At 43.3% G+C, this 1153433-nt stretch overlaps 8 protein-coding genes across 51 annotated transcripts in view; 4 read left to right on the forward strand and 4 right to left on the reverse strand.

Moving 5' to 3' along the window:
* Window positions 1-28753: 28753 nt before the first annotated feature.
* DCC (DCC netrin 1 receptor) lies at window positions 28754-601787 on the forward strand. Of its 4 annotated transcripts, none has more exons than XM_030005494.1 (29): window positions 28754-29238; window positions 243421-243741; window positions 297544-297828; window positions 312425-312575; window positions 312934-313070; window positions 377700-377854; window positions 379354-379474; window positions 424726-424966; window positions 433634-433788; window positions 449728-449876; window positions 451088-451226; window positions 460711-460760; window positions 507238-507379; window positions 509993-510103; window positions 515137-515331; window positions 531020-531115; window positions 535040-535278; window positions 539490-539628; window positions 543579-543686; window positions 546480-546674; window positions 551799-551831; window positions 561197-561262; window positions 563605-563767; window positions 570299-570525; window positions 573011-573127; window positions 577099-577254; window positions 585530-585742; window positions 599017-599159; window positions 601082-601787. In XM_030005494.1, the coding sequence occupies exons 1-29, from the start codon at window positions 29148-29150 to the stop codon at window positions 601169-601171; spliced, it is 4428 nt and encodes a 1475-aa protein (XP_029861354.1). In that variant the 5' UTR covers window positions 28754-29147; the 3' UTR covers window positions 601172-601787. The 4 variants fall into 4 exon arrangements, with proteins under 4 accessions (XP_029861354.1, XP_040976966.1, XP_029861355.1 ...); XM_041121032.1 differs by having other exon boundaries at window positions 535100-535278; XM_030005495.1 differs by having other exon boundaries at window positions 424810-424966.
* A 172313-nt stretch (window positions 601788-774100) lies between these two features.
* Window positions 774101-816257, reverse strand: MBD2 (methyl-CpG binding domain protein 2). Of its 4 annotated transcripts, XR_005931525.1 has the most exons (8): window positions 816099-816257; window positions 803221-803380; window positions 796382-796519; window positions 785991-786081; window positions 785069-785246; window positions 783290-783345; window positions 776747-776887; window positions 774101-774574 (listed from the first exon to the last, which is right to left on the reverse strand). XR_005931525.1 is itself a non-coding variant. In XM_030003709.1 (7 exons), the coding sequence occupies exons 1-6, from the start codon at window positions 816209-816211 to the stop codon at window positions 776758-776760; spliced, it is 810 nt and encodes a 269-aa protein (XP_029859569.1). In that variant the 5' UTR covers window positions 816212-816257; the 3' UTR covers window positions 774101-774574; window positions 776747-776757. The 4 variants fall into 4 exon arrangements, 3 of the variants coding, with proteins under 3 accessions (XP_029859569.1, XP_040976588.1, XP_040976589.1); XM_030003709.1 differs by lacking the exon at window positions 783290-783345; XM_041120654.1 differs by lacking the exons at window positions 774101-774574; window positions 776747-776887 and adding an exon at window positions 776896-778504.
* Window positions 816258-816814: 557 nt separating this feature from the next.
* On the forward strand, window positions 816815-828047 carry POLI (DNA polymerase iota). 3 transcript variants are annotated; one of them, XM_030003706.2, is made up of 10 exons: window positions 816815-817401; window positions 818344-818469; window positions 819194-819358; window positions 820173-820325; window positions 821910-822146; window positions 822861-823039; window positions 823308-823399; window positions 824448-824581; window positions 825804-826006; window positions 827112-828047. In XM_030003706.2, exons 1-10 carry the CDS (start codon window positions 817314-817316, stop codon window positions 827934-827936), a joined length of 2202 nt encoding a protein of 733 aa, XP_029859566.1. In that variant the 5' UTR covers window positions 816815-817313; the 3' UTR covers window positions 827937-828047. The 3 variants fall into 3 exon arrangements, with proteins under 3 accessions (XP_029859566.1, XP_029859568.1, XP_029859567.1); XM_030003708.2 differs by having other exon boundaries at window positions 825804-825970; XM_030003707.2 differs by having other exon boundaries at window positions 818347-818469.
* STARD6 (StAR related lipid transfer domain containing 6) lies at window positions 818468-836852 on the reverse strand. 6 transcript variants are annotated; one of them, XM_041120656.1, is made up of 8 exons: window positions 836320-836724; window positions 835444-835537; window positions 835256-835305; window positions 832038-832164; window positions 830767-830884; window positions 829584-829677; window positions 818992-819159; window positions 818468-818849 (listed from the first exon to the last, which is right to left on the reverse strand). In XM_041120656.1, coding segments are annotated over exons 2-8 (648 nt in total). In that variant the 5' UTR covers window positions 835534-835537; window positions 836320-836724; the 3' UTR covers window positions 818468-818848. The 6 variants fall into 6 exon arrangements, with proteins under 6 accessions (XP_040976590.1, XP_040976593.1, XP_029859571.1 ...); XM_041120659.1 differs by adding an exon at window positions 829106-829261 and having other exon boundaries at window positions 818468-819164; window positions 836320-836716; XM_041120658.1 differs by lacking the exons at window positions 818468-818849; window positions 818992-819159 and adding exons at window positions 822955-823061; window positions 829106-829261 and having other exon boundaries at window positions 836320-836717.
* An 83-nt stretch (window positions 836853-836935) lies between these two features.
* On the forward strand, window positions 836936-865946 carry CZH18orf54 (chromosome Z C18orf54 homolog). 5 transcript variants are annotated; one of them, XM_041121036.1, is made up of 14 exons: window positions 836936-837011; window positions 837544-837730; window positions 838265-838594; window positions 840255-841025; window positions 843138-843288; window positions 844484-844592; window positions 845995-846126; window positions 859935-860141; window positions 861484-861717; window positions 862496-862649; window positions 863829-863938; window positions 864083-864196; window positions 864845-864991; window positions 865629-865940. In XM_041121036.1, the coding sequence occupies exons 3-14, from the start codon at window positions 838315-838317 to the stop codon at window positions 865752-865754; spliced, it is 2535 nt and encodes an 844-aa protein (XP_040976970.1). In that variant the 5' UTR covers window positions 836936-837011; window positions 837544-837730; window positions 838265-838314; the 3' UTR covers window positions 865755-865940. The 5 variants fall into 5 exon arrangements, with proteins under 5 accessions (XP_040976970.1, XP_029861435.2, XP_040976971.1 ...); XM_030005575.2 differs by lacking the exon at window positions 837544-837730 and having other exon boundaries at window positions 836943-837011; XM_041121037.1 differs by lacking the exons at window positions 836936-837011; window positions 837544-837730 and adding an exon at window positions 837020-837386.
* Window positions 865947-899743: 33797 nt separating this feature from the next.
* On the forward strand, window positions 899744-955071 carry RAB27B (RAB27B, member RAS oncogene family). Of its 4 annotated transcripts, none has more exons than XM_030005175.2 (6): window positions 899744-899973; window positions 937972-938143; window positions 941121-941206; window positions 943976-944079; window positions 945458-945581; window positions 947032-955071. In XM_030005175.2, the coding sequence occupies exons 2-6, from the start codon at window positions 937991-937993 to the stop codon at window positions 947219-947221; spliced, it is 657 nt and encodes a 218-aa protein (XP_029861035.1). In that variant the 5' UTR covers window positions 899744-899973; window positions 937972-937990; the 3' UTR covers window positions 947222-955071. The 4 variants fall into 4 exon arrangements, with proteins under 4 accessions (XP_029861035.1, XP_029861038.1, XP_040976810.1 ...); XM_030005178.2 differs by lacking the exon at window positions 899744-899973 and adding an exon at window positions 924142-924313; XM_041120876.1 differs by lacking the exon at window positions 899744-899973 and adding an exon at window positions 926013-927125.
* Window positions 955072-955183: 112 nt separating this feature from the next.
* On the reverse strand, window positions 955184-968111 carry CCDC68 (coiled-coil domain containing 68). Its single transcript, XM_030004677.2, has 10 exons — window positions 967958-968111; window positions 963705-963847; window positions 961281-961418; window positions 960611-960736; window positions 960202-960330; window positions 959033-959115; window positions 958347-958452; window positions 957405-957488; window positions 957067-957143; window positions 955184-956545 (listed from the first exon to the last, which is right to left on the reverse strand). The coding sequence occupies exons 1-9, from the start codon at window positions 967974-967976 to the stop codon at window positions 957072-957074; spliced, it is 900 nt and encodes a 299-aa protein (XP_029860537.1). The 5' UTR covers window positions 967977-968111; the 3' UTR covers window positions 955184-956545; window positions 957067-957071.
* A 55974-nt stretch (window positions 968112-1024085) lies between these two features.
* TCF4 (transcription factor 4) overlaps window positions 1024086-1153433 on the reverse strand; it is a 247603-nt gene continuing 118255 nt past the window's right edge. For 9 of the 24 annotated variants that reach the window (XM_030003630.2, XM_030003629.2, XM_030003628.2 and 6 more), the window contains 15 exons: window positions 1149755-1149819; window positions 1121980-1122109; window positions 1121462-1121511; window positions 1069247-1069352; window positions 1066716-1066849; window positions 1063121-1063253; window positions 1053426-1053493; window positions 1052064-1052142; window positions 1049328-1049404; window positions 1046860-1047063; window positions 1033439-1033574; window positions 1032049-1032211; window positions 1029566-1029795; window positions 1028908-1029050; window positions 1024086-1028632 (listed from right to left, as the gene is read on the reverse strand). In XM_030003630.2, the coding sequence (XP_029859490.1) occupies window positions 1028914-1029050; window positions 1029566-1029795; window positions 1032049-1032211; window positions 1033439-1033574; window positions 1046860-1047063; window positions 1049328-1049404; window positions 1052064-1052142; window positions 1053426-1053493; window positions 1063121-1063253; window positions 1066716-1066849; window positions 1069247-1069352; window positions 1121462-1121511; window positions 1121980-1122109; window positions 1149755-1149819 (1712 nt within the window). In that variant the 3' untranslated portion in view covers window positions 1024086-1028632; window positions 1028908-1028913. Of the gene's footprint in view, window positions 1028635-1028903; window positions 1029051-1029565; window positions 1029796-1032048; window positions 1032212-1033438; window positions 1033575-1046859; window positions 1047064-1049327; window positions 1049405-1052063; window positions 1052143-1053425; window positions 1053494-1063120; window positions 1063254-1066715; window positions 1066850-1069246; window positions 1069353-1096719; window positions 1096944-1121461; window positions 1121512-1121979; window positions 1122110-1122999; window positions 1123154-1149754; window positions 1149820-1153433 lie in introns of those variants that run through there. The other 15 variants (XM_030003619.2, XM_030003640.2, XM_030003626.2 and 12 more) reach the window with 13 other exon arrangements.

Raw genomic sequence — 1153433 nt, forward strand, 5'->3', positions numbered from 1 at the left:
TCCTTTCAAACATAAAATAACTATACTGACAAGGCAGCTTGTGTAGCGGTGTACGGTGCCAGAGATCCCTCTCCAGAGCCTGTGCAGGGGCTTGAGTAAAGCTGCAGTGTGTGCATATTGATAGCAAGCAGATGAAGATTATTAACTGTTACCATTAATTTTTCTTCCTTTGTTGACTGAGGAAATAAACTTGCTCCAATGCTTGCCTGAGCAGAGCGAAAAACTGCAGTGTGATTAATGGAGGCTCATGATTATGCCTCATCTTTGCAATACTGGATCCCAAACTATGTTCCATGGTGTATTTAGAGTAATGGAAATCCCACCTTGCTTTGAGCAGGGGAGAGCAGAGCTGGATGTGTACTCCTGGTAGTTTCCAGCAGTGTTTAATCCCTGCTGTACGCTAATGGTGCTGTGCTCCCCACGCAGCTTTGGAGAGGGAGGCAGAATATGCAGTTGTCTGGGGGCCTGATCCAGACTCATGTTCCTCCTGGATCCTCTTTAACTACCCATGACTTGCTGTTAAAATTGTCTCATATGCTGAAGTGATCTCACTGAAAACCTTTTTTTAAGTGGGGCTGCTTTTTCTGGAAAATATTTGCTATTGGCCTAATTCTCATGTTTGTGGGTGTATTGTGAGCAGGGGTGAGCCTCCTCTGCCGGGAGTCCATGTGAGCCGGGCACACACCAGCTCGGCACCAGGGGCCGGGCAGCTGCGTGGCTGCAGGTGATTGCTTGGCTGGTGGTACCTTCTTTGTGCTTCTTCTAGTGCCTTGCATTTGAATGTCACAAAGATTATCTTGTGAAATGAACTATTGAAGTTTTAGAAGTAGTCTAGTGAGGTAGCCGCTCTGGTCAAATGTTTTGCTGGTGGGTGAACTGCCAAAGTGCTGCTCCAGCCAGAGCTTGAGAAGTTAAAGTGCGACGTGTTGCTGAGCCCTCTGAAACCTGGAGGAAAATAAACTATCTCTTCATCTCTTGGGAAGACAAGGTGAAGAGGCCAGCGGCTTAGAGCATGACTAATCTTAAGGGCAGCAGAAATTAGATTATTAAAGTAATATTCAAATGAATCTGAAATAGTTTCACTTTCGGGGCTGTGACCTGAAGTCACAGAAGTTTTAACTTGGTTATTATATCGAGGTCTATTAGCAGTGTGAGAGGAAGACAGAGCACAGTCATCACATGGAAGTGCAGGGGTGAGAATTAATAGATTAAAAGGAGGGTAAAAGCACAGGGTGCAGGGGGAAGCCTGAAGTAATGCACATCAATGGGAGTCTTCGCTACCCCTTGTGTCCTGGCCACACATCTTGTCTTTATCCTCTTTGAGCTGGGGGCTGTGTCTCTGCAAGGTCTTCCCCTGCAAGCAGGTCTCCTGTGACAGATTCGGAACTGTGCTGCTCCTTCCTCATTAGTAATTTTAAAAGTTGTACCTTCCAAAGCAGCTTTTCTTCTCCTTTCCTATCTCCTCCTGCTCTGTACTGCTCATTATGGAGGTGACAAATGAACTAGAGGTGACTGAGTCATGGACCTTCAATTGTTCATTGACCTATGCTGTCTTTCCTCTGAACAGATCCTAAAATTACAAATTACAGTTCTGCTATGATGCTATTTAGTTTAATTGGTATGTTCATTTTATGGAAAGAAGGTTACTGAACTCTCGACACTCTGGTGTCAAAAATCTACCAGCTCCTGACACCCAAATGACTTTGCATGGTGAAAAGAATAATCCACCATTACTATGCCGCTAACATTTATTGTTGCTGCGACTTGCACAGCTCCTGAAACTCCGGAGTTAAAAATGATGGAGTGGTGATGGTTATGGTTTTAATGCTTGCTTCTTTGTAAATTGCTATCTGAAGTGTCACTGAAACAAATGATTTGTAAGCATGATGGTGCACTTTGCCAGCTGAGCATCTCATTAGCATAGTGGACTGTAAACTGCTTTATCACTTGCTATGGTTTATAAGTGCATTCTAATAGCTTCCTCCTCTCAGGGAGGTAATGTTTTGCTTTGTAAATGTGAGCCTATTATATATTCATGTTAATCAGCAAAATCAGTATTCCCTCTTGAGAAATATGAAGATACCTGATTGAGAAAATACCTGCAGGTTCCCTCATATTATGACCCTTTTCTCATTGCCACAGGAGAGCAGAGTCAGATGTGCTTTGCATGCACCGCTTTCCTGTAACTCAGCAGCTTGGTGGGGGAAGAACTTCCTAAAGTCCAGCTCTCTGTTACTGCAAGTAATCATGTCGTATAATCCCTTGCCTTCCCCTTGACTGGCTCACCCTCCTCTCTGTAACGTTTGGCTGTTCCAAGAAGCTCACGTGCTTGGCTGGGCCATAGTTGTTCTTGTGCCAGCCTTGCTCTCTAGCTCCAAAGGTTATCTTCTGCTCAATGCTACCCCTGGGGGCCAAAAATAGACACAGATTTGGGGGTTTGGTGTGTGCCTTGATTCTTGGTTGTCTTATTTTAGGGGTGAAATTTTTGGCTTTGTACTAAGGGTTTCACTCTGCTCGTTTTTCTGCAAGCAGCATCATCTCTCAAGGCGGTTTGTCTGTAACGCCCTGGGAACACCAGGACTCTGCGGCTGCTGTGGCTCATGTACTGAGAATAACATGAGGCGGCAGTCCCTTTAATGTAACTTGGTGACCAAATTTCATTGACAATTTTTACATGCATTATTTTAGCTGCTGTAAGTTCTGTAATGAGCTTTCCATAAAAAAGATCTATTTATGTGTGAATATACACTTCCCCTTTGTGCTTTTCTTCTTCGGACAGAAAATTACAGTTACATTGCATGCGCTGACATTTTTCTCCTATTCTGCTTTCTTTTGCCTAATTATAGAACAAAGGGGTGAAATACAGTGACTAAGAATCCTATGTGTGCTTTAAAAGTGGCATGAATTAGAATGAAGAAAAGTATGACCATACAGCTTACCTTTAAATTGGGTTTACCTTGGCTAAATTCCAGGCTGTAAAGGAATAATCAGTGTTTGTGAGTTACCATCACCACAGCCTTAATAGTTAATTCCATCACTCTGCTGGCACACAGAAGGCTTCTGCTAACGGCTCCATAAATTCTTTTCATTTTTATATTTGTGATAATTAGTGTCATGTCATAAAGGACTACAGACAACATTTCTAAAATCAGAAGCTTACCTTCAGGCCTCTCAATCTATATTTCAATGGACTGTTTAAGTTAATAGATAGAGTAAAATCTTAACTTTATCCTAAAAGTTAAGAAGTGAGACAGGTAGCTGAGATATAATAGTCACATTCAGTAAAGCGTAAAACTCTCAGGGGCCCTGTATAAATGACATTTTTTCAGGCTTTTATATCAGTGCGCTTTGGAAAAGAGCAGACTGAAGCACAATGCCACACAATGCACAAAGCAGTGAAGCACAATATGAACATTTGGATGAGCCAAATGGTTGTCCTGTCATAGAATGCAGTGAAGTTTGGGTACTCTAAGCCTCTAAATATTAGTCTGCTCTACAGAGTACCTATCCACAGGCTTGGAAATACAGGTTGAAGCATCCATCCTTCAAGGCTTGGATCCAGAAGCCCCATGTTTCTACTGCTGATTAACAGTCGATGTACGTAGGTAGGGAATGTTTGTATGTATGTCCTTTCCTTCTAAGTTAAATGCAATAGACAATAAAATGATGACGAAAAATATAATGACCAAAACACTACATTTTTTACCATCTATCATCCGTCAGCATCCCCAAGTGCCTCTGTTTGATGGGCAAAATTTGGTCTTGGATTAAAGCATAAAACAAAGTCAATGGGAGCTGGACACACACATCTGAGGACAGAAGTTGGCCCTACAAGCTCTACATATGGTACCACTGAAAAGCTGCCAGGCACCTTTGGGATGCAGGACAGAAGGCAGATGGGTTAATAGTGCACAGCAGGCTGCCTTGCAGCACGAGGAAAGAAAATGTTGGCTGAAGACCTTGGGGCAAAACCAATGTCACTATTGCCAGAAAGAGCAGGAATCCGGATTCACAAATGGCAGGGGACAGGGTCTCTCAGAGAGATGTCCTCAGCGTGCTGAGTAATCCCCAAATCTGTCGTAAGCATAAAAAGGGTTAACCCTTCACAGTGTGTTTCCCAGCTATTTCAACAAGCTTCACCTGGAGTCTGAGCACGCCCAGGCTGTGCCAGTGCACCAGCCAGCATCGGGAACTCCGGTGTCGAGGCTGGTTGGCAAAGCTGGTCTCAGCTTGAAGGTGCTGTGTGTTCAGGGACCCAAGCGCTGTACAGCCACCCGTGGGACCCTGGGGAGAGCTTCCCCTTATTTTCAAAGATAGCAAAACTTCTCCACCAAATGACTGAATTTATGGCTTTCAAGCAATAATCAAGCTAGTGTGAATGAAACCAAGAGCTGAAGCCGGAGTAGCTGTTGTGTTTGGCACACCTTTGGTGCTCTTAGTGGGAAACACGAGAGCACAAGGGCTTTGCAAATAAAACTCTGCTAGTGGTGGGATTTTGGGAAACTGGGCTCTTTTGGAAACTGTAGCAGCAAGCTGGAAGTGGTATCCTACACAAGGGATTGGGAAAGTGCTTTAGACATTGATTTTTGGATGTTTCCTGTGTCATAGCCTCATCTGTTAAGTCACCAACTTTGGTGTCAGGAAATTGAGAGAGGCAGAAGTGGATGCACATTTCTCTCTTCTGCTGTTCTGAAAATGTGACTGCAAGTGCCAAACATGGCAGTTATATACTTTACTATAAATTACTGAGCAACTGCTTGTTTCTCCCCGATCGTACTATTTTGAATGGACTCCCAAGAAAAGCCTGAGCTTTTTTGAAAGGTAGAAGAGGATCTCCCACCAACACAGATTAAAGTAGCTGTGAAGTGCTTAGGCCAAGGAAAAGGATTTGGATTTTCCTGGATTTGGTTTTTTTCAGCTGTGGAAGAAGGGAAATGTTTCAGGTCAAAGCATAAGCTTACATTTTTCTATTTTAAAACCACTATATTGCAACGAGTATCCTGCCAGATTTGACATATGCATTCAAGGTTTTAGATAAGGAGGACATGATAGTTTTGTACGTGAACTTTTTGGGCAGATCTTCTACTTCAGCAGAGCAGTGGTTGGTGGAAGTTATAGTGGGTTTGGAAGAAAAGAATGGAGACAAATGTGGCTGTAGGAAAGGGCTGATTTAGAACAATCTGGACCCAGCCTGAACTAAATCCAAGTTGTCAGGTAGCAGCTGGTAGGAATTAAAGTTGAACCACATATAAGCACAATTTCTTCTGCTTTCTGAAAGGGCCAGAAAAGAGAAAGCAGGTGACAGGGGCTCTATGCTCCCCAGCAGAAATTCTGGATTTAAGGAAGGCTTATAGTTGGTATTATGTGACCTGACTGTTCCTGCTGTTTTTTTTTTCTTACCCTTGGTCATGTCTATTTAGCTTTTGATCATTATGTGTCAGGGATTGTCTGTGCAGTAGGGGCTTGCTTTTCTGCTGAGTAGATCAGTAATATAATAACGTATTTTCTGAGCAGATGTGTGCATAGGAGAGGTTTCTGTATTTTCAATAGGTCTGTGTCTCCTGGATAGGATTCTCTGCTGACTATTAACCTCTGACTGAGGCTTTTCTTGCTTTAATGTGGGCTATTTGTAATATTTTTCTATTCTGTCAAAGTCAGTTCCAGGGAACCAACATCTTAAAAAAAAAAAAAAAAAAAAAAAAGAGAGAAAGGGCAGAAAGACCAACAGATGGATCATGTTCCAATAGTCCTTGCTTCCTTAAGAAACCACATTAAAAACATACAAAAGGATGAAATAATCTTCAGTTGAACCTTTTCTATCAATTTACTATTATACTGACAACACTTGAAAGTGAAGACCATTGCCAGCTGTCCAGGTTTTTGCACAGCACTTTGGTATGTGATTGCTGCACCTTCCTGAGGTTTCCCACAGCTTCATCTGAGTATGTGCAAATTGATTAACTAAGCGTTAATACTAAATACCTCACATGAATTTGTGGAAATCTTGAAAGTTCTTCAGTTCTCTGTAGAATGAGTTAAGTCTTGGAGAAAATTTGTTAGGACAGCACAAGGTCTTATCTTTTCCTCGGTATGCACAGGTACCCCACGACAGGCGTGACATCTGTTGTGGATCTATCACTTGGGAAACTTCTTCACTGCTGCAGCTCCTAACTCCCACCACCTCACACATTGCTTCTCCAGCAGTTCCAGGTCAGCTGCTGATTCTGCCCATGTGTCCCAGGAAGTCCTTCAAAACTGGTAAAAATGGCAGCAAAATCACACATGTATTCCTTGCATTGCCCTTTTCTGCCCAGTTGTCCCACAGCTGACTCATCCCCCCTTGGCTTTTTTTAGTAGGTTTCCCAACCAGTACTGCAAATGTGCCAGTCATTGTGGTGCCGATCCTGGTTTGCCAGGGGCTGGACTGGATGCACCAAGCATTTTTAAAAAGCTTTACATCTACTTACCTTTGGGGTAGTAAAGAATTTAAATTACCACTGGCTGTGCTTTTGGGAATGTGTTGTTAACTAACCTTTTGCTCTGCTGGCCTTTGGACAGCTCTGATTTTAATTTATTCTGAAACTTCCCATGCCATTGTGAGGTTCAGCTGGGACATCTGTAATGTGTCTGGAGTAATCACACCAGCGTTTTATCCAGGGCTGTTGGTAGGAATGGTTGTCTCATTGGGAGTAATTATGGGAGTCATGATACCTCCCTGCTGAAAGACATCCCTTCCTGCATGGCACAGGCCGGGTTTCTCTGTGTACTTTGAAGCAGAAGGTCAGCTCAAAGGGCATGGATATTTATTTCCTCCTGATTTCCATAGTCCCAGATGGAGAGGGTGGTTGCTCTTTCAATAACTAGGAAATTGCATTTTCCAGGTTTTTTGTAACCAGCTATTTCACCAGTTCCAGACCACCAGAATTGCAGGTGGGAGCAGAGTTTAGATAATTCACAAGCAATCACGTAGCAAGAGTTGCTCAAAGATTGTATGAAATGTAGAATGCACCCCAAAACCACAGGCGAAATCAAAACAGAAGGTAACTGGGTATATTTGAGCAGACGCTGTTCCATAACCTAGTGATCTGATTCTCGGGTGGACAAGATGTCTGTATCCATGCAGGTGATGCCCAGAAACATGATCTCCCCCATCTGTTTGGGGTATCTTGGTGGTGTTACTCTGCTCCATGCCCCTGGGCTTGCAAGGGTTCACCACTGGATACTAAACATACGAAGCCCACTGTGAATCCACTGAGCACCTTCAGATGCACATGGTGCCTGGCCCAACTCGCAGCTCTGCTGTGTGATAAATGTGCCTTGAGAACAGTCTGGCTGCTTGCATATTCTAAGTTTTCTTTGCACTTGCTCAAGACATGCATGTAGATTGTGCCCCATGGCTCCACAAAACTCAAGAAAATCCTGACCCTGAAAGCCACATTTTTTCTTTCAAATGGGTTTATAAATGTTGTTGGATTTGACACCGAGCTTGAAGTAGGTCAGAAGTAGCTGTGACTGTGTCACCTACCAGGAGAGACAGAGAGGCTGGTTGGTAGGAGAATGAGTAAAGTTGTTACAGGCAAATTTGTCAGACATGGTGAAGGATTCCCACAGGAAAAACACCAGTTCCAACTTCAGTAAACAGACTGGTTAAGCAGTTACTTCCTATACATGGGAGTAAATGGTCCCTCTTGAGACAGAGTCATGGGACCTGGCAGACCCTGTGAATGAAATTTTGGAGGCTGTGAGCTGAGCAGCTTCCTTGGCAATAGATACAGAGGGATGGGAGAGGGTCTTTACTACCAACCTTTAGCTGTTTGGTATGACAAAACCAACGCCAGTGACTTGTTTGTCTGACAAAAACAAATGTCTGAAGGTTGCTGTTTAAAGTTTCTGCTCAGATTTACTTGGACTGGCCACGGTGTCTTTTGTGGTACATCATCTGATGCGCATCCTTTAAAATCTTCGTTGCTAATAAGTTTTTCTAAAAAAAAAGACTGTAATTGCATTTCTTCAGGTGTTAATTGGAATATTGTACATAAAGGTGAAGTGATGCCTGAGGGCTAATGGGTTGCTACCACCATATTCCCAAGGAATAGCGAGAGATGTGTGAGCCTGTAACAAGAAACTAGTTAGGTTTTAATTAAGGGTTTCAAATACCACCGGTGCCCATGCAGATTTCATCCACTTCTTTACCAGGCGTGCAGGGGGGTGATTACCTGGGAGGAGTCTTTAGTGAATCAGTTGTGAAAATGTTGCATTTTTGCAAAGATCTGTAAGTGAAAGCAATACTGTTGAAACTTTCTTGGATTTGTCTTCAGTCCTTCTGGGGAGGTGACATAACCTGGAAGTTCTTCTAAATAGTGTTCAAATGGCTGCCTTGAAATGTGGCTTATGGAGGTGATCAAGATCCTTGAGGGTTACAGTACATTATGGGGAAAGAACCAAACAGATTCCTGAATTCTTCATTAAAACATCAAAAAGCAATCAGTGTGTTGGATAAAGTTCAGTAGGGCACAATCTTACATTTAAAATGGCCATGACTAGCCTGGGAGCCCATCTGTCCTCTTAGCTCTTCTGGCTGAATGATGCTGCTCTGAAGTGCGATCTCATAGAGGATTTGGATCTCTCTAGCAGTCTGGAGGGCAAGAGCAGGGCTGCTTGCCTCCCCGTGCGCACCAGCCACTGCTGCCGGCGAGGCCAGGCAGCAGCTGAAATATTCAGCTGTGTTATTGGAGAAATGCTCCGTCGGTATGCCTTTTTGGGTTCCAGCTGGGAGTAAACACATTCAGATAGAAACACAGAGCCAGGATGGGGGTCCCTGAAGCAGAGGGAATGTGTTCCCACTGCTTTTTAGCAAATGCATCCTCACGTGGACCACAGCACCACTGTTTTAAACATTAACCTGTTGTGTCCGGGGGATTTCTTTTTTCCTGCCTTCTCCAGATGGTACTTTCTCCTGTTTTTCCAGATTTAGTTACGTGTTTTGAGCGTCTCTGATTCCTGCTCTCCAACACATCCCGCATGTCTGGGTGCTGCTGTAGCTCCAGAAAAAGCCATTGTGGTCGCGGGATATAAGTGCGTGCCGGAGGTGGTAGGTTTTCTCCTGAACTGGGAAGCTTTCTGAACGTGTCGCTGGTGAGCGATTAAATTATCCATTAAACACAGAACCGCTTGTCAGGCAGGATTACTAGCTGAGGTTTGGATTAGCCCAGCTTTATTTTTTAATGTACCATGGTGTGTAGTCACTTGCAGTCCCGCTGCATTCTGGCAGGATTTAGACCCTCGGACAGAATATAATTAGCATTTGAAAGCCTATAGGTCTCTTGCTAGTTTTACTGGTGAAAGTGGAATCTGTTCTTATGTATAAATAAAGAGCAATTCGTTATCTCAAGACATTTTAGACCTCAAGGAAAATCTTTGACTGTATCATTCTGCTCATTACAACAGGTATTATAATAGATTCCCACGGAGAAAAAGGCTTGGGTGATAACATTCAAAGGAAACTGATTGGAAAATCTACATGGTTTATAAAATACCTCTTGCTAAAGCACATGAGAAGTGTAATGAAAGCATAATAGTAATTATATGAAATCCATACAAGGGATTCATGCTGATACGGCATTTTGCAACAAAAATGAATTCATGTGATGAAAGGAGAAAGGAGACAAAGGAATATGGTTTTAAAAGACAGCACTGGGGGAACCTAGATGTTCTGGAGAGGCTGGTGTTGACTGAAATAAAAGGTCAATTCTTGGTTTTGTCTGGAGCTGGCAAACTGCTGAGCCAAGCTGTCAGAATTGCTCTGGCTTCCCTTGGTGAGTCTGCTGTGGGCAAGTAAAATCAAGCAAACTTTGCTAGGAACAGAACTGCTGCTCAACAGGAGAGAAGCAAAGCCATGTTTGGGTAGATGGATGGGTTTCAGACGCTCCTTTCTGTCGATAGTATCATTCAATTTTTACCACTTGCAGTTTTGTAGTGACCTCAGTAGTTGGGTTTTTTTTCTTTTCTTAATCTTTAGGTGTAGCTGGGTAATTAGAGAACGTGCCAGAGAGCCCACAGCATTCAAACCATGGCTGAGGCAAATTTAAGTCCATCAGTACTTCAAAAAACTCTCATGTCAATTTTTTAATGAAATTTTATTTGAAAAGGTACTATATGGCTTATGCTCATATCTGTCTCATTTTGCAATGTGCACTGAGTGACAAACTAATAGACTAGTATTTCTGCCTTGGTATTGCTTCACATGTATCTCTACTACCTCTACTTTATTTTTCCTCTAATGACAACAGCTTAAAGTGTTATTTCATTTTATCAGAGCTGTTTTAATCCAGAAAATAAAGCAGCACACTTCAGTGAGCACTAAATTGCAGCTGCCCTTAATTATTCAGAATACAGTATTTTAACTATTTAATTTTAATGCTATACCGTGACATCAAAAGATGTAAAGTAATTTTAAAACACATTATTTACACTTGTATAACTTCAGGAAATAGGTGGATATTTTTTCCAATACAAAATTTTCTGTTTTGTCTTATGAGATTTTTTTTTCTGTGTTGAAAATGTTCCTTTTTTTTCAAAATCATTGCACTGCAAGGAGAAGAAAAGAATGAGTTTCAGTAAGGAATTCTGTCTAGAACAATACCTTAGACCTAGCTGTTTTGTAGGAATGCTGTGAAAGTCCAAATGAGACTTTGTATAGTCCTGTGAAGGGCAATTCATCTCGCCCTTAGACAAGTTTTATGCTAGGTCAGGTGAATTGCCTTCAGAAGAACCTGTATCTGTGCATTACCATTACAGAGAGCTATGGTGCTGTGCTTGGGCTAAGATAACTAATTTTCATATGCCAGATTTAAGACAGATAAACCCCTTCTTTAAATTTCTGTAGCATGCCTTGCTCTACCGTGCCACTTCAACACGCAGCACAGGAACAGGGAGGAAATCAGTCTGGACCTGGTTACGGGCTCAAAACTTCTTGTAGCCCTGAGACTATTTGCATCAAAGGCTGGGGTTTGAGCCACGTCCTGTAAAACCTTCCTTTCGGCAGTTTCACTGTGCTGTCTTTGTGAGATCTCTGCAGAAAATGTATCTTCATCTCATTCAAGAGTGTGGGAAATCCAGCCTTCCTTTTCAGGCATTTAGAGAGAGGGCTGGACATGAAATGAGGGAGTTTTATCTTTTGTGTATTAGATGTGGTGCTGTGATCAGTAGGTGTGTGGGGTTTGTCTCTTCGTTTCTGAAGCACAGCAAGTGTACGTTATTGCCACGTTGCTGTTTCATACATTGGGAACTGGCGAATAAATAACTGCCGGCCGGCGAACGCTGCTCCCTGGCAGATACAGATTCCTGGCACTAAAGGATTAATGGCTTGAATAACTTTTTCAAATACCATTCTGCTGAGGCAGCATGAACGGGGCTCATGGTCACTTTTTGTCACCTAATATGAGCCCTAAAAGGTTCAGTAAACGACACTGCCGAAATGGAAAACCAGATTAGCTGTCCTATCTTGCCACCGAGCCTGCCGTGGGCTGTGGGGGAATGGGTCTGGGCTCACTTATCTTCCCTAAGCCACAACCAGCGCAGACCTTGTGGTCAAAATACAGCCTCTAATTTCTTTTTCTATCTTTAGTACATACTTATTTGTGTGTAGTTGAACATTTTCATTCGTTCTGATTTCATTATGGTGAAGTAATTGACACCGAGTGGAGTACATTGGGCATGACATGATTGCTGGTGCAGCGTGTGATAACATGCATCTGGGAGGGATGGTTCGTATGGCTGTAATAGCAGGCAGAGCTTTTCATCTCCGTGTCGGATTCAAATCCCTGACATGAAATGAATTAGGAGGATCAGTCTAGCTTGTATCCTACTGGACTGATGCCCTTCACAAAGCACATTATTACTCTTGGTCCCAATTTTCACCTTTGTTGCAAACTCAGCCCGCAGTCCAAGAGCCTGAACAGACATGAAAACAGAAAATGAGCTTCCAGCTTTATCCCACAAGCTCTGGCCCAGGCCACTCAGGATCAGACAACATCAGGGAGAGAGTAAAGGAAAGGTTCAAATGCTGCTGTCCTGGGTGGAAACATGAAGAAGCTCAAGTCAAGGTTTAATTTTCCAGGAACTACCGATTCAAAAATTACAACCGTTGACATTAATAATAAATTGCACTCCTACGTAGTTCTTTTGGTTTAACATTTCCCAGGGCCTCACCTGGGAAGCCAGCATCATGACCTCATTTTACAATTTGCAATTGTAATTGCAAGTTGACAATTTACAGTTCCCACGGGGAAAAGCAAGGCAGAGATGAAATGAGATATTGCTGCAAGGACACAGTGCAGAGGTGATTATATGCCCCCGTTGCTGAGCCCTGGCCCAGCGCTCTGTGCCCTGGCTGTAGTGCAAAATGACCAGTAGTTTGGCTTTACAGGTTGCCCAAAATAACGAGCGTTCAATTCTCAAGAGATGTATTGCAAGATGCTAGGAAACTCTCACCTCCCAGATCTTTTGTACTATGCCAGAGTCTTTTATTTCAGTTTTTTTGGAAGCAGACCTGTTGCTTGACATGTATTTATATATGCCTGTTATAATCGCATCTGTCAGTTACAGCTTTTACGCAAGTGCATTCAGATACAACTAATTGAAGAGCTGAGGGTTAAATTTCTCCTGCTTAAACTGAAGGTCGAACTTCTCAGTACATCAGTGAAGCTGGCCCTTAATTGCTAGTGCTCATTTCAGATAACGAAAGCCTGCTGTTTCTTCAGAGCTCTCTGCAGATTCGTAATTTCCAAGCTATGAGTTTGCACTCCTCCATTTTCATAATTCAGTAATCTGTTACAGTCCAAAAGACTTTGATTTCTGACTGTCAGCACTATGTAAATCTACAAGTTCCTGTGTAGATCTCTGAACGGACATGGTTTCATTTGGAGGGTTTACTCTAGCCCTCGCCGGAGCCCTGGGCTGCAGCGCAGTCATGGAGAAGTGGGATTTGCATGCCTGCAGTGGGAAGACGCAGAGATATTTGTGCTGCTCTGGTTATATAGGCTCCTAGAAACTAACTTATCTGCTTCTGAAAACAAAAACTAACCATAACTGAGGTTCAAATCATTATAAAGGATCCAGGTCCCAGGGGCCTGAACATGGAAGTGGGTTTCAGGCCACTTATCTTCTGTGTGAGTTGGGCAGGTCACTTAATCTCCCTGTCCCTTACCTTCCCCTTTCATAAACCTCAGAAAATTTGAGAGGTGTTATTTGGGAAGTGCTGTGAGATTTAGAGATGCAAAGTAGTAACATCTGATGTGTCTACAACTACACATTATAATTGCAACATTACTGTATAAAATGAATATTTAAACAAAATATCTATATACAGATATCAAACTTTTAAATATCTCTTCTAAGTAAATTTATTTTGAGCTTATATGTAAACAAAAATGGGCAAAATGTGCTCTTTTGCCTTCATCCCTAGAAAGGCCATTTTATTGAGAACATGCTATATAGGGGCAGGGTATCTCTCAATTTGGAGACAGCAGGTTTCCCTCAGTGGTAAGCAAGTAACCAAAAGTGAGAGTTAATTGCATGATGGAACGAAGGTACCAAAATAACTTATTTTATGTGCCAAAAAGAAGGGAAGGGAAGCAGAAAATAGGAGAAAATGTACAATAAAATAGGTGTAGACAAAAGAATCGTAATTAAACAAATTACTACAATAGAAAAACATCTACAAAGAAGCAACAACATAGGTAACATGCTAATTTCCAAAAGTGCTAGAAGACACAAATAATACTGTATTTTTCCCAAGCAGTTGGTGCAATGAAAAATGTGTACTATTACATGTGTCTGGCAAAGGGAGACCTTGTGGGAAAAGAAGTCATCGAAGAATTATAATATGCCATTATTATGCCCTTGGAAGCATAATGGGGAGCGTGCTCCGAGGAGCAGTTTGGGAAGCAGGGAGGAGGGTGTGAGTTATTTGCAGACGTGAGTCCAGGCCCATGGACAGTGGACAGTGTGATGCAGGGACATCAGTGCCCTGTACATTAGGGAATATATAGTGACCTCCTGTAAAGGGGCAGGTGCCTGGCTGATCCTCTGCCCGCAGTGTCTCCGTAAACCCCCGAGCCAGGCACATACCACTCCGCACACTGCGATTACTAGTGCAGTAGGTACAGTTAGAGATAAATAACAAGCAGCATAGTAATAACAGTCCTGACAAATAAATAAAATAAAACAAAACCTACTTGTTGTCATAAGAATTGTAGGCTCCTGGAAATTAAAATCTGTAGCTTGTGCTGTACAGAACCTATGCCTTTTTATCACTGTGCCCTAAGATGAAATGTCTCCTTCCTGCTTTTATTTTTTTCCAACGTTGCTCTTGGATGGCACATAATTATTGCAATTTGCATGTTGCATGATGTGGGACTGTACCTTTCAAATGCCAGCATGTAGCTGTGAAGCCTAAAGGAAGCCCGGAGGAATCCTAGGAAGCACGTGCTGACCCCGAGACCCGCAATTGCTGTAGTGTCAAATGAGTCAGACAGACTCATTTTTGGTCTAACTTTCCTCCAGCTGGCAAGGATTCCAGTAGAGGCCAATACAGAAAGCTTCTGAAAAAGCCGTTTCTAATTCCCCCATCACCCATCTAATTCCTCTGTGCTCCTCCAGTTTCTGAGAGGGTCAGTCGTGCTGTGCCCTGACTCTTCACTGAATGCCAAGGCAAACAGAGTTATCCCCGGAGATGTAGGTGGCAAAGGTTAAGAGCTGGAAAGGGGTGGATGGCTTTTTGCTCTACCTGTTTCTGCATTTCTGAACACTGTACATTCCTGTACAGGAGCATCGTGGAAGCTCCATAACCCTGAACAAGTCCCGGTAGTGTTAACAGGAGCTACGTTGCACGAATTGTGTATTGTCCAGCCTGAGTTCCAGCTGAACCCCGAGAGCTTTTACTGTTACGTGCACACTAGCAATATTTTATTGATCTACCAGCCGTGGTTTCTAGGTTATCATTGACAAACTTCACTTCAAAAGCCCAATGATTTGGTTGTCGGAGAAGGTTGGAGTCGGAGGGTCCCTGGGTGCAGCTCCAGGCGCTTCCTACCCAGGGAAAGGACTTGCCCGCAGAAATAGAAGCCCTGTACCACGCGTCAGGTTCGCCCCAGGAGACAGCGCTGCTATGATCATAACTTGCCATCTCGCAGTGATAAGTAAATGATTTCTTGGGGTTAAACATTTAATGAGACTTTAAGTTTATTATTGTAACAACTTTTACTGGCATCTGGCACGTAACACAGATGCATGAAATTTTGTTTAAGCGTGAGAAACATTAACAAAGCAAATTGCCTTTGCTTGTGTGTGTTTCAGAAGCCCTTATTCCACAGCTGTCTTACATCTTACACTATGTGTATATATACACATACACACACACACATACTATTGCTGTGGTTTGTAAACTCTCTTCATGTCTGCATTCAAATAACAACCTCTGGCCTAACTAGGGGGGAACATTGCCAATGCTTGGAACATCATGAAATGACATGAAATGATCTTCTACAGCAGGAGAGAGGGAAATAAAAAAACAGCCTTGATAACACACTCCCTTAAAAAGCTGCACAATGAATGCAGACCACAAGGACTGCTCTGTTATGAAAAGTATTGTGCACCGTTGTGTACAGGTACAAACCCTTTCAGAGAAGGAAGAGTGCCTTGTGAGCTCTAAGCTTGACATTTTAATAAGGGAAATATCTCATTTTAACTGTGTATAGATTATTTTCCCCTGAGGCCGATACTTATTTTTGGGTTTGTTTTTTTTTTTTTTCATATAAAGGAAACAGGAGAGCTATCAGCAGCTGCAACCAGTGTATATGACATTTTAAGGCAAACTCCTATAGCAGATAGCAGAAATACAGTATTTGCTTAACACTGTATTAATAAACATGTCCTTACTCATATATTCTCTGATAAGGTCTTCAAAGGCATAATGAAATGTGGTGATAGAGTTCATATGGGTAGGAGGTTGGTATAAACTCATGCATATAACTGAAGAAAGATGTACCTTTATAAGAAATGGCCAAACTGCACTGCTCTTGTTCCTGGTGGGAGCAGTGACCTATTTTTACCTGTACTGGCCAGATGGGCTTTACTTCTCCTGTGTAAGCAGGCAGTGTCTCCCCATAGATGTTCTGCCAGTAGGGAAGAGGCAAACCTGCGATGTACCTCTGGTCCCCACCATCAGCCTTCTCTGCCAGGTTTCAGCCTTCATCTCGACCTATGCTGTCCACCCGGCTGTTAACTCTCCTTCTCTTCTCACACTTGCTTCTTCCCATTTCTCTGATTTTCCCTTGCGTATCAAGACTGCAACTCTGCCAAGTCTTTCTGATAGCATCTCCTTGCTGCTGCGTACCGTCACTCTAAGGACTGGTGTTTTCAGGGCCAGTGCAGTCGTTTGTCTGCCCAGTCTCCAGTAAAATCGGTTGCGTTTCCAAAGCTGTGAGGAGACTTTGAAAGTCGTACCTGAGTCTTCAGAGCTAGCTGGGTCACAAGTTGTGCCTGCTGTCAACAGGACAGGATCACAGTGGTTTGTGGTCCTCCTGCTCCTTTCCACCTCATCGCTCAGGCAGGATTTGGATTACCTCTTCATTCACTGCTGAGGAGCAGGAGACCCTTGGAGATAGGACCTAAAGTCCACCTCTAGCAGCGGCCAGTGCCAGTTGCTTCAAAGAACTGACTATTTAGCACAACTGCTACAAGTGCTATGTGGTAATTTGGTCTTCCCAGAGCCCTTCTTCAAGCCTACATCCTGGTTTAAGACTTAAAGCAAAAAGTTCGAGGTATGCCTGTAGGCGTTCTTTTTTTTTTATTAAGTCACTCTGTATCTAGTCATGGTCTCAGACTGAAAAGGGCTTTTGTGTGCATTATCCTGAATACTTCTGCTGTACTTCTGCACCATTTAGGCATCTTACCCAAAAGCTGAGTCTTTCTTCCTGCCTACTCTTCAAATTTTCCTGTTACTTATTTTTTTGTCTGAACTCTGTAACTAGGTATGGTCAAAAAGTAGTGTTGGCAAAAACCTAACCAACCAACCAACACATAGAAGGCTGTCTGTTGAATTCATTTTCAGTGCACACTCTGTCAAAATATCATGCATTGGGTGTTTTGATACAGAGCATGCCTGAAGGAGGCAACGTACGTTATGCTATATTCTATATTTCCGCTTCTGCAGGTTGCATGTTCTGTTTCAGTACAAAGGTGTAGCACAAATGGAAATTCTGTACACACAGAGCTACTGATATTTATCCAGATTTCTGGAAGCTCAAATCTCTCTTAATCCACTGTTTCACTCTGCTCCTGAATGTCAGCTTTTGTTGCATACATCTTTTTTGAGATACATAAAAAACCAAAGCTCATCTTTAATATCAGTATAAGAGACGGATTTTATGTTCTGTAGGTTTCAGTTGCTTACTCAGTTGTTACGCTCAGATATTCAGTGGTAAGCTTTTTATTGTATACTACAAATTCCTTGAAAGTGTTACTGTTTTGTGACCTGGAAGATTTACAAAATACTTTCATGTGACATACATCACACTGGGACATTTCTTGTTGCCCCTGGCATGCAGGATGGGTTATTGTATTGACTTGATTATTGGGCATTTGATAAACCTAATAAAGCACTTCCCAAGATCTGTGGAGCATTAGAAGTAAGTTAATCCTGACATCATGAGATGATAAGACTTTTTTTGAAGAGTGATTCCCTGAAATCAGCCTTCATGCTGGAAATAAGTGAAAGCTAATTAAAAACTACAGTTCTCAAGCAGGGATTACAGAAACCTTGGCCATTTAGCATGAATGACAGTACAGTGAGACATTTCCCCAGCCAGTTTTCACAGCCAGAGCTCTAACTATGAGGCAGGGAGGATGATTTTCTCTTCTAAAGCAGAACATTCCCCTGTGCTGTACTCCTCTTGTCCTCTTGCTGGTTACATTTCTCAAACTATTATGGTACTTCTATTATATTTGTATATTTTGAATTAACATTGAAAGAAGTGGAGAGGGGTGAGAAAACCTGGAATAGAACTTGATATGAATTGACATCTGGAAACTATATTGATTTATATTCATGGAGAAATATAATCTAAATATGAAGAGAAAGGAACTAACAACATGTATAACTGCAAATAGGTTATCATATTATCTTTGCCTTTTACTTCCCGTATTGCTCCTGAAATATGAAGGGCTCTTTTGCATTCCTGGTCTTCTCTTGCTACTTGTTGCTTCTGGTTTTGGATGAAATGATACTGATTTATAGAAATAAATAGAATAAATTAACAAATTAGAAAATAGTGGGTTTTGACTGAAGATGTGTAAGTGCTTGGATATTAGTTAATGAGTTTCATGTGCATATCTAATTGGAGTATTTGGGCATCCATTTTGTAGCACTGAGACTGCAAGCTGTGCTCCAATGGTAAAACAGTGGTAGCACTGGGAACCCCCTTTGGTCTGCTTTGGTTCAAAAGCTCTGGACTTACCGAGCATGAGAGTGTCCATCCTAGTGAAGGACATATCACATACTTCATTCAGCAGCAATGTAATGTCTGGAATGATGATTTTGAGAGATGTTGAGCAACTCCTGTCATTACATTATGGTTAGAGCACTCAGTATTTCCCAGGAATGGCCTCTGGGGACGGAGAGTGAGAGTGAAGATTCCCACCTCTATTTTAGGCAGCATTAGGCAACTAATTGAGTTGTGTTTGAATGAAGTCAGAAGCCTGATTTCCTTACGGAGTGAGTGGAGAAAAATTAGGTGCCTTTGGGGATGTGTCTGAATCAGAATGTCAAAATGCTCCTAGAAGAAACCTATCCTATAGAAAAGGGTCATTATCTGTAAAAGTCAGGCCTCCATTAGGGTTTTTTTGGGTTCCAAGATCTGTTTCAAGTCTCAAAAAACTTCTTCTAGGTAACTTTCCAAAAGTCAAAGAAAAGAAGTTCTAGAAGCAGTATTCAACCTCCATGTTCTAACTCCCAGTGCAAGTGTAAGACACAGAAATGTCTTAATAATAAAAGATTGATCTAAAATACAGAAAAAAAAGATCAGTTTTAGGAAGAGAAATGTTATTTAGCATGCTCTCAGGAGCATGTAGCAGATTTCAGTTGCCACGGCTGTCTTGTGGACGGTCAGCTGTTGTATCTGGGGAAAAAGTGTGGATGTCTCCTGCCAGCACGGAGTGACCGACGCTGCAGAGTTACATGGAGAAACATTAAACCCATGGCAGCCTCTGCTAACTGAGATAGCTGCAGGTGCTGAATTTATTCCAGCAATGGGAAAGTGTAACTTTGAGTAAGTGGATTGTTAATGGCCAGTTCTTTGGCAGCCCAACAATAGCACAATGAGATTAAACAGCTGTAATGATCATTTGTCTGCAAGTATCAGTTTACTTTCCATTAAAAAATATGGTAGCTTTTCAAGCTGAAACATGGATTTTAAACCAACAAGGGGTCTATAGGAAAAAGAGGTTTTGAAGTGGCAAATAACTACTGGCTAACATTTGGACTAGCATTAGGCAGCATATTCTGTTTCTCATTGGGAGACATGGCTCGGCTGGCGAGCTGAGACGCTGTGGGCTATTTTTCCTTTCATTGTAATTTTGTCTCATCTTGGACACAGTCCTCCTAGTAAAGGACTTCATATTTGAACAAATTGCTTCTCAGTCTGAACAGTCCAACACAAAAAAGAAAAAATGACCAGATGCTTGTCTCTTTCCCAGAGGGAAAAGCACAGCGGTCTAACCGTCAAGTTTGACATACCTAATCAGTAGTTCAAGCCCTGGCAGTCATTCAGAGGTAGATAATGCAGACTTGATATTTTGGCTGGGGACTGGATGGTGTAAAGAATTAGGCCCGAGCAAAACAGTTTCCAAAGGGAGCTGACAGAAGATGAAAACAAAATTTGTTCAGTAGCGTAATTTGTTGTCAACATGACTGCTCTGGGTTCACTGGGTGTTGGGACAGGTGTCTTCTGAACCATGACATGAGAAAATCCAGAGGAAGGCAGAAAAGAGGCTTAGCTCGTGAAGCTGGCAGAGGGCAATCTGCTCTGCGGTCACACAGCCCTGCTTTAACCCATACTGAACATTGCGCCTGCCCCAGCCTGGTCAGGCAACGTTTGTGTGAGAGGTGTGAGAGGATCTCAGTAGCTTTGACAGTCTGTAGTCAGTAGCAAGGAGTTTTCCCAAAGTGAGCCATAAGTGACCCTGTGGTCCCCTGCCCAAGGCAGAGGTATGGCTGTAGGTACTCATCACAGGGGCCACCTCTGCCTGTGGGTAGCTAATATCCCTTTGATCCCATAATTACATATTATGAGTGCTGTCACTTTTCCTGCTGATTTCTGCAGGGATGGGTTCAAGGCCAAAGATACGCAGCAAAGAGAAAAACTGGGCATGTGGCTTTACTTCCATTACTGGCAACATCTTGGGATCATTGATAACGCTAACACAGGATTCAAATTCATAGCTACGGTAAAGATTTAGGCTCTTCTACAGGTCGGGTGCAAGAGGAGAGCATGATTGTGCAGCCTTGCTCACAGATTAGATGCTGTCTGATGGACAGGTGTGCCCTGAGGTGTCAAAATCAGTCGCTGCCCCAAGCAAAGGGACTAGAGGGACACATATACAAGAGTATTGGGTCTGTCACAATTTAGCAGTAAGGTGTTGCCAATTATGAATTCAGCTGGATCTTATGGAAATCTCTCCCATATCTGATTTATAAGAGTTGCAGGCACTTCCTTACAAAATTCCTGGCATTTAAATTTAGAGGTCATAAATTATTTTCTTATCATTTAATATTAGCTATAAAATATCCATATTTTAATATATTAGTGTAATCTAAGTGTTATTAGCTGTAATCTTCCGAGACCTGCTATCGACTGAGAGTCTGATTTAGCAAAGCTTTTCTTTCAGCTCTTGCTTCCTTTTGCTCTTGCGACTAATCTGTTGACATCAGTGGGGCTTGTCTGATTGTTCATGCACTTAAAATCAGACACGTCCCTGAGAGTCTTTTGGCAATCTGTCTACGAATAACTTCTGTGCCCTGCTAGTTGTATAAAAATGGGTTTGTTTGCAAACAGAGGGGTCATCTGGCTGAGGATGAGGGTCAACAGAAAGGAAGGATGAGGCTCTTCCAGAGTTTGGATCACCTGATTTTAAAGGAGATGTCTAAGTGATGCATTGAAAATGTGTTTTTTCACCCTATGGACTGTAATGAAGAACCTCAGATGATTAGGTCAGGTGGAGACATCTTCATTTTACATGCCAAAAATTTAAGGCAAAAGAACACGCCAGGATTGTGCCAGTACGTGGGGAATCTAGCTTTTGCTGTCAGCACTGTCACTTATTTCCCAGGGCAGTTTAGGACAATGGATTCGTGATGCTAGGGTTCCTCCAGCACCTTCTCTGGGGAGCAGCAGCATTTGCTGAGGATGAGGATACAGTGATCAGGATTTGCTCTGAACTCTAAAAAACTCAGAACTTGAAATCCATGGAGGGGATGCACAGGTTCCTGAAGGGAAATCAGTGCTTGCAGGGAGAGGTGCCGGTGGTGGGTAGGACTCGCTAGGGCTATAGGAGTCTGTCTGGAGGACAGAGTTGGTAAGAGGAGACACTGTGGCTCAGAGAGCTTTGCTCTCGGGAGGGCAGAGTACAGAAAGGGCACCTGGAACCCAGAAAATACACTGAATTGGTTCTTGAGCGCTGTCATAAAATGAGTGTAGTTTCCAAAATCATTAAAAATGAAGCAAATTCACTCTTCAACCTAACTCTGACAGGCAGCTTCCCCACGTAAGCATGAGGATTTCTGAAAGGGCATGCTCTAATTTCAGTAAACTATGGGGGCATGAGGCAGTGTGTTGGGCACAGGTAGACTTCAAGATAACCTTCAGGAAAATGCAGAGAAAGAAGCTGTGCCTTTTGCAGAGGGAGGCATGAATTGCTGAATTTTTGTAGCATGTGCTGGCACAAGGTACTCTGGACTTTGCCCTCACTCTCTTTAGGGAAAACAAATCTTTCCAGGAGACTTCAAAACTGCTTTAGGAGAAGAAACATCTTGGCAATCCATCAGAGAACATAATGCACCGGAGGCACCTGAACATCTGATGGTAAGTCACTGAGAATTTCACAGCTACATTTTACTCTGAAAGAAGGTCACTTTCATAAATTTATAAGGCTGAGCTGACTCCCATATGGCTTGATGTCCAGAAAAGTTCACAGTTCATCCAGCTGGGACAGGACCAGTACCCACTTGCCTAAGAACAGAAAAGTTGGCAGTTTTTGTTTGTGATCCTTTAGAGAAATGCCACTTGTACCTTCATGTAATTTCCGGGAAGGAAACTTTTCCTAAGAAAATGCCCATCTGGAATTACATCAGTGAAAATGGAGGATTGCTGACCTTGAGAAGAGCAGCATGTGAGCGAATGTTGCTGAGACATCTCTCACTGCTTGTGCTTGATAACTTTGAGAGGATCTCAGCTGCTGAAGTCCAGGATCATCAAAGGAGGAATGACTGGCATCTTTAAAAGTTTGGATATTGCAGCAGACAAACCATTTAATCCTATTTATTACAGCAGATTTACTGTCCTTTGTTCAAGTGACAAAGTTGTTGTGGGAGGAGAGGGGGAGAACTAATTTATTTTGATGAAATAAGGGAGATAACAGGAAGGTCCAAAATACAGCTGCATCCCTATAACCTGAAAAGTGAACTCCAGGAGAAGTGTGGCTGGTATTCACATATTATGGTATCCTCTCTGCCGTTCCTGGCAGCGCAGCAGTTGCCAAGCCTGTGGGATAGATCTGCAACTACCCCTTGCTAGGTGAGGTTCCCTGTAAAGTCGGAGCTTGGGCTGAGGGTGCACGTGATCTGCGAAGGGCTGTCTGGACCAGCGTGGATGTACGATACATGCAAGTGGTCACCTTGTCCCAGAGGTGAGAACCAGGGATGGTGCCTGACTGACCGTGCTCAGCCGCAGGGAATTTAAAAGCACAGAGGATGTGTGCTTGTGGGAGGGCCCGGCGACTGGCAGCAGCCTGGTGGATGGCCACCTTTACCTGTGATGATGTGACAGTTTTATTGCTCAGGATGGAATTCAGCTTAAGTGCTGCACGGACACATATTTAGAAGATGCTTGGTGGACAGAAGAATGCGAACCAATACAAGGACTCTGCAGAAGAGAAACAACATTTAGATATACCAGCTTGACTTACAAGTGGCAAAACAGGAACAGCGATTAAACTCTAATCACAGGAAAACTAGAACTTATCATACAGCGTTAGAGCTAGATTTCTCGAGGCGGCAAATCCAATACTCTGCTTTAGAGGAGGGTGAAGCCACAGATGCACTGCTTCCTTCAAAAAAAGTGCTGAGGCAATTGAAGTAGTTGCTTGTCTTGCCAAAGCAAAAAGCATTCTCTCTTTTGCACGAAAACTAAAGACTCTTACTTTATCTCATCTGTCTAATAAGCTCATTAATTGTAAGCCATTTAGTTAATTTAAGGTTCTTTGTAAGAGGGACTAAATTCTGCTCTGATGTATGTTGCTGTACTTCTGGAGTAACATCAATGTGGCTGTTATTGTGGCTACTTAATGATTATGTTAAGAAAACTGCAAGCTAAACAAAAAGAACAAAGAAATTAAGTTAATTATAACAAAAAATTATAAACTCTACAAAATGCATTAGGGGGCACTTCATAATGGAAAGATGCCACAGACATGGAAGAACGTACACAGGACGTTTTGATCTTTAAATGCATTCCTACAGCACCCGGTAGGAGAAGGTATGCTTGGCAGCAGGTGGAGATGGCAGCTTGCACGTGCAGTGGCTGGGGCACGGGTAGGAGGAGGGTCACCGTGCGAAGACTGGAGAGCCAGGTAGGAATGAAGTCCTGGGATGGGTGGGAGCCCACATCAGGGAGAGCAGCACGTTGAGGGTTGGTGGGAAGAAGAACAGGTAGGAAAGGAGAAAACTTCCCTGCAGCTTCGTTTGACTTGCACCAATTTTCTAATTATGTTTAAAAGGCACTTAAGTAAGTGTGATGAAATTATGTGTTCTGATCTACTGCATAGTTGGATGAATTCATAAAGGTGTATAAAATATTCCTTGTAACAAATGAAAGGGGAGTGGTAATTCTGGAGAACAAAATTACATGAGAAGGAGGTAATTGCACATAATCTTACAGTGGATAATAGTACCTTAAACATTACATATTGGGATGTAAAAGTCGGTAAAAGAAATGTTCAAGTTTTTGAACAGGTCTCTTGAGGTGGAAGGAACCAGATCCTAGAAAAAGTGGTAATGTGTTGCAGAGTGAACTCTGCAGTCTTCTGCCTTGAATAGTCCATTGAGCACTGCACATCGTGGTGGTTAGAGAAGGAAAAGCCTACTTGTTCATTCCGGGTGAGATGTACAAAGGAAATCATACGTGATGGAAAGCATCACTGTGGAGCTGAACTCCTATGGCCCTGGGGCAGACTCCATGGTGCGATCAGAGTATCAGCTGTTGCCAGTGACTAGCGGATATGAGATTTTAATTTCGTGGACAGGAATGGAAATCTCCTCCAGCCTCGTGAGTGCTTTTAACCCCTCACCTTCAAGGTCACACTCGCTCTTATAAGTTCTCAGCCCGTGAATCTCCAGGTTTTTTCTGGCATAGTAGAAGGGATGGGTTTTGGCTGAGGAAGGCAGCAGGTTTTACTGGAGACTATGTATGTGCAAAAAAGCCTGTTGGCAATAAGCCTAAAAGTAAACCCAGGGCTGATTTTTAATCTCCATTGCAGGATCTACTGCAGTTTTTAGGATCTGGATCTGACTTGAAGACCCTTCCCAGGTCTTGGCTCTGGGACTTTTCCATAGCCTAAGGGAAGAGGGCAGCTGAGCAACACAGGCAGTTGTCGCCCGTCTTGCCGCAGCAGGATGCAGTGACTGACGGGGCAGTTGTTTCTCCTAAGACCCAGATTTGGCTTTATGGGTCTCTGTACCCCTTTACTTCCAAAAAGACCAGCGATGCTTGCTTCCACTGATGTGGAGCCCATTTGTTTTAAGGCACACACAGCAGCCTTTTATCCCTCAGGATCTGCATTCAGATTGAAAGCAAAAGATGAGTTTAGTGGTGAAAACCTGCTCACCCATTTCTGAAGCTCATAAACCTCCAGTGCACAGCCCAGCACAGTTGGCAGTCTGTTCCTGAAGAAGCTCAAGGCAAAAAAAAGAGAGATCACATGTCAGCAAGCACAGCGCTTGCCTATTTTCTGCTTGGTTCACATCAGCTCTGTTTGTCCTCCACTAACATTCGCTCAGAAGTTGGAAAAAGTACATAATTGCCATATAACTCTGCTGGACAACTTGGGAGAGTACAGCTGCTTCTAATATTCTGTCTTTGCTCATTGTTTACTTTCACATGCAATTCAGCAAGACTGACTATGTTTTCACTACTAGAAGACAAGCAAAAGTTAAATAGAAAACCAAGATACGGAACCTGCAAACTGCAATGCAAAAACTCCCAGTGACATCTTGAACCAGCTGGGCTGCGATGGCATGGTTGTACCAACAGTCCTGTTTTCTCTGTAGCCTTAGGCTGACCAATCCAAATTTTACATGTCTTTTTTATAAATTAGAACATTTGCTTGCTTCATCCTTCATCCACATTTTGCTCTTCAGGTTTCACATAGCACAAAGAGTCATGTGCTGGGTGATAGATTCCGGTCCTGCTTGTGGTATTCTTGGTCACATAGCCTTGCACCTGCAGATGTTATCGTGCTGTTTCTTAGGGAGAGGTCTGCTCCCCAAAGGACTGGTAGAATCTCAGAGAGAAACTCCCATCTCAATGTAGTTACAAGTTGTAAATAAGATTATCACCATATGTTGCTCTGTGTGTTCAAATAGAAAGGGTCTTGGCCACATACTGGCAGAAGTCTTGGTTGTATTTAAAACAGAAACCTGCATTTGCTCAGCTTGCTATTTCCTTGGAGCCAAATCCATATTTAGAGTTAAGGCTTTTTTGTATTTGTAAAAATAGGCTTTGCAGGATGAAAAGTGTTTCTGCTACATGAGCAGACACTCAAGGAAAGGCTGACTTTGGAAGGGCAGTTTTTAGAAACAGGTTGTGAAGAGCCACTTGGAGCTCACGCTGAGAACAATGGTGGTGTGTAGCACCACAGAACTACGGACTTGCGTGTTGGAACATGCCAGGAAAGCAGAAGGGAGAAAACCCATCCCCAACTACAAATGCCTGCTACACATAGTCCTTTCCCTTTCAATAAGGGCTGCTCTCTTATAGCCGTCATGATAATGGACCAGGTGCAACTTCTCGTGCGGTTATCTCACATTGCAGAATACTTATTGAGAATAGAAGATGGAGCAAGACTGTTCAGAGAGAATCCCTTTGTGCATCTGTGGAAGTCCAGAGCTCGGAGGTGTCCGACCACCAGTAAGAAAGTCAGCATTGCGAGAGCTGTGTTGAACACTCGGGCTATAATTTCGGTGCACATGCAGAAGGAGTGATGGTGCTACTGAAAACAGAGATAAGGCAGGTCACAGATGAATTGAGGAAAAAGAGAAGACCAAAATATGAGGAAAACCAGAGAAGAGCAGAAGCAAGTTGCAGACAAACAGCAACAAGCGCCGGAAATAGTCTTTGCAGAAAGGGATGTCTCGCAAAGCCAGAGCAGAGGATTTGGTGTGTGAAAGCTCCTGGGGACGGCAACGGGAGTGCCCTTGAGAGCAGGGGATGGTGAAGGTGGTGGAGCAAGGTCAGTCCGTTGTGAGGAGTAGGGTGGCAGGGTGCCTTCCCCAGGGCCCTTGCCTTGAAGTCTGGGTAATTTCTAGAGAGAAATGCCCCACGTGCAGCAGTCTACAGGCAGGTAATGAAGGCATTTCTAGAAGACTTGTGCCTGACCGGTGGAAATTACCTCAGTCAATTAGTTGTCTGAGCTCCTCAGCTTTCATTTCCTACCCAACATGTGCTTTTTCCAGCAGCCAAAAAGTTATTGAACTGCGTGTGGCAGCTTGGTATGTTCGGCTTCCAGGAAGAGCGGGTGGAGAGCGGCCAAGTAAGCTGTACAAGGTTGGGGTTCCTCGGCTGCTGGCAATGCTTTTGCTGCTGTGGAGACCACAGTTTGACCTAAGGCATGACACGCTCTAATTAAGCCAAAGCAACGATTGCAGGCAGAGCATATTGGTTTGCTGATTATTTTAAGTTATTCTTGCATAAAGTCATGCTGAAAGTCAGAATCCCAGAAGAAAAACATCCGAGCTGCAGACTTCTTCTTGGGATTTGAATCCCGTTTCCCCTGAGGTGCGCTTTATGTAAATGTTGGAGCTGTTGATTCTCACTCATCCACAATTCACGCTCAAGAGAAGACACAGCCAGTGCCACCACCATGGCTACGCGCTCTTTCTCTGGCAGGAGAAGGGAGCCTGGCCGCGGCCCGGGATGATGAAATGCCCTCCATCCCGCCTTCACGCACAAGCACGTCCAGCGATGCCGCAGCACGCTCTCAACCCTGACAGCCGGCGACTGGGGCTGCTGCGGGGCTGCACGGGGTCTCAGCACCCGACTCCCGAGCGTTCAGCACTTGTGAACTGCGACAGGTTATCCTGAAACAGCCCGAGAGCTCCTAAACGGCAATTTACCCTCTTAGATCCGGCTCACTCGCTGCCGGCTTGTAATTGGAAGTGCTCAATCCTTTTTTCTTAGCGTTTCACCCCAAATTATGGATTTTCTGGGTTACATCATGTGTATCCAGCGCTGTGTTTTGGCTGCCATTCAGCCACCCCCTAAGGTTAAATACAGGTGCTCCGGACCCCACGTCCTGAGCCCTGGTATTTGTTGCTTTGGAAGCGTTGGTGCCGATGCTGAGCCGCGGGATCTTCTCAGGGCTGACTTGTGTGGTCCGAGCCTACGGTCTCTTGGTTTTTGCTTTCTGACTCTCTCCTCTTTAGATAAGTTGTTTTTCTCTCAAGTCCAAAATGAGATGTCTGGGGGAGTCCCGTCTTCCTCGCTCAGAACAGTTCTCTGTGCTGGGAGAACCGTGCGGGTTTCTTTCCCCCGAGCGTTCGCGCTCTCCTGCGGAAGAGCTGTGAGAACCCAGCTGCCGTGGCTGGAGCTGTTCGGAGGAAGCCGAGGACATCCCACGGGAGAGAAGCAGAAAAGGCTGGGGAGAAAAAAAAAAAAAAAAAAAAAAGCAAGGCGAGAATCAGAATTCCCAGCTTCTCGGTACGGGCGTAACCGAGGCAGACGCGGGACCGGGGGGCAGAGGCCGCCGGCCGTTCCCCGAGCGGCCCCCAGAGGGCGCCGCCGCTCCCCGGCGGGGGCGCTGCCGCCGCCGCGGCCGCCGGTGCTGCCTCAGCGCGGCCCGGCCCGTCCTCCCGCCGCCGCCGCCGCCGCCGCTCCCGCCCGCCGCCGCCTCCCGCCGCCCCCCCGCCCCTATGGCCGCCGCGGCTGCACGTCCGGGCTCGCAAGGCTGCGGGCGGCAGCGGCCGTAACAAGTGAGACGACGCCGCCGCAGCCCCTTTTCCGCCGGCGGCTGCTTGCGGCGTTGCCCCGCGCCTGCCGGCAAAGGAGGCAGAGCCGCACGCTCCCCGCGTTGCACCGCTCCCGGTTTTTTTTTTGGTTTTGGGTTTTTTTTTGGTTTTTTTTTTTTTTTTCCTACGCGTGCACCGGGGCTTCCCCCCCTCACCCCCCTAATTTTTATTGTTTGTTTATTTATTTATTTCTTTTTTTTTTTTTTTACTTTGCACCGCGTTGGACATGGAGCCGCCGCGACTCTTTTGATGCACGCCGGACGGCTTTTTTTTTTTTTTTTTTTTTTTTTTTTTTTTTTTTTTTTTTTTTTTGGGGCAGGATTTTCCTCTGTATGGTTTTCCAGCGGTGGGAGGACCCTTCCCCATCCTTCCCCGTCTCCTTGAGTTAGTTCCCTGCACGCTCGGGAGCCTCGGAGCCTCCTGGACTGAATGCAACTTTTTTTCCTCCCTCCGCACCCCTTCCCCCTTGGCTGATCCCTGTCAGCAGGGACCGAAAAAAAAGCCCCGGCGAGGAGGAGGCAGAAGGGGCTGTGCGTGCATGTGTGGTTGCTGCTGGTGCCCGGCACCCGAATCCGTAGGTGTGTGTTGAAATATGGAGAATAGTCTTGGATGTGTTTGGGTACCAAAGCTGGCTTTTCTCCTCTTCGGGTTTACGCTGGCGAGTCTGCATCCTCGAGTCTCCGGTAAGTCAGCTCTGCCTTATTTCCCTTTGCGCTCCGGGGCGAGGGTGATTTTTCTCCGCATCCCAAAGCAATGTGCCCCTTTCTCTTGTGCTAATGGACTTTTCTCACCCTCTGAAAGCACGATTTGGTTTTTCGGGGGGTTTTGTTGTCGGTGGTGCTCGCCAGCGTGAGCTTTTGCATCACTTCCCACAGATGGGAAGGGGGAAGCGGGGTTAGAAGCGCCTTGCGCAGCCTTGGAGAGAAAGGGCAGCAGTGGAAAGGAGGAAATCCGTGGAAAATAAAGGAGAAATGTGGCAGGAGGTGGCATAATAGGTGTGTAAGCGTGTGTGCCGTGGCAGCGGTAGGGTTAGTTCCCCTTCTCTTTTGCACCTGATCCCGCTTGCGATTGGATATATTCGCCTATAGCTTTTGGGGTCTGTGTGCTGAAGCCGAGGGAAGGGGTTGCCTTCACTGGGTAAAGGAATAAAAGCAGCAGATGAGTTAGCAAGGCAGAAAACGCGGTTATCTGCAAAGCCTCTTCCAACTCTATTAGGCTGCGATTCTTTGGGGCTGCACCTCTCTCACCGCACTTGGCAGGCACGTTTTCTAATTAAAAATGGCAAAGCCAGTTGTGTGTGGAACCGGGGTAGGGGAGGAACGGAGGGGACTGACACAGCGATGCTCCGGGGCTACTTGTGCGGGAGGTAGAGAAGGGCTCGGCGGTACACAGATCTCTTATTCAAAAAGAAAGAAAAGAGAAATGGGAGCGTGAGCCAAGAAGTGTTAGGAACTAAGAAAGTGCAGCTTTGATTTGCAGCAGGCTCGGGGTGTGAGTGCATGGTGGAGGGAGATGCGTGCAAGGAAATAGTATTCTCTAGTGCTCATTTAATTTTCTCCAAAAGGAAAGGAGGAACACTTCAGTAGCAGAAACCTTGGGAAGGGGGAGTCTGGAAAATACAAAAAGGGATCTGAGCACACGTCTGTGCACACTGCTTTCGCAGCACCAACGGAGGAACAATGGGAACCAACTCCCCACACCACGCACACCAGCACTAAAGCAGGTTTTTGTGATGGGGAAAGTGCTGCATATGAAGCATTTTGCGAAAAGATCCTCAGTGTCTTCTGGCAAAGCTCAGGTTATATCAGCTGTATGCAAATGGCAATCGCCCACGGAGGTGGTGCTTCCTTTAGACAAACGGGGGTATCTTTTGATTGTCCTGATTTTGGGGAGTTAGCAAGTAAACTGGAAGATGCTTCTCTGCCAAACCAGGAGGTTTATTTTGCATGCGTGTGTATGCGCGTTTGTGCATGTGTGTCCCCAGCATTGTCCTCTGCAATTACTTGCGTGGAAGGTGGGACCCGGGCAGTGGGAGCAGGATAATGAATAGGTGTCTCTCTTGCCTTTCCATCTTAAAGGCTGGGAGACATGGCAGTGATCCTCCTTCATGAAAGATGATTGACTCGCAGGCTGCTTTGCTGCCAAAGGAGGGGATGGAGCGAGAGCCTCTGTGCGTGAGCGCCTGAGGAGCAAAGGAAACTGTGTGCTGTGTCAGGGGCCAAACGTGCTGCAAACCCACTGCTCCCACAGCATCGGTATTGTTTTGTGGTACACGGAAGAAACAGGCTGTTTTCCAGCAGCCCGTGTTGGCTGTGTGTTTCACGCCCCGTCTACGATACACAGGTGTTTAGCGCACTGATTTTGAAGGTGGCATCTTTGCGTTGCCCCCAATTCCTTCCGCTGCGCTTCACAAGCTGCAAATGGGCAAAGTTTTCCCAGCGTCGCAGCCCCGGGGGCAGTCGTGAGTTTGTGCTTTCCTGAGCACCCCTGTCGCCATCCCAAGTCAGCCGACAAAACCGAATAAAGCGGGTCTTGCCCCTTTCGGGTAAGGCTGCAGCCTCTGCTCGCTCACCGTGGCTTTTCCACTCCACCCGCGAGCTGGCGCGCTGTGGGCAGGAGGTGCAGGCAGGAGGTACGGGCAGCACGCTGTGCCTGGCACGGTCCCCGCGCAGCAGGGCACGGGCGGGCGGCGAGCACTGCTAACAAAGGGCTCCTGGAGATGCTGCACAATGGGGCCGGCTCCTCTCTTGCTCCCTGCCCAAAGCCCAGAGCTGCCGTGGGCGTGCAGGGGTGCGTTCAAAACTTTGGTACCAAAGGGCAGCGGCGCATCCATGTGTGGGCAGGGACACGCTGCTTCTGCGCAGGAGTCAAGTCCCGCGCCTGTCGTTTGCCATTGTGTGTGAGGGGCAAAATGTTTTGGGGGATGAGATGAAAAGTAAAGCGCAGCATCAGACTCTTCCTGGTTAAAAATGTGCAAAAGTGGACGGAAGAACAGATGATGGGCAGCGTTTGCCATTTTGGAAAGAGACCGTGGAAAACGTGTTCCTGATAAAGGCAGATGTAAATTACGTAGCGTTTGGTCGTTATGGTGCTGTATGGCTTGTTCTTTGCATGTATTAAAGTAATCACAAAATACCTTCCCTTTTTTTTTAATCTGTAGGTGGGAATTTAACTCAATCTCAAAGGTTTTTTGTGAATGGCTTCTGTGTTTGGTGTCTTTGACTCCCACTAGATCTTGGTGAGAAATTTAGTGTTAGTGCAGCATGTCAGAGCCCAGCGATGTCTGGGTACTATGGCAATCACTTCTGTGAGTGGTGCAGTATAAATCACCAGTGACCTGTCACAGCATCCATTTCACATGCGCTGCAGTTGCCCTCTGTGTTATGAGCCTTGTGAGCCACCACATGTATTATAGGAGTGGGGTAACCTCCGTGCATTCGCAAGAGTATTTTTAAAAATGGAAATGAGCTTGGTTGAGGATGAGCAATTTACATTTGAGTAGTTTTCTTCTTCCTATAGTTTGTTGAATATTTTTGTATTCAGGTCTTCCTGTTTTAGGTCTTTTTGTCCTCACTTCCCCCTTCTCCACGTCCATATGGATACAGGACCAGTGCTGGCTTCGGATATACAGTCTGGAATGTTTGTTTTCAATGAAATTATGCCAAGTGTAATGATGACCAGATTTCACACTCGGTTCATTTATTCTTGACTGCTACTCCCTTGTCCTTCCTAACACAAAACTTAGTGTGAAAGATCTATTCCAGGGCCCAAGACATGAGAGTGCCGTCACGATATTCTCCTTGTGTTTCTCTTGTTTGTCTGAACCCATCTTTGCCTGTTTTACGCTGGGGGACAGTAAGGTCTTTGGGGCAGGACTGTAAGGGCTTTGCTGTGCAGTTTCACAGCAGGATCGTGGTCCGCAGGGAGGGCTTCCAGGATCAAAATGATTAATAAAAACATCTACGCTTGTCAAACTTAGAGAAGAAAATCTGTAGGACTGCTTGTTCCAGATGCAACTTGCAATCCAGGTGAGTTTGTCATGTCATCCGACCGAGCTTAATTTCAGAGCTAGTGCACTGACCTGGCTGTTTGCATTTTCCTGGAGCAGCCTGGATGGAGATGGAGGAGCAAGTGCTGCCTTCTCTCAGCCCAGCCAGGTTTTCACACTGCTGCCAGGGAAGCAGAGCGCCTTGTTTTGCATCCCCGTCCTGTCTCACGTTTTGACTGGCAAAAGACTGGTGCTGTATGTGGGCTGGTATTTCCCAGTAGGCTGTTGTTTAACACCATCCTGCAATAATCTGGGTTCTGCCTGAGCTTGGTCCCTGAAGCGTGTGTTGCATGTGACGCCTGGGTTGGCCTCTTCTAATGGGAGACTGCTGTCAATCCGGTTACATGACAGCTAAAATAACTCTTTCAGAGTCATTCATCAGATGCTCAGCGCACGGATTTTCCACCAGATGTCCTTTAGAGGGCCAGTACTGATTTTTTAAGTGTTATTTTTATGAGATAAAATAATGCTACAGAGTTGAGTGTTTCCAATGCGCCTGCTTGCATGGCATGTCCAGCTGCAAGGACAAAACTCTGCAATGGGTTTGCATCTCCATTTTTCGTCGAAAAGGTTGTTGCAGAGACTTCAGCAAATGTGCTAATGTGAGTAAGCTGTGAAAGAAGTTTGCCCTTTCCTGGTATTTTAACATCTTGCCAGACTAAAGCTCGCCTCTCTGGTTCCCTTCTATGCTAGCCTAAGAGAAGGCTTAGCTGTGCCACTATGCAGGTGTAGGGACACTCAGACCCGAAGGCTACACACGAGCCAACAGGTAGGTTCTCACCTCAGGTTTGCTGTTGCACATCCCTTGATTGATGCAATTCACAGAAGTTAGTCACTCTGTGCATTGAACAAAGCGGTTGTGAAAGAAGCTGACGCTCAAAGAAGGGACCACGTTTTTACATGCTTAATTTTCCTTTCTGCTGAGATGCAGATCTGTAACAGCGTGAGTCAGTGCAGCCAGTCTCTTTATTGTAATACAAATAGATGGAAATTTCTTAAAATGTTGGCCTTGCCTGAATAAAAAGTATACTGATAAATTCCACTGAGGCTTTCATGATTAATTAACTGAAGGCAAAAAAAATCACTTGCTCTGTTAAAATTATCCCTTGGGTGAAACATTGACCTAAATTTTTGTATTTCCATTGGAATCCAAAGTAAACACGCTGGCCCTGTCCTCGTTTTCATTAGATCCCTCTTACCGCAGCCACGGTGCCCTGGGCTGGACGGAGGTGCTCCTGCCCGGGAGCGAGGGCATCGGCTCGGGAGGCAGCACCCGGGTCTGCAGGGTGCAGAGCAATCCCCGCTGCTCTGGAAGGCATCCGCCACCAGGTGCTGCTTGCTATTCCCCAAGTCTCTGAACACCCTTACTTTTAATTTGCCCAAGTGAATTCCTTTCTCCATGCCGGCCTTAAAATTCATCTGCCAAAAAATAGGTACCACGGCGTTCCTGGTCAGAACTGTGAGGTTGTGCCCCAGGCAGAGCTGGCCTCAGGTGGTTTGCAGGGAACTGCCTTCAGTACCCGTGTTTATGCCATTTTCTGTCTGGCTCCCTGGTGAATGTTTCTGATGCTCGCTTTCAGGAATTTCTTCTCAAATGTTTGTTGTGGGGATGGCTTAAATTGTTACTGGTTCTGGTCCTTGGGAAATAAATCTACTTCACGTGTCCATTACTTATCTCCTCCTCCCCATCCCCTTCTATAAACTTCACAGTCTCTTTGACCACTTCTGCTGTTGAAAAGCAACAGTGGTCTCCTCTGCAAGATAAAGGATGCTCGATGCTGGGGAATCTTTTTTTTAATACTGGTGGAGAGCCTCGGGCGTTTGAGATCTGCTCCTTTGGGTCTTCTGCACAGCCTCCTGTGAGGAAAACTTATCAAACTATGGAAAGCGGTGACTGAAAGTGAAGTGTATCTCCTGATTTCTGACAGTAAATTCACTGGCAAAATAGAGTATATTATTCCTGAAAGATAACACATCAGATAATTGTAAACCTAGCAGAATTGTTTCTTTCTGACAACGTTTCTCAATTTCAGCTTTGATGTGAAAGGCTACAGCTAAATTGGGCTAATGACAGAACATCTTGCTCGAGAGTTTGGAGATGTCTGCACTATAAAGGAAACTGAATTCTCAGAGAGGCACGATAAATGCACAGTTAAATGTCTCAATTTCTGTCTCAGTTGATGGCAGTCATTTGTCGATGGTAATGCCAATATGTGCTGTAATTTTATAAATGCTCCAAAGTATTCAAAATACATTGAAAACTACTCTAAATTGCTGCCTGAAGTTTCAGCAAAATACTGGTTGTCAAACAGGGAAGCTGAAGGAATAGTATCTCCTTGGAAATCACGTTACTGGCCTGAAAACTGGGTATCTCTTGCCCTGCGAAGTAGAGTTTAAAGTAGGGAGGCTACTGATGTTTTGGTGATTTCGTTTACTTTTATGGTGCTTTATGAACAATCGGATTCACTGAATTGAAAATGTGCACCCAGCCCATGGTCACACTTTCCTGGGCCGGAGGGCTCACAAGGTGCCTCCCCTCCCAGCTTGGAAGCAGAACGTGAACAACCACCAGCTTTGTCATTTCCAAAGCTTTGATACCAATTTCCACCTGTTTTGGGAAACAGGTCTGGACCAGCTGAGAAGTTTGACTCATTGAAACAAATACTGTTGTTCTCCTCTGGGGTCTTACAGCAAGAACAAAGGGTGACAAAAATAGATAAAGTGTAAAGATACTGGAAATTATACAGAAAAGCTCCTATTCTGTGCACATAGCTTCCTGGACAATGAAACACCCCCAACTACCAGTGCAGGTGTTTATGACAACGTTTTAGTTGGAGAGGGTAGGGTAGTTGGGCGCTTACTGTGACACTGTGTTACGAAATGCAGAATTTATCCAAATCACGGAGGTGGTGCTTGCACGATATGGACATACCGTGGGATGAGGATGTACCGTGGGAGTTGAGGCTGCTTGTTGGGGAGTGGATGGAGAGCTTTATAAATTGCAGGGTTATGACTCTTTTGAGAGGCTCTGTAGATTAGCTGAGCTAAGGTCAGCTCTTCAATCACCAGAAGAGCTCCACAATGAATGACAGTCTCCTAGTTCATATTTTTATCATTTATATATAATAATAGTTTCACAACCTGGTGTCTACGTTCTGTATACCCTGTCAGTCAATGGGGGATTCAGGTGTGCTGACAGGGACTGTGTCTTGCACAGGTGAGGAGCTGCATTTCTCTATTTCCACATTGCCTTTGCTTATTACTTTCCCTTTTTTCTCTTCAGTATCATAGCTCCGTTCTTGTCTCCTATTTCTCAAGTTTTTGTTTACTCCCACCGCATACCTTCCGCCGTCTCCACAGTTGCCTGATGCTCTATCAAATCTCGGTGCAGCACTGCAAGTACAGGCTGGTTTAGTAGAAGTAGCAGCAAGGTTACTCTTGGATATGGGTAGCTTCTACAACGAAAGATTAAGAAAATAGAGAGATAATTGGTCTAAAGCTAACTATTATTTTAGTTCCCTGCTTGCTCTGGGGTACACTCAGTAGAGAGAGATTGTCATAAAAAATAGCGGCACAATGTTTGTATTCTCTGCCTGGCTGGTCACAGATGTGAGTCTCAAGGCAAAGCAGCTAAGGAGAAGTCCTCACTTGAGCCCTGTATATGATACACTTGTGCATGTACTTGAGATCTTGTGGCCAGGATGGGAACAGATAATGTCACTACAAGAGGAATCATTTGCTCATTTAGTCTGTTCTGCGTATGGACAATCCATGTAACTTCACCTATTTACCTTGCAGCGCTGTGATGGGCTGGAGAATGTTCTCTCTTGGCATAGCTAATTGCGTGCACTGGGTTGCTGTTGGCTTGCTTGTTTTTCCTTTGTTTCTCATTTGAATTTGCTTGGCTCCAGTTTCTTGCCACTGGTTCTTGCTGTGCCTTTCCTTCCCCACTAAATTAACAGTGAATTCTCCCTGAGAAGGTATGAAGTACAGTGAAGGCACATCTTCATATCCTTTCTGACAAGCTAAACAGATTGGTGCTGGATGGATGCTCCGGTGCTGCCCTGAAGGGCCAGGCAGCCTGATCTGCCTGTGCTGCTGCCCGTGCAGCCGAAGCCTGCGCCCGTCCCTGGCCCATCCCACGCCGATAGCTGTGCTGCTGGCAGGAGCAATCCCGGTGAGCCAGAGGCGGTTGCTGTTGGCATAGCTGAACACTGACCTCATAAATATTTTTTTTAGAAGCTTAGTCCAGGTTCCTCGTCCCTTTTTCTTGGAGTGTATTTTGAGGAGGAACATAGAAGTGCCCAGCAGCCAAATCTGGTTCAGCGAATTTGAGAAATCTTGGTTCAAAAAGTGTCCAGAGGCTCATGCCTATGTTAGCGGTGTGACCTACAGCTAAACTGGTGGGCATTTCTGTCTGGCTGTCAAGCTCTGAGAGCAGTAATTAGACAAAACATGACAGCTCTGGACAAGGTCAATTGATATAATTGCATAAAGTGTTTCTTTCTAAAGGCAGGACTCTCCAAAGTGTTGCAATTAAAAGCTAAAGGTTGCTTCCCTAGGAGTGCTGTTGACTTATGAGCCACGAGTGGGGTATCTTGGGGCTGACAGCAGGTACCGAGCAGAGTTGGGTGCTTCATCCTTAGCCCACAGCTACCCAAAAGGGCTCGTTCGGTGCAGAGTTCATGCATGAACCCCCTTTCCCCCGAGTCTCTCTCTGACGCTCTTCCTCTCACTAGCCGAAGACTAAAAAGCGTTTTAAAAGCATTCTTTGGAGTTTCTATCCACAATATTCATTCTTTGTTTCTTCTTAGAAGCATCAGGGGAAGAAGACAGATATTTCAAAAGGCTCTGAGGGGTCTTTGTCCGTATTCCCTTCCTTTTTTTTTTCCCTTCTCTGCCTTCTGATGATCAGAAGAAGAGGAAAAAACCCCTTGAAACTTTCCCTCTCCTTTTCCCTGGTGCTGAAGACACTCAACAGACTGCGGTCATGGTGAGACCCAAATGCACCAAACTGTTGACTGCTGAAGCAGCAGTGCGTTTTCTTGCTTAGGTTGAGGTTTTGATTGTTGTTGTCTTGGTGGCAGGCGCTTGTGTCAGATGCCAGGGAAGGACCGATGCAACTTTTCTGTAGGACTGTAATTAGTAATCATGGTTTTGTCTGGAGTTTGTGCTGAACCACCCGCAGAACGGCCTGAGCGAGTGCCATGGATGAGGGTGGTCCAGCAGAGGGGGGTGTGTATTTTAGGAGGTGGGTGTAGATGGCATTTCATGTGTGTGTGTGTATATTTATTTATTTATTTATTTATTTATTTATTTATTTTATGTGGTTGCAGTGATGTGGGGTTTTCCCCGTATTCATCAAATTCTGTAAATTTCATACTCATTTTCCAAATGTCATAGTGCTTGTGTTTCTCTTATCCAAAGTGAAAATCCTTTTTCCTAGTTCGTCCCTCCTTTGTTGTATTATAGATGCTGCTGAACATGCTGTTGGCGTGATTGGTTATCCTTATTTCCTAAATGTTATTTATAAACTTGGCAAAAAGGCTCACAAATCCCCCATTCTGCTTTGGAAGGAAGCTTCCTACATGGTTTTCTGCTCAGAAGATTGAAAAGGTTTAGATGAATTATTGAGGAGTCTGTCATACATATGAAAGTAGTTAATGGTCTTAGATTTAGACTTTGCTGTTAAAAAGGACACTGGGATTTTTATGTATTTATTTAGGGGGGCTCTGGACATTTTTATTTTCCCTGGACACAATGAAAACCGTGTCCTCCTGTGTGAAGAACAGTGTGAGGCGAGTTAAAAAATTAAATTAACCTGACAGCTCTTGTTTTACCGTTCATGATTAGGAGGATGTAAAACAGACAGTTTCATACCGCTGGATAGTGTCAGAATGGCTTTTTTCAGTGTCCACAGAGATTTATAAACGTAGAAATTTTCTGTGCCTGTGACAGAGACACCAAAAGGGGCTGATAGCTCCCACGGTCCAAGTGTTGATAGGACATTTAGCAAACCAGCCGTATAAGGACACTTAGAAAAAGGTATTAATGCACAAGGTTTTAAAGTGCTGTAGGACTGAGGGTGTTGCACGTGCAGTGCTTTCTGCAAAAATCATATGGTTTTATGTTTTTAGATTTCTGATGCTAATTGTTTTTGACATTAAAAGTAAGGAGATAGTTTGTGGAAATTAAAACAACTGTGCTTTGCAATAGTAGGTGTGTGTTACAAGAAATATATTCAGTTCTGATGGAGGCTGTTACACGTGGCAGTTTGCTATGATCTCCCTCTCACGCAAACGTTATTCATTCGTTGTTTTCATTAATCTGCAATAAAGGTCATCTGGATGAAAGATTCAGGAGAAAACTGGGTAAACAGCTGTATTTCCATACTGCCCACACAATTCTCTAAGCCCGCAGTAATGGAGAATAAATCAGATTTTTTTAATCCATCAAATTTTAATGATTTGAACAATTATAAAAAGAGAGGGAAAGGTCGTTTCAATACATTAGGCCAGATTCTTAACCTGAATAAATCTTCACTGACTTCCGCGGAGATACCTTCACATCAACAAAGTCCTCCTAACACAATTTGTTGTTGATCATTTGCATTCCTTATATGCTCACATAGACGCTGATTCTCTGCAACCAAATAGCTTTGCTATAGCAGGTGTATTGATATTAAAAGGGTTGTTAACATCTCTCCAGAGGGGGATATTCTGTTACCAGTAACTCTATCAAGCTTTTCCATCTGCGTAGGGAATTTGTCAGAAGCTGGTGTTATGTTATTAAAAGTATTAGTTATCTCTTGATTTGTGTCTAATTGAATTACATCATTAATAGAACTCAATTACAATCAATGGAAAATGATATCATCACAAGGACAGTGGCCACTCAAGGTTGTGAGTAATGCTTTGTGCTCAACCAACCACTCACAAATGGGGCAGCGCCATGACTCTCTTAATGAGCAAATTTTCCGATCCTGACTGAGGGGAGGTTTCCTACTTAAATGGGCACGCTGGCTTGGAGCCACCCAAATCCCTTGGCACCGTTGCTTCATTGCAAATTGTTTTTTGTGAATCAAGTATGAAATGGTTTTCATCTCAAACGTGCAATAAAATAATACTCTGGTTTCCCCCCCCGCACCCTCCCGATGCTCCTTACATAAACTTAATCTGTCTTTATCACAAATTCTTGAAGTACTGTGGAGTGAGGCCGTCGACAAAGAAATCACAGGGGGCATCCCTGTGTGTGCCAAGTCTGGGCTGTTGGTGTCATATTGTTACTTACATTACTCCTTTTCACATCAGAGCTCGCAGAACATCCCAGGAATGACAAGTGCATCTGTCGATAACTACAAAACTAGCTAGCTTTCCAAAAGGCACCAAACCCATGAGACTTGGGAGAACGAGCTCAAATCCAAACAGAGAGAAACGGGAGCAGAGTTCAAAGTGGCAGTATCAGAGTGGTGGATTTCCATTTTTTTGCTGAGTTGGAGATACTGGCCATCCGAATGAAACATTGCTCCTCAGGGAGGTGGAAAGAAAGGTGTAGACTCTTGCTTGGTTGTTTAATTTGCTGCCCACCAGAGAGGGACACCAGCTACTACTGGTGACAGCGAGACCTCTGGCTGCAGCAGAAGTGCAAAAGAAAGATACTACAATGACAATACAGAACAAACAAGATTATCCATCACCCATGAGACTCAGAGAGCTATACCGTCAGGAGTATGTTGTAGCGGAACCCTGGGCTATATTATACCATTAATTTTTTTTTAAGTAATACTCTTGACAGGTTTTAATGGGAAATTCCACTTACAAATCAATGGTATGATTCAGTCCTGTATTTATTAACACATTCCTCAGATTGCAGATGAGTGAAACTACCTGAGTACAATTCAAATGGCCCTTAAATGTGGAGTGTGATAGTATTTTGAGTGTCCGATAATTTACATTGCCAGACTGTCTCAGTAAATGAGATCTGTCTCTGTGCATTAATATGCCAAATACCTGATAGCAATAACTATTTCATTAGTTCTGATTGTTCCTGACATCTCCTACATCGTCAGGAGTTTCCCTGCATCACCCTGTGCTGGGCTCCAGGCTTTGCCACTAAATGTTCTGTTCCCATATGGTAGGTAAATGGGTTGTGTCAGAAGTGAGTAAACCTTTATACAAGGTCAATCTGGGTCATTGCATGACTAAAAAAACATCAAAAAATGCAGCCAGCCACTCCTGGAGCTGGGGTTAACTTTCCCTGTTTTCTCAGTCAGCTAAATGAATGCTGATGCAGAGGTTTCCATCCCAACTGCATCTCCTTGGCTGAGCTCTAGACCTAAAGGTCCCGTGGTCCTTCCCATAAGGAAACCTGATGCTGAGGCCAGTCCCCTTTGAGGTATAGTTTTTTCTCTAATTTTCTATTGGGTTTTCAATCATACCAGCTCTAAAATCACATTTTCCCAAACTGCTCTGTGATGCTGCCACAGCCTTGTAAGCGTCCCGTTGTCGCTTCTCCACGAAGTTAAATGAGGATGGGGAGGTGCTTATCACAATTAAGGCCAAACAACTGCAAACACCTATGAAGGATGGTAAAATGCTTTGAGATTCCTGTAGTAAAAGGGTACGACACAACTGTAATGTATGGCTGTCATAAAATGCGGATCATCCTAATGCTAGTAAGCTCTAAATGAGACTAGAGTTAGCCTGACAATAAATTAGATTTTAAAAGGTAATTCAGTGAATGTATGATGAAAATTTGGCCTCTTAGTATACGATCTGTCAGCAACTTATCTGAATTTGTTTCTCATTTTTTGTAGAACATTTCTTGATGGCATATACATTACTCTGTAATATAAAAAAGTGAGCAGCTAATGGTTTCCAAAATCCATCCCTAGGAATAGCCTGTTTGGCTCCTGGGAAGAAATCGGTCGTTTGAAATTATAATCGGTAAACATTTTCCCCAAAATGTTTGGCAGATCCCTCCCAAAACTATGACTGAAAAAAACGTATTCCTTCTTTGTGGTTATTAGTCTTAAAATGGTAAGTGCTGGTAAGTGCTGAAGGCCTTCCCTCACCCCTCTGTTACTACATGAATTACATTCTTGGCATTCACAGCCCTAATAAGCTGAGGAGGGGATGAAAAATACCCCTCTGCGTTCCTTTGAGCGCCAACAGGTGACTTCTCGGCATTGCTTGTAGGGTCGTTTTTCTGCTCATTAATGGCCTCCCTGAGCAGATGCACAGTAACCTCGCACGAAATAAAAGTGGCAAGTCAACAGGCAAATAACAAGTCTGGGGGCAAATATCAACTATTGCTTCACGGTTTGTACTCCAGGAGTAACCATAATGTTTCCAGCCCAGGACTTAATTGTCAACTCTCAGGACTAGAAGGGCTACAGCTAATGAACACATCCCATCCTCTGCTTCTACCTTCTTGTAAATCCTGCTTTTTACTTTTTTTTTTTGTCCTGCAGTAGTTTTGTTCATCATGACAGAAAGTCGATTTAAGCGGAGGAGAAAGGAGTAGGACAATACAGCACACGACAGCACTGCACTCGTGTGCTGCAAAACCTGGTGAAGGCTGGACTCTGCATCCAGCCCAGCAGCTCTAAATGCTAGAATGGCTTTTTTGTGCCCTGTAGCTTTGGGCTTTAGTTTTTTGGTGCATTTCCTTAAATACATAACAGATAGGCATCTGATGTCTAGGGGAGAAAACTCCTTAAATGATTACAAAAGAGGCAGGTTGGAGGAAGAGTGGAGGAAGGGGCCGTTGCAGTCCTGTTAGCATCAGCCTTTGCAGGTGCCTAGCTGCCATCTTCTGCTTGTACACCCACAGTTAAAACAGCTGCCAGATTTGGGATCAGAAGGGAATTTTCGCCTACTGGTCTGATTGCCAGGGACTGTTTTTCCCCCCTTTCCTGTAAAGTGGGGTCTGCTGGGCTTCCTAGCATCTTGTGCAACATTCAGGGACATCAGTATCCTCACGTCTCTTCTGGTAGTTGCAGTTTCTGGTCTTTATGAGGTCTTTTAAAAGGGTGCCTGCAAGTATTTTGGGGGTTCGTGGCATGTGGTGAAGCTCTGTGGACCTTTCTGCAGTAGGTGTCTGTTGTGTAGCTCTTCTGTGGAGTGGGCTTGATGACCCATGCGGGAGGGATCATTGCTTTGACGTGTTTGGTCAAATTGGAGCCCTGCCTGCTGGGACCTCCCTGCCGTGAGTGACATCCAGTGGGAAATAATCTCTTTTAACTTCACGTTCCTGGAAGGCTGTCGTCTAAGGCGTAGTAACGTATGTTAATCTCAGGAGAAAAATAGTCACCTCCAGGTGGTGAATTGTCTGACCTGCCTTGATGTCTAACTCAGGATAATGCTAACCTTCACAAGGTACCTACTTTATTCCTCCGTAATTGAAATTCATTTCTATGACTGTATAGTATTAAGAAAACCTTAACATCAGGATTAAATAAGACACTGACTTTTTCCGCCTTGTGCAAATGATTTGTAATGTGGGCTTGGTATTGAATTAACAAAGTGACCTTTGTGGCATTTACCTAGAGCACAGAGCATGGGCAAACGAGAAAACGGAGCTGCTGTAATTAGGGGCACTGCAGACAGCAAGGCTCTTTTATCAAAGCTTGCCTTGGAGCATTGGATGCCTCAAGCAAGAATCTGTAAGTGGAAGCAGAGGCAAGGAAATGCTTATTATCAGAGGGTGAGGGCACATCCTCTTGAAACTTTGTTGTCTACTAGATCACGCAAAAGAAAAGGAGCTGCAAGTCGACAAACTCTCCTGTATGTTAGAAAAGAGCAAAAGGCAATTTCCTCTGCCAGTGTTTTCAAGCCATTCCTGTGACACTGCTGAGAGTGACCTGTTTGCTTCAAGAAGGACACCCTCCTCATTTTAGGTAGCAAATCAGTCAGGGAATTTTCTTTTATTTTTAATGAAAGACTTTGTAAGTGTCCCATAATAAGAGACGATTTATTTATTTTATTCTTTTTGTAACAAATTAAACATAAAATAAACAGAAATGTACGTTCTGCCAAGCTGAACCAGGAAATATCCCTCCTGCCCACGTCTAAAGTGAGACGACTTACTGCCAATCTTACCGCGGTAAGCAGTGAGTGTGGATCGTAATGAAGACAGTGTATAATGATTAAAACATAAACACGCAGATTTCCTCTCTTCCCTTCATCACTGAAAGGAAAAGTAATATTGAGCAAGTCGTAGCTGTCGGTGCCCGTATCCTCGTGGGGCGTGCAGCCCTGGCTCCCACCCTGCCTTTCTCCAGCTGTTAGCAGCTGTCCCAGGCTGATGTGGATGGTCAGCGGTGGACAGCCAGGGGGTAGAGCAAAGGCAGCGGAGGCACTCGGGGTCTTTGGCTGCTCCCAACCCTGGAAGGTGGCCTCATCCTGCAAGGAATACGTTGCCGGCCATTTCTCATACTCCTAGCGTGCAGCACTCTGCTATTTAGTGTGTCAGGGAACCAGTTGTCTTCATGACCTAATGGAATAAATGGACATTTGGATGACTCTGCACTTAAGGAGATTTTAAAAAAATGAAAAATACTCCTTAGCCTACTGTATAAATAGGTGCATTATTGTTGGCCATACGCTGAAGCTCCATGTTGCTCTTAAAGCAGCTTGTAATGATTCAGAAAATGCTTGTTTGCTGGTAAGACCAAATGATGTACAAAAGTCCCCAATTCCTCTTCTGAGAATGAATCTGGTAGGGCGACGCAGCTCCACCGGCATTATCCAGGAACGACCACTGAGATTCATGGAGCGACACCCCAGGCACCTGATTAGACAAAATCCTGCTTTAATTCCTGCCATTCGTTAGGGGCCCGACAGTCACTTCTGAGTGTGTGGGCAGCATTTTGCTGTCTGATGACTTCTGTGGGTGCTGTGCACCTGTGGACGGCGGATGAAATGCAGTCCTATGAATATGAATAGAGGTGGTTTAAATTCTGTATGTGGTGAGTTTGTACGTATGTAAGTAGGTATGTTTGGGTGTGCATTGCTGTACTTGTGTGTGTTTTTGTATCTCAGGTATACCTGGGTGTGTACCTATGTGCATGTACATGTACGTAATGTATGTGCACACACATAATAGCTACAGTAAGAGAGAAGGTGCAAGTTCTTAGTAAACTATAGTTAGAAAAGCAAACGAGCTTGCTGGAAGAGCAGAAAGAAGAATTGCAAGTGCACAGTGCTGTAGTAATTACTTTTCTCCTTTAGATTGTTTGAACAAACAAGCTAGAAAGATTTGACTTGAACTGAAGGTTTCAGTTATTACTGGGAGGGGTAAAATAGTCATTATTTGGACTTCTGAGAATCAGAAGTTCAATGCCACATTAAACACATCCTAGCACTCTTTTGCCACGGTACACAGATGCTGATTTTGTAAACTGAAGTAATAGCGTGCGTTGAAAGCCGGAGAGGAGGCAATGTCCCTCTCCCCTTAGAGAATTAGAAAATTTCACATAGTTTTGATCTATAGTGTAAATCAAGCCTATAAAGTGGTGTGCTATGTCTTCATTAGGAGACAGTAATCATGAGACCATGTAGCGTGATGGTGCAGGATTTTCTGTTCTTTTGTTGCTGGGTGGGGTTTTTTTGAATTACGACTACTGAATATTGGTTTTGCACTCATGCAAAAATATGACTTTGTGAGCTAAGTATAATCAACAGAAGCATACACACATTTTCACTGAAAGATGTGGTGCTTTATTAAAATATTGTATATTCATGATCAATGCATGGATTCCTGAGAAATAATTTTTGAAGTAGAAATTTAATGTCTTCTCCTGTAAGTTATAATAATTAACAGTACCCAGGGACAGATTTTGTAGGGATAAATCAGAAGTATGACTTCATGCCAACTTTTGGCCCCCTGGGGTTTTCTATTTTCACTTCCAAACAGCGATAAATTATGCATGTTACATACAATTAATGTGTTTTTAATGAACAATTAGAAAATTGCTGTGGGATGAAATTACTGTGAGGTAAACTTTGACTTTTAAAGGAAAAACTGCCCTCTGCTTTTATACATGTGCCAAACTTTTTCTCTACAAGTTTTATTGTCTTTGCAATCTCTTTCAATGTTTTTCCTGACACCTCTAAGTCTGGACCTCTGTAAAAGCTGCTGCTTGCATGATAGGAAAAAAGCTGTTGGTGTTTTGAGGTTTCCCGTGTTGGAGCGGGATTTAGGCACAGGCTGGAAAAAGTACCTTGGAAAAGCAAATCTGTTGTTCCTTCCCATTCCTGCACATCAGTAGTCACCTTAACCCAAAGCGGTCACACACGTAGAAATGCTGGGACAGGAATCAGGTGCACGAGGCATAAATTCTGCACTGTGATAAATCCCTGTCATGCCAATGATCTCAGCCAAGGTTGAATTTGGGATTAGGATCAGGGCTTTTGGCTTGATAGACACTTGCGGAGATTTCAGCTGCTGTCTAACTGGATTTATTCTATTTGATAGCATTTGGTTCCAACTGACTTTTTGTAGAAATCAGAATAATTTTCTCACACCTATGCTTCATGAGATGATTGGCTTTATATGAGCAAAGAAGGTAAATGTGGAGAAGGGCAGGAGAAATATTGATTTGTAATGCATTAAGCCTGAGCTTTACATACATAATTTGGCTCCTGTATTTTGTGATGGAAATGCCTGTCTCTCAAGAACGTTTGGTTGTAGACATTCAGTATTTTCCAGATTTAAATTGGTGATGGGTGGGTTTAGTGTGTTATATCGACATGCTGGTTAATGTTCATCCTGGCATTGGAATCGCTCTAAGATGAAAATCTTTTCCCATCTTACTGTCCTGTAACTGTGAGGGTGACAACACGGTTGCAGCTGAGCGGCACTCTCATTGCTTTTGGTTTGCACAGCAGCGGGGCTAGGTTTTCAAGCACTTAACATTCAGTTTGTGCTTAAATTTCTTAAGTAGTTCAACAACCTGAAGTTCTGACACTTGCGAGGTGAAACAAAGTCACAAAGTCTCTCTTGTTCGTGAACAAATTAAGCACTTACTTAAATCCCATTCTGCACAACCCAAATCCTGCACAAGTATAAAAGCTTAAGTAAATGTCCCTTTAGAGCGCGGGAGCTGCAGGAGCGCCTGTGTGTGGTTAGCAGACCCGTGCCACGCTCAGGGATGGCGGCTGCGATTCAGGCTTACTTTGCAGTAAAGTTTGCAATGCTGTGTCTTCCCACTTCCTCATAAGGATCTAAAGGGGCTTTCTTATGCTGTAGAAGCTGGTGTGCAAGCCTGCGTTTCCACCAGATTTGGCTTTGAGTAATTAGAAGGACAGAATAATTGATTGGTTATGTTTCTATTTCTGGGTTGCTCATTATTTTAAAGTGAAGTACTGTAGATGGGCAATCAATATCAGAGTAAAGGTACATGACATCACCTTCTGTAACTGCAGATTTCTCTTCCTTTATTTTGTCATTTTATGAAGTCAAAAGACAGGAAAACTACAGTTGAATGTCTGCTGTGACCAAACCTCTAGAAAATATCCTTTCTTGGCGTGAAGCCCCCGCGGTGTCCTGGGATCTTTCCAAGAATGGTGAAAAGTCCTTTGGCAAACTTTCTTGAAAGGACTCAAGTTAAGTGGAGACCACATTGTCCAGATTGTTTTCATCTGAAGTTTTGAGCTCAGAGGCTCTTTTTTGATCAGATGTGACCGAGGCGTTAAACCGCCAGGGAAATGGGGTGTTTCAGACCCATAGGTGGTTATGAAGAGCCGCTCAAGGAGAGGCAGCAATGTCTGTATGCTTCCTGGGCAACAGAAGGAGACCCGAAATCGAGACACCAAGCCGGGCTCCGAAACTTTGGCTGCTGCCAGACGTGTCTGTATTGGAGAAGAGTGGGAACAGCAACGTTCGGTGCAGTGCTCCTCTGTGCCAGTGAAGGGGCTGTTTTAACGTAGTATCAGCCTCAGAACAAAACCGGGCTTCCAGCTCTTGCTTTGCAGAAGACCTGGATTTAGTTCCTGCTGTTGCTGGCCCACCACCACCAGTGGTTTATTTAGTAACGAGATGAGTCAGACATTTGTTGTGCAACGTTAGAAAGTTAATCGTGGTAACAGCAATATCCACAATCCTTAAAACAAGCCGTTTTTCACTCTTAAAAAACAGGACAACATGATCCTGTCCAGGGCCAGCCAGAGCAAACTAAAAAAATTCTGCCAGCTCTTGCCTCTAATCAAGAGCAATGATGTCTTCCTTCCCCCTCACATGGAAGATTTGCTGCGGCTCCCACTGGGCTGTTTGTATTAGAAATTAAATGCAGTCAGACCTGGTTAATCCCCGTCTTGCTCAGCCGTATGCCTGGGTGACCAGAAGCCCCATGCAGCAGACACGGTGAGGATGCGCCCTGTGCAGGGCTGGACTCACGGGGCCAAAGAAGCGCGACGTTTACACCGGTTTAGATTAACTGGGCTGGATGGAAAAGGAACAGAGCCTTCCCTGCTCTGTTACTGACTAAAGCAGGAAGGCTATGGGTGTTTTGGTGCCAAGCCCGCTTCTCCATTTGGTGACTTGGGTGCTTTGATGGCTTTTGTGTTGTGTGAAAGACAGGAGCGCGTCGGGGCTCTGAAGGATGGAGCATGGTTGCTTACGCTGGTTCTGCTCCGGGATGACTTTTCATGGTATTTATGTTCCTTTTCTCCAGGGGAAAAAATAACAGTAAGAACAGCAAAGACTGAATAATAAACATGATCTCCATTTATTGTAAAACACCTCTTCTTGCATATACCCTTAATTTCTTTTAAGGCCAAAAGCACTTGGACAGAAAAGTCCACAGAAGAAGGAAGGGGGGATTTAGCTGGCCTTTATATGCCCTGGTGGGATAGATTTGCCAGCAGGAGTATCTTCCACCCTGTGGTGGTGGGCAGGAGGTTCAGTAAGTGTTTCGCTTTTCCTTGATTCATCTTTCTTCAGCTCTGAAATTGGGTCGATCCTGCAGCATTTATCTGAGATGGCGTTAATTGGGCGGATCCTGTATAATCTGATTGTGGCAGTAGGTGACGGTGAAACCTCTTCCAGAAAAACTTATTGGGGCAGTTATTTCTGAGTGAGTTGTTGCACGAGATGCTCAGAAGAAAGGGAAAGAACTGCATAAAGAAGAAAACCAGAGAGAAACTGGAGAAGTGAGTTGTACGTCCGAATTAAATGCAACGGCAGTAATTTTTAACATGAAAGAACCAATTTATAGGAAGCTGGTGAAGTGAGAAGTGAGGTGAAATAGTGAGAAACAAGGCAAATTGCAAAGCATGAAGACACTGCCTATGGAATGGAAAAACGTGGAGCAGCCAGGCAGGTTAGAAGAGCACTGCCTAAATGAGGAGGGATACCCTCGTGTCCATACGGTAGAAATGGGTGTGACTATGCATATGTACATCACACAGTGTGGGCATTGTACAGAACAGAATAACCAGGGGACAGCTACACTGAAACTGTAACTCCCCCGTTCTTAAATACAGTCCCTTGGACCCTTCTGTTTTCACTCATTAAAGCACATATGCATACACTTTCAGGTCAAATTCAAGGAAAACTTGTAAATAGTTTCAACTGGAAAAAATACATCGTCTGCATATTTCACTGTTGATTTTTTTTTCCTTTCTGTGCAAAACCATCTTTGCCAACCTAACGTTTGTGTTTGCATGCACTGACCCAAAAAGCAATTATTTGCACATCTCTACTAAGAGATCTCAATGATAGAGCCTTTCGCTCCACCGCCCCACACATACGTATGCACGTATGGGTATGTGCACTCCATATAGCATGGGATTTCCAAATATGCATAACCTCTGTGTATTTCTTTTCTGTTGAGTAAGTTGGATTCTTAAAATACGTGAGCTTTCAAGTACTTTAAAGTCATATTTCAAATTTCTTACTTGAAACTTTGGGTTTCGGTTAGTTGGAGGTTTTCCTGGTTAACACCCAGCTGAAAACAAGAGCTCAAAGCTGTTTGTCACTTGTTTCAATTTCTGGTAATTGCAAATAGATTGAAAACATTTTATGCAAATTTTGTTCTAAAAATTAATCACCCTCTGCAAGAAGCCAAAACATGATGTTTTTTAAGAGACCTGTTTTGAATCTTCAACCGTATGCATGCTGGACTGGCGTGATAGATGAGCTCAGGGCTGTGCTGTGACTCCAAGCTCAGAGATCAAATGTTTGATGGATGCTCATACAAATGTCTGATGCTTAAATAACAAACTAAATAGCAAAAGGTTTGGAGTATGACTTCCAGGAATGACCAGTCCTGCGGGAGAGTGGGTATGGTGGGATGTGAATTAATGATCAGTCCCTTGTGCTGTTTAAGTCAATGAAAAGTCAGGACTGACTGACATTTATGTCCTGTTTGTCCATACAGGGAAAAGATTTCTAGAGGAGCAGTAGATTTTGCAAATGAAAATCAGGATGCCTTTTCTAGCGGTGCTGTCACTGGTGATTAGAGGTAGGGAAGGATGTGCAGTAGGGATGCGTGCAAGGATGCGCCTTTGGAGCAGAGGTAAGACGGTGGATGTTGTGTGCGGTACTGGACACAATACCAGAAGCAGAAAATGCTTCTTGGGTTGGTGTCGCTGAAGGGCATTTATCTCACCAGAGAGCTGGCTGCGCATCCTCCTGTCCTCTCCCAGTCGTGGGAGGGAGGACACTGTTGGTTAGCATGGTTTATCCAAGAGCTGAATCCAGCCCAAAATCTTGAAAATAAGTACAGTGTCGAGTGTATAGGCATTTATCAAGCATGGGCAGATGTGCCTTTTGTTGAGGACCATGAGCATCATATTCCTAACGTCAGTGCCGGGCCAGCCCAGGGGCTGAATTATTTGTGCTCTTGCAGGGAGCTGCGAAGCTTTTCAGTGCTTTACTGCAGCATAAATCCTGTTATTACCCTGATCTACCTGCGCTCTTTTGGAACGTGAAAAACATTTTCCCACCGACAGGAATATTTTCCCCAAAGTTCCCTGTTTATTGACGGTCAGAAGCAAAAAGTCCTTAGTGTGTGATAGAGAGGTCTGGGGAAAGCAACGGTGTGCCTCTGAGGGGCTTGGGTGGTAAAACAGAACTAATAACTTTTCAAGGAGAAATTGCTTTGGGTTTGCTTCCAAGGATGGGAAAGGATCAGGTTTTGGACGGAGACTCAGTGTTTGGCTTCTCATATCTGAGCTGGACAGATACCAGTCGCTCGTTTGTTTGTGTGGATTTCTTGATCCAGCTCTTCATTTTCTGTCGGTCTGAGGGTTGTTTTGGGAAGGGAAGGTTGCATCTGTGGGTCTTGTCTATGGGAGATTTTGATGTTCATGGAAAGATTAAGGAGGCTTTTGAACATTGTCCCTCAGTTTACCGGAACACTTTGGCTTTTTTTCATTTTTGTTATTGTTTTATAAAAGGATTGTCCTTGAAGCCGGAACACAGAAGTAATTTATTTCAGTAAATCAAGTGCATAATAAATAAGTGCATGTAATTATTCCCACTTTACTTTTCTCACGAGTATTTGCTGCTGTATCTTGCAAAGTTATGCCTTAGCTAAATGGCATGGATGAGACACTCCACTATTTAAGGACACGGGTACTGGGTGTTCCCCCACCCCAGTACTCGGCTCCAGTTCAGAAGTAGTGCTGCCTTCTGCGTTCACCTATGGGGATGTGGAGGGATGAGGACAGCTCTGTGCGCTTCTGGGAATGGCCTCAGTTTTCTTGTGAGCATCATTTCTTTCCACATACGCTCTCCTTATACACAGGTTATGATGGCCCAGAGTCATCCAGCCTAGCTTGCAGTGTCTACCTGCGGTGGGAACGCAGAGCCGGAGCCCGTCTGCCTCGCTCGGGTATTTGATCTACCCCTAAATACTGGGTGCCCAAAGAAACAGTCCTTCTAAAGCAAATGCCTAAGCTCCCTTTTTAGTCACTGGAGGAAATGAGGTTACTTTAAGGACCTCCAGAGGAAAATCCTGTCTGTCAAGTTAGTGCCAGGAGCTAGGCAGGCAGGCTGGCCCCAGGGAGTCTTGAAAGGCTTCAGGCTGCTGACTGCTTCAGTAGGCACCAACATTCGCATGCCTGCTAGAGACCAAATTAGAGGGACCGGATTTCCCTGGCAAGAAATTTCCCTCTTCTGCCTCCTAAGTGGTCGTGGAAGGAAGACGGACCCTACCAGGACTCGCTAACGATCTGAAGGGGCCCTTTGCTCTCCGTTAGCAGCAGAGGAGCAGGGCTGGTGAGCAGGGACCTCCGCTGGTGCCCAGTGCTAGGTGAACCATAAGGTCATGGTGAAACGTCTCACACGCTGTTTAACGGAACCTGACAGAGAATAATTGCCAGGGCAGAGGATATGCAGCTCTCTGTATGAATTACTGACGTACACACGGATAAGGATTAGGCAACGTCTATACCCTGCTAGACCCTGTGAATGTCATGCATGCCTGTGGCTCTTTATAGGTGATTGAATCTCACTGCTGGATGTCTGGATTTATAAACCAACCTTCCCTAGGAGTGAAAAATCAGAGGCACAAGCAACTTGTATAACGCAGGTGACAGCGTTAGCTTTAGCAACAAGCACTGCGTATCTTTTGACTTTGAGCTTTATGTCATGGGGCAGTGTGGAAATCACGGAGGACAAAAATGACAATAAGCTAAGAATGATAAAAGAAAACCTATCCGAATCAATTCAGTATTATTCAGTGAGTGATGGAGAAAGTATATGAGGATCCTAAATTTGTGTCACTTGTCTTATGAGAGTTTAGCGATAAATTGCTCTCCCCTAAGCAGGACCTTGATTGCAGTGATGGACAGGCGGGTGTGGAGACTGGAAATCAATAGCTGGGATAGATTCAGACAGGAATCATTAGTTTGCAGGCAATGGAGACCAAGATCTGTGCGGCTCAGTCACTCAGAGCTCACGTGGCTTCAAGGGGACATATTTTCTGGCAAAACCAGCAGGATTTGGCCCTTACAATTTTCTTAAGTACTTTCCAGAGGATTTATGAATAAGCTTTGGGTCCAGTTTTATTAGTAGTAATTGTATAATACATCAACTTATTCTGGCTGAACATTTTTCGTTCTAATGTGTGGTCTCGGGGCAGGAAAGCCTATTTACTGCACAGCCAAGATGCGCTAATTTCGTTCATTAACCAAAGCTTTTGGTTCTCTTGGGTACCTCTGTCCTTCTTTGTATATCCAGGCCCTTTTGCTTTGTCTTAGATAAAAAGATGCATGTGAGGACAGGACAGAAGGAGATTTGAATTTTGGTCTGGAAAAATCACACAACTTCATTCCCCACGGTAAAGCCAGCAGCGGAGAAATTGTTGGCAAGTCCCAGCTGGGACCTGTCTGTGCCAGGCATTTGTTTGGTGAAGTGACCTCAGGAACTATTTCTGTGGTAGAAAAACAGTAAATGACTTTGCTGAGAGCCAGAGGTAAACCATCAGGTCCATAACGGGGAGCACAGACAGCCTGTTTGGGGGAGCCCCTTCCCCCCGGGTCCATGGCCATTGGAGCATCTTCCACCTTAACAAACCGCTCCTGTCGACAGCGGGGGCTTCTCTGTACCCTGGAGGATTTCTGAAGTCACATCCGATTTGAGTTGGAAGGATTAGACCACAAAATGTCCCCTTACTTAAAAAAGCTAATTTCACCAAGGGACTGGAAGGCAGAAAGGACTGTTTTTCTCCTTGTATTTTGATTTTCTCCTGAGCTAAGGTCACCAGCCTTTGCAGATGGAGATGCTCAGAATTAGCACTCTGCTATTTGTCAGCACCTGGCAGATCCTGTGGGGCACTTAGATGATTGCATTTATCAGCAGCTTTGTTAAAAGTATCTTTTTGGAACTTTATATTTCATTCAGACATATTTTGGTACAGATAAATAGGTGTAGATAAAACCACATATACATACACACACACAGTTACATGCTTATAGTTATCTGTAGAAAGATAAGGGGCCCTGGGGAGATTTTTAGATACTGGGTTACTATCAGAGGGACATAGGTACCAAAGTCTTATTTGTGCGAATAAATGTATAACCCAGTCAGTTACTGCAGAAAGGTCAGAATAAAACCTGAGGCTATAAGAACATTAAAAGTATTTTCAGAAACCTAAAGTTTTTTTTTTTGTCTGAGATGTGGTAATGAATAAGGCAAATGATGGAGGACTTGAATTTGGCTCATATTACAAAATTTTAGAGTTTAATTAGTTATAACACTTCTGTCATTTCATCTTCAAGCATTGTATTAACTGAACAAGTGTTCACTGATGATCTCCATATCTTGGGCTTAAAAAAATTAAATAAAGTTTTAATGCAATTTTTTCTGAGTAGAATTAACTGTAGAAGGATTTTGCTGCCAGAGCTCTAACATTATATCCAATCCTATAATAAAGATTTTTTTATTACTAACAAAATAATTTCACATATTCAGTATTACTCATTCCGGATAGAAGGCTCTTGCATCCTACACAGTGTTATTCTCTCACAGGAATTCATTTCCTGACCTGCATTTTTGGGACAATACGGCTTTAAATTCAGCAGAAAACCCCATAACCTCTAACAGCCTAGCTTTCAAGTTTATGAATTTTAAGTTACTGTTGTAATTTCAGCAGGTCTGGCTCCCACTGAAGAACAGAAAGGGGAAGGGTTGCGCTGGTATGTACAGAGATACAAATTCCATCGCAGATATTAGTATTAGGTAAAAGCTATTGTGTACACCTCAGTTTAGTTATGTCTATATTAAATCCTGTAGGTGTAACTGACATTGATAAATGAAGTGGATGAGCATCCTCACTCCGCCGTTCGGGAGAGACTAACACAAGTGCAGCAGAGCACGGTCTCCGCTCCCCTTCCCCTGCTCCGAAGAGCTGCCCGCTGCTCCCTGCGTGACCAGGGGGTTTTAGTGGGTGTCCGCTGTCCCCACGGCAGCAGTCTCTGCAGCGCCGGGAACCCAGCACCCCTGTGCCGGCGGCTCTGCCCACACCCGCGGAGATGCTGCCCGCGTCCATCGAGAGCCCCCCGTGGGTGCTCGGACTGTGGCGAGGGGCTGCACCCCAGTTCTGGTCCCTGACGGTGCCCGGGCCGTGCAGGAACATGTCTGCAAACGTGTACTGGATAGCGGGATTTTTGATTGATCTAAAAGCAGAATTTAATTGGCTGTTGAGCATCTTCTGTGCTGTTTGAGATCATTACAGGGTCCCATACCAAATGTCTTCTACAAAGTACCAGGCAGTGAAGTAAAAAAAATCCCAAACCCAAACCTTAGTGAGTGACACTGAAATCAAGTCTCTTTGGTTAATAACTGCGGGTGAAATCCTGGCAATCATCAAGAAATCATTTTTATTTGCCCAGCACTTCTGTGTTGTCTTGAGTGTAGGGATAACAAAGCACTTCATAATTAAATTAATTTCACAGCATCACTGTAAATGAAAAAGCACAATCACTCTTGCTATTTTCAAGACTGTAGCTTAGGGCTACACGGGCAAGATTTTGAGATGAGGCTGGAGAGTTTTAGCTGAGAGCTTGACAAGTGAATGAAGCCCTCGGAGACAAGCTTGGCCAGCGCTCTGATTTACCAGCCACTCTTGCAAGTCTGGGGGAAAAGGGGACTTTTCCAGGATCCCCCAGGGCAGAAGCTCCCCTTCCCTGTCTCTTCCCTTGTGCCCGGTAGTGAGCATCTAGGGAGCTGAGTGCCAGTGGCTCCCCAGCATCCATCTCCTATGTACAACTCGAGTCGAGTGGAAAAGTGCATAGAAAGTGGATTTTTGGTAGTAAATGAGGCCATAAAATAAAATGGATGGTAACTGATATAGGGAGATTTCTTGTGTCCCCATTCCCAACCCATGGGCAAAGTCCCACACCCCATGAGTTGTGGCAGCTGAAACATCAAGTCTTTTTACCAGAAGGGTGAGATTTCTGGAAGGGAAGGGGAGTATCTGCCCGATGGTAATGTAGTCCTTGAATTCTCCAGGACGGTTCAGGAGACCCGGGGACCCTTCTCTCCCTCTTCCACTTCTGCAGACACCAGGTCCCCGTGCTACCTCCTCATTAGAGCCCGTTGTTTCTTCCTAGAGAAGCTGGGACTTATTTTGGGGGCTCTGGACTGATACAGGCTGTCACTGAGAGTTCATATGACTTTTAATCAACTGGTACTGGAGCAGGGGCAATGTGAGTCTGGGTTGGATTTTCTGTTGGTATTTTGGATTTCTTCATTTGACACTAAGGGAAATAACTCATATTATCTTATATCTGTGTTCCCACAAGCCACCTGCCTACTGAACATGCAGTTTAATCAAAGTGACAAATCTGGAGCTAGTGAAAATGAACCAATTAACTGAACTCAGTGCATTTTCTCCCAATTTCGCTTAGGTGAATTTAGACTGTTCGGTTATTTTCCATTCTAAATCTCCGGCAAAATATCACACTAAGCTAGACAGCAGTGCTGTTCCCTGTAAGGAGAAGAATGAAACACAGTAAAAGCCTCAGGGAAGAAGGTACCAGTGTTTTCACAGCTAGAGTGGGCTTTTTGGTATAACAGGTAGTCACGTGTTTCAAATTCTCATATTTCTATTCTAAGCCGCAGAATATTCACTTGGACCTTCACCTTTCCTTAAGTTGTATTAAATAGAGTGTATATCTGATATAATATTTATGCCTTTCACTTCACAGCTGAGATTTAAATACTGAAGTTTTTATATCCATAAAAAGTGCAAATGAAAACAGAATATTCACAGATCATTGCAAACCACAGTGCATTTCCTTCTGGATTACTTTGGGGTAATCACCGAAGGGATATTTTATACCTTCTAAAATAGTTCCTTCCCCTTACTTGGTATTCAATGTGATCTCCTTGTCAGCTTGTTACTCAATGATTTTACAGCTGAATTTTTGTGTTTGCAGACCGTTTATTTTTTTAGTTAGGTTTCACTGAATATAAGGCTAGAAAAAGCTGGTGTGGTTGTTCAGTCCAGTCTCCCATCGTGCATCGGCCACTGCATTTTCCCCATGGTTCCTGATCAGAAACTTGGTGGTGGTGCCTGGAGCCGCAGAGGTTTTGCAGGGTGCTGGTGACCGCTGGATTGTGCGGCTTGGTGTGTTGCTGCAGGGTGGTTCGTGATGGTGCTTTGGTTTTATGGTGTGACTGAGAAGGAATTTGAGACAGAAATGTTGTAATATTGAAGGCACAACTGTATGGGCCTTGCAGCCGGTGGAGAGAAGGTGAGATAGAGGAGAGCGGTGACGGTGTCTACTGTACCAAGTTGGTAGATGATCTTTCAAAGATGAACTGAAGGTGATTCTAGACATTTCACAGGGGTTTCCCTGGATTCAAGTTGTGTCATTAAGTACTTACGTGGAAAGAAAGGGTAAATCCTTTATTTCCTGCGGTTTAGAAATAAGAGACATTCAGACTTAGTGGAAGACTGAGCTCTTGTATAAGCTGGGATTGGAGGAAGAGACCAAGAAAGCAGTGCCGTCCCTTGGGGAGCAAACCCGCCTGCACCTGGGAGAGGGGCTGCCTGCCTGGGCAAGGGGTTTCTGTTGAACATCTCTGACTCTGACACTTTACCAGGTGCTTGAAAGGGACTGTCTGTGCCAGGACTCTCAGGTTGTGCCCAGCCTGCTGGCTTGCGACTGTTGGAGAACAGCATAGGGTTCAGGTACCATGGGTGAACGGCAGAAGAAGGGTCCCATTGGTGTCCCAGCCCAGCGTGGCTTTGCTCAGCGCAGTTAGAGGCAATGGCAGCTTGCTAGTGGGGAAGTTTGCAGGCTGGGCTGGCTGTTGGGGAATGGAGAAGAAATAAATTGAACTCGAATTGAGTAGCAAATACCTTGGTAGTGCCTTTCCTGCTTATACTGAGATGGCTTTTCAAAGGCGATGTCATCTTCTGATGCCTGCTGGCAGGAGGTAAAGTTTCTAGAGAGTTAAATGCAAATCGCTCCCTTCAATATATGCAGTTCACTGGCACTGGGGGAGTTACACAGATTTGACTGGAGACAGAATTTAGCCAGCAATATGCATATTCAAGGCATTTTCAAAAATCGGAGTCCATTCAAGGGGCTGCTTTAAGGCTTTGCTAGAGCCAAGGCCGAATCCAGCGCGGCTGCTGCCCTCCCCGCCCCCATCGCAGCCGATCGGTAATTGTCGGAAACCCAGGAGCGAACAGGTAGGCACGAATGTCTGGCAGCCCAGGATGCACCTTGATTGACAGCGGGCTACTGATGTCTGTGAGATTACAGGCGCTGACTTCTAAAGAAGAGCTTAATTAGCTCCGCTCCAAGAGGTCCATTCTCCCCTTCGTACGCGTGCATAACTCCAGTTGACATTAATGTGAGTTACATACTGGGAGGAGAATAGACCCAGAAGAACGTGGGGGAGGTGTGGGACAGAGAGAGACAGAAAACGAGATGGTGGGGGAGGAGGAGTGAGAGAGGGAGCACAATGGAAAGAAAATGTTGGGGGAGTAGGTGCATGCCCGGGGAGGAGAGGCGACCTGCCTCGCTGGCCGTAAGGATGCTGGGAGCACGGGGACGTGTTCTTGGCTTCCCCCTTTTCTTGCCCGGGGAAGTAAGACTGTGGCAGATGACTGAGGACTCTTCCCCAAGGGTAAAATCCTTGGGAAATCTACCTCCCTCACCTCTTTTCTGTCAGAGACTCCAATTCCCATCCTGTTGCTCCGTGAAGCACATGCCAAAATTCCGCCCTGGTTTCAGCAGCAGCCAGATGTGCGACAGCCAGATGCGGGACGGACATGTAGGGATTAGGGGAGGGAGGAGAGGATACGCAGGTGCTGCGGCTGGGGGGGCAGATGGCTCCTTTTTGTAAGGAAAAAAAGAGGGAGAGGGTTGGATGCGTGAACAAAAGCTCCTATTTAAACTCTAGTAAAGACAAGAGAGAACTGAAATGGAATAAGACATAAACTATAGAAATGATGAATGGCTGCATTTGGTATGTCTATATATGGGAAAGGAGCTGCTGTGCATAATTAAACAGTGGATAAATGGAAATGTACATGGTCGCTACTAACTAAAGAGCATGATAAATGAGTTATACTCCGTCATGTTCATATATCGCCTGCTGCAGGTTACTAGTGATGCATTTGTGCTATTTATTCTACTTCCATTGCTTCAGCCAACTTACTCTACTTCCATTGCTTCAGCCAACTTATTTGTGGAACTAAACGAGACACGGTTTGATTCCTCTGCCCAACAGGTCTGCGAGTCAGTGTTCCTACAAAGTCTCTCTCTCTCTCCTGCTCAAACTCTCTCCAGGACACAGGAGAACTTAAAAGCTTTTCTCGAACCCCTTTTTTTCCCCCTGAATAGGCTTTGTGTGCTCAGACTTAAATGAAGAGAATTGATGGTAAACCTCCCATTAAGGGGACATATGGAGATCAATAAAAAAATCACAAAGTGCGGCCTGCCATTGTAACCTTTGCTAGGTGCCTGGAACCAAGGTACTAGTTTGAAAAGCAAGAAAGGGTCCGTAATTATTTTTAAATAGTATTTTAGTATGTGGAGTCCGTAGCTGGACTTTCTTTTTAACACTGTTTCTGCAAACCTCAGACAGTGCTGAAGCAGCTGAGATGTGGGATGGGGAAGCTGCTGCGGAGAGCTGTGGCCGTCACAAAGCTGCATCTCTTATGCACTGGAGTAGCTCGGTGATTAGCGAGGCTCACGGCTCTCGCGAGGGATGAACGTCCGTGTTTGATACGTGTCATCTTATCCCTTGCTGAAGAGCTCGCAGGGCAGCCAAAGCCAATGTCAAAGGTGTCGGGTCCCAGCGGTGATGGGACACAGAGCTATAGCTGGCCACGGACCCGCACGCTTCCCTCGTGCCGTGCCACCGACCTGCTCACCGGGCTGCTGATGGGCACGCGACTCCCTCTGATCCAGAGAGGAATGTGGGAATTTGAGTAGTGTATGGAGAGAACGGCTGAAAACTTGAGAAGAGAGTGAGTACTTGTGGCTGAATATCAGAGGAGACCACTTGGTTCCCTGCTAAATTTGCTGGATCGATCCCTCAAAGCCCGTGTAGAAGACCCACGCAGAGGTTGCATGCAACGGGGTGGGCCCCCCTTCTGTCTGGGGACCTGCATGGGCCAGGGTCGCTTGCTGGTAACACAATGCAAGTAATAAATCCATATGACGCAGAGGAGCAACCTTGTGCTGCAAACGAACCGGCTCACTGGCTCCGTTACTCCGTTCTCTCTTTGTGGTCTGCGAGCACGTGCTCGGAGAAGAAACAAAACAAGCTGAGAGCTGTAGAGAGGGCTGTTAAATGTGTTGCCAGTTTTGAGAGCAGCGTCATTGGATTCTCATTCTTTTTTTCCTGCTAGTGAAAATAATGTCATGCATCAGGGCAGCTTATATTATCGGTGTGTGTCCTGATGTATTTCAAATACCTCGAGAGATGCCTGAGATAGTAGCACATTTCGGTGGAGGTGGCTGCCTCCCACAGCCTCCATTCATTAGCGATTCTGCAGAGTACCAAGAGATTAAATCACTGCAGTAAAAAAAAATATTTATGAGCATTAATGAAGGTCAGAAAGATATTTGCCAACTAAGAGAGGTATGTCTGTATTATATTAAGGCCCCAAATCTAAATTTTTCAGGTATTTTGATTTAGCTGCTTTGTGGCATCAACACAAAGTGCCTTAAGACCCAGAGGAAAATAAATTTAAATTCACAATAAAAATACATACAAATGCAGATTATATTGAGCTTTTCCATCTTCTGTTCTTCTATTTTTTATTGGAATTTGATTGGAAAACACAGTGAGTATGTAAAATATCTGCTCAGAACATAATAAAAGGTAGGATTAATTTGCACAGACAGCATTAATGGATATATTTAAATAACAGATGTTTAAGTAATCATAATGTACAGCCCTGCTACAAACTCAAGTTGAACTTGAAATATCTTTGCCTGTGGAAAAAAAAAAAAACAGATAACATTGACTCCAAAAGCCAAGTTTGCCCATTATAGCTCGAGAAACATCCCTGTTAGGCTTTTTCACGTAGAGAAGTTGGCTTTGCAACTGAGGATCTGTGTACATTAAAAAAAGCATCAGAGGGATTCGGGAGGCTTACATGTGACAACACGAGCGTGACAATGTGGACATGACGGCATGGGCACTTTTGGAAGGGCACACACTGTTGCTGAGGTGGTTTTTTTAAGGCTTTGGACCTTCCTGCTCCATCCAGCCTCTTCACGCTGTTTTCATTTTCACCATTGTCCTTCCAACCAGAAGATGAAGAAGACTCCTTGGACTACACTTGCCTGGGTAACGTTGTGGTGCTTGGCAAGCTGACCATTTCGCTTTGCCTGGCTTCACCACCCATGCCCTGAGCAGGGGTTGGACCAAAGGACCTCCGCAGGCCCTTCCCAGTCTAAGTCTTTCCGTATGTTCACCTTGCATTAAAAGGATATGGAGCGATTGCTTCCAAGCCCAAACCTCGGAGGTTGAGGTAGGAGCAATGCAGTAAGGCTGGGCTGTCTAGAGGGAAGTTAAGAGCCTCAAATTCCCCACGTAGCTTCTCAAAGCACCTTGAAAGATTGTGGCTGAAAGCCACCCTTCTTCAGCTGGGACGGGAAGCTCCAGAAGAAACCCTAAGCAATGGCAGGATTAGGTGTGGGGCAAGTTTTGATGTTTCATTGGCTGGGCTTATGTTATGTTCAGATTCTGTAAACTGAATCTGAATGTTACTTTCTTCTAAAAATCAAATTCCCTCTGACAGGCTGATGCTGCTGATAACTGCAAAGCTGCCTCCTTTTTGGTGAAGTCTGTGTCTTAGTTTCTGAGCTTCACTGCTACCTGACAAGCAAGATATAGTTCATTTTCTTCTGAGAACAAAATGTTATGAGGAGAGTATGTTTCTCTTTTCTGGCTAAGATGAATGCACTTTTTTTTTTTGGTAGCTGAATTCTGAAGACAATAAACACTAAACAAGGGAAAGAAGGGAAAAAGACACATTCAAAACCTGCTCACATACTCTGTGCTCTCTGCTGTTATTACTTTGGATCAGGTTATAAAGAGTGCCCTGGATGGGGACAGATTTTGAAGGGTGATTGACATCCACCAGCTCCTTTTCTTCTCCAGATTTTCCCCAAAGAGCAGGACAGGACACAGTGGGCTCTTTGCAAATCTATCTGCTTGCGTGATCGTGCGGTGGAGCCCGTGGGAAATTGGCACATTCCCTCTGTGGCACATCTGTGCTTGCCAAATGCATAACGGGAGCGGAGGAACCTCTCCATTTTGATCACGACCGTGATGCTGATGGTGTCCCACACCACAAGCAGGTCACTTAGCTTTACTGCCTTCATTTATCCTGGTAATAATTCTCCCCTCTCTCTCCACTGCACCTTGCTGTGCAGAGGCAGTGCTGAGTCCTGTTAGCAGAGCACACCTTTCCAAAGACGTTTGCTGAGACATGAGGGGAATAGCAAGCAGCTGCCACACTCCTGCTCCCTACCCTCTAAGCACCGTGATAAAGATTCTTTACTAAAACTGTGAAGGCTAAATAAATAAATTAAAAATTAAGGAAGTTATTCCCCCAGCGGAAGAATCAATCTTGAGCAAATGCACTGGTAAGCTGTGTTAGTGCGGCAGATAGATATCTGCCCTTTAGCCATAATTGAATGAGGTTACCACTGGGCTTGTGCAAAGGAAGGATTGTATTAGGGAGAAAGCATGGCATTTGTGGTTTGCGGAGCTTATCACGACAATTCATTGCAATGGCATCGTCCAGGAAAGCTGTGTCTTCTTTGGGTGCTTTAGGTGTCCTGTAGAAATGTGCAGGCTTTGAGAGCACTGTCTGGCTGTGATGAGGGTCTTCTGAAGCCAGTACAGCTTTCCTGTGTGTTGCTTCCCAACTTACAAAGGAGCTGACGTATCTAGAAGAGTTTCAAAATCAATGAGGAGAGAAAAGAAATGCTGGGAATGTTACAAGTAAGATCTAGGATGTGAGTGATTTGAAGCTGATGCCCAGAGAGTTTCCCATGTGAAGAGATAAGTGGGATTGTAGAATCATTTCCTGATGTAAAAGTGTTGAAGATCTCACTACAAGAGAATCTGTTGAAGATTCTCACTACAAGAAAGACATTGAGGTGCTGGAGTGTGTCCGAAGAAGAGCAATGAAGCTGGTGAAGGGTGTGGAGAACAAGTCTCCAGACTGGAGCGGCTGAGGGAACTGGGGTTGTTTAGCCTGGAGGAAAGGAGGCTCAGGGGAGATCTTATCGCTCTCTACAACTACCTGAAAGGAGGTTGTAGCGAGGTGGTTGTCAGTCTCTTTTCCCAGGTAACAAGGCATAGGACAAGAGGAAACGGCCTCAAGTTGCGCCAGGGGAGGTTTAGGTTGGGTATTGGGAAAAATTTCTTCACTGAAAGGGTTGTCAAGCATTGGACCAGGCTGCCCAGGGAAGTGGTGGAGTCACCATCCCTGGCGGTATTTAAAAGACGTGTAGACGTGGTGCTCAGGGACATGGTTTAGTGGTGGACTTGGCAGTGTTAGGTTAATGGTTGGACTTGATTTTAAAGGTCTTTTCCAGCCTAAATGATTCTGTGATTCTATGATTTATTGTCTTGATCATTTAAAACTGAACTGGATAATGGCAGTCTTTAAAGTAATGTTCAGGGTTGTCTCAGATGACTAGGTAAGGTAGACAGCTGCTATAGCTGTCTTTGCACGGACGGGGGGACCTCATGTGTGAAAGTCTGGGACCTGGTGCCACACATCCAACCTGGTGCCTGCCGTTGGAAATTAGTGGGATTGCTGGAAGATAAAAATAACATTACAGAATTGCTGAGATTTTAAGAAGGAGCTTTTTCCCTTCCATGTCGGTCCCATACCACTACTAAAAAAAGGAAGCCCCATCCTGGAGCAGTTATTCAGCCAGGGGCTGTGCTGCCTGAACAAGGCTCGAGCAAGGTCCTGTGTGCACAGAGGAATGGCCGAATCCGGGTGTTTCTTCTTTATTTTGCTCACCCAAAGCAGGGCCAGGCTTGTACTGATTTGGGCTGACACACGATTGCTGGCTGTTGTTTGCTTCTGTTGTTGGGATGCATAGAGGCAAGCATGGCACTGGTTTGTAGGCTAATGAACACATATATTTGACGTAGCCATCCTCCATGTAAAAATGTTGTGCGCTAAATGAGGACGAAACATAGGCTGTGTCACAAGTGGCTGGAGGAAAGCAGGGGAGAAGAAAATGATCCATTAGACAGGCAGTAGCTGCACAGCAAGCAATATCCAATAATCCCACCGGTGTGAAGCATTTTATTGTCACCATGACAAAAATAACTTTTTAGGAAGGATTCAGTAAAGTAGCAGAAGCAGAGGTCCCAGGTAACCATGTGTGTGTCGTGACCGGTGGCAGAGTTTGGGTAGATATTAGCTAATTTCACTGAAATTTGGGCATGTAATTCACTGCACTGAAATATTGATATTGCTCCACCTAATGACAGGAGCTCCACACTGGCAAATGTCTTCAGGTTTGTAGTTAAATGAGGAGCAATCATGTTAACAAAGGTAACACAAACCATTAGGAAATCTCTGTGCTGCATCTCTGCATGTGGATGCTATTAAAGTGTCAACTCTACATGAATACCAATATTAACAGTGTAGTCAAACTTTAATGATTTATAACAATAGGTGCTGTATCAGCACAGAGAGCAACCAGCAAAAGGAAAGGCAAACCTGGAGGGAAACAAATGACAAGAGGAGAAGATAATACAAGTGATGGAACTTGAAATGAAAGAAAAGCAAAATACGGGCTACTGCAGTAGGGAAGACATGCTTTTGTGTGATGTGGTGGAGGATTTTTGAGGTGAAAACTTTTCAGTGGTACCCAAATGGTGGAAATTTTCTGTTCGTTTCCCACTTTGATGTCATAGCGCTGCTAAAATAGCATGTCACATAGCCAAGCACATCAAAATAGCAAATTTAAACATGGCCTAATTATTATTCAGCTGCTGGGGTGGTCTGTCTGTATGGGAAAGTTGTCCCTAAGACCTTGCAGGTTCAAGCCTGGCCCTGCAGTGATGTCTGTGGCCATGCTTCTGCTTTGTCTGGTTTGTTCTGTATTGTGTCGGAGTTTATTTCTGATGTGACTCCAGCCTACTTGGCAAGGTGCAAGTTAGAGAAATGGGAGGTATCGGAGAGCAGCGTGAGGAACACATTGTTTGGTCTCTTTAGTTCCATCACTCATTTTAAATATTAATTCACCAGCTCATATTTAAGAGACAGTTCTCTCTCCCAGTATCCAAACTACACTATCCCTTCACTGGTCCTCAAGATCAAAAACAAAAGAAAAATTGTATCTGGTATGTGCGTTTTTAGGAGGGGAGTTGATGAACACTGATAGCAGCTAAGAACTTCCACACCACAGTTCCGTTCCAAGCAGGCCATAGTTGTGCCCGGTGTGTCACACACTGCTCAGATGACAGAGGGGGAATAAACATCCTTAATTCTGCCAGAACAACATTCTTCATTGCCATGTCCTTCCCTTTTCAGATATTTGATCTCCCTGTCCTCGCAGTACCAGGTTAATAAAGGGCTGGAAGATGTCATGCAGTTCCTCACCTGCAGAGGCGATCAACGATGCCTTTGGTGGTTCCTTTGGTGGAGAAGGCATCAAAGCCACAGCAGCACTTCAGCTTCTCACCTCAACATTTACCATAGGCCTGCCTGCTGCACTGGTTAAAGTTTTGTGCTGCTTTCTTAGTTGGCCTTTTTTGCCTGTAGAGGAGGTAAACTCCTCTGCAGTTTGCAGTAAAATCAATTTAGAAAAATAGCAAGGGATGGGGAGCCATGAAACATGTGGGCAATAAGCACTGACAGTCAGCGTGCGTCTCACTATCATACTGTGGCATAAGTGTTATGCCATCGTAGTCTGCCGTGGATGTTCCTGAGCAGTTTGTTACTTTGCTGTGTAAAGTATCTTAATAAACACAGCAGTTTCTTCCTTCAGATGCACCCATTCTTTTACAGTGATTAGGACGGTGTTGAGAGCGCTGTTTTGCAAAGGCAGGCGTGACATGAGGAAGTAGAGATACGAAGAAGGAAAGGATCTGCAGCTTTATGGATCCCTAGCTGGTATTGTTGTCAGGGTCAAGTGTGCTACCAGAGGATATATAGCTGATCCGGGGAACTCTGGGACACGCGATGAAGATGCAGAAATTGGGGGTATGCAGGCTCCGCCGTAGCCCAGGGCAGTGGTGGTGGGCAGTGCTGGCTCCCCCTCGGCGATGGTGGGGAGCGGAGGGTGACTCAGCTCCTCATCGAAGCGGCACCATGAAGTGAAGTGAATTACCATGTCTCATATGAGTGACCTTTTCCACTTCTGATACCTTCCTGCCTTTCCCTCCACATATGTTAGCACTGCCTTCTTTTAGCAGCTCTCCACTCTCTGCCTTTGCAAACAGCCCCAGTGCCACAGCCATCCCGTTCCACCCCGTCCCTGCACCCAGGCTCACCCATGCAGTCCCATAACAGCTGGTGAACACCTTCCCCTGACTTTCTGCTGGCGAGAACGGCTGCCTTGCTTCTTCCATCCCTGCCGCGGTCACAACATCACCGAAACTCCAGTGTTTCTCTTGCTTTTCGCTCTCCCTCTCTAGTTACTTGACTCGGTAATTGCATTATTCAGCAGCAACCCTGCAAAGCGTTTTGCGGTGGCAGTGAGGGCACAGCAGCGTAAAGGAGCAAAACCGCACCGCCTTGCAACATCTGCAGTTGTTTTTCCATGTTGCAGCTGTTATAAGGGCTGTTGCTGCGGTCGGAGTTGCAGAGTGTCAGGAATCGTGCGCAGGTCAGAGGTGAAGAGAGCACATTTTCTTCTGACTAAATAACTTTCTGTAGTTTCCGATCAGGAGATTTATAACATCTGATTATAGTAACACCATTACCCATGCAGCTGCTGTCTGCACAGAGTAGCAGAGCCGGCCAATTAGTTCCGATGTGCTCTGTGTGTGTGTGTGCGTGCACGTGTGTGTATGTGTGTGTGTGCTGGCATCAATAGGAGCCGCTTGTCGGCTCGGTTGCTGGACACGAGCCCTGAAGCTACAGCTCGCCCCGGGTGGGAATGCAGCTAGATTTTTTTGTTTGGGGTTTTATGCTATTTATTTGAACAACGGTGAAGGGAGCTTTGCTCTCTCATTGCTTTTCACGGTCATGGACTGATCCTGCTGCCCACGGCTTGGCCCCGCATGCCTCTTTTCCTTCTTCCTCTGCTCACAAAGAAGCCCCAATTTAGCTCCTTTCATAGAAAATTCCCAGTTTTCCAAAAATACCCCTAGAAGGCACATATACATGAAGTTATGGGTATTTTGCTTACCTGGACTGCTATCTTCCCAGCATACATTGGCTTGTATGTATAATTAAGTTCAGGTCCCCCCCAAACTTTGATTTAACTTGCATAGCACTGGTGGAAAACATATATTAAATAAAGCAACCTTTCCCTGAGTGTCACCCACAGTGACGGCTTCACATTCGGGATGAAAAGGGGCTGAAGGGAAAAACAGGGCCAGTAAAACCCGATGCGGAGCTGAAAGATACCGGGAGGATCCCAGGGAGAGGGAGATGGCTGGAGCCCTCGATCCCAGTGGGAAGGGAACCTGGATTTTGGCATTGCCCAATGGCAAAGCTGCGGCACTTAATGAATTGCGAGAAGTGAACTGGGATGAGAATTTGAGACATGGTAGTGATTGCATTTGGCGCTCAGAAGAGACTTTTCTAGAGTTCTTGGCTGGTGGTTAAAGAGCCTTCTGACTCAGCATAGGTAACTGTGATTAGCCTTTTTTATAACGAGAGGTTAATTAAAAAATGGCTGAGTAAGGGAGAGGGGGATTTGCACATCTCTTCCCCTCCGGTGCTCGCACCAGCAGGCGGGAGGTAACAGGTCTACACCGGAGTGCTTCGCTTGGGGCTGTATCCCTGAACGCGGGATGAAAGCTGGGAAGGGACGGACAGCTGCTAAGATGTCACTGGTGTTTGGTGAGAAAGCAGGGAAGCAACATCCCAGCTCGAGATGTGCGTGGCAGTCTGGTTGAAAAACAAGTCCCTTCTGACTGTGGAGCAAATGCTGCGTTATCTAGTGTGTAATGTAGCGGTGGGGTAAAAAAAGTGCTTAAATACCACTTAGGGACTAAAGAACAACCCAGAGAGGTTTTTTACTGGCTTCAAAATGACAATGACATTGAAGATAGTGTATCAAAATAGACTGTCATCCAAGCAAACGGCACAGACCAGCGATGCAGATAATCCCTCTTCTTCCTCCTCACCTGCAAGAGCCAAGGGCAGCTCGTATATCCTAAACCTGCTTTTGTTGCTGAGAGCCAAACATAGGGTTGGGTTTAAATATGAAAAAGGTAGAGATGGAAGGTAATTGCGCCAGAAAGTTTGAAAATTTACTTCCAGTATGTTGCTTTGGAATTGTGACCCATTTTCAAACTTCTAATTTTGCTCAAACTGGGAATTGTGTCTTCTGTGAGCAGAGAGTATTTACCAATGTGGTTATTTAATGTTTTGCAAAAATGGATCCTGGCAGTGTCCATTTTGGGATGGGGAAGGGTTTGGTTTTGTTACTTTTTAAGGCTTTTGGAAAAAAAAACCTATGACACCTTTCTAGCACAAATATTTTAGTCTGTTCTGAGGATCAAACCACTAACAAATGTGTTTGAATATTGCATTCATTATCGAGCTGCCTGTGTTTGCATGAGCAAATGGGAGGTGGCGTCTCTGCTGTAGCAGCGAGCGGAGGAGCAGCCTTTCCCCGCAACAGCGTCTGAGCAATGTTTCACACACTGAAGGCAGAACAAGCACCATCGATCCTAGCTATGCTCCAGAGGCTCAGAAGGGAAAAGTAAAGCAGCATTGATTTGGAAATAGTAGTAATGGAATTGGGGGTGTTGTTTGCTAGGAATGGATAAAAATGAGTGACCTTTCCAGTGCGCTCTATCTGCTTAAATCAAACCGTAATAAATGAGGCAGCATTTTCGGACAAACTAATCAATAGGCCGGCGTAGTCGAGGAACCTCATATCACATAAGCTAACTGGGTTGGACTTCATCATGTGAGTTATAGCCTTGTGTGGCTCCACATAGTCCTTGGAAGCCTCAGGAAAGCACACAGCGTCCAGAAAAGGGAGGAAGGCTTTCATTGGAAAAGCAGCTTGTGCCGTGAGACGCCCTGGGGAGTGTTGGCTACATCCCCCCTGCCCTGCATCGCCTCTCAAATGACCAGGTGGATGAGGTGCTGCTAAGAGAGTCTGGACTGAAGTCTCTTTGAGGGGCTACTAGAAACGCAGCTTTCCTGGGAAGCGTTACTGGGGAGGAAAACATGCTGGATGGCTGCATTTTCCTGATGTCCTGAGCACACATACCCTGGATGCACGCATGCTTGTGATCTGCACAGCCTACAAGATATTCCAGGGGTTGGAGGGAGTCTGCTTGTTCAAAACCTGTAGGGAGCCGTGGAGAAAAAGCCCTTAAATAGTAATTATCTGTCTCAATGTAGGTGGAATTGACCTGATTATAGGCAGGGAAAGGCTTGGAGTGGATTAATTGTGGCAATGCAGTAGGGACTGTTCGCAACGTGATGATGATCGTGCAAACCTTCCAGACGCTGGGAAAAATTAGCCTGCAGGACTTCACAATCTGGACCTACAAGCTCAGGCTGTTACCCTTAATCCTACAAGTGCCTGCCCTCATCCTCTGGTTCCTATGTGGCACCCAATACATGGAAAGAATCATGATGGTACCTAAGTGATACCTGACAGTGCTTCAAAAGGAGCTTGGAGGGGCTTGCCTTGTATAATTTTAGCTATCTAGCTTGGTTACCTTATAAAAAGGTTTTGCAGAGCCTCTTTGTAATGAAAAGTTCTCAATATAGTTAATATTAATAGTTAATAGTTAACTGTTTTTACGTACTATGTAGAGATCAGTGGCATCTATATTGTATGCTTGGGAGAGTATGGACTTCATCTGAGTGACTCTGGTGGTCCACCCCTTCGTGCGAAGTTGTCTCTCAATCCAGTTATTTCTTTTTTGTAGGGAGTTCATTAGTTGATGCAATTTTGCTGTAAAGGCTTGCTTTTCTGGGAACTGGTTTGCTGGCCACAAGTTTTATTGTACAGTGTTTGAAATGTTCTGCACAATAATAATAATACTACTACTTTGCACCTCTGCAGCAGTTCTTTCACACAAAGAACTGAGAGTACTTTAGGGAAATGCTCAAAGTATACGTGACAGTAAATCAAAGCTAGCTGTCATATTGCTACTTGTGCCTATCAAAAATTCATAACAATTATTAGCCTGTATGTTGCAGATAAAGACATTGAGAAAAGGGTCCAGATGATGCACACTGGATTAGTGGCTTAGATCAACTCTACTTTGCTGGTTTAGACACAATACCAACTGGTCTCTGAAAGGGTTTTTCTGCTAGTTAAGCTTAATTTATCCTTTTATTTCTTTCTTTCTTTCTTTCCTTTTTTATTTACAATCCATTTCCTCTGTGTTTTTCTGCCTAATTATTAAGAGTAATGTCACACCCCTTTTCCCAGCAGCATTCTACATGCTGATCTTCACTGTAATTATATTTTGCACTTAAATAATAGTTTTCACTCAGATTTCAAAGTGTTTTACAAAGGTGGTAAAATTTTCTCTGTGCAGCCTCAGAAAGTTACATGTGATGTGCCCTGAACGCAGAGGTGAGTTAGGAACTCGGTGCTCCCCCAAGATGGGAGTGTGCCCTTTCCAGGCAGAAACGGAGCTGCCATTTCACAGCTATTATTTCCCCTGCTTCCCTGAACAGGCTCTTTCTTTTACACCATCACGGAAATGGGATCCTACAGTCTTCATTCGGGCTGCCCGTGGTTTATACACAACCTTTCTCTGTGTGCAGTCCTTTGGGTACCGCTCAGCACCCAAGACACATGCAGCAGCTGTAGCCAAGAGGTGCACCTACTCACAAGGGCTCCAAAAACCTGGTCACTTCTTTTGAGTTTATCCTAAGAAATACGCAGATTCTTTTTTCTCCAATTTCACAGGCAAAACACCTGTCTGTAGGTATTTGTTGCTGCTGAGCACTGTGGGGTATTACAAGAGAGAAGCCCCAGAGCTCTTTTCTTGCACACAAGTTGTCATGTCGTCTTCTCCTCCAGCACACGCAAGAAGTGCCAATCCATGGACCTGTGTTACTCTCTCATGTCTCGCCTCCTGAATGGCCAGGGAGTCTCTCTTACAACTTCCAGTCAGTGTTGTCAGACAAATGTCTGTTTAGTCTTATTTTGGACATGCCTAAATCTCCACAGAAGGAGTTCACCGAAGATGCACTGTCTATTCACAAGTAAATAACTGTGTAACTCGTTCCTAACAGAGCCTCTTTGGGAGGAAATACATACTTGCCTTAAAATAGTAATAATAATGGGGAAATAATTCAATGTAGCAGAGTTAAGGTGTGATAAAACATTTATTCCTTCACACATGACAAGAAAAAATGTGTTTATGTTTACCTGGCAGCATAAGATTTATGGTATCATTAACTATTCATTTCCCTGGCTTTAACTGCTTGGGGTTTCTAGATGATGTGATAGACAATTGCATTGCTTTCATTTAGCAGCCCTAAAAGTTGGGTTTTCTTTTTTAAATGGTGTTTTGGGGGCATGGGATTTTATGAAAGGATAATTTGCTACATTGAGGAGAGAATAAACTTGCCTGAGGTCGCCCACTGAGTTGGGAACAGGTCCTGTCTCTCCGACTTGCTGCAACAAGGGCGTTGGGGACCAGTCTCCCCTTGCACGCTAACAGCAGCCTGATAGTTTCACCTTCTCCGTACATGCAACATAACCTTCATTTTTCGTCACAGTCCATTTCCTTCAAACCTCACAACATCCCATGACTCTAATCCTTCTTCACACCGCTTTCTCCATGCCCCTTTCTATCCCCATATTCTATTCAGCAGGTGACAAGTGAAATTTTCACCCTGAAGATGGACTGAAAGGGTGAGGAGGGAGTTGGCATGGCTGCATGCGTCTTGGACGTTCAAAGCATAACTCAGACCTAACTAATGCATTCGCTGCTAATTCAATAACGTATTTCACACCCCAGAAGTGCCTTTTTGTCAGTGCTTAGTCTCAGCACCTGCTCTCCTAAAAGAAGGCCTCTTTAATGTGTATTTTATGACTGTCATGCAGCAAGGGAGAAGGCATTATTATTTGGAAATCTCTCTGTCAGTACACATTAAATTGGGACTTAGTCATGGGTAATTAGCAAGCATTGACCCACACGGTGATTTATACCATATTTTGTGAGCTAAAAATAGGCATTTTCCTGAAGAACAGAAGTCCTGTATATCTGAGGAAGGACAAGGTTGGTGGGATGGATGCTCAAGCTGAGCGAGAACGGCTGAAGAGGGGTGGAAACACGGTTGTTCCCCGAGCCCTTCAGGAGCGGAGACACAGACCTGAGCTGCAGCCCCAGATAGCAAAACTCAGCGTTGTTCACTTAAATGCAAAGGATTACTAAAACCTTTTATTCTATTTAAAGCAAGAGAGGAATAATTTACATAGCGCTGAGATGTAATGAATTGCAATTAAGAATGCATCATTAAGCAACTGACCTTCCAGACGTAGACCAAGCTGGTTGGTTGTTTCAGAAGACTTCTAGGGGGGAAAAAGGAAGTGTGCAAGTGTGTGTCTATGTGTGCATGTGTGTAAACAAGCCGAAATGGTAATTATTGCACCATTGTGCACTGTTTTTTCCGTCTGTCCCACTGAAATCATTGGAAAGGTGGATTTATTCTTATTCTGATACTTCAGAAGAAACAGGAGGGGAGAAAATCAAGGTGTGATGTCATTTCTATTAGTAAGATTGTTTCTCTTGCCATCACTCAATCCGACAGTCAATAGGCAAAAACACTTTGAGTGGCAATATACCCTAGCAAAATGTTGTGGTTATATTATCCTAACTGTGAAAATAGATGTAGGGACAGTATTTACACTCGATGCCTTGTGCTGTCTATCAATGTACACACAGAAAATCAATTGGAAAAAAAAAATAGACATGAAATTTTGGTTCTTTTTTGTATTTGGCACAAGAATAGACACAAAGTCAGTCTGGAAATGCTGCATTATTTGTGCCCGTGGCCACCAGCGAGAAGGAGCATAGACAAGGTTTGCATGCCGGGGAAGTCGGTGAAGGTACCTGCTACAGCTTGGTAGCAGTTTCTGCCCTTATACCTTCGGATATAAACATATTCCTTTGAACTAGAGCTGGAGTAAATCTTGGTCTCGGTTTACATGCCAGTGATAAGTTTCCCCATCTAGGTTGAATGTGATCTTTCAAAATGAAGAAAAACTATCGAGGTGTCTTTTTGTATTCTTGCTTCACCCAAGTCCAGAGCGCATTGGGTTCCTTCAACATCACATTGTGGGCAAGTTTTCTTCCTGCCAGTTCCTTTGCTGGATTATGCATTTTAAGCACAAATTGATTCCTCTGATTTTCCAGAGTATTTTCTTTCTATCAGTGCGTCTCCTTTGACATTGCATCGTGCTCCTCAAAGGCAGCAGTATACAGTGCTGCAGCTGGGGGGTGATTACTAACAAGCAATTACTTTTGCAACATTGTTTCTTTCAGTGGGATTAGGTTGGTATTTGATCTAACCAGCCCTAACTCTTTCCAGCTATAAATGACGCTTTATTGCCAGGTTTGAAAAGAAGCTCTATGTCCTGAGTTATGGATGCAAAGAGCTTTCATTAATGAATTTTTCAACTTTAGTAACCCAGGAAATTGAAAATGGGGGAAAGAGAGGAGCAGAGAATATATTCTTGTTATGAAGCAAATGCATCTAAGATCCAGAAATAAAAGATTGTAAATTAGCTACTGGGTATTTTATGTGCTCTATTTTGACTTGTCTCTTTTCCAGCTTTTCATAAATGAGACTGTCTTAAAAATTATAGCCCCATTCTTACAGTAACTGCTATGGATACCCGAACGATATGCCAAATATATCTGAAGGCTGAAAAAAAAACGGAGGCACATGGGTAGCAGATGCATGTAGCACTGCTCCGTGCCTGGACAGATAGGAACGGCTGCAGCCCAAAAATGGGCGACGTCCCATAATTTTACTGGGAGCCTGTGACACCATTTGGATTCATTCTGCTCTGGGCATTTAAGAATTGTTCCAGGCTGTTTTTCAGTGCAACCCAGATGATCAAGGCTCCAACCGTGGTTTTGCCCAAATCGGACAGTCTAGAAATCCCAGGCTGCGAAGGGCAGCGTGGTTCCCATTTCAGCTGCGATAAAAAGCTCCTCTAAAGAGGAGCTGCCAGCCCTCAGCAATCCTGAGTTTATCCAACTTTTTGACACTAGAGATTGAAGAGTTTAGCCTTGACGACTTCCCTCACCGTACTGTGTGAATAATAATCATTCACTCAACAGGGAGGACTTGCTGGAATCCATCAGCAGTCAGTGCTTGGAAAGCCTGCAGAGCTGGAAAACAGCTGAAGAATACCGGCTCTGTTTTTTATAACAAAATGAACCAACTTATGCTTTTCTCTATTTTAAATCTTATTTGGAGAGGCAACAAAGGTACTACTGCTTTTCAGTGATTTCCCTGTAAATGGCAAATCTGTGGGTTTTTTGGGTTATGTCTAAGGCGTGGGATTAAATATTGCACGCAGGGCACGTTTCCCCATTCCTCGCCTTTTGACTGTTCCCACTGCAGGCAGTGGTGAGTTTTGAGTGGGTAAAGAGTGGGAGGTGAAGTCCCCTAATACAGGAGGAGAGTCCAACGTGGCTGATGTGAGCCCCAGGGAAATGCCATGGGGTCAGATCACCCAGGCGGGCTTGGTAAATTGTGACTTATTTAGTTTTGGGTTTGGTGTTACCTGTTGTTCTTCATCTTTGGGCCAGTATTTGGGCCCTCGCTGGTTTGTATGACTGGGAGAAGAAATTAAAGGTATATTAATCAAAAATAGAGATAAAGAAGTGCTTCTTTGCGCAGCAGGGAAGGAACTTTTGGTCATAGCTGCCGGGGTTGTTGCGGAGGCAGATGGTGTCGGTGAGAAAAAAGGGTTGAGACCGATTCATGGCTGGTGGCCAGGCCATAAGCGAGTGGTAGGGGACTGGGGGGGTTGTAACCTCCGCCGTCATCCGTATAACAGTTGTGGGTGCTGGGGTGTACAAGGGCTGTCTTGGCTTGATCAGCCTCATTGAGATCTCAGGTCATTCGGTCAGAGGGGGCCTGCCGTTAGCGGAGGTCCCCGCAGGGGATGGAGCCTTCGCCCTGCCCTGCCCCAGCCCGTGCAAAGGCTGGTGACTGCTGGGGTGGGCAGATGTCCTGGCTTTGGGAGAGCTTGTCTGCTCCGGGGGGAGAGGAAAGCTTTGCTACGGCAAAACCAGAATTATAATGAACAAAAATACTGAAGCGTGAATGATGTTTCTTTGCAGTTGAAGATCAATGTAGAAGAGTATATCTTATGTTTACACCAGTGAGGGATTAAGATGTTTACCTGAGAAGAAAGGAAAATAGATCAAAACTCTTAAGTAGCTTTTGCCAAAACCACAAGGAACTGATTTTTTATTGTTTTAATTTAGCTATAATTAAATTGTTTAATTAAAATGCTCTGCTGAAGTATTTCACAGACAGTGGCAATTTGGCTCCCATGTGTTGCCTTTTCCCTTCTTTATTATGCCTTCTTTCTACCAGAACTCATCACTGCACGGACATGTGCATGCCCAGACATCAGCAGGTAGTTTGGGTCGCAGCAGGTAGTAATGCCTAACCTGGTAGGCGTTACTGTCCGCCGGCAATGCGAAACCCCTTTGGCTGTCTCTCAGCCAGCAAAAGACTCTAGTGAATGCACTGTTAAAATACTCATGCGATTTCTTTACAGGAGGATCTTCCTGTAATTAAAACTCTGTAGACTGATATTATTAACACTGAAATGCAAGCTGGTGTAAACCACGGTTGATCACTTCTAAAAGAAACGGCTGAAAAAGGGGTTTAAAAGTACCGTTTGGGTAGAGACGCGAGTTTGCATCCCTAATGCCAAGTCCATTAAACCATTTATAACAGCTTTTTTTTTTTTTTTTTCAGCATGGTGGTTCTTTATTTCAGTCTGCAGCTTGAACTTTGGAAAGGTTGCCTAATCCATTCCTGATTAAATATGTGATTGCAGGCCCTGATTATGTGTGTGCGCGCATGCTTGTTTGTGTGTAATCTAGCTCCGGTGGCAAGGTGCCCAGAAATCGGTACAAACTAGGTTTTACATAGAAAACCTGCCTGACAGAAGAGGATTTCAACTGTAGCTGAAGAGTAAATTAAGAAGTGCCGGTACATCCTCAAATGTACAAGCACTTGCACATAACAAGCGCTCTTGTAAGTGGCCCATTTATACTGTCTTTCCGAACAAAGCATGAGAAACGGCCGTGCTCTGTCCTTGCAAGTAGCAGCTAAATTTAAGCCCTAAATCTGAATGCGATCGGTGGTTACAGAGCCCCTGATGCTGTCCGGACCCCCGGAGAGCAGGAGCTGCTCCCAGCAAGCAGCCCCATGGCCGAGCGGCCGCGCAGGTCCTCTCGCTTCCTTCTGCTTTGCCACTTCACAAGCCAGGTTAAGCCGTTGCAGGATTTTTTTCCCCTGGGGACAAGCCAGGCTCTGCGAGGCGCATGGCAGTGGGATTCACGATGGGTCATTCCACCGCTGCTATCCAGTGAACGTGTCGTATCAACGAGTTTATTCAAAACAGGAGTAATTCAGGGGCCTGTTTTGCAAGGAATGGATTTAAGCTCTATTGACAGAGCTGACTTTTATCTCTGAATTAGTCCCACATAAAATAATTGCATTTAAAAAGGACTCAGCAGGCTGCTGTTATCAAAACCTTTTGAAAGGTCTGTTCTGTTTGATATTGCCGTTTGGCTTTTTTTAGACAACATCAAAGAAAAAAAGAAAAAGACAAAAAAAAAAAAGAAAAAGAAAAAAGGAATTGATAAGGGACATTGCAGTGCACACTAGCTTACCCATGTCTCCTGCTGTTAATACATGTCCGAGCAGGCTCAGGACACCATGTGGCACTCTGTACTCCGCTTCAGAGCGGTTCTGGGACAGATGCCGTTTGATGGCATGCTGCATATGGAGCCGCTTGTGTCGACTGCATCGTAAGAAGGAATAATCAAGGTTCACCAAGAAAGAGATTTGTTTGTGTCTCTCTCCATCTTTTTTAATGATGTTCTTAGCCAGAGGATTGCCTGCTGAGAAGCGTTTCTCCACCCGCTGACCCAAGGAGATTGTGGGTGAAGGCTCATCTGTAGGTAGCCAGCATGGCTTTGGTTTTCAGGTTGGGCAGCTCTTGGCTGCCCGAGCTGACGGGGAGGTTGTGGGAGCTCTGTACTGGCGTGGCGGTGGGTTTGAGTCGCGAAGAACAACGAGGAAAGGGGAATTGTATCAGGAATGAACTCCCACAGCCCTCCCGGGAGTGAAGCTGCTTCAAGCAAAGCCGGGAGCAACCCTGCGAGGTTATTCTGGAGGTGGAAGCGTACCAAAATTTGGGTATTTCTCTGCTCTGTCCATGTAAAGGTAAAACTGCGGCTTTGCACGCAAAACAACGGCGTACGTGGTACTGAGTGCCCACGCCTCCCGTCGCACAGCCCGCTCTTCTGCGGGATGCACAGTGGACAAGCCCACGGGGAGATTGCGTCTCTGCCTGGCTTTGTCACTGTTCTGGCTCTGGCTTCCCTCTTGCAGGTGTTCCCAAGGAGCCGGCACAGCTGGAGGAGGTATTTCCTCACAGCCCAGATCAAAAATTCACACAGATTTAAGTGCTTTCTAAAAATACTAGCAGAATAAGAGATGGAAATTGGAAAGGTATCCTGGGTTAATAGACACTGTCCTCTGTTCTGCCGTACGGGGATCTCACTCGCAGCAGAATCCACAGGGCCTTCTCCAGTGGGGAAGCGTTTGCATCACAACTGTCCTGGTTCAGCAGCTGAAAAGGAAAGAAAAGGGGGTTGGATCAAACCAGATTTAAATTTATCTTTTTTTCTTTCCCGATAAAAATTAACACCTGAAAAATTCAATTAACGTCAAAAGAAATTTTCTGCTCAGTTCACAGCAGCGTATTACACTCTCAGCCTTTCTGAGAAATGAAGGACTGCAGAAATGCCTCACTGAAGAGATGGGGAGAGAGGCAGTGCTTTTCCTCTGACAGCCCGCGCTGGGGGCTGCGTGGTGGTGGGACACACCGAGGGGATGGGGCCGGTCCCCCACCCCATCTGGAAGCGCCCCAAATCCTCTGGGAGCGGAGGGGCCTTCATGGCTCTTCCCACAGAGCTTTTCCACTTCCAGTTGTTTGAGTACTGAGAAGAGGGGGTAACTCCCTGTCCCTCTACTCTCCTGTGTCATGGGAAATTAAAGTCCTGGACTTGGGATCAATGAGTTTTGCAGGGTATCTGGCATTGCCAGCAGCACCCAAAATATCTCAGAGCCTAAAAATGGTGACATTTCCCTGAGCAGGAGAGAGGAGGGCTTGTGCTCCTGTAGGCAGAGGAAGGAAGCCAGCACCATAATGGGACCAAGAAGCCTTGACATCACCTTCTTTCTGTTCACCTCCTTTCTTTCTTTGCATTCTCTCCTTCAAATGTAGTAAGAAACACAAGTTGTTTCCCGACTGCCCACACTGGCTTCTTTTTGGTAAATTCACTACTTGCCGATGGTTCCTCTTCTTTAGCTTTCTATGGACGTTTTAAAGTCATTAAATTGAAGCATGCAGTAATACATGAGCTGTCCAGGGTCAGGCGGGAGCGGAGGGCTCGTGTCAGACCTCAGTGACAAACAAAGCATCATTTGCCTTCAAACAGCCCATCCCCAGGAGCCCGGTCCGAAACCTCGTCTTGCACCTTATCACACCGCTCAGCGTTTCACCTGTCCCCGCTCTGTGTCACTCCTCTGCCTGCTCAGCTTGCTGCCACCATTGCCGAGTTAATAAAGGGTCACTCAGTGGTGAGGAGCAAGCTGCTTTAAAGTAGATTTCACAAAGAGAAATCTGCTGAGAGTTTCCTGGGTGGCTCAAAAACTCAGCTCCAGAGCTGTCGGAAATGTGGCAAAAGAACATTTTCCAGTGTTTTAATGGAGCACCAGGTAACTGGGGAGGGCATGGCTACGTTGAGGCTAGAGAAACTTGTATCACCTACAGTCCTTCCGGGAATTGTATATTCATTTTTATTAACTTTAATTATAGGAGCCCTATAAAATTTTCCCATTTTGTGTTGCATGAAAAATGCAGCAGTTAATTGCTCTTGACATTTCACTGGTTTGTGTTTCCCTCTAACGCAATCTTGTACTCACAATAGAGACGAGGATACCAGTTGGCTTGTTTTAGAGATCAGAGGCTATGATCACACCATGAAATTAGTATTTTTGCTACTTCTCTCATCAGCTTACAAGTACGGGTGCAAATGTGTGTGTTTTAAGAGGGTGTTCTTGGATTTATGGTGCTTGGCTTGCTAAATACGACAGGTTTCTTTCGCTCCGTGCTCTACCTACCCAGCCAGGTCTGCATTGTTTGTTTTTTTTTTCCCCTTTCATCCTTTCCTTCCTTTCTTTCCCCACAGATCTGTCATTTTTTTCATCATTATTGTAGGTTTCAAGCCATCTGGACTCATAGCTGTCTTTATTTTTTAATTTTTTTTCCAAATGTCATCTCATCTGTGGTAAAAAAAAAAAAAGGCATACAGCATCTGAATATTACCAATTATAATGTCTGAGGGCTGGATAATCTCTGAGCTCAACGCGGCAGCCGTTCCCCGATCCCGGTGGCAACCAGGCATTTTGGACTGCATCCATTACCTGTGATGATGTCTCGGGATCTCCAAGAGGGGAAATGATATGCAAAGCAAACTAACCTGATGGTGATTTGGAAAGACAGAACAATGCAGAGAGCAGGAGACCAACAGCGCGCCCGCCGCTCTTTGAAATGGAAAGTCGATCTGGAAGGAAAGAAAAATGTCAAACATCACTGCCGCTGCCTCCTGATCGTGGCAGGGCAGCACTGGCGGGGCAGGGGTGCTGGATGGGAGCGGGGACCGGGGGGTCTGGCGGAGCACCCCTGCAGCAGGGTGGCCCGTCACCTCTTGACGTGTAGACATGGTGCTTAGGGACATGGTCTAGTGGTGGACTTGGCAGTGTGAGGTTAACGGTTGGACTCGATGGTCTTAAGGGTCTTTTCCAACCTAAATGACTCTGTGATTCTAAAAGAATAGAGGTACATGCCTAGTAGGCTGGTTTCTTCTAAGAGTTGCCCAATTCAACCTATTGGGTTAAAAAATGTGTAAAAAGTGTAGAATAGATTTGAGTGGTATCCGAAAAAGCTAATCACTTAGGTCTTTGTCTGTAACACAAAAATATTTTTCAACATTGTTATGTTAATGACACGTTCAACCTCCCATCTCAGTAAGTAGAGAGGACAAAATACGAGGCGTATATTGAAGGTCGTGAAGATGCGGAGAGAGATATCCAGAAATATTAATATTCTTTTATTTGTTTTTAAGGTGTGGAGATTAAGACTGGAGAGACAGGTAAAACAAAATAAAAGAGACAACAAAGCCGCTAGTAAATCCGTCTCTTACGCACAAATCAAAATCATTGTGAAAACATGGATGTGAAGCTGTGGAGGTTTTTTTTGAGTAGAAGACTATACCCAGATAAACACCAAAATCTGGAATTAATCGAGTGAATTAGCTGTTAATCCTACCATAATGTAAATTTATTCTCTTTGCATTTTCTGAATCTTTGCAGCTGAAGTGTACTAAATGCGACATTTTTAGTCAGGTCATATTTTCATCTTAGACTTCAGAGGAGAAAAAAATTGTTGCTCTACAGTACTGTTGAGACTAGGAGAATATATATACAGAGTAGGTCCGTGTAAATAAATAAGTAAGTAATATTAGCACTGTGATGTGAAATGAGGGAAAAAAATGGAATGGTTATTGAAACAGCACTGTTTTCTGTGTCATAAATTTCCTGCTCCCATGGGTTACCGTAGCATTTCAATCTGAGCTGCGTGCTGGCACAGATAGCCAGGGAAGAAAGAAAAAAAAGGGGGAAAAGAAAAAAAAAAAAGGCTGACAGTCGTCTTATGAACGACATTGTAGAGAATACCAAATGCACAGCACAGCACACCTAGTCGGGATGAAGAACATGTCCAGCTGTGGCTCATCCGCGCAAGTGAGCTGCCAAATCACAGTGGGTGCGGGCTTGGGTTACGTGGGGCGGCTGCTGGAGCCGGAGTGGAGACTGCCACTGAGTTACACCGCCCCGAGAAACTGCTTCATAGGGTCTTTGCAGCTCTAATCCAGATAAATCACTCTTTTCCCCTAGGTGTTGTATTTATTGTAACACACAGTAAGTTTGCAACGTGCCTGATATGGCCTTGGATGGAGCTGCCCAGAGGGGAGAGGCTGTGGCCATCCTCCACTCGCAGCATCCTGCTTGGCCACGGGATCCCCGCATGCATCTTCTTTACATTGCTGCTCTTCTGTCCACCTGTATACCTTTCTCTTTAAATGATTACAGTTGAGGTTGCAAGTGAATTTTCTATCCTTAGTTCAGGATCAAATACTGAAACTTCTCAGGAGTCGAACAAAAATCCTCAGGACTCGAGGCTTTGATATATAAATACATACTACTGGTAGTGTGCAAACTTAGGGCTATTAAAAGAAGGGATTTAGATAAGAACATCTATCATTTTTCTGAACTCTCTCTGAAGAACAGCAGTCAATTAAACCTGTCTGAATGAAGGGATTTGGGTGGGTTTTTTTTAAGAAGCCATGATTGACTGTTTATGCAATAAAATTTAAGTAGCTGGCAGCGTTGCAGACTGCGGTGTTTTTATCTGTAGACCCGTCGTATTGCAGGGAGCTACGCCGCGAGCTTCGCCTCATTGCCCTGCCAATGAACTTAGCCATGTATCTATTAAGAGAGTTGATTCACTCACCGCATCAACCTAGTTTTGGCCCTTGGCGGTGCCGATGCCAGTGCCGCCAGCTGCCGAGGGCTCTGCGCTGCACCGGCTGCCTGGCTCTGCGGCCAGGGGAGTGCCTGCAGACCTTCAGATACGTTTTGGGATCCATTTTCGTGCATTTTGGTTTAAGTTTGTACTGTCATTCCCTTAAGAAACGTCATTGTATTATATTTGTATACATATGTAGTTTATGGATTGATTTTTTTTTTATGATCAATAAAACAGAAAGAGTACATGAAGGACCCTGAGTATTATAAATATCCTCCAAGCAGTTTATGGAGTGTCAGTTTTCTCCGTTCCCCAACCACTTCCCTGAATGATTTTATAAGGGCTCCAATCTCAGGCATTAAGGGTCTGCTCCCTGGGAGGTACAAGAGCGTTTTTAAGAAGTCAGTTGCTTCAGAGCAGAAGAGCAAAATGTGGTATTTGCCCACTGGCTTGGGTGGGCTCCCTTGTGCTCCTTCCCCTCTAGGCTCCACCAAAACCTTGAATGTGTTTTGGGTTTATGTCAACTGCTGGAACCTTCGGCATTGTCACAGCAATTCTTCAGTAAGAAGGAAACCAAACGGTGGTGTAAAGATCCGTTTTATTTTTTAATCATTTTTATGGTAATTTCTGTATGGAAAGCTCACAACTTTTTAGTTTTATAACTGCCACACACCCCGAAATTGTACAATTTCCTCTCATTCCGGTTCACTTCAGTCTGCACTTTCTGATATTGTTTATTGGTGCCTTCATCAAAGCGAGTGCTGCTTATTGAACTCTTTTCAAGGCTTTTATTTTCTTTGGTTAAAGCACATTGATTTTCTTACATTAAAAATTAAGGAATGAATCTCATTTTGATCTCAGTTCTGTCTGGTTTCAGCTCTGAAATTGCCAGTGGAGTATGACAGCACGCTTGAAGTGTGCTTTGGACATTTCCTTCAGGTTAAATCTGTAACATGAGTAAAAGAACTTGGTGGCTAACCCATGTCACCTGCAAAATTTGGTCTCGGTTTAATCAGAACAGTCTTCGCTGTTGGGAAAAAACATGGCTAAGCTACGTGCAGCCTGCCTTGCTTATGGGGGTGTTGTGGCACAGCAGCCAGGAGGAGAGTTTGCTCTTCTGGTAGGAACACGGGAATTTATTTTGAACATATGCCTCGGTCCTCACTTGCTTTGCCTGATGCAGACAGGATTCATTGCACTCGGCGTCAGAGATGTCTGAGGCAGGTATCGCTGCTGGAGATGCCCTCCTCAGCTCCTCTGCAGGCAGAGAGAGCCAGAGCACCTCTGTGTCTGCACCGGCAAATTAACCGCATGTCCACTTGGCCTTTACTTTCGTACGGGCCTCTTTTGCTGCTGTTTGCAGTTCCAGGAATTATTGTAGTTATAATAGTGTCACGTTTAAAAACCCAGTGCTGTTTAAGGCACAGCATAACGCTCGCAGTTTGGAGCACTGGGCTGCACGTGCATTGCCTGAGTGTCCCGAGCTGCTAGAGGTAAGGCTAACAAAAATGTCAGACGGGCTATGAAGTCTCCTACTTCGGTTTCTAATGATTGCACCTGGGGATGAAGCAGGGACAGAGCGAGGCGTCTTTGATCTTCTTCAAATGCATCTGCTCCTGTTGTCTGCTTCAGACGAGACCCTGGGCTACGTCTGATCTGGCGGTGTAATTCCTCTGGGACTCTTCCTTTTCCCGTGACAGGGACAGTTACAGGAGACTGGAAATACTGTGTTAGCATAACAGGCCTGGATCACATTGACAGCATTTCTAAGGGAGTCATTGGAGGAGCCACGTCAGTAACTGTTGCTAACGCCTACAGCCCTGCTGCAAGTACACAGGGACTCGGATGAGAGTAAAAGGGGTAAAACTTGCGCCATGTGTCAACTCCTACAATGGATTTACTGTAAAAATTAGAAGCTGGTGGCTGTGCGTAGTTAATATGAACATTCTATTATTCATTTCTATTACTCACGTCTTCTGGTTGATCACTGGTTTTGTTTGACTGGCTTATATGGCTTAGACAGAGGAAAATCTGTGACAAGCCCAACTGAGCAAGGAGAGAGCTGAGCGCTCTCATTTCTCTCCGGGCTCTTTCACCCCTTTCTTCTGTTTTTCACAGCAGGAAGGAATTCGACCTCAAGGTTTTTATTTCATATGCATCATCAGTGCCAAAGTGCACAAGCTGATCTAGACCTGAATTTATAATTTATCTTTTTTTATGACTTTTCCCTAAAAACCTGATTGTCTCAGCAAGGGATAGACCTGCAGCCTCAGATGCTGTGAGCTGGTGTGAGCTCTCACTCCCCAAGTATTTTGTTTCAGATGTCAGCTGGCACTCAAAGAGAGGTGTCAGCACCATCGCTGTGGTGGTTGGAAACAGGCTCTGTGTGTGTGTGTGTGTGTGTGTGTTGCCCTCTTTCTTTACCCTACAGCTGTATGTGGCGTAATATATTTCTTTTCTTGCATCTGGACATCGCTGGGGCAGGGACTGATGCCGCTGGGCTGGGCTGGGCTGGGCTGAAATGGGGTCCCCCCATGGGCAGGCTCAGGGGAGGCCAGCCAGGGACATTAGGGCCAGCGAGTGTCCTCGGGGCCAGGACATCTTGCTTGCTTGCTTTTCCTTTGATCGCTTGCTTTCTTTGGAGGAAGGTTCAAGAGTTATATTCACCTAAGGAGCAGATGAGAATCTGTATGGGTATCACTGTACCAGTGAAGCTACAGATACATAGGCTGATGCATAGAGAAAAGACGTGGATCATATTCTAGATAAATACCTGCTGTGAGTTGATAATTTTCCTTGAAAATGAAAAAGAATTCCTCCTATTTGCAGAGAAATGAGCAAGTCCCCGGCTGGTGGATCCCCTCTCCCCGCTTCTCCCATCCCCCGGGCTGGCAGATCCTTACTCTGGTTTAATCCCTGACCTACATCCAGCATCCAGGCTCCCACTTCTCGTTTCTCTGGCTGTGAATATTCTTTTCAAGAGAAGTTGGCTGAAGGATTTCCTTAACATGTTAGGAGACAAACAGACTAATCTTTCACACTGCTGATCTGGAACCAGGAGAAAAACCCTCTACAAATCTCCCCGCTGCTCATTCCTGTCACGTCCCTGCAGCTCAATTGTCTCTCCTCGTGTCTTGGCACATATCTTCACTTCTTCCTTGGCCTTGCATTTTGAATGCTACCTTCCTTATCTCCTTTTTTTATCCACATTCACTTATCTTTTGTCCTCTAGCCACAAACCATCATCCTTCCACGAGCCTTACTACAACTGAGTGTGCCTCCCTGCATAGTTATTAGCCATCTAATTTTTCTGCTTGGTAACACCCAGAACCTTATTTAGTGGAGACATTGTGTGAGCCTCATCTAGGCAGGAATTACTTTAATTAAATAGCTGTCTGCTGTTTGTTGTTTTGGCTTCAGGTTCCTTTTGTATTTAGTAAAATTGGTGAGGAAAATAACTAGTCTTTAGACTCAACTAGTCTAAAGATAAGCTCTGCTTCCTTACTTTCATTTATTTGACTATTTTTTAAGAGCAAAAGAGCTTTAAAAATGCCCTAGATAATAAAGCAAATAGAAGTGCCAATTGAAATCATATTTGACTGAACTAGTCTTTGGAAAGTCTGTTTTAGACTGGGATTCTCTACTCACTGATAAGGAGATGGAGAAGCAAACCGTCTTCACACAGGTATTAGTAAGTTCACCTTTTTTCTTTTAATCAGCACACCGACTATATGACAGCAGGTGGTACTGTAGTCAAGTAGATTTCCCAGATTGCTGGAGTGTGCAGAATCTTATCCCTGGTGTTGTACGTGAAGAGGTCTTGATGGCTGCGTCTTGCTCCCTTGAGCGCAACGGTTACAGGACGTAGCGAGCACCACCCTCACTCCTTCTCCCCTCTTACCTTCCACATACGTGGGTGAAGAGCTCAAGGGGTAGAGTGGGTGGCTGAAGGAGGTTGAGTAGATGTGGAAAATATATTCCCGTTTTGTTAACGTAAACGGTTCTGTAAATAACCGTTTTTTCAGCCCACTTGCTGATGCAGAAGGAGGAAGGACTGAACAGTTGTTGGAACAGGAAACATTCAGCGTTTTGGTTCACTCCGTCTGCAAAGTTCCATTGGGCTCCAAATCAAATATTCAATGAAAAAAACCCAACAAAGCAATTAAAAGGCGGCAAAACTGCTGGAGGAATATCATTGTGTCTTTACCCAATCTCTCAGTTGACTTCTCAGTTTGGATGCTTCAAACCAAGGTTCAAATTCCTTCTCCTACTGGAGAGGATGTGAAGACACATCTCTCTCCTGCTGCGAGAATCGCCTAATTGCTGACCTGAGGAGTAGGCTGTGGCTGAGATCTCACCATCTCCTCTGATGATGTTCCAGCTGTATAAACTGTTAAATAGCAGTAAAAAGAAGTGTCTAACCTGGCAGGTTATCTATATGTCTAAAAATACTTCTGGTTTCCTCTTAGACATCTCTCTCGCTCAGTTTTTAGCTGTTCCAGTATTAGCTCTCCACTTTTTGACCTCTGAAAGGGTACTTTCTTTGCCGGTCCATCTCAAAATTATTCCACCTTATTAATTCTTTTCCTGAGGTGCTTATTTAACTAGACAGCTCTGGACACCCTTGCCAAAAGTATTTTCTCCTTTGTTTTCTGGGGATGTACATTCCAGACAGCATTTGCACTTGGCATTTAAATTCAAGCCCTGCCTACATTGAAGTTCACAAGATCTTTAAGGGCATTTAGAATTGACAGACAGAAGAAAGTCTGTCTTTATCATGTTTTCTGTAGTGTTCTCTCTGAAGGAAAGATCTTTCTTCTGAAGATATTTCCAGTACAGCTGCAACCAGAGGAGATAGTTATCAAGGTGTTGTTGGAGGCTACTAAAGAAGACGGATTTGGCAGGGTCCTGGGAGTCTGTGTTGTCTAAGATGCTGAAAATGTTCTTTTTTTTTTATTCCTCTGCTTTTCCTGATCAGACTTGTGCATTTGTGTCAGAAAAAATGCTCTTATTGGGTCATCAGAGGCTTTGACTTTGTTTGTTTGGCTTTTTATTTCTTTTTTTTTTCTTTTTCTTTGCTGAGGCATCTTTATACCCTATTAGGGTCATCAGAAAGAGCTGTAATTGTCAAGAATATTTTGATTTTTTTCGTCTCCCGTCCTCTTGAATGGTCCCCTCCTCTTCTGAGAGCTTTGTGGGACCTCCAGTCACCGCAGAGTAATGGAGACGCTCCCAAGCTGGTTTCTGCCCGATGAGCAAAGACACCCACAGCCGCAGGGACCCAGAGCTTGGCCCAGGCTGTCCAGAAAGCAGGATTAGCCTTCCTTGGGCACAGTGCTGGCCGGGTTGGATGACTAGCCAGGCCTGAGCTGCTGGGTTGGTGTCAGTAACGAGGGGAAGGTTCCATTTCTGTAGCAAAGAGGTGATACCACTGACTGAAGTTGTCATGGCCAAATGAGGGTCTTGCACAGAGTCTGACAGCGGGTGGAAGGAGACCCTTCAAAATCATTTTTGTGCAAGCTGTGTTGCTGGGCTTTTACGCGGCTCCAGTTATGATGCATCACTCATCCCAGGAATAACTGCACTGCAGTCCTTTGCCATATTATTTCTTAATTTATCTATTTTCTTTTTTTCCTAGCAAGTTGTCTGAACTCCTCAAGCTGGCTCACGTTCTCCTGTCCCTCGGGTAGGAATGGGACATGGGTTCTATGTGCCTTTTCTCCTTCTCTGTGCCTGGGGAAGGACTGGGCTGGACTGGCTGAGGTCGAGACCTTCAGCAAGATCTTCAAGTTCTGCTTGTGGGCTTTTCCTCTTGGTTTAGGAGAAGCTGTTTGTTTTTCTCTACCTGTTCCCTCTCACTCAGAATTAGGGAGGACAAGAGAATCTCTGTGTACGTTACCTTCCATTTTTTGACTTGCATACAAATTAATCCAGGATTCTGCTGCCAACGTATCTAAGTATCAAGTTTCCCTGCTAGAAGAGACTGTATTCTCTGGGAGGAAAGGGAAGCTTTTTATCTGAATCCTGTGTTATAGGAAGCACAAAAATAATGTAGATACATGGGAAAGCTTTTGCTGTTAATGCCTCTGGTTGCTGTTAAAAGCTGATGCCTTAGCACCTGATTAGTGCCATAAATAGGGGGTGAAAACCCTGAAGGCTGAAACTGTCCTTACAGAATGATAAACTATCTCAGTGTCATCCTATCTGCATTTTGTAGCAGTGATGTTTCTTGTCTCTCAGATCACAACTTGTTTATCTTTCCAGCCAAAGCAGCACTACTAGGGGTGTTGCACTGACTCCGGTGGGGAGTTTCTTCCCCATGGCAGTATTTGTCCTTTCAGTCTGTGCTTGCCTGGCTCACCATGAGCCCTTTTGCTATATCTAAAGCAGGTATAGAGGTGTACTGCCAGCTGGGTAAGTACTGCTTTCTCTTCTGAAAGTTATTTATTTTCCTTGCCTCATCTCCAGTGCCACTTTAAATCAGAGGAGTAACCTAGTCTCCCAGTATTGTACAAGGGAGCTCTCCCAGGCAGAGTAGTCAGATTTAGTCTGATGTGATGAAAGCACTGAAACAGATCCAGTTTAAAAAACACAGGAAAAGTAAAATAGGCTGGATGAAACCTTTGTGCATCATAAAAGGGTCAGTGGATTAGTTCCTCCTCAGGGTCTTTGAGTGTATCGAGGAGAGCAAAGGATTGGTACATGGGGATTTTCTTCTTTCTTTAAATAATCAGTCTGATCTCATCTGCTGTAGGCAAAGAAAAGTCATTTAAATCCCAATTCTACATAAGGGTGATATGCATAATACCATCTCAAGCATCCTTTCACGCAATATTTCAAGGTCTGGGGTGCAGAACTCCCCAGTAGGACCCCTGGGAAGTTTTTGTAACTTCTTGAAAAACTGGAAAAAAAGAAATGTGGAGGTAATGACTCCCTCCTAACCCCTTTGCTCCTCTATCCCCTGTCCCACTTGAGGGAAAGTTTTCTGCTTCTTTTGTTCCCCTGCTCCTCAGCAAGGCAACGTCTGTGCTCAGACCTCAGCAGAGCATGGCTGCAAAATCAGGAGACAGAGTTTCAAAAGCTGCTGAGTAAATCTTATACTTTATATTAAAAAATCTTCATTTTTTAATTGCATGTTTCTCTATGAGAGAAATCACATCTCTAGATAATCCACTTTCTCTATAATGTATTTTACTTCCTGATAAATATATGACCAAGGAGCTGCTGCCTCTTTTCTGCCCTCAGTGGTTCTTGAATTGCTACATGAAACTGCTGGCACTAATTTATCCTGTGAGTGCCACTTTGCCGATTTGAGGAAAATTGCTAATTGTTATCCTTCTATGCACATTCTTTCTAGGACATGTCTCCACTTTAATCAGTTCCATTGCATCTTTGATGATGATAGCAATCACTGCAAGATTCATCTACAAAGTGCTGTGAGTGCCCTTCTTTGCAGTAAACTGGTCCTGACTCACTTGGCTGCACAGCGGACCATAAAGATGCTTTTCAGCTGCAGCCTCATTGCACCTTATAGCTCCAAGTCCACAAGAGCAGCGCACAACTCTGTGGTTGTCTCTGATTTTTTTTTTTTTTTTTTTTGCAAGAACATCATCTAATTAGAATGGGGATAGTGCACAGACAGTGATTCCTTCTAAATTTGGATTACCAATCTCAATTCACTCCTGATGCCAAAGCTGCTTCTCCCCCAACATTTATCATCGGTGAGTCTCAGACCCTCATCTGCTCCACAGCCTTTCTGATCTTTCCCAAGACTATTCAGTTTCTTGAATGATTTTTTTTGTCTCTCTTTTTCTCAGCCTTTCAGGTCTGAATCAGTGGTCTCCAAACATAACCTGCTGTGCCAGCTAGCTGCAGTCATTATAGTCTCGATTGGTTACTGCAGCGAAAGTGGTTAGATTGTTGCAGAATGGATTTTTCGGCTCAGAAAGGCTCAAATACGTTCCAGGCATAGCAAGTAATACCTTGGGCTGGTCGGGATGGCCAAAAATACTGTATTCACAGCTAGTCTTGCTTGAGGGGAATTGCTGGGTGTGTGCATTTGCTTCCTTTACATTCCTGTTTGCCAGATCCTGTCATTCACAGTTACTCGCTTACGGCGAGGGCAATAACAGTATGACAGTGACAGCTCCTGTCCAAACCAGAACTGGCACATGAGAGAGAAAGGAGAGAGCATTACACCAGGAGGGTCATACCCTGCTGGGGTGGTTTATGTTGATGCAGAGATCGGCGCGTGAGGCCAGCTCGTGGTGCCAGAGCCGGGGTAGCTTTGAACCAGCTAGTCCCGGTATTGCTAAATCCCAGGAAGGAGCCTGCTGAGCTTGTCCCGGTGCTGCGTCGCCGCTGCTGGGGCTGCCGGGACCTCTCCGCCGGCCAAATTGGGCAAATCTACTCCTGTAGCTGCTGCACGGCCAGCACCCTGCGTCGTCTTCGAGAGGTCTCGTTTAGAAACAGCAGCAATCCGAAAGCTGTGGCTGCTCCTGCCTTTCCTGCCCAGCTGGAGCAGTGTGATTAAAGCTGGTGGGAATCCACTTGTCTGAGGGATATGAGCCAGGTTTAAGTCCTGCCTTGATGTCACCTCGTGTAAATAGCGCAGCCGGGGAGGGGTTGGGTGCCGCAGGAGAGCTCCGGAACAAAGGGGGTCCTCCTGGCGCGCCGCATCTGATTTGATCGTTGTGGCATTTAGCAGTCGTTGTAGCACTTTGTGTTATCCTTGTCTAGCATTTTTGGGGGTAATATTTATGATCCTTTTACTGCCAGACACTGAGAGGATTTTCTGGAGTGCCTATGACATCAGTACCCTATTTAAATGCATGGAAAGCATTTTCATATGAAATGTGAGCATACAAAGCAGAAAGAAAAGCCTCTCCTAACCAGGCAGATTTGCTCTCCATCTGATGCGTTTTGCCAGAGAGAAGCATATATCTGAATATCTCAGATCGCTTGATGAATCTTTTACTTGGCAGAACGTGAAGGTGACAGAGACTTTGGTTTCCAAACTCTTGTGGCGTGGTCCTTTTAAGCTTCACAGCAGAAAATACACTCTCAGCCCTTGACATCCCCCAAACCTAAGTGCATTTCAGCAGAGCATTGGAAATGTCAGATCTGCCTTTGTTGATTTCCCCTCTTCCCTATTTTATCTGTGGTTCACTTTTGCTGCCCTGTTTACCACTTTTATCTTTCTCTCCCTGACAGGATGCTTTTTTTCCACTGCTGTCCAGGCTTTGAAAACATCGCATCTCCCGTTAGCTGATCCTTGTACGTCTCTTGAAATTTCCATTGACCACTGCTTATCTTCGATGTCTTGCATGTTTGCTTTTAATGTTTCTTTAGTAATGCATTGGCTTCCCTGATCCAGCCTGGAGATGCCCATGGGGTGCTAAAGTAAGATGGCACTGTAACTGATAGACTCTGATTCCTGTATGTACGAGCACATTTGCTGTTCAGCCACAGACTCCAGGTGCTTGGTGTACCTTATTAGTCTAAACCACATGTTTTCCTTTGAAGTTGAAATCCTAACAAAATAAAACCAAAAAGGGGTTTTTTTTTAACTTTCATCTATTTTCTGTTATCTAAGTGCCCTACAGTGGCATTGATAAAAGTGGTCTTTTTTATTCTTGGCTAGATGGCAGGATTCGGCCAAGGCGAAAGCACCGGGCTGCAGAGGCGGTGGTGTTGCTTCTCATCTGTTGTGACACCAGAATAAATCGTGCCTTTCATGAAGTACATACAGAGCAATAGAAATAGGATCTTGAGGGTTTGCTCAATCCTCCATAAAGTCTTCTCATGTCCTTTTTGTTCTAATCTGGTTTTATTCTCCACTTATTAAGGAAAAAAAAAAGTAAAATGCCTCATTTCTTTGAGACCCAGACAGCAGCACATCCAGAACAGGCTTATTTGAAAAGCCTGTGAGGCTTCAAATCCTTCAATTCTTCGTGGCTCTTAGCTCATCGAATGTCTTACCATTTGATAGGAGGTCATTAATATAAGTACTCTGAGAGGTGGTGCAAGCAGATCCACGGATCGTACATATCTGTATAGGCGCAAATCTACAACCACCACTATTTATTATTAGTCGTGAGTGGCCAGCATTGAACTTTTTCCTCCAAACTTTTCCAGGCTTTGCAAAGATGCCGTGTTTCCCGTTCTCTCCCGCCGTCGGTCAGCTTTGCCTCTGCAACTGTTAGTAGTTTTCCTGGTGTTTGGTAGACAGATCAGCTCATCCCACCCACTCCTCTCCTAGCTGAGCTCAGAAGAAGGGCTCTCTGACTTTTTCCACCCCTTGCTGTTGTCATCTTAGTGTCAAGTAGCAGTGTTGATGCTTTTTAAGTCTTTTCTGTAATCTGCTAACCTGCTTAGCCTTCCCACTTAGAAAATTGCTGCTCCAAAAATTGTCTCTGCCAACTGACCGATTGCTTTTCTGTACTGGAGCCGTCAGAAACTCCCTCTCCAAAGTGCCTTAATCCATGCCCACCTGTGTGTAAGTAGGAAAAAACATCTCTGCTTCATGAGGCTGTACTCTGTGAAGAGCATCCGTTGCACTCCCAGTGGTGGAGAGATCTGTGGTGTTTCTCTGCTGTTCTTTAACGGATGGCAAAGAAGATAAAAGCACTAAAATAGGGAATCTCTGTTCTCTCCCTTTCCCTTGCTCCTGCAGCCCTGTTGGGTAGGGTCACGGAAGAGGCTGGGACAGCTTTATGGCATGGCAGCACTGAGATGCCTGCAAAGCTCTTACTTGTGATTCTGCAGACGAGTGAGTTGTTCCCCGTCCTACACCTGTAGCGTTGTGGAGAATTTCCCATTCATCACCGTAATGATAGCAATCCGCTTTGCTGGCTGCCTCCTCTTGGGCGATGCTTCCTTTCTAGCTGTTGCTGAGATTGATACTTGCCATTCCCTATGATCCAGATTATTTGGGTTACTGTAGACACATTATCTAAAATGAGTGTTACTGTCTCTGTGCAAGATAGAAGAGCTACTCCATTTCCCCACCTCTGATTACCGTCCTGGCCCCAGCCCACCCTTTCTCTTGCTGCTTTCAATACGCTATTCGCATCACCACCTGAGGAGCTCTGTCAAAAGGAGATACAGGGATAATAAAAATCAGAGGCTTGCCTTTTTCTTTGTCAAGCTAAACCCATCCTTTGTTGGCATAGGAATTTGAACTGTTCCTGAATACAGGTTCATAGAATAATAAAGAGTCGAGATAGAGAGGGTATTCTGGTCATCTAATCTATTCCTCCCTACCTGTCAGTGCATATTTTTTTCCCCATTGTGTGTTTTCAGGTGCCTTTGTGGTGTGCTATCCAATTCGGCTTCAGCTGTCCCAGGCAATAATGTTCTTCCTTCTTGCCTCGTTACGTACCCCAGTGAGACTCAACTTCCTTCAGTGAAACATGACCATTTATGTCTGACAAGAAATCATTTCTTTTTGGTAGAAGAGGTAGCGCACGGCATAGATGATTAAAGTGCGTTGCTTTTTCCATCAGGATTACCTTGTTAAAGGAAAGTAACCCAAGGCTTTTCTGTTCGTTACACTTGCTGCTTTTTTTCTTTGCCTCCTGTTCCATTGTGCTGGCGGTGCAGTCAAATGAGATGCAATCACACCTTTGCTTCATGCAAAATGAATGCAAGCCATCCTGAAACGCCCATCCTCCATTTCAGCGCCTGGCTTTAATCAGCAGAATCCTAGAGAATTCCTCTTGTGGATGGAGCTGAAGCAGATGTTGGTTTGGGTTGCACAGAGGGCTGTAAAGAGAGCCTTCTGCACCTCTGAGGCACAACTTTATTAATTTTGTGCATTATTGCACCCCTGTTTTGCTCACCGGATCTCTTTGCATGGGACCAGTCTGCAATATTCAGTAATCCAGTGCAACCAAGTGCAGACTACAGTACATAAAACCCTTGAAACAAATGTTTTTAATATAAAACACAGAAATGAGATAATTTCAGAAATCATAACCCTTGCTCAAACAGGTTTGCATGAAGTGAAGGCTAAGAGGTCATTTCGTGTCAATAATTAATATGATGTGTGGCCTTGGGTGGAATATCTGAAACCAAAGGTTATTCTTCCTGACAGTGCTCAGGAGATGTAGGAGCTGGTCGCTAACAGGGCTTGTGCTCCTAACTGATTTAGGGATAGAGCTTTTGGCATCCCACTCTCAGTCTATATTTTTCTGCTTTCCTGCCTCATGTCCTTAAATCCTGAAGAAGTAGAAGCCTAAAATACCAGACGTGATGAATTAGTGATGAATTAGTCACTATAGTTAGATATTGTGAACCCACGGGATGCGCGGAGAAGCTCTTTGAGGTGGGTGAGGCCGAAGCAGTGGTGAGATTCATGGGCAGTTAATGGGCTGCGGTAAGCAGACCCATGAGTGGGGCTGTTTGCTTGCGCTTGGGGTTTGAGTTATAGTGCTGACATTTAACGGCACAGTCCATCTGTCAGCTGCCTCTCTCTGCTGTGAAGGGGAATTGTTACTTTGGTTTTGGTTTGTTGTTTTTTTTTTTTTTCTCCGTAAAAAATTGGGCCATTTCTGACCTGCAACATTTAGCAGTGTGCCTTTGATTTTGTTTTTATGTTACTGAGATTTCTGAGCTTTAAGCACTGTTGCTTTATGGACAATTCAGGCCCTTCTGCAGCTGACAAGTCCTGATAGATTTATGGCAGTCATAATACAGAATGAATTTGCTGATACCTGTGTTTATAGTAGCACTGCTGCTCTAAGAGTATATTTGGGTTCCACGAAACAGTGGTAATACATGAAGCAGATCTGTGTGTGATACTGTCATAAGGAGACCGCGGAAGCGTGGCAAGATTTATTACGGGACTTGCATTGAAAATCCCAAAGCTGAACCTGCCAAGAATATTACAGGGCATATGACATTTGCGTAGGACATTTTTGTGCGTCTGGATGAGTGCTGCAGTGATCTGTGCGCGCTGTGACCACTCGGGGGGACACGCGGATGCCGTCAGTGCTTCGGCATTCTGGGGCTCCCGGAGGATGCTCTGGGTGCGGTTAACTTTGGTTTACGAATTCAGTTTTTCTCACAGCTCCAAAAAGAGTTCATATGAATTATTCTGAAAGAAGTGGGCTCTTCATTCAGTTTACGTGTGAAGCCCAGAGAGCATCTTCAAAGTGTTTTAAAATAGATGTTTGCTGATAGAAACCACCAAGAGGTACTTCTGTGAAGAAATTACTGCCTAATCTGCTGTTCTTTTATAAATGACAGTTCAGGAGCCCATTAGCCATGTTTAGCTTTGCTTTGATTGTTGGCTTAGGAAACAGCCTGACTCTGCTGATTTATTTCTTGGGGATTTCCCAGCAAATCATGGGGTGGCAGTGCCTTGTCCCCGGCGTTTTGAAGCAAGGGCTGTGACCACAGGCGCATGATTTGTCCAAAGACATTTCTTTGAAAGATCAGAGGTTCTTACCAAAATGCTGCAGCGTCAGAAAGGTGGGTGTGGGAGCCCTGTGGAATTGCCACGGACCTGTCCGGGGCGAGGAGTGCGGCTGTCGATCCACCTGTATGGAGACCGTTGCTGCACGGGCTTTTACCAAGTTGCATCCTTCATTCTTGGCTGAATGAACTGCTGTTCCTTACTCCTTTTTTTCTTTTTTTTTTTTGTTGAAAACAGTTAAATCTTCACTGTTTTAAAACTGCTTGTGCCTCACTAATAGTTGGAGACCTCCTAAACGAGTTATCCCTGCTTCCATCTTATTTTTCCTCAACAGTCACACCTGATGTCTTCTGTTAGCAGCGTCTTTTTGCATCTGCTCTTCACTGACATAATCAATGAAGTTAAGTTTCTTTCTAAGAGGGTATTTTTGTCTTGGTTTTGTTCTCCTTCTCCTTCCTTGACCTTAAAAACATAAAAAGAAGCCTGCCTGAGTTTCCAACCTTTGAGGCGAGTTCATGTTTAATAAGGAACAAAAGTTCAGGATGTGTCAGGCCCGCAAAGAAAAACTGAATTTATTTTTCGACACAACAAGATTAGGAGGTGGTTCATAAATCCCAGCTCACCCTCTCTTTCCTCTCCCTCTAATGAGTTCAGCATACGGTAATGATACGATCATCAGGATGCTGCCGGTGAAGGGGGGGCTTCCAAATTCTGCCTGCAGATGAGATGGGCACCGTAAGCTGTAGCCATCCATCACGACAAAGTCGTTTGTGCCGGATAAAAGCCTGGTTGGGCAGAGTCAACGAAAGGCGCGTTATTAGAGCTCAGCACTCCTGCGTCCTTTGCTTGGGGTGAGGGGAGGAGGGAACCCGGCCACGGCACGAGACGTTTATTCATGCCATTGCCCTTTCCGAAAGCTAAGCCATAATGCAGAGATGGACCCATTGGATGCAGCGGTAATAGCTTTGCTATAAAAAAGCCCTTATCCAGATTTTAGCCTATTATTGCTTTTGGCATTCATTAAATGGCAAATGCTACAACTAAGTAGTGTTATATTAAAATCAAAGTTCATGGTCTGTTTGCTATTAATGATACATAAGCCGGCGTTTAGAAAAACCCTCTAGGCACAGCACATGCTTCCCCATATCCCTCCAATGTGGCACGACATGAGCCACCTTGGTGAGATGTTCCTTTTACACCTGAGGGTCTCTGTGCGTAAGAATTAAACGGCCTCAGTCCCCCATTCGCCAGGTTAAACTCTGATCTGTTAAAACAGAAAATCCCAAGTTTCCGTAATGCAATTTAGTGGCATTATTCCAGATTTCCGTTGCCATCTGAACCTGCTCTATTCACTTAGGTAAATGTTTTGCCTGCGTTAAGGGGCTGTGGGATTACTGTTGGTTTCCACTGTAAAATGGTTCTTTCTGAAATATATGAAACATTATCCAGCTCCTAAAGTTGCTTTAATGAGGGCATTTATTAATTCTCTCGCTGAGGATTGGCAACAGCAGTTTCCTTGCTCAGCGGGACTGGCTAATCTGCCGCTTCTGCTGCTACCCCAACCTGCCACGCTGCTCTGCAAAGAAAAAATGCTGCGAGGAGCCGAAGTTAAAAGTCAAAGCAAGAAAGGAGGCTCTCGAAAATCTGGGATTGGTGTAAGGAGCACTTGACTTTCATTGAGAAAAGATTGATGAATTGTTGCTAAACAGTGCCAACAGCGTTTCTTCACTTCAAATTACTGAGTGATGAGATAAAAGAACTAAATGAAAGATCCAGCTTTTCTCAAAGCCTTCTAATCTTATGTTTTATGCATCTTTCTTTATGTTTGATATTAAGTTAAATTATGTTTGTTAACCCCCTAAGAGAAAGGTTAAAAAAATTGTTTTTTCCTCTAAAGTAAGAGGTAACATTAAATTATTTTTTCCTGTGATTTATTTGTTTCTGAACCTGGGATCATATATTTATGTGGCATCTTGTACATCTATCAAAGAATTCTTCATGCTCTTGAATTTGAACTCCTGACCAGTCTTTATGATGGTACTAAAAATATTTGATGGCTACCTTTGAGCTGTGGGCCAAACTGAAAGACAAATTATAATCAGCTAAAAGCAATACGCATTTTATCCTAACATCTCACACATAAACACCCCCTAAACTGCTCAGGACCGTGAGCTTCTAGGCAAAGTCCCTTGGATGTTGGGAAACAAAATTAAAACAGGCTGTGCCTTCAGGAGCCCAGCAAACCCCCATGTTACCGCCCATCGAAGTCAGCACATTGCAAGAGTGCAAGTCCTTACTTTGTACTAACACAGGCAATTATTTACATTAACTTCCGCTGAGTCTGGCAGAAAAATCAGGTTTTAGCATTGGAGATGTGTGTTTCTAGCACTGTGCCTATTTTGTCTAACAAGCCTGTACCCAGAACTGTCTTCCACCCGAGGAGGCACCCGTGGATCTTGCCTGTGCTCCACAAAGCACCAAAACCTGCCGAAACAGGGCAAGAGCATCCCATCACGGAGTAAAAGTGAAATGCTAAACTCAGAAATTTCTGTCAAGCCATCAAGGATCGAGTGAGGTAGCTGGGACTGCCAAGCTCCAGGGCCACTGTGGGAATTAAAACTCTCGGGCCGTGGGGCTGGGGTCCGGCAGGACCACGGGGGTTCAGCTGTCCCAAAGCGCGGTGGCGTCAGCGGCGGGGAAGGGGATGGTGTGGGTAGGCAGGGATGGTAGAGCAATGCCCTACTATTTGCAAGGTAGGGCAAAGGGAAGGGTCGGAGGAAGGTATGTGAATATCAGAGCCCCTAATACGAGTAATTTGGTCAAATCAGGCCAGAAAAATCAGCCTGAGAGAAGGAGGGGGCTGGCAGCGTGCCGCCCTGATTTCCTTTGCCACCCTTGAAAGGGCTGACTCATAAACAAGCACGTTGGACCTGGCCGGTACTGATGGTGCTGCCACAGGCACAAATCCGAGGTCGTTTGTCTCCCTCGTAGTTCAATCAGGAACGAGCCCAGCACGATCGCGTCTCCCGAGGGAGCGGAGGGTTATATTGCACACAAGGCCCGAAGAGGCATTCGAATTCAGCTGATTGATTTTTGGTTTCATGCCCTGGGAAATCCTTCCTCGCGCTGCCGTCCCCTGCCTGGCACGAGCGGGGCTTCGCGACTCCCCACCGCCTCCGGGCTTGGCCAGCGTCCGCAACGGGTGACGAGGACCTTTACAGACTATTTAGCATCGCTCCAAGGGCTGCTTCCTAAGACAAAATTAGGGTAACACTTTTTGACTTCAGAAAGTATTTTTCCCCTTGGCAGTTCTGCAAGCGAACAGTCAAACTGCCACCGCTGCAGCTAACGCACTCTGGCAAGGTGAAATAATTGGTTAGAATATGTGCAGACAGTGCCCAAGATTGGGCTGAAGACCATTAATGGAGTGAAAGCTGAGTAACTTTTTCAGAAGCACCTGGATGACAATAAAATTCAGAATTGCAGATTCCTTCTTTCCCACATGAAGTAATGCCTGAACTTTTAAATGCAGTAATTTAGCCCAAGCTAAGTAATATAGTCTGGTCAGTAGTAAAATAATGATTTAGTTCAAGCTTTGGTAGAACTGGATGCAAACATTTTGGCACAACCATTATCATTTTCTGAATGAATCCTGGGATGTTGAACAAATGTGCAGTCTGCTAGATTGTGGCTCATTAGGTGGAGCTGAATGCAGTCAAGTAACGTAAGGAGAACATATGCCGATACATGGAAACAAATGACCTAAATTAACATTATCACAGAAAGCACAGAGGAACTCTTTTAAACAACCTTCAAGAGAACCACCAGCTCCAGCAACTGAGATATTTGTTGCTCAGATCAATGTAATATTTGAACAATTTTCCATGCTCAGCATTTAAAAACGTACATAGCAGATACAGAAAAGCATCCTGGAGGCCTCCCTGACTCCTGATTTGTCGGCGTTAACAAACTTCAGTTAAAGTCAACAAGAATTTTGAAGGAGTAAGTGTTCAGCAGTGGCTGTGGATGCTCCTACCAAGGAAAAACTCATGAAAGCTTGGGATTATTTTAACTTTTCTTCTCCCTGTTGTCTAAATTTTGTTTAGAAATTTGGTAGAAAATGATAAAATGCGCTCATGCTTTGAGGCATGATGATGAGATTTGTAAACAAATTTCTTTTTTGATTTTATGGGGACATAAGACTCTCTCCATTGGTTTGACAAACTGTATTTCAGATCAGGTGGAGTCCCTATTATTGCCCATTTAAAGAACAACAACAAAAAAAGAAGTATTGACAAGGATACAAGGCAAGAAAAGTATAGCCTGCCTTGATCATTACAATATCCTTTATAGCCTTCTCTTCCTATTATGGCATGGTTTAAACATATGGCTTTTGCAGGCCAACCATAAATATCTTTCTTGTGCTTCTGGTTGCATTTTTGATGGAATAACACACATACCACATGTCTGCTCTTGAGATGAAGCTGTTTGTGATGTATCTACTCGCTTTCTCTGCTGCAATCAGTTTTTTCTTTTCATATGTTTATAATTCATCTTAGTTAAAAAGACACCATTGTGGCTGACAGAAATAAAACCTAACAGGCCTTAAAACCCACAATAAATATGAATTCATTCTTTCAATTGTTCCCCTGAGGCCTGACACTGCAAAGTGGTGAGAAGCTTGTATTCATACTGAACTCAATGAGACTCCACTAGTCACCCCTGCGACATGTTCTATCTATGAATATACTCCCCTTTTTTCAGTTAAATAAAAAAAAAAAAAAAAATGCTGATAGAGACCCAAGAGGGAAAAGGTGGAGGGAGGAAGGTAGTTACAAATACATTTCAAATGTTCTTTCTATGAAGATACCCTCAGGCTGAGGACCTTAACAAATTGCGGTTTGATGAGAGCGGCGACAATATTCAGGGCAGGTATTTCTATAGGATTACCCTGTATTTCCCAGTGTTGTTGATGATCAGAGACTGGGTAGGGGCTGGATGGTGATCTGCACTGGTGCTGCCGTCCTTCGAGAGCTTGCTTGCTGTGGGTTTATCGGAGATGTTAAAGAGAGGTGATGACTCAAAAGGACAAGACAAGTGAATAGACTTAGGGGAAAAAAAAAAGTAAATAAAACACTAATGAGTGTTTTAACTTTGGGATAAGATCTTATCTCTCCTCAATGCTTTTTCTTTAAAGATATATGGATGGCTATCGTCAGGTAGTTACCGGCCTTTGCCATTATCTGCCACCTTGTTTCACGCAGTCCCTGCCGGGAAAGTGAATCGGGATGAATTAGAGCTGAGGAAAAAGGGGTCTTCTCCCAACAAGTCCAGAAAAGTGATCCAGGCTCTGGAGTGCAGGGAAACGCCGGAGCGGTTTCCCACAAAACTGCGGTGGGTCATAAGCGGCTCAGGGACCTTGTTGTCCTCTCTGTGGTGGGGCAACCTGGCCCCGCTGCAGGCTGCAGTCCCAGAGACAGGGATGCTCCCGCTAACCTGCCGTCCGGATGGAAAATGTGAAGCAAGATCGCGGCACCGAAGCTTTCAGGTCAGTGGTATTTGGTAAGGATAGTGGTGGAACGAATGATCATCGCTCATTAATCATCCTGCTGGAATTAACAAATAGAGGTTAGGAGCTGCGTTCTCAAAACATCCATATGCGGCTTTTAGTTATGTTAAAGTTGTGTTTAAGGTATGGACAATCGTTATGGTATTAAGAGCAATTAAGTGACATAAAAGGTAGAGTAATACATACATGATAAGCATGTATCCTTTTCCTTCAGTAATGCAGGACATAAATTACTCCCAACTCAGCTAACTGCTATGGAATATTAAGACAAAATGAAATACAACACTTCTTTTTTTCTGAATTTGTTGTTATTTTTTCAATTATGTAAAACATGATCCCTCTTAAACTTCTCACGCAGATTAAAGATAGACCTGTAACATATGGCGTAAGTGTAGTGATGAACCAAAGAAATGGAGTTCCCGTTTAAGTCCTTCTGGTCAGAGGAAGTTTAGAGTCAGGATTTTAACCCAAGGATGGAAAGGGGCCTCTGAGCGCTCGATCTGCACAGAAAGTGTTGGGAATAACAGAACTGCAGGAGTCTTAGTGGGGAGAATAATAACAGGGGGATACTTGGCAATATTTCTTTCATTTCTGCTCATACCTGAAACAACGTGAAGCAGATAGGAAACTCAATTGGAGCCGGGATTCTGACCATTTTGTCCTTCCCTGCGGTCTCCTTCCCCCTAAAAAAACCTTCTAGAAGTATGTAGGTAAAAAACTTGTGTCATTTTCATATATCATTGTTCCAGCTTTTTTGCCACTGATAAGATACTTTATGATGGATTGGTGGATTATTATGCATTTGTGCCCAGATACCAAGGTTTTGTATATCTCGTAGCATATCATATCTCAGACAAAGAAAGAAGAAAAGAGTGTTTTTAAAGTTTGAAAAGAAATCAAAGTAAAAATTTAGATGAGGTAAATGTGTAATAAAAATGCACAGAGAAGCGCTAGAAAGGTAAAAGTAAGTTGAAATCATGATAAGTCATTAATGTTTTAGTAAGCAGATATTGATAATTAATCTATGCTGTGTTGGGTGAAGGAAGGGATGGATTGAAGGTTCCTCTGTCTTCACCTAGGGGAGGCCTCCATCACTCTCCGAGTTTGTGAAATTAAACTCTTAATCCCATAGAAGAAGCAGAAAGACCTTTGCAGAGACATGCCCCACTTTGGAGCAAGTGGGAGCCAGGTTTCAGAACATCAAATCTATTTTGACACAGGTTTGTCTTTGCAGTGCCAAGGGACTAAAGAATTTTGTTTGTTTGCTTGACCAAGAAGAGATAACACTATAGTAGAACTGAAATGAAATTTAGGAAACACAGGGTTGGTATAGTGAAATATGTAAAATAGTTTGATTTGACTTGCAATCCTTTACTGGCCCTAACAGTGTTTATTTCATTTCGTTAACACGTTGACATAAACCCGAACATTTTTGTTTTCCACTGTGCCATAGGAGTGTGTGACATTTTGTGAATACCTGATGATAATCGCTGTGTGTGTTAACTATATTGCTTTCTAGCCAAGAATAACAATGCAGGATTGGAAGGACCGATGTGTCGGGGAGGCCAGGTCCCTGAAAATGCAAGCTTTTTGGTGCAGATGAGCCCACAGAGCTCCTCTCCATATCCCTCAGACACCTCAGGGCACAGGACAGTCCATGAAATGTCTAATAAACTTTGCATCTATTGTAAAAGACCAAAAGCCCCAACTATCTTTTGCTGCAGGAGAAGAGTAGGAGAGATTAAGAGAATCAAAGCACTTTGCTAACATTAGTTGTTTAGGTTCATGATGTCTGCTTCAGAGCAGGTCTATCTAGCTGTTTTGTGGTTAAGCAAGCAATAGGGGAACTTGGACACTCGACTGCTCAGCTTTTCGGTGAGCCCATGTCACAGGGATGCCTTTTAATCAACGAGTTGCAGTGAGATCCTTTCAAAATATTGTGGGGATAAAAAAGCTGAGCTCTGATGGCTGCAGCATGCCCAAGGGCCTTTGTAGCATGGGTGCTCGTGCTGTCCCCGTCCCAGAGAGCCGCAGAAGGTGTCTTGTTGAGACTAAGGAACCCAAGCCATAGCGCATCCAACTTTCCCCTGTTACGTGGTGTAATCCTGAGGGAACAGGAAGCATAGCACTGTTCCTCTGACGTTTACTGCTGTGTTTTCAGTGAAAAAAGCCATCCCTCCTCCCCTGCAAGAAGCATCAGCCCTGGAAAGCTTACCCATTATTATCGAATAAATACGATGCTGACAGCCTCATCATTGCCAGCCGTAAGATGAGCTGCGCTCTGTAATGAAGTCTAATGATACCTGCTCCGTTTTCCACCGACACTGCTCCTAATCAGTGGAAAGGGACCCGTTAAGCAGACATCTCCGTGCAACCCCTCTCTGGCTGACCAAGGCGAGAGAGGCTGGAGAAGGAGCTGGCATCTACGAGATCATTTAGAGCACTGCTAAATTAGAAGGCAGTGGATGATACAATGTGGCCTCGCTTTTAGCCAAAGCTTTCTCCTAAGGTGCAGCACTTCATCTCATTTCCATAGCTATTGCTGCTCACCGCCACCTGCCCCGTTAGCATGCAGATTAAGATTCGTTGTTGATCTGGGGAGTAAGAATTCAACAGCCTTCTCTGCAAGATGCCACTGATGGGAGCAAAAGAGCTGTTGTTCTTTTTTTTTTCCAGGGGAGCTGCAGACTTCTTTAGGTGAAATGTTATCTTTTGGCATAATTAGCACTTGATTTTTGATGTAATTAGTTGCTATTTCAGTCTAATGGCTGGAGCATGCATATGGGATAGGGACAGGTGGGACGATTTTTCTGCAGGATTAACAGAATGGCATAAAAAGCTTCTTTGCTTTCTGTGAAATTTATTCACGGCTGCAAAGATGCCTGCCTAATTAATAAGCAAGTCCATAATAATCTTATCTTGCAACGGAAGGGTTTTACATGAAACCATTACTGAAGTTAAGACTTTGCCTTTTCAATTGAACCCATCATCCCTGCTGGTGAAAACCTGCATAGTGATGGAGTGACAAAGAGTTGTTTTGTATTTTATCATTTGGAGTTGTCATTACAATTTCCACAGATCAGTAACGCTTCTCCAAGGTTTATTAATGATCTCTTTATCTAACCTTAATTCTATGGTGCTGACATATACGTAGTACATTCTGGTGTATGGGAGGGAGTTTGAATTTTCTGAGCAGAGCTCGTGAATGGCTTCCAAGGAGCCATCTGAAATTCTGCAGTTGTCATTGATACATAAAACAAGTGTTCCATGAGACCAGATGCTCTTTGCAAGCCAGATTTATATTTGAATGTATGCAGAAACCTTAACCTCTACAAACAGCTGAGTATGCATTTTACAGCTCACGTCCACAACATGTACAGTTGATGGAGTCTCAGATACGTCTGGGCTGGTCTTGTACATGTACTTTTCATAAATTGTACTTCTTTAGTCCACTGTGAGCTGAAGTTAGTGCTAGTATTTAGGTACATGACTAAAACTGCAGTAGAGCCCAGAGACCTAACTAAGGCTCTTAATACACTGTCACCAATGTACGTTACACATTGGTCCTCACATCAGAGGATCTCCTCTCCTTCTCCTCTCCTCTCCCTCTCCCTCTCCTTCTCCCTCTCCTTCTCCTCTCTCCTCTCTCTTCTCCCCACTGTCTCTTTGGGATGGGGTAGCTTGAACATGTCCAACTGGTCTCAGTGGGGACATCTACTGTAATGACACCAAGAAATTCCCACTCGCGTTTTGCAGGGCCATGAATTGGCATATTTAAATACATGTATATTCTCCTTTGCCTGTTGAGGTAGAGTTCTTGCCAGCCTCTGCTAACCTGGGGTGGGCAAGAGGATCGTACTTGCAGTTGGGCTGGGTGTGGAGGCTCAGTGGTGTGATAGAGAGACTATGGGATAAAAATACTGACAGAAAGACAAGGCTCGAAAGGGTAAATATGCTGCAAGGAAAGTTAAAAGAAGGGAGATTTAAAAAATGACAGACTGAGAGCAGTTAAATCTGCATGAGAGTATGGGAACCAAATCCATGAAAAATGAATGAACAGTAAGTGCATCAAGATACGAGTTGAATAAAAAGAAATGTGAGAGGAGGAGGAAGGTTAAATAAGAGACACAACATGTTTCCTGATTTTTATGCAATGTGAATGGTAATTTTGCTTGTCTTACCCATGTCAAATTCCAGAAATACTGTCAGCTACGGGAGAGCTTATAGCATAGCACCATTTCCTTGCTCTCTTTGGATGTGATGGAGTGTTGCATGAGCACTTACAGCTCCCAACAACCCTTTCCACATGCTAACAGAAGGATTTTGGTTTCTGTGATGTGGAGGCATGAAGGGCTCAGCAAGTCTATGTCCCAGCCTGCAAGATGATCCATTCCTGACTTCAGATCTACTGCAAAACAGTAGATTTCTACCCCAGAACAGGAGATTCCTACCCTATTTTTCATCTGAAAAGCTTTAAAGGTCTGCAGATGTGTTATTTGAAAATAAATCTTTGGGAGCTGCATACAAGTGTACCTTTAGCACTTGATTTTCATAATGGGTAGAAATCAAAAGTGACTGTTCGCATTAAATGAACAGACAAAGGGATGGAAGCAGCTTCTCCCCATTGCATTGTCTTTATAAGTTAATTCAATTAGATTTGTTTTAAATTCTCCTTGTTCAGTAGCTAGCACAGCATCACATTACACCAGCATGTTTAAAAGTGAAATGAGTCGAATAATGTAATTTATTACCAGCAAAACTAACTGGCAGCACTAAAAAGTGGCAGAAGCATTTTTGGCTTGTGTTTACATGGGAAGTGTGAGCCAAACTGTCCAAAACAGGAGAGAAACCTGCAAATCAGATCCTGGTTGTCCTAGTACCTCTTGGAGCTTTGTGTTTTATGCATGCGTTCATCCTGCCTCAGTGGCCTTGGGGTGGAGAAAATGTGGCTGTTTGGCTTTTTTGAAATTAATCTGATGAAGACAGTTTTCCTTTTGGTATGTAGAATGACGATGGCAAGTGATTCTATAAAAAACCCTGCGAAAAGTGACGGGAGACCAGGTCCTCGTGAGGGCTCTGTGGATTAGTGGTTGCTGTGGAAATGGTTGTGGGGCCTCAAACAACGGTGGGTTTTCCAGTTCTTCGCTTCTAGCACCGAGTTCAGTCATGTGTGGTTTGCGATGCTTGAATGTAGCTAAAATCTTTGGGCTTAATGTAGATGTAAGTCAGTGAAACTTAATGGCGTGTGACTACACACCAGACAGTGTAACGCTCCCTTGTCGTCTTGAGCTGAAACTATGGAGAACTTCACTAGTTCAGTCCATATAATTTAATCTGCTTCTGTAAGATTTCTTCATACAAGTAATATTCACTCCTTATTTAATATTTTGTGCCTGTATTACGGCATCAGCACATGAAGGCTGGCCACCCTGCTCCGTGGAAAAGGAGTCGTGCGTGATGGAGACCCACTGCTGGAGGCTAAGCAAGAGACGGTGGGTATCCCAAACAAATTTTCACTTGGATATTTCTGCATTTGCCAGATTTTCTCCCCCTCTTTTAATGCTTGAGGTGTGTGGAAGTGAACACAGTTCATTTTTTTCCACCATAGTTAGGCAATCAGATATATTATAGGGCAGGATAAGAAATTTCTGGTCTACAGGCTGAATAAAACCTGCAAATTAATTTTGCATGGCTCATGGCTGCATGACTTTCTCGATGTTTCTTAACAGTATTTTGGATAGCAGTTAAGGTGTGTGTTAACCTGTGCTGTGTCCCAGTCCTTTGAAATGCCTCTTCGCTGCCAGCAAGGGAAAAGCTTCCCACCTGTGCAGCCGTAGGAAGGAAAGCTCGCTCTTTGCCATCGATTCCGTTTCCACAGAGCTACAGCCCAGAGGAGTCTTTTGGAGTCATGAATGCCTATTCATAATAAACGTCAGTGAAATCTTTAATTAAAAAAAAAAAAAAAAGACACAATCAGAGCAGAGAGAGTGGAAGAATTGGACTCCTGTGGTGCGGTGCGTGGAGCAGACATTAAGGGGATAAGCTGCGTTGCCTGCTTTGTCTGGCAGCTGATAAATCACCGCCGTAATCCCCGCGCCAGCAAGCAGGGCGAATGGTTTTACCATTTACCAGGATGCTGCGTTCGTGGAAAGTGCGGTGGGTGCGTCTGAGCGTTGAAGCACTGTACGTGGGCCACCACATGGGAGCTGAGCTCCTGGAGAGCAGTATGTGAACCTTCTGGGAAAGCTACGAAATGCAGAAAGTGCTACAAGATAGGGGAGGAATCAGCCTGTTGAAATTCGGGCCTCTTTCATGTTCTTAAGTTGAATTCTGGTCCATTAGGCAGGGAGTTTTAATTGAGTAGTGCTGCTTTGCAAATACTTATAAATAATGTCTATTTTTAGTCATTTGGTTGGCAGAGTGGCTGAAGAACAAAGTGAAAACAGAAAGGCTCTAATCTTTTGTTTGGTTCATTTGTTTTTTGAATGCACTGTCTTGTTTCAATCTGTATGCACAATATTTTGTCTTGAATCTTTATCTTTTTAAATTAGAAACATATAAATACAGGCTATACCAGCATTATTTTTAGAGGGAAAAAAAAAGTATTGTACAAAACCAATTCAGAAAAGGGGATACCATTTCCCTAAAAAGTTAGTTCCCAACTTCTGAGCATAACAGAATAGGAGGGGGTAGGAGAAATAGGTTAGAAGGATGCAGCCTCTTCCTTACCGTGGAAGAAGAGCTTGTATTCGAGTGAATAATACTAGCAATGTATCCTAGATAATGCAGACTGTTTTTGTAAAGCACTACTACTTAGATACGATTACAAACAGTTTATCTTTTGGCAGAATTGTATAGTTGTCAGGATCCCTGTTTGTGTAACTCCTAACATTTAAGACAATTGAATGGATACGCCATGTGTAAAATCTTTGATTCAGCAGAGCTTCTGGACCTTCAGAAAGCTACAGAAATTTTCTATTAAGGATACAGATGAGGAATCCTGAAGGTAAGAATTGACTGTGTGGACTATTGGCTATTAAAAATAATAATAGGTTTTCTATAAGGATTTATGTCGCAGTGGTGGGGGATAAGTGAGATGTATCTCACCTTTGTGCTCTATGAGAGTGTGAGGTGTCTTGGAAATGTTTAGTTTGCAGCTAGGTTCTGAGTTTGGCTCTGCTGTCGTGCAAGTATAAAGAGCCAGCTGATTGCAGTTGTCCATATACATATTTAATTTAGCAGTGTATAGCAAGGTAGGGGATCTGATAATTTTTTTATTAAATTATTGAGCGAAAAATTTTGCGTGCATGGAGCCAACCCAAGGATTAGTTTTTGCTGGGATGATTGTGCCTTGCTCAGCATATACTGTCTGACCTTAGCACTGTCTGGAGACTGAAGTATGGGATTTGATTTGTAAAGGTCTGAGATCTTGGGAAAACTCCAGCAGAGCATTTAAACACATACATAGTCTCATTAAAACAATCTGTTCAGATGTGGAAATGAATTTGTGGTGTTACGCTTGTCCCTGGGCTAAATACTCCTTTCCTACATAATAGTAAGAACGTAGACTCAGGAGCAGAGTCAATTATAGACGGACACGCTGTCCCCGGGGGAGCGAGGGGCTGTGAAGCTACCGAGAAAGCAGGAGGGCAGATGTCCTTTGATTAATGGGACACCCCATGTATTTTGGGCATCTGGCAAGCAGGCAAATCGTCACTGCTGCTACTTAGGGACCGCGGCCCCGGTCGATGCCGTAATTGCTCGGCCGCTGGGTTACTACCCAGCCGCTTGCCTCTGCTGCAGGGAGGGCACGGCCGGCCCCGGTGCCGCGGGAGGCAGCTCTCGGTCCCGCGGCTCCCCGGGGCGCAGCGGGCACCTCTTCTTCGTGCCGGGCAATGCCCTCCGCTCGTGAGTCCCTCGCTCTCGCCGTCAGTCAAAAGGATGGTTAAAAATAGGAGTTCTCTGGACCTGCCCGTTGTGCAGCTCATAGGATACCGAGTCGCGTGTCGGCATTTATTTGCCCGAGAGCAAAGGTGATCCAGATGTGGTCCTCCAAGGACGCCGTTCCTCGAGGCACCACTGGCAGCCAGCACAGGTCCAGGAGGAGTCCACAAGCCCACCTGGGCACACACGGGGGACATTGACTGCAGAAGGACGGGCGCTGCACAATGCTTCCCCTTTTTTTTCCCATTGCTTTCCTAACGCAGGTGTGTTTTGGTCACCACAAAGAAAATTACTGCCTTGTAGTTAACTAAAATGCTACTTCAAACAGCAGAAGGAAACCACACAGTTTTCTCTGGCTCCTTTGTTGCCCGAGTGAAAAGCTGGGGAAGATAGATGGGTCACTCTGCATACAAAAGGCCCACAATTACCCTATTTCCAATTTCTCTCTTGAAACAACACAGAAAGGGAAAAAATGCAGATGCAGCTCGCTAGCACATATGTCAGTATTTAATTTAAAACTCTAAACATTAGAGGGTATTTTTAAATGTGAGCAGTGGGATATTAGCTTCCCAGTATTATGTATATGGAATTACTTATGCTGTTGTCTTTTGTTCGCTGACTCATAACTACTGACATTTTAGTGTTCACGTAATTAAATTTTATAAGTAAAAAGTAGAGTGATGTTTAACTTCTTGTGGTGTAAAAGGAATGGATTTAGGTCTTTGCTCATTCAAGTGATGTATGTATAGTTATATATATATATATGTGACTTGGGGCACATTGCGTTACATAATGAAATACATTTTTATATTCTAGGAAATAGTCCTATTTTCCTTAAATTCAGAAACAGCAGGATGTAAATCCCAGCTGCTCTTCTGTAGTGCATGCCCCGCGGGCAGGAGAGCCCCGGAGCTATGGCCGAGGGTGAAATAAATGGGGAGGACATCGGTGGTCTGGGCCCGGACGACCGCACCGCCACCGCGGGGGCTCTCGGGGGTCTCCCGGCGTGGGTCCCCACATCTGCCAGCGCCGGGCCGGGTCACCGGCCCCCGGGGCTGCCGGCAGCTGCCCGCAGGTGCGGGGCCAGTGCGGGTCCACGCTGCGTGGTCGGACACACACAATAGATGCATCTTGTCGATGGGAGGAGGTAGTTTTTTTAAGCGGTCCCCGGGGGGAGCCGGGCAGACAATGGCTACCTAAAGAAGCCATAGGGGCTTTAATATGACAAAAAGAAGCATCTGTTTACGGTCTAGTCCTTGGAGTGGCTCTATTCAACCCGCTGGAGTTGGGCTCATCCTTTTTAATTGCCCCTCACGTTGTTTAGTGGGAATGTAACACTTTCTGAAAGGGAATAGCAAGGAAAGTTGATTTTTCTTTTTTTTTTTTTCTGCGTATGTGGCTTTTGCTGAGCTTGTTTCCAAGAGTTTTCTGCTCCTTAACTGCCCGCTGCTGTGTCCGACGGCGGTCTAATGCCGAGCTAACAGGAGGAACGCTGCGGGAATGTCCGGAGCAATTGCATTTCTTTCTTGGCTGTCTCTGAACTGTGTAGCTGGCTTTGTCCTTGACTGCACCAGCATAAATACAGACTGAACCCCTGGTAACTCTTCTCTGCTCATGGTATTGATCGGTTATTTGCTGGGGACTTGGAGGCCACGGACAGCCAGGTCAGGATTGGGACCTGAGGACCCCCAGGATTTGGGGTTGCAGCAGCGATCAGCAGGAGAGCTGCTTTTTCATATATTTGTCAGGTAAATAGTAAAATGCCCACTGACTATGTGAGCTCTGGTTGCTCTTAATCAGTGCCCACCGTAGCGAGGTTGGGGCTGGGGGACACAGCCCTGCGCTGCTCCTGCTGCCCCGCAGGAGAAACAGGAGTCCAGGCGGTGGTCCTAAGCAGGGACCTGCTTTTCTTTGAACCTTCTCCCCTGCTGCACTCAGGTACACCATATTTCTCTTCCCACCCTCTCCCCGAGGTATTTCTTCGCCAGCCCTAGATCAGCATCACGCTTAGGACATACTCCCAGGTGCACAAGGGAGATAACGGATGCTGAGCCGTTACACCAAAGCACTACTGCTTCCCGAGGAGGTTTAGGATGAGCGAAGAGGCACCCTGGGACCACCCTGCTCCAAATAGCTCCTCTCCTTAAAGGTCCCCTTTGGGATCCCGGGGTGGCCGGTGGAGCGAGACAAAGCATCTCCACCTTGCCCGGTGCTGAGGGAGGGTGAGCGCTGGAGATCTCCTGGGCCTGGTGGGCATGATGGGGGGTTTCGCCCACCCCAGCCTCCCCCTCGCTGCCTGCCTCTTTGAATTGCTTTGTGTTCAGAGGCTTGAAAGCCCTTCAAAGGTCTATGAAAGGGCGCACCTTGCTGAGTATTGACATTAAATGAATATTAATTCCCATTTGCGTTGTATCAGGAGAGCCCCACAATTCGGGATGATGAACAGCCCTGAAGACTTCTCCCATTGCACAGAAAGGTATAAACCAACAGGGTGTGCTGGTGAATGATGTGCAGCCATATGGGTTTGCCTTCTCCAAAACAGCATTTCCTATCACCAGCATTGTCCCACTAAACAAGCAAAATTTAACAGTGGAAGAGAATTGCAAAGAGTTCGAGAAGTTTTCCTGGGTCACGTAACAGACCAACCTGAGGACTTTCCTATCTTCTTCTATTGTCTCTCCTTTAGTACGTTGCATTTCTCCCACGTATGCTGGCTTCTCACCATGATTAGCATATTCCTAAACCACTTCATTTCTGTTCTGTACCTCCTGTGAAATACTACACATGCTCAGACCTCTTTGTGAGAAAGCTGTGTGGCTTTATTGTGTTTCCCACACTGCTGTGGTTAAATAGAATATATATAAAGTCCCTTCCACTTTGCTAGGAGATAAGAATATTCTTCTCTAGTGGATGCTGCAGAATGCTGTTTTAAATATTTAATTTGCATTTTTGTTCCAAGCTTAATAATAATTAAAAAAAAAATCCCTATGAACAAAGGGGTTGCTTGACAACAAGAATTTCTTAGTGCTTTAAAGCATGCTGAGAGTGTAGCAAATGTCTTTATCGCTGATGAAGCAAAATAAGAAGCTAAGCACACACTTTGTGTTGAGGTTTGTCTGTTTGCAACAGGAGCTTGGGGCTTTTTGGCCATTTGGGTGCTTTGTGAGTGAGTTGGTACACGATCCTATCTCAAAACAAGCTGTGGGGATCTGCGAGGTATTTTTTTTGTTAGCCCTAAGTACTGACCAAATGGTTTAGCAGTTGTTATTAAATGAGGAGGGATTAGGAAGTCATGCATACACTTCCCAACAGGCTCTCTGTCCTTTTGACTCCTTGCCTAAACGAAGTGCTGTTTCCTTGCTGGGACTATTTAACTCTTTAAACTGAGAATGGAAATTCTTCAGCTAATTGGAGATGGACACTGGCATGAATGGCCTCAATCCGCTTACGCTCTCATTAACATGCAAATTGAGGTTTCCTCTATCACCAACAGCCTTGTTCCAACAAACAAGAAAAGAGCTGAACTAAGCAGGGCTAATCTCACTGCCCAAATTAGCAACCTCAGAGTACGGGTGTTTGGAGGTGGACTGGAGATAGATGCAAGTCCTAATGAAGAGTATAAAAAATTCATTGCCTAAACTTCAAAGGCATCAGTTCAGAGTGAAAACAAAAATATGTTGTCCCTTTGAACTTCCAAAGATGTTTTTATCACGGTTTTCGTGCGGTAACACGGCCAAAACCTGCTTGGTGTTGGCACGTGCATGGTGGGCACTCACAAACCCACAACGCTGTTCTGCTCGAGTTTAGCAGGTTTGGGAGTTAATCCATGCATGTGAAAAGCTTCTTCGCTTCATGGTTTTATTTACAGGAGGCAGCGTAGTTATTGCCAATACTGAAAAAAGCCTGGCTATTTACCCCTGAAAATATAGAATGTATTTTTTAGCCCTCAGAAGTGAGCCCAAGGAGGTGCGACGCGGGGAGGCAGCCTGTCCTGTCCACGAGTGCCTCTCGCAGCTGTGGGCAGCATACCCCTTTCTCTGACCACTTGCGTTGTGTTTGATAGACCAGGTCTGTCAAATCTAAGAAGTTCTCATGGGTTTCATGAGTTGGGGCATGTTTGTCACCTCTTTCTACTGTAGCTAATGCTCTTATCCAGAAGGATGTCAAAGAGTTTCATGCATCTTGGGATAACACTTTGTCTTAGCACAAGGGTTCTCCAACAGCACAAATTTCTTACCCCATTTAGTCTGAATAATTTGTTGTAGCTCATTAGAGCAGGTCCCTCTGCTGCAACAGGTAAAGACCGAGACCACGCCTGGTGGGTATGAAGCAGTGGCCTTGATTTAGGGTTGTCCCTTCAGCCCATTGTGTTTGCCCTTACTCCAAAGTCTCTTCATTTTAGTAGAGTTGGCCCTTGTTTGCACTTATGCCCTATGGATGTGAATCTTGTCTTCCTTACGACATTGTAAACAGGAGTAACTAATGGGTCCTTGACGCTGCATACTCTGGTGAGGCTGGAGGAGGCTGGTGCAGACTGTGCGAAAGCAGTTTTGGCAGCACCCCATATCTCACTTTGCTTTGGGAGCCACCGAGAGCTTCACAATCTTGAAAACTTCAATCACCTCAAAATCACTTATGTTCATCTCTGACCTCTTACTCGACTTAGGGAAGTGATAAAACAATTTTGTCTGAGGAAGTAATGTGGTTACAACCTTTGAAATGATGCTAAGAACATTTAGGACTAATCTCATTGAATCTTCAGGAGGGCTGACAGCTGGAGCCCAGTCTTGCGCAGTGGAGGGAACTTAAGCGGGAAAAAATTGCTTCAACTTTCCATAGTTAAATCCTAATGGGCTTAGTAGGAGAAAATAAAAGCAATTCATTTAATGTTACACTTGTTTAAATGAAAAAGAAACAAGTGGGGACGGAGAAAAAGAGATCCAGCCTTTAAAATTAGCCAACATTTCACGCCTTTTTCTCCTCACCGTCCTCATTTGCTGATTTCAGGCTTGTCAAAAGCATCGGTTTGGGCCTTCAATCTTGTGACAGCAATGAATTTTCATGGCAGTCCACGTGGCCTCTCGACACGGGGTATCAGCCAGGTCTCCTTCACCGACGGGGCTTGGCGGGCGCTGGGGGGGCAGAGGGGCCGTGGCCGCCCCCTGCCCTGCGCTGGCGTGGGAGAGGCCAAATTAAATTTCAAACAATGAAAACGAGCGGAAAATTCAACTTGTCTGGGGTGATGGGGGGAAGACAGCTTGTTGCCGCGCTTGTCAAGTGTAAGTCTCTGATGGCTTTTCTTGATTGGCTTCAGGTTCCGTCGTTATAACCCGACCCGGCTCCCTTAATTTGTCTTTGTGACAAAAATTGCTGTGCAAAATAATAATGTTGCTCCCCTTAATTAATCTGCAAGATAGCCCCGCGCAGAGCGGGTAAATCAAGGCTGTATTTGTTGCCAAGAGATGATGTGGGTTTTCGTTCTGTTTTGTTTGTTATTTAAAATAAATACATACAATGGAATGGCATTTTTGCTTTATGGTGATTGCAAGCAAAATAAAAACAAATTATTAGCAGTGTGGTTAGGTATTTTGATAGAAAACTACTGGAGGTTTTAATTAGAGCAGAAAACAAAAGGCATAACAGTAAATAGTGGTTGTCATTGATCAACAGTTATTATTACTGTGTCTGTTAATAAATGCTTCCCATTTTCCCACCAAGGATCATTAATGCAAACTTAACTTTTAAGGCATATTCTAATTCCCACAAAGTTTTCCTTCAGAAATACTGCAAATTCTGCGGAAACCTGTAAACTCTAGAGAGCGCCTCATCTTCTGCAGGTGTGATGGCACAATTTTCGCCCTGCTCAGCTGGAATGGGAAATAACTGATACCAACTTTGGGGCAGGGGGGCACAGCCTGTCTCTGAGTTTGCCTTCTTTCATTGAGACCACTACACATAAGTAATAGCAGAGTTAGGTAGTTATGAAATGCTGCTTTTCTGGTAATAGAGAAACATAAAATGAAATATTTGTCCTTTGAAGTTAATGGCTTTTTTTGCCATTAACCTCAGCGACAGTAAGGTTTTTTTCTGTGGCACTTATTTTAAAACTCATTCATTCCTTCTCTTCTTTCACACCGTAATGAAGAAAGATGCCACTTAACTACTAAATCTCTATCTTACTTGCTTTGGAAGAAAGGACTACGTATATTTAACATTGCTTGAGTACAGCCTCCTGCAGGGCAGTAGGATACTAAAATTCAGAAAAACCTTCCAAAATACCTGCTTGTTTTCCTTGCTTGGGCCCTCCAGTTCCTGTGCTGCTGCAAAACACCGAAGCATGATGTGAATTTCAAAAGAAAATGATGAGAAAAAATATTTGCGGTCAGCAAGCAATTAACATGCACAGATTTTTTCAGAGGGGGACTAATTCTTTCCTTTCTAGTTCATAACCATTTAGCATGCTGTGTTATAATAAAGCCATGTTGCTGCTTCCACCCGTTATAATCGACAGTCATTATCCTCAGTTCCACAGTGCTTCAAATAGAAAACGAGTACTCCAAAGAAGATGAAAAAACTGCTGGGTCCACAGCCAAGTTGCGAGACAGTAATTAATGATCTTCATATGCATCTCCTGAAGCAATAGCACTTGGGACTCCAAAGAGATTTTGTCTCTCAAGCTGAGAGACTTGTATCACTACTTGCACAAAAAACTTTCCTTGAATACCCAGCAATAAGTTATTAGCATCGCAGAAGGCACTCTCTGCCCTGATTTATTATTGAACAGGCGTTAGAAGGCTCTGTGAACATTAGGGAAGTTTTAAATTCATGGGTATCACGACCTCCAAGCACTAACGCTCCTTGGTCGTTTGCCCCAAAATTCCAGTAGATGTTACCTCTACCTGCCCTGTGTTGAGTAGATACTGGAGAGTTTTTTCGTTTTCCGGAGGTGCTGGGGTGTTGTGGTTCTTCTGTGCCCAGTCCTGCCAAGCCTGGTGTGCCTCCAGCCACGTGAAGGTGGCTTGCAGACATGGCAAACATAGGCAAGCTGTTTTGCTCTGTTATTTGGTCCTTGTGCAGTGTGGTGCGGTCGGGGCAATAGTATTTTCATCCTCTGGTTGAGGATGCACATCTGACTGCATGAGAGAAGAAGAGTGCTGCGCGTGGTCCCCAGGTACCCTCAGAAGCAACGGTGGGGACCACTGCTGGCCTGGCACTGTTGTCATCTGGTCTTTGCATGGTGCGCAGAGGTAAACACGCAAGATATTTGCCCTCTCACTCTAGAAGGCAGATGGCAGAATTTTAGGCAGTGCTGTTTGTGACTGGCTGTAGTTGTGTTTATGCAGAGATGCTGCAGAAATTGCAGGCTGATGGGAGCTAGGTTACTCCTTTAGTGCAGAAGAAGTCTCATCCCACTTGTTTTCTTGACTACTTTGACAGAAATCTAAATTTCACTGATTTTAGAGTTTTCCCTTGTGAGACCCAGACATGCATTTGCTGGTAATTCAGTAAAACTGTCAAAGACATGAGCATCCTTTGAACAGTCCTCACGATGCTTTATACACCCTGACAGAAGGGAAGAACAAATGGCAGTACCGAAATGGGACTTCTTCAGCTCCAGAGGTTCAAGGTCAGTTTTCACATGCCATTGACGTTAGAGATAAAAGGATCATGTGGTAACTCTGGCACTTAAAATGTATAAATTGGTTCCATTTTTTACTTGCTTTCTTAGGTTTAGGTTACCTTAACTCTGAAAAGCAACTTTGAAGTGGTACTTTGGAAGGCTATTTTGGATGATTGACACAGCTCCCGTATCACACTGGCTGTTTACAAGCTCAGACTCACTTATCCTGTCCATCCTGAGAGCTCAGAGCAGATTCTTTGCAGTTTGAACAGCATCATTGGTGGTGAAGATGCTGCGCAGCAGACTTCATCAATTTTGGTGCCCGTATCTTCTTTACTGGTGGATCGTTCTGCTCATTCCCTGAGCCGACTCTCAGCAGTCCTTGCTTTGGGGAAGTCTTACTATAATAAATATAATTACTGGAAGGGACAGCCATGATAAGCATTTACCCAGAGCCCATTAAAGTCAGAAAAAGGTTCCTTTGGGCTCATGGGATGAGACCAGGACAGTGCCCAGTTAGTACCTGTGCAGCAGGACAGTGCCGTGCAGGAGAGCGCCGGCTGCAGCGTGCCAGTGGTGGGAACGAGGCATCCGCAGTCACTGAGGTTGGACTGCAAAATTATTTTCTAGAAGTGCATGATTGGATCCAATCTGTCTTCAGGAAATGCTGAAAAATAACCTTCGTTTCAGAAATGCTTTCCCACTGTTGGAAGGTGTGATGCTCACAACACGGCTTGGTTGTCCGTCTTCCACAAAAGACCATAAAACAAATTAGGGGACAAATTAATAATGCCAACTCAAAGCCAGCCTAGTTTATTTTGCACCTTCTGCCTTCCAGAACAGCAACTTTACAAGAATTCAGGTCAACTACAGATTATAGTTTGGCTAAGAAGCGCATTTAGATATGGAACGTAGGATGTAGAAAATACCCAAACATACGCATTATTTTAAAAGCTTTAAAAGTTCAATTTTCACACCTTCCAGTGAAACTTCTAAGTATTTCATTTTGAGCAGCACTTTATGGTTAATGGGAAAAAATGTCAAACATAAAGGTTAAATAAATTCTATGTGTAATGAAATATGCAATTTTGGGTGAAACAGAGCATTTCACCTCAATGCAGAAGAAATGTTTGAGGGACAGCAGTGGGAGGAGCTCATTCTGCAAAATGCTTCCAAGCTTTCCATTTCAATTTTACCAGAACAGCTGTTTTTCCTGTAATTTTCAATTTTTTCCCAGCAAAACCTGAGAAATCTGTTCCCTGGCCGTCTCCAGGGCTGGCGAGAGGAGCACGCCGTGGCGCACCATGCTGAGCGCTAATGTCTTCCACTCGCCTATCCCCACGACCTGGACTTCATATTCTTCTCCCGCTAATTCCAAAACTATGTTTGCAAAGATTTTTTTCCCTCGCATAACTAATCCATTAAGCCAGAGTTGAAGGATAAATACCGACAACATGCTCTGTTAGCTTGAATTTGATCTTTGCTGTCCTAACACGCCTGCAGCAGAAAATCAATAGAGGAAATAAAGAGGAGCACGAGAGACCCCCCAGCGCGGTGGGGAGTGCCTGTGTCTTCATCGTCTTTTGTTATTCCAACTATCCATAAACTCTGTGTCATGTTCTAGAATATTATAATTGCTGTTAGTCAGCATTCATGTTCTTGGGTACATATTTTGAATGGAAGAAACAAAAGAATGATGGTCTTTTCATTGCGTGCTGTTAATTAATTACAGAGTAGGACTGGTTCAGCAGCTCAACACGTGAACTTCCCCTTTGCTATTGTGTAGACTTCTGTGCGAAAATCCTTTACAGTGCAATGGAAAGTAACTTCCTAATATTTGTTGCCTTTACTGTTAAATTATAGCCCTGCACGGAACTCTGTACTTCACAATTTAATGGTGTATATTAATTAAATTCTCAGTGTTTTCAGAAAGTCAAATTTCTGTACAAACTTAGTCATTTTCTGCAGACACTGGCATCAGTCCCATCAGCTTGCCTTAGTATTTTTCCACCGAGATGGTTTTATTGGTAGGTTTTCCTCCGATTCAGCATCACAGTGACTGATCCTTCAGTATTTTGAAATGCCCATCGCTGTCATCGGGGCTCCAGCCCCATTATTACTGCGACATCAAAGCACTACAGGTGCACTTTAGGTATCTGTTCGGGTGACGGGGCGTCGCAGTCGGCTGTTGGGGAGGTGAATCGCTGAGGACACCGACTCAAGAGTGGGGAGCACCTTATTACAATTAGGGCACTCCCCATTAATCTCCCTCACTGGAAAGAAAAGAATTAGGAGGAGAAGGGCTGTTAGGAAGGTTTCTAGGCAAGGAATCCCTACCAAGAGAGCAAGAGCAATTAGAAGAGAAGACCTTCTGACTATCTTTCCCTGTTGGTGGAATGTATATGTTTTTGCCCCTCACTGGGATTCTTTTTCTCCATCTCTCTCCATCTCCTTATTTGTCTCCAGGTTATGTGCCTCTCTTGACCTTTTCAGCAGCCAGGTGTAATCTACCTTTGGATTGCTAGGGGGCTTTTTTCAGTGGTGAAAAAAGCACACAACTCTACATGTAAAAAGGAGAGGCTCACAATGGCTAAAGGCACTGATAGCTTCTTGGGGGGCATAGAGAGAGGAAGGGAAGGATGTAATGTCAGGCTGCCCCTTGCACCTCATCCTGCCTTGCACTGATTTCCGTTTCTCCCAAGACCCTCTATAGATTTGTATTGCTAGATACATATACTTGAGGATTATTTATAGTGTTATCAAACATATCCAGTCAGTCAAATATGATGGAGTTTCTTCATTCCTACTCTAACAAGCACTGTAGCGGGAGGAGCCCCAAATGCGGAGGACATCCAGAATCTGCAGTTGCTGTGCATAGCACCATTTAATTTTTCAGGCTAGAAATTAATTTCCAGTAGGCTGTATGCAATCATGGAGTATCATCTCAAGAGATAAGTTCCCAGAGTCTGTCTTAAGCAAAGTCCTTTATCTAACCTTTATCTAACAGTCTGTTGGGGGCAGAGATGTTTTCTTCGCAAGCGCGTCTGCCGTGGCGCGACTTTGCAAGGGGATGCAGCGCAGGAGGAGCTGTGTTGGCGTAACCATCTGCGGGAGCATCGAAATTTCCAGCTTGGCCACAGACAAGCCCTGCCAGCTCCCCCTGTGCAACCCTGCAGCAGGGATCAGTTGCCTTAGGGGACACATATCTCCATCCTAAGAGCAGCTTAACCTCTCATTAAAAAAAAAAAAAACAACAGAGCAAACAAAATCCTTTTGAGTTTCTGCATGCCAAAAAATCGAGTAGTCACCTCCCACAGGTCTTTTTGCTTCAGTGCTGCTGAGGAAGTCTGAGAGACTTCAAATTATGCTAAACAGGCTTAAACACTAGCTTTTAACTTCTCCAAATTTCTAGCAACGTCTAGGAAGAAAATTAACGTTCAAACAGAAATAAATAACAATCAGACTTTGGGATTTTCCAGTTACCTTTTATGTTCTCTTTTACTTGATATTCTCTTTCACTGTATTCATCTTTTCACTTTGAGCTTCTGTCCACAAGCTCTGACAAGTACAAAAATTGTTGGGTTTGTGTTATTTGTAGACTTGTAAGAATTGGGAATATCTCTTGATAACCTCATTTATAAGAATTTTAGCTATAGGTAAATGCTGCATAACAGGTAAAGATTAGGTAAATTTCTAAAAGATTTCTCTGTTTAGGAGCTTGAGACCCAAGGCTGTTGATGCTGAAGATAAAAAAGTCCCAAAGCTTGTGGTATCTCAGCTTTGTTGATGGCTAGGGATGATTTTGGAGCCTAATTTTCATTCTGTGTACTGAACTTCTTCACAAGAGGGATAAGAAATGGAAATAGCAATCCTTCTTTATGGACCTGTGTATAGGCACAGCACACAACACAGACAGGGTTTCAGTGCATATATGTGCATGGGCCAGGGCTAAATAAATATTGGCTATAAAAATCACAAAGTTGTCCAAGGATATCAGAAACAGTGTTGAAAAGATAGACAGCATCTGCCTGGGGATTGCTGGCCCTGTGTCCTGCAGTGCAGTGTGTGTTTCACCTGGATAAACCCCTCCAGACCGGTCTTGTCTATCTATTTAACATAAGATGTGATTCAGCTCTTCTGTGCTCCTTGTGGGATCTTGAGAGCTTAAGACATGATAGTATTTTTTTTTTCTTTTTAATTCAAAGTCCTGAAAAAGGAGGCACCAGGTGACAGGGCATTGGAATGATGCGGAGCTGAGGCCTCGTGTTGCATGGCCTGACGTGCCGCAGAAGGGCACGTGTGGGATGAGCATCCAAGGCGTGTCGGGATTGCGTTGGAGCATTTTGGAGGTAGTCAGGGAAAACCAAAAAAGGCACCTTCTTTCTTTTTTTTTTTTTTTTTTTAACCCTAGTGCTTATTGGCAATGATCCTTAGAGCAATTTATCTGCAGATCCACAACCAGACTTCATCTTGGAGGGAGTTAGTGGTTTCACTCCAAAAGACTGTCCCCCGGTGAAGCAGCATTTCTGCAGTATGTCTGACCAGGGCCAGCGAATAAACCCAGAAGCTACGTATTTAATGGCATATAAATCCCCATCATATGTTGGAAAACCTACTAGAACTGACAGAGCAGACTAGCTGCAGCAAACTAGCTTGAGCTGTAAAGTAACAATTGGTAGAAAATATGGGGAAAATCTCATTTTACTCTCTACTGGATGGACCAGTTACAGCAATGATACGGTGTCTTCAGCAGTTAAAGATATGGGCAGTATTAACTACAGATTATAGAGCGTAATGCAGCAAAGAAAAATCATTTTCAATTTAGGAAAATTTTGTGCTATGTGAGTCTGCAAGACTCTGACCCCAACGTACCAGATATTAAATCACTCCCTGATTATTCGTATTTCAGATTACACAGAAATTTCAAAAGGGATTGTGCTAAAACCTCCTTCGCATTCAGCAGTGCAGGACCCATCCACCGATGGGCATGAAAGCGGCTTTTCCCCGGGGTCTGAACAGACAAGCGTGAAGGTGCATATCACCGGGGCCAGCTCCTGGGGCTCTGGGACCTTTTCGTGTTAGTTTGTGGAGAAAAAACCCAGCATTTTTCTCTTTAATCACGATGCAACGCGTGAGGACTAATGGTTTTCCAGCCTGACCCACTGTCCCACGTCCGTTGGCTGGGCTAATAAGCGAAAATGTGTTGTAAGCCAGGTTTGTTATGGGGGTTGCTGGTCTGTAGCAGCTCCGGTGCCGCCCCTGCCCCTCCGAGGCTGCCTGTCAGCCGCGGTCTGATCCTGCTGCAGAGGCACAGCAGGTACGTGTACCCTTTGAAGCCAAAACCAAAGTTTTCGTCCACTTCAAAGTGCCCTCATTAGTGCAAAGTTGCTACAAAGGTCTTATCTCAGCCTTCTGCCGGTTGAGAAGATGCTTTTGCGGATGGAGATGACTGTGGTTGATGTACATGTGCTGTTAAGTGAAAATATAAGGGCTGCATATTCTGGTAGTGGTAATTATTTGCCGCAATAAGGGTAGCACTTCTCTTCTCTCTGAGCACTGGGGATAGAGACATTTTTTTCTCGAGGACAATGTTTCTTCAGAAGAAAAGAGCCTTCATTTAAAAGCAGCTAAGTTTAGCTATCTTGTCTTAGTAATTGCCCAGATATATACTGTTATAAATGAGTCAGGAATCATCCTCAAAGGGAGTTGATTCAGAGACAAACAGCAATTTCAGCCTATAAAGCCTGAGATCTATGGAATAACTCCATCCAACACCAAATGCATGTATGTATATATCCAAAAGCAAAAAATATGATTCAAGTAATTTGACATTTTCCAGTATCCTAGATGAGATTCTAAATGACCAGATTTTATGAATGAAATTGGGTTTTTTCTTCTTTCTTTCTTTCTTTCCTATGTTGGCCATGCATACTTGGACTTGAAAATCTGCTATAATAGGAGTTTCATTAAAAAATCATACTTTCTAGTGAGCATTTCTCATATTGATACATTCACACTATCATAGAAAAAGTATTTTCTAATGGAAAAAGAAAAAAAAATCTGACACTGTTCAGGACACTTGTCTCGTGACCAGTCATGCTACAGTACCAGTGGCTGCAGTGGTGGCACGACCAGCTTTTGTAGCCTGAACGAAATAAGGCAGTTCTGTAACTGCAGTGGGACCAAAGTTCAGACGGGATCTGTGGGCCCACTCGGTCCTCTAAATTTTAATGACTTACTGCTGTGCCTGGTGAGAATTGTCTTGTAGTCAAGGACATCAACATGATTATATTCATACTATTTGTATTATTTTTATTGCCTGGCAAAGGACCAAAAGAAGATAGACTTCATAGGAAATTTGTTTCCACTCTGGGTATTCAATCTGTTTGAATAAATAAAGCCGCTGGAGGAGTCCGTCTATATCCACCGTCTCTCGATGGTGCCACGTAACATTTGCTCTGCTCATGAGAAGCAGGAGCTGGATTTTCATTTCCAGCCGCCGGCCACGCACCCTCCCTCGAGGGACTGGATGAAGTCATGCAGATGTCTTTTCTCTGCGTGTGTTTTGGCCACCAGAAGATACAGATGCAGTAAAAATACACTCGTTTCTAAAGCTTTTGGGGATCTGCAGCTCATGTTCAGAAGAACAGGCAATTTTGCAAGGCTCCATTGCAAAATATATGCTAAATACCTACTTATTCCATACATGCATTTGTTGTGATTGCATATGCTACTCATATATATTTAGAAGCAGCCAACAGTTAGGTGTCCCATTTAGCTGGGAAATCTTATACACAGATGCCTTATGCATGTAAATGTATATTTATGTTTTGCAGCCCTTTCAGTACCATTTTAAAATTGCTTGAATGTATTCATTATTTCCTAGTATTTCAAATATTTCAAAGGAACCTCAAATTGAATAGATATACGGACTGTAAAAATAATTATTGCATTTCCCGTTCATCTTTTTGCATGCACAAGTTTTCAGATTCATGGTTTTGTACTTTAAAACCTCAGTCTTTTATACGACAACATTATTCATTCATGCAGTTCAGTCATTTAGTTGTCTACTAAACATGCATCCAGAAAAAAATTAAAAGGAAGTTTTTTAGAAGCAAATTCAGTCTGATTGCAAACATTGTTTTGTGAAAAGCTGTTTCAATAGTGTCCTTTGAAGTTTCTGTTTCTGCTGGGAAATTACGCAAGTCGGGAAATAAGATACCAGAACATGGAAGAAATATATTATCACAGGTATGCAAGGCTCAAAAAACCATTGCCTATAGACAGTATGGGTTATCGTGCCAAAGAACCTGGGGGTAGATTTACTCATCTGCCAGAAATCCCTTCCAACCCAAATAATCAGTGATAGTCTGACCAGATTATTTATTGATGCCCTGTTTCCCATTTCTACAGCAGAGGTATTAAGTTTTACATTTTTCATTCTTTTCTTTTTTCTTTTTATTAATGAGACTCCTGATACCGTTGCTATAAAATCACCTGTTTCAGTTCATTATTTTTTCCATAGGCATTGGTAGTTAGATATAATATTGTTATGCCTCTTAGGATATGTAAGATTGATGAGGAAAGTGGGTATTGCTTTTTTCTGTGATTTGCATACTGAATTATGAGGGTCATCGCTTCTTCCATGAAAGCATTTCCTTTTAGCAGCGATATTTACTGCAATTCATTTAGGAAACCAATAGCTCTAATTTTTTAGAGTGAGGTGTGGGTTCCGACCGCATGACTCTAATTAAATTCAATAGGAAACTTTCAATAATTAAAACCTATTTTTCATTGGACTTGCACCTCCATCGCAGAGGGAGCAAAAAAACTAATTAAGAAGAATTCTGATTCACTGAACTCTTGCACACCATTAGACCACTGATTAGCAGAGTTACGGCAATGCAAGTGAGTGAAAGCCTCTTACACTGCTCTTCACTGCCAGAGACAGGGATGAAAGGATAAAGCAAAGGCTAAAAAGGAAAGGACTGTTATTCCGACTACATTGACATTTATATGTGAGCTAACCTGAATAAACTGATCATTTTGAGGAACACAAGACTGAATATTTAGCTGGATTGATTATGAGGAGCAGAGAACCAGGAGCTTATTTAGATTATATGTACTTACTAAGCCTAACTGGCCTTCCAAGTTTTCCTTGAACCGCCATTAGAGTGATAAAATTAAGGTTGTGATATTTAATTGGAAAGACTAAACACTGATCCATGTCTTTACTCTTACTTTAGTATTTCTACTTCAGGATGTGTAATGCTTTAGAGGAGACTGGACAAATTTCCTTTATCTGGAAAGGCATGCGATGGGGCAACAGTTTTGTTCTTGCTGTGAAGGTGTGAGCCTCATAATTCATGCAAGAGGTGACATTTTCACCATCAGTTGAAATAGCTTGTTTTACATTTGTACCAGAAGAAGATGAGCAGAGTGGTTTTAAAACCTTGTTAACCTCTCATGTAGGAGCACATTTCTGTTTCAGAATAATAATAAAATGTTACCCTCGATCCTTGGGAAGGCTGCAGAAATCCCAGGGAAGGAAAAAGACTGTCTCTTTTCCAGGCAGGTGATGGTCAGAGGATGTGATGGGAAGATGTGTGGAGCCAAGGCGGCAGGTCACCTTGTGTAACCCCAGCAAGTCACCAATGCTTTTTTCTAAGAACTCAGTGAATTTGGTCTCTTGGGGCCAAATTTCTGAGGTTTTAGTGCCCATAAGGTGGTGACAAATAAATATGTGTATCTACAGATACGAGGTTGAAAATTATTTCCCCCGTCTACCTGGGTGGTGCAGGAAGGCATCCAGGTTTTACGGCGAACGGGGATGTCCTCCACGGGGAGCGGGTCCGGGTGCGTGCCCACCCTCCTCCTTCTTCTCTCACTGCCCAGCATGAAGCCTCGCGGAGCTCTCTCCAGCCTGGCTCCCTAGTCCCCGTCGGCATTTCTGGGCTCAGTGGGAGCACTGGGACTGAGAGCAAAGGACTGGCGGAGGGAGAGAAGCAGCGCCACATCAACGTCTTGATTTACCTGTTGCTTTTGGATGAATTTCTGCACCAGTGAGCACCTGAGCAAAGGTCTCCCCATGGCAGGAGCGCAGTGATCCCACAGAGGATCCCAAGGCAATGAGATGGTTGTCTCGTAGAGTACAAAAATTTGCTTTTTGGTGATGGCCCTCAAATGTTTCCAGATGCTTTGGGTTTTACACTTTCTTTGGGTAACAGATTGCAGCTTATTTCTATTACATTTGTTGGGAGGTAGATTATATAAGCACAGACACAAATCTCCTAACTGTGTTCATTTGGCATGTCTTTGGACTGCTTATTAAACACGAAACCCCACTGCCTGGCATTTCTGGTGGTTGCCCCTTCCACCCCAGGGGTTTTAATGACAGAAAAAACTCTCTTGTCATTCTGTAACCAGCCAAGGATGCCTTCATTTCTATGCTCGAGTCTGGCTATGACTCCTTTTTTTCATTGATACTCTATGAAACACTCGAAAACCAGTCTGATACCTTTCATGAACTTTTTACATCTCATTGCTGGGAGGTGCAGAAGCCCGTGCAGGAGAAAGGCGCATCTGCCCCATGCCTGTGCCTTTCTGGGAAAATAGTGCCGGCTTTGATTCCAGCCTGTCCCGACAAATGTATGCTGCAGTTAGAGCATCGCTGCAGCTAATACGGTACAGCCGTCATTGCTGTAATAACATTAAAAATATAAGCTGTAATGATGACACCTGTCATCTTGGCATCGCTAGCAAAGACCTGCCTGAAAATGACCCACATTTTGTAACAATCCGGGCTGACAAACCTAAAGCCCTGTGATCATCTTCTCTCTGTGACCTTATCAGGGGCCATTTTTTTTCCCCTTTATGATTTCCTTTTATCATAAATTCAAGCCATTAATGCCACTTTTTATACACACATTTATTTTGAATAATGCAAATATTTTGACAAGGTATTATTCTTTCATAAGGTTTCTGTAAATACAATTAGACTACATATAACTCAGAATGATGGTGGTCCTTCCAAGATTTTCTAGACTTCCCGTGGGTGCTGTTTAGTCCTTTAATTGCTTACTAATGTAAAAATATCATTGTTAGTATAGTATAAATCATGACAATTTTGTCCCACAAGAGGCTAAGAGCAGCTCAAGATGCTGTAATTAAGATATACTAATAGATCCAGCAATTTATATAACAGCAGCTTTTAACGAGGTTGAAAAATGGTATTGCTCATATTGTACCGGAGGCAGAAAAGACAAAGAAGAGTAGTTCCTGTATGCCACAACAGGGTGGTTATCTGAGTTTCAATACTCGTGGGAGACATCATCTGGGAATGATTAAAGCCACACGTGTGGATTTTTCTGAATATACCCATGTGCACTTCGCTTTGTAAGTCTCGGATATTCTTTAATAGGTGCTGTTGAAGACTTTGAACTAGGACCTCCTGAACTACGTCAAAATTATTCTGGATATCTCCTTATAGGATTAGAAAATGTAAGCTTTGTGATCTGCCTGAGGATTTAAGATCATTTATGTCCCTATCAGGAAAGTTTCGACCAGCACCAAGAAGTGAGTCTCTCGCCGCAGGAGCAGAGACGGAGGCGAGTAGGGGGCTGGCGTCTGCTCCCCTGCGGCTGGGAGGCTTGCAGGGGTCTGCTCCCAAATTCCCCCCCTGTACCCGACGGCAGAGGCTGACCACATTTCCTGGCCCTGCAGTAAGCACATTTCTTTGTCTCAAAATAAGCAGGGAAACCCGGGAGAAGAGCACATATTAAAATTATGCCTCTTTCGCCTGAGGCCAACAGGCCCTCGACCACTTGCTGTTTGCGCTCCATGCCCATCGGTCGGGGGTTTAAGACCGTGCTTTAGGCAGGAGAGCTCCAGACCCTGCCTGGGAACTGGAAAACTCCCACAGTTTGGGAATCTGAACCGATCCCCAGCACTGCCCCAGAGCAGTGGAGCTGGGACGTGGTCCCTGTCCCCAGGGGCTTAGGAGCCGGTATCCAAAATAGGTATTAAACCCCCAAAGACCCAGGGTACTATGAGCCTCTGTTCCCTGAATCTCTGCAGATTTCTAAGGGCTGGACAGATTGTCACTGGCATCACGACTACAAATTGCTTTTACCTTAAACTGGCATTTTATAAAAATCTATTAACAATTCCCGGAGCCGCCTTGGGACTCCCTTTTCTTCCCTTCTCTGAAAGAGGACTACAGTTACACACCAGCTCTCACTCCCTCTGGACCGTCAAGTCTTGACGTTTTTCTGTGCAAAGCTGAATGACTTCAAACCACGGCTGGTGAGGGGCACTCGCCCTTCTTACACACCGTGGTCCGAGCAGCAGCCTGAGACCTGGGGATGCTCCTGGCACCAGGGACTCACCCACCCAGCTTGGGTGTCCTCCTCCCTCCAAGCAATACGCCTTAATCACTTAGATTTTTTTATGGATTTCTCTAGCCTAAATGATGGGTTTTATGGTGCATTGTCGGATTCCTTAATCACCATGAAAATATTTTATGACAACAAAGGTGGTAAAACACCAGCGTTGCGTGAGGTAGCAGTAAATTCGGGGCTGTAAGAGGGACTACGGAGAGTTGTATACTTTCATAGATGCCTCCCTGGGTGGTGCTCTTAGTCTGTGTACCAATAAGAGCAATTTTATAACATAAAAGCAGTGGGAGTGAAGTGACTGAAGTGAATGGTGAACCTCTGACTCAGGACATCAGTCCTGTAAAAGCTCATTAAGAAATGCTCTATGGTTTCAAGGCAAGGATTGCAAACTCAACAAGGTTTTATTTTATTAAGAAACTGCTGGATTTACTGTGTGGTTTCTGGGGTAAATGAAACTAGCCCAGCCAAAAAGAAAGTCTGGAGTCATGGGGATGATTTCCATCATTGGGATTGTCGTGTGGGCACGCCGTGTTTTGGTCAGCAGGAGCACGGGGCAGTACCAGGATGGGGTTGGCTGGTGAAGGTGGTTTTTCCCTGTCACTCTTAGGCAGCAGCTTTGGGAAAGACCAGAGCCATCTGCCTCTAATCTGTGGTCACCTGCAAGACCTCCCTATGTTGCCTGCAGAGCTGCTTGTGGCCAGGTGAGACTTGTCCTCCATCACACAGCAAGTATTTCAGGCAGAAACCTGGCCCAGGGGCACTTCTTTTGGTCCTGTTCTGCCGATTTCTGCTGCTGTGTGAGTATGCTGGAGGGACTCATCCTGATTTGTAGCCAAATTCACATTTGAAATTAAACTCCATTAGTGTTTACAATTTGTGAAGTCTTTAGTAACCTTCAGCTTTCACTAGTAATTACTACAGTTAGGTTTTCTTACTGTTTTAAGGGATTTGAATCCCCTTGGTGCAGTGAGGAGCGCAGGAGACAAAATTACTGAGTGATGCTTGGAAGAACTGTGAAACTGAGTATGCAGAAAATCTGCTCAAATGCAAAAAAGCAAACACAGAGGGAGGTGTTTTCCCCTCTATTTGCTTTCCATTATGGCAAAACTAGGTGTTATTTGTTCTACTAAGTTAAACAATTTTATACCAACATATAGGTGATACTTAAGTTGAGGATGTTCCTTTTCAGACCTGTGGAAAGGTAAGGGATTTCATAGCAGCTTCAGAAAAGAACTTCCTGAACACAAGAAGGCGTCAGGTCATGTAATGGAAACTAAATATATTGCCAGGTTCTTTGCTGTTGTGAATTAGTGCATATCCATTGGCTTCAATGAAAGGATGTCATGTTGGTCCAGAAGCAGCCTGGCATATAGTGGATGCAGGGCTGTAAGCCTGGGATACAGACCAGCAAGCCATGAAAAACCAGAGGGACAGGGCAAGAAGGAAATTGGCTGGTTTATTCCTGATTCACATGGTGCTCAGCATCTCCTTGCTGGTGGCACACAGTCTTGCCTGGAGCCCTGCACTGATTTTTTAGTCACAACACTGAATAATTCAACTTCTGATAGCCCTTGGTGAAGAAGTGTATCCTGATATTTTAAGATTTCATGGCAGAAATAATCCTGGGGGCTTTGAGTCTCAGGGATGCGTAGGTATAAAATGTTCTCCTTTTCCAACCGCACGGCGGTCTGATTGTAGAATGTCTCTTGATGAGTTTATGTGAAACTTCAAAGCAGATAAGCTTTTGGGTGCGTTTATGTGGACTGTGCACAGGAGCATCTCCCGCTGGGGCAGCGCAGGAGGGGGCTGCAGGGCTGGGGCAGGCTCGCTGGAGCCGGGAGGGATGTGCAGGGCTGAGCCTCCCTGCCCGCCTCCCCCTGATTTTTGCAGTGGTATTTGCACTTCATTTCACTGAACATATATATCTGATTCATTGACATCTGTTAAGGAGGCAGTGGAGAGTAAACTGTGCATATGAAATTTCGGCGAATAACGTCTGCATTTCAATGAGCCGGAGCTGTTGTTACCTAGCCATTTATTATGTGGCCTTTGGGGCCCTGACAGACAACACCCAATCTGTTTCTCATCAGTTTAAATTCCAATATTTACTTACAATTGGTTCACTATAAAGACTTTCCTTAAGGTCGTGCATGTCAGCTTCATGATGAAAATGTCTACTCTCCAAACCCGGTCTGCAATTGTTTGGACATTTAGATATATCAAAGAGGGAGTAGCAGAGAGGAGCTGGAGGACAGAAGCTGATGCCAAGAGCTGGCGTGGACATAATTATGCTCTCTGCTGCCTCTGAAGACAATAATAAAGGGCCCACAGACTTCAAGAGGAATAAAGACTGGCCTCAGCCATGGTAATAGGTGTCATCAGGTGCTCAGTGTATTTTTGAAATCCTGATCAAAGCCAACCATTTTAGACAGCTTTTAAATAAATAAATAAATAAATAAGCGCAGTACACTTTAGGATGATGTTATTCAAGGTGCCAGAATTCCTGATACATGTCAGGAGAGACAAGAGCTGGTGGGGTGAGGATACAGAGATGCTGGGGAGGCAACGTGCGTGTCCAGGATTTGGGATGTAGCTGCAGCCAGAATAAGCCACTCTTGCAAAACAGAGCAGGTTGGACACTGAGAAGAGTTGTGTTGTTTGGTCTGCCTTGTTCCTGAAGTATTTTCAGAGACAGCACTTGCATCCCTGTCCTGACTTGTGTTTGGTGGCAACTGCCTGGGAATACAAAATCTGTTCAGCGTTTGCATGGTGTTTTCTCAGTTGCCCCGATGCAATCTGGCTCGGTATTGCAGGGTCATTCCCAAGTACAGGGCTGCTCACGTTGGTTTCCCACAGCAAAAAGAGCAGTGAGACAATCTTGAAGGGCGCAGCAAGCCAAAAGGTGCACGCAGCTTCCAGGAGGAGCCCAGAATTTCTAGGCGAGGAGCAGCTTAGCCCAGCGCCGGTCACTGTGGACATAACTTGGGGATCCTTATGGCGAAGAGGCATTTTGCCCTGTGGGGGTAGTGATGTATGTGAATGCTCTGCCAGTCTCCCTGGGACTCTCATCTGCAGGTTATGCTGTAATTTGCTTGCCATGGGGTTTCTTTCCCCTTGTTTCTTCTGAACTGTCAAGCACCATCAGCTGTTGGAGGCAGACTGCTGCACAGGATGGGTTTTACCAGACCTGCACAGTCGATATTAAATTCCTATATTGTATTTTTCACTGAAAGTGAAAAGCATTGCAGTGATGCTGCAGGCTGGTGGCCAGACGTTTCCCCTGATGCTTTTGTGTCAGTGTGCCTGGGAAAGTGGTAGGTGGCCTTGTTGCTTGTGATATTGAAAAGTGGGCTAAGCCAAGAACTGGGGAATGTATTACAGGGAACGCTAGTTCTTTGACAAGGGAATGGTTTTGTTGATGGGGGATCCCTACAAACACCTGCTCACTTTACCAGTGATTACTGCTATGCTTCGGTAGGAGATTTTCCACCTGTAATGTGTGCCCCATATATAGTGACAGTATAATATTAACATAATTGTCATTAGTTTTCCTGTCTCTCCGTACTGAGAAGTATCATTGCAGGTGACAGAGAGCAAGTGTTCTGGTTTCCTTTCACCAACTCTGCAGAATGACAACACACCTTTTATTTCCTCCATCCTACATGCACGGTCGATGGCTGTAAAACGTCTGCAAACAATGCCGCGCAGAGTTCCTCCGGTAATGCATGGGTGCCTGTGAAATATTCATGAATTACAAATGAAGACTCAGAACAGAGACTCTCTGACTAGGTAGTAATGGATTAGCAAATTAGGATGTGATTTGTTACATAGAAATTTGCTTCTTCCTATTTAATTTATAGGATTTATCATTTTGTGAAGGAGGCGCTGGCCCTTAAGGCCTAATGTAAAGTAAAATAAAAGAAAATGGTTTTACAGATGTCATGCATGATACAATAATGGATTTTTGCCAGGGAAAACATCATTTAAATATTCTTCATACTATGAAACTAAAGGACCTTCAGACTCTTGAAGTAGTGTATAAGCTCAGGGACAGAATGTAATTGCACTCCCAGATGGAATTGCTACAGTTTTATGCCTGAGCAAGCGACAACTGAACGATGGGGTTGCGCAGACCAGCATTTTCTGAGGTCTCTTCTTTGAGTGTCATGCTAGAGAAATCTAAAATATAAAAGACTGTCAGAAGAAACAACCATAACTCTATTGGAAACCAATTTGCAGGAATCCCATTGAGCGGCACTTGAAAGAAGGAGTTTTGAGCATTTGGGACTGTATTTTGTGTGCCAGACAATGGGAGAGTTGGAGCCATATCTCCTGGCGGGCTGTGGGTGCTGTAAGCAGTGGAAGGTGCCACTAGCTTTGGGTGACAAACAGCGAAAAGCATGGGCTGCGGGGTCTCTCCCAGTCCTGGAGAGGATTTATTCCTTTGTCCTAGCTGGACCTGCTTTCTGTCTGCATCTGGATCTGGCCCCTTCCATTTGCAGTCACCCCATCTCCCAAGGCAGGGTTTAGGATGTCCTTCAGTTGCAGTGAAGTTTTCTGCTCATCTCTCCAGTTTGGAGAGGGGCTTTCCTGCCTCCTGCTCCAAATACTGGGTGCTGCAGCGTGTGGTCTGTGCCTCTGGTTGCCGTCAGACCTGGAGATGGTTGTTTCTGGACTACCAGAAATCCTTCCCAGCTTTTATATGGTCATCCTAAAAGAAGCTACTCCATTTACTCTGGATTATGAAGACTGGTTTTGACCTGAATTGTAGTAATGGAGTATTGGCTTTTGAATGGGATGAAGGGAGGGAAAGTCAGCCGCTCGCATGAGAAAATGTTGAATTTGTTTGATACCGTTAAATTGCCAGCAACAGTTCAAGTGAAGCTCAAGACTCCTCCAGAGAATTAGCAGGCACTTGCAGTGGCACTTGTTTCAGGGTTTCTCCGGCGTGCCGTGAGAGCCCAGGCACTAGAGGAGGAGGGTAGCGCTGGAGTCGGGACTCGTCCCACTTTGCCGACTCTGAAGCTGACTTGCAGCATGGCCATGGGCAAGTGATTTAACCTCTGCTTGCCAGATCCTCTTCTCAGAAGTGTTGTCAGCACTTAAGATCGTTAAATGCTCAGTGCTCTTGTGGGAGTGCGTTATTGCCCTTGGAAACCAAAGGAAAAGCATTCACAGGTCCATGTGAAAGACCGTATTTGCGTGCTGTTCCCCTAGTGTAGGATCTCTGTCCAGCGGTGGCTACTAAATAGAAACAAACCAAAATATAATCACAGTGTATATGGGTTATCATATTAAGGTATATTTCCAAGGTGGGACTTCATTCATCTGTGTGCAGATGGTGGGTCCTTCTTGTCTAAACCCCTTGAGCTCTCAGTGGAGTAGGGGTAGGTGACAACCCTCCCTCCTGCCTCTTTATTAGACCTCATGGTTCTTCTCTCTCAAAAAACATAGTGTATTTTATGTAAAGCTAATAGTATCTGTAGGAAAGACCAAAAAGATCCCCATCCTTGTGACAGGTGGGATGCATTTGTGGATGATGTAGGTATGAACACTCCCTGGCCCTGGAGAGCTGAACTGGAGGTACCCGGTGTCCTGGGCAGCTGCCAGAGCCTTTGCGCCACTGGAAGGGACGATGAGGCCAAGGTCATCCTCAAATTAACCTAGTTCAAACATTTATGACAAACGTAAACTATTTGGAAAGCTCAGCCCAGTGATAATTTCTTCACAGATAAAGAAGATTATTTAATCCAAGCTCATTATGCAGAGAGGAGGACAGAAAATACTGCCTGCTACGTGTAATGGTGTAATATTTTTGCAGCACACTTGCAGGGGCCTTACTGCTGCCTGGCTGCACTGACATGATATTGCCTAAAGTTTTATATGCACAGCACGGCTCGGTACATCATATACTTCTGGGGAGGTATGTTGGGGCCCCGGAGGTATAAATTCCTACCTATTCTGATTTCTGTGTTCCTATTAACCAGGCCTTGGGGAGATTTCTGAGCACCTGAAAATATCTTTCTTTCTCCATCTTCCTCATGGATACATACACCCTTGCTGTTTCATCCTCCCCGCTTTAATGGCAGACATCTGAGGTGTCTCCAGCAGCCAAGTTCATCCCTGCAGTAAGACCTTTGGCCTTCACAGTTTCACACCGAGGATTCATTTTGTCACTAGGTGTCAGATAATTAAGTGAATAATTATGTTATTGTCATTTCCCTTGAAATGGGTAGAAGAAGATTCATTTCTGTGGTCTGCTCTTTGTTGGTTACCAGGCTTTGGTGAGCTTCATGCTTAATTCACGTTTCCTTTTGATGCTGAAAGGTAACGTGCCTGTCGTGTGGAGCCTTTCTGTGGGAGCGCAGCTCTTTATTATTGAGAATCTGTCATTTATGTAAATCCTTTCCCACATTATCATTTCTAAGCAGGGAGAGAAGATTCCCAGCTCCTGGAATCAGTATCCGGTGGCTAGAGATGATCCAGGTATGAAAGTGCCTGAGACAGGTGGGAATTCTTCCACCTTTATCTGCTCTTTGCAGCTGAATTTCTCCAGGGCTGATTCATGTAGGTCCAGGAGAGTATGTACTGCTTTATAGCTAGGAACCGCTGTCAAATACTTGCTTGGGTGACAAGTTGGCAACTTCTAGGTTTTGAAGGATACTAAATTAAATTAGAGTTGCAAGATCCCAGTCTGTTCTCTATGCAACAGTGACTGCATCAATCTATCTGGATTTGAATGCTGTTTCCACTTGCACATACTCACGATATCCCTCTCTGACACTTTGCCAGTGTCTCCCGGTTTCCTCTGATGCCTGCCGTTACAGATAGACTAGCGAATTTCTCAACATGCCAACGGTAGATCTGTCAACTGTTTCTTCTTCTTCCAGCCATAAAGAGAGAAAAAATAGCTGGGGGGCATAGGATGTATGCAGCAGCAGTGATTGGGAAAAGGTATCCCAGGGAGATCATTATTTTGTCAGACATAGCGCAGAGGGAATTTGTTTGATGTAGGGGCTGGGCAGGGGCTTCTGAGTAAGGGATTACTCAGTTGCATAAACCTAGGGCTGATCTATGGTACTCTGCTGCAGAAGGGATCTGGGGGGTTTTGGGTGCGTGTGAATTTCTGGCAGATCTGCAGCACGGTTCCCGAGCTCGCCCTCCGCTGAGCCGCCCCGTCCCGCTCTGCTTGGGGGCCCCGCCGCACAGCTCGAACGCAAAGATGCCAAAAAATAGTAATGAGATGTTCCTGAGCAAATACGTTTGACACATTACAGGAAGCACAGAGCTGTTCCTCTCCAGCCCTATTCCATTAGTGAAGCTACATTATACACTCAAGATACGACATTTGGTTTTCGCAATCCTATATTAGTCATTTCTGTTTTGCTCACTGACCTGGAGGAAAGAGATTCGCTAACTTGCATGAGCACCGGGGCTGCTTTTGAGTGGGCTGCATCAGGCTTAAACGTACCATATGTGCACATGTAGGTAATTGTAGGCAATTATGGGCTATTCTGCTGCTGTCGGAGTTTCTCCTTGTTCCTTCTTTGTCAGCACGATAATTGCTGGGTTTAGCCCGTGGTGGTTGTTGACCCAAGCTGTCCCCGACCCTCGGCACCTTTGCACTGCCTAGTCCCAGGCAACACCGTGCCGCAGCGAAGGCGATGGAAGTATTGCTACCGCTGGGGATGGGGACAAGTTTCACCGTGAACCGAAAAGGTGACATTTGCAAGAAGCCTTAAGATGGGCTTTTCCTCGGGTGGTTGTGTATCCCTATGGCAGTTAAATTCCTCGGGGTCTTTGGGATAGCCTGAGCCTCCGGGAGATGCTGTCCCTTTGCTTCTCAGCGCTTTGGGCACCGTCCTGTGAATTGGGGGGCTTGGGTTCATTCCCGAACTCCCTCTTTGCCCCAGGTGGGTTCCCTGCTCCCGGGATGTTGAAGCTGCCTATGCTGTAAAACGGGATCTTTATAATACAGTGAGAGGAAAGGGGAGGGGAGAGGAGAGAGGGGCATGGACCTGAGAGCTATTGTTTTAAGGATCTGAAGAGCTGTATTGTGTTCTGCAAATTGGCCTGAGCATCAGAAATGATGTCCAACTGTTCCTCATTTTGAAGAAGGGGAAAAAAAAAAAAAATCAACAAAAGGAAAGAAGCTGTGAAACATCTGTGATACTTTAGATGACTTGCTAATGCATATGCCAGTCTGTTAAAGAGGCCATTTACAAAAACCTGCAAATTTTGCTGGCAGGTAGGGCGGGCTGAGGCATAGGTGCCCCCCCACCCCCAGTGACCATGTTCACATCTACAGCTTGGAGTTTCTGCAAAAATGATACATATTCATGAGCTTGTAGAACCCTGTCTTTTTTTTTTTCTGGTCTTGCAGTCCAAAACTCCCAAGGGATGAGCACTAAGCCAATAGTCATAATCTTGCCATGTTAATAACTTGTCTGCTTTTATTTTATGGAATTAAGATTGGATAAATAACATTGATTTTGAAAGCACAGTGTGCAGTTTATAATGCTTCAGCTTAATGTTTCTCAATTTTCTGTTTCTTTCCGCATGACACCTATACCAATCCCTTCCCATGGTGTGGTTTGAGTTCACTAAAGGCATTTTCACCTATTGCACTGAAAAATCTCCACTGAATATGTACAGTCTGAATAAAAGCTTCGAGATTAGATCCCATGAGAAGATCCTAACGTCTGTGCAATAATTATTAAATGATTAATGTGAATAATGTTCTCTGCAAGTGAAAGATTTGGAGGTGTATTATTATATTAGCAGTGTTTATAGCAAAACAGGTAATAGCATCCCAATTAATGTCACAGTGTGTGCTCATTAGGTTTTCAGCTGATCTTAGGAAACTTCATTCTTATGACAAATAAGAACTTTCTGGTGGAAGAATAATAATATTATTAAAAGAATTGCCCTAAATAAAGCCTTGACAGAAATACCGTGTAGAATAAGAAGTATACACAGCTAGTCTTTCTGTGCTGTCTAATGCTTTAAAGATTTATGCCAAGGTATAAAACATACTAGGGCTTGTAATTTATATCAGAATAAATGAGTTGCTGCAGCCCCATCAGTAGAGTATAAAGCCCACAGAAACGAGGGGGCAGGTGTGAGATGCTGCAAGGAGAGGACTTGGGGTTCTCCGCTGAGTTCCTCCCAGGTCGGGAGCTCGCCGGGTGGCTCGGTACCGCAGGGTCTTGATGTTTGCCACATTCCTGAGCTTTTCTTTCCCCCCACTGAGCAGGGAAATAGCGTAAGCAATTTGCCCAAAGGCTTTGTTAGCGACGAAGCTGGGAATAAAACCCAGGTCTCATTTTCTAAATGACTAGGAAAGTAAAATAGAAAGTACCAGTAGCAAATCTGCAGGTGTCACCAGCCTGGGAAGAAGCTGGAAAGGAAGGAGCCAGACTTGATACTGGAATGATAGCTTGGAGGAATGGTACCAAATTGACAAGATAAAGCGAAATAAGGTGAAGAAGATGTAGGCAAGAGACCACCAAGAGCATGGGTACAGGCTGAGGAGGGTTTGGGCTTGACAGCACTGTTGCCAAAAGAGGATCTGGGAGAGATGGTGGATCCCATAACCAAAAGCATGATGCTGTTGTGAAGAAGGCAAATATTGCTGCGTTAACTGAAGTGTCACATGTAGCGGCGTATGGAGGGAGTTATTCCTTTCCGCTAGGCACTGATGAGGCCGCAGCTGGAAAACAGGGCTCAGTTTGGGGCACTGCACTTTAAAACTCTGCAGACAATCTGCGGCACTCCAGGGAGTCTTTAGAGGTTTGGGAAATGGTGACCTTTAAGGGAAGGTTTAAACTCTGGGCTGGTTGAGCTAGAAAGAGAAGGTTGAAGCACAAGATCTTACAATAAAGAAAATTTTGTTGTACTGAGGATGTTATCAGTTATTTTCCGTATCTACTGGGGACATTGCTGTAAGGCCAGCTTAATAACCAGCAAAGATTTAAGTTGGATGTTAGGAAAAAGCTTTCCAAATATCAAAATAAAATTATGGAAGAGTTTTCCTTGGAGGCTCTTAAGGACCCAAGAGGCAAGCATTAGTCGGGGATGCTTCAGGTCTGCTGCTTCTCCCCAATACCCTGCTGAAGTGCTTTCTCCCCCCATGTCCATGTTTCTCCCCACACCACCTCCAGCGCTCGGGGCAATCTCTATTTAACAATAATTTTGTCAGCCACTTGAGTGGCTGCACAGACCAGGATTAATTGTGTTTGTCTCGGTGATAGATGCTTTTCAGCAAGTATTTTCATGAGGGAATCAGCAAATTAGACCACAGTGATCTTTACGCTTTAAAAATGTGTCATCGGGAAGAAACCTTGGTGCAGCTTGTTGATGCTGCCACAATTAATGGCTGTGCTAATTTGTCATCTCTTCTTGCTCGCTCTCTAGCCATCGCTGTAACTTTGTGTCCCTACCGTACCCCCTGCATTTCAATGAAATATTCAAGAACGATCACCGACGATAAAATGTATAGGTAATCTGAAGTGACAGTTGTTGTACGCGAATCGTTGATATTTTAGATAATTGCATTTAAAGTCCGGACTCATAATGGTTCATATTGATTGAGGGTAGGTAGCCAGATGTACTGTGGAGCTGCGCTGGCAGCTGGATTTCAGATAGCGGAGAGCTTTTTCCATCTGGGAGTGTTAAAAACGTGCCCCCCGGGGCTGGCTGCTGGCAGGGCAGGCTCAGCCGTGGCTCCTACATTTGGTGCCTCCTCAGATCTGAGCAAGACCTGTCCCGCTGAGCAAAAGTTCAGGGATCCTCAGGGCATTTTATAAAATGTCCCATTATTTTCAGCTTTCCGCTGGCAGCTGGCTCTGCAGCTGCAGCATGGGAAATGAATTTGCTGGTGGGTGAACGTGGTCAACAGGATGGTTTTTGGTTGTCACACTCTGTGAGTGTCACTCGAGTTTTTAAGGGCTGTCATGAATGGATATACCTACGTCGTATGTATCCGAAACATTTTTGTTTGACTGAGAATGATAAATCTAATGGCTAAGTGCCCTGGACTAGAGGATTGGTTTGCTTTTATTCAGTGGTCTGTAACTCCACAATCTCAGGCTTCTCCATCAGCATAATGTAAGGTGATGCAATCAAGAGATGTAGAAATTCTGTCAAGACTTTAGCATTTGCCCGTGACGGAGATTGTAACGAGCTCAGGGCTGTCTTGCAGTCCCCATGTCTGTCCCTTTCCAACCCCTGCACTGTGCTGCCTGCTTGTCATAGCAAATAAAAATTAAAGATGTCCATAGCTCAGGTACATTGAGAAACACCCGACTTGTTTAATAATGTCTTTGATTGCAGTTCAGCTGTCTTCCTTTTTAATGCAAACCAATCAGGTTTAACTAATTACTCGCATCAAATGTGTCAAAATCTGGTAAGCAAGAAGACGGGAAATGGGATGTTATTTCCCCGTCACTTTTTTGAATTTTCAAAACACAGCGAAGCATGTTAGTTGAGTGTTTGCAAATACGGTGCTGTCAGGAGAGCGGGCGGCAGGCTGGAATGCAGAATGTGTGGCTGGTCTGTGCGTTACTGGAACAATTAATACAGTAAACGGCAGATGAAGTTAGGGGCACAATACAGCAAGGCAACACAGGAGTTGCTGCATTTATTTCCCCAGCGTTTTCTTTCTTACGTTATCAATAAGCATTATTTTGGCATTATGAGCGACAAGAGAGGCTAAAAGTTGAGTACTGTAACACGGAAATATGGGCAAAAAGAAAATAACATCCTTGCACAGATCTGCAGGGCTCCCCTCTGCAATCCTGGGGCTGAAGAGGAGTTCAGAAGTGTGATGCCATGTGGGGCAACAGCTTCTTGCCCTTGGGCCTCCCCCCGGGACAGATGTGGGCTGGGGCAGCTCTCGCAGTGCAGAGGTCTCTGTGCTGGGGGTTTATTTGCTGAGCTCTGTACAGATGTTTGCCGCAGCCCAAATCCTAGCTAGGCTGTGAGCCTGGATGAGATAAACGCACCGTCCTTTAGACAATTCCCATCACTCCAGGACTGATTTCTCCCCTCCAGTTGCAGCAAGATCCTATCTTCTTTACCTTCTCTTTAATTTCTAGCCCTTCTCCCACGCAGTGGCTATATTCCTTTTCTGAGAGTCTCCACCACAGCCCACCACGAAAGACTTTGTGTCGCTGGGGTTTTCCGCAGGCAAGGTGGTGCGATGCATGTGCTGCACCACGAGCAGAGGTTACCCGTGCTGGGGGCTCAGTGAAGACATCGCTCTGCCCAGGCTGGGTTTGCGACCTCTAAGGGGATAAACAGGCTCTGGATTTAAATCTCTGAAGTGCCAGTGTCTCATGGAAATCTTAAAACTTCTTAAAACAGCTGTCATGACAGAGCTGAGAAGGACATCTGATAGGAGGCTTCCAAGAGAGCACGCAGAGTTCTAGGTCCTATCACTAGCAAAATACTGTTTTCAGGCTCCTCTGAGGTGCTTGGGCTGCCTTGGACTCAGCTTAAAACGAAGACCTGGAAAAGCATTATACACACCCAGGACCTCCCTGGCCGTGTCCCTGTCCCCCCCCTCCCCGCAGCGCCAGGACATAGTTCTGCTTGGCTGCGGTGGGAATGAACCACTTAATTTCTCTCTTCCTCGGTTTCCCTATCTGCCCAAGAGGATTAATAATAATAAAAGCTGCTTTTCTCATGGGACCGTCCTGAGGTTCAGTTCATTAATGTTGATAAAGCACTTTCGGCCCTCCAGTGGGATGTGCGAGATGGAATGAGGCAAGAGGGGAAATGAAGCATCTTTATTTTAAGCCGTTGGTGGCGTCTAAGATGTCAGTGGCAAGAAAGAAGAATCTTTGTCTCTGTAAAAGGCTCCATACGAGAAAGAAAATGAGAAGAAAGGCACTTTTAGAGAGTCACTTTTCAGGTATTAATCATAGTCTAAGTATTTACAGAGTGTCACTGTCATATTTACTTTCCATCCACAGTCTATCTTTTGCTCAAGCTGCTGATTAATTGCCTGTCTGGACATCTGAAGTACTGATCAATTGATGACCCAAATGATGACCCAGAAATACTAACTAGTATGCCCCCATGCTTAAATGCTTTTTTATATGCAAAAGACCACCCTTGCCAGGCATATTTTGTAGGCAAAACTGGAAAGTTTTCCTTTGTCTTTAGTATGGGATTTTGCTTCCTCCCCCGGATGGGTAAGGCAGAATTTTTATAAAACAAACTACCAGAAATGGAAAATCATAACCCTTTGGTTTTTAAACTCAAAATCTGTGTATGATATTTTGTTTTATGCCAAAAAAAAAAAAAAAAAAACAAACCCAAAAATTACTTAGTGCATTTTCCATTTGATGTATGACTCCGTGCCTCTGTGCAGCCTGTTGCCCTCCCATTATCAGATGTTAATCTCCTATGCCAGTATCGCAGGAAAAAAGCGGAGAGCTGTATGCAGAGCTGCAGAGAACTGTGACAAGGAAAAATAACTCTTTGCTATGCTTTTATAATCTCCCCAACCTGCTCTCGTTCCCAAGGAGAAGTTAAAGAAGAAGCACTCGGGTGCCAACAGGAAAGGAGACAGTGTTTAGCTACTTTTGCATCATTTTGGTCTTTCTTCTGGCCCTCCTTCAGGCACCATGCAGGTTTCTAAAGTGGAGTCCTGGTGGGATCCTCTGCTGTAATTCTCTCTTATCGTGCAGTGCCTAAATAATGTAGAAGTGAGGAATGGAGATAATAGAACTGCTGACATCTGGCTAATTGCCATGCTGGCTGGGGGCTGCCTGGCAGCTGAGGGAGACATGATTTGGGGATGAAGAACTTCTAGTGAACCGTGATGGAGAGAAGCCATCGGAGAGAGACAGAGAAAGAAAATACATGGTTTTTTCTCTCTAAATGGGTCTCAGTGGTAATGCCATCACCTCTGGTATCATGCGGCTTCAACCTATCAAAGATAACAGCTTTGAGGATGGGAAGATGTGGGCACTGTTTAACAGTTGTAATACACTGGCTTGCAATTGTTGCAGCTGAATTTCAGCATAAAGTCAAGACACATCATGTATTTTCTGTACATTTTCCTCTTGAAGGTTGTAATTAGTGGGAAAATTCAAGAAAGCCCCACCTCATTTTTTTATCACTCTAAGAATTTGTTTTTTCCCCTTTCTAACATGCTTTTAGACAAAAAAAAAAAAAGAAAAAAGATAACTATGCTTTTATAAATTCACTGCACACTTACAAATGGTAACTGTGGTTTGAATGACTGCCTTCCCCTCCTATCCTGTATTGTTCTCTTAGATTTGAAGCTCTTCCAGGTAGACATAATGTCTCTGTAGGCATTTGGCCTCTGGAGCACGACTATGCCATTAGTATGAATAATCTTTCATTTTTTAACTGTATGAATTGGCAGAAATATGTATCTTTAAAAATATGAATTCCATTTACAACTTTCTGCAAAGAAATTGTAAAGGGGCTTCAAAACCACCTGTGACTAAAGACAGTTATTTTGGGCACCTAGTTTTGCAAGGATTTGGTTGAATCACAGAATCCTGGAATGTTTTGGGTTGGAAGGCACCTTAAAGATCACCTAGTTCCACCCCCCCTGCCGTGGGCAGGGACACCTTCCACCAGACCAGGTTGCTCCAAGCCCCATCCAACCTGGCCTTGAACACTGCCAGGGATGGGGCAGCCACAACCTCCCTGGGCAACCTGTGCCAGTGCCTCACCACCCTCACAGCGAAGAATTTCTTCCTTACATCTGATCTAAATCCACGCTTTTTCAGTTTAAAACCGTTACCCCTTGTCCGATCACTACATGCTTTTGTAAAAAGTCCCTGTCTGGCTTTCTTGTAGGCTCCCTTTAGGTAGACTTGTGCACCTTCAGGTTGCTTAGATGGTCTTGAACCTGATCTTTTCCTACCGTGGGCAGTTCTTCATTCTCCCAGTCCCTGCCTTTGCCTTCTATGACTTGGGCGGCGCAGCTGGAGCGTTTGCTGGTGAAGACTGAGGCAAAAGAGTCATTGAGTACCTCAGCCTTCTCCATATCCCATGTGGCGAAATATCTGTCCTGTCACTGAATTTGCAAGAAAATTGTTTCTTCCAAATGGACGTAACTCTGGCAATGGAAATAGAGGCTCTTCAAGATGAACAAGGTGTTCAGAGTAGAAATATTATATAACCTTTTTGGAAAAGATCCAAATTATCTCTTATTAATTTCATTAATTAGGTCATTTCAAATCAACACAAAACTTTCAGTACAAGCACTGAATTTATTTCAAAGAGAATATAGATTCTGATAATGTATTCAGGGTTTCTAACATCGCCTGGACACAATACTATTACTTGTGGCATAATTTGAACTCAGTATGGTTTTGGATGGGCTGGGGCAGCAAGCTACTTCTCTCTCTCTTAAAAAATGTAATATGGTTATCAATATTCAGTAAATAGGGCTAGATATAACATCTTTTACCATTTCTGTTTACATATCATGTTTAGTGGAATACTGAAAATTTTCTCTTTTGCAAAAACTACATTTCTGAAGAACATTATTGTATGGCAAAGATAGAAAACATCTGGAAAAAGCAGCAGTATTTTGCAAAGCGGTGGAAATGTATACCTGCAGCGCGCACACAAACACCCACTTACTTGTACACACACACTGCTGCATTGTAATTCAATGTTTGGGTTTGATGATAGTTAAAATTTTAATGTACGGTCTCCGAATATACAAAATGTTCAGAGGGTAAATCTAAACTATTACCTTTACATTATGAATGCCGCTGGCTACATGTTTATTGTGCAACTTAATCTGGAAAGGTTCTTTCATGAATTTTCATCAATTTTTCAACAAAGCCCTGTTGCAAATGGTGAATTATGCATTAACATATGTTCATGCTAATTTATACAATGCTGACAGCTTTTAGGCATTGGATCAGTGACTAACATTTATATTTCTAAAGTTTATTTATTGATAATATCAAGGAAATTGGGACCCCACCTGCAGTACTGCGTCCAGGTCTGGGGTCCTCAGCACAAGAATGACATGGACCTGTTGGAGTGGGTCCAGAGGAGGCCACCAAGATGATCGGAGGGCTGGAGCACCTCTCCTGTGAGGACAGGCTGAGAGAGTTGGGGTTGTTCAGCCTGGAGAAGAGAAGGCTCCGGGGAGACCTTACAGCAGCCTGCCAGTACCTAAAGGGGGCTACGGGAAAGATGGGGAGGGACCCTTCAGCAGGGAGTGTAGTGCTAGGGCGAGGGGTAACGGTTTTAAACTGAGGAGGGTGGATTTAGATTAGATACTAGGAAGAAGTTCTTTGTACGGGTGGTGAGGCACTGGCACAGGTTGCCCAGGGAGGTTGCGGCTGCCCCATCCCTGGCAGTGTTCAAGGCCAGGTTGGATGGGGCTTGGAGCAACCTGGTCTGGTGGAAGGTGTCCCTGCCCACGGCAGGGGGGGTGGAACTCGATGATCTTGAAGGTCCCTTCCAACCCAAACCATTCCAGGATTCTATGAGGACTACCATTGAAGAAGAGATAATGCATTTTTTCTTTGATTGCTGTGGGGTTTTTAGCCCAAAGTAATGAGTAATGAAGAGAGTTGTGGGTGCATGTGTGGGTTCATGGTGTGAACCATGGCTTTAACGTGTCAGATGCCTGGTATCTGACCAGGTATGCCAGGTATAAACCAGGTATCAACTGACAGTTTGACCTATTTAACTTCATAATGTTGGTAGTTTTTGTTTAGCTAAGGAAAGTAATATGCCTGTCAATATAGGGAGAGTTTTGGTGCTTCATGGCAGCGCCGGACACTGCACACCTGGATGCAGCATCACTTATGCCTTGCTCTATACTGTTTTTTTCTGCCCTTTGCCACAGGGCTAATTGCAGTTTCCTGCAATTTTAGGAAGAGTATACAGAATTGCTTTTTTTCAAGATGACCAATTCAGTATGCTGGAAGCTAATGGCAAAACGTGGATCAGGATGATGGGTCAGGAGGACTGGAAATGTTGGTCTTTTTGAAAATATACCATTGTTTACTCTCCTGCAAAATAGAAAGATGCATTTGGAAATAACAGGGTGGTAAAAAATAGAAATTAAAGGCAAGCATTTGTGTCCTTCTAATGGGAGAAGAACTAGAAAGCTTAGAAAACAGTGGATTTTTTTTTTTTTTTTTTTTTTAAAGTCTGCTCTTGCAATTTTTTGTCATGATGAAGTTTCACTGGCCTGAGATGTGCTAGGTCCAGGGCTAAAGGCTGAACATAGTTACTTTAAAATGTGTAGACTATATATGATGGAGAAATTTCTCGTTAATCAAATAAGGGGCTACCGCTGTAGTGAAACATCTTTAGATAATAGGGTGGCATGCCGTAAATATGGTAAGAAATACTCAGATAGGAGACCAGAGGTACACTGAAATAAACACCAGTATCAGGTATACGTTATTGCAATCCATTCCTTAGCTGTTTTAATTTGATGATGAGTAGCCTCGTGAACTGCTGGATCAATGGATAGATTGTTTTGTTCATAGAGCCCAGTTCCCGAACAGGAGTTTAATTTTTTAAACTCAAAAGTCTATTAAAAAAAGTCAATTACATTAACATTCATACATTTCTTTGGCTCCCTAATCTGTCTCCACTTAGACTCTCATGCTCTAAACCCCTTAGGACATTCAAATAAATACCCACAGGTAGAAACAAGTTTAGGGGCTAGAGGAAGAAATCGTGACCTTACAAAAAAAACCCAAACAAACAACCGCCAAACGGTAAAACATAAGCAGGCATTTAAGGTGGAAAAATCCATGCTAGGATTTTCCGAAGAACCAAAGAGCAGCTTAGGCACCTCTTCCCGTTCCCTCTTCTTTCAGTGGTATTTTAGAGCCTAATTTCCATAGTTTCTTTGGAAATGTAGATTATTGACTTTAAACTGTGACCTTGTGCTTTTGGGGAGAACGCACCATCCTTTTGTTTAGTGCTGTTGCAGTCTTTAGCACAGTGAATTATTGGACCATTTCTCTGGGCTTTATAGACACTTGCTGCAATACAAATTAATACATCACAGTCTCGGATTTAAATTTAAGGGTTTTATTTGTTTGGTACAAAGTCTTTAGTAGCTGCAATTTTTCCTCGACACCTTGATTGGATTCTCACACCTGTTTCTGTCTCATAGATTAAATATCTAATGGTTGCAATAGAAGTGTTATGGTTATTTGTCTGACGTGATCTTGTTCAAGGCTTCCCTGCTCTTGTACAACACCTCTCCCCCATCCCTCCCTTTGCCAGCTTGTACTTATTAATCTTTTCTACCACATGATTAGGTTTTCTATAAATACTCTATAAATAAACATACTTAATGATGCCACTAATGATTAATTGGTCCATAATGGTTTACTGGTCATGATTTATGGATGACAAGTTTAAGCAATTATTAAGCTTAATTATACTTAATCGATGGGGTATTATTCCATTGTTTATCGCAGCGTTTGTTAGCAATGTGAATGAAAATAAATGTGGTAGGAAAACCTGGAGTTCAGTAGTTGTTAAATGTGTGCATTAATTCTTACGTGTGTAACTAATTAAATGTACTACTGTGCACTGAGCACATGGCTGAAGGGGCACTGAGACTGCGCCTCCCATACCACGTTTGGGCAGTAAGAGGGAAAAGATTTAAGAGAAATCATTTTGATTTTGAGAATGAAATTAAACTATATACTGTATACGTACTGTATATATATTACCTAAATGTGCATTTGCATCTCTCTGGCTATATTTGTGTGTGTATTTATAACTATATAAAAAAAGCGACTGGCTGTACTGATGCCACCTTTCCTTACTAATATAGGAAATTATATAGCCCTCCTGAATGCACACTGTTTAACCACACGTGACAGTGTCACCTCCTTGGTGGTCTGAAGGCCGTATCTTAAATAAATGGAGCACATCGTAGTTGTCTTCATCTCTCTGAGCACCAAAGGCTTTGACAAAGCCTATGTTCCTCCCTGTGATACATTCAGCAGAGCCTAAACTCACTGGAAAACTTAGGTGACACATGACGACTAGCCAACAAGAAGCGATATGAAGTTTTCCTTTTGTTTTGTTAGTGCAAAAGTTTGCACTGAGACCAGTATGAGCTTGGATTCTGTGTTATTTATAATGCTCCTGGTGTTATGCACATAGTTTGAAGTTACTGTAAAATACAGTGCTTTGTGCTTGCTTTGTAGGCTCTTCAGCAGCTGTCAACTAATGCAGATCCTCAGAACTGTGCTTGTCATCATCTGATAAGGGTGACAGACAAATAAAGATGTTTGTTTATCACCGGGTTACTTTTGAAAAGTTGGAATTAAGTCAAAGAACTATGTTAATTCAGGCTGCAGTCAGAATGGAAGAAAATGATTTGTTTCACACATAATAGAAGGACAAATTATTTCCAGCGAACAAGAAAATGCTGCTGAAAACGTCCCTTTATTCTAAGCATTGGAAAAAAATCACCAGGACTTAAGAAATTTCCTACAATAAAAATGTTTGAAGGGAAGGTGTTGGGGTATTAGAGGGGAAGTATCAGATCTGTTTGCCCTGTTCTGTTTCCTAATGCCCGCTAAAATGTCTTGCATTAGATACTCAAACAGTGATTAGGGTTGCTCTGCTGGCTTGCAGCAGCGATTGGTATGGGAGGAAGTTTTCCGTTTAAATTATTAACACAGAATAGAAGAAAAAAGAGGGAAGAACACTCAGCAATCGTTTGACACTTCAGGGAGAAAGGTTTTTATCTTTCTCCTTGTTATGCCACATTAATTAGTGGTTATTTCCGTGCGTTATCACGGCATGACAAAATACTGACTCCATATCACTTGATATTTCAGTGAGTGAACAGCTGACTCGATAGGAAGGCAGCTGTCCCAGTCATGAAGTCGAACAGACCAGAATTTCTCTACTTTCATCCCTGAATAAGCATTCCCCATGTGGAAAGGTGTAAAATCCCAAAGGTGGTGGGCTTGCCGGCGTTTCCTCGCAGGTTAAATCCTTGCGGTCCCCAAAGCAGGGTGCCGAAGGCCTTGCGTGGACGGCGGGTGCTGGCTTTCCCCAGGTCTCCCAGAGACCTCAGCCCCACGTGTATGGGGGTGGTCGGGCTGGCCGACTCTTGGTGGGTCTTTGCGTGGTCTCCCGTGGGATTTCATCCTGGAAGGGACCCCAGGAGCAGTGCCTGCGGGTGCCGTGGGACGTGAGCCCCAGGGATGGTCCTGCTGCCTTAAATCGGGGCTCCAGGAGGGGTTTTTTCCCCTCCTGTGCCCACCTGAGCCCGCAGCATCACCACGGACCCGGCAGAGCCCCACGAGTGCCTTGTAGTGGGGGGCATCTCTGTCTGCAGAGGCATTTATCCGGTGCAGCGTGCGCCCACCGCACCGGAGTGGGAGGCTCACTGTCTTATCAGGGGCTGCATGAAGGAGTTGTAGCCAATTTCATCGTGGAAGCGAGGAGATGATTGCAATCAATAATCAATCAAACCAGTTGTGACAGTAATCATACATCACTTTTCAACATGGTTACTCTGTGCTGCTGTTTAAAATTATAGATGCTTCTCTTTAAGCAGATTTACTTCCCTGTGATTTTCTTTGTGTTCTGGAAAATGTCAGCAGTGCTTAACTTTTAGGTAATGTTGTCAGCATTTCAGAGTGGCAATTAAGGGAGTAACAACAAAGAAATGCAGTTGAATATGGAGCATCAGGGCTGGGCTTGCTCTTCGTTTGAGGGTGGATTCCCTCTGTGTCAAAGGCAACCTTACCACCTCCGGCAGAGCTGCACGGCAGCCCTTTGCTGCCCTCCTACAAATGATCCCTGCGTGTCACTGCACACCATTACTCGCAGCCTTAGCCCAGGGATTTTGCAGAGGGGCATGATTAAAATGGTCCCACGCATCCATCTGCATGGAAGGACTCTGAGGTCTTCTCGGCGCTGGCGTTCATCTTTGAGTTTGGGAAAGGAAAAGCCGTGCATCACGGTGAGCCTGCAAAATGTGGCATCTTGTCTCCTCTGTGTTGTTGCTCCAGCTGCAGGAAGAAAGCAGCGCTGGGGTTTCGCAGCTCTCCTTTGGTCTGCTAGTAATGAGACTGCACGGTAAACATGTTTGTGGCTTCTTTTTTTAAAAAAAAAGTAGACTGGAATATTATTATTTTTCATTATACGTTCTGTGGTGGCAGGAGTATTTGACTACGGTTTTCACAGTCCTGACTTTCTTGAGTGTGTGCAAGGCTCTGAAGTGTTTTAGTCTCTGAGCACAGGACAGGACTGTGCTGGGTCACATACACTTTTTGGATGTGGAGTCGTGGAGTGACCCCCGGTGCTGTCCTGGAGGTGCCTGACCGCGGTCCCACTGCGGGGAGCACGGTGCAAAGTCCCTTGTGCAATTATAATGCTTATTTAATGAGAGCTATGTGTATAGGGGCAGATATTTCCTTTTCATAGCTGGCATTTGGTAGTATATGTTTACCATTGGGATTTGTACTCTGGACCATCGCTGGAAAAAACCAAGTGCCTATAGCTAATGTTAGAAAGCTCTGTTCTGATCTAGTCTCTTGGGTTCATATGCGCATCGCTTCCTGAGTCAATCCTTGCCGGATTTGAAATGCCAGTGTTTGATGTTTATTCAGACTTGATTATGCTGGAAAATTTCAAGGCAAATCCACCCAGCCTTCTAAGACCTGTGACATGGTCACAGTAAAAAGGTGGGGAGAACATTTTTCTTCTTTGGAATAAATAAAAAGCATCCTAAGCTCACATCCTGTTTAAAAGTTTGCAGATGAAAATGGACATTGCTGAAAATACAAACTTGGTTTTTATTATTAATTATTCCTATTTTTTATTTATTCGTACAACACCACACCTTACATACAAATGGAACCCTTCCTCTTAGGAGTTCCAGGGTGCCTTAGAGATGTGCATGCGCTGTCATGTACGAAACGGAGACATGAAAAAAGCCTGGGAAGATGAATTTATACAAAAAAGGTCATAAAGTAACTCGGTGTCACCTCACCTCCCTGCTGTGGTTTCCCATCTGTGAAATGCGTTCAGTTGACCCCTGTTCCATCAGAATGATGGAAGAATGAATTAAGAGGGATTTTTCAAAGATGCTGGAGAAATTAACAGGAATTAATGAGAATTCTGCAAACTTGAAAACTCCCATCCCTAATTTTTGTGGGTGCTTTGAACATCCGAGCTTGTAAAAAAGATTACTAAAATTTGTTTGGCTTCAGCAACCTAGCTCTTCAGGAGCCGTTTACAAACACTTGGAGATCTTATTTTTGTTCTGCTCTTGGCTAGCCAAGATACCAGAAACTCAGATATTACTACCCAGTCCATCTTTCTAGGTTTTTCTCCTTATACTGTGAAACTGGTCTTTGTCTTCATTGCCTAGAGAGGCTTTATGGTAAAGTGGATATACTCAGAAAGTAAGAAAAACATTAATGGTAATAGTAACCAGAGCCAGTTTTGAATGTTCTTCAATTGATTTGAAGAAGCTGGTTTTACTCTTGCAAATCTTCCTCTTACACATTATATATACCTCCATTTACCCTGTATGTACCTTAGGACAATATAGTGAAATCGTTAGTTTTCCTGTTCTTGAGGCTCAAATAGATTTGTGTATATTGCAATTAAACCCTCCAAAATAGAGTTTCCTTTTGTGCTACTGCAAAGTAAACTGAGCTCTTTGTAGCGTCTGTATCGCCTGTGGGCAATGACACAGCTAGCAGAAACCTTCTCCCATCTGTATGTCTGCTGGGAAATGTACCTCCGAGGCTTCTTGGGGGGGCTGTTCAAGGCAGATATGACCTAAAACACTCCCAGTGTTCAGCTCAGAAGAGTTGAGAAACTCCTGTTTCTGTACTGTTTGGTTTCAGAAGCGACAGTGAGAAGGAGGGGAGGCAGCGGTCCTGGCGAAGGAGTTGCTTTGCATGATCAACTTTGGCTTGAAAACTGCACTGAGAAGAGCAGCTGCACAGATGTACAAACTCATTGATTTGAAACCCTTTGTAGACTTCTAACCTCATACGTCTTTTTGTTATTGTATTTTGAAGTTCTTACAAGTGTGTGCCTTGTGTGAGCGAGGTGCAGTTTTGTGCCGTACAGCCGATGCCAGGCGGACAGATGCCCTGATTTTGGCCAGGGACTGGAAATGAGGGCTGTTCCTCCTAGTGACTGATCGAAATGATGGCTGACTGAGTCATGGCCGAGGCTCTCGGGCTCTTCTCCAGGGCTGGGGCTGCGTTCAGATTTCAATTGTTGTTTGCTTTGGCAGCCACTTGCCGTGTGGGATGATCTGATCATCTGTGGTTTTGGAAGACTTTGCTCTTTGAAAATTGTGTACGTAGTTATGCTTCTGAAGTGCTACGAGTCAGTTGTGTGAGCGAACAGAACCAGGAAAAGCAAGGGGAAAAAAAGATTGCTTGATAATTTTAAGTTACATGTGAGATAAGGAAAAAAAAAGTCCGTCTGGGTTTCTAGTGCCCCTTGTTTTGCAGGTCTCAGTCCTCAAATGAGACTTTAAGGAAGCAATTTCCCATTGACTTGTATTTTAAAAAGTAATTTAAAAAAAAGTGTTCTTTGTCATTATTCTTTTCACAGCTGTGCTTGCTCATTTGTGATTCGGCTTACCAACACGTGTGCTGCACAAGCAGGATGTGATTTTAATTAACTAGCTGTTGAGATCCTTGAGTAAAAGGTACTGCTGTAATTAAATGTTATTTGCAATTGTCTGCCGTTGCTTTTTGATTTGCATTGGAAAAGATTATTGGCAACAGATCTTGAAAAAGGCTTCGTTTTCAGTATTGGATATGGCAGCAGTGATGGCTTCCCAAATGCATGAGTTTCCGTGCTCAGCGAGCTGGGGAATCGCTGGAAGTAACCCTTGAGCGGAACGAGACCTTTGCCACCGGTTTCCGAATCGCAGTAGGAGAACAGGAGCCATCTCAAACTGGGTGCACGAGGGAGGTATTTGGACAAGAAGAAGAGTTGCCGAGGAGCGGAGAGGTGAGGCAAGGAGGAAATCGGGGATGGCTCGCGGCTGAGAAGGCTTTATGCAGCCGGTGGAGTGTCATCACCTCCACTGCTTCCCCCTGCCACCACTTCTAGTCCGCACCCACAAACTCCATCGCAAATTACCGAATTGCCCCCAAAACACGTCCTTACCCTCCTGCTTGAGATCCAGTGAGAAAAAGTGAAAACCCCAGCTTAGAAAGTTTATGTCCCCTGGTGCTCTGGGGCTGCTTGCAGCAGATCTGAACCAGCCTGAAGTATGCTTTGGATGTACGCCCTCATCTAGCGGACAGCCAAATATTGCATCGCGATCCATTCACTATTACTGCTAAAAGGTTGCAGAAAAATTACGAGAGCGTTACAACTTTGAAACCTTCTTAGTATCTTAAACATTTTTTCCACCCACCCCCAAGTTACTTATTTATTCAGCTGTGAACTCTGCTTGGTGATTTATTATTTGTCATTTGATTCGATCTTGATTAAAGCTGTAATATCACTATTTAAAGGAAATCAAATCAGTATTGCAATTCTGCAATCAATCATGAGTCTCCATGGGATTTTTTGCTGGCCTCTCTCCCCTACTTCCCATCGTGCTGGAAAAGAGCCTTCCATTGGTGCTTGTTTTTATAAAAAGCATTGATCTTCTGTCTTGCTTGTGGCAATAAGGTTTTTTTTTTTAACGCATCACCTAAATATGGGTAAGGCTGGTTTGTTTTTTGTTTTTCGTTGAAGTGACAATATTTTGCATTTATGTAGCAATTTCCAGCCAAGAACTTCCAGGTGCTTTGAAAGCAGAAATATATTCAGCCTTGCAGAACTCCAGGAGGGAGGAGAGGTAGAGGGGAAGACTGGTCTCCCATGGTTTTTATGGGATACAGAGAAGCGTGGGTTTTGACTGGCAAGAAGGACTGACGTACATATATTCAACTCCTGACACAGATTTCCTGATTCCAGAAGGCACTGAATATATCTATAAGACATTATACCGGAATGAATATATGGTACTTTAAATTTGTACTCTGATGTATTCATGCAGGAACCCAAGAAGACCTGGGCACCAAAACTGGAACTTCCATTTCCTTTCATATAGAAAAGCTGTAGCACAAAGCAACCCTTATGGGGGATGAACAAAGGTTGGATTTCTTCATTGCTGTCTAAAAAATGTAAACCCACAGTCTGGTCACTTTGCAACATGTCTCAAGAGCAGGCTGCAGCTGGTTTTGCAGTGGTTTGCATGGAGCTTGGTGAGGCCAGACACACTCTCCCGTACACTGACAAAGCTGATCCTCTTTCCAGAAAAAATATTTGTGGTTTGTTTGAGCGACAGGCTTGGGGTGAGAGGAAAAATGACTGTTCATATTGCTTCAGAAGGTGTGAAAATCTATTTTCAGTCCCCCTGTTTTGTTGTGTTTTGTCCAGTAACTTGTATACAGCGTTTTGAGTCAGGTGTTGAAACTCTCATCTTCCCTTTCCGAGTAAGTGCCTTAACCTCAAGTGCTTTTCTTCCCTCTCTCTGCTCACTAAACCTGGATTATTTCCAGTAAAGCTGAAGAGCTGTGAGAGAAGGAATTGTCCAGTCCTTGTGGGGCACCTGGGAATGGGGCAACCTGGTAGAGCCAAGCCTGGGTGCTTTGTAATGCGAGATGTCTTCGGAGCTGCTGTATAAAACGGGAACTTCTCTGGTTAGGTCTTAAGAAAAAAATCATTTTTTAAAGAGAAGAGCTTGGGGTCTTAGCTTCAGAAGAGAGTGGCAGGCTGCAGTGGGCTGCCGGTGGGACACGGGCATCCCGGCACCTTCCTGAGATCCCAAGAGTGGATTTATTTCACGCTCACGTCAGCATTGCTTCTCTGGCCGGTTCAAGGCAGCTTCCCACTCAGCTATCTCCCCACGCATTGCATTTCTGGGATTGCATTCTCTGGCACCTTGCTCTCCCCTTGCAATAGAAAGAGATCTTGGTGCCTAACAAAAATGGTCTGATTTTATTGTGAAAGACAGGAATCTGAAATGGAGGAGAAACAAGACGTTGCCTTGTGGCCACGGTAAGAGGAGATGCCTGGGAATCCTGCTGACTAGTCTCACTAGACTACATTTTTTGTCCTTAAAAAACACAGTCTTTTCAACCAGTTTATTACTACTAAAAAGTTTTTCACAGCATTGGTTGTAATTCAGAGCAGTTCTGGCATGTAAACTCTGATGCTTGTACAGCTCTGATAGGGAAAATTAAGGTCCCCAGTGATGACTTCTGTGGTGTTTTGGATAACGAGCGTAACGTGGGGTGAACAAAGTCTCTAATGACAAAGCAGCAGATGGGACACTGGGGCGGAGAGCTCCGTTTTGCAGATGTGTGCATTTGCAGGGATGGCAGCGATGCACGGCAATTTTGTTCCTGCAGCCCCTGCTGAGCAGCGTGTGAGAGTTCGCGGAGATGGACGCTTCCAGCCGAGCGCAGAGAGATGGCTCCTGGGGCTGACGGCTGCCTCCGTGCTGCCGGCGAGAGGGTTTACAGCTGAGGGAGAATAGCAGCACGATAAGCTATTGGGCTTGAGCGTTCCTCCATGTATCTCTGGATCCCGTGTTACCACCTGCTCCCCCCGCCCCAGACAATAAAAATACAGAAAGATGTGTCCCGACGGCGTTAGCGTAGACGCAGAGAGCTGGTGCCTCTTTCTCCATCCCCTGCGTGCCCGCTGCCAGGTAGGCTTTCGCTCTGCCTGTCGGAGGAACTTGTAGGAGCTTTCCTCCTCTTCTGCAGAGGAGCAGGCAGAGCAGTGGAGAGGAAACAGGTCCAGCCGCGGTGATACACGATATCATCCCAGTCCTGAGGCTGGGGCAGTGGTCAGGAGATCAGTCCTCCCCTGCAAAGCCTCTGATGCCCGCAGGGCAATATTGTGCGTGTTTTCTCCTCCAGCTTCCCTCTCAGAAGAGGATGGAGGTCAAGGGCCTACGCGCTCACACCGGAGTCCTCCTGTACCCTCCCTGCAGTCAAACAGACCCCACGCACTGGAGAGACCCGTATGGCTCCGGTCACCCCAGCACCAGTTCACTAGTCCTATTTCTGCACCCCCCCTGGACACCGGGACGCCCCAAACCCAGCTCAGAGCACAGGTTCGTGCTTGGGATCCCCCCCAACCAGTCCTCAATTTCTTCGTGAAAAATGCTACGTTTGTGCAGCAGCACGGGCTGCTCGAGGGCAGGAGTGGGAGAGGCACGTGACGGCTGATGGCCTCTGTTCCTCCTGGGGTAAAAATACAGGTTTTCCTCAGAAACCATTCGGAAGTCTGCTTGTAAAAATGAGGTCTTGTTGTTCTGGAGATTCAAGCACGTTGTCTGTCCTTCAGAGCCGAACAGCGTTAGCTATGTTAATGCACCCATCTTGAGTAACAACTTTAGCAAATACAGGGGAACAGTGGCTTTTAGGTAATGGCCAGAAAAGAACAAGTGACCTGAAGTGTATTATCAATTTTTTAATTAAATTTTCTGTGTGCGTATAATCAAAGGGCTGACTCCCTGGTATTTCGTTTCTCCATCTGTAGAAGGATAATGGCTCTTCTGTACAGGAGAAGAGGCAGCCTGCGTTAGCTTGCAAAGAGCTTTGCACTGAGCGGATGACTCTGTTGCAAAGAGAAGTCCTTTCATGCTGTAAATACCAGCACACCCATATTTTTGCTGGGGAAGTTAGAAACACGATGGCTGCGGTACTCCTCGCGTACAGCGAGGCTGCCGCGGACTGACGATGATTCGGATGTCAGGGCATGCAGGAAGGGGATTCCATCCCTTTCCCCGACACAAACATAACTCCCTGGGATCTGAAGCAAGGCTGGGGACACCCAGGAAAGAGAATCCAGACTTTGGTGCACATTGACAGGAGACTGGAAGGGACGTAGGACAGAAAAAACGTTTTCTGTGGGGTCCGACACTGCAGTGTCTAGGTACGCAGTGTTTTTTCTGCTGCTCCTTCTTAGTGCTTTGTGGTTGGGTTGGGTTTTTTCCCCATGTTTCCCTGGAGATACCTGTGTCTGCTTGCTGCCTGACACCCTTAACCATTTCAGACCTTTCTTTTCTGTGCTTCTTTCTCCTTCGCATTTTATAGTATCCTTTTCTTCTGTCACTTACTGTCCCATGAGACTCTCGGGACCCCCTGTTAGTTTCTCTCAGCAGAGAAAGCTTTTTGACAGCTAGTCTGAGTCCTACTCAATGGTGTGATATAAAAAAGAAGCGATAATAGGTCATTTTCTCCCATTTTCAGATCATTTTCTTCGGCATTTCCTTCCTTTTTTCTCTTCACCCCTTCATTTCAAGATGTTCATCTCCTGCTGAAGTCCCCCCACTGTGATAAGCTCAGGTTGTCATATGGGTAACACGTATCTCCAGGCCAGCTGGCGTGGTAAGTCTTGACACTGCTTCCCTTTCTGCTTTCTCCCCTTCATTTGAGGGGTGGGAGAAAAAAAAAGGCATTTTATTTTATTTTTTAAATTTTTATTTTTATTACAGAAGTATTTCTGTTAAAGAAATAAGTGGTCCAGAGCATCTTTTCACTGGCTCTTACCCTTTATAGAGATAAATGAGTAGTCCTGTGGTAGCTGCAATTTTATACATTTTTTTTTTTCCCCAGCACTAAATTTGCAGTATCACAAATTTGCAGTATTGATACAGAATTTAGAACTGTACAAAACTCACCTCTGTTTTAGGGTTCATGAGAAATCTACAACTCAGAGTGTGCTAGCGGAGAGCAAGCATTTCTGAAGATGTGAGGCAGGAGATCATGGAAACTGATCACGGCCACGTAGTATCGTATTGCTGCCTTCTTTCATTGTAATGCCAGATAGCACTGGGGGCTTTAAGTTAGAGGTATCCCTGATGAAACCTCTGAAGATGTGTATCTCCTCGCTTCCAAGCATTCAAAATGCTTCTCATCTCAGATTGCCTGTGCACAGCTCAAACTCTATCTTACCCTGTGTTTAAAGATTATGGCTTCGTTTTGGTAGTAATCGGAGAGAAAACCCAGGGACTGAAAAATTTTGTAGTTGGTAACACGTTAAAATGCACACATCTCGCTCTGTATGATTGTAGGTTTATTTTTGCAGTTTTCTGTACAGTTTTCTCTAGCAACTTTTAAAGGCGATTATCCAAAAAATCTGGATTTCAAGTTTGTTATAAGAAAGAATGAAAATCCCCTCTGCTACGTGTCTGAAATCCTTGGGAGTACGCACACTGGACAGAAAATCTTGCAAAATTAAATTTTGGGCTGATATAATTCTCACACTGCTTCCAGTGCTGTGCAGATATCATAAAAAGAGTCTTGCTTGTGTTATTTCACTATTTGCACATCTGGCTTCAGAAAGATATGGAAAGAAGCAACATGTATGGCTCCAATTTTAATTCAGCACTGAAACAGATAATGGTGGGAGAGTCTAATGTTTTTAAAACTGATTAATTCTACCTTATTTGAGACTGAAATTAAACAAAACGTTCCTGGGGATTTTAGTTACAGGGGGTGCTGGAGGAAAATAAATACTTAGGAATCCAATGGATGATCTGTAGGGAAGATAAAGTCCTCAATTAAATTTAGCGAGCAAGATTATTCTTTCCTTGAGAATTATTTTACCCCTTCAGGAAATATTTGTTCTCTATGTTTAGCTTATCATATTATGTAAGATGATTAGCTGAAATTGGAGTTTGTTTCCTATAGAGTTAAGAGCCAGAATCCTGAATGACAATATCTAGGAATGCAAAGATAGCATTAAAATGGATTCATAAAAAGAATATAAGAAACGTTCCTGTAAAGACAAAAGAACTAGAATAAAATGGGATTTCACTGCTGTTGAAATGGACTGCCGCACTATCATGAATTGGAATTTCTGTATTGCTTCAACTGTTCTCTTCCTACACAGACAGCCTTAAGCAGTCAGATCCACAGCTATAGAAGGCACAAGAAGATCTGATAGATGAGCATGCCTGTGTGATTTTTCTTTTGCTGTGTCTCATTTCCAGTTTCTTGGGAATGTTAAATATTGGTGACTGTTGTAGCTGTGTCGGGCAGGCTTTTGTCTCCATTTCAGTACTGGAATCAGAAGGCAGCCAAGTGTCCTACTGCTTGAAGTTGAAAGTTTTCTGACAACTTTAATCGACAAAAATTAGATAACAATAGAAATAAAGCTTTGGTATTCTCCGCTAATGTCTCATTTAGTTTTGAAGGCACAGTATGCTGGAATTTGTAGAATTCTTATAAAAACCTCTGAATGTGTTTTACCTTTGCTGGTCTTGTATTAGTGAAGAAGAAAAACATCACTCATTTTGATCACTAAAATGAAAAAAACTAGGAATACCAGGATTGCATCTTATGTCTCCTCCATGAAATTATTTGGAGCTTTACCATGTAAGCTACAGTCAGGTACAATTAAAAGGGCTCACTGTCCAACAGGTTCAAGCAATATGTTTTATGTTAGTTGGGCAGAATGTCTTGGTCAAGCTTATTAAAAGTTAAAAATGCATCTGATTTTACCCTCTTCTTTTAAGTTGACTTTCCATTCTGTAGCTGTTTGCCACTGCCCAAAGCACTCTACATTGTCAAGAGGCCAAAGGAGACTTTGGAGCAAATGATGCAAAGTCTGGACAGCCCACTGTTAATTCAGTTGCTTACAAAACACTTCCGAACCACGGAGGCTGTGGTGCTTTCTCTGTTGCTGAAATCCTTTTCTTTGTCTGTTTTAGAGTACAAGACCCTTAAATGTAGAAGCTCTTCATTTTATGATTCTATTATGCAAAATGATGTGAAACCTGGTGATTGAAAGCTCCTGTCATGCAATCGTCTTGTCATACAAGATGATTCCTCAAAGATGGGCAGGAGAATGAGGTCTTGTGAAGGTCCTTCCTGATGGGGTATCAAGACAGTTCTTTCTGCAGTAGCAGTTTGCTTCCATGCATTGAGCAAGTAATTTTGGAGCTCAGTATAGAAATAAATATTTTATAGCATTGGGTAGAAGGGCAGCATTATACATCTTTTCCTACAAAACAATATTGGCTGGAGTTCAGTCCACAGTGGGTTGGATCTAATTATAGTGCGTTTTGAATTTTGAAATACTGTGTTTTGATGGTTGCATTGAAAATAGAAATTAGAAAAAATAGTTCTGGATTCAGTCCCTCTCTCTAATTGTGTACCTGAGATATTTTTCATCGTCTTCTTGCACTGTGTCTCCTTCCTGAACATTAATGTTTAACAGGTTATATTCATTTAGTCTTTGAGAAATAGTGAGTTGTAGGAAGAATGACTGGGAAGAGCGTGCCTCAGCAAACACTGTACTGAACGTTACTTACTTATCATTGAGCTTTACCAGTTAAACCATTTTTTTTCAGTGGTTTTAGATAAGCTTAGCCTGACATGCCAGCTTGGACTCTGCTAATTTAATTGCTATTTATCAAACACGTTTATTTAAACAATTCAGTTCATAAAATATTACGGGGTAATGATGAACCTCCAATTGTGTATTGACTAATTCAAGGGACCAGTAATTGTACATCCTTTCCATTAGATTCTTAGTTGTGGTTTTTGGATAGTCTGTCCTGATGACAGGTTAAATGGTACTTACATTGAAATCCCTGATAGTTTTGCCTGGTGACATGGAGCAGCAGTTACATGTACAATAGGAGTGTTCCTGTACCAGAAACGAAGAGAAGTGCAATACCAAGCATCAAATTGATTTTAAATGGTACCGTAGTTTGTTGCTTCTGCATGAAATTTTAATGGTAAACAAGCTGTAAACAACTTCGTCCCTTGATATTTCTGAGGAAAATGTCTTTCTGAGTTTATTGATTCTTTGTAGTAGAATGGTGCAGAAAAATAATTAATAACAATGATCTATTAATTCCTCCATAGTGCAATTTATAATGACCATCTCATTCCAGAAACTTATTAAGAATTCATACATAATCTTACATTTTAAAAAGTTTTTCATTTTTTTAAAGCTTTTTTGAAGGGGAAGTTGATTTTAAATAGATCCTTAAACACTTAGAAAATTTCTGCTGAAGAAGTAAAGTATCTTTCATTCCACATATGCAGGTGGCATAGCTGTGTTGAATTCAGTGGAGCAACGATGCGGGTGAAACGTAGCCCTCGTTCTCATTTTCTCTTTAATTTGCATTTCACATTGTAAAACACCTACTCCAACTTAGCAGAAGTTTTTCTGCAGGCATCTTTCTGCTTTTTGCTGGAAAGCAAACATCTCTTCTAAGAAATGTCAGCAATAATTGGAGGCTAAAGGAATGGTTAAGGTTGCCCACAGCATTGCTTGACTTCAATTGGCATTTTAGGGATCTAAGAATTTTACTGTATTTCCAAATTTGGGACTGATCAAAGATGTATTTATCATGTTACATATAAAAGACAAGAGTCCAAACCCATAATTATCTGATTCCTATACAGTTGAATTTAGTGTTTATCATGAGTGACTGGATAAAATTGAGGTGAATATTGGGATGAAAGTCATGGAAATAATTTTCCTCCTCTTTGTTATGCTGTTGATTTAAACTGTTGGCACTTCAGCTTCCCAAATGTAACACGGTACTAATATTTTCCTAACAGCACTGATTTAAAACAAAACAAAATCCTCCAAAATGTTACACAGTATACGGCTGCACTGGTATTCTGCAGAAAATGCTTAGTCTTGTACGGATGATCATTTTATACACATGAGCTAAGCATGGGTTAACACGGCATTCACAGTTTGGGATTCTTTAACAGGAATGACCGCATTCCTGCTTAATAGGTTATGACTTGAAGGCTAATTATATACAGTTCGCATTATCAATTAGTGAATAGTTAGGAAAGATCAATTGAAGGAGCATGATCTTTTCTAGGGACACATGTGAAGGGTCACGCTCACATGGGGAGAACCCTGCATACTGTAATCTAGTATTAATCCCTTTGCCCTAGAGTATAAATAAATAATGTTTGTCACTGATCCACTTAGCAACTGTATGTTTTTAGTTCATGCATTTTCTTCTTCTTCCGTACATACTAAACTCACACAGAAACATGTTTCTAATTAAAATCCTCAGAACTGGAACTTCTCTGTTCTTACTATATCACTGCTGACTGTAATCCAGTGAGAACACGTACGTGTAATATTTTCAATAAAACAGTGCATATTGAACTTTAGGAACATCCCTCCTTACAAAGGGTTTACTTTTGTTATTTTTGTTCCACACATGTTCGTGGTCGTGCTATTTGTGTGTGCTCATGGCCATCTTTCTGCTTTTTTAGGTTTTGTGAGTAGAGTTGTAGAAGTGCTGTTGATTTTTTGTTGAATCTTTTGTTGAGAAATGTTTCTTATTTTCTGTGTTGAATTTCTGCTCAGAAGCAGAGAGGGGGCGTAGCATTGAATCTGTCATTGGCTTGGTCTGGGGTATGAACTTTTTAGGTACCAACCCCTTTCCTCCTAATTCCAGTGAAGTACTTGGACCTGGGTTTTCCCTAGTCTTAGCGAAGCACCTTGACTACAATGGTTACTTTGAGATTTTATAGAGGCTTTCTTTCCTTTAGAGCATATCTTTGACAGATTATGTTTTATTTTGATACCTTTTTTTTTTTTCCTGAAGCAAAGTGGATTTTTTTTTTCTAAATTGAAAACTGTTTCTGAGATAATAAAATCCTTTCTTACCCAATTTCCCCAAGGCTTCTGGGGAGTATCAATAATGGTCATATCAGCTTGCACCTGCAAAGTAACTATTATGGCCTGTATCTGAAATTAATTACAGGCACAGAAAGGTAGCACTGATATTTTACAAAGAAAAAATGTACCTTTAAAGCCAATAGAAGCTGTATGGAGGGCTATGTGAAAATCAAGTTCTTCAAGTAAAATCATATTGGCTGCAGCAGAATTCACAGCATCTGTACGGTTTCCAAGTCAATTTAGTTTTTTAGCAGTAATTCTTTCCAACATCTTCTTTTTTGTCCCTTAGCACCATTTCAACTCATACACAACCTTCTTCATAAATTGTTAGGCACAGCAATAGTTTCTAAAATCCAAAATGTGTAAGAGTTCAAGAATCTCAGGGAATGAATTATAAAACTGGACAGATTTAGGTTTAACAAGAAATCTCATGGAAATAAATCCAGTCCACCAAGTCAGTGCTTTCCTGGATTTAGAATATTTCAACACTATAAAACTTTCAGAAGTCCAGAGCCCCAGGAATAGGGGATGAATTCACTGCAACAACTCTGTTGCTTTTTTTCTGTCATGGTTCACTGTTTAAAGATACAAACTGATAGTCAGTCATCTTGTCCTTTGCTGTCAAGAGGTAGGCTAAAGTTTTTTCTTTTGGTGATGCAGGTTGTAATAGAGTAGACAATACATCACTGAAGAGCCACAATTTACTGACAGTGTACCCTCCCCTATTTGAACAGTTTTACTGGCAAATATGCCACCTTTTCAATGAGTAAATCAAGGTGAATCTCTCCATGCTAGTAATGGGCTTGCTTTGGTAATAATAGTAGATATTTGTGTTCATGCACTACACTGTCTCTGTCTCTCTCTCTTGCATTATTTGTGTTAGTCACCCTCGGAATTTGATATCAGCGTGATCACGTTTTAAGCTGGTGATATCTGCATTGATTCTGTATAGTGATGTGCTTTTCTCTTTTTGTTTCTTCTTCCTATTTGTTCAAGACGTCTTAAATTAGCACTAAGATGGTTTTCAGGGAGAAGAAAGACACTGCTACTAAAAATTAGGAAATTGCAGTTCTCCGTATGGTTCTTTCTGAAGTAATACGGACTGCAGTTCCTGTATTGGATTTGTTCCAATGGTGACAGTTAGGTCTGTAGGCTCGGAAAATTCCTGTTGACTTCCTTGCTATACCTGGACCTCCTCTTCCTTAATTGTAGATACTTTTTTCTCTTTTTAGGCAGCGAGTAAGTAGAATAAAATCCATGGCTGGTACTGGAAGCGGAACTCAGGTCTCCCCTCCTTACAGCTGTATACAGAGTAAAGCTCCTTCTTGCCTGCTTTGCCTCTACTCAGAAGGGTGCTGCTTTGACTGCTGTGCAGTTGTCCAATTTCACATGAAGGTATCCTGACGCAGAATACTCTGCATCAAGTAGTCTTCGCTCTGCTGTCTTTGGAAGTGGGAGATAACGAGCTAGCGTTTCTGCAGACTGAGAGAATTAATTCCAATATTTCTGAAACACGAATAGAATTTCTAACTAGCAGGGTATGCCACAAACAATGGGCACTTCTTTGAAAGAAGCAAGCAACCAACAACTAATCCAACCAAATACTAGCAAGCAATTTTGGCTGTACAATGCCTGCAAAACCGCTCTGGCTGGGAGCTGTGGTTACTTTGGAAGTTGCCAGGAGCGTTTGGGAAGACATGGGCAAGTTATCCTTGCTAGTGAGCAATGTGGGAAGAGCTGAAACTGTTTCAGATGTCATAGAAATTGTTGGGGATGGTATTGCTGCAGCTGCTCACCCTGCACTGAAATGCGGAGTTACGCCAAACTGAATGTGAGGGTTGAGAACCAGTATAGTCAACATGGTCCTTTCTGGTTACTGTCATTTCCAAAAGCTTATATCCAGTGACCTAGATACTTGTCTCTGCCTTGTGAATGCTCATAATAAAAGCGGAAGGGAGAGTAAGTCATTACTAGTTTTGTAGTCAGCCGTAAATTCAAGATGGCTGTAAGACGGCCAGGAATTTGATCAGATTAAAAAAACTGTCTAGGTCAGTAGCCTGTCTCCTGGAACGGGAAGCGATGGGCAATTAAAGAAAAGACAAGAGACAAGTTTCGAGTGGTCTTGCCTTGGCGTGTCCTCCCTCCTTTGGCAGCTGGCATGCGGGAACTGACAGAGCTAAGTGCTGCTTTCGGTCTGTCATGTTCAATAGCATCATCAGATTGTTCCTCTGGTTTTGTCTCATCTCTTTTTGAACCATTTGGCTCCATAACATCCTGCAGCTCAGAGTTCCAGAATTTAATTAGGCATTGCACATACAGATTGTTCAGTTTATTTACTTAAAAAATTTCAGCAATGATTTCACTGGAACCTCTCAGTTCTTGTGTTCATGACATGGTAAATAATCATTCCCTATTTAACTTCCCTGAACCACTGATAGTTTTAGAAGCCTCCAGTAGATCCTTCCACACCACTGTCTGTCTTCCAAGGAGTCCCAGCCTGTTGAGTCCCTCCTGGGCATGAAAACCACACTCTATCTCATATTATTCCTGTCATCCTGCTCTAATTTTATAAAAGGCATGTATCAGTGGTCGCTTTGGAGGCAACATTAGTCATTAAAAGCATCTCGGACTCCCTTCCTCCTTCTGTTTAATAATCTCTGTGTTTTGAAGTCAGATAAGCATTTCTAAGTAACTTATCATGACCTCACTGCTCTGTGGCTTTGTTGAACTAAAGATAAGGTCCTTTGTGCAAGTGTCATCTTCTGCAGGAAAAGAAAAGTGATGTTTACTGCTGAAGATTTCCTGTCAGTTTTGTCTTAGTGATCAATCTTTCCAGAAGCTTTATATGTAACATACTGTGAAAAAAAAAAAAAAAAAAAAAAAAAAAAAAAAAGAAGAGTGCTTGTCTCAACATAGTTATTAAGTTAACATTCAATAAAGAGTTTTGAACCAGGGCTTTAAATTTTCCATACATGGACAGTTTGGAGACAGCTGTACTGCAAAAAATGTTGTTTTCAAAGGCCAGTTTAGTTTCTGTGTTAGCAAAGTGAAATTTGTCTATGCCAAATAAAGCCAGCGTATTTATTTTACTCTAGCAGGATAAGATCTCTGTGAAAACAAACAACCCCTGAAATACATGCACTTAGGAGCTACAAAACCAGAGTTAGTGTATATCTACCAATGTATACCCAGTGCTGATTTCCATTAGTTACACCTCCACATCCATTCCCAAGTCCAAACCAGTGTCAACGCTTTTCTTCCCTCACAGAGAGGTGTTGTTAACATGAATGAATGAACCTGAGAACATCACTTAAAAACACTGAGATGCAAAAGCATCATGAGCTGTCATTATTGGTGAAGGCGATCCGTGACAAACGTAAATGGCTTATCCAACCTTGGGCAGGAAATTTGTAGCAGAATCTAAAAGAGTGTGTAAGTCTCTTGATTCGCAGAGCCAAGCCTGAGTGAAAAGATGATCCCTTTCACTCTGTTCTTATTACACAATACTTGGTATTTTTGAAACTGCAGGAAAACAAAGGAAGAGACAGCCCGTGAAGCAGCATGGATAGTTCTTTGACAAGGTAACATGAAAGATTGGGCTTTACAGCTTTGTGTCTTTCAAGGATAGCTGTACTTTCTGATTTGCTACGTAACGTGCATTGTCTTTACAAAGACTTTATTTAGTATTTACTGTTCAAACGAAACCCTTACGAAACACTTAAACACTGCCCATAGTCTGCAGTTCAGAGAGGAAAGCAGAAAAGCATCGGTTTCTCATCTTTTGGAGCACAGGCTTTGTGCTCTCCAAGGTTGGTGCAGACAATCAATTACAACTTACTCAGCTAATTATTGATACACAAATAAGGCAGTAATTATAGTTCAGAATTAATTTGCAGATGGAACAATGAAACAAGACTGCTGAACAAGGAATGAGAATCCTGGCTCGGCACAGAAGGGAGTGGGGTTGTTCTGAGGGGAGAGGGAATAATCGGGATGTTTCCTGCTGCTCTGCTCTAGCAAGTGGTTCTACTGGGTGTAAGAACATGAACAGTGAGCATTACTTTAGAAACTTCTCTCACAAGGATTGAACACGAACCTCTTCAGAGATGTAACTGCTGTTAAGGAAAGCAGTCAACCTTATAATAATCAACAAGGTGGTTGGAAAAAAATTGCTATGTAAGCGCTGGGTTAAGTTTGTGTTTTGTCCCTGCAGCTCTACAGAATTCCCAATTTCACTGTTCTCTCAGGTATAAATTTACATCCCCCAAAAGTGTATATCATGCAAAAAAGCCAGGCTGCTGCCATTTTAAGCCAGGAGATGGTCTGAAATAAACGCTTCCACTTTTATAAATAAATTAAACTTTACATTGGGAAGAAACCACAGATAGATAAGTGGGGAATCAGGTTAACTGTATTAATGCTTGACATTCTTCCAGTTCCAGTGAGTCAGTAGGATAATGTGAGATATATAAATCCCCAGAGCCAGTTTAAAGAAAAACTGTAGCATAATGGGCCTGAGTGATTGCTAATTCAGGCATTTTGTTTCTGATTCTGCCAGGTGTATTTTGTGAGTCTTTGGATAAATCAGTTATGGTGGGATTGGTCTCATCTAACTTTGGCTTTGACTAGATGGCTGATAGGCTAAGCTTCCTCCATAATCAGCAATACAGGTTCCATGAAAGGGTGATTAATCGTACCCAGAAATAGATGGGAAACTTGCCATATGGAAGTGCTTAACTGTTAAAGATAACATAGCTACCTTAGACTAAGTGTGCAAGTTTTGGACAGTCCTTTTGCCCTTGGTGTGCAGTGTTTACACGCTTCTCGTGCTCTGAAGCAGTGATTCTGCCCGCCACGCTTTTATATTTAAAAATTTTCTTGTGCTCTAAGCACAGCGGCCAGTTTGTTCTCAGTGTGGCTCCGACTTATGCTGAAGAAGATGCTCTGCTCTTTCGTTGTCTTCACATTTGTTAACCCTCTTCTACATCAGAGTTCACAGTACAGGCAGAATGGTGTCTTGTGTTCTCTGGATACATCATCAGAACAGGAGCTCTGGTGACGGTCATACATGATAAAACAACAAAGAGCTCAAGACTCCTCTTCTGTCCTCACTCATCAGTGATGGGGTGTCAGCCCTTGAAAAGGAAGAATTAAACGAGTGTTTATGGGAACAGAAAAAGTTTGAAGATTCATGGAAATGAGAAACAACAAATGAACACATTTGATCAGGAATTACTGCAAATATTCTTACTGTGAGAAGACATTCAAGAGTTGTTATCTTGGGAGAAGTTTCAATCCTGAGTTTTGTTACAGGTTTTTTGTGTAACTTCAGCTTTTAAAATCTGCTTAGGTACAATTGTCATTGATTCCTTTGAGGATCTGCAATTCAGGTTCGTGCTGCTGTTCCTTTCTGCAAAATAAGTGTAATAATATTTCACTTATCATGGGGTTATTCTGGCATGTCAAGTATAAATAAGAGCATAAGCTGAAATAGAAAAGATATCTGTGCCTTAACAACATATTTTGAGTTGTTCTGAGGAACTGATGAACCTTTTTGAGATGCAGACTTGAAAGACAGAAATTGAAATTATTCATACACAAAAGCTGTTTTCCCCAAGATAGGAGAGGTCCTTTGAATGTCCTTTCGACATCTAGGAATAGCTGTAGTCCCTGAAGATACTGAAATAATCATTGTTTATGCTGCACCCCTTTGGTCAGGATGCTTTGGTCCTCAAAAACGGCAGGGCAGAGGCAGAACGGTGACAATTATTTTCAATAAAAAAATATATGTAGTCAGTGGCACCCACTACAAATACAGCCTTGCAGTCCTACTGAGTGACAGACCACGGGGGAATTCAGGCTTGTATTAAAATTCTGCGCAGTGGCTCTGATTATACAGCAGAATCCAGCTGCGAGATGAATATTGAGAATTATTTTCATTTGAAAGATGAGAAAAATTGAAGCACGGGAAGGTCACTCAGGGTGACCCAGGGTAAGTCAGGAAAGCTGAAAAGAGAACCTTCCCTTCCAAGGCCAAACCTTGGTACTGTAACCAGGAGGAATATTTCATTACAAAATTTCTTAGTATGTGATCGTGAGAACTCTTTTGGCGATAGATGAAAATAAAATGCTTTCATCCTTCTCTATTTATTAGATTGGCTTTACATTTATCTGCTTCTGATTTTCATTACAGCTGTCTAGGAGAAAGCTCCATTACAGAGAATACAGGCTCTAAGTCTTTATTCCAGAGTGTCTGTCAAATTGTGAAAATGGGATATAGTAGGTGGGAGAAATGATGAAAATGTGTTCAGGACATCTAAGCTACCTTGTGGGATTAGCACAACATAATGTCATTACAGCCATATCAGGGAAACCCCATTTGAAATCATCTGACAAGGACCACGATAGCCATTTTAAAACTTAAGCTTTATTCATTTATCAGAAAATAAACCACTGTTTCTTTCCCAACTCTGAAACGTTTTAAATTTAAGTGAAATGCTGCTGCATAATCTCCCTAATGCCTTGCTGTAGGTTGATGAAGAAAAGCCTCCAAAGATGGATGGTTAATGAATAATGTTTTTTAATGCTGTCCAACTAATACTGTTTGTGTTTTCATATGATTAAAAAAATTAAAAAGAAAAAAAAAAGCTTCTAATGAAGAGAAATACCCTGGAAAATGGCTCTCCAGGGCTTGTTTGTAATACAGACTTAGCTTTCAGCGGAGGCCGGACCGTGGCTCTGCAGGGACGAGGTGGTGACCGGCAGCTGGTTGTGTTCCGCGGCGTTCGCCCGTCGCTCTCTGGACACAATTTCTCCAGTCACTTCACAAGCCGGTACGCCATCAGGTACCCATCTGAATTTTACAGCCTGCTGATTCATCTCTTTTTAAAAAAAACAAACCAAAACACCTGAGTGAAGGTGGCGTGTGTATTGTGTATTAGCGGGATGTCACCTCGGTGCCTGGCAGGAGCTCGGCACATCCTTTTTTAATATCGTCCCCTTTGCCGTGCAACTTTGCACGTGCGAGCGGAGCATATTTCAGCCGGGGAGATAACGACTGAAAGCTGGCTGTTAATTTTAATGGTGGCGTCCATCTGTCAATACAGCGCATGCTAACGCGTGAGCTCTCTACTGTAGGGATTTTTCTACAGATAACTAAAATACGTATTTAAAAAATGAAAAAACAGGGAATAAATAGGAAAGATGGGCTTTCTTCTGAGAAAATTACCACACACCTGTCGTGCCCGCGGCCTGTTTCAAGGGCAGCAATGGGGGCCAGAGCTCCGTGGGTTTTCCAGCAGCGCGGCCTTTACAACCGGGGCCTCGGAAAAGCACGGCTAAACAAACGCAGAGGTGGGTGCTCCGCTCTGGTACCAAAACGCCTCAAAGTCGGTCAAACCCGGCCAGCCAGCTGTCTGAAAGCGGTTAGCGTGCTTCAGCCTGGACACCGAGCACCACCCCGCTTGTCGCAGGGCACCCAAAATGTCTCCTCAGGGCGGGGGGGGGGGGGATGCTTCACAAAGGTACCTGGGCCACCGTGGCACCTGGTTACGGGGAGCTTGGGGCCAGATGAGGTCTGCGGCCCCGCACAGGGTGGGGGGAACCGTGTCCCCCCTGGAGAAGCAGGCCGGGAAGCGTCCCGGGATGGCGCTGGAGCGGAGCCGGAGCCGGGCTAGCCCCATGACCTAGAGTCCATGGCCGGCCCCAGCTGAAACAGGGCTGGGGGGGAGTGAGGTCCAGGTGAGGCTGTTTGGGGCAATTAGTCCCGTTAGTGCTGTGAGGGCCCTCACCTGGTGCCATTTGAAACCCCCAATCTCTCACCTGTTGGCTGTTAACGAGCCAGAGCTCATTAACGAGCCCTCACCCACAGGTGTGGGGGGGTTTGGGGAGAAGAAAGAGCGGCTGCTCCACGCTGCGTGCAGGGCAGAGGTTGTTGGCTGATCCTTGGTGCTGTGTGCGAAAGCACGAGGTAAAGGGAAAAAAAGCTGCTTTTATTTCACAAGTGCTTTTATTTTAGCTTATTGTGACAGCTGAGAAGCAGTGAGGCATCGTTGCAGTGGTTTTCTTGAGTTGTAGGTAAGTGTGGGTGAGTTAGAGGTGGGCTTGCAAGTTAATTTGCTGAAAAGTCAGCATTTGAACAGGGTAAACGTGCCTAAGTGTTGTGTGGAAGGACTGTGTGGAGAAGAGAACCGAGATAGATGCATTTAAAATAATCACTGTGTACTTGTTCTGGTGGTGCTGTAGTAGTGGGTAGTTAAACATCCAGGTAATGGCTACAGGAGTGCTCCCGAGAGGGAGGTGAAGTGAGCTGGGAAGAGAAACTTCATCAGGTAAAAATCGGGGAAAGGGTTCATTGGGTTTGTTGGAGACCCCTCATTGCAGAGCACTCCCCTTGGTCTGTTGAGAGGATGGTGTTTGTGTGGAGATAGCTTGCCTGAGCCTACTGCAAGTTTGGTGTCTGTCCACGTTCTGTTTTGGCTGCTTATGTAAAAAGAGGCAGTCTGCCCGATCTGTTCATATTGCTGATTATTATCATTGGGGGGGGAATGTTAAGGCATGCCAAAGGGGTTCAGTGAATGATGTTATAGTCTAATATGCAATGCTTTTTCTTTTCCTAAAAAAAAAAAAAAGGTGATACAGAGTAGGTAATAGCAGGTGCCAGGTTGGTGGCCACTGTGGCCCTGGGAAGGACTGGTCGGTCAGTCCGGGATGCTGCTTTGTATCCTGGTGCTGCTCCTAGCAGGACTGTGCTCGGAGGTGGTGCTGGGTTGTGGGATAACAGCATGTGGCGGTTGTGATTTCACATTGGCTTCTGAGCCTGTGTGGATTTAAACAATATCCTCTTATTGGTATTGATTTGCTTTGGAGCCAAATAGCTTACAGGTAAAACTTGTATAAAAAAGGTTTCTATTGACAGTGCTCGGAAACATTCTTTTTTGGGTTTTTTTTTTCCCCCCTACCACTGGGCAATGGTTTCTTGCTGATGCTTTAGTCCAGCCTGGGAGTGAGGATAAAAATTGACATTACTCCTCCTTGTGTAGGTCTTCTCCAGGTTTACACCTGCAGAAACCTCACAAGTGTGGTGTGTAGGCCTTGTGTAGAAAGTGTGTCTGCCCAGTTGTGGTCTTGAACCCTGGACAGATTTCAGTTGACTTTGAACTAAGTTACACCTACATTAAGTTGTATTTTGGTGTTCATAGGTACAGGTCTAAACCTGAATGAAGTATAAAGTGTTTTATTTACAGGCAGGAAAAATAATTGTATAAATCTTTCCTTCAGTTCAGAATTGGTCACCTCATGAAAATATTATATATACTACTGATCATTAAGGTCTTAGTGTTTAAAAGTGTCAGGTGGTGTGTCTGTTACCAGTGATTAGTATAAGATCTTCAGCTGCTGTGGCTTCTGCAGGAGGCCAAAAAAAAAAAAAGGGAAAGAAAGGAAGAGTAGAAAAGTGTAGGTTTGGAAAATGAATGTGGCCTGACACCTCCAGAAATACCGGCTTAAAATGTTTTTCATTAGGCCCTGACAAGAGATAAATGAATTCACAGGAACAGAACCACAGATGAAGCCTATTTCTGCTTTTATAAAACGAACATATAGCATTCTAGAGCTAAAGAGAACATAAATCTCTCCAGAAATGACACCAAAAACGTGCTGAGTGTTTGCAGCTGCTTGTCAGGTTCTGCTGAATTGTGGGGGTATTTATGAGCAAGACAATACGGGATACAGTATTTTGATGTTTCCTAGAACTGCACATGCATAATCCTCATTTACTACTTGTCACTATCCTAATCTGAAAAGTAAAGCAGGATAGTGTGGTGTTTAGTCATGCTTCTTAAATGTGCTTTGTAGACTACTTTGCTCTGTTCTACTTAATGATATGCTGCTAACATCCTACTAAAACCTTAAATACAGCTCTGAAATAAAAGGACCATTTTCATTTTCTTGTGTTTCTAATGCCAATCAATTGGCACCTTCAAGCAATTATTGACTAATTAAAGACTATCTCGGAGAAGACAGAAGAAGCATTAGGAGCTCGCATGTGGCGCTAAACCATTTTATAATATTTGCATAGTGCCATAAATGGAAGAGCAAATAGAAATTTGTTGAAGCTTTTAGCAATGAAATCGGAGTGCTGGTGACCAGACAGAACAAATCTGTTACCAAAGTGGGAGCCCTTCATACTTCTTAATCCTTTTAAATGTTACATACAAATTAGCTTTTGTCATCAAGGCTTGCCTGTGGAGCTGTGCAAGGATATACACCAGCTAATAATATATACTGCTACCTGCTTGTTTAATTTACAGATGGAATGAAAACTCAGCCTTGGAATTTAATCACCCTATGGTGAAGGGGTATTTGGATCCAGGGCAGGCAGTATGATTGTTTTAGAAAGATGGAGGGAAAACCATGTGCAAAAAATCACCTGCTCACATTCTGTGGCTTGTTTGGATGTGGGCACAAGTATCAAGCATAGGAGTTCAGAGAGATTTGATTTCTGGTGTCTTTTTATTATTATGACTTGGTTTATGCCTAAGCTCTGTCTCTTACTACAAAAGATTCTCTAAACCTCCCTGACCTTTCAGGCAATCATAGGTTGTGCTTCAGAATGGCCTGAGTTGATTTATTGGTTTTGTGTTTTGTTTTGGTTTTTTTTTTCTTCAAAATCATGTGAACTCTACAGCCTTTCAGAGTATAAGACCAAATCCAGTGGTTTTCTTCTGAGCTTATGTAGCCAGTTGAACTGGCGAAGCTGGAAGTAAAGGTTAAGAAACAATAAAACCTATATATGGTCAAGAACCTATTGACAGTTTTCGTAACTGCTTGCAACTCTGCTTTATAAACATTTTAAAAGTTGAATCCTAATGAGTATCTTATGCAAGGAAATACATTAACACTACTATGGCCAGTGTAGTTTGTGCTAGCATCTAGGTGGCAAACTGAAGCCAAGTGTCTGTAGTCCTACAGAGTATACTTCTTTATGTGTGATAAATAGGTTGAAGTCCTGCCTTGAGGAGTTTGATCTCTAAATTGACATAAGGGGAAGAGCATAGGAAGATAACTGCTTATTTCTCTTACTTTATGGTAAGTGAAGAACAGGAGATGAGCGAGTTGCTCAGTGTTGCTGTGGAAAAGCTTGTATCTGAACTTAAATCCTTTTAGCCAGAGGGCAGGGTTTCCTTGTGCAACACCATTTTTTTTTTTTAAATTGGTATTTATTGACTAATTCAGAATTATTTAAGAATCTCACTGGAGTAAGTAGAAAGACGTTTAATTCCCTGCCTAGAGACTAAGCCACCAAGCCTTCATTTCTCTAATAAATTACACATTCATTTTTTCTTAATCCTTGCTCCAATTAATTAATCCCAGTATCCTGATTAAAACACAGCTCAATTCATTTATCCCAGTCTACTTTGAATGTCCCCTGTGTTTTCATCCAGGCAGGTGGAATCTGAATCCTTGCTTGGCTGCAGTCACTGTGAAGTTTGTCTTCTGAGGGTGGTTTTTTTCCTTTCCTATCAGCTTGATGGGTAACTTGTGACAGTTTTAGCAGTGCTTCACCTGGTCTCTTGTACACCTGGTGTAGTCTGATTTGGAGGTCTGAATTCTGGAAATTTCTCTTTATGTTCAGTGCAATTTTCCTGACTTACCCAGCTCTGTTGTAACTCGGATAGAGTTTGCACAGTAAAGTTCTTCTGGATGAAGAGTTGCAACTTGAAAGGACTTTTTTTTATATTAAAAATGTTTACAGGAAAGGTTTCTGTCTAACTTTTTAAACTGCTTTCAGAAGAAGATGAATAAGTTGCTATACTTCTTGGATGCTCTGCCAGGCTCGTAAGAGCAAACAAGCCTCCAGTTCCAGTCTTTTCAGTAAGAGGATGTAAATACTAGCGTAGAAATCTAAGATTTTGTACCCAAGAGGATGTCTGTCTTTACAGAGCTACAGGCCTTATTATTATTAAAGAGTTTGTGTGCAGCTGCATGACTCACTTTTTTTTTTCTTAGGCGTTCTAGGTAAGTAGAAATAAACAGTGGAATAAATCTCTCCCGGGAGGCCACAAAACCAGTTGTACCAATAAGACAACATATCAAATATTAGTATCCATGTTGGTTACATTTAATGTTGTTGGGGCTACTTAATTGTTTTCTTAATAATGTAATGCATAGCTGATTTGAGTCCTTAAAAAGTCATTAATGGACTTTTCAGTAAATGAAACAAAAGCAAGGAGAATTATAAATTATTCTTCATAATCAGTAGTTAGTCATTCCCAGACAGTTCACCAGTTATTTACTCATTCTTTTAATAAAAAGAATATGCATTAGACAAGAAAAGTAGTTTCACATGCTGGTAGAACTTGTTTTGTATTTATAGGAGATCTGATTTTAGAAAAGAAAGAGAAAAAAAGAAAATATTGCTTTCCCTATCTTTGCAACTTGAGGTACTTATTACTTAAAAAAAGTCTTAGCAAATATAAATGGTTATACAAAATATCAAGTTCTGGAAAATGGATGTGGAAACTTAACTGTCTTGAAAGGAAGAGGTCACGTACTATTTCAGGCCTTTCCAAGTAAGTTAATAAACTAATAGCTTTGAGGGAGGGAAGGGGGAAGCAGGAAGGAAAAAGGGAAAGAAACAGACATGTTTCTGCTGCAGCTGCAGGGTTCCTGGCATCATGCAGCTTAAAGGTGTGTTTACAGTCTCTTTCCAGCTAGTTAAAGATAAGAGACAATGAAATGCAAAACCAGGCTCGTGAAATTTTAGGTTGTTCGTAACATCTGAACAAAAACTTCTTGTTGTGCAGCCGGAGCACCTGCCAGGGATGGAGCTGCTCCCCTGGGGGCTGTTTGTCCTGCCGGCTGCTGGGGGGCTCTGCCCTGAAACAGGCGGGTTCTCCTCCAGCCCTGCAGCATTCGGTGTGCTTCAGAGTAGTAACAGTAGTCTCTAACTGTTATTTTATTTGTAGATCTTCAAGTGCTTTTTAATAATTGATATGCCATAGCGCTATCCCTGTTTATCTCGGTTGAGGATCTGCCCGTTGACTGTGGTTCACATTCCAAATTGAAGTTGATGAAAGTTGATGAAAGTCTCCACAGAGACTGCGGAGTCCAATTTTGCCTCATTTGGTATTGCAGTAATATGAAAGAACTAGGCGGCTGTTAGTTTACAGTCATTTTACTGGAAAACATGCCTTTAATTCTGGTGTACTTACTTGTTAAAATCCTGCATGGATTTTTTAGCTCTGAAGGACAAATGCATAGCAGAGTTACGGAGCTGGGATGCTGAAAAGAGTTCTCTGGAGACCAGAAATTAGCATTTATTTTTAAAATGACATCTTGACAAGGCACTTTCTATAGAAGGATACCATTCACATATTGTATTATTTATTAGGTTAATTTTTTAACTGTCTGTAACTGACTTATAGAAGACTTTCTGGAAGTAGCATTGTCAGCTGACTGACCGTTCCGCTTCTGAATGGAGCTGTAAAGTTTAGCAGCGTTCAGTTACTTTTTTTTTTTCTTTCCTTGATGAAGAATAGTTTTTCTTGCCGGTGGGTGGTGTATGGTGTGAGTCTGGCCAGGAGGAGCCCACTCAGGAGGGTTTCTTAGGGAAGCTGTTGTACAGTCCTACCTACAGAACTCGGTCTGGTTTTGCTGCGAGTGCCTTTGAGCACCTGCATCTCCCGCGTGCTTTGCCGGCCAGTTGTGATCTTGATCAATCTGGCTATGGCTTGTTTGCATGTTTTGGGGATGGGTGCCAGGAAGTCAGGGCTAAATGCAATTTCATATACTAACATCAATTTGCTGTGGATGCCTGAGGAACATCCTCTGAAATTTGTGAGCAAATGAGGTTTCATCTCGCTGCTAACAAGGTTGTGTTGCCAAGCCTGTCACTGGTGGAGCTGACCCCTCTGCTCCAACAGGACTGTTATATTGCCTGTTCCAGCTGGTGCTATTGGCTGTTAATCAGAAGTGTTTATACTTTCTCATTCTCACTTGATTTCCGCTTTCCCTGCTCGACTTTGTATTCAGAGTTGGTTCATTATGAAGTATATTGTTCCAACTCTGTCTTGACATTTCACTGTCAGCTGGCAGTGATCGGTCAATATTACTGCTGTCACTTCTCACAATGCAGAAAATATGCTATCACACCAATTAGGATGTTTACTCAATCTTTTCTCTGCACTCTTTCTTGCTGGCAAACATGGCTCAGGATTTTAAAATGGGAAAAGCACGTTAAAAAACCTACTGGCTGGAGTTGCTGAAATAACTGGCATGGCTGCAGTGTTACCAGCTTCTGTAGAGTGGGAAACAAGATGATGATCGAATTCTACTCTTGCAGCTTTGTAGGTCTGTAATAAATCCTCTGGGTTACATTTTGCACTCACTTATGCTAAACATTATCTCGTTTCATGGGGTAAGGGTAGATATTTGCCTCATTGACTGGAAATGAAAACAAATTACAATGGTGTGACTGGGAATAGAATTTAATTTGTTGACCATAACAAGCGAGAATCCTGTTCCCCTCCCCACTTCAATATCTCATGCTTTATTTAATTACACACACTGATTCACATAATCAGTATGGAGGCAACACAGACAGCATGTCCTTGTGGACAATGCAGGGCAATTTAGATGATGGAGCTGAAATAGTTTCCATGAAGCATACTGAGGTTTGGATTCCAGAAGTGTATCTTTCTTTCTTTGTGGTAGTAGTGAATTTGACCCAGACCTCATGTTCCTTCACTCAGTTTAGGACATAATGAAACAGACGTATAAATGTAAAATATGTATGCATTTTCCTTCCCACTGCTGGGAAGGATGTGTACAAGAGGCAGTGAGATATGTGCTGTGGATTACCAGTGAGCCATTGGTATTGTTATGATTTGGATTTGATCTTTTCCCAGTAATGGTTGTGGGGTGGAATCACTAAATTTGAGAACAACATCGCTGAGTATTACACTGTGTGTTTTAGATATTTGCAGTGAGATTCAAAATAGCACGTTTATGCATAAGGTTCACTGTGGAGGAAGTTAGATGACTGTCATGGCACGAGCTGGGGGATGGGGTAAAAATCTCACCAACATATTTCAGAACCAATCAATGCGGCTTTTTATTCTTGGAAAATAAGCCTAATGCCTCCAGTGCAAACCTCAGAGTTCAACTTTGTTAACGAAGCTGAGAATTGAGAGGCTGATCCCTTGCCGGAGCTCACTTGTTTGTTTCCAACTGAGTTTTGAGGGCACCAGTCTGTTGCATAGGCTTCGGTCATACCGAATGTGTTGGCAGGGCTGGGCTTATCAGTGGTGCAATTTTGCTTTAAACCACTGTGGATGCTGATACAATCTTTCTCAGCAGTGGCATATGGGAAGACCTTTAAGGGTCTTGGATCAGGGTTTTTTTCTGACTTCTGTATGGTGGCCTTTAGCTCTTTTAAACAAAATGAAGCTCTTTTAAACTCCTGTAACAGAATTAACCTTGTTACAGTGAGGGGATGTTTGAGGAGAGGAAGCAAATGGAGAGAATTCCCAGGAAGTGACTTGGTGACTTTTTTCCAGCCATTTGTTCTCTTACTGTAGCTTGTGTTGGCTGCTGTGCAGAGTATGTATGCACTGCCTGGCTGCTTGGGCAAGGCATGTGATCTGTAGATTGTTTTTCTTTCCTCTGCATGAAATTTTGATGAAATGTAATTGCTTGAATTACATGTATGTGTAGGTCCTGTGGATAGGGAAACTGTTTTTTGTCTGTCGTTTGCAAGCAATGCATAGTGTATGTTTAATAGCCTGTTTCAAAAAACTTAAAAAACCCAAAACCCGCCAAAACCAAAAAAACCTGCCAAACAACAACAACAAATCCCCCCAAACCCCAAAAGAACAAAACTGAGAAGCAAATGAAAGAGATTACTTCAAAAAGAAAATCCTTCATCTTGAAATGGAAAAGGAAAAAGGCAGGAGTGAACAAATATTGCCCTTGAAGTGGCAGAATAAATTTCATGCAAAATAAAGTAAAAGTTTCTTCAGAGGATGTGCATGAAGTGGTATAATCTCTTATTTGCAAGTTTACCAACCTGGTTGTCTGATTTTTTTGTTTACCCATCAGGTTATGAATATCTTCTTAGGAAAGAAAAGCTTGTTTTCTTTTGAATTTTTAATTCGGTCCCTATTTGCAACTAAGCTAAACTGCAGCTTAAGCTGTCACTGTTCAAGAGGCAGATAGCGATGTTTTGGTTTTTCTGTTTGTATGATCAAATGTAGCTCGTTAGACTAAGGGAAATACCGTGCCATTCAAAATAATGAGTTTGTTTAGTAAAAACCTGCTTTTTACAATGCAAGCTTTGTAGTGCAATATCACTACACTGCATTGTGTCATTGGCGGAGGTTGCTTTAAATTAACTTGTCATTAGATTGTGCAACATAACTTTAATAAGTTGTGACTGTGTAAGTGTAGATACTTTTCAGTTAGAAAGAAGCTGTGAGGGAAAGTTAAACTTTTTACTGCTTTTTACTTGTTCAGGTATTACTGAAATGGTGAGTAGCTTAGGACAATGAAAGTACATAAAAAATGTAGGATGCAAGAAATCATAAGCCCAACTCGATAGCAAATGGATGAAATGCCATAAAGCAGGTTCCACACTGTCCAGAGCCACCAAGCCTGAAGTGATGTGTATTGGCATTTCTATAATACACACTTTATTCATAATTCTCTCTATTTTTAACTGACTGCTGTCTGGCTCTGGTCTGTCAGATTCTAGTTTACTTCCTTACTCCAAATCTTTCATTGCTGTGTCTTGACTTGATTTTGGATGTCATACAGTGAATGTTACATGATTAAAGACATAATTGATTAGGGATAATGGGAGTAGTTAAATTTTAATCCAGCACTCTAACCTGCTGCGGTATCCTTCAGAAACCCAATCAATACAGTTGCTTAGGTCTTCCCTGTGGTAATGATATAGGTTGCCATCTGAGGTCAGGGCTCCTGTCTTCTAGCAATTATAGAAAGGCTGCCTGGGAATCTTGTAGCAGTTTATCATAGTAATTGTGATGACTGTTTTATACAAAATACACAAATGTGTATGTGTAAGTGTGCCTTATATGGAAAAATAGAACTGTAATTATGTTTCAGGTATGCTAATTAAATACCCTTTAAGTGGCATTTAATATTGATTAGGAGGGGGCTCCTGTGCAATTTTTATCAGCATTATATGGTGCTCAGGCACACTGTTTAAAGCCCCGAGTGGTTTAAATCTCCTGAATGTATCTGCATAGCTGCCTGATGATCAGAAGTCCAGAACAAAAATGTGTGTCTGAGAGCGGAGGCAGAGAGTTAGTGTCAGTAGTTTATCTGTTAAAATCTGAACGTATTTTTCTGCTGTCATGTCAACCACACTTTGCTCACTCCTTGCTGAAATAATACAGAATATATGACAGGCCCTTGACAGGGTCCTAATTCAACTACTGCTGTGTCTCTTCACTTGTTTTCTCTGCTGGGGAATTCATTGTCTTGTTTATTTGTAATTTCAGTGATGTTCAGGTGGCTGCCGTAAGTTCACTTTACTGTAGCTTTTCAGTAGCGCTTATTTCAAGTCTGTGTTACCTATTCTGGAAATGTGTAACTAAGGCACCATGTCCCAAGAAGATCATACTAATTTTGCTTTTAGTGTCATGCTGAAATACTGAATGGCCTTCAAAATTGTCTATTCATAATTGTCTCATTTCAGAAATTAGGCCATTGTGGAGGAAATGCTGTACAACAGCATGTCTCGATAGCCTAGTTGTTAGGGCAGGTTATGGTTTACTAAGTACCAACCAGGTGTTAGTAACAGGTAGATATTTTTATTACTAGAGTTTTAATGTAAATCCTTGATTACTTTGCCTGGGGTTCCCGTATGATGTATCCATATTTTAAAGATGAAGAAACAGACTGCTACAGAGATTGGTAATGAAATGCTCATGATCGCCTAGCAGTCCAGTACAGAGACAAAAATGAAGGATGTCTTTGGAGGTTGTGAGACATCAGTAATTGGCATCAATAGCCAGGTTGTTTCTAAGGGCTTGTATGTGGCTATTACTTCAATATATGGTAGGCAAATAGCTGAAGAATGCAACTGTGGTCATCCATCAGGGACGGTTTCACCGTGGGCTAGTTCAGGCTGGGAGGAACTGGGAGGTCATCTAGTCCATCTTCTGCTTAAAGTTCAGGGGTTAACCAGTTGGGTCTTCAAAACCTCTAAAGACGCAGGCTGCCCAGCCTCGCTGGGTAAGCTGTCCCACTGCTTGACTATGACTCCTGTTCTGAAAATTGCAGCGAGGAGTGGCATCTATCTGCAAGATGAGCAAGTGCTGTAACACAGAGAATTTTTTAATGGCACTTATGGTGCGGAGGCTTCGGTAGCCTGTGGTGAAGCGTTATCATAAATACTTACTGAGTTGCAATAACAGAGTATGTGCCTGGATGAGAGACTTGCTTAGCATCCATAACTTCCACTGGGGTCATCCAGGGCTCTGGGATCTGTCTTGTATTCCAGGAGTTACTCATTAACCTGTACTCCACCGGGAGCTGGTACTGCAAATTACTTTGCAGAGTTTGTCTTGAAACAAAGATTAAGTGCCCAGTCCTGAGAATTGAACTTCTACGGCATTTTTATAATTGGAGCCAATTTTCTAAATTATTCTTTTTTTGGGGGGGGGGGGAGGGGAATGCACGTTTGCTTACTGTTTGGTACTATGCAATAAATTACACTGAGTTCAATATTTATAACAGCATAAGAATGATCTGTGTTAAAATCATGGCTGTACATTGCTTTACTTAATATTTTACTGGTATAGGCAATTACGTAAAATGCATACAAAGATACCACCCTCTTATTGCTTAAAAGCAACATTACGTGTCAGTTATTAAATATTGGTGGGCATAAGGAAAATTGGGAATTGATTACTTAATTCCCTTAGGTGCTAGTAAAAAAAAAATTAGAATGGAAAATACTGTGTGACAAATGTGAGGAAGAAATTCCTCAAGTAAAATAGTTTTGTAGAATATTAATTAGAACTCATCAGAAGACATAAAAAGTTTTTTTTTAAAAAAGGGGGGATTAACTGATAATGCTGAGCTTTCACCTCCTTATCTTATGGAGAGATATGGATTCAGACACTGGTTTCCTTTATTTTGATACAGCTCTCAGCAAGATCTTTTTTTTTTCCCCCCTGTAAAGCAAAACAATATTTTTATATAACGATGGGAGAATAGTTTTGCTTGTATTTCTTTATTAGAAGGTAGTAATAAAGCTATAAGTTAAAAATAAGACCATTTCTCCTTTAGCAGAGCTGTAGGTTAGTTAAGTGGCTCTTTTAAGCTACCATGAACCCCAGGGAACTGGGGTGCCTCATCCTGTGTGGTCCTGCCTTGCCTGTCCATGGCTCTGAACAGTCGCTCTGCTGCTGATTTCATTAAGAGCTGAGGAGGCTGAGTATCTGTCGGGAGTGGCTCAGTATCTTGAAGAATAGTCCCTTAAGAGCTAAATCCTCCTATCCAAACAGCAGGGTGGATCTCAGATAAGCAGCTCAAATGAAGGATTATCTTGGCTGCAATGCAGACAAGTTGATCTGCAGGATGCTTCCATGCTTCCAATAAGGATTAAAGCTGCTTGTGCAGCATCTCTGTGGTGGAATTGCTGTGGATTTTCACCTGTTGCATTTATGGGCCAAATTCAGATCAGAGTAACTAGACTGTTTAATTTGGTAGGGTTTCTTGTAGCCCTGACTTGCATGGGAGTTCATATCAGACTTAATACCATTGATTCGGTGGTCCTCTAATGTGTAGCTAAGGGTCTGATATGAAATAGTCTCAAATGCGTGGATCAAAACTAAACACTGCGGGTTTTAAAGTTTCATGAGGTTGTATTTGGCTTCTGATGGCAGTGGCCAATGGGAGATAGTGGGGAATAAGGCAAATAAATAGGAGACCATTAGGAAATGGAAATACCCATGTGTCTTGCTCGTGTCCGCGTATTTGCATGCAATCCTAACGTTTGTGTGCAGAAACTTTGGCTGCAGACTGGCTCATGACACCTGCCATCATACCCTCCTCGGAATAACGTACACGAGGGCACTTGTTGAGAATATATATTCCGACTTCTTTTTCCTTAGGGATGGGTGGGGGCAAGAGTCCTTAAATGACAAGTGCTGGGTTTCAGGTCATTTTGCATGTGGCTTCTGAAGAAGCAATAAGGACGCTTGAAGGGCAGTGCTCCGTGGTGAGCAGCTCTTCCCGATGCGCTGAATTACAGCCTGATGCAGTACAGGGCTGTAGCTTCGCAGCTACTGTTTGCAAAATGACAGTGTGCCCACAAGTAGCGGGGCTGGGCAGACAAAGCAAACCTGGGGAGTCTGACCTTTCAAAGTTGGTGCTCTTTGCAGAACTTCTCTCCTAAGTGCTAGCAAAGTTCATTACCTGCTGCCACAGTTATTTCCACTGCCTTGATTACATGCTAGAAGAGGGTTTTGCTATCACAACTGCATATCTATAGCCAATTCTACCTCCGCAGCTGTAGTCTTAGCGTGGCTTTTGAACCATTTTTCATTGCATATCAATTTTGAGTGCAGCGGACTTTCTACAGCCCACTAAGGAAGAGGTAGTGGTGGTTCTTTTTTCAATCTGTAAATTCTGTTTAATGTTTTCCCAATGCCTGTCATATTTACTTCCCTACTTGCAGCCTGGCTATAGTGGTTGAAGGACAAAAATTAATTTATCCAGCAGATAGCAAAATCTGATGAAACAAGCTGGTTTACATAGATTAAAACCAATGTATTTATTTCCGTCTTGCTCCTTTCCATCCCTTTACACATTCGAGTCACTAAGAGGTATCTAAGCTTGGTGTAATGTAGTTCAGATCAGTATAACGCTGCCTCAGAGCTGTTTTACAAGGCTGCAAACATGCATTATAGTATTATTACCCAGCAATATTGAGGGTGTTCCATGAGTCAGTTTTATATAGTGAATAAATTCTGCCCTCAAATATGTTCAGTAGAAGTGCAGACCAATTGTGATAAATGAAGAGGAAGCAACTGCTGGGAAACTTCTACCAGAGATCTCTAATGGCCCTGCCCAGTGTGAATTGCAGTTGATGAGAGGCCATAGATGTTCCTAGTTAATTGCTTTCACATTCCTCCCAAATACTTAGACTAAAATAAAAATTAGGTTGGAGCAGCTCTGTGGTGATCTATGAAAACTACATTTCCACTGGGCTGTGGGGAATATTTACTGTACAAATATATTGATTTAATTCGAGCTGGGTGTCAGGAAGAAACAAGTAGCAGGAGAAAGAACAGCTTAAAATAAACTGTTCTTTGGTAAGCACTTAAGTGCTAGTAAATAAAAGTACTGGATTTGTAAGATGTGATGATTCCCCCCCCCCACTTTGGTCCCTGTCAGACTCAAAACAGATTTTTGTTGAGAAAGGTCAAAGAGTTTGTGTGAAGGATTGATGTTCACAGGTAGGTGCCCAGCTGAGGAGATCTCAAAATCACAGGTCTGCTCTGGTTATTTTCATGGTATAGTAAGCATTAGAGGAAAATACAGATACATAGATTTGCCTTTGGTTTCTACTAAATGCTTCATTTTACTGCTAAAATAAATAATACTTTCCTCTTAAATGTTACTTTTGAAAGCAGTCGGCACTGATGAGATATAAAGAAGATCCAGAGATGTATGAATTCAGAGGAAGTAATCAGAATAGAATAGTTCATTCAAGGAATACAGTATTTCAGAAATGTATGGCAGAAGTGTGAGAAATTTGAAAGATGAAAACAAGTTATATTTTGTAAAAATACAATGGATGGGAGTCTGGGTTCTGTATGCGTAACAGGTATACTGTTAATACTGGCACTGCAATGTCTGCTGGAAAGTTACTTGTCGCGTAGTTAAACAAGTAGAAAGCTGGGTTATGCCAGAATCACCGTAACATGTGCGGTTACAGAACAAACCTTGGATAAGGCAGGAGCTTGGTGGAAGGAAGGGGCTGTGCTGCCGTAGTCATGATGGTGTTCCCAGTGGTGCTGGGAATGCTGCTTTGCTGTGACCATAGACTTAATCTGGGAACAGGAATGCCTGTTTATTTTGGCAGGCTACCGACTTTTCCTAGGCTGGGAAATGCCAGCATTTCCTTCCATCGTTTTCCCTGCTTGTCTTAGCCTCATTGCAGAATATCACAGGGCAAGAGGGGGCCTTTGCTTGCCTGCGGGCACCCACCTCACTGCAACTCGAAAGCCTGCTGCAAAAAGGCTTGGTAGCCAGAGCTGCCCAAAAGTAGTTACCGTGGCATTTTGTGAGCAAAAGAGTTATGTGGTCTAATCTTCAGGCTCCCCTAATACAATTTACTACTTTCAAAGATGGTTGGATGGGTGACTTTTTTAGGTAAGGTATTTTGTGTGGTTTTTTTAATTCTCTTGACGCTTCCTTTTTTTATTTCGCTAGTTATATTCATAGTAGAATAGATAGCTGCTTGTACTAAAAAGGCTTCACTTCTCCCTTGTTCCTTTCCTCCTATACCCTTGACACTTCTCCTTTTTCCCTTAAGCTTGGGTTACAAAGCTGTATTTGTTCTAGTAGCAGAACAGTAACTGCTGTAAAAAAAGGTTAGTATCATTTCTATTAAACACTTTTTAGAAATATAAACAGTTTATACCAGAAGCTTGGGGAGCTGTTTCAAAAGCAAAGTTCTCATCTTTTGCAGAAAAAAAGTGTACCCCTGTTAAAAAAATCTGGTGTGGTGTGGTGACTGTAAAAGAACAAAAAGATAATCTGAAATTATCTCAGTTGCTCCTTTGATAGGAAAACGCAGGTGTAGCAAGAACTCTATGAAGAGTTGTACCAACTTAGGATTTATACAGTCAGTGATGGAACACAACAGTTGAACAAGCATCCATGAGGAGGATGCTACTGAAATACTTTTTCTCAAATGCAGGCTCACAGCTAAATAAAGGGATGAGCTCTGTCTTGTTCAGTAGAAAATGTCACTTAAATGTCAGATTTCCACCTGCCTGACAACAGCTTTCATGAAAATATAATGTAGCCCAAACACCACTGAAACATCAATTCTTGGTTTAAAAATATCAAGACTTTAGGAATAGTACATGTGTATTGGTGTGAAAGTTTGGCAGGGAAAGATGTTTGCTGTCTTCTGGAACAGTTCAGATCTTTTGAAAGTCTTTCTTCCACTATAGACACATGAAAGAAGTTGAGGTAAATGGGACTGGTTTACCTAAGCATCTGTTTCTGTTGAAAGCTGATTTCTCTGGATCAGTCACCCCATATCTGTTCTGTTGTAGGCAATTGGCATGTGATTACTTTTTGGGTTTTTTGTTTGTTTTTGTTCCCTAGTGTGACAGCAGGACAGGGTAGGGATCTACATGAGAATGCAGTGAAGTTTATAATGTCATTATAGCTTTGAAGAAGGTAATACAGTTTAAAAAACCCGTTGTTCTAGTAGGACAAGATGTTCGTTATGTTTTGGATGACTTCAGTGAGTGTTACATGAGAGCTGAGATTTTGTTTAAGTAACTTACGAAGTTGTGGAACACACTGTTTTATAAATTTGTTTGATGTGTAAGTTGTAAGGTCTTTATTATAAACAAGGGAGACCTGAGACTATAGGCTGTAAGTCAGAGTTGTAATAGCTGCTGGCGGTTTAAGTGCAGAAAACATTATGCAATTGTGACCTTTAGACATTCAGGTGGTTGTGGTCAGCATCCTAAGTAATGAATTCAGAGGACTTTCTCAGGATCATTAGATTTAGGGTAGATTTAGGATATCATAAGGCATCTCCAGTGGAAGAGAAGTCCACATATGGGCAGCCCAACAGTGCTTCTAGAAGTTGGTCAATTAAATTGGTGTCTAGATCTTGTTGGTTTTATTTAATTGACTGTAATTGGAACTTAGGCGTCTGGTTTGCATGTAGATGCTTAAGCTATGCCCCAGCTTTGCTTGCCCCAGGTAAAAGATTCAAGCTACCAAAGTCTTTGTTATTCTACTGATGCTGTGATAAGTCATTCTTCCCACTGGTCTAGGTGTCTCATTGATATTTTACTTGTTTGGATATTGAATTCAAACTTTTCACCCTCACAGCACTTTTGAATGTAGCGAGTCTGAAATGGAGGAGACTGTGTGATAAAGACCTATAGTGAGAGGTAGAAGAAAAACAGAATGTCTGCAAGAGGACTAAGATACATAAATTGCCTTATTTTGGGGGAAAAAAGCTAATCCTTCAGTTTCATAATTGTTTTTATTTACACTTTTAGCACTTTAAACTGTGTGAGGGGTGTGTATTATCAGATAGAGATGTGCAAAGAGATGAGGGGCAATGGTTGCTGTCTACCTTGATGGATGGGGATCTTGATGAAGGTGAGAGATCTGAGACTGGCAACCTGCTGCTATGAGTGGGTTCTGCTTCTGTGCTATGTGCTTTTGATGAAGACTGGTGTGTAATTGTCAGAGAACAATGTATGTATGTCAGTGAATGTTGATTACAAGTAAGGAAGCAGGGGACTTGATGCTTGTGGCCTATTTTGGCAGTGTTGTCACCTAGAAGAGAAAACTCCACAAAATAGTCCTTAATGATCAGCTGAGAATATAGTGCTATTTAAGGGACAAAAACGAAAGGGAGGAAAAAGTGGTTTTCTGGGATCCAGTTTTTGAGAGCAGAGGAAATATTCATTAAGAGCAATTAGCTACTTTGTGTACCTTTGAGAACTAAATAACTTACACATAATAAAAATACCATTAAGAAATAAGTGAGGCTAGGAAAACTATACAAGAACGTGCAGAAAAGTGAGGGTGCATTTGTATTGCCACACAATCTTCCTACTTAATTGCTCTTGACTTAAAAGTAGATAACATGGTATTTGTCCATTTAGGGCTTTTTGTTTTAGATTTCTTTTTAACTGTCCAATTCAGCAAGCTACAGCCGGGCATGTTTGTTTGTGGTTTAATCTCATTACACAGTTTCTCTGCATAAAGCCTGTAAGCTAACAGTTTGTAACGGGATTACATACGTTGGCTTATTTTATGCAATTTTCTAACAAGGTTATCCAAGGATACTGTATTTGGATAGAAATTTTTTTCTAGCAACTCTCATTTCCCTTATAGTCAACCTCTCATTTTCATGTTTTCAACTTTCTGTCTGCTTCCCTCACCTTTTTTTCTTGTTGTCCAAAAGAAAAAAAAAAATCTTCAGTTTGGCAGCACAGCGTATCATCATCTCATCACAAGACTTCTTTAAGGCTTATCATAAAGTCAGGGGAGGACAGTGGAATTAATCAGTGGTGCAGAAGCATGCATTAGGTACATTAGGAAGATATCCCCCTTCCTGCCACAATAAACAAACAAACCAGAGGCTGCTCGAGTAACACTGGCTTTTGTTGTTGTTGTACTTGAATTTGCTGGTTTTGCTTCAGACTGTCAGCAAATGTGTTGCATCTTCCCACGGTCCTGAAACAGAAATTTCACTTTGAGGGCAAGGATCTGGCTCTGGCATTAGGGGAAGGGAACAGCAACCTGAGAAGCCTAAATCCATGTAGTAAGTTATGAATGTGAAATTCTTCCAATAAAGCATTTTTAAGTGCTCCCGTGCAAACTCTGTTAAATGAGTGCATCCTCATAAATCCCAGCAAGAATTAAATGACTCAGTTGAGATTGCAAGCTGTAATTAAAACTGCGAAGGTTCCTCTAGACCTAAATATAAATTGACACTTCTATTTCCTTTTTTTATGTGCCTGTACTTTCAGAGATGAAAGATACCTGTGCGTATGGGAATGGGGTAGTAGCAAATGGCTCTTTTCACTACCAAGTGTTTCTCAAAATGAGGACAAAAGGTCTTTATTGCAATCCTAACAGCAATGACTTCAGATAAAAATATTTTTGTAACAAAGGAAGAGTGAAAGTGAAAATCTCTAAGGATAGCGGAGCCCTCAGGTCTTTAAGAGAAATGAGAAATATGGTATTAGTATGGCACTGTCTGAAAGCCCGGGGATATTAGTGGTCTTTAGGCTGGGATCTTAAAGGAATATGGCTTGCTGCGAAGGGCTTGGAGGGCAGAAATTGCTTTTTGTGCTCTGGGATAAGCAGCCCCTGGAAGCGCTGGAGCATCTTTGTTCCAAAGCTCCAGAAATACCGTTGGTTTGTAACAAGCTTGACCCCTTTGTTTTGTGACGGGATTAATAACCATGGAGATTTGAAATAATCTCTTTTCTTATCAGCCGTTCGCATGCTGACGGACTAATGATGGGTTTCATTCCTGACCCAGATGCCACATGTGAGGTCAGAGGCTATCTTGGTTACCATATACTTGGTGTCCTTCGCTCCTCTTCCAAGGCTGCCTGCAAGAGAGCCAGTTTCTACTGGTGGGTTTTAGCATTGCCAGTTGACTTCTGCAGCAACTTCTCTCTGCTGCTTGCAGCACGGGTGGATGAAACAGCCCGCTGTTGCTTCCTAATTCACTTTTCCCTCTTTAAAATTATTCCAGCTTACAGTCTTTTGCCTTGACAGTGGATCTAAAGCCTAATTGCAGCTGGGGACCCCGCCCCCCTGTTTAATTTGCAAAAGCTTGAATTTATTATCTTACCAGGCATAAATGTTTACCATATAACCTGCCCTGATAACTCTGGTTTAGTGGCTGATTAAAACTCCATCAGTCATTACTGAAAGCCAGTCTCCTTCTCTGTAGAGCTGTGTATCTTGTTTTCTGCTCAGGCTTCTGAATAATCGGAGGAAGTTCAAGGTGCCATTCAGATTTTTCAGCTGGAACTAAGTTGTTCTGAAAAATAGTTAGGTATTTTAACCTTATTTATTCTCCTGAACTCCTCTTAAAATAGGTTTGCTGCTTTGGGGAGAACATGTGCAACTCTTGTTTTCCACATGTAATAGTGGAAACAATGAAATAAACCCCTGAACTTTTCAAACCTTTGTCCTTCCTTGCACATTCCTGAAGGCTGTAAAGATCTTGGGAAAGTTAAAAATGGCCAAGTTGTTCTGGAGGCTCATTTAGCGAAACTGAATTGGACCACAGTAATTATGTCACATCATTATTTGGCTTTTATTTGGCCACAGTTCATCTACTATGATAGATGATGTTAAGTATTTTTATTGACAATAACCTTGAAACATATTAAAAACCTGTTCCATTTACTGTTTGGTATTTAAAATATGTTTTCCCAGATATAATCTGTGATGTAGGTATTTCATTAAAGAATGTGTTCTGAATTACAATGAAAATAATATTAAACTGAATTGTATTACCTATTATAGTTATCTATATCTGTAGATTCATGGTCTCTACACTTCTGGCTCTGTGAAGAAATACAAGAAAGTATACTGGAAGTATGTCCTTTATGGCTTTGGTGTCAAAGAGCTCTAGAAGGTGTCTCAGCTTTATAATACCAATTTTATTACCTTCGTGGAGCTTCAGAAGTTTATTTTGAGAGAATTGTCACCTAAACCCTTTACTTTTACATCTGAAGGGCTCTAATGAAGTAAATCAGAGAAAATCCCTGCTGAAACCGTAGTATTTTACAATGGTTTGGATTAAATTTTTTTAAGTATTTTTAGAAAGTCTTTGCTACTTAATCTTTGCAGAGTGATCTCTGATGTTGATAGATGTCTTTCGACATTGTAAAAGAAACCTTAATAGTTTTCATTTTATTCATGTCAACATTGTTATGCTAAAGGAACAGGGCTCCCCAAAATGAAAAGTATGAAAGTTCCTACTTTTATCTTCAAATTTTTTTTGAGTTCTCTTGTGTCACTAAAGAATGTAAATTTTTGGTTTATTTGTATAAGATTACAGTATAACTGCTCATTCAGTGATTGGGGCACACTGGTTAATTTCTCAGACATTAAAACTGTTCATTTTTTGCTTTATGTCAGACTTGTATTGTGTTGTCTAGGAGGCTCCATCTGTAATATCTGTTCTGTTGTGATAAGGACAATGCAAAAATACCTGGAAAATGAGAGCACTTAAAAAAAAAAAAAATAATCCAAGTGATCAAGCCAGATAAGCTGATGATAAAATGTACACGTTGCAAAAACAATTGTATATTCCTATTTGGTTTTCATCAGGCTTCTCTATTACTGCTAGTGGAGCTATTGGCAGGCATATCTTCCTGAGCGAGGGATAATGTTTTCTCCAGACAGCTCCGAAGTCATTGAAAAATATTAGTTAAAGGACTGTTGAATGAAGTGGTAACTTCTGAGTGTACCCTCCTTAGTTTTTTTGATTCCTGAAACGGGCACTTGTGCATTTTGGCACATCTGGTGAAGTAAATGTCTGGAAATGGTGACTGCATTCAGCATTTCTTTGTTCTGCTAAAGAGCCTTAAAACACAGTTCATCTTACTCCATAGATCCTCAGTACCCTTTGCAAAAGTTGTTCGTATTTTCTGTAAAGCTTTATGATTGATTATGCTAATCTCTATATCCCTGCTTAACCGTGCTGGTCTTTGTTGCCCTTTTCCTAAGCATAACTACAATGAATTTCAATTGAACTCATGGCAAATGTCATCTTAAATACAGGATTTTCCACCCTCCCGTCATCTTTTTTCCCCCCGTTAATATAGCACAACACTTATGTGCGGAGTTGTGGTTTTGGAGTCTGAGCTTAGTCCTGCAAACATCCATGAAGTAGATCCTTAATCACACCTTATCTGAGCTTAATCCATGGTGCAGCTCTGGATTGCCACAGTTGTGCTTTGGAAGAGAGTTTAACTCTGTGAGCATGTGTAACAACAAGCCCAGGAGCGCTTATCACTGATGAGATGCTAAAAATGTGGTTGTCTCTGCTGTCTGTATGTCAGTGTATACCAAAAGCTGGAAAACAGTTTTCTTCAGAGACTGTATGTAGTTTGCAAAGGAATTTAGTCCTGTTGTGCCAATAATTTTCCTGCCTTTTTTTTTCCCAGTATAATTAATATATCTTGAATAAAATGCTGATTCTGCAAATACTGAACTTTGAAAATGTTTTATCATAATGCTTTTCTTCAGATGTTCCTCCTCTGTTTTAGAAAGGAAGGATTCTTGGAACAGATAAAGAATTAAATGGTGGCATCAGTTTATTTTAGTTTGACTTTGTGACAGATTATTTTAGCAAGCTGTCAATCTTTAAAATTAGGACAATATTTTATTTCTGCATTTTTTTCCTGTTCTTGTTTTCAGACTGAAATCTGTGCAAGGCAGATACTTTTTAAAATTATTTGTTAATTATTACAGGTGCATCCAGTGCCTAGCATGACCAGAACAGAATGACCAGACCAGCAGTTAAAATAAATACTGCCTGTTCTGTATGAGTCTGTCAGTTTGGGATGCTGTACCCTTTCAGTTAATCCATAGTTTGTTTCCCCTATTGAAATTTCTATGTTTGGCAGACACTTCTGCTAGGAAAAAAAACCTTTCCTTTTGGGTTCTTTCTGGATGACTAACTTTTACCCTTCAGATGTTTTCGTGGGAAGTAACTTCTAAATGTCTTCATTAATTGTTAAGAGTTTTTTCCAGACCCTTCAAAGGTATCTGAATGATCCAGTACCTGGTGTGAATGCCAGTGTATGAATAGTCTAGATTGTGCAATGTTTGCAAGGGAGTACTATCACTGGCTATACTAATTTGATGGCTACTTTTCAAATTTATTACTGTTTGTCGGTTGCTCCTTTTGACAGGATATTGTCACAAACCTCATGAATAATGTATATAGTTTCCACAGTGTGTTTATGGTATCAGCCCATCAAATACCTGTCTGGAATTTTGCAAATACATTGTCAAATATATTAATAAATCTAGTAAGAAATGTACCATCATATATATGGGGAGAGAAATACAAACATGAATGTTAAATGTTTCATACATGTGGCAGGGGAAATGATAATAGATTGTGTAACAGTTCAAATGCCGAAGGTTTATTAGCAGGTGTATTAGAAATCTAGTTCAGTGACTGAACTCGAACTTGAGGACAGGTTGTCACTGTAGGCCAGCGACCCTATTTGAAATGTCCTGCTTTCTTTCTCAGATCTCTGAATGCTTTTAAGAGTGTTAGATTCAAATTTCATAGGCAGATAGGTGCTTATATTCTTCTTCCAGTTACGCCACTGTAATTTTGCGTAACTTCATTATCTGCAACGTAGCCTCGTACTTAAGTCAGCAGTGTGATTCTCCTCCCCCAGTGAAAGGGTATTTCTGCATTGACTTTGGTTGTCACTCCGCATGTGACTTATGTGGTCCTAACCCATAATTTACATATAAAAGGACAAGTGACTTGAGAGGCTATGTGGGATACCATAGTGTTTGAGCTGCATGTGCATTTATTAATGAAGGGCTCCTTGAAAGCAGTTCATAGCCTGTGCTGTGGCTGCTAGTCCATACTATTGATTAGAACTGGCTTTGCTTGATTCCTTCTGCCATTAATGTTTAAACTATCGGAAAGCGTGGGATTTTAAGTCCTCCTGTCTGACCTCAAAGGACGCACAACCAATGAAGCCCCAACCAGAGAGTCTTTCTTGGCTTTGTAGCTTGGGCTGTGCCAGACTTCCAGCCCTTGTAAACTGGATCCAAGGGGAAGAGGAGAACATGCACGTATGTGTGTGTATGCTTGCCTGCTCACAACTTGTATGTGCGCTGCCCAGGTGGATGCGGTGGCATCAGCTTCTGCCTGGTTACAGAAGGTTGAAATGCTTTGTTCCTGAGTCAGCAAGGGCAAATGACATGTTGCTAGGTACTTTCTTTAATAAGCGCATTTCTGTTTTTCAAGGAAGCCTGTGTGATGATAAGACAACAATTTTGTTGTCTCCTGTCAGAGCGAAGCAGTAGTTGGTGGTGGAACAATCAGATTGAAGTGTCTAAGTCCAGGTCTGTGCAGAAACATCCTCACCCATCTGTTCTCTAGTGTTGGTCAATGCTGTCTGGAAAGACTGAAGATACAGGCTTCTTTTTAAGCTGGAGGAATATTTGTGTCCATGTTTCCTTGGCAGAAGCTGACAGAGGTTCCTGGATGTAGAGCTCTTTGATACTCTGCAGGGCCAGAACGTTTGTGAGAGGAAGCATTTTTAGTGTCATGACAGAGGTGGATGTGACGAGCCCGCCGTCAGCATGGCTGTGTAGCAAATTGAATGTTAATATGCTTCTCCTAAATAGGGAGAAAATGGGACACAGAGAGGTTAAATGACCCAATGCAGTGAATTTGAGATGCACAAGGTACTGCTGTTTAGTTGAGTGGAGGATGGTGCTTGGAGTCCAAAAGACCTTGTTACAGTATTGATTTGTTGTGTGTTTTTTAGGAAAGACATTTCACAAAGCCTCAATTTCCCCATTATTCTCCCTGGGGCCAATAATATTTACCCGCTTCAGGGAGGCGTTGCAAGGCTTAACTAAATAATGTTTGCAAACTGGCATGTATGTGAGGAAAATTAAAGCTGGGCAGTGGCAAAAGTGCCAGGCTATTACAGCCCAGTGATCGATCTGCTATGTCATACAGACTCGGGGGACAATCTTTTTCTTCTGCTTGTTTCGGTCCTGACAATTCTTTGGTTTTTTTCAGCTTACTGTATTTTCTGTCTTCCACAGAAGAACTGGGATAGATGCAGCATTGCATTGAGCTCAACTGTTAGGACTTGCATATAAGTCTTTAATTTTTTTCTTACAAGTCTTTCTTAGCTCTTTTTCATAGGTTCCAGATACTATTGTACAGAATCTCTCCTGAGGATGATAATATTTTCTTATCTCCTTGCATATTTTCTTTGGATAGCTTATGTCTAATCGTCTTGTGCTATTTCCATGTCCTGAATGCATTGAAGCTCTTCAGCAGTGTGGGGGAATTCAAAGACTTTTTCTAATGTCTTCGCAGTAAGACATGATGAGCGTACTATGCTTTTTCCTCACTTATTCCGCCTTTTATTTTGCAAATGTGAGTGATGATTGTTCTAAACAACAGGAAATTAAACAATAGAATCCTAGAATGGTTTGGGTTGGAAGGGACCTTCAAGATCATCGAGTTCCAGTCCCCCTGCCATGGGCAGGGACACCTTCCACCAGACCAGGTTGCTCCAAGCCCCATCCAACCTGGCCTTGAACACTGCCAGGGATGGGGCAGCCACAACCTCCCTGGGCAACCTGTGCCAGTGCCTCACCACCCGTACAATGAAGAACTTCTTCCTAGTATCTAATCTAAATCCACCCTCTTCAGTTTAAAACCGTTACCCCTCGCCCTAGCACTACACTCCCTGCTGAAGGGTCCCTCCCCATCTTTCCTGAAGCCCCCTTTAGGTACTGGCAGGCTGCTGTAAGGTCTCCCCGGAGCCTTCTCTTCTCCAGGCTGAACAACCCCAACTCTCTCAGCCTGTCCTCACAGGAGAGGTGCTCCAGCCCCCTGATCATCTTTGTGTCCCTCCTCCGGACCCGCTCCAACAGGTCCACGTCCTTCTCATGTTGGGGGTCCCAGAGCTGGACGCAGTACTGCAGGTGGGCTCTCACCAGAGCAGAGTACAGGGGCAGAATCCCCTCCCTCGACCTGCTGGTCATGCTTCTTGTGATGCAGCCCAGGATAAATAAAACATTGTTTAGATACATACTGCAGAACTTGGTTTGGGGCCATCTGTTAAGAATAGCTTAAGTTTGAGGTCCCTAGAAGAGGATAATCTACAAATTTCTTAATTCTGCCTTTGCATTTCTAGAGGCAAAGCTGAAAAGTGACTATTAGAAGGCTTTAAGACTTCTCTGTGTTATTGCTGATTTTTTTGATTGGGACAATCATTATAGTGTTAATTGGATGACACAGGAATTAAATAGCATGACTTCCACCCTCCCAATATCGCTGAATTAAAGTACAAATAGTAATAACTAAAACTTGCAATCCATGGTCTTCTCTTGGCAATGCTCGAGAGCAACAAGGCAGCCACTAGAATTCCCATGCGTGTTTTTGTGTAACGTGGCAATATGGAACTAAATTGAGCCACAAGATCCCTGCGTACAGAGGTACAGTTGCACATGTACAAAATTGAAACTTTGATTATCTCCAGGACTCAAATTACTTTTTTGCTGCCTGGCCAGCAAGTTGGATTTGGGGATATTGTTTGCCTTCCCTTCTAATGCTTATCACAGTCTACTGCCATACACAACATAGTCTGATGTCTTGTTTAAGCAAGGTAGGCTCTAGTGGGCTTTATTAAACCAAGGAGATAAAGTGTTTTGGTTCATCTCACTTCATCATCTGCTGATATGAAACTCTGGATATATTTTAGACTCTGTGTCAATTAAACTTTCTTTCTTTTTAATAGTGTTTAGTTACAATAAGATATCTCCCAGTGAAATTAGTTGTTAGACCTTGAACAGTGTCCGTTACCCGTGGTATCAATTGGAGATTAAAGTTGCATCTTAAGGCTTGCATGGCATGTAGGTTTTCTGGCATGGGTAGATTATACTTCAGGGAAATAATTATTTTTAAAATTTACTGGGGTCTTGCTGTAGGTTAAAACTTACAGCAAAATAAACTTCTAGTATTCTTTATAATAGTTGCTAGAAAACATACTGTGTAAACATTCAATAGATTTTTACTAATGATGCCCTTGCATAATTGTGCTTATGGATATTTTATCGTTAGTTCTTTTACAAAGCATTTTAATCATCTAGAAATTCTGTTCCTTTGAAGTTTAAAGTGTTATAAAACAGTAACTACTTCAGTCACAGCCTGTGCTCGTAGGTTTGTCTAGAACTCTTCAAAAAGAGGAGAAAAAAGTGTGTCCTTTAGCATGTACAGTTGAGAGCAATAGATAACAGATCCCTTCAAACCTCTTAAATCAGTGTTTTCTGCTTGTCTAGAAACACGCATAAGAAATTTGCCAGCCTCTGAGCAATATGGGGTTTTTATGTTTTTCTTTTGTTCAAAGCCATGGAAAAATCACTGAAACAAGGAGAAAAATCAATGTATCCAGTCAGTATTGGTGTCTTGACAAATTTAGACTGCTTTGGTCTTAATCTGTGGGGTGAAGTTGAAGATGGAGATAGTTAAAAGGATGCCTACAGAATGCTACTCTGCTTTTGTGCAGAAGGTTATTTTACTTCAGCTTAGTTGCCACATTTTGTTCAGTTTTTGTGGTGCTTCTTAACACCCTGGAAGGGTTAGCAATCTCTTGTATTTTGACATGAAAACTAGGATGCGTGGGGTATTATGCAAATTACCAGGCAACTAAATTGCCTATCTATATGCCAAATTCTTCGCTAAGTACAGTTTGGCAAATGCCAGTGGCAACCTGTTTTAAAGGGATCCCTGCTGTGATCTCTGAAGCAGTAAGAGTAGAAAAATCCAAATTGTGTATTCTTAGGCTGAATAAATGTCAATTCCCAGGGTTTCTGTTATACATCCAAAGGCACTCGAGTGGTTAAATGACCATGTCTATTGATAACCATGGAATTTTAATATTAGCTAAGGGAGATATTTTTAAACCCCTTCTGGGATACAGAGCAGGTTTTTTTAAATACATTTACTTTTGTGCTTTAATAATTTTGAATAAAGGCGCTCTCTTTAGAGTTTTTGTGAAGTAAGCTTTTTTAACATTACTGCTAAACATTGTATCGGTCTTTGAGGACTTGGGGAAACATGAAATGTGCCTCATTTAAAAAAACCAAACCACCGCCAGCCCTCGCAAACCCCAGACAAAATCAAAACACAAAACCCCGAAGGATCTTTGTGAAATGTAACAAACAGGAAGTTTCCAGAGTTAAGTCAGCTTTAAACTCTTTATTTTTTCTTAATCCTTTAAATCAATAAATTAGGTTAAAGTGAAAATTTGCAATGTAAATATTATGTTGCGTTTGTATTTTGTTTTTTACTATTTGCTACTATCTTTTTACAAAAAAACTGTGCAGCATGCTACCCTTGGTTTAGTGCTGTAGCTAATTCTTCCTTAGGGTATGTTGGAAAGAATCCCTTATGTGTTATCTTTATTGATGTAACTATGAATAAAATCACATTGTTGCAACTTTGGGGCCATACGTCATTAAACTTTTATTAGATGATTATTGCTGACTAGAGTTTGATAAAATACTGAACTAATCAGGTCCATTTAGTATCAAAATGCAACTCTGCGCGTAAGGTTTTCTGGAACATCACACAACATACATTATGTATACAGTTCCATCCCAGTGATTTTTTCAGAGGTGGCACCATTTTGTTTCCTTCTGTGTTTTGGGGCAATTGCTACAGAATGGAAGAAAATGAGGGTGTGAAGGAAGGAACAGGGAAGAAATTAAAAGCAAGTGGTAAAGAAAACCCCATGTATAGCTTGAGACACATGAGTTGAGCATGCTCTTCAGCGTATATGTCAAGCGATTCCCATGTGACCTGCACTAAAACCAATCAAGCTGTGATGTATAGTTATACATATGCAATTTGGGGCATTTCATCCTGTATTTGCAACTGACAAATCTTTCACTGAAAAAAATCTCTCATTGTTTTCAGGGGAAGCATGTGTGTTCCCGCACAATTTGCTTCCTTATAGCTCATGCTGCACTAAGATGATGGACATGTACCCAGGGATATGTTAAACGCTCTCCTCTCCTGAAACCAGTTGCCCATTACTGACTGGCTCAAGCTTTGCATTTCCTCTGCCTCTTAAATGCAATCAGCCTTACTGTAATTGAGGGAAAAATTATGGTGGGGATTTTTACTAAAGGTAATGGCTAAAATGTTTCTCTTTCCAGGAGGCAGATTGAGTTTGTCTTGCACAAAAGAAAAACCCCAGGAAGCCTTCCCCCCCCCCCCCCCCCCCCCCCCCCTTTATAATATTAGGGCAAACCAGAGGCCTAATAGGATTTTCAGTCATTGTTCTGTGAGTGATCATGCTCCTGGCTGTTAAATCTTGATGGGAAGTTAACATTTGTCACAGGCTCAAAGAATTGTTCCATCTAAGACAGCCTCTTGAAAGTAATCCACAGCATCTGTAACCTGGTTTGGTGCAGGATAGGAAGATGGGAGCACCAGAGAACAGAACATTTGAGTACCCCCATCTGAACACTGCCTTGGCTCTGAGGGTATTGAGAAGGGCTGTCTAACAAGTGTCTTGGTTTTAATTATTTGAGCATTATTTATTATCTGTTGTGCTTATTGGAAGGTATCAGTTCCCGAGGAAAACTGTCCCGTTCCCTCTGGCAACTTCGAGGGCAGGAGGGAAAGATGTACGTACCTCTTTGAGCAGAACAGGGTGTCATTTCTCAGTCTTGGAGAGAGTAATCTTCTGATAATTGATCAAACAGACAGCACCTGATGCTGCAGGTGATGTAGTTCTGGGTCTGTTGAGATTCACCCATTCAGCATCCCAGCACTCACCCTGTTTCCAAGCTGGAGACAAAGCAAGGTGGCTGCCAATATCGCAGAGGGAGCAAAAGGCATGAGAAGCATCTCGGGAGATGCCTGTTGCCAAACGTGCCTGTATGCTGCTTCTGGACAAAAGAGTTTGGATCAATTTGCGAAGCCTTTATGAAATGCCTGGTGCAGGCATATTTGGATTTAGCATCCTTTTAAAAAAAGAAAAAGTCCTTCTAGCCAATATTAACAATGATGTCTTTACTAGTATTGTGTACTTAAGAGTGGGTTATCATTACTTTGTTGTTTTTACCATGGTAAACATAATGGAGAGCTACAAGCCTGACTTGTGGGCTGGCAAAAAGTCTGCAATGGATTTTTTCCAGTTCTCAGTGACTTGAGAGGCAAAATGATGACAAAAAGGAGAAAGTGCCAGAAACTAGTGAGTTCCTAAACCGAAGGCTGAAGAGAATGTTGGGAACTGACATCTGGAAGTTAAAATGAGACAAATTCAAATGATAAGCAAGATGGACACTTTAAGAGAGTTTGGCTAGCCACAGGAACAGTTGCTGTGCTCTTAACACCCACCTCCCTTGTACAATATCCTTAGGTCGAAGACAAGTTCTTGGAATTAATAAATCACTCATTTGAATGGTCTTTGTTAGGTAGTTGAACGGATGAGAAGATCCAACTGTCCTGTCCAGCCTTAGGGTCTGAGTAGTATCATAGTTAAATGCACTTTTTAACGGAAAATAGTATATACTTCAGTATGTGTAGGTGTGTGGTTTTTTCCCTGGCATTTACAGATGCACTAGGAATGTATGTAGGTGAAAAAAGAAGGGAAGATGATGACGTATAGGACTGAAACAGTTTATAGATTTCAATGGCAAAAATCTCATTGTAAACTTGGAGAATTGCATAAAATTCAAATCCAACTGAGCAATTGTTTTGTATTCCTTTTTCAACATGTGAGCGGTTGTAACATCACATAGAGTTGTTCTCAGCTAGTTGTCCTTAGCCCACTAGCTGGATTTTCATTCTTGGCTTACCTGCTTATATCTTATTCCACAGAACGGTGGAATTGCCTTTGGTGTACAAAGGCAATCTCACCTCAAAGAATTCCATAAATTTCAAAACTAAAAAAAAATTCCAAAGGATGAAACTTTCCTTCTAAAACTAGCATACTAAATTTTAGCCACTTTACGTTCAGTGCGAAATACTTGAATCATAAACAGGAAGCTGAAGTTATTATTTACAGAAAATTGAACTTGAAATGCTTTAGTGACTGTATTTAAAACTTTCAGATGTCTCATTTCATATGAAGTTTCAACTCTTATTTTCCATTCAAATTTAAAAAAAAAAAAAATCAGATGGAGATTTCAGTTCTCTTGAAGTATTTTCTCAAGCAAAGCACCCTTACCACCTGTGCGATGAAACTGCTTATGTTGTTTATTTTGCAACATGCCATAAATACAAATCTGCCAGCCTTAAATCCTCCATGCATGACTGCGGGAATAAATTTTCTCTGCTGTGTAGTGGAATTGAAGCACTCATAAAGGGTGAATGCACCATGCTGAGCAGTTGAACCCTTGCCTTTTTCCATTAACCCGTGTACCTCCTTTTCCTTTCAAACAATTACCTTGAGTTTTTTTAAGGCTGATGCATTCAGCACTATAAATTAAAGCTCATTCAGCAGAGTTGTAGGTGATGAAGCAATAAGACCTCTTATTTTTCTTCTGTAAAACAGAAGGTTTTACACTCCAGGTGATACAATGCACAAAAAACTTATTCAGAATTGCTAAGGTATGCAGCAGAAGAATCATAGCTCTCTTCTACTCCCCAGCCTCTCTCTCTCATTTAAATAGTTTATGCCAGTACAGTATGTGAGTATTCAGTGAAAAAGCGTCTCTACTATAAGTGTCATGTAGTTATAAAAGAAATATACTTAAAGTGCAAGTATCATAATCTGAAAAGCTATTGTTACTGTAGAGGGAGACCAGAGCTGAAGTAACTGCTGGAGTGGATGTTGCTGCTGGTTGAACCTTAGACCTCTGGGACTGAAGAACCAGGCGTCAGCTGATTGAGCTCAAAGATTAAACCTCTCATTTGGCTGTTGTAACTTACCCATATTTTGTTGACTGGATGTAGGAGGAGACATTTAGTACATAAATATTTAGCTGCTGTTTAGTATAGCTCTACACTTCTGCGATGAATTTAAACCTGATATGATCTAACTTCAGTCCTTGTTAGATAAGCATGTTCCTTGCTGTACATTTGTGCATTTTTTTTAAAGTGAAAATAAACAACAGCCTTTATGTTCATTCTTTATCATTATGGTATCTTAGCAACAGAGCTTCCTCTTAAATGACCCTTGCCATTTTGGAAGGTTTGTATCCAAGATGTTTTAAATAACCTTAATTCTTCTTGCAGTTTCTGAAACTTGTACAGAGAAAGCTTTGATTTACGTTTGATTTCCCAGGAAAGGATGTGTTATTTGCTCAGACTCTTGTCAGGATAAACCAATCTTATTAATATTAAGCCATTATTTTTGTGTAGGACAGTTTCCAAAGTTGCTCACTCCATAAATATTTCAGCAATTTGAAGGTGGCAGTTCTTACTAACTAAAGCTCATTTTCTGTTCGTCATAGAAACAAATTCCGCTTGCAGCAGCTGGGACTCTGTCTGGTGTGTTACTAGTGTAGGTGCGGTGCCTGTAACTAAGGTTATTCGAAGCTTTCTGTTGCAGGATACAGTTTTTTGTATTAGTCTGTTAAACTCTTCACTGTGTGACTTATGCTTTTCTCTTTTTTTTTTTTTTCTTTTTTTAAATGATTTTTTAACTTTGGCTTGTTTAAATTTTATTTTCATGTGATCTCTGTAATAAACTTGTGTAGGAAGCTATTGAAAGGCCGGATTCAGGTCTTTTTCTGATTTCAGGCCTGATTTAAAGTGGTGTAAAAACCAAGAGTAATTCTTCTGAAATATATGCATGAGACTATAATGAAATTGTGTTTGTAACATGTAATGTCACAATTCTGAAAGAGCTCTGGGGTTTTGGTGCTGCAGTTGCTGTCATGAACAGTGTATATGGCTCTAAAGTAGGAGGGAGGCCTTCAGTCTGCATGTGGCTGTGAATTCTTTATTTTTTTTCATATTGTGTGAAGCTGTTCTGAAAACTGTTTGTTTTGGAGGGTTGGTAATTAATCTTACTGAGCTAAGAAATATGGTAGTTTGGTTACCTTCAAGTAAGGTGATATAGATGCAAATCAAACTTAAATCTGGAATAAATCTAGTCACTTTGACTTATCGGTACAGATGGGATCTGACTCTTAGCTATTCTGTCTGTCATACTGATTAACTGTAACTCTCAAATAAGGAAGGTCACTTTTTTTGCTTGAGGAAACTATTAATTTAATATTTTATTTGCTCCCACTGCTGGTGTTAGGTTCTCTTTGTAATGGAATTAAGTTAGTAGCGCTAACACTGCGTAGCTGAGAAGTCTGACAGGTGTATTGGATCACGGTGATACTGGATGGACTACAAAACTTCTTGGTGCCTCAGTAGGTTGACCAGGTCCCACGTTCCAGTTTTATGCTGCAGCTTCACTATTGAAATAGCAGTATTTTCCAGGGCTTAAAAGTCTGAGTCAGTGAGATATTGCATTCATATGCTGAGATGCAGCTATTTCTAAGGTAATTCAACACTGTGCAATCATGCCATCATAGTGGTAATTCACCACTATGCAATCCCCAGAATGGTTAAGTGAACAATACAGAAAGGAGTTGGTTTTGCAAGGAGCACTTATGAAAGAATATAATGCAGTCTCGGTGGATTGAAAACATGAAGTAGAATTCAAACAAGTGTCTTGAAACTTAAATGTTTTTGGCAATTCTTAGAGGATACTAAAATACCAGCTAGCAAACTAGTGCAGAATATATTGGGGCATGGAACACCATGCTTGTTTGAAAGAAAAAAAAAAAAAAAAATAGATCAATATTTTTGTTATGAAGTTGTTTGTTTTTCCTAACTAAAATTAGATTCACTTAGTTTTCTAGATGTGCTGTAGCAGTAAAATCATTCCTATAAAAAATGGAGCAGGATCTTCAGCCTCACATGACAGAGTAAGACAAGTGCAACTCCGGACTATGCCAATACTTTAGCAGTCTGGGGAGACAAGGGTGGTGACACTAAAGTAAGCAGCTACCCAGTGGCCTGGTCTAAATGCCAGGCTCATTTTAGACTTGCCCCTCAGGTTTGTTTAAAAGACTCCACAAGGTCCCTGCTGGGGTGGGTGTGGGAAGGGTTTCATTGCGATTGCCGAAGAGGAGATGAGCTCCATAGTTAGCAAGTAGTGGTGAATCTACTTACAGGGCTAACCTCTGGCAAATGCAAGGGGGAACAATGTAGTTGAGCCTGAAATGAAATAGGCTTTGGACCGTTTATATAACCTTGTATTTCCTGTAAACTAGGACGTACACAGGCTGCTTACCCTATGTCTGCTGACATACAGAAACTTGTTCTGTTTAGGGATTTGACTCTTGATCAAGTTATCCTAGGTAGAACAAAACTTAAACTTGAAATAGGGAGGGTATCTGCAAAACGGAAACTACCTTTTCTACAACTCTGTAGATGAGGAAATGTAGAAGTAGGTTAACAGTGCAGGAGACTCGGTCATGGTAAGGAATTGATGGCTACTGAATCCAAGTTATCCATTAAAGAAAGGAGGTCGGGTCATAATATACAACACTTCTGCGGTCATATGAAAACCGGTAAGAGCTTTTTATTAGATAACTACCTCGTAAATCAGTCCAATAGAACAAAGGCCTCAAAACTGAAATCTTACTGACATCTCTTCGTTGCTATTCTTGGTGATATATGACATGGGCCATTAGTTTAAGTGCAGAAAGTCTTCTGAGATGGTGCTGGTGAAGTTGCACTGCACGCATCTTCATCATGCAAATGTGGGTTTAAAAAACCAATGCACTCAGGATGCAAAGGTGCAGCTATAAATAAATGAGGAAACAGCCACCAAGCAGCTGCTCTCTCAGCACTGCATGCTAATTAAATTCCTGACCTGCTGAGGTTGGCAGGTTGGCAGGTACGGGGCCGTGGCTCCAGCTGTGCTGAGTGATGGCATTACCTGGGAGCTCTGCCCATCTCCTGGCAAGCAGGGAAGAGCAGAGGAGGCGATGTTCTTATTTGTCAGTGGAGTGCTGAGCAGCCTGCGTGGAAAGCCATTAATATTTGTAGTGACGTGCTCGTTGGCGAGGGAAGAGCGTATATACAGAGAGAAGCTGATGAATTGCGATGTTTCTTTTGCCGTTCTGTAGTACGGTTATTTAACAAACACTGTTAAGTATGTATGGTGATACCATTCACCAAGCTGTTTTTTGATCTAGGGGGAAAAAAGTAATTTGTTGACATTACAGCAATTATAAAATACTTGCCTCTGAGAACACAAATGTAATGATATTAAGTTTAATTACATATAATTAATTCTACAAAATATTTAAATTGTTGTGTTGAATTGTGCAGCACTGGTTGCTGTACATTTTGTTAATGTGGGGAGCAGATGTGCGTGAAAGAGTCTGGAAGTCATCCAGAAGTTGGCAATTATTAACTGGGTAATCTGATAGTGATTTATTCTAACACTGGTTAACGTACCTACATAAATGTCTACATATGTATGGAGAGTGGATAGATGTAGACTGTACAGGTAGCGAGGATAGAATTCCATGTAATGATTTTAATTGTGAGATCATAATTAACATCAGTGTGAGTCCATGTTCCCAAGAGCCGATCCCCCTTTTCTGTTTGCCAGTGCTTGGCATTATGTTGTTTTTGGATCTCTGTCTAATGAGATATTTGATATCACAGGATTATATGACTATATCTGCAAAATAATACCCAGTGAGAGAGTATTAATCCTATTCGAAGGTGCTGAGAGTTTAGGTGACTTTTGTGTTATTTTATTGGATGCTTGATACAAATCAGAAGGAGCTGAACCTTATCTCCTTCTGTGAACTTAACCAGAGGTCTATATAAGTCAAATATACCATCATTTAAATACCCGGGGAATCTGGGTTGTCAAATGCAGCCAAATGGCAAAATATTTAACTGTAATGACCGCTGCAGGTGATAGGGGAAGGGAAAGGAGTGAAGAGAGTGCTCCCATTTTTCCACCACGTGTGTTACCAGGTTGGATTCTGTGCAGGGCTAAATGGTCTCTCATTTAGCACTGGTGGTGTAATGGAGGAATGAGTTTTGGCTGTATTTAGAGCCCTGTTACTCAATTTCTGATGCAGTTCATTTACGAGTGCTGCATCTCTGCACCTGAGAAAGGAGAGCGGTCAGCTGAGACTGACAACCTTTTCTCCCTATGCAGCCTGAGAAGCAGCAGCTCTTCTTTCCTTCTGCTCTTGCACTTACTCCCTTGCAGCTGGCTGCTGAAAGACTGAGCTGCCTGGAAAGCAGCCATGGCTGGCCACAATATTCATTGCCCTCTCTTCTCTTTAGTATTTAACGTACTCTTGCTGTTGTCCTACTTCTCTTCCCCCCCCCCCCCCCCCCCCCCCCCAAGCCTACAGGATGCTGTGAGGAGCATGAAAAAATGGCTTTGTTCGCCCTTTTAAAACGGGGCGGGGGGGGCGCGAAGCTTGCTTGGTGTTGGTCTAATAATATAAATCCAGTATTGACCCTTGGGATGGGTGGGCACCCTGCTACTGGGAAGGGCAGTGACTGTGTGCCTGGGAAAGCTACTGGCTCCCTGACTTGGGCAATGAGAGGTGCAATCCTGTTTTGCTCTTCTAGCAGCATGTATCTGTGTCTCTGCTGCAGTGAAGGCTGGGCGTGAGGGGTACAGCTCGTGTCTGCTCCAGCATGGGTCCAGATGAATGATCTTCCATTGCAGGGCAGCCGTATATCTCTCTATCAGCTGTGAGCAGAAGAGGTGTCTGCAAAGGGTTGTGTCCTTGCCTAGTGAAAGAATACTTGCTAAGACCTTCTTTCTGCTCTGCAGGCCTTACACTGTAAAGTGTGAACCCTTATTCTCTCTATCTCCCTTGTAGTATGGCATGCCAAAGAGGTTCTGGTTAATACTTTCTAGTGGGATGCTCCTATCCCTGCCTGCTGTGCTGGTTATTCTTCTACAGTGGCCCTTGAAACACTGAGGAGTTCCTTGGGGACATCATTCTTACCACGTGCCCCAAGAGCCCCTGTCCTCGGTGTGGTGGTGGGACCCTGCTGCACCACTCCTGGGCAGTGGCTCTCGGGATTCCCCGGCCTCTCGGAAAGCACTTTGGATGCTGTGCCAACTTCGAGCCTTTTGCTTTGTTCTATTGGATTGTGAAGCTAAGGAAGTTGAGTAACTTATTTAAAGGTGGATATGGAGAAGTAAAACTAGAACATCCTTTACAGCTGTAGCTTGTGTGGCTTTGGCGTCAAGGTGATTTCAGTGTTCCCTGCTGATAACAGACTCTCCAGGCAAGGTGGCTTGCAGGGTGATTCGAGCAGGTCCATGAGGTTGAGATTTGGTCCTTGAGACAGCCTTATCATTAACCTTTGTCTGTCCTGAGCACAATCTCATTTGGGGTGAACTCTCCCATTATATTGCCCTTTCTCAGCCAGGGTTTCTCCAGATGCAAAGCATCTTTGCAGTTCTCAGTCCCGAAAACTGAATTGGACTGCTGACGTGGTGTTGGACACCGCTCTGAAGACCTTTGGATGGTCCCTGCAGAAGGGCAGGCAAGGCCAGGTCTGCAGCTGAGCTGCCGATGGCAGCCCTGTGCCCACGGTGCATGTGCGCTTCAGAGCTGGCGGTTAAGCAAAGAGTATCCATTGTCCTTGAATATGCATGAGGGTAAGGGCTTGTTTCAGAAATACTCAGTATGCAAACTGAGTTCAGTAGAACTGTGAACTGAGCAGCTTGCTGCAGTAGCTTTGGGTAAATGGGACAAGCAAATGTGAAATTGTCGTGGGTAAGTGACTACTTAGTCAAGAGGGACTGATAAAGGTTCACTGTTGTCAAGGCCGTTCTGGAAAATGAAGTGTATTGGTTATATGACACAGACATATGCATTAATGACTCATTTGCCCAACAAAACTTGTAAGAAATAGTATAGAATTAGTTCAAAATAAAAAAAACTTATGTCTTTGTAATATGTCCTTTGGCAGAAGTGGGTTCAAGTACTTAATTGATGTATTTTTTCTGAAATACACGGTGAATGTGAGTCATAATTAATGTTCTCACAGTCTAAGAAGGACAGGATAGCAGAGTCTTCATCGCACATCTTGAACGATTTCACAGAGATCAAAGCTTATCTTCTATTTAACAAGACAAATTAATTTCCTGAAGAATTCTAGTGTCAAATGCTCTCATAACATTTAGATTTGTAGGCCTTATAGCAATATTAAATAATTAATAAGTCAATAATGTGTTATCACTAGGGCAAGGTATTTTTGGATCTACATTATTACCATAAAGAAACTGGATATCTAGTGACATTATTCCCTAATGTCCGTAAATCGATGCTCTGGGCTCAGATCTTCCAGTGCAGAATCATTCAATTCTGTTCACAGAAAACAGTGGAAAATCAGTGACTATCCCTAGTTTGAGGGGAGGGAGAGGGTTGTGCAGGAAACACCACAAAACCAGGCAAAAAATCCCAAACACATCAGTACAAGAAAAAGGAGCCTACAGCTTCTATTTCCTGCCTATACAGGAACAGATCGCATTAACTATATAGGTAAGGTGTCCAATTTCAAACTTTTTCTTTCCCTTCAAGTTGTGTTGGAGGATATTATTTTTAAACCAATTTATGGATTTTTTCAGAAGCATTTTGAGCAGGTACCCCACTGAAATGAATGGATTTGACTCTTCATTTCAGAAAAGGTAGATTTAGGTTAACTTGTGATGCTGGTTTTTTTGAGAATTTTTTTTTTTTTCTGTTAGTAAAAGAGAGAATTTTGTATAGGTTCCTTGGAATAAGGTGCAATGTTCCCATTAACGTACTGGAAATGTGATCAGGCTGCTGGACAAAGCTGCGCAGCAGATGGAGTTTTCACAAAGGACTTGATTTCAAAATCTGGCTTATTTTAAAATATTAAGAAGCTAACTTACCAAAATTCCCCCCATAAGAAAATGTTAAAAACCTTTTGGATGATATAAAATATTAAAAAAAAAAATTAAATTCTTGTATAAAACTGCTTTGTCTTAACTGACTATTTTTGCCTGCTTCCTACAGCAGAAAACAAATTTCCCTTTTCTGTCTGTCTACAAGTCCTTCTCCCTGCCAATAATTTTTCAATACGTTGTCCAACTTCAGTGAAACTTGATGGAGGAGCAGGTGTTTAAGAAATATTAAGTTCCTACAGAATTAATGAAGATCAATAGCTGAGTAAAGGAGATCCCAACGAGCGCTGTGCCCGAAGAAAAGGCAGGAGCGGGCGTTTCGGCGCTGCTGGGGGGCGGCAGCAGAACGTCTCCTCGACGTGGGTCTGGGTGGACACTGTGGCTGGTGTCCGGAGCAAAGCGTGCCGAGGATTTGGTAGGCAGCCGTGGTGCTGGGTGGAGGAACAGAGCTGGGGTATTGGAGGTGGCTCGGTGGGGAGAGGAGGAATTAATGAGGTGGCAGTGTAAGAAAATGGGATGTAATTTATCAGGAAATTAAGCTTCTAGAGTTCTGGCGTGTGCAAAGCAATATGTTCGTATTGTAATAATGTACAGTGTAGCTCTCCTTATGTGATGCAAAAAAAAACAACCCCAACCCTTGAAAATGAAAAATGAAAATGTTTCATTCCAAACTGTCAGGATGTCTTTTAATACTGGCAGATTTTCTTGGGTTTTTTTCTTCTGAAATTGCATTGATGAGTCTGCAAGGCATTCTGGGTTTGATGGGACTAGAATACCTATGGAATATATGTAATTAAAAAACCCAACAGACTCTTTGTGGCTGTTTTTGAACATAATATATGCGTGGACAATGTGCACTGTACCTGTACAGTGTCCTGTGGACAAAGGGTGGGGAACAGGTTAACCCGTGCAATTTATTGCAGTAATTCCTTCATGCCTATCAGTTCCTAAAAAAGTATGATTTTGTTATTAGCATAAGAAATGATCATAAAGATCCATATTCAAATTAATACGTAGGAATTAGCAAGCAGAAGTAAACTGCTGAAGACTTTGAATCATGTTCTCAAGTCAAAGAAGCTGCAGTGTAGTTTACATGTTCCCATTTGAGGCAGCATGTACTGGTGTGCTGTGGGCAGCTAGTAGAGCCAGTAGAAAACTGATAATTTTTTTTCATTTGTGCATAAGTAAGCAGAGTTATGGGTGTTTGGGGTTTTTTTGTGGGTTTTTGGGTGTTTTTCCTCTGTACAATATATTTACTTTTACTGTGTTTGGGAAATCCATGGGATGTACCATGAGTGGGAAGTTGAAATCTCAGGATATTATTATTTTAATCATGTTTAATTCACATTTTTGTGGGGAGTTTGAAATTTTACTTTGGAAAGACTTCTTCTGAAACTTTTTCTTTGTTATTTTAGCGGGAAGGGAACCTGAAACGTGGGGTTCGGCGAGTGGGGGCGAGATTTACTTTTGGCAAATGGAAAAGATTTTTATTTTTAAATTAGAGAAGCATTTCAAGGACACTGTATTTTGCTTTGGCCCCAGATTTCTTAGGAGAACCAATTTGCTTTTTTCTCTTTAACCTTTTTGCTTCTGTTCCTTCTGCATACTAATGTCTGTGGCTGTAGATTGCTAATAATTTTGTCCTCTAGTGTCTCTATTTTTAGCCAGGCTATCTAGCTGTTAAGTGGTAGCAAGATGCAACAGTCTTGGGTCAGACTTTCTTTATGTATGTGTGTATGAATCAGAAATGACTGTATTCAACTAACTGGGAGTGCAATGTTTTTATGCTTTGAAAGCTTTTTTTAGTTTATAGTATAAAGCAGATTATTTTTTTCTTCTATTCTTATATCTAATAGTTTTAGTTTAAGCAGGATTTTATTCCAATTCACCCAAGAAGTGGAGCAAACAAGTTGAAGGATGCTCATCTGAGCTATGAGTGTCACCCAGTGATGGTCTGAATTCTTTCCTGTTCCCCTGAAAATTGTCTCCCACAGGAATGAATGATGTATTTTGGCTACCATTTTGCATCTCCTTTACGCCTACTCTTGCTAGGGATTGTTATGCATGTGTACCATCTCAGCAAATTAAGTACAAAATCTTAGTCAGCTGGGGTTTTTTTCTTTAAGTTTCTCCTTTTTTAAACTAGCATCAAGACTGAATACTACACCCGCCCATGGAAAATGCAAAACCTGCCACAGGCATATGGCTCAAAACTCCACTTAGATATACGTGCAAGTTTTGAGAACAGAAACAGTCGTTTAGAGCTCTGTCCTGATGCCAGATTTTCTTATTGTAAATTTTCTAACTCCTATTGCAGAGGATGATTGTACTAGATATCTGCAGTCTCTAAGGCAGCTGTGGGTATATGTGTTTTATTATTATCATCTACCGAGCATGGCTAGGAGTCGTCAGGACAACACCCTGGCAGGAGGTAGCATTTGCATCTCTGCCTTTGAGCAGCAGTGGCGTGTCAAAGCTCATCTCGGAGCCCCCTCCCTCCGTTTGACAGTTGTGGCAAATAAGAACAATTTATTCCTGACAGCTTTAGTAACAATATCAACTAATTTATGCAGAACTTCTCCTGGGATAATTGGGATGCGGACATGCTCTGCATAAAAGCCAAGGGGTATGAGGAGACCCCCGGCTTACCAACTGCTACTCCCAGGAAGAGGCTGTAGGCCAAGCAGATTGCCCCTTTTCAGCAGAAATTAAGGGTGATAAGGAGGTTGGAAGACAAAGAAGCGAGCCCTGCGTGGGTCATCTGTCAGGAGCCCTCCATAGAGCTGCGGAGGAGACAATGGGAACCACTTCAGCTCAAACAATGCAACTTAGAGAAACGTGGGTTTTTATTAGAAGAGGGAATAGAAATGTTGGCTCTTGCGTGCTTTCATGGAGAAGCGCCTTATTTCCCCCTTCTTAATGTAAAGCTCAAATAAAATTTACTGAGCAGAAACTTTCCTGCTTCTTTTTTCTGTGTCTTGTTTTGGAAAGATCAGCAAATAAATAATAAATAATTCAAATTCTGGCTGACAGTGAGGTTTGTGGAAGGAGGACATGCTGTGTAGATGGAAAAAGTGGCAGAGATGATGATGCCAGTTTAAGAGATGGTATTAAAGGATCTTTTGAAAAACACGCTAATTCCCTGTAATTTTTTCCCTCATCTTTGGAAACATTATACTTTATACTTTGGATAGCAGGCACAATGAGACGATTTTCCCTTTATTGTTTCTGAGAGATTGGGTCCAGATCTACAGATAGTAAATATTTGCATAATTCTGAAGTCTTAGGCCTAAGACTTCCACTATGCTAATTTGTACCAGCTGAGACTCTTCTGCTTTTTGTGATCCTGGAAGAAAGAAAATCCAAATCAAAAAACTAGATAATAAGAAATAGGGACAAGAAGAGACAAAGTTAAATTGAATTTCATATGCCGTATCTGACGGGCACCTGCTGATTTTGAATTTGTAGAAGTTCTTCTGTGTTAATGATATGTTTATTACTTTGCTCATAAAGCTGAATCAGGTTTGACTCAGAATTTTCTTAACGACTTTTGCACAAAGAATTCTACACTTTAAAGGGCACCTATGCAAATATAAGATTAAAAGGAAGTTTTTGGAAGAATAAATATCCATGTTTTATTTTTATTTCATATTTGTTATTAATTCAGTGACCCCTGCTGGGGAGGACTTAGATAAACAGAGTCAGGTATCTCTGTTTCCTTTTATGAAAAAATAGTGTATTTTGGGCTGTATGATGAGTTTTTGTAAAACAAGATTAGTAAGACAACCAATCTACCCTTTTCACTGTGTCTTTCTGATCCTAGGCCATTGAATAGTGATCTTTGGGGAAAGGACTGTTGTGCCAGTCACACGAACCGAGTGAACTGTGTCTGTGACCAATAACAATAGGACATATATGGTAAAATATAGTATCTCTGACTGGTTCCTCTTGATTCCTTCTGTTGAGCTGATTGTCTTTGTTCCACGGAACACACTAAGTATTTCTGATCTTCTATTGTATTGTTTCTTTTTAGAAAAAAAGAAATTAAAAGGTCTATATGATGGAGTTTCTTCTTCTGAATGCTACTTGTCCTTACAGCGATGTCATTTAGGTATATGTGCCAGCATTTATTTCTGTAAGCAGGGTATTTAAAGAGGAAAAGAATTCTTAGTGGAGAAAAACAAAGGAAGGAGTGGAAACCTCAAGTTTATTTTATTTTATTTTCTGACCCTATACACGCAGTAGAAAAATTTAACAATCGCTATATGTAATATTAAGTGGTTTTCTTACAATGTTATGGGAAAACCTCCTATCTCCCTCCTCCACTATACAGGAATATCCAAAGAAATGTATGAAAAAAAAATTGTTTTGAAGACTGAGTTGTCTTCTCGTGCTGGCTCTACAACAATTTCCCATGGAAGCATAGGTGTGAGCAGATAGTTCAGTCGGTGGAAGTTGTGACCGACAGACTATGCATGAGTTGCCCCATGACCCTGGTCTGTACTTGTTCCGCATCTGTGTGCGCAGATGATTTGGGTGGCACTTGCCTCTGTGTGCAGGTAATAATTACCAACATCCAGTGTGAGAGAAACTCAACTTTTCTGAGTGCTTTTCAGGACCCGAGGTCAGAAAGGGTTACCTTGTTATCTGTAGATTTATATTCTGCTTCAAAGCTGACCCAAAATGCTGCTTTTCCTTCACTTCACCCCACGTTGTAGGTCTTTACACCCTGGGGATCTGAGCCATGTATACCAAGAGGAGACAGGCTAGCTACAAAAGTGGCATTTTTTTCTGTTAAAACAGTACTTTTGTATCTGGAGCCTTTTGGGAAGCTTTTGCTCCTTCTTAGCCCATGGGGGGTTGGGAGGGGGGAGTAATGTGAAGGCAACAGATGCTGGACACTGATATTGTGTAATCACATATTTCACGGCTGTCACTCGGTTGTCCCTGTGGGAGGAACGCATCTCGCATCGGTGCGTGCCCGGCAGGTGAGATGGAGGAGATGCTTGAGCCTGCTCCCTGCCTGCAGTTGTGGGGGGAGCTGGTGTCATTGGGGGCTGTCACATCTGGAGTTTATTTTTTTCTTTTTTTTTTTTTGCCCAACACTTCATAGATGATGATTTTCCTTGGCCCTCTTCTGAGTGGTGGCAGGGCTTAAACTGTAGAGACATCAGCAAGGTAGAATTGTGGCACTCGCTTCATCTGTCTCCCCTCCACCTTTTCAGGAGAAACACCAGCACTCGGAGGGAGCTGTGAGCCTAGCTCAGCCATTTCTTCACTCTTGACCTTGTAATTTTTCAGTGATGATTAAATACCTTCTCCATAGCTGGAAGGGTGTGAAGGCTGCCTCTTCAGAAGATGAAGCTATTATGATCCATTTTGAGGCTGAACAACGTAGCTTGTGATACTGTGTTTGGATAGCCTTATGTGTTTGCATATGTCTGGCAAGAGAAGAAGGAAAGATCAGCTTTGCAAAGAAACTGCATCCCTCCGTTTTGATTTTACACATGAGAGGTTCCTATTCAAGCATGTGAGAGTCTATGAATGTTGGCATGTTGTTTAGGGGGAAGAAACTACAGTAATTTTCCTCTTTTTCTTTCCCTCCCGCCCCGCCCCTCTTCCAGCTCCACTATGTACAATTATTTTAGTAGCAGGAGGACTCTATAATTTTCAAAATACATAAATCAAGAATAGCATTAAAAATAGATCTGTTACTGAAGATACAGTCAAAACAAATCAGAGGCTGGATTTGGGGGTTTTTTGTTCTTAAATTGCCCTGTTTTCACTAAAATGGGATGACCTACTTCTGTGCATCTTGGAGGCTTCTGCAGGTGCTGATGTTGTCTGTAGGGATTTCCATCCTCCCATTGCTGTACCCTGGTGTTTTCCTTGAACGTCATTCTGGGGCAACTTAAATCTTTTGTTTTCCATCATTTACAGGCATAGTAAGAGTGGTGAAGCTTGGCTGAAAGGGGGGGCTAGAGAAAATACTGCTCCTGTGATGTTGCTCTTGACCTTTGAAGATGATACTGTGCAAGTCCACTATTTCTTCAGTTTATAAAATTGTGTTCTTTAAGCTTTGGAGAAGTAACTTGGCTGCTCTATCTGAACAGATTTATGCGTGCAGGTCTGCACAGATCCTTTTTGATAGCCATAATCCTATGTTATAAGATTTCTGTTGTTGTTTAAAGGAAAGAAATGCCTCCAGTAGTTACAGTGCCAGACAGAAAGGGACATGTCTAGCTAGTAAGATTTATTTGCAGGTCAACTGCTATACAGTTGCACCACTTTACCTTTCAGAAAGTGATGTGGTGATTTATTGTGGGGTGTTTTTCTATGCACTGAGTATTTCTGAGACTGGAGCCTCAGAAAAGGGCACTTTATATATTTAGATTAGGAAAAGTGACTTCCTTCCAAAGTAAAAGTCAGCAAAAGATTTAATTAACCTTTTCACTATAAATCTAACTCCATTGATTGTCTTCTGCTTCCTCCTCCCTTTCCTTTCTTTCTTGTTCTCTTTGTGGTAGACCAATTTTGGTTGCCTATGTTTAGGTGTTGCATGCATCAACTGCTTTTGCTAGCTCTAGCCTGTCTCGGTCTCTGAAACAACCTTATTTTTTCATCTCTGGGTCTCCCATAGTGATTTTGGCTGCTTTATTACTTCTTCTGTTCCTGATAAATTTTTAATTGAAAAATCAATATAGACCCTAGAATACAGGGTCAGCAGAGAAGTTTTGTAACCTACCAGGGATAAAACTTTAAAATATTAGTTTTACCTCAGGGCTGCACAATTTCCCTTGAAAGAATATTATTTATGGGAGTGAAGGAAGAGAGAAGATGCATTCTAGCAATTGAAGACCTGCTTTTGAAGGATAATTGGAATTATTTATAGCATTTTAATTTGCTCCCCCATTTAAAAATATTTTAGGTTCAGAGAGAGTTAATAATGTATTGAGTCCACTTCTGCAATTTCTTCCGTACCTGTTTATATGAGCTGCCTGATGAGCTGTGCCATCAGCGTTCAGCCAAATACTTCTCCAGAAATCCAAGTTGGATCCAAATTAAGCACTTACTGAGGTCCAAACAATATTTTGATTGTTTTCCATATCAACCTTGCTCTCCTCCTAGATGATGCTGGAAATAGAAGCTTGGAAAAATGGGTGATAATCAAAGAGCACAGCAATATCTGTGTTCGTATTAGCAGTTTGAGCAGCACCAAAGCGAGAGAGCTGGTGGAGAGGGTCTGGTGTCCGTGCTATGTGTGTTTGGGAGGTTTTCTTTGAAGTAGCTGTTGTCTGATCCCAGGGGCCTAATGCCTGTGGGATGCTTACAGCACAGCTTCAGGTTTAGCTTCAGCTGGAAGGGATCCAGTTTACGTGCTCAAAGACTGCTCCACCATGTGGATCAAGCACTGTAGGTCGGAGATAGAAGGAGCTTGAAAAGTGCTACTGAGATCTAAGCCGAAATGCTAATATGGGTGTTTTGCATCTGTCCCTGAAGTACCATAATTCTGAGAGGAATCCCAGTGCTGTAATATTTCAGCTGACTTTGGTATCTCCTAACTTCTGCAACAGATGAGCAATGTTTTGATACAATATCATTTATGTTAGGGTTTCAGTTATTAAAACTGTTTTTTCAAATAACTAACCCAAGAAAAACAATGTTGTTTTCGAGCTAGATCCATCTCACTTCAGTGCAGTTTTTAGAAGCACTGTCTACAATAAATTGTTGGTCCTTTTTTTACTGTAGAAGTTTAAGAGGGTATGACTTTGCACATATTTGCACTAATATCAAATACAAGAATCTACCTAGTTCTGCTGACAGTGACTAAGCATATCACAAACTCAATTATGTTGTAAACTTGGGTTAGTTTGTCTGATTCTTCTTCAGGCTTAGTAAAAGCTTCAGACATGAGCTGACTTAGAGATTCATATCCAAATCGGGTGACAGACTTTTTTTTTTTTTTTTTTTACTGCAATCAAAAATTGCAGAGTATGGCAATTCAGACAAAATAAAAGTAATGTCAGAAAGATGTAGAAAGCTTAGAAAGTGCTTTATAATTTTTGCATCAAAATTGAGGAAAATATTTTTTGGCTATTTGCAGTAATGGGCTATGAAATTGTTGAGTACTGTTGGCAGTATATGAGATGCTTAAACCTTACTGTTCATCTAGGAGGTTGTCCTTGAATTAAAGCAGTGGCGTGTCTAGCTTGCCCTATTATTTCTAGAAATAAATCAGGCACATTTTGAAGTCTGCGCACAGCTCTTAGGGCAAGCTCCAGCTGGCTCGGTGTGAAGTGCCTTGGAAGGCCTTCAGATGAGTTCCCATTGTTTCGTTATATTTAAAAGCCAAGAACAGGAGTTCTGGCGGTACTACTGATCCAGCTTCGCCGCGGTGGGGAGGCCAAAGGCAAGCAGCCCTACTCGGCTGAGCTGGAGGAGAGTCCGAGCCCTCAGTGCCAGCTTGTAATGTGATTAACCATCGCACGGGGGGACGTGGCTCGCAACCACGCACAGGGTGGAGAGCTGTTCTTGGTGAACCACAGCGGCTCTCGCTGCAGACCTGATGGTCTTTTTCATGAAACCCCCCAAAATGACAGTAAGTTAAACGACTTGTAGTCCTTTTTTTTTTTTTTTTTTTTTTTTTTTTTTTTCAATTCCCCTCTAGTTAGGCTGGAGTTTACTACCTGTGCTTTCAACTAGTTTTGCCACGAGGACTTTGGAAGTTGTAACTGGCTTTCAGATGGATGCGTTCAGCTTTGTAACTGCTACTAATGTGCGATTAGTAAACATGGAAGAAGTAGAGCTGTCTGTGTCTTACACAGGCTTTTGAATTGGAATGTCTTGAACCTGAACTTACCTATAAGAAATAACGCAATAGTACGAATTTAGTTGAAATAAAATTGCTGTGACTTGTTCAAACGTATTTCAAAGAACGATAAATAGGTCACATCATTGTAGCAAGGATGCTTGGGACCTATTCTAAGATAATGTTGTTAAGGTGTAAATTCTAAATCTTATTTTTCCTTAACAGTAACAGAGTTTTCTTTTAATGTGTTGCTAGCAACTGTTGACCAATTACTGAATGGCTTTGATATATGAAAGACATGTGCAGTTGTATACTTAGTTGATGCAATTCCCTTTGCTATGGGATGCTTGACTAGCATTTGAATAGAATTTCTCCTGTAAAAGATTCTCAGATGCTGTCTTTTTTCATGGATCCAACAATAGTTTTTCATTCACCTGCAAATTTATTTGTGCGTGCCTGTATATTTGAGAATCGGAGTGAAGGCAAGTTATTCATGCTTGACTCTTGTAGAATAACAACACTGTGGTTTGAAGGAGAGAAGTCTTCATGTCCAAGTGACAAACAGGGTTTGGTTGGTGTGTGTTTGTGGCACTATAACCAATAATTTGAAAAATGTGACTGATTTCTTCCTTAACTTAAATCTTTCATTATACTACTTCAAAGCTAATTTCTTTCTTATTTTCCTGAATGGTAACTTCCATTAATTTCACTCTAGGTAATGATACAATTATATGTAATCATTGACACAATTCAATATGCAATACATCAGTTCCTTTGTGCAGTGATTGTGCAGCCCTTTCAGCTGCTTGAATTTGGACGGTTTCCATCTTGTGCATTGCCAAGAGCAGTTCTGGAGTCTCTGACATTTTGTCTGACATTAGGCAAGACTAGTAAAGCAAGGTTCCTTGGCAGTGGTTCTGCAAACTTGCCCATTTTGTAGGTGTGAATTTGACGCTCAGGAGAAAGGGACGAGCCAGCTAAAAGGTGGTATTTCCCATATAAAGTCATGGCTGAAGTATTCATCTGAGATAAATAAGAACTTGTCTAGAAAGAAATCTCCTGGAGATGCAGGCAGTATATCTGTTTCAAGTGCTAATGACAAAAAATTTCATATTCATTCCCTTGAGCTATAATTTTGAAAATAGAAAGTGAAGATTGATCAGATAAATCAAAAACTTTTCTGTTTTTTTAAATGCAGTCCATGTCTGCTGGCCTTACTGCAAGAATAAGGACTGCAAGACTGGCTGCTCATTTTGTTTATCTGAGCCAAATTTTGACTCTGTTATTCAAAATGAGTAAATCACTTGTGTTTTATTTGCTATGGATCTTTACTAATGTTACTAATCAGAAGGCATGCTGTTGAGCCCCAGAATCTTGATCTTTTTCCACAAGAGCAGGCATCTAAACTTATTGCAGATGCATGGGTGTAAGGGGGATCAAAACTCAGCCCCTGCCTAGGAAATCTGGGTCCTGCAGATTCCAGTGGTGCACAGGTGATGCTGGGGGCTAGCAATGAGATCAAGGTGTAGCTAAATGGGAATCAAGAAATGCATGACTGTCTTTTGCTCCTTAAGGAATATGAGTCAGGAATCTCCTGGCATTTGAAGAACTCTATAAAGCGGCAGCGTTAGTGGCGTGCAAGCGCTCAGGAGCACTGGGGAGTCTCAGGCGGTGGCTGGCAGATCAGGCGATAATGATTCCTTGCACCACGGGAACGAAGGAAACCGTAAAATCCATCTCCTTTTCTTTTCGCATGTTGTCTGATGTCTTTGATCATTCAATTCCAGTGTATTCCTCTGTAAGGTTTGCCCCTTTTAAAGCTACCTTTGATATGATGCTGTTATATACTTCAGTGGAGTCCCTTGTACACTATGGATGTGCAGGAGCTGAATTATCTGCCACCCACCTCAGCCCACAGGCTGGATACCTCTGGCTTCAGTCCCTTCAGAAGTGGCTAGACCTCTCTTTTCTAAAGAATTTGTTTGAAAATATTTTGCTATCATTTCCCTCTTTCCTGTATGTGGCTGTTCAGTGCTGCTTCGTCCTGCCAGGTACAATAAATCATAGCTTAAGTAGGGATGCATGTGAGTGCATTGGGAGGGTTGGTGTGGGGAAGAAGTGAGCTGTGCTTTGTAACCCCAAATATGCCATCCGCTGAGCTGCTAAGGCAGCCTTAGAGAATTAGTGGTTAGTTAGGAAGAGGTCTGTTTGCCTAATAAGGTGCTAGGTTACCTGCTGATAGTTGAGTCTTGCTTTTTTATTGCTGTTTTTCCTGATGGTAAAAGCTCTACAGTGGTTCCCTGGGAATAAGAGCCTTTCTATAGGTATATGGGACCATATTACAGAATTTAAGACCTTCTTCCAAAATAAGTAACAGCAGCCTTCCCCAGCGTATAGAAAGGTGCTCGGTTTGTATCAAATTCTATGTGCTTTTAGCATAACTTAAATGAGATCCCGTTAGCTTGGCTCCTGTGAAATTCTGTAGGTTAATTCCACGTGGGCGTGATGACCAATGTTGTGCTTATTGCTGCTAAAACTCGCACAATAATCAAATTTTGGTGCTTCAAGGACGGAACAGTTTGTAAGGAGCTATTGCAGCTTGTGCATTTAAGTGAACTGTTGTTATGCAGATTGGTTGCAGTTTTTAGACTTCTGCCAAACTCCTATCACAGCCCTCCTCTGTATGTGATGAACCCCCAGTTTTGGAGTAGTTTGATAGGTACCTTTCAACTGTGTTAATCAGCTGCTAATTGAGGTACATCCACCCTTGCTTGTGCTGCCTCTTCAGGAGTTGCATCTCCTTGGTCTTGCTCTTGGTGGTGACTGGCTACATCTTCCTCATGAGCAAGTGTGGTGTTATCGGGGGTTTGTTTCTTAAAAGGGAAGAAACTGGCTCCCTTCAGTAAAATTTTGGAATTTACTGTGGCTTCTGCCTGCCCCAGGTAATGCTGCATCTGCAGTTGGGGCAGGGGTGGGACCTCCCCTGGTGTTCCTGAAAAGCTGCAGACTATAGTGCTGATTACAGAAGAGAAAATAGCTTCCTTTCTCTTTGAAATTAGTGGCCAAACAATAGGAAGCTGACTTGTGATCAGCTTGTGAAAGTAGTGCTTTGTTTTGGAGTGTTTATCACAGACACTTGGCCCAGATGGGATGGTCCTGGAAGTGTATTTACTTTCTACCAGTTGATAAAGATTTGTTTTAAGAACTTGAGACAAAATACAATTTTATATTAAAACTATGAGATTCCGTATAAATTAATTTAAGCATTGAACAGAGAATATTACCCTTAGTAGGACCAGTTTTGAGGTTATCTTTTTAAAGACCATATTTGCAGTTTTTCTTATGGGCTAGATGCATCTGACTCTCATTTAGTGACAAAACAAAAATGAGAGATGTCTAGACACAGTGGATTTTCATAGCTGTTTCTGCGCCCATTACCATGATGTTACACATCTGTGCAATTTCTTTTCTCAGTACATTGGTATTGTGCTTTTTTGGAGGGTGGTTTTTTGCTTTGTTTTTTTCTCTTAGGGATGCTGCTGCATCCTTCTCCCCTCTCCTTCCTTAGGAGCTGGTTGGTGGTACGGGCTGCCGTTGTACTACCTGCTAGTTATTAGTTTCCCCGTGCTTTATCTTTTCTATGCATTTTTCAGTAGTTTTACTGTTGACAATCACGTGAGGAAGGATGGCTGCTCTCCCCGAGGCTGTGGAGGGGGATTACAGGAATCAGGTGGGTAGATGACAGCTAGGAACAAAGAAGGGTTTGGACTGAGCCCCCCCAGGAGCCTGCGGAGGTGACAGTCGTGGTGTCCCCAGGCTGCAGTGATGCCTGCTGGGACACGGGGCTGCCCGGAGCGCTAGGACAGCCTGAGCAAAAGCCATAGGCCTGACTGTCAGCAGAGGACCAGGTGGAAGCATCCCAGGTCGGTGTTTCGGGTATTGAAGCTTTCATGCCTACTGGTGAGAAGGGGGGTGTTGGTCTGAGCCCCACTCCTCTGGGGAGAAGTTTTTCAGTATCAAGACTGAGGTGGGTAAGGGTTTATTCCTCCTGTGTCTTACCTTTTATGCTGCGTTGCTGTTTTTGATGGATAGCTTTGTTGCTCTAAGTAGTATTGCTTGCAAAAACCCCTGCCACCACCACTGTAACCATCACTTCCACTTCATTCTTAGCTCAAACCTGGCACCTGCCAAACTACTCATCTTTTCAGGTGTCGTGTGATGCATGTAAAGTTTGATATTCTGGGGAAAGTTACAGTACAGAGATAAATTATTCTGAGGACAGATGAATCTCGTTGACTGGCATTTTACTACTGGATTTGACTGTTGAATAATAACCTGGTTAGTAAGAAATGGGCTTGTCACTCAGCAGACTGCCGGAGTTTTCAACATCTCTAATTATGAAGAGAGAGAATTTCCTCCTAGCAAAATCAGCTTTCTGTAATACTTGTCCTCTAGGATGTGTAGCATTTGGTGTATTCTACATATCTTTAACGCAATGTTATTTGGGCTTATTTTGACACTTGTTGCCTTAGCAAACCATGTATTTTCACTGTACTTAATTAAGAGAACTAATGGCCGTTTAAGAACTCTGTATTTATTCAGTCAGTCTTATGTAATACAGTGAAAAAATCCCCTCAGGTACTGGTAACAGGGAATTAATGCTAAGGCTGTAGCCTTGGAATAGAGAACTGTTGCTTTTTTTAAAAACTGAAGGATACTTTGAAATTGCAGTTTCAAAGCAACCTGCTTTTTGTTTGCCTTTAGAGGTACTAAAGGTGCATTTTGCAAAAATGCTGAGTGTAGAGGTTTCCAAAGAAGGGTTATGTGTGAATTGTCATACATTACGCATAACTAAAAGATCACAATGCCCACTTACTGTTATATTTTCCCAGCAAATATAGGCCCTGGAGTGGCGCTTCTGGTGTGGGATTGTGGAGGTCCGGACCTCAAACACTTGCTATGCTATACATGTAGACCAGAAAAAAAAAGTTAGGGTCCTGCCTCGAGTTTTAATTCGAATCTTATTTGATGTTCACATTGTGATTTTTTTTTTTTTTTTTTTAATTATTCTTGACTAATTTCTGCTTTTGAAGCTAAAAGCTGACAAAAATTTGGTCAATAAAAGCATCCGGATTACAAGCATATATTCCTAGATTTCTTTCCTCTTTCAGTTAATCAACAAGCCCTGTTCTTCAGAGTATCCTGGTCATGTTCCACTCCTTACTTCATTTGGTGTTAATTATTCAGAGAAGAAAGAAAGGTCTTGGGATTCAGCTAGCAGGAGATGGTGCCTTTCCAATGCAGGATGACAGTGCTGTCCGGTGCCTTTCAGGCAGCCAGTCGGGGTGTCCCTGAGCTTGGAAAGTCTGATTTGTACCTACGAGTACAGGAGAGAAATGTTTGTGTTCGGGGACAGCTGCCGTCTCATTCTATATCTGGGGTGGCTTTTACAGAAGCCCACAGTAAGGATTGACTTCATGCTGCTTCATTTATCTACCTATCTACTTAAGTGGACCTCTTAATTAGTCCTGTCTAAACCCTCTTGTGTAGCTGACCGCAGTCAGCTTACTCATCAGAAGTCCACTGAACGCCTGCCCCGTTGAGCCCCTGACATGTTCAAGCTGTAATTTAAAAACATTTTGCTTAAAAGATCTGAAGAATTGTTTCACTTGACAACTTCTCATTTGTTAAGTGACCACTTCTGGCACTTCATTTGCTGTTCCTGCCCTAGAGATTTCTCCCATCCGTCACTTTCTGTCTGTCCTAGGGCCCGTGGGTTCAGATCCCTCACATCTCTCTTCTTTTTAAGCAATGTGATAGAGATCCGGAGGTTCAATGGTCAACACATTTGGCAGGATGCTTTGTTATCTGTAGGCTCCCTGATGTGTCTCAGAAGCAGATTCACATGCAGCACTGTCCGTGTGCCCCACGGGTTTCGCAGCCTTGAAAAGGCTTTGTTTCTTGCAGAAACCTGTAATGTTTCTGTAGCAAGTGGTGAAATTCAATCTCCATATTTGATGAGTGCAGGGTTTTGAGTATAGTATCAAAGTATTCCAGGGCATAATGCCTGAGTGATCTTAAACATTATAAATTGTAGCCTGTCTTTTTAGAGAGCTGCAGACTATTAGTATCTGTGCTTTTTGCTGGATGGTTTTCAAATCCTGCCATAAATTCTCCCTTCCCACTGTCCTACAGGTTGCTTCAGTAAATCATACCAGATGCTGTGAGCGGGGTTCTCCAGTCCTGCCCTGTGTAGTCAATTCTACCTGTGTAAAGAGGGTGTCAAGCATTGCCAGATGGTGTAGTTTCATTCTTCGTGAGCCAAAATCACTACTGCCCTATGTCTTTTTGCAGTTGTCCACATAAGTGTGAAGCAGGTATAAAACATTACCGGCCATATATTATGTTAAAGCTACTTCTCTAAAGAATGATAAATGCATCAGTGGGAAGCAAGGGAGCCAATTACTCAGCATGATTAAAAGCAAACAAATGACCTATAATTGCATTTCATAATTAAAAATTCACTGCATATTAATATATTTTTATTATTGAGTTTATTAACACTTCATAAAACTGTATAACATGCATTACTAATAGCTGCTATATAATTGCAATATATTTTAAGTTTTCAGCGCTAAATGTTTTTGAAATGGGATTTAGAACAAAGGCAGATACTGGTTTTGGTTAGATAATGTCTTATGACTGTGTGGCTCTTGCTTTCAATTCTGTGTCTGGCTGTTCAAAGCACCCAGCAGTGAGATATCTAATCCCAGACTCTGGCCATTCCATCTGATCTATATCATGTCCTTTTAAAAAAAACAAACCACCATATAAGCACTGACTCATGAAAGTTCCTGGCAGTGACAAGACTGCTGTATTACTTAACATCTTTCTTCAGTGATTGTATATCTTTCTTCAGCGCATGTACATCCAAATATTGAATAAATGGGCTCTAGCAGAGCTGTGAATGAGTGATATTGGTGACTTATGTGCTCTAAAGTATCTTAAATGCTGTAGGGGGGGGAAATTAACAATAGCGATGCAGAAAATAAACAAGAAATAGATCCAAAGTTTTGGAAAGAAGTGTCCTGCGGCTTAAGATTTGAGACGTCTGCCAAAGCAGGCTTTCATAGATCTGTGAAAATAATGTTTAAGGATGCTCAAACCCCATGCCCTGCATGCCAGGGACTTGGCTGAGGTAAGGAGCAGCAGTTGTACCAGAAAGCAATCGCTGAGCTCAGGCTCATCCTGCACCTGCATGGGCTGCCCTGTTGGAAAGAGCGAGCTGCACCTTGAAATCCCTGGGACTACCTGGGGATGCTGCTGTAAAACCTCAGTAGCCTTAAATTTAAAAAATTATTTGGCAAGCAAAAGGGTGCTACCTGTATGAATTATCGCTTTTATAGAGGGATGTGAATAAAGCTGAGTATTTCAGAGTGTAATGTTTGTAAAACACGGATTGTCCCCATCCCAAATCATACGAGACTGAAAACTCGATGTCTCCTCACCCCCTGGGATCTAGCTTGATTACAGTGATGGCACTGGGGAGAGTTTAAATCTGCAGCTGTTCAAGTGGTAAAAACATGCCTCTGACTGAACTGTATCGAACATATGCATCTGCATATTTATATCCAGTTGAAGCTAAATCATAAAACAAACACAATGATAAACATTTTTGTGGCGTAAATGGTATGTGATATGATCAACAGCTACTCTTCTGAATTATTTTCCTTGAATTTTCTGAGTTTTTTTTCTTGACAACTACTGGCATTTCTAACTGAATTTTCTGATGTGACAGATTATTGTGTTGCTTTGAAGTTTAACTTCAAACTGCTTTTACTCTTGCATTAAAATATTATATAACTGCAGGTTTCATTGTCACTAGATGTATTTTACTATTTAATACATACTTCTGTGCAATGAATGCAATTGCATTACAATAGCAGCAGTGACGCTGTGCGTTTTGCTTAGAAAATACACAGATTTATCATTTGTAGTAGCTGAGGAAGAAAGAAAAAATAGCATCTAGACATATTTTCTTCTTCAGACATCCTATTACAAGGGAACAAAGCGTTCCTTGTTTCACTGCAAGGTGTCCGGAGAGCTAGCCCGAGTTACGCAGTCATTTCAAGCAGCCGCTTTGTCACCTGTGTGCTAGAAATGGCTGTCCTGCTCAGCAGATGGTAGGTGTGAAGAATGGGCGATGTAGTGCGAGATACGCTTGTGTTGTGTCATCCAAGGATTCCCCAGAGCCAGGCTGGAGCAGGAACAGATGGATGATCCATCCTCTGGAGCAGGGATCAAACACTCCCTGATCCAGCTCCTCTAATGTTCATGTCTAAATGGGCTCTGGCTTTGTTGGCTTGCTGTAATCACTTGTCCTGAAAAAACAGCTGCCAAGAAGTCTGTTTGGTAGCTCCTGGAGGTCTAGGAGCCTGCTGGATAGAGACAGGACTATCAATACACAAGTGGACATGTCAAGAGTGTTTTGTTCTTGTTTGGTTTTCTACTTGTAGTTGCCTATCCTACTTCTGCTGGTTGCTTGTGCTTGATTTAAACAACAACAACAACAAAGGTTTAAAAACCTGCAGGATAAATCAATACTTATAATACTTTCACTAGCTAGTATTTTTATTATAGCATTTTGTATGACAGCTGAAATCAGTATAATACAATACAGAAAAGACTAGAGTAGGGAGGAAAACCAGAAGATGCATCCAAATTGAATAAGATACAGGTAGCTTTTTAATGCAGCTGACTTCACAAAAGAAAGAGATGTTGAATCAAGATTTTGTCTAAAAGTCAGGTCAGATTTTGAACAAATAGAATGACTAAAACCTGTACTTGGAAGAAGAAATGCAAAGGCTGAATGGATTAAAGTCTCATCTGATTCACTGGAATGTGCACTCATATCTCTACACTAGATTCAGTTATTAAAAAGTTAAATCGAGGCAAAAAAAAATTCAGTTCTACATAATGATTGTTCCAAACTTTGAAATGGAGGGGATATCTGCCATAAAACAGTCTGAAAAAAATATTTATGTACTGAAATGTAAAAATGAGAAACTAAACATCATTAGTCACCACAAATGGCACCCTGGACTCCTAGCAAGCTGTCTGTGTCCTCTTTTTGTCTCCGTAAGTAGAGACATAATGTGTTTCTCTTTCATGTGGGTGTTTGGAAGGGGACCTGGGAAATGATATTCTTGTGTGAAAACTGAGGTCTGATTTTTTTAAAACAAAACAATTAAAATGGAGAACACAGACACTTGCTTTGTTGCATGCAATGAAGCTTTGCACAGACATTGCTGTAATTCTTAAGGATAGATAAGCTATAGAATTATATAAGTTTGATTATTTTTTTTTAAGCATTATCTACAGTTTCCATGGTATTTTTCTTGAATGAGGAACAAACTTCTTTTCCCTTGCCAGGAAGTCTGCTTTAGGGAGCCAGAACCAACTCTTGATTGAAGCTGTCTTCTCAACTGGGCTGTGTCCACGTTCCACACGTGGTACAGTGGCTTCAGGAATATGTGAAATTAAATTATACCACAGCATTTGGCATCCACACCATCTCTTGCAAACAGCCTACTCTCTCGGAAACTAAGCTGGGTAACTTTTCTTTCGGTTGCCTATGGCAGACAAGATTTGTGGGGCTTCCCCGTGCCACAAGCCACCTTGAGGTGGCATCTCATGGATGGTCTGCTCTGGCTGCTTTGTCCCCGAGGCTCTCGCAGCCTCTGTGGAGCCCGTGCTGAGCCCTTGTGACTTGGTGTGGCACTGGGCAGCTCTGGGTTATGTTGACCCCAGATGTGCGTGTCAGTGCAACGTCTGCTGGCGTACAACCACCTCATCCTAATTCTGTCAAAGCAATCTCAAATCTCTCTTTCTTGGGAGATCTTCAGGGTAGGTGTGGTGAAGCCAATCCCCTTTGAGGGCTCAGAGATCCACACTGCGTGACAGAGCTTTAAAAAAAAAAAAAAAAAAAAAAAAAAAAATAGTGTCCGCCTGAAGAACAAATGCACCATGAACACATGGACTTGTCCCAGCTGGGTGCTTGACACCAGGCTGTGGTCACTGTGTGCCACAGCGAAAGCTTGGCTGTCTTGAAAATCTGGGCAGGAGACACTTGCTCCAGTGACACTTGCTGCTCTTTGGTGGTAATGATTGTGTGTAACTTAGAATACAGCATTTTGGGGAAAGATACAGTATAAGTGGAATAAAATTTTATTATTACAGTGATAGTGTTCGTATTTCTAAAGAAGTCTTATCTGAAATATGCTTACAGAACTGGGATTTTTAGGGGATACTTATACTTAATTGTAGAGAAACATTTGTTCTTAATAGATGTTTCTTCCTGATCCAATCATTAAACAAGTTAAAATATGAGGCAGGATATTTACTGGCTTTGAAGTGAGTACCCTTCTGACAGTGAGGGCAAAATACTAATTGGAAATCATTATAGATGGTCAAATTGGAAAAAAAAAAAATATTCTTTGTACTTTTTTTTTTTAATGCGGCTGCATCCATATTTAACACAGAAATGGCAATTATTTCCTGTCGCAGAGGAGCCCTGTGCAGACAGGTTTCTGTGGAGCGCGCTGGAAAGACGCGATGAGGAGCCGGTTAGGAACCATATGTGCTGTAACTGCTCCATTACACTGGCTGTCAGTCGGAGTATTTTGATGGATACTTATTAATGTAAATGGCTTTCCATTCTTCCTATCTTTGTTTGTAGAGAAACCAAAGCACCTCTATTCCATCTTTTTTCTAATTAATTGGCATAATTGGTAGAAATGGGCCATTTGGGAGTGAAAACCCCTTTAGTACCTAACTGAAATTACCAAATAGTGTTTATCTACACAAGTGCCAGTAATTTGAATTAAAATGTTTGGTCCTAACCTTTATTCTTTCCCCAGCAAGTGACTTTATTCATGTGGTTTTTTTCTCTTATAGTATCCTCAAGTTTTTTGATTTCATTTCTCCCTCTTTCCCTTTTATATAGGAAGGCAGAAACCATCAGTGTTCACTGCTTTTATTTACATATAGCAGCCAAGGAATATGGGAGCTGAGTCTCCAAGGGCTTTGCCTGCCATGTATTGGGCTTTGAGAAAGCTGTTGTGGAACTTGAAAAAATTATAACATTAAATTTGTAATTAAAGATGGAGCTTTTAAAGTGATGATGTTCTTCGAGAAGAGGCTCATGGGGTGTTCGATATTTGCTCTTTTTCCTTAATCCTGGTGGAGAGAAAAAAAAACCCACAAAAACCAAACAAAACAGAAGAACCCAACTTAGCTGTGGTTGTGTGGACTCTGATTTATCCTCCTCCCACTGCTTGGTGGTGGTTCTTTTGATGTATGTTTCTGTATCAGAAAGGAAGAGGAATACCGATGGACTAAAAATTTAGTTAAGTAAATGATGATAGTGTCTGAAATCATGTTAGTGCTGTGATTTCAAAAACATACAAGTCTAAACCTCTTTTGTTCTTCTATTAGTTCTATTTGTTCTTCTGCTTCTAATTTGTGAATCAAGTTCAAAACAACTTTTATATGATTAATCATGCTGCCCTGGCGAAGGAAGCACTGTGGAGTAAAAGACATCCTGATCTAGTGATCACAGGGAGCTAAATACTCTTGGGTTCACCTAGTTTCTTTTTTAATCTAATTTTTTTGTTGTTGTTCTGATAAGTGTGAAATATTTCTCTACTTCTTGAAGATTATGAAGGTTATATTGATTTTTAGATGTCATGTGCTAATCAGCTTATTCAGCACTTAGGAGTTTTAATAAACCTGCAGTGCGGTGTTACCCCAATATTCATGCATCAGACAGATTTCTCTTTTCCTACTGGGGAAAGAAGCCTGGCTAGTGCAAGGATGATGTGTCCTGTTTTTAAAGGAAGGTTTTTAATGACTGAGTTGTACCATTAGACATGCAAAACCAATGTGCAGAATGGGATGTTGTTTCAATTGTGCAGCTATAGCAAGCAGACTAGCGGACTTTAATTTCATTAATTACCATGGTTAGTGTAAACTGAAGCAGACAATTTAAGAAGTTGCAGACTTGCTCTTGGCAGCTGCTTCTCAATTCATCATTGTAATTTTGGCGATTTTAGCCTAAAAAGATGACGGCCCCAGTTGTACCAGTGCGGTGGTTTGTCAAGGCTGGGCTGCGTAAGGTGGAGTCGCAGCAATTCACGGCGGACAAAACTGCTTTTCAAACAGAGATTGTTTCGGAAAACTTTTCAAACTTTGCAGCCGGAGAAGACGTAGGATGGACTGATGCCCTGAGGGTTATTGGTATTCAGGGCAGCCAGGGTAATGCTTGTGGCTTTCGCTCAGCTGCAGAATTCTGCAGCCCACTTTCTGTCGGAGGTTCAGGGAATAACGTCGGTATTGTGCGCTCGCGCAGCTCCTGCTACAATGGGGCACTGTTTGATGGCTGCTGGGGTCTCGAGGTACCGCTGCAGCCACAGCATGCACTGATTTCAGAATTTGCATTTAAAAGAAGCTGTTATCGATGGCAGAGGTTATGAAACAATGTCTGGGGCTCCCCCCGCAACTGTCTTTAAGCTTGTAATTGCATTTTTTCACAACTTCACTGAAAACTATGACAAACATTTCCTTCTCCTGTTACCTGCCGCTCATGTAGCTCATGGTTTGGATTTTTCTCTCTCTTTTTTTTTTTTTTTTTTCCGCTGAAATTGTGTGAATTGAACCTTTGCCCAGCTTGAATCAGGTGGAGAGCTGGAAGGCACCAAAGAGAAACGTTAAATAAAACCTGTCTTGTCCCGGCTGGTTGTGGGAGTTTGCTGTAGGATGTGCCAATGGGGCTTTCTGTAGCTCAGCCAGGATTTGTCTGAACAAGCAAACAGGGTGCAGAAACCAATTACACACCCTTAATGGTAAAAGGGAAGTGTAGAAGTTGTAGTATAAAGTAGGAGAAGCAGGTCAGGGGTGGGTTGGGTGAGGGGAGGTAGAGACTGGCAGTCATCTGTAAAGCAATTGGCACATTTGGTTGTTATGTGCTTAAACACCTCTTATAGCTTGTTAAACCATGGTGCAGTTTATAACATCATTGAAGTAAGTAAAGAGCCTTTCTAATCTGTAGTAGAGTTGGAGGAAATCCTCTTGCACAGGGTCAGGGTGATGCTCTTTGTGCAAGTCAACTTCCTCATGTAAAGGAAAGAGTGATCAAAGGCAGGAATGGAGATCTGGGAAAAAATACTTTTTTTTTTTAAACAGTTTGACATTCTTTTGGACTGTAATGCTTCATTTGGGCCAGTTTAGCAGTTCACCTTTTTACCTGGTGGATGTGCACCGTCTTTCCTGATGCAGGTTTCGTCTCCCTGGTCTGCGCGTTTTGGTCTGGTGCCTTGGACAAAGCGTATTTGTGGGAACAAGGTCTGTGAGGTTTTGTGTCTGTATTGATGGTTTTGGTTTACAAGCCTTGATTTTGATTTTTATTTACTTTGATCCTGCTTTTTATTTAAAAAAACCAACGACAACAACAACAAAATCCAAAACCTCCCAACCACAGCTTGATTTTTGATGTTCCCAGAACCTCAAATACAGAAACAGGACAGCCATATGGCTCCAACATAAGTCTGGGTCCCTAGCTAAGGAACGTAAATACTTTTGGTATATATAGCCTTTTTTTTTCCTCCCAGAAATGGTTGCAATCAAAAGGTATTTAGCTGCAGGGGTGGCCAAGAGCAGGCACAGCCTTGGCAAAAGGCCCCAAAGCCACTGCCCCATCTGCATAGTATTATCCACATGAGTAGGTTTTCTTCATCGAAATCAAGAGGACCGTATGGCAATATTCAGATCTGAAATTATTTCAAATGGATTCCCATGTAGTTACAACTCTGTATTTGCAATCTTAGTGATTTCAATTTGGAAACTCGTTCAAGTGAGTAATATAATGTCGGACTGCTCCTTCTGTTTTTCTTTGGAGCTGGCAAACTTCTAAAAATAACTTGATTACGAGAAAACTTCTCAGGTTGGGAATAGGACATCAGGGTGTTTTGGATTTATTTGCTCCACACTTAAAAAAGAATGGAAGTTACTGTTATTGCACAATGTTTTAATAAGAGTGACTGAATTTTGTGCTCTGACTTCTAAGCTTTTCCTAGTCTCAAAAGATGTATTTAACAACTGAGTTTTTTGCATAGCAATTCTGTTATGGTTCTATGGGTGAAGGACCTTTCTTCCTTGTCCTAGTTTCAGCTGGGATAGAGTTAACTGTCTTCCTAGTAGCTGGTACGGTGCTGTGTTTTGAGTTCAGTATGAGAAGAATGTTGATAACACTGATGTTTTCAGTTGTTGCTAGCAGTGTTTAGACTAATGTCAAGGATTTTTCAGCTTCTCATGCCCAGCCAGCAAGAAAGCTGGAGGGGCACAACAAGTTGGCACAGGACACAGCCAGGGCAGTGACCCAAACTGGCCAACAGGGTATTCCATACCATGGGACGTCCCATCCAGTATAGGAACTGGGAAGTGGGGGGTGGGGAATCGCTGCGGGGTGCCGGTCGGCAGGTGTTGAGCAATTGCACTGCGCATCATTTGTACATTCCAATCCTTTCATTATTGCTGTTGTCATTTTAGTAGTGTTATCATTATCATTATTAGTTTCTTCTTTTCTGTTCTGTTAAACCGTTCTTATCTCAACCCGTGGGTTTTGCTGCTTTTTCCTGATTTTTCTCTCCCATCCCACTGGGTAGGGGGGGAGTGAGTGAGCAGCTGTGTGATGCTTAGTTGCTGGCTGGGGTTAAACCACGACATTCCTACAGGTGCTGTGCCGTTCCTCTTAACCTGATTGTTCTTTAAAGCACTTGTTCAGCAGAATTCCAAGTGAAGTTGTACAATACCCTGAAGAACTTTATGTCCAAGGGTCTCAGTGATATGGACTTAGTCATTACGGAAGCAGGATAGTGAGACAAGAAGACATTACCCATGCTTAAACCAAAATCGCACAGCAAGCTTAGCGTATGCCTTCCAGGCATTTTGAGCCTCGGTGCACACCAGTTCGTGGGCCAGCTTGCCTGAAGACAACAAGATGCTCTGTCTTGGTCAAGAGTGACTCTGCAGTGATTTGACAGCGAGATATTTTCTTCAACAGACCTGCAGTAGGAATTGGGCATAAATCAATGCAATTCATACTGAACCGCTTGGGCTCCAATCAAGCGTCTTTGTACAAGTAGCCAGGGAAGCTGGGTGCAAGAAATCCTGCTTCTTGCATGGCCGAGCAACCACCGATCCTGGCAGGAGAGGGGCAGAAGGGCTCCTTGTGTACTTGTTCTTACACCAAGTGTGGTGGCAGATGCTGGGGTGGATACTTGGTGGTGCCTTAACTTTGCTTTTTAACTATATCTGGGCTTCTTCAGTGCTTACTCAGTGCTTTGGTGGTAGGGGGACCTGAGGGAGTACAGTCCGATTCCGTTGTTGGCTGTGGTTAGATGGGGGACAGAAAAATGATCTGGCTCTTGAGGGCTTTGAGGAGTGCGTTCTTCAGCTGCTATGAAAGCTTGGAGGAAGCATCTTCACCTTCACCAGAAAGAGAGATGGGAAGAGGAAGAGAGAGGAGTAAAGTGCAGCGGAAAGACTTTTGGTTGGAGAGAGCCTGAGACTTTTTGTCCTTTGGAAGACAAGTAGCTCAGAGCAGAATAAGGAGAAGAAAATGTCCTTTGAATCAACTTATGACTATTCATCAGGAGAGATGTACACCAAGGTGGAGAGGCAGTGGTAAACCTTACCTGGGGGTTTCCTTCATGCCTTTTGCTACCATTGAAATACAGCAACTGTTCAGGGAGTGAACAGGAACAAAATGCTTAATGAAGGATATATCCTTTCTTAGAATTTGATGAGAAACTTTGCAAGCGCATTAAAATAGATGCTGTAGCTAACCCAGTACAAGCAAACTCGATGTTTTAGCAAGTCTCAAAGTGAGAATGTTGCTGGGCTCATTCAAGGTATTTTAATTCCTGGGCAGAAATGGCTTTTTCCCCATAGAAGCTTATTTTCATTGAAACCTCATCACTAACAGGGAGAGGTGGCTGCTTGATCACAGAATAATCATTTGGGATTCCTTATCCCCTTCCTAGTCTCAGGTGAGAATGACTTCTCAGTCTTTGCTGGAAGCCTGCATTGCACAGCCACCAAAGCTGAGGCAGGTGAATTCTGCTGTTTCTGTGCTCAGTGAACAAAACTTGCTGAGTTGATTCCTTTTTTTATTTTTTTCTCCTTGTTAGGAAATGCTCAGTTAATTGGTATTTGGTAGCTGGCAGAGAATGAGGGGCTTTGAAGACAGTTCTGCCTGAAGGACAGGTGTGATGAGAAATACTGCTTACTGTGTGTGGGTTGCAGAAAGCCAATTTCCAACTAAAAACTGTACACCCTGCAAGTAAACTCATATTGACAGCTTTGGGTGTTACTTGGACAATGTCTCTTCTAGGCTGTATGGTATCTTTGAAATACAATGACATTTAATACTTTATTTGATCTTTTTGAATGACTTCTGAATATGGATCTGCCACAAAGCTGGTCCTCTTATTTTGTGGTTTTCAGGAAAAGCTCTCCATCATGTCATGTTGCAGACTTCAAAACACAGGTCTGGATACTTTGTGGCTGTAAATTAATTTAACATCACTGTCCAAGTCGATATCTGACCCATCATACATTGGGCTTGATCTCATCTAAAACATGCAGAACTCAAGTTTTAGTAGTTATGCTTATGCTGTGAAACAAAAATTCTGGCTCTGGTGGTGATTGAAAAATTGAAAGTAAGAGATATAGGGATATGCTTAAATTATAAGGTGCTCAGTTGGAGATAAATCTATTGTCCTGGGGCTTGTGATATGTGACAAACTCCCAAAGGAGAGGTTCATTTTCTAGCTAGTGATTCTCCCCCCCCCCAAGGTCTGGATTCTTCCCAGGGTTGTGGGGGAGTGCTGGCTTTTTTGTCTTTTTTTTTTTTTTTTTTTTTTTCTCGGACTCATAAAATAGTTTAGGTTGGAAGAGATGTCAGGAGGTCACCTAGTTTAGCCCCTCAATGTTTCTGTTACTGTAGCTGAGACAGGGACATGGAGTTAAAGTAAAACAAGGAAACTGTGATTTATTATGAAACAAAATTGAGTGGGGTTTTTTTTTCCTGCTGGAAAAGCTGATGCATTAAGGGAGTGTGGTGGGAGCAGTTTGATATTCATTGGTTATCCCTCACAACAGCAGTCTTGATTGCTGTTGGATGTTTTATGACTCAGATTATGCTCAGATTAGACTTTTTCTTTATCTTAATTCTTTTGGGTTTTTCAAAAGCTGAAATGATGCATTCAGGGCACACAGTCCATCGGCTTTGCTGTGTGCTTTCATTGTGCAAAAAGGGAAGGGCTCTACATTTGCAGTGAAGTCCCCATTTGTTTCTTTAATGTTCACATACATTATCGTAGCACTGCAGTTTGTTTCCTTAATGAACACCAGTCTGGTGTTCCCAGAAGCCTTTCACTAAATAGAAGTGGGAGAACTTTAATTTCAAGGATTGAACAAGAAACTGTCTTTCTCTGTTTTGTAAATGGGAGTAGAGAGAACATTATAATTAAGATATTGTATGCACAGTAATGGGAGGAGGACGCAACCGACCTCTTATTACCTTACCTTGGGTGCTGGTTTGCATTATGCATATGTCAGCCTTGGGTATGTGTAAGGAGATGCAGGTGCACTTGTGAGGTCTTTTTGGTTGTGGGGCCCTGGGTGGTCCCTCTGTACCGTGGGACCTGCCCTGGCAGAGGGTTACCCTCCAACGAGAGGCACAGAGGGAGCGTCGGATCTGTTGAAGATGCTTGAGAAGGCTGCAGATGAGATGATAACTGAAGGCTAGAAGCAGTCTTTGTAAAGTCATTGGAATTTGGTGCTGAAGGGTGCACACATGCTATTTTTGGCAGCTGTATCACCCAATATGTTGAAGGAGATAACCTCCTCCCGGGGTCGCATGTGCCAGATCAGTCCTGCTCATCCTTCAGTGCAAACACAGCTCTAGTTTCTAACAAAACCAGGAGAAAACAATTTGTCTGTGTATCATTAACATAATTGATATTTATTACTTTCTTTGTGATTTTCTGAGTGTTTTTTGGTTTTGGATGCTGGGTTTAAATCACACCCGCAACAGGCGCTGTTGATGTGTTTGTGTCTATTATGTTGTCCTGATAAGCTTGGGCAGTGGTTTTCACCTTCCTGATGTGAGTTATTGAGATTGATTGAAGCTCTATGCTTGTCCTATCCAAAATGCTGTGTAATTAATGTTTCATTATGCTAATGAATGCAAATTCAGTAGTATGCATTTGATGGGGAGGGGAGAGAACAAAAAGGATTAAAGAGTTCACTCTAAAGTACAAATTAATTTATTGCATTACTAAATGGCCTGCAAGGAAGTAGGAATGCATTTAGGAAATGAACAAATATGAAAACAAAAAACCCCCTGTCTAAATGTTTTGTCTTCCCGAGAAGTGGTTTTATTCTGAGCTCTGCCATGTGTGTTTGAGCAGCACTATTTATGCTATAGGCTGTTCTGAGCTATAATGCACTTAAATCCAGCACAGAGTTCTTAGTCATAGAGTCTGTCTTTTCTTTTTTCCCATCCCCCTCGCTCTTGCTTCTTCCTCCGCTCTTTTCCCTAAATGCATCATCATCTCAAAAAAGTCAAACTGTGGAAATACTGGCTTTGGTTTTGCTCCTTCTGCCTGTCTCTCTAGCTTAAAGCTCTTCCAAGGGATTTCCTTTTTCAGCAACTGATGTGTTCTTTTGATGTTTTAACTCAGTATTTCTTGCTCTTCATTATCTTTTCATCTTCCTCTTTATTCTTTTGCTCACCTGATTTCTTTCTTTCTCCTTTACATACATTGCCATGTCCTTGCCCTCTCCAGCTATTGCCCTCCTTTGCCCTTTCATCTAAAGCATGAATGTCTATTCTGTTGGCTCATGTCTCCTTCTTGCAGTCTGGCTTTTTCCACAATGACTGGTAAAAACCTGCATCTGGCCAGATCTATGGGCCTTTTCTTGTTTATATTCCACTCGACTCTCCCCTTTCAGCCCTTTTCTGCTTGGCTTGGATTCAGTGCTGGATTGATTTTTTTGGGCTTTTTTTTTTTCCACCCCTTTTCTTTCTTTCTCCCTGCTTCTTGACTGTTCCTTCACCACTGACCTGGGGGATTTTCTCTTCCTTCTTTTGCTTGGTGTTGCTTACTGCTCTGTCCTCATTCCATCCCCATGTATTTTTTTTATCTAGGTGATTTAATCTAATAATAACATAATCTGATAATTTAAGTGATTTTATTTTGTTTTGTTTTCTGCCTCTATAGTTACATACCCCAAATTCACTTCTCCTCTTTTTCTTTATTTAGTTCCACTTCTGTAGCCAGGCACTTCTTGGGTGTCTCTTCTGCATTTTCTTCTGCTGGTCTGGACTGTGAAATCTTTTATGGGATGCAGCAGACTGAAACACTGGCAGAATACTGGAGCTTTGAAGCTTTAGTGTAGGAATATCTCTTTCATAACTTAGTAAGTGAGAAGGGTGCACTGTAGGTCTCTGAGACACGAGAGGGGGTGTTGGTAGACAGCTTTTGACATACTGTAGCTGTCAGGATGGAGTTAGTTGACTTTTCAGCCCTGTTCTACAGGGCCATGCTTCGCTGACTCCTCAAATGCACTACTTCAGAAAACAGACCGTTTCTGATAGGCAAACCTGAAATCTGGTGTGTCTTGGATGTGTATTTAACAGTTGTGAGAGTAATTTCTTTCATTGTCAGAAAGACAGAAAGCATCTGCTGGGGAGAACATTGAAACCGGCAACACGCTGGTGTTGTGACGTACCTTGGGGAAACTACCTTAACACAGCCTCTTCTCGGCTGGAGTCTTCTGCTGAGGGCCGTTTGAAAACTTAATGGGGTTGTTCAAAATTGTGATAAGATCCTGGTTGGTAATACTGCTTTTAGGCACCTTAAAACATTGCTATTCTCCAGGAATTTGCATGTTGGCTATGCTTTTACATTTCCTTAATCTTGAAAAGTACATTAAATCTAATGTATAGGAAATGTGGAAAGTACCAACAACGCTGTGCTTCTGTCTGTAGATACAGTGCCTGATCTCTTTTCTCTGTGGAACTCCTATGTGCAAATTGGCAGGTGCAGGTACCAGTTATCTTGAGGAAAAGGGGGGAAACCCAGCAAATAATCTGATTTTTTGATAATGTAACTAAAGCTTTTGTTTCAAAAGCATGTAGGAAGAATTTGCACTGCCAAGTCAGTGCAATTAACTGTTAAGTTGTCTTCTCTGGGTGCTCAAAATGAAAATCCAATTTGCTGCCTTCTCCCCTGTAAGAAAACATGAGGCTCTGTCTGGTTTTCCCACGGACAGCGAGGTCTGCAGTGGCTGGTACCTGAAGTTCTGGAAAGCTTTGGACCAGAAGAAATGGTGCTGTATCCTGCAGTGTTGAGCAAGTCTCTGTCCTCTTCCAATACTAGCGGTATCTAGCGGTATTTTTTAATGTAGCCAAACACCCTTGTGCCCTCCATCCTCTGTGCCTTGCAGGAAGCAAAATGATTCTCTCATTTCGTGCCAGGGATAACTGGATCTTCTGAATTTGTTCCCATGAACTTGTGACTTAAATTGATTTATAAGCTTGCAGAAGCAGTGCATACTGCGGGGCTTGTTGGTTGGGGAGACTGGATTTTGTTCCTCAAACTGATTTGGCTAAATTTAGGCAGTGAGAATCACTCGTATTGTTTTAAGGCAAGCCTACCTACGGTTGACATCATCTGATCTCGGCTCGGAGGACCTGAGCTCTGCCTCTTCCAGCGGCTGCCGCAGACTGAGTTTCACTGAGTGCATGAGCAAAGTAAGCAAATCGTGGGTGTGTGTAGGTACTTGTTCAAATAGTTTTATATAGTCTGGCCAATGTGTTGTCTCTGCCCAAAGCAGATAAACAGCAGGCAGCTGCCAGAAGACTTGGTCTCTCTTTTCTTCCTCAGCCCTTGTCTTCCAAATAGTTGCGCTCTTGCCCTCTGCCTTGTTTTATGGTTCAGTTACAAGGAATCTGATCTGAGAAGAGTAGTTTTCTTTTGAGGGTCAGCAGGTCAAGCTGGCTCTTGTGTTTTCCTGTTTGCTGGAGCCAAAGCGAGGGAAGCCCCAGGAGCGTATGGCTGGGGCTGGAGGAAGGGAAGGAGTGCCCCTTTCGCTGCACCGTGGTCAGAGATCAGCCTGGGTCAGCCATAGAGCTGTTCTCCGAATTAGAGGGCTATCCCAAATATCTTTGCTGGGAAAGGAGTCAAATGGGTCCAATCAATAAACAGTGCTTTTAGAGACCTCAATAGTCAGAGGGGTAGCAGGAAGGAGCATCTGCGTGTGTGTGTGCTCTCATCTCTCTTATCCCATCAGAGTTCATTTAACATCTGCAGCCTGACTAAATCTGAGCACCGAGTGTGTAAGGTGATGTGACAAACCCATCTGTTGCACGGGGTCATTCATTCTTTCTTTGGCAAGCAGAACTACACACGAAACTCAGCTTGTTCGGTTTGATAAGGGGTTCATTTACTCTTTTTATGTGAGTGTGATTTTACACTAGAGGGACGGCTTGAATGTGGGACAGAAATGATGCTAGATCTGCTCAGTGGCCCTTTTTCTGGGTATTGCTCATCAATGGCACCCAGCGAAAGTTCTTTGTAACTGATGTTTTGAGCACTCTGGATATAAGCAGTGGGGTACTGTGGTGTGGAGGCACTACCCTTAGTAATAAATTACCTAAAAAAACTTATTTTTATCACGCTAAAGCTTTAAAGTAAAAATCAGACAGCCAGTCGCTATGTGTTCCTAATGATTCATTGAATATGGAGGAGTTATAATGGAATTTTTTTGCAAGCACTTTTAGTACAGTTTAAAATCCTGTGATAGCACCATTTAAAAATTCAGTGATTTGGAACGTCGTGATAAAGTCCTAATAAAAAGTATATGTTCACTTCTATATGAGAATTGAACAATGCTTCCATGTACCACACACTTGTGTGTTGCATTGTACGTTTCTTGGAGCAGGAATTTTTATTTCCACATTTGAACATCAAATGCAGGCACGAGGCTAGATTTTAAAAATTTCATAGAGCTGAGATGAAATATTCAGCACCCCAGAAGGCGCATCATAAGTTATGATAAAAACATTAAAACAGGAGTTCTCCTTTTAATATATATTAAGCTTCATATTAGCGTATTTTGTGGAAACAGATAAAACTGTATCAAGTTTTGCTATATATTCTGCATTACCTAGGCATGTAAATAAATGCTTATTAGCCTGGCCATTAAGCTACTTTATGCAGGCTCTGTAGATGGGGGGGGTGGGGGGTGGAATCCTCTGAGAAAATGTATACTCTGAGTGTCCATAAATACACTTCATTGTAATAGACTTAGTTCAGCTACAGTGCTCTGCTACCAAATTTCAGTTAGACTGGGGGGTATTTCTGTATTCACAGATTTCAAATGGTCTGTGTGCAAAAGTCTTATTTCTTAATGTTTATTTGAAAAAGAAGAAAGCTCCAGGGGTGGCCCGGTCAAATGCTTTTGCAACTGTGACATCTCTTCCCTCTCTATAATGGAAGCAACTGATGCAGAACATGAAGGAAAAAAACCCACCCTGGAAGATTACATTTCACAAAGCCGGAACAGAAAGTGGAGGATTCAAAGCAAGGGACTGATTAAGCAGCACATCAGAGATCATCTTTTAAATGTTAATTTCTTCTGCGGCCTGGAGAATGATAACCTTGAAGTTACTCTGATGCTACCTGTCAGGGCGAGAAGCCCATTAGTTTTATTCCTGTATCACAAAGCGGGTTATCACATAGGGTAATGCCTTGGTTGCTAAAGCAGCAAGGGACCGAGGATGGGGTCTTTTAGCTTCAAGTTTTCTTCTCCTTTGTTTGGCTAAAGGACATGTGGGCTATTGCCAAGGGCCCTCTCCTTGACCTCGGAGCTTCAGATCTCCAAGCAGTGCTACGGGCTTGTTTGATGACACGGATGTGCTCGGAATAGCTGACACGGTAGCTTTGTGTAGGGGGTATTTAATCTTTACAATGCTTCCATTCAAGTTTGTAGTTAAGCCATAGATCTCATAAATTTGTGTTTGTAGTTTTTCTGTGCATGCTGTAGTCAGAGGGAAAAGGAAGTGCTAAGGTGCCCTGGACCCATCGGTTTCAGCGGCCTCAGGTTTGCAAAACTCTTAATTTCCTTTGTTCATTTCAAATAGGAGAGTGCTGGACCTCAAATGACAGCTGCGTGAGCATGCACGCAAAAGGTGAATGTATTTACTGCAACAGATGAAGCAGCTGTAACAGCACTTCGCTCTCTTGTTCTGACTTTTAAAGCCTCTGAGAGGCAAAGAGTGTGGAAGCAGGTCCCAGGGAAGGCAGGGATGTCCTCGCTGTGACGTGTGTGTTATAAGAAAGCGTTAACTGCTATGGGTGTAGGTTGGGTTTTGCAAACCAGACTGGGGAACTTCAAACCAGGGCTCTGTAAATGTGAACAAGTGCATTCCCTACAACTTGGTGACTGTCAATCGCCGTGGCCTTTTATAGTTGTTTGATATCTTGGAGCTCTAAGGGATTGCACATAAGTGCAGGTGAAAAATTAAAGGCATTAGCAAAAATGCCAGATAAAGGGAGACCCCCCCGCTCCCTCTGAGAGCAAAACTTGGAAAAAGAAAACGCGGGCTTGTTTTATGGCAAGTTTTAGAAGAGCTCTTCATCTCTTCTCCTGCCTGGCTGCCTTATTTTTTCCTTCCCTCCTTGCCTTCCGTTTCAGTTGAGCTATTGCAATAAAGATTAAATTGTAGGTTTAGCAGCTCTGTTTTAAAATAAGTCCCCTACCCTGCTTATGAAAATAGCAAAGTAGCTTACAGTTGCAGCCCTTTCAGCTATGAGACGCTTACTGTAATGCACAGTGGCAAAGAAGTTGCCCAAGGACTAGGAGAGATATTAAAGAACTTTTTCATCACCTCTGTATTTCCAGCTATTAAAAAGCCGTGCAATAGGTAGCTGGAGAGACGGCTGTCTGTCTGAGCTCTGCTTTGCAAGCCTGATATTCAGGCTGGAGACGGAAAGGCTGCTCCTGCCTCCTTGGTTGCAACTACTGGGGGTTTCACCCTGGATTTCCACCACGCAGAGGTGGAGGTGCTGAGTTTTGGAGGTAGCACTCCTGCTCTTGGAGAATATGGGAAAAGGAAGCGCAGTGCAGTGAGTGCCTTGGGAGGAAAGACCTCCATAAGATGGAGCTTTGCTTTGTTTTGGTCTCGTTCTTAAAGCAAGGGGATTTTAGGCAGTAGGGACCCAAAAGATCTATGGGAGCAGCATACATATGGGCTGTTCTGCCCCATTTCCTCAGCTGGCTTACCCTGGGGTAGCAGTAGCGTGGGTGGTGTTTGGCGTAGGCTTGAGCGTCTACTGAAATGCTGACATTTTTAAACAGGATAGATGCTATATAGGAGAACAGGGATCCAGGGAAATGCTTCTGAACTCTGACTTGGGCCTCAAAGTAAATGTACTGTTAAGAAAAGTTGCTGGAGAAATTGTGCTTACTTGTGTTTTCCACAATGTCTTAAGAATTTTCATAGGCTCAGTTTTGTTTCAGAGTGTGAGTATATATGTACACACATAAGTATGCACTGTCCTTAGGGAATACACAGTGAATACAGAAATCTTCACAAAGAAATTGCATCCCCCTGCAAAGAACGCCCCGATAATAAGAAATGGTAAGCAAGCATTTTTTTGAGGCAAACTGTGCTGAAGTAGGCTCCTAGAAATTGGGCTGTATCTTGTGGCTGTTTGTCCTCTACAGCAGAAATTGCCATCAGCCTGGTTAGAGCACGTTCAATGTGTGTTTCATAAGCTGTGCTAGCAGAGTTTGGTTTCTTGTTGTGAGCAAAGTTTAAACCTTTTCTTAATTTGATGTGTGGATCTCTTGTTTCTTCAGGTGACAGTCCTTAGTTTTACACATATAGAAGGAAGGTGTGGAGGTGTGTTGTGGTCTGGTCTGATCAAGTCTGGGATTTGTCTCTCCCTTAATTTGACAAAGGCTGAGTTTGTTCATCCTGGGTTGTATTGTGAAATTACTTGATTATTATTATTATTTTTTTTTTTTAGGTGCTGAAATAGGCCTCTGTATTAGGTGTAGTGTATTCCTTCTTATAACCTGGTCTAGAGGAATCAGGTTTAGTGTTTGCTGCTTGAGGTAGAAATTAGGGAAAAAATTTGTGCAAGTCAAGGGTGCAATAAGATGACATTATTGGGAAAGCTCTCCAGGCTGCCCTGACTTCAGATGTAACATTGCAGCTGGGCTTTCCAAACTAAGCTAATAGTTCAAATATGCAAATAGGTACTAATGGGATTTTCAAATACTTTTCTACCTTTCTCCTTCAGCACCTACATACTACAAAAATGTGGCCGTTAGATTCTTATCCTTCCAGGTAATGTCTTCTGAAAATAAATGGTCATTTTCTTCTGTTTTTAAGATGTCACCATGACTTCTATCTTCAGGAATAATATTTTCAAGAAGATTTGAATTTTCCTCACATTCAGAAAGCTTTTCAGGTTATTCAAGCTGTTAGGTTCCTTGTAGTAAAGCAATTTAAGTTAAATATGCCTTTTGCAAAGGATGTGAATAGCTGAAATTGCAACTGAACTGCAAGGGTAATTGCATGAAAAGAAAGTTAATCTTTGTTTAACTTCTGTAACTTCTGCATTTGCTGCACTGGAAGCTGTCATAACCCCATTTCTCCTGCAGAAGTGGATTATTTACTTGTGATAATAGCTGCATAAAATCATTAACATGCTGTCATAAACAGCTGTGTTAAACTGTTATAGGTGTTGGTGACATAAATAAATGTCCAACAAGAAGGCGTCATTTACAAACAGAACATAGTTGCCTTTGGGAAAGGGGAAAAGAACATGTGTTTTTAAAATAACTACTCTTTCATGCATTTTAAATATACCTCTATAACACTACCCATGTTCTTGGGCAGAAGTGCCCTGTGCCAATGTGCAGCTTTTAGTCCTAATTCTGATATGCTTCCTGCAGTAACTGAAATCAGAGCATTAAGACAGATGAAAAACAAATCAGGATTTGGCTACTATTCTTGATGGTATTAGACAATATATTTTATTCTGAGGTCTTACGGTGCTACTGGTTTTGTGTCTGAAATACTCTTCAAGAGTCTCCCAACTCTTGCTTTCTCCTTTGCTAAATTTTATGAATGTTTTGAAGCCACAACTTTTTTGTTTATATGCTTTGAAGGAAAATCTGGTACCTAGCTACTTCACTTAGTGTACGGGTGGAACTAAGTACTTGACAATAAAATTAATTTCTATAAAGAAAATGCCAAGTAGCTGTTTATGCATTATTATACATATAGTCATAGAAAGCTTTGGTTTGAGAGAGAAAATAGAAATAATTAATCTTAGGACTAAAAGCTTTTTGAATCTTTTTATCATGTAAGCTTTTGTTTTCATTTGCTCTAATGAGGTAAAAGGACTCATTTGATGATGAAGGGGGGGGGGGGGGGAGCTAGTTTTGCATTCACATGCAACTGTTTCAAAACTCCATTCTCCATGCACTGGAGCACAGAACAGTAGCACTATTGCTGGCATGGAGTTTGGTGGAGGTTGGGGAGCAACCTGTCCGTCTGGGAACCAGAGGGCTACGGCTAAACCTGGAAGCGCTCAGAGGTGCTGCCCCTGGGCAGGGTGGGATAGGCAAGCCCGTGATGTGTCAAACTTTGATTTTATTATGATATAGTGGAAACTGCTCTGATACTTTCTCACTCAAGTATAGTCACTGAGACTTGGGGAGGCTCTGTTGTCTAAAAATACAAGTTGTATGTGCTTTGCCTGTTTATAAATTATTAGGAAATGCTTGATGCAATAGAGAAAAAGGACCACGTTAGGTTGAGTTGTGCCCTTTGGTGTGACTGCATCCACATGTTCTCAAGCATTTTAATGACTTTTCTACTCTTTAGCAGACCTCATTGTAGCTCTGCTCTGAGAGCGTCTCTCTCTGCCTTTACGGTCTGTTTTATCTCCTAACTACACAAAGCGGACTGGTATCTCCTTACCCAAGTGACACATAAGAAGTTGGCCTCTGCGTTCTTGCAGACGGTGGAAATCTCAGGTCTTCAGTGCTGCGGCAGGGATGGTGTGCAGCTTGTAGGGTTGGCATTCTCAGCACCTCCCCTGCCTCTTCTCCGTACAAAGGACATGCTCGCATGGTGTTTCTCTTGCTCAGTACTGGGGAGCAGTGGCCGGACTAGTTGGTAGTGAGGAGAACTGTTGTTCTGGTGAGGTGGAAGATGATCTACCACGCTTAAGGTTTTGGCACTGTTTCTGATAGATGGTCAGATTGCAGTCTTGCATGTTTTCCTCCCACTTGTTTGCTAACAGCAAACAAAGCGAGGCCCAGTGCTGGTTTTGTGCTTGTCACACTAAAATGCATCTCAGTACATGTGGCCAGAGTAGGTCCTGTAAGCAATTAAATTCTCCAAATAAATCTCGAGGGGTATGGTGGTTTTATGCTAACCTCCGACTCAGGTGTATATAGTTGTACAGATTGTTAGCTTTGCTTCATCTCCATGTTTTACATACAAAGGATCTGTTTATCTACAAATATTGTTTTTGTAGTGATGGGACAAAAGTATAATTTATGCTTGGGGTTTTTTTGTGCATGTTAACAATTTGCAGAGAAATGTAGCTTAATCTCTTACAATGTTTGCCAGCCATATCTATGGTGCCTCTGGGGCTTGTATGCTACCTCCTTATATTGAGTTTCTGTATCTAATATGGTATATTTCTTCCTCCATAGAAACATATAACCAATATTTACTCCTTTTCTTTTATGGTTTTGCTGTTTCAGGGTCACAGATTAAGACTTTTACATCGTTGAGGTTCTTGACTGAGCCTTCAGATGCTGTCACCATGCGTGGAAGCAATGTACTGTTGAACTGCATAGCAGAATCAGACCAAGGAGCCCCAGTTATTAAATGGAAGAAAGATGCGGTCTTCTTAAACCTGGCAGTAGATGAAAGGCGGCAGCAGCTGGCCAATGGATCACTCTTGATACAAAACATAGTCCACTCCAGGCACCACAAGCCAGACGAAGGTCTCTACCAGTGTGAAGCATCTCTAGAAGGCATTGGAGCTATCATCAGTCGGACAGCTAAGGTCATGGTAGCAGGTAAGGAGAAATATTCCTACCGTTTGGATTGCTGGAAATATTCTTTGTGAGCAGCTGCTTTAAAAAAAAAAAAAAGAAAAAAGAAAAAAATGTACATAAAAGCACTTCAAGTGCTGTGGGTTTTCTTTTTTCCCCTCTTCAAAAGAAGTAAAGCTATATATGACACTTCTGCGACAGTAATTTATTTCTGACAAGGTATTATTCTTGTTTAAATATGTCTAATCACCTCTTTGTTGCTTTGAGTTATCTGCTGCATATTTATTGTCTTCAAAATAGATGAAACCTCTGAAGTTGGAAATTAACTGCTTTTCTGATGAATTGAAGATCACAAAAAAGAAAGCCAAACTTCTGTAGGGCACTGAATGTACAAATTTTATGGTTTAGGAACTTTTTCATAAACAGGAATTCATTATGCAGTTTACTGGAATTGGCAGCTTCTTTGTATTTCCTTTAAAGCACTTGTGTTCCTTCTGCCTTATACCTACACAAGTTTGTTACCAGGCATCTGAGAACACTTATGGCTTCTCATTGACTTTACAGATACCTTTGTGAAAGGTGTTTGTCTGAAGTTTTAAAGGGATCTTCTGCCTCTTCATCAGTCTGTGGAAGGATGTAGCAAGTCCTCAACCATCTAATTATTGGGGAGAAAGATGTTTGGAAATCCTTCAAATAAAAGCTACAAAAGAACCCAAAATCACGTAGTAACTGATACCAACTGGAATGTGCTAAAGTTCAGACTAATTTTCTTTATGATCATTATTAAAGAATTTTGCCAATTCTAAGGGGATGCTTTTTGTTTCTGCTCTTTGTATGGATGGAGCTACTGTGTATTGCTGATCGCTGTGACTTAAACCTGCTAAAGAATGCCCTGGTTGCCTTGCCTTGGCAAGGGCTGAGCAGCCATCCACAGGTGCTAACTTAGTAACCTTGGGAAAAGAGGATAAAATACTCTTCTGTGCTGGGGAGAGGATTGACAGTTATGGTCTTTAGTGCAGAGGTGAGCTATGAGTTTGTTGAGGCATGTTGGTTATGTGAAGGAGCAGCTTCTGTTTACGTGAAGGAAAAGTTAAAAGGCAGGTTGTGTTGAAGCTTTCAGTGTTACCTGGCTGTGCTCACACAGCCTGTCAGGGAGATGTGCTTTTCTCCAGGTCTCTGGGCATCTAGTCTATGAACTACCTAGTCTTGCTGTCCTGCCACATTTTGAACAACATGGGGATGTAGAACAAAACTGAAGTTCAGTTCAGTCCAGGTGCTCTACAACTCTTTGCCATCCTGTGTCTTCCTAACTCTCACTGGTTATACTGGGAGGGAGTCCGGGCAGCTGTCTTCTCAGCTGGACTCTCCAGTGTCCCTCATGAACTCGGTGCCTTTTCCAGTCTTAAGGTCCCTTAAACCAAAGATCACTTCTCCTCCTCCAAACCCTTCTCTACCAGTTAGAAAAGGTGTGTTTTCTCATGGTACCTGATTTAAAACAGGTAATAAGACTCTCAGCTCTTTCCTAATCTACCTCTTCCCCACCACTTTTCTGTCTGAATCTCTGGTCATTTAACCTCACACCCTCAGCAGTGTACGTACCCCTGTGCTATGATTCCTACCCAAAGTGATGGAGAGCCCCACAGATGTAAAGAAATTGTTCATTCTGTTATCAAGTCACCCTCAGAGGTAGCCTGCAGAGCCATGCTTTGCCAAGTAGGGCTTTTTGCCAGTTCAAGTTGTTATTTGGCCTTGATCTTGGTTGTTGGCAACTGCTAACTAATAAAATCACTCCAATTATTCTTTTTAAGTGAATGCACATATGTGAGTGCTTGCTGTTGTGCTGTGCCCAGCTCTAATTTTGAGCTTTTCATAGGAAGAACTGTGCTTTGCGTGGCAGGTCCTGATCTCGTATCCCTGCAGTGATGGTGGAAAGTTTGGGGTGGGGGGGCCTTATGCTGTTCAAGAAGATTTTGGCTGAAACTGCAAGAACTGATAAAGATTTTGTACCTGGAAAGACAGTGAAAAGGACAAGAGGCAATATGCACAAACAGAAGTACCGGATATTTATTTAAACATAAGTATGTTTCCTATAAGGGTGATCACGCAGTGAGAAGGGTTGCCCAGGCATGCTGTAGAGTCTGCATCTTGGAGATATGCAAGACCCAGTGGCACACAAACCAGCCCAACCTGCTGGTAGCTACCCCTGCTTTCTGCAGGGCACTGGACTTAGATGGTCTCTGTAGGGACCTTCTGACCTTGGTGATTCTGATTTTTTTTTTTTTTTTTTTTTTTTTTTTTTTTTTCTTTTCCTCATTGTGTGAAAGAGTTCTTCAAGCAGAAGTGGTATTTTGCTCTCTGAAGGACATGTAATCCCGAGCGAGCAGAACTTTTGTGGTGGGTTGTTTTATTTTTTTGGTTTTGGGTTTTTTTTTGTTTGTTTGTTTGGTTTTTTTTTTTTGAGGGAGTCACTGTGCAATGTTGGCAGAACATCATTGACTTAAGGCACTGGCAGATGGAAACATGACAGAGTAAGGGAGAGAGGGCAAGAGGAGAAATGAAGGTCTCGCACTCTAGTATGTTGTGTTAATCATTGCTTGGCAAAGCAAATAAACTTCCTATGTTCAGAAAAGCCTCCTTTTACAGAGATGAGGATTGGGATAGGATAGAGCTACGTTTAGTATTATAACACTTAAAAACTGAATTTTTCTGATCCCTTGTATATGATGTACCAGGTATCGCTGCTGAATAGACTTTTTTGTGGACAGCCTGATGCTCTCGTCCGAAGGAGATGATGGTGGTATGTGTGATTGCACTGTCCTGATGAGTGGAAGATTGTGTTCATGTCAACGGTACATATCCTTGTTTCACTTAGTCTCCCATTTCTGTGCAAGATTTCATTCTTGCAAGATTCTAAAGGAAGGATCATGAGCTTTAATATTGCAGGCAGGTTTTAGGAAGAGATTCATTCACTGAATTACAATCTAATCTTGGGTAGTGTCACTTCTAAACTGTAGGTCTGTTCACAGCATTTTAAGTACTTACTGCGCTGTTTGGCAACATAGAATACATCAACATTTATGTCTTTGGAGGTTACAATTGCCAAACCACTGGTATGCATAAGGGGCATATATCTTTCTCACAGTAAAGACTCTGAACGTGATTTCACCACACTTTTTAAAGCATTAACAGTCAATAAAGCAGTCACCGCTAAAAGGTAACAGTCAACTCTGCGTGGAACAGACTGCTCAGGGGTACTGAAAGTATATTGCCCTTTTAAAGCCCTTCTCCTTATACTTTCATGGCTTAAAGTGCTTTCAATAAAGAAAATGTAGCAAATGAAAACCGTTTTTAATCAGTCGAGAATTTTATGCATGAAGCCTGCCATGTATGGGAAAATACAGTGTTTCTAAGAACTTCTCAAGGGTCCTTACAGCCCCGACGTGCTCCAGCTGTAAAAGCGTTCCAGGCTGAAATGGAAATGAGAGCACTGGAGAGAAACTAAGAGCCACTTCCTTCTCCAGCATCTTACTAAAACTCCCAATTTAACAGACTACTGATTATTGGTATTTCTAGTAATTGGTAGGATTTCAGATAGAAACCACACTACCTTGTCTTATGTCTCTATTTATAGACTGTTGCAGGATCAGTCCTTCAAAGGTTCTGGCTTTACTGTTAATCTGAAATGTTGGTCTTTCAGAGGATGATAGAAAGTGGAATCCAAGGTCGCTTTATAGGGAAATTCCTGCACTTCAATATCCAGCTCCTTGGTGAAGACAAACTCTTTGACGTGATGAGAGGAATTTTTTTGTGTGGTTGTGATGATTTACAACTAGAAAACTGAAATACTGAAAACTACTTAGTTTTTCTTAAAAAACAAACAAACAAAAAAACCCCCCCAAAACCAAAAAACCACACCAAAAATCCAAAACAAACCAACTCCAAACAAACAACCGGACAATGGATAAGTTACATCCTACCCATGGATCCATTTAGACCAATGCCCTAGCTTTGGTAATCACCAGTAGCAGATGTCTGGAGACTATAGGAACAGTGTATATCCATATAGTTCACCTGAATACTCTATCAGTTGTCAATGTGGGCTGCGTGTCAGTAAATTCTTGAGTCATGAGTGTAGCATTTGGACATTTAAGTGCCTTTTAGGTTTTTTTTCTTCAATAAATTTGTTTTCCTTAAGCACTTAATTCCTTGCATGGGTATATTGCCACTGATTCAGTCCTGGCTGAAATCAGAGGTTATTTTGGAGGATGGAGGGGGAAAAACCCAAACCACAACAAATCACCACCTAGAAGAATAGTTAAGACATGCTTTGTCAAAGAAGTTGAAAATATTTCCTATCTGATGAAGTCAGTGGAAAGCTGGCTAGTGTTGCCCTTTGAGATCCTGAAAGGCTTAATTTTGTGAAAAAGTTTTAATGCGGGGTTATGGCAGATGTCACAAGATGGCACCTTATGTACAGTCTCACTAGACTTCTCTTTTACTGTGGAAGGAACTTTCTGGTTGTTGTGAAGGTTAATATCCGGGGAAGAAAGAGGGGAATTTTCAAACCACTGTTGTGACCATGTTTATTCTGGGACTAAACTGTATGTGTTGAGCAAGTACCATGGAACAAATAAAAAAACATTTGTCACATTTCTCCTTCAGCTGTAAGTCAGCCCATATGCTCCCATAAACCTGTCAGCCAAGCAACAACTTATTTCTTCAAGAGCTTTAAATGATTTAAAAATAGTTTTAAATGGTATTTGACACCAGTGTGTCCCTCATCTTTGAAAGGGAGACTGCTGCTCGTGCCACAGTGTTTTATCAGGTTGCTTCATCAGTATTAGGAAAATTAAAAAATAATCCAGGGAGCATTTTATAATTGTGCTGGTAAGAATCAAAACTTTGCGGTGCACTTGTCTAGACAGAACACCAGCAGATTGTAAAGAGACAAGGTAACTGGACTTCAGAATTACAGCCCTGTATTTATTGTGATTGCACCTTGTGCAGTATCGCTGCATCTGTGACAGCGCTGCTAGACTTCAAGTACCAGAAGACTAGTTGCTAGGACAGCTGTTGAGCCCAAGGTTAAAATCTTGCAGGTGTGAAGAAATTTTAATCTTCACTTAGTGTTACTGCTTCATTGTTTTCCTAAATTATTTTTCAAATATTGTTAATGCACTAATAATTCTAAAAGATCTATTTCAGTGCACGCAGAACAGTGAAGAAATTATGAACTATAATATTAGATACTATTGCCTAGCAGTATTTGGGGATTTTAGTGAACTAAGGATGGAAATGAATCATTCAGAGCAACCCAAGGAGGTATCACTTTTAAGAGATAAACGCAGGAAACCTGCTATACTAAAATTTAGGAAATACTGTATTGGACAGAGTAAACAAGACATGGTCTGAAGTGGTGCATATTTCATTCCCTGGATCTATGACAGTCATTTTTTTTTATAAAGGAAAAAAAATTGCTTTCAGAAATTAATCACTTGGGAGGTATAACGTGATTTATAATGACTAAAATTAGCCAATATTGACTTAATCATTTTCTTATTCCTACCTTTTTTTGATTCCTAATCATAGGAGATTTTAGAGTAATGTGAATTTATAAACCATAATAAAAGTAGTGAACAAATCTAAAACAAACTCCACATGCTTCCCAAACTCATTTTGGAGCTCCAGAAATTGATTTTCTTCATAAATGGCAAAATAAAAAAAAAAGGCAAGTCTTAATAACTCTGTAGAACAGACATGATAGCTGGAGAACCTGGAATACAAGTGTCACCCCTTGACAGCGAATTTGGCAAAATAGATGGACGCTTGTGAACTTCTGGTCAACAGGTTTTTCTAACATGCCTTTTTATATTTGTATTTTGTAGGAATACATACAGCACACACCGTGTGTACTGGTGCATAGGGCACCTCTTGGGACTCTATCAGGAATTGGTTAAGTCCAGTGTTTAAGGACTAGCTAGCCAGTTCAGACTTTTTTTTTATCTTCTTTTTGTTACATGTCATAATAATATATGCCTGTGGGACCGCTTTTTACATCACTTGATGACCTATAGTGCTTAATAGTCTTTTTGCTTAATGGAACGGATGATTTCCGAGTGCTCGCTCTATGCTATCACTACTTAATGTTCCTTTGTTGTATTTGTAAGATCCTCGTGCACAAACGTATACCCTATCGTGCCATTAAAGCTCATTAGCACATTTGTATTTAAAACCACATCTGAAATGTGAAAGGAAATATCAGGAAATCAGGTAAATATTTGACTCTCTGCATGTCACTCTGTTTTGGTCCCAATATTTTTCCACTGTCTTGTGCATAAGATGCACCTACTTTTCTCTGATGTAAATGGGGGTGTGGGGAGATAAGCAACCCAAACAAAATGCCCACAATATCTAGTAAGGTAGTTGTCCTTTTGATATGATCGCTGATTTTTTTTTTAAATGGTAATTTTCAATGTTTTTCTGTTCTGTATGACCACTCTTGTGCGACAGGCTGTGAGTTACCTCTTTAATTCCTCTATTCTTCTGGATTCGTAACCATCAAGGCTTTGCTCTGCGTTCCCTTCTCCTCCCCTCCGAGACTGAGCAGAGACTCAGTGCTAGGTAACGGATGCTTTGAGCCAAACTTATTATTTCACGTGCTCGCTTTCCACTTTTAGGAGAGCAAAGGGTATTCAGCAAGGTTGCGTCGGTGCAAGTGAAACACCATGTTTCGTGCTGATTTGCCTCTCCAGGTGCTTAGTGTGCTGTCTTGGGTTGGCTCGGGCAGTTCTTCCCCGTGACCTGTGCCGCTGGGATGTTGTGTCGCCAGGGATTAGAGCTCTACTGGGAAGGTGTCACCAAGGAGATGGCTGGACATCCACAGCGCTGTTACTTCTGCAAGCTTAAATTGTAACTGCATGTTTTTTGTGTCTGTCCGTGTGCTGCAGTCCTCCTGGAACACCCTCCTTTGCAGTAAGGCATATGAATGCTGAGACCACGCTGAAGCAAGCGCTCTGAAATGGTATTCCTTCTGGTACATAGTATCGTCTCATTGCCTCACGTTGCTCTCTTGCCTGCCACCCATCTCTGTTGCTTAACTTTTACAATCGAAGCAGGAGGTATCTTTAGACAGAAGTAAGTTTTTTATTCCATGTTGTATATGGCTTCTTCCAAGACCAAGGCTGTTGTTCAGCACTCCTCTTTGCTGTTTTTGGTGTCTCTCGATTGCGCGGTGTGGATGTGCCTTTATTCCTGCTGGCTGCTCTTGGGCAAGCTTCTGCGGTACAGGCAGCAAATGGCAGAAAAGAGCTGACGGCAGCAGCCCTGTGAGGGGATTGCCTGCCTTTTTTGCAATCCCCTATGTTCATATTTGTAATGGCAGGATTGCTGGTACTTATGACAGCTAAATAGCTAGGATAAAATGGGACCTTCGTAATTTTTTTTAAACGGGCATCAGTAAGCAAGAAATTGTTTTGCTCATAAAAATGGAAGTCTGAAAATCAGTAGCTAAAAGTTACAAAATTTCACGTCAACACACTGCTTTTTTTCTTCATTTTCAGTTTAATGACTTTGTAAACCTGTAGGAGAGCAACATTCTAGAGTAATAAAGTGTTTGAGAACTGCATTTCTGTGCAATGCTCCTTTTTATTTGGGTGCAGGGTGACAACAGAAACACTGTCTTTTCTGCACCGTCTTCCCTTCTACTATCGGGCTGTTGAGAAATGCTCAGCAGGAATGCATGCCACCGCAATTCCTGCTCTTCCTATCCTTGTGCTGCATAGAAATGTGGCTTTAATTAGCAAATTTCATTTAGGAAAAAGGTTTTGCTTTTGTTTTTACTGCCTGGCAGAGATTTACTTAGACTGAACTTGAGGAGATTGGATTGAAAAAGGAGCAGCCTTCGTTAGTGAGGGCATGCAGTTCAGTGAATTAAAATAATGGGGTGTAATAGATCATAGGCACTGGAGATGGCCATCAGCCTGTAGATCATCTGGCCGGTTTACCTTCCAGGAGAGGGTTGTTCCTGCACCATGTTTGCTGATCATCTGTCTGCTCTGGTTTTACAAGCCCTAAGTGATAAGATTCTTACGGCCTCCCTTGGGACTGTGTCCTACTGCCTAATAGATCTGTCAGGATGTTTTTTCTGGAAATTAAACCTCAGTTTTCTTGGTGTCATCACTTTGTCCTTTATTGCGGAGGACAGAGGTGCTGTTGGGGTATAATCTTCTAAGCCTGAAAACAAATGCTTGACTTGTAGGTTCTTTTGGGATATAAACTAACTTTTGGTTTGGTTTTTTCTTTTTCCTGATGTAAAGGTACCTTTCAAATTGCTCATGTTCCTGGGGCTGCTGTGACAGAACAGGTAATAACTGATGCAGTAATTTTAGAGAGAAAGAAAGCCTTTGTGATTCTCACCTTCCCAGGCCCTGTTGCTTGTCTGAGACTTGCCAAAAACCTTTTTGCCGCTTTTTTTGGTGTCTCCTCTTCTCCTCTCTGTCCATCTCCCAGTGGCAGTCATCCGAGTGATGAAGGACCTACCTGCATTTAGTTCCTGGCGCTGTCAGCTTCAAATTCAGTCTTTTGGAGGTAGTTTTCATTTAGGAGCATTTCTTCTCCCTTTCCCTGGCCGAGGCCGGTCTCCTGCTCTTGGCCGGCAGCTGGCAGGGCAGGCTGTGCTGCTGCTGGGTCTGAGCCAGGCAGCGGTGCTCAAACTTACCGCGCTGCTCTTCTTGCCTCTGGCCTGCCTTGCCTCCAATTATATAACCTGGTCTTGCTAGTTTTTAGGCAAAAAGGATTTTTTTTTTTTTTTACATTAAAAATTATTGTTTAAAATTTCTTTATAGTCTTTTTTTTTTTTTGTTCTCTGGCAGTAGCAATGCTCGCACTTGAATTTGCAGGGGTCAGAGTCCTCCTCCTGTGTTTTCTATGAGCCTTTCATGGTGTGAGATACAAGTGCTTTAGATGTATTTGTCAGCCTATTGCTACAGCATATTTTGCAGAAACAGAAATAATGCTATTGGAAACAATACTAATAAATAAAAATAAAGAGATTTAAAAAAAAATGAAATAAAGGGAAGCTTGCTTCTGTTTAGATGCTGACATTTAAATCTGCTGCCCTGAAATTCCTGCTCAGCTGCTGCCTGACCACGGAGGCAATTAAAGCCCAAAGTTACAGCAGTTCTGACCTCCGTGTTTCCTCGGTGTCTGGTTGCTCCATCCTGTGCGTGTCTGCTCAGCCCTGACAGCGCGCAGGAGCTGGGTGCCTCTCGTTCCTTAGCTCTGTGGGAAAGGAGACCTTCATCTGCTTTTCTTCCCTTGACGCTTATTGCAAGGTGGGTGGTCCCAGTGTGCCTTGTCCGTGCAGGCAGGATCAGGCTGTCTGTGGGAGAAGTGATGGATACCAAAAGCTGGAGGAGCTGCCTTTGCCCTTCTGGACAGTGCTCCAGGTATTGGAGCACTCAAAATGACAGTGGAGCGATCAACAGCCTTATTCAGCCTGATTTTGTTTCAGTACACTAACAGATTTTCTGATGTCCAACCTACATCTTCTCTAATATTAAGGAATCTGATCTAATCTATTTATGACCAAGAACAACAGAGGGATCATCATTTCTTTGATTGCAACCGAACACATTAAAAATCTGTTGAACCTCTTGCTCAGACCCCTCATCCTTACTCTTATTTTTTTCTGGACTAAAGAAACCTGATTTAAACTGACATACATCATTTTCCCCAATATCTTACTGGTTTTGTTGCTTAGTTGAATGTCCAGACTATACGCGCTTATCCAACAGCAGCATCATTAGTGCCTTATGGCACAAGGTAGCAGGAAAGAAGTGAAGGATACTTGTATATACTTTAAAAAAATATATGTTATGGGAAGGTTCTTGAAACTGTGCTTCCAGGTGATGTGTAGTGCAGTTGTTACTTACAAGGGTTAAAATGTAGACATCTTGCATGCATGTCTAATATAGAACACGCAATCAGGACTTTTTCCCTGAGAAAAGCCTAGAGTGTAAAGCCAGTAAAAATGGATAATTTTATAGCTGTATTTATCTTATAAGATTATAGAAGAACAAAGAGCTAGTTCTTTGGAAAAGCTTTGGCTACGTTTGCTGAAATGTGCTATTTTCTTAACCATGAGCAGTTCAGTGTAATTTGATACTTATATTTCAAGCTTGGTGTCATGTAGTTTGGGGTACTTGGATATAATATCTGGAGTTCACAGTGAACCTAGACTTCAATTGCTCACCCTGCATATCCTGAACATTAGGGACCTGACTCTCAGAATAGCATTTATAATGATGAATTGGATCCTAAGTGTCATTTACAGTGAATGGGGAGAATTAAATGCCAAAGAGTGAGATTTGTAGGAGCTGGTGTGCTGAATGCCAACGTCCGCTGAAGAGGAATGTGTCTGCAGTCTCATCTCCTTCCTTTTCTGGGCTCCAGAGCTGGAAACTGCCTTCTGTACTTAAAATAGCATGCTCTTGGGCACAGGTGGAATGATTGTTCTTGTTATTGCATCATTGGAGGAAGAAGTAGCCATGTTCATTTTGTTGAAGTTCTTGCAAATGAAATGGGAGACTTGAGTTTCAGACCCATTTTGGTGGAGGGGTATGAACTCACTGCACCCGTTCTCCTGGAGAATATTTCTGTTCTCCTTCCTCTGAAACTGCAACACAGTCCAGCCAAAAATGCTAGTTTGCAAGAGCTTAGGCTGGGGCCCATTTTTACATGTTTGTAATGAAAGCGACTGTAGAGCATGTTGGAGTCTGTCAGATGGTTCCTTGTGTGTGTGGAAAACTGGGTGGTTCTGTGAATTTTGGTTATCTGAAGGAGCATAAACTTATGAGTGTTCAGAGAGCTGGGTCAGCCAGAGCAGAAAAGCTTTGGGATATACTCAGCAGTATCATTTTAGGTACTAAAGTACATTTTCTAGTGACAACTTAGTCATTTATACCACTTCATTTGCTTAAGTGGGTCCTGCAGAGTGTTTTTGGCTCACGCTCTTTCTAGTTTAGCTGACCAAGTTCTGAGTAAGCGTATTCTTTAGATGTCTAAGTGCTATTTTGCCTGCGGTGTTCTTCTGATCCCTGTTTTGGATGAGTGTGCAATGCATTTCAGGATAAATACAAATGCGGCAGATTTTGAAATGTCTCTCCATGTGACTTGTTTGCTTTATGCTGACATCCATACTGGTAAAACTGCAGCAATTGCTCATGAAAAGTGAACATGAAACATTGAACAAACATGATCAGATGGAGGTGGGGGGGAATTCAAAAGTGGCAAGGCTTTCTGGGTAGCTCGTGCTTCGCATCTTTTTTCAATAGGTCTTCCCCTATTTCTTGATTTTACTTTTGTCCCTAATAAAAGTAATGAAGATGTAGTCACCTTCAGGGATTGCTTTAGGTTAATTTAATTTTCTGACTTGGAACAATCTTGTGACCACCTTGCATGCTCTCTTGTTTCCAATTTAACCTTTCTAATGGTTTCTTGACCTTGCTTACTCGAAATCTATACACGTTTCTGAAGCGATGTTTAATAAGATGAGAGAAGCTGTTTACAACCCTCTCATTTGTCCTTGATGACCTCTGTTGGGCAAATGAGAAATAGGTCAGTTGTGATGCCACCGTGTCACTAGAGGGGAGAGGGATTTAAATTAGCTGGGTCAATCTTCAAGTTCCATAAAACACATCATCCAAGCAATTTCATTAAAAGGGGTCAGGTTTCTTTACCCTAGTTGGTGCCCATGTCTGACCAAGAGAAGTAGTTGATGTATGTGCTAGTTTGGGACTTGATTGACATGCAGCGGTACAGAAATGTAGGCTTCCAAATTTCTCTGCATGCTGTGATTGATGTAGGGTGATTATGGGTATACAAGCTAAAACATACAATTCTTAAACCTTCTTATTCCATATTTACCAGCAGATGATACAATCCAGTACTGACAGGGAATTGAAGGGATGACATATAGGTCTCTTCTATCTCTAATTTCAGATTCTATGCAAACCTTTAGAATGTAAATTGGAAGCATGCTTTATATTCGTAAATGCAAAAATACTCTTGAAAAGCTTTCACTTTGAAAAGATTATAATGATTAGCGTTTATTATGGTGTTGTTTTCATGCAAAAAAGAAAATCCTGCCCAGATTTTACTCAAATTGAACTTTTGTGCCTTGCATAATAGCCCTGCTTTAATTTGAATAAGATTCAGAATAAAGTGGCCAGATAGGAAGTTAAACACTATAGAGAGAGAAATCCTAATTTAAGCTGCTAAATGCATGTGTTTTAATACACAGACAAAAATGAGGATGTTTACAAGTAAGTGGTATCACAAAGGGCACACCAAAAAGTCTGGGGAAGAAAAAGCAATTTAGTGGAGAGCAAGATGTTAAGTTTCTTAATTTTCTCTACAGCAATAAAATCTGGTGAAACGAGGTGAGTGATTGCATTCATTTTATTACAGTGGTTCCCACTAGTGTAGCTGTAGCTGAGAGTCTGTCAGCATTTCCATTATAAACTCTATTTTCATGGGTTTATAATTCAGTCCTAAAAGCTCACCTGGGCTGGTGTCTGGCATACAAGATCTTAAGTCAGAAATTAATCTTTCACGCATTTAGAAAATAACGTGTTTGGCTAGATCTAAATTAACTAGGGATTGTAAAACGGACATCGCCTCTCTTCCTCAGTGCTACGCTTGCGATCTTGCAGAAAACTTTGAATGCATCATTTTTGAGTCATTTTTTTGTTGTTAGTGACTATGGTTACCAGTCAGATCTTACAGAAGAAAAATCAAGGGAGAGAATCGTGCCTCAGGTTATAGAGTAAGTAATGAAATCAAAAGTGAAGCAGGGATGTTTCAGTTTCAGCCTGGTTTGTTTTTCTCACTTTATTTCCCTCTTTAGCTCATTCAAAGCCAACGAGACACCTTTATATTACCCTGCGCTTTGTAATGCAGTTTTACCTGTCGAGGTGTGTGAAGGGAGTGACTCCAGCTCCGGGGCTGGACAAGGAGTTGTTGAGGTTTAGTCTCTGCTCTGATGCTCTGCTCAAGCAGAGAAAAATTAAGTGGTCGAGGTCTAAAAGGATTCTGACCCAAAATGTTCAGTAGCTTGGGGTGGGGGGCGGTGACCTGGAAGGCCAGGCCAGGTGAAATCGAGTTCTTGGAGGGTAAGAGCTGTCGTGCACTTGAAGGTGTTAAGGACACGGACTTGTTGAGTAAAGGAAAGTAATCACAATTTCCAGTCTGCTCTCTAGCAAGATCTACCTAATGGATTTGATCTGGGTTTCTGAACTGAATTGTGGAAGACAGAATATTTTAGCTATTTTTGGGAGGCAGAGTAGGGACATAAGTTGTTTGCTTAACTCTCTTTTGCCTAGCTTTGTCTAGATAGCGTGCATAAGCAGAGTCCTTAAATTAATGAATGGAAGGTGTGTGCCCTATCACATTTTTAGATATTTGGACGGTAAACACTTGCAGTCTTTAAAATACATAAGGTGTTTCCAGGAACGTCCAATCAGACAAGAAAGTTTGCAGCTGTCTGGGATCTGAACACAAAATGTAGGTTTACCTGGTTGTAAATAGCACGTACCTCCTCCTGTGGTGCTCTCCTCGGACATTAAGCAATCATTGGCTGGACAGCAAAAGGTATGAAATTGGCTTTAAAATATGAAATCTGGTTGAACGCTTTTTATGTGTTGTCTGGCTTTGGAATTGGAAATGCACTTGTTTCAGCTTTTGCCACAGTTGGTAAGACTAGAAATAATTGATTTTGAGAGAGCAGAAAAGAAAATGAAGCTCTCCTTCAAGTTCTTGTTTCCAGAAGCTATTTCTTTAAATCTGGACCAGAACTAATGAGTAGCTGTTTTGCCTGGTGAGTGTAGATTTTTTTTTTTTTTCATTGGCATGTTACACTGTGATCAAACATCAAATTTTTTATTTTGTGGAAAACAGTAGCGGCAGCATCCATAGCTGACTGAAATTAATTTATTTCCATTGCAATCTGTCTTTACTCTTGCTGCTTTCTGAGATTCAGAGGAAATGTTTCCATGCTATTGGAAGTGACCAGCAATTTGGCCAAACTCTCCTATGGAAAAGAAATTTTTTAGAATTATTTTCATCTTCTTTCTGTCTCTGAAATGTTTTCTCTAAGCCTCTGAATTTGTAGCCTGAACTTCTATGTGTCTTCAGCCTTTATTATTTATGGATGCAGCTTCTGGAATTGGATTCAGCCTGCGAGCCTGTCCGTTAAGTACTTTTCAAACATGTGAGTTTTCCTTCTACACTGCAGGATGGGCTCGACTTACTCAGGGAGACATTACAGCAAAGAACTTCTAGGCAAATAAAAATGATGTCAGGAAGGACTGAGCACTTCCTAGCCCGGCAGTCCCATGTTCACAGCTATCGTATCAACAGGGTTTCATTTTACTATGATTAAAACCAGCTAGTAAACCATGAATATCAGGAGGACAATAACAAGAGGCCAGAAAGGGTATATGGTGAGAAACAATTTCTTCTAAGAGGACCCAGTTAAAGCTGTCTCTGTGGATTGCTTAATTTTATGGCAGAAAATGACATAGCGATTGGTGTTGCAGCTTAATGGTCCTAGAGCCTAAAATTTGTGCTCTGGAGTGTGGATCCAAGGACAACCCTCCAGGCTGAGCCGATGGTGTGTGGACTAAAAATCCAAGGCAATGCGTGAGGCGGGGTGCTTGGGCAGCAAGGGCAGGCAAAAGCCTGTCCGCCTCGGTGCTGGAGGAATGCAACAGAGGAATGGTACAGAGCAAGCTCTGCTGGGACACCACAGGAATGCAGCTGGTATTGCCATGGGCTTGGCCAAATTTTCATGTTGGCGTGGGACTCTCCTTGCTCTCCAGGGTGGTGATTGCGGAGGAGGGACTGCGTGGGAGCTGATGCTGGAATCTGTGTATCGCTCCTTCAAGCTTTCCTGAAATGATGGGACAAAGGCACGTTTTTCTGGGTTTCCTTTTCCTGGGGGTAAATTCTTGTATGTGCCAGTTAAATAGGAAATGCTTCAACAGCCTCTGCTTGCTAGTGCAAGAAAAATCCTCTGGATATGGGCTTGTTTTGCCTGAGCAAGGTGCTTCTGGTTCATTGTTTGGAAGTCTAAAAAATTCTTAGAGTAGGACAAAGGAGACTTTAAAGGAATGGAAGGAATTGTTAGTAAGGGATGTTTCCTTCTTTTCAGGCTACCCAGAAAAAAAATCCTGATTTTAAAAAAATCAACCTCTTAAAGGATTTTTAAAATCCTACTCTTAAGATAAGCAAGAACTATGTCATGACATCCTATACAATGATGTTCTTTTGCATGAATACCCGATGAAGGCAGAAGCCTGGTAAACGGATGATGTCTTCAGTATCTAAAAAGAAAATACAAAGTTAGAAAGGAGCTGCCAAAGGTTGAAATTTGTTTACTGACTGTATTTTCTGTGCTGCAAACAAAAAGTACTTTGTCAACAAAGAAAGCCTTTATATTGATGCTTCTCGAGAACAATATTTTTGAATCGCCTCTTTTTTCATGATTAAGTGGTTCTGTAAAAATAATATTTTCTGACTAAGCAACCATGTTCTTTATAAAAGTTGGGAGTTACATCTTCAGTGACAAAAATAAACATTTAGTCCTTTCTATGTACTTTAAAAGCGCGAAGCTAAGAGGGAGTCCTTTCTGTTACACACATGTAAACTATTAACGGTAGCGATGTGGTGGCATGTATCACTTGGTAGGACTCGGGTGGAGATGGTGGAATGATTTAAGTCCTGGGAGTAGGATTTAATTTGCTCCTTGATGTTGTCGTCATGAAGGGATGAGACCTGGAGTTCGATGGGTGGGATGGGACCTGCACAGACTCGACCATGTGATGTTGCTCTGATGTTGTGGCTGGTAAAACAGCTTTGTACAACCCTTGCTGCTTGAAGCGCTGCATATGGCTAATGAAACAGGTGATGCAGGAGCAGAGAATACAAGTTGACTTCTCATAGCTCCCGACTGGTCCAGGAGATGCAAAAGCTCATGAATTACCATGACAGCTGGTTTAAAAGAAGCCTATAGCCATGCTGTGAAAGCAAGTAACTCTTTCAGGTGGTAAATCTGAAATAAATGCTGAGTGTTCTCTGATGGCAACCTTTGTGCCCCAGAGAAGCAGTGTTTCCCTACATGCCACCAATATTGCTTGTCTTTGGGATGAATGGTTTTTTCCCCTCTGCGTGCAGCACCTAGCACCAATGTTTCTGATTGATGGTTAAAGCTTTGAGTCACTGTGTTGTACAAATAATAGGATATTTCCAAAGAATAATATTTCAGAGTGGGAAATCCAGTAGAGGCCTTCACAGTGTAAAGTACGTCTTACTTCAGTGATGGCTTTGCAAAACTACTTCTCTACGTTTAGTGTTTTGCTTTTAAAAAAAAAAGTTTGCAATTTTTATTAAGCACTGAGTAATTTGGTATTGCTGAGATAAATGAGTCCAAAGTGCAGTGGTGTAGTAGGCAATGAGATGCAAAATTAATTTTATGAAGTCTGTTTCTCAGAGGGTATGAGGGGGTTTTTTTTGCCGTGTGTTATCGGCCAGTATAACACAAACACGGGCTGTTGGAGGCACGTGAGTACGGGATAGCTCATCTGTTCTTCCTGCGGTGCCTTATGAACAAGCCAGCAATTTTTAGCATGGTGTGTCATACAAATCCTGACTACTTTTTGAGTTCTGAGCAGGCAGAGGGTGATGTAAGGAAGCTGCATTTTCTGTGTGAAGTCCAACAAAAAGGAGGTGAAGCAATAGGAGTTACTGTGTTTGGGGGTTTTTGTTTGCTTATTTACTGCTTAACTTCAGAAACTGGGGTGAATAGTGGTGAAATCTGGTCACTCTATTTCAGCAGCGGTGTAATACATGCCTCTTAGGTAATCTTTTAGAAATAATTTCATTAGGGATTTTGAACCTGTGCTTCAGAATTACTTTGATAGGTGATGCTTTGCATTTTTTGGTAGTGATTTTATAAGAAAATATTATTGAAAACAAGCTGTTAGCTGCAATAATGCTGATCTTCAATAAAACTGTCCGTAGAGCAGTTATAAAATAACTCGGCTCTGGTCAAAATGCTAAAGGCTCCGTAAGGAGGTAAGGGAGAGTCGTTAAACTCGCATCATTGCTGGGGTGACCTGACCCTGGGTTTCCTATCCCACAGTGGCACTTGGGCAGAGCATCACCAGGTTTTTTTTTTTCCTTCCAGACCCCAGTGAAGAAAAAATGGAAGCTTTTTTTTTTTTTGCATTCTATGATAACTTAAATATTTTCATTAAAATTGACTCCTTGTTTCACTGTGCATGGGGAACATACCAGCAGTTTAAACTTATTTTCTTCCTTATGTTCAGTATAGCAGTAAGCTTCTGCTTTCCAAGGGACGGGGCATGGTGCAGGGTCCGCGTGTGTTCCTGGAGGACGCCGGCGAAGACAGGCAAAGGAGAGCTGAAACTCCCCAGTTGCAAGCAGGTGCTGGCTCCTTGCGGCATGCTCCGAGGTTTCTTGTGGAAAGAAATGACTCATTATATACCCGGTAACAAGAAGGCAAAGTGAATGTGTTAGGGGAGAGGAGGAGAAGCGATGCGGAGGGGAGGGAGAGCCCTAATTGTGGCAAAGCCTGCAGGGCAGCCCTGTGCTGGTTTGCTGGTGCTGTGCTTGCAAATCATGTCGACAACAAAATAAAGCCTAAAGACTGTGTACTTGCAGTCTGTGCCCCAAAACAAATTTGACAACGTGCTTACTTAAAGGAAAAAAATAACAAAAAATGAGGATAGTTATCCTCAAAGTGAGGTAGCCTTTTTTTTGTGTGCTGTCTGTGATAGCATACATGTGAATTTGAATAAAAGCTCTTCTGCCAATGTTGCCAGATTATCTCCTGATTCACCCTGTGAGGAAGGCAGGAGGCTTCATTAATGACCTGATGCTGGCTTCCTAAAATGCATCATGTAATTGTGAGACTGCTAGTGTTATGTTTTGCTGTGATCTCAGGCAGAAAAAAAACCCAAAACACCACCAGGAAAACCCCCAAACAACCACCCCCCAACAAAACCACAATAACTCACCATAAAGCTTTGGGGGTAGGTGTAAATCTATATGTAAACGTAGATATAATAGAAAAAGTAGCAATTAAAGAATAAAAGGGAGTGGGAGAAGTGGGAGTCCACTACACTTATTCATGTTGAGGCGTTTCTCTCCTGTGTTAAATGACAGTATAACCCCAGTATAAATATCCTCTTAGGGGAAGGAGTGGAGTCCCTTTGTAAAACAGTGTCGTTTCAGTAGTAGGTTGGTTAATGTTGCTTGGGGAAACCATGATGCTGTGTGGGTTTGTAAAAGTAATAACAAGACATTCCTTATCTGAATTTTAAACACATGTATAATAACAGGCTATCTGTAGCAGCCATGCCTGATTATTACAGTGTTTAAGATGAGTAATTTTATAGTTAAGGATTTCTATGTCCTACATATGTTATGGATCAAGTGCAAACTGCTGCTTTTTTTCAGACAGATGTGACAGTCTGACACTTTGATCAGCCTGACACAGCGCAGTCATATTTATGGGCTGGCAATCATATGTATTGCAGCAAGGGCTGGGGAGGGAGGGGACCAGCTCCAGCAGCAAAAGGCACATCAAAGTGCTGATATCAGCTTACGAACAGACAAGCGAGGGGGGAGAAAGGCAGAGACGCTCCAGGCTGCGAGGAGAAGTGGAAGCATTATTATAACGTTGTCTCAGAAATCTGACTTTTCATTAAAATCAGTCAGAGAAAGTCAATTCCCCACCATAATCCTCCCCTCTGCCTCTAGAGTAGTTTTGACAAGATCCGTAATAATCCCGGAGCACTGTGTAATTTTACAAACTCTGACACAAACAAGTGCTTATCCCAACCTTTGGTAGGCTCTGGGTTTTAACATAGGTGCAAGTTTAAGAGTTTAATACGAGGGGGTGTTTTTATTATTTTTTTCCATTAGTGGCTAAAGGCTCATCCTGTTATATAACAACTATTTCTAATCTTACTTAGTATGGGGGGAAAAAAAAAACATTTCTCTCTTAGATGCATCTTCTAGGCCAATGTGGGACTGCCCCAGTTTTTCTCCCAAGGCAGAAATATTGATTTAATGCTGTAATAAAATAACCAGAAGGTCATTGCATTATGGTTGCCATGGCCACTAATGCTTTGTATTGCTAAAACTCTCCCCTGCACTTTGCGGTTGGGAAGTGACTTGTGGCCCCCTGTTATTTGGTGAACGCAAAGTCCATGAACTGGACTCGGGAGAGATGGTGCCGCGGACCCCAGCGGTGAGCAGGCTGCAACCACTGTCCTTCTGGCCTCTGATGACAAACAACAACAAAGTGGTGTGTCAGACTAAAAAGTTGAGGAATTTATATATATACACCCACACACATGTATTGTATTGGAATAAAAACTTGTGGGAATACCAATTCAAAAATAAAAAAAGCCGTTTTAAGAGAATCTTCTGTTTGGGAGACCCCAGTGGGCAAACTTGTTGCTTTAGGTAAGAAAAGATGATGTTTTAGAAAAGGAAATTTCCAGGAGCAGCATGAAATGTTGAAGTGGTCTGGAATGAGGAGTGGTGCATGAGGGAAAACAGATGGCATTGGACTTGTAGAAAATGTATCTCATTGTTTTTATTGCCAATTGGGACTTTGCAGAAGGTTACTTGGAGGGGAACAGAAGCAGCACCACGTCAGGAGCAGAGAGGTGGCCATACATCTGACCACTAAATTGTGGATGCTGCTACTGGAATCCTACATTCAATAGTCACATTTTTAAAAGTTGTAGAGTTCAGGCTAGAAACAATATTTAGAGCTGAAAGAAATGGGGCATAGCCGTAAAAAGCTCTCTGTTCAGTTCATGAAGGACTGTCATGATGAGTTTTCTGCATCCATGCAAGCAGAGTTGGGTGGATGTCTCACCATTCCCACTGCTATTTTTTCCATGAAAACTGAGAAAAGCGGGTAGGTTGGGTGGACAGTTTGGAGAAGAGAAGGCCTGCAGCCAGCGGGGAGGAGGAGAGAGGCAGACAGTACCGCGCTGTGACAGATCAGCCTTGTTGCTGGAGCCTGTGTTGGGTTCCTGGGAGCGGAGGAGCCAGCGCAGAAGAGGGTCAGCATGTTGTGTGTGCAGTGAGGGGCTGCAAATGTTGTGCTTTGGAGACAGAAATGCTTCAGTATGAGGATGAAGACAGCTTGAGGTTGGTGCTCAAAGAGGGGCTGAGCTAGTGAAAACATCTGATTTCCTTGGTCTTTGCCTAATGAATCCAAGCATGGCTTACTGCTGGGTGTTGGCCAAGTGCGGGTGTGCTGAGCAGGGTGGGTACTCGCACTGTGCTCCCTAAGCGTTAGTTAATGCCACTGCATCCCGTTTGGATCAAGGCGATTTGGGGAATTGGTGTTCTGATGAGTTCTTGAACATGTCTTCCAGGAACAAATGCAAGATGTGAAATACAGTTACTGAGTTTCATTGTCAACTCTTTAACGAGCAGCTGATTAAAGATCAACTTAAATATACAGTGTATATAGAGGGCGGAAAAACCCCTTAGCGTTCTAGTTTAAAGAAATAACCTTTATAATGGAACTAAAATCATAGAATCCTAGAATGGTTTGGGTTGGAAGGGACCTTCAAGATCATTTAGTTCCACTCCCCCTGCCGTGGGCAGGGACACCTTCCACCAGACCAGGTTGCTCCAAGCCCCATCCAACCTGACCTCGAACACTGCCAGGGATGGGGCAGCCACAACCTCCCTGGGCAACCTGTGCCAGTGCCTCACCACCCGTACAATGAAGAACTTCTTCCTAGTATCTAATCTAAATCCACCCTCTTCAGTTTAAAACCGTTACCCCTCGCCCTAGCACTACACTCCCTGCTGAAGGGTCCCTCCCCATCTTTCCCGTAGCCCCCTTTAGGTACTGGCAGGCTCCTGTAAGGTCTCCCCGGAGCCTTCTCTTCTCCAGGCTGAACAACCCCAACTCTCTCAGTCTGTCCTCATAGGAGAGGTGCTCCAGCCCTCCGATCACCTTTGTGGCTGTCCTCCAGACCTATTCCAACAGGTCCATGTCCTTCTCATGCTGAGGACCCCAGAGCTGGACGCAGTACTGCAGGTGGGGTCTCACCAGAGCGGAGCAGAGGGGCAGAATCCCCTCCCTCGACCTGCTGGTTACTCTTCTTGTGATGCAGCCCAGGATACAGTTGGCTTTCTGGGCTGCGAGCACACATTGCCAGCTCATATTCAGTTTTTCATCCACTAATAACCCCAAGTCCCTCTCTGCAGGGCTGTTCTCTGTCCACTCATTGCCCACCCTGTATTTGTGCTTGGGGTTGCTCCAACCCATGTGCAGGACCTTGCGCTTGGCCTCGTTGAACTTCATGAGGGTTGCACAGGCCTGCCTGTCAAAGTCCCTCTGGATGGCAATAGCTGATTTTCAGAATTAATGAGTACTGTGGGTAGGCCAAGCAAAATACACAGTACTGATTTGGTGAGAAAATGTAGAAGTTGGTACTAATTATGGGAAGTAGAAGGCTGTTACACCATTTAGTAGTTCATGGAAAAGGGCATGTTTGATTTTTTTTTTTTTTATCTGAACCAAACAAAGAAACAAAAGAACCTGAAAGCCAGGAGATGCGTTGGTGAAGAACCATGTTGTACCTTTGCTCCTTGCTGTCTCTCATTTTGCTGTACTTGGGGTCCCAGCTCAGCCTGCTGTTGTGGTAACACACATCCCCACTGATATGTAGCTTTATTTTTTAGATTAAATAAGTGTATATTCTTAGACCTAGTAGATGTAGGAGCTTTTTCCTAGTAGAATATATTTATATGGGGGAGAAGGTATTTTTCTTCAAGAAAGCTTAGAAAAATAAAATAAAACCTCATCCTGCAACACTGAAATTAGGCAATATTACTTTAATGCCCCTTTACAATTATAGTATAGGCGATTCATGTTACTGGTCTCTAAGCTAAACTTACTGATAGGACTTCATTTTGATGGACGGTATCCCAATAATTGAATTCCCAAGATTTTTGATTAGGGTGTGTGATGGGAGATGTGTCTCACACTAGAGGAGCTTTTGTGCAGGGGGAAATCCAAATGCAGCTCCCATGAAGCAGCATAGTAGGATGTTAAAATTATTTTTACTATGAACCAAATGATGGATGGAACATTTTAATTTAGTCATCTAGTTTCTTATGAATGTTTTGAAACATTTTAATATATTTTCTGGAAAAAGTGGTACTTATTTGCAAAGGGAATATATTTAGTCAAAAATTCAATTTTATAAAGAAAAACATTTTGGTAGGAAGATTTTTGTCCAACCCTGGTTATTCTCGTCGTTTCTATGGAGCTGTCTGGAACATGAGGGTTTGACAATGCCCATGATGATGTAAAAGAGAAAATATTAAAACTGCCAGCAAACATTAATTTTATTGGAAGTTCTATGGCAGGTTCATTGCTTTAATTGCTCTGTCTGAAAACTGAGGACTTAATTTTTTTCTGTAATGTTTTTTGATCTCTATGAAAATTTAGTCTCCTCCTCGCTTTGTGGAGGATCTTTATTTTCTTCCAAATGCATCATTCAAGAAAGGAAAAAAGTTGCAATCAGCTGCGTATTCACTATGTGAAGAAATAATACAGCAAAAGCTGTACTGGTTTGCCTGAGTGAAAGACTAAATTAAAAGGCATGAAGCTGCATTGCATTTTAATTTACTGTCAAAAAGAAATGGTAAAGAAATGTTGCCATCTGATCTCTGAGCAGGTGAAATGTATCACAGTTTGAGGCTGTAGGGTTTTTCTGATATTGCAAATTGGATTAGAAGTAGTATTTAAGTGCTATTTAAAAAACAAAACAAAAAAAAACCCAAAAAACAAAACCACAAACCAAATGTACAATACTTAAATACTTGAGCGGCTTTTTTCTTTAATATAGTTGCTTTATAGGTAAGCAACATAGTTTAAGATTGTCTGAGCTGGAAGGTAGTAGATGAGAACATGTAATTCTAGCACATTTTCTACCTTTTAAGGGAAAGAAAGATAAATTTTGAATGCCCAAACTCAACTAAACAGAAATTCTTGAATGTTCTCTGTCACATTGAATTCAGCAAGTAACAGCATGTGGAAACATCCATTTTATCAGAATTATTGTGAGTGTATTTCCGTTCTGCCTGTTTCCTATTACGTTAAGCAGTCATGGCTTTTCAGGAAATATTTAACCATTTAATGCAATGGTTAAACTTTTCTGATTGTCATTTCATTGAGAAATGAAATTAATTATTTTAAAACCTTAAAATTTACCTTTTATTTTTGGATAAGGTAGTCCCTAAATGTAAAGATACTTAACACCTAAAAAGTATATTATCATATATACGGACTATATATAATTATGTATATGGACTTGCTCTTAAAGGTCTTTTCCAACCTAAATGATTCTATATTGTAGTCATATGGATGTTCAGCTGCTTCAGTTTTCTGTAATCTTAATCAATTTCTTGCATAAAACCCCAAATGTTTCGAAACAAAAAGCAAAACTTCCAAATATTTCATGATGCTTGGAAGAGAGGAACTCTAGTGCAGCCTAACACACTACCATTGTAGGTTAAGCCAAATCTTTCTTCTATGGATGGAACTGAAAATTAATTTAGGAAATAAGAATAATAATCAGTTTAGGTATGTAATTGCCTGCATTAGAGGAAAGTTAGAAGCCTGAATTTTAATTCTGTGGGGTTTTTTTAACCTGAGGAGCCAAGGCTCCTCTCATCTTTCCCTGGTTATTAGTAAATACACCAGCGGTTCTAATCAGTCTCTGAAATTCTCCAGAACTTCAGAGAAACTTTATATAATGAAAATATGTTCCACAGATTCCACATAAATTTGATAGGACAAAAACATACCACTTGTGCTCTGTAGTGCTGGAACAGCAAGTGAGCAAGTCTTGAAGTTTCGGCACCCTGCGTAATAGTGACGTCTGCTTGCAGCCAAAGTCACAGCTGTGCTGTTGGATGGCATCCGACATCTCTGGATGTGATGACGTTTTCCTTCTTAGGAAATATATTCCTCTTAGATATTGAATAATAGCTTTTAAACTTCTCTTTCTTCTGATTACATAGAGTAATGAGTACAACTGAATTAAAAAACTCATTACATTTCTGACAAAACGCACTGGAGAAATGAGGAGTTTGTAGGATTTTTTCTAATGACCTCAAAATAATTGCAGTTATTCACACAATTTCATATTTCAGTGAGCTTCAAGTTTATTGGTTTCTAAGGTTAAAAACAAATAAAAACTGTACTCTGTTTTCCTTAATCATAATTTATCCCTTGGGTCAATAGATCTCACTGCTCTTGTCCATGTTTGCCAGTTACTATGTACGTGTTAATTAAAATACACAATGACTACTATTAGACAGTTTAAAAAATCACGTTTGACAGCAGAATTGTGACTGATGTACACCCTGAGTGGGAAAGGAATGCCGGTGTGTGGGCAAAAATACCTGGAAAACAATGTCTTTATGCTCTAGCTGCATGAACCTACTTGACTTATGTATGCGTTTGTGTGGAGGGAGGCTTCTCTTTCTATATTAATTACTGAGAACAAGATAGAGTAAGCATTGGTGGCTTTGATATACGAATCCAAGAAGAAAGTTCTGGTGACTTTCTTATTCCCTCATATTAATGTCACAGGCTGGAGGCCCTGGGAATTGCACTGCAAAAGGAATATTGATGTGTTACTTGACGTGTTCTCATTCAACTGCAGATGATGACAATATAATGGAAGGCTAGTAGCATGATGAAATCTATATATTGCAGCATTGCAAAATAGTCGCAAGCATTTACCATCGCAGGCACAAAATCTGCTTGTCTGGTTTTTTCTTTCCTGTGATGGCTGAGAAGACTGCAGACAAGTAACTATTGGCTGCTGATCTACTCAGAAGAGTTAGTTGTCGTGTATAAATAGGCAAATGTTGTTTTAGGGCCCTCTTGCTGCATTCAAGCCCTATTTTAATACTGTTTAACAATGAAGATGCTTTGAAGCTTTTATGTGGGTATCGTAACTTATGAAGTAGTATAGTACAAACTAAGAACGGCGTAACCTGTTGGAGGATGTTCATGCTGCCACTTTGAAGTGTTTTGCCGTAGGCAAAGTGGTAAGTCCTGCTTCAAGACCCTAATTCTATAATATATACTTTTTTAGCTTTTTCTGTGTGTGAATGGTATCACTGGGATTATTCACATGTGGGAAGTTGACAACTCATCTCTTCCCTCTTCCTCTGCCCTTTGCTATCTTGTCTTCATTGATGTGATTCTCATCCCTTGCTGTCCCTGAGTCTTTTTGCCCTTTATTCATCAGCTGAACTCTTGCCTCGTGGTCCATAGCCCGTGTGCCTCTTCTTGCAGGATTTATGACTGTTTGGACTTTTGTGAAATTATTTTCCTATTTTAAGGTTGTTATCATCTAAGCAAAATGATTGACCCATATCCCTTTAACTTTAGTGTGAAGGTCTGAATCCTTTCCTTTTCTTAACTATGTTATTCTTCAAAGTCTCTTTTTCCCTGCAGCATCATCCAAATCCTGATCACTGCTCCCTTCTCTTTTCAGTGACCTTTACAAATTCAGTCTTGCTTGACTCACCACATCACAGTAGAGTTGCACAAATAATTTTTTCGCAGCCTGTTGCTTTGGTCCCAAAGATGCTCTTCCTCTCTGCCTCTTCTCCAGGGGCTGCTGCTCCTGGAGCTGTTAGTTTTGCTCTTGGAGCCTTGTCTCCTCCTCTTCCACTGTCAGAAAATCTGCTCTACTTCTGATCAGACCAAAATGGCCTGGGTGCACTGCAGTGGTCTAGCTCAAACCCACATGCTTGAAATAGATTCTGAATTTTACCTCTTGGTGATGGTGTATACGTGTATGTGTATGTACATACATAGAGGTACACACATGGTGCTTCAAGTGGGATTTAGATATTGGAGATTCATGTTATGATCTGACAATTGGGCTGCTCTCTGCCCTGAAGGCCTTCCTTCAGTGTCTGATTTACCCCTGGTACTTCTGACTGACCTATGCTGCTTTTTTATCCCTCTCCCAGTGAGAATCTGGAAATTATTATTTCCCTACTTATAGTGCCTACTCATAGCATATGGAAGTACCTCAGTGCACCTGATTGTTCCATTTTGTCCAGCACTATTAGCTGGTGCAGAAGAAGATTCTACTAGATGCTCTTTGATTTTGGATGTTACAAGAACCAGCACCAGCCCAGTCATCTGCCTGCTTCCTTGGCTGTGTCCAACCCCCCTGTTCAGTGGTCCCAGCCTGTCCCGCTCCTTTGTAGTGTATATTTTTTTTCCTGATTTTTTTTTTTTTTTTGACCATGCTTCTTACCCTGCTTTTTGGATTCAGTGGGAAGAGTACCAGGAAAGTGTCTTCTCCAGAGCATGTGTCTCCCATCCCTCCCCACCAAGGTACCTGGAGGTCGCTTCCACACCAGGCTACTGGCAGCATCTCCTGTGGGTACCCCCAGGTATGTGGATGGGAACTGGCCTGTGCGTTTGTGTGTGGTGTTAGCTCAAACTGTGGTTTTTCCAGTTGATGCACTACTTCTTTTGGTCTAGAAAGCTCTTCTCCTCGAAACTTGTAGGATCTTTTTTTCTTTGAGCCCTACAACTCGGACTTGTTGAAAGTGGCCAAGGAGTTCAAAGGCTTTTGGGAAGGGAGAAGGGGAATGAAGCAGCTATTGGTTAAAAGCGGGATGTTTGGGATTTGTGTTGTTACGTGTGCTAGGATATATTTCTAGCTGACGGGTTTTCTGTGAAAGCAATGTCTTATTTATACTATGAATCAATCAGTACCATGTGGATTTTTGATATTTACCTGAAAACATCTGCTATTTTGCTACCAGTTGTATCACAACAGAGGATTAACCTGCATTTTGTGATTCCTAACCAGATTGTTTTTTAGTTTGTGAGAGAATAGTTGTGCTTTTTTCTTACCTTGTTTTGAAGTTCTCCACATTAAAATATTGAAGAACAGAAATCAGATACACTCCAAAAAGATTTTTCTATATTATCAAGTGCAGCACTCAGCTTATGAAAACACATTATGTGCTGTCTCTGCATGTTTGGAAGATGAAGCAGATTTTGGAGATGCTTTACTGAGGTAGAAGTAATTCTCTAATTAGGTTTGTGTGCATATATGCTAGGATTTACTGGCAATAATCAGTGAAGGAAACAGCCTCCCATCAGCTAAAACACGCAAAAAGGCTAAGACTTTTCTTGACAACAGGGCAACATGAACTTTGGGTTGTGGAGCTTTTTCTCTCCAGAACTAATTAGCAGTGACGTTTAAAGCCATCAGCAGTGATAACTGCAAACCCCTTGTTAACGGCAGTGGTTGTGCAGCCAGACACTGTAATTAGCTGATTAATGTTTGCTGGAGGACTTGGGCTCAATTCACCCCACTGCTGCCTTGGACATTGGAGAGTCTTGTCAAACATGTGTTTTGAGTAGTTTAGGCGGAGTCATTTCATTGAGACTGATTGCTCGAGGATTAATTCCACAGTGCCATAGATTTGGAAACAACTGATATTAAGAAACACCTTTTAAATCTGTTTTCCCCTTTTTCTTCAGTTAATACTTATTTATTTGGAAACAAAACCTGGAAATTCCTTCCTGAAATTGTTTTCTTTGGTCTTGCATGTGCTGTGTTGTTATTGTAGGGTCACTTATACTTGGTAGGCTCAGGATGAACGCTCCCGCTTTCTTGAGCGTGAGGGAGAAGTTGGGTTCAGCAGAAACCAGATGTTACACGAGTGACCATGGTTAATGCCCATAAGGCTGCATGTGCTAACAGGATCCTGTCTGAGTTTTAATATGTCTGAGTAACAGACAGGGAAATCTGACTTAAAAACATAAACAAGCAAAATGAACCAATCTCTAAGACTCCCTTCTTAGATCCTCTTGGCTTTCAGCTTTTCCGTACCCCAGGAAGAGATTTTACAAAGCCATTTGTGATTTTAGCAAGTGGGATATCAGCCCTGTATGACAACAGACCCTCCATTCACCTGCAGGGGAACTCAGCAGGCATTTTAAAGCCTATTTGTAAGAGCACAAGCGTCTTTTTGCTGTCACAAACAACACTGAATAATTTATTTGGGGGAGAATCGGCGAGATGTCTGCTTTCCTAAAGATGCTGCTGTTTATCAGCCATCAGTCCCGCTTTCCCTGAACGCTTTTCTGTTCCCTCTTTACCAGTCCTTGCTAATGGGAGGAACCAACTCTTTTTTTTTTCTTTCCCCTCAGTCAAATCTCGCATGTCCCTAGGATGTCGCAGGAGATGGGCACGTGCACGCTGTGATCTCTGGCTGCTGGGATGTTCAGAGCCCTTTCCCTGCTGCAGCCTCTCTAACAGCAGGAAGACTGCAGTGCTTTTTCTGTTTTGCCACAGCCTGATAGGTTTTAGAATCCCTTTTTATTCAAGGACAACCAAACTATATATTTAAATATGTTTTTGTAAGAACAAGAATTGTACCAGAATAACATCTTTTGGACTGTAGCCCAGCTGTTTTACCTCCCAGGTCAGTGCCCCCAGCAGGGGAGGTGAGGTGGGTCCCTTCCAGCCAAATCTTTTCCAGAACAGAAGTGTCTTTCCAAAACACTTTTTCTCTGATAAAACAGTCTATTGCAACAAAATGCTGTCCAGTGTCCTTCTGGGCCATAGCCCTTGGGTTTGCAGATCTCTGACCAGCTGTACAGCTAAATCTATCAACAGGAATGTTTGGTGCTATTGCTCTTTTTGTTACTTGAGTCTAAATATTACTGTATGAAATGCAGGGGTGGTTTTATTATTTTCACATTAGCTAAATAATTTGCTGGCTGATCATTTTTGATAATTTGTAGGCAAATTTAAATTGCCTGCCTTCATGGCAGCCCCAGAGCAAACCTAAACCCCGGGGTTAATGGAGATCTTGTCGGGAGCTGAATTTAGTCCTTTCTCTGGGGTAAGGTTAATCCACTGCCCTCTGTTTCATCCTAACAAGGCAAACACCTATGGAAAGCAGTGTGGTGCTGACACACACAGGCTCATTTGATCATGACCTTCCCAACTTGAGATGGAAAGCGTGGACCACGGTGGAGCTTGAGCACTACTGTAGAGTCAAGTTTGTCTGGTATTGCTGGCAGTAAACACCTTTTTGAAGAAAGGCTTTGATGCAAAGGCAAGCAGGCTGCTGGAAAGAAGTCTTTTGTGGCATTTAATATGTTGGAAGAGACTATTCACCCGTATAACGTTTGTAATGCTGCTGGGGTTGGAGAGACCTGTTGTAACGCAGTGTAAGTGCTGGTGAGGCCAGCTTTAAACACTTGGGGAAAAATATGTGGAGCCAGAGGGGGGGATCTTAATAGTAATGTTTAATAGAAGATGCCAAGTAAATTCCCAGTATGCTGGTGAGAGAACCCCCAAGCTGTGAATTGTCCATTGGGACGTTTTAATCTCTTACTCCTTCTCTCTCCATTTCTCTTTGGGCATTTCTTCGTGACGTGGTTCCCGGGATGCATGCAGAAATACCAGGGACACAAGATCCTTGTTAGCTGGGTGCTAGCTCTGTAGTGCCACTAGTCTTGTTTAAGAGCTGAAAAAATCCAAAATATTGTCTGCTGACAGTAAGGGTGGAATAGGTGTCCAAGTCGTTATCCTTGTACATGCAATCAGATAAAACATGGATACTTTGAACGCACCGTGGCAGAGCAGATGGGCAGTGAAGCTTGGTTTTATTGCTCAATGGCATCGCTGAAAGCCAGCAAGTGCAGAGAGCTGGTGTTTCAGGTTAGAAACAAACTCCCTGCGATGCTGGTGACGTATAATATGAGGTTTCTGTGCGTACATACTTCACAAAGGGTTAATGAATGGTTAACATCTCTTTAATGAATAGTTAATCAGCTCTTAGACTATTGGAGTCTTGCAGATTAACCAGATGCTTATAACCATCTGTAATACCTCTCACTGATGAATTTTACAATCATCTGCTACATGTTCTTCATATTTGAGTAGGTGACTGGAAGATGTTATCAACACTCTATGTTTTAGAACGTAATTGTTGTAAGTATCGCTTCAAGAAATGTTTGACCAAAATGCTTGGATACCATAGGGAAAGCATACTTCTGTGTTTAAAATAAATAATAAATTATGCTGTCACACAACTACAGACTTCAAAAAAAGCCTTAAGTGTTGAATACATACCATCTGGTGAAAAAATACAGCCATACAATTAAAACTTTCAAAATACAGCTTAAGCTGAGAAACTTCTTTTTTTTTTTTTTTTTAAGCAGTGTAGAAGGGAGTCTTGCTAGCATGAATTACTTTTAATTTGAAGCTCATTCATAAACTGAAACTGTAATAACTGAAGCATTTACTCTGCCTGTATCCCACTTCTGCATCCTGTCACTGAAGGATCATCTTTCCCCAGCTTCCGCTCTATATATCCAAATCCTGCTGTTTTCCTCCAAACTTTTTCACCATTCCATTTAGCTACTAAACTCCTTAGAGCTGTTATCTCCACCCAAGATCTCCTCCTCTCCTGCCTTAACCTCTATGGCCACCTTTGCTTTTAGTGCCCCAGATTCAACAGCCTTTTTATCTGGTCTGCAGGTTAGCAGAGAAAAATCTTCCCTTCTTATCAGGTTCCCCACTGGTTCTCCTTGTTTTTTCACTAGCTTGCATGATTTTCAGCTTTCAGATACTTTTAATATCTCTACTATATTTTTACACAACACTTTATTAAAAGAATAGTTTTGTGAACCCGTACTCTGTCATCCTTCAGATTGCCTCTTTGTAATTCATTGAAGCTATAAGAAATCAATTTATTTATGAAGCTATGATGGGGAGCAGCCCTAGATAGCTGACATAATATATATCATACTCATTAAACTGAAGGAAACGTATAGGGTCATACAAGTACTTTTTATACCCAGTCACTTTTGGATGCTGGTTGTTACTTTGAAGCTTGATTCTGCATTATTTTTTGAGTTTTTTATTCGACTAATGTGATTCTCAGACGCACCTAGCATAGCAGCGGAGTCTGTTTCTTCGTTTCTGCTTGTGTGGTTTCCAGCACAGCATTGTTCCCAATAAAGGCATTTGAATCAATGTAAGTAATAGAATTTTTAATCCGCGCCTTAGATTTGTCTTCTAATTTACAAGGTTTGTCGCTTGGTAATGCCATGTGAGTTGTGGAGCGGAGGGTGGGAAGGATGCTGCTGCTGTTCTGGTTTCAGGCTCTCTGAAGAGAAAGCAAGGGTTTGCTCATCTTGGGACCTGATCACCAGGAGAATTAGTACTTGGAGCACACGGCCTCCTTTTCTAATGAACTCTTCGCTAATTCTGAAAGTAGGGCAAAGAGACCATTCCCATAAATATGCCTGTGTTTCTATGCTGGCCTCTGCGAAGGCAGAGGGCATGCCAACACGAGTACAAATACAACCCAAATGACGACTGGTTCCTAGCAAGAGCTGCTGAACCCTTCAAAAATCCCAGTTTCAAATGTGTAGAGGGGATTCTTTCACGAGGATATGACAGCGGTCATACCCACAGAAATGTTGGCTGTAGGTCCCGGCTGGTTTATATTGGTCCCTAAACACTTTGTGTGTGTTTATGTGCATGTGCATTTCTGTGCATTTGTATTTCCTTATATAATCTAAATAATGCAAATATATCCTAAAATAATGATCTTGAAAAGCAAATTAAAAATATCATTACATATGGCTTCCTCTCATTATTGCTTTTAAAGGGGACTCAAGTTTACTGGGGCCAGAAAATATACTGTGAAGAACCACGGGTTGTTAAGGTATTCCATTCAAATTTTATCAGAAAATGAAAATGCAAAGAGAATATGGAAAAAATGGAAGTTCTTCTGGCTGATCTGAATTCCAAAAGTATAATTGTGGGAAAAATAAATGAATGAATAACTGTAGGTTCTAGTTGTTTGTTTTATCTGCTGGTTTGAGCTTAACTAATCAAATAACTGTGTAGTCTGACAGCATTTGTGTTCTGGATTGTAAGCTGCTTTTCTTAAATTTTTTTTTTTTTTTTTTTTTTTTAGGCAAGAGAGAAACAGTGACTCAGTAGCTTGAGGGGCTAAAGTATCTTACCTCGCCTTCCAAATTGAAATGAGATAGTTGGTATTTTGTTTAGTGTCTCGTTCTTAAGTTTTATTCCGTTGAGCTTAATACTTTCAGCAGTCCTGTTCTGTAGCACCTGATTTACGGTTTTTCTTTGTCCTTCAGTGTTCAACCTTACTGTGCAATAGTCTTTTGTACCCACGCTATGATGCTTGGGGCTAAATATGCACATGCGCCTCCTGTTTAAACTTAAAAATATAACTACAGGTTTCACCTGTCTTGTTTCTTATGTGCACTTTACTAAGTAGTCTGATACTGCCTTTCTTCTCCTTACCCCTGAGAGAAATTGTGCAGGCATTCACTGATGCTGTCTGAGATACAGTTATTAAATCTGGAAACCACAAGCATAAAGCAGCTCATGCAAACATTTTCCTAATGATTGAACAAAATAATACACTTAAATATAAATGAGTTGAATACTGTGACTGACATTTAAATCACCCAAAGCATTACAGGCAATATAGTATATTGCTTTTTGTGCGTTGGCTCATAAATGGTGCTGTTATACCTTGATTATGCAGCAGTGGAATGTCCTCTCTGTTCCTTTACGTTCCTTTACTCCATTCCTTTCTTTCCTTCCTTTTGCTAAAGCACACTGTTTTCATTATAACATTGCATACGGGCACGGGGGTCCCCCCAGTTTAACGCCAGAAGCGGGCAAGCGGGTTCAACGTGGCGCAGAGCGGGGATGTGCTCCTGCCACTGGTGGTGGTCCCCGCTGCCTTTGGGGTGGAACCAGTTAGAGGGGGACCTTTGGGAACTCCAGTATTACAGTGGAACAAAATCAACTTTAAGGTTCATTTAGTGGTTTGGGGGCTGAAGGAGTGCTGTTTACTAGTGAATTCATGGAAGTTGCTTTTGAAGTATATAAACGGTGCTGTAGTCCTGCTGACACCGTCTGGCCTGAAGTCAGCCAACTGATGTGCCCAGTGCCCGGTAGCGATGGCAGGGGTTGCAAGCTGCTGGCAGTTTGGTACTTGTATATCTATGTGCTTAGCTATGCCTAATTCCTCTGTGCTTTTTAATTGCCTGGTCCCAACCGCTCACCTGTGTGGGATATCCACCTCCATCGTTACTGGATCCCACGGGGCTCTGCTGGGTCTGGTTTGGGATGCTCGTCACACCCGGATTTTATTTAGCTGTTTGTGTTAAAAGTTTGAGTTACTGAGTAGTGAGGTGAGGCGGTTGTGCCTGGCGCTTATTTCTGTGTTTAAACTTAAATTGTGAGAAGATGTCTCTGAGATTGTTCATCAGGAAAGGATTTTAGGTCGTATTTTCTGCAGAAGTGCAGCCATGTTTCTTTGCAAAATTTGGAGGTACCCCCAGTTCTCAGGGAGTAAAGTTAATTTAATCTGGGTACTCATCACTTCTATAATTCCTAAACAGAAGTAGTCTTTAACTTGAAAATCTGTTTTGAAATTATATTCCTAGTAATACTTTAACTGGTTATTCACAGTCAAATGATGATTTTAAGACTGCGTCAGGAGACTTTCAGAAACCTTTTTTAGTAAAGGTTTTTAAAGAGGAGTAATTTCATTAGGATGGCTTCAGAAATATACTGTTTTATTTTGTCTAATGCATGGGCAATAAATTATCATTTACTGAGAGCAAACAGATGATTTTGGTACTCAGCGGGAAGGGTACGGATGTGTGCGTACGCTACTGTGTGCCAGGAAAAAACCAAGGATCCTTATGTTGAAATGTCTGTCGTCCCTCGAGTACAGTAAACTTCTGAAATGTGATAACTGAAGTTCAGCGTGAGTTTACATCTTCATAAAATTAGGACTTGATACATCATATTAAAATTATGAGGCAGAGTAAGCACTAGGCCCTTAGCCAGATACGTATTCAATGTTAGACTCTGTTATCAAATGTCTTTCCTTAGAAGATCCAATTTAACTTCTACTTCATAGTTGTATCTTTCCAAATTCAATTCTTCACGTTTCTCTCATCCCTCAGCTCGTGAAAAGGTTTCTGGTGACTTCTTCACTTGTTTCTGCGGTACCCAGGAGCTCCAAAATTATCTCGTAGCAGAGACAAGCTTGGTGTTTTCAGAATCCAAAGCTCAGATATTTTCTATAATACCTATACAGACCTGAAAATATAAATTTAATAAATATAGGAGAAAGACTGCTTACAGAAAATATTAATGTTCTTTTGATGTTCCATAGAATTGTTTGGCAATGGAGAGGGTTGGTAGGATGGTGTTTTAGTATAAAAAGTGTTTCCAGTGTGAAATTTGGGGGGGGGGGGGGGGGGGGGGGGGGGGGGGGGGGGGGGGTTTTTTTGTTTTGTTTTTTTTTTTTTTTTTTTTTTGTGGTTTGAGCTCCTTTCCTTAAAATTGTCAGAAGGCATGACTTGCTTTTTTTGGTAGTCCTAGGTAAAATAACACTGATGAGAACGACCCACTTATTTCTTTATTTCTAAATTACTTGTGGTGATTAATATCTCTGTTTCCACAATAACGTTGTTCACATACTGCCTTTCTAACATGACATCTGTGTTTGGTTTGGGAAGTAAATACACGTGTTGGTATTGTCAGAAACAGTGAAGCAGAAACAGTAATGTTCGTGAAGGAGCGAGCGCATCTGTGAACGGGAGGGGACTGCGTGAAACAAAACCCGGGGGAAGGAAAGTCCCTTTCTGAGATTTTTTGGGTTGGCAGAGGGAACAGTACTGAGCAAAACCAGCTGGGAACACAGAGACCGAGACCTGAGGCGTGCCATTAAGATTCAAGATGTGGCACCCCTATTCCCAGTGTCACCTCCAGCAGCGGAGCAGACGTTGTGCTTGGTGGCCTCAGAGACGCTTGTGCACCCGCAGGATCGTGGTGCTGGCACCCTCTCTGGCATCCACGGTGCTCTGGTGGTGGTTAGTTCGTCATGATAATTCAGCTGAAATTCCTGACCCTGAAAATCCTTTTGCACTAAGCACAGTAGGGACTGATTTATTTTTTTACTTTAAAAAAAAAAAAAAAAAGATTTTTTTTTTTTTTTCTGCTAATTATGGACACACACATAGAGCAAAATCCCTTGCTGGTTTGTGGCTGAGAATCCAGCCATAGATGCTGGGTGGCCCTAGCAGCTGGATGCACAGACGCCATCATAATGGCCTTTACTAAGATTTCAAATTTTTCTTCTATGTCTATGATGATGAATATTTTGACCCAAATTTTCATTTACTTGCCTCTTTCCCTGATTTTTAACTCCAAATTAAATATTCAGACAATTTCGGGTGCTTTAAATGGCTACCTTGGACCCTCCTTTTTTTATTTAATTTGAGTTGTCTTTTATTTTTGCCTTCAGTGCAGATTTGTTTGAAAAGAAACTGATGGTTTGATCACTTGGGGGATGACAAGGGGGAGTTTCATCTTAATTAGCTTGGAAGAGTCATTAATGTTAATGAGCTGTTTGGTTTCTTTTTTTTTTTTTTTTTTTTTTTTTTTTTTTTTTTTTTTTTTTTTTTTTTTTTTTTTTTTTAAGAATAAGCTGAGTTAAATATAATGCCAAGGGATAAAAAAGTGATTATGTAAAACTAGTCTTGGCACTAGTTTTCAGTAATTCTGGTAGCATTGTGAAGCCCAAGGAATAATTCTCCCAGGCTTTCTGGGAATGTCACAGGTGGAGGCAAGCTAGTGAAAATACAGGTCTCATGTTTTCACAGGCAGTCCCTAATCCTCCCTTGATCAGCAGTTGCTAAAAATGCCCCTGGGACATAAGGTAAATGCATCCTTATTCAACAAGTAGTCAATGAGGAATGAAATAACTTGCACTACTTTATAACAAATGTACGGATCTTGTCTGTTCGAACACCTCATGCTGAACTTCCACCGCTGAGGGTAGTTTTTATTGGTTTACAGAAAATAAATTGTCTCCAGAACAATAAAGCTAGCATTTACTATGTTTCTCTAGATATTCTGCCACCTTTATTTCTGTAAAGTATTAATCCTCACAGCAGTGACTTCAGTGAGACTACATAAAGGATTAAATTATATTCAGGATGTGTAAGGACATTGGAAACTATTCCCTGTGAGTAGTTGCAGCATTGTTCTCTTATTAAAAACTCAGAATATGAACCACTTCAGAATTTGAATAATATATTCTCTGTGTTTTCTTCCTGAGGACTGCTAATTTAAATAGTGTCTTGTGAGAAAGGGGGTAGTGGGGGGGATATCCATGTTCTGCTGTAAATAGCTATAGGGACATAAACAGTGCTTGGGCAAAACAAATAAACCAAACTTCACTGTTAAGTTCTGGTGATAATATGAAGCTGTATGATGTACAGATGTGTTATTGATACAGATGGAGTTGTAAAACTGGTTTTAGTGACTTTTCTTACAAAATATTGGAATGATAACTATACTAACAAAATTACTCTGCAGTTTTCTGTATTTGTTTTCGAAATAATAGATATCATAATCTTAACATATACTCCTGCAAAGACTTTGGTACATGATTTGCTGTCTCTTAAAATATTTAAACCCATAATGCAGTGAACATCCTGGTGATGATATGGTTGGAGGCATTAAGAAGATATAAGCTGGATGGAATTAGACTGTTCTTGCTAGACACTTCTGTGATATATTATATAATTAAAATCAAACATTGTAGTCTTAAGGAGCCACAAATATGAAGCATGGTTGATGTCCTGAGCAATCACTAGGCATGATGAGAGGCAATTTGTTTGCAAGCTCCTTCTGTAACCTGCTCTCTGGTAATTTAGTGGCCTGTCTGCCTCGATGCCCTTGTTCCCTGTGGAAACACCTGCTATAGGGGATGCTGAGTGCTGTGGACCCTTCATGGGTGTTGAAGGTGCTATGCGTACAGCTTTTTGGGGGTAGGCAAGTCTTGCCTTGGAAGCAGAGTAAAAAATTTTACTACCAAAGTCATCGAAAAGGTTACCGGTTCTGAGATAAAGAAAAGTGATTGGAGCTCTAATGAGCCACATGAGTACCAATAAGAAAATAATAATTTTCTTATAGTTAATAAACTAAACATTGACTGTAAATAACTAAATCCTTGGATAAATGACTACATAATTTAATATATTGTGAGATATAGTAAATATACATTGGAAGGAAATAAAGAAAACTGTAATATTTTAGTTTTTTCTTTCAGGGAAGAATTAGCTGAGTCTTCTGAAGTTCAGTTGCAAAGTGTTGTGATCTGTTAAGCTGTTAGAGTCTGGTGAAATACAGAAAGGTATAGGGAAGTGATTTTTAAGGTGAGGATCTGCTATCTTGGTAGATGCTGAATAGCATGTATTCATTTTTTTTCTTTTCCTAAGGAAAAGACACTCCAGATTTGTTTTTCCTTCTTCCTGGTAACTTTTGAATGTTTTGGCTGATTTAAACCTAATTTGACAGAACAGTAGTGACTATAAAGATCGTGAAACTCCTATGACTTTTTATTTGGCTTTAGAGACAAATGGTGATGTACAAGTAGAGATTTCCACTTTGTGAAGGTTAGACCAAGGGGAAACTAACAGGAGCACTGTTGCTTGGCGAGCAAAGTTGGAAGTGCAACGGTATGTGAAAGAACAGGTATTTTGTTGTAACTCTGGGAGACTTTGCTTATGGCAGTCTCACCCTTGCCTGTGTGCAACTTCATAATTTCCAAAGATAAAGTAAAAAAAGTTGTTGAAGTAAATCAGTCTTTAACATTGCAAGCTGTGGCCTGTGGTTCTTGACTCGCAGGGAGCAGGGAATGCAATTCTAATGCCTTAATGTGAGAGCTCTTGTCAGAGCCACCATCTTAAAGTGTTCTTTTTTTTATCATCTTCTAGGGGATTCTGGCCCTTTACGTCAGGGAGATGGAGGTATTTTATGTTCCTGCTTTTGTACCTTGCTTCTCCTTTTCTGTTAACTATGGTAATAACTTTGTGGGCTTTCAGTTCTCTTCCTTTTAGTGTTTCCTGATGAGGTGAGACAGCTTTATAAGGACTTGTGGTAGAGAGCTTGTGCTGTGGGCTACCAAAGGGTCATTTTTGTGTAGCACAACACTAGTGTGGGTATATTAATAAATTTTTTAATGGAGTCGGTAGTTTTAGGAACACTGTCATTTTTATTTCTATTTTTTTTTTCCCTCTATGTAATGATTTATAACTTGAAAGCTAGAGGTTTAGTTCACAAGATGAAACAGCATTTTTCCAGGTAGAAGAATGGGTTCAAAAGCACAACTGTGAGAATGCCAGAAGGAAGCAGTCGGGAGGATGTTTTGAAGATAAGGGAGTTGCAAGAAGGACATCTGCTGTGGTAAAGGCAAGAGGGTCTATGCATGTGACTTTGGGGTTAGTGATGGGGAAGGAGTTGGGAAGGCAAGACAGAAAGGGAGAGGTGCGTGGATAACAGGTCTTTAATCTGGGTTATGGATAGCTGAAGTTATGGAGCAAGGTCTTGCAGGTCTTTTTTTCAGTAGTTATAAGCACATATTTTCTGAACTAGGAACCTCTATCTGCCAGACCTAGCAATAACACATATATTTGAACGGGCATTAGAACAACATAATCATACTTCTTTTCTTTCTTATCTCAAACCTGTGGCTATGTTGCATATTCATAGTAAAAGAGGATTTCCAATTTTAAAAAGATACTTTTGGAAGTTGGGTTATACAATTATGTTTATCAATCATGTGGTCCAGAGTCACAGAATGCTGCTTTTGCATATCCTGTCTGGGTTTTTAAGATGAATATCAAGGCAGTCTACTGCAAAATGTGATTGAAAATGTTGAGCAAAATTAGTTTTCTGCAGATGATAAAGGTAAATTCAAATGGGGGGATATAGGTGTGTGCGTTTTGCTTTGGATTTCCTTGGTAGTACTGAAAAATTTATTTCTTTGTCTCCTAATAATGTGGTCATGCACGCTGGAAAATCCTGGAAAATTGTACTATTTGTCAGTAAAAAGTAAGAAATTTTGTGTAATGAATTTCCAAGTTGCTTACAGAGGGTGAAGGTCACTCCGCTGGAGTGGGCCAGCAGAATTTATTTATGTCCCATAAGCTCTTCGGTTTTGAAATGACTGTAGGTGAATTTGGAAAATGTAAAAAAAAAAAAAAAAAAAAAAAAAAAAAAAAAAAAAATCTTGTTTCAGACGGGAGAAGCAGCCGTGCTCATTTCTAACAGGGATCTATATTCTGGAGTAAGGGAGGCTTTTAAAACAAGTTTACAAAGTGCTTGGTTCCATTTCAGTCGCTTCAACCAAGAAGAGAAAACATGGAGAGCGCAGATGTGCATCTGAGGCTGATTACTAGACACAGGGCAGGTAAAGCAGTAAAGCGGTCGATTTGGGGGCAATATTCTGAACCTCTTCCGTTGGCAAAACCAGATTTGACATGTCTTTGAGAGCCTGCTCCTCTGCACGGGCTGGATATGGGGGCTCCAGCGAGCGCACGCTGTTCGCTCTGGTCGGTGAGTCGGCTCTCGCTGTCGGCCAGGGTGGGATTCCTGCCAAGAGCAAATTGGAAGCAAACTTCCCTCTTCCCTGTGCCCATCGCTACGGCTTTTCTGGAACATGGAGATTTCTGTGTTCTGGCAGGTGCCAGTAAACAGCATGACTGTATTGGTGTGTTTCTGGCTTTTAATTGCAAATAAATTGTCGCACAATAGGCACCATTGTCCAGCAGTGACTGGGAGGTAGCTACCCTGTGAGTTAAGCGTCTTAAATGGAAAAATCTTTTTTTCTTCTTGCTTTGGTTTCAGCATAGAGGTAAGATCCCCTGAATCTTAGGTAGTGCCTTTCATCAGGAGATGGCACAATGGTTTATCAGCCAGGTTCCTGTCCTTGCTCCCAGTTGTGCAGAGGGCGAGAATCAAAGCACAGAGAAGTGACCTTCCTGAAGTCACCTCCCAAACCAAAAAGAGAAGCTCAATTATCATGAGCGCTGCAACACATCAGCCCACAAAACAGCCTGGTCTGTGCCGGCAGTCCACCTCCCTGTTGCCCATGAACATGAAGTGCTCGTAGACTTGTGATGTTGTGATACGGGGATCCTGGGGGACGCAGAGGGTGTCTGTCTTGGAACAAATTGCATGGCAGGGCTCAGGTATCATCACCCTCACAGCTCCAGAGCTGCCTGTGAGCCGTTGAGGGAGGAGAGTTGATGGGAGCTCAGTGCCATCCAGGTCTGTCCTCTGCAGAATCACCACTGACCAAGTGAAAAATCATGATGAGAAACCATCATGCTGAAAAATTCCCAAGCAGCTCTCATGTAATATAAATGATGTTTTTACTTTTTTTCCCAGGGGAAAATTGCAAAGCTTCATGAGTCAATTAACACTTTATAAATTATTTTGAGATCAGTGGATAAATAGGCTTGTGTAAATGCACTGTATATTACCTGCAAAAGCTAAAAAGATGCCACCATGCCTTTTAACTGCTCTCATCCTGTTTTCTCTTTCTGATTTGATTTATTTGCACTTAACATCCTTTTTGATGTTAGGAGGCTGATTTTGAACAGCTCCTTCTGAAATGCTGAAATTCCCACTGGGGGAGGGAAGGAAAAAGACTGCTTTTCACATGTTACATGATTTTCTCCTCTGAATTGACAAGGCCACCTGAGTTGCACTTGGGGGCAACTTTATTTTGCACTAAGTACCTCTAGTACCACCACAATATATCCTTGTCTAACCTTGACATATGGAGCAGGGAAGTACAAACACGGAGCATATAGTATTCTCCATATGGTCATAAAGGAGGGGAAATGAGGATAACTGCAGAAAACGTAACACTGCACCATTCACTGGGGCAGTTTGGTTTGATGTAACCTGTCCTGTGCTGCTGATAAAAAGCAAACTTGAAGTTGGAGATGCTACACTATAAAATATTCAAGTTACTTATTGGTGCTGAAGGCTACTGGTGATTTATCGTAGATTTGTGGTAAAGCATGACAATGCTGTAGTATTCAACCAGAACAGAGCTAGCAGGTTGCTGCATTTTAATGGACTTTGGTTTCCAGTGATGTTATTACTGTTATCAGAGTTATCTTTTTCTTTCAGAGAAGAGCTAAGCCCTGTCAGAACAGACTATTTTATCAACAGAGGTTTGTTGGTGCTATGGGCAAGAGAATGGCCTGTGATAGAAAGGAGTGTCCCATTAAAGTCAGTAGCACTTAAGTCATTGAGAATGCATACATAAATAAAGCAGGATTTGACTCCTTGCATACAAGACTTTCAGGAGTAGCCAGTAGCTTTTCCTAGGTGCCAGGACAGTGTTTGATCTCCCGAGACAGAGATTGCTAGACCAAGGCCAGGACGGTATGCAGCATCTACCATTTTCTGGCTGGATCCCACTTCTCTTTTCCTCTGCCTCGCCCTCTCTGTGGCAGCGCGTCGCAGTTGGAAACGGGTATGTTGGTCACTCCTGTTTGCTAAATGGTTTTGTGAACTCAAATGGCATATGAGGTAAAGCCTGAGGTAACCTTGTTGGTCTTTACGTGGTCCCTGTGGAAGGAGGAGGGAGAAGATGCCATGTTCGAGGACATCTGCCAATGGAAGATAAAGTGTGCATGAAAACCAGGGAATGCATTGGGGACCAGATTATTCTGCAGTTTATGAATTGATGATAGATGGTTTCTTCTGGTATAATTTTAATACTACTTTTTCCTCCTACTCGGTTTCCACATTTTTTTCCAGCCTATGGCTAAAATGTCTGTTGCTTGTCTTCAGGGCAATGAATCTGCAGGGGTTTGACTTGCTGCTTCTGTTTTGTCCATATTAGACGGACCTGCTTTGGCAGATGTGAGCTGGAAAACAGTAAGGACCAGTTTCTGTGCAGTGTTGCAGCTGTACCTGGTTTTGTGAGTCATTTGCCTTTCTGCTGATGCGTGATTAAACAAGCCAACTTAAGCAGATGAGTTTGTCTTTCCATAGACGGGGCAAGGAGAGCTCTTACAGCCCGGGAAGGATGGGAGGAGGTTGAAGAGGCTGTTTTGTACCACCCCGCAGCTGACAGAGAGCGGCAGGTCGCTGCAGAGGATGAGTTCTCCTCTGCCCTGGCTTCCCAAAGGGCTGAAGTTTGAGCTATAGAAGCTACCGTTGTCTAGACCTGGTGGCTGATGTTCTGCAAAGTAGGACACAGAGCTGGGCTCAGATATGACCTGAACTGGCAGCTTGACATATGCTTTATGCATAAATTGTAGAATAAAATGGGGAAAAGTTGAGCAAATAATGTCCATATCTGAGGAGGTTCAGATTCTGGCTATTTTCTCTCTCCAGCCTGGTTCTGGTGTTTGATCAGGACTATTTTGATGGCATGGCACTGTGTTAGCCAGCAGTTCTTGCCTCCCTTTCCTTGCACTTCGCTTATTCTTTCCACTTCCACATGCAACGCCTCGTGCAATACGCTGCATTGAACCGATCCTGCGTGCGTGTTTGTGTGTCGTAACGGGAACGACAGCCGTAACACCCGCTGGGGCCCCGGGAATTGCTGTACCACAAATACCACTGCTGCTAAATGGTTACTTATACACAACGATAGCTGGTGATTTAGGGTTGCCTGCTAATGTTCAATAAAATGCCAATTGGGTCTACATTTCTCAAGTTGGTATTTGCCTCTGCCTGCATTTCTTCCAGTTTAATGGCTATAGAGAGTACGCTGTGCTCAGTTAATTCATTTATTGCGCTGTATTTCAGGATTGGACTTCGACATGCTTTTACCAAATTTGTCTCATAAAAAGATACGTCACATGATTCAAATGCTTTAGTGGCCTACAGATACATTAGTAAATCTGTCAGACCCAAATTACTATCTGGTTTTAGTTGCTTTCCTGAGGAAGCCACTGATTTCTTGGGGGTGGGGGCAATAGTAATTTTGCTAGTTTTAATGATTAGGAAAAGAAGGTGGAGGCTGAATCCTAATGTGTGGAAAAGCACATTTAAATAGATCTCCCATAAATAAATAAATGCTATGGGCTTATGAGGAATTGATTGTTCTAGAAAAATATTGCTGCCTATAATGGTAAAACAATTATAACCTTTTTCTTACGTGTTCAGCTGTGTAGCATGTGATGTTTTCCCTCATATGGATTATAGGCTGTTGCAATTTGTCCTTGAAGACAAATGAAAAAAAAACTTCTAGCCAATATAAATAAAAAAAAAAAAATTAAGCCAATTCTTGTATTTTGGGCACAATTCTAAGAACTTAGGGTGGGTGGGGGTATTTTGTCCTTAACCCTTAGCTTTGTGATCCTTATCCTTAGCAGAAAACACAGGGTTTATGCTGTAAGGGAAAGAATATAGCTGAAATGAAAGATCTTAAAAATATGAAACAAAGTTCAAAAGTGCTAGCCAACTGAGAAAAATCATTTAACATCCCATTTAATGTCTCATTTAAGTCTTATATTATTTCTGACACGTGGCTTGCTGCATGACTTTGAGTTTTTGGATGGGCACCATAGTATCATGTGTACTCTGTCAGAATTGCTTTTCCAATTAATTTGTTCTCTCTACAGTTTCTCTTTTTTTTTTTTTTTTTTTTTTGCTGTCAGGTAAAATATTGTGCGACGCTTACCGTCGTGTGAAGAGGATGTAAGAAGAGAGGAGTTAGGTGTTTGAGGCAAAGAGCTGTCCCGTGGGTGCATGGCTGAAGTGCGCTGTCTCCAGATGCACTGCCAGTCACCGCAGGACCGTGGTCGGCCGCCTTGACCATGGGCTGAGGGGAATTCCCACCTTTCAGGGATGAATATAGTCACAGTTGTGGCACTCGGATAGCGCTGTGACAAATCCACCGGGAAGTGGGTTCGATAAGTAAGTTGGTGGATATGTTTTGAACCTTCTCTGTCTGGAATGAGACAAGGCAGAACTAAAGCGTGTTTTCATGCAGCATGTCAGATAATGGTCAAGAGAAAAGATAAACTTTTAGGTTTTTTTTTTTTCGTCCTTGTATTTTGAACTATGTTATATATTCTTGAGAGAATGAAGGCCTCCTTTGGCATAGTTAAACCTATCAAGGATTGAGCTGCTTCACATCCCGTGGGTTTGCGTACAATGTCTAAACATCCCGTTGGTCTCATCGTTACTAATGATGTAAGATATTCCCAGCCTGTGCTTGTGGAGTCAAAGGCTTGATATTCATACTCTTGGAAGTTTGTCCAAAGTTCCGTGACCTGTAGTGTCCCTTTAATCACTAGTGGCATGTGCTGCCCCTGAGGAACTGCAGTTGGCTTTGGCAGAATAAGTGGCTTTCAAAGATTTTCACCAGGCAAGAGCTGCGAAAATGGATGCCTACTGAAAAAAAACCCAAAAAGCCTCAAACAGCTGGAACAGGGTAAAATGGAGAGTAGCCAGAACTTCTCAGGTGCTGCATTTGCATCTTCTATTTCAGTGTTCCTCATCTTCATTTGTCACTACCTCGCACAATCTTCTGTACCTTCTCCCAAGCAGCTCTGGTGCTTGGGCTGTCTGGGCTCTTTCATTGCATTCAGGCATTTAAGAAAGAGCCACATATACCTTGCACACCCATACGTCACACCCTGTGTGTGTGAGACGCCCTATGCTTGCAGTCGATGAGTTAAAATAAATTTGCCCTTGTACTTGCATCTGAAGCTTCTGAAATCTCTGATGAATCTTTCTTCTCACAAGCGTTTGCTCCGTGGTCTGTCCCAGTCCTTGAGAAAGTCTGGTCTTCAGCACAGCTGAGATGAGTGTCTGCTGAAGATGGGTGGTAATTGAGAGTTTTGAATTGATCTTTTCTTTAAATAGATATCATGAGCCTGTGCCATTAAGTGCCTTAAACTAGAGGACTGAGGTCCTCTTGAACTTGATTTGATCTTCTATGGCTAGTCAGTAGAGGAGGGAGCAGAGAAGCAAGCAGCCTTTTGCTGTGGTAATTTATATACGTTCTGGGTCTTCAAAGTGCTGTAGGATAGTCCATGAACTGGGTTAGGGGAGGGGAAGGGAACGTACGTAAACGTTTTCTCTGCTGTATAGGCAGAATCTGTTATTCAAGGTAGCAGAGTTCTACTTTTCCTTCTTCCTTTCTCTGAACAGATTGACCTTCGATATGTCAGAACTGGTCTGTCACATCAGAAACATCTACTGCTATCATTGGAGAATAAACCACAGTTCACGTCATGTTAGGCATTTCAGATTTCTGAAAGATGAGGTTTAAAGCAGACAGCTGGGTTCAGAAGCCGCAGTGCATGGGGTTTGCATGATAGAGAGGTTTGTGGTAGTCTTACAGACCACGCCAACCCTTACTAACTAGGACCGTTGTGAAGCTTCACTTGTCTCATGGCTCGCCTGTGCGTTCGGTGCCGGTTCAGCAGGGTTTCAGCTCCGGCTGCTGTTGTCCCGTGGTACCGCTCAGCTCGGTGCTGTCGGTGGTAGCCCAAATAGAGCAATCCCTGCTCGTTGAAGGCAGGGGTGGCTGCGTGGCTTGTTCTTTCTTTCTTTCTCTGGAGCTGGGGATGCCTCTGTCCTGCTTGAAGACTATGTTCGTTTATTGGGAGGTGTGGCTGGAGTTACACCTAATTAGTCTGAAGGTCCTTTCAAGGTGGTTCTGAAGTACTTTAAATGAGGCAAGTCACAAAAATATCATGTTACATTTGTAGACTGTTAGATCAAGAGATTGCTGGTCCGCTTAGGGCATCTTTATACTCCTTCTGCAGTGCTTTATGAAAGCAAAGTCACTGCTCCAAGTGCAAGGCTTTAAATATAATGGACTAAACGATGCTAGCACCAGCGAACTCCCAGTGCGTGGCACACAAATGAGAGCGCCTGCGTTTTTTATTGTTTTAATTAGAGATTTTGAAATATGGCCCTTTTTAGATTCTTCCGCAGTAAAAAAGGCCTATTTTCTTCTTGCTTATTTTCTGTTTGAGGAGCAGATTTGATGATTTCATTGGCGACTGGCGGGAAGCCTGTTCTGCTTGCTGGCTGCAAGCCACGAGTGCTGGCAAGAACCACCGACAGGAAGATGAAGAGATTTACACCCCCTGATTTGTGTATTAACAGGGGCAAAGCAGTAGGTGGGCTTGTTGGTGGGTGATAAAAATTTAGGGTAGTATTTCTTTTCCCGACGCAGGTGTATTGTACTACTGTGAATGACAGGGAGTTACACTGCCAGAGATTCAGTATATCACGTAGGCTTGTTAATAAATATTAGTGCAGTTGTTGCTTTTAATATCTACTGTGCTTTCAGACCAGATAGAAGGAAGAAATGTCTTACGATGAGGGTGGTGAGGCACTGACGCAGGTTGCCCAGAGAGGTGGTGGATGCCCCATCCCTGGGAACGTTCCAGGTCAGGTTGGACGGGGCTCTGAGCAACCTGATCTAGTGGAAGATGTCCCTGCGCATGGCAGGGATTTGGACTAGGTGACCTTTAATGGTCCCTTCCAACCCAAACCATTCTGTGATTGTGATTTATTCCCCCCCCCCCCCCCGCCCCCCGCCACCTTCTCTTTGAGAAATCAGCAAATAGTCTTAAGCTGAAAGCTGTGGCTGTATCTTGTAAAAATTGTGAGGGAGGAACTAGATCCAACCCGCTGACTGAACAGCCGTAGAGGGCTATAGGCAGGGAGCTCTGGAGACTGGTGTTTTGCCCGTGGCTATAAGAAGGTTGTGGTTTCAAGCCGTGATCTTGAAGAATGATGAATTTGGCTCTCACGAACTCTGAAATGCTGACAAACCTGTAGAACGAAGAGAAAAGCAATCTTGAGGGCTGTACTTGAATGGTTCAGTTAAAATTGAAATTTTTGTTCTTCTGAAACTATCCTGTATGTGTGGGACATTCAGGCACAACAGCTTTGTGCTAGTGCTTTGAATCAGAAAGATAGATCTGCGAAGACTAAGTAGAACTGACCATGAAGGCATTGAATCCTTGATGAAAATCCCCCTACAGCATAAATATGTGGATGGAAAAAATAGATTGTTTCCATGCGTTATGCTGAGCGAAGCCAGCAAGCGAGCTGCATAAAAGGTGACAAGTAAATTAGATTTTAAAATTCTTGCAGTTTTGATAATCTGAGCTGACATCAGTAACACAGGTTAGGGAAAAGTCTTTTTCAGAATAATAAGTTCATTTATTTCCTGTGATAGGTAAGAGGCATCAAAGGGCAGATCCTGGCTTCATCTTCCTTCAGCTAGCCTTTCTTGGTGGAATTAGATTGCTGCCAAGAATCGGTGCTATGATATTTGTAATGGACTGTACATGCTGGGAGAGAAAATTGCTGTGCTGGAGGAGACCTCGATGTGCCCCTGTACTAGAAAAGGAGAAATTTTTTTTCCTACGTGGGATGTTCTGAATTGTCTGTTCATGAGTTATGGTTTCTATCTCATCTACAGTGAGTTCAACAGCACTTGTGTGAACGTGTCCTCACGAGGGTAAGGCTGATGGAGGAATAGGTGGCTTCTGACCTTTATCTCCTTGTGGTTTAAGAGGAAACATGGTGGCTCTCCTGGCATTATATGAGGAGCCTGATCTAACAGTAAACTCTCAGGATTAAAACCTCCTCAAAAGGTGAGGATGCCTGGGGAGCTGCGGCACTTCCGTGACTAAGTACCATCAGGGTTGCAACACAGCTTAAGTGTCGGAGCCTAAACTCTCCCCTAAATATCTATTTATATATACACACACGCACACACTATTGCATTTACAGTCAACTATAAAATCTGTGCCTTGTTTCTTTGACTTTGTTATAAGTTGACCCAGTACAGAGATTCCCTCCAGAGCTGTGCTACTATTTGAGGTCAACTAAATTATCCTCCTCCCAAAAGGGCTGCAGAGAGAAGTGCAGGGACTGCCGCTTTGAGTCTTCACAGTGGAGCTCTGAGGGCTATCTAAGGACTAGAGGATGTCACAGCAAGAATGTCAAGATGTGTTTTCCAGTACGGTAATTGAATGCTAGATACAAGTTGCAGAAATAATTGTCTTGCCCTTAAATGTGTAGGCTAAAAAAGCTATCGCGGTTTGGTTCTCCTGAAATGAGGCCAAATGCTTTGTTTGGCTTGGAGTTTGGGATGAATCTGGCTGAAAACATCTAAGCTGCTTTTGCTCCCCTGGCACAAAGCAGGATGAGTCACTCCTCAATCCAAAAGCAATGAGACACATGCTAAAAGGACAGCAGAAAAGCATGTGAAGTAGGTATTTTTTTGACACTTGTTCAATGAATATTAAACATAATAGTGTCTGTTTAAACTCATCCCTTGTAGTTTTATTTTTAGGGTATCTGGTGATGGTGGTCCCTAAGGTTTTTTTTGCAGGCAGTACATTTTCAACCCCTGTTCAGCTGAGCCCACAGGCTTGAATTTTACTTTAAGCTCATTCCCTTACAGGGATTTTTCTCCTTTCTGCTGAAAAACTGAGAACTCAGCATGAACCCAACCTTTCTCTCCCTCCTAGGCTGTCCCTGAACTGTATTTCAGTTTGTTTCGGTTTGTGGGTACCCCAAAAGAAACTCCCACTCAGTTTTATAGGAAAGAAAGAAACACTGATATATTTACAGGAGGGCTTGGGAAAGCCTGGTTCGAACTCCTGCTTACCTTGGATTTCTCCGGTGACCTTGAGCAAGTAAGTCAGTCACTGTAGCATCTTCAGAAGTGCCTAAAAAGCCCGAGGAACTCTTCCCAGTTAGAAGCTGCCACATTTTATAAGCTAGTGGGATGCCAGTTTCTGTGGCTTTGCTGCCTTTCAATATTTTAACCTGTATCTTAGAGACTCAGTTCCTCATCTATGAAATTGAAATGATATTATCTCTTGCTTACATAAGAATACAAATTAAAGACCTGTGATGCACTCAGATTTTTTTTTAATCTATATATATATACACACTCTTATGTACACAATTATTTCAATTAATTATTATGTAACTAGCTGTACTTGGGTTAATCTGGAGCTATTTGGACCTGCCTGCCACTGTGCCTCATAAGTAATTATTTGCATCTCAATACACAATTTTAATGCCAAGCCCACGTCGATCCTTATCTCCTGCAGACAGGGCTATAGACCAGAGTTGTCATCCTTGTTGAAGTCTGACTTCTTAAATCAAACTTCCAGTCTTTAAATTGTGTCTGTTCTCCCTTTGGCTGCAGCTGCTGGATGCTCAGTGACACAGACAGCTGTATTTCAGTATCTCCACAGGGCTGTGATGGTGGGTTACGACTGGACTGCTGCAGAAGTAACACCCGAGACCCAGGGAAAATGAAGATAACAAATTAGAGTTGTATAGGTTTATTTCTAAGGATGCTGTGTTTCTTTCTTTCTCTGAAATTCTCAGTTACTTTTCAGTATTTCATTTTTTGATGGAACAGTTTAGGATACAGTTGATATGTGATGTTGACTGTATTGTCATTACCCACAATTTATGTTGTTTCAAGCAGCCATGTTAACTTCCTAGTGAAGTTTGCTTATGCGAATCTCCAGAGTCAGGAGAAATCAAGGCAATTGTATGTTCACATCATACATCACAAGCATCAGAGACCTGTGTCTTCCCTGTTTCACGGTGTATTTGTATGTGATGTGATCTACCAGTGGGGACCGTGTCTGTGCATTGCAGTCAGAATTGCAGTACTTTGTGTTCAAGGGTGAAGTTTCACAGGATTATAAATATGTTCTGCATAGTCAGAATCCTGAGTGTGGTTTGTATTTAAAAAAAAAAAAAAAAAAGTAGATTCTGCCCTCTTTGTAGTGGTCATGAGCTCTTAATTGGTTAATCCCATACATAGGCAGCCTTGGGAGGTGGGTGGCCTAATTTAGGCATAACGAACAAATGCTCATGCATTAATGCTGCTTATATATTTTTAGCTTGGGCATGTGAATTTGATGAAAATCGAGCGCTAATAAGAAGAGATCATCCATGGCCTCCTGAATACCATGCAAATGGCTGAAGCAAAGAGAGCAGCTGGAAACTGGGACTGTAGAGCAAATTAGTGTCTCTTTGCTAAGATTTTGTATTTCCTCTGGCACACTTTGAGTGTAGTCTTAGCTGGTGGTTGGTAAGTGGTATTTGAAATATTCGGCTCCTATAGCAGGATGACGTATTTCCAATATCAGGCACAAGTTTGAGGAGCAGTTGAACTTTTCTTTTGTTGGAAATAGGTAATAGTAAATAGGTCTATGATTACTTGATGTGTCATATTCTGGCCTCATCTGCTCTTGGAACACCAGGCAGGTTTCCATCCTCGGCTTCTCAGTCAGTAAGGCACCTTCCTCTCCTCCACTTTGCGCTGAGGGTGCCCTTTGTGGCAAATTGGTTTAACTTCCATCTATATAAACCTTAACTGCCCAAATTTCATATATTAAAAAAAAATGCAAAGGCATAAAATATCTTACTAATGTTCATTTTATTGTAATATTTAAATCCTTCCCTTCAAATCCTTCTCATTAGGCTGACAGCCAGTACTAGGAGTGGCTGCCTGGTACCACACCGCAGGAATTCCCTGGCAGACAATATTGCTGAATGCATGTTGGTAACTTGATTTCCACCCCTCCCATGCCCCTCCACCCCATTAGTTTCTTAATCAGAAATCTGAGTGTCCAGCTTAAGGTGGGGTTTGCAACAAGAAGGGGAGCAGTTTATTTAGCTCCTGTTTCTGTGAACGAACCTGAACACCACATCTGTACTTGGATTATTTGGTGTAGGTCTTGTTCTGATACTAATGCTGCACATAACTCGGCGCAAATATTTTCAGAATTGTAGACTGGAGCTAGCAAACAAAAAAAGAGTATGGAGTAACTGAAGTGTAGCACCTTTTTGGAAACCAGCCTGTGGAAGAGAGAATTAGACAGCAGTTTCTAAAATATTTACATTTCCAGATTCACTCACCCATGCTTCTCTTTCCTATTTTCTGAAGCAAGCAGAAGGAAATCACTCTTTTTCATTACCTTGGTTTCTCGCCCTTCAGCTATTATGTGAATTGAAAGTGAAAAAAAAGGTCTTGTCTTGATGTTAAGTAACCTTGCAGACTTTAATTTGAAACAAACAAAGCATTTAAAGCAGTTCTTCTCTGGGGGATTGTACTGAGTGCTACTAAATTGCTGAATATTTAATAGCTAAACATGTTCCAGACCCTGAGGTCTGTCCCCCAAATGATAAGCCTTTTTATTAAGTGAACTTTAATTGCTTAATAATTGGGTCTTCTGTAAGGAAAGATGGGGATCCTGATAGGCTGCCAAGCAGACTGCATGGTAAATCAGAGTTGGGTACTGCTTTCAATTAAGTTTCCTAAGTAGGTTTGAGTATAACGCAGGGAGGTGCATCTGTGACCCTTTGGCTACCATGCGAAGCATCACTGAGGATCTGCAATGTTTAATTCCAGAGTCTGTCTCGGAAAGTGACTTTCTCGGAATGTATTTGCTGGTCCGTTCCCTTGAGCCAGCTCCCAACAACCCAAACATCTGTGTAGCTTCACAAACTGTCTTTAAAATAAATCAGCGTAAGCCAGGAGAGCTGTAAAGACCCAGTGATAGTTTTAAGATCTCATATGTTATGGTCCTGCAGAGAGATGAATGAGTTTTGAACATAACTGTGGAAAAAGGTGGTTAGTGTCTTTTCATTGGGACACAGCAAAAGGTTTTTTGCAATGTCCCCATCTGTTATGCATAGACTTTTATTATGTTTTTTTAAACTTTAAAAGAAAAAGAGTTGGGGTACGTGCAGAAAGGGAGACGGTGCAGAGGCAGGGCAAAGTGTGAACTTGCCTGTGCATGTGGGCATGGAAGGTATGGTGCTGCCATGGGGAAAAAAAAAAAAAAAGTCCTTCTATGGCAATTGTTTTAGTCCTCGTTTTTACAGTAAATTGTTAGATTTATCTGTGTTTCCTCCTGGAAAAATCTGCAGTTTTCAACAGCTTTCCATCACTGTTCACACTGTGTTTATATTCAATTTTTTTTTTTTTTTAATTAAAGCGTTGAACGCTTCTGTTCTTCTAGCTTGCACCAGCTTTGCTGGGGGTGAAAAGCTGTTACTTGTGCGTCTGTGCCAATAGCTCTGCTGGAAAGTAGCATCCTTGCTGTAACGGGGAGGTGTGCGAGGGCGCAGCGGGTGGCAGGGCTTGCGTGGGTGGCGTTGGGAGCGACTGCCTTCTCCTCGCTCCCTTTGTTCATAGGGATAGCTTGTAAACCTGGCAATTAGGAAATACCACTGCCCACACAACACTAGATTCATGTAGGCTCTTTTTCACGTGTGGAAATGCCATTAAGAAGCCTTCACTGAGCCAGTTTCAGTCTTGCTAAAGAATTTCCCCGCTTCAGCTCATGGCAGCGCTTCACCCCGGTCGCGAGATCTCGTCCTTGCGGATGCTCTGTGAGACAGGAGCAACGTGTTTGAGGAGAACCGAGACAAGAGGTGAGGGGCCAAAATCACACCCGAAAATAGGTGTTTGAACCGGGGAACGAATGCGGGCCTCCCACTCAAATGCCTTTTCTGGTACACAGTCGTTCCCCAGTACACTGATTTGCTGAATATCTGGGTGGCATTTTAATGCCTGAAAAATTGAGGTCTTTATTAAGAAGCTGACGAAGCAAAGAATAGTCTCTACTGACAGCTCCTTTTTGAAAGCCTTCACTGTACGCTGGCTGACATAATCTAAAAGATACTTGTTTCCTATGTACTTTTTGGTGGCTCTTAGTGTTGTCTTTTAAGTTTTTCACTCTGTCCAACACTTGGCACATGTTTGCACGTGTCTGAGTGATCGTGTTTACCGGTATGGCTTCAGGTAGTCCCTGCAGGCAGGCGAGCGTGCCCAGCCGGGCTGGGGGCTGGTGGGGTCATTTCTAGGGACTGGCCAGGACTAGAGCCAGAGCGTGTCCCCAGAATATGTCCGCACCATCTCTAGCACATCCCTAATCCAAGCAGTTGCTTCAGCTTATCTTCTTGATTTGTCCTTCTTGTACTTGGCTGGAAAGAGGGCTGATTTTTTTTTTTCTTTTCTTTTCCTTCTTTGCAAGTTCATCTATGCTCTGCAAAACAACGATGCTTCCAGGTAATAAAGTCCATGATCTTGATGACATCTTGCACTTGGAATCTTGCAGATGGTGTTCTGTTCTTGCTGGGTTTTTCTTGTGAAGGATGTGGTCCTCACGATTTTGCACCGAGTGTGGCTGGGGCATCTGGGGGTTGTGCAATTAAAGCTTCCAGCTCTGCTCCCCTGCCCTCGTGAGTCAAAAACATTTCATGGAAAAACAGACACAGGCCATTCCCTGTTTGAAGTATTTTGATTATTGACCCAAGTAACTTATTTAGCAGAGGTTTTTCAGAGTATTTTTCCTTTTATTTGGATGGAAGAAGAAATACAGTAAGATGCAACTGTAACATTTTCTTAACCTTACGTAGGTTTAGTTGTGCTTTCCTTTGAATGCCACCCTGTTCTGAGCAGTTTGGATTGCGTGATAGCATATCTATACTTTAAATTTGTTCCTGAGTGGGTTTGTAAGTAACAGGTGCAATTTGTTACTCTTTATGTTGATAACACATCTTTTCTTTGCTGTTAATGAGTGTAATTTACAAAGGAAAGTGTTAGTCACCCGGCCATTATAGCAATCTCCAAGCAGTTTGCAGAATATCATGTAAACTTTTTTTTTTAAGTCTGGATTGTTAACAAAAATCCAAATCAGCATGGAAACAGCATGTGACTTCTATTTTTCAGCAGCTATATAATTGCTTTTTTTGCTTGTGTTTGCAGGACCACTGAGGTTTCTTTCCCAGACAGAATCTGTCACGGCTTTTGCAGGAGACACGATTCTGCTGAAGTGTGAAGTTGTTGGGGAGCCCATGCCCGTGGTGCACTGGCAGCGAAACCAGGAGGACGTGTTCCCGAGCCCGGCCGACACGCGGGTGGCCGTCCTGCCCTCTGGAGCTTTACAGATCAGCAGGGTTCAGCACGGGGACAGTGGGATCTACAGATGCCTGGCGAAAAACCCAGCCAGTTCAAGAACTGGAAATGATGCAGAAGTCCGAGTTTTGGCAGGTAAGAACTGGACCCTTCTTCTACACCGCCTTTTTCTCTTGTTTGGTCGTGTCCTTTGGTTCTCTGAAAGAGTGGTCACTTCTCCTGGGGCAGCTAGGCTGATTTATCCCACTTTCTTTCCAGTTACTTCTACAAGCTTCCAAGTTCTTCACATGGAAGAGCCTGGAGACCTTTAGAAGCAGTTGGATGCGAAGGTGAGGAGTTGACACTGTAGGAAAGTATTCACGCTGCCTAACTTCGAGTACCAAATTTAGATATGTATGAAGCTGGTCTCTTTTACGTGGTCAATGGGGAGAGAGAAGTACTTCCCATCTGAGAGTACAGTAATTACTGTCCCAGAGCTCTCTCTGGAAGAGCTCCTCTCACCCTACTGACTAGAAGGGCAATCTGTTGGGACTAGCTGCTGAATTTATCTACTCAAAGTTAGGTCGCTTGGATACTTCAGTGCCTGATGTGATCTGCCAAGTTGCCCAGAGCGCACTTTGGGATCTGACACAGTTTAGCTGTGATAGGTAATGCTTCTAAATTCATGGCCAAGTGAGCTTCTTGCTCTCCCTCTTAATAAACTCATCAGCTAAATAGATGGTTACCACTGCAGTATAATATCAAGAACTGAGTGCCAGAAGAATGGTTTGAAAAAGGCATTGCTGCAAAATCTCCTTCCCTTCTAGTTCTACAGGCTAACATGTAACCACTAATTAAAGGGGACAGAGATGTTGTATTTTTAGAAATTCTTTATATATGCATTTTCTAGACAAATGTTGGTTTGCATGATTTCTCACTGAGAGGTAACTGAGCAGGATTCTCAGGCTTCTGGGATGGTCCAAACGCTATAGATATTGGGAAGGCCAGGATCAGTCTCGGGGAAGTGTCCGTCTACTAACACAGGTGAAGCTTGATGTGTTTATCCTTGCTTCTAGGAGTGGTCTGTAGCTCTGGGATTTGGGGGATTACAGTTTCTTCTTTGGGATTTGACACCATAAAACTGAACCAACCCCCCTGCAGCCTCTAAACCTAGGATTACAAACCAAAGCCCGTGTCCTCGCTTTCTGCTGCAGTAGTAGGTATTAATCCTTTTTGGAGCTGCAAAGCAAAATAACAGCCAGACCAGCAGGCAACCGGGGAAGACCACATCACCTGCAGTTCCTGCCAGGTTTTCCTCCTACTTTTTTGCAGACCAGAGCTTGCACCTGACCTCTGTAGCGTGGACCTGTTCCCCGTCCATTTGCTGGTGTAACGGGCTGCCCCAGGATGGCCGCTCTGGGGGCTTCAGGCTCGCCGTGCTGTTCCTTATCCATTGGGCAGCACTGAGGCACTCCTGCCTCCCTGGTTATTAATGGCAATGAGATCCATGGGTGGGGGGGGGATATTTTTTCATGTCTTGATTAAAATTAAGAAAAATCACAAAACTTTGTATTTTAGACAGACCTGGAAGACTTCCCTCAGCCTCCCGAGCTCCTCTTGAGTATTGTTAATTTGCTGTGCCTCTGCATTTCTGATCATTTGTGGATGGATTGATGTTTCTTCCTGTTCCCAGTTTCGGTCGTTAACGTCCTGGCTAAATGGCCTCTCTCAGGCTGTCTATAGGAGAGAGGGGAATTAATTTATCTCTTCCTAGCACGTTAAAATTTTATACCAGGGAAACACTGGAGCAAATAATGAGGAAAATATATAACAAGGAACTAGTGGAGTCCATCAGACTTTGGCTCAGGGCAAGCAGCACAGGGTCTCATTTCAGGATAATGTGAGCAGACAGCAGCTCTTGTAAGAAATGAGTGGTGCTCCTGAAACAAAAATTCAGATCTTATTGAGCCTCTTGGGAATTTTGTTCTCATGTGCGTGCTTTCATGGTTCAGAGCTAGCTGATACTTTGCTGCTAATTCTGCCTCCTGTTTTTGCTTGTTGGTAGAAATCTTCTTCAGTTGCAGCTCTCTACTTCCATAATTAGTGAAGGCAGAATACTCTTCTTGGCCTTTTTCCCCTGGTTAGTGAGGAGAAAAAAAAAAAAAAAATAAAGAAGTCTTAAATCCCATTCAAAGGAATAGGCAACAAAACAACAAAAAAGTGTAGGTAGTATATCATAATTCTGTATTTTTAAAATGCGATTTCTTCCACAGATAGTGGTTGTGATTTCTTTGAACACACAGCATATCTGTCAGGATTTGTGGCAAAACTGACCACAATCCTGGCAAATAATTTCTAACCTTCTCTACAGCTTCCAAAGAGAATGCAAAAAAAAGAACGAGGGCTAAATATCTTTTGTCGTTTAGTTTCTTTAGTCGAAGTGCCTGTGGCTTAAATATTTGATTCGACATTATGCTGTGTCCGGAGATATTTGTGTCTCCTCTTGGTAGAAAAATTCATCATCCAGCATGAATACAGGTTAGAAAACCAAAATATTTGGATGAAGGAATCACTGATTTCCTGGACCAAAAAGTCAAATTCACCCTACCAGACCCAAGCCTGTAGTTTAACTCACCATCTAAATGAAGGAATAGTTGAGCCTTCGACCTCCGTTACCAGAGAGAAGTAGTTTGTAGGTGCTTAATGTGTCTGAAAGGTGGGGCAAGGCACTGGGCATGGAGTTTTTACTTTGATAACTAAGAGACACTTTACAAGTGCCCCTTTGCAAGTGTCTTTCCTGTGTGCGGTTGGTTCTGCCTGGGGAGGCTCTGGAAGGGGCCGATTCTCCCCCCAGCGCATCAATAAACACATTTTACGAACAGCTCCAGCCTCGCTAAATCCTCCATCAGAAACCCCCTGCCTGTAGAAATACACAGGCCATATGAGAACAGATTTTGAAGAGCTTTTTTAGAAAAGCCCAACAAACCTGAGCAAAAATCCTGAGGAGTTTTTAATGTGTCAGGTTTTATCAATTGTTCCTAATTTTAAGAGTAGCCATTGCAGCTTTTGGCAGAAAGCTCATTTCAAATGCACATTTTTTCACCTTTCTAATTGAAGTGCTCTTCTCTGGGGTCCAGAAACTTAATCCCAGGTGAAAGTTTCAGCAAATAGTGAAAACATGAGGAAATACATATTCAGATAACTACATGCACTCACCTAATTAATTTAGAAGGAATAATGCTACTGCACAAAAAACCCCCCAAAGATCTTATACAAACCAGTACTAAGGAATTAATTCTTAGCTGAATTCATTGCTTCTGTAAATTAATGTGTAAGTTTCTTTGGGAGGTCTGTACACTTCAGAAATACAGATGACATTTTAAAAGCAAAAGTTGAGTAGTTTGATGCCTGAAAGCTATTAATTCTCTGTTTATAAATAATAATCCTGCATTTATCATTAGCTGTTCAAGTAATCTGCTGCTGTACTATTGTCTATTACTGAGGTTCCTTCTCTGTCCCTGAGCTTGTCTGCTGAGCTGCAGTGCAAGATAACGGTAACAATATCATGTAATTCCTTCATATTTAATGCGAATAGAATTTGGTTGCTGCTGTGTGATTTGGCTCCTTCCTCGCGGTTGCACTTCTGAGGACAGAAGGATAACAGCAGCAAAAAGGACCGAGTAGAGATGGATCCCATGAGAAGAAATTAGGAAGGAGAGGTTGGTTGGCCATGTTTAAGTAACCACGTACAACAGAAGTTGCCTCATGAGCTCGGGCTTGCTTTGATGCTTAAGTGACTCCGCTTGTTAGAAGAAAAGCAATGGCAACGTTAGAGCTATTTAAATACAGCATAGCATCGTGGCACTGACTGAGTTTTGCAGTTACCACTGGCTTAGCTTGATTTTGAATAGTCACGTTAATACAGGAAGCATCTTGTCTGAGGACATCCGATTAGGTAAATGTCTGCGTGGGGAAATGAAAGGGGTGGAATATACTGAATTGTGTTGTTTGCTATGGGTTTGTTGTTTAATGTGAGTTTTATAGTTAAAGTTAGTCTTGAGGAAGGTCTGGCTAAGCTGAAGCACACAATCTCTTTGAAGCTCAGCCAGCAGTTCCTCATGCAACACACTGAGCTTGTATCAGGTGCAGAGATAACTTAAAGATTTCTTCTCAACTTTTATACCCTGGGAGGATCCCTGTGTTGATGTACATTCCCTAACAGCCACTAATTGTCGAAGTCAGCTCTTTACCTTACTCTTAACCTCAACAGCTAGTGCTTAACAGTGTTTATTCTTAGATGAAAATAGGTTTCCAACAGATGTGGCCCACTTAAATTCACAAGTTCAGGGGTTTTTTATTTATTTATTTTTAAAATCTAAACAATTTCATGTTTATGTTCTCCAGTGCCTATTTCCTGCAGGGGTGCCTTGCCCTAATTCTGATCAGTACATATAAAAACCAAACAACAACAACAAAAAATAACCAAACAAAAACCCCAGCAAAACCAGTGTCATTTATAGATGCACAAATGGCAGGGGCGATGCACGACACCAGAGATGGATCCAGATCGTGGTATAAGCTCAACTCGTTTATACCAGGTCTATTTTGATGCGCGTTTACCAGCAAGGTGATGCACGAAAGTGTGCAAGCCTCTGTATAGAGCTGAGGATGCCTTGGAAGGGATTTCAGTTACTCGGATACCAACTGAATACAAGCTTCCAGTTTGAGGCAGTAGCTGAGGGAGTGAATGTTGATAAATTAATAATAGTTCAGAGAAGAATTATAGTGTTTACTGTACAGAGCCTGCCTTTTGGTAGACACAGGGGAAATTTCGTACTTTATTCAGGAGATCTTTATAGACTTGCTGTTAGTGTGCTCTGTAAGCACTTACTTGGGGGAAAAGGCTTTTTAATCTGCAATTTTTTATAAACTACATGAAAAACTAATGACTAGCAACCTGAAGCTATATTCTTGCAAGCAGAAAAAAGTTAAACACTTAAACAGTTCCAATGGCTATTACTGGGTTTATTTTTGTACTGAATTTTCTATCAGTTGTATTTATATCACAGGTGGTTTTTCAGTCGCTGCTCCTCCTGCCTTTCAACCCGAGTGCCAAATGGATCAAAAGCCGTGCCCTGAGCAGCGCACCCGGTGTAGGCTTCACTTGTGCTGCTGAATTGGGATAATTTCTATTAAAGGTTTCATTTCTACCTCCTTAGGAGAGAACCATTTGGATGGGGTATGCCCTGTCACAGAACATGCTGGGTTACTTAGTAATAGTGTAATTACTCTGATTTTTAAATTATGAGTAGTATTTGGATGGATTGGGGGAAAGATATTTTCTTGTTTGGTAAATAAATCCTCCTAAGGTGTCATCTCTTAAAGTCGAGTCTGAAAACAAGGCAGCAGTGCGAGAGTATTCACACACGCACATGTGCTATCGTCTTTCCGTGTGTGTTCTTACACAGTAAATTCCTAGTTACAAAATATCCACATAATAACTTCCAGTATCTGGGTTATCCCTGCTTCCAGCTGCCCAAATGAATACCATTGCTGAGGTCACTTTATAAGCTAGCTGTATTCTGACCTTTAACAAAAAAAGGTTAAATTTAAAATGCTTATTAATAATCCTGGGGAATGAGCTATTTTGCCTCTCTCCCCTAGATAAATCTGATTAGTGCTTAAGTAATCTCTTACATAATACATACAAATATCAGTTTCCATGTTACAGTGGCTTGCCTAGTTGGAAATAAAAATGAGCAGGCAAGCAGAGATGTATGTACAGGCAGCATGTCCTCTTAGCACGGGGCTGATCTCAAGATCAATGCAATCACACGAATGATAACTAATACCTACTAAAGAGCTGTTTGCTCAACAACTCCCTGGCTAGTTGCCATATTAGTGTGTTTATGAAATATGCATAGAGGTTTCAGTGATTGCTCTAAATGGGATTGGTTTTAGTACTTATATCTGAAGCACAGATTGAGTTCACAACAAGAACCTTAAGAATATTATGTAATTTATTTCGGAATGTATTTGAATGCATAAGTTGTTATTGGAAGGTTCCTGGTGTATGATCAACCTTATGAAATTGAGCTAGCTTAAGGATGCCGATGCTTTCAACTAGCGGACCATAGGCTGGTTTGCAAATTTGGGTAGGCAGAGAAAAACAAGGTAGTTAACTTCAAATTTGTCACTGATTCTGCTCTCAAAATGCAGTTCACAAAGAACCCCAAACACAAGGGAATTCTGTAGTCTTGGAACAGCCTTTGCATTCCTGCTTTGAGATTTTGTACTAAATAGTGGCACTAGAACTTTAATATGGAGCATTATTTCATACTAATAATGACGACACACTAATAAACTATTAGTGACTATTAATGACTATGACTGTTATAGATCCTAAACATCAGAGATGATGGCTGCAACTGAAGGTTGCATCCAGGTTTGGCTTTTTATGAACTTGTAGGTTTTTGAGGTTGGTTTTGGTGGGGTTTTTTTTTGTTGTTTTTGTTTTTGTTTTTTAGTGGGGTTTTGTGGTTGTTTTTTTAATTGCATGAAACACATTACTTGCTTCTCTGGCCATTAACCCAGTTTGCTAGCAAAACATATGCAACTGTTTCATCACCACTACACTTTGTAAAGTTATCTTTTAAACCAGAAGATAATTCCCCTGTGCAGGAGTCAAATTAGCAACTAGAGAGAATTTAAGTGGAATGACTTAAATGGGTATTGGGGAATTGGAAGTGTGTTTTATATATACACAGTACAATGTTGCTGTAACATACTGGAAAGAAAGGCAGTCTTAATTGAAACCCGCAGCAGTCTGGTTACAAAGAAATGAGAAAAATCTAAAAATTGGAGCAAGTAATCTGATAATAGTAATTATGAATTAAAAAACCAGAATTTGTGGAGAGTCAAAGGAATCAAAGACATGGAAGATATCAAGAATTAGTAAAGCTTAGGGTAGAAATGTTTTTCAAATATAACTGAAACAATATTACTATGAATGGATGAAAGTGGTAGAACTTCTTTCAGTATTTACAAGGCAGAAAAGTAAAAAAAAAAAAACCCAACTACTAGTTTTTGAAAAAATATGTGCTTGTATGTATGGCATTGATTATTTAAAAGTATTTTTATATTAAAAAAAATAAATTATTATTGTCTTCACATGAGTGGCTTAAAAAGCTTGTCCAAACCCAGATGTTTTCAGGTCATTATATCCAGATAAAAATGTAGTTCCTGGAGGAGCTGAGAAATTCTCAGGACCATTAATTCTTGACCATAAATTTTGAACACTGAAGTTTCCAGTGGTCTGGAACAAACAAACCAACCCTCGAATACCTGATGGTCTGTCAGGCTGGCATCTTTGAGGGACCAAATAATAGAATAGTCCATGCAATTAAAATCAGTCAGTATCACTGTATGAAAGCAGAAGATGTCAGCATAAATTTTTGGTGGTCATTTGTATCATTATCATAGATTTCTGGGAGGATTTATCACCTGAGAAATTAGAGAAATTGAAAAGAAAAATGGTATCTATAAGCTAGATCAGATTTGTAGCCGTCAAGTCTCCAAACAGAAATGGTTACTGAGCAGATATTTCTAGTGGGAGCCCTCACTAAAAGCCAGGGATATATATTCTTGATCCTATGCTCTCTAATATACCATATAGCAATAAAACCGCAATTGAAGGCATATGCATGTATCACAGAGGTGGTAGATACTGAAGAATGTGGATCGCTAGACAGAACTCTAAAAACAGGGCAGAATTAAAAAAAAAAAAAAAAAGACTATTTTAATGTGATTGGTCCTATGGGCCATAGGATTGCCTAGGGGCCAGAGCAAACACTTCCCTCTGACAAAAATCTTGGAGGTTCATCTTGAATGATCAGCAGAACAAGTGCTGCGAGAGAGGCTAATGAGATCCTGGTAAGGATAATGCCAGTGACGGCTGGGTCATGGTACAGGACATGTGTGACTTCCATGCTGAGGTCAGTGTGACGTAGTGTGTCAGAAATGGTGCAGGAGGTTTGGAGGAAGCTTGGAGAATGGCCATAAAAATGATTTAAAAGATTGTCCCATTTACTAATTAAAAGCCACGCAACAGTTTGGGGCTGCTACTTGTTTGTTTCTAAAAGTTGACTAAGCTAGTCTTTGATTTGATTTTTTGGGGATTATTTTTATTTTTTCAACTCATGACTAGGACGGGGAGTAAAATCTTTCCAGTTACATTCATAAGGCCACATTGCAAATCTTGTATTAGGTTCTTCTCTGGATTCAGTTACTACCTGAATCAAGCCACTGCTGCTTAATTGCTTGTGTCTTTGCATCTCAAGGACAATGTAGGTCTAAAATAACGTTTGCCAGAGCTCTGCTCAGCTGAAAGTAAGACTGTAAATGTGTTGCTACTTTCTCGCCTCAGCTCTATTCTCCATTTTCGGGATAGAAGATAATGTAGTCATGGAGCGAGCAGTTCCTCATTCTGTTTCAATTTTGCCTCTAAAACTTTAATGGCTAGAGAAAAAGCTTCCTCCTTTTCTCTTCTAAATACAAGCCAGCAATGACCCTTCACTACCCCTGCAGTAATAAATTTTATATTCTCCTTTTACCTAAAGATCTTGAAGAACAAGTCAAAGGCCTGTAAATATTTTTGTCTTCATTATGGATGAGGAAACTGAGTATCTCACAAGAAATCGTCATTAAAGCTGGAAATAGGACCCCTGATGTATAGTCTCACGTTCCAGCAGCGAGTTGGCACAGTTTTCCTTGCACTTTAGTTAATGTCTTTTGAAGTTACTACAGTAAGAAGAATGTCTTCACGCCCTGATGCGTGTCGGTGCTAATGGTACAATCTTTGTGTGTCCTTACTACTTGGATGCTCCTGGTCATGCCATGTCCCAGGGCTCAGCTGAGCCAGGCTTGCGTTTTTTGGGAGGGGAGGGCAGAAGGGCTGAAGCAGAAAAATGCTGGCAAGGGGGTTGGGAGATGGAGGCAAAAAAGCAAAATCCCAAAGTAGTGACTGCATTCTGGTTATACATTTTAATGCATTCTGTATATTGGGAGATCGGTATCATTTTAATGACAGATTTTTCTAATGCTGTTCACACATAACCCTTGCTTTCTCATTGGAATTAAGTGTTCAGCCTTTAGGCATGATGGTGAGATCAGGTTGGGGAATTTTGCTGGCCTTTCTTCGCTGACAGCAGAGAGCAAAATTGGGTTTTATTTGGTATAAATCTTTATCTCTTTTAATCGAATTTAGAAATGTGACTATGAACACTTAGAGATAGTCCGTCACATCAGTGTCACATTAAAGGCATCTCAGTTCTGTAATTTGCAATATAAAAACTACTGCAATAAAAAATAAAATTGTACTGGCAAAGTACAATATTATCCAAATACGTTCAGAAAAAATTTCATGGCTATGATACGATGGGAGTCTTTTGTCAGTTGAACAACACTTACAAATGCACTGTAGCACAAAGTAGCTTAGCACAGTGAAATGCCATACAACAGGATGCAACACATTTTTATGAAAGCGTTTCTTTTTTTCAATATATAATGTAGCTAAAATACTGCGGTAACATTTTTCTCCTCCAGTGCTGAAGAGCTGTATCTGTGTTGCTGAATCCAAGTGAACTGCTTGCAGCTTTATTTTCCTTGGAAGGCAGAAATAATTTGCACTGTCTTGAGTTCCACTTGCTTAAGACCAGTTTGGTATGAGAATTAAATACATCCTCAACTCTTATCAATGCATATTGACACAAATCTGAGGGTTTATTGAGAGAACAATCGGTGATTGGCTGTAAAGTATGCTGGTAAAATGTGGCAGAAGTTATGCCTTTGACATGAGGAAAAAAAAAATAATTCAGGACCTTTGCCTACTGTGGAGTACATATATGTCCTTAGTTACATCACAAAGTATCTCAGTTACTCCATTAACCATCTATAAAAAGGAGATAAAGCGATTTATCCTAATACGGCTTTGTGAAGGTGTATGTGTATTTTTTTGCAAATAGTGTGGTATTCTCAGATATCAGTGTAATGGGGACTATTGAAATCACACATTTGCAGCTCCTGTTTGTGGTTTTGAATTTCAACTATGTGTCATTGATTTAATGAGCATGGAAAAATATGTGTATAGCTGTACCTCATTACTGCACGTTGTGTGCTCAAGAAAAATGCTAAATATAAAATGAGGTTTGGCTTTGTTCGGGGAAAATAAGTTCTTACAGTTCACCGCTTTAGAATTAGTTTTAGGCATATCTGTTCATTCTTAAACATTAATTTATAGAAATTTGTTAAAATAAAATCAACAAATGCCAGCAAGGTGATCGGTGCTCTGCAGGCTGGGGAGTCGGCGTATCGCATCCCTCGGGACGGGGGCACGGCAGCTGCGAGCTCGGGCCGCAAATGCCGTGTCGGTGCATAAGAGATGAAATCGTGGCTGAAATGAAGTTGGTGCCTCCAATGGAGCCAGGGCTTCATGCAAAGAATTTCTCATCTGCTGAAGCTAGTCCATAGTTGGTTGATTATGTGGGCTTGATTATAGTGTACAAGTACCTTGTCAGGGAGAATACACGGAGTGCTCTTTAATCAAGTGGAGAAGGGCATAACAAGAGCTTGGATATCTTTATAATCAAGACTGGATGCCTTCCTGAAGAAGGCACTTTATTCAAACATGCTTTTGAGCTCAGGACGGGTGTGATTCTGTGGCCTGTCTTAGACAAGAAACAAAATTTAATGGTCCTTTAGTCTTAAAATCTCCTCGCTCTTTTTTCCCTTTCTCTCTAATATGAAAATCTAATTTGATGGACCAATCTCTCTTATTTCTCAGCTGGAAATAACTGGTTGCACTGGTGCAATAATAAGTAATTTTACCAGACAAGTCTGAATCAGATACTGAAATGGCTGCCTGGGCACTAGATGTGTACTGCTTTAAGCCCACAAAAAGGCCTGATTTCCTCACAAGGTCTGATGTGTCACTGATGTGCATTTTTGTAGGGTTTACTCAGAACAGTTTAGTGAGTATTTTTTTTAATTGTTTCATTTTTTTTTTTCCCCTGACAAGCATAAGTAGCTGTACCACCTTCAGTATAACACTGTACTGCAGAGGTTTGCAGTCTGTGGTCCCACACGCTTTTTGGCCCATGAATTCTTTTAATGTCCAACACCATTCCGTTGTTCAGGGTGGATCTCAGCTCTTTGAGAGGAGATTGTGGACGTCCACCCGAAGGAAAGGGTGCCTTTGGAGACTCCTCGGTGCTTTGTAGGGTTATGGTTAAGTAATCGTAGCTTCAGATAAGGCTGCTTTTTGTGTCCTAGTTACTGAGCTTTGGTTTTAGACTACTTCTGTTTTTCAGAAGGTGGCACAAAGCCAGAGGTGGTGATATGCCAACTTTAATAGTCTGTGATAGCATGTCAGTCCTCCTTACTAACTAGCCTTTTGTATCGTGAAAGCTGTGGTTTTCTTCTTGATGCTTAAACAAACGTGTTCGTTATTCCATCCAGACGCCTCTGGTAGTAAAACTGACGCTAGCCTTCACCGCAGGGACATAAGGGCTGACGGCAGTTGTGGTTCGGGTGGCTGTGTTCGGTACAGTGGGTGCTGACTCCCACCCGTGACACCCCGGGGCACAGCTGCCATCTCCTGGGAGGCTCAGCCCTTGCTAGGGACTTGCCTGAATAACGTGCAAGTTCTGAGCTTCAGGGGTTTGAACATACAACTCTCTCCCTCCTCTTGCTTTCTGAAAAGAATAAGATATTTTCTTCTTTTTTTCCTTCCTGTAACAGGTATTTTCTTCGACTCTTTATGTGGCTTTAAGCTGCACTCTCTATTCAACTGGAAATCAAGCAGCAAAACATTGCTTCAAAACTGACATGTTTGGTTTCTAGCTGCTTTTGAGCTGCATTTCCGGATGAAAGAGGGATGTAGAGAAGATGCCACCTTTTCAGCTAGCAGCTATATCATTAGGGAGTTCAGAAAAGGTCAAATACAAGCTTAGGCTTCTGTTTGTGAGTCTTGAATGGAGCAAGAGCTGGAAACGAAGGAGAGCAGGCGACAGCAGTGCTATGGCAGAGCAGGGGACCCTCTCCCTCCTCCAGGCAATGGGGAATTTCTCTGCCGAGCAGGTGAGCAGCACCCAGCTCAAGGCAATGCCATGGTACAGGCGCAGTTGGCTGCTGGAGGCAAAAGGAGCTGTCCTAAAGGAGAATAAATGTTGGAAAAGGGAGCTAAGCAAGAGATGAGATGATGATTATTAAACGTAAGCTTTAGCGGGGATAAAAGCAGAGAGATGTTACAGGGATGTGTAGCAGTGGTATTTTCTCATGCTGAAATTATACGTAGCTACCCATTCTATACAAAACTAATTCGAAATACATTTTAGCCTAAAGCAGTTTTGACAGTTTTAGGTTAAGTAAGAGATCCCAAAACAATAATTAAAAATACTTACCTACCTTTGAGTCCATCCTCTGTCATCTACCATTATTGTCTAATGATTTGAGTCGCAATCTGGCATTGGATGGTGACTTTCCCCTTCCAGTGTTCAGCAGTTTCTCATGTTGGTACCCTCTTAGTTTAAACTTGGGCTTGGTCTAGCTATCTGCCTGTGTACCTTAACACTAACAGTTTTGCTTTCATTAGGATGTTTGTTCAAGTATGTCCCTTGGGAACACCCAAAATTTTGCTAGGCAAATTACAGAAGAGAAGAAAAACCCCAGATAAAATACTGTTGTGTTTCATTTTGGTTGAAGTATGGTGTTGCTTCAATCTACACTAGATATTAACTGATCTTCAAATTGTTGGCAGTGCTGGAATGAAAACATTATTTTTACTGGAGGAGTTAAGACAACAGTGACATCTCATTAACATTATTTCTAGTCTCCAATACAACAAAAATGTATTTCACATGACTGTAAAATGTGAATGTGCTATCCTGCTTTTTCCCAAGTACAGAACGGCAATACGTATTGAGCTGCTTTTGTGTGGTTTAGGATTTTGCAGCTTTGTCTAATATCCAGGCTATACCAGCTCTGGAATCCCATTTATTCTGGATGTATTTGAAGAACCCTCTCAGCCAGATGTATTCTACTAAAGCCTGTAGTTTCAATTATCAATCATCTCCTTTTTCTGCCTTCAAATTTAATCTTCATTGATGTAATTTTCCCTATATTTTTATGGCTGTGCTTCTTACTGCTGCTCACATCTTCCATCCTAACCGAGATCATTATTTTAATCAGACAACCTCTTCTGTGGTTTCAGAACTAAGTGTTTTTGAAGGGAAGGAGACAGTCCTGTATTAAGAACTGGATGCTATCTGCAGATTTTGTTTGCTTTCTGCTTTTGCACATCTGTTTTCACCTTTGGACAACTGACTTTAAAAAAAAAAATCAAAACAAACAAGCAAAAAACTAAAAAAAGCTTTGGTTTTCTGCTAGTTAGCTCCTACGTATTTAATTGCATTGTATTTAATGGCTAAGGTAATATATGTATTTGTGGTTATTGCAAGAGATGCCATGCGATTCACAGGCCAAAGGCATCACTGTGATCAGCTAAAATGTCTTCACAGATTGAAGCTGAGTTGTATGTGATAACTTCTGCATCAGTTGCACTTACTGAGGGCTGGAAATTGCACGCTCATCTGGTTACTGTAAGAAGTTGAAATATGCTGCTGTTGTAAATCTGTAACAAATGCACGCAGCTAGTTACAGTTTGTTCCGACTTGTATGGGAGAACCAGCTAATTACTTGGAGATGATACTGGAAGATCTTATGGTTGTTAATTTGGTGGGAATATTCACTTATATTGTGTATTTTTTTTATGTTTGTGTCAGGAAACAAGGAGTAATGTTTAATGGCTCTAGTCCAGCACATTTGTTTCAACATCTGTGATAAGAAAATGAAGTCCTTTCCAAGAGAAGGAACAGTCTCATTTTAAAAAGCAAACCAACCCAACTGATTTCCTTGGTGTGTGGTTCTGTTTGCTGGTATTTCAGGCCCAATGCGTGGGTTCTGGGTCTGGGTTGTCCCCTGGTCAGCGGTGATCCACCCATGCCAGTCAGCGGCAGAGGTTGAGCTCACCCTAAAGCGGGCACCCTGAGCTCGGCTCAGCTGCCCACGGGTGGGTGTCTGGGGCTGGCTGAGACAGCTGGGGACACCTTTGGTCAGGCGAAGGAGACTTTGGGGCACTAACCTTTCTACTTATTCCTTCTCGATTCAGACTTTTCAAGTGATTTCATTCTTCGTTTTCTGTGTTTTCCTAACTTGAAGCTTTCCTTCTCTTTTCTCACCTGCTGTGTTTATGAACTTCCCTCTTGCAGCTCCAAAATAGTGTCATTAATCCAGTACCACTCTTAACCTTATGTGTATTTCTGTCGTCTTGCCATGACTGTGCCTTTTCCTGTGGCTTTCCGAGACCTGACTTTAATACCAGGCTATAAACAGTCCTTTCTCACTTTCCCAAAAGCTGGTATTTTTCTGCCTTCAGATTGCTCCCTTGGGTTCAACCGGTAAGCAGCTCTAAGATTGCCATTTGATACACTTTTTATATGTCTGTACTATGATTTTCTATTTTTCCCATCAGTAAGAATCTGAGAGAGCCGTGGTCTCTTGGGTCCCTTATTGATCAGTCATTTCATATTCCTCATCCCCAACAAAAAGGATGTTTTGTTTTGTTGTTTGGTTTTTTGGGTGGTTTTTTTGTTGTTGTTTTTTTAATGGACGATACTGGTTTCTTTTGTTCTTGTAGATCCAGGTTTGCACAGGCAGCAGTTTTTCCTGCAGCGACCGTCAAACGTGGTGGCCATGGAAGGGAAGGATGCTGTTCTGGAGTGCTGCGTTTCTGGGTACCCCCCTCCCACCTTCACGTGGCTGCGAGGAGACGAAGTGCTCCCCGTCAGGTAGCTCAGTCCTTCGTGGGTCGTGTATCTAACAGCATGTTTCCTTGAGCAAAGTACAGGCAAACCACTGAGTAACGTTTCAAATTCAGTGGGGTGGATTTGGAGGCCATGAGATTTTTCTCCTAAATGATGAGACTGGATGTGTCTCTTTACCTGCTGCTATAATTCATCTCTGCGCCAAATCCGAGGGTGGAATTTGACATAAATGTCACCTGGCTGATATTTAAAATGGAAGTGCAAAGCTATTAACAGCAAAAATCACAGCTGAGAACTACTTACAGCATAATTTACTGTGTGTATTTTTCTAGATAGAGAGAGCGCCTTAACACGCTGTGGACATGTGTTATCCATGTTTCAGGTCCAAAAAGTATTCGTTACTGGCTGGCAGTAACCTACTCATATCAAACGTGACTGACGACGATTCTGGGACATACACGTGTGTAGTCACCTACAAAAACGAGAACAGCAGTGGCTCTGCAGAGCTGTCAGTGATGGGTGAGTACATGAACTACACCCACTTTCCTTCTCCAAGAACATTTTTAATTATTCCCTTTTCCAGAGTGACTTAATTTTCAGAACTCCAAATAACTGCAAACTGTACAAGTCCCTTCCCTGCTTTGATCAGGTACTCACACCCATGGAAACCAAGTCATGTAAACCTTTGAATATCTCCCACCATGCCCAATAGCCTTGCTGTTGGCAAACATCTTATGGTATCAGATGCTAATTGCTACTGCCTTCTGTACGTGGTCGTTTCCCTTTATTTCTCCTTCCTGAAACCTTATTTTTGGCATTACAATGGGTGTCCCTTTTGTGCATGATGTCAAGCTCAGCGAGTTGAAAATCAGGTTTGTAGCTACTTTTTTTTTTGTCGTGAACAGTCAATACGGTAAGATAAAAATCAATGTATTTAGTGCCTTCTCACCAAATTAACAAAAGTCCAGGTAAATTCATGGAAGTCCTCACTGATGGTGATGTTCTGAGGTTCCCACTGTTAAATCTTATGAGAGCACCCTCCCGACAGAACCTGCTTTCCCCCACACTCCTTCCTCGTGGCAAATGTTAATGGAATCCAAAATATGTTTAAACCTAATAGCTGCCTTTTTTTCTTTTTTCTTTATTTAAACCATTGAACAAAGGCAGAGTACATTAGTGTTATTCAGTGAGATCTAAAGAACAACATAGTTAATACTTAGTCAAACAATAACATATTTCAATGTGCTGTTCATTTTGCATTCTGGCTTTAAAGCTTATGCGTGAAAAATACTTTCATTAGTGAATAGAGCCTTAATTTGGATTATAGGATATTCAGTGCTTGTATAACAATATCCTTTTATCAAGCCATAATAAAATATAATAATTACTGGTGATGGAGGGTTCAGTTCTATTTCTCTAGGTACATTAATGTAATACATTGTTTTACTGGATAAAAATAAAAATGTGGCTTTATAATTGTGGAAGTCATTTATTATGGAATTGGTTTTGTTAAAGGGAACCAAATATAGAAAAGGCAGGTAAGTTGTTGGGCAGTGTACTTTATTTGCCTTACTGAAATATGTTGATTTCAAATCTAGTGTGCAGCAGGTGACTAATTGTTGTTTGAGAAGTAGAAATAAATTACACTGATATTTCTCCCCAACAATAGATGACAATATGTATTGGCAAAGGCAACTGTGGCTGGAGGATCATTGCACAGATTATTGCGTAGATCATTTCTGACCATGCTGTTCCCGTTAAAATTAATAGGAGTTTTGCATCTAGGTCCTTTATGTACCTTCTGAAAAATTTATTCTTGTCTGCATTCAGTCTGTAATGCATCTAGCTTTGGCTTCATTATGCCTTCTGCTGTGTGTCATGTAGAAATTAAAGGTACATAAATTTTCATGCACGTTGAGAGGTATGTGATGGCAATGTGACTAAGGATGAATATAAGATGATGAAAATCTCCAGGAGAAGACGACAGAATGCTAAGATAGTGCTAAGCATGAAACTAGACCCACACAAGATGAAAGATGCCACAATTACTGATTCTTTGCAGTCTCAAGGGGAAACCAAAACTGCATTGCCATGGCACAACGTGGTTGTATTCACCCTGTTGGTAGATCAAAGATTTCTTTGGTAAAGTACCTGTTCACATATGGAATTCACAAATACAGAACAAATGAAGAAAAAAAAATGGAGCTGTAAATTAGGCACCAGATTAATGTACTTTTCTTATTTTCACGAGTAGATCACTCATTTGTGACAGACTTAACTGAAAATGGAACATCGTGTTCGTGTATGTTTGTATTAATAACAAAAAATGTTCAAGGGATTCGAAGGAAATTACGTGATTAAACTGGAGAGATGATGACAGCAATCCCCGATCTGTCTTTCCAGAGCAATATACCGGGGCTGCAAACTTGCTCAGAATCTGTTTGTTGAATCCATTCTTACCAGTAGGAAATTCTCAAATGCACTCAAGTTTCTCATGTAATCGTCATATCTCATAAACAGAATAATTAATTGATAGTTTTATTGTCTTCGTTGGCTAGATACAAATGCAGATACTTCTGTGTGTTTCCTTAGAGTTAACATGCTTGTTTATTTAACAAACTGTAAATTGCCTATCGGTATTTTGTTGCGAGACTCGCATTTTTTAATATTGATGTAATCCTTTAATTGTAAATGTATCTGTAGTGCAAAGAGGAATGAGACATTTGCAGTCAGAGTGCAAAAAAATTTAACAGTCCAATAATTATCTCCTCTGAAGTCGGAGTAGACAACATCAGATCAAAGTTAGTTACATCACATGGTAGCAAGATGCTTTTGATCTTTTAAATAATGAGGCTATTTGCAAGAAACAGTGTGTTTCACAATGGAGTTCCTATTAGTTCTTTTAAAGAGCTAAAAATAACCCTTTCTGTGTTGGACATAGGCCTAAAATTGCAAGAGGTGAGTGAATTTGCAAGAAGAGATAATATATTTTGCTAAATTTTGATTTTGTATCGTGGCCTTTTGGCAAGATTTTCAGCACGGCTCCCTGTGTAATGAAAATTAAAAGGTCCGGTGCAGATTACGTAGTTACTACATAAATCATCTACATGCTCGGTAGCTTTAGAGAGCTTGGTGTTTAAACAAATGTTTGAAGATGATTAAACGTGTTAATCAGTGTCAACTACAATGATTTTCTAAGTATTTTCTAGCTTTCAGAAGTGTATTTTGGGCTTGTTCCCTTTTGGCCTCTGAGGTTTTTTTTTCTTCATATAGGTTTTTTGGTTTGTGTTTTGTTAAGTGAGACTGAAAGTCTGCTTAGCTGGTTTTAGCAAAGAAACCCCCTACCCCAACTCTGTAAGCATTCTGAAAGTGACATAAACCCAGAAAAAAGTGTTCCATACTCTGTACCTACTTGTGGGATCTCACTGATTGCAGCCTGGTTTGGCGATGGGATAAACACCTGGGATTTCAGGTCCTGGTAGAGATAAACCCAGTTTTCTGTAGGTGCTTATAACTGAATTGATAGATTTGCTGATATGGTGTCATACATCATTTCTTCTTCTTCCTGCTTAGTATTTGGTTTGTCCCTTAATTGTATCAGAGCAAACTATAACTGTACAGATACAGTAGGGGAAGAGTATTGCATCTTCTGAAAGTTGAGAGTTTTCTCAGCTATTTGCATAATAGTGCCTATATTCAGAATTATGCTATCAATGCCTTTGAATTGGGCAGCTATTTTTAAATGGATCAAGACTGAGGTAATAATATTTTTTTTTTTCAGTTTTCTTTTCCAAAAATGTCCCTTAAGGAGGAACAGAGAAGGGAACAGTTTTCCAGTAGTGTTGGGTCAGGAATGCTGGTCTGAGGTGCCTTTAGGTCACTGCCTAAAGTCAGAGAAAGTAGCAAAAAGCAAAAAAAAACTGGATCAGAAAGACAGTGTTTGCAGAAAAAACACTATTGCTAACTTTTACTGAGCATCCATATGTATAAGCTACAAACGACGACTGCAATTTGGAAGCATTTTTTTCTATGCAAATGCCTTTTACTAGGGAGTTTTTAATATGAAGTGATTTTAGCACTAGTTTTGTTTGCCATTGCAGAAGAAAAGCTACATCAAAGGTAAGGCCATGTGAGACAAGTGGCTTATAGAATCACCTCAGTCTTTTTGACAAGAATGAACGATTGTAAGCACCGTGCATCTTGGTCAAATCAGTTTTACTTCTGACTCTGCTGCATAAATTCCTGTAGCAAAATGGTTATTCAGAGATCAAGGTCATGGAAAGTACCGAATAAAGCAGGCGTGGATCACGTTGTTGTGTGTGAATCACTTAGGTAGAGAGTAGTATTAAGAAGGAAGCCTGCATCACCATAACGTGGTTTGACACAGCAATGAAAGCATGAAAAATGGGAAGCCTTCTAACATTTCCTTTGTGAGTGCTGCTTAAGCTGATCTCGCATAAATGGACTGGTCCTGAAATATTTACAAAAGCAGTTATAGTCTATTGATAATGTTAAAAGTCAAACCCAGCGATGTGCCTTATTGGTACATACTCATTGAAAAATAATTTCCAAAATACAGAAGATTATCCACTATTATAAACCTGTAGAGAAGCAGGCAGATCTTCCGTGGATGGACATTGCAGCAGCTCTCCAGAAGCTGGTGAGCCCAAGAAGATCTGAGTAACCTGAGGGTCTGTTTCTCTGTGATCCCACACTGTGGGGTAAGTTAATTTTGCTCATGTCTTGCTATCTTGTTGAAGAAACCAAGCACAGACTAGGCTATTTAATTATCTTCTGCTCTGCGTTTATAGTTCTTTGTGGAACAGGGCATATGTATATGTGAGCTGGCAGGATAAAGCAGCACAGTAATCGATGACAAATCTCATGATGGTTTACTTTAGGCAAAACTGAGACAAATGAACATAAAACCCAATCTCTCCCCAAAGCAATCTCTCTCCCATTCATTTTCCTGATAAGTTTCAATACTGAAATGTTCCGTGTGAATGGAAACATTGATACCGTTCATTATATTGCTTGCAGGTATAACTTTGAGTCTGTGACATGGCAGCGTAGGTTTTCCATCCCCAGAGCTCCTCTGTCAAGTCAAGCAGGCAGAAGTGTCCGATGTGGTGTTCTTATGTCCTTTCCCAGAAGGCTGATGGAGCTGAGTTTACCTAGTTCTCACTGAGGTGAGAGAAAATTAATGGTACTGTCACCTGAAAATATGGAAGCCAAATGTTTCAGTTAGGCTTTGGGAGGAGTCTTCTTCAGGGTATCGGTGTGGGACAGGCAACCCGAAGTCTGTTGGAAATACTGGATTTGCCTGCTGAAATGTCACCAGGTTTTCTAAGATGAAGGTGCTGGACTAGATTAGATGGATCAATAACTTTCTATGTTCACTCCCCTTTATTTAGAGAATTTTAAAAATGTATTACCTAATCAATAGTGTTCAATGGCTTCACAGAAGCCAGTTATATTTTCCTTCCAGGAAAAATACATTTGGAGAAAGTTGCATAAAATTCGTTTTAAACAGAAGCCGAAACATTTCCCTTCGAAATCAGTTACCTACCATTGCATTGCTAGCAGGTAGTGTGGTATGGTTGCATGGTGCTGAATACAAGTAAAATAATGTTATGGGAGTACCCTATAGCTGATCTGAAGAGGTTAGCTACTCACTTCAAGGATTTTTTTTTTTTTTTTTTATACTTAAGAAATTAAAAATGACAGTACTAGCAGAGCTGTCTAACCCTGTGGCAGAAATGATGAAGTCTTGGCACTCACGAGGTCTGTGCTGGCATAAACAGTAAACTGCAAAGTACCACGTTGGTGCCACAGGTTTTCTATGGCAAAGCCGTCTGAGCCCTGACAGGTTTTTACTGCAAGTTCCTCTGTTTCTCCTGATCTCAGATTTGTTTTGCCTTCTGGAGGGGTGCAATGGAAGGGAGGAAAAACATAAGGGTGGCAACAGTTTCAAAGGATGGTGTGGGGAAAGGGGCTGTCCTTGCTGAGGCTGATGTGTGAAGAGTATTTTATTAATAGGACACTTGAAGGTGGGGCACAAGGTAGTATATGCATAGCTAAATGCCTGGCACCTCTGCAGTCATGCTGAGTCAGTGCAGCTATTGGAATCAGCAGAGTTTTGCAGAAATTTTTGCAGTTTTTCTTTTACGTGTGAAAATGCTCGACATCCTGATGCATGGTTTTGGGGTTTTTTTTAATGTATCTTAAACTACATAAAGCAGTTCAGCCAAGTGGTCTGAGCAGAATGACTGGACTATCCAGCACCCCCAATGAGTCAAGAAACTCATGTCACGTCTGAGTGCCCTTGAGACAAACAAAATATTTGAGTAGGTGCGAGTGCTAACATCACTGCTGCAAATTTAAAACTGATGAGGTTATGTGTTTTTCCTTTTTAAACAGTGTTATATTAATCTGTGGAGCTTCCCATCAGGGTGTAGCATTGGGACCAAGAGACTTGTGAATTGATTCAGGATTTGGCATTATTTTATTGGATTTGGGCGTATTGAACACGAAAGAAAACAGGATTTCAACAGTCTCTTCTGTGTGTCTGTTTTTATATAAATAGAAGATACATATATATATATGTCTGTATATATATTTGTGTGTGTGAGCTTCAGGGTTGACTTAATCCTTTATGGGAAGAAGCATCCACTTCTATATAATAATACTATAATTATAATATTATAAGCATACATTATTCTGTACCTATTTGCAACAAAGTTTCTCCCAGCTTACTCTGATGCTGTTGATGCTGGCTAGTGCTGGCAGTGAGGCTGGGCTGGAATGAACAGCAGTCTGATTTTAGAGAACTTCCATATAGGTCGTTTTTGTTTTTTTTTCCCCAGTCCTCTTTGATGTCTTATTTTGCTTTTAGAGCAGTTTGAAGAATTTTTCTGAGTGATTTTCCTTTAATGGAGTCTGTGAATAATGAGGTGAATGCCTACTTGCAGGTAAAGGGAAGCTCATCCTGGTAATGGTGTGTGATTGAAGGACAGTTAGCTAATTTTTATTGCCATGAATGGAATGGGAGTTGAGTGCCTAATTCAGACTATTCTGGAAATGTAATTCTTGTCAATGCATCATGAGTATCAAATACTTATTCGGCACCTGACACTTGTAAAAAGCACTTGAGTGAAACTTCAGTGTTGCCATTTTCTGATAATGGTGTTTAAATTCAGTCCTATTAAAAATAAATATACCTAACAAGCTCTGTGATACCGATGCTCACTTGGCTGATCATAGGAAAATTGCTGTGTCTGGGTATGATCTACAGGTTTATATTTAAGGGAAAAATACTTATGCAGAAATCCGTTTGAATCCACAGGAGAACGGATGTCGGAAAGTAAACTCTACCAGATCTCCGCAGAGCGTGATTTTTAAACTTTTAGTTTTGTGGATCAGCTTGCAATAGTTGCCGAGATACTCTGCCAAACGGCTTGTTAAAGAAGCTATTTTCTCTCTGGCGAGGGAGGTTTTCCGCTGCTGGAAACGTCGAGCGCGGTGGCGCGTTCGTGTGCGGAGCCGTCGCGGTGCCCGCGGGCTGGTTTGCTCCCGGGGCCGCGGAGGGAGTCGTGCCGTGTAACTCTTGAATATAGGGAGGATGGGACCGACGGAGATGTTCTCCAGCCCAGCAGGTGACGGCACAGTTCGCTGCCCCAGCTACCGACTTCAGCCATCTCTAACGTAAGTTTTCCGTTTTGGCTCTAGGCTCTGTAGGGCCTTGCACACATTTCTTAAAATTGATTTTTTGCTTACGGCCATAGGTGCTAAATGAGATTTAGAGAAGTGCCTAAATAACTTTGGGAGCCAGTTCTGACCCTGAGCAGTACTGAGAAGCTATTTACCCTTTGGAGACAGAAATCTTTTTATTTTTTCTGTTTGCTTGCTTGCTGCTTGGTTTGGTTTTTTTTTAAATATGACCTTGAGTTGAGTAACATGCAGGCAAGCCGTGAATCGTGTGTGCAAAAGTTACTGTTAATGTGGACTCAGCGTAATTTTGGACTAAAATTGTGGGTTAGCTGTTGTGGGTCAGCTTGACCTTCAGCAAGGTTTGGGAGCTGAGGTGCCCGTTTGACAATCGCCTTCGTAGGTCCAATGCATTTATCAAAATTTTACCATCAAATATCTCCTTTAGACTTGTGTTGTACAGAAGGTTTTTGAACAGTGTTGATCTGTAAACCTCAAAGTGGAGGATGGGGCACTTTTGCATTAGACATAGTGGAAAAGCTTAGCTTCAGTGATAGGACTGAGCCATATAGGATACCAGAAGACTTACAGCTGCTATTTCCCCAACTTTTAATGTATATTGGTATTTAAAAAAATACATATTTTCTTTATAAATGTCCTGTTTTTCAAAAGCACTAGACTTGTTACTTTGTAACTCTATAATTGTTGCATAACACTAGTTACTGCATTTTGGTGTTTACATTTAAGTATGAATAAGTCTGTCTTTCTGAGCATTAGACAGGATAAGATAAAACAGAACAAAACCCAGAGAAGAGGTGTATTTTCACTGTGCAGTTCCTTAGCAATGGCATCTGCTTGTAGCATTCAGCTGTTTCTGTGAACATCTAATAATAATGCTAGGAATCTTTCATAGCATGGTATTATAATTAATATATTAGCATGGTTTAGCACCATGCTATTTCCAATAAGGAGAGCATGTTATATACTTTCAAAAAAAAATTGAAAATGACAAGTAAAGAAGACTCAACTGAAATGAGTTTCCCCATATTGCTGGCTGGATTTGAAAAATAAAAACAACAGATGTCTACATACATTTTAAACAGCTTGCTTTAAAAAACCAAAAAACAAAGCTGTTTTTTTTTTTTTTTTTTTTTGAAATGTCACATCTTTAAAATCACAGAGCAGAGTTTCACAGGTAAGAGGAAAGTTGGCATCACTGTGCTTGCACACTGTTGCGATTCCCTGCACTCTCTATTTATAACACGAGATGAGTGGCACCGTTCATTAGACCTTTTTTTTTTCCTGTTGCCTTCTGGCTCTCGTTTGATTCAGCGTGACAAGAGTGATTGGCCATTGGTTTGATTAATGGTTATAAAAGATCCTAAATGAAATGAATGGTGAACTGCACTCAGTTATGGAGTAGTTCCCATTAAACTACATAGTTAACACGAATTAATGCAGCTGCCAAAATTCAATTATTAAAAAAGAAGGCAGGAGAGCGTCCAAGACTGAAAAATGTCTGTTACTCATAATGAATGTGTCTAGTGCTATTCCCATGACTTCTCCCAGCTTTTGCTACTCTTCAGATTCCTAGAAGTGTTTTATGTTGGCTTCAGTGGTACGCTTGCGGCTTGCTGGGAAAGTATTTACAGCTAACAGTGGTGGCGATCTGTTAAAACCGCTTGGGACTTTGGGACTACTCGAATTCAGCATGTGAAATATGTATATTCCAGTTGTGAGGGAGAGGCTCTCAAAAGTCTTTTGAGCAAATGGTTCCGATTAGTTTAACTAGAAAATATTGAACAGAGCGTAGAACAGGCTTCCTACGAGGTGGCTGGGTTAATATGTACATTTATTAGCTTAGACAAACAGTTCGCTATGCCGGGGGAAAGAGCAAACTCAATTTAGACACTGGCTGCATCATCGTTCATAGGAACTGCATAAACAAGCTGGCACTGAATTCGCTATGACTGCTAAATAATTGCGGCTTTTGAAATAACAGGATTTCTTTTTTCCTGCTGCCCAAGGGAGATGTTCAACACAAGCACAAGTTCTTTTTCTTAAGTATATTTAGATATATAGTTACACAGTTAACAGAAGATTACTCTTGTTCTTCTTGTAATTCTGTATATTATTGCAAAGTCTGACTACGACATGGTCGTGGACTCTAGAAAAGCTGCTGAAGTAGCGAAGTTCTCCACTGGAGAATGAATGCAGCTGGACAGTGCGTGGTGATAGTATTTATTATATACACACACAGCCACTTAAAATTTCTGTGAAATACCAACTTCACTGAATATTAGCCCCAGCAGTGGAGTGATGTTGAGGATACCGACCACATCACCTGAGCAAAGTTTGCTTTATCCTCAGCTGTAGAGCAGCTACAGGTATCTGAAGCAACCACTGCCCATCATGTGGGAAGGGCTAGAAATATTAAAAGCACATTCGGTCAAAGCCAGATTTTAAAATATATAGTATTTCTAACAGACTTTAAATAACTTTGACTTCAGTTGGTTTTGAAGGACTTGTATGGCTGACATTATTTTTTTTTTTTTTTCCTCTCCCTTTTAAACCTTGGAGGTGTATTAGATATGCACAGCATGGGGTTTGTGAGCAACAATTTGTCACAACTTATCTAATTAAAGCGTAGCTGTAGGCCAATTAGACATAACCGTGAGTGTTTTTAACCACCTTTTTATACATAAGAGAAGAATTCATGAACTTGAATTTGTTTTCATGGAGAACATAGTATCTTCCAAATAAACTTCAAGGTTTGTAAAATGGAGTTGAAGTGTTATTTAAAAATGCTGGAGCTTTTTATGTTTCAGAGGTGGTTGAGTTCAGTATCTTGTCAGAGATGATACCCAAGAATTGAAGGTAAATCTGTGCAGAAGCTCCTCTTTCGGGCAGTTGGAACCTGAGCTCTGGATCAGAATGAACTTGAAGTAAAACTTCACTTCTGGTGTTTGTAAAACTGGACTGAGAGGCAAGCCCTGAAAGAATGAGTAAAAAAGCTTGCGTATTTTGGTTCTCCACGAGTTTTGTAAAAGTGTGAATGAAATAGCCCAGGCTGCTGAGATGTGTAGTGCTGAGACTCACACAGGTTTCAGATTTGGGATAAAAGGACATGGGCCTTGTTGCTGTGATGATAGTCTCTCTACATAACTTTTTTCTAGGACCTTTTGTAAACAGCCAGGACAAGAGAAGAGGAAAAATAATATAAATATTTTATTCAAACCATTGTCTTCATTTGCATGCAATTTTGGAGGAGAAAGAATTGAATTGAGATGGGGACGAGCTCTCATTGCAATTGTTAAGCTGTTTCCCTCTGATGCTGGTAGACAAGCATGCACAGAAAGGAAAAGTACAGCAAAACCAGAAAATGCAGCTTTTCTTTCTGGTTCTGACCCGTACTCATACCCTCTCTGGGTAGGACCGTACTGCTCTGTCCATCATTGAGACCCTTGTCCAAGTGTCAAGCTATTTTTAAAATAATTATTTTAGCTGCAATTTTAAAGCAGAAAACTTCATTAGAAAAGATCAGCTGTTTGGCCAAGTTGGACTTCTGAAGGGAGGGTAGAAGGAGGAGGGGGAGGCTTGAGGATGGAAAAAAGCAAACCCGCAGAGGTGAGGAAAGACCTGCAGCGCTTTTGGGAACACGAGATCTGGTTTGTAGGTGGTATCTGGGATGGAGCTGTGTGTCCTCTCCATATTCAGGGTCTTTCTCAGGCTCCCAACTCATTGGCATTGTTCTGGAGCTGGAAGCCATGGGGAAGGTTAGGACACTGGCATTTTCCCCATGAATCCAACCTTCCTTCCAAAATAATGTCTTCAAAATAGATCAGTCCAATAATCTGCATTTCTATTAGTATTTCCACCAAATTCAGCTTAGGAAATTGTACGTCTGCAGTCCTGTTTACCAGAATGCAGTTAGCACAGTCTTACAGTGCTGTGAGCTGGGCTCTTTTAGGCTATTTTTCATTTCTTTGTTTAACTTTTGAACCTGCCTTTTATGAATTGCCTACTGTACAAAACATTAGTTGGACTTCTACTGCATTGAGCTGCTTGAAATGTAGGTCTCCACAAAACAGGATCTGTTTGAAGTCTGAAAATTAATCATTTATTAATAGGTGCATAACACTGTATTAATTTCAACTAATATTTTTTGTTCCAGAAGAAGAAATCTCAGAGGCTGCAAGTTAAGTTAACATGGGGCCTGTGGCAACTGTATTTATTTTTCCTTCTGCTGTTTTTAAATATCAGAAAAGTGTATTCACTCATGGTGCAGATGCTTTTGATACTTAAAGCAAGGAAAGTTTTAAAACTCAATTATATGAAATTGTCAAATGCTGTTGAGCAGTGTATCTTTTTTTAAAATAGCATTTTGAATATTTTTTTCAATAGCTCTTTGCTCAGTTGGTTCACCCTAGTCATCTTTTTTTTTTCCTTACTTTGTTTTTTACATTCCTGCCCATGTATCGTTTGCCTAAGTCTTCAGTCTCTAATTCACACTAATTTGCAGCATGGAAGATTTCTTTGGTCATGTTGATGTACCAGCACACAGACATATATCTAGTAAATATGCTCTTTAATGGGAAGTTATTTCTCTGGGACCTCTTAAAAATCTTTAGTTATTTAACTTCCGTTTTCCTGTTCCTCTTTCCGCTGATATGTATGGATTGACTGAAGAAGAGTTGGCTATTATGTGCAGAAAGTTTACTTTTTGAAGATGACAGAAAATGATTGCCTTTAAAAAAAAATGGAAGCCATCTTTTTTTCTGTTAAATCAGGTTGTTAGGAAAAAGAAGGTCAGCCTGTGGGGTAGGAGAGGGTATGGAGGTGACTCCCAGATGGAGCAGGTTCCTGCTGGACACCTCGTGTGTCATCTGCTCTGAAAGGATTTTCTGAACTCCAGGGATGGCAGGAGAGGCAAAGCCCTCCAGAAGAAAGCTTGGTATTTATTGCATGCAAACGCAGAGGATTGCAAAGCCAGCGGTTGTACGTAATTGGCTCTATCCAGACTGTTACTGTGCCTTATAACTAGGGAAAGTACAACTCAGAAAAATCTTTTTGGTGCCCACCTACACAGATCGTTTCTTGAGAGACCTTGGACAAGCCAGTGCTCCCTGCCCTTTCCCATGTAAAAACCTGATGTCCTTTGGGAAGTGTAAGGTGCTACTTACTTTGTGAGTATGGATGCTGTAATAACTATTCTCCAGCGATAAAATGATAAAAGAACTCGGTCGTTTTCTTTTGCAGACAGTAGCTGTCTGAGGTGTGATCAGCCGTGATCTCTGAGCCCTAGGCTGGAGCCGGCGGCTGCGGTGCTGCCCCGGTGTGAAGCGTTATGCCAATGCTGCCGGACTGCTGTCGAGGCCAAGCTCGTGTGTCGCAGAAAGGTTAGGAGAAGCATCCGAAAGATGCGTTTAGGGAATAATTATAAAGATAGTGGGAACTGGGCAAGAGCAGAGTCATGGAAACCACCGAAGGATGAAATTTCAAGAGGAGGAGCGTGGCCAACAGGTCTGGAAATCATTGACAAGATCTGTGGGTTAGAAATAGCTTCCACATTTGCTTTTCAGTGAACACTAAAGGTTGTAATGATTTCCCTGCTATCTTTCCTCCTCTGCTGTACAAGCAGCTTGTTTATCACAAATCTTTTTTTTTTTTTTTTTCCTTTTGATTTCCCATTAGCAGTGTTAGTAGAAAAGGAGTGGAAAGAAAAACAACCCTGTTGGATAAAGGGTTAAAGCTAAACTGTTCCACGCCAAATTTTGTCTTCTGGAGTAACGGTTCCTTCTGCAGATGCTGTACCACAGCACCTGCGGTACACTACAGCCTTGTTTGGGTCTTATTCTCTTAAAAGCCCACAGCACACTTAGATAATTCACAGCTTTAAGCAGTCCCTGCCCTGGAGGCCATCAGTTAGTGGTTAACGGGGACAACTTGTCCTTGCCTGTGTCCTTTTCTAATATTTCTGTGGATAAATAGAAGCATTTTCTAATGTGAGCATTAGGTGCATGAATTGCCTGTTGAGTTCTGTTTGCCAAACAAGCTGGAAGTTTCCCTTTGGTACTGTAGGTGCCACTGAAAAGGAGAGGTATTTCTCTGTGAATATGCAGTATGGATCTGTTGCAGAAAATCAGTGCCAAAGGTAGGTGTTGCAGGATGTTGGGTATGTCTGTGCTGGGGATGGAGGAGCTTCACATCATCTTGAAGAGAGCACAAGCTGTGGTAAATGCACTGTCTTGTATAGAAACCGTAATATTTACAGGTAAATACCTTTGTTCCATTTAGGACCTCAATTTGTAAAATTGTAAAATGGCCATGGCCTCTCAGTTAACGATACAATTTTGGTTGATGTAATCCATAATTGTAAATGAATTTGTCAGGTGGAGCTGGAACAGAGACAGCCTTGCCTGCAGTATGTTTTCATGCAACGTTGTCGCAGGCAGCTGAGAAGATTGCATCTATTAAATAATGGTGCTTTTCAAAAAAAAAAAAAAAAAAAAAAAACCAAAAAAAAAAAACCCAAAAAACAAAAAGCCAACAATTTGGATTTTTTTTCCCGAAAAAAAGCAAAATGAAATGGTTTGCTTAGAAATACGTATTTTAAAGCCAAGATTTTTGCAAATGAGATTAATATATCAAATTATTTAGGAAACTAATCATGTTTCATATCAGCCTGTCTGTATGATATTTTGAATGCAGGAAATGATTTCCTAGATGTGTAAGTTGATTTGCCTGCACCTTGCTCTGGTGTTTCCAGTGGAAGAGCTCTTCATATTGACTGACAAGTATGAAGAGATTTAGCATTTTTCCACAGAGGGTTTGGATTTTGTTTTACTACTTAAACTTACAACTGAAACCATAAAAAACATTTTCTAAAGCAAAACATCAATGATTTTGACATGAGTGGCGTGGAGAATGTATGGGAGTAAGATTAGAACTAGCCACTTCCCTCATCCTTCAGCTTTGGCTATAATAGTTAAAATTTGATGCAGGTTAGTGATGATGGGACATCACTATGATCTTGCATCCCAACACTGTGTAATTTTGTAGAGGGTAGGAGGTAGGAACTGCTCTGCCTCTGTGGCCTTTCCTGACGCCGTGTCAGCAGGTCCCCTGAAGGACTTGGGGCTGACCCTGCTTTGTTGGGTGCTGGTTGTCTCTCAGCCTTGGGACGGTGGTGGGAAGCCTGTGAAGCTGCCTTGCTGTCTGTGAAAGGCTTTATTTAGCACCATATACAAGCACAAGTCATATCTGTGAAATAAAATCATCCTGTGAGCATGTTTGTGGGACTGGTGTACTAATATGTTACTACTGCTACATGTAGACAGGGGTAAGTCACTATTTTTTCTCTTTTCTGGTGGTGGTCTTTTTGGGGGGAGTGGAATGGGAAGGTGTTGTTTAGTGTTTTTTGTCCCAGAGACATTTCTTTAATAGCTTCTACTGAGAGAACTAATTTTCTGTATTATACTTGACTTTTAGCAGAGCCAGTTCAGATCTTTTTTGTGTCTACTGTTGCATTTATTCCAAGCTCACTATTTAAGAGCCTTCACGTCCTGGTTCATTAGTTGCTGTACAAGGTGTCGCAGTTTTGCTGCTCCCTGGCTATCTGTTGGGAGTAACTAACTGTGTCCCGAAATCCCACAGACTCAGCACCACTGGAACCATGGCCGGTTTAGCACAGGGGATGTCCAGATTGCTGTTTCCCAGTGAGCTTCTAGCCATTCCCAGTGGAAACCTTAGAAGAGGGCATGGTTTGGCTGACTCCTGAAAACAGAAAATATTCCAAGGGACTAATCTGAGAGAGATCACACCACATCCGTATGGTTTTACACAACCAAAATATCCACCGAGATCGGCGGGAGCCTTGATTGTATCAGACCAGCAAGGTTTGAATCTTTATCTTCAAGGTTTGAATCTTTATCTTCAAAAGAGAGGGATAAAAATTCCGAGCAGCTTATATGTGTGTGTGATAAGAGTGTCTTTGTGAGGGGCTCATGGATAAAAGCTCTTTTTTCAGAAGAAACCACAATCTAGCATAGTCTCTTTTCCCTTTTTCCTGCTCTTCTGTTTTCCAGTCCCCCTTCACACAGCATCCTCTTTGCATTTGCCTTTGGCCCTGGTAAGTTCTTCTTAAAAGCAGAAATGATATTTATTCAGCGTTTGTAGTTAAGTCTGCTTTGTGTCTTTGTTGTGCCACATTATCTTCAAATGCATCATTGAATCCAATGTTGAATGTCTCTTTGGCTGTATATCTTTTTTTATGCGGGGCAGCAGACTGTTAACTTTGCTTCATCTGCATTCAAAACAAAATGAAACCGAGGAGGAAGAGGGAACGGTTCAGCCGAGGAGAGAACGATTAGCAAGCAGGGCAGTGCTAAACGCTGAGGCTCGTACTTTGCTCGTCCCTGCGCATCAGTCCTGCAACCCTAATAATATTTCCCAGGACTGCTTCTCTGGAGTCCGTGGTGTCAATCGACTAGTAAATTAGAATGAACGGGTCCGAAACGTTCTGGTTAGGGCGAGAAGAGACATCCCCACCTTATTCCCCTGGGATTTAAGGATGATGAAGTGTCCCCTTGTCTTCAGTGTGCTGATGGGGAAAGGCAGGATTTGGTTTTCTTCTTGCTGCCTTTCACTTCAGGGAGAGGAAAGGGAATTTGTGTCCTACATGTGGACCTCTGCTGAGCCCTGCTTGCTTCACCTGCTGGGAGGATGGTGGTAAAGAACTGGATCGTGTCTGGAGAAGCAAGAATACAAAATGCCTAGGCGTATGGATATTTGGAATGTCTGATTTAGATTTAATATTCCTATCCTTAGCGTATTGGATATAGAAAATGGGAGGAGTACTAGAGATTCTTTTCCCTTCTAGAACAACATTTTGTCCTTTTACTCTTAATACAAGTGCTTGCCATGATATCTGGGCATGTAAATACAAAACATTATAATATCTGGATGTCAAAAACAATACTTGAAAAGTTCATAAAGAAACTCTCTATTTTTTTAACTCTTCATCTTTGGTTCAAGAGCCTCAGCCTTTTATAAGAAATTAAACCTAATTAGCAAGTCCTTAACCTTTACAAAAAAAGATTATTATTTTTTTCTAAAATCATAAGGTCATACTGTTTGTGTATTTATTAGACCTGAAAAAATACTTCTGCAATAACAAAGATGCAGAAAAAATATTTTCTTAAGAGTTTTCTCACTTTTTTTTTTTCTTAAAGTTAAGCCTAACAGAGCTGAGTGCTTTGCAGATCTTTCTCCAGTGTGTTTCACACCTTGGAAAGGGCCCATATTTCTACTTTTTGTGATAAAAAATTCATTACTGCTTTAGCAGTAGAGACGCATGCATGTGTAACTGCATGCTTCTTGACACACCAGTGTGACTGTCCTGCTTTTGTTAGTTCTGTGCTATCTCTGCTGTTGTGGTGATTTGTTTTTTATTTGTGGCTGCTGTTGCGTATAATAAAACAAAGAGAAGAATGCGGTCTAGTCCACAGATATCTAGAGAGGGGAAAAAATAAGGAAGCTTTCTGATGTCATCGATTTTTCTTCAACAAGCAGCTGCTGAAAACATAATTTTAATTAGCAGGTTGACTAAAATAAATTTCGTAGGTATCGTGTTCATCTTCCAATATTTTACAATAGTTTTCTTTGTAGATTGTAAGTAACAGGTGACCTTTTTGAATAGTGTGCTGGAACTCTGCAGCATTTGGCGCTATTGAAGTGAGCATAAGGAAACATCAGTCCTTTAATAAAAATAATAAAAGCCGGATTCAAATCAGAAGGGCTGCTAACAGGTTTGTGCAGGGGCCCCTTGTGCTGCATTGCAGTAAGGGCAAGCGCAGCCTTCACTTTACATACCTGGCTGCCAGCTTTTGCTCTGGGTCAGTACAGGTTTCCCAAAGGTCCTGCATAATATTTGCCCCCATCTCAAATAATTTTGGATGTTACGGATGATGCGTGATGCCTGTGTTCAACTCGATTCCCACCCTTATTCATCAGCAGAATTTTCCCCCAAATGATGCTTGTTGCGTTGACTCTCATTCGCCTGCTGACACAGAAGAAATGCGTGCCCTACCTGCGTGAGTCAACCCCCTGGGCAGGATTGCAGTTTGAATACTACACTTTGACCTGGACAATTGCAAATTAAAGATAGCTTCAAGGGAAGCAGACATATAGCCCCAGATTTACCTGCTCAGCTGTTCCCCCTTGATTTGGAAATAGTAGAAAGAGAGGTAGCCTGGCACTGCACCATGGCCATGGCTGGGGTATGGGTGCTGGCGTGCAGGTGTTGAACTCTGTGAAAAGGGATATATATTTATATCCACCATGTCCTGTCCCATCCAGAAGGACAGCATTAATTTTTGCAATGTCCTCATTCCATCTAAAGGAGTGTCTAAAATAAGCAGACTGAACACAGCTCATGTTCCACTAGGGTTAGTAGCTAGTGCATATAGTTTATATTCATCTAAATAAAGTTGTGTTTTGTTGTTAAGCCTCCAAACAAGCCATGTTTCCTGGCCAAATAGAAGTGGATTAGAGCTGAAAAATACTTCTGCTGGAAGTTGACAATCTGGGTAGATAGCAACTTAAAATATGCAATGAATCAAGTGTGCCAGTATCTAAGCTTTGAAGTAGCTCTGTGTTTCACTTACTCTTTATGTAGAGAAGAGGTCTAAATACTGCAGCAGTTTTCCTAGAGCAAGTGCCAAAAATGCCCTTCACTCCCGAGGCAGCCCGGCTGGGCACGGGGAGGATGCTCGAGGGTGGCACCTGCATTAGGGGCGTCCTGTGGAACACGGTGGTGTCACGTGAATCTGGGAGAAGGGGGTTTACTCTCTGCACCCATGAAAAAAGCTATTAAAATCTCCTTGGAAGAAGGTAAAGGCTTTCTCATATTTCCATTGGTAGAACAAGGGTTTCCGGTTCTCTGTGGGTTGGCTTGAACTAGTGGTGGGGAATTAAAATTACTAAATTCCTGGAGTCCAGGTGTCTTTGAGATGGTGGTTTTTAAGTTGTCTTTCAATTACTTGAATTGAGGTCACACAAAAAAGACCAGAGTTCAGTCCCTGAGAGGCAAATAAGGGCTGTGGTTGATCTTTTTATTTTTTCTTTTTCCCTTGACTTGCCTAGAGCTTTGAGTTTTTAATTCTTGTTACATCCCATGAAGTGTGGAGCGTTTCTAAGTATGAAGAATGTTGTAGCTTGCTGCGTGTGGAAGTGTTCAGAGTAATAGAGGGAGTTGCACTTTGCCTTTGTTTACGTCTCATTTAGGTACAGAATTATGGTTTCAGGTATTTAACGTGTCAATCATATGTGGCCAGTTTTCTCGGAAACCCTGAAATATCAGCAAAACACATGTGAATGTGCATGTTAACAGACTACCCTGCAGCAACGTACATGCTTTTTAGATATTATGTGGTAACATTTCTGTTAATTTGAGTTAAGTAACTCTGCTTTATACCTGCCAAATTTGTTTGAATGTAGCACTAGCTAAACCCTTACTGAATCAAATGTTTAAAATCAATGAAAGAATGACAAGATCAGTCATCCTTTGTAACAGAAATGTCAAACAGTGACCCAAGGACAAAAAAATTTTAGAAGAAATGCAACAATAGGCAGTTTGTTAATATAAACACTTTAGTCCACCTCTGAACTGAGTACCTTGGCGTTTCCAGCACTCGGATTCAAAGGTCCATCTTGACTGTCAAGATTTTATGCTAGTGAAGAAACAAATATCAACATGATGAGAACTCTCGCTCATCAGATTCCCATTTGAGTCTGAGACTGCTCGAGGAGAGATTTCAGGCTCATGAGTGTTGCTTTGTTGAATCTTTCTCTCCTCTTAATTTTAAATCTCAATACTGGCAATTATCACTTTGTCGTTATTTTGACTGCAAAATACAGATGAACATTGCTTCTGGCCTTGAAACTAAAAATACTTTGCAGGCTGGGTGGGGGGAGATGCCGGGAGAGCTCCGGGTACCCTGCGGAGGCAGGGGGAGAGTGAAAGCACCACCTCGATTACAAGCCTTCTTTTCCCTGGTTTGTCATTTCAGAGCATCCACCTGGAAATTGGGTTTCCAAATTGGCAGCTGTCATTAGCTGCTGGCACTGTTAGTTCTTTGGGGTTCGGTCTGGGGCTTTTTGCCCTCTTCAATGTTTGCCGGGGAAAAATCTGGTGAAAAATGAACTATCATCAAAAAGTGGAGAGGTGAAACAAAATTCAGAAGGAGATCTGCAAAGTACTGCTTTAGGTATGAAGCAAGCACTACACACCAGGATCTGAACCATCTCTCATTCTCCGTGCAAATCTGCGTTAGAAAGCGTTTTAGAATGAAAACGCTTGTTTTCCAGATATTCAGGAAGTTCTAAACAGCACTGTGAGTATTTCCACAGGCTCTTCTGTGCTTTAAAGTGTGATGCTGTCAGTGTGTGTAACACATTGTTGTATTCTGTAGGTCTGCATGTTGGTTAAATTTAGTATTTTGGTGCTTCCTTTGTAGGATTTTGCCTGGGAAAAATATAATCGATACCTGTGGGTGTCTTGACTTTTATTTTTCAGCTTGGCAGTAAATCCTCTAGTTTTTTGGTGTATCGGACTTTAGCAACTCCTGTTTTTTCAAGACTGCTTCTATAAATACAACATCGTCTCCATGTCATGGAGGGAGGTAGGCAGGGTTTGTTGGTGTAAGGGTTTTCCCCTGGCTGTGTGATGGGTGGGGGTTTATTCTGAGTTGTGATTGTCGAGTTTGTTAGAGGTAGGTGGGTAGTTAAGACTGCACTGTCAGAAATAAGCCCTTCAAGAGCACCTCACATATTACTATAAATTTGAGTGTGACACTCGCCTTTAAAGTACACTAACTCAGCAAGACACATCTGAACTTCCGAACTTGACAGAATTTATGGAAGAGGGAAAAAGAAAATTAGGGAATACCCAGCACAACTTCTTGTCAATGCAAGTTTGTGGATTCTTAACTGAAAACTTAATTTGCCGGAGATTAGTTGTAGGTCTTGGCTGGTGAAAAGGCTTTGAGAATTTCTAAGATGCCAAGCTTTAGCATACAGACCAAAGGGTATTATATTGCATCTTCTGAAAGTAAAGGAAACAGCAATTAATAGAAGTAATTTTTGGAGTGGGAGGCGCATATATGTGTTTGGGCATGTGGGTGTGCATGTATATGTGTGCATGGAACCATCTGGGAGTCTGCCTGTTATTTATTGGGTCATGCATAGTCTTTCCAGATCCAGCTTTAATGGGAAAGTTCAGAGGAATGCCATAACTGTGTAATATACAGAATACTATTAAAAATATAGATTTCAAATGTTCTGAAAGGAATCTTATTGCAGCATCTGTAGTTGGTTTTATTAAAAGCAGTTTAAATTCCCCTGCCCGGAGCAGTTTGGAATTACAGAGATGGGCTGCAGAAATTTACATTTTAATTGAGGCAGAAGACAAAATAGGGCATGGCACAGCATTCACACATTACCAGAAAGAATAAATAAAGATATGTATCAGCTAGGCGAAAAGAAGTGACTGGTCGTTTTTCACTGCCTTCTGTGCTATATTTTCTACCAGTGCAATGAGCAATACTGGGCTTGTTTTGTTTGCTTCATATCAAATTGCAGCAACTAAAGGTACCCCTATTAATCAAGTTGGTTATTTAAAACACATTGTAAGACTGTAAGTATTCTTTCAAAAAACAATAGCAGGGACCCAGCAAAAGGTAAAGGGATGTGTATGTGATCTGTCCGCTGATTCATTTGAAAGCAGGAGGCGAAGAGTAGCTTCTTGTATGGTTTGAGCAGTCTGGATGCTTGATTGTAACTTTTGAAGTCTGGTTTCTAAAATGTTTGTTCTACAAAAAGCTGCTCTGATGCTAATGGGAGCTGGTGCCTGGGTAACTATGACTGGATTTGTGTTGGACTTGTTTTGGATCCTGAGGATGTTTTTCATAGTAACTGTAACAGTAAACCATACTGTTTCCACTGATGACTTTTTACAAACTCCACTGAAGATTGACGATGCTTAATGTTAGTGCTAGCATGATAGTAGGGCCTAGAAATAGTCCCTGAGAGTAAAGGCCTACTATAGTCTATATCACATACATGTGATATAGTTATGATACGTATGTGAAAAATAACCAGATGCAATCTAAACGGTTTGTCATTCAGACTGAGCAGGTAAAAGCTAGGGGAAAAAACCCACGGGCTTTGGGTAGTGGTGCCAGAACCCAGCTCTCCTGAGCCCACTGCAGCAGCTTTCCCTTGAGCAGGAAAGTTTTCCCTCAGCTTCCACTATTATTTTGAATCAATTGACAAAGCATCATTGCTTGGACTTTCTTTTTAAAAATATCTTAAGGCACTCTTTTTATTGCTTTCAGCTGCGCAGATAATAAGTCACATCAGATTCTTGGATTCTAACATTAAATCATAAACTTAGTCGACCTACTGTGTTTTTGTACGATCCATGCAAAGTGTCCCCTGTTTGGCAGACCCCTTAGGGCACTCTCATAATAGTAACCTCCGCAGAGAAGCGGATAACATCCTAGTCTAACAGGCAATGTCCAGGGTTTTATTTCTTGCTAGCTGGAGAAGAATGAAAGGCGGTCAAACACTTCCAAAAAGCCCTCCAAGTTCTCCCCCTCTCCAAACAAAAAACCAATTTCTACCCGTGGGTGGTCTTATGGCTGCTGACCCCATGGAAGCCTCTCTGCAGACCTCGTTAGCAGGACAGCACAAGCCATGGGGCAAATCGGTATAACCTGCGGATGAACAACCCATCTCGGGTCCCAGCTGTCTGGTTGCAACACTCTTCCTTCTTGATTGGCAAAGCCGGGACTATAGGAGGTCCAGTTGGTTATAATTTCATTGTATCATTAAGGAAAGAGAAAATGAGGATCTCAGAGTGACTCCTGTTGCTTTGGGTTGGATGACTACTTTATCCTTCCTACAAAAACACTTGGAGGTCCACTCCTGTCCACCGCTGTGGGAATAAAGACAAACTCGTGAGACTGGAGAGCCTTCCAGCTCTGGTATGTGATGTGTGCCACGCAGGAGAATGGAAGGCACAACCTGGGTCTGCCATTAACACATTCCCGAGTTTCTAAATCGCAGAAGGCTTATCAGGCTGAACCAGAGAATTATCTGGATGCCCTGGAGGAACGGGCGCAAGTGTCAGCAGTGTATGGCATGGATCAACTCCCCTTTCCCCAGAGGAGGGAGGGGATCATGCAAACAGGACTGTGTTGTCACTATGGATGAAACTGCGAATGTGTTGAGTATCGGTCCCCTGCCACATGGATACGTGGCACAGCATGTGCAATTCTGGGCTGCTCTTGAGAAGGAAATGAACAGATGAAGGCTCGAGAAGCTGGCAAATAACTTCCACCATGTCTATATTCCTTATGGCTGCCCTAGAAATGACTACATCTTGCTCTTTCGCATCAGTGGGAGCGCTATATTAAAAAAAAAAAAAAAAAGGCAGTCCTAGAGATTTTTCTTCTAATCCACCATGTAGATTATTCTTCCCTCTTCCAAAAAAAGCCCCTGAGGGGGAAAAAAAAAAAAAAAAAAAATCATGTCCTACATATTTGTCTTGAAAGGATTATTTCTTTGTGATTAAAAAAAAAAAATTTTCCTACTTTAAAACCCCTGAGTTCTGACCTTCACTGTCTTTGATCTAAACAGCTAATCCAGTGGGAATTTAATTTTGATGTGGTTTCAAAATTTGGCTTCCTGCTGATTTTTAAGTGGTTAGTGTGAAACATGACCAAATCTCCAGCAGTATGGTGCTAATTAACATCATCTGAACATGCTTTTTCCTCCAGTTAAGCCCAAAGGCAGCAGCCAAATCCAAAGGCAATTGTCCAAACCACCTACCTAGGTCATTGCTCGAGGCTGCGTTATTCTCATCTTTGTTTAATTACAGTGGGTTGTCTCTATCTTTCAAATTAAATTACCTTCAGCATTCTGCATGATGATGTCTCCATCTGCATTGTTTGGCCCCAAACTGTCCTACTTTGTCCCTTCGTTGCGATAAAGGTGCCAGGGCACTCAGTTAATTTCTGTAATTCTTCTCTTTCTGGCTTCTTGCATCCATTTCGAAATGCTTCCAGCCTCTGTGGCTTTGGCTCCTTCTTGCAAACGTATTTCCCTTGGGGAAGTTGGAAAAGCAAACTCAGGGTGTCACTGCAGGTTCAGTTCCTCAAGTAACTTCAATCTTTTATCAATACATTTATTATTTTACATTTTCCTTTATTCTCACCTCATCTTTCTCTGCTTTACAAATTAGCAGTTCTGTGGGACAGGACAACCCGAGTATGAAACCACGCTAGCAAAGAGATAAGTCAGACTGAATTTGGGTTTGAATCTTGTTTTAAGCTGTATTGGTATTTCTTACTCAGTTGCTGCTATGTGTGTAATAGATGTTCTTTTCCCTTTGGAATAAAACAAAGCAGGAAGATTTCAAAGCACAGATTTTCAGTGTTTTGTCTTTAAGTGATCTAGTGGTTCCCTTTTAGTTTCACGTTTCTTGCAAGACATCTAGTCTTTCGGCTTCTTTGCACTTATGCAGTATGGTTAGTTTTATCTAATGACTTTTTAGAATCCTATCTAAGTGACCAGATAATCTGGTCCTGCTGAAAGTAATACCAGGATCTTCTCTGGGGCCGAATGCTCCCTTAAAAGATACCAGCTCTGACTTTGTTGTTGCTTTAAGTCTTCTATTTGTTATTTTCCTTTACTGTGAAAGATTTGTCCTAAGATCACAGTATAAGGGGAAGATTTGTTAATACATTGAATTGTATTATTATGTGTCCCCAGGGATAGGTGTCTTTTCCCATCTAGCTTGATAAGGAATGATTAAAAATAAATGTTTCTAGAGCCAGACGTAATTGTTTTGTGATATGTATTAAGGAACATAGAAGTTAACACAAAGGAATAGCATGAGACTGGATGGAGCAGATAAAGATATGATGTCTGCATCTATCCTTCAAGTGATTTTCTTCCTTCCTTTGAGAGATTACATGTTGGGTCTGAAAACTGGGGAATTACTTGAACAAAGGTGCTGGAAAACTTTTTGAAAACTTCTGAAGTAGTTCCAGTCTCAGGGTTAAACAGAGACCGACACCACGACGACGTTTGGACAATAGCTGAGGGTTTACAACCTGCTGTGCTGTCAGCCTGATGGACCGTGTTGTCAGAGCAGGTGGAGCGTGGAGGTTTGTTCACTTCTGCAGGGGACACGGGCTATAGAGTTAGATTGCGTCTCGTCGTGGTGGTCTGCTGTTGGGGAGAGTTGCCTCAGCCCTTGGGACACAACACAGATCTCCGCTGGGAATAAATCCAACAGTTTCTGCTGATGGGTGCAATGTGAAACAAACCTGTGAGCTGGTTTTTGGGAAGGTAGCAGTCCTTGTACTCCTGTAGATAGGGACATTGGAGTTACACTTGACCTGTCTTTGTGGGACAGCAAAGAAAATTAGTGTTTACAGTCTAGTTTGCGTAGCATCAAGTGACAAATTATGATCTAGTTCAGCATCTTGATCAATGATGGCACAGAAATTGCTGGTTAGGGCAATCAACGTATTGCTTATGTATGACATGGCTTCAAATTGAAATTCTGCCTATGATATGTTGTCAGGGCTTATCTAGATTTTAATGTATGAGATGAAATTCTATTGCTGCCCCATTCTAGGAATTCACAGGAAAATCGATGGGAATTTTTGAGCTGTGCTGCCTGTTCATTTTCTAAATATGCACCTAGATTCTTACAAACACTACAAAAGAGCAAAGTATCACAAAAGAAAATTTTTCAGTGTCCATGGGCGATTTTACTCACATGAAAACTGCTCCTTTCAGAATGACTGTTATGCTGTAGGAATTTATGAAAGGTACTGAGGATGTTTCAGCTGAGGGGATGTTACGTTCCTTCATGTTGAGACCTAATACTGACAAAAGGATTCTTATGACTTGGGTATTATGTTGGATCACATACCCAAGAGAAGGGTATTTGTCTTTGCAAGTTCTTTGATATTGCACGATGAGGTTTTGGGTCTGACCTGAGCTGGAGCTATTCCTGGATGTTCAGAATGGCGTTTCTCCAGCGTTCCTAGCATTTTGTTTGCCTATTTTTTTTCTGCTTTGAAAAGACTAATGCTCTCTGCAAACAGCTCAAATTTTAGAGAAAGCTAAAAATGAGGGCATATGTTTTGTTTTAAAAGTACATCCTGGATGTTGGAGTTGAGCTTTTAGCAGCCTTTTGGTTTTGAGTTGATGTTATTGGGCTTTTTGTTTTGTTTTATTTTTCTTCTAGGGAATAGCTGTAGTATACTCCTGGAGGGAAGGATAATATGGATGTATATATATATATATATATTTTTTTTTTTTCTCCATCGGTGTATCGTTTCTGCAAGCTCATGTTTGCTAAAATTACTGAAGAATAAAACCTTTGGTCTGTACCACACAGCTTACCTTAAACTTTCTCTGGCAACATATTTTACTATACTTTCTTACAGAATAATTTCATCAGGATGTTGCAAGATACCCTATAGCTCAGGGTCACTTTAGTATCCTTTACTTATTTTGATGTATCGGAAGTTGTTTGTTGTATGCCATTTTCTAGTTAAAGCTGTAGGCATCCTCTTAGAAGGCAGAGGCTAAATCATTCAGGAATTCAGACATGTCAGTAACTTTTATGTTTTCAGAGCACTGCAGAGCTGCATGTTAAATGACAGCAAGTACCAGCTACTCTGCTTTTCTGGCAGTGCCTTTAGTCTTGTCAAGGGAGAAGCACATTTCCCTCGTAAGCAGAAGTTGTGAGTGCCGACACGGGCCCCGGGTGCTCCGGAGGACTCGAGCTTCTCCTCTGTTGGGGTTTGATCTCATGGATAATTTGTAGGGAGCTCCTGTTGGATAACGGGTATGGGAATGAGTTTTGACACGCAGCCTGGGCTGGCAGCGTAGGCACGGACCGTGTTGTACGGGAGGTTGTTTTGGAACCGGGGGCGAGGAGACACCGAGTTTCCTGATGTTTCCCTGCGGAGGAGGAGGTCGCTTGGGCCCTGCTCTCGCCTTATTTCTCTTCCAGCCACCTGAAACCCAGGAAGAGGAAAGGGAAAAGGGACTCGTGTACAACAGTCCGCGCAGTTACTGAAAGCGGAAACTATGCTGTTATAAAATATTTCCTCGTTGCGTGTGTGTCTGGACGTGGTGAGCTTCTTTCTTAGCACTGCAGTTGATCTTCTATCCTGTCAAAAACTTAGGCTCGGTTTTACCCTCCGCGTATTCCTGCTCATACCGGGAGAATTTGGGTCGTGTGTATATGCAAAAATCATGTCTGTTCATCTATGATGTGCAAAACCCCCCCCCCCCTTGTAATTTATTTAAACCTTTTTTTTTTTTTTTCCAAAATCTGGCATCAGTGGCTGTTACTGCAGGCTTTCTGTTTCATCTCCTTGAAGGCTGCAGACAATGCTTTTAGGTTGCCAGACCTTTCCAATCAGGTGTAGTTGTCTTGTTCTAACACATGAAAGGTGAAAAAAACCCTGCCTGCCAACAGGATGAGCTAAGCCCGTGCCTTATTTTCTTTCACATTGTTTGTTGACTTTTCCTTTTGAGTCCATATCAGGGATTTACTGAAGAAATGATCATATAAAAGGTCTAAGCTGCTGCTGTTTTCTATTTGCTGTATTTTGATTTCACACATTTTTATCAGAGTATGCTTACTATATAAAGACGATGGAAGAGTATGTTTTAAGGCTAAAAGTGAAGACTAACATTCCACACCCAACTGTGTCAAGCAAGTGGTGTACTTTAGGCTGGATTTAGCTTATTCTTACTCATGGTGCATGCTTCCGATACTATGATATGTTTTCCAATAGGCTACTGATAACTGATGCCTCTGGTTTAGAAAGGAAAAATATCCATTGAAACTCTTCTGGATGTTTTGTAATATTCTGTTTAGTTTTCTCTCTCTCTTTTTTTTTTTAAAGTTCTATAGAGAAAGAATAAAAGATTCTTTTGGATGTCACAAGGATCTGGAGAGATGGAAAACAGCTATTGTCAGTTAGAAATATTGACTTGAATTCTTTCTCCCTTTAGAGTAAATAATTATGATCTCTTAAACAATAAAAAATGAAATCATGGACCTTTTATAGATAAATAAAAATTTTGGGGTCTGCATGTCTTGAGAATTCCCTGTTGCTTTGATTGGGAGCCACTCCGAATGTTGAGTTTGAGTCTAATCTGCTAAGAGACTTTAGATGCTATCCTGCTGAAAACCAGCTTTTAGGGCTCTTGGCTGAATCTTACTGATGTTAAACATTTTCTTTCAAATATAGCCATGATTTTTGCTCGTTTTACAGAGCTCAGACTTTGACCTGTGCTTTTTTGGAGATAACTAGTTCCATCCCAGCTGAAAGCAGAGGGTTGAAAGAAGTATACGTTGTGTTAAGGGTGCAAGCTTTAATTTTATTAATAAGTTTTACCCTCAAGTAAATGTAAATTAATTATCTCTTATTCTGCTAGCTTATAGTTGAGAAATTGGTGCTCCAGTGCATTTTGCCATTGTCATGAAAATGTAGGGTGTTCAGCTAAAGAGTGATTGACAGCTCTGCAACACACTAAGAAAGTCTTAGATCGTGCTTCATTGTGTTTGAGGAAAAGACGATCTTTACTATATCAACTTGCAAATTTAGGGCCACAGTCAGTTGTTTACTTTGGATGCTCAACTTGGAGATCAGACTGCTTGAACTAGGGGCTTCTGCTGTGCCCTAGGCTGCAATGCATTTTACCGTGCAAATATTCAGGTATCTTTCGGCTCTAACGTATGACCAAGTGAGACAGATACAGGATGTGGAATTGAAGGATGGCTGCAAATATATTAATCTCCTTTTTACCAGTGATATCCAGGGTACAACTCAAAGGGAAGAAATTTCAGTCTGATAAAAATGTAAAACATTTTTGGTTTTAAAATATGTATGTTAATTAAAGCTTTCCAGCAATGAGAAGGTGCAACCCATTAACTTTTCATTTTTGGTCATTTTGATGAAGAATTTAGTATCATAATATAGTGCCAGAAGCGTGTGTGGCCAAAGATTCTCAGTCTAGGTTTGGGCTCTTCCCAGAAAGGCCGAGGCTCTGAGTAGCAGTCAAAATTGTCTCGGGTTGGGAGTTCTCATGGAGGTACATGAAGAGAGGAGGTAAGTATTCCCTTTTGAAAAAGGCTTTCTCCTTGTGTATGATTCTCCTAGGAAAAATGGAAGCATCTCCTTAACGTTCGTATAGGCAGTATTTCTCCTTCTCAGTGTATTTAATTCTTCTTAAAACATACAGTCTTTTTCCCCGGTGACCTACAGCTATGAAAGGCAAGAGTGAAATTTTTGTCCAGGAAAATAAGCAAGGCAGGATGCTATAGAATAGTAGGAGGATGGTTTAATTTTATATATATATCAAAAATCTTTAACTGGTGTTCTCTTTTTGTACAGAAGCTGTAGTTACACGTTGTGTGCATAAATAAATGTTTTCTTATATATTGTGATAGTTGTAGCTATAATTATAGCCCTGTTGCATTTATAATTCTCAATAAGTTTTTTATTTTTAGTATTCATAGTATTATTATTATTAATAGAATTGCTCTTTGGGGAAAAAAAGACTAATTTGCAGATTGAGTGACTTGTCTTAATGACTGCCATCAGTCTGAAGCTGCCAGTATGCATTTATCTCCGTTTCCCCCTGTATTTATTCTTTTCTGATAGTCATTTCCTTTTTATTTATGTCCATCATTGATGGATTTAATTCCTAATATACTTGCATACGGGAAGGCTGCATACATTCATCCTGCACCTGAACAGTGCAATTTTTCTTGTTTGTCTTGACATTTTACCTCTAGTTTGAAAGACAGGCATATGGCTCCTTTCAAGAGCGAACCTAAGAGTGTCGTATAGATCCATATAGTCAGTAGCGCTGATGTAGGGGGACAGCCAGCAGACCTCTCATATCAGTGTGTTTGTGCTCTACCCAGGCAGCTTATTCTGATTTAGATCATGCCAAGCCCAGCCTTAATCTGCTGCACTACATAATAACAGAGAGACTACAGCTCATTGCTACGAGGAACTCAAGTGTAGAATTTAAACTCGTGTCCATACTGACGGCGCACCTACGCGCTGTTCTCCTCTTGCATAAGGCACACGTTTTAATGTGTCAAAGCTACTATTATCTGTTCATTCCAGCTGAGAGCCCAAGAAAAGGCTCCTTAGACTCAGCAAAGAAAAGACGACATTTATTGTTGAAAAAAAATAATAATTGTATTGCCACGGGTGGTTTATGATTTGTATAACAGATGCATATGTGTGAGAGTGTGTGTGTGAGGGAGTGTGACTTTGAAACCACTCCATAATCCAGGGTTCATTTAAGACAGTTACAGATCTGAAATTGCTGCCAGTTGGCAGTGAGCTGGTGAAAAGCCGAGACCTCGGCCTTTGGAGCCTGTATTTGAAACTTGGATGTAGAAACCAAGACGACACAAGATGAATATGTGTGGTGCTGGACTTGATATTTATCCAAAAATACATTAAATTGATGTTCTCAGCAACTCCAGTCCAAAACTGTGCTACAGTAAATCAGCTTTCCCAAGGGTTTTCCTTGGCATCGTGCGAACCCCTAGCCAGTCATTTGCTTTTACTAGAAGTGCTCCAAATAATCATTAGTTTTAATATTTGATTATTGAAAGCAAGCCATCATCAATAAATGATTGGAAAGGCAGTTAAGCAGAAAGGGCTGAGGCAGGGGGGTCTGTTTTGCAGGAGCTGGGTCTGGGGCTCACACTCGTGATGCAGGAGGTGAAACTACTGAAATCCCGACTTTCCTTTACACAGTTAATTGTGGTAAGCAGAGTAACTGCAGCTGTTTTACCATACTGTAAACCTACTAGATGTTTTTTCAAGATAAAGGAAGACGCTTGGTATTAAAACATAATTTCCCGCATTATTTATTTGTAAATTAATGCCCTTCTCTTCTGATGAGTACTGAGAATACTTACAGAATGGATTGTCAGTGGCAGACTCCATTATCTTTATCAAGGACGTATCTCAAACACATGGAAATTTAAGGTCAGGAGAAGGATTTAATCATCTGACTTCCTGCATAGCACAGATCAGGGTACTTCCATTAAGTGATTCTGTGTCAAACGCAGAACTTCTGAAGGGGTTAGAACAAACATGTTAGAAATATAACCTGGCTTGAATAAGCCATGTCATGAGAATCCCATCCCCTCCATATGTAAACCAGCATGAAGGCTGATAACCCGCATGTAAAAATAAGACGTACGCTTTATGGTCCACATCAGCCATTAGCACTTGAATATTTATTCTTCATTGATCGTTTTTTTCCAATCCTATGGAACTCCCCCCTGACCCCATCCTACTTTGTTTTTTTGCTTAGAAGAAGAAAAGGACTAACAGAGCTGTCTTACTGTTTTTTAAAACAGGTTAGCCTGGAGTTACGCATACCCGCAGAATCCCACTTGTATTGGTTTTCATTCTAGTCAAACCATTTTGCCTCTTTCTGTTAATTTATTGAGTATTTTTAAAGTTTAATAAAGGATATCGGTTTCAACCTTGACATGCCTTTTGCAAGTATCTAGTACAGTGAGTAGCTTTGCAATCCATTGCAGTCGTCTTCAAAAGATAAAGGTCGTGAAGGAAATGCAGTATGTGTTTCAGCTCATCTTTCTGGTGGCCATCCAAAGCTTGTTGAATGAAAGAGACCGTTTCATGTAGGGATATAAAAAAACTGGTTTGGTGAAGGAGGGCAGCAAGTTCTCACTGCTTTTGTGCCGAGGGCTGCTTTGTTGTTGCTCATTTGGGGCTTATTAAGGAGAAAAAAAAAAAGAGGGGGGGGGGAAAGCTAGGATTCTAGGATGCCTTAGAGGATTTTCCAGATGTCCCTGCAGCAGGTAGAGACAGTCAGGAGATGGTTCTGCTGGAAGAGGATGGGCTCAGCCCCAGCAAACAGCAAGACAGATGTACTTCACTGGTGTTTTGTTTTGTTTTTTGAACCTGGTCTGTGGTGATCAAAATACAGGAGAACTGAGGAAAAAAGGCAGCATAAAAGGGGCCGAGAGGAATGTCTTTTGTCTGAGAGAAGGGAGGATTCTTTGCTTTACATTTCTTCCAGGGTCTGCCTTTGGAAAATTCTGAATCTATTCCCCCTTCCCACTGCACCCCCCCAGCTGTATCTCAAGCAGACAGGCTGAACACATGAAAAAAAATTCCTAGGGAAGTTCAAACACTCGGAAATTACAATTATGGTCATCATGACCACATTAATAAGTTTTGCACTGTTTTTTTGCTAGGGTTAATTAACTTTTGCACAAATCTGGGGGAAAGAAATGATGCCTATGAATAATAATCTTGTTTGTGGGAAGATACTGAAATACAGATCTCTGTCATGCATACAAAAAAAAAAGGCAAAATCTTTCATAGATGATGTTCTTGGACAAATTTCCCTGTAGACTGATGCCTGTTCCCAATGGCTACATCACAAATGAACATTGGTCAGCAGGAGGTAGAACAGAGGCTATTTCAAGTCGGGCCAAGATGTTAGCACCTGAAGATAAAAAGACTGAAGCATCGGACACAATAATCTCACTGCTGTTAGAATTCAGTAGACATCCAGAAATGAGGAGAAAAAGGCCTTTATGCTATTACATGCCTATTTCTATTTACACCTGTTATTTAGAAAGGTGATGTGTTTGGATGGAAAAGGCTGGAAGGGAGCTAGCTACAGAGGAATGAAAGCTTTTTGTCCCAGGGCTCCCTGGCACTTAATGTACATCTTAAGTCCTGCTCAAAGCAGAAAACAGCTTTAAAGCACTCTGTAGCTGGTTGTTATTCCTCTGTAAAGTGGGTTTGGTGACTCAGAAGGTGATCATTGCTTTCATAAAGTCTGCTGCAGTTAGGCGTGAACATTCCTCGTGGCCGTGAAGGAAGCAAAGCTACATGGATGCTGTCCCACCCCGTAGCTGTGTGGTGGACCCACCGCGCAAGGATGGAGGATGCATTGGATGAGATGAGGGACCATTATGTGCTCTCTTCTCCTGTGTTGGGTTTGCTCTGTCTCTAAAAAAGCCTTGCAAGTTGTGGCTGGCTACCCAGGTGATGTTTGCACTGCTTTTGTTATTTCTTCATGGTGAGCTCTCTGCTTCTTGTTGAAACAGCATGATAGTTCTTCTCAAATTTTTCAGAATGAGTGCCAAGAGTGCTTTGCGGAGATTAGGCTTCGATTGGCTTTGGTATGTGGTGGTGTGAGCCCCTGCCGTGGTCCTGGGGTGGGACTGCATCTCCCCGTTACTGCTGCCAGGGGTCTGGGCGGCTGCGGTGGTGGTGGCCTCTTGTTTCTTTGAGAGAAATTTCTTGAGTGACAAAGCGAAGTGTTTCCCACCGGTGGATCTAAATGCGTTTTTATTATTTAATAAAAGATTTTGGAATGGTGGACATGTGTGTATTTGAAAGAAAAACACAGTTTGAAGTAAGTGTTTAGATATTATCTTAATATGTCTAAAGCTTCATGCTGAAATCCTCATTTATATTTTCCTGGTTTTCAATAGGTGTTATTTCCAAACTAGGGAGTGGTGTCAGATATCTGCAATTCCCACATCATTGCTGGGGCACCAGCTCCTTGCTAGTTTATGTTCTTAATTACCAACCTATGCAGTCTTCAATGTTTCATATAAAATAAAATGTCCTGGGAAAGAAAATCATATTTGGCCCTTCAGAAGGGTTTGGATTTGAGTTGCTTCATGTCTTTTTTCCTGCTGAAATGTAGCTTTTAATTTTCTTTTGTATTGAGGTAACTAATCACGTGCAGCTTGCAGGAGTTATTATTCCACTTTGCCTGTCCCCATGAATGAAGCCCAGCGTACCTCCAGCGAGGAGGAGTGAAAATCAATGCCATTCCCATGGCATCTCCCATTGAGGCCACTGTTCAGTAAGGGAAAGCCCAGCTTTGCTGGGGGTGACAATGGCAAAGTCACTGGGAATGCATCTTTGGGGCTCTTGCTAGGACTTTAGTGCATTCTTCTTACACTTTCCTTCTGCCAAGGCAGAGGAATGACTGCTTCTGCCTTTCTTAGCCCTGTTATTTTTTAGCTATTATTTTGAACACCCGAGACGTTTTGATGACACAAACAATACAAGGGATATCCATGCTGGCTGTGCTAAAACTGATCATCACCCTCTGAGGTGCTTTAAGATCTGAAAGACGATATTTGTGGGTTTTGGTTAAAGTTGACAAATGGGGTTCTACTAAACAAGTGTAAACTTGCAAGTTATCCTGGACCATGCTTCAGCCCCTACCATTTCCCAGATCAGAGCAAAGGAGAGGTGATGTGAAAGTTTCCGTAATGATGTCATTTGCATCCTGGAAATGCTTACCCAGAGAGAATGATGTTAATCTCCTCTCATATGAAAAAAGAAATGCCCAAGGAAGGTTAAGAGAGTTTTTTGAAATAAAAGTTGAGAGCCCCAGGGAAAGAAGTGCACAGAGGTCTAAACTTCACCAGAAGATGTGAAATGAAGGAACAAGTCTTTGTGCTATGTGCAGATCCCTTTAGTAGATGTCATACTTTTCTAATGAGCTTGGTATCCAGAGCCCGCTTGATGGAAGTTGCCTAAGACTAGAGCAGTTAATGCATAAAAGATGTTTTCTATTTCAGAGCAACTATATTGGAAAAATAAAGACCGCTAGCAAAGCCGTTTTATATAGCAGCTGATCTGGCCAGCTAGTTTAGCGCCAGCGAGCTGCTCTGACCTTGTCAGCTCCGGTGCGGAAGGGTTTAAGTCATGGGCCCTGTCAATAAATATCTGGCAGCTGGTTCAGTTCAGTCAGGGCATGACAAGGTCTCCGTAGGTTTGTGCTGTGCCCTAACAAATGATAATGACCCTGGAGAGCTGGAGGAATTATTTAGCAACCTTCAGATCACCACACTATCAGACTGGATGTATACCAACAGTGCCACCTTAATTACTGGATATACTTCAGTGGAAATGTAGGATTATTACAGGAGGACTACAGAAATGGACATGGATAGAGGCAAGGTGTCTGCTTTACATGTGGATGCCCCAAAAATCATGGTATTAATGAAAAGAACATGTACTTCAGCTGCCTGTTTGCAAAGAGGCAGCAAGATTGGACTGCGTGTTAATCTTCAGGTACCGGAGAAGATTTAGATGTGAATACAATAATTTAAAGCCATAAGGTTGCTGGGGTAATAGGAAAAATTGACACTGAAAAATATGAGAGCAAATCTTCAATAAGGTCAGATGTGGATGTCATCAGCTGAATATGCAGAAGGCAGGTACAGCATTCTCAATGGAGGCCATCAATTTGTTTGCTGTGAACTGTCAGTTGTATGAAGAGCCTGTTCCATCACTTGGTAAGAGCTGGAAAGTTAACGAAAGAATCCACCAAGGCATGAGGATGAAATAGGATTCAAGAGGAGAGAATAAATTTGGGAGTCTGCCCTAGCTGATAGTCTCCAAAGTGGAAGCTACTGAAAGAAAGGGAAAGCCAAAAGGCCCCAAATGTGACATCACTTGTGAATTTTTACTATTTTTAAAGGATTGTGGTACAGTGCAGCTTGGGAGCAATGACAACAAATCAGCTGCTATAAAACTGTCTCTGTGCTGATGTATGAGATGGAAGAGATCAGATTTACAAGAAATTTAAATGAGGTTTATAACACGCAGCACTGCCAAATGGAAATTTTGCATCCAGGAAACGCTCCTGGCAAGAGCCAGCGTTGCTCTTTGCTGGGTGGGAGGCAGCAGGGATCCTCAGGAGGAAGAGGAGGATCTCATTCCCTTCCTCGGGCAAAGGCACCGGTGTGGAAGGGATGAGAGTGGGGAAAGGCAGCGTGTGTCATCTGCAGCCGCTGCCCTCGCTCCTAAGCAGTGCAAGAGGTTGGAAAGACATTGTATGTCAGAAAGCTGGGGATTAGGCTGATGTTCACTGCCTGGGTGGCTTTAGCCACAAGCCACTAAGTAAAAAGAAAACCTGCTGTGACTTGCTGCCCGGCTTTCCAGTTTCAGCCCCAGCGCAAACTTCCTTTACTGGCATGTTTGATTTTCAAAGCTGGAGGCGAGGCTGGAAAGGAGATTTCCCTTTTCTTGTCAATATTGGCAAGCCGCCATTTGTTTTGTTTTGTTCTTTACTCATCCATCATCCTGAAGAATTTGATTTGAGAATTAAAATGCCACTTTTCTGGAAGCTTCAGTGATTCCCTGGAGTTAAACGGCGCTGGTCCTTGGCACAGCACCATCCGGTGAGGAAGCCTGTCCCCGAGGTTGTCCCTGCCTTGGTCTTCCCTCCATCTCCCCCAGCGCGCCCACCTCCTGCCTGACAGAAAGGCTTTGATTTAAAGGCCATGGGAGAGAGTAATGGAGATGCGGGGCAATCATAAACTTACTGCTCCTCTTTTCCTGTTAGGAAAGTATCTTGGAACTGGCAAGTGATGTGGTAAAATGATTTCTTTCACCTTATGCATGAAATTCCCGAAATTATCCAGAGCATAATAAAAACAGAGATAGCATTGTCTTGATAAGACTTTTTTCTCCTGTATGGATGGAAAGAGACATTTACAGACATTGTTCTAACAGTTTCATTTGTTCTTTTATCACCTTTTGACACCATGGGCTATAGAGCTGCAAGGAGATAGTAAAGTGATAGAAAATAGAAATCATCACAAAGGTACTCTTTTACAGTGGTGTAAGTATTGCAATTTGGCGACGGCAATCTAGCCTTAAACCACTATGATTTATACATGTACTTTAAGGGCGAGAGAGATTATGTTGGTTTGTGTTGGGCTTATTTTAATGAAGAGAGTAAAATACTCCCAGTTCTCCAAAAAATCTGATGGGAACCAACGTGTGTCCTTATATGGTTATTGAGCAGACGAATATCTTAAAATGTCAGTGTGGTTGGTGTTGGCATTATTTGAGCTTCCTCACAGTGGTTTTTTTCCTCTAGTGGGAAGATGCGGCGAGGCCAGAGGAATGTCTCTTTAAAGTATGTGTGACAGATGTTTTCTTAATCAAATATATCAAGTATTACCATTTAAAATTTGCTTAGAAAGTGATTAGGCCCAGTTGTGTGATATTGCCTCATACTGGTTTGGTTTTGTTTTGTTAATGTTGCAATTAATCTTAGCAAAAATCTAATTCATCCCTGGGCTGCTTTCATGCCATGATCGGTTTGTCGAAATCTAATGCAACAACCCCCCTGTCTAATCAGATACGTTATCTTGATTTAGAGTAACAGCAGGTTTATGGAGTTTTGTTAGAGAGTAATACAATTATGTCTTCACGAGTTTGGGATAATTAATCTAATTATTGTTTTGAAGAATAAGTATCTAATAAGGCAGATACAGTCCTTTGTTACTTTCTTTTTGTCTTATTTTGGGGAATATGGAATAACATGCGCTTCACGGCACTTGTCATTGCTCTGCTGTAAGCACGTGGGCAATGGATATGGGCTTTAATGAATAGTATCTTCAACTTTGACAGAAAAAGCAAATGTCTGTCTTGAATGAACTAGTAGAATAAATGCAACCCTGACATCTAATTACTACTGGTGCATTAATAAAATCTTTTATACTTGCTATGTTTTAGGTGAAATAAGATTGCTTAGCGTTCATCTACCAGCAGGAATGCGCTCCTGGAGCTTATAAATGAACCCAAGTCAGTAACTAGTAATTACGTGATTAGACTTGTCCTTTCCCAGGCGTTGGCTGATCACCATGTTGGTTGGACACAGATCTGTTGCTGATCAGTCACAAAATCAAACTCTGAACACCATTTTAATCCTTCCCAGCCTGCTGCCACTGAGCTGCTCCTCTCTCCTTATCATGGCTGAGCCCTGTTCTCTGTTGATACCAACCTACAAAAGTTTTTTCCTAACTTCCTTCTAGTCAAAAACGGCTCATGAAGAGACAATAGAGTCTGGCGTTTAATGCACTTAATTCAGGTTCAAGCTTGTTTTGACAGAAAGCAAAATGCAGCAGCTTTAAGCAGGGTGTGCATGGAAGCGCAGCCCGGCCATGCTCGCTGCTCGGCGTGGGGACCATGCAGCATCATCTGCTGTAGCTGTGCGTGAGGCAAAACTGGTCGCGTGTCTTCTCCATCAGCATCCAAATAAATAGCGTGTCATAGCATCTCTGTGATCCTTTAAGTACGAACCGTTTTCAAAATGGCGTAAAAAATGTTAGCCAGTTGCTTGAGTTGGGAAGTGTTATCAGTCTTTAGGACAAGCCACAAGTCTTTTAAATACAGTTGCTCTTCAGGGTGATGTAGTCACCTCTCCTCATTTTCAATCCGCTAAAGACATTAAATGTGTGAAGTCTCATAGTCCTTGGCTTCTGAATCATTTTTATGGCCGTCCTTTGTGCTCCCTCGGTCTGGTATCTCCATATCTCCCTTGAAGCGGGTACCAGAACTAGGCATGCCGCTCTAGTAGTGGTCTCAGAAAGGCTACGTAGTCAGGCAAGATCAGACTCTTTCTTCTCCTTGACGTTGTTCTTTTTAAACATCCAAGGCTTACGATAGCTTTTTTAGCCACCACGGTGTACTAAGAGCTCACGTTGAGGCTGTTTGAGACCTCTGAACGTAAGCGCATCGCCTGAGGTCGCAGAGCAAGCAAGCTGCTGTAGTCCTGTGGGATATCAAGGCTCTTGGCAAGTCTTTGCTCAGACCATAAGACCACCCTGCTGTCTTTCAGAATACCCTTTTAAATGCATGCCAGCGTATCATATTTTGGTTTTCCTTGTCTTGTGCTTTTGTTTTACTGTCTTAAAAAAAAAAAAAAGGAGAAAAACCTGTGTGGCTTTAAAGGTCTAATAACTGTGGTGTAACAGGATAAATACATTAATAGGCTGGATTCCATATATTAAATGGCTGTAAAAATGTCACTATTATGAATAAAATGCACTAAAGCCCATTTTGGAAAGACTTCCTGTGAAGGCTGGGATCGCAGTATGAAAAAATAACACAGTATATTTGATGTAAATAGATTGGTGGATGGAAGGCATTTCAATAATTCAATTTGATTGTATAACATATAATCTGCGGGAAACCAATAACTTGCCACTTAAAGAACTACTCATTCCTCTGAAAAATCTTCAATAAACATTCTGTTTAGAAACAATTCACATTTTATGTTCTACATTTTCTTCTTCTTTTTTTCTTATTTCTTATACTTAACAAATCTGGATGGAACCTGATGTTATTTTCCGCATATATTTGCCTATGCTTCTTATCTCAAACCTGAAGTTATAAATCTTGGTTCACGAAATTATGATTGCTTTAAAAGCGATGGCTTCTGATAGCTTAATGATTTTTTTTCTTCTTACGGTGGAATAAACCGCCACAGGTAGGAAGTGCCTTTTAGAAACAAAACCCATTTTCAAATGGGTGCTGTTAATTAGGAGGGTTGAAGGTGAGGCAGGGAGGCGACAGGGGACACCTGGGCTATGGGTGCAGGCACTTTGCATTGCAGCTCTTCAGGAGGTGACATTTCCTTGGGGCTACAGTGCTCCTGTAAGTGGTGCATAGATAGGCTCATGTTTCCTGGAACAGCCTGATCTTTTCAGAAAAGTGTTAATTTTAATTTAGAGGAGGGTGATGTTTTGAACCATTTGCTGCATTGTAATGATAATTTAGGTGTGGATTCTTGTTGATCAGATATGTCCTGACATGGATGAAACTGAGAAATAGGTGATAAATGTATCTGAGGGATGGGTCACTCCGTCCCTTCCGTGCCATTGCTACCGGGTGGATCTTCAGACCACACCACATGCTTCATCTCTCCTCCTCCACCTCCAGCGGTGTATTCCTGATCGCTTCGCCTCCACATCTCAGTTGCCTGACCAGGGTGTAGGTATGGTCTCCTTGTCACAACTTTTGTACCCTTTCACAGTCTGTTGTAGGTTGTAGAGAGTGCTTAGTGTGTTATAGTCAAATGCCGCATCTCAGTGCACACAGCAAGGCGTGAAGCTGGTTCTGCACCAAATGATGTGTCTTTGGTTTGACAGTAGCAGGAACAAAATTGGGCTCAGGATCTGCAAACATCTGTCTTGCTGCAAGCTTTGGGATGTATTGTCTCTGTGTGTCTTCCTTCTCAGAGGAGAACTTGTTTAATAAGTACTCCAAATACTGGAGTATTTTCAAAATATTTGTATGCAAACACTAATAAATAGAAAAATTTGTCTTTCTGTTTATCAGATGGGAAAACCAGAAGTGCAGCGCGGTTTGGGGTTTAGTGCTGTTCCGATGCTGTGTCCTGTGGGAGGTAAACAGGAGCTTAATCCAGAGCAGTCCAGTGCCATTTCATTGGTGTGAAGAGCCGATTCGTGCCCGGGGGCTGCCTGGGCTCTGCTGAGCGATGCCACCAGCAGAGCTTGGGGTCCCTGGTGGCAGTCGTAAAGGGAATTGAATGAATGGTGCCACTCTGAAATTTCATCAGCATTTCTGGTTAACTGAGAAACACCTTTGGCTGATTTCTTTCCAAGCAGTGGGATTATCCAACTTCTAGAAAAATTGGATGAAAGGCTGTTTTTATTAAATGTTTGATTGACTGAATGGGGCATTTTGGGTAAAGGGTAGAGGTTAACTGCTTCTTCACTGTGAAGAGCAGTCTGTTTACAGCTTGCAGCATATGTTTCTAGTAATTTCTGGCTTTCCTGGTAGCTTTCTGTGGATCCTGTGGTGGATTATAATATTTAGCCTAATGAAAAACTGTATGAGGTAAATCGGTCCGAAGAATTGCAGATTTCAGGTAGCCGACTCTTAATTTTCTTCTGTTGTGTCCCAAATTACAGGTTTCATCTTACTCTTAGACTTATTATTTGCATAATGTGTTGTATTTTTTCTTTGAAGTATGACTGGCCATCAAAATATTTGGATTATGGAATTTTTTCCTCTTTCTCTCTTTGTTAGATATCAAGTATGGTAGACCAGATTATATTATTATTTTAGTTGAATTGTTTAGTTGGCGTTTAAATTGGAGGATTTTTACCTTGGAGTTTACTTGCTGATTTTATCAATGACCCTCCTCTTTATCAACATTTAAAAATTGTTTTCTGTTAACAACTTACGTATTTCCAGTGTATAAGGGAGTATCGCCTCATCAAAACTGAGTGCTGCCCTGGCCCGCAAATCTTTAAAGATGGGCAGGAAGCCTTACAAGAGAGAACTGTTCTTGCAAAAATACTAATAACATTTTAATCACAGAAAGCTGTTTTTTTGTTCAGTTTTGCTTGTTTTTAATGAAAAAAAAATATATATATGGAACAGCCTTTCTGCATTTAGTCCCAGCATCTACTTCTTAGAATTACTAAGCTCAAGCAAAGCATATGGTTAGAAGGATGCTTCATTGTAGGTGTATTTGGGAGATTTGTGTGTGCATTTATTTTATATACATATATAAAATACACACACAAGATTTTGAAGTTATTAAAATCTGAAGTTGCTGCAGGAGAGTTAGGTGGATTTTCACATGCTCATTATATGTCTATGGGACGCATACCACGTATTTAATTAAGAAAATTAAATTAAGAAAAACTTCCATTAGCATAGAACATGGCATTGACTCCTAGATGACGGTAGTGTTTGGATCAGCATAGCTATTGTTGGGTTTTTACCCCAGAACTGTTAATTTTAGCTATGCAGTTCAGCTCCCACGAACGTGGATCCCTTCTTTTGGCTATGACTCAAAATCCACTTGTTTCTTTCTTTGGGCTGTGCACGGTCCTTAAGGAAATACCAATCCTGACCTTAGTGAAACTTTAGCTGATCTTGTAGGTACAGTTGTATGTAGGGAAATTCCCAGCTGATTCATTAGAGTTGCAGGATTCAGTCCCACATGTTTTCGGTTCTCTGGGCTGTACTCGTTACTTTTGAGAGGAGCTGTCAAAAGTATAAGCTAAAATCTTTTTCATTTTGAGCTCCTCTTCTTGACTTCTTATCCAACCTTGGGTAATTCATTTAGCATTTTTGTAAGGTTTTTTCCCCCACTGTGTGTAATGTGATTAATAGTAGCCATCTCAGAGGAGCATGGTGAGATTTAATTTATTAGTTTTTTTGTAAAGTACTTTGTGATTCTTAAATGTAAAAGTGCCATATAAGTGCAAAGTATTAATATAATAAATTAATGTGCAAGCTCCTTTCAAATTAATAGCCAGATTATGAGCCATATACTCACACTGAAAAGTGTCCCAATACTATGTGAGTAGCTCCATTGAACAAGACAATGAAGGCAGGGTACATGGGCAAAATTTAGAAGAAGAATGGAATAATATTGCTGAACTGGGCTTAGGGCTGCTAAAACTTTTTAATAACAGAGTTGTTGGGAAGGCTGCTCAATACACGGCAGTAGGAAAAAAAATCCAATGACACTTTTGAGATCAGGGCAGACATGTTTCTCATTATTCTAGCAATAGTCCTGCTCATTTCAGGCCTCTGGAATTATTTTCCCACACAGTGATGTCCTAAGGGAAAGCTTCAGTTTTCCAGATACTGTTTTCCAGATCTAGAACCCACTAGATATATTTTTAAGCGTACACTCTGTTAGGTTGGGGCTGGAAAGAGTTAGTTCTCCAGTACACATAGCTTTTTGATCTGTACTGTATTTAAGACTGCAAGGTATTGAAGTAGAAAATATTAGGGTTCTGCCTATTTTCTTGGACTGCAGGCATTAACAACAATAATATGGTGCTTTGATTTTATAGCACTGTCACAACACGTATTTTGAAATCGCTTTATAAAAAGAAATAATCAATATGTACAAACTGAAGTAACAAATGCCCGATAAAGTGGAGTTCAGAAAAGCAAAACTATGGATTCCCCAGTAATTGCAACAAGCGTGCTGAAACGCGCATCGAGACGGGCAAGATTTAAACTGTACTTTGGATTCTGAACCTTTGCTTGAATTTATCCGAGAGCTCTGCAGCGGGGCTGTCGCGGCCGAACGCTGAGAAAGCCCGCGGGCAGAGCCAAAGGCGTCGTGTCCTGGTGATGGATGGCGGGTTTGGGTCTGACCATTAGCTACTGCGGGCTCCGACGCCGGAGAGCAGCCGGCTTCCCCCAGCCCAGCTCGGGAGGAGCCGCGCTAGCTCTCAGGTTCAGGCCTCCAATTTTAACTTCAGCGGTAAAGTATTTAAGCGCTTCTTGCAGGGTTACAGATCTGTTAACAGCAGCGAACTGTGTAATACCTTTCCTAAAATAGGCAGGGGAAATGTGGAGAAGCTAATTAACCTGAGGCCATGCAGGCTTCTCTTGCGTCGCACGCTGTGTTCACGCTCCCAAATAAATGTGGGAATTCCACGAGCGGCAGCAGTACCTGCCGCGAGGGCATGCTGCCTCTCCCGCAGATCCCAGCCACGCCGTAGTTAAATGTCATGTCAGGGTTTTTCAGTCCGGCAGGTTACAGCTTTTGTCTCCGTGCAGCTTACAAACCATTAGTGAATCAGAGTCGTGGTTCTCGGTGGTCTTCCAGCCACTGTAAATACAGCTTCTGTTTGATGGAAACTGTGACTTCCTAAAGGTCAAACCCTAACCTTTTGCTCGCTAGCAGAAAGTTATAAATGGCTTCTTCCTTTCTTGTATCTTGAAAATCTCAAAGATGACTGATCTGTGGGTTCGCAAGGTTCCCCGATGCTTTTTTTTTTTTTTTTTTTTTTTGCCTATCTGTTAGAGATGACATTGAATGCATCTGTACTATTCATTTGATGGAGCAAAGACATAGCCAGCTGGACACCCCCTAAAAAAAATCATTACAGTAATTGTGGTTATAAAAGGCCCTCAAAAATTAAGGGTAGTATAGGTTGCTAAATATGCCAAAATACCTGAATACATACCCATGAGTATAAAAGGTGGATTCTTAAACTTAATCTGAATATTTTGCTACCTAGGGGTGAGCATGCTTGCTGATGGATGTCAACCAGGAAAAAAAAAAAAAAAAAAAAAATTGCCTGTGAATTCCTGGCTGACATTATATTTTGAAGTTGTCACAAATACTGAAAAGGGTTTTGAATCTCTTCATTCACCTGAAGTTTGTTCTAGGTTTTCCATCTTCAGTATAATGATTTATACTTATGAAATAGCCTGAAAAAGGTGTCAGCAGTTCAATATCAAACTTTCCCACAGGTGTTAGAAATTTAGGGATCTTTGCTCCCATTGTCCTTTACAAGAAAAGATTCTTATCCTACAGCCCACATGCTTTCTTTTTTCTGCTGCAATTTCCTGCGCCTGAAGGACCATCCCTGTGGAAATGTGCATGTTGTCCTTCCCTTAAGAGGTTGTAACTGAAGATGGAGATTTACTTTTTGGATTTCCTGTTTAATATCATTTGAGAGATTGGCGTGATCTATGCAAATGAAATCGTTTTGTAAAACTGTCATTCATGAAAGCAAGTCTTGCACAGTGGGTGGGGTGGAGTGTTGCCATCTGCTTAAGGATACACCAGATTAGGAACTCCCAAAGTCGGCGTGTTAAGCGGAGAGCTGGAAGAGGAGAGAGATTGCCTCGCCGTTGGCTGTGGGGTATTTAAGACTCAGCATTTCTTTGTTGGAAAAATAAACACATTTGAATGTTTGCACTCTGAAAATGCTGCGTGTGCTTCTCTGATGAGATCTTCAAAGGCAAATTATGTATTAACGGTCATGTATTCCCTCTGACTCAAGGGATGCTGACCTGCTCGTGGTCAAACATGCTGCAGCCTGTGTGCCTGGCGGTTATTCTGCGCACCCCAAGAGAAATTGCGTTATCTGGTGATTGAAGTTACAGGGTGAGGAGCAAGTTTAATGAGATATATGTTAGGGAAAATGTACAAGCGATCATTAAAATATGAGTTTTCCAGAAATACAAAAGTATAAGCAGTAGTCTCTCTAGTGTTGTGTCTATTAGTCGTTGCAGTCTACCAGTGTTGAAAGAAATTTTTCAAGCAGCATGAGTGCAGAATATTTGCTGTTCCAGTGGATGAAGATCAGATGGTAGATGTCTCTTAGTGATTGCCTAAACCACATTTTCCTGGACAAATATTTGATCAAGTTGGTGTTTCTTTTTTTTCTCCTACCTTATTTCCTGAATCTATGCAAATACAATTAAAGTCAAATAAGTATTAATATTTTACGTAAAATTCCCTGGGTAGAAAGAAGGCAAAGGAGTTTCTCCCTGTCTTTCTCCTCTTCTGCTTGAAGGAATAGCGAGAGTGAAATATTCCCAGTATTTTTCCTGTTTAATTGAAGAGAAGTAGTCTGTGTAGTCTGATTAGGACAGGCGGTCTTATATACCGTCTCAAGGTTCCTACTTGGGATGGGCAGATACAGGGGTTAAATTGAAAATTAGGGACCATATAGTTCTTGCCTAATAATGAGGGCAAGTGCTCAAGTGAGCTAGGAGGGAAGGGTATCTCATGGCAATTCCAGTAGCAATTTTTTGTGTATTCTTAAGAAAAAAAATCTGGAAGGGGATGTGTGTTTGAAAATATAACATAAAAAATGCAGGGGGACAACTTTGTTAATTTAAGGCAGATCAGTTTTATCCCCTGAGCAGAACAAATAGAGCACTGTCACCAAGGGTATGTGTCACTGCAAGTGTTCCCTGAGAGGCTTGGTTCAGCTGCTCCGTGTGGTTGTATGCCACCTTGAATTTTCAGGGGGGTATTAAATTGGGTGCAAGTGGTTGGAAATTGGCTGTCAAAGTGCTGCTTAGGCTACAGAATTTCTTGGGTAGCATCAGCTATGATTCTAAATAAATATTTCCATATATAAAAATGAAAGTCTTTTATTTATACATATGTATTGCTAACATTTCAATAATAAAATGGTGTAAGTTATAGTGACAGAACAGACTAGTTCTAGTCAAGTTGAGAAGTTAACTCTGGTAGTGTCTAGTAACCTGTTGGTTTCTTATTAGATTCCTTTTTGGTAGACCAGAGCAAGGCAGTGGATGTTGTAAGTCTTTTAAACCCGTTTACGAGGGAGTAAATTTTTAAGATTAGGTTCAGAGTTGTGATACTAAGTCACAGCGTGCTCGTTTTGGCTGGGATAGAGTTAATTGTCTTCCTAGTAGCTGGTACGGTGCTGTGTTTTGGGTTCGGTATGAGAAGAATGTTGATAACACACTGATGTTTTCAGTTGTCGCTGAGTAGTGTTTATACCAAGTCAAGGATTTTTCAGCTTCTCATGCCCAGCCAGCAAGAAGGCTGGAGGGACACAACAAGTTGGGAGGGGACACAGCCAGGGCAGTGACCCAAACTGGTCACAGGGGTATTCTGTGCCATATGGCATCATGCCCAGTATAGAAACTGGGGGGAGTGGGGCTGGGGGGATCGTTGCTCAGGAACTAACTGGGCATTGGTTGGCGGGTGGTGAGCAATTGCATTGTGCATCACTTGTATATTCCAATCATTTTATTATTACTATTGTTCACTTTATTATTGTTGTTGTTATCATTATTATTTTCTTCCTTTCTCTTCTATTAAACTGTTCTTATTTCAACCCATGAGTTTTACTTCCTCTCCCCCATCCCACAGGGTGGGGGGGAGTGAGTGAGCGGCTGTGTGGTGCTTAGCTGCTGGCTGGGGTTAAACCATGACACTTGGTAGAATTGGACATTGCGTATAAAACAGAGCTAGCATACTGGAAACTGTAAATAGTAATTCTACATGAAAAGTTCATGAAAGTGAGTCATTTACTTGGGAATTTGTATGTATAAATTCAACACATATAGATAATTGCATATCCTCAATAAAATGGATGGAAAGAGAAGTAATTAAACATTTGATTATATCAAATTTGGACTAATGAGACAAAATTAGGGTCTTGCGTACATCCAGAAGACTTTTGTAGCTTGTAATGTTCTCCACTCCAGTTTGGAACCTGCTTTGTCATCAATTCCAATTTTGTGTTTAATGAGAAATAATGCAACCACATTTAGAAGGTTTTAGGCTTCATGGTTATTGGGAAAATTGCATGAAAACATACAGTGTAATATAGACAAATGTGAAATAAGTCTGGAGGCAATGAACCAAGCTACAGAGTACATGTGACTATAATAGGAAAATCCTTGAGGCCATCATTTTAGCTTTTTGATAGAGTAAAATGGCAAAGATGTTATTGAGATCCATCAGCAGAAGGAAATATAAATCATTAAAGTCACGGGAGAGTGGAGCCGATGCTCGGTATGAGCTCGGGGCATCGGGCGCAGCCCGCCCCCGGGCTGGGAGCCGCACGGCGCTGCTGGAGGCTTTGCTCAGGCGAAAGCAACCTGTAGGCTTGGAAGAATTGGTGTGCTGCTGTTCCTTTGGTGTGGGGTTTTATTATTATTATTGGGGGGGGTAGTATGTTTTTGGGGGTGTGGGGTTTTTTTTAAAAGGGTTCCCAATTCCAATACAGTAAGTCATTCAGAAGATATTTAAAAATTAAAGTTAACATGTGCTAAAACAAAATACTTCAGATGCAGAACAGAGAGCATTGCAGTCATCGTATAGCAAATATTCATGGCTGCCAATCAAAAATGAAATATTTTTCAAACTTCGTTAAAGCCTTGGAAGAAATCCAGCCTGTGGTTTGGACACAAGCTCATGTCTGCTCATCTTCTAACCCAATCTGTTCATTTTTCCCAGCTGGATGTTGGCCGCCAGAATTTTCCAGACAAATGGCAAATTCCCTGAGATACCTGTAAAGCTTTGTGTGTAACGTCAGAGGTTTTCCGTTTTCCTTCATCTCAGCTTTTAATTTTCAATGAAAAAAGCGTCTCAAGATATTTGTTTTTGGCAAAGGTTTTTGGCCTTCGACATATTTTCTGGTACTCTTTATGTTCTTTTAAAAGGCTTCTCTTCCTTTAAAAAAAAAAAAAAAGGAAAAAACAAAATGAAGACTTAGGAAATGACAGGAAAAAAGAGAACTAAGGGAGGGTTCATTTAATAAAGTAGAAAAAAGAACACAAACTTATATACAGGGTTCTTTCAAACCTGGTTTTTATCTCTGCATTAAGGCCCTAAAAGGTATTTGTTAGGAAACACTGGAGATCTTGTTTTGTTAACTTCAGACAGGAGAAAATGCAGGGGTCGTATTTTCTCTGTGTGTACGTGTGTTTTGTCCTGAGAAGATACATAATTTTCCCAGAAGCTCTGTCACCTCTAGGAAAGTGAATAGTTGATTTTTTTTCTTGGGTATTAAACACCTATTAAATGGCAGAGTACAACAGACAAAACAATTAGCTGTATACTATTTTACAAAACCATGTTGAAAATTTCCCCATTCCAGGTGCAATTGTGTTATCTAACATAACATATGTTAACATAACAAATATGTTACCAAAGGAAATGGAACCATGGCTTAAATGGTGAGCTGAGTCATGCTTTCAGGAGTAGTATTAAAGTAGGTTTATCTCGACTTCAAACCTTTTGCTTCATTTTCAGTATGTATTCAAGAAAAGGGATGCTGAGGATGACTTTTCAGTAGAGGTTCATTTTCTTAGTGGCAGAAAGTGAACACACAGGAGTGTGAAACCTTGGATCTCTGCCAAGTATATTTGCAATATCTCCCAATAATACAAAAAAAAAAAAGGAAAAAAAAGGAATATAAAAAGGAAGAATAGAAATAAACCCACAATGGCTACTAAGTGGGTTTGCCCTGGTGAGTCCTATCTGGATGCACAGCTGGAATTGTGCAGTTTTTGTGTTAATTGTAGGAAACAGTCTCTCTCTTTTGGCAATGATTTGCTTTCATTGTGTGAATTCCCCGCCCCCCCCCGCCTCCACACTGACCATTGCCTGGTCCCACCCAGCAGAGGCAATGGTTTTATGTTCTGTTTGCTCTGTGCCAAGTATCTCATTGCGATGGGATTCAGCATGGTATTTCAGGGAGTAATTGGACTTCAGCAAGGGAGTTGGTGTGGTAGGAGAGTTGCATACATGTTCTTAGTTGTGTGAGTATGTTTTCCTACCTTAATAAATGAAACACATGAGTAAGGATGAAAACACATTTCACAAATTGATAAATTGTGTTCCTCGAGTCTCCTGAAGTGCAGTGAATTTTGATTGATACACATAATTCCTTAAAACTCAAGCTGGTTTTTACTAATATTTCCATCAGCTTTTTCAGCTTTTTTTTTTTTTTCTTATCTACACTTTTAAAACTGTAATTTTCCTGAGACTTGCCAGGGGCAAATCTTTAAACTCTTTGTTGCAGAATAAGCCTTTTTATTTGTGTGCTAGCCTGGTTTTCCCTTCAACAGCTAAATGTGTTAAGTGGTGATGGGAGGAGTGACAGCTGTCAGAGTGATTAGTATCACATCTCAGCAGCTGAGCACTTAAAGTAGATGAAAATTTTGTCTTGTGCATAAATTGAGGTATGAGCAATCACGTGGCGGGTGGGAGAAGCAACCCAGGCCCTCCTTCCAGTCCTATTTTAAAGGTAGCCTTTTCCTGTGAAAATAATTAACAGGTTCTTCAAAAGGATGCTCTTTGGGTGAAATCCGTTGCTTGGCAGAGAGCCTGTGTGTCCGTCTTAGATTCTGTACAAACCCTCAAGGAAATAGTTGTGCTTTGTGTGTGAAGGTGAATTTTACCCAGAGTCCATGAATTAGTGGGCTGTTTGAACAGAGATGAAATATCTATTATTAAACAGGGGTCAAGAGCATTACTTAAAGTAGTAAACACTAATCCTAGTAATACAATCAGAGCCTGCAGGTTTGGGATCATACCGGTAAGACCTTGGGGTTATAGATTATAGCTTTTATTTCTTCTGTACACGGCTGAGAATACAAGAGCTGTAAAAATGGTATTACAACGTGTACCAATGCTTGTAAATACTGTATCTGAAGAAATGAGACATATATGTGGGCAAGTTTAATTCTTCCTGCTGATAGTCGTTCAGGATTTTAAAGTTAACGCTCCCCTTGTGAAAAAAGGTGCTGCAGGTACTTTAATCACCACCAGTAATGGTGAAGGCTTCAGTTTTAATTTTTAATTAAAAAGAGACAGCACTCCCAGCAGTCCAGGGCCGTCTACCACTAGCGTGATAAAGCATTGATTTAGTAATTCAGGGAAGAGTTGCTGATAGAGACTGAAATTCGGCAATGTGACCCTAATTCAGCTAAACACTTGCTTAACTTTAATCAGATGACTTACTTCAGTGACATTAATAGAACTGAAGCCCTACGAGTGGCTTAGCACCCTCCTGGCAGAGGTGGAGGATGTCTGTGGGGTGTGGGATACGTGTGCTCCGTTACCTTTCTCTGGGGTGTAGTGGGTGACCTCCGTGAAGATCCACCACCCGCTGGTGACCCAGCAGCTGCTCGGAGGACAGCTCGAGGTTGCAGGATGTCCAGTTCTGGTCGAGTTAACTTGAACTCTTCTTCTGGCACCTCACCTGTAGAAGCAGGCTCAGCTGCAAGCTGGTTTTACATACGGAGACAAAGCTTAGCTTACCTGGTAAATACAAGGACTTCCCATAGCTCCGTGGTGCACTGAGAGGTTTTAGATGCACAATAAAAGACCAAGTTTCAAATGCGATAAGCTGTAATTAACTAATACTATTTCCTGATGCAATCATATGCTGAAAATTGCAGAGATTATATTAGGAGAAAATAAGGGGTCAAAATAGCCAAGGACAGAGAGATAAAATTTGAAAACATTTTAGAGATGCTAGACTGTGATTGTTACAGAGACGTGAAAGCTGTGTGACACAACGTATTATTGTGTATACCGATATCTCTGTCCTATAGCGTATTGAGGGTGGGTCACATAGGAAAACATGGGTAACTGAGATAACTGTCAGGAAAATATCGGGCAGTAGCGATAATGAAATGAGCAGCTGTATTTTTGAAGAGTCACTTTTGGTTTTACATAAATAGTATCTAGAATATAAATAAGACTGTGAGCTGGGGGAAATACATACTCATGTGTATGTGTATACATGCATGTATTTTAAGAGTGGTTTCATCCATAAAAAATCATACATGCTTGCATACACTTCTATACACCTGAATTGAACTGGGCAAGAAGTAATCTATTGACCTTGCCGTAAAACCAAAGGGTTGTATTTTAATTTTATCGTTGTTTTAATGCTTTACTTATGCAGTAGGCTTGTATTTATCTGAGCTTTCTTCTGTGTTTTTCGAATACCTCATGCACCTATGCGTTTTGACACAAGCTCATTTTGGGAGAAGAAATGTGGCTGGAAAATACACCAGCGTTTGGGCGCTTCATGCCAAGTGCCGCTCGTTAACTTGCTATCCCGACGTTGGGGCATGAGCTGTAATTCTGTAACGTGCTCCAAAGGAAGGGTGGTGAGGCAACTGGACATCCCCGGAGGAACGCTTCGGTCCCCCCTCTGCCTTGCTCCCTCCAGGCTGTGCCAGCCCTGTCCCAGATGGTTGTGACTGCGGAGGTCGGGGAGTAGGGGAATGGAGATGCTCAGCCCTGCGGAGGAGTTGGAGCAGATTTAAGAAGCCCCTCTCTGGCCCTGTGCTGTGGTTTTGATAGTTCTCAAAAGGCAATTGGAGGATATCACTACTTCTGCTACTTTTTCTGAGGCGCTTAGGAAAGGTCACGGTGAAGTTCTTGATCCTGCACTCATCCAAGGCCAGCAAAGAGCTAATCCCTTCCCTAACTTAAAAATATGTTAGCTCTGAAAGCTGTATGTGGACAGTAAATCCCATAGATAAAGGATACACGCTCGATGCTTAAAAGTCTTCAAATTCATGAAATTAAAGAAAATTCAGAGGCCTGTCGGAAGGAAAATGCAAATGATAATGAGGGGCTTTGGAAAGAAGCATAGCTTTAATAGAAAGCCACTGTCTCGCAGTGGGAGAGCAGATTTCTTGTGCAAGCTGGAGAACACCTTGAGCTGCGGGGCTGAGCGTTGCTGGAGTATCATTTAGACGTACCGGACCTGAGCGAGCTGCCGTGTCTGGCGAGGACCACGGGGCCGGTACGCTGTTCCCGGCTCAGCCTCCTGCCCAAGCTGGGCCTCCCAGCAGGACTAATTAGCCTGGACCTCGGCCCCGTTTCAAGGGGCTGTGGTCCGGCAGCTCCAGTATTTTGCACAGATCTGTATTTTGCTGGACTGTACGGTTACACACAACAGGATTATCAGCAAAGCTGTGGATATGCAGATATTCCTCGTGATCAGAGGAGAAGGTGGGTGATGTATCCAGAGCATAGCACGGCATCAAGGGAGCTTCAGTAAGAGTTAAACAGTAGATCAGGAAATTCTAAAAGTACCACCTCAAATAGATGTCTTTAAATGTCTAATTTCAAATTAGCCTGTCTAAATATATTGTATTCAAGAACTTCAAAAGAACTGGTTGAAGAAATGTCTAAATTATAAATGTTCCTTTTTTCAGTAATTCTTGAAATAGCGGGTAATCGTGGAGGACCGGAGGGGAGCTGCTTGTGTGTCGAGCTTTGAAAAGGCCAAGGGGATGTCTCGGGGGCTGCGGGCTCTGCATCGGATAAAATATTTTTCTAACGTTTTGACCCATGACCTGAAAGAAAACAAAGCATTGACAAAGTTCATAGATAACACAAGCACAGATACGTTGTTTTGTGAGAGCAGGAATTAATGAAGAAAACATGTCACTGATTGATCCAATCATCAGATAATTAGGGGAGCTTGGCACAAGTAAATGCTGTTCCTGTGGTTGTGTTCTCTGAAGTAGAGGCCAGCTGTACAGACTGCAGGCTTTGCTGGAAAATACAGACTGGGAAAGTCTTTGAGGGTCAAGGCTGCCGAGCAGCTGAACATCACACCCAGCCCAATGCAGCAGCCAAAACTGTTACTGTGGTTTTGGGGATTTATGACAATGGGACCCTTGGATAAGTCTAGCACCTCTGTACCTGGCACTGGGGAAAACCCTGCTGAAAAATTGCATCCGTAGTTCAAGAAGAAAATTAAAGAAGTGATAAAGGCATCCAGGGTGAGCCATGACATTGGTTAAAGAATTGGAAAAGATACTTAAGATGAAAGAGCCCCTTTTATTTATTTAATTTGTCAGAGAAGGTTACAGAGTGGTTTGATCATGGTCTGTAGCTATCGGTGGAAAGAACAGAAATATAATAATGGAGCCTTACAGTCTACCTGACATAGATATGAAGAACATCCACTGTTGAAAAAGGACAAGTGTAGACTGGAAGTAAGATAATACTTTTTTCTTAAATGAGAATAATTAATCAGTAAAGCAGTGTACCAAGGGCCATGGTGTATTTTGTATCACTAGGAGAAAATGAATGAGTTCCCTAAAATATACACAGTAATTCAAAAAGTGATTAATTCAGGGAAGTCCTATTCTGATTTATGTGTTAGGTTGGACTAGATCATTGTAACATACCCTCCTGATCTCCAAAGCCTGATCCACGTGCTCTCACTTTCCCATTGGTAAAATGACAGTGAGGTGTCAATCTCCTTCGCTTGGGTATTGCAAACCCATTAATGTCTACGGGCAAAATGTGTCATAGCAATTAAACTATTATTACTTTTTCATCAAAGGTTAAGGCAGTTGGAAGAACTGAACTGCCTATGACACTGGCTGACAGTAATTCAACTCGCTCGATCCATTCAAGCTACATTGTGCAGCATGTGGTATATTAATGTTGAGATTCAGAAGCAGCACACTAAAGGACATTATGCACGCACAGAATACATGTTCCTTTAGTCTGTTTAATTTATATTAGTTTTTTAAAGTTAATGTGTCTTGTCCTGGGGAAGCAATTGAATGAAGCGTGGTGTTTTCTAAAACCTAGATCTTTCTCAGTTTTCATTTATTCCACTTTTCTGGTTGTTCTCTGAGCTGTTCAAGTGTGTTTCAGGAGGCAGCATCCTCCGTTGGGGTGCAGGGCTGGGCAGCGGGAGGCACACAGGCTTCATCCTGCCCTTCTCCCTGCTTTGCTGAAGCAATCTGCATTTTCTTCTTCTCTTTTGATGGTTGTACACAGGGAATCTGGGGAAAGAGGGTTGTAGCAAGGTCTGTATGGGAATGCCTGCAGGACAGGAGGTTCTTCACCCCATTTCGTCTTCGCTGTGTGGTACAAGAGCTGTCGGCTGCTTTAGTCATGTCTTTTGGGTGAATTAATGGAAAACAGTTATGCTTTTGGTTCCTGGAGTAGGCGACTTAGCTGCTATCAAGAGAATGGCTGTCTGATTTATATTTTGGTGAACAGTGTGTACACCTCAGTCACTTTTATTCTCGGTGACCTTGGATTACTTAAAAATCGTTTGACGTTTTTGCTTGCTAATCGAATTAGAGCTTGTTGATTCCTTTCTCTTTGATCAAAATGCAACTGCCTCGCCCAGAGCGGAAGGGGGGTCATGTAATGGAGTGCCTGTAGCTGCAAGGGCTGCTTCGAGTCCCTTTCATCTATCTGCACTTCACTTTTAGTGCTGAGAACAAAGGTCAGCCCGTGCCAGAGCGGCTGGTGGAGAGGGAGGTTCACGCCGGCCGTCTTTTTCATAAGTCATATTCTGCCTTTGCTCATATTTTTGTACTTGGTTGGCAGGTAGGATTGTTAACCAAATAAACCAAAATAAATCTGCCTAGTGTATGCTTTTAGTTTTTAAACTAAATGGAGCTTTTAGATGCTTTCATTAAGACCTAGCATTTGCTAGCTGTTAGCCTGATCTCTACAAGGAAAATGAAATGACTTTTTATTTATTTAAAGGCTAGTATGGACAGACAGCTAAACATCCACTAACTGGCCTGACATCTAAAACGAGAGCTGGTGTTGGTCTAATGTAGAGCGGAGTATATTTTTGTTTGATTTCTGAGCGTGATAACCTGGCAGTGACCGCCACAGCTCCCATCAGCTGTCACCCTGCAGTTCCCAGCTCTTCTTAATTATGGGAGCAGGGGGGATAAGACTCATATTGTCAGTTTGAAAAGGGCTTACTTCGTTCGCCTGACTGGGATGAGGAGCTGTCCCTCCTCAAACGTGATGAGCACTGGTTAGGAGACAGGTAAAGGGGGACTGGGAGAACTGTGGCATCACACCCTGCAGACTGCTGCTATCCTGGGCTTTACCCGCGGGCTGTGGTAACTCGGAAGCCAGCAATTCCTCGTGAATATTTCTGGGTTTTTAAAATTGAATTGGAAGGTTTTATTACTTTGTGGCAGTGACTTCTTCATTCTCTGTGTTCTACGCAGCTTAGTTTGTAAAGCCTTTAATGCACAGCTCAAATCTTTCTTTTCCAAGCTACTCATTCTGAGCATCTGTCCTCAGTTCATGTTAATGATTTTGTTTGAATGGAATAATTTAAAAGTTGATGTACTAGCCTGAATAAATGACATGAGAATCCACCCATTAACTTGCCAGGTACATCAAGGGGGCTGGAAGTATAGTAAGCATCATAACAGACAGCAGTAATGTGTCCAATATTATATATACTACTGTACTATATATTCTGTCTTATCTATTTGCTCCTCAGTTTCTCATTTCCCTTTCTTTTAAGACAGTGTGATAAAACGAAGATTGAGGCCATACAAATAAATAGCTCAAAAATAAGTACCTTTCCAGCACTTTTTCTCAATATTCCCCTCTTGCAGAGTGACAAACTGTTGCCGGTCTTTAGTGTTGGACTTCCTCCAGGCAGGCTACACACAGGGAGGTTCAAGTGGATTAACAGTTTAACGTACATTTTGGGTTGTTCCAGAAACCGGATTGCATACTTTTGTGAAGGTTATTGAAATGTGGTCAATTGGTGATTTTTTTTCCTTACAAGATAGTAGTTTGATGACTAACAGAATGAAATTAAAGGAAGGAAAATACAGAGGGGCTGACATGCTTTTGTTTTGTTTTTAAAAAATATTTTTCTTCTTCTTTTTTTTTTTTTTTTTTTTTTTTTTTTTTTTTTTTTTTTTTAATACTTCCAAGCATGGTGGAGGCTCTCAAGGTAAAAGAGTGGTTTTCTTGTTCTTTTGAGGTGTGATGATGAGCCTGAGCAAGCACGGATCCATGCTCTGCCTGTGTGTGTGGAGCTGGCTGAGTCACTGAGTGAATCCAGTGAGCTACTGTCTATGTGCCTTTAATTCGTGATAGTTTTATCTGGCAGTTTTGCTACTGATTTAAAAACATGGCATCAACCAGGATAAGTTTCTAAAGGCACCTCCTGTGAGCAACTCCCAATTAGTTGTACTTTTGGGGTTCCCCGTGCACTTTTTATCTCACTGGAGTCTCATTTCCCCAGCCTGTTGCTATGGGCTTTGCAGCCCTCGGATATCAGGGAAAAACTAAGGAACACTGACAAGAAGTGGAGGATAATGGCAGGGGAGCCATGGCAGTGCCTTGTCCCTGGCTGCACCACCACCTTCCCTCCGGCCATGCTCCTTCCCTGCGGGGAAAGCCACGGAATGTCCCTCCGCGCTAACGCTGCGTTGCAAAAGTGGAAGAGGGAATGAAATTGTGAGTAACAGCAACAAAAAAGCCCTTATTAGAGATGAGAACTGCTACAGAGAGGGTAATAAACTCATACAGTGTTCCCGGTGCTTCTACTGTATTTTTATCTGTTTTCAGCCTTTCCAATTTTCTTTTTGATGAGGTTACAGCGGTTGCTTTTAACCTTAATGAGGAGTGCTGGGGGAAGAGGAGAGCTGTATGGAGCGGGGTGGTGCTGGCTCATTAACTGACCCACTCGCAAACGAGAGCTGGTCCCCACTGCCCAACGTGGGACTTGTGTAGAAACCGGGCTCCTGCTCCAGTGACAGCAACCTGCAGCTGGTGTGACTTTACTGGATGCAATCAGGGCAAAGATGTGCAGATCCTGAAAAGGACTTTGAGAGAGAAAGTCCAAAAGTAAATGTGGGAAATCCGTACTGCGAAGAGGCGGCTTTCTTTTCCAGCTAGAGAGGGAAGGGAGTCTTAGACATACAGAAATCTCGCAGGGACATCTATTAATTAGACTGGCTTTTAATTATCTGTCACTGATATGTTACATGACCTTGAGCAAGTCATTTACTCTATATGTGTGTATCTATCTGTAAAATGCTTGTGAATTATTTAATGTCTACATATTGCTTTGAGATCCCAAAATGAGATGCATTATAGTCGCAATTATCAAGTCTGATGGCATGGTGCATGCCGGTGTCAGCCCGAATCTCAGCAAAGAGCTCTGGAAAAGATCCTTTGCCGGTCCTTAACGTACTGTGGGGAACAGGAGAGAGATCGTGCGGCATCCAGGCACAACAGTTATTTTTCTGTCTAACCACAAATACTGCCTCTTGCACAAATGCATGGGAGGAATGGTTGTAGAATAATCTTGCATTTTCGTTTTTTCTTGGGTTTTCTTGATGAGGTGAAGGTTGGTGCCTGTAAGTACTTATCTTGAGTTAACTCAGAGTATCTTGATGTTTTTATGAAGGGAAAGAAAGAAAAAACACCGAGTATGCCTTTTGAGACCTTGGAAAGTCTCTGTGGCCTTACATTATGTTTCAAGAGTTTTGCGTTCCCATTAACTTAATACCCATTTAGTCTGTCCTTACCCACACAGGCAAAATACTATTAAAAAAAAAAAAAAAAAGGAGATAATTCAGCTCTATCTGCAACTTTCTTGCAACCTAATTTTCTCTTTCATGTTCTTTACTCAAAATTTAGCTAATTGTCAGTATCATATTAGCCTTTGGAAAGGCTGTTCTGTGATGCATGTGTTCCTGTTGTACAGGGCTTGACAGAAATAACGTTAATGCATCTAAAGATAAAGTTTGACCCAATACACAATTATGAAATGCTCATTTGTTCCCAGGGCAGATGGTATGTGGTCAATAACTGTTGTCTGTACTATAAGTCATAAAGGCAGCAATAAAATAAAATCTTTAGGTGGTTATAAATTGACAGATATCAGTGACCTTCGTTTTCTCTTCCCAGGCTGTCCGTTATCGGTGCATTACATCAAAAGGAGCACTTACTAGCATCCTGCTTCTGTGGTCTTCAGCCAGGCAAACCCATTCAGGAGCTGGACCAACTTTTTACAAGGGGCAGGAATGCTTTATTTCATCTTTATGTTGTTTTTAACTTGGTGGTCCTACATGAAACAATGTATTAATGGGGAAAAATCCATTCTCCATGCCTAACTTCTCTACTGGTGGTGGGGAAGTCCTTGTATTTCAGAAGTCCTACAGAATATTGTTGTTAAAATAACATTTTAGTATTATGATCCATTTGAAAGACTTTACGCTCCTGATTTGTTTTTAAACTCAGAAATTCAGACATTTACATTAATCCTGAAATATTCTACACTGTGGTAGAATATGGTGGTCTACAGGATGTCTAGGTTTTATTCAATACTGCTCACAGAAATTACACAGAGCGTCCTCTACAGAAACTTGTAGATGGGTGTTTGCGTGCGTTCCCTACCCAGACCTTAAAACTTGCCTTCCGTTGATCTGGTTTCAATACTTTTTAACTGTATAGGCTTTTTCTGTGAGGATGAACACGTATAACTGCTGCATCTGCTCCTCAGTGCTGACATTGCAGCAGCCCAGCAGCAGCCAGATGGAACTCCCAGCGATTTCACAGGGTCGTTATCAACCTTGCTGAACTTAATAGGGCCTGGCTACCAGGAGGGCAATGAAGGGGGAGTTGTTATTAGCCACCTGACCGTGCAAAATTCCCCCCAAAAATCCCAAGAGGGGTTTTTTATTGAGGCACAGATTATGCCCTTGGCAAGTTTTTAAAACTAGTTTTTAGGAAAAAGGCAAAAGACACAAAGTGGCAACGTCTATGAAGAAGTCGTATTTTGTGATGGGAATTTCTTGATTCCCAACGTGTGAACGAAATCTTTGTGATTTACTAAGAAAGTCCGTTTTTCTTAGCAGGCTTTTTATACTCACTTATCGTTGAGGTACGATCCTGCAGCGAACCTGTCCTTCCCTACTGCTCTGACCCCTTCTGAAAACTTCACAAGTAATCTTATCTCCTTTGAATTTTCATAGAATAGCTGCAATTTGAACCAATGCAGAGACAATAACGAGTTTTCCTTATAAAAACAGTGTCTCCTTTTCCTCTGCACTGGACTGAGGGTCTGACTCCTACAAATCCGTGAGAAAAAGTACCTTTTTATTTAGATGAGATCAAGACTTTTAGCTCTTCAAGTACAGCATGGGTCATCACAGCGTTTCAGAAGGATTTCTACCTTTGGAAACAGAAGTGGGAGCTATGTTAAGTTTTGCTTTTCACTGTATTTTTGGGATGTAATGATGAAGAATCTTCATCATTCTTTATAAAACTGAAATTGTCTTTTTCCTTAAGCGTGTCATTAGTGCACTCTTTAATAGAATTATGTTTAGTAATGTAGTCAATGACTATGAAATCTCTTATTTTGATTATTTTTCATTTATATAGTGCTAGAGTGGAAGGATTAGCAGCTTTTCAGTTGGCTATAGCTCACCATAGAAAATGCAAAGTGGGAAACAAGTGCTGTTCTCTGTCCTCGCCCCTCCAGTGGATTTTCTGCTTTCTTTGCCTTTTCTCCCCAGTCTCTGCTCAGCTCCTAGTATTTTACTGTCTGTATGCGTTTGAAACCATGCGCAACTTTGGAAGGTTAAAGGCTGCTCCAAGTTACGCTGAGGGACAAGGATACCTTTTGGTTAGTTCAGACTGATTAAAATATGTTTCTAATACGTTCAGTACAAAGTGAGATGTGTGTCTCAGGTGAGAAGGCTTTGACTTCAAAAGCCCTGCTCTAGCTGCGGGAGTTGTCTCCGCATCTTCTCCTTTTTCATGCCCGTGGGATTGCGATGATGTATCATGTGAATTTTTGGTGGCTTAGTTCTTTTTCTCTTGGGAACCATGAACTTCTGCTGTTCTGCAGTAATGGTATAAGCTGACCTTCACGTTGAGAACTAAAGAAGCATGAAAATAATCGAAGTCATTAAATAAGACAAGTAATACCTTTATTTAGGTGAAGAATGAAGTTTTACATAGAAAACAGCTTCGTTTTTCTTTTATTTCTTCAAGGCCGGTCTGAGGGGACATGTATTGTGATCATATTGTCTTTCTGCCTGTCGGGCATAGAGTTTAGAGTAAGACAAGGATGCAGAGCTGTGGTAAGAGATAGAAAGATAGTAATTTTAATCTACTATTTTTTTGAAGACCCATTAGTGGACTTTGTTTTTTATGCCTCATACTCTTTCCAAAAAGCCATGCATTGTAACACCATTCATAGTTTATTCTTGAACTTCTTGCAATAACAACACAGTTCCTGAATTACCATATATAACAGGGAAGAGTAGTAAATACGCACACACACATATATATATTAAAAAAAATGAATTCATATAAAAATCCAATTCTCTTGTCATTTTTAGATCTGGAGGAACTCCACTGGCTTTGAGTTAGATTGTGCTGACTCCCCTGAAGGCAGGCTCAACCTGGCACATTCACTCAGTGTAGCTTTATTTTAAATTCATGGTTTGTGCAAGTTAGCAGTAAAAAGTACAAGGGATTTTTTTAAAAAAAAAAAAGGATTTGAATCTATGAGATGCCAAAGCCACCCTTTAAGTACATGCAATTGAAAGTCTTCCCGTTCAGAAGGCTGACAGGGTTGGGCACTTGCTGACAGCAGTTATCTTTCTTGGGTCAGTAGAAACACATTCCTTATTCAAACATGCAAAGAGGAGACACTTTGCATTAGGAAATGCTGACATTTTTCCGAGTTAAAACTGCTTCCTCTTGTCGCAAGATCAGCTGTCATCTCGCAAAAGGTATTTCTAGAAATAGGGAGGTCATCCCAACATGCAGCTCTCTAAACTAGCTGTTTCTGCTGGCAAGTGTTCGATTAGTCCCCGAGTCTCTGCTACAGGCTCATTACAACAAATCTTTGACATTTTTGGTAATAAATGCAGCCTGCTGCGGTCCTTAAAGGCAAAAGCCCATTTGTTCAAAGCCGGTGTTTGAGACCCGAAACCCAGACCCACACCTGCTTTCCGCGGCACCGCGGAATTCCCACGCAGCCTTTCGAGGAGTTATTTAGAAGACTCTGCGGAGCAGCGACCTGCTTCAGTACTGACCTGCAAACAGGACAGACTTTAGAGCACGTTCTTCATCTGAGGGACCTTTGGGCAAGTGAAGGTCAGGGCTGTAGTGTCATCTTTACAGGAGTATATACATTAAGTACAATTTTCAGATTTGCTTTTTTCTTGCACTGTGGAAAACGAAACACTCTTCCTCTCCCCGAGTTGTCGGGGATCTGCTGGCACACGGATAAGTTATTGCATTTTGAATCTCGGAGCCTGCAATACCACATACCGATGTGCTGTCTGCTGGGGGACAACCTCCGTAACTGAGCACCCACCAACTGCGTTCATTGGAGCGCAGAGACCTTTAAACTTTTGTGTACGCTTTCATACAAAATACTGAGCTGCAGAATGGCTCCTATCTTGTATTTCATTTAAGTGACACCATTCACACGACTAAAAATCTTCCTGAGTCAATAGGGTTGCACGCTGGGGTCTGTCCTAATCCTTTATCCAAAGATGTTTAGTGAGGACTTTGATATTACTTGCTGATACAAATTCTGTTAAACTCAAAATCTCGTGGACATCTTTCATAGATCTCTATTAACCCTCTAGGGTGTTTTCCTACCTTTTTTCGGTACAGTATCTAGCATAAAATATTCTCAGTCTGCGACTGGGGCATTTTGATAGGGCTAGGTTGACATGAAATAATGAAAATGAGTTTTTAGAAAAGTGTTGTCATCCTGATATTGAATAAGCATAACCTGCTGAGATGTTATTTGAAATTATTTTGTTCTGAAGATAGAATTGTAAGGCTTTCAGCCAGAGCCAGGGCAGAGTACAATATAAGCATTGTATAGTGCAAGGCTGTTCTGGAAAAATCTCACTAAACTCTCACTTTCCAACAATTCACAGACGTTTTCTGAAAAAAGAAGAAAAAAAAAAAATTCTCTGAAACATTGTAAGTTTCTTGGGAAAAAAAGTCTGCTGTTTGTTCAAGTCTTTTTATATTGCCACAATATAATTAGAAGGAACATGAAAATGGCATGTATTTTTATTTCCTTTGCAACCCACCTCATCAGCCTTGTTCACATATGCATGCCTTTAAAATATTAAGTACTGAGAAAAAACACATAGAGAGCAAATATGGCAGCGCTTGACATTTATTGATGTATAAAATATTTATAGAATGTATATTTATAGTGCTTGACATTTTATATATATATATGCATACATATTTCCAGTCTAAATGTGTTACATCTGTCTGCTTTAGGGTGTTACGTTGTCCTTATTTGTGGTGTCTTACCTGCACTTAATACTGCATAATTTCCACCAAAGTAATTATGCAAATTACTCACTTTAATGGCATCCTTAAAAAAAAAGGGGGGGCACACCTACCCCACTATTGCAAGGGTGTTGGTGTGTGCGTTATAATTGTTAAATACATCTATTCTGTATGAAACTCAACACCCTGATATGCATATACTGAACATAAACCATAAAAAAAGAAAGCACCAAGCTTTCTAGCAGTCTAGAAAAATGCCAGTAATTTAAAAAAAAAAAAAAAAAGGGAGAAATGAGGGGAGAGGAGCAACAGTGCTGGTGGAGGGAATGAAAAGCTGCCGGCAAGCGGGGTCAGGGTCTGGAAGCGTGTGCGTCGTAAAGCATAACTGGCGGGAATCTGTGAATTACAAGTCTATAAATTAATTGCAGGCTTCTGGTGACATCGCAATAAAGCACATTAATGAAGATTGAGTAGTTTGTGATTTTGTCAGCTCTGAAAAATTATATGGTTTATAAACTACATAGATACTGGTGGTTTTATGTGAGTTTGTTGAATAAATTATACTAGGATTCTAGTGTAAAAAAACAAAAGTGTTAAAAATTAATGTATGAATGTGATTCCATCTTAATTTTTTTTCCTTCGGGTATTTCTTACCCAAAGAGCTTGTTTCTTTTCCCTTGAGCTGTACTGTCAATGCTGGTTCTTCGTAACTCAGCTACTGAATTGTCTTTTTTCGTGCATCTCTAGTCTAAGCGATACTATTTTTTACAAACCTCTTGATCAGCATCCTCGTTACTAGTGTTCCCTTAAGAGTGATATTTTATTTGAAAAATCATCTACAAAATTTCCTGCACTGTGTGGTGCTGTGGTCTGGAGACCCTGATTTAATGTCTGTATGGCCACAGAGCAAGAAGAGCCCAGCCTGGAGCTTTTCTGACCTGCACACACATCTGCCTGAGCCTTTGCGATAGGAAATTAGGCAGCAAAGTTAATCAGGACACCTCATCGGTTTTAATTTGCATGCACTGGGTTTGATCTGAACTGGATCGGGAGCTTCTAGGTATCCTAAATTATTAAATACATAGTAAACAAGAGACCAATCTGAAGGAGGAATAGAGAAGATGGGACACGGGAATGGTGCTGGAGGGGCCCAGGACAGATGTTTATTTAAGTGTAGGTAACTTAGCTCAAAAGCAGAAACAATTGCTAAAATCAAGAAAAAGCTGACATAAAAACTTTGCAGTCTTACTTTGATCTGCTTGGTGTTATGCATTATTTGCAGTTTTTAAATATAATAATCTCATTTTCTCAAAAGTATTTCTACCTCATTGTGCACGCAAGTTTGGAGAGCACTCGGGATTAGATTGGGAGCAGATGATTGAAGAGGTGATGATGTCTACGACTCTGCCTTCATTTATTACCAATGCTGGAAACTATTGTCAAAAAGGAAAAAAAAAAAAAAAAAAAAAAAAAAAAAAAAGTTTTGTAGTTAAGGTGATGAAATGCAAACCCTGAAGAACACAATTTTATTTGTACATCTGCCACGGTATTCCTAGCAGACGTCGCTTATGCCACGTGTTCATATGTTGCAACTGTTTTCCTCGTTTTCTGCATCCCCAGTGAGACTTTTTGGTCTGATGTGCAAAAAAACCCACAGTTGTCTGTGGAGTACTCTAACAGAGACTGCTCTAAATCATACCTAACTGGACAAGAAAACTGAGGAGAGTACTTCTGCCCTCTCACTGGTAGCTTGGCTAGTAGCACCTCTTAGTGTCCGACTCCTACGAGTTTAAAAACGTTTGTGGATCACACAGGTATTGTAGAAATGGGAACCAGAGGAAAAAACCCACTGGGAAATCAATCATTTTGTTTGCAGAGAAAAGTTTGAAAACTAGAAAGCATGAAGCCATGTACTAAAAAGGAAGCTTGAAATTAAATCCTGAATTGCTCTTTCGGAGAGCGGGGTCCTCCTGGAGTGCCGAGGGAGGCTGCGAAGAAACAGAATTTGACGGTGTAATTGAGAAATGTGCTGTAAGCCTCGCAAACTGAGCTCGGGATGTAAGGGCAGCCTCGGCTCTAACATTTCTTAGCTTCTGTGCAATTTATTTTATAATCTTCGCCGCCTTTTAATTTAGAGGAGTTTTTTAATATTATGGCTTTATAAATATTATAATCAGACATCGGGAATGATGGCTCAAGAAATACAATTGGATTTTCTGTCTGAAATGATAAGTCATGGATGGTACTTAGAAATTAATCTACTCTGGCTTTCTGGCAACCATGGATATTCAAAACAGAGACTGTCGTTCCCCTACAAAAACTGACAAAATATACGTGGGCTGCTGAATTTTTGTGTGTGTTTTTCAGTACAATGTGGGGGGGGCTCATTAGAAATGTGATGTTATTAACAGTTTGCCTCAAATTGCTAATTTCCATCATCCTAGTATTACAATAATGATGAAATTAAATTAGCATATCATCTAGCATACTGAAAAACTGTGAATACATTATAGTAATACAAGGCAACAGGTAATTGCTAGCTTAATAAGAATTCATTTTCAGCAAAGATAATTCAACCTTTTTCTTCTTCCAATCACTAGGGACAGATTTCCTGGTTATTGATTATCTCCTCATCTTCTATAAACCCAGCCAGAAGTCCTTCTTGGTTTTATGAAAATATCTCTACTCTAAATATTTCTAATTTTGTATTATTTGTCAGTGGACTTGTCTTGTACCTGTAAGTGCCTGTCCATATGTTGACTTGCAGGACCTTGTTACGTATGCAGTTGGCATCTGATCCCTTTGAAATGAGGGAGATTTTATTACCTCCCTGCTCACTTAGTGAGAATTACATATATATTTTGTTATACATAAATCTTATGTGTCTTCTAAATTGAGGTTTTTGTTCTTTCTTTTGGCAAAAAAAAAAGTTAACATTGACCTGTTTAAGTGTATTTTCTAGAATAAATGCTTTCCCTAGTATTTAATAGGCTCAGGGTTAAAGAGAACAATTTGAATTACAGATTTATTTTCTATTTATGTCTAATATTTTTCAGGCTTATTGAAATGACTTACTTGCTAAGCCTTAATTTATATCCACTTATTGCCACTTTCATTTTTTTTTCCCCATCTTTTTTGCAGTTCCACCATGGTTTTTAATTCGCCCTTCAAATCTTCATGCCTATGAGAGTATGGATATTGAATTTGAATGTGCCGTGTCTGGTAAGCCTGTTCCTACGGTGGAGTGGATCAAGAATGGAGAAGTGGTCATTCCTAGTGACTATTTTCAGATAGTGGTAATTATCTGGCTTTTACTTACTAGAATTACTCTTTTTTTTTTTTTTTTAAACGAAGTTGTGAAATGTATTCTGGTATTTGATCCAATCGAAGGAGGTGGAAGAAATTTTGTTTTCTAATACAAATAATGCACGTTGCATTGAGATGTGTTAGGTCCAGTACATTGTCTCCTAGTTTTAGTGATATTGGAACAAGGTCTTTTCACAGAGAAGTAACAGTGTCAGGTCATACTTTGAGTTGCTGTTAATAATATTGTTTGCCAGGTGTTACTGACTTCCCTTCCTCACCATTATCCTTTCTGAAGAAAAATAGTAGATTTCTTCTCCAAGGAAATAGTACTCAGACACAGGGGCTTATTTGACATAATTACAACTTTTCAGGGAGAATTGTTGTGCCCCCTACCCAAAGTAACATCCCCATCCAGGACTCCAACCTCTTTTAGTTTAAGTTTCACTATTCTATAGGGTAAGAATTTATGCTGTGTTTTCTAAAAGGGTTGATTTAACTGGCCTCTCCTGCAAGCAGTGTCACTTGTAAGTGAGCTGAGATGTTGGAGAACACCCCTGAAAACTTCAGCTGCTGTGAAGATGGCCATGGGCCATGAGGTGTGGCTTGTTCAGAGACGTGGGTTGGTTCAGCGCTTTCTAATTTTTCACCTTGTAACGAATAATATTGATTACCATCATGTCTTTTAATTACCTATCAAAAAAAAGAGATTATTTCTAATGTGGTTTTCATGCAGGAGAGACTTATTCTGCCATATATTATAGCAAATTCAATCTTTTTTTTTAATATATCACTGCTTATTAGAAAGCAGCCAGCAGCTGTCCAAGGAAAGGACAGCTCTATTGCTGTCGTGGTTGTGTGGTGGAGGCGTTAGAAAATTCTTTCACTTAATAGTTAACGGAAGGTACGTTTCAGCCAAAGCATACCCCTCACTTGAGCTATTTTACCCAACATAATTGGTTTCTGCTTGTGCTAACAGAAGTCAAAAGTTAAATCTGTTTCAGATGAAGTGAGCATAGAGTGACCTTTTCTTGAGGATCTCCAGGCCTCAAGCCATAAGGAGAGTTTGACCTTCAGAGCAGTATTTGTTCAAAGATGCAGAAGTTGAAAGTTCTTTTAAATCTTCCCTGCAGCAAAGGGCCAAGACAAAATTCAGCGTGCTACTCGAGTGATGGCTGTAATTTGGAGCTTAATTCTCGAGAAGGGTGTTGGATGGACTCAGTGCAAGAAAGTGAATTTACCCTTGGGCCATAGGCACCATCAAACAAAACGCAAAGACCACAAGGCCTCAAGAGATTCCTGATGAAAGGGCTTATGGTTACAGCCCTCTAAGGACCAGGGCTACGTGCACTGGAGCTGAGATTACATACATAGCACCTTGTTTCACAGTGTAGCTGTTCTGGAAAGGTTTTATAATCCGCATTCACTTTGGATGGTGTTTTTCTAATTAATTCTCTCCACTTCCTTTCTTTCTCTTTTGCTGTCTCTCTAGGGTGGCAGCAACTTACGGATTCTGGGCTTGGTAAAGTCAGATGAAGGTTTTTATCAGTGTGTAGCTGAAAATGAAGCTGGAAACGCACAGGCCAGTGCACAGCTAATCATCCCAGAGCCTGGTAAGATGCAAAGGACATACAGAATTGTAGATGTAATTAATGCTATTAGCATAAAAATCCCAAATGAGCAGCTACTATTCTTTACTCCCTCATACTTATCCAGCTGGCTGGCTGTAGTTAAAAGCGTGTCCAGGCTATCAGATAGTTTGAGGCATTTTGTTCACTGGGGCAATTACAAATGCTGGCCTTGTCCTAGAGATGACTCTGGAGGCCAACTAAACCTGCATGAAAAGCCAACAGCAGTGTCTTGGTCTTTATTGGTGGGCTTTATCCTGCTGAAATAAGAGAAGGTGATCATAAATGGGTGAGGTGATGGACTAAAGTAGTCCATAAGCAGTAGAGAATTATATTATACATAGTTCTGCATCAAGCTGTTGTAGAATATTTGTCTTGGGTAAAGGGAAAGAGAAGAAAAAGAAAGTATGAGAAAGCCCACTGACGATCTGTTCTATCAAGTGCAGCCAACCGTTGAGATCAGAAGGTTTGTGTCTATGTGCTGGAAGGATTTTTTTTTCTTTTTTTTTTTTTTGTTGCTCTGAAATTAATAGGTGTTTGGTTTTATGGACTGTACTGTGCAGCAGCCTAAGTGTTTACTGCTTTATGGGTTTTTAAGTAACAGAAAGATGTCTTCATCTTAAGCTAGATGATATGTAAAACATGGATAAAAGCCTTTCAAAGTTTCTGGGTTGTAAATGATTAATGACCTGCACTGGGCTGCAGGTTACACTTGCTACCTCTCATGGGCTATGGCAGTAAGCTGAGAACAAGAGAACATGCTGAAGTGTCGTTCATGCTCCGAGTTGGACTGGGAAGAGCAGAATCTTGGTAGCCCACAAATACTCAGTCGAGACAGCCCTACTGAGATCAATTAACCAGCCTGATCGCTCGTACTGTAGAATTTCTTTGGGAAATCCTTTGAAACGTTTTCACACAGCATCAGTGTGAAGTTTTAAAGCTTTGCCAAAACTCTGGGCACCTGGAAGTAGAGAAATAAGTACGGCCATGGTCTACGTTCTTGTTAGCTGCAGTAGTCTGACTCTTAAGGACCCCTGTCTGAACACTGAGCAGGAATGTTTGCTGAGATCCATCAAAGTTCAGTCCTGTAAGCTGTTGAGTTATGGGCAGTGTTACCCAGAGTGGTTCCAGGCAGTACAGAGGGAGGTGGCACTACCCCGTGGCCATAGCTGACGTCAGCTGGTAGACCAAAGTGAGGAGTAAGCACCACTGGAAGCCTCGGATCCCCAGTTTGCAAAGTTGTCTCCATGCAAATACTTAAGGCAAATGAAAATGGGAACAAGGCTAAGGTTTTTCCCTCTGTTTTCTGTCTTGATCCCAAATGAATGGCTGAACATGGATTTTGCACATCTTTGAAGCTCACCCCCCTCTTGTTCCTTCTCCCTTGTGATTCAGCATCTCCTTTATAAGCCTGTTCTCTTTCTTTTCTCTCCGCTGCCTGAAAGCAATTCCAGTAGCAACTGGGGAATTGTCGGAGACCTCTCAGTCCCTCTCTCCCTCTGCCCTAGACGCTCATGCCACAGACACTTTGCAGCCATGAAATTACGCAGCTTAGTGGGAGAACCGGGAGGGGGGTAAATGGAGAAGAACTGTAATGTCCATAGAGATGTGATTGTTGTTATCTTCCTCCTGCTAGTGTGACCTTCCAGCCTGGGCTCCCTCCTCACCCTGCTTTGCAGGGCTAATTGACTGCCTGAGGTTGGTGGATGGGTATTGGCATCAAGCGGCAGGTATTTATTTGGGTTCCCACTTTCGTACGTGCCCTCCACCCGGTGCAGTGCAGGATCTTGCTGGGTGAGCGTTTCCCTCTGTGCAGTCGCCAGAGGTGACAATGAGGTTACCTTCCCTTAGGGACGAATGTGAAAATGAGAAGGCACTTAAGAACTAGATTCACTGGCAGAAAAAACGTCTATGTGATATTGAGGAAGGCTGGCTGGGATCATCATCCTGCTCAGAAACAACCTGCTCCACTTCAGATCTCACTCTGGGGAGATGCACGGTTGTTTTGCCTTTGGTTTTTGTTTGTTTTCTTTCTGCTTTCTTTTAAGATGAATCTCATATTCAGTGCATGTGCTTGGATTGTATTTACACACATGAACATCTGAAGGAAACAGGCCATCTCCTGTTGTAGTGGGGTTTAATCTGGTGCTAGGATCATCCTAGGGGAAACTGGATAACTCATTGCTGCTCCCAGCTAGTCATTGCAAGTGAAATGCTGTCAGTAAATTTTACGCTCCGTGTTGGTGTTTATTATGTTTGGCATTGGATTAAAATTAAAATAGAAGAAAATGAAAAGAAAATCCTAAAGAGCTACGGGACGCCATTGTAAACTGTCTCTGTTTCCCTTTTTAAGTGATGGATTACTTTTTTCTGGCTATTTAATCAGATCTTCAAACAATGCCACTCCAATTCCTCTGAGACGAAGGGAGGGCCAGCATGCACAGATGGTGGAGTAGCCAGCTATAAATACAAATGAAGCGGTGGGGCTGGCCGTGGCGGGAGGAACGTAGCTCCCTCTGCTTTGATTCTGTTGGGCCATGCTCAGCACGTGTCTGGGGCTCAGCTCGAGCTCCCCGTGGCATCACTGAGTAGCTGGGGTCTGGCCGGGGGGCTCGGGCAGGGGCTCCCCCCTTCCTGGGGCCCGCAACGACCCAGCAGAGCCCACGCTTGCTGTTGGTAGGTCTTTATGAGAGCCCAATGAAATTTCAATATATTGTTTAATAGCTATCGTCCCCTTCTGGAGCTGTTAATGTGGAAGGGAGTCATGTTGAAGGCTTATCTGAGCTGCTTTTTCCTGAAAACCAGGGTCAGATAAACCCTTTATTGAACTAATGATGATTTTACCCTAACAGTGATTTCTACTCCAAACTTATATCAGGGTAAAATAGTCACTTTTTAACTTTTGTGTGTGTGATTCGTAATACTACAGATAGTTTTTGCTTTAAGTTTTGCAAGTAATTTGAAACGTTCAGTGGGTTAAATATGTTGTGTATGTTCTGTTGGGGGATTTTGAAAGTTTTATTGGGATAGAAAAGTATAATCAGTCTGAGTGCTCCTACTACTGTTGTTGTTACGTGGACATGTAGATTCACATCCATTGCTGACCATCACTAACTGTAGAACCTGAAGTAGCAGCACGTAAGTTGGCATTAAAGCAAGACTAAATGAGGTCAGACTGAGACCAAATACACCCCTTGTAAATGCTGGGATGCTAAATTGGAATTAGACAATACTGAAATGAGAAGTGAAAGCTGAACGGGCTATGAGCTCACACAGATAATAGCTTCCGCTTTTAGTATTCCAGATGTGGCTATAGCATGCTCAAAACTATTTTGGTATGTGTTGCTTAGACTGTAAAAAGCCAACGAGCTCCCTGAGAAATATAAAATTTCTGTCCTTTTAAACTGAGATTATGACTGGAGAGGCATTGTACTTCACAGTGCATTATGAACTAGAGTAAAATAAGTGGTGGTAGATGGTCTGCGATACACACATTAGTCAATAAATCAAAGTACATTTGTGGATTCCAGCACACTTGGGGAAAAGGCGCTTGGGATTGTTTCTTCTCCTTTTTCCTTTCTTTCCCATTAACAACCTTAATGTTACCCTCTTAGGAGGAGATTGCTCACCAGTTTGTAACAAGAAAAAAAAAAGAGAAACTTTAAATGCTTCTGATTTCTGTAAAAAACAAAGCAATAAATGAGGCAGATTTAAGGATTTCAGTTCTCATCTCCAGCACACATGTTCTGGGTTTCTCAGCCCTCTCTGCTGCTTGGCTTCCTCTGTTTCTGCTCCCTAACTCTGCTAAAGGGCGATGGACTTTATACGGTCTATGGAAATGTGCGATCATATTGAGCAGGTACCAGGAATAAAGCCTACAGTATGTACTTCTGGTTGCGTGTACAGGAAAACAAATTCTCAGCAAGAAAAAGCAGATGAAAGAGATCTCAGCTGACTGTCTTATTTTTATAGCTGTATAAAACCTGTTATTTGCACACCCAGAAAATGAATAGAGAACAGCATGGTGGTGAGTGATGGACATGCATAACTTCAGATGAGGAGAGCATCCCAGAGGAAAATCTTCCTATAAAGAACTCCCAGACAGTTATTTGCTTTTATGCCGGTGGCTTCTCACGGATCCATCCTTTTCAGATATTCACGAGATGTGTGGAGGGATTGTTTTATTCTAGCAAGTGAAAGTTCAGATAAAAACAGCCCTGAAATAGTCAACTTGTGTATACGGTAGGATAATTATTAGCTATGTTCCTGCAGTAAATTCCTTGCTAGAAAAATCTTCAGCTTAGGAAGACACCCTCTCCCAGAGACTGGTAAAAGTGCTGTAAATGAGTCTTCACTCTTGGCATTCAAGAAGGGATTGCCTGTCCATCCACGAATGATCTCCAGATGTTTGAGGATGTCCAAAGATGGATGCTGCAGGGAGAAAGGGAAGGGTGCAGAGAGCTGAAGCTCGTGGGTGGCCTGGTCCTCGATGTCCGGTCCCCATCGAGCCGGTGTTTCACCCCGAGCCCCGCTGCACGGGCTCAGCTTTCTGTGCCATTCGCTTTGTCATTTTTGTCACGTTCTTTTTATTTTTAATTCCTCTACTTACAAGTTGCGTAGCTCCTTCTCATGTCAGATTTCCAGCTTAGCAGCTAGCAGATTTAACATTTTTGCATGCGCAAGATCTTTGCAAAGACTTTGCATTTCTGTATAATAAGACTTAGCTTGGGAAACCTGTGAATTACTTTTCTTTGCAAAAGAAACAGGGGTTGACTCCATTTTCAAAAAACTTCCTCTCTCCCTGAATTCCCTTTACAAAAACATTCTGTGAGGCACCATTTCCCCTCCCTTTGTTATCGTAAGTATTATTTAGTATTACTTATTCTATAACTTATAATTTAGTATTATTTATAATTACTTCCCCATTAAAAAAACAACCACAAAATAAAATCCATCTCTATTCTAAGAAACTGAGATTATATTGGCATTAAAACATAAGATTTGTATTCCTTGCAAGTCTGTTGGAAAGCCAAACCACGTGCGTTAATTCTGCATATGGTTAGCCTTAAAATTAGTCTGAAATAATACCCATGATTTCAAATATCAGGAAAAATGGGGTTTCTTTTTTAACAGTTGGTAAACCAGTGAAAAAGTAGTGATGAGGAATGCTCTTTACTGGAAATTTTAAAAAGAGGCTGGACAGATATAACTTTGTGCTAATAATCCTGATCCTGCCTTTGCAGAGGAAGCTGGAATGTGCTGTCTCTTCAGTCTGCTCTTTATGCCCTGAGTTAGAAATAGCAAATTTCACACAGCTACTTCGCATTGTGTAGGCAGAGACAGAGCAGAAGAAAGAAGCGAGAGACTATTTCAAGATCCCACTCATAAATTTCAGAGTAGAATTTTTTTTTTTCTCTAATGCAGGGAGTGGTAATTCCACTGGGATGTGGAAATGTATTTATTTTCTGAAGGCTTATTTAGTCACGTGGTGTGAGTTATACTGCCCGTATGGACTTCAGCTAGAAATAAAAGAGCGTGGGGGCAAATTCCCGCACCGGACCGGGGACCCTTCGCACCGCCGAGCTGATGGCTCGCTCGTTGCCTCTGGTTTGGCCATTGGCGGGTGGCTCTTGGCTAGAAAACTTGTGGTGGCTCTGGGGTGCTCTTCCCAAGGAGGGACACGGAGATGGGGTGCAGCGTCACTCTCCATCACCCACGGTTCTCCAGCACCGTTTGAGCAGACTCAGCACCCTCAAAGTCTGCTTCTAGCTGCGGGAGAGTTTCCCCTGACATATCCTACGCCGTGCAACTCATCTCTGTTTTTATGCTGGAAATGCTGCAACACAGCCCTGAGTATTTAAGATGCTTTGAAATGAAAGAACTCCTGCAAAGTTGTAAATATACCTTAGGGATATGAGGCGTAACCTTCTGTGGGACGCAGCTCCAAGGATGAAGTGCAATGTAGCCCAGACGCGATCATTTATTCCCAAAGGTGAGGTGACAGCCCCAGGCAGTGGGGGCCCGTGGGGGGGCTGTGCCTGGTGGCTCTGGACCCTGGAGGAATTTAATGTGCTGTATCGTCATCCTGTCTGGAGCCCTACCACTGCTGGTGGCCAAAGAGGTGCTTCAGGGGAAAGCGCTGGGAGCAACAAGCGGAAAAAGCACCTGATGCCCAGGGACGGGGAGAAGAATAACCTCCTGAACCATAGCGTCGGGATTTTTTGTGTTGAAACAAGAGATTTAATGTCCTTATTTTGGTATGCACAACTGGTAAGCTGTTCACATTTATTGCACCGCATAAGCAGTAATAATGATGGTAATAGTAAGAATAAATTTTGTTTATATGGTTTTATGGTGGTCTTTGCCATAATATTATGACACCTTACTGGGGATTTATAACAGACGTATGCGAAAATGCAAAATTAGCAGAATATTTTTCTAGTTTAAAAAAAAAGGTTGGTATAGAAAGGCCATCCTAAAAACAGCAGAGGTGCTTAGAAGGCATGTCTGGATAGATGGACTGCAGGGGATTATCTTGGAGGATTTTTTTGAGCTTCCATCTTTGCAGGTCTTTAAGAACAAGTTAGGTAAATATGTGCTAGGGATATTTTTAATCCAGCCATGGGATGTAGGAAAGGATTAGTTGGGTTCATGAGATGATGTCTGGTTCTGTTTTCCATTGATCTAGTGAACATTGCTGGAAACTTTGGACTGTAACGGTTTCTGGAAAGAGGCAGTTAGAGATGCTTGATCTTGTCTTAAAATGCTGATATCAAAGATTGGTGGCTTTGTTCTGTAAGAGCTATAATGGTTTAAAAACCTGACAGCTGGGTTTCTACACCACCACAGTCTCCTATGAAGCTCAGGAGGGTGAGCTTCTGTGCTGGAGTCACTCTGCTTTCCCCCAACTGAGTTAAACCTCGGTGCAGGCCAAATTTTGAACATTTGGACAGTCAGGGAGAAATTCAGCAAGAAAGAGGCCCTGCTCTGGGAAGAGGGGTCACATGAGAGTGTGGTGAGACCAGGTTTCTCCTGGTCTGAAGTCGAAGGTTGCTCCTCTTGCCAACAGATGTATTCTGATGAAATAGGTGTTCTGGGGTGAGATGTTTCTCAGCTGTGCTGGAGCCACCTTGCTGCATGTGAAAGACCTGTGTAAGGTCAGTGCCTGGGGCAGACAGGGAGCTCTCGGGATTTGGGTGAAGGTTTGTACAGCCAGGGAGAGAAGTTCAGGTGAGCCAGAAGCTCCTGGGAGAAATTGGGAGTATTGGGGAGCTCTCATGCCTTTAGCAGTCAACAGCAGATGAGTGCGGGACTGGAAGATTGAGATTTTAGCAGTTGTTTTTGAAGTTACCTTAGTCATCTAAGGTGTCAGACACCGTAAGAACATTTGTGCTTCCCAAACAATTCACAAACATGTTTGTGCTTTCTTTAAAAAACCCCAAATATACAATTAAAGAGTGATCTGAGTACAGAGGTTCTGTAAAGACATGTTAGAATTTTACAGAAAATGCTGTGAAACCTATTGCATGTAAGAGAGGAAGAGCTGTTGTCTGTACTCTAACAGGAACACAACTATGTATTAAAATAGATTTAGGATAATTTGCAAAAAAAGACAGAGAAGGGTAATAATCTCCTATAATGCTATTAACCATTTAAAATCCAGCCTTACCATGATTTTTTTGTCTTTAATAAAGGATATGTGTTGAGAAATAATAATCATGGGAAACTGGAATACAATTAGGGTTTAAGTGGTGTTAATTAAAATATCACTTACTGTATATTGACTTTACATGGTAATGTCAGAATAATCACAAGATAGAATGAATAACTGCACAATTAGTTCTAAGACCTTGAGATCTCTTAGAATTTAATTTGTCAGAATAGGAGAACTGAAATGACTACGTTATAAATATGGAAAGCAATGTACTTTTTAGTCCTGTGTGAGTTTGATGCAGATAACTGAATCTAATGACTTCACATAGGAACTCTTACTATGAAGTATTTCATTGGATTTGTGGGGTTTGGGGTTTTTTTAAACCTTGAAAAGGAGATTTTGGTTTTCACAAGTATTGTGTGAATGACTAGGCTTGCGTACCAGAAAGCTTCTTTTTTTCATGTAGGAATTGAGTGCAAAGAAAACAGGTTTTCACGAACAGCTCATTGAAGGGTTGTTCGTTCAGGTTTGGCATAACCTCAGTGTTTTACGCTTTCATGAGAGCAATGCAACGTATTTATTACACAGTGAAGTAAAGCTGTAGAAAACCCCATAGAGGGTGCCGAGTCAAATTCTGAAGAAGCTCAAATGTGAGGTGAGGTAAGTCTCAGTGTTGCGGCTGTGGGTGACTGCTGCCACCTGGATCTAGTGGTTGTGCATCTGCTGCCCCTCAGCTCTGTGTCTTCTGCTCTCCAAAGGCCGGCGGGTTTGTTTTCTTCCCTCATTTGTGAACATCAGACTTCTTGCGGCTTGAAAGAAGCTGTGAGTGTCTCTATATAGCCGTATATCTATGTAATTGAATTTCATATAGACAACGGCAAAGAGTTGCTGTGCGTGTGGTCTACATGTGAAAGCGGTTTGGGTTTTTTTACATACAGGTTACTTGAGTAGACTGTGAAGATGCCATAGCCTTTTCGTTTCTTTATTTTAAAGGTAACAGACAATTAAGAGTTTTAAAGAGACCTTAGATATATTAATGCACTCAAGTAATAGAGCATTGGCAGAAGCTGATCTTGCAAATGTGGGGGGAAAAAAAGAACCCAAATGAAAATTGCAGGATGCTGCAGACTGCAGCTCCTGCAGGGAGGTCTGCTGTGCCTCCACTGACACTGGTGGAAGGGGATTTACTGTCAGCAGAGGTGACGGCGCAAGTTTCAGAGAAGCCCTGGTCATCCTTGAATGTGCATGTGTAGGCTCTGAGGGTTGGCCATAGGCCAAGATCCTTCTGCCCTTATTTCCAGGGAAATACCCGTGGCCTGAGTTTCAGCGATTTAACAGGAAGTTGTTAGGGGGCTCTACTGGATTTTGCAGCTTGTGGGGGCATAGACTTTCTTCCTTTAAACCACCTCTAAGGGAGGAATTGGGGGAAAAATATGGAGAAAAGCCTTAGAGAGGAAAGACAGACCAGTGCCTAAACTTCTAGTCTGACCCTGGTGTGACAAAGGTTTTGCCACAAACCTCCCAGTAACTCACTGGGATGCCTACCGATCGAATGAGTTCGATAGTATTTGCCTGTTTATGAAAGGTGTCCTAAAACTAACTACATTAGAAAGCATGAGGTGTTTGTTATATTCTGTAGCGGGTCACTGGCTAGGAATTTAAGTTACTTCGGAGTTGTTCACCTCCATATGGCTCGTGTCCTTCTAGCCTTGTTCATTTGGCTGTGTATAGCTGGGTGTTTCATCCTTGGCTTCTGAGTTCACCTGCCGCTTCGCTAGCCAGAGAAAGCTTAATTTTTAAGTTAACTCCTCTCTTTGTCATCTGTTTTCCCCCTTTTGCAGGTGCTCGTTTTTCCCTAAACATAACAGTTTCCTTTAGAAGCGTAGATGAAGTTACACTGCAGAGCTCAGGAGTAATAAGGTCAGGAGATGCATTGTCTGCAGTCCTGAGCGCTGATGGGTTTTTATATGTAGTGCACTACCATGTCACCTTCCCAGCAGAAACCTATTTGCTGAGCTGCCATTTGATCAACGATAAGAAAGGGTAAGAAATAGCTGAATGTGTTTGGTTTATGGGGAAACAGCAAATTAATCTTCAGGCATATTTGTCAGCGATACTAACTTCATAGCCTTGCTCCCTGGCGGAAAGATTTAGGGAAAACAACCCCCAAACATGTAGACACTTACACGTGGTCCTATTTAGGAAACTGCTAGATATTCTATTAGTTTTGCTTTTGTTCATACTTGGGGCCAGTGGTACAGGACGACACATGGAGCATGTGCATGAGATAACAAATATGTGCTGCCAGTATCACTCTGAAGACTAGAATATATTGATTTCATTAGCACCTACAGCTCCAACAATAAAAGCCTGAGAGCTTTGCCTTCCCTGTGTACATGTGTTTGCGTGTGCTCTCCTATGTGTAAAAAGTAATTTTTCAGTGTTGCAAAAGATGAGTCTGGGAAGAGAATTAAAAGACGAAGGGCAAACTTTGGCTCTTCGCCACCTGGAATAAAATCCATTTAATTCACCCTGACTATACTTGTTATAGTGTTAAATATAGACTAAATAGTTTAATATGGATTTATGTAATGAGCTCACAAATTGATTTTGCAGTGCAAGCTCAGTTTAGAGTTTAGGAGCAGACAGTCTCTTGTTAAGATCAAAACATTGCTCCTGCCTTCTGACAATGCCAAGCATGGACTTGGGGACAAAGATGATGATTTTTTTTTTCTTTTCTTCTGGTTCTGATGTTGATTCAGACCTATTAGGACTTTCTCTCTTTGTATGTTTATTTCCCTCTGCAGGATCACAGAGTAATAAGGGGGAAAATAATAATAATAAAAAAAAAAACAACACAAAAAAAAAAGCCTTGTGCAAGCTCCTGAGGGAGGAAGCAGGCACGTTTCTTCTAGGAATGCAAATGTCTTATCTGAGTGACAGGAAAAATAAAAAAGGCAGGCTTCTCATATTCTCCCCCTTCCTCTCCTTCATCCCTCCCTTCTCTCCCATTCCCACCATTAACATTTAGGAATAACTTCATGGCCCGTGTTTAAATATTAATTATTTAGCTCAAGTGATTTGCTAATAATCTGCAGACTGATTATTTCTTGGAAGTTTAGGAGATGAATCCCTGAGATGGTGCATCTTTCATCCACCCCTTCCCCTGTCTGGCTCAGTGGCCTCGGTTAGATGTAATTGTAATTGGTGTCTGGGTTGGGATGACAGTGTCAGCCTATCATTTCAGGGTTTAGAGCTGTACATTGGATAGCCAGATTTGTAATTATAATGTGCTTTACTCCTATTTATATTCAGCAGCATTCTCGCCTTGCTGTTACTTTCCCTGGGAGTAGAAGATTGGGCTGGGGAGGGGATGGCTTGAAAGCAGTGAGAGCCATTATTTGTTCAGAAAACGCCCTGATTCTCTGAGGAATAGAGGGCCAAGGTGAGCAGCCATCAAAAGTTACCATTTACTGTCCTGGAGCATGTACTCTGAAATTGGTCCTGTCAAAATTAAATGTGCTGGCCCCTCCAGCAGGAAAAAGCAGAATTTTCCTCACGTGGGTAGCTGGAATGGCATTATCCGTGCTGCGAGCCAGCGCTGTGCCCTGCTCAGGCTGCTGGGCAGAGGATTTCTCTTATGATGGCCTCGTAAAGATGATTATTTAATGGTCCTGTTTTCCTCAAACGTGTTCTGCTTTCAACTGTAGTTGCAGGACTGCAAATAGAGATATGCAGAAGTCAACAACTTGGTACTACTGGAGTGGAGATCAGCATCAATTTCCATATCTACTGTAATTTTCCTTGCAACAGTAGAAGTTAATTTTGAAAAGGTTCAAGGGTTTGATTAGGCAGAAAAAGTCTCGCTGGCCTCGTCAAGCTGCGGCTACAAAGCTGGTGGCATGTCTCTGGCCAGGACAGCGCTGGTCTGTGCAGCGTTTCAGGCAACTGCTTTGCTAGCAAATGCTTAATTTTTGTGTTTGGGATGTTATCCTTTAAGCCTGTTTAATGTTTTTCTTCTTTTAATTTCATCACATTATTCACTTTGAAGAATTTCTCTTTCTCATGGGTCTACTTTCTGCAAATTCTTTAAGGTAATTCTATTTTCCCCAGAATCGCATCTGCAGCCATCACATGCAGTGTATGGCAACGCTGTCTTCTACCTAATGGGATTTGAACCTGTAATCCCACGAGAGCTGTCCTAATCCTGCCGCGGATTTTTGGGTGAAAGGTGTTTCCAGTTCGTTCTCTTTCATATTCATGGGGCTCTTGTCTGCAGAAAGAAACGGTAGTTAGAGCAAAGACTAGGTTCAAGAAATTCACACATTTCTCCGTTGAATTTCCTAAAGCCCTGCTAAAGAGTTATTCCTTTGCCCCTGTTCTCTAGTTTGGTGAGGAGGTAACTATTTTATACTACTTTACACATGGGACAGATTCAATGTGAGGATGAAAGAGTCCTTGCCTCCCAACAGCACAGATCTGCTTAACCCATGGTAAGGGTTTGAACCGAGACTGCTGAAGTTCCAGGATTTCATCTATCTAGCTCTTTAATCCATTTTAAAAATGTCTTTTTAAAAAAAGAGGGGAGGAGGGGTGATGGCTCTAAAAGCTTTTAAAGCATGTACAAGAAAATTAAATTTGTTGATGTGAAAAAGTAAAGAATATTTTGTAAAGAGAAACTATGGAAAAGAATTTTTTCCCTCTCTCTCCTTTGATCCCAAACTAAAAATATATGTATTTCTGTCCTCTCTGTCCTTCTGTAGCATCATCTGTTGAGAAAGCAGGGAGGGAGGAGGGCGTATACTTGGGCTTTCCCTATGCTTTCTCCTTCTCTTGAGCTTGTGACATCTCTGCGGGCAGAATCTTTTTAAAGATCTTCGAAATACTGTACTCGGAGTACAACTGCTTTGCAGTTACCTTTAGCACAAAGGAATCTCTGATAGCCAAGTGATCGTTCAGAGGTACGCTAGCTATTTACACATACGCTGGGAAACAAAGGGAGAACCAGATTTGGGGACGTAGCTCACGGAACGGACACGGGATGTGGTGTCATTACTGAAGGGTGATGAGCAGCTCCATGGTCTGCCACAATATTTCCCCTGCTGGGGTCACCCCGAGGGCTCCTCCACCAACCTGGAGCCCCTCGTTGTGTCCCTCCCTTCCTCAGGATCAGAGAGGGAGCCTTTGCTCCCTACCAGACCCGAGCATCTCATGGCCGAAGAATGCTGGATAAACTATTGTGCCGTCTGCTGTTCTGGGCATTAAATTAATGTCCTGCATATATAGATTTTTGGCTTACCTATGTTGACCTTAGGCGGCTGTATTCCTGATTTATGACGACTGCCTTGGAATGAATCCATCTTCTTGCAGGACCAGAGCCATGGTTAAGAGCAATGCCTTGGTCTGCTTCTAAGGAATTCAGACTTTTAATACCCTTACACTTATCTTTTTTTTTAAACCAGGATTAAGGGAATCTTAGATATCCTTTGTTTACCTCTTTGTTTTTGCTTTGGGGTTCTTGGTGGGTTTTTCCCCCTGTTATTTGTAAGTTAGCATATGTCAGATTTCTGAGCTGTTCAGAGATATTGACAATTTCATTACAGAAACAGTTGGCAGGATTTTCCCTGCCAAAAGTTAGTATCTGTCCTTCAGGTAGCAACAGCTGTTCACAGTTGTTGTCAGTTAAAACATCTACAGCAGCGGTTTCAGTTGAATAAAGCAAAATTTTGCTAATCTAGTGGTGTGGAAGAACGGAGAAGAATTTTGAAGCATCTGTCACAGCTGTTAACCCGAGAAGGAAACAGGAATTGGGTAAAGAGCCTGAGAATCAGGTGAAGGTGGGTGCCTTTTTGTAATTATTACAAGAAATAGGACAATTAACGACGTGGCTTGCATGGGTAGGGCGCAGAGAGCCTGACCCTGCACCCCCTGTGCTGGTGGTGTGAGACTCCATTTTCTCTTTTATGGGAAATAATTGCTGTCGACCAAAACATTATCTGTCACACCAAGGTAAAGGCAGATGGAACCTGCTGAATTTCATGGCTTAATTAGGATGATGTTTAATTCTATAGATTCCCTTCAGCAGCCGCGATGTGCCCTCAGCAGCGCTGTGTTCAGGAGATCTCCCCACGCACCAGTGGCGGTGGGAACTCCCCTTCTCCCCACAGACTGGGAACCCAGATGTGTAACACGAAGAAATCTTTGCTGCAGTATGACTATCAAATCTGATCATTTTTCAAGCCAGATTATGAAACAATAAAACCTAACTTAATTTCTGTTATCCGTGACCAGATAAAAGTACGTATCTAAGATCGTACATGAAAATTGAATCCTCCTTAAAACAGCTTTCCCCGCAAAAGCCAGATTGCAGTGTGAGAAGCGGCATGGTTGGCAAGATGAATGAAATGCTGTTTGCTCTGGTCAGCATTGGCCAAGCCTCGGGATGAAGTCCAGTCTCCAGTTTTGAGCCCTTCACTGAATGGGACCAGAGAGACACCGGAGAGGAAAGCCATGGGAATTCTGAGAGGGTCATAAGGAGGAGAAAGACCGAAAGAACTGGGAGACTTTAATTTAGGTTCTGAAACAGATAACTGAGAAGAGACAGGATCCCAGTTTGCAAAATTACAAGCAGTCAAAGAAAAGTCAAGAACATCATTTGCCCCCCAAACCGCGCTGCAGAAAGCAGGAGTCGGGGTGCAGAGTACCACAACGCCCCAACCTTTCTGATGGTGAGGCTGGTGAAACATCGATGTGTAAATGGTGCTTCGGGACACTGTGTCTGAGAGGTTATAGCATTTCCATCACTAAATGTTACTAAGAGCAGGTTTTTGACAAACATCTGCCAGGGGTCCGTTGGTATAACTGTCTGCCTGAGGGCAGATGGAGGGATTTAAGGTCTGTCTTTCATGCGGTCCCAGGGCCCTTTGCTATATGTGTTTTCTTAAAAGTCAATGACGACGTATAGCCAGTCTACCGGGAAGAATTATTCTCATTTCTGGCTTGAATTATTCTGATGTGAAGTTGCTCAAAATTAAAACAGCTCTGTGGATTTCAACTACTGTGTTGCTTATATTAGAATCCAGCTTATTATATTTTACTGCTGTTGGTATTTTTGCAAGACTATGTTATTGAGCTAGCTTTATGACATTTATCTTCATGTGTAATTGCCTAGCTCTAGTAAAAAGCAAAATCAACCTGCTGATATCCCAAAATTAAGATATCTTTCTAGCATGTTGAAGGCATGCTTAATAATGCCAACTTTAAACCAAGCTTTTTCACAGAAATATAAAGCCATATAAAAATTAATGTTGCATGTGTAATATTGTGTATTTGCACTACTGTAGTTATCCTGTGCCTTTCAGTACTGAAATCCCATTAAGCCTTGCCTTCAGCATGCAAGAGACAGCTTTATGTTGAAATCTGTAGATAAACAAGAAAAATACAGTCTAAGTGTTATCCTCTAAAGAAGGTTCAGTTTAGCCAGCGGTTTAGTCACTTCGTCTATTTTTTGTTCATAATTAGTGCGGGACAGAGGGAAATGAATTGGTTTGTGCTGTGACGGATGTTTTCCCAAAGCAAGGAGCTGCTCTTGTGTCCATTGGCTTCTCCGGGAAAGCAGAGGAGCAAACGATGCCGCTCAGCCCGGCTGGTTTTGGGAGCAGAGCTGCGCAACCCGGACTGTAGCACGTCACTTCAGAGGAGACGGTTTTAGCAGGAAAAGCCCACGTTTGCACGTGGCTACGGACAGGGGTGGAGCAGGCACGATTTATTCTGCTGTCTCTGGAGCAACGCACGTCCCCTCGTGCGTGAGCAGGGAGCGATCTCCTCGCTCGCTTGGACGCGAGGCTTTGGGCTGAAAGTAGTCCTTGTAGGAAATGTCGAACGGGGGGGATGCCTGCCCGCTGCCTCTTCTCCACCAAGGAGTTTCTAACGGTTTGTTTTGTGGCTTGTTCTAAACCAATCTTCTTGCCTTCTGTAAGGTTTGCAAGTTGCTGAGCGGTGCCGCCTGGGATACTGTGCCCCACAAAGTGTTTGTCATGGAAACCAACCTTTTTTTTTTTTTTCTGTACATGATGCCAAGTGTAGTCCATATTTGCCTGCGGGGCTGCGGCCCCAGGGAGGGGATGGCAAGCTGCAGAGTATCGTGCACATAGCACCCCGCTCCTGGCTCCGTTTACAGGCAAAGGGGGTCTCCTGCGATGGCAGCGTCGTCCGCAGCCACAAGCTGCGGGACAACATCCCTGGGGCAGTGCCCGTCGGGTTCGGAGGGAGGAGGTGGACGTGCCATCGTCCTGGGACCGCGGACAGCCCGCAGCTGCAGTTACGACCGCGTTCACGGGGCGATGGACTACCGCAATTTTCAGTTTTATGCACATGCAGGGATAAATCTGGAACGTGGATTCCCAGTTCTGGGCAGAGGAGGAAGGTATTGCCTGGCATACCTGTCCCCTCCGTGCTCCAATACCTGCGACCCTGCGGTGGCTGTGTCAGACAGCAGACCAGCTGTGAACGCCCTGGGATGGGTTTTCTCACCCTCCTGTCTTTCCTTCAGCAAAGCCCTCCCTGGCCCCGGCAAATCTTCCAGCTCCAGCCATCACTTTGTTCCCCTTGTTTGCACAGCCAGCATAGCCAGGCCAGCTAAAAGAGCTGTATTTGCTAAATATGTGCTTAGCGTCCCCATCGCTTTTCAGGATCCCTCTGTGTGCCACCGCTTTTCCACCGCCGCGTCCCCGGCATCTCATTGTACTCTGGGTCGAGGCCTCTTGAGCCTCCTGGCTTAATAACTTCTCTGCTTCACCATCCAGTATTATTAAAATATATTTAGTATTCAGGGATTTAGATCCTGACCTTCTATAATTATTGACACCTATTTAATTTCTCCTTTCATCCATGGCCAAGCCTGGTACAGCTGCTATGGCACATGTATATACATCATTGTTGCCAGCACAGGCTGATTGGCATTCATGCTTGAGTGTCTTTTTATTTTCTCCTTGGATGCTGGGAGCAGCCTGAGTAGCTCGGAAACTAAAGAGCTTCATCTATTAGGCGTGACAGATTTGTATTCAGCGGTAAATGCCTGACCTTGCTCAAACTCCCTCATCCATTCCCATCATCCCCTCCCAGATGAAAGATTCTGCTTAACTCCTGCTTCCTGTCTGTCGCCTTGGAAACGGGGACGAAGCGATGCAGCCTGAGAGAATAACTAATAAGAAAATATCTCTGGTGTAAGAATAAAAACGCATTGTGAAGAAAGGCGCTCGCCGCAAGCCGACAGGCGAGGAGCTTTCAGGAGGAAGACTTTAGAGGCGATCAAACACGAGGAATGCGGTCGCGTTACCCTATAGTGAAACGGGCTAATAAATGGGCTGAAATGCCAACGCCCTCCTGCTGTGGAACAATACGTTTTAACTTTCCACGTGGGTATGTAACGGAGTAGAGCGCCTGAGCAGTAAAACTTGCGTTTCAGGCTTTGGTGCGGCGTGAGCAGGCGCGGGGGAAAATGCTGCGTGCCCATCACCTGCCATCGCTTCCCTGCCCTTCTCGCCTCGTAACGCTTGGGTTAGCTCACATCCTAACCCCTCACCGCTTCTGGGGTTTTATGGTTTCCCGGGTCAGAAAAAAAGTTTAGGCTTCAGACCAAGTCTGAATTTAACCTGGAAACTCTTTTAGATTCTGGTTTCTGGGAAAACTGCTTTGGGGTGATTTGCTACAAGAGTCAGCCGTTGAACATCGCAGCAAACAATTTTTCTCCTGTGCTGTACGCTCAGTTGTGTCCGCAGTCATTAACGCGTGCGTGCAGTATATATCTACGTGCATTAACAATACTCTGTTAGATATTTACAGAGGCTGCTGTGAACTTAGTGACTTACTGTGCTGGCTGCCTCCAGCGTGTTGGCCCAGTATTTTCGGCTCAACTGTTGCACTGAATTTACTGTCCTGAAGAATCCCGGGTAATAGGTGGTAGGTTTGGCTAGATCTGGGTTTTTTTCCCCACCAGATCTGCTTTACTGCATGTTCTGTATTTGCTGAATGTGACTACGCACTGGACTGACGTCAGTAATCTCCACCAGTTACTTCTGTGTCGATCTGGAAAATGTATGTAATATACAAATATATACATATACACAAACACACACAATTTAATCACAAATCGAATAGTTCAGTCCATTGTAGTAGTTAATATGTTATATCTTCAGTAAGGTCACATGAATTCTGCAGTTCTCGGAAGCGATTCCTGTTGTACAAGGACAGACAGCGCACATGCCGTAACTGAGTACCCGTGGCTTATTTGGGTCATTAGGGGTTTTTTGGGGACGTCGAGGGAGCGCGGGGCCCTGGTTATCTTCCTCTGGGCAGCCTGCTGCAGTCGCTGGCAGGACAAACATCTGTCCCGGCTGATAGAGCCGACGGCAGAAGCTCTTCACAAGGGCTTTGAAATGAGTTTCTAAAGCAATGCAGTGCAGTGGTATGAAATACCATGGGTATTTTATTTTTCCTGGGGTCTGTGCCACCCTGTTATGGTCACGTATGCAAAAGGAGGAAATGTGGAAATTTCATGTGTAGCACGCGCTAAGAGGCCAGAATGACAGAGTGGTAAATCATGAAGGATGTTAAAGTCCCCTAGCAAAAGGTTTGATCCTGGGGAAAATTGTTGAACTGGTTTTTGTAATGTTAAAAAAAAAAAAAAAAAAAAAAAAGTGCCATGCTTATCCTGTGTTGCAATGTTTGCTGAAGTTTCTGATATTGAAATAAGGAAGCAAAAACTATCATAGTTGCTTTATCACAGTGTATTATTTCTGATGGTTTTATTTACAATGACATATTGTAAAGTGGTAAAAGTAATTAAAACGTGTCTGGGAAAAAAATTGCAAAGGAGTAAAGGAAAGAAAGAGTTAAAATGCTTGGGAAAAGAAGGAAAATATGACTGTAGACTTATTGCAAGGTGATGTTCCTGATTAAATAGATTCTACCTATAAAATCAGGTGGGAAATGCTTAAGATGAGTAGCTGGGTTGACAGAGTTTAGAAAGGTGAAGATGGATCATTTAAAGCAGGGTAAGAGAAAACGTATGTGTAGGTTTGCAAAGCAGCAGGTAGTTCTCCTACCATTGACATGACTGTTCTCCAGAAGGGAAGGAGAATGTGCTGGGAAGGAAAACAAAACAGAAAGGAGTTTTTATTAAAAAACCCCACCCGGTGATCTTAAGTATCACTAGCATGGAAATACTGAAAGGAGAGAAGAAATTAAAATATCTGCATTTGACTGGATAGAAGTAAAACACCATAATATTGTGTAAGGCTTTAAGCTCCTCTGGTCTTCCACATAGGATTTCTGGAGGGAAGCTATAGGTGGACTGAGCAAACTGCGGAATTCAGGTAGTGGGGAGTTCAGATATTTCGACACTTATTTTCAGCCTAAATCTTGAGTGAGAAAATGGAAGCTGTCTAGAAATGAAGACTGTGAACATAATATATCGCTCTGCTGATGTTAAAAAACGGCAAGTGAGCAACTTCTGAAAGTATTAACCAACTTGGCTGATACTAGCAAGAGGGACGGGGCAGGCAATCTGACATAGGTATCGGTTCATAATGAATTACAAGAAAGGAGATGCGATAGCTGCAGAGGGCTCTGTGGAAGACGGTGTCTTGAGAAACCAGCCTGATCCCCTTACTCGACGCGATTGCCCATTTGATGGAGAGCACCACGTAGGTTCTGGTACGTGGAAGTTGCTCGACTGCAGCTGCCTGACGTTCTCGTTCAAAACAAACACTGTTCACTCTCAATATAGTATATGTTTAATGGACTAAAAATTGGCTCTTGACTTGGGAATCATCACTGGGTGGGTATGTCGGTGGTGGCATTAAGCAGAGATTGTCATTGGGCCTGATGCTGTTCAGTGCTTAAGAGCAATTACCTGAAAATAAATATGAACTACTTATTACTGGAGTTAAAAGGGTTAGAGACGGACACAAAGAATGACTTGGACAGTTGAGCAAACTAAGCCTATTCAGATGATGTGTTTTAACTACAGCCAATTGCGAAATAATATATATAGGAATAAGCAAGCGGGCAATACCTAGAGAAATACTGCGGAGAGCAATCACCCTGGAAAGGATGGAGGAGGAACAATGCATTCAAACAGGAATCCCCATGAGTGCTGTGAAGGAGAAGGATAATGCATTAATTTGGGTATCTAAGTGGAGGATTAGCGAGCAGGAGGAGGGAGCTGCTGTGATGCCTCCCCACAGCACTCTGAGACCACCTCTGCAGTCAGGGCTGGGTGTCTTTCTCCGAGGGGGGGTTCAGCTGGCTCTCTCCAAGATGCCTTTCAGCTACACGCAAGTCCTTTAAACACAATACTGGGCACAGAATCCGTGGTGAGTCCAGTGTTATATTACTGCAGAGATGCAACCCTGAGGGCTGCCTGTTGGGAATATCTAAACTGTGTTTGGAAAGTGAGCTTGGCCCAGCAGAGAGAATAGATGTCTGTATGGTGAGAGAAAGTACCAAAAAATGTTTTACTGAATTGATTTAAGCTAAAATGCTTTCATTTAATTAGCAAAAATGAAATTAAGTTTAAATGAAATGAATAAAATTTGATTTTTTTTCTGAAGAAAAATGAAAAATTTCCAAAAAAAGAAAAAAATTCAGGTTTGTAGAAATTCCTATTTTTGTTGGAACTGCTTTCAGACATTAAAACTCATTCAGATGGGCTTTTGGAGAGGAGGGGTGTTACTGGTGGATGGAAAGGTGTTTTCTTTTTCCAGGCGGCTCAGTGGGATGGCTAAAAGGTGTATTTTGCTCTTCCTGTGTTGCAACAAAATTCATTGTTTGTATTGATAGATTAACCAGAGTGTAGGTAGCTGGATTAGACAGAATGCATTCTGTGAGACCAACTGTGTGGAGGAATGTGATTGTCACGTTTAATGAAGTGTAGTGTACTCTCATCTATATGATTATTATTTTTTTAAACAGGGTACTGAAGATGCTATTATAGAAAACTCTTCTATTATGGAAATCTCTGAAGAGAAAGAGGGGAAGGAGCTGTAGTTGATGCTAACAGAAGGGAACTGTTGAAATAAATAAGTCCTACTAAAGGTTTAAATTAAAGGAAGAAAAAAATGGAGATGCACAAGTACATTTGCAAGTCTGTTTGTAGACAGCTGCTCCTTTACAGAAGCTGTAATGCAAGGTCTGTGTAACCTTGACAGAATTTGCTGGGGCAATCTCTGTATGAAGAGGAAAACACTTTTCCAGTATGTTAGTCGCACCCTGGCTTTCCTTCAACATCAGATATGCATGAGTATTTTCCCAGCATTTTCTCTTTTGTTAAAACTATTGGGCTGTATTCTGCTCTACACATGACTTGTTCTGATTTTTTACCAGGAGCTTTGTGCATCTTTTTGCTGTAGCAGGGAAAGGGAAAAGAGCAGTGTCCTCTGCTGAGCCGTTTCAGATCCGCCTGGGTTGGTGATATATTATGGATGCTGGATCCAAAAGCATGCTTGTTTGTTTTGGCTCTGCTTTCAAGACCCTTGTGCCACAGAATCAATATTGTTTAATGTCAGTCTTGCCAGCTCTTCCTTTCTTTTGGGAATGAAATTAATTTTCTTCACCTTGGCATGTATAGGACAACAGTGTCCCCCCTGACCTACCGCTTGAGCGTATGCAATTATCCTAAGAGCGGAGGTTGTGAAGGAAACAGCCTTTAAAGCATTAGACATAGCGGCTTTAGGACGTTAGCAAGCACTAGACTGAGGCAGTTCTCCCATGTTGCTACCCGGTTTCTAACCTCTGTTGGGTAGACCAAAGGTAGGTATTTTCCTTTCACTGAAGACTTTGTTGGCATAAAGCCTGCGCTCAGCTGGTCCTTCATAACTGAAGAACATCCCCTTCCATGTCAAGACTCCTTGGTCATACCACACAGGGCATACCCGAAACGCATGGGTTTTATCCGTGATTTGTTGGCTTCATCACGCAGAGCATGGGGCTTGCAAAGTCTAGAAAAGTAGCGTTTAGGATTTTTTTTCTTGTAATCTTATAAATTATCGGTACTTGATGAGGTGGAATTTTTAACATGCAATGTGAAGCAAATGGATTGCAAGCTGACCCTTAAAAAGCTGTTTGTAATTCACCCCCCTTCCCAGCTCTTTTTAATCTGATCTAAATCTTGATTATCAGAACTATTCTCTTGCACCTTCAGTAAGTTATCCATTTCCATTGCCAGCCCTGGAGTGGTAGGTTTTTTTTGTTTTGTCTTTTCAGTTTAGTGTGAATTTCCTGAGGTTGGAAAACATAATGCTCTTTGCTGTAGATAGATTATTTTCTTATCAGCCTCTGCTGATTTCTATTCTAACACTTTGTTTTTTGCCATCATACCAGACTTGGGAGAATTATTCTAGTGTGACCACTGTTTGAATGTACTCTTTGGTCTACTCCCGAGTTTTGCCGGAGGCAGTTTGTCTGCCTGCCATTTCTTACATTACCCCGATGACCTCAGAAAGAAAGCACAATCTGTAAAGCAGAAAATGGTATACTGTTTAAAGGAATGTTTTGCATTAAGCAAGTCTTACCTTTTTTTTTTTTTAAACTTTCTTTGAAAAAATGAATTTGAAACTATATCAAACCACTCACTTTTCATTTAGGGGACATCACATAAATCCAGGCAGTTGTAGTTATGCTGAAGAGTTTGTTATTTTCTCCTGGTGTGGTATCTCCATTCATAAGGAGAGAGGAGCAAACATTTTTACATGATGTCTTTTCCTCAAGAGAACTGGGTGAAGTTCATTATGACTTACCTGGAGTAAGACATTGTATGCAAAATAAATTTGGTGCATTTTACACCTGTCAGGAAGGGAATACAGGATCAGAGCCCCGGTTTTCTCTCTCCTGCGCTGGAGCTCACATAGAGCTGGTCTCGGGGCGAGCGAGCCTCAGCAATTCTTGCTTTTCCTTGTGCCCGTCTAAATAACCCAGAGTGGTTGCAGCCGAGGATCCGTCTTGCCACTTACCAAACATCACTCAAGTGTGTCTTTTTGCTCATGTTTTCTACTGCCTGCACAGGTTTATTTTTGTCGCTACATCGTTCTTGCCACGTCCGTATATTGTCGAAGATTTCTGTCGAAGCTATATGTAGGCATAGGAGGGGTATGTTAAGTATGGCCGTGTGTCCAGTCAGTTGTTCAGCTCGGTGATGCGTCACTTCTCCAGTTTCTGTCTGTTAATTTGCCAGAAGTGATAAAAAAAGCTGGAACTCCCTTTACCTGTACTGGTTTCTGCATTCCCTACTGAGAATTAATTGACAGTAGGCAATTAAATGAAGGCATATTAATCCAACATAATGTAATTATGAGAAGCTTTATCTCTTTAGCTTCTTTCTAATAAATTATTAAAGGCACATGGCTTAATACTGCGTTGTGAAGGTCTCTGCTGATGGCCACTGTCTTAAGCTGGGGTGGGATGCAATCCTTCTTTGCCATCGGAGCGGGGCTTTGTTTCACTGCTTTTCCAGCTTGCCTCTCACCGTTGCAAAAGGTGCACCACGCCAGAAGACTCACAAGCAGTAGGTGTGTACAATAGGTTCTAACTACAATTTTAAATCCTCTTCTGTTCTCACTTATAGATGTCTCTGGCTGCAAGATGTAGCTGTGTTATGGTATCTGCCCGAGATACCAGCTGGGAGAGCCAGCACAGATTGCACTGCTGCACGGACGCAGGTCTTTGCCTGGGCTAATGCAACCTTCTCACTAGTTGAATAAGTAGATGTGGATACTATAGTGATGTGGTTATATTGCTTTGAGTACGTTGAGGGTTTCTACACAACACTGCGAAGGGTAGACATCCTTAAGCGGTTATGGGATTAGGCCCTTTGCGATGTAGTGTTACGCTTTCTGTGAACCAGGCTATGTTTCAGCACTGTAATAAGAAAACACAATGTGAGTATATAGTTAGTGTTGTCCTCTGTCCCTTTGTGATAGTAACAAACATAATATATTCATTTTCATGTGGACTTGATGACTTTCAGCCAAATATGCATTAACGGCACCAGTTGGTAGGATTTGTTTCAAACCTTGGCAATGCCCTGTTTGAAAACGATACCCGCTTTTAATGAAAACTTCCCCCTTCCCTTATTGCTGCGTATGAGCGATGCCAGCAGAAATGGAATGAGATTTAAATGGCTGTTTTCTGCTTTGTAGAAGATGGTTAGCATGCAAGAGAATAGCAAATGTTTGCCAGCAACATAATGTGTTCCCCAGAGAACCAGCTCCTGCATAAGTTAGCAGTCTTCACATGGAAAGGTAATGCTGTATAGTAAGCAAACCAAAATGATTTTGCTGTCTTGCTCTGGCTCTTACATAGGACAACCTGGAGCGGGTAGAGGGCAGGTTTGTACATCATCAGCTGAGGAGGTGCAAAAACCCAAAGCTCCTTTGGAAAGGAGGTAAAAAGGGGAGAATTGTGTGGCAGCACCGTGATAGAAATGAAGCTAATGGCTCTTCGGGGCTGCAAAAAGAGCAGCAGCCTGTCATTGTTTCAGGCCCTTGTGGTGGATTATTTACATGCAGATCAGCCCCAGCATGCTGTGCTGAATTGCTCCTGTATAGAATAACTCAGGCCTTCAAATCACTTTGAACAGCTTGGACTGGAGCTATAGATTTCTGCAGGCCTCTCTGCTTGATTACATTTCTGGTTGGATTCACAAATTTATAAAAATAAGTCAGTTCATTTATTTTGGGCCAAATGGAATAGACGTGAAGGAATTTTATGTGTCTGATTAAAAAAAAAAAAAAAAAAAGTGTTCAAATGTAATGATTACCTTGAATTTTGAGAGCTCAGACCCGCTGCAGTCGGGACGAGCGTACGACCCCACATGGGCTCTGGCCACCACGTGAAGCTGTGCTGCTCGTTAACCCCATAGCTCTCGTTTACCTTGTGCTTGGCATGTATTTTTGCAGGCTTTCTTAAGGAGAAGCGCATGAAATGGTTTCTGTACTTAGATTTTGATTTAGTATTCTCGTGATCAGCCCCAGGTAATTTCCTGCTTAGAAACCAGCACAGCAGAGCGACACAAACGTGCGGCCTCACCATTTCCAATCATGTGGATGGGAATTTGTTCTTTTTCTTCTTGTTTTTTGTTTTGTTTCTGTTTACAGGAAATGTTGATTTGGGGCTCATTTTTTCTCTATCATCCTGCAGAACCATTCCTAAATATCGTTTCTGCATTTTTGTTTGTTTCTTCTTTATCAAAGTAGTTTTATTTAGTCAGCGAGACCAACGTGAGCTGTTATCAAAAGATGAGTAATAGCGTGAGCTGCGGGACACATGTAGACTCCCTGTTATTGCTAAGCCATCTCCGTGAGCCCTGTCTCACGTCTGCTTGCCAAGTGCTGGATCAAGTCCTGACCAAGCCACCTCCCTTGATGCCATGTGAACATCTCCTAAAATGCAACTCCTGCACTGTACTACTTACTTTTCTCAGCAGTCGTTATTCCAACACGTAGGTGGCTTTCGTAAACATCTCCAAGACTTTTTCTGGCTGTCTGTTGTCATCCTTATTTCTTTCTACAAGGAGAGCCCCAGGCTGGAACTGCTTAGGAAGGCTCTGCCTGGCAGCAGCCCCCAGGGAGGGACTGATCTCCCACTCGTGACCCCACTTTGCGTTTCCCATCCGCGGTAGCAGGGAAAAACTTCTCAAGCAGTAGGAACCTCCTCAGGCTCCAGCAGGATGTTCTTCCATGCTTGTAATAGCCACCAGGATGGTATTTACTCTCATTATTAGATATTTTTTCTCTCATCCTTCCCTGTCTCAAGGAAGCTTGAGGGCTAGTGTCTTTCTTGCTGTGCTAAGATATATTCCTCTCTATCAAGCTGTCTTATTTTCAGAGAATACACCTCTAGTTTTCTAAGGCTACTGTCTGAAGACGATGGATGTGGCTCCTTCTCAGGAGTGACTTCCAACGGCGCAGGTAATCACCAGCGCGTGCTCCTTGCCTTTGTTCTCATGGGCTTCCAGCTCAATGAGACAAATTAGCTGCTCCTTATGGTTACTAGTTGCTAGCCTGACATTTCTGAGCACACGACATGGTGTGACCTTTTTACATTATAACATATGATAAAAGCTTATTTATGGGTCTTGAATACCTGTAAGATACATCTTGCACTTTTTCAGCTCCTCAGGACTTGGCATAGCAATCAATTATTGGGTCTTTGTACGAAGACCCAAGAAGAAGAATCTTTTTTTATTTTTCCTCATCTATTTCTTCAACTCCAGGGTTTGCACAGACAGTTCTCCAAGTCTTTCTTTTCTTTCATGCTTACGTGTCAATAGTTTTTGTGGAGAATATATCACCCATATCACCTGTACTGTAATGATCTTTGTTACCACAATCTGCAAGGAGTCAATGAGTTTTTAAGAAGGGGTGGTTTTTTTTTTTTCCTTTCTTTTAAATGATGATTCCTTTTTTCTGCATAAAACATGTTTCTTTTTTTCTTTTACATAAAAATATCCATTGTGTTTCCATTTCTTTTCTGGCTTCCTTGCATTTTCATTAGCTTAGCTTGCTATGCTAGTAGCACTTGAGTTCTCAGAATTCAATATCAATTGTAATTTTAAAAAATATAAATTCCTGATTTATATTCTATCCCTCTTATTGTATGGACTCATGGAATTCAGTTTTCTCAGCCAGATCCATAAAAAGATTTTCTTAAGTTCTCAGAGTTCTTGAATCCTTTCAGAAATGTGTTTATTGCTTTCTCCTTCCAAAAAATACTCATCCCACTTTAAAGTCTGAGTAATTTGTCTCTCTTGGTAAATAAAACATGAAAAGTTTATTATCATTTTAGAAGCAAAAAATATGTTCCCAGGACTATGAAATCTTTAGGTGAAGAAAATTCCATTATTCCTGTAGTCATTCAGCCAGAGAATTTCCATTTTAAATTATGAAGCTTGCAGAAAGACACAGGAAGGAAGAAAACTGCAGGTTTCATCCCTATTTCGCTGGGCATCCTTTCCCACATTGCAGAGCAAGGTTTCAAGCCAAGATTAAACCTCCATAAATGTCTGGACATCTTAGACAACTTGTTTTACGCACCATCTTGCACCGTGGAAGCGAGTTACTTTCTGAGAGGTTAAAGATTTCAGTGGCACAAACGGTGCTGCTCTGGGTTTGAGCTGTTGTAGCCTCTGCTGAAGAGTGTTGGCAGTGAAATATTTAGTTCCATTTTCCCATCAGCGAATCGCTGGAAAATAACTCCGCTGACAGGGTTGGTGATTGTTTACATCTGACTGCAATCTTTGGTGAATCATCTTTCATAAGTACTGTGGGGAAAAAATTATTTATTTTTCTGTCATCTTAACTGCAGCTTGAAATACCTCAGCTGAAAAACTTTCTTGTTCTTGAAGCAACTTAATCATGTTTTGTTCCGTTGCTTTGTTTCAACTTTTCCCATTATAATGCATGCTATTAATAAGAGGGACGTATTGAGCTATTTCCTTTCTCCACTGAGGTTTCTCCAGTTGCAGCCTCGCCGTTAACGCTCTGTCTGGGGCCGCTCGTTGTTAACGACGGCAGAGCTGATGAGAGTTGTCCCTTTTCTGCGAGCGTGAGAGGAGATGCGAAGGTAGGATGCTCGCGTTGATGGGGCTGATGGAACCGGAGGCTTGTTTTGATGCGGGATCCTCCCGCAGCTCTGGGTAGCAGCTCCCGCTCCCTTTCTCCTTGAAAAAACTTCTAAAGGTCTTGGGCTCATCCGAATGCAGAAACGTGTCTGTCTCTCTTTTATCTCAAATTTCTTCACAAGACAGGGAAACCACTTCTGTCTGGCTCTGAATAATAACGTAGAGCATGGAGAGCCCCGTTGATATCAAAGTGTTCGCAGTGTAAGCACAGTTCAGTATGAATAAGGCTATCATAATTCATGCCTCCAACATCAAATGTTTTACTGTAATTTTTAATTCTTTATAGATTTACATAGGCCTACTTTGTACCTTTGAAAACAACAAGGAGTTTGCCCTTGACTTCAGGCCAAAGAGGTGCCCAATCATACTAAACAGACTATTTTAAACTGAGCTGTAGAGGACTTAATTTTTTTTTTTTTTTTAATTTTTTTTATTAAGAAGTTTGTTTTCTCTGCATGTTAGAGGACTATTCCCTCTGGTAACAGACTTAATGCAGGAGAATGTAATAAACTAAGAGCAAATTAACTGTGTTATTCTAAATTCTCTTTCCTCGTACAATCAGTCTTGTGATTTTCAAAGGAAATGGTATAAAACTTGCAAGACTAATAATCATAATTATTATGAATAATGAATCCTGAGATGTTATTACACAATAAAAACACACCCTCCCATGCTGTGTCTTACTGTTCAATTATTTAAAGCTCCCTGACAATTATAAACTCGCTTTAAGTCTGTCGTCTTATGTGATGAGGAACCATAACCCCAGCCACAGCAGCTTGCTTTTTTTTTTTTTTTATCATTGCAGTTCAAAATAAAATTGCATTTAATATTTCAAAAGGAAGGTTTCTTTCTTTAGTCCTTCAATTTTTTTGCTAAGAAATGCTATTTTATTTCAAAGCATTATCCAGGAGAAAAAGAAAGCAAGCAGCATTTCAAACCAAAGCGCTTTGATTAAGTTCTGCAAGGAACAGAGCTGAGGGAAGAGCATTGTGTTCTCAACTTCTTAAAAAAAAAAAAAAAGTAACTGTACTAAAAATCTGAATTATATATTAATATTTGCCAAAGTTGGTAAGAATTCTGTTGATACAGCTTATAGTAGCAAGCCCTCTGTAGCAAACTCAAACCACAACATGTCAGAGCTGCTCAGCTTTCCAGCGCTAGTCAGCCCTGGCCAGGTGCTGCAGGTATCTCAGCAGCCCCACAGGCAGCAACTCTCCCCAATTTTTCGAGAGAACCAGGGATGTAATAGCTTTCATTATTCAGGAAATGTTTACTATAGCGGTGAAGGGTCTGTCTTAGATGTTTAAAAAAAAAAAAAAAGAAAAGGGAAATTTTATGTACAGGTTGTATAGAGTTGTGTGTAAAGAGTGATTTTATTTGGGTCTCTCTGCCATCTATTCTATAGTCTATTCTATACTCTATACTATTCTAATGTCTCAGCCTTGCTTTGCAGTCCCTCCAAAATCCCCCGAGCCTGCGCTCCCAAACTTCATCTCTGTTTTACTCTGAGCCTTTTAAGGTCTTTCAGGGATTATTTATACAACTTGCAGTACGCAAGAACAGACGTACTTGGGCAGACCGAAGCCTCTCCTAACAACCCTTCACAGGATACCTGGGGAGAAGTGAAAAATCAGGACGGGCTTCCCAGAAGACGCTGTCGTGGTTGACCGTCACCCATTGCTTCTCCCCTTGACGGTGCCCATCGGTGCCGTCCCGCACGGGAGCTCCACTGGCGGGTCCTCTCCCTGCCCGCCTTGGCTCTGCCACCTGCGGGTTTTGTGAGCTGTTTTGGGTGGCCCCCAGCGTTCCTCGGCGCAGGGTCAGCCTTGTGCACCTGGGGGACATCAGGGTCTTCCTCACTCTCACATCTCAGGTGCTTACTGTGCCCATTTGTCCAGGGGGAATGGGAGTTTTTTCTTCAATAAAGTGTAACTTTAACCAAAATAATGCTTTCCAGACGCCCATGCAATCCTTCAGTAGAACTATTTCCAGATCAAATTTTGACTCAGTAGCTCTTAATGTAAAGTAAAATAATTTCAACATTTTTTTTTTTTCCCCTGTACTGAGTAAAATATTTCTCCCATTAGATCTCCCATATCCTTCTCACAAAATACTAGTGGGCGGTTCTCGTGAAAAATTGCAACCTAATAGGTGAGAAAAGGCTTGAAAATTACAAGTGATTGAAGAGAGAATTAGAATGGCAGAAAGCCAGTAATTTTTAAGATGCTACCGTAACTACCACTATTATGTATAATTCTTTTTAAGTCTATGGCAAAGTAGATAATGTTAACAAAACTATTAGTATCACTACACACCACTATAAATATCATTCCTGTTGTCTCAGAGTAACTGCTTTTCTAATGGGGCACAGTGGGTTTCATTAATGTATAGATTAGTTCTGCTGGTTTCTTGCTTTTATCTGTAAATTCAATATCCTGGAAAAAAAACTTACCTTAAGGAATATGTAACATATTACTGTATTTTTTCAGTGCTTTGTACTACGATAATGGTCTCAGAATTAGTATTCAATCCATCTGATTGCTATTTTTTTAAACTGGCTTAGGTGGGGAGATAATTTTTAGAAAGGAGAGGGCACTAAAATCTCTGCTGACTCTTTTTTTCTTGTGGCAGCGCAATCTGCCGTTGAGCTTTCTAATAGGTTTATTATAGATTGGAGGCACTAATTCTCTCAGGTTGGGAATCCTCTTAATTACTAATTTTGTTACTCGTATGGTGGAACAATTGTTCTGGGAGCAGCGTAACCGATGAAGCCTGCTTTCCTATAGACTTGCATCCTACGAGCCTGGGCTTTGAAATGACAGTTGTTTTTGCTGGGGTCCTTTTCTGACCCCTTCTTCCACCTCTGGACCACATCTCGGGGTCCCGGCAGGTAAAAATGCAATTAGCCCCACCTTTTTTGATGCCCCTGAGTACCACTTACCAAGAAGGCAGCTGATAGGGGAGCGAGTTTTGGTTCCAAGCCCATATATCAGGCTGTAGAGTAACTGGATTCCTGTTGACGGCTTTTGATCAGTGGGGACACCGCACCCAAAAACTGATTTTCATTAAACTCATGATGACTTCCTTTATTTGAGATCCCTAATCGCTTGAGGAGTTTGGTTAGAATTAGCCAAAATGCAACACCTGCCATAGAGGGTTTAAAAGACAGGCAGATGGGATGATCATTAAGCTTGCTTTCCTTAAAAAGGAAAGTTAAAAATATAAAATGGCAAAAACTGCCATGAAAGATGATTTCATACAGGGGTTTCAATCTAGGGCTTAAATTTTTGGTTTTAGGGATAAGGACTTTTACTATTTTTGTGTCTGGCCATTCTGATAGCCAATGAAATATTTAATTTTGCATTCAGTCTCTCTTTAGGACCAGGTAGGGCCAGTGCTTCAGTCTCCTGCAGTTTGGCAGCAGCTGTAATTTCACTTCTCAAAGCCGATGGACCCCAGAGGGCAGATTACAAGACGCCCTTTGGTGTTTTGCCTCTCTGGTGTCCATCAGTCTTTTGAGTCTTGGCTGGGCAGCCCCTCGCCTTGTTGGGACAGTGACTGTTTCAGTGCTTGTATTATATATTGTATAACAAGAGAGCTGAGACTCCTACGGCACTGTCCTTCTATCCCCTCCCTCTGCCTGCCCCAGGCTTGGTGTGGACTTGGCGTCGTTGTGTACTTTTGGGGAGAGAAATGCTGGATGTTGTGGATCGGGTGCTGTAGGCGTAATGAACAGGATGCTCTGGGAGCAGACTCTCTCCAGCGTTACCCAGGACTGGGAAGTGATGCCATTTTTTCCCCCCTGTTTTAGTGAGACCATTGTTTTGCTACGTATTATATTTTATGAAAATTGAATTATTTTCTATTTTCTATGACACTTTCTTCCCCCCAGCACAGCAGAAAACAGCCTTCCCATCTCACCTCTGCCCTGTTCTTAGCTTAGGAAATTGCAGGAAATTTCTATGGAAGATGAAATAGCAATTAGTGCCTTGTAGCCCCAAGCCTTTGGGGTTGTGAAGTACACGTTTAGCTCATTCAACCCGACGTGGAAGAGGGGTGGCAGGCTGGGAAGGGAGGTCCAGCATACCTGTCTGCCCAAAATTAGTACGTGCACCAGGACAAGTTTAGGGAGTTTATATGGACTCTTGCCGAGTTAGATATGAACAGAGTGCCAGGTCTGTCTCAGCAGTAATAGCTATGCCTTTCGTGAGCTCCTGAAGGTATCGGCACGGTGGGGTGCTGAGCCTGCCCGCTTACCTCGGAGGTAACGGCCGGGTCATCTGCTGATTGTGAGAACCTTTTACTGTTAAAAAATTACATCTCCACAAATTATTCATATGCCGGGCGCAGTCATATGGTTTATTTTTAAGAGTGTGGAAGGTCAAAGTAACTGCAGATCTTTCTCTCTTAAAAGTGCTATCCTTGAGATACCTTGGTGTGCAGCACGCATCACACACAGGGCACCTGGAAGTTTTCCAGCTCCTGGATGATTTTGCTTACTCTGCTGAAGATTCGTAGGCTTTATTAAACCAGTCATTTCTATGATACAGGGAGAGGAAAAAAAAAAAAAACCCACGTACAGGTCTCTTATCCTGCATAGGCATTGCCTTTCCTTTACTTTAAATGCATCCTCGCCTGTTAAGGCTGCTGCTCTTTCGTGGCAGACTTCTTGTCTCACTCCTGGAAGATGCTGTTTGAGCTCTTGGTGCTTTGATGAGCAGCAACGTAGATCCCAGTTGAGCTGTGGGATGGCGCCGGGCGTGCTGATGTACCGTTGTGCCGAGATTGCCACCCGGCCCTCTGCGCCGTCACGGCTGCGCTGGCCCTCAAAACTGGTTTTCACTGCTGGCTTGTAGGCTGGTTTAGGCTGCTGAAGAAATAAGGGTTATGTGAGTGTACCATCTGTCTGTTGATCTGGGTGGCCATCTGTCTGCCTCTGCCTCTCACCGTCCTTCCTCTCCTTTTTAGTTATTTATTATCGGTTGGGCAATTTAAAATGCTTAGAGAAAGGGCGAAGATCAAAGATTTTGAATCCCTTTGAAACTGCCGGGTGGGCAGAGAAGGACCATCCGAGTCAGTCCTGGAGGTGCAGGAGGGAGAGCTGAGCTGTTCCCACATCCCGGGGTGGTGGGCAGCTGTGGGAAAGGGAGGGGGGGTCCCTCCAGGACCCCTCCATATAGCTTTGCTATCGAGCACTGGAAACATCTGGGGGACGCGGAGCTTTTGGAGCTGCACCGTGGGCCGTGCATCTGCGAGTTGGCTGATGTCCCGGCTGACCCTGTTCCTCTGCTGTTCTCTCCCAGTGTCTCGCTGAAGGTGGTGGCACATGCCTCGCAAAAAATGGAAGCGTTCAAGAGCTGTCCGGATTATTTAAAATCTCACTTTGCACTTTCCAGGAAATTTGGACTCAGATGTTTCTCTTCTCTTTGTTTATTTTCGAGCCGGATGGTAGCATTTATTTCATGCAATTTTACACAGAGCATACAATAAAATGATGGGCCGAATAGGAAATTCAAAGTGACTGAATTGATGTAATTCTGATGTCAGGAAAAAGGTAGTGGTAAGAGCAAAGTAGTTGTGGCACCTGGGCAATTGCAGATGGAAAAAGACCTCTTAGAGCCTCATCAGTCTCTTTTGATACTTTCATTTTTATAAGATCTGAGCACTTCACATTACTGAATTTACTTACACCTTGACTCCTGTCTCAAGCTAAGTGATTTGGGAGCTTTTTTTATTGCCTGCCTGCGGAAAGCTGTATGTTGTAATTCACGTCATAAAAAAGAAATGAAAAATAAGCATGATTATTTCATTGTGCAAATGCGAAAAGATAATAGCAGTGCAAGAGAGATGTTATACGTTATGCTGAAGATCTTGCTGAGCTAGCAGTTGAACCCGGGACACCTATAATCCAGGCAAAATACCTTTACTACATAGCCGTCATTCTTCTTTCCTGTCTCTGGTTTGGGCTCTGTGGTTGATATGCAGATGGTTTCAGTGCAGGTCAAAACCAGTCCTTTGCAGATGAATACCGTTTGCAATAAAGCAGTTCATGAGTTCATCTTTGCTCTTCCCTTAGTTTTTGTGTGGCCAAGACATGGCAGATGCTCAGCAAACCAGTTGGCAGGTTTTTGCAGGTTATTGAGGCACCTAAGAAGTGTTGCGGACCATGGTTCCGTTGAGGAGCTGAAAATACCTTCTTGGGAAAATTGCTGTAAAAGGCTTGATTAATTTATTTCTCGCTTCATTCTGGTGTGTAGCCGTAGAAGTGAGTGCTGTAGAGGTTGGTTAAGATCAGATTCATCACGGGGAGCAGCTCCTTGAGCAGTGTTAGTTAACCGGGTCTGCGAACAGGTTTGTTGCTGCCAAAGTGAGTTGTGATGATACATCTCCTCTGCAAGACAGAGATGAGTAGGAGGCTGAGCAAAGTTTGTTAGGGAAAGAATAATAATAAACAGCCAGGGAATTGAGGCGCTAAGCCTTAGCAGATATACGCTGGAGGAGAGGGACAGCTGAAGGAGATGCTCCGAGATGTTCCCACGTGGCATTGGAACCTTGGTGTGGTCACCCATACGGAGGCAGCATGTAGCTGATTCAGGGATTTCCTACCAAAAGCAGGTGACTTAAAAGACTGGGAAATCCAATGTCTTTCCATTTTTTCCTTTGAAGCCATTTCTGTCATGTACCAGCTTTCAAACCCTTGCGTATTTAGGAAGAGTTGTTGCAAGAAAATTTGATTTGATTTTTAGGAGTAAAAAAAACCCAAGCTTGCAGGCTGCTACCCCATGATGGCATGGTTTTTGCTTCTGGTGGAGAGAGGTCAGTTTGCCGGGCTATCCCCAGGTATTTTAGTGAAGTATGATAAACGCCTGCTGTTGCAAAGCACACCTTGGCGTTGGCCCCCCAACACTTGATGGCTGCCCTTGCAATTGTAAGGTCCTAAAGCTTCTCACCGAGTACAAGATGATGCTTCAGTAGTGGAAAAACTCCACGTTTTGTATTGTTCACTAGGTTTAGCTTTGTCTCCTTGTTCCTTATTTCCTTTGTGCTGGTTAAACACTGCTTTCAAGGTGGTGTTATTAATTTTTTCCCTGGTCTTTTCTCTGGTGCTTGTTACCAGAATGTGTGAACCTCTGCACTACCATGAACACGCTTGGATTCACAATTCTTCGTTTTTCAGATGAGGAGGAAAGGTGCAGAAAGGTTCACCTCAAAAGCATCCCCATTAGCCATGCATGGCGGCCCTACAAATTCACACTCCTGTCAGTGATTTTGATAAATAATCTGCTGAACAAATCAGGTAACATATGCCACCTTCTGCCAAAACTTTGAGTAACACTGAGAACTACAATAAAATTAAAAAAAAAAAAAAAAAAGGACTAATGTGCTTGGTGGAAGCCTGAGCTACAGAAAAGGACTAATTTTTTCCATAGTATTTGAGAAGAATTAGGTGTTTAAGGAATAGAAAGCACAAGAGCTAAAATACTGAGCAGATACCCACCACATTAGGGGAAATGCTGTTGAGAAGAGAGTGATGCTGAAGCATTTTGTTGCTTTGCTTTACTTGGTATTCTTAGCTTGGAATTATTATTTTTAAATTGGCTGTAAAATACCTGATTGACACAGAGGTACCTGTTTTGTCCCACTCTCTCTGAAAGCAAAGAGTTTGGCCCAAATATTAAAGGCAGCAGCAAATCTTTAAATGCTGCTGTCAGCCTTGGCCAGGTTTGGTGAGGAGGCTCCATCCCTGGGAGAGCTGCCAAAGTGTGTGTGAGTTGAAGCTTCACGTGACTTGACCGTGTCAAGACTTGGAGACTTGTGTGTGTCTATCCGCTCTCCTTACGGGAGTTGAGTAGCAGCAATGAGTATGTGTTCAGTATAATTCAGAGATTTTACTTTTGTAGATGTTTAAATGGCGGTTGACTGAAGACCTGTGAAGGTCTCGTTGGTGCTCAGTGTTGGACTTGTATGGCCACATGCTACTGGGAATATAACTTGAGGTAAAGAGAGATTGACAGATGGGTCTTGGCTGACATCTCTAAGTGTGAGCAAACATTTTAAAGTACATAGTATGCCTCCCTGAAAAGTTTGCCCGACATCAGAGTGCCTAAATCTCCAGTGTGGCAGCAAGTTGTGGTCCCCCGGGTAGGTGTTCCAAGTTTACGCTCTTTCAGGGTGCTTTAAGGAACAAAGACAAGGGGGTGCAGTTTTGATTCAGATATAATCCCAATATTAAAAATGAGAAGATACTTCAAAATCAAAAGTCAGAAAGCTTCAGGGAGAACAAGCTAAGACACACCATAATGTTCCTTTATAGAAATGGTTACTTCTCAGAATGAGAACATCTCAGTTTGTGAGGCTTTCAAAATTTTCCCTCTATTATGTGGTTTTTTGGTTTTTTTTTCCCCTCAGCAAAAACTGTTATTCAACTTTGTTACATTCCTGAATAGTTTGAAACCCTTCAGGACTCAGTTTTAATGCAAGTTAAACTTTTGCTAAAAAGCAATAAGCCACGCGCACAGCACGCTGTTGATGGTCACAGGGAGGAAGAAGAGGAGAAGCAGCTGATCACGAACAGTGGGAAATAGTTGACCTTCCAGCCACTCTCCCTATCGTTACTACAAACAGCTGCTGCACCACTGAGTTTCGCTTGCAAAAATAATGAACTTGCGCGCGCTCTCCTGCTGTATTTGGAACACCACAGATGACAACATTTATGGTTGCTGTTTAACACTGTTGGTATTTGACCATGAAATGCCTTCCAAGTCCCTCGGCTGCTTTAAAAATCTTCAGTTTATTTCGGCTTTTTCCGTGGGCGGCAGCTATTGTTCGGTGGGTCGGGGATGGCTGACTAGATTAACTGACCAGCATTTCCTCCGGGAGCATTTGTGGGTGATTGAATTTCTTGCAATCAACAGCCCATTGCCCCTCGCCCCCCCATTTTTCTTGGTGACTAATTGATGATGACAGATGTCACCTGCGCGGTGACGCCAACCCTGCCTTCACAGCTCCAAGGGGGAGAGCAGTAGTGCTTTCTCTGAACATGAGAGCTGATCAGTGGTGGGTTTGCTGATTCTTTTTTTTTTTTAATTTTTTTTTTTTTTACACTGTAGTGTCAGTTAACTAATAAGATCTCTTCATTGCATGAACATAAGCAGCCATTAAGGCTGTATTTGCCATTGATTTTTTTTTTAAAATGTGAATAGCAATTTTCACAGCTGTAAAAGGAAAGAAATGGAATATAATATGCAGACAGATTTGCATACAGGCGTGCCTTTCACATGCACGGGAAGAGAGAAGTGTGTGCACATACCAGCCTGTCTGAGTGTCCCTTCGACAACTGCTGGCCAAGCTGTGTCTGAAACAAGCTCAGGTATGAAAATGGAAATATCTCAGATTTCCTGCAGTTAAAGAAATGATATGAAAGTAGTTTGTATCATTTGTAGGTGTACTTTTACAATAAAACAGTGGGTAGTGGCCGTGCCTGTGCTAAGAGTGCTGTTGCTTTGCTGGCACAGGAGTGATCGTGCGTGGATGTAGTGTGTGTCCATGGGGGGCTACAGCTGCCAGCCTGGGGAGCACCAGCTCTCCAAAAATAAGTGAAACCACTACAATGTCTCCTTTTCTGGCGGAGCTGCAGTCACACCTGGAACTTTGCTGGAACAGCGGTGCCAGGCACCAATTCACACCCAGCGTCCTTAGATCTCGGTCAGCAGGACTTCATCTTCATTGCCTTGACCCAGCGCGGTTTTTTGCATAGAGTAGCTCTTAGGTGACAACAGCTAATGATCTGAGAAAAATAAAATCACTTTCTTCTAACTCTGATCAAGCAGCTTTACTGTGTCAATGCAAACACCATCATCTCCGTAGATGCTCTCCTCCTTTTGGCCCCTGCGCAAAGCTCTTTGCCTTGCCTTTCTTGCCTATGTCCTGCTACAGGTTCAAATAATTCTTAACTCCCCAAAGGGCCCAGAGTTCTACAAGGTACTGTTTTGCACGTTTAACAGCAGATAAGGGTCTGGGTGACATCTTCCTTAAAATAACTTTCAGTATAACTGTTGGGCAAAGCTGCCCTGGATTAATTGGAATTATGGGGTCTTGTAGTTCTGTGTTGCGCTGCTGAATTTCAAAGTAAACACAGACGGCACATCTTTTGACTCTTACAGGGGATCCAGACAAATTATATTTTAACCTGAGCTATTCCTTTGCTAGTTATTGTAGCCTTCTTCAGTCTGACCTTACCCTTTTGCCTCTCTGTCCACCCAACACGTGCTCTTCCCTGGGCTTTCCTCCTGACCTCTCTCCTTGCTCCCCACCCCAGCACACCTCAGCTTTCAGATCTTGCAGCAGGCATCCCGTTTCCCAGCCATTTATCCTTCTCTTCCATATGCCTTTGTCACCCCTTGAGGGTCTCTCCCCATGGAAAAGGAGGAAGAAATGAAAGCTGCTGACTCTTCTCCGGGAGAAGTGAAGGTGCAATGTGGTCGTCTTCTTCCTCTGTCTTCCTTCCAGTGCCTGTCTACGCACAAAACAGGGCTGGAGGTTGAAAGAGTAAAACGTGTGATGCGCGTTCATCTTGGTTTTCCACCTGCTACTGAAAGGTGGTCAGGTGTTGCAGCGGTGAGCAGAAAATAAAATAGAATAGCACGGCTGGTTTGCAGGGGTAGGCTAGAGGGCAGTTCAGATATCCTGAGTTCCACGGGGCTGGGGAAGGGTCTGTTGGTGCTGGGTTTTGTGGCGGGGCCCTCTGGGCATTTTTTCCTTCACTAACTGTGGTTGCAGCTGCAGAATCTCATGCTCCATCCTGGGGGCAGATCCTGCGTGCTCCTCTGTGAGCGTGAGCAGCACCTCCCTATCAAAAGGAGCGTGTAGGAGGAGATGCACTGGCTTGCTTTTCGTGGAGGTGTCCCCGTTTACTGGTTTCAGGTCACGCCGTTTAGCAGATAACTAGCCTCCTTCCTCCCACTATCGCAACTCGGCAATTAAAGCTGTTATCCTTCCGTACACCTCTCTCGCCTCTATTTGAGAAAATGAGGCTGGAGAGAAAAGAGAAGCGCTCATGTGTATTTAGCTTCTGATGTGGTTGTTATTGCATAGGGTGAAACTATCAAAATCTCCCCCGTCTCTGTGAGATTTTGTATTTCAGATATGTACGTGCCGTTTCCAAAGCGCTATTGGCCTAATCCTGCGAGGTGCTGAGTCAGAAGTGAATTCCTCGTACAGTAACATCAGGCGTTGTTGACACACATGAACTTCAGTGATTTATAGCAAGGTTCGTAATGTCATAAAAGAGGCATAATAAAAATTAGTACTGCATGACTTGTTTCTAAGAACATCATTATGGCACCAAGTAATAATGAATTACTGTGCAAGAAGCCAGAAGGGAGGAAGTATGTATGGCAACGAGGACAGATCTTTTATTTGGTAAATTAGTATCACTGCATATGGGCTGAAAATCTCTAAACATATGCTGATGTACCCTGACATCCTGGCATGTGCTCCGTGTCGTTGGTAAAACCTGATGTGTGTGAACACATCAAGTGTAGATGGGCGCACTCGCATATGAGCTGTGCCAACGTGATCTCTGCTGGCGTTTGGAGGATGGATTTGAGCACACAACGCCTGAAGAAATGCTTTTTGAATGTGATGCTTTGAAACTGTGTTGTATGATGAATTGGCTGGATGGAAACTGGAAAGGACGAATTGTGTAAGTGGTCCCCAGGAAAGGTAATAGGAGTTGCTTGTGCAGAAAGGAGCATTTTGTTTGACCTTAAGTAATGAGCTACCAGTAACTTGTCCAATCTGATACTTATTTGGGACAGCAAATTACACCTATTTCATATCTCTGTAAAGGTTATCTGATAGAACATCTGCTTTTTTCGTAGCTGTTGGAAACAAGACCAAAATTTAATTATTTCATGATCAGACCAAAACACTGTGATTAATTTGGTTCTTGTTTCTCTGTTTCACCAGTTCTCACCCATTTAATCACTTAATGTGGGACGATGAGAGCTCCTGGATCCACGTCCCAGGGCTTTCCTGGGGAACGTCTTCCCACTGCACGTTAGCATTGGGTTTTAGAAGCGGCCTGGAGGATGGGTGGTGAAATCCATCGTTTCATCATGAAATTTCAGATGGAATTTTTAACTACCCATGTGAAATGCAGAATTTTTCCTTGCATTCCCCTCTCAAGGCACGTGCTTGATGGCTTAGCGTGGGTGATGCCTCCAGACAGAGGGGCTTCAGGCTCCAGGATCCCTACATCAAAGGGTACGTCCTCATACCGAAACCACGCTTTTTAGTGGCACAAACCCTCCGTCCTTGGTTGTTTTCCTCGATCTGGAGCAAAACAGCTCCTGGTTACTTTCCCAGCTTGCTCTTGAGGGTATCTGGGATGTGCAAGTCATGGATTGCTTTTATATTCCGAGTGCATAAAAAATGAATCTTCCAGTGTTAAAGTAACACCATGTAAAAATACAGCTCCTCTCAACTGCAGATCCTCGGTGTGGTCATTAAATTGGAAACAATTAGTGATCTGTTACAAGTTTAATATAATTGCAAATTTGTAGTTGTGTGATAGCCAGTGCAAGGTAAAATAAGGCAACTCATGCTCTACACCCCAACTTTGTTTTGTTTAGAGTTGTTCTATTTCTTTCTCTAATGTACGTGAAGATTGATTTTTATTTTTTTCAAGAACACAAATTAGGAGGTTTTTTGAATCCCCTTTTAAAAATTTAATAAAAATTTTAATTTATTTTTTTAGTCCATTGTTGCCATGGGGGTGCCAGCCGTGGATCTGTAAACCGTCTCTGAGGTTTTCCCCCAGGAATGATTGTCGACCCCTGAGCTTCTTGAGCTGCCTGCCTGCAGTTCTGCCAGTTAATGGCATAGCCCTGTTAAAATAAAAGGGCGTTCTGTAAAATGAAATGGGAACGATTCTTTTAAAAGGGTCTCTGTTCTAAAAAATGACGAATTCACCAAAATTGATATCTATTATAGATCTTCCTATTTAAGGGTATTTTACTGGAAGAGTGCCTCACTTTTTCAGGTGCTAGGTGTTACATGTGCAGCATCTCTTGAGTTACAGATATTCCTGCGGCGAGCTTTTTTTCTCACTTATAACTTTCACAGTTTGCTCTACGGAAGGTGTAAGATGGGTCAAAAAGGTTCTGAATAAAAAAAAAAAATTAAAAAAAGACTAAATTCTCTGAATGCAGAAGTGTAACAAAAGACTGGATTCACCAGGCTATGGCCGTACTGAGCAACACCAGACAATAAGCATGTATTTGATATTATTTCTGGAATTAAAATTCCATGTAAATTGCTTTTCCTTTTAACACTGAGGATTTGGAAATGAGAACAGATTCATGTTCTTATGTCATACTTGAAATTCATGCTGTATGAATAACTGATTTAAAGTGCTAAAGCCAAGGAAAATATGGTGGGGGAGAGTGGGGAGGAGACTTGAATTAATCCAAAAGGTTTACATTTTAACTTGAATAAAACATCTTTTTTTTTTTCTGAAATGAAATGTTTAACTTAAAGCATGAATGTTCCTTTTATGTTTAAATACATTCAGTGAAATTTTCAAAAGTCTTTTAAAATGAAAACAGATAAAAAATTCATCTCTATATTCAGAAAAATTCAAATTAAGGAATTGAAATAGTTGTTAGAAGGCATAAAAAATATTTTAAGGTAGCGTCTTGGCTGAAAATTTTCATTTGATGTCTTGAAATGTCATTTTGGCATCAGGGTACGTGGGATATGTAGGGAAAGTGTGATTTGCAGCAGGAGGTTGAAGATTGCAAGTGTGATAGTTTTCTCATTTTTGCTGAAAAAGTATCAAGTTTCAAATCTTATCAGCAAGCTCTAATTTACAGTATTTTAAAAGTATAGATAGCCTATAATAGATGTTCTTATTTTAACAGACTCTAAGTGTAAAACAGTGGCAATTGCTTGAATAGTCTTCGCTTAGGTAAGGTTATAATTTTAAAAAAAAACAACGCTAAATGGATAGCGTCATGAAAATCAACACTTTTTTTGATATATAGATAGATCCTATATATAGCCCAATCTCTTTCTGTATTAATTTATCCCCCTGAAAAATGAGTGTAATTTTTAATTTAGGCATGTGGCAACATGTTATGTGTATAACAGGCTTAAATTTTCTATGTGAATTAAACACGATGACTAAAAACGTGCACATATTAATTGCTTTAAAAGCAGAAAAGTCAAACTCATCTTTCTCGTAGCAGAAAAGTCAAACTCATCTTTCTCAGTAGCAGAAAAGTCACACCCATCTTTCTCAGTTCAGAACTTGTGCCTCAATGCAGATTACCAGGATAGCGTTTATATCAATATTACTGACATCGAAGAGCAATATTTTCTGTATGCACAGTAACTTCTCAACTTATTTTTCATCTTAAACTTACAACTTTTTTCCTTAAACTTCTTTCCCTTTTCTGTCAACTTGGTAAGTACGTTTTGTTTTTTTCTTTTTTTTTTTTTTTTTTTTTTTTTAAAAAAGCAAATGAATATTTTTTTTTTGTACAGAGGTACAAAAACTGTGCTGAGGTCTGGAGCGGGGTGTGTGTGTATATATCTATCTAGCTATATATAGTTTCCAGAGCGGGGTGTGTGTGTGTGTGTGTATATATATATAGTCCCTGTGAGCACTCAAGTGAGAACATGAGATGTTTTATAACTCAGATTTAGAGCATTTGTACCCATGTCTTTTACCAGGAGAGGCTCATGAATAAACCCATGCCATCTATTGCCACCTCTGCTTAGCAATAATAATGTTATATCTTCTTGATACCAAATCCCTTGTGGGATATAATTACAAGGTTGTTAGGGTTTTTTTCATTCATTCATCATCTCTTCTTGTATATCCCACATAAGCTTTTGCTGGTCTTTACAAACAGCATTGAAAGGGTAGACAGCTGCTGCTGACAGGATCTCCTCTCCCCACCTGCCTGTAGACGTGCACATATATGTTAAAAAAAACCAGAAACCAAGCCAACTTGTGAAAAGTATTAACCCCGCCCCGTCTCTGTGAACTAGGTCTTGTATTCCTATTATTTTTAATTAGAAACAGCCCATGACTGCTGTGTGTGGGAAGCAGTGGTGAAAGGGGATGTCACGCACGATGTTACGCTTTTAGTTGTTTTAAAACCCCTAAATTGTGCATGTTTTCTGACTGGTCTGTATTTTACCAATAAAGGCTGTAAACAAGCAGGTCCCGGACATCTACACCAAACATATTTCTGCATTTTTGAAGAACATTTGCTTTAGGAGTGCAAAGACAGGTCCTACTGGCAAAATAATAATAAGGTCCCCCAAATCACAGCTGATTCTGGATTAAAAATAACAGGGGGGTTGGTTCTGAATTTGAGGTGCTCCATCTGGCTTCCGAAATGGAAACACAAAGATCAGTTCCTATCAGGCCTGTATTCAGACCTTCTCTGTTGATTGTATAGTCATTTACACTTACGGAAAATGAATCAATCCAGTTTTATGCTCGCTTTGTACAGAGCTAGATGATAATTCACACTGCCACAAGAGCACAGAAAGATGCACTTCATGAGGAGTTAATATAAACCACATCAGGCTAAAATCGGAGCCTGTCAGACTCTGATGAAGATGGTTTAACCAATGGTGGATTGATCTTGTGTAGTCATATGAAAGATTGAAGGATTTCAGACATTACTTGCTGAGATAATTTCAGGTTATATGTCTCGCTGTATTGTACTATTCTACTGTATATGTTTGCTATTCACTGCTAGCAACAATAAAAGTGAAATTGCTTTTGTCAGTGATAGCTCTACACAGTTTACTGAAAGCCAGAGTAAAATACATGCTTAGTGGACTGGAGCTTCGGTCCCAATCTTGCCGCTTTTCGCCTCATTTTTTCGCTGTTATTTCAATAAGTTGACACCTAACAGGTCAGCCGCCGCCGCATCCACAGGCATGAGGTCACGAAGGGTATGGATTCGCCTCTAGATTTTAGATACTTATTCAGCATGTTTAAAGGTAGACGCTGTTTGGTAGTTTGAGTAGCTCTATGGGCTCAATTACCTGTGTTGGGTAGATGCCCTCATTTTCTATGGGGGGAGACTAGACACCCATATATATGTAGTCACGTACGCATAGTCACCTAAATGTACGTGTCTGGACTCGGGGCTGACCATAGCGCAAGTTTCTGAATACTAAACGGGATTTGATGGAAGAGAGGTGGCAGACTGCCGTGCTCTACCAGGAGGACGGATATTTGGTGGAGGAGCCATGGACTGGGGTGTTTCGGGGGAAAACTCAGAGTTTCTACAGCCCCTCAGGTGCCAAAGTAGTTAATAATGGGGATGTTTCTGAATTGCTGTGTTTTAAGTACCAGAACTCAACTGGAAAAGCCTCGCAGGTTTGTCTGTGTGGTTTGGTTTTTTTTTTTTTTCCAATCTTGCCCTTGGTACTTCTGTAGAGGTGTTTACCTACCGCAGCCCTCTTTAGAAGACGACAATGCACTTACACTTATAATACATGAGTCAACATATAGGATAGACCAGAAACCCAAATCTGCTTGCTCTGACCACGAAGCAAAATAGTCGCCTCGTCGTAATATAAATGTACACAGAATTATACTTTAGCCTCGTGTTTGCACATTATTTAGATCAGTGGCCCATGACTAAGGACGCTAAACACAATCTCAGTGCAAATAATGGATCACAACTTTGCAGCCAAAAGAGCTGAGACTATGGCTTATTATTTTCTTTCAACACATCATTACTCTGGAAATGCCACTGGGAAATTCCCTAATTCTCTCTGGTTTTGGATTGATCACAATAAGTAAGAGGTAATAATGTTTGTTATTAATAATAGCAATATTAATGGCTTTTAATAATAATTTAGGGATAATATCGGAAAATGCTAAGCTAGTATTCAGTGAGCGTCATGCTTTTTACATAAAGCTGTTCTTCATAAGCTCTTTAGATAATACAACACTATTAATGTTCTCACAGTAAATTAATGCTACTAATATAGTTCACAATATATGCATGGGGACTGACCAAAAAAGATTGGCAAGAATGAAGAAAAATAAATTGCTTTTTGGTTCGATACCAATGGTGAAAACCTGCTTTTCAGGGCCGGTGTGGCCCATGAAATCGGACCTTATACATCATGTTTGCTCTCGGAGAAGGTTAGGTGACTGTGGGTCCTCCATAAGGTGCATGTGCTAAATCAGGAGGCAGCTTATCATTTAAAGTGCTGTTAAAAAAAAATAAATATTTTTATTTATTTATGTTGGCAGGCCAGCTTTCACATAGATTTGGTGGGCAACAACCAAACCCTTAAACTCTATAAATAAGTGCTGTTCTAAAATGAATTTTACTGCTTGAATCTGCAGTTTAGGCATTTCTTGGTTCTGCACATAGTCTGAACACTTTTCCATGAGGAACAGTGTTGATATCAAGTTTCACTGTCTTTTTTCTTTTCGTTTTATCCCACTTCGATGCAATTATCTAATAAGTCGTGTGCTGAAGCACCCTACTTAGTTTCTGCTCTTCCCAAACCCATCGGTTCGTAGGCTTCGGGCTTTGAGTGGTCAGTTACTGCTTGCTTATGAGGTTAAATACTTCTGCTGCTTGGGGCACAAGAGACAAAACCAGTGAAATAGGAGTGAACAAAGGAACGTGTCGTACCGATCGCTCGGGCAAGAAATAATTTCCAGTTATCCCATGGAATTAGCCTACTCGAGTTTTGCGTGTTGCTGTTCGCTTTAGACGATGGTTCAGGACGGTGTATTTTAAGGTGCGATTTTACCGTTAGTTTTTTTTTTTCTCTCTCTCTCATCCCCTGTCATTTTATTCACGCTTATTCCATGCCACCTTGGCCCTTTGTTCCCTAACACCTCAGCTGTGACCACCACGGCACCTCCCGCCCGCCCTGATACCCCCGTGCCACCGGCCTCTCTGACTGACTCCTCTCCTTCCCCTCCAGCTGTCCCAAGTTCCAGTGTCCTCCCCTCTGCCCCCCGAGATGTGGTCCCTGTTTTGGTCTCCAGCCGATTTGTCCGTCTCAGCTGGCGCCCACCCGCAGAAGCCAGAGGCAGCGTCCAGACGTACACGGTCTTCTTCTCCAGGGATGGCGTCAACAGGTAGGTGTCAACGGACCGTGGGTCTCCTGTGGTTGGGGGATAGCCCTACGAGGGCCTGAGGTCTTCACAAGTATCTTGCAAATGGTTCTCAACCTTGTGTTCTTCTCCCCGTGGTAAAAGAAGCGTGAAGCTAGAAATGCCTTTCATTGCCGTATAGTTTTATAGACGACATATCAACATTTATATAACAGCGCTCATTGTCTTGGCACGAAGGGCCATTTGCGTTGACAGTGATGTCTATGGATCTTACCTCCTCCAGCTATTACTTGACCGTCTAACGTAAAGTATTGTTAGCTCCATATTTTACCTTTCATCTTCCTCTGAAGACACAGGCTCAAGTGTTCTTTGCATCGCTGGGAGAGCTGAATTTGTTGAGCCCTAATCAGCCGGAGAGAAGGACTGCTTTTAGAGCAGTGCAAATGGTTTAAGACCTTGAAAACAGCCAGGGAGTGGGTTGCAAAGATTTTACGTGATTGTAAATACAATGGACCAGCCTGGGCCGTTATAGCCTCGTGGGTTAGAGCTGCAGAGCAGAGAGCTCTTCTGTGATAATGGCACTATAGATTGTTTGGCGTTTGCATGATTCCTCATCGTGTATGTTCATTTCACACTCGAAAAGGTACTGCGTATTTACTTGGGGTTTGTTTTATTTTCCTAACTTCATAAATGATTATATGCCTGAGAAAAATCTTGTGTTTTTCTCTTCCTGTACATCATTATGAAGAACTCACTTGAAGTATCCTGTCCTGTATTTCACTGCACTTACGATACACTTCAGCTGCCGGCTGGTGACTAGTACTTGTGTGGGTGCTGATGGCAGCTCGGCTTCTGAGGGGACTTGAATACGAACCTATATTTAATTGAAAAATGAGCAGACGTGTATTGGATTCATGAGAGCTAAAGAAGTGGGACTCCACAGTTATCAAAGTGAGCTCATCCTTCATCCGAAGGGACTTGATCTTGCAGGCAAAATTTCCTGCCCCAGCTGGACATTTGCAAGCTTCTCATCTTAATCTCCAACAAGGTCCAGCTTTCTTTTATAGCTATATAGCCATTTCTTCACTGAAAAGGTTGTCAAAGCACTGGAGCAAGCTGCCCAGGGAAGTGGTGGAGTCACCATCCCTGGAAGTACTTAAAAGACGTATGACGTGGCGCTTAGGGACATAGTTTAGTGGTGGACTTGGCAGTGTTAGGTTAATGGTTGGACTTGATGATCTTAAAGGTCCTTTCCAACCTAAAGGACTCTATGATTCTATATATAAGGGTTTGGTTTTTAATTTGTTTCAATGCTTGTAGACATTGATAGCTACAGCAGCAGTACCTGCTGCAAGAGGCAGATGCTCCTAGAGATGTGTATCCATCTGGTCCAGCTGAGCAGCCTGAAAGGACACAACACCCAAAGCACTTGGGATGAGAGTGTGAAACACACTCTCTCTCTCTGAAAGAAAGCTCTTGAATTCAAGTTGGCATTTCTGAGGCCAGTGCTGCAGGCAAGCATCTTCTGCAGCAGGGTGTCACTTGTGGGATAAACGGCACGTAGGCAGGGGGGCGAGTTTGTGGCAAAAACACAGGGTAGGAGCCAGGCTTGTTGGGTTTGGGTCACAGGTCGGACACGGGCATCTCACCTTCCACAAATCCCTCTGAGCCTGACTGTGAGCAGAGAGCAAGAGACAGGAGCAGGGTGAGACAGAGGGTCAGGGCTCCGATCCTGCATCAGATCGAGTCTCCAGTTGTGACTAGTGCGTATGAAATGAGAACGACGCCTCACTGGAGCGTCAGGAAGGGTTATACTGAAGGTTGTAAGGCACTTGGGGAGGGTATTAATTGGCCTTAGAAAAGTAACTGATGCAAAAAGAGCGATGAAGGAGTTCAGCGGGAAGTGAGGATGCGCAGCGGCTCCCTTGTCGCCCCCTGTTTGGGTACCAAATCGGGGTTCACACGACTGAATCAAATATTTTTGCACATCTGGGTCCTAACATTTGTCTGCAGCCATCGCCACCAGTAATAATGGAGCAGGGTCCTGTGCTGTGCATCTGTGCATGGGGATTCTCATCTCCTTTTGTTTATAAAGTGCACTGAGATTTGTTGATGGGCATGAAGTGCCCATGTCAGGGCAATGCCGGAGGGCACTGTTGTAATCGCATCTAATTTATTTTAACTGTCTTAAAAATGTCAGAGCTGCCACACACAACTGGACTCAGTCGTATTCTAACTCAGCCTTTTAGTTCAGCAGTGAAGTGAAAATACTAATGTTCTTATATAAGGCCTTTAAACAATGGTGTTTCTGAGATTAAAAAAGATGTAAAGAGAGCTCACCCCAGATTCCCTTATACTTCAAAATGTTTCTTCCAGAATTTCCATGTTGCTGCTCAAAGTCCTGAGTCCCAGAAGGGTGCCTTAGTCCCATTCCCAACTAGATGCACGCCTTGTTAAAGAGTCTTCTGCAGAAGACTGTGGGCTCTGTGTTAAAATAACTAAACAAATAAATAGACAAAATAAATATTCTATTATGTTCCTGCCAGCAAGAGACTCGTAAACTGGAGGTGGTATTTTAACTTTTGAATATGCACCTGTAGCCTTGCAAACTTTCAGACAAACTGTGAGATAAAATTGATGTAGTTTTCCTTTAAGGAAAAAGCTTCCATGGAATTTTTGAGTTGTTTATTGTTTACACGTTATTTTTACAAAAGAGCTATTTTTCTGTTTATGAAAATAAGTATTGGATTTGACATTAACCTCAGGGATGCAAAGGAATTGTCAGAGAAATTACTGTAAGTCTGGAGTAAGGCGATCTTCCTGGGTTCGAGAGCAGGGAGGATTTGCGTGACATCTGGCAGCATCACCGCGGCCAACACGACACACAGGGCGCACGGCCATTTCAGAGACCGTCCGGAAAAACAGCCTCCCGTGTTTTGAACTCTCTCATAAGGGTTTTTCAGCTCAGCCCTTTCAAAGAAACCCCTTTTGGAAGTGATTGCACTTATTGCCGTAGCGTAATCACCAGAGCCCTTCTGATGGGATGCTCTTTAATCTTCATGCTCAGCTGGGCATCCTGCGTGGGATCAAATGGGTTTGCTTGCTGATAAGGATGATTGGAAAGAGCACTTAAAGTTAAAAGGCATGTTTCTCAGAAAAGGATAAAACAAACCTTAAATCTATTAGGAAATAAATAAAGAGCCAACCAATATACCTGCAGCTAGGGAAGTTTCTGGTTGAGGTAAAAGTTCAGGTTTAAAAGTGAGATATTCTATAACATTTGCTGATAAGAGCAGACTGTTGACGAAAAAACAAGCAGAAATAGCGGATTTCATGTATAGGATCTGTTAGTAGATATGTAACTTGTAGCATACATTTGATTGTGCTTATTTTCTGTTAAAATATAGTGGAATATAACAGTAGAACATAATGCATGCATTTAAGTGGATATCACTCTTCAAGGTATAGACATGTGCACACACACAAAGACCATAAAAATCCATCCTGCCTCGCAGGAGAAGTGTCCCAGAAGAGAAAGGAGCTCATTTAGGTTTCATTTGATGTTATAAGCTCACTGAAAAAAACCCCCTATTTTATATGCAAGTAAAAGGTCATCCGAAGGATTAAAAATGCAGAGTTTACCAATGTAACGGGTAAATCTCTGCCTCTTTGATTTCTTTCCCATTTTACTGCTGGGATACTGCCCAGATGGTGAGCTCTTGGGAACGGGGCTGTCCTTGGGTGCTGTGAGATCTGCTGCTGATGCTCCGGCATCTCTTACATCCATGTGCTGTTGAAACTTTAATTTTAATTAATTGTTATTTTTTTTTAGCTAGAGGTGGTCTTCAGGTGGGAAGCATTGGATCCATTTCCATCTTTAAAGCCCTTCCGAACCAACAGCATTTGTATCTGGGTGTTGTTCACGTTTAATTGCAAACTGATTCAAAGTAGCAATTTTTTGTTCTGAGCGTTTGCAACGTGGGCCGGATTCGATATTTCAATCCACAGGCAGGTTCAAATTTTGATCTGATTTTGATATTCAGGTTTGCTCTCAGCCTCACTGTTTGTTCCCTCTTTTCCTCTGTCTCTGCTGGTTTGCTTCTCAATGAGCAAGCATTGATTCACGCAGGCATTTGATATTTATGCGGTAGCATATTAGTCACCACAAAGAAAAAGACATTGTTTATTTTCACTGATTTGCTTCTCATCTACCTCTAAACCAAAAAATAATGCCTCAAATGTAGTCTCAAGACATATTTAATTACCTGTGCATAGTTTTAAATGAATTCTGCCTTCCTGGTGAGAATTTGCGTCACTATATTTAAAATTTAATTTACAATAAAAAAATCACTATGTTTATTTATAAATAATGAGAAATATTTTATGGTAATATATTTGTTTAGCATTTTAGATGAGACGCAAAGCCCAAAAATACTGTTCAGTTTTTGATTGCAACCTTTGAAATGTCAAGTTGGCTTAAATAGTGGGTCCTGATTTGTAGTTATCCTTCTTTTTTAACTGACTGTTAGCAACCATTTTTCCCAATAAATGAAATTAAATGCTTTGATCTTAAAAGAAAAAAAGAAGAAAATGACCCTGGAAATCAGCAGAATTACAGCTGAACGTAAAACCCTTTGACGAAGGACTCTTTTGCAAGATTGGGACCAGTTTTATTTTTAGTTGAACATGCGCTAGAACTTGTTTTCAGTAACAAATTAATAAATGCATAGATAGTCACAACAAGCTAATAGATCTCCCAGTTTAGCTTCCTGCATGTTGCCTACTGAAGAAATGAATCAAGGGACCACTTAATTGAATACAAAAACTTATATTTGATTAAAGTCTATCTTCAGAATTCAGCTGAAGTTCTAAAATATCATTCCCAGATGATCTATTTACATTAGTTTTGAGGTTTGCTTATGATAATCAAGGACTTTATGTTATTTTGTGGGAGAATGATAATGGGAGATAAAAAAAGAACTCAAGGTAATAAAAGTCCGTCCATTTTAAAATTAATAGTATTCATTTCACAGCAAGGAGCATTAACATGACTTGTCTTACTTGAAGTAACTAATTAGGTGTTTGAAACATTATAAAAGCATTTGTTACACACCTAAGAGATATATGGGAACTGTAATTATCTTTTTTTACATGCTGATACCGTAATGTAACATGATCTTCAGTCACTGGAAATTACATGTCGAAGCCTCCATTTTACAAGAAAGTGGATGACTTTAGTCAAGGTCTTTTATTTTTAGACTGTAATTTATGGCCAAGATGGGTCTGAAAAAGAAAACCCCAAATGTAAAGGTGCCTGATTCAAGGGTGTTTGGTGCTTTTGAGATGATTCCTGCATTGCTGTAGCATCTGTAACGCGTTAACCCCTCGCTGGTAAGCAGGAGCACACGATGGACTTTTGTTATGTGGGTGCCACTCATCTCGCCTACTTTCAGCCTGAGCGCGTGCCAGCGGGGCAGGTCGCTGGAGCTCAAGGGAGAAGGACAGCCACGTGTTTTACGGAACCCATCGGACCTGGTTTAGACATCTATTTTACAAAGACAAGGGTAGTGCTGTTGTATTCTCAGGGAGTTTTTTCTCCTTGCTAGCTGGAGGGTTTAAGGCGTCATAGAAGACGTCACTGCCAGTGGCAGGTGGCCCATTTAAACAAAAGGGATAATTTTTTCTCATGGCTCAATTACATTGCCACAGAAACCAAAATCAGTGGAGTCAGAGATTTGACAGTTTGAGGGAGACGGACCCATTTGGGTGTCTGTGATCATCTGGGTGCTGAAATTCCAGAAACCTGCTGAAATTCCAGAAACCTATGCCAGGAGAATAACCAGATACTTCTGTCCTGGTTCCTGATGTACTTGGGTGGTTATACAGCTCCTGGTTTGCACAGAGAAGTGTCCTGGGCTTTAGTATCACCACTGAAATCCAATGGAAGGTGAACACTGAAGCTGCTGAGATTGCATTTGAAGATGAGCGCGTCAGTCTAATCAAAGCGCTTGCTTGGATGTTTCCAAATGGCCAAGGCTGGGATGTGATGCAGCAAATGCAGATCTGAGAAGAGGAACAACAGTCCTGGGTCTCCTCGTGCCTCTGTGGCAGGGCTGGATTTTTTTCTGTTGCTCTGCAACCTCAGCATCAGGTACAGAATGGGCTGTGTCAGGATTGCACTCCTCATCATAGCACTTCATACCTACGTCCCAAACTACGCAAGATGAGAGAGTTGTGCTGGTTCAGCCCCTGTAGTCTAAAACGCAGATTTGGTTCGGCTCAGGAAGTCACTCAATGGCAACGTGAGTGCTGAGGGCACCAGATATGTGTATGGGTTTTTTTTTTTCTTTTTTCTTACTAAATAATGGGGAAAGACTTACTGAAAGAATGCCACAAACCATTCCACCTTTCCAGACTTGCATACATGTATCACCACCGGTACCACTGTGGCAGAGAACTATTAAAACAGATATCTGACTGGAGTTTTCTTCTATCGCTTCATCTCCTTTTTCTTCTCTTGCTTCTTTACTGCTATTTTGGTATTGAAAGGTGGTCTTATTGCATCTTTGCTGTTAACAAAAAAGATGTATACAATGAGAGACAGTTGCTGACAGTGCTGTCATCCTGCAGGTGGGAAGTCACTGGGTATATTTTTTTTCTCTCTTACTTCTGTGGGTTCCTGCATCTTAAGGGGTTTATGGAAATATCGTAGCTGTTCAGTTCAGATGTTACGGGCCATCTGGCCCCCCGGTTCTACCGCTGCTTTCAGAGTCCAACAGTTGGTTACAAATCCATTGGAGCCATTTTTAATGCAAACAGAAACCAGAGATAAGAGGCAAGAGAATAAAATTAGGTGAGTTGGTCAAGCACAGCTCAGCTTGCCCGGTTAGAAAGAGCAAAGGCTCTGCCTGCCAGCATCCTCGTCGGGGAGCAGCAGCCGTCCGCAGCTCTCCTTTCACGTTATCAAGCGCAACAGAAAGCCTTTCTGCTGGAATAGAAGCGTTAAACTCCCGTCTAAACTCCCGTCGTCTCTGCTAAGGGACGATCCGACTGTTTATCCCCAGGGAACGTTCACCCAAGCTTTATTCAGTCAGTCCTCGGAGCGCTGGTGGAGCCTGGCGCTCAGAGGACAGGGCTGTTCTCTGGTATGAGAAATTTCATTTTGAGGGAACATTCCCCAAAGGAACAATAATCTCTGTTCTCTGAATTGCTGCTATGCCTATTGCAGCCCAGAGAACCACAGCAGCCTACACAAAGTTTGACAATTAGTTGATTTGGTCTTAAATGATTTTTTTTCTGCAGCATGAAATCTACCTTTTTGTTGTTGTTAACTTTTCAGAGGGCTTCTAGTAAAGGAGAGGAGCGAGGCACGCCACCCATAATAAATCAGTTACAAAAGCAATTTTACCTACTTCTGTTTGCAGATTGTCCATGAAATGACTGTGATTTCATCCAATTTAAACCCTGCTTTACTGTTTAGGGACTGTGTTTTTCCCGGATAATCCCACGTTAATGACTCTAGGTCTGTCTCTTTCTCACCAATCGTTTCTCTCCCCGGGCAGCACAAAGCCCCAGCTGGGCAGAGCTTTGCTTGACCCGTGCTAGGACGCAGATACCCCTTCAGCTCTGGGTGCTCCTGGTGCCAGGAAAAATTACATGGCTCTTGCCCCGATGGGAGGATGATGTCCCGCGCCTCTCCCTGGCCAGGGACCGCCACCTCCCAATGTCTGGGCTGTACCTTTACTCTGGGGACCACCACCGGCCAGTTACTCTGGGACTCGCCACCGGGAGCAGCTGGTGGAGGAGTATCAATCGCATTTTTTGCCATGGCTCGTGATAGCAAACTCCTGGCCAGGTTGGGCAGAAATAGAAAGCTGGCTGATGCAGGCAATAGTGAGCCGCAGTGTTTCTTGAAACTAATTTAGTGCTGGACAAGAGGTGGGCTCGGTGTCACAGCTCAGGAGGAGAAGTACCTGCCTGGCCCCATGCACCAGCTTCCCCGGAGCCGCCGGCCAAGTTTGCCAACGTGGGCTGGTGTCTGACCATCCTTCTGCGCCAGGAGAAGGCTGTCCCTGGACAGCTCGCCTTGCCAAGGGGGAGCACAGTGCAAACTCCACAAGTGGGGTTTCATTTGAGACCTCCGAAATGGTGGGTGGTAGCCCCATCGCAGAAAAAATTCCGCCTGGTCCCTTTGCCTGTGAAAGAATGGGTGGCGGTGGTGGTTTTGCAGGTACAGCTGCAAAAAGGAGCACTGACGAGGGCTGGATTTGCAGGGCAATCCAAACCCAGTTTCTGTTAGCTGGATGTTTACAGACCAATATGCACCTCGCTTCCTGTATCAGAGATGTGTTCCTGTATTGAATAGTGATTTCTTTCCATCAATTTTCCTTTTTTGTTATATTAAGAAAGGCAAAGAACCAATATACTATGTACCTTACGAAGCGTTAAAATACAAGTCTTTTTTTGTAGCACTTGCAGCATTCCCAGTGGGCCCCATTACTTGAATTAGGCTTTTTAAAGTAAAAATCAAAAAAACCCCCTATAGACGAACAAGCCTCAAACTGAAGTTTGATAAGTAATCATACCTTGCAGGCTACCAACTGCATAAATAAGTAATGCTTTAAGATCCAAATGCATTTTCAAATGGGTTTTTTTGGTGGTTTTTTTTTTGTTTGGTTTTTTTTTTTTTAGGGAACGGGCAGTCAACACATCTCAGTCTGGGACACTTCAACTTACCGTGGGCAACCTGAAACCGGAGGAGACCTACACCTTCCGAGTGGTGGCATACAACGAGTGGGGACCAGGAGAGAGCTCGCAGCCCGTCAAGGTCGCCACGCAGCCGGAGCGTGAGTGTGTGCAGGAACGGGGTCTTGGCGTGGGTGGGAGCAACGGTTCCTAAGGAGTTGGGTTTTAACAAGGAAACATGACAAACTTACTGAAAGATACAAAAACTTTCCACTAGAGTAAACGTTTTGGCTTATTTTTGTTGAAAAGGAAATATTTTCTATTTGTTTACGTTTAGCAGTAACTGTGTTTTATAAATCTTTGGAGCAGGTGCAACCTTTCAGTAAACACTTTTCTCTTTCTGTATGTCTCATTTTATTGTAAGTATTGGCACACATCTGGTCTCCAGAAAGAAGAGAAATTTCTTCTGGTTGAGTTTGTGCTATTGCAGTTTTTCTCACTTGGAAGGTCCAAGGGGGCCTTTTGCAGAGAGAGGATTGAAACACCATTTGAGCTCTTCCATGGCAAAATTAATTCTTGAGAAGAATTGGCCGTAAAAATGGGGTTGGTGTCTAGTTCTGAGCACAGGGATGGGTGCTGTGCCTCATATTGATGTGTGCTGGACTGCTTTGGTGAACCGTAGGGGTGATGGTGGGATGCTCAGCTGTTTTAACGCTCTGTCAGTAAGTCCCTGCCAGAATACACTCTCCCTCTGTAATAAGGTGGGAAATCTAACGCTTAACAGAAACTGTCCTACATCGTCACACGTTGCCATGTACAGAAATTTAACTGAAAGGCAGTATTTGTCTGAAAACCCCTTGTTATGTGAAGATAACAGCTGTGCTGGAAAGCCCTGAAATGTGTTTTTTTGATTCATTGCCGCAGGTGACTTGTTGCTGGGAGCAGGTAGAGGAGGTGGGAATGGCTCTCCACGGGGGGTGGAGGAGAAGAAGAGCTTGGAAGCAAATCCTGTGATAAGGCGAGCCTCCGGAGGTGGCTTTAGGTGGCTTTTGAACCGTTCGGTTCCTTTTACGGCTAAGCTGAGCCCCAGGAAAGGTGTCTGTTAGGGCCAGTGAGAACACGTGCTGTGTCCCCTGGCCAGGCAAGGGATGGTGCGAACAAGGGGAAAAGGGACCTTTCAACTGATGTTATTCTGAGATTTTGTGGCTATAGCTTTGTTTATCACGAAATGTGAATTTTACTCCCTGTCATCAATTCCCAGACTCCCAAGAGTAGTGATGTTAGTGAAATATCACCTGAGATACGTCGCTTTCTGTTTTTCTGGATGGCCTTGCATTTTAGATACATCTTCAATTCCTCCTCTGAGGTTGCTCTGCCACTTACTGCACTTATTTGCAGTTATGCAACTGCCACGTGCAAAAAATAAGCAAGGTTGTATCCCAGCCCTTTTTGGGGAAAAAATTCTTGGAAGTCAGTTTATGGATCTGAACCTTTTGAAAGTAAGGTATTAAGTAACTAACTATCAGCATCATTTATCTATTAGTAATTTATCTCTGCTTAGACATGCAGGCACAAATGTGCGTATGCACATTTCTGTGTATGTTTGTATTTTATATATATATATATATTTATATATATATATTTACAGAAGTAAAATAGCATTCCAGTCAGGAAAATGCCTTTCCCCAGCAAAGCCCCAGTGAAAAGCAGGCACCGCTACCCCCTGCTGTTACCGCCTGAAGCTGCCACGGCACGGAGTTACCAGCTCTGTTTAATGTGCAGCATAGACATTTGGAATATCTTTCCTGTTTAATAACTCGAAGATTTCTCTGAAGTGTCAAATTTGAGCATGGAGAAAATATTGCTTTCCATTTTTTCTTTTCACTTTTTACTGTTGACCAAATTATCTTATCATTTTGAAACAAGTCTCTCTGGTCCTGGGAGGCAGTCAGCCTCTATGTGGCTGTCTTTTAGAACATGCTGTAAGTATTGTACAATAAATTACGTGGCTGCACATAGATTGAATTTCCACATTATTTGAAAATAGCAGAAGTATTATGCAATCTGGCATTGTTAAGGAAGAAAAAGCTGATGAAAAAGGACATCTGAAATTCATGTCTGTCAGTGCCTGTTTCTAAAAGTGCATACATTTGCTCAGTAATCAGTTTAAAAGATCAACAGAACAAGTTCCAGCTTTTTGAAATAATCATCCAGAATATATGGGCTGGATTTATATGAAGGTTTCTGTCCCCAGATTAACACTCCTCTCTTCTTTTTTTTTTTTTGGTAAACTACAACCCCTTTTTCTCTGCCTTTATGGTATATAATTTCACTACAGTATTATCAGTCCAGATTTAAATCCCTGCTTGCTTAAGCCATGTCTAATCTTTTCATGCCACATGTGGAGACTTTGTGAGTTATTATTTTGGCTCCTCAAGATGCTGTTAAAGCAGCTTGGTAGTAGAGAATAAAGGAACACATCTATTCTCGCAAGGAGGATTGAAATTGTCCATCCGAGCTTTAAAAGCTGTTCCCTGCTGTGGGACCAGCTCACTTCTTTTCACAGCCCTTATGAATTAAAACCAGTTTCCTAATAAATCTGTGTCTCCCTGATGTGTGTATTAGTTGGTGGAAGAGGAGATGAATAGGAAGGCATGTTGGTGTGCCCCAAAGAAACTTGACGGCATCACTCCAGCCTCATAAAGTCGCCTCTTATCACCTCCCTTTCAGTGAAATCAATTTAGTGTGCACTGACATCTCAACTTCTACCCGAGCATCTTTAAGGGCTTTATAAGGAATAATTAATTACTGTATCCTTCTGAGGTAGGGAAGTATTATTATACCTACTTAAGAGAAGCCCAGCTGTGTCCCCATATGTCTCTCCCCTCCTGTGCTGTGCTGCGAGGAGCAAATCTGTGACCCCCCGTGGTTGTCCCTGAGGTGGGGAGCCGCCGGGAGGAGCTGTGCTCCTCACCCCAATGTCCTGAAAATGGAAATTCTGAAACAGAAATACAGGGATTTGGGGTGGGTTTATGGAGAAAGTGGGACATTTTGCAGCAGCTAGAGGGTGATCTTACTTGCATAGGAGGCTTGGGTGACTTTGGTCACCAAGATCCATGCTTTTGTAATTACTTTCAATTCCCCTTAGAGGCTGGTGCATGTAACCTCAGAAATCAGTCCCTTTGTCTTTTTTTTTTTTTTTTTTTTTTTAATCACTGACTGGCTGCACCTGAATTTTCTTGCTAAGACAAGTAGCAGCAAAAACTGCCATCAATACTGCATTAAAGCAAGTCCACCAGAAGCTGTTAAAGTTTTGGGGTTCGGTGGCGGCTTTTTTTGGCTACAAGTTTTTCAGTGGAGACAATATTCTTTGAAGTTGTTGCACAGGAAATGTTAAAAAGACATAGACAAAATTGCAACTGCAATCTCTTTTAACATACATTTCTTCTACAAATGTCAAAACCACATAGAAAATTAAAAGGCCATTAAAATTAATGCAATGAAATTTCACATGGAAAAGCAAGGGAAGGCAGGGATGTCTTTAAAGCCCACAAAGATGACAATTTTATCAAGCAATAATCATTCCATATATGTTGATCTGGGCAAATTAAGTTTGCAGAATAAACATGTGCTGGAGTAATTGAATTTTCTGAAGACTTGTATCGGACCCATCCATTTTAGACACCGGTGCAGAGACAGTGCCAGATCGTCACCTCTCAGGGCTGGCGAGGGTCCCCAAGCGGGGCTGGACCCTGCCACTGTCGGGTGCTGAGTAGTTCAGAGGGCACTGGTGCCGCCTTTGCTCCTACTCAGCTATTTTGGGTACCGGTTTCAGTCACAATGATGATAACGCTGTCGTTATAAATGATGCTAAATGATCTCATGATAGTCAGGGTCCTGCTGAAATGAGAGCCCTGCAATGAGTTTGGGCAGGCACAGACCTCCCACCAACGTGGGTTTGATCAGGATTTTGGGAACAGGGAGATGAGAATCCCCTTTCTCCAGTGCAAAATGGCCATGGATCTCGGCGGAGAAAAAGCTGAGCTCGTGTTTAAGAAATTGGGAGGGCTGGAGCCGAGGCTCTGTGGCTTTGGGCAGATCATTGAAGCCTCTTGGTTTCTCCATCGAGAGAGTATAAATAAGCAATGTTGACACGAGGTTGGACCAGGTGGTCTTCCGAGGTCCCTTCCAACTTGGGCTATTCGTTGAGTCTATGACTTTTCCTCTCTCCTTCCTCACGCCCAGGTATAGGTCTATCCATGCTGCTTAAACGATATCCTTCGTGGCAGGGATTTCCCTTTCCATCATGTACTGATGTAAGAAAAATTACTAGTTTTTAACAGACCTGCAGCTAATCCCATCTAATGAGGGAGCCATGGGCTCCATCAGGAGCCTTCTCTGCTGCAGCCTGTCCTGCATCGGCTGTCACAGTGATGAACTGAGGACATGGCGCGCCTGCTCTCCATCCATCTGTTTACAACAGCATCACATATATTTTTTTAAAGTAGAGAAAAGTCTCAGTCTGAGTCTGCATTCTCACTCTGCCAAATTTTGTGTGTACAGAAAGATCCCCAGAATAATGAATGACCACTTTGGGTTTGGACAGTGTCCGTTTTGCAAGGTGCAGGGGTATTTATATATATTTCATACATTCATCAATCTCTAAGAGAGAGCTGGGGCAGGCAGAAAACATAAGCATCTCCGGTATAGTGCCTCGGTAGTGAATTTTTCTTGTCATTTGATGAAAGGGTGAAGCAGTACTGAAAAATGTGTTCTGTGGAGTCATTAATATCCTCCTCATTTGTGTGTATTCTTCCATAATGGCTCAGTAAAATACACCCTGGGGTAACTTTATGCCATTCTTGCATGGTTCTTTAATTTTATGAGTAATTTATGTGGAGCATTGGCGGGGGGGGGAGGTTTTCAATTGCTTTAAATTTTAATGAAATGTATCTTCCTTTCTAAAAGTTGGGCAGACCTAAAGGGAAAGATGGTGATGTCTGGTTTTCTGTCCTGCTTTTGGCTTCCCATCCACTTTTTCTTTCCTGGTATTTTTGGGGGTTTTTTTTGTCTTTTTCTTGAGAGAGAAGAGTTGCTTCAGTCTCAACTCTTGGAAGGTGCTTCACTTTGCAGAAGGTTGCTGCAGGAGCAGGATGGGACACTGGTGGTGTCCCCAGCATGGGTCTGGGTAATGCGTCTGCCCTGGCCCTGGTATCCTTACTGTTCTCTTGTGGAATTAATTTGTATTTTCTCAATGGAAAATATGAACTCAGATCCCCTGAACACATCTGCGGTAGGAATTTTATCTTTTTGTTTCCTGTGTTTTTGTTTTTACACCAGGTATAATTTCAAATCAAGCAGAAATTTATCTTATTTTGTGGGGAATCTGAGCCATTTTCCCATGGCAAGCGATCTGCCCGCTCCCGTTCCCAGCTCCTGTGCGCCCCGGCCACCTCTGCTGTATCGGGGCTGGGTCTGTACATGCCGCAGGGGCGGTCGGGCCAGCTTGTTGCTTTTTAGATACTTTTAAACTGGAGTCAGGGTTGGCTAATAAAGGCTGTTAGCATTGATAATTGAGATTAAAGATCACCTCATGCTGTTTTATTCTTCAGACTCTGGCTAGCTTTAGTGCCATGGCCTTTTTTTTTTTCTTTTTTTCTTTCTGTTTCCCATTGAATTTCTAGTTTCTCTTGTGTAACAAAATGCAGTACCTTAAGCCAGATTCAGTGACTCCATCTGCACTTACCTGCTGGATGTATGGTTCCCTGTGCATCATGGGGAGCTTGATTAAGACTTTTGTAAAGGCCGTTTACAATGAGGAGGGATTAAGTAAGAGAGAAATGGAAATTTATTTTGTACTGCTTCCTAGAGACTGTGGAAAAAAAGTTGCAAAGGAGAGGAAAATATTCTGCACACCTTTCTTGAAGCTTAGATTGATTGTCACCTCCTGTTCAAGCAGCAAAAAAAGTGATCAGGTGAGCGTGTGGTCAGTTCTTCCAGTATTTCTATAAAACCCATCGTGATTTTACTCAGTTGAAAAATTTCCATCTTCCCAAATCGTCTGCATCACTGAGTGCATTTCCACCCCGCATCTCGCCGCGGTGGTGCCACCCCATTGCCTTTCTGCCCCAGCTCTGTTGCTTCTGCAGCCGTGTGCCTCTGACGCTGTAAGGGGACCCGATGAAATACTCAATTCTTACTGATCGACAGTGCTAACTCCACAAGCTCTCTGAAGTTGAAGTTTCCAGCTGACTCGCGCAATGACACTGAGCAAGGTGTTTCGTTCCTGTACATCGTCATCCCTTTGTTTCCAAAATGGGCGCAGTGGTGACGACATGCTGGAATCTTAATCCTTTGAAGACATTGTGCAAGCTCTTCTTTTCTGTGAGTTAGGAGGGCAGATTCAGCTTATTGATAGCCGGAGAATTTGTTACCACCTTGGTAGACTAAGAGTTAAAGTGAAAAACAAATCAAACCCAGAAAGTAAAATTGTTCATTTCCTAATTGTCTTGGGTTCAATTTAAAGAACCACAAATTGCTTGCTGTTCATCATTCATCTTAATTAACGAAAATAATGCAGTCAGAGTCTTTTCTTTCGGGGGTTTGGTTTTGTTGAATTTTTTTCTGACCAGCTCTTCTGCCTCCTTTGAAAAGTGTCAGTCTCATCAGAAAGTTGCATTGCTATATGAAATACTCTAGTTAAAACAGAATTCAAATGCCTTTGCGTCCCCTTTATGAGACCTTCTTGGTGTCCTCTGTTGTACAGAGGAAGAAACCCCGAGGATGAGGAATACGTACTGTATCAGATGTGTACACTGAATCCTTCCTCTTGCAATTGTGAGTAGGTATCTCTGTGGCTTCTCGCGTAGGGCAGAATTGCTGGTACGTTCGACACGTGGCCAATCAGTGCCAGGCTCAAGTGTTGTTTTCCTTTTGATTACTGAGGTTGGCACTATACCAGAAAGACTTTCCCTTCTGAGACACATACTCATCTTTTTATACTTTCTAGAAAAAATTTTAAAAAATTCTTTGGCTTTGCTGGGCTTGAAAATACCTCTGACCCTCGTCATTCCTGAGAGGTTTTGAGATATTCTTTCAGAGGTCTCTGAAAATCTCAGCACCAGCTACCGCCTCCTCGGTGAGAGTTAGAACAAAAGCGGTAAAAGCAGTTGCGTTTTATTTCCTGGGGCTCCAGCGGAGCTGGCCTGAGTGAGATGCTGAGACAGATCTGGTCCTGTTTCCTGCTACCAAGCCCCAGCTCGGCCGTAGCCCTCGCTCTTGGCGTGGTCTTGCTGCGACACGCAGGGGAAACCTCCCATCTGCTGAGCCCTGGCCAGTCTGACGGACATCCCTGCTGCACATCCCGCTGCGGGGAGCCACTTTTTCTCTGGGAGAGGGGCCTTCCAGGTATTTCCCAGGGATTTTAAATAGTGTTAAATTAAATATATTTTTTCCTATTGTTTTTAACAGATCTTCTCCTCTCCTCACAATGTTCTCTGCCTGTTTTCCATGAACTTAAAATTTACTTGTGAAAGAATAGTGATAGTATATTTTCTTAAAAACATTCCTGCTCTGCTTACTTCTTCTTTAAAACTATTTTATGTTTTCCATCAGACTCTTTAAATATGGGTTGAGGATAGCAAGAGTAGGGCAAAGACCAGAGGTTTGGGGTTCACAGGAAATGATGATGCTGGAGGCTCTTGTATTTTGAAGTACAGCGAAAACAATTCTTGATTGCTTTCCTTTTTTTTTTTTTTTTTTTCTTTAATGAAACAATACATTACATTCTGTCATCCAGTGTTGTAAAACTTGTGAAAAGCTTACACCAAAATCGGTGCAAGTAATTTAAAAATTATTTAGAAAATGAATACTGCAGTTTGAAAATAACATTACTGGATGTTTCAGCATTATGGAATTACTTTGCTTCATTTTTCTTGCTAAGCAAAAGTTGTCACTATTCTTTCCAAATGTTTTGATGTCTGTGAAGACCATGTTTACCAGAAATAATCTGCTTCAGTGAAAATATACCAAATGCTCTAAACGAGAAGAGGAATTTTCCATTTCTGAGGCTTGTCTACGCCGCACACTCCTGCCTTTTAGTGGTTCATGGAGGTGGTTGATATGAAGAATTCAGTGCTTGTCACCTAATCATTGCTTTTTATAAATAATAAGCTTTGCTGGCTAGAAGTGTGTTGTAATTCTGCTCCAGGTTTGCTGAGATGCAAAGGCACCATTATGCCAAGTAAAATACTTGCTTTGACTGACTTGCCGAGAAGGAGCAGAAAATTAAAACCACTTTTACCTGAAAAAAGAAAACTGCAGAACAGATGAGCGTATCTTAATCAGCTATGCAAATCAAGGCATTGCACCATTTGCATGAAATCTCCATATTTATAGGTCGCTGATGCAAACAGTAATGCAGTGGCACAGCGGCCCTTGCCTGGATGCCCCTCAGCCAGGAGCGGTGTAGGACAGACGGACCACCCTTGGCACCCCTCGCCGAGGCAGGATTGACCCTGCGTGCAGAGGGGATGGCGGTTCGGGCTGTGGGTAAGCACTGAGAGGCAGATGACAGTGATGAAGATGTCACCTTACCAGTATGAAAGACATTGCAGTTGGAAGCTCTTTTGCACTAGGGTCCGTTTCCTTCACCCTTACATCCCTCAAGGGAGCGTTTCGATGCCGCCGTCCTTTCCACTCGCTGTTGGTGAGACACCGGGCAGTGTTTCACCAGCCAGATTTGGCAGTTGGCTTTGGCACCGTCTGATCTTTCTCTGGACAAGAGCACTGGCGTGTCGATTTGCTGAGATTCATCCAAAAATCTCTGCTGAGCCGTAGACCACTGGGATGTATTTGTCTCCCTATAGCTTTCCTAAAACAATGGCGACTGGGGCACTCGTAATGAGCTGGAAATGAAATAAACTTCACCAAGCCTGATTTGGGCACCGGGAAGAGACCTGCCCAGTGCCGCCAGCTGATCCGATGCCACCACATTTTACTGAATAGTGGTACAAAGCTCTTCTCAAACCTTTTGATCAGAAACAAAGCTATCTCTGTAGAGAGACAGGTTTTCTTTGTAGGATGGCCGTGTCTAGAGACCTAAATTATGATGGAGGCCGTTTGTGCTATGATTTCTCCTAATTTAATGGAGGGACTAGACTTGAGACAGAAGACAGACTCTTGAACCTCTGCAGCTGAGGAAGGGATGCACTCCAGCTTTCTATTCCTGGGAAGTGCCAAATCATTTAAACAATTCAGCCTGGTCCGTTGACCCCTTCCGTATGGGTTGACTCTGCGGGATATCCGAGCCCATCACTTTGCCGCAGAGGCGTTTGTTCACCCATCCCGCTCAGCTTCCCTTGGGGACCTGGGTGCTGCCGTCACTAGTCCTGCCTTACCGGGGCAGGGTACGAGGTGCTCAGCCGTAACCGCTTCGGTCCTCTGCAGGAGCAGTAGCACAGCACCGGGAGAAGGAGAAGGTCGAAGAGAAGGTGTTCTATAAAATGGGCTGCTGCCAGGTATTTCTAAAATAGCTTCGGGTGTAGGAATTGAAATTCTGTCTCAGTTCCATTTGACATACATTCATCTTTGTTTTATCTGGACCTTTCTTCCTACCCCAGAAATCTTGCAATATAAATAGGTAAGATAAAGGATGGGTAGGAGATATATTATTATGCCATTTTATGGGAAGGAAATTGAAGCATAAAAGCATTAAATTATTTATCCAAGCTCCCTCTGGAAGTCTGAGCCAGAGCCAGGATTGCTGTAACCTATCTTTCTGTGCACTGTTTCTCAAAATAAAAGGTTGAATTTCTGTCCCTATCGAAGTCAATAGGAGCTGCTTTTTAGTTCTGCGGATGCTATCATTTTACGTAAGTGCATAGCGAGGCCTCCAGCCGTTGTAAATGCTCTTCCATTCAGAAAGGCTTTCCTTCCATTTTTCAGACCTCAAACAAATGCAGGGTATGTTTGGACGCCCAGAAGCAGATGGAATTCATAACAAAAGCTTGTTTTCTAAATGAATTTATCTCACTGACTGCAGAATATTTCTTCTTTGATGGCATTATTTTAGTGTTTGTGTTTGCACCCTGTATTTGCTTTCAAGTAGCTTATTGACATTAGTGAAATCATCGTAAATTTTGCTCCCCAGTGGAAACTGTTACAACGGAGTACTTCTTCCTCCATCCGCAATCTTGTGGCTTTCCTGCCACAAATACAGCCCATCATTACGGTGTAAAAATAATAGTAGGAGACCATTTAAAATGTTGCTCACTTTCAGAGTTTAGTAGCAGGGCTAACAGTTTGGTTACTGTAGTTCAGTTCCTAGAACTGTGCACTGCGATATACGCTTAAAAGTTTGAAAGTCGGGCAAAATAAGCACGGGAGTGAAAACGCTGGGTACTGAAGATGCTTTTTAAAGTTTCTTTATTAATGAAACAGCTGTATTAGGTGTTGAGCTGCTTCTGCTGCCACTATTTTACCCATTTCTGGCGAAGGATTTATTTGGCAAGAATAGAATAGATTTTCAGTTGGAAGGGACCTACAACGATCATCTAGTCCAACTGCCTGACCCCTTCAGGGCTGACCAAAAGTTAAAGCATTGGCCAAATGCCTCTTGAGCACTGGCAGGCTTGGGGCATCGACCACCTCTCTAGGAAGCCTGTTCCAGGGTTTGACCACCCTCTTGGTAAAGAAATGCTTCCTCATGTCCAGTCTAAACCCCGCCGGCACAGCTTGGAACCGTTCCCACGCATCCTATCACTGGATCCCAGGGTAAGAAGATAACACCATACTCCCACCTGCTTCGTGGTCCAGAATTCCTAGAATTTGTATTGTGGTATTGTGCCCCACTGGCATGTTCGGGGTCTCTGGCGATGCACAGGTCCCCTGAGTTCGCCGTCCTTCCCCCGAGCCCCAGATCCTCTGCCCCTCTGCAGCAGGAGGACGGAGGAGGACACGTTTCCAAACCTCCTTCGGTGAAGGCAGCTCCACGGAGGCTCTTTCCCCTTCGCTGCGGAGTTCGGAGCTGAGCCACCTCCATCACATCACTTGGTGGTACCATCCCCGGTCCCGTGTTCCTTAACAAATCCAAGAATATTAGATTCACGCGTCCATCTGTGGTGCGCAGCTGGGCACCACGTGAGGAGTTAAAGGGCAAACTAATGAAAACCAGAAGACTCTATGAAAATATAAACAACAGCTACTTCCAAAAGCTGACTCCAATGCCAGCTCTTGTGGATAGCACTGGAGGCGTCCGGGGCAGTCCTGCCAAACAACTGTCATGTCTTCAGAGCGTGTCCGGCACGGGGAAGTGGGTTTCGCTGTGTTAATAATTACACTGCCTGCAGGCTCTCTGAAGTTGCATCTTTCCGTGCAGCATGGAACCAGATTTTAATGAAATATCGTTAAAGCTGTTAACTACAGAGAAAGAAGGGGGGGGTGGAAATCAAAGGCGCAATCAAAGCATGCACTCTATTATCAATAACTGCAAGTAGCTTCATAAATGTTTTATGTTTGAAATGTTTTCAGTGCAGATCAGCACAGAACCAGCTGTTTAAACGAAAAGTGAAATGTAATAACAAGAACATTTTAATCATTGCATCTCATTATAGAGAAGAATGAATCACTAGGAAAAATGTTTTAAAAAAACAGCTTTCATGATGGAGATGGCTAGCCTGACACAGAGCTGGAGACCAAGGAAGCCTAACTCAGAATTAACAGGGCGTATTCCTTTAAAAAAATTGAGTTGGGATAAGTGGTTTTGTTTTCCTTATGAAAGCATGGTGGTGGTATGTGCTCGGTGGTACGTGCTCTCTCCTGGGATGGTTTAATGCAAAGTTTTAATGCTGTCTTCTACCTGAAAGGATTCAGAGCATGAATGCTTTGAACGGCACACTCGGTGCAGGAGCAGCATGGCCATTAGGCAGGAGGTCGGTTTGGACTACAGGCAGCAAAAGTCAAGACCCCTGGGACCAGAAGGAGAGAAAAAAGAATTAGGACTGTGATCCTTTCACCTCCTATTTGGGCTTTCAACTTCAAGATGGTATTTATGGCTCTGCTTTCTTGTCCAAAGGCTGCCGTGCACAATTCTGCATCGATACACCTTAGAGCCCCGAGGCTGGAGCCCGTCAATACCCCTGAAAGAAGGTCAGTGTCTTGTGATAGAGCTTAAGGCAACGGCCTTGGGGTAACTAACTCTTTAGGTGCCAGAGCTGTGCTCAAGGAGTTCAGATGCTCCTCTCCCTGGTCTCCAGCGGGGCTTCGGCATGAGCCAGGTTCCCACCGGCGCAGGCAGGGAGGCCTGAGGTGCAGAAGGCAGACCTTCGGAAACTTACAGAAAGATCAGATTTGAGAGAGATGTTTAGCATGTTTAGGCAATTGCCAAGCAATTTTTGACGTAGTTGCCTACATTCCTATTTTAGGCACTTGTATCTTTCTTGTATCTTGTTAACTATTATTATCAGAAGTTTAACTGAACAGCAGCAAAGAGGAAGTCTCTATGGAAGAACAGTGAAGGCTCGTGAGAGTAGAAATTGTGTTCCTGCAGGTTTTGAGGAGCACGATGCCTGCCCTTTCTGCTCCTACAACAAATCAAACTTGCAGGGTTACTAGAAGTCTTAAAGCCCTCATACCCTACAAGTGGCCAGGTCTTCCCAGCAGCTCTTGCCCACTTTAAGCTGTGAAGCCCTCCTGCTGAGCTCCTCCGGGTCTGCTGACCCTCAAGTCAAGCTGCATTGACTCAACTTGTACTCTGGAGGTAGGAATTGGAGTGTGGTTTCTCGTGCCGGAGGCTCCCAGCTTGTCCCGTGTGTGTGGTGCATCTGCAGCCGGGACAGGACACAGATGCGCGGCACTGCTCCGTAAGATGGATGGAGGGAATGAGTTATGGACGTTCTCTGCAGGCGCTTCACCTCTTGCCAACTGGACGTGACATCTTTGGGTTTATAGGGACCGCTGGCAGGAGGTGAGCTCCAAAAATAGCCCATAGACTGTAAGACCGGAGAAGTGCTGGAAGATGAAAAGCAAGACATACCATTTACATGGAGGACAGCCCTCTCTGCTGGGGCCAGCTCAGATTAGAAGCACAACAGTACTCCTCTGCAGTGAATATGATAAGAACACAGTTACTTATTTCTGCAAGAGTATATACCTAAAATCAAGGCATGTATCGGGTGCCTATGGTAAGTATCATCTTTCAGCCCCAGAAACGTTGGCTTTTGGGGCAACGTAGATACAGCTATTCACCCCCATAATACCAGATCAGCCACGCTGACGGCTAACGTTAGCAATAACAGAAAGGCAGTTAATTCATATTCCTAAAATCAGCATTAGAAAAAAAAAAAAAAAAAAAAAAAGCAAAGCATTTGACCATTTCTGGCTTTGGACCTGATTGCTTTTACTGCTACTGAATAGGAGTAATTCCACCAAATAACCCCAAAACTGGCAGTTGTGAGAGCAGCATCAAACTCTTTGCAAGCAGTTGTTGTAGCTTGTATTTATGAAACAGTCTGAGGCGCTGAACTGATCTTTTATGGGAGCGGAAGGGCATTCTCAGAGGAACGGTGATTTTTTGAATATATTGAAGCATTATGTGGAGCCTGTGGTAAAAGAAAATGCATCAGTCATCTGCCTGCCCTCTTTCCTTTATCCTTTTTTCTTAGAAAAAGGATGCTGGTAGTTGTAAAAGACTGACTTTAGAAGAAACATGATTTAATATCTTGTTTTAATGGAATGTAAAGCAGTTCTAGGGCCTCTCTGCTATTTAGAAAAAGAAGAATTTAGGAAAAGATTTAAAATGTAATGCTAATTTTCACGAGATTGTTATTTGACAGAAGGGATCAGGAGAGATTATTAAATGCTTTGTGTGTGCTGAAAATACTGAGACCTTAAGCACATTAGAGTGCCTGTCAGAAATACTGAAATAGAATGAAAAGGAAAGCTGGCCGAAGGAAATAAAAATATATTAAATATATCTACACTGCATCTAAACCTGAAATTACTTGTGATCAAAGGCTATCTGTGTTTTGTTGATGACGTTTCTGGGCACCCTTTCCCAGTGCCCAGCTCTGCCATCCCTGTTTTTCCGGAGAGGGACGGATTGAGGGAGCGCAGGGTCAGGCGCTCCTCAGCTATCGCTGCTCGCCGCACGCTTCCAGATTTACAAAAGAGAGCTGTTAGTGTGAAACTGCCTTGTAATGGGGATGTAACTTTGTGGAAAGCCTGTTCTAGGAGCTGTAATTCTGTTATCTGCCAGTTGCACAATAGCTTGTGAGTTTGTTTTATGCCACAGCACACTCCCTATTGAAAGTAAAAAGGTACTATTTGGTGTAGAAGATTCTCAGAAATAACCTTCTGGTTGACCTTTACATTTTTGCCACAATCATAATTTGTTTTTTTTCTTCCAATTTTGCTTGAGTTTGAGATGAAGGCACAGATAAGCTTATAGATAGCTTCATCTCCAAACATCTGGAGTTAGGGTTAGGTCCAGCTGAGACTTGCAGGGAGTGATTTTCTGGTACTGCTGGTAGAGGAGTTTATTAAGCTTTTTTAGCTCTTTTGTTTTAATAACTGATTTAAGCTGACATCTAAAAGCATGATGTAGTTGATGTGCGATAATTTGCATTCAGGGTAAAATTGGAGCATTTGAAGATACAGACTATGTAACAAAAGGTGATCCAGTATGGTTTCTTTAACAATTACAAGGGATTGTTTTGTGTTGTCATTTGAGGAGGAGTTGTGTGCTGCTTCACCCACCACCGTGATCTGGTCAAGGCAATCAAAAGTTTGCATTTCAAATGATCTCTTCTTGAGGCTAAACCTATTGCAAACCTCTGTATTTTCAGAACTAATAAAACCAGGGAATAGTTTCAAGGATGGGCTATTTTAACACTTTTGTTGTCATTATTTGGCTTATCAGACGAGCTTGTTACAGCCCTGCAATTTCTGTAAGTGCTGGGCACCGTGCAAACACAGGAATATTAGTTAGGAGCAGAACTGGGGCTAGACATTAATATTGGCCTAACTTTTAAGGGCAAATGAGGGTTTGCAGATGAGGAGAGGTCTCTGCTCCAGCCCCTGCTCAAAGCAGGTCAGCCCACTCACCCAGGGCTTTACGCGAAGAGCTGTATGATGTCTTCGGAGCAAATCCATCGCCTTGCTCCACGCTCCCAGGTTTCTGTGGCTTTGCAGGAGCGGTCTCATACCACTGCTAAATGGAGGGATACCAGCCTTTGTGGGCTCCCTGGTTCATTAGAGCGTGCCAAGGATCGCCCTTAATGCTTCATCTCAGCCATCATCTCTGGTCCCTCAGGCAGCTAAAAGGGAGTGAGTAGCATGTAAAGGAGTTTAAACAGATAGCATAAACAGGTATGTGGGCACAATACGTGCAAATGGTGTAAGTAGAAGCTAACAGAGGGATTTTGAAGGCTAATTGCTTGCTAAAAGAAACCAAAGCCTGCTGCGGTGCACCAAATCGATTTATAATTTAATAGCATCAAGCTGGTACGTACAGAGCTGGGACAGAAACACACACAGCTAAGCGGTGCCTCGCTGGAAAGCAGCTTTAAGCTCACAGTTAGTGTTTTTATGAGATGACTTTGGTTGTGTCGGGGGCTGTGTTGGTGCTTGCCTGCGGGTTTTTCTAATGGCTCCTCTAATGGCAGTCCTTTGCTCGAACTGGTCTTGGATGATCAGATTTGCGTGTCTCCGATTTCCTGCTACCACAAGATAAATGCATCTATTGTATGCATTAGATATTTGTGCTAATTATTTCCCAGAAATTCATTTTAAGATGAAGTCCGTCCTCTGAGCCAAAGGCACAGAGATGTAGCCTAGATGGACCAATCCTTTTCAGTATTTCATGTATTCATGGCGCTAAATCTGCAATAGTGTTTCGGCAGTGTATTTTCCCTGGGTTTATCATCCCTTTTGTATTTTTTCCGGAGTTTCTGAGGTGTACGGTGCTGAAGCAGTGCCGTTGCAGGCGTCCCTCGGAGATGTGTGCTGGGCTGGGCCATGCCACACGTCAGGGACCCGGGCGCAGCGGTGGGCGATGCGGGAACGGGATTTTCACGCTGTCCTTTCCTTTCCTTTCCATGCAGTGCAAGTTCCTGGGCCGGTGGAAAATCTGCGGGCTGTGTCTACCTCACCTACCTCGATTCTCGTCTCCTGGGATCCTCCTGCCTATGCAAATGGCCCCGTTCAAGGCTACAGGCTCTTCTGTACAGAGATAGCGACTGGAAGAGAGCAGGTGAGTGGTGACTGCTCTCCCCGTGAGAAGGAGATATTTGCTGTAGGAATCTGCAGGTCATTAGAGCGCTGTAAAGGCTCAAGAGTGAGGGTTTTATGGATTAATCCTCCAGGTTAGGTAAACGTTGCACACACCAGTGATAAAAGAGCAAATCAAGCAAAATAAATTTCTGCTAGTATAAAATGGGTTCAGGAGGTAGAAGGCGGCAGCCTGTTACATATTAGCCATTCCTCAGCTTTACGCTGAAATTTCAGAATAATGCCAAAGAGCGTTTAAAGACCCTTTAGACTCCTCCTTTACATTGTGCAAAACCATCAACACGTTAATGGCAGGTTGTACATGTGATCTTTGTAGAATATATATTTTTAGTTGCTTCTTGTAACTTCTTTCAAGTAGGAGGGTAAAATAATATGAATCCAGGCTAGAAATGATACTTTTTCTCTCCAGGCTGACAGATGCTCATAGCAAAAATTGGTGTTGATGCTGTGCACTTAATTGCGCTCCTAACTCTGCTGTGAGCACATGCTTTCGAGCGGCAAAGCAGCAGCCTTGCTTTCTGCAGATTGCAAACTGCTCAGACACTTCCCGCTGGCCATTTAATAACCAATATTTGATGGGAGTGCAGCAGTGGCAGTGGAGATGAGCTCTGCGGGTAGAGTATGGCCTGAATAGGTTTTTAGCAAAGAATAGGGCAGGGTAGAAAGCGGAGACGTCTTTTTTTCTCACCTGATAGCACGTGATAATCACAGGCATCAGCAGTCTTGCGGCAGCTGCTTCAGTAGTCTTACGGGAACCTTTATACTGTCCCCATTTTTTCTGTGCTTGCTTTATTTTACTTCTTCCTTTTCTCCACAATTCCCCGTAGACTCTTTGCCTTTATTTTCTTTCCCTGTCATGTACCTGTGAAGTGGCAGCAACTGGCTTAACCCCCAAAAAACCCCGCTTTTCTCCTGCGCCTTAAGTAACTAAACACCGCTCTGAGGCGCTGAAATCCCCTCCATGCTGAAGCTGCGGGCAGGGCTGTGGACGAGTTTGGAGAACCGAGCTGTAACAAGCTGCTCTGTTACAAATTGCCTCTTATATCAACTTAAATAAGGATTTAGCTCTACTTCTCAAAGAGCGAAAAGCTCGCCTCTAATCCGCCTATCCCTCGGCACGGCCGTGGCGCTGGCTGTCACGTTTCCCCTTGGTTTATCGTCTCTGTGTGCTAGAACGTGGAGGTGGACGGGCTCTCCTACCGGCTGGAGGGGCTGAAGAAGTTCACCGAGTACACCCTGCGCTTCCTCGCCTACAACCGCTACGGCCCCGGCGTCTCCACCGAGGATGTGACGGTCACCACGCTTTCGGATGGTGAGTGGGGACGGAGGGACCCCGGGACGGGCAGGTTGCGTGTATCGGTTGCCATCGTCAGACTTTTTCTTCTGCCACCGTATTTCGGAAGAGGCAGCGATGAAGCGAGTTAGTTATTGAATATGGAGGACAGAAATCAGAGGTTCAGTACCCTCTGAGCTGGTGTTCGTCTCCAAGCGTAATTGGTTTGGTTCATTATTCCTATGCCTAGTAATAAGGATAGTCTACTTCTCTCATTATTTTCTCTTTAACTTAGCCACAGGTGTATCCTTTCAGCTTTTCAACAGACACTATTTTATTACAGCTGCATTTGGAGAGCCAACTGCCTGGGTTTTCCTTGTGCTTTTTAAACACAGGGGTAGCAAATGTGCCAGGGCTTCAATCTCTGCTCGTCACAGCGGATGCACCAGCATCCTTCCACGAGCTAGTGCTGTGCTCCTGTGGCTCACAGGCTCCGGGAGATAAATTGAATTTTAGTTTGCATTCAGAAGCACTTAGTTGTGTCTGATATCACAAAACTTACGCACGGCTGACTCCTGTTGAAGTCACTGAGCCTGATCCCCACACCTGGCTAAAACAGGAATAACTTCATTGGAGTCATTTGGGCTACAAAAGTGTAAAACCCATAAAAATGAAGGAAAAATTCTTTCGGCAGAGCTGGTAAGAGTTCATAAAGCAGAAGCCAGACTAGAGACAGGCTCCAGAGGCTTCAGGGATGTGCCAGCTCCTGACCGAGCCCCACAGCTGGAGGGGCTTTTTCCGTACCAACATTTTGTTTAAAGACGATATAAGAGGTGTCAACTAAGCTTTTAAAGTGAGATATATAAACAGGTAATTTTCCTTCTGGTAAAAATTCAGGCAATCTCTTTCTCATTCATGCTAATAAAGCAAGGTATGTGAGTTCAGCTGGTCCTGGCCTGGGTTTGGATTACTAATTTAAGGTCATTTTCATGGGGAAAAAATGTTTGCTTTTACATGAGAGTTTAAAATCAGGGAATAGGCAAGAAATACCTTGCTGTGGGCTTCAGCTAGGTATGTTAAACTTGCTGGGATTTTCTCCCCTCAGAAACGTAGCAGCTAACCTGTGCTAATGAGCACATTCAGAAACAGTGCCTGGCACGCACCTCAGTCGCATAAAAATTTCACTGTTGTTCCTTTCCATGCTGTAGATTGATGCTAATGAAAAAAAAATAATGAATGCAGAACCAGGGTGACTGAGATTTATCCCTTTATAATTACAAATATTTATCTAATTTCATTGCAAAGTTGATAACTCTCCCTTGTTATTCTACCAAAAGAGCTGAAAATTTGCATGAGGTTAAGAATGACAATTTTCTGTCTGGTAACCCAGTTGCTTCTGAAAACTACACCAGATCAACTAAAAATACCAATTTCTGGGCAGCGTTAGTAGAAGCTGTATAGAACCCGGAGCAAATCAGCAGAGGGGGGGATCATGCACTGGAGAAGCTCTTGTATTTGTTTAGTGTATCTACAGCATAGAGCCCTTCTGCAGGTGTCCCTGGGTCACGGTGGGTTGGTGACATCCCCGATGGAAGCGATGCTCCTGTCTCACATCCACCCGCTCCCGGTAGGGTTGCTGCCACCCTAAATTACCCTGTGGTCTGCAGGTCCCCCCAGGTCTCCTTGACCTCTGGAAGAGCGGCGATGGAGAAGGCATGGTCTAAAATGGGGGGGGGGGGGGGCTTCGGCCAGGTGGTGAGGCTGTGTGGGGATCAGGAGGAGCAGTGCTTTAATTTTAAAAAGGCTGAGCCAGTCTGCCCTAAGTTTAATTCAGAAATAAATAGGCACCACGATAAAGGGCACTGGAGGAGAGCTGTTGGGAGCCTCTAAAATAGACCTTGTGAAGAGCGACGTGGAGGGGGCTGGGGGTGTGGGGAACCCCGAGCGAGGGAGCTGGTGAACCCCAGCGCTGGTTTAATCTGCGTTATTCTGGGCTGGAGCTTCGGTGGGATTCATCCGCGAGACCCCCGGCTTGGTTGGCACTGTTATTGTACGTTTGACACCTCTGGAATATTTTTTCGAGTGCTACTTACGTCTACCCAGCAAATTCAGTTTTCCCTTGTAATACAGGCTGGATCTTGGCAGAATAAATTACTTCACACTTATAATTATAAAAACAAAAGGAAAACAAGTGAAAATGAATATTTTGCATAATGTATGTAGATTTAATTCACACTGTGAAGTGTAGAACTGCGGCCCTGTACTCCACTTTGGTTTTAAATGTCACCATAAGTGAGAAAGGGAAAGATTGTTATTCATGAGTCTGAAAATTATCCTCTGCAAGTGTTTCAAATGCTTCACCTGTCTGTGAACAAAAATCATTGCTAACGAGAAGGTTTGCATGGGACTTTTCCAGAAAACAGGAGTATGCCTAGGTGCCCTTGTTTCAGGAATCTGGAAAAAGACGGTATTTATTTTTCTCTTTATTTAAGCAGAAGTCTGTTCTGTAAAGAAGTCAGTTGGCTGCAGCCTTCCCAGCCTTCCTCTGTTTGTTTGGAGCAGGTGTAAAAGAAGAGAAAATCCCTTTAGGATATCTGTTCATCCTCCTCATTCTGGGTCTGCCTGAAACCACTTTGGTCTCTTGCCCAAAGAAGAGCAGCCAAAGGGCCACAGCGAGAGCCTGGCTTTGGCCAAGCCTGGGTGAAGGCAGTAGCACGGTCCTAGCTGTCCCGAGAAGGAAAGGATGGAACTGAGAGAGCAAGTCTGCAGCACCAAAACTTTCTGCAATTTCTTCTTTTATGGTACCACACAGAGACCTTTCCCAGGGTTAAGGTCCCTTCTGCTAGAAGGCTGCGCAATAAAACAGCAAGAAATAACTCCTGCATGGGCAAGCTAACAGCCTACATAGAGGAGGGACAAAGACATTTAATCTGTCCTGTTTTATAGGTGAGAGATAAAGGAAGGAGAAAGCCTGTAGTTGTCCATATACACGTTTAGGATTTGGGCAGGTTTTATTCCTACATCCCCTACCACCAACCTCCTCCCCATGCTGCCCCACTATGCTTTTTGGATTGCAACCCGTCCTCCGGCTTAAATTCAGATTTAGCAGCCTCATCAGTCAGGGACTGCTGCTGTTGGAGGGACAGGAGCTGGCCACCTTTCCCTGCTCCTGCCCAGTGCTTTTGCCACCAGACAAAACCGAAATGAGGAGCACCTTGCTTGTCACGACCGGCTCCCTTTGGTCTTTTCTTCACGTTGTCTTTGCAGCTCGGTCCGTGTAGTCTCTGGCAGTTTATTTTCACATCAGTAGCCAAACCCGGAGGGCAGCCCCCGGGCAAGGAGCCGGGACGCTCTCGAAGGGCAGCGACTCCTACGCTGCTTTTCTGAAAGCTGGTTTGAAACAGAAGTAAAAGTCAAAAATGGGAGAAAAGTCCTGAAGATTGGTCTGCCTTGCCTTTCCTCTTGTGAAAATGACAGGATCATTTTTAAGTCTGCCTTTCTCTTGAGAGCGTGCGTGTGCTTGAGCAGGTTATTTTTTCCATGCCAACCCTTTGCTGTATAGCGTACAACAGGGTATATAGTTGTATAAAAAAAAAAAAAAAAAAAAGCCTGTGCTATTAGTTCCTGCAGTTCTGTAGGCAGAAATTTTCCATGAGGCTCTGGGATGTAATCTATAGTTGGAGAAATGCACCCCAATCAAAGGGATTTAGTGTGGCATCTCCAGCTGCAGGAGCTACAGACCCCAGACAGCATTCACCAGATCAAGGAACACACTGTATCTTTAATGCTTCATTTTCAGTTTAAAATACAGCTCAGATAATATTTGGCCAAGCTGCGTGCCATTTCAGAAATGCTTTGAGCTATCATGCTCATGAATTTATCAAAATGCATTTAATCCCAGCAATTGGCAGACAGTATTATTTCATGCTTCCTCAGTACCTGATTTAAATGTAATTTATTTCCATAATTATAATATGAATGCTTTTTTTTTTAAGTAAAAATTGAAGATTGAAGTTCAGATTGACACAGGAGACAGCCTATGAAGTTTTTCAGATGTCGGTAGCCATTTCTGTGTTTGCACGAGAGCTGAGAGCAGGGCGAGGAGGAACGGACTGCGAGGGCGTTTACGGGAGCGTGAGCGGAGCCCGTCACTCGGAGCCATGAGCGTGGATTTACGGGAGGTGAACGGTGTCGTGGCTGTGACCCTGCTGGGGACCGAGTCCCTCATTGTGCCACCCCAGCAGCCCAACCTCTCAGTACAGTGAATTCCCCGAAAATGACTCACTCCATCTTTATCTGTTTGGGAGAAGTACTGGGCTGTTTCCCTCCTCCTCTTTTTCCCCTGCAAGAATTACACAGGAGTTTCCTGATGCAAAACTTTTTTGAGTTTGGGGGAAAGGTGCAGGCTGTAATGAAACGTCCATGGGAAGGTTTGGTGGCTGGAGTTCGTGCCAGCGCCAGCAAGGCTCGGTGACCTGGTGTATTTGTTTCAGTCTTTATCGAGTCGGGGACCTGGATCTGGCCCTCTTGCCTCCCGGCTCGCTGTCCCCAGTTAGTGCCGCTGTCCCTCCCGTGTCCCTCCCAAAAGAGCGGCCTGGGGAGCCGGGTGCTCTCTGTGCTGCAGCGAAATACGTGGGGGGCTTGCTCGGCCATCTCATTCATTCTGGATCATTCTGCTCTATGACTAAACAACAAACAACCAGCAAAACCGCAGAGGACATGGGTTCATCTGATGGGCAACTGAAAAAAATTTTTTTTTTTTTAATTTCACCAGATAGAAACTGAGAGCAGCCCTGCAGAGAAGGACTTGGGGGTATTAATGGATGAAAAACTGAATATGAGCCGGCAATGTGTGCTCGCAGCCCAGAAAGCCAACTGTATCCTGGGCTGCATCACAAGAAGTGTGACCAGCAGGTCGAGGGAGGGGATTCTGCCCCTCTGCTCCGCTCTGGTGAGACCCCACCTGCAGTACTGCGTCCAGCTCTGGGGTCCTCAGCACGAGAAGGACGTGGACCTGTTGGAATGGGTCTGGAGGACAGCCACAAAGGTGATCAGAGGGCTGGAGCACCTCTCCTATGAGGACAGGCTGAGAGAGTTGGGGTTGTTCAGCCTGGAGAAGAGAAGGCTCCGGGGGGAGACCTTATAAAAACTTAAAGAAGAAAGATGGGGACAGACATTTAGTAGGGCCTGTAGTGATAGGACAAGGGGTAATGGTTTTAAACTAAAAGAGAGGAGGTTCAGGCTAGATATAAAGAAGAAATGTTTTACACTGAGGGTGGTGAAACACTGGTGCAGGTTGCCCAGAGAGGTGGTGGATGCCCCATCCCTGGGCACGTTCCAGGTCAGGTTGGACGGGGCTCTGAGCAACCTGATCTAGTGGAAGATGTCCCTGCTCATGGCAGGGGGGTTGGACTAGGTGACCTTTAGAGGTCCCTTCCCACCCAAACTGTTCTGTGATTCTGTGAAAAGAAAAAGAACAAATCTGAGTACCTTGCCATATGAACCTTCTTCCCATCAGTAAGTCTCCAGCAGTGAGGCTCATCTCACCTACCTCTAGCCACCTCGTCCAACACAGGCAGCAAGGCTCCTCCAGTGCATTCGAGGCTTCTTCCACTGCTGAGTCACCCTGTGCCGAGACAAAGCGGCCGAGTTATCCCTGGATGCATCTGTCTGTTCATTGCATATTGCATAGCTAATGCCAGGTAAAATGAGTTCTGCTGTAATTTCTAATGGTATAATTAAGCTGTGAATAATAAACAAAAAACAAATTTTACCAGGTGCATCCAATTTCTTTGATCAAGATATAAAACCAGAGGAAGTAATTGTAATCTCGCAGGCACTGGGTTTGCCAGGGGAGCTCTCTGATTGTTATGCAACCTGAGAGATTAAATCAGAGTCTCTGATTTTGTAACGCAAAACTTCTCCTTGACTGAACAGTGAGCAAGGAATAAAGACACCCACTATTGCTGTGGAAGTGATTGAGTTCGATGCTGGGTCAGGTCTGGATTTATTTCTCATTTTGATTGAAGATCTGGAATAAAAGAGGAGCGCATCAGTTACGTTCATGTATGCAACAGAACTGGGAAATGTGACAAGCGTTCACTAAGAGAAATAAACAAGATAATAGAAAGACAAACAAATAGTAAAAAAAAAAGAAAAATTAAGATAAGTTTGTCCAGTAGGGGAATAATATGTAGTAGCAATAAAACTTGAAAGTCAGTAATGAGAGGGAAAGGTTTAAGGTGGCAATGGCTAAACGTCGCAATGAGCCTTCGCTGCCCACGAGAGAGGGGGAGAAAAGAGGAGAATCACGTTTGAGAAACTGGGGCTCTGAGCAGTTCTGCCTTGCTCACAAACAAGGGCAAATATTCTCCAGTGAGAACAGGCTTTTCTGGGAGATAGCGGCATTGCCAGATCCGGCTCATTCAGAAATATCCAAAAATATCTCACTTTTCTTTTTCCTTGCAATACCGAGTACATCAGAGATGGTTTTCTGCCTGATATTTTTCAAAATGATGGGAGTGTGAGCAGTGACGTCTCCTCTGTGTTAAGGGAGATTAAATGTTTCACGTACTGTTTGCTGCTGCCGGTACTGTTGCAGCAGCAATGCCTTAGATCAATTCTGCACTGTCGTGGGCAGTATGGAAACAAATGAAGAATGGTCCCTGCACTAGAGAAACCAACTAGTTTCTAAAGCTGCTCATCTGAAGAGAGGAAAAAAAGAGCCTGAACAGGGAACCACTTTGCATGCGGAGCCCCGGCAGGTCGGGACAGAGCTGAGAAGGGGGCTCGGGTCCCCCAGCCTGGACCCTCTGCTCCGATGGAGAGGCAGGTCTGGGTGGTTAAAATGCATGATGTCAAGATAGTTTTGTACGTTCCTTGAACGTGTATCTTCACATCAAACCGTGGCAGGATAAACAAAATGGTCCAGAGACTCAGCTGCTCTTTTCAGGAACTCCCAGCTGAGTCAGGCTATCGCTTACCCTGGACCTTTTCCAATAGCAAATCTCTGTGACTTGGGATCCTCAAAGCGAGGAAGAGTTTCAATATTCCTTGCCGCTCACTTTGCTGTACCTCTCTTTCAAAGCAATCTGGGTTTTGAGATCACTATGATTCAAATGCATCCTTTTTTTAACTCTTGCCTCTCTTTTTTTTTTTTTTTTTTTCCCCCTTTTTATGATCCACAGAGCCTTTGTGAAGGACAGCAGTATTAATGTGGGACTTTGCTGCCACCAGGTCCCTCCTAGTTAGCTGTTACTACTTTTGCTCTTTTGTAGCCTGTATTTAAAATATTATTTTCTTATTAGCACTGACAAATGACTTAGCTCTGGCTGAGTTAAACCCCTAAATAGCAGCATGCACTGAGGATGCTCCAAAGTTCTACGCTTTGGGGATTTTTTTTTTTATTGAACATAGATGTGACTAGACAGAGTCCAGCGGAGGAGCTGCCTGACCAGCACTGCTTAAAATAATCTGGGGAAAGTAGCATTTATACGATTTGTTGTGATCCTTTCTTTTAATGACTGTACAGGGGTGTTTCTTATCATATTAGTGGCCATTACATTCTATAGAGAGTCACAGATGTTAAGGTCAGAGGCAACTTCTCACTACAGATGCAGCCTGCCTCTCCCGGAGCGCGGATCTCGAGCCAGTGTGCTCGTCTCTGTGTGCCACAGCTGGCAGCTTATATGGACAATATAGACTATAGAAAGAGACAATGTAGACAACAGCACCCTTTAAGTCCACCTCTATACAGCACGTAGAATTTCACCAGTTCATTCTGGTGAAAGTTTTGGCCAACATAAGTGATTTGCAGAAATATGTATGTATACATTTTGCTTGGTGACCTGTGTCCCACGCTCCTAGATAGCAATTTTCAGTGAATACTGAAGAAGGTGAAAAGAAAGATATGCCTGATTTCTAATGTAGATGGATTCCAGCTCATAGCTCTTTGCCTATTAAATTATTCTCTACAGCTAGAAGTCCTTTCCCCCATTCAGGTAACAATAGATAATAATCCAAGCACTTCTTAACACTACACTTGTTTAAATAAAATCAATTTATTTGATCTGTAAAATATTTCAGGTCTCAGAGCATTCTTGTAGATCTTTGCTGTATCAATTCAAATGGGTGGACAACTGTAACGAGAATGATTTTGCCCTAGTGTTCTTGTTAATATAATCTAAAAATGTGTTAAATGGCTCTTCTTTGGCTCTCTTTTTCCCTAATCAATCCCATTGCAAACTATTCTTAAACTGGGTATCCACCATGATCCTTTTTCAGCTCTTTCTTTCCAAATTCAGGGCCACCTTCCTGTAAGCGTAAACTACATCTCTGCTTTTACAACCGTTCGGTAGCCCAGGTTAACAGGTAGGCATTATTTCTCTGAAAGGAAAATAAAGCTTCGGGTTCGTGTCAGGCAGTTGATGCATCACCAACTACGAACTTATTTTTAAAGCTCTTGGCTCCTCAGCGGTTGAATTAATACTTGCCATCAGCTGGAGGCATATACATTTGAACCATTGTTGCACAAACGTATTGGAAATAAATGTACAGCAGATAGGGAGTGGAAAACAGGCAGAAATGTGTCAGTAAATAGTTAGTTGCCAATGGCCTGTCCAACCGCGCGGATGCTGGGCATTCCCCGGTGTCCGCGCCGCGTCTCGGTGGTGTGAGCCCGATCCTTCACGGGGAGGGAGCTGGCAGGATGGGTGGGATACGTGAATCCGCACCGTCCAGGTTTTTCCTACGACTATAGCTAGAGAGAATGTGAGATTAAAGGAACTTTTAAGATGGAAAAACCCCCTTGTGTCAGAACCGTTTGTTTTATTTAAAGCTGTGGGTGCCAGACCTTCTCGTTAATGCCTCGTGAGGCATCTTTATAAGACCACGTGTTGAATAGCTATTAGCCCCGTTTAAGAATTAAAGTATATTTACCGGAAAGGATATAACAAAGTTTAGTTGTATAAAACCAGGTATGGATTATATTATGTACGACAAGCAGAGCCTTAATGTACAACGCTGTTTTTAAATAATACCTAAAGACAAAGTTTCTTTTCTCTTTCCCCCTTAGGCATCGTTGTAAAAAGAGGTGCACTGCTGCCGCTGAGAGAGGAATACCCTGCTCTGTCTGTATATAATATCTGTTCTGAAATGCACTTTAATACATAAAAGCCGGAGAAATTGTGGCATGTTCTTGTTTATTTCTGACGAAGTTTGTAACAAATAACTGAATGCAAGTAGTTGGGCTCACTGCAGGGAGCCTGCTGACTGGCTGTTTAAAAGGCTTACTAATAGGTCTATCAAAAATGGGAAGAAATGAACAGATGCATTTGTTTTTCCTCTCCCTAGGGGACCTCTGAAGTGCCACCTGGATTAGCTGCATGGTTGTGATCAGATTATAAACTAGCTGTAAAAGCTCTACTCTTTTCTTTCCAACAAGAGAAATACTCGATGTAACCTACCCTGCCTTTGATGCTAATGGCAATATTTCCCATTTCTTTTTGCTTTTCTTCCCTTTCAGTGCCCAGTGCCATGCCTCAGAACGTCTCCTTGGAAGTGGTTAACTCCAGGGTAAGTCTGCCATGTGCTCAGCACCTCATGGCCGGTGATCACAGGTATTTGTGTAGCTATTCCTACTTTGTGTAGCTATTCCTACTTTGTGTAGCTATTCCTACTTTGTGTAGCTATTCCTACTTTGTGTAGCTATTCCTACTTTGTGTAGCTATTCCTACTTTGTGTAGCTTCTTCATATACAAAGAGACCCAATCTGCCCCTGCATGTCTGGGAGATCATATTAAAATAAGAACTGAAACACCCAAAAAATGTTTTAGAGATAAACAGTGATTTTTCCAGAGAGGCTTCAGCAATGGTAGTATTACTTAAACTTAGGTGAACAAGCAGAAACTGTTCCCTGATTGCAGATTAATATCTGCAATAAACCTAACTGCGCTTTGATTAAATGGAACAATCTCAGGGAATAATGAGAAGCAGAGCTGTTCCTGGGGAAGAGGTGGTGTGGGAAAGAAATATTTTATTGGTAGGTTATATGCACCACGTGCAGGTAGGTCTGTTGTCATCTTGCTTATTCCAACAAATATATTTGTTTTCTGAACGGTGCGTTTCTTTCTCTTAAATCCAGTACTTGCTTCCTTAAAAAAGTCTAATATTTCCATATCACTGATGAAGTGGGTTGATGTCATTCCATAAGATAATATTGGACATAATAGGTGTTAATTATGCTTACTACTTGTTGAGTGCTATTTTTGGATATATTTTGAAAAACGTTTGAGATTTTTCCCTTTCTTTTTATTCATTCCTTCCATTTACTGGACCTACATAAGCTTTTATCCTGTAGCCAATTTCAATGATCGGCCCATTTGGACATGGAAAAGCTCGCACTTCAGAGCACGGAAGAAAGGCACAAAAAGCCCACTCATTGTATCTTGTCAGGATGTCCTCTTGGACATGATCTTTGGAGATTTCCGTTTGCACAGCTACCAAGGAGTAGGAGCCCCAAGTTCACCCATGAGGATAAACTCCAGTTTAGAGAATATTTATATAATCTCTGATTTGCTGGGAACGCTGAGTACCTGTCAGTTTGATCTTTCTCTTCCACTGCTCATTTTCATGACATCAAATGTATATTCTGTTTTATTTTTATGTTTTTTTAATGCACCCAGCTCCAGTTACTTTTAAATTCCTCTTACACGTAGTGCCCAAAGGGCATTGGTGTCTTGGCACATCTTGTTCCAAACGTTTGTGTTTACTTTTTCTTGCTTATTCTCAAGGTAAAATGTCACAGAGCAATTGATCACGTTTCGTGACCTTTTGTGGTGATCATTTACATTTAAAGTACTTGGAACAAAAATAGAAAAGAAGCTGTGGGGTGCGGTGCTGCACAGGATGGCGTGCGGATGCTCCTACCCTACGATGTGTTATTGCCTTATTGGTACTTAGAGGTGGAGATGGTTTGTAGGGATGGGGCGAGGGAGGATGGGCTGTGCGTCCATCTCGCCGTTATCCACCGTCATCAGAGGTCGTCGGTATGTTCCCAGTCGCAGAGTACTAAACGTTGGAAGTCTTGACGGGGTATTTATTTGCAGATACAAGTGCTGTGTTGGACAAAGGCAGACTTCGGCGTTAATCTGAGCGTTTGGCTGGACTGTATTGTGCAGGACTGCTGTTTCGTGATAGGCAAAAGAAATGGGTCGCAGTCCTTCTCTGCGTGACCAAGTGTGTGTGTTGGAGAACTACGCTGGTGGTAACGCGAGGGCTTCTCCATCGCCCCTAGAATGAGGCCGCTGTGTGACGTAATAACTGTGTAAAAAGGTATCTTAAGGGTGTATGTATGAAATGGGGATCTTTATCAGAGAGAAAGAAGAGATGTGGAACTAGCTGGGAATCTTTTGGGCTGTATCCCACAGGTCATGTGGACATAGGAAAGAACAGGTACCAATATATTCTAGCAAATCTTGAGAAAGCATAAATAGAATTTAAATTTTACATCTAGGTAATTTGGAACAACAAATACAGAAATGAACTAGACTCACTAAATCTTAAGGAATAAAAAAGTTTTTCAAGTAGAAGAATCAGCTTCAGAGACCATGCCCAAAAAACCCCTTGCCCATTCTTTTGCAGTACAACTCCTGTGGCATTTGTGGTCGAGGCACAGCTAAACTGCTAATGTTGTAAAGGGCTGTATGCAGTCTCCCACTCTTGTGAAAGCCTGCAATAACGCAGAATATTGTACTTTTGCAGTCCGTTTTTTATCATGTTCTTGCTTTTCTTCTCTCTTGGCAGCAGTCAGAATTAATTTGATTAAACACTTATCATTCACAAACTGATTAAATCAAAACAAACAACTAAATAACCCTCATAGTTTGCTAACTGGATTTGAGTGGTGCGCAGAAGAGCCCAAAGGCTGGCCTTGGCAGTTCCCAGAATTGTTTAAAATTTTATCTCTAGTTTAATAAGATTTCTCTCTTCATGCTATTTTTCTTTGGCAGTGGCAGATCTATTAATTTAATAACATAACGGAGATGGCCAAGCAAATGGGAGATGCTTGATATGAATTACTATTATCATGATTATTGCTTAATATTGATGGTGTTCTGTGACTGGAGACCTCGGTCAGATCAGAATTGATAATGGTGAGGACTGTGACAGAAATACAGTTCCCTGCCTAAAAGAGATTTCACTGTCAAATGCCACACAGAAATGGCTGAGACAAGTAAGGGGGTAGCTCAATATCAGAAGCTGGCAAAGTGCATAGGGTGCTTGCGTGGACTTTTAATTAGAGCTAGGTGATCTAATAAGAAAGAAGAGATTTATTTTGGACGTCTTTTGTTTCAAAATACCCCATTTTGCTTAAGGAAAAGGACATGTATAATGTACAAAGGGGTTTTCCCAAGGAATACCTGCATCAACAGCTTCTGTTTCTGGCAGAAAAAATGTGGCAATGGCCAAATTTTGGTCAGCAGAGGAGGTCAAAAAAGGGAAACATTTTTATAGCAGGCTTTTAGGAAACAAAGTGTAAGACCTGCAATTCTAAGCTGAACTAACTGTCGAAAGTTTTATCTTTTAAAAGAGAACATTTTTTTTCAAACTTCAATCTGTAGAACAAGGAGATCTGCACTTTGCTGTAGCTGGGGCAACAAAAGAAAAAAAAAGATATTCTTATTTTAAGGGAGATCCAACAGATCTGAACTCTTTTGAGCTGGCATACGATTTTTGCGACAGCCCAACTGTTGCTTTAGCTGGGGGCCGTGAGCTGGAAGGCTGAGAGTTTGCTCCTTTGCTCCTTTTGTCTTTTATTTGAGGAGATCTTTTTCTTCCTTTGAGCTCGTTTCTTCCACCCTTTTCAAGAACCAGTGTGAAGGCAACTGTTCGTGGTTATTTATGTATTTGTTTACTTCTTTACTTCCTTGCTTTAAATATTGGTGTGTTTTTACTTTCTGTAATTTTTTAAATACTAATTAGCAAATCCGAAGTGCATAAATAGCTATAGATTTATCTAATTAAAACTGTATGCAACTTTATTTCTTCTTCCCATGTTAAAATACAGAGAAAAGTGAAGAAATAATTGGAACTAACTGTAGAAGCAGAATTCCTTTGGTCATATTTAGTAGCAATTTAATCCCGGGATGTAGTTCCACTTAGATGAATAGGGATTGCTTCTGGGGTAAGATTTTTCATAGAGTAGTTAGAGCTCTGAGAACATAACCGGTAATGTTCTCCTGGGGAACGTTAAAAGACACGTAATGAATCTGGGGGGGGGGTGGTGTCATTTCTGTGCGTCTGTTTGTATCTACGCTTAAGAAAAACTTCACAGTCATTATGCCCCATAATGTTTGCAGAATCATACCACAAATCAAAATTTGTGCTGTTTATGAGATTTTAAAAGTACCAATAAATAAACTGCAGGAAGAGTTATCTCTATCATTAGTTCACATTAATAAAATATGGGGGTTTGTATCAAATTTAACAAAGGAGAAGGTGGCCTAAGCTAGCAATAGCCATGGATTGTAGACTCGAATTCCACACTTGCAACACTTTGCTGAGCATTATCCGTAGCTCTTTCCAGTGTGAATAATTGTATTGTTTAACATTCACTGAGCAAAACTCTCCCATTCTTTTTGCCTCATGTGGTCAATTATTCCTAGCAAAACCTCAGCAGCTATGGAGAGCTTATTTTACTGTCAGAAGAGCTAGGCTAGTGGGTAGCAGGACCTCCAGCCCTAACAAATCACTTAATTTCACACTACTTAAACACACAGATACGTGCCTTCTGGAGATGCTCCATATTCATGGCAACTTTGACCTGCTCAGGGCTGCAAGGTGTTTCTGCTGTCGGACCAAAATTCAGCGGCAGAGCAGCTAATCAAGCCTGAGCCCGGCTGCTGGATGTTCAATCGCAGCTGGCTGGCGTAAGGCTGAGCTTGACTTCGGGATCGGCCCAGACAAGGGCAGACTGTGGTCAGCGGCACATCAGCTAACTCCGTTTTTAATTACGTTCAAAAAATTTAACGTTTTGTAATGGAGAACGGTGCCTGAGGTGACGAGTGCTGCAGAGTATCTTAGGGTAGATAGGTACTTCGGAGCTAGCTGTACTTTTTAAAATCACATTGATATTTTTATGTTGTTGCTCTGTCCTTTTTCTAAATTATTTTATCCAAAGGGTTTAGGCACTTGAAGTTAGGCGTCTGGCTGCCTGCTCTCCTAGGCGCTCACCTGTGGGACATTTTACATTAACCCATATTTGCCAGTCTGTGGCCAGAGAGGCTCTGCTGATGGGACCTAAAGGAAACAAGCCTCTTGTCAGGAGTTTTACATCATCTACACATAGGTCTGCCACTCAGCTGGAAAACATTTAGCGGTCTCCAAATTAAAGTCATCACCAAACTATTGGCTCTTTGACAGTCTGTGGAAAAAAGCCTTGACGATTTTTAAGCTGTCAAAGTGAAACATTATTAAGTTTCTCCTCCTCCCCCTCTGATTTTGGTCCCCGCATTGATTTCTGCTGTTGAGAAGGATGCAGACACGAGGAGACGTGCGTTGGGATGCTCTGTGACAGACGTGAGGCATGCAGGAGCCAGATGTTGCCACTGCAAAAAATATTTTTTTCATTGCTTGGCATCTGGGTCTGGAGGCTGCTTTGCACTGACGGCAAGTGATACACTCCAGCACAGCCAAAGAGATCAACCATTCTGTCAGATTGCATTTAGCTCAGCTGCTTAAAATTGCTCTGCTACTAAATGTACATTAAAATGTGCTATAAATGCATCCTAAACCTTCAGAGGAATTGTTGCTGAGCTGTATATCATTGCTGTGTAGTGCCACTGGCTCACTGGAGGATGAGGATGGATTGGGCCCTTTATGATAAAGCAATATCAAGAGAGAATGTTTCTTTTAAGGCTGGACAGACTGCTTAAAATAGGTGCGATATATTCTCTTTAGCGTCTTTTATTGCATCTGAAACATTTGGTTGGCATGGGAAGTATTTTTCCCCCGAACGAGCATTATTTATAATGCTCAGAATTGACATTAGGAAGCATTTCTTTACGAAAGGGTGGTCAAACCGTGGAACAGGCTTCCTAGAGAGGTGGTTGGTGCCCCAAGCCTGTCAGTGTTTAAGAGGCATTTGGACGATGCCCTTAATAATATGTTTTAACTTTTGGTCAGCCATGAAGGGGTCAGGCAGTTGGACTAGGTGATCGTTGTAGGTCCCTTCCATCTGGAAATATTCTATTTCTATTCTATTTCTATTGTAATTCTAATTCTGTTCTAATTCCATTCTAATTCTATTTCTATTCTAATTCTATCCTAATTCTATTCTATAATTATCCCTTATCTCGCCAGTGAAGTTTAAAACTGCCTAAGAAAGCAGCAGTGATCTGGCCCGGGGTAGAGGAGCTGTCTCCCATCCCACTGAGGGGGCTGCTGGGGAGCCCCTCCGTGCCTCCCCTCCGGCCCCACGGGTGAGGTTTGCAAAGCACCGATCCATCCTTCGGCTCCAGTCGTGTCGGGCGCTGAGTATCGCAGCTACAGACTGGCTAGGAGCAGAGCCCGTTCTGGTCCTGAAACACAGCAGTTGGCCAGAGCCTGCTGGTGGGAGCAGTCATCCCATTTTACAGACAGAAAGACTGAGACCTGAAATACTTTTTCAAAGTGTGAAGTACTAACAAAATTACTAAGTGATGAGATGCTTACACGTAATGAAACAGTTCTGGCGGTACAGTTTATTTTGAGAAAAATTGAGGTAATATAGCTGGTGGGTTATACTGTCAAACAAACTGCGCCTTCAGTAGCGTTCGCCACAACCCACCTTCCAGCGGGGATGGCGAGTCAGTAAGTACAAAAAAGCCACGAGAGCTCAGCAGCAATGACAGCCGAGCAGTAAGTTTAAGTGCTTACTTGGGCTAACCCTGTGCACAAGGCTGCCCTGTGATATTTCCGTCTGGCATTTCATGGCAAGGATGAGGGAACAACGGGGTAGTTAAGCTGGATTTTAACGTGGTATTTGCAAAGTGTGAAAAACATGGTCCTTTCTTTAAGTAGCTAATGTTTGTAAAGCATTGTGGAGGCTGAAGCTCTCATATATACATAAATGTTGTGGCTGTAGGAGAAGATGAGCTGCGAACTGGAAATTGAGATTGGATTCCTCATAAAGGAATCGATATCAAGTAAGTAGTTTAAAAGAACCAAAAAGTAAAATCAAAATGACTGTCACCACTATTTAGAGTTGTGTCCTCTAGAGACAATTTACGTAACCTTTAAATATATTATTTATGGAGAAGACCACAGAGAAAGAGCTCTTTAACCTTTAAATCTATTACGCATAGAAAAGGATAGTAACAAGCATTGAGCTTAACCTTTAAAAGGAGAAAATTTGCTGAAACTTGTAGATCAATACTTTCCAATTCTTACTTTTAATTATACACGTTTCTGAGACCAAAACTGTTTGTGGGTCACTCTCTTAGAAAACATCCCTTGAACTAATCCTGCTGGAAGATGTGTCGTAATCAAGAAAGCATTATAACTGTGCACTTCACAGTGCATTGAGGTATTTATCTTGAATAGAACGATAATTTTTTGTTGCACTTTAAGGGTATCGTCCATGTCTGACACCTCACTGCTGAGTACATATAAAGTCTCAGAGGTTATGGTGTCAAAACTGGACAGATTCATTTTGTTATGGGATTTGATTAAACCTTGTTCAAGGTGATGAATGTTCTGGCCACCTTTCCATTTAAGATAAATTTAGAGATACTATTAAGCCACTTAATGCACCCAGGCAACACACAGAGTAGGAGCTCTGGGCAGTTATTTCTTAATGATAAAGACTCAGGAGCTTCTGAACAGTGTAAGCACGAGAGGTTTACCCAGAGACCAATAAAGCAAATTAATGAGCTATGACACTGATTAGTAGAGCTATATGTTCCTGGGTATCTCTGAGAGAAACAATAAAAAGACTAGGGAAGGAGAAAGACAAGGTCAGGAGGAATGGGCAGGGGAGCAGATAGCACGTGCTGCTCTGCCCCTCTCTCCGACCCAAAGCCAAGAGGAAGGAGATGCCGGGCTAAATGCTGGGATTATATTTTCCATGCTCAGGACAACGTGATCGCTGTGTGTCTTTGGAAATAAACAAACATGCCAGGTTAAAGTACCAATATCCCTTCTAATGTGAGCAACATGGGAAGCTTCTGAGTCAAACTTTACTGATCGTGAAGGGATTTTAACGGTAGCAAAAATATTCAACCTACTGACCCTGGGAAATGATTGTAACTGCTCTACCTAGAAGCTTGATATCAGGAAAAAAACCCTCTTAAAATTGTCATCTGGTGTGCCTCTAGGCAGTTGTCCCTGGCCGCAGTGGAGAGCTGTACCGCCGGGCAGCCAGAGGCATCCGGGGGATGCCCAACCGGCATTTTGGCAGCTTCTGGTGTTTCCCCCTGGAATCCCAGCCATCACGGTTTCCAGTATTATTTTGGGAATTCTTTACTCTTCCTCCTGTGCAACTTTTGAATCTTTTCCTGTATTCTGGGAGGAGGCTGTTTTGATACAATCCATATATACTAAAGTGCACAATATCTTTATATTGTATTTTATGTATTTATATGTTAATTTTACATCTATGGATTAGATGTAGCTAAGGTCGTGGTATCAAGAAGGCACTAAATATTAGAAAAAAAACCAACAAACGAATATATGCCAAAGAATAGACTTCAATTGTAGATAATGAGTAAAAAATAAGTTTCAGGATATTAAAAAAAAAAAATGCAGTGATTTTCCTCAATCACAAAAAATTAATTTGAATTTTTTTTTTCAAACCTTTGCACAGTGTGGCAAGGGACTAAAGATAGCTATTTCCAGCGCTCCGTGCAGTTGCACCTAATGTTAATGCAGCTTGTCTGGTTGAAAACTCTCCCTTTGGCATATGACGTACACAGGGCAATGGTTTCAGTCAGAGCAGATTTGGGTTTTTGCTTGAGATGTGTACAGCAGTATTTTTTCATTATGAGCCTTGTAATACTAATGAGAGGCTAGAAGTTTATCTTTGGTTTAGGATGACGCCAAAAAGTAATTTTCACCCGTGGGCACTGATATACCATGACCATGTGCTTGGCCATCACAGGCTCCATTCAAAGTGAAAATAGAGAGGCATTTAATGCCCGTTGAACTGGGAAAGCTCTCTGCTTTGCATTTCTATCTGGAAAAAATATTTTTGACCTGCATTATTTCCTCTGAGCAACTGAATGATGGTTTTCTTCAAAGTCTAATATTTACACGGTCAGTAAAACTCCAGCCTTGAGCAGGGCTCTCCCAATTCTTCTTGTTGTAAAAACCTCTGAGTTCACTCAGCCAGTTACTGCTTGGGCTGGAAAGAAGGAGCAGGAAAAAAAGGTACCTTAGAAAACTGCTGAGACAGTAAAGAGTTCTTCTGGTGCTCTGGCCAGCCTTCAGTCTGTCCCATGGTGATCTGTCTCTCTGATGCTCTTCCAAGAGCATGCAGTTGTCAGCTCCGGCTCGGCTCTCTGCTTCGCACAGGCATGGAAGGATTCAGATCCTCCCGAAGAAAACCTTGACTTCACGAGGCGTTTTGTGTTGTCAGAAGTCCCTCAAAATCCATAAGCAGGTCGGTACAAATGGCTCCGTCCCTGCCAGGAGACACGTTTGGATGCTGCACATCATTCAGTTGTTCTAATATTTACTTTTGCTCCCTTAAGAGATCCTTATCCTTTGCAATTAGGCAGTTAGACTAACAAAATAATTTATAATCATAACAAACAAAGCAGTGCAAATCTGTTCCTAAATATATTTCTCCTTAATATGATGTGTTGTGGTGAACAGTTTATTCATTTATAAATATGTTCCTTGAAAATTACCGGCATAACATTAGTCCTGAGAAGCACAACATTGTTTTTAATATCAGACAAAGTGACTGAACTTAGCACAGCTGCCTCTCTTCCCAGCACAATTTATTTTGAGATATATATATATAAAAAGAAGCAATGCTTTTAGTTGAGAACTGGGAGCTGGTAGGTCTGTGTTTTAATCCCAGCTGGTTTAGGAGAAAAGTTTTTATTCTGTGGGTCGGTTCCATCTGTCTGTGGCAGTGCCCTACTTTCTCTTTCCAAAATTTGGAGCTCGATAAAGTCCTCTTGCATTTGGAAGTTATGTAAGCATCTTCACAATATTTTTGTCAGTGTGAGCTTTCTGACCCCTGTTACAATTTGGCCTTGAATTAGGGATTTAAGCACCTTCCAGAATTGCGTTGATCTTTCAAAGTGCTCATTCTGTCTCGGAGAACAGTGTTATTTTTATTATTTACCGTGATCCAGTGAGTGGTTTGCTCTTCCCAGTACAGCCCTACGGTGTGCACTGTGCTTTCACCCCGTTTCAGGGCCACAGCATTTGAGCACAGGCATTATCTGGTAGAAACCAGACTCTAAATGTAGGCATCCAAGTTGTCATCATTGAAACTCTTCCACGCTCGCTGCTTAAGCAGCAGACATAATGCTAGGTGACCTATAGAGAGAATTTCCGTCAGCCTATGTATTGCATTTAAGGGAATTATTGGGAAACGTGTTTTGTTCGGATTTCTTGAATGAGTTGGAGGAAACAACAAACTTTTCCTCGTTTGTGAGCAGACAGGAAGACAAATTACTCACTGTAAATAATTCACTCGTCTCTAATTCTGGTTCGCTCTGGTTTAATTTTGTAATACTGCCAGATTTTATTCCACATTGTTTTCTTTAGTTTTCTTTGTTATTTAGTCCTCTGTGCTCTAATGCCTTTTCTGTAATTGTTTTGACTGGGGAACATCTTGCAATTAAAAGAAAAAAAGAACAGCAGGGTTGTAAAAGAGCGTAACACTACTATTACAGCTGAAGAGACAAATAAGACAGAGTATCCTAACACAGGCAAGGCCAAATGGAAACAACATACCAGAACACAACCACGACGGGAGTCGGACTTGCTTTTGGCATCCAGTGCTGCTCCGACCACCTGACAGCAAATTAAGGGCACTGTGCGGTTGTGGATTTGAAGGTCCCATGGGCTGTGCTGAAGACTTTGAGATATAATGTCAGGAGCAAGTCGGCCTAATCCCGGAGCCCTGGTAGAGACAGCAGCCCCGAGAGCTGGCCGGTGCCGGCAGCACGCTCGCTAACCTGGGGCTGGTCCCGCTTGTCAGTGTTGCAACTTGATTTGCTCCTTTTTTAAATGAATCAAGGGTATTGCCCATTTAAAGGAGCAGAGAGACATTAATGAAAGCTGTAAGGTTAATGGACGTAAATTAAAGGACATTAAAACCCCATACAGATGCTCTCAGTCGGATGTAAAGTTGTGGTTTCAGTGAAGCGTGAGCCTCCTTGAAACACCGGAAAATGAGGGCCAATGTATTTCTGAAGGAGGACATCCACACCAGAGTTTGATGCTCTTTAATTTACGGGTGTTAACTTCACTCCTTAAAATAATTCCTTTTACTTTCTTCTGTTGTCAAACCACAAAAAGCAGCCTGTGGTTGCTAAAGCGGTCTCCCCTTTCCTAAATAGATTTTCATCTTCCAGGAGCTAGAGTGGGGGAATGACATTTTTTTATGATGATGTTCAGACCCATGAAGTAGGACCAAACTCACCCCCTCAGCTCCACGCTCTTCCCATCCCCTACCAGCTGATGGGCAATAACAGTTTGCAGTCGTGTCTGTACATTGTCGCTTTTATTATTATTTCCATGTTAGAGGGTCCCTGAGCACTGCTGCCTGTCTTCAGCATCTCATCCTGCAGCTAACACCACCCTAAAGGCTGCCAAGAGCTGCTTCCCCGCAGCTCTTTAGTACCGAACGTCAGCAGAGCTTGAGAGCCTGACGCTTTCCCAGCATCACGGATATTATTCTCTGCTCGGTCATACACTAGTTCAATCAATTGCTGTGAGGAAATAAACGTAGCAAGAAATTATTGATAATATTTCAGATGTAATCTAGATCTTCTTAAGCTGCTTTAGAGTGCAAGGCTTCCCTTTCATCCCCATGTCCGTAAACACCTATTCTGCACGTTTTCTTTTAACAGCCAGCCTGGGTTAACTTACCTTACCTTCCTATGCCGTTTTTATGTTTAGCCCTCTGGGTTTTTTTAAAGGGGGAACACATAACACGCAAATTAATGTAATTTTTTATAATCGCATATATTTATGTAGATTTCTTTGGCTAAAGTCCAGTGAGTAGAATCAGTGGCCTTGAATGACCTTATTTAAAAAAAACCAAAAAATGCAGTCTCTTATTCAGTGTGACTGGTTTGTGGGAGAAATTACTATAATCTTCTAAAATTGTTATTCATGGGAAGGACTCCTGAATTATTTCAATTTGATTATGTAATCTAGCAGCTGACCTTTGATGAACTCCCATAAAAGAGCCAGGCTTCCCATCTGAAACTCGGCACCTCCCTTCGAATAGACGTGCAGAACGTGGACATCTCTGCCGAGGGGCAGCTCGGGGACGGGCTGGTCCCCGCAGCGACGCCGTCCCCTCTTCTGCAGCGGTGAGCGCCTGCGGGTCGGAGGGAAGGGATGCTCTTTGAGCTACGGCGTTTGCGGGTGTTAGTGGAGGATGAGAAGCGATGAGGGGGAAAAAAAGGGAAATCTTCGTTTGCGTTATCCACAAGATTTCTACCTCGACCGCAACGTTGGTTTTAAAGTTTTAATAAGTGATAAATAGGTACTAAAAAGCCTGTGAAGGAATGCTGTAAGGCTGGGGCAAGAGGCTTCACAATTGGGAGGGTCAGGTTTGGCAGCATTCAGGACCACAGGGGATGCGCTCGGTCTTATTGCGACCTTCCGGTACTTAAAGGGGGTTTAGAAGAAAGATGGGGACAGACTTTTTAGTAGGGCCTGTAGCGATAGGACAAGGGGTAATGGTTTTAAACTAAAAGAAGGGAGATTTAGACTAGCTATATAAGGAAGAAATGTCTTACGATGAGGGTGGTGAGGCACTGACGCAGGTTGCCCAGAGAGGTGGTGGATGCCCCATCCCTGGGAATGTTCCAGGTCAGGTTGGACGGGGCTCTGAGCAACCTGATCTAGTGGAAGGTGTCCCTGCTCATGGCAGGAGGACTAGTTGGACTAGGTGACCTTCAAAGGTCCCTTCCCACCCAAACCATTCTGTGATTCTCTTTGAGAGTGGAGAGCACACTTGCCTTTAACGATGTGGCATGCAATAACCAGGAGACCAGATTGAAGCAAATTGGTCCAAGCAGCGTGATGATGGGCTGTGCGACATTTGCCTGATAACTGTGGCAAATCTGGAACGAAGGCATTTTTCCAGCCCTGCGCTGCGGGTACCGTTTCAGCTGTCTGCCGCGGTCACGGGCACGCACGTGGTTTCTCTAGGCAGATAGCAAACGTGGTGAAACAAATTGGCACAATTTGCCACTTTATTTCTGAAGGGATGACTGGAATATGAAACAGAAAAAATGGAATGGTGATCCTGTATGGGACTGTATGGGAAGCGAGGGTAGAGATGCTGTCGAAGCAGCTTCTCGAGGCTACAGCATGACTTCTGGCAGATAATCATCTGCAAAAATGTGAACAACAGGAGAGATTTTCTGCAGTGTAAAACAAGTTTCCTCTTCGACGTATCTACGTGTATATTGGAGCAGTGCGGTGGTTGAAGTGCAAAGGAAAGAAAGCTCTGCTGGAGGAACACGCTGGCTTGGTGGGGAAAAATAACTGAGTAGTAACAATTAACTTTCATAAAGTGTTTTTCATCTTCAAAGTGCTTAACAAATGTGGACTAATTAATCCCCGCAGTTCCCTCATGGGATGTTAGCATGGTTTCATGCATGGGAAGCAATTAGCTTTGGAAAAGTGCTGCCTCAACACTGAACCCCTTTAGGAAGACGATGCTATCTGCTTCTGCAGACACCAATTGAGGCTGAACAAGGCGGCGGCCGATGGCTGCCGTCCCGCTGCCGGTCTCAGAGGGCTGATTTTAAGGAAAAGCATGAAAAACTTTTTGATTTGCTTCCCTAGCCCAAAGCTGTCTATGCTGCTGAGCACCCCCCTCAAGGCACTATATATGCTGTCTGTATAGCAATCTGTATAAAATTAGATGTGCATGCAGCTCTGTTGCAGGCAGAGTAAATAAGAGTTTGAATAATCAAAGGCAAAGTGTGGGACATGACTTCATGGTGAAACCTTAATTGATTCCCTCTGCACATGTCTTAGGACGCAGAGGTTCAGCCTATGCTTGTTCACATGTTTTCCCATGGACGCCTGCCCTCTGCTTGGTGCAGAGCGTGCCATTGGGTTTGGAAACCTCCGTACCCGTGTTTGCCAGTGGCCATCAAATATCATCCTTTGCTCAGTCATGCACACACATGCCTAAATAAATGGAGCCAGAACTATGTGATAATACCTTAAAAAGTCAAGTCCTCCATCCCTGATGCAATGGCCTAGACTTTCGTCCTGATGTCACACCTCTTTGAGATATATTAATATTATTATGTTAATAATAATAATAATGAGGATTACTAGTTGCCTCCACATCTTGCAAGGCTGTGGTCAGCTCGTGTGGAGGTGGTTGATCACGTAGAGTTTCCCTGCACGTGAACAGCAGGGACCGTTGCAGAGTTTGCCCCTGTGGTTAGGAGCTGGTTTTATTCCTGCCCCTGGTTTTGTACCGGGCTGGTCAGTCTTTCAAATGCGACCGCGGTAGTTGCCGCCTTCATCTTCTGATGACCAGCTTGGGCCGGGAGCTCTCATTTTCAAGTATTGAGCAGACACAATTGCGAAGCCAATAGAAGTGGTGGTTTGAATAAATAAAAGACTCCAATACAGCTAAAATGGGAGCAAAATTGTTAAAGAATTGCATAGTAAACATCATAAAGCACCCTAAAGTAGTGAAGCTTAATCTTTCCCAGAATAATGGAAGAAGGGGATGATGTCATCCTTTCCACAGGAATGCTGTGAAACTAAACTCATAAATGAACATATAAGTTAAATTTGATAGTGTTTGCAAAGTGCTTATGCTATAGAAATCCTAGGAGGAACGTAGTAACTCTATCTCCTGACTGGGACTGAAAAGTAAGTTGAGTGAGCAGAGTGAAACCAAACTAATGAGTATCTTTTAGTTAAACAAATCAGATTCTGTGCAATGAGTCAGACATAGGAAAGGCGTTTCCTTACTGCTACGTCTTGACTTTGCAGGATGATGACATTTCAATATGTTTTTTGCAAAGATTTCCTAGCTTATTGAGAAAATAAGTGGAGAAAAAGATAACTCCATATGGGTGTCACAGGACAAAATTTGTGTTCTGTAAACAGGACAAAAGTTTTTAGCCCTATTCTGCAGATCTCTGGTATTTCAGCTAATAATAACAACATTGCTTAGAGCAGAAATCGACTGTGATAGGATCCAACCTGCTCCGTGGTGAGTTCCTAGAGCCATTTCTCATGGTGGTCCAGAGAACAGATCAGGCATGAACAGATTCAGTGTGGCTGAAATCTCATGGAAGAAAAAAATATGCATGTATACGTGTATATATATATATATATATATATATATGGTCGTAATTGCCACCAGACTTATAAATGGCTTGGGTTGTTTTTGAAGATTTCTAGGTTGGCATAAATGTTGGATAGCTTTCCATCCAGCGTGGATGAAGTTGAGTGGGAACAACAAAGGCACATCCTCAGTACAAACAAAATCTCCTGCAGTGTTTCCAGGTGCTGCTCACAGGATCTTCAGGTGGAGAGAAAAAACCCTCATACTGGAATACACATATATTTTTAACTAGAACAAAGTAATGTTTTCTGTACTTTGGTCTTAGAAGCAGTTGAAATTTTTAATTGAAATTTTCTGGAGCAGTTCAGCCTGAGGCAGTTATCTTCACCAGTAATGAAGGTAATTCAGTCCTACAGGTTTCACCTGCTTCAAAAATTTGCTGTTGCAGAGGTTTCACTGCTTTGTCTAAGGGAGTCATTGCTCCTCCAATTATTCCATCATCAAACAGATTTCTTTTAATCTAAAAAGTCACATTTTTCTGCTTGTTGTCTGTTTCTTTACCTTCCATTTGAACATTACTGCTCCCCTCCAATATCCTGGAACAAACTTCAGTAAGTTTCATGCATATTCATAAGTTTATTTTCAGCACGGCTGTTCTGCAGCTCTTCTTGTGTGTTAATTATATCCAGAATCTCTATAGAAGTTCTCAGAAGTTTCCAGCTGTTTAAAAACCTCGTCAGAGCTGCTGTGTGCCACAGTTGAGTGCAGAGCCTAAGTATGATTTCAGTGTTGTATAAAAGAGTCAAAACATCATTGCAGTGAAGTACCAACATAACGTTTCCTGTTTGTTATTTGCCGTAAAGAAGAACAGAACCCAAACCAGAGTTGAGAGCACAGCAAAAAGAGGAGCTTGCCAGAGCAGCTGCTGTGCTGAAAAATATATTAGAAAAAGGTTATTTTCTAAGTTATTCGTCGGGGCTGTCTGTACGATCCAGGTAAGGATTAACGCTGCCTTAAAATGAATAGGTGTGCCACGTCTTTTGTTCCTATTTATTTTTTGAGATGGGTTTGCTGTAACGGAGCACGCTGGAGGCAGTAAAGGGATGCTTCGTTTTCCACCCCGTGCCGCTCTGCGCAGCGCTAAGGCAGGGGCTGGGAATACCCCACGGGCACGGAGGGGCCCATCTCTGCAGCTCATCATGCCCAGCAGCTTTCACCCTTCTCATCATTTAAGCTTAATAAGTTTTTAGAATTAATCGAGAATCAGGATTAATTGTAGGAAGCAAACCTCTTGGACAGTGGGAGAATATTTTCTTTCAGGCACGAGAGAATTAAGTTGACTGTGTCAAATATGGGGACCTGTAACCCCAAGACTGGTTGGAAGCTGATGAGTAAGTTAGGTATTTTCTTCCTTCAGGTCTTCTCCAAAGTTCTCCCAGGACATTGGGAGAGCTTCCCTGGCTTCAGCAAGCACCGCTTGCCCCCCATGGATCGCTGCAGGAATTGCTGCTGGTTTCAGCATGTCACTGTTCGCAAATGCTCTTTGTTGGCCACTGAGGTAGAACAATAATCACGTGGACCTGAAAATTTGAGAAGTTTTAGGGATTGTAACTTTTTCGCTATTGAAGGATATCAGTCCTGCTGACAGAAAGAGTATTGTTTCTAGAAAGGTGTTTTCCAGAAATATCGCTTTGGTGAAGGGTACTTTTATAGAAATCCCTTACTTTTGCATGCTCAGAGGTAGCCGGCAGTTGGCGTAAACCAGGATGCAAAGGGGCAGTAACGGTTTTATTTATAGGTTTGTATTTGCAAGGGCTGAGGGGGAAGGCTGTCTCCAGCAACTGGTGGCAGCCTGGATTTACACACCCAGAAGACAAGCAGAGCTTGTGCACTCCTTGGCCTGCAAGCGTTAAAGGAAAGGACATTTTGGAAAAACCTTACATGGCTCTTCCTTAGAATTATAAACATCTTAATAAGTTGTTGGCTTTTTTTTTTTTTTTTTTAACAAATGAAAAAACTAACGCAGGCTGTCGGATGGTTGTGATTTCCTCCTGCACTCCTCCCCCAGCTCAGTAACTCCGCTGCCCGTGGTGTTTGGCTCTGCAGATGCTCTGCAACGCCAGCCCGGCACACGGGGCACTGCGAGCATGGTTTAGAAAGGCAGCGCTGGATTATTCCTCCCAGCGTTTTCTCATTTCCTATTTATTTTGAAAGATGTTATCTAAGCTTCTTATTGAATTTATTGCTAATTACATTAAAAAAGTAAAACTGTATTAATACAGCCAAATTCAATGAAGACTGACAGGCATGTTGCTTCTGAGTAACTGTGATTTAATCACACCAGTAAGCAATTTGCCCAGCGCAGAGTTGGTTAGCTGCTGTTATTCAGCGGAGAATACCTTTGAAAAAATGCTCATTAATTTCTTCTGACTGAGCTCAATATTTTACGATTTTTGCATCCAAACTGTGGAAGTTGGGATGGTTTGATTGACTTAGAGTTAAAAACTATTTGAGATAAGAAAAAAAAGGTACAGAAATAGAAGCAGAAAATCGTATTTCATTTGGGGGAAGTTCCATTCAAAGCTGAATTTTGCACATCTCTGTGTTCCCCGAAGCTCTTTAGATCTGGGAGCAAATGTACCCTGTTTGCAAGGGTTAGACAGGAGAATCTGCGATGAGCCTGCGTACCACGGCGAGAGGGTGGCACAGCACAAATATGTATTCCTGGCGCTAACTCCTGTGCTACAGCACTTGCAAATTCCTGCTTTTTCCCCATTCGTATCAGGAGATGAAGCATATGGAAGAAGCTCAGCCTAAACGATGTGTCCTTTCAAGTAACTGGCTGTGTACTGCCGCCTCAGTGTTTATTACGAACAGCTATTTCTTCACTCGTTAGGACAAGGATCTTTTGTTCTCACCGAAACACAATAAAATGAGCCATCAGAAATTTGGGAATGGCTTGTCATAAAAGTTTACTGAGTCAGGATCCTGCTGTATGATCGAATAAACACAGAAGTAATTCATTCTGGGGCTCGGTCTGAGCACTCGTGGTTCAAGATGTGAGGTAATTTGGGTGTCTATCTTCCTTTGATTTCCGATGGCTTGTAATGAGTCATAAGATTTCTGCAGCATTGGCAGAGTTTTTTAATTGGATTTTATTTTTATTGTATTATTTAGTATATAAAAAAAGAGACAGCAAGTGCTTGTGCTTCCCTCATTTTCTTTAGCATTTCTTAACATCATATTTTAATTGCCTTTTATGCAGAAATACACACTGGCAATATGTTCTTTTATCATCCTCAAATATATTGGCCTGGTGCCATTTATAAAAGAAAATTTCTCTTCTGCAGTTTGACAGTAGAGTGTACAGATTTATATGATTTTTGACATTTTCCATAATTATTTTTTTATTACTGTAAAGAAGAATGCATGCAAAAATTAAAAAAAACCAAAAGCTGCTTCATAGTGGTGAAAATCTTCCTGTCCTTCAGGATGGGAATATCATTGTTAGAGGCACTTAGGAGTGCTTGATACAATTTACCCTTCATGTTCTCTTTTGTCTTCAGTTCCTTACATGTAATTTATTTGCTTAAAAGTGCATAATGATACAAGGTCATGAGATAATGCCTGTATCATCAGCAATTAATAGCAAATGGTATGGTAATATAAGAGAAAATTCTTTTAGCAATTTCTTGAATGCTGTCAATCCTCATCTCTTGTGAACACTGGACACTCTTGAGATGCCGTATAGAACAAACTGCTGAACAGAAGGTACCAGTCTGGTAAGCAGGACATTGCATGTGTCCTGCACACCTTTCCAGGGGTGGACAGGCGTATTTGTTGACCTGAGTTTCCATTTCTCAAAGTCTGAGGCGCTCATAGAAGCGGACGAAATTATTTTAGTGATAAAAGCTGTTGGGGAGGGACGGGTAGATGCAGAGATGTGGCGTGTCATTAATGTCAACAACTCCAAACGGGTAAGACAGTCGAAACCCGTCTGTTACTACTTATTTTCCCTAAAGCTAGTGGATGTACAAAGCGAATCTCTGCTGTCAAAATCTAAGTGCCACCAGAAGTCCCCACTGCTGCAGGCAGGGCTCTCGCTGCCTTTTCGCTGCCCGCCCGTCCAAAGCCTGGGGGGGATCATCACAGCAGTGAGCCTGGGGGCACGGGGGAATTGAGCGGTGTCGCGAAATGAGAGCAGAGGACAGCTGTGTACTTTATAACTTTTAATGGAAATTGTTTCGTATACCCTCCTTCAAAAATATTTGGCGTGTTTTGGAAGAGGGAACGGTGCGGGAAGCTGCGGGTTTTGGCAGGTGTCTCGTACCGAATTACGCGACTGCAGAGTAGTGGCTGTGTCTGCTTGAGTCACAAAAAGAGCAGGTAGATGTTGGGTTCAGAAAGCTACGGATTCACCGATTCAAGTTATTTGCAGCCAAGGAAGCAAGGACTGAAAAGCAGGGCAGGACACGCAGCGAGTCATTAGGCAACCAGGACCAAACTTGGTTAGGCTGCAGCATCCAGGCTGGTAGGGAATGCCTGGGCACTCTGATGTCCTAGGAAAAATGAGGTGCAAGTGCGTGTAAAAGCGGGAGTTGTCTGCTTTATTTGTTAGTTTTGCTTTTTCATGCGTTCCTTCCACCTAAAAAGAGCGAGCCCTGGAAGTCTGTTTGTAAAAAGCCTGCTAAAACTGCCATTTTTTTTCTAGAAACTGAATTAAGGGACTAAAAAAGGTTCAGTCCTAGGAGTCAGGTTGCTTCTCCAAGGTTTGAGGTGGCCTTGGGTGCCTTGTGCACACCCCAACTTTCCCTCAGTGCTTGGCAGTAGAAATGGCTGATACAAAATAAAACTGAAAAATGCAATACCTGAATAGAAAACCAAACCAGAAGAACTTCCAATTTCCTGGTTGCATTGACTTCACCCATAGCTCCAGTTCTCCGGCTGAGCTCCTTGGAGGGCATTTCGTAAAGACGCTATAAAGATGGTTGCAATACTGAAGCAATAACTAGTGGTTGCATTAAATAACTGGCTCTTAGCTTATAGCAACATACAAGCCAACAGGCAGTGGTGAAATTGAAATTAGAACTCTGAAACTTACAAATACCCTGGTTTAACTGTGCTGCTTTTTTTACAATTACATTTGAATGCTTTCCATCGCATTTTCCGCTGAGCTCTGAGCCTGGGGAGAGTGCAGTGTAGCCACAGGACATGGTTACACATGCACAACCATCTGACTAGCTGGTTTTACTCACCAAAAGTGGGTAATTCTTGAAAAATAGATCTGTGTTCGCAGAGACTTGTTCTTTGCTGTTTTGTATGTTGTTGCTCTTTAATTTATAAACCAAACAAGTTTAGGAGTGTTTAGTATTTGGCAAAATTTTAGTATACCGCATAGAATGAAGAGATGCTTAAATGCAGCCGAGAATGTGCGTTGCGAGGTAAGCTGAGTTCCTTCATAACTCTTCTATTTGCTGCTGTTGCCGTTCAGACTGAAGTTGGGACGTTCCTGTTGCATTTTGGGGTAATATTGGGCTTGGCAATTTAAGTATTATTTCTCTCTTATGTGTATTTGTGCCTTCAGGCAGGTACAATCAGCCTGTGATGATTACGTGTCTTATCTTTGATGAGAGAGGTCAGTAAGATCTGTACAAAGACTTTCAACTATCTGATGACGAGTTAAAGTAAAAAGGCAAGAAGCGAGGCAAGAATTGGTGCAAAGACGGAAAATCTGTAGATTAGTGCAAGACAGTCTTCTATACCCAGAAGAGGGCTGGCCCTGGAGCAGGGGCAGCTCAAGCGATGGCCTCGGTTGCCCGCTTTGTGTCGTGCCTGCCTTGGCTTTCCCTTGGATGGACAAAATGCTTGGGAGGATGGGGGTGGCCGCGGCTCCTCGGTGGCACCGGGAGGTAACTCCAGCGCTTCTCCTGCTCGGCTGCGGGGTGCGCGCCAGGCACGGCCGTGGCTCCGCCTGCCCTCTCTGCCATGGGTAGTATCACAACACCATTAACTCCGTATTGATTTTGCATTCAAGAAGAGAACTGTAATTACGGAGAGCTTCTATGCGGAGGTACGGGTCTTCTGTCCGCTCGCATAAGCTGCGTTTTGCATGTTTTATGTCTCTATTCCAGCCCAGTTCCTCTGCCAGGTTTTGTGCCCGTGATTAAAAGTTATAGCTTTGTTCTGATGGTACAGTAGAAAACACCGAGTAAAAATATTGTCTCATTCACCCTTGGCTGCACGTGTAACTGTAACGAATGGTGCGTGTTCCCAGCTCGCAGCTGGGGTCAGTGGTGACCTGACTCAGCGGCTGCTATTAATTTAAGAGAGATGGTGATAGCCACCGTGTTGGGCTGGGGTGAAGGAGGTGCGCTCCCCCCCTGCACCCTTGGTAATAAACTAATTGTCGTGTGGCTCTGCCTATAAGCTCAATAATTTTATTAGTTTTTCAGCACGGACCAGAAGGCCAGAAATGAAATGATCGCATCTTGCAGCGCAATATGTGCCCAGGACAGTTAACGAAATAGGAACATTTCTCAAACCATTGGAAGAGATTGGGCAGTGTCAGTAAAAATGTGGCCATATTGGTTTACTGTCTTCATGTATTTTCACTGTAGCATTTTAATTGCTAGCATCCAAGATAATTTTTCCATTTATATTGGCCTTTAAAGGAAGAAAATTGTAATCTCTGGTAATACAAAAAAATTAGGAATGAACTTGGCGGGGAGATTTTCATTTGTCATTTTGGTGATGAAGTTATATGCTCATCTGAACCTGGCTGTAACAGAGGATAAGGGAACTTGTATCTGAGGTTAACCGAGTGTGTGTAAGAGTGTTGTTTTCACCATCGTGGTGAACCAGCAGATAATTTCTGGGTCAAGATTTCCCCTACAAAATGACTGAAATGAGAGTTGGAAGGAGTCGTTGTGTCCTCTGGTACCACGGCTAATGCACTGCTAGTCCCAGCAGTCAGTTTTATGGGTTTGGTTTTTTTATTTTCCTTTCCCCTACCTCTCTTCCCCATGTACTGGTAAAGCATTTAAGTGCTGGTGTTTTCCCACCACATTTGCTGGGGGATTGTTCAAGTGTCACTGTCATACGTCTCACTGGATATCACTATTTGTCTTTCCTGAAACACCCTAAATTTTCCCTTTCTTAATGTTTTTCTGCTGCTTCTAGTTATGCCCCTGGGTACCATCGTGAGCGATGCCTTGCCGTTGACATTTATAGTTTGTATACACTTTATGCTCTTCTCTTCCCCCCAGTACTCGTGTGCTGAGTTCCCTGAGGGACAGATTTTCATTAAAATGGGCAAGGGGAAAAAAAAAAAAAAAATTACATTACTGCACACAATTACTGCAGTTGCTGTTATTATTACTTGTATTAATGTGGAATATATGCACTCTAGGCATGTACAAATACAGGCTCAAGACCTCACTGTGCTAGACAGCATGGCAAAACAACAAAATAACAGCCTTTGCCCCCAAAATTAGTCGGAGGTATTTCTGGTGGTTCAGAATACCTTTCTGCATGGCTGCTATTAAGATATTTGCAAATAAGCACACATTTTAGTTCACTAGTAATTACTGCCATAGTCGTTCTCTGTCGAATTTGCTACTTCCCAGCCTTTCCGTATCTTGAATAATACACAATATTATACACTTTCTTCTGTTATATAGCTCAGTAAATAGCATTACCAGTGCTTGAACTTTACATACAGTCTCCAGCTAGCGAGCGAGTCGGTCAGGGAGGTGATTTCACTGACGATCTCGCAGAGCATACAGCTCTGTCAGGGCGGCACAGGCAGCGAAGTCCAGCTCGGGTTCAACCGGCGTGGTGGAAGGGAGCAGGGAAGAGGAGACGTGATGGGCCATGTGCAGCATTCTGGGGAAAGAAGCTACTGGTTTGGTGCCAGAGGAGATGGATCCGAAGTGCATCTCTGCCTTGCAGGCACCAGGAATGGACGCCAAGTTGCCGAAGCCAAGCCTCTTCCTAAGTGCCCTCTGGAGTGCTAATCAGAGGTTCTGCCCGAGGTTTTAGACGCGACAAAACCCGCTGTTTTCTGACGACGCTGATGGGGTCTGTGAGCCAACAGCTCGAAGATGGAGCTGCCCGCGGAAGCCGCTGTAAGAGACTGAATTGTTATCTTGAACCATTTGCCTCAAAGATTGTTAGGTGTGAGGGACTGGGCTGTCATCAAGGAACTGTGAACTGCTCATCGTGAGCCCTTTGTCTCTAAGATGGCCTGTTTAAGCAGGACACTCCTCTGTCCATAAGGACGATTACCAGGCCATTGAGGCATCCAGGGCAGGAAACTGGGCTGGAGCTGATAAGATACTGGTTTCTGGTGTCCGTCACGTGAAGGTCGTGTGATAAATGAAACCTGCAGCGCATGACATCATCGAAATATGCCCTATAAAAACCCATAGAGACAAGCTGTGGGAGGACCTTTTCTTCCTCACCAAAGAATTGAAGGTTGAGGACCGATGGGACGCCGCTGGATCCGTGGTGGTGACCATCCTTGCAACTCCCACCACCGACTGCTTGCCTGAGGACCAACGGGACGCCGCTGGATCCATGGTGGTGACCATCCTTGCAACTCTATCCCGACTGCTTGCTTAATTTCTACCTTTTCTTCCATTCTATCCTATCGCCACCATTTTCCACTTTTGATGCTTTTGATAATAAAAACTCTTTTGAATATACGGCATTTGACCTTGTTTGTGTCTTAATCTTGCTCTTGGGATCATATCGAAACCTTCCCCGACATTGGATCGGGACAGCCGCGATTCCCGATCCTGCAGCGGATGGGCCGGCACGGGATCCTCAGAGGGGAATGCGCCTTTCCCCGTATCGATGATCACGGCGTGTGCCTCGGACACAGCGTTTTCTCAGAGCTTCGCTGCTCTTCATTCAAAGCAGGACAACCCACCGCTGCCGCGATGGCAAGATGGGCTGCAAAGGTCACTGGCACGCACTGGAGCTGTTCGTCCTACGTGACCCACCTCGAGGTACTACCTGTCTGGCCTAAAATAAGTATCATCGTTTGGATTTCTGGTTTCCAAAATCTGATTTTAACCTTGACTTCTGGCTTAGACCAAATCCTCCAGTTATGGGGAGGGAACCCCTGAAAACATGTATGAAGGTGATGCTGCCATATGTGTCTTGGCTTACCAAATCCGATGACATGCAAATTGAGATATTTCCATGCTTGCTTGGCAGTATTTCAAGAGGCGATGCTCTAACGGCACCTCTGTTAGAGGTGCCTGAATCTTGAAGAGATTTGTTTCATTTGGAGAAGACTCCTTTGCGCTTCAGCCACAGCAATAATTGTTTCCAAGTTATGAAAAGGAGGTACCTAGAGCTCCAGTTCCCCTGTGAGAAGAGCTATAGCGGCCTCGTCGTTTTGGCCTGGCTGAGAGCTCCTGCTGTATCTGTAAAAACTGATTTCTTCTTGAACACAGGCAACTTAAATAAGCACCCGAAAGGTCTCTAAGGTAAATTTACCCAGGAACAAGACTTATATTAAGCACTGTCTGTAGCTTTCTTCAAGATGATTATTGTGGGAAAGTGAAAAATGAAACTTTATTTCCTACTCGTTTAAGTTCTGGAACATATAGGCAAGAGTCATAGAGTTTATTTTGAAAAGGACAATCAGGTTTATGCTAAAAATGAGAGGGGGATGGATGGATTGCCATGCAGACAGAGCGCGTAGCAAGCCTCAGTGTGACTTGTCTCCGCGGGGCAGAGGTGATGCTGAAGCGGGGAGCCGCAAGGCTGCTGGACCGTCCTGCTTGCCTCATGTATTACACTTCATTTCTCCTGGTGCCCTCTCGCCCTGAGGTGCTTGTGCTGTCTGTCGAGACAGAAAGTCCTCTGGGGCAGCACCTGCGGCTCCGGCTCTGCATTCACCACGGTCAGGCCTTAATTTCATTTAGAGGCAATAGGAGATAGTACAGAGAACAGTCAATACCACACTGCCACCAACTGAATTTTATGAAATTATTTATTGACATCTGAATTTATTATTGGTTTATTATTAGGCAACAGGTTTTGTTAGAGAGCTCATGGGATATTCTTTGTGGGTCTCCATTTTTCCGCATGGGGTGAAATTTCTAAAACCATCCAGTTTTTCATTCAACCTCATATTTCAAAGACTAAATGCTGAGTATGGAGGCTCCTAAGGGATGGAGAAAGCTCATCTCTAGAAAAAGTAATATAATGAAATTAGTCGGAAGAGTTATCCAGTGAAAACTCTTAGTTTTTAGAGTTTACAGGGCAATGCAACTGACCCTAGTGTCTTCTGAAGAAGCTCCAGAGTGCCAGGAACAGGAATGAAATCACAGGTGTGGGAGAAAATCTGTTATCCCATGATGTTAGTGACTGTTGGTTTTGCTGTCCCGTAAAAGACTTCATTTGGACTATTTTGGACAACGTTTCACTTTGAATATTTTAATTTTTTTTCATTTTTTATCAAGTCCCTGCAGTCCTCAGGGCAGATGGGGCTTGTCCCTGATTTCTTTCAGTTTTATCCTTCTGTTCAAGGATGATTTAGAGAGAGATTGAGCCATATTCATTAATATGGCATATTTGGGTATGATTGCTTTGCAGCTGTAAACACTGAGGTCTTTTCTTCCCTTCCCATCGCATCTCTTTTAGCAGCCAGTCAGATCATAAGGATGAGGTGTCTGTTTCCCCATATGTTATGGAACATAAAGTTTTTAAAGGAGCCAGGGTAAATACTAAAAATTATTTAAATTTTCCCTGCATTTGTCACTATCTCATTATACACACATGCTAAACCAGAACTTAAAAAAGAAAAAAAACAACACAAAACTTTCTTATTAAAAGTAAAAACAATAGGTGCCAAAAACTGTATGATTTCATTGTTGAACATGTGCAGTCAAAGTCACAGAGGGGGAAAGAGAAGTGTGTTTAAGACTTCAGTTAGCTTGGCTAAACAGCATATAATGTACACTTTAAAAGAAGCATTTGAGGCATAAATAAATTAGCCGGGAAAAAAGCCTTTGCGCTGCAGAGTAGTAAGGCTTTGTGATTACTCTCAGGAACTTAATTTTTGCCTTTCCTTATTCCGCGAGATCTTATCTGTTCAGATTTAATGTTTCCCTAGCAGCATTTATTTGATCTTTTTAATAAAAATATCAGCTTACATCTTTTTTGTATAAATAGAAAGAAATATAATTGTTGGCGTAATAATACCTTATGTGCCTCCAGTTATGGGGATCAGCTGGTTTCTTGTCCCTTCTTATCAAACTTGATCGCATTCATTCACTTCGTCTGTCCTTCAGGATTTTCACTTACAAAACTTCCCCCTTGCTTTCTGTAAAATGCAGCAACGTTCATGTCTGGGTACTGCTTCTGTCACCTGAATAGCAAAAAGGAGCGTTGCTGCCGAGGAAGCCTGGGCAGTCACTTTAATTTAGGATGCACCATTCTTCCTGTGTTATCACTGAGACTTTAAAATGACATTCACAGGGATCCCAACAGCAGCATTAGCTGACATCGTATAGCAGCAAAAAGAAAGCCGAACATTTCTCTGGTCTTAGGAACCCGGTGAAATGAGGATGAATGAGCAGGCTTTGTGGATCACCTTTGGAAAAATAGGGCAATTACCCTTTATGGACTGTTCTTCAAGTAATTTCCACTAGAAATGCACTTTTTGAGACAAAATAAAAAAAAATAGACTCCATTAATGAAGAGTTGGTCTCAGCAGAAATGTCATCTGCAGGACAGGCTTCAGCTGGGATGGGATTTTGGAAGGAAAAAAATATTGCTGCTTCTCTTATTGATTTGGGGCCGTATCCAGTAAGAAGCAATGGCTATGGTGTGACTGCAAAGCTAGCTCCAGAAATGGGATGAAAACAGTCAGCAAAACAGAGCCAGAAGATTTTGTCGGACACAGATGAAATGGAGCTGGGGTCTGTCCCCCTCGGCGGGTTCCCAGGGTGCAGCAATGCCTCCCCCAAAGCCCGGGGGACTGGGACGTGGGCAGAGGAGGGTTTGCTGCTGTGCTTTGGGGTTCAGCTAGGCGTTGGTGAGGAGATGATAGGATGTCGCGGGTGCTGGGGTTCCCGAGCCCGACCTCAGAGTCAACTGACGATTTCACTTACTTTGTCTGAAATTCCATTTTAGGTGCCTAAAACATTTACGGCTTTGTCTCGGTGGTCACAATGTTAAGATAATGGAATTATCTCCCAGATGGAGAAAACGTTTGGTAGTAGCGCGACCGTTGATATCACTGCTAAGACATCTTCCCTTCGCGTGTCCTGACTCAAGCATTGGGGTTTTGCTGTTTGTGATGACCAGTCAAAGCGAGATGGGACCCATCATCTCATTCATTCTTTCATAGCTCCATCCCTCCTGCAACCCCCGTCTCTCAGATCTGCTGGTGTGGGTGCCCACATGGGGAGCAGACCGGGGCCCCAGCACCGCCCGGGCTGTCCCCTCGCCCCGTGCAGCCTGGGGATGCTGCCGGCGTCTCCTTTTACTGGCAGGAGCTGCTGGGGTCATCATACTTCACTTGGTTCAGCAGCGAAATGGCATTTAATGAAATGAAGACAAGGCATTACGCTTTTTAGTGAATAGTTATGAAATTTGGCCTGGATCTTGAGGGCAGCCGAGAACTGTAGGGCAGACTTTTTGATATGGTTTTGGCCATCTTGACAGACATGGAATATGTTTTGGGGTTTGGTTTGGTTTTTTTTCAGTGGGTCTGTGTCACAGAATGAGTCATTTAGATCGCTTAAAGAATCACTGTCGAAGGTATTAGCAAGAGTGATTTTAATATGATGTTGTAAAAGTGTGACTTAACAAAGTTCAACGGCAAGGTTCGCTCTATTACTTACTACATGGAGGAAACATACGAAGGAAAATGGAGTTAGAATCGATTTAGAATGATTTACACAGAGACTGGAGGTGCAAAAGGGTAAGGGAGACCTTCCCGTTGAATCACGATGTTCAGAGTGGACCCCCTTGCTTTCTGAACTCCTGATGGAGCTTAGGGGCGGCTAGGTCCAAACTTAGTCTCAGACTTGGACGATGGTTTATGTCTAATGGAATTAATACAAAGAGTAAGGAAAAAATCCTGTTGAGTCACGAGGTTCAGAGCGGACCCCCTTGCTTTCTGAACTCCTTCTCAGAGAGGAGTCTAGGTGCGGCTGGATCCAGACTTAGTCCCAGACTTGGTCAATGGGTTATGTCTGATGGAATTAGCTATGTGGATTTCATTAGTATTAATTCAGCATGCTATCAGTCACTTAGCAAGGATCGGTTGTGAATAAGGGTAAGGAAGGATCTCTTAGTCTGAGGTAAGGAATCTCAAACCTTGAGAGACATCCCAGCTCAAGGGGACGTCACCGCCATGCAGCCACACTGCCTAGCAGCTCACTTAGGCTGTCATATTTATGGGATAAAGTGGTTGGCTCGTAGTCAAACTGCATACAATGGGAGAGGTATGCACGAGACTCCTTGTACCCACAACTTTCTTTGTTCCTCGATAAATGAGTCTTGGAAAAACCACCCGCTTTTCACGTGCTAATCGCGTGGTCAGTGATCCAAGCTCGTAGGCGTCGGTGCTCACTGGGTCACTCTGCTCCTTTGCGGGTTTCCTAGAGGAGTTCTTGGCCGGGCTACGGCTCAGCCCTTCACCTCTGGAACCTGTACCAAACCGCTGCTGGTTTGGTTAAGGGGGTCGAGCGCATCCGTCGCAGTCTGTAAATCTGAATACACTGGCTGGATTTCATCCTTGCATCCCCCAAAACCAGCACGGGTGTCTCGTAAAGTTTTAAACCTTGCAAAGTGCTAATAAAACCCCTGGGCCGGAAAGCCCCCTGCTTCTGGCACAAGGACGGGCGAGCGGGTGGCTTGTCCCCATTTTGGGGTGCCCAGCAGCACAGGGGTCCCGCACCCAGCACCCCCAGGGTAGGAGACGAAGGCATCCCAGCACCTCCTGCATCATGGAGCCTTCCCTCGTAGCGCTGACTCAGCCTGACTTGCTGGAGGGTCCTATAAGACTGCTAAAGATTTGGAAAATAAAATAAAACTGTTTCCAGTAGATTTATTATCTGGTTTCTATTTATGCAACGTCTGCTTATGCCATTCTGGAAGGATGATAGTACCTGAAAAGAGTTGTAAATTTACTCTTGCCTCCTTGAGGTGTTTTTGCGCAGCCAGAATGGTTGGAAGATTTCTCAGTCTAAATGAAAATCAGGACCTGAGGTTTCTTTCTTTTTCCATTTAATGACTTTTACGACTTTTTGTCTTAATTATATATAACCTAAGGGTTTTTTTGCTTTTCTGTTGCTGTTTTTCTTATTCCTTGTTGGTAATGTGTATATAGCAGTGGGAATAATGTTTCTTGTTAATTTATGTTGCAGAACCAATGAAAAGGGAAGCCATAAAAGATTTTTTTTATGTTATAAAAATAGCCTTGCCTAATAAGACTGGGGGAGGGGGGGGGGGTCAGATTGGAAACAAAAAACTAAGACCAAAATTGGCTCCCTAAAATCAAAGTTTGGATCCCACAGATCTACTAAAGCCAAAAGTATATGTCCTCCCATCTTTAAAATCCACAAAACAGTCTCTAGAGAATAAAACAATTATAAACCAGCCTATTTCTGGGCTTAAATTACATGATATTTATGGAATCATTCATGCCAGAATTAGCTTTGCTTCAGAATTTTGAAAGTAGCCTTAACTCCCAGAGTGCCCTTTTAATGCAGAATTAACTCTTTCCACAAGCTTAATGTTATCTTTCACAGAGAATTGAGAAAGAATGTGATGAAAATTTCTATTTATGGTCTAGTAGTATTCTCCAGTGCTCTTCAGATTATTTTGGTGTTTTGTTTTGTTTGTTTTTAAACTAGGTGGCGGTAGGAAAGAATTAGTTTATATATATATTTTTTTTTTCCATTCATTGGGGCTGAAGTTGTCTTAACAGCATCTATTTGAGAAGCATTCCTCTGAGTAGTCTCCACTGAATAGATTGTCTCATAAAACTTGTAAGGAACAGGTTTGTCACCTGCCTTCTAAGTGATCTTTGAGATGCTGATGATTACATCTGTACACAAGTATAGGATTTGATGGAAGAATAAATGATGCTGATTGTGTGCCTAATTATGCAGTTTATGGGCCTGATCCAGCACCTGCTGAAACTGAAAGAGAAAAAAGTCTTCTTGGCTTTAGGGAACTTTGGTTCAAGAGATGTGAAGCAGAGTGCTGTGTAGTGTTTATTAGCCACGGTTTTTCCTTAGATGGTGAAGAAAAATGCGGTACATAAAATCTGATGCTTACATAGAACCACTTTTTTGAAGCTGTAGCAGTTTGCAGGAATCATAAAATTTACTAAATAAAGAGATCAATACTATGTTATTGTTTGAATAGTGAAGGCAAATGATGCTGGGTATCTCCCGCCTCACCTGGAGCAAGGAGGAGACTCCATCATCATCTGCAGAAACAGTTGAAGCACTTTGATTCAATAAGTCCCTTCTGAACTGTGTATTAAATGCTGTTTGGCTAACTAAATATCTCCGAATCTGCTCACATCCTTTGTATTGATTTATTAAACTGTTTCCTATATTTCTGTGTGCACTTTAATATATTTACTTCTGATCTTTTCTGTGAATGCTTAGTCTCCAGTGTTCTTTCTCTGCTGCCTTTTTATTTTCTCCTCAATAAGGACTTAATTTACACGCAGCAATACTCTTCACCTTGCCTCTTTTGTCCAAGTTATTTATTGAAATAGAGTTCATAGAGCATTCACCAGGAGAAAAAGCATTTCTCTGGACCAGGACATATGCTGCACACCCTCATGTAAATCCTGAGCGTTTCCAGCACAAGCATTGGCATCTTGGGCATGCCAGAGGCACAAAGATAAGGAGTGTGGGGTTTGGATGAACAGTGCTGATGGATGACATGGGTATTTTAAAAGAAAAACTCATGCAGTAGCAGACAAAGTGTTGACCCTACACAAAGACTCGGTAGATGATATTAGGGCATTGGTGTTTATTTGGTTTAGTTTTCAGCGGTATTTTTCTGGGTGCATATGTATTAATTATATCAAATGCCTGCTATTTTCACAAACTTTTTCTCATCAGGAAATAAATGCATGCTGGCGTAATGCATAGTTGGATTTAGCAATATTTGCTCTCAGCACTGTTCAGTAGCTATGAATAGGAGATAAAGCCGTTTAACCAGAATTACCAACCTTTGGCAAAGCTTTATCATTCTGGTACATATTCTGCATTACACTGTGCCTTCACATATGTGAAGTTAAGATTTGATCCCAGCCCAAGCATTTACGAGCACCGAGGAGGTAAAATACAGCTACAGATTTTGCAGTTTGGACCTCTCTGCACTTGAGACAGTTTTGCCAGTTGATGAGGCTTTTAAGTCTGCTGAAATCCTGAAATCTGTGTTTGTAAAGTCTTATATTAAGCCCAACTGCTGACTGCTCTTGTTGCATCTCTGTTGGTTCATCTGTAGGGTGTGAATGACTTCACCTGCATGGCAAGACTGAGCTGTGCTCTTGAGTGAAATTTTCAGGATTTTTGGAATAATACTTTATTTTGACTGTGTATCTTTGCTGTATAATTTGTTTTCCCATCAGATAAAAACAGGACCAACATACTTATTTCTGACGTAGTAACGGCAGCCTGGAATTTCTAAGAGTTGACCTCTGGTGTAATTTACTCAAACTGGAAAATATCTGAAATTTTTTTTCCACAAGCAGAGTGTGACAAAAGTTTCCGATTTTTTAGTGGTTGCTTTCTTCTTCCTGTAAAGTTAAGGCAAATTAGCAATATGATACGGTGTTGCGAAGTGAAAATTTCCCTCTTTATCTACTGGATGGTACCCAAGTAATCATGTGCCACTTGCAAATAAAATGATATGGTAAAGGAAAGAAGAAAAAAAAAAAAAACAAACCATGTTCACTCAAAAGAAGACACTAACGTCAAATGTGATCTTTATTTATCATGACTGCAATATCTGCTTCTTTGCTCTGCCTTTTAGTAACACTACCAGAGGTCAGGATGTGCAGGTGCTGGTCCTGTGTCTTTCCTAAGAGGGAAATCGTATAGGATGAGATACGAAGGTAGTGTTTATGGAGCAACGCTTTGCTGAGTAGAGATGAAAGCAACTGAATAGGACTCGCCGTGCACCATTTCTCTGTATTTATAGATATTTTGCTGGAAGGCGCTGATCCTGCACTCCATTCACACAAACTCCAGTGAAGGCTGCTGGAGGCAGGCTCCGGTCCCACGGCTGCGATGGCTTTCCACCGCCCAGCCCTAAGCTCTTAAATGGCATGAGTAAAGGCATAGAGCAGCTTCTTCCAGCATCTCCTCCTGTGAAGGGAGGATGTTATGGCAGTCTGATGTAATGAAACGTACTTGCTTTGAAACCAGTCACTTAATTTACTTAGTGAACCAGTATGTTGTGCACAGCACTGTAAAGTTACTTGGTGAATTCCGAAAACTTCGAATTTTTTAGGATTTTGACAGTTGTTCTCCCTCAAGGGCCTAAACGTTGTGCCCACGATAATGAGAGCAGGCAGGACTCGGATAGATCACTGTCTTTATAAATTCTTACACCGCAACTTTTTCTTTGAATGGGATGTAGCCCTAAGGGTCAAAAGTGCCAGAAATGCTACCTCTGCTATTCTGAGACGTTTCTTTTCAGTGATATTCCTGACTGGGGTGGTTAATTGTGATCATCAGGTGGGAATCCACCCCATTGTTAATGTAACAGGTTATTTTCTAAAATCCATTTGTAAAGGTTGCTGTATTTATTACCTAGTCAAAGAATAACAACCGGGTGCTAGGCTATTTAGATCACTGCACGCTTTACTTCGGAGGGCTTTGTTCAGGACTGTAGCTGGGATTATTTCTCATTTTTCTTGACAACTCTATTGTGCCTTCCTTTATTGGTAACATTATGACATTAAATCTTCTGAAAGGAAAATAACTTTTTTAATGTAGCGGCACTGGGCAGCAGGGCTGTAATTAAAGTTTGGCCAGTCGCTCATTCTGGCGACATTGTGCAAGTCTATCTCTTCCTTGAAAATACGACAAAACTTCCAAAATATACCAACATAAGCCATTTTTGTGGGTTTAACTGAACAGATCTGTCCCCTCTCCCAAGGTCAGGCAAAACCAGATTTCTCCTTTATCCCATTCAGACAAGAATTAATCCGGAGGAGTCTCACAGACTCTGTTACACCGGGCAGGGGAAGGTCGCAAAGATCCCTTCTGGACTGTGAAGCTACGAATCTGGGCTCTGCTTCCAAGGAAATAATGGCTAAAATAATGGCTAAAAGGCTCAGTCTCTTCCTTTGGGAGGGCTGGCGGATGCAGTGTTGCCTGGCACATGCGGTGCTGAGCCTAAGGACAGGAGCTGCTGGATGGGAGGGCTGCATTGCCCCCAGAAAACCGAACTAAATAATCGTGTTCATGCTCTTAATTCAAGATAACGAGGCTGCTAACGAGGACTGGCACTCTTTAAAGCACAGTGTGGGCTGAGGTGTCTCATTTTGGGAAGCATCCCCTAGAAAATCCGCAGCAGGGCACCGAGTCGGCTGGGTCCCCATGAAACACGGGGGAAATGTCAGCAGTGCAGGTTGCTTTTGGAAATGTTGACCATGATGGGTTGTCTCTGAACAAGTGTTAAACACATACTTGGGGGTTGGAGGAGATGCCCCCCAGAGGTGCCTTCCAATTTACACCATTTGGTACTTCAGTGACATTTCTGCTGCTTTCCATTGTCATTTTGATATTAACTTCTCTTCCAACACGGCTCAGATGCAATCCAGATTAATGGAGTACCTGACTGATCATTCCACCTGAACTTAGGCACTTAATTTAGTCATCTGAAGTGCAGCACCTTAAGTGCTGCTTGGTTTAGTGATAAGGTGGCAGGCAGCTCCCGAAGGGTGGTTCAGATAGATGATACATCCTTCTCTGACCAAGTACTGGGATGCTTCAGCTATGTACATAAATTAATTGGGATGAACCCAACCTTGAATGTCCAGCAGCAGATTTATAACAAAGTTGAACTTTTCAGCTCCAGTAGTAAACAATAGTTGAGGCTGGACTAGATCCAGTGTCCTTCACTGTAGAAGAATATCCTTCTGCAGGTCTGTATATCAACTAAGGTACCATTTATAAATACATCTCACAGGAGGTCTTCAGGACAAGACTTTCAAGCCTCAGAGATTTGCCTTAAGCTTATCACTGACTGGTATAGTTTCTGGGAGTGCAGAGAATTAGGCAAATCCCATTGAATTCTGCAAATTCAGGCTGATTTGGGGGCGGAGAAAAATTATACTGAAAGTGTCCCACAGCTGCTCTGATGCTGATTCAAAAAGCCTAGCTGCAGGTCCCTAAAGCAAAAGTGCTTGTTGGAAGAACTAGAAAATAGAAAATACATTTTTATGTCTGAGATCATGTTTTCTGGAGCCTCGCTTAATGTTATTGACTGTCTGTAGGGAATGAAAAGTCTTTAATTAAACAGATGCCAATGGGTACAAAATTTAAAGGCCTATCCTGAATGACCCTTGTCATTAATCCTAAAAATCGATATAACGTGTTTGGTTGTCTAGTGACTTCTAGTCATTTACCTTTCCCAGATGAATTTGGTATCTGGGTCCCATGATAATTTCAGGGACCTCCAGCACTTCAAATTTTAAAGAAAAACATAATTAAACAAAAAATCGTAGAGATAAAACCAGAAATAATTACTGAAGATTATGTATTTTCACAGCTGGCTGGAGCTAGAGTTATTTAAGGCAACGTGTGATACCTGGACTACCCTTATATTTCTGCCAGTGTTTTAGAGACTTGGAAAGCCGAAAGCAGAAGCACAGATAATGTTCAATTAGAATTAATGAATAAGATCAGCCTTGGGGTACAAAATGGGGAAGAATTAAGCAGTGGGCAGGTTTTAAAATGCTAATATAATAAACATAGGCTGAGGAATGGGGCCCTGGAGTGGGATTGCCCTTGGTCTCTGGGACAGATTAACCCAGGGGAAAATGGCAGAGCGCCTTAATTTCTCATGAAATGTCAAATTTTACTTTTTCATCGGAGGTGTGAGCCATGAGAAGTGCCTCTGTGTCCATTTAGATAACCTAGCCATATGTGTGAGAAACCCCTTATTTTGAGGCTGCATTTGAGCCTTCCACCGGCACCTGCCTGGGACATCGGGGGAGTTGCCGTCCTGTAAGGCGCAAGTTCTGGATGCGTTATACTGAATAAACGAGGAAATTAAAGGTTTTTTTTATAGCTGCCACAGAAGTACGTATATACAGTCTGAAGGCAGTGTGTAGTCACGGCACGCAAGAGGTAAGAGTAGAGAATCACAAATTAGTTTTGATGCGTATTTGTTTAAATTTGAAAGTCTACCTGTGGGTCTTCATGCTCCATTTTTGTTTTCAATTAAGCTTTACAGTCACCAGGACCCAGCCACTTCTTTGATAACTAACTTAAGAACAGGGCCAGAACCTTCCCTTCTCATTTCATTTGAACTTCTCCCAGGGACTTAATTGGAGACAAGGTCAGTGCACATTCATATTTCAGGTCTTCTCATAGTCCTAAACTTCACCAGTATGTGATCATTAAAATACAGTTTTACAAACCCACATTTTATTAGCATTCAGCCCCAAACTTAGTGATAGGAGATATATTCCTATAATCAAAAGGAAAAGTAACACACTTTTGTGAATAAATGGATGTAACAAAGCTTAGAAGTACTTCAGAGTGCCAGTTTTGAGTAGGACACAGAAAATGCTTGCAATTCGGTGATGTTGTCAAAGAAATAAGTTTTGTCAGCAAAACTTAAGAAGGTATTTCACGGGGTGTGCTTTTTGTTAGAGAAAGAAAAGAAACAGAAGCAACTAAGTTTTACACGGAGAGGCAGCAATGTCCCTCCCCATAGCTGCTATCTGCATTTCTTGAGAGGGGGCTTTCCTTCCCTTGGATACTGCTCTGCAATGCTCTGTGGTCCTGAGAAGCGGGATGGGACATGTCCTAGCCTAATCTGAAAATTTACAGGGGCAGAAGTGTTTATTTTTAAGATCTACAGCCTGGCTGATTGTCCCTGCATCTTCTGATGTCTTGTTTCCCTGGTCTTTTTAATAGGATTATTCATAATCATCTTCCATCCTTGAGCAATTCAACAAAAGCTTTATACTTGTTTGTGGAATTTACCTCGTTTTAGCTCTTTGCTCGTGATCCTGTCCAAATCCTTTCCCAGCCCTCTCTCAATGCCCGCAATTGGGCTCAGGGAGCTGTTCCAGCACATGATGCACACTGAATAGCACCAGATGGTTCCTTTCTTTTCCAAAACTCACTAACTAACCTCTATACCCAAAATAGCGTCCGAATTAGGCCTTTAAATCTGAGCATTTCTGCTGGGAAACTCTCTTTATGCTTTTTACATAAGAGGCCCAAAGAGATGCTCTCCGGGTTAAGAGTACGTCATGAGAAGCTGGTATGCTTTGCGCTCCTGTGTTACCTTACCACAGGAACCTTCACGCACGTTAAGACTCGCAAACCTCTGTCGCAGTTAGTATTTCAGTAGTGTTGTTATGAAAACGTGTAATTTGCAAAAAGGAAAGCGTCAGTGGCTTTATACAAAAATCATACAGAGAATTGGCATCGAAGCTAAGACAGGCTCTGGCACTCAGGTGACGGACACAGGAACTCCGTCAGTCTCCAAATGCAGCGTGCATCTCTCCGTTGCATATGTTATAACAGGAGGAACCTCCTTTACTGCTGCAGGAGCATAAATATTTAATAAACAAGTTTAGGGATGCATTATTTCATTGTGCTTTTTTCATTTCCTCCTTTTGTTGTTTGTGGCAGTGGTGGTGTTGGGTCGGTTGTGCTGATGGGCAGCTAACACCTTCCTCCAGAGAAAGAGGGAGTTAGCTGCCTTTGAGGGATCTCTGGGCAGCTCCTGATACCAGCACAGCATAATAAGGGCGCGTGCATTAACATTGGAAATGGAATATATTTTTTTAAATATTCTTGCAATTTTATTTTAATCTGAATCTTAATAGCCTAATTATTTTGAAATTATTGTGCCCTTTGCTTTATAAACTCTTAATCACGAGGCTCTCAGGCAGATATCGTTTAAGTAATCAGTATTGGTATAATCAGTAATTAAAGTGATAGCCAACTACAGGTGCTGCTAAGTGCTAATCAATTAAATGCGTTTGTAATTGAAAACTTGATTGAAGTATTGATAGTTGCTTTGATCCCTGGGCCTGTAAAGTTCCAGTTCGTTTTCTTATAGTTGACTGAAGCCCTTTACGAGCTTGCAATATTTAGCAGGTGTTGCAAAGGAAGGAGGTGAAGTTCAACCTTTCCTTGCCTGATACGAATAAAAATTGTACTGTGGATCAGAAATGGTTTTGCCAGCTGTTGAATGACTTTAAGGAGTTTGTTTGCATGTCGACAGGCAGCTCTCTGCGGGTGGGTTTGCTGCCTCGGTACATCTGATGTTGGCAAATGTAGAGGCAACGCGGCAGCCCTTGAGCAGGGACGGGACTCCTGCCTGGCCAGGATGCTGCCAGCAGCATCCGTGTCCGTTCGCCGGTTGGCATTCCGGGGGTTCATGACTCCATGTGCCCTGGTCACTCAAACCCGGAGCATCCTCAGCGGAGGGAGGAAGAGCTGAGAGCGACCGTTCATTGTGAGTAATTCTGTCATTGGCAGGAGGAAGAGTTAAAATGAAAAGAAATATATTGCTACAGCTATGGAAATATTTTGTAGATGGGTTTTCCTACTACAGGGGTTGATTTTCTTAATGAAAATTTTCTAGCCCAACTCTGAAGGAGATGTCAAAGCTTTGAAAATCTCCATGAATATGATGTTCTTTAAAAAAAAAAAAAATCTTTTCAAGTTAATGGTGTGTCTTAGTTACTTCAAAAGGTATTGTTTTCAAATGTACTTACAATATTAGTACGAGTTAGTTTTAGTTGTGTAATGAAATGTCTAAAAATGCCCTAAAATATCTAAAAACCCCTAAAAAATCCCGTAAGCAATGACTTTTTTCTGCTTAATAAAATGAGAAACTGAAAGCAAGATTCACCTGTCCTAACTTTGACTTCTAAAAGTCAGATATCCGTGGCTAGGCCAGCTGTCCCGTGCAGTCGGGGGGAAAATGGGCAATTCTAGGGGCAGGCACTGGAGGTGAATTTCTTTGGACATTCCTTTTTCTCACCAAAAACTATAAAAAGAGCCTGATGCATTAAGTGTCTAAACTTAGCTCAGAGGAATCTCCACCAATTTTGAAACATTAAAATTTTTATAAATGTTGGTCTAAGCATACTATTTTGAAATGTCCATATGTCACCCAGCTAAAATCCACTTCGTTGCACTATCCATGATTATTTCCAAAGTCTTTTTTAAATATATAGAACAAAGTTTTGGAAGCAGTTGTGCCTTAGAAGTTTCTACATTTGCAGAGAGAGAGGAAATTATTACTTTTTTCATTATTTGTTTTCAAACCTCACTATTTTCTGTTTGTTTTGTTCCTTTGCCACCATAACCAAGTATTTGCCTGAGGTTCCTGACTCTTCTAAGCCTTGTATTTGGTTATGTTTCATCTTCTCTTCCTTTCAAGTTAGCGAAGACACCCAGAGGCGTTTTTTATCCTTAAGTTTTTTTCCCCAGTATATCATTACTATCGCTTTTTTTTTTTTTTTTTTTTTTTTTTAAACTGTGGTGATCAAATGGTTTAAGTATTTGATCATGCAATTTTAATATAAGAGCCGTTTGGAGACGTAGCTCAGAAGAGAAATACCCTGAGGAGATAATACTGGCTGAAAAGGTCTTCATACCTTAACAATCCTCCCGATTTTTTTCTTCTTCTTATCTTCTCTTGGGGCAAAAAAAGTGGTTTTATGAAACGCTATGCTTGGGGACTTCAAAATTGCTCGTATCCAAGGCAACTGCCAACAGCCTCAACATGTATTTGTAAATTAATTTGCAGCTTACATGTTGGTTGTAGAAGGAGAGCCCCTTGCCTGTGGGGCGGTGGGAGGGGAGGGGGTCCGAGGGCAGCAGGAGAGGCTGGGAGAAATTCAGCTTTTGTGTTAAGCACCTTCCTCTGTCACTCATACACGTACCGTAACAGGTTTGGATGCTTGAGAAAAGAGCCTCTCTGGTGACTACAGCTTTAGCCCTACTGCAAGCCCAGGAAATAAAGTCCAGGGCTGTGCCCGAAGGCGTGGGACCCAAGTCCAAGAATCATGTTACTGGAAGGTAATTTAGTGAGGGTCATAAAAGAGCAGAACCGGTTGGAAAAAATGGATCCAAACCTCACCCCTTCTGCTCCTACACTTGCAACTCAGCACGTGAAAAATCCTGTCGTCTTGACTACTGATGCTTTCAGATGTTTCCAGCAGGACTTTGGGCGTTCACAGCACACACTGTGAAATGCTGTCCTTTTTCTTTCCTTGCCCTAGGCCTCCTGTATTTTTGCAAGGCACTTCTGTGTCCCACATGGGTCTAAGCTGACACGTCCACAGCTGGGAGCCTGAACAGCATTGTACACAAACACACGTTAAATTGTTGATGGTCAAGATACCATTAACAAATAATGGATCTTAATTTGTTCTCCCAGAGCGTTGAAAATATTTACTTAAAGCCTTTCAAAATAAGACACCCTTATTTCATGAAAAAACATCATACAGGATCTCTGTAGGTTCTATAGGTCTGGCTTCTAAGTAGTTTTGACTTTCCTTATGTCACAAAAAGGAGTGGTTTGGACCGGTTAAAGAATCACTTCCAATGGTATTAGCAAAAATTATTTAATAGGAATTTATATAAAAGCACGACTTCACAGAATTTGATAGCAAGATTCACTCTATTACCTAATTGTCGTGGTTTAACCCCAGCCAGCAACTAAGCCCCACGCAGCCACTCACTCACTCCCCCCCACCCAGTGGGATGGGGGAGAAAATCAGGGAAAAAGAAGCAAAACCCACGGGTTGAGATAAGAACAGTTTAATAGAACAGAAAAGAAGAAACTAATAATGATAATGATAACACTACTAAAATGACAACAGCAATAACGAAAGGATTAGAATGTACAAATGATGCGCAGTGCAATTGCTCACCACCCACCGACCGGCACCCCGCTAGTCCCCGAGCGGCGATTCCCCGCCCCCACCTCCCAGTTCCTATACTGGATGGGATGTCCTGTGGTATGGAATACCCCTTTGGCCAGTTTGGGTCAGGTGCCCTGGCTGTGTCCTGTGCCAACTTCTTGTGCCCCTCCAGCTTTCTCACTGGCTGGGCATGAGAAGCTGAAAAATCCTTGACATTAGTCTAAACACTATTTCGCGACAACTGAAAACATCAGTGTGTTATCAACATTCTTCCCATACTGAACTCAAAACACAGCACCGTACCAGCTACTAGGAAGGCAGTTAACTCTATCCCAGCTGAAACCAGGACACTAATACATGGATGAAACCCACAAAGGAAGACTAAGTTAGACTAAAATTAGGTATACAGAGACCGAAAATGCAATAGAGTAAAAGAGAAATGTACAGCAAAAAATTGAGTTAGGACTGATTGCTTGTGATTTGTACAGAGATTGAGAATGTAAAAAGGGTAAGGAAGACCCTCCCGTTGAGTCACAAGGTTCAGAGCAGACCCCCTTGCTTTCTAAACTCCTGTCAGAGTCTAGGTGCGGCTGGATCGACTCCTAGTCCCAGACTTGGGCAATGGTTTATATCTAAAGGGTTTATGAGTGCAATAGTAGCCTGAGATTCATTCACAGTTGAATAAAAATCATGACAGTAATTTAAGTATGAATTTGAAAGTATTACCTTACATCTTATAATATACTTGCTATAACTTATTTACTATAGACTGTTCAGGTTAGTACACACACGTGCATAAAGACACTAAGAGACAGACATATAAGAGAATAAAAGAGAGTAAAAGAGAGAGGAAAAAGAGGTATGCATGTTAAAAATTCCCCTCACGGTCAGTGAAAAGGTTCACGTCAAATGCTTTGGCATTTGTCTCAACGGGCGAAGGGTCGAGCCTCGAGGAGCGGAGAGAATCAGCCCCGGCCGTGTCGGCTTTCGGCGACAGACCTCCGATTTTGGCAAACAAACAGGAGAGTTTGGGAGCTCCGAGAGGCGTCCCGCTCGGGGGGGGATGCTGGTCCCAGCCCGCTGCGGTCCGGGAGAGCTCCAAGGGCCTCCCGTAGTACCGCTGCTTGTAGGTTCGGGAGGTGATTGACTTTTGCCATCAACAAATTGCTGGGATGCCAGCTGCGCTGGTACCATTTCACATGCAGATAAGGGAAACTCCGAGACCGAGAAGAACTCCAAACACAGATAGGGGCTGCTCCCAGCCTGTCAGGGAGGACTGTAATAACAAGGTCTCCAGGTCGTGAGGAGAGAGAACTGGCTGCAGGTTGTTATGAGAAGTGGCTATCTCTACTCCCGTCCCCCGCCTCCCTCCGCCGGGCAGCAGGAGTCCTTGAGACGCACAGCATATCTCCCTGTCTCGGCTGGGTAAGAGTTCCTGGCACAGCCAAGGGTCGCTTCGCTGCCCGGCTCCGTACACTCACGCGAGGGGCCAGCGAGCCTTCCCGAGTTCGCAGGGGGAAGGAATGCACCAGCACAGCTTACAGCGCTAGGGTAATAAGCTTCTGTGCCACGTGCATAGTATAGAATAAGTATTTCCTTGGAATTTGTCTTCTCTTTCAGGAGAGAACTCACACATAGCAAAAAAACAGTACAGTACCCTTTACTTCACCTTGGGATGCTTAATTTCATGGTGTAAACTATTATTTTGCAGTTTTGTCAGCTTAGCGCATCTTATTGCACAAATGACACATTGATTTTCACATTTTCTCAAGCACTAGCCTGCTTTAAAGTACACCTGAGGGCTAGACATATTTTTTAAATACTGTCTTTTTTAAGTCCCCTCTTAAGTCCTGCCTGTTTTTCAAAAGGTACCTGATTTGGGAGATAATACATGTTTTCTATGAGCTGTTCAGGTAGTTTTGATTTAATTGTTAGCAAAACCAGAGCCTGAATGCCTCTGAATGCACATTTCACCCAGAGGAGATTATTGAGGCCAAGATTAACAGCAGTTAAAAAAGCCACAGTTAGACATGAATTTTGGCAAGCACAGAAAGGCTTGTTCTCAGAGGCACAGGACAACTTCTGAATGCTCCTAGCAGATCTTTAGGATCCCTTCTGGGGGATGTATCGTTGTGTTCGGTGGTGACCAGTCTGACTTATGTACCCAGGTCCCAAGACAGGGTTTTTAAGGATGAAAGATGATTCAAACTGGTCATGAAACTTTCTATTCAGCGTCCTGGGGGCTTGTAATTATTTGCAACTGCATCTCGGGCAGTATATTGTGGTTTTGGCTATAAGCCTTGCTTCTGACAGGTCCAGCTTATTTATGCTAGTTTTTAAATTTTAATTTCTTCAAGCCTATAGTCCTATTTCAGCTTGCAACCTTAACTGGGGAACGCTTGCCATCTGGGTGTATTGAAACCACTGATACTTCGGAGGTGCTGTAGTGTTGGTTTATTTTTTTTATTTATTGCTGTTCTTAAGAATATTTAATGTGTGTCACTACAGCATTTGACAGACCTCAGGTATCTTCAGTGCCCATTGCTATTACTAATAAAAGCTAAACAACACCAGTAGGAGTATTTAAGATACAAAAAAGGCCAGTAACCTTTTACAATACTTTTCCACGTTGTGTTCCAACCAGGACTAACAGGTTCTTAAAATCCTCTTGAAGCTGGCTTCGTTTTATGGTTTCCTTAGGAATGCTGGTATAACAGAAAGGAAATACTTTCTTTCTGTTGGTTACCTTTCGGATAGAGCATGAAGGATTAGAGCACTAGTCATTACTGTTCTCTCTTAAGCAGAAGAAAGGACAAGAAGCCCGTCAGAACCTTAGTCATTGATTTTCCTGGTGCAAAGGGTCACATGTTAAGTACTATTGATAAAAAGCATCGTTGCGGTGTCCATGGAGACCAGGTTGAGGTGAAAGTGAACTGTTACCGTTACGGTGACAGCTTTAGGTGGATCTGTAAAGAACCTGCTTTTTCCTCTGATCATAAGGAAGATCTTATTTATTCTACCTTGAGCGTTAGATCAAACCCATTGCTTCTGTGAGACCTGCTGTGCGGGGAGATGCAGTCAGTGTTGACTTCAAGGCAGAGGAAGGGATATTTGGGGTCTCATAAAAACTGTGCAGTGCTCGCAGGTGTTGCAGCTCCAAGTGCTTGGATGCTTCTGCTGGAACTCTTGTTTGTCTTTTTTAAATCAAATTGGTGTCAAGTTCAGGCTAGAAGTAGTATGGCTGCAATAGTTCCTTATATCCCTAAAAACTACGCCTGTATAAATCTCACATCTATAGGTCTGTTAAATGGTTGCTGACTGGCCCCATCGAGGGGTTGAACCACCCCAGTGGCAGATCCGTTGCTTGAGTATTGTTCTATTTGCCAGAAACTCTTTTCTTTGTGTGGGTGGACGCTGGCCTGGAGAGCCCTTCCTCTGAAGGAGCAGAACCAACACTAGTGGTGCCTCTCCTGGAAGGCAACAGGTTGTCTTGGGGCCTCGAGCTGGTTTAGCTCACATGTAGCTCAGCAATCTTTTCTGTTTGAAATAAATTGACAAAATGGAGCCTGTGGTTTGGAAATAATGGTGGACCACCCAAAGATCCGCTCAAAAGTCTGGGTCATTAGAAGGTCTTCCAAATTATGGGATTTCTTTCAAAATTCACTTGTGGTTTCTATCAGCTGATTCAGTTCTAAATTTTCTGTAAGCGGCACCTTTGGGTAAAAGTTTGTGTTACTGCACTTTCCAAACTGAAAGACCAGTGTGATTTGTCCCTTCTGGTGAGATTTTTCAATCCGGAAATCATTCCTGTAACCATCTACCTGCATGAGCTGTGCGACAGGTCCCTGAAAGCATTCCTCTTCCTCCCTCCCTTTATTGTTTCTTCTCCATATATATTTTTTTTTTCCCCTGGATGGGGGCAGATGGGATTTCAGAAGCTCTTTTCTTGTTGCTCTTGGAAGGGGCAGGGGAAAGCTGGAGTTGTTCTTTCTTACTCTCCACTGAGAAGAAAGCAGAGCATTTGGATATTTTCTCTACCTGGGTAATGGGGCAGTCAGTGTCTTCTCCTTGTAGCTGGGCTGGAATACACAGAGATGCCGAGGTCTCCACGATGGGAGCGTGGCTCAATGTTGTGCAGAAATCAGAAGAGTTGGGAGCGCGCCAGTATCGAACAATGAGTTACCTGTAGACATGCTCAGAGCTGTCAACAGAAATATGTTTTAAAGCTGCTCTCTGGGTGTTTGCATTCTTCCATAAACATTTTATATGTAGGCAATTTCAATATGCAAAGTGACCAAATCTGTTTTTAAAACAATCGCTCTCTGGTTTGAAAAATGGAGTTTGTTCTGCCCTAATGCAAAAAACTCAGCATTATTTCACTCAGCAATGAAAACCTGAAGTATTGATTTTGAAATGTATAATTGATTGTAACAATAAATCACTGGGCAGTATATGTGCAAAATTGATTTTTCTATTGCAATAATTAATTTGATATGTGCTATAACGTATTTATGCAGGGACTAAGCAACTCAATAATGGTAATAAATTGTGTTTGGTCAAAAACTATCCACTGTGATGTGGTTGACTTTTCTCTTTGTCTAAAAATTTGCAATACAGTGCTGTAAGAGATAGTATGGATAGAATTGTGCAATTGTGAGGCCTTGCTCCATGAGAAACACTTAATACCTTGTATTGGGTTGAGTGGAAACACTAGAAGGATTGGAGACTTGTCAGGAACAGCTGGTACCCAGATTGTTTTAGCAAAGAAATGTTAATGTATGATATCAGCTCTCTTATCAGTCCAGCCCAGTAAATCTGGTGGTTTCTCCTGGACAAATTGATAGAAACTGTAATAAAGAATAAAATGAATAGACATATGGATGAACATGATATGACGAAGAGGGATCAATACAGCTTTTGTGGAGGGAAGTCCTGCTTCACGTGCCTATTAAAGTCCTTTGAAGGAATCATTGAGCACCTGGGCAAGGAGATCCAGTTGATATCATTGGCTTGGGTTTCCTAAAGCCTTTTGATAAGATCCCTCACAAAAGGCTCCTGAAGAAATGCAGTTGCTGCAGCATAAGGAAAAAGATCCCTTTGTGATAAGCAACCAAACAAAGGACGGAGAGAGGTGTTGGCTTGTCTCAGCTGAGGACCGCTGGCGGTGGAGTTGCCCAGCGATGCATGCTGGAGTCCACGCTGGCTAGTGCACAGGATGGAGAGTGAGGAAACACGGGTTAACAATTTAGTGTAGCAAAAGTGAAAGCTGATTGCTAAAAATCCTTAGAACGCTGAGCGAGTGGGAGGTAAAAGAGTAAATGAAATTCCATGTGGTTAAATATAAAGCAATGCAGAGAACACATGCGTACCCGCTGCTGTGCGCCGAACTAGCTGCTGCTGCTCGGGAAGGAGGTCTTGCTGTTAGACGTCTGGAAGCACAATGGTCTGCAGCGGTAAAAGCACCGCTGAGCGTTGGGGTTTATTGGAAAATGAACAGGGTTGAAAAGAAAACGATCGCTGCAGCACTGCACAAACCTGCCATGCACCCTCCGCCAAAGACGGGAAAGAAGAAAAGGTACAAGAGAAGGTGACAGGAATGGCCAAGGACATGGACTGGCTTTTGTATCACGGTGACAAAATTCCTTCAGACCTTTCTCCAAGGGGAGAGGTGGCAGAGACGGGTGTCTGGCCATGTAGGGATGTGTCGGGACACGTCAGGAAGGGAGAGTTTCAGTTTGGGCTATTAGGCTGAGCTAAAATCCCTCATACAATCTAGGCTAGACAAGCAGTATTTAGAAAAAGTAAGTGATTGGTCTTGGTTAATTGTATTGCTGCTGACTCTGACGAATGGCTCAACAAAAATTCTCTTACATGTTGGGATCGGCAATAAGTTTATTCCCAAGAGGTTTGACTCTCTTTACTGCACCCTCATTATATCAATGTAATGCCTCTCTGAATGTCTGTGGAATTAAAATGGCACAGAATTGTTAGGGCTGCTCAGGTTGATATTTGTATCCTACGGTCAGAAAGAGGTGACTTTGGCACTTTGGGCTGAAAAGCGAAATGAGTTGCAGTGTCTACTCAACCCCAGAGCTGATGTTTCTAGTACCGTAGGTATTCTAGTAGCCTGTTGAAATGAAAAATTCCTGAAAAGGGAGAAAATTTACTATATAAATCCATTGTCTATATAGCCATCCACTGCCAGAGAATGCACGGTTTTCTTTATCCCAATGTGAATCTTTTTAGATTTGATACGGTTTTGTTCTCAAAGTAACAACTTAGTTGAATACATGTTGTTATTAGAAAAACATAGCCTTTTTTCTTTTTCCTTTTTTTTAAATTCATTTTATGTGCCTTATTTCTGTCGTTTCTTTGAAAAAAAAAAATCAACAATAATATCTCTTCTTTTACAGAGCATCAAAGTTAGCTGGTTGCCTCCACCACCAGGTACTCAAAATGGATTTATTACGGGCTATAAAATCCGACATAGAAAGACTACCCGCAGGGGTGAGATTGAAACACTGGAGCCAAACAACCTCTGGTACTTGTTCACAGGTCAGTGTTCACATGGTACAGCCTTGCAAGGTTTTGATGAATTAAATGCTTTGGGAATAAAATATACTTTCACTTCAAGGGAACATTGATTTCTTTGCTGGCAGGTAGCATTTATTGTGTTGTAGGAAGACAGTCTTTATGGTGTTTCTTTTAAACCAATCTTTTCCTTAATGCTTTTATCATATGTTTGTCTCCTGGATTTTATCATTAATGAATTTGAAGCCCCATTTCTTGTGTCCAATATCTTAAGACTTGGATGGTTTTTTAGAGCACTCAGTCAACATCTCCTATTTTCTCATGGGTGCAAAAATAATTGATTTGCCTAGTTTCTTTTCCAAGATTTTCAGTGGAAAATATCTCCTCACAGAATAAAAAGTGCAACAGTAGATTATAGAAAAACTATAATTGCAACGAATGAAAGTAGCCAGATGAGTATTGTAAGGGTTACAGTGAATTCTAGTGGGTGAAAATTACTTTCACCTGGGTTCTTGCATTGTGCCCAAGACATAACTGAGAAAGCAGCAAAGCATCAAGGGAGAAAATTAAACTTTGACAAAGTCAGTGGTACATTTGCCACTGAATTCAGTATAACCGTGATTTCACCTCAAGTGACCTGCTTTATGTTTACTTCCACATGTAAATCTGTGAGAATCAGAAGTAATTTTGAATTGTATATTTCAGAATAAACAATATCAATTTTCTGTTTTGGAAGGAAAAATGGTATTTTATTTCAAAATTGAATAACAGCAAAAGTAGAACACTTTTATGAGGAAAACTTTAAATACCGAAATCTCAACTTGGTCATCTAACCTAGGCTCTTGACCGAAGTCCCCATGGGACCTGTTGTGAAGGCTACATAACTAACTGATGGCTGCACAACAAACGAGTACTTTCTGGGGAGCGATAGTACGTTAGACAAGTTGGAAAGGATCTATTTTCTGGTAGATAAAGTAGAAATAATGATGAAAGCTGCTCAGATGTTGGAGTTGCTGCTGCTGTGACAGCTCAGAGAAGAAAACATCGCGATGCAGTCCGAGTCCCAGAGCGAAGGCACGTACCTCCGTAGCTCCACCACCACCGTCCCCGCGGATCCCATCCCTGCGGATCGCACCCTCGGCGAGGGGGAGAGGCTGCGGGAGGTTAAAGCCTCCGTCTGCCGCCTGGGAGCAGAGCAGGTTAATCTCTGTTGCGGCGGATCCCCGCGTCCTGAGCTAACTTTCTTTCACATGAATTATTCCGGGCTTGAAGAGCTGTGGGAGTCCTGGTGGGACTGTGGGCTGCAGGCAGCCCCAGCCCTCCTGCCTGCCCCGGCTGCCGATGCCTCCGTGCAGCCCGAAGGGAAGTGCTTTGTTTTACGGAGCTTGGGAATACGTGTTTTAGAAAGCAATTAAGAAAAATATCCAGATCTCGTTATTACCTGCTGCATGCATATTTTGTGATTGCTGGAGACCGAGCTGTGTGGCTCTTCTAAATGGACATTTTAAATATTAACATGTAGGCACTTCACATCTTTGCTGCAATCCTATTTAGTAGGCAGGTGCTTTACGGGATAATAAGAACATCTGCAATAGCAAAGGAGTTTAGAGTTACAGTGCAGGTTTTTAAATAGCTGCTATCAATTTTAGAGTAGCCTTCCATGTCAGCTAAATGTTAAACTGCTCTTTTTAATTATGAGTGTTCCTCTCCAGAGAATGTTTGCAATTAAATGAAACGTTTTTTTCCTGTGCTTTGTGGTCAGTATAGACTGAGCAAAAAGATAAACCTATATCCCCACCTCAGGGACTTGGAAGTCCTGTGGCACATTCAGGAACACTGCAGTAATTGTTTTCTGATGGCTTTAGCCACAGAGGAAAACGTCTATTTCTGAATTCGTGCTTATTTCATAATATTGGTAAGACTTTATATTTTTTGCCTGAACTGTGTGCTCTGAAGCTAATCAGGAGCACCGGAAAGCAAAACACTCGTCGCTTGCTAACCTAGTTCCTAGCCTGCAAATTTTATGCATAAGGAGAGTGTACCTGCAGTACCCTGCGTGTTAAAAGCAGTGAGCTGCTTTTGTGAAGTGTGCAATTAAGAGATTAGTTATGTAAAACAAATCTTCATTTTTCTACTATTTGGACTTCTATTAATTTTGTATGTATGAGCGCAACCGATGGGAATTACGGCCCAAACTAGTCCTGGGCCGGTGCAGCCCTTAGTCAATTTTTGAAACCTTTTCTTTTGGTCAAAACTCTCTTCTCCCGCGTGTCTAACGACCTCCCCCTGGAGCCGTTCTGCTACACCCCTGCCCAGGCATTGCTCGGAGGGTGCTGCCCATACGACATCCCCACGTACGTGGGCCGTATAGCACAGTCTGCAAACCGGGCAGCGAGACACTGCGTGGGGCTGCGGTGTGCTGGGGGAACACGCTTCCATGTATTTGAATATGTATTTTGTATATATACATATATATATATGCATTTCTATGTATTTCCTTACATATGGCACATCCAGTGGACTATTACTAGAGATTTCATTTTATGCAAAGTCTATTGCAAACTCTGCTATTTTCATTAATCTGTTTTTCTTCTTTCTGTATGATTTTTGTTTGCTTTCTTTTTTTTTTTTAAACAGGACTTGAGAAAGGAAGCCAGTACAGTTTCCAGGTGGCTGCCATGACAGTGAATGGGACAGGTCCCCCCTCGGACTGGTACACAGCGGAAACACCCGAGAATGATCTCGATGGTAAATGCATCTCTTTTAAAAGCTGTTGTCTCCTAAAGCCTTCTAGCCGAGGGGTGTCACTGCAGTTGTCACCCAAGCCGAGGTTAGGGTGAGATACCTGGGCTCTGAACACCCACCAACAGATGATTTCTTATTCTCCTGGGTCCCGTATGCCTTGGGTTGTGTTTCTCTGTCGTCACCAGGACCAAGGAGTCGGAAACCTTTGTTAAAATAATTCTGTGACAGAATTTAGCTCCTGAGCATCACGGCCATTTGCTATAATACGGTGCAGTGAATCTGTAACTTCATAAATGATAAATGTAATCAATCAAAGAAACAATGGAAATGATGCCAACAATCCTAACAGTTCACTAAGCAAATATTCAAATAGGTCAAATCCTGTTTCCCAGCCTTTATTTGCAGATGTTAGAAATGCAGGTTGGCAACGGAGCTGAATAATTAGTGAAAGATGATGGGATGCAGATACCTGAAAACTGTGGGCTGTATAAATCAGTGCAGATGCTGACACAAAAGGGAAGAAAAACACTGAAATGAAAGGGTTAGATAAAATGACTGGAATATTTGAAGTAGTAAAGGAATAAAAGGAGAGTAATGAAAAAGTCTACCTAAAAAAATTAAACAGACTGCAAATCAAATGGAACAAAGAATCTGACAGATGGAAGCCACGGCAAAACTACAGACAATCCATAAGAAGCAAATACGTAGTAGAAAGGAGATGAATAGAAAATAAAAGAAAACTGATGAAAATTGCTATGATTTTTAAAACAAAATAAGTCACCTAAAAAGGATCAAAGGCAAACTGGATGAAAGAATAAATAAATAATCAATTTAAATGCACCATAGTACTTGATGTTGCCTTTCTTTTGACTGGCTGGATTTCCTTATGATTTCAAAATCAAGCCTTGCAAATTGAAGAATTTCTGCCTTTCCCTATGTCCAAATGCAATTTTCCAGCAGACTGGGAGTGACTGCAGTGCATGGCACGCAAAATGGGAGAACCACTACCTGTGGTTTCTCATCAAGGTTTTAAAGAAGAGGCGATGCTACTAGACGTGGTGTAACTATACCAACGGATCACAACATGCCGCGGTGCATGATGATATCTTTCTAATTATGCTTTGGCTAGACAGCAATTTGAGAAGTGATGTTGTTAAGGTGTAAACAGCTGACTTTTCACTGGCGAGAGTAAAAGATAAATTCTGAACACACCGCAGTATGCAAAAAGAAAGTAACACATGTGAGCAAATTTTCGTTTTGATTTGCGTTTAGTACACACGGCATTCCTTTGAAGTTTTTGTGCCCAAATACACGTGTGCATGCAAAGACGTTAATCGAGTAATCGCAGGAGACATGCGATGGAAGTGGGTGCATGCCGATAAATTCAAGCAAAGCCTTCTTGTTCATGTATTGTATTTACATGCATTTGCATTTGCAGTAGTGATGAATTATCCTCATGAAGCTGCAGCAGCCTGATGCTGGGAATGCACCGTGTTGCATACTAGGTACAAATGGTCCGATGAACCCTGGGGAAGAATCTACTTATTACTGTAGTTACGCAGAGCCCTGCAAGTGTCAGCTAACCAGGGGAGGGCTGGAGCACCGCCTGGTAACTGCAATTCCCTCTCTGCTGCTCTGGCTAATGCAGTTTCTCTTCCTTTCTCTGGAAGCTTGGTTGGCATCAGCAGCACAAAGACGAACAGTATCCTGGCGAACGGCATCAACTCCCAATGGATAGTCATTTTAATTACTGTCTTTTTTTAAAGTGATTAGAAATCTAAACATAGCTGCTTCTTCAAGGTTCCCTAGAAAGCTCGAATGCCTTTACTGACAGCTGGGAAGGTTTTAAATATTTATTTTAAGCCTCAAATTTTGTGCTTTAAAAAGAAAAAAAATAGAAATTGAAAGCAGTGCTTTCCCCAAAGGGTCTGTTTTAAATAGCTTGAGCAAGGATGCAAGAGAATCTCTGATCAACTTAGCAAAGGTATCCTCCAGGAAAATGGGTTTAGGATGCTTGGTTTCTGATTACTGCATTGAACAGATGGAAGCTGTTATACATATTAGATAGTGATATAGTTTAGCTTCAGCTTTAAATTAGTGCTCTAAGAGCATGACAAGCTACACTGCTATTATATTGTAATTTATACTGAAAAGTGATGGGGGAAATATGTGAACAAAATGGGATGAGTAAAAAGTACCCTGACTTTGTAAAACATACATCTTTGAATGTCTAAGAGAATTGCTAAAGTGACCCAAATGTAAAGCATTTTTCAAGCTTGACAGTGGAATTAGGGACCTTTAAGTAGCACTAAGTGTAGTATTGCCTGGATGGAAGACGTAGGTGCTCAAGCCATCACGTAGAAACGCAGCGAAGGACTCGGAGGCACGTGTGAGCAGACGTGGCATCCCGGGAGGAGAAGTCACGGCAGGCAGCGACACTGGACTTCAGCTTCCATTTCCTGCGAACCTAACCGTCCGTAAGGGAAGAGCGTAAGAAATGCAGCACCAAGAAATCTGGTTTCATGGGCACATCTACTGAGGAGCTCTCCTCCTGCGTGCCAGCCGCTGGTCTGTGGGGCTGGCTGACATCCACAGCTCGTGGGACTGAGCGCAGCATTTCCTTACAAGTACCCACAGATTTCCTCACCTGAGAGGAAAGCGAGAAACTCTTGGTGCAGTTAAGAGAGGGACTGTAAATTTGTCTCATTTGGGACTCAGGATGAAGAACTCATTTGGCACTACGTGTAGGAGAATGGGATCTCATGGTTGCTTCTCAAAAGTAGTTCTGGCATCACGTTCAAGCCCAGGAGATACAAAAGTAAATGTATTGATCTAGAACCGCAAGGGAACGGTCTGACAAAGAAAGCAGAAATATGAGATACGTGTTTCAATGAGTGACTCCTGGATATCCGAGTGCTGGAACACTGAAATCAGCAGAGCCATGCAAAGGCTGGATGGTCGTGTTTCCTGAAGAATTGATGGATTTAGATGTTCGGCTGTATGTTATGTTTGACAGAAGTCCTTACTGTGGAAAACATGCTTCGTTGTAAAGAGAACCAAAAAATATTTTGTTTGAGGGGAAAAAAAATTAGTTGATTCTAACATTTAACTTTGTATTTGGGATGTGAGCTACCCGACACAAATTCTAAAGTTCTGTTTCAGAATAAGAAAAGTGTTTCTTCTAGAAAATGTTTGAAAGTAAAGCTAATGAAAATGTAACTAAAATTGCTTTATACAGAAAGCTGAAGCAAAAAAATGCATCTTCAAAAAATAGCTGTGTTCATGAAATGTCAGTATTCAAAGAATAGTTCAAAAATGTTGTTCACCCCAGCTTCATTTTAGAGACTTAATTCACAAGAAGGGTACCAGAAGTTAAACCGCCTTTAACTTTTTGAAATAAGAAGTCACAATTTAGCTCTGAAATGCGTGAATCACATATTTGAATTGTTTGAAATAAAGAATATGAAATGTTTGAATAAAGTAGTTTTAACCTAAACGGCTGCCTAGAGGTATCTGTACTGCAGTTGAAATCTCTGTGTTGTGTCAGATGTAAAAATTATCGTTTGAGGCCAGTCGGTTCTTTGAATGCTCTGATCTCCTCTGCTGCCTGAGAATTGCTGCTTTTAGGAATTTTGAGGAATTTTCAGTATTGCTATGTTATCCAGCTTCTCATTTCAAGGCATCAAATTGTTATTTTATCTTTGGGGCTTGTAAGAAATGCTTCTGTCATTTGTTTTTCAAACAGCACTGTTGAGGAATAGCTGCTCAAGTAACTTTTGCTTCTGCATTAAAACAAAGTTTGGGAGTGGAGTGGGGGTAAATGGCAACTTAACCTGACTTACAGTGGCACTACTGGTGCAATCTGTTTCTTCTTTTTGTGAGTAGCAACTTTTCAGTGAATTTTCTTCAACTTTTAAACAAGACCCATGCTTTGCAATTTTAAGGAGTTGAATGCAAAGGACTTCTAAAGTTGCTAGGTGGTTCAGACTGGTAATGTACTAATCAGCCTTCCCTGAAGGTGCAGCAGGTTTTCAGACTACTCTAATGTGTTCATAAGAATTCAACTGAAAGCTCGTAAAATACCAAGGACACATGAATGGGACTGGTTATTGAAAAGTATTAATTCTTCTTTTTATTACCTTTTCCAAGGTTTACAGTGGGAATGCTTCACAACTGTGAAGTGTCTTTTGTTGGAGTTTACATCATCTTGTCCTTGTTGCCTTCCATATAAGCTTTCATCTATTATATTGCAAGCCTTTTTATTGGGGAAAAATAGTAACTTGTCTCTTTCTGCTCTCAAACAGACAAGCTACTGTGCAGCTCCTCTGAAGAGACTTGTGATATGGTAGATACCGGGTAAACTCAAACAAAAGGCATTTACTCATCTAACCTTTACACTAAAATTAGGCTTGTAGAAGGCAAATAGACTCCGAGTGATTAATTACTACTTAAAGTAATGAATTTTACCTGGGAACACCTGTAAATAAAATATCTCATTCTATTATTTCATTTTTGAAATGTTGGTGTATTATTTAAAGCAGCTTCAAAGCAAGAGATGCATGTCCAAGAGTTAAATTCTTGTTTTCATGGGAAAGAAACAGACTACTGCCAGAATATACTAGTATATTGCTAACAAAGTAAACGTTTTTGTTAAATAATCTGCGAGCGCAGGACGACTCATGCAATCAGCTGTTAGGATCCTGCTGAACTTGCAAATAGACTAGGGAAGAGAAAAGTTGTCCTCCTGGAAATTCTTTTGCAGGTCATCTTTCATTTTCCTGCATCATTTTAAATATCTGTCGTAGCCTTATGCTAAAGGTGGGAAGCACCAGGAGATACTCTGTTTAAAACAGGATGAGGCAGCTCGGTGCTCTTGGAAGGGAAGGATGTAGCTCAGAAATCAAATTGCATGTAAGCGCTGCATGTAACTCTGGGGCACCTGGTTGGGGTTTTTGTGCAAATATTTTAATCTAAACTCAAACCTTGAGTAGAATATTAATTTATACTTCTTTCTTTCTTTCTTTTTTTAATCCCAGAATCTCAGGTTCCTGACCAGCCAAGCTCTCTTCATGTCAGGCCCTTGACAACAAGTATCGTCATGAGTTGGACTCCGCCGCTGAACCCAAACATTGTCGTCCGCGGGTACATCATCGGCTACGGCGTAGGCAGTCCGTATGCTGAGACTGTGCGGGTGGACAGTAAACAGCGTTATTATTCCATTGAAAATTTGGGTAAGTAATTCTTTTCATTCATTTCATTTCATGAAAAGATGTTCCTCTGAGATTATGCTATTTTTGCAGGTTTATTTTCAGGCAATCACTGGTGCTTCCTTTATATGTTGCTTTCTTAGGCTGTTTCTGCATTCCATTTTACATTTGGTTCTACCTTCAAAACTCTGGACAGTCTCAAATATGTCAAATTTCTTTGATTAAATGCTCATTTAATTCAGTAGACCTTATTAAGTCGTGTGCTCCTAATACTGACTCCCACTTGTGCAGAGAGCTGGACCTAAAGATGTTATTCCCTGGGCTGCTCCCCCCATGTTTGAATTTAATGGCAATCGCAAAACTCGTATTTTGTGTCTGTCAAAATGGTGCCCAGAGAGAGGTGGTTATTCATTATTCATGGCAGAGCCTCTTTGACAGTTCATCTAAATTCTCAGCATGGTACACTGGGACCTGGATTCTTCCAGTGGTGACGGACCATTCTCCTAGCACTGGGAAAACAGTTCAAAGTTTAAAGGAAGTCAAAAAGTTTAATGGTTTCCTTGCGGTTTCTGCTTTAGCACTTCTATTCCAGGTAAAAATGGTAAGTTTTCTGCTTAGTATTCTGGGAATGATCAGCTATTACAGGAAAATTCATTAACTTAGTGGATTAGGGGTGCACAGCTAGACTAGTTATCTCAGTTCTATAGGGCCAAAACTCTTCGGTAGCTGGGGACGCTTTTCTTTGGAATTTGTGTTTTATAGCACCATGAAACTGCATCGTCCAACCTTTTTGCTGTTTCCTTGGGGGAAACCTGGAGAGTAGCGTAAACTGTTTTTACTGTTACTTCATCAAACAGCTTCTCTATGTCCAGGTGTATATTTCATGATGGAGGTATTTGCAAAGAGCCGTGCATAAACACTCCCAAATACTCAGTGAGTTCTACAGAAAAAGGCGGGTTTGATAGTGTTTTGTGCAAGTGCGAAGTTACTATGCAAAATGGAAAGATATCTGACTGGACTATGGCAGAAATTTTGTGGAATATAAAGATAAAAGCTATTAATAATGAATGAATGTGTCTAATAACTAATGGTCAGGATTAAGTGCAAAGTATTTTTTTTAATTCCAAAAGGGATTTAAATTCTCCCAAGCCTATTTTAAGTTGTTTCATATCTCTAATGAGTTTTCAGTTGAGTCTTTCGCCATTGTTGACCCAGAAGTACTAGAAAAGAAAAGGAGGTGGACAGAGCTATCTAAGTTTTACAGAGTTCCGAATGCTCAGCTCCCACTAAAAGTGTCTTGATTAACAACTGGAGAAACATCTTGGGTTTTGTGAAGCTTTAGTGTTTGTTTTCCTTCATGTATTAAATGACCAGTGAATGTATTTTCTCATAGGACCTCTGATAGCCACTACCGTCAGGTGGAAGATATGCTAGGAACAGCTTGCAGATACAAAAGCCTTCTCATAGGGTAACTACACTTGGTATCTGTGGAAAGTTGATGGTGTACTTCAGGTATTAGAACTGTTTCTGTGGATTAAAAGGGTTCTCCTATATTCTTGGCCCTGCCAACAGGCAGAAGTACATACGAAGTCCAGCAAGTCAGGAAGGGTGTTTCACTAATGTACTTTACTAACATACAGAAGTAACACCCAGACATCTAGAAAATGTCAAGAAACTATTGAGTGTATTAAATATTTAGTTATAAATAATTCAGTCACTGAAATCAGGGTTGGGTTTTTTTGCTGAATATCCTCCAACAGACTGAGGTTTCATGAACGTTATTAATTATTCAGATGGAAAGTATCTCTTCATTGTACATTTTTTGGTTTGATTGCAAATATTCAAAATGTGAGCACTGTAACTTAATTGTCAGTGTCCAGATAAGCTGCACGCATCTGGTCTCGAACTGGATAAGGATGCAAGCTCTTTGGTTGCAAATCCTGACGTGCGCATTTTAAATTCGACTTCTCCAAATGTTCACATGTACAACTTCGGAAATCAATTCCATGAATAATTGCATTAATTAAATTCCATCATTTAAATATCCACAGAAAATGAACCCCAGAGGGATGTGACCAAGGGCCCAGAGAAAGCTTTTAAAAAATTAGAACAGTTGCCAACACTTCCTACATTATTCACCCACTTTATTAGAAACCATTACAAGAAAATTACACAAAATGATGAGACAGAATTCTTTTCCTAATAAAAGTACTGTTTTCAATAAGGTTGTGAATCAAAATGTGCTGCTGGCAGAAATAAGGGGAAAAAGTACTTCCTAGATGAAATGAGGGGAAAAAATACTTCCTAGATGTTATGTGGACTCACCCCACCTGTTGTAAAATTTCCTATGAAACCTGTGCATGAGTATGGTATTCATTATCATAAATGTACTATGTGAAAGCGACAATGAAGTCTGATGTCTAAATAAATGATGAACTTCAGTGAGTTTTTCTCTCCCTTCCAAAGACCTCATCCCTTTTGATGCTCGTGGCTTTCAGCGATTACTTCCTCTTGGTTCCCCAGCTCTCCTTTGTCTCGTTAGACAGAGACTGCAGAGAGGTCACCCCACTTCGCCTCAATCCAGTCTGTGATGTATGTAGCTGGAAAATTGGGTTTTTGCAGCTTCCTGAAGTTCACTGCAGTTTTTCTTTTTATTGTTGCTTTGTATGCTGTTTTGAAGCACAGTGCAAACCTACGTATCATTTAGATTCTGGAGTCGTAGATGCTTTCATTAAAGAGCAATCAGATTTGTTTGACATCAGCTGCCTTTCAGAAATCCTGCCTGACTCTCACTTATAGTCACCGTTTTCACCCACAGATGCCCAAACCCAGCAATCCAGGTCCATGACAGGCATTATTTTACTGCTATAAGCTCGTGCTATAGTCCTGAGAGAAATGATGGGGAAGAACTGCTCTGTTAAAAGTACTGCCGTGCCGGGTTGAACAGGGACGTGAAACACCCTGACACCATACGTGTGCACATACATGCACGCCTGATCTTTTTCCTGGGAACGATTTTCTTCTGTCTGTGTTCAGACCCACACAAAAGCACCTCCTGGACATCTTTCCAAAGACCTTACAGTTGAGAGATTGACAAGAGGGATGCACACAGGTATTGAAAGTTGAAGCTAACAGCCCCCAGGCTGGCTCACTGGCTTTATTCCCTTCCCAGCATCTGCGATACGGTTGCCCTGGAAATTCCTGCCTTCGTGATCCCCCTTTGTTTGGCGGTTCCTGCCGTAGATGTGCGATAGGGTTGCTGTGGCAATTCCCACTTGTTGGATATGTAAGGCTGCAGTTCCTCGTGCTGGTATTTGTGTAGGTTTTGTTCCTCCTTCCCTAATTTGTTTGTGCAGCCACGGGTCGTTGTTGGCCACCTGCACGCACATTCTATGAATATGGATGGTTGGGTACCATTGTTATAAATGTCTGGAAATACAGTAATTTGTTGTAATTTGCATTTTTATGTGAAGTTCTATAATTCTAAAATCTAATCCTAAATGACTTACTACTATCATAAAAGTTGAGGCAGAGTCAGAAACAAAACTTAGTCCATGCTTTAAGCTCAGGTCTGTTGATGTTCTCTGCAGCCAGGCTGTAAAGAAGATGGGTAGCTTCACTTGTGGACGTAGTATGTCAGCGTTTGGTGGTGAAACCTTTGTGATAAGACAGAACTAATGATAAACTCTCTGACCTACTCTCTAGACTGGTTATTTATTTTACCCAACTTCAGACGTTTAACTGAGTCACCTGAGTTTGAGCCGTATCAGCCCATGTTACTTCTCTAGTCCCTCAAGCAGGAAAAGAACAGCAAGGATAGTTCAGCCCATTCAACAGCTCCATCATCTGACTTTTTCTCCCTTTGACCACGGCGGATGTCCGTAATGGTAACTTAGCCGTGGTGTGCGTTGTTACGCATCAGGATTTGCCATTCAAGAGCTGACGATGAAATTCCAAAGATCTTTGCACCTTCAGTGTGCTGCTAATGATCGACTAAAAATGCTTTCTGTGTAGTACTTACTGGTTTTGGATATGGGAGTCAGATACCGAAGTCTCTTTAGAAATCCTATCGGACACTTCACTGCACCTTTATAATCCTAAATACTTTTAAAACTCTGCTTGAAAGTACAAGGCTTGGAAGCAATGGACAGTATCCTTAAGTAGATCACCCACAGGGGAAGGATGGAGACCTACACGCTCACAGAGTGGTCTGCTTTTTAATTCCTTCCCTCTTGCTAATGCGAGTGTAACACCAATATGCGCAAGTTGTACAGCAGCTTTGCATCACATTTTCAGGTACTTAATTGGTTACTGCCTTCAAGCAAAACTTTTTTAATGCCTGAATGAGCCTGTACCCGAGCTGTTACAGCACTTGTCTGAGTAGTACACTTCAGCGACTGAATAAATCGCTTCAAAAACATGAAGAAAAGTACTCAGTCTTTCATAATAGTGATTGAGAACTTTATTCTGTGTGATGATCATCTTGAATACAACTATATAGAGGTAACACTTGTGCTCTAGAATGAATTAGAGTGATTTTCTTATGACTGAGTGGTCATATTGCCTTGGAGACACCTCCACAGGTGCAGAAGAATATAAGAATATCCAGAGACTTCAGCTTTGTCAGTGAAGAATTTGTTGTATTTTCTTTTTGTAGTGTATGAAAGATATTTGATGTCAATCTCATAAATTTCAGGAGCAAGCATCCCCTGCTCTCATTCAACCTTTTCTGTGACAGAGATCAGTGCTTGACTGACTCTGCAATGAATAATTCTAACAAGGAGACCCACTTCTAGTGAGCCACTTCAGTTTGTTTTCTTTCTGTTTCTTTTAATATTTTTTTAATTCTTTGCTTGTGATTATAAATGGCAAGGTTATTGGCTGAGTAATGGTTGTTTTAACAATATCGGAAGAATTCACAGATGCCAATTCTGATCTTTTACGCCTAAGAAGTAATGATTTCTGTACTGATCCAGCTCAGAAGGCGTTAAGCGTAGTAATGAACTGACTGGGCTCATGTCCATGGAGCTTCGTATTAAAGCTTACTCATGAAATAAAAGTTTAAAAGAAAAGGGAAGAAGTAAGCCAAGGAGATTTCTGTTTACTGATTCTGCAAACATAAACCCCAAAATATCTGAAACACCACACTAGCTGTAATAATTTGCATAAAACTTTTAGTATAGATCATAAAGCTGTATTTTTAATTAATGTATTGGAAAAATGAAACGTGGTAACTTTATCATAGCATATTCCGGTACATTATAACATTATCGTATCATGCCGGGATATTTGGATAACTCATTCTGGGATATTTTAACAACTTACTGGGATAATGGGAAAAGGTAGGAGGCTGACGTGAGAAGGGTGGTAGGCTGGGCGTAAGGAGACCCGGCAGATGACCGTTAGCCTCCCAGTGCTGCATGGTGTGGCCTCTGCCTTTGCTTTATGTTAGTGACATCCCAACAGCCAAAATGCTTTAAAAAAGCGTTTGAATAGTAACAATAGAATAATTCTGCAGCTGACGACAGGGTGTTTGCACCACGTGAGAGAAAGCAGAGAGATGCAGTTTTGAAAACCTGAGACTCAGTTTTAAGCTGATCACAAAAGGTAGTTCCTCTGGTGTCCATAATAATACTTCCATCTGTAAAATGCCCTAGGTCTTTCCATGAGAAAATGTGTATAAAAATTATTATTTTACAGCTATTCAAACCATTTAAAAACTAAACGTGATGGGAAAGCTGCACCAAATTCTAGAGTCTTACAGAAATGTGGACTTTCTTCTTCAGAGCACATCCCTTCCTCCCCCCTTACGTATTTGAGAAGAGAAGAACAAGGCGTAATTTTAGAAAGAGTTTTTAAGTACAGTTGCCTTTATGTGATCTAAGAAAAAGCTACATTCATCTCCCCGAGTGTTTAGGAATTCGTATGCACCCTCTTGAAAGAGTTTGATTGGGAAGCTGGAGTGCACATCTTGAAATATTATTTTCATGTCTCTTTTTAACTTGAACCTTTGATCCTCCTGGCCCAGCAATGAAAGCAAAGTGCATAATATGCAGCAAAATCTAGCAAAGACTTTTCAAAGTTACTCCCTCTCCTCCCATAAAGCCCGAAGCTACGCACATCTGAAAATTTTAAGCTCTGAAGAGAAAATCTAATGGATGTGAGCAATTTCTGCTTAATTAGTAGTTTGGAGATTAGAGCTACCATATGAATAATAAGAACGTATTAACAGCTCACACCGGTAAGTCATTTTATAATGCTGGAGGGGGTTGCACGGTCTCCCCTGGTCTATACAGACTGGTGCAAGGGACTCTATACGGCATGGTGGGAGCTTGACAGCCGGGGTGGTCTTGTCTTTGCGCGCCTTGATGCAAGTGTTACTGTTCAGGTGATGTGTGAGCATTTTGGATGGCACAGATGTTCAACTTTACAGATCCCTGCATTATTCAAGGAATAAAAGTAAAAAAAATCGACAATTACAAGTGACAAGAAATGAAGATAAAGCTTTTAGATCTGAATTTATATTTTAACAAACATACCAGTAGGAATACAAAGGGTTCCATCAAATTCACCTTCAATCTTAACTGCGAATCAGGGAGAGAAAGAAGGTTCTTCATTTTCTTTAATCTTTGCAGATGACAGTTGTGGATTATAACAAAGACATGAAAGGGAACAAAAAGGCTTTTTAATGTAGTTTTGGGTTGTTTTCTTCCCTTTGCATTTTTACTACAAAATGGAGCAGCAAAAATCAAACAAAAATATGTTAAATTTTATGCATCTCACTGTTTCCCTCATAGATCACATTAAAGCACAACACTAACAAGTAAAGGCACTTCGAGACTCCAGGGACTGTTCATTTTCTTTCTTGCCTTTGAAAACTGACTGTCATTTAAAGAATGCTGCCATTTCTGCAAATACTTCATGCAACAATTTTCTTTCATTTCTCCCTGACTTTGCTTTCTTACAGAGTATGGAGAAATTGCTCCCAAGCAAAGGGTCAGTGTGTGATCCATGCATTATTTATATTACAAACAGATCTTGCGTAACTCCCCCAAATCAGATATTGTGTGGATTTTAACAGTGTCCTCATGTTAAAGTGAATTTTAGCCAGCCCATATACCTATGTGTAGGAATCCGCTCATACACTTCACTCTGGCTGACTTTCTGTAAGGCTTTTTAGTTTGTTTATGCCTCAGTTCTCCAGCTGTAAAAAACAGCTAAACAGGCTTCTCTGACAAAGTGTTTAGGATCTATTGACAACAGATGGAACAGAAGAGCTGAATATTTCCTTTCTTCGTTGGTAAAAACCAGAATGCCGAAGAATAACTCTTAATCCCAAATTATAATATAAATAATGCAGATAGCCTAGAATATTTTTTTTCTTTATACTCATTCATCAACCACAAAAAAAGGAAGCTTTGTTGCAAGGCTTAGTTTTCAGGGAAAAGGACAGATACAACACTCTGCCTTCTGGATTGTCACTGGTCTCTCAGTCGTGGATGCTAAGGAGATCAAAACAGCTAAGTGACCCAGGCTTATGGATGCACGTTTGCTTGGATGAAAGACTTATTTTTTGCAAAGGAAAGCACAACCTCTCCTCATGGTGCAACTTTCATCGTTATTTTTTGTGTATGAGTGCCTGAAGAAACCTTGTCCACACACAGGTTAACCTTCCTGGTACATTAATGGCGTTTCCTCTGATGTCAGGAAGCATCTCAAGTCACAGCTATTCATTTTTTATTCATTTGTCCATATGTCTTACACTTCATTTCTGCTACACTACTTTACTCTTCCTGAGTTTGTCTGCATTTGTAACATCAATAACAAATGTATGTGATACGCATAGGGATTTTTTTGTTGTTTCACATCCCTACCGACACAGAGTGCACTGAGCTTGCAATGCACCATGGGAGTTGTAAAGGTTCACATCTCCGCAGGAGACAAGACCTATTTCTAAGCATGTTCAAATTACAGTCTTTCCTCAAAAAAAAAAAAAAAAAAAGCCCTGCACACTTTGTTATAATGCACAGAGGACATAGCTCGCAAGAGAAATCAGCAAGCAGGCATAATATATGATGAGATGACATCTTAAAAACAACTGTAAATATGGATTTGTTGTTCGTCTCCTGAACTACATTAAAATAAAAGCACTTAACAGATTCTCATTATGAATTCTCTTTGCTCCGTTAAACACTTTCTCTAGCGTTTTAGAAGTTAAATGTTTCCAGAATCAGCCTGAGTACCTAGAAATACACAGGCACCCCCAGAATAGCAGGGCACATCATTGTCGCCCAGCTGCAGCGACATGTTTTGATGCCATGACCTTCACTGGTTCTCTGCAGGGTCATGTCCTCCCTGCGCTGCACGGTGCGCTCCCCCAAAGGCTCTGGGGCTCCAGGTAGGTCGATGTTGACTTCTTGGGATGATTCGCTGAGATGTCTTGCCAAGGGGGACAGCCTGTGAGAAGACAAGGAGGTCCAGTTGCTGAAGGATCCTGCTGGAGCTCACACTGCAGCAGAGTGAGGCAAAACCCTGGGCATTGCTACCTAACCAAATTTTTGGAAGATGACTGGAGTCCTAGTTTATCATCCAGAGAGCTAGGACGTGCCTTCAACAGTTGTAACAGAGTCAACGGTGAGACTGGATTAAAAATTACAGGTTAGGTTGTATTTGTTTGAAATGTAGATGTGTAGGACCTCGCTCTGTCCCCCGTCCCTCGCATCTCTGGGAAGCAGATGGGCAGAACTGTGCTCCTCAGGGACAACTTTCAGTTAAATATAGGAAATATTTTAAGCATGTCTACGTATTAACGTTTCTTTGTTATTTGTGTTACAGTAGCACGCAGAGGTTCGAGGTGAGATCGGGGTTTTGTTGCGCAGTTAACATAGAAACACAATGTAAGACTCTACTTCAAAGAGCTTATAGTCAAAAGACTGAAGGAAATAGAAAAAAAAGAAAAGTTAATACTGTAGGGACTGAAGACATACAAAAACCAGTGACTTATCCATCATTTCTTGAGAAGTTTGTGATGTACTACAGATGTGAATCCAAGTTTCCACTGTTCCCTGTATTCCCTCTCAAAACCAAATGTTTTTGTCTAAAAAGGGCTTTAACGCTCAGACGGGAATTTTCCCAGGCCAATAGTTTCACGTTTTGATGCCTCAATCAGCAATCTGCATTGCTCTTTCAGATCCTAAACAGAACAAATTGATTTTCAGGAGATACTAGTACTCCTGATGCTTCAAATATCATGTTAGTTAGCTGACTTTGTTTAAACATTGGATGAAACCTTTTGGCATGGAAACAATGTGCCCAATTTCCAAAACTTACATTTTGTGCTTTCCATTCACAAAGAAGATACCAGACCCATCCTCTGTAACCTTGGAAAATGCATTCTTGAATTTTACAGCATCTGGTAAGTTTAACTTAATTGAACAAAGTTCTTCTCTGTTATTAATGATTGTTCAGTTTACCAGAAGATGTAAATATATGCTAATTCGGTTGTGTTAGAAAAAGGATAATTCATTGGTAGTTCTCTTATTTTCTTGAAAGCAATACATGAGCCCTTTATTACCCATTTTAGCCTTTCTGGTAGTGACTTCTTTCTAAATTACCTAATACATTCGATGAAATAACATCACAGAAATTATCTCCTCATCCACCACTGAAATGCAGCCGTTGCTGATGTACAAGAAGTGCCTAGAAGGAATAAAATAAAACTGTTTTTCTCTAGCTGACAACATAGGAGAAACTCATTTGCAGAATTTCACCATGATAGTCTATTCTAGTGGAATATTTATAGTTAAATTTGCTAATATGATTAATAGTTTGGGGTTTGGGTTTGTTTTTTTTAATGTGGATATCATTTCCCTACATTGTACTAAAATTTGCTTCTAAGCTTTGCTCTCCAGGGCAAGCGTATGCTGTCCAGGAGGTGGAATACATCACTTACTGTTTCTTTTAATGCTCTTTAATCTGCTGGCCATTAGGTGTCCAGTGGATATTTGTAAAATCAGAGTCAAGGCACCTTTCTTTTTGGGTGATGGTGTACAGTCCATTGCTTGAGGGTAATTTCTGCACAGAGGAGGCGAAATCACCCCTTGGGCTTCCACCCCCCGGGCAAGACGCTGCTGATGCTCTAATGGCGTATGTGGCACGGTTTGTTATGCCTGGATGCCTGACTAGCCTGACACCGCAGCGCTCAAAGCACAAATTTATTTAGTAGCCTGCTGAAGGCAGAATGTTTCCTCCAAGGTCTGACCCCGGTGTGAAGAGATTCCCTCGGAATTTGCCTCCAGAGGAACCCCTCCGATTCCCTCTGAGCCGTCTCACACAGCAGGAACCCCTCCTGCTTTGGGCTTGTTTGTTGTGGCACTTCTAGTTGAAAACTTGAGTGTAAGCTGTGCTTTGGGCTCCTTAATGCATGTAGGGTGGTTTCCAATTCCCTGGGAGCGTTCAACCCCAGCCCTGGCTGCAACCCTCCGTTTCAGGTCCAGGTTACAGAAGTACACTACATCTGACTGCGATGTTGGAAGTGCTTTACCCTCTCGATTTCTCAGAATTCAGTAACCCTTGTCTGCAAGAGTTTATACTTCAATTTGACATTCGTCCTGTAGATAGATTGCCTTTTCCTGGCAATAAACTAGTGTGACTAGGTCTAGGAACTGATACTGGTACTACTGATTTACTAGGTGTAATGTTTTCACAAACCCAAACAGCAGTAAATGAGACAGTTCTCTGGTTGCTTTTTGAGATAATTGTAGTGATGGCTTTTCTGCCCTTTGGAGGGTCTTTCAGCATCAGTGGCAATGGCAGGACACACAGGGCATAGACATAATTCTCTTGAAGACCTTTTCCCTTTTAACAGGGCATTTCCTGCAGGAGTTACTCTGCTTGCAACAAAAGCTAGCATTTGTGTTTCTGCTCCTTTCTTTGCTGATAAAGTGGCGTCAGTATGCTCTTGGCAAAGCAAACGGTGAGAGCAACAGAGAAGGCAGAAGGGTCCTATGTCAGGAGCTGGCTTAGAACTTCCTCCTCAGATTGGTATCAAGGCCAGGTTCCTGCTCTCATCATGGTTGTGGGAGCAGGTATTAATTACCACAGAATGACTTAGGTTGGAAGGGATCCCTCAAGTCATATGGTCCAAGTCTTTGTTCAAGCAGAGCCAGCTTCAGAGGGAGCTCTGGGTCACACCAGCGTCCTCCGCAGCTGACTTCTGAGCACCTCCAGGGATGGGTGTTCCACAGCCTCTCTGGGCCCCTGCCGCAGTGCTTGACAGCCCTCATATTTATTTTTTTCCTAATAACTAATAGGAATGTCTCTTGCTGCAATTTCCACCCTGTCCTTTTACTGCAGGATATTGTCAGACCCCATCTGTTTTGACAAGATATCTTTGTTTCTACTTTGTCTACAGGGAGGCTATAGCTTCTCATGATGGATACGTTACTACTGTCTCTGCCATCCCAAGGGTAGACTTCTGTAGCCTACAGTTAAAAACAGCTTAGTAATGGGGAAAAAAAAAAAACAAGTGCAAAAGATGGCAGCTTTTCCTCCTCAGCAAGCTGTGGCAGCGTGAGCACGTTATTATACTGTACTTATAGATTCACGCTGATGCTCAAGCAGAGTAAAAGGGATTAGACCTCAATGAAGTTCTACTTCACTTTGGTTAGGATCAGGAAAGGCATTGACAAAGGTATTGGGAGAAGATTATTGAACATATAACTTATCTTTATTGCTATTTCATTGGCTACATTGCATTAGAAGAAATTCAGATGTTTTTAAGTGCAAGGCAGTAGCTCTGAGTAATATGATGGGATGGAGCAACGTTTTCATGATGAGCAGGAGACCCCATCTTAGCTTCAGCTCTCCCCAGGTACCAATCTGTAGAGCACTCTACAGATCCCTCATGTCAGGTAATTGTTAAAATGGGACATGAGAAGAGGACTTGAGAATGAATTTTTATTTGAGAGAAAAAGGAGCTGATCTGGAAAATCAGCCGAGTGCACTACCCTCTTCCCAACCCTGTAGCTTAAAGCGAGCAGCTTTCCTCAGATTGGAGTTCACATCTAGTTGTCAAGCATTTATTTTATATTTATAGTTTAAAGACAAAATCAAATTATACATGAAAAGTCAACATTTGTCAAAAGACCCCATGTAATGGCTGTAGAGATGTCACAATTTTACCCTCTTAAAGAAGAAGATAACTGTGGTATCTTGAATGAGTTGGTATTTGTTTATTTTCTTTCCAGTAACAACATCTGTCAGTAGAAGAAATCGATTTTGTTCATGCTTAGTTTGAACTTCTTGTCCTTTTTTTTTTTTTTTTTTTTTTTTTTAAGTTGAACTGCAGAACACAACTTTATTTCCAGAGCATGTTCCTCACCAACACTGACATGGGGATTCTTGGTTGATGCTCTAATTAAAGCTGAATTCTTTGCTCAGCTTCTTCAAAGGCAAGAAGAGATTTCTTCTGCCAGAAAAAAAGTATATAATTGTCTCCCACTCCTGCTCCAGAATAGCAAATACAAATGGTAACATCATTGTTATAGGGTTGTGTTCCTCGCTGTGATGAATAGGAGTCGGTGGAGAAAAATTCAGAATTTACCTCTGAATTCTTGCAACGGCACTGCAATCATCATCTCTAAAGCCCCTGTTTCTTTGTTTCTTTGTGTTGTTTCTGCCAGGAGCGCTAACGACCCTTCTGTTCCATTAGCAGCTGTGCTTATTAACAGGTTTACACTAAAAAGCTTTCCTCATTTGAACTCCCACTCCAGTCAGTGGCACTTTACCAAAAAGAGCACCAGAATGACCCCGTAATTATTATTAGTATACAATGCAGTTTAAAAAGCAACTCTGTCACATGATGATATTAATGCTTTTTCATTTTTTCATTGTATTGGACTAAACCGAACTCTAATACTGTGTTCAAACACTGTACCATGGCAAATTGCCTTTTTCCCTCTTATCTAAAGGAGACTCAAGCAATTATTTATTGCTCCAGTTAGCAGCAGCTCAAATTAACCACCTGAATTTTTCATGTTTTTAACAGAAAGCTACAGATCGCATCCTCATCCCAATCTTAGCTCATTTTTGCAAATGTAACCTTACCCAGCCTAGTTATAAACATGAATCATATGTCAGCCTGTTCAATTTATAAAATTTGATGGACTATATATTGTGCTATATGGGCAGTTGTAATGAAGTATGTGCTATATAGTCTCCATTTTTAAATTTTCCATGAACTTATCACATTTTTCCGCCTAATTTATCAATTTCCGTGAGTGTATTTTTCATGATCAAATTAATAGTAAATCACTCATTTTGCGCATTCATTGTTGGGAATTCACAATGTATTTTGATTAGACGTGACAGTTCTATGGGGTTGTGGGGGTTTTGACAGTAATTTCTAGAATCGGGTTTCTCCAGTAATCTTCCACATTCGCAAAGTCAGTGTTCAGGGTGACATTCTCTTCTGACTAATGTCTTGTTATTTAAAATTTAAGCCAAGTGAAGTCCAGACATCTGTGCTCTGGCCATCGTCAGTGGAGATACGTACCAATCCTTAGAGACTGATTTATCTTATATTTCTTAAATACCTGTCTTAGTATGGGATGAATTGTCATACAGAGGTGCTTGTCTCTTCAGTCGCTGTAGGGACAGCCCTTATAAACTAAACCATGTGCCTAACTTATAGAAAGCAGTGAGATTAATCCACTGTCTGTCTCTATATGTCCTCTTCAGTCTAGGCACTGAGTTCACTGCTGGTAACAGCAAACACCTGGTACATCTCAAAGTCCTAAAACTTCATCTTTTGGTATTCTTCCCTGTATTTCCCAAAGTCTGCCCTAGTGAATGGTCTGTATTAACCCCTTGCGTCACTCTGCCAGATGTCTTTCAAAACTAAATAGGCACAACAGCTGGGATGTGGGTAGAAGGAAGAGATGGAGTCGGTCTAGACTGTGCATGTGAATTTCTTTTTCTTCTGCGGAAACTACTGAATGTGACATTATTAAAGTCTCAGCTAAATAATGACTTCTCGTCTCAATAAATAAATCTTTGTGTGGAATCTGGAGAGTTACAACACTTAGTTAAATTAGAAATTAAAAGTAGTATGCTAATACCTAGTGGAAATCATATGAAAATATATACTACGTCTCTCTGAATACAAAATAATTTCCTTATGACTAATGATATTACAGTGAGTACCAACTGAATTAATAACTGTACAATACTTAGCACAGGGAGTTATTAATGCACCAGTCATTCATCTGGCAATTTTTAAAGTTTAGCTCTTTTGTGATAGAAGCACAGAAGTCACCTGAATATTAAACAAATATGTCACTGTTTCTTCTGGACGTAAAATTAAGTACAAAATATGTGGGTAGAAAGGATATTAGTAACAATATGCAATAAGTACTCTAAAGATTATTTACTCATTTCAGATTCACTGTAATGGTATTAATCATACTGAGCTGATTTGATGTTAATGTAGATGAAATATGTAATTCTGCAGCAGGTCTTTTGCAATGTCACATTAATAAATGCCTCCTCACGTGCAAACATTTGTTATTTCTTGCTGAAGAACTTTGAGAAGGTGGTTCCCATCTTTGGCAGGTGTATGAGCGCCCAATGTATTCAGGTGCAATCTTCTTCTGTACAAATAGAATTAACAGCTAAAAAAAAAAAAAGTGGGGGGGGAATGAAGTAATTCACCTGGAAAAAAATCAGGAAAACGAATCGCCTTGTTTTTCTCAGAAAACAGTAGCAAAAACCAACATGGAACCAGTGTGCTCATTTCACTTTGTTTTTATTTAGGGACATATTTAGAGTAGCCCCGTGGTTAACTAGGACACACAAACCAGCGCAGCACGTCCGTGCAACCCTGAAGTTAATTCCCGTGTGTTATTTCTTGTCTGCCACATCCTTCATCTTTACAACACAGCGCGAGCAGTTCTCAGTGAGGTAAAACGCGGTGAAACGGCTATTACCCACGTCATTCTGACATCGAGAAATGAGGGAGGGAGGGAGGCTTTTTGCTCAGCGTCCAGGAATCGGTCCCAGGGGTGTGTGACCTGTTCTGGGCTGGGTTCAGGACCACGAGTTCCACCCAAGCTGCGCCGGAGAGCCGGGCGCCTGCGGTTCACCGGCACGGGCTTCAGGATCCCGAGGCGACGCATCGCTGGCGACCCTCAACCGTCTCTTCCCGCGTCATCCCCCAAAGACGGCAACGTGTCCTCGTGAAGGGCTGCGCGGGGCTGGATGCTTCCCTGCCCGCCGGAGCTCAGCACCACGGCCCCGGCTGCCCCAGCTCCATCCGGCAGCCGGCGGGAAGGCACCGGTACCCCGCAGCATCCCTCGCCTCCGTGTAGCACCGCGTCTGAGGCTTCGTCTGCTCGGAGCGACGGGTCAGGAGTTAGGGCCGACGCGCAGAGCGGGTTCCAGGTTTGTTACGCAGGCAAAGCGGCAGGTGATTTAAAGGAGGACGTCAGCTCGGTGCTGGCGGAGATGGCACCAGGGCATTGAGATCAATAAAGCCTTTGGAAGGGAAACGAAAACGATGGGCAGCAGTCATGCTCGTCACTTCGCACAGGCGTTTGTTTAACTTTATTTTTTTTTTTTTCTTGCTTTTCAGGAAGGCGCTCGTCCATTCTGCATCCCAAATCTGACTTTAACGATGTGTGCTTTGTTTTGCCTTATTTGTTTCCTCCTGCAGAGCCGAGTTCCCATTACGTGATTTCCTTAAAGGCCTTTAACAACGCAGGCGAAGGGGTGCCTCTGTACGAAAGTGCGACCACCAGGTCGATGACAGGTGAGTTGCAAATGCCGGTTCATAATCTGCTCCCCGTCAGTGAACATTAGCCTTACAAAGGTGCACGCTAGGCAAAACATTTTGGTCAAGGCAATGGAAGAAAAGAGCTCTGCAACCTCCAGGTCCCTGCTAGAATAAATCAGCTTCATTTTCTACTTTATTCTAACTACACAGATAGAATGAATTATTTACCCTTTCCAGAAATTGGCTGTATGAATTTAACGGGATGCTCATAAGCGCTTGCTCTTTGATGCGGGTTGGCTTGGGAGAAGCATGGCTCCCAAACAATTTAAATATTTAAAGATCAGGGCAGAATAGTGGTGAATAGCTTTGCTGAATTAAGCCCAGATGAAATTATTTTTGTTTCCTTCATTTTAAAAGCAGTTTAAATTAAAATGAATTAGTTAAAACACACTCTCATCATGCACATCTAGAAGAGCATGTAGAGGGGTTGCAAAAGGTGAAGGAACGTACTGATGAGATTTTCCTGGCAGGATAAGGCTCGCAGAAGGGATTACCCGGCAGTAATGGAGCAGGGTGCTTTTAGGCAGCTGTTTTTCACAGATGCATTGTTGGGACACTAGCAAAGTTCTAAAATTGGAATTACTCTCGTGTAGCACTGTCTTCCAGACTGCCTCGTGGTTTTTCTGCAATCACTGGTGGGTGGATGGGACTGATGAGGGGTTAAAAGAACAGAACTCAAAAAAAAAAAAAAAAAAAAAGTGTTTTTCCTCTGGAGCGACACCATCATTTGGTGAAGTTTTTTCTCGCGTTTCATCCATGGTGTTCAGAGCTGCCTGGAAAGGGAGCTGTGTCACTGAGAGCAAACCCCATCACTGACGCTGGCTTGGGTGGACCACGAGGAATAAATCAACCAAATTGTACTTCTGTGGCTCTACAAGGAAAAACAGCTTTTACCATATGGTTTTGTGAAGTATTCCCATAAAAAATCTTGGAAAGTCAGAAGGAGGAAAAAAAAAAAGATTAATCACACAATCAAGGGCAACCGTAACAAGCTACATTAGATATAATAAGTGTCAGAAAAATTTTGGCTCAAAATTATTAATCTTTCTTCTTGTCTGGAATCTACAGAGGTCATTCTTGCTAAGTATGTGTCTTGTAAAATCTTTTTCCAGTAAGTTTGCCTCAGGATCTGTATATTCCTTTATTTTTCAGTGTTTTGTTCCCTGTTGGTTCTATTTAAAAATCACCCGGCTGGCCTGTGCAATTTGATTTTATGTCTGTATATAACCTCTCATAAACAAAATGATATCCAGGTGTGAAAAAGGTAATTCAGGCTTGGGCTCTTGTTTTGGTGAACTGACCCAAATGATCATCTGCGAGCAGTCCACCCCGGTGCTTCTCTCATTGCTGAGACGTCCGTACCCGGAGCTTCCCACCACCTCCCACCCGTGGGCTGCAGCTTTTGGAAGGAGCCAGTGGCCTGGGTTGTTCATGGAGGAACATCTCAAAAAAGGCTTTTAGCAAAGCAGGAAAGCACAGAACCGTGCCCCCCCCGAGCAGCGGATGAGCTGACGCACCCTGGGCACCAAAGAAAAGCAAAAACTGTGTCTTCGTGTGTCCATTTAGCATATACGTAGGCATGCTTTGGTGTCTGCTTGTGTGGATAGGGTGTGCAAACTAAAGTTACATAATGTGCAATATTCACAAAACAGCTCCGAAGAAAGCAAGAAACTATTTTCTGTCAAGAGATTGCAATTTCCAAATGACAGATGTGCACGCGTAAATAATAGCAAATGAAACTTTGGTGGAAAATGGAGACAGTATTTAGGGACCTATTTTCAGCCACCAGTGGATTATAGACATTTCCCTCTTCCCCAGGTCAGTGGTGATTTGTTTCAGAAACTGAATTATCTTGATTGATCGAGTCTGACCATTTTTTTTTGCTAAACCCAGCCTCTCTTCGTAATCTCCTCTACAGCAGGACTTCAGTTTTCAGTATGGGAAAGAAAAAGAGAAAGGAAGTGCAGTATTTGCTAAAATATCAACTTGGCTCCAGTTACATCAACTTCCATCATAAGTTTGTGAAAAACCCCAACAGAAACAGGTATTGCTCACCTTCCAAAGTTTACAGCCAGTTCTTTTGGAAAACTTCAGTTCAGGAAAAGAAACTGTTAACTTTCAACTTGCAGAAGCTCGATTCACCAGGTTGGGGCAAAAAAGAGATTCAGCTGCCCATTCCTCCCTGTGTGGATCGTGTGTTTGAGTTTTGGATCACTACAACAACAGCCACTGGCTTGCTTCATCTCCTTCAACACTCATATTCAAGCTTCTTATAAAGCAGCTTTTGATGAAAGAAGCAACACAAGAAGCAGGTTGAACCTAATGGCTTATCATACATTTTAAACATCCTTGTCTCCTCTGTTTTTCCTTCTGAGGGCTGTGACCCCCTGAAGTTCTGAGTAAGAATTACAAAAACCATAAAACAGGAGTGATCAAAGAGTGTCAGGAGCTGGAATTGTACATGGAGCAGGCAAACTGTAGCAGCTGTCAGTGAGGAAATATTAGAGTCATTTATGCTTTGATTAATTAATTAGCACATTATTTTAGGGGGAGGAAAAAAAACCCAAGCAACCTTTCGGCGTGCTTGTGCTGCATTTTACCCACTGCATTTTGAAATTCTATGTAGAAAAATCACAACTGGTAAATAATGAGTCGGGAAGGAGTTTTAAAAGATAGGCCAGAAGTTGACTGGGTGCTTCAACAAGGACAGAGGTATTTAAACCGAGTAGAAACGATCTCTGGTTCCCACGTGGGTGCCATCGCTGTGCAGCCCCAAAGGGCAGACACAGAGCCAAGAGCGTGAGTGTCATTGGGGCCGAACCAAACGCCGATCAGGAATTCTGTACACGGGTGGTTGGTGTTTTTTTTCCCCTGACTGTTACAGCAGTAATCTGCTGCCCACCCAACGCCTGGTTCCTCTCTCGTGCCACCGTAACTTAGAGAAACCTCCTCTGCAACAGAGTGGAAGGAGAAGCATGGCCGCAGTCATCTCGACAGCCTCAGTTAACTGGATGCGTCAGCACGCCACTCAGATCTGAACTTTTGGAAATGAAATGAAATGTGCCGCTGTCTCGATAATTAAGACAGCCAGAATTTTCCTCGGCCATTGCATAGCGCACCGCTGTGGCATGTGGATGATGCTCAGCGTCTTGCTCCCCAAAGACCGCCCGGTCACAGACACACGGGAGAGGAACTGTGCTTGCTCCTCGAGGAAGAAGCCCGCTTGAAGATAATCCACGTCTCCACGCCTGGATGTGCGCATTTAACACGCTGACAGTATTGAACCAACAACTGCAAGATCTTCACTTCAGCAGTGAAATTGTTGTGTGCTGTTTTGCCTAACAAACGTTTAAGCAGATGCAGAATATATTCCTTTCAGGAGCCTAAAACAACAAAAGAGCCTGAGAGAGGCTGCCAAGAGAGAAAAGCATAGGTAACTCCTACACATGTGAGAGTATGTCATGTCTGTAAATGAGGTTGGAAGATGGCACACTCTCCACTTCGTAGGTGTTTCCAATAATGTATCATCTAAGTGATTCAGTTTTTTAAGAAAATGTAAATCATTTTAAGGAGAGACACTGTGCATTGACTTCATCTTGTGTGAAGAAAACACAGCATACCTGGCAGTATTTAAACAAGTCATGGAAAATAGCAGTTAGCGCTGGTTAGGTTTGTTGTAGTGATGTAACTGAGATGTTGCTGATGCGTTCTCATTTTGCATTAATGCCTTTCTTTCTGTTCTCCTCATGTTCCTCCTCCTCATTAATGCCATGCATTTAACCCATTGTGATGTGTGCCCCTTGGTGGCTGTTTGTGGTTTGTTTTGTTTCGTTTTGTTTTTCTGTTTAACTTACCTATTCATTTATTTTGGAATGCTCATTTGGTGATGTATGGACCCAGACCCCATTGATCCATTAGAAGTTGATTTTTATCCTTTGCTTGATGATTTCCCTACCTCAGTCCCAGATATCTCCACCCCCATGCTCCCACCAGTAGGTGTCCAGGCTGTTGCACTTACGCATGATGCAGTGAGGGTCATCTGGGCAGACAACTCTGTCCCAAAGAACCAAAAGACTACGGAGGTTCGCTTCTACACAGTCCGATGGAGAACAAGCTATTCGACAAGTGCTAAGTACAAGGTGAAATTTTAACACGTTATGAATTTATGAGCTATTTCATCTGTTCATATCTTATTTGCAAAGACTCTGATTTGGCTTTTATGAACTTCCCTCAACCAAAATTTGTATTTCAATCAAAAGGAAACTTGCCTGAGTAACTACTGCTTCCTAGAAACCTATGTGTTTACTTGGATGAAAATGCCATATTTTAATTCCACATGCCAATTGTTGAAAGTTTTGATCTTCAATCTTTACCAATCAGATATAAATTAGTCACAGATTTGGTAGCACAATAGTGTAGCGTGACTAGGAAGAAATGCCAGTTGCAAACCCACCCACACCGTATGGCAATTCCACCCACCCATATTACATATTCCCAAATAGCAAAAAATGAAGGCTAGTTTATGAGAAAACTACACTTGAATGGATGTGACAGCAGCATGCTATTTTGTGGATGAGAATTTCTTTCCAAGTCCTGATGAAAGCAGTACCAAAACCCGTGCAGTACATTAAAGAGATACGGTGGGACAGGGAATGGGAAGGAGCAAGCACAGCCTTTAGGCTTTTTTGTTTGCTTGTTTTTGAACAATAAGCTATCTTTCCCTACTATCGTCAGCTTATATATTGCATCTCATATAACATCCACCTTCCCCATGATGAGCATGTCCTTCCTCCTGTGCCCTGCCATAATAGTTGTTTTCACTTGCCTAAAGGATCATATTGATCCATAGTGAGTTGTTTGCTGTGGGTGTATTTTTATACTGCAGGTGGATGCCCCCTTTTTTACTGTTCTCTGTCCTAACAAAAGCAGCCTCATACAAGTCATTTTTACAAGGACTGTGGAACAGGCCATGCTCTATCCAGCACTGAGGCTCCTCTGATTAGAGCCTGAGTGATGTGTCTGAATATAGGTTGGCCTTTCTAAACCCCAGAGAATAGCTCTCCATCCCCTTTCAGGTTTGGGGTAACCCTGTCCTACAGACTCTAATCTCAAGATCTTTCCCAGGCAATTTTCAGAAGATGTGGAAATGATGGTGGAGACGCTCTTGCCTTCAATCCCTTTTCCGAGTGTGATTTTTCAGCTCTCCCCCTTGCACGTCTCCGTCAGAATTTGGCTCGCTGGCACTCGGCTCAGTCCGTGTGCTGTCACAAAACTATCCATTTCAGTTGCCTTACTCCTGATTTGCGTTCATGCCAGCTGAGAGGAGACTCAGGTCAGCTGGCTTTTTGCTGCAGGTGCTGACCCACTGTAAAGCTTTTAAATATTAGCACATCTTTACAAGGTGTAAAAGGACATACCTTGCTTTTACATCTACTGCCGTGCTTGTGGCGACCTCAGATGCTGACATGATGATCTGCAATGTTAGACGCAAATTTTGTATGTTCGTGCAGTTGTAACAAGCTGCGAGGTAATTAAGGGTGCCAGAACGACGCACTGTAATGTTTTGAATGCCCTACCTTGATCCGACTCCTCTTTAGAGATGGATTTCCATGCCCAACAAAATGCGGAGTATAGCACAGGGAAGCACAGCGAGTCCCAGTTTGCAGCTCTAGTGATGAAATCAAAGCTCCAGAAAAGACAGCATTGTGTTTTGCCGCTCACAGTCAATCATAACATTTTCTCTAGTTTCCCAATGCATGTACTGAGCTGCATGCAGTGGAAAATGGCGGGTGACAAGCAAAAATGATCAAACCCAGCCCTATTAATCCGCTGTGCAGGAGAAGCACGTCCTGCTCGGAGGTGTCGAGCTCGTTGGCTTTCTGCTCACACGAGCAGGTGGACATCTCTCGCAGAGCCACCACGCAGGGCTCCGGGAGCCGTTGAGGAGCAGGAGACTGAAGAGGAGAGGAGCGAGAGTGAAATTACCTTTTTTTGCCATCATCTCTAGTTTGACTAGTCTCTGGGTAGCATGTGAAGAGCCGGCCTGATTCATTTAATCCAGTTCAATCACCCAGAAGCAGAAACAATCAAAAATCTTTCAAGAGGGTCTGCTTTCTTGAAATAACCACATTTTTTACAAGGAAACAAGATAAAAGCTATTATGTTATTCTTTGAAAACAGTGGGGAAAACTTCTGCTTTCTTCAGAGGGTTTTGGATCAGGCTCACAAGTAGGTTCCCAAAGCACTTGCTTGTGCATTGGCATTGAATTTCCACGTCTTTTGAGATTTTCCCATTACAGTCTCCCATTGCTTCAAAACTGTATATCAAATCTAATATAATGAAGGGTTTAGACTTTCCTATTGAAGTTAAAAGTTTATAAATTTAATTTTTCCCTACCAACTTTACTTTGTACAAACTGTCCCAAACAGGCATGGTGTGGCATTACTAAAGGTACTTGCTACAGTTACACCCCCTTCATCTCAATGTGATATTAACTTCAAGGATGTTTTGACTATTGAAATGCTAATATTTAGTATTGAGCGAAACAGTCAAAGAAAACCACTCAGCTGGAGACAAATAAGTTTCTTTGTACAAAAAAGAACCCAATGTCTTTATGTTCCGCTAAAGACTATTTTGTCCAGGAGTAGGTTCAAACCCTATTGTTTTTTTCCATGTGAATTTTTCCTGATCACGTGTAATATCTGAGAACTTCCACAGTGATAGTTATCAGATTTAGTTACCCTGAGACATGCTGAGGAGTATTTTATGCTGTAAATAATTTCATTTCTTCCAAAATCTTTTCTGGGGGAGAAAATTATTGTTCCTTATATTGAAATCCAGCCTTTAGTCAAATAAGAATTTGTATAAACTCTAGCAGGTAGATTTTGCCGTCTCTGGCAAGTAGTTGAGTAGTTTGGCTGAGTAGTTTATAAACACATAGGTTATAAGTGATGTCTTTGCTTCAGTAAGACTTTTTATAGAGGGAGATTCTCGGCTGGAGTAAACCCCTCGTACAGATAAGTTGCAAAATGGCTAATTTCCAAGAACTAGGAGATTTAATTCAGTATGAAGATGATAAAATCTGGTATTGCATTAAGTCTTCCTATTAAGTAGCATGCAAAACATCTGTCAGAGCACTTGTGATAAAACAGCGTACCGTGTAGGCATATATAGCCCATTCATTAATGTCTCTGCAAAGTAAATTTCTCCCACTCCCCCTTGAATATTGCTGCTTTATTCTGTGGTGTGCTGGAAACTTGATGTCCCGTTTTTAGTAAAGGTCGATTTATTTTTGAATCATCTGATGATTAGCATCAGAATGGCATTACTGATGCGTGCCAGCAAGATGCCTTGTTGTGAACCGCTTCCCAAATGTGAACATCAAGGTAGTCTTCTGATGCAAATGTTGTCCTCGCTCAGTACACTTTAGTCTGTAGGTATATAAAGGTGTAAAAGGGCACACCACATTTACGTGCTTGCCTGTAAGTTGTTGGCGCTGGAGGATTGCACACCAGGCTCTGTAGCTTGAAAAGCGTGGGAATTGATTTTATTCAATTGTCACCAATTTGTCCGATAATTTTCTTCTCGCTTGTCTCCTTTGATACTAGTGCAGTTTGCCTCAAATTGTTCCTTACTGCAGGCTGAGGTAAAAAGCTACATCAGCTAAAAATAAATGAACAATTTAATATTCACATCAACACCAATATGTGTAGTTGTTCATAACGTATCACAGTGAGGCAGATCAATAATATATTTCAAATATAATCTAATATATAAACAAATTACATTTAACCAAGCAAAAGTGTGTTTTATGAATACAAAAAAGCATCTTTATGCAGGGGTCCTGGGTCATATTTCGATCTCTGTCATAAATACATGTTAACCCCAGGAACTGAGAAGCCTTAGTCAGGACCATTCTAGGGGTAAAAATGCTTTCTGAGCCGCCACTAAGAATCAGGAGACTAAAAAGTTTTTTTTGTTGGGTTTTTTTTGTTGGTTTTTTTTTTTTTTTTAGAAGGAACCCATCAAACAGGCTGGAAATTAGTGTTTAAGTTATGGAAATGTTCCTATTTTTTGTCCTCTTATAGGCATAGATGAAGGACACAGGGTTAGCTTCCAATTTACATTTGAAAAAAATGCATGGCAAATTTCTTTGTCTGGGAAAAGAGAGAGAGAAAGCATCACAATAATTTCTTTAACTGCCTTCGGTACTAAAAATACTCCCATTAAGGTACACAGTAGCAATAGAGCTATTTTGCTTGGAAAAGGAATCCATTCTAACTGTGTTTTGCTTGGCTACCAGCAAAACCAGTGGCTTTAAAAGACGTTCTCGGGTCCATCTCTTTGCAGTCGGCAGACACGACCGCTCTGAGTCACACCGTGATAGGTCTGAAGCCAAACACGATGTATGAGTTCTCTGTCATGGTCACCAAAGGTCGGCGGTCCAGCACCTGGAGCATGACCGCGCACGCCACCACCTATGAAGCAGGTACGGCAAGAGCTGCTGGAAAGGCTCTCTTTGGTTTTTTATTTGTCACCAAAAGCCGTGTTCAAGTTCATCCTAACTGCATAAACCAATAGCGTATGTACAAAATTAACTGTATTTCTTCACTTTTTTTCATGGGTACAAAGCAGAGCCGTCGTTCTACTGAGCTCTGGTGGCATTGCAAGAAGTTAGGAGATGGTAGTATGTGTGTGTGATACTTTGCCCCATAATATAATGAGTATCTGTGACTGTTAATGCTAATGATTTAAAATAGTTTTCACTTTTCAAAGAAACCTGCGATCAGGTGAGAACAATTATTCTCTTATCATTAGGTAATGATTTTGCTACTTGAAAATTTTGACTTCTGAAGTTCTGTGTGGTTTTGTCTCAAGTTCGTGACTTCCCATCTTACCCGCTTAGTAGAAAGGACTCAGTGACTGCTTCTATCTAATGCACATCCTTCTTGACTCAAGGTCTTGACTCACAGCTCTGTTCATAATACTACGTGGACACATTTTAGCTGTTTGCTGTGCACTGTGCTGGTGACCAACGCAGCAGTCCAGCCAAGACCTACAGAGTTACAGCGACTGAAACCGTGTGTGCAGAATTAGAGGCAGAGACAGCAACAGGAAAAAAAGATAATAGTCAAGTGAGCAGTCTTTTTAGCTTGCTCATTATTTATTGGAAAGACACAATTATCTACCCTGTGCAAAATGTTGACTTGCATAAATTCCCTGCTGACAGTTTGGTAAGGCATCTCTTCTATGCTCAGTGTTTTTATACATCTGTATTTCATTTCCAGCAAGCAGCCATTGTTAATATTAACAATATGCTTATAATAAACAAATACACTTGGAAGGCTTAATTTAGCGCTATTCTCAAGCGTTTGAGTGGTATTTTCCAAGCAGGAAGCTATGACCTGAAAGATATTTCAGATTGTGAAGGGGACAAAACCCAGTTTTGATAACAGATACGTATTACATGTAACCCTAGTTCAGTGGGATAAAAATATTTGAAAAGGGATGGAGACGTAGTGATCTCTGCAGGCAAGAACATCCTCTCCAAAACTTAATTGTTTCTTTCTCTTTTGTGTGCCTTCAGTTAACCACAGTAGGGAAGTAGTATGCCTGGTCTTTACTTCTAGTTATCACATAGGTGTTAATGGCAAGGGTGGGGTCTTCCATTAAGTTTTCATTTCTTTTCGAATAAGCCATTGAGCCCCTCTTTTGAAACTCCTGAGTAGATTTGCTTTTAAATAACCACACTGACCTGCATGAGGCTGGATGCTGCAGAACTACTAGATTTTCCAAATTCGTTATGATTGCCTATATATCTTGCTGTAGTCCCTTGTCCATAGGTAAGAATGTCCGTGGTTTTGCTTAAGATATTTTTCTTCTTCATCTGCTGTAGACAGCAGTATGTACATTTGGACACCAATGTAGTACATGCTATATTTTCCTGAGGGTGACGGGTGGCCTTGAAAACACTCTAGGTGCCATTACAAATTGGTTTCTACCAGCAGATACCAAATGAAGTCTGCTGGTAAATATTGATTTGTTGGGGTTTTTTTTAATGAAAACCACAGTACATGCCAGTTAATTAACAAAGGGAGAATAAGAGGGAATATATGTGTCCTTAGATTTTCCCATGTGATTGCAATGCAATTATCTGAGCTTGATGGAGCAGCTCTGTTAATTAAGGACATCCTGCACTGCTGATCTTTATTGCCTATTTTGTACCCATTCCGCATGTTGAATTTCCTGTAATGATATTAAAAAACGTACATATCAGCATCGATACAGAATTCACTGGAGATTACTACCATAGCTAGGGAGAGTTGTTATGCCCATAATTCAAAAGCAACTCTCAGAGCCAAGTTCTGTCCCCAGATCTGCCTACACAAGTCTTACTGATATGAGGGGTGTTAATGAGCGCTAAGGGAAACATCTAAAGCTTTGATTTTTCTCATGATATCTTATGTTCACAATCTGCTGAAAGCAGAGCTCAACTTCAGCCGCTCGGCGGGACTCATGTGGTAATCACCAGCATGGCAAGCCTATGTTACAGGAGGGGGCTTACAAGCTTTGTTGGTTTAACCTCACAAATGACAGAAAGTCTAGGAAAGGAAAGGGTTAGTTCATGAAAACATGTCAAAAGGGTTCATAGCAGAGAACAGAAAATAGTGTTTAAGATAAAGATGCTGTTTGCATACAGAGAGACGGATGCACTTTGGTAAAAATACAATCGTTTATGTACAGTTGGAGAATGTTGTAGGATAGGCTTAGCAAAAGTGAAGAGAAGGAAAATCCTACTTTTAAAATCAAGTATGATTTGTTTATGAAAAGGGTTATTTCTTGCAGTTCCCTGAAACAGCAAGACAGTACAAGATGTTTCTTCTAGTACCCTGTTTTCAAACTGATGAGCCAGTGTCCCAAGCTGGCTACAAGCCGAGTAGCTTTTAAATGCAACACAACCCTCTTGAGAAATACTACTACTACTACTACTAATAATAATAATAATAATAAATAATGACAACAACAGTAATGCAAACTTCCGTAGCAGTGTGGGAGCTCACGTCATGCTGGGCATTGCCGAGGATTAAGAGACTTCTCAAAGATCTGTGAGTTTCTATTGTGGCTTGCCTACTTCAGGCTAAGAAAGATGCTTCCAGTGAGAAGCAACTAATGTGACAAGACTAAAGCGAAACACTGTGAGTCCCATTGGTGCTGGCTCTAGGCAAACCAGACTGAACGTGCTGTTCCAGCACGTATAGCAAAGAGATAATCCACCAGAAATCTGCCACAAAGAGCATCAGCTGGCAAGTAGTCACCTGCTTAGTAATATAACAACAGTAACAGAAACTTTTGTTTTCTGCATGCAGATTTCGTGGTTGCTTTCTCGATCCACTTGTGAAAAGTTCAGCTGATGCAAATACCATGAGACCATCTGCTCTGTGTTATTTCAGAGCGATCAGTTCCTTGTGACCAGAGCCTGTATGGCAGCTGGCTCTTCCCTTCCTTCTTCTTGTTTAAGATCACTGAGTGTTCGTCACTCTGAAGATTTGTGTCTGTGCTTTAGGTCGGGTTGGTTTAGTTCAGCATGATCTAACAGATTTTTAAAGCTTTACCTCCTAAAGTGACTTTGGAGCAGTTCTTCGAACATTCAGGAAAGTTGTTTAGTGGCCATATGGGTAGGACACAGATGATGGGGTGCTCGTACACTGTGTTCTCCGTGCTCTTACGCTATCTATATGCTCTAAGTCATCTACAGCCTGTATCAAAACTAAGTAAACAAACAGTGAGCTCAGCGCCAATGTATTACTCGTCTCTCAACTATTTTTTAATAATTGCCCATTTTTCCTTTCTTGTCCACAGTCTTACGATATGATTTTAAAATATCTGAGACGCTGTGCAAGACCTTATGGCCAGCATTAGTAAAGCAGGGTGCAAAGCAGCCACTGCAGGCTCAGAAATCCAACCTTCTGTCTTTAACGCAGTGGAGACAGAAAAGCTAAGAATCTTCTGTCATGTCTAAAATGTCCCAAGCTGAGCATATATTTGCATTATACTGGTACATACCTACAAATATTCCTAACAGAGAAGACACAATATTATTACTGTTATTAAATGGATAGGGCTCCGACAGTATATTAGATGTTCTTGGATACCTCGGTGGTCGTTTAGCTGAAAGGACCAATATTAACGGTAGGAGGATAAAGGCTATCCACCAACTCCTAATGTATCCCCACGCAGTGTTTTGTACAATTGCCACTATTAAAATAGCACTTCCAGACAAATCATACACTACATGTTTGAAATGCATCTAAGGACTCTCGCATTTGAAAGGTTCTAAGGCGGCAGTAAATGTCTACTGCGTAGTTCATGCCTGCTACGGTGTGTAAGGAATTCAGAAGGTGAATAATTTCTGTTTTCAATTATATTCATTATTTTCAGCTCCAACCTCTGCTCCCAAGGATTTGACAGTCATTACGCGGGAAGGGAAGCCCCGGGCCGTCATTGTCAGCTGGCAGCCGCCGTTGGAAGCCAATGGAAAAATTACTGGTAAACATTTACATTATCCTGTATTCTCTGTTTATTTACTGTTCTGATCATTTGCTGCTTTCACTCCCTATCTCTGTTTTTTTTTCTCTTGGGTGCTATTTGCTCTGATGTTATTTTATTTTCTCTTACTTTCATCAGCCAATTTGGTCTAGGATTCAAGGCAGTATTAGGGATACTGCAAAGTCTAGAACTCAGGGGATGTAAATCTTATTTTTAAATGCTAAGAGCAGTAATATAAGTTAAAAAATGCAGCATTCAAAGTGAAGGTTTTGTGGTATGTGCTGCTCAGTGATAATTAGAAATGACTAATAATAAGTACTTTGTTTGGCAATAATGCCATACATAATATACATAATGATAGGTTGCTTGGTGCAGCAGATCATGGGAGAGTTTATTGGTAGATGCTTAACTTTACAATAACAATTTAAGGCAATGATGATCAGGGAAGAAACCCTAATAGTGACTGACAAGAACTGAACTTAATGGATGCTTCACAATGACAGATTTTATTTCCCAAAATACTGCATATAACCTTAGTGCCTAATTAAGAAATCCATTACAAACTTTTAATGTTAATTTAGTTTGAAAAATATAGTGGAGTTCTGTCTGAGATTTTGCATTTAAATGATCATTTTAGGCTGTTCATAGACATCTTAAAGGCAAATAATTATTAGGAGAAATATTGCTCGTCTTCAAAAATGTGCACATTAGGGTCACATTGCTACAAACAGTTGGGTTAGACCAGTTCTACAACATATTTTTGTGTGGGAGAAAGTGTGCGTATGTCACCATTACTGCTAGCAATCCCAGCTACACCCCGCTGAAACATTGAGAAATATAAATGTAAGAGGAAGAAGAATGCTTGGGAATGATGTCCCGTGTGAGCCATTAGCAGTGAAGAGCACTGGGTCAGATTTTAACAGTTGTAACTCAGCATCAGATGAGCCGTTGTGAGTTACACCAGGAAAGTACCCCACTTTATGTTACCAATAAAATAAGGATATATTTCCATGTGGACGATGCCCAGCAATAACGATTCCTAGGCTAGACTTGCATAACTGTGTATAATTCCACTCCACATTATCATCAGGACTTGACAATCCATGACCATGTCTGAAGGGAGGATGTTTTGATGAAATGGCTCTGTTTACGCTAACCTAATTTAGCCATTAGAGAGCAGAAATGATCATTCTGATGGACAATGCATTGCAGGAGGGTTGGAATTAGATGATCTTTAAGGTCCCTTCCAACCTAAACCATTCTCTGATGATTCTATGATGATGATGAAATGACTGCTAATTGTCCTGATTCCTCAGTGACTAAAAGACAAAATAAAATAAAAGCTTTCCTGACTTCCAAGGCATGAAATGACTCTGCGGTAGCAACTTTTATAGAGTTTTTCCATCAACAGCAGCGTTCAGACCTTAGAGCAGGCTGGGTCCCGACATCCATGCACAAACTTCTTTCTTGTAGCACTTGGTTGAAGAATGATTCTCATGGGGATTTTTTACTGCACATGTGGTCAAATGTTTCTTAGACGTATCAGAGGAAACAACTGCTTGTGGAGAGTAGAAATGTCCCTAACAACCGAATCTTCATCCATACAAATGCTTGAGTGAATGTATTTGTGTTAATTTGAGAAACTTATATATGTTTTCATAGCTTAATATATATTAATTCAAATGTCATGGTCAGATAAACTGTTTTAGTAACCCCGAAATACAAGCCTCTAAATAAAATCCCATAATATAACACTAGCACCAAAAAAACCCCACACAAAACCATAACACTTCCATCCTAACACCACTTGTCTGTGACCAGTGTAACCGATCAGGTGGAATGAGTTTTGAAAAGCATCTTTGTTTCAGAAAAGAGTAGGGAAATAGCATTAATAATAAGGCTTATACCAACTTTGTAGTAACGTTGGGTCCAGACACAAAGATGAAGTCCAGAAGACCTGCTTGGGCTCTCCCTGCTCCAGTAGCTCCCTCCTGCAGCACAGCACTTAAGACCGGACTTGGAGTGGTTTTTTTGCCTATGACTAATTTGCCAGGGAGCATTTCGGGGAAAAAAAAAAGAAGCTGTTTTCAAAGTTAGGCAGAGACTGGTGTTGCAGGGGGTGCTAGACCTCTCAGCCTTGCTTACAGGCTTTTTTCTTCCCAAAATTTCATTTGCTGGCAAGGTAATTCCTACAAACTATTATTGCTTCCTAACGCTGGTGCTTCTATTCTCTAAGTTCTAAAACTTTTAAGTTTTATTCAAACTTCTATTGTTTGAATAAATATTTATTGTAATACTCTTAAGTTACCAAAATTCTGAGTTACCAAAATTTTTAATTCTTTATTCTTTTCACCAAAATACTTTTCCCTATAGTTGCCAAGAAATATCGCATAAGCACCCAGTAATTGATGTGTGTCATTAATACCAATTAGTTTTATTTCAGCACTGAAACGCTAACGACTTATATCATATGGTTTATGGCAGCTATCAGACTGAAGGGTGCACCTCAATTTGAGAAATGCACTTGTAACAGCCTTTTAATGTGTGCTGCTTATTTTTATATTTGTTAAATCTCTATTTCTTACAGTAAATACTGTAATGGTGGTTTTGTTCTAAAAATAGACAAATGTGTATTTTCATAGCATTCGTCAAAGCTATTTTGATTGCAGACCTGCCATCTGTGCTTTTATAAAGAAAACCCTGCTTTTTAAGAAATCTGAATTTTACCTGTATTTCATAACAAGCATGTTAAAATTTGGTTGAAGTACTAACTGAGAGACTGTGTTTATTCAGCTTACATCCTCTTCTATACTTTGGACAAGAACGCTCCGATTGATGACTGGATTATGGAGTCCATCAGCGGTGACCGCCTCACCCACCAGATCATGGACCTCAACCTGGACACCGTCTACTACTTCAGAATCCAAGCTCGCAACGCCAAGGGAGTGGGGCCCCTCTCTGATCCTGTTTTCTTCCGGACACTGAAAGGTTTGGATCTGTGTCATCTGGATAGTAATGATACATAGAATTTTCTTGTGCCTTCATGGGAGCTTTGCAATTAATTCCATGTCAGCCAGAAGAGATCCTACTACTTGAAACTATTATTGAGAGATAAAAGCAAAATGCTACATGCAGTAGTTGACAAAAGTAAACCACATAATGAGGCAGTAACTATATTTTTCAATTCAGTCAGCTGGGGGAAAGCACTCTGACACCACCTAACTTTCTCCCATCAATAATAAAGCTAATTGGATCTGACTGGATTTCTCTAGGGAGGTCCCTTTTCATTTTGGATCTTTCAGTGACTGTAGGAACCCGTAAATGACTCACTCCTATCAACAGAGTAGATGGGCAAAATTATGATTAAAAACCTCAGCAAACTGAGATGCAACTTGGCTTTGTGTGGGGAAAGTTGTTCCAGATATTTTTCAGGACCTGTTATTAACAAGAGACTAATTAATACCTGACCCCTCTCCCTTAGTGACCAGTGAGAAGGAGCAGGCAAATCAGGGGTATGGGTTTTGGCTGGTATTTCAGCACCAATGTGTTTATGAGAGCAAAGGGTTGCACTTGTATCAGACTCCATTTCAAATTAACATGGGAGATATTCCTCTTTTCTCTTCCCTGCTGCCTGTCTGTATGAAGGCCTGACATGATCTACCCAGAAATTATTAGTTATGAAGATGTAAGCAATATTACCGTGAGTGGGAAGCAGGGTTCTTGCTGCAGCTCTGCTCCTTATATTTTAACTGTCACTCATTCATTTGCACAAAGGTATGAAATTACTTTTAAAAAGACGTGTAATTAATGAAAAACTCAAATGACATAAACAGCGAACCTATTCCAGGAAAGAAGCATGGCATATGAGAGAGCATGTTAGCGCTGTGTCTCCTCTAGAGAAAATCCAGGGATTTGTATATAAAAACAACATCTCGGCAGAAGGTAATTGAAACTGGACGCAAGCTGGGCCTGAGAAGTCACGACTGGAGGGAAATTAGGGAAATTCAGCCTCAAACCTGTGCGTGAGAGGCTTGGAATTAGCGTTGACACTCAAGCCTCTCTTTTAATCAGTTGCAAGTGACTTCATTTAACGCGAGCTGTACAAAAGCCAAGCAAAATGACTGCAGAGGAGGGGTGGCACACCATCCCCACATCATTCCCTTTGGGGGATTTGTTTGTTTGTTTGGCGAGCGCTTGTATTTGAGTTTGTCTTTCAGCAAACCTTCACGTGAATAGCAAATTTTTCCGCTGCCTCTGAGGGAAGGAGGGGAAACTCCATTTCCAGCCATTAAGGAAGGTTTGCGATGAATGAGCCAGTGTCCTCAGCAGCACTGGCAGAGAGCTTTCCCTTTTTCCTTCACTGATATCAGTGTCTCGAAAGCATGCTATCGACCATTCAGGCTGGGAGTGAAAAGCCTCATACAACAGTTTTCATGAATTAGCAAGAGTCAGAAAAAAAATGAAAAATTGTATCAATTTGTTCTAAGCTTATCACCGCCTGCACAGGTTTGCAGGACTTACTTGTCCAAGTCATGTTTCACTTTGAATGAATTATTGGTAAGATCCTGATTATTCATTCTCCACTGCCATGAAATGTGAAGAGATAGCACTTTGCGGGTGCTTCATCTCTATCAAGCGGATGGTGCCAACTTAATTTCATGCTCACAATTTGTGCCAAGCAGAAGAAGTCTATTAGACTGAGTTTAAAATGAGTCAAGGCATCAAAATATAATAGCTGCAGACTAATGAGATATGAAAAGATACAAAGACCCAGATATCTAACTAAACCAAAAGATTAATGCACTTGATATCACTTACTTTGTAATGTTTACACAAAGTACCATAAAACTCATTTGGGAAATGAATTCTAGATCAGACAGCATCAACAGATACCAGAAAGATGAATTTATACATTTGTTACGTCTTGTAATAGCCTACGAGGACTATGTCTAATACCCTGCCGTGAATACTTAATGATATCCACCCTAAATATGTCATGTTCAATACTATTCAACTGTTTTTTTGACAAATCTATCCCTACACTTGAGGTGAAAAGACTTTCTGAAGTCTTGAGTGCATTCTGAATTATGCAAAAATGTTGGTTTCCTGCCCTTAATGATTATTAACAGAAGATGTGTATGTGCCATATGGTAATGTGTGCTCTGATGGCAAATCTCTGTCCTGATCAGAGGAAGTTTTAAATCACGAGGAACTAAACAAGCATCAAAGACCCACTAAGTCACCCACTGTCTCGTTTCATATATTATAGCACATAAAGCTCCTCCAAGGAAACCAAGCCATTACTTGTGTTGTAATTGCGATGCAAGTATTTGTACTGACTTTCCTTTACTAATGAAAATGTAGTGATCTGTGAGAAAGAGTTATGTTTAGTAGTAAATAACACTACCACGGAGCAATGAGTTTATATTCTTCCACCTCAGCTCCACTGATGATAATATACAGGCAAATGGGCAAATCCTTAGTTTATGTAAATTGTTGTTACACTGTGAACTTCAATCAATCTGCAACAGTTTACATCAGTTGAGGATCCGCTTTTTTTATGCTCTAGCTGGTTAAATTTATCACTTAAAGCATGAAGAATCTGATACACACATTCTCAGGGTCCTGGAATAGAAGGATAAAATGTGATTGAATATCCCATCTTTTTATTTTCTTACATAATTTGGGCCAAAATTTGAGGTCGTTACTAGGGTTTTTCTTACTCCTTGTTGAGTCTGGATGACTTCAGTAAATATTCCGTATACATATATATCTGTATGTGTTTATGGGAGAGAAGCAGAGAGTGCCCAAATAGTATGTCCATTTTGCAGCCTTTCACAGTGTACTGTCACAGATTGTCCCCGAAGGTAAAGTCCAAGTCTCAATGTTACATTATTTTTATGGCATATAAATGAATCATTTTCAGAAATTCATTAAGTTGCAGAAATAAGTAAATAGTCTGAAATTTACTTGCAACTGCCCAATGAAAGATGACAACTGAAGAGGGAAGGAATGAACCGGTGACAGACAGACAGGAAGGAGGATTTCCTCAATCTTTTAAATAACTTGTCAGTGATTTGTTTTTTCATCTGTTACAGAAACAAGTAGATCTCAGAACTGTACTTAGTAAATGTGTTTATGCTTTCTTCTGCTCAGCTGTACCTATTCTGGATTTCAGCCAGCATTTACAAACAGACCTTCTGTGAGCGCTGAGCTCCTTTAATTAAGGAAGATGAGAGAGTAGTAGTCTGCTTATCAGAATCACGCAAAACATTACATAAACTGAAAACATTACATCAGTACACATAAACTGAAAAAAGTTGCCTGTTAATGCACCTATAGACATGACGTCAAGCGCGAACAAAACCCTGGCTGAGATGTATTTTTAAAGGGAAGAGTGGAAAGGGGGAGAGAGAGGGCTGAAGAGGTTGTGGGCTGAGCTCCAGATATTCCCATCGCGCTAAGATCAGCAAGGAAAACCGTATTCGTGGGCTTTCTACAGGACACCAGATTAAAAGTCGCCACTGTACCGTTTCTAAAAGAACCCGAAATCGCAGCTGATGCCGATCCCGACCCCCCCCTTTTTGGCAAGGAAGGTGTGGGGCAGCATTTCTAGCACTGCAGTGCCCTCTAATGCTGCCTCGGCGGTGCGGTTCAGCAGCGCATCCCATCCCAGTCCATAACCGGCACCAAACGTGACCCCTCGCGACCTGCCAGAAGTAAATATTACCCACCCGGCTTGGAGCCCTGCCTGGCACCGGAGGTCTCACGGCTTTCGCCTCCTCCATCGCCTGGAGAAGGCAGCAAACGCCGAGCGGTGCCGGGGCAGCTCGTGGTATCAGCGCTCGGACGGAGGTAACTAGCTGCGAGCAAGGTTTCATGTTTTCATGAATATATTTGTCCTCAGGGAAAGGCGATAAGCCAGGTATGGCTCAGCGGGGAAGCGCAGGCTCACGGATTTTGAGAAAGTTTGAGGCGATGTGCTCCATCTACCCCTCTTCTGCTCTGCACCTGTGTGAAAAAGTCTGAGAGGAGGGAAAAAAAAAATATTAACTGAGGGTTTGGGGGTCATCGAAGCAGCTATTCCCCCTCTCTGCCACAGGCATGGAGCTCATAGACGTGTCTGTAAATGTAAATTACTGCTAGTTCGGTACCTCCACGTGTTCCTAGCACGATGCCATCATCTAGAGGAGGTTTTGTAGTGGTTTTAGCAGTGAGGGGAGCAGCATGCTCTGCACCTGCAGGCACTGGTTATTTGACTTCCAGATTCATGTGCCAAAACACTTCTTTTTCCCCCAATTTCCTGTGCTTAAGGTTCTTGCATAATTTATTAAGCAGAGGACTGGTTAATGCTCTATGATGGTAGCTACTTATGAATCCGAGGAAAGTTTAATTCCCTCAGCCATATCATAAATAGTCAGAAGTTGTAGCTGTGCAGGAAAGCTTTTAATATATCTACTGAATTTTGAAGTCTTGTCTGGTGCACTTCAGATCACGCTATCTTTTATGGTTATTATGCAAAACCATGTAAATAGTTTTAAACCCCTTTGCAGAAAGCTGAAACAATGATGATATAAGTCAGACTGAGCTTTCAACTTGTAGGTGATTTGACTGTAATTATTTAAAGAAGCAGTATCTCTCCCTCTTTCCCTTCTTGCTTGATTAAACTTGCCAGATCGTACCAAAAAAGAACAAGCGAATGGAAAAAATGCTGCGGTAAAGGTTTCACATTTGGAAGAACTTGGTGAAAATATCTGATACAAGGCACAGTTCGACCTGTGTTCAGGGTTCAAGGAGCATCTGGACCATGCTCTTAGCCATAGGGTTTAGTTTTAGGTAGTCCTGCGAGGAGCAGGGAGTTGGACTCGATGGTCCTTATGGGTCCCTTCCAACTCGAGATGTTCTGTGATTCTATGATTCTGTGTTTGTCCTCTCAGTTCTCCAGGATCTCTCTGAAAAAGGGAATGGTAAAACTCATCCTGCACCTCCCGCCTCCGGTGCGGGAAGGCAGCACCGCGCTGCGCCGACCCGCTAAACACCGTAGTCGCTGCGATGCGTCGGCTTGCCTGCGAGGAGCTGTCAGCCTCTAATGACATTGTCTCTTTCTTGCAGTCGAGCACCCTGACAAAATGGCTAATGACCAAGGTACGGTGCCCTCCATCTGTCGCCTTTTCTGCCGGAGCCTGGGGGGCGTGCCGGGGAGGGGGCCGTGCTTTTCACCTGGGCTGCGCACCTGATGAGGCAGACGCTGGCGTGATAATTAATCTTGTTAATGAAGTTCTGCTCGGCTGCGGCTGCTGCTTTGATGGGGAAGATGTAAATTTTCGGGAGAGGAAATTGTTTTGTCTCTTTTCTGAAGGACCAATTAAAATGTCAAGCTTCTTTGTATGAAATAAATTTTTAGTCTCTCTGCTGCACTTCTGAATAATTCACATTAAGTATAATTAAGCTCGGCATAATTTCCAGGCTCCTCTTGCACCCTTTCGTGGGTTATAGATTAAAGTTCAAAAGCCTCACTGTGAGAAATCGCAAATCATCTTTTCTCTCAAACCAGCAGCTCCTGTTTGATAATAGCAAAGTTTAGTCAACTTTTCAAGGCATTATCATTACATTTTCCAAATGTGAATATATGTCTGGTTAGTCGCAGTTCCTCTGCTCCTGACTCCTTTCGAATAGTTGTGAAGTCTGTTGCTAGGATATTTTTTCCTTTTTTTACTGTAGACCTACTTATTCCTAAGTATTTCTTTCAATTACAGCTAGAGCATTGTACATTTATGTGACATCTGCCCAAGGAAAGAGTCGTTGTGACATTTGGAAAACTCAGACCTGATCTTGGGAGGTTTATTTGGATTCGAACTTTCACTTCACACTAGTTTAAAAGGCAAAGTGAGGTGTAAACCTCAAATCCCTGGCTTTACTTAACAGCTACCGTCTTACCCCAATTCAGTGAGTTGAGTTAACTTACAATAGGTAATTCCTAGGGAAGTCAAGAAAGCGTTATTTAGAAGATCAAAGTCAACTCTAGGCCCTTTCATAGGTTTTACTTTGACCTGGAACATCCCTGGAGGTTACCCAGAGCATATTTCTTCACTAGGATTTTACTTTGTACCAGGTACCCCATATAGTATCACAGCAAGGTAGCACATTGGAGAGACCCACTCTCAGCCAGTTTTGGAAATTCACCCTCTGATTTCAGCGTATGATTTGCTGAAAGAAGTAGAAGTATACAAATTATAAAATTAAAAGCTGGTTTGCTCAGTATGATTTTTTGCACCACAGCACACGCAAATTGAAAATGTCAGGTTTGAATAGATAAAAACTATTTTTAAAGGGTAAAAGTGTTAGGTTACAAAGAAGCCTGTAAGTAAATTGTCAGTATACTTTTCTCAGATTTGCATTTAAAATGTTTTCAGGCAGGTTTAGAAAGCCTAGGAGAGGCTTCAGCACAAGGTATCACCTGGTAAGCAGGACCGAAAAAGTGTCAAGTTCAGTTTAAAAAAAACAAAAGGGCGGGGGGGGAAATGTAAGGCTGGATGGAAAGTAGAGTTTGCGTCTTAGTTCTTCACTGAGCATGTTGCTCTGTTTCAGTGTAACTGTATGGTTGTATGGCCACACTGTAGTGCTATTTCATGGACCTCAAACTACCACAGAAAAAGAGAGGTTTGGGTGCTTTTCCTTTTGTGCATCGTGTTCTTCTGGGAATGCTGTGCCCCTTGCTAGGGTTTTCCTTGCTATGGGAAAACAGTCACCAGAATAATTCATTGTTCGTGAGCAGCCTGAACAGTGTTTGCAACCTGGTTAGTGAACGATACTCCGTATAGACTTTAAAACAGGGAAGATTTCAACCAGTTTTGTGTAACTGCTTGCAGCATGATGTCTGGCTAAAGCATATCCCCATGGTGATAAATGTGTTGTGAATTCCCAGTTGCTTCGGGTATGGTGGGGTTTTTTGGTTTGATTTGAGTCTAATAACTTACCCAAATGAAATGAGGTTAACGTGTGTTTAGCAGACAGCAGGTATGCACAGTGTGAGTTAAACGCGGTCATTCCTAGTACATAAATACTGTCTTTTGCCTGGGTAGTTGAAATACACTGCTTTTTCGTTCTTTAGGACTGTAGCATATGAGGAGGAGAAATTCTCAGCCTTTTATTGTATCTTCCATAGACTTGTTCATATCTGAATTCAGTTTCCATTTTTACGTGACCTCAGTGATGAATTCTAATAAGACGAAGTCTGAGGTCTTCACTTGCATTTACTTGACCTTTAGGCAGCTCTGTTGAAGACAAGTGGATGGTGCCAGGTCTCACTGTAACTGTACTCCAAGCACAAGCATTAAGACAAACAAAGTCAAAGTTCCTGAAAGCTGATTTGCCTTAGAAATCATCAAAGCTAATTCTTTAATCATCCTGAACCAATGCCTGCTGAAGTCAGTGGGAGCCTTTTAAATTACTCTGTGCTTTGGACAAGGCCCTGAGGGCCATCTCTGCCACAAATGCAATTCTTATTGAGTGACATGAATAAACTCTGGTAGGTCATCTGTCTCTAATGCCGGCTCATGGTTCCCGAGTTCAGGAAGCAAAATTAACGTACGTGGCAGCAAAGCAGTGTTGGAGGGTGTTGGATGTGCGAGGGGGTTGGGGTGCGAAAAAGGAGATAGGGAGGAGAGGGGAGTTTAGGGGGAACTTCAAAGATTTCTTGGTCAGGGCAGATGTGCTCCCTGTTGCTGCAACTCCCTGGGAGAGCAGAGACCTACCGCTGATAAGAGGAAGGAGGCAAGAGATACCCCACCTCCATTCCTTCATTCTTGCCCATGAGTGATGGACAGAGTTGAGCCCGTCCCGTCCTGTGGAAGCTTTGGTCCACAGCTGTCTGACAGAGGATGAGAAATCCTGTTAATGAAATGCAAATAATGCTCTCAGGGTGCAAACGCCGTCATGCGAAGGGCAAAAAGAGGAGCAATGGCATCTAGAGAATCAAATCACACGTTTTCCAGGAGACCCCTTAAATCTGAAGTGGGTGCCAAGCCTGTAAATGTGTCAGCTTCTTTTCAGATCTTTATTTTGCATGTATGCAACTGGTAGAGCAGGACATAGGCAAAGGTACTAAAAATGGTAGTATAAAAGTAAGAAAAAAATTACATTTTCAGATGCTCAAGAGAGAATTTTTGTCACAAACTTTATGTATGTGGGTCAAGGCCAGCTGCTTTCAGATGAGCTGTTGTAGAGGCTTCCTGGAGTCTAAAAAGCTCTGTTTATGATTTTCATCTGAAATATATAGAGGCAAACTGGGCAAAGAAGAGATTAATCATTGTGTTTTATCTTGCCCCAGTTTCCATTTGATAAAACAATATTAAATTCTTTAGTCCATATTTTGTCAATATAGGACTTGTCAACAGCTTTGTGTTGCCATCAGAATGAGATCTCTGCAAGAGCGAAAAAGCTGATTTCTGCCTTTGGACTACAAATGTTTTATAACATCCCCTGTAGATTTTGATAAAAGGAAACGTACACAATTTTGAACAAATGTTTCTCCTTATCTTAGGAAATTTCAATACATTTTGATTGCTCAATTGTTTTCTGAAAGCATACCTCCCATGAAATGGGTCATATGAACTATTTAGATAAATTCATATATCACTATGGAAAACTGTTACATATGGAATACAGGTATGATTTTTATTTATATATATATGTGTGTATATATATATATATGGCATTACTCTTTTTAAACCATAAACTGGATATTTGCAAGTTCAGATTTAATGTTTACTGCCATGGTGAGGCCAGTGGGAGGTCTCCTGTTCCCATGCCTGGAGCAGGGCCAGTGACCATACCCAGGACAACAAAAAGCCCACGGAGAAGATCATCCACGACAGACATCTGCAGCTTTTGTTTCCAAATCCTGAGGAAAACAGTGTTCTGCGTTGTTTTGCATCCAGTCCGGAGGGACATGGAAAGGTTTCCAAGTGATGCTGGGGGACTTTGCCTCTCCTGAAGAGGGGATGAACACTGGGCACTTGACCGTACACCTGCTATTTATACCTCGGTGCTCTGCATCTCATGAGTTAACAGTGCACCATTTGCTTCAGCTTTCGGAGCAAGAGGGTTTGAAGCACAGTCTAGTCATGCCTGGGATTGGACTTTCTGCAGTTCAACCTTTGCCATGTTGGATTATTGCAGGCGTGTTGCTGTTTGCCCATTTGAAACCTTCCTGTGCTCGTTTTTCTGCACGTGCCTTCCTGCGTGAAAACAGCCGCCGGTACATCTACAGCCTGATATCAGCCCCAAAACAGTTGCATCGTCTCATACTGTGACTGCAGAAGGCATCAAGTTTGGCTCTTTTTTTCTGTTAGAGCTTTTGATGGCTCCGGGCTTTTGGTTCTGAAGCTATTTTGCAAACTCTGTGCGTAGCAGCAGTGAAAGGATGAGCAGTTCAGATCTTTTTCAAAGAGCTGCTTCCTAAACAAATAATGCAGTGGTCTGTAACGCTCTTTGCTAGAGAAAAGAAATAAGAAGTATCCCATTTATCAGAATAACTCCTTCTGGGGGAAAAAAAAATAAAAAAGCCTTTTAAACTCTGTCATCTGGCTATGTTTACCAAGCAGGTGTAGGAACTCTTTCTTAAGGTCCAAAAAATGGAAAGCATCTCAGAAGACATGCTTGAAATTTTAAGAGGGGTTATTCCTGCATATTGATTGTGTTTCCTGATGCGCTGAGACATGGTTGAGACAACTACCTCCAGATACACTTGAAAAAGAAGGACTAGAAAGTCAACAGGTGATGTGGTATCTGTTCACCTAATCTTGCAGTTCTGCCCCAAGCCCCAGCATCTTTCCAAGAAGTCTGCCGGTTTATACTTGCTTATAAGCAAATTTGCAAACGCCCCTGTCTTCGCTGAGCTCTTCAGCTGTCACCAGGACGTGGGCTCCTTCGTTATCAGGAGCTGACCATAGGTGGGAAGAAGACACAAGTCCTCGTGCTCTGACCCGTTTAAATGCTGATGGATGCGGAACCTCAGTGCTGAAAGCTAATGTTTTACATCTCAATGCCTGACAGTGTGGTCAAAGGAGAGAGGTGGGTGCCTTCAAAAAGCAGCTTTTCCCATCCAAGATAAGCAGGTTCAGCCGTGGTTGTGAGGCTTTCTTCTCTCACCACTGGCCAAAGAGGGAACTTGTCGACAGCTGTGCACACGGAGATGGATCCTCACCTCGGTGTTCTCTGAAGTCAGTGTGTGACCCGCGGCTCCTCGTCCCTGCTGGGTGCGCGAATACGCGGTGCGGCCGCACAGCGTTACCCATCTCGGTGGGTACTGGCATCCGTCTTCCAGGATGAAGAGCAGCCTCTGGAGAGATACTGAACTGCATAACATGTATGAGTAAACCTTTCTCTCTTTTGACTTGTATTTCTGCCTTCCCAGAAGATGATACCTAATGGGAACAAGGTGCTAGAGGGATGCTTTCGATTTTCTCAGATGTCTATGTGTCTGCTCTGGGCAGAAGCTCCCATTGCCCCTTGCTTTTCAGCCATCCTCCTTACTCTGCTTTTACTCTGCTACGTCTGAGCATCCTTATTCTGCTGGGTTTCTAGGGGGGCTGCAGGTCAGCAGCGAGCTAGAGCTGCCGCCAAAGGCAGCTTGCTGTCTTCAGCTATCTTCTGCTCTATCCTGGAGCAGGTTTCCAGGTGCTCAGCACCATAACTGCCTTACACAGGGAGCTCAGCTTTTCTGTGGGAACAGAAGAGCCGCTTTCCTGATGGCGCCGTACACCTGACAGCTTGTGTTGGCTGTGAGAGCCAATGACTTAGTTTGCAAGCTTGGACCTCCCAATGACCTAGTTTGCATGGTTGAACCTCCCTGGGGACCCCCACGGGGCAGGAAATATCACTTACAGTCTCTGCTGTCTCATGTGAGAATATTGCTCAGCTTATTTTCTCCGTATTTTGGACTGTTTAAGGCAAAATACAGCAACAGTGGTAGTGCAGGGCCGTGTCTGGTTCAAGGGAGCCAGACGATACAGCAGCAAGCGTCATTCCCCCTCCAGCTCTCCCGCGCGGGTGGTTGGCTTGCAATGAGCGTTTTGCAAGGAGAGAGCATTCCCTCAACATCTACCGATCTGCCTGTGTCGTGCAGGAATACCTGAAGTTTGCAAACAAGGAAGCTGCTCGAGTAAAGCATGAAAAAGGAAAGAGATTTACAGCAAAATGACAAGAGAATTTTTGGCCAATTTCCAAGTGCTGGAGGCCTGAGAGGATGAAGAACCGTTGTCACCGACAACGTGATTTTTTTTTTTTCAGCGAAAAACTTGAGTTACTGAAACATTTGAAAGACCTGGGGGAAAACAGAAGTTAAACACAGAAGTGAGAGGTGAGAAATGATATGTAGGTTCATATGGATGCACCTTTTTGTACCTCTGACAGTATGTTACCACCTTTAATACAACTCATTAACAAAGTAGGAAAATCAAGTTTAAAGACTGTTTAACCTCCATTAAAAAAGGCAGTTCTCAAAGAAACAGCTGATTAGTCAAGATTTTATAATGGTTTGTTCCAAAAGATGGAATAATACAAAGAATAGAAGCTCCACTGGAAACTGGTGGAAGCTGAAGAGAGAGTCTATTGTCTGACCCCCAAAAAACCCCAAATGAGATCTGGACATATTTGCTGAGTTATGCCCAGCTCATACGTGACTTTCTGGCTGGCACTGAGGGTTTCCATCTAAACTCGGTGGGACAGGATTTTTGTACTTGTCTTCTGTAAGACAAGAAACCCACCAGTGGATTTGGGAAGGAGGTGGAGAGCAACAGTGATAATACAGTGCAAACAGACGACTTCAGTAAAGATATTGAAGTTGAAAATGAAGTAGAAGCTCACAGGTTAGCTTACTTCTTAAATTAGATTATTATAAAGGTAGTCGAAACCTGAGGCCTTGAAACTGAATGAAGCAATAGCCTCCAAGTAGCAGTGCTCTCACACATCGTTTGAGTTTTTTAGAGGGAAATATAACCTAAACTGTTGCCAAGTGAAAGCTAGAGATAGAAATGATTCATGGAGGTGTGTTGGCTTGGAACAGAGCATAGATAATCCTTAGGGGTTTAAGCCCTACCTACTCTTTAACATGTAAAACCTTACAATGCAAATGAGATTTACCTCCCATCTCCTACGTGCTTAGATTTCCATGTTTATCCAAATATTGAATAATGTTTGTATGTCTTAATAGCAGAACAGAGCCAAATTACCATAAATTCGGTCTTGGCTATCCCTGACAAACCGTGTTGTTGAAATACTGTTTGTTAAGAGTTATTTGTGTTCCTGTCTCTCATCAGTGAAATTGCCTCTGATTAGAAGTTGGGCCTTTGGAGTTACCCTCAGTGAGTAAAACTGGAAGAGTCTGCTGCCTTGGGATGGTTTTAAAACTTAAAGCATTTCAGAAACATTTCTAGCCCAAGAACCCCCCCGACATGGACAGTGTAGCCTGAACCTTTCCCTGGTTGCTGCCTGGCTGGCTCCGTGTTGCAGCCATCCCAAATAAATGGCATCTCCAGGTGCCAGTCACCGTATTAGAGCCAGAAATGAAATGGGCAGCTGTTTACGCAAATATTTTTACAATGAAAATGTCATGTATAATGCCTTGAAAAGTGCTTTTATGCTAATTCAGAAAGTACCAAACTTCAGAGTCAGGCATGCAGGGTTAGTTTTTTTAAGTCTCCAATATCCTGACTAAATTTTCCAATACATTAGGCTCCCGCTAAGATGTTTCAGTGTGGGCTAAACATAAAAAATAGTAACATTTAGCAGTCTCCCATGGAGATACCCAATTTCCTAAGCACAATATAACCCCAGGGTCACAACATATTCACACGCTGCAGTGTAGTACTATGAATAGGACTGCTTTAGAGTGTCATCTTGGTAAACAGAATTACTATATACCTTACATTTATCTCTATTTTGTCTGCTTTTACAGCTGAACATTTTGCAACCTTGCTTTCTTGGGATCAAGTTGTTGTAGCTGTGCAATTACGCTGATTGAAAAGATGATTACACTGAAGTCTCTTCTGATGATAATCATCTTCCATTTGTTTAGGGCCATTCATCACAAAATACTTTCCAAATTGGTAGACAAAGTTATGCACGTGAATTTCTTCGCAATCCACAGAAATACAAGTACCTCTGGAGAGGAATATGGCAGTTGTTTAACAGTGCACAGCAGCAACAAACAACTGCAGGAAAGTGAGAAAATGTGGGGTTTTTTGCTAATTTGCCAAGAGAGCTGATGCAGACGGTGGTTGTTTGCTGCAGAAGTTATCTGCAGTAAGCCCTGGTAATTCCCTGCCCTGCACTAAATTTTCAGAATTTTTACATAAGCCCTTCACCAACCAAAACCCACCCTCAGGTACTATTTGTCTGACCTAAGGGATGGCAGTGCCAAAAAAAATAGTGCCCAGGGCTCTTCTGGAGTCGGAGTCAATGCTCTGCTCCAGCAACCTCTGCCTGTCTAGGGGGAAGATGTCTTTTCCCTGAACCACTGTCCCAGCAGAGCACTACTGGCATCAGCTGAGACTGTGCCACCTGGAAAGGTTCGTTTGACTTAATGAAAAAATAATTAGCTTTGGAGGAATGAGATAGCCACAGCAGGCTGGTGGCATAAGCTTGGTCTTTGCCAGAAGAGTGGCTTTTATCCCAAACCACTTCTGCCACGGACTTTGACTGCTCAATTCCGTATCGGTAGAGTCGAAGAAGAGCTTGGTAGGACTTTACCAACCTTTGTGATTCACCTTGACATGAGGAAGCGGGGATGCTGGTCTTGGCAGAAACATGGACATACCGTCACAGCTCTTTAGCCCAAAGCTGATAAATAGGACAAAATAAAGCAGGGGAAAAGACAAACACCTGAAATTTTACTATATTAATTTGGAGTGCAAATATTGCCTCAACAGCCAAAACATTTTTGGAATAACAATAACAATCATATCCCTTCTTTTTTCTTTCCTTTTTTTTTTATGTCAGGGTTAGAAAAGAGGCGATCTTTTTGTAAAAAACAAGCAGTTCTGGAGTTGTATTTCCAAAAGCGGGAAAATAAATTAAAGAAAGCTTGCTTAATAGTGGTGGAAAGCCACGTGGCAGGTGGACAAACGTGCCCACGATTTTCTGTACAGCACCGTCCCTCTGCTGCTGTTCCAACTGCTTGTGTGCAAAAGCAGCTGTCTGAATTATCCCTGACACCCGTGGAGGGAGCACAGACGGATGCTGCCATCACACCTTAGTTTGTCACTCTAACGAGCACATCTGGAGGAGGGAAAAAACCAACAGAACAAGGCAAGCTGCTCAAAGGGCTGAAATTCAGCTTGCTTTCAAAAGCCTACTTTGATGACAGATTTTCCCCAGCGCATACGGGATGACTTTTCCTGCGCTGTTTAATGGTTTAAACATTGTCAGATAGGCGCTGTCTCAAGCAACAAACTTGATTTTGCTGGTTTACCTGTCACGCCGTATCTGATGCATTTTTCTGCCAACAGGTCGTCACGGGGATGGCTCCTACTGGCCGGTGGACACCAACCTGATTGACAGGAGCAGTCTGAACGGTAAATACAGGCTCCATCCAACCATGCTCCATAATTAAGTACAGTTTTGGTGACAACCTCCTATTTTTCTTCTCTTTATTGCTCTCTCGTTCCTCTCTCTTACGGCTTGGAGGCCACCCACCGTGCCCACTGGTCGCACGCTGGCTGTTTTGTAGGGAAGAGTTATCTCAGCTGTTGGAAATCCCATCCATTGTGCAAAATATCTGCTGCAAAACAGACTGTAGTTTTAACCAGAAATGTTGACAAAGAGTAGGGTCAGGACACTGTATATTCTGTTTTGGCTTTCTTAAAGCTGATCCCCAAACTACCCATCAGATTTCCAGCTGACGCAGTACTCCGAAAGGCATGTCGCTGGGTATGATCATCCCATCGCAAGAGGTGTTTTAGATATATCTCAGACCGTGGGAACGCCTCTGAAAAAATAACATCTTAAAAAGAATTGTAAAATGCATTTTACGTTATTATATTTCAATTTAAGCTTTCTGCAGAAAATACCATTTTTAAAATTAATTAATCCTGCCCTAAAATAGGAAGAAATGAGAGGAAACCCCGTGGATTAACAAAAATTAACTGAACCTAATCAGTGCCAGCTGGGGAGTAGATATGCCATCAATAACTTCTTATTCCTGACCCCATCTCCGTTACTTAATGAAGCATTGTCATCTCACATTATTGAATGAAACAACAGACAAGATTCCCTCAAATGTGGTATCGAGTGAGGTTTGAAAGTACAAAATAATTACAAGGCACATAGCCGATTAACTCACACTGATTATTCTCCTCAGTCAAGACAAGGAGGGAATGCAAAATTTTGTTACTTTTTTCTGTCTTACTTTGCTGCAGCCAACACACCACTGTTTAAGGCTTTTCTCCTGTTCTTCATAGTAGTTCATCATAAATATAGGAAACCTGACTTTTGAGAAGTAGAGGGAGCTTCCAGGGCCTGCAATAAAGGGTAGGGAGAGAAAAAAAAATTGTTTTTCTTGATAGTTGCTGTATTTTATGTGGTATGTTCCTTCAGTGCCTTTTACTCAGCATGGAAATGAAAAAGAAACCAAACCCCAAAGTCTTTGGGATTTCTGTACTAGACCGTTGTAATGCCGAAAGGATGGCACTAACAGCTGCTTATCTTACTCAGTTGCCTGAAAAAGGCAATGAGAAAAGGGCAAATTATTTAAATAGCATAATTAGTTGTGTAAAGAAAGGATATTAAGGCAGAAAATCAAGGCAGAATATTACAATTAAATTACATCTCTTGCTAACTAAAACCGTTATTTGGAAAGATTTGTCCTTTTCTCCTTTCGCATTCAGTCGTACCAAAGGCAAAATGAAATCCCAGTCAAGTCTTGTTTAGTTTGTACATGGGAGGTTGTGGGTGCGGATGATGCCATACGAAAACTCCTGAGTTATTTTTCTTGTGAAATCTTGGACACGCTATAGCACAGCTCTTCCTTTTGCATCCCATTGCACCGAATATTTAGTTTTTCTCCAAGCTTAAACGGAAGGATATTTGGGGGTTTGTGAGTTTGTAATCTTATAGGATGCCTGGAAGATTGCCTTAGCAGACAGAGCAAAAGGATTACTTGCTGTTTTGTGCGGGTGTCCGTAACATATGGCCCAACGCTGTGTAAACAGAGGCGTTATCTAACAAGATTATAAAAATATAAATTGTCCCATTCCCAGTGCAATGGGGCAAATATTTTCGAAAGCAAGGGACCAGTACTTGAAGACAGTTTGACTGGAACTCGACACCAGAAATGATGTTATTTTCAGTCCCAGTCTCGCTGCTGCATTGAAACCAAGAAGCTCATCACTTCAGAAGATTGAGCCCTTAACCTGCTCAAATGTTGCACAGGGATCTGGTCAGCATAGCAATAAACGAAATATAATGTGATGCAAGACTGACTGTGGGGTGAATGCAGTACTGACAAATGAATCGGGCATTCAGGTTGGCTGATACACAAGAGATATATTTGCCTGTAAATACCGAGAAAGACTATACGGGCCGTAAAGAAAAAATCCATAGTCCCTGTATTTCCATTTTCAGCTGATAATAGCAAAAATGAGCTGAGAGTTATTGACTCCCAACATCACGTTATTAACACCCAGAAAATGCAAAGTCGTTACTGCTTAAATATTTTGCTGTTTGCTATACCACTGAAAGGCAGCGAGACATAAATTTTGGCTCTTTATGGCACCCTTCTGCACCCTCCGTCTGCTTTTTCAGAGGAATTCGTGCCACCTGACAGGCTTTATGTGTTTTATTTTACGGGTGACTCCTACAGAGGGAGGGGAGCAAATCCAGCGCTAACCATCCCCTCGTTGTCTTATCTTTTTTTCAGAGCCCCCCATCGGGCAGATGCACCCTCCGCACGGCAGCGTCACCCCCCAGAAGAACAGCAACCTCCTTGTCATCATCGTCGTCACCGTCGGCGTCATCACGGTGGTGGTGGTGGTGGTGGTGGCCGTCATCTGCACCAGGCGCTCCTCGGCACAGCAGAGGAAGTACGTTCTCACCTCGGGGGATAGAAGGAGAAGGCGGCGACGCTCAGCTTCAAAATAGATACGGGCAATAGCGTTCGTACCGCGGAGTCGTGGGTTCCGGGGCTGAACTGCAGTTTGGGCCTCGATCTCTTGGGTTTGGAGGCGTTACTCATTGCTGGTGAGCGGAGAATATCCCCAGGATGCGGAGTAAACCATGGAGAATAAGTACCTTCTGACGTGGCGAGCCTTGAAAAATAAGTCTGCCCTGCACAGCTCTCTGTTGTTTATATTGCCAAGTATAATTCAGACACAGGAAAGAATCAATTCCATTGATTTAAAGGGAGGAAAAAAAAAAAAAGTATTTGTCTGTGCCAGGTGATGCTGTGAGACTTTCTGAGTCTGCAGCCCTGCACCTGCACGGCCGAGAAACATAGACAGTCCTGCTCGCTTGCTAACCTTTGGGAGGATGCTATCCTCTCCAGACAGTCTGTCTCCAAAAGTCTTCCAGTAAAAAGCATCCAGAACTGTTCTGCAGATAATTCTTGTATATTTGAAAAAAAAAACCAAAAAAACAGTCTATAGAAAATTATGGGGAAGAAAAAATCTTTAGGATTCCTCTGAAAGGCTGTAAAACGGCAGCAGCGTAAAGCACAAAGCTTTTTTTCAGTTTTTATGAGAAATTAGGAGTGGGGTCAATGGGTTTGAAACAGAGCTGGGTTTGATGTATTTAATGCATTGAAAATTATTATACTATCATTTTACTATTAATTCATTATTATGAATTATTATTATACTAGTATGAAAGACTGGACCTGAGAAAGTGAAGTTTAATCATAGTTTGCCCACAAGAATGATAAATGCTTGCACAGGCCAGACATTATTATGTTGATTTGTACTGATGCTTAAAAAAGGGCGGCACGATAAAAGAAGGGATAGTCAGGGAACCAAACAGCCCCCACGTTTCCTGAAATCAGCTTTGAGCTGGTCGAGCACAGGCAGATGGCAGCTTGTAGTGTTTTACAGTCACTGGGGCAAGCGCTTTCTCTAAGGGTGGATATTTGAGGGTAGATTTTTTTTTTAAATAAGAAAGCTCCCATTTAGGCAGAAAAGTAAGGGCCTACGTTTTTAGGAGTGCTGGAGTAGTTGAATGATGAACGGATACAAAAATCTGCTTCTATTGTGAGTCTTAGCACCTGAAAATCAGGCCATCGTCTGAAGGCAATGGAAATTCTTCTGTTGTGTAGAGTTTGGTGAATCAAGGCTAAAGCTCTCTTAAGTTTCTAACAGGGAAAAGGGAATTACAAGAGAGAGAAACAGATTCATCTGTCCAGAATTAGGTGTCTAAAACTTAAATATCCAAGTTTTAATTAATCAACCTTGACCTCCTCTGTAGCCCCTGGGGAGGAACAGGAACGTTCAAAGAATCATTCATCTTAGCCTAAGACATCGGAAGACTTGCCATCTGAAGATGCTTATTGCTGTCCAGTCATTAAAAAAATGTGAAGCTGGTGGATTTGGATTTGCTGTTTAACTTCTAAATGTCTATACTATGGGCAGGTGAATCTCACCCAAGTTGCCCCAAACGAACCATTTCTGCACTGAAAGTGGGGAAAAAACAGGGCAATAAAAATTAAACAACGGATCTTAAGTTTAGCACAACAGGAAAAATCCTGAATTTCCTCAAAACAGAAGTTGTTGGTGGGAATGACTTTGTTTCTGACCTGCCTGGAGAGATGCACACTATGACACAAAGAGTTTAGATTCAGGTTTTTATTGGCAGCTGGTTCTTAGTTTAAAATCACCGATGAACTACTGAACAAAAGGACTGCAGTGAGGGTAAAGGCCAAGTCTTGTTGGATAATGCATGTGTCCTTCCCCAGAGCAAAAACTTGCAGGTGATGGAATAATCTCCTGTAAGCCTTCAGTGGAGGAAAGTCATATTTCTTAAGTTAATTAAAACTTGGCTGAACAAAGCACAATAAAGCATATTATACAGAACAACCTGGTACTGACCTAGGTGGCTTAGTAGGTATTTTCTGTCTCTGCCTTCTAGGGCAGAATGAAATATCAGCCATACAAACCCTGTGACAATTTGACACCAGTAAAAAATAGGGGAGAAAAATGTGAGTAAAGATTCAGGTGCAATAACTTACCCAGTTGTGCATAAGGGGAACGTATGGCTCCTGCAGTAATTGAGATTCATACCCTCACCGTAATTACGTCTTCCGCAGCCCGAGGTGCTCGCCGTCCTGCACTGGCAGTGTCGGCTGATGTGGTGCCAGGGAGGATGGGCGATGGGGTCACCCATCAGCTCCGTCCTTCAGGGCACTCCTGGTCCGGGCAGGTCAGTTCAGAGATAAGCTTAGAGAATATGAATCCCAGCTGAATCTGAAAATAAGGGAAAATACCACTTTGTACAGCATACACTGCAGGACCTGCTTCTTCCAGGAATTTTTTAAGGCTTCGAGGCGTAACAAAAATTTGTAACGTGCCAGAACAATTAGCCTATGGACTGGTAACACGAGGTTATGATTTCCACAGGAGAAAAGGTGAGGGTGGACATGTAGTCCGAGCCTGGTAGGTAAACAGTGCATATTTAAGCCATTAAAAATGAAGCATGGTCTTGAACAAGTGCCCGAGCAATTAGGATGCTGGGTGGGGGAGCGGTGTAAAAAGAGGCTGCAAAAAATGAGCTAAGACTAGTTTAAGTCCCATATAAGTAATAGGGATGTGTCAGTATACATTTGGGAAGGCTCGGAGGAGGCATTAACCGAAGCGTAATCAAACTCAAACTAACGGGGAATGAGTTGGCAGCCGCTAAAGAGCCTCCGTATTTCACTGCTGCGTTCCCTGGAGATGCTCCTGGTTTTCTGCCTGTCCTCCACGCCGGGGAAGCTCGTTAGCGGTGGCCTCTGCCCCATCTCTTCTACGATGGTGTGAGGCTGGATCTTACCATGGGGGAGAGGCCCGTGAAGCCAGGTGATAGGAGAGGCAGGTACTGGTTTCAGCTTTTCAGGACAGCTGGCAGGAAATAGAGAGGCCAACATGAAATAATTTTTCATCTGTAAACACTGGGGGAGATTTTCTGGAGGAAGAATTGTTTTGTACTCTTCTCTTTTTTTGTTGTTTTTTGGACAGGACCTCTATACCATTTGAATTTCCTTTAATATAGCCCAAAAGGCAAAGTGCACATTTTTGCCAAGTTAAGAGTAAAGAGCAGAAAATACAAAATAATAACTCATGCATTGGAAGGATAATTAAGGTGAAGTAATATTCGCATTTATTGTTGAGTATCTTCAAAGTGCTTTGCAAACAACAGTGCAGGAGGCTCAGGATTCGCGCGGGAGGTGGTTACGGCTTATGGGGCCGTTGCTTGTGTCCTGCCTTGAAACTGTCCCTGCTCCATGAGAAAAGCCGTCCGATCGGCCCAGGACTGGATGGTTACCCATGGTTTTTTTACAAGCAAAAACTTGTTTTGCCCAGGAGAACAATTTCTGAGATCTTCAGATAGAGACATCTTCAATTGTTGTTAAAAAAAGAAACTAGGCTGAGTTGTTATAACCTTAAATGTTTTCTCTGGGGTGATGTAACTGTAAAATGAAGGCAATGAAGAGTAATCTCACTCTGCAGTATTTGAAAAATTATCCTATGTAGCATGTGTATGTTGTTAGGAGCTTTATGGGTGTGCTGTATAATGGCTGAAGTCACTGCCCAGGCGGTGGTGTGCTGGAAAGGATAGAAGCAGACAATGCGAAAGAGTGAAGAGTGTCCTCTCCAGAGAGTTTATTTATTTTGAAAGTACAGCTTAAGTTCTGCTGTCATTATTCAAGATCGCATGACCATAATATATATTTTAAGGGCAGAGCTGAATTCTGTTTTTATATCCGTCCTTAGGAAAAAAAATATATATCATTATGGTATGCAAGCTGGATGCATTTCATGTAGTAAAATAATTGAACAACAACAGAAACGCTGCCATCTGAGATCATTTTTTCAATTCCAAACTCTTGTCTTCCTAACCCCTGCTCCAGTTATAAAATGGGTAATGGACTAAATTTGAATCCTGCTGTAAATCTCAACACGAACTTCCGAAGCATCGGTTTCCATTGCTGCAGCTGAGGTTTGAAGCTGATGTTGAAGCTTTTATGACTGTCTTCTATAGATAAAATGTACTTGCCTGGTGCAGCAAAGATCCTGCCTCCCCCTGAAAATGAGAGTAGATGCATTTTCAGAAGCTGAATCTCAACTTCTGCATTGCAAAAACAAAACATTCCAGGGAAAGATTTATTTTCGTTTGTTATTGATGACCTTCTTGTATGCACTCCTGGCTCTGATTCAATTTGCTACTCATGGGCTGTCAGAACATCAATAATTTGTGAGAAAAAACAATGCAAACCAAGCTAGATCATTGCATATATTTTTAAATGATATCATTGCTGTAGCGGTTTTGTACTTGTGGTTGGAATGACACATTCATTATAACCACCTATTTTGAGTTGTGTATAAAATTACTTTGGGGCTGAAATTTCTCTTGCCTAGCTCAGGCCTGGAGAAATGAATTATTTTCAATGGAAAGTGACAAAAAAGCTGCTGTATTCTGAAGTGAAGAAAGTAATTCCTTGTTTAGAACCAAAATTATGATCTTTTTTTGAATGAGACAGAAAAAACAACTTTACTTTTTACCTTTAGGCAGGTCATACGTTAAGGTTTGAATGAAAGTGCTCATAATTATTCTTGTAGGTGTTAATCAGGATGGTACTAGGGTCTGTACAAGAAGGTATTATAGAACTGCCTTTATTCCATGTTCTTTATTCCTGTTCCTTGAAATATTACCGTTTTCAATTATTAAGTTTTGTCAATTAGCAAGTAACAGACTAAACATAGGAAGTCATTATGATCAGAAGCCAACACTCTCATTTCTTGTGGGCTATAAACAAAAACCTCTGTCCAACCCCAGCCTCTCCTCCACCGCTAACTTTCCTGATCACTTTTTAAAATTAATCTTTTGACCCTTGAAGAGGTTTTGGGGTACTGACCAGTCAAAGGGCCTAGAACAATTTCTGCCTTTAAGGGTGGCAGTTTGAGGACTGGGATATTTCTGCTGAAGTAAAATGTCATTGCCGTCAGCTTCTGGGGATGAGACAGGGCTGTGCCCTTGGTGACATTTTAAATTATAAGACGTGTTTGTTCCTCCTCTTGAAAGCAAAATGTTTGGTGATGCACGTAGTTGTAACACTCATCTCTTGCTTTCTAGACCAGGCTGAGAAACTAGCAAAGAACAGAAATCGATTCAAACAATTGGAGTTTCTTTTAGTTTAAAATTTCCTCAAGCTTTTTTCTGGTAAAATAACCCCATGTCACCTTCCACAATACTGCCTGCAGCGTGTGATGGGAAGGGCAGTTATCTGAGCACACCTACACAAATAACACACACAGCGCGAGTCCTAGGGATGCCAGTGAGAGGTTTTGCATTGCTTTCCATGGATTTGGGAAAGAGCCTTCCCTTCAGGTGAGCGTACAACGGGGGTAATGTGTGGCTGAGAGCACTCAGTACCCCTGGAAATCAAGGTTTTCTTTTTTTGTTACCTAAAAGTGCACATGAATTTGAAAATATTTGCCTGCAGCTTTGTGTATATCACAAGTATTTCTACTTTTCCACTTGGAACAATAATATGACTTTCCTTTCACAAAGTACTTTGAGGAAAAAAAACAGGGGCAAGAGTACTTTTGGATTATTGAGCAAAAAAACCTTAACAATAAGCCAGAAAAACTGTTCTTTCAGTTATTTAAATTGATAGATTTCTGGTAAGACTTTCTCTACAGCTGTAAATTAGACATTGTGCTCTATATTTAAGGAGTGTATCTTTTCTTGAGCATAGAAAAACATGCGTATTTTGTTATAAATAGCCTGCGTAGTCGAGGGGAGGTGAAAGTCGGAGAGCAGCGGAGCAGTGCCATCCCCTCGTGGCACGGTGTGCTCCCCGGAGGAGGTGGTCCTCTGACGTGAGAGCGTATTGTAATATGTGTGCATAGAGAGAGGAGAGTTAATGTTGCTCTGGGAAATGCTACTCTGGATTTCTGAGCTTTTCTGTAATAAAAATACTGCTTTAATGTGTATTTAAAGAAATACAACCTATGCTGTACGCAGTTATGGAAGGTGTAAGATGCGCATAACTCGGCAGAAGTGGGCTCAGCATTTTTCACTGGCTGTTTTTAGATGCAGGCACTCCACAAGTGCTGCTTGTCTTGAGATGAAACTGGCTGCTTTCCTTCTGTTCCAGGAAGAGTGGGTTTCCCCAGTTTCTACATCAGGGGGTGCAAAAAAATGACCCCCCCTGCTGAGCCCCATGCCCATCCCCTGGAGCAAACTGCAGGAAGCATTTAAAATTTCCTCAAGCTTTTGAGGACCACACCAAGAGAAGTGCTGTCCTTTGAAGGACACAACCAGAGGGGTTCCTTAGAAAGACACCGATGAGGAGACATCACTCTTTTGGTCTTAGGGAGGGGAAAAACGTCCTTACGTGACAGTTTTGATCTTTTTTTTTGCTGCAGGAAACGTGCAACCCATAGCGCTGGTAAAAGGAAGGGCAGCCAGAAGGACCTGAGACCCCCGGATCTGTGGATACACCACGAGGAGATGGAAATGAAGAACATCGAGAAGCCGACGGGCTCGGATCCCGCAGGAAGGGACTCACCGATGCAGAGCTGCCAGGATATCACCCCCGTCAGCCACAGCCAGTCGGAAACGCAGCTGGGCAGCAAGAGCACCCCGCAGCCCGGTGAGGGGCTCCGAGGGCAGGAGAGACAGGAATTGCTTGGGTTTCACTTGGAGATTTGGGGAAATTGGAATCATAGAGTCATAGTATGGTTTGGGTTGGAAGGGACCTTTGAAGGTCATCTAGTCCAACCCCATTCCATGTACTCCAATTTTTTTTTTTCTCCATCACCAGCATATAAATTTTCTTTAAATTAATTTGATATTGGTGGTTAGTGACCTTAGCCCAGCACGTGGAGTTTCTAGCAGAGGGCAAAACCTGGCAAGATCCAGGAGGAGATTGGGAGAATTGCCAGCTCTGCTATGGGTGCTGGGAGAGACGTTCCTAGATGATTTTTGCAGTGGTTTCAGACGGGGAAAAGCCATCAGTTTTGATTTTTACACCATTCTAATTTTTTAAGTTCAGGAATTCAACTGGAAGTCGAATGTTGTTAAATTTGCATACCGTGCTAAGAAAAACAGGGAGGAAAAAGGGGGCATGGAGAAGTAAGTGGGGGAAAAAAAGAAATGGAAAATGGAGCAAAGGGAGAACATGATCAGGAAGAAGGTCAGCAGCATCACCAGGAGCAGAATTTGGGCCAGGGAGACTGAGATATGAAGAAAGAAATTCTGTAAGAAAAATGTGGTTTCAGCAAGGTTTCTCCCCCTTTTTTAACCTTAGTGCACACAGCACACCCCAGGTTTCACTTTAGCTGATAACATTTTTTCCACCATAATAATAGAAAGTCTTGGGAGAGGCAGGTGGTGTGTACAGAGGGGGACGGAGGGCGAAACACAGCATGGAAGTTGAAAGCATAAACATATTTGTCTTGAGTTCATCGTGAACACATTGCTTGTAGGTGACAGAGTGAAATAATTCCAAAATATCGGTTGGGGCTGTAAATAATGAAGGTGACTTTTTCAGATACCTCTGCTGTTTTTATCCCTTTTCCATAGCTCTTGTTCTTGCAGGGAAAGAAAAATTAAGAAGGAACAGTTTTCAATTTTCTAAATGGATCGAATTTTCTTTCTCTGACATTGTGTTTTGGGCTGATAGTTTACTATTTAGAAGATAATTGTGACAATGATTTCTGTTGTTTTAAATGCAAAGGTCCTTGTTATATTAGACATTGGGAAAACATAACGAGAAGATTCCCTTTGCCTAAACAGTTATTGCTGATGATCAGGAGAGCTGATCCAGGGCCCAGAAAGGTCAGTGGGAGAGCTCCATTGATTGCAATAGGCTTGCAAGCGAGTGCATGGTAGGAAGTCATCACAGCGTATGAGCAAGTTAATGACAAAGGCCGGGCTAGGTATTTTATGTGTAAATGCCTTGGACCGTAAATAAACGCCTTTATCTTTCTTCCCTTGTAATACACAGTTCAGTAATATTGTCCCTGGCTTTTCACTAGCAATTAGGTCTCTGAATGGCCATCGATAGAAGACTTGGCATTTCAGTCCTGCAATTCAGAGAAGAGTGATTTGGAAAAAAAAAAAAAGTCTTTTCATGCAAATCTTTTTATAATTCTTTTTCAAGGAATATGTTTTCACTTGGGTACATCAGAGGTGAATAGTCTGAGTGGGTATTAAGCTTACCTGTATGACAGTATTAAACTAATTTAATCCATGATTTATTAAAATAGCAAAAGTAACATAAATATAAGGTTCATGTGAGACAAGGTATGAAGAGAAAAATACAGCTTTTATTTCATTGCAATTCACTCCACTAAACATCCAGTTCCAAACACACTTTCCTTCTGACAAGTGTATTCTCTAGAATCTTTGAATACTTCAAATATCCTATACTAATGTGACTAAGTTAGAGCATCCATATTTCAGTAGCTAAACAGAGAGTTTAATATATATAGCTGCTGAGACAGTTTTGGATTGGATTGGACATCAGGCAGCGTATCTCAGCTCTCTGATCTAGGTAGATGTGCTAGTTGTGATCCAGGACCAAAGAAGGGGAAGATCCAGGCACATCTTCAGCTTGCCATGGTTGCTGTAGAAAAAACAAGATGCACAGGCTGGAAGAGCCACCGTGAATTACCAGACAATCAGGACATAGGACTTTGTGGTATCTCACAAGGAAGGTCATTTTCATCCTTCAGATGTATTTCAAAGACCAGTTCTTGGCTGCCAGGTTTTGTGGGTACCTGAATTTATGCAGCCTTTTTCTGGTCTTGATACTTTAATTTTAAAGTATGTTTGTAACAGGGAAGCTACAATAAAAATGTCACATTTTTATGAAGTGAATGGGGTTTTCAAGATAATTTCAGAGTCAAAGGGGACATGCTGTCTTAATTCTCTTACAGAAAAATGCAATGATTTTATTCAGAGAAGGCAGCCAAAATAGTCTGTGCAGCTCTTTGCAGGTGGTGATATTTAATGATTGGTTAAAACCACAGAATTCTAAAAAAAACCCTATTGGTCTTTCTGCTAGGTATAAAGTGAAGAGAAACATTCATTTACAGCATTTTCAGCTGAGCTATTGTGTTGTTTTTCTGTAGGGCCTGAGACAGAAGATGTCGGGAGCAGCATGTCCACGTTGGAGCGCTCGCTTGCTGCCCGCAGAGCCACCCGTGCCAAGCTCATGATCCCCATGGATTCACAACCAAACAACCCTCGTGAGTACCGGGACCTTCCCCGAGCCCCCTTCTGCACCCCGCAAGCCGTGCTCACCCGTCTGAAGATCTCGTACGATCTTTCAAATATGATCTAGTTATGCCTCATAAAGTTAAATAGCATTAGCAATGTTTTCTTCATCTAAAAAAACCCAGAACCATAAAAGGCCTGGAAGTTTGCCAGGGCTTCACAACGCATCAGTGGGAAAACTATGGAGAGAATTCAGAAATCATACTTCTGCTAGACTCAGCCCAGGTTAAGCCTAAAGAGTCATCGTGTCTATTTTTACCAGGTGGATAGTGATGGATAAATCCCTCTGTCTCCCTACTATAAAATTTGAAAAAGGGGGGTAAGAGTTCAAGCTGCCAGAGCAGAAGACTTTGCAATACAGAGATGTAAATTGTGATGATATTATTACTAGCAATAATTATAATCAGATGGACATTATTGCAGTTTCTGCTATATTTTCTTTTGTCTATAGTCGTTGGCCATGCCCCTATATGCATTTTTAATATGGAGCAGCTCTCTTACAAAGCCAAGTAAACGAGGAGAAAAGATATTTTTAATAGGTGTTCAATTTTAGTGACCACAGAGCGTTTATCATTGAACAAATTTCATAGATGAAGTGAATCTTTTTCAAAGCAGCAAAGTACACAAGAAAGGCAGGAAGGCTGGAGAGCATTAGGTTCTCCCATCCTGCAGAACTGATTAAAATTTCTGAAGTGACCTTGTTTCACATCTGAGCAAAGGAAAGGGCTAAGTGAGAGCCCGCAGGCACCGGAGAGAGGGTTTGGCACTGATCAAGTCCCCGGTGGAGCATGAGGCTTTGGGTCTCCACCTTTCCTCTGAGCAGCCCTGTGATCAATCTCTTGGTAGCTCTCAGCTTTTAGCTAGAAGTTCTACCTTTGACCTCACAAAATAGATCCGATCAAAAATCTATAGGAATTGGTACATCTGTGTAAGTAGTCTGACTTAAGAAAAATGAACATATACTGACAGAAATCCATTTCATCTTTCTAGCTCTGGCAGTTAAATGTAAGTGCCTATTTGTAGGTTTGTGGAAGGGCACATCATAAATGATATATTAAAAAAAAAAAATAGAAGGAACTGAGTGAAGGAGAGGAGAGGGAATAACCTACCATGGCTTTGTGCAGTGAATCACTTAGGAGGAGCTAGCACTGGTTCCCTTAATTTGTGTTCGTTACGTGTGCGATTCAGGTCCTGCTGCTCAGCCTCAGTACCCAGCCCTTACAAGGATAAACCAGAGGTGCCCAGGGAGAGATTGAATTCCAGTTCTTCACGCCTTGGGCTGGATGTGTCACCACATTTCAGCCTCCACCCTCTTTATGATCTGGAAGAAAGATCTCTGGGTTGACGCGGAGAAAGCTCTTACACCACCTGGCCGTGTCCTGGGAAATATTCCTGTCTTGTAACCACACTAATCTCACAATCAGGCAATTTGCCCTTTTTTCAGTGGGATTCCCGCTGGGTTGGCCTGGGTTGAAGGAGGGCAGCAGTCCAAGAAAAGGGATAGACTTGGAGTGGTGTAAGCAAAATCAGAACCAAATCAATTGTAATTACAATGGGTCAATAGCAGTGGTAGTTAAGTAAAAGTCAAGTCAACATTGTTCTACGTGCAGCTTAGAGATAAAAGTGCTCTTAAACATATTTAGTTTTTTCAGTCAAATGATGCATTTTGAGGAATGATGTCCTCGTTTCTATTTATTTATATTTTCAACAGTATCAATCTAATCTACAGTGACAGCATATTATAATTGTTTGCAAAGAATTAAACTCAGATTTATAAAAGTCTTATTTGTGCATTTGTGCAGGCTGAGTTACGCTGAATATGTTTTTTTTTCCCCAGAAGGTAAAATTGAGGCTTTGTCAGATTAGATGCTTTAATTAATTTCTCTCTGTTTGCTTGATACTGAAAGAAATTGTCAGCAGTGAGCGATTAAATAGATTGAAGAAGCAACATCGTAATTCTGAAGTAAAAACCACATACTCTTAATTGTTAAATACCAAATCTGGAAGTATTCATTCTCATCTCAATAATCAGTATTTGCAGTCTGTGAGAGCAAATATACTCCATAATGCGCCTTTGCTTACTGAAGTGGAAGGAGCATAAACCAGATAAATTTGATAAGGTTTTAGTGATATCTTTGATGGCTCTAATGCTACTGAAATACAGGCAGGCACAAATACCAAGGCTGTTGTATGGAGAGGAGTATTTACAGAGAAAAATAATTGAGAAAGTCTTTGCAGGGTATCACATTCAAGTATTGCACCTGTAACTCCCCTGTTTTCTGTTTGTAATCTTTACTTATGGAAGATGAAAATAAAATGCTGACAGAGTACATCAGTTTGGAGAGAGATTTCTGCTATGTTTTGTGGGGAGGTTTTTTTTCTGTGTGTGCCCCTCCCTAAAATTGCAGAAAATCCCAACAGTTCTTTTTTTCAGGGAAATAGGAACATGTCGACTCAGTTCCTTTGGCAGCCTCTGGGGTGCTTGAATACAATTCAAACTGTCCTACTTTGTCATTTCTATAAGCTGTTCTCGGGTGCTGCCTTTTTTACGTGATACACTACATTTTAAATGTAGAACAGTGTTTAGGTAGCTCCATGATTTGGTCAGGGAATTTCTGTTTTCAGTGTCTTAGTATATCAATATTAAGTGCAAATTCAATTGCTGACAGGCTATGGCAGAACAGATTTGTTGTCATATCTGCTTGAAATTGCAAAGATTTATTGAAAATGTTTGATGTTACCTTTTCTCCAGCTTCTCTACAATAGAGTACTGCAATGAATAGTAATCCTGTCTTATTTTAAAAATTAAAGTGCTAGGTATCTGCACCCTGAAAAGAAATGAAGGAATGGACTTTGAAAAACAAGTTGTTCTTTAATAGGATTCAATAAAGAGTGATATTTTTCACTGTAGCAGCCATGTTATAAATATTGTCAATAAAAATGTCTTATACAGACAAAATGAAATGTCTGAATAGTAGAAATTCTCTTCTAAGAGTGGGTGAGTTGAACCCAGACAACTCTGAAGCTCAAATCACCCAGGTTAGCATGGCTTCATGAGTTTTCTTCATCTCCACACTGGTCCGTTACCTCTGGAAGTGCAGCCTTGTCTCGCTGAAAGCCCTGTGCTTAAAAATACCCTCGTAAAACCTTGGCACCCTCATGGCTTCTTGTGTGACCTTGGGCAGGTAGCCCAGTTCGCCACTCTGCGTAATGGATGTTGTAGGAGCTCGAAGTAATTGTAATGACTGTCTTGAATTTTACAGCATTGTTTATAATTCACGTGTGAAAGGTGCTAGATAAGCCAAACCTTATCAGCAACGAGCCAAAAATCTCTGCTTATTGTTTAGCTGGGCAAAACTTTAATGAGAGTTTCCAAGTTTTTCCTGAAAGCTACATAGAAATCTATGATTTGTATAGCGTTATTATCACCCGCTCTTCAAGCATTGACTGTTGAAAATAAAGGAGACGTGTCGGAGGAGTTGCAGGAGCCCACGCTCCTCCAGAGCAGCGGCTGAGGGCAGCAGGCTCTCCTAAGGCATCAGAAAAGGCACTGGGGACCTGTGTGTGCTTAGACAACTGAAATAAGCCCTTAAATTGCCTGCTCCATTCCTTCTCACTTATTTGTCAAGGGATATAAAGCACCCCTCAAAATGTGGCTGAATACCTGGAACACAGACAAAAAGCTACTTAATTTTACAGATAAGTAATTGCAGACTGCACTTGCAATTATCCAATGTATACCGGAGAGGCATGTTTCTGTATACAGAGGTGGCTTCTGTGGGCAGAGGCGGCTTCTGTGGGCAGAGGCATGTTTTATACCGAGGATTTGGATACTTTGCTTTGGAAATGTGGTTGTTTCTGGTTCCCTACTGACCCTGTAAGGGCTTTTTTTTTAAGTTTCCAAAAGCACTCATGTAATCTCTCTCTCCTGCTTTCCTTTTAGCTGTGGTCAGTGCCATTCCGGTGCCAACACTAGAAAGTGCCCAGTACCCCGGGATCCTGCCGTCCCCGACCTGCGGATACCCGCACCCGCAGTTCACCCTCCGGCCGGTGCCGTTTCCGACCCTCTCCGTGGACAGGACCTTTGGAGCTGGAAGAAGTCAGTACAGTGTTTTTCTTCTGCTCTTTGCTGTTAAAGTACTTGGAAATAAGTTGCTTTTTGTCATTGGGATGTATAAGCTGTAGCCAATGCAAATCTTGCTGCCGTGCTTTTTGGGAGGCAGGATAAGTCTGGTTGGGTAACAGCAACCAGCTGCGGGCTGCTTTTTCTCCAGCAGCAGCTCCAGTTGCAATTTCCAGTCTGTACTGAACACCCTAAAAGTGAAAAGTCCCTGCCTCTCTAATCCAATCCTGTCTTTTCTGCAGGTTTGTCAGTCATTTCACTGTACTTATAATTTCCTTTGCTTTATTCATAAGGTTATTCCCAGAAAAATGCAGTCTTCAGGAGCTCTTCTTCATGCCAAGGCAGAATCTAGTATCATCACTCATTAAAATCATCCCTGATAGCACTTACATGACCTCTCCACACAGTGTCTTCCCAGGCTTAGCTGTCCTCGCTGTTAGAAACTTTTTCTTTAATATCTAACTTGCTAAAATTTAAGCCAGTTGTTTCTTGATTTTGTTATAGCGGGCATAAAGAACAGTTTGTCTTCTTCCTTTTGCAGATCCTTTTATACACGTGAATACTGTTATCCCATCTCACATCACTCATCTCTTCTCTCGAGTGAGCTCTATATTCACATTTGCTCCTCTGCAGTAATAATTTGTGGTTTGTGTGTTCCCGTAACTATTCTTCACCTTATCGTGATCCGGGGAAAGCGCACGCACGCAGCGCGAGCCCCCAGCCTCACCTTCACAACTTCCTTGTAAGCCTCTGCCGCACCGGCAGCCATCTGTTCTTTGTTCAAGCCTAACGAGCGTGCTCTGGCATATTAATTATAGTTGGAGGGCTGATACTTTCTTATGATTCTCCCTTAACTCTACTGCATATCAAGTCTGAATTATTGACAGATTAATGTCAGTCTGTTACACGTATTTTTTTCACATCACAGAGAGTCTGTGCTGCTGGTCCACAGGGAACTCATCCTGAAATGACTGATTTTTCCTCCTATTTGATTGTTGCTTTCAGTCAGTTCAGACAGGTCCTTGGGGACCGGTGATTGAAATCCAGTGGTGGGATTGTAGGTAAAAGGTGGGTTCAGGTGTCCTAGTCATCATCCTAATGCCATTCCCCCTCTCTTCAGTGTGATTGCTGAGGTCCTTTCAAAGCTAGATGGCAATTTCCTCTGAAGGGCCTTGCTGGCGTAATCAGGTTTTGGTCTGCTGCTTAAATTAACACCAAACCCACCACAAATGCAATGCATGGAAACAAAGTAGATTCATTTTCTTGCTTGACATACATTAGATGTTGGGGAATAAAAATAAAATTAACCTCCCTTTGCCTGATCATGAAAATGGAAGAAAAAGAATTGAAGCCTGAATTGTTTGCTCAGCTGCCATCATCTCGACCTGCTCACAAAGGACCTGAGCATCTTCCGACCTCAGATCCAAAGTGGTGGCTGGGACACCATTGCTGAGGGGTATGTTAGGCGTAACCCCCAAAATCACACATCCCTGGTGTGTTCAGCTTCTGCCTGAACCAGCCACTAGATTTACACATGCAGTAGTCTGGAGATGAGATTTTCAAAAAGAGGAATGTCTTTGAAGTCCTGTGGGATCCAGCGGCAGTTCCTGGAGGAAGGTACGTATAGAAAGGTGTGGGTTTGCCCGAGTCTTTCAAGTGCGGCATGCTTGAGAGTTAAAGATTGCTAATACACAAAAGTTCCCTGCAAGAAGCTTGAATACAAAACAGCTTTAATTATTCACGAGACCTGATGGGCGTCGAAAAAAACTCATGCAGTGAAGATTTCAGATAATTTGGGCAATTTCCCATTAAATAATTCAAAAGCGGTAGACATAGCCTTGTTTGGATAATGGCTATTTCAGATTATTGAGGTCTAGGTAATCAAGACTGTGTGGTGTTTAAAAAATTATCTAAGCCTGTTACAATTTGCAATGACAACCTGTTACAGCCATTGCAGTTGTGCTCTCTGGCGAAGGCTATCGGCTTCCAAAGCTCCCGGATCATGCAAAATACCTCCAAATGAAATATTCTCTTCCTTCGCTGTGCCTTACGTTTTCACCACCACGGCAACGAAGAGAAGGCACAGACAAGGACGTGGAAATAGCGTTTGTTTGTTTTCCAGTGACACTTGACACTGTCACAACCAGCCAAGCAGTTCACTAGGTTTATGTAATGGCAGTGTTCGTTACTTTTCAGTCGGAGGAGGGATGCAGGGATCTAAAAGTATATTTCTATATGACGCCTGAAGCTTTTCTCAGCAAACGCCAGCGCCGATGCTGTCATCCCATCTGGAAGAGTGGTCAATCTCCAGCGCGTCCGACTGAAAAACAGCTGCTTCGTTTGCAGCTCACCTCCCACTGCCTCACCGACCACCTCGCTGCAGCAGCGAATGGGGATAGATCAACAGAATTACTCTAACGCTTTGAGTTTGTTTATTTTTTGGCCGTTTTCTTAATATGATCATGCGGTTGAGAGCAACTAGCAGTTAAAGAGACTATAGAGACAATACATAAAGCTTTTTTTGTGTGTTTTACCCCTCAGTGAAAAATTCACTTGATACTTGACCGATTGCAGCTGTGTCTCAAAAAGAAATGCCCAGCAATAATTCCTCGGAGATAGAGCCTACCTGTGGTACTGCATGACCGAGCACCCTATTGATCAAGATGTAGCAATGCCTGAATAAATCATATGCCACGCCATTAGCGAAGGTGTTGCTCGGCATCCTGCCGTACAGACAATGCTTGAACACCTTTTTCTGTTTCTGAAGGCCTTTTTCATTGACCCAAAGATTTGAGTGCTGCAACATATCTTTAGGACAAATGTTCTACTGAAGAGGAAACTAAAAAAAAAAAAAAAATGGAAAGGAGAGTCAGGCCCCAGCTAGAGCTTGAATAATAAGCTGTCTTGCTTGTTTGACTACCGCTGATGATGCTACCAGGCATAAAATACAATTGCTAAATATCAGTTTTTTCCAGTCAGAAAACATCTCTGAGCCATAATAAAGTGACTGTCATCGGGTCAGCAATCCTTCCCGCAGCTTGCCTTCTCCTCCAGGCTCCTCCAGATCTCTGTCACACCTGCTGATCACAATTCTATCCAGACAGGTAGGAGAAGGTGGTGACATGCCTAGTTTGCCATGTGTTACAGAAGGAAGAATATGCTTTTTTTTTTTTTTTCCCTGTGCCACAACTATTGGAGATGCTGAGCCATCACGGTCTCCAGTAGGGAAAGAAGAGAGCTGGAGGAAACCATCTTCCACTTGGGAGGTACCGAGGTGGCCCCATCCCCATCCCCACTCTGGTCAGCATAAACAGACTGCATTCTGGTCCCATCCTGATCGCACTTTTATGGGAGGCAGCGTACTTTGCTTCAGGCTAACCCTAAAGACTACAACTGGTCTAACAGCACCGGTTTTTAGGGGGAGCCATTCATCAGTGTAATTGCCCTCCTAATCCACATGATGAAAACTTGGAGACGTTCAGAAAGTATGTTTTTTTAAGAATAAAGATAACTTATTTTCTAGTATTAAAAAGAAAGATTGAAAATTCTGTAAACCAGAACAGTAAAACAACAATGATCTTATTAGAGTAAGATAGCCATAGAAAAATATTATGGAATAGAGAGAACTCTACTTAACATTGATCTGCTGAAGTGAGATGCACTAAAGCAAATATTTCCTGAGCACATTTCCTCTTGGAGCTGGCTTTCTGGCTGTGAACAGTCAGCTCTGCAGTGAGCTCACCCAGCTGGGAAGCTTAAATCCGTTCTACCATAGAAACTGCATTCTGGACTTAGTGGAAATGGTCGTTTTTATTCAACAGTCCGGTTTGGGTTCAGCAGGGGTTGCAACATCTCACAGAAGTGGGGTGAGAGCTGTACTGGAGTTGTGGGTAAGGTCCTGCTTAGCCCCTCACTTCTTTTGCTTTCCTCTAGAAAGTGAATCGTCAGCAAAGCAAGTTGTTTTTTTCAGTACATAATTCTTTGGATTTAGCCACATATGATTTAAAAATGGTTCTGCTATCTTCCCATGATTCAGCTTTAGATTAGCAATTTTTTAAAAGTATTCCTCAAAAGTATTCTTTGGGATCTACCTAAAATTGCACGAGAGTAGTAACCTGACAATAAACATGCTAAAAAAATATTACTGCTTGTGCTGTAGTAACATCCAAAGATCCCAACAGGAACGAGGCCCTGGTTTGTTAGCATTATACAGGTATATAGTCTTAGTCACGTGATATTTACAAGCTGTATAAGTTCAAAAATACACAGAAAGTGATTAGCAGGTATGGAATAAATTTCAGTCATTTTAAGTCCCCATCTACCATCACATACTTTGAATTGTTACTACCTTTTGTTTTCAATCCGTATTGATTTTTTCATTACCTCAGACTGTGGCAGAGCCAATAGCTACAAATCCAAGGGGGACTATTTCCAGAGTTATTTCTTAATACAAGATATACAATGTAAAAATATGTTCAGAGACCTATGTTCATTAAACTGGTTAACAGCATTGTACTAACCAACAGTTATGCAAAAGCAAAGGGAAGATCAAAAGACTTTGCATCAGATATTTGTTCTTCTGCTTGGTGAGCAGTGTCCATGTCTATTGGAGTTCAAAGCAAGCTTATTCTCAATGTTCCTCACATATAAAATGAATGCAAACAGGGCTTTATTCAGCGTTTCTCCAAAGTAATGAGACGATAATTGGTTTTACTGGGCTTTAGAAGAGATCTTCATGTAGAGCATAATATTTTCTTTACTCTGGCAAAATATTTTACTACGTTCAAGAGCAAAAGATCACAGCGGGAATGCAGCATGGTATTATCTGCTTCATCTTAAGGGTCGATTGGGTGTCAACTTTCTGTAAAAAAATGAGATAATAATTGGATCAGTAGAAATACTTAGAATTCTTGGGCACTTCTGTTGAGGTGTATGAAGGCAAGTATCTGGCTGCTAGGCAGCGGATTGATGTAGGTGATGTAGGCAGCAGTAGCGATGTGCTCATCTTCATCCATCCTTCAAATAAACAATCCATCCTCTCTTCCTGCAGGGACTTGAGTGAATTGCAAATTGATGGTTCTCATTATGTTTGCAAGCATGCACATCTTATTTTAGAAAAAGTCTTCTCAAGCATGAAGCACCTTTGTTAGACCACTTACCTTCCATATTTAAATCCCACCTCTAGCTTCTTATTTTAATAGAGTCATCACACCTTTCTCTTCAGTAATAGCTGGAGGATAAGCTGAAATCTTTTATGCAATAATGGTTATGTAGGTCTCTAGATTTTACAACTAAATCTTTAAGATAAAACATACCCATACAGTAAAGCAGTAATTTAATAGCCTTTTAATGCACAGACTGTTGTGCTGATGCTAGCTGATAAAGCTTTGTTATCTGAGAGCAGAGAATACCAAGAAGGTATTTGATGGCGAGTAGCAGTAAGTGTCTGGTCTACTTGTTTCTCCAAACAGGTCAAGAGCCTCCCAAAAGAGCTGTCCTTAAGGACACAATGAAAAGCGTTGGGCTCCATAGGAAGTTCAGACTTTGACGAACATGTTGAAAGACGTTTTGAGGCTAAGAGCATAGATAGACAAAAGGCTTTATTTTTACTTTAAGCAAAGACCTCGCCAAGGATTTGCTCCAGAAAGCATTGTAACCTCAGATGTGTACCTCTGTGAGACTCACAGGCTATTTTGTGTCTTCCTTGACTAGGGCAGAGTGAAGGGAGAGTAGAGCCCAATGCCCACGGTAGCCTGGAGCACCAACGCGCTGTGACACCTTCTTGAATGTGTGGGCAGTGAGTAAGGGTGGAATGAGCCAAACTATCGTTCCCACTCTACCCTGTTAAAAATAACCTCAGTATCTCTGGCTTCCTTAAGGAGAATTTTAGTCCTCAGAGAAGAAAAGAGAGGGGTCTGCTGGGCAAGGAAGGAAATGGAGAAGCAGAGTTAGGGCGATGGCATGATAACGCAAAGGGCCTTGAAGGTGAAAACAAGGGAAATGAGCCACAGATGAGCAAACTTTTACAAACCGTAGATGATTTTGACCTTAGTCAGATCCTGTAGTTGGGTTCCTATCCGTGGTGTTCAATTTTGCCAGGGATGTCTGTGATATTGCCATAGGAACAAGCAATGGGGCTGTGGAAATGAGGAGAAATCCTCATTTCCATTTTTCAAAATTGTTTTGCCACTCAGTAGGTTGTAATTACTTATATACTTTGACATTAATTATTATAAAATGCCTTGAGATTTGACTTGGCTGTGTAATTGCATGTTATTTGCACAATGAGTTCTGGTTGTTGCAGCAGGCTTTGAAAGAAACCAGATCCTCTGGAGCTTTTTGGGTCCCAGTATAATAACTAATTCTGATAGCTATGTGTCAGGAAGGTTGTTTTCTTTGGAAAAAGGTTGAGCTTTTCCTAGATTTCTGTTTTGTGCCACAAGCTGCATGATTAACTGTTGTGCTGTGAGCCATGCTGGCCAGCATGGGTACTGTGGAGACACTGGACAACACAAACATGCTCAAATTAAAGGAGTTCCTGTTGTGATCAGGCTCTTCACTAACCAGTTTGCTTCCTTTGCTTGCAAATAACGTCAGGCCCTGAGGGCACTCTCCCCAAGAGGAGAGCTTTCTCCAGTGCTGCTCCTCGGGGCGGTGGGGCAGGAGCTGGAAGAGGGGCCAGGAGAGGCCGCGGACCCGAGCTCCGGGGGAGCCTCAACAGCACTCGTGGTGCAGGATTTGGAAAAGAAGATAAGAGGTGGTGTTTCCAGTTCAATTCGCTTATTCTTCTCCTGCAGCAGGAACAAAATAGAAGTGGCAGGCTCTTTCCTGTGGCACGGGGAAATGAACTTCTTGCTGCCATCCGTAAAGCACCACAGCAGACTTACACTTACCAGTCCTTGTAATTCATTCTTAACTAGTTTGGCTTGTCATGGTAGGCATAGTGGTCAGGAAGAGATTTTAAATATTTTTTTTTTATTCCAGTTACAGTTCCCTTACAAGAACAAAATAATGTTTTCTTTGGAATTCTTTCTTCTGTCTTTGTTTATTCTCTTAAACTTCTTAAAGTCTGACTAACGTGGTACGGTATTGTGTCCTGGTGTACACAGCAGCAGTGAGTTTCTCTTCATGACCAAGAGTCAGTGTTAGGTAAAGAGCAGTGCCATAAATCTGGGCAATGCCATCGGGATGCGTGAGCGTGCATCCTGCCTCTTGCTGTCTTCTTCTATCCCTCCTCCTGCGCAACATCTACCACACTGTACACACTCCATAGAAGATACTCTGATTTTAGACTACACAGAAGATTTTGCATCTAATTTGTTTCAAGAGAACTCGGTTCACAAATCAGCTTTTTTGGCATTCACAATACTGGAGGTGTTAGACAACCCTGTGGACCATACACATCCTTAAAACTCTTATACAACCATAATCATATTGCAATTCGTAGTTTGGGTACAACGTGGGTTTCTAGAGTGCTGCAGAAATAAAGGGCTTTTCTTTCTGTTTCAGCCTTTGTTTTCATTAGTACTTCAGCTGTTTGCTTCTGTTTTCTGGCATGGAAAGTCCATGACAGAGGTTGATACTGGAAGCTTCTTTTAAGAAACACTGCAGAACATAGGGAAGCTGTCCTTTATATTTAGAAGATTGATACGCAACATTTAAATCTCTGAAGAATTGACTTTGAATATAGGCTAATAAAACAGAAACCTATTGCTTTGGCACACTAAATGTTACAGCTGTCTCAAGAAAAACAGTATTGGTGATTGGTTATGTGGAAATTAATTAAGTCCTTTCTTTGTCTCCAGCTTTTCTCCACTATGACTAGAACACTACCGTCATGCTGAACATAACGAGTTTCCATAGTCGTAGCTTGTTTCAATCTCCACTTGATGTATTCTTGTGTTTATTGATTTTTAGTATTTAAAAGCACATAGAGAGGAAAGCTAGAGAGAAGGAGGTATCATGCTTGGTTTTTTGTTTTGTTTTGTTTTTTTTTTAAAGGAAGATGTTTTGAGCTTCAAATGGCACATGGCCACTCTGAGGAACATCTGGTTTTTAATTCGTCTGCCAATAACTCTTGATGGAACTGTTTACACATTTCCTGCACCTTCTTAAAGGGCGGAGGCTAATGCTGTCCCTTCTGTTGAAAACGACCATTAAAGTAGGAAATGAGACATAAAAAATACATCAATAATAGTCCTTTGGTTTTTCTTTTTTCTTTTTTTTTTTTTTTTTGACTGTTCTCTTGCAGCTGTTAATGAAGGACCAGCACCACAGCAGCCGTCCTTGCTACCGCAGACGCAGCCTGAGCACTCCAACAACGAGGACGCCCCGAGCAGAACCATCCCCACCGCCTGCGTCCGCCCTACGCACCCTCTCCGCAGCTTTGCCAACCCCTTGCTACCTCCGCCCATGAGTGCAATAGAACCGAAAGTCCCTTACACACCACTTCTGTCTCAAACAGGTAAGAGTGACGGGGGGAAAGTCTCCGGTACCACTCATCTGAACCACTGACTTTCAGTTCGTGAGAAAATAGAGAGCACGAGACTGTCCCATACCTTGAAAAATTATCTGTAAGAGCTCACAGAATGGGAAGTGGATATATACAGTTTTACAATAATAATCCAGTATTTCATTCTGGCAATCTGGAATAAAAATTCAGAACAAGGCAATAGCTTAAAATCAGAGTTAACAAGTAAGTGATAAAAATGAATTAAATGAGATGCCGAATTAATCACTTGGTCTTGTTTCCAGTCTCCTGTTATGCTACAGTAACTTGAACCAGTGCCAAATGCTTGACTCTTGTTTCAAGGCTTGCCTTTCTGATAATGAAAGAACTATTTATGTATGCTGGAAAAGAACTGACTGCAATCCACTCCAGTGTGCAAACTACTTAAAAATTAAATAGCAAGCGTGCAAGGAACAGAAAGAAAATTATTATATATATTAAAAAAAAAGGTTTTAGCATAGTGCCACCATTGAACGAAGCTGTGGGCTGGTTTCAGGTTTAGATTAAATGGCTGCATATGGCTGTAGTGAAACACTCAGTCATGGGTGGGAGGCATGGCAGAGCAAGAGGGAACGGTGCCTCTCCAGCTCGTCTCTGGGTTTGTTCCCAGAGCAGCACGATTTCTAGAGAGCTGTTTTAAAAATTCACCCTTGGATCAAATGAGAACATTTGTGCGATGTATCTTGTATTTGCTTTATTTGTAAAGTAGGCCCAGTACTAGAATTGTTCTTCATGTGAACCAGTATAATTTGAGTGACACTATTTGCCTTGGTAACCCTAACTACGAGAGAAAAAAAAAAAAAGGGGGGGGGGGGGATTGCAGACTGGTATCTCATTTTAACTGTTTGCCCTACTCCTTTAGCTTGGATAATCTCCAGTTTGGCTCAGGCAACCTTTGAGATTTCAGCTTTACTCTTTTCTATTCTAATACTGCTTTCCGAGCATAGCTTTCTTGCCATACAGCATATGTTAGGTTGAGGTTTGCAACAAGCAAGCTACCAAAACATCTCTGAATTTTTACTGGAAGCACCTGCTATCCATCAGCAAGTAATCCAGTTTCTGACAGCAGACAGAAGTAGATAAATCCTTAGTTATTGGAGAACTGCTTTTGCCAAATAGTGCTGCTGAATTATTTTTTATATATAACAGAGTCCATTCATCTTTATGTAGTACTGCATTTTACTTTATGAGGATCCAATTCTACTTGTCTTACTCTAGTGAGTAAGCCTGATTACCTCGAAAGGACTATTTGTTCTCTAAGTCAATCAGAGTTTACATTTTAACCGTTATAACTGGGAGGCGAGGTGAAGAGAAAGGAAGTCGGGCCATGTTACTTATCTTCATAAAGAATCCCGTCATCCTGAAAAACAAAATTGCCTTTTCTTTCAGTAAGTAATCTCATATAAGCAGGTGCAATGTTTCCTACAAACAATGTGTAGAACTTTGTTATTAGGCAAAATTAAGAACTGAAAGTTTATGGCAATAATCTGCCATAAAGCAATGGAAATAAAGCAAATGCTAAAGCAATGAAAAAATCTGTTTTTCTGGACTCTGTCACATAGACAAAAACACGTTGCTGGGTTATATATGGCATTCAAACTATTGTATTCACTGTTATACTGAAACCACAGTTTTTACTTTTTAGACTCCCGAATAACTTCATTTCTGATCTGCCTCCAGCTATTTTGTGGTGTTGGGGGCTATTTATTTCTCTCTATGTATGGCTTCTCTTGCTTTTCTCAATGTACTTGTCCTCAGAGTCATTAGCCAGACTGATGTTGTCTCCTTTACCAATTTCTTGGAGAAAGGTTTCCTTTGTAATTGTTAACTTCTATTTGTGCCTCTGGGCGGTGGGGCGTGCAGAACCGATCCTGGTCCTGCACATGATCCCTCAAAACTAGGTTGATCTTTCTGTACCCACTCCCAAATCCCACTCCTTTGGAACCCAGATCTGTCTTCTTTTCACTTAAAATGGGAGTGGAGAGAGAAAGCACTGAGGAAGAGAAGTCAAGAAAGAGCGCTTCATTTCACCAGCAATTCTGAGTGTTTAATCCTACCCATGAGCATGATATCATCTCAGCCATAGCTAGATACCCAGGAAAGGGAAACTTTGAAGACATCTGTGACTTGACAAAGCTTGTGATGTATTTCTGTGTTTGAACAAACCTCCTAGAAGAGACGACGGACACGTCCCTGCACAGTCACTCCTCCCTAGTCCCCACTGGCACAGCAGGGGTGGCCGAGCTCTCTGCAGGCCAGCTGAGACGATTCCCTTACGGACCACGTCTGCTTGTCACACCCCACTTAGGGACATCTCAGGTTTAAAAGTCTCTTGGCAAAATCCCACACTGGAATACCTGTTACTTTCCTTAACCTGATAGATAGAATTACTTGATTTTTCATTACATTTTTCTCAAACTCAAGACATTTTTGCATGTCCTGTGTAATAAAGTAATAGGGCAATAAATAGTGGACTCATCATCACTTAAACCAATTAAACTACTCTTTGCTTTGCTGTCCTATTTTTTAAATGCATGTCAATCAGCTGTCTTATCCTTTCAGACAACACATAAATAATGGAACAATCCTGCAGAATTCAGAAGGGGAGAAAGCAGCAGAGAACTGTAGAGATTGATCCAGAGATTTCCAGCAAAGACTTTAAAAAGGAGGAACCTGAAGTTCAGTGGAGATTTCCCTTGAAATCCGTTCATTGCTGGTTTGCAGCCTCTCCTCCCTCCAGCCCTGTGAGGTTTATATCTCCCTTTAAAGAGAAACGGCAGGCAGTCGTGTCCTCCGGTCCTCAACCAGCCCCGCCGCCCGCCCTGCAGCCAGCAGCGTGATGAAGCTCCAGATATATTTGTATATTTAGATTATAGTCCTGGAGCTGATGTCCAACACTGGCCCTCGTGCAATATTAGTATCGAAATTAATTTTTGGATCTTGCCCAGAAAATAGATGAGCGCAGGGCTTTTTCTTGGCTTTGATTGACCTGATGCTAAAAGGAGGTGTCTCCTCTAATATTTTATCTATTCAGTATATCTCTGTAGTGGCATTATAATTAGCTGTTAAACTCTATCATATGGTTCATAAAAAAGACATACAGAGATTATTACTCAGTTGTGGGGGATTTTGCCATGAGGATATGAATAAATATCAAAAAGGCTGTGCTCCTGGTTTTGGGTCATGACATCAGCCTAATCCAGAGCTAAATCTGCCATTTTTCTTCTTTTTTTTTCCTGCCCTTCTTTTTTTTTTTTCCCTTGAGCCCAGTAAATCTGAACTCTTCACATTAAGCCCTTCCCATTGATATTTTATAGGAGATCTCACCTTTTCATCACTGCTTTGTGATCGAGCACTTGTGGTTCCTAATACTTATTCTGAAGGCGTAAGAATCACTCCGTGATATTTCCAGTCCCCACTGTGGCTGCACTTGCTCCTCTTTGCAAATCATACACATAGGCATATAAGTGATTTGACTTAGTCCCCTTTCAGGTTAAATAGAAAATGTTTGATGGAGTGTTGAGCTTATTGCATTATAGATCTGACATAAATTCCACAAATGGACAGGAAAGATTTTTTTTTGTACCCTCACAAATGAAAATTCCTTTTAGGTCTTGATGATCAGCTGCACTTTAAATGAACCTGAATTAGGAGGTCATTTTTCTTCTGCAGAAGCAAGTGTAAGGCGATAGAAAATACCGCCTGTGAAGTGGTGGTTTTTATATTGTGTCACAGTTCGAAAACTTCAGCCTTTTCAGGCTCCTGTATCTTTTGTGAGATTGTAAAAACGCTGCATTTTTTCTATTGCTACTCCACCAAAAAAAGTGTAGCTGGAAATCCAAATTGTCATCTTCTCGGGCTTCCTGGAATCACTCAGTGATACCTCAAGAGCTAAAACCCACTTTATTGTACAGCAAAATTGAGCCTGATTTTCCTTCCTCCTGCCAAGCTGTAAGGTATGCCCCGAAGTGGCTGTGGGCTGGGAGTGCAGGGAAAGGGTTGCACTGCAGATGAACTGTTCAAGATTTATTTATTTGCCTCTTTGGACAAAAACCCCTTGTATTTTCAATGTTTGGGGAGTAAAAGTGAAGAGTGAGGTGAAGAATCCTGGCAGTAACCATCCCTGTGTAAAAAGCAGCAGCTGGATATTGCCTGGACATTAGTACAAATCCTTCCCATATCCAGGCTGACCCACGCACTGTTTTCATTACCAAACGGGATAAGAAAGCCTGATAAGAAAATGAGCTCCACGAGGTTGGTTTTATGCTGCTTTTTTTTTCTTTCTATAGCTATTGTAAGAAAAGAACGAGAAAAACAAGATAAGAGTGAAGGTTTGCAAAGCCAGTGTTAAACCCAGGAGCTAACGGTCAAATAAATAAGGGATGAAATCAAGAGGAAAAAAGGGTGTATGGGTATTAAGCAGTGACTCCTGGGCCATAATAATCTCAAATAGCAAGGGTTTGGGGCCTCAGTAGATGCTGAAATTACTGTGATCCTTAGAAGAGTGAATATAGAAAGAATATAGAAAGAATTTTCAGTCGTGCTGAAAATAGACTGCTCCTCACAGGAGCGTTGGTAAAATCACTTGTTACACAAATGTCTTGAATATTGGATCTCAGGTGAAGTGATGGAAATTCCAAGAATAAAACTTTTGGCTGGAAATTAGGCAAATTTTGGAGACATGAACTTGGAACTCTCTGGTGCTAGATTTATGCATTTAATTGCTATCCATTTTTTAGAGTGTTTAATCCCCTGTCATGCAAACTGGGGATTTAATTTGTGAGTGCATTTATTCTGAACAATCAATTAGCTCTAATTAATTAGCTATACGACCAAATTCTCAGTTTTGTTTTGTTTTTTTTTTTTTAAATTTACCATTCACAATAAAAAAATCCCTCTGCCAATATAAAACACAAAGGAAAACCTATTGCTTCTAATTTGAATTCAGTCATTGAATTTAAAGGCAACTAAGAGCTCTTTTGTTAATAGGGTATAAAAATCTTTCTGGCGTAGGGGGTTTTTTTCTTATTTTAATGATGAGTGTAAATGAGGTTATGGACTTCTCTTCATCGTAGTCTACAGTAAGCAAGGTCTATAAATTCACTGAAAATATGGGATTGATTCATTCTTGAACCTTTTATTCTGAAATCTTAGCTTTTTGCACTAGTAACTCCCAGAATCAAAGGAAAGTTATTCTTTTATTTCATAAGCCTTCATCTGTCCCCCCCTTCAATTTTGAAATGTTGTTTTCTTCCACATTTCTTTTTATGAAAACAAGCTTTCTCCATTCACCTGGGAGATATATTGGCACAGAAGTGTCGTGAAAGGGTCAGTCCTATCTATTAGAGAAATCTGGCCCCAGTCCAGTGAAGTTTAATTAGCATGCAGATAACTTGAGACACCTGAGTTGTTTCATTAAAATCTTTGGGACTACTGGAAGGTGTAAAGTGAAGTGTGGATTTAGGTGCTTGCCTGAATAAATGAGCTAATTCCCCTTTGATATAAATGATCTATTTCAATACAAAGCAGCAGTCAAATAATTAAAAAAAAATTATCTGGGTAATTATACTGTAAATCCGTAGAAAGATTTAATGATGGGCCATTCTATCTTCCTGTGTTTCATAAGCAGAGAAGTGAAACTTTTTCCACTGCGTGTACAATTCTCCATGTTAATTTGGGACTGTGTGTGTTGTCACTGAGCAGTTGCAGCCAACGAGTCACTTTTGCCGTAACAGTTGTTTATCCCACATAGTATTTCCAGCAAATAGATTAAAAACATGAAGAGCAGCTGAGAAGACAGAGACCAAATCTCTCTCATATTTCCACGTATTTGAGCAGTCTGTGTTGCTTTTGTCTTGAAGTGTGCTTTCCAAAATCACTGTTTCTATACCTATTTTGAAGCCATAGCACGTAAAAATGTGTGAAGTTCATCAGTGCTATTTCAAAAGCCTCCCCAATAGGCAGTCCCAGTACTTGCTTGGTACCGTATTCTGGAGAGTGATTAAATGACCTCTTTCTCTTTTGTGTTTTATTTGTCTTTTTACTTTATTTCTCCTACTATCAAATATTTCTAAATTAAACTTTGCCTCTTTCTAGAACAATTTCCCTTGTGGAATGAGCCAAGCCTCTGTTGATTATCACTTCAAAAATCAATTTTAGAAACTCAATTTCTTGATGAAAAATATTTTTTCCCACCTGTAATGTAAAACAGATGAGTCTTCAAATAATATTTTTCGTTTAGTTACATATTGTGTTCCCCTGTGAGGCAGTGTCTTACTTAAACAGGAATATCCAGCCATGGAGCTACAAGTAAGCTCACTTCTACATGTTATTCTCATCTTTATGTTTCAACTTTTAAGTCATTTAAACTGACACTGTTTTTACTGGTGGAAATATCAAATAACCTGTAAGTGGCATTTGATCCTTTTGTGATTTTCTGTTGTACTTTGATAAGAAAATTACCTCTTCACCCTGCAAGATAAGCCATATACCCCACCAGCTCTGATTACTTAATAGGGAAAACATCCGGCTTTGCATTGCTACACAGCTCTCCTTCCCCACCCCTGAAGTTCAGGCTGCCAGTCTCCTTATTGTCAGAAGCATCTGGGACAGACAATATTCTTCAATAACTTTAATTTCCCAGATTGATTGCTTTCAGTTTTGCGAGCTATGACATATTTCTGTGGGAGCATCCCTGCAGATTCCTCCGTGCCTGCAGATCTTCATTACTAGAGGCAGCTCTAGCTAACGACACAGGTTTTGTCTTTTGTTCTGTTGGTTAGAAAAAGCCATGGAAGGGGTGTGAGATGCAGGGCCAGAAAAGATTATCCTCATTTAGTTACAAGTCTGACATTACCTTCTGATTTCTGCAGCTTATTTTGACTTTTATAGTCTCATTATACAGGACTCATCCTCCAAAAATCCTCTCAGTTCTTATGAAAACAAAGGCTTGTTTGCACCCCAGTAGATGGATCAATTTTCATCTGCACCTTCAGACCAGGTGATCTTCAGCTGCAGATCCCCTTCACATCTTTGATGTGTGCCCTGGCTGTTGGGCTATTGGATGTAAGAATATGTCTGTATCCCCAGTTTGGAAATTTTCTATTTAAGTTTCCAAATCGGTTTTATGAGACATGCCTATACATACCTTGCCTGATCCAAAGTATTTTTTGCTTTCTTGAAAATCCTAAACTAACAACAAAAAAATCAGCTTTAGATTAACCAAATATTGAACCGAGCATTTTGTCCAACTCTGTAATCAATAGACTAAAATGACTGCAGTGTAAAAACTGGAACCAGTAGCCCATATACAACACAATGCATCTTACTGCAAAATCCTCTTTTCAGAGTTTCTCCAGTGTCGTGTCTGCTGTCAGACATTGTGTTTGATGATGGTTGTACGTGTTTACCAAGAGCAGAATATTATGAAGATGAACGTTTTTTTTTAAATGCTAGGTGTCCTCTCTATAATTGTGGTCACTATCTGATGTTTTAGCCTAGGTATGTCCTTCCTAAGCGCAGCTGTTGGTGATCTCTGAGAAGAACGTGTTGGCATTGCGAGCTTGATCCACATCTCACTGAGGTTAATGGAAAGACTCTCATTGCCTTTGAATTTTGCATTACCACCTAGTGAAACCAGATTACTGCAGTCTTTCTGAGAAGCCCAGGATTTGCAGGCAAAACTGATTCCATTGCATTTTCTGTTCCATATATAGGTTAGCATATAGACTCTTCCTCTTTGTCACTGCCAGTTAGTAAACCTCTCTTTGTACAATTCATTTTTTCCTGCGTGCAAGTTCTCAGGCTTGTACGGAGCTTTCCAGATAGGATCTTCCCAACGCTTTGTAAAACAGCATTGCTGTTGCCTTGCTTCTGCCGAAAATTGCTTCCCTCGTACATCCGAAGATTGTAGTTGACTTCTCTGAGGCACATACCCGCTTGTAGGCTTGAAATCAGAAGTGTGCAAGCTTTTCTCTTCCCTCATTTCCTTCTGTTAGACCCAGCAGAATTTATGGCAAAACTTCCTGTTCTTTCTTCTCAGAGATATGACTCGTTCCTAGCTAATTTTAGGCTTCTGATGAATAGGTGTCTGCTCTGTGCCAGTCACATAAGCTCACTGTGCAGCCAAAGGAGAGAGAGAGAGAGGATCTTCTGAAAGAGAATTCATCCAACCTTTCTGCAGACTTTGGAAGGTGCTTCTTTCTGTAAATGATCAAGGGAGATGAAAGAACCAGTAGAGGCTCATCCCTCGCTTTCAAACAGCTGAAGCGATGCGGAATTCAGCTGAAGGGACGTGATACACGGTCTAGCCTCTTCACTGTGAAGGTCTGAAAGTTTGCATAAGCAGCAGCAGGTAGGCAGAAAGGTCCCTGCAGTTCTCTTTGTGTTACTCCAGCTCCAGCTGTATTTCCAAGCTTTTGCTAGTAATAGATTTCATAATCACATGCCTATAGTATGTATCAAAATAGTAAGAATCGGTCCTATATTGAGATCTTGAGGAACTCCACTGGTAGCTGCCTTCTACTCCAGTGTTCTCCATTGAGCATGATTTCTTGCTGTCTCGCCATAAACTAGCTCCTTTCAATTTTTGCATTTTATCTCCATTTTCTCCACCTTAACTCTTTTTTTTCCATGTCACTGTTTTGCATCGTCACCCAGAATGCCTGTAACATATGAACCACGCAAGAATTTTTGGTCTTCACGTTGGAAACAGACCCCAGATCCATCGAGTGAGAACATAGCATTTTTTGACACTGTCTGAGTTTCCAGCTTGCTGTCCTCCCTGCAGCTGGGAACTGGCCTTTGGAAACGCTGCAACGCAAACAGCAGAAACCCTGAGCCCTCTCCCTGAAATGAGTTGTTCTCACCTGGCTGAGTACATCATCTCATGTCCCATTTGACGTATCTCAAAATAAAATAATGCCAAGTAGCTCTCCCAAAGTATTGCTATCAAGAGGATGGATGCTATATCGGTTTTACTTGGTGTTCATCATGATAACCTATGGCCTGATACGCACGAATGCGTATAGAAAACTGCTTCTTTTTGGCTTGACTCAGGATCACACTGATGTGCAATGCTCCCGAAATACCAAGGATGATACTGCAGGGAGTTCAGTGGGGCCCTCGGAGAGGCGGCGGTAGCTGGGATTTGCACCTGGTACCTATACATTACCTAACTAATGAGCCAGTGAAGTGTTTAGTAACCCTACTGAGAAAATGAAACTTTTAAACAGTAAATCCGTGCTGGGGCTGCTCAGAGTTACACCTGATCGGTATTGTCATCTCCTGCCTCTTGCGGCCTCAGATCCAAGGCTTCCTTTTTTTTACTTGTGAGAGTCCCACTGAGTTGGAGAACATTAGAAACCAAAGCGATTTTAATTTAATTAGCTACTCATTTGCATAAATTAGTTTACTTAGCATGTCAACCTTCTGCGTCCAGAATTCTCTTTGAGAGGCCTGCTTGGTCTTTTTAATGGCCTTCGGGGGAAGAGGGCTCAACTGTTGTACTAATTACGTATTACAGGCTTTACCTTGGAAAACGGTCACTGCCGTAAAACATTTGCTGAAGAACTTGAAAGATGCAGCTACGTATAAGGAAAATTTTCTCAGCTTCATTTTAGTTATGAGCGTTACAATTTGCCTGTTGCTTTTGTTAGCTAAAGGGCAAAAAGATGCACAAACTGAACTTACTAATCATCATTATGGCTTCTCATTAACAATATCCAGGAGGGAACATCTGTCTTTGTGCAGAAAAGTGGGTCTTTAAGTCCAATTACTACAATTAATGAGTTACATATGAGAAACATGATTTTTACCACGGGATTTAGAGGATTACAATAACAACATACTCTGCATTTCACATGAGCTCCTCACCACCACATCAAATATTTACTTCTCCACCAGCCCATGAAAACCAAACAAGTTGCGATGTGAAGCCACTTGTATAAAAAAAAAGCCTGTTTGGGTCCATTATCTAGGCACGGATGCAATTTTCTGTGGTGGCTATATCTTATTATTTATTCTTCACGTCCCAGTGATATCCCAGGACGCAGTCCAGATTCCCTGTAACAGGAATGGGATAAATCTCTCTCTAGCAGGGCACGCGAGCGCTACCGGAATAGAAATACCGCCGCAGCTGCCAGCTGCAGGGGCCATAGCTGCAGTTTACTTCTCTGCTGAGCACTGCAGGTGTTTGCAAAGCACTGGGGGAAAAAAATGTTGAGGGGCTACAGTCTGTGCGCCACGCAGCTTAGAGTTAATTTGCCTGTGACGGTACCTTTTTCGCTTTATTTTTTAGATTCAGGCTCTTGCGTTTCTCAGTGTGTAACTGCTGGGTGCACGTTTTGAGTGTCAGTGTGTGATTGTTCACACACACACGCGCACACACACTCTTCTTTGGAAATAAGCTTTTGTATTAAGAAATGGAAGTGAAAAACATTTCCTTTTTTAAAAAACTGATTTGAATGTGCAGCGCTTAGAAGATTGAATCTTTGGGGATTGCTGTATCTTCTACTCTTACTCTGAGATACAGGGAAGTCTGAAGGCCCAGTTATTAAAGAAGTCTTTTAGCTATTAAACTGGAGCTGGAAGAGTGAGGGTATCTTTGTGGCAATCTCTTTTAGCTTGTATTGAGCTTTCACACTTTCATAGCTTCAGCTAAACGGGAGTTATCTGCAATTCTCAGCCTTACAGAGGGGGTGTTTGTGAGTCTCTCCCTCTCTGCCCCCATCTTGCAGCTCTTTACTGGAACTTACTTTTAATGAACACGCTGTTGGCAACTCGATTTCGGGAGGGATTTTGTTCTCTCTTCTGCTCCATTGTGTTTTCTCTGCCTTAAACTAATTAAAAATGTAAGCACCGTTCTTTGAAACACAGGAAAATTAATCTGCAACTCTTGTCTCCTGGCTACTTGCTGGAACTCTGGAAGGATACAGAGAGCTGTCATGACCGCAGTGATTTGCTGGGGTTTGGGGAGCGAGAGCCGCAGCTGCTCCAGCTGCAGCAGCTGCCTGCCTCCCTGCGCCGGAGGTATTCTCCCAGCTCAGGAGCATTGCTTTCTCGAGCTGTAAGAAAAGAGAGGTAATCAGGTGGGAATCTAGCAATGAAGAAAACAAATGGGTGGTTAAACTTAAGAGCCGTGAAAAGACGGTTTGGTTTTGCATGGAAACTGGGTGGCTTTCTGATCCGAGACGTGGATTTTGGAGCGAGCCTCTGTGCATCCCTTGTGGATGGAGACATCTCCCACGCTCCTGGTCCCTGCGTCTCGGCTCCAGAGCCGCAGGCATCCGCGTACAAACCTGTCCTGCTGCTCGTCCCAGGGACACCCTTTCCTCTGTGCACATTTTATGGCTTGAGTGTCTCGACCTGTTTTTCTCTTTTCTGGGTCCAATTCTGGTGCAATGGCCAATAACCCACTTGACTTACTGATGCTGATGCCTCTTAATACTCCTAATAAGCACGATCAGCTACTAAAGCGATGGCTGTTGTTACTATCATTATTATAGTACACATTTTCTTAATAGAAAAAAAGGCAGAGAACTTGCTGAAGGTCATAGTGGAGGAAATATAGAGAAAAAAGCTATTTGTTTATGATTCGTCTTCTTGATTTCAGTGGGAGTTAAATGAGCAGAATAAAAACTGTGCCCAGGTCTCACGGGAGATGGAAACCTGCCCTGTGAGACTCCAAAGTGATCCCCTGTGCCAGAGGGGATCTGCTGTTACCTGGTGGGGCTGGCTGGGGGGATTTGACAGTCCCTAGTACGTGATGCCTCCTGCCAAGCAAGTGTCAGCCTGGAGATTGCATATTTAAAGACACGAACACGAAACTTGCCTTAAGGCACAACTAGGCATCAAAGTGGGTTAATGTCAATAGAGAAAAAGTGGGAAGAATAAATTTTGGGGACCTAGGTGGCTGAAAGAAGTGCCAAAGTGCTCACTGGAATGAGTTTGACCTTACGCAGGTCATAGGGATGTTTAAGCCGTAGCTTCAGGGGGAGCAGGATTACTCTGGCAGCAAGCAAGCTTGAAATTGCCATCGCCATTTTTGGCCTTGAATCTATGATGCATGAGATGATACATGTTCTCAGTTTGGCTTTGTATGGCAACTTTAATTTTAAAACTATTCCCATGTACTTAAAATCAATGTCTTGTGTGCCTCTATTTCAACTGACAGCCCTTGTGTCTCCAGCAGTCTTGCACAGAGCCAGGCACCTTGTGCTGAGTGGAGGCAGATTGTCCAGGACAAAGGTTTTATTCTTTGATGTTTTAAATCATTAAATGAGACAAAGAATTTTTAATTTCCTTTAGAAATGTCCAACCGAGACATGTCAGTTGATGCATCTTTAAAGGGCAGCGCTTCAAACCATGCTGCAGCTGACACCTCTTTTGCCAAGCAGCAGTACCGTGGCTCAGAGCAGTGCCAGGAGGAGTTTCAGCAGAGCTGCTTCAAAAAGGGAATCCCTTTCTGTCAAAAAAATAAATGTGTTTGTGTTTTGGTTTTTTTTTTTCCCTCCTTCCAAGCTGGGATAGAAAGTCAGAACTTTTTTTTTTTTCTTTGGAGAAAGTTGAAATACAATTTTTATTTTAGCTCATTCAGTGACCCACCTGGAGGGCTGCTGTCAGCTTGAGGGACTTGAAACAAAAATAGAGGAGAACTGTGGAAATGAACTGCCATTCCCCCAGCCTGACCACTGCTCTCTGCTCTTCGGTCTCACTTTCTCCTTCAAACACAACATCAAACTGACAGTTCTCTGACAGGCAGAGGCCACGGAGCCCAGGTTTTCATTATCTTCTGGTTTGTAGGTATTTTTCCCAGGAAAACTGAAGCTTCCGTGTGAAAACTTTTGGTTTTGCAAAAGAGCATGCTTCATCAAAAAGTGATGTCAACAGAAAATGGCAAACCTGCTGCAGTCTCGCCCGATGGCAGAGGTAGCTTTGGGCTCTTCTGCGGGAGCCTCGGACGTGGGTTCTGCTGGGCACAGCAGCGGGCTTCAGACCTGCGGTGTCTGAAATGTAGTTGAAGAGTTTTTAGAAAGCGTTTGTGCTGGCTCTGGTGCTCCTCCTGGAAGAAATACCGTAAGTCTGTCTGGGAAGGAGCCTATAAGTTTACAACCGAAAACGCAAGCAGCATGGTAAAACCAGCCGCGTTTTGCCTCTAACCCCCAAATTTCACCGCGATCCCCTTTTTCATACCTACAGGTTCTCAGTGTGACTTTTGTTTCTTTTTCCAGGGCCTAACCTCCCCAAGGCTCAGGTTAAAACAGCATCCCTTGGCTTGGCAGGAAAAGCCAGGTCACCTCTGCTGCCCGTCTCGGTGCCCACGGCCCCGGAGGTCGCAGAAGAGGGCCACAAGCAGACGGAGGACTCCGCAAACGTAAGAACCATCTTTCAGAGCCAGCCTTCTTGCAAGGCTCATCACCATCCAGTTATATTCTCTAAGCCCCAATCTGCACATTAATTTTTAGATAACGATCTGTCCCTCCTTACCCGAGGTATTACGCTGCAGCTGATAGCTGTTAGAAAGCTAGTAGAAAGTTCTGGCAGCCGGTAAAACTTTTCTGTTGGCTTTAATGGACTTTGGCGTGTGTGATACAGGGGAGAAGCGAGTGCTTAAATTCTGCGTTAATATTATCCACGGGACAACTCGCACAGCCTCTCCTGAGTGCCCTGAGTTATCGGGAGAAGAGAAAGAGGGGGTGAGAAGTGCGATAAGGGAAGAAAATAATTTTGGCTGGAAAAATGAGTATATAGTAATACCAGATAATGGTGAGAAAAATAACATTGAAGGAGTAGATAAGTGAAACTGAAAAGGTGGTGAAATTAGAATAATCTTTTCACTCCTATTAAGACTCTCTTAGAGAAAGGTCTCACGTGAGCCAGAAGATGAAACAGTGCAAAAGAAAAAGAATAAGGAAAAAAAGAAATACATTAAATACATATTGTTTATCACCTCTTTTCATCTACTTGCACAGGAGAATTTTTTGCTAGGCACTATAGCGGTGATTTGTCCAACATTTCATTAGTGAATCCTTTTACATTTTCAACCTGACTGAAGGGAAAGACAAAAGATTTGCTTTAGACATAACATGTGGAGGGTTTGGGTCTGCTGCCTGATTAATGCAGGACAACAGCGTTTGATTCCTGCTTGTCACTATCAATGGCATAAAAATATACTTCCACATATAGTCACAGAAGGTTTCTCACATTTTGCTGGGAAAAGGGGATGCAGGATGATGTAAGGGATGTGGAATCTCCTACTGGAATGGGGATGGGAAGGAAAATGGCCTCCATGGTAAAATTGCTGGCGTAAGGAGTAATTTAACACAGGACATTTGGTAATACAAAATGCAATTTCAGCTCTCAATACCTTTTTTCATCACAGCAGCATGATTTCGATCTCAGGAGAGACACTGCTCAAGCTCCACAAGTGTGAGGGCAGTTCTAGGCAATAACAATACAGGCAACAAGCTCATCGGGCGGTCAGAATCTGGGGAGAAAGGCTAGAATTTGGGGATTATTTTTTTAAGCTTGACTCTGCAGGTGCTCTTTTAAGCTGCCTGCTCCAACCCACCTTGGGGACTGCAGGATTTATACAGCACTGTCAGATCTTTTACTGAGTAAAACCCACATAAAGAACTAATGTTTGAGCTCCCTCTCAGTGTCTGAAAGCAGAGGATCACTCCTCTTGCTCTTGCCTTGGCAATTTTTGAGTTCAGTGGTTCCCAAGAGTAGATGCAGTGCTGGTAATTTTAGGTTTTGCTGCAGATTCTCAGTTGACCATACCCCAAAGGGTGGCTTTCCTCCAGCTCACTTAGGCGCTTCTGGAAACTGTTCCCACTCCTCTGCTCCCGCTAAAGGCCATGGTAGAAATTCCCAACCACCAGCGATGGCTGAGAAGTTCAGCTAATTGCTGGACGAACCGTCACAGCCTGCCCTAGGAGACGACGTGTTTAGACGACCGTTTGACGTCTCTGTTGGCTGCTGAGCGATGTTTTCATAGTCGCCCCAAGCATGGACGCATGGGAGGGAGCTGGGGAAATGGGGGCTCAGGGAAGGGTCGTTAACATTTAACGTTGCTCCAGCATGGTCACTCCTGGTTTTCAGCTTCCATGTTAAGCCCAGAGAGGCTTTGCTATCCAGCCTGTAAGCGTCAGCCCACCTTTGAATGCTCCAGGTCCCTGAGGACCACGTGGGGAAGATGTCCCGGTGAAGATCCCGGGCTCTGTGCCGGGGGGGGGCGCGGGGTTGGTTCCCATCCCACTGCCCGCTTATCTGTGTGTGTTTGTTCACTCGCAGGTTTATGAGCAGGATGATCTGAGCGAACAGATGGCCAGTTTGGAGGGGCTAATGAAGCAACTCAATGCTATCACAGGCTCAGCCTTCTAACAGCTCTTGATGAAGCGATAATTATCCCGGAGCATTGCAGCATACCAGGATTTCACAGCATACCACCCACGTACACCACCCCATAAAATCATCTTGTTCCCGGTCCCACTCCTTCAGCGCAAGGAAGATTCCTGCAAAGTCCTAAAAGGAATGATAAGAAGAAGAAAAAGGAAAGAATAATAGTGGAAATGTTACAGAACTGTGGATCTGGCATCTAAAGTGATGGAAGCGTGGCAAAGCGAATGACGTCATCGCTGCGGAGTCGTAGCTGATGCCACCAGATTGCTCATTTTGATCTACTAGTCTTCGTAGAGCTCAAGTTGTCATGACTAACTCATGTTTTACTCCGTAGAGGTTTGTAGCTCTTTGTATAGATCTAGTCTTACCTCATGCAAGTATGTTTTTAAACATAGACCATGCCGTTAATGAGACAGTGTTGTAGGTCACTCGTTTGGGTTTTTTTTTAAGTACGTAATTAATGACTACAAAAACACCCATAGCAAATAATCACACCACCACGCCAAAAATTTGGAAGTTTTCGCAACAGCACAAAATGAAAAGACAAATTACTAATTTCTTTTGTCGTCTCTGTCACTCATCTCACACAAGTGGTGGGGATTAGCGAGTCGCTGTAAAATTCAGCCATTTTAGCAAGCGTTTGTAAATCCTCTCGTAGTTAATGTTTTATGTATGGCAAACAGAGAACCAGGAATGTAAAGGAAAAAAAAAAAAGAAAAGTCTGCATTGGTGGCCTGCTGCCAGCCAGCCAGTGTACACTTGCAAAAAGAGGACATAATATGCAATCTTCTCTGACACGCAGTCATTACGTGCTGAAGCTCATAATAAAACATGTCTGCGTATGGGTGGCCCTTGTGCCAGCCTGCCCTGTGATGACCTTGGGAAGTGCTGGTGGGGCCACCGCGAGTCGGAGCAGAGAGAAGAACGGAGCTGAAGTTTCTCCGAGCCTTTCCCATCCACCCCGCATCCCCCGGGATGGCTCCGATCCGAGGACCTGTCCACCTGGGATGACGATGGGCAGAGGATGAGGAGGGCAAAGGGGTGGCAGGCGCTGGGTGCTTCCCACGGGCAGGACGCGAGCCTGGGGGAAGAACCACAGAGAACGGTAAATAACTGATAAATTAATTAGGAGGGCTTTTCTGCAAGCGTAATGTTTCCTGGTTGAGTGGCAGGACACCGTGAACCATCTTTAGGGATTCCCTCTCCTTGTCCTAGTGCTTTAGCTGCGCATTACAGTGTTTATTGACAATGATAACGGGTTGAATTGACTAAATTTTGTGTGCATACATTTTATTGCTAAATTTTCAGCTGCATTCAGCGTTAATCCCTGTTTATGCAGCTGAATCACCAAAAGGGAACTAATTTGCATATTTATCAGTTAGGAGGCTGCAAAACCCAATAAGAGAGTTTCAGATGAATTATTCCATTCAGCTCTGCCTTTGATTTCAAGCTTGAGTGGGTCATAATTTTAAAAGAGCATGGAAAGGATAGGATCTTTACAACCTAATAGCTCCTTTTATTAGGTGGGTAATTATATGTGAATCTCCGAATAAAATATTTTGAGTAAAATGGCACTGCAACAGAAGTAATAATTCAGATTATTTTCTACGGCCCCGTGCTGGAAAGGAAATCAGATGTCAAGGAGGAATTAAAATGCTTCATTAGGAACTCTAGTGTGTTTGTGAAAATGCTCCTTTAAAAATGCCTTGTTATTCAATTTACTAAGATTTTAATGAAATATTTCTCAAGAGTGAGGAAATCTTGTTTGCATGGGAGGCTGAGCTTTCCAGTTCTGAAAGACTTGTAACCAAAAACCTCTACTAAATATAAAACGCACAAATCTTTCCTGATGAAAACCCAGCTCAGCTGTTAGACCCTATAAAATCACTGTCTCCATTTTAACTGGAAAAAAAGAAGGCTTAATGCAGCTTTTGAATAGCTCCCCGTCCATATTTGCAGAGATTGACATTGTTGAAATAGAAACATAAGGTCAAATCTGTCTCTCACTTATCATTTATGAAATATCTCTTACCCCGGATTTGCAGCAGGATAGCTGGGAACCGAAACTGCCCCCAGGACTTTACGGAGCAGCATTGCACCTTTTTAGTCACAGAATACTAACCCAGGACCAAGTCTATAACAATCCCAAATTGCCTAAAATAAGAGGAGCCACAAAGAGGTTTGCAAGTTGGATTTTGTCTGGTTCGGACACAGGCGTCGTAGTGTCCAGGCAAACGGTTTGGTATTGATCAGCCTCTTGGTTTTGTTCAGGCGTCTCTCTTCGACTTAAAACGCTAAGCCCCCGAAAGTCTGCAAATTGATCTGGCCCTCCCATGAGCAGAGCTGCCTTTCTTCTGCCGTTTGAAGCGTATCTATTTCCAGGCTCAGCCCATTTAAATCAATAACACTTGAAGAGCAAGGCCAAGGTCTGCGCCAAAACAAGTCCTCGTGTGCTCTGTCCGCGGGAAGGAACAACTCTATCGGCTCAGCCCGAGCAAGACGCAGCCGCTTCCCACCCCCTTTCTAAACAAATTAGTAACAAACTTCTGCTTCAATTTAAGTAAGTTCAGCATACGTCAGTAAAACTCAATTATTCCCTATAAACAATGAGTTTTTGGGGTTGTGTTGGGTTTTTTTTTTAAATTTTCCTTCAGCTGTACCCTTCACCTCCCCTGAGCCACATGACACTAAATTTGGGTGTCGTTGTCCTAAGGAGCCTTTGAGACATTCCCAACCCTCATTTGAGGATGATTTTAGTACAATACCTAACAAATTAGTAAGCAGGCATTTCTTTTAAAATTTCACCTTATGTGTGAACTACATAACTTGCAAAACTCAAACGTTTTAGCACAAAACTTCCACATTATGTTTTGCTGATGCTCTATTTATTTGCAGTGAGCTTGGCTGAGAATTTCTTTGGATTCTGACAAATTCCTCAACTGCCAGAGTATGTATAGCCTGTGACTATCTCAGCCACGGACACTCCCAGAAAAATGTAATGAGAAATCTGCCAACGCATGACGAGCTTGTGAAGCTTGATGTTACCGTGGAAGATCATGAGCTAATCAATACAACAGGGCTGCCATAAACAGGTAGAAAAAAACCCAGCAGCCAAAGAAGGATATAGTTCTTATTTTTTCTTCCCCCCCCCCCCTTTTTTTTTTTTTTTTTTTTTTTTTTTTGCTCCAAGACCTAAAGATGGAGCAATATCAATGGTTCAATAGGCTGAGCACTCCCTAGCTCAGTGTCTTTGTCCGTGGACTGCTTAGATGTTCACTTCTGGGGAGGAGGTTCAGTCACTTTGAGAAGCTGTTAAATTTTTGGAAGGGGGAGGATAATCTGCTTGTTCTTGCGTATGACCTGATTATGTCACAATTTGGGGCCGGACAGCGATACTGCCAAAATTTTGCCGTAGGGTTTGTGGTGTCACTTCTCGGGGAGCGAGGACCATCATATCCCCTATACTGGTCTGGCTGCTTGTGCACCCTCACGTTAGGGAACTGGTAATTCCCCACTAAAAGGCAGCCAGAAATTGGAGAAGCACAGAGATAGTCACGTAGCTCCGAGCAGGATTGCCCACTCCAGAGTTTCCCAACAGGTTTGCAAATGCTTCAAGGGTTGGTCCGTGCTCGCCCCGCGGCACCCAGCCCACCGCCAGCGGCAACGCGCGTCCCAGTACGCTCTGGCAGCTTTGCACTGGTAGCGAAGGAAATCACAGCCACGAGGCTCCCGTGCGGCTTGGGACATCACGTGTGGGATGCTGCAGCAAGATTCTGCCGCAAAGTGGCTGTTCTTTGCTTTGGCTCTCCTTGAGCCTCTTCTTCTGGTAGCCTTGCCTTTAGTTTTTTACAGGAGCATCTTTTCACCAACCCCTTCCCAGAGCCAGCTCCTTAAAAACTGGCTTAGGTAGAACTGCCGCATGTCCGGCCCGATTCCCTCCTTGACATTTTTAAAGCCTAGATGATTTTTTAAAATGTTTCTCCAGAGCTTCTGGGCATGTTTGCAGTGCGTGCTCTCTTGCTCTGACACCTTCTGCCAAAACGCAGAGCGCAACCCAGAAAACGCCAGGCAAAACGATGGCAGCGCTTGTTCACGCGTGCAAGGATGGGAATGAGTTAACCCACCTCGGGGTCCTTCCAGCCCTTGGGAAGCATCAGGCATTTTATTCTGCGGTCAGAGCTGATGGTGTAATTCCTGCTGTGGCTCACCGAGGGTCCTTTCCCGGGACCGCCCGCCTAGCTGGCACCTAACGCTGAATCCTGCAAATCCACACGCAGATGCTCTCGCACGCTGCCCTGAACAGGCACGAACCACCTTTATCCATACCAATGGTACGTCCAGGGGCAAACGTTTGGAGGGCGAGAGCTGGCAGCATCGCCGGAGTCGCGCGTTAAATCCCTAAGCAGGCGTAGGTATGGGAAGCGCTCTGCGGGCGACGCCGGTGGGAGGCAGAAAGTGGCGAATCCGCAACCCCCTCGGCCTCATTTCTGAGACGGATACCTGGAAGCTGGATGGAAGAAGGGTTTTTTTTTAAAAAAATCGTGGCTTCACAGGTGATCAGAGATTGTTTTTTCCTGCTGGCTTTGTTTCCCTGCATCCCCATTAGCTGCTCAGTGTCCTGTCTGGTGTCGAACTGGGTTCTCGGAGGCTCCATGACCTTTTTTTTCCACATTCTCAGCAAAAGGCATTGAACGCATCCTCATTCTGGTCTGGGTTGGCTGGAGAACGTGATACAGCCCCCCCCCGTCACGAGGCGGCACGAGCCAGCGTGCTTCACTGTATGCTGTACATGTATTTCCAAGTGCGAGGAAGCAACGTCGGTAGGAGAAGGAACAATGCTGTTTTTATTCTTGTAAAATAGACCTGGCAATTCCTGCGTTTGTGAATTGCCACCATGTTTGGGATGGGGTGGTTGGGGGGGGAGGGTGTACTTTTTATAAGTAATATTTAATTTATTATTTAGAGTGTTTTCTTTTGGATAATTTATGATACAAGGGATACCTGGCTGGAAACCTAGAGCAGGCTGTTAAAGCTGCAGTGTGCCCATGTCCCCGTGTGCTGGGCTCTGGTCCTGCGTTACGCACCCCAAGCGTGAGGATTCGGGGGGGTCGGGCAGTGGGACCGTGCCACCGAGTCACCGGTCACCGCCACTGTCACACACACCCCACGGCTGCTGTGAAGCACTGGCTCCAGCCTGCTAATTCAATGTCCTGGCACTGGTGAATGCCATTTAAAGGGCTTTGTAAGGTAATTCAAAAATTCTTAGCATACTAGTGATATGTTTATCTGATAGAAATGGGTTATACTACAGCTTTAACTAGCCTTAGTTTAAAAAAAAAAAAAATCTTGTTGTTACAAAAGGCCTAAAGATGGCATTTTGAGCCTATAAACAGTTTCTTTAAATTGTCAGACTCTAGCATTGTTAACCAAATTAGAATAGTGACTGCAATATTTAAGTGTAAATCTTGTTCTATGAGAAAGGAAACTTGCTTACAGTTTAAAAATAAATGACTGTTTCTACACACAATCTTGTATACTACTACATGAAGAAAAAGGGGGTTTTGTAATGCACTGTAGAACAGTCTCATATTCATTTTTTATAGAAATGTTATTCCAATGGTGCATTTTTTTGTTTAATAAATAAAGTTTTGATACAAATTCTCTCTCTTTGTCTAGTACGTTGTACGACAAGCACTGGGTATTGGTCGCTGCATCCCAGGGCAAACCCGCAGCTCCCACCCCAGCACATCCCATCCAGCCCTGCAGCATCTGCTGGCTCCATCCCCGCCGCATTGCTCCCCTCCTGAGCCCCGTGTAAATGCGATTTGCAATTTGGGGGTCAATTTAAGGTGAGTATCGGGGTCCACTCTGGATGCTGCAGGAGCTGTGTCGATTTGGGGAAAGCTTTGGAAGGGAAGAAGAAGTCTTCTTGCGAAGGAAAACGTGATGCCACCGTGTAAATAGTTGTCCAGAAAGGTAGTTTCCCAGGCTTGGGAATCAGCTCCGTATCAGTAGAGAAAAGTCACGCTGGGCTCGGCTTCTCAATGCCACCAGCAAGCAGAGGGCTAAAGCCGCCGCGGGCTGTGCTGCACACCCGGGAGCTTTAACGTCTGGCACTTTGGATGTCCCCGTGTTGGGCACGGGAGGTTTCCAAGACACTCCTCCAGCTATTACATTTCACAAACTATTTTCAGTCTCCCTGTAAGGAAGCAGCCGGGATTTGGATTTATTTCTGCTCCCGTGCCTTTTCCCATCGCACTTTGATCCTGCTGTTGTTTCCCAGCGATTGCTGAGCCTGCCTGCCCTGTGTCCCACAGGTGTCGTGAGTTAGTAGTAAAGTTAGCCAAAACAGTGTTGGGTGATGTGAGCGACCTCAAGACACGTTAGTGTTGAGCTCTAAGCACTCAACGCATGGATTTTTCATAGCTGTCCTACCCGGCACCTACCTGTGAGCATCTGCAGGAGGCAGCAGCCAAGGGAGATGATGCTGCCAGCATCTCCTCTGACCCCATAGCCCGAGGACTGCACACAGCGAGTGTTCTCCAGACCCTGATGGGTAACTAAGGCAGCCAGTTCGGTCTCTCGTTGCACTTTGCAGCCTTCTTTCCTCTTACGCCCCATTTCTCTTGTTGCAATTGTTGTTTCTCCTTTACCGGAGTGCCCTCGTGCTTTGCTACTGGAGTCGTGGGCGTTTGCATTGCTAAGCCACCCTGGCGCTGGGTGCAGCCAACTGACCCAAAACGCTTTCTAGGTCTCCTGAGGCTGCGCTGCAAATAATTTGCAATGCGGACTAGGTGGGAAGGGCACGTTTTATGTACATTATGCCCCAAACCCTCCTGTCTTCCACTTTCCTGTATAGGTGCTGAGAATGGGTGGTTTCTCATCTGATCAGAGGAGACAGGGGCGAGTCCATATTCTGAATAAAACACGGTTAGGGCACTTTTGACCTGTGCGAGTTCTGAGGACCTGGTGCCCACCGCTGCAGCCCCCGTGGCTGGCGTCTCATCCTCCTCGGTGTCTCTGCTTCCCAGCAGAATCGTTCCTCACATTCAACATCATGTCCAACTCCCTGGTGTGCCCATCTTTGTTCTTTCACGCAAAGCTTCTCCTTCTTGTCTAATTTGGATGATTATGAGTAAAGTGAACAGGGGGTGGGGTGGGGGTGTCTGCTTTTTTTTCCCCATTATTCTCAACTTTTAAGGCTGCATAACAAAATATGACTCTGTGGAAGGAATTGCTTTTCTTCTCTTACTGTTTGCTCTTTCAAGGTCTTGTCCAAAGAAAGCAGTGTGGTTTATGGGGCCAGAGCTTTCATGTTTATTTCTAAAAATTAATACCACTTTATGGATGCTGAAGCCCTCTTTATGTTCTTGGCACAACCTTTTTCAATATCAAAACTCCTTTTATTTCTAAACTCCAAGCGGTGTCAGGTACCAAATCATCACATCAAGCAAGTGGGAGGATTTTTGTGTTTGAAGACTGAGATGTAAAGAGAAATAAGAAGCTATCTCTGTAGTTAGATAACGGTATTAATCCTGCTTCTGAAGCAAGTCAAAACCTGACAGTTCTGTATATCTGCGATGTCGAGAGCGACAGAAGCAGGGGCTGAGCGAGACCGGCCGGGGGGCTGCCCATCCCATGCGCTCGCCCTCTGCCCACCCGAGCACATTCCCATCCAGGCAGGATGGGACCTCGGTGCTGAGCGGGGACTCTTGTCCTGTGCCCCAGGGCTGTGCTCAGCTCAGCACTGAGGCAGAAAGCGGCCGGAGAAACGTTGCACGTGTAAGCATTTCGCACAAGCAACTTGCGCTTTTCTTCCAAAGTTTGGTTTTGATGCTAACAAGGGTGGTGGCGGAGCCAAGCGTGGGAGCGGGTGGTGGGAAAGGGGCATTCTAATCAGGTCAAACTTTTGATATTTCCAGATGTTTCCAGGGAAAGGCAGACATTAATTTCATTTTTTCCTTCAAGAATTACTGCATTTTAGAAGATTATGTGAAATAAAAGTCAAAGCTAAATTGAAAGCTCAGAAAACTGTTCCAAGGACCCCAAATAATGCAAGCTTTGGGGGCTTCCTGGCACTTTGTAAATGTTAGATTCTCCTCTGTAGGAAGGGGAACCCCCCTCAAATACCTTAATAAAAGAGCTCAAGCTGACACCACAGTGGGACTTTCCTCCAAAGAAGAAGGGCATGAGCTGCCTGTGGTTTGGTTTCTTGGGCTGAAGGTAGGGCTGCTGCGTCCCGCTGAAAGCAAAGGTGGGTCCTTGTCCCAAAGAAGGATCCTGGAAAAAAATGGGGGGGCATGCCCTACACCACTGCTTTTTTTTTTTTTGCACTGGAGTCCTTGAAAAACCCTGTTTGGGGTTGTCAGTGGGGATTAATGGAAACCCTTTCTATTACACCATGTTTAAGCACAGAGAAATATGACTGTAGGGTAAACCAACCCCTGATGAATTGCACACGTTGAGGCTTTAGTTTGAATTTAAAATGGTGGCATTCTAATAAATTTATCATGGTTCAGGATTTTATTAGTAAAGTGGGAATATTTCGTTTCCTGCACAAAAAGATGTCGACCTCTCTTGGGGCCAATACATTAAATCTATTTGAGTTTTTCACGTAACAAAATAATGCTAGTGTAGGAAAGGAATCAGTGGATGGTTTAGAAGAAAATATTGTTTTACTTTAAGTCAAACTGACTGCAAGATCAGTGTGTTTTGGTCTGAAGACCTTTGCCTTCAGCATTTGCGGTCACAGTGGGGGTTTTTGGGGGGAAGCTTTGCATGCCCACCGCCTTGCTTTTCCCGGTGTCTAGAAGAAGAGGCTGCAGCCAGCCTATAAATATTAAACCATCGTAATAAATGGCTGAGCCTCTGTGGCTGAAACGTTTTTTTCCCAAGCGTGAGTGACCTGCAGCCACGCGTGGGAGGGTTCGAGCCCTGCCTGCCGTGGCTGGTGACTCCGTCGCTTTAGCAGTCTGCGCACGACAGATGCACCGCGGAGGATCGGGTGCCGCTCGCCTGGCTGTGAACAAGGCAGTTAGCCACAGGCCAAAAAAAAAAAAAAAAGAAATCTGAGCTGGCCGTCAGTGTGTTTTCTTTATTAAGGAAGTAATTTGCAAACAACCTCCGGAGAGGCTCGGCAGCTCACCGATGGCTTTTCCCTTACAATTTCTCCAGCTTTGATTTCATGACCACTCCGCAGGAGGATGCTGGAGCACGTGGCTACAAAATGAAGTCAAACATAGTAAAACCAGCTGGTGGTTCGAAAGGAGGTGCAGAGCCTGTAAGCAAAAATCACTCCCTGGACAAGCACCAGCATGGGAAGCAGCTCGGGGGAGCACTTACACATTTTGTGTGTGTGTAAAAACTTCCCCTTAGCCCAGTCCATAAAAGAAACAAACCTGGGAAATGCAAGGAAGCAAATCTGCTGTGTGCAAAAGCACCTCGCGGTGATTTTTTTATTATGGCAGTTGCACAGGAGCACGCCAGAGACTGCAGTAAAATAAGAAAGGGTTGAGATCCAACCCAGCACCATCACTGGAGTCACGCCTGGGCATGGAGCATTTCCTCTGCTTTTATTTCCAGCTGGCTTCAAGCAGGCTGAAGCTGAGGTATTTGCAGGAGCAGACAAAGTCATTGCTGGAATATATAAGCAACCTCTAGCCCAGGCACCTGGGGTCATGGCTGGGGATGGCTGAGCTGCGTTTTGGGCTGGGACTGCACAGAGATGGGGCTCCGTAGACTTCTCCTGGTTTTGCCAGCTCAAGTACACTGGAGTAGCAAAATCTATTTAATAAATATAATTCCACTCCTTGGGGGTTGCTTTGGGAACAGGCCTCCATACACATAAGCTTGTAAGCAGCAGGATTGTCTGGGAGGCTTTCCTGAGGCTGGGATCTGCAGAGTCTCAGCTTGCAAAGAAAGAAAAGAAACTAACAACTTAGACATTTTCTAGCAACAGGCACTGCCTTATGAAAGTCCTCTTTAGCAACAGGCAGGACTTCAATGCATAACTACACCTCTCTAAGGAAGTTATTCTATTTTAAAAGCAGTTAGTTTCCCCGAGCCAAGGAGGCAAAGCCTCATGGTCACACTAGGCTCCCACCGCCTTTCTGCTGAAGTCCCGAGCCACGATGCTCTTCACAAAGTGCTTTATAAAAATGGTCGGGTTTTTTTCCTTTCAAACATCAGAAACTGTTGATTTGAGGCTATCCAAGTATTTCACTGGAACATATTGTATTTTACTGAATATGCTCAGGAAGTTATCGCAGTGTTTTATTTCAGTCTTATTTCAATGTGGCAAAGTATTTGGCTGTGCTATAAATATTTTGACTTTTTTTCATGTGTCGTGCTTTAAAGCTACATATGTTCTGGCTGATACTATAATGCAAGACTCCAGATGTAAAAGTCAGAAGAAAACGTTCGGACTTTGCTGAAATATAATGTGAGTAAATCAAATACCTTCACCATATTCCCTTTTAAAGAAATCCATGAATTATTCATTTTTCACCCTGGTTTGGGACAAAACCAGGTTTTGGCTCCATTGTGGAATAGCAATTCAATTTGCTAGCAGTCTTAAGCCAATATGCTCTGCTACGTCTGCTGTTGCTGGCACCCCGGGCAAGACAGTCCATCTGTAGCAACTGAGCGAAAAGCAAACAGCCTTCCTAGCGTATCGCCGTACCCCTGGGTTGGTGGCACGTTCTACTGTTTGACGAAACACCTGCAGATACCTGGGCTTCGTCCTGAGACCCCAAACCTCACTTGGACAGGAGATGTTTTGCCCTGGCTGGGGGGAAGCTCCAAGCAGAGCAGCAGATTGAGTTCCCTTACTCTTGGACAACTCCCGCGCTCTCCCTTCCGTGGGAATCCAGCTGACCTGGCTGATCTGCTCGGGTCCGTCAGACCACAAGGAGACGTAGCGGAGATGTTCTCTCACGAGCTGTAAACCTACAAGGTTTTTGCTGTACTTGCAGAATTTCTCCATTCCTTGAGGTCTGTCTGCCCGTGCTTTCAGCAGGCAGGGATGTCAGCTCTGGGAGCCCACCAGCCGTTGCGCACCCTCTCCCTCTCGTCCGAGGCCGGGCGACAGTGCAGCACTTAATTGCACGTTTCTTGCTACGTGGGAATTAACGCGAGTGCCTTTCTCGCCAGCAAACTGAGCAAAGAGTGCAGTCAGAGCCAGCGGATCGAGTAGTGCTGATGCACTGTCTATAAATGGCTGCTTGGAGGGTGCTGGTGGGGTCGGGAGCGGGTGACAGGATTTGCTAACGTGTGCGGTGGGACACACATGGCAAATATCTATTTTAAGGCCCAAACGCAGCAGCGGACACGTGGTGGCACGGGAAGGTGGGGACCCTGAGCCCTGTTCTCAGTGCTGCATTACATCCCCGGTTGCTTTGCTCTCCGCTTTTGACTCAGAGGAACTTCCCAACAAGTTTGGGGTTTTTTGGTTTTTTTCAGCTTCTTGCTGAGGGAAAGGGATTCATGTGCATGGAGTTCCAGTCAGAGAGAGAAGAGAAAGACAACGGTCCTGTGCTGCTCTTGCAGACACTTACGGTTGCTGTTGGAGATCGACTCCGTGCCTTGTCCGGGGCTGTGGCTGCTCCGGGCTACGGACGGCGCTGCCGGCTCCCCGCGGGGTGTGCGGGGCTCTGAGCCGCCCCTCGAGCCCCCCCACGGCTAACCCCAGGGAGCTTTTCCCCTCTCATTGCCTCCTTTTCCACGAAAAACTTCTGAGGCAGGGCGGGAACGACGGTAAAATCCTGAAAAATATTTGTAAGGAAAGGAAAGTCATTCCTCCGATGTAATGACAGTGGTGGGTTAATGTATATGTTAATTTTCAGTGTCTGGGTAGAATTTGGAAGAGGGATGGTTTATCTGATTTAACAAATTACACCCTTTCTCAAGTCTGGAATGAAACGCTGGTTCTTTATTTGGGCAGTACCAAATTTAATTTATAATTATTTGGTATAATATATACCAAATATATATTTTTGGTTTATATTATAATACCAAATTATTATAAATTGGTATATTAAATTGGTATAATATAAATTAGCAAAAAAAAAAAAAAGAAAAAAAAAAGTAGGCATGCAAAATTCAGTATCACTTTATTATGACAATGTGCTACCCGGCCTCCCAGCACCCTGCGCCAGACATGAATATTTTAGTAGCCAAGGAGGAGCGGCGTGAGCTGGAAGCATAACAATCGGAGTAGCCTAAGCACATCTTTTAGTGCCGGCTCGGGAGGGTGCCCCTGCTCACTGGGGCAGAGCCGGAGAGGGCACCCGCGGGAGGGTGCGATGGGGAGTGGGGATGCGCGGGGAGCCCCTTCCCAGAGGATGGTGTCCCCAGCGCCGGCTGTGGGGACACCCTGCCCTCGGGCCAGGGATGGAGAGGGCGCGCTGAACTGGAGCCCCAGAAGTCAACAGAGTGCAGGATCGGGTCATGAGATGGTCTACGAAATTAGATGCCTTTGATCAGTGTTTGTAAACGCAAACATTTAACTTTCCAGATCACCAAGTTTCATTAAAAAAGAAAGCCTGAGTAAGTAGAAACAATTTTATATTGCTGCTAATGAAATTGGATTAAGATAATAGGGTCTTGTCTGAATCATTACACATTTCATCTGCAATTTTTTTTCACAATTTCATTATTCAAAACTCTGCCTATTTGCCATATTCATTAAAAAAGAGGGCAAGAGACACAACCTTAGCACTGAAAAGAAAATAAAGCTTGTCATGAAGAGAAAAAGATATCTCTCTTACATTGAAAGAATTGTTTTCCTTTGTGCTTGGGAACCACACGATACAGTTGGGAAAATGAATTTATTGCGTCTAGAAACAACTCTTTCTTATCTCTTACCATCTAGAGCAGACACCAGTGAAACACCACAGACGTGTGAGACTGCTCAAGTTAGCCACCTGGCAACACAGGCAGTCTCCTGGCGATCCAGAAACAGCGGTTAAAAAGAAAAGTATTCCACAGAAAGGTCCATAGCCTAAATACTTTGCACGCAGGAGAATCAAGGGTTCGAACCCTGCTCCTAGGGTTGTTATTGCTGTTCCTGTCGGCTGCTCCTGTTTCCTCAGGTACTAAACCGCTTTGCGATCAGCACAAGCAGTATTATAGTTTTAATGATATTCCATTTATCCAATTAAAAACCTTTAGTTTAATTAAACTAAACTTTGGTTTTTTTTAAAAAAAATGAATTAAAATCTTTTAGAAGTTAAATTCAATTAATTACATCTAATTGAAAACATTCTGAAAGTTGGAAAAAACCACAGTTCTCAAAGACCAGGCTAATATTCAGCAAGAAAAGCTGGTGGTGGCCTGACTTGTCCCCCCAGACAGCACCAAGAGCTCTGACACCAAACCTGCTCTCTCTTCTTTTGCTGAAAGATGGAAGAGGCTGAAAAATGCCAGCACCACAATAATGACTTGGGGGGCGGGGGGCTGGAAACGGTACCTTTCTCCACCTTAAAATTCTCTGTTTTGTTAACTTTTCGAAAAGGAAGATCACAAGGCGATTTGATTACAGTACATTAGTCCTGCAGCCTAATAGCTGTTACATCCAGCAGAGAAGGGGTGGAAGCTGAAGCCAAAAAAATCCCCAACTTAGAAGTGATCGCTGTGCTTTTAGAACAAAAAGCTCATGGAAGGGCAGAGTCTCCCAACATCCTCAACACAAACCAGCCTCCAGTTATGACTGGTTGGCTCTGAAGAGCACGTGTCAACAGAGCAGATGGAGAGAGTTTAGCCCACGGTGGGATGCGCATGCCTTTTTATTTTGTTTTCCAGCCTAAGCAATACACCCGTGGCGTGGTGGGGGGATGCCTCTGTCGATACCTCACTAAATCACCAGATGCAAGACTAAGCCTGTCCAGCTAAACCCACGCTAAATAGCTTCCCGTAGCCTGGGATCAGGTGTGGGCACACAGAGGCTTAGGAGAAGTTAGGTATAATGTTACGCTCTTATCCCTACTGTCATGGGGAAGAGCTTAGGGGGAGTTAAGTGAATGTATTTCTAATTAAAGGTAACGGAATGGCTCCCCGAAGGCTGAGCGACTGCTTTTAGGCACAGTGGAAGTACCAAGGGCAGCAGCAGTGTAAGATAAGTGTCCTAGTTTTGACTGGGATAGAGTTAATTGTCTTCCTAGTAGCTGGTACAGTGCCGTGTTTTGGGTTCAGTACGAGAAGAATGTTGATAACACACCGATGTTTTCAGTTGTTGCGAAATAGTGTTTATACCAAGTCAAGGATTTTTCAGCTTCTCATGCCCAGCCAGCGAGAAGGCTGGAGGGGCACAACAAGCTGGGAGGGCACACAGCCAGGACACTGACCCAAACTGGCTAAAGGAGTATTCCATACTGTATGGCATCATACATCATACATCTAAACTGGGGGGGAGTGGGGCTCGGGGGATCACCGCTCGGGAACTAACTGGGCATCGGTCGGTGAGTGGTGAGCAATTGCACTCTGCATCACTTGTATATTCCAATCCTTTTATTATTATTATTGTCATTTTATTATTGTTATTATTATCATTTTTAGTTTCTTCTGTTCTATTAAACTGTTCTTATCTCAACCCACGAGTTTTACTTCTTTTCCCAATTTTCTCCCCCATCCTACTTGGGGGGTGGGGGGGAAGCGAGTGAGCAGCTGCGTGGTGCTTAGTTGCTGGCTGGGGTTAAACCACGACATAAGAGTATAAGAGAACGATGAAGATTGTTAATGATAAATTCAAATTCAGCTGGACTATGGTGAGGTACTGTCCAGGAGAGCATGCCCTCCAGCACCCTGCCCGGCCGAGGTCCGAGGGAAACAAGCTTGCTCACTGTCCTAGTTTCAGCTGGGACAGAGTTAGTTTTCTTCCTAGTAGCTGGTACAGTGCTGTGTTTTGGGTTCAGTATGAGAAGAATGTTGATAACACTGATGTTTTCAGTTGTTGCTAATAATGTTTAGACTAAGTCAAGGATTTTTCAGTTTCTCATGCCCAGCCAGCGAGAAGGCTGGAGGGGCACAACAAGCTGGGAGGGGACACAGCCAGGGCAGCTGACCCAAACTGGCCAAACCGGGGGGGGAGAAAGCTGGCCAGGGGCTGCTGCTCGGGAACTGACTGGGCATCGGTTGGTGAGTAATTGCATTGTGCATCATTTGCTTTGTATATTCTAATTATTTTTAAAAATAATAATAATAACAACAATAATATTATTGTTGTTGTTGTTGTTGTTATTATTTTCCTTTGCTGTCCTATTAAATTGCCTTTATCTCAACCCCTGAGTTTTACTCCCCCCCCCCCCCCCCCCTTCTCTCCCCTATCCCACTGGGTGGGGGGAAAGTGAGCAAACAGCTGTGTGGTGCTTAGTTGCTGGCTGGGGTTAAACCACGACAATAAGCTGTCTAAATTCAGCCGTAATGCTGGAAACATGTCTCAGTTTCTATGGACTACTCAAGCCCTGGGTTTATGGATCAGCTTGGCACTGGGCTACCACTGGGCACACAGACTTTGTCCGGTCCTGTAGACACGGGGCAGTCCTGCGAATGAGTACTGGTCAGTGACTGGTTCCAGGAGAGGTAGGGTTGGAGATAGCACTGTGCTCAAAAGCCACATGCATGGCTATGTCTAAGCAACCAAACCGAGCCTTGGTCGTGTGCCCCCCCGACTAGTATGTGGGATTAGTGTCTGTGAATGGAGGAAGTTAAAAAAAAATGACAACAACAACAACAAAAAAAAGTAAGAAGTACCTATATCTCAAGAACCTGTAGGCTGTCAGGATGAAAAGCCTTTCTGCTGCATACCTGGGAAGACCAGTTAACCTTTACCTGCACAACTGGAACCAAAGAAACGGGTGGTCACAGCCCCTTTGAAATGCACATTCAAAATGAACAGCCATGTCACTGCTTTAAAATTAAAGCAAGTTGTTGGTAATGATTTTGGTTTACTTAAAAGCATGCCACTTGTCACCTTGCATTTTCAATTTCCTATCAGTCAACTTCCCTCAGTAAAGATTTTGTTGTGTTTCCTCCTGCTCTAGGGATTCAGTTTCTGCAGTGTTAGGAAGCAGCTGTACATTTCATGGCCAATCTAAAAAAACATGTAGATTGAAAAAGTGCTGAGTAATGTGTGGGTTTTTTCAGTGCTCTTAAATACCATGCAGATGATGAGACTATCTGAGGGTCTTGTTCTATTATATTGTTTTGGGGTCTTGCTCTAGTTATTCTATCTATTCTATTCTATTCTATTCTATTCCATTTCTTTTTCTGTTTTATTCATTCTGATATCTGAGAGTTAAATTTATCACCCCTCGTGTAATAGGTCACGTAGGCTCTAGTAAATATATAGGTAGGCATCTTCAGGGGGGGATGAATTCCATTTTAATTGCCCTCTGAAGGAACCTCTGTCGTTCTGTTGATGGAGGGGAATGCACCCAACTCCACGCACCTAACCTAACTCCATACCTGCTACTGAGGTTCTGCAGGCAAATAATAATGGTAATACAGTTCAATAGTTTGGTTCTCCACATTTGCTGAGAAGCCCATTCCACCTGTAGAGACCTACATACATTTTTAAAGGAAACCATTTCTGGGGAGAAGGGTGGGGGAAAGGAAGAAGGGAAGAGCTACCTCTGTTTCAGGCAGACCCTGTTTGCACCGTAGGTATCTATCAGAGCACTGTAAATGGGAGGGATGAAGCTAGACACATTCAGGGGCCAATACGTAGTGATTAAGCCTAGAGTCAGACACGTATTTTACAGTTACAAATTGTTCCAGCAAAACCAAAGATCAGGCTGTACCTGAAGGTTTCCTCAAAATCAAGCCAGCACTGTCAGGAGGGGGCTTGACCATTTTACACTGACGTTTTGCCTCTTGGCCCCACTGTGGCACAGAGCCCTTCAGACAGAAACGTGACAGCATCTCCCGTAGCTCTGGGCTCTGCCAGCTTCCCAGGTCGACTTTCAGACCCACAGCCTGAGAACTTCATACCATTTGGCTTCTCTTGGTGATTGAGAGTAGCTGTGATGCCTTGTGCTGGTGCATTTCTTTGCCCCTCTCCGGGCTGATTTACAAACTCGGGAAGGCTCGCTGGCCCCTCGCGTGAGTGTACGGAGCCGGGCAGCGAAGCGACCCTTGGCTGTGCCAGGAACTCTTACCCAGCCGAGACAGGGAGATATGCTGTGCGTCTCAAGGACTCCTGCTGCCCGGCGGAGGGAGGCGGGGGACGGGAGTAGAGATAGCCACTTCTCATAACAACCTGCAGCCAGTTCTCTCTCCTCACGACCTGGAGACCTTGTTATTACAGTCCTCCCTGACAGGCTGGGAGCAGCCCCTATCTGTGTTTGGAGTTCTTCTCGGTCTCGGAGTTTCCCTTATCTGCATGTGAAATGGTACCAGCGCAGCTGGCATCCCAGCAATTTGTTGATGGCAAAAGTCAATTACCTCCCAAACCTACAAGCAGCGGTACTACGGGAGGCCCTTGGAGCTCTCCTGGACCGCAGCGGGCTGGGACCAGCATCCCCCCCCGAGCGGGACGCCTCTCGGAGCTCCCAAACTCTCCTGTTTGTTTGCCAAAATCGGAGGTCTGTCGCCGAAAGCCGACGCGGCCGGGGCTGTTTCTCTCCGCTCCTTGAGGCTCGACCCTTCGCCCATTGAGAGAAACACCAAAGCATCAACGTGAACCTTTTCACTGAACTCAAGGGGAATTTTTAACAGGCATACCTCTTTTTCTCTCTCTTTTACTTTCTTATATGTCTTTATGCACGTGTGTGTACTAACCTGAATAGTCTATAATAAGTAAGTTATAGTAAGTATGTTACAAGATATTAAGTTATAACAAGTATATTATAAGATATATTATAAGTTAATACTTTCAAATTTCCACTTAATTTACTGGTGTGAATTTATTCAACCATGAATGAATTTTAGGCTGCTATTGCACTCATAATCCCTTTAGCTATAAATCATTGCCCAAGTCTGGGACTAGTTGTCGATCCAGCTGCACCTAGACTCCGACAGGAGTTTAGAAAGCAAGGGGGTCTGCTCTGAACCTCGTGACTCAACGGGAGGGTCTCCCTTACCCTTTCCCACATTCCCTTTTACCCTATTACGTTTTCGGTCCTTATATGCATAAGTTTAGTTTGATTCTGATTTAATTTTCCTGTGTGCATTTCATCTGTGTACTAAGTAATAGAGTGAACCTTGCCATCAAATTCTGTGAAGTGGCACTTTTATACAAATTTCTATTAAATCATTTTTCTATTGCTAGTACAATTGGAGGTGATTCTTTAAACGACCTGAACCCCTCATTTCTCCCCAGCCCCCTTTAAATCCCCCCCGTGACACTCCTCAAACGGTTCTTTCTGTCATAAGCATGGCAGCTCTGCAGAAAACATCAACCAACAATAAAACGAAGCAGCCAGACGCTGATGACGGAGAGGACAAAAGTACAGTGTGATATAAATCAAAGCCCTGTTTTTCCCTTCGTATACATGCCAGGCCCTGCAGCCCGGGGACTAAAACTTGATGCTAACCTGCACTTTTATGGTGTGGCCTCGCCGAGTCTCCTTGTGCTTTGGTTGCAAGGACTGCATGACGGGCACGCTGCAAGAAGGCAACCGTCTGCCAGCAGCCGAGAACCCGTCCACGTCTTTTCCATCTATCTTCCAGTCTCACGGGGCAAACTGGGCTATAGCTGAACGGTGGGCATGCGCCGAGATGCACGCAGCCCCCCTTCGACGGGAGGGAGAGGAGCTGTGCTTTGCTTCTCTGAAACCACGTGAACGTTTTATTATCAATAACTAGAGTTATTGTTTTTGTTTTAAATTGGCTGTAGTAGCTGCAATACATTAATGTCCAGCTAAAGGAATGCCTAATGCAAGCATAAATCTTCTGAAATATTTATAGCATACATGTCTCACCATGTCCTGTATTTATAGGCAAACCATTTAAATGAATATCTGATAAGGAAAAAGACTATTAAGTTGAGAAAAATCTTCCCTTCCCAGCAGGGCTACAATGAGTATTTGAGCAGCTAAATGAATAAATCTGCTTGGCACTAATATATCAATGCTGCATGTTCTATAAACTTTCCATGCAGGAGAATATAAATATCTGACAAAGAAATAATCCTATTAAAGAAGAAAATTGACTGCAAATCAGAGCCATATGGATAACAGGTCTTTGCAGTATTATCTGCTGGGTCTTTGATTCTCTGTCTTTACTAACTTTTCCCGCTCCCCCCAATCTTAAGGAATCTTTTCTGAAGACATCTCCATTTAAAGCAAAGTAGCCAGAAAATCTTTCACAGTTCTAGAAAGGACTCTCTAGCCAAGGAGGGATTTCACACAGATTTAAGGGCTGAAGGGATTATTTTATACGTGTAGTCTGACTTTCTATATTGCACCGATCAGTGACTGATGCAGCGGTTCATGCATCAATTTTATTACCTGGATGGGGGTGCTGATGCCTTTTGAAGTAGCAAGACTAAAGGCGTGCGAGGGGATAAAAGTGCATTTGCTCCCTCCCTCCGGGAGAGCAGCAGGTTTTGAAGCTCAGTGCAAACCGTGGCCACCTGTAAGCCACGGGCAGCAGAAAACAGAGCTGGTTTGGGTACAGCTCCAACCAAAGCATCAGCGCTTTGGTGCACATCAAATACCTTTGCTTCGCACCAGGGGAGCAGGCATCCGAGCTGCAGCCTGCACTTCGGGTAGCCCAAATTTCCAGGAACGTACTTGAACACTAATTCTCTCAGAGGGACTGCTCAGTTGTAGTCACAAGCAAAGGAGGAGACTGTTTGTGGTCTTCTGGGTTTTGTTGTCATAAATTCAAGTGTGACAGAACACGTAGAAATTTCATAAGCCCTGTAAAACAACTTCTTGTCTTCAGGCAAAAGCTAATGGTTTCCACTGCTAAATAAATGGACAGCCCCCCCGCTCTGCTGGGGATTCATGTGTGCTAATGTGCGAGTGAGGGTAGACTGAGAAAATTAGAAAACTCACTATACTGTTAAATAAAACTGGGATTTTCAAAGGCACCTGAGTGTAGTAACTGAATCTTAAAGGATTTAGCCAACCTCATTCTTTTCTGGGAATCTGAGTGGAAAATAACATGGTATACATGCTCAGAAACTTTTCTATTAATAAAAAGCTCCCATTTGGTGGAAATTGGAAGTGGTGGGAATCAGAGAGGAAAGGGACCTGCTGTGTTCCCACGGGTGAGTAGCACCGGGCAGCCTCCATGCCTCTTCTTCCCGGCATGTAGGTCAGGGGCTTGGTGCATTTGTTTCGTAGCCAAAACATTTGCATTCAGGCACAACCGAAATAATTATTAAAGTGCAGAACGAGCCTGCCTCTGTGCATGCTGATATACCCAAATAAAAATCAATACCTACCCCACAGGATTAGTTCTTGCCCCAGGATGTACCCTTCCCGCTATCGCGGGAGTTTTGTGTTGGACTTGTTTTTCGGTACCCTTTATAGTCACTGTGCAAAGAGCCATTTTGCTCGTGTAAAGCTGTCCCTCTTAGGGCTGGAGGGGACTCAGGCAGTGTAAAAGGTCCCTGCTTCTGCTTCCAGTGCTGCCTGTCTCCACTTTATCCCAACGCACCGCTCAGGCACAGATTACCTAAGTGAAAGTTCTCCTTATTTGTGTGCCCCTCAAGCCCCCACCGCAAACTGAACTGCATGAAAACATTGCTCATGAGGAGTAGGAGGTGCTGCTGAAGGGGAAGGATGCTCTTCCAAAACATGCTCGGGAATAAAAAAGAGACATTTTTGTTTGCAGACATCTTTCTTGAAGGCAAGTTAATTTATGGGGAAGAACAGAAGTTGCAATCTGGCAGGGAAATCTTCCCAATGTATTTGGCAACCCCACAGAAGCATAAATCTGAGTAGCGTCCCCTCCTACAGCTTGACTCCCTCCGTAGCTCCCGAAGGCATCCCGGTGCGCGGGGAAGGGATGGGCTTCCCTCCCGGCTCTCGCACTCGGGGCACTCGGAGCAGCGGAGACCACAGAACCTCGGCTCAGCCTCTCCTGGAAGAGCGTATATGGAGGGAGCAGCAAGAGTTAAAGGCAGAAAGAATGATTATCACAAGCAAATCCGTTACCACGAAGACCTCAGTTGATTACACTGAGGTCTTCTAAGTAGGAGTGGTGCAGCACCCAAAAGCAGTGCATCGGACACTGGTCAGCAGGAGACAAGAAGTACTTATGGGGGCTTGGAGACTGTGGACTGTGGTGTGATGAAGAGGCAGGAGGGCACGGCAGGGCAACCTTTGGAGTCAGCATCACCTTAAAATGAAAGCCAAACCACATCCCGAGACAAGAACCTCAATAGGCCTGTGTCATCTGGATTTTACTTTTTTTTAATGGCGCCAAACCAGAGACTGGGGACAATATGACCTTTCTTTTCTTTCTCTGGCTTTGTCTGAAAGTCCCATATGACTCCTGTAATACAAAACATATCCTTGCTGCTGTGAGCTTTACCTTCTGGTTTTATTTCTTTTCTTTGTACCTCTCCATTCTTACTTCCACACAATGAGGATCTGGTTTGGCCAGCCAAGGTCACTTTCGTAAAACAAAGGCCTTTCGTAAAATTGCTGCAAGCCTGCAACCAAACAAGGCAGCCAGGTGCATGAGACCCCAAAGCTGCTGCAAGTTTGCAGGCCTTGGGAGGACTGACAAGCATGGCCCATGGCTTTGTTCTCCAGTGGTGAAGGTGCCTGAAGAGTCTGATAAAGAAATAGAAAAGAACATTTTCTCATTTTGCTGTTTATTCTCTTCCCCTTTTATGCATTCATTAGTCTTGGTTGGTATGCAGGGAAGCAGCCCAGGACTTTGAAAACAACTGCAGTAACAAGCACTCCAGCTTGTTTCAGGAAACTTTTTTATTTCCCATCTGTAGTGCCATCCAAGAGATTGTCAAAAAGGATTTTTTTTTTTTTTTTTCTTAAACCCTCAGCATTTAAAGACAAAAAGAATAAAGGATAGTGTTAATAGGAACGCCTTTGTTAGTTCTTTATTTTTCAAATGCTTTAACTTTTTTCTTCTTTTTTGGATCTTTAATAACAGATTTGAAAGATGTAGAACATCAGTTGTTTGCCAGAGGCCAAGTCAGACTCAGCCTTGTCTTCAAAACTCCCTCAGCCTTGTCTTCAAAACTCCAACCACGGTCACCTGCCGAATGCTGTACAGCGGTGGGGAAGCAGCAGTAGTTTCGAGCCTGTTTTTTCCATGCCATGGGAAAACAAGACGAGTGTTACCCTCCTGTGGATGCCCATGCCACAGGGTCGGCTCCCTGCTGATGCGAATCCCGATTCCGTCACACGAGGAACGCAGCCTGCGCCAGCGGAGCCGGCTGTGACCTTCCACAGCAAACCCATGTACCCTTAAAGAAACCCGCTAAGGCGGTTGGAGAAGTATTGCATTTTGGAGCAATTAAGTGTCAAGCAAATGCTTTTTTAGGGGGAACTTTTTTCTGTGAGTAGAGGAATAGCAGAAGTGGGATGTCTGAGTCTCACAGAACATACTTTTCTAAGTAAGTGGACTTTTTTGATTCATTTTTGGGGGTGGGGGGGAAGATGGGCTTTTGGGGCCCTTTCAACAGAAAAAGCAGCAAAATGAGGTTTTTTTGCAATGAGAAACTTTGGAACTGCCTCTGGTCAGGGGTACCCCACAAGTGGCTTTTAGGAAGTGAAAGGGATGAAGATGGTAGAAAGCTGAGGGGCATGGGCAGGAGCTGGGTGCAGCTTGTTGCTAAGGTCTTCCATGAGCTGAAATAACTCAGATATACCCTTGCTTTAAATTTTAACAACCAGCTCCATGCTCCTAACAACAAATCATCATTTTGAAATGTTCCCTAAGATTAGGAACTGCATGCTTGATTGCACTGCGGATGGGAAGTGCATGATGAAAAAACAGAAAAAAGAAGAAAAGCACTCATAACTTGAGAAGCCCAAAAATAATTGTCTGTGTGCAGATGTTTTGTAGAAACAAAGAAAGGAGAAACTTTAGACTAGAAGGACCATGTGATAACTCCACAATGAGATGGCAATTTTTAAGTGAGCTAAGCATCTTGCCTGAGAGGGAAATCTGATGAATTCCCACTCTAGCTGGCTAATGGCTTAAATGCACAGTCCAACAAGGAAATAAAATTGATCCAAAACAGACATTCCTGTTTCAGATCTTGGACGGAAAGTCTTGATCCTGTGTCTACAGAAGTCAGGATCAGCTTTCCCATTAACTTTCATTAGGAGAGAAAGTAGTTCAAAAACCTTTCATGAATACTTTCCAAAGATAAGTGATGAACAGCAGCAGTTGTGGAAATGTCCGCACAGAATAAGACAAAGTAAATGTAGACCTTGATCCAACGAACAGCCTGTTGATGTGTTTAACTTTGAAGTGAATGGGCTTCTAAAGCATGCAAAATTAAATATATGCATAAGTCACCTGCTAGGATCAAAGCTGAGATGAGTGACAACCTAGCCCTCAAGCACCAGAAAAAGAATTTTTTTAATTAGCCAAGAGAAAGAGGCTGAGGCAGCAAGGGGAGGAGTGCAACCAACATCCTCTACATTTCCTTGGCTCTGTTGCAGCTCAGAGACACACAGTGTCCAAAAATATTTAGCTTTTGTGAAGGTCAAGTAAAAGGTGCTGAAGTTCTAATCTGCAGAGAAAGAAAGCTTGGCAGCATCCCAAGGATGAAAGATGAAATCAGTACGAGGTAGAACGAAGACACAGCTACACAAAGACCTGACAGAAGGGAAGGGCACAAGCAGCTGCTTATTGCAAAAGCGAGACAACTCCAGCCTCCCTTTTCTAACAGTTAATGTTTAATTGGCCACTAAATCTAATGTGTGAGAGAATTGTTTGAGTGGGGAAAGTGACACAGTGCTTATATATGAATCTCTGTGTTTTTATCATGCTTCATGGTAAGCTCCAAAACAAGCTAGGGTATCTGCCACCATGATTCTCAGTGGACAGCCCATCTCTTTGCAACATGAACATATTTAAGCAACTGAGTAGATGTGAATCTTAAACTTTTATTAGCCCTGACAGAAACGGTGGGTCCATAGCACTACCGATAATGAAGCAATTTCTTCAGAGTGCTCTCATTTACAGAATTATATTTATTACATTACTGCCCAATGGTTTGCTAAGAGAAAAAAAACGGAGTATATTGCGCTAAGTTTTGCATATTTTTTAATAAAAATCTAACTAGAGAGGACAAATAAAACTGGGGTGAGGAGATGATACAGAAGCAGAGTGAAGAACATGATAGCAAACGTTACTTTCAGCAAATCTCCCTGAGAAGGAGGAGATGTTAACTAAGTATTTTACTACGGATTTGGACATAACTAAGTTCCAAATGCTAAATTCTTGTTCCAAATATGTAGTTACCGTAGTCATCTGTATTGTAGATATGTTATTATCTTTATTATTATTTCTAATGCAGTTGCATGGTGTTTGTCACTAGTATTTGAGCATTTGAGCAAACTAATGTACTACTTCTCTAAATGCACCTGTGCTGGGTGATAGCACTACCACTGCTGCTAGCACTAAGGCTAATGTTACACCCAAAGTCTTTTTTACAGGCAAAAAGGAAGCACAGTAAATAAAGAAAAGAACTTACTGCTAGTATAATTTGCAATCTTAACACTCTAATTCAAGGATTATTATTAGTCTCATTCTGATTGTTATAGAAAAAGACAAACTAGTACAGTTAGAGTATTTTTACATGGAGAAAGTCTCAATGAGAGCAATAATATGGTTTTATTTGTAGTATACATGCTTCTTACTTTCTGTCCCTTTTCTCTGGGGCTGTGCTCACATTTCCATTGCTCATCCAGGTCTTTTGAGTCAGTACGTTCAGAGCTACCAGTGTTTCCATCTCTGGAAGCTGAGCATTGCCAGTGGAGCATCCTGCACCCTGCGTTAGCCCCTGCCTGCTGCCCCAGCACAGGCACTCGGGTGACGAAGCACCAGCAAAGCTGATTAGTGCTGCGGAGTGTACCTCTGGGGATGGAAAAGCAGTGGGGAAAGGGCCATCCCCGGGAGCTCACGGGTCTGGAGAGACAGCAGCAGGGAAAAGGTTGAGCCCGAGGTTTGAAGACCCATACGAACACCTTCATTCCCATGCAAAGGTGAGGGGGAGCCGGTGAGTGGCTTGGTCAGTGCTAGCCAGTTATGCAGAAAAAAACCCCATCCATGTCATGCTTAGGATTTATTAAAAAGTAATTATTCCATTAAATGTGCATCTCAAATGAGGTATTCTGGCAGTAACTTCCAGTTTCCAATTCTCTGGAAAACACGAGGCCATGCATTCCTGTACGGTTCGTGGTAGCCAGCTGCAGCACCTGATGATTTCCAGCTCTCTGGGTAGCAGAGTGCAACATGCACAGGAAAGGTTCAGTGAGCCGGCATCTGATTTTGGCAAAAACAAAACAGTTTGACCAGAAACTGAAGATGTACTTTAAAAAAACACAGAAAGTAGCTGTCTGTTCTATTAAAATGGTTAATAATAATAATTGTTTTAGGTGGCTGCTTTTTTTTCTCATAATGCTAACAGCCATCATTTATATTGCTCCAGCCTGCAGCTACTGCCAGCTTGCAAAACCAAAGTGAGATGAGAATGGAAGGAGCTGTGGCTGGCGCTGCTTTCTGCTCACAGATCTTTTCCCAGGTGTCCCATCAGAAATGCATTGCAGCGATCAGTGTTGCGAGGGTCTGACGTGCTGTCCTGATCCTTTGACCAAACAATCTGGGCAAGAAGTGGGAGCTTTTTAAAGCTGTCAGGAGCTGAATTACTATGCACTGTTAGTTAGAAACAAACCCAGATTTGCATAAAACACTTCCAAGAGTTAAATTCAAGCCTGATCGGTGATGGCTTCCTCATAACTGTTTCTTCCACTTCTTTGCTTGGTCCCAGGGTGTTTGCCAGAACCTGCATGTGATCCACCACTCCTGGTGGAGACAATCAGGGTGCTGATGGTGCACCATCATCATCACCATCATCCACAAACTACTATCAATATCCTGTTTTACTGAGGGCAGAGAGGTACAATTATACCTTTGGAAAACAGTCACCAGAGTATTCCTGGCACATGCAGATAACCTGAATTCAGCAGCGTTATTCTAACAGGTATGAGCTTCTACTGAATTAAACTCAAGTGAGTTTCAGGACTGAATATGAGCATTGAAACCCACAGCCAGATGTGTGAATGCCTAACAGCCATTAAAACTGGTTATTCACCCCACAAGCAAGATAACACACAATGGTAAGGATTCAAACCCATTCATTCCTAATAGCTTTTCAGTAACCTGTACGAAATGTACAGCTCCCAAGGGAATACAGTTGTGTATTTGGCACTAGTAACTACCTTTGCTGGCAGCTCCGGCCAGAACAAGCACATTGGCAAAAAGGAGGTACAGCTTCGGCTGTTCTTCCTCGGGGTCTCACTTGTTCCTGGCTCGAGAGCTGCTGGATGCGCTGCAGGTCTGCGAGGCCAAGGCTTGACAGCTAGCTACGTCCTTCAGGGGTGCAAAACCAGCGCCTTTTTGCAACCACTCCGTAATTCATCATGAGAACCCACAGCAGCTGCGTATGGGGTTGGAACAAGGGGCTGGGGGTGAGAAAGAATTATGTGAAGTATTTCATATTTGCATGAAATCATGCTCTATATAAAACAAACATTTTAAAACCTGAGCAAAACGAGGCACTGAGCTAGATTATCCTTTAGTCTAGCTCTTCTTGTGTTCATGCATGCTGGATTATTTGGTTTGACCTTCATAGCAGAGGCCATGTAATTTCATCCAATTACCTTCATACCTGATGAGGTGTGTTTGACTGAATTTTACCTTCTGGTAAAACATACGGTCTTGGTATGAAAACTTTGACCGTCAGAACTAGAAGGGTCAGACCCATGGTCAGTGGGATCCTGCCTCAGGAGCGGAGCTTTGCGAGTGAGCAGGGCTGTGCTGGCATCTCCCTGCGACACAGACCTGGCCCCCGCGGGTTTGCAGCTCAGGGACTTCCAGAGATGTGCAACCCACTTCTTCCATCAGTAGTTCGTTCCACCAGGTGGTAGCTTCAGTTAAGGAAGCGTGAAAGCCAATGGAGCGGTTTATAATCCTCATGCCTTTTTTTTGCTGTTGTTGCAAAAAGAAGACAAAAATCAGCAGGAAAAAGAGGGGGGGTGTTTCTACTGTTAAGAGCTCATAAAATATATTCATTGTTAAAGAAATTAATTGTTCATTCCTTTCCCATAGAATTTATTTTTTTGTTCCTGCCGCTTTTACAACTCTTATTTGCTTTGATGATATAACAGGGTGGGACTGCAGGGCAGGTCTCTGAAGGGACTCAGATTTTTTTTGCTTCTGGCCCAGAGAGGTGATTAAGACAAGTTATAGGAGTGTTTCCTGGCCAGCTTTGTAAATATAAATAAACCAATTTTGAAAGCATTTTAGGAATCATCCATCATGATTAATCTTTGGCATGGTTCTTCAGTATACATTAGCATGGTAGAGATGATACCTTAGGATTGAAAATTTCAGTTAAATCAGTATGTCACAGCAGTTTGGCATGCTTCTTTCCTGAGGTTATAGTAAGTTGAGTAAGTTGCGGAACGCCTGCCGGGCTTGCAGTTCCCAAGTGAAAAAAAGACAAAACAAAACTTAAGCCCTTAAACTTTTGCCAACTTCAAGGTGTTGCACGGTGTGACAGAGGAGCATCTTTATCTACTTCCTTGTCTTTGTAGTCACAAAGATCATGAGACAATATAAAAAAGTCTTCTCTACAGTCTTCATAAACACCAGGCAGTACTGGCTCAGCTTTCCTCTTTGCAACCCCCAGAGCAATTTCGGCTGGCTGTAACCGTCCAAAGGGCTTCAGCCTTTGCGACCATCTCGCCACAGCAATAGGTTTGGAAAGGCTGCCAGGACTGTGCTAGCAGGCGAACACAGCCAGGCGACAGCGTGGTAACAGGCACTTGCATGACAAGCTGTTCTCTTTATTTGCTCAAATATACAGTGGTGCCAAGTGAGAGGACAATGGGGGCAACCTCAGCTATATGAGTTCATGCAAGTCTGGGAGATACTGACGGCATAGTCTTCACGTTAGCTTTTAGGAAAGAAAAAAAGAAAAAATATGCTTGGGCATCACTGCCTATTTGTCCCAGTGCAGATTCTCCTGAGCTTATTGGAATAAAGTTTTCTTATAAGAAAACATCTGTGGAAGTCAGCATCATTCTCTTGAATGACTAGAGAGATATAGGACCACACCTTCAAAGCACTATACCGTGCCTGTTTGTTAGTGCCCCCTTTTTCCTTTTCCCATTTTACATTTACTCTTCTATATTTTCTTTACTTGTTCATTTGGTAGATTGGCAATAACGTTCCTGGACTGGAGTGTGGAACCAGATGAAGGTTACTTCCAGAGTGTAGTAACCCATTTCCCTGCCTCCTCTTTGTGTTTATTTTCCATAAATGACTTGACACTTATTTTGTACTAGGAGATCATTACCAGTTACAACATTTATTTTCAATGACATTATTACTTTGATATTTCTTTTTCATAAAAAGGAATCTATTTATTGCTGCCTTGTGGAAAAAAAAAAGTCAGCGATTTAATTAACTAGTAACTCTGGCTTGAATGTTTCATGGGACTCTGGCTGTGAATTCCTGCAAAGTGAATGTTTTCAGACAACTTGCTTAAGAGCCTACTTCAGCTGATTCTCAGCAGACACGTGTTAACCGTGTCAGAAATCATTCCACTCTTGCACTACATGGTGGCTTATTTTTCCATTACATCCCAACATTAGTATTTACCGTAGAACCCAGAAGTCTCCGATGCCACAGTGAGACCTGTGGGATGGGCACATAAACCAGCACTTAATAAGAGAGAGTCTCTATTCCGTTTCCAACCTAGACAACCAGTGCAAACCAAGGACAGGAAGAAAAAGCCAGGTAAAACGTGGCGATGAGATGACCCGCTGGGCCATCCCTGGTGCTGGGACCAGAGCCTGGGTCCCCAGGCATGTGTTCTGGGGCACTTCTTCCTAGTCTTTGCTCTGTTTAACTGTCTCTCATCTGACCGCTTTGCATTCACTTTACATTGAACCCTTCCCAAGCCCACTCACTGTTTTCAATATAGTGACAGCCAGGTCTGTTCAGAGAGCAAAGAATGCATGGAGAGAGCAATGATTTCTCCTAGCAGCACGAAAAGTGTATCTGCAAGAGGAAATAGGACTCATTTTAACCCCATCTCTCTCTCATCCATTGTTTACAAAAGAAAAAAAAAAAATACAGCTAATTAGGGCTAAATTCACCTACCTAGGAAAAATCCTTTACCCTGCCCAGGACTTATTGTATGGGCAGAGTGTCCTGGATGGCTGGTCAGGATGCCACTAGTGACTCCAGTCTGAACAGGAGCTAGAAAAGGATAGGCTGGGTATTTTAATGGATGGTAGTACTTGGTCCTAAGAAGCCTGTACTCTGCCTCTGCTGCATCTCAAACCACCTTGCTGGGCACGTGCAGATTTGTCTGAGCCATCAGAGACCTGACAAGTCTACCCTGTACAACACGCTTCTCACCGCTGCGGTGCAGCCTGGCCACACGAACCCAGATAAAAAGCCCAAAGTCTTGGCACAGCACGTTCATTCAAGAGCATCAGCACACTAGCATGCCCTGTCTATATTTGGACTGCAGATAGTACTAATATTTAATTTATTAACAGGTGAATTAAGCAGAGAATGGACAGGTCTCTGGCCCTGAAGCCAAATCCTTATTCCTACCAGTGCCTCCTATCTATTGCCTATCTGTAAAAATAAGGCTATCTTTTCACTACTCCGCAAGAACAACTTAAGAGTAAAGTTTTTAAACGTTAAGGTATTGCTATTCCTTCCCTTCAGCAGCAAGGCAGGACTGCGTGGAAACAGCAGGGATCAGAGCTGGTGGAACCCGGATCCCATCCTTCTCCCGCTCCCAGGGAGTTGCTGAGCTCTGTGCAGAGGAATTGCCTTGGTGTGAACGGCTCCGTGTTAAGTCTTAGGGTCTGAACCAGGAGAAAGCAGTAAGAGACCATGGGCAGAGAAGACAAACAAGACCTGGAAGCATCAAGCTGCAGGAGCACAGCCCGATGCGGGAAAGCAGCGGTAATGGCTCAGGTGATGGAACATTTTGCCTTAAATTGTAGAAATTTGCTTCTGCTAGAAACAAGTCTAGAAAAATGTGACACTAGTCATTTCTCCCTCCTGCCCCAGGAACGTAAATATTTTCTGAAAATGGCACTGTTATGTTTTAATCATGCCTGATTTCTGAATTCAACCTGTAACTTTAACACTGAAATCATTGGGAATATAGAAAATGCTGGTTTCACCAAAACTGGATCCTGCCTATATGACACTGCTGATGTCTTGGCAGCTACTCTGAGTTACCATAAAGTGTTGAAAAACTGAGTTCATTTTTACACCAAAACATGTGAGGAAAAAAATACTTTTTTTAATTTTATTTTTTTTAAATTTATTGGAGATCTTTTTTTGAGGACTGGGAGGGAAAGGCTCGAAACCCTGGCTACAACAAATGAAGACCTGAAGCACCTCATTCCCATCTAAGTCTTTCCCACTCCCAGACAGCCTGTTTCTGTTGCTATACATCTTTCCCTTCTCACCTTCCTTCCCTTTTCTTTTCCTCCCTTCATCTTCAAATATCAATTCAGACATAGAAAACCAAGGCAGCCTACAGCCACTGTTGCTGATATAAACTGGCTTGTGAAGAAATAGGGGTTTTGGTTATAAATGGGGAGTAATAAATAGAGGACTATAAAATATGACAAAAAACATGGAAGCTATGAATTCTTTTAACATCTTCCATTTTCTATTGTTCCTGAAAGTAAGTTTAATACAGACTAATTTCCAATGCTGAAACACAGAAAGAAAGTCAATCAGGGAAGCAGATAAAGACGTAACCATTAATATTAACAGTCCAGAACCATTAGCTTTCACTGCCTCAGAACAGAAAGCCGTCCCCAGTGCACAAGCTGGCTTGCCTCCCACCAAATTTAGTTAGAGATTTATCCTTCAGTGTCCTTTGTACTTTTTGCATTTTGATGGCAATATATCTAGCAAGGAGCATCATTTGACCCAGTCTGTGAGACAAAGGTATAGAAAGCAAAGGTGCCCATGCCAGAGATCAGCAAAAGACATTCAAATCCTCTGTTAAGTAGCTCACAGGGGAGAGCAGCAACACGACGGACTTCAAAACTCAATAGGGAGCACCACAGCAGCAAAATCCTGGTGATTAATTGCAGCAAACACTGGCAAAGGAAATACAATTAAAAACTAAATCAAAATGAAAATAAACACCCATCAGGATCCCGCAGAGCTTTGCAAGTCAGGGGGAGGCACCATAAACTATGGATCGAGCAATCGCGCCACACAGCAGCTGCCAGAACACTGACTAGAAAAAAAGGGAGAGGAGATGACAATCAGCTCTCATAAGTGGTGCTGACAAAATAGAACCCCCTCCTTAAAACAGTCAACTAAATAAACTAGGGTGGCAGAGAGCAGGCACAGCTCTACACCGGCTTCTTGTCCCACTTACCCCAGCCACCCAGCAACTTTATTATGGTTTCTTTAACAAGTAGAAATGGCAACTATAACTGCTGTATGAGTATACATCTACAAATTATTCAAAACCCTCCCCTCTTTTCATACACTAATCCAGCTAAACTGTTAAACTATAAAATCATATAGATAGACGAGAACAGAGAAATGCAAAGTTGTAATAGTAATGTCATTGCCCAGCTTCCTCTTATTTTAGGCAACTGAATCAGATCAACTCATGCGTTATTCAAGCTTCATCTTGAAAGTAGCTGAGCTTTCTCCTTTCTGTTACTTTTATGGGAAAGCTGCCTGAAAATTTCATTGCTTACAAAGCTAAAAAAAAAAAAAAGGTTTCATTTTAGTCTATATTCATTCAAGGCTGGCTGGCTTTTTAGAAGGGACATGAACTCTCACATTTCAGGACAAAGCTTCTCAGTGATAGAGATATTGCCTTTGTCTGGGTTATCCCACCTTCCACTGGTTTCCCTTACACGGATCACAGAGGAAAGCAAACACCAAACTGCCTGACTCCTCATCTGAATCAATAAATAAGAGAATGGATGGATCTACCTCTGCCACCTGCAGCCTGGGCTTAGACCTGAACTGCATTCGCAGCAATACTCTTACAGCTGTCATGGTCTAAGGAGGTAAATGATGCCAGGTAGTGAGGAGGGATAATATCTCTCCATTAGACCAACTGATGTATTTATAAGAAACAGACAAGCGTGCAGGTCTGAAATTGGAGCAGTCATCTTCAAAGCGAAGAACAATAGCTCTGAACTGAACTCTGTATCTTAATCAGTTAAACCATCTGAGAGGTGATTGCTACCTGTGAGTAGGAGAGAAAGGCTGCCAGCCAAGACAAAGACAAAATCAAAAATGTTCAAACAACTAAGAGTTAGAAGAACAGCGTTAGATGTTGTCGTGGTTTAACCCCAGCCAGCAACTAAGCCCCACGCAGCTGCTCACTCACTCCCCCCCCCACCCAGTGGGATGGGGGAGAAAATCGGAAAAAAAGAAGCAAAACCCACGGGTTGAGATAAGAACAGTTTAACAGAACAGAAAAGAAGAAACTAATAATGATAATGATAACACTACTAAAATGACAACAGCAATAATGAAAGGATTGGAATGTACAAATGATGCGCAGTGCAATCGCTCACCACCCGCGTCCGGCACCCTGCTAGTCCCCGAGCGGCGATTCCCCGCCCCCACTTCCCAGTTCCTATACTGGATGGGACGTCCCATGGTATGGAATACCCCGTTGGCCAGTTTGGGTCAGGTGCCCTGGCTGTGTCCTGTGCCAACTTCTTGTGCCCCTCCAGCTTTCTCGCTGGCTGGGCATGAGAAGCTGAAAAATCCTTGATGTTAGTCTAAACACTATTTCGCAACAACTGAAAACATCAGTGTGTTATCAACATTCTTCTCATACTGAACTCAAAACATAGCACCGTACCAGCTACTAGGAAGACAGTTAACTCTATCCCAGCTGAAACTAGGACAGCTTGCTCAGAGAAGATAGTGTACATGACCAGGCAATTACAACACCAAGCATGAGAAATTACAGAAATTAGAAGAAGACACGTGAGGCACGTAGAACAAAGGGCTCGGAAGACAACAGTCTCCTGAAACCCAGAGGGAAGAAAATAAGTCCCAGGAAAATGAGCTCAGTGAATGAATTATAATTGATAAAGAAGGCCATAAAGAAGGGTAAAGATAACATAGAAAGAACAAGAAAGACTGGAAGTTGAGCACTTGGGTGTCAGCCCCCAATCCTGCAATTTGGTATATGCAGCTTTGTTGTTCTTCCCCATGGGATGTGCAATGTGATTATAAAATAAAAAAAAAATGCAGCAAAAATTTGGTCTGTCAAAAATATCACTGAGCCTTTAAGTAAGTACAGGTGTTTGCTCTTATACAACTAATCGCAGGATCAGGCACTGGTATTACCCCAAAAGCCTGTCTCTAATACGTGCCCAGTGCTCCAAGTGGCCCGTGGTACAGCGCAGGCCGGTGACAGAGCATCCCCAGCCTTAGAAGCAATTAGCTGCCAGAGCTGTGCAAACTATTGCAATGTATTAGCTGCTGCTTAGTTGGCAGAAAAAGATAGCACTTTTTAATTGGTACATCCCCAAGTGGTACATCTCTGATATTCACAGGATATTTACTGTGAAATGAAGCACAGGTTTCATAGATGAGACAAGATACTATAGCGCAGGTAAGAAGCCTTCGAACTTGACTATAATGTCTTTCTTTGGGAAAAATTGGCTGATTTTCATAGCAATTTGTTTGAACTATAACTTGTGGAAGAAAGATTCCCTTCTTGGGTCTGTACTCTATTTAAAGCCTGAAAAAATACAATGCATTAATATTTTACCTCTCTGCCTCCTTAACACAGAACTGTATTTTCTAACTATGCCCATATGGCCCTTGTAAAGAATGTGAGTTCATTAGCCAACATTCACAGCTCCTGCTATCAAATCCAGGTTGTGGTTTTATGGACCTACTAGACATAACATGATAACTCTGACTCACTCTGCCAGCTTCCAGCTGATGTTATTCTTAAATAAAATTAAAAGCTGCAATGCAGAAGCAAGGCAAAATGGATTTGCCAGCTGTTATTATCATGCTCATAGTGTGAATATGGGGCCAAAAGCGCTGCACACCATTATTTATAAATGTAACTGAAAATTAGGTGTTTTATATTTTTTCCACTAGGACACCATCCCTCCTTTTCATCCCTATATGTCTGTCATTCCTTGGCTGTCATACTGCTTTTAATGCTTATGTGGTAATCCCTGGCATGACGGGCCATAGAGAGTTTGAGGAGGACACTTCTGCAGATAACAGCCACTGGAGTTCTTCTTTCATCCAAAGCATGAGGAGAGGACTTTTGGGGAAAAAAGGTCAGAGTCCTGATCTTCATCCACAGAAGCCAGGGTGATCCTACATTGTCAGAGCTCACGTGCAGCTGGTCCAGGGCTTGAGCAAGCAGTAAAGTGAGACCCAGTCTCCAACCATTTATCAGCTCACACTGGCCTTTCCCCGTGCTCGTGGTCTGCCTGTGCCTCTCCGTTCCCCAGACACTTGTACCTACATACTCAACAGCTACATTACTATTTGCAGATCTTCTCTCATTGCTTTACTGTAGTTCTGATATTACGCTAGATGTTGCCAAGACATTCAAAAGCAGATGTTCTCTATTTCATGATGCTCTCGGTCTGCAAATAGATGAGTAAGTATCTATTTAGCTAGACGTGGATAAAGGCAACACGTGGATTTCCCTGCAAGCAGAATGGCAAACCGGAGTCTGAAGGGGGAGATGATGCTGACGTCTTCAGAGAGTCTGTAGCAGGTCAGATGGTCAGCACTGTTGCGGATGGAGTGATGCACTTCACTCGTAAGAGAGAAGTAGCATTATGTTTATTGATAGAAAATAGTGGTTTAACAAAAAGTTTGATAGTAAATGTGACAGTGGTTTGGCAAGATTCGATGACAAGGTTGATATTTACTGTGTAGAGGGCAGGGTCAGACAAAACTATCAGGGAGACCCTCCCGTTGAGTCACAAGGTTCAGAATGGACCCCCTTGTGTTCTAAAGTCCTTCTCAGAGAGAGTCTAGGTATGGCTGGACCCAGACTTAGTCCCAGACTTGGTCAGTGGTTTATGTCTAAAGGATTATATATGTGCAATCAACCCTTTACATCACTTAGCTAAGACTTCAAAGTTTAGCATGCTATTAATCACTTACCGAGAATCTGCTGCAGCAAGGAATCTCTCAGCCTTGAGGCATAACCTTGAGATGCATCCCTGCCCAAGGGGAGATCTTGGCATGCAGCCTGCTGCCGTGCAGGAGAGCTCAGCAGGCCCTGGGCTGTCCACTATTTCTGGAGTAAGATAATTGACTCATAGTCATATTTACATACCAACCATAGGTGTTAGTTTCTTCCAGTTTTGGCTTGAATGAGTCAGACATAGCCCAGCACTGTGGTTAGGTGGGCACAATGTTCAAATTAGCCCTTGGCTATTGTATTGTTATCTGTCTCCCTCGAATCCATTTTGAGAAGAATGCAGCCATCACAACGAGACACATCCATTACAATCACCACTGGTGGTTATCACTTGGTCAGGATTATGGGAAATTCAGGTCCGGCTGGGGGGGCGGGAGGAGCACACCACCACAAGCACAGAGTGATGCACAGGAGGAATGTATGGAAAGGTTTGGGGAGAAGTACAGGAAGATGCAGCATTGTGGATCAGGGCAGAAAGCATCACAAATCATTGGTATTTTGTTATTCCACCCCAGTCTGCTGTCTGACTTACTACATGGCCTTTCTGTTGGCATTCTGTGTTCTTCTTCTACCCTTACCTTTGTACCTTCTCCCACATGCTCCACCTTGATGCAAAGCTATCGCCTGCTTCTTCTGCACCACGTAGCTGGCTGCTTCTGAACTTACCCTTATTCATCTGAACGTCTCCTTCCCACAGATCCTTTCCTTACCGACAGCCAACCTCTGCAGTATTACTGTCAATAGTAGCAAAGGGACTTTAGGGTCCACAGCATAGATAAAGGTAGAAATCTTTCCAACAGTAGAGTTTAGCCCTGGAATAGGTTGCTAGGGGAATCACCATCACTGAAAATCTCTAAGGACAAAATAGAGAAGCTCTGTTAAGAAATTATGGGTCTTACATACACTGGATCGTCCTTTAGAATACCTTCTTTCCAAGAGATAGTAAGAACAGGCACATCACCCAGTCTTTGACCTAGCTATTAGTTTTCTGACAGAGACCTTGGTTACACGTCCACACATAAAAACCATTTGTAGGAAACAATCCTTAGAAAATCTAGATGTCCATGCAACAAAAGGAAGATCGATGTTCACCCAAATATGCAAGATAAGGAGGAACACTTTCCTGATGGCTGCTTGAGCAAGGGAACATTTTTTACAGCGTTATCCACTGAATTAATTTTATTTGCAGCATTAGCCTTATTTCTTCATTGGAAATATTTCCACATGACTTGCAGTGCTTTCTCGTTTTGTCTGTATGTCTTGTCAGGATCAGACTTAATTACCTTTCCTTTCAATGTTTTAAAAACTAACCTGCCCTCCAGTCTTGCATGAAAGTTGTGTTGGCATGGTTACCCAAGCCATTACTTCATGAGTATTGATTGTGTTACTCGTATGGCTTGAAATAATTCACTGACTAATACTATCTGTTGAATTGAGAGTTGGAATTATAGCATAAGAAATGGCTTCTAACTCTAGAAATCCTGTCCAAAAATGAGAATTGGGAATCAGCTAATACGGTTTTTTCTATGGCTGTTGCAAGAAATATCGAAATGAGGGGAGGCAATGCTGAGACGCCAGCACGCAGACCTCACATTTCAATGCAGATGTTTGAGTGATGTGCAGAGGAAATCACTCAACTGTTTGTGTTTAGGAAAACGAGAGCAAAGGAGTTGTCATACAGAATCAGAGCGGAGCCAAATGTGACGCTGCACCCTCATTTTGACGTTTGTGTCAGAGAGGGTCTGACTGCAATGGAGTGACCTGGCTCTGAGGCCTTTTGCTAAAAATACGCTCGAACGAGGGGCTTCCAGAACTAAAAGTTTAGTAAAGGGTACCATCCCTTAAGCTAGAGAAGACGCCATGCAGGGCTGTGGAGCAGACAGTCCGTGAACATCTTCCCGCAGCCCTCCCAGGCTGTGCTCACCCAAAGCAGTCGCCCTACTCCTGACTCTTTCCTCTTGAGGTGCCAATTACAGCTGCCGGCTGCTGCCTCTCTGCTGCTTGCTTTTGTTTTCCAGACTAGCACCTCATCAAACAACATCCTGAAGGGTGAAAGGCTAATGTTCTCATTGCACCACCATGTGTCAGCTCACAGTAAGAAGCTACAGTGGAATTAACCCTCTGGTAAGGCAGTTCCCATGTGCAAGAGCCTTTGCTGCATAATCATTCTTGATTGCTATTTAGTGGTTGGAACAGAGAGCTGGTAATTAGGACTCCTGGGTACTGTTTTCAGCTCTGTCAGTCACTTCATCTGTGACCTTGGGCAAGCCACTTATCCTCACTCTCCCTGCCTATGCCTCGTCTTACCTACCTGGAAAACAGCAACAGCACTTCAAAAAAGTTGCTGGCAAAGTTGTGAGAGTGACCCGTAAAGGGCTCCAGCATGTAAGACTCTGCCATCTGCAGCCACCCCTGATCAAGAATTTACTTCAGCCCCGCGCTGCCCACTCCACGTCCCTTGTGAAACCGCGAGGACAGACTGCTGCACTGCAGGGTCCCTGGTGCGTGGTCAGAGGCAGCGGAGATGTGTGCCCACCATGCCGAGCCCCGAGGGGTGGTACTGGATGGTCCCTGGAAGCCTTGGTCCCTTCCAGCAGATGCAATACTTCCCGGTGCCAAAATACCCAGAGATACAGATGCATTTCTTCACCGCTCAGCACCCTGGGCAGATTCAGGACTCTTGGCTTCCTTTTTCCTTGTAAACACGTCACACAAAGCTGCTACGGACATCTCATCCCTCCCCACATCTTGACCTCGCAGAACAGCTGGGAACCCACAGCATCGTTTGGCTCAACGCAGGTTCTTACAGCCAATAGCAAATTCAACCCAGCATTCTCCACCCAAAACAAAGCTACTGCCCAAACTTGAACGACTTCTGTCCTCAGCAGTTGAGCCCTACAGGGTCCCCTGCGGAGGGGTCTGGCTGATCAGCGTTGGATTTTGTGTTCTTGACAGAATTCGGCACCATACTTCGGACGCCAAATCTGTCACTGGATGTGGATCCCTGAATCTCCCCTCTTTTCCATTTCCAAAACAGATCAGAGGCAATCTGGAACAAATGTAGAGGCTTTGTCTTGCTTCTCAGCTTGGTTATATAATATTTGCTCAGAAGCTTTAAATTTGTGATGCTGGAAACCAGATGATGTGGTTTAAGTCTTTAAATTGTGATGTTTTGAATGCATGATTGTTTTAAATATTTATCCCTTTGGCAATTTGGAAATAATTAGCTGAAACAAATGTATTGACCAAAAGGCCAGGGCTCTTATCCCGTATCAGAAGCAGCCAGAACACCTGATTCACTGAAACATTTTGATAAGGCAAGAGCTATTTCAGTGAAATTATAATGACTAGATAAAGACTCCAGTATACCATGGTAACTAAACTGCAGCAATTTGTTATATTGTCAAATATTTTATTTTTCTTGAAAATTGTGAAACTTCTATTTTACAATATACTTCCCTTCCATTGTGGGTCCTCCCTAGCATGCACTTTCTAAGTGAGGGTCATTATGAATGAGTAAGAATCCCTTGAAGTTTCATGACCTGGCAATGTCCTTATCTCCTCTGGGGCTCGTTGAAGACCCGTTTGTGGAAATAAGCAGTAAAAGGTTTCATGAGCAATTCCACGGCCCAACTTTTGGTCTCACCATCTGCTGCAATATCTGACATTTGGGAGATGAGAGGATGGTTTTGCAAAGATGCAGCTGAATGATGTAAAAGCCAGCTGCAGTCAAAAGCTGAGGCCAATTTTCAGTACACTTTTAAAATGAATTTTCTTTCAAGGAAATAGCAATTACATGTTTTCCTCTTCATGAGAGTATCTGATTATCTCCTGCCACTGATGCCAGTGTCATTGCCTCATCTTCTCCTCAAGAGGGAATAAAGGGTAAGAAACTTTACTTAATGGAATATGAAGTGCTGGTGAGGTTTGTTTCTAAACCGTAGGCACTAGCTGATATCGGTATTATGGCAGGCAGGTCAAAGAAGTACACTTTATGCTCAGAGCACAAACCAATGAGGTTTGCAGTGGTCATTCATTCCTGCTGAATAGCATCCCCGAGTTGCATCAGCCCTCAGAAAGGAAGGTCTCCTGCAGAGAGGACCTTTGCCCTTATTGCAGAAAGCTGTACTGATCTGAGAAATCAATAATCATTCTCAGCCTTCACCCAGGAGCTTCAGTAGGTGTTTTAGTACCTTGGACCCAGACCATTATGGAAGTTGAAGAAAAAAGCTGAGATCTTGCACTTGATTCAGTACACTCCAGATACGTACTGAAGTACCCAGTGGAGGGCAGGCTGACGTTTTATTTATTGATGTCTTGCATGGAAGCACTTCCTTAGCAGTCACTTTCTCAATGACTGATAGCTTGAACATCCCATTGCTGAAGTTCAGGAAAGAGATAAAAAGGTATGTAAGAGATGAGGTGACATTTCCTAGGCAAATGGAGAGGACTGAAGTAATTTCAGTTTTTTAGATGAGAGCTTGTAATCAGACAGAAAACAAAGGAGGGTTCTTGGACTGAACTGACCAGCTGTCAGTCTGTACCTTCACCCAAGTTGCATAACATCAGAAAATCATACTGTCCAAGTGTTTGCCTCTTCAACGAGGTTCACTTTTAATCAGCTCTTTTGATCCAAGCTATCTTCATGCAGATAGATGTTGAAGGGGGCCAGAAAGAAAGTAACCTTGTTGGGCTTCAGAGATGAGAGACGTAATGCTGAAGATGTATTTTTCTCTCCCTGTTCTTTGAGGGTGTCTCTTGTGGAGGAACAGCAGCTACTCCTATAGCTTTTCTGGCATTCTCTCAAGTGGGAGGTAATATCTCATGGCTGACAATGTGAAGGGCTGCAGGGAGGTCTAAAATAATGAAAATGTTTACTAACAAGAGGAAATCATCCATCATTGCCACTAGAGCTGTTCAAGTCTGAATTCCAGCCGGAATCCAGAATGCGCCAAGTGCTAGATATTAGGTTCAGTGAGATGAATTTGTATTTAATCTTTTGACAGATTCTGCACAGATTCTGCACAGGTGTGGCTCTGGAGCAACCGCAGGGAAGAGCTGACATATCAAGGTTAATTCCTTCAGTACTAGCCATGATGCCATTTGAACAAAAAGGAGAGAAAAGTTTATTTTGTTAAATAAGCCATTGCATTTTCTGGTCAGGAATGACAGCAGCTGCTTGTGACTCACTGCATCAGCAGGGAAAAGCAGGGTATTAATCACATGTGTTGGGTCAAGAATCCTCTGGGCTGTCCAGGGCTTTTTGATGCTTTCTGACCTCAGAAACCCTGGCTGTTTGATAAGATGCTGTGGGCACAATGAGGGTTGTAGCATTTTGCCGAACGCTTAGGCGAAAAACAAGGAGACAACCATCACTGGGTTTTTTTAGGAACAAATCATGTCAAACAAATCTAATTTCCTTCCATGACAGGGTCATGGCCTTGGAGATAAGGAAGAAGCAGGAAATGACTACAAAAACACTTAAAAAGGCTTTTAGCACTGTACCACCTGCCATTCTTAGAAGAAAGGGAGGCAGAACGGTCTCGCCTGGGCTCTGCCTCATGTTTGCTTGAGCCAGAGAGGAATTCTGGAAAAAGACTTAGAGTGGTAATATTTTATTTCTGTTCACTTTTATCTAAAATGCATATGCTTGAGAGAACTGTCGGTGTTCCCTTTTGGGTGTGTAGCACAGCTCTACGTTCACTTCCACTTATACTGCAGCCGTTTGCTATTTCAGCTGGAGAAGGTTATGATATTGGTAGCAAGCACAGTTGTGCCATCCTTGCTGCCTTGGCTCAAGGTATGCTTTACAAATAGAGTAAAGAAGGTTGCTGGTAACAAGGAAAAGCTTAGTGTAAGCCGGGCTTCAGAGACTACAGCTGTAGTCCTGGCTCTACCATGTTATAGTAGTGGGAAAGCATCCTCTTCTAGTGTGCTCTCGAGACAGTATAATAGTAGGCATAACCTTGACCAGGGTGCTCCTGTCCTTAATTGTACTCTCCTGCATAGTTAACGCTTTAGTAAAATACCTGGTATTATTATCATCCTGCCTTTTTACGGATGGCGCAGAGGCACTGCAAAGTTAAACGACTCATTCAAGGTAATGCAAATCAGGTCAGAGCTCTAATTCTGGGTTCCCCAGTTCTGGCTCCTGCTCTCACCATGAAACACCCCCTCATGAAGACTTCCAGTCCTGATTTTAATGTGATATATGTATCACTTGCACCCTCCAGGATTTGGTCAAAACATGACATCCAATATTCCAAGCAGCCAGTCCTCTATTAAATAGTGAAATTTGCTTTACGACTGTGAAGGCAAAGTTCCTCAATGTTTTTCCCAGCCAGTTACCTGCTTGGAAATGACATTATTTTTTTCTGTGCTATAAAGTTTGTTTTATTTCCTTGGATAGCGACCTATACAGTTCATGGGGTTTTATGTATTCTTTTATAAAATGTTTTGTGCTCTGAACCAGCTAATGCATTATATTTTTGTCCCTCTTTTAGGAAAAAAGGACAGAAAAAGTTAACGGTATGGAAAGATCATCTTCCTATGTAATGATGACCTTTTTTACCAAAGCTTCAAATATTTAATAGGGTTGTTTACTGGTCATACCTAGGCCTTCAGCAAGATGAATGTCATTTTCTCAATCCACCTTTAAAATGTGTTAGGATTTTTTGGGTCCAAGATTACACTTGGGTAAGTAGATTTAGATAAATCAGATAAATTCAGATAAATCAGATAAAGAGTATACTTTCAGTACTGAAGAATCACAAAAAGCATGCTTGAATTTCCTTTAAAATATTTCACTTAGATTTGAATTCAATTAGCTTAGAGAACCTCATAGAAATGTATTTATCTATATGGCTTTTGTTACTGCAGCCTTTGACCATGTCATAAATTTTTAACAAGAGCCAGACAGAAATAGAAAAGAGGTAAAATTGGAATGAAAAAAGGAGAAAACAGAGAGACTTTGTAGCCTACTTTAAGGTACATAACTCTGGGTCGCGGTCTCTTCTTCCAGAACTTTTTAGCTGTGTTAAATGCACAAGGATAAGATACAGTCAAACCACAACACACTTGCAGCACATGTTAAATCTGGACTGATATCTTAGACAATGGATGGCCAGGCAACCGAATCTCCCAACACCTCAGCTAGTCCCCTAGCAATCTTTCTTGCCAAACTCTTAGAAATCATCTGTGGCTGTGTCTACACTGGCCAGCCGTGTTGTCTGGTCGGAGAAGATCCGCAGATCACAACGGCTGGTGCTCAGGACCTAATGCCCCAACGCATTTCCAAGGGGTTTTGGTTCAGCCTCGCGCTGCTCCGGTCCCACGGGCTGGTTGCCACTCTCAGTGGGACAGCACGAGCTGTGCTCCAGGAGCTCGGTTCCACCTGGAGAGAGCCCAGGACTACTCCTCAGCCTGCCAAAGCTCGGCAAGCGGAAAGGCTGGGCTCTCAAGCTGGCTTGTGAGCCGCACAAACCAGGCACCGGGACTCGTCTTACCTGAATCTCTGCACGGTAGCTGCGTACGCAGAGCCAGAGCTAGGCTTTACTGAGCAAACAGTACATTGTACAATATGCATACCAGACTGACTCCGGGACAATGAAAGAATAGTCTGGATTTAGACACAGGTTTTGAGCTAAATTGCATTGATGTAAATCTAGCCTAGTGCCATTGATTTCAAATGGCTACTGCAGACTCTTATTGTAACGCTTATATTAAATCTAGCCTCAGATATACAAATTAACCCATCTATAATAGGTATAAACAATTACCCTTCTTGAAAATGAAGTGGGTATAGCATAAAGAAACATTCTTTCTTGATGAAATGTTTGTCAGCCATTCTGAGATACCCTTGGCACAACAAGCCTTCTCAGGCTTCAATACTGATAATATTCAAAGCTTCAGCTAGGCAAATACCATCAGGTTGTTAACCTGATAAAAACAATACAATAACAGTAAGTGCACTTCCAAGCTCTGACTCAAAAATGAATGCTCAAAGATGATTATTTCCCACGTGGCTTAATAAACAAACTAGAAGAAGCTTTTTGATCTTTCCTAACCTGATTTAATAGACAAAACACCTTCCTTTTGTTTAACCAGTGTATCCCACATGCAGAACACAAATGGTTTTATTTATGCTCTTGTCCCTAGTGAAAACATCTTATTCTGAATAACAGTAGAGATCTGGCTTCATAAGTTAGCATGAACAAAAACAATTCTTCAGTGATGTGTCACAGTTAAACCTAAATCTAGCTTTATTTCCTCTAGCTAGTTAAATAGGCATTTAACAGAGCTAGAAGCCTAATTGTTCTATGAAGTTACCTGTTCTCTCAGTTACCTGTAACTGAGAGAAAGAGAGATATTTTTCTCTCTGGCCCTGAGTCAGAACCAACAGTGACTACGTAACCCCACGAAGGTCTCTTCATTGACTGCAGTGGAAGTTAGATGGGTCAAACCAAAGCTTTCATTCAATATAGTCTACTGGCATTGTCTATGTTGACTAAGGATCATTTATATTGGCTGAGAATCATTTTAGTTATTTATATTTCTTATATCTCTTCTCCACTTGCCAGTCTTGCCCCAGGTAAGTACTTGCTTGACGCACTACATCCCTGGTCCTGAGTCAGCTACTGCTGGAGCTCAGCAATGCTTCATCATCAACTGGGACTAATTCACAGATAGTGAGGGGCTGCTTTGTGATAAAAGGATTTTTGTGGACTTGTGAGAGTACAAAGATTTTTCTAAGGGGAAAAAAGAAAATTCATGCTAATAGTCCCAGGCAAATACATGTTTATATCTCATATCCTATATCAGAGAAAATGTTCACGAGCAGCTCATGTTTCTTTCTGAACTGGCTTTGGGAATAACACATGCCAGAGAAAGCTGCCTTCAGGCAAGCTCAAATGAACTGATTTTTAACTTATTTATTTTTTATTTTTTGACTTAGTCATTCAGTAGGCTTATTTGAGACCATTCTTCCTCCTTTCCCAAACCGTCCACTCCTCTTAAAAGTCTGTGGACACAGTCATTACGTAAGGGGCTTATATTTCAATGCTTGATTAAAAAAATACCTGGAGGAAATTTTGGTTTGAAACAAGTTCACAGAACTGTTTTCTATCAGCTGCCCATTCAGACAAAATGAAAATTAAATGTGCATGAGAATTAGGCATCAGTTTCCTTAAACTGCCATTTTATGACTGTATATTTTAATTGGACATTGCAGATAAATCCTTTTAAAAAGCTTAAACCCAACATTTTCATCAGCCTAGAGCAGCTCATATTTTGTTCCAAGCAGCTGAACAAACACATTGGGTTTCTTCTTCCTCAAAGGTTTTTAAACCCTACTCCACTCCTAAACAGAGCCGGCACGTTACATGCATGAATTAAGCGAAGCAGATTCATATAAATGCTATATTTACTGAAATGGAGTATACATAATTCCTTGCAGAAGGGAACAGATAGAATATGTTTTAATTGTTCAGGAAAAAAATTCCGTCCCTTTTCTGTTGCTGAAGTCCCATGATGTTAAAAAGCTTGCATTACGTATAACAGCCATCTTCCGCCTCTTCAGCTGAATCAAGGAACACTATCAATTTTTACCTGCACCACAGGTTCCTGGACTAACCACTACGAAGAGGCATTTGCTGGGCAGAGGAAACAAATCAAATACATGGAGAGACACAGCGTCTGACTGGGGTTTGCAGCGACTGCTGCAGTTAGCATAACAAAACAGGGGAAGAGACTTTCTGCATCACTGAGGCTGGATCCAGTTGTCATAGGCAACTACAGCATCGTAAACTTACTGGTGCCCATCTCATGAGAGGGTCGGGGTGGAGGGTTCCCCGTGTCCGCTGCTCCTCCCAAATCCCTCTTCCAGAACCTCACTGCACTGACGTGCTCCTCTGGGCACTGATCCAAAGCAGAAGGACTTTCTCTCTAGATCATTTTTTACAACTGATAGTTGCAACCACAGGACATTTTTTAAAAGGGATGGTGTCTGACTTGCTGTCAGAAAAACAGCAAACAAAAAGGGCTGTGTCTAATAGGGTGAGCGGGCATAAAGATCCCTCTGGAGTAACGCCATAAATCATCAGTCAGGTTGTTTCCAGTCAGGTAAAACAACAAAGAACAAGAAAATCAAGTGAAGTGTAGGTTCCCTTGGTGCTGGGACAAGGACTGCTAACTGTGTTGTGGGATTGTACTCTGCTTTGGGCAAGAGAAAAATTGGACAAGACAATCCAATCTGCAAGGCTCAAAGCTCAGGTGCATCCTTCCATTACTGCTGCTTTTCCCACCACGCTCTTCATTCAGCTTCGTAGAGTGAAATGCAACATATCCCATATCAAGCTGCAACTATTCTGATTTATTTTCCTTCCTGCACCCTCCTTTACTAATTATCCAATACTAATACAATATTGAGGATTTATTTGTGTATTTTTTCCACTATGCATTTCAACCAAAGCATATTGGCTATAATGAATTATGTTGCTTATATTCAGCCCTCCTGAATATAACTTACTTAATTTTAATCAGCTGCCATGAAAACATCATTATCTGCATTGGTTGTCTGGTGTTCTGCAACGGCAATAGAAACCCTATGCTAGAAATGCCTATTTCTCTTCACTGGAAGTGGAGTCTAGACAGCTAGTTCATATCTGGACATACCCAACTCCTGTGACTCTCCACCCTCCTCCTTTCCAAATCAGTCCGAACCTAAGCCATCCCAAAAAGTTTAGAGCCTTGAAGGAAACAGCAAGACCCATTTTCAGTTCTGCCTGGTTTCCACTGTTTCCACAGTGCAGACAATATTCTAGGAAATGGAAGTTTTAAAAATAACCTCCCCCATCCCAGTGCTTAGTAACTCACCAGCTGTATGTAGGACATAGAACTTCCATCTCGGTCTACAAAAAACTCTAGATTTGCAACACTGCATTTTTCACCCAGTTTTTAGACAGCTAGACACAGAAATGAATCAAACACCTTGAACTAGGTACCCAGGCTTTCTATATGAATTACAGATCAGCTTAGGAGCTACATACTAACTAGCAAAATGAATAGAAAATCATATAAGCTATTCAGTAGGAAATGTCTAAATGGGTAGCTTCTTGCTCAAGGCTGGAGAGAAATTTTCATATGGTTAAAAAACTAGGCTTGCACACTTAAAGGGTGTTTAAAAAGAGATTAGTCAAAGTGTTTTTAAATGGACCTGACTAGAAAATAGTACTTCTGTTTCCACAGTAACGTCCTGTATTTCTACATTTGATTTTTTTCCAAAAATGAAATAAGATTGTCATAATGTAAATTGCAAAATATCAGGATAAAGAGCACTGCAACCAGAGAATGAAAATTAGATTCCTCTGCAAAATCAACACATTCATTTTTACAAGGTCAGTTTAGCAACAAAAGCCAGAATGAAAAACAGAAGGAGAAAGCCTAATAAGACTATTTCAGTTTTGTATATTTTCAGAACTAACTTCTTTTTTTCTCCAAATAGGTGTATCCATACAGAACATTTCAATTTAGTGGACAGTATTTTTTTCCTTTTTCTTGACCAGCCCTACTTACAGGCAATATTGGCAGGCAGATTAGATGACCTAGTAGGATTTTTTTAATGCCTAACTTTGATAATCCATGAGTGATGACTATGTGAGTTTGGCAGTTAGGGGATTATCCTTCCATGATATCAGTCTATTCAACCCCTCACTTTCAATCAAATGATCGATAACTCATTAGCTGACACCTATTTAACCTCAGAGCAGCAAGGAGTTGATGTCACCAGTAAGGAAGAACATAGGCACATTCAGTAATGGTTGCAGACCTTCAAATGAAAAAAAAAAAAAGAAGACATTAAATTTTAATTTTATGTAACAATTCACCTGCTGTTTGATGCTGTACCACCTTCTTACCAAAGAGCAGAATTTTGTTCAGGGAGCTGTAATGCTTAAATCACCTCTTTGTGACATTTGAAAGTCCCAGAAGCTGATGCTAAATGATCATTCTTACTTGTGACACTTATTTGTTTATTCCATTCCAAACCAAATCAACGTGATCTCTTTACCACCTCTTCACATATTTTTCTCAAGCACTTTTCACTGATGAGACGCACTTAGATTCCTATTCCCTTTTTTTAACTGCAGCAGTGAACTTGACTTACTTAGAGGATCTAAATTCTGATTTGTTTTTTCCTAATTACACGATAAGCTTTTCCTGTATCAACATTTCCATAGGGAAGACCTATCTATGTAAGTATACCCACCTCTTCAGTTCAGAAGAGCTTGCTATATTTGCAAAGGGTTATCTAAAACCCATATAATTTATGAAGCATCTATTTTTCAATTCTAATAGTCATCTGATCAAAGCCAGCAGCATTAGTACGTGCAGATACAACAGTATAGATTTTATTTCAATTCTATTGACTCTACCTGCCTTCTTTCCAGGGAATGATTACCTTTTGGTCATATTTTCTCACCAGGAGGTGGAACAAATCACAGCTCAAGTGAAAGGGTTGCGTGTGTGTGTTTGGTTTTGAGACAAAAAACTTATATTACTCCATCTTCAGTAAGTCACACTTTCAGGCTACTGTGTTACTGTAGTTCTTCAGCATATTGAGCACCACCACCACTGCAGTTACAGAAATTGCGCTGTTAAACAGAATCACCCTTTAGCACCGGTGCCACAAGATGACCGTGACCTGGTGCTGAAGAGCAGAAAATACGAGCAGATTTGATCTCCAAAAAGCAGAGCCAGCAATTCCCCAGATATTCTCATGCGCTGGTCTAGATTGTGCTGGATATTTGAGAACTAAATGGGCCATTTCAGAATGACTCCCAGAAGATTTGCTCAAATTGTTGATAGCAGTCACAGCAAACCATCCCCATCCCAGCAGATATGTAGCAATAAAGCTTTGATTCAAAAAAACCCCACCTTTGATTCAAAAGGTTTGCAGGTTGTTTTACAGGAAAGTAATGAATTTCACAATGGCCCCAGGGTACCGGTACATCCACCTCAACACTGACCTCAGCTTCTGTTCTTATTGATGAGAAATTCAATAATGGAAAAGCCATTTCCATCAAGGTATAGAAGTATGAGAGTTACATGCACAAATTAAACCCCACTACATCCTTATCTTTTTATGCTTCTCAATACCAAGCAGAGAGTGGGTAGGGAGTGACCAGGTAGGAATCAGGTATACTTTTGTGTGAATAATCTTGTAGGAATATTAATGTTGTTCTCCTTAGTCACAACAGCTTGATTGCTCATTTCATGTGAAATTTTGTCAGAGTTCAACATGATAAAAGAAGAGAAGTAAATTATTGTATAATATTAAAAATAACCAGTATTTTTAAAAAGAAAAAAATCATTATATAACTACTTTTTCAGAAGTGCCTTCTGTGGCCTGTTAGGTCACAGCAGATGTAGAACTAATATGCAGATCAATAAAAGAAATATACCTAGCAAAGATAAATAGTACGACAGAGTGCTTTGCTACTTAATGCCTAGACCAAGTCTTCTTAAGCAAGGACAAAACCGAGGGAATAGATCAGCCATATGGGGTTAGTAGTTTTATTCACAATATGTCATGTCTCAGCCGTGGCTGGTTATTTGCTGTTTGATGGGGATTCTGCTCCTGGATAAAGTATTCTATACTAAAAATATATTCCATGCTCTTAGATACTACAAGAAACTAGGATTTATCCAAGATTTGTTCCAAACCATGGACTTCTCCAACAGCTTTCTTGCAGAATCTCATGCTAATAGGAGCATGACAAGAATCCTAATTGCCTAACAGAGCCCTTATTTCCCAATCTTTCCTCCAACTCCATGTACTTAGTTGAAAATGAAGCATGTGCTGGGTGGTGGCCAACTCTTCTGGGCTCTGCAATGCCCTCTCTACAGTATGTTCTCCAGCCTGAAGTTCAAAATCTGGGCTCATTTTCCTTGTGATGGCAAGGAGTCTCCTCTTCCTGCAGACTTCTGCCTCCTCTGGCATCTATCCCCTATTCTGCAGTCAGGGGAAGGCTGAGATCAGAAAGAAATGGGATTTTCTGCTGTTTCCCAAGGCTGGTAGGATTCTAGTCTGTGTTGAGGTTGAGTACACCTTCGCACCAACAAGCTCTCCTGCATTTCACAGTATTGCTCTGGGGTGGCAATGCAGAGCCTTGGGTGCTGTAGGGTGATGTTGGATTGCTGGAGGTATATCATTTCCAAGTGAAAAAAATTGAGCTCTGCTGTCTAAAATATAGAACCTTTATCTACAAAGTTGTGTTTTCTTCTCAAGTTATTGAAAAGCCTGAGGTACTGCTGCAGCCCCACCGAAAAATAAAAACTAAAGAGCCAAACCACCATTTTCATTCAAGAGCATTCAAGAAGCAAACAGCTGCCTTGATTGCTCTGATCAAAGTTATGGTAGTTACATATTCTTCTTCAGAACTGGAAATTTCCTTATTGGAGGCTTTCCGCAAGCTCATCCTTTTTTTATCCCTATAGAGAACTTCTGGCATACGTATTTCCTTTGCAGAACACCAGCCTAAATCCTCTTCCTTGGGAGAGATACTTGGCACTACTACCTCTTGGATCTGTTTTTCTGTCATAAGTGTTCCCATTGACACGCAGCAGCAGTAGTGCCCTTGAATCATCTTGAAGCTGCACGAGTACTTGAGAGATGGTAGTGCCCTTGAATCATCTTGAAGCTGCACGAGTACTTGAGAGATGAGGTTTTCAGTTAATTAGATTTTGCTGCCTAAACTGTGAACTTTTTCATCATTTTCCCTTACCGTCTTGGGTTCCAGCTTAGCAAAATTTGCAGAGATTCTAATTTCCTTTTCCTTCAGAAGGTGGTAACATAGAGAGTGCCTTGCTCAGCATTAATCTGCAGCAGCTTTCCTCCAACCAAGGGTGCAGCCCAAGTTACACTACTGAAAGTGTATGCTGTTGTAAAAACTCTAGATTAAAGTCTTAATGATCAATTTAATTCTTCTTTTAACTGGCTTTCTTTGGCAGTTTGGTTTTACTGCTTTGAAAGCATTTCATTTCGCTGGAAGAAGCAGAGCTACAGTTAATGGATTTGAAAATTCCACCCCCAATTTCTGCGCTTTGGTGGAAAAAAATGGAAAAAATGGGAAAGCCAGAGCTCAAAGAAGATGATGCTCTAACTTATCTTTGCTCTTCTCACCTTCACCTGTTTTCCACTGCTTCTCTGCACATGTGGAAAATCCACAGAAGCACAGTATGAAAAATAAAAGCATAATACTCTGCAAAAAACATTGATTATCTTTTCAAAACTAGATGTTGCATTAAATAAATAAGAAGAAAACATGCATGGCTGGTAGAATATATGTAGCTGTTAGAAAGGTGAATATAAGCATGTCATATTGGTTGACATTGGTTTTGGAGAGAGAAATGTGCAGATGTAGGGAAATTAAAAATCCACCTCAAGTTGCTTCAGCATAGACCATTTCTCTTAGCTTGACAGGCCAGCCTGCTTCATTGGAAACACTTCAGGATTTTAAACCTACTATAGTAGCTCTTAAGCATCTCTTGTGATCACTGTTGTACATAGAAACTATGTTAAAAAATACTAAAAATGCTTTTCCTAGTTTCGATGTAGTAAGAATCTCACAAAGGACATCTCTCACTTACCCGCAGACTGTCCAATTAACCATGATAAAGTGTATATCAAGTCTTTGATAGCACAGCTTGCTGAACCATCCCCATATCTTTTCTGCCCATCAGCTTACCTATCTGATTGTGACAAGTATCCTTTTGTTTCCCATTAATCAACAGAACAGCTTGCTTAATAATTTCCTGGCCCTTGGTCCTGTAATTTAGGTCATTTAAGTTTTTTTCTTTCTATCATAAGCCTAATGGGCACATTCAGGATCACGATGAAGAGCAAAGCTCCTGACAAATGGTAGCTATCTTGAGAACTTTAACAAGTGAGTTTGCAACAGTGATGAACAATGAGGTGCAGCTCTATTTAAATCAAACGGAGGGAGACAGTTTCCGAATAGACCAATACTGAGCTTCCAGCAAGTGTTGGAAAATTTGCCAAGGACAGAACACCAAGTGTAATGGTAAGTTAGCAAAAACTATTATTTCAAAAGCATATTGTGTACATGGAAGTGGGTTTGGAGAAATTTTTTGTTGTTGTTTTAACCTTTACTAAAGTCATACCTGCTCGTTTCTTCCACGAAACTCATAACCCAAAGCTTCTAGCACACAACTTGCTGGAAAGGAGCATCCTCCAGTGAAACTTATGTGTCTCAGTATAAAACTGCAGCTCTCTTTCTGGAATTATTAGCACCAAATTTACAGCACTGATTGTAGGGACCATGGGTGCTTCCACACCCCTATGTGTCAATTTTAGCACATCTTAGCCAACAGTGTTTTTCTGTTAACGAACTAAGGTAGTATACATTATTTATGGGGTAGTGACAGATCTTTGTATAATGTTTTTTATAGCTGGGATCCAAATGCTTAACAACAGAGATCAGTATTGTTATTATTGTTATTCCAGTTTTCACATGAGAAAATGAGGGTCAGAGAGGTGGAATTACTTAACCGATAACACTTGGCAAACCAGCAAGAGGATCAGAAATCAAACCCAGACCTCCTGAAAGCACTGCTTCACCTGGGAAGGAAGCCAGCCTTCTACCTGCTAACTACAGGAACCCAGAAGAGTTTACATATTGATTACGAGGTTGCTGAGTAAAACTATTAATTTCTGACTTCACTACAGTCAGCAGTTACAGGAGCTAATCACAAATTTACTGTAGTAATCTCATCATTTGATTTGTGTCTTTCAGAATGTGATTACCTGATGAATTGGCAACCCGATTTTGTTGTAAATTCCTTAAGTTGTTGAATCAATTGTGACCTTAGTCTGGTAATTATAGTGGATAAATTCTAGTTAGTTTAGTAGAAGTTTTTTAGCTCATAATGTTTACACCTTCTGCAAGAAGTGCCATTGGTTCTTCATTTGCTTGTTTACGAATTTATGCTTAAATTCACTATAAACTCCACAGAGATGGTTTTCTTTTAAATTTCAGAATAGAGTAGTAAGCCAAGGCACTCAGCTGCGGCACTTACAGAGGTGTGGCAGTATTTCTAAATCAGTACCTCGTTCCTCACCCAACTGGAAAATAAAGGTGATGGTTCCCGTGGTGGCTCCTGCTCCCAGGTACCCTCAGCCCAGCTGGCGCTGAGCCGTACCTGGGCAATGCTCCCTTGCCTGGTTTGCAGACCAGGGGGAAGAGAGTTTCTCAACCAGTGCACTTTTTTCCCTAAGCAGAAGCACTAACTCTTTTCTGCTAAAACACGAGTTTTCACAAAACTTGCCTTTGAAACTTCCATCCTTCTGGCATGTCTCGTTGACACTGGTCAGTGCATCAGGGGTGTTGGGCAGGCAGAGGGACTATCAAACCACACCATTGCATACACTTAATTTCACTGAGAAACCAGGGAAAATGTAGCTCTGTGTAAGAAATGCATTCACGGGCTGTAATTCAAAGTCCAGTGACTTTCCTTTGCATTTATCTGGCTTTGGATCGAGTGTTACATGTGCAAGATAAAACCCTGCTCCCATAAAAACTTGGTACCCTTGCATTTGCTCCTGTGTGAAGGCAGAGTCTACCTCTCCCACATTCTCCAGGACTGCCAGGAAGATGTATCTGCAAGAAAGGACATGAAGTTAGACGTAGGTTACAGACTTGCTGCTTTCATTTTTGCAGGGCCTTGCCCAACTGGTAATGGTGCTCGTTCGCTCTGGGGGAGAGTCTGAAGTCTGCACAGAACCAAAAATTTCATTGACTCCACCATCACTACGCTCAGTCACGAGCAGGGAAATCGTTTTAACACTTGAGTTAATTCCCATTAAACATATTGGCTTCTCTCCTTACATAGTGTAAAAGAGCATTGATTCCTTGGCTCAAAGAATATGTAGATTTGTGGCCATTGGAATGCTAGTTAATGTCAAGGCTAAATACTTAAAATTTAGCACTGTGTAAGCTTTTTAAAGATGTTTTCTTAAAGTCTCCTTCCTTTTTAAGGAAGTCTCCTTTTGTCCCAAAAAGTCATACACAAGTACAAACACCAGAAAACCGGATTATTTTTTTTAGCTGTTTCTGCTGTAATCATATGAATTTAGTCTCAGTTCTAGGATTTATGCTTGGCATTCATTTTTTTGTAAAGAAAATGAAATTGAGTAATCTGCCTAAATAATATAAAGGCTTCTCAGCTAAATCTTAAACTAGGCATACTAGTCAAGAATAATAATCAGAGTAACACAAGGGAATGCGTAACAGTCCATAATATCCCCTACTGCAAAATACAGCACAGAAGTGAGAATTTTCCTCCAATATTAAATGCCCTGCAAGGATAGCTTCCCCTGTTACCTGTCCTGTTGTGGTAGTTGTTTACCATACGTGTGCACAGCGGGATATGAAGGGAAGCGAGAGGTTTACTGCAGAGCACCGTTCCTTCACTTAGTATCTCCATGGACCTTCAGCTGCAAAACCACGAGGGCCAGAAACAATAAAAGATCTTTTTAATAACTTTGCAATACTTGGCCCCTTGAGTAGAAACCAAATCCTACGGTAGGCAACTAAGCTTCCGACACAATATGCAAGGAAATCTGGGAGCCTCCGAACAGAAATGTAAACCAGGTCTAGGCTGCACCGGGGGGGCATCAACTTTATCTCATCTTGAAAGCTAGTCCCTTATACAGGGAAAAATTAAAGACTCCTGAGCCTGGCAGAGAGCACAAATGAAAACATGCCTGGTTTTCAGCTCCAGTTTGGCTGAGGTGAGCCTACACCTTTCTTCAGGGATTTACTCCTGGCAAACACAAGCCTGAAGGAAGAGGCCAGATGCCAGGGATCCTTTTTCAAGGTATTTTAACTTTTAGGCAACAAGTTATAGCTCCTTCATTACTCCTTGGTGGAGTGGCCTTCTGCTATGTGATGCTTTGCTTCAGCATGAGAGGAGGGGCTCAAGGCACTCTCCCACCTCTCAGTACCTTTGTCTGATGTTCTGAATTTCTCCTAGCAGTGGCTTAGAGCTATCGGCAAAAAAGTTGGATTGGGATTTGAAGGTCTGTCTTCCCCCACCTCCTGTGATGGTAGTCTAAGTCTCCATGGAAAGAAGGTCTACATGCTTTCACGTGGGGGTTACAACCTTTTGGCTTTTCCTATGCGTAATCTGAGAAACCTAACATACTGCACCGCCCTGGGGACTTAGGATAAAGCCCAGTTATTTTTCAGCACGTAGGTGTAAGCTGAACATGTTCACAGCTTTGGGAACGCACAGAAACAGGGAGAAAACTTCAGACGAGAAAAAAGTAAAGCAGCACTGGTGTTTGATCACCTACAGGGATTGGCAGCAACTTTTCTAGCACTGTTTGGGATACAGTAGGCCTAAAATGCTGCCCCAGTCCTTTATCAGATTTAGCCTGACTTTTGTTTTGTATGGAGATTTGCCATGAGGCTATTCTTGCACCTGGCAGGGCCTTCTTTGAAAGCTCAGGCACTGCCAGAGCCCACAACAACACAGAAGTTTTGTTCTGCACTGAACTCCAAAATACTGTTTTTAAATATAGCAACTATTATTTAAAGCTTTTTTGTTGTTGTTGCTCAGCAACTTGTCTGTAATGAAGGATGTACTGCTAGCGGGCTTCCTTGCAGACGGAAGCCTGAGCATCAGTCAAAGCAGCATCCAGTTAGGTGTACTCTGGCCAAGGCAATGATGAATTATATGCCAATCTGTTTTGTTATATTTAACGTCAATGAAGTCAACAGTGGTAGAAAGCAGCGGTGGCACAGCCGTTGTTCTGCAGCATCAGACTAGTCAGAGTATAAAAGGTGGTGGACTGGTTCACCGATTCTGAATTAAAAAGAGAACTGTGGCGTGAACAGTTAAGCAGATGTTGTGTGTAATGATTCACTTTTGGACCGCTGCCACCCTGCCTGCAAGCAGCCCAGTTCACATAGAGTGCAATGGTTTGGGGTCACAGGCTGTGTCTTCTCCTATCGCACTGACACAAGATGCTGAACCAATTGTCAGAAGTTGGGTTAACTGACTGAAAGCTTAAATTTTCTGTTCACAAGAAACATCTTTTTTGTTTTTCAGCAAAGCTCCAGTCCACATTTCAGGCCAAGTCCAAGTCTGTCTATCAAACAAAATTTATCTACAATCCTTCCAAACAAGAAACTAAAGATAAAAAGTGTTGGGAAATGTAAAAACATTTTACTTCCAAAAAAAAAAGATCCTTTCCATACACTGCCGTGCTTAATACCTGAATGTCAGTTTCACTCTTCAGGTGATATTATTCTTTTTAAATCCAAGAATGTGGGTAATTTTCAGCTTCGAGGTCAATAAAACTCATCTTCCTTCTGAAGGATGTTCCAAACATCTTCCTATATTTCATCTTGCAGTAGAGGAGAACTTTCATCGTGAGGGTTTCTAGAACAGAATCATAAAGCACTTTGGGCTGGAAGGAGCACCTGGAGGTCATGCAGCCCTGTTCAGGGCCGTGTCTCATCCAGTCTTAAACACCTCCAAAGGTGGCGATCCCAGGGTCTCCCTGGGCAATCTCTTCCAGTGTTTGGCCACCCTCATGGTAAAACATTTATTCCTAACATCTAATCAGAATTCACCATGTACCAGCTTGTGTCCGTTGCCTCTCACCCTATCGCCACTCACCTCTGAGAAGAGTTTGGCTCCATCGTGGCTGTGTCCTCTGATCAGGTAGTTGTAGATAGCCATATCTCCCCAAGCCTTCCATCCATAGTCATCTCAGCCTCTTCTCTTAGGTCATATTCTCCAGCCCCCCCAACCACCTTGATGGCCTCCACTGGGCTCACCCCTGGATGTCAATGCCTTTCTTTTGATGGGACGCCCAAAACTGGAGGCATCACTCCAGATGCAGTTTCGTAAAGTGTCCACCAGAGAGGACACATTCCTCGCCTTGACGTGCTGGCTGTGCTCTGGCTAATACAGCCCAGGTTGCCCTTCCTTACTGCAAGGACCCACGGTTGCTCCATCCTTCACTCTCTGGCCTCATCCAACAGCGCTGACCTCCCACTGGCCTCCAGAGACCCACAGAAGTCAGTGGGAGATTCTACCTTCAGCACGGTGGGCAATGCTGCTGAGGCTGAGCATAAAGATTTGGGAATAGACAGTAAGAAATGGCTAAAAACATCTTGGCGCTGGTTATTTTGTTACCAAGGCAGCAGCAGGTAAGTCTAAGCCAATTGGACTGTGATTTTTTTCTTTTCTCTTCTATTTACAAAGTCAAAGTTTATTTTTTCTAAGCTGGTTTAAAAATCAAATCAATTGCAGATGAATCAAAATTTAATTTTAGACAGAAAAAGCATCTGTGGATGCAAATAGAATATCCATCACTAAACCTCCATATTGTGTCAATAATCCGTCTGTTGGCTAAAAAGTTCATGTTGTCTGTAAGAAACGTGACATTTAGCACACAAATTTTATTACTTTCTCCCCATTCACCTCTTGCAGTAAAACTGGGGGGCTTTTTTCCTATAAATCATCTCTAGTTTGAGCCTAAAAAGAACTCCGTTCTAACAAGCTGAGATTTCAAAATAACACATTCCGCTGTTCGTCTTGCAAAAATAATATGCCGTTTCTATGGAGCAGCCTCATATGTAACATCCCTTTTCTGTCACTAAGTTGTTGCCATCAAGCACAGGCTGAGACAGGCAATTTCCTTCTAAGCACCTCTCATCTGGCAGTTACAACTTTCTGAAATTATTCTTTAGGCCACAATTCCTCATGTCTCTAAACCTGCATTCAATATTTTAGGATACTTGTGCAGGAGAACAATCCCAACTATTTTATGCTCATCGGCATCTACACGGTCCTGTTTTCTGATTATGCTGGTGAGGCCCTGGCAAAATTCCCAGTCAGGTATGCTATTTTACATCTTTTTTTCTAAGCCATGTGCAGTGTGAAATGGAGTGGTTGGGACTGCTCAAAGTGTGTAACTGCACGGCGTGAACCTGAGCAGACGCTGTTTTTCTGTCGAAAGAGTGGCTGCATCACAGGGAGAAGTGCACGGAGCTGTACAGAAGGCATCCACCTTACGGCAGCCCTATTTATTATGCTTCCTGCAAGAGGGCCTGGAGTGAGAAAAGAAGACAGAAATCCATAGTCCTCAGTTCTGTGCAAATGTGAATAAAGACTCATTTCACAGCTCTAAAAAGAAAAAAAAAAAAAACCACACACACACACACACACACACACACACACACCACACACACACACCCAGGTACACATAACTCTATAACATACAAGTAAAAAGTGCAAGAGCCTTCAGTGAAGACCTGTCATCACCATATAGTGTCACTGCCTTCATCTATCTACATACGAGTCTCCCTACTTCTGTGTATGGCCCAAGTAGTAGCACTGTACTCTGTTTTATCATAGTCTTTTTTTGGGAAAAAATTATATCAAAACCAGTCTCTCCCCTCCATAGTCTACCCATTATGAGACATCATAGCTGCATGGAATAATTCATAATGAACAGAGACAAAATTAATTCCTGAACACCCAGCTGAACAGCTGTGTGCGATGCATCTGAACAGAATTGGTTTTCAGCAGAACTTCATGTACTTTTTTTGGTAGACTTTAGTACTGCTTTGCTTTTAAAAAAAATTAATGTGCGCTTCTCTCCAGCCGTAAAATATGTCCATATAAATGTGTTATCTGTCTATTAGTTTCCTAAGTGAAAAATGTATTGGAATCTCTGATTAAAAGGGACAAAGATATCCCTCATTGGTTTTGACAGGTTGGATATTGCCGAGCAGTGTCTCCCCTCCTCTGCCAGCAGAACAGCTATTATGAAACCAGGACACACTCTCGTCAATGGATGGGCTGCACTATACTTTAGTGTTTTTTTATTTTATATTTTTATTCCTCTGGGAGTGAGCATCGGTATGTTCTGGTCCTCATCTTACTTTACCCCAGTGCAACCAAATTCAGGTATAAACTCCAGTGTCCCACCTCTAAGAGGACAATTACCTGCTCCACGCGCTGCTTTCCTGGCAAGGGAGACATGTTCTTCCACAGGTCTATATGGCTCTGGAGTCGTACCCCTGCATGAAAGGGCTTTCAGTAACTAGTGTGTGAGTTACCCAGTTTAATAAAAGACAGTTAATAGTCAAAGTTATCCAATGAGAAAGGTGAATTAGAAAATCTGGCCTGGATTGACGATGCTTTAACTTTCCCGACAGGCAAACGTGTGTAAAGCACCGCGCGACCGGCGTGCTGCTGGCAGACCCTGCTGCCTCCGGGGTAAAGCAGGGTGATGGAGAAGCAATCTGCTTTTCCCCATAGCTGTCAAGCCCCTGTTCAATAACGCTGACTGTTGTCTGACAAGTGCGAGTTTTGTTCAGGAAGGCAGAAAGGAAACCAAAGCCTCAGTTTTCTACTTCACCTCCCAGCACCTTGGCAGATGGCGTAAATGGGCCGTTTGGCTATTGTGTAGGAAATAGGCTGTAACAACTCTAACAAACCCAAGTCAGAAGAATTCAAGGTTTTCTTTCAAAGCTTTCACACTCGTTTTAAATTCCCCGACTTGTGAGCTAGCTCACTGCCACCTAAGAGTGCATTGTTGGCTAAATGAGTTTTCAAGCTGCCACAGGATTTTCACTAGCGATCTCATGATCAGGACCATCCTATTCATCGCTAAAGTTTGTGCCAGCATCTTTTTCAAAAGCTTCTGTTGAATTACGTTCCTCCCAACAACAAATACATTCCTGTCATTTTGTTCCAAGTTTGCTTGGTGGGTTTTTTGGTAGTAGATAGTAATGAGGAAAACCTGTAACAAAAATGCTTTTTTAAAAATTTGTGCTATAAGAGAGACTAGTGCCTTATAAAAACTGGACTTAAACCAATAGGGACCCAGCTCTGATTCTAAATCATTTAACTGAGGATGGTCCAGCACATATAACAGACCTGAAATTACATGTGTTTTGTAACTCAATTTACAGCTATCATTTAATCACAATTTATTAATTGCCTTCCAAGATATTGAGATATCGTCCAAGAGGATCAGATCCTTCCACTGTCACTAACATTGCGCAGGAAGAGAAGTCTCTAGAGCCAATAACAGCAGTTTAGGAAGGGGAAAATACTAGCTTAGGGAAAGGAGAAAATAAATGTTTAGCTAGGAGACAAGGTCAGTCAATGGTATAAACCAGAAAGAACTGCCCGTGTCATCCAGCCTGAATAGACCATTTGGAGAGTTTCATTGTGTCTTTCAGGGACCTTCAGAAACCGGCTGGAACGTGTCATCCTCTCAGGCGATGGCTCACGCCGCTCCACGCTGAATGCCAAACTGTTCCTGCACGAAGCCGATATCTGTCCAGCTGTCTGGCTCCAAGGGACTGTCAGGCAGTGGAGCCCAGCTCTTCGCTGTCATGAGCATCCACATCAAATAACAACACTTATAAAACATCAAAGTCCCACTTGTGTTTCCTGCCTTTATTCTGCTTCCAGAAAGCTTTTCCTGAAGTTTACCCCATCAACAGCTGGCAACCTTCTCCCAATTTCCACACTAGATTTGCTCACGACTCATGTTATCGCTGTGTGTTTCTCTAAATTGTCCTCCAGCTTAAAGAGCTCTACAGCTAAAGAAGTTTTTTGTTGTTCATAATTCCTCCTCCCAACGAAGCTAATACTCCCATATGTAATCAACACACCACTGGGGTAGCTGAACTTAAAGAGAATAAAGTGGAATTACTCAAATAGTCTGTTGAGAAAAATAAATGTAGCTATTTAAATTTTGATTTAAAATTGATTTAAAACCAATCTTCCTTAGAGTTCAATGGCAGAATTGCTATAATCTTCAGTGGGACCAGAATTTCATATCACAACATATCCTGGGGCACACTGAAACACAAGTGCACACTGCCAAACAAAATTCTACTCAAATCTTTTCCATTCCTCTTACTTACCTGCAAAAATCTATCAAAAAGTGTCTTCTGCGAAGTGTCCAGAAGTCATAAATTTCAGGCTATTTTGAACTAGAGATGGCAAGAAAATTCCAGACTCCTAACAACCAGGACCTGACTTAAACATGTCTGATGACGACAGATATGACAGGGAGATACGAAGAGCAAGCTGACATTTTCTTTATTTTAAAATGCCACCGAAACATTGACAGCAGTGCAGACAAAGTGAAGGCTCCTGGAGTGTTTCTCCTTCCTTGTTTTTCCAGATTGGGCTGGAAAAACATCATCTCCAACTTCTTTACATGAGTCCAAGATGTTCACGGCAGTGGCAGAGCTGTAGGACTGGGGCAGGGACAGTCCTGGTAGGTGAACTGATTTATTAAGTACACTGCAGCACTCAGTACGGCTGGGACTAAGGGAGAGTTTATCAGGAGGGTGATTTTAAGTGAAATTTTGCACATTGTTTTTACAACACTGTAGAAAACCTGAATGCTTAGGAAAAGCGTTTTTAAGTTGAACCCAGCAAGTATCCAAAAAAGATTCAGTAAATAATTTTCTTATTCTGTAGGCATTGTCTTACAAGAAATAGATTATAATATTGGAGTTTTGATGGGGTCACAGTGATGGCTGACAGTGGATGTAACAAAGAGCCTGTCTTTTCAGTAAGAAAACAGCTACACAAAAGATGGAGGTTTCTGCCCTTTCAGATTACAGACAGTTTGAGCAACCTGGTCTAGCAGAAGGTGTCCCTGCCCACGGCAGGGGGGTTGGAACTAGATGATCTTTAAGGTCCCTTCCAACCCAAACCATTCTAGGATTCTATGATGATTCTATGACTGACACATAATGTCCTCATTGCTGCTACACTAATTACAGTTTCTCTTAATGGAGAGTATTCAGGACATGTCAGGTTCTGCTCACCCTCCCAAAATGGAGAAACAGGACTCCTCTACTGGCCTTGGCTCCAAGTCTCTGAAAGAAACTAGACATCTTAGCAAATCCAGAATACCATCCCCAAACCACTTTCCCAACAGCTAACTGATGCACCTAAACTCTATACAAGCATCAGTCTGTCACATTAAGGTATGAATTCCCCTTGGCTTCCCTGGAAGTGTCTTTGTACCCACCTCAAGGCTAAGCTGCCTGGATTGAGAAAGCAGGCACTGTTCTGCTTCTCCTGCTGGGGGGGCTCCACTGTGTAAAGTACTTCTTTTATCTGTTCATACACCAATCTCACTCCCCTCCAAACTGAGGAGTCCTTTTAAAATTCTTTTTCTCCTTCCCTCTGCCGGAGGGAGGGGGAACGGGACTTTAAAAATGAGAGGGGGGTTTGGATTGCTTAAAGAATCACCTCCAATTGTACTAGCAATAGAAAAATGATTTAATAGAAATTTGTATAGAAGTGTGACTTCACAGAATGCGATGGCAAGGTTCGCTCTATTACATGGATGAAATGTACAGAGGAAAATTAAATCAGAATCAAACTAAACTTATGTATATAGGGACCAAAACCATAATAGGGTAAAAGGGAATGTGGGAAAGGATAAGGGAGACCCTCCCGTTGAGTCACAAGGTTCAGAGCAGACCCCCTTGCTTTCTAAACTCCTGTGGGAGTCTAGGTGCGGCTGGATCGACAACTAGTCCCAGACTTGGGCAATGGTTTATAGCTAAAGGGATTATGAGTGCAATAGCAGCCTAAAATTCATTCATGGCTGAATAAATTCACACCAGTAATTTAAGTGTAAATTTGAAAGTATTAACTTATAATATATCTTATTATACACTTGCTATAACTTAATATCTTGTAATATACTTGCTATAACTTACTTACTATAGACTATTCAGGTTAGTACACACACGTGCATGAAGACACTAAGAGAAAGACATATAAGAGAATAAAAGAGAGTAAATGAGAGAGGAAAAAGAGGTATACATGTTAAAAATTCCCCTCAAGGTCAGTGAAAATATTCACGTCAAATGCTTCAGTGTTTCTCTCGATGGGCGAAGGGTCGAGCCTCGAGGAGCGGAGAGAACCAGCCCCGGCCGCGTCGGCTTTCGGCGACAGACCTCCGATTTTGGCAAACAAACAGGAGAGTTTGGGAGCTCCGAGAGGCGTCCCGCTCGGGGGGAGATGCTGGTCCCAGCCTGCTGTGGTCCAGGAGAGCTCCAAGGGCCTCCCGTAGTACCGCTGCTTGTAGGTTCGGGAGGTGATTGACTTTTTCCATCAACAAATTGCTGGGATGCCAGCTGCGCTGGTACCATTTCACATGCAGATAAGGGAAACTCCGAGACCGAGAAGAACTCCAAACACAGATAGGGGCTGCTCCCAGCCTGTCAGGGAGGACTGTAATAACAAGGTCTCCAGGTCGTGAGGAGAGAGAACTGGCTGCAGGTTGTTATGAGAAGTGGCTATCTCTACTCCCGTCCCCCGCCTCCCTCCGCCGGGCAGCAGGAGTCCTTGAGACGCACAGCATATCTCCCTGTCTCGGCTGGGTAAGAGTTCCTGGCACAGCCAAGGGTCGCTTCGCTGCCCGGCTCCGTACACTCACGTGAAGGGCCAGCGAGCCTTCCCGAGTTTGTAAATCAGCCCGGAGAGGGGCAAGGAACACACCAGCACATCCTCATAAGCCATGTCCTTCAACGTCTTCATCATACCAATCACATTTTAATTTCTTTATCTCTATATCTGGTCTTACCTACCAGAAGAATGACACTCTGACTTGCTATTAAAAGTATATATTTTATACAGTAGAAACCACAGTTCTTTGGTCAACCTTTTTTTCAGTATTTTGAAAGAGAAGTTATCCATGACTCATTCTGGAGAGACAATGCTACAAAATATTTTTTTATATAGTCAAAGCTTTAATTTATTCTTAGCCTTTTAAAGTTAACTGTCTGCACACCTTCTTCTGTGATCACTGTACAGTGACAGACCCCCAGGCAGCAATGCCAACCACTTGATCTATCACGGGATGGAGTAACATGCGCTTTGGAAGAGCTTCTGTCCTCACCAAGCGCAGAGGGAGCCCAGAAACCTAACATTTCACCCTACTACTCCAGCATCTCTTGGACCATAACAGATAGTGCCATTCACAAAGCAACTACTTCACAGTGAGACTCAAATCAGTTAATCTGGACTTTCTGAATCATCCAGGCTCTGTCATTTCATCTAGCTCATCCTTCACTAAGTCAACACTAAGATAAAATATCAAGGCAAATACCTAGGCTTGAGCTGAAGAGATGATCATGCCATTGCAATCATTGGAAGTTTGGTTCAATGGTTACTCAATTTCTCAGTTAAAAACTGGCACCTCATTTCTGACTAGTATTTATCTAGCTGTGCATTTTAGTCACTTTACACTTTTTGCTGAATAGACTTCTTATACCCTATGATCGCTTTTGATAAAATGGAGAGTTTTCCACATAGGGCACAATTTCTGGCCCCAAATCATTTTAGTGGTTTGTCTCTGTACTCCTTTCACTTCTTTGTCATTTCACTTATAACAGAGCCCAGAACTGGACCCATTTTTTGACTTTACAAATACTGCACAGAAGGCAATAGCACCTATTCATTTTCATGCAACCCCTCCTTTTAGAAATATATCATCTGCACTTACACTGTTTAGACACCATTTAATCAAGGTACTATGCAGATATTTATCTTCTTGTACATGTGAATCATAAATAACTACCTCATCCATTCATCATTTTTGTTGCTATCCTACAAATTTACCATAATGGACTTCCCCAAGAAGGGCAGCTCTACAATTACACACAATAGGCAAGAGGTCTTACCTAGCTGCATGTTTAGATGTCTACAGTTCTGAAAGGTAAGGTCACATTTTGGAAGATAAACGTCATTTTTATTGACATGCTTCTTTGAAGTTTTTCTTCTACATGATAAATTCAGAAGTTAAAAAAGATGTGCTTCTAAGATCATTCATCGCTCCTATTAACTTCAGTCTTGGCTATGAAGCATTATGGCTCTTAAATGCCTCTTATTGACCAGTAATGAAGAATGCAAATGGAAAATTGGTATATGGTACAATACATACTTAGATTATCAAACCTATAAACTCTTCATGACAGGACCGTCTTTTTCCTATGCCTTTATAGATAACATGATGGAGAATCATTCCATGATTCATCTGAGCTCCTAGCCTCTACAAACACATAAATAATTAATAACAATAAGCAGTTAATTAATTTTCCAAGTAACGATATTGTTACTCTTTTGCCACTTTGGGGTAGGCACTAGAAATATTAATAGATCAAGGTGATGGGCAAAGGAAAGAATAGTCAGTGATGCAGAAGATTAGACCATTCCTGAATAAAGCACAACTTACACTGCTCTGTGGGAAATTGATTCATATGCGAGAATTCAGACAGGATATGTTGGGAAACTAATTATTCAGAGGAAATCAGTAAGCCCCAGAGCTCTGGTAGGAGCAGTATGTGATAATCTACATGTAAGCCACTCAGGGCTGTATGTTTTTTCAAGGGGATCACCACCTGTGCAATGCCCTATTTTGAAAAATGCTAGTGGCTTTTTCAGAGTACACTCAGCACACAAAAGCAGTAAAATCATGCACATCTACCTCTGGGTGACAAGCGCTCATGCACAAAAAAGCAAATCAGGCTTTGCTTAACTCAGGTCAAAATTTAAGGCTGTTATGGTGATTTCTGAATCCTACCACCTTTCTACTCTCAAGAGAAGTAAGTTCTCCTTTTTCTCATAATATTCTTGTGCTTCCTGCAGTATCATAAACATTTTAATTTCTCTCTGTACTATGCTGCCCGTGCTTTCTCTCAGAGGCAAACGGTGCTCATTTGCTCTTACAGAAGTGCAACTCTCAGCAATGAACGCATCCTTTGGCCACTTGCACTTGTCAAAGGTCACTGAAAGCGTATTAGGATGAAAAAGCAGTGTCTGAGATACAAGACAGCCAAAGTACAGTGTTTGTCGTTAACTGAGTATTTAAATTTGAGCTAATGTCACTTCTCGAAGTAAGCTGCTGCAAAACAAAGATAGGAAGTACAGAAGAATAGAAAGAATTCCTTCAAAGAGAAGTGCCTACATTTTCCCCTACCTTTTCCCTACCTAGTCACTCATAAGTCTAAATTTAGGTGCCTTGTGTAAAAGTCCTACTAACATGAGTGCCTAAATTACCTGTCAAACCAGTAGAGAAGGTTAGATGCCTCTTCAGGTGTCCAAAGACATCCCCAGTGTAAAGTTGAGGTAGGAAGGTTGGATCCCAACCTTAGACATCCAATGTCCAGTTAGTAAATAGTCCACATATTCTGCATTATGGGCTTCAGTCAAAGGGACTTGCCAAAGCCAGGGCAAGTCAGTGGTCCAACATTAAATGACATCTTTATCTCCTAACCTCCTATCTGAATCCTTGAAAATCGTGCTCCCTACAGCCCCTCCAAAAAAAGTCCAATGCCCTGTGTCTGATGAGGTCGGTAAAGAAAGTAATGGAACCATCAGCATATTTCTCCTTTTCATCTTTTTGTTGCTAACAGTGAAAAAATGTTAATTATTTCTTCCTAGACTTCTACAATACAAAATTAGAAACTTTAAACACAAGATTTGGGCTACTGCCCAAAGTAGCTTGTTTTCTTCTCTTTGAAAGTGATTTTCTCCCTGTGAAGCTGTTAAAAGCCCACTTCACCCCTTGGAGTCTTTGTTATTTGTGACGGCTCTCAGTCACCCTGACAAACATTGCTCACGAGGAGCACTTGGCAATCTCACCCTGCAGATTTTCCATGACATTCACTCCTTTTCCATCTTTACTACAGCCTGATATTTTTCAAAACTAGAAAAAGTGACTTATTGAGAGGCACAGCTTGTGAGAAATCTAGCTGCTTTTGATGGGATGTTCCTCATTACAAACACATCACCCTTCCACTTATCTCCAGCAGTGGACTGTATTATCAGATAGGCAATTTATTTATGTGCCATCTTGCTTGTAGCAGCATGCTATAGATCACATAGCTTCCCCTCGTTATCAGATACGACAAGTGGGTATGACAAAAGTGTGACTTTAAAGGTTACAATACTCAGATGCCTCCCCTAGGAGTAATCCAGTCCTGTCTTTGCTGCAGGACTCTGCTTCCAGGCCAGGATTAGCAGCAAGAAGATGGAGAAGTTAGTCCCCCGTTCACAGTCTGTTTTCCTGGGATGTGCTTTACCCCCATCACTACCCTTTCCAGCACGTTGAATTCTTGCCAGGGTTTTAATCTAGGAGCAACAGTTGTGGAGCCACAGCTCTGGCTTTGCTTCAGACCCTTGATCAATACAGTTCTTGCTCATGCTGCTTCTGGAAATGCATCTAAGGGGAAATTCATTCCAGAGGAGACGGTTTGCACAGAACTTAAATAACATGGTTATCTTCTGGTTACGTTACAGAAACAGCTCAGGGCCCTATTAACCAGACTCTGTACAAGGCTCTTGTCTTTCGGTGCAACAGGCTTACAGTATCACAGAAAAGGATTATCAGCAGTGCGTGTGTGAGACATTTTATTGTTGCCCACACGAGCATAAATTTAATCTCTAGTTTTTGCTAAATTCCACTACTATCTTTTGCTCAGGAGATTTTTTGCATTTATCATAACAAACCTGCAGCCATTAAAAAAAAATGCTAAGAAAGTGACCATAAGGATTAGTGATCTCATCTGCAAGGATACTGCAACAGGAGAAAAAGGGGGGAAAAATCCCTCCATTATACAGAAAGAGGTATTAAAGGCAATTTTCAGGTGGAGTCTAAAGGTTGAGTAATTCCACATCTCTAAACTGTAACACCTGATAACCCTCTCCCAGGAGAACAAAGGCAGGGCATCTTGCAAGTCCCCCATTATCTCTATGTTTCAACCTTCTCCCTCTAAACTCTCCTATTGTCATCTCTAAATTAAATTTCTTCAATTTCAAGGCTTTGAACAACTCCACCTCAGCTTGCATCTGTGTTAGAAAATTAACTCTTCTGTAACTGGCTGCCTCATTCCTTTCTCTTAAGAAGACGTAGACCCTGTTTCCTCCCAAAATCCACCCACAGGTCCCATGTGAACGGTCTTTGCAGACCAGACTGTCTTTGAAAACGTGCACTGGATGCAAACAGTGAGGCGTAAGAGTGTACTCTGCCCGCCTCTGTTTGGCGAGAACCAGATCTCCCACTACAGAGAGAGGTGTTGCATACTGGGAACGATTTTAGCAACTTGACTGCTCTCATCTCGCTCAGTGTCTGTCCTCCTCCCAGCAGTCTCACGTCAGCTATGAAGCATCTCCACGGATGCTGTGGAGCCCAGCAATACCCAGGGACACCTAAAACTGGGTTCAGCCTCAGACCAGAAACGTTCAGATTTGATTTGAGTGCCAGCCCCTGGGATTTCTGTGGTGCTTTCTGCTTCATTTCATCCCATCCCTTGCCAACACGCTCCAATTTCCATGTCCCTCTGTGGTCATAATTTTTCCTTTTTGGAACTGTTTATACTGGCAAATGTATTATTGTTACATTATTTGTTAAAGATAAGGGATAGAATTATTGTCCAGGATGGGAGACAAGACTATTACCTCTTTCACTGCAGTAATGTTTGTTATTCTTTGTTTTTGAAAGAATGACCACAGTCTTTTCAGGGTATTCACTTTTGTTTTCTTTTTCCTGTAGGACTACCAAAGAAAAGAGATTGAAGATTAAAAAAAAAAAAAAAAACTCATGGAAGGGAAGTTTAACTTTAATAGCAACTTACGTATTTGTTTGCATTTCTTGATAAAGCTTAATTATAAAGCCTTCATAGAAGTAGCTTAAAAATAGACTTCTCATGTAGCAGCAATAATGATGCTGGTTATCTTCTTTTAAGAGATTGGAGTCTGACAAAGACTGGGATAACAAAAAAGAAATTGGTTATAGTTAATTTTAATGCAGTAAGGCAGAAGAGAACAGCAGATAAATCTTTCAATACAGGAAACCCCAAAGCCTTCTTTGACGTTTATGCAGATATAGCTGAATTGACAACCCTGTGTTCATTAATAAATTTAATATCAGACCTCTTCACTGAATTAATCCTGTCCAGATATTGTCATTCCCCCAACCAAAGCCTTTTTGAGTAAAAATGTCCTAAAAAATGCTTTCAGTTGGGAAAGACACCCAAACTTTGTCACTTCAGCGATGAAGGGGTTTGTTCCTTACCTTCTCCCTTCCCCTTTTCTTCCCCTCCAAACTCCCCCCCCCAACATTTTCCTTTTTTTTTTTTTTTTTTAACCAGTTTTCCTTTGTTTTATTTTAGCACTGAAAAGGAATTAAGAGAAAGCAGGGCAAACCCTTAAAAGAATGGCTCAGTAAAAACTTTGATTATTCAAGCAGTTCCCACCAATAGAGTTGATATCCCCATGTCTCAAAGGATAGCAAACATCCCCATCTCCTATAATAACTTTTTCTAGTAGTTTGGAAGGGAGATGCTTGTGGACTTCAACAGTTCTTGAGCAGACCAAATTAAAACCAAGGACAGATATACAGTTCGGTAACCTAAACTCTTCACCCATGCTAAGTCAATGTCTAACTGCCTCTGCCAAGTGCTTCAGAGAGTCTCAGAAAATGAAACTAACAGGGGACTAGTCCACACAAAGCAGCGATAAAATGGACTTATGTGGGATGTCTGCTCTCTGCCTAGGACTTGGTATAAGTGACCGCTGTCAGCTGGGGAAGAGAAGCCAAAGAGCAGAGCTGAGGACTTCATCACCAGCCATTCCAGCGTCCTGCTGAGCCACGAGGACCGGCACGGTAAGAGACAAGAGGCGTCCATTTCTCTTTCGCTCATCACAACATGTTCACCCCTCAAATACAAGTTTGGGGCAAGGACACTTAAAAAAAACTGAGCGCTTGATTCTTTGCAAAAGTATTTCTTACCCGTTCTTTCCTGGAGACTTCAAATTTTTCAGTCCTGAAGGTTTCAAACCACATCCATCGTCACAGCAGCAACGGGACTGTGCTGCAGCTCCGGCCTGATGTGACAGCCTGCCTGCAGGTTGCTGCAGCAGCTGCAAAATATCGACCCGCAATTTAAAACTAAGACTAATGTTTGTTATTGTTCATGTGCTCAAGCTCTGTAATGGCCCTAATTCTATTTTCAGAAAAATATGATACCCTTAATACCTAACCTCCTTCCATTTTCTGGGTGCTTTCTTTCACTACGGCAATTTGCACAGTAGGTGGGAACTTGAGCCACACACACAGAAACATCCATTATGGATTGGAAGAGCTTTGCTACCATAACTTAAATAGCCTGCCCGGTCCAATTTAGATTACAGCCTTAACCTACAAATGGACACTGGGAAAAAGGTTCAAGGAGGGAAAAATTAGCCAGACCATTCCTGTTACATAAATGGAAAGCAATTCTCATAAGTTCAAGATCCTAAAGTTACAGGAGCGATTCTTGCAAAGCATTAGATATTACAGCACATAGCTTCATATTCTGAATGCCCTCAGTATATCCCTTCCTGTTTTTTGCCTTTTTCTATTTTAATTGATTTTCAATTCATCAGCGTAAGAGAGGGAAATTAATTACACCGAGGTGGTAGATCACCTTTTTTAGGAAAGATGAGGTGGTGATGAAGTTAGATGGTGAGATAGAGATTGAATAATTTGATTTTATGTATAATCCAAGTTGATAAGGAAGTAATTTTTTCCCCTGTTCCAACACTGCATGGCATCATTTTTCTTTGGAGCCTTTAATGCTTTCAGAAGAGAAAAGAACATTAAAAGAAACTTCCCATATTAAAAATCCAACCATCATGCAAGTTCTGCAAATCAAAATCTGAGCTGACAATATGGGCAGCCTGAAATCACATCCCCTTTTTGATTTAAATGCTGAGTTCTCACATTGCTACTGGAACTTTATAAATAATTGCCTACTCTTACCCATCGGTAGTTTTTGCCTCCTGGTAATTTTTGCTGTGCTTGTAGCACCAGGCTGCAAACTCATTCCTTTTTTTCAGGAAGAAAATACCTGTAAATTGAGGCAGTTCACCTCCACGCAAGACCTCATGAGGACTTTGGGTGGTAGCCTCCACTATTTCTACCTGCTTTGCTACAAAAAGTAGTGTCATCCTCTCCTGCCACGTTCAGAAGTACGCTGCAAACACGGGGACTTGACGCGCTGTGAGATTGCCTTTGATAAAAGGCAGCACCTGCACCTCCCAGCCAAGCAAAACCTCCAGCACGGCAGAGCGCAGGGACACGCTGGCCAGGAAAACTTAATTTACTTATGCTAAATAGTGCTGGGATCCCTCTGAAGGAGAATTTCAAACTGCTGTCAGAGGAAAAAAAAAAAAAAAAAAAAAAATCTACTTTCTGAGTTTATTGTGCCTCCAGAACTGGGCCGAAAGGCAAGACTGTGAGATACTGATTGCGCTAGTAATTCTGTACCATGCAGGAGCATCTTTCTGGGTTCAACCTCTCCTTAAAAGCAGATGAGCCACCTTCTTCCCACATTGTTCTTCCTCATCCATATGCAGATGAGTACGTGATGAAATATTTGTGTTAAAATACAAAATCAACCTAAAATGTACCATTTTTACCTCCCTTTAAGGCCTCCATATGTAATCATTTCCAAAGATGTCTACTAAGACAAAGATATTTCCTAAAGGAAAGAATTTTTTTTTTTTTAAAGAAGCATACTTTTGCCCCAAATACCTTTTGATCTAGAAATAGCCATGTAGTCTGATATTTTTGCTTAAAATGAAGTTTCAATATTATGAATTCACAAAATTGGGAAAGAATCCATATAAAGTCTGATAAAATGAAGAAGCGGTAAATATTACACTGATCTATAACCACCTGTGTACCTCAAGCCCTAAGAAAGGTGACTACCAAGCTAGATGTTTGTAATTAATAGAGGTTTGGTTGAAAAAAAACCCACCAAAACAACAACTAAGAAAGCTTTTTGCTAGCTCAGGATCTCAATCACAGTTAAATTAGCAATACATAATGTTGAACAGTATCTTCTAAGCTGCAATTCCTCACGTCCGAGGAAATACCCTTTTAGTTTAAAAAAAATTTTAAAAAGCCCGTGAAACCTCAAAGGGACGTTACCAAAAACTTCACGAAGCCCCAGGAGGGGGAAGGCAGGGGGTGGCACCCCCGGCCGGGGGCGATGCTCGCTCGGGGAAAGCACAGATGCTGGACGTGCTTGGGAAACGCAGCCGGGCGGGATGGCAGGAGCAACGCCTGCGGCAAACCAAGCAGCTACACGCCACGTAGCACGAGGAACCTGTCCGCGAGCATCAACCCTTCCTTTAGAGCAGTCACAGGAATGCCTTGCCACATCTGCTGGCTGGCCGGACCCCACTGCCCCACCGTGGCTGGGCAGGGACCTCCTCGAGGGGTTTTCCCAAAGGGAGAGGCAAGGGAGGACCGCAGGAGGAGAAGGGACGAGCCTGGGCCATTTTCTTTAACGAGAGTTCCTCGCCACCCCTCCGGCACAGCGGTTTCACAAGCACTGCACGATCCGTAACGCCATCCCGAGAGGCTCAGCCCAGGAATCACCGTAAAAATTTATTGCAGCTGTGGAAGTGAGAGCAAACTAAAAATCACCCGTTAGCATCATCCCATCCAGCGAAGACACACTTTGAAATCCTCTAGCTGGTTCACAGCCGTTCCTGGGCACCTGCTTTATTGTACACCAGGGAACTCATTTTCTGATAAACAGAACTTGCTACCTGTTTTTAAAAAGGGTAAGCGTAACAACTTCATTAGCGCAGCTGGCATTTTGATGATACTTCTCATAGCTCACCTCAGCCGCCACATCCTCCCCCTGATAGGAGAAGGAGCAGCAGCCATTTTATTTATTTATTTTGATAGGCAGCATTTTTCTGTAATCAAGTATTACATTTTAAGAAGCTGATTTTCTGAAGCATGAAATGGGTATATAAATACAATTCCATGACCTGTAACATCCAATTTCAGAATCTTTTATCGAGCAACAGCTATCTAACAGGAAACTAAAGATTCTCATTTCTTGGAAAGTTAAATGTAAATATTCCAAAGCATTAATCATGCAAAGTGAATTTTGGAACCTTACATTTATTTCAGATGTTTTGGTATATTTGAATAAATCCAAAATGCGATGGTTTGGGTTTTTTTTTTTCAAAGCCTGGGCATGTGTATCAAATTGCTTTTTCACCCCCTTTCTTTCTGTATCCTGCACGGACGTAACAACAGATCAGAGACACCACTTACGCCCTATACCCCTGGGGAGCGAAGCTGCCATTCCTCCCACCTAGTGAGAACAAGGGCTATCTGATATTAGAATTCCCAAATCCTCCATGAAGAGTATCAGATCTCCAGGAACAGAGGGATTTGGGGTGCCGTCCAGTCTCTGCAGAGCGAGCGCCCGTGTTTGGGGGGTCAGGATCACACAGGGGTGGGAGAGGTGCAGAGGAACCAGACATGGACTTCTGTGCAATGCAAAAAGTCTGTGCCAGGACTCGGAGCACAGAGCTCAGCTGCTCCTCGCTCTGGGCTCCTGCCTACGCTTACCTTAATGCTTTTCTCCTACATCAAAACATTCCTGGTTTACAGTTCTTCCAATAAACTCGCTTCGCTTTTTCCAGCTAAACGGTGCATTGCTTTTTCTCCATCTTCAGCCTCGAAGGAGCTTGTTTTTGCATGAACAGACTGATTCCCCAGGCCCTTACCACTGGTGATTATTGCTTGGATTGCAGTGGTCAGTAGCAGTCCCAGGCTGCAATAAGGATCTCTGTGAACCAGGCTGATTGCGTCCTCAAATACAACAGACAAAGCCCTTATTTCTGCATATCATCCCTCCTGAGCAGAGATGTTCATTTGCCAAATCATGGCAGTGTTATAAGGTTCCAATGTTTCTCTCCACTGAACAGCCCTTTAAAAATTACTTGAAGCCCTAGTGGCATTTTTCCAGTCCATCTCTCCAGGGAAACCCGTTGCTCTCCCGTACTGCCAGGCGCTGGTGCAGTCCTGGCCCTGCGGTGGCTCTCTGGAAATGCCTACGGCCAGGACAGCACTGCTTGGGAAATCTGGTGGCTGAGCGAGCATCCGAGTTAAAGACAGTCATCAGGAGAGGGTAGTGACTAGCAGAGAGCTAACCATTTGGGAGCTCAAATATTTGCACAGTCACAGGCTGACAAGGACTACTAAATGGATCTGGAATACCAATAATCACCTTTCTTGGGTCAAAACTGATCTTGTGTTGACAGTTCCCCAATCCTGTTTATCTGATGATACTGCTGCTATTAGGCACTGTGAGAGAGGGAACAACACGGGGGGCAGAAGGTCTTCATCTCCTTAAACCAGTTATATTACCTAAAGAAGCATTTGTGAAACTATGCTGTAGCTTCATACGTAGGTTAATTGGCAAAAGAGATTTACAGAGTACTGACCTAAGCGTTGGAAGGACATAAATCTGCAGGTTACTGAGATGGGCTCTGCTTTGACACTCCTTATCAAGACAACACTTTGCAGAGGTTCACGTTTAAAAGACAAACAGTTATTTTTCTTTAATTCTCCAGCATCTGACCATTTTTGTAATTCTATATGAGTATAACAGGACAAAATTAACAAGGGAATCCTGGAAAGGTTGAGCTGGAGTTTAGTTTAATTGTGATCCCATTACAAACTCCACAGCAGTGACCCCAGTGATTTCAATAGGCTCCAGTTTGACCCAACTGACTACCTTATGCAAAGCAGAAATAAAAAGAGACCTGTGTGGTGGCATTGGGCACCGGTGCGGTAATCCCCTGTCCAGGTGAGAGCGACTTCATCCAGGTGGGAAAGACACGCACACACGTTTGCCCCCACGATACGGCGTCCAGTTTGAGTTCAACACTATGTGTGACAGAAAGGAGTTCTTTAAAAAACACCAGTGAGGATGGCTGTGTGACAGTCGCCTTTCCAGACACATGAATAATCATCGAGCACCAGCTGTTGTACAACTCTCTGTACGGCTGTTGGGTGAACAGACCTGGAAGAGCCAATTATAACCGTTCTTCTTGAGGGGTGCAGTAATGGGAGAAAATGCTTCTGGCAGGAGAAAAAGACATGTCGCTTCAGAAATGTGAGCTGCCACTTTCGTGTTAGAATTATTGCAGCTCTTGGGAGAAGAGGACTGTGCCCAGGAAAGGGTGAAGAAAAGCTTCCTCTGCATGACAATTTGAGGAACCTTCTTCCTGTCATAAATCCTCTGCACACATAGGAAAAAAAATGCATACAAAGGATTATTTCCACTGAGGTTCTGCAGGAGATATTGAGGGAAGAGAAACATAAAATCTCTTTTTGTTGGAAAAAGAAGGGAGAGATTTATTTGGGCTCAATTAAAATTAATTAGCATGGGAATACCATTTTGACTTCGTAAGCTTTCTCCACAAATCTCATCTCTCTGGCTGCCATGGAATAGGACTTGCTAGAATCAGATGCACGGCATATATACACAACATTTTCTATTACTGTGGCTATTTAAGCCTATGACACTGGTACCCCAGCACATAGTGGGGAACTAGAATGCTAACTTGCACAATTTACACATCCAGTTTAGATTCAAGCTTTTATTTTTACTATTATTATAATTAAATGGAGGCAGGAATCATCCTCAACCCCCTTAGCAAGAGAAGAAGCGGTGGTATTGAGGAGAGCCTCGTCCCTGGGCTGAGCTCAGAGAAGGGCAGTGGCAGAAGGGGGAGCACAGCTCCGCTCATCCTGCGGTGGAATCACAGAAATCCTTTATCCCCTTGGTTACACCTAGAGCCATGTCCCTTCCTTCCCTCCCCACTCCAGATAACGTTCCAGAGAGGAAGTTATTTTTAATATTGCCAACACAATTATAATAATTTGGTTTGGTTTGAGTGTTTTCACTTTTCATATTACTAAATCACAGAATGCTTTGTGCTGGAGGGATTTCACAGGAAGGAATGCATCTGCCCATGCTGCCAGGATAATAACGGAAAGGGAGGCTTGTGGGAACCGTCAGAGTGATCAAGCCTTCTCCCGAGAAAAAAAAACACCTCATCTATGTCCTGCTACTGGCTAGCTTGCCTTCCAGTGCCACCAGTCATCTTATCATACAGGCAAAAGAAAGCCAAGGATAACAGGGACTGATGCCAAGAGCTCAACTGGTGCTCCAGGAGAGACCCAGGTGCAGAGCTGTGTGATGACAACTGTCCTCCAAGGGCTCTTCAGGGTAAGAAAGGGCCAGGGAAAGCTGGAACTGCCTGGAATTACTACAGCACAAGAGGAGTAGACAAGATATTTTGCCAATTAACAAAATCAATTAGTAGATTTTTTTTTTTTGGTAAGAAATTCTACTTCTAAGCCATGTTGGTGGAATGCTAGTGCTGTTGCTCTCCTTGGGTTTTGACGGAGCTTTTTATGTTGTTTTCTTTAGAAGTCAGAAGGATATTAGTGTTTGTTTTCCTTTTTTGAAATAAATGATGCCAAAACACAGAGGTCCAAGACTCTTTGCAAGCATCCTTCATTACAATGAAACATTGTCCATTTTGATGGATGTTACCTTTTGTAAAGGATAGACACCAAAAGCTTTAGTAATCTGAGCTTGCTGCCTGTGCACGATGCACCTGAACCTTCAGAGTCTGAATAGCAGACAGGGGATTTCAGAAGTGCTTTTCCCTCCACCAACTCTGCTCACACTGAATCGATGGCAAAAACTCCTGTAAAGATCCTACCCCTTATCCTGCGGCACTAATAAAACTATCTCAGCAAAGCAAACAGCACAGTCACTGGTCTGTTTTAAATTCAAGCCACAGCTTAGTCAAAAAGCTGTTGATGGAGAAAAATTTTAGTGCGAGCTAACGGGCTGTGATGAGCCACTCCATTCCTCAGCATTATTCACATGCTGTCGGATAAAAACTCCCACTTTTTCAAAGTGGAAGACAGGGTAGCCTGGGACAGACATTTTGTGATCACACCAGCTTGGGGAAAATGGCACACAGGCTTCATTTAAAACTAAGCTTTTAATAAGGCTGAAAGATAGTAATTAAAGAAAAACACCACCAAAAACCTTCCACCATTTTAGCGTATGCAAATCAAGAGCAAGTCCTGCTATTTTCTCACACTCACATTAGCTCCATAAGAACAGAATACAATACACAATTGTTTTGTTTGTTTGTTTTTGTTTGGTTGATTTGGGTTTTTGGGGTTTCTTTTTTTTTTTTTTTTTTTTTTAATTGGAGAGCTTTATCACCTGCAGCAAGGTATGCATTATAGCAGCACAAGGAGAAGGCTGGGGGAGTGATCAAGAAGAGCAATAGCCTGCTCCAGAAGCCCACAGCCTTTCAGCAGAGCGTTTTCTCTGTTCAAAGGTGCCAATTTAACAAAATTCATGAGCTCTTACAGAAAGCACACACATCTTTTGTTGGAAAGCAAGACATGGAGTCTCCCACCTGCTGCCAGCCCTCCTTAGGAACATACTCCTGGTCTACAGCAGAGACTGGAGCAGCGCAGCCAGCACCTGGGGGGACCCAGGTAGGAACCTCAGGGATTTGGGATCTCCCAACCCATTTCACCAACATACCTAGGCTGTAGCTTGCAGCAGAGGAGCCCTAATAAGTTCCTCCAGGCTCAAGAGAAACTGCCCACAGTGCAGTATTTATCTGCCAAGATAAATAGCCTGTCTGAGCCCCCAGCCATAGCAGCTGTGCCCCAGCCCATTTATTTAAAGTTAACTCAGGTGCCTATAGCACACACTGCCAGTTTACCCTGGGCAGCTCCCGCTTTTGCAAGCATTAACTTATCAGGGATGAGGAGAGTTTAGCAAGTTTGTCATCCCTTCTTCCATACCTCCTGCTGAAGGTGCAAAGGAGGTAATGCCATCTACAGGAGGAAATTTTTTATGCCCTTGAAGGGAATTGCTTGTCTGATAAAATTCAAGAAATATTTATATATATTTATCCTGTTCTCTGTTTACCTGCATCCCTTTAAGAAAAGAAAGCAAAGGAAAAGCAGCTGTTTTCTCCCTGGGTGCACAAAATACTATTCAGGAAAAAAACACTAAATGGGAAAGCAAAACATTTTACACTCAGATTTACAGGATTTCATCATCTGGACAGAGGCAATAATGATCTTGGCTGACAGAGAGAGGGATCCTGCTAGAAGTGTGATGACTCTAAACCAAGACTCAGAATTTACAGGGCTGTCAGGGTTACTGCTTACTCCTAATTTGCTGTTTATCTTGGAATAATGCATTACCTTTCCTCTGCCTCACTACTTAGGCCTGAAGCTGATACACTGATTTCAATAGCATCACTACTGCTTTACAGCACTGTAAGTGAAACTAGCCTGAGGACCAGAGTATCTCGCAGTATGAAATGTGTTTTAATATGGTTTTCTTTGCTGAGAGAAAGATCTCTAATACCAGCTCGGGAAGATATTCTTAATAATTGAGCATGGCACATATTAAAATGTTGAAAATTTTCCCACTCACAGGTACAGGGAAACAAGTTTCAGTGTTGCAGAATTTATCTGTTCTGCAACACAGACAGTGATTCTCTCCTTTTCCCCAGCAGCATGCGGCTGGACTCGAGAAGGAACATCACTGAGCCAAGCTGGAGCCACTGTGTGGCCGGGCTGGCTGTGGGGAAGCCGATACGACTCAAACTGGTGCACCCCTGCAGTGTTACAGAACACTGGAACTGAATAAACCTTAACCATTGTTAAGCAGATTAGGCCAAGAAGGGCAAACCCAGGAAACATCATCTTCTGCGATTAATTAAGGCGTAAGGGTAGTGATGTCCCCAGCTCACGAGGAGGGGAGGTGCAGCTGTCTTGTACCTAAGTACCACCCGGCAGGCATCCCGAGAGGGATGCTGGCATCGGCGCCGGGGCAGGGGGAGTCTGCCCTTCTGGCCCAAAGGAGATGGCTGCAAGAACAGGGAGCGCCCAAAACAATTGCGGTGAGAGGCATGAAGACGATCGGGTTACTGGAAATGCAGGGGCTTGCTACCATTTCTGCACATCCTCTGTCTGACACCGACCCTAGATCAGGTCGTCTTCAACGGTCTAAGCCAGAATTAAAAGAATGACAGGGAAATCAGAATTTACCCAGAAACACAAGCCTGATTTCAAAGAAATTCAGGAGCTTCTCTGCTTTCGAAGGAAAGCATTATACAGAAGTGGTCTGTATTTCTCAGTTTGGAGATGTACTTGTCAACCAGGTGGTGGGTTTTAATATATGTTTTTGAATAATTTTTCTTTTCCAGTGCTTAGATATTTCTGATTATCAGTCATGGATACTGTATTAGACTGGTTATTAAGAAAAATCTATTAAGAGAAACACACATCTATTAGTCCTTATCTGGTAACTGTTTAGACAAAGAGGGGCCCACTCATTTTGCCCAGCAAAAATAGAGCTTTCCCTTGCTTTGAATCAAGACACACAATGATGTGATGAACAGTCTAATTCCAAAGCTGCTCAGACTAAACTATTTTGCTGCAGCTTAGTTTAGGCTAAACTGTGTTAGGTGCAATTAGCTGCGCAGTGGTAGAGCCTTCCAGTGTAAGTTATTGCTTCATTTAGACAGAGAAGTCAATCATCTAGTGTTTTATTAAAACAATAACAACAAAACCAGTGATGGTTTCCTGGTGGCTTGCTTTATCACTATTGCCAGGGGATTTCAAGATATGTCAACTTTTCCACCCTTTGATCTCCAGCTACTGGAGAAGTTCAGATTTTTGCCAGTCTGTTTCTTTTTCCCATTTATTCCTTGATAATCAAGTGATTAAGTGACTGACGCCCAGCCAAGATAGGAGCAGATGAGAAGTGGCAGACTGTATTTAAACAGAGAAGCTGGATGGATGAACAGAGGCTTTAACAAGTGGGTCTACTCCAAAGGAATGCCAGGAATAATGTGTTATCTAAAAATACACAAGCCTTCACTCTCGTCTTCCGTCCGTTGTGGCAAATATTCCCCAGCTCCACACAACGTAGGTTCTGAGAGTTATGTCTGTGCTGGGGAAACTAAATGGCATCAATAAGTAAATTCCATATGGTGCTCCCTGAATTGTTTCAGTGAGTAGCTGGGTAATGAGATTGGGGTCTGGAGGCAGAACTGCGGGCTGTGCCTCGGCTGGTGCCAACAACGATTACCCCAGTAAGTTACTGGAAGTCTGCTGGTGTGCAGCAATATGTCAGCAACGGGGGACCTGGGCCCTGGGCTTTCGAAAGGTGGAACAAAGAGCTGTGAAGGTGTGATCAGCCAGGCTCTCGCTTGCTGCTCCTGCTAGTTCAGCACCCAGAGCAGAGAAGCAATTCGTATTTCCCTTTCAAATTTGGGTTGAATTCTCTGCACCGTGTTCAAACGCCGCAGTTCCCTTTCGTGACAGCTTGTGAAAGTCAACACTCTCCCGCACGGCTTTGACCTTTTCAGCATTCGCTGATTTGATTAGCTGACTATTCATGTTCTGCTCTTTCACAACCTTGATATCCTCTTGGAGGGAAGAAGGGGAGAGGGAGGAGATCGCAGCACGAGCAGCTCATTAACCACGCACGGAAAAGCCAGGGCAGGTCACACAACGGAATTTGGGATTCCTGCCTGGAAGACGTGTGCGTTACAAGCTTGGTAGCTCTGTGCATCCCTTGGAGCCCTCCAGCCAGCGATTCAGCTGTGGGGCAAGCAGTGACAGCCCAGTTTTCAAGGATGTCACGCTGCTGTAAAGCATTTGAGTCAGGACACAGGTTTTAATGTAATCCCCATTTTCAGTAACAAAGTGGGAAGGGCAAGCCCAACACCAGAAGTATTGTGTAAATGATTACAATGCTTTATTTCTCTTACTTAGTATTTAAAGGGGTTTGATTTCAGGCTCAGAACTTGGCAACTACTTAGCAACTGATCTATTTTGCTTTTAAACGGTTCTTACAGCCAAGACTTTTTCCCATCTCCAAGGAGTAGCATGCACAGTAATTGCTGGTTTATTGCAGTTTAATCATTACAGGGTTCAGCTTCCTTGAAGGTATCCAAATAAATTTAGGATTTCTCGTACATTATATATGTATGTTGGTATAATTTGGGTCCAGTCTTGCCATTTACTTGGACTGAAGCACATCGCACTGAACTCTACAGACAGCCTGGTAAATCTCTCATTGCTTATAAAGTACCATTAATATAGTCACTGGTAATATATTGGTATGAAAGGTCACACAAGCTGCAAGTCATTTATTATAAGAGTTTAGGATGAGACTTTACATAGAAAGTGTTAAAATAATCAGACAGTAGCTATACCAAGGAAGCTGTTAGCAAAATTGTCATTAAAGAGATTTCTCAAGGGGCAGTTCTCATTGAAGTTCATCTGGTCTGAGTTCACACCACCTATGTTCAGGTACCTAAAGCCGTGCCTTATTTCAGAGTGCAGTCACGTTGCATGATAAGTAGAGAGAACTGATGCTTCCATAGACAGATTCAGACCTTAGGTGGCTTGGATTGCTCCTTGAAAGTGCCTGCACCTAACAAATTTTCAGTGTACAGATGAAGGCAGCTGTAGTCCTGGCCCTGATCCTCACCAACGTGCTGGAAGCTAGGTGAGGTAGAGCTAGACCTCAACACTGCAGAAAGTTTGCACAGGTGGGTAGTTTTTCTGGCTGGAACCGGAGTTCTTACCTCCATGGCAAAGACTCATTAAACACAGGGAGGGATCTGGAATCCTTGGTGTACCTGCTGCCGTTGCAACTAGGAGGAAGAATTTGCCTGCAAGCCACAGGTAGGGACGTCTTGGAGTAACAGAGTGGATTATCTCCAAGCAGACAGGTGAGCTGGTCTAAGAGCAGCCAGTTCCCACAGGCTCCTGCCTGTGAATTAGTGAATGTTCCATCAAAAACTGCACTGCTGTATTTGCTGCAAGTTGTTTTCATTTCAATGAATCAGCATTTGCTGATGAAATCAGGTCAAGCAACTCGAGCCCATATTCCATCTTCACAAGCCTCTGTAAAAGGGTTATTTTCAAAGGTCATATCCACCTGCTTCATAGGTCTTCTAGATTAGAGAATAATTGAGAGTTGGAGCAACGTCTACACTGAGCCAAGCTAAAAGCTGACAGCTGAACACGTCTTTCAACTCTCGAATCGTAGTTCATGGATGGGTTACCTGAAGAGATTAGGTGGAAAAAAATCAATGCAAGATGTGACAGAGCAGCCCCTGTAGCTAATGTTTATCTGCTGTATGTCCATCAAACGTTATATTAATCTACAAAGTTTTAGTCAATACCAACAAGAATTTTACCTGTGTGTGTGCAAGGAATACAAACCTTGGTCTAGTCACACGCTGTAGTCAGGAATGTAAGGGGGTTTAGGCTCCTGAGTTTAGCATGAATCGCTGGCAGCTGAATTCCTAAACAGAGAAGAACCTGAAGCTATGGCTTTCATTAGGTGAACCTAGTTTGTGCTATCTCACTCTAATTGGATGGATAAAACCTCAGCTTTGCAAAGACCCTGCTTAGTCTGTCACCAAACTTTTAGCATTTGTCATCCAACAAGCTCATGTCCTGCCTCTCTGCAGATTCCAGTAACAGCTAAAGAAATTTTCATTCTGTACGTAGTTAAGTGACTGTGAATGCCAACTTCAGTATAATACAGTTGATGACATTTTTTAAAGGAATGTCATTTTATTAATTATTAAGAATCCTTACCCATTTCTTCTTAGAATCAGGTTAAGTGGTGTATTTCTTCACAAAAGTAATTGCATTATTATAATGAAAAGTCCAAAGCAGAACAGGTACTTCATAGCTCTCTGATAAATATGGGGTAGGGTGAGGTGGGGGAGTAGTTTGTGTACTAGGCTTTTCCCTTTGTACTAAAGGGTGAAATGCAAATTCCATGGATTTCCCCTCCACCCCCAGCTAGTAGATTGTGTCCCCATCAATCCTGGTTGGGTGATGGGGGGCTGAGAAAATTATATGGTTGCTTCTTGGCTGATATTGAGCTAATTTACTTTCCTCCAAATTTTCAGAGATCTGCAAAATGGATAGAGCATGACGTGATGTGTACGTACCTGTTAAGCATGCTAGATTTCCTAGGGAAATGGTAAATTATCCGGCATTAGAAGAAGCTTTAAGAACAGATCAAATAATAGTCAGGAATTACATAGGTGTAACAAAAAATCATTTTGGCCCATTTAGCTTCTGAATCTTGTATTTTAGCAAAGAGCAAAACCAAAATATTGTCCATGCTGTGTGGCCTCTTGTCTAAACTACGTGAATTTTGAGCTGGTTTAGTTCAGTCAGGTTCATTTTAGTATTTATCACGTTATGATCTTTTTATTTCTTCATCAAACTAGACAGATCTTTTTCTTCTTAGCTCAGAGAATTTGGAACAGGGTCCGATCAATAATCACAAATCTTTGTCACTTTCTAGAATTCATGTTTCACTGTCAAAATAAATGAATATTCCAGTCTTCTTGAAATGACACATATTAGAGATAATGCCTTCCATAAAATGTGGCATGTAACTAACCCGTTATCACTGAATGCACAAGAACTTTATTTTGCTTTCCAACACAAACAAGAACTGCTCCACAAGGGATTTGCTAATAAGATTCTGTGTTGAAAGGAGTTGATTAGGCACAAAGATAGAGCACAGCAATGAATTCCTCTCTCTATTGCTAAAGAGAGTTTCAAATTAAATACTCTTTCTTAACAGCTATATAAATACATTTGAAATTAATACTCAGGGATGGAAGGGTCAGTTAGGATAATATAATATCAATAAGAATATCTAAATTTTTCTATATCAAATAAGTTTACATGCGGAGAAACATCAAATTTTTTTTTACATTCCCCCATCACCTAGTGTCTATTCCATTGCACTGTCACGGGGAGACGTTTCCCTTGGTAAATCCATGGTAAACTGCTCAGGAGCGTGGTCAGCGCCTGAGTGCTGGGGCAGGATACCCTTGTGCTCACCTTGCTCTTTTGGAAGCAGAAAGAGTGAAACCAGTTTTGATTGAGGAGAACCTGAATCAAACCAATCACCGCAGAGGAGGTGAATACATAAAGATAAGTGACTAATTCTAGGCATTCAAAAAGTTGCATTTTATCAGTATGTTCTTCACATATACCACTTGAGTATATTGATTCCTAAACATCACCATCTTCTCCTTGAGTAAAATCCCCAGTGCCCATTGGCGCTGTTCAGGCTGCAAACACTTACTGAAGTGATGTGGATGTGGTTTGCACCACCACCACCACCCAAGAGTTGTTCCATCCATGTTGTGTGAAACCAGCCCAATACAAGCACTGTAATTATCCAACAACTGAGCAATTATTGCTGAGGAAGGTTGAGAGCAAACTTGTCAATGGCTGAAGGTGCTAGTAAGTTTGCCCAATGCTCCTCTCTCTGTCAACTCGGATGCTTCACTCCATTCACCTTGTGTAAGGGGACACTGACATGTTCATCTACTCATTTCAGATGGCTTTTTTTTTATATTTTTCCAGCATTACAGTTCATTGCTTGCTGTATTTAAAGACACTTATCACATTGCCAGCTCTTGCCTTTCATCTAATTATGTCCCTGAACTTAGTCTGTATGTTTTGTTGCTCACCTTTGCAGTACACATTCTTCCTTGCTACCACAATTTTCTTTACAGCATGAATTGCTTTCTGTAAGTAGTCTTTATTTCTCTTAGCACTGAAAATACATTCCTTGCCTTGAGGCTACTGAATATTATCTTCATCTCAAAGAACATTTTGCTATCTATACTGATTTGTTAGTTTATCTTCAGAGGTATCTCATGTATTACTTATTGCCCTCCGCTGAAAACAGATGTTGAGCTGAAAGGTGGATTAGTTCCTCTGCAGGCTTCAGCAGAATTCCTGCAAGTGGATGCCCAAGTACCTACTACAGGGAAGTGAATCAATGCACCCACATCTGATTTTAATATAGCTGATTAATATATTTTTTTAATCTGCAGGAATTTTTGATGAGTTGGTCTAGCTTACATTAGCTTGATTGCAGCATTTTATTATTCTGATGGAGGTCAATATAATCCTTTTGAGCATTTAGGTCCTCAAAGCTAGAGTCACAAAGGGAATTGAGTGTGCGAACAGTTTCCAGAGCAGACCTGGTGTGCAGCTGGCTGACTTTGAGCCTGGTTAACAGGAAGATACGCCCTTCAACCACTTGTGTACATCCAAGAAGTGAGGACTAGTTTCAAGATGCCATAATGATGATTTTATTTCCCTCCTGTGCTTGTTTGTCTTCCCTCTCCATCCTCTTGTCTCTATGATCTGAAGTTACCTGGGATAATATAACTATTAGACAAGTGTATCAGAGCTCTGTTGATGGTGGTGGGTGGAACGGTAAGAACAACAACAACAAAAAGAGTTGTGCTGTGTCTTCACAGTTTATTTTATATTTTCCTTTTCCTTCTAAATGTAACTAAACTAACTGTCATGGCTTACCTGAGAAAACCTTAAATATCTCTGAGTATATTTATTAGTTTTTATTATATTGTTTATGCACTATGCACAGGAAAAAGGGATTTGAGAATCTGCATGGTAAAATGCAGACTAAATTCACAGAAAATTGTGAAGACTTACAGATTCTCTTACAGATTTTCTCTTACAGACTGAGAAGATGAGAACACTTAAAACAGTTGAATTGGTCACAAAACCCAAGAGCAGCCAAGAATGAAAAAGTACTGGCATATTAGGGCAGCATGCAAGTGAAAAGCATTTTTTAAATATCCTGAGATCAGAGTTAACTTACATGTTGCAGAGAATAAGCTACATGCAGATTGCAGATCTGCCTTTTTGTCCAAGGGCAGGTGTAACAGCATCTCCATTCAGGCAAACCACAGGGACGTGTCCTCCCTGGTTACCTCTGTGGTGATGGCTTTGCTTAACTTCTGTCATGTGAAGAGTTGCTGAGCCCACTCATGTGCTTCCAGCCTAGATGTGTGGTAACTGTACAAGTCAGCTTTATACCTAAAATCTGCTGCATTCACAGGTGAGAAATGAAGATCACGTAAGTGCTACAGCTGACTGGAGTAAAGCATGCAATGGCTCTCATCTAAATCTGGTGTCTCCTTTAGGCTAACATTTAGGTCTAAATTAGTGTAAATCCAGAATGAGTCTTCCTGACTTACTCCGAAACCATAGTGATATAAGAGAGAGAATTTGTCCCAGGAAAAACAAAAACAAAACCAACCCAAAACAAAACCAAAAAAACAACAAGAAAATAAAACAAACAAACGAAAAGATCTTAAATAAAAAGGTAAGAACTGAAACTAGCAAGCAGTACAATTAAAGGGGGTGAGGGAACATTACAGTCTTTTCAATACTTAATTTAACTAGGCTATTTTTTTTTCCTTGGTGAAAGTCAAATATCTGATTTGGTTCCATTCCAGTAGTAATATTTAAAAACAGTGGTTCTGCATTCTGCCACAGTCCCATGACTGTGACTGCACTGCTTAATCTTTATTGAGGAGCCATAAAAGGGTCTGTAATCTCTGGTGATTTTCTGTGATCCCAGCCTTCTTCTGAATATAGACAATACGTCCTATGATAATACAAGCCGTGACCTTCTTGGGTGACATGTTGAGGAGGACTGAACAAATATAGGTGAAGAAAATGGCACTAGCCTCACATCAGAGAATTCTTTTTCTAGGCACTGCTGTGGAGGGGCAGCAGGGATTGCTTGGAATGCCAGTCAGGTCTAGAGACTCCGAATTGACTTGGACAAAGTAAGAATGAAATATGAATCTCTACGCACATTCTAGTGCAGAACCATCACTGAGACAGAACCAGAAAAGGAAACGTTTGGTCAATTTAAAAAAAAGAAACTTCCCTTTAGCACCCAGGATTTGCATCCTTGCACAGGCTGATGACAGCTGCTATTTGCTAACATAAATGAAGGCACAAAGGTACTCAGGAACACACAGTAAAGCTAAGGCAAATCAACTAAGGACTGATTGCCTAAACCAGTTAATGCACCGTCCATATCTCACCAATTTGCCTATAAGGATACTACGGCAAACTGTGCTGAACACTTTGCTAAAGTCAAGGTATACATAGTAAGCTGCTCTTCCCTTATCCATAGAGGCAGCCAGCTTAGTCAGAAAAAACCTCTTCCCAATTCCCTTCCTGTCCTTCGGATGCTTTGAATGGCAGCCAGGAGGATTTTCTCCACAGCTTTTCCAGGGACTGAGGATAAGCTGAAAAGGCCTGTACCTCCCAGATCCTCTTCTTGAAGATGGGTTTGATTTTTGCCTTTTTCCAGCCAGGAGTGTCTCCCGGCCAACGTGTGGTTTCAAAAAATGACAGGCAGAGGTTTAACAGCCATAACAGCCAGCTCCTTTGGCACCTTCAAGTGCTTCCTATCTGGTCCAATGGACTCTTCCGTATACACCTTGCTTAGGTGGTCCCTATCTCAATCTCCCTCTTCTGTACAAAATGCATTGCTTTCCTAGACTCTGTCTCTGAGGGAGCTGGGAGGCTTGAGAGCAGAACTTGTCACAGTAAAGCCTGAGGCTTATGCCTATAACTGACCCTTGCTGTATATAGTTCAGACAGACGACATTCATATTGTGTCTCTGCATAGTGTGTATGGTTTCTGTGTTTGAATAGTATACTACACTTGCTGGTCTAACGAAAGTGTTCCCTTTTCCTACGTACCCCTAATTTATGTGCATAAATTTCACAAATGTAGCTGATTTGCTTTAGCTATCTTTGTGTTTCCGTGGCAAAAGTTTCCAGTGGTCTGATTGTCCCAGCAATGCAGTTCTTAAATGGTGATTGCTATGTGCATAACTGTGCATGCGATTAGCTGTGCATGAAAAAATTCTGTTGAGTTAGAGACTCCGTTCTCACTTAAACGAAGTCCTTGATTTTCAGTTTGTATCCACTTCCATCTGCACATTGTTTGCTAAGAAACAAAATAGTGGTAGAAAAATAATAAAAGGCCTAATCTAAATACAGAAATTCAGGAAAGGCTTGAATATCCACAACAAATTCTGTCCCTAAAGGATTTCCAGAAACGGTGATTTGGCTAAGAAGCTACACACAATGCTTGCTGAACCAAGACACCAGAAGTTCTACTTGCCCAAACTTATCTCCATGGTATCCCAGGCATATTCAAGACAAGTTTTTGATGTGTATACATTACTCATCTCCATTACCTGATTGCAAAAGGGTAGTCTGTCTTCCGTGTTTCCTCTCTACTATTCCTGAGCACAGACACAACAATGAAAAATGTATGCATGGAACCCATACAGGCAATTTCCGTTTCATCTTGTATCCTTCATTCAATGGCAAGGAACAGCACTGCAAGACAGTAGCTGGTTAATCTGCCTCTAGCTGTTTACTAAATAAGAATGTTGAAAAATGTTTCAATCTTTCTCCCAAGTATACATTTTTTGATATACTTTAAGAAAAATGTCATTGCATACAAGATTTTCTGTCACATCATATACCAATGTTTGAGCTTGTCCCATATTGCTGTGTCCTGCAATGTCCTTGATGGATTTGATATTCTACTGCTATGTTCCACAACAGCATGGGCATGACATCCCTATGAAGAATCAGATGTTGTTTCCTGACCGTGATATTGCAGCTTTTGCTACCAGACACATTCAGCAATAAACGATGCTAATATGCTTTGCACCTTAACAGATTCTCCCCCATTTCCTGCAAGAACATGTTTCCACTTGATATTCTCAAGTGCCCCCGAACTCATCTAATTTAGCACAAATGGGACACCCGAAGTGAAGAACTATAAAGAGATCAGTGAATCAGCAAGACACTGCTGTCACCAATAAGGGATTTCAGTATTATTTAGGATGTCCTAGTCTAACTGACCTCATTCATATTTATGGTTGTTGACAGCAAGGAAAGAATTTTCAAATAAATAGCTTGAGTGTACAAGTCAGGAATTCCAAGCTGGCTGGAGGAAGCCCTTCCACCTGACTAGGTGCTTAGTCATCACACTTTCTGAATATAGACTAAGCTTGGGCTTTGGCGAGGGAAGGAGTAGAAGTGTGTCTTATTTCCATGAAAACATTTTATGAAGGCACACTCTACAGTTCCTGGTGGGATTCAGAGAAGGTTCTGGTTGGTGTCCAACATGCAAGAACCTAGAAAGGGAGAAGTGCACTTTGCCAACCTGATGCACTTAAGAAAAAAGAAGCAAATTTAAGGCAGTCATTCTTAATCCCCTCTTGGTGACACCCTTATTTTTAGACCTTAAACATTTCAAAAGCAACTTCCAGCTATAGCAAAGCTATGTTTGAGCTTCTTTACCTGTGTTTCTATCAAAGCCTTCAGAACTAATACAGACAGTAGGGTGTGAGTACAAATTTCTTCAAGTTCCACTAGTCTAGTTTAATTTATAATCACTATTAATGAAAGACATTATAACCTTTTTGTTGGAAGTCCAGTGTTCTCCTCTCATCAGAATGACAATAGAAAGGAGAAGCTCACAGCAATGTTGTCTAAATGAATCTTGCCTAAGGTTGTTTTTTCAAGGAAGTGACAGCTGGGACTGTGATTATTTCAGCAAAGACCTTAGCAGGAAGAGGAGAGAGCTCTTTTAATATCATTCAAGGTGACCTTCAGCCAACTTGGTTGAGAAGATTCTACAGTAAGATGATTTTTCTGCTGAATAGGTAGAAAACCCAAGCACTGCCCCAGAATTAAAGTCCAGGACAGTAAAGCAGATAACATGCATCATTAGGAAGAACAATATTCTCATGCGCTAAAGACAATCAGAGCCAGAAAGTTGGAAAAGCAATTTTGCCAAGTCCTCTCTTTTATATATCCAAATTAAAACCATGGTTATGAAACTATGAATGATTTTGCTCTTTAATTATTTATTTAATGAACTGCATAGGCTCTGTTTAAAGGCAGGTTTATAAACAATGTTTTAAGCTGAGTTTTTCAAAATATTACAGATATAAATCCTGATGAAATTCTGGGTTTTTTTAGGATCCTAACTTTTAGATTTCTTGAAAATCTTTGTCTAAAATGGTATAGCTGACATGAAGTTGAAATCAAACCTACATTATATTGTCAGTATCAATCTTGTTCAGTTATAAGAGTGCATCTTAATTCCCACACTTCAGTCATAGTAACCAAGGAATGCATCCAGGAGCCTTAGGGGAAAATCTGAATTTGAATAACCCAGAAAAATGTATTCTGTTTTTGATCACATGCACCACTTTTCATCATGCAGAAATCCACTGACAAGCCCCAGTGCCTGGTCAAGACCTATAAAATATTATCTGTTAAGAGGTAGAACTGATCAAAATTTTCAAAAAATATACCCCGAGGCATTACAGTTTAAATTTGATGTCCAAATATTTTATCAAACAGAAGCGTGGAACTCCATCTCTTTGATGAATAGTATAACCTTATTTGCTATTCATGAAATTTTTCTTCTTGTTGAGAATCTTAGGTCAAATGCATATTAAAAGCATGCTATTTGCCATCTGATACTTGTTGCTCTCGTTTTAAAGCTCTCATTTGAAACATTTTGCTCATGCATTTAATGAACAGAACGGATACTCCGTACGGTGGTGGACATGACAACCTACTCTGCAGAGAAAGTGAGATCTCATCAATGACTGAGAGGCATATAGGAATATAGGATGAAGGGACCATTGGATTTGCAAGTTCTGGACTCCACAGCTACGAGCAAATATCAGGTAGTTCATGGGTGTTTATCAGATGTCTATGTCACACATTCCCATCCACCACTGCTTACATATTCTGCAGCTCTACAGAATCACAGAATATTTTAGGTTGGAAAGACCTCTGAGGATCATCTGGTATTGGATTTTCTGCTCCAAGCAGTGCCAACTTCAAAGATAAATCAGGTTGCTTAGGAAAAACAGTTTTGCATATGCCCAAGGACTGAGATTTCCCAACCTCTCTGGGTCCCTATTCCAGTATTTGACAACCCTCACTGTGAAAACTCTTTCCCTAATATTTACCTCAATAAAATATAACAAATGATGAACCATAGAAGAAAAAAAAAAACCAACAAACAAAACCAACCAAGCCCCAAACAGGCATGTTTGCAACTTGCCACAGGAAGATCAATGGAAAGGATTGGTAAATCAATGGAAATTATTTCCTTGCATAGCAGGAAACTTATGAAATAAACCACCCAGAATGAGTCTTGGGTATGGACCATGGCCCATGCTTCAGAAGGCAGAAAAACCTATGTTATGATTTCCAAACTGTGCCTTCCTGATCTCAGATCGAGCAATTGGTTTCACCTTAAGCAAGGAAGTAGATCACCCCAACTGTATTAATACCAGGGATATTAATACCATGAGGAGCTGTGGTGCACCCTGATGTACCTTCTATTTCTAGGTGTGACTACTCTCCATTAAATCACAGGACAACTCCCTGTCCTCTTCCTCCCTCCTCATTCTCCCCATTTCACGTGTCAAAGAAGGTATGAGTATGGAAAAATATTCTGTCCAGCTTCTACAGGAGACCAGAACAAACCCCACAGCGTATGATTAATAGAACTGAAATGACGTACAAACAAACAACAACTGGATCTTTAAATAAAGATGCCAGTGAATCTGCTGCCAAATGATGCAGATCACAAGCTTAATTTTCTGTCTCTAGGAAAGCTCTCGCAGAATTGCCTCGATAAACATCATAACCTCCAGCATAAAATACTTTCCCCCCACTAATGTGTTTGAAGGCTTGTTCCAGAACTTTACACCTCGTGTAGTTAGGAACCATCTAATTTCCAGTCTTTCGTAACTAATTTACATCCATTTGATCTTATGCCAGAATTAGCTTCCAGTTTAAATCATTTCCTCCTACTTTGATATTTATATCCTCAGTAATTGATACACTGGGGCTGGCCACCAATGGACATGGAAATACACGCGTACCTCCCCTCCCCTGCTCTCCAGAGGGATAAAACAAGAGTTGTGACACGGTTCACATGATGGAGAGGGAAAACGTTCTTTGTGACATTGTTCGGAACGGGTCTGAATAAAGGCAGGGTGCTTCGGTAATCAAGATACAGGATGAAGATGGCTTGAACAAGGATCTGGGAGCTGTTATGCAGAAAGAATTGGCAAGATTTAGACACATCCTGGATATGAGGAGCTGCAGATCACAAAGATGATGCCAGGTTACCGGCCTGACTGACAGGCAATAATATCGGGCTGCACACAATGATTGAAAAAGGATAATGGTATTAATAATGATAATAGTAACCAGTTCTGATAACAATGCATAATGAACTGATTATTATAATAATCTTTGGAGACCACTATTATGATTCTAAAAGTCCACATCTGCAGTCACCATTTAAGACTCTTTATTTATACGCTCTAACAAACATTAAAATAACTGTGAGGCATTCTTTAGTCAGGGATTCAAAAACCAAGCAATATCATGAAACTGACTGGTTTTAAATTGTGTTGCCAAAGCAAACCTAAAGATAAAACTACCTTGAGCCAAAAGCCGCTAGGAGAAATAAAACTAAGTAGATAAAGAGAAAAATGCTTTCTTTCTCTAGTGGTGCAAAGAGCTAGTACAAACGTGTGTCTGGTGCCCTGAACCTGGAGGTGGAAATGCCCAAGTACCTTCCCCAGCACCTGGGGCTGTGCTGAAACGGATGGAGTCCCGCACGATGCCCACATCCCCTCACAAGGCAATGACCCAAGGTTTGGGGGTTAGTTCAAGGGGCGCTTTGGTGGGACATTCCCAACCCTCTGCTGACATACTGCCTTCTCCACAGCCTATCCTTCTTGTGTTCCTGCATTCCTTCCATCTTATACTCCTATGCACATACTGGCCAGTCAGAGCTCCCAATAGGTAGTTTCATTCTATTTTGCTCATTGGAGCAATTGGACAACCAGAATGATTGCATTAATTGATGTATCTCCATTAAGTAATTCTGCTAATAATATTTTAATAATGTTTCACGTAACACTCAGGACATTTTTGCAGTTTTTCTTTTCATCATTTATCTTCATTTATAAGGATCTGACAAGTTGAGTGGCCTACAGTTGATTTCAAATGACTTATTATAATATATGACTAAAAACGGTAAATTATTTTATTAGAATGTGACCTCATTTTAGGGGAAAAGCTGTTCTGGTTACCTTGTAAGACACAATTAATCAGTTTTGAATGTCCCGGATATATTTATCTTCAACACATAATGTAAGTATGCACAGCACAAGAGGAAGCATTTGCTGCTTTATTTACTTTCTAACTTGATATAGTTCCTGTTCTTAGATTCAAAAACAGATAGAACAAAGCTAAAATGCATTAATTGACATATAGACCTAGTTTAATGGAAATAGAAAATGATGAATCTCTTGATCATGCACAAAGACATATGTTGTTAGGTAAGGGAGGAAAGCACGTGTGCTTGTCAAATTAAAACAATTGCTTAGATTGGTAGAATTACTTTGTGAAACTGCACTGATTTATTAACTCAATGAATTTGTCAGGAAAAGCGTTTCCTTTCGATAAGGAATGTAAGTTTTTTTGCAAGAATCTCAAATGCTGACTTGTTGTTATTGTTGTTTCAGGCTGAAACCCAAAACTTTAAATTTGGAAACCTCTAGACGTTTTCTTTAAACATTCTCAACTGATAAGAATGCTATTAGAGTTCTGAATAATCGTGGCGTTGTCAGTTTGATTCAACATTACGGCACAGCCTCCTGCCTTGCTCTAGTCCCTGGGGAGAGCTGAGGAGTGTGATGCTCCCAGTGGGTCCTGCAGCCTCTGCCCTCAGCCTGTCTCTGAGCAAAGATCCGAGCTGCAGATCTCTCTCTCGATGTGCTGGAGTGGGTCGAGTGCAGAAAAGGCTCTGCTGCCAAGAGACTGGACATGGAAATCCAGCTATGGAAGATACTGGAAGAGGAGAAGGAGAGACAATGCCCGTGAGGGACAGAAAAAGGTGAATGTTACGTACATCTGACCCAAATCAGAATCAGCTGAATTTAAAATGACAGAGGAAAATACTGCCTTTCACATCAGCTGACGACTAGGTATTTTCATTTCCATTTTCCCAAGAGAAACGTTCAATTCTTGGTAAAGATTTTGGAGGAATTTTTACAGAGACGACAAAATTTATCCTAGGACCCTGCTCTCTTCTTGACCTCTGCGGAACAGAAACGATTAACCAACTGTAAATGCTGCAAGTTGCCTCCTGAACCTCAGCTGCATTCCCCCCCTAGACGACCATGTCCAACCCGTTTTCCCCTGCGTGATCCAGTAAAACCAAGCCACTGCCAACAGGCTTTTGGGGAATTCCTCCCCTTCCCCTCCTGCCCTCCGAGCACTGCTTTACAAATCCAATGAGAGCATACGCAGAACTTCTGGCACTTCTCTGCTTACTAACAGCTACAAACGATGCACCTGCTTGTTGCACATACCCAGCTGCACGTACGCCAGCCAGCAGCAGCCCCTCCATCTGCAGAAAGCTCAAAAGCCCTTTGCTTTACTTGGAACGCATCACAGGATACAGGAGAAAATATTCAGAGTTTGTCTAAGATAGCATTTTCTCCCCATTTACCTTTATTTCTTTTCTCCTGGCATTTTGGAAACTCTCTTTTCACTCCCAAAATAACTGTCTACTAAGGTAGTAAAATTAAATGTAGTTTGTCACCCTTAATGCTTTAGATTATATACATTGGAGCGATTTATATATATTGTACATATAGAGTATTTGTATGGGTTTTATATGCATGCACACAAATAATCAAAACGTGAAAAGCTGTGATTTGTAAAAGAATATTTCAGTATAAAAATTCATGTGAAATCATAACAAAAACCAGTTACAGCAAAAATAAATCATACAAAAGTCATATGTAAGTGAATTTTGAGAAAATATAATATGATGTGGACTCATACTAGTAAATGTTATTTTCAGACTTTGGCTGTATTCACGTAAATAAAGTGGTGTGGTGCAGGATTGGGCCTTACAGCCGTACAGGGCTGTGCTTTCCTTTCCCACAAAGCTCAAGTCTCTATTCTGCACTTCCACACCCTCTCCGACGCCCCTGCGCGTGCGTACCTGCAGTATTTCTCTCCTGGATACCGTCACTCCTGCATCGTGACCTCTCACTCATCCAGGAGCCCACGTCCCTTCCTGACCATCCCAGGCTGTGTTTGACCCTGCTTCTCGCCCGGGCCCCATCCTGACCCCCACTGGCAGGCTCCTGAGGGAGCCACCAGCCCTGCTACACCCTGCACCAGTAGATGTCTGATTTAATTGTAACTTCATAGGTCAAAAATCAAATTACAATCTAATTCTGGGTAGGTGAGTCAAAGACAAGTCATAGGGGTCTCATGTAAGTTAAAGGGGAGGAGGGTGAATCAGAGGACTAGAGCCCAAGTGGAACCAAGTTGGTGGTTTGTGGGGGGTTTTTTTATGATATACACACTTCCAGCTCTTGCCTACCATAGGCAGAAACGATGGGTTTAGAAAACAAACGTAGTACTTTTTATTTGAACTAAATTTCTTTAGCCATGTCACAAATTAAATCTTAAGCTCTTACTATTGAAAAAACTTAACAATGTGTTTACTCTGCTTACTTTTTAACTCAGCATTTACGCCGGTTTCTTATCCCTCAGTATTTTCCTTAGCTTGGACAATAGAGATATGTTACCTCTTCCCTTATCATTAGCTTCCAGGCAGCTGTACTTCGTGTGCTAACAAAATGCTGCAATGTTTGGATCATTCTATCTACTTACAGGCTTGATGAGAAAATTATTTGGTGAAGTTTCTTGGCCCGAGTTTTCTAAACAGGTAGTCTAGGAGCTGATCCCTGTGGTCCTTTCAAGCCTGGAAGCCTGTAAATAAAAACAATGAACAGAAGATATTTATTTAAAAGTCTCACATACACACACATACACTCCAGGATCTACAGATAGACAGATCCATTTCCACTGTAATTAAAATATGCACACAGGAACCTTTCTAGTGATCTTAGAATAAAAGCTTATATTTTCTGAATATCAAGGTAGGGACAAAATTAACCTGACATTTGTATTTGACAAGTAAGTTAATGCTGTGCTAATCCCCTTTGGGATGCAGCAATTTTCACCTGCCAGAGATGTTGTAGTCCAAAGGGAATAGCACTTCTATCCCTTTCTGCTCTATTTGAACTGAAGAAGGGGGGGCAGAGAAAAAGAAAAATGTTCATTGTCCTGCAAACGCAAAGGAAAATGGTAAGCTTCCCTCTAAAGGACCCAGTGAAGGTGAGCACAGATGTGAACATGGCTACATGACAGCCACAAGGATCCAGATTTGGGGGTTGAATATCCAGCTGGTACCTAGGTGATTTTCTGGATGTGGCCAGAAACCACTCATTGCAATAAACTGTTGAAATGCTCTTACTATCTACTATCCATGATTTAGGATACACCTCCATTGGGAAAAGGGACTGTGGAAGGATCTGGACACCCCAGTGGATACCTGAAAAGGAGAAAATGCCTGACTATAGGGAAGGTGGAAAACTGCAGAAGCTACACTCTGCCAAGCACCAGGCTGAGAACTTTGCCTTTCCAAAACTGGGGAGGTGGGGGATTGGGGTATATATATATATATATTTTTTTTTTTTTTAACACAGATATAAATAAGTTTCACTCGAGACTCTTAATTGTTAATTAGTCCACTTTAAAACTAGATATGTTAAATTCATTACAGCACTAACCCAGTTTGAAATGCATTAGTATTCATCTTCAATGCTTAATCACTACAGTATTCATTTAAAATTCTTTCAGTAATCTAGTCTGCAAAATTTCAAGTTGATATAAATGTCAAAAGCAAAAGACAGAAATGTCTAATTAGCTAAGTACCTCGGTTGTTGCTATTTCTTGGCAAGTAAGTGAACTTATGCAATGTTTGTTGCACCAGGGTACAGTATTGATGGGAGTCTTTGAAGGAAACAAAGAATAGCTTGTGATGACTGATTGCCTTTGTGTGCCTGTAGGTTTTATTTCTGTCGAGTGGGTGGAAACAGATAGCCTCATATGGCCCCTTCATATCGAGTTTCTATTAATCACATATCTGTTTGCAAGGATGGGATTTCCATCCGCGGAAATTTTGAAAAATCAGCTGGACAAGCTCCAGAGCAATATGATTAATTTTAACCTGCCTCTGCGCTGAGCAGGGTGTTGGACCAGATGACATCCAGGAGTCTTCCAACCAAAGTTATTCCAATATTAGAATCAGAGTTATACCCAAAGCAGGGCCAATTAGTTTGGATTGCTCAGGGCCTCATCCAGGATAGTTTTAGTGGTCTCCAGAAAGAAACATTCCACTACCTCTCTGGTCCTTCTTCCAGTATCTCGTTCTTTGATTCTGGTGTTATTTACCTCCTACAGTCAGACCATCCATGGAAAAAAAAAATCTGAATTTTTCTATTTCAGATTCCTCAAAAATATATGTTGTGGTTTTTTTTTTTTTTTTTTAAACACAGTTTGAACTGATTAAAGTGGAAAGGTTGGGGTTTGTTGTTTGTTTTTTGGTGTGGTTTTTGTTTTGTTTTTGTTTGTTTTTTTAATGAAAGGGAAGGGTTATTTGCTTACATTGTGGCCCAGGGAATGTATATAAACTGACTGCAGCACCATCTACATTAGTTTGTGTAACTCTTGTTTTCACATCATGCCTACTCTTTCCTTCCTTGTGGCTGGCTTTAAACTGAAAGTGTAAATTAGATCAGTCTTTGAGTGTATAAGATCTTCAGGCAGGAAACTGTATATTTGTTTGGGGAGGCACAAATTATTAATAAGTAGTAATTAGTACTACCCACTAATGAATTCTGGTTTTTTTCCCTTGTTGTTAGATGTTAGTCAAAGTCCAAACTCCTTTATTTAGTGAAATTACGAACCAAACATTCTGGAGAAAGAAAATTCATGACGTCATTAAGTGAGAGCTATAGACCTTTCCTATTTTCGTTTTTGTTCTGTCTGAAATTATGATGCCTGCCATTAAAATGTCAACATTCACCACGAGTTACAACACCACAGAATGCAAGATGCTGCAATTATTTCCTCCTCTTGATCTAAGAAGTGCTAAGAAGTTTTAGATGCCAGTGTAAATGACTTTTTAATGGTGACTACTGTGCATCAGGGTAACATCAAATATCTACTAGCAGTGATACAATGCCAGCAGAGCTAAGGAAAAAAACGTGGCCTAATTTCAGATTCCTAGAAGCACAAAGGAATTTGAAGAATTGAGTCCCCATTGCAATCAGGTAAGTTTCCATCCTGCTAGGGAAAGGCTGAACATTGAGCAAAGATATTGGAGTAGAAAATGATGAATAAAAAAAAAAGTGGAAAAAGAGAGATGAGAAAAAGAGTAAAGGATAATGAAAAGCTAAATGGGAAACATGAATTGGCCAAGAGACATTAGTCATTTTAGCTTGAAATAGCTTACCTGGGACTTGTTTTTCAAAGGCTGTATGGAACCTTTCTCTCGACTTTCAGAGTCACTCAGGGCTGAGAAGAAAATGCAACCCCAAATTACCAGTCACTTTTGTAAAGAGCTTGTTGGCTAGCCTGCAAATTGCATCTGTGGGTGGAAAAGGTTCTTCCATGCCCCACTTCCATTTTACCTTGATGGATCCCCTAAGCCACCTCCTGCTTTTACAATCCTTTCTTATCCTCTGTTTCTCCTGCTATTGTGATCTCTATTTTGTATCTAAACCTGCAATGAAATCCATGGGGAAAGTTCCCTAATGATTTGGTGATCTTCTGCTGTAGTCTTAGGGCCTTAGATTGAAAGCTAAGGACACTGAACACACAAGTGATGCCATAGAAATGTAATAAGTAATAACAAACTTACAAAGCATGGTTCTGTCCTTTGCTAAAAATAAAACAAAATAAAAATCATACCCAGTTTGATTTAAAACAGAAAGTTTTTTTGAAAATTAAAAGGGTAATATCTCATTTGGTACAAACTCACTCAGCCTCAAGCACTTCAGCAGTTCTACTGAATTAAGTCAAGAGACTTCACAATATTTGAAACCTTCTGAAACTCATCCGGCCAGATCAATCAAATTCCACTGCACTTATATTGCAAGTCTTTGTGTATGCGATGATGGGTTTATTATATCATTGAATTAAAATTCAATGGCAGCCTTTAAAATCTACTGCATTGATCTCTACATCAAGTGCCTCACTGTAAGTCACATTTAAATAATACTTTGTTAATTTAAAAAAAAAAAAAGTAAGAAGTTTTGTGTTACAGCAAAATTCCTTAGGGAGAGCTCCGTAAAAGCAAAAGAAGAACCAAGAAAGCAATGGTAATGTGCATAATATGAATAAATGCTTAGGGTAAAATGAGAGAGGAAAAAGTAATTCTGTACTATGAGAAGCAAGCTTTTCAAGAAATACAGTGCCACAAACAGAGAAAACTAAATCATTCCTGATAGTTATTTAAATACCTCTGGCATAAATGTAGAAACCGAAAGACCATCTCTGTGATCCCAGCTATGGCAAAATTCTTGTTTATTCCTATGGAAATAGTTATTCAACTGAAGATATGAATCACTGCTACTGGCACTTATAGGAGGACTCGACACAAGAGATACAAGCTGTTCAGTCTAAACTGCTGATTAATGGGTGATAGCGAAACATATAAATAAAATCTGTGTGCATCTGAATGTCAGCTGGTAGATAGGTCGGGAGAAAGGGAGGTCTAAGAATCAGCTGGGAAAAATAACTAAGATGGAGCGAACAGGACAGACATCTTCATAAAATGCACTATTGAAAGTAAAATATGGCTAAAGCTAGACTTCTAAAAAAGGGAGCAATCTGAGGCAAAATACAATATTTTGTAGGCTTTTTCTATTTCTTAAAAGAACAGAAAATTGTAGCTGTAGCCAGGCGGTTTTGACTTTTACCTTAAACGCTCTATTTATATCCTGGCCCTTTGTCCCCTGAAGGACTGCTACTTCTCAGGCGCAGTCTCATGACAAAGGGTGAGTCAGCTTGCCAGAAAGCAGGATTTGATCTCTTTGGAGAGGTGATCAACCGCCGCTGATGGGCTCCAGCTACTCTCCTCGCTTGGCGTTATGTGGCAGCAGGTACAGAAGAAGCCTTAGGGAAGTAAAAACATGAAACGCTTCCAGTGGAGGTCGCGTACATTTTGGAAGCTGAAAAATAGACAGCTTAGGAGGAAATAATACAATGGCATGCTCGAGAATGTTTCTTAAAACCTTCAGGTCTATAGAATAAAATCCCCAGCCACTGTCCTCCAGTCTACTTCCACCAACATCCGTGACTACCTCTGGGTATGTCCACTAAGAATCCAGCCCATAGTGTTAAAGAGAAACCCATGCCTGCCAAGGAGCAATTTTTTTGAGCAGACCTATAGAACCTTACTGCAGGGGATATTGTTTGTGTTAAATACTGATGGGTGGCACAAAATTCCTGTGGGTGATGTTTGGTTGGTGGTCTTTTCTAGAAGGGAAAGAACAAATCACAAAAATTAAGCTGCGAAGTCACAACTATCATTACAAAAAGAGGTTTATGTTTATTTCTAACAAGAAGATTCATCATCATAAAATACTAGAGTCGTTTAGTTAAGTAAATAATGGCATTTGGCAAAAACGGGAAAATTAAGAGACTCAGATTTTTACAGACTTAATATGCAACATGAAGGTATAAAGATATACAGCTTTTCTCAGAAAATCTCAGGGGGACATATAAAACAATTTAATACTGAAAAACAGGACAAGAGAAATAATAAAGATTTATTAAGCTAGAGGCTAACTGAATAAATCAAAGAAATGACACTCATGGCTACTTTAAATTCAGAATATGAAGTTAGAAAAGGGGAAGGACACTAAAATTGACTCTGAATCTGTCAGACAGACATACAGAAAATCCCTTTTAAGAAATTTTAATAAAAAGCATATTAAACCCAAAATAATAAGCCCCACCACAGAGGAATTATGGCTATATATATAACAGGTCAATAATCACAATGAAAATGTCAAATCAGAAAGAACCAGCTGGAAGGGAAAAGAGGAAAAAAGAGAACGATTAGATATTAGCAGACTGCCGCTGGCATTTCCAAAACTGGGCTGTGTCGTTCTCCCACCTCTCAGTCAGGATTCGGGAGGGCAGTCTATCGTCCTGGACAGGAGCAGCCCCAGCTCCAAAGCCCTTCATGTGATGCTTCCCACCTCGCACAGGAGCACGAGAGCAGGATTCCACAGGTCCCTTTGAATTCCCCATGCTGCTATACGCTCAGCAACAACTTACCCTTCAGTCATCTGATTTTAACGCTGCCGACCCCACTTGCTTCCCCTTATTAATAAAGATATTTTGCTATTGTTTTCTTTATAGGTAGAAGGGCCAGGGACCTCAGTCCTCACTGCAGTGCCTTCACGCTATTTCTCCAGCGCAAAGGGGCTTCAAGGATGGTTTGGTAAAGTCCTTGTTAAACTGTTGCTTCGGTGGAGTTTGCCAGAGAACTGGATTTAAAAAAGAATAAAGGAAAGACCTCAAGCTGCACTAGAAGTGGAAGAGATGATTTAGCTGGAGGTCTCTTGGGTTTTCCATTCCCACCTGAGGACACTAGAAGAGGCGAGAGAAAGAGGGAACGCGTGGCACTGTGCTCAGAATGTTTCTCGGCCTAATTTGCTGAGATTTATGAGGGCATAACAACAGAATTTATCAATTTTTGGCACAGTCGCCATTACAGAATAAGCCTATGTAATATTCAGTCTGCTTTGTTTTATGGAGCTTTTTATAGAATAACACTGCACCCACACAGATGCGTGCATTTGTTTGCTCCTCTTGCTGCAGCACCAGCAAGACAAATCAAGTTCAGAATGCAAAAGATTTACAGTTAGGCTGAATTAACAAATATTTGAATTAAAAGAAAATTCACTTTTTCAAAACACTAGACTAAAAATACGGTGGTTGTTAGGCTACTGGTGTATTGGGATCATTAGTGTTTGCGTTATCTCATGCTTTTCTATGATTTCTTAACTGCATCTATCCATCTGCTAACTCCTATATTTAGATTGTAAACATTTGTTTGGATGTTTAGAGTGCTTGGATCTTTTGGTCCTGATCCATGACCAATACTCTGAGATACTGCTGTAATATTAATAGTAAGTATGTTATAGCAAATCAAACCATAAACCATTTTCACATGTCTGAGCAGTCTCTGGTGAATTAAAATAGCCATCTGTTGTAACAACACAAAGCTAAAGCTTTCCAAAACAGACAAAAAATGTAATCATATTTATATTTCCTCCCCAGTATTTTAAATGTGGTTAATATTAGAAGCAGCTAATCAATGCTGAGCCCATAACATCTTAACATCACTGTCATTTAGGAGAAAGGCTATTATCTTATTTAACCTGTCCAGTAGCCTAGGCTAGCAATCAACTATTTTTAAAGTGTCATGGTTTAACCCCAGCCAGCAACTAAGCACCACGCAGCTGCTCACTCGCTCCCCCCACACCCAGTGGGATGGGGGAGAAAATCGGGGGGGAAAAAAAAGTAAAACTCATGGGTTGAGATAAGAACAGCTTAATAGGACAGAAAAAAAGAAACTAATAATGATAATGATAACAATAATAAAATGACAATAATAACAATAGAGGGATTAGAATATACAAGTGATGCACAATGCAATCGCTCACCACCCACAAAACGATGCCCAGGTAGTTCCTGAGCGGTGATCCCCCCAACCCCACTCCCCCCAGTTTAGATACTGGGCATGATGCCATACAGTATGGAATACTCCTTTAGCCAGTTTGGGTCACTGCCCTGGCTGTGTCCCCTCCCAACTTGTTGTGTCCCTCCAGCCTTCTCGCTGGCTGGGCATGAGAAACTGAAAAATCCTTGACTTGGTATAAACACTACTCAGCGACAACTGGAAACATCAGTGTTATCAACATTCTTCCCATACTGAACTCAAAACCCAGCACCGTACCAGCTACTAGGAAGACAGTTAACTCCATCCCAGCCAAAACCAGGACAGTAAGCCATCAAATATTGCCAAAAATTCCCCCCCTCTAATTCTCCAGAGCTCAGAATGGCACTGTTTACAAATAATATTATGCTTTGATTCAATAACCTTGCAATTTGTCCCCAGGTGCAGAATGGCATTCCTTGTCATTTACATGAATGAAAGAAATAATGGTATTCTAGTTATTTTTTTTTAAACCCTGATTTTTTTTTCCTTTTTTTCCCAGGGTAGAAGGCACTTGAGCCAAGTAGCAGTTGCTGTATTTATCTACTACTGATATTCACAGGAGTAACAACTGTACTGCCGTATTCAAACATTTATCTATTTTCATCTTTGAAGTGCACTAATTGCCTTTTATTTGCTTATTGATATACATGTGTCTGAGCCTCGTCTACGTAAAAATCTATCTGTGCAGCCCTTCAAGTTTCACGTTCATTGCAAAGGAACATGCAGCCCTCACCACTCTTGATAGATAAGGTTAGACGAAACTACAGAACAAAGGAAAAATTGCTTGCGAAATATCTTTTCCCCATTATTTCTTTTATGTGATGTGTTGGACATTGTGTGCTGCCACAACGGTCGAATTGCACACCTATAGAAGAAGCTCTAAGCTGATACCCACATTCATAGGTCCATGTCTGTGTGTCTTAGTTTGTCTCAGTTCCTTAGGCATAGGGAATTTATTAAATATGTATAACAAAAGTGCTGTAAATCCATCTCACTCGAACCACTGTCTTCATGTGACGGCAGAGCTCTCCGCCACCCTTCCCTGACATTTCCTCAGGGACGCTCATCCCTCCTCCTCTCCATCTTACCCTGAGGGACCTCACCAGAGTGGCTCTTCTCCGTCACAAAATTCAGGTTGTGAGGAACTCACCAATTATATTTCGTGCTTAATAACACCACCACCGATTCATTTCGCTCAAGGCGGAGAATGAAAAGGTACCAGAGACGCTCCAGAAGCGCCCTGCTGTAAAATCTGCCTCCCTTGTGTTCATGAAATAGCCCCACGCTGAGCAGAGCGGCAGAAATGCTCCGTGCAGAGCATGGATATGTGCACGCAGTCTAGAAGGAGGGTTCTTCAATGTCTCGTGCTTCCAGGTCTGGTCAGATGATCCAAAGAACCTAACACAGCACCAGCAAGCCTCTCTTCTCCTGCAGGAAAGCGGGCTGGAGGAGGAATGGAGTAGGTCCGGACGAGCAGCAGTGGACCAAACATCACTGAAGCCCACGTGGCAGAAAAGGGAACAGCGGACCTTCGGTTCCTCTGACCAGAAGTAGCCTGAAGTCCATCAGTAGTTCAAACAGCGAACAAGAACGAGGTATGATTACGGTGATGCACAGTAACGAGCAAGATTGCTAGAGGGAAATGCACGCTATAGTAGGGATGCAAAAGAGGCAGGTTAATGGCTTCTGCTCATGACAATATACACGGCTTAATCACAACAGACTTTTCACAAACGGTCCCTCCCCATTCACATTCACACAATAACAATCCCTCCGTGCTTTAGCAGGAAAGGATGTTTGCCATCCAGTTACACCCACTCTTCCCCTTACTCCACGCTTCAACTGTCTTTAATGTCATTGTTGCTCTTCTGAGCATTTCCACATATCATGTTGACAGATTTTGGCTGGCTGGCTCACAGATGGAAAAACCATGCGGTTTGTGAGCAATATGATGCTCATATTTTTTAAAATTATAGCTAAAAGCAGGGGAGGAAGAATAGCTTGTGTTCTGCTTTCTCAAGGCTAGATCCTTCAAAATCATTCCCTTTGTATGACCAAACTCCAAACATGTTGGAAAGCTGGTAAAGAGAACTCTGATCTGCTTCCTCTTTTAAACTCAAAAAATTCAAAAGAGGGACCAATTTAACAGAACAGTTGTTGCAAACAGCTGCTTCGAAATGTAGATGGTGATTTACATAAATTCATATTCAGATCCCTCAGCTTTTCTGTACTATAAACAAGAAAGTTTTGTCAAGTGCCCAGGGATAGCTTTGTTGTGATGGGTGCTAAATAAATACAATTTGTTGTGGTGGTGATTGTTTGTTCCTTTCTCACAGGGTGCTGGAGGCTATTACATGGAGCAGTTTCCTTCAGAAACTCATTTTGACTGAAAGCTCTTTTTGAGCTAATCCTCCATCGTCTCCGAGAGCTGCAAGAAATACACAGTCAGGAGGAAAAGTTCCAAAACATGCACAAAGGCAGCATTTGCAGAACTGAAAGGTGTCCAGCTCTCTGAAACGTCAGATTTGCAGGGGAGATGTGTAAGGCTGGAGTTTACTCCTTAGTGACAGCTCTTCAGCAGATTGTAACTGATAATAAATGACTCCTCTGCAAGGTCTGATTTGTAGAACATTTTGGGTTACTCCGCAGAAGCTGTCTTTCAAGATATTTCATTGAAATATCTCTCTTGCAAAGCCGTGTTTTCCATTCAGGACTCTGTTTAGACACCTTTCCAGCCATTAAAGCACAGTAAAATGTTGCTAAAATGGCAAATTTGACAGCGCACCATTTAGCTCTGTCTCTGGAAATCACAGCAGAGATTGCAAACAGCAAAATTAACAGTTACTGTGAAGCTCTAATCAATATATTTTTAAACTGTTAACTGTACAAAACCTTTTGCTAGAACGCACTAAGCTGCTGGAGATTTTGCCTGTCCAGCGATGTGTAAAACCGTGACTACAAGAGCGTACGGGGATGTCATGGGGGGAATTTAAAAATGAGAGAGGTTTGGATCACTTAAAGAATCACCTCCAATTGTATTAGTAATAAAAAAATGATTTAATAGAAATTTGTATAAAAGTGTGACTTCACAGAATGCGATGGCAAGGTTCACTCTGTTACTTAGTAGATGGATGAAATGCACACAGGAAAATTAAATTAAAATCAGACTAAACTTATGTATATAGGGACCAAAAACATAATAGGGTAAAAGGGAATGTGGGAAAGGGTAAGGAAGACCCTCCTGTTGAGTCACGAGGTTCAGAGCAGACCCCCTTGCTTTCTAAACTCCTGTCGGAGTCTAGGTGCAGCTGGATCGACTCCTAGTCCTAGACTTGGGCAACGGTTTATAGCTAAAGGGATTATGAGTCCAATAGCAGCCTAAAATCCATTCACGGTTGAATAAAAATCACGACAGTAATTTAAGTGTAAATTTGAAAGTATTAACTTACATCTTATAATATACTTGATATAACTGACTTACTATAGACTATTCAGGTTAGTACACACACGTGCATAAAGACACTAAGAGAGAGACATATAAGAGAGTAAAAGAGAGAGAAAAAGAGGTATGCCTGTTAAAAATTCCACTCAAGGTCAGTGAAAATATTCACGTCAAATGCTTCAGTGTTTCTCTCGATGGGCGAAGGGTCGAGCCTCAAAGAGCGGAGAGAACCAGCCCCAGCCGTGTCAGCTTTCGGCGACAGACCTCCGATTTTGGCAAACAAACAGGAGAGTTTGGGAGCTCCGAGAGGCGTCCCGCTCGGGGGGGGATGCTGGTCCCAGCCCGCTGCGGTCCGGGAGAGCTCCAAGGGCCTCCCGTAGTACCGCTGCTTGTAGGTTCGGGAGGTGATTGACTTTTGCCATCAACAAATTGCTGGGATGCCAGCTGCGCTGGTACCATTTCACATGCAGATAAGGGAAACTCCGAGACCGAGAAGAACTCCAAACACAGATAGGGGCTGCTCCCAGCCTGTCAGGGAGGACTGTAATAACAAGGTCTCCAGGTCGTGAGGAGAGAGAACTGGCTGCAGGTTGTTATGAGAAGTGGCTATCTCTACTCCCGTCCCCCGCCTCCCTCCGCCGGGCAGCAGGAGTCCTTGAGACGCACAGCATATCTCCCTGTCTCGGCTGGGTAAGAGTTCCTGGCACAGCCAAGGGTCGCTTCGCTGCCCGGCTCCGTACACTCACGTGAGGGGCCAGCGAGCCTTCCCGAGTTTGTAAATCAGCCTGGAGAGGGGCAAAGAAACGCACCAGCACAGGGGAGGAGGAGGAAGGAGGAGAAAGGGCAACTACTCTCTCTCCCTGTTAAATCAACAGCTTAATTAAGCCATGTCCATGCAACAAAACATCATGAATTACTTATTACAATAAAGAGAAAGCAATTCAGCCATTTCACAATTAGGTTAGCTTACATCTCAGGATCCTGGTCAAACGACTGAAGCTTTACAAATGGGCATGCATCTACAGTCATTAGAAGTGAAATTAAATCATACCACACTGCCTTTGCTAACAGATTATAAACAGGGATCCAGATGTTTGCTGTGGCTCCTTAAACTCGGCAGGACTCGTACGATCAAATCTATGAGTTTTGATTTCTTCCCAAAGCTGGAACTTTTAAACAGAAAATACTGAATTCCTCAAAGACCCGGGTGAATCAGTTCTAGTGTTTCAATTGTAAGGCTCAGCGCTATCTCAGCCTCCTGGGCTGTCCCTTCCTCCACATTTCCAGTCTCCCTAGCAGAAATTGCAAGTCAGTGCTGTTGTGGTATTTTCACCAGTCTGGATAATGAAAGACTAGTCTTTACCGAGACACTCTGACTTCATCCAAATACAAACCAGAATGTTAGTGCCTTCTAGATTAAGTTTAATCTATTACAAGTCATGAAAGCTCAGGAAGGGATTGCCATAAGATCTTTTAAAATCCATACTCATTTGCGGGACAAAATCTAGGGGTTTTTTCTACATTTTTGCCAATACCATAAGCTATGCTAGAAATAAAATCCCTGGATTTTCACTATGATAAAAATATTGCACATACATTTATGTTATTTTTACACCTACGTGAAAGTCATTAAACAGACAAAGCTCATAGCGGTATTCATTACATTTCAACCTTAGGAGGCATAAACTATTCTCCCACACATTCTTCCCTATTCTGATATTATCCAAGAGTTACAAAAGGCCATTAATATCCTGAAATTATTTGATGTAGAAACCAAATTATCCCACAGAAAAAGAAAGCCTTGCTTACTTATTGTAGACCCCGTTTTGCATTCCTGCAAAGACAGACAGAATACTAAAGCACAAAAGAATGAAAGGAGGCTGATGAGTTATAAGACTATGGCAGAAATTTACAACCTCGTGAATCCTTTCCATACTAGAACTTTGAAGGAATTGTCTTTTTTGCTTCAAAAATACCTGTGAGGACAAAATAAAATGCAAAGTGATGTATAGATTGTTTCTTATTTGGCCTGCTGCTATTTTTAAATTAATTTTCCAAGGTTCTGCTTTCTTCTTTTTCCCTCCAGCAGTCTGAGAACAATGGCATCATGAAACAGCCCAGTTCACAACACTGTATAAAAAGGCTCATTAAAATGCAGCCTCATTAATTACTTTTGAAATTAAGTTATACTGGCTATCACTATCTCAGCACTTCAGATTCTTCAGGCATACATAAAAGAAAAGTTATTATCTCACCTCTAGAAAGTGTTTAAAGAATAATAACAGCAAGAAGCAAATACCAAATCCTATATGAGATATACTGTGACACAGAATCAGTACATATATTTCTTAAATAAGTACTGCTTCATTGGCCAGTTTTGAGCTAGTTTTCCTACACTACATGCTCCTGTGTTGTAGCTTTTAAATACAGGGAAATACAGACTCAGAAAGACACACACACACACACACCCCAATTCTACTTGTATCCAAAATATTGGGTGCAAGTAAAAACTTTGGGATACTTGCAGCATGGTTTTGGTTTCCAGCTTCAATACATCAGATTGACAGAGCTGCCTTATGTCTGACATATTGGGGATATTCTAGGAAGGCAATGTAGGTGGGTATTCCAGTAAAAGACCCATTAGATTTTGTGCTGATTTTTAAGATGACTTTGGAAAGAAACTTTTTAGTGTATTTACAGTGGGACGTTGATACTATTATTTAGTGGTTATATAGACTGACCATTTGACATGGTGACAATTCATGTGTTCTAAAGGTTATAAGGGTTTGCCTAGAACTGTTTTCAAAAAACACGTTTATAAACTATCTGGGAATGCAAGGCTTTGTGACACTTGGAGAGGAGCATGCCCAGTAAAAACAAGATCCTTTGCAAGCCCCTTGACTTTCAGAAATGGCTGCAGGAGCATCCACAGGAGCGTCTCACGCCTGCTCTGAATGTGACAGATGCTGAGTTTAACTAATGATTCCGGCTAGGATTTCATCAGGATCCTTTGCAAATACATAATACATACCCTCCATTTCTCAACTCAATTCCTGTATTCTTACACCAAAATGCATCACTGGAATGACGGTACTTAGAAATGCACATCATCAGAGCACGTCTTTTCTGTGATATATTGCACTGAACATTATCTTAAGTTTGCTCAACATTCTTCTGCATCAGGGAAAATCATAACTAAATCATAATTAAAAATAATGAATTATTTAGAAATAACACATGTATTTAGATGTGACTACAGGAGAAAACAGTGTTAGGAAGGCTCACTGACCTTTTTAAAAAAAATGTTAATTTCTGTTTTTATTGGAAGAAGCTACACTGGCACAAGGATGCAGGAATTCAGCCAAACCTTTTAAAATGTATCAGTGTTAGGCTGCTTCTGAGGAATGGGAGAGTAGCTTGCAGACTTATCTCCATCTCCCTCATGTAAATTTACATCAGGGCATGAGCTACACTAATTATTTAGGTTTTCTTGTAAAGCCCCCAGCACATTCAGTATTTTGTCTTCTAAAAATTTTGAAGCTACATTTCCCAAACCATATGTACACAACCCGTCCATCTGATTTGCATGAGTGAGTATTGCTGTTGTACTCGCAGCGCAGGCAACTGTGCCAGTCACCCCAGTTCCTGCACGGCAATGTGTGTGCGTGCAGCACCTCGCACGTTACGATTTTAACTTTGTACCAAACAAGGCTGTCGCAGAAACGAGTGGTTTAGATCACTTAAAGAATCACCGTCAAAGATATTGGCAAAAGTGATTTTAATGTGAATTTGTAAAAGCGCAACTTAACAATTTCGATGGCAAGGTTCACTCTATTACTTACTATGGGTAAGAAACATATAAAGGAAAATAGAGTTAGAATCAATTTAGAATGATTTACACAGAGGCTGGAGGCAAAAAGGGTAAGGGACACCCTCCCGTTGAGTCACGAGGTTCAGAGTGGACCCCCTTGCTTTCTGAACTCCTTCTCAGAGAGGAGTCTGGTTGTGGCTGGATCCAGACTTAGTCCCAGACTTGGTCAACAGTTTATGTCTAATGGTATTAATACGAAGGGTAAGGAAACCTCCTGGCTGACTCACCAATTTGTTGGGGAATGAGTGATTATGGATCCTACACAACTTTGAGGTAGCAGCAATTTAAGACTTATTAACACTATTACGGTAAATCACAAGATTAGGTCATATGATTTTTAACAATACTTAATCATTAGCCAGCTATCAGTCATTTAATAAAATTTGCTATAATCAACGCTACAAGTTTCCTAAATTGAATAGCCCCCACACAAACACACACACGCAGATAGAGGGGTTAACATACAATCAAGTTTTTTCTCTTTGCCAATTGTAGTAAATTATTGGTACCAAATGATCTTTGAAACTTCGCGGAATCTAATTGCAGCGAATTACTCACTGTTCTCCTTCGTCAGCATTTGTCAGCAGACGATCTTTGACCCCTTCTTCTTCATCAGCACCTATCAGCGGACGATCCTGGAAATCCTCATGAAATCTACCCTAAGAGGCATCCCAACTCAGGGGCAGATGCTGGGTCACAGCCTGCTGCGATCCCGGAGAGCTCAAAGGCTCTCACTTAGGATCGTGAGATGATGGACTTTCGTCAGTGTATTTCTATCTAGCCACAATTCTTGTCAGGTAATTCGGGAACCTCCCGGGGCGTGCCAGGATCCAGGCAGCAGGAGTTCCAGGTACGGTTAGGGAGTGTCCAGTTGTCCTAACTCACTTTACCATAACCAGGACAAGTACGTACCAGATCGTCCCAACTCACTGCACTTGTAGCCAAAACAAGGACACAACGTTGGCTGGTCTTGACATCTCAACATTGTGCAGGGGGTCTGCACCACCACAGAGGTGAGAGGGGATTTGTATCTGAGAAGGGAGAAGAATTTAAGGAAAAACATCTCAGCTTCTTTTTGTTGTTTGGATGAGAGCTAATAGGCTCATTTTCAGTATTTCTTCTCAGAAGTGCTTGATTTCATACATGTTTAATCTTATTCATACATCAGAGAAATTATAACCAAATCCCTCTGAAATGTCTTTATCTTGGCCTATTTGTTATTGGTATTATGTCACCACTGCTATGAAGTCTTACAAGACAAAGGTCGAAATTCCATCTCAACCTTTTGACACGGTCGTGGGTTAATTCAAGAAAGCCTACGGTAGATCACCCTGTAGAACAAGACAGAAGTTCTTCATTTCTTCTGGGCTTGGTCTGTTTTGCCTACTTAGAATGTCAGTTATTTGGGGGAAGAAACCTTTATTTTCCTACAAGTTGTGCTATTAGTACCATCGGTACCACCAGGAAGAAATGTTTTGTCTGTCAGGAACTGGAAAAGAGTTCATTCTTTCACTTGCAATAAATGGGGGAGCTGCCTGGATTTAGAGCCCATACAGCATCTGGTGAGAGGGAGCTACAAAAAACACTGAACATGGATGTCACACGGTCATAGTCCACTTTTTTTTAACGCAGTTGTACTTTTCATGAACAATACTGGTGGAGTTTTCTCAGATTGTTTTAGAGATATGCAGGATCCATTTTCTTTAGATGGGAAATTTAAGTTGTCTCAATTGTTTCCACTAAATGTATTCAGGCATATCATAATGAATTTCTTATAGGAAAAAAAGACATCTAAATGTTAAGTGGTTTACAATTACAAAAATGTATTATTTGATTTTCTATCAAAAATTTAACTGCCTGTAGTTTTAATTTCACACACTATCAAGTTCTCTTGCAACACACAGAATCTGCATCTTAATATATTACATGTTAAAAAAATGCCATAAAATTATGTTTATACAATTATATGAATTGTTTAAGGCCATTCTGCTCTGCTTACCATTGTGTTAATTTTTTACTTCTGACTTTTCCGCTACAAAAAAAAAAAAAAAAAAAAAAAGTAAAATATCTTTACACACTTAACTCTGGCCTTAATTAAATCTCAGTGCTGTGTAATGAGCTAACAACTTCCTAGTGGGCACAGACACCCAGCACGCCAACAGGAGCTGCTGCAGCTCTTAGGAGTGAAAATTGCTTGCAAGGAGGATGGGTAGGACCACTAATTGTTTTAGCATCTTTCTGCATTAGTTACATCATATTCATGTACACATGCTTCTATAGCCTGAGAGAGAACCTGAGCATTTTGTCCTGCTATGGAAGACCTGAACGGCCCCCATCGATTTTGATGGACACCAGATGGGGACTGAAAGCCACATGCTGCTGCTTACTGAGGCAAACTTAAAGATGCCTTCTCATTGCTTTCTGCACCTATTTGAGGTTACCCAAAATCTATTTTTCCCTCTTTACTGATGGAAAACTCATTCATTTACTCCTGTGTTTCTCCATCACTCACAATTACTGAAAGCACCTGAGGGTTCTCACAGTTTGCACCAAAGCTAGTGAGAATCACTTAGCTAACCTATATCCCCATCGGTATTACTTTGAAGGCCATACATCTTCAGATACCAGTGTCCCCTGACCCAGGTATATTTATATGATAGCAAGAGAAGAATGATGGAAGACATAATTATTCATGTCCATGTTCTTATTTGAACAATAATCAGGAAAACAAATCACTGCCATAATCTTAGAATGCCAGGGCTTCATCATGTATTGTACCTCATGCAAATGTGGTGCTCTCTCTCAAAAGAAAAAAAAAAAGAAAAAATAAATCAATGATCCTAAGGATCTTTTGCCTTGAAATTTATTAATATCAAGTGTGACTACAACAGTTTCCATAAACATACATCATATAAATGCATGGGTTTATTGAGTTCATGAATTGGGCAATGGTTTTCCATCACTCAAAATTAGAACTGGCAAGGAACAGAAGCCAGAAAGCTTTTGCAGACCCACGCGAGTAGACAAAGACATTGCTGAGTACAGGATTCTGCTGCTGCTGATCTGTACAGCAGCTGGGGATGAGACACGGTCAGACAAATCTATGGCAGCTTGAAACCAAGAGGACTGATAAAGCACTGATTTTTCAGCATGCATTTCAGCCTATTGGTTTTCACAGTTAGGTACAGGTATAAAGCTAGCATCACACTAACATCAGACTATTATATTGGCACAGTTAGCGTTGCCTGCACTGGCCAGATTCCAGCCAAGGCAGACGTAGGTTGGGATTGTAAAATGCACCAGGTCTGTAGAACAAATGTAGAGCCGTGAGTGATCAATGCAGAATGCAACCTTGGACGGTAAGAGTTTTCCAAGCTTATGAAATCCATCACGGTTATACACAGAGCTCCGGCAGACATGTAAGGAACAATATTCAAGTCCCACAGAAAACATAGCTGTTTTTACAAAAGAGAACTAGTTCTTATATTGCCCCATTGAAACATGAAAGATGCATCACTATTGTGAATATCTATTACTTTCCCACTCAATCCATAAAATTAAGTATTCAAATACTAAAGCTGCTAAAGGCTATTAGTACAGGTGTCAGCCACGCACTATTAGGTTAAGTGTAGGGGAAATACTTTTTTTTTTTTAATTGGAAAATGTAAATGTAAACTACTGATTGTCCAGATTTGTAGAAGTGGCAATGGGTGATCTGTAAGGACACTTTGGCACTTGACCCTTTGCTAGAGTAACACAACCTTCTCCGCAGTAGCATGACATGCAAAGCTGGTTCATTGAGACAAGGGGGCACATGAGCTGCTAGTGCATTAATTACATTTGAAGAGCAGGCAAGCCTTCAGACACTACTCACTGCATAAAATAATTTAGCCTGTGATTAAAATTAAAATAATTCAGTAGGTACATTTTTAAGTGAATGACTGAGAGATACACAAAGGAATTTGGAAGGCAAATCAAGTTCTTTTGCCCAGCACCTCCATCTCAGAAGTTGAGGCTGTGCAGTAGTTAACTTGCTTGCAATGTTCTCAGCAGAGTATGTCTTCATGCATTTTTAAATAAACAGAAATAAAAGAAGTTTTATATCTTCATTTGATTCTTTAGATTTTGGCTAATCATTCAAGTAAAAAAGAATAACATTACTGAAAGAGTGTTATTCTTGAACATGGACCGGAATCCAGCAGGGGGGACTGAATTTGGGTCATTGATGAAAGGAGGTGGAGGCAGTGATGAAGCTTGTTTACAGAGATCAAAAGTGGTCAAAAGTGTTAAAACAAAAGCAAAAGTAACAGACAAAAATCAAGAGCCGTTACTAAATGGACTACCACCACCACCCCAAATAGAACCAGAGCTGGAAGTTTCTTGAAAGACACTGAAAAGAAATAAGCCTTGCTGTTTAGAAGAGGAAAATGAAGTGGTCAGTAATGTGACTGACAAGAGCAGGATTGCTTCCTCAGCAAGGGAGAGCAAAAGCTTTGATCAAACTGAGCAGTAGCAGGGAACTGTGCAGTTCTCCTATGGAAAGTTGGCAGGATACAGAATACAGAGAGCTGTAAGACAATCCTCTTACTACAGTTTCTGTACAAAAAAAAAAATTCTGGGACAATCAGTTTAACATGTATTCTAAATATTCTGGAGGATGGAGAGAAAAAGTGGATTCCAGGAGCAAGAGTCAAATGTCTGAGCTCTACCTGAGGGTCGAAAATCCCTTTTCCAAATCCAGACCCAATCTTTTGTGTGTTTAGTCTGAGCAAGCCAAGAATCAAGAACTATCAGAAGGAAAAAAGGAACACCTTTTCTTTCCTGGCAGAACCTCCAGAGCTGTATGACTCAGGTATAACTTCACATTAAAGGAGACTCAAGTTCAAAAGGTGAAGGCCCACTGGACTGGTGCATTTTTTGCCCCTCTCCGGGCTGATTTACAAACTCGGGAAGGCTCGCTGGCCCCTCACGTGAGTGTACGGAGCCGGGCAGCGAAGCGACCCTTGGCTGTGCCAGGAACTCTTACCCAGCCGAGACAGGGAGATATGCTGTGCGTCTCAAGGACTCCTGCTGCCCGGCGGAGGGAGGCGGGGGACGGGAGTAGAGATAGCCACTTCTCATAACAACCTGCAGCCAGTTCTCTCTCCTCACGACCTGGAGACCTTGTTATTACAGTCCTCCCTGACAGGCTGGGAGCAGCCCCTATCTGTGTTTGGAGTTCTTCTCGGTCTCGGAGTTTCCCTTATCTGCATGTGAAATGGTACCAGCGCAGCTGGCATCCCAGCAATTTGTTGATGGCAAAAGTCAATCACCTCCCGAACCTACAAGCAGCGGTACTACGGGAGGCCCTTGGAGCTCTCCCGGACCGCAGCGGGCTGGGACCAGCATCCCCCCCCCGAGCGGGACGCCTCTCGGAGCTCCCAAACTCTCCTGTTTGTTTGCCAAAATCGGAGGTCTGTCGCCGAAAGCCGACACGGCCGGGGCTGGTTCTCTCCGCTCCTCGAGGCTCGACCCTTCGCCCGTTGAGACAAATGCCAAAGCATTTGACGTGAACTTTTTCACTGACCGTGAGGGGAATTTTTAACATGCATACCTCTTTTTCCTCTCTCTTTTACTCTCTTTTATTCTCTTATATGTCTGTCTCTTAGTGTCTTTATGCACGTGTGTGTACTAACCTGTCTAATAGTCTATAGTAAGTCAGTTATAACAAGTGTATTATAAGCTATAAGTTAATGCTTTCAAATTTACACTTAAATTACTGTCATGTATTTATTCAGCCATGAATGAATTTCAGGCTGCTATTGCACTCATAATCCCTTTAGCTATAAACCGTTGCCCAAGTCTGGGACTAGGAGTTGATCCAGTCTCACCTAGACTCCGACAGGAGTTTAGAAAGCAAGGGGGTCTGCTCTGAACCTCATGACTCAACGGGAGGGTCTCCCTTACCCTTTCCCACATTCCCTTTTACCCTATTATGTTTTTGGTCCCTATATACATAAGTTTAGTCTGATTTTAATTTAATTTTCCTGTGTGCATTTCATCCATCTACTAAGAAACAGAGTGAACCTTGCCATCGCATTCTGTGAAGTCACACTTTTATACAAATTTCTATTAAATCATTTTTCTATTGCTAATACAATTGGAGGTGATTCTTTAAGTGATCCAAACCTCTCCCTCATTTTTAAATCCCCCCTAAGAGACCCAGTCTGCTGATGTTCAGCTGGACTGAGTTTCCAGGCTGGGATTATCAAAGGTACCTTAGGAGACTGTGGGTTTTGCCATCAGGCTTGGCTCTTCCTATCAGCAGTGCACCGAGGAGGGAAGAAACAGGACAGTAGACAGAGATGGGAAATTATAAAGCACAACTCAAATAAGACATTTTATCTTTTCCAAAGAGAAAACTAGTCCAATGACTTTGTAGCGTGTCTGCTAGCTGAAAGACCAGTGTGCAGGGAAGCATGAACTGAATCTTTGTATGCAAGATGAGCCTTCATATCTTTTTGTAAATAGAACCACGTCAGACACCTCATGCCATCATCAATTTCTCTTTCAAATTAAATGCTCCAAAATTTCTGACTTAAATGTATGAATTCAAAAAAATTTCTGACTGGCAGGCTTGAGTCATAAAAGAATACAAGTATTTTTTTTTCCACCCTTACATAACTTGCTCATTGACTTGGTCCATTGTGGGCTGTAGAAAATGGTAGAAGAATGGCATACAAATCAGAAGTGTTGCCATTTATCTGCAAATAATTAAGGAAAAGGCGTAAACACTACTTAAAAATATGTAGGGCAGCGGCTGAATTTTACAGGCTCAATAGTGTTATCACATACGACAAGGACTTCTTTTCTGCAGCTCTTTCCATCAGCTCCAGGCAGGTGGGTCTGTTACGGTATTGTCCGATACTGGAATGTTCCCTCAGGCACTTCCTGAGCTTCTCAGGAGAAGCAGCAGGACCCATGCTGTTGACAGGTCTCAAAAGGTTTTGAAGGCAGGCTGATTTTGCAGAATTGCGGACATGCGTTTAAGATGATTAAACATTAGAGCCGACCGGAATCTATATTGAAAAACACGGTATTCAGGCACACTGCTTCATATTTCTTTTGGCTATTCTTTGAAATCATGTTCTGTTCTTTGTTATTTGCCATTTGTGAATACGTGCATATGAGTGAAAGTTACTTTGCAGAGATCTTTGAGAATGGCTGCTCCCCACCAGAACACCTCAGCACTAATTCCCATGCAAACCTAGGTGTTCATAGAATTTTCATTATTATTCATCAATCACTATCCATCATTTATCTTCTTGCTTATTCAGAAAGAAAGAAAAAAAAAATTAATGTAAGTGGTGACACCTCATAAAACATAAATAATGAATAGCTCTGCAAACCACCCCAGGCAGAAAATGCAGCTTTGGTAGCTCTATAACGCACACACACTCAACTGAAGATTGGGTATGGATTCTTCTTAAATGCTTTGCAGAGGGGCAAAATCCATGAGCAGGTTTTACAGCAAATAATTTCCCTAGCGCCCCCCCCCCCCCCTTAAAGTTGGGCATCACAAAAGGAAGGCTTCCCTCCTATTCACAGTTTCCACTTGGGTTAGAACTACTGAAACAGCTTTGGTCATAATTTTTCAAGAGTCCTCATATTATTCACCAAAAACTTCAAGGATATTTAGATAAACAAAAGAACAGTGAAAAGTGGACCTGAATTCTTTATCCATTCCTTACACGTGCAGGTCTCAACAAGGCAAAGGAATTAACTTTGCTGAAAAGATTAATGAGGTACAAAACAAATTGATGCTACCCAGACTTCACGTTAGGCAGCAGAGTTGAGGATGATAAGTTGCCGCTGACAGGTTCATATAAGATGGAGAGCTTTTAAGGGGCAGGTACATATTAGCCTGAACTACATCTTGCAAAAACAAACTGAAAGTTTTAATATTGTTTCTGCTTCTCACCAAGAAAGAAAATAGGTTTCACTGAAAGAAATTCAGTAACACAAGTAAGATGAAATTAAATTTTAAAAAGTTTCTGATATATAAGATACTACCTGGGCTTTTTGGACTGGGTTGTGGGTTTTTTTCCCCATGTTGGGGGTGGTTTGGTTTTTGTCTAATCTGGTTTTTGGTTTTTGTCTAGTTGCACAAAGTATCATGTCGAAACCAGGAAATTGGTCAAAAGTGTTTCCTGAAGCTCTTCAACTACAAAATTTTCTCAGATCTTTTCCTTTTTGAATGGTCATTATAGGTTAATAAAGATTTAGTTGGTAGAGGTTTATAGTGCAACATGTTAAAGCTCTTTGAGTAACATTAAAAACCCAGAACAAAGGTAGACATTCCTGAGAGTCCCTGTAAAATAGTGATGGGGTAACAAAACTATTTACTTTTAAATAGTTTAGCACAACCTGTTCCTAGTGAGTATTTTTCACCAGTGGAGATTTCAACTGCAATAGCTGTATAGGAATGACACAACCAGAGATGGTAGAAATTTAAAAGGCTGTTAGGTCACCTAACCTCCTGCCTAAAATCTGATTTAATTTCTTGAAGGGGCATTTCTAATCAACAAACCAACCAACCAAAAAAAAAAAAACCAAACCCCAAACACAGAAAACCACCCACAGCCCTTGAAGAAAGTGGAAAACACTCAAAATAAGGCTCCTGTGCTGGGGCATGAGATTCCAAGATCCCAGCTACCTGGGTATGGGCATAGCCTGAACTGCTGCTGCCTGAGGGCTGAAAATGCCTGCTTGGTACCTAAGGAGGAGAAATCTGCACAAAGCATATTTACACCCAACTAAGAACCTATGAGTTATCTTTGCAGGCAGGTCTTGATGGATTGCCATTATTTACAAAGAAGCTCCGTGTAGATTTTCTGCAGACCAGTTGCAATCATACTGAGGGAGTGTGGCACACATCCATCTCCCTCTTTAGGGGGAAGTATCCCTACCCATACGTTATTAGTTCTCAGGGACTGGTAGGATTTCCAAACCATCTTTAGGAGTTAAGGTGGTCCTATACACAAATAGAAAATGAATTTAAAAATGAGTGATGAATCCGAACGCCTTATTTCTGCTCTTAAAAAATAGAGCATAAAATTATCAAAAAGCAAACATTTCATTACTTCTCACTGAAAATATGTTTTCTTCCTTCCTACAGATTTGTATATTTTTCTTATGTCTCTAGAGGGGAAAAAAAAGAGGTCAACGTTGATTGAACATCAGGCTAAAAGTCAGAACAAAGTGTAAGTTATGCTCCTTTTACAATCAATGGAAAGAAATTGGTACAGCCAGAGGGCAAATGGGGTGGACACCTGTGGATGACTCACCCTCCTCACATACCTGTTTTCTTACACTGACTGGAAAATGAGCAGAGTGTGGTGAGGCAGGACAAACACCTAATATGCCCAGAGTCAGATTAAATGAGTTCCATCTTAAATCTTAAAAAGTTATTCAGCATGCTATGCCATTATTCTGCAGTACACAAGAGTCTTTTGCTTTTAAAATGTTACCGTTGCCACTTACAACCTGACGATACTAAAATTTCTTAGTAGCCAGTGCACCAAGACTGCAGAGAAATGTCCATTTTTTATTCTGTACCTCCAGCAAAATGAACCTGTTAATGGCATGCAATGTGCCTTTTGGTAGGTTATGCTTATAATACAGTCTAGAAAGCAAAGCTTAGGACTCTGGGAAGTCAGGATCATAAATACAAAGTTCTGTTCATTCACTGCTCATGCCTTCCCCCTAATTATCTGGAGCTCGAAACAGTGTAAAAAGGAGAGCAAAGATAAAGAGAGGCATGGGCTGCTTATAATTCTGTGGGCACTCCCTTGCAATTCAGTGTAGATAACAGCAGATGGACATAACAATTACAGAGGCTCACTAACATGTATAAATTCTCACTGAAGAAGGTTTTTACAGTATTTTCCAAGCACTCCATGTCTGAATGTGTGTAATTCTTTTGCAAGAGAGACTTATGGCTAGTCCAAAGCCATATGTACACAACCCCAAATCTAGTACCTTCTGGTTACTTCCAACAAGTATATTAATTTTTCTCTGGATAAGGTAGGTGGATATGTATCAAATTCAGCAGCTTTTCTAAATTTCCAGCCGCACTTAGACATTTTCTACCCTCCATTCCCCCATCGAGAGGCTCAGCAGTGACAAGCAATGGACACAGTCCCTGCTTTAAAATACCTTTTTGTTCTCACTAAAGGAAACTGCCAAATCGTTCCAATCTTTTTACATTTTTGCCTGTACATCTGTTACTTCATACAGCTGCCTGAGAAAAATTTTTACTCTGTGTTTGAACCTTCTGTACAAAGAAAACCCGTTAAATACTACAGGCAAAGACAGAATCACAGAGTTGTTGAGGTTGGAAGAAACCTCTGGAGATCATCTGGTTCAACCCCCTTGGCTTCCCCAGCTCAAAGCAGGGTCAACCACAGCAGGTTGCTCAGGGCTTCCTAGCTCATGTTTTTCATCCTAAGGCTTGCACACACTGAGAACCTGTGAATCGCTTCATTACTGCTCCTCCAAGACAGTTAAGAAAGGCAAAGTCACAGTTGTCAGCCTTCAGTCTATATTTATGCTATTTCTGAAGGTGTTTATGCCTGGAAACTTTCTAGGTGTTCACAAATCAAGAAAGCCTTCACTCCTCTGATGTAGGCAGAGAGATCTTCACTAAATGTTGTCAGCCAGAAGCTGCATTGCTTGCAGTTTTCCAGTGACTTGAGTAAGACTCACAGAAGAACAAGTCACAACATATCTTGTTGTAGCATGGGCTACAGCAGAGAAAGTGGCCATGAACTGCACATCAAATGTTTACCCCAAAAGTGAAAATGCAATCATTCCCTAGGAAGCACATTTGGGTAAACATCTTGTTTTCTTCCATTTCAGAAGTAGACAAGTCATAAGCATGCTCCACCACTACCATCAAGCAATGGGAAATGGGCCATTTCAAGCAATTTGGACAACCTGCATCTCTTATCTAGATTGTGACACCCTGATTCTAGCTCAGCCAGTAAGCTATCTAGGAAAAAAATATTGATATTTTATTAGAAAGTGAATTAAATAGAGAAGAAATGTGCAATATTCTACACACAACTCATTTCACCATCTTTCTTAGTAACCTTATATACACATATATACAGACACACACATATACAGCAGACACCCATAAGAACGCATTATAAAATAAAATTTGATTTCTATTATTATCAGTGTCTCTGCAAAAGAAAGAACTGTGCAAACGAGCATCTGCACTTCTGGATAATTAGTGATATTTCCCAGACCTTTTTGCTATGGTGCATACTAACAGAGGGTTACTGGAATCTGGAACTGCTGAATTCCCTGTGTCTATTCCAGGAAATTAAATGTCTCCAGGCACGGGAACTTAATTGCCCATATGGTTAGCTGTTGGCAGAGTCCCTGGCTCAGCTCTATCCTAGGCCAACTACCGCTTTTCCAAAAAATTTCCAGGCATAATCAGGGAGTTTGAATCAGCCAAGGACCATTCCCAACACACAGCTCACATGAAGCTGACTTATTTTGCGGGCCAGAGAGTTTCACAGCATGGATGCATGCTGTTCCACACCACCTGGCCAAAGACCAGAGGATGGTTTCAAGCACTTTAACTTGCTGGTATAGACATAACATGGACTTCTGACAATTTAGCTCTGTGATCTGGTTGTGCAGGTTGGGGTAAGAGTGGCTCCTCTGGGCTTTCTTAGCTGTCTGAGGTTACTAGAAGTGGATCTCCTATGGAAATTTGGACTGGCAGTTTAGGTTTGTGGCATAAACATCTCCTTGGCCTGCAAGGAAAGGAGGCAGACCCATGGAGAAGCAGCAGACCAAGTAAACAGTGGACACAGCAGAATCTAACTCAGGTCAGAGTAAAATAGTGTTATTTCTGAAACACTCAATACAGTCAGCATGGTCCAAAATTCATAAATATGTCACAAAGATATAGTCATTACTAGCATAACACATAGGCTAGCTGATGACTTACCTACCTGGAGCAACCTCTTGCCTATTTTTCCACAAAAACATTTACAAATCTTTGACCTCTCTTCAAAAAAAATGAACTCAAACACACATTATTAATTTAAACGATGTTCCTTGAACTAAATGGCTATGTGGATTGTAATGAGAATGTTCTGCTAATGGGAAGGAGGAATCCCTTTGAAAATAACATGGGTAATGTTTTGGAACTGACACTTTGAAAATGTTATACTCATAGATATGTTCTACGAGGACTTCTATTTTTATTCTAGTCTTGTAAGAAGATACACTAAAAGTCTCCAGTTTTAGTTTATTCCCTTCAATATCTGCAACAATCAATTTGCCTTTATTCTTAGCTGAAAATCAAGGCTTTTTAAGTGACCTAAAATTATCTTTTCAAAACACGGTAAAAAACCCTATTGATTACACTCCTCTATTACAGATAGAGAAACTGGTGCAAATAAAGTCAGTACCCAAATTTTCAAAAATAGCCTGTAATAAGAAACTCCTTTATTTTTTTTTGTTTACCATGAAAACTAGCAAACAGGAGAGAGAATTTCTACTTCACATTTTGGAAGAAACAGTAAAGAAAGCCACCTTCAATTGAAATTGCAAAGCTAATTTAGGGAGGCAGTCAAAACCAAACCCCTCCTCACCAGGGATTTGTGAAAATTTGGGGAATTCACCCATGTAAGGTTGATTGCATCTGTCCATATAAAAATGCCTAACATATGTAACTGGTTTATTTTCTGAAGGCTTGAAAAATTATTTTAATCAGCAAATAGTCCCCAAAGAAACTCAGGTTAGTGGAAAGGCCTCCATTCAAAGAGGATTTATGCCCCATTTTATTTCATGCCTTGATTCTATGCAGTACAGATATAGCCTTAGGGATATGAGCTTGAACCTATTCATTAAAGCTCAAGTGTTTGCTGACCCTAGTTTTTAATCTAGGGTATGTCTACACCAGTTTTAAGCTTAGGTTCTGAGTCACCTTGTGTTTTGAACTGGGACAGCTTGCTGTTTCTGTCAGTCACCTCATTTCTCTCTCTGAATCTAGTTAAAACACTAGAAGTGCAACAAAGCAGGTGAATCATTATAACTCAAAATCTAATTCTTCTCAAATAATAACTACCATTTAGGGGTGATGCAATACACCTAAGAAACCAAGGTGCAATCAGGAGAGGCAGAATAATGTTCCTTCTTCGCTCTATACAAAATAATTCAAAGGATCAGACCATTTAAGTAACACACGTTCTGTGCATCCTCTTCCTGCCACAGAGGGTAAGTATACTTGAAAATAAAGCACGAGGTCAGCATAGCTCTGCCAGAGTGCTCATGGGACTGGAAACAAGGCTGGGGATGTTCTTTGGCGAGCAGGTAGGATCCAGATGGCAAGAAATCAAGTGCTGCTTCCGCAGCTGGACAGGACAGGTGGACACGGAAGAAAGATGAAGGCACTGCAGGAAGCAAGGATGCTGATGACTACAGGAAACAATCCAGAAGGTCACTACTTAGCCACGTGAAGGTCCATAACCCAGAGTCCATGCAGACTAAGCACAATCAGTCAAGCGTCCAGGAGAAAGGATGGCAGGGCAGGCCATGAGCGTGTTTCTGCCAAGTCCTCCGAACCACTGTCTAAGCCCTCCTGCTCCTGCTCGGACCCTCCTGTCTATTCCCAGCGTGTGACTGTGGATCTACCAAGCACTCGGCCATTGTCAAATTTGGAATATATTCCTCAAAACACGCTTGCGTTTTGGGAGTCACTCATCATAGTCAATAGGCAATCCAGCCCGAGTCAGCACAGCCAGCATTTGAACTTCCCATGCCTAGAATCCAAGCTGAACCCTGGTCAGATTCCCATTGGACTCTCACAATAATTTACAAAACCTGTATGTTTCAAAGAATTATTTTACACTGGTTCTTTGTTGATATTATTTCAGGGTTGAAATTCAGTCTGGGACATAAAACAGACTGAGACGTGGGTAACTTGGGCATCACTTCGGCTCAGATCTCTTAAAAAAAACCCAAAAGACCAGCCTTTTGAGTAGCAGGATGGAAGCACTGGTATAGCACAGCTCGGGTCCATTCACGCACTGAAGTGCACTGACAGCTCTTCTCAGCCTCTTCTCTATTACATAGCAGCAATGTTATGAGTTACGAGCTACAGTGAGTATATTGGTTGTGTAGCTCCCAAAGTGAGCTGAAGCCCAGCTGAAGTTCAGACCTGTGGGAAGTTTCATAGCACGTGGCATCTCTCAGCAGCAGATGCCCAGAAATGGCAAAATCCCAGCACCAAGTCCTTTTCCAAGGCACTGCTACTCCTATTAAACGATCGCCAGTAAGAGGAGGGAATTTTGGCAGTCTAATTATCACTAGCTTTCTGTCAGATGGGTCATTAACCTTCCTCCAAACATGCAAACATAACAAATCATTCTGATTCAAAGGGTTTGGTATTTATTTTTTTTTTTTTAGATCTCAGACAGTTTACCAGAACTATTTGGAAAAAAGTATCTATTTTTAAAAACATAAGTACCTCCATTTTTCTGAGGAAAAATAGCAGTTACAGAACTAAGTAATAATTTAGAAGCACTTTTATCCCTTCTAACAAATGGAAAATTGTGCAGCTTTTGTTTCTACACCTAAATTACCTTAAAACTTGTGTCTGAATTTAAGCAATTAGGAATCAGTGCATTTCCTCTACATCTGTGGATTACATTAAACTGGAAACATTTTAGAAAGGGCGATTGTCATTCTTAGTAATTAACAGCATTTCCAAAGTAACTCTCTTGCAATTCCCCTTGTTATTCCCAGATAATCAGACCCTCATGTCTATGTTCCACCCAGCTCATCTACCCTGAAGTTAGCAAGGGATACACACATCTGCAAAGCAAATGTGGAAGAAGATTCTGATATTTGCAGAAAGGCCTTCCAGTTGGTTCCTTTTTCCCCAGCAGTGAGGATGCTGAGATTGAAAATAAACTCCTAATAGTATATGAGTGTTCATTTTCAAATTAAGCGTTTTTCATTCTGCAAAGGCCTCTGATGCAGCAGATCGGGCTGAGCAGAGAAGTCCCAGGGGCGGCTCTGCAAGGAGGGGAGTCTGACACGTCTTTGTTGCCAAAATGAAGGCTCAGATTTATGTCGTCCTAGTTCGCATGGTTTCAAAATAAGTCCCCTAGCCCCCTACTCCCATCGGCTCTAACGCATGTCTGCACTGCTGCTAAGCACAATACTACGGTACTTCATTTCACTCAAGGTATTTCTCTCTTGATCCAGGTTTTTCTTCAGAGCTTCTGGGTGCTTCTTGCTATGTATGAACGTAGCTAACTCAGGTCATGCACAAGCAGAGAAACCTATCTGAATATGCATTCCTTCCCAGAGTCCATAGTTTCAATTGTAACTGGTTTTCCAACAGAAACACCTACACACAGCACATCTCATAAACAGTTACTGTAGGCCAATGGATAGGTAGCTGCCGTTCCGCTGCCAGATGACATTCAGCAAATAACTTTCTTTGTCTAGGTGTTGCTTCTCTGTCTGTATAGCAGGAGTAAAGACAATTACTCTGCTGGAAAGTACATTGAGCTCTATGGTTGAAAAGTAAAAGAGCTAAACGATTATTTATTAGATATATTCATAGTTTGATGGTGTTGCTTCCAGCATCCTATAAACCACAATTGTCTTAAAAAGACTATTATTTTTGCATGGTGACGGTCTTTGGGCTGTAAAGATCCAGCATGTACGACACAGACTCAGTGGGAGCAAGAAATGCCATAGGGAAAGTATAATGTACAAATTATAAAAAAAAAAAGGAGTAAGACTTAACGCAGAGTTTGTATAAGCAAATGACAGACTGTCTCCTCTGCATGAATATAGTCCAATTCACAGATGCTTAGAGAAAAACAACTGCTAAAGCTCATTGCCATCAACTAAATGTGAAAATAATCTCATATTCTGCTTTATCACTCCAGCAGAGCCCATGTCCATTACGTTGGCAAATGGAGCTCTCTACCTATACAAATCAACCCACATAGGGAGAGAAAGAATTTCAGTAGTAAGCTTACTCTTATAAATTAGGTAGAGATGTCTTAAAATTGTCTTAATTATTCAGCTCTGTGACTATAATTGATCATGATGCTTTACAGTTCATTCCCATCTGCCCCAGAATGAAGCATCTATTAGAGTAACACACATCTCATTTACCCTATTACTTTTCTAACTTCAGTGTATAAAAGACAACACAGGTAATAACTCCAAGTGTAATATAAAGATTTACATGTGAGAATAATAGAGCCAAAGGGCAAAGCTCTTTGTATGGTCATTTACATGGCAAGCAAGTACAAAAATGCCCTCACTGCTCGAAACCTACATAAATGCATCATTAATAGCAATAATTCTAATGTCAAAGCGAGCATAGAAAAAGTAGCATTTTATGCTGTGGAGGATAAGCAACCTGCAAAATTCACTTGGTTCTGATTTCACTTAACTCATGAAACTAACAACTTTCTGTGCTAGCACTGTTTGACAGTCCGCTTTCTATTTTGAGCTCTTCTTGAGCAACCTGACCGAGCAGAAGACGTCCCTGCCTGTGAGAGGGGGTTGGACTAGGTGATCTTCAAAGGTCCCTTCCAACCCCAAACCATTCTGTGATTCTATGAAACTGTGAAACTTCTAATTCGGATGACCAGTCGCCACTGGATTCCTTTGGTACAATCTTTCTTTGTGTCTGTAATCTCACATGATGTAATATCAGTTAGTCCTTCCACCATTCCAGGAACATCATACCAATCCTTGTTAGAGCCAGGAGAGAGGAGGAAAGGACATCTTGGAGTTTTGGACTCTCCAAAGTGCTGATCTGGTTCTAACTCAGATATGAGCACACTTATCTCCCTGGGTTATTTCAGCTAAATCATTTTAAAAGCCATAGACAAAGGGTTAATTTTTCACTCATCTGTAACACAAAATAAAGAAAAAAATAACATCAAAGAACATTAGTTTTATAGAAACTTTGTGAAGTAAGAAAAAAATGCGAGATGAGCAATGTATTCTTGTTTATCCTGACACGCAGCATACCCTTAACTGCCTGCAAAACCTCCATGAAAAATTAATATAAATAAAACAAGATACGATAAATAAAATACTCAATTAGCAGAGTGCTTCTCTGTGCGCCAATATGGATAGCAACTAAAATGCAAAGGTTCAAGCCTGCCTGTAGTATTGGTATTTACAACTGAGCGTATAGATTACTGGCAATTTGTTACACGGACCTGCAGCATTGGCACTTGTAATGTATGTGCCTGGCTCCTATGTGTATATTGCAGCAATGTCTTCTAATGGTGACGGTGTTCAGAAAGATGAATAAGAAAGAAGGAAAAAAAAATCAAAGTGAAAAGGTTCTATACACCTCTGTGTCCCTGCTTGTGTTCCCTGGCTGGAACACATCAATCTTGAAGTTTTTATTACATTGCAGATTTTTTTTTTTTTATTCTGTATTTCCATCTAGCAACACACTGATGCATCAGAATAAGGCCATACATAGCCACAAAAAATCTCTTCTAAATAATGCAATGCTTTTATATACTCCTTCTTATATTTAAGGATTTTGTCTTTATTACAGAAAGGAAGGTAAATTATAATAGCTTTGCACAAACCAAATGCAAAGCACAAAACTGTCAAAACCCTTTATTTAATGTGACAACACCAGAAGAGGATTAGCATAATTAGCAATGGTAGCTAATTATTTTCTTTATCAAAATAGCATTGTTTACTTGCTGCAGAGTGCATAGCAGCAGGCTGAAGCTGTGAAATAAATGGCATAGACGAATTTCTTTACCGAAGTGTGTATTTGCAGCCAAAATGAAAGAGTACTCTCTGTGTGATGCAGAGACCTATAGCGAACCGCCTCAAAAATGCAGAGTCAGTAACATGGAATGGAAACCAAGAGGTTTTTCCACCTAGGGGGAAAATTTTGATTTTTTTTTTTTTTTTTTTTTTTTTTTCCCCTCCCTGCTTTGTAAGCACTCTAATCAGGATCCCCAAGGAGGAAAGCGTCTACTGCAGGCACCTGCTGTTACGGAGGCAGAGGTCGAGCTGGGAGAGGTTCCTCGAGGACCCCGAAGGGCTGCAGCAATTCTTGCGGGAAACGCACCGGCAGCATCTCGGCGGAGGACGTGAACAGCACGGAAGGAGCGGGCTCTGCTCGGGGAACCGCGATGGGGCAGCCGGGGTGGTTTATTAAGAATTAAATGACTTTTTAGCGTAGTTAAAGGTTACCGCTAACCCTGCCTGATACCTGAAAAGCCTGCGTGAAACGACTCTACCACGAAGGGTCGGTGTGGGAAGGCTGCTGAGATGAAGGCAGAAGGAAGCACTGCTGTTTCGGTGGATGACCCACGCAGAGCGGCGGGCGCCATCCCAGGAGGAATCCCGGGCTGACGTCCCTGCGCTGGCACCAGTGCAGCACCAGTGGTTTTGGCCAAGACCAGTGCAGCCAAGGAGACCGCTCTCCCAGGAGGGATGGGGAGAGTTTTGCGGGTTCTGGGCTCTCCCAGCTGCAGAAAGCAAGGCGTGGATGTACACCTACCCGAGGAGGAAAGCCTTGCTCTTGCTTAACGCGCTCGGGAATGGAAGATGGACCTCAAGGCAACTGATCAAGCACCCTGGGCGAGTCATTGGTCTTACTTTTTAAATACTGTGTGAAAGAGTCAAAAAGCCCATCCCTACACAGTCACACACATGTTGCTTAATCATTACTTGACATCATATATAATTCTCTCCTCCATCAGTAAAGTTTAAGGCTTTTTTTTTTTTTAAAAAGACTTTTCTAGGACAGCAGTTAGCCATTGCACCAAGAGAAGTATTACCTACAAAGAATGCTCTGGCAAAGTAAAGGAGCTTCCTAGATTTCAGGAACAAGTTCAAGCTGGTATTACTTAAAATTCAGTGGGAGCCTACAGTTTCCAGGGATGGCACTTATTTTCTATTGATAACAAGTGTCTGAAAACATAAGTCATCAAATATTATGAAATAAATAACAGCAAAATATTTAGGCATACGAATACTGGGATTTTTTTTTCTTCAATTAAAATGTTAAACACTGAGAAAGCAAGTCCCTCATGATGTACCTTTACTGAAATCAATTTTTCCATTCAAAAATCACTTACACAGAAGAACATCAAACAATCTTACTAGAAGCATACAGAAGAGAGAATATCCTTCTATAGACAAAATGAATTAAAGGAGAAAGAAAAAAAATCATCCCATAGTATCACAGTGAAAGAATACATTTGTTTGCCTGCTGAATGCTGCTAGCAAAAGTGCAAGCACAGGCTCTTGAAATGGAAATCCCAGGCACTTTGCACAGCCAACCATGACCTTAATTTGTGTAGCCCCAAAGATCAAGTGTAACCATTATAGATCATAGCTATCCTATTTTTAATCCAACCCAAGCCATCACAGCTAGGCTGCTGTGGGTAGTGTTTTTCCTTTGGTCACTCCTGTGATGTTTTTGCTCTACCTATGCCCCCAGATGTCTTTCCGACGAAATATTCCTCACTATGTACGACATCCTGTGGCCTGCTTTGGTATGCTATTATAAATTATAATTAATGAGGGTATGATTCCTTTTATGTGTGTCTTCTTGATAGCCTAACATTTTTTGGTCTCTTGCCTTATAAGACTAGTCCTTATTCCATGAATATTGCACAGCAACAGCTACTATGCCATCTGCTCAGTAGTCAGCTATTGAATTATTAATAATATAAGAACTTGAGGGCAATTTATTTTATTGCAACAACATGAGTACACCAAGGAAAGCAATGGAGTAAGGCACGTAGTTAAGCTTGTAAGGAGAGGGTTTTGTGAAAAAATACATTTGTCTTGTCCACTTTTAGTCTGTTGTTCTGCCCAGTTACTTATCTTCCCCCAACTCCAATTCACAGTCTACATGAAAAAAAAAAATTCAGTGCCTGCAAAGTAAGTCACAAGGTGCAAGGATAAGGTTCGTTACCAATCCTCTTTATCAAAGCCAATATGTATGTAATTGGATATTCAAATGAAGTGGGAATAAGGAAAACCAAATTTAGCTGATGTATTGATTCATATTGGCCCTGAATTTTAAACTCCAATTATTTACACTAATGCTTTATTTTCTACTGGTATGTTCTCTCTAGCAGTTTTTATGAGAAGCGTACAGCAACAGCGTGTTTTTTGTAAATGTGTTTTCTGACAGTGAGGAGACTCTGCTGCTACGCACAAGAATATGATTTGGCTGGCTTAACAGAGCACTAACAAACCACTGCATAGTTGCTCCCAACATAAAATTAACCTGTCACTAGTGTGTGCAAGAATTCCACAGAAACCGTTCAACAGCAGGAAGTTGCCCAGACTTGAGCTTGACCTATTTACTATGCAGCCAAATTAATCAGTAGCTCAAAGACCTTGAAAATTAATTTATTTGTTATCAAAGTCTTAATATTTTGCAAAGAAAGTATTTTCTACTAATTAAGAGCCATATTTAATTAAAAAAACCACACAAACTCTTCTGGCCACCAAGACCATACATCTTGGTTACCATTTAAAAATGTAAGCAGGATTTAAGAACTAAATCTACCCAACACTTTCATTCCCACTTTTGATACATCCCTTATGTTTACCGCCACAAGAAAAATTACAGCCCTTAGGACATAAAACACAGTCTGTCCCTGCTCCTGAGAAACATGTATCATCAAGAGGTTTTTCTCTATTTGTCCTGTCTCAAAGGGTGGAAACACAACTGCAGCGATGTTTTAAGTCCTGTTGTGGAACTTTCCACTTTAGAAAATTGGCAGAGCCCTGCAGCTGGAGCATGTGTGTCGGGGTCGGGGGGATAACTAGAAGTGTTCGTAAGATGACTGTGAAATCAGGGAGAGACTTTAGGGAACAGAGTTCTGAGTATCTTCAGCAGATCAGAGATCTCCTCTTAGGGTCTTCCACGCTGAAAGGCTGCATGGCTTTTACTGAACATTTCCCCATGAGCTCAAAATGAAACCCAGAGCATGCAGTTTATTCCTTTGACACAGCAGAGCCACTTTTCTTCAGTCTCATTTTCCAACCTTAGGGAGGATCAGAGAGACACGTTTGTAGGCATCGGCTAAGCAAAAACTTGAAGCAGAAGTACTTGACACAAAGTTGAGCCTGTACAACTTCAGAGGCTGCTGGCACCACTAGAAGTGACAACATTAGCATTAAGACTTATGGAAATGTTGAGCTTAAGTGCCAGCTTTCTCCCTGCATATATTTTTGCTACAAGAAGATATATAGTGTGTGTTTCATAGATATCTCAACATATTTTATGCTTAATGTTGAAAAATGTATTCAGGTATTTTTAGCATTGCATTGCTGCCTTTCCTTCTTGGGGAGGGATAATATACAAGATTTAACAACCAATATGGAAGAGACCCAGAGACAGCAGTAATTCTCGGGGTTCAGCTGACATTTGTGAACCTCTTGAGCTCAGCTGCTCTCATGGTTTATGAGATGTGCAGAACCACTTGAGGGAATTAATAACCCACTACCTGTCTGGAATGAGAAATCTCCTTTCTTCAATCTAAGTATAACATCTGCCCATCTCTCCTTTCTACCTCTTCCAACCATTTTTCCTTCTGTGGGATTGGGGGGCTGGATGAGGGGGTTTTTTTTTCAATTTTAATCAGGAGAAGAGAAATCATGGAGTACTTGAAAATTAATCCTAATAGCAATCTAATTATGGGCTCTCGAGTTCTGTTTTAGAATGAAATTCAAAGTTGACTGACATGGGAGAGATATAGAGTGCTCAACTTCATGTAGAGATCTAGGCGGAATGCCCACAGAAATCAGTGTATCTTTTAAAAATGGATGCAGAATCTGACCATCTCTGTCAGAAGGGTAACCACTTAATTAGTGACTTAACCTTTCCAGCTTTGTTTGAAGTGTTTCAAACAGTGGCAGACCTGCACCAGGACTGCTGCAGTGAGAAGCCAGCAAGGAAGTTGGCATTTAGAGCCATTCCCCTGAGGTGCACATCACACCCATCACCTGGGACCTCAGGGACTGCTTTTCTAAGGAGCTAAAGCAGCCAGTTTAGCCACATCTGTAACATATTTACTAATAAATATTTCCATAAGGTCATAAATGCACATGAGCATCCCCAAACACAGAAACAAGTGTATCTTATACCTGACCAGACACATTCTAGATGATTAAGTAACCAGAAATCATGAGCAGCTCTCTCAAACCAGTATTGTTGTCATCACAGTACTAAAAACCTGCATTAGGGCTACCACAATAACATCATTTTGACAAACCCCAGTTTGGGGCAAATCATTCTGAGTAACTTTAAATAACTGCACCTCCACACCCTTTAGATGAGACTTTCAGGATATATTCCTGTCCTGGTTTCAGCTGGGACAGAGTTAATTGTTTTCCTAGTAGCTGGTACAGTGCTGTGTTTTGGATTCAGTATGAGAAGAATGTTGATAACACACTGATGTTTTCAGTTGTTGCGAAATAGTGTTTATACTAAGGCATCATGCCCAGTATATAAACTGGGGGGAGTGGGGCTGGAGTGTGACCACTTGGGAACTAACTGGGCATTGGTTGGTGAGTGGTGAGCATTTGCATTGTGCATCACTTGTATATTCCAATCCTTTATTATTATTATTGTCACTTTATTATTATTATCATTATTAGTTTCTTCTTTTCTGTTCTATTAAACTGTTCTCATCTCAACCCACAAGTTTTACTTTTTTTTTTTTTCTCTGATTCTCTCCCCCATCCCACTGGGTGAGGGGGAGTGAGTGAGTGGCTGTGCAGTGCTTAGCTGCTGGCTGGGGTTAAACCACAACAATTCCTCACATGAGAATGGAGGCTGCCAAGAGAAGGCTAGAAATGGGCCCAGGGAACTTATTTATGTTAAATGAGAAGGAATTGTCTCCCGGAGCTTGTCATGGTTTAACCCCAGCCAGCAGCTAAGCACCACACAGCTGCTCACTCACTCCCCCCCACACCCAGTGAGATGGGGGAGAGAATCAGAAAAGAAAACAACCCAAAACTCATGGGTTGAGATAAGAACAGTTCAATAGAACAGAAGAAACTAATAATAATAACAACACTAAGAAAATGACAATAATAATAACAAAAGGATTGGAATATACAACTGATGCACTATGCAGTTGCTCACCACCCACCAATCGACACTCAGTTAGTCCCCCAGCCCCACTCCCCCCAGTTTAGATACTGGGCATAGTGCCATATGGCACAGAATACCCCTGTGACCAGTTCGGGTCACTGCCCTGGCTGTGTCCCCTCCCAACTTGTTGTGTCCCTCCAGCCTTCTCGCTGGCTGGGCATGAGAAGCTGAAAAATCCTTGACTTAGTATAAACACTATTTCGCAACAACTGAAAACACCAGTGTGTTATCAACATTCTCGTACTGAACCCAAAACACAGCACTGTACCAGCTACTAGGAAGACAATTAATTCCATCCCAGCTGAAACCAGGACAGAGCTGTTGCTAGACAATGTGACAGAAAAGCTTGTACATGGCAGCCTAGCCTTACTGTGACCCTTCAGAGTCCTTGTTTTCTTAGAAATCTTCACTTGAACATACTCTGAACTTCCTAGAAAGGACAGTCCACAGTGGCTGAAAACTGTAAAGGGGGAGACTTTTTTTGGAGCAGTTGGTACCTGAATGCTGGCAAACCTGTGCCAAGTTACATTGCATATTCCCTCTCTTCACTTAAATACATATTTAAAATATCTGAGAGAAGTGAATTGGTCAAATACTTGCAATCACCAGTTGAAGTAGTAGCAAGACATATGCAGTCCTCATAGGAGTGGGAAGCAAGGTGTAAGGTAAAGGGAGCAGCCCAAGGACCACTAGAGTTCCTTGACATTTAGCACAGGTCATCAATGAAGTATTCCTTTGCATGTCTCCCTGGGAATTCTTCATCATCGTTCCTATTTGTGGGAGAAGATACATGACAAGTGGAAGTTATTTCTATAAGGGATTCCTAAGGGGGAGTTGGTGGGGTAAAGCACTGGCAGAAGTCAGCCAACAGTCCTTGTGTCCCTGGTGGGTACATGCAATAATTCTGCCTGAAAACACAGGATCCATCTACATGATAACAGTTCTGTTTAACAGAAAAGGGACAAATTGAGTAAACACAACTGGACTGAGCTTCACTCTTCCAAGTCAATGAACCAGCAGGTTTTACCATATGGTTACATGATGCAATACTGTCCTTATCCAAAGTAAGAGTGGATCCATGCTTGGCATGCAACAGACTCATATCTTCTTAAGAAGTGCAGCTAACATAGTCCAAATGCTTAACAGGTGTGCTCAGGTGTTAAGGTATTCTGGACATTTCTCATAATAACATTCATCATAAGACCAAATTCAAAGCAGGAAGAATCACTAATACTTATCTCAGCTTCTGAACTGTCTATTTTTCTTTTACAATTGGTTGCTAAAGCTGGTGCTCAGCTCTAGGCACTGAAACCAATGAATCAAATATAATGAGTCTGACATGTCACCTAGCAAAACACTGGGAAGCTTTAGCAAAAACACCCTTGGTTCCATGCCATTGCCTCCCTTAGATTCAGAGTTCGAGTTTTATTGTTCTGTTGCTATAGACTTCACAGATGAATAGCCACATTGCTTCCAATAAATGCCTTTCCTCACATCTTTCTCATCTCCACAGCACTTTCTGACACGGAAGATACTCCAAGGGTATGTTAAGAGCTAGCAGAAGCAAGGAGTTTTGGAAAGAGGATTAGTTCAATATACTTGCTATATGTACGGGTGTGAGTGCATGACTGTGTTCATATTGAATATACATAAATAAGTTAAAAATGAACAAAGCAAAAAGAGCATGAGCAACTGTCATGCATTTGAAAGTCTGCCATGTGAAAATGCAGTTTTTTTCTTCCCAGTGGAGATGGCTCATCTGGTCAATGGAGAACCCTACACCTCCAGGCTCCTAGGTCACACACCTTTTCTTCGGAGACCCTCTGTTTGACCAGTCCAGCTGCATGGTCTCTTAGGAGCATGGGCAAACACAATCGTTTAAAGCAGAGGAACCTGCTGAAAGTCTTAACAGGAATCAGCTCAAAACCAAGAATCAGCCCAGAATCTGAAAGCTTTGAAGCATCTTAGACCAAACCATTGATTACTACCTTACACTGCCTTGGCTGTCATGGGGAATCTAATCACCTTCTGTTAAGGTATTGGACTCAGATGTCAAAAGTATTTCATGCCTCTGCTTTAAGTTAGATGGAAATCTGAATTTTCCCAGCCCCCGCTTTCAGCTTTAGGTTAATTAGAACTTCTAATTCAAATAAAAACTGAATGGTGCAAGTTATTCTTAGGCTGTTGCAAACTCTCTGGAAGTAAAGGGTCTCATTTACTTGCATTTCACTTTCAGCCTGAAAATGGTATCATTTTCACCAGAAAAAAAACATGTTCTAAGGGTTTCTTGTATTTTAAACAAATGCACTATTCACTAGTCTATTCTGCCATAACCATGTTTATATTAAGCAAATTGTATTTGCCTTAAATGTCACCAAAAGTATACACTAATAATATTCCCTCTGTTGTGTGAACCCAACATTATCTGCCCTGTGCTGATGGGAAAGTTGGTTTACCTGCTTAGCCACTATCCCAGGACTCAGGGAGAATGGTGCAGCCGTCTCCTCTGCCAGGTACCTCCTCTACCTTCTTCATCAAAACACATACTTGCTCTTTTAAATGCAAAGATTGAACACTTCAAAGCCCATATTTTGCTTATATAGCCATTCCTATTTTATTTAGTGATTGAATAGTGGTATAAGCATGTCCTTCCCTATCTTAACCTTCCCCCAGTTCTTTAGCTTTCCTGCATACTAGTGTTTTCCTTTGAGCAAAGTACCACATTTGATATTTCCTTGTTCCACTTTGGAACTAAAGGGCAGGGCCTCAGCCAGACTCTGTTCTTGAGTTATTTCTTTCCATAGAAAAATAAATCAATTTTTTATCAACTCCTGATCACACAGGCTATATGGTTTCCTGGGTTTCATTAGTAACCGCATAGCCAGAGAGACTGTGGATGAAGACTGGAAATAGTGAATGGACACAGCCACTCTGCTGCCCTGCTTCACCACTGCACCCTAGAAGTCGTTTTCCAGATGTGCACTTCTAAAATCTCTCTTGAAGGAGTTTTGGCAGAATACAAAATCATGAGTCACAACCTGTTTTTTGTTTCTCACCATCTCACTAACAGCCCTTCAATCACTAAATGTCATTGCATCCTAAAATGCTGTAAGAATGGATAAAACAAGAGTATATTGCTATTAGTTAAGTATTAGATACCTCATATAAGCCACAGCCAATTTAACTGGGGTAAAAACACAAGCAGAATTGATCCAAAAACCTCAGCCACTTGTGAAGTGGCATTTGGTCGGTTTATGGAGGAGTCACACACACTGCTGCCGCCTACAGCAACACAGCCTTAAACTCTTTCCAGGACTTTTCTCCCAGCCATGTTTCTGTCTGTTGTTTGTGCTTTTTGTTTTTTTGACTTCATTATTCCAGCATAGAGGGAAGACTGCAGATGTGGGCCTAGACAGATAGGTGCTGAATAACTGGAAGCAGAACTGTGCCCACACCATGGATCCGGCAGCCCCTGCTTCTGCCTTTGGAGGCCAGAAAAGGTTTCTTTGCAGCAGAAACTGTGGTGTTGAACTCCCTCCAAGTATGTGTTCTGCTGTGAGACACAGGAAGAGATACTGAGAAGAATTACACTGCAACCAAGAAAATCATTACCTTCATTATCACTGGATTAAAGCACCTTGCTAATAATAGAAGCAATTTTAAGTACATTGCTTCTGCAAGCTTGCTAAAGAGCTCTTTATTCCTGTTAGCAGGGAGGACTGTACATCAGTCACATTCAATTTGCTGCCAATTTCAGAATAAAAGAATAGTTAGTTTGGTTATATTTAACTAATTAAGATTTATTCAAGAAGCTAAATCCCAGCATATGGCATATGTTACTCAGTATTTAGTATGCATAATCATTGTGTTCTTCTGTAGCTCCTTACAGGAAAGAAGAAAGTAAATAGAAAAGCATCAACAGCTATTTTACACGTGGATAGCTGTGGTTAGGTTCACTAATTAGCAGCAGTGATAGCAAATAACTGAATATCCAGAATATAGTCCCAGTTGAGGCTGACAATTTCTTACCCGTTCTGAGCTTTCCTGCCCTCACATCACCCATTTGTGACCAGTAACTCAGCTGCTGGGTTTCTCCAGTTCAGGGCAGCTCTCCAGCTGTAAGGCAAGGGTGCCCTAACTGCCAGGGTATTGACTTAACTCCTCTTTGGACTGTTAAATCATCCAATGTTAGGCAGCTCCAGCTGGAGGACCCGTGCCAGAATATCAGCTTTTTATTCACAGGATGTCCTGTGAAGTAGGAGATCTGGGTTCAGTGCAGAGAAAAATATATTAGAACCTCGAGCTCCCACATTCCCTGACCTCAGGGCTGCTTTGCACCACCTGTGGGAACAGGTTCTAGGGAAGTCTTCCTGTTTTCAGGCTATTTTACCTAGTGTCTTTTTTTCAATGCCCCTTTTTTCCTAAATTGATACATTACTCCAAAAAGCACTTTTTTTTTTAACCTGTAGTCATCTTGTAACCACAACTGTTTTGACAAAAAGCTTCCCAAGATGCTCACAGTGAATAGACATGGGGAGCACATGTGACAGACCAGCAGCAAGAACCAAGCTTCTACAGAAACACCATTTAAAGTGCAAATGTATTCTGCTGGACAAAAATATACACTTCAATGCCATGTGAAGAAAGGATGCTATGCTAGGATTTCTGGAGGAAGACATATATAGAGCTTGGCTTTTAATTTGCTGTATGTCTAACTGCATGCAAGAGAGGTGCACTAATATTTTCAGCAATTATAGAGCTTAAAAACCAATTTGTTCATTGGTCCAGGTCCTGTAACTCTCACACTGCACTACCACGTGTGCAAGAGAAGTAAAGGAAAGTCAAGAGAAACCTAGGTAAGGTTTTAGAGCCTGGAGAACACAATGAGAAAAGCAGGGAACTGGAACATGAAGTTATGATCCAAATTGTGCATTTTCAGAACAGCTGAGGAAGCCTCAGGGGGAAGTCAAAGCCTGAATAGCTTGGTACCACTTCTTGCAATGTTGTTTATGTATAGATTCCCCCCCGCCCAAAGATGAAATGCCTCTTCCTAGCTTTGATTGCCTTTTAATGAAGACCAACCATCTGATACCAGGTATAGCACTGGGTAAAACATGTTTTTCAAGCCACAGTACAGGAGGTAAAAGGATTTTCAGTAACCAATGAAAGCAAAACAAAGATAGTGCACGCTACTCATCTAATTCCCAAACCTAATGGCTGTACAGTCAGCAAGCACAGACATAACTAGTTTCACATCGAGGGTATGCAAGGCAGAGATTTTTTTCCAGTGGGAAAAGTCATCAGCAGGGAATATCCCTGCAAGACAGGCATGCCCCACAGCTGTGGTAGAAACAGCTCCACAAACCATGCAGGACCCTAACCCACCTGGCACAGGTTGGGAGTCACAGCAGTAGTTTCTCCAGTTAAGTTTTCTTTTCTTCTGATGTGCTAATAGACCTTAAATTAATGCTTTTCTTACATCCTGGTCTCCTCTATACCAGCTCAAAATCTGCATCTCGGGCTATTAAGTGAAATTTGGGGTTTGGGGTCTTTTTATAGGTTTCAGGAGGTGTAAATTCTGCTGGAAATGCAAACCGTATAGAGGCATTATCTCCACCTACCCCATGCGAACCCACATCAGCACTTTCACATTTGACATGAGCCTTACACGTATCTCTGTGAACCGGAGTTACACAGACCCTTTCTCTACAGTACCCACCTTCTGCACAACTAAACGGCAGTCCCCGACACATACTGGCGGTGCGTGCAGCTGATCCCGTCTCAAAAATAATACCCGTACAGAGTATCAGAAGTACATCTTCAGCCTCATAGTCTCGTTGCTCACTCAGCCAACAGTGACTCAGCCCCTTCTGTCGATTTCCCCATTTCAGCATTAATTCTTCATCATTAATGGCACACTTAATTGACTAGCCCAGCCCCACCGCCTCTGACAATAGCAACAGCATTGCCTTTGACTGCATGAGGAAGCAGAATCGGGCTTGTCATTAGTAAACGACTTTACTTTGTCTTTCTGCTTGGTTAGTCATGAGTTCCTTGTAGAGGTAGCCTCGTTTATGGTCACTTTCAAAGCTTTATTATTTTTTAATGATGAACCATAATATTTCTTTACACAGGCTAAATTGGAGGAGACAGCCAGCTTCCTTTGATAGCCAATGAACTCTGAAATGACACCTGAGCTCCTCGCTCCGTGCTGTAGGAACGCATTATGCACAGCTAGCAATGCCATCTATATTCATTAGTTCCTACAAACAGCCTTGCAAATACTGATGCTAAACCCAAAATGTAGTATATTTCATCTGATCAAATTGTGCAAAAAAACCCTGAATAACACCATCTGTATTTGAACATAATGTTTACAGCTAAAAGGTTCTGAAATAACAGACATTTGGTAGTTTGAGAAAACTAATGGTTATATTATGCAGATTAGATCCTCAATTGTTACATTAAACCCAGAAAAAGCTATATGGTATATTTATTTTTAAACACGCTCTATTTTCAGTAGGTTTTTTTCCATCTTCTAGTCTAGTATTGGATAAGGAAACACAAGGAGTTTCAAGCACTTAACCAAAGAACTGGAACAATTAATTTGGAGCCCAAATTCTCTATACTATAGGTCCCTCTCCTTCTACACAACCTTGTAGAGATAGAGGGGCCTTTAAGGTACTATTATATTCATTGTTGTAATTCAGTTCAGTGGTCAAAAAAAATGCTAAAAAAAGTCTAAAGGGAAAAATGAAGAGGCATTCAGAAGAATATCCAGTGCACTACACAGATACAATATGTAGCTTTCAATCATTGCAAGAGGAAGACCCATAGACACCACTTCCTCACTCAGACAGGAGAGCCCATCTCAACCAACATAATTCCTTTAGGGCAAACAGCTTATTATTCCATGTCACTACTTTTTTTTTGATCCGAATTATTTGGAAGAATCTAATATTAAGTGAAAAAGCACAAATGCAAGGGAAAAAAGGGACTCAGCCTGCAAAATAAAACTGTCAGCTCCTTTCAGAGCAAAAACACCCTCAGAGTTCAATCTGGGGCAAAATAATATGCCAATAACCTTAAAGTAGGTACACATATTCATTATGATTTCAAACACACCACACAAGTTAGAAAGCCAAGTTGTGCACAGAATCAGCTGCAATCCACAAGAGTTTTTCAGAAGTTAATTCAGACCCATTCTTCATTAGTATATTTTAACCAATATAATAGTTGTACGAGTCCTGCCTCCTGAGCCTGTGTCCTTCTGTTGACATCAGGCCATCACATCTTCTAGCCCAAAGTTATCTACGATCCCCACATATCCAGATTAAACCACTCAGCGCCTTTTCAGATATTTCCGAGTATCTTGTCTGCCTTCTGGCTGCTACCCCAGCCAGCTACAGCTCTCCCTCAGGCCTTGTCTCACACGTACCACCACTGTGGATGTCTCCAGCAGCCCAAAACACGCCAACCAGCACCAGGTACCTGCCTACGAGCAGCTGAATTGAGCAAACTCCATGGCTGGGAGGCTGAGAGCTCTCCAGCTGACAGGAACCTGCACTAACCAGAGCCGAAATGGCTCCCCAGGCTCCACTGCATCCATCAACTACACCTCCAGCAAGGATGATAGAGCTTAGATACTTAACTGCTGCACATGTAGACAGACACGTAACATTTAGGTGTCTTCATCCACAAACCGAAATCAGCTCTGGATTATTAGTCACTTTTCTTGTTGGAAATTTACTTGTAATGATGCTAGCAAGAAATACCGGTTACATGTAACCTTTACAACCTATTACACCAAGCAAATGAATACAAACAAGGGTTTACAGGACCTTCAAGTCTATAATTTCAGATTTAGAGAGGCAATCCTCCTTACCTGCTCCACTTATGTAGCTATGCAAACAAGGAGAGATGTCCTGCCCACCTTCTAGGTAACAGAGAAGAAATCCCCAGTTTCCAGGTAAAGCCAGCCTCCTGGATAAAAGATATATCAGCATGAGATTAGAGAACTATCCCATCAACTCCCCACACTGTACCTTGGCAGTGTCTGAGTATTATCAGTTTTCCTAGAACACATTTATCCATCCAAGAATGGAAAACAAACAGCAAACCACAGCATTGCTAGTGGTATGTTAATTAGGTGGCTTACATGCCTACAGTTCAGCAAGTTCTCCACCTGCACAAAAAACATGTTTCCTTTTCTAGCTCTGATGAGCTGTTAGTGTTGGAAAGGTTCAGACTGCATCCTTCGGGATGTTCTGCTATTAACTGTACCGATAACTTTAGCACTGTTGACTCCACCTGGATTTCCCCACACTAGCAAAGGGAGATTGTAGGAAAAGCTCCTGGCCCCTGAACTTTGAAACGTACTTACATGGAGGGAGATGGAGTCAGCTGTGTGAACATTCAAGCTGGCCAAAAGACAAGGCAGAAGTTACTGATAAAGGCTACACCATCTACTGCTGCTCATACTGCAGCCCATCCCCACAACACCATAACCAGACAGAGACTACAGCCACTTTCCTCTCTTGCTTGCCTTTTATTTGCTAGTGTAAGTGATTCTTACTGATGGAAGTCCTGGGTTCAATCAAAGGCAATAGGGGTTTTCAAAGCAAAGCAGCATGCTGACTAATTAAGCCATTCTACCTCTCTTAGTCATTCATTTTAATAATCAATGTCTTTATCTCTAACACATGGAAACCATTAACAGCTTGGTTCATTTGTTGTCATTATGTGCTGGAACCAGAATTCATTGCTTGCCAAAACAGAAAAAGATATTACTGATTCCACTGGGTGCCAAATCATGAATCACTTACAAAGATAAATGATTATAGAGAATAAAACAGTTATATAGCCACCTCTCTGGCATTATAATGCATTTGAGATTAGTACAGAGCATGTCAGGACATTCCCTATCCCATGTCTTTGGTCCCCGATGCTGAGAATTTGAAAACTTTGACTCTTCTTGAAAAAAATCACTTGTAGCATCTGCAGGGTATGATAACCTGACAGCTCAAAAGCCTTGTTCCCAATGCTTGGGAATGTCAGAATTCAGCTTATGCCAATGATTATTCATGTTGAACTCAAATTCAGCAGATGACATAACTGGCCATCAATCCATTTTAGCGCTAATAAGTTTATTTCATGAGTAGGTATAACACTGTAGATCATATATATCGCCCTGTCCACTTGAGTAAACACACTGGCTTTTGTGCACTTAAATTCTTGAGCACAACCTTGCAGTAATGTTGCGCTGGGCTGCTGGGTGGTTTGTTTTTTTAATGAAACAATATTTTAAAGTGATTTATTTCTTAGCTACAGGATGCAGATAACGATAATGCTGTAAATATTGTAATGTGTAGCGGACAGTAACTCAGGAATACCCAGTCATCTATATAAACAAGACATACTTTATTACTGCCTTTGCTGAGAATTTTGTGCTCAGATGCTGAAGCATATTTCCAGGTTTGTTGTATGTGAGTTAATGGATGGAGTCGGATTCCCTCAGTGAAATTTATTTAGGAAGGTATCTGGTATTTGACCTGTGTTTGGACGATTCTTCAGAAGTACCACCTATGCCTTCAGAACTGCCAGAGTATTCATATTTTATGTACATTGATGGTCCAAATATAACTTCATGGTTCACGTCTTTACCTGGTAGGAACTAGTTTATCATCCCACTGACAGCCTGGCTTCTGCACCGTACAGCTGAGTAAATCATTTGTAACAAAGAAGTTCTTTTAAGGAGAACAGGGTTTTTTTCTGTTTGCACATTGCATGCGAGGATGTGGCAATTTTCTCTAAAGTACGTGCTGTGGAGGATTATCCACACGCACAATTTGACAGAAAATTAAGTACCATCCATGTTGCAAATAAGTTACATACAGCCTTTCTGCAAACAGTATCCATAGGGTTGATACTCATCCCTTGCAGTAATGATCGCGGAGGTCAAGGTACCATAATATCAGTTTGCATGGGGCCTGTTAAAAAAAAAAAAATGGTCAAAGCTGCTCGGATGGGACAGTGCAGGTCACAGAGCTTTCTTCTGTTCTCTCGCTTCACAAGGATAAGCCTGAATCAAATGGAGCTTGTAAACTACCAGGAAAAAGAGATGCAGACTTAAAGCTGGTGAAAGAGGAATAATGAATTTGGGTTATAAAGGAGAGAAAGTTGGGCTAAGAGGAAATGCAGAGTAAAGCAAAAATTATAATACTTAGCTGGAAAAATACATTGTTAGCTACTTATCTAGTTTATTTTATGAATGTGGCAAAACAAAAATTTTCTTTAACTATGATTATAAAAATAACTTGTCAGAAAACTAACAGACCCCAACATTTTCAACATACTTACCACAATATTTTAAATTCCATGCCCCCCTCCTTAAAATTCTTTGTTCAGAGGACTTCTTTCCAAGGAACTTCATTAGTTATTAAAAGGTGCAATATTTTGTGAGCCTTTATATTAGGTTTCTAAATGGCCAGCTATGCAAGACAAAGAAATATTTAATTATAAAAATTGGATCTCCTGCAGTCCTTTCTCTTAGAATAAAGGTTGCAGGATAAAGCATTGTTGTTAAGGAAAAAGTCTGAAACAAATTCATTTCATTTTCACTTCTCCGTATTAATCGTATTCATTCACATATCAGGAAGTAATTACAGGCAAAGAGGAGGAATCAAGAATTTAAATAATAACTATTAACTTTTTCACTAGGTACATTAATTTTATGACAAGTCATTTGCCTATGATAATTAGTTTGGTGATACTGATGTACTTTCTTAATAAATCATACAAAATAAATGGACTTGAAAGTTACATTATTTCAAATTAGAAATAAAGTTTTATATGTAAATGGTGAAAAATTGTGAATTCTGCCAGATCAATGGGAACGAGGACAGTATAAAACATTAACAGGGAGAGTTTTATACTGTTCGTCGAGGGTCTCGGTCTGACAATGTTTTGGAGAAAACAGAAAAATCTGCATATGGCCTTGCTCAATGGAAACCATCTTCTTCAAGCTTCCACAGTTCAGATTTTCTACGTCCAAAGGCCATTTGAAATGCCAGCGTGAACCGCGTAACCTGGCTGAGCCCTGCCCCGTGCAGGGAACGGGGGGCACTGGTCCCAGACCCGGTTGTCCCCTCCATCCCTATGGGCTCAGCGGAGATGGGAGGCGCTCTCAGGTCACAGGTTGAAATATACGCGCAGGGGAAAGCCACTCTCCGGGGCTGTTCTTAAATATTTTCTGGCTTCACACCCCCACAGACATGGAATCTCAAAAAAAGAGCAGCCCATCCCATCTGGGCTTTACCCCCGCAGAGGCTGGGAGCCCCGGCTGCATCTTCTGGGTCCGGCACGGCGCGGCTGGGGACAGAAACCCCCAGAACGGAAAACTTGCTTACGCTTCAGCGCTTTCCCATCAAACAACCCGTGACCTCACCGCAAGTTATTGGAGGAGGATGGATGTCAACTGAAGATAAAAGTAGCCAGAAGATTAAAAATTTAATGCAGGTAAGAGAAAGCTGGGAGAAGGAGAAAGTTATTGTGCCCTTATCTCTCAAAAAGGAAAGTTTTAAAACAGTTCTGGAGGTAAGAGCTGGGAGTTTTTAGGCATAGAATGTGCTCGAATCAGAACTTCATCTAACAGGAGCTTGGTGGGCTTTTTTTTTTTCCTCTTTTATTTTTTCCTGGGTTATTTTTATCTTGTGTCTACATGAGCTATTTATAAATCATATAGTTCATATGCCCTAAGGAAATCTTATGGGCTAGAAGTATCTTTGCTGAATTTTGCATTGCTTTTTGCATTTCATTTTTTGCCTATGTGAGATCCATGAATAAAAATAAGGAAAATGAAAACAGACATTTAGGGTATGTGAACAATCCTATTTACTCCATCTAATTTGCTGAAGTCCAGTCATCAGCGCATTACATAAACAGTTAAAGGCACTACATCAAACCTCTCACTGGTTTACAAGTAAAATTTAGGGTTGATTGTTACTTCTGACTCAGGTTTTACGTGATACATTTACATACTTAAATTTGCAGATGGGTAAAACACGTGGAAATTTTTCCTTTCTCTTGCACCTGGAAATGAGTGGAGTTCAGCTGGGCTGGTGCTGTGTGTGTTCCCCAACACACATACAATTAAATTTTACTCTCACAAATGTCCACAATAAAGAATTTTAATCTCATGTGTTCCTTTGGCACTTTTCCCTTTTGTTGATGAAAAATTACTGTAGTCACTAGGATACAACTAGCTGATCCAGCTCAAATATAAACATTGAATAGCTGTGGTGGCCTGCTTGTAATCAATCCTTGGGACAGGGAAGGAAAAGGAATATTAAAAATATGCAAGGAAAAAAAAAAAGGAATTAACTGACTCAGGAAATTCTCCATTTGGCAAATTCTCCATGTACGGCAAAAGGAACTGTATTTATCAACTGCATGCTCATTTAAAATTATTCACTTGGTCTCACTTACAAAATAATAAATGGTTATTACATCTAAAATGTCCCCAATTATATAGATATCAAAATGCATGTTCCATGCCAAGCTTCTTTAAACCAGGCATCCATAAATAAGGGTGCAACACAAGGCTGTGGTTTGAATTCCCAGCTAGAGTTTACATGGGGACAAGAAGTAACATGGGCATGGTACTGGGTCCGGTGCGTGCCGTCGTATTCTCTCCCGTTGCAGGATACCAAAGCTTGTGAATTAATGTGCCATTCAGCTGCCAAACACCTACACTCTGAATTCCACGGTCAAAACCCTGCCTCAACTGAAATAAAAGGCAAAATTCCCTGTTTCATTCAGTGGGTCAGGATTTTGTCCTGTATGTTTTACAGGTGTCAAAAGAGAAATGCAGCAAGTGCCCTTTAATGTACCTCCCTCCCTTGGTTCATCCTTTTCTCTTTGAATGTGAGCACTGGTATCTTTCTTTAAAATTAAGAAGCCACTTTTTACATCCACAGATGGAAATAAATTCTCTTTGAAAATGGAGAAGCAAATATATCAAAACATTTACACAACTGGAAAAGCCTGTCTAGAGAAACAAGCCTGGGCTGGCCCACAGATGAAAGCAGCGGAGAAGTAATACTGCAAGGGCAACAACAGAGATGCTCTTCCCATTTCCCTAGGAAACCACCATCCCTACAAAGCAAACTAAAGGGCTTTTGTTTCAGAAGGTAAAATAGGATTTCAAAATGTAATTTTCATCTCTGATGTGATATCTGGCTCTTTGTAGACATGCCCAAATATTCCTGGTCTGACTGTGCTGGCACATCCACATGTCACTGCTCAGTGCCATGGAAAGGCACTGGCTTGGAACAAGGAACAATATAGTCACATAAAGTGCAGCATTTAATCCAGCCTAATAAACCGAGTCACAAAGCCTTACTGCAGCTTTACCACTTCTGGCTCTGGATGAAATCATTCAGCGATGGTTCAGGTATCTGGAAATGGCTGCTTTGGTCCATTTAGATGTACTGCAACTGTCCCCAAACCTAAACCAGCAGCAGGTAATAATAAGCACAAAACATAAAATAAAATTAGACTGTAACAACAGCCACCTTCACCTGAACTATTTTTTCAAAACTTCCCCTGACCCACAAGAGAAATTGATGTAGCAAAACTTTTGCCTAAGCCACAGAGTAGAGGCCACTGCTTTTACAACATGAAAAAAACCCTCTTTCAACAAATATCCAAGAAGTGGACAGGCGAGACACTCAGTTGCAGTACAGGACAACCTCCATCAGGGGTGCAACACGATCGACTTGTAGACATGATACAAAACCAACATGGAAAAGAACTTTGTGCAGCAGCATCATGTACCCTCCCGGCTCTTCTTTGGCCATTTGTATTTGGCCTCCAAGGTAGACAAACCATGAAACACGAGGAAATTCTTCCCACACCCTCCCCTTTTTCTTTTTACCTGTGGCTTTGCCAGATGGATGGATATCTCGGACAGACAGAAATGTTGGCATGTTTTGAAATGTGAACTGCAGCAGGGAAGTTCCTGCCATGGGGGAGAAGTGGAAGGGGGAACAATTTCCTTTTACCAACCCTTATTAAAATGGAAGAAAGTTAAACTCAATAGAGAAGGTCAAAGCGAGCCATGGGAGACAATGCATTAGGGAAAGGGAGCGTTAGGCACGGTGGGTGATTTCATAGCTTCCCTTTTTACGGCGTGCAGCAGACTGGGATGGAAAACATATCTCAGGGAAATGCAGAACAAGGCATATGGGAAAAGAATAGGCACAGAGACAAAGATTGTGCATTAGTGGACTTTCTTAAGAAACAAAAGCAACAGGATTTGGAATATCTCCTTGAAAGCATTCACCTAACTAGCACCAGACGTCTCAAAAGTCACGAAATGAGTAAACCAAGTCCCAGCCAGAAGCAGCATGACCCAGTCTAACAAGGGAAAATGGGATAGAGTAAACTCGAATGATGGCAATTCTGAATTAAAGAAAACATGTGGAAAAGAGCATTTGATTTAGGAGTGAGAGAAGTAATTTTCATATTTCCTACAACAGAAAATGATATGGAGAATTGAACTACCTTGATACACAGCAAAGAGAGTGTTAAAGTAAACTCTAAAAAAATAAACAAGATAAAAAGCTTTGGAATTTTCATTCTCACTTTGGCAGCCGTGCCCTCTGTAACATATTCCTTGCCTGTTGCTGTACACGCTGCAGAGAAAAGAAATTGAGAATTGGTCCAGCACAAGCATGAATCACAAGGACAGGTGTCAGTCAGGGAGAAAGTACCAGGCACCCAAATGAAAGGCTGGGGAGAGCTCTAATTTGCAGAAGACATCGCTGAAGGTGCACAAGGAAACATGGAAATCAACATATTGATTTGTTGACTGGGGCATCAATTTTTACAGATCAGAGCACAGTATCCAGCGTAGTACAAAGAAGGGTAAAACAAGAAGTGCAAGTGAAGAACATGATGTACTGGAAAGTTTACAAGTAATGCATTTTGGCTGGGTCTGAACATGATTTGTAAAGTCACGTCTGGCTGAGGAAACCCAAACTGAAATGGATAAGTGGGTTTTTTTTAAATGCTAGCCTTAGTGCTGAATTAGACTAGACATTTAGAAGCTTTCCTGCTATGGAGAATCTTGGAACTGTATCAGTTTTCAAAACAATAGACTGCTCTGAGGTTATTAATCTAAAGTAAATATTGGAGTCAAAATATAAATTATCAGAACAATATATTGTCTAATAAACCATGCAACCTGGATGTTGAGTAAGCAGCATACCCTTTTGTTTTCAAAGCACGAGGATTAAACATTAACATGTAACAGGGATAGACCAGGCAATGTGAGGGCAACACTGCAGTCAATCCATTTCATGAAAGAAGCACCTTGAAATACTTTTATTTCATGGGTTCATGGGGGTAGGGAATTTATTTACTTTTGGGGTGGCTGTCTTTTAGCAGGATTTACAATAAGGTCTTGAAAAGGCTAAAGACAAATAGGACTAGGACTCTCTCTACATGAGGAGAGTTAGGCGTCTCAGGATGGGATCCCAAATTGCCAGCTCTATAAGACACCATCACCCAACGTCAGCAGCTGGCTTCATCCATTCTGCCTGCGATAAACCCCAGGGAGGGGAGAGACTTAAGGCCCCCAGACTCCGGATCCTTTGAAATAACAAATTGCAGATGGATCGTGTCCGGTGCAGCGCTCCCCTAAGCCCATTGCATCCAGACGGGACATCTCCTCCCCAGGCTCCATTCCTCAGTCTTCTGGGAGACATAAGGTCTGCGCGGGCAGCCTTGGAGGCAGTCGGAGTCAAACTTGTCGTGGCTTGCACCCATGCAAGGCTGAACCCTGGCCCATATTAACCTCCGCTTCTGCAAGAAAGGGATTTGTTTGGTTTGGCCCTGAAAAGAGCCCCAGTATGAATTATGATGTAGGCACTGGGGAGAAAGAGGAGACAAGAACCACTGAGTTTCAATTTCAACGGGTCTGAGCACATGGCTTACACCTAACCCCAAAACATGACAAAGGACAAAGAAGACAACGGGTGCTCAGAAAACTTAGACTGACTTGATTAAGCCGGGAAATAACCGAGCTGGGAAAAGAAGTCTCTCAACGCTTAGATGTATATAAGGTCCTGCAGGTGGTATTTTCTCTGACTCAGATAAGTTGCTTTTGTTTTAAAGAACTGCAATTAATGCTTTCTGTCAGCCTGAAAGGAATGAGTCTGAGAGCATCTACCATTGGCACATAAATACCAGTGACTGCACTCAAATGCAGCTCACTCCAGGCTAATTCACTATTTGCTAGCAGTTCTGTATTTAGTTTTTCATTGCTGCTGGTTTTTACTGCAGACAATATACTATTGCCTGGATGCTGGATGCTATTTAATAGACACTGAAAAGGTAGCACGTCAGGGGAATAAAATTTTTTAAAAAACCTTTCCCTTTTGAGAGCTGAGCAATAAAGACTTTATGGAAGAAAAGTGAAAAGTGAATTATTTTTTAGTGCTGGTGAAAGATGCCAACCCAATAGGCCTAAAAACTGAACTCCTCAATTATCTACGGTCAGGAGAGTCTACAGTCCAGAAAACAAGGAGAGACTGAGAGAGGTTGTTTATTCAGCCTTAGAAGAGGAGGTTATGGGGAGACCTTGTGGTCTTCAGTTACCTATTGGGGTAGAGAATACAGAACCAGGCTGTTCTCCAAGGTGTACAGAGATAGGAGATGAGGCAATGGACCCAAGTTACAGTGCAGAAAATTCCAGTTAAATATAATGAGAAAAATTTTCACCATGAAGATGGTCAAATATTGAAACAGGTACTAGAGTGGTTGTGGACTCTACTTCTTTGGAGATATTTAAATATTGGCTGGCCAAGGCTTTCAGCAACTTGATCTACTTGGAACCCTCTTAGAAGGTGAGAGTGAACAGGATGACTTCCAGAGGTCCTTTCCAACCTAAATTATTTTAGAATTCTATGGTTTTGTGCCGTCTACCCAGCAATGGGATTGGGACAACATAAGAGGACTCGAAAATACTTACAAGCTTAAAGACACAATTTTCAGGCAATTTTGAATAAGAAAATTTCAGCAGTGGAAGCACAAGCCTTTCGCCACCCAAGCTAAGACCACTTTAGGATGTAGATGGGGCAGAACTGCTGTCTCTCTGGTCCAGCAACATTTCCCCACCTCACCAAGCTCCTCACACAGCTGAAGTGAGATCTTGTCAGGGCTGAAGCTGCTGCTCTCAAGCAGCTTACAAGGAAACACCCTGGGAAAAATTTATCAGGATGGTTAATTAGTTATGCAGTGCCATGGTAACATGTCTACAGCACTTCTGGTGCTGACCTTACACCTATAGCTGTGTAAAGCTTTACTCTTAGCCCCATAAAAAAAAACCAAACAAACACAAAAAAGTGTTTGTCACCTGAGGCAAATGGCTAAAATGAGGCAAAATAGGAATGCTTTTCCCCTTGAGATTTGGCATATGTACGATTTGGATGCTTTTATTCATGCACAAGTAATAAAGTAAAATTAAGCATAATTTTAACCCTGCGATTATCACATTTCCTGGCCAAAGGACTCATAATTTTTTTTTTTTTATTTAGTGCAGATGACCTGAATTTGCAGAGTTCCCAGGCAGTCTAAAATGGGGTGATAAGCTGGCATTATTGCTACTGATTACAGCCCCTTCCAGCACACAACGCAGTTGGGCTCCCTGTTCCTTCCTTCTTACTTATTTTCCTCCACAGAAAGGTCTGCCTCAGTGAAACTGCAAATAAATGACTTTCATTAACAGTACTTTCTCATCATCCGTGTTAAGGATAACCCTGACAGGGCAGGCTATTTGGAGAATAAGTAGCCAAGATCCAAAACCATCTCTGGGCGCGACACAGGCAGCCTCAGCCTCACGGTTTATTTAAACACTGTTGTTATGTGACAAACTCTTACCACCGGCATTTTCTGTGTCTGTGTGTGCGTGGATGGCGAGGTGGGAGCTGTCAACATGCAGCAATTCAAAGAGAAATCCAACTTTCCCGAGTCGTGAAACCTTCACTTTTACTTCCTCTTTCTTTTCTGATAAAAGCAGCCACTTTTGTTCCCTCCTACTTGCAAAAAGGCTCATGATTGCTCCTTCCTCCATTGGTGTAATGTGTCCTGTTGTGACCGTCAACCCTCAAAGCCTTCCCTTTTTCTCCTGCCTTTGGCAGAAGACCCAGCCTGGCTGGTTTTATGAGAGGAACCGTGCATGATACACTTCTGTTTTGAGAAGTTAATACTCAGTCATAAAAATTCCAGGCAGGATTTTGTTCCCATTTCTTTTTTATTTAAGTGCCTCAACAGTTACAATGCAAAGAGAAAAGAAACATAAGCAAAGATGTCACCAAGTACAGATCTTTTAAAAAGCAGTAGAGTATCAGGCACTATAAAATTTTTTCTTGGTCTGTTATCACTTAGGTTCTGCTCCATCCTATCTCATTTACTCCAGTTTCTTGCCTCAACCATGAAGAAGGTGGCATTTTCTTCCTCTGGGGTTTTTCTTGCCTTCTCTTCTTTGTCCAAAAATTCAACCCATTGGCTCCCTTTGTATTTTGACTTGGCCGTGATTTTGCTACTCCCGGAGTAAAACTCCAGATGAGGAAGCTTCTTTGGTATCCTCAATGTCCAACAACTTTCCATCACTCCCTCTTCCCCCAGGGAAACAGAGGTCACCTGCTCCGGGCTTTCCCTTGTCCCCAAGTGAGTCATTTAGAAGCCAGTCACGTCTTGATGTCTTACGAGCATTAATTCAAGAGTGGCATCTTCATTTCACGAAATATCACTTCTTAAAAACTTTTTCACATCTGAACTTAAAGTTATGCTAATCAAAACTGAAATGCCTTGTGTGTACCTGGCTGTAGTAACAGAGACCTTGATGACTGGCTATTTCTGCATCTCTTTCCCTGTTCTCCTGAACTTCCCCGTGACACGGATGTGAACATAAAAGCCCGTGGAGGCTCACACCTTGCATTGTTTTCATTGCACAACTGGATGCTTTAGAAAAATCAAATTAATAATAATGGGCTATTTATGAGTTTATTAATAAACTGATGCAAAGTGTGTATGTAATGAGTCATTTAGGTCCACGGCACTTTATTGGATTAATAATCCAAGCGCCTGAATTAAGATTTATATAATGAAACCTTAAGGGTCCTGTTACTGTCATTTTTGTTAAATAATTTTCTTCAAAGTCGTACAAATAAACATGGTTTTTGCATACTAAACCCTAATAGCTCCTAAGAAACCATTACACTCATCTGTGAAATAATATGCATGTTTAAATGCATCTAAATACATTTTTAATGTATTTGTGCTATTCCAAGGGAGACCATAATGTCTCTTGTGCTGGCAATAACGGTTTATTATGTTGATTTTCATATACGCAAGCTTTTTTTTCCCTTCCTAGTACAAAAGCAGTAAGAAATTAAGCCATAAAATCTACACTCAAGCAAAATTATAGATTTCACCTAATCCCACAAAATACAGGAAATTAAGACTATAAAATTACTGGGTTTTTTTATCCCTGGCTCAGCTCATTTTGCTTGTAATTAAAGCAAGATTCGCTCAAGGAGGTCACAGATTAGAAAACCTGTTATTAACTCTGATTAGGACTATTAGGATACAAGCCACAAGCCCCTGCCTTGGTCCAGTTCTGGGCTCCCCAGCACAAGAGAGACATGGATATACTGGAAGAGCCCGGCGAAGGGTCACAAAGATGATGAAGGGACTGGAGCATCCCTCCTCTGAGGAGAGGCTGAGCGAGCTGGGGCTGTTCAGCCTGGAGAAGAGAAGGTTGGGGGGATCTTATCAATAAATACCCGAAGGGAGGGTGCAAAGAGGACGGAGCCAGGCTCTCCTCGGTGGTGCCCAGGGACCAGAGGCAACGGGCACAAACTGGAACACATTAGGTCGCGAGGGTGACCGGGCACTGGCACAGGGATGTTGTGGAGTCTCCATCCTTGGAGGTATTCGAAATCCTCCTGGATGTGGTCCTGGGCAAGTGGTTTCAGGTAGCCGTGCCTGAGCAGGGGGTTGGGCCAGATGACCCCCAGAAGTGTCTTCCAACCTCAACCGCTCTGTGATTCTGCGATGGGCAGACCCCGGCGGGTGATGCGGGCGTGCGATTTTAAACAGCATTACCTCAGAGTTTCCAGTTATGGGAAGGGTGTTGTAAGGGGTAAAATAAGAACAGACTGGTGCTTGTTTCAGAAACAGTATTTTAACCACCCAAAGTTCCACTGTTTCTATTCCTGTACTGAAAACATCAAAGACCCTGGCAGTATGTGGGGAAATCCTCCAGGAGAGGACCACAAATAACTCGTGCCGTGACAAGCAAGGATTGGAAGTGCAATGCAGTAACATAAATTCAGCAAGTGGGTGATTAAAGCAGAGTGGAGCTAAAGCCCAGCGAGCATTAACCACACGGCAAACCTCCTTGCTAACGAGGTGGAACCGGAGGCTCCTGAGGCTCAGTGGCAGCGAGGTAGCAGCCGTGGTGAAGATGAGCTCAGTGACTTCTCACCTCAGATGAGAGGGTTTTATAAATGCTAGCAACCCAACTAAGGAGCAGCCTGTCCCATAAAAGCTAGAGAGAGAAGAAACTCATTAGCAAATAATGAAGAACCCCGGAGCCACCCTGCATGCGATTTTTGGTCATCTGCGTTGTGTACCCTGCTCTCATCCCACCCTGGTCTGTGAACTGCTCTGCAGTCACACCAAGAAGAACCAGATCTGCCTCATACCTTCATTTATACGCCTCTGTATTAAACAATGTTGATGAGCTGCAATAGAAATCTCTTCGTCCGCCTGATGTGTATCTGTGACTAAATGATTCATCCCTGTCGTTAGGCCACTGACAATAATCCTGAGACAATAACATGGTCCTCGTGCCACCTGCAGCATCAGAGAGTGATTCATCCCACCTCCCCTTGATGCCGTTTCAGGATAATATGAACGTAACTCTGAAGCCACCCAGCTCTTTCCATCCTCTGCAGAGGGAGAGCTTAGGCTGCCTGTGACAAGTTTCATTTTACCTTGTTTAAAAGCCGGATGCTTTAAAATATGCTGTAAAGTAGGATTTTAGCAGACCTCCACTTAACCAAAACACAATGTAATTGTGTACTTTAAAGACAAAAAGGTATTTTGCTGTTATCTCCATGTTTATTGTTAAATGTGCTTGCTTATATTTTTCATTGAGAATACTCTGTTCTGCACACTGAGTTTTTAAGAGTTGGGGCACGGGATGCGGTACACGCACACAGCCTACCAGATCTTCATCGGCTTGGTGTTCCTCATCACCTTGCACCATTTGCCCCTTTTTACAAGAAGTTGCATTAGAAGATTCCTGTGGTTTCCAAGTCAGGGGCCTGGGAATTGGACCGTGACAGAACTGTGTTACTGTCATTAGTAACAGATTCTTACACATTTGCACATTTGTTAATAATGTATACTTTCTGGTGCATTAAAGAAAATCCACATCTTCATTCCTCTCCTCAGCAAAATCTCTCGCTGTAATGTAGCTAATGCTGACATTACTATTCCCCATCAATAATTCACGTCAACTTGATTATAGTAAAATTCTTTGTGCCAATTTCACTGCTACTCCTTGCTCATTCTTTCCTGCAGTCAGACCATGGCAGTTAGATTTCTGACATGGACTAAAAGCACTAATTTGCAGAACTTGCTCGTTATGAAATACTATACTCCTCTGTGCTAAGGAGACTTTGCTAACCATTGCTATTCAATACCAGAACAATTCAGAAGCCTTGAGGAAGCCACAAAACGCATGGGATATGAAGTGAATTACTGTGACTGTCTCATGCCTTTCATTTATTGTTTAGGGTTGTCTTTAAGTAAAATTTATTGAAAACATCTTCTGTTAATGATCCTAGCCCCAGTTCTTACTTGCACTGCAGTTCTGTAATCCCAGAGCATCCTCACAAAGTTCCATGCCTTAATGAAGGAAAGTTTCTGAAGTGTTTAACAGATGTACTTAGCTCCTACTGCCTTTGTGGGCTTGAACAAATGTAATTAAACTGAATATTCCACATCTCACCCCACGCCCTTCAGATGCTCCCCTGTGATTCTTACTGAATCTTCTTTCACCAGGTCCATACATAATCCTTCTGAGAAAAACTGTGTTCTCTTAGAAAGGATAAAATCAGCTGCACTATATACGGAGCCAATTCAAGGCTGCTGTTAAGTGGTTTCCAAGTTGTTCTGTTGAACATTAACATAAAAAAAAAAACAACTACTTTCTCCTTCAGGTATACTAACTTCTTCTGCCTATCTTCATCTTTCAGTCAAGATGTCCTTATCTCTGGTGAATTAAAGTGAAATAACAATATTGGGAAATTATTTGTGTCTGGGTGAGTCCCGGTCCTACTGCAATGGAAGAAAATTGCATATATTTTAAATATACGTATCATTCAGCTGAAGAGGAAAGCCATGCAATTAATTATAATTCCCCTTATATTCCTGTTTCTGCTGTCGCCTGTACCTAAACACCACAGTTAAGCACAGGGAAAGGAAATTCCCAAGGAACACCTCCTTACGGCTCAATAGAATAACAAACAATAAAACAAACACACGTTAGCTTCCCCCAGCAGAAGTTTATGTCAGTGAGAGCTAAATTATGGTCTGGACCTTGATTTTAGAGAAGAATTTCTCCCCTCACACTGATGTAACACCATTGAGGGCAATTGTGTGTGTAAGTGCAAGGGTAAGGTAAGAAGCAAATCAAGATGTTATCCTTTTCAACTTGAAAGCTGAGAGAAAAATTAAGAATTTCTATTTTAAAAACATGTTATAATAAGCTCAGCAACTGCTAAGCATACCTCATTTACCTTTCAGCTACAGCGTATACATTTGTTTAATATTTCTAAACCTTTACTTAAAAAAAAAAATCACTGAAGAGACTTGACCTCCATTTAGGTCAGTTGTTAGTTTTCCTCTCTGGCATTGAAGTCTGGTTTTGTTTTCCAGGACTACTTGGAGAAAACAGAGCCCCTAACAAAGAAATCAGAGGATGAAATGAATGCCACATGGACAGGGGCTGAACTCCTTTAGGAGGGCTCTTTGATTGCAAAACCAGAATGAATGAACGATGAGGAAGGATGAAAAACCCTGAAAAATAACCTCAGGTAAGGAGTAGATGCTCTGGCAGAGAGGAGCGCGTACCAGCCCTGCAGCTGGGAGACGTTCAGTAGCATCGCAAAGGTACAAAATGCAAGACAGAGCGCTCACACTGTGATACCGGTTGTCCTACAAACACTGTTAACAGATTGATTAGTTTGGATAGACAGCATCCTAATTATGAAACTGTGAACGTATTACATGAACAGGAAAGTGCTAGTAATAGCTTTTGGCACAACGTGTCCAGCGCTATAAGAAGTTAATGGAGCAGCCCGAGGTCCCCACGCTGCACAAGCAGGGACCGGGCAGGCTTCCCACCACGCGCTGCCATACACAGCATTCCCCTCACCGCCCTCCCCTCCCACAAAAATCACCCCTGAGACAGGAATCAGCACAATAAAGTGCGTGACAGAGCAAGAGGTGTTTCCGCCCAAGGAGATAACGAATGTCCTTCGCGGTACAGAAAATAGTGTAAGGGGCCATCATGGTTTAAGGGATCTGAATGGCGTAGAAAATAGGGGCGAGACACATTGCTGCTGCTGCTATAAACACACATACACACCAGAGCAGGACTCTTCCCCCGGAGAGTCCTGGTGCAGAGTTGTCGTGGTTTAACCCCAGCCAGCAACTAAGCACCACGCAGCTGCTCACTCGCTCCCCCCCACCCTGTGGGATGGGGGAGAAAATCGGGAAAAAGCAGCAAAACCCACGGGTTGAGATAAGAACAGTTTAATAGAACAGAAAAGAAGAAACGAATAATGATAATGATAACACTAATAAAATGACAACAGCAATAATGAAAGGATTGGAATGTACAAATGATGCGCAGTGCAATTGCTCACCACCCACCGACCAGCACCCAGCTAGTCCCCGAGCGGCGATTCCCCGCCCCCACTTCCCAGTTCCTATACTGGATGGGACGTCCCATGGTATGGAATACCCTGTTGGCCAGTTTGGGTCAGGTGCCCTGGCTGTGTCCTGTGCCAACTTGTTGTGCCCCTCCAGCTTTCTCGCTGGCTGGGCATGAGAAGCTGAAAAATCCTTGATGTTAGTCTAAACACTGCTAGCAACAACTGAAAACATCAGTGTTATCAACATTCTTATACTGAACTCAAAACATAGCACCGTACCAGCTACTAGGAAGACAGTTAACTCTATCCCAGCTGAAACTAGGACAAGAGTCTTTATTATTGTCTGCAGAATTTATCCTAATTCTGTTTGCAAACACTCTTATTTACTATAAAAGCATCAGTTGCTAATTTCCAAAGTTAACTCGGTCTTCCAGAGCAGACCTGTGGAGTATTAATCCATTCCCCCACTAAGCCCACAGTGCTCCACCGCTGACACCTATTGACTTTTTTTTACTTCTTGCTCACTCCATACCTTGACCATTGCCACTTTTGAATCAACACAAAGAGTCAGATCCCTCTTGTCACATGCAAATAAGCACAAAGCACACAGCAACCCCAAGAAGGACACACTGATGTTGTTTGGGTATGACTCCCCTCCCCGCTGTACCTTCCTCACTCGTTCTTACGGCTTTTTCAGAATAAATTCATTTATTCGGAATAGATACCTGACAAAGGGTACTAGCCAAAAGCTCACAAACACAAGCAGTTATTTCATATTTGTAGTGTTCGACATCTTTTATCTACCCCTCGACAATCCAAATTCTAACAGCTATGCCAAACACCTTGTTAAAACTTTAAAAACTGCCACGAAAACTGTCAGGGGAGATAAACAATCTTTAAATCAGAAAATAGCTTCTTGCCTGCTATCTTATCAGCCAATACAACCTACTTATACAGCAAGCATGTCTGCTGAACTGCTCCTGATGGGAACACATTTGCGGAAGACCAGGAGCTTGGAGACCTGCCTTGAGTAAGAGTCTGCATCTCTTTTTTTTTTTTTTTTTCCAAATTTACAGTCTCTTGCCAAGAGCCTTTGCCCAAACTGATCCCTGTCACTTTAAAGCCAGCCAGTCACCACCAGGGGCCTTTGCAAATCTCTGCCTTTCACTGCCTACAGCTCCTCCTTTTCTACCTGAGAATTTCTTTGTACTTCCAGGTATTTCTTCTAATCCTTACATACACACCTCTGCTTTTGTTTCCTGCACTTCTGGTTTTTTCTGGGCCTATTTTTTTTTCTTTTTCCTTTTTTTTTTTGTTTTGTTTTGTTTTGTTTTGGTAAGGCTTCTTATTTGGAAAAAAAATAAAATCCCTTACCCCACTTTAACGCAAATCTTCCTTCTCCCAAAGCTTTTTTCTGGGGAAGAAAATGCATCTCTTCTTCTAACCGCAAATTGTGATGCTCATCATCTTATAACTCCTGATTCAGACTGTCTTCTGAAAAATAACTGCTTGGCTGTCCATCAAAATATCATTTAAGTCTGGAAGCTACAGCCTAAACTGCTCTTGCTGGTAGGAGGGCTATTTCAAACCCAGTCACACAAATAACAAGAACAAATGTATATAAATAAATCATTCAAAGCAAGGTTTTCTTCCATTACTGATAGTAGTGAATGTTAACAGATAGAGAAAGGAATATATTTTAGCTACTGAAAAGAAGAACAGATGTGTAAGAAGTCAACAGTTTCAGATCTGCAGCCTTCCAAGGTGAGCTGGGGCAGCTGACCTGGGTCACAATTTTCCAGAACAACTGGCAATTTTGAGTGTCTAATGAATGATATTTCAGACACCACATTCAGACTTGTTTAGCCTCATGTATGCCACTTGCAATGAATTACTCAGCATCTTAGAAAAATGTATTCAGAATTTTAGCAGCAAAAGTTAAAGCCTGTACTTGGAAAAAAAGTAGTTGTTAAAACTCTGCATCCCTTTTCGCTTTCCACTGAGGAATGAACAGCCCTGATCTCCCTCCTGGTGGTGGATGGTGAAAGAACAAACCCAGAGACAGAATTAGGAAAAACCACAAATCATTGACGTTCCTTCAGAAAACCCCGTAGTTCAATCCTTTATATTTTCACTGTAGTTACAGAGAATTTGAGTGCCACCAGCGAGCAGAGGGAAACTCCATTCCCACCAACACTAGCATTATTCCCTTTGAAGCCAGCAAGGTATCGGAGCAATACTGGGCACCAAAACACTCACATTGCCCTGAGTCTCTTTTAGCACTGATAAAAACTGAATGCGTCCTTTTCCCATGGTGAATGGGGATCCATTTCAGAGATGATTCAAAAGGAAAGGGTGCCAGCAACAGAAAGTTGGCATATACTAGTACAGAAATCAAACATGACAAATTAGGTGATGTGGCCTGATGATGCACAAGAGAGGACTCAAGGGGGATAGAGGAGGTGGGAGTGAAGATCATGATGACAAAGAAAAGTCTAAAGCATTTAGACGTTACAAATGAGGGTGAGGTACGAAAACCATCATTTGGGCTATAATTACAGGGCAAAGTTTCTCATGGATCCACATGATGTTGAACAGTTGCTTGAAGAGTAGTAGATATAACTGAGTGGTGGGGTGGGCTCTTCTAACGAGGCTGGATGTAGCTCTAAAACGTAACAGAGGACTCAGTCCTCTAACAGCAGATGGATGACCTGACAGCCTGCCATCTCTAAGGGCTTTTCATTACAGAAGAGTTTTACATCCAGCTGGATGGTGTCCAAGATCCCGTTGTAGGAGCACCAGAACATCCATAGTCACGTGAGACAAGAAAGTAACTAATCTTCTTCCCGTTCCAAACACCACCTTCATTCTTTGTTTTTCTTCTTTTCTTTCTTTCCTCTTTAAACCGCTGGGACAAGCCCAGCTCTTCAGTTAGGTACTTGTGTGTCTGTAAAGAAACTTTTTCCATTCCTTTCTTTCCTTTTATGAAACAGTAAAACTTTCAGAAAAGTTCTAAAGCACTTTAAAGCCTATAACCTTATAAAGTTATAAGGTTCTCCTGTCCCTAAGCTACACTGTAAAATAAGTCCACTGCACAAGCTCGTTTCATTTTTAATAATTCTATAGTTACTGCCCCATAACTTTCTTGGTCATGAACTCCAGGAATAAAATTGAAAAGAACAAGAAATCTGAAGACTCGTTAATGAAACGCTCTCACACAATTTCTTCACACTCCCTAATTTAGGGACAGATTCACCCCTTGGATGGATGTGACCAGATCCTGTCAGCGAATGGCACTGTGGACATCACCGCTAGATTCGACCTCAGAGAGCTCAAGGTGAAACATCACTGCGGGAAAGTGTTCTCTCTACTGTCACTTTTAAGAGGACATAGGATTGCAGATGTATCACGCACACACACAGGTCCGCCCTTGAAAATGCATCAAAAGGTAAAATCAGGCTGTGAATGCTGGAGGAATAAGATATTGTCATTGCCAGGGAAAAAAAAAAGAGCACTTTGTGTAGCTTTAAATTCGAAGAGAAGTCTATACGATTCAGCGCTGGGATTCACAGTCACTCAGAAGAGCAGTCTTTACCCAACCCTGCAGTGCAAATAGCAGCAGACTTAGTTTTCAAATTCCATAAGCAACAGTCCAGAAGAAAGCAGAAGGGTTTAAGTCCTCTACTAAATTTGGAATTTGGGTTTTAAAATGCTGTCTGTGAAAGACATCTCTGAAAGGTTTCCAGGGGTTTAATTGAAAAAATGTTTTTGCACACCCATAAAAGTGTCATTTTTAAAATTATATTTTACACATTAGTATTACAAAAGATTGCATTCACACTTACTGATTAACCAACTATAAAACCAACTATCGATTATAAAAACTCCATAGGATTTTCCCATACAAATAAATGTTTCACATTATTCTGTGCTGGGAACAAAGGGTTTCTAATGACATGAGCATAACTGTGAGCACTGACTGAACAAACATCAGTTTCATACCAAAGATAGTTTATTGTATTAATTATATCTTGCTTGAAACTCATAGAATATTGAGAGACATTGGAAAAAGTTATTGTCCTTGGAAATGTAAAACATTGACAATATTGATTAATTTTAAGTGTGGTGATAAAAATTCTTCTGTCCCCAGAAACCTGTTCTGCTTCCTTGTCTTTTTCTTTCTCCTTATCTTTTTCACCTTCTGATTTTAATCTTTTCGTTTTAATTTCATTCTTCTTTTAAAAGCCAAAAAATGTAAGTTGCATTTATTTTGGCCCTTATGACCCAACCCTTGGAAAAGCAGAGCCCGTTTCTTTAACGATCCCTGTGAAGGCAGCAAGGTTTGGGTGTGCTCATGCACTGGGAAATTTCCCAAAATAGATGTGCTGGAAGAGTTGTTGGAATAATTGTTCCCTAAGAGTTATTTCAGCATACCCCTGCATGAACTCTCGCAATCTAAAATCATTAATTTTTCCCCATCTGGAGGTGGATTGAGCTAAATATGAAAAAATAATCATTACAATCTGGAATAAATTTCCACAGGGGGCCTTCACCGGAATAACTTTTCGGGAATAATTAGTCCATCGCCGGGCTGCTGGCAAACTTCCAAGCGCAGACAAGCCTTTACAGAGTGCTATTTAATTTTTTTGCCAAGCACCACGCCAGTCAGGGGCACAACACGACCCCAGGCTGGTGGTACCCAAAGGGGCAGCAGATGGCTGGGCAGACCCCCGCCCAGGGGTGCACCTAAGGTCCCTGCAAAGCAATCGGCCCCGTTAGAAGATAATTCAGAGTGCTCTGACTTGGTTCCCGCCCTTGTGCATCACCCACAAGTGCTTAATTTTCTCCAGAGGGAGCTGGAGGGGACTGGCCGCCGTGAGGAGCCCAGCACCGGTGACGGCAGCATCGTGCCCGTCCGGATGACTGCACTCCCCGGGACTCCCAACCGCGCTTTGGGAGATACTTGCTAAAGCGCTTTAAGGATGCAAACCACCAGCAGTGATTTGAATTGTAAAAGCCAAACGCTACTGCTTTCGGACTCCCACCACAGTAACGCCTCTATTAAGTCCATAAAGAACATCTTCTCCACTGAGATAGAAAACAGCGCAGCTGTGTAACATCACAGCAGGTCGGACGGGGAAAGGCAGGCCACCTCCTGCGAGAGACAGAATTTTGAAAAAGAAAAGGCACCTCTTCCCTCATGCTGGTTGTTCAGAGCTGGCAGTGCGGGGGGAATACAACGGGGCACTCCTCCTCCTCCTCCTCACCCACCGGTACCGACTTCTGCAGCGGGCAGGTAAGCCCGAGCCCACCAGGCACTCGCCAGCCCACCACGCTCACCTTCCACAACCTCCGGCAAGGTGGCCTGGCTGAAGGCCAACAAGGTGGCCAGCCTTCCCTCTACAAAACAATTAAATTACCGGGAAAGCCAGTTACGGGCCACTGCAGCGATGTGAGACCGGTCAAGAGATGCTAGGAAGGAAGAAGGCACCGTAAGACCAGTTCTTGCTAAGCTGGCAACGCTTGCCATTTAGCAGAAGCTGCCAGAGTTTCTGGGTTGAAATACATGGGACTGGGGACCATAAAACTGCCAGAGCTTTGGAATCCTTTATGAAAACAGAGAGATGCTGAATTATCCCTCGAACTGCTGAGCTCTGGATTTCAGGATGCAAATCTGAAGAGCTTTCCTGCACGCTGCCTTCTCTGGAAACCTTTGAGAAGAGGACATTGCTGACTGGACATTGCTTATTTTTTTACTACAAATTTTCCCCTGAGATGAATGTCAATATAACCATTCAGAGACTAAAATCTGTCCTGAGACAGGAATCAATACTTCTGTTTTAAGCCTCATTCACAGAGCATGAGTACATGCCAAAATAGTCCACAACGGATCGGGTGTTGGCAGTTTACTGTCTCTCAGCAAAAATTTCAGAAGTATTTCTCTCATGCCCCATCGAAAGATATGTATGAGATCATTGTTTGTTACATAGGTATAAGAAGACTCTTTTTATTTTTTTAAATTTACAAAATAGATGAAGAAAACCTGAGGCTTGATAAAGGTTATTTGCTGAGCTGCACATGCACTCAGAAATTTGTTTTATATCATTTTACACTGCAGTAAACATTATTCCATCTGCAAGACACAGTGTGAATTGGACTGAACTTGTCCTTCAGTCCTCAGTCTGAAACTTTTCCGAGTGTATTTTGGTATTCAGGCCAGGCAGTTCCAGAGGGAAGCGCATGGGAATCACGCCTTATTCAGCCTCATGCTAATGCAATTCCCTTTTTTGTTACTTTCTGAGTCCAAATTCAGCTGCATGAGCAGATATTAACAAGTCAAAAATATCAAAAACATTTAAGAGGCGGCAGACCCCTTTCGATGTTTAGTACCTTAGAAGAAAGCCATGGGGCTCCAGCTGAAGGTGGGAGCGGGAACGCAGAGCAGGAACCGCTGGCGGGGTCAGGTGGGGAGAAACTTTTCAGCCCCACGGGTACGATGCACCAGTGAGAGCTCGACCAGTCCAACCAGCAAACCCCAGTGTAGGCATCGCCTCCCTCTATTTCAGACTCACCACAGCCACGATGTGCGATACGTAACCACTCCATGGTGTGCTTGCTTTACCAGTGGCTTATTTCCCACTACTATTTGTAAATCACGGAAACAAGTCCTTGGTCCTCAGGTCGTGGTAAGAAGGTGCGCAGCATTTCTGGCTAAGCTGGGCTTGACAAAAGCCCTTTTAAATCCTTTTTGGTACTCCTGCCTTCTCAGAGGCACCGAAACCTGCAAAACAGATTGGTGGGATCTCGCCGTTTAATGCAGGTAATGCGGTCGATAGTGCCTCGGCGCTGATAGGGGGTTTTCTCCCTCAAATAATCTACCGTTGCAGTCATCCAAGCAAATGCATATTGCTGCCTAATCCCAACTGACTGAGTTTCCATTTTTCTAACAGCCTTGTCTATACCTGAAGAATGTGCTGGTATTACCTCTGCTTAGCGGAGTCACATTTTTAAAAAGAGCATTTTACCAGAGTGGAATGAATGTCGGGGACCTGGCAGAGCCCTTTCTCGGGCAGCATTAGCGGCGCGGGGCTGAAGGGAAGCGGAGCACGTGCAGGCAGAGGCAGGACAGACGGACACGGCGCACAACCGGCCGGCGGGGAGGTCACAGCAGGCTGAGCAGAGCAAAACACCTACAAAGAAGCCTTTAGTTCATCAGAGTCCTGGGAAGGCAGTGAGGGAATTGCTGCAAGTTTTAGGTAAGGTAAGTACCATGAAATTACAGAAGAATAATTGAACAGAAAAAAGTACTTTTAAACAGAAAAAAAGCCCCCGAAGTTTATAGAGCAAAAGTCTTTACAAGTATTTTGTTTATGACAAACTACCACCAGAAGCACAGAAAGCCATGTGGGTACAGAGAAAAACCCACCAAACCAGAAGAGTCTTTCACCTGCAGGTTTAGGGTGACGGAATCTGTGAATCTGGTTAGAATTGGATAAATATCATTGGGTAAAACAGAAGGGAAATTTGGAGATATTGCGTGATTCCATTTTGATATTTTTAACCAAATATTCAAAATCTTCATTCAGAAGAGATTCCATCTTTTAATTTAGCTTGCTTAAACTTTGTAAAGAGCAAAGCCACCCGGAAACAAAATGTTTTGGAGCAGAAAGTTTATTTTTCAAGCAAGAAAAGTATGTTTTCATTGTGGGTCTACTCCACATGATTTTTCGCAAACATTTCCCTTCTCTTTTCACTGAGCAGTTAAATCTGTTTGCAGAAGCTCAGTGAAGACTTTGGGCATCGGAAAACATTCAGCACCTACCCTTTAAGATACAGCGAGTGAAAGACACTGACCGCATCGGTTACTTTTGTGTTGTTGGCTCAGGTGCAGCTAAACTCCTGAGAACCTCTGTAGAAAACTAAATACTGACCGTCGGGATGCTCAGATCCCTGCAGCTCCCTGCAAACTAAAAAGCCAAACTAAAAATAACTCCCACAGAAGCACAGATGTGATTTAGGGGCTCCTTCCAACTGGATGTGCCAACGAAACGATCAAAATCTGCCTAAATCCTGGCCACCCATCCTGTTACATATTCATGGCGTAAGTCACCGGGCAGTTGCATGAGCAGGTTTGGAATGTTGTAACATTTTATTAGTATTGTAGTTAGGAGTTAATGTGCAAATAATGGCATGTTATGGCTGTTTTCATCAGCCCCTCGCGGCTTGCTCCTGCAGCGGTGGGAAGCAGCGGGGAGGCAGGGGAAGGGGAGGCAGGAGGTCGCCGGGCGAGGTGCGGGACGCGGCACAAAAGCTCGATTTGAACACAGAGCTGCCTTGCTTTCCAAACACTTTAAAAATAACCTCGGCTAAAGCCCGTTAGAGTCAACCGGGTTTTTTCCTTGATTTCAAAGGGCTGTGAATCAAACTCTCTGCTTACCGCAGCATGTGATTGAAACAGTACGACCTTGTATTTCTCCAAACATTTCTGGTTTTAGACTTCAGTGTACTGTGCATCAAATGCACCAAAGGGCCTTTAGTGGAATTTCAGCAGAATGGGGACCTGTAAGCGCAGAGCTGAAGGCTCTGGCATTGCTGACTGTCCTGGTTTCAGCTGGGACAGGGTTATTTGTCTTCCTAGTAGCTGGTACAGTGCTATGTTTTCTGAGTTTGGTATGAGAAGAATGTTGATAACACACTGATGTTTTCAGTTGCTGCTAATAATGTTTAGACTAAGTCAAGGATTTTTCAGCTTCTCATGCCCAGCCAGCGAGAAGGCTGGAGGGGCACAACAAGCTGGGAGGGGACACAGCCAGGACACTGACCCGAACTGGCCAGAGGGGTATTTCATTCAGGGTTTTACATAACTGCAGCTTACTGTTTGTCAAATTTATTTGTGACCATATAAAGCTAAACTACACCAAGAGTACTAAAACTTTAGCCAAAATTATTAATAATCTATTTTTTTAAGGATATAGGAGAATGATGAAGATTGTTAATGATAAATTCAAATTCAGCTGGACTATGGTGAGGTACTGTCCAGGAGCGTGTGCCCTCCAGCACCCTGCCCGGCCGAGGTCCGAGGGAAACAAGCTTGCTCGCTGTCCTGGTTTCAGCTGGGATAGAGTTAACTGTCTTCCTAGTAGCTGGTACAGTGCTGTGTTTTGGGTTCAGTATGAGAAGAATGTTGATAACACACTGATGTTTTCAGTTGCTGCGAAATAGTGTTTATACTTATTCAAGGATTTTTCAGCTTCTCATGCCCAGCCAGCGAGAAGGCTGGAGGGGCACAACAAGCTGGGAGGGGACACAGCCAGGACAGCTGACCCAAACTGGTCACAGGGGTATTCCATACCATATGGCATCATGCCCAGTATCTAAACTGGGGGGAGTGGGGCTGGGGGGATCACCGCTCGGGAACTAACTGGGCATCGGTTTGTGGGTGGTGAGCAATTGCATTGTGCATCACTTGTATATTCCAATCCTTTTATTACCACTATTGTTATTTTATTAGTGTTATTATTATCATTATTACTTTCTTCTTTTCTGTTCTGTTAAACTGTTCTCAACGCACAAGTTTTACTTTATTTTCCCGATTCTCTCCCCCATCCCAGTGGGTGGGGGGGCAGCGAGTGAGCGGCTGCGTGGCGCTTAGCTGCTGGCTGGGGTTAAACCACGACAGTGACCATCCACCCACCACCCTCCCTCCTTCGTGTACGCTCCGTAGGGAGCTGGTTGATGGCTTTCCCACCTTGTCCTCCAGAACACGCGCTGCAGAGCGCTGCTGAAGCAGGATTACGGCTTAATTTCTAGAGCTGGCTGTCTGCGGCGTATCCCGGCACAGCCACTGCGCCGGCCGATTGCTGGAGCTGCACCGACCTCTAGAGGCTTCGGCCCCCATTGCCGACCCGGCAGCGCCCGGCCCGGGGGGGCCGCAGCGGGTTTTGAGCCCCTGCAGGGAAGGGACTGCAGGGGCCTTCGGCTTTGTCCCGCCTGCTCTGCTGCTGCTGCTGCCCGGGGAGCGGGGGGCCGGGGAGGGCTTGCAAGTGTGGGGGGCAGAAATTGGGAAATCTGTAAGATTCCCCCCGGGGAAACCGAGGGACACTCATCCGCCGGCGGGGCTGCTGTCGTGGTTTAACCCCAGCCAGCAGCTAAGCACCATGCACCCGCTCGCTCACTGCCCCCCACCCACTGGGATGGGGGAGAGAATCGGGAAAAAAAGTAAAACTCGCGGGTTGAGATGAGAACAGTTTAATAGGACAGAAAAGACGAAACTAATAATGATAACACTAATAAAATTACAATAGTAGTAACAAAAGGATTGGAATATACAAGTGATGCACAATGCAATTGCTCACCGCTCACCAACCGATGCCCAGTTAGTCCCCGAGCAGCGATCCCCACAGCCCCACTCCCCCCAGTTTCTATACTGGGCATGATGCCGTATGGCACGGAACACCCCTGTGACCAGTTTGGGTCACTGTCCTGGCTGTGTCCCCTCCCAACTTGTTGTGCCCCTCCAGCCTTCTTGCTGGCTGGGCACGAGAAGCTGAAAAATCCTTGACTTAGTGTAAACACTATTTCGCAACAACTGAAAACATCAGTGTGTTATCAACATTCTTCCCATACTGAACCCAAAACACAGCACTGTACCAGCTACTAGAAAGAAAACTCTCTCAGCTGAAACCAGGACAGCTGCCAGTGCCTGGACATCTTCCCAGGCCCATTTATTGGTAGCCTGCTGGAAAAAAGAGTAACCATCCCTACCCAGTCCCAGACAATGTGTTGCCACACATCCCTATTTTAAGTAGATCTTTCTCCAGTTTAGACTACTTGGTCATTAGCATTTAATTGATTTCAGGACCAACGCATGAGTGCAGATTTTAACAGCGAGGCTGGACCTCTCATCCAAAGCAGCATTAAGTACCCGAACAAAGATACTAACCCTGGAAGTGTGCTGAAGATGCAACCAGTGATGCATCCAATGAAGCGAGCTCAGCTTTAATGGAGAAGTCATTAAACTTTTGACATAAAAGCTAGGAAAAAGCCAATCTTTCCGGTGTAGATATAAAAATGAAAGCTTGTGCCTAGGTTCTTCTAAAGTCAATGAAAAAGCAGCTGCTCATTTCATTAAGGTGTATTTTAGCAGAGAATTTTAGCACCCCCAAAAGACTATTGCATTCTTCTTAAGCAACATCTGCCTCAAAAGATACGCGATGCGAAAGGCGATGCATACTCATGCACCAAAACGTGTCCCGCATCCCTAACACCCATCCCTTTGTAAAGATGCTGTTCCGAGGGTGTTCTGGAGGGGCACGCAGCGTCAGTGGCATTTGCCGCATTACCCAGAGTATGCTTTTTTCTCAAAAGTGGCAACGCATTCTGCACCACGGCTTTTCTCAAGTTGGCTTTTGGACTTAATCTCCAGCCAAACCACAAAGGAAGGAGAGGGGAGAGTTGAGCATTTTGCTGCCTGAGAAACAATTCCACCCCCCTGAGAACACAAAGAACTACTTATATAGGAGTACCTGATTTTATTTTGGTTGTATTAAAGAGGCTGTTTCAGATTTAAAGGTGATCTTAATTTCACTTTAACTGTGCCCAGTGAATCTCTATGGCCTGTCCCTGCAAACAGAGTATGTACATGCATGGCAAGTTTGCAGCTACCCCTATATATGAAATGCAAGCCACTTCCATGCACAAAATACACTATAAATAATGTATTTGATACATACAAGATAACAACAATTGCTTAATTTAGACCATATTTGTGTTCCTCCAAGGACTTAATGTTAAGGCAGGTAATGTAAACAAACTCCAAATAACCATGGAGGGGAGATCTGGGTGAGTTGTGCTACAACCAGCTCTCCGGTCAGCAACCTCCAGTGTCTCCAGGGAAGAACTACAAACAGAAGATGGAGGAAACTGTTCGATGCTCCTTCATTTAAGGAGCCTGACCTAAACTGCTGATCTCATATTAAATGTAGGTATTTCATGACGGTACCTTTAACAGTTTACTTTACAAAGCAGTCCTTGATGAGGACCGGGGAAGAGAGAGGAGGAGAAATCCCAGTGACTGATGAAGGGAACTGACTCATTTTTTAAGGAACTGTAGCAACTAAATAACATGCATGAGTTGCAAATCATATTTATTACCAAAAAGTTCAATATAAACCAGCAGGTGAACATGTCCCTGCTGGAAAGAAAAGCAGAAATGAGTGTCGTACTGCGTATACAGCAGGCAGGTTTAATGCTCTGGGAGGAAAACGCTGCTTGCACAGCGAGATGCAATCACTCGTGTCAATGGTTGGCAGAAGTCTGTGGGCAACCTGATCACAGCCTTCCTTTCTGCGCGTACTTGGTGGCAGAGGTTGAGAGCACTCTACAACAGACCTCGGAGTAGGGACAGAAAACTTTCCTGAAGCAAATGTAGTGTTTGCCAAGCCCTTAATTCTTACAATAAGAGAAGGGAATTGCAGCTCGCACAGTGGGATTTCCAAACTGCTGTCTGCATGCAGAAGATGCTCTCTGCCTGGTACAACATGATGCTGGAGTTACCCCAGTGCTCAGAGACACCATTTCATTCCTTATAATACAACACGGTTGTGGTAGCTACATTGGAGAACGCAGCTGAGCAGTAAGTGACACCGATGGAATGGCAGCAGTTTGTCAAGAGAAACAAGAATTTCCCTTTCCCATCCTGCTGCAGATAAAGGAGCTGCTGAGCCCTTGGCTCAGTCGTCTGCTCTGCAGAGGAGAAGAGCTCATCTTTGGATCCAACCAGTGCTTTGGGTGTTCTTGTGCTAGTGAATACTGAGAAAATAGAGAAGAATTGTGGTTTCGAGCTCGTTTGGAGTTTGCTTTTGAAAGCGGCTGGCAGACTTGTTGATGCGCACAGGCTGGGTGCTGTTAACTTTCAGAGTTCTTCAGATAAGAATTGCTCCTTCCAATAGGAACTGAATCATTCGTGTTTTCTTGTTTTGACACCTGCTTCTATATGAAAAAGTGCATTCAGGGTTTTACATAACTGTAGCCTATTGTTTGTCAAATTTATTTGTGACAGTATAAAGCTAAACTACACTAAGAATACTAAAACTTTAGCCAAAATTATTAATAATCTATTTTTTTAAGGTGTCCTGGTTTCAGCTGGGACAGAGTTAATTGTCTTCCTAGTAGCTGGTACAGTGCTGTGTTTTTGAGTTAGGTATGAGAAGAATGTTGATAACACACTGATGTTTTCAGTTGCTGCTAATAATGTTTATACCAAGTCAAGGATTTTTCAGCTTCTCATGCCCAGCCAGCGAGAAGGCTGGAGGGGCACAACAAGCTGGGAGGGGACACAGCCAGGGCAGTGACCCGAACTGGTCACAGGGGTATTCCATACCATATGGCATGATGCCCAGTATATAAACTGGGGGGAGTGGTGCTGGGGGGATCGCTGCTTGGGAACTGACTGGGCATCGGTCCGTGAGTTGTGAGCAATTGCATTGTGCATCACTTGTATATTCCAATCCTTTTATTATTACTATTGTAATTTTATTAGTGTTATCATTATTAGTTTTGTCTTTTCTGTCCTATTAAACTGTTCTCATCTCAACCCACGAGTTTTACCTTCCCCCCCCCCCCCCCCGATTCTCTCCCCCATCCTGCTGGGCGGGGGGGGGAGTGAGTGAGCGGCTGCGTGATGCTTAGCTGCTGGCTGGGGTTAAGCCACGACATTCACAGCAGCAGTGAGGTGAACGAGGCACCTGAAAAGTCTTTTCCCATTCTTTCTCCTGCAGTGACAGACTGCTCTAGTTAGCACAGCAGGCAGAATAGGTAAGATCATTACTTTTTCAAATGCCTTTAACCCATTTTTTTCCAGAGTTACTTCTCTCTCCCAGAAAAAAAGAAGACCCCAAAAAATTGTTTAATGATTTTTTGCATTCAGTGAAGGAGCAAACCATAAATCTCTCCTTCCTTCCCCCAAATACACCATTAGTTTTCAGGCAGCCCCTCAATCCCAAGTCCTTCCAGTCGCATGTAACGACCCAAACACTAAGCTACAGCATGGCACGCTTCCTCTCTGGCCCCAGAAGTTGGTATTTTTTTCTCAAAAGGGGAATGGCTTTAGTTGGGAGCCTAAGGAGTATCCCCTTGTAGTACGTGAAATGAGGGTTAGCACATACTGAGGGGTGGGGAGGTGTCAAGAGGTAGAATCCCGTATCTTGAATAACCTGTAACCACCACTATCTCCACCACCAGTTAACCAGTTAACCAGTTAAGCCTCTGTTCAAAAGGTAAGAGCAATATTTGCCCAGGACAGGTGCACTAGATCTACCCGGGTTTGAAGCTATAGGCTAGCGATGTCCTTCCCTCTTGGTGGTCTTGCTGATTTCCAGATAGAAGAATACCATTAAAACCAGAAAACCATTCCCTTCTAAGCTGCTCCAAGGATCACTAAGCCAGCACTACAGTGGATTAATATCCATCTTTTTAGTACCAAAATACCGTCTTACTCCCAAGAGGCAGAAGAAAGGCTTCCATCAGAATGATGATTTTGACAGAAAGGTGATGCCAGCATTAGTGGAAATTCTTTTGTCAAATTTGAGTCCAAACTTTGGGAACTTCTTGTGCTTTAATATAAAACATTCTAGTTTTGACAGAGAACATCTTTTCATTAAAAAAGAGAAGCATTTTCTTCCCCCACGGCTTTCAGTCATGGTGGTTACTCACTAAAAAAAAGTGATGAGACATCATTAAGAAATAAAACAACAGCACGTTAAATAACGTAGCAACACCTCATAGGAGCTACAACAGCCGGCACAGCTTTCTGCACCCGCCTGGGAGGCATGAAGCACAATCGGGGCAGTGCAGTCCCGACATGCAGTACCAGAGGTTTTGTATGCAAGACCAGGACAAATCTCCTGGCCCCAAGGGCATTAAGTGTTAATATTGGTGTAATAAACAGCAAAAAACTACAAGGCACAGTTAAACAGTTACTATTAAGAGTCATCTTTCTTCTGAAATAGCTGTATCTGCTTTTTGCTCTTACATGAAATATTTTAATCGGGAAGAGTGTTTTAAAGCCACTTCTGTGCTGGTTTTATTGCACTTTAACATACAGTCGTGTGAAGAGTAACGTCATCCCTAAAATGAGACTGTATTGTACAGCTACACAGGAGAAGTCACTCACATCCCCGTTCATGAACTCTTTGACCAGTAATTATGCAATACAACTCTGGAATTAGAACAAGTATAAACCGTTCTTAAATTCAACTAATTATCAATGGTGATGGGTTCTCACTCACCTTCACTCAAGCTTTACTTTCTGAGTTTTATCTGTCAAACCCTTAACTTGCATTCTGAAAAGTTACTAGGTAGTGCAGTGTACATACATTCCCAAAAAGCAGTCTTCATGAAATTCACCAAATAATGATAATTTGTTGGGAACATAGCTTCTTTCCAATTTTACAGAAGCCTGTTAGTAACAGGCTCCCTTCTTTTCATGAGGAGAGAGTTCGATTGCCCCCCACTCTGTGACCAGGCTGGAAAAGACCAGATCCATTATTCTCTTTTATTCTGCCCAATTATAAACTAAAGGAAGCTCCTTCAGAAAAATGACAAATTGTCTTGATTCCCAGCCCACAGCCATCCCAGGAAATCTGCAGTAAGATGACCTGTCTCTCTGCTTTCCCTCTTGTGACCAGTATTGAGTAGACAGAAGAAAGACCCCAGAGGCGATGGAAAAGCTCCCCCACCGTGGGCTGCAGAGCAGTACTATACGTTACTAGCCATGGAGAAACAGACGTTATGATAACCTTGGAACTATTCCGACCTGCTAGGCAATTTAGTCTTTAAATCTCCAGGGAAGTTAAGCAAACCTGCTCAGTTTTTTTGATTATTTCTGAGTTTTCTGATTAACTGTGCAAGACCCAACTCAGTTCACAGAAGTCTTAGCGGTGCAGTGCCGTAGGCCATCCTGATGGCCTAACTGCTTTGTCTAGGTGGACAGAAACAAGCCCAAGTTTTGGCACCTGCTGCATTCTGCACTGCAGACACTTTCTTTACGGTCTCACTTTGACCTCAAAGCAGAACTCTGTAAAGTCATGCTGGCTACTTATTTTTAGCAGTCGTCTTTCTCAGAGGAAATATGCAATTGTACTTCACCTCAGCTGAAAAATCCACAACTGCTCCCGAGTTCAGACAGATTTCCTGAGGCAGTGCTCTGGGCAAAGACAGTACTTGTTGATATACGCCTTTCCCAGCCTCTCCAGTACCTGGCCAAGGGAACACTGAAATATGAGCAGGGACGTTCTTTGCTTACTCTATCCACAACACGACAAGTTTTCAATTGCTTGGAATATAATCATTTATTTATCTTTACAGTGATGACGGAAGAATGTACAGGTTTTTTCACCCATAGGTATAAAAATCTGTTTATATACAGAGTCACAATAATCTTTAATTGGGAAATCATTCTGTTCTCCTGATCCATTCTTACTAAAAACCACAGGAAAAACAAATATTTAGTACAGGCAATATAATTCCAGTAGGTTTGCAACCTGGCATCAAAAGCTCAGCTTTAGATTAAGGGTAACGTTTGATACTTAAAAAAGGACTTTAAGTCATAGGACACAAAATAAAGTTGCTTTTCAAATAAGATATATACATCAAAAATAGGAGTCTAGAAAAGGCATTGGTTTTAATGCTATTAGAAAGCTATATAAATGTGCATGGGTCCATTTCTTCTTGTAACGAAAGACCGAAGGAGAAAGTGCCTCTGTCTTATAGGAAGTTCCTCCTGGGATAAGTCAGTTAAAAGTACCTGTAAAAGAGAAAGAAGTAACCCCTTTTGGAAAAGTAAAGGCTGATGGTTGCATCAGTTAGAATGACTTTGTTGGAGCAGTTACAGCTGTGTTTCAGTTCAATATTACGAGCACACCATAAATAGTTCATAAGTGGGTAACAAAAAATTAATACAATGTAAGTAGCTACTCAGTTGTTAAGAGTCCCACAGATGCCTATTTACTTCTTCATTAAGCACAACCCGCATACATAACATGCTTTTAACATCCAGCCTCTTTCACCACACACCCTCCTGGCACATTACCCAGGCTCCTGTAGTTCTTCATTACAGCCTTAAATCACTTTCTGAATTCTTGTTTTTTAAATACAGCATAATGTGTACATGAAAAGTTTCTTAATATAAAAACATCATACTGGAACATTAGTCTGTATAAAGGAAAAAAACGTTGCCTCTTGCAAGCTACTTCACGTTACCTAATCCACTTACTCAGAAGTCTTTTTCAAGTCTATAATTAAAGCCACTAGGGCAAAAAAAGCAGTTTTACAGAACACAGCCAACACATGTACATTTACATGTACATTGGTTATGTACATGTAAATAGGTAATCAGTTCACAAGTTGATGAAACTCACAGTCTACTGATCCAACTGATTTCTGCAGAGAACTACAGTACCAGTGCAAAAATAACCACTTCTACAAATAGATTTACGAATCCATTACAAAATAATTATTTTATGCTAAATTAAAAAATTCAAAATGACAATTTGATTCTAAAATGGCAAAGGTTTGAAGTTTCACATCTTAAAACAATGTTCTTTCTTACTTCCTTTAAAGTTATCCATAATTAGACTTTTATAGCAGAAATACTCAGGGATTAAGAGTTTAATAGTAAGTAGCTGTAACTTGAAGTCATTAAAAGATTCCAGTAGCCTGGAAAACATCCAAGATTATTGGCCTGTTAAGTGGCCAGTAAACAACACTGGCAAATAGCTGTTGTCCACAACTTAAAGATCAAATTTCCCTTTATGTTGCACTGACACTGTAAGTAATAAAAATGACTGTGCATTAGAAACATGAGTATTCAGGGGCTGGTGGGTACATTATGAATACATTCTGTTTCCAATTGTAAGAATTTACACAAGCAACACACCCTTCTATCTGAAGTGGTGACCTAGTGCGCAGTCCAGATATGAGTGCAAAAATAACATCTGGCTGTTGGCTGCACCAGGCTTATATTCTTCATATAGCGGGGAGCCAGAGCACCATGGAATTACCACTCTATGCTAGGGGTTGAATACCAGTTTGAAGGTTTAGCAGCCTTGCTAAAGCAGGTCACAGCCTGGAAACTCCCATCCTATGTCTACAAGTTACCTGAACATAGTATTCATAGTTGTATAGAAGTTAATTCCTTTGTAACTGTCAAACAGGAAATCCATACATTCTTGCCCCTTGTGTGTAGTAACTCCAGAACAAAAAACCAGAAATTAATTCCTTTAAAATTACACAACCATCTTCAGACAGAATTCTTAGTTGTTAAAACTTCAGCTAACTCCTTATGAAAAGCTCAGATCTCAAAGCTGCGCCCTTTCATAAATGAGCACTGCCAGCTCAATGGAAACAAGAGAATGAATTACCATTCTTCTGCAGGTAATTAAAAAAAAAATTTTTTTTTTAAGTAAGTGTTTGGCAAATCCACAGATCAGTACTGTAAACAGGTGCAAGATACAAGAAGATGCCTTGGAAAATTAATTTGTAGAGGTATTATCCATTTAAAAATAAATAGAAAAGTTTCAGGAGCTTCTTATGTAATTCTACTAAATTAAATTTTGAAGAACAGAAAAAGGCCAGTTACTTTGCTTGCTTTATCCCAGTCTGACATCAAGTATTTATTAAGTGCCAGAAAATATACATGCAATGGTTTCTAGAGACTGCGTCTTTGCTGTAAAGGATGAAAACCACTGTTTTTTTCTCCCTGGTGATCTGTGTAGCATTTAATGTGAGGATGTTCATATCTATATATGCAAAATCACCCTAGTGTTCTGCTGATATAGGGCATGTCAGCTAACATACATGCAGCGTGAAAGCAGGACTGCTTGTGTGTGATACACTACTGTCCACCGAATGACTGCTGAGTGATTGCCAGCAGCCAAGAGGTAAATCTCAGAGTGTGCCTCCAGGAGATCTGACTCACCTGATTTCTTTTTATGCTTCATCTCCATTATCCATTTCTACATCTATGTCTTTTGTTGTATCAGCCGCTCGTGATAAAATGTCTGCCATTAGTGCTTCCTCCAGTTTTTTGCGCACTTGTTGCACCCGCTCTTCTTGTTTTCTGAAGGGAGAGAAGGGAAGAAGGGGCAGAAATGTCAATCCTTCAAGTATACTAGTAGGCTGGCAGCATAACACTTGCATAAACAATGACTCAGGACTGGTTTCTCAACTCTCATTTTAACTTAGAACAGAATACAATAGAATAGTTCCAGTTGGAAGGGACCTGCAATGATTATCTAGTCCAACTGCCTGACCCCTCCAGGGCTTACCAGAAGTTAAAGCATATTATTAAGGGCATTGTCCAAATGTCTCTTAAACACTGATAGGCTTGGGGCATCGACCACCTCTCTAAACCCTTACTAGACTAGTTCTATTATCTTTGCACATACACAGGCACACAGGTAGTGCTTGGCTCTAAAACTGAGAGCACTCTGAGCCAGAAACCTCTCTGTTTTAGCATGCATGGTTTACTTTCCCTCATAAGAGACAGAAGGATTGAATGTGACATATGATCTTCCACTCTCAGATTAGATACTTGAAAAGGCCAAACAGAAAGTTAATGGAGCAGTATCCCCCTGGACTATCTTTGTCAGACTGGCTTTTTTTTTTTTTTTTTTTTTTGGCAGAGACATATTAGAGTAGATCACCGAAAATTGTAGCAGGAGATTCCCATCATGAGCATTATAAAGGAGATCTGAGGCAATCTCCCTCTTTCCCAGCGTAAGGATGTGTACACCAGGAGCACCTTTACAGGATGGCGGGGCACCGAGGAGGTTCCTAGGTACTCAGAGAACCACTCCCAAGTCCCACACAATGCGTGTGCAGGGGAAGAACCTCAAGGAGCTTCACCGTTTCCATTTATTTATTTAATTACTCCTACCTATCTATTCAGTCTTATCTACTAAGCAACGATGCATTTAAAATGGCAGCAACTTCTGCTGAAACAAGGCTTGTTTCCCTGGGGAAAGTTAATTCAAAAATACTGCCTTGATATCAATATAAATTTAAGATATTTTGATTCAATGTTTAGTTTGGAAGGTAATACTTAGCTTTCAAATGTTAACAGAAAACAAGAAGTCCTCTTTTGAAGTTTTCCCAAGAAAACACAAATTTTGCATTAGACCCAGGGGTTTTTTACATGAAAATCCACTTGTTCTATCAAGCTATGTTTTCCAAAAAAGAAAATCTTTAAACAAAATATACACTTAAAAATGGCCAGAATTCATCAGAAGCAGACACAGGAAAACATTCGTTAGTGCCACAAATTCCCTGTGGCTATTTAGGATGGCAGGACAGATATAAAGAACATCAAATCTTAAAAGAGCAGGAGTGATATCCAACATGCTCCACAGAAGCCAGAAGCCTCTGAAGAGCACCAGCCTCTAACGCTACTCAGTTCTATGGCTGCAACCACTACCAGCACTCCCTAAGTACTTCAGAGGGGGCTGTCTGCTTACAGAGATAGCAAAAGGACGAAAAAAAAAAAACCAAAAACGAGCTAGCACTTCCGTACAGAACTTGTTTTCTATCTTCCAGCTGTTTTCTACCCTTGTTTTCTATCTTCCAATACACAGCTTACTGTCCCAGAGGTGTTAACTGTCAATGCCTAGAGAGTGATCTTTCAAACCCTGGGGCAGAGAACCGAACAAAACCAAAGATGCCTTATCTTTTGCAGAACCTGTGACAAAGGAGAAATAAAAGTTAGAGTAGCAAATTCAGTATTTGTTAATCGAATGACAATGATCCCAAGAGCACACAAAAGCTGAAATAGAATTTTTAAAAAAATCAGTAATAAAAAGTTGCCACCATCTCACTGTTGGAATACACTGTGAACTGGCCAAAGATTACGGAAAATAAATAGTCAGAGCATATTTCATTTTTCCCCTTTTTGGCTTTAGAATTTTGACTTTAAGACATTAGGATCTTTCCACAAATCACAGCCTACAAACTCCACTGAAACAGGCTTCAGATTACAGTCAATAGCCATTTACACTGCCTCGTGGTTTAACCCCAGCCAGCAGCTAAGCACCATGCAGCTGCTCACTCACTCCCCCCGCCCCCAGTCGGATGGGGGAGAGAATCAGAAAAAAAAAAAAAACCCAAAACTCGTGGGTTGAGATAAGAACAGTCGGATGGGGGAGAGAATCAGAAAAAAAAAACAAAAAAAACCAAAACTTGTGGGTTGAGATAAGAACAGTTCAATAGAACAGAAGAAACTAATAATAATAATGATAACACTAAGAAAATGACAATAATAATAATAAAAGGATTGGAATATACAAGTGATGCACAATGCAATTGCTCACCACCTGCCGACCGATGCCCAGTTAGTCCCCAGGCGGCGATCCCCCCAGCCCCACTCCCCCCAGTTTAGATACTGTGACCAGTTTGGGTCACTGCCCTGGCTGTGTCCCCTCCCAACTTGTTGTGTCCCTCCAGCCTTCTTGCTGGCTGGGCATGAGAAGCTGAAAAATCCTTGACTTAGTATAAACACTATTTCGCAACAACTGAAAACATCAGTGTTATCAACATTCTTCTCATACTGAACCCAAACCACAGCACCGTACCAGCTACTAGGAAGACAGTTAACTCTATCCCAGCCGAAACCAGGACACACCAGCAAATCCCTTCACTAGATTCCCAGTGGTTCCATACTCAGGGCTAATTTAGGCTATGATGATAAATATGAACACTTACTGACAGCATGTTTTAAAAAGTGACTGAATGACCAGATCAGAGAGAAGAAAGCTGCTGAAATATCTTTATAAAGATCCCTTTTAGACTGCAAAGAAAATTCCAATGAACTAAAACACAGTAAGGACATATCCCCACTCTTATAAAGAATGGCTCAGGAATTAAATGTAAATGTTCCTTCATCATGGTTCTAGTCACTGGGCATTTTAAGTGTATGTCCTGGAAAAGCCCTGAAGTATCACATATTCAGTGAAGATACGGGAAATATCAATCCTCACTTTGTCAAAAAAGTCTCATGGCATTTAGACAACCTTGACCACTTCGTAACCTGAATTAAGCCATGAACAGCTGAGCTGGGAGAAAAAGGAGGCCCATTCCAGGCTGTGAATATTTTATAACATCAATGTGTATCAGAGAATGTACTTGCCCGACAGCACACAAAAAGTTAATCTGGAACATCCTTTCTTTCTTGGTGCTACAAGGTCCTTCCCTGCTTTGCTCTTCAGTGAGTCTGCTGTCCAGAGATGGAATCTAACATAAAGGCCAGCAAGTATCTTGATATATCAACTTTGAGGAGTTGGGCACAAAATAATCATAAGCTTTACCACCTCACTAAGGCTCCTTTATTTGAGGTCTTCTTTTAAATGTACTTAACTATGTTGATGAAGTTTTGAAAAACATATGCTGAAGCATAAGCTCAGCCTGTCCTAGATCTTGGAATCGTTATCCTGATTTGTAACAAGCCACTTCCTATCATCCCAGACATGTAACTGTAGTATTTAACTCTCACAATACACAGAAGTGACAGCCAGTTTTCTGTATCTCGGACTAGCTTCTGTTATTAAGGGCCCAGGTTCCCTATTTACAGTGTATGTGGCCTTCTCCAGAGGCTACTCCCAGGTCTTGCTTCTCAAACTTATGTGAAGACACAGCCTTCCCCAGTTATCTCATTTCCAAATTTTCAGCCAGCCAGCTGATCTCTGAGGGAGCAACAACCAAAAAATAATTCACAGCACTCTCAGTCCTGAAAAGTTTGGTGTTCTAGCAGAGTTTTTAAGTATTAAAAACATAGCTCTTTTTATACAAGTAATATGACTTTCAAAGCACAGGAACTACAAAGAGAGAATGTTTAAGAACAAACAACAAGAAAACACTACTAACAAGAAGTGCTCATCTTTAACACCAAGCAAAGCTCTAGGACTTGGAGTGTCTCCATTCAATTTGATTCATTTTACTTCTTATGCTAGTTTATCACAGCAGTATTAAGTAAAACTACTTTAGGCCATTACGTCAACAGGGTTAGCAGTGCTGCCAGGGAAGGCAAGCGTGCTGCCCACAAGTGCCCGCTCTTCGCTACCGGCCCTCAGCCCTTCAGCTCCACAGCTCCCCGGCACCATCCCACACAACAGCAGCCTGCGCTGATCCTTCTCACCTCCCCAGCTGCATCACTCGCTGGTAAGCAGCTCCCTGGCCACATGCTCTTTTCAGCCTTCCTCCCAGCGAGACACAGTCCTCATCCTTTAGTTTAAGTACTATTGCCTTCAAAAACAAGCTAAAATTAAAGACACATTACTCCTAACACAGAAATCCCCAAGCCCCTAATTCCAATTCTGACCTTAGGTTCAGTGGAGAACTGCTTTATACAACAGGATTGTGTATAGCTCTGCATTCAGATGATTTCGTTAGTGCTTAGCACGATTTTATTTGTCCTTACTACTTGCACTCTTCTCAGCCCACACAACTAAGTGAAGCACACATGTTTTAAAGACATGTGTGATTCCACACTACTGTTATGCAACTAAACTATGATACTGTGCCAACCTCCCCTCTGATTTCTTCCTCTATTTTTCTATATTGCTACATCTATTGAGGCTCCATTCGATTCAGTTCCTTATGTGCTGGCACTGCAATATCTACTCTGTCATTGAAATAAAAAAATTGCATATAGCTCTAGTAATAGCATTTATCTGCAGCAGAAACACAAAGGTATCTTTACATTTAGGATGGATGTCAGGTTAGATGGGAAAAAAGCCACAGAACCAACTTGTCCTTGTCTGAACACCAGTTCCACCTCCTACGTATCAGGAGGGAGGTAATAACCCTTTTCCCCTGATCTTGCAGCACATTCAAATACAGTATTTTATGGAGACACTCTAATTGAGAGCCATCACCGTAAGTGCTTACAGTAACATTTACTCTGTTTTTATGAAAAACACGCTCTAGAGCTTCTCAGCAGCAGGGATTCCAGAAGTCTTCCACTAACCAGATCTGAGATGCACTGCTGAAAGGAGAATTAATTACTAGTATGTTGACTGTATTTGCTGTATTCTATCAAACTCAGGTTTAGGGGCATCTGCCAATTCCCCCCCATACATACACCTCTCCAACACATCACTTCCAAGAGATCTTTCCCATCTTCTCCTCCCCTCTCAGCAGAAATTAACCACTGTTGGGACAGCATACTCTAAACGGTAATTACAGAAATTCTCAGATGCCTAGTTACTGTGCCTTCCAGACATACTCTGTATTAAACTCGTCTTTAGATCTGGGGTCAGAAAGTTTATCTCATAGCCAATATCTCATAGCCAATATTGATATGATTATTTAAGGTTTTGCCTCCCTGGAACACACATCATTTTACCTTACAATTTTCTTATTCCTGAGGAGAGCTCAGACTGTGGAAACATTCTCAATCTTTCATTTTCTTCCTTTGGCACATTACAGTTCTTGTGGGTTTGGTCTGTCATACTGAAAGTAAGATTTGTACAGGGTATTGAGGAATATTGTGAGGGACTAAGCTACAGCTGACTAGCTTGGATCAAGTTTCATATAGCTTAAGATTCCAACATTCTTAAACCCATGCCAAATAAACTTAGAGAGCATTAAACTTTAATTACTCTCCATTCTTGTCTCATGGTAAATACAGCTTAGGTTTTGGACAGATTAACAGGTACTTTTTCTTACCCACGACTGTGCAGAGCATGACATAGCGAGACATACTACATTCATTTTTATGCTTTGGTAAATTTAACAGGTTATGGCTACCCATAAGAAAAAGCAGAAGTCCCATTACCACCACGCTATTTGAAAAAAGCAATTGTCAAAATACCCAAGAAAGCTCCGGAACAAAACCTACTGGGTGATGGTAAGCACTCAGCAAAGAACCTAGACTGAGCAAGAGAAAGGGCTGTTGAAAACTGAGAGGTGGGATTTTCAGAAACAACTTACATGCTTTAGGAAAATAAATCCCCTGAAAACTATAAGCTTTAGAAAATCCCACTAAAGAGAGAGACATTTGAAAAGAATGACAGGCTGGACTATGAAGCAGAACACTGCTGTGAGTCAAAAATGAGTTTAATATATTGCAAAACTTCATCCATCTAAGCACAACTAGAAAAAACAATCCACCTATTTGTTATTTTCAAAAGATACCATTCCCCAGTTCATCCCAAAAGAGAGAAACTGGTTAAAGCATTTATCTAGCAGTGACACAAAGGTTGTCAGTCTTAGCATTTCATGGAAACGGAGGCAACTCAACAGGGCCATTGCAAAGAACGTAAGTAGATGCTGGTCAGGAAAGAAGCTACAAAAAGAGGGTGCAAAGTAGCAGTCTCAAGATAAATGATCTCGCAGTCTCAAGACAAATGATCTCACAGACTCAGTATGGGAGAAGACAGTTAACAGGGAATTCTAAAAGCCTGCCTCAGGAGGCTAAGATTTGGATGTAAAGACTACTGGGAACCACGCCATACTCATTTTATATACTTACCTTTCGCAGGACTAGCATTAAGAACCCCAGAACTATTCAGAAGGTATATCCCACAACTGAAAAAAAAAATAGGTGCTTGTCCCTAGCGATAAGGAAGCACAGTTGTTTCCTAACCAAGCACTTATAGGAGGTTATTTAACATTTTCCCAGGGAATGTGCTGAACCAAAAGAGGAAATTTTGCATTTTGCTCTGATTATGCAAGAGATTTACCATTATTACATGACCAGTATTACTTCAAGTTAAACACGAGTCAAGCTGACAGCTATTTTATTAGATGTAAACAACTGCTATGATCTCCCTGAATAATTTATAGTAAAAAAGAATATATGGTGGCAACTGACCAGACATCCCCAATTGCAAACTTTTCCTTATCATTATGTAAGTTCAGAAAGCAATTGTACCGCTTTCCTTAGTGATAACAGATGCCATATTCTGATATTACTTCTTCACACGATGTGTTTTCTGGAGGGTCTTAAAATGAAAGCCAGCTTCTTACAAACAACATGAAAAGGTAACTTCTAAGAATATTTAATCCTTTTGTAGTGAGCTACCTATGAAGTCATGAACCAGAAGAGACACCAAACTGGCAGCATATTCATAGAGGTTGAGCTGCTCCAGTTCAGAATCTGTGTCCTTCCTGAGTTGCCAGTACTGTCTGACATCAAATTCAGAATCTGCTTTGTAAAAATAACTGAATGACTGCTAAGACAAAAAAGGAATTTTGATTCCAAAGAATAACAAACATTGTCAAACATGCTAAGAAACTTTCTCATCCTGCCCTGTAACATTCTGTAGCAAAGCAAGAAAAGTTTACCTTCTGAAAGCATCTCAAGTTGATGTTTAAGAAAATAAAGCGAAGTAAATCCCTAAGCAAAGGACTGGGAATCAGATAATTTTATACCTTAACATTAGCTCTGCAGAAGCTTCAGCTAGCCATCTAGGGCTTAGAAAAGAATGCGACAGTAGTGGACCTTGGTGCTGACTGAATTCCACTAAGTAGCAAGATCCAAGTTTGGTCTTCAGATTCCCTATGCAACCTGCAATTTAACTAAAAATGTGATACTGAAGGCAGTGTTCATCCCATGAGTTGATTCATGCTAAGCGATACTAAAAAAAAAATGGATGCCAGGATTGTGTCCCGTGCCTTGCCACACTCTGGCAATTAGTCAATGTAACAAGAAATCTCTCTCTTCACTCAGTCCTAACCTTGCAATTCAGTGCTGAAGCCCCTGCTTTTAGTACCCAAAAAAGGATGAGTCTTTCTTGGAAAAGAAAATCAACAGTGCTGCTATTAAAAAACAAAATCTTTGCCCATATGTGAACAGATCTATCTGTGCTCTTCATATCATATCGCAATCTCTCACTTTAAGAGAGTGTATTAGCCGCAAAGCTATATGCTGTAGGGGAATATTCTTATTCTCCTTTGTTGAAATTACTTACTTTTTAACTGAGAAGATCAACAAATTAACTTGACCAAACCAGAAATGGGAAGGAAGAAAGCCAATATTGATCATGACTATAGCTTAATGTTTAGGGCACTCTCTTGGGAAAGAAAATGTGGATTATGACTCATACCTTAGTGAATTTTTTATATTACTATTTTGACCACAAAGAAAAAAAAACAGGTTTTCATTTTTTCCAGTTACTGAACTTATCAACAGGTGCAAGAAAAATGTTCACAATTCTCTTCCTTTATCTCCAGGACTGCACTGAGCCAGGAAGAGATCTACTTTAATTGAACGTGCTTTTCGTTTTACTGAAGACTTTATGAAACTTACCTAATGTCATCATCTGTGACTATGAAAGCTTTGCAGAGGGGTTGAGATGTATTAAGCCAGACGGCTGGGTTCTTCTCAACAGCTGCAGAGAGCTGTCCCGTGATAGGTGCAGAACTGGTGTGCAAAGCACTAGCAACAGCTGACAACAGGGTATCGTCATTGTTACCTGGGCCAACGCCTAAAACAAAGACAACTGAATAGTTACCATTCACATTTCATATGTAACTTCCAGTGGCAGAGCTCTTCTCAGTTTGTAAGGCTATGTACACTCATGAGAGAACTACCCCAGGATACAGGATTGTATAAGCTCAACAGTTAAATGCAAGTTCTTAAAATGGCTTTGTAATAGCACAGTTCTCATTTAAGTGTAAGTTAGCATTTCAAAAGGCATCTCATTTCTAAAATTGGCTAGGTTTTTTGCTTACACTAACAATTACAGTATCATCAATTTTTTAATCAAGACGATCATACCATAAATTTACCAGTCACATACTGAAACAGGTTTTTTGCAGCTTCATGGTATTAATTCACACCAGCACAGTTTTGCTTTAACACTACACAGTATTAAATTAATTCTAGAAAACAAACACTGGAGATTTTTACAATACTCAAATTCCCAAGAAAATCTCCCAAGCAGTGGAACAAATTATTAATTTTGAACTATGACTTGAACATATTTTAGATCAACTTTCACCAATAAGAATGCAGTTCTGAAGTGTGGGGTTTTATTAACTACATAAACGAACTAAAAATAAACATAGTTTTGGAGACTGAGGTATTTTGTAAGCAAGAACATTTACAATTTGCAGTTGACTTAATCTGACTGTAAACTGAAAACTTGTTAAGAGCATCAAAAACTCTGTCCTTTTTAAGCACAACAACTTTGTGGATCTGAAGCAACTGCAGTAAGTGAACACAATACCTTGAAGACCTTTAGGTAGCTCCATGGATTTTATGATTTGTTCACTGACATCCGATGCGCTGAGACCTTGTAGCCTCTTCTCCCAGAAAAGCTGAAAAAGAGAAAACAAGATTGCTCATTAGAAATAATAAAAAAACGTAAATCGGCTCACGGAAATAAACAGCATTCATGATCAAAACAGCATCAGAACAATAAAAGACAGACAGTGCCTAGCAGCTTACAAAACAACCAACCTAAGAGTCACGTAAGCTACCAAAAAGATAATATCCTATCTGCTGATGGAGTTTTAGTCATCGGAAACGTTTTTGTGTGGAATTATGTAGTGCGTGTTGAGACACTGGAGACAGCTCTGCACGTTGGAGCAGTACAGCTGCACCAACACTAATGCTAATCAGCAGCTATGCCACTTCAGACCTATGCTAGCTTAGTGACACTGCCCTTTCCGATGCTGTATAGATCTCTTGACTTATCTGGAAATAGAATCAAATCTCTCCACTTTTAGGAGGATACATGGACTAAATTCACGTTCATTTTACTTTCTATTGCTTTGTTTATTAGCTGGGAACATGTTTCCATTTCTCACAGAAACCAATTTTTTGACCTGAGAGATTTTTGTTTAATGATACAGATTTCCCTACTCATTCCTGTCTTACTGGTCTGAATATTCACCCGGAAGTTCCGGGCTGGAGATTAGCCACACCTATTCTTTAAAATGGGCCTTTTCCATTTAGCAAGATAGTGATGAAAGGTAGTTAAAAAGTTGATTTCCATTCCATGGGAAGCTACTTTTAACAAATAATCTTAATAAAGAGGTAAGCAAGAACGTAGCAATTTCCTGTGGAAAGGGCACTCCAAAATAGTTTGATTTTTCTGCAGGATATGGGGGAGGGTGAAAAAAAATCTATTTCTTTTCATGCCTAAAAAATCTGAGACAAAAAACTAGAGAAGCAGTTACTCTCATTCCTAGGAAATTCTTCATTGCAGCTGGGTACGCAAAAGCCTCAGTTTAAGATAGGGCTTTTGAATGTCACATTCTGCTCTAAAACTGGAAGTAAAACAACTAGAGCATTCTCTTTTATCTTCTGTGGAACCTATATTGCTAGTCACACGACATCATAACTGAAGCACTGTACATTAGTGATTCTTATTCAGAAAAAAAAAGGTTCTGAGTTACAGCGGTAGTAAAGGCAAAGAAAAAAGCAACAAAGAACATCTACCTTAGCATTAAGAGTATACTACTGACTGAAAATAAAACATGCCGTTATGCTAAGAAAAATGCAATACTCTCCACAACATGTCTGTACAGTTTTAAAAATCATAGGTTGAATGATACTTGTGTTGCCTGAGAGATTACTATGTCATTTTACAGAGATCCACTTATTTAAGCACTCTTCTCTTGACAACAGGACACATTTGTAACCACATTTAGATCTAAGTGGCTTAGAAAACTCACACAGTATCACCTAAGTAAGCTCTTCAACTTTTTTGCAAACTCTGACTACACTTCACACGTTCTTGACATCTCCATGATTTGACAGGTTTTTGAAAATACCTGTTGCCACTTGTGTCTCATTTTACTACAGCCACTTAAAACTTCAAATGCTTCCTGTAAACAGACTTCTCGCTCGTAATTAGTATTAATTTTCAACATTGCAACCCAGGTTTGAGTTACACTGCTAGTTGAGTATCAAGGCACCTCTTTTATCTTGTTAAATGTTAAATATTTAGTAACTCCAGTCATTCACTCCTGCTGTTTACCACTATTGCTAAGCCCCCACCCGAAGAAAGCACTCCAGATGTCTTGTAGCAGTCCTTACAGCTCCATGGATGAAGTGGCAGTGCCTTAAAGCTGTCTAGAACGCTGAAGAAATCCTTTGTTAAAAAGGTGAAACCAGCAACTCACTAGCCAAACTCAAAGGAATATTAGGATTCAGATAAATGAAGTCAAAATAAAAATCTATCGATTCAGTATTTCATCACTGGATTAGCTTCCCATCTTGATAAAAGTCTCTACAAAGCTTATTCATGTTTTTGACCATGAAAAGAATTCACCCTTTGCTCCCCTTTCCCTCTCCATTTCATCAACTTTTAAACAAAAAGCCCACCAGCTCCAAATCTAAGCTATGTTTTTATATGCTACACGTAAACATAAGAACAGCCTCTCTTTATTTAGGATAAAATTAATTGGTCTACAGCAGCAAATACATCACCAAATACAATCAAACATTACTGGGTTTTGATTCTCAGTTCCCTACTCAAATCAACCCAGCACACATCACAGAGGGAACGAGGAACTGGGAGAACGGAGGGCGTATAGGAATGCAAATGCCTGTGTGGGAGAGTTGCTTGAAGAAGGACAACTAACACAAATGAACGCTTAGAAGACTTGGAAAGTGTGGTGCAGTATCGATTGGGTGGAGCTTCCAAAACCAGTAGTCACTCAGCTCTTTAAGCACTGATTGTGAATGCAGGGAAAAGTCTATACAACTATCAACACCTCAGATGACTTCAAGGTCAACATCAGTAGAAAAAAAGCACTTGACACTTAGACACACCTGTTAAAACAAGACTGAAGCAAAGCATATTCCTAGCACAAAGCTTCCAGCACTATTCTATATAACTATTTGCAAACAACGATTGTGCTCCAAATTTTCAGCTCCCCAGATCTCCACTGAGACTGCACAAGTCACTCTTACTAATTTTTTGCTCAGAAATTAATCACATTCCTAGATTTTTATTATGAATTTTGTTCCCCAACCCTTTATGGGTTCTTACGAGTCCCCTCTGAACCTCTGCATCTTTCCTGGATCTTACTGAAGATTCTGAGCTGGACCAGACCTGGACAAGTATGTCCCTAGCAGCTGCACCAGGAATAGCTATTAAGGGACAGAGAGAGAGGGAAGGAAGCTGCTAACACAAATTCAGAAAAAGCTTTTCTGTTACTTCACTTACATGATGAAGACGCAACCATTCCACAGCAACGGAAGGACGCATTCAAGTAGCTGAAAAAGATCATGCAACTCTCGATGCGCAAAATATCTGCCTTTGAGGTTACAGCCCTAAAAATAGCTTACATTATTTATCTCATCATTAGTGAGATAGGGAATAGAAAAAGAGAAAATAAAGCTCAGGTTCACAGGCTTTGTGCCCCGCTAAGCAGAGAAATAGGCAACTAAACCAGGAGCAATTCATAAAAAACCCATCTAGTTTAACAGTTAGGCATCAGCATCCATAGAGCGTGGCCTAGGCAGACTGCCCCCTTGGCATTTGTCTCCTGCCCAAAGCCATCTGGACTTCATAAAACAAGCAACAGCCCCCCGCACAGTGCAAGCATCTGCAGATACAGCCACTCAAATTCAATAAATGACTGCCAGCAACAGAGGCCACCTTCTGCATAACCTTACATCTTCTCACAATTAGAGGTTTTCTTGTAAAATGGAGTGAACTATCCACACTCTGGGCTTTTCTCAGCTTGCGTACCCTGGAGAGTACCATAATCCCTGAAGCACAGGGCAGGCTGACGTGGTCCAATCTTCCTTCCTCCTGCTGAGAATTCACCAGTACAGCCAGAAAAGCAAGATTCCTGCCTCCAGGAAAGAAGCATTAGCAAACACAAGACCCTGTTATTCAGTAATGAGAATCCTGATGGGACCAGGGTAGGAAGAAATGAGAGAAGAACCGGATTTCAAGATTCATCATTGTTATGATGTGACATTTCATTCCTAATGCAAAATGAATAACCATTCTGAGGATTCATAGTCAGTTATGGGTATTCATCCTGTTGGAGGATAAAAAATGGCTCTATTTCAGTTTTGCCTGAAGTAGCAGTTAGGGAACATACACTGAAAAGAGCCTAAAACCCAGGTCCTTCATTTACCAATGTTTGAGTGTTCTAGATTCAGAAAGACCCAGCAGCTAAGTGCTCCATTTCCTAGGAAATTAATCAATATGCATTATGCCAAAAGTGACCTCTTACGCAATAATCTCCTGCCGAGCAAGAAATGTATCCCTTATCACTCAAACTGACTACCCTAAGGGCAACCCCGTTTTCTTCCTGTGACAGAGGAGACAACATAGGAATGCAATGCCCAAGGTCCCCAGGGCGGAGCAGAATTTTCACTTCCTTGTTGTTCTGAAACTCCATAATGGCAGAGCTGTACTAAGCTGTGCTTCTGAAATTCTGTTTGGAGAATTATAAAATACTGCTTCCTCCATAATTGTTTCTTGTCCAAGAAAAGCTATTTGTGACTAATGGTAAACTATAATCTAACCCATAATCTCTGTAAAAACACAATCTCCTAAGCAACTATTATTTCTCATTCAGACAACAAAGATATGATAGATTAGCCTCCCTATTGCAAGAGCCACCAAATACAAACATATTCTGAGCTGCTCCTTTTCCTTAGATAAATAAGTCTATTTACAGTTGCTCAAGCAATGGAAGCCTACAGCAGATTTTTGCTGGAAAGGAATCCATTCCAATTCTATTTTTTTTAAAAGAAAACCACGTAGGTTCTTAACATTCAAACATTCTTGGAGGGTGACTGATATATACCTATATCGATCAATCAAGAACCTCAAATTTCATCTGCTATTTACGATTTACAGAGTATTGAAAATACTGTAGATGTCAACAGAATGATGTACTTGACTGGAAACACAGAAAAAAGGACGTTGATTCTGGTGTTGGTGAGTTCAGAGATTTGTTTATTGAGGTGGTTTCTTCCATTTAGACAGCTACAGCATCTGCTCTTAACTTGCAGCAGTAGTCAGAAAAAGCTACCATCTAATTCAGAAGTATGATGGACACAGCAAGTTTTACAGCACAGCCACAACTCCAGGTAGCTATCTTGGCATCTTCCCAGCTCTCTGGAACCACATTTATTTCCACACTGCTTGCAGATGCATTATAAGCTGGTATGTGAGCTGATTAAAAGTTAGTCACGTCTACACAAAATACAGTCAACCTATCTATACTGTACTGCAGACACAGACAGCCTGCAATTTTGTTATGTTTTAAAAGGTGTTTTAAAGGCTAAGACAGACCAGAATGCCAGTTATCATTTGGGAAACTGCTCAAGTGATTGACATTGCAGGCAGTTAAATGAGGAAATATGATTAAAAAGAGGTCTTTTCAAAGTCTCCATGGAAGAATTTAAAAGGAATGAGAATTTATCCAGAAAACTGGAAAACTCCTTTCCTCTTTTATATCCAGTTGCTGAGTTGCTCAGTTCTGCTGCATCCATAATTGCCAATCAAAATTTCAGTGTTCCTTTAGTTGCCTGGGAGAGGGAGATGAAACTTAACAATCTCACTGGGTTCCTTCCATCCCTCTTTTTGATAATTCTAATAGATATTAACCAAGAAGCTTAAGTTTTCCAACTCTATCTAATTTTAGATTCCAATCCCTTAAGTTGATTCACAGGAAATAAGATCACATCTATTTGAGAAAATACGAAGTGCTAAGAGCTAAATACCTCTTTCTTGTTAAGAACTCTTCACAAGAAGACATACATAAAATGACATCCTGCAATTTTTCTCATAAATTAGGCTTTTTAGACTGCATATATATATATCTTATGCCAAAAAATTACTACGGTCAGGTTTAATTTGTCATATATAATCCTATTCAATAATCCATTACAATACAATCCACTGCAAATATATATGACAGTAAGTATAAAAGAGACTCTCAAATCAATTTTGAAGAGTACTTCTGGCCTACAGATAGATGATAAGTAAATACATCAGGTCTATCCTAGGGTGTTTTTAAAAAGAAAATACCCTCAGATTTATCCTAAAGTGGTTTTTGAAGGTGGTTGTCTGCCATAGAACTAGAGGAATCAGATCACATAATACTAACTGACTACCTGATTTTCTCAAAATGAGCTCTGAAGAGAAGGATGGCCTTCTTTTAAACATTTGAGGTATGTTCGTGGAATGTTTTTAGCCAAATGTATCAGGAAGATACTGAGGTCAATGCTTTGCAAATTCAGTGTTATGATTACCACTTACATAAACATCAGTTTTACGGGTATGGTTTCAAATATCCCTACCACCACAATCAACAGCATACAAGAGAATTAACTAGTGATCAGTGGGTCCTCAGGAGTCAAAGCTCTCTCAAAGCAATGCCTCAGGCACCATACATTTGGGGGACAGGGGTAAATGAGTGAGTTTTGTATTTACCCTGAAAAAGGTCAATAAGCGCGGAACAGTGTGAACCAAGGAGCTCTAACACATGAAGAATAGGATAAGTGCTCTACTCAGGACACAGGCCTGGACCTTTTGGAGGCACCAAGTGAGTGGAGGTACAAAGGGCAGTGATCCATAAGAAGGAAGTTTATCTGCAGCACCATTCCATTTGATCCCGTTATGTACAGAACACTTGACAGGCAAGTAACTCAAGTTTAAGTGATTACATGAAAGATCTACTGCCTATAATAGTTTAAGATAGTTACAGGACTTCCTCTGCTTCACATTCAGTTTTCTCATTGAGGAATACTCAAATCCAGATGCACAAGTGGAGCATTAATGTGCCCTGATGTACTGCTATGTCTAGTGGCCTTTTTGCTAAATAGGAAGGAGGGAGAAAATTATGTGACTTTAAGACAGTACTCAATATCACCTAAGAGGAAGATGACAGATATAGTTGCATGATTTTTTGATTCATCATTAATTCCATTTTCAATTTCAGCAATGCTAATCTGACTTTTTAAAATCCAAACCATTACCCTTAAAATCATCAAGAAAGTATCATATCTTATCAAAACTTTCTAAGTCTAACAGTGGAGAGGAGGCTAAAACAAGGGGGTTTGTTGGTTGTTTTTTTTTTTTTCTTTCCTTGCAGGGCCCACTAGCAATCTTTCAGGATTCCTTTTCTTACATTTGTTTATCAGCGGACTCTGCGAGGGGAAAAAAACCCAAAGTCACAGAAATAGTAAGAAAACCTATCTCAAGTAAGCTTATGGAGAGTCAAAATATTTTGAGCAGGTTGATACTTCAAAAAGAGACATTAAAGCGCTTTGAAGAAAACTGCAATTGAGGCTATTAGATTTGCTATTTAGGAACTTACAGATACACCTATCATTTGAATAGATATGAAGAATCGAGAAATCTCCATGGATTGATTGGTACTGGTATTTTAACAAAAGCCACATCGAGGAAGGAGACTGATAGTTAAGAGGAGAGGTCTAGTGAGTACCAGAAGACCCTTCAGAGCATGCATGCATACACACACAGCTCAACTTCTGACACTACTACTTCCAGGATTCTCCAGAACATTTCCATTTTTTCTTGGGTAAAGTTCTCCACTCTGATGCTCAGTAATCTATAAAAAAATGGCTTTGAAAGCTTTAAGATGCTGTCTTGCAGAGCTGTTCCTTGACAAAGGCTGACAACCTCATGACACTTCTTGTGTGCAATGAACTAGCATGCTGAATACGTGGAACCAGCAGTTGCTCTAATTTACAGTTTTACCTATACGAAGATCGTAGGCAAGCTGTTATTAGTTTATCTTTCCAAGAACTACCACAGGGTTTACTGCTTAAAGAAGAGCTGCTGCCAAATATCCTCCCTGCCAACACCAATAAGCATGTCTGCTCACTCTCAGGTCATGAAAAAACCTACCGACTGCCAGAGGAACTACAGTACTCATTTATTTTTACCTCTACATAAGAAGGCAGGCCAAAGAGAATTTTCAGGGAATTCTGGTTAGACTGTCTTTTGAGAAGGGAGATACAATAGATCTAAGCAGATAAAGCTTTCAGAGATGGCTATCTAGAACTACAGAAGCAAGAATCCCTTAAGGGATTTGGGCCAACGATTGAAGAAACAGGGAGGAACGACACTGGAAGTGGTAACTGAGTAAGCTTTATATACAAATAGGCAATATAGTTAGTGTTTCAGCATTCACTTGAATATCCAACACTGATATATTTACAGTCTATGTACAGGAAAGCTTGCACACCTGAGTAGGAGAGAAGGAGAAGACAGTGACACATGTAGGGATTATTTATGTAAGGAAAATATAGGCTTTATCTGGAGGGGAAGAGAATTCAAATACATTTGCAAGGCTGCATTTGTCCAAGAATTGTATCTCAAGTGACAGGTGCTCCACATGGTGCAGGCTTTATTAAGAAAAAGGTTTTCCAGCAACTTCAGTCCTCACCCTGGCTTCTCTACTTTATCTCAACAGATCACATCAAGAAAAGAATCATTGCTTTTTGAAAACCAAGCAGAGATCCTATCTATTAATAGCTATGCTCCAGCTAGTGAGTAAAACATCGGAATGAACTGCATGCTATGTTCAAACAAGATGTGCACATGTGTGCATCTATGTATGCATACATGAAGGGTGTACACATGACCAATGACTGGAGTTCCTCCATACTTTTGGTTACTAACACCAAAGAAATACTGATAATTGTATGATGGAAATCTGTGTGTAAAGAAACCAGATCACTGGAAATTGTTTATGAAAGCTGTCAATTTGCTTAAGATTCTTCAGTAACTGACAATGTAATGTAATGTACTACCTACATTAAATTGCTTTGTACCAGATTTTTAAATGAAAATTTCACTGAAAACTCAAATTTTATGTAAAAACAACTGAAACAATCTATTCTCTCCTTTCCCCAAGTCTCCCACCTATGTCAATCATCACTACTCAGAACAATGACAAACCAGAAAACAGCTCAAGGCAGCATTCTAGCTTGGAGAAAAGCAAGAGTAAGACATACCAAGACTGGCTTTGCTAAAGATTAACTATTCTGCATTCAATGCGAACAGAGCTAGCATTTCTTCCAAATGAAGTATGGCAATACAGAATAAGAATAGTGTTTAAGTGTCCTCTTCCAAAGATACACTGTTGCAAGCAAGGAGAAAGGCATATGATTGAAAAAGAATGCTGACACAGTGATCAGCAAATGATGATTTCATGAAAATCTTGCTATAGCTTAATCCATTAGAACCTATCTTAAGGAGGCAAAGATTTAACTTGGGTGGGTTTGAATATAGCCTATTCTGCAAATCTTTACTGCATAGCCATTCTCAAAAGACAAGGGATGCATTCCCAAAGATTTTAGTCACACTGTATTTGAAGAAAAGATTCTGGAAGAAAGAAAACAGGGAGGAAATAGGCAAGCATGAAAGGATTTGGAATCCATCAAGATATGAATCGCCAGACATCCATTTCTCTTGCCACAAAGGTGCCGTAACTTTCATATGCTTTGGTGATAATAACTGGTTAAGCAAACATGACCAAAAGGAAATTCCTGAGACACAAAGTGTAGTAGTTCAAAAGAAAAACCCAAAGAATCTGAAGAGAATCAACAGACACATGCAATTATGCACCTTTTAGATCTGAATGTGATACACTTACATGGCCCCTGTTGAACTTCATGGGACCAACAGTGAGGTTAGCTGAGGCCTTCAAATCTTGCTAAAAGACATCTCAACAAGATGATCCAATATGGCTCGATATTTCTTCTTTTTCTTTCTCACCTGAATTTAGAGGATGCAGAGTCTAAATTCCTTATGTTATTTCTTACAAGAACAGCATTCAAGATGTTTGAAAGTGCAATATTAGAGACAGCTTGAGTTTCAAAGGAAATGTTGTTAAAAGTTAGTGACATATGAGTGTACAAAAATTTGAACATGCCTCTGCATTTTCTTCTCATCCCTGCACTCCCAAGATAGAATAAGCTGTTTCAATTTGATGGTAGTAATGCTATGACTCAAAAAATACAACTCAGACTTAAAAACAATACCTCAATCCAATATACACTATGTTATCTAGCCAATCATTCATTCATTAACTAGATTCCCATTTCTTCTCAGCTCCCTCTTCCCCATAAAAAAAAAAACAAACAAAAAAGCACTGTGCAAACAGGCGATCTGTCATTGATATAAAGAAAAGCAGCTAGAGGAGAAGTTGTGTAAGATGAGTTTATGTTACTGTGGTTTGTATTTATAGTAGTAGTAGAGTGAAAAAGAGGGATTTAAAATACAATTTTTTATTGATTTTGCACAAAGTTCTTCTACATAAAAGAGAGATATTACTTCTTGATGAGAACCATGTATTTCATAGGAACTTCTATTAAGAAGCTGCACATGTGATGTCCAATTGCGACAGTATAGCATATATCTGAATTTCAAGAGGGATGTGGTAATCAAATATGAATGAAGTTCTGAATTATGAAATATTAATTTCCATATGAACTGACTGTTATTTCTGTATTTTTTAAAAAATTATATGTATTATACACATTTCTGTAAGTAACCTTCAAGATAGGAATTCTCATCTGAAATTGAAGCACAGCTGAAAACAAGCACATTTTCAGCTTGTTCAACTTTCTGAGCAGTAACAATGGAAATAGATTAATTCTTACCTGTCGTGGCTGCTCCGTCACTCGCTGTGGATCAGATCGTACTTTGTTACTAGGATGATTGGTAACTTTGGTGACTGGTTGTTTGAAAATTGATGCAGTTTGTCTGATTGGTAAAGTTGTATTTAAGTCTGGTTTTCCCCTGTTAAAAAAAGAAAAAAAAAGTGAATTAACAAAAATTATACACAAAAAGTACACAAATTAAGGTTGGATTCACCCTCTTCTACTGATGTGCAAAAGGAGGAGGCTTTTTTGGAGTAAAGATTTCCCTTAAATGCTGTACTTAACTAACCTTTGCAGTCATCCATTTTAAAGAAAAAAAAAGTAACAATTAACTGGTTTCACACATTTTCACCTGCTCGGGAAGAATCAAACTGCTTGAAAGTCCATCTTTTCTTTTGTTAAAATATGTATGTTAATTGTGCAAGTGACTTACGTTCTGAACAGAGACAGCTTCACGATCAGATGTCAAAATGAAATCTCCAAAGCTTCATAAAAATATGTTTGTAGCAAACAGTTTATAGAGTTCCAAGTCTTAAAGGACAGCAAATTCCTGCACAACTTTGGTCACAAATTTCCTAAGCAATTCCTACATCAAACAATCCTTAATTAAGTGCAGCAATTTATTCTGGAAAGAAACTAAAACTATGTCAACTTTAGCAAGTCTTTTGACAAAGCTAGTTTTTATCAGGTTTGTGAACTGATGATTCCCAGGCATCAGATATAACTTTACCAATAATATCTTGTCACACATCAAACCCTTAGGCCCTTGGAGTTACTACTGCCTGAACCCCTCTCCGTAGCATCAACCCCAGAAATATTTGGGGTCGGGGAATAGAATTCTCCCATAAGCCCCAAGAGTGATGAGGAAAGAAAAAGATAGATCATCACCTGCACACCGTTCCAGCCTTTCTAAATCTGTCTCTCTATCCGAAAGCAGACTGCCGGTTTGAAGTGCTGTGCCAACAGAACAGCACCTTGCAGCTTTTTGTTTGTAATCCCATTTCCTTCAAGTCCTGAACACATAATTTCAGACTTTTCTGCTTTTGCATTTTGTCTGGTATTTCCTTAACAACTGAAATAATTCCCTTTTTTTCCCCCAAGGATACCAGGGTGTGACTGAGAAGACACACCATTATATTGACACTGAAACTAAATATCCCATGGCACATATTTTCCCAAAGAACGTGTATTAAAAAAAAGTTCACTCTTTTGCAGAACAGTCCTAAGCACTTCAAAACATTTAATAGCCATATCTTGTTTCTGACAAAGAAAAATCGTTAAGCTTTTGCTTTTTAAAAGTTTACTGCTACTCATTCAAAAGGAAGAAAAATAAGTTATTATGTAGTATTTCACATTTCAGAAGTTTTGTAATTGGCTGTGAGATCATAGCTCAAAAGTTACACAATGAACATCAATATCAGACTCCATCCAAGGATGTTTTTCATTAGGCTTTACTTAGACTCCTAATTTTGTGAGAAAAAGCAACCTCTTGGGCTTAGTAGTGGGAATTAAATCTCAATCTTCAAATCCTCCATATTTAAATTGTACAATTTGGGCTACACAGCTTCACAAAAGAGACTATGTTAAGAACCAGAGAGCACATGCTTGTTTAAAAATTGTTCATCCCTAAACTGAACACTCTGGAATTCCAGATGATGAAAGTTAGAATACTGACTATAGATATTCTGTAATGATCTGTATGAAAATGAAATTAAAAATATGTCGAGAGGCTTAGGCTTATTAAGCAATAAGCATTCTCTTCACTGCATCTGCCTCAGATTAAATTCTGCTTTTAAAAGTACATATCCCTCTTTTAGAGCTTTGCTAGAGCAATCTGACAGGGTAGTTCCTCCACCATCAGAATGTCCTGTATTTTAGCGTACCTCTGTTATTGCAAGGTGGATGGCTGATGAGAAAGGGAGCGTGAAGCTGTTCTTCCTATATATGTACAGTGAATAATCTATAAGCTAGCAATAAAGAGACTATCATCTCCACACTCCATAGAAAGTAATTTTCATCATGAAGACCATTCTACAGGCAAGCCACTTAATCCCAAAATATATCCTTACACACTACAATGGTTATTATATTGGCTGCTCCTATCCAACTATTTGATTAATCTGTTGGGTGGTGGGAGAGGCAAGGGAGAAGCCTCTTTCTATAGCCTCTCCAGGATGACACAGTGCTATTAGATCCTTCCTGGTAGAAAAAAAAAAAGGAATTCCTCCACGTAATTCTAAGGAATGTAACCAGTAGGAAGGAGCAACAGAATAATGCTTCACATTTATCTAGGCATCTCAACATAACCCAAATGAAGGGATAGTTTTAAAATTTCAGGCCTCACTTTTTCATGCAGATGACAAAGAAGGTGATTTATCAAGAGTACTATGCATATTCTTAGCTATTCAACAGTATGACTTAATTCATAGACTCACTTATAAATTAGCATTGTAGCATTTCGGAAATCCTTGCTTAATACTGATTTGCTCATCCTCTCTTAAGAGCCAAAACAGTTTTTCAGACCAACAAAAGAAATATGCGAGAACATACAGGTGAATTCTGAAAGAGTTCTAGAAATCTGTTCCTTTCAATGGAAGCAATTCTGATCTCACATCTCTATTCCTACCACTCCTTTAAATATACCTTGTTATTTTATAGGTCCCCTTTCTTCATAATTTCCAGGTAGTGCAGTTAACTCATTAAAATATAATAAGGCTAAACCCACAAATTCCAATAGAAGTTTTCCTCAGAAATTCAGGCATCTATCGTTTCTGGTTTATAAACTTACAGCCAGAAACTAACCAGTCTCCATGTCTTGCAATATTACTGCTTTCAAAAGGGAAAAGCAGCATATCTTCAGGGATCTCCACCTTCAGCTCCATCCCTAATACACTGTTGATTCTTGTCTAACTGGGACCAGGGTTTCCACGGCCAGAGCAAATGGCAACAGACCACAAGTACTTCTGCCCGATTACACTTAATAATTTTAACCAACCAGAGAAATTACCATTCAATTAGCATGGAAGTTCTGAGATCTTTTTATACAAAGCAAAAGTGAGAATCTCAGCTTATAAATAAATCTAGACATCAGTTTTCTCCTCGTGTTTCACCCACGTAGTCCCAGTCCACTAGAAAAATACTTCCAGATACTTTGGTCATTGCTTTTAGCATGGGCTTTGCATGGTGGATACTGGTTATGGGCTCTATTTTTTTTTCCTCACTGATGATGACAATAGTAAGTCTAATGTTAGACTTTTTCATATATAATATATATTTTCATATATAATTAAAGCGTCTCTGATGAGCACAGAATCACCAACCAGAGCTAGACAGTAATCGCATTTACTTACATTTGCACAAAGTATTTTGAAAATGAACTTTCCTCACACCACATAACTTAAATCACACCAGAACTTTGATAGACCTCGCCTATCCTACAAGCTTTGCATTCCCTGATCTTGTGACATCAAGTTCAAAGTAGTATTTGATGCTTTGAAGTCCATGCCCCCTGGGCACTCTGTGCAGTAGCATCAGTATTAGTGGTAAAATATCTATTAAAACTGACAAAACCAATAATATTACAGAGCCATCTGCCATATGGGGGATAAATCTGGTTTAGCAAACATTTCTAGAACAAAGGTCTTTGTTTCAAGTTCATGAAAAATATTTACAGGTTCCTTTTGGCCAGTAATGTGACTTAAAGGGAAGTGAAAAAATAATTCCATTAAACTTAGAAAAATAAAAAGGAAGATTTCTTCAGGCAGCGTGAGAAATTAAGTAAATTCAGCTACAATAATGATATGGTCCCCAGAATTAAAGCAAAACCCGGATGAGTTATAAACTATGCAGGCAATACAGGTTCAAGGCCTAGATGTCCCACATACTTTTTATCAAGGCTACATACTAGAATGTGGTTATTAGGATAAACTGTTTAAACTAAGAACAGATCAATTCCTAAGTACTGTAATTGTAATCTTAGTACTCTCCTACTTTATTTGCTTTCTAATCATAGTCACATCTGGGCTTTCTGATCTCATCCTAAATAAACAGTCTCTCATTTGTGGCACTGAGTTTTGAACAACAGAAATAAACTCTTTAGTACAGAAACTTGCTAAGCTCACCCATCTCCAGCACCTGCAGATCTTCAGATGTACAGGGGAAAAGAATTGTCACACATTAACAGGAAGCAACTGATATTCAGAGAAACACTTTTTCACAACAAATCATAGGCCACCCACACATAAGATTTATTCAGGACAAAGGAAAAGCTTCCAGTACATCCTAATAGAAATAAGTAACAAAGATCCCTACAACCAACACCTCTCCTGAAGAAAAGAAAGATCTTTTGAGCTTTCCAGATAGAAGACACTATCTACATATTTCAAATGGTCAGACACAGATTACTTCATTTCAGATGGCGATCAAGCTCACAATATTCAGTTTTAGGCACACCTACAAACCTTCAGCCTTCAGAAACACAGACACTGTGGGCTTTTACATTGCTTGACTACTATCACAAAACAAAATCTCTTCCTACTCTGGGGATTATAGCAATGTATCAGCTAGCAGAAATATCAATGCTCCCTGCTCATTTTTACTCATTAGGAGTATTTTATGCTCTAACAACGGTTTCCAAAAGAATTTCAGTCCACTGTCTTTCCAAAGACATGTATTTCCAGAAGCATCAATGTGCCGCGGACATAAAAACGTTTTAAAAACTCAGCAATGTATTTCCAGGCCTTCCAAATCACTTACAGCCAGACACCAGTATTCTCTATTATGTTTTCTTTTCAAAATAAAGAATTGATAAGCTTATTTTTATAAGCACGGCAGTATGCTGTATCTACTGGATTCATATTCAATTGTATTCCTTATTTCATTGTCTCTTCAAAAGCACTTCAAATAAAGTAACTTAATCTGCAAGTGAAATGTAAAAATGGTTACACAGAAAACAATGGGAAGATTAGTATAGGTTGAAGCAAAACTCCTCCTGCAGCTCTACCATAAAGAAACCTATTAAATATATGCCTTTATTGCCAATACTGAAAGGTCAGTAAGAATGCACAATGCTAAGACTGGAGATAAGTATTTTGCTAGAAGAATATTTCCGTGTCATTTACACTGTTGTACATTAACATCACAAAATGGCGAGCATTCATTAGCATATATTATCCTCAGTTCCATTTTAAGCCAGGTGGCATTAGTATGTCAATCTTGACATTGAGTTTTAATCTGCTAATGATGAGAATCTCAAAAGTTAGAAGTATGGCAAGACAGCATTTCCATCCACCAGCTGCATAAATCTAACTGCCTAGACACAACTGAGAAAGAAGACTCGAGTGTATTTTGATATTCCTTCTTGAAACATAAGGGGAGCCAAAGAATTTAGAAACATTTGTGGTAAATTGTTTGTACAAAAACAAACAACCCATAAAATATGAGTAAGTTTATACACAAACTTGCCTATGCAAGTCTGTCTTTTATGGCCCCCCAGCAGCACAGCTGCAAGGCGGACTAGAAGACAACCACAACCAATCTCTTTCAGTGTCTGTGGAAGAAAACATAAACTTGAATAAGTTGAGATCTCATTTTTAACTATCACAGGAATACTGCAGAAATTCTTGAAAGCTCATGAGTTACAGATTCAGTCACTTAGAAATAATAAATGTTATTTACCTAAAAAAGGCATTTTTTAATAATCTTGTATTTAACAGAGCTACTGTGAGCAACATTCAAGTAATCTAACATCATACAAAATGAGCACACACTCATCCAGATTTTATATACCAAATTTTGTAATTTCTGCTCATGCTAAAAGCCTAACCAAAACCTTTCCTTGGACTACCCCCAAATGTTATATTATTTGAAAGCCTTGTGTCTGTGGGAAGAAAATACTAAATAAATTGAACATATGCTTTAAATAAAAAGAAATCAGCATGAAATGTGTGGTTCACGCATTACAAATGGCAGATGACACAAAACATCAGTGCACAAGACATAGCTATAACTTGTTAGGTATTTTCATACACTACTGTAAGTAATGAAATCCTGAAGAATAAAACACTTGAAAAAGAAAACATTGCAGATTGTTACAGAAATCCTTTCAAACTGTTGTATGAGGCTTCTAAAGTTTGTCCAGGAACATATTATCTGAGAGTCAGCTAAATTTACTTGTCATGTCCCTATGTGCTACATCAGTTATTTCACTTCTGTACACTTCAGCCTTTTATGTTTAATCTACTATACGTGTTTTCTTCAGTATTCAAAAGGATACACTGTTGTTCAAAAAGAAGTAGACAATAAGAGAACAATCAAATCAATTGAGGAAGGCCCAATCTTTAACAGAAAAACACCTGGCCTTGTTAAGGTACATAGCTGTACACAGACATCCAGATTTGTACAGATAAATACATTTGCCTCAGAAAACAAGCTTCCTGGCACATATTGCACACGTTAAAAATGTGAACTATTTCATCTCAGAACAGGAAGATGAACATAGCAATTTGAAGCCTTGCATAGGAGAGTCTCTTGGTGTCAACAGTCCTAACTTTTCCCATTTAGAATAATATAATTCAGGTAGATGACTAGCGCTGCGGTTCTTAGTCCCAAGCCACCTCCTGAATTACTCAAACTTTTGATTCATACTTAACCTCATCTTGATATTTTCTGGGTAGTAGCAGAGTATTCCTTCTATTTATAAATTTACCTACCACTACTAAAAATTAAACATACATGTACATCTTAGAAGCAGACTGCTTTAAGCAGAAAAGAAATTGCTAAATGAACTACAGGAAAGGAAATTCTTAGGATATCCTTAAACACAGTATTGACTAACAAACCTTATTTTGATTGAGAGAATCATTCCTTAGTCTCTGTTTGTTCTTCTGCAATTTACTGGGCATCATCTTTCCCGTTCTGAAGTCAAAACTGCTGAGATCAACAGTGTTTCCCAGGTATCTTGCCAACTGAGGCTTGCTTCTGAACTTCTTACCACTTGGACTAAAAAGAAGAAAACACTTTAGTATGTTTTGTTGTACAAGAGGATACAACCTTGACTTCTTATAACAGGTTTTATACCTTGTTAAATATCTAAAAAGTTTCCATTATCTTTATTCCATGTGGCACGTTCATTGATGTGTTGATTAGTGATGGTATACCTGCCCAACCTCTGCATATCCATTCCCATCCTTTGCACCGGATTTAATTTCTATGTCAGGCTGTTGGACGCTAGGATACACTACACCTTGGGAAGCTGGGTTAGCAGTACAGCTAAACCAAACCCCAGTAAAAGAAGTATAAATGTCAGACTGTGGCCAAGAGCAGGACCCTCCCTGCACAAATGTAAAAACCGTATGCAAGGTTTAAACTGATTGCTAGCTAAGGCCAACCTAGACCCAACAGCAACCCTTCTCAGCTATCAAACAGCAAGGTATTAAATAGATGCGCAGAACTAGGATTTGAGGTGACATGACATCTCTTAGCTATTCAGTCACCAAGACTGGTAAGCAAAGCCAGATAAGTATCTGAGCAACAAGCAAGCAAGCAGCAAGCAAGATGATGCAGAATATGAAACAGGTCCAAAGCTGCAATTGTGTATATAGATCCCATCATAATAAATCAAATCAGTTGTAGTGAAGTTATTTAAATCATCTGCATTTGGAATTATGGAATTATTATTACCCCAAAGTCCCAGCTGATGTTTATGAGTAACATCAGCAAATATCCAATTTCCAGTTATCCTAAGGAAGTGGTATGTCTACCAATCTTTACATCACAGAACTGTCTATCCCCTCATGTGTACTTCATTCTCAAGCATCCCAAACACAGTCGCACACATTGTGCACACTATCTGCACTAAATACACATTTAATCCATGCATATTTTCACCAGCCCCACTGGGGATTCCTGTAGACTTACTCACTAGTCTGCATGCCCTGTGTGCAAGTCATTGCACATAAGCACCTTATTGCCAAGAAGCTATATAGTTCATTTCACTGTAAGGGACAACAGCGCTGCCCCCAGACTTAAAAGCTCAACAGAAAATCAAGTATCAGGAACTGCTATGTGAAACTCAAGCTGCAACACCAGTTTGTGATAGCCATGAAAATATATCTATATCAGTACAGATAGCCATGAAAATGGCTAAATATCCATCACGTGAAGCCAAGAGTCCCTTGGTCTAATGCAAATTTCTATCCAATGAAACAAGCCAAGTGTCAAAATCCTCCCAACTACTGAAACCCAAGAGGTTAACTGAGCTCAGAGAGTTTTTCAGGCCACTTCCTTTCTGCAGAAAAGTACTGAATATTTTTGTTTTCTTCACTTTTCCAAAGTGGGTTTTTTTTTTCTTTAACTTAATAATGCCTTGAAGCAAGAACTTCCCCACGGAAGAATATGTATTGAATTCTGGGAAAAATAGCTAATTAAGCCAAACATTTTTCAAAGTCATTTAAATGAATCCAGAAATATGGAAAGACCTAATTAACAAGAGGTAAAGGGTAGGAGAAAAAGACTTAAAACAGATCACAATCTGAAGCTAACCTCCTCAAGGATGGGTGTGGGAGGGAAAAAAACCCCCACCACACATACACACACACACATCCCACCACAAACTATTTTCTACTTCTCGTAAACCAAGAACTGAAGCTATGCTAAAAGCCAAACTAAACACAACACCAGTTTTATTTTAGATAGTGGAGATTAACACCCTGGTTTGTTAACAGTAAGAAAAATTCTGCACTGAAGGTCAGAGACAGAGCAAGTCTTGTGGGGCAAGTAGGTTTGCTATTAAAATAATCTGACCCATTGTATTTCATTCCTATTCAGGCAGGTATAAGAAAAGTTCAGGATAAAACCTTGTCAAGAATTGCTGGCTGCCTGTCTCTGTTTCCTAACAGAGTGGAAGGGCTGAATTTACTGAATAAAGCGTCCTATTAGACATTGCCTTCCCGGCTTTCCTAATGAACGTAAAACACTGAAGGAAAAGGAGAAAACAATGACTATAAGCAAACCCTGAAGTTGGTGTTGGTATTCTGCATTCCAGACACTTTTTTTTTAATTAAAACCTGTATACACATGGTCATTTTAGCCCATAGCTAAGTAACTACTAAAAGGAGATAGAAATTTGACATCCTACATCTTCTTCTATTATATCCTAATTTTGGTACCAAAGATGAAACATGCTACCTTTCATTTTTCCCATATCACCATCTTCTACTGTTCTGTAAGAAGCTAACAGACTGTGTCATCAAGACAGCACTCTTTTTACTAGCTTTCCTCTTCAGGTTCCTTGGAGAGAAATCCTTCACGTACACCTCGAAGGAATCCAAAATTCCAGCAGTGAGCAGTTATCAGCCTAGCTTCACTAAAAATTCTTCCTGTAGAATTCTGAAAACAGATTTCACAAGTAAAAGCAAACTTTATAAATGCATCCAACATTCTTAAATTCTATTATTTACACATCTAACATTTTGGGGGTCTTGTTTGTTTTGTTCAGTAATCCAAAAGCAAATCAAAGCACATGATCCAATATTCTGTATTAGGATCTGCATGGATCATCAGTATTAAAGGGTATTTCAATCCACAGGACAAAACCTACCATTTAAGTGAATGGTGAAACTCTTAGCAGGGACAGACTGCAATCCATTAGCAAAATATCTAGTTTCACTTTAATTTCATTGTTAACAACAACTGCATTTTTGGGCCAAGATTAAAAAATAATCCAAGACAAAAAAGAAGGAACTAAAAATAGGCATTTTTTTACTAAAAAGTGTTTGACATTCTGTCCCATAGCTTTTGCTTCCATGTTTTCCCACACTGGCGTGAAGGGTGAGACTTGCTCTGTCTGTCCTTGACCTGAAATGACAAAGGTAAACAAAAAGGCAGGCAGAGAGGAATCTGTCCACCTTAGCTTTGGTTGCTACTTCAGTCAAGTACTTATTCTGGACTTTTTTACATTTCCCTTATTCCACCATTCATTCTCATCATCCTATTCCTTTTCCAGATGTTGCTGCCTCCAGTCAGCAGCCAGTGACCACAGCACCTCCCAGTCTCCGCAGAAATATGTCACTCCTTTGCACCCCACTACATTCATATTGTTGTCAATGCATCTTTTCCTTCCAAGTGGTGAACCAACCATCTGCCCTCTCTGACAAAAAGCAGAAATTGTTTTTCTTGGTCCTTAAGTCCATAGTCTTCTATTCCTTATTATTTTCGTCCTAAATCATCCCCTTATCTTTGAAGCCAATTGCTTCTGATTATTTTCTGATCCTCACTTGTTCTGCTGATGTCCCAGGTATGAAACTTGCTCATGATGCATACATAGCACACATGACTTGTGCATCCAAGTATTAATAAGATTGGTTCCAAGAACATTGTCCATGCAACTCCATTAGCAACTTATGACAACCAAGAAGCCCTTGTTTTATCATAACCTACTATTGCCTCCTCTTCACCCCATACTTAATCATTCTACAAAACCTGTAGTATTTTCCATTCTCCAGCTTCAATGAAATCTAACGACACACAATTGAAAGTGAAGTTCACTGAAGTCCAACAGATTAAGTAGCATTCCTTCTGCTTACTTCAGAACATTATTTTGGCACAAACTCTAAAATCTAGTGAATTCCACTATGAAACTACATTTCATTTGGTTCCATTTTCCACAAAAGCCCCTATCCTTAATTGTTTTTCATTTCACAGTTTCAACAAGTTCATATGATGTCAAAATACTGGAGAACGCTCTGTAAGCCTTGTGGTTCAACATCAGTAGCTGGCAAAATACCCCCTGGCCTTCCATTCAGTTTCAAGGCTGCATTTTTTTCTAATACTGTCCAGACTCGTCATTTCATATGTCACACCTTCCCTCTGTTCTAAGAGGGAGATGAATACGTGAGCTGGAAGGATTTGAATAAACTCAAAACTTTATTTTCACCCCACCTGTATTACTTTTCACATATATTCATTTTTTCACTACCAGTCCTGTAGTTGTTTCCATTTTGTACCCTGAAAGTGTAGGCTGTCAAACCACTAAAGTAATGCCTGAATTTCTGGATCGTTCCCAGATTATCTTCAATCTCTAACCTGCTCCTGCTGCAAAGCTTTCTCTTACCTGCAGAGGAAGCTCCATGAGGTTAAAGTCAAATAAAAGGCCTATTTGCAGAGGCTTTATTTGAACATCTATTAAATAATTAGTATGCAGTAATGGAAAAGAGTGAGGTTATAGATCCTATTTAAACCAGTATGTCTACATAAGAGCCTGCTACTTACACATCTTGGTTGAAACTAAGAAACAGCATGTTCTTTTTTTTTTTCCTAAAGGTGTTAAAACCAAGTTTAAGTTCAAATTTAGTTTTGAGTAGAAAAGAAAGGTGGAAGGAGAGGTATTAAGCTTTCTTCTCTCTGAGAAGGCACTCTGGATCATACTCTGGAGGTATCTTAGAAGTCAAACTGAAAGAGACGTTGAAGAAAGCTCAGACTTTGAAGTCACACTTGTTGCAGGAGATTTTTAAAAGGCATTGCTCTGAGTTCACATACTCTAAAATTTCAACTGCTATAAAAGTCAGAGGCATGGACCACTACATTATTTTAAGGAAACACTACACAGATATGGGAGAAACCAGTAAAATTTGCCCTCACCCACATGTTCTGCACATGCATTAACTTTATACTGACTTCTTTCATGCAACAAGAAGCAAGTGAAAGTGTTCTTTCAGGGTGCTGTGACATAGCAGAGACTCTGGTCTGACCAAATTGCAGCGTGACCCAACATTGAGACAATTTAGACTTGCAAGATCAATGTGGGATTACACAGGAATATCTCCACATAGATTTCAACAATAGATTGTTTTAAGACTGTTATTTTTATAAGTACTAACTAAAAGTTACAAATATTTAGCCTCACCTAAAGATAGCTGACTTTCTACAGCTTTTTAAAAAATTTGTTAACTTCATTTAGAAATTTCTGGGGTTTATTTTCCAGATAGAAATATTATATTTAGTGCACCTGAAAGACTTAGTTCTACCATAGTTGACGTGTATCAGCACTTAAACCTTATCCTGTCAAATTAAACACTGTACAATGTTTTTCGACATAACCAATTAACAAAAACCAGCAAACCTCAAAAGAGGCGATGTGCAACAACTTCTAAAAACTATTCTTTCAATTACATTATCAAGGCTCGTATCACTTTATACAAGATTAAATGAAGAACACAACCCTATACGCTCGCACAAATTCACATACTATACAAATTGTAGTTCTTAGTGGGCTGAAGGTGATTATATTATATAATGAGCTTGCGTGGAACTTTATTAAAAAGACACTTTTCAGATGTTTTCTGTGAAGCAGTAGAGCAAGCTAATTAACGTACAAGGAAGTTACCTTGAATTTTATTGTACAGCAAAACCTACTTGATACTAGCCTATCTGGCCCCCTCCCCAGTTCAAAATGCACAGTAAGTTTACAGGCAAGATAGTAGTGTGGCTTATTAAAACAATAACCTTGTTGGCAGACATTTCTGGGTTTGGTTGCTTTCAAAAAAATTCTGGCAAACTTCCTTTTTTTTTTTTTTACTTTGAGCTTTTGCTTGCTGGCCCTACCCATCAAACAGATCTGGAGGAAAATTTCAACCGCAGCAAGCTAGATGCTCCCCCAACAGCAGATGATAATAGGGAAAATGTGCTGTCTTCTCCGAGTTTAAAATGTCTTACTTTTCAAAGCAGGTCTAGCTTCAGAGTTTTGCAGCAGTGGCTAAAATGATAAGAAACTGAAGAAAGAGAAGGTGTGATTTCATGGCTATTAAAACTACAATTCATTCCCTTAATTTAGTATTTACACCCTCTACTACAGCACTGCAGGGGCAGTCTAAACAAATCAGTCACGCCACCTATTCCAAGGTGGCCAACAGTTGCATAGTTCCTGTTTTCTCAGGTTCCCGTCTAGCAGGCTGTAGTCTGACCTAGAGCCACACACCAATGAAAAGGAAGAAAAATGCTAAACACTTTTGAAAAGGCAATTCACATTAAAGACATCTCAATTTGGCTACCTAACAGAGGTACAGCAAGGCAAAGCATTTCTACCAATCACTCCCCTCCACAGGTTGGGAATGAAGCCCAGGAAAGGAGGTATATCCCAGCATTTCACAGTGTAATCATTAAGTCAGACCACAGAAATCCCACAATAAACTGAGTTGTTTGATCTTATGTTCAAGGGAACCTAATATTGGACAGCTGCTCACTAAAGCCTCCTAGATAGCTGACCTCTAAGGGAACATGACAGATTTGTTCATCACAATATAAAAACTGCTCTGCAATTTATTGGAGATACCTTTCCTCAAAGATTTGTTTGCAAATACTCAAACACACACTCTAAGACATTCAAAGATTCGGTAAAGAAGTCACTACATGAATGGCATAACATAATACATTTTCATGCCTTCAAAGGAGTTCAGCATTTGGTACCTAATTTTGCTTGCAGCAAAAATATATTTTTTACACAATAGTACGTATAGTTTATGCCACCACACTGAAACACCAACAGCAACTGACACCAATAAACTGTAAAAAGTTAATTTCCAGATTGTTATTTAATCTTCTATTTATGGAAATATTTTGGATTCATTTATCAGAATCTATTTCTGTTTCCTAAACAACCTGATGACCTCCTTTGCTGGGAGAGAGGACTGATTCACTGTGCCCTCGTAAAATGAAGTCGGAGTTACCACTACGACTTTGTAATAATCATTATCATCATTCAATACAGGGATGAATTCACCCTATAAAGAAAATAAATTTATTTTACATACTAAGACCCTACTAGCCAGCATGGTTCAGCCAGGATTCCCCATGCTGCCCCAAACTTACGTAAGGGAGATTGTTACCATGCATTTTCAGAGATCAATGAAAGTAACTGAGCCATGGAAATACAAAATAACACCCGTTCCACTTAAACTTCTTTTTCACATTCTCCTTCCAGCAGGCAAAACAAAAGGCAGCCAAAATATTCAAAGTAAAACCAAAAGATGATCAGAGAAAGCCTACACAAAAAAACTTGGGCTAACTTGTTTGTTATTATCATTGGCCTTGTGTTGGTTTTCATTTAAGTTTAGAAAAGCAGTACACTTATGAGCAGTGAGGGATGCAGACTTTCATAAGAGATGAGAAGAAGAAGATAGCAACTGAAAATTCTCCTCAATGAAGGCCAGCCCCTGAAGTGGGTGCAATGCAGAAAAAAAGATATAATAGGAGCAGCACTAAGAAACTAACAAGCAGCTAACGGCAGCAATTTTTTTCTTGCACAGAGGTGAAGTACATTCTCAAAATGTAGACCTCACTATTAGGACTTGTTTTAAGCTCTAATTACCTTTGGAAACAAAAAACCAATAACCCTATGTATAACATAAGCGTAACTGAGCATCACTCAGGAAGTCATGACTTGCTCAGTTTTAAAGACAAAGGTAAAGGTCTCCCTAAAAAAAAAAAAAAAAAAAAAAAAAAAAAAACCAAGGCAAAAAAAAAAAAAACCAACCAAGAATTAAACTAATCCTACCATCACTGGAAACTCTCTGGCATTTATTTTACTGTCAAACCACAAAACAAACTTCAAAGGGATGTCTGTTTGCCCCATGGGTACACCTATACTGGAAAAGCTTTTGTAGTTAAACTTAACAGTCTATTAGAATCCACTGAAAGCGGTGTCAACTACTTGGCTTTTTTAATCTCAACTAGAAAAAAAATTAGAGTAGTTCTTGCTTGCTTTTTTCCCACGAAGAACAAATGCATCAAAACAGAATATTAACTTGTTGCTGCTGTGAGAGAAGTAATTTCACGCCAGAGTTTAAGAAATATATTTCAACAGGTAAATGCTCTAGGGGGTTATATACACTAAAGGGATTTTACCAACAAAAGGAAGGGGTAAAGAAAACAGAAGCTGAGATACCCATGTTCAAAGTTCCCACTTCACTCAGACTTTTGCAGGACTTTGGAGGCATGACTGAGTCTTTTGGCAGGACAGCAGCACCCCCTACCTCATAGTACACTGAATAAATAATACTTTAAAAAAATCATTATGCCAATTTACTACAGTATTAGGCCCTATGTAAATAGGTTACTACTAGGAGAGTCACTTAAAAAATGCTCTTTGTGTAGGTACAGTTTCTCAGATAACTTTGATTACAATAAGATAGCAACGGTTAGGACAAATTGGAAATATGTTTCATACAAGCGCAGCAGCTTGATTTGAAAGAAAAATCAGATTTATAGCCTTAAATGGCATATCCTGTCTGTAGACGAAGTGAAAGAATACTCTCAGATTATCACTCTGCAGATACGGAGAGGACATTATAAAGGACTTTGTAGCAAATACAGACAAGCCATTCAGAAAAAGGACTTCTTATTCTTAAGAAGCAACAAAAATTATCTTTCAGCTCACCTTTGCTGTAAGTTGAGCATTCACTTTATAGTATGGACAAGACAGTCATTGAGAGAATTCCTACCTTCTTTACACCAGAAAAGATCACCTATATTCCTGGAAGTTGCTACTACGTATCTCAACCTGATTCAAAAGAACAATATTTTGTCTCGGCACCATTGTAATCTTCTTCTTGACTCTAACCCGTATCATCGTCACTGTGAATATTTCTTGCTCTTGAGACAGAACATCTGTAATCACTACAATACGCACTCGAGCTACAGGCACCGCACACCAGACCTATTGCACATACAACGTTCCAGGATGTTACCTGATGTGTGGATTAAAGCCTAAACCGGGTATTTATTCTGAGAATGCTGTGCTGGTTTTGCATTTGTCCTACATTCAGTATCATGATTTTTAATGCACTATTCCCTAGATCAAATAAGTTTATGTTACTAAATATAGTAATTCTCTCCTCCCTCAAACTCGGCTCCAGAAGAATTAGATTTTTCTCCACCACCATTAACAAGGATTCTGCAAGCCAAGCCAGGCCTCTGGTATCACCTGTGCAAGCCTACTATCCTCAAATCAAGACACACATGGAAATCTATTTCTTCTGACTGTATAAAATTAAGCAACTGGAAGTTTAAGTGAATTCTTCTGAAGATGTACAAACTTGAATGCAATGCTTGTTTTTGTCATTGTCCTACAGTTGCGAAAAAAGGCATTACTCTTCAAGTGGTCATGCCAAATCCTGACTATGCAGGCTTTTAGGGAATATTAGTCTGTATAAGGCACACAAATCAAAACCCACTTTGTACCCAGCTACATATTTTAACAACGTAGCATTTATTAACATTCTTTTTTTTCTCCTCAACAGAACTAGAGTGACATAACTCTTTTGAATGTACTTGGCCCGCTCTACTTACTAGATCAAAACAGATTTTCATTTGTTTTAAACATAGCAGTGCTGAAGTCTGCCTCATAGCTATAACAGAATGAAAAAAAAAAAAAAAAAAAAAAGAGATAAATTTCCTATGCCAGTCCTGCCTGCAGCCATAAAACCATTTTTTTATTTGTTTCACTTTGGTTGTGCAGAAGTAGTCCTGTTACTGAACAGAAGTTATTTCTCTAGACATAAATGACTACTTATTTTTCCAAACCTGTAATCTGTAGTGAAATCAACAAACTCTAAGCTATGAGTTGCCTGGTAAGTTTTTAGTTTCAATTTTGCGGTTGTTTGGCAGAAGATCTGCATCACTGCTAACCATGCTGGAAGGCATCCTAAAATTTGAAACATTTATTCCTACCACTTTCCCACATGAAAAAGACAGAATTCTAGAGTCAGTGATGAGCAGATTACACTCTTGCATCTTCAACAAAAATCGTGTTAAAGAGTTTCTTAACAGGGTTTTAGGCAACAGCAGCAGCAAAATCTGAAGGGTGAAGGCTCAGATCGTTACGCAGAAGGGGCTAAGCTCAAAAGCTGCGTTTTGATCTAGCGTAGTATTTGTGAAGTACTTCCACCACACCTCTCTCTTAATAGCTTTTTTATGATAATCACAAAGGTCAGAGGACTCATGGATATATGTGAAGAGGGGCAAAAAACATCCTACCAGAAACTACTGGAAGTGTTTTACTTTATCTGAGCAACTGGTTCACATCTACCTAAAGTGTGACATGTTAAAATACCATAAACCAGTCCTGAAACAAGCAAGTTTCAAAATGCATATAAGGTAGATTGCAACACGTATTAATCTTGCAAGAGTTGTTCTTAATTACTATTATTATTTAGACCATCACAGTAAATGAAGCTTTGTCCAATCCCTTTTGGTTTTTTTTTCTAGCCTTAAGAAATCAAAAAAAACTCAGGTTTTTAGTCAGCTAACTAAGGTGCCTTAATGAACTTAATGAGGTTACATATCATTCTTGGGAAAGCAAAACCTAAAACCTGGAAATACTAGAGCTTGCTGCATTTTTCCCATGTTTTCATAGTTTAATTAAGGATCTATAACATATAAAACACTGACACCCCCACATTCAGATGGGACAAACATGTGGCTAAACTCAAGTGGTTTTAAAACAGGTCATCCTGAGCAAAGAGCTGAAGTTACTTGGGCTTTCTGCATTAAATACATTCCAACATAGTCAGCAGTGACTGTCTGGCTTGAGAAAAGTCTGGAGTTTAATTCTGGAAAGAATAATCCTACACAGAAAGTTCAGTTTAGCAATCTGCAGAAAACCAGGACCCATCCAGAAAACAGGATTCAGATTGTAGACTCAAGTGCAATCGTTCAGACAGGCTCCACGAGGCAGCACCGCAGAAAGGAAAGGCAGATGCAGAGATAGACAGTGATGCCAGATGCTACCCAATCATCTGCCGCAATATTAGCATACGGTTGGGAGCGCAAGTCAGACAAAGGCGGTAAGACAAAAACAGAACTTGTCTAAAAAACTTTTCAATTGGATTCATTCAAAAAGCTCACGAAAAATCAACATTCCTCCTCCACATCTAGTGATCCTTTTGTCAGACGTTTCATTTTCTTTAGCAGCAACACATGATGGGTCAAATGATGCCATATTCAACACTGACAGAAACCGACTTTTCCATTAGCTGGTATCTGAGAAGGAGCAAGCACAACTTCTTACTCCTCCAGCTGGGCAGCAGAAAGACTGAGTCCATTCACTGCAACAAAAGGAGACTGCTAGGCCTGCTCGGAAACAGCAATGTTAGGGAGAGGTTTCAGGTGCGGTTCATCAGATGCATATAGTGCTATAAATAGAGGTGCTGTGGGTAAGAGGTTAGCCGTTGCAGAAGACAGCTTCCTCTGCTGTGCAGCAGGCTGGACTTACAGAAGCATGGCCTAAGAGCAAGACTTCAGCATTTATTTGATTTCTGCCTTGGGAAAAGAACTGTCTTTTCAGTTTCTGAAAGCAAGCGGGAGGGTGAAACAAAATTAGGTTGCTGTTGCTTCTCTTGGTTTTGCGATAACCCGTGCAGTAATAACGAGTACGTTTAGCAGTGGCAAGACTTCGCCAATTTTCACATGCTCTTAACTTTGCTGAATTTTCAACTGTTGTTACTAACGGTAATCTTCCTAATTAATTCAGCGTGGTGTGCGTGTGCCCCGCCAATGACCTAACTATTTTGGTAGGACGTCTTGCGTACAGATGATGGCAACTCTGACTCAGTTTAAATGCAGGGAGGTGTTCTCCTTAGCCTGATCCTGCTCTACGGAAAAGATAGGCTCGGGAGGGTTGTCACAGGCCAGCGTGCAGCTCCCTCCCAAAGGAAAACCGGGTTCCTTACAAGCCCTGCGAGCTGCCCAGCGGTCAGCCCTGCAGCCAGCCAGCCCAGCGCTGGCAGTCGCCTGCTGGTGGCAGGGAACCGCGGAGCATCGCTACAGACGAACCGGCGGCTCCTCCCGAGCGAGGGGCACGGCTGGCTGCCCGGGGCTCCTGCACACGCGGCAGGAGGAGCTCCGGCGGCGGCGGGGCCTGGCCTCCAGCCCGCCCTGCGGGCGCCTCTCCCCGAGGTGTCCCCCCCCCCCAGGCCGCCGGCGGGAGCCGCTGTCCTGCGGGCAGGGCCCCCGCAGGCGGCGGCCAACCGATCCCCGCCGCCGCCGGGGCTGGGCTGCTTCGGGGCGCCGCCCGAGGGGAGAGACGCCCCGTCCGCCCCCTCCTCTCCCGGCACCGGCGCTCTCCTCACCGCGGCCGTGAGGGCCGCTCCCCGCAACCGCCCCTGTCAGGGAGGGGACCGGCCCCGACCACCCAGCGGTGCCTGACAGGGCAGCCATGGCGGGAGGGGACCGGCCTCACCCCCCTGACAGGGCAGCCATGGCGGGAGGGGACCGGCCTCACCCCCCTGACAGGGCAGCCATGGCGGGAGGGGACCGGCCCTCTGACAGGGGAACACCATGGCGGGAGGGGACCGGCCTCACCCCCCTGACAGGGCAGCCATGGCGGGAGGGGACCGGCCCTCTGACAGGGGAACACCATGGCGGGAGGGGACCGGCCCTCTGACAGGCGTGCGGCGGAGTGCGGGGACCGGCCCCATCCTCCCACCGGCCCCTGACAGGCGGGCCAGCGGCGGGGGAGCGGGACACCCCGCCGCCCCTGACGCGGAGGGGGGGAGCTCGGGGAGCAGGTGGCGGGGCCGGGGAGGAGGAGGAGGAGGAGGAGGAGGAGGAGGAGGAGAGGGGGGAGCATGGAGGAGCGCTGGCGCCGGTCCCCTGCCCGGGCCGGCCCCGTCCCGCCGGGGAGGAACGGGCTGTCACGGGCCGGTCGGCCCCGCCGGTTACGTACCTGAAGTAGTAGACATCGCTTTTACCGGCGCTGAGGCCCGACTTGCGGATCACCTCTTCCTTCTTCCAGCCCGGGGGCAGCGCGGGGCAGTCCATCCTGCCCTGCTTCTCCATGCACCGGGCGCAGGGCCCGAGGCGGCGGCGCCGGATGAAGTAGCGACGCGGGCTCGCCCGGCGCCCAGCCCCCGGCGCTCGCAACAAGAGCTTTATTGTTCCCGGACACGGCCGGGGCCGGGACCCCCTGGCGATGGCGGCCGCGGCGCGCTGCTCGGCGCCAGGAGCGCGGGCTGCGCGCGCAGCCGGCGGAGCTCTCGCCCCGGCGCCCGCTTCCGCGACCGAGCCCCGGAATCCGTGTCAGCGGCCCTTCGAGCTGGGGCGCGGCGCGGCCTAGAGGGGCCAGAGCGGCCAACCCTCCGCCGACCATAGAGAGAGCCGTAGGCGGGACAGAGCGGCAATCGGCGGGGACGGAGCGGGGAACGGGCACCGGGCTGCCATGGCCGGCGTCTTCGGACGTCCTGCGAGCGGGGGAGCTCTGCCGGGAGGGCTCGGGCTCTCCGGAGGAGGAGGAGGAGGCTGGAGGAAGCCCGGAGCGGAACCGCGGCGGCAGGTGGCGGGGCAAGGAGGAAAGCGTCCGTCACGTCCCGCTCGTCCCCCGGCGTGAGGGAGAGCGGTGCCGGGCTGGCGTTGGGACGGGCTGCGGCGTTCGAGCCCAGCGGGACGGGGACGCCGACACACCTCCTGCCGCCAAAAACCCCGAATTCACCCGTTTCCTCCTCCAAAAGCGTCCAAGAACGAAACGCTTCCCCCCCCCCACCCCTTCAGTTTATTCGTGTCCTCCACGCTCCCACCACCGGCGCCGCCTCCCCCTCGCCGGGCTGACAGCCCTCCGCCGTCCGGAGCCCGCGGTGCCCTGCCGAACTCGGGGGCCCTTTCCTCGCAACGCGACGCCGACTCCGCACCCCCAACTCCCCCCCCCGCCGAACCCCCGTCGGACACCCGGCAGTCCCGTAACGGAGCCACCGGAGGGCCACCTCCTCACGGGCTCGGCGGCCCCGCAAGGCGGAGGAGGCCCCGGCCCTCAGCCGCGGCGCGGCGCTAGGACCTGCGCGGCGCGGTCCGCCCGGGCCGCCTTCCTCCTCCGCGGGGCGGGGGCAGCGTGAGGGGAGCTGCGGGAGAGCGGCCGGCGGCGGTTGGGATGAGTCAGCCCTGAGGCGGCATGGAGCCCTTCCCGCCGCCCACGGAGGAGGACGAGGAAGACTGGCTTCGCCCGCAGCCGGGCGGCGGAGCCGTTCCGCCCGCCCCGTGTGAGCGTGGGGCCCGGGCGGCGGCGGACGGCGGGGAGGGGAGCAATGGCGCCGGCAGAGCCGCGGAGCGGAGCCCGCGTCCGCCGCGGTGACCCGGCCCCGGTCCGCTGACTCGGTTCTTCCCCGGGCGGGGGCTCCGCGGCCGGGGCAGACGCCTGGGGCGAGAGGAGGCGGAGTTGCCCCGCCGGGATGGAAAAGCGGGAGCTGCGGGGCGAGGAAGGAAAAATGCGAGCTCTTTGTGGGCGAGGAGGGGAGAGCCTCTCCTCGGCGGCCATCGCCCTGCCTTGTCTTTTCAATTAGTTCTGCGGTCCTCTCGGTGACCGCTTTGCTCCTCCGCTTAGGGCAGGAGACCTCAGCAGGCGCTCAGAACAGCACCCCCAAAACAGCACGCTGAACTAATCGGGTTTTTTTTCATCTTACAGAAATAAAAGCCTCCACCCCTTTGGGTTTTTTTTTTATTTTTTAGATTACTTTCTTTTGCCTTTTTTAACTTGGCGGCCTTGTTTCCGTAGCAGGGTTTGCTGTTTGTCGGATGGTGATTTGCGGTCTCTGTTGGCTGCCCCTGAGAAAGGCGGAGGATATCTGGTAGAGCTATCCTAGCGGAGTTAAAGACAGATTATTTTACAGAAATAAAAAGACTTTTCGGTGTTCCACTGTGAAAGGATATCATATCAGCTGAGCGATGTTCTAAAATGGCTCAGTGAAAAACAGATACAACTGTACCTCCGAAAACAGGAGTGTTTAGTAGTAGGCCGAGTTGCTATGGATGACTTAGGCTCATAAGAAATCCTAGAATTAATGCAGCGCTAGAATTAGTATAAAACTTGTACATTTTGTGTGCTTCTTGTAACATCTGTTTATTAGTGTGAATTAATTTAAAAGAAAAAGGTGACATGTAAGGCGGCTTGTAATTTTTAACCTGTTCATTTACTTTCCCTGCAGCAGGCCACAGCAAGTCTGTATCAGCAAGAAGCACAGCATGCAGAGTGATTGTGCACGTTGACTTGGACTGCTTTTATGCACAAGTAGAAATGATCCGTAATCCTGAATTAAGAGACAAGCCTTTAGGTATGAGTTACTTTGCTGTTAATTTGGAGATTATGTGTATTCAGGCAGAAGAAACTAAGGTCATGAATAAACTAAGGACGTGCCTGTGTGGTGAGATTCAGGCAGGCGCAGCGGAGCTGTAACCACATCCCGAGTGAGCAAGATGCAGTCTAGACTCCGTGTAGCTGTGACTGCAACATTAATAAATCCTCCTGAGCACAAGTACAGGCGCTTGCCGACGTGTCTGAGCAGTTGTGGGGATTGAAGCTGGTTTATAACGTACACGGGCAGGGAGAGGGATGAGCTCCACAGATGAGCCTGAGCCTTCTGACACAGTCATGCTTAAAGCATGCTTTATTCCATCCAGAAGTTAAGAATGAACGCGAGGCAGTCAGTAGTGTCTACAATCAGTGGAGAAAGTACATCATAAAATGACTATTGCATAAAGAGCACTTTCATGAGTAAGATTGCCTGGAAAGGCCCAAAATTAAGAGCGATATTACAACAGGGAAAAACATCTGTAAGGTTTTAAAATGTTCTTACCATCCAGTACACATCAAGAGATCTGTCCTTCTCATAGTCCTGTAAAATAAGACTGTTGTGTTGGTTTGTTTGCTCGTTCTACGATGTTGCAGTCTGATCAAAGCATATGCTTCACAGTCTTTGCAGTGGCATGAAAGTACTGTGGTCTTCCGTGAAGCACCAAGAAACCTAAACTTAAAACACATTCAACCTTCATTTTTAGGTGTGCAACAGAAATACATCGTAGTTACTTGTAACTACGAAGCCAGAAAACTTGGAGTTAAGAAACTGATGTCTGTCAAGGATGCTAAAGAGAAGTGTCCTCAGCTGATACTGGTTAATGGAGAAGATCTAACCCCCTACAGGGAAATGTCATACAAGGTTACAGGTACAAAATTAACAACTTTTCAGTAGAGGACAAACGCTGTCTGTTAAACTCTGTGTGCACGTGCACACGTGTGCAGTAGTACATGACGTTTTCCTCCTCCAAAAGTTCTTACTAGAATGAGCCTCATACCATGGCGATAATACTTACGGTCGTACAATGTCAATGTTTCATAAAATAAGCTATTAGACTTGGTTGCAGTCTGGGTCAGGCACTATAAATGTATCATACTGATGTTATAGGGGATTTGTATGCTATGTTAGGATTATACCCATGTAGTTCTTTAGGAGCAATTTTTCTTATTTAAATACTGACTGCAGTAATCCATTTCCAAATGTGAAGCAATGGAGGACAGAATGCTGAAGCCTTCGAGCAGGTGAACTTCTCCAGTATCTCTCAATTAAATGATATGCCAGCATTGTCATTGATTACTGTTTTTATCGTTAGCAGTGTTAGCAGGTGAAATAGTAATAACTTAAAAGTGAAAGCCCACCTATCTTTGGGAAACAGATTTCCTTAGGAGAAAGTACTGCAGAGGTTAACAACTATAATTTCAAAAAGAAATGAGGAAAGAAAGAAGAGCTTTGGGGAGAAGAGAAGCAGATGACAGAGGTAGTTGTGGGATGAAGAACTATTCCCCTTCTTCACCTTTGCTAAAATAAGTGCCTTATTATTTTATCTGGAAGAGAACACGGTTTCTATTCATGCAGTCATCCTACTTGAATCCATGGGGAATCAGCTGTGGGTTGATGCAGACATGAAAACCTCACGTTATTTAGTTGTGTGCATATTATCCTTGGGTATCTTTTCCTCCTAGAGTTGTTGGGGGAATTTTGTCCACTGGTGGAAAGGCTTGGGTTTGATGAAAATTTTGTGGATATCACAGAGATCGTAGAGAAAAGACTAAACCAGCTACAGCAAAGTGGATGTTCCAGAGTCTGTGTGTCTGGCCATGTGTACAACCACCAAGGTGAGTTAAACATGTTGAAAAATACGGTCAACATTTGTGAAGTTCAGTACAAAGTATCTGTCTGCTTCTAAGTATTGTCCAGAGCTGAACAGCTGGAAACTTGTGTTGCTCTGTGCTTGGTTTCCATATTTGAGAGTACATGTATCAAAAATGTTAATCAGCATTCCAGTTAGATTGTATAAAAAAAAAAAAAAATCTCTGCAGCAGATAAGCATGTACAATGATTTGGCAGAAGAGATTTTCATTGTCCTTTTTTTTTTTTCTTTAAAGTAGTTTTACTGTAGTAAGACACAATTTTGTTTCAGCTTGAATGTTGTTGTCAGTTGGCAAAATTGAGTGAGTTTTTTAGTGAATAAAAACCAAAAAACGGAGTAAATTTTTGCTACAACCATTAGGTCAGGAATAGACTTACTGAGGCTGAAGTAGCTAACTGAGCTGCTTCATACATTGTTGTCGTGGTTTAACCCCACCCAGCAACTAAGCACCACGCAGCCGCTCACTCACTCCCCCCCCCACCCAGTGGGATGGGGGACAAAATCGGGAAAAGAAGCAAATCCACGGGTTGAGATAAGAACAGTTTAATAGAACAGAAAAGAAGAAACGAATAATGATAATGATAACACTAATAAAATGACAACAGCAATAATGAAAGGATTGGAATGTACAAATGATACACAGTGTAATTGCTCACCACCCACCGACCGGCACCCAGCTAGTCCCCGAGCGGCGATTCCCCGCCCCCACTTCCCAGTTCCTATACTGGATGGGACGTCCCGTGGTATGGAATACCCTGTTGGCCAGTTCGGGTCAGGTGCCCTGGCTGTGTCCTGTGCCAACTTCTTGTGCCCCTCCAGCTTTCTCGCTGGCTGGGCATGAGAAGCTGAAAAATCCTTGACATTAGTCTAAACACTACTAGCAGCAACTGAAAACATCAGTGTTATCAACATTCTTCACATACTGAACTCAAAACACAGCACAGTACCAGCTACTAGGAAGACAGTTAACTCTATTCCAGCTGAAACTAGGACAATTGTGAATGCAATAGCTATGCCGTGATACTCATTTCATGCACTGGGAAGAAAAGCGGTTGTTTTTCTCCTGAACTTTAAGCTATTGCAATGGCTTCGAATATGGTTTGGAGAGGAGGGAAACGCCTGAATAGTCCTTTTCCTCATTTGGCATTTGCATGTGAGTAATAAAGGCTTAGCTGCAAGGCAGCCCTCTAAACGGAAGATTTGTAAATCTCTACTTTGGTCACGTTGGTACAAGAATCTGTGATACTTAACACTTTTCTTTGACATCCCTTAATATATTGTATTTTATATTTAAAATAATTCCTAAACATTATGCTTCCTGGACAGCATGCCCCTGGTTTTGGACAGCAGCAGTCTCCCTTTTACCAGGGTTTTTTGGAGATAGGAGTGAAGTTAAACTTGGATACAGAAGCCATGGCAATACCACCTGACCCGTGAGACCATACTTTCTTGTTCCGCTTTAATGCAATGCGAAAAATTTCTGAATCTAGAGAATTAGTTAACTAGGTGACTGTTTACATACTGAGCACTGCTTTCTTTTTCTTTGCAGCTATCAATTTGCTTGATACAACGCATGTAAGACTAGTTATTGGATCTCAGATTGCGGAGGAGTTCAGGGAAGCCATATATGCGAGACTGGGCCTCACAGGCTGTGCAGGAGTGGCCTCTAACAAATTACTGTCTAAACTAGTATCTGGGACCTTTAAACCAAATCAGCAAACAGTTCTTCTGCCTGAAAGCTGTCAAGATCTAATACGCAGCCTTGATCACATCCAAAAAGTGCCTGGTAAGTATGGTGCTATGAGCATAGATGGAGAGCATACTGACAACTCTTAAGATGGTAAGAAAAAATACTGAAAAAATTATAGCTGCAATAATTTTAAAATCCAGTTCTCGCAAGCAGGCAGCAGGGTGTGCGGGTGTGTGTTCAGGGTGCTTTCTATTTTTTCATAAGCTGTTTGAGTTTTGTTCAACAGAAGCAATGAAAGGACTTTGGTTTTCTGAATTTTCGGCTGTGACATAAATGTGTGGCAGTGCTTTACAAGGTACCTTCAAAAATACTAAAATCTCAGTTTGTTTTTATTGAAGCCCAAACGCTGTGGTTGATGCTAGGTTTTAAATACAAACTTTTTTAAACTTGCTGATTGGAAACCTACTGATAGTTACTAAAACAGTCTATTGGAGCCTGATAGAATACTCTGAGGAAGTACTTTTCCTAAATATTCTACACTGACACTGTGCTGTTGGCCAGGAAGCATTGATGTAGGCTACAGACACAGGCAGACCTTTGCTGTGTCCCAGTATGGCTTTTCTAATGGCAGATTCTGAAACTCGAATGGAAACTCACCGAAAACATTGCTGAAAAGCCTGCATTGCAGTAGGGAAAATAATTGTCAGTACTATGTGGGTGGGCATTTTTTATATATATGTTTTGGGTTTGTTTTTTTTTTTTTTTTTTTTTTTCACTTTTCTGTGTATTTTTAATACACATTTTATTTAGGCATTGGCTACAAAACTACGAAACGTCTTGAAACGCTGGGTGTTAGGAATGTGTGTGATCTCCAAGCATGTCCGTCTGCTGTGTTAGAGAAGGAACTAGGTGTTTCTATCACTCAGCGTATCCAAAAACTCAGTTACGGAGAAGATGACTCCCCTGTCACTCCATCAGGCCCTCCTCAGGTACAAGTATCGTTCTGAAGCACTTTATAAAGAGCAAAAAAATTGCTTTTAGTTTTATACAGCTTTGCTGGACTAACCAAAATGATGCATTTTTGTATGTATTCTCTAGTACAACTCAAATTAATGTGTAATTCTCCTGAAATTCAGTTGAGCTCTGAGTGTCAAAGATATCTTGGTGTTAATTCTACACGCTTAATTGTGATACTTTTTTTCCTCTTCAGAGTTTTGAAGTAAATATAAAATTGAAAGGAGTAATGTGGTTTTTTAGTCCTTTAGTGATGAAGATTCCTTTAAAAAATGTTCATCAGAAGTGGAAGTTAAAGAGAAAATTGAAGAACTGCTTCCTAACCTATTAGACAGGTGACTTGTCTTCAGTAGCTCTTTTTGATGACTGAAATTGTGACCTGAAGGGACTTTGAGCGTACATTAGGTTTGTCTCATACTCTGCATTTCTTCTCTCAGCAAAATGCATTTATAGGACAGCACCTGCCTCTCCAACTTACCCTTTTTTTCTCAATTCATGGATTGTCCTGCTGTATTGTCCCACTTTCCTCTTGTCCCCATCATTTGTCTTGCCCCCAGGCTGGCTGCCAGCCCTTCCATTCCTATGCAGCTTCTCTGATAAGGACCTTTGCATATTGCATTTGCTCATCCTTCTCAGTTGCTGTTGCTTTGGTTGTGCATCACAGTATTTAGTGCATCTTCACTAATTTCTGTGAAGGAGCCTAGGTTTTCTTTCCTTAAGTGACTTTCTCTACTTTCACACCCTTGGTGACCACCATTATGCATGTCTGCTGTTCCACAGCTTGCTTTTCTGTCAGTCTGAAAGAACATTTCACTCACGAAATTTGAAGTGAGGCTGTTTGTCCTATCTTGTTTACAACATGTAGAATTGACAAAATCTTTTTTGTACAGAAAATACATCTTCCCCACCCCTCAATGCCTTTTGGAGGGGGAAAGAAACAATTACATACTTTGTTTCTTATCCTTCTTCCAAAAGCCAGTGAACCTTTTGCTGCTGAAGTGGGTATGTTTCCTTGAAAAGCAAAAAGAAGAGCTAAAAGCTGAGGATTATACAGGGTATAACTGCAGACTATACTACTTTTAATGTATTAAATATTGAAACGTGGCAGTATTGCAGACTGACCCATTTAATTTTCACATTCACTTCAGGTGAAGACTCTTGGAGACAGTATTCACATTGTATTGAATTTCTAACTTCTGGGTAATTACGGGAAGCAGCTAGGACCCAAAGTTCCCTGTATAATCAGTGGAGTAAGGCCAGAAGTTGGGAGAGATCTGTAATGCTTAATTTGACTTTGTAACCTAGATGCTGTGTGTTTCCATGGAGCCTCTGAAAAATACTCATAGTAATACTTACTGCTTTGTGCACATTAATGCTCCACAGAATATACAAAGATGGAAGACAACCACACACAGTGAGACTGACCATACGCCAGTTCTCCTCAACCGATAAATGGTTTAATCGGGAAAGTCGTCAGTGTCCTATTCCACCTCATCTCATTCAGAAATTTGGGAAAGGTAAACTTAGAATTTTTGAAAGTATCAACTTTGTGCTGCTACCACCTAACTTCTCTGTAAAATTCCGTTACTTAATGTTATAATATTCCCTACACTTCATACTTGGAAACTTTTCCATTACTTGTAATGGATGTATCTTGATGACGTGTGCTAAAAACATACAGAACTTCACTGTAGGAATAACTTCTATGTTACTACCGTGTTTTAACCCAGTCCAGCTGGACTCCTGGCAGTAAATTTCTTGGTGGGGTGGGAATGGGCGACTGGGCGCTGCTTCCCAGATTAATAATCTGCTTTTCTCTGTTAGGGATTTGAATTATGTTCTCAGTTTTATTATGTAATAAAATGTCTTTTTGATGTACCTCTGAAAATTAATAACATAAAGGCTCTCATCCTTCTCAGACTTAAGCTTTCCAACCAGTAGTTGCAATTCATTTGACACTTCATTCAGATTGGGGTGAGGAAATAAATCTGAATCACTGCTGCATCAGCACACAGAATCACTGTTCCCTGACTTCAATTCCTGAATTACTCCTCACAGTCCTAGAGAAGCTATTGAAAGTCTCTGTACCTTCTCACTTCAAAATTGCTACTGGACTTCTACATTGGAGGAGACAGTTACTGTCAGCTCATATAGTCATGCAAACTCCATTAAACCATGTTGTTATTACCTGTGTTGGGGTAACATTACATACCTACTTGGCTCTGTAAAGGCCCTTTTTGGTAGAATTAGATCATTTTTCAAATCTATTCAGCTTGGCTTTATTCTGTAATTCTTCCTTTCTAACCTAAGTCAATCTTCACAGGTGTGAAATTAAGCATTTTTACTGGAGGTAAAAAAAAAAAAAAGCCTGTTACTCAGTTCAGGACATACCTGACAGGGCAGAATGAACATCTTCCTGACCATATTGACAGATCATTTTGGAAGCCTTTAGCAGCGTTTAGAGTTTAATACTTCAGGAATTCATGTTTTGAGATGAATAAAGGTTTCCTTAGTGTGTATAAACGGAGTTACAAATATTCTCATGTTGCTAAGAATAGCACTATATTTTCAACTTCTTAGATTATGACTGATCTCTTACTTTTGTGTACATGCAAAATGTTGAAAGTTCAGAATATGAAGTTAGAAGATTACCTTTGTACTTTGCTATTTAAGTCAATCTTATTCAGTCAGTTACTTTTGATTATATACATTGGTTTTTTTCAACCTTTTTTCTTTTAGAAAGCAGCAGCGTCCTATCTCCAATGGTTGATATACTAATGAAACTCTTTCGAAAGATGATAGATGTACATCAACCATTTCATCTTACTCTTGTGAGTGTCTGCTTCTCCAACCTCAAAGATCTTCCTAGCAGCAAGAAAGGATCAATTGGTTTCTATCTAAAGCAGGTATCACCTCCATCAGGCTCTCGTAAACGTGTTCGGGTAAGCTGAAAGATACTGAAAACTATCTGTAGATAAGAAAGTTCTGAGATATTTCTGTCTTTATTATATAGATTTAAACCTTAACTGCTTTGGAATTTTTTAGGATCATAAGTTTTATTCACCTGGTAAAAATGAAGATTTATTTGGAGTCTTCTGAGCAGGTGTTATTTGTTCACTTTCTTTCATTAGACAGACTGCTTGAAAGAGTCTTGGATGGGACAGCCAGCTAAGTTATCAAGCCTCTTAACTGAAGAGAACAGAATTCACTAAGGGAGAAATCCAAACTTATTTCTTCTAAAAAATAATTGCTGAATTTGGCTGTTCAGTAAGATCTGCCCTTTTAGCATTTGTGGAACAATAGGCCACTTACTCAGATATTGTCATACTAAAGCATTTTTTACCTTGGACTAAAAGCTCCTTAAAGTTGCTTATCATTTACCTTGTTGCTTTTATTAAGATACTTTCACAGTGATTATTTACCTTCCTATGCATTCTCAAGTCTCCCTGTTCAGACTAGAAATTAATCAAAGATTCAGTTCTGTATTGACCACTAGCACTAGCTTCAGATCTAGTGAGCTTCTCATTCCTACTCAGAATTGGAACAAATCTCCTACCTCCCAGCTCCATATGCTAGACAGTGTAGGAGCTGTCTGTGAAAACACTAAGTATTTCGACAAGATGCTTTCAGCACATAATACGGAAACTTAGTAACTTCAAAATTGTGTTGTGTAATGAATTTACTGTTTCTGTCTTGACATAGCAATTTTGCATATTGATAAACTTGTCTGTTTCTCAACTGCTCAGGACTATGATGGATAACATCATATTTTGTGTTCTAAAGCTCCACAGAGTTTTAAAGCAGTAAAATGTAACTTCAAGGTATTTGCTGCTTTAAAATAAGAAAAGCATTCCTACATGTATGTACTTTTCAAGGTCTGTGCTTGAAAATAATATTTAAAAAACCACTACTGATCGTAAGGGAAAAAAAAATTACTGTCTGTTAAGGAATAATTTGAAGAACTCGCTGTTAGTAAAATAGTGCTTTGTCACTGGCCAATTACACAGAACATACTTATGCTTTTATGTACGGGTTTTTTTGCCACAGGAGGTGGAAGGTGTCTCACAAGGTGAGGGAAGTGCTTCTTGGAACCAGAACTGCAACAGAACTGGAACTACAAAAACTAGGAAACTTTCAGAGGAAAAGAAAAGCAATATAAAAAAAGCAGGAATTCCTGACGTCCCATTTTATTTGTCTCCTGGTGACATTGACCAGGAAGTCTTTAGGGAACTTCCAGAAGATATTCAAAAAGAAATTATTTCTGAAAAACCAGAAGCAATCCCTACTGAGGATGTTTCAGGTCAGCCATCAGTATATTTTGCAGAAGAGGTGCACAGCACTTCCCCAAATTCTAAGGGACTAAACAGTGATACGCACGCTGCAGGGTGCAGTATACATCTCACGTCAGCTCAAGAGTCTGTAACTGTTCTGGCACACAGCTCCAGGGCCAGTTGTTCTTCTGAGTGTCCCAGAAGTGCATTGACAAGCAGCAGTATGGAAGAACAACCTACTGACTCTCTGAACTTCAGAGGGAAAGATCTGTCATCTCTGGAAGCTGGAGCCAGCCAAACTGTTCTGCGTGTCCCTGTCTTGGATAAAGATAAGCAGGCCTTTCAAACAACTTCTGTGGATAAAACCTATAGTAGGCAAGGAGGAATTGTATTTCCTCCTAACGTTGACACAAAGACTTTTTATGAACTACCTGCAGATGTGCAAAAAGAACTACTAGCTGAATGGAAGAGGCAGGAACCTGTGTCCAAAACTTCTACGGATAAACCCCCTGAAAAACCTAAAACAAGTAAAGGAAGAAGGAATACGGCACCATGTTTATCACAGTCTAACAGTTTGCTAAAATATTTTAAACCACAGTGAAACATTTTTCATAATAGTGACACTATAAGAATCAGCACTTGAAGGCACTTTAGTTATGAAAAGTTTACTATAAATTGTAAAGGTGTGAATATTAAAAATATATTTTGACAACTTTTGACATAAAACTTGCTGGTGACTGTTTAATTGGTCATTAGTCTGCCTTATTTTTCTTTCTTATAAATTGACATTTATCTGATGAATCTTTAGTTGTCCTAAAAATACAGTATGCAAACATCTTTTAGTATTCACTATTAATACCTTAACACGTTGACTGGGGGAAAGGAGTGTTTACTTTAATTTTCATTGAGTTATACTATGTATGCAGTTAATTGTTCCTAACAACTTGGGAGGGGATTGAGCAGAGAAGATGAAAGCAATATTCACACTGTTCTTTAATTTGCACCACTGTTTCTCTGATTTGTGATGGAAATTGCTATTCACATGGCTATCCCTATTTCCAGCAGTTAACTTGTAACTGGAGGTACTAGAAATACTAAGGGGTAATGGGAAACATTACTTCCAAATGAATTGTATCACCAGCTTGTTCCTGGAAATTAGTCAGCATATAAAATTGTTTAGGTTTCGTACTCAGGATTCAGCAAATGATAAACAACTCTGTGTATAAAGAGCAGCTTTTAATGAGATGCTATATACAAATTCATCAGGCTTTTCTTGACATATTTAATTCCAAAACAGTGAAATAGTTGCTAATTACACTTGCACACTTACAGTTAATAAACATGTTTAAAGTCTCTAGCACACGAGATGTTTGCTTGTTTCAGTCAAGAGTACATAATTGAGGTAAGAATTTCTCAAAGTGTGTTTAAAGCTATGGCAAAATATTTGACTACTGTATTTTAACATTGCTATAATTTATATCACCAGACTCTTGCATGTGTGTGTATATATATTCTCTGCATATAAAGTGCAAAAATATTACAAAACATCACCTGATTACATTGAAAGTGACATCCTGTTCTTTGATGGCACTTCAATGTAAATTTTTGCATCATTCCCAATAACAGAGAAACCCAGCATTCACCATTTTAACAGTTAAGCTTTACGTATTTCCACATAAACCACAATTAAAATAAACTTCTCCATCTACTTTAAAAATGAATCCAAGTAAAAGATGCATGTGACTTAAGTGCTTATTATTTTCCACTTACGTTTAATCATGGTCTTTCAAGCCTTTCAGTCCAGCTCTTGTGTCAGTGATTAAGTTTATGAGAGTAGTAGGTAATGCTGTCTCCACTACAGAACCTGGAAGCATTCCTCCTAGTTCTGGCTGAATAAATACAACTAGCTTAGAATGCTCTGGATTCCTGTGATGAAAGGAGCAAAATCCTTCAGTTAACACTTGTTACTCTTGCTATGAAACTTAGTGAGATGTACAAATGTTTACAATTCATAGTCCATCTCTGTTGAAATTACTAATACAGAAAAGTGGAAGTTTCAATTGTTTCAAAAGATAGTCTGAGTCGCAAAACTGATCTGCACAAAACTCAAAAGTTCCCCCAGAATAAAACTGTCTAAATAAAATGTTAAAAAAAAAAAACCTGTGTGGTTCAGTAAATTTTAAGCTTTGCATAGAGAAGACAACCGAGTAACCAAAGATGCTAATATAAGAGGGCTAGAAATACCTACTCGGGCAAAGGTGAACACACATATCCACAGGCATTGTTATAGCCTCGGACACAAGAGGGAGTTGGAGGGCAGCTGGAGTATTCCACGCTGACAGCTGTAAGTCACCGTGCACACAGAAAAAGCAAAATCAAATTAATTTTGTTTATATATGTCAATCATACAACTCAAAAATACTTTTTAAAAACAAACTCCTCCAACTACTATAGGATAGTACAAGATCTCGCAATACAGTCACTGATGTGTTTAGCAATTCCATTCTGTACGCGAAACACCTGAAGGACATTAAATATTTGTGCAAGTAATTCAATACACGTAAAAATTTCTATAGGTGTTTGGGCAGACATACCCAAAAGTATTATCCTTGAGATGTGATTACACATACCTAAGTGTTGAGGTGTGGCTTAGTTCTGGACAAAGAAGTTAGTTTGTCAGCAGATGTCATTAATTAGTAAACGCAATTGCAGAGATGAGGAAATTGCTGCACACATGCACAATAGTAGTTAGGAGGGGTTCTTTTGTTTAGTTATCCATTAATTTTGCATAATAAAGTATTGTAAGAATATGGCTTGAAAAATACCGACAGGTCAGTAAAGTTCCAAGATGAAAAATGTTGTTTTCTGCCATGTACTAAGATCCACACAAAGGAAAAAGATTAGCACAGAAATGGAGCAGCAGTGAGAGATTTTCCTGGTTGGCCATATAGTTGTAATATTAATCATTTTACATTTTGTGTAAGTTTACAGAGCCAAACTCAAGGAGAATCAAATACGGGGCAAATTAGCAATTCACTCAGAGAATAGCATATTAGGCAAGTAGCATCTGGTCAGGAAGCCATCCAAGTACAGAAAAGTGTTATTTAATAAACACTAAATTTATATGGTGAAATAATAAATTCTAGCTTCCTCATACTACTACATTTTTTTCAATTTTTCAAAGAGAGGCATAATAGGAGAATAAACAGTATTTTCTTCGAAGATCAATTTTTATAGTTTCAGTACTAAAAAAAACCCAACAACTTTGTTTTGGGGATAAACAGGAGGGGACTGTTAAAATCAGTAAGACCACACATGGAGCAAGGTACATGATACCATGATTAGGCTGCAGAACTTACTACAGCCATTCACCTTAGGATTTCCAGAACGCAGCCAAAATACAAAAGCGTAAGTAGTTACATGCAACTTACAGTTAGTTGTAAGGATATCACCAGGGTATGGTTTAACATGCAGCAGGTCAACAAAATCTCTTGATGATATCAGTCCCATACCATAACTGTGTGTTACACTGTGGTATATACCAGTGTCCTACAAGTAAGTAAAGGTAATTTTTTGAATTAGTATGTCAGAAGCTAAGTATTATTTACTTGGCAAAGCAGCATTACATGTTGAATAATGAGTGTGTGGCAAAAAATGGATTCCTATTTGTTAGCAAAAGACAACAGTTCTTGTAACCTAGTTAGTGCTGAACTAACATGAGAGCCACGAAGGGGATCTTCCAGTAACACAGGGTAGAGATTCACTGCCATGCCTTGTGCCCTAGATTTAAGGCAGGAGTATAGTTTCTGTGTGGAAAAACTCAAAATGTGCACATTTAGTAGAGCTAGAATGCCTATTTGCATTAAAATACACACGCTAGATTGCACATTGTGTTCTAGGACAAAGATGTATAATCTGTTAAACTAAATCAGTTCCAAAAAAAGCTAAGAAGATGTGGTTGGATGTACCACTACTACTAACATCTGACCAACTCTAGCAGATCCAGGCAGAGGAAAGTGAGAGAGGTTCAGGTAAGACAAAAAGAGGGAGGATTCCCCCCCCCCCCCCCCCTTGGTTTAGGGAGTACTTTCACACACTTGAGTCATTCATACCCATGTAATATGTTCTGAGACCTCCCTCCATCTCTCTCAAGTGGTTAGATCAAAGCCGGCTAACACAGGATGATACTCTTCATGGGAATTTGGAGTTCTGGGTTTCCAGAGTGCCTGAGACAAAGCCCCAAGCAACTGGAATTCAGAACATACAGGATTTCACAGCACTAGTACAGCATCAATTCATTTTCCATGCTGCCTTTGACTTTGGTGATTTTTTTAAACTTGTGTAAACTATGCTCACTGAGAGGGGAGCTTTCCCTACATTTTGTTGTCATTGTGTCTCACCCTACTCTTGATGGAGACTTCTGTTGTTTTCCGTGGACTGAATTCTTGGCATGTTTGAGGACATTTATTTCATAATAAATATTCAAATTTACCCTAATTTTTAAATTACCCTCAATATTTAACTCCTAAGGGGAAGGACACGTTTCATACCCATTTCACATAAGCAGCAGGCTTAGAAGTTTTTACTGACCCAGAATGTATTTTGCAGAGAGCTTTCTTCATCCAAGTAGAGGTCTTTTTAGTCACCATAATTCATGCAGAAAGAGTTAAAATAAAATCTTTGCATTAAATTATTGTATTACCTGGTCAATCCTTTCTAACAGCTTGTAAGATTGTAATGCTTTGTCCCATTTGTTTCGATATTCAGGAAGATACATAAAAGGAATAATTTTACTAGGGACTTCCTTAATTATCCCTTCTCCACGGTATCTAGATTGTGTAAAAAACAGATATTGAATTCACATTTATAAACTGGAAAAGTAAGTTATACAATAATAAGCATCTAGCAGTTGGGGATGCCAGGCTATAATCAGGTAAAGTACATTAATGTGATTACACTTGATGGATTGATTAAAATTCAAGTAGTAATAAAAATTATTATTCTGCAACTGATTTTTGAGACCATTACATTCTTGGCACCACACATTTTAAATGAATTATTTGAGAGCTATTAAGAACCTGTTCATTTAAAAATATGCAATTAATCTATTAATTTATTTTTTCTATTTAGATATTTTCAGTCCATTTTGACACTGATTGCAAATCTTCTCACTGTTTATGAGCTAGCACATTCTGGCATTTCTCCAGCTTTTGTTCATAATCTTCCAAGGAGTTCAAGGGAAAGTTCACTGAGGGGAAGAGGGGCCTCTCACAAGGAAATAGGAAACTCCTGTAATGCTGGGAACTGCTCACTACTACTGATAGTTCTCACACCTAGTTCCTGGAGAAACTGTGAATCACTACAGTAAGCACCCACAGACAGCAATTAAATGCAAAGGTGAAGGATGCTGCATGATGACAGATGAGCTCAAAGGAGACTATGATTGCAAACAGCTTAAGAAACATGAAATCAGATTTACAGACCCTGATGATGCATGAGTGTAAGTCAGAAAGAGCCAAGACAGCCAAGTTCCAACCCAAACGCAGAGGCCCTGTAAAATCATGGGTCTCTTTCCTCACTCTGCAGCAACTCTTGTCACTACTCGCTGCCTTGGTGGAGTGCGCACAGTGTGGGCGCACATGACTACTCCAGAAACTCGCTTCTCCACTAACTATAGCAGGTCCGATGGTGACAGAAAACATTTTAACGCCTACTCAAAAACAGCAAACGTAAGCTGTGGCAGGACCAGTTAAAATCGGCATATTAATATATGGATACACCCTTTATTTCCATAACTCCCATGAAGTTATGTTTACCAATCTCCTAAGCAGCTCTCGCCTGCATCCTGTAATATCTTCTCTCCTAAACTCAGTGTGAGTTGTTAATCGGAAGGACTTCTTCTAGGCAAGGCTTCTGAAAGACAGTTGCTAGAATAAAAGAAAGGGCACACTTGTGAAAAATCTCAACTTCCAGTTTTTACAGTGGATTATTTGGAACACTGGAAAAAGAGGAAGTAAGCCTGGTAAAGACCACTCAGATCACCAGATCTAGTCTTCCTGTCTTAGACAAACTAAAATACATACCTCATTGTCTTTCTTGAGCTTAGGTGACATAATTCCAAATTAAATCCTATTCAGCCTTGAACAATCACCTTAATGCTTCCCTGAACTCTCCTGAAAGTATTTCACCTGACTGAAGCAAGGATCTCTATTGCTTTTCACTTCCAGATCCCATACTGATTTCTTTTAGCAAGTAAAGCAAACTGTTAATACTCCTGCCAATCAAAAAAGAAACTGGCATTTGTGATATGCAGTTAATAAATATCCAATGTCAAACTGAAAATGGGAACAGCTATACTCTTGCTCCTAGAAACAGCTAGTATTCCTTCACAAAAGACACACTGGGGACCAGTACTGCTTGTTAATGTGACAAAGACTTGTACAAAAATAAATGAATGAACCAAATGGCAGAAAACCATCCCTGTACCAAAAATCCCTGTACCAAATGGCAGAAAACATGATGATGCTTCTCCTAACTGCAAAGGACTTGCTGCATACAGATCTGAGTACAACTGAAAATGGCTTTGTGCCTGATTGAGACTATAGCATATCTTTTGCCCTCCACAAAAAAAAGTCAGGCACATTCTTGTGAATTCTAAGCAACCAGACTCTCAGTCCCTCACATCCACCTGTATTGAAATAAGATCTGAAACACAATAATAATGCCACATACAAAATATGCAAATTCTTATTAAGATAACAGTACTTTTAACATATTCTAATGAAATATTACACTATTTTCCATTATAATACTGTAGAGTAATTCTTCTGTAATATTAGTGATAAAGCATTGTCTTCTTTAATACCTTTTTGCTCAAACCTTCAGAAATAATTAGAAAACCAAGTAAGACTTTTGGATTTAGAATACCACTAATCACAAACATCTCATCATATCGAGAACAAAAAAGAATCAGATGCAAATTTTCTCTACTGCCTATCTGTCTATATTGGCATTTAATATAATTTAATACTCATTAGGCATTAAAAAAAAAAAAAGAGAGAAAGAGAGAAGCTAAGGACATGTTGCAAGTGTCCTCTTTTCCTCCGCTTTTGCACACTTCAGTGAGATTTTTCTTCTTTCCCCCAGTTTAATGAGCTGAATCAGCTTGGTAAAGACTCAGCTGAGTGCCACTGCCACCATAAAGGAGAAGCAGGATTGCAGAGCCAGGAGAGGGATAGGGAAGAGGAGGGGAGGAAAATAAAGAGTAGAGCCAATGCTATCAGTGACAGCAAGCTGTGAGATCAGCTTAGTCTGCCTCGCCTAACTCTACCCTTTGGGCCAAATCTAGCTGCTTAACAACAGCACAGAATTCATCGCTCGGGAGAAGGAAGGACAGATGGAGTTGCTGCTGCAGTGATTATATGACCTTCTTATCTCAGTACAGTTAATTCAGTTTCAGGTGCCAGAAAGAAAAAGGTACAAAGGACAGATAAGGTAGAGGAAGAGCGTAAGCATGTCTGCATGTGTGAGTATCAGTCATTTCACAAGTATGAAGGCGTGAAAAGCAAAGTCCAGCTGATAAGATGGAATGGCTTGAATAGAATATTCCACCAGGAAGAGTCACTGACTTCAGGCCAAAACTGTGACTTCATACCTACTTATTCCATATTAGTAAGTGTTATATAGTATTTAATTTTCATAGCACACTTGAAAATTGCTTGGGAAATCCATCTCTCTTATTCCAGCCCTACTGCTTACCCAGTGTAACTACAGCGCAAAATCTTCTCTACAGCTAACAAAACTAAACTTAACACTTCCATGAAGGATAGAACATGGTAAACTTTTCCATTTCAATCTTGGGTGTCACTGTTCAAAAAAGATGTTATTCATTACAATGACAAACAAAATGTAAATACTTACATATTTCCTGCATACTCTTTTGAAGGCTTTGAAGAAACTGTAACATTTTTCTCAAAGTAGAAAAAGGAAAAATAAAAACTTAGCAGTTGATAAAAAGTTGTCAACTAATTTTAAAGGAAACACTTTTTGCGACAAAACATATTTAATAAAAATAACTTCATAAACAATATTAACTAGTATTTTCTTACTGAAATTTTTATCACTCTCCATCCTGAAGTATCTTGACTGTATGACAAAATTTTTTCTGAAACTTCATCTGCAATTTTCTTATAGTCCATTTATCTGTAAAGATTTAAAAGCAATTTGCTGGCATTTGATAAAAGAATTCCTTAAAGAGCAAAAAACATAGGGCTCATTCCTGTATTCTTTTCCACAGCTTTTAGTATACATTAACTGACTATTTCTACCAAATGAACTTTTTATTCATCGTATTCCATTTCGGAAAAAGACAATCATTATTTAAACAAAATTATGTAATTGACTTCCAGTCTGGGCTACTGAGAAGCAGCCGCTGGTGTGGATCTTGAGAATGAATTACAGCATCCAGAGAGACACACCGTTCACACTATATTAAATCCAGCATTACTCCCCATTAAAACTTCCTCTCCTTATACAGTTTATCACCTGAGATTCTGTTCTGCCATGATTTGCAGAACTCATTAGACTAGCAACCAACTTGTGTAGTTAAAACACACAAAGCTCAAACAATTGAAGACAGATTTTTCTTACATCAGAGCTTTACGCAACGATCATTATAGGCTGCGCTACTGTGGAAACTCTTTGGCGAGTGAGAGGCCTGGCTCTAGCAATCGTGCAGCAGCAAGGCTGCAAAGCCACCCTTACCAAGACATCCTCCACCCAGCCCTTTCCAGCCCAACCCAGCCCTCCCCAACGCTGACATCTCCGGTATGCTGCAGCTCCCCACCTCCCCACCTTCTTCCTCCCCGCTAACACGTACAATATCTCTCTTGTAACTCTTTCTCGTAGGAGGATCAACTGTGGTTCTCAGGCCAACAGCACTGAACGCTTCTGGACCAGTCTCTCACACAAAGTTAACTTCATACCTAAACCTTTATGGGGCTGTCTTGTGTAACGGGTTGCACAGACTTTTCCAGAGCTACCTCAGCGACATCCTGTGGAATTTAGCCGGGTGCTCAGTTTGCACCCCTGAAGGAGGAGTGGCCGCCCAGGGCTACGGATGAGCACGCATCTTCAGCCGGCCACGAATCCGCGGCAACTCCGCAGCCCCCGCAACCCGCTCGGGGAGCGCTGACAGGCCAAGCCGACCGCCGAAAAGGCGGCGGAGCCGAAGGCCTGGCCGCCGGGGACCCTCACCCATGCGGAGGCGGCCCGGAGGCGCGCTGCCCACCCCCCACGAGAGGCGGCGGGCAACCCACCCGGCAGCCGCCCACCCCGCTCTCTCTTGCGGCGGGCGGGCTGCCCCACACAGCGGGAGCTCAGGGCGAAAGGGAGAGGAGGCGACAGCGGCGGCTCGCACTCACCTCAGCGGCGCGGCGCGGAGGGGAGAGCCTTGCACACGGCCCCGCCTTCTTCCCGCCTTCTTCCCGCCTTCCCGCCGCGGGGCATGCCGGGAACTGTAGTCCCGGCTGGCGCTGCCACCGCCCGCCCGGCTTCGACTACAACTCCCGCAGGGCCGCGCGGCCGCCGCCGCGCCTGCGCGCCGCCATTTTGTAAAGGGGGTGCGGTCCCTTCAAAACCGCTGCGCGGCAAACCCCGGAGAAGCGGCTGCTGTGGGGTGGGGATGCCCGGGGCTCTCGGGCAGGGATGGGGAGGGATGGGCGGGCAGGACAGCGGGTCGGAGCTAGGGCGGTGCACCTTCGTGGCGTTGCGGAGGGGCTGTGCTGCTTTGGGCGCTTCTTTTCCCCGCGCTGACTGCTTCTTGTGAGGGAAGGGGGGACGGGGGTGCTCGCCACGGCCGGGTCTTACTGTGCAGGCCTGCCCTGTCTCTCCTGGGGGTGTTGTGTGAGGATGGGGCTCCGGGAGGTCTCTGTGCCGGTGCCTAGCTCGGCTCCTCGGCTTTATGGGGAAAACAGCTTTGGCCTTGGAAGAGCTGACCCCCACTGTGCCTTTTTCATGTAAATACTTATGCTGCTATTGCATGCTGATCCTTGTACGTATGCGATATTGGGTATAACCAAGCTATTAATCGTTGTTGCTTGGTGCACCACCTGTTTCCTTAACAACAGGTTTTTCAAATGGTATTTTACCTATAGGAATGAAATGGACTGTTAGGTTTCTTTCAGTGGCCTTGACCATCATGATTACAGCATTTGGAACCAGACTGCGCTTCCAACTCTTCAATTTACAGCTTGGGGGGGGGGGGTTACAAAGGCAGCTGAGATTGGGTTGACTGAATTGTATAGGTAGATAGGATGATTCTAAGTGCTCCCATGGGGCTTGTAAAATTCTTCTGCTGTGTGTACCCATTCCAGTTATATAAAAATATCTGCAAGGGTAATGGCTTCCTACTCTTGTTACATTGAGTTGTTTAGGTTTTCATACTAAGCTACTTTAACCTCTGGTTTTGTCCGTGAACACCACTCTTTTGTGCTGGTTCTGAAATCAAAAGTTATGATACTTCTGTGTGTCTTTGCTGAATTCTATGTTTGGTGACAAATGTCAGCAGTTCTTATGTGAAATCCTGTTCTTGCAAAAGCAGGGTACTGAGGTTCTTCTAGAACTAGTGAGAAGCTGGATTTTCCTGCTCTCGTTATATTTTTTTTCACTACTGAAGTTTCAACATACAAGAAGTTTTCCCTATTGTTATCTTTTTTCCAGTCTCTTTATTGTCTGCCTTTGACTTTTCTAGGGGCAGCACATATGTATGACAAACTTGTTGAAAAGCAGAAAGCTGACTAGCTAAGTAGTAAATTTTAGGAAAACAATAAGAATTACAGAACAAAAGTAAAAAATCCTAGATATGTTACAGTTTGAGAAGACATTTCAGTGCAGATGATCACTTGCAGTTTTGTTTCTTTTTCCATTTAGATTGATTAAAAAGATGAGTGAAGATTCTAACAGAAAGCTGGGTAAAAACCATGACAAGCTCAATAAAAGAAAGCAGTGTCTGCTCTCCTGATTCAACAGTATCTTCTCTTTTAACAAGCTATAGCACTGACAGCAATAATCCATGCTCAAACAGCTTGATTCACTACAAGGACAAGCTTTACAGCTCTGCATCTGAGGCTTTGGAGGCTTATATTGAAGATTTTGATTTAAGTCTCACATCTTCAGAAATACGCACTGGAAAAATCTGCATATTTCAAAGCACTCCCAAACAAGTTAAGTTTTCAAAGCATCATGCTAAAGAAAAACATGGTATGTCTCTGCAAATTTGTTGTCTAATAAGTTTTGGTGTTTGCTGTTCTTTTGTTTTGTTCTTATTGCCAATGGTATTGCAACTCCGTGTCTCACACCAGGTGTGTTTTGTTGAAGGAATATTCCCTGCACAACTGCTTGCAAGTCTTTATGGTATAGTAAATGATGCTTGGTCACGGCTAGCAATATTTGTCATTCTCTGTAATGCTTTTTCATAAATGCTTGGTGGATTGGTGAGAATTCATGACCATGCTCATAGATGCAATAATAAATTCCAGAGTATGGAATAGAAATTGTATTTTCTATATGTGAATATATGCTAAAGACAGTGTAAATCATTGCTTAAACCCAAGTCTTGGAAAAAAATCTCAGTTTTCTTCCCAGAGTAAGTAACATCAGTATCTAATTAATTGAATGAGTTCCCTCAAACACTGCTTTGTCTTAACACAAAATTTGCCTCTTATCCATTGATTTTTATGGAATGTACTTTTGGACCTGAAGTCTAACCCAAGTGGGTAACATATATGGGTTTGAATTGGCTTTTGTAATTATTAGTTAGCTTGAATAAATAAATAATTGATTATATGAACTTTTATTAGAAGGTCTAGAGCAGGTAACTGTGCTTGAGCTAATTTATATTGCAAATGCTTTGTTCATTACACCTAAAATAAAAAAGTTCTAAGTACAGGTGAACTTCATACCTGAAAAAGGACGCTTTCCTGGGTTGCATTGGCATGGACAGTTATAGTAGCATATTGTGTTATTCAGGGCTTTTTTTAATTCACCGTAGCCTATAACTTTCCTCTAGCTTCACACCTTTCCTTTCTTTCTCTTACCAAGACAGCTATTTTTAGCTGTGTTTAGCTTTTGGTTTATATTTTTCTAATACAAACCACCTTCTACTTATGTTTAACTGATTTCCCCCAAAAAAATCCCAGCATTCTGATTATCACTAAAAATGGGAAACTGTTCTATGAAAGATGTCATCTCCTCACATTTTTACTCTGAAATTTTTCCATTGCTGTTCTTTGCAGGAGTCTCATTAGCTCCATTCACATATTAGCTAGTCTGCATGTATGTTTTGTATGTTACAATAGTCTGTAATATACGGATTTCACTTACTGATATTACAGTGAAAGAGTGAAAAAATAACTTCCAGGTACTAGCTGAGGAAAACCTATTGTCATGAATCAAAGTGCTTCATAGTTTCAGTAAAGGATTTAATGCTATAATTCTTCCCTGAAAGACTGTCAAGTCAAATCTTATACAGCATGTAAGTTTCTGTAGAAATAGGTCTATAAGCACATTATCTGGCTTTGCTTTTAGCTATTTTTTACTGTGTATCTGCAAAATACACAGTTCTGAATGTGAAACTAAAAATGGACTGTAGAATGTTGACTTCTTGTTTCTCTTAAAAAATTAAAGAAAATACTCAAAGCTGTAAATGTGTACTATGAAAGGAGGGGTAACTTTTGACTGATAAGGTTTTTATCAAGATTCTGATTAGAAACTGAACCACTCTTGCAAGAACTGTAATTCAGTGCCCCTGGTAAAGAATACATTTCAGCTTTAAACTGTTACTTCATGTTAGATCTTACAAATGTATCCTTTTGGTATGCTTGAAGTTTAGCATGTCATGTAAAATATCTTTGTTTTTCAGCACTGGATGATTTTAAACAGCATGTAGGATTGGGTTCTCTTGCTTCACCCTCTAGAATGCAGAGTGAGTGTGACCCAGACTTGATTAGTCTTGCAACGGATGATCTGTTAGCACTTCCAGCAGATGGATCACTACCCTTTGTCCAGCATACTCCTTTTAAATCAAGGCATCAAAGTAGTGAGTGGAACAGACGGTCCCTTAAAACATCTTTCTGCCCTTACCAAACCTCATCACTCAATACTGAAAGTGGTTTCAGTCTCCAGGAGGATGGGAAAGCTGTTGCTCACCAGAATCCACACAAAGACTTCAGCAAAAAGAAATGCAATGTGTATACACCTGATAGGTACAATTCTGTCTCCTCTAAAGGAAGTTTGAGACCCTCGTCTTTTGAAGAGGACACTTTTCCTTTTAAGAATTATCCAAGATGGCTTACCAGTCAGAAGTCCGACTTAAGTGTATCAGGGATAAGTAGTATTCCCAATTTGCACTACCCAGTATGGCTTAAGAGTTACAACATTTTTTCTGATTCAGCTAAAGAAAGCGATGGTCAAAATTTTAATATACAAGGCAAAGGTTCCTCTTCACAAGCTTTTGAGATCCTGAAAAAAAGGCACTCTGTAGATAAACACAGTTCTGATTTTTTTGAACAAAAGGGTTGCCTGGGTCTGGGAAGTGATAACAAAGTAGAAGAAAGTTGCAACTATGACAGTCCAGATGCGTGCTTCCCTTTTGAGAACTTGTTTTCAAGGCACACTAAAAAGCCGTTCAGAGGTAACTATATTTTGTATAATTTGCTTTTTAATTTTAAGGGTATATATTATATGTGTATGAAGACATGTACATTTTTTTAAACCAACACTCTCTAGCTATGTTAGTCTGCACTGTACAGTAGATTTATTCACTTGCATCTTTGACATGACTCAAAGCACTTACTAGTAGTTGACCAAGTTAAACAGCTTTTATACTGTAAGTTTTCATATATAAGTCAATATTTAAGCATTCCTTTTACAGCAAAGTACTTATTACATTAGTATTATATTAGTACTTATTGCGTATTTAGTACCTCACTGCACGGTAATGACAGTAGTTCCATAAATATCTTAATAGAATTTCAAGCATTAAATTAAATTACATGAAGTATAACCTTGGGGGAGAGAGATTCCAAAACATAGTGTAAATGAACCTGTCAAAATGGTAAAAAAAAATACCGTTTATTGTGTAGTCTTTTTCTCTACTTTACACAATCAGCAGGACATATTTGTAACCCCTATATTTAGGTTATCCAGTGCCTTCAGTTTATGTAAAGACTTTCCTTGGGAATGACTCGTGTAGCTAATCTTTGCAGCAGGCCATTGCTCTTCAGAAGCAGGGAGGTCCTCCTGTGGTGAAGCACCATCTTTGTATTACGAAATATCAGCAAGATTTGCTTTGATATGAGAGATTAACATTTTGAAGTGTTAATTACCTTTGCTTCTGTCTAAGTTTATTCATTTAAAAAGAAAAATATTTTTTCTTTGTTATGCAGAGCATAAATACTGATCTCTACCTTTTTCCAAGAGGTTATATATAAAAACTACATTAAAATGTTGTTTATGTTGTTAATTCAAAGCAACAAAATGCCAGATATACAAGTGTCTGCAAATACCTTTATAATGTGTGTGCATGATGAACTTTAAATACAGGGTTATATCTTTTTTTCACATAGAAAATTTTACCAATCATGAACAGGCTAGGTATTAAAAAAAAAAAAAAGACAGTTACAGACACACTTTGAGTGCTTGCCTCAACCTATTTTTAAATGTGAGTCCTGTATGTGATTGTATATGTGATTTGCATGTGTATGTTGCATGATTTCTCACTGTTGTGGTTTAACCCCAGCTAGCAACTAAGCACCATGCAGCCGCTCACTTACTCCCCCCCACCCAGTGGGATGGGGGAGAAAATCGGGAAAAAGAAGCAAAACCCACGGGTTGAGATAAGAACAGTTTAATAGAACAGAAAAGAAGAAACTAATAATGATAATGATAACACTAATAAAATGACAACAGCAATAATGAAAGGATTGGAATGTACAAATGATGCGCAGTGCAATTGCTCACCACCCGCCGACCGGCACCCAGCTAGTCCCCGAGCGGCGATTCCCTGCCCCCACTTCCCAGTTCCTATACTGGATGGGATGTCCCATGGTATGGAATACCCTGTTGGCCAGTTTGGGTCAGGTGCCCTGGCTGTGTCCTGTGCCAACTTCTTGTGCCCCTCCAGCTTTCTCGCTGGCTGGGCATGAGAAGCTGAAAAATCCTTGATGTTAGTCTAAACACTACTTAGCGACAACTGAAAACATCAGTGTTATCAACATTCTTATACTGAACTCAAAACACAGCACCGTACCAGCTACTAGGAAGGCAGTTAACTCTATTACAGCTGAAACCAGGACACTCTCCCAAGTGTCTGTAAAAGCAGCTATTAGAAAAAAGTGTACAAAATAATAAGAAAACTAACCTATGAACTTATAGTATTAATAAGTAATATTTAACATCATATTGTGAAATAATATTAATTATATTTTTCTATAGCATGAAAGCACATTAAAAACATTAAATAATCTTGAATGCTGCATATGACACTTGTTTTACATAAGAAAAGAAATGCTTGGCTACTTTAAATACTCTCCTGGCTAGAACCTTGCAGATCCCATTTGGTACTGATGATTTACATGCCATACCAAGATAACCAAAGGAGTTGTACTGGGGCTATACTCTCCGTAAAATATTTCCAGTGATAATTCATCTGTAGTAATTTTCTTTGAGTATTACATAAAGTTAAAAGTAATGTGGAAATAATTCCCTTGGAGAGGGTTGGACACATTGTGTCCTTGTTTTTTAGAAGACCAGCTTGAGCCACTTACCTCGAAGGCCGACAGAGGTCTGGGGAATTCAACTGAAAATTTGTCAAATAATCTGGAAAATGATGGCAGTCCTTCTACAACAGATATACTAGAAGCAGAAAGATCATGGGAAAATGCTCCAGGTGCTTTGTAAGTAAAGGTATATTTTGGAATAATTTGTTCTTGAAAATGCATAATGCATTTAATTGCTTTTCTATATAGGTTATAAGTAATAGTGCTGTGGCATGTACATGAAAAAGGATTTACTATTAGATTTCTTGCTAGTGCTGAATGTTTGATATTTCAAGGTCACGATATTGGTGCACTGCTTTCTCTTCATTGACTTGCAAAGACTGCTATCATTATTACTTATTGTTGCCTTTTGATATATCTTTGTACATCAGTGATATATAAGAAATATTTATTTCAAGAGAAAAATTATTTAATTGAACTTAAATTGACAGATTTACTAGTTTATGACTAATAGTTTATGAAAAACAAGTTAATAGTGGGAAGTCCCACTGTTCCCCCCCAATAGTGGTAAGTCCCATAGTGGTGTGGCCTTGGGAAATTTTGGAGCAGTCTTGGGTGTGAAATTTCAGTTGTTTAGGAACTGAAAGGTTATTGCACAGAATCAAAGAATGCTAAAAATCAATCCTAGAATTTCCTACAGTTTGCTACAGTTTTTAAGAAGCTGGGTGTATGTGGTTCTGGGTGTTTCTCTTTACCCTAGAAGATTCTGAACTGTTGGTTAATTGTAACACTATTTCACAGGTGAGTAAAAGTCTCAAACTGCAGCATTCCTGCATGTGATAATAGAAGTGGTATTTTTCATGCTCCTGTTGAGAGAGAGGCTAATAATCTAACCTTCTGCTAGCCACCAGAATACCCACAAAGGAGAGCATCACTGGAAATCAGGCTTCATTAATACCTGTTTCTATGAGACTACTAGCTTTGAATTACAATACCTTAGAGACTGTAGAAGAATTAGAGGTCAGTAAGCAGAAGGCAACTATTTTTCTTTAGATATTGAATGTTAATGGGGGAGTACCAGGTGTAAGAAAAACACACGTGTAATAAATTATAGCTAACAAGTCCTTACCTTGCCTTTTTTGTTTAGTTGATTTTTATGGCTACCCAGGTTTTAATTATACTGGCAAAACTGGAAAAAATAGTTATGTGTTTCTCTCACATACACCAAAGTGCTGACAGGACTACTCAGTGTCCCTTTGGTGTTGCAGTGATGCAACATATCTGGTTTCATCACAATGACTATATCCTAAAATCATTCTTTTAGTTTATAAACCTGTTGTTATTCTCCGTTGCATGTTTAATGTTGGTTTAGCAAACCACCAATGCCTGTGTGCTGTGAGGACATGGAGAATGCTCTACCATTCCCCAAAGCAGATATCATACATAAATTCTTGGAAGACTGTTTAAATGACAAAAATAAGGTCAGTAAAATTGCGTATTTATTTCTGAGAGTGCCCAAAATGTGTAAGACTGGTAAATATTAGAAGGGGCAATCCCTGTAAATTTTTTCTTCTGCTATAATATATAAAGTAGAAAGCCTAACTGTAGTACTTCAGTCATATTTGAGCACGATGAATTCATACAGTTATTAAATCCTATAATCTAACCCTTGGTCACAATTATGATTAAGAAAGCATCTAACTATGAAATGCTTTGCTTAGGAATAGTTTGACTTTTACACTCCATGTTTCGTTTAAATAATGATTTTCCTGCCTCAAGTGAAGGAAGACTTTTTTGTTACTGATGTATTAAATACTACTAATTTCCCAGCCTGGCTGATGTACTGTTGAGTATGAGTCAAATTCAAGAGGTAAGCTAAGTAATATATTTCTTATTATTCATGCTGTTGCACTGGAATTGGATCAGGGAATGAATTTACTCTTTTGATTATTCATTATTTTATTCCCATTCTTACATATTAGTCACCTTCTTGGCAGTCTTAATATTGTTCAGTCTGTCACTTTGATTACATGAACCCTTTAGCCTTTTCTCAACTAGGGAGATGAGCACTGAGCCCAGTGTTCTAGTTGAACAGCATACTACTAGTTTACGTACTGGTATGTTTCCTTTAGTTTCTGCCTTATTGTCCTTGAATCTTAACTGCACTAAGATTCCCTTTTCCATCTTGTAGTAAACAGAGCATGACCCTTTAAGTTTTTCCACTGTGGCACATACTTCTGTTTCCCTAAGGAGTTAATTGACACAGAACCTAACAATGTGCATGAGTAATTTAAATTATTCTGTCTGATGAATGGTGCTTCACTGTATCTCATCCTTCATGCTTCCCTTTCTCTTGGTTCTGCTAGATCATCAGACATTTCTAGACATAAGTATTTCTAGGTTAACCACAGATTTTTGTCACCTTGAGTTAAGATGCTTTTTTGATTATAGTATGAGCAGGTATCATACAGATGCTAATTATATGAATAAATCTGTGTTTATCATTAAGGAAGCTTACTTGCTCTGTTGGTTCTGAAATATTGAAACATGTTCCAGCACTGCTGTCATAGCATTACAAGGACTGACAATCTTAGTATTCTTGAATTATCTTACACAAGCCAGGGCTGAGGCCTTTCTGTGTTACTTCACGTCTTCCTAACAGTGTATGTATTTACAGTGACTTCACTGACCATATAGTGGCATAAAATAAGATTAATCATTGTAGCATCATAGGTGTACAATTTATAAAATAGATCTTTAAAGAACAGGTAGAGAGAAACTGTTTCAGGGAAACTTTTGAGAAGTTGGTTGTTTTATTTTGTTTTGTTTTATGTGCACTGCAGTACACTGCAAGATCAACAAATTCTTTGGGTTTTGGTTTAGGAAAATACTTTTTCTGGAGGTCATCACCAAAGGCCCCTTGAAGCTTTGAAGCTAATGTTGTTTAAACTTCAAGAAATTCAGGCAAGTTTAAACCAGAATAAAACTGCTGAGCAAAAGGAAGAGTTTGAAAAAGTGAGTAGTCAGTTTCCTTATGTTGTATCTTGTCAAAATCGATGGGCTGTGTATGCTTCTGAGAAAAATTTAGTCCTTTAATAGACTTGGTTTCCTGCCATCTTCGAAAGAGCACTGCCAGCAGATTCAATCCACTTTGCATCAGGAGCATATGCCCAAGGCTGCTGTGCCCTCAGTCCTCTGTGTCTTGTTGCTGCTGGTGCAAATTGGAGGCTCTGTGCTAAGTTACGCTGCAGTTTTCCCTGTTTGCAGGGGTACTGGGTGGCAGGTCAATAACCCGACAGTGGCCTCAGAGGTGCTGCAGAAAGCCGTACTTGTAAGCCAGGAGATGGCGACATTTCAGGCAATCCTGCCCAAAGAGAGCAGACTGGGCTCACTGCTGCTCTAGCAGTAGCTGTGTTCTGGAAAAAGTTGTCTTCTGATAATAATCCCGTTAATTCTAGGCTTTCGGGGCATGTACCAAATTTTTAAAAAGCCATTCTCAAATGCTCTATCCTTACCTCCTTTGGCATCAGAGTTGGTATTTTGTGACGCTTGTTTCAAAATGATTTCATAGACTTTATTATCTCTCTTTACCTTTTTCATAATATTGCTTGCATACAGTTCTCAAACTTTATGTCCTATACTCAGTAGTGAATGAAATGCTTCATGTATTTCTGGATCAGGCAGGCTGGGGGAATGGGCTGACAGGAACCTCATGAAATTCAGTAGGGGCAGATGCAAGGCCTTGCACCTGGTAAGGAAGAAACATTTGCAGCAATACTGCCTGGCTAGGGAGCTGCTCTGCTGCAAATACCCAAGAGGTCTTGGTAGATACAAGCTGAACATGAGCCATCTGTGTGCCCTGGCAGCAAAGGAGGGGCAGTAGGGCCTGGGCTATATGGACAGGAGCACAGTCAATGGATCAAGAGAAATGATTGTCCCTCTGTATCCCCAAGCACTTATTAGACCACATCTATAATACTGCATCCAGGTTTAGGCCCCTCACTTCAGGAGAGACATCAATAAGCTGGTGGAGGGGCCCCTAGGTGGTTGGGGGCTACAGCACTTGTTTATGGGGGGGAGCTGGGAGAACTGGGCTTGTTCAGGCTGGAGAAGAGGAAGTTTTGGGGGACCTAACAGAAGTCTTCCTGCACCTGTGAGGAGGGTTTCAAGAAGATGGAGCCAGGGTCTTCATAGTGGTGCATGGTGGCAGGATGAGAAGCCGGCTGTCGTGGTTTAACCCCAGCCAGCAGCTAAGCACCACGTAGCCACTCACTTACTCCACCCACCCAGTGGGATGAGGGAGAGAATCAGAAAAAAAAAAAGTAAAACTTGTGGGTTGAAATAACATTTTAATAGAATAGAAAGGAAGAAACTAATAATGATAATAGTAACAATAATAAAATTACAATAATAATAATAATAAAAGAATTGGAATATACAAGTGATGCACAATGCAATTGCTCACCACTCGCCGACCGATGCCCAGTTAGTTCCCGAGCAGTGATCCCCCACAGCCCCACTCCCCCCAGTTTCTATGCTGGGCATGATGCCATAGGGTATGGAATACCCCTGTGGCCAGTTTGGGTCAGGTGCCCTGGCTGTGTCCCCTCCCAACTTGTTGTGCCCCTCCAGCCTTCTTGCTGGCTGGGCATGAGAAGCTGAAAAATCCTTGACTTAGTATAAACACTATTTCGCAACAACTGAAAACATCAGTGTTATCAACATTCTTCTCATACTGAACCCAAAACATAGCACCGTACCAGCTACTAGGAAGAAAACTAACTTTATCCCAGCCGAAACCAGGACACAGGCATAAATTGAAACAGGAGGTTCACACTGGACATTGGGAGTAACTCTTTTACCCTAAGGACAGCCAAGCACTGGAACAAGTTGTTCAAGGAGGTCATGCAGTCTCTGTCCTTGGAGGGTTGCAAGATTTGATGGGATAAAGTCCTGAGAAACCTGCTGTAACCTCATAGCTGCCTCTGCTTTGAGCAGGAGCCTACTTCCTGAGATCCCTCCCAACGTGAATTACTTTATAATGCTATAAAGTTGTTGGCAATACTTTCCCATGTCATGTGCTATAAAAATTCCATGTTTTCTGTCATATTCAGCTACTCTTCCTTCCCTCAGTTAACAATTTTTTTTTGGTTTTTTTTAAGCTTTCTGAAAAAGCTGAGGCTGAATTAAAACTGTGTGACAGTGAGATAATCCCTCTTACTAATGCTATTCAGAAGTAAGTGACCATTGATTTTCTGACTTTTCACAGTTTTCAGAAATTGCAGAAAAGGAATGATAAACTGGCTGAGTTGCCATGTGATCTGAAAGCTTTGTTAAGAATAAGCAAGTAGTGAATAATTAAAAATATGGCAGTTTAAGGAGCAGAGAAATACCTAGTGAATGGTTGCTGAGATGTACTCTGTAAATAAACATTTGTATTTCATGTATACCAATAGATTAATTATTGCTACACATAGATGGACTTTAAAATAATCAGACTTGGAAAAGTTTGTAATATGGGACAAAATAGCTGCTTACTTTTTTTCACTACAGTGGAGAAAATAATTGCTAGAAAACATTTCATTAATGAAATCAACAGTCTTACTGAATGGTTACAAGTGACTAAAGAAATAATAAGTTTGAGAAAAGGCAGAATGGAAAGCAGGATTTTATGTAGAACATTTGTTTCAACAAAACTCAGTGGTGCAATACAGTTTTATACTGTAATGTAAAATGAAAAGAATTTTTAATTTAAAAAAATACAGTAACTTTCAGTATTGGTATGCTATTTTATGACAATGTTTTGCAGTGTTTAACATCCTGTGTTAAATACCCATTCCATAATAATTTAATAGAAACAGTGTTTGTGTGAGCACCTGTATTTGAGATGTATTTAAAATTTCAGTTCCAAAAAGTTTTGTCTTTTTTAAAAAACATCTTAGTGTATTCTGTAATCTCTAAAACAGAGTAAGTAGAACAGTTAGACATAGAGATGTAAACTGTATATAATACCATTCAAACTGTTAAGCTGTTTGTAAGGAATCAACATCATTTTGTGTTAAATGTAAATAGTATTATATACACTGTTGTTAAAGTCTTAATTTTTCCTAATCTAGGGCTTTACACCATTTGTCACGTGTTAAAAGTCTTGTGGAAGATAATGGTAACCAACAAGAGCAGACCGATGATCGTGAAGATAAACAAGAAAAAAAAAATAATCTGTGAAGCTGATATCTAAGAATAGTTTAATATTGTGTAATTTAAATAATTTGTCAGCCTGACCACTGGTCAATTTTTTTGCAAGCTGAACCACCAGTGCATCTTCTCAAAAATGTTGTATTCAGTATTTCTGTACATATTTGTTCATTTCATTAATTACTTCAAAGCCTAACTGAGTGTTAGTGCTTTCAGTAGGATCTAACAATATGTGACAAGGGATACCACTTTTTAAGGAATACTTAATTAAAATAAGGTGAACATTTTCCTGCAAGAATGTCTGTGTATTTATACAAATTTACAAAAAACCTAAACTATGTGGCTGATTCTAGTCATCACTTCATTACATGGCCTGTTAGAAGCAGGGGGAGCTCAATATCATGTGTAAAGTTAAGTAGTAATGTTTAGCAATAATGTAATTAAATAATATTTTCAGTGGTGTTCTTTCTAACAGGACTTGAGTTGATGTAATTTTATGTTCCTTGTTCCCCAACCACAAACTTACCAAATATATTGTATCAAAAAGTGTCTGAAGTCTTTTTTAATTGTCCGCCTTTCACATCCTAGTAAAGCCTGGTTCTTTGGGGAGAGAAGGCACTTGTTAAGAGGCATGTTGTTTAGGAGCACAGAATGTATTTCAGCTGGACTGATCCAACATCTGGTTGTCACTCTTACTGGGAAGTCCTAAGCTCCGTTCCATTTTCCTTGTCTTTGATCTTAGCTTTAGAGCATATAAAATCCTTCGGTGGGCCTAAATAGGCAGAGAAGTAATAGAATTTTTTTTTCTTAGCATAATTGAATAGAATTAGTCTGTGAAAGCCACTGATAAGGACTGGAACTTGTGCAGGGGAGAGAGGAGTAGGACTTATCCCATTTGACAACAGCAAATTGAGAGACAAAGAGAAAAGCTGTAAGTAGTAATTCAAGTTGCGAATTGAAATATATTGACAGAACATTTTGAAAGAAGCCTTTGGTACCTGTTCCGAGGCTTACGTAATGTAGCCCAGCATTTTATGCTGTCAGTAAACAAAATATGGCAACATGCCTTTCTAGTGAACTGTTTCCTTTTAATCTGGATATTTATAGGTATGCATGAGAAAGCAGGTACCTGAGCATGTACTGATTCTGAGAAATGAAATAGAGACCAGAAGAAAAAGTAGAAGGAAAATTAGCTATGCATTTCTCCTATCTTCCTGTTAAGAACTGGTAAGTAGAGAGATGATAATAATAAATGACTTCATTTTATGACTGTCATGGCATCATGACAGCATAGGTAGATCATAAGTAATACGTAATAATGTATTTTAGACAGATTTTATTGGTCTTTCTCAAATCCTGAGAGCTAGATCTGAAATCAGAGTACAGAAAATGAAATGACTCCTCTAGAAAACTTTCTTGTAGAAGCTTGTATAAAGCATTGCGTTCCTGAGACATGTATGTACAAACCAACTGATACTGTGGGTATAATTGTTGTCTGTATTAAGACAGTATCTGTTTGCCAGAGGTCATTTTATCAAAGGAATTCAGATGTGCAAGGAAACATGAGGATTTTTCCTGATATCACACATGTCTGAGTGTGGATCACAGTGAATTTGCTCCATTTTTGCACTGCTCTGGATGCTGTGTGTAGGTAGTTACGCATAGTGTGCGTATGCTGCGTTGTTTGAGCTAGTACATCTCCGTCTCTCAGCACAACTAGTGTGGCACTGCCTAAGCTATCACAGCTCTTCTCTTTCTGAAGGGGCTTGTACCTACACAGCTCACAGTAGGAAGGTAGATTTATTCATCCAGGTGGACAGATACTCCTTGGGGTGCTGGTAGCACAAGCAAGGTGGACTTAAAGCAAGACTTGATGCCCTGAGAGTACTTGGAGGTTATACCACACTCCCCTTGTATCCTGCTTGCAGGGCTGCATAGGACAAATGTAAAGCACTCCCTGCTCCCTTAGAACTTCTCTTGATGTTAGGGTAGAGATTTTTTGCTATGTAAGAAAGTCTTTTTCATTAATTGCCCCTTGGAGAATCCTCATACCTATCCATATTTGTGAGTTTCCTCATTCTTCAGAGTTTTTTTTTTATTAGACTCCAGATATTTCTCCTTTATCAGTTTAATGTACTTTGGAGAATTTCAGCACAACCTTTTTTGGTTTTATGGCACGCAGACCTAGGTAACAACTAAAAGTATTGTTGACATTATTGAATATTCGTATTTACTAACTTCATATTGGCCAGGTATGAAAGGCTTTGATCATGGATAAGGTCTAATGTATGAGGTACTGTACTGCACAGGATAAAAGCACCGTAAGCATATGAAACTAAGCACCAAATAAGTGACACTTTCTAGCTGTAGACAATAGACATTCAAATGAGAATAAAATAAAATAAACCCAAAACCAATAAAATACCGTTAGCCAGTAAGTGGAGACAACTGATTTCACATAAAAATAATTTTTTTTAAATGCTACCAAGATTTTATGGCTATTAAAGAGTATTTTAAAGAGGGATTTGATGCCTTATATGTCAAGAGAAAAAAGTAACTTTTTGGTTGTATGCACTGGTCAGTTCTTGCAATTATAGCTGGAATTTAGGTTTTTTTATGAGTTAGCATAAAGAAGTTGCCACTTAGGAAAAATAACGTAATACATAAATCAAGTACTAAACAAAAATAATTGCCATATCCAAGACGTCAATTATGTTCTTGTCCTTGAGGCTAGATCAGGGGAAAAGAATTTTATTGAACTACAGTCTTCCATGTGACAGTGGGAAAAACAAAAGGGCAGGCAGAAAGACAGAGACCAGGATTTGGAGGAAATACTATAATAAAATAGCAGGACTAGATAGAAGGAAAGTCACTGTTTCTCAGCAAGTGACAAGAACTGTTTGCTAAGGATGTACACAAGTATTTGTGATCCTATGTATTTGCATATACAGGAAATCTTTTATGAGGAGGGCACTTCCTGAATTACACTGTATATATATATCAGTAAAACGGAGCTGAAGGAAGTAGAGGCTTTGATGAAGACAAGTATTGTGCTCTTAAATCTTGTGAAGGTCCTATCTGTGGTAAGACTACAGACGTGGCATGGTGGGAGGAAAATAGATGGGATTTTTGTCTTGGGGATTTTTGCCCTTTAAAGGCTTAATGAGAGAGTCCATTGTGATACTGGTCTTGAAATGGAATAACTGTATGCTGCAGTTATCTTTTCCTCTGTAACAGTTCATTTGTGTTAGCGAATCTCTCTGCATCACTGTATTTGCACTGATACAAAAATGTGCTGATATAGGAAAACTTAATTACAGGCTCCAGATATCATGAAGCCTAACAGTGCTGCCAGTAGAGGGTTAATTTGGCTAGAGTTTATACCTGTTTTAGTCTGAAAAGGAGGATGTGAAAAACTGCAAATCCCATAGTCACTCATTATCAATGTATTAATTCTTTTCTTACATATCTTTGACGCTGCCAGATCACTTGTATTTGTTTTCCAAGAGGTGCTTATGGATTCTTACATACATATATATATATCTGGAATTGTGAAACCCTTGAAAATCATAATGTATATATTCTTTCTTGTTGATCATGGATTCTGTGATCTACCATGGTTTTTAATTTTTGTGTCCTTACTCAAAATATTTGGTCAACTTTAGAGTTGGTAGGTCTCTCACCGTGCAGAGAGAATTGCTGTTCAAAGGGAAATGAGAAGAACTTTTCTTTAATTTTAATTGACCTGATCCTGCTGTTGACAGTTTGAATGACTGAGCTTTCACAGCTCTTTCAGAACAGAAAAGAAATGACTACTGAGGAGAGATGAGCTCTATCTCATAAGGAAAAATAAGTGCTGCTTTAAGTTTAGACTTGCCAACTTAGGAAGAAAGGCTTTAAACCAGAATTAATGGGGACTGATGACAAAAGAATGTAAGTGTTACCAGTGGAAAGGTGACCAGAGGCATAGTAACTGTGGATATAGGGTTTTTATAAAAAGGATTGAATCAATACGGAAAACAGGATAGTGAATATGTTTGCTTAACATTTAAGATGTCTATACTAGTGCAGGCTATATGGAAACTAAATGGAAGAATGTACAAGGTTCTATACAAAGTTGTGATTTAGGCAACATAAATGTTTACTTGGTGGGATATTTCATTTGTTAATGAATTAATACAGAAAAAACCTGGAGGTGGCTCCTGAAGAAAAGGGGAGTGAAGACATCTTTCTCTATGAATGTTTACTTTTGTATTAAAGTCTAGAAGGATATAGAGGGAGATAATCTGTTAAAAGTATCTTTACAATAATTAAAGGAGAAAAAAGCCTGACTGCTATTATGTTGAGGACCTACCATTAAGACCACCAACCACGAAGGATAAGATGGAAAGAACGTTTTTGTAAACAACTGACAGAATATTTTGCCTTGAGGAGTTACTACTTAACCAAATATTTGTTGGTTAAAATAAATTGAATATGGAGTATCCAGGGTATTTTTAGACTAGGATGATGTCACGTTTTGATACAGAAGGTGAAGGCTAATACAAGAATTTTCTTACAAGGTTTTCAAGTTTTTTAGAATGGAAAAGAGGAAAAATAGAAAAAAGCAACTACAAGAAATTCAAAGATCTGTTTGCAAAATTCTCTGAAAAAAGTAACTACAAGAAATTCAAAGATCTGTTTGCAAAATCCTCTGAAAAAAGTAACTACAAGAAATTCAAAGATCTGTTTGCAAAATCCTCTGAAAAAAGTCTAGGAAAAAGGTGCTTGGAAGTTTAGCAGTTCCTAAAAATACATATATTTAAGATATAGTTGCAGGATATCCTAGTATGGAACAGTTAAAATAAATGTAATATGTCTTGTAGACCTCAATGGTCTTCAAGAAGGAAGCAGAGCGGAAATAGCTAGAATTGTCCCTGAAGATGAGTCAGCTTGGACTTTTGTGCATTTTGGAAAGTCCAAAGCACAAAAATGAGAGACAAGGAGGAAGAACTGTCAAAAATAATAAAATAACCCCAAAGTTCCTTATTGCTTATGTAACCAACAAGTCCTTTACTGATATAAGGGAGGACCAAGGAAAATTTTGGTCCATGACCTCCCTGCAGAGAGTAATAAATGATGTCAGTGAAGGTATAATGTTTACTTAAAACATCAATAGCAATGGGGGGTGGATGAAGCTCAGGTTACCACAGGGAAAACGTGATTGATAGCTCTTACGCAAGCTACTGGTGTTCAGTGGACTACACCTACCAGCATTAACACTAAGCTCTTAGAGAAATGGCTGAAGCTATCGGTAATGTTTAGACCTCAGTGCAGTCCCATAATGGTCTAGAAATGGGACTAGCAAAGTAACCTTTAACAAAAAGTCACCAAATGATACCAAAGAATTATAGGGCAATAAGCTTAACCTCAGTTTCCTGGAAGTTCAGAAGTACATAATCAGACATGGAATATCTCAAGGAAATGGGAGGGGCGGGGGGGGGGAAGAGAGAAGTCGTTACAAACACTGTGTATTACACAAACCTAGTTTCCTTTTTATGACTGGGTAGCAACATTTAACACTTGTGTGCTTCAGAACAAGGAATCATAGTCTATATTAAGTTATTTTTAGGGAATTGTGAAGATGGGTGGAAAACAGTACTTGGAGACAATGAAGTCTATTGCTATTCTTTATTTTCATAATGTAGTGGAGTTAGAGAAGATCCAGAGGAGAGTGACTGAAATGATCCTGGAGCTAGAACAGCTGCCTAATAGGGAGAGACTAAAAGGGCTCGGACCTTCAGCTTGGAGAGGGGAACGTGTTTGATGTTGCTCTAATCCCACAATACAGAAAGATAGGAGGCCTTAAAGGAGCTACTAGGAGATCTGTTTAGGACTGTGAAGTGCTCTTTGTTTTAACCTGCAAGCAGTAAACTTAGGATGTCAGGGAGTATCAGCAGGTTCATAAAAGACTTAGACAAAATCATGGAGTTCTTCACAGAATGAAATCTAAAGGGAAGAGGCTGTTCCCTCAAGCATCTCTCATTCAACAGTTACGCATGCCTGTAAAGTATGAAAGGTGTAACCTGGAAACAGTAGCCAGGTTATGCTCTCCCTTATCATTTCCTAAAGTCCTGCCAGAGAAAAAACACTGGGCTGGATGTACTGCTGGTCTCAGCTAGTAGGACATTTCCTGTGTCGTTAGGTCCATTGCAGGAGGGTAACATATAACAGTTCTGTTGCAGCAAGAGTGATTTAGGCTTGTGAAAACCTTTTTAACAATAATAACATGTAAGCGGGGAAATGGGTTGCCAAAGAAGTTCTGGAACCTCAACTATTTTTGTGGTTGTAGAAGTAGATTACACAACCAGCCAAAACTGTAATTTAAATATGTTGGGTCCTTAGGATAGGTAAAGGAATTAGATGACCTCTGGCTTTTTTTCCCGCAGTATTCGATGGTTCAGACTCTATCTCATTGTCATGTTGTGTCTCAGGGGTCATGTGATACATGAGTAATGTTAAATCTGAATGTAGAAATTGTCAGACCTTTCTGTTGTAGTTTAGTGAAGAATAGTTTTTTGCATTGCGTCACATTTCTGCACAATGGTACTGCACTAAATGCCATTAGTGTTACTATGCAGAAGATGAGTCACTTCCCTGAGCTCTGTAACATAACTGAGCATATATCAGAACTAACATCCTTTTGTTTCAATGTTTTTCTTGTCTTCTGTGTACTAATCTATTTCAGCTTTACTAAATGGATAACCAGGCATTTGAAATGCATGGAGAGAGCGTACAAAGTTCTTCAAAAGGAGAAGAGTGGCCAAAGAAAGAGGTACCAGTCATTTTCTTTTACAGTGCTAGCAAAACATTATTAAAAGTCAGTCTGAAGATTAAACCCTTATTTTGCAACATGACCTAATCCTATACTATTAAGAAGTTCCTGAGGAAAATAAAAGCTGTAAAGGGCTTCAGTTGCTAAGGTCCACAAATGCATAGTTCCATGTGCACTAGCTAGGATCTGAACTGTGAGACATAATTGCCTGGCCCCACTTAAGTTAATAGCTGAATTCTTTATCCTCTGACTACTGGACAAAGTAATTATCTTTGGAGGATTCCCCATAGATTTTAACAGAAAGCGCTACTTAAAAGCTCATCTTGTGGTAATGGTTAGTATCTCTACTGAGTTACACATTAGAGTACTGTTTCATCTTTTTTTTGGTTTGTTTTTTTTTTTCCCCTTGAGAAAAGTAATTCTCTGTAATTTTCCCATTAAAGTTTTTGCTTCTCGGGATTTGAATTAACTTCATGCAATAACAGTTGGCGTATCGCTCATCAGCCACTATATTTGTTTGCAGTCAGTACAGTGCTGCTTCTTGGCTATAAATATACCGAGGCTAGTGATTTCCTCACAGCACAACTCACTCCACACAGTTGCGCTGAGGTTGAATGTTCTGTATTAGTTATTATTATGTAATATGTACAGCATTCTTTTGACTTTAAAAATAATTATTGAAGGGGTGCCACTGCTGTGAAAATGCTGTAAATTAAAGGTCCTTCAAATCTGGAAAATGGGGATTTCAAATGCATTTAACTATAAAGCCTTTTTCTCTGATGAGACTTTGTGGTCTGAGTACTACTGTTGTGATATTTAATTGAACACAAACTTTAAAAAGGGAGTCATTCGAACTGAAGAAAAGATTATTACTGAATAGAATAGGGTGATATTTTGAGCACTTTTCTGCTGCCAAGAGAAATGTATTTGTAAAGAGCTTTTGTCAAATAGATCAATGAAAAAGGTCATTTTGTTAAAATCAGCAAGTAATCTTCAATTTTTTCATTTCTGATTGTCTAGCTTAAGTGATCAACATTCATACCTCATTTTCAGGCACTTACCATGTGAAAAATCAGGCTTTTAAAGGTAGATCAAACTGTGCACCAAGAATCAGTAGAGTTTTAAAATTTGGGCCGGAGAATGCAGTCTCTATTGGTCTGAAGCTGCAACTTCAGCAGCAAAAATGTTTAAGGGGCAGGAAACACTGAATATCCTCACCAAGGTGATGCTTCATGGTGCCAGAAGTGCCTTGGCCTTCTGTAAAGAATTTGTGTGTTTCTGTGTGCCCAGCTGCTTCTCCCCTTCACCCTTCTCCAGAGGTCTGAATGTCCACAAAGGAAATTTTCAGTAAAGAAGTGATGCCCAGAGCAGTTCGTACAGATGAAATTTCCCCATTCTGGCCTGTCTTCTCTACTGACAGGGAGCTGGGCCATGTGAGATGTGACGTAAAGCAGACGCAGCGTTTCAGCCCCAGAGATGAAGGTTTGCCATGAGTTGATGCTGCAGGTCTTCAGTGTTTTGTGATATAGATTAGAAACAGCAATGAAAAAATCTCTAAGCATTTGTATAACCCCAAAGACAGCAACAATCTGATAACATACTCTATAAGGTTTCCCTATAATGGGGCCAGTAATTTGGCTATACCTGTGTTTCTGAAAGGCATACTGTTTTGATTACAAAAGAACTATCACAAACTTTCTTCTGTGTGTTAGATCTAATAAAGCTTTCTTTTTTGTTTGGGGGTCTTTTTATTAATTTCAGGAAAGAAAGGGCAGCTGGTCCCTAATGAAGGTCTTTCTAGTTTGTCTGTTGGCCTGTATTATCACCACCACAATAGGAGTGCTGGCCCTGTCCTTGGTCTATGTAAAAAACACTGCCTTTATGAAAGAGACGGGTGTTACAGACGATGGTGCAGCTTCCCCAAAACCAGATGAAAAAAGTGTGGATATCAAATACCAGTTCCTGAATCATCTGGGGAAATCAAAGGTAAATTGTTCATCTCGTGCAATAATATTCTAGCATCAAATATAGAAGTTTAATGAATTAATTTCACCTAACTATTTTTTAAGCATTAGGTGATCAGCCTAAATCTGTTATCCAGACTTCTTTTATAATCCGTGGGGAGAGACACAAACTTCCTGACAGTGTTTCACTCCAATTCATAACAGATGTTGGAAGTGGTATGGATCTCTGGAGTGCCTCTTGGAGAGCTAAATAATTGCTCCAACAAATCAGGCTTGCAAGACAAGGCAACCATTTTATGTGTGATTGTGAAATTACAGAGTATGAAATTCTGAGAAACAAAACCAGAAAGATCAAATTTTAATTTAAGCTGAGTAGCACACTAAGCTTTTTGTTCTTAGGACTGGATTCAAACAAATTATGTTGCAAGAAGAAAAATGAACTCCATGATCTTGTTTCAGTGAGTGTCCTGGTTTCAGCTGGGATAGAGTTAACTGTCTTCCTAGTAGCTGGTACAGTGCTGTGTTTTGGGTTCAGTATGAGAAGAATGTTGATAACACACTGATGTTTTCAGTTGTTGCGAAATAGTGTTTACACTAAGTCAAGGATTTTTCAGCTTCTCATGCCCAGCCAGCGAGAAGGCTGGAGGGGCACAACAAGTTGGGAGGGGACACAGCCAGGGCAGTGACCCAAACTGGTCACAGGGGTATTCCGTGCCATACGGCATCATGCCCAGTATCTAAACTGGGGGGAGTGGGGCTGGGGGGGATCACTGCTCGGGAACTAACTGGGCATCTGTTGGCAAGTGGTGAGCAATTGCATTGTGCATCACTTGTATATTCCAATCCTTTTATTATTATTATTGTCATTTTATTATTGTTATTATTATCATTGTTAGTTTCTTCCTTTCTGTTCTATTAAACTGTTCTCATCTCAACCCACAAGTTTTACTTTTTTTTTTTTCCTGTTTCTCTCCCCCATCCCACTGGGTGGGGGGGAGGGTGTGAGTGAGCAGCCGTGTGGTGCTTAGCTGCTGGCTGGGGTTAAACCACAACAGTGAGCTAAAATTAATTGACAATGTAAGGAAGCCCTAGGAATTATGTAGTTTTTGTTTAGGTGTATTTTGATACTTACAGAAATGTATCCTTTGAGCAATTAAAGACATACGCCTTCCTCTAAATATATCTTTATATAAAAAATAATTCCTGATTAATTTTTGCTTTTCAGCAAAAGAGGGAAAAGGATAGATTAGGTAGTAGGGCACTTTAAACTGACAACAGCCATTCATGTTAGATTTAACTATGTAATTAATTTTTAAATAAAAAGTGTTTTTAAGAATGCAAACAAAAGTATTTAAGAGGAGAGCAACCCTTTTAATATGCCCTTCATCAGTGCAAGATGATTCTTTCATGGACATAACATGTTCCAGAGGCAGTACAAATATTGGGAAAGGATATTTTCAGGTGCAAATAGTTTGCAACCATAGAAATTCAGGAAAATGCCTTGCTCAGGAAATGTTCTAAATGTTTTGAATCTAAAAGCTTAAGCATATGTGTAACTGATTTCCCCAAATCAAAGTCCAGAATGACGTAAAAAGAGGAGCAGATAATTTTGTTCTTGATATCACTGTTTATCTCTCGTTTATAGAAATGATACTATTACATCACAACATGAGAAAGTATATAAATGATTGTGAAAAGTGACTAAAATACATACAGAGAGAATCCTCACTGAGCAAAAGGACAGGTCCCTTCAGTATTGCCCAGACCAAGAATTTTCTGAAATATTTTGGGATTCTTTGGTCACCACCATCCACAGTTAATACAATTCTCCACTCTTACTAACTTTACAGGTACATAACTACCCAGGCGGTGAAATTCAGTGGGCAAGATTCAGGAAGAATGTAAATGAATATCAAAGTGATGAAGAAATGGAATTTGGAAAAAGTATCAATAAACATGGCTCCAAAATGACTTTTGGAACCTTACGGATCAAAAGCAAAGGGCTTCGGGCTCCCCATTGGCATTTTAATGCCAATGAACACGGCTACCTGCTGCAGGTATTATCTGATTATTTCAGCTTTCCCAATTGTTTTGCAGTTTAAAGCATCATGCGTATATAGAAGATGTACACATGTAAAAAAAAATTACATATACATTATATACAAATGTTAACAGGTAATAAAAGCAGAATTACCATTAATTGATGTATGACATTAGTTTTCGTGCTTGAAATAAAATTTTCACATGGAGGTGGTTGAAATAGGCTGTTGAATGTTGTTACTTGCAAGAGGACCAAACACCTGTAGCTGCCAATGAAGTATAAAAACAGAAGTCAGAGGAGACTTTGGATACCCAAAAGTTACGGAATTTTATGTACTTATCCAAGTGCTTACAATGATTAAAGTAATTATATTAGAGAACCATTGCAGAATCACAGAGATGAAGGACTGTTAAGGTTCTTAGGAAAGCCTCTGGCTCCATCCCCTGTATTGATGCAGGATAAGAATACCTAAAGCATATTTGATAGTTTTGTTTAGTTTTTAAAAATTTTCAACAAAGGAGCTATTATAAAATCAAAAAATAGTTGTCTCCCATGTTTCATCACAGAAACCATTAGAAAGTTTGTGCTGGTACAAACCCCACATTTTTGTTTATTGCAAAAAAAAAAAAAAAATCCTAATTTCTCCTTGTTTATCTCCATTGGCTGTAGAGACCCTCAGATCGGCTTGCTTTCTCACAACTTTTTGTATGTGGAAGACTCTTTTATTCCCATACAGTCTTCTCTTTCCTAGACCAAATACCCCTTCCTTCCCCTCTCCCCCCCCCCAAATAAATCTTCTTTGAAAATGCCCTCTCACCTGACTGTCAAATTTCAAATCTGTAAAAATGAAGAACATGAGATAAATAGAAAGTCACCATAAGGAATTCAAGGTGGCATATTAATTTGAAAACAAAATGATCTTTATTTGGAAGCATAGGTACTTAGATCTCAGTTATTAATTTATTTCTAAGCATAATTATTTGTATTCTGATCAGCATAGAACTGAACAGCTCCAACTGGATGGGTGATCGTCCTTGGAGTAAGGCATTCCACAAACACCTGGCCGTCTCTCCGGCAGTTTTTGGTCAAAGATGACTCCTTTATAGCTGTTCACAGCTTCTTTAATAAGAAATGGTTTGAGTGTGAGCAATGTGTATTTGTCATGTGTTCCTTAAACCTTCTAAAATTTTGTTATTTAAAATGCTATTCTGGACTTAAGTTCACAAAGGGTTGTTAGAGAGTGCATCAGGTCCTGTTTTTTCCTAACAGCCTTCAGGTTATTTGAATTATTGATTTGCCACATATGGATTAAATGAGAAAATTTTCATTATGATTGCTAAGTTCTGATTATGTTACAGGGTACTGCCTGGATTGGAGTAATTGGTGCAGATGACAGCGTGGTTACCACATACAATGTCACGGCTGGTCAAGTGATCTTCTTCCCTAGAAACACTGTGCATTGGGTAAAGAATGTAGGATCAGAAGACTGTGTGTTCTTGCTGTTTTTTACAACACATGAAGAACTTCAGACCTTGGATGTAGATGACGCATTTTTCTCTACCCCAGAGGATATAGCAGCTAGAGCATTAAAGGTCTGTATGATAGGATAGCCAGCCTCTATCTAGTCGTCTACACGCTAACATGGCAGTCCAGGATCTCTCTCTCTATTTTTTGGAGACGATCCTCCCTATCTCAGCTGTTCTTTTTAGTCCCATCAGTGTGGAAGGGTGTACACATGTCCTTTGTGTAACACTGTGCCACCCTGTGTTCCTTTATACACAAGGAGAAATAAATGATGATGCTCTCTCCAAGAAACTTTTTCTCCTCCACTCTTCACATTTATCCCCAGTTCACCGAGGGCCCCCCATATTTCCAAAGGTGTAAGGGAAAATAACGTAGTGAAGCCCCAAGTTAATTTCCCAATAGCCCCTTGATGAATTCTGTGGTATGAGAAGATCTCATAGGAAACTATAGATAAGGCCATCTTCTTGTTAAAACAGATCTTACTTGAACTGACTAGTTGGCAATGTCCCATGAGCAAGAATATGGCCACAGAGTTTCTGCTGAGTCTGAGCAATCTGCATGTTCAAACCACAGAATTGTGATAGACCTTCCTACCCTGATAGTTTGATGGGAGATGGATCGAGTTTCCCTTCTGCTCCAAATCTCTGTGGTAACTGAGAAGGAAGGGCAAAACAAAGGAGCATAATAGTGTATTGACAGGGTGAGGCAATTAAAGAGATGAGGTATGTCCACAAGGCAGAATGTCTACGACCAGGTACTAAGGTGGGATATTCAATGAAGCAAAATTTTAAATCCACAGTTTGCTGTGTGTCTCTGTCAGCTTAACATGCATTGTGTGTTCCGCAGCCACAAGGTGGAGTTAACTTCATCAGAACATTCAAGAAACAAGTAGAAGATCAAGCAATTAACCTTCCGCCAAACTTAAATGAGCTTGTACAAAATGCTACGTATGTGCAGTCTCCGGACAAACTTGTATGGCAGTACTTCTACAATCTCAAAGGTATACATGTAGGAACTTTGTATGTAAGAGCTCTCTGTGTTTCTAGAGGGGGAGAGGAGTGGATCTGTAGTCAATTCACTGAAACAGGAGTTAAAAAGTAGATAGAGAAATGATAAGAATTTAAGGAAATAAAATGAAAAATGTATTGGTAATACATCTAACTACTGCCCTTTGAAGATGTATAACCTGATTCTTATCTCAAAGTGGTTTACCCTTTTGATTTTAATGTTTCTATCTGCAATAGTAGATATGAAAGCAGAATGCCAGTAAGCAGCAGGGCATGAACTAAATACTTCCCAGCTCTAGGTTCTCTACTTATGTCTATAACCAGGACTGGTGTGTTCCCTGCTACAGTTAAGTTAGGCAATAACCTAAACTTTTCATTCAGAAATTAAAATCTAACAGGCGAGGAAGCCCTGCAGCAGATTAGCTGGAGAGTGACTGGTGCTGAGCTTCTTAGAATATCTTGCATCTGCATAAGAAACATCAGTGAATAAACACCTTAACAGATACCTAATTATGTCCTGCCTTTTCTTTTACAAATATAACTTCATAAACAGCATTGAACCATATTCACTGTTTGATTTATCAACAATTGTATTAAACATCCCTCTCTATAGCCTAGATCTAGTGATTATCAGTGAGCACCCAATAAACATAGATGGCAAAACATAATTCCAAGTAGTAGAGTCTATTCAAAAAGCTATAAAAAGCAAATATAGGTCAGAGCTCTACACACAGCTGATAGAGGTCATGAGAAGTAGATATGTGACAAAAATCTTCACACTTGGACCAAAATGTTCTTCTGCATTGGCAGTACTTTACAAAATATTGTGATACATAATCTGTGCCATAAAGGTTAGTATGAATTAATATACTGAAAGTAAGCATGTTCTTTAAGTGTATTGTTATTGATAGCAATTTGGGATGGAAAAAAATCTAGTCAGAGCTTTTCATTATGATTATCTGACTACCGAAAAATACAGTAAAGGAGATTGCATAGTGTCTAGTACACGAAGGATAGAGAAGCTAAATGGGCTTTCTTTTTGGTTCCAGAGCTTCATAAGATTCAAGGCCTCAAGGTTAGCACGTGATAATAACTTGAAGTTGGCCAATATGCTAATAAACAATGTTAACCAAACCTTGTTGGAAATGCTCATTTAGCTGTCTTTGTTTTAGGGTCAGCAAAATATCCTTTTCCAGGAGGAATCTTCCAGTGGGCTCGCTACCGCATAAATGGCACTGGACTAAATGAAACAGAAAAAATTTTTAGTGAGTCACTGAACAAGGTACGTGCTTTTAATTGGATACCGTAGATTTATAAACACAAGGCATAGTATGCAGTTTCTGTGGGTTCATCACTGCTTTGTCATGTATAACAGGAATATAACAAACTTGGACGGTTTTCTGAACATTTTTGTTCTGCTTTTCAGCATGAAAATACCCTTACCTTAGCAACTCTCAGGATATTCAGCAATGGACTGGGGCAGCCTCACTTCCATTTCAATGCTAACGAGATGGGTTATGTCATTAGCGGCTGTGGACAGGTAATTTGTTACATGGGTGAGGGCTAAGTCAGTGGAGTTTTGGCTGTAAAACAATTACAGATCTAATAACTGATTCCCAGCCCTGATTAATAACACTACAATTAGCAGTATTGCAAAACTTTCAGTGTCCACACTTTCCTTCTCCATATAAAATTTTGATCTCAGTTACATTTGTGGAAGCTTGTCTAGCCAAAGCAGAGTTATACAAAGAGCAGAATTTGTCCATCTTGTTAAGTTGTTGAGCTAAATCACACATGCTTATTACAGGAATTGCCACTCTCCTGAATGCTGGGAGTACAAAATAAAAAAGCAATACTTTTGATTTAGCACCTCTGAGGAACAGATAAATAGAAAAAAATTTAGTGAGTATTAAGGTTTAGAGTACAAGATTTTATTATGTTTTTCACTCAGTGCAAATTTGAAGTGCAAAGATAATTGAGATGGAATGATGAGACTCCATAACGTAAGGACTTACCATGTTCTTACTCAGGAATTTGCCTAGGACCCCTCTACCTTTCTGGATTCTCAGTGACGGCACCGATGCTACACTAGCTGATTTCAGTGCAGTGCTGGGACCGTCACTGTGTATTTATCCAGTAACAGCACACTGAAAATTGTTGTTGAATATTGCTGCTTTACTTGCAATAGGCTGGAGTTATTCTCTCTGGAGTCACTGCCAACTTCAACATTGGCATTGGAGATGTCATATTTTTCCCTGTTGGAACCCAACATTATATCAAGAGCTTATGTGATGAGGATTTGCTTTTGATTCTAGCCTACAATACAGGAAACCAGGTGAGAATTCATATGGGCAAGGGGAGAAAAAAATGTTCAACTATGTTTTTCTCATGCACGTAAGCTTTATGCTTCATGCTTCAGTGCACACCTTTCAAAAGACATTCTAAGAATATGTCAAGTACACTGACAGTTAAAATTCCCTTCTGGTGTGAGTGGTTGGCATGCAACACCTATCACTCTGTACTGGCAACAGGAGGTGGGAAAGAAAAAAAAAAAGGTCCGTGGTAGGGTGTGACATGCTCCTGTGTGCGTGTGTGCATGTGTGTATAAGAGAGGTGGAATTCAGATCGTGTCTGTGCATGAGGTACTGCTGGTGTTTAAGAGATGGAGCTTGTCCTTGGGTGGACTGGGCAGTGTCTTTACAAGCTGAGCACCCACAAAAGGCAGAGATCTCTGTAAGCCTTAAACAAGTCTATATCCTAAGAGCCAGGGCAAGGGTGTATTTATTTAAGGTTACACGTATCCAGTGATCTTGGTAGCCCAGTGTAAGACTTGTCATTAGTTATATACTTTTATATTAATTCATTTTCATCTTGGATTTGAGGTGCACTTTAATTTTCCGTATTATTAATATTGTAAAAATGATCAGGTAGCTATGATTATTCTTCTTAAAATATTGTCTTTTTCTTCATAGCTGGAAACTCTTCGAATGAATGACTACTTCCATGGAACAGCAGACCATATCCTTGCTCAGCTTTTTTGGAAGGAACAGGCTGAGTTTAAGAAGTTCCCAACACCTGCCAAAAAATCAGGCAAATAAGCTCTCTTAGCAGTTAATGGCTACAAGGACTCTTTCACGACCACCATGTTTCTACCAGCAATTTTTGGTACCTTTCTTGCTATTTATCCAGAGGAGATGTTCAGAAAAAAAGAATAATTTGGGGTTATTCATTATAAAAAGTTATTTTCTTTCTGTTTTTTTATAATGTTTTATTTATAGTGCAATGTAATTTGATTAGTTGTATATTAAAGTAATTTCTACCATTACAATTGCCTTTTGCTCTGTATAATATCCGTTATCTCACCGTATCTCCTCCCTCACACTGCTGAAGTTTACATTGATTTTCTGTCATGTAGACAGTGCTCTTATCTAGCAGTGTCTATACACAAATGCAGCGTCTATACACAAGCCAGGTCTTGTGTTATAAGCCCCGCATCTAACAGTGATGGCAGGAATGAGCTCGCCATACGTTCAGGTCACGTTCACTCTCCTTCCCCTAACTGCACTCCTCTCAGTGGGGCACTGTGTTAGAATTTAGGACAACTAACTCCTTTTCCTGACTTTGCCACCAAACTGCTATCTGATTTTGGAAGAAACATTTGAGGCTAGATTCTCAGCAGAAGGTAGACTCAGTAGCGGATAAGCTCTGTGTTAGGCACCTGTGCTTCCCACGCAAAAGGTGGGGAGAGATAAGCCCCAAAAAACTGGGCCAAAAAGAAGCAAAGATGATTTCCCAGACTGGCATTTATGCCATGTTATTGTGATCCTCAGGTTCCCGTTCCTTCTTGCATAAATATTTAATTACAGTCAACTGGATGGCTGCAGCAGGGAGGCAAGGAGATCTTTCTCTGTTTCCCATGGCTTAGGGTGTTGTTTTTTTTTTTAATCTTGTGAAATACTTGCCTAGTTCAGGGGGTTTGATCCTGTTTTGATTTAAAGTGTTTTACTGATTTAATATCAACACATAATAACCAAGGATTCAGTGAAATATTCAGTAGGGATTCAATTTCATTTCTTATCAAGGCTCTTGGTAACCCCCTGGCTGCTCTTTAATCTGGCCGAAGGTCATCTTTCTCTCCAGCAAACATCCCACCACCTTGGGGTACTCCACTTGCAGGTGCTGCCGTGCTCCGGTTCCTACTGCACCGGCCGGGCTTGTCCCGGCTGTCGGCAGAGCAGGGTGAGCGGCTGTGCGGGTCCCTGCGGCTCTCTCCGCTGCCTCTCCGGGAGCATTTTGTGAAGCTGTTTGGTGGCCGTGCTCCGGCTGGGCCTTGCAGAGCAGACGGGAGAGGGAATGCCCAGACTGCGGACCCCAGCGGGGCTGAAACGTCGACCTGTTCATCGCCTTCAAGACAAAACGTTGCGTGTGTGTCCAGGAGGAGAAATTTCACTGTCACGTAATTAACCCGCAGCCCAGCGTTGGTTTTAAAGGCCAGAAACAATGCCTAAAATAGGAGTTTGATGTAAAAGGCTTGATACGAGCTAGCTCAGGACACTGCTGTCCCACCAGAGCTCACAGGAGCAGGATTTCTTCTGTGCTATGTCCTCACTGGCCACCACCTGGCTTTGACCCCAACCTACCAGGGCTGGATAAGCTCTCTAAGTCATGCTGCACCCCAAGGGGTGGAGACCTGGCTTATTATTATTAGGTTATTAAGTGCTTTCAGGTGTTAGGAGAGAAACAGGCTGGTTTCTCAGGTGCTGGGAATCAATCAGCCCAAGGCTCTGCTTTAAAACAATTCAGCTGGGAAAAGGAAGGTTTAAATGCGCAGTTCTCAGCTGAGATGTTCCTTGGGAGGTCCAGAGGCACCCACCAGGTAGGGGAGAGGTTCATCTTTGCAGATGGGAAAAGGTGGTTCGCTGAGGAACGGGGAAGTGAGGTTTGTTCTGCTGTTGTCCTGTTCCTTTGCTGTGCTGGAATACCAGACTGAAATCTGTGGTTTCTTATCTCAATGGCCGTGATGTCTCTTGTCCTCTGTCCTCCTGAACCTTGCATTCCCAAGGCACGGTGTTCGGAAGTTGCTTATGGGTACCCACCAGATACTTCTGTGCCTGGTTTTAACCAGTGTTCTCAGCTGTGTGCTCTTAGGGCTGGGTTTGACCTGTGACCCGCTGTTGGAGAGGTTTGGTTTATCTCTTGTGTCTCATTTTTTTTGGCGTGCTGCTTTTATTCCATGTTGTATTTGACCACAAGCTACTCTTTAAAATATATATTGATAGATTTGGGTCCTTTACCCAGGCAGATGCTATTATTGCCAGTGTAGAGCAGGACAGTGCCTGTCAGTAAAAGGGATGATCATGCTGATTATAAAAGAAAGATCTAAAAGTGTTAAAAGCCTGGAATCTCTAATTTGTATTTTGCCAGCTGATCTTTGTGAGTCCCCAGATCCTGAGAGGCCACAGAAGGGTGCGATTAGCGCGTGCTATGTAAGAAACCAGGGGAAATGTTTGTATAGTACACTTCATCAATCTATTTAGCTCTATGAACTACTTCATTAAGACTCGCAAGCAGTGGGGTTCAGGTACCAGCGCTTCTGTAGGTACGTTTCTGGAGCCCTGAGGGAAATTTGGTTGTCTAGCAGTCTGTTCCTGTTTGGCTGTAAACATCTTAGCCCACCTGCTTTACTCTGTGCCCGTCTGCTTAAAACGCTGTGCACCGCGAGTAGGGCGAGTGCACTCTGGAGAACCTCTTGGAAGGACGGTGAAGTGAGATGCATCGCTGTCATTTATCAGGCCGTAATGAAATGATCATTGCCCTGCACATCCAAATCAATCGGGTTAACAGCCTGCGAAATGCACTTTCCGAAAGCGATTACTGCCCCGTCAGCTGCTGCAGCCGTGCCCTTGTGCTTCAAAAGCAGGCTGGGGTTTGTGAACGCTTTATTTTTGTTTGGTTTTTACTAAATAGCTAGCATATTTTTTTTCAGACTTAAATTTTTTTTTAATTAAATTTTGGTCTACTGATTGCAGACTGATCTTTCAGCTGAGTGAAGTGCTTTTTGCTTAGCTGTAAGTGTGTATCCATGTGGACTGACTCTATTATCCGTTTTACAGATGTGCTGGTTTTAATTCTCCTTTAACTTTTACCGATACTGATAATCCAACTATTCTCACCATGGCTTCTTTAGGTGTCAGTCAACCTTTAGGCTGGTGTCAAATCTGTCTTCAGCTGACCACAGTGGGATTTAATGCTGTGCTGAATCGCATTTCTTGTCCTACCTCCTGGGTTCAGAATCCGAGCAAATGGTCAGAGCACAAGGGCCAGATCCCCAGTTTGTTTGTGAAGAGTGAACCTTAAAATCTGCTCGGAGGTGACGAAGCCAGTTCCCTGGCTCAGGGGACGGCTGGTGTCGGGGTCAGCAAGGAGAAGCCCGAGGCTGATTCGTGTCTGTATTTCAGGGCTGTCTGCTGTCCTTCGCATGGTAAACGCAACCCAGCGCGCCTGGGTTCCTCTCCCGTTTCCCCAAAAGCAACCCCTTCCTCAAACTCTTCTTTTCATCCGACACTGACCCGTTGCCTGTGACGTCCCGGCTTTGGTCAAGCGCGTCTGCGCTGGGGCAGGCAGCGTCCCCGGGTTTGGGTGGGCGCTGCCCGTGCCCCCCTCCGATTCCCCCCATGGCAGAGGCTGCGATGTTCCACGCAGCCTCCCCCGAGGTGACGGCTCTCCCCGACATGTCCGGGGACGTTTGCTGAGCCAGGACCTGGCCGTCACGGGGACGGGCTCTCCGTTTGGGTCGATGTGTCATCTGGGCTGCCTCCCGCTTCCCCCTTTGGGAAAATCCCCTTTCCTGCCCCGTCTCCACGCTGAGCCATCCCCTGGAGGTGGCCGATGTCACGCTAAGCAGGTTTTATAGCAGAAGATGCAATAGGGTTTCTGTAACCAGTTGCCATAAACCAAAGGGTTCACGTACCCCATAAAATGCTCCACGGTGGGTTTTTTTTGCTTGGGAGGGTTTATCCTTTTCCAGACCTGGCGCTGTGTGTTGTCATTAAAGGTGCACGTTTTACAGCCTGGCAAAGCTTTACTCCTGATGGAGTTTGACTGGTTTCCTCCTACAGAAAATTATCTGTAAAAATTTGATGGCAGTGAGAGATTAGCACAGGACCATTCAGAGGCTTTTAAGTTCCTTGAATCCACCGACCGTATGCGACTCGGTGCCAGGGCTCGCTGCTTGCCAGTCAGGCAGGCGCTTCATAAGGCTTATGGGTTTCATCTGCTTGGGTTAGCAGAGCTGCTGAATGGGGAGATGCAAATTCTTCAGCCAGCATGTGCTCTGGAAAGCTGTTTGGGGAGGATATCTCGGCCCCAGGGGCTGGGGGCTGTTCCCACCAGGGCTTGAGGAACCTCCCCAAACCCTCACGTTGTCACTCTCAGCAGGGACAAGTGCTGGCAGCACGATGCGATGGAGGCAAAATATAGGAACCCATTGCAACCCGGTTTAAAAAAAAAAAAAAAAGGGGGGGGGGGGGCAACAAAACCCCCTCTCTCCAACTAATAAAAAAAGCCCCTAAATCTACTGAAACTTTTTTACTAATTCTTAAAGAAGTATCAGAGTTCATGTGTATTCATGCAGCTGCGCTGCACTCCCCTTTTTGTTTGTTTTCTGATGTTTAACAGCTAAATAGTCTCATCTTACTAATATTGCCATTACAACGAGTAACCTGCACTGTTCTTCTGAGCCTGCATCGTGTTCTGTGAACACACACACGCACAAATGTCTCCTACCACGTTTTCTGTTGAGATCCCACCAGCTAAAAAGCCGTGGCAGAGCTTGGTAGCATCTCAAGAGGTCTAGATACAGGATGATTTAATAATTAAACCTGCTCTGTACATCTCAGTCCTGCAGCTTCCTTCTCACGTCAATGAGCCTTTATGGCCCAGGTGAGTTTTATAGATCCCAAAGGACAAAAGGAAATTTCCTGTGTTTTGTTGTATGTTCTGATCACAGCCAGTTTACAAATGTTGAGAAATCTTTATCTTTCTCTAGCAATGCAAACACAGCCAAACAGAAAAGCCAGCCCACACCCTGACCCGGGATAACCTACGTGGTAATGAGTCATCTCAGAAGCTGAAGGACCTTTTGAAGACAAGCCAAGGTTTGCTGGATTTGAGTTAGTTTTTGATGGCTGCAGAGCTGGAAATAGCTTACCTTGTTTTATAGAACTATACTGCTAATTATAGGGGTGGCATCCCTTTGTAGTCCAGGGTTATCCATTCTCCCAGCCGGGGACTTCCCAGCACCCTTGAAGGTACCTGCCAAGTCCTTTGTGGGTTTATGGGCTGTCGTTAGCCTGGGCAAACAGAACACGTTCAAGGTGAGCACAGGCACCGCACGGCAGCGTCGCCGGCAGCTCCACGGAGGAGATGGGTTTCCCTGGATGGGTCAGTGCAGGTGACTTTTAGGGCAGCGGTGTGGGGACCCTCTGTTTGAAGGGTACCAAAATGCACACTGAAATGAAAATAAAACCGGGCCATTAAATCGCCTGCCCCAAAGGAGGCAGGGATGCTGCTTATTTCCCTCTTCAGCCAGGCAGGAATGTAACAAATCGAGCGGCAGCATGGCTACGGGCAAATATTTATTTTTGTAACCAGATAGACAAACTGGGCTTTGTGGGGAAGACTATGTGCGTTTTTCAGCGTGTTCATTTTAGAAACAATACAGAGCTTAACAAATGATAAGCTGACTGTGCTTTATAGGAGAATAGGAAATAGGAGCATCCCCAGGGACTGTACTGAGCGCGGACTCACCCGTGCGGGATGCCGGGGTGCTCCTGCAGCCCCTTGGCACCCGGGGTTGTCCCCCTGTGCCCCTGCACTGGCCGAAAGGGTGTTTCTCAGGAGTGCCAGATGTTCATAAACTCATCCTCCTTTTCACTACATTTTATAAGCAGATGTCGCTTATCCTGCCAAAAGCCCAAAGTCTTTAGGACCTTATATTCTTTCCATCTTCTTCGGCTGTGCTGACCTATGCTTATCACGGTGGGCGCCCTGCAGAAACCCTCTGAAATGGACTGTTTCCCGGATGCAGGGGACAGATGCGTGGACGTGTGTCTTAAACATTTCTCGATACAGAGGAAACCGCAGGCAAGAATGGTACGCCGGTTTACAGACCAGCGCCCCGCGGTTAACTGTCACCATAATGACGCCAAGAACCCACAGCCTGGCGCAATCTCTACGGCGCAGGCGCAACTAAAGGTCGACTGGTGGCCGTGGCACTTAATGGGGGCACCCGGCGACCCCCTAAGAACCCCCCCGCCTGTGCGGCGGGCTGGAGACCCCACACGATGGCCACGTGGGTACCGAAGTCTGTGTTGGCAAATGTGCCGTTGCCTTATCTGCTTAAGTATGCATGAATTTTCTTGGAACTGGGCAGAAATTTTTGGGACTTAACCTATATAAAATGGTACCATCAGGAGCTGGGGGGGACCCCCACCACCACGAATCAAGAGGACCAACAGGACACCGCTGGATCCATGGGTGGTGATATCATCTTTGTCTCTCTCTCTCTCTCCCCCCTCCTGTCTTTATCAAATTGTGAAAGATGTGGCACAGGACTTGTTTGTCTAGTTGAGTTGTCCAGCTAAGTAGTCACCATTGAGTTATTGCATCTAACCTCATGCCTTGTATTTTGTATTAATAAATTGTTGAAGTGGTTGGCTGGTGGCGTTTCACCTTAATTCAGTCCATGGTTATCATGAACTTGGTTGTCGGTCCCAAGGGGAGGGAGGTCGTCCTAAATGACTCCTTTTGGGCCCTGACACCGGGATGTGCATGTATACATACACAATTTATCCATATATATAAAATTATAAATATATATACAATTATAAATATACATATTTTAAAAATCCAGCTGCTTTTAGTGGTTCAGAAATGTGCTGTAGCTGAGAGTTTACAGATGGAAAGAGGGTGTTCAAGTCTTCTTCCACCAAACGAACCTTACAGCGAAGCTCTGTTAAGGAAGGTGGAAGTTTGAAGCAGTGCCTGCCCACAAATTGATAACGATCTCCTTAGTGCCCACACATTAAGATTATTTTCTCTTACAGGAATAGGTGGCAGTGCACAAGCGGAGCTGTTTGCCCAGGCCAGTGGCAGCGGTGGTGGGGTTAAGGGGAGAGACCTGCTGGAGGTTTAAACAGAGGCATGAGGCTTTGCTTCTGCACATGCAGAGTTTGCTGCTGTCCCACCACTGTCACTCCTGTCCTCCGCCCGAAGGCTTGTACACGTGTGTGACACCCTGTGATGGTGTGTGCCACCCCCTCCCTCCCAACCCAAGGGGGTCTGGACACTGCACTGACAGTTCGTGCTCTGGGAATTCGCCTCCTCCCACGGCTTACGATAACCTCTTTGGGTGTCTTTATAAATGCACCGGTGCTTGCCAGTCCCCATCCCTACAGCTTTGATTGCACTTTATTTCTTTACTCATTTTCCAGTTTTACTGCTCAGTGGACAGTCGCCTCTTTGCTGGCAGTGAGCAGGTGATTGATAAGCTGCAAAAAAGAAAAGTTAACTCACCACAATATGGGAAAATAAAGGCTGTTCCCCAAATCAGCTCTGGGAAGAGGTCACCCCAAGTGGGAGACCCCACAGTGACGGTGAGGTCCATTCCTCTGAGAAACTTGTTTTCCTCTCATTGACTTTAATTACAAAGAATAACATCTCTGTTGGGCGCAAGGCAGCATCGGTGCATGCTGCCGGGCTGGGTGAGGGAGGAGGTTGTTTGCTGCTCCTTTGCCTTTTCTCAAAGCTCAGACTCCAGGTTTCGTACAATGCTACTCTGTTGTGGGAACATATTTAGCTAACGGTCACAAGCGCATTCCAGACGCCTTTAGAAGGCCTTGAACAGAATAAACAAGAAGACAAAAATAAGAAAGATACCAATTAGAAAAACACAGGTGCGCATTCCACGATAAAGAGAACTTGGCACAAACAACCTCAATTCGGCAGTTTATCTTGACCAATTAGACTGAGACAAGTCTCGCATGTTTTAGATAGTATAACCAATTACGTTTTATGTTTACGCATGTGTATAGTGTTGATATAACCAATCATTAAGTGTAACTGGACGTGTGGACAGTGCGTGAATAATGTGTGTAACCAATAGTAAAATAGCTAAACACATGTATGGATGTAACCAATGTATAAAATGATGTCTGATGCTCTAGTAAAGGGGGCTTCACCTGATCACATTGGTCTGTGTGTGTTGACCTGTGCCTCCGCACTACTCCTTTGTTTTGGGAACACAGTGATACGTCTATACCAGTGCCAGAGAACATCATGAGAAAAATACCAAATACCCTGTAATAATGTATTCTAAATATTACATAATAATAAAAGCTCAACGACAGGAGTCTTTTCTGCTCCCTGCCCCTGTGAGATGACTGAGAGGTGCTGCGGTTGGGATCAGAGAGGCACGATGGAGTTGGAAAAAATACAGCGTGCCCTCCTGGGAAAGAATTGGAGCGTAGAGCACTGGCGAGCCGAGGGAAAGCCCTGCCTTGTGCCGCTCCTCTCCCAGGCTGGCCGGGCTGGGAGCCGGAGGCAGCGCTGCGGATGCCACCCGCCGGGCTGTGGCCGTGGGCCAGCGGCACCGTGGTCCGGGAGCACGAGTGCCTGGGCATGTGGTCCCTCATGAGAAGGCAATTCAGGGTAAAAAGCGAGAAGCTTCGACTGAGGACGGAACTTTTCCCTTTGGAAGCGTCGCATCTGTATCTCATGGATGCGCAGCTTCGCTCTCCCCATCTCGTTTTACCTGCAGGCAGGGGCTGTGCCGCCAGCCCGGGGACACCCAGGAGCACCTCCTGGTTCAGAGGTTTGACTGAAGAAGTTATGATGCCAGGGAAGAGCAAACACATTTATTTGCAAATACGGTTTGCAGCCAGACAGGGGTGCAAGCGCTTCCCTCCAGAGCGGGGGAGCATCAGTCCGTGTCGGCTCTCCTCTGCCCTCTAGTACGATTTAGTTACCTGTATGACGCACTTTAAATAGATGCATTTTAAATAGATGCATTTAAATAGATGCATCAGTCCCTGAGCACCTGCTATCCCCTCCCCGAGCTGCAGGGTGATGCCATTTACCTCTGCTTTACTTCCCGCTCAAACCATTGCGGAGCGGTTATAAAGCAAAAAGAAAAGTGAGACGGGCGATAGAAGGCAGAAGGGTTTGAAGCAGCGTGCCATCGCACAGCGGCTACACAAACCGCCCTTCCCGGAGGATAGCGGTCCGGAGAAGTGGAGGAGCGCAGGGGAAGCTCAGCAAACGCTAACTGCGCATCCCTCCCTAAGGGCAAAGCATGGGTGGGCACTAATCATTCCAGAGTCATTTACTGCCGTTAAAAACCAGGGATCAGCGGAGTATCCGCTGAAGAGACTTTGCTGAAGACCTCGTTGGGTGGATTAATTCAGTCTATGGCTGGTACCTCGGTGTCCGCTGAAGTAGTTGTGGCCTCTTAGGAGCAAGATTTAGGTTTGCATCCAGAGTCTGTCCATTGCAGAGCAGAATTCAGAAAACCCCTATGAGATGGGAGGGAGAGAGATCGCGCTCGGCCCCGCAGCCATCCCACGTTCAGAAACTAATGCAAGAAATGGCAGTTCACTCTGGAGCCAGTTCAACCTGTTAAGCTCACGTCAGTGCTCGAGAAATGTGAATTTTTGTGGGGTTTGACCTTTGCTTAACTGGCAGCATCACTAGGGAAGGCTTACCTGTGTGTGTGCATATGAGACTTGAGTGAGCTTTCAGCATTTCAGGGGGGTCCCGGGGTGGCAAAACAAATGCCCAAACCCCCAGCTTTACTCTTTTTCTTCTCAACAGCCATTCCAGCCTGCAGCAGGAAGAATGAGTCAGCGACAGAAACCCCCTGGTTTGCAGTAGCACGGAAATGTGATAAAAATCTTGATGCAGACGCTGATCCTATGAGCATGTATGTATCACTGACATGCCACAATTAAAATGGCCATTAAAATAAGCTCGTCTCTTCAGTAAGCAAGTTGAAAGTTTGGGGTTTTGATTCACTGTGGATCAAAGAGAAAACGTTGGAATAGAAAATTCTTCCCAGAAATACTTTATTTGCCAGATTATTATTGTTATTATTAGGTCTGTTGGGTTTTTTTACTGTTGTTACTCAGAAAAGAAATCAAGCCTCTGGCTCGTTATAGAACGAGAGCAAGCCTGACTGATTAATTGGACCACTCCAATTTGAAACCCTTCAGCTCAAGCCCATTGGAAAAACCACCTAGAAAATTTGTAGATGTAGCCTATATTTTCTGAGAGTGAGTTTGCTGTAGGTAAAACCCAATTTTCTGCCTGCCAAAAGTGACCTTACAGTATCTTGTTCTTTACTGATGCATCACTTCCTCAAGCAGGATTTTTCTTTTTGTCTTTTCTCCCGCTGGATTATAAAGGCACTGAAATATTTTGGATTTAAACTTAGTTGCCACCTAATGTCCCTGCACAGCCAGGCAGTGCTGTCGAGAGGATGTGGTTCGGTGATGAGGAGATGACTTAGCAATAAGGAGGTCCTGGTCCTGGCCCCCTCTCAGTCCTAAACTGGCTGAATGAAGATTTGGAATCAGCACACCGAGGCAATGGGATGTGTTCCTGGGTCTAGGAGTCACTCAGTGCCAAACCTCAATAATCTTGTCTATATTCCTCCTTCTTTCAGGCAGATACCTATCCATGCAAAGATAAAATTCAGCTGAAGTGGAAATGTAGCTACAAGCTTGGGAGAAGCGCTCGCAGTGTTGTTCTGTCCAGGTGATGGATGAGCCATCGCAAACCAGGGATCGTAGGAAAAGTGATTGGAAAAAATAACAACTTGATATTTCCTTCCCTTTTGCAGCTGCTTTTGAATTATTTTCAGGTATTTAAAGTGTTGTTTGGACAGAATGTTCTTCAGAGCAAGGGCTGTACGTCAAGTCCTAGCCCTTTCGGTATCCCACAGATTTGTTTCTGCTTCCTAAAGAGATGGCTGAAATATTTTCAACAGGAGAACAATAAATAGCAACAATAGTGTGTTTTCCGATGCAAACACCAAGGCAAACACTGAGTTTCAAACACCATAAATAAAATCGTGGAGGTTTTGAGGTTTCTCCCACCAGGAGGGGTGTGGGAAACGAGCCGGAGCTGAGCAGGGCACCCACCGTTTGCAAGGGACGGGAGCTCCCGACTCCGGGCACAAGTTGTGCGTCTCCAGGAGCGTGCGAGACCACGCACGCCCGTGCCAGACCACGCAAGATTTATCCAACCGCGATGACATTGCCTTGGCGTGATGAGGGTCCTGCTGTCCAGGAGACAGAGGTATCTCTCCAGTGAAGAACTGGTACAAGTTTTCACTGCTGACCGTCTTTTCTCAAGTGCGCCAATGGCTTTCCACCAGATTAAATCGGTGTTCTGCTTCTGTTCAGCTTAAAAGCATTTCAAAGAAAAGGAAGGTGGGTGATTAATGCCGAGCTCGGTCAGCGCCCTCCCCGGAGCAGGGTCTGGGGGACCCCGGGACAAACCTTTTGCGCTGGCTTTATTCAAAATACAGAAATACCTTTGGGAGAAAAGTGCCCGCTGGCGTGTGGAGGGAGGCTTCACCCTTGCGGAAAACAAAGCTTGTCAGTATTTTGCTTCGTGCCTGGAGCCCAAAATGGAGAAGCAAACTGGTCTCAGAGGACAGGGCTGGGAAGCCGGGGGTGCCCCAGGTGTGTTGACGGGGTCTGGCTCAGGTGCCGGCCCTTTGCTGTCGCAGCCTTTCCCGGTACGCAGCCCGGGCAGGGGCATGAATCCCCAAAGCGGCAGCAGCTGGGGGTGCCGGGGTCTCTCCGGGGGTTGGGGGGGCCGGGGGAGCTCCCAAAGCCTTTGCGAAGCTCCTGCAAGCCGTGATGGGAGAGCGTGCCGGGCTGGTGCAGCCGCGGCTGCCGGCTCTGGGTGGACGCGATGGGGCAGCGACTGGGACCAGCACGCACCGACGGCGTGAGTACGGGTCGCTGCCGCTTTCGGGGGGGCTCCTTCTTCAGTTACCGTGTTTTCTCATGGTGGGTTGCGATAAGAAAGGCGGCCTGTATCTGCTGGGCAGCTGGTGGGGGAAACGGAGAGGAAAAGCCACAGCAGGTGGGAGGGGATATCTCCCATCCTCCTTATGGGAACAGCCGATTCCTAAGGAGTGGAGCTGACTTTTCTCCATGACTTTTGCTTTCTCGCCTGTGGGCTGGGCTGGCCTCCGCTGTGCTGGTGTTGTCGTGGGGGATTTAAAAATGAAAGAAGAGGGGGTTGGATTACTTAAAGAATCACCTCCAATTGTATTAGCAATAGAAAAATTATTTTATAGAAATTTCTGTAAAAGTGTGACTTCACAGAATTTGATGGCAAGGTTCACTCTATTACTTAGTACATGGGTGAAATGCACACAGGAAAAATAAATCAGAATCAAACTAAACTTATGTATATAGGGACCAAAAACATAATAGGGTAAAAGGGAATGTGGGAAAGGGTAAGGAAGACCCTCCCGTTGAGTCACAAGGTTCAGAGCAGACCCCCTTGCTTTCTAAACTCCTGTCGGAGTCTAGGTGCGGCTGGATCGACTCCTAGTCCCAGACTTGGGCAATGGATTATAGCTAAAGGGATTATGAGTATAATGGCAGCCTGAAATTCATTCATGGTTGAATAAATACATGACAGTAATTTAAGTGTAAATTTGAAAGTAATCACTTACATCTTACAATATACTGGCTATAACATACTTAGTATAGACTATTGAGGTTAGTACATATGCGTGCATAACGATGCTAAGAGAAATGCATATAAGGGAATAAAAGAGACTAAAAGAGAGAGGAAAAAGAGGTATGCCTGTTAAAAATTCCCCTCGAGGTCAGTGAAAATATTCACATCAAAACCTTCGGCGTTTCTCTCAACGGGCAAAGGGTCGAGCCTCAAGGAGCGGAGAGAACCAGCCCCGGCCGCGTCGGCTTTCGGCGACAGACCTCCGATTTTGGCAAACAAACAGGAGAGTTTGGGAGCTCCGAGAGGCGTCCCGCTCGGGGGGGGATGCTGGTCCCAGCCCGCTGCGGTCCAGGAGAGCTCCAAGGGCCTCCCGTAGTACTGCTGCTTGTAGGTTCGGGAGGTGATTGACTTTTGCCATCAACAAATTGCTGGGATGCCAGCTGCGCTGGTACCATTTCACATGCAGATAAGGGAAACTCCGAGACCGAGAAGAACTCCAAACACAGATAGGGGCTGCTCCCAGCCTGTCAGGGAGGACTGTAATAACAAGGTCTCCAGGTCGTGAGGAGAGAGAACTGGCTGCAGGTTGTTATGAGAAGTGGCTATCTCTACTCCCGTCCCCCGCCTCCCTCCGCCGGGCAGCAGGAGTCCTTGAGACGCACAGCATATCTCCCTGTCTCGGCTGGGTAAGAGTTCCTGGCACAGCCAAGGGTCGCTTCGCTGCCCGGCTCCGTACACTCACGCGAGGGGCCAGCGAGCCCTCCCGAGTTTGTAAATCAGCCCGGAGAGGGGCAAAGAAACGCACCGGCACAGCCGGTGGGGCCGGAGGGATGTCTGCGTTCCCTGGGATAACCCGTCAGGCAGCAGCCGCCCCGCACATCTCCCCTTTCCCCAGCCGAGCCGACGCGTTCGGTACCCGGCCGCATGCGGGATGCTCTGCTCCCCTGGAGCTGTTACAAGGTTCGGATGCTGCACCGAGTAAATCGGGTGCAGAAACAGCTTGTGACCTTCCCTGATCCCTGCAGCAAGCTATATTGCACCTAGATCAGTTTGGCTGGCAATTCATTTTTTTATATTGTCGTGGTTTAACCCCAGCCAGCAACTAAGCACCACGCAGCCGCTCACTCACTCCCCCCCCACCCAGTGGGATGGGGGAGAAAATCGGGAAAAAGAAGCAAAACCCACGGGTTGAGATAAGAACAGTTTAATAGAACAGAAAAGAAGAAACGGATAATGATAATGATAACACTAATAAAATGACAACAGCAATAATGAAAGGATTGGAATGTACAAATGATGCGCAGTGCAATTGCTCACCACCCACCGACCGGCACCCAGCTAGTCCCCGAGCGGCGATTCCCCGCCCCCACTTCCCAGTTCCTATAGTAGATGGGACGTCATATGGTATGGAATACCCTGTTGGCCAGTTTGGGTCAGGTGCCCTGGCTGTGTCCTGTGCCAACTTCTTGTGCCCCTCCAGCTTTCTCGCTGGCTGGGCATGAGAAGCTGAAAAATCCTTGACATTAGTCTAAACACTACTAGCAGCAACTGAAAACATCAGTGTTATCAACATTCTTCTCATACTGAACTCAAAACATAGCACCGTACCAGCTACTAGGAAGACAGTTAACTCTATCCCAGCTGAAACTAGGACAGTATCCACCCCTTATTCTATACCATTGACGTCATGCTCAGTTCCCATACCTTTAGTTACATCCTGGTCAATCATCAACACCTTATCTATCACTTTGAGACATATGAACAATGATATATATATATATATATATACATACACAGAGATATCATTCCTTTAGTTTATGGGTTATGTTCATTGAGTTCATTTAGTTCCTGACTCTGGGCTCCATCCGTCATACCAGTCTTTCTGGGCAGGAGGGATGGTGCAAAGTCCTCTCAGTCGGTAGAGCAGAGTTGGGCTTCAGTGCAGTATGACGAGCAGTTGACATTGGACGCAGCAGGAGGATGGTGTGCACCGTTGGATTGTTGCATGCTGGAGTCAGTTCTGGTTCCATCACTACTGCGCTTCGCTCAGTTTTATCACAGTTTTTCTTGCTTGATCTAAGTGATTCTTACTATAGTACTATGGATATAGCATATAACAATTATAGTAATGATAACATACAGTAGCAGGGTTATATAGCAACTAGTATCATACAGTTTAATTCTGGCTATTCTCACCTAAAATTAAATCCCCTTGAGGCACACATCGGACTTCCCCATCTTTTCGCATCACCCACCAAGTGCACCCAGGCCCTTGAGCAAAAGCAATTCCACGAATGGGTTTACCTTTGCCTGAGGCAGGAGTAACCCAGACTGTCTTCCCTAACATATTTTTTTGTGTGCACTACAGGCACTTTATCCCCTTCTACAGTACGTAAAAATTCTGACTGGGCAGGGCCACCCCGATTGGCAGATCCTCTGGTGTTGACTAACCAGGTGGCTTTTGCTAAATGTGTATCCCAATGTTTGAAAGTTCCACCCCCCATTGCTCTCAATGTAGTCTTTAACAGTCCATTGTATCGCTCAATTTTCCCAGAGGCTGGTGCATGATAGGGGATGTGATACACCCACTCAATGCCATGCTCTTTGGCCCAGGTGTCTATGAGGTTGTTTCGGAAATGAGTCCCGTTGTCTGACTCAATTCTCTCTGGGGTGCCATGTCGCCACAAGACCTGCTTTTCAAGGCCCAGGATAGTGTTCCGGGCAGTGGCATGGGGTACAGAATATGTTTCCAGCCATCCGGTGGTTGTTTCCACCATTGTGAGCACATAGCGCTTGCCTTGGCGAGTTTGTGGAAGTGTGATATAGTCAATCTGCCAGGCTTCCCCAAATTTATATTTCAGCCATCGTCCTCCATACCACAGGGGTTTTAACCGTTTGGCTTGCTTAATTGCAGCACATGTTTCACATTCATGGATAACCTGTGCAATAGTGTCCATGCTCAAGTCCACCCCTCGGTCACGAGCCCATCTATATGTTGCATCTCTTCCCTGATGGCCTGAAGCATCATGGGCCCATCGAGCCATAAATAGCTCACCCTTATGTTGCCAGTCCAAGTCCACCTGAGCCACTTCAATCTTGGCAGCCTGATCCACCTGTTGGTTATTTTGATGTTCTTCAGTGGCCCGACTCTTGGGTACGTGAGCATCTACGTGACGTACTTTTACAACCAGATTCTCTAGCCGGGATGCGATATCTTGCCACAGTGCGGCAGCCCAAATGGGTTTACCTCTGCGCTGCCAGTTGCTCTGCTTCCACTGCTGTAACCACCCCCACAGGGCATTTGCCACCATCCATGAGTCAGTATAGAGATAGAGCACTGGCCACTTTTCTCTTTCAGCAATGTCTAACGCTAGCTGGATGGCTTTCACCTCTGCAAACTGACTCGATTCACCTTCTCCTTCAGCAGTTTCTGCGACTTGTCGTGTAGGACTCCATACAGCAGCCTTCCACCTCCGATGCTTTCCCACAATGCGACAGGACCCATCAGTGAACAGAGCATATTGCTTCTCATTTTCTGGCAGTTTATTATACAGCGGGGCTTCTTCAGCACGCGTTACCTCCTCCTCTGGCGACATTCCAAAATCTTTGCCTTCTGGCCAGTCCGTGATCACTTCTAAAATTCCTGGGCGACTGGGGTTTCCTATGCGAGCCCGTTGTGTGATCAGTGCAATCCACTTACTCCACGTGGCATCAGTCGCGTGATGTGTAGAGGAGACCCTCCCTTTGAACATCCAGCCCAGCACTGGCAGTCGGGGTGCTAAGAGGAGCTGTGTTTCAGTACCAACCACTTCTGAGGCAGCTCGAACTCCTTCATATGCTGCCAATATCTCTTTTTCAGTTGGAGTATAGCGAGCCTCGGATCCTCGATATCCTCGACTCCAAAACCCCAGGGGTCGACCTCGGGTCTCCCCGGGTGCTTTCTGCCAGAGGCTCCAGGTAGGGCCATTCTCCCCGGCTGCAGTATAAAGCACATTTTTAACATCTTGTCCTGCCCGGACTGGTCCAAGGGCTACTGCATGAACAATCTCCCGTTTAATTTGTTCAAAGGCTTGCTGTTGCTCAGGGCCCCATTTAAAATCATTCTTCTTCCGGGTCACTTGATAGAGAGGGCTTACAATCAGACTGTAATTTGGAATATGCATTCTCCAAAAACCCACAACACCTAAGAAAGCCTGTGTTTCCTTTTTATTAGTCGGTGGAGACATAGCTGCTATTTTGTTGATCACATCCATTGGGATCTGACGACGTCCATCTTGCCATTTTATTCCTAAAAACTGGATCTCCTGTGCAGGTCCCTTGACCTTACTTTCTTTTATGGCAAAACCGGCTTTCAGAAGGATTTGGATTATCTTCTTCCCTTTCTCAAAGACTTCTTCTGCCGTGTTGCCCCATACAATGATGTCATCAATGTATTGCAGGTGTTCCGGAGCTTCACCTTTTTCCAGTGCAGTCTGGATTAGTCCATGGCAAATGGTGGGGCTGTGTTTCCACCCCTGGGGCAATCGATTCCAAGTGTACTGGACACCCCTCCAAGTAAAGGCAAACTGTGGACGACACTCTGCTGCCAGAGGGATTGAGAAAAACGCATTAGCAATGTCAATTGTAGCATACCACTTGGCTGCCTTTGACTCTAGTTCGTATTGAAGTTCTAGCATATCTGGAACGGCAGCACTCAGCGGTGGCGTAACTTCATTCAGGCCACGATAGTCAACTGTTAGTCTCCACTCCCCATTAGACTTTCGCACTGGCCATATGGGACTATTAAAGGGTGAGCGAGTTTTGCTGATTACTCCTTGGCTCTCCAGTTGGCGAATCAACTTGTGGATGGGAATCAGAGAGTCTCGGTTGGTGCGATATTGCCGCCGGTGCACCGTCGTGGTAGCAATTGGCACTTGTTGTTCTTCAACCCTCAGCAACCCCACAATCGAAGGGTCTTGAGAGAGACCAGGCAGGGTAGACAGCTGTTCAGTGCCCTCCGTCTCCAAGGCAGCTATACCAAAAGCCCATCGATACCCCTTCGGATCCTTAAAATACCCTCTCCTGAGATAGTCTATGCCAAGGATACACGGAGCCTCCGGACCAGTCACAATGGGGTGTTTCTGCCATTCATTCCCAGTTAGGCTTACTTCAGCTTCCAATACAGTTAACTCTTGGGATCCCCCTGTCACACCAGAAATACAGATGGGTTCTGCCCCTTTATAACTTGATGGCATTAGAGTGCACTGTGCGCCGGTGTCTACTAGAGCCTTATACTCCTGTGGGTCTAACGTGCCAGGCCATCGAATCCACACAGTCCAATAGACCCGGTTATCCCTTTCCTCCACCTGGCTGGAGGCAGGGCCCCTCTAATTCTGGCCAGAGTATCCGGTATTCACTTCTCGTAAAATTGGCTCAGAAGTCCCTTCAAGAGGATCAGAAATAAGATCAGCCCTTCTGCTCTGTTTGGAAACTGGAGCGGCATTTTTCCTAGTAGAATCCCCTTTTGTGGTGGTTTTTCCTCGCAGCTCACGTACCCGTGCATTTAGGACCGAGGTAGGTTTTCCATCCCATTTCCTCATGTCCTCTCCATGATCACATAGGTAAAACCACAGGGCACCTCGCGGTGTGTACCTTCTATATTCTCTCTCTTGGGCAGAGGAGCGCTCACTCCTAATAGCTGAGACATTGGTCCTTACAGGTGGGCAATAGGACATATCCTCTTTGAATTGTTGGAAATCCTCGGACAGCTTCTCCACAGCCGAAATGCAGGCTTGTAGGGAGGAGGAGAGATTTTCTTCGTATTGACGGAGTTGGCGAGCCACTTCATCCACTGTCGGTGCCTCTTCGTCTTTCCAGGTCATTATTGCCAGTGAGTTGGCATAGGACGATGGTGCGCTCCGTACAAATTTCCGCCACATGGGTCGTGTGCATTGGACTTCGTCTGGATCTTTGGGTAATTGTGGGTTGTCCGGGTCATGATGAATCGTCTCTAGCACAGCTAATTCCCTCAGATATTGGATACCTTTTTCCATGGTGGTCCACTTGCTTGATTGACATATAACATCTTCCTTAAAGGGGTACCTTTCCTTCACACTTGACAAGAGTCGCCTCCAGAGGCTGATGGCTTGTGTTCCTCTTCCAATTGCCTTGTCAATGCCACCTTCCCTGGCAAGCGATCCCAGCTGCTTGGCTTCCCTACCTTCTAATTCCAAGCTATTAGCCCCATTGTCCCAGCATCGGAGAAGCCAGGTGATAATATGCTCACCTATACGGCGGCCAAAATCTTTTCGCATATCTCGCAGCTCACTCAAGGATAGGGACCGGGTTATTACCTCTGGTTCTGCCTCTTCCTCCTGTTCCCGTGATGGCCCTGGTTCACCTTCATCCTTTGCTAAGCGAGCTGATTTTTTATATTTCTTTTTCTGTACGGGGGCAACTGATACTGGTGCAGGTTGATCCGCTGGTTCAGTTGCAGTATCACTCGCCGGGTTTTGGATATCCGCAGCGTCTGTCGCCAAGGTTTGGGTAGCAGCATCTGTCGCCAAGGTTTGGGTAGCAGCAGTGCTCGTCGCTGGGGCTGGAGGGACCGCAGTGCCTGTTGCCAGGGTTTGGGTAGCTGCTGTGCTCGTTGCTGCGGCTGGAGGGGCTGCAGTGCCTGTTGCTGAGGTTTGGGTAGCCACAGTTCTCATTGCCAGGGCTGGAGGGGTCACGGTACCTGTCACCAAGGTCTGGGTGGCCGCAATGCTCGTCGCCGGGGCTGGAGGGGCCGCAGCGCCCATTGCCGGGGTTTGGGTGACCGCAGTGCTCATTGCTTTGTTGTTAGGTCCAGAGACCTTCTCTTCCCCTTGGGGGTGCTGAGTTGTGTCGAACAGGGCTCGATAGGCATGGGCCAGGCCCCAGCACGTTGCAGTGATTTGTATCTCTCTGGAGCTGCCGGGGTGACAGCATACCTTTTCCAAATATTTTACTAGTTCTTCTGGATTCTGCATTTGTTCAGGGGTGAATTTCCAAAACACTGGAGGTGCCCACTTTTCTAGGTACTTGCCCATACTACCCCACACACCCTGCCACTCATAATTATCCAGCCTCGGGGCAGACCTTTGGGTGATCTTCTTAAATAGTTGTTTAACCTTAAACAAGAGCTGAACCACATTCAGAAGCATGCTAATTCCCAGCAGTAGAGCTAGGACCGTGCTGGTGTCAACATCCCAAGAGTATTCAAATTTTTCAAAATTCCCAAACACCATTGTAACTGGACTGAAGGGGAAAGGAGAGGGGAAAAAAGGTATCCCACTCATAGACTGGTTTTCCAAGGAGGAAAGGTAAATGGTATAATTATTAATAGTTTCCCACAGATGGCTCCCGCAGTATAAAGGTGACAATGCTGAGTGCAAATACCGGATTAATTCCACAACTGATGACTTTATCATACCATAAACCAGTGTTATACAATACATCAAAGCAAAAACCTTAATCCACCTCCCACGGATGATAAGCAGCAGAAGAGGGACTACATACAGCAAGCGAGGTGATACATAACAGAACTTTAAAAACCAGAGCAACAACTCTAAGAACACATAAATCAACATAATGACCAGCGACTATAAGACCAATATAATGAATGCTTATAACAAATTTGTTTTAACGAGCTCTGGTCAGGTTTGTCGTTATCTCAACCCTTCGGGCCCCACGTTGGGCGCCAAAATGGACTGTCGTGGTTTAACCCCAGCCAGCAACTAAGCACCACGCAGCCGCTCACTCACTCCCCCCCCACCCAGTGGGATGGGGGAGAAAATCGGGAAAAAGAAGCAAAACCCACGGGTTGAGATAAGAACAGTTTAATAGAACAGAAAAGAAGAAACGGATAATGATAATGATAACACTAATAAAATGACAACAGCAATAATGAAAGGATTGGAATGTACAAATGATGCGCAGTGCAATTGCTCACCACCCACCGACCGGCACCCAGCTAGTCCCCGAGCGGCGATTCCCCGCCCCCACTTCCCAGTTCCTATAGTAGATGGGACGTCATATGGTATGGAATACCCTGTTGGCCAGTTTGGGTCAGGTGCCCTGGCTGTGTCCTGTGCCAACTTCTTGTGCCCCTCCAGCTTTCTCGCTGGCTGGGCATGAGAAGCTGAAAAATCCTTGACATTAGTCTAAACACTACTAGCAGCAACTGAAAACATCAGTGTTATCAACATTCTTCTCATACTGAACTCAAAACATAGCACCGTACCAGCTACTAGGAAGACAGTTAACTCTATCCCAGCTGAAACTAGGACATATATATATGTTTGCAATGTCCTCTCGACTGGACCGCTGTGCCAGCGGCCGGAGGGGCAGCGCTCGGCCGTGGGACGGTTCGTGGTGCTGGCGGGGGCTCTGCTGTGGGTTTCCCCAGAGGTGGGACCTGCGGCCGGGGACGTGGCACCAGCTCCCGGCCAGGTCTCAAGGCGGGGGGAAGCTTTTCTTCTCTAGTATCGGTGAGAATAACTTAATTTGCTCCCAGAGAAGTGAAAAGAATATTATGGTTTGAACACTGCAGTTGTGGACTTGAAGGAAATCCGATTTTACTATTTAGAAGTGATCAGTCTGAAATGCCAGCAATTTGATTTTTGAAGACTAGAGCTCATGGTAAAGCAGGGAATTCACCGTGGGATCAATGTGGTAATCTTGCTCTTTAATTCGCAAAACGTGTTACGATTCATTGGGGCAAAGTACAAAGAACAGCACTTTCTGCATTAAGACAGAGCAATTCAGTCATTCTCCTTAAAACCATCAGCACTTACTCCTTTTTCTTGGCGGAGGGTTTGCCTGTGAGCTGGGCCGCCCTAGCAAGAGTGTGTGTGTTATAACATCAATATATAATTTCTTCTTTTGAGCAAAATGTCAGTGGAGGGCTGTATTGGGATGTACAGACCTGAGGATTTATGACTCTTCTAATATACTTTAGACCCCTGTTAAACACAGCAAATTGGTTTCCATATGACTTCATTTAATGGCTAGATAAAATTCAGATTACAGTGTGCTACTCAGTAATAAAAATTCATGAGACAATATTTTGTGCAGACAGGATACAGTAAAATCAAAATGATTTCCCTGGTGCTGTGGGGATGTAATAAACTCAAAATCCTCCTCAACCTGTACCCCTGCGAGTTTGGCCTTTCCTTGTCGGTGAATTGAATTCAGAGATTGGTATTGCTTCTTTTGTAAGGAGAAACTCAGAATATTTAATTTTCTTCTAGTTTTCATAATTTATTTACTGAAGTTATTGTTTTCTGTACTCGCTTCCGGCTCTGTGCAAACCCATGGGACACCTGGAAGGCATTGCAAGAAAAGATTTATTTTCTTTATTTTGAGGATAACGACTTGGTTTTACGAGCGATGAGAGAACCGGGGTGCAGGGGAGGGTGCTGGGTGGATGTCTGGGATAGCGGCCGGGGGCCTCCACGGAGGCCCAAGGGTGAAGCCGAGCAATTCGTGCCAGAAAATGTTTTTTCTCTAGCAGCCCCTCGTGCACGGGGCAGCGGCGATCGCCGCCGGAGCAGCACCCACGTACGAGGAATTCGGAGTTCGGGGTGTTGGCAGAGCACGCTCGGCGTGCTGGCGAGCGCGGGCTCACAAAGCTCATAAACTTTCTCCTTCGTAAATAGCTAATGAAGGACTCGCTTCCGTCGTTTAGTGATGGGAGGTGCTTTTTTTTAAAAAGCCAAGCACCCCCATGCAAGAGGAGGTCCCGGGGTTTTACCGGCCGACAGCCGCGTTAAGACACGTAATTACGTTCCCGGGGAGCGCTCCCCGTGCAGCGAAGGCTGACGAACTCTGATTGCTGCCTGCAACTCTAACAGCTGGTTTACCGAGCTGTCACGAAGCAGCTGATATTTCTCTGATGAAGCTGTCGGGTGCCTCGATGGACGCCCTCCCCCGAGACCCGCTCCCTCGTGCTACGGCAGGAGCCCACGGAGAGGTACGCGCTCGGCGCGATGCAGCTTCGGGGTCGCTGGGAGAGTGGGACAAATCCTGCCGTGCCTGGGAAAGGTCTAAAGCATCAACGCAGCGTAATGGAAATAAAAAAAAAATTAAAGGACATCCACGAAGTAGAGGAGAGAGAGGGCACTCCGACTCGTTGATATAGCAATGTAAGGTGGTAAAAGACTACTTTAAAAGCTCCTTAAATAATAGTAACTGTTACCTACTTTGACTAAAAGGCAGAAGATATGTCAAGGGAAAAAAATGCTCTGAAGCCACTCGAATTGTGCACAACTTTTGGGGAGGTGACAATAGTTATGGGGGAACCTGCTGGCAACATGTACAGGGATCCTCTGAAACCCCTGCGGCCTCACAGGACAAACCCATGGCTGGGGGGTTCATGGGGGAGTTTAAAAATGAGAGAAGAGGGGTTTGGATCACTTAAAGAATCACCTCCAATTGTATTAGCAATAGAAAAATTATTTTATAGAAATTTGTGTAAAAGTGTGACTTCACAGAATTCGTCGGCAAGGTTCACTCTATTACTTAGTACATGGGTGAAATGCACACAGGAAAAATAAATCAGAATCAAACTAAACTTATGTATATAGGGACTAAAAACATAATAGGATAAAAGGGAATGTGGGAAAGGGTAAGGAAGACCCTCCCGTTGAGTCACGAGGTTCAGAGAAGACCCCCTTGCTTTCTAAACTCCTGTCGGAGTCTAGGTGCGGCTGGATCGACTCCTAGTCCCAGACTTGGGCAATGGATTATAGCTAAAGGGATTATGAGTATAATGGCAGCCTGAAATTCATTCATGGTTGAATAAAAATCACGACAGTAATTTAAGTGTAGATTTGAAAGTAATCACTTATAATATATCTTATAATGTACTGGCTATAACTTACTGTAGACTATTCAAGTTAGTACACATCCATGCATAAAGACACTAAGAGAAATACATAAGAGAGTAAAACAGAATAAAAGAGAGAAAAAGAGGTATGCCTGTTAAAAATTCCCCTCAAGGTCAGTGAAAATATTCACGTCAAATGCTTCAGTGTTTCTCTCAACGGGCGAAGGGTCGAGCCTCAAGGAGCGGAGAGAACCAGCCCCGGCCGTGTCGGCTTTCGGCGACAGACCTCCGATTTTGGCAAACAAACAGGAGAGTTTGGGAGCTCCGAGAGGCGTCCCGCTCGGGGGGGGATGCTGGTCCCAGCCCGCTGCGGTCCAGGAGAGCTCCAAGGGCCTCCCGTAGTACCGCTGCTTGTAGGTTCGGGAGGTGATTGACTTTGGCCATCAACAAATTGCTGGGATGCCAGCTGCGCTGGTACCATTTCACATGCAGATAAGGGAAACTCCGAGACCGAGAAGAACTCCAAACACAGATAGGGGCTGCTCCCAGCCTGTCAGGGAGGACTGTAATAACAAGGTCTCCAGGTCGTGAGGAGAGAGAACTGGCTGCAGGTTGTTATGAGAAGTGGCTATCTCTACTCCCGTCCCCCGCCTCCCTCCGCCGGGCAGCAGGAGTCCTTGAGACGCACAGCATATCTCCCTGTCTCGGCTGGGTAAGAGTTCCTGGCACAGCCAAGGGTCGCTTCGCTGCCCGGCTCCGTACACTCACGCGAGGGGCCAGCGAGCCTTCCCGAGTTTGTAAATCAGCCCGGAGCGGGGCAAGGAACACACCAGTGCAGGGGCCTCATCCCTTCTCCTGCCCTGTTGCCTGTGCATCATCTGGGAATGAAAATATTCCTACGTTTGGACCCCTGGGGCCCCTTTGGTGACAACCAGCCATCCGAGCCAGTTCCCCCCAGGGCAGGTTTTCACCATCAGCATCAGCTGTGCCATGGCAGAGGTAGTTAAACAGCGATGTTTCCCCCTGGGTGTCAGGGAAGGACAGGAGAGGTTTTGGGCAGTGCCCACGGCGCAGTCCCACGGGTGCAAGCCCGGCCAGTGTCCCCCCCTGCACCCAGTTTGCTGCCTGACCGGCCGTGGATGCTGCGGGGTCCGGCTGCTGTCTGACCGAGCCCTTGGGAAACACACAGGGCAGTATCATTCCTCTGACCTTTAAAAGTCAGCTTGCTGGAGGAAAAAGAGTGAATCCAGAAGTGATGTGGTTAGGATCGTCAAATTTTTGCAGTAAAAGTTACTAAGCTATGTAACTTTCTTTTGTTTTTTTTTCCAATACATTACTAAAGCACTTTTTGGTAGGGAAACAAAAGGGCATGGAGGAATTTTCACATGAAATTAACATACAGGGGTTTTAATTTTTTCTTGTTTGCACATGAAGTCAGTAGACTACTGTAGCATAATCAAGTTTTTCTTGGCGCAACCAGACTGTTATGAAAGAGTGGATGGAGCTGGTTTGAGTAGCGTACCCTGTAGGTACGGAGTGGTGATAAAGCTGGGGGTGTCTGGGGTTTCGGGGTGTCTGAGGGCTTTCTTCTCTTGAATTTATCAGTGTGGTGCTGCTGGGGCTCCTCGGTGCCGCCATCCCCTCCAGCAGCACCCCAGGCTGTTTGCTGCCTTGGCCCTGCGTTTCCATCTGGGTTCTTGAGGTGGAAATCCATAATTCCTTATTCCCATCTCTCCAGTAATTGTTCTGGAGAATCACAGTACCTGGCTTTGCCTTGTGAAATTTAGCACACCTATACACATCTGCACTTAGATTCATCCTCCCGCTTTGAGGAGGAGGCTCTTTCAAACACAGGTCGTTTTGCCTTTGGCTTTATCCATTTATTTCCATCTTGTGCTCTGCAGCACGAATCTGTCCCGGCAGCCCCGATGGGCTGCCGGTGAGCTTTAACCTCGTGGCAGGGCTCTCAAAGCTGGCGAGGTCCCGGCTGGTGCCTTTACGTGGGGAAAACCTTCACGAAACACCATCCCTGGTGGTGGAGGGGGTTAAAAAAGAAGTGCAGAAACCCATGCCATGGGGATTTCCTTTGTTTCAGAAATTGAAAAGGGGGGTCCGTGCTCTGCATCATCAGCGGCGTCTCGGTTTGGGTGCTCTCATTGCATAACCAAAGACAGTCCGTGCTCTACGCTGGCAGACGATGTTATGAAGAGTGACGCACAGTACTGTGACATTATCCCCTGATCTAATCTAATTTAAATTATTTCCTCTATACTTCAGTTCTGCACGAGCTTCCCTCCCATCTCGCTCTTTCTCAGCCTCTTTCATAGATGAGCACCTTGCTTTAAAGTGGTTTTTTTCCTTAGCTGTTCATTAAAACAAGTGACCACTTCTGTTCTGGGCATGCGAGCTGCCGCGGAGTCCAGCTGCTGCCTCCAGCTCCAGCTTCACCAGCAACACCCGTCACGTTCTTCCATTCGTTCATCTTGCATTAGCTATTATAATTAACATAATACAAAATATATTAATTATACAGTGACCAAGCACTGCTTCACTCTATTGCCTATTTTCCCCCTTTTTTGTGAGCAGAAACAAGGTGCAGGTGGTTCAGCTCAGCACATGTCAGGAGCATGCATGTATCCCCAGACCAAGGAATGAAATGTAGCTAAACTACTAAATAAACTGCAGATAAGCCTGTACCTTATATAGACGATATTATGGCCTATAGACTATGTCTATAAAGCTGCAGAGAAGTAGAAGAGACTAAGCAGCAGAAAACATGCTGTACTTAGCTGTGCATGTGGGCTATTTTTTGCCTGCAGCCTGCCCTGGACATGGTGTTAATTAGCTAATTATACCTGGAAATCTTTCTGATGAACTTCTTGCTGAAAAGACCCAACTGAAGAGGATGATTGTGATTGGGAGAGGACGGATGCGGGAGCTGCTCCTGGCCGCAGTGTGCTGTCACGGTGACCGCGATGGGCTAAGAATAGGAGCGTGACACACATCGCAGGAAGAAGCTGGTTTTTAAGAAATTTTTTTTTTTAATCGGGTCAGCTGATACAGTTGACAACCCCAGATCTCAGCTCTGGGATAGGTGTGCCCCGGGAGCAGGGCATGCCTGCTCTGCTGATGACGTGAGTGAGGTCCAGAACAACCCTCTCCTCCTGCCCGCGGGCACCAACGCAGCATCCTCGGGGCAGGGGATGCTGCCGGCAGCACCGTACCACACTGTCCCACTCCGGGGCTGGGGAGAGACCGGCAAGGGTTACAATAAATAGATAAGTAGATAAATAAAATACATGGTGAGGTTCAAATGCTTTTAAGAGCGAGATGCCAAGAGCTTAAATAAGCATATTAAAAATGAGGTATTGCTACTGTTTGTTTGTGGCAGTGAGCTTGGGTAACCTTTTGGAAGACTCTCAAGATGATTAACACCTTTAAAGGAAGCCGGGTGGAGGGGGCTGTCCTAAGGCTTTCCTTTAACCCGACTCAGGCTTGTAAGGCCTGAAGGGCTGCCTGCATGAAAATTCGTTAGATGTGTGCTGCAAGCAATCAGGTTAATAAATCTAGTAATTTTCTTCTACCTTTTAGATCTGTAAGTCTGTAAATGATTTGCTTTGAGCAACAGGGCTCAGACATAAACTTCATTCCTAATTCCTTTACAATTAACACTTTCCTTACACTTAACACTAAAACAGGGTCGGAAAGGAGAGGAAAGGGACCGTGGGCTCATCTCTCATCAAGTGGTTGGTCTGTGCAGCATTCACTAAGGACTAGCTTAAAGCTTGGGATCAGGTTCTGTGGTTTTCCAAGAAAAAAAAGCAGAATTGCAGAGTTAATTGTTTGTTTGAGTGCAGGGAAGTTTAATATTCCAGTGGTGCAGAATGCCAGCACGATTGCACTCAGACACTGCAGTTTCTTCTCTTGAGGAACAGCTGTTACTTGGGCTGAGGTTTTTCGCTTTTATATATGGACAGGCTTGCCACTTACTTCAGCAGAATCTGGACTGAACCTCTCCCACTGAACAGGAGACGTTGCAGCTTGCTGCTGTTCCTCCCTGTGACGGCGTGTGGTGATGCTGCTCCCGGGAGCCAGGACGTGGCCCCGAGCATCCTCGCCTGGAGTCCCCGAATCGGAACCACTTTTGCCCTAACTTTGAAATATAAACAATATAAACATGTGTCCTCCTGCACGCACACACACAAAAAAGGACAAAAAGCAAGAAATCCTAACATTTCTCAGAGTAACTTCTCTCTTCTTGAGATTATGAACACTGTAACATCACGCCCAATTATTTTTTTTTCCCTATATGTTCCTCTAACACCTAGAAAACCACAAAGGTAGGCTAGAGCCTGTTGTGGGTACATTACATTAAGATACCTAATTAATCCTTGTAATTCTGTGTATCAAGGGGAAATAATTACTCTCCTTTAATTTCTTGTGCAGAAGAGAGGCTCAGGAAATTAAAGAGGCATGTCACAAGTCCAAGAGAGGGGGGAAAAAGCTATAAAGCCAGGATTTAACAAGTTTTTGCAGATCTATGCACAGCTGCTTCCCCACACCGTCTTTACAATGCTAAAAACCTCTTCTTCATGACACGGCCCTCTCATCTAATATGAATTGCAACTACAGCCTGGCCAGCCCTGCTGCTTGGTCGTCATCCTTCGGATGGGGAAATCATGCTCCTCAATTAATGCCTATATTTAACAAGGTCGTACGGGCCAGGCCTGCCCATGAAGAAGCCAAGAGTCTCTCTGCCACGTGTCCTGACCTGCCAGCCCAAGAAAATTGGGATTATTGGGTTGCTTGCTGCTCATTCAATGCATCATGCCTCCCTGCAAGCCTGCATGGTAGATTTTGAGTGGGCAGGGAAGAGGTAGTTTGGGGGTGATAAAGGCATAATGAGTGCAATAAAAACCCTAGAGGGATTTGATTAGCTGGCCGTCCTCTGTCCTGGCCCGGTGGAGCAGGAGAGATCAACGAGAGTGGCTGCAAGCCCAGCGCGAGTTGCCAGGGGAGGGGAGGCAAGGGAGCATACTGGGAAGAGTGTGAGAGAATAGGGAAAATCAATATTAAAATGAATGCTGAACAGCCTGTGAGGGAGGATGAAATCAATTATTAATGTGCATTAGAGGAAAAGGTTAAATGAGCTCTTAAGTCTGCTGTGAAGTGACTTTTGCGCTGCTTAATAAAACTCGTCCTCGACGTTTGCCAGTGAGACCAAGCAAAACAGTGTTGGAAGTGAGGGAGAGAATTAAATGGATGTAATTTATTTAAAGACCTGACTGCTCTGTTGCTGTGCGAGCACGGGCGTTGGGGTGATGGGGAGCAGCGGGAGGTGCTCACCCTGGGCATGGGGAACATCTCACTATGCTCAGTGAACCTCTGTAGAGGCAGTTTTCAAAAGTATGATCAAATTTTCCCTATGCTGGCGATTAAATGTTGCACTTGCTCATCACTGAGTGAAATTTGGGACTGATCCGATTTTTCTGACATAGCTCCTTGCATGTGGTGGGGGGCGGGATTTAAAGAGAGAGAGAGAGAAGAAGGGTTTGGATTGTTTAAAGAATCATCTCCAATTGTATTAGCAATAGAAAAATTATTTTATAGAAATTTGTGTAAAAGTGTGACTTCACAGAATTCGATGGCAAGGTTCGTTCTATTACTTAGTACATGGGTGAAATGCACACAGGAAAATTAAATCAAAATCAAGCTAAACTGATGTGTATAGGGACTGAAAACGTAATAGGGTAAAAGGGAATGTGGGAAAGGATAAGGAAGACCCTCCCGTTGAGTCACAAGGTTCAGAGCAGACCCCCTTGCTTTCTAAACTCCTGTCGGAGTCTAGGTGCGGCTGGATTGACTCCTAGTCCCAGACTTGGGCAGTGGATTATAGCTAAAGGGATTATGAGTATAATGGCAGCCTGAAATTCATTCATGGTTGAATAAATTCATGCCACTAATTTAAGTATAAATTTGAAAGTATTAACTTATAATATAATATACTTGCTATAACTTAATAACTTGTAATGCACTTACTATAACTTACTTACTATAGACTATTCGGGTTAGTACACATGCATGCATAAAGACACTAAGAGAGAGACATATAAGAGAGTAAAAGAGAGAGAAAAAGAGGTATGCCTGTTAAAAATTCCCCTCGAGGTCAGTGAAAATATTCAATTCGTATGCTTTGGCATTTGTCTCAACGGGCGAAGGGTCGAGCCTCAAGGAGCGGAGAGAAACAGCCCCGGCCGCGTCGGCTTTCGGCGACAGACCTCCGATTTTGGCAAACAAACAGGAGAGTTTGGGAGCTCTGAGAGGCGTCCCGCTCGGGGGGAGATGCTGGTCCCAGCCCGCTGCGGTCCAGGAGAGCTCCAAGGGCCTCCCGTAGTACCGCTGCTTGTAGGTTCGGGAGGTGATTGACTTTTGCCATCAACAAATTGCTGGGATGCCAGCTGCGCTGGTACCATTTCACATGCAGATAAGGGAAACTCCGAGACCGAGAAGAACTCCAAACACAGATAGGGGCTGCTCCCAGCCTGTCAGGGAGGACTGTAATAACAAGGTCTCCAGGTCGTGAGGAGAGAGAACTGGCTGCAGGTTGTTATGAGAAGTGGCTATCTCTACTCCCGTCCCCCGCCTCCCTCCGCCGGGCAGCAGGAGTCCTTGAGACGCACAGCATATCTCCCTGTCTCGGCTGGGTAAGAGTTCCTGGCACAGCCAAGGGTCGCTTCGCTGCCCGGCTCCGTACACTCACGTGAAGGGCCAGCGAGCCTTCCCGAGTTTGTAAATCAGCCCGGAGCGGGGCAAAGAAATGCACCGCCACAGTGTGACCACTGATATCAGGGCTGGGTAATGTAAAATGCCCACAGGCCACATCATGGACCTCATTCCTCATTGTGGGATTGTTCTCCACTGTATATTTTGCTAATTAGAATATAACTTTAAAGGTTTTATTCTTCTGTAGCAGCACACAAGGATAGGTCTGGAGTAAATGTCTTCTGTGCACTAGCTCTGCGCAAGTTATAGACCAAATTTGCAGCGATAGGAAGCAAAATAAGGATTCTCCAGGGAAATAATTTCCCTATGGCTGTTTCCAGAGGACCAGAAGGTACTTCTGAAGGTGCATGCTGTGCAGCGGGGCCGAACTGTTGAATTAGCTGTAGGTGAGTGGCAGCGGGTGTCCCCGGGTGATCTTCAGCGCTGCCTTGGAGCAGGCACCCCAGGGGCACCAACATACCTGAGACTGCTTTACCACATTTGCTCAAAATGTTCTTTGATATCCCTAAGCTCCCCAAGCCTTCCTAGGGAACCTGTTTGAGAGTTTCCCAATACCGGAATTATTTTTAAAAAAGAAAAAAGCACATTTTTCCCTCCCTTAAATTAAGCTGGCAGACCTGTGTGCTTGATGGTTATTCTTGCATTAGAGAGTGGAGGCTGTATTAGTAGATCTTTCCTTTTTTTCGCACAGAAATAGGTAAGACACTGCGATGTTCTTGAAAGCATGCATTATTCAATCTGCTCGGTGAGTAATATCTGCACATCGCCCTTGGGCAGCTCTTTACTCCTAAAATGGTTTTTTGCTGTTTTAAATACAGATCAAACAAGCAGGTAGCAAACTGTAGCTCTGCTCCTCTACTGAAACCTGGTGGGCTTGTGATCTGCTCTGCCGCTCTCCAGCTCCGTCTGCCTGGTCCCTCCAGAGAAGGTGGTCTTTGCTCTCGAACTGGGGATGCTGGCTGTCGGGAGGTCTCCTGCGGCCCAGGATGGACATTGGGGCTGGTTTATTTTAAGAACATCTGTCTGGTGGGATGTACGTACACCCATCCTAGATGGAGGCAGGACAATGGAACAGATGTTCTCCCGGTGTCCTTTCCAGCCTCCTTAATGCAATTCTCCTATACGGTGGTATATCCATATATATTCTAGTTTGGTTCAGAAAGCTTTTCTGTGGTCGTTCTCGGTGACGTGATGTGCAGCAGCAGCAGATTGAAATGCCCTTGTCGACATTTCTGTGTGTTTTAATTGACTCGGGAGATGTAGGACACAGAGTAAATGGCAGGTTTTAAATAATTAAGGTGCTGCTAATCCTCAAGAAATGTCAGAAAGTCCCTAAGAGATACCACATGAGATCCTCTTTCTTGTGAATTGGCTAATTAAAGGGATCCTTTTCATTGAAAATAAATAACCGTGTGAGGCTGTCAGCTACGGCATGCTCGCCGTGGTGAAAGGAGGGCTTAGGAGATGAACACCTCTCACTGAAACACAGTGATGATGATGATGAACACCTCTCACTGAAACCCATCTTTTCATTCGATGGGTACAAATATTTAGATATAAATCCTAAGACTATTTTGCAATAATCTGAATGATGAGCAGTGGAGTTTGCAGTTGAAAGCAAAGGCTGTGCGACTCGAGATGGACACGAGAAGGTCCCAGAAGCTGCTGGCGACCTGCAGGTGAGTGCAGACCGAGGACGGGGGCTTGTGGCCAGCTCTGCTGGAGGCGGTTTGGGAGACCCTCTGTGAAATAAGTAATGGACTGGAAAATAAGTTTGTTAGTGCGGGTGAGATGCCTGCTGGCTGTCAGGGTGGAGCCTGAGGTTTGTACGGCGTAAGTAAAACTCTGTGGGATGTAAATCTCGTTTATCTGCGCCTCATCTATCACCATGCCTGCTTCCTTTGACGTTCTTCAGAAGCTGCTTCTGTTTATTGATAATGCCAAAAAACATTGTTGGGTTTTGAAGGGTATGTTCTGCCATCACGGCTGTAATGTGAGTTGAGAAAGTGGGGTGGGAGCTAACAAGTGGAAAATTTTAAACATGCAGAATTATGGCTCTAAGGCATTTTACTAAATAAAAAACAAGCAGTTGGAGAAAAATACATTCCCTTTGAGATTAATTTTTCACTGACAGAAACAAAAGGCATTGCTAACAGAAATTTGATGACTGTTCTGCCTTGGAGTTTACAGAAGCGAATAGATGCCAGGGAGAAGCAGATTGTGTCTTTCCCTCAAGATATCTTGGGGGAAATCTAGATTGTGCCAGACGAGCCGATCAGGAAAACAGGCTTCTCTGAAGACTGGAATACGGTAAAGCAAAGAGTATCTGGACCCTTGCACATCCGCAGCGAGTCCCTAACGCTCAGCTCTTCCCTCCCCTGGTGTACTCAGGACCGGTGGCTTCGGGTTCTCGGGACCCCGTTGCAGCTCTCGCTGGGAGCTCGCGCAAGAAGCTGGTCTCCAGCTTCATCACTCCAACTCCCTCATCAGCCCGTTCCTTGGGATATTGCTGAATCCACTCGTCTGACAAATGGGTGGTTATTTTAAGGTGCGCTGACATCAGCGACATCCCTTTTCTAAAGAAAAGAATGCAAATGTTATTTTTGCACAAGTTCCCCCTATTTTGGTGAAAGATGCTCTCACGTCACCGTCCTATAACTGGAACCTGGATCCACTCCATCTGCTCAATCCACTGACATTTTGCTTGCAGTTTAAACTATCTTTAAACTCTCCCGGTCCCCCTGCGTGCCCGTGGGAAGAAATACACCGCAGGAGGGTGGACCTGCTGTAGCGGAGCCTGGGCAAAAATGTGTCCTGGAGGTGAGAGACAAAACGCCTGGTTAAGGAGAAGGGCAGAAAACAAGGGACACTATCGTGCCCTGTGTGCTTCTGTGTCTCCCATTTTTAAGAGAAAGAAATGGCAAATTTGGGGCTAATCCAACATCTGCAATGCATGAGATACCCTGGCCGCAGAAAGGGTGCGGGACCCAGCGCGGCTGCTCCTCCCAGGGCAAAGGCAAACTTGGCTTTGGCCCCTGACCCAAAATCTGCTTTATTCAACCCGCTCCCCAGCATGATGCCCAGAGAGGGGCTTGGGGAGGGAGCGGTACCCAGGTCCCCCAGCCTCCCCATCAGGTCCCTGGGGCTCTGCAGCCTTCCTGCTGCCTGCTACCCGGCTCCTGCCAGAGAACAGCAAATAGATGAACCTGAGGAAGAAAGGAGATCTATTTTTTTTCCCCTCCCTGCTTCTCCCATGCAGGGTTTAAAATCCTTCTGGCAGAAACTCACAGCAGGGTTTGCTATATCTTCCTAACCAGAGATGTGAAGATGCTAGAGCCTGTTTAACTCTTCTCTCCCCTAAGCAAAATCTATCGCTTAGCCACTTGAAACAAGAAATGAGCAGCAACATCTGATGCACGGACACGGCATTAAAATGGATCTCCTGAGATGCCTCCGACAAGCTGTATCCTGCCCTTTGAGGGAAAGCATCGTCTTCTGTCGTAGGGTGTATTTCTTTACAAGAAAGGGAAACCTGCGCAGGAGCTCCGGCGCGGAGGGGATAGGAACGCAGCAATCTCCTCGCCGCTGCTGGGCTCTGCGTGTGAGCGCATTGCCAACAGCTCCGGCTGTGTGTGCGCGGCGTGGGTGGGAGGCACGTCCCACTCCCTTCCCCGCTTCCTGCGATAAGCCGAGATGCCATAAATTGGGTGGTTTGCGCCTTCGCGGTGCTGAGGGCGAGCGGCACTAACGGGACACAATTTAGTGTAGTCAGCAGAAATTAGTAACCGGGCAGGAATTAGGAAATGGTATATTCAAGACCTTAAAAAATAGGGCAATGCTGCAGGCACTGGCTTTAATATTTTATATAGCAGTAATAAATTATTGCTTAGAAGTTGGAAACCAGCAGAAGGCAGCAGAAGGATTAAACTTGAGCTAGATCTCCGGTAAGTTGATTCATTTTGTTTTGTAATGGTATGCTTTAATACTTTATTAGTTTGGATTAATATGAAGTTTCTTAGCTGAGAAAGATAAACAGGGAAACGTTCCGTTAAAATTGGCTCCGGTGATTTATGACGTTTAACCTTTGTTTCTATTCTGCCACGTAAGAAGTAGTTTTAAATGTATCTTTCTTGTGTTGAAAATGTTATTCTAGGAGATAGAGTGAACGTTTGTGGGGCTAAAGGATGTGCTGGGTGGGCTGCGTGGGGTGTTTACTGTGCTCCGGGCAGTCTGCTGTTTGCATTCCTGCCCATGTCACTTACCCAAGCCGGCATCTATTACTCCACAGTTGCTTCCAAAAACGCCGTGGCAGGGATGTGAACCGCTTTGTGTGCACGCGTGTTGCTGATTCGGGCCAAGGAGTCGGCAGGGGACCTGGGGCAGGGATCCCCGGGGCTGCGACCCGGCCAGCGGACAGCTCGGTGGGGAGATGCTGCTCTCAATATTGTGCCGTGCAGCAATTAGTTTAAGGCTTACAGTCTTCATCTAGCAAAAACCAAAAAGTATACATTCATGTTTTTAAACTTCAGATGATGTTCAGAAGTCCCTTCCAACTGAAATTCTCCCGTAACTCTGTGCTGTGTAAGAGAGAAGCAGGAAGGTAAATCATGTTGTCAGACTCCTCCAGAAGCATCAGGATAAAAATGAGCACATCTGACGTATGCAATTGTTTTTAAATAGTGTCTTTCTCCTAAAGTAGTGAATGTGATTCTGAATCACGATTTTGTCATGAATCTCACAACTTATTTTCTCTGTCACGCCCCGCCGCAAAGCGCAGTGGAGCAGCACTGGTGCCAAGGGTGCCGGCATCCCCCGTGGCCTCTTAATCTCATCCCTCCTCTTCTTGGAGGGCTCTTACTGAACCTGCAGAGGGGGATTTATTTCCATCCATCTTTTTCTGCCAAATGTAATTGAATAGGGAGTGGAATTAGGGAACTAGCATCATTTTTTTTTTATCTAATCTCAAAAAAATAGAGATAATTGGACTGGACTGCCCAGGCGGGTGATGGCTCCTCAGGCTCATTGGTCACTGCTGCAGGAAGGCAGCACGCAGACCTCACCGCTTTTAACCCAAGCCTGGAAAGTTTGTGTTTCCCCTTAAAAGAACTAAGTTTTTCTATAAAGAAGCAGAAAGCAAACTGCGGCTTCACATCTCTGAGCAGAGTTAGCGAGTCAGTTGCCTACAGTTCCCCACACAACTGTATTTCCAGCCCCAGGGGAGCACAGTGAATTTTACTTAGGAAACCATTCATCTAGGGGCAAAACTCCTCTATTAATGATAAAAAGGGATAAGACTTCTTAATTTGGAGGAATTAAAGTCATTTGAGGAGCACAGCTCGGTTTATTTGGAATTGAGGCCAACAAATTCCATGTAAATATATCAGCTGATTGCGAAACCACCAGTGCTGGGTCGGTGCTGGAGCAAGCGTCCACGACGTTTCTTTTCCAACAGCAAAAGCGTAAAAAGCAGGTTTTACAGCGTAAGCCCCGTGTTCCCCATACGGCTTTGCGGACGGAGTGCCCCCTCACCCGCGCCTCTGGGCTGCACGTGCTTTGGGGTACCCGCACGGTGCCGGCATGGGGGGCTCTGAGCCGGGAGGGACCCCCGCAGCCCAAAATCAAACTCTGCCATGTGTTGTGAAATGACAAGCCGTGCTAGCAGGGGGCTAGGAAGCGCCATGTGTATGAGTATGGGATTTTGGGAAGCCCCTCTCCGTGCTGATGAGGAACCACTCAGACCTGTCCGAGGAACGCCGCAGGCAGCAAGGAAGGGGCCAGTGCAGCAAATGGGGGGGGGGCTGCTGTGTGCGGGAGCCCACTGCTTTGGCAAAACAGGCTCTGCAGTACTCCTGAACCCCAGGGTGCCCCCCAAAGCAAGGAGAAACACCTGACTTCCCCAGCAGCTTTAAAAACATATAGAGCCATTTCCACGAGCAGAACTGAACGTCCCCAGTCGGGTGTCGAGCGGCTGCCGCGGGAAGAGGCACCCAAACCGGCGGCAGGTCCTTGGTCCATGCTGCCCCTTGGCAGCTCCCACCAGGTGCCAGCCTGGAGCCGAAAGGACCGTGGGACAGCAGGAAGCCACCGCCTGCCCAGCTCGGTCTCCGCTGGAATAATTTATGGCACTTCATTTCCTTTTTTCCGCCTCCCGCGGGTGATGCCACCTGGGGCGGCAGCCGAGGGCACCCAGCAGCTCTCCGAGAGCCTCGTTGATATTTTGCAGTTGAGCACCGGCTGAGCTGGCCAGGATGCACACATTCCCTCCGGGATAACACGGCAGAGTCCCTCAAAGCCCGGGCTAAAACCCGTGATTATTCCTGCTCTGCGGCAGTTTGGGGTCACTCTTGGCAGGGAGGGCGTGATTGTGTCCCTTCCCCTTGTCCCCGTGCTGCAGCTCTCGGCGAGGATGAGGAGGCGGAGGGGTGGCAGAGGGGATGAAGCTGGCTTGCCCTGCCTATTTGCTGTGTTGCTGAGGTTTAGTGTACAGCTTGGTTCTTTTTGCAGCCGTTTGTCTACTCGTTGAAAGGAATCAGGCTCTCTTGGGTAGAAACAGCCAGTTTCAGATTCTGGCATTTAAAATCTTCTCAAAGATTTTAAAAGAAACAAAAAACTATTTAGATATTAATTTTGTGAATTATTACAGGGTTTTTTTTAATTACTAGTGTCTTAGTTTAATTAAAATTAGGAAATGGGGACAGCCATTCTGAAACTTTTCTCAGACTACCTTTAATAAATTTATCATTACAGTGCCTTTTACTATATCACAGAACCACCAGGATTCATCATTTTTAATGCACCCATTTATTGCCATAAGTGAGCAAAGCCAACCATTGCAGCACCCTCTCCTTCACCCTGCTTCATTAGTCACCCTGCTACCAGGGCTAGTCTTAAGAGAGCTGTGATTCATCTACTGATCTAATCTCTTCCTTTTTTTTTTTTTTTTTTTTTTTTGCATACAAAATATTTGAGTGATTTAATTCTTCAGAGAATCTGAATGTCTGCAAGCTACATAGATTTCAGTGAAACTCCAGCATTTGTGTCAGTAATTTATAAATTGGGTTTTTAAAAGCCTGCTGGAACTACTAGCAAGTCTTTTTGCCACCAAATTTCAAGTCCTGCAGAAACATGCCCATGTGCAGTTGGGATTTTAATTTTCTTTACATACTTCCTCTGTTTAGACAGTCACTTGTTCCATCAAATATTGGGGCATGAATTTGACTCCTGTATTCTGTCAGATATAGTTTTCTTTGTAAAAAGCTTTGACAATACAAACTACCTACGTTCTCAGTCTTATGGGTTGTTATTGCTCTGTTTGAGTTCATCCTCCGTGGCTCAGGTGAGGGCATAAATACCCCTTTCTCAACACTATTCCTCATTTGCAGTGGGAGTTTTTTTGGATTGTACGGCATTTCAAGGCGTGAATCCTTTCAAGGAACATCTAAATAGGATGTTCCTAACAGGGCATCAAAATGATGTGACCATATAATGCAGCCAGGAGGTGCTATGTCATTCTGTCTGTATATTTGAGCATCTCAGGCCACACAGACTGCACGCCTGCTTCAAATTAGGTGTAAACTTAAGTATTTGCTGAGTAGCGTCTAAATGCTGCTGGGAACACCGTGAGCCCGTGCAGCGCCGCGGCCAGCCTCGGTCCTTCTGCCCACGCAGTGCAAATGCAGCTTTAGAGCAGCGGTGGACTCGGGTGGGGAGCGGACGGGCACGGCGAGAGGGGACAGCCCGGCGTGCAAGCTCTGCAAAGGCGACCAGCTGGCCCTGCTGCTCCCAAAGATGCTGTAGCACCTCTAAAAAACTCAGGCATCTCTAAAAATGCCTGAGTTAATATTTATATAGCTCTGATTGACAAGGGTGACTCGCGTCGGCGTCGACGTTAGTAGGAAACGATGCTGCCGAGAGCATGGTCTCCTCTGGAAACGCTGCTCTGAGGTTTATGATTTGCGGGAAGCCTGCGTGAGTTGGGTGTGAAACTCAGCCTTGCTGCTGCTGCTGGTGATGATGATGATGATGATGCCACCGCTGCTGCATGGGCGATCCAGCTCTGAGCTCTGCCCCCGCGTCCCTGAGCAGTCTTTGCTTGAGGTGGTCAAAGGATGTGTCTTGCTACCTGGGCTTCCAAAGGTGTTTCCAACAGCACATTTCCTGCTATGGTTTAACTAACTCATGATGCAAATGCAAATCAGATTAGCGAGGATCCAATCTGTAAGGGTTCAGATTAAAAATAACACACCATCACGACAAAATATACAAAAAGAGATTTAAGCAAGTTCTGGGAAACGCAACACTAGTTCCCCGAATATGTAGCGAAAGCCAAGGTGTGGGCTGGGATTGTCTTTTTTGCTCCTGCATTCGAGAAGCAGCAGGTCTGGCTGCCCCACGCCTCTGCACCAGCAGCACATCCACCAGCCACAATCTCGGGAGCAGCCGTCCCCTTGGGCTGTCGGGAGTAGTCATCTTCAGGCTGTGCATGGTTAACTTGAAAATATATGGGTATCTATCATTTCAGTGTAAATCGCGTTCAGCCTTTGCAGCAGCAATGAAGTTAACCTGCGCGTAAACACAGCGCAGCCGCCTCCTCTGCACAAGCAGGCTGGCAATCAGTTGCTAAGGCAACATTTTTCCCAAAGCTGGGATCTTCCGTGCAGCTTTTTAGCGCAGCTCCATCAGCACGGATATTTTACAAAGCGGGTTTGACCTGTGAAGAGCTCAGCTTTGCTTACCGACCTCGAGGTGCAAGGGAGGAGGGACCGCATCTCACTGGGGCAGAGGTCTCTAAGGGGGGCCAGGGGGACCCCCACTCCCGGGGGGGGATGGAGGTCGAGGGGAGACCCCAGACCCCTCTTGGTGCTGTCTCCCGTGGGTCGGGTGCCTGTGGAAGAAGTGAGCGGCCGTCCATGAGCCCCGTTAACGAGGGCTGCTGGAATGAAAGACACCAAAAATTTTTCTCATCTGGGTAAATTTATGGGTAATGGTCAGATCTGTAAAATTACTGTCTGAAATAATACAGGCAGACATATATTGCATGTCAGAAAGCTAGATGGTAGATAAATACTCATTTATCTAACACGATTGCTCCTATTGGGCTTTGTTTCCAAATGTCCTCTGTCTAATAACTTCCTCCCCAGCACTTGCCAGACAGAAACTCAGGGAAAGTAATAAAGGGACCCAGTCGGGGCCATCTATTCTGCTCTGCAGGCACTGAGTTTACACTGGAGTAGGAGGGAGAAATTACTTACACTGTAAACAGATATTTATTGTTCTAGATAACAAATGCTCATTTAGTTTGTAGATAAATCCTAAAGTTCTGTGTTTGTCAGACTATTGCATACGGCTCTTCATTTGCATGATGAACCACTCTTCATTCTCTCCACTCAAGTAAAATGCTCTTCCATTTAAAACTGGGCTGCAAATCCATGATTTCTGTAACTATCTTATAACAGTCAAACACTTTATGGCTATCTCTGCATCTGCTTTGTGCCGACACCTAATTTGTGCGCACGAGTGTGCCAGCATTGCATGAGCTCTTTGTTGCAGCAGTAAATGCAAAATACAGAGATGCAAGTCCTCTCTCTCAAAGGCAACGAGCAGCGGGAGCTGCCTTTCTCCGCGTGTCTGGCCTCCACGGCCTGAGGTGGAGCAGAGAGGAGACATCCTCATCCGAAACCTGCTGCAGACTTTGTTAGCGCTGTCCTGGCTCGATAGTTTTTCTGCTCTTCTGTAAGATGGGGGAGCAGGAACTCGTATGGGTGCCATCAGGCTGACTCAGAGGATGCAGATCGCTTGCCAGTGCCTAGATAGTAGATGCTAAAATGATCAATACTTAAAAAAAAAAGATACTAATCCTTTCTTTGGGGTAACTACATCCAGACAGATGGTGTACAGTGAAAAAGAAAAGGGATGCTGTTTATACTTGAAATCACTGTTGAAATAATGAGCATAGCTTGTTCTTCCCTCCGAGCCTGCCTCCCTTCACCGTGCGGATGGACTGGCCGAGGCGCCTTTCTCGCCGTCCCCGCACCACATCTCCTTCTTGCCATGGAGACTCATCCTGATTAATGAATTTCACGATGCCCCATGCTGCTGAGCGCCCAGGGTCCTCCCCTACCTTAGCCAGGGTGCTGAGCACCCCCAGCCTGGCTTTGCCTTCAGGTAAAAACCCTACTGCAGAGCTGCAGAGAAATGGTCAGTGCAGGATCTGCTTCCCGAGTTATACACCTTTGGCTGTACATATGCCTTAGAGGGATTCTCCCAGTGTCGCAATGCTGCCAAAAGTAAATGATTCTTCCAAATCAGCCTTCATTTAGGAAGAGAGGGAAAGCTGAGCAGTATGGGATCACTGGGGGCTTCCCATGCCAGCTCTTGTCATCTAAATTCAGAATTACTTCACGTCTCCACCAGTTTTGAGGATGGAGATATTATACAGGAATAAACATTGGAAGTGAAAAGTGCCGAGATCTGCCGTGAAGGTGCCCGTGTCTTGGGTACAGTTCTGTCATGGTTTTTAACACAATTTTCTGTTATATGTTATTTTTAGTTATTTGGTTTGGCCCTCACATCCCAGGGTCTAAAGCAATCTGGATGGCTTTCCTAAGAACTGGATTGCTGGCGGAGACTTCACATTCAAACTGTCGAGTGTGTATTCTTCAAAATACCCTGTTTTGGCTAAAACTACTTCTGAATTTCACATTTGGGTCTGCTTATTACTTAAACCCAATGGGAGAGTCCCTGAGGCTGGAAAGTGGAAATTGTTGGGTTTGAGTTGTTTAGAGAGGAGCGAGTCGGGGGGGGGAATGGAAGGCAGGAGGGAACTTTCTCTGCAGGTGGCACTGCCGCTGCCATGCAAGCTGTCCCGTGCTCCCGCAGCTCCAACGGCTCTCCTTCATCTTGGGAGGAAAACCATCCACCCGAGAAGAAGACGAGCGCTTTTCCTGACACCCACCACCCAGCATTGCCCTCGGACGGGCGGCTGAGCAGGCACGGGGCCGGAGCACGGCTCCCAGCCAGAGCGGCCGCAGAGGAGTACAAACACTGCACGTCAGATCCCATCGTCAGTGCGTCGCTATCCCCCAAAGATAACGGATATTTACAAAACCTTGCCCAGGCTGTTCGTATCATTGCATTCAGGTTGGTGCAAGAACTTTTGCGTTTGTGAGTTTGAGAAACGAGCAGTGAGAGCGAAGAGCATCGCACGGGGTTAAATTGGGAAACGTAGCTGATCTAAAGGACTGGTGTCAAACTTAATTGCGGAGCTTCTTTCAATTATTGAGGCTGTTTTGTAATCTCCCAGCGCTACCTTGCATGCTTCTGTCATGGAGGGGAATGAGAGAGAGAAGAGGGATTTGGATCGTTTAAAGAACCGCCTCCAATTGTATCAGCAATAGAAAAATGATTTAACAGAAATTTATATAAAAGTGCGACTTCACAGAATTTGATGGCAAGGTTCACTCTATTACTTAGTACATGGGTGAAATGCACACGGGAAAATTAAATCAGAATCAAACTAAACTTATTTATATAGGGACCGAAAACTTAATACAGTAAAAGGGAATGCTACAAAGAAATTATTTCTTGTGATTTGTGCAAAGGTCAGGAATGTGGGAAAGGGTAAAGGAGACCCTTCCGTTGGGTCACAAGGTTCAGAGAAGACCCCCTTGCTTTCTAAACTCCTGTCGGAGTCTAGGTGTGGCTGGATCGACTCCTAGTCCCAGACTTGGGCAATGGATTATAGCTAAAGGGATTATGAGTATAATAGCAGCCTGAAATTCATTCATGGTTGAATAAAAATCACGACAGTAATTTAAGTATAAATTTGAAACTAATAATTTATAATACACTTATTATAGACTATATGGTTAGTACACACATGTGCATGAAGATGCTAAGAGATACACAGATAAGAGAGAAAAGGAGGTATGCCTGTTAAAAATTCCCCTCAAGGTCAGTGAAAATATTCACATCAAAACCTTCGGCGTTTCTCTCAACGGGCAAAGGGTCGAGCCTCAAGGAGCGGAGAGAACCAGCCCCGGCCGTGTCGGCTTTCGGCGACAGACCTCCGATTTTGGCAAACAAACAGGAGAGTTTGGGAGCTCCGAGAGGCGTCCCGCTCGGGGGGGGGATGCTGGTCCCAGCCCGCTGCGGTCCAGGAGAGCTCCAAGGGCCTCCCGTAGTACCGCTGCTTGTAGGTTTGGGAGGTGATTGACTTTGGCCATCAACAAATTGCTGGGATGCCAGCTGCGCTGGTACCATTTCACATGCAGATAAGGGAAACTCCGAGACCGAGAAGAACTCCAAACACAGATAGGGGCTGCTCCCAGCCTGTCAGGGGAGGACTGTAATAACAAGGTCTCCAGGTCGTGAGGAGAGAGAACTGGCTGCAGGTTGTTATGAGAAGTGGCTATCTCTACTCCCGTCCCCCGCCTCCCTCCGCCGGGCAGCAGGAGTCCTTGAGACGCACAGCATATCTCCCTGTCTCGGCTGGGTAAGAGTTCCTGGCACAGCCAAGGGTCGCTTCGCTGCCCGGCTCCGTACACTCACGCGAAGGGCCAGCGAGCCTTCCCGAGTTTGTAAATCAGCCTGGAGCGGGGCAAAGAAATGCACCAGCACAGCTTCCCTTAGGAACTGCCTGAGGAAATAGTATAATTCATGGAAACAATATCTCTTGCCTGATGCTCCCCCAGGGACCCGTTATTTCCCAGGGCAGCTATAACGTCTGCCAGCAGCCAGGCACCAAGATGTGCTGGCCAGGGCGGACCCGCGGGACCGGGTGAGCGGGCAACTGGGGGCCTGGATTTCGCAGGGAGGAGCGGGAGAGCCCGGTGCTGCCTGGGAGCCAAGGGGAGCAGCTGGGCATGCATGGGGTGCACCCCCGGGCACCCCGCTCTCTCAGGGTGCGCTCAGGCCTCCTGCTTTGAAGAAGAATTGGGCTCTTCGCAACATCTTCATAAGCAGTTTTACCCTCAGCCTTACTGGAACTTCTTCAGATGTGTTTTGAATCAAGTAACTATGTTATAGACTATGTTTGCTACAGTAAAGATTGATTATTGCTGCTAGGGAAAGTCCCACGATATCTGAAAAAAACAACTTATTGTGAATGGGTGGAGTGGCTGTTGAAAAGTGGTCCCGTAGCGGAGTTCCCTGGAGAGCAGCCATGCTAACGCAGGTGCTATAGCCGGTGATGTCTGGCATTGGCACCCACTCCTTTTGCACCACAGCATCCTCGGGGCACAGCCTCACCGCCCTGCAGGCAGCGTCCAAAATCGCTGGCAATGTGTGGCAGCCCCCATTCCTCCCCTGCGTGTCTCCGTTTTGTTCCCACTCCCTTTCCAGTCCTGCCTGCCCCGAAGCGTTGCAGTAACCGCATCACATGTGCAGGCGTTTGGCCAGCCCGGGGGGTTTGGGTACCATGGTGGGGGTCCTGAGTCCCCAGCCAGAGCCCTCCACCTCCACCCTCTGATACCATGATTAGAGAGGAGCCCTCGAGTCATGTCAGGATGATAATAACACTTCATCTGATAGACATCAGTGACATACTTTTGACAAATTGTTATTGTCTCTTCTCTGCTTCAAGGGCAGCATCACCAGTCCTGCCATTGCCAGCTTGCCTTGAGGATGCTTGCTGCAGCTCAGCCTTTTAGTGCTGCTCAGCACTTCTTCTCTGCAAGGCTTTGTTGCTTCTTTGATAAGTCCAAAATGGATAGATTACACTGGAAACATCCAATAATTCTACAGAAACTGCAAAGTGTAACTTATGGGGTTATACTGCTAATACAATACCTGAAACACTTATCTGGATTTTCATGGGAACAAAGAGGAGCAGATCGCAAGGGAAACGCCAGTAAGGCAGAGGCAGCACGAAACTGGTTCTGTTTCTTTACAGTTAAATCACTTATTTTCACATGTGTAAAATTTAAAAATAACCCAGACAGTTCATCAAAGGCTGCAGACTATGCTGTCTGCTTAACACCGCAACAAACAGCCTTCAGCTCTTGCCTCTGTAAGCAGATGACTAGTGATAGGTGTAGGTGGTGGAACTGGAAAACTTGGTTTGAAATAATCACTTTTCTTCGAGACAACACTATTATGTATGTTCCCTATTATACAGCTTTTAATTTAAAGAGCTTCCATATTCTTTTAGATACAAATGCTAATCCCTGTTTGCATCCCAGCCTCTTCTTTGCAGTGTACTCCAGATAGCATTTCACAAAGTAGCTAAAAGAACTTGGTGCCATTAGAACAATTATTAATTTCTTAATTTAGTGTGTGCCCTAAAATATGTAGAAGGTAATAACCCCTGCTTATACAAGAAGGTTTTGATATTAACAATGTGTTTCTGTATGATTATAATGTGTAAATTATTATTTAGGCTACTCTGTGGGTAAGTGTCGTGGTTTAACCCCAGCCAGCAGCTAAGCACCATGCAGCCACTCACTCACTCCCCCCCACCCAGTGGGATAGGGGAGACAATCAGGGAGGGGGGGGAAAGGTAAAACTCATGGGTTGAGATGAGAACAGTTTAATAGAACAGAAAGGGAAAAACTAACAATGATAATAACAACAATATGAAAATGAAAATAATAATAATAATAATAAAAGAATTGGAATATACAAAACAAGTGATGCACAATGCAATCGCTCACCACTTGCCAACCAATGCTCACTTAGTTCCCAAGCAGCGATCCTCCCCGGGCCAACTCCCCCCAGTTTAGATACTGGGCATGATGCCATATGGCACGGAATACCCCTGTGACCAGTTCGGGTCACTGCCCTGGCTGTGTCCCCTCCCAGCTTGTTGTGCCCCTCCAGCCTTCTCGCTGGCTGGGCATGAGAAACTGAAAAATCCTTGAATTAGTATAAACACTATTTCGCAACAACTGAAAACATCAGTGTGTTATCAACATTCTTCTCATACTGAACCCAAAACACAGCACTGTACCAGCTACTAGGAAGAAAACTAACTCTGTCCCAGCTGAAACCAGGACAGCGAGCAAGCTTGTTTCCCTCGGACCTCGGCCGGGCAGGGTGCTGGAGGGCACACGCTCCTGGACAGTACCTCACCATAGTCCAGCTGAATTTGAATTTATCATTAACAATCTTCATCATTCTCCTATATCCTTAAAAAAATAGATTATTAATAATTTTGGCTAAAGTTTTAGTACTCTTGGTGTAGTTTAGCTTTATACTGTCACAAATAAATTTGACAAACAGTAAGCTGCAGTTATGTAAAACCCTGAATGAAATACCCCTCTGGCCAGTTCGGGTCAGTGTCCTGGCTGTGTGCCCTCCCAGCTTGTTGTGCCCCTCCAGCCTTCTTGCTGGCTGGGCATGAGAAGCTGAAAAATCCTTGACTTAGTATAAACACTACTCAGCGACAACTGAAAACATCAGTGTGTTATCAACATTCTTCTCATACTGAAGCCAAAATACAGCACTGTACCAGCTACTAGGAAGACAATTAACTCTACCCCAGCCGAAACCAGGACAGTATGAAATCCAAGTCGCATCCTGGCATCCCACGGTACCTGGCGCTGTGCAGGTGCAGATTAGCCCCGGAAACAGTCACTTAATTTGCAGAACTATTCTCTCTCCAGAAGTTATCTAGTATTTTAATGTTATTGGTGAACCATTCTAGGATTCTAAGTATTTTTCTCTTTTCACCTATGAAATCAGAATTTTTCCTACTTTAATATATTTACTAAAATTATTACATTATGCGATAAGGTAGTATTGCACAACTGTGTGAGCAACATGAGTAATCCTTAAGAATAACTTGGTGGGTTTTAATAACCCTTTTTAGCCTGGTGAAGGAACTGCACAGAGTGGTTTGGTTTCAGACTGCTTTAAGGCTCAGGTGACAAAGATGAGATGAGATATATCGTTCCTTTGACTGGGTGAATCCAATCTGTTCAGCTCAGTGTTTCCTTGGGGGAACAGATTGCTTCATTACTTTCTGCTTGCTTTCACTAGACTGGTTTTTCTCAGTTATCCTTCATGGTCCCTTAGAAATAGTCCATGGACTCCCAGGAGGTCAGCAATTACAAACCAGTGCTTAGCTGCACCAAAGATGTAGGATGCACAGGTGTCTAGTGACCTGGAGGGTTAGGATTTGCCTCAGCTCACAAGACATCAAAAGACAGACTTCAACGAGGGTGCAAAGGTCTTAGTCAGTGATGTGGACTTTTTTCCATTCCCATTTTGGGGGCAGTTGCCTGGACGGGGCTGAGACACCTAGAAGAGTCTTTTCTGGCATCTCCACTTTGCAACAGAGGTCGAAATACTGAAACAGGTTCACCTCAGCAGAGGAAAGGTCTGTGATAAGGAAACCCACCCTCAGCTTCTCCAGGGGAGGGGCGAGATGATTTCCACCTGGTTTTACATTTTTCTCCTTTGACAGTCTGCGGCTCCCAACATCTCGGTCTGCCTTACAGCAGTGAACTGGTCCAACGAAACCAAATGACAGAGAAAGCTTCAGCAGGTCTCTTCCTCAGCTTTGCCTGAAGGTTTAGGAGAACATTTAGTGCAACAAAATAGTTCAGCTGACCACCGAAAATCACTTACAGTGACCAAGGTGAGAAGCTGTCAGAGCCGTCAATGCCTGTGCCGTGGCTGCATGGGGAAGGCCCTTGGGCTGCTGTGACAGACGCCCTGGTTGTACCTTCGGGGCGATGCCAGCGGTGCTGCATACAGCCGGGGACCAGTGCCTGTATCCCTCTGCATCGACACGGCCGTGCTCACCCAGGGATGCTTCCTACCCTGGCCAGCCCCAAACCCACCTAATTGCTGCCTGTTTTGATTCACAGATCATGTTTTCTAACAGAGGTGCTGACCACCCCTGTAGTGAGTTTACCTCTTCCGATTACATTCTGGCTTTTCTTAACTATTTGTCATGGGCCTTTTTCTTAGTCTATGGAAAAACATGGTTCTGACTTGCTGACTGACTGCCAGCACACTCCTGTGCACTGTCTCGTGAAGGTGGGAAATACAGGTGTCGTGGTCTAAACCCAGCCAGCAACTAAGCACCATGCAGCCGCTCACTCACTTCCCCCCCACCCTGTGGGATGGGGGAGAGAATCGGGGAAAAATAAAGGTAGAACTCGTGGGCTGAGATGAGAACAGTTTAATAGAACAGAAAGGGAGAAACTAACAGTGATAATAATAACAATATGAAAATGAAAATAATAATAATATTATTATTATTTCAAGAAGCTGAAAAATCCTTGACTTAGTATAAACACTACTCAGCGACAACTGAAAACATCAGTGTGTTATCAACATTCTTCTCATACTGAACCCAAAACACAGCACTGTACCAGCTACTAGGAAGAAAATTAACTCCATCCCAGCTGAAACCAAGACAACAGGTTTAAAAATACTTCTAGCAGCAGGCAGTATGGAAACCAGATTTCCCAAATCTTCTGTGAATGCCCAGAGAAATTCCATGGGTGTTCCTCACCATTTGTTTTTAAAAAAAGGGAACAAACCCTGAACCCCAAGAGATCAGCTTGACTGAGCTGCCAGGAGCAGTAGGTTCGGGGCTGTTAATCACAATGGGAAAGTGCCTCTTGACAAGCCTCACTAAGGCACCTAATTACCTCCGTGGGACTTGCAATGTGTCCCAGTTCTCGGTGCTTCCCTGCTGCCTGTGTCTCGAGAGCTCAGCGCTGCTTCTTTGCAATGATTTTTTGCAGTGTGCTGGGTTTATACGTCCGGGTGGAAGGAATATGGAGTGTGGCATGCCCTACAACCCCGCTCCCAGCAAAGCCGACTGCACAGGAGAAGATGTTTTAAAGCCCTCACCTCCCCCCGAATGCACACCAGGGAGCCGCGTGTATCTTGCTGCTCTGCCCCACAGGGCTACTTAGGTAGGAAGAAGTGGCCACGCTCGTGCCACAATTCAGTTGCTTAGTCCATCAGATGTGAATAATTTTGGCACAGGAATTATTTTTCTAAGACTTCTAGATAAATACCTTATTAGGGCATATGGGACAGAGCAGGGGGCGGTTCAGCATCATACCGCATCCAGTTCTGCTGCTGCTCATGCACTGTCGGCATCGGTCCATCGCGCCCGCAGGCTCTCCCGCAGCCCACCCCGGCGTACGCGGGGGTTACAAGTGGCTGGGGGTGCAGAACTAAACCTGAAAGCTGAATACCAACTTTGCTGCAGCCGAACCCGACGTGTCAGAGCTTCCTCCGCAGTGACAGCGGGGAAGGGGCAGCGACTGCCACGTGCCCGTGTGACATAAACTGCCCTGTATTAGTGAGGTTGGTAAAGCAGTCCCAGTCCTGTCCTGGGAGAAGGGAGCGTGCACGGGCGAGGAGCAGGACCAAGCCTGGGACACGTAACCCCAGCTAGATGCAGGTCTGCTTGTGAGTCCACGGGGCTACGGCTTTCCCACGCATCAGCGTGATCTGCAGGCTATGGCTGCAATGAGCAGATGTAACACCTGACAGGACTGTGACACTGGTTTAGAACAGAAATAACTATCCTCCTTGTTGCAGTGGAAGGCTAATGAGCACGGTACACAATTACATGGCAAACGAGTTTAAATCCACTCTTTCTTAATCGCACGCCGTGGTAGGTGCTATCCTTCGGTTCCTAATGATGTCTCCTCCCGCCACTCACACAGCACAGCTCATAGGCAACACGGGGAGGACATTCAACAAGAATAGCTGTCTCCATCCCACTGGGATGAAAACGTCTCAGTCAAAGTAAGGAAGAAACATGCTCCTTTCTAAAACAGCTTTTAAAAATCCCCACAGCCAGGACCTGAAGTTATTCAGGGACATTAGCACTTGCTGGAAAGGAGGATGGCAGAAATGTGCATTAAATGTCCATTCTAGCTAAAAGACCAACAGAGGACAGAAGGGTGCCAGTGACGTTTTCAGACACCCTTCATCCTCTCCTGGTAAGGTACAGCGGGTAGACAGGACAAAATGGCATTTCCAGGGCCATCAGCTCCCACCCCTGCCGCTGCAGGGACACCGCTCACAGGGTCCCGCTGAAGGCAAAGGCTCAGGTCCCCCATTCAGGGTGGGCACACTCTCGACCTCGCCTTCCCTTCCGTGTGTGAATAGGACTGAAAAAGATTTTTTTTTTCAGCACATATTCTCTGTTCAACGTGGTCTCCAACTTGTTTGATCAGTTACTCAGTGAAATGTGTTTTGCTCTGTGGCCTGCCAATTACAAATTCTGCTCTGAATATTCAGTATTCAATAATTTAGCCCAGATCACATGCTAGAGCTTCTGTTCCTCAAAATTAATTGTCTTTGGGTAAGTTATGCAAAGTGATGTACTTTAAATTACTCAAGGGCAATTAATTTTGAGTGGGAACTTGTCACAATTCAACACAGAATTCAAAATTCACAAGTAGTCAGTATTTCGAGTGTTTGAGCTTTACATTTCTTTTCCATGAACATTCATGTGGCTCCTTAATGATCGCAAATAGTGAAGCAAAATTAAAAAAAAAAGAGAGCGTTGAAATTTCAATTTAAAAATTAATATTAAAGACTATTTTCTTGTTCATAGTCATCTCAAGACATTACCTTGTATTTTAAGAAAAACTATCTGCACAATTCTCTTCTTGTAAGATATAACACTAAGAATTAGCTCCCCAAAGCAAAAGAGAAACAAAAAGAAACTTTTACTGGTAAAAATTGGTGTGTGCAAAACTGTGAAGACATCAGAAACAAGAAGAAAATTGTGCATCTATAGTTGCGAGTTCTTGCAGAAAGGAGGCTTAAGCTGCGCCGAGCAAGCCTTTCACTACTCATCGAGATGATAAAATCTTGACGGATTGTTTCCATGGAAAATAAAAGATATTAGCTTTGTAAAGAGAACAGGATCTCCCTGTGTAAAGCCTTGCATGCTGTTTGTGCTCCAGGTACTGGCAGTGAAAACACTGATACACGAAACCTGCAAATCAAAAAACAAAAGAAGAGGAAGACAGAGAGATAGGAAATAACTAATAAATGGCTTGGACAGATGCTAAAATATTTTAAAGCAGGTTTCAGCTGACAATCTCAGAGTATTTCAAGGTTCGTATTCCCCAGTTGCTCCCCAAGAGCAGACACTGTCGGAGGCTCGGTACCCCCCTGCTCTTGTTGCTCTGCTCGTGGGGAATAAATGCCCACAAGTGCTCTCAGGGCAGCGTCACACCAAGGGAAAACCAGCAATATTTTCAGACCGGAGGGATATTTTGTTTACCCACAAAATCGAGGCCAACTGGTTTGTGCTGTGCTCCTGATATGAGCACACCATTCCAGCTGCAACAGCAGAGGGACCTCGGATAGCCGGGAAAATGCAGAATGAGAAACACAACCATTGCAGAGCCTGGGGAATGATGTGAAAAAGCCCGATTTCCTCCCATTCACGTCCTTTGCATAACAGCCCATACAGTTAGAGGGGGAATAACTAAATAACCTAGGGAGAATCTCGAGCAAGCTGTGATTATTACACCTAGAGCACGGTCAGGGTGGCGATCGACCATGCGCAGGGCCAACCGGCAGCCCCAGCACAGCAAGCACGGCATGTCTCCCACGCTCGCCGGAGCACTGAGCAGTTATTCAAGCTCATCTGGATGCCCAGGCCAGCAGCCCCCCTGGGCTGCAGCATCTCCACACACGAGTGGCTCTGCAGGAGCCACCTGGGACCCAACTGGGTCAATGCCGAGCAGGAGCTAACAAGGCTTGATGAGTCTGATTTGAATTTGCGCCGCTGATTGCCTCTGCGGTGAATCCTTATTTCGTGTCATATGCTTCCATTTAAAGGTGAAGAGCCACTTCTCGTCAAAGCTGTGGAGCACTTAGGCCACATTTGTTCCTTCTGGGCCAAATCACCCGTTCCTTCTCCAAACTAGGTACGAAGTGCTTGCGAAGTACCTATGGCACGCATGTTCCCATGTATTTCTGTATTGCTCCCCTCCTGCTCTGATGCGGGGGAGCAATTCAGTTCCCCGAGCTCAGCCTGCGGCTGTGGTTTAGACCCCATCGGGTTTTGCATCTTTCCCCCACATGCTGCTTCAGCAGACAGGTCACCCCTGCCATCCCCGCCAGCCCAAAGCCATTCCCCAGGCAATGCCGTCCTGCCCGCCGGGGGACAACGCACAGCCCTTGGCTCCAGCTTCCCACTTGGCTCAAGTGTTAATTTTATTCTTCTGTCCTGGTGTCGGCTGGGATAGAGTTAGTTTTCTTCCTAGTAGCTGGTACAGTGCTGTGTTTTGGGTTCAGTACGAGAAGAATGTTGATAACACACTGATGTTTTCAGTTGTCGCTGAGTAGTGTTTATACTAAGTCAAGGATTTTTCAGCTTCTCATGCCCAGCCAGCGAGAAGGCTGGAGGGGCACAACAAGTTGGGGGGGGACACAGCCAGGGCAGTGACCCAAACTGGTCACAGGGGTATTCCGTGCCATATGGCATCATGCCCAGTATCTAAACTGGGGGGAGTTGGCCCGGGGAGGATCGCTGCTTGGGAACTAAGTGGGCATTGGTTGGCAAGTGGTGAGCGATTGCATTGTGCATCACTTGTTTTGTATATCCCAATCTTTTTATTATTATTATTTTCATATTGTTATTATTATCACTGTTAGTTTCTCCCTTTCTGTTCTATTAAACTGTTCTCATCTCAACCCACGAGTTCTACCCTTATTTTTCCCCGATTCTCTCCCCCATCCCACAGGGTGGGGGGAAGTGAGTGAGTGGCTGGGTGGTGCTTAGCTGCTGGCTGGGGTTAAACCACGACATCTTCCCAGTTTTTAAAGAGAAAGGTGCAGGGTGGGGAGTGAGAGGTGCCTGCGAGGAGCGACTGGGAGATGCTGGCTCTGCACTGCCAGGGGCTCCCCACACGTCCCAGCCAGCGGCCACACACCCCTCCGACCACACGCTGCCTCCGCAGGGTTTAATTAGCCAGACCGCATCCAGAAGCTTTTCTCAGTGAGTCGTAATTTTATGGAAATCTTGTTAGATTAATTTTTAGCGGGGATAAAGCACTCCTCATTCTTGGCACTCCACACTATTTTCCAGCGCCCGGCAAATCAGGCTCGCTCAGCCCATTAAGAAGCACTCTGTTTCCAGGTTCTACAGATTAATTTCATTCAGAGCTTTTTAGCCCTTGCTATGCTGCATGTAATAAGAGCCACTTTTGGTGCAAAGAAAGATTTTTTTATGTGATTCCTAGCTAAAATATCTTCTGTTTGATATTCTGGATGGGGGATGTATGAGCATATGGAAATACTTCAAGGAGCTGATGGCTTGCACAAAGCTACCTCGGTGGGTTTTCTGGTGGTGACAGTTGGCTCAAATAGATTGTATAGGATGTGGTGCCACATCCCTGAACTACTCCTGTCCTCTGCCTCTGTGACTGACTCGTGAAGTCACCCTCATTGAGTCATTCTTGTGGACTTGCAAGACAGGCAGAAGAGATCTCTACAGCCACCTTGTCTGGTAGTTCTGGGCATAGACCTGATCTACCTGATCATCAGTACCTCTTCATCCAAGCAAATATGTTTTGTTTGAACTAGAGCAAACAATTTTGAGCTACTGGTTCAGAAAATGGGGCTTTTGCCTGTATTTCTGCCATTCCACTGGCTCACTTTTTAATTGAATTATCCCATTCTTACCAGTGCATATCTTTGCATAGGATTACTAGAGGCTTCTTTTTCTCCCTTATTCCAGCAGAGATTTTGGCAATGATATTTGGACTGCTTCCTTCTGCTGCAGAAGTGCACGACATCATCATCCAAGTTCCTGGGGTCAATCCCAGTCTTTCCCCTTGCCTCTCCTCTAGCCCCGTGGGTTGATCTCTGCCTCACCGACCAGGATGGCAGAGCAGCAGGGACCCAAGCCCATGCCTGCACAGCAAGGCTGTGCCTTCCCCGTCATCCTGGAAAATCCACCCTGCAAACGAGCAGCTTCCTTTCCTGTGTTGCTAATTAACTTTGTGCATGAATCAATAGAAAATCCTGCAGTTATGACACCGACTGGTGCCTTGGGAGACCACAGCTACCACCGCGGGAGAGGGGGAACTGCACGAAGCTGGGTGGTTTCCTTCAGCCTGTTTTCCTGAGTTTATAGAAGTGATTCCACATAATTTTAAAGCAAATTCACAGCTAGCTCTGTTGAAACACGGTAGTAGCTTGCTCAAAAGAGATGCAGTTTAGGTCTACATGAAACATTTTTCTGTTGTGTTTTGTTCTGCTTTTGCAATGTTTCTGTAGATAATACGAAAATGTCCAGAGGAAACAGCGAAAAGGAACCCACACAGACACAGTGTGATAAGCTGTTATAAATCAGCTCAAATGAAGTTAAGATAATGAGACAGGTCTTTTCAAATTAGTGCATTTTCTCCTATCACAACAGCCCCAGGTACTGAAAAAGAACATTATTACATTTCCAACTGGCCAGCACTTACTAATTGCTGCTTCTGCAGCGAGAGTCATGGGAGACCAAGTCAAAATCAAGGAACTGATGAAGTTCAACACCGGCTGTATTATACAGCTTTCTTCACCATGAATAAATAAATGCAGATGCACACAGTTATTTAGGTGCTGATACTCTGTGTTTGCAACATCAAAATGATCCTGGTTTGTTTCTGAATTGTTGGGCACATCACATATTTAAAGAATTGTAACACAGGGAATTAGGAAAAATGGGTGCATTTTGAAGTTAAATAACATATCTGATTTTAAAGAGAGATGCAAATCGCTTGCAATTGCAGGTTGAATTTTTGACTAGGCAGAAATGACCAAGGTCATTATCTGCTGGCCTTAACAATGTCCTTTTTTTAGGAAAAGAACATTTTCTGGGTCTGAAAAAAATCTGCGGCAACCTTGTAGATCAAAAACGTATTTTAATAAAAAAATTTAGTTTCAGTAAATAACTAAATAATCAGGGCTTTTCTTTCCAACATCATTTTGGGCAGAAGAGGATAGTGGTTTCTGACCAACCTTATTCATTCCTCTTATTCTTAACTAATTAGCCCCTGGCTATCAAATCACGGTGCAGAAAACACCAGCATATCCTGCTGAATTATTATTGTTTAGGAAACATATAATGGATTAAACACCCTGTCAGCATAAATTTATCAAGTTTGGTTGAGCTCAGTGGAGTTACACTGCCAAGTACCAAGAGGTGAGCTCTGTCTCCAAGTACGAGTGCAGACATAGACTAGACTAGAACAGACTAGATCAGAATAGAATAGAATATTTCAGTTAGAAGGGACCTACAACAATCGTCTAATCCAACATCCAGCAAGCACACGAACCAGAGGAAGGGGTGACGGGAGCTCCTGGGGACCTGAACCATTCGTGGATGCCCAGCACAACTGGGAGAGGATGTGGGTGGCAGAGGAGTGGAGGAGGAAAGGGAGAAAGCAGGATAGACAGAGGAGACTTACTCATAAAATAAATCTGCAATACGTGTCTTATCTAATTAACTTGCTGGCCTTATGTAATTAAGTCAACTGTTTGCTCCAGATTCACCTTGGTCATATATCTAGTTTCTATGTTCTAATCTAAATAAGCCTTTTACAAATGGCTTATACTACTGTGTGTGAGTTTAGTCTGGGCGGAGTTTTTTTGCATAGAGGGCCAAGACACATGCTTGATACTATTTAAAACACATAGAAAGTTTCTCCTCAAAGAATCTTGGCAATTCAGGCAGTACATTGGTCAAGGACAGGATGAGAAAGGATATGAAATATGCTAGCCACACTTTGTCATTGCTCAGTTCAGACATAGTCGTGTCTGATTTCTTTCATTAAATATCACTAATTGCTACTGACAACCCTTTGGAGGGCCACTGGGCAGTCTTACGTGTGTTAAGGCTCCCCACAACAGGTCACATATTTGTCACATCGCATGCCCCAGTGACAGAAATCCTACCTGATGTGTGTGACTTGTTAGGCCACTGTAAGAGAGCAGCGTGCCCCAGTCCTTACAGACCCACGCTGAGTGAGTTAAGCAAGACTAAAGCAGATTGAATGCATTTGCATAAGAAGTTTGTAGCAGTTTAATGAGGTTGAATATACATTAATTTAGCGTGCTTTAGTGAGATGAAAAATGACGCTATTAATACTTTGTGAAAAACCACAACTGAGCCACAAGAACTGGTTTAAGACAGCTTACTTAAAGGCATACACCAGTTTTGCTAAACATAGTTAAAATTTTTTTTTTTTTTCCCAAGTAGAGCAGGCCTTAAAGAAAAATTTGAATAAGAAATAACCTTCTGGGATAATTAAAGGGAAAACAGGGGGGAGAGAGAGAGTTGGCTGCAACTTCTTCCTTATTGCTGGGGAAGAGTGAAGCTATGCCGAGCTGGGCAGCAGCTGCCAGCTGGTATTTGCTCCCAGCTGCGGGCACAGGGAGAACAGGTGAGATAACATATTTGCTTTCATTGTGGTGTGATATTGCAGGTAATGCAAATATGCTTGTCACAGGGAACATGAATACCACATCCTGCTACTACTTCCAAAGCAGATCCAGCCCTCTTTAAAAAAAAAAAAAAAAAAGTGTATCAGGAAATACCACCCTTTCGTTATGAATTTTGTATGATTTTCTCTAATAACTCTGTAAAGTATTTGTTTAGTCACTGCTGCTTCACATGAAATTTCTCTATCTGGAAAGAACAGGGTCCATGCACATTTCCTGTTCTTGTGAGTAACACTGAATTTTAATTGTTAGAGGAATAAGCAGGAAACTGAGGTTACTAAGACATTTGCCTTTAATTTAAGGGACCCAAAAGAAACACAACTACCATAGTTTTATTTAACATTTAGCAGCCTAGAGGAGATAAAGAGAAAACTTATCTGGGAACTGCAAGGGCTTCAGAGAAATGCTTCTGCCTGAAACCGTCCATCATAGCAAAACATTTCCAGTTATATAAAAAGAGCTGGCAACCAGCAGAGTTACTAATTGCCTGTGTGGCCAAACTGAATCACTGCTGATTGCAAGCCAATTTGTCAGATACTGTGTGGGTGCGAAGTTCTGAGCTGTGAGGCCTCAAAGAAATGTTTGCCAACAGTTTGATCTCCTCTGTCTACGAGCACTGGGCATTTACCAGCAGGGAAAGGGGCAAACAGACCAGCGATAACCCATTTAGGAGTGTTGCAGCAGCTAACGCTGGCAACCGGTCTGACTGATCTTAAACTGAATGACTGCTGTTCCCAGCTGAGCTGCATGGAAAGTGTTTTTCAAAAAAGGATGTGTGTGCCATAGGTAAGAAGGTTTATTTGTAAGCTGTGCAGCCCAAAGAACAAATCTGTTCGGAAAAACTCTTTTTCTCATGGTAGTGACAGCACTGTTTTGAAACATTGCCAGTAACAAACCCCAGGGAAGGGCAGAAACCATGTAAACAGACCTCTAAGTGGCTATAAGCGCTAGAAGGTGGGACTGGGCACAGGATCTGCAGCTGGATCGTCCTCCTGGGATCATGAAAGGTTACCTGCAGCTAGCCCAGTTTTGCAGGTATCTCTGGACACACAGAAAAAAAGAGGGTTCCTATTTGTTCAAGTAGGGTGTGAAGCTCAAACTCCCATTCTTTGTTCCTCACCCGATGATGTGTTCTGTCTATCAACCTACTTTATCAGTGTGATACCTCAGCATTCCCCATCACATCTCACCAATGACTTCACACACACAAAAGAAGACATATAAAAGAGGAATTATAACTTCACAGGCCACTCTGCTGAAACTATGACAGGTCCAAGGATTTGAGTGAAATTATTAGAACTCGCTCTGAACACGCAGCTCTGCCAGCCAAGGGCTTTCCAATGTGCCATAACCTTGCCAAAATAGGTGTACAGTGTAACGCCGGCCCTTATTTTTCTGTGCTGTTCTCACTCAGCTCTCTCTCTCTCCTGCCTATTGCATTCTTATTTTTAAAGCAGATATTTTGGGGCCAAACGGTGCTAGTACTATGTGCCAGTTACCAGCAGCGTAGTGCAAATGTTGTTATTGTTTTCCACATGAATACCAATGCGCAGTACTAGAGAGAGAACACATCTCTCCCAGCCCTGTGAGGCTTCTCGAGTGCTCTGCGGTGGAGACATCAAATTCATTTCAAGTTAAGGTAAAGAGTTACCCTCACGTAACGACGAGCCTGTAGCAGAAACGATTATAACCGCGCTGTTGGGCTGCATGGGCTCACTGAAGGTACTCCAGTCGTGTTGAAGCGGTTCGGAAAGAGCTGCGCTTTAGCTACAAAATACTGGGGTGGCTTGGTTTTTGTTTTTTTTTTTCCAGTAGCACAGAGTGATTGGGTTATCAGCGAGCGGATTAGCGCTGGGTGAACTCTTGCAGCTGCACCACTCGATCCTCAGTGCTGGGATACTGGAATAGCGGTGGGGTCGGAAACACAACCTGACTGACCGACCGCCTCCTCGGGTTGAGTTTTGGGAACTAGGAGGTGGATTAAATAGAAAATTTGAGTTAACTTGAGCTAGCGAGGCTGTGGAAAGAAGCCCTTTCAACTTCTCCCCCTAAGGACTCAGGGGGGTGATAAGTAATCGGTTACAGCTGCTCTTTGCTCCGCATCAGGCCTGCAGTGCCGGAGCCGCGCTCAGCTGGGGCTGCTCCCCTGGAGAACTGCTGGTAAAACCTGAACGCCCATTAAAGCGATGGCAGGGCACAAGTTGGGACTGGCCGGGCTGTGGGACTCGGCTGGCAGGCTCCTGCCCTTCTCCTCCCTCCAGGTAAGGCAGGGCTGGGTCCCGCTTGGGGTAGGGACTCTCCCTCGGAGCAAAGGCGCTGCTCAGGCCCCTGGTTTCCTCAGGGGGAAAGCTGGAAACCCTCCCCCGGAGAGGGACCGGTTCGCCTGAGGGAAAAATCAGGGAAGAGGGCGGTCTGCCGTCAGACCCCTTCTTCCCGCTCTCTGAGGGCTTTGGCTTGACCCGCTCCCCCCCCCGGCTGGGCACCTTCCCCAGAGGGAAGGCTGATCTCCTCCTCCTCCTCCTCGTCGCTACCACAGGTTTCAGCGCCTCACGCAGAGACACCAGCAGCAGGTAGGACCGGCGGAGGGTGCTTCCCCTCAGGAGAACCCGGCCCCTGCCCGCCTTCACGTCCCGTCCCCGCCCCGCCGCCGCCGCCGGCAGCCGCCGGCCTCGGCCCCGGGGGCGAGCGCCCACATCCGTGCGCCGGCCCCGGCAGCGACGCCTCCGCCTCAGCCCCAGCCTCGGCGCCGGGCTCCCGCAGAGGGAGGTGCTCCGCGCCTCGCTCGTCCCCCTTCTCGCCGCCGACAGCGAGGGAAAGAGGCGCAGGCGGCGCGGAGCTCCCGGAGAACAGGTCTCTGCCGCCCGCGGAGAGCGTGTGTGAGGGGAAAGCGGGACGTGGCGGTGGGCGGGCGACCCTTCCCGCCTCCGCCGGTCGCTGCCGGCCCTCGGGCTCCGCCGTTTCCCGCGGCCCGGCGAGGCGGTGGGCCAGGCCGGCGGCTAGGGGCGGCCCCTGGGACTTCGTGTGTGGAGGGAGGGTAAAATGGAGACCGGGGATGGGGAGCCGGTTGCGGGGTGCTTCGAAATGGTGCGGTGAAGGTGAGCGCGGAGCCCGGACAGTCGCCCCGCTCCGGCCCGCGGCCCGGGGCGGCTGGAAGCCGCCCCGGGCCGCGGGCCGGAGCGGGGCGACAGGCGGGAGTCCCACCCCCGACTATCGCGACTGTGTTCCCCTCATGACAGCGCGGGGGACGCGCGGAGGGGATCTGGGGATGTATAGGTTCCTGGCATATCCTGCGTTTTGAGCTGGCAGATTTGTGAATGTGGAAGACCTGGCTGGCGGAAAGGGAAGGGCAGGATAAAGCAGCTAGTGAATGATGCGTGTCAGTGAATGATGCCTGTAAAAGCCTAAAGTGAATTCGCAACGAGGCGGTCTTATTCCAGGATGTCCAAATATAAGTTACCCCGAAATAGTTCCTCCGTGAGCAGACGCGTTTTGACGGCGCAGTGTCTGCTGTCGCTCCTTAATTTGGGTGGAGGAATGAGATGAGAGTATGATATGGAGTATATAAAAAGATCAGCTGAGATGGAAGCAGAATGCACTTTTTCATTTAAAAAAAAAAAAAATAGCTGGTTCAGAAATACCACGCAGAGTATTGTTATGCCATTGTATGGCTAATAGCCTTATTAGATCAGATTATTGTGGAGAGGCTGCTTTCATGCAGTTCTATGCACTTTGCAGGAATCGTGGAAACCGATTTGGTCCTTAAGTTTGTAGCCAAGCGCAACTTCTGCAGAGTTTAAATGAAGCATCTTTGCGAGTGGCTGTGGCAGGAGGAGAAAGTCAGGTACACCAAGTAGCAGAGAAATAGTTTGCCTCTTCTGAGCTCTATTATAAAAGTTCTTTTAAAGTAGCTCTATGCCGTGGGCTATAGGTGAAAAAAAAAAATTGCCAAAGGTAAAATGAATTGCATACTTGCAGACATATGGGGGGAAAAAAGGCCTGAGTCTTGGAGTTATGGTAATTCACACCAGTGAGAGAGAGTGTGACTCCTCTTTCAGTTCTTTAATCAGACTTTGACTCAAAGGAGAAACAGTTTTCCCATGCTGAAAAACTCTTCTCAACAAATCTGGTGGGTTTTGGCTGCGTGTGAAGTTCTCAAGATGGGGTGTTACAAGTAAATGCGCAAGAAGGCACTGTTGGCAGTTTTGCACACAGCGTTGTTGGAAAGCTCTGTTAAAACATGGTGCTAGGGAAGTTTGAACAGCTGCAGAGAAAAGCGACAGCTCTCATGGTGTGGTGCTTATTTTTGCCTTCAAAGAAACAGCAATATATTGCAGCCTGCTAAAATGTGCGAACTGGGGAGTAGCAACATGCTCCCTTAGAGCGTGCCTAGAAACTGCTAAGGCTGACATATCACAACCTGGTCATTACTGAAATACATGCTGTCACTGTTTAAAGCTGGCATAATGGCATCTCGAAAATATATTGCCCTTGAGAGCGTGTCACAAAATACAGTTGTATGCTGCTTACCTGTATATCTGCAAGCCCTGCCTGCTGAAAGTCTGAATTTGCATTTGTGAGAACTGGATGGTTTTTTTTTTCCCTGGGAGCTGTTCTTTTCTCACTGTTCATGCACTGCAGCCTCAATTTTCCAAGCTGATTTTCCTGTTAGCCTGTGGCAGGTATTTGGTCTCAGACCTGCTGCATAGGTGACTATAAGCGTAAGTTGTACTGGTTCCCACGAAAACGTTGGGTTTGCTCTTTCTTTCTGTGAGAAACGAAATAGCCCAGAGTAATTCAGCAGAAGGTCTATGTTTTGTGTTTTGAAATGTGACATGGGGAAGCAGCATGGTCAGTAGCATAATGCAGCAGGTCTGGGTTTGATTTGTGTGGCATTGGGAAAGTTTGAGCCTGGCAATTGGTCCTTCCTCCCTGCCACCCCCAGGTGTGGTTGTTGGCCTGGGTGGAGGTACCTGTGTCCAACAGCTGAGATAAAGTGTGGCCCTGTGCCTGCAGCTGAGTGCTCCCTGCTGCAATATTCCCTGTGCTCTGTTGTAGTTAATGCAGCAGTATGAAATGGCCAGACAGCATGGAAATAGGCAGTTTCTGTGATCTAAACCATAGCGTGTTTATCAGGCAGTGGATAATTCTCTGGAGTGACTGATAGGGAGTAGACCCTGTAATCTTGACATTTCGTATCAGGAAAGGAGCTTTAAGATGTATGTTTCCTTTTGAATCTTGAAGAACTGGCTAATTCCCATAGGTTAGAGTTATAAAACTCATTGCTAATCTTGCTTGTGACAGCTCCTAATTCACTTCTTGTTCTTGCCCTCAAAACCTTTCATTTGCTCGTCTGCCCCTAAACGCCTGGGTCCGCTCCCGGCACCATTGGCAGGACAGGCAGGGCTGGCATTAATCAGGGTGCGGCAGGTATGGCACTTTCTTGAGAGATAGGAGGAGAACCAGCTGTGAGAACTTCAGAGGTGGTGTTCCTGGTGTCTGCCTGCCATGTCCTGATGCGAGCAGAAGGCCACTGGTGCAGAGAGGAGAAGCACACCCTGGGAAGCTTGCTGGCAGCGGCACGGTCGCAGGCATGAGCAATATCCCAGGAGGACTGTCATGGGGAGTCGAGAAGACAGGTGTGAGAAGACCTTTCTCCTCTCTGGTACAGCCTCAGCTGGAAGAGAGAAATAACTGTTCTCTCTGCAGCTTTAAGGGGTTAAAACTTCTGGGATAACCAATTTGTGCCTGAGCAGTACAATAGACTTTAATTCCTAAAACCTTTCATGGAATAATCAGATTGCTTTAGTGTTCACATAAGATTGTCTGCTGTAGAGAGAAGAAATGATTTACTGTTTCAAAAGCAGTGATTTAAATGTGTAATAGCCATTAGCTTGTTAGAACTAATGACTTTCTATCTCAAGGAACCTTCTTTACAATTTGCAGTCCTTAAAGAGTCACGATAAATGGGATCAGATTATTTGACAAACCAAACCGTTTTGATCACTGTTGTACATTTTTATTTAAACAGAATGGTACAGGGAGTGGAAATCTGCCTTAACGTATGGAGGGAGGTGTAGCTGCTATTGTGGCTAATGATTATTGCAGTGATTGTTTAAAGGGACACTGAAAGTGTTAGAGCTTTCTGAGCCTGTTGTAAGCAATATGGAACAAAAGGCATTACTTTTCAGTTATGCCAAAAATCTTCTTTACCTGTCTGACAGCAAAAGGGAGACTGCTTTGAGGATTGTGGAAGGGCTTTTGATGAAGTGCAATCAAATGTAATTACCTCTATAGCATTCCCTGGGTTCAGGTGTGAACTCAGTGTGCAAATGACAGGGCCAGTCCATGGCCCTTGAGGGTTTGAGAGAACCGTGTAAAGCTGCACTTCAGCCACAGAAAAGCCTCTGTGTTTCTAGGTAAGCCCCTGCACAGGCTTGGGATATGCAAAGTGAGTTTGCCACCCTAGTGGAGGTTTGGTATTAAAGGAACTTAAAACCTAGCCCAAAGATTTTGGGAGAAGCAGCAACGTATAGAAATACAGACCTGTCTAGGGTGCAGCCAGCCAATAGCTTAAACTACTGTAATAGCAGCTTTGCTTTTTATTCACAAACCTGAGATACTCCTTTGTCAGGTGTGACTGAGATCTTCCTGGCTGCAGTTTAAGCCCAGCAGAAGCAGCAGAGAGCAGGTCCCTTCCCCTTGGTGGCTGCCCTCCTGCTCCGGAGGAGGCCAGTAGTGACTGGGAGCATTGCATTCTAAGTCAGGTTGGCAGTGTCTGTAGTGGGTATCCGTAACAGGGCAGTCTTGAGCAGGCGATTCTTTGGACAGCATTGTGTGCTTAGTTCCTGCTAGCCTCAGGCAGGCAGGGGAGTACAGGCCACTTGCACAATGATGCAAGTGCATGAAGTCCAAGGAAGCTGCTTTTTTTTTTTTTTTTTTTTAGGAAGAGAATAGCTGTTAGAAGGACCGTCAGCTTTACAGGAATGGTAGCCGCGGTGTTTCAGAGCTATAACAGGTGCTGTAGCCAGCAGTAAGCTCCACTCGCTGCTTTCTGTCCATTCCCAAACTGATATGGCTGGGTTTCCTGGGGTTTTGTGGTTTTGGTTTTTTTTTCCCATTACTGTACATACAGCCCATTATCTATAGACAGCACAAACCAGAAATTCTCCTAGCCTTAATCTTGATTCAGACTTTTCATTAGATACTTCACTATGGAGATGCTCCAAAAGACAGGTTTGGGTTGATTCTGGGATCAATTAGAGGGTTAACGATGGCCCCTGGCTGATTGTGGTCAGCGCTGTGTTCCCCTGCTGCTTCCGAAAATATTGTTGGAAGGAGATTAGAAAGCATCCATGTTAACAAAATTGAGCTGTATTGGCCAGACTTTGGGCTGACTAACTGTAAACCAGCATAACTGGTTAGTGGAGCGATGCTGTTTCATGCCGTCGGAGGACGGCCCCAACTATCGGGACAGGCTTTCTAAGCTGTGGAGTTGACTTTCCTCCCTCTACCCCCCTTGCTCTTTACTCTGTTGATAACTGTTCATTGCACATATTGATTCATGTATGCAGGAAGAAGGGTAGTGTTATAAAAAACATGAGTAGCTGGCAAACGTTCAGGTCTTTTAGATGTAATCATCCAGTTTGGAGTCTTCATCAGCATATCAGGGTTCCTAAATTTAAATAGAGATCTGCAGAAAACCAGTGTAACAGTCATGTGCTTGGTGGCAAAGGCTGGGCTTTGTCAAAGGAGTTTTACAAAAGATTTATGATGAGTTTTGGATTCAAAACATGAATTTGATAAGGTCAGGGAGAGATGAAGTATGGATAATGATACCATACTTCTGCAGTTAAAAGGGAAGTCTAGCCCACTTCATGTCTTTCAGATAACTATATTAGCTCATAAATTTTCATAGAATTTTTTTTTTTCCCTGACACACAGACTTGCCTTCAAAAGAGCAGGAGAGACTTGGAGGGTTTGAACAGCAAGTCAGCAGGAAGCTACTCGGCATCTCTCCTGGAATCTGTGGCGTGTTGGGCTGTGTTGGTAGGGTGGGGAGTGACCCTGCACTTGTGACAGCAGTCCCGATATCCCTCTTCTCTCCTGTTTAATGAGGGATACTTCCCTGTGTATGTCCAATCCTTGTACAACTTTTGGACTCCCTCAAAGGGAGTTACATGATTTATATAAATTTTATGAGATTTTTTTTTTTAATGAGCCACTGAAACTTCCCACACTGGCTTTCCTCCTTCTTAAATGCATTCCTGTAAATGTTGTTAATGACTGTGCTTGTTTTCCTTTTTGAAGTGTGAATGAAAGATTAGAGTATTTGCTGTCTGGGTTATTTTACAGTGACAGGATTCTGCTGCCTTTTGCAAAATCCTTTTCTGGCTTGTGTATTTTGCAGGTATTTTCTAAATTATCATTAATTTCTGGTCAGTAGCACAGTTATATTTGTGCAGTCAATCAAGTGTGATAGACTGGATTACATGCTAAATACAGGCCTACTGTGGCATGGTCAACCCAGAACTAATTCCTGTACTTACTGAGCAGGTTTTTGAAATGGTGAAATAGAGGAAAATGTGTATGGGTGCTCGTGTTGTGACTCACCTTGTATTATGTGTTTGGCCTAGAGGAAAAAAGGACTGGGCAAGTGTCGTGATAACAGCTTCTGGTAATGGTTGGGTGTGGTCCTTGTCTTTGCCTTTTTTCTTTTTTGTATTGCATGTATTTTTCATATTCATTAATACTGAAAATGACTGAATTAGTCACTCTTCTCCCTTGCCCACACAAATGTAAATATGTATTTGTTGTGTGTGTATGTAGCAAGAAGAGTTTTTAGGCAGCGACACCACGTCGGCAGGAAGGGAAGGGCTTCAGCACTGCTCTTCCCTCTTTAAGTGCAACTTGGGGTAGCAAAGTATGCAGTGTGAGAAAAGGAGTCCAGAAGGTGTGGGTATGTGAACAGAAAACAGGGATGGACGTGGGTAGCTGAGAGCATGCTGCTTGGTTTATTCTGAATAATACTTGTGGGATGTGTGGCAATGTGAATGGGTTCTAGCTTAGGAAATGTCTGGTATTTACCCATCTATTTAGAAAGCCGTATTTGGAAATTTTACTGGTTTTGCTTGTCTGAATGCTCACTGCAGGTTTCTTGTGAGTTGAAGGGGAATTTAAAGTGGAAGTCCTGATGGCTCCTTCGCAGGGCACACATAGCAGTGAGGAGTGTGATAACAAACTCGCCTTCTTACCTGTGGAGTTATGTTCAGCCTGTGCTCACATGGGTGAAAGCTGAAAGTCCATATACTTAAAGAACTTCTAAAATGCAGTATGTTCTGTATATATTTCTTTCTCTATTAAAAAGGGTATCCTAGTTTACTAAAGAGAGTAGTATGTGGCTGTGGCTCGCCTAGAGTCTTCTACATGCTGAAGCCTGAAGCTGTCTGTGCTCAAATGTTGCGAGGCAGCTGTGCCAGAAAGCACCCGTCTGGTCCTCTGGGGTTTTCCACTGTAAGGAAGAAAATAAGGAAAGATCATTTCTTTCACACTAATGCTGCATTTGTTACGTATTGTTGCTCACAGCTCCTGCATGGAAATTATTGTGTATGCCTGATTTTGAGCAGTGAAGCCAGCTTTAATTTCATCTCAGCATAGCTCCAGTGAGTTTTTTGATTTTTGAGGGGGAAAATGTTTGGCTCATTGTGGGCCATTTACTTGGCAGCTGTGAGGCTCTGCTTTTTTGGCAGATGATTGCAGACAAATTATAGCATGATGCTGGGATGACTGGACAGAGTTTTATCTTATCTTTCCTACATCCTGTCTCTTTCTCCCACTCGGAAGGGACTTGTGAGGCTACTTTCTGATAATGCGCTCTTAAATATAATTCTCTGTCTGTTCCACTTTGAATTGCAGACGGTCCTGTATGTTCCTTCTGCTAGGGAAGAGGTGTCTAATGTGACTCTGTTAACGAGTTTGATGTTTATAATCTGGTTGGTGTGGGGTTCTCTCTTGGATGCTCCATCAGCGAGAGACGTTGTCCCACAGTAAGAGTAACAGGTTGTGGGGTTTTGAGGGTGACAGGGGACTAGAGTTTAGTTCTTCACTGTACTGGTTGTGGCTGGGATAGAGTTAATACCAGCCAGAATCTTGAGGATGAAAGAAAAGGAAGTTTGCTGATGTTCCTGCAGAAGACCAGGGGAGGCTTTCTGTTCACATGGCAGAGCTTTGCGTTTCTGTTGAAAGGACGTAGCTAAAGAACTTCAAAGACCAGCCACATCCAGGTCGATCTTGAGATGTCTTTCTGCTGCAGCCTGTATGATTTCTTTAGGAGGATAAATGGAGCTAGAAATAATGCATTTCAAAACTCTCTTGTACATAGTGACTCTGATTTCCAACAAGAACCTGCTGCTGTTGGTGGTTTTCATCTCCTAGAAGTGACTCTAACAGGAAATGTAGCAGGCAGCCTGTCCTCCCACAGATCAGCTTTGCCTAGCTCTCTCCTCTTTTCTTTATTAGAAGTCTCCATGCAGCTCTTTGTTTATCAGAAAGTTAATGGTACATCTGTGGAGTGCTTGGGAATGAGAATGGGTCTTCTTGGTGGTACTGTGCTAAACTTGGTTAATGCCCACCTGTCTCTCAGGACTTTTACAAAGTATTTTTAAACCATGTGTTGGTATTGGGGTCATCTCTCTGCATGCCATGCATTGGTGGTAAGTGCCCTTGTCACCTGCATCCAATTGCTGACCCTGAAGGGAACCAGGAGTGGAATCTCTGGGGTGAAAGGATGGTGCCACAGTCATTCTGGGGGATCCTGCAGGTCATGATCATGTGGTCCAGTACCTTTGCCTGTGCTTAGGAACGTCATTCCATGACCCGAGACATGATGGCTTGTGCCGTGCACCAAAGAAAGTTGAATGGGGTTGGTTTGTAGTTTTTTTGGTGCTGTTGGATCTATTAGGCTGTTGCTGGGCTCTTGGAACAGCATTGCATTTTATTTGAGGATCAAATTTGTATCAGCTGATGATATTTCGAGGTGCCAGAGGCTGCCAAAAAAGGGGAAAGTGGTGAAGGTCTTAATGGTGCTGGAGAAGTCAGACTCCAGCCTCACTGCAGCAGAATCAAAGAGGAGCAGCAAGTCTCCCAGTGCCAGCTGCGGTGGGGAGTGTAGAGTTTACTTGTGAAGCCTTTCCCTGGTTGGCTCAGGGTTTGCTGATTTGAGTAAGTGATAGTTACTATGTCTGTGTGGTGTGCCTCTGATACAGTCATCCCTGAGTTGGTCCTCAGGACAGCACTGATTTTTTTTTTGTTATGGTTTTTACATTTAAAAAAAAAAAAAGCTTGGATGAATAGTAGCAGTGCTGATTTATTTTGCTGCAGAGGGAACGAATCTCTTGCTGACCGGCTGCTGGTACAATATGTGCGCTGTGACTTTATATCCTGTGTTTTCTAGAGCTAATGCTATTTATACAAGATTTTTGTTTGTTGGGCTTTTAACTAGTAGCGTGTCAAGGGAAATAAAATCTTATTTTCTGGAACTGACTTTTTCTCTTGTTGCACACGTAACTTTTCCGTAATGATATTCCCATTAGCTACTTAGGTAAGTGTTGAACTTCTTTCAACAGCCCTCTCCATTAATGAGAAAATGTGTTATCAGAAAATCTAGTAGATAATCTATTTGATTAGGAAAGTCTTTTAAAATTTAAAAACCTGCAAAGTTTGAAATTTAGAAGTTTTCAAATTTTTTAACCTTTTCCAATTCTGAGAGGCTAAAAGTATGACTAACAGGCCATGTTGTTAGGTTAGGTTCATCAGAATTTTAGTCTGCTGAATTTATTTTTACTGTAAATATAAACATCTTGAGATGAAAAAGAGTTTCTGAATTGAAACCATTTTTCTGCAGAGTTTGTTCCCAGCCAAAAGTGATTTTTTTTTTAAAGCAATTTGGATTTCAATGAATTGCCTTTCTCCCAGTTTTTAAAGAACACACTACAAATGCAAGAAGAAAATCAGACTTACAACTTTTCTCCTCTGCATCCCTTTCTGTGCACTGGGGAGGTTCTTCAGAGCGAGCTGCTGACTCGTGCCGAGGCTGTTGCTTTAGTTGGAGGGGTTATTGATGGATCTGCAAAGGGCTGGAGCCCTCCTGCTTCCACAGTCCCACCTTTGGAGGTGCTGCGTTTGGGAGGCTCCTCTGGGCATGCCAAGCTGAGTGTGGTGGGATGTGCCACGGTGCATTTCCTCTGTGCCTTGGGTACAGAGCTGCAGAGCAAAGGCATAGTGCCTGAGGAGTAGATTTTCCTCTCCCTGTAGGCTATAACTGAATGTCTTCAGGTTTGGTTGGTTTATGTGAAGCTATATCTCTCTATCGAGAAAATGTTCTCTGGGGTATCTGCTGACAAGTGCCAGATTTTAAATGATCTCTCACACTGTAGTTAGAGAACATTTAATAGGGGTGGAACAAAATAATCAATCGAGAAACAGGATGCTGCTTCTGGTCTAGATGGGAATCTTGTCTGCCAAGAAAGCAGAAGAGTGTTTTTAAAATCAGGCTCAGTCTAGATGCACAGCCTGGAAGAACAGCATCAAAATGTCACATTTATCATCCTCTGGCTGTTGGCCATGTTGGCAGGGAGGGTTGGGAGGGACAGTTGGGAGGCCTGTTTGGGTTTTTGTAAAGCTTAATTGGTAACATGGTGTTAGAGAGACAGCATGGGCTTCAGAATTGGAAGGTGAGATTGCATTAGTTGAGTGGAAAATTGTTTTTGGTCTGTGTGGGCACTTGCAGGTTGACTGAGCCCTGTGGGACAGACGGTGGGGGAGACCTTGCTGGTTCTGGCTGCTCTGACTGCAGGTGGTCTGTGGTGGGGACACAGTCACATCAAAATGAGTCACCATTGCTGGTATTACAACTTCAAGTCCATTTAGATGCTCTCAGGATGGTAAGGACTTGAAAGTTAAGGTTTCGGGCACAGGGGTGTTTTTTGAATGTCGTCATGGGGATTGTGAATTGAGTTGCTTTGTTTTAGCAATGTAAGACTTTTGCGTTACAGCCCAGGGGTGTTTCTTTTCAGTAGCTCAATATATTGAGCCATTTAAAATTAGAGTTGAATAAAGTATATTGCACTTTTGCTGTGTTAATAACCTCTTAATAGAAAACTCTGCAGTGTTTTTCAGATTTTTACTAGAAGAAATTCTCTTGAAATAGTCTCTTTTCTTTAAGAACCCCAAACCTTCTCCAGTGAAGAACCTTGCTTTGTTTCAGATATGGTGTATGATTTTTATACTTCAGTTGTACATACTGTTTCAGTTAACATTTGTCATGAAACAAAATGAAACATTCAGAATTTTCAAATCCAGCTAATTATAGACATGTTTAAAAGCATGCTTAGATGTTTATCTAATAGTAATTATTAGTAATCAGTAGTAATTTTAACTCTTTCATTCTAAATGAAATTAAAATCTTAATGCTCAAATTTCCTGTGGAACAAGAACTCAGTTTGCTGTCCTACAGCATTTTGGAAGTGGTAAAACAGTAATGGCAGCGTGATGGCAGTGGATCCGTCTGGTCTGTCAAAGTCTCCCTGCACGCAGGTTTTTGTGAAGCATTCTCCTCCCGACTCTGTCACGTAGCTGGTCAAGGAGAGGAAAACTGGTGGTTTCAGGTTAAAATCTGAAGGAATAAAACCCCTTTATCCAACCAATGACTATTTTACTTTCTTACGCAGCACAGTGAATGAGGAGAGCAAAGTTGGAGTAACCGTGCCAAAAGACACCGGTTCCCGGGCTGCCTCCCTGCCCTGGTGGCATGGGTGACTGCCTTGGCTAGCGCCAGGCTGGGAGAGGCTGCAATGCTTGTGTAGCCCCTGGTGCAAACAGGCAGGAATTTCTGGAAAGGCAGCCAGTGCTGGGAATAGGAGTGCCAACTGCCTTTTCGTGACAGATTTACAAAAATAGGTTTTTAATCATCCTAGTCTGATGTATATTTTGCTCAATGTTTACAGGTCTGGTAAATTCTGAATATTCTGCTTTGCACATTTGCATAGCAAGGAGATGCTGAACTTCAGCTCCCAGAGAACATGGGACATGGATATTTGGGAGAAGTCTCTAACCCCGTGTTAGTACTTTGTATTACCAGTCAGGCATTTGGGGGAGAATCATCTCTCAAGATACCTGTCTTTTTCTGATTTGTTGAATGAAATGCCTAAAGAACAGTTATTACATTGATCAGAAATACTTTGATTTTGATAATCCTCAAACTTCTGGGGAGAAATTACTCTTGCTCAGTGGGGCCTGGATGTCCTGGAAAGGATTGAAGGCCTTGAATTAATTTCTGTGAAGTCGCTGTGTTGGTTCTCTGGCCTTCCCCTGCCCAGTGCAGCTCAAAGGCAGTGCAAGGCAGAGCAGCACTGTTAGATCAGGGGCCTTTTTCTCTCGATTCATTAAACCTTTATCATCAGAAGATGAATTTCTCAAAAGCTTGTCCCGCCTCTCTGGGTGGCTCTATATCTGTCAAAGGTATAAATCGCGTACAATGAAACTGCTCAGTACGCAGCCAGCTTTTTTTTATCCTTAAAGCTGTTGAAATGCTGGATAATCAAAACGGGCTTAGTTTGCTATTTTAGTCAAAGCCGGTCAGTACTTGCTAATTTAAATGCTCAGAAAGGTAGGTTTTATTCTGATGGAAATTAAGGTCTTGTACTGAAACAAGCAGTAGTTTTTGTGAATGGGATATGGCCCAGGGTCTCCTGCTCTGATACCACAGTAATTAGTTTCAGCATAGAGATCCAAATGGGAAGGGTGTTCATCTGTGCTAAGGATTAACAAGATGTTGGAAAAAAGAGAAGGCTTAAATTATGTTGAGAACAAGGTAAGAGAGGATGTAAACTAGGTGGTGTTTCATAAGGTTCCAGTTTTCTCATCACCAGGGTGTTTCATACATGTGAATAAATAATTTGCAGGTCTATTTCCTACATAGGTCTCCTTTTCCTCTCCTGTAGAGCTTCATAGCAAATACAGTAATGGGAGCTTTAGGCTTAGGATAATACAACACTCCCCTTGAACTTGAAATAATAAAAAAGAAGCTGTGGAAGCAGTCTGGTTGGAGAAAGGGTGCTCCTCCTCTGGGTGAAGGCTTGGCCAGGTTGGGAAGTAATTTTATGAAGGTGCTCTGCTCAAGCTGGGTGTCCATGGCATAGTTCTTGCAGGAGGTTGTGCTAGCAGATGGTGTGCCCTGCTTTGGACAGAGGATGAATGTTTCTGTTGGTGGGAGCCCAAGTGACCCTGAACACAGGTGCTTGGTTGCATTGGCCAACCAGGAAAAGACCAAAGTAGAAGAAAATGCTGAAAAGCTGTCCCTCCTTTGTATCTGGCTTTCCATCCCAAACATGTTGTGTCACTTGACTCAGCAGATTGGAAAAACCCAGGAACTGTTGCGTGGCATCATGAAAACCCCACAGAAATAATTTGTGGCATACATTTTGCTCCAGGAGCTTCCACTTGAGCTGTGAGGCAGCCTCGGTAAATAGGATAAATATTTTCCTCTTTCTGCAAATTTGTGTTACTTTCTGACATGTATATTTATTTTAAAAGTGCTTAATGAGGTAGGCTTTGCTGCTCTTGTTCACTACTACATATAGGAAAGAGCCTACAACTGCTGTCGAGCCATGTAAGCTCTCTGTGGCTTTCTCAGGACACTGGCCATGCTTGGGTGGCTCCCCTGGGCTGCAGGAGATGCCCCTGCTTGCAGTCACAGCAGCAGCTTAACCAAGGCACAAAGCTGAACTCAGGCAGTGGGCTTGCCATCTGCTTTTCTTTCTTCACTCCAATTAGTATCTGCAGTGTTTGATGAGGGGGCGGGGTTTGGTGTGTGCTTCGCAGAACAAGGCAGCTGTGGGTTCATCTGGTTATACTAGAGAGTAAACTGCTTTTGAGCTCTCTCCTTTTATTAACAGTGGCCCTGGGATAATTGCTTACTCTGCTTTTTTAATTAATTATCTTGGGGGAAAAGTATTTCTTTCAGGGTGGAAATACATAGCCCTGCTAATGCAATGTAATACTGGTTAGAGCTTGAGCCCTGAAAATGGTCCTTGCCATGTCTGAGTTTCCTTTTCAGTCCTATTTCTGCACTACCTGTTTTCTTCAAACTCGTAACAAAATACTTTGAGCAGAAGGATTTAGCCCTAGGTTTCATACCTATGTTCATTATAAGTCTTATTGTCATCCTCAGAACAAAAATAATCTTTTTGTCCCAAAGTCTACCATTCTAAGCTTCAATTTTATTTATTTAGCAAATTGAAAGTATAAGTTGTATTATCTCCTGGCACCTGAACTGAAATTGAGAGTTTGACTGCAGCGTTGTGTTAGCGTTTTTCAAAATACACAAACATAACTTTTAACACTGAGCACAGACAGCAGTGTTTCAATGAACAAAAATAGAAATGAGGCAGAAACAAGCAGAAAGGGGGGGTTGTTATCATTAAATCTTTTTTTTTTTTCTCCTCTTTACGTAGGTTCCTAAAAATTAGCACTATGACTGATGGAGACTATGATTATCTGATCAAGCTCCTGGCCCTTGGAGACTCTGGGGTTGGAAAAACAACGTTCCTGTACAGATACACCGATAACAAATTTAATCCGAAATTCATCACGACAGTAGGGATAGATTTTCGGGAAAAACGAGTGGTAAGTTTTCTCATACGAAACTTTTTTTTTTAATTAATTTCTGCTGAGAACAAGTTTTATGTAAATATGTGTTGCCTCTCCTACTGTGGGGTATAACATGTGTTGATAATGCTTTTCCTTGTCTAGTTTTTGGCTTAAGCAACTCATAATTAGGAACTGGATAAAGGGGGAAAACGCCATTATCCTTATCCTGACGTTGGATTAAGTGGTTTATTGCATTTTGGTATAAAAGGATCTTTCCTAGAGCAGGTTTCCATAGTGCTAGTGAATGAGGTGTGTTTGTGACTAGAAGTAACTCTGGCCCCCAAACTCATAACTTAAATTGAAGGGATGGAAACTTACAGAAGAACAGAGATTTCAGCTTGCTTCCAGGTCACACAGTAAACTAGTGAAGGCACAAGAAGCGGTTCCACCAGCTGGACCATGCTGCTCCTTTGAGTCTCTGCCAGCAGCAAGGCTGGAGGCTGAGCATACCGAGCCTGTGATCAGGAGTCCTCGTAGGTTAGGATCGATGTGCTGCTTAATGCAAGGTGTGCGAGCCTGCTCCCCCATACTTTTGTTTCTTGGTATTAAATAGAAGATGAGAGTCTTCTGTAGTGTCAGTCAGATGCTTTTTGTGGCTATGAGACCACAGTCATTTTGTTTTAATTTAAGGTGACTAATGTATCTGTTCATAGATCCTGACAACTGATACAGGCTAAATATAGGGACAAATTCAGCTTTCTAATAAGAATCCTTCTAGCTTGCTTGATCAGTAAAACCGTAATAAATACAAGATATTAGACCCTGGACAATTATTTTAGTAATTTCTTTAATGAAAAGAAATGTAAATACTTGCCCAGTTCAGAGATAGAGACGTCTTTAAATGTGCTTCTTTTTAACTTAAATGAAACACTTCATGAGTTTTGCATGAAATGTCCTTGGAAGTGTTGACAGTGCAGAGATGAGTAAGCTGGCAGAAGAACTGCTGCTTGTGGTGAACTTTTCAGCCTAAAAAGGAGAGCAGCTGGTGAGCTCTTCCTTGTACCTGACAACTTGAGTGCTGACAAAACTTTACACTATTCACTTTCAACAAAACTTTACACTATCCACTTTCAACAAAACTAAGTGCTTCTCAGCCCTTCATCAGGTTAATGTAAGAACTAAAAATCAATTACAATATTTATTATTAATTATAATTACAACATTTCCCAATTTTGAAGCAGTTGAATAAAAACATGTGTCTTGGTAATATAAAGCATGTTGTTCATGTATTGTCATTTCACGTGCTTTTAAGGTCATGTCAGTTTCCCTAGAATACCATGAAAAGATGGGCATCACTTCCCCGTTCACCTTCATCTTCCCTGGCAACTTTTTCATGACTGCCAGTATTTGTGGCTGCTGCTGTGAATTCAGTTTTGCCATGGTGACGGGGATGTGCAGGCCCTGCCTGGGAGATGGGGATTCAGGGGTCCTCTGAATATAAGAACCATGGATTGGGATTATGCCTTAAATTACTCGTAATCAGCGCTATGCAAGTTCAGGCCAGTTAAGTGGAGGCCAGGCCAGGTTCAGGCTGCAGTGGAACCTGGCTCCTTCTCTGCACTGTGGGATTGCAGTGATGTAATAAGAGTAAAATATTAAAAGCACAATTTTATTGCAAGGAAATGTCTGAACATGCAAATTACCAGAATACTCCTTCTCTGGCTGGTCAGATGCTCATTAATGTGTTTTGAACATGGGCGCTGGATTCCTTCCAGAGGGTTGAACTCTCTGCTAAAGGTTGCAGACAGTTTTCTTCCGTAATTTTCCATTACTGTCCATTTTGGGGAAAGGTAGTTTGTAATTTTGGGAGAAACTACATCTTACATGAAATTACCAGCTTTGGAATATCTTGAAGATCTATCTAGTAAATTGTATTCTAAGAAAGAGAGCCAAAAGGTTAAATATGTGGGTTTTGGTTGTGTAAAAGTCATATTAAAAAATGACTCTGTGAGAGTCCTTGTTTATCATGCTAAATATTACACAAACGCGCTCCAGCAAACCAGTTTAATTCACAAATGTGGTGTGGTTAATTCATTGATTTTTTTCTGGTTTTCAGATCAGGCACCTGCCACAAAGGAAAGAAAGGCATGTTGCAGTCAGAAGCTACCTGTTAAAATGACAACAGTTTAAATAAGTCCATGGAATCATAGAATAGTTTAGGCTGGAATGGACCTCCAGAGGTCAGCTAGTCCAACCCCCAATTAATATTAACTTGGTTGGGCAGGAGAACTGAACACTGTATTTTACAGCCCAGGGAGGGCAGGTGAGGAAGTGTTCCACTTCCCCGGGTAAGGTCAGTGCAGCCTCTGGATACAGACATGTCTGTAAAGTCCACATTCTCTTGATCTAAATGCAAGGGCAATACTTGCCTGCTTTTAAAATTGCTGAGAGTCTGCTAAACTACCTCAGATAACAAAACCAGCTCATGCTTACTTCATTCTTTTGTCTTTTACTGCAACACTGTTGCTGTTTAATAAAGAATTGAGCCCCAACAAAAGGGCACAGTGATTTCTTTAAGCACCATGAGTTTTCAGTTGCAGTTAGTAAGGAAGTCATTAATGTCCAACAGAAGTTAATGAATGAAAAATAGCTTTGTATAATAGTGGTTAATCCTGTCAGCCAGCTGTAAATTTTCTAAGAACAGCAATGAAACTGAACACAGACAGCTTGCTCAGCACAGTGTTGTGCCAAGTTTTAAAGAATTGGTATCTAATTTGAAGTACTGAATATGACCACATTATCTTTAAAGTGCAGCTTTCACAGACGTTTCATGTGGCTCCTGGGTTTTTAAATATTATAAGCAGCCCTCTGAAGTGGCTTTTAGAAGTAAGAGTCAGCTTTTACCGAAGGACTGAACTCCTTACTTATTGCTTGCACAAAATATACGTCTGTGACCCATGCAATGGATTTCAGTGTGAGCTGTATGGCTGTGCTGATTTGACTCTCTCGTTAGGTATACAACAGCAGAGGACCAAATGGATCTCCAGGAAAAGCCTTCAAAGTCCATCTCCAGCTTTGGGACACAGCTGGACAGGAAAGGTAACAGTTCCACTCATTGGAAGGCAGTTCTAAGTTTTTCACATTTCTGGGTAAACCATTAGTCCATTCGGGTGAAAAAAATCTCAAAAATCTTCCTATTTTAGGTTAAGGAAAATACCTTCCAGAAATAAAGTTTTTCTGACACTGCTTTGATGCAGTGATCAGAGGATCTCAGAGAATAGGACTGGAAGAACTGAAGGTGGTCTGCTTCTGCCTTGGCAGCACGCTGCCTTGTTTCTGGCACACGGGTGTTATTGGGTCATTGGTTAGCTCTTTTGTTTTGTACTGGTTTTTGGCTTCATAATATGTTCTTAATCTCCTCTGGAAGATACTGTATAATCTACCTAACTGTCCTGTTCTCATATTTCACATCTTTTCTGTTAGGTTGGATGATAAGGTGTATTTGATAAAGGTGCTGATATGGGACTGCATTAGCACACATGTAGCCGTCAGGCTGAGGGAAGTGGTTATTCCTTTTTATGCAGCACTTCTGAGGCCACATCTGGAGTATCGTTTCCATTTGTGGGACTCCCAGTGTGGGATGCTTTGTACTGATAAACTGAAGTCCTGTGGAGTGCCATTAGACCAGGTCAGGAGGCAGAGGCATACGATGATCCGGTGAGGGCTGAGGGGGCTAAGCTTGTTCAGCCTGAAGACAGGAAGACTAAGGGGAGGCTAATTGCTGTCTTCATCTACCTAGTGGGGAGAAGACAGAGCCAGACTCTTCTCAGGCTCACAGCTGAAGGGCAAGAGGCAGTGGTCACAAGCAGCAGTAAGGGTATTCCAGCTAGTTAGAAGGACACACGTGTTGACCGTGGGAGTGGTTAAGCCCTGGAGCAGGTTGCTTTTGCAGGCTGTGCAGTCTGTGTTCTCACAGGTGCTCACAACTCAAGTGGACAAGGTTCTGAGCGGCCTGATGCAGCCTGATGCCTTCCTTCAGTCCTCTCTAGTTTATGTGCTCTGGGCTTGGTCAGACTTTTCTGTGATGAGCAAGCTTTCTGCTCCGTACTGCCCCAGGCTTGTCTCAGCCACTCTCATGACCAGCATGCAAGTGGGATGGAGAATTCTAGTTCAAGTCTTACCAGTGCTGAGTAGTATGAAAGAATTGCTTCTTATCTTACTTCTGTGGCTTGGTTGTGTTTGTCTTCCTTGCAGCAGCATACCATGGTTGACATGTATTAGGTTTATCACTGACCAGCATCCTCCTTTGCAGAAGGGTTCTTTTATCTAACCAGGTGTTCCCCATCTTCTGTGTGCACAGTTGTTTGTTCTTCCCAAAGACTTTCTTGACTTGTCACTATTAAATGTGATCCTGTTATTTTTTTAAAGGGAGAAGTGCGTGTATGGCTTTCTTAAGTTTCCCCTGGTTGGTTACATACACTGATTTTTTTTTTGCTATCATAAAGTGTGTGAGGTTGCCCTCGGTATGACTACTGATGTCATCTGTCAACAAGGGAAGAAGATGTGACGCACACCTATTTGCTGTGTAATAGCGACTGAAGAGCAGTGGACTGAAGCATTTGCCCAGTGGGGAGGAAGGAAAGTAGTGATGAGGCAGATTTCAGGTTTCCAGAGTAAGCAGTGCAAATACCACGTGGAAGGGGTTGCTGGATGAAAAGCAGAAGAAATCTGAAATTTTGTCTTTGCATCTCTTTCCCTTACTCTCAGACATCATTTGTGTATACCCCTTGGCAACAGAATAAACATTTTGAGGTGACTTTTTTTTTTTCCTGAAAAGAAACCCTAAAAGTAGTGTCAGGTATCTGACTTGTTTCCGTGGAGAGCTGTTTTTTTAATTTTCACAGATGTGTGGCATAAAATATCAGTTACTATTTCTGGTACTGCTGGTTTGTGCGAGATTATATAGTGCTGTTTTGTGATGTGATAGATCCCTGTGATACAGAAAACACCAGAGTGCCATTGCACAGTTTTCCAGCACTGTCTGAATGTTTTCATATTATTTGGACTTTCTTCACATTCCTGATTTGAACAGCCTTGTGACCTTTTGGTGGCAGACAGAGTTCCATTTCATGGTTTGTAGTTTCATCCAGCTCCATAGCTTTGGAGGAAGCCTGTAAACAATGTCCCTTGTGAATGCACACTTATGCAGGTCTGCTTACAGAGTGCATGTGTGTGTAGAGCTCTGCAAGGAAAGGTTACCTTTTCCTTTTAGCTGAGCTTCCCAGCAGATAGTCACATCAAACAATCAAAGGCATGTAAACAGCCACCTACTCTTCCTTTGTTTTCTTTAATATTGACTATATAGAGTAGGGCACATCTATTGACTGTGTGTAATCTCGACAGGTGAATCCATTTCTATCACTGTGATCTGTGATACACTAAATGCTTCAGTATCTTTTTTTCTTTTAACCAACCTGCTCTCTCTGTCTCGCTCTCGGTTAAATCAGGCAGAATTTGAACTAATAGGTTACTCACTGACAATGTTTATATTCTCACATATAAGCTTCCTCTGGTAAATTACTAACACACTGATTAATAAATGTTGACTGGTGTGATGCATCATAGCTAAAATGAAAGTCAAAGACTATTTTCTTTTGGGTTTACTTCCAAGGGAATGTATGTCCACTAAATCTTGCAGACTCTTCAGATTTCAAGATAATTTTTAAATAGAATTTTTACTCAAGCAATTCAGAAAAGCTTTACTTTATCTCTTTTTCCTTTACTCAGTTCAGGCTTGCCAGAAAAGTGCTACCTTAGAGATCACTTCGTATTAATAGAGCTATGTTGTCTTTTTTCTTCCACCTTCAGATTTCGAAGTCTCACCACAGCGTTTTTCAGAGATGCTATGGGCTTCTTACTAATGTTTGATCTCACCAGTCAACAGAGCTTCTTAAATGTCAGAAATTGGATGAGTAAGTAGAACCATAGAGCTTGGATTTATTGGTTGGCTTGAAGCTTTCTTGTGTATTTTAGGCTTCTAGGCTTTATGTGTGTCATCGTTTGTGAGCTGGAAAATGCTCAAATAAAGTAGTTATGTCTAGTGCAGCCATAATTGGGGTACTTGCAGCCTTTAATTTTGGGTGACAGCTTCATCAAACTGGAAAGATACGCGCTTCTCTTTTTTTTTCTTTTTTTCCCCATGATAGACTGTTTTGGGCATATTCTTGATAATCTTGTTTGGATTTGGTACAGTTTGAATAAATCTGTTGCCTCTTGAAAATTGATGGCATTCGACATTTCCTTGGCCATACCCCATATTTTAGATGGTATACAGAAGCTCGGAAACTGTATTTTGGATATCGCTGTTATCTTCATGGTGTGTTTTCCATTTGCAAAGCAGAATGTGATTCCTTCCTGTCTGCTTTGAGGTTTAAATTAAAATTAAGATTGAGTTTTGAGGATTTGGTTTGAAAGCGCATTGTGTTTGCTGTTGTTGGTTTTCCTTCAGACAATGGCTAGAATAAAAGTGAAACAAAGGTTAAGTTCTTAAAGTTTGTTTTTAATTGAGGGTATTTAGAGTGCTGGAAGGACAGAGGCCAGTACATGTCCAGCTGGCAGTTTTCCAGCAAACAAGCTGAAGTGGGGATAATGTGAGAATCCAGATAGCTTTGTGAAAACAACTCCACCTTGTTCAGAGATTCCTTCCTCCCACTAAACAATCCCTGTCATCACAGTCCTCCACTGCTTACCAAGCTGAGTCTCTAATTTCTTCTGTGTATACTGCACCTTTTCAAATCAGTCCCCTCAGGATCGAGGCAAGTGTAAGTAAATGGCTGTGTAGAGTTACTTACGAGGGGTGAGGCTGTGGATGGTACTTGTGCCTGGATCTTCAAATGGATAAAACTGCATTGGTATATACAAGAGAAAAACACACTTGAGGACTTTGTCCTAAACTCCTGAAGAGCTGCATTTGCAGATGATGTGGGATGTTGCTTGTACTTCCTCAATGTCCTTATGAGACTTGTAGAATAAAAGTTCTGGCTGGTGGAGGTTCTCCTGTGCTAAAGCACTGTGTTTAGTGCACCTCATTGCCGTTAAGTCTTGTTGTATGTTGGTAAAATAAATACTGGAAATAATTTTCTAGTACCATTTCTACTTCCTATTTTGAAAAATTCCCCTTAGCAAGTAAATGTACGACAAGGAAACATGTTTGGCATGAAGTGGTTGGCTGGTTAGTCTAGGATATTTTGAGGTGGGGAGCAAGAAAGGTATTTTGAATTCTTTTGTCAACAATCTTGGTCTCTAAGGCACTTCCAACATTCTCTTAACTCTGTTTATTTTTGCTTCTAGGTCAGCTGCAAGCCAATGCATATTGCGAGAATCCAGATATAGTCTTAATTGGTAATAAAGCTGATTTATCAGACCAAAGGGAGGTAAATGAAAGGCAAGCAAAAGATCTGGCAGACAAATATGGGTAAGCAAATTATGACAGAAGCTAAATTTAGTCTGTAACTGTTGTAAGTGTAGCTGATGACTGCCTAGAGATACTTGGCAAGTATACTTAACAAACTCTTAAGATTTGTAGGCATTGCAATATCACATACACCTATAGTGATATTCTACTTGTCACACTTTCAGATCGACCTGTTTGAATAGGAAATAGATAGAATGAAACACAATGTTCTAATAGTTTGGCCAAAATATTACAACATGAGAAATAAGGCTGAAATGAAACATTCTTACTAGAAAACTACTTTCTTGGGATATTGGCTTGTCCTGAGAGTTCAGGACAGAGTATACCAAAGGCAGATGAACACTCATTATCATGAACTAAACAACTAACAATATTTATAACTTGCTTGTCTAGTTAATTTGGCAGTGGAGACACCTGTGGATTTTGGTCAGGTTCTAGGTGTGCAGTGGCACTGAATTTATTTGTTTTTTCCTGATGGATAATAAAGCTGTTAATGGCCTTTTTCTTGTTCTAGTGAGGTTTCTACATTTCTTTGCACTAAAAACACCTGCAGAGTGTCCTGTAACTGGATAAATTGGCTGATACTTAATATAGTTAGTAAATAGTGCTGTGGGCGAAAAGAATGTGTATTTTTTTTTTTTCCTTAGTTGCCCTTACTGTGCAATGAGGGATGTTCAGAGAGAACTGTGCTAGCAGCAGAAGATGGCCTGAGAGACTGTGAGGAATAGTAAGCAAATTAGGCTTAAAAATAATAAAAGAGTATTAAAAAGCTGTCTGCAGCCAGGTGAAGGAGGACAGTGACACTGAGGAGGAGGTAGTTCATGCCAGATTTCGTATGATGGAAGTGCTGGAACAATTGATAATCTTCTGTTCTGAAAAAGATGATTTGGAAGGCAATATTCTGGATTCAAAGGGGATTTCAGAATGGAAACAGCTAAGTTGTGGTTATAAGTAAGAAAGAAGGGAGGGAGATAGTACTAACAGGGACAGCTAAATAGCAATAGTTGTAACTATCTGCCTAAAAAAAAAAAAAGGTTTCTGGTATGTTCTGTCTGCCTAAAAAAAAGGTTTCTGGTATGTTCTGTGGTCCCTGAAACTTTCTGTAATGCAGACCTAGGTTTCTTTTTAAAATAGACTTTCTGGTTACCTGAAAGACTTTTTCAGCCAAGGTTTGTGCTGATGTTATTGCAATTTGAAGTCAAAATGCCAGGATACGTTTTGTAAATTAATGTGGTGTTTTTGTGCTCGTGTTGTCATGACACCGTGTGCTAGGAACAGGAGTTTGGGTTCTGCCCAACAAGGAAATTAAGTCACGACAAACCAGAAGTCTGTCCCATTCATTTCATTGCCACTAAACCCACCATTGATAGCTGCACTGAGAGTGTTACAAAGAGTCGAGACTTGGTTGTCTTAAAAATCTCTGCAGCAAAGCTTTTCTTTTTCACTGTAGCATACCGTACTTCGAAACAAGTGCTGCTACCGGACAGAACGTGGAGAAGGCTGTGGACATGCTTCTGGACTTGATAATGAAGCGTATGGAGCAGTGCGTGGACAAGACACAGGTCTCCGACACAGCCAATGGAGGCAGCTCGGGAAAGCTAGATTCGGCAAAACCGGAGGAGAAAAAGTGTGCCTGCTAAACATCACCTCTAAACTGTGAGAACCAATGAAAATATTTCATCAGAATATGGCTGACCTACCACCAAATTCAAACCAGCTCTCTTGAGCCATGCACAGAAGCAAAGTTATATTGTTTTATTGGATTGTGCATTTTTCTCCAAAGAACTGGTTTAAAACGAAAAGCTGTGTTTCAGTGAGGGTCTTGTGCTGAAATGATTCTTCCTGATACAGTGCCATCTTCATGGAAAACTCTCCCACCTCTTTTCCCCACTCCTTTTCCCCTAGCCCTCATCTTTATTTTTTTGTGTGATCAGGATACTGAATAGAGGAAAGTAGCTTTATTTTTTTAAAAAAAAAAAAAGAGGGAAAGAACCTATTATCTGCATACACTGGATATTGAAATTAAAATGGAGGTGGGTGGTTTTCTAGGTCTGTGCCATTTTTCCACCGAATCCTGTTTCTTTATAATTCTTAATCTACATCAGGGACCATGTGTTTTCTAAGGCAGAGATACAAAAGATTTTATGTGGCCTATTAAGAAAAACTTTATCACTTGCACAGAGTAAGCAACGCTGTGAATCCGTCCTGACTGAATCACTGAGATGGTGGTGGGGGGGGGGGGGGATTGTGTGTGTGTATTTTGGGTTTGGGGGGAGGAAGTAGGGCATTGAATTTGAAAAAAAAATTATCAGGGAATTGTGCAGCATTGCTTGTGTTGCCAATAATCCAAGCAGGGATTGGAGCGTTATGAGAAAAAGTATGGAGAGGGATTCTGGTGCTGCAGGGACAGTTTATAAAGAAAAGAGTATAATGTATGGGAGCAGAGATAAACTATATTTTATGAAACAACTTCTTACCATTAGCAAAAAATATTCTCCCCTCTTCAACTTAAGGAAACTATCCATTTTCTTCTTTTTCTCTGGGTAACTGCATATCGCAGGTAGGACACAGGAAAGAACTTGCGGCTGTTTGCATTGCCTTAGAAAGGAACTGTAAACTCTGCTGTGCTGAGCAAGCCTCTAAGTTACCACTACAGCTTTGTCGGGTCCTCTGTGCACTTAGGTTTTCAAAAGATGACATCTTTCTCATATTCTTAAATTCTCTGCAAGAGGGCAAAGTGGAAAAAAGTGATGTGGGGACTTGGAATGACAGGAGTCCAAAATATGTGACTGACTAGATAGAAGTGTGTTGCAGAAGTTTGCAGGTACCTCAGCACAGAGGGTAGAAGTTGCTCTGTTAGCGTGCTGCAGTGGAAGGGTGCAATGCAAACGATCTCTTCTACGGGTGAAAGCAAGTTCTAGTGAAATAGCAAGTTGCTTATCACAAGCAAAGACAAATACAGGAAAAAATAAAGAAAAATACTATATTTATAAGTATAGATCATTTTCTAAACCAAGTTACAGTATATTTATTAGTCTACCCTGTCCTTTTTTGTAGAGTAACTGTTCTGTTTTTATACAGGTGGTAGTTAAAGGTCTATTTGTGTTTATTGTGCTTTAAGCTACTTTAAAATCATTTGGGGGCGTGCAGATTGGGGGGGGAAATGATCTCTTTACAAGTCAAGCTTGATTGGTTGGGTTGGCAGGATTGCAGACTTTCATGTATTTAAATGTTTTCAGCTTTGATTGATTCAAAATTGCAAACTTTGTGAATAGCAAGCTCATAAAATGTTTCAGTGCTTCCCAGAAATGGAGAATTTACCAGATTCACTGCTGAAAAAATAAGTTTTTTCTGCCCAGCTCCTAAAACAATGTTTACTTGATGATTTGGCATGTTAACAGGGCAGATGGTACATCCGTAGCAGCAGACCCATTGGGTGAGTAACCGAATAGCTGCGATTACCATGCCAGAAATCTGATTTGCGGGCTGTAAAGATTATATAAGTGATAGACTATACCTAAAGGCTATATATACTGTATACTATACAACCAGGTATAACGCAGGTCCTTTTATAGGCTATAAAAAGCCCTAACACCTCAAGAGGTGGAAAAGCTGTTGTGGTAGTCAACAGGTGATTTCCCAGGCAGAAAATGTAAGTAGACTGATAACAAGCAGGCTGATACTCAGATAGGTTCCTCAGTTACCTGAGATACATAGACTGGAAGTTCAGGGTTTTCTTTGAAGTGAAGTTGTATTGCTTTTCAATACGTAGCATAAAACGTAAACATATTTTTTTTTAAAAAAAAAAAGGATTGTCTTGAATTCCTGAAAATTATGATCTGAGGAGCTCCTTGTCTCACTTTCAAAGATATCTCATTTTGCACCATCAGATTTTTGTCCGTTGAACAGGAGTGAAAGAAGTTGCTAAGAACAGTAAATTACTGACAGTCAACCAAAGCGTCTTTCCCAGAGCAGCTGAAGTATAGCTTGTCTAAAAGCTGTTACAAAGCCAAAAGTGACTTCAGTAGCAGACAGATGATTCATACAAAGGTGTGTAAAATCCCAAACCTGGCACTGTCTCAAAGCACCTTGATGAAGCTTGGTTGCTTCTATTTATCTCTCCACCTGCTGAAACTAGCACTTTTAGAATAATAATAATTAAAAAAGAAAAAAAATACAGCAGTGTTACCCAGAACAGTGTGGTCTAGAGGAAGGCATCGCCTAACCTTGCCAGTGAGCTTCAGTGACTGTGAATTGTTAGAGCTGGCAGTCTGTTACCAGGGAGCTCTGTTCCGTAAGGATACAGTCTCTGAAACGCTCCAGTGCCAATGCAGCAAGCGTATGGCCAGCCCTCGCAGCCTAGTGTTGCTGGAGGGGTCAGTTTAGGAACGAAAGGGAAATGACTGTAGTAAAAATTCTATTGCTTAATTTGTATTTATATACTTGCTAATATAAGAAACTGATTATTCTGTGTTTTTAAAAAAAAAATAAATCTGTGAGTGCACTTGAAACTGTTATCCCAAAAGGATTTTGCCATCAAAACTTTGGAGGAAAGGAAGAAAAGTTTAAACATGTTTCCTTTCCTGGTAGGTGGTATAGTAGATCTCAATTATTAATTTAAGAAAAGGGGAACATAAGTGATTCTAAATGGCTACTAACAGCTTTGTTGTTTATCAGGTTAACTCTCTTTGCAAAAAACTAGATAATGAACTCTTACTAAAAATTGCCTTCTGTCCCCTCTCCGTCATCATTTGACTCTTGCTCCATTTTTTTCTTCATAACTATTCCTCTTAGGTTTCACGTGCCCACCAGCAGATTTACATTCTTTTAAGTCCACTTGGCAATGTCCGTTTGTCTTCCTCTAGTGTCATGGCTCTTGTGAACCCCCACTGAGCAACTGCAGCCCTGCAGGGATGACTCAGGGCCATTCCTTGCTGCTGTGGTAGGAACTGAAAGCAATAGCAGTTTTAAGGTTCACAAGTTTTATGTAATATCTGGGAAATAATGGTAACTGCAACAAAGGACGGACACTACAAGGCGATTACTCACAGTCTTAGAGCCATGCCTGTATGGAAAGGAACTTTTCTATCCCACATGCTGGAAGATCCTCTCCCAGGTGTATCTGGTACCCACTTTCTGATTGAAGAACTTTCCTTCACTTCTACTGCAGCTCTAATGGATCCCCTTAGGTAGTTTTTTCAGCTAGCTAGATGCACAGTGAGCCCCTGCTAGCTGCTTGCAGCCTGCTGGAAAAGAGCTGCTGAGCTGGTGGGGCGGCGCGGCTGAGTCATCTGTACAGTGGGTAGTGCTGTCCTGTGTACAGGCTGCTGTGATGCCAGTGAGGCACGGCATCATGGCACAGCACTTTACTAGTTCCAGCTCTCCTGACTGCATTGTGAACTCCTGTATGTATACCTCGCTGGAGCCATGTATCTTATTGTTTTTACTGTTTTGTACTCCTGTTGCTTGAAGGGTTTCACTTTGATGTGTTCAGTCTGAGAAATTCTTCCAGCACATGGGCCTGGGAGGTGAATTTGCTTTCACTTAACGTCTCTGGTAGGATATAGCCTCATCCCGTCCCACTAGAACTTGAATCCAGACTCTGCTGTTGCAAAATTTGATTATACATATTTGAATTGGAAGCTAAGCATTTGCTTTTGAGCACAAACACAGCTTGTTTGCAAGCCTGCTCGATAGATATCCTGCATCAGGGCTGCAGAGAGAAGGTCCTATGATACATCCAGAGTGATACTAAAAATTAAATATCAGTGCAGGTATTCTAACCCTGTGGGCTTTCATCTTGAATATCAGCCCAGGTACTGGTTTCTCAAGGTCTCTTTTTTGTGTCCTTTTAGAAACACCTTATTTCAGTTTTCCAGTATCCCCCCAGTAAAGTGCTCTTGCTGCAGACTTTACTGTGCAGTGTGTGTGGTAATTTCTGAACTGAACAGTGCTGTGCACTGACAAAGGTGACGGTAATAGCCATCCTTCAGAGGTGTGACTTGTGGGATCTTACGCTGAGAATAATTTTGGTTTCCTTTTCTCTCTGCATAATTCTGCCTTCCTTGTCTCCAGCAGCTGTCTCAGGCTGTGATATTTACCAAGACAGTTCAAGTTACCTGACCTCTTGTTGTATCCCAGTTAACTAGCGTATGCAGTGTAATGGCGTTACACCTCTTGCCTCATCCTTAGAGCTCATCGTACTCCATTCTTCTTCCTGATCTACAGGTATTTTTGTCCTCCCAGTTTTAAGCATGAATGTAAAAATGTGGTATCAAAAGGTGTTAATACACTATACTAGAGTAGTGGTGGAGTGCTGACCTGTGGCTATAGGCACTACAGTGATCCCCTTGTTCCAGCTCCTTCTGTTTGCCTGCAGCCTTTCGCTTGGTCTGTCTTGGTGTAAGAAGTGTGTCCCTTATCCATTGCCAAATACTCGCATTGCCAAAGTGTGGTGCCAAAGTCCGGTGTTGCAGCTCTGTTTATGAACTGCCACATGTAGTGAATTTGGACTCTGGGGATAATACTCAGAGGAGTGAGGAAATTTATGGTCAGCAGGGAATGTCTTTTAAGCTGATGGTGCTGCTCTTACTCTGGCATTTGTGCATCCTTTGCTGACCCTGCCCTCACCTTCCCCAGCCCCTCACCTTGCAGTAGCAGTGCCAGGACCTTTTTTAGGAATGCAAGAAGGGAAATGTGCTGTTGTCAAATGGGATTCTTTTTTTTTTTTTTTTTGATGCATACATTGAAAGTACCTTTTCAGCTGTAGAGGTCACTCCAGCAGTGAATTTACACTGCCTGTGTTTATGTTATGCCACTGTGGTGTCTCAGCCAGCCCTGCTGCTAGCTGGGCAAGGGGAGAGGTGAGCCAGTGCCAGGGCAGGGTCCTGGGCTGCTTTGCATCCTCAGGAATAAAACAAGTTACCTGCGGAGATGGGCGGAGGGGTGGGAATACCTAGGGCTGGCTGGAAATTGCGGGACAGAAGTGGTACTAAAGGCAACATGCTTTAGATGAGAGAAATGCCCTTAAATGTTTACAGTGTTTACCAGTGAGCCCGGTTTGAGAGGTTACTTAAGCTTGTGTGTAAGTGCTGGGCTGAATTGGGTCTGAAGCATCACTATGAAGTAAGGAGCTATTGTTAGGGCAAAATGATGACAGCTAAAATGGTGTAAAATGAAAAAAAAAAACCTGCACAGAAGGACCTAGTCCATGAGCATACAGATGTGAATGAGCTTATTTTTATTATTTTATTTTAAATAATGTCCAGCCATGAAGAAACTTATTCCATCGACTGAAAAAGGCCAGGAGAGTATTAATGACTATTCTTCAATGCACAGTTGTTAGATGCTTAAGCAGGTGGTCTCCAGAAGTCCTTACAGGGTCTGTTGCTGACATGTAGCAATACCTGTTCAGAGCCATGAGAGCATTAGAAACAGCTGGGGACCAGGAGATAGTGTGTGGCACATCATGTATTTTAGGCTTCACAATCACTTAAGCTTCTGCTTTCATTTTATGAAATGTTTTTATCTGTGATCAGCTAGTGATGTGTGGGTTTTTCTTTTTTCCTTGTTCTAATGACTCATTTCCAAATAAAAGCATTTGGCAGGGGAGTGACTCTGCTCAGCCAGGGGCCCTGCTCCACCCTGGCATGTACCAAACTGCAGTTACAGCAGCGGGCTGCAGCTCCGGGCTGCCCTTGCAGAGCAGCACATCCTCATTTCTCAGCCCCTAACTGATGCAGTTTCTCCACTTCGCCATCTCCTCTTCCAGCCAGGGTGCTGTGGCACAGCAGGCTTAGAGCCCCAGCCAAGTCCTGAGCCTGGTGTCCAGCTCAGCACCTGCCTGCTATGAGAAGTAGTGGTACTAAAGAAAACCAGTAGCAGGGACTTAAGTAACTCTTGTCTTTTCTATAGCCTTTGCCTTCTGTGGCTTTTTACAGACATTTGCAAGAGGAAAGATATTTGTTTCACTCACTTACTTACTTTACAACAAAAAAAAAAAAAAAAGAGGGTGTTTGGGTGCCTGAAACATGCTTTTTTTTTTTTTTAAAAAGAGGAAACATAAGGCAAGAACAGGCAATTTGCTGACTGCTTGCACAGCTGAGACTGGCAGTTAAGTATGATGTAGCAAAAGACATCTGAGAGCAGCTGCCATTTCCTTGCTGTCTTGGTAACTTTTTAAAAACCAATTGCCTTAACTGTTTTCTGAAGGCTACATCTTATTTAACATTCTGAATGTGTAAAGGATTGTCATACATATGTTTACATTTTAGAGGATTGGATCATGTAAGAAACTTTCTTAAAAGTTGTATAAGATGTGATTTTTGATACCTGCTCCATACCAACTCTTTGGGACTATTTCAAGGTAAGAGGTTTTATTGCCTAGAACTATTTCAATCCATGGATATAACTTAATGTTTTCAGCCTAAACTTTAAAAAAAAAAAATAAAAAATCTGGAGCTGTTATTTTAAAATTTGTATTCTTGGCAGTAGAACTGAAGAAAAGTAGCAAGTGTAAAAATAACCTCAAGTGACTCCTATTTTTATACAGGTGTGAACACTGTAGCAGTTTCAGACCATGCTCTGATCTTACTTATAAAGAAAAGGAGAGAAAAAAAAGTGTTGTAACTGATGTGAAGCTGTAAAAATGAATAGTTTTTTACCTGAGTGCTAGGAGACCTGGCTTGAGGTACCTTTAAAGAAAAAGCCAAATTTTCACAGCTTCTTTCCTCTCTTAATAATTCTTCTACTTTAAACATAAATTCCCTCCCTCCTGCAAAAAATCCACACCCCCATATAGGATAAGTTTTATTGTTTGTTGTGGTTTTTTTTTTCCAGAGGATGTTGTTCACTTGGGACTATGCTCTTTGATGCTGGGCAGATCTGTTTCTAATTTATTATTATTATTATTTCTATCTAACTAGTTAAAGGCAACAGAGGAAATGATTCTTTGCTATGTGCTTTTGTTCCATACAGTTACCTAGTTAAAACATAACTTTAGAAAGTAGACCCTAAAGTTGTCCATCCTCATTGTGCAATAGGGCTTAATGGACAAACTGTATTAGCAGCAGCCTGTTGTATCTTACTCAACTTACTTATGGAAGTTAAATGGTGGTTCTTTGGTTTTGTTAAGGTATCTTTCACCTTCCAGATAAACACTAAGCATCCTGTATCAATTACCTTTTAAGCATTTCCTTCTGTTATGCTACTGTAAGCATGTTTTATGTTTGTCTTCAACAGATCTGTGCTATGTGTGTGATTGAAACTATCTTGAACACAAATAGTATTTTTTATTATAGATACCCCTTGATTGAAGTGTGGCGCTTGCTTACCAATGTTGATGTCACTCTGTTGTACCAAAGTACCTGTGGCTTCAAAACATACTGTCAACTGATTCACTGGTGACTGGGTTTGTGTAATACAGCTGAGGAATGTATCCTGTGACTCAGTTTCTGCACTGTTATTTTCAGAATAAAAGTACATTTTTAAATGTGGTGTCTCAGCTGTTTTAGGGGGAGGTGGAAGCTTTTCACTGAGAGGTACAGCCTAGTTATGCAGCATTAGCAATTGTGTCAGCTTAGGAAAACAAGTGGAGGACCAGGGAAAGAGAGGCAGGGCTTTTTGGGCTGGCTGAGGGTTGCTCAGGGTCTGTTTGCAAACCTCACCACAGTCAGCACCCAGCCTGCCTTGTGGCAGCTCAGCATTGGTACCCTGACTTCAAGTTGAGCTCAGTTTCTCCCACGAGAGAAGGATGGGAAGGGACTGAACAGCACCTCCTTGCCCTCACTTGACAGGGAAATGGTACAGTTTACAAAGCTCACCCTCTTAAAAGGGTACTAAGTAAGTATAACCTGGCAAGCTGTGTACTGCAGCACCTGCAGAAACATACAACCTGCCTCACCCCTGTATTAAGCAAATGCCAAGCTTTTATTTGCACCTTAACAGAGTTAATCCTGGAGTGAAACCATCTGTGAATAATGTTATCTAAAGTTAGGTAAGAAAAGGAACAAACAAACTTGGTACCTTTAGCCATATTTAAGGATCAACACCTTCCTCCTTTATTTTTTCTTTTTTCCAAATGCTGCTCTGTCTGCATGAGGGATTAAGAGACAGACCAGGGACACAGCAGTTCTCAGGCTCCCTCTGTCCCACATCCCTTGGAGGAGGGCTTGCTGGCCACTGCAGCACATCTCCCACTTTAGGGAGGAGAAAAACCAGCCATCCCCTCTGCAGCAGCTGCTTTCCCCTCCAAAAGGGATTTCAGCTGGAGGAAGGACTCAAGGAGGAACTTCACACTCCTGCTGACTTGGGCAGAAAACTTTCCATGGCAAATAGTAAATTTTCAGGAAAGCAAAAGCCACTTTAACCCAGAAAAGGATCTGCTCATTCCTTGCCCGAGGACACCGTGACATTATGCTGCTGCTATGCCTGAAACACGCTGTGCCCCCCAGGGTCCAACGCCAGAGGAAAGCCGAGTCCCACTGAAAGGGCAGGGCCACTGCTCCACCTCCACCCTGTGCTCCATCCATCCTACAACAGCAGTTAGGAAAGCAGCAACTGTAACAACATACCAGGTAGCCAAAGGTTTATTTTATAGTCTTACCTAAATTGAGGGCAGTCACAGAGCTACTCCGGCAGTGCAACACCCCCCCAGGCATGGCTGGGACTGTCTTTGCTGTCTGGACTGCGCAGGCATTCATGAGCTCGCCACCCCTCATCAGCTCTCTGCTTCTTTCCAGGTTTATTCTTCCAAATGCAGCTCTTCAGCACTGCTTCTGCACCACCTTTTGTAGAGAGGCAGCACATGCCAAAGGTATTTTGCAGTAACAAAGAGGCCATAGGAGTTGCAGGAAGAGTCCTTCTGGCAAGAGTAGGAGACAAACATCCAGTCTTTCCTTTAGCTCTCTTGTTTCCTTAGCCTGGTGAGCATCAGGTAAGGGGATGCTCCAAAATCTCACGGGGTGCTGCAGAATGAAGCACAAGAAGGTAGAGATCACCCAGACACCCTCACCTGCCCAAGCCAGGCTTAAACCCACCACAACCATGTATGAAATAAGTCAGAGGTTTATAACTATGGCCCTGGATATGGAGGAACTGACTTCAAACACCTGTCCTGCTGAGAGAGAAAACTGCATCCAGATCTACTACAGCAAAGGACTGTATCCCCCAGGAAAGGCTCCCGTTTAATCTTGAACAGACATACAAGCTTCTGCAGATGCACTTGGTTGATGTCCTGAGCGTGCCCCATTTGAGCTGTGGGGGAGTCAGGGTACCACAGTCACACTATCAGCTACTAAGTTTGTAGCAGAGCTTGCATTTTTCCTCTCCTTTATAGAGAGGATAATCTCTGCAGGATGAAGTTTGGTTGCTCCCAGCAAGGCCTGAGTCAGCTCACTCAAAAACCCTGCGGGGACACTGGAGGTAGCCTGCAAGAGCCCCGGGCTCAGCCATTACCATGCCCCACAGTACCTCCCAAGGTACTTACTCTGTTCAGACAGCTTTTGAAACTTTAGCCTTGGGCTGACCAGACCAGAACTCCACTTTGTCTTTCAGTTCTTTATTCTGCAAGGAAAAAATAAAATAAATCCCTCTGTGTAGTGTAGCAGATGAGACAAGCCTGGATGCCAGCTAGGACCTGCTGCTCCTCCAGAAAGGTGTTTGGGGGGATTTTTTGTTTTTTTAACCAAGTGAAAGATGCAGTGCAAAGAAATACCACCCTGACAGTGTCATACTGATGCAAGCCCAGCAGTGTGAAGGGCCCCCTGACCGTAGCGAGCTACTTTTGCTCTCTCCCTCCAATATATTTTTACTTTGTGACCTTACCTGTGCTTCCAGGGCAGACAGCCTCTCTGTCAGGTCTTCTATTTTTCTGTCTTGGGTTCTGAGTTTGTTGTTCAGTTCCTGTGCCTGAGAGTTAGGAAATAATGTTTGTAAGAGATTTGAAACCTTAATACATTGAAAATATCTCTGTTGAACAAAACCACAGTTAAATGTCTCCCTGTACCAGGGGAATTGCAGACTGTTCAAGTCCCTAGTCTTTTACCATAGAAAAACTCAAACTAATTGATTGACCGATATATAAAACAATTTCTCAACACAGTGTCACATTTTCCTTGGGATAACAAGTATACTTCTCGTTGGCATATGTACAGAAACTTGATTACAAAAGCTAATTAGCACAGGGCCTCACCTTAGCTGGATGGGAAAAAGCAAGCCCGTGTTCTGTGAGGCGAGGGGAGTACAGCCAGAGTTCACACATACAACAGCAGTCAGTAAGTAAAACAGCTCACATTGTAGCATGACTTTGGGAAGCAGGCTGATCGCTTTGAATTTTGTTGCAGCCTTTCTAGGATGCCAGCCTGTTCGCTTTGCTCATGGGAGCAGCTTTAGCAACTTCACATGAAACAAGCTGCAGGGCAGGTGCCTCCGGCCGAGGATCCCTGGGTCAGACAGGTCCCCCTCGGGAGCATGGCAGGGAGCAGGGAGCCAGGTCCCCCCTGGGAACACTCTAGGAGAACTCGGGGGTCTGCCTGAAACTGCTGACTCCACCACAATAACCCCATTTTTTAGGGATGCCATTTCCATCTTAATGTTGAAATGCGTGTGGATTCCTGAACGCAGGGTGCGCAAAATGGGGCACAGCGTGATGAGCGAGCTGCTCATCCCCAGCACTACACTTAAGGCAGGAGCCCCCATCCCAGTGTCTCCCATTTCTTTTCCCGACCACTGAAGACCTGCCCGGTGGGACGCCCGCACCAGCCTGACCTCCTGTATCACGCTGCGCAGGCCATGGTGCTGCGCCTGGATCACCCACTGCAGGTGGCAGATCTGCTCCCGCAGGGTGGAAATCTGCCGCTGGAGATCCAGGCACCTGCGGGCGAGAGCAGAGCACCCCAGCTTCAATCCCCAGGGATCGCTGACCCAGCCAGCCGCTTTCCCACCTCACGGTCGGCTCAAGAGCTTGTTAGCAAGGATGTTCCTGAGCTTGCCTGGCTGTAATTTATACAGAACTATACATCTAAAGGCTTCTTTACTGAGCAGAACAAATAAAACCATAGTTTGAGACATATTTTGCCTGGTAGGACCACCCTTACTAGCTGTTGATAAGTAAATTCATAAATAATGAAGGCTATCGCCTCACCTACTGCATGCACAATGTCACCAAAGCAACATCAACTCCAAGCAAGAATCAGGAAAGGGAAACAATTAATGCATGCAAAGTGGAAGGAAAAGTACTAGGAATTCCAGTAGAATCAATATCCAAGAGCTGTAGGACATCAACATCTGTTTTGGTTTCTTCCAGCAATCACAGTAAATTGGGTTTTGAACCAGTTGCTTTCATCATGAATAATTTTACTACCAGAAGGAACCTGAGCAAGTGATTGTCTGGCACTCTACATGAAATAATCCCCCAGAAAGGAAGAAAAACACTATCTCATGCATTTAATCACCATTTGGCATCTTCATTCCTTGACATCATCTGTTGAAGCATCTTTTCAAGTGACATTTTCTTCTCTATCAGAGTTTTCTTTTCCTAAGGAAACAATTCAAGTTATTTAAAACCTATATTACATATCCTGCCATTTGATTAGCAAGAGAAGTTTGGCAGTACATTCAACGATTCTACTCAGTGTCTGAAAACAGGCAGAATTCACCAATAACCACCTACATCAGCCTCCTTCAACATCAGCTGGAGACACAAACCAGTCAGACCTCTCTGAATCAAATCCGTAGGGGATGACTGTACTGATTTACCATGAGAAAAGTCCAAACTCTCTTAAAATAGCAGTTCTCCACTTAATTAGCAAAATCCTTAGGTCTTGTGAGAGTCCGTGCTGAGCGGCCAGGGGATACTGCCTTACTGCTACGTTTCAAAACCTTGTCCACACAGGGAAAAATCTAAACAAAACTGATAACAAAACTCCTAGTATCAGAAAGATCACCTGCGTGCGATGGGGACGGACATAAATCCATTGACCCCATCATTACAGTAATCCCAGGACAGGAAAAAATTAGTTTTAGAATGGCACTTCTATAGGAGTAATTCCCACCACTACTGCGTGCGTACATCAGAAAAACGATGCACAGTGCCATCACTTCTTCCAACACCATTAATACCACCAAAGAAAATTGACAATACAGGAGAAGAAATTTTCTGCAAGTTTCTGTGCCAGCAGCCATCAGATGGCTACAGCCCTCATTTGCCTGCCCAGGATTTTGGACGCTTACAGTGGTGTGTTCTGAGGGTTATAAGGAGCAGTTTTTAGTGCTAGGATGGCTACATTTTCAGTTCAAATGCTAGAAATACACTGATGGGTCAAGGTGAAAGAGTAACTATTCAGGAGTAGAAATCATTAATAGCTACAAATTAAGACTTCTCTCTGATGCTCTACAGTTTTTAAGCAAGTGCTAAATAACTAAAAGAAGGAGCTCAAATTGTACATTTTATTTATAGTTACAGCTAAAGGTCCTCAATTCAGTGTAATATGGCAGAAATCTTTTTAGTCCCAATTCCAACAGCTAATATGCTATTAACTCCTCTTTCCAAGCGCTGGCACTGCCAGGGCAGGACTGCCGGTGCCAGGACAGACAGACAGACACAAGAAGCTGGCAGACATACCTCCTCCATCCTTTGCACTCGCTTCTCCATCTCTGCGATGCGGGTACATTTTTCCCTGATCCCTTCAGCAAGGCGGCTGGTGGTTTTGGAGCTTTGGTGAAGCTTTTCTTCTTGTTGGAGATGGTAGGTCTGGGACCAAGAAGGGCATTAATGCAGGCATGAGCGCAGTGGGTGGACAGGGATGGGGCTCGAGGAATTTTGAGCTAAGTCTACTGACCCAATTCCAAGAACCAGGAATAAAACCAAAATTATTTTTCTTTTTAATTTTCCTATTTAACTTCCCCACTGCGCTAGCAGAAAAGACTCAGTAGCTCCTAGGTCAAAGTTTGCAGCACAGAGAGCCAGAGCCCACGTAAATATTTTGACAGTGAACAGGATGGTCATGCCCACGCAGGGGGGAGATTTGTACCTGTATTTGCTGCTTCTCATTCTCATGGCTTTTTTTCAGTTCTTCTGACCGAGTCTGGTAATTCTCATACAGTTTCTGGGAGGCAGATCTGAGAGCCTGTACACCTGCTTCTCTCGTGGCTTCCAGCTAGAGAGAGTAATTGTGCGATACATATATACTGTGATGTTACAATCACATGCTGAAAAATAAGCCCTCTATACAAGATCAAATTTCAGTATTTACCCTTGTCAAAAAAAAAAAAAGGAAAGGAATCCTAAACACCTGTGGGCAGTATCTGACAGGCTGTTTAGTTGCCAAATAAATGCAGATTTATTCAGTATTGAGCCATCCCCCCATGACAAATAAAGGATGACAGCTTAAAAGGAGAGATGCTTCCAACCACTTGTAAATACATCTGCTGTCAACTACCAACAGAACTGACTGTGCTGTCTCACTAGCCACAAATGGGAAGTGTCCCCAGAAGCAGATTTTGATATGAATTTCATTGCCTGCTGGAATGAAAGTTTGCAGCAGCCAGGAAAGCGAGGCAGAGTCTGCCCCTTCCCCAAAGGGAAGGCTCCGGCACGGGATCACTGAGCAGGCACTGTGCTGCAGCAGCCGGGACCCAACTCTAACTGGGCTGCAAGGCACATGTATTCACCTGAAACCTTAAAAAACAACCCAAACACACCTTGATCTTCAGCACTTGGTTTTCTCTGCTCACCAGCAGCAGCTGCTCTTCTGTTTCCTTCATCGTCCTTGCAACAGGACTGCAGCTCCAGCCGCTGCTCTTTGACTCCGGTTTATTGCCTGACACTTGAGGAAGCGGCTAAAGGAAACACACATGGAAATTATTTTTAAAATAATAGCAAAAGAGCTTGAGCAATGAATCTGATTCTAAAAGACCTGGCTACTTATAAGCACCGCTCTCTGCTTGTTCAGCTCTCCAGGGCTTTACATTGGCAAGCATTTGCATGTTGATTCTGATAAATAGCTCTCTTCCACTCTCTACAGTGTTATTGCACAGGTATAAGATTAATTAGCTTTTATGATATTGCAGCATATGTTGAATTGTAGGCGAGGCTGCATAAATGCACGAGTAAACATTGTCCAACACTTCCCGTTAAAAGAACCACTTCTTACTCCAGCATATTTTAACTGTTCAGACACAACATTTCCAGATCTGTTTGCTTCCTAGGGGCTGCCTCTTTGCTCCAAACCACTTGCTTAAAGCAGTTTTAACTTGCTTAAACCACTTTTTCCCCCCACAGGTGTTCATGAATGTGTGCTCACTGCTTGCCTCCTGTCAGTTCTGAGAGCTGGTACAGGCAAGGAACACTACCTGCAATCGGTCAGATTTATGCCAGAACGCACTGGCATTTATACAGCCTTTCTTACGTTACGCCAAGTTCATTTGTTAAAAATAAACTACTACAAACAAAGGGCAGTCTGTACTTTTTAAAGGGTTCAAACCATAAATCACTTTCTTTTCACTACAGAGGCTTTTCTTCCACCTCATTCCTCACCTGAACAGAGAAAGGAGTAAGCATTTTTTTTAAAAAGAACTTTCTGTGATCAGTTATTTCTTAATTAGCCATGTTTCAGCCCACTGATCCTCCTCTCACTCACTCCACAGCGCTCTCCTGGGCTCAGCTGGGATGCAGAAAAACTGCCTTTGTATATTATCATCACTGTGCTCTGCTGCTTAGAGCAAAGAAATAAGATATCAGATCTACTAGGCTGAGTCTCATTGCTCACAAGATCTCTTGCGGGGGGGAAGCATGTCCTACCCATTCAGGGTGATGTCAGCATCAAGCAAGGCACTGCTTCATACGCCCTTTATGAGGTGGGAATATATCTGTTTTCTCAGTAATTGCTTCACATAAATGATTTGATATTATGAGATGCTTAAGAATCCATCACAAAATTTTCAGATCCAAAGTTACAGCATTTATTCTTCAACTTCATAAAGGTAATTACGAAGGGAATGAAGAAATCATATTTCTTTTAGCTTAAATCAAAAGTTTGAAGTCTTCTCTTGTGTCATTACACATACGAGTTCATTAAATGCATTCATTAAACTCCATTCTTCCTGCATTTCCTCTGGCATTCAGGAAAGGAACAACTCAGGACTATTCCACACACCTCAAAAGTACTGTTTTGAGCGCTGCGCTCTCGGTTTTGCTGCCTGACACCTCCAGGAGCTCCCTGTCCCACAGGTCATCCTCCACCTCCCGAGATACTGGTCCTCCAGGTACCCCAGACCAATATTTCTGCTTCGGATAAGGCTGCCCGCTGTCTGCTCCAGAGCTTCCTCGTCTCTTCCAGGGACCAAGCCCAGCTGTACAACTCGGCTCAGCACTGATGCTATATAGCAAACAGCTTCCAATAAAAACCTACAGGTATACTAGTACGTACCACCAGCACGATGTTCAAACTGTCTAGCGGGCTGAACGGCAGCCTTAGATGCATAAAAAAAGTACATGTATCATCTCTCACATCATTCTTACTGGTTTTAAGGTATAATGCATCCATCCTACACTTTCTAACTGCTTAGTCACTGTCTTTGTACGCAAAGTAAGCCAGGAAGGTCCAGCCACATGTTCGTTCATGCTCTTTTCCATCTTCCCACCTCAGTCATGCTACCGAACACCCTTTCCCTTCAGCTGCAAAGCTGAGCCCTCTCGCTGGGGACACGCTCGTCTCCACCGCGGCTCCCAGCCGTTCCCTAGTGCTGCTCTGCCGACCGCGGCCGGGCTCCTGCATCCTTCTCCTCGCATCGCCCAGCGGACAGCCCCAGCTCTGCCGCTGGAGAGCCGTGACTTCGCGTGGGGACACGCGCTGAGGTGTCTCTTGCAACAGTCCTAAACGAGGGGTGGAAAAACCTCACCAGTTTTAAAGTGGTTTAACCCAACCTCAGACAGCGTATGCTATAATTAAGTCACTACCGCAGAGTAAACAGTGTTTCTAGAATCGATGTGCAAACCAAAAGGTTTTCCAAGTGCGTGTCACCATGCAGGTCAGAATTTTCCTCTTTCAGGGGCTATTAGTTTTGCTCACCATGTCTCCTGCTGAAGCAAGGAAAGGAACAGAACAGTAACAACTTTAGAAATACCTTTTTCACATATTCAGCTTCCTCGGTGATTTGGGAACACGAGGATCCGTAAAGGACATACTTTCCCTCTGAGCCACGGTCTTCTCGTGTTATTTGCTCAGTGAGTAGCAGGGTAGTCATCACTATACGTGCGTTTCTCTCTTCTGTACAAGCAAAAGAGAGGGGCTTGTTTCATTATGCAAGGACGGAGAATAATTCCATTATTCCATCCCATTTAATTCCATTTCAGCTTAGGGACATGCTGGAGCCAAGCAGGCATTGCAAGCTTAAAGCACCAAACATTAAGAAGTACTTTATAAAAGAAAATGTAGACACCTGATTTTTTTTTTAATAGATGGGAAAAGAGATAAATTCACACATTATTTTCCCTGAAGATTTCAATGACTTTTTACTAGCAGCCTACACCCCAATCCTATGTTATTTCAGAAAACATATGGCCAGAGATCCCAGGCAGATAATACACAAATAACTCGCACATGCATGCAATTTAACTAAGAACAAAACAAAACTTTTGCCATCCATCTGCAAAGTTTATAAACCAAACCCGATTATCCTGCACACAGTAACGCACTGCCGCCAGGGAGTTCAGTCCACACTTGGCTCTGCGTTCCCAACAACTACGCCAGCGCAGAACTGGTTTTAATTGGGTTCAGGAGAATTACCCCCGTCCTGCTTAGACATTACAAGCAGCACAAAGCTTCAATGATACCGGAATTCTCGGGGGACGGGGGGGCGGGGGGAACAACCTACCTGGGGCGAATAGTTAGGAGACAAGAGATAAGGCTTTTTCTCGCAGGGAGAATAAAATGCCGAGCACCTTCGGTTGGGTTTGTGCTGTACAATGGTGACATCCAGTGTCAGCTGCACTGCTCTGAAGTGAGCGTCTGGATCTCAAGACGCCGGTTTCCAGCCCTGTCCCAGGTAGTTAGCGAGCTCCCAGGTGCACATCAGACAAGCTGATTTTTAACGAGCACATTTGAAGGGCCTGGAACCAATTAAGGTTAGCACAGAGGAATAATAAAGCCACTTAGAGAGCATGGAGGGTGTGGATGGGCTCACAGTGGAAGAGACAAAAAGTGGTTGCACTTTACGAAGCTTACAGATAGCTTACAATAATATTTCATTTGAAAATGCATTTATTTTAAAAACACTTCAGTTCAAGGTCTCAGGGCTCCTGCTGTTGAGCTCAGTAACAGCAGTCCTGCCCGCACAGCACCGATGCTGCAGGCCAAACCCTTGCGTTCCCTGAGTCACCCCAACACACACTGTTGCAGAAAGATCACTCAGGCTAGCACATTTCTTCACTAGCTCATTTTCTAATAAAACATAATTAGGCAACTTGAAACATTTATTGCTGTGATGGAGGAGGAATGCCATTCCCACAGAGAGCCCCACAGAGCTGGTTTGCATAACTGCCCAGGTGGATCCACAGCAGCTCACCCACACCAGAGACATCTCCATACACCATTGCCTTGTGTCCCAGTCAGACAACAGACAGCTAAATCAGAAATTAACTATAAATAAATGTAAAGAAATATAACGCGTGAGCTTTAAGCGCCCCAGGGCTACTACTTAGGACTCCAATTCTTAGGTGATTTACAAATTCAAAGAGCAATAAAATAAAAACTCTTATTGCTTTCCTTTCTACTCTTCTCCACCTTCTAAGAATCAGGAGCATCAGCAGCTGCCACATTCCTGGCCATCACCGAGCTGGTCTGTTCTGGACATGGGACAGAGGAGGAAAATCAGGTTGCACAAGGGTGAGCTACCTTTCCTATCATAGCTTCTAATCAAATAGCAAAGAGGAGCTGGATGTCCAGACACAACCCTCTAGGGCTCGAACCTCAAGCAAAAAAAAAAAAAAATCACTCACTCCAAATGTTGTGCCCTGATTTCACAGTGCCACAGTTTATCCAGGCTGGAAGATAAAGCACAAATCCCAGTTGCCTACAGCTGTGTCACAGAAGAGGTTTTTCATGGGTACAGAGGATGGTTCCCACCAACACTACAAGGGGTTAAACAAAGTTTGTTCTCTCTTGCTGGCTGCTGTTTCCCCTCCTGCCTGCAATCTAGCAGCTACTGAGTCACCCAACACAAAGGCAACCCATGATCAATTCTCCTTTCAGCCTGCCCTAATTCAGGCTGAAACCTCTGCTCGCTCCCAGGTGTAAGTCCTGGAATGGAAACGTTTTTCTGATCTGGAGCAGCTGAGCCCGGAGAAGCGGTACCAGGCACAGCTCCCTAACTTGACCCGAGGGCCCTGGGCTGGGAGGCAGAATTCCTTGCGAGGGTCCCCCTTCCCCAGCTGGGCAGCCACCAGCAGCCCGCAGGGCTGCACAGCTGGACCTCAGAACTCCTCCGGCCACCTCTGTCCTGACACGGGGGTGGCAGCAGGACCGTCACACCAAAAACTGCCCAAACCAGCCCAGAGCTCAGCACCCCCCACCCCGGGGGATGGTGCTCAGCAGGCGACCCTAAAACAGCCCATCGAGAGAACAGCGATGGGGGAAGTACCGCCGGCGGCACGCAAACGCTCTCTCCACTTTGGAAGCAAGTGTAAAAAGAGGTGCCAAGTTCATCTATTATTCACAGGCTTTCCTTGCTAGAAGGCACAATTTAAGAGGCTTAGCATTTGCAGAAAAATCCCGCTGCCACCCTTTATAAACACTCACCTTTCGGTGACCCATCAAGCACGTGAGATTTGCTTTGCTAGGCCCAAGATTGTCAACACAGGTGTGACAGAGGCAGCAATATTCAAGTTATATTTTTATGATTATAAAAGCACGTCTCTGTGCTTTTGCTTATGATGGGTTGCTTGCTCTAAAGCTCACGCAAGAGAGAATCCAGGACACACCAAGCAGGAAAGCACCACCCTTGCTTATATAAGGAAGATCCCAAATTATTCAGAATGACATTATTTTGAGTAACATTTAATATAAAATACTGTTTATATTATTACACTCTCGGCCAGAAAGAGGTGCAGCTCCTTGGCCGCCTTAGCGATAGGTTTTGCCCAGGCCAAAAAGAGGGACAGACCAAAGGTGCCACAGAGAACACGGATCCCCTGGGTGCGTGGGTGCGGGTGCCGCCGGCGTCTGAGCCCGCTGAACAGCGAGGCAGGGGACGGCCAGGCTTGTCCCAGCCAGGGCAGGCTGGCAGCTAAAGGGGACACCTGAGAATTTAAAGGGACCAAAGGCAGCTCGCCTGCAACCAGGACAGCTGGATATTTACCATAAACCTCTTCTCAGGCTGGGTAATGGGACTAGCTATGGAATGAAGGTGGGGCTGGACCCCAGTCATTTGACTTGAAATTAATCCATTTAATTGCAATTATTGGGAATAGTCAGATAAAGTAATTCCGTGTCAGTCTCCAGCTGAGCACTGTAACTCAAATGCAAGGTTTCTGCATTTTTTTTTTCCTGTGCCTGCTCCAGGAACAGCCAGGTAAATAAATACCACACTTGTTCCACAGCTGAACAGGAGTTTATACAATATTCATTCACCTTTTAATGCCTGGTGCCTAGGCACATCCACAGAAAAGCAGTTATTTGTTACTGTTGTTCTCACAAGCGTTTGAGAAACAGTTTTTATGAATACATAAACGTACAAGTAAACACGACCGTCTCTCCTCAGGCAGATGTACCTTTTTTATATTCTCCTACCGCACAAAAGCGCTTCTGCAGACAACCGGGGGACAGGGAGAGGATCAGATAACCGGTGACTAACAGCACAACACACAATTAAGCGCAAGAAATCAGTGGGGACACTTTGCAAACAACCCACAGACTTTTGGCCACGAGACATTCGCTCATCCAGAAGGCATTAGCTACGCACAAGCCGTGAAGAATAATTGACTTTTGGCTTTAAGCAGACTCATTAACAAAGGCAGGGATACAGGAAAGAAAAAAAAAAAAAAACAAACAAACGGGTAGCAAGGTTATGCTTTATTAAAAGCATCTGGTGGTAGGCGTGAAAGGTACCTCCAGGGGGCTAGGCTTTGCCAGGGTTTGGCTCCTCGGGGTGTGCTAATTTGGGGCAAATGCTGAAAAAGCACTTGCGGTCACCGGGAGCAAAGGAGTGTGAGACCCGGCAGCTCGCTCCCCGAAGTTGGGGACGGGACCCGGCCCCTGACAGCCCCCAGCGGGGTCGGGGAAGGGAAGAAGGGGCTCTGGGGATGCCGCCGGGGAGGGGAAGGGGCTCTGGGGATGCCGCCGCCGCCCCCCCAGCCCCCCGCAGCCGGAGCCAGGACTCACCTTTGGATGCAGAGGACATGCTACCTGCCGCCGGCACCGCTCCCAAGCAGCCCCCTCCTCTTCCTCTTCTTCCTCCTCCTCCTCTTCTTCTTCTTCCTCCTCCGCCACCCCCCCCCCCCCCCCCGCCCCGCACGGAGACCCGGGGCGGCTCGGCGGCCCCGCCCCACCACGCCCCGCCACGCCCCGCTCGCCCCGCCCTCACCTGCGGGCTGGCCCCGCCCCCTCGGGGGCTCCCAGCCCCGAGGGCAAAGGCTGCGGTAACGGCTGCGGGGTACGAGCTGCACCGGTGGGGGGGGTCCTCCATCTCCATCTCCGTCTTCATCTCCATCTCCATCTCCATCTCCCCGCCGCGCCCTTCCCTCCGCCTGTGGGGTGCACCCGGGGCACGCCGTTGGGCCCCCGGTGGGTTGGCCGGGGTCCCTGCGGCAGGGAGCCAGCCGCCAGCTTGGTGCTTGGGACACCTCCCCGAGCCAAGGGGGACATGGAATCGGAGAGTCGTTTAGGTTGGAAAAGACCTTTCAGGTCATCGAGTCCAACCGTCAACGTCACGCTGCCCAGTCCACCGCTAAAGCGTGTCCCGAAGCGCGAGCGTGTCACTGGAATGGGCTTTTCCCTCTTGGATATGTCATCAGACTTCTCTTCTTCTGCATGAGCAAAAATGGATGGGGTAAAAGGTGATATCTAGAGATGTCCCATCCAGCTGGGATGATTAATGCTACCTGTTAGTACTAATGAGGGCAAGGAAAACTGGAAGGAAGAAAGTGAGAAAATATGGTAAATACAGATAAAAGCGAGGCACAGAAAAGCAGGTGTCTTGAAGGAAAGAGGAACATCTTGAAGAAGAGGGCTTTAAAGAAATGTATTGATGGAAATGCAGCTGAGAAAGCCACAAATGTATTGGGAAACAGGCTAAAGGGGGGAAAAAATGGAGAATGGGGAGACAAAAGTGTATAATAAACTCTTCTACAAACAGGAAAGTCTTGATCAGCAAGTCCAGTCCCCTAAGATCTATATCCCTCCCTAGCACATAACACCCATAAACATATCAGGTTGCACTCAGCTTTCTTTTTCCAGCGACATTTTGAATCTGAGGGTGCTTTCGCCCAGGGCGGGCAGGGGAGGCCCAGGTGCTGCACGCCCCTACGTGCCCTGCCATACGTGCCCTGCCGTACGTGCCCTGCCATACGTGCCTGTGTGGCCAGGGGAGCCGAACCCTCCCGCTGTGCACACGCCGCAACCCGTTTCTGAGCGAAGTGGCTGCAATGCTTCCAGGTGGCCCGTGTGAGTCCTGTGTCTTAACAACAGGTTTCTGTTGGAATGTAAGAGGATTTTCTTATTAATTAGGAATGGGGGGAAAAAAATTGCAGCTCTTTTTTCTTTCTACCTGGGACGTGTCGCCCCTTCCTTGCCTCCCCGCAAAAGCGAGGAGCCTCGAGGGCAAAGTCGGGCCCCGTTCCCAGCCCTGGCTGCGGAGCAAACACGGGAACGGCAGCGCCCGGCTCCAAGGTCGGCTCCCAGGGAGGGAAAGGCGAGCGGTGCCAGCCACCGGCCAGGTCCCTGCCTCACCTACCCGCTCCTGCCCCGCCCCGAGTTACCACCGACTCCTGGGCTGTTCCTTCCGCAGCAGTGGAAGCTCTTAAATCTCAAAAACGGGAAGCCCAAGAGGTGGCTTTTCTTGTGATCAGACCAACTTAAATAGCTAACGGTTGATGGTTAATCTTTAGCACATTCCTGGGACTAATAACCCTCTCAGCAGGCTCCAGCTGTTCTCTGCAGCCCAGGAAGGCTGAATCCAGGGTGGTGATTGCCTTTGCATTTATTGCAAAACGCAGCTTGATCTATCTTTGAAGCCACGTATGGAATTGCTTGCAACTCCGCTGCGTTTTGTCGCGGGAAATCTCTGAGGGTTTAAGATTTAGCACTTTGCAGCGCGATTGTGACAGCGGAGCATTGACGTAGGGTGATGTGGGGATATCTCTTTTAATGGGGAAGACCGTTTGAGGTGTTTTATGAGATATTGAATGAGCTGACCCCCCCCCCAGGTGCCCACATGGGGCCACGTCAGCGCTGCCAGCACAGCGGAGGTGTACTGCAGTACGGTCGAGATCCACCACGCAACAGTGGGCTCCTTGCAACTTGTCCTAAACCTCTGCATCAGCCCCTTGCTCTGGCACAGCAAAATTTGGCTAGGCGGTGTGTATTCCCGCCCCGGCACAAGAGACAGGCGGCGCCTCTCAATTTTTGTTGCTAGGCAGTTTGGACTCGGGGACTAACCTGAGTCCTTAACCTGTGTAACAGCCACGTGGCAGCGGAGGCTAATGAACCCTGGTAATTTAGGTTAGCCATTCAGTCTTGCCCTGGGATCATTGCTCCTCCTTGCTGCAGCATCCTGTTTTGATCCAGTTATTGCGATGCACGAAGGTCTTTATGGGATATGCAGCAAGCTCAGCATATGAATGGAAACTCTTTCAGCTCCTAGAGCTTTTTCAGTTAGGCAACCATTTCACGTTATTATTCAAACAGCTAATTTTTACTTACATAAAACCACAGTTATATCCACAAACTCATGAAAAAGAGAATGAAATAGTTAATATGTTGCTATAGGTTTTCCCTCAAAACTTCAGTTACATGTTTTGATGAGTAAAGCATTAAGCTTATTTGCAAATTTGGGGGTCTGACCCAAAGCCTGTTGAATACAACGGAAGGAAACTTTGTACATGTCTGTGGAAGAGGCTCTATTAAAAATATAACCAGTAATTCAGCTGCATCACTTTTTCCTCTGTGCATGATGGCTCTTTCATGGGTGTGACTGCAGAGACTTGCGAGCTTCAGCAATCACGTCCCAGGTCTCAATTAGCGTGACGTTGCTCCTCAGCTCCGGTCTAGCTAGGGATTTCCTTAGTGGGAAGGTTGATGATCGATTAGACACCACGCGTCCCTCTTTGGGAACCGGTTTGCCCTGACTGACATTTCTCCTGGCCACCGCGGCACGTGGCCGGCTCTTCCACGTGGCCCTCTGCCATCCATCCTCCCAGCGCAGCGCTGCCCGGCTCTGCCCGCTGCTTTTACCCGCACGTCTCACTCTCTGCTCCCAAGGAGCTTATCTGAAGCCAGCTTCCATGGAAAACATTAAGGAAGATTTAAAGTGAATATCTATAAATTGCAATGGGGGTTCAAAGTTCCTTCAAGCAAAGTTCCCCATGCATAAACAACCTTTTATTGATGGCTTTCAAAATACTTTCCCTACATAACCTCAGAAAGAATGTATTTAAAAAAAAGATTTAACGTTAGGGTTTTTAGATAAGAATGTCAGACAACGTTTTGGCTCCAACAAGCTCATCAGCTCCATAAAAACCGTGAGTCATATGTCTGCTCCCTGGCGTGAGTCACCCTGCGCTCAAACAGAACCCAGGAGACGAGAGGTGCCAAATACCCTGTGCGTCCCAGGGTGCCACACGTGTGGGTTTTCACCAGTGACATTTTCCCCAGACCGCCCCCGGGTAATGGCTTGCGGGCATTTTCCTACAATTAAAATCCTTCTGCAGCTGATGTCTGCGTCCATCTCTTAAGGATCCTTGTTGCAACCACTGAAATCACCCAAAACCTGAAGGAATGTGTTAGAGGACGTCCCAAGTCTCAAGACACTTGCATGTTAGCAAAGCTGCCTCAACAACCTTTACATGTCTGCCAACATGAAGGGTTTTGTGGCTACGCATTTGCACCAGAGAAAGTAACCTAGATTGTTCAAGCTAATGTTCAAACTAAATAGTAATAATCCTTCAACAAGGAGCAAAAGACAGCTCTTTTGCCTCAAGTGTTTAATAGTCACCAGGGAAGCCTGGTAATTAATTTATTGCTTTAATTATACAGTGTGTTAACTGTTCCTGTCAATGTCTTTTTAAGATAAGAGTTTTGTTGCATGAGTAGTTTGGGCAAGAATAAAGAGTATTTCTTATCTTGCCTAGGCTGAAAACACAACATTAGCAGGAAAATGAAGCCCTCACTCTTCCTGCAGTTTATAGAGACATTTTAAAAGCATCTAACCAAGACTAGGAAATGCCTGCTTACTCCTGACTAAATAGGTCCTCTCACAATATTTGTTATTTGAAAATGAAATAAATATTGTGTCTGGTCTAACCAACCACTAATTTGAATTAAATAGAAACTAAAGCTTGAAATTCGTTCCTTCCGTTTCATATGTACAGAAGAGCTTGTGAACCGAAGAGCTTGTCTTTTTTTTTTCCCCAAATAAATCATTTGTTCTAACAAAACGCTCTCCCTATAAAACTTGCTTCACTGTAATTAAAATTAGGGGTGGTTATTGGCAAGATTTATATGCTCTGTTGGTACAAAATAATCCTACCAAACTTTACTTGCCTTTCTAAGTAGTCCTATGTAATTATCTAGTTGCACATTGAAATTGTCTCTATCACTCCTCTGGGCAAGTGTGTACCCAGGAGCTGATGCTGAAGACATGACTGATTTTTATTCATGGAAGGACCTTCCCTTTGCTGTTGCCTTTCCCGGGATACCCAGCGGCGTAAGGGACACGGCTCCCGGGGGCACGGGGGGAGCGAGGCACTGCCGGGGGGTGGCCGTGCCCGTTGCGTCTCGCCCACGTGCGGTCCCAGAGCAGAAACAGCCTGGAAGCAGTGGGTGCTCCCGGTCTGTCCGGATAGCGGATAGCAGATGGGATATTTCGCTTAGGATAAACACCCTGTCCTCTTTTCGTCTCCGGATTCCTCTGTCTCCTACAAATAGTTTTAAGGTCCAGTTTTCAATTTCTGCTATGCACCTTGCAAAGTTGGAAGAAAACCCTTACGTTTCCCCAAGACTGCCAGCGGATCGTTCAGTGGCACGTTGCCCTCCTCCTTAACGGGCTCCTTGGGCCAGCACAAGGCTGGCTAACGAGATCACACGAACCAACTAACCCAGTTAGACAGCGCGCGGAGACTGCCCGAGAAAGGGCTATCTGGTTAGGAAGATAGACTCTGCACAAAGAAATTCAAAGGAGTCAGGAAAAACCTGACCTGGACCATTATGATTATGTTTACACCTGGCTACTGTAAAGCATTAGTGCTAATTTTCTGCACTTAATGATGAGGACAGTAAGGTCTGGAAATCGTGAATCACCAATTTCCACCCTGACCTGCTGTGCAGCTGTATGGCACAGTAAAGCACAGACACTCGGATTTTTTTAATCTTCATACGTGATTGCTTTTAGAAAATAACTATTTTCATGGTCTGATGCTGAAGAAGAAGATCCAAGACACACATTTTCTTGCCTATGTGAACACTCTGGATGATAAATGATTCACTGATATTCTCTTACCTACTAACAAATAAGCTGTCTTCTTCCATTCTGGGTTTTAAAGTCATGGTTTTCTCTTCCTCCAGACCTTTTCCGCTGCATGAACATGGTGGAATACACAAAAGTATAAATCTTCTAGGCTTCGTATTCCATGGTGTTATCCTCAGCTGCAGGAAATACTTGAATCTGCCTTTCACAGCCTTGGGTTGCAAAATCTGTGTTTGACCTGTAGCAAGAAAGTTCAGCCCAGAAGAGCACAAGATGGGCGACCGCTGCTGCCCCAGACCCGCTCGCTTCGCTGCCCGGAGGAGCCCACAGCCTCCACCCTTGCGTGCCGAGTTACCCCGGACAGAATGAGTTGGAACACGTGGCTTCGACCCCGATACGATACAAGACTTAGGGGACGCTGCCTGTAGCTGGGTGATGTGCATTTGCATCCATTCGAGCAGAAAGGGGGGGTTTTGCCTGGGTGAGCACACCGGGTCGAGGGCTGGCAGCATCCTCCTGGAGGTGCTTCCAGCTGGCTCTCACCCAGCAGATCCGCCCGAGGAGCAATTCTGGGTGAGATAAACAGGGCAGGGCTTAATCCTCAAGTCCTAACGTAGCTGAGGGGTCTGGCGGGTCTGCAGCAGCCACGGGCTCAGCAGCAAATACTGATGATTGACCCGGAGATCTACCAGGAGAAGTGTCTGGGCTTACCCCAAATCTCCCCGGTGTTGAGGACACACGTTCATACTTGCTTTCTTAAAGCAGCACTTAGATGAGACACGTAATTCTTTTTGTAGCCTTAGCCTTGAGGCATTTTCCTGCCTCTCAGCGCAGGAAAAATCCCCCTTTATTGGAGCGTTAGTCAGGTGCTGGAAAAGCGTGCCCAGGAGTGCTTCGGCGGCGGGGGGGGCAGCCGCTGTGCTCGGGAGCCAGCGTGTGTAAGGGTGGAGGAATGCTGTGGTGTAGACGTGGTGGATTCGGGTTTGGAAAGATGAAGTCATCGTCAGGACCACAGAGCAACTCTGCTGCAGCGAGGAGAAGTTACCAGCATCATTTTACAGTTATCTCAGAAATCTGCAGTCTTACAGCACTGTCCCGTGTCACTTATCTCCTTGGGGGCAGGGCAATAGATCTGCATGAATCACTTCTCGATCCTATCACCCATCATATTTTCTCACTGTTTTTCAAGCAATTGTGTCATCAAGTATTAACTGAAAACACAGTAAAAAACAACGTGACTACGACACAGATTTGGACCCTTTCTAGCCTTCCTTGTGGGTTACAGGTAATCTGTAGTCCGTACTTTGGGAATTACTGTATTTAAACTCCATTACCAAAGTTATTTTCTGAGTGGTAGTTTGTATATCAGCATCTTTTTGCTGCTTGGAACTCATTTGCCTTCATACCTTGGCATTATGTTCAGAGTCCTCATGCCAGGAAACACGGTGCCAGTAAATGTCAGATGGAAAATGAGAAAACTGCTCAAAAGCTTGCAAAAACGCAGTTAAAAAGCTGTTTAAATATACAATTTCAGTGTGTTTTTATAGTACTTACATTTATTTTGATAGGGTTGCCGTATAGAGTGGAAATGAGATGTATATGAACTACATGTCATTTTTACCATCTAGACACGAGTGTGAGAATAAACTTAACAGAATTGAAAACCTCTCCATGCGAAGCCTTTCACTCCCAGCAAAGGGTTAAAAGTCACTGGTCCAGGGCCACTTTGCTGCTGGCATCAGTGGGGCTGGACCTTGGCCGGCGATTTACTGCCATGAGCATCGGCCCAGGGTCTGGGGCATCAGTTGGGTGGGCTGACCCTGCCGCGGAATGAGAGCACCGTTGGTTTGGAGGGGCTCAATGTACATGCACAGGCACAGCTAGACAGGATTTTGATGAACCCGCAATGATTTTAGTGATCAGGCTGGTGTGTAATACATAAGTCTGCACTTGTCTCAGTGTCTTACCGGAGAGCAGGAATTTTTAAATCTTCAAATAAAATAGCCCTTGCAAATTTAATTCTGTAAAGTCCGTTTGGTCTGAATTTCTATCCAAAGGTGTCTCTTCTCTCTAGTTACACAATAAATAGGTATGAATAATGAATTCTCCAAACCGAATCACTCAGTGCCTCCTTGCTTGAGTGGGTTCAGTGAATCGATCACTTGTGTTTGGAGGTAGTCATTAAATTCCCTTCTGTTCAGCTGCTTCCCACAGGACTGGTCTGTGATCCACGTCAATCTCCTTCTCCCCATCCTACAGCTGCTGCTCTGGGTCTTCATTTTGATAAACAATCTGTTAACTGAAAATGGAGCCCCAAGTTACTGCAGCTAAATTATAATTATTCTACTCATCAGAAAGCGAGGCTTAGAAAGAAACATATTGAAAAATGACAGACAGTGATAAATTTGGGGTTTCTGTTCTAACAGTTTTGAAAATGTGCCACTTCCATTTAATTCCGCATTCGAGAAATGATAGCACTGCTTACGGCTCTTTACACGCTACCAGATTTTATCTCCTAGGCATGGCATCGCAGAAGCGACATGACAAAATCGTCTTGGCCTCCCACTGGAAAAAAGCGCCAATGCCTCAGCAGTGAAGCCCCGGCAGTATTTGATGACTCAACCGGTGCTGGGTCTGAGGACCACATCCTGACTTCCCACCTGAGCGGACCTGTCATCACGCAGGGCGGCCGCTCAGCTCACCCCAGCCAGGCCGGGTGTTTTGTTGGCTGAATGACCCTTTATCTGCAAACTGAATTTCACCTCGAAAAGCCCAAGGGCCCAAGATGAGCTGTCATTCACTTTAAAACTCCTTCCCATTAGCCTTTCTTCTGATTTTGGAGAGTAGACTCTCTGCTCCCGTAGCCCTTGGACTTTCTGTTGTGGGTACAATCGCTGAGCTAGATGACATCAAGTACTTGCAGGCTCTGGCTTTTCATGGTTTATATTCTTCTTTCATACAGTAGATGAGGAGATGACAAGGTGAAACATTTGGAACCAAAGACGTGGCAGCACCTGGGGTTTTTGTTGGTTTTCCTCAAATTGCTCATTAATCAGGAATGTAAGGATTGGACCACTGTGAATTGGAGGAGATAAGGTTATTGATCCATGCACACATGACATGAAAATTTGATAAGCAATGGTAGTCAATCACCGTTCTCTCACAAAGGCAGAGCCGCAGCCTTTTACCTGAAAGAAGCTGTAAACAGGTTATGAACGGCCGTGCTTCCACGGGCATTTTGAGAGCTCTGAGCTGGACTCATCTAGAGGTGTCTACGAGGCAAATGCACGTTCTCAGGACATATGTTCTGCGAGGCAAATGCACGTTCTCAGGACATAGCACCGATTGCTCACCTCCCAGCCTCGCTGCAGACACGCGTGGGAGAAGGCTGGATGGGCTCTGTGATTAGTGAGGAGTTTCCCTCCGGGAGGTGACACAATTATCACTCGAGCACGGGTCTGGAGGAGATGACGGGGTGATGCCTGCCATTCCACACACACACGTGGAGAGCTTCATCTCCTGTTTTTAGTTCCCTTGTTAAAGGTTGAAGGGAGAGATGTCCCGGCTGTGCCCGGCGGGCAGGTGAGCCGTGCTGGGTTCTCCCTGGGCTGCCCGACTCCATCCCACAGCCCACGCTGCGCTGCTTTTGGAACCAGATCAGGAAACAAATAAGAACCCTAAATATGACTGCCAGAACTAAAGGGCACTGACTTCAAGGGACTTTTGACCAAGCCCTTAGCAGTTTTGTTGCTATAGTGTTTGTTCATAGAATTATTTAAGCCTTGACTATTTAAGCTGGGAGGACACACAACAGTGTAGCTTCTGCCATCCTATTTAACACATTTAATTAATTTTAAATTCATCATTCCGGACTTCTACATGATAGCATTTCCTGTCTTTTAACTGAACTTGGTCCTGGTTTTTGCTTTGCTAGGACATTTTTGCTTTGCTAGGACGTTTCTGTTTTGCTAGCAAGTTTTTGCTTTGCTAGCAAGTTTTTGCTTGTTAAAAGTTTTTTTAAGCCTCTTTGACTTCATGGGGAGGAAGCTCTGAGGCTTCAAAGCTGCCCCGTCCATCTCTTACCTGCCCAGGGAACTGCGAAGGGCGAACGCTGCTCTTGACATACCAGTACAGCTGAGATTAGAGCAGGGGGTGGATGGATGGTAACCACACCGTGAAGGCCTGGGCACACCGCGTGAGCGACCCACGTGCGTGCCGGTCCTGCCCCGGCTTCCCGACAGCCTGATTCCGGCAATGCCAGGAGAGTTGCCATGCCCTCAGCCGGCACTGCCCCGCTTCCCAGGCTTGCACCAGCACTGCCGCTTGTGCAATCCGGCGGCAAGTGCCACGAGGAGCTGCAAGCACGCCTGGCACAGCAAGCAAGTGACTGTGCACAGCTCCTGGGTCCAGCCCGGGTCTGCAGAAGCCCGGTCGCAGGTGGAAGGAGGGAAGCCGGGTATTGCAGCTCAGCGGGGTGAGCGGGGGGGGGACAGGGACAGCCCAGCTTACCGGGTTCAGGCTGCCAAGGAACCACATCCCAGCTGCAACCCGCTCGGGCACAGCTCCGGCGCATGGAAAAAAAGGTGAACTGGGAGTTGCTGGGAACAGTCCTTCCTCCCACGCTCATGGAGCACATCCCACCCGCCCACCCCATGCATCACCCGCTCCCCCTTCTCCTCAAGGCTGCTCTCTCTGCACGTCCCGTGTGCCTTCCGATAAAAGAACAGGCGAGGGGCCGGTTCACCCTTTATTCCAGGAAGAGAATAACCTCCCTGAAAGCCTCCTACCCTACAAAAAGACATCGATCCAGTTATTTGCCCTAAACACTCTTCCTCCTGTGGGGAGGAAATTCAGTGTTTAAAACCAGGCTTGTCCAGCTTCTGTATTTGATATATCCCCTTCAAAATAGGCTGTTTCACCTGACCTGAATGGCACAGCAGACAGAAGTGCCAATGCAAAAGTTTAGTGGTAAATAATTGTCAATCTACAGATTCAACCCAGAAATGCAGCGCTTGCCCCCTCCCCAGCACCTTCATGTTCACTCTGCATTATCTGCTGGGCTCCAAAAGTCTCTCTCTTCCCTGAGATAATTTACACGGAAAGGGAAACTTCTTTCTTGAGCTGCAAACTTCTTCAGTAACATGTAAAAAAATTGGCCAGACATCATAAAAACCTGCAAAAAGGGCAGGGAGTGGAAAATATTGTTGTCTCATAAGACTGCTGGAACTGCCTGGAGAGAATCCCATAGCAGTCCTGGGGAAGCTGCTCTGAGCTGAGCATTGCCGATCACCCAAACGCTGCACCCCGAGCTCTCTGCTCCGGCCCCTGCCCCAGAGCTGGCTCGTCCCTGGCAGCCCCCAGCGCAGACCTGTGCTCGTCCCTGCCCACCCGTGCTGTCACACGCCGCTTTACTCACTGCTCTCTTGCCTTTAATTCCAGATGCTTCCAGCAGAGGATTCCGGAGGGCCCTGTTATCACCATGTGCATGGTTCCTGCCAACGGGATTGCTCCAAGCACGGATACATGGCTTCTCCCGGCAGAGGAGATGCACGCAGAGGGCACTGCGGGCTCTAACAGTGGTGCCATCACCATCACCATCACCATCACCATCACCATCACCATTGCCATCACCATCACCATCATCATCACCATCGCCATTGCCATCGCCCTCACGCATGCTTGGAGCACGCACCAGTAACACAACCCACTGCCCGGCTCTCTCTCAGAGCAAGACCACGCACGGTGGCAAGGATCTAAAAGTTGTAACAACGACGGCAAATCGGGGAAAAAACGGGCAAAAAAGATTCCCGGAAATTGAAAAAATTCAATATTGCAGGAGCGATGCAGGAAAGTCCCCTGGAGCCTCGCCCGAGGCAATGGTGGGTCGTGTCCCCCCCAGCCGCCCCGCTTCGCCTGCCCCCGTGCTCCGGAGCTGCGACCCGGCGGGGGCTGGCGCAGGCGGGGGCTGCGCGGGGGCTGCGCGGGGGCTGCGCGGGGGATGCGCGGGGGCTGCGCGGGCGGGCAGTGCCACCTAGCGCTGCCTGCGGGGCGGAGCGGCGGCCGGGGGGGGGGGGGGGGGGTCTGCGCACCCCGCGGCTCCCACCCCCGCACAGCGGGGGTCCCGCTCGGCGGGCTCAGCGTGAGCCATACAGGGAGCAGATGTGGCTTCCCCCCCCCCGTCCCCGTCCCCCAGCCTTTTTCTGTGGATACTCGTTCTAAAGGTTCTTTTATTTCTTAAATTCAACCCGAGACATTAATTATTCCCTTAAACTTTTCAGTTCGTCAAAAGGGGCACAAAACCCCGAGAGGCTGAGGGAGCTTTTCAAAATTGAAAAAGTGCATCCGTACCTGAAAAAGATAAAGCCGACCTGTATGTTCCAGTATCAGATGTTCTGAAAATCAAAGCGTTTTGGTTTACAGATTTTCGACAAAGAAACAAACTAATAAAAAATCCACTTCATTTCTCATTCCTTCTCCGTATTGTGGTTTTTTTTTTTTTTAAGGAAAAGAGGAACTGAAGAACAGATGCCCTATCTGAAAGACAAGTGTGATGGTATAATATGTGCTAGGCAAAAATCCCATTACACGTATTGCTCAGTTCAAGTGGGAGACTCCCAAATGTGCCTGAATTGTGGAAGGGACAGCGGGGGCTTCTCCCCCCCAGCTCGGCACATTCCCCTCACCGGTGATGTAACTGCCCCCACCACTTGGGGTCCCTTCTCTCCCCGCTTCCCAGAAGTGCAAGGCAGGTAAGGATGGATCTAGCCAGCTTCAAAATATTAATCAACCTCCTTAAAGCGGCAGCAAAAAAAGGGACTTTTCCGTGGGTGCGGGAAGCCCCGCGGTGCCTGCCGGCAGCAAGGGCACAGCACGGACGCGCAAGGAAAACCCTCCTTGTCCTTGCAGCTGCGCTCCAACCACCACTGGCCCACCGAAGCCACCGAGGGCATCCGTTCGGAAGGATGGTGAGGGTGACCTGGGCTGCAGACCCGGGTGCAGACCCCACGGAGAGCCACCCATCCCTGGGCACCCGGCAGCCGAGCTCCACTCGCCGGCATGGGCTCCAGCCGCGCTGGAGCCGTGCCGCTGCGTGCCGGCACCGCGTCCTGCGGCTGAGCTCTTCCAGAGAGACAGCCCCTGCGTGGCCACCACCAGCCCCCGGACGAAAGCCGAAGGACGGCTGCGCGCTCTGTAAGCGCAGAGCCCCGGTGCGCTTCTGCCTTCCCGGCTCCTCCGGGAGAAGGACTTTCTTGACTCGTCTTGTGTCAAGGAACGCTGGGGAAAGAAGGACAATCTCAGATGTTGGCTTTTATTGTTGCTGTTAAGTTGCCATTAGAAAGAAGAGGAAAAGAAGGAAGGCAATATAAACCACGCTGTAGGAAATTTAAGTGCCGTTGTTCAACTTTGGTTCTAAGCTTAGCCTGCTTTTATTTTCTCACCTTATGATTCATTAATCTGCCCTCTTATTCTCTCTTATCCTGCTTACACCCCCATAGCATTTTCCGTCTTTGCTCTTTCCACCCCTCACTTTCTCCTCCCCGCTCCCTGCTGTGCCCGTGGGTGCCCGCTAGCCTCCAGAAGAAGGACTAGATGGAAAAGCAGGGCTCGGGCGATCCGCATCCATTCACGGGTCAGTCCAGGTTATCCGACTCAAAGCAAACCCTCCCGCACCCAAAGACCGAAGAGAAGCCTAAAGCGTAACCCAGGGCTGGAACATGTGGCTCCGCGTGAGTCATGAAACACGTCGCCATGTAGGAATTCCTCTCTCGAACACACTGGTCTGATCTTGACTGGAGTAATGGGGTTTGGTAAGTCGTTCCAGGTGTGGAGGAATGGGCACTTCGGAGCAATGGCAGTAATTTATTTGCTGGTCGCTGCTTATGGAACCTAGAGAAATGCGTGCTACCCCTTGGGCCACAGAGATGGCTTCTGCGGGTGTCGCAAGGGATGCGGCTGTGATCGGATCGTCTCTCTCCTGAGCGCAACGCCGTATTTATTTATATATATACGTGGGCTGAAAATCTGGCAGAAAAATGTACAAGGCTATTATATATTCTGCACTTACTCTGTGCATATGGAAACTCAATATAATGAGTACAGATTATGCGATCTCAGGCTAATTTTCATTGGTGTATTTCTGGAGTAAACATATTGATTTCAACAAACTTTGTAGGTATTTAAATCATTGTAATCAAGAAACTAGGTCAAGTTTCACAGTGTGGATCAGAAACTACTGCTATGCTGTAGAAGGGAAGGTGCTCACTCTCAGGGACTTCCAGTGCTAGACACTTTCCCTGCATTAATTTGTCCCCAATTTGGAAACATCCCACTTTGATTACTGCTTTTTTCCTTTATTTTTCTCTTTTCAACTTAATGATACTGCACGTTTCTTCATTAGCAAAATCTCGGAGGGTAGATGGTCTTTTCTTTGTTCTACATCGCATCCCCTCAAAGGCAGCTCTCTCCTTTCTAATGTGTCGCGAACTGTATTTGTAACAGATGAGAGATCAGTAAAGTAGCCTTGAAACAGACCTAAATAAAGCAGGGAAGAGTAATAACGCCGCTCCTTTCCACTCTGGATTTCAGCAAATGGTCCTTCTCTTCTCCGTACAAACCTTGCGTGTATATCTGCCAGAATTTGTAAGGAAGACAACGCTACCTTAATACAAGAAGAGAAGCTGGAGCCTCAGCAGGGGTAAATGAGTTTCCTGCAGGTTTGGAAAGATTTCTCGGATCCAAAGTGGGGTGCTTGAACGGTTCAGATAATGAAATGAAATGAATTTTCAACTGCTATAGAAATGCTGTTCAGTGGACCCAAACACGGATCACAATTGCCGCTCGCTGGGTGACATTAGTCTGCTCGCAGATGCTCGTTTCTTCACAGAACCTCCATTCCTTTTATTTTAAGGAGCTCGTGCTCCGTTAGCCCCTTATGTGGGTTGCGCATAGGGAGCCGCCGAAGCAGCTTTAAGCACTCAGATATTTCCTTTCAGAGGAGACACGGGAAACTTTGTCGGGAATCAGGTCCTCGAAATCACAATGCCATTCCCCCTGAAGAAACACAGCACATTAGCAATTATTATTCTTAAGCTTCCTTTTTCTAATCAAAAAGGAGTTAATAGGTTCTATGTGCAGGAGGCATCTTTGATGGAACAGAAAAACCCAGACACAAACGATAAGCGCTTCCCTTCAAGGACCGGCCCAGATTGTCCATTAATTGTTTTAATTTGTCTCATGTGGCTTCACATCAAATCTGTAGCGAAATCACTTCAAGGTAATTGAGGATAATGGACTCCATCGCTCACTTTCCGCCGGGTCCGCTGGCCGAGGTGCCGCGACGCTGCGACCCTCCGGCTCTCCTTGGGGGACGGGGTCGGCGGTGGGGGGGTCCACGCTGGGGCAGCCCCCCCGGACCCCGGCCCGGGACCCTGCCCGATGCCGGTGCAGCACCCGCCGGCACGCCTGCGGCGGGGCGGCCCGAGGGGAGCCTTCCCGGGGCGGTTTGACTTTCCCAAGTGCCCTTATTTAAAATAAAAAGGGCCAAAGTGTTGATTTGTTCAGAAGTTGACTTCAATTAAGATCATGTGAAAATATTTTTTTTTTTTAACGAAATGACTATACTCATCTGTATAAAGTTTCTATATAATTTCATGAAATAATTATTGTAATTAGCATCTCAATTTGAATTCAGAAGCCATTTCTTTCCCCCAACCCTCCTTTTTTTTTTCTTTTTGAAAAACTAAATTAATTCCCTGGGAAACTGATGAGAAATTTTCAAACTAGAAATAAATGTCTGTAATAAATCAAGAGATAAGGGAACAGGCAGAGATTATTCTGCAATTAAAGTTTACAGAATTAATTCCACTTAAAATCCGTAGAGTTTAATGTGATAAAGTCTGTATCTTGTGTCTTCTTTTGGAAAGGAGCATCTCCTAAATCTGGGAGGAAGAAGAGCTCGGTGGCAGCAGCTCCAGTAATCACTATTCCCCCAGCCATTAACAGTCAAAGAGGTTTCAGTACTTCTCCCCCGTTTTGACATTCAAAAATATAAATAAACATAAGGCACAGCAAACATTGGTAAATTGATTGGAAATTTGGACAGGTGATTGGAAGTCGAATGTGAATATTTGTTTTTTACCCAAATGAATGTAAATTTCATTAGTTGATAATTAAAAGGAAATTATACAGACATTACAATTACTGCCAATGGCATAAATTATGAAGCTATATGGCAAAACAATTTAGGAATTCACATTGCAGTTCTTATTGTCAATTTGGTTACCAAAGAAACCAAGAATAAATAATATACTCAGTGACTATGCAAATGAAGCCTTGATGTGTTGCTAGGCTGTTAAAGCTAATGTCATTGTATAAAACAATAATGTTAAACATTATTAGTTTTTTAATTATGTCAGTTAATTAGAATTGTTCCTGTTAATTGCCTATGATTCATCTCCAGAAGAAAAATGTACAGCTAGCAGCTTGGGGAGGGGGGGGGTTCCTCAACATATCACCTCGAAAAAGAGCCACGTTTTTGCACTATCCCATCAAAAGCAGCGTTATCAGGTATTCGGCCCCAGCAGGTCCCGTCGCACCCACCCGCCGGCCGTGGAACGATGCACGCGCTCCGGTTCACGCCGAGGGGAAAGGAGCGACGGTCCGAAGGCGCCTGCCCGGGAGGAGGTTGGCTTCATCGCCTAGGACCTAACCGCTCCCGCGGAGCCCCCTCGGTGCCGGTGAGACGTGGCCCGGCTGCGACGGAGGGTTCGCCTCCCCTGCAGCTGCAGGCTCTTCGCTTTGGCCTAAGAGCAAAGTTTTCGGATTTAACTTTAACAGGTTTAAGGGCAGGCGATGCCCTGAGGACACCAGCCTGTGCTGAGAGCGGTTCCGCCGCTCGAGCTCAGTGCTCGACTTGAGGCTCGGAGACTTCGGTTCGGTATTTTGATGGCAGGTGTAAACCCACATCCCCTTATATCCGTAAATCTATAGAATTCATCATAAACCCCTCTATATCGATGAATTGGTTAGCATTCAGCCTGCTTGAAGGGCAATGCAGAGCCCCGAGCAGCTCTGTAGAGCAGAAATACTGATTTACCCTCTATAGAATTCATCATAAACCCCTCTATATCGATTAATTGGTTAGCGTTCAGCCTGCTTGAAGGGCAATGCAGAGCCCCGAGCAGCTCTGTAGAGCAGAAATACTGATTTACCCGTGTCCCGGGTGGAAGGCAGTGGTGTGCACCCAGTCCCCGCCTGCACCCTGTGCCCTGACCCCATCCAAACGGGCGAGGGACTGGTCCAAGCTGGGGGCTGAGACCAGCAGTGCCTTGCAGCAGCTTTCACACAGCAGCTGGCAGAAAGTTTTCAGCGTTAAAAGTAATAACATGGGAATTCTTTTCCTCCCTAATGGGTGCGTGCAGAGCTTGCACTTGCCCGCCTGCGCTGGGAAGCGGGACTGGTTTGTGCCAAAGCTGGGACAGAGATGTGCTCCAGTGCCATGGGCGAGCATGGCTCCCTGCCTGCTCTCTTCGGTTGCCCATGCTAGGTGCAATTGCTGAGGCTACCTGGAGGAGGACGTAACAAAACATCAGTTTGGGGATGGGAATTCCGAGTTTAATTCTAGGTTTCTCTTTCCCTCTGTACCTACTGCCTGTACTTTTGAAAAGTGCCATGCAAATCTTGGTTAGGAGGTGCAAAAGCATCGGGCATTGTTTTGACAACAAATTGCAAAATTGTCATTTAATGGCTCGTGAATGGTATTTTGACTCCAGCAAACCCGAGCAAGAACCTCATCCCTGAGACAAGTGAAATGTGGGCGCTCTGCTCTCATGGGACATCTGAGAGATGTGAAGCAGGTTTGGGATACGCTCCCCGGCATTTGCGGAGACATCCAGAAACAGAAAAGCAGACCCAGGTCCCAGGAACGTTTCGGAGCAGCCCCGCAGCCCCTAGCCACAGGCGATGCCGGCACCTTGGCACGCTGCTGCCCGGCTGCTGCCGCCCACCTCGGGGTGCAGGAGATGCCACTGGGTGATGGTTCCTGGCAGGAAAATGGAAAGGATCGCTGGTTTTCCTTCGACTCCATTAGGACAGTTTCCTTGTCCTGGGAAGCGGTGTGTTGTTCTGCTTTCTGTCCCAACCCATACTTTTGCCCTCCCATTTTAGAGCAGATGAAGACGTGCCTGTGATGCACCTTTTCCAAAAAATGAGCGAGGTGATACTTTTGTCATTTCTACCAGGACACTTCGGGTAACTGGGGCTCCTGATGGCACCTTGGAAGCAGGCAGGAAAAATATTTGCAACATCTGATCGGTGCTGTGATGGCTGTTTGGTATCGCCCCATTCCCTAGGCAACAAAGGGAAACCACTCAAAGGCTCCTACACATGAAGGGCAGGGGCTATTTAAAAATAAAATGTTGTTACCCACATTCTTCAACTAGAAAGGCGAAGCCAGCCGTCTTCAGCAGATGGTGGAAGTGTTTAAATCCTGGGGTAAGAAAAATAAAGGGCATACACTCAGCTGGGAGCATCCCCATCCTCGCCCAGCCCAGTACCGGTGTGTCAGCATCAGCATCCCCCTGCCTTGCTCCAGCTTTTCTCATCTCGTGCTCAGTACCTGCAGCCTTTCCCAACATCTCTAAATGTGTTTCCTGTAAACAAGCCCCCTTTTTTAACTGAATTAAAATTATCAGTAAAAACTAAGCCTTAACAAACAAGAAAACTGTAGGCAATTGATAGCACTTGCATGTAATTTTTAACTTTAAGTTTACTATCTAAGTCTGCAGCCTTCAGAGAGCAGTTCTTACGATTTCAGTATGCACAATTGTGAGTGAAATGGATATTCACATTAGGGTTTGCAGGCTCAGGCCTTTCTCCTTTCCTAATTATTTTTTAAGGACAACTCTTTTTTTGGTTTTACTCGTCATTATTTTACCTTGCGGAACCGTTTCTCTAAGAATTCCTCATTCTACCTCTGCCAGCACCACTATACGCTGACACCCACCTCCCATTTCCAGCTCTGCTCCGGGGCAACTTCCATCCCTAGTCATCATTGTGGGAAAAAATGTGGTGATTTATTTTTCTCTACATATATGTTTGAATTGCCATCTGATGGAAATTACTTACAACATTTTTTTCCCAGTGCTGGGATCTAAACCCATCACACAGAAGACAAACTCCGACTCTCAAACTCAGGTTGCAAATGCATCCTTGTTGCCTAAACTAAGTTAATGCACATAAATGCATTGTATGGAAACAGAATCCAATTAGTATCTCACATTTGCAGAGGACTACAACACAGCTTTCTTAACACCAGAAACGAAGGGCTTAATAAGTCTATCAAATTATAGCACCATCTTTCTGCTTTGTAATGCTGGATCTGGCTTGTTAATATTCTGTTCCCCTCCTGACAGCTCCTTTCCCAAATGTTGGATCTGCAATTTCTCTCTTTTTCTCCAAGTCTTTATACCTTTCAGTCTAAATACAAACAGAAACAAAGATCCTAATTATGATCCAAAATCATTATTCTCTGAAGAAGTTCCCAGTAATTAAATTTTAAAGAAAAATATATTTAATGAGCTTTTTACAGTTTCATCCAAGCGATACGTATTCAAGTAGATAGTGATTAGAATGAAACAGCTCTAATTTGAATGACTTGATAAAAGCTCCTACTTCACTACTATGTTTTTAATAATTGTGTAATTACATAGAGAAGTATTCCTGTAAATACCACTTGTTTTGTACAGAATGGATGACATCAAAATGTGAGGGGTTTATCTAAATTTGCAGTGCTTTGAAATGGCATTTTCTTATGTCAGCTAAAAAGTTAATATCCATATCTTAATATTAAGAATATAGAATAACGTAGAAGCCTGCACATGTATTTTAGGTCTCAGAATTTAAAAAAAAAAAAAACCAAAATAATTTCCACTTTTGGTTTGATTTAAAAAATCCAGTCACATCCACGATCCAGCAGCAAACTGTTTTCCGCAGCGATGGAGATGCTGTCGCGGTTGTCCCCAGCCCGCTGCCAGCTCCGACCCCTCTCGTGGGCTCGCCGGGCTGCTGCTGCCCTGCAGCTCCCCATGGGGTTTTTGAGCCAGTTTTACATCAGGGCGTTCACTTTGGGGTCACAAAGAACGCCGTCAGGAGAAGGGGTCTTGTGTGGCACCGCGCGGGGGTCCCTGCCCTCGCTGGAGACGCCCTCCTGCCCCTGGCTGGGCTCCCACCTGGGCTTTGCCGAGGGAAGGGGAGGACGCGGGTCTCCAAAGGTTGGACCTTATGGGATGATCCTTATGGGTTCCTTCCAGCTTGAGGTATTCTGTGATTCTATGATTCTTTCACCGTGGGCACTTCAGCCTCTAGAGCATCGTCTCCGGTCCAGCTCCCCATCCCAGGTTGCCTGACAACTCTTTGCTCCTCTGAACAGCTTACCCAAATGTTGGTGGGACCTTAATCCCGCCGGCACCGCCGGCTCAGGCAAGACTTCTTGCACACGTTGCATCCTGACCGCCAGCCCCATCCGTAAGTTCCCGTGCTGGAGAAGAAACGGCAGTGCCCGCTTGCGAGGGGCAAGTTGAAACAGGCATTCAGCACAGAAACTGCACCCCTAACCAGGTAATGTCATTATCCCGATCCATCAATTTCCAGGGCTAAAACCCTAAGAATTCCCTGTAAAAGCCCACAGGGGACCAGCCTCTGCCCTGGCCAGCAGCAGACACCCACGTGTGCCTCTTCATTTCCCACATCCCTGGCCCTTCCCCATGCTGGGGTGCAGGAACAGCATCAGGTCGAGCTGCCGGCCACAACCTTGAAATCCTTCAGCAGAAGCGAGCGAGTAAAAAGGGTTGGAGTTGTATTAATCTGGGGTACTTTAGCTCTGAAAGTGGCTGAGAGGTGGATCTGAAGGTGTGAGGTACATAAAGCTGTGAAACATCAGAGTATTTTACAATTAAGAGAAGGTTCGGGAAGCTTATGGTACATCGCGTTATCAAGCTGGGTGTTATGATTCACCTTGTGAATAAGACATTTACAAATGAAAACGAAAGCAGGAAGCCTTAAGGTGAAAGATTTGTCAAGGGCTCATGATAGACGGTGCAGCTGTAATTTTAATTGCATTTGTTCCTTGCACAGGATCGAGATGGCTGCAACAATTCACTCCTTATGTGTGGAGGGAGAGAAGAAGATTCTCGTACTGGAAAAAAAAGGAGAGAAGGGGGGATGTTTCCCAGGCATCCAGAAAATGGCGCAGAGTGAAATCAGGCACCAAACCCCTGCACCGCTCCCTGCCCCGGCTCCCAGCCAGACCAGGCACGGATGCCCACGGCTCAGCATCACTTTGCCTCTCCCTCGAGGCTGCTGCCGTCTCTGCTGCGGCAGCTTCATTCAGCGGCTGCAAACTATCGTGGCTTTGTACAACCGAGTGTTGGCACTTGGGTTTTCCGTAGCCTCGTGCCGGCTGGGCTCGTGCCTGTGTGGTCCCATCGCCGTGCTCCCCCCGGAGCTCCCCGTGTTTTCAGCCCGTAACAGCACCGAGGGTGTGAAGGAGCTCTAAGCATCTCATTGCTTACAAGGGTTTGGAAATCATCACCCTCGCGAGGTTTAGGGCTCTGTTCTCCCAGTAGGTTGCAATGGAATTGGGGGGGTTCATCCCCACCCGCAGAGAGCAATGCTGACCCCAGAGTCCTTCCAGCCCTTCCCCACGTCCCGCAGAGCCGGAGCTGTCTGGAGTGGATGGGGCTGGCAGCCAGACCACTTTCAGGATATTTGCTGAAATGGAAAATCAGCAAAAGCCCACACTGATTACTTCTGCAAATGAAGAAGGGCAGGAAACAGCACTCATTTGGAGGGGGAAAAAAAAAAAAAAAGAAAATCTGGTTGGAGCATAAAATAAGCAATTCAAAAATACAGAACAAAATGAATCTGTAGTGCAGCCTGCAGCTGTGCAAAAATTAAGATCTTGGTGAAGCTTTTCCTGCACCGAGCTGAAGATGCCCCGATGGCTGGATGCAGCTCTGGCAGTGAGAGGAAGAGCCGGAGGGACGGGCTGGGAAGCGGAGCACAAGCCTTGTGGATGTGATGGCAAAGGCTGCAGTGCATTAGGCTGGGATGCAGCTTTCCTCATCCGGATAGGACCACGGCAGGGTGGAAAATGAAGATTGCTCCATCCCATCTCTCGGTTCCAGGATGCCTGCGTTTATATAACAACATATTAAAGTTTGGAGAAAATATTTTTCATTTTCCGTAACATTCTTTGCATCACTTGGGCAAGAACCCTTCAAGCAGAGAGCCCTCCAGCCCTGTGCAGATAATACATGATATATTGCCATTTACTGCAGGGCTCCATTGCACTGCTGCATCTGGGGTGGCAGCAGAGGAGACTCGGCTCCAGCAGCCTGAAGCCTGGCCATGACCTTGTTAAATTTTTCAAGCCCAGCTTTGTAGCTTTGTGGAGCAATGCTAAATGGGAAAGCAATTCCTAAAGCAGCATTAATTTGGATTCACTCGTATTACATTTATCTATATCATAAAGTTACTTTAGCTCATTTTCAAAAAAGAAAAAGCAAACCTCTCCAGTTCTGTTCCTAGCATGTGTTAAGCCTCAAAGTGGTAGTTTTCACTGATTGAGTTTCCTAAGTAGGTTTTAATAATAGTGGCACAACTAATTTGCTCAGATATGAAACTCAATCTAAGTGATATTATCTGTGAGATAATTAAATAGGAAAAATTTTAATGTAACTGATTTTTCAATCAAGGCTGCAGGTGACTCCCTAAACATCTATTTTTCCCTCTGTATGGTTATTGTATTTAGCAACTCCCTCGCCACCCTTTCACAGTATATTGCTCTTCTTTGAGATAATACAGCGGCATTGACATCATTATCTTGTGCCGTGATTTGAATTCACTTCAGTTTGAAATAAATTTGTACCCCTGTGGAAAAGACTCATCTCCCGGTGAAATCCCTAAGTGCCCGGTCAGACGCCTTGTCGGCTGGAGCAAGGTCTGGGGAACCACGGTCGAGGTCCAGCGGGTATTCCTGTGCCTGCCGGGAGGTGGGGGGCACTGGGCTTTGGGGCATCCCCAGATCAGGCAGTCTCTGGGCTTATTGCAGTTTTTTTCTGCCTCAGGCTTGTTTTCTGTGCTTCTACCCTTTTTTTTTCCTTAAATCCGTTAAGGATTCAAGCTGTACGCAGGATGGAGACAGCTCCCCAGGGTGCCCCAGGTGCTGCAACTTGTGTAACTTCTGTGCATCTCCCTGGACGCTTTCACAGGCAGAGGTCGTTTCAATGTATATATTTCATCCATAGGTGTCCCCTGCACACAGGTATTTAGCTAACTCTCCTGCGTCTGCACATCTGTGGATGTTTCTGTGTCTGCCCACAAGCGCACCGTTCCCCTTGGTTTTCATACCCAGCCTTGTGATCCTTGTCCTATAAAACATGCCTCAAATTTCCTTGAATTGGGACATCTTCCACTTGCAAGTTCTGGTCAGAACAACAGTTTATATAAAATTGTTTGGGGGCTTTCCCCAGTGATTTACATTACTCCAAGGGCAGCTCCCATGCAGAGATAAACAAATTCTGAAAAATCATCCACATCCCGGCAAGAAGGTTATTTCTTTCCTGCAAAGATGCCCACGTGCATCGGTGTTTTTTCATCGCACGCATCTAGAAATGGGATATCCATTTCGTTTGCCCTCACCAGGAGCTCAGAGCCCTCTGCCCACCGCCCCGCGTGCGTGCCTCCGTGGCCAGGGAGCATCCCGGTCCTCCGGCCCGGCAGCGCCGGCGCAGGAGGGATGACGAGAAGCCACCCAGTGCCTTTTCCTCTCCTCCCAAGTGAGAGCTTTTCATCTCGCACCAAAGGAAGCTTTCTTCCAAGTTTAATGGCTTATTCAGCTGCAGAGACAAACATTTCCCAAGCTGGAGAGAGAGGCTGTGATAACTCTACATGAAATATTTTTTCTGTATTGCAAATGTGCTGCTCTGCTAAGGATTATGCAGACAACACTGAAATCCAAAGCAGATGTGAGGCATTATGGTGAATACGATATAAGATTTAAATGCCCACATGTCAACCTGATATCCATGCGGTTTTTGCACCTTTGCATTTATACGACAAGGCATTAGGAGGTGGATGTTAGCTGCCAACCAAAGGCAGATTCTCCTTGTTCCGGGCTTTAACATTACAATTGTTTACAGCAGGAAGGCTGGGTTGCAAGCGGATCCGTCCAGATGTGGCTGGACATCTGCCTGCCCTTGCGCAGCGCTCCGCGGCAGCCAAGGTTTGTCTATTTGCTAAGCGGACGCCGTAAATAAAGGCAGCCAAAGCAGCCGACCGAGTGCGACGCGTTGGGAGACCAGGTGAGGTTTCTTGCCCAGCTCGAAAAGCATTTTGCAGCTCAACGTTGGCTGTTTTCCAGAGCCTTGGCACTTTATAGAGGTGGAAACCTGCCCATGTGCCCTGCGGCCCCTCTCTGCTCTGCAGGACCTCGCTTTCCCGCAGGGCTGGCCTTTAGCTCCCTGGGAGGAGAGACACGAGAGCGAAGGCTGCTCCTTCACTGCTTAAAGAAGGGGAACATTATCCGTAGCTCAGGTTTAACCTCCATGTGAGCAGGCGTGCCCTGCAACGCTGCACCCGCACGTGCCCGGCTCATTGTGTGCAGTCGCAGGTGGGTGATGCTCAGCCGCGCGATCCTGGCTCACGCAGAGCACCAGAGGGGTAAAGCGTGATGCCCCAAGAGCAACTTAACTTCGACCTGGTGCAAAGAAGTGGTGTGTTGCATTCCAAGTGACCTAAAATATAAGATTTCATGTAAAAAATACCATTGCTTCATTTGATGACAACCCTCAGTGTGAGCACACGTGTGGCTGGGCCAGGCAGCGGGGATTCGGAAGAGTCTTTTCATCCCAACATCCCTGCAGGAACCAGTAAGCCCAGCCGTGGCACGGGGCAGGGGTTGGCCGTGCCACCTCCCCACGCCCCAGAGCAGCCCATCAAGGAGTATAAACCCATAATCAATTGTTATGAAAAGAGAATTGCGCCATGTGCTCGCAGCGCTTTAGTTTTTTCATTAAATCACAATAAAATACCATTGGCCCATGGTCTCCTGCGAGACCACTTTTAATGATTTCTGTATTCATTTTCACTTGACAGCCAGCTGTGAGAGCAGGCGCTGCTGATCTAATAGATATAGATATATGCCGTTCGCCCGCTTACTGTAAAAGCAAAGGAAAACCGAACAAAAAAGTCGATACACGTATCCTGCCCAGCAATGAGCAGCATAAACCCAGCTCCACGCACCAGAGATTTTCCCCTGCAGCCTCCGCGGGGCAGAGGCTGGAGCACGATGTCGGCTGACGGGTAACTTGGCTTTTATTGCAGTTTGGAAAATGGGTCTCGGGGCTGCTGTTCTTCAGGGTCCCACCCAGCATCCAAATGAGCCAAGTTCATTAAGCTGACAGCAGCGGCGGGGGATGCTGGAGGCTGTTCCACTGGAGACGTGGCCACCGCCAGGCTGGGATGCGGAACTGGCGCATTGCTCAAGAGCTCTTCGCTGAACTTGAAGCATTAGCCAAACCCAAAGCAGATTTTTAAGCTAATTCAAAGCAAAATCAAACCAGATTTCTAAATGGACTAAAAATACATTTCCTCTCTTTTCTCAGTCACTTGTAATGTTTTTTTCCCTACTTTCCAGGGGCTTGGTGCTCAGATTTCTCTGTTCCCTGGACAGATAAGGCTGGTGCTCTGATACCCAAGGAACTGGCTCCAGCTTTTCCCCAAACCCCTTCCTTTCTCACCGGTTGTTTTTTAACCTTCCAGGTCCCTTCCAACAAGGTGAGAGGTTTTTGTCAGTTTGCTCCGTTTAACACCAAGCTTTAACATTTCCCCGGGGTAGTGCTTGCCGGTGTGATGCTGGGGTGCAGGGGGTCTGTCAGCCAAGCGCCCCTTGGGGACGGAGCCGGATGAGCGGCCCCGTGCCGGCCAGGCATCCACCCCAAAACAAAGGTGTCCCAGGACCTGTCACTTGAGGGGATTTCGAACTGTGCAGCTCCACGGGACTGCAGGGGATAAGCAAACGCACCGTTGACACGGGCTGAGTTAATGGGGGGATAACGGATAGAATAAAACCTTTGCAACCTGCTGAGCGAACCCAAACTTGCTGAACTACTATAACATTAATGAGTGAGAGATCTTAATTAAATTGTTTGTAATTAGCTCTCCCAGGAGTGAAAAAAAAAATATGCAAAACTAGTGAATGCAAAATACCTGTAGCTCTCACACCAGAACATGCCGCTCCTGCAAACACCCTTTCTGGCAGCCAGCAGGCAGTGGTCCTGCTCCTCGTTGCCAGGAGCGTGCGGGATGGGCTGGAAATGATCAGGATAGACTTTATGGCTATTTCATAGGATTATAGAATAGTTTGGGTTGGAAGGGAACTTTAAAGGTCATCTAGTCCAACCCCGTCTGTCTTTATGGCTATTTCTTTGCTCTGTTGCAGCGTGTAGGTGCTACTGTCACAGGCCAGAGGACTTCAAGCTCTCTGACCTGGATTTTGGCTGGCGGTAACTGGAGGAGCACCAGAACCTCCACCTTCAGCATGAGAAGATACGGGGAGTTAGGCTGAGCGTGGGGACAGGCAGGCTCCGGCCGGTGTCCCCCGGGACACATCCAGAGCAGCTGCTGAGCTGTGTGCTCTCCGGGCACGAGTCAGACTTTCACGAAGCAACGGGTCTCGCTCGGTGCCGCACGTTTCGGGTGCTGGCCCGAAACACCTTGTAAAACCCGACAGCCAAAGCCCGCGCAGGCACGCGCCCCTTGCCGTGCGTCCCATGTCCTGTGGCAGCGAGGCGATGGAGAGCCGGACCCGCTGCCACGGGCCGGGCACCTCCGGGTGCCAGCAGCCACAGGCACGATGGGAGCAGCCTCCCACGCAGCATGGGAGGAAGGAAGTTTTTCCCTTGCCTGAAGGATGCCCTTTGATATTTCTTTTTTTTCGCTCATTTCCAACGTTTTTATGTCGCTCTTGTTGTTCTTCCCCATTTCCTTCCTCGTGGGTGTCACAAGCCTTTTCTTCAATAATTTTTGTGGTTTTGCTTTCAACAGTTTGTCGTCTGGTTCCCTTTCGTTTTTTTCTCCGGCGTGGAAGCTGCTCCTCGCTGGCTCTTCTGCTGCGGCTGGTCGTCGTGCCCTGAGAGAGCCCCGGGGATCCACTGCCGAGCCACAGGCGGGGGTCCCGCGCTCTGCCCGCTTTGCCTGCTGCCAGCTCTCATTCTGCCTTGTTCGCTTGTGTCACACAAGTTACAGCCTCCCACAGCCCAGAGTCATTAATTAGTATTAGGGTCCCTTTTTATTACGTTGTGTTATTTATGCGTATGAAACAACATGTTCCTTGTTGCAGGGAGTGTTGGAAACGATAAAGACAAATGCAGAAGGAGGTAAGCGGTGATCAATGGGAGGATTAGCACATGTCTTAGGAGTGCTTTGGTGAACGTTTCATTTCTGCGGGTATTGTTTTTAACAAAATAATGTATTCCTACTGCCTTGTTAGCTGTCTCGGGTAGTTCCTTTTTAAAAGAAATCCCATTTTTCATTCCAGATGTTCAAAGCTGGATGTCACAATACCTTTCAAGTTAATCAAAACCAGCTTTTGTAATTAGCTTGCCGTATCAGATGGGGACGGGACACCCTTTAGAAACAGGTTCTGATAATAAACCCATTAGGCAGGTTCTGTTTCCTGTAAAGGAGATGGCCTGTAATTAATTCCTCTCTGAACAGAAACAAGGTGAGCAGATGGCTTAACCCCCAAAATAGATGCACTATTTTTGCAAAATAGATGGGAGCAGGAGCCCTGGGCCGGGCTTCCAGAAGTAGTTGGGGTGCTCACACATTTTTGCCTGCCAGACCTGCCCGAAGAGATGCCACGGGTGAGGGGTAGATGGGTGCCCACGCCGGAGCACGGCCAGCAGACCCGGCCACCTCTGCTTCTGCGTGGCCCCTGTGGGAAGAACCTTACACGTGGTGGCAACCAGCCGTGCCCACGCTGCGTGTCTGAAAGTCTTCCTCTGCTGTTTTAGTGCGTGAGGTGGTGTTGACTCGGTTTTGCCAAGTTTCCCTGGTGTACCCGCTTGCCGTGCCGGAGCGTCGCTCGGCACCTTTCCCCGCACCCGGCCAGTCCCCGTCCGGCTTTGAAGTGCCGTATCGTGTCGTTTCTCCCCACGCACATATGGACGGCAGTAAGTGGAAATTCCTCCCCAAAGCCATCAGTTTGCTCACAGCTCTGCCTGACACCCCCAAAATAGCACAGCATCCTGTTCGCCCCCGCTGGGGCACAGACCTTCCTGGGCAGATCCATCATTTGCATTGACAATTAGCTGCTGGGAGCAGTGTATTGATAATTAGCTCTCTGGGGGCATGCCCTGACCTCTTGCATTGCTGTCGATGGGCATTTGCTCGCACAAGTGCTTACAGGGAGCACTGGTCTGGGTTTGCTTCAATCAGAGGTGGGTGCACGTGGAGGGTGGTGGGGGCTGAGCCCTGGCAGCTCTCTCCAAAACTTGAGCGGATCCCGGGCAGCAGCCCAGGGAGCTGGGCTTTGGAGAGGAGAGCTCAGCTCCTGGCAGGGGGAGCTGGGGACTTGAAAGTAAATAACAATGCGTTTCTGTAGTACATGAAGTGCTGGTGGGACCCGTTGCAATTGGAGCCCCGGTCATGGTCGTCACCTTCGTGGGCATTCCCCAAAACACTCGCAGTTGCTGGCATGCACATATCACTGGTCATTTCACAACCAAAATACAAACAATCCCACTTTAATTCTTACTATTTTTCTTTTTCAGTTGTGAGAGCGGATGAACGCTAGGAACAGGTTGTCCAGAGAGGCTGTGGACTCTCCATCCTTGGAGATATTCCAAAGCTGTCTGGACATGGTCCTGGGCAACTAGCTCTGCTTTATCTTACTGGAGACTGAGGGCAGGACTAGATGATATTCCAGAGATGCCATATGCTCAGATGAGCTTAGCGGGGGCCGGCTCTGCGGGTTTTTTAAGTCTGCAGGTCCCCACGGAGAGCTGCTGCCCGCTCCTCCTGCCCTGCCAGAGCTGGACAAGGAGAGCGTAACGCACAGCTGGGCAGGGATGCTCAGCCACGGGAGCAGCCTGTCCTGTCCCCAAAGGCAGGGGTAAACTGAGGCACAGGGTGACACAGTCTGGGACTGCTGCTCTTTGGGGCAGGGTGCCCTCGGGGGGAAGGCAGAGGGGAAAATAATAAGATGGGAGATCTGAGCCTTGCGGCCGCTGTGGGCTGGATGGTGCTCAGCAAAGCCAAGCCAAAGCTAGGCTGGGAGAAAACATGGAAATGATCTGAAAATAGCCGGAGTCTACCAGGGAAGACGTGCTGGGAGCAATTTCCACAGCCCGAACCTGGTTGTGCCCCCCCCCGGCAATCACGTAAGCAGCTCCAGGGAAGTCGGCTGGGACCCAGCTCCGTGCCAGGAGCACCCCTCCGGGAGGGGAAAATAAAGCCGGCCAAGGCGGGCGCGGGGGCTCGCTGGGCAGATCTGGCCTCGTGCAACCTCGCCGAGTGGCTCGGGCTCTGCTCGGGATTTAGTTCTGCCTTTGCGCTGTGCTCACCCGCTTTGCAAAGCTCTTTGGGCCAGCCTGTCAACGCCCTTGGGTGCAAGGAGGTGACAAAGGGGTCCAGGGGCTGTGCATCCCGAGGGAAAAGCTGCTGTTGCCTTCCCTGCCGTTCGGCTGGGGCAAACAGCCCGCGCCTGGTCCTGCGATGCTCCACGCCAGCGGCTGAGCGGGCTCTGCCACCGCCGGGCTCCGTGGAAACGAAGGTGGAGGATGCAGCTTGCCGCCTGCCTGGTTTGTGGGTATAAAAGCGTGTTTTTTCTGGCTGGGGACACGCCTCAGCGGCTGGAGTTTGGCATCTTGGAAGTGGGTTTGCAGCACCGGCACCGGGGACCAAAGGCGGAGGTTTGCCGGGAGCCCCTCTGCCCTGTGCGGGGATGGAGCCGGGTGGGCAGCAGACAGACAGCCCCGGCTGCCGCACGGACGCCTGATTCAATTTATGCGGGACAGACATGAAAATGATTTGCAATGCCGTCTCTTCCTCAGAAATCCTTTTATTAATCTCTTTTAAAAGTGCCTTTGTGTTTGTTCTTGGGTCAAGAGTAATGAAGGTAATTATGGACGGACTCTGAGCTCTGACATAAAACAAAAGGCAACCAGAAAGCCATTTGGTGATTACACATTTCTATTTCAATCTTTTTTCCACATATCCCTCTTTCTAACACGGTTATCAGAAGCCGAGTTCACAGGATTCGAGCGCAGCCAAAGTAAACAGGCCAAGAATTTGGAAAGTCATTCATCTTAATCCAACAAAAGGGTGATAATCCAATTTATTGGACGCGAATGCTTTGAATTTTGTCGGCTAAATGGGGTGGTGTGGTGGAGCCTGGCCTGCCAGCCAAAGGAGAAGGGGCAGCAAGGACCGCCGGCAGCCCCGGGGTGGCCTCCTGTGGGCTGGCAGTAGCCTTTTTATTCCTGCAAGGCAGCCAGGATGGCTCCCAGCATCTCCCACTCATGGGCTTTGCCACCCGGGGCCAGCGGGCCCCCCGAGGGGCTGCAGCAGAGCAGGCTCCCCACGTTTCCACCCCTGTGCTGCCAGGGCTTCTCCATCCACCCTCTTTCCCCCCATGGCCAGTTCTCCTGCCCTCCCTTTCCTCACCGCATCGCACAATATTTGCCCGTCCCACCTCTCAGGGACCCGCACGGCGTGCTGTCCTCTGCGTACGAAACCTCCGCCAGCACCGCAGGTCGGTGCCACGTCTCTGCAGCGACCACGGGTGCCCGTGGGTCTGCATCACCCATGCAGGTTTGCATCACCCATGCACATTTGCAACACCCACGTGCGTCTGCATTGCCCACGAGAGCGTGCATTGCCCACGTGGGTTTGCATCACCCACGCAGTTTTGCATCGCCCGTGTGCTGCGCTCTCAGCTGAGCACCGTCACGAGCCTCCCGCACCACCTCTCCTGCCTGGGCCACCTTCCCCAAAAAACCCTCTGCAAACCCCACTGCATTGCCGTTCTCCCACATTACTGTTGCCGGCGTGCTGGGCCCGCCACCTGTCAGGATGATATTTCTTTGTTCCCTGGTGCTCCCCACCTCGTGCCATCTTCCTCTTGGATTTAATTCATCAGCTGTTGGGGGCAGGGGCTGCTGGGTGCTTTGCAGACGCTTCTGCTTGTTTTTAAGGAGTTCAGCTACGGCTAACAAATGTCTGCTGGGTAAGTGGGCAGCAGCAGAGCTCCTGGGTGGAAACCGAGCTCAGAAGTGACTTTGGTGCCTTGAAGCTCTGCTCCGTACTGCCTCCATCCGACCTCGTCCGTGCATGCCCCGTGGCCAGGCGGTGAGCCAGCCCGCCGGCATCTCGCGGCCGGCCAAGGCGAAGCGGGGACAGCGGTGCCGGTTTCCTGAGCCGGAGCCACGCATGTGACAGGGCTCATGGACGGGAACAGGCGGCACAGCCAAAAACCGCAGCCCGTCGGGAAGGAAAGCATGGCAATGTCAGCGCAGTCACGGGGAAGCTGCAAAACAGATACGGCAGCTGATAAAGTGGTAGGTAAACAAATCCATGAGTATTAAAGTTTAGGCTCTAGTAATTAGTGGAGAAGTACAGGATAATAAGCACAGCAGGATGTCCCTCAAGGTACTTTAGGCTCCCACTGTGTTTATTATCCAGTATCAGTATGGAAATATATGCCTGACTACATTTATGTTGGCATTTAGAAGTTTAAAACAGGCTCTTGCGCTCAGGAAGAGGTTACTAAATGACTCGCCCTCCGAGGTCTTTCTGCTGGTTACCATCCCGCGGCTCAGGCTGGCACCGCGGTGCCCAGGGGGGGCTGAGCCGGACAGGGGACCCTGGCAGGGTGCTGACCCCGCGGAAGGGGGGAGCAAGGTGTTTTGCCAGTGTGCCATAGCAGGGCAGAGCAGAGCATCCTTCCCTCCCTCCCAGCAGCCCCCCAGCACAGCCCCGCGCTTCTGCCCGACGGAGCATCTCCCACCTGCAAACCAGCCGGTGCTCCCCAGCGGAGCGAGGAGGGACGGGTGATTTTGCAAAATGACAGCGCCAAACATATTTGCCGTCTCCAGCAAGGAAAACACCGCTTTCCCGTACACAGACCCGCAAGGAGCGAACCCCGCCGGGGTTCTGGACCCGAACACGCGTGTGCGGTCCACGCACACGGGTGCCTGGCACACGCGTGGACCAGTTGCATCTCCATCCCCGCTTGCCGGAACCGGTGGGTCCCGCCGGGCTGGACCGCGCTAGATGGCACTGTGGGATGCGGCAGGCCGCCGTTCACTTTTTGACACACATCTGTTATTCCCCGCTGCCGCATGATCGCCGGCTACACCGCACAGCGCTGATGGAGAGCTGGCCCGGGCTTTCTTGTGGTCTCCCCGCTGTACCCTGGGTGGTTTAGATCTAGCAAGGGGATTTTTGTTTGTTTTTCCTGTTTTAAAGACGCTATTCTTAATCTAGCTTGGGATGTCTTCGGCTTTGCGAAGCGGTGAAACGCGCGGAAGTTTTGCTGTAGCGACGGATCTGGCTGCACGTACCCTCGGCATTGTTTCAAGCCTACTTTGTGCTGCCGGATTTTCTCCCCACCCCTTTCAGAAATGCTCAGGTAACAGACACAGACCCTGTAATTTCAGAGAAGGGCCTGCCAGTATTATTCCAGTCCAGGAAAACCCTATGAGGAAAAAGAAAAAGGCAGAAAAAGGAAAGAAAAGGGCTCTTAAAATAGCCATAGTCAGGGGGGTGGCATGCGAATAAACAGGATACCTGCAAAAGCACAATGTGAAAACTTGGCTTAGAGAGAAAAAGTGCCAAACTCAGCCCCAGGCAGTCCCCCGGGGGGGGCAGCTGTGCCCGGGACAGCCCGGCACCGAGGTCCAGGGCACAGGGCGGCGGGGGAGATGGGGTGGCTGCAACCCCCCAGCCAGACGTGCCATCCCCGGGGGAAGCCGGTTCGGTGCAGTTTGGGGTCTGGCCCATGCTCTTGTGCATCACCCTGGCACAGGATTTGGGGTGAGACGGCCGTTCCTGCGCCCCCCCCCCCCCCCCCCCACCGCTGCGTCCCCTCCCTCCGGGGATGCATCCCAGCAGCATTGGTCCGCAGCTCGGGCACCGTCCTGCAAGGGTCCAGCAAAGTGTACCCATGCAATGCCCTGCCCACCCTGCCCACGGGGGTCCCGCACCCTTGGGGGGGGGTCTGCGCCCCCCAGCCCACCCTCGCCTCTCCACATGGCTCTCCTGATCTCAGCCCCAGGCCCTGCAACAGGCTCCTAATTGGTCACAGGTCGTAAATCATGATAATAATACTGTGTGCTGGGACGCAAAGGAGCATCGTTTTGTGACTGCAGGCGGGAGAGCAGGGCGTGCTTAGTGTTTCCAAGGGCAACGACAACAACAAATAAAATCAAAAGATTGCAAGTATGTTGGAGTAAACGACCCATCTGTAATTGTTTTCTTATTGTGTTTGATCATGGTGGAGATGGTAGGAAGGATTGATCGCTCCATATACTTAATACCTTTTATTTGTTTGGGGGACAATGTAAAAGATAGATCTGTGGAAAGAGGGAATATAGAAATTTTAACTGCAATGAATAAGCAGAACAAATGTATTTCCCCTGGTCCTCTCTTAATTTTATTTGTGTCAGTCTATTTGCCGTGGGAAGTCTGCCTGAATCCCAAATTATTTTAGTTAGTTAATCTGCTCAGTGCCAGTTTATTCTGCAAACAGTCTCTGTAAATCCCAAATAATTGTAGTTAATCTGGTCAGTGCCAGCCTATTCTGCGGGCAGCCCATGTAAATCCAGAGATCCATCAGTTAAATTAGGTCAGTGCGTTTTAATAAGAGTAGAGGTCACGCTCTGCCCCGCTCCGCCGCGCCCCGGCACACGGCACGCACATGCCAGCACCAAGGCAGACGCCGCCGGAGCTGGGGAGCGGGCAGAGACAGCTGACTCCGGTTTTGGGGGCAGAGGAGGTGAAAATGCAGCTTTTCAGCCTGGGGGTGCTGGAAAGGGGGGGTCCCCCGGTTGTTGGTGGGGGTCGGAGATGGGGAGGGCAAGGGCTGCTCCCCTGCGCATCCCCATCCGCCGCCCCAGGGGATCACCATCCCCTCTGCCGCAGGAAGAGCCGCAAATCACCGGAGGCTGGGAAAGTTTTCTAGGGAAGCATCACTTGCTTGTCCTATTTTTATATTCTTTCCTGTGCATCTGGATGTGGCCGCTGCTGCGGGCAGGATACGAGACGGTCCCTCGTGTGACCCTGCGTGGCTGGTTTCGGGGGTGAATCAACGTAGTTCCATCCCTGCCAGCCCCTGCTCATGGGCACGTGTCGGGTACCCGCTGCCGCCGGCCGGGGCAGCCCCAGGAACTGGATGCCCTGCGCCTTCTGACCAGCCCCTGCAGCACAGAGAGAAAAGGGTATAGCAAAGGCCAGGATAAATCCAGGAAAACAAATGCAAGATTTTAGATTTTTTAGAAATCTCACTTGGATTTAATGAGGGTTTGTGCTCAAGAAATCTGGAAGTTCCTGTAACCCACTGAAGTTTCTTGTTCGGATGCAAAAGTCTCTCACTGCGTTTTGTACCAGATCTTTTACAAGGGACGTCTCTTTTCTATGCTGCAGATAGGCAGACTGCTATTAGAAATGGGATTAGACAAATCACACGCTGTCACCAGCTTGAGCACGGCAAGCTAGCGGGGGGCTCAGATGGGAGAGCAGTCAAGTATCGATGCTCACAGGACTTACGGAGCCATCCTCTGTTGCACATCAGATTATGGTGTGGAAATACCCCTAAGTACTCGGGATCTTCCTGACTGTATGATGCACTTTAGGCCAGGAAATTTAAACCCCTGTCCTTTTTGGAGCTGGGGCTATGGCTGTGCTTACTGCCCGCGGAATGCCAGCTTGAAAATCATCAAGGGCCAGGGCTGCTCCTGCAAACTCAGGCAGAGCCTTCGAATGGCTCGGAAACGAAGGAGCATCTGAAGAGCTAAACTAAGCAATATAATTTGCAAAATGACTTGGCAATTGGCATTAATCCCAGCATCTCCGAGAGAACATGGCCATGACAAGCCCTTTCGACTTGGCTGGATGCTCTGTTTACTTGCAATGAAGCCAGTCGGACTGAGGAAATATTGCAGAGCTGGAGCATCTTCTTGGGCAGAGGTAACAGTCCAAATCCATCCCCAGCAATTATTAATGAAGCGTTTGGTGCCAGTCTCTCCATATAATGCTGCATAGGTTTGCACTGAAAAATCATAGGAAAATACGCGTTTACTTGCCCAAGTCCAACTGCAGGGTAATTAAGGTACAAGGGGGGATGCTATGGGGACTCCTACATGCAGGAAAACCAAAGAGGCTGTTTGCTGAAGCAGGTTTCTCCGGGGAGTCAGAGGGGACAGGGGACGGGGACGTGGAGGCACATGCGAGCAGGAGGGCAGCGGCTCGCTCCAAGGACAGGCAGATGAAAGAGGGCAGCGAGCCAAGGCCTGGAGCAGGAAGGAAATGGGAGGAGTAAACCAGAATATTAGGAAACATAACCGGAGCAGGAGGGGAAATGAAGGGTGAACGAGTTCAGCAGAATCACATAAGGTTGAACCTGGCCCAACATAAATTAGGAAGGTACTCCACTTCAGCTGCTACAAGCTCCAAATCTAGTATTTGCAGAACTGTTAAATGAAAATACATGAAAACACTACTGGAGTCACACTGTCCATACATGACGATTGTAATTCAAAAGCTATCTAAGGTGACTAAGATTTCCATTACAAACCCAAACCACAAAGCCCTTCTGGGATCCCTGTCACAACAAATTCAACCAGGCCTTCTTGGGAAATGTTTTATAAGGTCCAAAATCTTTTGTTGTAACTGGAAGGAGAAGTGTCTGACTTTCTTTTTTTTTTTTTTTTTTTTTCTCTTACTTGGAACAAACTTTTCAAACCTAAACTTCAGCAACTTTATCCGTGACGCCTTGCAAAACTATTCTTTACTTTATTGTTGTTAAAAATCTAATGGTAAACTTGCAGAATGCATCATCCCTGTGGTACCCAAGAGCATCCTCTACGTTCCCAGTTGCGTGTGATCCCTCCGGGCAGCTCGGCCACCAGCTCCTGCTCCTCCGGCGGCCCCACAAGCGCCCAGCTCTGCTGTCAGTCGGGTGGGCTGTGCCTCCAGCCCCACGGAGGCCAGAGCTGGACAAGGTCCTACATCTTCCCAAATGTTCTAACAAGCCTCATCGTGGTCAAGTTAAGGAGCACAGCAAATCAGTAAAGGAATTTGGTTTTATATAAAGCCCTCCCAGTTCGTTCCTCGGCTAAAATCAATGTGATCCCGTTGGAGACAATGAAGCTGAAGTCCTCTGCACCAGTGCAGACTGTAGGAAGAGATGCAGTTAGGACTGAAGTCAGCTCCAGCAGAATGAAAAAACATTGCTTTGATTAATTTTCACCTTTGGCAAAAATCCCAGCGTGCACACATTACTGTTTATGAACCACCTTCTGGTCCTTGGGTGAGAGGGGCTCGCCAGGAGCCAGGTATTTGTTTCTTATTTGCCACAACCACGTTTGCTGTCCCCATCAGCACTGGTTTTCTTCCTGTTGATGGCCATTTGGGGAGTGTTAAAATAGTATTGTTTAATTTGACTTTTAACCCATGAGGAGTAAGTGATTCCATACCTCTCGCTTCACAAAATGAAAAAATTGAATAAAATCAGTGCTGATGGGTTATGTGACAGCTTTACTAAACTGACACAATGACCTCCTGGTTCCTGTGTCCTGGATCAGTGCAAAAGTGACCCTGAAAGTGTCTTGTGCTTGCTCCATCCCATCCACACGCTGACTTTTTGCTGCATCCTTTCCTCCATCCCCTTGAAGATTAATTACTCCCTGACAGAAGATTTTTGCAACTGTCTGGGGCAAAAAAAGTTCATCTGCTCAATCACACTGCTGCACTTAAGGGGGGGGAGGCAGCAGGATTATGCCCTGTGCCTTTGTCCCCTTCCACTTAACCTGGGGTTTGCTGGGAGCAGCCACGCAGCGAGGGGCCGGGGGCTCTGAGATGGGGGGACAGCATCCGTGGGAGGCAGTGGGTGGGCTGGGGGGGGGGAACGGCTGATGCAAAAATGGCAGGGAAAACTACTGAAAAAAGTTATACGGGGAAAAAAAAGAATGAAAGATCATCTTAAGATTAGAGCTTTTAGAAAAGGATGCTACTTTGGAAGTCAAGCGGTGTGCTCACCAAGTGGTTTGTTTACTAATACAAAAACCTTGAGCAGATGTTTTCACCTTTCCGTAGGAAAACACCCAGAGGATGCTGGGGCAGCACTGGGTGCTCTGGAGAGCCGTGGCCACGCTAGAAAGCCCTTACAGCTACCACAAGGAGGTGAAGCTGGCGTCAGCCATAGCAAACAGTAAGAGGCTAAGGCGCAAAAATCAGAATTCAATAATAAAGGCAGAAGGCTGCAGCTCCTCCTGCCTCACTCTGCTGAAGGAGACATTTTTCTTTTTTTTCTTAATTTGTGCTAATTGTGTTTGGACGCCAGGCCAGGCCCTCCTCTGGTCTAGCTGAGAGCGCTGCCTGGCGCGGGGTCTGAAGCTGGGCACGTGTCGGAGTGTGACGCTGGGGGGGACGAGCGCCTCGCTGGGACAAGAGCTGCGGAGGTGACTTCGGCTGCCCCCTCCTCACTCCCCGGCCACGGGCTTTGCCTGCCCAGGCAGGTCCAAAGGCAGATTTCCAGCACGGAGACGCAGCCAGGGAGGAACTCCCCTGTTTTTCTCTTTTGCTGCTCGCCCAGGGGTGCCGGGAAATGGCGAGAGGGTGAGGTGGCACCTGGCTTTGCTCAGCTACGGACCACCGAAGAGTGCGTTCAGGGGACTTCACGGGGAGAAAACACATTTCGGGAGCTGCCTCCTCCACTCCAGAGACTTTGACTTTCCCCAAGCAGGGCAGGGAGCTCCCCGGGCTCCTCTTCCCCAGGCGATGGACGGCTTGCTCGGAGGCTTTGGCTCCCAGCTTTGGTGGGGGCACAAGGCAGAGCACTCATGGAGGGGGGGGAAAGCTGTCGTAGCCACCGAGCCATTCCTTTATCTATTTATTTGTTTATTCTTCCCCGGCTTCAGCAAGACCTCCCCTCCATATCTATAAGGAATTATCAAATAAAACACACTTCACATTAAATCAAAGGAACATTTCAACGGCCAGATTTAATAACACAAAATAAAGTCTTGTGGAAACCCACACACAGCTGTGGAAACCCCAAAATAAATCAATTTTCAAGTGGCTGTGCAGGAGCCAGGGAGCAATTTTTTCAAATTGCTTTTTTCTAATATAACAAATTCCTGCCCAAGGTTGTGCTGCAAATGGGAAAAGAACATGCTCATTTTCTTATCAATACACTATTGTAAAGAATAATAATCAGCCACTCCAACATCACTATCATGGTTTTTACATCTATTCTTCTGTTTCCCCCAAGTAGAAGGCAAGTGGAAGAATTAATTAACACGAGATTGGATTAGGGCGCATTGATTTACAATGTATTTCAGACAAGTATGTGTGATCAGAGCAGAAGAACATATTATAAATAAAAGTAGGGATGTGTCATTAAGGCATCTGATTTGCTTCCAAAGCTTTATAATTTAACCCTGTGTAGGCAGAGGCACTGCAGAGCGGGGAGAAAGACGGAGTAAGCCACATCCAGAATGATGCAGGACCTGGTCCCAGGCTGTGCAGGGTCCCCGGAAGGGCTGGCAAATGCCAGCACACACATCTTGGTCATTCTCTTCAAGAACTTGAGTCCTAAGAACAGGATAGATATCAGAAATCTAGAAGATGGAAAACAGGATTTCTATCCTTAAAAACAGGAAAAACAAAAAAAAGGAAGAGCAGAGATATTATGGAGCCGTCAACTCAGCATCAAGTCACAGAAAAGTACCGGAGCAATTAATCAAAGAATTTTTAAGTATACGGAACAAGGAGATGAGTAACAACTAGTATGGATTTGTCACAAATAAATCATGTCAAACCAATCTAATTTCATCCTACAGCAGGGCAGCAGGCCTCGTGCGCGGAGGAGAAGCTGTGGATGTCATATGTCTGCGCTCCGGCAAGGGCTCTGATTCAAGCGTACCAAGGGAGCGCAGCCTAGAGGAAAATGCCACGGAGCAGGCGGAGGCTGGAGGACCGTACCCAAGGATGGACTTGAAGACTGGCAACACGGGGGTACGCATCCAGCAAGGTTCCCGACCGCGGTGCGGCGCGGGGGGACCGGAGCAGCCGTACGAAATGTGCAGGAACGGCGAGCCAAGAAGGCAGGGTCAGGCTCCAAACAACTTTCGCAGGTCGGAGATACGGGCTGGACACCGGGGGCCGGCGAGGAGGGATGCGAGGGATGCGGGAGCATCTGGTGAAGCGGAGGGAGCGGGGCTCCTCGGCCCATGTGCTGAACACGCAGCCCGGCGCTGCTCCGCTGGGGAGAAGGAAAATACACGCTACGCCGGGTTGTACACGGAGCCGTGCTGCTCCTGAGGCACAGGAAGAAATCCTTCCTCTCCCCCGGGAACTGGTAAGACCTCAGCTGGAGGACGGCGTCTGCTTTCGGGTGCTGCACCTCAGGAAAGATGTGGGCCAGCTGGAGGGAGTCCAGAAGAAAACGGCAATATGCTGCGCGTAAAGCACGGCCCGCAAGGATGGACGGTGCGAATACCTCACTGAGCCTGCAGGAGACATGGTGCTTGCTTTCCAATACACAAAAAGTCTGAAGAAAAAACAAGTTTGTCTCCCCCCCCCATTTATGTATTTATTTTACACTGTTTTCTCAGCCATATTTTCTTCTTTTGTTTCTTTCAACACCCATTGTCTCTCTTAAGCAGACAATTTTGTGTTGGGCAATCAGGCTTTTATACAGCAGTGTTTGAGGAGATCTGGAATGAAAACACGGCAAGGCAGAGAGTCTGACCGGGGTCTCTGGGAGCAGGCTGTATCGGCTGGTGGAGGAGAGACCTACAGAGAGGAATTCAGGGCCGTGCCGGTATTTTAAGGTCTGCTTGCCTTCAGAGGGCCCATCCCAATGCTGTTACGGGCTCATGGTCCGCACGCCCATCAGCTTCACCGCATTTCGGCGCAGACCCCAAAGCCCGAGCGCTCAGCTCCGTAGGCATCCAGGGCTAGCCCCGCTGCTCTGAAGGCACCTTCCCACCTTCGTCCGAATTTCCAGTCTCTTTGCAGGATGGTACTTTGCCATTTGGGGGTTTTGGCAGTTATCTGCCATTTTCTCGTTATCTCTCCTTCCGGGGGGCTGTGCCGGTGCGGGGCCGGGGATGCTGAGCCGGAGTTGGCAATGCTCCATCCCGCCGGTCCAGCAGCCACCACCGGGTCTCCGGCGGGCACGGCACTACCTAATGCTTTTCATGTGTTCGTGCTCTCGCAAAGGGAAAAAAAAAAAAGGAGAATTAAAATAGATTGCAAAGCGCTTCATTATCCCCCTCCTCACACTCCCACCCCTGGAATTTGTGGTTTCTTTAACTGGGTCTTTTTTCTCCACATATCCCACATGGTCGCCAGCGCTGTGATACATCTGTATGGGAATGTGTTAGTCATATTCAGCTTTTAATTACATGATACGGTATAATGCTATTCATATCCCGAGAGAGTTGTTCTTTCTACTATAAATATAGTCTCTTACATGTTTCATTTATGAAGCAATTTCTGGAGTAAAACGGTTGGAAATATCCTTACTCATGCTATGTTTTTATGCCTACAAAGTCTTTGTGTGAGGGCAGGAGCATCAATGTTTGATGTCGAATACTTCTGATAAATCGCTTGAAGAAGGATACTCGTCTTTTTCAGAAAAAATGATGGGAGCAGGCTGCAGAAGCCTCATCCTTCTCCAGACCCACCGACCATCAGCCAGGAGCCGTGAGTTTTAGCTGACGCATCGGTGCAATTACCGTAAGCCATGGTTACCAAAGACTGTTTGTTAGGCAGCAGCACCGCCGTGACGTGGGTTTGAACGCTGCCAACGCCGGCCGGGGACGGGCTGGTGGGCACGGGCACGTAGGGATGGAAATCCCGCAGGCACGGGGCATGCTGCTGCTCCTGCAATGACCGGCCTAGTCGTTTGGTCCCTAAAATTCAGCGTTTAAGTAGTCACTGTTAGATAAGCGATTTCACCTTCACAGCAGCAGACCTCTGGTTAAATCCAGTGGGTAAAACGTTAAGCAGAGACAGAGAAGTTGGGTCAAGCTCACTATTAGCTTATATATCATCTCCCCACTGAAATCAAGGGATTTGGCCCAGAAGTGGTTCATTTACAGACTGAGGATGGCATATTATAATCCCACCCTCACATATCTGCAGAGAAGCGCTTATAGTCTTCTATAGGTGGCTTGGAGTTAGCCACCATTCAAACCCTAGTGCAAACTAATTTCTACACACACACATACATGTCACAATTCTGTATTTCTATGTATCCTCATTCTCATCTATGCCTGCACTTAGAAGAGGAAGGGCGTAATTATCCTAACAAGCAATTTGCTGCCGGTGTTGCAAGTTTCTGGCCGCAAAGGAGGGCCGTGATTTAACACCCTGGGCAGCTCCCCGCTCAGCGTGCGCCTGCCTTCAGCCGCGGCCGTGCGGGTCCTGCCGCCCGCTGATGCTCGGCCTCCCACTTGCTCTAAATTACTCGTTAGGAAGGAAGAAAAGACGCAGCTACGCATGGAGATGTCCTTCTGACCGACGCAGCGCTAGCTTTCTGCAAGGCTGGGTGCTTCTGCCAGGGCTGCCCTGTACCGCAGGTGCCTGCGGTCCCGCTGGTTCGCATGAGCACAGCCCTGGGCAGAGGCAGCCGGCGCAGATCCCAGAGCCCGCGGCGTGCGCGGATCCGGCAAAGCCGGACGTGAAAGAGTTTCGCCAGGCTCTTGGGCGAAGCCGAACGCAGCGGGCGCGGGCTGGCGGGTGCTGAGCAAGCTGGGATTCCTCCCGGCAGACAGCCCCCCCCCCCCCCCCCCCCCCGCGCTGGTGCCGCATCTTTGCGCGCCGTTCCCGCTGCATCGCGCGCAGAGCCGCCGGAGAGCTGCGCTGATGGGTACCAGACCCCGATGGCCCGCGGGTGGCTGGGACCGACGCATCAGCGGCACTGGGGCGTTCAGGTCCAGCCCGCTATTCCTCGTGTTCGGAGGGGACAGCGGGCGAAAGGGACGGCGAGGGACCCCGCGGCGGGTCGGGGCACGGTGGCTGTGGCCAGCCAGGGACCCCTTGCCCGGTCCCCTCCGGCCAGCAGCCGTCGTCCCCCCCGGCAGCCTCGGGGCGAGCGCGAGTGCGAGACGGGAACCGAGCCCTAAGCTGGACAAATCTCGCAGCTCTACGAACTAAGACCAGATTTAGATAAAATAGGAACAAGCTGGGATGCAGAGCCAGGAGTTAAGACAAATGTAAGACAAACCCTTTGAATCCAATTCCGACTTTCTCATAAGGCTCCCACTGAAATCAATGGCTGTTTTGGACAGAGCATTTGTTTCCCATTAGCTTTAATTGTTGTTGATGTTTCTGTACTCCTCGAGTCCAGGCAGGAGGAGACACAGGCGCTCACGGGGCTGCACATCAAGCAGCCAGGTTTGGGGTGCGTTGCCGGCCCCTCGTCAGGAACGAGCTCGTTGAGGATACAGACAATTACAGCCATGCTGGGCCGATGTGCACATCGCACCTCTCTCTCTCTGCTTTAGATCAACCCACATCATGGGCTTTTTTTGGCCATTTTTAAAATCAAGGTTGACAAAATTAAGTATTTGGGATTGTGGATGAAAGAAGAAGTTTGCCAGACAGTTTAAGCCAGGCTCACCTCTGGGGTTGGGAGACTTGCCCTTTGAACTGTAGATGAACTATTCAATATTAGCAGTGTGTCTTAGCAGCTATTTTTATTCTGAGCCTAGCCCAGGCCCCCGATTTTATCCTGGGGTAACTCTCGGCTTTGAGAGCACTCGCCCGACCTTGCGGTGCTGGCAAATGGCAGAATCTGGCTCTGTTGTCGATGACTGCATTTGGCCCTAAACCACAAGGATTTTTGAAAATTTACTTTGAACCTCCCTCCAGATTAGCAGGGTGTCACTAAAGGGCATTTCTTGTTCTTACTGATTGCTACAAAAACATTTTCTTCTTCCCTGGGGAATCATGACAGTCACCTGAAGGTTGCTGAACAGCAGCTCCAGATACTCTGATTCCCTTGAGAGCGAGAAGTGGTCTGATTTGCACAAAAAAAAGACTTGGAAATGGTTCTTATCGTGACATACAAGCACCACACTAAACTGCTACCCAAGTTTGCCAAACAGCCCCCCAAGGTGGACTATTGCCCCTGCAGAGTCGGCGGCAGAGGAGCGGTGCTGCCCGCGCTGCCTGGGAGCCGTGCTTTCCGTAATACCACCTCGCAAGGTTTTTGGGGATGTTCTCCTGCTTTCTGCTCACTCACCCGCTCCTGCAGCATCACTAGCTTCATCCTCTCCTTTCTGCTCTCCGTTTCCCCACCTCCCTTTCCAGCTATTGCCCTCCTTTCTCGGAGCACTTCTGCATCCCCAGCGCACTCTTTCCACCTGCCTGCACACAGCCGCCCGCCTGCCGTCGGCCCCGTTGTCCTCCAAGGGATCTCCTTGCTGCCTCTTGGGACGGTCCCGGAGCTGCTCCTACCCCGGCATCCCCCCACCCTGGCCTCCAGCTCCCCTCAATATCACACACCAGGTTGCTACCAGACTTTTAATTCAGCCTTTAACGGCACGCTCGGGGCTTGGAGGAAGGGTCTGAAAGGAGATGAACATTTTACAAACCTTTAAGACACTCTTTCCCCTGGCAAACCCCATGTCTCCTGTGCTTCACCCTTGCCCCTAATGCTTTCCCCCCGGCCATCCCAACCCCACTTCATCCCGACACCCCCGTCCCCCCCTCTCCCCGCTGTTGCGGGACATCTCCGAAGAAGACACGGGACTGAGCCTGACTCCTGCCCTCGCGACGCCTCCTCTCCTGACCCACGGTCCCAGCTCTCGGTCCCAGCTCGGTCCCAGCCTCCTTCCCCAAATCCTCCCGCCTGACCCTTGTCCCTCCCAGCTGACAACCACGTACGGGGTTCAGCTGGCTGAGCACAGCCCTTTCTCCCCATGCAAATTTCTGAATAAGTGGCAATCTTCTAGCCTGATGTCTTCCCTATTTTTCATTTCCTGAGTTGTTTTAAGAACTTGCACCTGTGTAATAACTGAATACCAGGTTAAAATTGATACCAGCCTTCCAGGACGTTGCTTGACCCACCCTGGCTTTACATGTGATCTTTGAATGGATAAGTTTTAGACCTTAACACATATTTTCTCCCTTGGAAATATGCCATGTGTTTCTGACATGCAGGAAAATACTGGATAAAAATTAATAAGAAATAAACCCACGCCACTATCAGACTTCCTCAAACGACTATTTGCTAGTAAGTAACTGAGAAAGGAGGCAGGGAGGGGGCAGAGGGATGGAGGAGAAGAGAGAAGACAATGATAACGCACTGAGCATCCACAAACCTCAAATCCATTTCCAGCCCCAAGTCATGCTAGAAAGTGCACTGTGGGAATGCAAGACCCCAAATGCATTCACATGAAAGCGAGTGGGCTGGAAAAGCCCCCACAAAGGTGGTCCTGCAGCCTCTAAAGGGGGTGTGAGGCTCCACCAGCAGCAGGGCTGGGACCACGATGGATGCCGGGATTCAGCCTGTCACGGATGCTCCGAGGGTGCTGCCGGGTCCAGCCGGAGAAACCCTGGGGTGCGCGGACCCCACCAGCTTCTCACGGTGCAAAAATGACTGCACGAAATGGAAAGAGCATCCCGTTAAAGAGAGAGGTTCATGGACAGGGTGAATCTATCAGCTGTCCTGACGGCTTTGAGGTGGCCGCTGTGTGGGACCGCGACCAGCCGCCAACACTCAGACGGCACCTAAAATCTGCTGCGCCCCGGGCAAGGTGCAGCCGTACAGCTCTTGGGTGCTGAGCCAGCACCCCCAGTGCGTGCCGCGGAGAAGCAGCCCACGGAGGGCAGAGGGGAATCTCCTAGATCACCCACCCAACCCCACCACGGGACCCTGATACCCCCGCAGGGAGGCAGATGAAGAAACTTCCTTCTTTTTGCACTTTATTGTTTTTCTTTCTTTCTTCCCCCCACCCCCCCAAAAAAAAAAATTATTTTATTTTTTTTTTCTAAAGAATGAGAACCAAAAGCCGTGGGCACTCTGCCGGGGCCGGCCAGCCCCAGCCGGCCCGAGCAGCCGCCGAGACAATACCCGGGGCTGTGGGAAAGGCAGAGCAGGAAGGAGCCGGGGACCAGCCCCAGCTGCAACGTCTGCCTCCGCTCTGCCAGCGCCCCGGCCCTGCAACCCATCGCCCCGGCACCGAGGGGCTGCCCCTGCGAGGGGGGCATCGGGCAGCGACCCCCCCCCCGACCACCACCGCTGCTCTCTTGAAAGAGCTGCTTTGCAGCGTGCAGCAGCAGAACCTGCCCGAGCCGTCAAAAAGAACTCAAAAGGCATCGCCTGCAAAAGCCGCAGCCTCCCGACTAGAGCAGACGATAGCTGGCCTTCTCCAAAACAGGGCTGACGGGAGCTGGCATAATTGGATGTGTCTAGGAGACGTCTCTCTCCACCAAGTATCTGATCAATTTATACCGAGTCCCCACTGCTCAGAAGACGATAGCACGAAGCCCTGGCAGTAGGTCTCCAGATTTTTGGCTCACCTCCACCACCAAGCCCCAGTTTGATTGGATAAGCCTGTTTAAAAAGAGCTAGAATGACTAAACACAAATTAGAAATACTATGATATAATTTCTCCTGCTAACAGTGCATCAGAGGGATGCGGGAAGATGCTTGCTCAATACATAGGAAGGAATGTCTATGAGAAATTAGTCAGCAGCAGCAAAATGAATACACAGTTTTCTCAATAAAAGCCTGACTGCTTATTTACCCATCTGGGATGAATTTATATGCTTTGTGCAGAGGAATGAGCAGCGAGGGTCTGATTGGAGCCTGCATTCCTATGCAATATGTCTAATTTAGCTTTCTGTATTAGTTTGCCCTCACGGTCTGAGAAGGAGCTTGAAGGTAGAGATACTACAGCAAAGCAGCAATGAGCTCTCCATAAAAATTAGGGGAATCGAGTGAGAAAGAAAGGTTTTGGTGGGGTGAACCAATTGCAACATGTTTCACGAGGGGACTCTGCATTGGCTGGCAGCCGTAGCGGGCTGCGAGGACGAGGCACGCGGTGAGGGAGACGTGTGTCCCGGAGGCAGTTCAAATGGGGCGTAAAGATGATAAACATTGAGACCCACATTTCTGAGCAGACATAAGCCAAACTCTGATGCTGTACAGTAAAAATACCTGCTCCTTTCCTTGGTGGATCCTCATCCCCTTGCCCAAAAGCATCACTGCAAAGCCTGGTAGGAATAAACTAATCCTCAGTGCAGGGGAGAGAAGAAAGGCTGAAGAAGTCAGTGAAGTCATGGGCTTTTGGTTGTTACAGGAGTTCCTCTTACAGAGAGACTTTACAGGCAATGAAAAAGAAAGGCTGGATGAGTTATCTGAAAATAGAGACAGTGCTATTTGAAACACTTTTTCAGTCTCCAGGTTAGTTTTTTAAATGCCCTAAAAACCCCAGCGAGGCTTTTATTTAAAGACAAATAAAACGGGTCTATAACCAGGTGAATGCATCACTTTTTGTCTTTGCAAACAAGTTGATTTGCTTCTTAACCATCCTGGGATCACGTAGCTATTTATTCAGTACTCCTTGTCTCCCAGCCCTCTCTGCTGGGTGAGCCCTCCAGGGGATGGTGCACTTCAGTTTGCTCCATCACCAGTGCTGTAGCAAGGCATGATTTTCCTCCCTGCACCCGATTTTCACACTCTCAGCCCCAGGTCACCATTTAGGATCCATTTGCTGAATATTCCCAAGACACGGGAACAGTATTTCGAGCGCAGGCATGTGCCTGGCCAGGCAAGGCTGGCGGTTCGTACTTGGGCTGTAAGGATGAATAACGGACTGTAAAAACCCAACAGTTGTTGGCAGATCCTCAGCTGGTGTAAGTTATCATACCTCCATCGACTTCAAAGATTATTGACTTCAATGAAGCTAAGACAATTTACAGCAATCGCAGATCTGCCTCTAATTATGCCGGCTCTGATGCTGTAATATCCTGAGCTTCCTCGAATCCGACTGACTTCCGACCGACAGCATCAAACAGCCGCGGGGCCGGATCCCTGCAGCTGGGCAGCCCGGCTGCGGGGCTGCCGGTACCCGGCAGGCGCAGGAGGAAGGGCAGGAGGAAGGGCAGGGCGAGGGCAGGCTCTGGGCTGGGCATTCGGCATTTGGCAAACCCCAGCTCCGCCGCAAAACCTCGCCTCGGCAGCCCGGTGCGGGTTTCTTCCCGCCGAGTACCCAGCCCGCACCGTCATCGCCGAATTCAGCTCGTTCCCAAGTGTTTGAGCGTTCCCCTGTGATGTTTCAAGAGCAATATTAATTTTTTTTTTAATTCCTTTTTAGAGCATAACTCTTTTAATCCGAACCACATTTTCACAAACAAGCCACTACATATTTGCTATGTTTTTTTCTTGAAATAAATCCTGCGCACCAGATCTTCTTCGGACGTAACTCGTCGTAGCTCTCGCTCAGTTAAAAGGAACCGGCCCCATTCACACCAGCTTTTTGTGTTTCACCTTTCCCAGAAATCCTGCCCCCTCCCTTAGGAAGAAGCATGTGCTGATGGGCAAAGTTTTTCCAAATACCATTACTGTGACAGCAGATAAATAGTTCAAAGAGGCAGGCCGTTGCTTTTCTGGAGTTTAGCTGCTTGGCCTCGTCCCGCAGGACAGGGCAGGGATGGGGCAGGGGGACCTGGAGTGGGAGCCGGGTACCAACCTGCCCGCGGGGATGGGGAGGACACAGGGACACCGAGCTGCTGCCCCGCCGAGAGGTCACAGAAGGGCTGGGAGCACTTGCCGGGGTCTCTCTAGAGGTTTAAGAGATCTTACTTATCCTTATCGTTATGCTCCAAATCTGATAGTCTTATTTCTCAGCTAAAATAAGTTCAATTGACAGCAGATAAGACTGGCTCAGCAGTCTTGCATTTTTGTTTCCATTAATCTCTGATTAATTTTAATGATCTTTCAGTCCCTTTTATTCCACATTATTCAGGAATTTCACATAATCTTTGCATCTAAGTGTGGCTCCGTTGACTTTAATCCACGTCGATATTTTTGTCTTCCCTTGGCGCTCCTCCACATTCCACCGAAGCTTTTGTTGTCACCTGCCTGCTTCACGGGGTTCTCGCCTTTTATTTTATTATTGGCACTGCAATGATGTTGACAGACAGTAGGAATTTATGATGGTGTTAGAAACCAAAGGCTAAACCCAGCTCACCTTTCCCTCCCCGAAGCACCGGCTGGCTGGCGGCACAGTTTCGGAGGGCACGATCTGACCCGGCACACCCACGCTCGGGAGAGGGATCTTCCACAGCCTCGTACTAATCCTTTTTCAGCTGCAGCGAGGCCTGGCGTTATTTGCTAATTAGTTGCATTTGGTGTGCAGCCGAGATGAAGGGCACTGCTGTACGGGTTTGCCGTGGTTGCAAGTCCCCGTGCCCCACGGCGCCGACCTGTCCTTGCCAGTTCTTTTCCTGGAGAGGCTCTTGCTTTATCCCGATGTAGGCTCAGCAATCCGCATCGAAAGCTGTTTTCCTCTACTGCTCCCGCATATTGTTTAATTTGCCCCAAATGTATTGAACAGCCCTTGACTTCAGCCTCCCTGCGGCCGAACCCCAGGGCAAACCCTGGCCCCGTGGGACCTGCCTCCTTGGCACTTGTCCCACCCACAGCTCTAATTTCTAGGGAAAAAGGTCAAACCGAACTTCTTCGGCTTCGAAAGACTCCTCCAACTCCTGGTCAACCTCCCTCCCCGTCATCAGAGGGATGCTGGAGCTCGTGGCCAGCCAAGCTGCGGTGTCCTCCAGCCCAGCAGCCCCGGGGCCGGCTGGCTACCACCCAAACCACAGGTTGAGGCAGTGGAAGAGCTACGGGTGCTGCTGGCAGGATGAATGAACGGTGCCAACGCCGCTCCCCAGGGAGGAGAGCAGAACGCTTCCACAATTAACGCCGAGCACAAACGGTGCTTTCAAACCTGACCGTTGGGTCAAACGTGACGGCTCAGGTCACATCTGGGGCGAAACCATCATCCAGGAGCTACACCAAGCATCAAGACAGGGATGCCCGTGAGCCCCGTGCCCCAAATCGGAGCATTGCTGCTGCGTGCCAGCACTGAGGCACTCCAGTGATGGTCTTGAAATACCGAGAAAGGACCTCTGCTAAAGGGCACAGCATCACCCCCGAAATTACCCCTGCGGGGTCTCACACATGGCTTTACAGTTACTGTAGCCTGCAAGGAGTAGGCTTTGATTTCTGCATCACGACCCGCTCAAGCAATGCTAACTCAAGCCCTGAGTCCTTTAGAAAGCCTGCTAAAAGCAAGGGAGCCGTGCCAGCCCTCGGACATGCCAGCGGCCAAGTGGGAAAATCCCACAACACACAGCCAAAGCCTCCGTCTCTTGAAATGCCATTATTTCAGAGGGGGTTTTTTAACTGCTCCTCTCTCATCTCCACAAATACACACTGCCGTGATCTCCAGCGAAGCCTCGTGATCCCCCGCACGGCTGTGGCTCTGGAGCCCGGGCCAGAGGGTCAGCCCAGACGCCCACAGATGGGGCAGGGGATGCCCAGAGAATTCAATTTCATTTTAGCATTGCATAAAATGGTTCTGGCACTCTCCAAATGCTAAATATCTTTTTCCACATCCATATGGGCAAAACTAAGGATTTATCTTGACTGGTCACCAGTATTTTCTATCACCTTTTATTCTGTCTATGCTGGGTGTCCACATACACACACACACACACTGGTGCACACCAGAGTCCCCAGGATTTTAATTCTGCCTTCCAGGGCTTACATATTTGCTCTCATAAATCATTAGATCCCAGTGGCTTGCTGGGGTTGCAGGGCCACAGGCGATGCCAGCCCGTACCCTGGGCTCAAATATGACCAAAAAGACAATGACACCTCAGAGGATGAGGACACGCAGCACTATGGGGATGCTTCACCCCCAAACTGGAGTCTGGATGCTTCTGGTGTAAAGAGTTTATCACCAAAGTTGCTGAGCCTGAGCCTCTGCCATTGCTGATGGCGTGGGACCTGGCACAGGACAAAAAGCCGCACGACGTTTCCCCTTCTCAGCTGCAGCAGGCGAAGAGGTGTCAGGGTGTTACGCAGCCCCGGACCAACAGCTTGCAGGCTGCAATGCAATAAATGTTTTTCTTTCCCCCCCCTCTTTTTACAAATGCGATTTTTCTCTCTGGATTAGAGCATCACTAAGCCCCCCGGCTCGGCGTGCCCTACATTGCCGGTGCTGGTCCTTGCCCACCGGCTCCCGGATCCGGCACCCAGGTCCGGGATAGCGGCTGCTGCTCCTGCACCGTCTTCCCCGGCCGTGCAAGGAGGGTGGGGAGCTTTCTGGCATCTTGCTAGTGACTCACTCTTCTGACAAAGTTAAAAAAAAACGGCAGCAACAAAATAGTTCTGGCCTATTTCAGATGATTTAATCCTCTTTAGACTTCTTTGAAGCTCAGGCTTACAGTTATTTAGCGCATTTCAGTAAGTATCTGAGCGCTCACCAGCACATCTGCACCGAAGTTTGCTTTGTGCCGGAGCCCCCGCCGTGTGGCTTTGAGCACGGGGATGCTTTGCTGGGCTTCTCTTAGAGGTAGATTGGAATTTAATTTGCAGTGCTACTTTCCCAATGCTCTTTTTTTCTGATAGAGGCCCTGAATATTTGACAACAAAAAGTTGTCTCTACCAATATTACACTCTTATTAAAAAAAAAAAATCCTACTAAAATAAAATTTTGGCTATTTTCAGAATAGACAGCTGAGTCTGTGAGTATTTCTGTCCTGCACCTTCCCAGCTCCAGCCCTGGGACTGCCTGCGGGGCCACGGCAGGACCCGGGTAAGGTCTTCACCGCTCCACCACGAACCCATTCCCTGCCGGTGCCGGGAGCACATCTACCCAGCTGTGCCGGGGAATGGATTTAGAAGAAGGCTGCAGGATTTCTCTTATAAGTAACAATATTGGCTTAGTGGAGTAAAGAAGATAAATGAGTCCTAGCTAAGGATCTACCCGAGGTATTTAGCACTTCTGGAGGGATGCCAGGGCTCCAAGTAGCAAACCCTAAACCGCAGTCGGAGGGATAAGTTAAACCCCGGGGCTCTGCCTCCTCCCCAGCAGACCCCAAACTCCTCAGCCGACCCTCTCCTCCTCGCTGCTGGGGGCTGGGCAAATCCCCCCGGCTTCACCTTCAGCATCCCAGGTCCTCACAGAGATACGACCACCAAAACGCTCTCTTTGCTAACGAAGCGGCACTTCGTTAAATACCGCCGAGGTTTTAAGCCGCCCCGCAGCATCGCAGGAAGGCTTCCCGGTCTTACAGCCCCACTGCTCTATACCCGGGAAGCTGACTACAATCTGATTAACACTAGATTACAACAGAGTGGGTTTTTAAGAGCTTAAAAGCAGCTCATGCTACAGAAATCTATCTGATCGTATAAGCAGCAGTATTTGAGAAAATAAGCGCCTAGAAATGAACAGAAAATTTTCAGCATTTCTTGCCAAAAGGGCTATTTACTGAAAGAGAAACTTTTCAGCCCGTTTTGTTTGGCAACGGCTTGTTTTTGCAGAGACTCCTGTGGGTTGGGAAGGACTTGGCACTGCACATCACCCTCCGGGGGAGATTCCTGCATAACCCTGTGTTATTTGGGGGTATTTTGGGATAATGTTTTCATTTTTCACCAGAAAAACTTCCAGGTTTCCCCCCACAGGGAATGGGAAAATGTTGGCAGCTTTGCCAACACTGCCGGTAATAGCATCGGATGGGAAATCAGTTTTCCTGGGAAGGACACGGTCCCAGCCAGCGGGTGGGCAGGAGTACCCCAGAAACCCCGTTTACTCAGGGAAGTGCCTGCCTGCTCTTCTCAGAAGTGCCTCAAACAGGCTTTGAACCTGCCAACTTCCAGTAACACTGGTATTAGCCAAAAGGAGGGGGAGAAACTCCTTCAGTTATTCTAAGAGTGTGAAGTCAGTGGTAGCTGGGTAAAATTAAGCAATTAAAAGGAAAACCAGTGACTGGGGGTCAAGGAAACATTACTGACCATCCTACCTGAGGCTGGGCGGTCGCTGCCAGTGCCTCATCACCTTGTCACCGAGCTCCCACGTGGCCCCAGCCTGTCCCAGGGCCACCGCGCTGCTGGGCAAACACTGGAAAGTCCTGCAGCAAAACACAGCCTGCGCCTGCCTTCGGTGGCTGACCTTCTGCTACCCCAGCGTGCTTCCAAACTGGTTTTGTTCTTAAAAAAAATAAATCACCTGGCTTGCCCATCTTCCCAAAATGCAAACAACCTTGCCTCTAATTGATTGATTGATTCATTGATTGATTTTTATTAACACACCCAGGAACCACCCCTCCCATCACCCAGGGAGCCGGACAGCTTTTATCCCCCACTTCTTCCTACATTGATGCTTTTGGCCTGGTCATTTCCCCCAGCTGCTTCCCATCCCATCCCATCCCATCCCATCCCATCCTCCTTCCTCTCCCTGTGCTGAGGCCAAGCCTGGGCTGGGCATCTGCCCTGGGCAGAGGTTTCCTCCCGCAGCACCGTCCTCCTGCAGCTTTGGGCACCGCTGCATTTTTTTCTTAGCAGAAATACTGTGCACGGGTGTGCACATGTACTCTCCAGTATTACAATCCTGCTTCCAGATGCAGTTTTCCAGACCGAGCATCCCGGGGACGCCAGGTGATGGGCACCACTGCCGCGAGAGCTGCTGGCCACAGCAGCGGTGTGCGTCCCGGGGCATTTCAGTGCCCGCTGAGCAAAGCCTGCCCGAGCTGAACATCACCAAGCAGCAGTTTGGGGCACGGGACCTGCCCCTGGACGGCTGGTGGGCGGCACGGGCTGCCACGAGCCCCGGCTGGCAGCGGGCTGCCTTGTCCTGCGCCGGTGCCTGGGGTAACCACGTGCGTCTTGGCTGGTTAAAGTGTGCAGCGAGGCAGAGTTTGCAGAGCACGGCTTATTACCAACTTGCTGCTCTGCAGGGGCAGAATCCCCAGCCTGTCCTACCAGCAGAGCCCTGCCGCTTTGCAAAGCCCTCTGAGGTTGCTGCCGCCGGGACCTGCAGCCGCTCATCCACCAGCAGGTATGGACTGAGTCCTCCTGGGATGTGAGCGAGCTCAGGCAGATGCATTGCGTGCAAATGTGGGTATTTTGCTCTTGCCCTGGTTTATCTATTGTAGCTTTTTTTTTTTCTCGCATCAGAAAATGCAGCTGTTGTGAAGCCATCGCTGCACAGGTGGCCTGGCTGTCCCGGGATGTGCCCTCTGACAGAAGAGTTGCTCTCTGCACATAGGAGTACCCAAAACATGAGGTCTTTCTCCTAGACATAGGAGAGAAGCAGTGGCAATCTCTTTTTCTAGCGTTGCTCAGAACACCAGTACCAAGCCATGGGCCAGACTGCTTGCTCCAGCAGTGTGGTCTGCTCCCAGAGATGCTGGGTGATGGACGCTTCCCCCAGACAAGCCTTGATCCTCACCTCCCCATTAAGTACGTAAAAACTGTTACCAAATCCAAAAGGCTGTCTCCACACTCCCCTGGCACACATGTAAATCAGCATCTGACAGTGATGGGCTAAAGCCATAGTCTTGGGGCGAGCCCCTGAAGTATGAGATGAGTCTTAATCACCATGTACTTCACTCCAGGCTAGGAGGGCTTGTCTTCAAAGGTCCATGCCACCAAACTGATGACTGCTAGGGTTTAAATAAGGGTGGGGAACTGCTAACAGCAGGGCCAGTGGCAGTTTGCATCCAAGCGTAAAAGGACAACACTGCCTGAAAGGCTTCGTCCTGGGGGGACCCTCGCTGTGTGCCCACGTAAACAGGGTTTAGCTCTTAAAACCACAGGTACCAAAGCAGAAAGTAAACAAGGCCGGGGAACTGCATTTTAGCCTCAGCATTGTTTTAAAAACAAAACAAAACAAAACCCCAAACCTACATGTCTGGAGAAGATCGCTGCAGGGAACTTCACAGCAAAGGGGTGCAGGGATGGAGCCCGAGAGGTTTTCTCTGGCTCAGAAATGGGGTGAAGCTCCCTATTACCCCGCTGTGACCCCCGTGCCGTGTAATGCAGCCGGGCTCTGTGTCTGAGCTCCAGCCGAGAGGACGGGGCGGTTTCATTCCCAGTGCTCACACTTCGAAGATTTACAAGCTCAAGACACTCGAGATGTATTTACTGGCTACCAACATAATTGCAGTGTAATTGCATATGATATCAAGCCAACTTTCCTAGAGCTGTCAGCCACGGGACAGGGTGGGATGACTCCTCATCCAAACTCTATCTATAGAGACACCAGAAGAATGAGACCCATTCTTCCACCCTTCAGCTCTTCTATTCTTTTTCAGAAGAAATGTGGAGTCCTGTTGCTTCATTAGTAAACAACAAAAAAGCCCAAGCTCCTCATAAATGAATTACCAACTGAATGTCCTGTTGAAAACCCTCTAACGCAGCATGGTTGAGTTGCTGTCAGTGGCCACGTTTCCATCCCGGGCATCTCTCTGCCCGGCCCTGGAATGGCAGAGCTGTGCCCGGTGCCCCATCCCACCCGTGCACCTTTCCCAGCCCTCGCAGCCCCTCGGGGCGCCCGCCTTGGCAAAGCGTCTTTGGTTTCTGCAAGTGGAGAAATAACCCACTCGAGCCTCCTCCTCCTCCTCCTCCTCCTCCTCCTCCTCCTCCATCCCTGCCCGCACGGCTCCTCGCTCCAGCCGTGCTGCGCCCAGGATGGGACTGGTGGCACTGGGGATGGTGTAGCAGCGCAGGCATCTTCCCGGGCAGAGGAGGACTGGCAGCACTGGGACGCGCTGGGCAGGCGGCTCCGGTGGCATCTTGAGAGCGGGCGACGCAGGCAGAAACAGGCAGGGGCTCCTGCTCGCTCCAGGCTGGCGGTGCTGGGAAGGAGAGGTCTGGTGGTTGTGGAGGTGTGGGCTCGGGGCGGGGGGGTTGCAGGAGTTCCTCCCAAATGCCCCGAGAGTCAGCAGGGCACGTGGAGATCCCCCCCGGCCGGGCCGTGCCCGGCAGCCACGCGCAGCCTCGAGGGGCTGGCCCCGAAACCCACGTTCTCCAGAAGGAATTAATTTGAGATTATTTTCTGTCTGAGATGTCTGAGCACCCTCCCCCAGGAAACAGCACGGAGCCAGCGTCTGCAGTTATTTAAAATGACCTACTATCCTGGTCGGGAAGGAAAACTCAGTTAAACACATCATTTCATTTGTAACGCTCAAAGAGACCAAACTGCATCATTCAGTAGCAATAATGAATTGTGGTAGAAGGGTAAACCGCAGCAATAAAACTCTATTCATCGGCAAAACTAAAGGTGTTATCACTCAAAAGCTTTGCAAGTATCAGATGCACGTCATGTATAACTAATTAAATCGAGTCCTCGTATTTTGCTACCGACGGCCGCGCTGACGGGCCTCGCAGGCGTCAGTAATAATCGAAAAGATCCCAGAGACACCACACAGGGTAAATCATTCCTCAGTGCAAATCTGCAACGGTTCTTAGGTCCATCTCCGGTGTTGTATAAATGTTGTGTGAACCAGCCCCCTCCTCGTTTCTCCCAAACCAACCCAAGGCCGTTGCACCAAGATCCCCTCTCGGCTCGTACGTCCCCACCACCGCCGTTCGCACAACTTTCTGTCGGTAGGATGTGAGGCAAGGCGTTTGTACAGCTCTGAACTCCGTGGGTTCCGTCTGGCTTGAGAAGGTCCAACAGTGCCAACCAGAAGTGAATTATTAAAAAAAAAAAAAAAAAAAAAGCGTAAATACCGTGAAACCATGAGTGAGGTTGGCAACGCTCGGTTTACAGTGATCGCGCATCTTGGGTCTTCGCTCCAGCTCCAACCATGAAATTGTAGCAGAGAAAAACCCGCAGAAGAGCTGACCCACCGACGTGGTGAGTGCCGACCGAGCACGGCAAGCGAGGGCAGAGCGAAACACTTGCACGGTTTACATTTCTGCAGATACGCAGCCTTGGATTTTACAGATTCCGCCTATTTTTCCGAGGTTCGAGGGTTGCCTGCGCTCCAGCACACCCCTGTGCAGCATCCCCTGCTTGCTCTAGCAGGTGCTTTGTATTCTTGCAGGGGCTCAAGGAGTTTTAGGGTGAAATACAGATGTTTTACTTACGGAGCAGAGTAAAATCTATATGAGAATGAGAATGAAAATGATCTTGCCTTTTTACGGCACCTTCCTCCGAGAGGATCGGAAAGCGCTTTGCCAACGTTCCCGGCCAGTGAAGAAGCGACCGCGGGGGAAAGCCCGAAGCGCCCGGCACGGCCGCCGGCACTGGCTCCTCCGGCCGCTCCAGCACCAGGGTCCCGGCGCAGCGCAGCACCGAGCCCCGCCGGGGCACGGCACACGCACCAGGACACACGGGAACAACGGGTTTTTACCCAAAACGCAGACGCGTATTAAAAAAAAAAAAAAAAGCACCCCTTCTCCTAAGAACCCCCCCCCCCCCAAAACCAGGCTGGGGCACGGCGGCGGCCGGACGGCCCCGGCGGCGATGGGCAATGCGGAATGAAATGAAACCCAAGTGTCGGAAACGGTTTATAAAAATGGCACATTTATTGCTACAGAACGGTCATGTACATGACGGCATCGAATAACTACAGATGAGAAACAGGTAATGGCCTACACCAAGCTGTCTTTGTTTGCTTGTCATCTTCTTGAAGGAACTCCAGCACACAACCTGTTTGGACACTTCTACAAATCAGAAATACACCAAAAACATGAAAAAATCGAGGCACTCAGCCACACATTGAAAACAAGGTGTAACTGTTCATCTTTTTTTTTTTTTTTTTTAATATTTTTCCCTTTTTTTCATTTTTTTCCTGTTTTTTGTTTTTACTGCTGCAGCTATGTGTATAGTCGCAAAAATTTCCCCGTTGCGACCTACAACTAAAAAAAAAAAGCTACCATACAGTTTCATCTCAATAACACATGGTAAAATAACATCTTTTAAATAGTAAAATAAAGTAACAAACTTTTACTCAGAATGATTCCAAAAATCTACAAAGAAGAAATATTCAGAATCTGACAATTTTTTTTTTCCGTAATATTCATGGTATAAAAGGATTGCTCCTGTGAAAAATAAGCCAAATATATTTTTTATTTTTAAATTTAGTTTTTTTTTTCCTACTAGGGTGTACTACAGTCTATTTTATAGCAAAAAGAGCACTAGACAAACGAAGCTTTATAACAAAAAGCCAGGCACTGATACATGGTAAATCTCTGCTTTTTTTTTTTTTCTTATCTTCACTTAATTGCATCACAAGTAACAAGAATGAAAAAGGCCACAGTTCATATATTTTCACCATTACATAAGTCTATAATACTTGAAATGAGTATGGTCAAACCAGCACTGCACAAATATGAATCAACTTCAAGTCCCATGAGAAAGAACATGTTTTTTAAAAAACAAACAAACAAAACAAAAACAAAACGAAAAGGTAGGGCCCCCCCGGGCCCTGGTGCCCCGCTGTGTTGGAATTCATCGTATTCCACCTCTAGGTTTTTTTTTCCAGTCAACCAGTGGACTAATTTTTTCTTTTTCTTTTTTTTTTTCCTTTTTTTTTCTTTTTTTTTTTTTAATTTATTTTTTATTTTTTTATTTGTGCTTGTTTCCGCTGAAATCTCTTCATTCCTGGCAATATTCTGTATTGTTCGCTTTTGGACACGGATCGTATTCTGCCTATTGGATACAAAGGTGAACCCCTCCTCTCCCTGACCACCCATCTTCGTTGCCTCCCCCCCCCCCGCCCCCTGAAAAAAAAACTAAAAAAAACCCAAAAAACCTCGGAAGACTGAATCAGTACAAGTTGCATCACTGGTAGGACTGACAGTTGTATAAACATTAGTGTTCCTTGCAGCTACACAGAAGACAAATGGTAAAAAAGTTCTAGATGAACAGATTCCCTATTCAGCATATTCATAAATTACTTGAATGTGGAGGTGGATCAGTTCAGAAAAAGCTGCTAATTCAGTATTTTATTTCTTTCTTTGCGAGTTTCTTAGCCCGGTTTTATTACCACAGGGTACAGCTTTCTAAAACCTTCACCGCTTTCACTAAGTATCATCAGCTCAATCCCCTCGGAGAAAGGCAGCTCGAGATGCGCACACCTTACCTGGGCTGGGAAATAACGGAAAAAATGAAGGATTACACACTCGTGGGGCGTTTTTGTTTTTAAATCTTGCCTCGTCCGGAGCGGAAGCCGGCCAGGATCCTCAGTTCTTAAATCCAGGACGGACGAGGGCGCATCCTGCGCAAAGGAGGGACTGCGAGCCTGGGAGCGCCCGCAGCGCGCCGCCGGCATCCGTCCCGCGGCACGGCCCCGAGCCGCTCCTCGAGTTCAGCGAGAGCCGAGTGCGAGCGGAACAAGAAAAGCTTTTTCTTTCTCTTTAAGTTCCAGAAACTAAACTTGTCATTTATTTTCTGTCCACAGATTGTTTTAAATAAACATGAAGTTGGTCTTATAATTTTTTTTTTTTTTTTTTTTTTTACATCGTTTATCAGAAGCACAGTCCTCAGCATCTCGGTGATGATCTCCTTGCCGGTCCCTACCCCGATCGAGTGGTGCACTCGGACAGACCGAAACCGAGTGTGGTCCACCGGGTCTGAGGTCTCCTGGAAAAAAATATATGGCTTGTTCATCGGCATCGTGCTCTTCACGCCATCCAGAGGGACAACCCGCGCGGCTCGGAGCAGCAGAGCCCTCCGGCCTGCCGAGGGGACCACTGGCCGTCGTTAGCGCCGGGTGGGCTCAAGCTTTATTAGACCCCCTCTCAGACAAACCAGGCCTGCTCCAAGTCCAGCGTTTCTCCTGCAATAAGCCTCTGTAACTCGGAATTAAGCCTTAGTGTGGTCTCCTCTAGCGTCTGCTCTAGCAGTTGAATCCACCTCCACATTTGAGAAACTTATCGACAAATCAAAACATTGAAAGTTTTATCGCTACTGAACATATTTACAGTTTTCAGCACGCACACAGCTAATCCAAATGGGTATGGGGATGTCGAAGGTGAGCACGTGGTAACTATCATATTTGTTCTTTACGTTTTCAGAAACAAACATAAAATTCAGATTCTTGTATCTCACTATTTCATTTAAATGAGACTTTTTTTCAACCACACAGATTTTTATAAACAAAAAAACTGATACAATGTATTAAAACACATAATAACAAGAGTCTACATGTAAAAATATAACTTTTACATACACAATTTCAAAATAATGATACGTTTGCCATTTGTTGCATAAAATTTACAAATGTATTTTTCATTACTATATAACTGGCAAAACAGGAGAACAGATGGAACATTTAGACCGTTTGATGGATTTATGGCATTTATTCAGTGTTGATAGGTGGAAAATCTACTCGAACAGGGAGATTTTATTTAAAATACATGCCAGGTTGGTGTGGCTGTAAAAATAGAAACTGGAATTAGAGACAAAAGGATGCTGACAAATACTTAACTAGGAGCACTATCTGTTAATCGTACTGTACACCAAAGTCAATCGTTATTAAGATTCACTATGGAAGTTGGTTCAATTGTGCCCAGACTTCAAAGCTAGTTATCTGATGAGCTGCTGTGCCATAGTTTGAGCTATGTTACTATTAAATATGTTAAGTAAAAACTTCATTCGTACTGGCCAGAGAAATACTGTACTACCACCCCTCCTCGAGAAAGTGCAACTTAATGCTTTAGGACTCATAAGGCTTGTTATAATGCTGCATGATGACCGAAATTGGCATTTCACAAAGAAAGGAGGAGGCAGCGAGTGGTCTACACTTAAATAATCCACTTAAAAACGAGAGAAGAACAACAGAAAAAGAAGTCGATCAAATCTGTCACACTACTTGCAATTTTCCCCCGCGATGGTGTGTGTCGTCCCCCCCCCCCCCCAAATCTGACCATGTATTCAGCAACGCCTCACTGCACACTATTTAGGCTACACACATAGGTAACACTTTAATCGGTTCGTTAATCACAGCCACTTTGATTATGTTATGTTTCCGATGATATAAACATTGGAAGGCACAGTGGTAACATTGTAGCATTCTAACCTTGTACCTCTGAAAATCCCAGAAAAGGGTCGAGCGGAGCAGCGGGGCGGCCGGGGCTCGCTCCCGCGCCCGGGGTGCCGGCACACCGCCGGCCCCAAAGTCCTGTCTTCCCCAAAGACTGAAGAAACAACTCTCTACTTTAGTTATGAATGAGAAGCAACGTCAGGGTCAGCGTTTCATCCTGCACTACCCCTCCAGAGACAGAGTTGGCACTACAGGTTACAATAACAAAAACAGGGGAGAGGGACAGAAATAAGACAAAAAAATCCTTATTTACAGTAAAATCTTCTTTTTAAAAAAGTTAATCAGTACTATTTTTTTACAGGAGCAAAAAAGTCTGAAACAAATGAACAAAAGCTTACCATATTCACTAAATTTTTAATATATATTTATATATATATTTATATATATATATTTGTCATAGGTCTATAAGATCCATCTGTTTCTCCTACCCTAAGGAATGGCTAATGTCATCGCTTCAGTTTTCATTAGGACGTTTGCTGGTTTTGTAAATATCTGGGCAGCAAAGCTTCCCTTTTAATATCCAGTAAGTATAAACACTAGCTGTCTAGCACACCAACAAAAACGCTCATTTTTTTTTCTTCAGAAGTACACTTTTTCATTATTGCAAGTTTACAATTTTAAATTAAATATTTTTTTCAGACTTACAAATTAATTATATTTTTTTTTTTTTCCAAAAGAAGTTTAGGCACAAATGCATTGTCCCACAGTGTGGAGAAGATTGCCATTCAGTCTCTAGGCTGTGCACTTACAGCTCGTAACATACTGCGTTAGACATTCTGCATGATATGTTAAAGAGAGTCGTCCCTCAAGTTGCACTTTTTGTTTGTTTTTTCTCGGTTTTAATAATCGGGAATGCTGAAATCTCTTGCGTCTGTGATTCTTAACTACTCAGACTTGTCTTATATTACAAAAAAGGGGTTAAGGAGAAGTGTTTATGTGGGTTTAAGATAATACAGCTGTTAAGGAAGTGGTCTCTTGCTTAAATGAAGAAATGTGGCAACTTGGACCTGCGGAAGAAGTAAAAAATCTCATCAGTCGAGGAGAGTCGAGCCTGCGCGCGTCCCTACACCCTCCTCCAGCAACCCACCCGAACACTGCCTTGGAAATCAAGCGTGCTCGCAGGGCGACCCGAAAACCAGTTTATAAGGGGTGGGCTGGCACGTCCACCCCCGCGCGCGGCACCCCGGGGGACGGTCTGCCCTGGGACGGGGGGCTGGACCGGGGGCAACCCCTGCGGGTGCGGGGCAGAAGGCTCCCAGGGCATGGCTGCAAACAAACTTGCCTTTTTTTACATCTGTCCCATGTGATTGGAGGCATCTCCCATCCCAGGGTGGGGTCCTGCCAGGGAAAGCGGAGGAGGATCTGAAGATACTTTCTCTTCTTCCCTTCTTTTCAGACACGCTGCTTTAGGATTCAGATTTCTTTCTGTTGAATCGAAGCAAAAGGCGGTTTCAAATACTCACATTCTTATACCAGGTTGGTCTACGCTTCATCGCATGGGCGTTTAGAATAATTAGTCGTCAGTTATTCGTTCCAGTCCTGCTACAGGAATTTAGCGGGCTGAAGCGGAGGACGCAGCTCGGTCAGGTCGAGCGCCGAAATGCAGCACGACTCCGTACACAAGCTCTGCAAATACCTCCGTGTTTGCGCTTTGCTAAGGAGCAGCCAAGCTTAATATTGAATTTGGATCTTGCCGAAGAACGTAAAGCGTGCCGAGGCTGCCGAGGACCTACGCCGGCATCCCCGGTGCCGGAGCAGCAGGGGAACGCGAGCTCCCCGGCTGCTCAGACGCGCCCGGCCGGCTCCGGGTGCCAAGGGTTAGGTCTTGCCGCTCTCCCTGGCACCCGGTGCCCCCGGCCAGGCTTTCCCCAACCCAGAAAGGCGTGTTTGGCACGGCCGAAGCCCGGGAGGGATGCGCGGAGACCCCGCGGCACACTGACCTCTGACTTGCTGCTCTAAGCTGAGGATGACGGCCACAGCCTGGTGTAAAATCAGGAGCTTGGTCTGGGGCTTGTCGCTCTTCAGATGGAGCTGCACCATCCGGCCCAACTCCTTGAAAGCCTCGTTGATGTCGCGGACGCGGAGGCGCTCCCGAGCGTTGTTGGCCATTCTCCTTTCCTTTTCCCTCTCGGCCTTCTGCTCCGGTGTCAGGTCTTCGTCATCGTTATTGCTGGGAGACAAAAGGAATACATCATTTTCTAATGATGTGGAAAATAAGGAGCGCAAAGATTTTCAAGAGACTTTGTCCAAAAGCACGGCTACAATTCACGAACAGACACCTTCTGAACGATTCTTATTTACTGTTCCCCTTCCACCAAACCTGTGCAAAAGTCAGTCCCCTTGAATTTTACTCTGAGTAAAGCCTTGGTTTGTAACGAGGCTTTACAATCTGCAAGGCAGGACTTGCGATATTTTAAAGAAGCAAAAACACAGCTTTTTTTCAATAACGTATTTTATCACAGCCAGTACTGCAACATTTTAAATCCTGGCAAATCTCCGCTCAGAGTCACCCTTTTAACCCCAAAGGGGTTTTAACCCCAAAGGACGTGCTGGTGGCTCCCTGCACTGCTCCCACTTTCCATCTTTGCTGCCTGTGGGTTCGCCCCAGGAGCGAGGAGCTCGTCCCCGACCGGCGAGGGGACCTGCCCCAGCTCCCACCAGTGCCAGCACCCAACTCCCACGGGCTCCGGCCCCTCAGCAGTGCCTGCCAAGCCAGAACGACAGCCGTGCATTTACACGACTCCCTTTCAGAAGACCGTCATTTGGGGTTTGGAAGGAACTTTCTCTACTCCCGAAGGGGAGGATCGGCCGTCCTCCCTAACAGTGGCGGTGGGGAGCCACGGGCAGGCGGCGCGGGCAGCACCCCAGTCCCAGCACGGAGCACGGGGCACCAAAACGCCCACGGGCAGAGAGCCACGGAAGTCATTTCTGGCTGTGAAGAGCCCTAGGGTGAACTTCTGCATCCTTTCTGCAACAAACCTGCTTTCTATCCAGATAAAATGATGATTTGAAATTGAAAACACATCCACTGGTGAATCACTGGCACTATATAATTTGAATTGGTTATGCAAATGGAGTAATAAATTTTCATCAGCCCTAACGACATGGATTTAGACATATAACTAAATATCTAAATTTTCAGCAGCCCTAACAACATGGATTTAGACATATAACTAAGTATCAGGAGTAACCGTTTAAAGCTGCAAGCGTGTTAAAAGCAAAAATGTTAGCCTACAAAAGCTTCAAAGCACATATAAATATGCATAAGCGACAGAGTATTTGTTGAATTAACAAGAACCACGATCACCTCGCATCAGCATAAAGGTGCCTTCTTCTTACCATATCGTAAACGCACATGAAAGCCTCACTTCTACATATGGTTACTTCAACACATTTATTCAGAGAAAATGTCGAGTGCCATCTATTTTCTCCAGTCATAAGAGACGTGAATGTAATTAATGTTTTAAACACCGCCGGGCGCCGGCCTGAGAGGTCTGAGTCTCGGCGCTCTCTCGGGGGCAGCCCGTCTGCTCAGACGCTTCTTACCTCGGCTCAGTTTTTATACAGAGAACCAGGCGTGGAAGGAGAAAAGGCAGAAGGACACTGCCATTCCATCTTTAAAAAAAATCCCCTGAAAAAAGCAGGGTTGTGCCTGGATTTCAGCTTTACTGGGCTTTTTGCTGCATAGCTTGGGACTCGACTGATGCCGAGGAGTACCTGCAGTCCTGAGCTGTACCTCGGGCCCTCTGGTGACGTGCAGGCGAGGCAGGTGAAATCCAAGGGACAGAAGTAAAGCCTGTCCCTTGCTCAGGTTCACGTTTGCAGCACCCATAGACATTGTTCACGTTCACCATGGGCGTGAGCTCCCAGATGATAAAATCCAGCTACGACTTCACTAATACGTTCCAAAAATTTATAAAGAATATGCCGAACAAGTAAAGTAAAGACCTCTAAACCCTCTGCTTAAACCTAGGGAGCCCTAGAGATTTACCGAAATTGAGGACTGGGAATGACAATTTTATTTCAGAGGTAAAAGAAAAGCATACGGTTTGTTAGTTCAGGTGCAGGTGTGATCAGCTGTTAGGCACATTTTTAAAGAGATGAAAATCCATACTGTATTCCAATTTGCAAGCACAGGCAGAGAGGAATAACAGCCTAGTTCATACATTTTAGCGTAAAGCAATTTCTTTACAGGTTGTGGAGAACTTGCTCAGTGTCCAAATTTGTGAATTGTTCCAATTTGAGGATGTCCTGGAGTAGAGGTACCAGAAAGGTACTCGGTACTGCCAGAACAGCCATGCCATTCCACTTAGGCTGTGGTTTTACCTGCCAGGAAAAAACCTCATAGTTTCCTCCTGTTCTGTTCACTTCATCGAAATCCAGTAAAGGAATTAAATGAAGCGACACTATTATATACTGTTACCTAGATCTTGACCTAGTAATTGATTTGATATCCTTCTTGTCATCCTCTAGTTTCTTGTCCTCAGAAGACTTTGTGTCCTGGAGGTTTTCATCTCCCTCGTCGTCAGATTTGATTTCGGAGCTACCCGAAGAAACGCTCTGCCCTTGCAGTCCAGTTGGCATGCCTGCGAGAAAACACACGGACGAGCTGTCAAGCAGCGCTTAAGCCAACGCCTGAATGGTCTGGGTCTGCGTCCTCTGTCCCCAGCGAAGGGTGACCCGCGGGCGCAGCCCCAGCAGAGCCAGGCGTGGGGGTGGCAGCTCCTGAAAATGGGGTTCGGCCAGGGCTTTGAGGTCTAGCTCTGCTCCTCCGCCTTTAGGAACAGAGGAGGACTCGCTGTCTACGAAACATCAGCTGAACGGCACCGGGGACCGTGATCGCAGGACCCACGCATCTCGCTCTGAGCGGGGAGCTGGCACGTGCACCAGCCCTCACCCTGAGCTGCTTCTGCAAGCAAGGATTTAGGAAGAAAGTAAGACTTTGAACTCCTAGAGCAAATTTGATTCCTGCATCTGAAGGAGTTCTGCACACCCGCTACCTGTTAGCAGACGACATTATCTGCATTTTACAAACGGACAGAGAGCTTGTGATCTTGCCCAGACCCACATTTCCAGCTGTTAGGTAGCCGTGGAAGGGGGCACGGGATGCCTAGCTGCCACTCTCGTTCTTCAATCACTACATAACTTTTCCTTCACCTTAAAAAAAAAATCTTTAATATGCCATTCTCAAAATAATCAAAATACCTCGGCTGCAATGAATGGACAAGACCTCATAATAGTTTGGGCTCTTTCTTTCTCACTTTAATGGGGAGATCAGCTGCCTCTAGGAATAACGACAGACCCCCGATGTCCTCGGGGTTCGGTTAGCTCCAGGCCTGCTTTCCAGTAACCCTGCAGAGGAGTCTGCCAGGCTTAGGACAGTGCAACACATCTTGTGAGCCAAGGAGAGGCACGCCGGTGCCATCCTTCCCACAGGCAGAACCGTAAAGGTGGTGGAAAATCTGTGGGTCTGAGTCTCACCTTACACTCACAGCTTTTTGATGTGCGTCCTGCAGTGTTTTCTACACTCTTAACTTTGCTGCTTAAAGCAGTCCTGGTATCAAAGCTCCCTGTCCAGAGGCAAGCTGCCTGCACCCTTCTCACTGTAGCAATTCAGAGAGCAGAGCTGAATTAGCGAAGAGGCTCTGCCCCCCCGCCGTGCCCGCCGTGCCCCGCGCTGCGTTACGGTCTCCCGACATCCCCGCGACCGGGAGCTCGGACGCCTCATCCCTCCAGCCCGGTCCCCGCCGTCGCGGCCGCGTGTTTGGGGACGCTGCGTGCCGGGACGGGCTTGCCAGGCAGGCGGTACTCACCCCTGTACGGGTCCTGGGGCGGGTTCAGATCCGGGGACGTGGCGGACTGGACGGGCAGCTGGGGGACGGGGACCTGGTTTGGCACGAGCGAGTGGCTCCCGCGGAGGCTGACCCCGTCCTCGCGGTGCGCTCCGACCTGCCGGCGAGGAGAGAGGCAGCGGTGAGGCCGGCCGGCAGAACCCCAAACCCCGGGGACCCCAGGAGAGGGATGGGGACGGTGAGGCACGGCACCGGGCTGCGTTTCACTAGAGGGCGCAGACGGCCCGTGCAGCCGCGCGCGCACCGCGCGCTCGCACCGCGCGCATCACGCGCGCTCACACCCGCGCAGGCCGCCCGGGAGGATGCTGCGCCGCGCGCCTCGTGACAACCGCGGCAGAGCCGCTCAGGCAGGTAGAATGTCAAATTGTCTCCCAGGGTGCTGCAGCCGAGCGCGCCGATTCCTACCCATCTGTCTTCTATCATGTCCGCCAACAGATCTGACAATTATCTTAATGCCCATATGCTTAATTGTGGGCTTCTCAATTCCCCCATTGCTATCGGAAATCCTGCAGGAATTTCAATTTGGCATTCGGCTTTCATTTTGGGGGATCAGATTCGCAGGCCTGCCATTTTTTTTCCCCGTAATGCCGGCTAAGCCTCTGACAGCGGGAGCTGCGGCAGCGAGCGGCGCGGCCCCCGCTCCCCCCAAACATAATAACGTGTCACCTGCCTTTCCAAAACGAGAAGCCCCGTCCAAATTAGCGCTCGCTGGATTTCATCAACCACCGAGTCCTAAACCCAAAGGGGCGCCGTCCCTGCCAACGCCGTGACTCCGGGTAATATACCAATAAAGGTTTTATTAAACACTCCAGTAATGCCATCATCGGAGCTGACAGCACGGGCGCGATGGAAACGCATCCATCCCTCTCCTCTACGTGGCTCACAGACACACTCTGCGGAGCAGGGTTGCTCCTTCATTAAATAAAGGAGACCGCCAAGAAGAGTTACGCGTCTGAAGAGCAAAACTGTCAGAAGTTGCTTTGATATAAAAGCACCCGGAGTGGCGACGCTGGCGCTGCCTCCCCGGTCCTGCACGGCAGCTCCGGCTGGCTGCGCTCCGAGCCGGAGAGGTACCGACAGACATCCGCAAGGACAGACAGACAGCGCGTCCGCACGGAAAACTCAGCGCTCCACCTCCTCAGGTGCGTACGTCCCCCCAACGCTCGAGCCAAAAGGGCGATAAACCCCGCAGAGAACTGTAAATCGCTCTTTACACTCAAAAAGTAAGTTCTCGGGCAGATAAAAAGATGGAGGGATGTTTCTGATCAGACTTACAAGATAATATAGGATAATTGTTAACAGCAAGTCGAGACCGCAGTAAGAAAGATAAAAGGGAATCCTGCCAAGGGGAACTTGAGAAAATCTTTTACTACTAGACGAAATGCAAATAACCGAAAGCAAGTGTAAAATAGCAGAGACAAAAACTCTCTCTTTGTTGAGACGTTGTAATTTTTAAAACATGAGATACTAAGAAAAGACTGGAACCAGCATTATTTGGTTTTAAGAGAGAATCAGTTGTTACAGGGCGCTTAGAGCTCGGCAGTTCCACTTCCTGAAATCCCAATGCAGAAAACACAATGAAGTCCTGCTGACATCATTCTGAGGAGAAAGAGTATTTTTTCCCCACACCTATGAAAGAAAAAGCCTAGTGAAACAGCAATACCCAGCTCAGACCCTGGGCAACCGACCTAGCTTGGGAGCTGGACCCGACTCCCAGTCTGGCCCCACCGTGAGCAGGGGTTTCACCCCGGCCACCTCTGCCAGTCCCCTCTGATCTACATTTTTCTGTGATTCTACAAAAGACGAAAACCATTAAACCATTTCGTTTTGAGGTCTATGAAGACAAAGAAACATATGATACCACTTCTGGTTGGCAACCAACCACCACCCTTCGAGCGGAGCTCCCGAGAGCGGCTGGAAGCTGTAAATGCGCGGTGACAGACACCACGTCTCGCTCTGGGTCCCTCCCTTTTCCTGCCAGCCTCCATCCATGACCTGTGCTGGCGGACAGACAGACAGACCGACCGACCGACCGACCCGGAGATGGCAAGCATCCCGTTCTGCTCCTGCCCCGGAGCAGCCCACCTCCTTCCCTGGACCACCTCCGCTACAGAGCTACACGAGATGCCTCCAGCTGGGTGGTCCAGCTTGAAGAGGGACAACCTGGCTACCTTGATTATTTGGCCTGACTTCTTGAAGACTACGCCTTGTTTTACCACGTCAAGAAGCAGACACGGTAATAATCGAAAGTTAATGATTTGGAGGATTTCTAAACTGAAGTGTTGAATTCAGATGCAAAAAACCCGATGTCATGAAGTCACCACCACTTTACCGCTGACATACTGATATAAAGTTCTATTTACATTTTTAAAATTGGTTCCAATAAAAAAAGATTTCCTCACATTTCTTCTCCTTTAGGTTCTCAAGAGATCTGGAAGGTAACCACCTCTGGCTCACAACTGAATGATAAAAACTATCAATTCTTTTATTCTTTTTTACAACCCACTATGTGATCAATCTTGGTTGTTGAGATTTGCAGCTTTTTTCCCTGCCAGCTGGCAAATTCCAGGCATGCTTAGCGAGCCTGCCCAACCTACAGCCATCCCTGCATGAAAGAAAGACCACTTCTTATCCACTGTGATTGACTTCAAGCCCATTTTCCCCTCTCCCTGCATGGGAGGCAGGCACCCCAAGATGGGATGGAGCTCCGGCTGCAGCACCCCTCCTACCCGCGATCCTCCCCGTGCCAGCGAGGGGGCTGCTCCGATACACCGACGCTTTCTAACTCCACGGTTACACGAACCACCACCTTGCAACGGCCTTTCCATAGAGTGTTTTCCTGGATAGTTTATTTCTCCAGTTTCCACCGCTTGCAAGAAGATTCAGGCAGCCCCATCACTTCGTTACCCCCACACAGTGTATTTTCTGAGACACAGAAGACTTCAACTCCAACCCTACCAGGCTACAAACACCTTTGCGTGTGTGTGTACATGCACACACAGGTATCTACAGTAAAAGCCCCAAACTAACCCACACCAAGTACTTCCACAAGTAGAGGACTACAAGGGCCGGTTTCTGGCAGCGCTGTGGTTTTCACCACAGCACCGCATCTCCCCGCCCACGGGATGCTCTGGCCTGCATGGGTACCCAAACGACTGCTTTTACAGCAAACTTCAGGCCTCAGATGTCCCCTAAAATGGGCTGGCCACTTACTTTTCTCTTTAAACATCATTTCCTTTTCTCCTTAAATATCATTTCCTTTTTTCCTTTAAATGTCATCAGGGGTTTCCACCCAACCACCAAGAGCCCCGGACCTTCAAGAGCACCGCCACGCTGCCGAACGCGGCCGAAACCCACCATCTGCCAGGGGACGCAGGGATGCGACTTACTGAAATAAAGCCTGTCCTATAGAAAGCGTTAGGGACTGAAAGCGGCAACGCCTGCAAGCCTGGGGTGTGGGCAGCTCCTGGCACCACCAGGGACACAGAAGATGCTGCATTTTCTGCTTCCCCCTCCCTCCGCAGCCAGCAGTGCCGCCGGTTTGTCTGTTATACAAACAACAGCTCTACCCTGAGGTGGAGCGAAGATATGAATCATTCCCCCCAGCCCGGGAGTGTAGATTATAAATAATACTTATCTTTAGAGAATCAAACTCACTTTGAAGTTCTATTAATATTTTATTTATTTCCATCTCTTTAAACAGCCCCCTACTGCAGCACTCAGCAGATCGGAGTGGAAAAAAAACCCCAACGAAGAACAAATCCTAAAATGTGCACGGGAGGTATAAGCGGGCTCTGCTGTTGATGTGCAAATGTCTGCCTGAACCTTCCCCTTCGCAGCCACCAGCTCAGGCACACAGAGGTACCCAGGCACACGTGTGCATACTCGGGTGTGAGGTACAGTCTGCTTGCGATAATTCCGCCAAAGGGAAAAACCATGAGAAGCCCCAGTCCTGTGGGGTTTTGGCTATTAAGGTTAAAAAGGCTTCTGGAAGATAAATAAATACTGGTACAGAGAAGGCTGATCCCACAGTAAGGATCAAAATCGTTCTGCGGACCTTCCAGCGCAGGTCTCTTTGGAGGCATGCAGGTACTAGGCTGATGGACACGGCACGAAAACCTGGACAGACGATGCCTGAATTCACACTTGCATTGGTCTTTTATGGCATTTTAAAAACTTCAATAGGTGGAAGAAGGCTAGACCTTGTCTTCTCTTACCTTTGCATTTTCATTTTTATATACAGTAACAGGTACTCAGTACAAACGTCAGGTTTTTCTGGTTATGCTAGCCTGTACGTATTCCAGATTACCTGCACTATCTATGCACTCATCATGAATGGGAAGCTGTTTTAAAAAAATACGTGGAAATTAATTCTTGAATACTCAGCATTTCTTGATGGAGATGTATACGCGTAGTTAACCCAGATAAAGAACGCGACGCTGGGATGCCGGGAAGGAATTCACAGTTTCGCCTTTGTTCCACAAAGTGCGTTTTTCCTTCTTTTTTAAAAAGTAACTATTCTGCTGCCTGAGATGCTTGTTTCATCAATGTCAAGACGTACGGCATTGAATTTGGCCGTTACGCAATGCCTATTAACATCACCCCTGCAGAGAGTGTCCCCAGAGCAGGCTGTTGGCCGAAGCCACCCCTCCACTGCTCCAGACGCGGATGCCCCCCCAAAAAGCGAAACCCTGCTCTCCAAACGTGCCTTCCCAGCCGCTGCCACGGGGACCAGGAGGAACGGGGGCCGGGGCAGCAGTTCCCCCCCCCCGGCATCACCCCGCGGCGTGTGCCGCGGCACACGGGGGGGTCACCCGTCCCTGCGGAGGGACCGGGAAGACGCTCGGTTTTCAGCCAACGTGAAAGAGAAAACGTGCCCGCGTGGCGATCAGACCCCACGGACACGGAGAGCTGTTTCGGTGCCTCTGAACTGAAGCCTCCTCCCCGAAATCCCAGTTGCACCTGACAGCCCCGAAGCGCTGCATTTCGTTTCGAAATGAGCCGGATTATCTCTCTCTCCGCCTGTCATGTAGATGGCGATGGAAACTTTGTCCTCCAGAGCGAGGAAAGCCCCGTCCTGACCCAGAAGTGAATCCTGAGCAGTGGTAAGAAATGGTCGTACAAATGTTTCTTTTATTGCTCACAGATGGGCATTTGAAGTTCGGGCATGGTAAGGAGCAGACATAAACTGTAAAGAATGGGGAAAGGTTTCCTATGAAGTTATGAGCGTTGCACCCCTTTCCTTACAGTTAACCCCTCTCACGCTGAGAGCCGGCCTTCACACGCACCATTAACTTTCTAAATACAAAGGAAAAACTATTACCTATAGCCTGGACCACAGCTTCGGGCTACGGTTAGGAAGAGATTATTCCTAACTTGCCCGTATCGTGAACAAACGCAACAAGCAACAAGCTCTGTCCTTTTAAAAATGATGACCTTGTGTTATCCAATTAGATAAATAAAAACACGCGGCAAGAAAGTTGTAAGGTGATGCATGTTAACATGTGTTCAATATTGTCAAAATTTATAAGTCTGACAGAAAGCAGATTTGTGCAAAGCCCTTATAAACCTCTAACGCTATATTAAAAAGGGAACAGCACAGGGCACTCTGACACAAATGGTCTCTCACTGTATGTGTGTATTATTGGTCCAAATTATTCACTCTTATTTAACTGCACCGAAGTCTTTCATCTCCATGCTATACAATAATAGTTTCCATATGACCGGTGGCTCAGCTATAAATAAGATCAAAAGCGAAAGAAAGGATTTAAAAAAAAAAAAAAAAAAAAAAAAAAAGACATTAAGAGTGGCATTAAATCAGGAAAAAAGCAAAGTTCACATTTTTTTCTACAGAAAAAAAGTAGCGCCGAGTACGAAGCGGCTCGCCAAATATCTTATGAAAGGGCCGTTTGCGAGCCAGTTGTGTGCAAAAGCCATTTAAACGCAGCTGAAAGTGGCAAAGCCGGACTTTGCCGTTGAAAGGAAGGGGAAGAAGACGACGAAGGAAAAAAAAAAAGCGCAAGTGCCACGTCTCCACGCGAGGCCGGCGTACCGGCTCGGCGGCGTGGCGTCGCCCACCCGCGTCCCCGTGGGCTCCCCGGGGAGCCCACCTCCCCCCCGCCGCGGCAGGAGGGCGTTCGGTTCGGCTCCGCGCGCCCGCGGGGTGGGAAGAGCCGACTTCCAGCCGATTTTTCCCCCGCCAGGCCCCCTCCTGCGGCGTTCTGCCCTTCGCGGTCCCGGAGAGAGCGGCCCACCGCCGCGCTCCCCCCGCTCCGTAAGCCCTAACGCGGCGCGAGGTCTCCCGCGCTTCGCCGGCTTCGCTTTCCCACCGTGGGAGGTAATGGCAGCATTTTAAGGGAAAAAGCGGCCGGTTGCGACCCATTAGGGAGAGAAGCGGGTTGCCACGGCCGTCGGAGGGAAGTCGCGGAAATAATCCCCGCGATTTCTTTCCAGCAGAGATGATTATTCATTTAAGTATCGGCTAAATCCGGAGATATAAAGGGTCCTAAAGTACCGGATTAAGAACATTAACTCTTCTTCGCGGAACGCCCGGGGAGGGAGGGGAGGCAACCACGCTGCGAGCACGTCCGCGCACCTGGACGCCGTATTTTGGCGCCCGGTTCCAGATGACGGGGGTCCCGTCCAGAGCACCGGGTGGCTGACCCACCCGCGCCGCCGCCTTCCTCCCCGGCACCGGCCTCGGCTCCGCGCCTCCGGTCCGGCCGTCGCGCCCCGCGGCTCTGGAAACGCCGGCCAGCTGCTCGCCGTCGCCGCTCGGGAGCGCGCGCACGCCGGGCCGGCCACGTGGAGATCGTCCCGGGAAGCCAAATACGACGCGGGGGGGCGGTTTTTAAAACCACGTGGCTAATTAGCCGCTTCGAAATGAATGGAGCCGTTGTGCGAGGACGACGCTTTCCTGAAAAGGCGTCGTTTAAATATTGGTCAGCGGTTTTTCTCCGGGTCGAAATGAACTTTATAGCTCCAAAATAATTTAAAAATATGATAAAGGCTGTAATTGCGCGGCATTAGGAATGTCAACCAATTAGGCAGAAAACGGTGCTATATAAAAACCCGACACCGGTGCCTGTTGTGTCAGACTTCATTCCAGCAAGGTCATTCCGCCCGTTTTTTTTTTAATTTACATTATACCTGCTAACTGAAAAACATGGTCAAGCAAAACAAACCACAGACGCAGCAGCTACGACTGTGCTAAAAATTAAGAAGAGATAGTAAGACAAAACAGCAAAAGCCAAATTTTGTCTTTTAAATAATGCCAAGTCGCTTGACTCTTTTTGTTTATGTACGAATGACATAACTGAATTACTTCATGAGCTGCTACTCTAATTCCTAGGGGTGGAAAATTCCATAAGTTAATTTAATGTGGATGTAAAAAAAAATACACACGAACGCGCTCTCTTCCTGTGGGCCCTCACGTGAAGCATGCAGGCTGGCTGACGGGCTTCTAAGCGCTATCTTAAAAATAATGTATACCAGTTTCTGGCTTGTAATGATTTTAATCAATACCTTCGTGGATCGCTACAAGAGAAACACGTGTCTTCTCAGATTCCTCTGCAAAAGTTAGCATTTTGCTGTTTTCTACAATTCAATTCGAAACGTGACGATAAAATCCCTGCAATCCGTGTAACCTCTGGAATAACAGGAACTGCGGAAAGCCAGGAAATTCACAGCTAAAGCTGAAAATATACACTTAGCTCATGCCCTTGAGAGATGGAGATGGGCAGATTAAATCGGCCAAAACTCCCAAGTTTTCGTCTTGACGTGCGACTTCTACAACTTTGGCCTTGAAGACCCTCGCAGAGACAGAAACGTCACGAGCGGCCCGACAACAAAGCCCGCGTCATCCCCATTTCTAAGCCACTTCTGCCTCTTCCCGGAGGTGTCTTTGCGGGTGCCCAGGGCGGTTCCGTACCGGCTTTACGAGCCCGGCCAAGGCAGGCTACCTCCGTTTCAATTACGACGGTTTCGATCCCGCAAATGCTCGTGCACGCGCTTAACCTCAACGTCACGGATCGTCCCAACGGGACCGACGCGTGGCAATGAAGTCGAGCACACGTGTGTTTGCAGAACCCGGCTCTTGATGGGATGGGGAACCCGAACGCCCACCTCCCCTGCTCGACGAGCGGGTCACCCCCCTTCCCCGCCGCGCTCCCCTCCGGCCCCACAACCCCCAAATACACCCTGCAAAGGGACCGGCTTTGGGCGAGCAGCTGCTGCACCCCGGCTTTGGGGCTGGGGCGCAAGCCGGGGGATGCTCCGTGTTCGAATTCCTGCCCTCCACCCTGCCCAGCCGAGGAAGCCGTGCCCGACGCCCTGCGAGCTCTGGCACCCGAGGGCTGCGATTTAAGAAATATCCCGATTTTGCGACTTTCCTGCTGCCCTTCTCCTGGCTGCACGTGCTGCTGCTGCTGCTGCAACGCAGCGGGCGCAGAGGAGCGGGCAGCTCCTCCGGGCTTTCGCCTCTAAACCAGTTTGCTGCTAAACTGGTATCAAATACATTGTATTTGTAAACGGCGTGAATTAATGTGCGCCGGTTTGCTCGTGGCACAGGGGAAATTAGAAACAGGGACATCAGCAAATTCCAGGGGCCTGCTAAAAATTAGTAAATGCTTAAACGCTCTCCTTACTGGGCCACTAATAAAAAAAGTGAGGGAATGTAAAAGAAGAAATCCCTTTTAAGACAGCCTGCTATAGCAAACCGTTCGCACAGGGAGCAGAACTCTGCTCCCAGCCACACAGCTGTAAACCTGGCCTCATTCCATTAAAACCGGAGCACTTGATTCCCGTTTCCAGCAGCATCTGACCGATCTCTGCCTTATTTTTGTCTGGGGAGAAAAGTCGCACATCTGCTGCGCGAGGGAGAGCGCGGGCAGGGAGAGCAGGCAGGGAATGCGGGCAGGGAATGCGGGCAGGGAGCGCGGGCTCTGCACCGCTCCGGGGTCGCTCCGGCACGCTCGGGCAGCGCGCGGAGGTGCGCGGTGGGCACAGCCGCTTCCACCAGCGCGCTCTACAAGTTTCCGGTCCATACCTCCCACTGCTACTTTATTTACTGCAGCTGGCCAGCCTTTTATAGCCTGTTTCATGTATTAAAATTCAAATGTGGAAAACATTACCAGTATCCTCCTTGATTTTTTTTTTTTTTTTTTTTTAAATTTTTTCCCCCTTCAACTTCCTTTTCAGCGTGGAATGTATCAAATGGTCAAAGGCTAACTTCAGACTGACTCTACTCAAAAACTATTTCCTTTGTTCTTATGTTTTTACTTCAAAATTCATACCAGTTTTCCAAAAGAAATTATCGGGCCCGACTCTTTCACCCAAGTTACGGTTTCAGACAGTGAGTAATGCTGCTTGGGAACGCGGCAGACTCGGGGTTTTCAGAGAAATGTCCCCGTCTCATTTGCAGCAGCAGCACTGCTCTCAAAGCATGCGAATTCTCCTGCTCCGTCACCCTGCTTTGACCATATTCTTATTTAGTGAAGTCCAAACAAAACCGGTCAGACCCCATCACTCGGCGTTTCTCCTGAAAAAGCAAGTGCCTACATATTCCTAAAAATATGAAGACATTTTTTAGATGCACGATACCGGCACTTCGATTTCTCATTGTTGCTGCTTTTTTTTGTTTCAGTCTAACTTCACCTACATCTGGTATTTAAGCGAGGAGCACATATTTATGGAACAAACTGTCTCTGAAGTGATGCCCTGGGTGCATGTTGCATCAGTTTAACATATGCAAAGCGAACAAAGCTACAAAAATTAAACTCTTTTCTCTTGATTGAGAGCAGATATGCAGAAACAGTTGTAAGTCACAGATCTGGCTTTTAATAAAGCCAGATTTCTTCATTAAAAGCAGTATTGTTTAAACACTGGAGGAAAAAATAGCTTTGTACAAACTAAAATCTTAGATTATATGTATCCCAAGTGTATTTAACATATTACCTGAGGCCAAGCTAAATTACAATCTAGAATTTCCTTTTGTGAATTCTCAGCAACTGCCACAGAGAGCAAAACAATGTCTGGTTCATGCTAATTTTATTGGGGAAGGGGAGAGGAGATGGATTTAACTGAGCTGCTGAAAAAGCATCTTTTTACCTCCTCTCAGAGCCTTTCACCAGACCATTTTCAGTTAACACTTCACATTTTTTTGAATCTGCAAATGGCGCAGGCTCAGTTGTGGCTTTTAATGATATTTTACCCACGACAGAGTCACTTTTAGTAACGTTTAATTTAACGAGGAGCAGAGCCTGTCACAAAGCTACCCCAATAAAAAAGCACACAACACCCCCCTTATTTTCCTTTCTCAGGTGCTTAATTTCAACAACTGATTTTAATAACCTGAAGCAACAGAAACTATGGGCAAATATTCAGCCCAGGGCATTGTATGTGGACAAGTTTGAAGGGGAGAACTGTTTGGTCAAGGATAGCTGGCTAAGGACACCTGAAAAGCCAACTTCTTCTTGCAGGGGGGAAGCAGGAGACAGCTGGGATATTTTCATTTCCCTACGAGATGGCAGACCTCAGTCGTGAAGGCTTTGGATGGCGATTAGCACCCAAGCTTAGCCGTAAAACCTTGCCCTTGGCCGGAGACGGAGCGTGCCGAGGGCTGCGGAGCCGTCCCCGACGCGGGATGGAGAGCGGCCGAAAGCCCTCCGCTCCGCTCCGCTGGCAGGAGCAACGCCAGCCAGGCTGGACGAGCCGCCTGAGAGCTTCCCCCAGCATCGCACGAGGCTCAGGAACGGCCCTGCTGAATAAAGCCACGCTCTCAATACCGCTGCAAGCTCATTATTTTATAATCACCTCACCGACTATCACGACAGCGCCTAGCGCGGGGGCATCCCCAGCGCGCAGCAGACCGGGGAATGCAGTAATTATGAAATAATTGGCCACCAGAAGAAGCTCCTGCCTTCCCCTAGCAGTTGCCTCGCACCCTGGCATCAAAGTTCTTTCTTTCTTTCTTTCTTTTTTTTTAATTCCCTTGCGAAAAAAAAGGAGGAATCCAGTCTGAATCCTGTCAAATAAAACTCTAAATGTTTGCATTTTCCATATGATGTCTAATCCTATTTGGAATGCTTCTGAACATTTGGCCTTGATTACATCTTGGAGCAATGAATTTCACAGGTCATTGTGTGTTGAATAAAAAGTATTTCTTTTTGTCAGGTTCACTGAATGTCCCCTTGTTCTTTAATTATAAGGCAAGATGAATAGGAGAGCTAGATTTACCTTCTCTATGCTGTCCATTATTCCATGTACCTCTATTATGTCTCCTCTCATTCATCTCCTTTCTGAACAAAATCGCCACAATCTGTTCAACCTCCCTTCACATGAAAATCCTTCCATGCTTGCAATCATTCCTGCTGTTTGTCCCCGAACTCCGCCTAATTCCACTACACTTTTTTGAGATAGGAAAACCAAAACAGAAGGCAGCTCCAGGGAAGGTATACACACATGTATGTATGTGTAAATATATACCCGAGGCATACACTGCCACTCCATCAGTTCTGGTGTCCTTTCTCGTGTGCCTTTTCAATTCAAGGGGGTTTTGGTCTTGTTTTTAGGGATTCTTGCACACCGAGGAGAAACTTCCATGCGACTCTAGAGGAGGCATATGCTCTCCTCCCTATATGTATATGGTTAATTGAAATTCTTTCTTCTAATCTGCCCTGCCTTGCCCTTAGCATGTGGGATGAGCAGGGGATCAAGCCTAGTCCCCTACAGCGCCGCGCAGCAGCAAACTGGCCATGGATCTGTCAGGTCCCTTTCTCTTTCCACATATTTTCCCCTAGTCTTAATTAACCTAAATAGCTTGAACCATCTGAAAATACTGCCAGATAACTCCTTGTTCCCTTCCTCCATTCCACGTGTGAGTAAGCAACTCTATTTCTGGAATGAAATTTGGAAGTGTAAAACCGAATGCCTTTTAATCCTGTTGAAGATTGCACTGATCTAGCTCAGCTCTGCACGTGCAGAACCTCACCGCTTCCTAATCGAGACTTGCTGCTTCTCAGCTCCTACAGGACAGATATTTTTGCATTAACTTCTGCTGAGGGATTTTAAGATTTCTGTAGACTCACATGCATTGTGTTAGACGGTTTTCCTTATTATTTTTCTGATATATTAAAAAAGAAAAAGATTGAAGAGACATGCTTTTTCTCTGCAAGAGAGAAAGCAACAGCAAAGTATTTCCTTTGCAGAGTGCAAGACGTCTGTCCTGGAGACCCAAGTGGTGCATGTAACGCAAGCTGCAGACCTGATCCCACAGGCTTTTGTGACACACCACCTACCCAGGCAGCAGCGACAGACCAGGGGCTCAGTAACGCAAGCACGAGCTTGCGAGCCCGAGGAGGGTCTGCAGAGCCAGGCTTCTGTGCACCGGCTATTTCACGTTGGAGAAAGGTCACGTAATCCAGAGTGGAACACACGCCACAGTGAGCATACACAGCTCTAACTCTGAACTACCTTCTCCCCCGAAATTTAAGCACGTGTTTAAGACAAGGACAGGATTACCTCCCATTCCTTAAACCTTCTTCAGCCCCGCGTGCCAAAACCGCGCCTTACGCTAAAAACTGCACCCAGCTTCCCAAGCCAAGTGGCGGGTCCCGAGTGAAATGCAACACTACCGCAATCTTTCTGAAAGCAAAAAAGGAAGAGCATTTCAGGACCTGGGTAAGGGCAGTGACTTTATGTTCACCTGGCCTGGAAGTCAAAGAATAAGTGAACCCCCAAAGATTTCACACCCCCTCGTGCCCTCTGCCACGCACGCGCGCGCAATCTGCACCCCCGCGCGCGTGGCTGCGAGAAGAAGGGTCAGCGGGGGCTGCGCGGCTCGCCCCGACGTGCGGCCACGTGAACCACCGATGGAAAGGCACGGGAGAGCCCGACCTCGCCGCCGCTCCTCTCGCCGGCACGCTCCTGCCTGCTGCCACGGGGCTGCCGTTCCCCGTACACCCACCGCGGTGCCCGCCGGCGACTTCTCGGTGCGCCCGTGCCCTCAGCCGACCCGAGCTGCGTCAGCAAGGATGGCTAACGAGGCCGGGCGCAGAGCGGAGCGGCTCAGTACCAGTGGCAAGAGTCGCGCCAAGCTGGGCTGAGGGCACAGGCAGGGACAAACAGAAACGGGCGCGCTGGCGGCCACCGGAGCGAAACGCCCGTACGCGCGTTTGGAGCCGTAAAATAGCTCACCTACGCGCCGCGGGAAGGAAAGGCAGCGCCGCTCCCTCCGTGAACGCGCACGTACGCGTTAGCGCGGACCGCCTCCGAGAAGACGCAAAGCCTTGCGGACCCTTACGCCCGCCCGTCCCTTCCCTCTCCGAGCCCCGGCGACCGGTTAGTTTTTCGCCCCAGCGCCGCCGGCGAGCCCCGCGGCTTACCATGAGCGAGTGCCGGTTGGCGGAGAGCAGGCCGGTGCCGTAGCCGGAGCCCAGACCGGCCATGGCTCCGTTGTGCGACGGCCCTATCAAGCCGTGCATGTCGGCGTGGCCCCCCGGCATGGCGGTGGCGGGCCCCACCGCGTGGTTGCGCAGCACGTGGATGGCGTCGTCCAGTCTCTCCAGGCGGTCCTCGATCCGGCTTTGCTGTTTGTGTGCGAGAAACAAAGCGGGAAGAGCGTCAGCAGGCGCGCAGGGCTGCCCAGCGCCGGGCACGAGGCGCTGCCGCCGGTGTGCGTGGGGCGCGCGGGGGCACGGTCACTGACAGCCAGTCCTTCCTTCTCAACCCCTTGGTGGTTTTTTTTTGTTGGTTTTGGCTTTTTTTTTTTTTTTTTTTTTTTTTTCGGAGAGGAGTGGTTTTGTTTCCCTAGGGCAATGTTTAGAGTAGCGTTTTGGGGAAGGAGAGAGCATGGTTAACACGAGTACAGCTTTGATTTTCATGGGCAAAACAGGTTCAATGATTCCTCATGAACATAATCATTACAGTACATATGTTGCCCTCTATGTCTTTGAAAAGTTTTAGTGATACTTAAAAAAAAAAATAAATAAAAAAAAATAAAAAAGAAGTAGAAGTAAAGAAACAAATATACCTCTAATTGTAATCAATCTCTGACTGGGATTTTCCTCCCCCCATCTAATCCCACGATCACACACAAAGAGAGAAAGAGAAACTACCAGGTCCTACAGTCCCTTGCTGCTAGTTGGATTTTTTTCCCTGCAGGTATGCATCCTGAAATCACTTTTTATCACTGGTAAAAGCAGCAATAAATACTCTTCCCTAACTGAGCAGCTTACGGCCGGTGAGCGATGTGGTTAACAACTAGCAGCCGGGGCGGTCCCCGGGGGGCGAGGGGTACGGGGCTGCTCCGAACACCCCCCCCCCGGCTACAATGCCGTTGGGGTCCCTACAACCCCGCGCCCGGGAAGGAGGGGCCCTCGCCTCCCACTTCTCCGACCATCCTAAAAGTTCTGGGCCCTGGGGAGGGCCTTCGAGATCCCCAACCGCTGCTTCGCCGCGTTACCGCCTCCCAACACCGTGCTCCCGCTCAGCCAAAAACCAGCCCCCGAGGCGTGCTGCCGGCGGGGCGAGGACGAGGAGAAGCAACGGGCTGCAGGGAATAACGACCTCGAGGCTTCAGCCTGCCTGTCGCACGGGCTGCTCCGCAAAAGGAGGGACGCGCGTGTGCGTGGGATGCTCCGGGAACAACCCGCTGCGGGAGCCGCTGCCCACAGAGACCCCCCTGCACCCCCTGCTCCGCTTCCCCCAAGCCCCACCGCTGTCCTCAGCCATCCCCAGCGCAAGCCATGCGCGGGCCCGGGCACCTGAAGTCTTTGCTCTTTAATAAAATAGGAAAAGGGGAAGCTCGACAGGACAGTCCCCAAGCACTGGGGAACCTGAGCTGCAAAAATAATCAGGCATAGCTTATGGGTCTCTTCAGCAAATCTCTTAACCAACCCACTGCTCTCCAAAAACCAAAATGACTAAAAAATCTCCAGAAGACAGCCAGCCTAGAAAATATCGCGGTCAATCATGAGAAGGATTTCTGTATCGGGGCAGTATAAATAGTCCGTACCAATTCCTGACTCTGGCAAACTTCTAACGAAGCCAGCAGGACTGCTGCATCGCCCCGTACTCAGGGGGTCAGACACTGTGCTCTCGGGAATTACCCAATTGCTTTTTTTTAAAGGAAACTTTTAAGCTCTAGCGCTATTTCTTTTACACCCAACAACATGTCAGGCATTTCACACCGATTAGCGAAACCCCCTAGGCTTCCAACCGAGACCAACAACCGGCCGAGAAGAGTGAGACAGAGGACGTGGGGCTCTCTACAGTTCTGCTCTGTCCTAGCGTGCTTCTGACCAGCTCCAACTCTTACTTCATCTTTCCATTAGGAAAGGTAACAAATCTTACTGACATCCCTTTAACCCTCTCTGCCACACGAGCATTTAGGACCAGCTCGGCCTGGCAAACACAGCCTGCCGGCTTTTCCCGGGGAGAGGACTCCTGACGACCACTGCCGCACCAGCTGCACTCCCTCCCTCACTCCGTGGGACTGACGGACGCTCCGTCCTGTCTGACAGCCACCACGGTTTTCTACTCCCCTTTTCTCTTCAACCTATTCCATCTGCCTGCTCATCCTCCCCTCTTTTTGTGGTCCTCGTTCCCCTTTTCAGTAGATTCCAGCACTGCATCCCCTGTCAAACAGGAGACGCTGGCCAGCAGCATCTCAAACCGCACCACGTATCTATAGCACGGGGCACCCATGATACGAATTTAGAGGTGGTAAAATCAAGTCCGAGGGCATAGCGGTCACTAACGAAATGAAAACCTGTGTGAGAAGAATGGATGAGAAATGGAAAGAACAGCAAGTAAAATACTGAGGCAGAGGAGGTCACTAATCAAAACATACCAAAGAGTGTAAGGGACCTTCATAATTGGGAGATGATGACGCTTGACCTCCATTTCTAGACCAAACAGCTGTGCCTGCTAATAGTAAAATTGGAATTACCATTAGAACTATGCAAACAAAAATGTCTTTCAAACTTTTTGGACAGTTTTGTAGACATGTAAATGCCGTATTCCAGATAGACTATAGAGCAGACATATGGAGAACTTCCAAAATACACACGGATGAAAAAAAAAGGTATTTTGTAGCAAAGCACGTAGATGCAGGCCACAAAGTTCCCCCGGGCTGCTCCTCCACATAGAGGGCTGCATTCATTCGGCAGCTGGAGCTGCGAGAGGCTCCGGGAGAAGGAAACGTCTCGGTGGTGGAAGGAGAAGCAGCGCGGCTGCAGGGTGCTGCAGGGCGGCTGGACCCCTATGCGAGCCCAGCACAGACTAGCCCATTCTCCTAGCCTTGCTTCCAGACACACTCCGTGCCACCGGTTACGTCATCCCATCATCAAATTTACAAAATCTTAAAAAAAGAAGTCAGTAAAAGCACTGCACACAACATTCACGTAGACGCTGATAAGGTTTGCGCTCTCTTTGGGCAGATTATTTGGTTTGGCCCGGTGAGACCGCCAAGGGTCTGACCGAAAACCTTCTGGTTTGTATCCGCTGCTCTAAATCTGTTCCTGCTGCTGCGGGAAGAAAAGGGCTCCTGGTCTCCAGCAGCATTTTCTAAGGAAAAATTTGCCCTCGTGGAAGAGGCAAAGCAAACATGGGGAAAAGAAGTGTTTTCAAGTAGTTTCCCAACAGCTTTTATACATATAGCACAACGCTTAGACAATTTAGAATGCTCTTTTGAACGAGTGATCTTCTGAATGATCTCATAAAACAGGGTTAAGAATTTGAGATGGAAATATTAGGAATTTAATCTTACTGTCTACATTGAGTGGCATTTGCTTGGACTGAGATAGGCCAGGGTGGAACTCATGGCAATTTTTTTAGGCTCTCACAGTTAAGATTTTTCTTCTCATAAAAGTCAAAATTATGTCAGTTTTAATTAAAACTTAAATCTTCCCTTTCTGGTCCCCATGGAGCTTTTAGTTGAGGTTTTGCTACAGCACTGTATGGAGCAATGAACGGCAATCTTTACTTTTGAAATCATTTTTAACTAGCCCTTGATATCCTTGAGGGAAAGCGTTTTGCATGCTAAACACTTTCAGCTCTTATTTAAATGCACTTATACTCCTTATTTTTATTTATTTTGACACCCGTTTCTCCCTATTTACCCAGTAGAGCCTGCAGAGAGCAACGCAGCCCAAATTAGCACAGGATTTTTCTCTTTGGCTCGGCCCCTTCCGTCGGGAAGGAGGGCAGCACCTCGCTAGGAGAAACGCAGCCCCAGTGCTGGCGGTCCTACACCTCGGGGGCGATTCTAGGCAAAATAAGGGCAGAAAGTCATTTTCTGAGGTGCGGGACCCCCCCAGGCTGTGACAGGCCGGGTGGTCCCTCTTGTCCCCCATCCCCTGCTAGGGGTGGCTTTGCGGGGACTGGATGTCACCCTGACCTCACGTGCTCCTTCAGAAGGGGCGAGCGTGATGGAGGTGGACGCGGTGTCCTCCCACCCCTCCTCCTGGACCTCCTCCTGCAGAGGCTGCCGGCTAGCACAAGCTTCTCTCCATCCCTCCTTCCAAAAGGGTCTCGTCACTGCAGAGCCGCTACTAGGTGTAGGTCCCTGAGGCTGGGGCACCACTTTAGAGGATCAGGAGCCCAGGAGCTCCCTCCACCTCCGTCCTGCTACTCACGCCCCATGGAGAACGAGGGATGGATCGCACCTCTCGCCAGCGCTGCCCTACGGACACACGGCCGCCTCGGCTGCCTTTTAGGATTCCCGGTGAGGTTAACGGGATCCAGGGCTCATGCACAACGAAGAGGGGACCAGGGTCTTTGGTTACTCGTGATTAGAGACCTCATCTCAAGGAGGGGATGGAAAGCCAAGGGGCCCTCTCCAAGGCGTTAGCGTGTGCTCCATGGGAGGAGAAGCCGAATGCTCCAGCTGAAAAGTCGCACAGTTTAAGGAATCTGAATTATATTCAGGTAAACATTTAAAACACCTGATGCTCATGAGAACTACCCTGGGCCTCCGGACCTTTTCAGTTTAGGCTTTTATTAGTAAAGTGGGTTTAGTTAAAATATGCGATTATTGTAAAAAAAGTATGAAATGAATCAACTGGGTTCACAGGGGCTCGGTTTGTCCAGAGACACGTTTTATGGATCAAGCAAGCGTTTGCTTCGGCCCCAGGAGGGGACGGGGGGGGAACGTCCGAGGAGACGTACCTGGCACGGCCACCCCGGAGCGAGGCTGCCGCGAGGGCTTGGGTGCCTCTGCGCAGGGGCACGGCCACGGGACGGGGACACGCTCTGCACAGGGCAGAAATCATCTGCCGCGAGACCCCGAGGGCACTGCAGAAAGCCGCAATGAGGGCGCGTGAAACCACTGCTTTTCTGTAAAGGCGTTCCGCCCGAGAGCTGCAACGACCTTCTCTCTGCGCGGGAAATACAGCGTGTAGGACACCTCTCTGCTCGTCTCTGCGGGACCAGCAGCCACCTGCGCGTGCTGCACAGCAATTCGGGAACCGCCTGGTGCTGCCGGCTGGATGCGCATCTCACACCCAGTACCGTAGGAGCTCATTTAGGCATCTCCTACCAAAAATATGTTGAAACGTTCAGTAAAATAGAATTGTAACAACAATACCTGAGAGAGAAGGGGGAGAACCAACAGGAGTTGAAGGATTTGATGAAAAGCTGTTGTTGGTGTGATCTGGAGAATAGATCTTTAAAAGATGATACAGAATTAATCTAAAGCCATCACAAACTGATGCAGAAAGAAATATGGAGTTCTTATGCATTCAGTTCATTTAAATGAAAGCAGGACAGGTTAAAAAGCCTCTTATTCAAATATTAATATTTTTATAAAGACAAAACTGTATTAGATGCAGGAAGCCAGACAACAGACCCCTTTTGATGGGAACAGACACTAGCCAATTAAGCGATGGTTTCTGATTGTCACACGGATCTGCTACGGTACATATACACATTTTCATTGCATAGACTACTTTACGAACGAGTGTCATTGAACAAGGCCTTAAAGCACGCCTGAAAATTGCTTTTTCGTTATGCTGAAATCCCTTAACGGCCAAAATAAAGCAAAGGGAGCGGAGCACGTTAAACCCTGGCACGGCGGGTAATCCGCAGCAGCAAACTCCAACTACTCGTCCGCTGCTCCGGCGAGAAAGCCCCCGCGTGCCCCGTGCCCGGGCGAGGGTGCCACCGCCCCGCGGCATCCCCGCTCACCACCCGTGCCATTTGTCAGGGCACCACTTCAAAGTGGATTCTGTACTGTATCAGTTATTTCAGGCAAACTAGAGCGTGACTTTTCGTCTTTTTCAATGAAGCATCGAAGAATATGCAAAAAAAATTAACTCTCATGAGAACTCAATGGAACCCACTCTGCCCAGAAAATAACTATAGTGGTCCTTATTAAAAGTCAGCCCGTGCCAACTGGTACCGCAGCAATAGCTGGGGCACGGCAGGGTTTCCTCCCGCTCTGAGCTGGAAAACTGCCGTACCCCAGCTACCCAGGTAAGAGGTGGTAACTGCTGACTTTAACAGCAACCACAGTAACTGAATAGGTGGAAACTGCCATGAAAAATAGAAAATCTAAAGGCAAATTCAAAAGGAATCCTGTTTGTGGATGGCTCGGTAGTGCAGAAGTCATCCTGCCGCTGGGTTCTGTTCAGACCTCCCTTGCCCTAGGAAATGCAGTGTGTGATAGACTAACAGACACAGCTCCTTGGCACCCAGTCAACGGGACCAGGTCAAGGCTTCCCCTCTTTCCCTTTCTATTCTACCGTAAAATTAAGTCTAAAACTTTTTAAACACCATTTTGCACTGATTGTTCAGTATTTCGGTTGGCAGTAACTCCACGCGGGTGACCTCTGAGACCAGATCTCTCCCGTTTGCTGTTCATCTTCGTAAACTCCAGGCGTCCAAATTCTGATTAAAGTTCACACTTTCAAAACGGTAAACGTGTATTCCAAAGTAAATATTTCCTTACAGAGGCAAGTGCTTTCCCCAGCGCATCACCAGTCTGCGAGCTGCCTGCTGCCCCACTTCCTCTGTTTGCTGAAAAACAAAAGACTCGATGTAAAAACAGACAGTAAGACATCATAGACTTCTATTCCTGGTCCACTTACTCATAATTTAATTGCATTTTAATGCTAATTACATAAAATTAATCTTTAATTACCATTAATTTGTTTGCTAAGGTAGATATCAAACACATTCATGCTCCATTTTTGCAGATAAAATATGAACTTGACGTGCTTTCTTTTAAAAAATACATTGCGTATTTGATAGTACTTAGCCACGTGGCTTTTTCTGAAAGAAAGGCTTCTAATAGAAGATGCTCAAAGGTATGGAAAATACGCAAGCACACAGCTAGGCAAGCCCGCGGTGAGCCGGAGCCCGGGGTTGGGGAAGGGCTCCTGCCTCCCCTGCCTGTGCTCAGAGCCGGTGCCCGTCCCAGGGCGCCGAGTTTGTGCTAATCCACTCTAACGAGGGTGTTCTTCTTCAAAAACTCTAAGGCACTTACACATATAAGGGCAATATTTCACACATAAAACTACCACCGAGGACCATTATAAAGGCAGCAAAGACCAAGTCCCTGGAGCCGGGAACGCTCGAGCTCAGCCTGCCTGCGCAGCCCAGTTCCCCTCTCCGCACCCGCACTGGGATCAGTCATTAATTCCAGGCTCCTGCCGCGCGCCCAGGCAGCCCTAGCCTCCCTCGCTGCGAGGGAAGGACAAAGTGCCGACAATAGGCAGCTACCCAGCATTTTGTTGTCTCCTCGTTCACTCTGTGACCCTGGTCCTTTGTATACTTCTGAACGCATGTTTTAAAGACATTATTAAATTCCATATGGACTTTTCCAAAGCGTTCCTTCTGACTTCACTTGAGCATTTAATGAAATGATTTTTCACCATCTCTCAGGTGATGGGATTGTACCTTTTATGTTAAGAAATTTAGGGCAAGAAAAATCATGGTGTAGCAGGCCACCAGTTTCTCACGCTCAGGTGACAGGATTGAAACTTCTCCGTTACAGGAGAAACTGAAGGAAAGAAAAATCAGGGTGAAACATCCCACCAGTTTCAGCATCTCTATGTCCATTTATAAACTAAAAGCGCAGCTTTGCCTGACTGCTGCCTGTGATCGATAGTTCTGCTTTCATCTCTGAGGACCCTAAGCCAGGTGGCCAGAAAATGAGAAACAAGCAGTCGGTAACCACCCCTGAAAGTCTGGATTAATGTCTGGAACACAAGGGCTGAGGCAGGACAGGATCCCATACGCAGCGGGGTTTGAAGGGCTTCAGTCCCCCCTCCTTCCCTTCGGCAGGCTCTGTACCCCGAGGCCAGGGGATCCCGCGCCCAGGGGACTTCAGGAGCAAACCTAGCCACGGCTCTGAGCCGGGGGTGTCCCGTGGGAAAAGGACTTGGGGACCAAACTGCCCACGTTCGTACCACAAAGCGCAAGCACGGGCACTTTTTTTGGTCATTAAAAAGTGATATTAAAAAGCCTCCTCCAAGTTTCACCCCAGCATTACTCAGCTAAATATTCAGGGCATGGGAAAGAGCAGAGTTGGATCCATTTTACAGCTCTTTGATTTTGGCCATTGGTGTAACTACTCATAACTGAACATGGACCAGCGCTCAAAGCCGATGAGCTGATCTGCCGGTGGATGTTGCAGCTCCACAGCAGCAGCAGGGAAATCCGTGGTCCAGGGGATGTCCTGCCATGCCCCTTCAGAGCAACCTTTTGTTCCACCTCCTCCAGTCTTCCCACCCGGTAAGCATTTATCTCATCCACTGTCTCCAGTTAGCTTTCCCTAGTCTCCATCCCTTGCCCCTTTCATCCCAGCCTTCCTTGCTTAGCAGTTACCTTATCTCTGCTGTCAGAGGGATCAGTTATTGATCACCCGTCCTGCCTAAGCCCAAAATTTCTAGTAGCAGCTTCAGCAGGTTCTAGTTAGGAAAACTTAAGGAATAGCACAGAACAGCATTTTCCTTCTATTTCTCACATACAACATGCACGTTAACAAATTTAAGAAATGCAGCATCTTTGCATTTAACCTGACTGCATGACTCTGATGGTTCAGCATTTCTCCTACAGCAGACTCCTCTGGAAAGGCCTCAAGGTCTACGTGTGTCCCAGATGCTGTTAGACAAACGTGTACAGCGCAGTTTGCAAGGACGTCTTTGCTGACTCCTTTTTTTCCCCTTTAGTTAAACTTTTTATTTTTATTATTGTATACTTGAAAATGTGCTCTTCTGCCAATGACAGCTTATTTGTGATCTCAGCTCAGTTTGAAATTAGGCATCAAGATGTATAAAGAAAGATATATAAAGAAACGCGAAGACAGATAGAACAGGCGGTGTCAGCTAGAGATACAACTTATCAGGGTAATTTAATGTTGTAAATCACAACCTAAAGGTTTGCGACTTGAATAACACCAGGCAGATGTCCAGAAATTCAGTTACTTCACTCTAAAGTGAACTGTGAATCTAAATGTAAATCATGCATTGTTTTTTCCTTTTTCTAAGTGACTCTAACTGCATTACCCTAAAATTAAGTCCTACATTTGTCTGTCTGAAGGCTGGTTTCTCCTAATGAGATGAGCTATACTGGTCCTGTGGGAGAAGCAAACGCAGGGACCACAGTCTTGCTCCACGTGCTCTTAGAAACCTGACAGCGCCGAGCTGGGCCACGTCTTATATTAGTTATCGCTAAGAACAAAGGAATTCTTCAGCTATACTGAATATTAAACTTTTCCTGAAAGACTTTGAAGACAAATTACTGTGGTAGGCCTGGAAAACATACAGGGAGAGCCTCAGAGATGGGCAGCAGTGTGCAAAGTTCCCTTTTGCAGAGAAGAGGGAGCATCACTGGGAAAGGGATGCTTGAAAAGCAATACAGTAGAGGTTTACAACAAGGGGAAGGCAAGCTCTGCATCATTATTCATTGCTATCCCCATACAAAAACTGAAAGCCACCCATTAAAACAAAAAAAAGCGGGGAGTGTGTGTGTGTGTTCACCAGTGTCCAGTCAGATGGGGAAACTTGTTGCTTTAAGGTATGCAAAGACCAAACATATAAATAGATCTAAAAATACCAATTCATGGAGAAGAACATCCATCGGTGGCTACTGAACAGCAGCCCCAGACGCAAGCCCAGCTCGGGATGGCTCTGAGCTGCAGGCTGCAAAACCCCGAGGAAAGGCCAGAGGAGGGAGGAGGGCACGCACGGGCGCTTCGGGCTGAGGCTCCTTCCCTGCTGCAAAGCCAGCGCTCTTGGGTTTGGGTTCTCAGGGACAGTGGAGAAAACGGGCAAAGGAAGGTAACTGCGGCACCTTCTGCTTGGAAGACCGCGATAAACGTAAGTAGACAGAGATCTTTGAGAGCGTTCATGTCACAAAAATACTGGGATTACTTAAATACAGCTAACTATTTTAATGTGTGTTTTTCTTTCTTACATCACCGACCATTTTACACTGTGAACTATTATTTGCTTTAGCTATCATTTTGGTAACCTAAGGGACATGACTGAAATCTGTAGGTGACTAAGAAAACCTTGCATTTGAAGGAAGAACAGAAAAATAGAGTTTTAAGAAGAAACACAGCAAGGAGCATCCGCTGCAAGAGCCCAAAGATTTCAGGAGCAATGGGACAAAACTAACATCGTCCCAGGACTGGGCACTATGGAAATAAGAACCAGACCTCAAACGTAGGAAAAGACAACCCAGGGTATCACTACAGAGAAAGGTAATGTACAGCGCTGCTTTACATAGGGAACGACTATGGAATATAATTGACTGTTTCTATTAATATTGTACAGCTGTTGGTCCATCCCTTTACCATCAGCTTCACTGAAACACTATTTAAATACAGCTGCTGACACTCCAAAGGCTGAGCAGGGACAGGCTTAGCTGGCAGCTTTGGTGTGCACTACAACTCTCAAGTTTAAACCATCGGGATATTTACCCAAGCTCTGAAAAGCACCGCTGCTGTCCAGAACAGCACCCAGAATGGAAGAAAATGTATATGAAAAGCAAGAAAGTGTATTTGGACTAGGCTGGGATGTGCACCGCCAAGACAGATGCAGATACCCAGAGCACGTCCGTGCAGACCCCGCTCCTCGTGCGCGAGCAGCCGGCAGGGAAGAGTCGTGGGGAAGAAGGATTGCAGCCCAGCCCAGCTGGCACCAGATTTGTCACCCTGCACCAAAGAGTAATCTGATGAAATCCACGCACGGTGCTCCCACAGCAGCCCTATAAATCTTCCTGGCAGGGGCATTCGCGAGATAACCTGCGGAGAGTGTGCCAAACTCCGGCTGAACGAACTCTGAAATAACTTGAGGATCACCACAGCAGGGGCTGAGACAGTCTAAAGCCTCGCTCTGTCACCTCTGGGTAAAACCGACCCTCAGGTGGTTTTCCAAAAAAATCTGTAGAATGCAGAACAGGTATCGATCCTATCTAAATAAAAGGCTTTCATCACAAGTGCTCCTCCACTTCCCTTCAGCTTTTGGAAGAAAACCATAAGATGTAAGGGTTGAGCAAGACGGAGTATCTTAGGCAAATATTTAATGCAAGTTACACGCAAGACAAAAAAATACTTTGAAAGAGTGATTTTTAATGGCTTAAAAGTTAGTACTAAAAGCTTTGTCAAGCCCATCAGAAACAAAGACAATGATGGAGAGTTGGTAGGACCTGCAAACAACCAAGATGCAACAGAAGAATTCAAGGATAAAAAGGGTAATAGAAGAAATGCTAAACAGATTATTTTCATCTGCCTTGCCACGGGACAGATGATATTTTACAGGAGATTAGTCAGAAAAATTGGCTCCAACTGAAGTGTCAATGTAAAGGCTTTAAAATAAGTCAACAAAAAGAAAACTAAAGAAGAGCCAAATGATGTTTCTAAGAGCTCTCAATAAACTCAAACTCAAAAATGTCTAACTTCTAACCACAGTGTAAAATCGACTGCTTAGACCAAACTAGTGCTGAAGTAAAGAAGGTAGAAAATATTAAAAACCAATACTGAAGACAAGGTTCTGTGAATTCAGAGAGCCACCACATTTTAAATCTGACTTCTGTACGAGGAAAGATAACAGAGTGCAATATACATATGGATAAATACACCATATTGCACAACCAACACCGCTTTTGTGGAGCAAAACATGTCCTGAAAATGTAAATTCTTTCAAAAACATGATGAGCACATCGATGCAGGACATCCAGTAAATGTAACAGATCTGTACTCTCATCTTTCAACACAGCCACCTCCCAAAGGCTCTTAAAGAAACTAAACTGTCTTCAGATAACAGGGAAGTGAAGATATTCTTGCAGATTAAAAAATGATTGAGAGAGAGACTACAAGAGAAGGAATTAATAGTTAGCTTTATAAGGGAGGAGTATTACCAGCAAATTCCCAGTTGTGCAGATCCGTACTGCTCAACATACTCATACATGGCCTGGAAAAAGACGTGGCATACGCCGAGGTTGTGACGTTTGGCAAGATCCTGATTCAGGATAATAAAATATATTATGTGTAAAGAGCAGCTCTTGTAACACTAACTTGCTGGGCAATAAATGCCATACATACATAGAAAACACCAGGCAACAAACATGGGGGGGAAAAAAGCCTTATGCCATAAATACACACAAGCGGGCGCTCAGTTACCTATCAGCAGGAAGAGGAGGAAACCTAGAGCTCCAGCGAGTAATTAGCTGACAACCTGAGCTGACGGTTAAGCAGCAGCACCAGCCCCTCACTGCCCCCAAGAAGACCCCAATGAGCAACGACTGGGCCACGAGCAGAGACAACCCAGAAGCCCGTTACGTCCCTCGATGAATTCACGACACACCTCTATTTTGGATAGGGAGCAAAGATCTGGTAAGTCCATCATGAAAGCATCAAGGTCTATGGAACAGAAGAAGTGAAGAGAAGTCAGAAAAAGCAGAGGATGGTTCCTTTAGAGGACGAGCTCAGTAAATGTGGATCCTCTGGCTTGGAAAAGGGACCACTACAGTGTGGTATGGCACAGGCTACCGAAACCCAAACAACAGGGTAGAAAGGCTCTCATCCGTTGTTTATAGCAACATGAGAAGGAGGGAGGACCACACCGGGTCTTGAGGGAGCAGAGTCAAAATGAAAGAGGAGGAGCACCGTCTCACAAGTGTTTAACGTCACTGTGCCAGGCCAAGCCTCCAGGAAAGGCTGGGAGAAGAATGAACTCAGGCTTCCTAAATACTGAGCGCTGCACCCAGTGCTGGAACAACTGGGAAAACATCATATATGCTTGATTTGTTTTTGTATTCCTCCCAAGGAAATCCTTAGAGTCTTTGCTGGAGACAGGACTGTTGCATAGATGAGCTTTTGGTCTGAACAAGGACAGATGTTTCCAAGTTCTTATGCAAAACACGGAACAACTTAGCGCAAGGAATGCTAGGGAACTCCCCCAAAACTGGAAGGGCACAGTTTATCCAAGACATTTCTGCACTGGGCTTTAATTGAATGAAGTAGCTGAATCCAGACTTCAAGAAAGATTTCAATTAATTAATTGATGATGGACAAAGATTTGAGGCACGAGCAAGGGAACACTTGATGAACCTTCCCGGAAAAGAAATTAAAACAGCTAAGCAAAGTCCATCTCCACAGAGCAGGTAGCGAGCGTGCAGCCAGGCGAAGCCGTGCAAGCAGACAGCTTCAGCAGGTTCAAAGGGGATTAGATGACTGCATGGACAACAGGTCCATAAATAGGAGCCTGAAGAACCAGGCAGGGATGTCCCCTTCAACCTCACTAACACGACAGCCCTGGCTGCTGGGGCAGCATGAAGGCCAGGAGCTGCAGAAATGGCCAGGATCACATGTCGCCACTGAATGCTAAGCTAGATGGATGAACCGTCTGAAGCAGCAAGGCATTTCTTATCTACTTATGCTAGTCTTTATTTCATCAAACTGGTCTAAATGTACTTATTATTAGGGAATACAACTAGGCACACGTGAGCCTGAACGCTGACTTCCCCGCTTGAGAAGGCAGGTCTCCACCGACATGAATTCTCCAGCAAATTCTGGCAAGATGCAGAAGAAGAGGTAACTTGGGAACAGGATTGTAAAACAGGACTTGAAAATGCACCACCAAAGCTGTCGCTTTTCCTTGTGAGCTATCCCCCCACTCACAAGACTATTAATGTACTGAAGACACTGTGAAAGACTGCAACCTTTTGATGGATTGATTCTAACTCTGTTGAAGAGCGTGTTTATTGTTATAGTTAATCTCCTAAAACTTTCTCAGCATGTTTCTGCGCAGAACAATTCTGCACTGGAAGGCAAAGGGACAGAATGATGAAGTACAGCCTTTTCACATCCTTCTGGTGGGATTCTGAGTGTAAATCTTAGATTATTGAATAAACTTCCAGGAATCGGTATCTCAGCGAGTATAATTGTATCTAGCAAAGCATCTAGTGTAACCGATAGGCTGCAGCCTTCTATTAGAGAATTCCAGCCAGACTTTTTATAGTTTAAATTCTAGTACAAACTCACGCTGTTCTGATGGAATAGTGCTTTCTGAAACAGCAGACTGGAAATTATGTTTCTATGTTAAGAAGAGTGGAAAAACTTGCACCATCTCAGTATTCACAGCTGATGATGTTCCCAACTTATGAGGAAGTGACATTGCTGGATAAAAGTCATATTCTTCTTATACTGCGCGACAGTTCACCACCCTCCTGTAACTGGAAGCTTAACATTCTTGTAAAATATACAGTGCAGTATTATGTGACTGCTCTGGTAATAAAATTACTGTGAAACCAGTGCCTCAAGGGGAAATGCACATAATGTTTCTCCTGGAAAAGCTGCATGTCACAGTGCATAATGTCATACAAACAACATGTCATTAGAAGTGAAAGCAGCAAGTGGGATTAATACATGCATCAGATGGATACGATAGACTCATACAGCGTATGCTAAAGGCACTCTATCTCAATAACTGGTTGCTTAAACATAGCACCGCTTCAGACCTTTGAAAATAAAAGGCCAACGCTTAGCATAAAATTAACCACTGCCGATGCCTTCCTACAGTCCCTTGAAAGGATTTTCTCCTTGCTGCCTTTCAGAGCTGCACGACCGCCGGGGAACGCAGCTCACCTGCCCCAGCCCTGCTCACTGTGGTCTCTGTCCCCACGTGGGGACGGCACGGTGGGGCTACGTCAACGCACCCCCCGGTCATCTTCCCCGGGACCGGAATGGAGGCCAGCTCAAACGGCTTCCTCGGGAAAATCAGGGAAAAGACAGCGTGTGCCCAGACTTCAGGGGAGGTTCACTGGTTTAGGAGGAGAATAGGGCTTGCATCGAGACCCAGGAAATACTTTTGCAGCCCTCAGTTCAGACATAGCCCAACAGTACTAGTTGTTGAATATTTACAGCTGCTAAAAAAAATCTGCATCTTTGTATTGTTGCTCTTCTGACTCACACACTGGGTTTTTCAGGAGATGAATCCAGATGAAAATCTGGATGCATTTTTTACATGGGAAACTTAGGTACTTCTCTGGGTGGCTCCCAGAGGCAGAGGAGGCTGCATTCGTACTCCTACCTGTTTATGTCCCTCTGCAAGATTTTGCATCCCTAAACGTTATCTGTAAGGCTGCTGCATAACTGGTGTAAAGACGGCTGAATTAAACTGGACTCTATTAGACTTCTTTTGAGGGAGAAAGAGAGAGTGATTTTCCTATGTCACACGCACAGAAGCAGCAATATATTGTAAAGGAAGAACTCTCAATGGAATGGCAAGATTGAGCACAGAAATGCTATCCTGAAATGAGATACGTTTTTCTCAGACAGTGACAAATTAAGAAGAGACTGTATTTAGTTTCTTCTTTGTTCAGAGACCTTGAAAAATATGATGCCCATGTGTTAATGTTTGAACCCACCCTCCATTCTTACTGCATTAGTCCTGCTCACAGTCATTCAATACAGAATCATGTGTGTAATCTGAAACATGTGTCCAGCGATGTGTTCCCTATTTACCAATTATTTAATTAGCTTTATTTGCTCTTTGAGATACAGGCAAAGCAATATTTTTTTATTTCCTGTATTTAAGTATGAACCGGTATTTGCCAAATATTTAAGTATGCAGAGGTATGCTCTTAATTTACAGCGTCACTCTCGGCAACGTCAGAGGCGGTTCTCTCCCCTACAGGGACACGCCGCCATCGCCGCTTCCCCCACACCATGTGGAAACCCAGCAAAGAACTGAAGGGGATGAATGTCGTGATACAGAAGTATCACCTCACACAGCATTGCAGGCGATTAAATCACTAAAGACAATAAAATCAGACTTCAAAACTAGCGGGATCGGGCACTTAGCTGGTGCAATGTCTTCCATACAAACTTTGAAGCAAAGCCCTTTGCTGTAATTATATTTACTTCACAAAAAGAAGTAGTCGTAGTAAAATGCATAAGCAAAGGAGGCAAAGGTCAGCTACGATGTACTTACTTCCATGAAATTCTTGCTATCTCTCTGCACCTACTGAACTAAGCAGCTAGTCCTTCCGCACACTGGGATACACCATCGAATGACCCTCCACCTTGGTTTCACCTCTTTGGCTCTAGCACAGTGCACTGAAGCAGATGTGAGGGGAGACAGGAGGGAAAGAGAGAGCCTCGGGCGGCAGCCGCAGCACCCGACCTCAACTCACCCATGATACTGTCCGTCCCGTTGGCAGGGGGTGTGCAAGAAGATGCGCTGTAATGATTTGTGCCACTGCGGTGGAAGGTGGACATCGGAGGAAGACTGGAATTGATGTCTGCTGAGGAGTGTGATGGGTAGCTCTGTGGCAAAAAGGATAAAAAAAGGAAATATTTTCACTATTGAGAACATGGAAAGCAGCAGGCTGCTCATATTGCCCCAGTCCCAAGTGCCGTTGTACTTCACCCGACCGCAAGAAGCAGAACGCTGCCCTAAGACTAACCAGGGAGCATATTTTTCTACCATAATTTGACATGTTCTGGAGGAGACACAGCATACACCTATCTGATATGGATAAATATCCACAGTGGACAGTTCGTAACTGATGATAGTACCACAGAGATGTAATGAGAAGGAATTAGAAAAGTTAGGTGATGTATCAAGCAAACCTTTTTGACAGGGGCAGCTATTGGCTGGAGGAGAAGCCTTCCAAGGGAAGTGGTGGAAACCCCGTACTGCTTTTGACATTAAAACCAAGATCTGACTACAAGACGTCCACGGCTGGTATTACAAAACGTGCCATAAGGAAACACACTGGCACCCCAGGTGATCAGCTGGGTCAATTTTCCTTCCCGCTGCAGTGCCTCTGTGCGACAGACGATCGAAAATGCGATGACCAAGTTCTCCAAACAAGCGTGGGCCAAGCGTCTGGGCAGCACACAAAAGGCTTGATTCTACGATTCTGTGACTCGATTCTATGATTCTGTGACTTTGGCAGCTATATGGCTGGATCAACACAAACCTCCATTACTGTGACGCAACACTGCTGCGGTCAAATGTTTTGCTGAATTTGCATTCCTATAAACCTGGCTTACATTAGTGCCGTTTGTCACTGTTGAATAGTCTTTTCTTAGTTGATGTAAGACACTGTGTGCAGACAGGTCCTAGAACATGCCCAGCTTTTATCTCTATCACAGCATTGCCCCCAGCAGAGAAGAGGTCCTGCAGAAGACCTCTAGGTTTTGGAGACTCTGATACAAAGCCTCCTTAGAAACACGGGCAGCTGGAGACACATGGCAGTACCTGGCCCAGGATCAAGGCAATGAAGTGCTAGAGCAAGATCATCTCTGTGCCCTCTGCTTCCCTAGGTGGTTCAGAGTAAGCTGGCTGAAAACATCCTTCCCTTCATTTGTACTATTTAACTACTTTTACAGGATTTCTTGTAATTAAGTGCCAAGTAACCTAATACTGTGAAGTTATCTCAAAGAATGTAAACAACATAGCCCAAACCTATTTTTCTTATCCATGGAAAAACGACCATCAACTCTGATGGAGGTCTGAATAATGTTTTGAGGTATTGACTCATTATAAACCACTCCAGGACTTCAGCCCCAAACCCAACTGGCTGAAATGGCACAGCTGAACAGAATTTCTCATGTGATGGAGAAAAGAGCAAACAACGATTGCTTAGGTCAACGGTCTGAACACGAGTGACTCCATCTCCCCTGCTAAACGGCTGTTCCATGACACGTATCGAAGTGCTGGTTTGGGATTTTCTCATTTCTCAGGGGGACACATCAAACCACTACTGCCAAACATTTTAGGAAAAACATGGGATCTGAACATAGCTTAGCAGAGAACTATTCAATGCATCTATTTAGAAAATCACTGATATGCCCGAGAAAGTAAAAATAATAAACAACAGCTTTTCTTTCTTTTGCTATATGCATTTTCTCTACAGGTCACTGAGAAGTTAAGGACATTTGCAGGGAACTGAACTGAAATCACTCAAACTTTCCCCGACCAGCTGACCACTTGTGGACGCTCCAGCTGACCACAAACTGCTGACCTCTTATTGATGCTCCAGCAGAAATTATGCGGAGAGTATTTAAAGTATCGCTGCCTCCCTTCTGTCCCAGTGTTACCTAAAACATAGAAGGCTCTGCCAGTCCAGACATACCTAATAAATGATTAATATGAGCATTGCCGGCATTGAGCACCTACAACTTGGACTGGTATCAGTGGTCCTCACTATCTCTGAAATTTAGAATAATTATAATAATACCTGCATTGAAAAAACATTTTGGGGAGTTTAGGTGGAACATCCCTCCCCATTTTACATCACAGAAATATTTCAGCTCTTCATAAAAAACCCTACATGTTACAAAACCAAGAAACTCAGAATTGAGGTAAACTTAAATGCAAAAACGTTTGCAGACTTGCCCCATGAAGGCACTCTGCTCTTACCTCTACCCTGAGCTGATACCATGAAAAGCCACCTAATTCTGATGAATGAGCACCAGTGTAGATAACAAATTAGATTAAATTGGGTTTTAAAAGTTATGTTCAATTTTTATTATATACGCTTGTCACTTCAGAGCAACGTTAAGTTTGCTTAGTGCCTTAATTATGCCTTTTATAAGGACATGATTAAGCAGTTTTTGAGGCAATTTCTTTTGCTTTTGACTTCCTATTAATTTTACATAGCAGTGTGCTAGCCTCGTTAAATGTGAGACTTTAAAGATTTGTTTTGCAAATTAATTTTCAGTTTGCAAGAGTGAATTTAATTCTTCTTATTCCCCAAAAGATGGTTCTGCAAGACCTTACAGCAATGGACTCTTTCCTCCCTTAAAACCAGTACTCCTCATTACTCTTCCTTTTTAATGACCTCCAAGCATGAAAAGTATAGACACAGAATAGAAAAACATTACTTGTAATGTTTCACACATTTTGAGAAAAATTACTTCACTTTAGCTGTCTCTTCATTCTTTTACATCTTACTTAAAACGAAAACGTAACAAAAAACTGAATTGATGGAACCCAGTGTTATTTCTACACAATCAGTTCAGCCATGATATTAGGAGAATATCCCCTAAGCTGTACTCAGATCAGATTTAATCCCAATTTTATTCTGTTCCAATACAATAGATGGAATTGGTCCGAGCAACTTCCTCCTGCTAGGGATCAGAATGTACCAGAGAAAATAAAAAACCCCTCCCTTTTTTAAAGCAGAAAATTGATGCTAGATAGTTATCTATAAACTCAGACCAGCAAAGGACATTGACCGCCATAAATTATAAACACCAAAAAGCACAGGCGTGCGCAGCTCATCGGCAGGCGGGCGGGCACGACACGAGCGGAGGGTCCGAACAGGGGCTCGACCCTCTTCTCGCAGCGTCGGCTGAAGGAAAGCTCTGCGTCACCATGTTTTTCCTCCTCTTTTCGCTTCCCAGTGGCACTAGGAGAGGTTCTGTCCAGAGGTGGTGGTCTTCCGTGGAAACAGGTACTGCACACCGGGCGAAGCCGCGGCAGGACCTCCTCGCCATCCTTCCACGGGCAGCGGCAGCCGCCCCCGCTCCCGGGGGCTTCCCAGCCTGCGCTACCCTTCAGCTTAAAAGTTTCCTTCCCTCAGCAGGGCCCGAATAAAAACTTGAAGGCAAAGCTGCCCCAGCTTTCTCAAACTCGGGTCTGCGGAGCGGGCAACGCCCCACGGCGCGCGGAGAACGCCGCGGCGGCACGACTGGCAGACGTGCCCACGCCGTGAGCGGGTCGGGGCGACGTGCCCCCCCCGCCGCCCACCCGCCCGCCCCACGTCCGTGCCTTACCAAGCGGTCGTGCGGGTGCAGGCTGCAGTAGCTGCTGGACTGGGGGATGTGAGAAGAGTTGCCCAGCATGCCCCCGTACCCAGGCTGGTTCATCCCGCTGGAGGAGCTCCACGGGTCGCTGCTGTGATGGCCATCTGTAAGACAGGAGGGAAACACCGCTGGCCGCCGGCGCCAGACCCCGCAGAACCGGCGGCTTTGCGCCCCTGCAAACTCCATCCTAACGACCCTAACGGGGCTACGGGGCTACGCCGCTCCAGCAGAAAGCCACGTACTTTAATAAAAATGAAGCTGAACTGAGCAGTGGTGAATACTCGTGTCGTCCTGCAATGCTTCGTTACAGCCACGTCATTTAGGCTTGAAAGTTTCCTGCTGCTTTATTCCTGCTCTGGTATCATAAACTCAAGTACATGAACTCTGTTATAACAAATTTCATCAGGGACAAAAGCCTGAACATTGAAACGAAATACACTGAAGCCTACAGAATGAGGATGGGCTATCGAGCTTTGGAGAAGCCTCAACTTGGTAATGATCGTATAATTCCTGAACTTTGACCTTCCACATCCAGAAAGTTTTTGGAGCCGTTTTGTTGTTGCTTTTTGTTTGTTTGTTTGTTTGAAAAGAGAGTAGCGCCACTTGTACGGTTTCTCCTTTTAGGGATTTCACAGCTTGTGTCTCTGCACCTCCTAAGCACAGCATTCATCCTTCAGGCTAGTTCACTGCTGAGGCACAATGCACACTGAAGAGTATAAAAAGGGCTCCCCAAATTTTATCGAGTAAAACAGTTGGTTGCATATTTTGCATTTAACTAGACATGCTGAAATGGAATTATAATAATGCAGTGAAATGTATTTTCTACTGGAAGAATGCCAATGTGCTAACAAAAAAAGAGGAAAAAATAGAAAGGTAACTTTTCCATAATGATCAGCAGACCTGAAGGATGGGCATGTGGGCTGGAAAAGTTGTCGGCTTTTTCAAACTACGGGAGTTGGTCTAATAAAAAATTATTATGTCTCACCTACAGCCCTGCCTTATTTATACACTTCAAACACCCTGGCAGCAGCAACATTTCTAGCATCACCTTCCCGTGGCTGTTTGAACAGTCATTTAACTCAGATTTATGTCTTCAATACGAATCTGCGAGAAGATAACATTTAAAACCACAGAATGGCTAAGCACTACAAAGGGTAAATATTTGATATCATTAGAACCCTATTAATCCCCAGCTTTGTAACTCCAGAGGAGTTTCATAGCAGGTTGCTCTTGGGGCGGGGTATTTACTCATGTTTTAAGCCAAGAGCACCATTTGCTCTTCAGTCCTGGCCCGTCCTTCCCACCGCTCAGGAAATGGTCCAGATGCAGATCCCCCACCACAGGAGGTGACCAGCGGGGTCACTGCTTTGAACGACGTCCTCTTCCCTCCCACGAGGACCCACCAGAGCGGGTGGAGGACCAGCAGAACCCCTCCTGGCAGCGCTCGAGCCCCGGACCCGGGGCAGGAGGGTCCGCTGGTCCTTCCTGCCCGCGTCCCTGCTGGTCCTGCTCCTTTGCAGGCGGGCAGCTCGTCGTCCCGCGGCAGCTGCCTGATGGAAACCCAGACACGAGCATCCTCGAATGAAGAGCCGGAGATGTGGCGGAGCTCCGCAGGTGATAGCCCGGTCACCCTGAGACAGGGAGCTGAGCCATCCCCAGGGACGCTGAGCAGCGCCCGTGACCTTCAGGTGGTGGGGACACAAAAGTGGGTTGTTTTGGTTTTTTTCCTAAGGGTGCGAATTGGAAAGTGTGTATACATATGTATATAGAATAAACTCCAGTCCCTTGCCCTGCAAATACTTTAGCCTAGCAGTCCTGCTGAATTAAACAGATTTACTTACCCTTTACTTAGCCTAAAGCAGAGTATATGTAAAAGTGTTTAAAAGCTAATCATTTTGCCCTAAATGTGGCAAAAGATGGGTATCCTAACTGTATGTGGATCTTTCCAAACTCTAGGAATTTTATTTACTAAGTTACACCAAATTTAACTGTACTTGCACATAATCATCGCAAGAAACACAACATGGTAGCAGTGAATACATGAAAACTATTAACCCACCCTCAAATGAAACAGCTTCATTTTAAAAAGGTTGCTCTAATTCCATATGCACACACATAGACATACTTGTAGCACTGTATACTTAACGTAAGACAAAATCTTTCCCATTAACATAAAACAACAATGCACCAAATACAAGCACAAACGTGTGTGCCTTCAGTATATGCATAATATATGTGCACACACACACGCTGGAAAAAAATGCTTCAAGAACCTCAGATGATAAGAGGCTGGCAAGTTATTCATTATGCTGCTTCACTGCAGGATCAAAACAAGATGTTCAGAGGCATAATGGTCAAACGAAGACGTACAGGTCTTCATTTTAATGGTAATGTTACAGACCACAAGATGATATTCTGGCATGTCTCGACTACATATAAACTAAAATACAAACACAGAAAATGTATGCAAAATAGATTTCCTTTCAAAAGCAATGTCTTACCTTGCATGAAGAAGGAGCTAGGAAAAGTGCTGGCTGCTGGTTTTGAGGATGGATAACCTGGTGAATCCCTATTGTAGTCGGCAGTGCTTGCTGACGGGGCATAAACCTAAGGAAAAAAGACTAATTTAGTATGCCTTTAGCAGGAAGCAGGAAAGAAATATTGAGTTTTTACCTTGCTCAGTATAAATCCGTTCACAACACCACATAATTCTTCTCTCAGAACACAAAAACCTCAGTATATGTGTGACTGGAAAATAAATTTTAAGCTTCAAAAGAAACTCCAGCCTGACATTTTCCAGCTTTAAACAAGGATATTTGCAAGGTATTTGTCAAACTATGTATTTCTGTAAATAAAATGAACAAACAGATGTACATATGTTCTTCCTAGAGCATTACGGAGCTTAAAATAAACAAGAACTTGAAACAATACTGATTTTCTCATATGAAGGCGTACAGACTTTACCCACTTAAGAACAAAACTGAAAGCACTGCAAGGAAATAAAAAACTATCTCCCAAACTAAAAAAAAAAAAAAAAAAAAAAAAAAAAAAAAATTTAGAAAAACAGCATTATCAAGAACACTGAAAATTACAAACATATCTTGGGATATTAAATTCCCATGGATCGAGCTCTTTCCAGAGAAGCTTTAAAGGACTATTAAAAACCTGGATCTACACAAGACCACCAACACAGCATGTGTACACATCAGGGGAAAAACTCCTCCTTTCTTAGGACTTATTGTATTTGTCTATGCAATAAACTTAGTACGTGTGCCAAAACACTCATTTACTTATATTTGCTTACTAATACACCAGAGCCTTCTGCAACTTGCCTTTTAGAAAATATCTGCTGTATTTCTTGCTTTAGTTTAGTTCAACCAGGACGGCATTTAAAAACAAAATAAAAGCAAAAAATCCCCCAAAACCAGTCAGGGCTGATAAGCGTAATTTATTATTTAGAGCGCAATTTATTCTCTCTGCTTATACGCTCCCTCAATTCCTCCGCGCTTTGTTTCTGCGCTGGAGGTGCCTCTCTCCAGATGGTCAGGAAGACTGAAGCACTGTCATCTCCTTGATGAAAATGGATACCTTCCTGCCTCCATTTTGAAGCAGGCAGCAGATCACAAAATTGGCAGAGCGCCTGCTCCGACGTTCGCAGGTCACAGCGAAAGGGAAGAGAAATCCACCAGCAAAGCACGGCCGCCGGCGGGGCTGGGAAGAGCGCCCGGCCCTGCTCCGCCAGCATCGCCCAGCCAGGGCAGGGGGAGCAAAGGGCTCCTCTCGTTAAAAAACAAAAACCCACCCAAACCCAAAAACCAGGGAGCAAAAGGCCGAGAGGCTGCGGGATGCAGAGTAACGGGCTCCCAGAGCCCCAGCAAGGAGCGGGACCGTGGGACGGGACCGGGCAGCCCGGCGTCGCATCCCCGGGCGGCAGAGCAGCCCCCCTGGCTTCGCGAGCCCCAGCGTCACCCGCGCAGACAGGGCCAGCAGCAGCTCAGCGCCCGGGACAAGCCCGACGTTACAAACCGAAGCAAAAGTCTTTTTTACGATACGGCGCCTCACGCCCCAGTCGAGATCGACGCGGGTTCGGGGTGCTCGGCGTTGGGCGCTCCGGAGAAGGAGACGTGTCCCACCGCCCGCGGGGCGGCAGCAGCTGGGAGCGAGCCCCGGGAAAGCCTGAAGACTATTTGGATGGGTAAAACAAGAGGCAACGCAACTCTGCGCCCAACCGGCCAAACCAACCCGCGGCGAAGCCATCGGCCAGTGCCGCTGAGCGGGAGAGTCCGGGTGGGACGCAGCCGCCGCCAGCCGCTGTGATACCGGCATCACGGGAGTCGACTCCCTACTCGTGTGTCAGCATTTAACTGCATTAAAGGTAAAAATACATAACAAGTACTAGCCAAACCCCGCTGCCTGCCTGCACGGGGGCCGGCAGGGCTGGCCCGGGCCAGGCAGGAGCACCCAGCTCTTGAACATGCTGTGCCGTGCCGTGCCGCGATTCTGGAGCAGGGCTGCGATTCTGGAGCAGGGCTGCCACGTGCTCTCGCCGGACACCGCCATCCCAGGCTCTGCCATCACGGCGAGGGACTGGGGCGTCCCGCCACCCCAGGATCGGTCCCCGCAGCCATCGGTCGGGGCAGGCACCAGCTGCGAGCTGTGACAGCCCCAAGTGTCGCCTCTAATACCAGCACCTTCAGCATGGCTGTTTTCAGATCGGCTCTTCCTTTAGGATGCTGAGTGATGCAGAAAGCAAGCTGGCGTGGGACGCTAGTGATGGTTTCAACCTGGGGCCGGGGGGAAAGTTCCTCTTGACCTCAGCTCTTGCAAAGATGAGTGCTGTGATTCAGCCAAGGGAGGGGAGGTCGGGAACAGAGGCAAGAGGCTTTTTGAAAAACCTGAGAGATGGGATGAAGGAGAGCCATGGGAGGCATCAGTCAGCTCAAATCTTCGCTCTCTGGTCAGCAGGGCGGTAAGGGGATGCCTCCCCAAACACCCCTTCCCAACCCTGCCCTCTCCCACTGCTGCTCCTGCACCGGCTTCGAAAATGCCTCGTACGAGTTCTGCAGTTACCAGAGAACAACCCTACAGAAACTGCAGAGGTTTTCAGAAGAGATACCTGAATGTCAGATTTAATGCTGAAAGACTAAAGATGGACATGTAGAGAAGAAAAAAAAAGGTGCTTGAATATACCCAGTGCCCAGAGAGGAAGCGAGCACAGAGGTTGGAAAGCAGCAAGGACATCAAAGGCAGCGTGCTGGCTATGCCAGCGCTTTAATAAAACATGCGTCGGGCGCTTCTTGCACTTTCAAACAAAGCAGGGTGCATGCTGATCGCAGAGCAGCTGCACTGCTCTGACACGTCTTGCAGGGGTGTAACGGGTGCCTTTGAAGAACAGCTTCACTGTGCCACGGTATTTAACGTACAGGAGTTTCTCTATTCTGCTATATCACGATATATTTAACAGCTCGGGGCCTTTCACTTGGTGCATGCCACTGCCTGGCACGGGGTTTTCTCCCTGGGCTGCACCCAGTGAGCGGGGAAGGTCTCCTGGGAAGGGCGGTGCCCACCCCACCCTGCCCCGCCCCTCCAGCACCACCCATCCCCGCCCTGGCTGGATACGGGATGCCCGTGCCACCGACTTGTGAGAGCAATCGCCCCTCTACCCAGAGGTGACCACGTCTTGCTCTTGCCTAAGTAGATCCCTGTTGTCCCCTACTTGTTGCGCTCGAGGTCACCAGGCTTGCATAAAAGTTGGGTGTGCATTTCTGAGGAAAACCAGTCAAAACTAGGCGTTTGTAACGCGTACAGTGAAAAGGTCAGACGCCGTTGCAGTTCTCTTCCCTTGACAGGTATCCCACCAAGCGCCCCGGCTGCCGGGGAGGTTTCCCAAGGGATAGGTGAACACCTAGTGGGTGACCTCATCAGTGAGGCAAGGCTTCCAGCGCATCCCACCTACCGCACAGGAAGGGCGGCTACCTGGGAAAAATGAGATGGGCCCTGGCCTGGGAAGTTATGAAGAAAAACCCTCCTGTGTCCCCTCTGATCACTCCCGCTATTTTAGGAGTGACCGGTACGTCTCCCTCCCTGCCCCACCACAGGGACGGTCCCTTCTCGCCCACCTCTCCCCGCGCAGCCCAGCCCTCTTGCTCACAACGATATACGCTGGCCTCAACCTGAACGCCTGGTTTTTCCTATATTCCTGCAGCCATCCAGCCTAACTGCTTTCAGACATGACTCCAGCTCAACAAAAATTAGGCCCGGAAAGGGCCCCCTCCCGCCGACGGAAATTTGGCTTTGCACCTCAGCTTTCTGCAGTACCTGCAGCACATGAGTTATAAAGGTCTAACGGCTCCCCGTACGCACTGTAAAGAAAACGAGTATGTATTTTACGCCTCTTGCTGACTTATTCCCCAATTTATGAGTTTGCTTCGCTTCGTTGCTTGTTGTCAAACTGAACCGTAAAGCTGCGGGGTCAGAGTCTCCCAAGGCGGGTGCCTGAGCTGCAAAACTGCCCCCGCGCCAGCGCTGCCCGCCACGCCGATGGGGCTCGGTGGGAACACACTTCAGAAATAACCCAAATAGGCAGAGCCAGTACTTGGAGGAATTTACAGAAAAGCGTGGCGGCGGCTGAAGCCGTGGCGCTGGCTGGGGACGCCCATGCAGCGGCAGGGCGCTGCCGTCGGGTCTCGCCTGCCTGCAGCCGCAATTCGCCCGCCCTGGTAGCAACAGGAGACGCGCCAGGACGAGGCGGCAATTCAACCTGGGTCAAACGCCTTCAGGGATTTTGCTTTATTATTGTTAGCAGCTGTATGAAGACACTGAATGAAGGCTTTGGCACGTCCTGGGCGCGCAGGTCAGCTTGGAGGTCAGGAAGGGAAGGAAAGCGTCAGGAGGAGCAGGGGAGGGCGGACGGAGGCTGGCGGTCGTGAAATGACGGGAAAAATAGCCAAAATAAATGCCAGCTTACAAAGTGTCATGTAACTGGGTGTAACTCTTCCTCGCTAAAGACAGAGACTTGATTTATTCTTCTGTTGGTTTTACAGCTGAATTTTCACACAGTGAAAGCCACTGGGCTGAAGCAAATTAACTCGTTTTGCTGTGACAGGCTCAGTCACAGGAAGAATTTGAGGAGCTATAAGGTAGCTTTTTTAAAAAATTGTGTATTTCCTGAAGAAGTGTCACTCTTTCAACATAAATATTCATTATTTTCAGATTTTTATCACAGTGGGATTCTCATGTTATCACGACATTAGCTAAGAGCACACATGGAAATTCCTCTCATGTTAAAATGTGCAGAAGTCTCCAGATTTGTTTCCCTCTGTATCATCGGGACTGCAGTACTTTCAACAGGCAATAAAGAGAGCGTAGGAGATGATTAACTGGATGAACAATATTCTGACTGGCCCCTGTCTTTTTGTCATTCTTCCACAAAGCAATGTTTAAAATAGCAAGCAGTGTATTATTTAATCACATTGGTAATCTGTCCAAAAATGTTTGCCAGATAATGTTACAAAGATGGAATTGCGCCGATAACCCCATTTAAACAGAGACATCAATTATCATGAGTAAGTGTTGGTAAAGAAAACAACCCAATAACTTGATCCAGAACAGCGAAAGTAAACCAGGTTAAATTTATGGCACTGGTAAAAAGGGTAATATGCTGTCTCCAAAAAGGCAAAAGAGAGTAAACCGCAGATGTGTACAAGTGACTTTCTGATTTGACAGAAAATATATTATAGATTTAAAGATGTTAATATTCTTAAAAGAGAGCCTGAATTTAGAAAATCACTCTGACTCATGCTGGGAGGTTTGAAAAGATGATGAATAATGATCTGGGAAAAACACACCATTCTGTAATATGACATGATGAAAAAATTATCACATTGTTGCCATTTTTGGGAGCCTGCCTGCAAGTTCCAAACACCTTTTCTTCTTCAATTCTTCTGGAAAGCTCGCTGTCCTGGGAATGTGTTTCCAATGTCTTTCATTTTTCAGTATTCAAGAGACTCGGTTAGCAGAGCTGCCGACGCAGCGGGCGCTGCCCCAACGCCTCCGGCCAAGCCGAGCCGAGCATCCCTGGCTGCTCGCGGGCTGGATGGACCACGCGCTTGCTCTCCGCCCACGGCGCCGTGCTCAAGCCTCGGGGATCCAGAGTCCACCAAATAACGGATAAACGGCCTCGAAAACGCCTATTAATAAGTCATAATACTAGCTGTCGAGTGAACTGGAGGTGTGCTGGTTGGTGCTGGCAAGGGCTGGGGGCGAGAAACCCCAGCTCCGCGGGTCAGGGACACGGCCGCCCCTCGCAGACATCACCGGTGGGGATGTGCGCGCTTCCCAAGTACCGGGAGATGCCTCCGGCATCGAGGCACTGCGGGGCAGGCCGTCCCACCGCGGTCTCTCCGTCAGGCTGGCCGGGGGCAGCTGGCTGCGGGTGTTTGGAAACCCAGCCCGAGCAAGGAGATGCGAGAGATTGTCTTCTCCCCTTCCGTCTTGGCTCTTCTCCTCATCTACCTCCACCTCTCTTCTGCTCTCAGGCACTGGCTATACCGTTGCCAGAAGATTTCAGATTTCCCCTCAAATTGAAATGCGTCTCCATTTTCCTGCTCGTGAGATGCTCTGAATGAGGCAGGCTGGACGGGAGGGCATCCCTCCGGTGCAAGGGCTGCGTCGGCTCAATGGGGCTTGGGCAGCCCCATCCTGGCCTTCACACGCAACGTGAAATTAGGAAGAATCTATCACCTGGCACGCATGGCCCCAATGTAAAGCACAAGCTGTAAAACACAACTGTGATTATTTCTGTATATGGAGCAATCCACTTAAATAGGTACCTGATATAAGGAAACATTTGTGAAGAGAATAAACCCATCAATCAGCAGTCCAGAGACTTCAAAATACATGGTGAAACTCCTTTAAAATTAAGATCTCAAAGAGTACATTTATTAAATTATAAGTGCATTACCAAATGGCAAAGTGTACTGGCTATCAGAACTGTCAGGAGGAATAAACCTGCTCACTGGAACAAGCTGCTCTGCATTAGCAGATGTCAGCTTCGCATAGAGGGAAAAACTCTTTTAAGCGAGTACCTGACCAAGCAGCAAGCGCTCACTGCCGGAGTCTCTCTGAGCCTGCCGCGCCGGCCATGCCGTGCCGACTCTTCCCACCCACCGCTGCCTTGGTGGCACCGGTTGGCTTCCGCTAACCGGCCTGAACACACGCGAAACGAGGACCGACCGCTGCCATTTGCGCTCTCAGGTATTACAAATTTCTTGGTCGCAACCTGTTCCACGCTCCTACGGCCGGGGCTGCTCCCAAGCAAGGCTGCTCGCTGCCTCTGCAGCCCGGGAACTCGCCAGCCGCCCGGGGCCGAGCGCGAGACCCGAGGATGGCACTGCCCCGGGCAGCAGCAGGGGAAGAGCTGGTGTAGCAGCACGGTCCCCAGCCGGAGCACGCAGAGGGACATGCTCACCAGCAACACTGAAAAAAATAAATATTAAAAAAGATTTTTAAAAAAGTCACTACTCCTTCCTTTACGACCACTTGAGGGACACACTCCGCTGCTGTTCTCACTCCTCCCAGCTCTGCCATCAGACCAGCGAGTGCTCTGCCAGGCTAGGGCTGAATTTCCCCAGCTTTTCGTTAAAAAAAAAAAAAAAAGAAAAAAAAAAAGTGTACTTTAATATGCGCGAGGAGCAGACCCCCCTTTCCGCGGGCTGACCTGTTCCAGGTTTCGAGCAGAAGGGCACTTTTCAAGCCGCAGGTCCCTAATTTCGGCCACATGTTGCTGCGGGTGAGCGGGGGGAGAGGAAGAGGAGCGGGGCGCGGGGGCGGCGGGCGCTGATGAAAAGCGCAGCCCCGCCAGTGAAGCACATTACCAGCCCGGCCTGGAAGGGGCCGGAAGGAAAACCCACCCACCTCACCCCGCGTTTATTCTATCAACCTGCAATCGCGGCAATCAAAACCAGATGTCGGCTCTTCCAGATCTTTCTCACAGGACAAACACGCGAAAGGCCTCGGGCCTGGCGTTGCCATCAAATGGTAATTGAGACCATATGAGCCCCAACGCAGAGAAGCACATGCGAACCGCCCCCCCGGCCCCGTGAGAGGTATGAAATTGCAGGTCCCGCTGAGCCGTTAAGTGCACGGTGCGCCGTGAAAAACAAGTGTATGCAGCCAGGGTAACCACCTGTACGGCACGCCGCCCCCGCCGCCGCGGCCGGGGCCCGCAGGGGGGGCCAGGGGCTCTCCGGGGTTAACGACGGAGGTCGGCGAGCGCTGCGGAAAGCCGGCGCAGGTGCGAGACCGGGCGCTCGCGCGCATCCCGCCGTCGCCTTCGCATCGCCTCTCGTGCCGCCTCCGTTAACCGGCGCCGCTTCTCCGCCGAAAACCCCGGCTGCGGGTTTTGCGGCAGGTTCAGTCCCGCCGTTATCTCCTCTCCTGCTGCTGGCGTTTATTAAAAAACGCGAGCGAGACTCGTTGACTGCGACCCCACGGGCCGAAACGCCTCTCGGTGAAGGTTTTCGCACCGGGGACGTTGGCAGGGATGCGCTCCCTCCACCGGGCTCCCGCCAGTACGGATTTTGCGCGGGACCGGCCCAGCGTACGCGAAAACGTCTGGCTTCCCTCCCGCTCCGGCGCAGGCGCCGGCCGAGCACGCCGCTGCCCCGCCGGGCCCTGGGTTTCCTCTCGTTCGCACAAATGCCATCGAGCAGGAACTCGCAAAGACTGACGTCGACTCAAAAGCCACTACAAAGTGCCAGCATTTACAAACCACAGCTCGTTTTGAGGTGAAACGCTGCAATCTGGACCAAACCACCTACTTGCCGCGCACCGGTTGTTCCGCTCCCACCAGGAATCACTGCTCGCACAAAGAGCTGCCCTACGCTCAGCATACCCTAAAGATTAGCTGCCTGGCTTTTTTTTCCTTATCCCACCCTATATGATCCTCTAAGTCCGCAGATCCTGTTCAGTTAAAATGTCTTCCAGATGGGACTGCTGAATACTGCATCTCGTGAACGCCCAAAGTTAAAAAGGGGTCAGCTAAATTAGAGAAAAAAAATTACAACATTATGTCATCCCTGTGCAGTAATACACACTCTAAAAAAGCAACAATAACATAAATAGACCCGGAGATTTTCTATTCAGACTCTGATTTCTTTCTGCCATTTGTCTTTATCACACAGCTCTCCCGGATCGCTACCAAAGCAGCGCAAGAGCCAACGCCACCACCGTCAGCTGGGTCGGGAGCCGCAGGTGAATTCTGCTCTAACGTGACATCGCTTCTCTGGGATCCCGGACAACCGGGAGCCAGAGCTCACCAAATGGTCTTCCCAAAGCACAACTGTTTCCAATAGGTGTTAGGGAAAGAAAAGGAAGAGCGAGAAAAGGAGAACACCAAAGAGTGGCCAAGGAGAGACGGGGAGATGGCCTCCTACAGCAAGAGGAAGCCCCAGGGACGAGGAACGAAAAGATAGGAAGCAAAGCAGAAAGAAGAGTGAGGGAAAAATGCATAGAGAGGGACATTTAATAACTAGGTAGCAATGGGCCATAGTCATGGGCACAGCAGAAAGGCCTCAATGTTTTTCAGAGTGTATTACAGAAGGGACAAAGCAAAGGGGGATGCCCAGGATCCCTGGAACCACCAGCGGTGAGCCCAGCCAAGAGGGGCAGAATCAGAGAGCGGCGTCAGACACAAAACTTTCCGCACAGCTGAGCGACATGCAGCTGGGCATGGCTTTGCCATCTGAGTTTCTTTTTCTTTTTTTTTTTTTTTTTTTTTAGCCACCAGGTCCCATGGATGTGAGCACAGGGGGATCAGCCTCCGCCAGGTCACAGGGATGGGAGCAGAGGAGGCTGTGAGAACTCTGAGAACCAGAGACCTGCCCTGACAGCACTCCAGGCTTCAGCACGACTCTGGTTGTGCTTCTCCGAGACATGAGCCAGCCGTCACCAGCCCTGCTGGCGTTTGGAGAACGCACGGGTGAAGTGATGGAAAGACAGCCCAGAAGATGCAACAGAGGCTGCAGAGAAACGAGAAAATTCTAGATTCTGGAGACGCTGACTCCATGAAAGCCGACGAGGAGGTGGCGACTCAAAAGTGGAGAGAAAGAGTTGGCCAACTTACCCGATTTGGGTATAAACCAACACGCAACCCTCACGGCGAGTACTGGCTAGATCGGCCTGGCTGCGGCGGGGCTCAGGGAAGGACCCCGAGGATGCGGAGGGCAATGGAGAGGAGCAGGAGACATCTCCAGGAGGAGAAGCAAAAGAGCAAAATCGAGAGGGAGTGGGTAGGAAGAAAGGACAAAGAACCAGGGGTGTGATGGGAGAGATGGGACAAAATTAAAAAATTAAGCCGACATCCTGCAGTTACCAGGATTTTAACAGTTGCAGATGCTCAGCAAGGCAGAACCAGACCTCCAAAAAAGCAATAAAGAGGGAGCAGAGGAAAAAGAGTGGGAAAACAGAAATAAAAGTGATGATGAAAAGAACAAAGGTGCCACTTGGCTCAGTTCCAGGGGCAGTTTCCATACGTGAATTCTAATTCACATTTCATGTAAGATAGCAAGTTTCTAAGCATTTATTTTTTTAGTAAAGGAGTTCCCAGAAGAGACAGAGAAAAGGAAAAGGACTATTTCATGCATTTTCCTTCTTTTGGGATCTGCTTTCTAACTTCCTTTTCTCCACTGCATTTATTGAGAACCATTTTGTGTTGGGTTTTTTTTTAATCTTCTATGCTCTGTTTACAAATACATGCAGAGACAGTGAATGTATCAGACATCTGCCCGTATTTTCCTCTCAAATCTCTCCGCAAGAAAAGAGCCTTAATTTTGCAATCTTCCAGTGTTTCTGGTCATTATCTACCTAGCACAGTGCGATCAAATAATTTAAAGCATATACAATCATTAATTGGACCTTATCTGTTTGCCTGAAGTCCTGACACAAGCTCCTGGCAGCGGTGGGTTGTACACCCGGCCGCGTACCCCCACGGTGGGTGTCAACCAGCAGAGCTGGTGGCGGGGCTGTGACGTTCATCTGTGGGGAAAGAGGGGACCAAAGTGGGCGCACGCTGAGCTGGGCGCACTGGGAGGGACTGGGGCAACCCAAAGGAAACCGTGCTTCACCGGAGAGCACTAGGGATGGAAATACCCCCATTGAGGACTAAGGCTGATGGAGCATCCCCAGGAAATCGGCTATAAACTCCTCTACTACCGGCTAGGACGCCAAGCCTGCCGTCAGGCACCGGTGCCCCAGCTCCAGCCCATCCCTCTGTCAGCAGCGGCGGAGAATCATAGAATAGAATGACAGAATCATCTAGGTTGGAAAAGACCTTTAAGATCATCGAGTCCAACCGCTAACCTAGCATCGCCAAGTCCACCACTAAACCATGTCCCTAGGTGCCACGTCTACGCTCTCTCTACAGAGAGGGGGATGCACCCGCTGCTCACCCCCCAAGGCAGATGGGATTTCACCCAGTGCTCTGCATGTACCGGGGAACTCCAGGATAACTGGATGCTCAACCGACCCAAGTGGAAATGAAGGTCTCGGTGACGAGCGGAAAGGAGCCCGGACCGGATTCTGCTTTCCTGCAGTTCGATTATTAGGAAGAGGCGGGTCCTGATCCGAACCCAGCGCCTCAGACCCATCTCGGGTAATGAATCACGAGCTGTGCCCTCTGCGGAAATGTCTTCATCTCCGGGAACGGCGGGAAGTGGGGTGACAGTGGTTTCAGGTGCCGAGACACAATAAAAACAATGAGGAAAGAAAATGTTTGCTTTTTATGTCAGCAGAGATGTCAGTACCCATTAATAAATCTATCTGCTAAATCTACTCTTATTCATGTGGGACATCACCAAGTTAAAGTAAAATAAATTATCTTTAATTAAATGGAATTGTCGTCTTCCTCCTGCTATCATCCCCAATTATTACATCCTAATCAGCCCTTTTGGGAGAAGGCATGAGGGAAGGCTGAAAGGCACATTTACTATAAACAATTTCTCTCTCTGTCAAGAGATGGAAATTTTATTTTAATTATTGTTTAGGACTATGATTTTCACCCAGTTTCTGATGAAAGGGATTAAAAGTTGAAAATGCCATCATTCAAAGAAAGGAAGAAATCTGTTCATGTCATCGCCGCAGAGCAATTTCCTCCTAGTCCCTCCTACAATTAAAGCCCAGAGCAAGGCAGAAGCAGTTAGGAAATATGCAAGTCATTTGTTTAAACTTCTTTATTAGGATTTCCAGCGGAGACTTACGTTATAAAATATTTTGATCGAAAAGACGAGGTAAATGCATTAGGTTGGAGGGGAGGGTGGGAAGGGGAAGTCTGGAGGCCAGCTCCCGCTCAGCTGCAAGCGAGAGCCAGGCTGGGCTACAAAGATTTCTGCTCTGCCCAAGTCCATGCCGCAGTACTAGGCTGAAGTAAATGCATCACAAGTTCGAACCCCTTGAACCCCATTCCTCGGGGATGAATCGCACTTGAAAAGGAGCCTGCAAGCTTTCCGCTGCCTGGGCAGTGCCTGCCTACGCAGCACACCTCGTGCTGGGGAAGGGGAGCGGTTCTGAGTAACCTTGATTAATATCGAGAGTATCAGGACTGTGTGAATCTGCACGGTTTAAATGCGAACATGGGAAATTCAGAAGGTTGACATGCAGATTTGGGCTTGGCTGAGTCTGACTCAAACTCAAACTCTGTCATGCGAAGATGGGCGGATTCAAATCGGAAAGAAAAAAAAAATAATAATAAAAAAAAATACCGCTCCAAAGCTCCACCGGTTCACAGCCCGAGCTGCACACAGCTGTATTTGAGAAGTTTAGTTTGCTAGTGTTTAAAAAGCACTTTGAATGAAGGGTACTCTCGGGGTCTGATTTTCAAACACGCTCCGAGTTGTGTTTTCCCCATTACCATGACTGCATGTAAATGAAGCACTTGTGCCCGCGACTCTGCCGCGCCGCTGCTCCGTAATCCTTTGTACACAGCCAGGCTATGCAATCACTGTAATTGTGCACACAAATTAGGCACACAAAACAGCCCCGGCACAGGCTTGAGAATCGAGTCTTACAAGCGTGAATAGTGTCACATACTCAAACACACCAAAATCTGGGGCTGCGATTCAAACCCATGGGCTCCAGTTGACTTGGACAGCCTGGGGCAGCCTGAGAGCATGCTGATGGAACCAGCATGGACACCAATTGGAAACCCTACCCAACAACTGAAAAACTTAAAAAAGAAGAAAAAAAAAAGAAAAAAAAAAACCCAACCAACCAAACCAAAACCACCCCCCCAACATAGTTTTCTTTTAGAGTTTAAATGCCAAATAATATTAATAAGGCATTATAAAAATATGAATACTGTAGCTTAAATAACTGCATTTAAAGGAAAGCCAGTGATAAATACATCTATTTTTAAAATTTCAGCCTGCTTCATCCATATTATAGAGAGAACTCTGCTGATCAAAAACTCAACATTGTTTTAAAATCTACTTTATTCACTGTCAGCACTGATAGCTGTGTTCTAGCTCAATTTAGCTTTTAATAAAGCTGTGCATTTAACAACGACTTTTCACAAAGCTTTTAGCCATGACCGAGCGTTTTCACCTTTATCTTCTGTTCAGGCTTACTGCTGAAATTAACTAAACAAGAAAAATGTAACCCAAAATATTTTGAGAGGACACATTATGACCATCATCCGAACTGTGCCCTTCTTGTGCATTAACATTCACTTACCTGAAACCTTCTAAGATGTAATTCTTATAATAACCCCTCAAGCCAAATTTACCAATGATGCATCAAGTCTTTTCTTAAGTTACTGCTGTTCAACATCACCAGAAGTTAAAGCTGCACTTCTCTAATTAAATCTAAGGCCCTGTACTGGTTTTAAAACACGTTCCTCTCTCTGCCAGTTTTGTTTTTGCTTGCTCGTCGACTGTGGAGTCCCCGAACACACTCTGAACAACTGCTGCCCAATTATGAAACAAGATATATTTCAGATAATAATGAAATTATTCACCAGAGAGAAAATACAGATTATGACAAGAAATGGAACAAGGAGCAACCACTGAATCCTGATTAATTAATGCAACTTTTTTTTTTTTAAATGCACTTTTCAGGGTGTAGCACTGTTTTCATTTAACACTGCTTTGAATTGCCGCCTACAGAAGTTAAAAAAAAAAAAAAAAAAGGAAAAGAAAGAAACCACAGCTATACAAGCCTGCTGACTTCTTATAAAAGAACCAGTTTTAAACTTGTTTACACTACTGATTCCAAATGAATTCAAGATGGTGGCTAGTTAAAGAAAGGGAGACCATGCCAAGGATTTTGATCAAAGAACTTCAATTCAACAATGTTCAGTTTTAATTGACCACTAATTAAGCTACATTAGTCAAAGAAAAGTCTATATCACTTCTGAGTAATGAAGAAAAGAATTCATTTAACCCTGTCCTAGCCCTCCTCCAGCCAGCTTACAGAAAAGCAGCTTCTCAAGTATCAGCCTTGGAAGCATTTCCAATATTAATATGCCAAAAAATTTTTTAAAGAGAAAAAAAAAAAAAGTGTCGGAGGAGGGCGAGCTTTCCCAGCTCGCATTCCTTCTTCCGCGGGGTGAAGCTGTCTCCCAGGCAGAGGCATTTTCGTACAGAGAGGAGTAAGCGACGAGGGGGCAGAGAATCCAGAGAGCTCTCAGCTGCTTGGCACTGCGTGCTGGGGAGAGGGCGAGCTGCACCAGCACAGGGCGGCACCGACAGATGCATACGCGTGCGTCTGTGTATTTATATGCGTGCATACATCCTGAATTTTGACAAACTACAAAAAACTCTACAAAAAAGGTCCCCCGCGACCACAGGAGTCCCCCGAGCAGCTCCGCTGACCTGCAGGGATGCTGCAGTCCTTCCTCGATGTGACAAAGCCGTTGATTCATGCATGACTCTGGTTCAAGGATGCCAAAGGAAACCTACGCCTAATGAAACGTCGGCTGCAAAATTGGGCTCTGAAATGCATTAGGGAATGAAATATTGTTTTTCAATTTAGTGTTTATGTCCTTTAAAAGTCTGCAGGATCAGATAAATTAGAGGAACCAAACAGACGCCAGCATGAGCTTGCTTAGAGCAGGAAGGTTAGACATGGCAACGCTGAGAGATGGCGCAGGGACAGGCAAGTAGGTTTTGAGAAACGCTGAAAGTTCACAGTACTCCTGTTTTGCAGCTAGGGAGAGAAGTTTGCATGATGCAGTAAACGACGCCATGGCTTTGCAGCTCCATAGCGTCGCAGCACTCTTTGATGAGGGCTATACTTGTGGCCTTAACTTGCATTATATTTTATCCTAATGATTTTTGGCAACAAACTACTGCATTTCATAGAATAGAATTTAATGAGTACCATATCTTTTTTTAACATTCTGCCAAATGCTCATTAAAATGCACTTGTTTTTGCAATGCAATAGCTAGCTATATGAAACCAAAATATTAATGCAAATTGGCATTTCTAAGTTTAAAGCGGTATTTGCATAACAGGAACCAAACATGGTGCAAGCTGAAAGAGAGCACACAACACAAATGCCTCTTAACACCATAATTATTGCAAGGAAAAAATGATGGTTTGTGCACACCATCACGAGCTCCAGGATAAAGCATCTGCCAGTTTGCGACACTGTTATCTCCTGATGCCCAGTCTCACCAAGAAAAGAGTGTCTGAAAAGACTGTGCACTCACTGGAGCTGATAAACAAGATAGGTATAAAATGCAATTTTAAAAAATATGAACGCATTTATGCAAATATGACTATCCTAACTAAAAATTACAAGAGGCATTTGAATACATGGCTGCTGGTAGCAGTGAAAGATTAGCTTGTTAGTTGAGAGCCACAAGCCAAGCCAAAGGTATTCCTACTCTAATAAAGCAGTCATTAGCTGTAGTAATCAGTACCTCAAAGTAAATACGGTTATGAACCAGACTTCGGACTCTGACACAGCAGTATTTCAAAAAATGTGTCTCTACCACAAGTGCAAAGGACCTACTCAGAAAACCAATTACTCCCTACCTATTAGCAAATGGGCGTCATCAGACGGAAGGACATTTCTGCTGTGGCATCAGCACTGGAATAAATCTTTAAAGAAGCTTCCCTTGGGGTGTACGCTGCTTTGCTTAAACACAAAGAGGAGTGGGCAAAGCCTGGGATCTGCAGTTTTTGCAGGGGTACAACTGTTAACTCTATCTTAAAAATAAAGCTGAACCATGCTATAGTTGCTTTCTCAGAGCTATCAGAAAGAATAAAAGGAACTCAAGAATTTATCTCATGGATCATCTGTAAAATGTGACCTTTATGTTAGAATGCCTCGTGTGTCTAGGAAAAGGAAAAAAAGATGCCTACCATGCCAGAGCGGGGCTCAAAAGTCCTCCAGCTCTTGTTAACGGGATCTGCTGGCACCAGCACACAGAGAGGCAGAGCTTTTTCAGGATCGTGCCCCAGGGGAGCACTGAGCGCAGGGCTGGGCCTGGGGAGCCCGTGCCTGCTGACACGGAGTTAAAGGGTTAAATTCCCAGCGACCCAGTCCTACAGAAGCAGAGCAGCTCCCTCCGGCACAGGTAGCCCCTGTAACGCCCGCTGCCATTTGTCGCTCTCCGTTGAGGGCTTTTATTAATCGCACGAGGCATCCCTGCAGACCGTCGCCAGCGTTTCTCAAATGGTTAATGGTTACTTCCGTGGCCGACGTGGAAGGGAACCAAATCATTAAACCTTCCAACCGTTCTGAAGGAAGCACTAAAGGTAGAAATTTTCAAAACTTCCGACCTGAAAGCGCTCCCACCTGTGCGCTGATAACTGCAAACACACCAACGCACACATGAAAGTCTGTATTTATGGTTCTTCTTTCTTTTTTGCAAGTAAGAGTCCTGGGATCTCATCCAGCTGGGAGTTTTAGTATGCACAGATTTAAGCACATGAATATTTCCAATGAAGCCACTGCATGCATGTACGTGCTTATGAGAATCTGGTCTACATCTTACTGGAGATTAAAAAGACAAAAAAAAAAAAAAAAAAAAAAAAAATCCCCTTTTCTGCAAATGACAGCTCAACATAAGTACCCAAGACCCTATAAAATTGCACTGGGTGACTGGGACCTCAGGCTGGACATCATAGATGGACATCAAGAAGTTACCAACAGTGCAAGTCCATAGCCACATACACTATATTTAAACACTCATTAAAGGTGATTCAGAAATGCAGATGACTGAGCCAGCAGCCCAGTTGTCACCGTCCACTCTTTCTGCATTAGACTTTCTGAACTTTCCCCAAATATTTTTCATTAGAGAACAGTTGTACTTTGAAAGTGTTTATAATCTGCTTTTAACCAAAAAATATACATGCTGTGGCTGCTGCGGTGCTGGACCCAGGCTAGGGCTCGCACAGACCACATCCCCGCACCCTGGCCAGCCCTCAGCACCGTACCTGGGGCGGGCACAGCCTATGCCCCCCGGATTAAGGAGTTTGTCCCAGGAAACTGAAAATGCTGCCATTTCCTCTCAGATCAAATACAGAGCTACAGGACACAAAAAGGATGGTTTAACGTGGCGTGATTTTATTTACTGGATCTTTCTTCCCTTTTTTTCCTTTCCCTAGCACAGTAAAAGTTGCTATGAAAAATAGTTAAGGCTATAAATAAGACACCAAGACACTGAAAGCAAATTACCATCCTATGAGTTAATAGCATACCAAATTAAAGACCTCAGTCTAGATCTTTTGAAGATCTACAACTGTAACCTCAAAATTGTGGCAGATCTCCGCATGCAATCGGAGCAGCAGAACTTATTTCGTATTCCAACTTCCACAGATCTGTGTGTGTGGTTCAGGCAGCGAGGGGGATTATCAGAAACAGGCTTCTGCCAGAAGTGATCAGTACAGAGCTGTCTATACATGTGTAATTTTATTTTCCCCTACAAGGTGCCCTCTCTTGGCTTTGGCAGAATCAACAGCCCTTCTTCACGAGACAGATGTGTGCTGGCACGGCGCTCGCAGATTCGTTAACCAGGGGAGACGGTGCTCCCCGGGAATAGGGGGGATATTTATTTCTTCTCAACGCTGAAGCAGACTATTATCCTACGGTTCCTAAGACTGTACTGAATATGAATTCTCCACAGTCACACAGATGCTGAACAGTGGCCACCTCCATTGCCTTTCTGATCAGAAGTGACCCCCCCTTCTAGTACATGTGCCACTGGTGTGAGGAAGGGCAGGCTGGGGAGAAAAAAGGAGAGGAAAAAAAAAAGAAAAAAAGATCATCCCAACAGATGGTGGCTATCGGCCACCAGGATGTGAGACTGAACTGGGACCGGTCACCTTGCATCCAAACTCTGCCTGAAGTAGATTAGCACAAAAGCATTGTATTCTAACGAACCACTGAAAACAACATGTGTTTAACTTCTGAAATGGTGAACAGTGCGTAAAATACTAATTTAGGAAGTCAAACAAAAAAACATCTACACCATTTGTTGTCGTTGTTGTTGTTTTCCTGATAAAAATAGCGACCGGCAAGTTTTATCCTGGAGATGGTTTTTATTTACAAGTTAGAAGTCTCAAATGGTGGGAAAGAAAAAGTAGTATTCTATTTGGCAAGTACACTTGCCTGGGAGCACCTTCACAGGCAGTGGGATCCCGGCAGCCCCAGAAACTTCCCTGCACCCTCTGCGAGGGGTCCTGGGACCGGGCAGGGGTTCCTGACCATCGCCGGCAAGCAACGGTTGTGTTTCATTATGCGACTCCTGGGAAGTGGGATTACTATCCCGAAGCGCCGCGTATCAGCTTACGTTACCTTATTTAAGTTTTCAGCGCTACCCCCTCTCTTTTTCAGGTGTTAATAGGAAAACCAGTTTTGCATCCCGGCAGCTGCCATCACCCGGAGTCTCGCAGCTGTCCCCATTCCCAAACCACACGCAAGGATGTGCTGCAAACGTAACGGCGGGAAGATGGCTGATCCACACTTATCCCTCCCTTTGCCAGCCAAACTTCCCGTAGGACCGGCACCGGGAGCACACGGACATCTTGTCACGGGCTCCCACGCTGAACCGTGCCGTGACGATTGCGGATGCAGAAGGATTTACTTTCTGCAGTAGGCATGGCCACGGTTTAAAACGGCAAGAAACACATTTGGTTTTCTGCTTACACCCCCCCTCCCTCCCCTCTGCCACAGCTGAAGAGTATTTTTTCATTCTGGAAATAGCGTTAATTCCAAAAAATCTCGAGTCCAATAGCCACCACAAGACTGAGGATGTATTTACGCAACCATTTTGCCGTGAAGCTAGAGGGGATGTGAGAGAGATGCAATGCGTATCAGGTGTTCAGAAATCACAGGAATTCAAATCCTTCTGTAACTCAAAATCTGTAATTGTCTAAGCACCTCAAACAACCACCACTTAAAAGACATTGATAGCTTAATCATTTCTTCTTCAGCTCTTATATTCTACCTATTTTACATGGGGGCAGAGCAACATTTAAGAGCAGCTGAACTGGCGTATTTCCTTATTCCCATTCCCAGCAGTCAAACCAGAGACTGCAAGAAGCAGAGAGTGCAATAACAAATATTTAGCTAACGTGCAGAAAAGAATAGGAAAAACCACGTAAGCCCTGGGAGGTGGGCGGCGCTGCCTCGCCGAGGGAAGCCCGGGGGCTGACGACGGGCTCCCCCAGGGCCGTGGGTGCTCCTGGGCCAGCACCCGAGCATCTCCTCGGCACGGCGGGGTGCTGCAGCGTGGTGGGACGCGAGCAGGCTCGGGGACCGGCTGGGGCAGCGCGGGGGGAGACACGCCAGCGTGCTTCCCGTTTCAGAAAAGCAGCACTTGACAGCAACTGCATTAAAGCAGTTTTAGCCTTACGTAGCTGGGATTCTCACCTAGATTAATGCTCTCTGCTGATGATAACACAAATCCTTTGAAAAACACAGGCTCTCATTGCGTATAATGGGCATTCATTCCCCACACAAACACCTTTATCTGTGCTGTATTTGCTTGCAGGGACCCTATGCAGCAGGTATCGGAGAGTACTACCTCTCCCTCTATTTGCATATTTTTTTCTAAGCTGCGTAAGATTTCTGAAAGCCTGTTAATCACTTGACTGCAAGAAAGAGCTACTGCAAAAAGCAAACCTCTGCTTTAGATACACTCGCGGTCCCTTCCAGCCCTTCCATCGCTCACAAAGGGAGCCGAGGAAGCAGCCCTCGCACCCCGTGCTGCTCTGCAGCTAACTCAACTGCAGTGACAGGTGCAGTAATAATAATATGCTGGGCAATCAACTTTTTCCCTCCGATTTGTCAGTTTAGCTTCATAATGCCATTAGGAACGTAAACATTTCTGCAATTTATATTTAAAAGTCAATAAAATAATGGGGTGCAGAACTTAACCTTTTTAATTTTTTAAGTAATACATTTGATTATTTTAATCACGTCAGTACTTAACTGAATGGGTTTAAATATGCATGTTACATCAATTTGGTTTGTTTTGTTCATTAGAAAGCCATTGAGTAATTCAGCTTTTTTTTTTTTAATTTTTTTAAATTTTTTAAATAAAAAAGGGGTGGTGGGGAGGTCGCTGAATACACTGCACAAGACCTTTTCCATGAGGATGTCCTTGAGGGACAAGTTAGCTGTGCACTGTGTCTCCCGGGAGGCATGACTGCTGCTATCATGGATTTCAGGGAAAAAAAAGAAACCCAACGTATAGGCTAATAACAGAATTTAATAACGATGATTCACCAGATGCTGGATAAACTCTTTTAACTGCAATTATGAAAGGCCACTTCGTGAGCAAAGAGCTATTTTTAAAGCAGGAAGATTTGTTTTTCACTGCGGACATCCCCTTTGTCAGGGCTGTGGCTGGTGCACACCGACTGCTGCTCTGCAATTCTCACCCTCCCGGCTGCAGAGGTGAAAAAGCCAAGTCAAATGTTAGCCGGGATTGTTCCCATCCCCTTTTCATCCACGGGTCGGCTACAATGGCAGCAGCTGTGGCGCAACCTTCCCCGCGCGGCCCCTCCAATTACCGGCACCGTGTCCCCGCGCCGGGGACGCGACTCGGTCCGTACCCCAGCCTGGCCCCGGGTCTCCGGAGAACAACGGGCGAGGGCTGCCGGGTTTTGTCGCCCTTCACCCCGGGCAGCACCCGGCTCCATTCCTCCCCGTCCGGGGGCTAGAGACCCCTCTTCTTCTGTTCAGCTGCTTTTCATTACGGAGAGAGTAGTACACGGTTTAAAGAACAATTTGATCTTGTGCACATGAGTTCTCACACCAGTCCCACTCCTGTGCAGACACCTAATAAAGCTCTGCAGGTGTATGAAATTTCCTCTACTCAAACTTTGGGGAGGGTTTGTTGGGGTTTTTTTAAATATTATTAATTTTATAGGCAAAACTAAAGTCCTTATAGGGGAAAGAATTCAAAGCTCGAGTACCAAATTTACACAACAAATTGCAGAGTGTATTTGTATTTGTGTGCACGCAAGTTTAAAATGCAGACGGAGGATTTGTGCTCTGCATGCTGCACTTCACGTGGACACCTCTGCTTGGGAAAAAGCTGAGAGCATCTAGAGCTGAAGCTGTGCCTTAGGAAACCAGACAACCCACAGCACAAAGGGACGAATCCCTCAAGACCAAGGGTCTGATTCTGCTCCTCCTGTAGCCAACTTCCAACTTTGAAAGTCCCTTTGACTCACAGGAGATAACACTGTAATAATACTTTCTCAGGAAAAACAAACCAACTAAAAAACCAACAACAAGGAAAAAACAAACAAGCAAGCAACCCCCCCCCCCCAAACCCCAAACCCAACCCCCAAAACTTGCAAATGAAGATAGATAAATTCAGTAAGTTAAGAAAAGCAAGACCTGCCCTGAATTTTGGGGGAGAAACATTTCCCAATGAAATCTCTGCTTTTGGATGATTCTGACTTGCTATGCCACAACAAAGCTAGATGCTAAATATTTTGAGATACCTGCTGAGGCCTGAGAACGCAGTCTCCACACTGAGCCCCGAGAGACTTACAGAAACTTTTTAATGAGCCTGAGAATTTCTCCACCGTAAAAAGGAACACAACAGAGTGAGAGATCATTTCTGACGTAATAATCTCAGCTTTCCGTGATAGCAGATCTTTTCATTAACCAAACAATAATAAATACAAACACTTTTGATATGAAAACACTGGGTACACACTAGCCAGCGTTAGTGAAATACAGCTTCTTGCTGTACGCGAGATTATTTTCAGCATAAGTGCATTATGGTTTTTTATTTCTGAGTGTTGGCAAAGATGTATTAAAATACAGTTCTGTGGCACCGGAATTTTGAAAGGATGATTTTAAGCTCATGTCTAGTGGTCTGTTTGAAAAAATACCTGACCAGTTAAAAGATGCACTGGCAGTGCAGTCAGTGCAGCATGCTCTGTGTCTAAGGAGGAAGGCTGGAGGGCTAGGCAGCAAACTCATCACAGCAGCACTGCAAAGTGCAGCCTGAGAAACGGGCACACAAGTTTTGACTAGCTCATCTTCACAAAAAAAATAACTTCCTTTAAAAAAAAAAAAAAAAAAAAAGGAAAAAGAAAGGAAGATCCATCCAAAGGAAGGGCAATCCTGTGCAGGTAACTTGTGCCTGGAGCAGAGTTTCCCACAGTATTTCACTATGCCTGCAGAGAGGCTGACCAACTGTGTGCTACCTTCCCCACCAAGCTGCAGGCACTGTACTGCAGTCACCTTTCCCACCACCCCGACAGGCTGACAAACTTCAAAGGCCGGTTGAAAAAAACAATAATGAAATAAAAAGTTCCACGAGCAACACGGTATCATAAAATCAGAAAGAAACTGGCCAACATAGGCTAGAATATTCACTTTTCAAAATAAATTCCCTGTGCAAAGTAAGCAAATCCCATGTCTCCAAAGTGCCACGGCAATTTTACAGTAAACCAAGTATAATGCAAACCAGATTTATACTGAAACAGGAAACAAACAATTCTTCTGCACAATTTCCTGTAGATCAATTGGAAAGGTATTTAAAGACTGCACCAGCCATTAGATCTTTTGTTAACCCCCCCAGCCCTGCCCACAAAAAAGCAGCTCACAATATACACTATTAAAAGATGTCAACACCCTAACATCATTTTCCATGTCCACCATCAATCTATAACCAAATAAAATAAAATTCTATTTATAATTTCTTTTTGAGAAAAAAACACCATAATAATTTCCAAACTGGCACAGATGAAGAGGTGAAGTTCACTTCTGATCAGCATATGCAAAGCATATTTAAAACTAAGATTCAATGTAACATCCTGCAAGAATACTGAGCTTGAATAATTCCTAAAATATTTCAGCAAAACCCAGCTTTGCAAACATGAGGCCACTTATATTTCCATCACGTACAGTGGGAAGAAAGCGATCAGACCTGCCAAGTGTAAGTTTTAATTGAACAGTAAGGTATCCTGACCCTTAAAAACAGTGCTACAGTTATTTCTGCAAACTCAAAGATTCAGCATAGATTTGTTCTATCTCCCTTCCCTTCCTCCAGAAGGTAAAGCACAAAACCACTGATTCTGTCAAAATGTGTGTGTGTGTGTCTGTATCTGACTATATATACAGTTTTATGTATACAGTTATACTTTGCAAAATTTTGTTTTCTTGTTATCAGTCCGGAGCCTACGAGATTGCCTTAATTTATGACGTAAACATAGAGCCCTTCCATAAACCCCACAAATACTGGAAAAGTCTTCCAGATATTTTGGCTTCTACTCACAATATCGAGAAGAGTAAGCATTTTTATATACATACGTATATACATACACATACGGATTTCTAATCAGTAAGGCTGAGCCACCCATAGGTGGATGCAATTTGATGAAGGAGTTGTAAATCTATTGTTACTTTGTTACAAAATCTATGCCTACACTTCGGAAATGGCTTCAAGTATCTTGTAACTTTTGCTAATAAATATTTTTTTTATGATCTGCGTGTCAGTATTCCAATATTCCCAGCAAATGAAATGCTGACATTTCTTTAAACAAAGATGAACCATAAACATCACGCTGAATTACTGCCAGTTCAGCCAAAAGGGTGCAAGTACCAGGGTCTCTCGCTTCGATTTCGAGATTTCTTCCTCCTCGTGCTCAAAAAGAAAACTTTCTCCGCGCCGTTCCCAGAGCGACGCCAGCCTCGTGCCATTCACAACTCCTCACTTGTCATTATTAAGCGTGGTACATGGAATTATTACACTCTTTGGCCTAGCCTATTAGCAGGAATGATACCATGGAGCATTCATCTTCATCTAGGAACTTTATGGAGTTGAAAAGCTTTATAATAAGAATAGCAGACAGAATGTAAACAGGAAAAACTCATTAGCATTTACTTTTTGTGATTTGATGACTTGACAAATAACTATTTCAAAACAACTAGTTTGAGAGATGGGTTGAAGCTTGTTAGGATAAAGCAAAAAGAGCAATTACAATAATTATAGGTTTCCCTATATGATTTAACACATGCGCATGGCGGGAGCTGATGATGTGATCTTAAGATACCATTAAAAGAAAATTTTGCCACTTTTGTTTTTCATTTCCATTTGCAATAATTTCTGCTTTATAGTTCCATGCATTTCAATATATTGTCTATGACCAAATAATACTTTATTAAAATCTCAGTGAGATGCAATTGAAAATAAGCAATTCTGAAAATCAAATTTAGACAGTAATCCTGCCCCCATCCCCTTTCAGGTAATGTGCACATCCTAAAATACCACACGCATCTCGGGTAACAAGAAGCAAGGCTTAGGAAAAAAAATGGCTCTTGTTGTTTCATTGCTTCCAACGCAATCCAAGTGTTAATCCAGTTAATCGCAGGTAACAGTGCACTCTTCTAACTCCTTTGCTAAAACGTCTTTTTTATAATATTTTAGGGGAAAACAAGTGGATCAAGAGCCCAACATTTATATATTACACCATCAATGTAATCACCAAGCCCTAGCTTATCTTTATTATTTGACACTGCTGGGTTTTGCTATTGTTTTAAGATCTTCTAAAACAAATATCCTCTATCGCAAGAGATGTGAAGGAAAAGATTTCTTACCGATGAATATCAGTAAATAGTTAAAGGCAAAAAGTGCTCTCCCATAGAGTGAGCTCTCCTAAAACGCCCTGTGAGCGAGGGGGAAAAAAAAAAAAAAAAAAAAAAAAAAAAGGCAAGTTGCAGAAAATGTGTTCTGCAAATCTTGCGTTTACGGCAGTTTAATTTTTTTCCAGCCATTTTTGTGACTCCTGTACCCAACTGCACTCCTCTTCCCACAGCAACTTCAATTCAGAGGGCTTTGGAATGATTTTGCATTTTTTCTTCTTTTGTTTATTCCCAGGGAAGACCTGCTTCCGCTGCCTGCTCGCAGTTCAGAGAGTTCAAACTGAATTTAAACAAGTAATTGACTTGTCACTGGGGAAAAAAAAAAGGGGGAAAAAAAAAAAAAAGGAGGGGGGGGAGGAATTCAGAACTCTATCTTTCCTGCACAAGGAAACTTGCATGAGACAGAGCAGCCCCCGCTCTGCTCCAACAACTGGGCGAAAGCCGCGCAGCCCCAAGAGCCGAGGGTCCTTTCGACGAGGCGTTGCGAACAATTAATGCATGGCATCCCCAATCTCCGCACGATGCCTGGCACCACATCAAGAGCTGCACAATGCGGAACCGGAGCCAGAACAATGCCGGCTCTATAAAACACAAAAATCTGTTTGTCGAGTGGACGCAGGAATACTTTCTCCCCCTCCCAAAGGCTGCGGTGCCGGCCTCGTCCCCCGGCTCCCGCGACTCCCTCGCTGCGGCCGATGCCTCTTCCCCGATGCCGGGGAAGGAGCGGGCAGCGCTGCCAGGGCCGCCCGTCCCCCCGCGGCACGGGGACCCTCGCCCCGCTCTTTGTGCTCTCCCGGCGCGGGCAAGCGCCGAGCCCGGGCTGGCTTTTCGCGACCACCTTCCACCGGTGCCTAGAAATACACCTCCCGCGACGGAGCCGTCCTGGGTTTTACCAGTCCCACCTTCGGAAAAACACAAAGAATAGGGGAAAAGGCCTGGCAGCCGAGCGGGGTTTATTAGCCCTGTGATGTCATATTCTGCAGTTTTATGTAAGTACGACAGGCGGCTGGCACGACAGGACGACGGTACGGTCTCGGCGTTCCCAGCCTCGGTGCCACGGACCGTGGGGCCGCTCGCTAGGCAGGCTGGGCGTTTTGCTTTCTACGTTTAGTTACTCAAAAAAAAGAAACCGACAAAAAAATAGACAACTGGGACGAGGGCAAAAAAACCCCAAACAAAAGGAAACCCCCGGCTCCCACACCCACCTCCGTTTCCCTTATCGAGCACCCCATCTTGCCCCCCGCAAGAGAAATCCAAAGAATAATGAAGTTGGTCTAAGTGTTGAAAATTGTTTACCGTAGCCCTGACGCTGTGCAAGCACTGTGCATCGCTGCTTCCTGCTCACAGGCTGCTGTCGCCAGGATTTTATTACTGAGGATGAATAGCAGCATTTAGGAACTTTTTCTTTTAAAGCTCCTGAGGCTGGCCGGCCCTGCCACGCATGGGAATGTCAGGTAGACTTTAGGTGTAGCCTGAACCGCTCTGGAATAGGGATAGCTAATAAAAAAAAAAAAAAAAAAAAAAAAAAAGAAAAAAAAAAAGGGAAAAAGGCCCTGCCGTAAATTATATGAATCTTTATTTTTTGCATTTTTATAATTTTAAATCTCAATTGTTCTTCCTGTGCAAATTCCCTTGGTTTCCACTCACAGACCAAGTGTCCCGCATTACTGCAACGCATTATTTGCAAAATATTCAAAACAAAAGATGAGGCCCACAACTCTCGCCAGTAAGCATATTACAAAAAAAAAAAAAAAAAAAAATCTCAGTTATTCAAACAGATGTTCATTCATGAGAGCGGCTTTCCGTACGAAACAATTCGAGCTGGATGTATTATAAACACACGCTGGTCTATGGCACACATGCCTACACATTCACACACGCCCGGGCAGGATAATTAGTTTGCTCCATCCACTCCATCCGAAACGGGCCTGGGTTAAAACTCTAACAGTTCCCTTTTGGCCTAACTACGCCGCCCTGATTGGTATCAGATGAAAGGAAAGAAAGTTGAAAGAACACAGGCTGGAGCAGTTTGCGAAGCCCGCTCCCCCCACGCGCTGCCCTCCCTTCCCAGCATTTCCAAATTTTATTTTCCTCTCCCTTCAGCAACAGTTCCCCTCCTTACCTCGCCCTTCCCCCTCCCCCCCCCCAAATATTTTAAAATATACTGAAATACTTTTCCTTCTCAAGACCCAGCCAGAGAAAAAAAAAACAAACCTCCAGATGGCAAGTATAAACCTTCTGCTGGGGTTATGCACAAAATACCAGACACTTTTTTTTTTTTTTTTTTTTCTTAAATAAAGCGTTTCTGTTGGGGGGGGGGGGAAGGACCGAAGTCAGGCGGCACAGGCAAGTCGCTCCAACGCGGGCGGGAACGGGGCTTTTTTTGTCATTTGCCGTTTTCTGAGGAGGACTTTTGGAGCCGGGCTCCCGCTCCGTGTCCGCGGCCCCGCTCGCTCCGCGGCCGCGCAGCCCCGCTCCGCTCCCGCCCGCCCCCCCCCCCCCGGGTTGGGTTTTTTTGGTGGTGGGTTGTTTGGTTGGGTTTTTTGTTTTGTTTTGTTTTTTTTTTTTTTCCCTTTGCATTATTTCGACTTGACCCCAAACTTTTAAGCCCGGGCGGACTTTCTGGCGCGCCGGAAAAAAACCCAAAACAAACCAGACGCCCCCAAAAGCAAAAAAAAAAAAAAAAAAAAGCGAAGCCCCCAAACCCGCCCTGACTCGCAAAAAGCGGCGGCCGTGTCCCCGTCCCCCCCGTCCCCCCCCGCCGGGCCGGGCCCCGGGAGCGCGGCGCGGAGGATGCTCGTCCCCGCCGCCATAAAACTTGTCCAAATTACACCTTTAATTGCAGCGCCCGCTTACCGCTTTCCCATTATAGTAGTACATCAAAGAGTTGCCGCCCATGCCGGGGATCGTGTATGCGCAGTACATGGTCCCGCCGCCGCCGCCGTCCCCCTCCGCTCCCGCTCTCGCAACTTTTATTTCAAACTCGCTCTCCCTTTTTTCACAACAATTCCTCCACTCGCATGTTCCCATATGGCCGGGCCAGGCGCGCTCGATATGCAAAGCAGGGCGAGACCATTCGCCGCGCGGGGGCGGAGGCTGCGCGCTCCCCCCCCCCCCGCCTCCCTCCTCCTCCTCCTCCTCCTCCAACCTCGGCGCCCCCCCCACCCCACCCTCGCCCCCCCCGTGCCCGCGTACCGCCCCGCGCCCGCGCACCGCCCCGCGCACCGCCCGGCGCGCTCCCCGCCGGCCGCCCGCGGGGCCGCGGAGCCGGGCCCATTACCGAGCGGAATACAAATGCGCTTAATTGCCTCCCCCTCTCCCTCGCCCGCTCCCTCGCTCGCCTCTCCTTTTTTTTTTTTTTTCCCCCCTTCTTCTTCTTTTTTTTTTTTTTTTTTGTTTTAATTTGATTAAAAAGCGAGTGGCAGGAAGGGAATCGTATGATGCACATCTAATAACTCCGCCATCTGTCCGTGCTGCTGGCGCGCTCCCAGCATTGTGCGCAGCTGCCGCGGCCCGCCCGCGCCCCGCGCAGCCCCGCGCACCCCCCCCCCACTTTTTTCCTTTTTTTTTTTTTTTTTTTTTTGGTGGTGGGTTTTAAATAATAAATATCCCGGCCCCGGCCCTGCCGACAAACATCGCCTCGCGCCCGCCCGGCCAACGGCGGTGGGGGGGGAAATAGGGGAAGGGGGGGGGGGGGGTCCAACCCCCCCCCCCCCCCCCAACGTTGGGACTCACTTGAGCTTGCCAAATTCAGAGCATCACAGGAAAGGAGGGCCCCTGGGAATTGATCCCAAATGAAACTAAATCATTTGCATATGCCGAAGCAAATGCCATCCGAGCATACAGCCAGTCTCCGGGCTCAACTTTAATAATTCAAAGCACCTATTTCCTTACTCCTCAACGTGGTAACGCACCACATACAGTATTAATCAACGACAAAGAGATGGTGATGTCAATTCCGAGCTGTCGTCTTGGGCGACGGCAAAGTTTTCTTTCAGACTTTCCACCCAGATCTATAGGGTCGGCGTGCGCGGCTGCGCGCGCGAGGGGGGGAGCCGGGGGGGAAAGAATGAGCGGAGGTTTATCTAACTCACTTGTTCTGCATTTATTCGGGAGGTCCCCAGAGGTTTGGGTAAACAGTACTTGAATTATAATCACACATTTCATTCAAATTTCATGCTTTGAGGATTTTTTCCTCATTAGAACAGTTAGTTGTCAATCTGACAAGATCACATTTGTAACCTTTAAACCACCCTCAGCGCCTAATACATAAGGCCAAAAATCCCAACCACCGCAGGTCAACGCGCAACAAAACGCTCCGCCAGAAAGGGAGAGAAAGCGCTCCTCCGACCCCGGGCTCCTCGCAGATGGGCAGAGCGTTGGCCGCACCGCGAAATCTACTTCAGAAACCTAACTTCCTGTAAACGTAGGTAGTAGTAATGCTCCAGAGGTGAAAAACAACAAAGTGCTTTGATCATTTATTAAAAAACACACCTTCTGGTGTTTTTAATACGCACCTAGAAATAAAGCCCGTTCTTCCCTCCTGTGTTTGCGAACTGTAAAACGCGGTGTTTTCTCTCTTAATAAAAGCTGTAGTTTCACAGCTCCACACAAAGTTATACAACTAGCATTACATTTTAGTACGAATTTTACCACAAAATTAGATTGGATGGACCTTTAAATCATCTCACTTAATCACTTTCCTGCCGCGGAAACAATCCCCTAACTCCGGCAGAATAGAGCCGTTTCTGACTGGCACTGGATCATTCTAAAAATTTCACGTGCCGATGTCTCTAGATCACGGAAATGGAGAGAGACCCGCGACTCTTGAAAAGCAATCCTTGAATCGTGACCAATGTGTCATGAAAATGACTGCAGATGATTTCAGTTTGGTTTTTGCAACCTCGGAGTGGGGAACAGTCCAACTTCATTTGGATCCTGTCATATTAGCGCTTTTATTCTCCTGAATGGGAAAATCTCGGTATAAATATACTGTACATAACTTGATAAGAAGTTAATGCGGTTTGCAGGGAGTAAGCCCATAACTATAACATAATTCTCAACACATGACAAGAAAAATTAATTACTTTACCGTATCATATTTGCATTCGACACATACATTGAGATAACTTTAATATATTTTCCCGCCTCGCTCGGGAACCTGCGATTGTCCTGGATATCTTTCATTTTCTCTTTTTCAGAAATAGAAATGTGTATCTTACATAAAATTCACATTATTAATAACCGCCAGGAATACGTCCAAGAGACACCGACCGCACGCAGGGCTTTGAAATGACGCAAGGCGAGGCGGTGTTAGCCCTCAGCCACCCACCCTCCCCTTCCCGCACCCCTCCGCCCCGGCAGCCCCCCAGCGCAGCCCGGCTCGGAGACCCCCGCGGCATCGTCCAGCTCCCACCCTCCAGCTTTCGGGAGTGCGGCTCTGCTGCTGGCACGCCGGCAGGGCCGGGGGACGCGTCTCCAGCCCCGCGGCCCGAGCTGGGCTCCTGGCGCTAACGGGAGCCCGTTGATTACAAGAGCAAACCGCTAAAAATACAAGGGGAGTTATCTGACGAGGAGCAGCCTTTTTAAAAAATTACATCTTTGTTGGTGTTTTAATCTCCAAATGCAGCGCTCGATGAATTTGCATCTGGCTGCGACACAGCCACGTCGGGGATTTTCGCTGAACCGGGCAAGAGCGGTTGTTCCGCGCTGGGTTCTGTTGTTAATGCGGGCTGCTGGAGAGCCAAGCTCCCCGCCAGGACTCGGCAGCGAGACAGGCGAGGATTCGCCGCCGGGATTCAGCTCCGGACATGCCGGTGTGAGGGTGGAGGGGGATGCTGCAGGTGCAGCTGTGCGGGACCCCCTGCAGACCCCCGCGCCTGCATCTGCGCTGCCGAGCAGCTCCCCCCGCACACCCGCCCGCCGGTGGGCATCAAGCAGCGCCGACATCTTCCAGCCCTTGCCGCGGAGCGGTGCCGGCAACGATGCAATTACGGCCTTCGTCTTAACGAGAGGTTGGCAGCGTGGAGACGCCGAGGCGCGGGCGGGGAAGAGTGACGTGGGGACAGCGCGTCCCACCGCCCCGCGCCGCTGCCGGGCACCGCGCCGGCCTCCTCCAGCGAGGAAGAGCAGCTTCCCTGCGGTCCTGCCTGACCGGCGCCTTGTCTCCGCTGCCCCAAAGGTACTCGTTATCCAGGGAAAGGGTCAAGGAGGAGCACTGAAACCTTTGTTTTGGTAAACGTGGTGTTATGCCGTACCCAGAAGGAATGCCACCAAAGGGCAGGGGAGTTGAAAATGCAGAAAACGCTCCGATAACGCATTGTTTCAGCACTTTCTGTGTTGGGCGTCATTCTTTCAGCATCTTCTAGGTCACTGGTAACAGAACCAGGCTGATCAGGTGTAACTTATCCATGTGCTTACGGCATGAACATATTCCCCTAACACAACACAAGTAGGGACAAATTCAGGTCAATGTGTCACCTACGGAGCATGACACAGCAAGCGGAGGACACCAGGGTACGTGGCCATGTTGTCAGAATCCAGTTACTTCAGCGTTATCTAAGCTAACAATTTCTTCTATGGCCCTCCTGTTCCATTTTTCCCTTTGCACCGCTGGTCTCCCTGGACCAGCCACCCAGGCAAGGTACGGCCAACTGGTGAATGGGCAGAGAAACCAGGTGGGGCTGCCTAGAAATAATCAGTGCTGTGACTTCTGTGATACCATTTCAATGTTTTGGCATGTATGTACTGGGTTCCATTGTCTACTCGCTTCTCTTGTGTCAGATTCCAGAAGAGGGTGAGGAAACATTCGAGAAATCCAAGAAGAAGCACCAGAAGAAGAAGGACAGAAAGGCAGGTTCTGCAGCTCCCGCAGGAGGCCATCTCTCCTGGTCCAGGAGAGGAGGAGGGAATGGGTCCCTGCTTTTCCAGCAAGATTTTCGAGACAGATAATTTGGAAAGGGCCTCATCCAGAGTGGTGCTGAGCACCCTCCTTGGTCAACCACGGGGGCTGCAAGGGATGGTGTCCCGACGGAGCGGCTCTGCCACTGGCACGCTTTGTGTCTGGAAAGAGACCTTCCAGAGCGTCATACCAAAAGGATGCTGGAAGGAAGAGACAGCAGTCACGTTCCTGATGCTACTGCAACTGAGGTCCTCAGAAGAGGAGCAAAGAAAGGGAAGCTGTCTGCTGGATGACAAGCTTGCAGCCACAAATTGAAACGAATAATGGTAAAATACCAAGTAAGATGACTAAAATAGCCAGAATTCCTTTAAGTCTGGGTCACGTGGATAATCTCATCCTTCTTACACAAATCCTTGAGTGTACTTATTAAAATGTACCCGCCGTGGGTGCAGAAGTGGCTCTGAATGCCCAGATGTGAAGAATTTTACCCAGCTGTGGTGTTCTGCCCCAGCTGAGTGACCAGGACCTCCACCCAGAGGTCCCATGAAGACATGCCCCACCTCACGCCCCGCCAGCCTTTTCCGACCAGCTTCTCTCCTATTTAAGGAACACAAAAAGAGAAGCAAACCCCAGCTCTGTTCCCCAAAGCCAGGTCTACTTTAGGAGGTGCCAGAGCTGAGCTAAAGGTTTCTTAAAATCCACCCCAAGTACCTGCGTGGGGACGGCGCCGGCGGCTGCAGAGCTCAGCCAGGGACAGCCACCGGTGCCTCTCACTGGAGGGGACGCAACCGAACCACAGAAAGCTCATTCAGATGCTGGATGAACACAAGAACAAGTTGCACCATATTTACCTTATACAGACATAAAGATGGGGCACGTTTTCAGTAGCACACGCCGTGGCCATTTTCTGGTCTTGGTTTTGGAGAATCCCAAATCGAGTTAGAGATAAACCTGCTGAACTCCGGGTGACTAGTTTATAACCGTCTCTTGCGTAACCATTGCAACTAAAGGTAACGCTTATTTTCCTACAATTTGTACATTAATATTCTCTCCTCTCTCCCCAGGAAGAGGTTCATATTCAGATACTTGTGCACCATAGACTGAATACAGTATAAATATCTAATTATACAGATGCTATATGAATAAATCAGATCCTAAAAGCCACAGTCTCTAAAAAGCTAATTTAAACCAGCCAAATGTGGATACAACCGCTTCAACATTATAGACTACCTATTGATGGCAATCCTAATCAACCCAACAATCCTACGCTTTTTCTGCCAGGAGGAAGCGAACCTTTTTCCCAGCACTCAACTCATGCTCCCCTCTTCCTCGTTAAGGGGACAAACTCTCCACCAGATGTTTTAACCAGGTGCAGCTCGTGGAGTGGCCCTGCCAGTTGGTTATTCCAGCAGAGAGCCGGGACGGCCGGCAGCACCGCCTCAGCCTGCTTCTGAAGGACTCGGGACTGACCCAGACAGCACCCAGGGCGATGCCGCTCTTAGAGTCCTTGTCAACAGCAGTGCTCTGTGCATGAGTCAGGCCATCATGCTAGTACCTAGGCCTTGCTAAATTTTCAAATAATTTCAATAAAAATGCATTCGCAGGCTTTCTTCTGAATTGAAATGGTTGGTCAGACATGACTCGTGGGTGTCAGGAACAGTGCTGATTCCACCGAATTCTTGTACGTTTGCATGTATCGAACATGTTAGATGGGCACATCTGCCATATCCAGAGCAGGTTTTAAGCAAATTGCCCTTTCAGCAGTGACTGAGTCAGTGACATAATTGCATGTGCTCCTGTTCTTGCACGGCCAAGCACAAACTAATTGGTGGAAGTGGGGGCTGTGACTGAGGTTGGACGCCAGGAATATGGCAAAAGAGTTACCAGACGTTGGTAATCTGACGTTGCCAGAACAAACCATAGAACATCTCTGCAAGCATCCGTCAAGTTTAATCTGTAAAATACCAAACTTCTTCTCCTTTTACCTCAAATGCTATACAGACTGTATTTACTAGATAGCACATGAAGTTAGTAACATAATAAAACCCTAGATCAAAACTAGCTATTGAAAACCAAACCAGCATCCAACGTTTGCTTTCCAGATAAGCCAGTTTTAACACATGATCAGGCTGAGCACATCCCCTCAGCTGCAGTAGGAGCTGGCCTGGACCCCCGGAGCTGGGCAGGGCACCGGGGGCAGGTAGGGAGGCACCGGGCACTCTGGCTTATCCGTCACCTTCCATAAAACTTATCTTACAAAAAAAAAAAAAAGCATACAAACATACTTTACAGTTAATCTATTTTAAACAAAACTGTCTATCTAAAATATCCATTTGCCACTAGGTTTATTTTTGACTACACTGCTTGTGAAAAGCCAAGAGAGAAACTTAAACCACATGGGCCAGGATTTCTTCTTGCGCAAAGGCTCTAGTGCCATTTTTTACCGTTCTATCTTGAGTATCAGAGAGTTTGGTGGGCTTTCTTTTCTGGAAAGTCAGAGCTGCTGTAGTCATTGATTACAGGATGATCTCAGATTTCGTATTTTGAAGACTGAGCTTCTAACTCTGATAAGTGTGGAGGAGAGATGGGAAATGGGAACTCTGAGGCAGAAAACCCCAAAGGCTAATAAAACCAACCCAATCTTTACTATTTTTAAAATCTCGTGGTATCTTTTTTTTGTGGATGGGAGGGTGGCTGACTCATGATATATGAACCTTTGAGGTTAGCAATACTATGATGGCTTCTCCACATTGCTCTGGCACTGTAAACAGGCCCTACAGCGACTGTAAGGTGGCATGGGGGTTACCCGCCCAAAGTCGGGAATTCTGCTGGCCTAGACAACAGGCCTCAACATCCCATAGGCTTTGATTCCAGATTCACTACAGAAACGGACAGGAAAGTGCATTTAAGGTTCATTTCTGACATTTTCTCTACGTTCCCGAGGCACGCAGGGTTAAGCGATGGGAGGTTCCTACAGGTGGAAATTTCAGTGCCATTGGTCTCAGTATGAGACTACAGATGTTGTATCATAGTTCAGAGTCCACTGCAGAAGTATTTGGTAAAATAAACGAACAGAGTAAGATTTTTAATATTTCATACACTGCCAAGCAGTTCACCGATTGTACGCAGCACACAATAAACAAGTAATTTCAGATTATAAGGGATTATCTTTGCTTTTGCAGTTGCAGTACAATCTAGAGTGATCAGCGCTGTAGTTATCGCTCGTATTGCTTTACTGAGAGGTTTCCACAAGTTCTTGGTCAATTGTTCTCCATTAGCATTAGCTGCTACTACAAAATAAATAAATGTTTTTGAAGCATAACGCAATCAAGGACCTGATCTTATGTTTAGTCTTTAGGAAAAAAAAAAAAGACACTGTAATATGATTTTCATTAGTAACAACATATATTCTCCCAAGTGGGTTCAGTGTTTTATAAAATGATAAAAGACCTACTTGCACCAGAACTTCAGAAAGAATTTATATATATTACGCTGTTGCACAATTATTTTTTAAAAGAAAAGCAAAAAAAATTGTGGCAAAGGTAAGAAAAAGTTGTGGACACCATGCAAGCGGACACATGGCTAATGTTAAGAACCAAAATGTGGCCTTTTTTTTCAGTCACGTGCAGCAATTTGTCTACATAGTAAACCGTTAGCAGAGCTGATCAAAGCACTCAAAAGTGTTTCTCACTACCCTCCTCTCTGCTAAATGATCTGCAGGACTGAACGTAGATGTGGGATCCTGCAAACTCGGATTCGTTCCCACTCTGCCACAAGAATCTGGGGAGGGAGCGGGAGAGGAACGCTGCTCCTCATTTATTGCACATTGCCATATGGAAGACTTTTCAGCTGTTACATAGTTAGGCCTCGCAGCCCCTCTATCTAGCAGTTAAATATTATTCTGTCACTGTTTCCCTTTGTATAGATGGAGAAACCGAAGCTCAGAGAGGCCATAGGCACCGCGCTGGTGCTGCAGTTACATCGAGGCAATGGTGCCAAGGGGATGAGAGGCTAGGGCTCCCCAAATACGCTCCTCCGGCACGGGGACACCCGGGGGAACGGCTCGGGCTCTCTGCCCCGACTCCAAGGGAAAATACAAAGTACGGTCACCTTGGTCCTGGTAACCGGTGACCTGGCCACTCGGCGATGCACAAGGCATTTGGGAGGAGTACGTGCCTGCGGCAGAGGAGGCTGGGCTGCCACTGCGGCTCTGAGCTCCCAGGGATGCTCGGGGACAAGGAGGTCACGTTTACACGCGTGTAACTCACTCTGAAGATTAACTTTGTACTTGGGAATTACTCGTACTTGAAAATAACCCCCAACCTCAAATAGCCAGACAAGAGTAGGAGTAGAGGTGGTGCGTTTTTGAAAAAAATCAGAAGACAAGGTAAAAACCTTTTGCATTCCCCACCCACGCACATCACCCTCTGTATTGAGCAATACAGTTTGGTTTTGCTGCGGGCTGCAAGGATGGGCAATACATGGAAAGATGAAGCGGTTGGTCCTGAAGACCTCAAAGAATTAGGGAGGACGCAGGCAAATTTGAACCCCATTCTGCTGTCACCCTGGGAGAGCAGCCTGCGTGGAAAAGGAGATGGGCAGGGGAGATAGAAATGGCACAGTGAGAGGTCTGGTCAAGGTGGAGACCATGAAACTGGGACACTGCTCAGAAAAAAGAAGAGAGGGCCCTGTGCAAGGCTTTCTTTGAGGATACTGCTCAAACAAAGAAAACAAACCTGAATAATGGGTATTTAATGCTGCTTGGTGATCCCAGAACCTACCCAGAGAGTCTCCCCACGCCACAGGGAAAATCAGGGCTTGGGCTTCCCAACAATGCAAACGAAGCCCTGTTCCCTCTGCATCCCCAACTGCTGGGGTTGTGTTTCTGACTGGGGTAGTGCTCACGTTACACGAGAAGCAAAGATGGAATTAAAAGGGGTTTATAACGCCTGAAAGATTTCTGCTGTCCCAGCTCTGGATGTGCAAGAGCGGCTCAGCTGAGCTGCAGCACAGGAGGGCCTCTAGCACATAGCAGGTGTCTTGTTATTTTATCAGTTTTACCTCTACATTAAGAAATATGGGAGATTATTCCCAAGTCAAAAATCTGTGTCCTGCCACAGAAAGCTTCACCTGATATTCTGCCAGAGCTTTTTTGGTTTGTTTGTATCTCGTAAGTCATGGTTACCTCTTCTCCTCTACTAAACCACATCATTTCTCTTCCCTTTTTGCTGCTTATACTGAATTGGCCTTTAAACCCCAAGCGTGTTGCAAAATTTCGGAAGTCCCGCTCACTTTCCAAGAAATCAGGATCTGAACTTACTGCTTAAACCTCGTTCCGGCACATGGGGAGAGGAGCTAAATCCAGCCTGGGACTGGGGCGCAGGCGGGTGGGCTGCAAGGTTTACGGAAGGTTATTGAAGCACCAGCATGAAAAGCATCAGATCTTTCCTAAGTCTCAGCTCTCTGCCTCCTGTGCCGGACTGGGCTGTAACCAATGTTAGCATTTTTGCTTCTTACAGTCTTTTTTCCCCTCTCTTTGCAGAAAATCGTTTTGTCTCTAGATCTCCAGGAATATCGCCCGGAGGAGGGAAACTGTCGGGTATCTATCTTTCCTCGGAGATCTTCAAACAAAAGATGTTCTGTGCAACATTTGTCAATTTTCCCACTAAAGATGAAGAATTTAGCTTTCCGAGTGAATTTTAACCCTTCGCATAGGAAAATTAGATGAGATGCGATAGTAACATAAAGAGCAGTAGACAATTGTCTAGATTGGGCATCCAGGTGCAACGAGAGCACTGCGCTCCTCTCCTGCGCGCTGCGAAGGCAGAGGCGTGCTCCTGCATCCACGGGTGCTGTGCACGGTGCCTCCACGATGGCCACGGCGTGGGTTTACTGGCAAGCGGAGCAAAGATTCGGACGTCTCTCTAAATAAGGGCACAAGTCGCCACTAATTAAGCAACTCCTGAAATGGCGTGTTTGTGTTTGATGCACAGCCTGCACGGTGCCTAGCCTGCGTCGGGACTGAATTGGGGCCAGAGATGTTATTGTACGCAGCATCTGCTAACCGCAGGGTTGAGTTTTCTGAATTTGGCCTGGCCTTACAATTTTCTTGCTTTTGTAGATTTGTCCCTTAATGGTATTTGAACATTCTTTTGTGGTTTAATACCGAATTGCACAGTGCGGGAGGATAATTAGTGGTAAGTATTAAGCAGTTTATGTTCTTCTGTGATTAGAGAATAAGTCTGTGAGGTCTTTGGGCACTAGTTCCACGATGTTTTATTTTTACTATGTAAAATCCTTCAGGAGAAAAGGGTGTTTGTACCTTTGATTTCATTGGGCTTTTCACAGTGAACAATGTGCTAAAATATATCTCGCAACCTGACTGGTTGGACTAAAGACGTCAGGCTGCTGGGTCTTCTGAAACGAAGTATATGATTTTGTGAGTAATTAGGGCCATGCAGTGGTTTCACTGTGTATTTTATATTATATCAAATATGCATATTTTTTATTTATATACAAAACACGTGCACTTAAAATACACAGAAAACCAACTGTAAACACATACATATTACAGAAGAGATCTCTCACTGAAATGACACGCTTACACTTTCCCATGAACTTTTCCTTTCAGCAATCCTAATTAATACTCAAAAGCACATTTTCGATTATACAAATCCAGATGCTATATTAAAATACATATTTTTATACCACAGCCGTTCCCAGAAGCCCCTCTCATCCCGCGCTGCACAGGCACTGTGCTGAGCCGGAGCCTGACCTGAAGGGGTTACAGCCTGGATGAACAAAGACAGCCAAAAAAAGGCACCCAGAGGTGACGTCGCTCGCCAGAAGACTCTCTATCAGGTAGGCAGCAAGCTTGGGGAGCAAGGTCCAACTTCCCTGGTGCTGTTTCCTAACACTGTACCGTATTCCCATCGACTGCTCAAATTCACACTTAAATGCCTAACACATGTGAGTGCCAACTTCTGTAACAAAATATGGTTATTTGGAAGTCCTCTACAACTGCTTTTGCTTGGAAAGTAGTTAACGTATAGCCAGGTTAAGAAGGAAATCAACTGCTTGCTGATAGATTCAGCGTAGCCTACTCTTGGGATTTTATCAGGAGTCCTGCAGTATTTCCTCTTCTTTTGGGGTTTTATTTTTTTCTAAAGCCTCAGCTCCAAAGATCCTGTAACGACACTAAAATCTAGATTTCATTAAAAATAGCGGGCCCTCATAGCTGTGGACAAAACCTGGAAGCGTGATCAGAAGCACAGCTAAAAGTTGAGACAAACCCAAGAGGCAAACACGAACCCGCTGCCTTTACGCGTTCCCAGAAGCCCGCTGAATTTTGGGAACTTGCGCCTCGGGAACCCGAGTCCAGATTCCTAACGCGTCTCCGGAGGCCGGCCATCCCTCGCGTCCAGGTGCCGTCCCAGCACGCTGGAAAGGCGAACCGACGGCCCCCGGGAGCTCCCCCCGCGACGCGGAGCCCAGCACGAGGGGCGGCCGCGGGCAGGGGCCACGCCGTCCCCCCCGGCGGCTCCCGGCCAGCTCAGCCTGCCGCCGCGGCACCGACCCCGGCTTCCCTGCCCACCCCCCGCGGGACTCGAGGTGAGGCTCGGCACCACGTTCGTGACGGTTTTGGTAGATAGTATTTTTGCACTTGGAACGTCCTTGATTATTTACCGCAGTAGCCACAGCAGAGAAGCCTTCAGCCATGAATTAAGCGCAGCTCGTTTCTCCAACCTCAATAATAAACCACAAAATGTACCTTGCATTTTAAACTCTTCCTCCAGATATCACAGGCGAGGAAAACCTGAAGTGATGGCTCGTGTCGGAGGCAAAACAATTCAGGAATAGCCTCTCAAATAACACAACTTGTACTAAAAATTCAGGCGCTGCAGCCCAAAGACTGGCAATGAAGTGGTTAACAGACATATGCTGTATAATTAGGAGATGCATTAATGATTATGAATAGTAAATGACTTGGTGCAAGGAAAAAATCTAGTCAAAAGGGACATGCACCTATCTTACATGTTTATTAGAAACTGTATATAACTAGAGAATTCTGCTATTAAGAATCCTGCATTATTGGTGTAAATACTTCCAAGGGTACATCAAATTGTAATCTTTCATACGACATCCATCAAACCAGGCTGGAGATTTTGACAAACATTAAACACAGTAAGGAGGCAATTATGTATGCATGATTTAATCTGCAACTAATTAATATGCAAATTTATTCATATGTTAGTTACTAAATTAAAAATGCAAAGAAGCCCTTATGGTGATTCTCAAAATTTTGCACAAACAGAACATTTAAAATATAAGAAAAAATGAAGTTTTTTGGAAACCTGCGGCATACTTTAAATCTTTGGAAACCTGTTGCACGGAGATGGTTCAAAAATATTTACTTAAATACCGGAGAATGATAAAAGGTGCGTTAATTTTATGTCAGAACGTGGTGGCAGAAAGGTTAAACACGAATCTCTGGAAGTCTTAGGAGATGTACACTAATTATCAAACAAACTGTATTCTAGACCGAACTCCCACAGCCTACAAAAAAATTCAGGCTCGGCACAAACCGGTCATCTTTCTGGCATTTTGCTCCATTTGTGGACGCGCGTGTGCCGAATCCAAGTCTATTTTAGCACCAGCCGATACCCCCACATCCTCACTCTGCACTGGGAAGCACTCTGACGGTCAGTGGCACAAAACCCCACGCTCTGTTTTCACCTGAGTAGGTTTTATGTTTAAGAAATCTTCCGGAAAGATTGAAAATAAGAGGTGTGAGGGAACTAATTGGGTGAAGGCGGACAGAAACTGCCTCTACTTCTTTTCCAGATGCATCTTCAAACAAAAACAAGGATGCAAACAAGAAGCAGACATTTAGAGTATTTCCTGGAGAATTGCTACAGCTATGATTCGGAACAGTTTCTACCCCCTAGTAGGTGAGTAAAGAACAATAATTAAGTATATATTATGCCATTGTTTGCATTTTGAAGGTATCTGTTAAGGCACACGTTTCACGTGCCAGAATTTCCTTGCAGTCGTGATTCCAGGGAGAGTTCCGTCATGTTCTGAGCTCTGTACGTGGCTCTGAGACTAAGCTGGAGCAGCCAGCGTAGCCAAAAAACGAGGCACAGGTCGAAGACAGAGGAAAGCACAGTCAGTACTTCCAGGCCGTTTCCTGGGCCAGTGAACTCTCACCGTTTCCTTCTTTTTTTTTTGCCTCCAAAAACCCAAAGGCCGCCAGCCCCGCCACGGGCCAGCGCCACAAGAGGCTGTTGGCATCCGCCGCTCCCGCTCCCACCGCCCCTCGCCCGCACCGCCGTCCCCAGGAGCGCCGGAGTGAGCCCCCGGGGTGCCGGGCGTCCCGGGGGGTCCTGCCCGAGGGACGGGACCCCGAGGGGCCCCGGAGGCTGGCGCGGGTCCTCGCGGGAGCCGCTTCGTCCGGCGGGTGGGACTGCGCGTCGCCCCGCCGCCCCGGTGACGTTGCTCCTTATGGAAGGGGTGAACCCTTCTTCAATGTTCATCAGTACGGCCGTACGAGCACTTCCTCCTTCTGTGGCTCGTTGATGCAGAGCGCTTTTAGGATCAGGAAAGAGCATCCAAAGATCACATTTACTCAATTTAAGGGGAAAAAGTCTAGACTGGAACGGAAAACGGCAGGCAAAATGCTTTGAAAATACGAACCGGCTTGGCTGTATGTATTTAAATCTACTTTGTTGTGCCTTGATAGGTGATTCTCGATTTTTGTTTAGGCCAGAACCAAATGTAAGGCTTTTAAAAGCTTAAACGTACACATTTATGCATTCATTACACAGTGTTAAATCTAATTTGTTCTTTTTACTGTCACAGGAAGCACATGTTTAAAGCAATCTGTTTCCTCATATGAATGCTTTCCTGTCTGTTTGAAAAAAATTGCAACACACTTTACCCCAAGTAACCAAGAGGTGATCATAAATATCCCTAAATAGCATTAAACAGATATGAAAGACATTAACACTTCCAGAATGCCAAAGTAGTATTAAAAAAAATTCTAACAGATGCTCCTAGGTCAAAAAGTGAAATGTGTGTTTCCTGAAAAAACACTCTCATCAGAATCATAAATGAACTGTGAGCGGAGAAATGAGGTGTTGCAGAGCAAACGAGAGGATCTTTTTGGTTAAGGACTCTCGCACACTATTGCCAAAGTGTGGTTGCAATAAAAGAGCCAAAATTAAAGGCGAGTTTGCTGAAAACCAATATCCTTTGTACTCCACCAGGTGGCAATGACAACAAGGGAGGGCTGCCGGCTCCGGACCTGCCCCAGCCCGGACCTGGTCCCGGTCCCGGTCCCGGTCCCGGTCCCAGTCCCGGTCCCGGCCCAGCACCCGCCACGCCGGGAAGGGCTGGCTTCGCCAAACTGGACTCAGACCAAGCGATTTAACTTTGCCTTGTCACTTCGTGGCTTGCCTTTGGCAGGGAAAAGATGTTCTCATCTGGAAACGCAGTCAAATCGTCTGTAATATGCAAACCTAGCTCAAAATACCCAAGTTACCGCAGCCCCTCGCACTGCAGAGCGGGGCCACGTGCTCCCCGGCTCGGGGGTCTCGCCGCGGTGCCGGCTGATGCTGTAACACACGACGGCTACCGACGGCGCGGGTCTTTGAGGCGCCGAAAATATTCAAGTCTATTATTTGCCAGAAAAGCGGCGAATACGGGAGCCTTTGAGCCTTTTCTTATTTTCGGCGTAGCGAGAGGATGGCATCGGTAAAACGCCCATCGCTGAGCCGTCCGCGCCCCTAAAAATTGTGGGTGGGTGGGCGCTGGGTCCGGGAGGGCTCCCGTCCCCGTGGCCCGCTGCGGACCCCCGGGAGCCACCCCGGGCACCTGCGTGCGCCTTTGCAGAGCCAGAGATTAAACCCGTCTGCGTTACATCTGTACGCATTAAATATGCAGCGCCGACAAACGTGAGCGTGTAACATCTCAGAGCATCGGCACGGCTGAAAGGAGCCCTCCCAGGACTTGAGAAAAGGGTGTTCTTGCGGTCTTTCGAGGGATTTCCAGCAGGAGAGTGGGTGACCGCAGCCCAGCAGAAGCTCGGTGGGGAGAGCAAGCAGGGCAGGACAGCCCGTCCCATTCTCCTGGAGGTGCCCGTGGGGCTGAAGCTTTGGCAAGCAAAACGCAACACGCATTTATGGGTCTAAAACCGCGCCGGGGCCGCTGCGGTGTCCCCTCCGCTCGGGCGCTGACTTTGACCGCTTGTTTGGCCTGTCGAAAGGCGCTGTGTGCCATTGAAAATAAAACAACAATAAAAAAACAACCAGCCATTGTAGGCCTCCTAGGTTTTGTGCCAAGAAACTGTCAGGGGAGCTTTGCTATGCATTTAACAACGTTAATAGTTATTGGAGCTCTTTATGCAATTTTTTTTCTATATTTTCGCTATGTTGATTTTTTTGCTCATTTACCGCTTCAGTGTAAAGGCAAAAAATACTTCAGAGCAAAAATTAATGTTCCTTTGATAAAATACAGAGACTGTGTTAACAAATGCACTCCAGTCAGAGTGCAAGCTTATCAATCTTGACGGAGTATCTTCAACTTCCATAGATAACTTCGTCATTAACGTCCTGCTCTCCCCTCTGCACACTGCATCACTCTCCCCACCCTGACCCCACGTCCAATCCGTTCTGAAACTTAAAGCAAATGAGATCAAATAAATAAATCCCCAGCCCCAGAAGCCATCCTTTCCTAAAACCACATTGGAAAGGCCTGAGACAAGACAGGATTTAAATGCTTATATCTTAAATGCTGAACTGTGCTAATCGGAGATCTGAAGGCGCTGCACTGCTTGTAATGAATACAATCTACAGATAATATTTATAGTAAAGCTACAAAATCAAATTGCTGCACAGAGAATTTTTTTTTTAACTTTAAATGCCTTTTCCTAACAATTATCCTCAAGTTCAAACAGAAAAATTAAGTGCTGAGTTTTGCACTTGTGAAACTCGGCTTACTTCCCAAATGAAAAAAGAATTACAAATTACATAGCTATACAAAGAAAATGATTGAAGGCGGGACATGAAATCGCCATGTATTTTTACATTTATTTGCTGAATAAAATGCATTTTCTGACCGATCCTTGGAGAAGGGAGTAAACAGGCAGCCGAGATGCGGGGCTCAGCGAGGCGCAGGCAGGACCGGCTCCCCGGCTCCCTGGCCAGGGCTGCAGCAGCTCCTCCAGCTGCAGAGTCACCGCTGGCAAAACCGCACGTCACTGGTTTTCCTTTTGTTCTACCGGGAACCTTCCAGTACTGACACTCAGCATATGCAAGTAGATAGATTGATGAAAAGTTTAAATAAAAAATGTGCGTCAAGTTTGGAGGGGACAAAAGACATCAGGCTTAGGCACACAGGGCATGTTTCATCCCAAAGAACAAACCAAAGTCCCCGTGAGCAGGGTCTGCTCCTCGGGCGCCGGCACCATCCTAGCTGCGCAGAGGAATAAACGCTGCACTGCCTAAAAAGCAATTTTTAAAGAACTGCCTTAAAAATACTGCTGAGTATCTACTGTGTCTCATTTTGCCCTTTTTGCAGGCACTCAGAAATCATCTGGATTTGTTGGCCAAACCTTGAGTCCATGAAGACTGAGTGCCTTCTGCACTACCTCCAGTACTCTGAAGAGGGAGTCTCTGCTCAAGCTAAACAAAAAACCCCCACTAATCCCACACCTCTGCTACCAGCTGCTAAGAATGGACCAGAACTATTCAGTACTGGATTGTATTTTTTTTGGAGTCCAAAACAGTTAAACATTTAGATGTGTGTGAATTCTGCAGTACAGGTTTTACCTTTAAATATAACGTACGGCCAAGGCCTAAGAAAAATACACATCAGACCATCCCTTTCTAATTGCTTTTTCATGTTGAAGATATCCCGTGCAATTCATTAAAAACTAAAAACTAAGCCATTTTAATCTGCATTTCCTCTACCTTTTATCTATTTTAAAACAACACCACCACAGCATTTTGTCTGCAAAATGACTTCTTAGTCCTTCAGGAGGGATTTCAGGTACGATTTGCAATAGACCGTCTTTTAACCGATCACCTCACCGCTGTACAGTAGATTTTATCATTTCCTTGGTTTGACTTCATTTGCTCTGTGCTAAAGCTGTATTTCCAAATTTATTTATTTACTTTAAAGCAAAACGCAGAGCTTTGCTCTAACTGAAAAAAAAAGCTGCATGGACTTTAATCAGGTTCTAATTTTAATATGGAAAAACCCCAAATCGTAATGCAGTATGATTTACATGGCTGGCCAGAAGGGTGAGGAGGGATGTTAGCCAGGCTGCTTCCCCTGGGGCCGCTGGACGAAGAGGATCTTGTCAACCCGATAACGCGGCGAGCGAGCGTGCGCCAGCCCCATCGCCGGCGGGAGCCCTGGGCAGCGCCCCGGGAAGACGGAATGGGACTTCGGGAGAACGTACGGGCTGCTGGGAGGCAGGGGAAAGCCAAGGACCCTACTGCAAGCGTGATGCAGTGCATTATGCAGGTCCAGTCTCACCTCTGTGGGCTCTCGGACCTCGGAAGTCACTGAATTATACTAAAATATTATGATAAAATTATAACATCAGTTCCTCTATCCCCTCCTCCATCCAGCTCCTACCTCGCTCCCTCTCACTTGACGCAGTTGTTAGCCGGGTCCCAGTGAGCTGCCTCCAAGTTTTCGCCCCCATTTTACCCCGCTGTCCTTGGATGCCTACCGCCAAGATGGTCAGTTCTGTCCCAAGGAGGCTTCGCCCCACGTCTCTGGTCCTCAAAGACCCCCAGACCGGGATCCCCCCACCAGGCAGGCGCCGCACCGCTGCCCCAGTGCCGTTTGGCAGCTGGAGTGCTCCGGCGCGTCTCCGGTGGGTGACAACCCACAACCCACCGCTGAACCCCGGGAAGCTCCAAAGCACCCAACAGGTCCAGTGTGGAGAAACGTCCCCAAAGACGCTGGCAGCAATGACGACCACGGCATCCCAGGACTGGCCGATTTTCTGTTATGGCAGGTGGCACAGGGAAAGACAGGGACATTGTATTTATTTTGGAAAACTCCCATCTAAGTTGGATGTTTGAAGGGAAATTCATATGGTTGTGTTTTTTTCACTTGAGGTAGGAAGTCTGCAAAGTCTGCACAAAAAGCACAAGCAGTGCTTCCTCACCTCCCAGCAAAATTATCAAGGCTTCTCCCGTGGAAATCAGAATAAAGCTGTGGAAAAACTCCAGGTGGCATCTCAGTAGTATTTCTCTTTTCTTGATTTTTGGAACCAAGCAGGTGTTTCCTTAGGATGTACAACTGAGTCATACATTTCCTTATCTGTCTGGCTAGCAAGGTCAGAGCTGGTGCGCTTGTAAATACACACAACAGCGAGTGCAGATAGATGTCTCCAGTCTAAGAGGGGACACCTTAAATGAAGATGAAGAAAGAGGCTCTTGCCATTAAAACTGAGGCTCGGGAGATATTACCTGCTGGTTCGTCAACAAAATCAATTAATTTTTCAGTTCCTTTCTTCTCTTTTAACACAACTGAGATGACATTTGACTTCTCCCGCTCCTTATTCTGGCTGTAACATCTTCCCCACAAGAACCCTCTCAGGATCTACATTTAAAATAAAGTGCGATGACTGTCCAGGCTGTGATTGCAATCCTGCTCCTTGGTGCAGCCCAGCTCCTACTGCCAGACCTGGTTCCTTCACCCCGAGCCCACTCGCATTTATTTGACGAACAAAGGGCGAAGTGCGTGCGGTGGGCAGAGATGAAGCCCCTGGCAGAGGAGGGAGCTGAGCCCCAAGCCCCCTTCCCAAGCAGGAGGTCGCCCGTCTTCCCCAAGGGCTCCTACAGACACAGCTTCCAAGGAGATGGTTCAACCTGAGGAGCCATCAGCTCCTCCTCTTTCCTCCATTTTTAAGCCTTTTATTTATTTTGAAGCTGTTGGTTCTCGTAAGAGTGAATTAACCTTGGAAACCAGAAAGACGTGACCGTGACCGCTGGCTGAAGCCACGGTCTCCGTGGCACGGAACGGCTACGCCAGGGCCAGGCCAGGGCTGCTTTCACAGCCGTGGCTCTTGCTCTTTCCATTTCACTGCAGCCAGTCCCGGGGATGGGGGATGCTCGGGGATGCTCCACCTCTGCTCAAGGAGACATGAGGAACCAAGCATGGGGTGGAACACCTCCGTGGGAGTCCCAGCAGGGGACTGCCAGGAAAGCCACCTTTCAGGGAAGCCCGGACCCCCCAAAACAAAACCCTCGCTGCTGCCCCCATTGTGGCCGGCACGCAGGATTCAGGGAATACAGCTCAATACAGCTGGATGTACAGCTGTGAAACAAGGACTGCATCATCGCCTGCTCAGGGTTTACTATCAGCAGGGTGCAAGCTGGAATAACTCCGCCACCATCCTCCCGTTTTGCTAAATACCGACTGGACCTCTTACTATAATGCGAACCCCCCACCCTTAAAGCGTCCCCAAACCAGCTCTGCGTTAGCGCTGCTGTGCAGCGGTGGCAACGGAGCTATGGCAGCAAAACCCGTGGTTTGTGACTGCGACTTCTCTCCAGACCGTGTGGTTACATCGCTGAGCTCCTTTAGGTGCTCCTGCGGCAGACAAAGCAGACTGCAGAGGCTGTTCCCACAAGGCTGCTCAACTGTGGGTGCTGGACACCCTCCAGCACTAGGACATGGGGACAAGCCCGCAGCTCACGCCAGCGCCTCTGACTCCGCACCAAGCAGCACTGGCCCACAGAGCACGGTGTTTCTGATCCTCCCTGGGAAGGGGCTGCATTTATCGGCACGGGTTGAGAGCCTGAACACCTCTCTCCAGGGGCAGCGCAGGATGTGGGATTTCAGTTTGGGTTACAGCTCCCCTGTCTGCCATCAACGGGGATCAGACAACTGCAACCATCCACTCTTCCCATGGAGCTAAAGGAAAAGAGCGTCCACGGAGAAGGAAAATGGAAAATGAATATATTGTGCCATGACGACTGTACTCGATAGCACGTTTACTAGATGATAATCATATCAAAAGAAAAAGCACTGGTGATGGAAGAAATGCATGAGCTGGGCAATTTATTACATCCAGGCACGCTACTGGAAAGCTCGGCCACAAAGAATAGCAACTTGAGATGCAGAAAGCCTGCAGACGGCCCTTGCTGGGCTCACGCACCCATCCTCATTCTCAGAGGGGAAAAGCCTGCCTTGGCCACGCAAGGGGCTCAAAGGCAATGTCACCACTTGTGCTCCTCTGAGCTGCTCCCGCCTCAGTCTCAGTAAGCCCTCCTGCTGAAGCATGCAATCCTGCTCCAAGAAAGCCAATGAAGCACTCGTACCGTGCATCATAAGCTCTCTGTGAAGGCTTCATTTCTGAGCTTTCTTTTTGTCCTCAATACATTGCTTTGCATTACAGGTGCTACATGTTGGAAATCAACATCTGGGTAGACACCACTTTCCTGCCGCAGTGCCACTCTGTGGTGGACTTCCTGAAGTCAGAATGATACGAGTTCCTGTAAAAACACCCCTCAAACATCACCTCTACAACCTAAGCCCTTCCCTCTTTGCTCACTTTTGCCCCCAAAGACCTCCCATTCTATACTCCGTTCCTTCACAGATGCTTCCAACTGTACATACCAGCACAGCTTGCTCATTCCTATCTCTTACTGGTCAAGATAAGAGAGGCAGAAAATGTCACATCACTTGGCAAACACTTAATGTAAAAGGTCAGGTGTGATTAAACCATCAGCAGCCAAAATGGATGAAGGCTTCAGGTTAAAGATTAAAAGAACAGCAAAGCCTTAGGATGAAGTTGAGGGTGAGGAGGTGATCGTACAGAGGAGCCACCCGGATTGCACCATGCACCAGCCTGGGTACAAAACATTACCATGTCATAGCTCAGTAAAGGCACGTGGGCACTCGAACAAGGAAATCAAGTCTTAACAGAAAAAATCTAGTTTTTCCCAATATAGTCATGCCTGTATCTCATCTCCAGTTGGCTCAATCCAAAATACCCCGACCCTCACTGCACAGCTCGAGTGGGAGCAGAGCTCCCCAGGCTCTTGACTGAAGGCAGAAACTCCAGTATGGAATGGTCCCAGCAAAACCCCTTGCCCCAGAGAGACTATATAGGGTCTGTAGGTCCGAGGAAGTACGTTACGTTGCACCATATCACGGACAGGAGCCCAGGATACGGCGAGGCCATGCGTGCCCACGGAGCAGGCAGAGCCGGGGGGACGCGGCCCCCCGCCCCGCTGCCTGCAAAGGCAGATCACGCTGGGGTGGGCAGGCACGTTCGGGTTACGACACCTGAATTAGTGTGAACTCCTGAAACCCCAGAGGCGGGAGAAGCTCCACGCAGGAGGCTGTGAGCACGCTGGGCAAAGCCAATCCCAAACCCGCGCCACGAAAGAGCACCCCGAGCCCCCGCAGCGGTCGGGCGGGCACAGGGCTGGTCTGGCGGGGGACACAGCCCGCCCCAACTCACATCTTCGTTCAGGCCAAGCTTCTGGAGTTCAACGCTCCGGTTCCAGCTCAGCTCCGGGTCTGTCTCCAGCTTCTAACTGCTGCGACGAGCTGCGGCTGAGACCGGCCGCAGGGCTCCAGCACGGGCAGGACGGTCACAGCCTGGCCGGGGATGCACCTCCCCGCTCCCGGAGAGTCTCACCTTCCCCACTCCCCACTTAGTTCCAACCTGCATTGGTTTTTAAACTCTGATTGCTTCCATCGTTTAATTTACTTTGTTTTCCAAACTTGTAGCCATTTCTTATAATAAAGGGGAGCTGATACAACATATTTATTACCATTTATCATTGAAATTTTTGTAGGACTACTTATGAATTAATCAACAATTACTGCTTGCACAAACGCTGCTGCATTAATCTCCATATCCACTGCATAAATCGCATTGAGAACAAGTTAATATACATATTTTAAGAGAAATACAGCTATATTTCCACCCTATCAACTAAGTATATTATAATCTAGTTAGTCAACTTATAAATGCATACACTTCATTCAGCATCATAAATTCTGGCAGTTCGGTGTGACACAATCCATAACCTAAATATAATCCGACCTTTTATAAGATATTTGTTTGAGGCACCTAGGTGCTCTTTCTAAAGCAGTATTATTCCAAATGAAATGTATGATTCTTGATATATGAAGACAACAAGACGCAAATACCTATCTGTATGATCACTTAAAAAAGGCCGTATCTCCTTCAGAACGATACTATTCTTGTATTCACATCACTGGACTTGTATTTTAATTTACTTATTCCTGGAAGATAGAGCTGTGGGTGATTAAAATACTCAAGACTACCGTTTTATATTTTATTTTCTAATAAATTGTACAGCTCATTGAAATAATTTGAAGTATTTAAAGTGCATATTCTACTTTCAGATAATTTCGCTTAAAAATGAAAATACTGTTAAAATAGTTGAGAGTACTGAGCTGTAGAAGTATTTCCATTCTGTACAACAACTGTATTCACAAAAAACTAAAGGAAGCACGCATTTGAGTCTAATCTGCGACAAACATAAATTGCCTTTCATTCTTTCGAAGCAAGGAGCAATCCATAAAAAACTTTTGCAGCAGTTATAAACCCCTGCACGCTGACATTTCCAACAGAAACGCTGCCACTCTTCCCCGCGCAGGGAGGGCAGATAGCAGGTACCATTTTACTGAAAGCACCTTTTATAACACGGATGCAAAAATATCCCTGCAAATGTCCTGAGATGGTCACCCGTCTACAGAGCAGTATTTTAAAACATAAAAACCGCAGGTTTGGAGTGGGTTTTGGTTTTTTTTTTTCCCTGCAAATGACTAAACAAAAGCCCAGCACAATTCCTGAGCTATCACAACTAACTGCCGAAGTCGCTGCCGGCTGGTGCCGGGAGCGTGCAGAACAGGGCGCCGCATCCTGCAGCGCGGTGCCTCGCAGCGTGCCGGTGGCTCTGTGTTACCCCTACTACGCACAGCCTTGCCTCCGACTATAAAGAGCTGGGAGGGATATATCATGTGAAGTTGTCAGAAAAACTATTAAAAGCTAAAGTTTCATCTAAATTAAATCCACCTCTAACTTCAAGCATAATAGTACTCGTAAAAACCTTTGGGGAGGATATTAGCTATTGCTGTAAAGGAGTCCAATAAAAACCCAAACCAAAAAACACATAGTGAAATAAATTTAAAAGACACGTGTGGGAACTTATTTTTAATTAAAAAAAAATAGTATTATTACTTCACTGGAAACTTGCATTTGAGAATTTCCATATTTCAGCAACTTACAAAAAAGACTTATGTTTGCATTTGTTTAACGTTATAAAGATTACGACAATCCATGCGATTAAATTAGGATGCTCGTATGTATTTTTCTCTTTCAGATTAAAATTGTATTATTTATAAAGTGACCAGTAATGAAACTACCATTTAGCACAGTCACTGCAATAACTGAAGCTTTAAAAGTATGCTAGTTTGCAAACTGCAAATTTACGTGGATTTATGGCAAAAACATAAAACCCATCTGAGATTAACATGCCAATTTGTTATATATTCCGCAAGATTGATTGCCACTCAGCTCCTCCTAATAACCAGATTTAGAGATAAAACAAATAGAGTTATCAGGTATGAAAGGGAAGCTCTCCCCTCTTGAGTGATTTGTTTTCTGTTTGCAGATATTGATACGAAAATATGTATTATGTATTTTTAAAGCAATGGCAGAGAAAAAATTGGAATAAAAATACTAGGATAAAATGCACTCTTTAGCCATACTACTCTTCATGCTGTATTTACTGAAATGTCGTATAATTTCTTTTAAAATCACTATTTTCTACATGTTTTAATGGATTTAAAAGTAAATGCTCTCAAAAGACGTAATGCACCTTGGTACAGCTTTTTCAGGATAAAAAACAGAACGATTTTACGCAAAGATGAAAAAATGAAAATTAATAGAATCATTAGTTGGATCACGAAACAAAGGACTTCACCACACCAAAGAGAAACACCAACTTCTGACTGCACGATGGGAAGATTTCACGATAAACGCTGAAAAGCGTGCCCAGTGTAGCTGGATGGCATCCGTAACCCTCCTTACAAAGAGGTATCAGGGATATTCTCTAAAACATCAGGCAAAACCCTGGGTAATTACCAGCTCTGTCGTTATTGCTCGAGCAACCCACAATGCCTCTGGCAGCAGCTGGATCCCAGCGGTTGACACCTGGGCTCACCCCCAGCCAGCTTCTGCCGCAGGTACCACAGCTCAGAGACCTCACGTGAAAATGAAGCCGTTTGCCCTGCATCCCGGGCTGAGACCCACGGAAATTTCTCATAAATCCTCGCCGCGCATCTCTTTGAACATGCAAAGCCATAAATCATCATCAGCCCGACAAAAAAGCTAACCGGCACGTGGAAGGGATGCTCGCCCCGCGCAGGTACGCGCCGCCCGCGCCCGCGGCAGCTCTTCGGCGTCCGCCGCTGAAAATCCACATGGGCAACACACGCTCGTCCCCACCGTGCAATTAATCACTTCCAAGTCGGGACAAGCGGCGAGATTTTTTAACTCTCCTTACCTTGTCCTCTGCCTTTAGCGCCAAGCGCTCTGCGAGCCCTGGAGCGGGTTCGTTTCTATCTGCCCGCAACCGAACAAAGCCACCGCGATCGCAAGCAAGCGAGCAGACGAGCGGTACTTACTGAAGATGGCAAACCTGGAGGAACTTTTCGAACTTTCTTTGTTTGTACTTCTGTAAAAAGACAAAACGGTGTCTTCGTAAGACAGGCGCTTTTTTTTTTTTTTTTTTTTTTTTTGTGCACAGATATTTTCTAAGAGAGCCAGCTGCTAATCGCCCTGCCCGCCGTCTCACGCCAGGCTTGCAGCAGTTTTGGTAACACCGAGTGGATGCCACCGCTCTTACGTCCAACAGCAAAATGCTGGAAAATTGTTCATATTTTGATCTCGAGTGTTAGGGCCTTTGTTTTTGCCTTACACGGATTTGCTTTGAAAACGCGATTTTTTAAGGCTCCTTGCGTGCTCAACAAAGAGGACAGAGAGGAACAATCAGCTAACGTTAAATAAACCCCTCCGAGAGTCCTGGCGGCGTACACATTCGCTCTGCCACTTATTGTATTTATTTCAAAAGTATTGCTAAACAGGACGAAACTCCAATTATTTGTTGAAATGGAAAAAAAAGGTTGAACACAAAGTCACTCACCCATAGAGGTGCTGTGGAGAGGCCTCCGCCGGGGGTTATTGCTAGAATACTGATAGTACTGGGAGCCAGGCTTAGTGGGGGAGAGCGCTCCTGGGTTGCCAATATCCATGTCACCTCCAAGGAGACTTTGCTAAAAGATTAAAAATATATACGTGTGTGCGTGTGCATGTTAAATCCGACTTTCCTCATCATTAGCTATTTCTCATTCCTAAAAATAACACAGCAAAGAAACCTTCATAAGCAACCGAAACATGGAAACAAGAACCTGCCAAATCTTTAAAGGAGACATTACAAAAATTTCCAGTTGAGCCTCTCTTCCTTTACTTGGAAAACACAAAGTAATTAATTTAAAATACGATTATTTACATTTAAAGGAGACTTATTGCCTACTTATTCAAATGCAATCAGTGTTTTAAAAACTTTTGGAGCTCTGTTAATATATTTGAAGGTAATTTAGTTTCTTCACTGCAAACAAGACAGTTAACTGCACGGATTTAACAATAATAAAACTTAAAAAAAAAAAAATCCTGCTGTTGATAGAGCGGTTGGTTCAGTGTGCATGAAACAGCTTCATTGTCTATCCCCGTGCAAGGAAAAATTCATATCTGTGAATTAAATATATCAGGTTTTGCAATATAAAAATCTGCACAGCAGGCTGTACATAATATGTGATTAAAACGTGAAAATGAAATTATACATTATTAATATTTTTTGCAATGCTATCAGAAAAAAAAGCACCTCAGAAAACCAAAAACAATTAACGCTATTGTATAGCAGCAGCAGTAGCAGCAGCAAAGGACTTTCAATATATCCATTTTATGCCTGTACCATTAACTAACAAGATGCATCCCAGTAAACGCAACGTTTTCTCAGCTACAAAAGGACTATGGTTTCTATGAAACAACAGAAAACATTATCTGACCCACGCTATAAGAAAAATTATAAATCTTTAAGAGACTATGACAGAAGAACAATTTCCTGAGTAATGTTCTATTTGCTATAAACTACGTTGAAACTTACCCATAATATATAAATCCCCTGATTATACTCTGCATTGAACACATTGTTCTTTTAATTATTCTGATATGCAATATAACAGGTGTAGATACTACCATTTATATTAAGAACAAATTTACCATTTAATAAAGAAATTTTAAAATTAAGTACCAAAAATCTAACTTTATCGTTACTTGTAATCAACTTTTACTGACTGAACTAATTACTGTACTTGATAAAGTACAGAATGTGTTTTCCCTAATCTAAATTCTAATCACCATGTCACTCACAACAGACTTAGTAATGCTTCACTAACACACTATTCACATGCAAAATACTCTAAATAGGCCAATTATGACTCTGCCCCTGTTCCCTGGTTAACCCGCTGAGAACTGAAAAATTTCACAAGGCAGTCACCAACTAAAACAAAGGCTCCTTGTTTTAAATTAAGACAGTCTTTTTGATTCCTAAATAGCTCAACAAAGTGGCATGTCTTCTGCTGAAAGCAGTTGGTCAAATATGACCCATGAGCTGGAAAATCAGAAATTAAAACATCCTTACTCCTTGACTATACTTCTAAAAACATTTAAAGATAACTTTTGATTCTAGAAAACTATATTCCTCTTTTTCCCAGAGAGACTAAATGAGACTCGCTGACGAGGGATGGACAAATGGGCTCTGACTGATTGGGGCTGAAACCCTTTCTTGGTGTGCAGCCTAGCATCTGCCTTTACAGACCCCTCCGAGACGTAAAAATATAAAAATGCCAGTCAGAAGGCACTTTTTGCTAATATCTTTACGTTCAGCTAATGTCTAATATACACCTGCAATGACTATGCTCCTTTTAATAAACAACACCTGCACCGGCAAAAATGGTTGCAAGTCTATTGCATAATGGTAGAGAAATATATGCAAAAACTCTCTGAAAAAAAGGGTTATCGATTCATTGTGAATATCCTCTGAAAATAAATGTAATTTTATTGAATGTCTCGGAGCATTTCAGAATGAAACAGCGCTAACCACAGAAATTCTCTTCAGTCATATATTTTTATCACGTATACGTTTTAACATAAAGACAGACCTGCTAAATCTGTGCATGGTTTATCCATATGTCGGGTAGTCTGAAAGACTTAGAGCCATCAGCTGTATAAATTCCTATACCAAGCCTACTACATTTCATTTGACTTAAAAAAAACCAACGTAGATAAGACAGCGTTTGCAAACTATTTTAGATTAAACAAGATTCGCTTTAGGAGCATAAAACATACACAGACCCTATGTTGTTTTTGTTTTTTCACCCAAACGTTTTTCTCTGTAAGAAGATGCAGAGGTTTCTACAGAAAAAGACCCCCACACTCGCCCTAGTCCATTAGAAGGGAGCGCACGTACGGGTCTCGAAGGCTGAGCGGCCCAACGCTTCTCCGGGCCACCGGTTGCGCCTTCTCAGGACGGTGCGTCCCCTGACCTAACAGGTAGCTGCTGGCGCCCGGCCGACGTTCGCCACCGCCGCCTCCAGACCTTCCGCCCAGGAGAGCGGGCAGGCGCCCGGGCTGGCGGTCCCCGGGCCCGGCGCCGTCCCTGGGGCTCGCTGTGCCGGCGGGGGTCCCCCCGGCCCAGGGTCGGGGTCCCCGCTGCTGGGGCAGGCGGGGACGCGGGCTGCAGCCCCGTGGGCAAAGCGCGCTCCCGAGGAACGCTCCAGCAACAACTCGCGTCCAAGCGCTACGTTACAAACGGCATTTTCTACGGCAAAGATTGATTTTTTTTTTTTTTTCCCCCCCCCCCAAAAAACGCATCTCAAAAATTTTCACCGCAACTGTCAGGGCCTCGTTTCTTCACTCTCTTAAAGAAAAAACCCACAAACAAACAACCCAAACCAGAGAAAAGCTCCCTCCTTTGTCTGCTATGGGACAGAGACACTCTTACAAGGTAAAAAAGAGGTGGCCTTCTGCATTAAGGGGCCCTCGCCGAGCACTCCGGGGAGGAAAACCAAGGCAAAAATATATATGTACTTATTCCGAGATGCTTGTAAAAGGAACAATGGGCATTTATTACTGTTCAGCCTACATGTCACACTGCTAATGGCCTGCAACAAAGAGAGAGATAAAACGTTTACAAACCACAATGCCATCGATTACACAGCCTTTGGAGCTCGCTTTTGCTCCAAATTGGATCTTAGAAACGCAATGAATTATTAGGCATCAAAGTTAATATTTACCGCTAAGAAATGATGAGCTTAAAAGCCAAGTGTTACATTTGTCAAACTCCTCTCCGGTCTTTCGCTAGGGCTTTAATGTGCGTATACGTTCTGTACCCTGGAAGCGGGTTATCTTTGGGTGCGAGCAGGACAGCAGGCAGGACGCAAGACGGGGCGAATCTTTGAGCTCATCTGTATAAATCCTGCGGGCATATTCTTGCATTATAGCATCTACTGTACTCGCGGACCCGTGCGGTTTGCAGTTTATTTGTTTCATAATAAACAAAGCTAATAATACATTGAATTTGCCAGTTGAACGTTAAAGAGTTTGAGCTAAAAACAATCACAGAAGAAAAAAAAAAAGCAACAGAGTAAAATCCATTCTCCCATTGAGCCACGCAGCTGTATTTTTTATCAATTGCAATGTTTTTGCTTTCCTCATTGTTACACACAATCCTGTCCTCTTTCTAGCAATTTGTAAAAGAAGTCACCGACTAGTGAATCCTGCCTCCAAAATTTGAATAACTAGACAAAGAATTAAAGCTGGGTAGGGAGAAAATATGCACGTAGTATGACAAAGTAATATCCATATGGATATGATATTACCCCTCCTGGAAAAAACAAACGTTGTTTCCATTGCAAACCTGAAGTTTTGCTTTTCAGATGAAAATCATGTGAATTTCACCTAAATATTTGTTTCACACCTAACAGGCAGGAAATACGTTTACAAAAAGATACTTTGTTTTTCCTTTGTTACAGAAACAGGAGAGATTAGAGCCCGAGTGCTGCATTTTGCTAATAGAACGTTAATTCAGATTAAAGGAAAACGGCCTTGAAGCCTGTAATCCGAAAGCCTCTGAAAACACCGATCAGGGAAAAATACCTCACAAATGGCCTTTTTTTTTTTTTTGCTGACAACCTGGATTTTTTTTTTTTTTTTTTTTTTTTTTTTTTGACATCTTCATGCTACACCGTGATCCAGAATCAAACACAACATCACGGGGACGTTGCAGGCAAGAGAAAAACGGGCTTAGATGAAAACAGATTAAGCTCCCTTTCTGAACGATTGCCAAACGCTTGCGGGTCGCGCTCACGTTCGAGCGTTCCTGCGCGCACAGCTGCAGTCCCGCGCGCCGCTCCCAACCCGCGCGACGTATAGCAACCGCGGGACATATGTTCCCCTCGCCGAAAGCCTCGCAGAAGCGTCGCGCCGGCACGATGGGAGGCGAACCGCCGCGTCGCGCGTGGCCGCCCCCCCCCCCCGCCACCCCGGTTTCTCTCCCGGCCGGAGCGGTCCGGAGGCTTCTCCCCCTCGAGCAGGAGAGGGTGAGGAGCGGGGATGAAGGCTGAGACCGCCAGGGTCCTCGGCACCTGCAGGCAGCCCTCGGCCCTGGCGCCAGGCGGAGCGGGGACACGCACCCCACGGACGGCAGAGCGGCGAGCGCGCTCCCACCGCTGCCCACGGACGCGTCCGAGGTGCTGCGGGGCAGAGCTGGGAGCCGCTGCGAAGGCGGGCACGTCTACGTGGTTTACGCTGCTTTATCAGTTAGCTTGCCCAAGACGCATCCCTTTAAAAGCAATAAATTTCACGTGTAGGACGAGAATTCACGCACTTTATCTAAAGAAACAGAGCGCCCCGCTATTTTTCACGACGCTGCTCCGCTTCTTAAATTAAAATCCTTTACACTTTATAAAGATCAAAGCTCGTTCGCTGGCTTTATTCGCATTTAGGCCTTCCCGGCTCTCCCTGCGAGCGCCGCTTCTCTGCATTGTTCCCTCTGCTCCGGCACCAACGTCTCCGTGGGCCGGGAAAGTAGGTCAGGGAGGCAGCGGTCCCGCGGCCCCCGCACCTCCCCGGGGAGCCCCCGGCCGGCACCGAGCTCCGGCGCAGGCAGGCAGGCGCGCAGCCCCGCAGCTCCCGCTCTTGCTGGGGTTACCCACCCAGCGGGGGGCTGCCGCCCAACTTCGTTATGGGGTTTTTCCCAGAAAAAAAGAGCAGAAAGGCAGGTGTACCGTGACCTTCCTCAACGCTGAAAACCTAACGTGTGCCGCGCAGGTACCCAACTCGGTAATTTGGGATGCTGGACCTAAAACGCTAGGCTCTTCCGTGCTCGGCAGCGACTGGCGTTCTCCTGCCAAATCCCTGCTCTTCTCCTATTGCTCTTAAACTATCTCCGTTTGACTTTTTGACATCGATTCCCTTGCAAATCTGCAAACAAAGCAACTCGAATTTGTTGAAATCGCGTCTAATTTATGCTGAAACAGATGAATAGGAGGTAATTTTTTTCAGATTTTTTTTTTTTTTAAATACAACAAATTTCTAATTGCAACTGTCCTGGTTTCCTCTCCTTTAGTAAAATCACAGGATACAGGATTATATCTCATCATCCAGATTTCAGCTGCTCCTACATGCTCTATCCTCAGTTTATGAATTTTCACTTAAGTCAAGTTAACTAAGTCATGCTGCATACACATCTGAATCATTTCTTGGTTATTTCCTTCTGTGATTTCAATCCTCTGTTTTTAATCAAATTATGAAACTAAATTTCCACTTATCATGTGACTATCAGGGCATCTGTTCATAATCTGTCCAATTCCTACAAATACTCCTTTCTTTGGCTTTTGGAAATTTGGCAGCTCTCTGTAAAATCTTCTGTGTCATTTACGTCCAGTATTTCTCTCTAATGCCAAGTGTAAATTGCAACCCATTGATGGCAAACACAGAGAAACAATTTCCCTGGGTTTCGCCGAGTGTGTTTTCAAGCTAAGGTACTGTTTTCCTTTTTTACTCAACCAACCATAATACTTAAAAGTATTTGCAGAAAAATTTTGACTTTTAGAGAACAAAGGAACTTCTCTCTCAGAGATTTAATTTTTCACAGAGATTTATTTTTTTCAAGAACACTCACATGTATGAAGTGAGAGAAATTTTAATATGTTTATTTTATTTTCTCTATCTGATGGCAAATAACCTTTTGTTTCATTTCTTCTGCCTTCTAGGGCAGCACCTTCAGATAGCTGTGCACAGTGTTCAGCAGTTTTCTTTTGACTTTGACCTTTTCCATTAAAAAATGCTTGCAGGTATTATCAAATAATTTTTCATGTTCAACCAACCCTTGTGCATTAATGTCATCAGTGTTAGTTCTCTAGGTTTTTTTAATTTTTTCACTATCTCTTCCTCTGCATAATTTAAAATTGCTCTTTAAGTTTAAACCTTTCTGGAGTAATTTTTCCCAGTTGTGCTTTTTGAGCACTGAATATAATATCAGCACAACAGCAGCAACTTTCAAAGTTCATTTACTGGTTTCAGCAGCACTTCATGGACACAGAGTGCTCTTAAATGTGGCTGAGGTTCAACCACCTCTGGCCAGCGAGGATTTCAGATTTGTTCCTGTGCTCATTTTCTTCATCTATTTCAGGTGAGCAGGAGAAAAAAACGTTTGCAACTTCTTACCTAATTTTCCCCACATTTACTCTTGGTGTTTGCTTGCTTCTTCCCATCCCTTCATTCACCATTAGGCATGATGACTCAGATTATTATACTGCTGCTTGATTATCACTAAAGGTTAGTTACCTGTTTGCATTAACAATCCCCATCTTTCACATTTACAGTGAACGATTTCACCACCAATTGCACGGTCTTTGCTGTTTTTCTAAAGCTTTACTATAATGAAAATATTTCATTTCCTAGTATATGGGAAAAACGGATAAAACGTGCCTCAACTGAACAAGTAGAAGGCGCAAAAATTTCCAAGGGAAGAAGGGACTTTCTCCTCCACTAAGGAGTTTTGTAAAATACAGTCTTTGCTCAATTTATGATTTTCTGCCGTACAGTTTACGCTCGAATCCTTGGAGCTGGAAATACCTCCTTTACTACAGTTCAAATGAAGACCCTAGCGCTTTCACTGCTGCAAAGATCAGCAAAACACGGTCGTAAATATGCTTATATTTGACGTATAGCGTGTATGTAGGGATGCATACACCGTGCCACACACGTGCATATATGAAATGGGGTGTCCCGTACAACTCCCTGACTTTTCCGGAGGCTAATAACCGAAGAGCCCCACGTTGCACCCTGTGCGCCCAGCCCAGCCCAGCGTGGCTGCCGCCTCCTCCCCAGCAAAGCACCACCCGGATCCTTTGTGCTCGCTCGGAGGCAGCGATAAGGACATTCTCTCCGCTTTGTTATTAATCTTTCAGAACATAGTTTTCATTTACAGGCTGAAATTGAGCCAGATGATTATAGTGTTTAAAAACACATGCTTAAATACAGGTAATACTCATATAAACATGTCCCGCTGAGTAACAAACGCAAAAAGGGGAAAGTCCTCGTGGTGACTGGGGAAGGGGGATGGGGTGGGGAACGCGCCATCGTGATCACCCTCGAAGGGCCTCAAAAAACCGGTAAAAACTAACAAAGCTGCTGGGTTTCTTAATGCCCAGAAGGGCTGGCATTTGGTGAGGGCGGCTGAGGAAGATGAGACCGAGCGATCGAAGGGACTTTGATCAAAGCCCAGTGGTTTACAGTTAGAAAGTTCTCCCGTGGTGCTAACCGTGCCCACGAAAAGACTTGGGTTTGGGTTTTAGCTGGTTTTTGCAACATCCTGATGTTGCAGATGGCCGAGGCACAGTGCAGTACCAGCTCCAATATTTGCAGCGGCTGAAGCTGCTCTGCGTGGCTCCCAGCGAGGATTATCCCCACGCCGGGGCTGCCGGCTGCGGCCGTGCTCCAGCCGCTGCGCCCTGCTCCGGGGATGGCCCCGGGCGCTGGGGCGGTCTGGATTAAACACCTACTTCGGCACCTACAGCCCCCTCTGCGAGGGGAAATAATCCAAAATATTCTGTTGGGGGGCCCCCGATTTGTAACGGCACCATGTCGGAAAGGAACCGCACAGAGCTGAGAAGGTGAGCCACGGGGCCCTGCATAGCAGCCCTTTACTGGGAAAATTCACCCCAGAACGATCCGCAGTCGGTCGAACATCGTGAAAATCCACTGCCTTGGACCCTGAGAGTGCTCCCGCATCTTTGCATACCGTGATGCTGTGCGGTAACATTTAAAAGACTTTGCAATCAAGAAAATGAAGCAAGCTTAGAGCAACTGTAGCTACTCAGTTTGTACAAAAACATGGAGCCAGTTTGGCTTAACGTGAATATTATCTGAAGCACATTGGTAGAGTCATTTTCCAGGACAGAAGATTTGGTATGGAATTAAGCAGCCCTCAGTTTAGCCCAGGATAAATCCTCTGAAGTCACCAGGGGCCTCCTGGGTGTTAATGAGGGAAGAATTTGGCCCATGGACAGCAGCTGGATTTTCGCGGATTGCTGAATATAGCAAAGCATTGTCTGCTGTATTTTTACAGAGCACCACAGTGCTGCTAGAAAACAGGCTTGCCACATTGTCAGAGAGTTCAGCTGATCTGCAACACCTTCCGAATTTATCAGATAATCCCTCCATACCTATTCCACTCAAAAATGCAAGCTAAATACATATGGTAAGATGCTTCAGGTATGAAACAGGACACAGCATCAGAATATTGATGTATTGTAAAAAAAGGGCACCATAACAACTTATGTAGGGTTGATTAATAGTCAGATAAACCTGGTATTTGTCGGTATATATATACTGGAACCGCTCACTAAATTATGAAACACATGTCCTGGTATCCCTGCTTTTCACAGTACCTCCCAGTACACAAATATCTGTATTTCTATGCAACGCTGAAGTTCAGAACATCTATAAGTGCCCACTTTTTCAAACATCTCCAATCCTATACCATCTGGTAGGTATCAGCACTGAAGTCACTTATGGGCGGGGGGGGGGGGGGAGATGGATAGGAGACAGTGAGGATTAATGACATGCAGAAAAGAATGCTGTGCAGAGAACGACTTTTTTGCACTATTTCTCCCTGAGAAAAATACTGAAGACTTGCTGGCAAGAGCTGCTTCATTGGGCTCTGCTTTTTTTCAGTTCAGGTAAGCACTTCAACATGATTCAGTAAGGATGTCCTACCATTACTTGCTTCAAAATGTTCCTCTCTGGCAAATTATTACAAACCCTAAAAAAAGACCTGTTAACCTAACAAGTCAATTATCATCACTCTTCCCTGTGTAAGCATTCGACTACAAACAGCTTACAACAAAAATCCTGGCTCAAGTTGTCTCAGACAGGGTAAAATATCCTGACATGCCTCAGTCTTAAAAAGGTGTTTTGTGGCTGAATTCCCATTTTTAATGATATAATTATTGTTTTCCCTTTGAATATGAGAACACAGGAAAGGCTTACAGAAGTTCAAATGCATGGGAAACAGCGTTGTTCTGAAATTACGTTAGCAATATTTTTAACCAAAGAAAAGTTACCATAAAAACATCTGAGAGACCAAAGAAGCTTCCTGTCCAAAAAATAACAAAACCCATGCTAAATACTTTAAGTGCCTCAGAGGATGTTTTTTTTAACTTCTTACTATTCATCAGCCTGAAAGATAAACAACGGCCTCCCCCTTTTCGGTGGGGAAGCAAGATTTTGTAGGGAAAAAAAATCATTATCCTCAGACTAAAAGCCATTTGCATGTCCTCAAATGATCCAGCATCATACGAGGCCGATGGCTAATGTGTATCTGCGTCACACAGGTTTGGAAAGGATGCTTAATTAGTTAAAGCTCACATTGACGTGAAAGAGCATGCGCCTGCTCTGGGGTAAGGAGCAGAGAAGTGAAACCTCAGTCGCTCGTTGCAAAGGAAGCGGAGGGAAGAAGTGGGACTTGAAGCTAACGGCACGCAAGAACTGGAAATAAGTCACGCTTGTGTGCCCGAGGCAGCGGCACGCTGCGACCCGGCAAAGCCAAGGCGGGCGCCCAGCGGAGCGGGCCAGGGGAGGAGGAACCCCCACCGACCCACCTTCCACGGCCCTTCCAACTCCCCGAGTCGGGGAAGAGCTCTCCCCAGAGGAACACAAAAGCTGGAGAAAGGATGGACGTATTCCCACTCGGATGAGATGGCAACTGAAAAAAACAGGTTCTTTCCAGAAGATCGGCAATGACCTTCCTAGGACCTAAGCAACTGAATAGATAGGAACGATGCAAAGACACGACACTGGTGTATGTTGCCATCATTTTCTTGGGAAAGGACTATTAAAAATTTAAACTTGAGCAGTTTGAGTAGCAATATCGTGTTTCATGTTACAGGAGCCTTATGTTTTCAGTGTTACAAAGTCACATTTATTTTTTACAGAACCATGTTATGCAAACACGCCTAAAACCAACTAATGACACTCGTGGTATTTAAAACAGGAACTTTCTTTTTTCCTCTATTTTAAATTTCCCTCTGCTACTCGCAATCTTTTTCCGCACAGCTAAAGTACATGCTCCTCAATGGAAACTGATATATTCTAACACAGCGCATAGCTGAGACTGAATAAAGTGCAAAGGCATGTTCATTTCAAGCGAAGCCTGTGAAGTTTAGGTCACCTTGCGCTTAAGACAGGACAAAAAATTAGTCACCCTACAAAAACAACAAAATTGGCAAATTCAGCTGCTATGAGAAATTGGAAGGGGGAAAAAAGCATCTTTTTATGCTGACACAGGTAAAAATATAATAAGCTGGTATTTCAGCGAGTCAGAGTGGAGCATGCCACCCTGGCCCGCTCCTGCTTGCCATGCTGCAAACTGCCTCCCAGGTAGGTCAGCACTGCAGGAGGAAAAAACCAAGGCTTTTAAGTAAAAATGAAGACCGCATGTGTTCAGTGAAAGGCCAAAGCACAAAATGCTGCGGCCACATCCGTGTTGCTGCAAGCGTGCGCCGGGAGCTGGCTGGCCCCAGTGCACCCCCAGCCCCGCTGGCTGGGAGGGGATGGGAGCTGCGGTTTCACTGCCTGGCGCATTGAGATCACCCCGTGGCTTCTTCACCCGTGCCAGGCGCTGCCCATGCTCAACACCTTCACGTTTCTGGTCTACGTCTCTCTTCAGGATTGTCTCCTTAGTACGCGGCGCCCATCCAACGCCTGCCCGTGCCCGCACACCCGGGATTACTGCAGCACCTTCCTGCGCTCACCGGGAGAACACCTGGGATTTCTTACTACAGGCAGATGTACTGCAAATATAGCAACCCGAGTATTCTCATGTATGAAGAAAAACAGTCAGCAACACTTCGCCCTTACAGTACAATTTTCATCTGTTCATATCATCTCTATTATACAAATTTAAGCAGATGTATCTAGTAACCTGCCCAAATTCAGGGAGGAGCAACGTGCCTGTAAATAGAGGCACCTTCATTTAATTCAAAAGATACGGTGCTTGATTCAGTCCAAAAGGCTGTGCAGACACTTATTCCAGTTAATCTCGCCCACTGGGCTCCCACAGAGGTGGTATTCCAGGTGCTGGGGAAGAGCAGACCCTCTACGCATCCCACTCACTATCCAAATGGTGCGTTTTCTCCCTCCTTTTTGCATGGCAAAGGGGAGGAGGATGTCTACTGTTTGTGGAGGTAATGTTTTATCTTGCCTACCCTGCAGAGAGAAGCATTGTTCCCGCTCTGCGATACTGCCGGTTTCAGGGAAATGAGCATAAGCCACCCAGTCAAAGCCAGTGCCCATGCAGGTTGATGCTGGTTTAAATAAGCCAGTATGGGACTGCATGGGGACATGCCTCTCTCTGCGTCTTCCCTTACGTCTCCTTTACAGGGTCCTTTACTCCAGCTTGCACTCACGGCACTAACACAAGATATAGCAATGCCTTCATAGTCAAAAGATGCAGAAAAGAGTTGAGGCGGAGTAGAGCTCTGCAGGGATGGTACAACCACTTCAGACTAATACTAGAGACAAAAGTTGTCACAAAATGGGTAATAAGTTTACCCAAAAGAAATAATTAAAAAAAAAAAATTCAAAGCCACTATGCTGAATTACTCTACAGAAAAGAAATACCAGGCTGAACAGAAGCACAGAGGAGAGCAAAGTTTCAGAGATACTGCTTTGTTCTTGATTTTACTTAACGTCCTATACATACAAGGTATCTTAGAGCAACTGAATTGATAAAGGAATGAAGGTGGAAAAAAAGCAGAGCCAGAAGTTACATGGCAAAATTTGTAACACCAGGTAACTTCAGAGTAAGATTCTAGTAACTGCCACAGCATCATTGTTCTATCCAGCCAGAGCACCAAGAGTACATGAGGAAGAAGCCTCATTCATCCTTGCTGGGCTGCTGAAAAATATGCAGCAAAAGGTGTCTTCCTATTGTACATTTCCAATTCCCAAACTGCCTGTGCTGCTCTACACGTGTACAATCACATCAAATCTATCGTTACGATATCAGGATGTGCCATGTGCCCATAAAATATGACAAGCAGTAGAAATTTCCATATGTGACTCCCGTATCTCATGCCTGGGGATGAAGAAGGATATAGCTGCTACAGAACTCTGCTGATGCTGCCAGAAGAGCAGAGTGGTGACTTGCACTAACTGCAAATGTGGTTTCTCACGAGTCTTCCAAAGCTGGGCTAGGAATCAATCATTTTGCAAAGCCTGTCCAAGACTGGTCATCGTGGAATAAAACTTCTAAAAATGACTGATTTAAACTGGAAATACATAGTAAAAAGAAAATAGTAAGGATTCATGGAAAATGATCACTCTTCCATGCCCAAGGCTTAAAAAAAGGGGAGCAGTGAACCAGGATGCAACTACTGAGTAGTGTTTTGGACAACAGTCACTGAAAGGGCGTTAGAAAAAGGCAGAGGAGCTCTGTTACCAAGGTCTTTTCCAACCTAAATGATTCTATGATTCTGTAAGACGTAGGCAGAGGGTAAGACATGGGCGACTCTTCTTGATGACACAAGATGGCCTCACAAAACCTTTGTCTGAGGTTCTTAAAATTTTACTTTTCAGGACCAAGGCGGCAAGCAGGATTTTCAAACTGTGGAAACAACCTGTTTCCTATCTTCTTGTTCACAACAGATAACATTAAAGACTATGTCGGTAAGCTGCAGTAGCCCGTCACTCCTTCCATGGCATGGGGAAGACATGACGGTAAGGTGCCATACAGCAATGGGCAGCTTCTTGCTAATTTTCTCTGTAGATGGCTATAATATGCTGGGCAGTTAATTGCCATTTTTTGTATTACATGAAAAAATAAAAATATAACTCTCTTCAAAAATTGGATTTGTCACAGCACCTTGTTATCCAATGTAAAGGTAACACTGTATATTATAGAGTATGTAAAAAAAGAGACAGAGAAATACCCAAGAGAGTTATATTTCAGTGATACAGTTGGTTTTTATTAGGCTTTATATGCATTTTTCCCCAGACACTTTTGAAAGACAAGGATGTGGGAAATACCCATAATTCTAACTGTAGCATACCCTATATCTTTACTGTTTAAAAAAAAAAATGTTTTCTCCTGACAGTCAACCAGGATCCATTTTCAAAGAAAGAAAATAGTTTAAAAGAAAAAAAAAGACAGACCTATAAACATGCAGACAGATGGCTATATTCTGTCATTAACTTCAAAATGAAATAAAAATATTAACTTCTCCATTGTTGCTAAACATACTGCAGCAAGACTCGAATGCCTGGCAGACATGCCCCTCATCTGCTGCAAAGGCATAAAGAAATACCTGGCTCCTGTGTTATTATTATTTATTATTTGTTAAGCACCAACAATGTGTTCGGCACTTTTCAAAGCCAGAGCGGGGGAAAAAAATGCTTTAAAAATGCTGCTCCCAATCTGACTAAGGCTGAGAACACAAGACGGAGCAGGATGGCCGCACGGGGGGAAGCACAGGCTGCAACTGAATGAAACACACGTTTTAGAGGCATGAAAGGGCTCAAGCGCTGTTCCTCCACCTGCGAGGGACACTTCCAACCCCTAACGCAGAGCCCTCGCCCTCTAACCAGAGCAATCGTAACGCCAGCCGCAGACTGCAGCAAAACACAAGTCAGTTACGGGGAAAAAAAGCTGCGAAAGGGGAACAATGAAAATCAAGCAAAACAGGAAAGGGGAAGCGAGAAAGACACACCACAAGGCATTGCCAAGTCGTTGGTCGATGGCCCCCAGCCTACAGATGTGGAGTCCTAACTTAGGCACAGCCGCACTGAAAATGTGGGTTTCTGCTCCCGAGCGGAGGATTGAGGGGGGATGATTCAGCTAACCCGGCTCCGGGAGCCGCTCACCGCACAAGAGCAGCGGTGGGTGCCCGTGCCAGCCCCTCCAGCCCGACCCCCCGGGGCACCTCTCGCAGGGAACCGGGCTCCTGGGCTCCGATCCGTCCTCTGCCCCGTGCCCCTGGGAAGAGCCGCACGGCACCCGGGGCAGCCCGTCACCCAACGGCCGTGCACAACCTAGGTGGGACTTAGGGGCCCGAATCCGCACGCACCTGGAACGCGCTGCGCTTTGATGTCCCACGGGAGCGTTTTAATGCTGAATGAAAACAAGCTGGAAAGGCATCCTCAGATGGGCGAAGACAAAGAATTAGAAAAGAAGTAGGGAATGCTCCACGACAACTCTACAGCCATTTGATGTTGCCTGTGTGTTTGAGGTATCAGAGGGTTTTCTTTTTTTAGGCAGGCTGGTAGCAGAACTTAGTCATTGTTTTTAATTATTCCATACATAAATAGCTGGTAGGATTCATATCCTCATACATTCCCTGAAATCTCTACTTGTCAAAAGTAATTGCTCCTTTTTTAAGCCAAGCAGCAAAGGAATAAATCACACAACAATAGAAGCACGGCTAGAGTGTCTTCTTCCAAAGAAAAAATATCACTAAGGTCAGTGCTGATGCCAGGCTGGACGGATGGCTAAGGCTGGCACCAGACACTGAGGGAGTAACGCTGCAATACTCAAACACAGGCTTTCAAGTGGGACGTAAAGGTATTTCTTTTTTTCTCCCGCTATTAACAAGAGGGAAGTTAAAGAGCTTTCTGTGAAAATCAGGTGGCGAGAGTTTACTGGAATGTGAAAGCTCTTAAAAATATACAGATCGTGGGCTTGTGTTTATCTGGACCTTCCAAGAGAGTATGCAGTAAAACAGGTGAAGAAATTCCACAGGCAATGCAGCAAGAATGATCTGCTGTCTAAATGTATGGCACTTGTTTGTTAAAACACTGATTTCTCAGTGCATCCATATACTGAACTATTTACTTCTGTATCTGAATGACCTAAAATATAATTATTAGCCTGTGCAAAGTGTAAACAAGTGAGATGCACTAGATTTTGTAACTCGGAGAGATTCAGACAACTGAAAGATTGCTTAAATTGCAACTAGAAATACTGTAAAGAAGTTTGCAAAATAAGGGAAATTTTATGACTTGTAGAAACGAATTAATAGCTGTCTTAGAGAATACAGATCCTGACTAAATTTTGTGTAGTGTGTGTTTTGAAAATAGTGATTATTTTAATAATTAGCTTTCTGTATCTGTCTGTGCTTGTAAAGGATCTTGTTTCTCCATCTTGAGCCGTTCTGTACGTGAAGTTCCTGCCTGCAGTCGCATGGTAATTAAGTGTGATTAAAGATGCTATTCATTCCCCTGCAAAGCAGCAGGTAACCACATGTCAGAAGGGGGTGGTGGGAGAACCGAGTAACTTCTGGGCAGTAAAAAGGCTATTGGAAATGGTCTGTTGGAAATGAGCAATGCAACAGCGTACAGCAAACGCTACAAAAGTGGCCATGCAGGTTTGTGGCAACTGTGGGAGATCATCGCATTCAGAAACATGATGGTGACCTGAAGAAAATAGTATTTAAAATAACCTCTTTATTTCTCTGTGTACCGGGCAATGCTGAGATCCCAGTCACAGCCTGGACAGGACTGAGACGAGCTCTGTTCAGAAACACACAGAAAAGCACCCCACTGCCGACAGCCAAACCCAACGGTAACAACCAACTAGCTATGTCCGAGAGGAGTCAGAACGGGCGAGAAGCTATGGAGGGCAGATGCCTCCGGCGGAAGGGTAACTCTACTGCTGAAATGCTGGGAGAAACAGAGGGGAGGAGCAGAAGACGACTCTCAAAAGACAACTGCTCCCAGAAGACAGCAAGGCCGTTTTGTCTGAGAAGTGTCAGAAATTAGGTCAATACTAGCGTGTTGAAGCTTCCCCCAGAAATCCATTTCTTATCGCTATCTTACGTCTATCACAATCCTTTGTAATACCTAAACACATGAGTATGTGCTGTGTACGCGTCTTGTGTACGTGTGCGTACACACTGCCTGCACATGAGCTCCTCCTTCTCTCTCCGTGTTTGTATAAAATTGCCAGTGAAAGCTGGAGATTTACCGAACCCTCTGGAAGTCAGTGACCCAAACAACTTGATAACTGAGGCAACGGGCACAGCCTGGAATACGGAAATTCCACTGAAACATAAGAAAACACTTTTTTACTGTGAGTGTGGTCAAACACTGGAAGAGATTGCCCGGAGAGGTTGTGGAGTCTCCATCCTTGGAGTTATTCAAAACCCGTCTGGACGTGGTCCTGGGCAGCCTGCTTTAGCTGCTCCTGCTTGAGCAAGGGGTTGGACGAGGTGACCTCCAAAGGTGCCAACCTCAATGGTTCTGTGAGTAAAGCTCTAAGGCTATAGTGTCTTTAGTGAGACTATATCCTTGTCCTCACAATCATGGTAAGAATTTCTCATAGTCCAAAAAGTGGTATTTTTCTTCAGAACTTGCTTGAACTGTCACTACCTTGCAGCTGAGCTGCATTATCTAACGGGCCTAGAAGGCTCGTTACATGAGCGATTCAGAAAGAACATGGCTTATTAATGGAGCCAGGGAAAGGAGCATGTAGTTCACCACCAAGATGTGAACACATAGCTACATAGGAGACTGTCGTCTTTGGGGAAAGCAATAAATGCCACTGTTTGCACCAAGTATGCAATGAAAATGGTCTCAGCTATTATTCCAGGAGACCAATTTTTTGCTTTTTAGGGTTTATGCATTTACATTAGCAGAACCTGCCAAACCATACCTTATATGCCAAGGAGAGCATCCCCAGCTATCACCCTTGTACACCATGGCACTCAATAGTCAATTCTGAAAACTGCCAGAATTAGTCAAAGCACAGCCTGTCTTTTTGCTGGAGGTCTTCCATCAAACACTGACCAGACCTGAACCAGTAACGTGCAGCATAGTGAGCCCACAACCTGCCACAGTACAACTGCACGCAAGCATCATTCCCCTTTTTATCGCATTCACGATAGCACAGAAAGTCAGAGTGCAGCGACTGCGAAGGCGAACCAAGCTCCTATTAGCACTCAACCACAACATAAACCTATTATTGCACATTACAAATCACAGTGTTATTCTGTTGCCAGGTTATAAGCTCCAGAAAGGTGCCCTTGGAATGCTCACTTCCAACAAAATAGCCCTCAGCTTAACATTTGATCCAAAGGGCTAAGAGAAAAGCACTCCTTTTACCACTAAATTGCAGTATTGGGTTTTAGCATTTCTTCAATTATGACATGGACAATGAAACCGTGTCTTTCTGGATGCATGAGGAATTCTGCTAAATGAGCCATTCAGACATCTGAACTTAAGTCTGTTCCTTTAATACATTTGATTAACATGGAAATTTTATCTCTTATGTCATTATTTTAGTGCTGTAACATCAAAAACATTAGTCCACAACGTGCCCACGATCACAGGAGGATAGTTTATGGGCGCTAGAACTAATTTCTGGAGCAGAAGCAATGTTTCCACCTCCCAAAGCGAGATGCTCGAGCAGAAATGATGACAGAGGTGAATCTTCTCCAACTATAAATTACCACAGAAGTTACCCGGCAAAATTCTGCTTCCCAGCTCCACTGAACCAAATGGGACTTCTGCCATCGACCTCACGGGAGCCAGAATTTCATCCATTCATATTGATCATTTGTGCTTGGGGCAGGAACGTGTACTGACGAAGTCAGGGGAAGCCAGATTCAGAGTTCAGCTACTCCGTCTCCTTACCCCACATGCAAGATTATACCTACGCGAGAGGTTAGTATGGCTGTAGCTGCTGAGGAGGAATTTTGGACTCTAGGGGCAAGGAGCATTTTCTCTCTGCATTTACTTTAGCCAAAGGCTATACGTACAATACAGCGTAATTCTATTTTGTACCGTGTTTCCTATGGAGCACATCATATCACCACGCAGCTGTAGCTGGTAAGTACATATTGCTCAGTCAAGAAGTCAGAGTGTGCAAATACTTAAAAGCAAATAAACAAAGCACCGGAGCTTTTGTTAAGGGCATTGACACTTCCCATCTAATGACAAAAAGTGGATTAGCAATAGACTTCGTAGGAACCTAAATTCCTTGGTACCTTAGGTATCTTTTATCACTTCAGTACAGCTTTTGTGCGTTTTTTATAGGGAGGGAGAACGAAAGAGAAATTATTATAGGGAATCTTGCCATCAAAATGAGAGGAAACCTAGTTATTTGACTAAGCAAAAAAATACTAAGTAATTTGTAACAGAAGAATAAAATGAACTTGCTGTGTCTCCAGAGGTCTGCAATATGATCTTCAGAAAAGGTAGCTTGCCAATTTAATTGAGGTAGGAGTTATTTAATTTTTTTATATACAGGTATAGTTTTCAATAAAACTACATATGCCTATAATACTGCAATGGCAGATGTGTCTCGATTATTAGAGGTGGGCTCTAGGGAATATATACAATGGATCTTGAAATCCGTAAGCAGCTGTTTGGAAGGGAGGGGTGGAACATTGCAACACACACACATGTTCCTTAAGTGCAGTAATGTTTTGTTATTTTACTGCAGGTGTATTACAGAGATGAAATTTAATAACTTATTGTATACGATACCAATAAAACGGAAAGATTCTTTGCCCTGACGTTCATGAACAAAGTACAAATTAGAAGCAGTTCAGAGCGCAGCAGCTCCGTGCACAGACACACACACACACCACCTCGGTTCACACCTTCCCTGTCTGCAGTCACGATACCGTCTTTTTTATTGTTTACTATGAAAAGCTGGGCAGGCCATAAAAAAAGGGAAAAAGAAAGCAAACCCCCAAAGTGCTCTGCAAGGTAGTGAAGAATGTGTTGTTGATCAAATTCAAGAAAACCAAGAGCATTTAAATGCACAGGGCAGCATTCATGCGTTCATTGGTGAGGTCTCCGAGATGCGGGAAGCCCCTGTGTGATGCTACCAGGGTTATTTTTGTAATAGTTATTCTTTAGCGGCTTAAATCAGAAGCCTGATTTCAGAATATGCATTAGTCTCAATCTCATGCTGAATGAAGCACTGAAGAAGGACCTTTTAAAAGTACATATCAGATAAAAAAGATAATCCCTCCTGCTTTTTTTTTCCCTTCTGTCTTTGCTGGACGCCTCTTCATATAATTAGAGATGTTGCAACAATTCAATAATTCACAGCAGAAAAAGGAAGTCCCAGCACTTCTGGAAGAAAAGAGAAAATGGGCAATAGCTATTTCTGTCCATTCCCTTCTCAGCATGAGAAGAACAGCATTATGCAAGGATTTACAGCCTTACCGGACACACAGACAGGCGGGCATGGGCAGCTGGGCTGAGTTAATCCACATGCACTTGCTGCAGAAGCCGCCTGTGTCTTTCCTTTCATTCCCATTACACTCATTTTCAAGTTTTCCAGCAATACTTCTGTTACTTCTATACAAAATCTCTGTCAAAGCTATGGCATATCCTCCCTCCACTACGCTCACTGAGCCACAAACATTCAAGAATTAAAATCCAAGGCTTTCCTTGCCTTCCTCCACGGGAAACGTTCAGTCTGCTACTGTAGGTAGGGAACAGAAAGGGATGGGACAGGAGGGAAGCGGGGAGCGTGTCGGCCACGCAGCCACCTGCTCAAGGAGGAAAAGCCAATGACTTCTCCCCTCGGAGCGAGCTATGACACAGACAGGATAAAACGCCACAGGCATCTAATAAGAAAACCTTCTGAGAAAGCACCTTGGCTGTCCCAGCTGAACGGAGCGGGGGCCACAAGCCCCACTGTGTGCCAAAGGCTCCTCTCACCCATCACAGAGGGCCAGGGGAGTAAGAAAAGATGGGAGGTAAAGGAGAGAGGATCCACGCGCACGCAGGAGCAGGGACGTCAGGAAAGAGCGTGTAGCGTCTCTGAAGAGACTGCAATGTCCAACAAATATTTGGAGTCAGATCTGATGGGAGAGGATACAGGAAAACATTAGCAGCTACAAGAAGGCTGAACTCCGGTTGGGTCTGCGTGAACTTTTAAATGAGTTTCTAGAAACCTCAGCCAGAACTGGCATATTCACTTGCCATGGCAGCCTGCCGTGCCCTTGAACAGAAGCCTCTCGGAAACCCACACCACTGCTTCCAGAGGGACGGGGCGGAGGTTTTGCAGGGAGAGAAGAGAGCACAGGAAAGCAAGGAGGAGAAAAAGTACTGAAAGGAAGACAGAGAAGAGGCAAGTTAAATGATATACGTTGTGTTACAGTGCAGAGACACTCTCTGCAGGAACGCTGACCTGCCAGTCACATCCCTCTGACTTCTTAGGATCTCGGAGTCTACTCCTTTCTGATCTGGATTCCTTGAATAAATTGCTACCAATACAGTCCCTCAGGAAATCCTGGAAAGCCACAGAGCTGCTGCAGGTTTGGGCGGACTGCCCTCGGATGCCTACGGCATTGTAAATGCACGAAGGAGCCATTTTGTTGCAGCCTCTAATGCTGCTTGTTTGAACTGAAGCTGCAATAAAAACAAAGTTAAACATCATGCCTATGTCATTCTGGTGGTTGGCTTTTCTCTTACCACGGTATCTTGAATTAAGCTGATGGCTAGCAGATATGATCTCAATCTGGATAAAGGTTACTATATTTTGGTAGCAGTTGTGTTTTATTAAAAGAAAAAAAAAAGGGCAAAAAACCCCCTGGCTGAGCTTGTACAACTCCACTAGCTTTTACCTTAGCACTTCATTCCAGAGTCAGCTTTTTAACAGTGGGATGGTTCCAAATGACCTCTGAGAGTATTTCTTGAACATCAAGTAAATCAGTACATCCAAAACCAACATTTAGACTCACTTTCTAAAAGACTTGGTAGTAAAAACAAGTCATCTTAGGATTTGGGGATTTGCTTTAAGTTGAAACACCTTAAAAGCTAAGTATCTGTTACTATGCATTTGCCAAAAAGGCATAATCCAAATTTTCAAAGGACTATCTAATTTATTCCCACATACAATCTCGAGCGTTGCCTTGGAAATCTATGGTGTATGTTTTCTGGCCATCAAGCTCATTTTGCAGTTCTCTTTATTCATTGCTTTTTTGAATTAACTATTGCTCAGAAAAGCGCAATAGCTCTGGATTACTCAAAGTCGGTTTCGTCAACTATTAACCGATTAGTGGAGCCACACTACTATAAGCAGCACACGTTACCATTAGTCTAATAATAGTATTTTGTGTATCCAGATCCTCTTGCACTAAGGAATATCAGTGTTTTATAAGCACTGTAGAATTCATAGAATGGTTTGGGTTGGAAGGGACCTTAAAGATCCTCTAGTTCCAACCCCCCTGCCGTGGGCAGGGACATCTTCCGCTAGATCAGGTTGCTCCAAGCCCCATCCAACCTGGCCTCGAACACTGCCAGGGATGGGGCAGCCACAACCTCTCACCACCCTCACAGTGAAGAATTTCTTCCTTGCATCTGATCTAAATCCACCCTCTTTCAGTTTAAAGCCATTACCCCCGTCCTATCACTACATGCCCTTGTAACAAGTCCCTCTCTGGCTTTCTTGTAGCCCCCCTTTAGGTACTGGAAGGCCACTATAAGGTCTCCCCAGAGCCTTCTCTTCTCCAGGCTGAACAACCCCAACTCTCTCAGCCTGTCCTCATAGGAGAGGTGCTCCAGCCCCCTGATCATCTTCATGGCCCTCCTCTGGACTTGCTCCAACAGGTCCGTGTCCTTCTCATGTTGGGGACCCCAGAGCTGGACGCAGTACTGAGGTGGGGTCTCACCAGAGCGGAGCAGAGGGGGAGAACCACCTCCCTCGACCTGCTGGTCACGCTTGTTTTGATGCAGCCCAGGATACGGTTGGCTTTGTGGGCTGCAAACACACATTGCTAGGTCATGTTGAGCTTCTTGTCAACCAACACCCCCAAGTCCTCCTCCACAAGGCTGCTCTCTGTCCACTCATCACCCAATCTGTATTTGTGCTTGGGATTGCCCTGACCCACGTGCAGGACCTTGCACTTGGCCTCGCTGAATTTCATGAGGTTCGCATGGGCCCACCTCTCGAGCCTGTGGAGGTCCCTCTGGGTGGCATCCCTTCCCTCCAGTGTGTCGACCGCACCACACGGCTTGGTGTCATCAGCAAACTTTGGCTGAGGGTGCGTTCAATCCCACTGTCCATGTCGCCGACAAAGATGTTAAACAGCGCCGGTCCCAATACCGACCCCTGAGGAACGCCACTTGTCACCCGTCTCCACTCGGACATCGAGCCGTTGACTGCAACCCTTTGAGCGTGACCATCCAGCCAATTCCTTATCCACCGAGTGGTCCATCCGTCAAATCCATGCCTCTCTCATTAACACAGCCCCTCATTTTTAGTTGTAATTGGGAAACCGAAGCATGGTGATTTACAAACTGATCCTCCAGCCAGAGCAAGGTACTCACATTTCCTCCAGAGCGTTTCCCTGCTCCCACCACGATGCTCACGCACACCCTTGCACCAGCCCCTGCTCTGCAATCATTGATGCAGCGGAGCAGCTGATGCTCAGTTCCACCTACCATTTCATTTCTTCTAGCTCCTTCTGCCTTTACCTCTTTACAGGGCTGACTTACATGAAGCTCTCTAAATAAAGAAGCAGATGCATTGTTCTTCACTACCACGTGCAGACCCTTACTTACCATCTGAGTACCCAACCAAGAATACAGACTAATACAGGAAACTAAAATAAAGTTAGAGAAATCAAGTAGGTGCACTTTTTTTAATACTACTGCCTTCCTAATCCCCCCAAAACCAGCACAATATAAAAAAAAATTGATCTTTGGGGAAATGGTAAGTAGCACAGAATTAAGACAACATGCAAAATCCTGACTTCACTGAATGAAATGAGATTTTTGTCATTAACTTCAATGAAGCCAGTGTTTCAAAAGTGTCTTGACAACAACTTCGGTACATGTTTCTTAGATGACTTCTCTCTAATGGAATTAAATAGTTCCCAAGATAAGCTTTCTTCCATTCCCACTGTAATCAGTGTTGTATTTGCTATGGTTTTCAGTGAGAGCCCAATTGGGCCCTAGGCTCGGAAATAAAAATCATCTTGAAGTAAATGGGTTGCTGTGTATCTGACCTCTTCTCTCATTGGTGTGAACACAGCACAGGGATGAAACCTCAGATCATTGCTGCTCTTTGTGTGAAAAGAGGTTGTTGGTTTTTTTCCTACCAGAAGATTAATAGGTAGCAAGTTCAATATCGTTAGGTATTTAGTTTTCCTTAATTGTTCCAGGAACTCATCTACAGAGAGCAATGCATCACATCTGGAGGTAGCAATTTACCTTTCAGAAATCAACAAAATCTGCATGCTCCTCCTGGGTTTAGGAAAAAGGAGCTCACACAGCTACTGCCACTACTCCAGTCCCTCAGATAACCCAAGGCTTCAGGGGATTCTCAACGATCCGCAGTATCACCACCAATATTTCCTTTGGAATTCACCAAGTTTTCTTCAATATCTTCTGTCTAGATAAGCTAATCTTTCTCAATACATGTGAAAGCACATCCTAGAAATCTTGCAATAGGCTTGTAGCATTTAATTTTCTTTTAAGCCTGAAGGTTCATACTTGTTAATAATTTGGTGGATCCTGATAGTTCTGCAGCCTGGAGAACAGACAACAGATGGTCCAGCCTCATCATTAAGCATTATTCCTTCTGTACCTTTCAGGAATTCGAGAGATTCTTATTTTAGAAATATTTTTTTCTCCTTCCTGTCTGGGCACTGGTCATCTGCTTCACCTACTTTTCCACTATACTTCAAGAGAGTGGATGCTCTCGGTAGAAAGAAAGACCCTATTCCATGGACTGGAGTTTTTATTATTTGCACTTTTATTGTAGTATCTTCCTAATAATCCTCAAATTTTCATGAATGAAACCAAAGAAAAGGAGAGTGGATAGGTATGGTTTTCTCCATCAGTTTTTCATTGACGCTACAGAACCACAGGGCACTGCCACGTAGATATAATCAAGGATCCATCCAGAGAGCCGACCACGTCTGTACCGACTGACTCCTGAGGAAACTCCAGAACTGGTCCACCGAAGTGTGAAAAATAATTATTCAATGCTATTGTTCAGGGAAAAAAAAAACGCATTAACTCTCATACTACAGCCACAGCCATTGGCTTGTTTATTGGAATAAATGTTGGGGTTTTTCTGGTGTCTTGACAGACCGTATTCCCTGGCACAGAGGACAGGCAGCGGCACTGCGGTGCTCAGCATCCCCCCGGTTTGCACTGCCCGTCTGGGCTTATCCTCTTTTTCACACAATATGAAGGAGCTCGCCGAAAGGCTGGAGCTCGTTGGCACTTTCAGGTTTGTCCTCTCCTGCGTTCTGGACCAGAAGAGAAGTCTGGCGAGCAGGAGCGGCGTGTGGACTTCTCCTGCAGGTGGTTGGTGCTGCATGAAAAGACAAGGCAGAAACCGTGCTGCCTGTTTCTGCAGGCAACCGTCCTCGTTATGGCAATTACCCGGCAGTTCCCCACGAGGGGTTTCAGCTGTTTGCTGATCTGTCGCTTGGCCGAGAGAGGCCAAGCCAGGCGCAAGCAGGGCCGGGAGGGGGTCCGCAGCTCCCACCAGCCGTCCCCACGGGATTGATCAGCGCTGCCCCGACCCCGCCACGCTCCCAGCACCGTGGGTGCGGCGATGCTGCAGTAACGTCGCACTGAGTAATTTCTGTATCGTATGACGCTGGGGGTATCTGGCACCAGCTCACTCTCCGCTACCACCAGGAGCAAAATGCTGTGCAAAATGCCACCTCACTTTGGCTGGGACATAGAGCTGAGGATGCTTAAGAAAAAATTATGTGTTTATGGCAAACTGTCTTCTCAAGCCTACAGCTGCACCTCTCTGCCCTTAGATTCCAAGATTAACTTTTTACTCCCAAAGTAAAGAAAATACACATCTGTGTCCTGGAGATATTCACAGATATGGGTGCACAAAGGGGCCACAGTACGAGTCACATTAAGACTCCACACACAAGGCATATATAAACCATATAACTTATTGAAGTATAGTGCCGTTTTGAACTCAGGAACAGTTTCTAACTTACTTGCAGTATCACGAGATCATTCAAACACAGTAAGACTGAAAGAAAAACAAAAAGCAAAATGCAGCAAAGAAAAGGTATGTTTTCAGATGAAATGTGAAACCGCAGCAGACCCAAGAGAGCAGCAGAGCGGGATCTCCAAGAGGCTGGAGCTGCAGAGGAGACAGGTCTCACCCTTGGACGGGTGCTACTACACACTGGGGACAATATCCCCAACGCTGAGCATGCACTGGGGACAGAAACACATCCTGCTACCTCCTAGCAATAGAAAGCGAAAGCATACAAGGATTTTAAAGCAAAGAGCACTAGCTAGAAATGGCTCCTAAAACTAATTAAGAGCTACTGCAGTTGGTTTGGATCAGATGAGGGTAAGGTTACACATGTGACCTTCTGCACTAATCTGTGCTGGTTATTGGAAGTGAAATCACCAAGTCATTTACCAACTCACTGAAGAGTTATGTATGTGAAGGTTCAGTGCATCGCTAACTTTACTTTCAAGGCTTGGCCTGCAAACCTTCACCAGCGAGCATCTCTGCATCCTTCCAGTTTGTTCTACATAGAATTAAACATAGCTAATTGTGCTTTAAGCAAGGCAAAGCAGCCTTCCCTTATCACCCTTCCCGGTCCAAGCTCAGCGTGCAAAACTTTGCACAGGAAACGTCCCCAAAACTCAAAACGACGCGGACGACGACCGGCAAGCGCAGGGGCCTCTCCGGCAGCAGAACAAACCTCACCTCCCTCCGGGCTGACGCCGGCCCCGTTAGCGGAGGGGTAAAGCAGAGCAGCTCCGCGCCGGCCAGCGGAACGGGCCCCGCGGCCACCTGCGCAAGGGAAACTGCCGCCCGCCGCCGGCTCCCCCGACCCTGCCTCCACCTCCGAAACCAGACCCGCAGGCAGGGTCCCGCGCAGGAGCCCACAGCACCGCAGCAGGGGCGCGGGGCTCGCAGCCCAGCTCCCTGCCGCCGCCGCCGCTCCGCGTTCCCGGGATGCTTCCCCTGCGGGGGACGGCTGCGCCCGTCCGTCCGTGGGAGCCCGTCCGTCCGAGGGAGGCCGTCCAGGCGCGGGGGCCGGGATGCGACCCGGGACACGCGGGGCTGCGGAGGGAAGGGGCACGCGGCGACAGCCGGCCGAGAGCACTGCCCCGGCCTCCGGCCGCTACTGGTGGCGGACACGTGCGCACTGTGAACAGAAATTTCTGTTTAATTGCTCAAATGGCTTCATTTTTCTACACTAAATGTTTAAAAAAACACCCAGACCAACAACGTAAGAATAGGCTGTTTCCCCACATTATTAAAGAACACGGACATACAAAAGGAAAGAAGAGATCAAGTATTTTCCTTTCCTATAGGGAAATAATATGCATTTTGGCTGTTTTTTGTTGGTTGGTTTTTGGTTTGGTTTTTTTTTTCCTGGCAGATTTGAACAGTATAAAGCTTTGAATATTAAGAAGGCTATTAAAGTCTTTCAATAGTTTTCCAAAGTGCGAAGCTACTGCACTTAGAAAAAGGAAAGGAAGCAAGCCTAGCACTCTTCAAGAACAAAATGAATTTAAACACACGATTAATATTGCTACTGAAATTAAAAAGAAAGTGTCTTTTAAAAAAATCAATTGTCTTGAAACAAAGCACAGACTTTTGGCTATTGATAGTATTTTTAGACTCAGACTTTCTCTGGAGACTTAAAAGTATGCAAATGCAAAGTGCAGAGAGGCGCACACACACACATGCTATACCTTTGTATTACATTGGCATTTTATTATTTAATTAAACTACTCTTATTTTTCTAGCTCACGCATGCTTCCCTTGAGACGGCTTTGCTGTTAGCCTGCTGGCCTTGACTTCCAGCCAAAAACAATTCAGAAACAAAAAGGGACAACAAATCATATTTTCACAGACATTTTTATCCCTCAATACAACCTTGTTTTCACACAACATCATACAGATTCTATGAAAACTATAATTTATTGCAGTAGCCATCCAAAGCTAGGGGCTGACACAAGCTCTGCGGTGTGTTTCCACTTCTGTAATTTCTGAAGTTGTGCTGTTGGGAAGGACCCGCCATGCTGAACAGTGCGGCATTGTTGCAAGGGACAATAATCAATAGTTCACAGCAGCTCTGACTAGGGCAGTATTAGGTCAACCCAAGTACTCATAGTCTCCAGTAACTGTATCCTGGCTAGAAAAGCTCAGGCAGGAGCTTTAAAACCTGCATTTGCAAATAAAGCCCGTTTCTGAGAAATGCACATCTGCAGCCATCGCCGTTTATGATGGAGCCTATCCCTAAGATGTACAACTTTAAGAAGCAAACCTCATTTATCAGAGTATTTATCACAACGCCTCTGCTGAGCAGACTTTCACTTACCTGGTGGCAACCCTGTAAATTCGAATCTCTTCCATACGATGAGTACGAACCCCTTTCTGTTTTACCTGTTAACAACAAAAAAAAAAAGATGTATAACACATATAAACAGATATATATATATATAGCTTCTCCAAGCACTTTATATGATGTTCACCACATTTTCCTAGTGCTGTTTACATATGTAAAATAGGCACTGCTGACTGCGTAATGCATGTAGGCAACAGAAAGGGATTAACACTTTTTCATGCTGAGGATGGTGATGTGAAATAAACTTCCTAATCTCGGCTGCGCTGCTCCACACACTTCCTGGAACCGGGATTTAACGGGGTTCCACCAGCTGGCTGAAGGTGCGAGCAGACCTCCTCCACACCTCCCCCCCGGCTCGGGGGCTGAGCACCCAGGCTCCCTACCTGTCCCCCACCACCCCGGCGCTGCACCGGGGGCACGGCAAAGCCCCTCACCGGCTCTCCAGACAGCCAGCTTCACACCCAGGAGCTGCTGGGGATGCGGCTCCCCGCTCTCTTTCCCAGGAGGAAATTCCCCCGTGATCAAGGTGGTGATGGAATTTACACCGGGGAAAGACACCGACTGGGAATTTGTCATTTGCCACCAGGGCTGGGGCTGCCCCAGCGGCACTGGGACTGGAGCGAGGGCCCAAGGACTGCCCAGACCCTCTGCCAGCCCTAAGCACCCTTTTCTTTTTCTTTTTTTCCCATGAAGCCTTTAACACTCAGAACCAGCAGCCTGACTTGCAGTACCGGTTACGGTTATGCCATATTTGCAAAGGAAAATAAAGGTTCTTTCAGGTTTGAATGGCCAGACTCAAGCAAAATCAAGAAGGGAAGAGGTGGTTTCTGCAAAGCATTAAGTCATGGCTGAGCAGCACCGCACCACGTGCTCCGGAGACAAAGAGCAGTCAAGAGGGCTGATACAAAACATATTGACACTAAAAGACCACCCTTATGGTGAGGATAATCACGGGAGGGGGGGAGGTATTATCTAACAAAACATCCAAGAACACAGTAAAAATCACTCATAAAATTAAAGTTTTTATTATAGGCTGGGGCATAAAACCCACAACACACAGTACCAGTTACTAGGGACCAGATGCTCAGTTTATCTCTGCGTGCAACTCCCAGCGATGCTGGGGACACCTCTGCACCTAGAAGCCGGGTTCACGTGGCTGCGCACCCCCACGTACAAGAGATGCGGTGACAGCCCCACACCAAAGCCTGCGCCGCCGAGATAAAGCCGCTGTGCTAGCATACCTACCGGAGCCATTAAAAAACGTCCTTTAACTGCGTTTAGAAATATCAGATTATAACGACGATACCCACCGACCTCGCCAATTGCCGGGGCCCGAGCAAGGCAGGCAGCGGATGAGGGGTCCCGAGCTGGCAGTGCTACTGCCCGACGGCCGCACGGCTCTGCTGTGCTCGGTTTTCCCAATGCGATCCAAATTTCGTAAAGAACCCACGGTGAGGCAGGTCGTTAGACAAAGGATGATGGAGTTAATTTTAATCATTCCCAAAATGGTGTGGCCACATTCTGACTCCACAAGCCCTTCCTTTAATATACAGCTACTAGGTTTGATTGCCCTTCAGAGGTATTATTGGTAAAGTTTGACTATTGCAAGTGGCTTGGAATAAAAAAATCACCTTTCTCCTCATCACAGTTTAAGACTCTTGCTTGCTTTTGTTTCTCGATTGGTTTTGGTTTTGTTGTTTTCCACGTGCAGTAGTTACAGGGGAACCTCCAAAATTTATTTGCAATTCATAGGACATTTGCACATGTAATAACTTTTGAAAGCACTTGTATCAGGTTATACAAAAATGATGGATCACCCACTCCATAGCCCCCCTCAGGTTCAGAGTACTGGAAGCCTTTGCAGAAATAATTCAAGATTGAAATGACAATGAAATTTTAATTGTGAATCCCCGAGTCCAATGCCGAGATCGGAAAACAAAATGTCTTGCTGGCACGCCTGGAGTTACGTGTGCTACTTCCCATCACCCCAAGAGGGCCAGAAAGTCGATGCAAATAACAAGCGGTGAGGACGGGGAAAAAAAAAATCCCAAACAGAAAAATAGGGTCGAGGGGAACCAAGTACAAGCAGCGACACAAGGTACTTTGAACGCGCTTCTCGCTGCTGCCTGGGTATCAGTAATCTTCTTTTCTATCGTATCAGACACAGGCAGCCTCATCTTAATTTCAGTTGTTAAAAAATATTTATCCAGATACAAAAATAAACCCACTGCAAATTACAAGTTGTCAGGGTTAAAATCTACTTCTATTTGTGTGGGGGAGGATAAGAGAACAGCATAGACATGAATCATTCTCAGTAATTTGAGTGTTTCCATGACATCAATGGGCACTCGTCCAGGACTCTGTCGAAGTCTGTGAGGTACCAAAGCGGCACAGCAGCCAGCAGGAGATTGACTTTTTTTTTTTAGGATTATGCTCCTTGTAAAGATTTCATCTATAGCATCCACTTTTACCACCAAACAGATAGCTTTGGAGATCATGAGTGAACACATTTCATTCTGATAGTGTAAGCCTTTAACTTTATTACATTTGTTGTTGTTGTTGTTGTTCCCACATACAGCTAGAAATCCGCCTCCTCGATTAAGAACAAATAACCGAAATTCATGAAAAAGTCAAGAAACCGTTAAAAAGATATACATACGTAGATTTTCACTATCAACTGTAATTATGAAATTATCGTACTTTTTGTAATGACACTTCATTGGGGGGGGGGGGGGATATCTTTTGTATAAACTGTCCATTTAAAATTAGCTACACTCTTGATGTTGATTTTCTGCTTAAAATTCACTGGCACATTTGTTTCAGATAATAAAATTTGCAAGAGTGCTGATAATATGCAAGAGTAGGCTCTTTAAGCAACTATTTGTGCTCACAAATACAAAAGCTTCTCCTGAATTTCTACTTTTACTGTACATTATGCATCATTTTCAGTCACTTGAACACCCCAGCCTGTACTGTGCATTTTCCGAGGTTTGCAAGAGCTAAAGATTCTCTCTCCTTTTTTTAAAAAATGTTTTAAAAAGGAGAGAGCGTCTACAGCGATGTAGACACCCGACGCATTCACTGCGGAATTTTCGAGACAACCCTCTAGTACTAGAATGCGGCAGCCGCTGCGGATATTTTTTGGCACAAAGACAATGGTGGCAGTGCCAAGCCCCATGGCTAAAACTACTCAAAAGAGGCATAAGGGTAGCATTAATCGTTCAAGTCTTTTACTGCATGGAGTACTGTTGTCCATATTTTAAAACCTAAAAGTACCCGTTAGTAATATTTGTTGTAAGCCAGGAAAAAAAAAAAAAAAAAGAAAAAAAAAGGGAGCCTGAAATAGAGACGAATAACAAATCTTGTCAGACATCTGATTAATTTTTTCTACCTAGAGGACCAAATGCTAAAATGTGCCATTTGTTACCAGCACTCCGAACACGCAACACGATCTATACCCTTCCGTGGCTTTATGATCTGACAATTGAAACAAAGCTCCATGGAAGAAGTTGACCTACAAAGGCTGGTGAATAACTTTCAAGTATGCACTTGTTCTTTAGGTAAGGCAGAAAAAGCATCTCCATTATTATCAGAGGCAATAACTTAGCGTGTGTGTAAATATATATATATTCAATTAATAGACACAATGCAT

The sequence above is a fragment of the Aquila chrysaetos genome, chromosome Z, assembly GCF_900496995.4.
Source record: "Aquila chrysaetos chrysaetos chromosome Z, bAquChr1.4, whole genome shotgun sequence".
Lineage (NCBI taxonomy): Eukaryota > Metazoa > Chordata > Aves > Accipitriformes > Accipitridae > Aquila > Aquila chrysaetos.

Bases quoted from the DNA above. Each gene is read 5' to 3' on its own strand.
- DCC (XM_030005494.1), top strand. From the start codon at position 29,148: ATGGAGAATAGTCTTGGATGTGTTTGGGTACCAAAGCTGGCTTTTCTC. The intron at 424,967-433,633 runs GTAGGTGTCAAC...TTTTTTTTTTAG, and splicing joins TCCAGGGATGGCGTCAACAG to GGAACGGGCAGTCAACACAT. The intron at 573,128-577,098 runs GTGAGTACCGGG...CTTTCCTTTTAG, and splicing joins TTCACAACCAAACAACCCTC to CTGTGGTCAGTGCCATTCCG.
- MBD2 (XM_041120654.1), bottom strand. From the start codon at position 816,211: ATGGAGAAGCAGGGCAGGATGGACTGCCCCGCGCTGCCCCCGGGCTGG. The intron at 803,381-816,098 runs GTACGTAACCGG...TCTTCTTTTTAG, and splicing joins AGCGATGTCTACTACTTCAG to TCCAAGTGGTAAGAAGTTCA. The intron at 796,520-803,220 runs GTTTGTTAGTCA...TTTTTTAACAGG, and splicing joins ATTCTCTCAATCAAAATAAG to GGAAAACCAGACTTAAATAC.
- POLI (XM_030003706.2), top strand. From the start codon at position 817,314: ATGGAGCCCTTCCCGCCGCCCACGGAGGAGGACGAGGAAGACTGGCTT. The intron at 818,470-819,193 runs GTATGAGTTACT...CTTCATTTTTAG, and splicing joins ATTAAGAGACAAGCCTTTAG to GTGTGCAACAGAAATACATC. The intron at 820,326-821,909 runs GTGAGTTAAACA...TTTTCTTTGCAG, and splicing joins CCATGTGTACAACCACCAAG to CTATCAATTTGCTTGATACA.
- STARD6 (XM_030003711.1), bottom strand. From the start codon at position 835,533: ATGGACTATAAGAAAATTGCAGATGAAGTTTCAGAAAAAATTTTGTCA. The intron at 832,165-835,255 runs GTAAGTATTTAC...TACACAATCTAG, and splicing joins AAAGAGTATGCAGGAAATAT to ATACCGTGGAGAAGGGATAA. The intron at 830,885-832,037 runs GTAATACAATAA...ACTTACTTGTAG, and splicing joins TGTTAGAAAGGATTGACCAG to GACACTGGTATATACCACAG.
- CZH18orf54 (XM_041121036.1), top strand. From the start codon at position 838,315: ATGACAAGCTCAATAAAAGAAAGCAGTGTCTGCTCTCCTGATTCAACA. The intron at 844,593-845,994 runs GTCAGTAAAATT...GTTTTGGTTTAG, and splicing joins GTTTAAATGACAAAAATAAG to GAAAATACTTTTTCTGGAGG. The intron at 846,127-859,934 runs GTGAGTAGTCAG...CTAACTTTACAG, and splicing joins AAAAGGAAGAGTTTGAAAAA to GTACATAACTACCCAGGCGG.
- RAB27B (XM_030005175.2), top strand. From the start codon at position 937,991: ATGACTGATGGAGACTATGATTATCTGATCAAGCTCCTGGCCCTTGGA. The intron at 941,207-943,975 runs GTAACAGTTCCA...TTCCACCTTCAG, and splicing joins GACACAGCTGGACAGGAAAG to ATTTCGAAGTCTCACCACAG. The intron at 945,582-947,031 runs GTAAGCAAATTA...TTTTCACTGTAG, and splicing joins GATCTGGCAGACAAATATGG to CATACCGTACTTCGAAACAA.
- CCDC68 (XM_030004677.2), bottom strand. The intron at 960,331-960,610 runs GTACAAATCTCC...TCTTGGTCCCAG, and splicing joins ATGAGAAGCAGCAAATACAG to ACCTACCATCTCCAACAAGA. The intron at 959,116-960,201 runs GTATGTCTGCCA...TTGTTTCCTTAG, and splicing joins GAGTGCAAAGGATGGAGGAG to GAAAAGAAAACTCTGATAGA.